Source organism: Ochotona curzoniae, unplaced genomic scaffold (genome assembly GCF_017591425.1).
Source record: "Ochotona curzoniae isolate NIBS_2020 unplaced genomic scaffold, NIBS_Ocur_1.0 contig_3819, whole genome shotgun sequence".
Classification (NCBI taxonomy): domain Eukaryota; kingdom Metazoa; phylum Chordata; class Mammalia; order Lagomorpha; family Ochotonidae; genus Ochotona; species Ochotona curzoniae.
Genome location: NW_024466004.1, coordinates 50,491,252 through 51,644,684, shown reverse-complemented (window position 1 = coordinate 51,644,684; position 1,153,433 = coordinate 50,491,252). Strand labels below are relative to the sequence as shown.

General features: G+C 36.0%; 1 protein-coding gene and 1 non-coding gene across 4 annotated transcripts; both read right to left on the bottom strand.

Annotated features, from left to right (window-relative positions):
- Positions 1 to 341,581: 341,581 nt before the first annotated feature.
- Positions 341,582 to 341,687, bottom strand: LOC121158839. Its single transcript, XR_005884228.1, has one exon. It is a non-coding gene; the product is annotated as a U6 spliceosomal RNA (small nuclear RNA).
- An 89,348-nt stretch (positions 341,688 to 431,035) lies between these two features.
- On the bottom strand, positions 431,036 to 1,008,062 carry GRIK2 (glutamate ionotropic receptor kainate type subunit 2). Of its 3 annotated transcripts, none has more exons than XM_040983826.1 (16): positions 1,007,635 to 1,008,062; positions 814,816 to 814,983; positions 810,790 to 811,047; positions 768,267 to 768,448; positions 764,294 to 764,347; positions 761,918 to 762,091; positions 667,648 to 667,791; positions 664,941 to 665,048; positions 641,575 to 641,688; positions 606,753 to 606,959; positions 572,614 to 572,837; positions 540,825 to 540,943; positions 537,104 to 537,321; positions 459,630 to 459,855; positions 442,240 to 442,490; positions 431,036 to 431,313 (listed from the first exon to the last, which is right to left on the bottom strand). In XM_040983826.1, exons 1-16 carry the CDS (start codon positions 1,007,747 to 1,007,749, stop codon positions 431,149 to 431,151), a joined length of 2,727 nt encoding a protein of 908 aa, XP_040839760.1. In that variant the 5' UTR covers positions 1,007,750 to 1,008,062; the 3' UTR covers positions 431,036 to 431,148. The 3 variants fall into 3 exon arrangements, with proteins under 3 accessions (XP_040839760.1, XP_040839761.1, XP_040839763.1); XM_040983827.1 differs by lacking the exon at positions 431,036 to 431,313 and adding an exon at positions 433,638 to 433,757; XM_040983829.1 differs by lacking the exon at positions 431,036 to 431,313 and adding an exon at positions 435,611 to 435,658.
- Positions 1,008,063 to 1,153,433: the final 145,371 nt, after the last annotated feature.

The following is a 1,153,433-nucleotide window of genomic DNA, read 5'->3' as shown; positions in this document are numbered from 1 at the left end:
TGGAGGACACAGATCAGGATAATATATTTGAATATTAAAAGAAAGCTTTAATTAATTTTGCCTGTTGATTTACAAATCAGAAACCAGCACCCATATGCTTTAATCAATGACATTGCTGCTATTACTTATCTACTGATCTGCATAGTAGATATAACCCTTTTGTTTTCTGATTGCTTGGGTTGTGGAATTGCTATGCAAAATGTCACTTTGAGGCTGATCTGTTCAGAGAAGCAGAAAATTTCTTAAAGGAAACTGATACAAAAGAAAATGAATTTTGTTTCAAGAATAACCACACAAAAACCTGGTTCACTTGTATGACTTAGACAAATTATAAGTAGACTATGGCAGCTATTGCACTGATACTAAAATTGACAAAGTATGTATGTAATTTTACTGACACAAAACAATGTACATATATATATATATGTGGCTCATGTTTGTACTGCTTTGATATGCAGAAAGTTTTTGTAATAAGATTGGAAAAATATGAGCATGTAAAGTTTATTTATGTTATTATTTATGTGTAGAAATAACAGTATTTCCTTCTAGCTATTTAGAAATACATAGCATCTTACTATTATTTATGTTACCCTCCAGTGCAAAAGAATACTAGAATTTATTCATCCTTTCTATCACAGACTGTCTCGGACAGACAGCACCTGAAAAGGAATGAGACAGGCCTGAACTGAGTGGTCTAGGAGCAACAATGCTTAGATGCTGAACATGAGAAGCAACAGTTGGCCAAAGGTTGATATCCTCAGGTGCAGGTGTTGTTTCTAAGGAAACACAAGTGTTATGAACTTGTACCGAGCAAGCAGTCCTGTGACAGATGACCCATAGTCTTGGTTTCATGGGCTAGGTAGCAGTGGGAATGCAGATGTGACCTTAGTCCATTTAGACCACTGTCACCTTAGTAGATACATTTAATCATCTAAAAACAAACAAACCAACCAACAAAAAACTGCCAGGAAAAGCGCAATGAATTTCCTTTCTGAAGGGAGATTTTCTGAAGGGAGATTTTTTTTTTCTCTGATTCTTTGTTTTTCTAGTGCCTGAAATCTGCTCCTTCAACCAGGTCAGTGTAGGTATTTATTTGATATACTTTGTTCATTAATTTGTATCTTGCAGAGGGAAAGTGTATGATATGGAATACAACAGGGATTTAGTTAGAAAGGCAATGCAAGAGACAGGCTAATAGACTGTGGCTCATTTTCTGATTGATTCTTTAAATGCCAGCAATAGCTGGGGTTCTACTGGGGTCTATGCAGAGAGCTAGCCTGAACCCATTTTGTTGAATTATCATTACTGTTTCACAGAATCTGCTTTGGCAAGAAACTGAAGTCTGGAGCTAGAGTGAAGGTTGTTAAGGTGCTCCATTGTCGGGTCTTAGTCATTTGGATAAACTACATTGAATTTGTTCTATTTTGACATTTTTTGAGGACTATTTGAGTGGCTTTTCTTTCTGGATGTATCCTCATATTTCCACAGTGTTTAAGGATTTCTTTTTAAACACATCCTAGCCATTAAAATTTTTTAACCAATTTTTCAAACTGGAGGGAGGTGATTACTCTTTGTGGACTTAATTTGCATTTCCTTGATGACTAGAGATGTCAAGTATTTTGGGTAGGCTTGTTTGTTCTTTTAAGAAGTGTTTATTAGGATAATTTTCTTAAGTTAATCAGTTTAATCTCCCTTTCTTCTCTTTATAAAGAGTTTCTTCCATAACTTATGATCCTCCTATTCATGTAATTGTTATATACTTCAACCTGTGGTCTTGATTCCTATCCTGAAAGTTTAGTGAGATGAGATTGTGGGAAAAAATAACTGTCTTTGGGAAATAAAGACTTTCTTTCTTTTTTTTTTTAAATCGTCCATCTTTAAAGACCTATCGCATTGCCATGCTCTTACTTACAACATTGAGTTAAATATGTGTAGACTGAGTAAATGAGAGACCAGCTCTGGCCATTGCAATCATTTCGGAAGTAATTTAGCAGATAGAAAAATTTTCTCTGTGTCTCTTCCATTGCAATTCTTCTTTTAAAATCAGAGAATTTTTTCTAAGATCATTTGGTTATCTAAGAATGAAAACATATTCAATTTCTCTGTTGTAATTTTAATTTGCTATATTAATTTTAAAAGACTGTTATCTCCTAATAGCCCTTATTGGTCTAGTTCCCACCCCATCTTTAAGCCAGGAAAGCCCCATGCGCATCAATTACCATATTTAGTGGCTATTATTGATGGATGATTTGTTTATTAATATATTATTGGGAAAAGATAGAGAACAACCCCTCGAAATGTTTGTGACTTTTTTAATTTGCCTTCCCCCTCACAATTAACAATCTTGAAAACTTTGTTAAAATTTGAATTCCTAAACTCATTTAAACTTTTATACATGCAATTATGGGAAAAGGAAAATCTAATTTGGCTCAACAGCACAGTATTGACTTGTATGACTGGAATCAGAAAAAAAAAGAATGTTGTGTGAAGACTGGTGCCTATGGAAAAGGAAGAATTGACGATATTCTCAGAGATTCTCTAAATTGCATAAAGCAGTGGTTCCTCTACATTTACAAGACACATTTAGATTAACTTAGAATCATTTAAGTGAAAATTAGATGGTATTTATTGTTATTTTTTATTTTTGGTAGGGGGGAGTTTCAAAGTCAGCTGAGGAAATATTGTCAATTGCAAATATTACTTTTGTGACACAAACTGTTTATAAATTGTAACCATTCTCAGAAAATAAAAGCCTACATCAAAAAGCTTGTGACAATGCAATGAAAAGTTCATTTTAGTGAAAAATAATTTAAAATCTGTGCATATGATAAATCTTCAGAAAACACATGTAAACCAAAAATACGTATGAATTTCATTTTTTCTCCAAAGTTATCTTTAATTTCATTTTAATGAGTGGTTTGAATTCTTATTGTAAACCTGCCTCCTCCTGTATTTAAGTACATCCTTTAAACTTTTTTTTCATGACTGTGTTATCTAACTTGTTCAATGAAAAATTGAGAAATTGAGTTTAATGCAAAAGGTTAACAGTCCATTTTATGCACTAGTTCTTATTCTGCATGAAGGGTCATAGAAGTGTGTGTCAACATAGAAGCACTGTTAGTCCGTACTTTTACAGCATTTGTATTCTTGCGTGATTTGTAGACACTTTATTGCTACAGTCTATGTTATCTCATCTTTTGTGATACAAATACTTCTAAGTTCAATTCATCTCTATAATGCTTTTCAAAACTCTTTAGAATGCTTAGATGATTACAGTGTCAAAGAGCGATGCACTTTCTCTGTGTCCTCGCTGATTGTTAGATATTTAGAAAAGTGTATTGGTTTTTACTCTTGCTTTCCTTTCGCTTCTTAAGCAGCTAAAAATCTCTATTCCAAATTGTTTACTAAATGAAACTTTTTAACCTAAGATGCCTAAAAGACTTGTTGCTGACAAATGTAAGAAACCATTTAAAAATACATTCACGTTTTCTACAATAGTTCATTTTTCTTTGAGCTTTGTAGTTATGATTTTTACGTATCTTCCTTTCCTTTCCCCTCCCTTTTTATGTTCAAATAATTTATTAGTAGATTACAATCTCAGGGTCACAGATACACATGATAATGACTGTAACATAATTCTCATCAACTTTTATGTTAATATGACATTAATAGAAAGAGAACACATTCAATATAGTTTATAGATATAATTCTAAGAACTTGAGGAAGTGGTTTACCCTCAGAAAATAATTCAACTCTTTAGACTCTCAACCTCAATTCTTTGTTCCTTTAACCACCCATCATGCTTTATGTTACTCGCTTTCTTCTTTTCTCCTCTCCTCTCCTTCTCCTCCTCCTTCTTCTGCTCCTTCAAATGCTGCATCCTCTTTTTTTTTTTTTAAATGATTTATTTAGTCAAAAAGGTTTTATTTATTTGTTGGAAATAGAGAAGGACAGAGTCAGAGACCTTCCATATGCTGACTCCTACCCAAAATGCCTGCAGTGCTCATGATGTCAGATCAAAGCTGAAACTGGAGTCTGGTAACTGAATCCAGGCTCTTCCAGCAACTGGAAAAAGAAAACGCAGACAAAAATGGAACAAGAAATCAAGCCCTGAACTCATATATGGGATGGCCTTTTGGTTAAACTACCTCAAACACATTAAATAATTAATTCATATTTGCTAGTATAAATTAAAAAATGAGGGTTTCATCCTCAGAGTCATTCTCTCTCCAAACACGGTTTTTCAGCAACCTGGTCAAGCCTGTGCTTCTTTGGCTTTCTCAGAGTGTTAACTCAACTTGTATGATTTCAATGAACTTCCGAATAGTACGTCTCTCTCCCTAAGGCATCATATACAATCTGAGAAAATGTGTGTCATATTTACCATTTTGACAATATTTTGTACATCACTGAAGTCAAATTTCAGCATTTGATAAATATTTTTGTTAACAATGAACTGAACACTGAACTTAAGTAATCACTGAAACAAATTTGGTCATAATTTATACAGTACATTTTAAAGGCAATCTTTGCATTTCATCTTATTCTGAATGACAGTGTGCATAGTAACTTATCAACCACATGAATTACATCGGATATTAATACGCTAGCACCACCAACTTAAGGGCAGATTTCTCAGATGATACTTTGTTTCAATTGTTAACTTAAATATTTGTACCATATCCAATTTTTAAATTACCGATTTAGAGTTTATAAATATGTCCATAATATTCTCCTGAAATGCATTTTCTTGCAGTTAAGTTGATAAAAAGTTTAATTTTATGTATATTTGAAGGTTTTTTGTTGGATAAATATATAAATTTAGGGCTAAGTATTTTAACTTTTAATTGATAAGATGGTCATAGTTTAGTATCTACTGTTATTTGCACCTCAGTGTGTATGTAATAATTTTCACTTAGATTGTGTCTTTTTAGACGTGAAATCACATGAATAAATTGAATTTTCTCCAAAAATATACTGAATGAATAATTCTGGTGCCTTCTAAGCATCTAAATATACAAAAGCATTTTACTAATGACTAGGAAACAATAACATTATATCAAAAAAGAAAAACAGATGCTACAATTTTTCAAAAGGGATCTATATGCACCAGCTAAAATTTATAGAAGTGTTGTTTGTAATTATGGAAAGGTTCATTTGAGTTTCATAGTGCTATAAATTATGTTGTCCACAGTGATATTTTGTTACTTGGGTAAAAACTTGTTCTATTCAGTTAAATAAAGTTGAATGTCATTAGTGACTTCTGAATCAAGAATATTAAATAAGATTTTTTTCCTCCATATTGCTATCTGCAAGTTAGGGAGTTAAATATTTAGCCTATTGTTATATAAATAATGCACAAAGGTGTGCCAAATGGTTAGATATTTATAATTTTTCTTGAATGAACTATGTTATTTAAACACCTTGATAACATTTTTGTCAGTATTACATACTTCTAGTAACAAACAAACCATACAATCACTATAACATCATAAAAAATGCTTTCTGAAACTCAATTTTTCTAAATTACAGAAATATTTTGTGGGAAGGAGAACCTACAGTGTAGGCTACAGGGAGTACAAATCATTGAATAAAATGCGTCATGTTCTAGCTTTTATGATGCTGCTTAGGTCCTTCCATCTCACATTGGAATGCTTGTGTTTTCTAGCTCAGCGGCTGATTCCAGCTCCCTGCTGCACCCTAGCGATAGGAAGTGATTATTTCAAGGAGCCTACCATAAAACATGGGCACCATTTTTTATTTGGGGCACCAAGATTGAGCTGTTAGAGTGTTAGTGTAATGTTAATATCTTAGAATGCTAGTGTTAGGCAATATCAGGCCCCTTTGTGCCAAGAAACTGCTATTTTGCTAGGTCAGGATGCATCTGGATCATGGGAAAACTCCACTTTAGCGATAATACGTCCTTTGTTCCTCTGTGGCCTTGTGAACAGTGTCACAAGCCTTATCTATAGTATGTACCCATGTGCAGGAGGGCAATGGCACGTTCATCTGGTCCCAGGCACAGGATGAGCCATAAGATAATGTGTGTGGGAACGGAGTGGACCGTTTGCACCTGGAAGCCATAAAGATGACAGGTCTGAAGTTTGTTACTCTTTAAGCTGATTGCTGCATTTGGATTTGTGTGAGCTATGATGCATGTAATGGCTGAAAGGGCCTGTATAATCACTGGCTTTTCTCTGGTTCGGGGTTTGACCTCTCCTTAGCTGGTTAAATCAAGATGATGCTTAGCTCTCAAAGCGTATACCATATCCATTCCGGTATTTTGATTCCTTATGAAGTTCAATGGATGATTGAGGCAATGAGCCCTGTTGGTCTACTGCTATGCTCAGAGAAGGGAGACTGCCCATGGCTACCCACTTCAGTCATCTTTATCTTGTCTCTCTCATTTCTTATTTTCTCATTGCCCATTGCTTCCCTTTTGACCCCTGTGCATGCTTCTGGAGGAAGCCAAGAGAAAACATTTTTCTTTGTTAAAAAATTTTTGTAAACATAGAAATGTGTTTATTTATGTGTATTTATTTATGTGTTTATCTGAACATAAATATAAATATATATAAAAATATATATAAAATTATAGAAAAATAGAGTTTTATGTACTATGTTCACACTAAATGCTAATCAAAACACCAGTAAATTATACAACACATAATCCAGAAAGGCGGTCTTCCTTTTTGAGGAAAAAGAATGTTTATGGCATAAAAAGAATAGTTAAAAAAATAGAAACAATAAATGACTATTATCAGTTATTGTTCTTAATTTGTTTTTTAAGATTCTTAGATGTATATTTTTTGAGTTTCCATCTAAAATGCTAACCTCAGGGATGTTCATGACTAACTTGAGTCTTTGTAATTTGTATATGAAAATCATCAAGACAATTTTTCCATCAAATGCCATTTAGGAAAATAAAATTTCCTCACGAGTATTAGCTATGTTATAATTTTATATTATAATCTAAACTTACAATATGAAATTGTACTGTTACTGATCAAAATGTATTTGAGAGACAAATGCAGGAAGATCTCTCATTCATAGCTCACTAATTCATTCTCAGGGTGAAACTCAAGCAAGTTCTCACACATGGGTGGCTGAATTCTAATCACTGGGTAATCGTTTACTGGGACTCAAGGTCTACAGTAGCTGAAGGCAGTAGCAGGGAACTAAAGCATCCCAATATGGGATATGGGATAGGGGTCACTCAAGTGATATTTAAAATGCTAGGCTAAATGTAATGGCTAGTGACAGCTGGAGTTGGGTTATTCTGAAGCAGTAGCCAGGAGCTTCTTCTGGGTCTTCCATGTGGGTGCAGGGATGCAAACACTTGGGCCATCTTCTGCTGCTTTCCCTGGATCTTTAACTGGGAGCTTGACCATAACTGGAACAGACGGGCCTAAAATCAGTGCCCATAATTACATACAACACAGGCAGCTGTATTACTAGCTGCACTATTGCACTGGCCTCTGTTTTCATACTAGACCACAGCTACCAATACAAATTCAAGCCAATAATTTCAAAAGTATATGTTTTAGGGGCCCGGCGCAGTGGCGCCGTGGTTAAGGTGGTGCCTTGCACGCCCAGGATCCCATATGGGCGCCAGTTCTATCCCGGCAGCCCCGCTTCCCTTCCAGCTCCCTGCCTGTGGCCCGGGAAAGCAGTCAAGGACGGCCCAAAGCTTTGGGACCCTGCACACGCGTGGGAGACCCGGAAGAGGCTCCTGGCTTCGGATCGACATAGCATCGGCCGTTGTGCTCACTTGGGGAGTGAATCATCAGACGGAAGATCTTCCTCTGTGTCTCCTCTCTGTATATCCGCCTTTCCAATGAAAAAATAATAAAAATAAATCTTAAAAAAAGTAAATGTTTTAATAAAAACGGCTGGAATTAATGAAAAGCTAAGAATAAACTTACCTTTTTCAATTGTACTATTTATCCTTGATTCAAACATTTTCTGCTATCAACAAAACCTCAGGGGAGTCAATAACATAATGAATACTAGTCATTAGTATCAGCTACCATTTATATGTGCTGACACATTTTTCATGTCCCTGGTAATCTACTAGTACTTTGCGACGCAATGAAAACCTATGTGGTGAGAAAATTACAGAAGCATAGGAAAGTAGATTACCATCTTCCTGGGCAGCCTTTACTTACAAGGCAATTCCTTTAGCAGCATTTTTCATTTGATTAGTTTAATGTAGAAGTAGAAATGTAAATATTTAAGTACACTGTGGAAGCAAGATGGTATGTAATTACTGTCAAGACCTTTATTTTTATGATTAGCTTATATTAAAAGGGAATTGTAAAGAGTAATTTTGAATTGCTTAGAGAAATTTGTGTTAATAGAACATGATACTGTGCACTGCAGCAGGATAAACCAAATCAAAAGAGGGCTTCTGTATATAAGAAGCATCCGTTGGAAGTCAGTTAGCTGTCCTCCACATCAGCCCTGAAACTATGAAGGAAATGATATCTAAATCTATATAATATAAGCAGTTGGGAAACACTGTGTTAATCACAAATATAGGCCTTTTTTCTAAGGAAAATGAAGTTCACTGTAACAAAAGAGGAAGAAGTTATCTTGTAGAAGCTAGGAATGCAATGGGATGACTAGTGGCCGGGGAGAATAAATAGGAGGGAGGACTAAGCCAAGGGGCACTAAAGTACTGTCAGGTGGGAGAAAGACATCTTGGGATTTCATTGTACAGTAGATTGACTACCAACGATGGGAATGCATTACACTTTTTACAAATAAAGGAGATAATTTTGAATGATTCACCATATAAGAACAGTCCATTCTTTGAGGAGATGCATATATTTAATCTAACTGTAAATCACATAATTAACACTCATGTCAAAACAACATATGGTGCTCCAAAAACATACAATTCTTATAAGTTAAAACATTTAAATTTCATTTGTTTTATTAAAAAAATCTTATAATTTTTTCACTGTGTTTTAAGGACAACATGATAGAAAAATATCACAAGTATGTCTACACTTCCTATAGTTTTTCTGATCATTAATCTAGAGCTGTTTTACCCATGGAGGGATTAAGACATGCTCAACATTACATAGACATGGATAATAATTTTCAATGGGCGTGACAACAGAAAAGAAATGCATTAATGTGAAGACAGGTCAACAGATTAGTGAAGCCAAACAGACTTGATGTTGTAAACTAGTAGCAATAGTCTGCTCTGCAGTTGTCTATTTTCCATAGCTATGGCACAGCTATTGAAATCATGTTCATTGCTTTCAAAATCAAGAAAATTAAATATAAGTGCATTTTCATCTCAGTGGAAAAGTGATATTTAGTCATTTACAATCATTCTCCTTGTAAATGTCTAAGATATAGTTTTATCATAAATTTTTATACAACTAGGAAACATGAGAACTATGGATGAAATGTTTACACATTATCTCAATATTTTAAGCATTGGGGAAAGATAGTAAATTCACTTCTGAATTTCCGTTTAAAAATTTCCTTTGTGTCTAAACCTAGAAAAAAATTTAGGGCCTGAATTTTTATATTCCTTATTTGATTCTATGTATTTCTTATCTTAACATTCCAACTGATAATTGATTATGCACGCTGTGAGGTACAACTGTTACATTTAATTATTCAGGGATTTTTAAAAGATTTATTTATTTAGTATGTATGTATGCTTTTATATTGGAAAAATCACATACACAGAGAGGAAGATCTCTCATCCCTTCACTCACTCCCCAAGTGACCTCAGTGCTGGAGTTGAGCCAATCCGAAGCCAGGAGCCAGGAGCTGCTTCCTGGTCTCCCAGGTGGGTGCAGGGTTCAAAGGCTTTGGGCTGTTCTCTACTGCTTTCCTGGGCCACAAGCAGAGAGCTGGATGGGAAGCAGGGCTGCTGGGACACAGACCCAGAGAAGGAGAGGCAGAGATAGGAAGAGAGATCTTCTACTTCCTTGTACTCTTCCCAGATGTCTGCAGCACTGGGACTGCACAAGATAGCCAGGGATCTTCCCTGTGGGTCTCCCACATATGTTATAGAGACAAAAATACCTGATCCATCTTTATCTGCTTTTCATAGGACAGTAGCTGTGAGCTGAATTGCAAATGCAGCAGCTGGAGTGCCCATATGGGAATAGTGATGCCCAAGAGGATGCTAGCAATACAGGTAGTAGCTTTGCTGACTGTGCCCTGTGACTCTTTTCTTGAACTTCTTATAATGGAATAAATGAAAGAAAGTCTTGAAAATGAAGAAATAAGGAAAATAAAGGATATGTGAGCTGTTGGTGTTTGATAGCACTAACATCACTGAATTCTTCATCAGCTTTATAGTCATGTGAGGGCTATGTGTTCTAGATTTAAACATATGCAGTACGGTAAGAGAAAAAAAGAATATCCAGTTTTTCAAAGTGCAAACCAAATGAGCACACAGCTTTGAAACATTTTCATGATAAAATCCTCCAAAATGACAAAGCATGAGTCAAGAGGGGAAATGAGTGGTTTCATATTTGCTTGAAATTATCTGTAAGTCAAATGCTAATACACTGAACAAAAGAGCAGAAATAATAGGAATGGTAGACCAACCATTTTCTGTAAATCAATTACATCTTACTTTTTTTTTATTGACTATGTGGTCAGTTTCTGTAGTGGGTGGGTCCTTTAAAAATTGATGGTATTTTGTAATATCACAATTATTAACTAATAAGTAGTTCATGATGCTTTTGGGCAAGGATATTTAGGTGGATTTTAGGATAGACCCTGCATGCAGAAACTAATGTTCTTAAAAGGAAAGGTCAGCCCAGAGACAGAATGAAGCAGGCATGTTAAAACCAAAGCAGAAGCTGCTTTGCACTGACTCCAGTCAAGAAAGTCAGTAACTGCCAGGAGCTTGAAGGCGCCAAGTTTCTTTCTCGTCCTCTCTGGGGAAGCTGGCGTCATTAACAATTTCTTGATTTCAGAAGTATAACCTCCAGAAGTGTGGAAGAATAAATGTTTGTCATTTTCATTCTTTCATGCATCTTTTGTGACTGTTTTGTTAGTTGAGTTTTGTGGGTCTCTGGAGTTCATCAAAGTACCATCAAAAGAGTTATCTTCCTATTGAATATATGTCTCCAAATCTCAGTTTTTGATGTTTTACTTCATGCAAACTTTACACAAGTGTGCTATAAAGTTAGATAATTTCACATATTATTTGTTTCTTTCTCAAATATGCCGTACACTGTATGCATCTGCTTTTTATCTTTTATGTTTTTAGTTCTGTACTTACATCTTTAAGCATGAATTTTGCTCTAATAATTTAAGCATATGAATTTCTTGGAAGTTTTGTCAGTTTCTTATTTTTCTTAGATATCCAGGGTTGGGAATATATATAATTGTACCTTAGGAAAATGTTATAGGGAATATATGATAGGGAATGCTAGATTTTACATACTGCATGAAGTTCACAAGCAGAATATACCTATCTCCACGGTCTGAGTTTACTCCTGAAGATGTCAGTCAAAATCCTGGAAACGATTGCTTAATTTATGTACTTTCATATACAAAGAACATTAATTCACGTATTTCCCTATCTCTTACTCTTTCTTTATATATACATTGAGTTATTTTATTTGTAGGACTAGGGAACAATTATTTCACCATACTGTAAGAATTATATTTGCTCCTTTATACGAATGTTTCTGATTAATCATAAAATGTTTTGTATGCCTGTGCTATATGTATGTTTACTTCTAATTAGTTAATATTCATGGATGTAAATGCATTAGTTCAACTAAGCTTCTATTTATGCCGACAGTCATTCCAGACATAGGAAATTCTAATGCTCATTTCAGCAATATGCATACCAAAAGTACTAAATTACACATTATTAGCAAATTGAGTTATGAATGAATTACATTTGTAGAGACTAGTATTCAGTTTAGGCTCCTGTAAATTTTGCAGCTGTACAATAACTGTTCTCTCCTCTGTCTTTATTAAACAAACTAAAATGAATTTCCCATAGTTGGAGTACAACATTCATTAAATTTTACCATACAAATTTCTTCAAAAATTACAAATTTATCAATAGCATATTAAAATCAAATAATATTTATTCAAATTTTATGCAATATTTAGATTCTAATCGTAATGTGTACACTATTTTCTAACCAAAATATTTTGCAAATAATATATTTTTCTTTGGAAATTCACAAATATATTTGTAAATTACATTTTATTGAAAATAACTGATATGTTATGAGTGCAATGTATTTACTTCTGAGTTTATACAGCCCTGGAATTATTTTATTTATCATTATTATGTTTTACTTATTTTAATTTTATTGGTAAGCGAGATAGATTTACAAGGAGAAAGAGAGACTAAGGGAAAGATCTTACTTCCACTAATTCATTCCCCAAAAAGGCTGCAACTGTTGCAGCTGAGCTGATATGGAGCTAGGAGCTTCTTCCAGATGTCCCACAAGAGTTCAGCGACCCAAAGTTTTGGTTTATTCTCTACTGCATTCCTAGGCCAGTGGAGTAGGTACGGCACAACTCAGCGTTTGTATGAACCAGCGCGCCAGGCCCATTCCTAGAATGAATAAACTGCAATTTAATATTATACGTTGAGTTCTATGTATCTAGTCATCTGCTGACCCAAGTTTTTGTTAGTACATATATTGAAGGTAGCAAATGTTGGCTCAGGTATCCAGGTCCCTGCCACCCGTGTTGGAGACCCAGATTGGGTTCCAACATCTTGGGATTCAATCTGATCCACCTGTATTGGTGTTTTTGACTGCAGAGGTTGACAAACAGAAGGGATATTGTCATTCTTTTTCCCTCTCTTCTTCCAGGATGAATAAAAACAAATGATTCAAATTATTACTTATTTATAAATAATAGTATATAGGGATTTAAAAGTTTATAGGCTGGAATGTCATGATTAAATGATTAATATTAGCTCTTACATTTCATAAAACTGAAATTCTGACAAAAGCAGTAGATCTGTTATATTTGCTTACATTTACATATTTTTCATGAAGTGTGATGTGCTGAAAATGAACTGTTTCTAAAATCTGTTTGAGGTTCATAGCGAAATTTTGAAGAAATTTGGGATTCCTCATTCAGTCCCTGCCTCCACACATATGAAGGCTCTTTCACTTTCAAAACTGCCCCTGGAATGGTACAGTTGTTGGTGGTTTTTTTTTTTTTTTTGCTTTATTTATTTTTTTATTATAAAGTTAGATATACAGAGAGGAGGAGAGACAGAGAGGAAGATCTTCTGTCCAGTGATTCACTCCCCAAGTGACCACAATAGCTGGTACTGTGCCAAATCCGAAGCCAGGAGCCAGGAACCTCTTCCAGGTCTCCCACGTGGGTACAGGGTCCCAAAGCTTTGGGCCATCCTCCACTGCTTTCCCAGGCCACAAGCAGGGAGCTGGATGGGAAGTGGAGCTGCTGGGACTAGAACCTGTGCCCACATGGGTTCCCGGCGCGTTCAAGGAGAGGACTTTAGCCACTAGACCACACCGCCGGGCCCTGAAACAGGACATTTGTTAGAACTGATGGACTTAAACCAGCACATCATTATTAGCATTTGATGGGTTTCTATAAATGTAGGTTGACAAAGTGTAGTCCCACCATAGCAACACATATAGTTTCACTTCCTTAAAAATCCTCTTCACTCTATTTCCTTCTCTCTTGAGAACCACTAGCCTTTCTTATTATTTCCACAGTTTCGCCTTTTCCTGAGTGTCATTTACTTGGAAGCATACATAATGCAGCATTAAAGATTGAGCAGATCCTTATGGGGGCTTTTGGAAAATTCATCTATTTCTCTCTCACCCTCTCTCTACCTTACTATAATTTATCTCTACTTCTCTGTCATTCTACCCTCCATATAGATATAACTTTTAAAAAAAGTTTCTGTAAGTTTTTACATGTAGATGGATGTTTTTTACAATACATTTTTTATTTTGTACAGTTTACCATATTGCATATGCTATAATATGTAGTCAGACTAATTACTACAAATCAAAATTCAGTCCTTAGATTTATCATGTGTAAAAATTATTTCTTCATGGTTCACTCTTACTCAAGTGCCACTCATAGTTTCTGGTGATATATTATGGCTTCCATTTTCCTCACAATAAAAAATGCTGCTTTAGTAAAGCATTCATGCAGAATATTGTGCTTACAAATACATTAAAGATAAATTGACTAATATTAAAAACTTAAATGCAGTGATTTCTCTTTTTTAACATTAAATTTTATGCCCAACTAGATAAACATAACATCTTTTCCATATTCTTACCCCACATTGTTGAAAAAACCATCTGCAGAGATTTTATTCATGACACTTCTATCAAATGGGGCATGCTTAAGTCAACTTTCTAAATTCCTTCTGTCCCAGTACCACACACCTCTTTCTAGACTACTGTGTTAGAGCTCAGGAGATTTCTGAGAATCTGGACAAATCCCAGGTTATCCTTGACAACAAAGGCGTAGACTCACTTTCAAATCTCACTTACTGCTTCTACCACCTCCTTGCTTGGCCTGGGACTGAGAGAATAGGAAGAAACATTTTTAGAAGGTCAATCAAGGATGTGATGTAGTCTGACCTCCACTTTAATCGATGGTCCTGGGTGTTATGTGGGCTGTTGCATCAGTTATTTACTGTTGCAATAGAAACTGGGGGTTTATAGTAAAAATGAACTATTTACTTTCTTTGCAATTTGTCTGCCTGTATTTGAAAACTCTTTATGGCCAACGGTTAATGTGGAACTGCACCACTCCTTAGTACTTATTTGATAATAGCATCGTAAAAGTTCTCTCTCCACTGAAGTTCAGTTCCATTCAGCAGAGTGCACTTAGTATATACACTTCAAAAGTGTCAGTGCATATCGACATGCACTTTTGACTTTACAGTTTGTGGTTGCAGCACAGTAAACATACCTTTTTAGAAATAAAATCAGCTATTGTCTTTCAGAAATCTGAAGGAAGAGTGAGGCACATTGATATGACTGCGGTATTTGGTGTGTTATCCAGTGTTATCCGTGACTGCTATTTTGTGCCTAAATATAATATTCAATACCTATTCTCTCAAATACAAAACAGGAAAAATGTACAGAATTTACCATTTTGAAAGTGTATCTCACTTTTTGTTGGTCTTATAGAAATGGGTGACACTAGTGTTGGGTTAAAAAGAAAGTGCTTTTGTTTCCTTGGTAACCAATCTAAATTAATAGCAGCCCTACAGAAATTCATGTTCAAGACATAATGTAAAAGGTTCAAGCTGTAGCTCGGAAATGAAAGCCAAGTTATTATATTTTGGGATTGATTTCAAAACATATTTAAATTTTAAACGCTTAGGCTGTGAATTTTTGTTTGGATAAGGAGGTAATATTTCTTTGTTTAAGAGCAGTTTCTAATTGAAATTCAGATCACAAGCAATGCTAATGGTTTCTTGCAGTAATTTCATTATCTGCCCAGCAGAATAAGAAACAAGCAACCAAAAAAATTCAGCTCTTTTTCCTCATATGTCATGTGATATCCACTTATTGTCATTCATGTACTTATTCATTTCCTTATTTATCCTATCTCATCATCAGCCTCATATGTCCAATTCATTTCATCTTTACCTACAAAATCATAATCCCTTCCTTTTTTCTTCTAATAAGTTACGAGTGAATGGTAGTGAATGGATGGATCTAATGTGTCATCATAACCCCGGAGTGTGCAATCTTAGGTTCTGTGCCATTATGCCTTGAACAAGAGAAATCAGACTGGAACTGCAAGAATTCACAGAGAAATCAATAGGATTATTATTTGTCGCTGCATTGTTACAGAGAAATTACATTACGATTTCTGATTCACGTGATACTAAAACAAAAGAGATGAAAGATCAGATAGGAAATCTAGACTATAAAATTGCAAATTTAGCAGTTGTTCTGTAGCTATGAATAATCCCAATGACAATTATGGGCAAATTTATCTGACACTTATGTCATAACAAATATGTTTTAACACACAATGTTTTATATTATTCTATTCATATAAAATTCATTTAGCATACAATACATTAATGTGTAGACAAATATGGCTATGTTGATGACCATGCTTTTTGGACTGTCTACAATTGAAAAACTTAGGCAGTAAATTTTCTTTCAAATACTGAATAAGATATTCTGATCTAATACTTTTAATATTAAATTTACTAAGGATTAGCCAAAATGAAATGGATTCATATGTGTGAAATACATTTAGCAATTTCAGTGAATTGATCCATTTTGGGGAATATGTTTCTCTATTTGGAACATTTGAAATGAGTGGTTAAGATGTTGATTAGGAATCACTAGCTAAATGGTCTTAAAAAAAATAACACAAATATCTGTTGACTATATTGACTAGCTAAGTTATACCAAGAGAGATATTAAGAGAAGAAAATACAGGGCTGGCTCAATGGAGAATCAAGTTACTTCTTTACCTGCAGTGCTGGCATCCCATTTGGACACCAGTTCATATCTGGATGTTCAACCTCAATGGCTATGGTTTAGGAAAGCAGAAGAAGATGACTCAGTCCTTGGACCACTTTACCTCCATGAGAGACCTGGAAGAATTTCCTGGCTTCTGTCTTCATATCAGCGCAGGTCCAGCATTGCAGCCCTTTGGGGAGAGAACAAACAAGTGGAAGACCTCACTCTTTTGTCCCTCCTTCTCTGTAAATATTTCTTTATTCTTGCAAATAAATAAATCTTTTTTAAAAAGAGACAAGTTCCTTTATCATAAATCCAAAATAAGATAAGCTATTCTTGCTTATGCAGCATAGTCAATACCTCTTCTGAAGTGGCTCATTTTATGTTTCAATTTGACTGGACCAATGAATGTGCAGATGACTAACTACACATGCTTTCTGGCTATGTTTGTGAGCATGTTTTTCAAAGTTACGGTGCTCAACTTGTTGGACTTGGTAAAGCAGATAGCCATCCCCAACATGGGTAAGAATTACTCAAAATACGGACAATAAGAACAGCATTGGAAAAAGAGAGAGAAAGAGAGAGAGAGAGAGCTGTCTTTTGAATTTTGTCTGACCAGTTGAGTTAGATTGTGGCATTTCACCAAGAACCAGTCAGCACCACCATTTCATTCTTTGTAATTCAAGTTTAATATATTTTAAATGTCATCCACACTTTCTTTCTAATTTTAAACTGTTATGTTACTTCTGGTTCTTTAGTTTCTGCGTAACATTCTAGAAAGTGATTCAACACATCATTTCCAGGAATTTTCCTCTTTTCATTTCTGGACAAAATCATATTGAATCATTACACATTCTATTATACATTGAGCAGGATTTGTGTCTGCAGAATACTACTTGCCATCTTATTTTGGGCGTTGATAAATTAATGCTGCGGAGTTAATTATATTTGAAAGGTGGTTCTGTATCTTTCCTCTCTCTGCAAAATTACATCTAAAATAAATAAATAAATAAATAAATAAATCTTTAAACAACAAAAATCGACTAAACTGATACCACAGACACATGCAGTTCTTTAAAATGTAAACATTAAACGTTGATAGAGTAGGTTGATCTACTGATGGAACCTGACAGAGGGATCTGCTGATTTGTCTTAGAACATTTTGGGTTTCCCCTCAGAATGTAGTACTACACAGGAAATTGTTCATTCAACCTGAATTTCTGTAGCTTCTTTCTCTGCTTCCTGGTTCAGTGATTCATCCTCCATGCCTGTTCAGCCATGGCCAGTCTTCTTCTGGTGATAGACTTGTCAGCCAGCTCTATTTATCTATGAATCTCTATACTGTAAGATGAATTTTTTTTTTCTTCCCAGAAAGTGTCCTAGGAGAGTTTAAAGTGATGCATTGGTCCAAATTGAATAGCAGAGATTTAGGGAACTAGGATGGGTTTAAGCGGATTTGTAGTATAAAGCAGTAAGGTGTGTTAAAATATGTTATAAAAACATTTAGAGGAGTACACCTTTGGTACAATGGGTATGACTATGATCGGGACACTTTCATTTCCTATCACAGTACCTGATTCAAGTTCTTAATTCACTGATGACTTAGCTTCTCACTAGAGTGTACTTTGGAAGCACTAGCAATAGCTTAAACACTTGGATGCCTGTCAGTCGTGTGGGAGACTCCAAATGACCTCCATGTTCTAGACTTCGCCTGCCTTATCTAAGCATCTGAGGAATTAACCAGGAGATGGGAGATATTTATCTCTTACTATGCTCCCTCCTCTCCAAACCCCTCACTTCTGATTTTCAAACAAGTAAATGTAAATAGACAGAACTCAAAAACGAAAAAACATCACACCACCATATCACCCACAACACTTACCTTTTATTCAACTCCCCAAACATAACAAATACTTCCCCATTCCACTAAACTCCTCACCCCCCATACTAAAAAAAAACCCCCCCACCACCCCTCAACCTTCTAATCTCCCACCCCAACCCACTCTCTACATCACTTCACCCCTACACCCAAAACTACCTATTATCCCCCCTTCCCCAACACCCAAACCCCAAACCTCCCTAATCCATTCCACCACACCAAAACTTTATCCCCCACACAATACCACCTCTCCCTACTCTTCAACCAACCCCTTAAAATTACACATACCCTTCTACCCCCCCATATACCAAACTCACACTCCTACTTATATACCCCCACCACATCTTAATCCCATACACAACAAACCAAAATACATCCATAAAATAATAACAATAAACCCTTCCCAAATTCTATCAATCTCAATACACAACACAATCACAACCCCCCAAAACTCTCACCCCCATCCCTACTCCAAACCACCTATTAAACACCATCCCATTCATCAACATCCATTTTAAACCATTCATCAACCATTATATCATTAATCTTCAACATTCACATTACCATCTTTCCAATAACCAATACATTCCCATTGCTAAACCCAGTTTCATATCTCACTCATTTACCCTCAGAATTTTAGTTATGTTACTATAAAAATCCTCCATCATATATGAGACTCTGTTCATCAGAGTAGTTTACCAATTAAGCCATGATGCTCTAGCCATGCAGTTTTTTTATTTGTTGTTTTTATTTTTTTTTTAATTTAGGTTCCAAATACAAGGGATTGTAAGGGATTGCATGATTTTGGTCAAAATCATATGGAGAAAAACATTTTGGACAAAAATATCTAGACTGTATTTGAAGAAAGGATGATGTATAAAATAAATTATGTTGGTAAAATTAGATATCAGTACATATATTCATGAATTAAGGCAGATCCATGACTCTACATACAGAAAAGATAAACAAAAATAGCAAATCAAGGTACTGGCATGGTAGCCTAGTAGCTAATGTTTTCATGTTGCATGTGCAGGGATACCATACGGGCCCTGGTTTCAGTTCCAGCTGTTCTATTTCCCATCCAGCTGCCTGCCTGTGACCTGGGAAAGTGGTAGAGGAAGGACCAAAACCTTGGTATCCTGCCTCTGAAATTCTGTCTAGAGTGATTTCACTTTAAATTTACCTAACACTTATATTAGAAACTATTTGCTACTTCACAAATCAAGGGCAAGCATGGTGACACAGCAGATTAATCCTGTGTGTGCAGCTCCAGCAACCCATGTGAGAGCCTGTTCTAGTCCCCCATGCCCCAGTTCTCATCCAGCTCCCTGGTATTGAACTTGAGAAGCAGGGCAGGGTGGCTCAAACCCTGGTTTCCTGCATCCATTCAGTGGGCTTAGAAGAAGCTCCTAGCCTGTAGCTTCGTACCTGCCTAGCTGTGGCCCTGTGGCCATTTCAGAAGTAAACCAGCAGATGGAAGATTTTTTTTCTCTCTGTTCATTTTTGTCTCCCTCTCTGTGTAACTTTTAATTTTAAGTAAAATAAGTCAATGTTTAAAAAGATACACTTTAAGCATAACTAGTGAACAACAATGTAATATGATAGCAAATTGAAACATAAAATTGTTAGTTGTTTTTCACTTTATGATACATTAAAAATATTTATTTTTATTGGAATGGCAGATTTACAGAGAGGGGAGACAGAGAGAAATATCTTTCATCACCTGGTTCACTCTCCAAATGACCACAGTGGCTGGAACTGAGCAAATCCAAAGCAGAAACCTGCAGCCAGGAGCTTTCTTCTTGTCTCCCATGCAAGTGTGCAGGATTCCAAGGACTTGGGACCATCCTCCACTGCCGTCCCTGGCAATAAACAGGAATCTGAGAGGAAAGTGGAACAGCCAGAGCACAAATTCATACCTATATGGGATTCATGCTCTTTTAAGGGGAGAATCAGCCAAGGGAGCCATTGTACCAGACCCTATGATGCATTTTTAGTGAGAGTGAAACTGCAGGATTTTTTTCTTGCAGTATATATGTAGTTTTAATTTTTTAAATTTACTTTTAATTTTAGCTTATGTTAACATACTTGATCAGAGTGGGAAGGATCAAGGGTTAAGGAAAAGTGAGTATGGTCACTGTTTCCAAATTTTCTGTTTTTCTTCCTTGTTTCTGGGGACGGGGTGCAGATAAGAGGAGAAGCCATACCCAATGTGCCAGTTGCTCCAGTTCCCAGAGATGGAGAATGGCTATCCGATATCAACCCAGGATCCCAACGTGCTGTGTACTCCAAGGGTTCTGCCTGATGGTTTCAGTAATTCTGAAATGTTATGAGTCTTACCAGTGCAAGGATAGGGAACCCTTTAAATGTCCATTTGTTGATATAATTGAACTCAGAGTTTTCATTCACCCAGATACTTGCAGTCATTGTTTGACTAGATTGCTTTCCAATTTATTCTGTCCTCCTTCTTCTGGGATGGTACAAACGTTCCCTTGCAGGGATCAATGGGTTGTCATAGCCTTCAAGTGGATCTGGGCCAGATGTCCACTACTCTGTGATTTCCACTGAGGAGGACCAGTTCGCTCAGGTGGGCCAAGGACCATAACCAGGTGACCTGGGCCCTATTGTACCCACTGCCCCTGAGGCTCCTGGACCTTGCACCTATCATGCAGGTAGGACAAGGACCCAGGCTAGTGACTTAGTTCCTGCCGAAACTCCTGTGCTAAGCTCCCACAATATAGGTGGGCCAAGGACCTGGGCCAGGCAACCAGGGCCTTGCTGGATCCCTGCTCCCAGGGATCATGCACCCAACCCCAACCACATACGCATGACCAAGGCCAGGCAAACCTCTTCCCCACTGGATGCCCAAGCCCTGAGGCTCACGGACCAAGCATCCATCATGTAGGTAGGCTGTGAATCTGGGTCAGGTGATCCCGGCCCTGCTGGATCCCCTGCCACCTGGGCTCAAAGACACAGTCAAGGACTCAGGCCAGACAACCTGGGCCCTGCTATAACTCCCAACCCCAAAGGCTCATGGATTCAGCATCCATCTTCACCTGACTGTGATAACTCTTCTCACCTCAGCATCCACCAGCAGGCGCTGAAGCTTGGCATTGTCCAGCCTGTCCCCAACCCCAGCTTGTGCTGGTGAATCCTGAAACCCAGTCAAGACCAGTCAGCCCCCAGTCCCAGCCCTAATATTACCTGTTGTTGCAGCCCAACCTGACCCCTGCTGCATCCGTCCTGGTTCTAAGATCTGCCAATGGATGGTATACATTGGCTCAGCCTTGCCTCCTCCTGGATCTAACCCACTTGTATGCCAAGGGGTATTGTAACCTGGCCTGGTCTGGACTGCTCCTTGACTTCATTCTTGTGCTCATCTACAAGGACTGCATTCTGACAAAAGTTTTTCAAGCTGCTCTATCAGGTCTCCTCCCGGAGGCAGATGTCGCGCACACTGGTAGGTCTTTTTCCCAGACACGCCATGTCGACCTCTTATCGTGGGAGGGATAATGACCTTACCCAACCAACTCACACTCATTCTGGTTCTCACTTTCTAGTGTCACAACCCAGAAATACCTTGTTCACATCTGGACACAGCTCTCACCCGTGAGCAGAGAGCTGGCACAGCCTGTTCTATATCTATGCTGGCTCTCATCCGTACCAGCAGGAACCTAAACCAAGTTAATATGTCCTTTTAGTACCCTGACCAGGCCTGGTCCCAGCCATAGTTCTTTCACATGCCATAATAAGTTATTATTCCATAAGAGTGAGAACCCACATGCTCCCACAAATTCTGCCTCCAGTACTGATTCTCTCACTTGCTGCTCAGTGTCATGGACCAGCCACACATAACCTACTCAGATGCTTCCTGGTAGGCACCTTGACCCAGCCCTACCAAGAGGGCTCTTACTCTGGCTGCAGTGTGTGCCTGTGAGTGGTATTCCATGATGGTAATTGCTAACTGCTCCAGCTCAGGCCTCTCAGGTGAACTAGTACTTCAGTTGGACCTTAAAGATCTGCCCAGTCCTGGTTTTAAATAATTCATTCTCAGCACCATTGCTTATCTGTAAGAACAATGGCAATGTCCATGAAAGTCCCTAAGAAATTATTCACCACCTGTACATGAGCTCTCAGGTCCTTACACACCCCATTTGTGCCAACCACAAGGCATCTTATAGGCCCACACATCCTAGTCCCCCGAGCTTGTTGCTGGATGGTCAGGGTGCCAATGACACTGGGTATAGCTGGTGTGGTAGAAGCTCCTGTTCATGCACCCAGCCTCGAAATTACAGCTTCACTTTGTAATTTTGATCTTTACTAACTTGGATTTATCGCGTCAGTCTAAGAACCAAATTCATTGCTGCACAATACACTTCATTAATTGAGAATGCGAATACAACAAAATGTCAACTTTGGCATAATGTGAATAGCATTATAATAAGATGATTAAATCCAGCAAGTAATACTAAATACATGGAAAATTATTAGTTATCAGACAATTCAGATAACTTCTGAGAGATGTTTTTAAAAGCAATCATCTAGGTAAAGATTTTAGTAAATTCAAAATAAGAAATGCATTACTTTTTATCATCTGCTTAGTCTTGTGAAATGATCCAAAGGGAACCTTGCCTCTATCCATCCACATTTCAGCAAAAATGGATTTACTTTCCCTGATTATATCCAACATGGAGAATAAGTTGGAGATTAACAAGCTATATTTTTTGCTTTAGTTGTTTTGTTTTTGAAAATAACAATCAGAATTATTTGCAGAACTTGAACCATGCATAATACAAGGAAACAAACTTCATATGTGCCATTTCTGTGTGAAAAGTTTTGTTTGATGTAAAATTAAGCTTTCTAGAAGTTTGTTTCTCACAAAAATGCAGAATGTGTCTATTGAATATGTCCCAATTATATCATGAGGATTATTTAATCATACCACACATTTCTATTTTTCTTTTTACAAAGCTTAATAAATTTATTCACAACACTTACCTCCTTCAAAGCTATAAGTTATCTATTTCTTTAAAAATATAAAATTTTAGGGGACAAAACAAAAGCTTTCCAAAAGAAGAAACTGTACACATTTATGTATCACAAGTTTTGTACATAAAGTTGGTAATTGTACAGAATTTGAATAATTTATTTCATCAAAAATATTTATATTTGTATGCAATATGATACATACTATATTTAGGAAGAGCAGATAATCTAACACACTTTTCATGACTTCAATAGCAATAACTAACTTACCAGGTGTTCTCTGACATGTGGAACATTTAGTAAGATTAAATCCAAAAAGGAAAATTTTAATTATATAAATATTATACAAAAGCTGGAACTTCTTAAAAGATTTATTTATAAATTCAATGAAGATACAGTATGAAAACATTCTGTGTGTTTCTATCTGTCCTTGAGTAAGCTGTTTTCAGATAGCTGCTTTACAGTCTCCTGACTATAGCTGTCAACACATAAAAATAAACAACATTTTAATTCCTGATGGTCTTCTGTCTGTTTCATATTCTTAGCCTATTATCCTAATCCTTTCTTTGTAACTTTATTATTATTTTAAAAAGCCAATTGTGATAGAAGACATAGCATTTTGGATTCAGGTGGGGAAAAGATTAACGGAAATACAGAGAAAGCTTTCATGTGGATAATCTGAGGGAGAGGAATATGTACAGAGATAACAAAGACAGAACATTGAAATGTGATTGTGACAGTCTTGTTTAAAGCTATCCTGATTACTACAGTGCACTTCAACAAAAGCAAATATTTGCCTTTGTTCAACATATTTATCCTAAACAGCTTTGGAAAAGTTTGTTTATGAAATAACACTTGTTAAAAGTTGTTTTTCATTTCATTATACTGGAGAATGAGGAAGAATTATATCTTAGAAAATTTTGTATTTTACTTTTGATGTGGAAAGAGATTTTCTAATGTTTTTATCACATTTTGGGATGTCAAGCAATCATGAGGTTGTGTCCTAAAGTGGTGAATGAAAAATTGTAGAGAATCTTCGTAAGCTATGACACAAAAGAGAATTAAAAAGGCTACATGAATATCAGCCTTAATACAGGTAAGTGATTGAACTTCTCCTTATAATATTATGAAAATAGTGGCAACAGAAATGATAAAAAAATACTAATATCAAACATCAGTGTTTAGGAATAACTTGTTACATGCTGGATGCTTTCCTTTATCAAGCATATTTAATTTTTCTAAAGAAAGCATCACAGTAATTCAAGAAGTAATGTTAGCCTGTTTGCAGATATGAAAAGACAAGATTGAAGCACCATGAAAAGATATTAAGAATACCTAGAATGAATTAGAAAAAGATTTTGAGCATAGGCGTTTGGTCCCAGAATCTCATTCTAATCATCATAACATATCTATCCCCATTTCTGGGAAACAAAATTACTTTATGAGGATTAAATGGTTACTTTTTAGACAGGTTTTGCACCCTAATATCTTACTTGATGAGTAAATACTCCTCTTCTCCTTGTCCTTCATTTTTATGAAAGTCATATAGCTACACATAGATCTTTAATGCTTTATCCAGGAATATAAGAACTAATTTTTAAGAAATCATTGATTATAAATGGCTAATTATTATAATGATTACAAGTGACCATATGAATGAAAGTTCTTTTGTAACAATAGACAAATAAAAGACATAAAAATTAAAGTTGTTCCAAATCATCAAATGAGTAAATATTAAATGGTTCCTTGTAATCACCATTAATGATATTTATAAATAAAATATATCTCAAAATTATGTTTAAATATGTGTTCAATGGAGTTTATGAAAATGGACAAATAATATAGTGATAAAATGATATTGAATTAAATCAAATGCACCTTAGAGCAAAGCAATAGTAGGTGGCGTTATCAGTGTAGTTACTATATGTCTGATTAAATGATCTATTAATTATGTGTTGATTTGGTTAACTCTGTGAAAGGTTACATGAAATCAGTACAGCAGTAACTCCATTCTAGAAACAAAATAACAGAAGCACTGAGAAACAAATCATTTGCCAGTTCCATCCATCTGGTAAATGGTGAGGTGCTAGACTTTCCATGAAATCTTTATTTTGCTGGTGTTTGGAACTTAGAGACAGAATAAAATCACACATGCTTGAATGTGTTGAATGATCTATGTTTTGTATGCAGGAACATTAGTATTCTGTTGATACAGAAATGTATGTCATAGCTTATCAATCGGTTGTCCCAGCCTATTTCTTATTTTCCAGTATTTCAACATAAGATAGCTCATACGGTACAGTTGCTTTCATTCCACCCTGCGTTTTCCAATTATCTTGTAGCTAGTCAGTGAAATAAACCTAATTTGAGAATATTCCACCTAATTAGCAGTTTTTGCCCTGGTGCTATACACACTAAACAATGTTGCCATTGATTCTAAACTATAAATATTGAAAACTGTGATTATCTCCCAAGCAATAACATATATTTAATATATATGTAAATGAACTCAAACATGTTTTGTTGAGCTTGTTTCTCTCCCTGATGTGCAATAGCAGGGGTGTTTTATTATTAACTTTCCTATGATGCTTAACTTGGCCCATTCTCACCATTCAGTAATTTTGTTCACTAAAAGTGTCTTAAATGTTTTCAAGAATTTTTACAAGAATTCACAGGCATCAAAGGGTTGAGAAGCTGCCTCAGCGAGACATATAAACATGTGTGCATTTTCTTTTTGGTTGTAGAATCTCTCCGTAAGTATTTGCTAAACCATAATGTAGCAAATTGCTCTCTGTATAAAAGGAGATTAGGGTTTATCTATTTTCTACTTATAAGTTAAATGTACAATAGGAGATAAAATTCTAGAAATTCATGTTACTAATTTACTGGGAAAAGGGACAAGGATAAAGCCATAGATGTTACATTTCTCTGAAATGTTCGTTACTTGTCACGGACAGCTACAATATCATTCGCTATGAGACAAGTAAACTTAAACTCACATTTATTTCACAGCTAGAGAGGTTCAATAAGTGTTTCTGTTTCTGCTAAGTGATGGTAGTAAAATATTTTTTAAAGCAATGAAAATGAGTATTTGTCTTTATTCATATTTCCTTTATCACAGGTGTCAGGAAATTCTTTTGGTTAGGCAAGGCACATTTAATCATTCAAATGTACATTCAGTTGACAAACCTTCTAGAATAAAAGTTGATCATATGTTAAATACACTGATTTTCCATAACACTGCACTACATTCTAAACTATATACAAATGTATTTATCATAGATTGAAATTAATTGCAATGGCCAAAACATAAATTTATGTAGTAGTGAACAGGGAAATATTTTCTTCACAAAAGTGACACTGTTACAACTGAAGTTCTACTATCAAGGGTTTACTAGTTAGTATTGATAGAAAACGAATTTTAGTTGTGATCGAAGTACATTTTGTGCCCCCCCCCTTTTTTTTTTTTTCAGACAAACAGATGAGAGTGTTGGTGGAACAGCAAACAACTTCTTTAAAAAACGTTTTGGAGATCTCGACCATACATTCATGGGGTTGGGGGCCAAGTAGGGTACTCTTGCCTCCACTAACCCACCAGCAGCAGAGCTGACTCCAGATTGGGCCTGCCTGGAGTTGCCTTGAACCCACATGCCTGGCGGCAATGTGCTTAATGGGGACCTCAGGGTTCATGTCCAGGTGAGACATGAATACTGAGTGACATCCAAGGACAACACCACTGTACTTTCAGTAAGCAAGAGTGCTAAGACAGAGTAGTTTGGAGGGCAAAACATGAAGACCTTTAAAGGTCAGACCAAATCAGCAGCACACGCGGGAGACCTGAGCTGGGGTAGTTAGCAGTGACCATCACAAAATACGACTCACTGTCACACATTAACGCTAGAGCTGGAGGTTTACCTGGCTGGGTTATAGCATACTACTCACCAGTGAGAGTTGGAACAGGGCTGGATAATGTTAGATTGGGCAATGACACTAACCAACCAGGTCTGGGGGCAGAATATGTTAGGAGCGGGTGTATAGACTCAGCGCAGTGCAACTGCAATCTGCTGGCATGCACAAGTTCTGTGGTTGGAGACAGGCCTGATCGGGTTCTAACGGGAAGCCCTGGCTGGGTTGGGGTTCCCAACAGTGAACATAACAGCCATAATGGAGGCAGTGGGCTGCAAATGGCTGTATTCTCCCGCAGTATAGATGTGGAATGGTTCTGGGGAGTACCAAACTTGGCTGTATTCCAGTACCCTCTGGCAATCATGAGACCCAGAGTGAGTGTAGAATCTGCTTGGCTGGGTCTTGGCTCTCATTAACCCATCTGAGAGCTGTGTCTTGGCATGGACCAGGAGTGGTTGAGCCGCAACACCCAGTGGTAAGAACCTTAAAGGATGTTGGCCAGTTATGCAAGGATACTGCTCCTGCTATAAGTGGTGGACAAAGTCAACCTGGGCCAAAGACCCACTGGTATGCAAAAGATCTGCCACTGAGAGATCTGATAGAGGAGTTTTGGAAACTCCTTGATCAGGATGTAGTTGTTGCAGCTGAGTGCAAGAACCAGCCAAGAAGCCCAGAACCTGCAAGATGTTAGTAGTCACCAGCATACATGTGGATTATGTCCTGAAGTGGGCCAGGCTAGGCCACAGTTCATAACATCCACTGACAGATCTGAGAACCAGGATGGAGTGCAGGACAGGCCAGGTCAGGCTACAAGACCAACTAGTCCACATCAGTGCCAGAACTGGGGGCTGGCTGGACTGGGTTAGGCTATAGTACCCATCAGCAGGAGCTGCCACTGGTGGTAGACTGAAGAGAGCCAGGTTGAAGATCCTATGGAGAGATGCCAAGATAAGGCAAGTCATACCTATCTGAGCATGGCATGTTCAAGTTCTGTGAGCCCCAGGGGCAAAAAGTCCAACAAGGCCTCGTATGATTGGTCTGGGTCCTGGGCCTACTTGTGCAGTGAGTACTAGGTCTGTGATCCCCAGGGGTGGGAATGCTGGTGTGGCCCAGTTCTCCTAGCCTGGGTCGTTGAGCCCAGTTGCATGGTGGTCGATGGATCCTTTAGTCCTGGAGGGCAGGGGTTCAAGCAAGGCCTGCATGTGCTGTGGATACTGAGTCTGTGAGACCCAAGGGTGAGAGGTCGGGCAGGGCATGGGTCACCTGGCCCAGATCCTTGAGCCTGCTTGTACACTGCATGCTGGGTTCATGAGTACTGTCTGTGAAGGCTTACACAGGGCCTACTTTTGTGGGGGGGTTCCAGGTCTGTAAGCCCTGGGGGTGATTGTCTGGCCCTAGTTCTTGAGCCCAGCTGTGTGGACTGTGCCTGGTTCCTTAGCCCCAGGGGTTGGGTATCCTGCCAGGGCCTGAGTCCCCTAACCTGGATACTTGGTCCAGGAGCCCTGGGTGCAAGGAGTCTGGAGGAAGCTGGGACTTTGGGCCCATTTGTGAAGACTTGAGCTCCTCATTGGAGGAGATGGCAGTCCATTGAAGTCTGAAGAGGACCTCTGATGGCATGGCAGAGGAAGGAGAAGAGAGCAAATTGGATATCTACCCCAGTCAAACGATGACAACAAAAATCTGGGTGAATGGATATCCTAAGGTCAACTGTGTTAGCCAGTGGACACTAGAAGGGTCATTTCCTCCTTTGATTGACAAGATTGACAACCTTTCAGAACTATTGAAGCCAATTGGGTTGATATTGGGTGGCTGTTCCCCAATACCCAATATTGGGGCAATTGGGAGGTTGGGTATGGCTTCTCCCTTTGTCTCCTCCCTTCCCCCAGTTAGAGCAAGAGGAAATTGAAAAAGTGTAAACAATCACACCCATTTCCCCCTAATCCTCAATCCCTCCTGTCCTGATTAACGATGTAAACATAATTATAAGTAAAAATATAAATATAAAATTAAAAACATAAATAAGTAATAACTGGCCAAATCAATGAGTATAATTACTGATGTTATATCTGTTGTGGAAATGTGTATTTGGGTTATATATCTGAACCAACTAAAGTTGACTGAATTATGAATCTGAATGTATTAGCTTTCCTGATTGTAAGAAGCAGAATCACATAAGTGAATGCTCTATCAGAGTATTATATTTAAACAAAATTGGGCTATTTTGAAAAGTCTATGACAATGGCAAATGGTTCACATACTTAGAGTCCTAAATTAGGAAAGTGAGACATGCAAAACGCAATTCAGTTTTCTCAATACCAATACATTCAGATTCTCCTGAGTATTTTCGTTTGCTTTTATTTTCGTTTGCTTGTGTTCCATTTTCAAGAGCAGCACTAACTCTTTAGTTGATGTCACCAAGAGCCATCATTTGCTTCTTTCTCTTTTTCTGTTCAATTTTCAGCTTGAAAGCAAAGTTACCATCAAGTCCTGATGATAGTAAAATTTCTGTATGTTAAATATTATTTAGTGAACCTTAGGCTGGTTTGTAAATTATGCACAAACTATTGTGGCATTTGTATTTTGATACTTACCCCATTTTAGCAAGTAAATAAACCTAACAATGATCATTCAGAACAACAATTGTGACCATTCCACTTCTTCAAAATATTTATTTGTAACTTTGGTTAAATATCTGGCTGATTGTAATGATCTGTTGGTGGAGTATTTTGATTTCCCTATGTATGGGATCATGTCATCTGCACCAGGATTTAACTTCCTACATTGAATCTATATGAATGTATTTCTTTCTCTTAGTTAATAGCTTCAGATAAAACTTCTAGATCTGTGATTAACAGTGTTGAGAATGGACATGAATGCATGAGTTCCAGAACTTGAGGTGATCTGGGGAGAGAACCAGTAGATGGAAGAACTCTCACCATCCATGCCTCCATCTCTTCATTCTCTGTAAATCTGCCTTTCACACAAAATAAATAAATGTATCTTTAAAATTTGCTAAATCTAGATATTTTCATATTTCTTCATGGCTTTCTTGATTTGAAAAAGTATATAATATGCTATATATTTATTTGTAAATATCTTAGAATATAATCAGATATGTATTTGACTACCATGAATTCACACGTCATATGAGCACAGAATCCATGTCAGTCCCAACACATATGCTTTCCATGCAAAGATGCTTTCGTGAAATTGATACTGTACTCATCTGATTTGCTCCAACTTAGTCTGAGTTGACTCTTCCATCCAAGGTACCATCTGTGTGCTCAAGACTTTCTGTCTTATCTAGTTGTAGTTCAGTGTTGTGAACTTTGTTTTCTTCACTAAGTCCCTCTTCCTGATGCATCGCATACCCAGTTTAAGTATATTTGATTGTTGTGTGTCTAGTTCTTGATTTCTTATTTAATATGTGCTTTACACTCTAGTGATTTTGTATAAAAAAAAACCTTCTAGCTGAGCAAAGTTATCTGAGAAGATGATGTTGAAATTCAGGATATTTTTGTCTTTGTTCTGTTTTCAGAAACAATGGAGTGAAGTTCAGGAAGGAAGCCTTGTTTGCTTCCCTTAGCAGTAAAGCAATTAAAAAGTGTATTGTTTCCCAGGAGTGTGAACATGTTACAGTACAAAGCACATCAGCTTCAGGGACAGAAGGAAATAGTGAAGCAGGTTTCACCTTCGATAAATTGAAGTGCTCCATGGGGACACAGTAATGTGAGAAAACGGTGCCACAGAAATGTAACATTACCAGATTGTGCAACACTCTGTTTTCCTTAGCACATAGAAAAGTATATCACAGTTTAAAAAAATGAGATTGGAAAAATATACTTGGAAATGCATTCTGAATTTTATGTATTTCATGCCATTGCATTGTTTAGTAAAACATTTTACAATCTTACCATTCTATTTTCTCAAATACAATACTCGTATAAATAGCATTCAAATTACCTAACACTTTCGTTTTCTGTTTGGGAAACACTAGAGGAAAATGACCTATTCCCTTATCTTAGCGTTCAATTTCCCGTAAAGAATTAAAAGTATATAATTTGATACAATTATGTACCTGCAAAATCATGACCACAATCGGAACAGTAAATAGTCACCGCCACAGTGTTTCCTTGTGTTTCTTTCACACCCTTTCCTGCACTTGATCTTAGCCAAAAGGCTGAGAAGCGATTCACACCCTTTAAAAACACACCACTTTACCTGGCATAGTCACCGGGTAACCACCGTTGTTTTTTATCACCAAAGCTTACTTCGATTTTCTGAAAACTGTATTTAGTTGGAAGTAGATGGAATAGATTTGTCTTTATCTGTTTTCTTCTTGTTATTTGTAAATATTTCAAAATATCAATATTTTTCTTATGTCACATTTTCTATTTCCTAATATTCAATTGTAGAGTCATATCATGATTTGATTTTTTTTAAAGCTTGCTTTCCCAGGCCACAAGCAGGGAGCTGGAAGGGAAATGATGCAAGCAGGGTAAAAACTTGCACCCACATGGGATCCAGTTGATGCAAGGGGAGGAAATTTGCAACTAGGCTACTGCGTCAGGCCTTCCATGACTTGATTTTCTCAGGTTCTTGACTACTTAATGTTGTTGTGAAAATGTATGCATAAAGCACTTGGCATGGGGGTGGTGGGGTGGTAAGTGGTCTTCCAGTCTAATTTTACCTGTTTTCACAGATGTGCTGTTTATTTCATTACTGCTTTAAAATTGTGGCAGTATACACAAAACATCACATTTACCATTGTATCATTTTACATTTGAAATTAGTAGCAATTATTACATTAACGGAATTGCGAAGTTCATCACTGTGTTTCCAGAATACAGTTTTACTATCCCCAAAGGAAGTCTCATATCTAGTATTATTCATCCTTATTTCTTCATCACCCAGCCCCTGAAAGACACTGATTTCTTCCTGACTGTTAAGCTGCCTGCTCTAAATTTCTCATGACACAATGTGAAATAGCAAAATAACACAATATATTGACTGGCTTCTTTCATTCAACATTTTTTTTTGCAGTTGGTTCATGCTGTGACTTTTTTTTCAGTACTTTGTTTCTTTTCTCTGCCTGATCAAATATTGCATTGCCTGCATATAGCATATTTTACCTGTCCTTCATCATTTGGCGCGTATTTGGATTGTTTCTACCTACTGGCTATCATCAAGAATGTCACTAGAAATATGTTTGTAAATGGGCCCAGCACGGCAGCCTAGTGGCTAACGTCCTCGCCTTGCATGTGCTGGCAACGCATATGGAAACCAGGTCTTATCCCAGGTGCTTCTACAGCTCCTGCTCATGGCCTGGGAGAGCAGTAGAGGACAGCACAAAGGTTTGGAACCCTGCACCTGCATGGGCGGTCCAGAAGATGCTTCTAGTTCCTGGCTTCCAATTAGCACAGCTTCTGCCATGGTGGCCACTAAGGGAGTGATACAGTGGGTTGAAGATCTTTCTCTCTGTAGCTCCTTCTCTCTGTTGAGATTCTGAAAACTGTGTTCCATTAATCGACATACCTCTCACCGTATGTGTGTGGTATTACATTTATACTCTACTATCTGAGTATTAAGCTCGAAGTAAACAGTGTGTTATTACCAGCCACATAGCATAATTTATTTATTTATAATTTATTTATAAATTTATAATTTATTTATTTCTTTTTATCATGAACATTTGTATTCTTTGATCAACTTGCTGCAATTATGCCTCTAGTTTGTTCCTAATACCACCACTCTACTCTCTACTTCCATGTTGCAACTACATTAAATCGAAACAATATTGTTTATTTTACTTAGTTTAATATTCTATAGATTCATGTATGCTGATATAAAGTGGTAGGATTTGTGTTTCTTTTTGGCTGAGTGATACCCATTTAATAAATCAATAGTAAGTTTAGCATAGATTGTTTACTCTTTATCCAATGCTTATTGTCTTAGTGTTTTATGGGATAAATAAACACAATTTAAAACTCATTCTAGCTTGTGTGTTGGCTGCTTCACCAATACTTGGGTGACCTCCCATTGCTTTCTTAGATGTGTCACCTGGGGTCTAGTTCAGTGGTGAAGTGACCAGGCTTGAAGCAGCACCCATTTGGGATTCTAATGTTTTGAAGGTTGGTTTAACTTGCTGGGGTACGACACTCTCCCTTATTTTGGTGTGCCATGTTTCTGTGTCTTATGGGCTTACTAAGCATTTCTTTCTGTTTCTTTTGTGGGTACTCAGTTCGAGATGTGTTTTGTTTCATTTTTTCTTTGTAGAGAAGGGAGCTGGTGGCCGCCCTTTTGGCAGTCTGGAAGCTGCTTTTCAAAGGATGTTCACATGCTTTTCAGTTTTCTCCTTGCAAAATGTAATTTTTTCATGTCAGCAAATTGTTTTTAGTTGTGCATTCAGATACATATAATAATAAATTTTAGGAACATTGAAAAGTAAAAATCATGATTTTCAAAATCATAATACTCTAAGTATGAATGTACTTCAAATGGAGCATTTTCAAAGCACCATATTTACTGTTTTCTCACGTGTTCAGATATGATTTAGATTCTATGAGCATAAGCCCCTTTAGGAGATTGTCTCAGTGTAACAGAAAAGTGTGCAATTTGCCTGGCTAGCTGAATTATCTTGCAAAATAAGTGTTTCTAACACACTGAATAGGAAATATTGCTGTATATTAATTACAAAGAAACAAAAATATGATTACAGGGGTTAAAAATACTTTGGAGATAGTAGATAGCAAATTGAGTTCTGTAGAAAATAGATTTATTGATGAGAGTATTAGTCCCAGAAATTTTTTCACAACACAAACATAAGTCACAGAAAGTGAAAGGTTAGACACAGGGGAATGTGTGGATAAAATTCAATAAAATTGTAATGGAGAAATAACAATGAGTGTGCAGCAGCAGAATAAGAAGGAGCAGTACAGAAAATAATAATAACTAAAACTAGTGTCCCATTTAAACCAATACTTGCAAAAAATATTTTTTCATATCTTTTCCTTTAAACATCTCTGTGATGAAGCATATATCCCTGTCTTTATATTTGAGAAACTGACCCAAGAAAAATTATCTTTCTGCCTTAAAAAGCAACTGGAGCCCTAAAGTATGATTATAAGTCAGTAACAATACACGCCCCCCTCCACTGGCCATCTTTGTTCCTCTGCTTTCTGTCCAATATCTTTGTGTACTACGGGCTTCCAGTGAATTCCCTACTGAGTTTCACTTTCTACCCTGGATATTCACTTTGAAATGCAATTACTTGCTACCTAAGAGCATACTTCCAAATCTCCTGTGAAAACTTTTATTTTACTCTCTCTGCCCAGCTGAAGCTTTTGAATCTTAAGCTCTAATTCCAAATAGTTTTTACTTTTCAAGACTTACCATAGGGTAGAAGATATCATGGGACATGAATAAGCTTTGAAGATGAAGAATGGGATTCAAAAATGCATTTATATAAGTAATGAACTATTTTAGCATTCATATCCTCTGGATTATAAAAAATATTTATATATAAGTATAAAAAATTTAGTATGCAACCAGTGAAGTCGTATTTCATAAATAAATGTATATCATTGATATAAAACATGAGAAGATTCAAAGATGAATAATTACCTGCTTTCAAAATCAAAGAATATTAGATTGCATGAAAATATCAACATCAGAAGACTTTTCCTTCTTTTTCGCAATAAACTCTACATGGTAGTCATTAGAGACTAGACATTTACAAGCAGTTATTATACTTAATACATTAAAGAATAAAGAACTTAATTTCTCTAAAATATATTTAAATCTTACAGACTTATGAGACTTTTATCTCTATATGAAAATACAAATCTGCCCTCTTCCAAGATCCCTATATTTACTTCTATAAAGAAGATAAATGGAAATAATCCACTACTCAATATTTTCCATGGTGTTCTGTACTCCTGCACTAGATAACTTGACACATAGCTGTTATGTGCACATAACTTTGTCATTTGACATGTTTTTCACTCAGAACTTGCTCAACGGCAATGTGACAAGACCAAGTCAGTCTGCTGACTCAAAGAGCTGATTCCAGCATGCTGAGAAAATCTCTGTGTAATTGGACAAGGCAGCTGTCAGCTCTCAAGCAGATTACCTTACTAAGCTCACCCACTTCTTTTAAATGTCACAACCTATTTTAGAAGATATAAACACATTTCCAATGTCAATATGGAACAATTTTTTCTCAACCTAACTTGCTGATTTCTGTCACTAGTGCAATACTTTTGAGATTGGAAAAGTTGAGACATTTCTACGAATTATGAATTATGTGAATATTTTTTCAACTTTTTGCTAGAAATGAGTGTTACTATAACTTGTGTTTTATTTACTATTTAAATAAAGTGCAGCATGGGATACCTGCACATCTTATGAAAATATCTTTTTTTTTAAATTTCATTTTATGGCACGAGGTTCCACAGGCTCTGGGATTCCCCCAACCCTTCCCCAAACCCTCCCACAATGTTGATTACCTGCATGTTATCAAGGCAGTACAGCTCATAACATGAGAATATCTTGATTTCAAAATCTGCTCCCAATCCTACTTCACACTGGGATTCATACAGGCAATAGATCATTCCTTAAGAATTTGATTCTTTGATACCTGTGTGTCAAATGAATTGTTTCTAACTTCTGCCAGCCTCAGCCACTAGATGTTGCAGTCTTGGGTGGAATAAACGTTTGTTTATATTTATTTTATTTGTTTGCAGGCAAAGTTGCAGCAGGTAAGGCAGGGCAGACAGAGTACTTGCATCTGCTGGTTCACTTCCAAAATGGCCACAGCAACCAGGACTGAGTCAGGCGAAGGCCAGGAGCCAGGAACTACTTTCAGGTCTCCAATGTAGGTGCAGGGGTCACTTGCACAGTCTTCCAACTTTGTGAAATTCATAATTAGAGAACAATAACAAGTGGAGCAACCGGGACTCGAACTGGTGCCCATATGTGATGGCAACACCACAAGCAATGACTTAATCTCATACAATACAATTCTGGCACCAAAAATAAATGTTTGAATGAGATGACTCCTAATAATTTTTGATAAAATTTTATCCATTTAATAGGAGTATTTGTCTTGTTCTCTTAAGTATTGTGAATCATTTATATTTTAAGAATACACGTATTTACCAGATATATGAATTTCCGATATTTGTTGCTTTTCTACAGCCTTCTGTCACATTCAGGAATTTTAGGCAATAACAACGTGCACAGATTTTTGTCCCAGTGTTTACCATTTGTAGAAAGTTTATCATCCATGTAAGTTGATGTTCTATCAATCCAGTGTAAAATAGTGATACTAAGAATCCAAGCGGATATAATAGAAGAGTTGATACACGGGGAAGCGCAGGTCATTGGACCCTAAGTCGCAGTTAAATAACATAAATTATTTTTATATTGTACAGTAAGGAAACTATAAATAATAATCAACTGAATTGGTTTAACAAACTCTAAGGAATACTTTAAAGCAATCTTACTGTAAAACCTACTAAATATCCAAATTAAAATAATATACGATGTTTATATGGTGATAAACATAATGACACCCATAAGTATTAATAATATTATGTGTCCATTTAAAGTAACTTGGAAATAAAAATAGCATTGATCTGTTATATAAGATGTTTAGAGTGAGGTATTGCCCCGCTAATAGGAGAGCCCTAGGTAAGCAATGAAGATGGCCCAAGTGATTGGGTTCTTGGCTGCCACATGAGAGATCTGTGTGGAAGTCTTGGATTCTGTTTGCAGCCTGATCCAGGGTTGGGCTGTTGTAGTCATCTGGGAAGTGAATCAGTGGATGGCAACAGCTTCTCTCTCTCTCTCTTTCTTTCTCTCTCTCTCACACACATACACACACATGCTTTCTCTCTCTAACTCTTATTTTCAAATAGTAAATGCATTTTTTTAGAAGTTATGTGATTGAATTAATTAATGAAAAGAAGGAGGGTAAGGAGGTGAGGAAAGGAAGTATGGTTATCATCTTAGAATCATACTTGTGAAATATAAAATATTGGTTCTCTTTAATTTTTTTTAATATTTATGCTTGCCCTCCTATTAGTTTCTTTGTATCTCACTTTTCCATGATTAGTTATGGAAAAGATGCTCTTTATTCACTGAATTTCCATCGTTAAAAGGCTATATGCTGTGCATCGGCATGTATAGAACATTTTTCCTCTACAGCTCCACATCTTTAGCTTTTTGAGAATATCACTTCAAAATACTTGAAAATACATAGACAGGACATTTCTAGAAATACCGGGATTTTATATTGATGTATTGTTATTCATTCCTAGTTTCAGTGTCAAGTCATAATAAATGTCATGCAAACATGTTCTGATTATGGGTTATCTTACTGAACATAAGAATTATGCCTTTTTAATATCTACACAAAGATTTACTTTTCATTTAGTCATCTATAAGATTGACATAACCTACATTTTAGCGGTAATTTACATACTCAATTAGTAAGTTGTTGTTGATTCTGTCCACATGATATTCCGGGTCTTCATTAGCTACTATTTCAATGCAATAACCTTCAAATATAGATAAGGCATTGGAAAAGAAAAAAAACATAATATAATATGATAATTACTAATTTAGGCCCAACTGCAGAAACCCAAAGTAATTAATATAAAATTATCATGGGAATGGTAACATTTAACTTCCAGGGTATGAGGCTTTCAAAGGGATATTTTTCACTCATGACCTTGAGCTAGGTACAAAAACAGAAGAGAATAGAGTGTGCAACTCGTTACTTTTTGATTTTAGAGCACAGGGAACCAATCCATCTGTTTATTGTTCCCTTTTTGTGTCCCTTGATAACACTTAGTTAAAAGACACATGCTTCAACCTTCAAGATAAATTATCCTTTCAATTCTTAATGGTTGTAAGTGATAAAATCCAAGAACAAATCAGTGTATGCATTAAAACTCCTGACATCTCTGCCTTGGGCTTATTGAGTGATTATCCTGATATTTAAAGGTTAAATGGTTATTTATACATTTATATATAGATGGAGTTCATGAATACAGTTGTCATTGCTCTCAACATTTAGGAGCTGCATATGAATAATTAGAAAAATGAGGCCTAAGAAAGGTTCAAATAAGAATAAAAGTGAACAAAAGCACAAAACTGACAAACTTTACAATTAATGCAGTAGTCATCTTTACGAAGGGGAACATTTTAGAGAGTTACTGAATTTTATGAAACATGCTTCCTTAAGCTTGCCATTTTAAAGCAGACCACGGGTAAGACCCTGAAGCAATCTCTGAATGTTCTGTGGATTTTTTTTTTCCCTAAGACATATCTGAAAGTGAAATCTAGTAATTTAATTTTCTGCCTTTTAGGATAACATTAAGTACAGTCATTCTTCATATTGCCACTTTTCTCAGAACCTATGGTTTGTGATACTTTATTTGAAACAGCAACACATCAATGTTCTTCAAAGTTATTTGCCAGGATTTGTAAAGGCAACATATAAATTCCTCTCCCATTCTCTCTGTTGTTATCATTTTTTCCCCTCTCGTGCTTATTGGTATTCCCTTCGAGGCTGAGTTGAGGCTTCTATTTTTGTCGTTCTTTAAAAAAATGAAAACAACAATTCATTTCATGAGTATTGCTTTGTGCAGCATTTAAATCCACTGCAGGCACTATTACAACTAAACTTATTTATATGATGCATATAGATTGTTTTCTCTCTCTCTCTCTCTCTCTCTCTCTATATATATATATATATACAAGTTTTTTGTATTATCAAATTAAAAGTTGAATCATAAAGATACTCAAAAAATGATGCTGATGGTCATCATAAAATGATGGATGTCGGTAGCTGTATTCTTGCATACTTTCTCTAAAAAATATGAATTCTTTATGAGAACTCAGTAACTACATAGAAACTTGCACTTAGAACATGTGGGATCCAGAGAAACTACAGACAAAATGACAATATCTAAAAACAATGATTAATAAACACAGAGAGAGTCAGACAGGGAAAACAACAAACTGACTTAAGGTTACTTTTTGGAAAGTAAGCTGCATCTGGGGCATGAAAATACTGAAAACAACATGTTCAGAGGACTTCTCATAGAAAGGAATTTGATAAGATAACTTTTTGTGGCACTAAAGTATGATTATTAGAAAGAAAGGGCATAAGTAGATATTTAATTTAATATTCACTGACATGTGAATTAGAAACATTCTAATATGATCTTGAGTTACTATTTCTAAATACGCTGCTGATATAATAATATAATGTAATATAATGTGTTACAAAATCCATACAATGAAGATGAAGCAATCATCATTGTTTCCAAAACTGATGAAGAGAGGGCCCGGCGGCATGGCCTAGAAGTCCTCGCCTTGAATGCGCCAGGATCCCATATGGGTGCCGGTTCTAATCCCAGCAGCTCTGCTTCCCATCCAGCTCCTTGCTTGAGGCCCAGGAAAGCAGTCGAGGACGGCCCAAAGCCTTGGGACCCTGTACCCGCTGTGGGAGACCGGGAAAGAAGATCTTCCCCTCTGTCTCTCCTCCTCTCTGTATATCTGACTTTGTAATAAAAATAAATAAATCTTTAAAAAAAAACTGATGAAGAGATTTTGGAAAGTTAATTTCTGTTCCTCATAAGAATATATATTGAAAGACGTTCTTAACAAAACAAATGATTTATAAAACCATTATTTTACTTAAAGAACAATGATATGTCTTGCAAACTGGTAAAAAATAACTAAAACTGCTAATATTGTTAAATATTGCATTGAAGATAGCTTAACAATTTATTTAAAAAAAACCAAATTAGTACCTTACCTGGGAGTATAAAATAGCTTTTACAACTGTCTCTGTTTGCAAACAATCAGTGACAATTTTGGGTGTAATATGAAATAATTCAGCTTATGATGCTTTAAAATTTTATAACTGACATAAAATATGTGCTTAATCACAGGGAAAAGCATGGCGATCTAACATATACAATTTGAGTATTTCCTGTTAGATAGCCAAATGTGGATCTTGTTGCATGAGGTGTACACGGCTGCATTAGGAATGTTTCCAAGTATAAATAATATATTATGAATTGTAAGTTATCCTTTGCCCTGCCTTGCCCTTTCATCAAAATGATTTAAAACAACTCAAGAAATAAATATTGAGCTGTCATAATTCAGCTGAGAAAAAAAAAACAAAAATAAAAACAAAAAACTACCCTTAATTACTGGTAAAAAGAACGATGGAATTCGGGCCCGGCAGCGTGGCATACGGCTAAAGTCCTCGCCTTGAATGTGCCAGGATCCCATATGGGAGCCAGTTCTAATCCCGGCAGCTCCACTTCCCATCCAGCTACCTGCCTGTGGCCTGGGAAAGCAGTCGAGGACAGCCCAAAGCTTTGGGACCCTGCACCCGTGTGGGAGACCGGGAAGAAGTTCCTGGCTCCTGGCTTCAGATCAGCACAACACTGGCCGTTGCGCTCACTTGGGGAGTGAATCATTGGATGGAAGATCTTCCTCTCTGTCTCTCCTCTCTGTATATCTGACTTTCCAATAAAATTAATAAATCTTAAAAAAAAATGATGGAATTCAGAACAGAACATTTCATCCTCTGTCTCACACAGGAATCTCTTGTGATGCTCGACGGGGACATAGAGCCACAGCTCTCAGTCAGGCGCACAATCGAGGAGACAGATCACTCCAACCTTACCCTGCTGTTTTGCTAAGTTGCAGCATTCAGAAAATTAGGTGCATTAAATAAATTTTAAATTTATAAATTTTAATGTAATGTTTTTAAGGTGCTATCACACTATACATGCTATTATTCTGGCAAATCCAAAAGTTTTAATTTATGTTACAGTGTAGTGGTAATGTAATACAAAAAACCTTTGCATTTCCATATTTAAACATAAGCAGAATAGCATTTTTGAAGAAGCAAGGCAAAACTTTTAGCATGATTTTATTCTTTACAAAAGAAATATAACTTAGCTAAATAAGTTGATATATAACTACTTGTTAATAACACTTCGTTTAATTAATAAACACATCTCTGTAATTTTGAAATTTCCATGTTATCAATAACTTATGCTTTTTATTTCCCCACGGTATAGAGAAGAATTGTAATATATTCTTGTACAATCTGTTATTACACCACTTGGAATAATCTGGGAAAAAAAAAAAGCCCTGTCTTCACTCCTGGAGCTTGTGAATATGTAACATTACATGACCAAAGGGACTTTCCAGCTGTCATTAATGTTATAGAAATTAGAGCACAAGTTTATACTGGATTATCCAGGGATGGATCAACCTAGTTACAGTGTCCTTTAAGTGCACAGAGATGTGCTGAAAAGGAAAGACAGTGAAATGCTGTAGAAAACGGATGCTACATCTAAACTCAAGAACTCAGCATTCCATGAATGGAACTGGAAAACTGGAATGTCAGAAACCACATGGGGAAGTAGGGGAAGAGAGAGAGAGAGAAAGGAGAGAGAGAGAGAGAGAGAGAGAGAGAGAGAGAGAGAGAGAGAAAGAAATGGAAGAATGAAGGAGACCAGGAGTAGTTCAGTCAGTTGTTCTCTCAACAATAGATTATAACCTGAATCGGCTGGAGACTGGATTCTCTGCCAGTGCTAGGAAAACAGATATCACTATAAACACCTTGATTCTATTCCTGCCAGAAAAGTGCTGGAATTGTGACCTGAAGTCACAACTTCTATGAGATAGTACATAATTGCTTTTTAAGCTGCTAAAATTTTAACAGGGATGTTTTTTAAAGGAAAAGAAAATCACTTCTTGTTATCCTTTTTTGGGAACTAGAAAGAGCAACTAAGAAAGAATGATTGTCAAACTGCTACAGAAATATTTAGTTATAACTTGTTGGATGGAATGATTAAATGTGATTCAGAGTTAGTGTTGGACAAAGATTTATTAAAACATCAGAGAAACAGCCCAAAGCATGATTATTCTTAATACTAGCATCCATTGAAGCAGCACTTAAAACTGTATACTTATTTCCAATTTTGTTTTAAAGGCACAAAGAAAAGCAATAACAGAGGATTAGACAGATCCAGAGACAAACACACAGAGAGACAGAGGGACAATGAGAGATGGGTGGAGAAAGATATCGGTGTCACTGTACACTCCTCAGATGTCTGAGGCAACCAGGACTAATGGTGGCCAAAGTTGGGATCCTGGGACTCAATGTGGCAAGGATCTTTTGAGATCTATGGAATTATATTTTTGCTTTGGTTTTTTTTTGTTGTTGTTTTTGTCTTTGAGTTTTTACACTGGGGAAAGCAGGGGCATTCTATCCTTAAATACAAAATCATCAGTGATGTGCAGTTTCATAAAAAAAAGAGGATCTCATGATGTTTAGACACAATGAAACAAAGACCAATCGAGGGCTTGTGTTTCAAGAACATATTTTGAGCACAAGTATTGCTTACTGAGAAAGCAGTTCAAGTGACAATCCAAAAGTTAGGAAATCTTAAGGGGGGCATATTATTGTTAATTAATCATTAACTAGGGCCTGACCCATTAGATATCTAGTGAAAGTGCAGTGGGAAACACTTGCTTAACTGCTTCAGGCGTGTCAACCGTCCTCTGCCACTGTTGTCATGACACACCCAGCGGGCTGCCCTGAAGCTCAGGCAAACACACTTCAGTGGAATATAGTTTGTTCAGTGTTCCTGAGACCCACGCCTTTATTTGTGCTGTGTGGTCCTCAACAGGTATGCCTGATTTGAATCCTGGATGCGTCTCTTACTGGTTTAAGAACATGATTTACATGTGAAATGACTGCAGTGTATATAGGCTTTGTCATCTGGAATGCAGACATCACAATGACTCCAAAGCCTTGAAATATGGCCCCTCAGGCCAAAAAAAAAAAACAAAAAAAAAACACAAAGGCCTCAAGTTGCCTTTTTACTCAATTTCCAATACATACAACTCATAGTGTAAAACCCTTTAAGTACTAAAGAAAATTGCATATTGAAACGGCACTTTGGGAATCAACAAGGAAATAAAATTGAAAATGGACCTCACTAATACATGGAACAAGGCATTTCAAAAGTGCGCCTTCAAGCTTCCTTCACAGACTGCTTGGTACTATTTAAATGTTTAGCATGTTTATCTGATTTTTTATAATGCAAAATCCATGATCAAATAGGTACTAGTGCTTATAAAGAATAATTAAATATAAAAATATGGTCATGGATAATCAATTATAAGTTGGAAATAAGGAGCAATCCAAATGATAAAATAGGTAACTACTGAAATCATCCTTTATGTGAGAACAGTTATCGAAAGATCAGCAGCAATTTATGCAGAATTCAATTGCTCAATCGACAGGATGAAATTAAGCACTGATCCCTCTAACGCACAATGTCTTCACACTTTATTGGAGTTCTAATAAATGATTTTCTCTTCTATTCCCCTGATACGTTGTTTCATAATGTTATAAATCAGAATGTATTATTTAGTCACCTTTGGATTTAGTACCAAATGTGGATAGAGTCTGTTTTGTAAAAACCAGCCCTGTATCGATGTTACCCAATTTTTATGAAGTTCAGAGTCAATTGAATGTGCCATGGTTTTCTTGATTATAATTAACTGTTATTAACTATCACCATAATGTAGTATAATCTATATACGGCAATTTAGATTTTCAAATGCTATTACCCAATGGATAGTAAATATGAGTAACATACAATAAAACAGAGTAACCTCAGAAAGTACTGATTGTTTTAGCAGAATAATCTGTATATAAAAACAGATTTTCATATGCTTACCAGAATCAAAGGAAAAAAGTGAGTGTTAATGATTTTTTCATAAAATGATTTTCATTCTGTTCCGTTTTAATTAGAATTCTACATACTTACATAGTAGTCTAATGCTTCTCTGTATTTATACATTATTTATTATACAATCAGTGAAAATTATATTTTATCTCTTCAAACATTTGGAGTTTCTTTTATGGTAAACACATCTGAAATCCTATCTTCCAACTTGCTTGCTTTTTTGGAAAAAGAAACTTATTTTACTTATGGACAGTCTACTGTGAAATGAATCTCTAGTAATTATTACTTGTTTTAACTATAAACTTTTCTCTGTTAGTCAACTTCTCTCATTTCTTGTCTTTCCCTTTGCATCCCCAGCCTCAGGTGATTTTATTTACAATAATATGGTGTTTTCCACAATATACATAGTATATTTTTGAATGAAATCCACAATATGCAAAATTTCCATAATGTTTTTCCATATCATCACTTTTTATCACTCTCTATAGGAGTGAGACCTAGTAATACTCACCTTTATCTGTGTTGAGGCAAATCACAAGATTTCAGTCTCTTATCGGTGAGTAGTGTCGTGTTGTGTTTACATGCTCTATTTCTTTCTGTCTTTAGCAGTGAAGGAATACTTAGGTCATTTTCATTTCACAGCTACTGTGAATTGGCCTGTAATAAATGAAACATGGAAGAGAAATTATCTGTTCAAGGGACAACATTTTCTTTGGATACATAACCAATAGTGGAATTATTGGATCTTACATTAGCTGCATTTTTTTTCATAGTGATTAAACTAATTCACATTTGCATCAAAAGTGCGCATGAACTCCTTTTTCTTAGCACTACTGACAATACTTATCTTTTGTCTTTAAAAAAAAAGAAGTACACAAAATCAATAATAATAATGAACTGAGTACAAATTCTAACTTGGATTATAAGTTTCATTGAGGAGAATAAACCTTTCGTGGAATCAAGGAAACACACTACACACAGCACACATCACACACAAGGAAAATTACTACACACTCACACCACACACACAATATTCACTAGAAACCCACAAACCCATCTATAAAAATATAAAGAACTTTCAGGAATAGCGACAACAACAACAAAAACACTAAACAGAGTTTACGAAAGAAAAATTATGTCCTGAAAAATGTCTAAAATTTATTTAGAATTATAATTAGATGAGAAAAGTACTTTCATTTACAAAAGGGGAAACTCAATTATTCTGAACTGGATAGGTAAAGCTAAATTATTTGTAAAAATGGAACATTGGTATTATAAATGTAATTATTAACTCAGACCATGGGAGGCAGCTGTGGCAACTCGAGTAATTCAGTCCATGGTATCCGCATGGGGCATGGGTTGAGTTTTCAATGCTTGGCTTCAATCTTGGCACATTTCCAGTCTTTATGAGAATGGGGATCAGGGATAAAAATTCTCTTTCTTCTCTCTCACATACTCCCTTTTATTAAACCCTCTTTATATTAAAATATAAAAAAAGGATTAAATATTATTATATCACTATTTTAGTTTAAAAGTAAGATTTACAGCGAGCAGGAAAGACAAGAGAGAAAGCTCTTCCTTCCACTGATTGGCCACGACGACAGGAACTGAACTAATTCAAAGCCAGGAGCAAGGAGCTTCCCTGGGTCTCACACACGAATAAAGAGTCACAAGGCTTTGTACCGTCCTGGACTGCCTTCCCAGGTCATAAGGCAGGGAACTGGAAGGGAAGTGGAACAGCTGGAATATGAACCATCACCCACATTGGATCCCTGCTCATGCAAGGTAAGGATCCTCGCCACTAGGCTACACCATTAGAGCCATCTTTTTTCTTTTTAATGATAGACATTCAGACTGGAATGAAGTAACATTTAGCTGCAGTACTGATTTTCATTTTACTCATGAACATTTGTCATGTCTAATATGTTAATATGTACGTTTTTGACCATTCTCATTTGAGAACTGTTTAACTTTATCACCTTTTTAATTGACTTATTAGTTTTTTGGTGACTTAGTTGTTGCTGTTATTTACTTATTATGTATATTAGGAAGTTTTTCTCAAATACGCACCTTGCAGAAATTTGCTCCCATAACTAAGACAACTTTTCATTCTGTCCATGGTTTCATTTGATGAGTTGAAGCTGTTTAGCTTGATGAAAACTTGTTTGTTTAGTCTTCATTTGGTTTGTGTTTACAGGCTCTGACCCAGAAAATCACTGTCCACTTCAACACTGTGTGTTTCTCAGCAGTTTCAATGTTTTAGCTATAAATTTAGATTTTTTTGGTATAGTTTGAAATTTATTTTTGTGCATGTGATTTGTTTTTATCTTACCACAATTATTTAAACATTGGTGAATTATGTTCATTAAAACAGACAATTACAGGTATTACACATATTTATTAACTTATGTTAATGCTTATTAAATGCTATTAGGTATTTAAAAAACCCTGATGGTTCAATTTTTAGACTTACAATTACTCTTTGCAATATTTTAAGTGTAATAGGGGAAAACAAAATAAAGAATAAATGATATCTGGTGAATTAAACATCTTTATTCTCATAGTAAACATTGAATTCTCTATATACAAACATACCAAAATTAGTGTATTTGAAGATTAGCTATATTAGCTTGCTTTTGACCCTGAAATAATACAGGATATCAAAAACAGACATGATCTGAAAGTACAACAAATTCAAAGGAATTAAGCACAAAAGATGATTGTACTTTGCAGATGAAATTATTAGGATCAGAAATTATAGAAATGTATGTAAAGGATAACTGTATCTAACATAGTCCAAAGCAAAGACACTGTTCCCATTTGATGACTTCACCATACGGTATACATAATACTAAGCTGGTTTCTTTGCTTCAATAAGGAGGGGTGTTGAATCATGAATAAAATGAAAATGCACTGAATACATTTTTAGCCCTTGTAACTATTTTTATTTTTAGAGTTTTGGTAATCCACCATTTTATGAAATCTGAGTGAACTTTTATATGTTGAAATGTCAAGAACAATTATAATCTTTTATATACTTCATTTACATTTTTGAGGAGTATCTTGGAAAGAATTTTGTCTTTTTTAATAAGACAAATGAAATTGTAAACATTAGGTTCACTCAGTGTCATGAATTGGAAACAGTAGAAAAAAAACAAGATTTAAATTCTGTGTAATACAGATTTCATTTGCAAAGACATAGGATGGTAAATATAGAAAATTACTGCTACACAAGTATTGAAAATTGAAAAACTTCAAAATTAAAAAAATATGATGAATAATGTAGTTAAAATATCTGCAATTTTCATAACATTTATCAACAGAATTTTTACTTCACTGTAACTTAAAATATCATATTCCCTGATTATCTCCATGATTCTGCAGTAGTGTTTCATGAAAGAATGACTATAGACATTGATGCTCATCATCTCTGACAAGTTTTCCCAAAGAACCTTCATGGATGACGATAAATATCACAGTGCATATTAGTTCCTCTTTGAATGCAAGAGAAGCAAGGAGAGGAAGTTTTATTCCTCAGGTCTAAGTTAATCATTTTATGTTTTTGATTTAACAGAGCACATCCAAAGCAAAACAAAACTAAACAAAACAAAAGACAGGCACACGCACACACACACATACATATGTCTACACATATCACATTGACAGTAGAGGAAATCCTACTTAATGCATATTGTTCATGTCATTCGTATTAATTGCTAACAAGTAAACTAGTAAGGCACTCCTGGAAAGACGATCTCTCAAACATGTCAAATATCCAACTTCCCACGTCAAGGAGAATACTGGAGTGCCACTGCCTCTGAACTCAAAGAAACAGTTCTACCTTCATAAAAAGTTAGTTTATGCATACACTGCTAATTCTACCTTCATTTAACTTCTTAGAATCTTAGTAATTATGTATTACATTTCTATTTGAAAGATAATATCTCCCAATTTCTGTGGAAACATTTACACATTTGAAAAATCTTTTAAATGATGCAAGAATAGTGAAATTAAGAATTTTTTGTTGATTTTCATAAGTTTTATGTCATCCATGTCAAAACACACACTTATGCTAGTCTTATTAACCCAAACTTACTATTATTTTGAAGGGAATTGCACCAAATCTGAAAATTACTTTGAGTAGCCTTTATAATTCAATACTAATTACTATTATAATAAATCCATAAATTGATTAGGACACTTGCATATTTTAACAATATTTATACTTCCAATCCACAAACTGATGAATAAATGAAAACATGGTATATAAAACACAATAGAATATAAATATACTTTTACACAAGTGGAAAAGACAAAAATAAATTCTAGTTTATAGTAAAAGGTAGTGATGATTGAAAGACATGAGCAGAAGAAAGGAATGCTGGAAGACGGGTGCTGCATCACAGACAGAAGGGGCAAGCTCTAACTTTCAAAAGACGCAGAGTGCAACTGCAATATACAGTAAGCTGTAATTTCAGTTAATCCTTTGATCCATATAAAATGAATAAAATTCATGCATATAGTATATACAATCTTAAAACTAGCTTATACTTTCTTCTCTATTCTTCCTCTCTCCCTCAATTACACCTTCAATTTCCCTTCCTTTATCACGTTCCTTTTAATGTCTGCAATCATTTCCAATTTACATTAAAATCACAAGCCAACCACCAATAAACAAATAATTGAACAAACATTGTGTATAAAAACCACCACACCTCAAGGGTCTAGGCAAGAGCTATACACTAATCAAGTCTCGAAGTATCAGCTTTGCTACTGTATATGACCTTCTTACTCTGTATTTTAATTATGTAAATCAAGGATACATGTTTGGCTTTATTAATTGCCTTATTAGGCATGATTGTATCTAATTGTATACTGTGAAACATAGTATTTCATTTCTTATGCTGAATAGTATTCTATTGTATGCGTATATACCATTGCATATTTATATACAAATATACATATGCACATGCATATATTTATATATTTGATCTCTATGTATGTGATCTATATACTCACAATCTGGATATTTGATCTATATATATATGTGATATATATGTATGTGTGTGTATTTATATTTATATTTATCACCATTTCTTCATCCCATCACCAGTTGATGAAGATCTATATTTCATGTTAGCCACTGGGAGCTGAGCTGTTACAAACGTTGTGTCGCAGATAATTGTTTGGTATGATGATTTCATTTCCTTTGCTAACCTCCCAGAAATGGGGCACCTATGTCATTTGTTAGATCTGTTTTCAGATTTCTGAAGAAACTCCAAACCGTCTTCTCTAATGTTTGCACTGATTTACCTTCCAACCAAGCACGCATTATGGAATATTTTCCCCACATCCTCACCAGCATTTGCTATATTTTGATTTTTGCGTGATAATCATTCCGAGTGAGGATTTTTGTGACTTTTATTTTCATTTCCTATTGTTTTTTTCAAACTGGTGTCTTTTTACATATCTGTTGGCCAATTCCATCTTACTCTTAAAACAACAAAAACAGTAACAACTACAACTACAAAAAACTACCTGGCCCAGCAAGATGCTTCAGTGGCTAAATCCTCGCCTTGCAGGTGCTGGAATCCTATATGGGTGCTGGTGCATATCTCAGCTGCTCCACTTTCCATCCAGCTCCCTGTTTATTGCCTGAGAAAGCAGTAGAGAATGCCTCAAAGCCTTGGGACTCTGCCCTCACCTGGAAGACCTGAAAGAATTCCTGGCTCCTTGCTTTGGATTGGCTCAGCTCTTGCTGTTGTTGCCACCTAGGGAGTGGACCAACTGCTGCAAGATCTTTCTCCCTGTAAATCCTTCTTTGTGGAAATATGCATTTTGAACAACTGTACATATATATGCATATGTGTGTATGTGTACATATATATTTATACGTGTTATTAGTTGTTTATGCGTGTATACATATACAACATATATTGCATACATACATACAACTATATATGTACACACATATATACATGTACATACATACATATATATATCTTCAAAAAAGAAAAAATGCCTATGTTCTTTGTTTTTAAAAGATTTATTTATTTATTTATTTATTTATTTATTTATTTATTTATTTATTGGAAAGGCGGATATACAGAGAGGAGAGACAGAGAGGAAGATCTTCCGTCCGATGATTCACTCCCCAAGTGAGCGCAACGGCTGATACTATGCCGATCCGAAGCCAGGAGCCTCTTCTGGGTCTCCCACGCGCGTGCAGGGTCCCAAAGCTTTGGGCCGTCCTCAACTGCTTTCCCGGGCCACAGGCAGGGAGCTGGAAGGGAAGCGGGGCTGCAAGGATAGAACCGGTGCCCATATGGGATACCGGGCGTGCAAGGTGAGGACCTTAACCACTGCGCCACCGTGCCGGGCCCAAAAATTGCCTATTTTCATTTTGTGCTATATGTTACTTCAGGTGTATTTGCAAAATTTTCTGATGACACATTTTTTTCAATTTCTTTCTTTCTCAAGGATGATATCTGTTCATATGTCTCTCTCTCTCTCTCTCTCTCTCTCTACCTACCTGTTTACCTATCATTCTATTTTTTTTTGGGGGGGGGAAGCATATATATAGAGAGAAGTAGAGACAAAGATTTTCAGCCCACTGGTTCACTCCTCAAGTGGCCTCTATGGCCTGAGCTGAACTGATCCAAAGCCAGGAGCCTCCTCCAGGTCTCCACATAGGTGCAAGGTCCCAAGGCTTTGGGCCGTCCTCTGTTTATTTCCCAGTCCCTAAACAGGGAGCTGGATGGTTCCACTGAGATGACAACTGATGCTCAAATGGGATCCAGGTGTGTGGAACAGAAGGCTTTAGCCACTGAGCCATCACGTCGAGCCCTTCTCTCTAGATTTGGGGATTAGAAGTTAGGACAATTCTGAAAGGCAACCGTTTTTCACAAATTCCATCCTGCCAGAACGGTAAACTCTTCATCTTTAATTTTCAGAAGGTCCACTGTCTGATTGATAATGTCCGTGTTATAAAACAGTTTAAAATCTATGAAATAAAAACTGTCATGTAGTGAAAAGAGTTTCTATGTACCACACCTCAAGCTTCCCCTGCTCTAAATTTTTCTTTGTACCAAATTTATAGAAACATTGTAAAACTTCTGGCACTTGAACAAGGAAGTATAAACACCATGAGGGAAGTGTATCAGATCAGAGACAGCTCCCACCAGCACCAGTGGGGATGCAAAAGTTGATGAAGAAAAGTTTGTATTTAAGGATTTTTATGAATTTTAAAATGGAAAACTTTCCCTGATTGGTGACTCTATACATGAATAAGCTGAAAATCTATAAGACACTTAGAAAATAATAGCTAGATTTATCTTTTTTTACATAGATATAGTAACAAGTTTAGACTGAACTGCTTGAGCCACGTCCAGTAGACTAGAGGTTAAATCCATACTTTGTGTGCACTGAGATTCCATTTAGGCGTTGATTTGGGTTCCTGTTACCCCACTTCACATCCAGCTCCCTGCTTGTGGCCAGAACAATCTCTTAGCTCCTACCTCCTGACTTTGCATCAGCTCAGCTCTGGCCTTTGCAGCCACTTGGGGAGAGTGAATCAGCAGATGAAAGATGCTTATCTCTGTTCCTTCTATATATCCTTCTCTAAGTCCACTTTCCAATAAAAATAAATAAATATTTTATTTAAAAAAACAAAACCAACAATAGCAACAATGAAAGCCAAGTGCTTGAGGACTAGTCAGGAGTCGGAGCCCAAGTAAGCCTTTTTACACAGTGGAGGTTATAGGGAACTCAAACAGGTTCTTGGTTATCAGGTCCTTTGGTTGATATGATACAGCTTTTGTAATTTGTTATTCTTCCTCAGATTCCTTGTCCCTCTCTATCTGCTGATACTGAGAATCTGTTGTCTCTTATCTCTAGCAGCTCTCTATTTGTTAATATCTTATATCACCAATATAGATTTTTCATACTCTTAAAAAAAAACGCACCCACAGGAGCACCCCTAACCCAGGTTGTATCCAGAACACGTAATGAGAGGTTTCACTAATTGTTTGTCTATCAAAGTCTTTTTCTAACCCCATGTCTTGGGGTTGCTTGTATTTTTAACTGTAAGAACATAAAAATTCTAGGTTATGTCTATTGTATTTTTTTTCTGCTTAGAAATGTGAAATCCTTTCCTCAGTTTATTGTTTTCGTGTATCGTCTAAACTCCGTGTAATGCAAGATAAGAACTTCTGCCTACTTTCTGTTTTCCAGGCTCATTGCTCAGATCCACAGCCATAGTGGCCTGTTTTCTAAGTTTTAAGAGATGAAACATTACCATATGTTTCAGCTCCAGTTACATGAATATAGAGACTCTAATGGCCTTCTCACCACCTGTTTTCCAATATCAAAAGTGATGCCACTTCCTGTGCAATTGTTTTGGCAGCGCACCATTTCAGGTACCAATGTCTAACATAGTTAGGGTCCATATGCTCAACAGATAATGTCCACGCGGCGGATGTTGCTTGCATGCTTCCAGATTCATGCCAGATGCTCGTTCTCTCAGCTGTCAGGTGTTTTGTTGGCTGAAACTCTTTTGTAGAATTGACCTTTTCCAAGGGGAGCTGCTTTTTCAAGGTTGCATGCCGCTCAGCAGAAAAGCCCACGCTTAATGTCTGGTTAACATGGTGCTGTGGTATTAAAAACCAGACTCCCTTCCTCTGACTCGGCCCTGGAGAACAATCACAGCTTCATTCTTCCTCATTTGAGTCTTATGTTAAGACATAAAAAGTTGTATAAAAGCAGCACATTATATTTTGTTATGTCTGCTTTGAGAACATTGTGAAATAGATTATTTCTTTTTAGAATAAGTAACAACTTAAGCTTGCTTTATTTCAAACATTTAAATGATTTATTTTTCCTTATGTAGGACCTGAAAGGACAGAGATTGAGATGTTACAAGGAGAGTGAGAGTTTGTGCCTGTTGATTTATTCACCAAATGCGTGCAATGGAGAAACTAGGACATGCTGATATTTATTTATTGTTAATAAGTAAATAATATTGCCAATAAATTACATTACAGAAAATTCTAGATCATTTATGTAAGACTATGCTATATTCATTCCTGATTAATAGGCCTAAAGTTGAAAACTATTTCTTTCCTTGGTCTACTAAGACAAATATTTTGTGTAATAACTGATGGTATTGACTCTAACTTTTCTATTGAAAATTTTCTTTACACATTCTGTGGAGCTTTTCTGCATTTCCTTTATTTCATATATATTAAAATGTATACTAGTCATTTTAATGATTCTGATCTTAACATTTTAAATAAAAATGTATTTATTTTTTATTAGAAAGACAGATTTACAGAGAAGGAGACAGAAAGATCTTTCATTTGCTGATTTACTCCCCAAGGGGCCACAATAACTAAGGCTGAGGCGAACCAAAGCCAGGAGCCAGGAGGTTCTTCTTGGCCTCCCACGGGGATTAGGGTCCCAAGTTTTGGGTCATCCTCTACTGCTTTCCCAGGCCACCAGCAGGGAGCTGGATGGAAAGTAGAGCAGCAGGGACACAAACTGGCACACATATGGGATCCAAGTGCTTGCAAGGAGAGGATTTAGCCTATTAAGCATTGTATTGAGTCCTGATCGTAACTTTTAACAAAAGTTTATAAATTATTATTTTCTAGAGCTAGTCTTTTAATTGTTTTATAACATTGGTACGTGATTTAATTTAATTTAATTTTCAAATTTTATGATATGGTTCTACATTTTCCATGATTGATCTATGTCTTTTATGAAATGAAAATAGCTGCTATGCATTTACTGAGGCTTTGGCTTCCTTCTTCGTTGTTCTGACCAACAGACATGTGGAAATATGCTCAGGCTTCCTAATCATCAAGGAGACACAAATGAAAACCACATTGAGGTACCACCTAACTCCAGTGAGGTTGATCTACTTTCAAAACTCTAATAACAACACCTGATGGTGTGGATGTGGGGAGAAAGGTACTTTCCTTCATTGCTAGTATGAGTGTAGGCTAGTATAACTATTATAGAAACCAGTTTGGAGAGCACTTAAAGCACTAAAAAGTAAACCCACCATATGACCCAGCTATCCCACTCCTAGGGACTATCCAGAGGAAATGAAAACTGCATATGAGAACAGGATCTGTCGTTTTATATTTACAGCAACACACTCTACAATAGCAAGGGCATAAAAACAACCCAGAAGCCTGTAGTACATCTACTCCATGGAATATTACTCAGCCATGAAAAAGAATGAAATGGCACCTAGAATGAATTCGCAACTAGATGGTCCCAACTGGAGATCATTATGCTCAGTGAAATAAGTCAATCCCAAAGCACAAATACCATGTGTTCTCTCTGATATAGTGCAGCTTCATGCTGATTATAAGATCAATAGCCCTTTCCATACTATTGTTGCTTTACTTCTTGAGTTTCGATATTTTTGTTTTTTTATTATTTTTTTCCAAAGAGTTTCTTTTCTCTTATCACATCTGTCACTGACTCACAGATCAGATAGTAGTATAATTTTACCCAAGGAGCTTTTGTGTTTTCTCTTTCATTTTTTCATCAATACATTAGTTATTCAGTAACCTGTTATTTAACACCATGGTGCTATAAATTTTTTTTTTTTGTTTGTTTTAACTTCTTTCCTGTTGCTGACTTTGTTTCATGGCTTCTAATTTAAGGAATGTATAATGATGGCATAATAGAGAATATCATTTCCAGATGTGACGATACAATGCAGTATGCATCTCTAATTCCAAATCAAAGATAAACTCCCAATGAAAGTGTTGGATATATCTTGACACTAAGATATTAAACTCTCTGGCATTGTCTCTGGAGGCAATGTGAGGACACACTTAAACAACAGACTGACAGACTTATGACTGCTTATGAAGGACTATACTATTATAATAATATGGAATAAATCAGTCAGGGGGTAGAAATTTGGGGAGGGGGTAGGGAAATCCCATAACATTTTACTATAAAATTCAAACTAACAAATTATAATAAAAGTTAAAAAATAGATAACTATTGAGTCTTTTACTCATACGAAAGTAATAAAGGGTCATATTTAATGCAGGATTTATCCTCTCTGGTGCTCTAGAAAACAAAATCATTTTAACAATTTTCTGGTTGATTTAATTATTTTATGTTTTGAATTTGCATTTCTGTTCCCTAAAATTTTATTTCAATTTTATTTTATTTTTAAATTTTATTTTACAAATTTTATTTCTGTATCATGTTTTTATTTCTGCCTCATGTTTTCCTCTAGCCATGAAAATGGAGTATCAATCAATAGCACTCACATTTTAGCTCCAACCTTCATTCTTTTATATTTCATAAGGAATTTGAGTTTGCAATTTACATTGAAACTTAAATATATACTAATTTTCAGATAATTTTTTTCAAGATTTATTGATTTTATTGGAAAGGCAGATTTACAGATCTTCCATCTGATGATTCACTCCCCAAGTGGCCACAACAGCCGGTGCTGCGCTGATTCGAAGCCAAGAACCAGGAATCTCCCCCAGGTCTCCCATGTGGGTGCAGGGTCCCAAGGCTTTGGGCCATCCTCGACTGCTTTCCCAGGCCACAAGCAGGGAGCTGGATGGGAAGCAGAGCTGCTGGGATTAGAACCGGCTCCCATATAGGATTCTTGAGCGTACAAGGCGAGGACCTTAACCATTATGCTATGGCACTGGACCCAGATGATATGTTTTTGTTTCTAGCTTTTTTTGTCTAAATTAAATTCAGTGTCAGTTATAACATTTTAAAAAATAAATTATTAAATATTTTATGGTTTGTATATGCTCAATATTTTGAATATTTATGGTGAACTGTAAGAATTTATTTTCCATTATAAGTTCCTGGCATTTATTATGCATAAACTGAATTGATCTATCATGTTGTTTACTTGTTGTTTGACTATATGCACACATATATATGTGTATACATATATATAGAGAGAGAGCATGTGTGTGTGTGTGTGTATACAAATACATTTTTTATGGAAAGATTTGTTTGCCTGATTTTTTAACCATTTTTACTTTTCCTAAATGCATCTTAAAATGGAATACATATAAACATTTGAATATATTTTCTGAGACACCATAGGAATTTTAAAACTCAAGATTTAATCATAGGGGCCAGCGTTGTAGCATAGCCAGTGAGCCTGCCCATGTAATACTGGCATCCTAATGGGTGCAAGTTCCTATTCCAGGAGCACCCATTTAAATCCAATTCTATACCCATGGCAGTCGAAAATCACCTGAATACCTGGGCCCCTATCTCCCAGATTATAGATCTGGAAGCATCTCCTGATTACTGATTTCTGATTGATGCAACCCCATTTGTTGCGACTTACACAGAAACGAATCATAAAAGACATTCCTTTGGTTCTCTCTCTCTCTCTCTCTCTCTCCTCTCTGTATCTTGGCTTTGAATTTAAATACATATTTTTAAAATTGTTTGTACTATTTTTACTTTGTAAAGATTTATTTCAAGGGTTGAATAACAGAAGGAGAGAAAGATCTTCTGTTCACTAGTTCACTCCCCAAATGGCCACAAAGAATTGGATTAGGGCCCATCAGAAGCCAGAAACAGGAGCTTCCTCTGGGTCTCCCATGTTGGCAGAGTGGCCCAAGGACTGAGTCACCCTTTGCTGCCATCCCAAGTTATAGGCATGTAGTTAGATAAGAAGTGTTGCAGTTGGAACAGAAACCAGTGTCCTTTATGGGATGCTGGAATCAAGGCTGAAGCTTAGCCCACTACACCATGGCTCTGTTTCCTACTTTTACTTTTTATCTCTGGCACCAGATCCCATATGTACACCAGTCCGTATCCCAGTTGTCTCACTTCTAATCCAGCTCCCTGCTTTTCAAGTAGTGAAGGATAGCCTAAAGCTTGTGGTCCCTGCACACACATGGGAGACCCAAAAGAAGCTCCTGGCTCTTGTCTTTGGATTGGCTCAGCTCTGGTCATTGTGACCACTTGGGGAGTGAATCAAGTGGATGGAAGATCTTTCTTTTTGTCTTTTCTTCTCTTTGTAAATCTGATTTTCTAAAAATATATCAATAAATCTTTAAGTTTTTTCTTTGTGCAACTTCCAATTTTACTTTCATTGTTGCTTTCTAGTTGTCCAGCTGTATGCTTTCTTACTCTGTCTCACACAAACCTCAGCATATTCTACCAGTACTGTTTGTCTTTGTTTTATACACCTTTTCAGCATAAGAGATTATTTGAAGGTTTTGTGATTGATGACAGTGTATTTAGTCAGTTTTCATTTCTGCTGTGGGACATCACAAGTTCTTCAAACATGTTATCTTTTTCTTTTTTTGGTTGCTATTGTATATTCATTTCAAGTTAAAGATGAAGTTATCTTGACAGAATAAAAAATCTTGCATATCACAAGTTATTGTAAAGTTTTTTGAACTTTTATGTTTTCCCAATAATTAAATTCTCTGACTATTCATAATGAAGCTCTCCTCACTCTTAGCTCTGTGTAATCCGGAGTTTCCAGCAAATCTCCTAGTTTTTGATGTTGTCCTTTTAGCTCTACTTCTCTGCCTCTCTAGAATTAATCAGAAGCCTCTTTGAGGAAATACAAGGAGTCTGTGTGGATAACCCAGGCTTCCTATGGATTTTGTTGACATTGCTTTCTGCATTTAGTCTTATGCTTCTCAGGAAGTTTGGCTGGCCCTTCACCACTAAGTGATGCATACATGCAGATAAGGATACAAACCCACAGAGGCAAATAAATAACTGGATGGTATGTGTGCTAAACATTGAGATACAGTTGTTCCTGGTTTCATAAATGACAACTTTGTATATTTCTTTTTCAATTTACTGTATTGCTATTGGGTAGCTTTTAGAGAAATAAAACATCACTTTCTCATTTGAAATTAGAATCAAAGCTGAATTTCTAGTCTCATATTTTGCTTTTCAAAGAAAGGATGTTATAATCAATACGCTTGTAAAAATGTTACATTGCCAAGAAAGGTTCTGTGAAGTAGCATAAAAAGTGGCATGGGTACTTTGAAACAAAGCCTGCAGCTTGATGCTGCTTCTGATAATTAGATTTTGTCATATGGGCCCTGTTTTTGTTGGCCTTCACACATCTTCACTGGAACACCAACTGTTATGAAGCATATGGACTTCCTTTCCAATCCCACGTGTTTCATAATGGCTGACTGTTATTTATTTAGATCCAGACAAAGATGGGATTTCATAGTGGTTGTTAAGTATAACCTTTATCTGGATTAGCATATACTTAGAGACTAAGAATTACAGAATTATTGGACCTGGCATGGTAGCCTAGTGGCTAAAGCCCTCACCTTGAACACATGGGGATTCCACATGGGTGCCAGTTCTAATCCTGGTAGCTCCACTTCCCATCCAGCTCTCTGCTTATGGCCTGGGAAAGCAGTCAAGGATGGCCCAAAATCTCTGTATCCTGCACCCTAATGGGAAACCAGGAAGAGGCTCTGGGCTCCAAACTACAGATCAGGTGCCCGTTGCGGCCACTTGGGGAGGGAATCAACGCGTGGAAGATCATCCTCTCTTTCCTCTTCTCTGTATTTATCTGCCTGTCCAGTAAAAATGAAGAAATCTTAAAAAGAAAGAATTACAGAATTACGTTCCGGCACTGTTATGAATCTCTGAATGCGCACGTGGAATTGGATGAGGAAAATTTTTATAAAATACTTTAACATATTTTACTGTATTGTGAAAAATATTTTCTATTATATATAAATAATTTGAATGTCCAGGCACATTTTCATTTATGAGAACAGCTGTCATTGCTCATACTTATGACATATGTTTTGAAGGAAACATTCAGTAATCCAAGCAAGTTAACAGTAAATTACGGATAAATTCATAAATGTTAAAATTCATAAGTGTAAAGCTGGCTTTATGAACATGTGCATATTGGCCGGGTGATTACTGAAAGAAAATGTTCTATATTAGGAGCTCTGTCTTGAGGGGAAACATGATATTAGCAAAATAGTTTGCACATCTATATTCTAATATCTTTTGTGAGTTAACGTGTTCGAGAAATATTGTCTATGTGAACTTTATCTGAAAAATATTGCTTTATAAATAATACATTCATAAGATTCAAAATTATATCTTGATGATATAATTTCTTACATAATTCCCATCATTTTCAAAGATATGTGAAAATATTTCTTCTTCCTCTGCACATTTTCAGAAGTGACACAGATTCCTTTGTCATGATTTACAAATTAGCCTTTGCAATATTAAAAATAACACAACTCAAATGTGATAAGGTGGTCGCAGCGCCATGGCCTAGCAGCTAAAATCCTTACCAGGAATGTGACCAGGATCCCATTAGGTGCCGGTTCTTATCCCGGCAGCTCCACTTCCCATCCAGCTCCCTGTTTCTAGCCTGGGAAAGCAGTCAAGGAAGACCCAAACCTTGGGACCCTGCACTTGCATGGGAGACCTGGGAAGGTTCCTGAATCCTGGCTTCGTATCAGTGCAGCACCAGCCATTGCAGTCACTTGGGGAGTGATCATCAGACACAAGATCTTCCTCTCTGTCTCTCCTCCTCTCTGTATATCTGACTTTCCAATAAAAATAAAATAAATATTTTAAATGTGATAATGTATATACACATATTTTTACACTTCACCAAAATTAACCCTTGTGATTTTTCTCTGACAATTTTATGTAGGACCTTTCAAACTTTCTTAATGCATAAAATGAGTTATCAGAAAGGTTGTTTCCCAATATCAATAGAAAAAGAGCACACACTAATAACAACTTCTCAAATGACAAGGTTTAAAAATGTATTTCATTTACTTTTGAGAAAATAAGTAAATTTTGAGAAACACTTTAATATGTTATGTTTTTAGCTTTTCAAATTGATAAGAAGAATGTGTAAGAATGAGTCAATGCAATTGATTGTCTCTTTTTACTGTGAAAGCTACACTAGTGGGATGCTTTAGAATCATCTGTATCAACTCGCCAAGTTCGAGTCAATCGGCATTTTCATAAGCTGTGAGAAAACCTGTAACTTTCTTGTCCTGAATGTCTCAGTTTCTTAAAGTTCTAGACTATGACTCATATTTTTCTACCCTTTTACAAAATCTCATTAGCATTACTTTTCCTTGTCACACATTTGACACTCATTTATCGTCATGAAGTAGTACTCATTTGACCTCAGCATAATCCTGTTACATTAGCTTTTAATTCATGAGAATACATTTTGTCTTAATTATACACTGTGTCACTTTTGGAGCTAGAAAAGCTTACAGGAGCCGAAAGTATTTAGTGAGTAATTTTAACAAGAGTAATAGAGGACTTCTTTTTCTTTAACTTACATATTCCTTGTGGTAGACAGAATTATCAAGCATACATGCTTATAAAAATTAATATTTCTTGAATGCTGAAGGCATTGAATAATGAAGGGAGAAATCATATCAGACTCAGATATCATTGTCATTCCTGAATTTAGTTCTTTGTGAAGTGGTGTAAAACCCTCCTTTTCCTGAGAGAATTTCTAAGGCAAAAAGCTTCAAACTACCTGCCTGTTCAGTGTAAAGGACAAGCAGTCATGGATGATAGCAACAGTAGATGTAAAACAGCATAAGGATGGTTAGACCATGCCGACAGGAAGGGTAAGACAACAGCCACGTGGAACAGACGAAAAGGACATGGAAGCTACCTTAGTGCACAGTGCTCGAACGTTTACTAAACACTTACATGTCTTCCACCACCGTGCTGTATCCAAGGAAATGGTGAGGAATAAGATTTTTTTCTTATGCTTGTGACTTCCATTTTCTACTGAAAAGACAGAGTGCTTCTTAAGCTCTTCAATGCACATCTCATTAACAATTGTTCAGCATTTGCTGGCAGCTTTTTTGGTGTAAATTAATGAGAAATCTAAACTACAGCAACGTTGTCGATTTGTGATTTTATTTTAAAGAAATGATTGTCTCCTGATCACTTTATTCATTATTTGATCTTTTGCTTGATTTCTAATGTGGGACTTTCTATTATTGATTTTATGCCTGTTTTCATTTTGAACATATATCTATATAATACTGTTATATAATATATATAATAATATAATATAATATAATATAATATAATAATATAATATAATCTATATAATATATAATACTCCCAAATGATAGTTCAGGGAATTTTAATTTTGGCAATGTTTATTTTAATTTTGATTGGATTATAAACATATGTGTTTGAAAATCTTGTGAGACTTAAGTCTAGCTTAATCATCACATGAATTCAACTTTTGTCTTATGGAAGACAGATGTAGTTGCATTGAAATTTGAAAAGACTTATTGTATTATTTGCATTTTTAAAGCTATTAAAAACATTTTATGGCTATGAATACTGGCAACTTTGTGAAGTCTATTGTACTCCTAATTGAAATACCTAATAAATGCCAATTGCCTCAATATGTCTGGTGATGGGCTGATCATCTAAGCCTCTGATGCCTTCTTGATCTCTGTCAGTTGCTGGCCAGCAAATCTTGAGGTCTCTTGGTCTGGGGTAGATATGGTAAGAGAGACATACAGGGCCTCAAGGAAAGCAACAGTAAGAAATTAGGAAACAAAGGTAGTGCTGGAAATGATGGCAGAGACAGGATACTCCTTAGAAACTAAGATAGGATTGTAAAAACAAGACAAGCCTTCATTCAGCAGTCCAGGTGAAAGGTTTAGATTGTAGGAAATCCAGGTTGTAGCATTTTTTAACATACCATTCAGATGAGCTGAAGATGGGTAAAATCTTTAATTCAATTGACAGGTTTTGGATAGAGTAATAGGAAAAAGGCAGCAGGAATGTATTAGCATAATACATTTTTATTAAATATGTGATTTAAATAAAAGGATAGCACAACCCTTTCTTCCTTTTCTGTTCTTCCTATCAAGTATGTTTATTATTTTATTTTGTAGTGTTTTCTACTAAACAGTTAAATGTAGAGAACGTATAATTTGTTTTCTTTTTAAGACAGAGTAAAGATCAGGTCAAGTGGAACTAGAGTAAATAAGATGGGTCTTCCAAATCAGTTACAGAAGTGTTCTGTTTAGAAACAAAATAGGGTTCCTACTGATTTGCTTTGGCATTTTCTGCTGATCATGCTGGTTGTCTGAAATTGGAAGCAATAGCTGAGACAGTTGGCATAAACAGGGCCAAATGGAATGCACATCAGCAGTGACATAACGGTATCGCAACATGAGCAGCTCCAGGAAGACATTCAAAATGGAGAACACTTTCCAATGCAGTATTAGCTTTTTATGCAAAGTCTAAAAACTGATATTATCTCTATGTCTTTGATGCTTATCTTACTCTTTTGAACGTTTAAGATGACATTTTTCTGTCTTTTTCACTTAGATTTTATATATTGTATCATACTCATGATTAACAACTTGCAGTATCTTAGATTTCCTTTTTGCATTCATATTTTGAAGTCTTTGCTAACAATCCTTAATTCCTGTCCTTAAATATCCTTGCACTGTGACTTATAGTATTATTAGTTTATAAATACTATGGAAATATATTTGAAATTATCAACCATCTTTGTTGTATCATACTAATTTCTGATTTTATTTTTGTCAGTTCTTGTCATTTTGAGATGGGAAATTGACCTTATTCAAACAATGTTTCTTAATGAATATGTATAAATGATTCAGAACTAAAGGAATATGTGCTCCATATGTTATAAATGAAATGACCAAATTATATTGAATTTAGAAACAACTTTGAAGTAAAACTTTTGCAAGAGCATGGCTTTTCTAAATGCAAAAGCATTAATTTATCATAAGTAAAATCTGTCTTCTGTTAGCACAATGTGTTTGAGGTTCAGTTACTTTGTTGCTTATATAGCATTTTATTGCTGGGAATGATTTCCCTTCATGGTCAAGGTCTAGATTTTGTTTCTAACTGTAATATGTTGGAATGATTGTCGATTGCTCTGTGTCATATTCTGAAGACATCCAGAGGAATGGCTATGCAGGCTCATCTCCCAGAGATTCTTTAACAATCCCTTTACTTACTGCTTCCATCTTTACACTCAACCATGCATAAAAGAGAGTAAATTCCTAGATAGTAAGTGCATTGAAAATTATTTCTTTTTTTGGAATAATCTTAATTGCTCAATACTTGAAATCATGACATCTTTCATTTTATTCCTTAAATGTATGAGTTGAATCCGTTTTTGTTTCTATACATCATTTTGTTTATTGCTCATTCCTACATAATGAATATAGTAGCAAAACTTTATTAAGGAAGCTGTACCTACTCTTTCCAGTTTATTGTGCTCAAATCTTCAGTGCTGAACCTGTCTACAACATGATTTTTTGTTGATATCTAATTGACATTTGATACATTCTATGTGTACAAGAGGATGGTTTGATGCATGCGTGTATTGCCTCATGATTTCCATAATTAGATCAATACATCCATCACCCTCCACAACCACAATTTTAAATGTGTTACAACAACTTACTCCTTTATCTTTTGACCAGATTATTCCATCTCTCCACTCTTTCTTCTATTCTATGAACATCTTACACTCCTCTTCTGTGATGGCAGTATAGTTGAATTGCTAAGTATCATGTCATTGTGAATCTTGTTTATTTTACTTAGATCCTTCTGGATTCACTTATGTTGAAACAAATGGCAGAGTTTTTCTTTGTAACTGAATAATATTTAAATATTCATATTTATATAAAACATGCATGCATATATATGTCTATACATGTATAGATTTCAACACATTTCAAAAAGGCAGAGACTGTATACCCTTATAAAATGCTTGTAGCAGTAATATTTTATGTGATTAATAATCAACAATTTAAGACTCATTCCATGATTATGATTAAAAATAAGAACTATTTGTGAGGAATAACAAGAAAATTTTCACTTTATTGGCTGTCTTCCATATTTTGCATTGGCTCTTGGGATGTGTGTTTCTGATAAAGAAGTGGAGGGAATGTTCCAGTTAGTACATAAGAGGAAGCATGAGTGACTAACAATTTCTCCAATGGAAAGGGGCAAGTAGAAACTCAATGCACAAACGTACAAATATCCCGGAAGGTATCAAAGGCAATTTGATTTACTTGGAGGTTTATAAGTAATAGATTATTTTCTTATTTTTAAAAGAGTATTATTATTTATGACTTTTTTGGTAAATATTTGAAAGGTAGTTTTAAATGCATGGAGAGAGAGAGAGGTGAGAAAGAGAATTGCAGAGTTCTTGAATTTGCAGTTTCACAGCCTAAATGATCAAAGCAGATGGGGCTGGATCAGGCAAACCTAGGAGTCAGGAATTTGACTGAAGCATGATAAGGCCATCTTCCACTTCCTTCCAGAGAGCATTATGAGGGGACTGGATGGGAAGCAGAGTAGGCAGAACTTGATCCGTGGCTTACATAGAACACTGGCCTCCATAGGTGGCAGCATAATGCATTGTGCAAAATGCTGGCTCCGCAGTGGATTCTTTTTTTTACATCCTTGTGCGATTTGTATTGTACATACGCTAAATAGATGGTTAAGTCACTTCCTTTTTTTCAGTTACTTGAATATGACTATTTTTTGTCAAAGAACAATTGACGTATTTGAAGGTTGTTTTTTAATCAATAGATGTCATCAATAGCAATAAATATTCTGTCTGACCCTAGATACACTTTTATATTTGACTTTCTCCCCAAACTGAAATGGTTTTCCTAGCAAGAACCTAACATTACATTTTGAAAAATAAAATGATGGTAGTGTTTGGGTGGCTCATAACCCAAACTCAACAGATTAGGGGTCAGAGGCAAAAGAAAAAAAAAATTAATTGTGCTTAGACAAAGCAACCAAGACAAAAATTTAAATACATAAATCAATGGATGAAATTCTCATATATTTTCATATCTTGCCAGTATGCTACAATATCTTATTATTTTATGCCTGGTACACAAACTGTTGCAGTTGGCTTTTAGGCCGAGCCTCGGCCTGCAGTGCTGGCATCCTCCATGGGCACTGTTTCAGCTTCTGGCTGCTGCATTTCGGATCCAGCTCCTGGCTAACATGCCTGGGAAGACCGCCAAAGATGACCCAAGTCCATGGGCTCCTAATCCCCTGGGAGAGACCCTGAGGAAGTTCCTCTTTTCAAACTGGCACAGCTCTGTTGCAGCCATTCAGGGAGTGAACCAGAAAATGGAAGGTCTCTTTCTCCTTCTCTCCTTCTATCTTTTGCTTTCTCTATCTCTCTTTCTCTATAAATCTTTGAGATAAAAGAAAAATACATCTGAAAGTACATCTGCTCATCAATGGTGCTTGTGATATACAGAATACTTGACAAAAGCCAAACAAACTTCTAACTTCAAAATAAGTAAAATTTGCAGATCTTTTTCTGAAATTGTTATTTCAAGAGCACATGAAGAGTATATGAGTATTTAATCGAATAACTAAATTTCACAGGTGATACATGAAATAAACAATTTCTGTCTAGTATTTCACATGAACTTCAGTTACAGATATATAATCACAGCCCAGCCTGCTCTCAGCCATACTTTCAACTTAAAGACAAAAGAAAATCAAAATGACAACAAAATAATTTACTTAGAAGACAACACATTTTCAACTAATATTATACTTATATATGGACAAGTAATAGTCCCGTTTAATTATATTATTATTTCACACCTTTTTAGAATTTTTTGAGTGCCACTGAAGAATTTTAATATGTGGATGAAAATTTTCTAAGATTAAAAAAAATCTTTGATAAATAAAAATGATTTGTTTGCTTAAATCCATTATATAGATATGGGATTAGCCAGAGGAAGAAATATTTACATAGCCAATATTAGTAATTTCTTTTCATGTTAATCCTCATGTCCTCATGGCTAAATAGTAACATACACTAACATACATTTTTTTTCCTGTGGCAAATCAGAGCTTGGAAAGTTAACTTCAATGTCGTTATTTATAAGGTAACTTTGCTACAGTTAATCCAAGGCAGCAACTTCCTTGGCACTTTAACTTTGGAATTCTCTACATAAAACATTTGCATAAGGTAGGTATATGTTCTTTAACTCTGCACTTGAATTTATACTTGAGCAACTTCATTTTAACCATGACACATGATCCTGATAAAACTTTGGTAACAAAATCCTGGCCTTTGTTCAAAGTGTTTGCTGGTCTCCCCGAGGCTATAGCATTTGATTGTCCACTGTCACTGCTTTGGTTTAGTTCTGCTTTAGACTTTCTCATTTGAGGTCTTTGGGTTGTCAAACACAGGAGCGTACATAATGTGATCTTTTGAAGAATGTGTTCACTCCCAAGCAAATGTAACAACTGACAGTAACTCAGCTGGAGCACTCTCATTCCAGTATTCCCAACAGGAAATATTTACCAAATATTTCCCTCTGATGTAACATTAAACTCATCTAGAAAGACGTTTAAGAGTCCATCCATTACTCTACGTTCCTATCAAAGCTAATGTATTATTATCTCTTCCCAGAGTTTTTTAAATCAGTCTTTACCCGTTTGAGTTCTAAGAAAATGCCTTCCTGGCACATTTCTGAAGCCATCTGTCAGCTAAGAATGTGAAGAATCCAGTAGATAATTCATCAGGACAAAGCAATAAGCAAAATAACCTGATAGCTACAGAGAAGCACTTAACTAAGAACAGAGTGCAATCACACTGCAAATATGACATAATGTAGGATAATTTACACAAAGTGTGTTACTGTTTTTACGTGCTTTCTGCCTGTAGCAGACCAGACGATATTTGCTTGTCCATAAGATCAGAGAGCAAGGTTGATAAATGCAGGTGGCTGTTACTGCTCCAGTTTCCTGTTATGAGTCAGAGACATAACCAGTGATCACTTCATCCTTTGCTCTGCTTTATATCCCAAACTGTTTATATCACTGAAATGTGAGTGTAACGGGTATCTTCACACTTTCAGCTACTTGTACACTGTGGCACAACAGAATCACTGCCCTAAAACAAAAACTGAAAATTAGAAATTAGAAAGAACAATCTGCTCTGCTCCAGTATATTAATCAGCAACACTTTATAAATTCTTCCTGGCAATATCAAGCTAACTGTATTTGTCAAAAAAAATTGTAGCTTTATAACACATTCCCTAATACTCACTCTCGCTCTTTTAGTGTATCTATTCTGCTTTTATCTCACTCCTGATTTATTAGGATTACACACTCAATAAAATGTTGGTGTTATTTTTGACCGAGGAATCCATGATACAGAAAAACAGACATTTGAACATTGCATGAATCAAAGCTCGAACTAAACAAGGATTGACGTTGGCAGAGAAAATTGACAGATTTTGGTAAAGATATTAAATGGAGAGAACTTTGCTGGCTGTGTATTTGTGGAAAACCAGATATGAGTGTCATGCTGGACATTTTCACATTTTAAAAGACATGTTCACTCCAAATGCGGTGGTAGTGGAAGCAGGGAAGCGTGGTGGAGACCTCCCATCGGCCAATCACCGAAAGAACCACGGTTTCCTCTGGGTCTCCCACAGGAGTGCCTGGGATCCAAGCACCTGGCCACTATCTGCTGCTTTTCTAGACTGTCCGTAGGTAGGCATATTAGAAACGTAGCAGCCACGACAGAACCCAGCACAGCGTGGGTTGCTGATTTCAGAGACAGCACTTGAACACACTCCGCAACAGCACCTCTTCTTGGGCATTTTCATCAACATAAGGAGTGCTGGTGTTCAATGAAAGCTCAGTTTGAGGAGAATGACAAAGAACTAATGGATAATGCAACAATAATTATATCATGGACTTTCTGAGCCTCAGGATTTGGAGAGACAACAAAGCTTAATTGTTCTCTGGGGAGTGGCAAAACTGCTGATGCAGTAGAGCATAAGGAGAAAATGTGTTAAGATCAACACATTTATTTTAGGAACAAATGGAATAGAAGATCCATGGAGCAAATTTCCTTCACACTAGAAACTCAAAAAATATCAGTAGATTTTTTCCTGATATTTTTATAAATAATATTACCTGTAGCCAGTAATAAATCGATGTTACACAGAGATATCTTTAACAACATGCTTCAGACCAAGTTATATTTTTCTTCATTTTAAAAATTTAGTCTCCAACTTTTCTCCTTGAGGGAAACTTGAATTTACCCTCTTAATGCATATACCTACTTAACTTCAATAGATAAATGAATAAATAATGCCTTGAGGCGTTTTAGAATATCTGTATTACTTATAAAATGACATTGTATGCATATTTAAAATGGTCACATTAGATAAGTATTACAGTCTTATTTTTTTTTAAAGATTGGAGGGGACTTACTTACGGATCCTATATGTACAACTTAGTCTAAAATGCAGCAGCTTTTTCTAAATTACCTTTAGTATAGTCTGGAATCTATTGCCTGTGCCTTTTTTAGATGATGTGGTAGTTGTGTATTTCCTTAATAATATTTTTCATTCACTAATGGCTAAATTTAAATCACATCTCACCTAGATCATTAACATATATATATATATATTTGTAGTTGAAAATTTGAAAATGAGAGAGTGCCCTGAACTCCTTTCCCATAAGGAGGGGAGGGTCCAATGCATGTGGATTGTCATCTACAGATGTCTCATTGGCAGAAAGCTGCAACGGCTAATGAGTAGCTGGAACCTGAGTCAGCAGTCAGACACAGGATGCCAGAGTCTCCGCAGTGGCTTTACTCAAAGCATCACAAACAAGCCCAACTCTGAGTAATGTTAGCAATACACACAAAAGCATATAACTCAGATAGCTGCTTTAGAAAGAAGATCAAAAATTGTTTTATGTTTTCTCTTAACATTTCTGTTTCCTTAGGATTTATAAAATAAACTATGCTATCACATTAAGTAATAATTTCATATCAAATTTGTTAGCACATTTTCCTATGAGGAAAAATAAGTTTAAATGAGTAGATTCAAATTTATTTTTATTTTTTTTTACACGGCACAAAGACAGAGAGGCACAGTGACAGAGAAGCAGACAGGAGTCCTGCCGCTGATACAATGATTTCCCACCACTGACCTGGTGTCAAAATCTTATTTCATGCCCTTGCGAATGTCCGTGAGGCTGAAATCCCCTTTCAGTTTCCACTTTGCTGATCCCCCTAAAAACATATTAGCTTTATGGTTCACTCTGCTTTCTTCAAAACAGCAACCTAGGGCCAAGTGCGGTAGCCTCGTGGTTAAATTCCTAGCCTTGCATGTGCCAGTATAGCATATAGCTGCTGGTTCTAATCCCAGCAGCCCTGCTTCCCATCCAGTTCCCTGACTGAAGCCTTGGGAAAGCATTCTAGCACAACCCAAAGCTTTGGGACCTTGCACCCGCATGGGAGACTAAAAAGGAACCTGGTCCCTGGCTTCGGATCAGCACAGCTCCAGCTGTTGTGACCGCTTGAGGAGTGAATCAGGGGATGGAAGATCTTCCTCTCTGTCTCTCCTCCTCTCTGTATATCTAACTTTACAATAAAATTAAATAAATCCTAAAAAAAAGAAAGCACCCTAAACCTAATAGAAGTAATGCTTAAAATCTGATAATATAAAACAGTAAGATGCAAAAAAAAGTAAAAAAAAAAACATTTTTAACAAAAAAATTATTTAAAAAATTTGGAAAATACATCTAGTCAAACACTTTTTGGGAGAGTAAGAAAGGAATGCAGATGGTCAAAATACATAAAACTTTGTCTAACATATTCATTATCAAAAAGATTCAATGCAAAACCACAAGGAAATAGCAGCTCATTCAAATATGCCTATGTTCAAATCCACAAGTATCTGCAAGAAGGTTGAGAAAATGGAAAACTAAACACCATCACTACCAACAAAAACGTCCAACCAGAATTAGTGTATAATCTATCAGGCTTATTTCCAGATTCCTTCCTTCCTTTCTTTCTTTCTTTCTTTCTTTCTTTCTTTCTTTCTTTCTTTCTTTCTTTCTTTCTTTCTTTCTTTCTTTCTTTCTTTTTTTCTTTCTTTCTTTCTTTCTTTCTTTCTTTCTTTCTTTCTTTCTTTCTTTCTTTCTTTCTTTTTTTTCTTTCTTTCTTTCTTTCTTTCTTTCTTTCTTTCTTTCTTTCTTTCTTTCTTTCTTTCTTAATTGTATTGCATTATGTGACACAGTGTTATGGGCACTGGGATTCTCTCCACCCCTCCCCGGACCCTCTCCCCATGGTGGATTTCTCCACTTTGCTGCATTACCACAGTTCAAATTCAGTTGAGGTTCTTTCATTGGAAGTATTTACTAAGCATAAAGTCCAGCATCTTATTATCCTAGTGGGTTCAACAATTTCTTGGTGAGACCATCTCTGATCTGAAGGTAAAGCTGGCAAAATATCGTCCCAATTAATTAAAAGCCCCAACATAATATCAACAACCATTTACAACCTTATGGCATTCATTGACATGGTATTAATTAATCAATATGTTAATAGGCAAATGCGGGTTCTTAACTACATCCTGTGACTTCTTCATAGACATTTCAGTTTCGGTTTATATTCAACCGAGATTCCATACACCTCAAAATGGCTATAGATTGTTATTCAGCTGTCTTGTGTCTATTTTTGTTTTATTATTTAGCTGTTTATAGTGTTGAAGCATGATTTTGTTGAACTTGGTTGTTTTTCGGATGGTCTGAACTGGCTTATAACACTAGCAAGACATGTGTGACAACAGATGTCTTAACATGTGATAACAGTTTAGGTACAGACCTTTTTTTTTCTTTTTTGGAGGGGTGTGCAGAGAAATCCCCAATACCCCAGTGAGGTGTAACTAATCTTTGTGTCCCACCTAGTGAGGTATGAGTGAATCCATGCTGACCGTTTCCTGGCTGATTTTAAGCTTTTCGTTGTTGTTATCTGTCCATTCTAGGTTTTTTGCTCATTTGTTTTGAGGGGTTTCTGGAGTGATCCAAATGGTCACCATGAGGGAGGGTGGGGGCCCAGAGCAGGAGCGAGGCAAGGACCAGAGAGAGCTCGCCTCCCTAGTCCCGAAGGAGGTTTATTATTCTTCTGTTTCTGCAGACCACGCAGGGCTCCTGGTTGTCGTTCCAATGACGCTGGTTTCTGCATGGCAGAGTTTGGACTTCTTCCATTCGCTGTGGAAGCTCCATAAGGGAGTGGGAGACCTCAGAGTTCCCAGCCTCCGAACGCACTCCTATTCCCCATGGTCTCCTTGGTAGTTAGGATGTGGTCCTTGGTGTCTGTACTGATAGTCCTTGGTGAGGATCTGGGTTGGGATACAAGCCTGCTCCTGTCCACCCGCTCCACTCTGGGATCTCCACCCTGCTCCATACGCATAACCTCCTGTTAAGAGGCTGTCAGGATCTTACAAAGAAAGAGAAATCAGTGTGAGAGAGTCACACTCTGATATTTATTACAGTTCAACTCATTTCCAGGAAATGAAAGCAAATTAAGCTTCCATCAGCTGAAGAATGAAAAAAAAAAAAAAAACAGTGCCCATATGGGATCCCATATGGGAGTTGAATGTGAGGACTTTAGCCACTAGGCCACCATGCCAGGCCCAGAAGAATATATTTTGCCACTATTCTCCCAAAGACCAGTGAACAAAAGGCAGATTTAGTAGATTATCAATTGCTACCTGAGCCTCAACTATTTAAAATTCAGCAAACTCCACTGTCAGGTGTATCTCTAAAGAACACCATATCCTCCCCAGCATGTATAGGATTTGGCATTTTTCTTGCTGCTCCTCAGCCTCCAACCTTCAACTCTTCCTGCACTCCTTTATCAGATGAACAACAGCCTAGCAATACTTACACTCAGTGGGGTACCTACATACCACTGGAGAGTATGATTTGTTCTTCGAGAGAATGAACTTGGGATAGTTGGAGTATATGCCCTTTTTACCTCGACTTAAGTCAGTGATAAGTGTGGAAAGGTACTCAGAGAACCATGCTACATTTCCTGAAGAGGATGGACTTACATGTTGTTTTAGCTATCTGTTACATTGCTAAAGAGAAACAGAGTATCTAGGTTAAGACTCAAAAATGTGCAGATGATCTGGCAGGTGGAAATTCTGGCATTTTTATAGGGGCTACAGCAATCACAGTAAATGCACCTGATTGGAAATATGAAAATGGATATGTAGATTGTCATCTATGAGGCAATATGATCTCATCTACTAGGGAGGATGAAGAAACATGTTATCAAACCTGTATATTGTGCTAACATCAGAAGTTATACAATGAAAGCTATGTTCCAGGGATGTCTTGTAGAAACAAACAAAAAAATGCTAATAGATTCTTAATCTACAGGACAGATTTTTTTTTTTTTTTGGCATTCATTTGATTTCCTAGCCAGTGACATGTATTTGAAGAAAGTCTCATAAACCGGCCATGGAACCCAAGATAAGTGGTAGATAGAGCATTTCAAGTGTTCCACAATAGAAACAGAATTGATGAAGAAAGGATGATCCAAAATGGAAAGTACTTTTGACAGCAGGTTCATAGAATAACGATAGCTGTACAACATGGGGCAAACTTAAGATCAGCCCAGCTAGCATCCTGCCTCAGCAGAACTAGGGTGTAGTGTAGGGACTAAGATGCAGGATATTTGCGCAAGAAAGTGTTCCTGTGTGAGAGACCTTGGTGTGTGTCCCCCATGCAAGCAGGCAGTTTGTTCAAAAAGGCTCTATATCCTTTTGCCAAGCGGGGCTGCCTTATTCTCTCCCCTTGAAAACTGACCACCGGCAGGGCCTACAAACTCAAGAGGCTCCTGAAAGAATAAACACGTCCTGTCAAATGCCTCGGTGACCACTGAGGTTATGACTAGGGGTGTTATTTTTATTTATTTTTTACGGAGAATAATTAATCTGTGCTACCTTCTCATGCTGGAATCTTTGGAAGTTGATGCTAAACCCTATTCTAAGAAATTTCCTTTACTCTTTGCAAAGTAGGTGCTATCATCTCTGAATGTTTCCTTCAAATTAATTACTCCTAAGTCCTAGTCATTTGTTGTGATGTGAGTAAATACCAAAACAGGCCCACATTGAGGTGTCCTCCTTATTGAACTGAAGAATCAGAGAGTATCGGGATGGACTAACAATGCTGTGCCTGTCATGATTTTTTGAAAGACAAAACTGCATTTCCGTACCAGTGTCAATATGCCATAAAACCAGAAGCTTAGATGAGGACTTCAACTTTTGAACAATAACTTTCTCAAACATGGATTTCTTATTCCATGTCAGTCTCACTGTAATACCTTTGTCCTTCCTGCATTGGAGCCAGAGGGGGAGTGTAGAATGATCTGGACCTCAAAGCTCTTAATGGAGCAGTCATTCTAATCCACCCTATTGTACAAAACCCTTATTCTATACTGATCGAGACACCTTAAGGCTTTTGATGACATATAGTCCAAGAACTAAAAGATGCATTTTTCTGTATAAGGATAATTCCATAATCCTAGTTTTTATTTGCCCCTGAATTTACTAGTCAATTTTCAAATATAAATCATCAGTGTATGTAGATAATCAAATTCCCCATCAGGCACAAGCAGGCCTAGTGATTAAAGAACATCAATGATTGACAGAATATCAATTTCTTTGATATTCTGATCTGAATTATCTCTCGAGTTACTCTACATCCTCAATTCAGGTACTCTGTCTGATGAGCATTGAAGAATTAACTCACTCCTTTGTAGAGGTCTTGGATCAGGTCTATTAAAGAAGACATGGTATAATAAAATCCCGATGACAGTGGCTTTAATGAAGGAAGGATTCCATAGGCAGGATGTATCATAACACGCCTTATACAGGTGACAGAAAATAAGGCATTGCCCTCTAATCTTCACCTTGGATGGCTCAACTTAACTGCATTATTTACAGACTTGGAATTAACAAAAGGCTAGTAGGTTCATATTTATACAAACTGCAAATACACTTTCTTTGTGTGCAGCAATTTTAAAAGAGACATAATTAGTGCAAAGAGCTCTCCCATTAAATATGAAAAAGATATTTTAACTTGTTTTCAGACAAGGCTGGAACCATTGGAAGTGGCTATCATTCACTATGGGGATTACGGAAGAAATGTTATCAGAGCAGTTGCATTAGCAGATATAGAACAAAAATAACAGCTTTACAGAAGGTTCAAGAAATGACTTGAATATGTTAACTATAATAACTAAAAAAAAAAATCACTATCCTGGGCCTAAAATAGAATGGGTTCAACAATAAGGTTATACTAAAGATATTAGTGGGTGGTGGATTTTATATTGTAAGGTCATGCTCCCAATTGCTTCTCAATGGAAAATTGTTAAAATAATGCATGAATCTACCCAATTAGGAAGTAGAGCCCTGAGGCAATTTTTTTTTTCAGATATCTGAAAGAAAAAGACTGCATGCCATTAAAGGAATGAAGTAATCCTTATCTTCTCTGTTGCAAAATAACCCTGGGAATTCTTATCAAATCAACTCCTTTACTCATTAATGTGCAAAAGAGAACAAATCTAGACAAAGAGTAGGAGATTGATTTAACTAACACATTTCCAGAAAATGTGGCATATCTATTGACTGTTATTAAATTTTTCACAGGATGAAGAGAATCTATTCCAACTCAAACACATTAGATACAAGAAGTTCCCAAAGCCCCATGAAAGGAAATACTGTCTTGTTTTCCCTTACAATGTTACTCTAAAGTAACAGGCATTCTCATTTGTGTCTTAAATAGCACCCAACTCAACAGGTAAAATTGAAAAGAATAATCACACTCAAGAAAATTCTGGATAAGTTTTGCCAAGACCTCAGAAACATGGCTTAACCTTTGCCTATTATTCTTTTCAGGATGAGAAAGGCACTTAAAACAACCTTAAAACTTATTTCAGTTAATACGTTATATAGAAGGCTGTTCCCTATTTCTGACATACACTTTTATGCAGAGAGTCAAGATTGGATAAGGAATAATATGATATTAGAGTAGGGTAACAAAATTCTACCAGTGCCTGATGTTAAATGTCATAAACCACCTGTTTCCCAGGGAAATCTGATCCTATTGAAGACTCCAGTTACATGTAGGACAATCCAAGCTGGTGCACGTGTCAAGGATCAAAATTCTAGCATTTGAATTTCCATTGGTAATGCAGTATATAAATCTGACTCCTCTTATAACAAGTGAAGATCTCAAATGACTTCAGAAGATGAAAAGATAAATAAAACTTTGCCTTTTTTTTCACACCAATACATGGCAGCCATGTATTACCTACATCTTCCTCTTATGTTTCCAGTAAGCTGCTATTAACAGGAATAGCTCCTTAATGAGTTTTGCTGTCATCATAGTAGAATATTGCTGTATTTCATGAAGATATGGCTATTTCATTGGTTAAACTGCCTACAGTTCTGGTCATGTTTTACAGCAAGTTCTAAAGTATGTGAATGCTCTATTTGCTCTATTTAAGACATTCATGGACAATGGACTAAGCTTAGACTATGTGCTGTTAGAGCAAGAAGGAATATATGCAGTCATTCATCACTCTAACAGCATTATATTTATTGAAAGAAACAGTATTTTTTGTTGTTTGTTGTTAAGCAAGAGTGACATTGATCTTTAATTCAATGGTTCATTTTCAAATGGTCACATTGGCCAAGGTGGTGCCAGACCAAAGCCTGGATCCAAGAGCTCCATTCATGTCCCTCATGGAAGTGTTACGGTCCCAAGCACATGGAATATCTTCTGCTGCTTTCCCAGGTGCATTCACAGGAAGATGGATCTGATATAGAGAAACCAGGACTGAAAGCAACACTTTTATTGGAATTCTGAAGTCTCTTCTGAATCTTTCTGTGCCACAGCACTGGCCCTTACTATCTTGAACTTGAGAACTGGTACCAGGGACAGACCAGGCTAGGTAGGACTATAACATTCACTGGTCAGCATTTGAGCCAGGTTGGGGAGAGTCAGGCTGGACTAACTGACTGTATCCACTGGTACATGTATGAGCCAGGGTAAGTATAAGCTGGTCAGTTTTTGCCACGGGATCAGCTGGCAAGTACAGGGAACGGGGGTAAGTCCTGTCAAGCCAGATTACAGAACCACTTGGAAAGTGCAAGATCTAGGAGTGGACCTATTAAGGAAACTGACCACCTCTCTGATGGGCTGCTAGTGGTGATCATGAGAATGAGGGCTGGGGATGGACCTGTCTGTAGAAGTGGTAGCACCTGCCAGCATAAGTGTGCACTGGATACCATGCTCTGTTGCTTTGAGCTAGGCTGCAGCACCAATTCATGTGTACACAAGCCAAATAGTATGCAAGACAGACCAGACAAGTGTGCAGCACATACTGGCATGCACAGGAACCAGATAGGCCCCATCAGAGTTATTAAGGTTTGCTTTGAATGGGCTGAAGTTCCTGCTGGTGTACATGAGAGCTGAGTGTGTGGTGGGCCGTGTTGGGCTGGGTACAAATGTGTCAGTTTGTGAAAGAAGTAAGGCTGAGACAAAACTGACCTGGTAATTACAACCACCAGTATGCGTATATGCTGATGTAGGTGACTGGCTTAGCCTCACAGGCTAGTACACATGGGACTTAGGGCTGGGGTCACCTCAGATAAGGTTTGGAGACCCATTCCCACAAACTAACCACTGGACCTAAAACGCCAATCATGGGGAGAATTGCAGGATCTGTTGTCTGACCATGGAATGTTTGAGTTGGAATTGTGCCTTCCTGATTGCTGACAACAGTATAGTGGATGATATGCCCAGATGCACATGGAGGATATGGCAGTCAATGGGGCCTGCAGAAGACATCTAATATCATAGCAGAGACTAGAAGGCAAAACAAATTGGACAACTCTCTGAGCCAAGTGTTGACAGCAAGTACCTGGGTGAGTGGAGACTTTAGGGTGCACTGTGTCAATCAATAGACCTTGGAAGGATTGCCTTACTTTGATCAACAAAATCAACTGCATTTCTGACTGTCAGAACCACTTGACCAGTATTCTCAGAACATGCATCAGGAACCCTAGGATGATACTGGGTGGCTCTCCCCCAGCCCCGGGTACTGATGTGGTCAATATGCTGAGTAGAGCCTCTCCCCTTCTCTCCCCATTTCCTCCAGATACAGGAAGAAGAAAAGAAAATTGGAAACACATTGTCTCATCCTAAACAATGATCCACATGGGAATGCATCCTTCTTAACTAAGTAATCATCATAAAGAATACAATTTTAAAAGAAAAATGACACATTTATGCCCAGGCTAAATGGTTTTATAATCTGTGTAGGTATAACCTATCAGGTCTTCTTGAAAAAAAGAAAAACAAAAAACAAAAACCAGAATATACTTAGTAATATGCAGGTATACCTGTACAAATAAAAAGGGCAACTTACACATATATGCTTATAATAAATTTGTTGTGTAGTGTGAATGAAGGATTTTTAATCTTTTAGACAGAAGTCTGATATTTTTTGATATGATATAAAAAACTGGATGAAGCCACTGTTCGTGACACTAGCATCGTACCTGTGATCTGATTCAAGCTCTGCCTAGTGTTTCATTCAGGTCCCTGTTAACATTCCTGGGAAACCAGCAGAGAAGGGGCCAAGTGTCTGGGCTTCTGCTATCAACATATGAAACCTGGATGGAATTCCTGGCTTCTGGCTATTGCATTGCCCAGCTCCAGCCATTGTGACTATTTCCAGGGATTGAACCAGTGGATGTAAAACCTCTCTCTCTCTCTCTCTCTTTCTCTGTCTCTCTGCCCTTTCCTTCTTCCTTCTCAATGCCCCCCCACACAATTGTACTTCTTCTTCTTGCTCCCTGTTTCTACAAATTTGCATGTGAAAGAAGGAAATCATTAAAAACTGTCATCTGTGCACATGGGCATGGACCAAGAGAATCATTACTGGCACCAGTTTTATGTCATTAAATTAGTATTTAACTTTCTTGATATGAAGAATGATAGAACAGAATTTTATAGTTGAGTCTGTCATTTAATCAAATTTAAGAATTGTGATTTATACAAAACTTTCAGATAATAGTAAAAAAAATTGCTAAATTATTCCAAGGTTTGTGTCAAACTTCATAGCATGCACAACAAGATAACTATTATTTTTGTTCACTTATAAGTAGATAGGACTATATTCTGAATTCTACCAAATCAGTTGCAAAAACAGCACAGCAAAAGATAATATTTGTATACCATGAATGTGATTGTATTATTCTACAAAATGTCAGAAAATTTTAACATTTGGTATATCTCTTTCAATACCTCATCATAGTAGTTATAAAAATAAAAAAACTGATGCAGAAATACATCACCTAGAATTTAATATATTTCAAACAGTAGGGCATATACTATGCTACAATATGTCTTATAAACGTAAGAATAAATGGGAATTTGTATTCATTATTGAATGAAAATTCACACTGTACCTTCACATGTTATTGTATGAAAATTCTAACCTTCAATGCTCGCATCTTTTGAAAACCTTTACTGGGAAGTATAAATAATGTGTATTAACACATGTTTTGAAACCCCATAAAGGATTGAATAAGATTTACTAAGCAAGACACTTAGTATAATTAAGAACAAATAGTGTAGATAAGTGCTAGGAATGAATTATTAAATGCCTGTGTATTCTTGATAACTATTTTGTAATCTGTCAAATGAAGAGAAGCAGAACAATTCCTTACAATGTACTAACAGGTTTTGTTTCTTTCCCAACACAGCTAAAGCCAGAAGTAAAGGAAAATTGCTACATAGCCAATTTCTATGATGTACATAACTATTTCTCTGTTATTTTATTTTTTTTTTAATTTTTAAACACAGATTTGGAATTTCCCCACATGTGCTATATAGGATGTATATTGAGGTTATATAGTGTTATTAACAAAATATTAGGCTGTAAAATTGTGCATTTATTACTTTCTTTTAGGAAACTGTTAACTGCTTCTAAAAAATGATTGCTTTTAAATTTTAAGTGGCACTTGTTTGAAGGCTATACATTAGTATATAAAATATAATCAATAATAGAATATTATGATAGCCGATACTTAATTGGGCTATGTTGTATTGCTTTTTGATTGATTTTAAAAAGCACATTTAAAGGACAATAAGCATGTAAATTCAAAAGTGAATGATTCGTAAGCAAAATGTCATTCTTCTGCCCTATATGCAGTACTGATTTTTTTTTTGTTTCTTCTAGAAATATAACCTGCATATTCACGTGGTTATGAGGATAGGAAATCTGGTGTTTTTTTAATGTGGCTTTGAGAAATTATAAGCAGAGATTGCAAGACTATTGGTCCTTGACTGGTTAGCAAAAATACCAAGAAATACAAAAGGAAGTGACTAGATATCACTTTAGGCACATTTCTTTCGTGTATTCCCCATTGTTGCCATTATTATCATTAAAATCTGTATCAATGAAGACCCAAAGAAATTAGGCTCTGACTGCACACGTCTGCTTGTAAGCCAGGCCAATTACATTAAAGTAATACTTGCTGTGTTTCTTCTGTAAAGCTTGATGTCTATGAGCCGTATATCTGACCCGAAAAATGAAGATGAGAATATATTTTACTAGCAATGACTTCTTCACCATGTCCATCCCTTGAGCTCGACAGTTTTATCATTATTTTTATGTCTCTCATAGAGTAAATATTACTTTTCACTCTTTTGTTTCTATATGACTTAAGACATCCTTCCTTCTATTTAAGCCATTTATCCTGCTAAATGGTTGATATGTATGTGTGTATACTATATATATATAACTTATATAATCTATATGCATGTAAATCTATGATATATATGTGAGTATATATATATATATATCATATACATATTGAGAATAAGGAATGGATTTTTCAGTATCATGTTGTACTTAAATTAATGATTTAAGTGCAAAAATATAAGGAGCATAAAAGCTTTGTTCAGATTCAATATCCAGAAAAAAAAGCCACAATATACTTGCATAGCATTTGATACTTGCACAAGTACATTAATTGATAATGCGATTTATGTAGTAGCACATTGAATTAATACCTGTTTTTATTTTTGTTATAATAAATGTAGTGATAAGTCTCTTTCAAAATACAAGCACCTTGCAAATACAATTCTAATGCAGGGCCCTGTCTCCCAAGGATTAACTCCACAGCTTAGCTTGTTTTTCAAGGGGTAACAGAATGCACAGTCTTGGCCTGATACATTTGGTTCCTGGCTCAACCACAAGTTCCTGCTTCCCTGCTTCCCATTTATCAAGATGCCCCTGGGGGTCTTAGGAGCTGTTTGAGCATTGGAAAAATACTGGGAGGAACCAGAGAGTATAAAAGGCAGGCTGGAGTTCAATAAACGGCATTCTCTTTGCGCGAAGAGCCCAGTGTGTGTTGTCTTCTTTGTAACCCTAGTCCCTCTGCTCGACTCAGGGTACAGGGTGACACAGGCATTGCTGACATTCTAACTAAAATTTTAGGAGCAGAAACAATTAGGATAAATGTATAAATCATGTTTTAACAAATATTCTCAAAGTAACTCTAAAAGGCATGCATCAGGTTATAACAACAGACTCATACTCTCATGTTTTACAACCAGTTAACTCTTGCTCCATCTGAAAATCATACAATTTATATAATTCATCATATTTTCATTTTAGTTACTCATGATTGTTAGCATGACTGAATACTATGTCATGTGCTTATTGCTTATATGTTCTTTTCTTCCTATATACCCCTTCCAGGAACCTGTTTTTGAGATGTTGATTTTTTAAATAATATAAATTATTTTACATGTTTTTTTTTTTAAGATACAGTTCCATAGGCTCAGGGATTCCTACTCCCCAATTCTGCTCCCTACACCCATTTTCCCTTTATCATTACAATAGAATAGTCCTTCCAAAACGGTCATAAGTCCATCATTCTTCTATGTAAGTGTGTCCTGGTATTGAAGGTACAGACAATGGCAAAAACACCAGCTTCCTATTTTCAAGACACGTTTAATAATTACACTGGACAATCACCTTTGTACAATATGTTTCTTATGAGTAGTATTCTACAGTTTGACAGTTTTGCTATTCATATTTTGAAAATTTCATGTTTTTAATCTCCCTGTTAAACAATGTTTACAATATTTATATTCATTTGAGAGAAGCTGAGGTGAGAGAGAAGAAATTCCTATCTGTTAATCCAGTCTTCAAATGCCTGTGACAGCCTGGAACTGAGCTGGGTGGGCCTGACGCAGAAGACAGGGACTCAATTGTGATCTACGCAATGGCTGGCAGGAAATCAGTGGCTTGAGTGTTCAATGCAACCTGTCAGAATCTGCATTAGTAGAATGTGGGAGTTAGAAGTCAAGGTGAGGACGTAGGCCCAGGCATTGAGATGTGTGATTTGGACATCTTGTTCTTCCTATTGTTATTGTCTAAATATTTCCAAAATTTTTTATTGTTTTTGCTTATTTCATATGATTCAGCAGAGTTTCTTGTCTCATATTCTATCCCTTATTATTTTAAAATGTGTGTTCTCTAACTTGACTGAAATATCAAAAGTGAAAGAATCTTTTTGAAAACTTAGTGACAGTGATTGATTTCTATATAAAAAGTCTTTGGGATTCAAAGTTCATCAGGACTGACATTTCCCGAGGAAAGTGTAATGTGGAATTTTTTACAATGAAGTAAATTTGTTGTTTGCCTATCTTTATTTTTTCCTCAGAGTTGAAACTATACTTGGCCTTTTTGATCTGTCTTTTCTTCTCTACACACATTTTCTTCATTAGCCATATTTTTCCTTCCAACAAATATTGCCTTACTAGCTGATATTTTAAATTCATTCAAATTGTTCTCATGTGCTTCAATGTACCTTGTTAGCCAGTTTCACTTAACTTGCATTAAAAAAATGCATTCTAATAATTTCATGAAATACTATTAAAAATATTTACCAAAATGATAATATGTAAAATTGTACATATTTGAATATTTTCACATTCTTCTAGGGCTTTTAGATTTATGTACAGTTTATATATATATTCCAAAATATAGTGTACAATTGTGTGTTATTGTAAGAAAATAAATAAAAAAACTCCAAAAGACTAGACATTGTTTGACATTAAGTACCGGTGGAAAAATATAAAATTCCAAGAGTGAACTGCTAGAATTTTAATTGGCATTTGTCACCTGTGAAAGGATCTCCCTGGTCCTCTGCTTTAATATACTTGTGTTAACATACTTACTGATCAGTTAGAAATTTTGAGGTTTCTTTCTTTTTCTTTTTTTTTTTTTTTTAATGACCATCAATTAGATTTGCAATGTAAGCCAAATGAGTTGATAACCTGACATGGTCACTTCATGAGAACTTAACTCAAAGTGTATAATCAGAAACATGCTGAGCGTTCAGATAGATGCCATTTCAGCAGGACTGGCATTAACAGTCACATCCACTTCTCCAAATTCTTTCCTTAATTATAATCCAAGATTGATACTATGGGAAGAATGAAGACTTAGTGTCTGCATTGGCAGGAGTACATGCTCTTCTGGAAAAGGAGACGCAGTCATGTTCTCCCACACACCACTGTGTGAGAGAATGGTGATGTCTCTAAAAGTAGGAAAAGCAGTTACACTGTAGAGTCCTGTTTTTGTTTTTTAACGATGGAGGGAGGAGACACTGTAGTTGAGGAAGAAACATTGGATCAGTGAAAGTCAATTTCCCAGCTTCTACTCAGTCTTTTCAATTTCCAGAATTTAGAGAAAGTTACATGGGCAAATCAGAAAAAATGATGCTGCTTATGCTAACAAAGAGGGTTTTGCAACAACTAAAAATGATTGCCAAGAACACTGGGTGGCACACAGATTGACACTGGAAAGACCACAAAGAGAAAAGCCTTAGTAAGTTGTGTCATGCAGAAAACAACTGAATCTATGAATGAGTCAGTATTAGTCAATATTTTGGTGGCTGTCTTGCAGCTGGACCAGGTGGTGTCTAGAGTCACTCATCATCATGGAAGGAATGAGTGAGAGAGATGAGATACACTTGATTTGCAAAAACCTCTGAGGCACAAAAAAGAAAAAAAAATACTCACCATAACACTTGAAATATCCTCCCAGTCGTTAAGTCAAATATGGTAACACAAACTTGTTTTCATATGTTTCATTTTTTATCTATTAGAATGAAATCATAATAATAACAGAATTTAAGTTACGGACAGAAAATCCAATTTTTTAAAGAAGCAAAAGATAATGATCAAGTCTATAGATGTTTGAAAAATGACCTTGTATTACTTTTTCCCTGAAAGATCAGTTTATAAAGTTACAATTGCAGTGTTGCTCCAGATATAATACCTGTCAAATCATGAAACTATATAACTATGTAACTCATCCAGATTTTTACAAGAATAGTTTCAATTGTATAAATGCACAACTATATTGCTTTGTCCTAGAAAACTTTCCCCAGGTTTCTTTATGTGGTTAACAATGAAAGTAAACACTTAACATTTATTGAGCTGGATTTATGAAGCTGTCAGTGGACTGACACATGGCAATAAAATGCATTGTGACTGCAGCCTAGATAATCTGCAGCTGAATGAATTACACTAATTCTGATGCTTGCATATTCATGCTATGGAAATAGTTCTTGTAACAGATTTCTCCATTGTCTGCAGGTGCCACAGCATGGTAAGAAGTAGAGTTAATTGCACTCTGGGACTTATGGGAATTCATATGTCTCTACAATTGGCTTGTTTTCTGGAAGTGCATTCATGATTTGTGTGAGAAAGTCAAACACCCATAATTAAATTATCGCAACTGCAAACACTTAATTTTTGAGAAGACATTCAAGGTACAGATTGTGAGTTCTTAGTATTTCACTAATCTCAAATTTTGTCTTCATTCACCTTCCTGTAAACACATATATTTACATATCATATTCAATGCCACCTGATAAATTTAAAATATTGATTACATCACTGCTCTTAAGCTAACAGCATGCCTGCTATATCTTCCAGCTAAAGGAAAGCATCTACTTCTTTAAGCATAATTAAAAGAGGTATTTTCCTGCATGGTACATTTGAAAAACAAATTATTTTGTTTACTCAAGTAGAGGCAAAAAGACATCAATCACAAGGCTGTACATACTCTTATTACATAATAAACAGAGTGCCATCATAGAATCCAGTTGAGAAGTATGCCAATCCTTTGAATTTTTTGGATTGGGCAATAATTGGGGTATTGCTATTTTTCTTAAGATTGATTTGTTTTTACCAGAGTGTGTGATATACAAAGAGGTGAGACAGAGAGGAAGATCTGTCTGCTAAGCAGGGGGACAGGAGGAGGCTCGTATCCCAACCCTGAAGACAACCACATCCTCAATAAGGACTATCAGTACAGACACCAAGGACCACATCCTAACTGCCAAGGAGACCATGGGGAATAGGAGTGCCTTCGGAGGCTGGGAACTCTGAGGTCACCCACCCCCATCTGGAGCCTCCACAGGGGATGGAAGAAGTCCAAACTCTGCCATGCAGAAACCAGCGTCATCACCACGACAACCAGGAACCCTGAGCAATCTGCAGAAACAGAATAATAATAAACCTCCTTCTGGACTAGGGAGGCAAGCTTTCTCTGGTCCTTGCCTCGCTCCAGTTCTGGGTCCCCACTCTTTCCTGTTATGACCAACAAGGAAAGCTTAGAATCAGACATGAAAGTGTCAGCATGGATTCACTTATACCTCACTAGGTGGGACACAAAGATTAGTTACACCTCACTGGGGTATTGAGGATTTCTCTGCATACCACTCCAAAAAAAAAGAAAATGTCTGTACCTAAACTGATGACACATGTCTTGCTAGAGTTATAAGCCAGTTCAGACCATCCGAAAAACAACCAAGTTCAGCAAAATCATGCTTCAACACTATAAATAGCTAAATACAAAAATAAAAATAGACGAGACAGCTGAATAATAATCTATAACCATAACCATTTTGAGGTGTATGGAATCCAGTTGAAAATAAACCAAAACTGAAATGTCTATGAAGAAGTCACAGGATGTAGTTAAGAACCTGCATTTTCCTCTTAATATATTGTTAATCAATACCATGTCAATTAATGCCATGAGATTGTAAATGGTTGTTAATGTTATGTAGGGGCTTTTAATTGATTGGGATGATACTTTGCTAGCTTTACCTTCAGATCAGAGATGGTCTCACCAAGAAATCATTGAACCCACTAGGATAATAAGATTCTGGACTTTATGCTTGGTAAATACTGTCAATGAAAGAACCTCAACTGAATTTGAACTGTGGTAATGCAGCAAGGTGGAGAAATCCACCATGGGGAGAAGGTTCAGGGAGGGGTGGGGGGGAATCCCAGTGCCCATAACACTGTGTCACATAATGCAATGCAATTAATAATAATAATAATAATAATAATAAAAGATTGATTTGCTTTTGCCAGAGTGTGAGATATACAAAGAGATGAAACAGAGAGGAAGATCTTACTGCTGATTCACTCCCCAAGTGGCCGGTATGGCCAGAGTTGAGCTGCTCTGAAGCCAGGAGCCAAGTGCTATTTCTGGGTCTCACAGATGATCCCAAGGCTTGGGGCTGTGTGCTACCACTTTTCCAGGCTACAAGCAGAGAGTTGAATGGCAGGTGGGGCAATTGGGATATGGACAGGTGCATGTATTGGATCCTGGCACATGCAAGGTGAAGACATTAGCCCCTTAGCTATTGCACTGGGCCCCACAAAGAAAAATCTTGAAACCTAGTAATGTCTTGCAGGACAGTATTAGAAAACAACAAAAGAAGAGAAAAAACATGTCAAAAGCTAAACATTAGGTGACATAAAGCTGGTTTGTGTTCATTAATGATTTACTAGAGCATTTTTTCATATAGATATCATTTTATATTTGGAGTAGTAAATTATGTTTAAGCATCCCAGCGAGTACAAAGTGAGGGCTTTAGCCACTAGACTATTGTGCTGGACCCAGGATTTTCAAATTTTAAATGACCTTGTATCACAGTGACTTCAAAGATCAATTTTAAATCTAAATATATGACTTATTTTCTTCTGTAGCCATTTTATTTCTCCGTTGTATATTTTTCTTGATTTTTACCACATTGTGTTTGTCTCTGATGGAGCCCAACTTTTTATTTTGTTCAGTGGAAATATTATGAGAACAATTTATATGTAAACATAATAGATATTACAGAAATAGAAACTATGATGGATTATAATATTATTAATAGATTAATGCAATAAGGTGCATAATATATATATAGGATTTATAGAAAAGTGTAAAGCTAATACATAAAGCTATCCTGGGAGGTAAATCAATATTTTTCAGGAAAAAACATTCAACCTGAACTTTGAAGGAAAAACAAATGCAATAGCCTTCATCTACATGAAGCAAATGTTATATTTATTTAAAGGGAGAATATTGATGTAGACCTAAGTTGTAAAATATGGACAGATATCATGTGCTAGGAAGTTTAAATTAGGGAATAATATAAACACAAGATCTGAAAATGGGGTGAGCAAATTTCATACTAAGGACATCTAAAGAGGAACAGGATCTGTGAGTCTGCTACATCTGTAAATCTCCTCCCAAACTATCTGGAAGGTAAATGAAATTAAAAAGAGGAAAAAGCAACAATGCTAGAGCAAGATTTGAGAGTTTATACATTAGGGTTGTTTCAATAAATAAACATTTATAGAACTATCGGCTTAACTTTTTGTAATAACTATAATGATACAATGATTAATGCAGAATAATACTAGAATTAATATCTCCAATCACAGTTATCTTGTTTCTAAAGCACATTCATGTGTAAATTACGCATCTGGAGGCTGGCAGTAAACATTCGCCCTATCAATTACAATGCAGTTTGGGATGGCTATGCTCTTTATTGCAATTCCTGGCTGTTATACCTAGTTGCAATTACTGATTCTAGCTTCCTTATAATATAGACCATTCGGACCAGTAATGACAGTTTATGTAATTTAGCTCCTGTTATCCACTTGGAAATCCACATCAAATGAAAAAGTTTTTTTTTTTTTTAGAAACATTTAAATTTTCTACAAGGTATGTGACTGTGTAATCTTCAATAAAATTGTGAAAATTCAACATTTTTAAAAAATCTTTTTAAAAGTTTTGAAACAACATACTTTGCAATACATTTGTTATAAATTACTCTTCTATTCTAAGCAGGACAACTAACAAACTGCTTAAATGGCACTGTGGTGCCAGGAGCAATGGTTCAAGGGTTCAAGCCTCACCTTGCAAATGCTGGGATCCTATGTGGGTGCTGATTCATGTCCCAGCTGCTCTGCTTTGCTTCTAGCTGCTTGCTTATTGCCTGGGAAAGCAGTGGAGGATGTCCCAAAGACTTGTCACCCTGCACCCTCATGGAGAACCTGGAAGAAACACCTGCCTTCTGGCTTTGGATCAGCAGATTAATTTAGCACCATTCTCTCAGCCATTTGGGAAGGGAACCAGCTGATGGAGAATATTTCAGGCTCTGCTTAAGTCTGATCTACCTTTTCAATAAAATATTTTAAAAAATAAAAGACACTCTGATAAACCATCAGTTTATGTGCTACATGCTTAAAACATTGAGGTATTTACATTTATTTATCAAAGTTCATACTATATTACAGGGACTGTTCTTGGGATTCATCAATGCTAGAACTGATGGATATATGTAAACACTTAATGAATTTGGTCTTAAATTTGAACAAATCTCTTAACACTTGTAATTTTGTACAAGATTTGTGGTTACTTATAACAAATCAAAGTTGCTCATTTGGTTCTGTGAAGTTGCCCAATATCTTGAAAAAGCCATAATTTAATTTCTGTCATCAAATTTTCTTTGCAACTACAAGCACATATGTCTTCTTTGGACATTTTCTAATTAAATAAGGGCATTTTAATTTTATCACATTACTTTTGAAATTAACTTTTGTTGATTTTAATTTCATCATGTTACTTAAGGTTGTTTAATTAAAGTATTTGTTTGATGCATTGAAATAAATTAGAGAAAAATAATTAAAATATTTGTTTTATTAAACCACAAGTTTGCCATATTTGGTGACTTGATTATAGGTGGTGAATCTGATGTTGGGGCACATTTTATCGAAAAATTTATTATGTCATTTTATTATGCTTATATTATTTCATGGTAAATAATTAGGCATGGGCCTGGCGCAATAGCATAGAGGTTAAAGTCCTCACCTTAAACACAAAGGGATCCCATATGGGCCTCTGGTTCTAATCCTGGCAGCTCCACTTCCCATCCAGCTCCCTGCTTGTGACATGGGAAAGCAGTTGAGGATGGCTCAAAGCTTTTGTCCCCTGCACCCTCGTGGGAGACCTGGAAGAGTATCCAGTCTCCTGATTTCGGATAGGATCAGCTCCAGCCATTACAGACTCTTGGGGAGTGAACCATCAGACAGAAGATCTTCCTCTCTGTCTCTCCTCTTCTCTGTATATCTGCCTTTCCATTAGAAAATAAATAAATCTTTTTTAAAAAGTAGGCAATATTTTATTTACTGTTTAAATATTTTTTAAAATGTTTTGACATTATTATTATTATTATTATTTTCATTTTGTGATGCAGTTCCATAGGCTCCTGGCATTTCTCTTTTGAACTCCCCATTTCCCTCCTCCTCTACCTAGTACCTCTATATCAGTACTAACATATAGTTCTTCATGCACAGTCATATGTCCATCATTATGGGCATGGACAATTGCAGAGAGCCCAGCATTGTCAAGATATAGTAAACGGTTTTATTGTAAGTCCATCTTTGTCTGAAAATAGAAATGCATGCTACATTGTATCCTCACATCTGGATGTTAGTCTCCATTTCACAGCTATTGTACATCCCCTTAAATGAAAAGTCATAATGCAAAATCAACAATAGAAAGAAAAATAGAAATTTACAATGCCATGAAGTTAAATGACATGTTACTAGATATGACAGTCTCCATTACACAGCTACTATACACCCCCTTAAATGAAAAGCCACCATAAAAAATCAACATCAGGGAGAAAAAAGAAATTAATAACATGCTATTAAATGACTAACATGTAGCTGAAGAAATGAAAATCAAGAACTTTCTTGAAGAAAATGATGCTACTGTATGATCTATGAGTCATTGAATGATTTAATCAGAAGAAAGTGTTTTGAAGATATGAAACTAACAGAAAACAACAAAACCCATGAGATATAGTTTCTGCTGATTTTTGTTGGTGAAGTGTGTCTCTTCTAGACAGTAAATAGATGGGTTTTGAGGAATAGCACCTACCAAAACCAAAGGCAAATGGGAAGAACATCCCAGAAAAATGACAACAGAAGACTAAATCAATGAACAACCCATTCCTAAAATGACAGGACCAAAGTACCACCCATACATACTAAACTCTGAATGTAAATGGATTAAGCTCAATCAAACATCATAGATTAGTAGAATGAATTAAAAAACAAAACCCATCTATTTACTGTTTAAATCTTAACAATATATTTCTGATCTCTGATATGGATTTACAACTTCATTGCCAATAATCATAACCTTGCTTCAAATTCATTCTTTGTAATTAAGTATTGATTTTATTTTTAACAAAAATGCAAAGCTATTGGCTAAATATTACTTCAATATGTTCACATTTTAGAAAGCTAAGAACAATTATTTAGATTCAATAACATGAACATTTTGCTTTCATCCAAATTGCTTTATCTGTGCAATTTTCTGCCTGATTTCTTTCAGAAATGAATGCGTTCACCAAAGTCTTAAGTTATTGTTATTATCTTTTTTAATGAAGGTCTCAGGAAGGATATTACAGCAGAGTGGATTATGTAACCACCAGGGATACCCATACCCCCAATGGGAGTGCCTGGGTTCAATCCGAACTCTGCTTTTTATCCAGCTTTCTGATATTACACTGGGGAGGCAGTAGATCATGGCCGGAATAACTGTGTCCCAGCTGTGGACTTCAGTCTCAACCACCTCTGACTAGTGTAGGAAATTTGGAAAAGAACAAACAGGTGGAAAGTCTCTGCTGCCCTATCTTTTGTCATTCTGATTCCAAATGCATATATTTTTAATATAAAGAAACTATACAAGTCTTGTGAATTTAGTAGATCTCCAACTTTTCTCTCTGAATTGACAACTCAAACGGAATGACTCTATTTTTCTTGGGAAATACATTTTTTCTTTCTTCCTATTAAATAGTTATTTTAGTTAACTTCTTGCATACCACATACTCTTCAATTTTATTTGTTCATTTTTGTTCAGTAGCTACTCAAGACATGCCATAACAGGTCATCTAATTAGTTATGAAGAGATACAAAAAATCTAAATGTGCAAAACTGCATTTCTGAGTCATTTCTTACATTGAGTTACACTCTGAAAGCCAGTCTAACTCTGTTTCTTATCTAACCCTATAAAATCCAGAGCTCTCATCTCTTCATTCCTGCAACCTGGAAGCTGTCATTTTTATTGAAGTGTGTTTCCTATTTTCTAAATTTATATGTGCTGCCATGAAGAATTGGTAAGACTCTCTAGCCAATGATTCACAACATTATTTCTTATTTCCTTTGCCCACTGTATCAGTATGGCAGGAAACTGAAGTGAAATCAACAGTAAATCAAGTCTGAATCATGCATCAGTGATCTGTTCTGGATTCCCCAGTCTTGTTATCACACAACTATTTTACTATGCTATAATAGACTTTTCTCACATATCTGACACTCAGTTCTGAGTTTGTGGCAGTGATCTACATAATTTATGAATGACATCATCTAACCTGATGATTTTAAATAGCACCCACACATAAACTATTCTCAAAATTCATACCCAATCCAAAACTTGACATTGAAATTATACCTTAGCTATCAAAGTGATTCCTTGACACTTCCACATGATAATATATGGCTCAAAATATATGTAAAGCCCTTTCTTAATTCAGGGTTGCCCTTCCCTCCACGTTATAGTGTGAAGACCATGATCTATCTAGTTCTTTAGAGCAAATCCCGAACGTTTTCCGCACTTTTTTTTATACTTACACATTAACCCTGACATGTTTGATAATTATTTTGCCCAATGAAACAGGCATAGTTCAAATATAATTGCTGTCAACAGTATCTAAACTGCTGCGACACAATCCACTGTCACATGAGTACTGATTTACTGCAATGGTTTTCTAAATAACCCCTGTTGTTTCTAATCTGGAGCTGCTACTCCATAGACCAGCTAAATAGACCCCTTTTAAAACAAAACAAGCAAACAAAAGCTAGTATATTTGGTTATGTCACATTTCACAAAATCTTCTGAACATATCATTACATTTGGACCAAAACAGCATGTGCTTATGTTGACTCATACTCCAATTCTGCTGAATCTTGGTCAATTTCTAATTCACAGATTTTTAGTCACATTGAACTCTTTGATGAGTTTATAAACTACAACATACAGTGTTCCACCCCGGGACTTGTTTTTACTTGATTTTGATAGCTAGATTACAGTTCTTCTACGTAAATGTCCCCCTTTCTGACTACATGTAATCTTACAGTATTCCCGAGATATTTCCTCAATGGAACATTTTCTAATCATTTTATCTGAAATGGCATCCTTCTATTGTGATCTGTTCTTCTTCATAGCTTTGTTTCTGTTCATATTGTAATTCTATAATCAAACACATGAATTCAAATTATGAAAAAGGCTTGCATTTGAAACACTTTACATAAAAATAAACTTAATACCATGTTTCCATGAGTTTTTAAAGTAGTATTGAATATTAACATTTTCACCATCTGTTGTTTTTAACACTAAGAAGTATGCACATAATAGATATGAAAAAGAAAATTTAATACATTAAGAAATTATATGGTATAAAAATGGAATAATCACAGGGTAATTATTTATTAAACCTTGCTGTTTCTCTTATGCATGCAACAGTCATCTGGTTTTACTAAAATCTGTAATGTGTAATTGAAAACAATCTTTATACTATGGTTACAACAGAAATGATAAAGAAATATCAAATAATATTAGAAAATGTACATATTTTCCTTTAGTAAGGACTACGTTTATATCTTATACTTAAATCTTTCAAAAAGATGTACTGACTTACCTATTTGAAGGAAAGACATGAAAATCCGCTATCCACTAATTCACTCCAAAATGGCAGCAACATGTGTGGCCTGTCAAAATCCATAAGTCAGGAACCACAGGCAACTCCCCATGCGTGCAAGGCACAAGCACTTGCACCTTTCTGTTGCTTTCTCAGGCACGTTAGTCAAAAGCGGCAATGAAGTCCATACAGCCAGTAATTAACCTGGCACTTAAAGAGGGAATCTAGGTTCTTGGGCAGCTTCTGAGAAAGACCACATCACTGGCTCCTCCCTACACTAATTCTTGAATACCCCTGTGCTTTTACTCATCTGTTTCCATCTTTTAATAATGAAATGAATACGAGTAAAATCCAATAATGTTGTGTGAAGTAATCTCTCGATTCCTCCTAACATCCAGGAAGCTCAACACCTAGAATTTTCAAGTTTAAATGGAAACAAGTGGATATTTTTCTCCTAATTATTCTCTGTTTGTTCATTCCTTATTCGTTTTTAAATTTTTAATGATTTTTACATAATTGATTGGGGTGCACAGAGTCAAAGGATACAGGAAGGTGGTTGAGGTCATTTTTTTCCACATTCTCTTTTTTCCTTCCTGCACCTGAGGGAATGGGAAAAATAAAGGGAGAAAACACACCAAGGTTCCCAGCCATCACAGGGTCACTGATGTGGGGCATGCTCTGAGGGCACTGCTCAAGTGGTTTTGATAGTTCAACAGTTCCGAATAGCTGCTGGTCTCACCATCCAAGCACAAATGAAATCTCTCCAGAATCCACTGACTGACATAATCCACCTTAGATTCTCTGTTTGGCCAGATATTCACTACCAAGGCTTGGCTGGGATAATTGATCAATTTGTTCTGTCCTCTGTTATGGTACTGGTTGTCCTTTACAGGTTCCAATGTACTGTCATACCCTCCATGTGCAACGGGAAATGCTGTGCATAGCTCTGCTTAAGCCAATGAGGAGGCCCAGCTCTGACATATACACTCCATGATCAGACCATGGATCCTGTAATTCTCTCTACGGTTGGAGTTCTGAGTGCAGAGGTTCAGTTAGGAGGATCCCCCAAAGAAACCTCGTCAGAGCCGATTCTTGTGTGTGCTTGCCAATACAGGGTCTGGCACAGTCTGCTACCCAAATCAGCCAAAGTACACATGGGTGGTTGCAATTGCTGGATTAGTTCTTCCTATAGCCCTGTCTTCTACACAAGTTAATGGGTGTCACAGCCTATCCGAATCCTGTCCACCACATACTCAGTCTTCATGTAAATCAGTGGGAGTTGTAGCCCTAACTAAAGCAGCCACCAAATACCCCCATCAGGCCAACCCTCTGTGCTGGTTCCCAAGCTTGTCAATATGCACAGAAGATTGATTAAGTTTGCTCCACATTGCATTTAGCTCTCCTATATACCAATAAGAATTGAAGCCTAATTCAACTCAATTATCTCCACAATCTAGTCCATATAGGTGCCAGTGAGTGCTACACTCTATCTAGCCATGTCCACCCCCAGGCCTGGTCCTCATGCTCACCAGCAGGAGTGGCAATCCAAGAAGGAGGTGCTCAGTTTCCTTAATGGGCACACTTCCACTCCAGGATCTTGCACTTTCCAGGTAGTTCTGCAGTTTAGCTTGACATGATTTGTTCCCCATGCCAGCAATTGCCGGCTGATGCTGCAGCAAAGCCCAACCAACCCACAACCACTCTCCTTATGCATGCACCAGTAGATACAATCAATCTAGTCTGGCTTTTCCTTGATCATGCTAACTTGCAGGTCAACAGGTATTGTTGTTGTTGCAGTCAATCGCTGCTCCCTGTAGCCCCCTGAACGGCTTGCCCCCATCCTGTAACCTGGCCTGGTCTGGGCTGCTCCCTATCTTGGTTCTTGTTCTCACCTGCTGGGATTGTGTCCTGACAGAGGAGTTCCCCAAGCTCCTCCAACAAATTCTTTCCCAATGACAGATCTCATGTACATGTGTGGGGTCCATGGCCAGCTCTACTTAGTCCATCTCCTTTCCTAGCAGGAAGATTGGCTTTCCCTAACGGGCCTTCACTTATTCTGGTTCTTGTTGTTGGGTGCTAGAGCCCAGACAAACTTGGTCCACACCCAGACACAGTTCACATGTGACTCCACAGGGGCAGAGACCTAGTCCAGGCCATCCTACACCTGCCCATGTTCTCACAAACTCAGTGGGTGCTGAAGTCTAACCAGTCTGGCACATTGCAGAAACAGCCTACGCTCTTCCGAAATAACATTTCCAGACCAGATCGCAACCCCCACTCTGGCCCTCATGCTTACCAGTGGCAGCCACAACTCAGGCAGGGCATCTCCTTAGCTCCCCAAACAGGCCTATTCCCAATCACAGATCTCGCACATTGCAGTGATTACTTTAACCCAGCTTGGCATAGTCCCTCACCTGTCTTGGCCTTTGCCTTTGAATGCTGCAGCCTAGCTTGACCTTTCAGCCACCAGTCTCAATTTTCACTGGTGGGTGTTGCACCCTGGCCCTGCTCAGTCTACTCCCATCCCTGGCTCATGTAAACCAGTAGGTGTGATAGCCTAACCCTGCAGGGATTTCTCACTTTGGCATTCACTAGTGGGTGTTGCTCAGTCCAGGCTGTTCCCCATTCCAGCACATGCTGCGGGGTGATGCAGCCCAGCCCAACCCTTCCAGTCAGAAGTTCTGTTATTAATGTGGACTGGCTGTGGTTGCAGTCTGACCTGGCCTGTCCAGCACCCAATCCTTATTCTCAAATCTGCCAGTGGATGTCATGAACTGGCCCAGCCTGACTCAGCCCCAGACCTGACGCATGTGTATGGTACAGGTACTGTAACTTGGCCTCATCTGGGCTGCTCCTAGCCTTGGCACTTTTGTTCAGGTGCACAGACTGTGTCCTGACAAAGACGTTTCCCAAGCTCCTCTTTCAAGTCTCCTCCCAGCAAAAGATCTGGAGCACTGGTGGGTCCTTGGTGCAGGTTGACTCAGTTCACCTCTTATCCTGACAGGAAGAATGTCCTTGTCCAGCCATCCCACCCCCATTTCAGTTTTTCCTCTTGGGAGTTACAGCCCAGCCATAGATGATTCACTCCCAGGACTAGCTCTCATGTGGCACATTGGGAGCCAAGACCTAGCCCAGCCTGTTCTATATCCACCTTGCCTCTCACAAGTACCAGGAGGTGATGGAATTCTGCCCAGTCTAGCACTAACCATATCCAGGCCGCATCTATGTTGAGTGATGATGCAGCCTTGTCCGGCCCAGACTGTGGCCCCATTCTGGCGCTTGTGCTCACCAACAGAAACTCCAACCAAGCCAGGGCTTTCCCTTAGTTCCCCAACCAGACCTCTCCCAGGCACAGGTCTTGCACATGCTATTCGAGATTGCAGTTCTCCAGGGGTGAGCCCACATATACCCAGGTTCAGACCCTAGACCTGATTTTCTCACCTACTGCTTAGTGTCAAGACCAGTCTAACATTACCCATCCCCTGTTCTGAATCTCATCAGTAGGTACTATTTCTTAACCCCACCATGTACACCCCCAGGCCTGGCTTTATTGTTCAGCAGTGATTGGTATTCAGTGGTATCAATGCGAACTAACCCATCTCAGGCCTCCAAGATGTGCTGGCACTTCAGTTTGACCCTTAAAGTTCTTCCTGTCTCCCTTTTCAAACAGCTTGGTCTCAGGCCCCATGTCTGCCTGCAGATACAGTCACCTTGTCTATGGAAGGCCCTCAGTAATCATTCCTCACCTGGATACAAACCCTCAGTTCCATGCTAATGACAACCTGTGCCATTCCCCAACCCCTTTAAGCCCAACCCAAAATCCCCAGAGCATGCTACCGGCTACAAAGGGCTTTCCCCAGGGTTAAGCAGCCTGACTGTCCACACTTGTGTTGTATAAAAATAACCATGACCAGGAGGATCCTAGGTCTTGCCATGCCTTTTCTCCCCCAGTGACTAGGCTGCCTGACTGCGTACATTTATGTTGGTCAAAAAAAAACACAAGTGGATTTTTTTCCAGAAATACATACAAGCAAGAATGCAAAGGAAATGCAAATGGAAAGGAATCTGTGAAATAGAATCTTCTTTCCCCTTAGTTTAAAAATGAACTTAGAAGCCTAATAACTTTTTATTAGCCAATCTTTAGACCACTTATGACATATAAACCAATTAACACTGCATTTCATCTGAATGAAAAGGTGGGGCGCTTGTTAGAGACCTTTTTCCATCATATTTGATTGAGTTTATAGCAGGGCTTAGTTAAAATGAGAACTGAAAGGAAAGGGTATCAGGCTTCAAGTGTGGACACACTAAGGCAATATTGAGCAATAGACATTTGTACAGAAAAGGCAGCACAAGTTAAATAGCCAGAAATATATACTAGACCCAGAATTACAGTTATGGCAGAAGTAAGAACAAGAAGGAAACATGCCTTTGTCCCCAAAATGTAATACTTGCCTAAAATTGAGGCTTAGCCACGAGGAAGGAAATTCCTCTGCACTCCTAGTCCAAACTGCTCAACAAGAAGAGGGCAGTAACACAAAAACACACCCGAGAGTGTTATCAATGTTGTAAGAAGTAAAGCCCCTTGCCATGAATGAGAGCAAGAACTTAGAATAATCCATGACTAACCAGGCTGAAGCCTATGACAAGTTTCTTTGGAAGACTATGAGAGCTGCAGTGTACTGAACTTCAGCAACAGCCAAAGCAAAGGCAGTGCGGCTGCAGGCCGGGTTGTTTCACGGAGCACGCCTGCCTGCAGAAAGCCTGTGTCCATTTGTCCACACACAAGCTTGCTTCTCCTCGAAGGTACTGAATGGCATTTAAAACAAGAAATGACAAAAAAAGTAACACTCTATTGAGAGACAAAATGATTCAAAAGAGATACAGACAGATCAGGGCATTTAATTGGATGTTTATCACTTTAGTTTTTGCACTAATTAATTTGTTTTGCTCATTGAAAATTTGGATGGCCTAAGTACGTGTTCCATTTAATGCACACTACTACACCAGGTAGTCCCTGAAAAATACTCTAATTATGGATAAAAAGAAACTGAAATGATTATACTGCTTAGAGTTATACAATATCATGACAAAACATATTATATGGAAGAACCATTGCATCACATTCCTTATTTCATTTGTAGGGTCAAATTTCAGTTTAAGTGTTCTTGTTTTATGGTTATAGATTTTAAAATATGCAACTGTTACATAAAGGTACATGTAAACTTTCTTAATCTCTCTATTGATTTCCTTCAATACATCTATTTATTTCATTTCATTTTTAAACCTTTCATTTCTCTAAGACTCATCAATTTCTATCCTTAATAAAAAATAAAATGCATTGTTTTAGCTGGCTACGCACCTGGATTTTACATTTTCTCAAAGTTAAAAATGCCATTGGTATTTTTATGCACTTTTCACATATGCTCCATGTCTACAAAGTGAAAAATCATACAGATTAAACAAAGTTGATGAGCACTTTTCCATTCTGACAGACAGCAAAAGCATCTTAATACACAGAACCTGAACGCACACACAAGCACCCATAGACACTTGCTTGCCCCAAAGTTTCCCTTAATATCTGGTTGTATGGTTTAACACAGACTCTCATTCAAGCAATTATAAGGATCTTTTCTTGCTGCTGTGCTTTCATGTCTTGTAATTCCCTATCAATGTTCATGCTGTTCTTAATCACCAAAATCCTTGATATAATCCTGATGATAAAGCAAATTTTACTCTGAGTACTTCATATATGAGTTTTACTGATTTTTTATTCGATTGCATTAATCCTTCATAGCCCTGAGTTTGAGTGCACTAAATTTATCAGTCCCTTAACATATTTTATTACTCTCTGCTTATACAAAATGAAGGTAATTTTAAATTCAAAAGCAGTATTAACAGACAGATATACTTTCTTTTGGTAATTTAACAAGAATTATTTTGATACAGCAATTTCGTAGACATATATATATATATATATATAGTCACATATATATTATGTAACTACATAAAACTCCTTCATCTTAGTCAGGCTACTATGTTTTTGAAGGGAAAGTGGACTATAGCTCCAGGGCCTCATTGCAATGGGAAATAGTCCTGTTTTACAAAAGTGTGCAACGTTTGATAAAATTTATTAGTTTGTATTATATTGGCTCATAGTATATTTTATGGATTGTTGAACTTTCAACAAAGATGTAAGGCTAAGACACAAATAGAATCCATAGAGCCCAGAGATTTCTAAGCCTCTTAGCATTCAGTGTAGCTTTTCAAGTATATAATGAATATTTTCATAACATTTTTATTTTTCTCTAAATTAAACTCAGCAGTAATTCAAACAAATTCACTAGTGAAAGAAAAATATTGTTTGTAGTATATAATATGTGGCCCTTAAAGTGTATTGTTTGTTGCTTACTCATAACTGAAGACACAATCATGATTATCAGCATTTGGACTTCAGAAAATTTTGAGTTTGGATGTGTAGGGAATCTTTAAGGATTAAGACATTTTCATCTATCTATTGTTTCCTTTTAAATTGAAATGACTAATATTGAACTGCCTTTCTGAGATTTTTCTCCTCTGTTTCTTTAACCTGCTTCAAAATATGTGTATATGGGCTGAAAGCCAGTTTAAACATCCAAGAAAAGCTGCAATCTGTCTGTGTGGCTCTCAGTGGATTTGAAAAACACATAGGACCTACTCTCAAAGACACTTCCTTTTCAGTAATGCATTGTGGGAGTTATAAACAAAGGTATGTCAATCATAGGTATTCTTTTTACAGTTAAACAGGAAAAGTAAAAGTGTTTCGATTTTGAAGTAAAAATTTATGTAACATGCACAGAGCTGTGGACAATGTTGTGGTACGGTGTGTGAGACATCTACTATCACACTGGCATCTAATGTGGATGCTGGTCTCATTCCAGGGATGCTGCACTTCACATCTATTTCCTTGTTAGTTACCTGTGTACATCAGTGGAAAATGGTCCATATGTTTAGGGCCTTGTACCCTACTGGGAAATCTGGTTGGAGTCCCCGGCTCCTCACTTCTGGCCCTTGGCATTAACATGGCCCAGCCCTGGAGCCATCTAATAAGTGCATCAGTAGATAGGAAATGTTTACAATCTCCCACCCACCTTCAAACATCTCAGGACTTTAGCCACTAGGCTAATGTACCAGGCCTATTACCCTACTTAAATATTAAAATACATTAGTGAAGGAAATATTGATGACTTGAGGAGGTAAGATCTAATAATGATTATTTTGCAATAATCACTAATTGTTATGTGCTAGCTGTTATAGATTTATGAGTGTCTATGCTATCCTTTCCTCAATATTATCTTGTAATTCCAAAGAAGTGTAAACCCGTTAGTATCCAAACATAATTTTTGCAATGATGGTATTTAATAATGGAAGAATAGGAACTGTGTGTGTGGATGGGAATTGCCTGCACAGACATGGATAACACATACACACATAGGTATACCTGTAGAGGTGTGCAAGCACTTCCATTAAAAGAACACAATATATAGAAGCACTCATAGCAGATCAAAGGAAAAGGACACAGCATCATGATGGATTCATATAATATCATCAGGATTGGGGGCAATTTATGTGTGAGAGTGCAGGGAATTTTAATAATTTTATATAATTTTATATTCCACCAGAAAAATGATAATGTGGTAGTGGTGAAGGTGGCAGTATTTGTAACATTTCAACAATATTATTTTCAGCTTTTTAAAATTCTATGCGAAACAAAAATACCAAGGTGAGGCAAAACAAATGAGTATACCATCCAGGTAGTACATCATGTTTTTTTGTTTGTTTGTTTAGGCAAGACATTGGAGTCTTTGGATAATCATTTTTGGTGACTAAATTTTTATGTAAAGAATAAGATCTGGGCCCGGCGCGGTGGCGCAAGTGGTTAAAGGTCCTCGCCTTGCACGCCCAGGATCCCATATGGGCGCCGGTTCTAATCCCGGCAGCCCCGCTTCCCTTCCAGCTCCCTGCCTGTGGCCCGGGAAGACAGTCGAGGACGGCCCAAGGCTTTGGGAACCTGCACCCGCGTGGGAGACCCAGAAGAGGCTCCTGGCTTCGGATCGGCATAGCATCGGCCATTGCGCTCACTTGGGGAGTGAATCATCGGACGGAAGATCTTCCTCTCTGTCTCTCCTCTCTGTACATCCGCCTTTCCAATGAAAAAAAAATAATAAAAATAAATCTTTAAAAAAAAAAGAATAAGATCTTTCTATTTAATCTACAGTTTACTGCCATGAAGAGAGACATGTCGTTCCTGAAAACAACATCTCTCTCTCTTCCTTCTCCTTTTTCTTCTTCCTCCTCATCTTCTTCTTCCTCCTCATCTTCTTCTACCTCTCTCCATTCCTACCTCCATTCTCACTTCAAATTTCATTTTCGGTTAGTTTCCTTGATGATAGGGGATAATATTTTAAGAAATTCTTTTCCATGTTCCACACAAATGGGACTCTTCTGTGATTCAAATAAGACACTGATTGGCAGTGTGAAGGATTACGAAACTCTTGAAATAGGCCTGTAATAAAAGTATCAACATTTTATTATATTTAAAACGGTAAGAGCAGTTGCTAACAAATATCTTAAAGGACAAAGAAATTTAAACTGAAAACTGAGTTGAGATGAACATAAAAGAAAACAGGGCCAGTGTGGTGTAAAAGAAGTCTGTTTTAAAAAGAAAGGCCTCCTTTGCATTCTTTATTATCTGAAGGTAAAATGAGACAAACTACTTCAAGTAAAAATTCAGTCACCAGTAATCAACAACAACCAGTTCTATGTAGCAATGTGGGAAGAAGCTAGGTCAGATTAGATGATATGAAGAGAAGAAACTGAAAATGTGCCAAGGATTCAAAAATGACAGGCAAATGCCCCTACTATTTTTTGGTAAGCACCAATTAAGATATATCTAGAAGTTTAAACATCATAATCATTCATTGTATTTTTCTGTTTTCCAAACTTTGGGGAAGGGAAAATCAAGAGCAAGATGATATGCTGAGGAGAAATGAGTGGTGTGTTGGTATAGTACATAAAAATAGAAAACAAAAAATACAGGACATTCATTATTGTAGTTTTCTCATGAATTTTTGGATAATGTCTTAGGATTTGGAGTACAGATGAAAACTGGACAGGAAGAAGAGAACTTTCTTCCTTTAAAAGGGTTAGGTTACAGGGTTTGCTTGCTGATTGTGTATCTCAGTTTGGGGACATACAATTGAGAAAAATGAAAGAATCTGTGTGGTGCCATGTTTGAAGAGTATGAAGATACATAAGTTTGAAGAATAGGTTTGAAAGTTGGAATGAAGGAATGCTGCAAAACTAAGAGGACACACGGGGGGAGATTTACCAAGAAACTTGGATCACTTCACATGAATTGAAAGAGAATTTAAATCATTCTCTGGTCTGGTCACCTCCAGCAGAGACCAGGAGGCATGCAACGCTAATTTTTTATAGAAAAAGAAGACTGAGAGACGAAGAGAAAGAGAGAGAGGAAAGATGAAGAGAAAGGTGAGAGGGAGAAAGAGTAAGGGGAAAAGTGAAGAAGTGAAAGATTTGGAAGGGAAACAGAAGATAAGCAATTGCCTCTTTTAAATTGACACATTTTTTGATTAATTTGTCTATTGAACCCACTCAACATCATTATTAGATAATTTCAACATCCATTTTATTGACAGTGAAATAAAAGTATAAAGTGGTGAAATAAATTATCAAGCTTCTCACTGTTGGAAGGTGAACAAGCCTGATTTGACAATCTGAGCAAGATTTTTTTTTTTCTCTTTGACATACTGGAACTTCTCTATGGAAATTAAACCTTCCGTACTTTTAGTGCTGCCCACTTATTGTGTGCATGTGCTTTCTGTACTTGGTTTAGCCAAAAGGTCAAGAAGCAGCGAGTTCATATACTTTGTGAATGCACAATCCTTCTGAGTGTACCAAACACATCTTACACTCCCACTTCAGGTTCAGGGTTTCAGAGTCCCTACAGAGTTTCTGTCATTCTGCAATGTCATCCCTCAGTGCAAAGGTTTATGCTTGTTTAGCTCAGGCTGATGAATCACAGTCTTAGATATTGAGTCCTTTGATAATTACAACGATTCAAAATAAACTCTCTGGGAGAATATATTTGATTTGCCATGAGAAATCCCAGCAGGACTGAAAAGTCTTGGTTTCACTGAGTCTTAATTTGCTCTTGATTTGATTTGATTTTTGCAACATTTTACCAGTTACTGGATGACCCATTTTTTTAAGTGAAATAATCAGACTTCTGCCATTTGAAATATGAAATTAATGGAAACACCTGTCTGGAATGATGTAGATATTACCAAAGGAGTTAGTCAAAGATTGTTTGATGTTATGTGGGAGAGCTGTAGTTAAAAACGAATACAGGATAAAGGCATGTATTTTTAAAAATACATTCTGAACGGGATTATTAAAGTTCTTTCAGCCTATTCCAAAGAACCCCAGGTTACAAGTACCAATGTTAAAAAGTAAGAGAAGCTCATCTCTAATGAAAAGATGTCAATGCATTAGCATTTTAAGTATGGGATGACAGCATGATTGCAATAAACATCTGTAAAATTATTGCTTTTCATCCACACTAATTTGCTAAATGACTTCCATGCAAATAGCCCCAAACCATAAATTTTTAAAAAGGCATTCAGGAATCATTAGCAAATTAGACCTTGGTTCCTAATTCAGAAATCAAAAAGAAATTAAGTGTGTTGATGCATAACCTACAATTCTAGAATGTAATGGGGAGGTACAGGTTAGTTGAAAACAAGCTACTTTGTGCCAAAAGAGAATTGCTGAGAACAAGTGCATGCTGTTCTTAGTGGTACTGTAGGCTATTTAAGAAGAGATTGATGCATATCACTGTGTTGTAAAAGACTGTTTCACATGCTGTGACACAGTAGTTATCTTGGACTTTCTGCCTATGGATATGAGTTTATGCTTTGACATTGATACAGTGCACTGGGCTTACAAAGGACCATAGTTACTACAATCATCTTGCTGGGAATTTGATGTCAAAAAAGGGAAAAAGGAGTGACAAACATAAGACACCTAATAAATAAATGCTTTGTGGCTCTATTACTATGCACCACGTATGCCTGTTCAATATTTCAAGCAAACCACAAATAAATTTAAAAGTTTGTGAACCTTAATCTAATTATAGCTTCATTTTGAGTTAAAAAAAACTTCAATTTGGGCAAATATTTTATTACTTGGAGATGAATATGACATGCAATTAATTGTCTCTCCTAATTGAATTTTTAAAAAATGAATATAATGTAGATTATATAAGAAAAGTAACCCCAGTAACAACCACCACTCACAGGATGGGCACTAGACTATCTCATTTGCTTAATTTCTCAACAATTACATGAAGACCATATTATGATAACTTCACTGTATTAAAAAAGAAGAATTGAAAGTTAAGTATTTTTCCTGAGATAACAGTATCATAAGAAGTCATGCATATATTTACCTAGAATCTAACTCCAGAAACCACACCTGCATTCTTAGACACCCTGTAATACTATATGAGAAAACATACTCTCTTTAATGAGATGCCAGCTTTCTCTCAATCCTAGATATCATGTACTCAGTTCATGAATTGGAAATTTGAGGTATAGTCAAAGAAAAAAGGGCAATATGAAGAGGTCTTCTTTGGCATCTCTGTTACACAGTGTTCTTAGGTGGCTGCCAAGCGGCACAGGTCGGTTCGAAAGCAGAGCAAGGCCACAGTTGCCTGATGAAGCCGACTCACCTGGCAGCACCGGCACTGGAAGCAGCACTCCCACATTCCTTTTGTCAAGTGCTCTCACAGGGCAAGGACAACCACTGGAGGCATTCTCTTTTATGGTATTTTTCACATAATAAAGCAAATATAATTTATTGTTGTGTTGAAAACAGAGGGCATTTTAACATATTATGTATAAAGTAAGTATATTTATGGTATACTACTTAATATTATGAGTAATTGCTTTATATTAATATATGCTTATAAACACACAATGGAGAGTACTATTAAAAGAATCTTGGGATGTAAAGCATAAATATATGCATATATAATGTATATATTTATATGGAAATTATGAACACATACCATTTATTTTATTTCTGTTGTTAATGCCAAAAACTGTGCTGTAAAATGTTTGCATCCAAACATTTATGAAGACTTCTGAGTTTCCCCAGTAATGATTCATATATTTTGAAGGCATAACTGTATCTTTGAAAATGCTATGCTCCAGATTATATTTCACAGTTTATTCATCCACTAAATATAGATGATTTTAGCTTTTACAATTCCACATATTCCACAATATTAACCCTACAACAAGTTATTTTTAATTTAACATATTTTAATAAAATGTTTGTATTACCGAGAAAAACATAACATTTACATTAGTTAATTTATATTAAAGACAGCATTACTGGGTGGCAAATTATATTTTATAGAGTATAGTCAGAAATAAGCAGTGGTGAGTCAAAATATAAATCTAAATTTATGACAGTTATGCTTCTCATCTTCATACCTGTTGTATAAAAGAAGTTTCCAGAGATACCGTATGCATTGCTACAAACATCAAGCATGTAACACATTTAATCTGGAAACCATAGTTTGTTTCAAATACTGTAATAAAGTGCCCCTTGTCAAGCAACCAATAGTACATCTTTGAACAGAAAAAATAAGCTGATAAATATGGCAGTATTCAATGTTTCCAGAACATATGATGCTTTCAAAATGTTGAAATATTACCAAAACGGAAGTGGAATCACTCTGAATCTGAGTAACTGATCAAATGGGTCGAGCGTGAGGCTTAAAATGCGAACAAGAATTATAAAATATAATGTGTCCAATGTAAAAATTGCCAAAATATGATTTTTTAAAAATGTAAAAAAAATATATATAATGTGTCCTTAAATTTCAGAAGATAGGTCAGGAACAATTATAGAAACAGGTAAGTGAGAGTTTGTGTTATGAAAAAGACATGGATCTTTACAAGTAACTGACTTTTAAATTTTAATAAAGGATATGAACATATATTAGTATTAAGTTAATATTTTTCTTAAATTCATGTTAGATTAGAGCCTGTCAAATTGAAAGGTACTGCAATGGTGTACTTCAAAACAATGACTACCACAAGAGAAATGCTGCAAATGCACTTATCTCATTTAAAAAAAAAAACACAAATATCCATGAGTCAATATAAATGACAACCCAAAAGTCAGAATATATTGAAGTCTCCATTAGTGTTCCCAAAGGGGATCAATATCTATGAGCAGCTATGCAGTGGACTAGTTTCACTGAAGTGAAATTTTAATAAAATGTGAATTTGAAGAATCTGCACATTTTAAGGAAAGAATGAATTAAAAGATTATAGTGTCCCTTTCAATTAAACATGATTAAGCATTTCAGTAACCTTTTACTGAAAAATAATTTATAAGGCACCTGTACATATAGTAATCTAACTTGTCTCCATATCTGTCTATTACATTTATAGATTCCAAAATCTGTGCAAAGTATAATAGACTATTCAGGTCATGAAGGAACATGAAAAGATGAAATTGGGGAGAAGCATGGAATAAAATCTGAGAGCAAGGAGGGTTCGAGAACAGCAAACCTGTTAGTTTAGAAACGGAAGATGTTGGTTATGAAGTTGCAGGGGATGCCAGATGCCCTTCTCAAAGCATCTGGGTCTGGGTCCTAGACAGTCTCCATTGCACACACTGAGAAGCAACAGCGATGGCCCCAGTCATTGATTTCCCACCAAGGACTTGGAAAAGCAGAGTTGCTTTCCAGGCCCCAGATGATGGCGTGGCTTGCTCGAACTGTTGCAGGTCCTTGATGTGTAAACCAGAGGATGTAAGACACTTCTCTCTCTCTCTCTCTCTCTCTCTCTCTCTCTCTCTCTCTCCTGTAAAAATACTCTAAACTAAATGCATTTTAAAAAGGCCATCAACTACAAACGTTTTTCAAAGGGAAAATTACAAATTTGAGGAATAAAAGTCGCTTCTCTTTTTCACAACAGGAAGTCTGACAAGCAAGCTGCTGGAGAGGACTTAATGAATAGAGGCAGAGGCACAGCTTCCAGAGATTGTCTGAATTTTCAAGAAATGTTTCTTTGGTAAAGTCTAATTATAATGAAACAACACTATGGCCCTTTTCTCTACATAGGACCTGTTAAAACTCATGCAACTTTCTGATTTCAGAGTCCTTCTCAAGCTTGCTTATTGTTCCTTTCTAAAGACTTTTATGTTCTGCCTAAATGGATTGCCAAATGTAAGTACTTCTGTTGACTGTATTGTGTGTTTCTCTATTCATTGTTCCTTTTATAATTCCCATCATACTTCTAAACTTCTAAAACACTTTATTTGAACTGTTTATCATTCCACAGTGGATCTTGAAACATTACGCTAAAATATCACTTTCCTTTTTTAGTCTTCCATGAATAAAGAAAATTTCACTGAATCTCCCTAATGTTGTTATTTATATAAGGTCACTGGATTTGTTTCTCAATTATACATTTTCTTAAATCACTAGTACTTGTATTATACCAGCAATGACACAATGATAAAATATGTCATTGAAAACTTGCATGTCAGTTATATTTTCTTAAAGAAAGCACACCTCTCAATGAATGAAGAAACATTTTCTATAGAAGATGCCCCGTCCTAATGCAAGTGAAACTGAAGAGATACATGGAATGAACAGCGTTGGATATCAGATGTACATCCGGTCCTTTAGAAGTAGTGACAAGTGAGGAAGTTAGCCTATGCTGAATGCCGTGTATGTAGAGCTAACAGAGCAGACAGAAAGACAGGGTAGCGCACAGAGCAATTTATGTAAATCTGTGTATAGTTCCCATTATCTCACACAGCAGCTATGACCCACAGTCCTGTATGGATGAATGCCTTTGATGTAGTAGCAGGGTGAGAGGGCTGACTAAAAGCTACCACTGTTTCAGATCTCATCAATGTTTCCTTACACAGCAGAAATTTACGGTCGCTGTCATGTGATTCCTACTGTGGTCTTTAGTGCTGCAGAGCAAGAGAAGAGATTCAAAGATTTGTTAAATTTACAATAGGATTTAACACAGCAGATCGGATAGTTTTAATCTGAATATTCTGAACACTTGAAAATAATAAGCATTGCTATCCCTTTGCATTCACTTATTATGTACTTAATGGTTTCACACATACTTGTTACTATTGTTATTAAAGTAGAAAAACAATATTTTTGAAAATATCTTCTAATACAGACTATAATGGATGTAAACAGAAAAAAAATCACCGATGTCTCAGCATGGCATAGTTATACATCAGATATTCATAGAAAATTAAGTAGCCAACAATACTCTCCACTTATTAGAAGCAATGCCCTATTTATTTTTCCTTTTCTAGAGTTAAGTGTAGATACTAAAATAGTCATTTTGAAATGTGGGGAAATTGTTAGCCATGTCTCAGTTAGCAAATTGCTGCCCCAAATGATTTATTTATATAGCAAATAATTCAAGTGTATTGAATCATCAGTCCATATTCTGCTGTTGTCAAAAAGTAATGACAAATAGAAGCAATCAAACACGGTAAATTTATTTTCTTTAGAAAGCTTTTCAATTGTGATTCCATTTTACTTCCCAGCCTTCTCATATGTAACCTCTAGGAACTGCGGAGTGATGAGCGGCACACAGATGGCTGGTCTGCTTATTGCCTCCCCTGGGATAATTTTTTTCTTCTTCCAGCAAGCTTAAAATAATCTCTGCATAAACAAATCCATTCTTTTGTACTTCTTAGCTTTATCTATCAAGTCCATTTCAAGGAATGAGGATATGGACAAAATACTAATATGGATTGAGAGCTTCACTAAGAATGATACTAGCCATGAATATTAATATAGTAAATGCTTGGCTTTTGTGGAGGCAAATCATGCTGAAGTGTCATTTTAGTGTCTCTTACAATGATTATGGATTCTTGTGCTTATATTTGTTTCAGATAAATAAGCAAATGAGACAAAGCACACCAGATTTGATATTACATATAATTCATTTACTTAGGGTTACTGTCTATCTCATAGTAGTTTTGTATCTAGAATATTTATGTTCTGAGAAATGTTTATTTCATTCTTGCAATTTATACTGGATCAAAGTAAGCAAATCATTGAGACATGCAGCTATCGCATACTCCTAAATTCATTCGTGTATGAGCAGAAATTTCGAGTTAGCCAAAGTCTAGACAATTGAATTGGGTATCAGAATAACCTTGAAGATACAATTAGTGTTTCCTGATATGCACACACAGAGAAGCATACACACACTCTCACACACACAGCCCTTCAAAAAGTTCATGGAAAATGGAATTGAAAGGTAAAGTTTATTTTGGTGAAACAGAATTTGGAACTCACACACAATTTTTGTTTTATTTAAAAGGCAAATTTACATATGGAGAGGGAAAGTCAGAAAGAGATCTACCCACCGACTCATCTTTCCAAATGCCAAAGGCCAAGGGCAGGACAAACCTTAGCCAGAAACCAGAAATTCCCTCCGGGTCCACAACATTTGCAGCAGGAGCATAATCACTTGGGCCATCTTGTGTTGTTTCTCCACATTCTTTCTGGGGAACTACATGGAAGTAAAACAATCAGGACCCAAATTAGTGCTCAAATGGGATGCTGGCATTGCAGGTACCTGTTTAAACAACAGCATCACAATGGTAGCACATTCAGACCTCTCTTCTAACACATTTGTCTTCTTTCAGAATTCCTAGGTGTGAAATATAGGTCACGGGTATTCCTGACTAAACGTTTATTCCTTCACTGTGGTTTTTGTATATTTCTTTGCATCTTATAGGACATATATCTGATATTGGAATTCTTGTGTTGCATATGAGTATTTTTTTTTTAGCTTTAGGAGATACTATAAACAGTTTTGCAAAATGTTTGTATGAACTTTAACATAATAGGTGTTCTTAAATATAAACAGCATTATTGTTTTACATTCCATTACAGAAAATATTTTAATTTGTTACAACATCTTTCCTTGGTTGAGCATTTGATCTGGTAATTAAAGAAGCTGCTTGAAACGTATCCCCTGTCACAGTACTTCAGTTCGTATGGCAGCCCTGTTTACAGGATCAGCTCCTTACTAATGTAGAGCATGGGAGGCAGCAAGTGATGGCTCAATTGTGCCTCCATCGACTTCATGTCTCCTGCATTCTGGGAGTGCATTCCCAGTCACTGCTGACATGTCAGGAGGAAAATAGTTGACCGAAACTCAGTCCGTCTATGTCCCTCTGCTCCACAAAAATAAACTGTTTCGTTTGATTGGTTTTGAAAGAAAACACACTGTGAAATGATATCAGAAGCGTTTAGGTAATCTGAACATACTTGAAGGAATGTTCAATGGCACTAATAATGAAGGAGATTAAATCAAAGGCAAAACAAAGTATCATTTCATTTTAGTTAGATTGATTATTATCAGAGACAAAAGACAGTGAGTGCTGGCAAGCGTTTGGAGAAAAGGAGAGTCCTTTTCTCCCCCTCCCCCTTTTTAAAAATGTATTTGTTTTTATTGCAAAAAGTTCACTCCCCATGTGACTTCAATAGTCAGAGCTGAGCTGATCTGAAATCAGGACTCAGGAGCCAGGAGCTTCCTCTGGGTGTCCCACATGGTTGTAGGGATGCAAAGCCTTCCGCCATCCTCTGCTGCTCCCCCATGGCCACAAGCAGGGAATTAAATTGAAAGTAGAAGAGCTTGAACATGAATTGGTACCCATAAGGCATCCCAGCACCTCTGCAAGGCTAAGATTCAGCGACTTAGCCATGTCATCTGGCCTGAAAACGACACTCTCATACACCACTGTCGATACTCCAAGTTTGTGCAGTCATGGTGCAAAAGAATAAAGACAGTCCTCAAAAGTGAGAAACAACAAACATTTGCTTCAGCTTCCTCACCACTAGATATGATCCGAGGGATGGAACTCTGTCAAACACGTGCAGTTCCTTGCTCATTGTAAGCCTAGTCACAAGACCTAATAAGTGGAGGCAACCTAAGAACTCATAGTATAATGAATGAACTACAGACTGTAGTGACAGGAAAACACATGGATAAGAATTTAAGAATTAGGAAGAATAATGCAATCCTGGACACAAGTCTAGGGTTGCCTCTGGAATATCTAAATGCCAAAGGAAAGGTTATGGGCTGCATTAGGACACCGAGATGTAGGCAAGGTCTCACGACAGAATGCTCTGGAAAGCAACAGCAGTTGCTAGGTAAATCTAGTCCCTAAGGTCAAAACTGGGAATTCTGTTGTCGGTTGTAAAGAAATAAATGCATTATTTTAAGGTTAACACAGGATGTTTTGGCCTGATGTTGTAGTTCTGGGTATAGACGTTCATTCGTCTTTTCTTCGGCAGGACTCTCTGCTGTGTTCTAGCTAAGTACAACAAGCATGAGGATTGATATCATCACATTTAGTCACATAAGACTAAAAATATGATAATAAACCTAGAAGTTAAAAATTGAGACACAAATGACTTTAATGCATAGATAAAATATTGCAATGCAATATGATTTCGACATTAAAGTGAATAAAATTGAATAGTCACTTTTTGATAGAGGAAGATTCAACTTACATTTTATATTCACGCACTTTTACTCATATACAGAGCAAAACAACACATATCATCCTGTTATATTAATTCTTCGGAGGAATTTAAAAATCATGCACTATTTCAGGATAAAGTTAACCTATCTACATTTGTGTTTCACAGAAGCATTTGAAATGTCAAAATATAGTGATTTACTCATGTGACATAGATACTAATAATTATCAATATTTATGTTGACTCACTTATTATTGATACAGTTAGCTTAACTTTAAAATGATAGACATGCCACCTTAAAATGCTTTGAAATGATTTGCAAATCTCACTTTGTGTTAACTTGTTCAATTGTGAATCGTTTTTCTTAAGAGATATCTTATGTTCATTTGGCATTATATGCAAACACCTGGATATATTTTTACTGAGAATATACTTAATAGACTAGCATTGCAGTGTAGCAGATAGAGCTGCTGCCTCTGATTTGAACATCCCATATGAATGCCAACTGCTGGCAACTCCATTTCAGGTTCAGTTCATGTCAATATTCCTGGAGGAGTAACAGGAGATGGCCCACATCCTTGGGCTTCTGTATGCATATGGAAAACACTGGAGCAGCCTCTGGCTCCGGGGTTTGTGTGGTCAAGCCCTAACCTTTATAGCCATCCGGGAGAATGAATCAGCAAGTAGAAGTGTTTTCTCTCCTAATTTCTCTCTTTTTCCCTGTAAGTATGCCTTTCAAATAAATAAATATATCTTTTCTTAAGATGTACTTCAACTCTACAAAAACTCTTAATAGTAACTTAATGTTTTCATGAATATATTCATTTTTATTACTAATACATTTTTAATTTTAATAGTTTTAGGACATCCAATCTTAAAAAAAATGTGAAGGTGGCAAATAATTTCTATACCTTTAAAGAAGCACACTTAAAGAGAAAAAATTAACTTACAATGATAGATATCTTGACTGAGCAAAACAATTTTTTTATGATTTATTTCTTCTGTATTATAAAGGTAGATTTACAGAAAGAAAGACAGAGAAAGATCATCTGTCCACTGGTATACTCCTCAAGTGGCTGCGAGGCCTGGAGCTGATCCAACTGGAGCACGGAATATCTTCCTGGTCTTCCTACTGCTTTTTCAGGCCACAAGCAGGGAGCTGGATGGGAACTTGGCAGCCCTGACAGGAACTGGTGCCCATAAAGGACCTTTGCACTGGAAAGACTTTGCCACTAGACTATCATGCCAGGCCCTGAGCAGAACAATTTATTCTACTGATTTCACTTTTCAAAATGTCTGTGAAGTTTCTCTGTTGCATCTTAATAACTTGTAGCACAAGTTATTATTAAACTAATCATGAAACTGTGCCTTAAAAATTTAAAAAGTCAGATAAGCTAATGCAAATATAAAATAGATCAAATTTAAACATAGGGTTTTTTACTGATAATTATTTTCAATTGTATCCTTTCCTTTCATAGCTTAAATTGACCAATCAGTATTTTTGATGATAACACTCACCCTTTTTCTATTTTCATAAAGTGTTCTTTAAGGAGCCAGTGTAACAGAAGCTGAGATTTAGACAATTTGAGTAAAACATTGGAACTGTCACAAAGTTTGATCATAATAAATATGTGTAGATCTTAAACATGGTTTATGGAGCAAACAGAATCAATAATCTCCTAATGTGAAGCCCAAAAGCAAATGTTGCTGGAAATATACGTTTATGAGAAATAAAATAAAGTAAAAGCATTAATACTAGAGGAGCAGCAAGTGTTGGGCAATGCACTATTTTAGCTTGCTCCTCAAATTTTGATTATTATCTCTAAAGTAGACTATATAAACATGTTGAAATAACAGATGTTACATGAGACACAGGAGTTGGATTGTGTGTGTGTGTGTAGGTGTGTGGTGAAGCCAACAAAGAGAAGCAGTAAATAATTTTTTTTAATATTAGGCAAACGGTGTATTAATCATTTAGAGGCAATGACTTTTATTAAGTAAAACATCCAATTGTTTATTCATCTTTCCATTATTTAAGGTGTGAAATGACACTTAATTTTATGATGTTCCTGGCGCCAAAGCTCACTATGAATTAATCAATCATACTTTTGAACAATTTAATGGATTCCTTTATGATTGACAGGAACAGTACTTTTTATGACTGTGCAATGAATCATTAAGAATATGTTATTTTAAAATGGTTCTACATTACATAACAGCATTCCTTCTACAAAGTCTGAAAACATTGGCAGCAGTAAATTCTTAAGCGATATAATATACTCTTGTTCTTTAACTTCCACCAATCATCGAAGTAGTTTGGAATAAAAAAAAAACAAGTATTAATTTTAGAAAAGTTGGTTGAATGTTTGCCTGCACTTACTTCCCTGAAATTTGCCATCACTCAAGTCTTCTGAACACTGGTAGAGAGATCTATGATTCAGTCATAAATGTTTTGAAAAAGTAAAGCAAATGTTTCAGTGGTATCACATTATTTGAGTAACTAAGAAGGAAAGGACTGTATACTTCTTCCAGGATTATAGTGCAAGCCCCAGACAAGCAACCCTTAGGGTTAAGAACCAGATTCTAGCATCAAAAGCAAATCCAGGACATACCAACCTTGAAGCCTAAAGCAGCCAGTTGCATCAAGATGCTCATTCCTTATGTATCTCATTAATGGGAGTAAAATAAATTGTCAAGTATGGAGTAGCATAAATAGTCAGCAGGTACACCAACAATTGAAATTCTCAAGAAGGTACAAAAGTGGAAATTAATATATGAACATTTTCAATACATTTGAATTAGAAATAATAATTAAATGATTAATCAACTATTAATCATATCAATCTGGATAAAAATAATTTTATTTAATTAGCTGAGCCTGCTCCAATTTCAGTTAGATCAATCAGAGCATTAACTAAGTTATTGAAAAAAATGTATTAAGTTGTGGGTTAGGGGAGTTATGGTTAAAGTAATCAATAATTATAAACAATGAACTTAACATAGTTATAATTAATAACTTCAATAGATTACATGAGAGAAAATGAGATGTTAAAAATTAAGCTATCTAGTAAAATGGTAAAATGTTACTCTCAAAAAGGGTGAATTTTGATTAAATTAATTAGAATTAAATTCTAAACTAAACACTTTAAATTACAAATCGAATAAATTGGCTTCCTGAAAATTAAAAACAAGAAAGAAAGGAATAACTGATACATATATCAATTTAATTATATTTGAAGTGCATGAAAGCTGAAAGAGAGAACACAAAAGTGAAATAATGTTTACAATGTAATTACAGGATTTCTTAAAAAGTATTACAGTAATTAGGGAAAAACAAGAAAAATATATGAGATACAAAACACAATTGGACTGAGAACGTAAAATTGAAAAAGAAAGTGAAGAAGGAATGTCAGATGCACCACCATGTGCTTAAGCTTTTATTATGAAATCAGTTCTCTATGCAAATAGAAAAATGTGATTGGAAGAGACTTGTCTTAGGTATAAATTGTGTTAGATATAGAAACCTAATTGCTCCCAAGCAAGGTAAACTCACGGGAAACTGAAAATAGACTATACCACAGCAGACTTAAATCTATCATCTGCTTTCTCTCAAGATATTCATAACCAAGAAGTTAGCATTAGGAGCACACAGAATTCAGAAACTCCTATATGGAATATGGCATTCTAAGCTGAGCCTCAATTTTTACGCCAAACTCTCTCCAACTGCTCCTCACCACATATTAATCTAAGGAAGTAACCATATGATTAAATTAACAGCAGGAACACATTTAGATTCTTAAGGGAAAATAACCACTAATTTTAATTAATTTACTTTAAAATTCTGAACTAATACGATACTTACACAGTGAACTTTCAGCACATATAGACATACTAAGCAAGTTTTCCTCTTTGCTTGTCTTTTCTTAATGCTTTAAGTATGTAGCAGCTCTTATGCTTCTTTTCTTTACAGAATCATTGCACATGACCATGAGCTAATCATGCCGCCAGGATACACCGCTCTTTATATTCAGCCCACAAAGGTTCGGTACCAATTAATCAATCCATTCAAAGCCAGAACCTTGGAGCTTATTTCAGGCCTCCTGTGTGGTTTACAGACTTCTAAATATTTAGGGTGCCTTCTGCTGTTTTTTCCAGGGTGTTAGTAAGGAGCTTGATCTGAATAGGAACAGCTGTGATAGAAACTAGTATGCTTGCCACAAAAAATAAGCGTATTGAAGAAACACCTGCCCTCGCTTTGTCTTGGCAGAAACCTGGCCATTGGGGCTCACTGCTCAGGAGGGAAACAGTGAGTGAAAGATTCGTTCTCTCCCTTTGTCTCTCAATTCTGGCTTTCAAAATAAATAAATTCCCCAACATACGCTAACTTCTTTTCTCTTAGCTCTATGCCTTAAAGTCATATATTTGATCATATTATTTATCTACACACAGCAAATCTGCGTCAATGCATCCAAGAGAAGTCTTTCCCTAGACAATTGTCTTGGTAGTAGTATTTCCCATGTTTGCAACAGCATCATGATGGTTCAGAGTCTTAAGCCTAAACCCTTAATTCATTTTTAGTTTACATTTGGATAGAATGTGATAAGTCCTGTTTAAAACTTAATCATACAAAATTCTAGTTTTTCTAATGCAATTTATTAAATAAACTGTCCTTTCTTCCAGGAATAATTTTAACATGTTCATGAAATATTGATTGGTTATGGATGAATGTGTCTATTCCATTTTATTTTTTCGTTCCCAAGGTCTACAGGTCTATTTAAATGCCTCAATCAGGGTGTTTTGGTAAGAAAAATCCTGTACTATGTACTGAAATCTGGATTTGGGGTGCATCCAACTTTGCTTTTATCATATCAGGTTGTTTTCATTTTTGCATTATTCAGGATCTTTTATGCTTCCACTTGTAATTTAGAATTTTTTAACAGTTTTATGATAAATGTACTTGGAAATTTTATTAGGATTGTTAATCAAAACTTGATAGGCAAATTGCTTTAGTAGCAGAGACATTTGAATGATACTAATGATTTTGATCCATTAACATAGAAGATATTTCAATTTTTTTGTCTTCTATTTTGTTCATGCAGACATTGGTCCAAATAATTTCTTATCATGTAGCATACCACAAGCATGGTAACCAAATAAAAAAGAGATAAGTGGGATCATATAAAGTGAGAAGTTTCTGTACAACAAAGGGAAACATTTAAACATAGTGAAAAGCCAACTGACAGAATGGTAGAAAAAAAACGGAAAACTATGTATTTGATAAACGATTGCTATCTGGAATATATAAGAAACTCAAGAAATTCAACAATGTAAATAAGTGAGAAATTGGCAAAATATATGAACAAGTATTTTTCAAACGATGAGATTCAAATGACCAACAGACAACTGAAATCAAATATATGTTGATAATCAGTAATTATCAAGGATATATAAATGAAAATCACAATGGGATATCCTTTTACTGCTGTTAAAATCATTACTGTCCAATGATAAGAAGCAAGTAGAGAGAAAAGCTATCTTAATAAACTGATAAGCTATTGGTTGAAGGGCAAATTATTACAATTATTATGGAAAATTATGTGAGGATTCCTCAGAAAACTAAAAGCAGAATTATCATAAGATCCAGGTACCTCATCTCTGGGAATATATTTCATTCCCAAGAAAATGAAGAAATCATATGAATTGCCGGACTATCATGTTCATAGTAGTTCAGCTCACAATATAATATCATCTACTAATGATTAGATAAGGCAAAAGCAGTATATACACATGAACATTACTTTCAGTGAAATAAGCAGGTCCCAAAACAGAAACATCAAGCTTTCTCTGTCTTGTGAATACTAATATATAAACTACAAAGAAAATAATTGCAAATGAGTGAAATTGACATCTTTGAATTTACAAAGTTATATTTTATTAATTTGAAGATGTATTTATTTTTATTGAAAAGGCAGATAAACAGATAAGAGGAGAGACAGAGAGGAAGATCTTCTGTCCGTTAATCCATTCCCCAAGCGGCAACAATGGCCAGTGCTGAGCCCATCTGGAGCCAAGAATGCAGTTTCTTCCAGGTCTCCCATGTAGGTACAGGGTCCCCAGGTTTTGGACCATCCTCGACTGCTTTCTAAAGCCACAAGCAGGGAGCTGGGTGGGAAGCAGGGCAACCGGGATTAGAACCACTGCCATAGGGGATCCTGGCGCATTCAAGGTGTGGACATTAGCTGCTACGATATTGTGCTGGGCCCTATTTTATTCATTTAAAAGATCAGTTACAGGGAGAGAGAGCCAGAGCTTTCTCCCTCCCCGAATGGCTGCAGTGGCTAGGGCAGGGAAAGACTAAAGGCTGATGATACTGGAGCTATTTCTGAGTGTATCACAACCATGACAATAATCCACACTCTTGGGCCTTCTTCCATTGCTTTCCAAGGAGTGTTAGCATGGAGCTGGATGAGAAATAAAGCACCTCAGGACTTTAACCAGCACTCACATGGGATTAGTGCCATTGCAAGTGACAGTTTAACTTGCTATACATGAATGCTTGCCTTGTGATTATATTATTAGCACTTTTTAAATATTTATTTATTTTGATTGGAAGTCAGATACACAAATAGGCGAAGAAGACAGTGAGGAAGATCTTCCATCCGACGATCCACTCCCCAAGTGACTGCAGTGGCTGGAGCTGCACCGATCCGAAGCCAAGAGCCAGGAACTTCCTTAAGGTATCCTACGTGGGTATAGGCTCCCAAGACCTTGGACCATCCTTTTTTTTTTTTTTTATTGTTGCTTACATTGTATTATGTAGTACAGTTTTATAGGCACTGGGGATTCCCCCCACCCCTCCCATACCCCTCCCCCCATGGTGGATTCCTCCCCCTTGTTGCATAACCATAGTTCAAGTTCAGTTGAGATTCATTCCTTGCAAACACATGCCTAGCATAAAGTTCAGCGTCTTATTGTCCAGATAAGTTCAGTGGCCTCTTGGGGAGACCTTCTCTGGTCTGAAGATAGGTCTAACAGAGTAAAGATCCGGTCAGTTAAAAGCCCCAACAAGGCCTCAGTATCAATATACAACATTATGGAATTAATTGACATAGTATTGGGTAAACAATATGTTAAAAATAATGCAAGTTCCATTCTTCGAAACATCTGGGTTGAGACAGTATCAATGACAGGTTCAAAAAATAACAAACAACCAAACAAAAAATTACAGGTTAAATCAAGGCAAACATGTGGTATCTAACCTTTTGGGATTCGCTCATTTCCCTTAGCATTATAGTTTCCAGTTGTGCCCATTTAGCCACAAAGAACTGCATTTTGGTTTTTTTAATAGCTGAGTAGTATTCCATGGAGTAGATGAACCAAAGCTTTCTTATCCAATCATCTGCTGATGGGCATTTCGGTTGCTTCCATGTTTTTGCAATTACTGATTGTGCTGCTATGAACATAGGGATGCATGTTGGTTTGTCGTAAAACAGGTGTTTTGGATATATTCCTAGGAGTGCTATTGCTGGGTCATATGGTATGCAGATTTTGAGTTGTTTGAGTGTTCTCCAGAATGATTTCCATAAAGGCTGTACCAATTTGCAGCTCCACCAGCAGTGGAGTAGGGTTCCCTTTTCCCCGCATCCTCGCCAGCAAGCGTCGTTGGTGTTCTTGTTTATGTGGGCCAATCTTACTGGTGTTAGGTGGTACCTCATCGATGTTTTAATTTGGATTTCCCTTATTGCCAGGGAGCTGGAACATTTTTTCATATGTTTGTTTGCCATTTGGACTTGTTCCTTTGTGAAATGTTTGCCCATTTCCCGTGCCCATTTCTTGAGTGGCTTGTTTGTTTTGGTTTTTTGGTTGTTTTAAAGTTCTTTGTATATCCTGGAAATTAGCCCCCTATCGCCTATATAGTGTGCAAAGATCTTCTCCCACTCTGTGGGTTGCTTTTTTACTTTGCTGATTGTTTCCCTTGCTGTACAGAAGCTTCTTAGTTTGATGAGGTCCCATTTGTTTATTCTGTTCTCAACTGCTATTGCTTTTGGTGTCCTTCTTAGAAAGTTGGGACCTACTCCTAGGTCTTGCAGGGTATTTCCTACATTTTCTTGCAAGAGTTTGAAGGTTTCTGGATGTAGGTTTAGGTCTTTTATCCATGTAGATTGTCTTTCTAGGCCACAAGCAGGGAGCTGATTGAGCTTAGAACCAGCACCCAATTCTAAAAGTCCTCGCCATGAATGTGCCCAGATCCCACATGGGCCCTGATTCTGATCCCGGCAGCCCTGCTTACTAGCCAACTCGCTGCTTGTAGCCTGGGAAAGCAGTCAAGGATGGCCCAAAGCCTTGGGACCCTGCATCAATGTGGGAGACCTGGAAGAAGTTCCTGGATCCTGGCTTCGGATTGGCACAGCACCAGCCACTGCAGTCACTTGGGAAGTGGAGCATGGGTCGAAAGATCTTTCTCTCTGTCTCTCCTCCTCTCCGTATATCTGATTTTTTTATAATAATAAAATAAATCTTTTAAAAAATAAATCGGCACCCATACGGGATCTCAGCAGGTGTAAGGGGAGGACATTACCCTAAAGAGGCTCCCGGCTCCTGGCTTCAGATTGATGCAGCTCTAGCTGTTGCAGCCACTTGGGGAGCGAACCATTGAACAAAAGATCTTCCTCTCTGTCTCTCCTCTTTCTTGTATACATCTGCCTTTCCAACAAAAATAAATAAACCTTTTAAAAAATTCTTGTACCTTAAAGCTAGGAATAAACATAAAGAAAATATAAAAGCTTTCCAATGCAAGAAAAACTGAAGTAATTAGTTACCAAAAGATCAATCTTGAGCACCTATTCCTTATGAAAGTTGCTTAAAATTAAAGATAACAGGGTATTTTACATAAGTGAAACTCATACCAGATGAATTATGACCAGCAGAAGTTCCCTAAAGGGAAAACTAATGTATGTTCTCAACTAAAGAAGAAATTAAATTCATGCATAAGCAAGGAACTGAAATTACTGAAAAGTATAACTGTGTAAATCTAAATGTGTATTATTCTAAAATATGTATAAGTGCATTGTTTTAGATATACATATACTTATGTTTTCTAAAAATTTTAGCCTAATGAGTAACAGGAGAGTGTATTATATTGCTTTTACTTTGCATATTGGTCAGGAATAATTAATGGATTGATTTAAATGTGATTCCAATAACAGCATGCCAGAGAAATATATGATTATTTCTATCCGACATGTAATACAGAAGATTAAAGAAGAATGAAATATTAATAGCATATGAGGAATTGAATAATAATACTAATGCCTTGATAACTGGAGAGAGAAAGAATATATTTTAAAATATATATGACTGTCATAATTTCAGAACAAATAAAGGTAACAAAATTTCCTTTTCTGAAAATGACAAAATTATAAACTGAATATTATAAAATTTATTTCTGCAATATACAAAAATTGCATCCATTACCAAAAAGCAGGCATTAATCCAGAAATTTCCAAAGGGCATATACAAATACACAGCATACATTTGCATCAAGAATCATTTGGAAAATACCAATTAGAACAATAGCAATATACTGATATATTTTCTTACTAAGAGCTAAAAATACTAAGACGTATTTGTCGAATTTGTGGCTAGCAATGTAGAAACGAAGCTCCATAAAACTCAAGGAAGAAAACAAATGCACTTTCAAAAAGATTTGGTAAAACTTCTAAAGCTTAACATATGCCCATACAAAATTTCCCTAGCGATTCTGAGACATCCTCAGTTAATATGAGTACACCTTTTATTGGCACACCTGTATTATTCATAATAGCCACATACTTGAATCACATTAAGGGACTATTCAGACTAGAAAAGGTAAATGTAGGTCAGGTCTCCAGAAAGCCTTGGCTGATCCATTTCTCCCATTTCTCATTAGTAATTCTCAAGAATAATCATAAAATGCACCAAGAATACCATCTCCTGAAACAAGGGAATTTTTGACCACAAACACCTCGAGATTTTTCCAGTTCACCTAAATGTCTGTAGCACTTTAGCCTACAATGCAATATAATTCTTAGCATATAAAATACAAATTGTCTGATTTGCTAAATTGCTTAACAACAATGCAAGGCCAGAATTATACATTGCTGAGTTTTCCTACCTCAAGTAGCATTTTTTTTTTCTCCAAAAATGTATTTGTTTTTATTGGAAAGGTAGATTTACAGAACGAAGGAGGCAAAGATCTTCCATGTGCTGGTTCAGTCCCCAGGTGGCAGCAATGCCTGGAGTTGAGCAGATTCAAAGTTGGCAGCCAAAACCTTCCTCTGACTCCCACATGGGTGCAGGGTCCCAAGACTTTGCGACATCCTCCACTTCTTTCCCAGGCCACAAACAGGGAACTGTATGAACCAGCGGCCATATGGGATCCAGATGCATACAATGTGGGGATTTTAGCCTTTTAGCCACTGCCTTTGCTTTCAGGTAGCAAACAACTGCTTGAAAGATAGATACCTTGATAAGAATCCTAGACATCTATGCCCATTTACTTAGATATAATGATATAACTTCATGTCATGGATAAGAGGGGTGTTTGTCTTATCAAACTTAAGGAAGTTGTAAAAGTAAAGCCCAGTAGGCAATAGCTTAATTAACAAATATAATGAATCTGCTTTTCAATCAATACAATATGAAATATTAGTACAATGAGTTACCATACTTTAGTCACTGAAATAGAAAGAATGAAGAACCCAGCACAGTAGCCTAGCAGCTGAAGTCCTTTCCTTGCACACCCGGATCCTGTAGGTGCTGGTGTCCGTGCAGTGGATGTGGGGGACACAAAGGTGTGAAGAGAACAGCTCCCTTGCTTGGCAGGGCCTGGGGAGCTTCCTGTTCCACGGCAAGGCCCAGCAGATGTTGCTACAACCACCTGAACGCAGTTCCACTTCCCTTTGTAAGGACACCTGACCACCCCACTAAGAAGCTTGTAATCTGTTGAGGCATTGTTGTTTAGCCCTGTGAGATGGTTTTTACAACCACTGTGAGTTTGGGAGTTATTGCCGCTGATAACATTTTGGTGAACGGGACTTTAACAATGCATGCTGTCTCGGTTACGGTTATGGCCCTTTGGCTGGAAGAGCTCAAGTATGTCTATACTAACATCATAACACAAGCTTTCAAATTAATTTAGGGCTTTTGAGTCCATGGGTGTAGAGGGAATCTATGCTTAAGGTTTTCTTTCCTTGACCCTTAGGTTTCTTCTTCTGAGATAGGTTTTCTCCTCTAACTGATAAGTTGTTGAATGAGAATTTTAATAGTAGTCTATTACTGATTAATTAGTGCTATGTACTGAGGAATTCCTGGCTGCAACATCAGAATGGGTAATGCCCTGACTTAAAGGGAAACAATTTGTAAAATTATCTTTGGAAGCATTGACTTGTCCATTGTAGAGTTGAAACCACAATGGAGTAAACATGGCTCATTGCTAAACTGCAGTTCTTTTTGTCGTTATAACTCTGGTTTTACTTGCTTAGCTAACAAACTGTGTGAGCTTGCAGGCCTAATGGCCAATAGTGCCAATGGCCCCAACCCCATAAACCAAGGCCCCAGACTTATTAATCCATTGATAATTCAAGATCAGGGTCTGGTTGTCTCAGGCGGTGCCAAGGTTGGAGCCCAGAACTGAGGAGAGCAGGCAGGGGCTGGCAAGCCGAGGTAAGCAAAGAATACATAATCCTTCTCACCTCTCAAGCTGTTGTAAATTGCGCCACCCTTGAAGCTATGTCAAACTGCCCCTAAAGAAAACTTTGGAATTATACTGCCCAGGGGCCCAAACTCTGATGTCCAGTGTATGAAACACCAAGACATAAAAGGTCTGTGCCAGAGCTTATGACTGCTTCTGTGGAAATAAAGCAGACAGCTTTCTCGCATGGTCCTTTATGATCCTAGAATTGTAGTGGTTCATTTCTTTTTTCTGTGCCTATTTCACAAATGCTTCTCCAGCTCCAAACTCGGTTGGAGCTGGACTCCGGCACATATGGGCACCAGTTCTAATCCAGGCAGCTCTACTTCCCATCCAGCTCCCTGCTTGTGGCCTGGGAAAGCAGCCGAGTAGGGCTCAAAAGACTTGGGACCCTGCACACACATGGAGGACCCAGAAAAGGCTCCTGGCTCCAAGCTTCAGATTAAAAAACGGCTTCTCTATTTGAAAGGCAAAATTAAATATAGGAAGAGACAGAAGGAAAAATTTTCTGCCTGCTGGTCTACCCACCAAATGGCTACAGTGCCCAAAGCAGTGCCAGGTGCCCTCAGGAACCCACAGCTTCTTCCAAGCTTTTATGTGGCACAGCTTAAGAAATCATTCTCTAAGTTTGCAGGTACATTAGTGAGAAGCTCAGTCAGAAGTGGGGCAATGGGGCGTAGAACTGGCACCCGTATGAGGGGCCAGGTCTGCAGGTGGTGGCTTAACCAGTTACGTCACAGTTGGCTCTGGAATCATTTCTTGAAACAAAACAGATTCAATTTGAATCCATTGTGCTTAGTACAATAAATCAATTCCAAAAAGATAAATATTGTGTGTTTATGTGAAATACACTAAGTTTATATAAGCATAAAGAAGGCAAAAAATGTGTAATAATGAAACTGAGATTTTGTCATTTGGTTCTTTTTTGCCCGTGGTTATACTCCTTTGGAATTGTGGCTTTTCCTCTTTTAACTTGCTGAATAAGATTGCATTAGTCAATGATTATGAAGTGGATTGAAATTATGTTTCTATAAAAATTGATGGAAAAGGAACAAAATAGAGAAAGGGGGTAATGTCTTATTAACTTCTTAGAATTGTACCAGTGGGGCAAATGAAATCTATTCTTTGTGTATTAAAAAAAAAAGAGAAAAGGAAACAGCATAGTTTAAGAGGAAAAAAAATTAAGATTTTATCTATTTTTATTGGAAAGGCAGATATACAGAGAGAAGAAGAGACAGAGAGAAAAATCTTCCATCTACTGATTCACTCCCCAAGTATCCATGATGACCAGTGCTGTGCCAATCCGAAGCCAGGAGCCAGGAATGCCTTCCAGGTCTCTCATATGGGTGCAGGGTCCCAAGGCTTTGGGCCATCCTTGACTGCTCTTCCAGGCCATAAGCAAGGAGTTGAATGGGAAGTAGTGCCACTGGGATCAGAACTGGTGCCTATATGGGATCCTGGCACATCTAAGGCGAAGACTTTAGCCACTAGACCACTGCACCAGGCCCCAAAATTTTATGTTTAATAGTTTTTATAAAATATTTCTGTCAAGTTTTAAATGATTTGTCCTGAATCATTTATAAAAAAATGTTTATAAAACATGAACCTTTATCAGCCCATTAAAGATGTTTTCAGTTTGAAATTTTTAAGACATATCAATGGAAGAAAAAAAAAAGAAAGGGTAGTTATTAAATTGATAATGGATAATATAAGCCAGTGAAGGCATGGAACAGCTGTTATGGAAGACAACACGGACGTTTCCAAAGAACTGAAGTTAGAACCACCCTCTGACTTGGCAATTTTCATTTCTTCAAACATGTCAAGGAGATATTTTCCATCCTCATGTTTGTTGCAATATTTTCCACAATATCCAAGATCTATAACTAACATTAGTGTTTAATCATGGATATCTGAAAAAAAGTACAATATAAATACTATTGAGCCTTATAAAGAAGTTAAGATCATTGGGAGGGGAGGTGGCGGCACTGCATGGATGGAACCAAGCTAAGCTAGGCTCGATAATGCAAGTACTAAATTATACCACTCTTTTACCTTTTTTAATTTAATTTTTAAGGTTTATTTATTTTTATTGGAAAAGTAGATCTACAAAGAGAATGAGGGAAAGAGGGAAAAAAAAATTTGTCCATTGACTCACTGTCTGCAATGGCCAGGAGCCAGGAGCCAGGTGCCAGGGGCTATTTCGTTTTCGACATGAATGTGGGATCCCAAGGCTTTGGATCATCCTCCACTGCTTTCCCAAGGGACAGGAAGGGAGCCAATGAAGCAGAGCAAGAAACCAACCGGAACCTATATGGGATCCCAGTGCATGCAATGCGAGGGTTTAGCCACTGAGCCATTTGTGCTGGGCCCAAATCATACTGCTCCTACATGGACGATAACATGGCTGATGTCATGGAATTTGAGAGTCAAATGATGAACAGCAGAGGCTAGATGGGAGAGAAATATGAAAATATCGGGTATGCAAATTAAGTTCCAATGTTCTAACACACATTATGGTTACTATGGCTAAAAATCAAACAATGTGTGTTTAAAAATATATATATCTAAAAAGATGGTTTAAATACTTTTGTCGTAAAAATGTTAATATTTGAGGGACAAAATGTTTTCCTGATTCTAATATTCTGCAGTATAATAAAACATTACTTGTTATGCCATAAATGTCTATATTTTTCTTTGTAACATATTTATTCATTTGAAAAACTATGGTTACACAGAAAAGAAGGAACAGGGCAGAGACACCTTCTGTCTCCTGCTTTCCTATCAAATTGGTTGTACATGGCAAGACTGGACCACAGTGACGCGAGGGGCGAGGGTCTTCTTCCAGGCTTCTGCTGGAGGGCAGGAATCAAATGTGACACCAGAATACAGGTGGTGGCTTAGCTGCTACACCACAACAAAAGCCCGCTATGGGCCACTGCTGTATTTCATTACAAAATTACATTTGATAAATGGCATCTACTCCAGCTTAAAAAGGGATATCAAATTGCATAACAGAGGTCTTCTCAGATCAGAAAGAAGGAAAAGGATTTTATTTCCATTCAACATTGTCTTATACCTGCAGGACTATTGAGATAAGTTAGTCAAACAAATGCAAGACAAACATACTAATGCGAAAAGAAAAATGAGGAAGCAAACATTTGCATCTGACACCAGAGTTTACAAAGAATCTCTGAAACCTACGGATAATTGTTGGAGGCAGTCATTCACCAAATTGTGAGCTGGAGGCTAATTAAGAAAACACAATAGGGCCTGGCAGGATAGCCTAGCTGCTAAAGTCCTCACCGTGGATGCACCAGGATCCCATATGGGAGCTGGTTCTACTCCCAGCTGCCCCACTTCCCATCCAGCTCCCTGCTTGTGGCCCGGGAAAGCAGTCAAGGACAGCCCAAAGCCTTGTGACCCTGTACCCACGTGGGAGACCCGGAGGAAGCTTCTTGTTCCTGGATTTGGATAGGCTTAGCTCAGGCCATTGCGGCGGCTTGGGGAGTGAATCAGTAGATGGAAGATCTTCCTCTCTGTCTCTCCCCCTCTCTGTATATCTGCCTTTCCAATAAAAGTAGATCAATCTTAAAAAAAAAAAAAACACATTAGAAGCAATAAAAATTCAAATAATTTTGTTGCAAAATATCATCACACCACAACCCAGTAGGAAATTTAGCAAATGATATTCACTATATCTATACTGAAACAATTGAAAATTGCTGAGAGAAATCAGACCAAACAATAAGTACATGAAGAGATTTATAATATTAGTAGATAAGAATGCTCAAATTCTAAGTGTGTTTATTCCCCAGCAATTTACTTTCTGTTTCAATGTACTATGAATCAAAATAGAGAGAAGCTTTAATAAAGAAATTGACACCCTGAAAATAAATTATAAATGGAATGAATAAAGAGTCAGAGAACTAGGCGATATTAATAAGGGAACGAGAGCGGGGTAAATTTCAAGGCTTATCATAAAATTGTAGTCAGGAAGACATTGTGATATTGACATAAGAAATGACAAATGGATCGATGGAACATGATTGAGACCAGAAAGAGACACATCCTTATAGTTACTTGGGTTTTATCTGAGACAACCAATCAATTTGCTAATGCTGAGATGCTTCTTAGGATTTGTATGCCTCATATTTTAAGACTATTTTAAAAATTGACAGTGTAAACTGTTGCAAGTATAAGTTAAATAGTTTTCATACTATTATGACAATGGGGAGAATTAGTATTTAATTTGGGAACAGTCTGATATTTTTACAGGAAAAGTAAGGAAACTATCCTGCACAGTATAACCTGAGGACAGGAGAGTGATTTCCTCTGACAATGAAAAGGCATTGTCCGTGAGAGACACAAGACTCCTAGAAAAACTCTTACATTGCCCATTAAACACAGCCATGTGTAGAGGAGAATGCACATATGCTTTATTTTATTTTATTTTTTAGAGATTTATTTTTTGCTGGAAAATCATATTTATATAGAGAAGAGACAGAGAAGAAGATCTTCTGTCCAACGATTCACTCCCCAAGCATCTGCCACAGTCGGAACTGCACTGATCCGAAGCCAGGAGCCCAGAGCCTTTTCTAGGTCTCCCACATGGGTGCAGAGTCCCAAGGCTTTGGACTGTCCTTGACTGCTTTCCCAGGCCACAAGCAGGGAACTACTGAGATTAGAACCGACGACCATATGGGATTCTGGCACATGCAAGGCAAGGACTTTAGCCACTAGGCTACCATGCTGGGCCTTGTACGCATGCTTTAAATGTACAAGCAGGAGGGCTTCTATGACCAATTTGATTAAACTGCAGTTTATGAGATTAGCATTCCATTTGTGAGCGCTGCATTGAATGCTGGATGCTCATCTTCCTATTCCTTTTCCTGCTTATACATTTAGCAAGGCAGCAGAAGATGCCACAGATATTTAGGAGCCAAAAATCTGTACTGAAAACCCAGATGGACATGTTGACTATAAGCTTCAGCATCATACAAACTTGACGATGGTGGTCATTTGGGGAATAAAACAGGGGATGTAGGATCTTCCTCTGCTCCTCTCCATCTTTGTCTCTCTCTCCTCTCTCTGTCTTTTGCTCTGCCTTTCAAATAAAGATATACCTGCAACTTCTAAGTACGTATGCATACATTAAATATAAACTGGCAATATGTACAATGTTGTTTCTATATAAAGGAAATGTATTTTATCAGCTGCTGTCATATATATATGTATATACACTTCTTTATATATACTTCTTTTTTTGTACATGACACAGCTATCAAGTCCCCACAACTATCAGGTGTATATATATAGTATATATTAAAGATATATATGGTATATATACTATATATATCTTTATAGTATATATATTAGATATATACTATATATATATCAAAGGTATATATATACTTTATTTTGAACATGACATAACTGATAAGTCCCCAAGTCACTTCAGTCAGTCCTTGATGACTGTAGGTCCCATCCTGTTCAGGACTTCTTCAGCTTCCACTCTATCTGTCAGGTGCAAAGCCTTTGTCATTTCTTGCTTCTCAGGTCTTTTGCTCTATGTAAACGCTCTAATCCTATTACAAAAATGGATTTGCTTTAATCCTCTTACTGCCAGACCTTCAGCAACCTAGCTCATCCCTCCAGAAGGTGTTTCATTGCAAATCACTTGCTTCCGAGCTACCATGTATCTCAACTCACATTGCTCCTTGGCTTTTATTCTGTCCAGTACCACAAAGTTGGACTCCTTTCTATTTTTTCACGATGGAAAATGATTTATTCTTCTCTGTGTCAGTTCAAGCCTGTGGTAACTGAACTCTGGAATTCCTTACTCAAGCGAGATAGCATTCAGAGGAGAATCTACCTGCCCTGGAAGCTGCAATTCTCACTCATCCACTCTCTGAATTATGAGAGTGAGACATCTGTAACTTGACTACACTGCTTCCCCTGAGTATTTAATATAAACTTCATGACGAGTCCCAGTGTGTGTGCAGGGATATGTTAATCATATTCCACTTTTTTAGAATCAATCCTTGTTACTATACCGAGAGGTTTTTCTTTCCTTTAGAGTTTCTTAACCTACATGATAAAATAAACCAGTATTTAAGGATGACTAAAAGAAACCCAATCTAAACAAATTGCATCACCACTTAGGATTAAACATTTTACAACCATGCTGAGAACAGTGGCCGTGCACCCTCCGTTGTGATGCTGCACTGCATAGGACCTTCTGTGTTTGAAGCTCTGCACGTTACACCCTACACCTTGGAAGAATTGTCAGTTTCAATGCATCAGAGATTTAATAATGACTACAGAGACTTCTCAGCTCCTCTAGCTGCAAATGTTCAGTGTTCACACTTAGACTTTCCTCTCAGGGTATTTTCAAAGTTAAAAAAAAAAAAAACTCTTTTTGCTAACCGACATTGAAACCCCATGCAGTACTGGGATATGGAACATGTTACTTCCTTTGTAATGATTTTTGAAAAAACAGCTTCTCCCATAGTAATCTGAGCATGATATCTCCCACTGTACTTTCTGTGGCAGTGCTCTGATCATTTTCATTTTTCGTTTGGCTCTGCTGTGAACTGTAAAGGTTATTCAAGAACTGGTCTTATTTGTGCTGGAAAAATAAAAACTCCCACATTTAGAAATGTCAGAGCCACCACTGCTGTATGAAATGTCACTGATTGCATGATAATAGTGTTTGTTTTCAGAATATGAGTAATTTGTTATGCTTAAACGGTCTGCAGTTTTACAATTTAATGGGTTTTGTTAAGATTACTGTGTCATGATAAACTAATCCTACCAATGTCCTACTACTTACTGAAATTTCAAGTCTAATTTACAAGTTTAAGTCAAACCCATGGACGCTTGGTTTTACTTTAAAAGAAATACCCATTCTCAATCATAAGCTTAAAATGACAAGATTTTTTTAAGCATCTCTGAAAATATAACAATTTTGAAATAACAAAAATCTGAGATACATTTTATAACATTATGTTTAAATTAAAGTACTTGTAAATAAATTGCACACTTTTTTTTAAAGATATATTTACAGTGAGAAGGAAGGAGTGAGAATAATCTCCGATTTGCTGCTTCACTCCCCAAGGAGTTGTAACAGCCCAAGCTGTGCCAATTTAAAAACAGGAACCAGATGCAATGAGTGTGTGCTAGGTCTCTCACATGGCTGCAGGGCCCCCGAGCTTTTAGACCATCGTCCACCTCTTTCCCAAGCCATAAGCAGGGAGCTGGATGGAAGTGGAACAGCTGAGACATGAACTGGCTCCCATATGGGATCCTAGCAAAGGTTTAGTCATTGAGACCTTGTATTCGGCCCCTGAGATGAATCTCTATCAGTCACAGTGAATAATGGTTTAAATTTGTTCTAGTCATTTTGATAGTGTTTTTTTTTTTAGGGATTGTGCATCTAGGTTGAATAAATCTACTCATAAGTTGGTCTGGTCATGCACGTGTCTTAAGATAACGGTAGGTTAATAGAATAAATTTGTGCTGTTCTTCAAGCTGTTTTTATAATTTGGAAAGTCTTGATGTTCATTCTTCTATAACTGGAAGAATTCTGCAGTGATGCCATCAGTTCTTGAGTTTCTCAATGATAAAGTACTTTAAATGAATGAATTAATTTTAACAACAGAAGCATATTCTATCTTTATTATTTATTCTTGACATGGTGTGCATATCCAGGAATTTGTCCATTTCTTCCAGGCTATAGAATTTGCTAGCATATTACTTCGGAATGATCCCAAAATGCAACAGGCAGTTTGTTAAAAAAAAAAAAAAAGAAAGAAAGAAAAGTAACTGCATGACTTATAGGGAAGAGCAGCACAAACTGAATTCTTGAATTCAGATTCTGGTGCCAGAGAATGAGGTCGAACTATGCAGGCAATTGTACCGGAGTGGGCAAAATTCTGACGCCAAGATCAAGGCCTGCACGTGAGGGTCCACAACTGGGCAATGGCCCAAGTCCACAGAGCTTTTCCTTTAATATAGCCTTAAGACAGTTACCTAGAGTCTTCTGTACTTGGGCGTGTAGTGGCTTCCTGATTATCAAGGATTGGCTGATTTACAATATGGGAATTTGCTATAAGTTTGTGTCACATCAGTTTCCTTATATTTGACACTCAAGCAATTCATTAAAAGACCAAGGCAGCAAGCCCTCTGCATAGACCTCCATCATCAGAAAAGGAGTCTTCCTTCTGACTGCCCACTCTTGCAGTTTTCGTCTTGTATCTGTCTTCTTTCTTAGTTCCTTAACTGCCATCTCCTCATTGTCTGCCTCTGATCATGCCACACTGATCTTGGTACAAGTGATGATTTCTATTCCTGTAGTATAATTTTTTTAATGTCTGCTTCTTCGTTCCTGTGTTTTTTATTTTTAGATTTCTATTTATCTTTTGAGGAATCAGCTTTTCCTTTAATTAATTTTGCATTGTTACGCTGCACTTTATCTTTTATTTTCTGCTCTGTCCTTTATTCTTTGTTCATTTTATGTTTGATTTCTTTCCTTTCCCATTTTTGATTGTTTGACTATGACTATATATTGTTTGAATATGACTATAAATTACGAAGTATGAGATATTTCTGCATTTTGTGTAGGAGATAACAGCTACAAACCAGCATGTCAGTAATGTTTTTGTTGTATTACATAAGATTTTGTATGTCATAGTAACATCTTTATTTGTTTCAAGAAATATTTAATATCTATTTCATTTTTTTCCCAATTCATTGGTTACACAGACGTGTCTATATTCCTACTAGCATGACTTCCAAAGTTTTTCTTGTTCTTGATTTCTAGTTTTACTTTACTATGTTCAGTATAACTGCACCAAATTATCTTTTTAGTGTTGAGGATTTTGTGGTCTGTGATATGATCTAACATGAAGAATGTTACATGTGCTGTTGAGAAGGGTGCAATTGCATTTTAGATCTTAGCCAGTTCCACCTGGTTTATGGTGCATTTCAACTCTGATTCGATTTGCCATTATTTCGTGTTAAGAGTTCATGTTTTTTAAACTCAGAACTGCAGGGAGAGAGAATCTTTGACATGTTGATACATTCAGCAGATTGCTGCAATGGTCGCAGAGGGTAAGACCAAAGCAAAGGGCTACTAGCTTCATTTGGTTCGCCAATCTGCAGCTGCTATTCCATGCCACAGCACACGTGATATTAACCATACAATAGTAAACACTAACTCATTTCATTTTTGCTCTACTGAGCAAATTCTCATGCAGTACAGCGTTCAGATGAGGGTGGACACTTAGGAAATAGTTTTTAAAAAATTAATAAATGCATCATAAAATATACCTTTAGTGTGTCTCTAATGTACTCAAAACATATGTTTATGTAAATACTTAAGGCTCATGGGTAGATTTTATAAGTAAACCGCAAGCATTGCAAGGGGAAAGAAACTCAAAAGCATTTTAAATAATATTTTAGATACGAAAGCATTTGAACTTCTTTTTTGAGAACATCGTCTGCAACATTATACTTATGATATCATATTCTATAAGAGCAGATGAAACAGCAAATGCCTGTAGAAAGGAAGGACTTTTCTTTTTTGAAATAGATTTATTGTTTAGTTGAGGGGCAGAGTTAGAGATACAGACCTTTCAACTATTGGTTCATTGTTCAGATAGCAATAAAGCCTGGAACTCGGTCAATAAAAAAGTCAAGAACGGGAAGCTTCTTCTGGGTCCCCCGTGTCAGGGCAAGGGACCAACCATTTGTTTCGTCTTCTGTTGCTTTGCCGGGCGCGTTAGCAGGGAGTTAGTTAGAAGTGGAGGAGCCAGGACCTACACACCACAATGCTTGCCCCTATTTGATTTGTATATCTCTCAATTAGATTGGGTTTCTTAGCTTCCACTTCTTTAGTGAAGAAGCTGCAGGACCTGAAACTACTTCCAGATGTTTGGGCTGCTGGAATTCAAATATAAATTTGCATGGAAGCAGAAAAGTTGGTTCTTGAATAGCCAGGTGATGATGACACTACAGAAGGGTATAGATTCATTGCAAGTGTTCAGTACTCATAGTAAAACTTCATGGAATACATGAAAGACATTTGTACTCACATAGAAAACATTTAAATTAGAATTCAAACAAAAGACAGGCAAAAGTAAGAACAAGTACAAATATCTCCAAACACGGTCCAGCGTGGTAGCCTAGCAGCTAAAGTCCTTGCCTTACTTCTACCAGGATCATATATCGGAGCTGATTCTAATTCCAGCAGCCCTGCCTCCCATCCAGCTCCCTGCTTGTCTCCTGGGAAAGCAGTCGAGGACGGCCCAAAGCCTTGGGACCCTGCACCTGCATGGGAGACCCGGAAGAAACTCTGCACTCCTGGCTTCAGATTGGCCACTCTGGCCTTTTGGGGAATGGATCAACGGACAGAAGATCTTCCTCTCTGTCTCTTCTCTCATCTGTATATCTAACTTTCCAATGAAAATAAAATAAGTCTTTTAAAAAATATATATCCTGTGCCCGGCGGCATGGCCTAGCCGCTAAAGTCCTTGCCTTGAACCCCCGGGATCCAATATGGGCGCTGATTCTGATCCCAGCAGCTCCACTTCCCATCCAGCTCCCTGCTTGTGGCCTGGGAAAGCAGTCCAGGACGGCCCAAAGCTTTGGGACCCTGCACCTGTGTGGGAGACCTGGAAGAGGTTCCTGGTTCCCGGCTTTGGATCGGGGCAGCACCAGCTGTTGCTGTCACTTGGGGAGTGAATCATTGGATGGAAGATCTTCCTCTCTGTATAACTGACTTTGTAATAAAAAGAAATAAATCTGAAATAAATAAATATATATCTATATAAACATTATATATATATAAAGTTACTTAGAGGCGAGACAGAAAGTTCTCTCTAGGTTCCTGGAGCTTCTTCTGGGTTTCCCACGCCATAGCAGGAAACCAAGTTTTCAGCTGTCCTCCAGTGCTTCCCCAGATCATAAGCAGGCTGCAGCAGCCAGGATGTGAACTGGTGCCCATGTGTAATGTTGGTGCTTGCAGGTGGAAGGTTAGCCAACTGAGCTATTACACTGGCACCGTACCTTTATTTTCTCACCTCTGATTTTGCTTTCATGAAAAAAAAATATTGTTGCATGGATTTTGAAACAGAACAGGTATACACATGAAACTGAGTTATTGTTACAGAAGGCAAATAAAAATCTTTGTATTCTACATTCATTGCAACAGTAAGAAAAACACATACCACTCAGTTTTTCTGACACTATCATGATGTGAATGAATTTCTAAAATACTAAATATTACAAACTGTCAATTGCCATTTATTATAATTTTTTTTTAGTTTTGTGTCTATTATTTGTATAGAATACGTGCCCTACTTCTTCTGTCTTATTATAGGCAGTAAAACACATTTTAAACATCTTACAAGGCATTAGGATGACATATTTTAGCAAAGACATACTGCCTCTCATAAAAGCAAATGCTAAAAGTAAAACTGGAACTAATTACAAAGTACTGTTTCTGTGCATTTTCTGTACTGCAGCACGTTAAAGAAGAAGGGAAATGATGTGGCATGGCAGAGCAGGCAGTGAAACATTCTCCTTCTCTGGGAATAGCCTGCCAGTCAAGTTATTGATTGCAAATGAGAAAAATGCATATTGCAAAGAAAACTGACAGAAGCATCCTCACATATCACCCAGCAATAAAAAACATGAACTTGTCAAAACAAGAAAATGTTTTCTTGAGATTTAGTTCAATAGTTTTAATGACTATCATCAATACAGTGATTTTGTGGTAGTCTGGCTTTTGAAAGTAGAAGATATATTCCTTAAATCTTCTCTATGTTGTGCTAAAATATGCATTAAATCTATGTACTAAGGTGTCTAATGTAGCTTACCAGTAAATGGGAAAAGATATAACCACGATTGTTATATAAATATGCCACTCAAATAAATTATATATTTTTTATTATTTCAGCTTTCATCCCTTTGTTTGAAATAATCCCTTGATGTTTGAAGTCTCTAAGTGTTTTTGTCCTTACTTATAAAAATGGCATTAAAAACTATGCTCACTTTTCTGAACAGAATATGTCTGCTGATGATCGTTTATATGCACAACACGATCAGGCTGGTTTATGTAAAGTAACTCATCTCCAAATACAACATAATCTGTATTGTTAGGCTTTTTCTCCTCCTTAGACCACTGTTTTCCTAAAGAGAAATTCTGGTTTTGCAAGTCAATTAGTTTTGGGGAACAGTAGGGACTATCACAAAGAGGGGTCACATCTCCCCTGTTTAACAGGGTTCAGTGGATCCCAGGACAGTGAATCTGTTACCAACTTTCCCTTTGGTGTCAACTTTTGCTTTTTTACAGGGGTAGCATAGAAAAGTCTGTTAGCTAGCTCTCCTCTAGTCTGTTAACTAGCTGGTTAAGTTTATCACTCATCATATTAAGGGAGTCCCTCTGATTAGAACAGACTACTTGATATTTGTGGGGTTCAGGGATTTGTGAGCTCTTAGACATAAGTGATGCATCATCCAGAGAACCATAATTAGTTAGAAGAGACTATTGTGGAGTGGTTGGCACAGAATTATATCAGTTAAGATGAATTTGTAATGAATAAGGTGTTATAATTGATTGATTGGTGTGCAAAAGCATGCACAGTGAAGACATTTTCCTTTATTGAGTAAAAAAGATTTAAAACTGATTAGGAATGTTGCTTATGACACCATTGTAAAGCAATTAATCTTTTTTTAAAAACTGTAGGGATGTGTTATTCTCAGAAATATGTGAAAAAACTAAGAGAACTTCCACAGAATTATGTATGTTGTCTGCTTCATTTTACTCCCAAATATATTGTAATTACTATCTGCAGTATTGTTTTTGTTTTTTGTTTTGTTTTAATTTTTAATAGAAGTACCAAAACTTAGGGCAGCTTTTTACTTATGCCTCCATTATGTTAAGTTAGTCTGTCATAATATTTCAAATTCTTGCTATATTCTACCATTAGAGCCCTTAGAGCCCTAATACCCCTGTCCTTTAAGTATGCATTGTACTTGACTTCTAATGTATAACAAAGTGATTATTCCTTCAGTGTCAAATACATGATCAAGAACCTTTTATTTTTTATGTGCCAATAATATAGATATTATATAAAAATGGGAAAGGAGAGCGAGGGAGGGAAGGTGCGAGGAGAGAGAGAGAATAAGAAGAGAGGCAAAAAGAAAGATCAAAATTTGAAGGTATTCTAAATGAAAAAAGAACCACCATGCCTGTGTTTCATCCTTGGATGTTTTGATGAGTGGCTTTTGTGTAGGAGTAAGGAAAGCAAGAAGAGAACCAAAGTAATTGTTCTGGGAAAGAAAATGGTGTGCAAAATATCCTCATATGTAAAGAAATATGTATGTCACTAAAAAATTTCTATATGCAATGCACTGAGAGGCCAGAAACTATGAAGAAACAATGCCGGGAAAGCAAAAATTCCCCAGAATGTAGCCTCAGACAATGAAACAACACTAAAATGGATAATCTGAAAAATCAATTCAATAAGAAACATACTCTGCATGAGCAGTGTTACGTTGATGAGCAGAAAGAAGGAGGGGAGGAACAGTGTCCAGCTCACAGGCTGTTTTCAGATTTCTTTAAAAACACTGCATTGTTTCTGGTCACCTGGCACAGAGTTGATAGGTTCCCTCATATTCCACATCTAATTTGAAGGCAGGTTCTACAGGACTTAATGATTGATTGTACGGTAGCGTATTTCCTGTGCCAAGGAAATCCACGCTTCTAAGTAGAAAGTTGTAAAGAGCCTGACTTATCTGGTAATTATGGCTGCAAGCAAGTTGTGACAGTAATTTCCATTAAGAGGGTTTTTTTTATACAAGAGAATAATCAAACTGATCTACTGAAAAGCTTACACTAATTTTCCTCCCATGTTTTAACTGCAAATCAAGATAATAGCTTGAACTATTTCTTACAACTGCTTCTTTTCAACAAGCTGATTTTCTTGTTGAAAAAAACAAGTGACCTTACTTGAAGCATTTTAATCTCCTTTCCAGCTCTTGAAGACACCTTTTGCCCTTGCACTAAAATAAAATCATACAAAAATAGAAACAAGCTCTTAACCAGCCTTGCTTCATCTTAAAATATGATTATTGACAATTGGATGAAAATTAGAATGAAATAGTGTTGAAGTCAAACAGAATACATTAAAACCAGTAAGAGCAAAATACAGCATGAGTTAAGGACATCTATATACTTCTCTATGTCTTGGTGCTTCTTGTAATCATACATGTGAAATTAGCCATTATGTAGCCTGTTTGGTTATCAGTCTTGTTATGGAAATGAAAGAAATTGTCAACAACCCTATTGCAAAAAAAATAATGATGGGATGAGTTTTATTCAGCAATTTAATCCTAAATTTTTATTTTGGAAATCACTCTTCTGCTTTGTTTAACTATCTCACGATCAAACATTCAAACATTTTATATAAAATATTATTTTATTATTTTATTATGTCTTATTATTTGTGAATTAGCAGATACATGTCATGAACATCTCCAATGAATACAACTCACAAATGAAAGCAACACTGATAGTCTGTGTCATGCTAGACACTGTTCCTACACTTCCTAATTTATCTGGGCACGTATTGCTCCCCTTGCGTAAAGTTTAGACACTCAGAAATGTAATCAAATTACAGATGGTAAATGAAAAGTTTTAATGGAAGAGGAGATCATACAAAATGCTAATAATATAATCATTGCAGCATCAAAAATGTTTCTCTTTTTTGTCTTAGTGTGTGTGTGTGTGTGTGTGTGTGTGTGTGTGAGACTTTGTTGAATTACAGTCAGTACTGCTAGAGGTTGAATTTGAAACCATGCAATGTGAAAAAAACTACGATGTATTCCTGTCCTTGTATCTTCCTAACACACTCAGTCTCCTGTAAGAAGCAATTGTTCTTTGGCACTTCTTAGTCACATGATTTCAGTCCTGAAGAATCTCCTTTTGATACATTCAACTTAGGATCACGGATGACAGAAGAGGTCTTAGGAAACCATAGTTAAAGATAAATGAAGTTCCCAGACAGTGCTGATTATTTTCCCAAATTTCACAGCGTAATTTAAATTATGAAATGCTAAAAAGTCTGTATCACTATATCATAAAAATTACAAGTTGATTTATATTTCAGAAATTCTGGATTTGTAATGTAAGTAATTGAGAAGGAGGTTGCAATATATTCTATAATATTTAATCATAATGAAATGAAGAATTATCAAGAAAAGCACAATATTTTTTTAATGTTTGATTTATTTATTTATTTGAGAAGCAGAGAAAGAGAGAACATCAATGTCCTCTCCAATGATTTGCTCCCCAAATGCTTCACATGGTCAAAGCCAAAAGTCTTTAGTCAATCTAGAATATTCAGTGGGTTCTTTCCTCTGCCGAGCATAGAAATAAAAAGTCTTTAAACAACTGCAAACATAACAGAATCTTTACTCAAGCTAAAGTGATACAAAAGCATGCCCCATGAAGAAGTTGGGAAGTGGAGTGTCTGACTGGACACTGGCTTAAGGAACAATGGCTTGGACTTGTTGAAGTTGTTTTGTTTCTTTTTTCTCATAACCATGAACATAAGGAGGGACATAGAATACTCAATCATCTGGGCTGATGAAGAGGCATCTTGAAACAGAGTGTTCAGGTTGCTCTCTTATACCATTCTGGAAGGTTGGGCAGTGAGGAAGAAGGGAAATACCTTTTGCCTTGGTTGTGTTGACGATTCCAAGGTCTTGCCCAGCACAGCCTATGCATCTAGCACATGCAGACAGTGAGCTGTGAGATATGGGTCAAGAATTAAGCACCCCTCTACAACCCCAAAGCCCTGCACTCCGCCTCACAGATCTCCCAAGCAAGCGGCAAGAACTCAATCATGTCATAAATCACTTTTCCCTCCCCGCTTCTGCATTAGGAGAAACCTGGAGCAAGGAGCCAGTACTGAGTAATAAACTCAGGTACACTAATGTGAGATAAAGATATCTTACCAATTCAGCTAAATATTTTACACTAATAATGTATGTTTGATATACATATGTGCATGTATAAAACATGAGATATATTCTTTATATCTTTCAAATGAATAGCTCCTCAAATCATGGATTTGTGAAACAAAAGTTACAAAATTTCATTACATAGAATTATGTGATATAGTCCACAGAGGGAAAATATAACATAAAATATATCCAGGAAAAAATTGAATCTATAAGCCAAAAATCCCTTAACTTATATTTAGAAATGCTGTTGTCATGTATAAAATGTGCCATAATTTATCATTTTCTCTAACTACAAAAGAGGCATAAAGAGAAAAACTTTTGCCCTGGAGGCCTACAGTCTTAGGAAGGCAAGTTTAGCAAATAAAGCAGCTGGAAAAAAATTGTTGAACATAAAACTTCTTTCTTTCCCTTAACTATTCGTTAAAACAGTGATTTGAAATGTAACTCTGCTTTAGTGGAATGATCAATTAGCTAAAGACCTTGCTGCCCTAGATATTAGAAGTCTTTATTCAAACAAAAGGGCACCCTAGGGCTATCAAATTCCTTGGTGAATCATTCTTTTAGCAGGCAAGATTTTATGGTATTCAATTATTTTCTATAACTTTGAATGACTCTGAAATATAGGTTTGATCTCAGTGGCTACATAATTTCAGCTTCAATGGAGACATATGCTCCACAATAAGAAAAAATGGAATACAACTGGAAAGGTTGCACTTGAAGTAAAGAATATTAAAACAATTGCTAGTGAGAGTAGAAGTCAGTCAGAAACAAAAAAAGAAGGAAAAAATTTCTTGGGCTTAATGGTTCTTGGAAAAGAGGGACTAGGACACAAATGACCAATGTATGTTTGTGGAAAAGTGAAACGTCTAATTTAGGCATAACAAAAGAATACTTTGTGAGAGAAGAATCAGAGTAGGAGTATCACATTTTGTAAGGGTTTGAATGGCACCAGTACCATGACAATGAGGTTAAGAACAACTCCTGTAACCCTTCTCATTCTCAGAAGATTGAATAAATCATGAAATTGGTATGGCCATACTTTGAGTTAGCCTCATAATAAAATAATGAATTTTTCTCTGAGTCCAAGGTTTCTTATTTTAATATTCTTTCTGGAAATTTTATTGGATTATTTTGAGTCATGCTTTAATGCAATTTTAATTGATAAGTCAGGAAAATATTCTGTGACTATAACAGGATGCCACAGGTTGAGTGCAGATAGAGAAATTAAATTAAATCGATTCATTAAGAAAGAAATGTGCACATACATATGCACAAATACACAGACATGTGTCTATATTATGGTGTTATTAAATTCGGTACTTATTTCAGTTTTTGTTAATACTTGAAAGGCAGAGAGAGAGAGAAATCTTTCATCCACTGGATTACTTCCTGAATGCTCTCCGTAGCTGGAACTGCACCAGCCTGAAGCAAGGAGTCCAGAACTCAACTGAGGTCTCCCATGTGGGAGTCAGGAGGGCATTTATTTGAAGCACCACCTGCTGCCTCACTAGGTGTGCATTAAAACTGAAACATCAGGCGTGGCATGGCAACCTAGTGGCTAAAGTTCTCTCCTTGCACATGCCCAGATCCTACAAGGACACAGGTTCAATCCCGGCACCCTGCTTTCCATCCCGCTCTCTGCTTGTGGCCTGGGAAAACAGCTGAGGATTGTCTAAAGCTTTGGGACCCTGCATCCACAGGACAGAGCCAAAGAGGCTCCTTTCTCCTGGCTTCAGTTCTGCGCAGCTCCAGCCATTGCAGCCACTTGGGGAGTGAAACAATGGATGGAAGATCTTCCCCTCTGTCTCCTCCTCTCTTTATATCTGACTTTCCAATTAAGAAAAAAAAGGAAGTTGAGGCATCAACTCAAAGGCACTCATACAGCTTATTTCTAGCAGAAGAAACTGGCCAAAAAAAGAAAAGAAAAAGATATGCCTCTGTCTTTTTGCTTTTTTTACTTAAGCCTAATATGAAGATAATGTTAAGAGTGCTAACCTGAGTTAGGTTACAAAAATAAAAATTTAAAATCACCATTAGGTAGTGAAAACTCAATGACGAGCTTGTGTGATGGACTTCTACATTGATGAGATGATTAACCAAAGCATCTCCAAAGTTTAGAAAATACTGAAGGACTGTCATTTATGCCGAGAGATTAACGGCCATGGTTAGGGAGATCTAGAGACAAGGTGGTTGAAATCACATATGCTAAAAAAATCCCATGTGCTTCTATCACGTTGATTTCTACCTTTTCCCCTAAATCATACTCTTTTTATTTTCTTCTTAAAAATGGGTTTCCTCTGTTCTCAACTGTATTTTTTTCATAGTTGTTATTCCACTTGACAGTCAGTTTGGAATGTCCAGCTTCTAAACCTTTAGATTCCATTTTCCTGTTCACAGTGACTCATTCTGGAAAAAGATGAACTGCAACCAATGAGAGACAAACAGCCACACAACATAACAGGCACAAGAGGAAAAAAAAACCCTTTCCCTGTGGATAGCTTTGCTGACTTGAAGGAGATCAGGAAACTGCAGTGGGTCGAGAAGTGTGGTAGGACGATACTTACTTTGAAAAAACATGCTGCTTTAAAAAAAAAAAAAACAAATTATTTCTAAATCAAATGTATCTTGGGGGAATCATTTCCAGACATTAATTGGGGACTTCAAAACATCTGATGGATTTAAACCTGGCCCTGCTCCCAATCCCAGGTTAGAACTAATGCACATCCTGAGAGAATGCAACCTGAGTCACTTCAAGTATTTAGCCATGCACGTATGTCCCTTCCTCTGCTAAGAGATCCCTGGATGAACTTCCTGTCTCTTAATTTCTGGCTGCCTAGCCCAATCCCAGCAACTAAAGGCATTTATGGCCTGAATCAGCAAATGAGAGATTTTTTATAAAATTCAGTCTCTTTCATTCTGCTACTGCCCTTAAAACAAATAAATATGTTTTTGAAAAATTACCTGCTTGGAAATACTTCAAAGTTCTTTCTTTGCATTTCATATATTTAAAGGTCTTTATTTGTATTAACTCTGATCAATTTCAAATGCATTAGTAAAAAACATACTTCATATTCTATCATTTACTTCCCTATCTCTATTAAGTAATGATTCTGATTTTTTTTCTGCAGAATGATACAATTTTTAAACGAGGTAGGATGATTTATTTTTACATGAAATATATTCTTTACTGATCTTAAGTGGATACAGTAAGTATATCATTTCCTGTCTGAACAGTGGTTAATAAAATAATATGCTAATCTGATGACCACTATGTTATATATAATTATAAATCCCAATAAGCATCATTGAAAATAAAGATTTCTTCATATTATCTGTAGGTAAAATGAATTATATTTTTGAAGCTTATTTAGTTGCATGTACAACACACATAATGATGTATTTAGTTAAGATTTTTTTTTTTATCATTTGAAAGGTAGATTTTACGAAAAGGGAAGCAGAGAAGGTAAGAAGCTCTTCCATTCACTCTACAAGTGGCCAGAGTTGAGCCAATCTGAAGCCAGGAGTCAGGAGCTTCTGCCAGGTCTCCTTAGGGTGCTAAGGGTTCCAAGAACTTGAGCCATGCCCCACTGCTTTCCCAGGCCGTAGGCATAGAGCTGAATAGGACATAGACACAAAACAGCACCCGTATGGCAAGCTTGGTGTCAGAAGCAGGAGCATTAGTCTGTTGAGCCACTATACCAGCCCCACAGAATAATCAGTGTTAAAAAAATGTACTTATTCACCGTTAAAAAACAACTGCCATTTACTGATACTATGTTTCATCACCAAACTGTAGACACTGATACAATAAGATAAACAAAGTTGAATACAAAATTATACTAGGACCTGGAGCAATAATTCAATTGGCTAATTCATCTCTAAGCACTGGGATTCTATATGACACTTGTTCATGTTTTGGCTGTTCCACCCTCCATCCAGCTACCAGCTTGTGGTCTGCAAGAGCAAGGGAGGATGGCCCAATGCCTTGGGACCCTGCATCTGCACGTGAGATCTAGAGGAATCTCTCAGCTCCAGTCTTCATATTGGCTCAGCTCTGGCCATTGTAGCCATTTGGAGAGTGAATCAACGGATGGAAGATATTTATGCTTTACATTCTCTCTGTAAAAAAGAGAATTATATGAATACTGAAATCTGTAAAAGAAGAAATCAATAAAAATCAACTGAAGTATGGGATGATCTTACCCATAAAAACTACAGAAATAGTAAATCTCTAGGCTAATACCTAATTATTTTTCTATACTCTGGGAAATTTATTAACATGTCATGTATTCTAACACTTAAAAGTGTAATGTGACTGCTGGCATCCCATTGGGGTTCCAGTTCATACCCTGCCTACTCCACTTCTGATCTGCTTCCTGCTAATGAACCTGGGAGAGCAGTGAAAGTTCATACCCGTCCCTGCATCCAAGTGGGAGAGCCAGAAAAAGCTCGTGAGTCCAGGCTTTGATATTCATTTGGATAAAAACCAGCAAATGGAAGATCTGCCTCTCTCAATAACATTCTTTATTTAACTTTGCTTTTCAAGTAAATAAGAATCTTGAAGGAAAGAAGTAAAGGAAGGAAGGAAGGAAGGAAGGAAGGAAGGAAGGAAGGAAGGAAGGAAGGAAGGAAGGAAGGAAGGAAGGAAGGGAGGGAGGGAAGGAGGGAGGGAGGAAGGAAGGAAGGAAGGAAGGAAGGAAGGAAGGAAAGAAGAGAGGGAGGGAGAGAGGAAGGAAGGGGTGGATGACATAATTCAATTGGCTAATCCTCTACCTACACATGCCAGCATCCCATGTGAGGGTTGGTTCATGCATTAGTTTTGCCACTTCCAAGCCAGCTCCCTGCTCATGCCCTGGAAAAGCACTGGGAGATGACCCAAGTCTTTGGCACCATGTATCCACATGGAAGACTGCAAGAAGCTATAAGATCTTGGATTCAGTTTGATTCAACCACGACCACTGTAGCCATTTGAACTAGCTCATGAAAGACTACTTCTCTGTATCTTTCCTCTTTATTTTTAAAACCTTCTTTTCAAACAAAAATAAATCCTAAAGAAAGAATTTTTTTTTAATTCTTCAAATATCAATGTGAAGGAAATAATTCAAGTGAAGATTTGGCATATCAGTTAAGAGACCTACATACCATGAAGAAACATCTGAATTGAAATACTCTCAATTTTAGCTTCTTCCTCATTTGAACCCTAGGAGGCAATAGAATGTTAATGAAGTGTTTGGCTCCCAAGTACTCATATTAAAGACATAGATGTTTTGCAGGCTTCGCTGCTCATTCTGTCTCATTCTCAGGCATTGTAGACGTTTGAGAAATAAGGGAGTGATGGGACTATTTCATTTCTCTCTCCCCAGTTCACTTTATCTCTGCCTTTGTCTCTCCTTCTCCCCTCACCACAAGTAAAAAAGAAAACAATAATAATGGAACAAAAAAGCAGATCCCAAACTTGTAAATATGCAGCATTATAAATTTGTCATACACACAGAGAAACACACTTTTAGCACCTAAACATGCTCATGCTCAACAAGAAACAAATGCATCTAGATCAGAAGAAACATTCTTCTGAAAACATTTTCAGAAGAAGAAATGTTCTGGGAAAAATTGTTTAAAGTTAAAGATATATTCAAGTGTTCTGTTTCTTGGGTACAAGTGGATCTGGGAAACTGCTGGACCAAATGAGCCATAAGACTGACATGATGTAATGCAGTAGAGTTTGTGGTAACTGATAGGAGTGATAAGGCTTGAGATGAATTAGATTGATGTGATTTCACTAAAACCATGAACTGCTTTGCCTCCAGACAGACTTGGCCAATTTCACAATACAGTCTCTATGCATTGTTGCTCACATAGGATCCATAGCTAGAACAGGTTTTCCCTGTTTTAAAGTCAATTGTCTCAACTTTGGAGAAAAGGAACCTTGATAAATTTTAATTCATTTGGCCTTAAAAAGCATTGCTTCCTAGTTGGTAATGTATTGTTACAATTATTTTGAATCTCATTAATGCAGAATATACTTCTTATGACTGCTCTGCTTGTTTTGTTTTCAAAGACTGCAGTGAATTTAAAAAAAAAAGTGTTGTTATAAAGATGAGATATTCCATGATTTCAGACTTCTTAATTCTTTCTAAAGTTTATATATTAGTGTATGCACTTCCAGAACTATTGCAATCATTTTGAGATGCTAAGGGAATTTAAGCATAACAAAACCCTTGTTTTCGCAATCCTCAACCTTATAAAAACAATGTATTTCAGGGATATCATTACTTCTCTTCAGTTCACGTTACAATCTAAATGCATGTATGTTCTCAATTTTATGTTAAATATTAACGGTTCATGTGGGGGTGTCATGTAGTGTGTGAATCCTGGGAAGTGACTAGTTCATGAAGTCAAATCCTTGGTAAAAAGAATCAATGTCTTTATATAATGGATCCTTATAGGATAAATGGATTAAACACAGTCTTACAAGTTTTCAAATTACCTTAAGTAACATATGAATATAGGAAAAGATATGCCCAAGTGGTAAAAGAAAGAATATTTATTGTGATGTGAAACCAAAAATTATCCACATAATTTAGTTCAGTATGGTGATGAAATATGTTAACATTTTATTGCTTGTTATGTTTTTGTATTCATTGAGGTCAAAATTAATTGAATTTACATGTAAAGTGTAATGATCAAATTTAATGTGTTATGAAGTTCTTAAAAAAATGTTTTAATTTGGGCCCAGTGGCGTGGTCTAGCAGCTAAGGTCCTCGCCTTGAACGCCCCAGGGATCCCATATGGGCACCGGTTCTAATCCCGACAGCCCCACTTCCCATCCAGCTCCCTGCTTGTGCCCTGAAAAAGCAGTCGAGGACGGCCCAATGCTTTGGGACTCTGCACCCTTGTGGGAGATCCGGAGAGGTTCCTGGTTCCCGGCTTCGGATCAGCACAGCACCAGTCCTTGTGGTCACTTGGGGAGTGAATCAATCGATAGAAGATCTTCCTCTCTGTTTCTCCTCCTCTCTGTAAATCTGACTTTGTACTAAAAATAAAATAAATCTTTAAAAAAAATGGTTTAATTTGATTATAGTGAGGATGACTGGTTTTTAGCCTAAGCACTAAGATGTACTTACAGTTTTCTTATAAAGACAAGAATTTTTTATGGGTAGTAGTTTATAAAGTTACAAATCCAGTCTTGTAGCATTCTACAGGAATTTGTCTTTTAGTTACTCAGGTTTCAGTGATTTAAACTATCTCTGAACATTTTCTAACATAGCCCTACTCCCAATCAAATCTTTTACTTTGGCTCTTTTTGTATTTTCAGATAACAATACTTACAATCACTTTCAAATTTATTTTTGTTATGTAAATTCTACATGCAATTATTTGTATACACTCATTCTTTAAGACAAATGATAAAATCGATTCCCCTGTAGAGTCCCAAATGGGTTTACAGAAACTATAGCTTTGCATTTTTTCACTTAACAATATAAGTATAGAAAGCTGACCATTCCAGTGAAGTGCCCACTAAGTAAAATGTCAAAAAGAATAGATATTATTTTAAAAATAATTCATATAATTTGAAGTCATCAATGTATTATAGTTCCTATCTTTCCTAATATTAGTAGAAATTATTTTATCACCATTATAAATGCAATGAATAATTTATTGTTCTAATCTGATATGTAATCAGATAAAAATGTACTGATTTAAGAAAACAAAGATAGAGTGTTCCCACATAATGAAGCATTGTAAAGTGCTGATAATTTTAAAAATTGCAAAAAGCATGAAATTGAAATTATCAGAGATATCAAAGGCAATATAAGATAAAGTTCAAATACTTGTTTCTAAGAGTATCGCCTAATTAGACATAGACTGTGTCATTTCAATTTAGGTTCATTACAAAATATGTAAAATCAATCAGTGTAAGTCAACATACTAGATTAAAAAAGAAAGTTCATGTGGTTTACTAAAGACAAAAAGAGGATTTGAGCCAAAAACACAAATCTATATGTTATTTAAAAAAAAAGTCAGCCCTGTGTGGTAGCCTAGTGGCTAAAGTCGTCTTGCATGTGCCAGGTTCCCATAATGGGCACCTGTTTTTGTCCCCGTGGCCCTGCTTCCCTTCCAGCTCCCTGCTTATGACCTGGGAGGAGCGGAGCAGTTGAGAATGGTCCAAAGCCTTGAGTCCATGAAAGCCAGTGAGAGGTATGGAAGAAACTCCTAATCCTGGTTTCAGATCGGCTCATTTTGGCCATTGCAGCCACTTTGGGAGTGACTCATTGGATAGAATGTCTTCTTCTCTGTCTCTTCTCCTCTCTGTATATCTTTCCTATAAAAATAAATAAATCTTAAAACTAAAAATAATAATACGGTCTTAATGAAAAGTAAAAAATAATCATGCATGACACATCAACAGAATATCTACTCTTAATTATCTGTGATTGAGTGCTAGCATTACTGGTGAAAATGCCAAGAAACAGCATTATTAAATATTTAACTGGACCACCAGAGGATATAATGTGACAATAAAAGTAAACAAATTACATACAAGCTTGGGAATACAAATAAAATAATCATACAAAAAATATCTAGGTATCACAATGTGCATTACAGTGTGCCCAGTTACGTCGCTGCTTGGGACAGAAGCACTGCATGCTGCATAGCTGGTTCGAGTCCCAACTAATCCACTTCCAGTTCTGCTCCCTGCTAATTCACGGGGAAGTAGCAGATGATGATTTGAGCACTAGGCTTTCTAGCACGTCTGTGGGGAGATGAAAATGGAGTCCCTGGCTCCTGGTTTCAGGCTGGGTTAATCCTGCAATTGCTGTTGTCATTTGGAGAGTAAATAGTAGATGGAATCTTGCTTTATCTTTCTCTCTCTCACTCTGCCTCATATCTCCTGCTTTGTCATCTCCTTTTAAAAAATGAATACATAGATGAATATAGTTTAAAAATAAATAGTTCTTCAAATTTATCAAAAATAAATATTAATTTCCCTGCTTTTCTCTTCTGGGAGCTTTTTTATTACTGATGAGTCACCCTTACTCATTATTTATCTTTTCTCAATTTCTTTTTCTCCAAGATTCATTCTCATATTGCATGATTCTAAGATTTTATGCTTTTACACATGACTATTCAAATTATTAACATAATAATATTAATTGTAACATAATAACAATTACAATCATAATGATTAATCATAACAATACCTTCAGTTTCAATGATACTGTAGATACTGTAGATGGTGGGACATCAAGGCTCTTAACAGGAAAAAGTTTGCTGTTTTCTGGCAGGTCAAGAAGAGATTCATGTCTCGAAATTCTGGGTGTTGAGAAAAACATTTTTTTAAAGATAAATATTCTGCCATAAATAACATTAAGTTTTTTATTATTTTTTTTTATTATCTTTTCATTGGAAAGGCAGATATACACAGAAGAGAGACAGAGAGGAAGATCTTCCGTCTGATGATTCACTCCCCAAGTGAGCGCAACGGGCCGATACTATGCCCATCCGAAGCCAAGAGCCTCTTCCGGGTCTCCCACGCGGGTGCAGGTTCCCAAAGCTTTGGGCCATCCTCCACTGCTTTCCCAGGCCACAGGCAGGGAGCTGGAAGGGAAGTGGGGCTGCCGGGATTAGAACCGGCGCCCATATGGGATCCCGGGCGTGCAAGGGGAGGACCTTTAACCACTTGCGCCACCGCGCCGGGCCCTAACATTAAGTTTTGTAATAAATATTCAGTTACATATATTTTGATTGTATACTTTTAAGTTATAGCATAAACCATACAAAATGGATCAACTTTATAGTTATAAGATAATTATTAATGTGATTTAGTGTGTCCAGATCAGCATCAACTTGGAAGACCTTTTAAGATTTGGAATTTTGTGCAGCGGAATTTCTCTGAAGCGCTTGACTTTTTGCAATGTGTTACAGGAACGTCATAAATTTAAGCAATGACAATAATTACCAAAAATTGCTGCATGGAAACATAACATTATTCAATATGTAAATCTGTACATATTTTATATATTACTGGATGCTAGATTAGTAGGGAAATGAGGTTAGCACATGCAAGTGCTATATTATTTGTTCAAAATATTTGTTTTGTGAATTTAAAATTAGTCTGAAGCAAAATATTCCAAAATTTTATGATCTCTAAAAGTGGCTAGAATGCGTCCCTTTAGGAGACAGCATTATAAAATAATGATTTTAAATAATAATAAATAATTTAAAAATAATAATCATTTTATAACTTTTACTAATGTTGATGATAATAATAGCCATTCCTATTACTTATTGATTAATATCTACTTACCAGACATCATTCTATGAATTTTAGATTATATTTCTGAATTGTATTTATATTGAGAGAGAGCCTCCTTTACCCCTTGGTTCAACTCTCAAAATGTTGCCAATACTCTAGTTAACCCCATACCAAGGTCAGGGCTGTGGAATTTAGTTCAAGTCATATGCATGGGTGGCAAAGAACCAAGTGTTTTAGTTATCATCTGCTGCCTCAAACAGTGGACAACAGCAGGAAGCTGGTATTGACAATGGACACCAAATCTTAACCCAAGAATTGTGATACACACACATTTGACTGTGACAATTGTTGGTCTCCAAAACATTTTGATTAATCAAGTTCTTCATATAAATATTTAAGGTTAATAGGTAAGCTATATAATCCTATTGTGGACTAAAATTCGTCTTTATATAAAACTGATGTCGATTAGCAGTTTTATTTCTTGAAATGTAGTAATTATTAATTGTCTCACATAGGTAATATGATTATAGTCACAGTATATATAACACAGAAAGGAAAAATTCCAGGTATTTTCTCACACAATAGAAGGTAAATGCTTTCCTTTGTGGTCTTCTAACGTATTTAAAACAGATGATAGCTATTTATTACCTATACTGTGTCAGACATTGAATTATACAAACAGCAGAAATAGAGATATGAATAAAAGCTTGTGTGTTCTCTACCAGGACTGCACATCTGCTAGTGCAGGCAGTTATCATCCAGTTGATAATTCACAGATATATGAGAAGGCTACCTATTCAGGGAAGTGAGGGCAGGGAGAATTTAAAGTATGATTAGAATCTGGCCAAAAGAAGAAATAGTTGCTATGCATACCAATCAGAGAAAGCTGCCTGCATGAAAGGAGATGCAGGAAAATTATGACATAGCTGGAAAGCAATGATGACAATGAAAAGGATGATGCAACAGCAATGCAAAAGCAACTCTAGGGCAGAGATCTACTGGCAAAGTTTCATACAAAGTTAGTCTCTAGTCATCACCCAATCAAAGGAGTAAGTTACAATGGAAATTCCATCCTAAAAGCATGAAGCCATTGAAATATTTATGATGGAGTCTGTTGTAAAATTTTTAAAATTACAAACAATGCTAATACATAATATTTGAGAAAAATACATAGGAGGGATGAAAGGTTGGATAAAGGAAATTATTGGGGAATTGTAAGCTTTTGAATTATATTTGCACTTTCATATCAGGGAACTATTCCATTTTAGTCTGTCTCCCAGGAAAAAAGTGATAAAATTAAAGAGTCTGGAGTGCTCTGATTGAGGGAAAATCTACATAATACTTGCTTGTGGAATAATTAGTGCAGAAATGCTTACTAACCTTAATTCCTATGCAAATAAATCTAATATCCCATAACTTTTTCTGCATACACAATAAATTTAATTTTACATATAACAATTTTAAAACTTTAAATCATATAATAGTAAACAAAATTATTTTAGTGTAACTTTGATTTCTTGGCACTTTTACTCTGGTAGAAGCTGGATATTTTGTCTGAGCTCATTCATGCCTCTCTGAAGAGAAGCCATGCAGAGGGGGTGTGAGACTCTAACAGCAGTCAGAACTAGTTTATAGTCAGGGGGATCATCCACGTTCAAGACCGATGTCCAAGCCCAAGATAATTCAGGCTATCTTTGGAGGGTCATCTTACATAGACATAATGTTAAGATCTTGAAGAACATAAATAGAGATGGTATAAAATCACTACAGTTTTATTTCATTCAGTTTCGGATAAATTGTGATATATTAAAAACAAAACCAAAAGAAAAGAAAAAAAGAAATATCAGACCTGATTTGTGGTTAATGGAGAAGGGTTATAAATGCAGGAAAACACATGAGCTCAATCGGGGAGTGCATGTCAGGCTGTTGGCTTACAACGTTATGATGTCTGAGTTGTTGCACACTCCTTTAACTAATGCAATAAGTGATAAGGTAATGAAAATTGCTGATATCATCAAAGAGGTCATTTTACACAAGAGTTGATGTGCTGAACTATTACAAAATTGGAAATGAGAACATTCCAGAATATTTAGGACTAGCTAGTAAATGAAGACATGTATTTTGAGTGTTCTAGATTGATATATAAATCAATAAACATGTAAATAAACAAACCATATACTAAAATTGTATGCTGATAATCTGGGAGGCATTAAGTGATATCTTAATTATTTGGATCCCTGCCATCCACTGTGAAAATCCAGACTGAGTTCTAAGATCTGTTTACCATTGTGCCAGGTCCAGATGATGTGGGGATTGGGGAATGACAAATCTGAATGCCTTTGCCATTTTCCACGTTTCAGATAACAAATCAGTATATGGATACAAATTTAGAACAAGAACACGTGGGATAAAATTGACAGGTGATCCAAAATTATAAGCCTCAAGGGCATTATCTATCAGGGTCTACAGCAGTTGTAATTAAGCCATGATGTTTCAAGAGGAAAGAAAAATAAGAACTTCATTCAAATATTCCCTAACACAGATAACTACAAGGGATCAAAACTCCCACATCAATTATCACAAGTAAAAGTATGAATTCACATTCAGATATAAATCACTTTTTAGACATATAGCTCATTGACATAAAGGAGAATGGTTTCCTTGAGAGAGAACTGCCTAAGATTACAGCATGTATTTACTGCAGTGGTCAACATTTTCCTCTAAAGGAATCTACAGACATTTTTTCATGGTCACTAAATTCTTAGAGAATGTGATAATCAGACCTTTCAAGAGCTATTTGATGTGTATGCTAAGCTGACCCTATGCTGATACCAGGAAATTAAAATACACATTTATGAAATATCCAAACCCCCTTACCACCTGGTTACAACAATAATTATATCATAAACCAAATCTTTCTCATGGTGTTTGTGATAGTAGTGTGGGCCCTGTAATCTTCTATGCTCCAATATCCAAATCCTTCTGCAGAAAACCAGAATGTGGGTACTTCTGCTGGTGCAATATTTATGTCTGAGTAGCTACAGTTGGCTTACTTCTCTGAGCACCACAGACAGTGGCACATGAGAGCTTGTCGTACTGTTGCAGAACCCTTCACTTCATACACCCATCAATCTCTCAACAACATCTCTGAGTCCCAACTCCCTCACACTGTGCTGCAGTGACTCTTGGATTTCTGGATCAGGGCAGTGGCTTGGAGAATCTCAGTCCATGTGCTTCCTCGAGCCAGCACTGCTTCCTCAACCCTAGGGCTTCACTGGGACACTGGCTGGGTATCTGTGTGTCAAGAACAAGTATACATCAGCACACTAGCAAGGCCTGCTTGCATCGTCTAAGAAGCTCATCACACAAAATGGAAATAAGGCATAAGAAGCATCTCAGTGATCATCCTGAGCCGTGGGAACAGCCCAGATCCCTAGAATACCTACCATGCATAGCAAATGCAGGCCCTTATAGTTACCAAATATAAACAAAACTAAATATAAATCACCTTAACAAAAAATTCCTGAGAGGCATATGTCTGGTAATAAAGCCTATAGTCAATGAAACCATCATCTAGTAGTGATGCAAACAAGAGATCCACAAAAACAACAAAGAGAAATTTAGTATCACAAGAGATATATTCAAGGAAGGCAGAGTAATTCCACCAAAGGAACAAATCAATGCATTCATGCTGGATTGTGAAGAAAGAGAAACTGATGAAATCCCTGGAAAAGAAGGCTGCCCAAGTGGTTTGGATAATTCTGAAATGCTGTTAATTTCGCCAATCCAAGGATAGGACAGTCCTCCCAATGTTCATTGGTTGACATAGTTGACTACAGGTTTCCATTCTTGCAGGCTTTTGCTGTCATTGTTTGGCTGGAGTGGTTGTCCATTTTGTTCCATTCTCCTTCTGCTGTGATACCTAATGAGCTGCCATGTTCTCGATGTGCATCAGGATTTGCATCCACGGCTCCACCTTTTTCACTCATAGGTGGGCCCAAGGAGCCAGATGAGACAAATCGAGCCCCACCAGATCTCCTTTCCCAAAGATCAGAAACTTGGCACCCACCTCATGGGTGGGTGCAAGAACCCAGGCCGGATAACCAGAAACCCAGTGGGTCGCCTGGCCCTGGGTCTCATGGATACAGCACCCACCATATATACAGGCCGAAGGACCTATGTCAGGTGACCCAGGCCCTATCGGATTTCTAGTCCCTGAGGTTACAATCCCAGCACCCACTGACCTCAGCTTGGCATGGCTTGCCTGACCTCAACATCCACTTTTGCATTGCACAGCCTGGCTCTGTCCAGCCTGTTCCCAGTTCTAGCTCCTGCTGGTGGGTGCTACAGCCTAGCCCAGTCCTGCCCTAATCTAAACTGGCTTGTGTTGTGCCTGGACTTGGACCCATTGCACCTTGCCCTGGTTCTCAGATCCGCCAGTGGATATAATGAACTAGCCCAGCCTGTCTGTCCCCAGACCTGGTTCACATCTATGCTGGTGTGTACTGTAACCTGATGTGGTCTATGCTTCTCTTTGCCTTGGTTCTTGTACTCACCTGCAGGGACTGCATCCTGATGAAAGAGTTTCCCAAGTTCATCTGTTAGGTCTCCTTCTAGTGGCAGATCTGGAGCACACCACTGGGTCCTTGACCCAGGCTGACTTTGTCCACCTCTTGTCCTAGCTTGAAGGGTGGCCTTACTCAACCAGTCCACACATGTTCTGGTTCTTACTATTGAGTGCTGCAGCCTACCCACACCTGATCCATGCCCATATCCAGCTTTTGCTTGGTTCAGCAGGAGTCAAGACAAATCCCAGCTTGTTCCACATCCATCCCAGCTCTCATGAGTACCAGTGGGTGCTGGAATATAGTCCAATCTGTCGCACACCAGACCTATCCCTCACCTGTGCCAAAGGAGGCTGTAGCCATGTCCAGCTCAGACTCAGCTATGCCATTCCCCTAGCTCCCCAGCCAGGCCTGTTCCCATCCATAGATCTTGGGCATGCCAATAGAGATTGCAGTTCCATAGGGATAAACCCACATATGCCCCCGTAGATTCTGCTATCAGACCTGATTATCTCACACGATAGTTATTGTCATGATCCATCCTAACATCACCAACCCCTGTTTCAACTCTCACTGATGGGTACTGTGATTTTGCTTTGACTGGTAGGCCCCAGCCTTAGCTTTAGGGTGTGCAGAGAGTGGTGCTCAATGATGGCCAATGCTAAATACCCCAGCTCAGGTCTCCCACATGTGCTGGTAGCTTGACTCACCCTTAAAATCCTCCTGTTCCCTCTTCTAAACCATTTGGTCTCAACCCCTTGCTTATCTACACTTGCAGTGGCCTTATCCATGGAGTTCCCTCACATGGGTATTAACTCTCAGGTCATTACTCACCCCCACCCGTGTAATCCTCCAGTTGCCCTGCAAATTCACACCCCAATCCCCCTGAACAAGCTGCTTGGTTGCCCAAAGGCCTGGCCTGGGTGGGAAAGATCCCTTGGCTTGGCATGATGTCGGGATGCTGCCCCAGGCAGCCACCTAGAATAGGGTAAAATTTAAGAGAAAAAAACTTGGTAAATTTTAAAGGAATTCACATCAGATTGGCAATAGATTTATCAGCAGAAACACTTTGGTCCAGGAGAGTAAGAAAAATATAGTACAAATTCTAAAAGGAAAATTAAATCTACCAACAGAATACTCTGGCCAATGAGCCATCATTCACAAATGAAGCAAATGAGGTACTACCTAACACCAGTAAGATTGGCCCACATAAAAAAGAACACCAATGACACTTGTTGGCAAGGATGCGGGGAAAGGGAACCCTACTCCACTGCTGGTGGGGCTGCAGTTTAGTACAGCCTTTATGGAAATCAGTCTGGAAAACACTTAAACAATTCAAAATCTGCATACCACATGATCCAGTAATAGCACTCCTAGGAATATATCCAAAGCACCTGTTTCACAAGAAACCAACATGCACCCCTATGTTCATAGCAGCACAATCAGTAATTGCAAAAGCATGGAAGCAACTGAAATGCCCATCAGCAGAAGAAAAATTGAACTTGCATTATTTTTAACATATTGTTTACTCAATACTATGTCAATCAATTCTATAACACTATATATTGTTGCTGAAGTTTTGTTGGGGCTTTTAACTGACCAGGATTTTACTCTGTTAGCTTTGCCAGTCTTTGTCGCTAAATGGGCCCAACTGGAAACTATAATGCTAAGGGAAATGAGCGAATCCCAAAAGATTAGATACCACATATTTGCCTTAATTTAACCTGTATTTTTTTTAATTTTTTTGATCCTGTCATTGATACTGTCTCAACACATGTGTTTCGAAAAAATTGAACTTGCATTATTTTTAACATATTGTTTACTCAATACTATGTCAATCAATTCCATAACACTATATATTGTTGCTGAAGTTTTGTTGGGGCTTTTAACTGACCAGGATTTTACTCTGTTAGCTTTGCCTTCAAACCAGGGAAGACCTCTCCAAGAAGCCGTTAAAGTTATCAGGACAATAAGATGCTGGACTTAATGCTGGGTATGTGCTTGCAATGAAGGAATCCCAACTGAACTTGAACTGTGGTTATGCAGCAAGGTGGAGGAATCCACCTTGGGGGGAAGGTTGTGGGAGGAGTGGGGGAAATCCAAGCACCTACAAAAGTGTATCACATAATACAATGTTATTAACAATTAAAAAAAAAAAAAAGAAAGGAGGCTAACAAAGTAAACCCAAAGTCATTCATTGAGAGAACATGTGAGCTCTAAAAGTCAGAATAGAAGTGAATAAAATAGAACAAAACCACCAAAGTTACTCACATGCTGTTTGTTTATTTATTTGTTGTACACTGATTCATTTGAAAGACAGTTATACAGAAATGCCAAGAAGTCTTGTATTGGCTGGTTTACTCACAAATGTCATTTGGCCAATCAGAAGCTGTGAGTCAGGAACTCACTCTCATTCTGCCAGGTGAGTCATGATGCTGTAGCTACATTACTCTTCAGCTGCTGTCTGTCCGGGTTCACAGCAGCAGGAAACCGGAATAGGGGAACACAGCCTGTAACTGCACACAGTTACTCAAATCTCTGATTCAACTGTACTAAGCAGCAATAGGTTTTTGTTTTTGTTTCTGTTTTAATGATAAACAAACTGACAAGGGTTTACAACATAAAAACATAGCAAACAAACAAAAATAACAGAATATCAGGAGGTATTATTACCACTGATGTGACAGGGACTCTTCACACTGAGGTAGGGAATAAAAAAAAAAAAACAAAAACAAACAAACAAAAAAACTTGCTAAGGCAAAATCAGTGGATGTGGGCAATCACTCCCCAGTCTCTGCCTGCTACCTGGTGGGTGGGCTTAGATCTTAGCCCCATGGTGTGACGCACAGCTTGCAGGCCTACAGGTGGAGTGTGACCTCCAACAGGGCTAGAAGGTCAAGGGGAGTACACATGGAACATGACCTCTGACATGACTGGAAAGTCAAGGGAAATAGACGTGTGGTATAAGGAATTCCAGCATCTTTGGGGAGCGGGAGGTCTGTCAGAAGACTCCTTCCTGCTCTCCCCTATCTCACCCTTTAAAAGCTGTAACATGTGCATAATAAAGTAGGCGTTCCTCACCAGCCTGTCTTCAGTGCTTCTTATGACCAAAGAACACCTTTGCCTCACCTTTGGTGACCTCAGGGCCTGCTGGCAAGCCTAAATCCCGAGAAGTGGAGGCTTCCAAGTAGAAATTTTCTGAGAACGGGGCATGGAGGAGTCTTTCTCAGAAAAATTGCAACGAAGCTAACCTAACTGAAACTACACAATTAGGTCAACTACTAAAATATTTTGAGACTTTAAAAATATATAATAGGTTAATCTTACTGTATCAATATTGGTTTTCTCATTCTCTTTAAAACATGGTAGGGTATACTAAGAAGTACAGCACCAACTAAAGATGAAATCAGATGTCAATTTGAATAGTTTGCTCTAAAATTACATAACACAATGTGACTCTGAACTGATGGCCTCACTTTTTTTTCTGACACCTGGCATCTACTCCATTACATGTCTTCTGTTTATTTTGACTGTCTTATTTTGACTTCTGCTTATTTTGACTGCTGACTTACTTTGACTATCTTCATAGGTAAAAGATATTCAGCAATGGCCAAGATGAACTCAGGGTCACAATGGATACAACTGGTAATATTCTGTTAGTGCTATCATCTCCTCTGTTTTAGTGTTGCAGACAAATACTGCCTTACATGGGAGAAGCATTTAAGTAGTCTAAGGCATAATAACTATGTGAGTTCCTCAATGAAACACAGGAAATAACTATCAGTGGGAGTTGGAGACTGAAGGAGCAAAAGGAGAAGTAATGCATGACTTATTGCTAGCTGATCATATAAAGCTTAACGTATGAGTAGCCCTGAAAGAAGAAGCAATGTGTGAGTGACTTTGTGGAGAAGCCACACATCTAATGGCTAATTTTATGGGTAACTGTAGAAATGGGATGGACAATGGTAAGTTTGCTGCCTCAGTTTCTGCTCCTAGCTCCTTTTCCTTCTCCTATACCTAAAGATTAGATTGATGTCTCCCAGCAATGCATTTAACAGCCGTTTCTCTGTCTCAATCTATTATAAGTAGGCAACGTTACGGTTTCATGTCTTTTATTTTTTTAAAACTATATCCTCAGGTTTGTATTTCTAGCCCATGCCATAGTGAGTCGCAACAAAATAAACTAAACCAAATTGTGTGCTTGGTTCTTAATTAGGATTTCCTAAATTTACTACCTGTCTTCTAAACTTACTATTCTTTCAAGATCATATTCTCACCAAATAATAAGAGAAATTATTATGGATTATGGGAGAATTTTTATAATGAGAAGAAAAAAACTAATTTTATTTGGTTGAACATGTTTTTTTATGTATTTTCTGTTTTGAATTTATTATAAAGCAACAACGAAGTTTTACAGTGTGTAGATATAAAAACAAATTTAAAATTAACACTAAAATTTGGATGTTATCTTTGAACTCTAAACTAAAATAATGTCACTGAAATTTGGGAATGTCAGGAAGATATTAAATTATTCATGTACCCCCTCACATATTGTTCAGTTATGACACTTTCAATATAATTGATTCAAGCTTCACAAAGTAGAACTCAAATTATTATTTAAATCTTTTTCTGCCTATTATACTTATCCATCACATTTTATACATTGGAACCAAATTAAAAATAAGTACTAAGAGGAATATTTCAGCCATTTCTAATGCATTTTTAGATATTTCATTGCTAAGGCATTTTAAAAATAATAGCAACTTATACTTTTCATGAAACATATAGGAAACATAAGTGTCTATAATGTTTTCTTAATGTTCTATTTCAGTTATTCTTACTGAGAAGACAAATGTAATCTGTATTTTAAGCTGCTAAATGATACGTTTTTATTTTAAAATTCTTGCATTGAAAAACATCCCAGTAATTTTTTAACTGTTATAAAAATATCAACATCCAAACTTAGTGACAGCTCATGTTTAGAGAAAGAATGGTGCCTCTCCAAACCAACCACTCTTATCGTATTTAATACAAAGCATCTTTCCCTTTTTAGTACTTGTAATACATTCAACAAAATGAATTTGCCTTTATAGAATGTTTTGTGCTTTCTCATAATTTGTCATAAGTGCTACTCCTGTAGCAGTCGGAATTACTCTAATGAGGCTGACAAGTAATTCTGAAAGTGTGCAATGACTTTTCACTGCAGGTCATGTTCTAGTTGTAAATCTTCCCGTATTTTAGCAGGGATGTACTCCAAAAGGAGATTTCTCAGAAACGGCATCAAAGCCTTCCATGACAGATTGGATATAGTATATTTCTCAGAATCTTTTCGTCTTGATACCTAGCTTTAGAAAAGTCAAAAGTGTCTAAAATGTTAAAAGATGAAACTCTAAGAAGATATCTTAGAGAAACTTCTAATCTTCAAAAGGTTTAAAACAAAATATTTACTAAAAAAGTCACCTCCAGCATGCTATGACATTTTCATTTTAAGTATTCACAGAATGATAGGAAAATATATTGGTTGGCCATCTGTATATAATTATTTAAAATAACTGAAATTGAAACTACACTAAGTTAAAAGAAAAGCAATATCAAAGTAATATCAAACATAAAAACATACCTTTTGAAATGAATATTTCTCAAATAATAAAATGTTCTTATGTTCCAACAAGGAGTTCCAACCTAAAATAATCTTTAATCTCAGTAGTAAACATCTATAATCTATATATTTGTACACAGGTCTGTACAAAGCGTGTATACCATATATACTCAGGGGAAATACAAATTGGGAAAAATCACATAAGCACATAAAGTTCCAACTATCTCCAGTGAGAATGACCTCCATTCAGAAGTATACTATCAACACCTGCTAGTGTGGACATGGGGGAAAAAGTATACTCCTCCCCTGTTGCTGAGAGTGTAGGTCTGGGGAGCCACTGTGAAATTCAGCATAGAGCATACGAAGACAGTTGAATATTGATCCACTGTATGGGCCAGCTATGCCCTTGCTGGGAATGTATTCAAAGGAGGCAAAATGCACATATGAGAAAGTAACCTGTACCCCTATATTTAAAACCTATGTAACAGTCCACAGTAGTGAGGAAATGTAAATAATCGAGATGTTCATTGAAAGAGGAATAGATATAGGAGACTGTGACATATCTTTTCAATAGAGTAAAAAGAATGAAATTCTACCATTTGGAACAAAATAATCCTAAATTGAGACCATATGCTCAGTGAAAACCAGTCCCAAACGGACAAATACCATTTGCTCTCTCTGCTGTAAGACAGCTTTCACACAAAATGTAAAACAAATTCACACACAAACACACACAGGTGATCAAGTATATACATATATCCTATCATACTGGGAAGTAAAAATATGTCCCAGTAGGTGTCTCCCGAATAAAAGCAGAATGCCAAGTCACACAGTTAAACATGCTTTGACTATATGAAACTAGATTTTCTTTGTGTAAATCTATGAATTCATGATGCAATTAAACAGAATGTTAAACTTGTAACTTTTACTAAAGGATTACACTACTGTGATAATATGGGGTCACATGGGGATGAAGAAAGGGAAAGGCAAGGGCATAATCATCATATCCACATATTCATATCGTGGAAAATAATAAAAATAATTGGGAAAACATTACAGAAGCTGTAAGAGACCCAATTGATGTCAAATACAAGTTAGAGAATGTTTTGGTGTTGACTACTTAACTGGTGTTACACTATTGTGTGAAAGGAAAAAATTCATTATATATATATAAAACATGTACATATATTATGTATATATTGCACATATACATGCACTTAGCAACATTCCACTTTGTATCCAGAAAATTATGAATAAAAAAATTTCAGAAATGGTTGAGATTATTCATGAGAAAACTGCAACCAACAATGTAAATAAAGTTACAAAAGTGATATTTTCTGTAACATCAAAAAATAGCTCTCTCTCTGGTGGATCCGAGAACCAGCGTCGGGGGCAGGAGGAGCCAGATTGGGGCACAACAAAGGCCAGTTCACATTAGGACTGGGATAGCAATCAAGCTGGACTATCGGATAGGCTTCAGCACCCGCCAACAGGAGCTGGAACAGGGGCAGACTAGCCTGGGCCAGGCGGTGCAATAAGACTGCATAAACTCAGTTGAGGCGATTCATGCCAACCTGGGACAAGTGGGAGCCAGGTACATGATTCCCAGGGACAGGTGATCTGACAGTAGTTGGGTAGATTTGCTCAAGGCATGGGGCTCACATGTGGGAGATGGGTTCCTGAGCCCCATGAACAGGGGAACTGGTGGGGTGTGGGTCACTTGGCCTGTATCCTGGGGCTGACCTTCGAGGTGGATGTTGGTTCAGTGAATCTCCGGTTGGTGAATCTGGCGTGGCTTGGGTCTCTTTGTCCGGGTCTCAGGGCCTGCAAAATAGGTGGGTATTGGGTTCGTGAACCCCAGGGTTTGGGACACCTGATTCAGCTTCTTGGACTCGCCTGCAATAACATGCCCTGCTTAATGAAAAAGGTGGAGCAGTGGACACAGACCCTGTTGTAAAAGGAGATTAAGGCAGAACATTTGGTGCTGGAGCAGAAGAAGAGAACTAAACAACAACCCCAAACAAACGATGGCAGTAAATAACTTCGGTGAATGGAGCCCATCGTCACTGGGAGAGTGACATCATCCTCAGATCGATGAAATTGGCAGCATTTCAGAATTATCCAAGCCACTTGGCCAGAACCCTCGGAATATGTACACATTGAGACTCTGGGTTGGTATGAGGTGGCGGGTCCTCATCATTGGGTACTGGGATGTGCAGAAAGTCATGAGTGGTATTTCCTTTTGTTTTTCCCATTGCCCCAAGAACAATAAGAAGAAATAGCAAATTTAGAAGCAATGAATTCACCCGATTTTCCCTAAACCTTGATCCTTCCCGCCCTGATCAACCATGTAATCATTATTTTTAAAAATATAAAAAAACATTAAAAATTACTTTGATGTACAGTTTACTGTACTGAAACACAATTCCATTTTTTTCTCATCCTTCTAAATACAAAGACCTATTAGATGTCTTAGCCAGCAATGAAACAAATAGAAAAAAAAAATACCACAATGGTTAAATAAGGCCATCTTCATATTTACATGTACAATTTCCTATATAGAAGATTTGAAACTCCAACGAATATTAGCAGGAATAAGTGGTAAATATAGGAAAATTATACAATACAGCTCAATAAGTAAGACAACTATTTTTGCTGAATGCAATATCAACAAAAATACGATTCTCGAAATATCATATCAGATAAAAAATAAAATGTGCGGAAATATTTTTTAAATGTTATCTACATTTAAGCTTGAAAAAAAATGTGGGCAAAAACAGGAAAGCCTAAGGAAATGGATCAATGATTATGTAGAAAATAATCTGAATTGCTAAGGTACCCCCACTCTAAAAATGTATCCCATATTTTTTAGTTGGTAAAAATTAAGCATCTGAGTTCATATTTTTTATGAACTTTTAATAGAAGTGAAGTAGTCAAGTATTAAATTTTGAGGAAAACTGGCCAGAAATCTATTCCAGTAATGTATGTTCTGAAAACAATGATTGAATAATGTAACAAAGATATACAATAGATTGTGTAGCAATAGCTTTTCACACAGGGAATTTATTTTCCTAAAACTAAAGTCTTCATAGTTAAAGAATATGGGAAAACCATTTTTATACTTGAGAATTTGAATATTGTACAGAAAAATTTGTTATCATTGCCATCTAAGCTCTAGTTTATGCCAGATGGTGCATATTTAAATGAAAGAGATAAAATTTAAAAGGATAATTCTAGAAGTTAATATGTATAGGACTTTGTGGTTAATATTAATTTCTGAGACAGGAAAAGCACAGTAACCATCCAAGAAAGTTATGCTGAAAGCTAATCTTTGTCAAAAGAAATAAAAATTAAAAAATAATAAGACTGCTTGCATTTAAAGCAAATCATTATGAAAAGATGATGTATCAAGTAATGCAGAATGCATATATATCTGAAAATCATATGTTAATTAGAAAGAAAGCAATTTTATAATGTAGAGAAGAGATAGAAAGTAATAAATCTCAAAAAGCAAATATTTCCCAGTAAATGCATCAGAGGTATTCAATGTTGCTATTCATCAATATTTAAATAACAATATCACTTACTGTGCACCAGAGAGGTTATACTATTTTGGCAGAATTTCAAAGGAATGAAAATATTTTAATGTTGAAATCATTCAAACTGATTAAAACATTTTAGAATACGTTTGGTTGTTTCCTATACATTTACCAAATTCTTTGAATGGACTATTCCACTACTAAGCGTATTCAAGATGGCCTATGTATGTTTACAATGAATGCTATGAAGTAGTGATAGTGACTTACTAATAACAACCAAAATGTATGAAGAAAAGGCACAGAGATTTTCTATTTGTCGCCTGGCAAATAGAAAATGTAAACTAAATAAATATAACTAACCAGAAGTGAATGAAATGATTCACAAATTTAAAGAAAGTCATAGTTACTGTGGCAATTGTAGAGCAATTTAACCAGAGGAACTTTTTGGCAACTCTAGGATATACTGTGTGAGAGGTCATTTGAAATTGTATGTAATCGTATATCCTTTGATTTTTCAATGTGAGAAAATAATTGCAAAATAAATGCTGGGTTTATTAAAAAATCAAGCTAAGTGGAATAGATGTAACCAACATTTAAAAGATAAGAGGGGTTTAGGATATGCGTGAGAATGATAGTAACTGTGAAACTATTTCTAGTTACTGTGTAACTAGAATGATAGTTACTGTAATACCCAATTGCATAGTATGGTAATGAAGAAAGCGGATGATGGATTCAATGAAAACTTATATGATCATGATGCACATTGCAGTGTGGTGTGTCTACTAAAGTAGAGAAAAACCAGGCCAACTAAAATGAAACTCTGAAGATGTCAAAACGCAAGTCTTTAGGATGTGGTAGCAGCATTTTCATAAAGCAAACATTTCCTAAGATAAATTACTAATACTTCACATTTTAGAAACTATTTAATTACCTTTCCTTTTTCATTTATATATAAACACATATCCAATTTCTTTCTATTGTTTTTCTTTTTTTACTCCCTTGACTTATTGTTTCTATTGGAAAACCAGATGAGCAGACAGAAGGATATACAGAGAGGATGATCTTCCATCCACTGGTTGACTTCCTAAGTGGCCGTAATGGCTGGAGCCGAGCTAATCCAAATCCAGGAGCCAGGAGGTTCTTCCAGATCTTCCACGCAGATGCAAGGTGCCAAGGTTTTGGGTCATCCTTGGCTACTTTCCCAGGCCACAGGCATAGAGCTGGAAGGGGAATTGAGCAGCTGGGATAGGAACCAGAGCCCATATAGGATCTCAGAGAGCACTTTAGGCACTAGGCTACTGCACCGTTCCCCATTTTGATGTTTTGATGTTGCAGTTGCAAAGTTTCCCTTATTTTTTCAAACACTAAAATCTCCTTTATATCTATAGTTCTTGAAAAGGCAATTTCAGAAAGTTTCCTGGCTTTCATTCATCTACTTCTCAACTCTATCTCAGTTTTTAAAGTTTTATTTCATTATCTCCATTGGAAAGTCAGATATACAGAGAGGAGGAGCAGCCAGATAGGAAGATATTCCATCCTCTGATTTATTCCCCAAGTTGCCACAAAGGCTGAAGCTGAGCTGATCTGAATCCAGGCGCCAAGAGCTTTCTCTCAGTCTCCCAAGCAGGTATGGGATCCCTGGATTTTGAGGTGTCCTCAACTGCATCCCAGGCCACAAGCAGGGAGCTGGGTAGGAAGCAGGCCATCGGGATTGGAACAGGAGGCCCTATGGAATCCCAGCACATGCCAGGTAAGGACTTTAACTGCTAGGCTACTATACCTTCATTTTTTTTTTTCACCCAGTAATGTATCTTTCATATATATTTTCACAGTGAATATATTCCCTTTATTTTTTAGGTTGTCACATCCACTTTATCAACATCTTTCTGAATGATTTCAAAATTATGCACATGCTGCAGATTATATCCATATTTACTGCTTCAGGTACTGCTTCAGGTTTTCTTCCATTATCTTTCCACTTATATTTATCCTTTCTGTACCTTCAATTACCATCTGATCAATTCCAATTCCATGACTCTGTTTACCACTTACGTGTTCTACTTTACCCAGTTCACCGTTGCTATCTTAATCTGTGACATCTTATATGTTCTATTGCCATCTGAGCCTAATGTGACAAGATCAGAGATTTGAGAATTCTTACTTAGCACCCTACTACTCTTTCCAACTCAAATACTCTCAATTTTGCCAAAATGAGACATGAGTATTAACTTTTATGCCTTTTTAATCTCTTCTTCAATTCCTCATTAATTGGCTTCTTCTATGTAATCTCTGTATTTCAATTAATTGTCATTTGTACATGATAAATAATCTTTTTGTTTTGAATTTTTTATTGTTCATTTAAAGTTAAATTTGAAATTACCTAATCGAAAATATCGCTAAAACTAAAACATATTTCCTCCATTATAAACATAATTCCTCCTTAATTTTCAAATTATGTGAATGAGGTCTCTACATATTTTCTATAATTTCTGTACTTCACTTGTTACATTTGCCTCTGCATCTATGTTGTAAATTTTTTTTAACTCAAATCTTTTTAAAAGAAAGACAGAGAGAGAGAGAGAGAACACCTCTTGACTATTTCACTTCCTGAACGCCCACTCTGTCCAAGGCAACAGTTTGAAACTTTATCTAGGCATCCCATGTTGGAGGTGTGACTTAATTACACTTAATTACCTTATTGATGCCTTTGAAATCCTCATTAACATGAAGTTAGCTTTAGCTATCACCACTAATAAGCACTCCAGTATGAGGCGTCTTTAACATTAGGTCAAACTTCCATCCCCAGATAATTTGTGTTGAGTTGTCAAGATCTGAAAATGGATCTATCATGTGACCCAGCATTCCAACTCTTGGGAATATATCCAAAAGAAAATAATATATGAAAGAGTTACTTGTGCCTCCATTTCCATCGCATCTCATTTTATTATAACTGAGATATGGAATCAGTCCAGATGTACATCAACTAATGAATGAAGAGTGAACACACACACGATCACAAATACTTCTTAGCCACAAATAAGGATGAAACATTAATAATGTAAAATAAGTGAAAGATTCAATGAAAATATATTGAATCAATAGATAGAAAAATGTAACCATTTCAAGATGTAAGATTTACATGGAGCTTATATATCTAACAGAGATATAACTTATCAAAAAAAGCATTAATATTTCAATTCTTAGTATGACAGAAGTGCTTTGAATAAACAAAGTTAACAAGATTTAGTTACCATTCATATTATCATTAACAGTTAATGCCCACATGGGATGGGGGAGCATTTGGCACAGCATTTAAGTAATAATTTCTAAAACCCACATTTGTGAGTTTTATCTCATCTATTTCAGACTTTGCATCCTGCTAATAAACAACAAACACATCTTGCAAGGAAACAGATGATGGCTCAAGGACTTAGCTCCCTAGTACCCAAATGGAAAACAAGATTGGTGTCCACACTTCTGGATCTGTCATGGCTCAGCCCTTGTTTTTTCTGGAATTTGTAAGTAAACTGTAAACAGAAAATCTTCCACAGTCTCATTGTTCTCCGATTTTTAAAAAGTGGCAAAAATAGGGCCCGGCGCAATGGCGCAGTGGTTAAGGTCCTCGCCTTGCACGCCCGGGATCCCACATGGGCGCCGGTTCTAATTTCAGCAGCCCTGCTTCCCATCCAGCTCCCTGCCTGTGGCCTGGGAAAGCAGTCGAGGACGGCCCAAAGCTTTGGGACCCTGCACCCATGTGGGAGACCTGGAAGAGGCTCCTGGCTTCGGATTGGCATAGTATCGGCCGTTGCGCTCACTTGGGGAGTGAATCATCGGACGGAAGATCTTCCTCTCTGTCTGTCCTCTCTGTATATCCGCCTTTCCAATAAAAAAATAATAAAAATAAATCTTTAAAAATAAATCTTAAAAAAAAAGTGGCAAAAATAAAATCATGAATAATATGAGACCGATGCTTCAAATGATTAAAAATGATAAAGGATGATTTGCTTCACTGTACACCTCTTGAAAAACTCACAGGAAAAAAAAAGCAAAAATTACAAACACTGGTTACTATCCACTTTAAAAATACCCATTATTTTCCTAAAGCAAAAATACAGAATGAAATCAACCAAAATTCTGGAAGTTAGCCAGGGATTAAGTATTGGTATATTTCATGTCATTTCTAGGTAGCCTAGACTGAGTAGTTTGGGAATTCAAATCCACAGAGATTGTAAAGTAGCGCATGTTTCCTGAAAACTAACATTGGTTAGTCTGTTTTCTGATTTCCATATATCTGAATTATACACATTTCAATACGTTCCAAATATAAAAATGCATGCTAATCCCCTAACTTAAGCAGTTCCTCTCTCTCTCTCTCTTTTAATATTTATTTATTTTTATTGAAAAGTTAGATATACCAAGAGAAGAAGGTGGAGAGGAAGATCTTCCATGTGCTGATTCATGCCCTAAGTGATCAAAATGGGTGGAGCTGAGTGAATCTGAAGCCAAGAGGCAGGAACTTCCTCCTGGTCTTTCATGTGTATGCTTGGTCCCAATGCATTGGTCCGTCCTGGACTGCTTTCCCAGGCCACAAGCAGGGAGCTTAAAACCACTGAGGTCCCAAAGCATGCAAGGCGAGGATTTAGGTTGTTAGGCTAACCACACTGGGCCCTAAAGAGCTTATTTTTAGGCATTTATCCTGTATACATATGGTATATACATACCTAAAATGACACAGATTTTAAATAATTCCTCATAAATACCCTGTGACTAATTTTATATAGAGAGTAATGATCCTTCATCAGTAATTTATCTGTTTTTTCCTACTTCTCATATCCATTCCTCAGTTTATAATCTCAATTTTTGTCCTCAATTCCTGTATTTAAAGGCAAAATTAGCATCAACCAACAGGAAAAATTAAATTTGTGCTAAATTCACTTGGTTCGTTCTTGTCAGATTTTTTTTTAATAAAAACATGGATTTTCAACATTGAAGCATTGTAACATGAGCTATTATTTCTATGAGGGATTTCTGTGTGACACAGTAACTATGCTGAATGATCTCAGCATCTGACAAACTCCAACTGCCAAACTCTTGGGAGAGATGATCTTGCAAGGAGTCTCTGCATCCATTTCAAACAATAACCAAGATTTAGCTTTAAATATTGTAGGCTAAAGGACAGATACCATATGTTCGTTCTAATATGAAGCAACCTTAATGCAAACTATACGATCAGTAGCCCTTTCAATACTGTTTTTGCTGAAACCCATGAATTTTGATATTGTGTTTATATTCATTTCTTTAGAAAAGTTTTTTTTTTAATTAATGTTTTTTACTAAGTCATAGGTCACAAAGTAGCACCATTTTCCCCAAGAAGTTTTTGTTTTGTTTTTCATTTCTTTATTGACACACTGGTTATTCAGTATTTTAACTCCAGGTGTTGTAAATCTTTTGCTTTATCTTTTTTTTTTTTTAAGATTTCTTGTATTTTTATTGAAAAGCCAGATTTACAGAGAGGAGGAGAGACAGAGAGGAAGCTCTTCCATCCATCGATTCACACCCCATGTGGCTGCAAGAGCCGGAGCAGAGTTGGTTCGAAGCCAGGAGCCCAGAATCTCTTCCCCATCTTCCATGTGGGTGCAGGGATACAAGGCTTTGGACCATCCTCCACTGCTTTACCAGATCACAAGCAGGGAGCTGGATGGGAAGCAGGGCTGCGTGGATTAGAACTGGCGACTGTATGGGATCCTGGTGCATGCCGGTTAAGGACTCTAGCAGCTAGATTTTCATGCCAGGCCCCCAAATCTGTTACTGGTGACATTCCTGGGGGTTATTTTTAGTAACTTTTTGTAATGATTCAGAGGCTGAGAGTTGTCACTTCTGTATATTGGATAAAAATCAACACCTGTGGAAGGACAAGAAGGGAGGTAGCATTGGACAGACAGAGGTTCCTAAAAGATGCATACTTAGCAAGTCGTGGTTGCCCTTAGGAGAAACTGTCAACAGTTTCTGACCTTGAGATTGTCTTATGTGTCATTGATTTAGATCACTTAGAAGAAATTTTGGTTTGGGGTGATGTGGCCCTGTCTTCCTGGCTTAATCTAATCTATTTTAATCTATCAGCTATCTTTCAACATTTGTCTCTCATCTGTAATAGGACAAATTTAAAATAGAATATTCTTGACTATTGTGCAAAGGCAATAAACATAAAAGTCCATGTTTTACTTGTGTATGCATCTTAATTTCCCAGTAGTTTTATAATTATGTGTTTGAGAAGCTCTCATATTGTTTTCCAAGGAGACTAGTACACCATGATCCCACTCATATGTGGAATCTCCAAATGATGAATTCAGGAGTGGAGGATAAAGCAACCACCAGAAGGTGAACAGAGTAGGGTGGAGGGAGGCTTGGGAATAAATTATTTAATAGCTGCTAAATTAAAGCACAGGATAATAAGGATTTCTGATGTTTTATTGCACAGTAAGAACACTAGAGATAACAATAATTGATGACACATTTTCTAAAAACAAACTGCTGGACGAAGCATTTTGAATCTTTCCCAAAATGAAATACTAAAGTTTGAACAGCTAGAAGTGTTTATGATGTTTATGTTGATTGGGCTTAATGAAATGTGTACATGATTTTAATTATCTCATGGAACTCAACAATGATGTACATGTTGATATGCCAGTTAATAATCAGAAAAATAACGGAACATGCCCTCTTAGGCCAGTGCTTTTCTGTCTTAATTAGTCCTTGCAGAAAAACAACAATACTTGTATTTGTCAACAATGGAGACCTGATAATAAAAAGTGGCTTTCAGTTTATTCTGTGAAATTCTTTTAAAGTCAATCTTGCTCTCACTGACACTTTCCATTATACGTTGTTATGGTGAATAAAATAACTCATTCAGTACTAATGTGTTCATGTGCAAGTACGCTATGTCTTTTCCAAAATGTTTAAAGTCTTCGGTTTTATCTCTGCATAGACTCTCTTTTACAACATCTATACAAGTGCTGCATTATAACTTATAGAACAAGTCAGGTAGAAAAACTGATTTTCATCAGATTTAGGTTTTTTTGTTTCCTCTGTCATAATAGGAGATATTTGCAATTATGTGGTATTTTATATAATTGAGAATTAGTTTTAAATTTTAGCATAATAACTCTACCACCAAGAGATGTCATTTAGGCTTCCCATAAAGATATCTTTTAGGTTTCTTGTGTATATGCTAGTATACTTTTTAAAATTTATCTCCATCTTTGCTTACATGCTTATATTAAGAACACAAGGAAATTGTCATTGTTATTTTTAGGTTAAGAACTTGAACATTTTATGGAACGTATAATTGTAGATTGCAAGATATTTAGAAGTAAAAGTTTAAGGTTTAAGAAATAAATGGCACTCTAAAATAGAAAACATATTCTTGTTAAAGATAAGATAAGGGCTGATATTCTTTCTTATTTTTAATCATAAAATATGAAAATAAATGAATATATATAAGATGTATACAAACTTAGATCAAAACATATGAGTGAAGTGTTTTTTATGCAGGTACATTTATCATTATAAAAGTTCTCAAATACAATTCATTGAGTAATATTTCAATATCTGTTGTTTTACAGCCTCTGTAATGTCATTTTGATGCATGTAGTAAATTTTTGTTCAAGTTGAATGATATTCCTATGTATGTGTAGCAGATGTTTTTCTATACAAAATGATTGTTACTCTGCAATTAAACAGGAAAAAACATTTTGGAGTTGCATGAACGAAAATGAGAATGATATGCATGCAAATTTGCATTTGAAATGACTAAATTATTTTTCCATTTCCATTATTTCTCAAAGCAATCTATGCATATTTTTCATATTGAAAGCACAATACAGGTTCTGACAGGATGTTAATAGGACTCAAGCCAAAAAAAAAGTTTATATCCAAATAATAGGGTGAGATTTTTGGTGTTCAACTGATCTATTTGGCATTTAAATGGAAACTCAAATGTTTAAAATTGGGATAAATGGTGTAAACGTCCATAGGTTGTATCTTTACCTGGGATTTTGATAACCACTATCATACCTTAATATAGATATTTTTAAAGGCTGTTGTGCTTTTTTTTTAAATCAAAACTCTTCTTAAATTTTATAAAAGAACACACAGGCCTTGAAAGTTACCAAGAAATGCGTCTGTGGTATTCTAAATTACTGGAATGTATGTTTTGTTTTTAAATTATGAAAATGTCTGATAAGGGCCGGCACGATGGCGCAGTGGTTAAGGTCCTCGCCTTGCACGCCGGGGATCCCATATGGGCGCCGGTTCTATCCCAGCAGCCCCGCTTCCCTTCCAGCTCCCTGCCTGTGGCCTGGGAAAGCAGTCGAGGACTGTCCAAGGCCTTGGGACCCTGCACCCGCGTGGGAGACCAGGAAGAGGCTCCTGGCTTCGGATTGGCATAGCATCGGCCGTTGCGCTCACTTGGGGAGTGAATCATCGGACGGAAGATCTTCCTCTCTGTCTGTCCTCTCTGTATATCCGCCTTTCCAATAAAAAAATAAAATAAACCTTTTAAAAAAAGAAAATGCCTGATAAAATAATTCCAATTAAGAGAATAACTCACATGAACTCACCCGTAAACCATAACACCTCTAAGAAGTTTTCCTACTTTATTCCTAGGCAGTTGGAACACTTTTTATATACTGAATGAAATTTGCTTTTCTTCATATCTACAATTTTTCATTACTGATGAGGTGAAGTTGTAACAAAAGAGCTACAGACTAATTAAAATTGAAAGCGATGCAATTTTTACTAATCATCAGCTTTCAGTAGGTTCCAAAGTGTGTATATGTGTGTGTGTACATATCAATATATATATATATATAAATTAGATAAGTTTGCCTTTGTATGTGTTTGAAAAGCTTATTGTAGAGATTATAGAGATGGCACAAATTTATATTATTATTTTTTAGGATTTCTTTATTTTTATTGGAAAATCACATTTACAGAGAGAGGGAGTGACAGAGATGAAGATCTTCCAGCCACTGATTCACTCCCCAAGTGGCCACAAAGGCCAGAGCTGAACTGATCCAAAGCCAGGAGCCAAAACTTTCTAGTCTGCCACATGGATGGGTCCCAATGCTTTGGGCTGTCCTCTATTGCTTTTTCCAGGCCAAAACGAGGGGGTTGGAAGAGAAGTGGAGCAGCTGCCGTAAGTACCGGCACCCATGTGGGATCCCTTGGTCCATGCAAGGCAAGGACTTCTACCACTAGGCTACCGTGTCAGCCACAAATTTAGATGTGCTCTCTGGTCAGGAAAAGCACTATGCCATGTAAGAACCCTGCCAGAAGGCCCTCCCAGATAAGCGGCTTTGTTGATCACATTTTGCTTTACTTCTTACCCTTCCATACGGTGAACTAAATAGACATGCATCCTTTTTAAGTTACTGCAGTCTGCAATCTTTAGTTACAGCAAGTGCAAGGAAACCAAGAAAGATAATTCTATAAGTTTTAAAATCAAATAGTGAGGAAATAATTGGCAACTAAGATGTTTTAGCTATTCTAAAAGCTTCTCATTTCTGTAGTAACTTGCAGCTCCATGTGAAAGCCAATCCTGCTTCAGTATACTCTTGTGACGAATGCAGACCAGATCTGAAGTCTATGAGACACAATGTAAGGGCTGACCATGAAAACTGTGAGACAATAAGTATTAAACTTCCACATACTTTGAAAACTGTTTTTCTCAAGTGTTTTAGTCTGTTTCATAAACATAATGTAGACAAAATTAGTTGATCGTATTGCCTAGAAAATTGTGGTATTTCTTTTTTTGACACTGTTAATTATTGAGATGGTTCTTTAAATTTTCACTGTAATAGTAGGTTTACATGTTTGTTCCTGCAGTTCTGACAACATCCCCTTTTTCTACTGTATCTTTGGTATTAAGAGGATCAATATTTGACAGTCTGATTTACATGTGAGCAATTGCCGTCTTTATCATCATGAAAGGACCCTGTTATTCTGGCTTAGGATGACTTTCTCCAATCATTTAATAGTATTGTTTACAGTGTTGTATTAAAAATGAGCTTTAGGGGCCTTCTGCTGCCTGAGATGCTGGCATCCCTTATGGGTGTCAGTTCCTATGGCAAATGTTGCACTGCTGCTCCATACCTTGTTAAGGCCTGGGGAAACCAGCAGAAGACAAGCCAAGTGTGTGGGGTCTCCACATCGGAGACCTGGAAGAAGCTCTTGACTACTTACTGGCTCTGATCTGGTCCAATGCTCGCTGCTAAGATATCTGTGCAGTGAACCACTGGATCAAAAAAAAAAAAAAAAAAAAGAGAGAGAGAGAGAAATCTTTATCTATCTCTCTGTTTCTCTTTTTTTCTCTAAAAGACTTTCAAAATAAATAATTAAGGATTTAATGAGATTTTTAAATTGCTTTAAAATGAGGGTATTTTTTTACATTTCCCACAATGTTGCTTGCATTTTGCTCATATGAAGGAATATGTAATTTTGGTTTCAGTGTTGTTATGTGTCAAATCTAATACTGACAGTTTCAGGTGAATGATTAATTTATCTCATTCATTTTCATTTTCTGCTTGTCTAACACTGTGCAGTTCAGCAATTCAAATATTCTGAACTTTTATTGTCTACTCAGTGCTATATATTTTTGTATTTCTGTAATTTCATCTTCTTTAACTTATGTACTGCAAATTTTAAAATAGCAACAGGTTATTAAACTTATAGCCGTATGACATTTGTAAACTGGTTCGACAAAGGTATAACACAAACTTTCACAAAAATACAATTATATCAATGCAGTTACACAAATGCATTTCTTTCTTTTTGTTGTTGTTCTCTATGCAGTTAACTTACAGTGCAGCAATTTGAATCTTTAAGGTATTGCTCTTCATCACTTGTCAAGTGACTCCAGAACAGTGTTCATTCTTGAATTCATGATCTTGTTCTTACTGAAGCAAGATCCCTAAGCGCTCTGCCAACATCCCTACCTTCATTAGCTTTTCCACTGTGGGCTGTGGGAAGAAGCAATATACACATTTCAGTCTGTGTCAATTCAAATACAATTTGTTTCTCCTGTGTTTCCTTTTGTCCCAGGATCTGTATAGCTTTCTCATGTGCCACCAGTCAGCAGGCTTCTGATTATGTGTCGGTATCATTCTTTGAACCTCTAGGGTCTCCATCTAATAGCCTTTCCCTCACCAGTGCTCTGTCCTGAGAGCAATTTTCCTTTGGCTATCACACAGCCAGCTTCTTTAAATTCTCTGTACTGCAGACTACTTCTCAGTTAATGGAATCCACCGATATCGCATGAATTTCTCTCTCTGCATTGTGACTTTACACAACCATGTTCTGGCTTATTATGGTGTTAATTTTGGGTGTTTCTCCAATTGACTTAATTACTTTCCTTGACCTATTGCCTAAGGTTTTGATAAAAGCATTATTACAAATATGATTTCTTTTTTTTTGTGAGAAGTTATCATTTGAAATTGAAATAGTAACTTTTACAATAACATCGGTGTTATCTCTTGAAATTTTTGTTGGAAAATGTGAATTGCCTTGAAATAATGTATTTTCTAGAAAATAATTTCTATGCTCACTCTACCCCAAAATATCCTTTTAATACTTTATGCATACTTCTTCAGGTGATGCAGAATGTTTTGGTATAAGTGATTGATTTTATTATCTTTATGCTTCAGTGCCAGCAAATCAATGTTGTTTTCTGAAGTTAAGTATTCAAAGGCAAAAGAAATCAAAACCATTTTAATTGAAATGAAGTAGAAACACAAATGTTCATTTCATCTTGAACTATTTATTAAAAATTCACAGTGCTAAAGCCAGAACACACACACACACAGAACCTTTCCATGTGCTAGCTTACTCCTCTGAAGAGTAGTCCTGAACCGATCTAATGCCAGAATCCAGCAAGTCCATTTGGACAACAGAGACACAAGTAGTTCAACCATGTGCTTCCCCCAGGAACATCAGCAATAACATAATTGAAAATGGAACCTCCGGGGCTTGAACTGCATTCTCTGACATAGGGTAAGAAGTTACAATGCAATTTAATCAACTATGATACAGTATTCCCTAAAATAAAGCTTTCGGGTAAATTTGGTAAGAAAGAAAGAAAGAGAGAGAGAGAAAGAAAGAACAGAAAACGAAAGAAAAAAAAGAAAATCATGGTGAAAAACCCTCAGCTCATGCCCTTTTTTCAAAAGCAAGAATGTTCAAGTTTGAGCACTGCAGATATTTTAAAGCCAAAGACAGAGAAAGACAGGAAATTAGATATTCAGAGACAGAAAGATATCTCAGTGTTGGTAAAAGCAAAAATCTTCCTGAGAAACATAATGCTTGTGGTATAGACTTTACCATTGTTCTTGTTATTGTCATTCAACATTTCCAAATCTGCCTGAAGAAATAAATTACTCTCAGGTTTTAAAAATATAAACACATGCCTAGAGAAATTGTTATAGCAGCTCAACTGAGCCTAGAAGTCACGGTGATACTGAGATGATGAAGCAGGAGGCCTAAGATGGATGGAGTTGGAAAACAAAAATATTTTGGAGCATCGATACAATTCGGGAACATCTTAGCTTAGAGAATTGAGTTCTTGAAATAATGTTAATATCTGCAAAGATAAAAAGAGCTCCAGAAGTTTATTTGTAATGCATAATGACTAATACTTACAGCATAGTTTGTGTAGAGGTTGCAATGACATTATTTTTCAGGAATTTTGAAGAAGAAGCTGAAGTTAAAGAGAATCAAATAAACAAAAATCTACTAATTATATAAGAAGAAAATGAAGGTATATTGTCAAGACGTAAGCCAGATTACTTTATTATTTCTTTTACATATGGTATGAGGTGTCATGGCTGTAGCCCACCCAGCCAAGTAATGTGGTACAGCGATGGCATTCTCAATGGAGAAGTGCTGGAGACAGTTATGGTGAATTTGTCCATTTATTAGCAATCAAGCACAAGCTTACAAAGGTTGGGTCCAGGGAAACAAGCCTCAAGGTAGTAACAAGTATCGATTTCATATTATAAGCCTAATTACCAAAGAGGCTGAGGGGGAGGAAAATACTCAGAGGGCTTTTGGCTTCTTGCCAACCGCATGGACCCACAAGGGTCTCAGGGCATCCTGGAGACAGGAGAAGTGTCTCAAGGCATACACTGATAACAAGGGGGTTGGGGTATTCCTTCTCTACAAGCGCACTGAAACCATGTTGTTGCTGCCCCGTCACACAGGCTAAGTAACCTGTGACCCATCCTGGCACTCACTTGCCACCAATACTGCATGTACTAATTTAAAAAATAGAGGTATAGTCAGTGATATTTAATTATCTGAAAATATATAGTCAAAGTGGACTCTTTTTCCTAAACAAAACTAATTCTTTGAATAACTGTGTCAGTAAATTTAAAACTAGTGACAGTAACATACTAATGCATCTTTATTCTTGTTTTTCGCTTACATTACACATTTTTTAGTGATTTATTTATTTTTTACTGAAAAGGCAAATTTACCGAGAGAAGGAGAAACAGTGAGAAAGATATTCTGCCGACTGGTTCATTTCCTAAGTGGCTGCAAACACCAGGGCCGAGCCAATCTGAAGCCAGGAGTCAGGAGCTTTTTCTATGTCTCAGACATGGGTGAAGGATCCCAGGCTTTGGGCTGTCCTTTACTGCTTTCCCAGGCTGCAAGCAGGGAGCTGGATGGGAAATGGAGTAGCCAGGACATGAGGTAGCACCCACGTGGAATCTTGGCACATGCGAGGCGAGGATTTAGCCACGGAGCCATCACTCTGGATCGAACAGTATGCGTTTCTTAGTGATCTTTTTTTTTATGCAGCATGTAATGTACTTTATTCAAATTCAGTTCTGACAAGTTTTTAGACAAGTATTGCATTTTACATTTTACAAAGCATTATCTTTGGGGTATATAATTCTAATCAAAAGAAATAACGAAGCGAGAAGCTTCTTAGAAAATGAATGCAAAGATAAAATGATATTTACGATTTTGAGTAGGAAATGAATGTGGAAACACTCATTAAACAGCATATCTTTGGAACATCAGAACCTTATGATTGAGATCACAAGTTTATATTTATATTGCATGTAATTCACTATCTCATAATTGTCTTTTGTTGCTTTTAAAATGTTTCAGAATTCAGATTGCATATCACTATGAAATGAACAAAATCACAGAAAATACACCAATTTATATAATAAGTGTGTCCCTCACATTTGAGAATTTCACACAAAACTTAAATGCTAACAGTGTTCACCTATGACTCATCACATTTTTACCTGAATAGATATAACGCTTTTTAGTTCAAAATAATGAATACAAGTCCCTTAAAATTTGTCTTTAAAATTCTCAACTATGTAAAATTACATTTCTGATACAAACATAGCCAATAAATTTAAATATTCTGCCTCCAAACACACAAACTCGTATACTCACAGACAGTATGCTAAAATATAGCAAATGTATCATGAAGTTCTTAACAATTCAGGATTTTTGTTGACTAATGTCCAATGTCTTTTTTTAGCATTGCAATTTAATAATTTTAACCATTGCAATTATTTTCTTGTATAACTATTTTAAATGGCATTCATTATTTTGATAAATATATTACTTTATCCACAGTACAAACACTTCAACTATACATGGGTTTTCACTATTTCTGACTGAGACACTTGTTAAGAATCTGTGAAAAAAAAATAACAGCAAAATTAGAAAATAAAACCCAGTGCGTCATAGGCTTGGTTACTTTCTTCTAATCATAGGATATAAATATACCTGCAAATGCTTGACTAGATGTAGTTTCTGAAATCTACAGGATTGTGTGATTGCATAGCATGTCCTCTCTATTGGTAGAGGGGTGGGTGTGGATAAGAGGATCAAAATCTTGAAAAGTAATCTGGCTGACTTCACCTAGTTTAACACAACCAGAAGTTACTTCCATACTCATTATGATACTCTCAATTCAACACGTATTAGTCATTTCTTCTTTGGACTAAGTACAACACTAGGGATTGTGAGATACCACAAACACGAACATCTGCTACCCAGTAACTTAAAGAATACCAATTTTTAAAATGATCTTTTTAGTACTAAAACTAAAATTACTTTAAGTCTTCATTGATGCCTGTTACTGCAGTTGGGACCCAAGAGATTTTAGACGGTTTCCACATCAGGTGATTCCTCAGAGTTGTACAAATTTATATGTTGCATTATAATCAGCTTTAGCCTCTGCTAAAATATTAAAAAAATAAAAAGAATTGAGGACTGAGAAGCATATATAATTTTATAATTTTTTTCCTTCAGATACAAGCTGCCTGGCTGAGGTGTAAAAAGGCAGTGTTAGTAACACGTGTTCAGAGAACACGTCATCAATTTGTATTGGAACTGTAAGTATCCTTAATGGGTTTTATTATTTAGAGAATATGGAGAAAATGATCAATACAACAGTGTGAGAAAACAAGGTAGCAAGGCAGAACATGCTGGCAATCAGCATTTATTATTTATTTTAGATATAATAAAACAGTTAATGGCAGGGAAGAATAATCAAAACCAGCATGTTTCATATGCTTGAACAAAAATAAGGAGGCAGCGTAGCCCCAATATGTAGAGGGAGTTAAAAAGGAAAAGTAGCTTAGATGGTATCACAGGCGCATTGCTAAAAATAGACCAAGTTGTAGGGGAAATACGAAATATTGTTAAGTAATATTTTAACCAGAGTTTAACAGGACATCTAATGATTGGTAAAGTCAAGAAATTTTGGATGTGTTGAATATATGAATGTGAGACAGAAGATGAGGGAAAGAAAATTAGTTAAAAAATGAGGACCAGAGCCATTGGAAATGTAGGTTTGTGAGGGGCATTGTGGACTGTGCCTGGAGAAGATTTGGAAAAAGCGTTCCATAGTATTTTTGCCATATTTTCAGTGAGAGAGCAATGGAGAAATATTAAGTAGGAGATATGAAGTTAGACAAAAGTCTCTGAATCCCATGGCAACACTCAAGTGGGATATGTAAATTTGGGAGTTGTAAGTAAGGAACTAATAATTAAAGCGACCTACATCCAGAAACCTTCAAACTCTTGGAAGAAAATGTTGAAAATACCCTGCAAGACCTAGGAGTAGGTCCTGACTTTCTAAGAAGGACGCCAAAAGCAATAACAGTTAAGAACAGAATAAACAAATGGGACCTCATCAAACTAAGAAGCTTCTGTACAGCAAGGGAAACAATCAGCAAAGTAAAAAAGCAACCCACAGAATGGGAGAAGATCTTTGCGCACTATGTAGGAGATAGAGGGCTAATCTCCAGGATATACAAAGAACTCCAAAACAACCAAAAAACCAAAACAAACAAGCCACTCAAGAAATGGGCACGGGAAATGGGCAAACATTTCACAAAGGAACAAGCACAAATGGCAAATAAATATACGAAAAAATGCTCCAGTTCCTGGCAATAAAGGAAATCCAAATTAAGACATCGATGAGGTACCACCTAACACCAGTAAGATTGGCCCACATAAACAAGAACACCAACGACACTTGTTGGCGAGGATGTGGGGAAAAGGGAACCCTACTCCACTGCTGGTGGAGCTGCAGGTTAGTACAGCCTTTATGGAAATCAGTCTGGAGAACACTCAAACAACTCAAAATCTGCATACCATATGATCCAGCAATAGCACTCCTAGGAATATATCCAAAGCACCTGTTTCACAAGAAACCAACATGCACCCCTATGTTCATAGCAGCACAATCAGTAATTGCAAAAACATGGAAGCAACTGAAATGCCCGTCAGCAGAAGATTGGATAAGAAAGCTTTGGTTCATCTACTCCATGGAATACTACTCAGCTATTAAAAAAACCAAAATGCAGTTTTTTGTGGCTAAATGGGCCCAACTGGAAACTATAATGCTAAGGGAAATGAGCTAATCCCAAAAGGTTAGATACCACATGTTTGCCTTGATTTAACCTGTAATTTTTGTTTGTTTGTTTGATTGTTAGTTTTTGAACCTGTCATTGATACTGTCTCAACACATATATTTCAAAAAATTGAACTTGCATTATTTTTAACATATTGTTTACTCAATACTATGTCAATTAATTCCATAACATTGTATATTGTTGCTGATGTTTAGTTGGGGCTTTTAACTGACCGGAACTTTACTCTGTTAGCTCTACCTTCACACCAGAGAAGGTCTCCCCAAGAAGCCACTGAACTTATCTGGACAATAAGATGCTGGACTTTATGTTAGGTATATGCTTGCAATGAAGGAATCTCAACTGAACTTGAACTGTGGTTATGCAGCAAGGTGGAGGAATCCACCATGGGGGGAGGGTAGTGGAAGGGGTGGGAGGAATCCCAGTGTCTATAAAACTATATCACATAAAACAATGTTAACAACAATTTAAAAAATAATAAAAAAATTTTGCCTCAAATAAAAAAAAAAGTTGTTTTCATTAAATATACATGGGCATGGAGTTTCATAGATTTTCACAGAGCTTAGAAAATTTTAGGTAAAGAGGAGAAATAAACAAAGGGAGTGAAAAAAAAAGTAGTGAGTTAAGATGAATGGAAAACCAAGCAGATTCATATTCATAGAATATAGGAGATGAAACCTCTGACTAAAGAACTGTTTCCAAATGCAGAAATAAACTATTCTGCATGCTCACCTGAATTAAGGACTAAGATTTGGTCATTTCACTAAGAGTAGGTCAGCAACGATCCTTACAGGGATAATTTAAAAAAAGCCTGATGGAGAGGGCCTGGTGCGGTGGCCTGGTGGCTAAGGTTCTAGCCTTGAACGCACCAGGATCCCATATGGTGTCCGGTTCAGATCCTGACAGCCCCACTTCCCACTCATCTCCCTGCTTGTGACATGGGAAAGCAGTTGAGGATGGCCCAAAGCCTTGGGACCCTGCACCCGCGTGGAAGACCCAGAGGAAGTTCCTGGCACCTGGCTTCAGATGGGCGCAGCACCGGCCTTTGCACTCACTTGGGGAGTGAATCATGAAAAAGAAGATCTTCCTCTCTGTACATTTAACTTTGCAATAAAAATGAATAAATCTTGAAAAAGCATGATGGAGAAAAGCAGAGTGTTCAGCAAGTTTAAAAGAGAATGAGAATGAAAGGATTACAAACAGTAAATGTAAAAATATATTCAGGAACCATTCTTTGACTTGGAACAACATAATGACAGTAGCAAGAGAGAAAGGAACATGGAGTCATACAGCATATCGGACACTGGTGTTATTGCACAGGGAGTCACTGAGGATCTAAGAAAGAAAGAAGACCTGTGTAGCCAGGCCGCAGGGTAAAAGATGGTGGGAAATGAGCGAATCCCAAAAGATTAGATACCACATGTTTGCCTTGATTTAACCTGTAATTTTTTGTTTGGTTGTTTGTTATTTTTTGAACCTGTCATTGATACTGTCTCAACCCAGATGTTTCGAAGAATGGAACTTGCATTATTTTTAACATATTGCTTACCCAATACTACGTCAATTAATTCCATAATGTTGTATATTGATACTGAGGCCTTGTTGGGGCTTTTAACTGACCGGATCTTTACTCTGTTAGACCTATCTTCAGACCAGAGAAGGTCTCCCCAAGAGGCCACTGAACTTATCTGGACAATAAGACGCTGGACTTTATGCTAGGCATGTGTTTGCAAGCAATGAATCTCAACTGAACTTGAACTATAGATATGCAACAAGGTGGAGGAATCCACCATGGGGGGAGGGGTATGGGATGGGTGGGGGGAATCCCCAGCGCCTATAAAACTGTACTACATAATACAATGTAAGCAACAATAAAAAAAAAAAAAAGATGGTGGGAACTAAGGGGCAAAGGAGGGACTATTTGAAGCATAGTCAGACATACGAACGCTTCAGTCTCAATAACAAGAGAGACAGTGGTGATGCTGAAGCTGGTATTACACTGGGGCATTTTGGGGAATGTATTTTCTTTCGCTTCAATTTTCTCAATGTTTCAGACCCAAGTTTTTTAGGCATTTAAGGAGTGAAGCAGAGGATGCAAGATTCATTCTCTCCTTAGCTGTACATTTCAAACAAGTTAAGAGAAATACACACTTAAAATCACAATAAATTTCTCCATTTTACAAGTTGCACAGAAAGATTAAAGATGAAGAAATATGTCAAAGCCATTATGTGTGTATAATAAAGCCCAGACTGTAAGACAAGCTGAAATTACCAAAAAAAAAAAAAGCTACTTCTGTTTCAACAGATTGCTTGTCTATTCTATGACTCTAACAATAAAGCAAGTAGATAGTAAATATCAAAACACACAAAATAATTGCATTAGTTTCTTAATAGGAACTAGAATTCAATAAACTTGAATTTATTTACACCAAATTAATTGCTATTTCATATAACAGAAGCATCGGGATCAAAGAAGAATGTACTTATTTCATTGATTTCCGCTAATCTGAAAGTTTAAGAAGTGTTATTTCTGTATATATTAACAAACAATAATCAATAAGTTGTATTTTATTTTAGTATTTTCCCAATAATGCTATGACAATGAACAGTATTATCATTGTTACACAGGCACAGAATGGTACCGTCCAGGCACAGGACGATCAACAATGTTTTTCCTCATGAGACATAAAACAACTGAAAATATCTTTTTCTTGGAATAATTGGCAGGAAATAAACAGAAGACAGGAAAATTTTAAGCCTATTTTTTTAGCTTCCTAAATAACATTTTTCAGAAGAGTACGTCAGAGCAATTAGAAAACAGCAAAAGCATTGAGAGACAAATTTGAAAATTTCTTTGCATAGTCTTTTTTCACAAAAAAGGGAAAAGTAACATTCTAAAGTGAATGCTGAATTTCAGATATGATTTTAAAATGTATATGTAAAATATTGCACCTTAATTATTTAAAGTAGACAGTGAGTACACCATAGTATTTTGTAGTCAGTTTCTAAATTTTAAAACAATATTTTGAAATAAAAAATAATTATATAATACATTGTCATTAATTGTATAATTCACAGTGATGCTAATATTAATGAAATAAAATTACAGAATATTTTTAAAAAGACACAGAGATAGATAAGAATGCTGAAAATTGGCATATGTTGCCTTAAAGATTTTTTTTTTAAGAAACCCTGTAAATTAATGAAACGTGTACTGAAAGCACAATTTTTCAGGATTGTTTTGTTTTCATGAGAAAAACATTTTATAAAGGTTTATTTTATTTTAGTTGGAGAGGCAGATTTACAGAGAAGGAGATACAGAAAAACAAAGATCATTTGTCTACTGATTGATTCCCCAAAATACAGTCTTGACCAGAGCAGAAGGACTTGGGTCATCCTTCGCTGATTCCCCAGGCCATGAGCAGGGTGCTTGGATCTGAAGTGGAGCAGCTGAAACAGCAACTGACATCCATATGAGGTGTTGGTGCTTACATGCAGAGGATCAGCCAACTGAGCTTTCTCAAGGGTCTCAAGTTTCTGTTTCAAGAATTTTTACCGGGCCCGGCGCGGTGGCGCGATGGCGTGATGGCGCAAGTGGTTAAGTCCTCGCCTTGCACGCCCAGGATCCCATATGGGCTCCGGTTCTAATCCCGGCAGCCCCGCTTCCCTTCCAGCTCCCTGCTGGTGGCCCGGGAAAGCAGTCAAGGACGGCCCAAAGCTTTGGGAACCTGCACCCATGTGGGAGACCCGGAAGAGGCTCCTGGCTTCGGATCGGCATAGTATCGGCCTTTGCGGCTCACTTGGGGAGTGAATCATTGGACGGAAGATCTTCCTCTCTGTCTCTCCTCTCTGTACATCCGCCTTTCCAATAAAAAAAATAATAAAAATAAATCTTTAAAAAAAAAAAAAAGAATTTTTACCTTGTTCAGGAGGAACTTACCCACCTTCTTGCTTGCTTGTTACTGTAGAACCTGAACAGTGCTGAGTAAATGCTATATGTTGCATGCCATATGCTATGTGTGTATGTGTGTATTTTGTTTACAGCACATTTATATTATGTTAATCACAGTCTCTTGGTGAACCCCACTGGTCTCATTCTAAACTGAGTTTTAACCGCAGTATTTCTTGTAGATTTCTATACCCATTCAATTTATCTAGAATTGAAATCTTGGTCTTTTCTCATAACCATCTCTACCTGTAGACATTTTCAGTATGTTGAGAATGCCAGCTTCCAAGGCTTTTGGTGCAGAAACCTGTTTCATTCTTGAATTGTCTCCCAATATCGCAAACTTTATCATGAATATAGCTGAATTTCTGTACTGCAAATACTACCTTTGATGTTTGCTTCTCCTCCTTTTTACTCCTTATTCCATTTCCTCTCAGCTCACACTTATTCATTGTCAAAATCATTTAATGTTTGCATCTTCTTACTGAAATTAAATATCAGAGGACACAATTTTTTGCAGTCTTAGTGATCGTGAGTCCATTTTCTCTTGAGATCAAAACTATAGGCTGATGTATTTATAAAGGAAATGTTAAAAAAATAATAACAATATTTTCCAAAGACCTAGAATGCAGGATCCATGGTCAATGGCAAACACCTGGTGAGAGCCTTCTTGCTGATCAGGACTCTGTTGGGTAGAGGCACAGGTCAGACAACGGCAAGTCAGATGGAGAGACCTTGGTTCTATGAAGAATCTGCATCCTCAAGCATGCATTAATTGAAAAGAGAAGGGAGCCATGAATGAGATTAGAATCCTAATTATCTAATTACCTTTTAAACATTCCATGTAGTCCAACTTTTCAAAGTCTTACAACGGACATTAAATTTGAACGTGAATGTTGGTGGAGTTATTTATACTGTAGCTCTGATGTATCCAAAATGCTTACAACAGACATAGCACCTGCTAAGAGGTTATCATTTAGATTATGTGGTACGAATTACCCAGTGTTCAACCCTGCAGTTGAAATAAAGAAGAAACTTCAAATATTTGTTAGAATGAGTTGAGGAATTGTGTAGACATTTTCTACGTAACTTCAGTACTCGTGAATCTTAAGATTATCTGTAAGAGTTGCTGCTTCACACGACTATCATGACCCTTTTCATTACTCAACTGAAATGATCTGTGTTCACCTTTATTAAGTCACATGATCTGTTTCTCCTCTCTTCCTTCTGTTTGTGTTTAGTTTTCCACTCCATTTCAGTTGTTCAAGCAAATAATGTAAGATATGAAGCCATACATTCACCCAGAACCATCTTACCAAGTCTCACATTCCTACGCATACTGATACTCACAGATTTGTTCAAATTTTGTTTCCTTACCAACTAGTTGGGCTTATCTGCTGGTTCTGACATGACAGGAAAAATCTAATTAATACTGGTGGACCCCATGAAACCAATATTCCAGGGCTCTAAGGAAAACTAAAAGGCTAATATGAGTTAACACTCTTTACTTATAAACAATAAACAATCCAATCACTCTGGGTCCCGGGTTAATTTTTTTCGATATAATTTTTTAAAAATAAGCTTTAGTTAACTAATTATAAATAATTTAATTTCTTTTTAAAGAAGATTTATGTTATTTCTATTGCAAAGTCAGATACACAGAGAGGAGGAGAGATAGAGACAGACTCTCCTTCAGATGATTCACTCCCCAAATGGCTGCAATGGCTGGAGCTGCGCTGATCCAAGGCCAGCAGCCAGGATCCTCCTCCAGGTCTCCCACACAGGTACAGAGTCCCATGGCCTTGGGCCATCTCCAACTGCCCTACCAAGCCACAAACATGGAGCTGGATGGAGAACAGGGCTGCTGGGCATAGAATCAGTGCCCATTTGGGATCCTGGTGTACTCATGGCTAGGACCCCAGCCACTAGGCAATGCCAGGCCCAAGAGTTTAATTTTTAAGATGTATTTTTTTTTTTTATCTGAAAGGCAGATTCACAGGGAAAAAGAGGAAGGGAGAAGGGAAAATCTTCTGTGCATTGGTTCACCCCCAAATTTAAGAATGGTCAGAGCTGAGCTGATCTGAAGCCAGGAATCAGGAGAGTCTTCAGGGTATCCCACATCTGTGCAGAATCACAAAGACCTCGCCCATTCTCTGATGCTATCCAGGCCATACACATGGAGCTGGATTGGAAGTGGAGCAGCTAGGACGTGAACCACTGTCCAACTGGGATGCCAGTGCTTGAAGGTGGAGGATTAGACTTTTGAGCTACAATGCCAATCTCAATATATTAATTTTTGGCTCCTCGAATTTATATGTGACATAGGCCATCACAAAAATTATTTAGAAATTTTTATTGAATAATTATATTTAAAAATAGTAAATATAGAGTGATACAAATATAATGTGCGTACAATACAAAAATAAACGTGCACTGTTGCTTAAAGACACCTGTAATCTCCTGTCCAAGTAGTAATGTTTCTCTTTAGGCTGTCTGGTCCAATAATATTTCAGTTAGAAACATACTGACAAAATTCTAGTGACTTCAGCATTTTAATGAAGCTAAAATAAAGAAATAGGGCAGCGTTTAGAATTCATTAAAGTTTGTATGGTATTCTCAACGGTCATGCTATTGAATTGGAACTTTTAGAATAAATCATATAAAAAAGTCAGTTTGTGTTAATATCAGCATGAAGATATATAAAATGTTTACTGTGTTTCCTTGTATTTTACAATGAGTTACACTGTAATTCAAGGTTCTTTTATTACAAGGGACACTCTTATCAATGAGTGAAGTAAGCAAGCCTAATGATTGGCAACACGCTTGTCAGAAATAGGACATATAACTTTCCTTGCTAAACCAGATACCATGGCAACACCCAGTTAGTAAAAGATAAAAAAATATTTTAGAGTTTTGCATTCGTTAAACCTGCTGGACTGTAACAGATATGTATTAATTGAAAGTAGATGTGACAGCTTGCAGCAGTTACTGAGACAGGAAGCCAACCATCAGCACCTGTCAAGGGTATGGAGTGAAAAAAGATGAATCAAGTGCTATGATGTGTGACTTCAAACACAGTGCCACTTTTGTGTACTGCTCGTTTGTAAGAAGTATGGGGAAATGTGGGATTTAGTTCATATATAAATATTTTCATCAATGTCTTAAAGATATAAAAAAAGAATCATCACCTGTCAAGTTAAAAAGAGTGAATTATAAATTCAAAGAACACATAAAACTTTGACAGTTCTAATCATGTACCATCACCATGATTTCACAGCAGAAAATGCATGGATGCATGAAAGACATTGCAAATAAGGATTGGCAGTTCTGGTTTACAAAACAACATTGCCCTTTTACTGACAGGTTAAATATGATTAGACACTTTTAAATATAAAAGTCCTCGAATATTAAAATCACATTTTCATGCTCCTTAGTGATAAACAGTAAACACTTATATTAATAGGGACAATTTTCAAGTTGCTAGAAACATTGAGATACTATTTTCATTATTTTGCTAATTCACGCTTAAACATGTTTTTAACAATTCAATAATAGTTACACTTAGTAGGTATTATAAGGAAATACTCAAAAAGCATTCTTGTGTATTGGTGACTTGTTCTTTCTCTCTTCCTGTATTTCTGTTATGATGAAGTAACATTTTTTCTTTGACTGAAGCATGGCACTGAAAGTCTTGCTATTGTTGAGAACAGTTGAAAAGGTACTGGAGTTAAATCATGAGATAGAATTCTGGATGCAATACATAGTTTTCAATGATTTTAAGCAAGTTAGTCTTGACATTTTTGATAAGGTATGTATTGAAAAAAATAATTTATTTAAAATCCAGTTTACAGAGAGAAGGGGAAAGAGAATGAGATTTTCCTTCTGTTGGTTTACTCCCTACATGGTCAAACTGAAAGGAGTTGGATCAGGCTGAATCCAGGTGCCAAGAGCCTCACTCTACTCCCCTGTAAAGATAGCAAGGGCTCAACTGTTTGGGTCATCTTCCACTCTTTTTCAGGACTGTTAGCAGTGAGCTGGATTTGAAGTGGACTGTTGAAACACCAAACAGTTACTCAAATCCAAGGGTTGGCATCACAGGTATGGGCTCTGCAGGTGTGCCACAGTGCTGACATCTAAGACAATGGTAAATTTTGAGCCAATACTATTTCCAAAATACAAGTGTGAAAAACAAACTGGAATTTCATAACATTTGGATATTAACAACTACAATTTAAAAGAGAATCATTTGAACAGTCTAGTATCAACATTTTTAGTAATATACCACTTTGGAAAGGACTATGCATCTGAAAAGGGGAAATAGTTCATTAGTACTGAGGGCAAGATTAAGAGCTGGCTTGTATTCTGAACGGTATTATATATTTTTCATCCAACCTAAATTGATGCACACTTGATTTTGTTTCTTGGCTATTGCAAATGATGCTGTAATAATCATAGAAGGGAAGAGGCCTTTTTGAAGAACACATTTATATTCAATAATGTGATGTTATATACATATATATACAGTAATGTGATATATTCAATTTTGATAAGGTGTAAGAGCTAGTTTAACTTTTTGAGGAAGGTTTCACACTGTTCTCAATGGCTGTACAAATTCCAATTATTGCACCCTACATGTACATAACTTTTAAAAAATAGTTGTTTGAGAGACAGAGATTGCCCAGTGCCATAGTCTAGCAGCTAAAGTCCTCGCATGGCACATGCAGTGATCCCAAATGGGCACCAGTTCTAATTGTGGCAGTCCTGCTTCCCATCCAACTCCTTGCTTGTGGCCTGGAAGGACAGTGGAGGACAGACTACGGCCTTGGGAGCCTGCACCCCTGTGTGAAACCTGAAGGGGTCTCCAGGCTTCTGGCTTAAGACTGTCTCAGGTCTAGGCATTATGGTTAATTAGAAAGTGAATCATTGGACAGAAGATCTTCCTTTTTGTCTCACCTCCTCACTTTATATCTGACTTTCCAATAAAAACAAAATAAATAAATCTTAAAAAAAGAAAGAAAGAAAAGATAGCAAAGGAAAACAGAAGAGGGAGAGAGGAAAGAGAGAGAGAATCTATTTGCTATTTGACAACTGAGGTGTGAAAAACTGCTGGGGCTATGGGACTAAGCCAAATGTAGAGAGGAGCCAAGAATTTTACCTGGGTCTCCTACACGTAATGCAGTGGTCCTTACACTTGGGTTATCCTCCACTGCTGCTGTGGGTCATCATCAGGGAGCTGGATGAAAAATGGAGCAGTTGGTATGTGAAACTGTGTCCAATGTGATGTCAATATAGCATGTGATGGACGAATCTGATATGTCACGTTGCCCTAGTAGCAAGTAAATAAAATATGTTCAGCAAACCAGAAGTTCACTGAATTCCAAGTCTCTTACAGAAAACAATCATATACATTTCCTCATGGCCATAGGTTCATGACCTAAAAATTATTATATATCACTCTCTAAAAGTCTAGCCATATTTCAAAAGATTAAATATTGCATTTTTAGTTGTCCAAGCTGAAGTTATAATAAATTTTGACATCAGTAAATGATCAATTTGCTTTCGAGACATAGATATTTACAGCAACAGCAACTATAATAATCTAATTTATCAGATTACTATTTTTTCTCATAAACTAATTTATTCCTTCTAAAATGCTGCATATCTATGTCAAATTAAGTTTACGGTAAAACATAAATAAAACAATTTACTCTAACATTAATTAATTTGTGATGGCAATATACTGTTCTTCTTTACCTCAATTTTGGGATCTTTGGTGTGGTGGCAGTTCTGCCAAATGTTGATTGGAGAATTCCAAAACAAATTAATTCATAATTGAGAACTTTTTAAAACTTTTTGTAAGTGTTACTCAAGCTAACTTCAATGGAATTGTTATTTCTAGAGGTAGTGTCTTCAATAACTTTGTAAGAAATTACTTGGGCAAATAAAAATATTTTATTTTTATCAGAAAAATATAGTTTTAAATAGTTATTATTCTGTCTTACATCAGTTAATAGATATTTTGAAAATATGTATTTATTTGAAATATAATGGAAAGAAATAAAGAGAAATGGAGAGGCGGTGGGAGATATTTTCCCTTCAGTGGTTCCCTCCCCAGAAGGCTGCACCAGTTGGGGCTGGATCAGGCTAAAGCCATGAGGTAGAGAATCCTTCAAAGATTTTTAAGTGGTAGCAAGTGTCCTGATGTTTTGGCTCATAGTCTACTACCTTTCCATGAGCGTTTGCATGGAATTGGACTGCAAACTGAACAGGCGGTACTTGCAACAACACTCCGATGTGGAATGTGAGTGTCAAAGTGATTATAGTAAGAATATTTGGGCTTTGGAAAAACAAAATACATTTAAAAAAAAAGACAGAGAAAGAAAAGATAGCAAAGGAAAACAGAAGAGGTAGACAGGAGAGAGAGAGAGAGAGAGAGAGAGAGAGAGAGAAAGAAAGAATCTTCTACTTGCTATTTGACAACTTAGGTGTGAACAAATGCTGAGATGGGTTACAATCATTTTTTGACATTCACTTTCTCTTTGGACAAAGTGAGGTTATTTTCTTAATTTATTTAAAGTTTATTTCCGTAAAAATATTTTATGCATTCCATGGTTGCAACTCTGAGACAATAATAGATTCCATAGGTGGAAAAATCTGAAGGTATTAGGCTCATGGCTGTGAATTTATCAGTACAAATGGTGCCACATTGGTATGGGATTTGTGTTTAGATTAAAAATCTAAGCAAGAGATAATTAGAGCAATTAAAAAGATAAGTGATTATCTTTTCTTATCACTTCTGACAGAAACTCTTATGTTTTCTCATTTGTTTAATCCAAAGGTCTTGATATATCAAAATTCTTCTGAGAAGTGTCTTTTCCTGGAGGATTGTTACGCATCTTTAATTTGACAGTGCTAATAGGTTCTGTTTTCCTTACAACAGGACATGGTCATGTATATATACACATATATATTTCATTAGAAGCATTAACCAGAGGATAAACTCTTTGGAGATTTCCTGTAGTGAATTTTAGTTGTAAGTCACCTTTGCATTATAAAGAGGCTCCTTATAAAAGGGCGTTACAGCAGTTTTCCTTGGGTATGTTTTTCCAGCATATGAAGACACCCAGTGTATGATCAAGAGGGCTCTTGGGAACTTTGATGACAATGTGTTCTGGTTTGCTATCTGTTCCTTATGACGTGTGACCTTGTTGGCTTGTAATGTAGCTGAGTCTAAGGGGACAAGCCAAAGGACATGTGGAGAGCCATAATTTAGCTTCCAGGTTGCTAAAAGTAGCAAATACATAACCATGAAACCCAAACAAAGAAACTCAGAGGGGCTATTTGTCCATAGAAATTCAGCTAGTTTTTGTTGGTATTTTTCTGCATAAGACTTTGAGTCAGTGATTGATTCTGCATTTGAAGATTACACTAGTTGTATAATCAGTCCTCCATCAGTGAAAATAACTCGTGCTAAATCAGATTATAAAGGAAAGTATAGAACTTTTAGCTATGGTTTGGAAGCGTGACATCTAAGTAGGAAAGTTTCCACAAGTTTACTGTATTTAGTACATAATCTTAATAAGTAGGGTCTGTCCTTAGAATGCTACCTATAATAAATATTTAAATGAATAGATCTTGTAAGTTGATTCTCATTTATAGTTGACTACATATGTTTGGAGAATTATGACAATAAGAAACAAATATGTCAGAAAAATTTCCAGAAATCTATATAAAGCTTTCCTAATAACAAAAATTCAATTTGTCCAATGTCATGATGGCAAGATCAAATCATTCTGTGTAACTAACAGTGTTGATCAGAAAGATTGGAATCAAAAACAGAGAAATTAGGTAAAAATATTCTTGGAGTTTAAAACTAATTTTGTAAATGACAACATTATTGTAAGAGTTGCAACTTTTATGAAAACAAAGGAAACTGAAAGTCTTCAGATGATCATTAAATTATATTGTAATTTGTATATTTTCATGATTGAAAATAACACTGAGTGCACTAATTGTTACATAAATAGTCTTATCAATTATTAAAAGAGTTGTATTTAACATGTTACATAAGTGTCCAGAAAGTGAATGAAACAATCATTTTTAATGAAATAAATTATGGAGATTTGCCAACAAATTATAGCCTTTATCTTACCATTCTTTTCAGAAAGAAGAAGTATCTTAATTCTTTTTAGCAGTGAAACCTTAAGTATGTATAGCTAAAAAACAGAAGACACCTTAAGACTTTGAGGGTATGTGTTGTTTTTGTGTGTTTGTGTGTGTCTGTGTGTGTTTTGCATATCTTATATATATATAATGTTATATATACTTCTATATAATTTTACATACATAAGTTATATATATAATTTCATATACATAAATTATATATATATATATTATTTACCACCATGCAATCTTGTAGACACAGAGGTTTTTCCCTCTTCTCTCCCCGTTTCCCCTACAACTATCATTCTCTGAATTATCACAGAATATTTCCTTAGTAACATTTAGAAAAAATTTTTTTCAGAATTAAATCCACTTTTTTTTATTGAAAAGTCAGTTATACAGAGAAGAGGAGAGACAGAGAGGATGATCTTCCATGAGCTGACTCACTCCCCAAGTGACTGCAACAGCCAGAGTTGAGCTGATCTGAAGCCAGAAGCCAGAAGTTTCTTCTGGGTCTCCCACATGCATGCAGGGTCCAGTGACTTTGGGCCATCTTCCACTGCTTTCCCAGGCTACAGGTGGGGAGTTGAATAGGAATCGGGGCCACTGAGACGAGAATCAGCTCCCATATGAGATCCTGGTGCATGCAAGGCAAGGACCTTATACACTAAGCTACCGTATCAGGCCCCAGTGGCTAAAGTCCTTGGCTTGAACACACCAGGATCCCATACGAGTGCCTGTTCTAATCCCGGCAGCTCCACTTCCCATCCAGCTCCCTTCTTGTGCCCTGGGAAAGCAGTCGAGGACTGCCCAAAGCCTTGGGACCCTGCACCTGTGTGGTATACCCAGAAGAAGTTCCTGGATCTTGGCTTAGGATCGGCATGGCATCGGCCGTTTCGCTCACTTGGGGAGTGAATCATCGGATGGAAGATCTTCCTCTCTGTCTCTCCTCCTCTCTGTATATCTGACTTTCCAATAAATAAATTAATCTTTTAAATATATATATGTATTACAGAATTTTTAAGGTTTATTTATGTATTTGCTTCAATTTTTCTTTTTTGTAATTTTTATTTTTCATGATATAGTTCCTTAGGCTCAGAGATTTCCCTTTCCATCCTCTCCATCCTCGTTCATCCCACTGTTTTTCCCTGTATTATAACAATATTATAGACCTTTAACAATAGGCACAAGTTCCTCATTCTTCTAGTTAAGTATATCATGACTTTGCAGGTATAAACAATGGTAGAGACCCCAGTATCCTATTGTTAAGGTATATATCAGTTTCATTGGGGATCTTTTTATTCAGGAGTAGAGATGCATACTGCAACATATCTTAATTTTTTGGTGTGCTGGTTTCCTTATGGTAAGTGTAATTAAGTACAAATATATGTGTGTATGTATAAATATATACTGGAAAGTGGATTGTCAGAGAGGAGAGGAGAGACAGAGGGCCAAAAAAAAAAAAAATCTTTCATCCAGTTGTTCGCTCCCTGAATGACCACAGTGGCTGCAGCAGGATCTTCTTCTGGGTCTCCCGCATGGGTGCAGGGTCCCCAGGCCTTGACCATCCTCTGCTGCTCCCTGGGATCGTACAAGCGAATTTAATCAGAAGTGGATCAGCTGGAACAAGAATCAGCACACATATGGGATACCTGTGCTCGTAGGTGGAAGATTAACCCATTGTGATATCATACCAGCTCCCAAATATGTTTTTAAAGCAGCATTAAGTAACAATGATTATCAAAGATTTCTTCATTTTATGAAGAAATAAATAATTTTGTTTTTTAAAAGTATGACTATTCCACAATAACAGAGTGATTGCTGCTTTTGGCAGACTCAAAAAAAATGTCCTCCATTGTACTATATTACCAGCTATAAAATATGACTACACCTCATGCTAACTCATATTAATTCACCTTATGAAGACATGACTTGTTGGCGAGGATGTGGGGAAAAGGGAATCCTACTCCACTGCTGGTGGAGCTGCAGGTTAGTACAGCCTTTATGGAAATCAGTATGGAGAACACTTAAACAACTCAAAATCTGCATACCATATGATCCAGCAATAGCACTCCTAGGAATATAGCCAAAGCACCTGTTTCATGACAAACCAACATGCACCCCTATGTTCATAGCAGCACAATCAGTAACTGCAAAAACATGGAAGCAACCGAAATGCCCATCAGCAGAAGATTGGATAAGAAAGCTCTGGTTCATCTACTCCATGGAATACTACTCAGCTATTAAAAAAACCAAAATGCAGTTTTTTGTGGCTAAATGGGCCCAACTGGAAACTATAATGCTAAGGGAAATGAGCAAATCACAAAAGATTAGATACCACATGTTTGCCTTAATTTAACCTGTATTTTTTTTTATCCTGTCACTGATACTGTCTCAACACATGTGTTTTGAAGAATTGAACTTGCATTATTTTTAACATATTGTTTACTCAATACTATGTCAATCAATTCCATAACACTATATATTGCTGCTGATGTTTTGTTGGGGCTTTTACCTGACTAGGATTTTACTCTGTTAGCTTTGCCTTCAGACCAGGAAAGACCTCCCCAAGAAGCCATTAAAAGGTATCAGGACAATAAGATGCTGGACTTTATGTTAGGTATATGCTTGCAATGAAGGAATCTCAACTGAACTTGAACTGTGGTTATGCACCATGGGGGAAGGGTTGTGGGAGGAGTGGGGGAAATCCAAGAACCTATAAAACTCTATCACATAATACAATGTTATTAACAATAAAAAAAAAAAAAGAAATGACTTCTCAAACTTTGTCTTCTAAATCCAAACTGGTGAAACTCTGTGAGAAAAAAAAAATGAACAAAATTTTTAGATTGTGATTTTAGTGGCATATACCATGCCTCAAATGCATACTGTTCTCTGAGACAATGAATATAATCCAGGCATACATGCCATGATTAAGTATTAAAAGAAATAAAGTTGTTTGCCAAATAGAACGTTTTAACATATAAAACTATCTTAAAATATGTTTTCCACATTGCTGCTACAAATTATATCTATAGTTTTGATGATAGGCATTCTGACTGGAATGAGATTATAAATCAATATAATTTTTATTTTCTTTTCCGTTGTGGCTGTGATATGAAACATCTTTTTAATGAAAATTATGCAGTTCCTTAGGCATAAGGATTCTCTCTTCTGCCTCCCTTTCACTACCATTCCCCCATACTGCTTTACCCCATGTTATTATAATAGTGTAGTCCTTCAGCAATAGTCCCAAGTCCAACATTCTGCTATTTAAGTGTATCATGGTATTGAATCTGTTGAGCATATATACATCAACAAAAAGTTAAATATAAAACAACGAAAGTTGGTAAGGATGAAAAAACAAATTTAACACACTATTGTAGGAATAGAGATTGTTAAAGTATAAATAGATACACCGCATGACCTAGCTGTCCCATACATGGGACTATATCCAAAACAAATGAGGTCCACTTCTGAAAGCAATATGTGCACTTCCATAGTTCTTGCAGCTTAATCACAATAGCAAAGGCACACAAACTAGCACCCGTTATGACTGCAAACAGAAATATATACGTGAATCCATGTCGCTGTGCCATGCAAAGAATGAAACCATATGTGCTACAAAATGAATGAAATTGTATGTTTTTATACAAAGTGAAATAAGCAAGAAAGAGAAAGAGAAATTTCATTTGTTTTATATGTGTTAACATACAAACAGAGTAAAATAGTATGGATGCCATTATTTGATGTAGAGGTATCTATACATGTTACCTTTAGTTAATGATACCCTTCATGTAATACTATACTCTTCTATTCTCATTGCATGACCCTTTTCATCAATTCCATGTTAAGTGGTAATAATATATCCTCCATTACTTTAAAAATATTGCTTGATATGTATACGTCTTGTATTTATATATGAAGCTAAATATGCCAAAAATGTTAATAATTTCTGAATTTATATGTGTTCATTGAACTCTTTTTCATACTGTTTTGCAGCATTAGAGCTATTTTAAAACAAAAAGATAAAACAGGAAAAGAAAGAAAAACTGCTTATATTTTACCCAGTACTCCTAATTAAGCTTGAGATAATAATCAAGCCATTTATGATATTTCATATGAAATGGAAAATCATCAAAATTAGATATCTAACCAAACTTTCAGTTATTACATTAAAATTTATATCATATTTTAAGTTTAAACTCAAATGCAGTAGTATTTTATGCAATATTTCTCAATATCAGCTGAAGCAATTATTTAAATAAAATCCCACATTCATAAATTTATAAGAGTATGTTCATCACTGTATACTAGCAAAAAGCATTATTTAGTGGTTAATATCTTAATGGTGAAACATCAGACTTTCAAATACCGAATCTCTGAATCATTTACTTAAGTGTAATAATTTTTAGATTTTGCTCATAATTTGCATGAATATTTTTCATAAATATTCTACATCTGTGTATTCAGCTTCTTTGTCCACAGTTTCTGTTTATTTTTTTTCTTTGAGAAATATCCATGTTGGAGCTGTATTGCTTACTCTGTTTTATTAACACTCCCCACCTTTGCCTTAAGTACAAAGGATTAGAAAAATGGCAAATATTAAAATAGAAATTGTCTTCATAAATATTGTCAATTCCATCTTGGGTTGCAGTTTGAATCATGAATTTGTTAGCTGGGCTAGCCGTCCCTGTAGAAATGGACTTAGAAGCTGAAATATTTCAATAGCTTCTTTAACTTTAAATAAAGTGCTGAGTATGTATCTCTAAAAAAATTTTTTTAACAAATAGACCAAATTTACTTTACTCATGGTATTTCTTATATTGAAAGTATCCTTAGCAATGTCTCTATTTCTTATTGAAATCGTTTTTCATGCCTGTGAGGATGGGAGACTTGCATTATTACATATTACACTGGACGTGAAGCTACATTGTTACCATCGCCATTGTATGCTTTTATTCTGTTTAAAATCCTGTCACTGTTTTTCTGCACTCCTGTTGCTATGGTTGATTAGTAGAGAGTTTTGCTCATGAAGATCCAGCATCTCACACTGCCAGAGGCAGAAAAAAGTAAGGCTAATGGTAATTGGGATCCTGTGGATTTCACAACAAAGTAGAGCTGAACATGCAGCATCATTTGAAATTCTTAAAGGCCAGAACCATTTAATAAAGAAATAATAGTGGATCTCTGTCTTCTCCTTAAGCCATTGTTTTAACTTTGTAAAAGGCAAAGCACTATGTCTTACCAAGCTAGAGCAGAGGAAACAGAGTTGCTTTAAATTTCAAACACTCCATGTTAAATAGTCAGGAATGGAGTTAAGGAGCCCTGCTCTGCTTCCCTGCCTGCCAGCTGCAGCACCGCACAGCTCAAGGGCAGGCCAGAGGTCTAGCTTGCTGTGCAGCAACTTGACCTTCCAACATGATAGCCATAGTCAACCCCACAATGGCACCAGTCAACCTGAAAACAGATCCAGTTACTGTGGGCAGCAGCCACTACCGGTTGACAGTGCCAAGAAGCCCACAGGAAAGGCAGACACAGCCTATGTGACAGCCAAATTTGCACCATCCCTGCCCCAAACCATTTTTTTTTTCCCATTCCCTGTCCAATGTTTGCTATTGAACCTATTGAACAATTTCTATACCTCTATTCCCAAGCACCACCAAACATCTCATCTTTCCTTATAGCAGAAATTGACAACTTCATCAATATTACAAACTTGGAACCTAGGATAGCTGTGTTTCTCAGGTCATAATAATAAAACTTTACTCCCAGCATGCAAGCAATGCCCTGAATTTCTGAGATAGCAAAGCAGAGTTGAGGGCTGGTTGGTGGGAAGAGCATACACGGGCACTCCTTAAATCTCCCTCTGCAGATACCAAACCACATACCTCTGGAATATGTGAAAGAATTATCCTGAATCTTGCTGATTTCAGCTCAATCTCCTTTGAGCTTCCCTTCACTAATTCATTGAATGTGTAATTTTACTTTACATAAACCATGTAACTTTCTGTCTTGCATTCTTTGTTATGTGGAGACAGGAATCTGGTAAAAGCCTAGCCAAAGCATATCCCATAACACAAGTATATAAAGCTTTAATTCTGATTAAAATACTAACTTTGGATCACTTTATAAGTTTGCAAAAACTTGTTGCTCAGTTTTAAAACAAGCTTCTAGGAGAATAGCTAATTTTCCTTACAACACAATTTGTATGTGTACAGTTGAAATAGTTTTAAAATCCCATGAGCTAAAACTGGAATTGGATCACAAAGGGAGACCACTCATTGCTGTTTACGCACATGCATGCTGTAATCAGAAGACCTCCATCAGCATGTGCTTTTCCAGTAAAGGAGCTTTTGGGGAACCCAAAAGCATGCATGACATCATCTCATTTACTCAACATGGAGCGGTATGACACACTGAAACAGGGGCACTGGGCATCAAAAGGAAGTGCAAGTGTGAGACAATAGAACCCATAGTACCTGATACAATCTTGCAGTTTTAAGATAACTATTTAAGAATAAAATTTTAAAAGGATAGGTCTGAAATTGATGGAACTTGGAGGAAATGGAGGTGCTCCATCAGCACTGCACTATGAAACTGTCAGGACAACTTGTTCTATCAACTTTAGTTAGGATATTTCCAAATCAATTCATGAGCAGTATGATTTGAAATGTGCAATAGTTGCCAAACACTTTGGTTTCATCTCAAAACTGTGAGGAACTTGGGGAATTGTAGTTTTTATCCTAACAGTTCAAAGCCAAGCAACTTGAAGATAATGGTTTTCTTTGACCCATCAAAGAGTTGAAAATACAAAGCATACCATCTTCCAGAAAACTGAAGAAACTGAAAAACCAAATTTGCAATAGATAACTGAAACAATGACAATTTTGGTGAATCTGTGAAATTTAAATGGGGATCATGCTGGTGTTAGAAACAGTCCTAAGAATCTCTTACTTCCAGAATCCCACAAGATACTATCTTGATTCTAGAAAAATTTCTTTATATCCCTGAAAGCGGAGAATGTGAATAGAAAAAGCGGGAAAAAAAATAACTCCTAAAATAATGTTTTCTTCACACCTACAGGGAATAAACCATCTAAGTGATACGCAGCCTGAGAATATAGGCCCACTGAAAGGCTGAGAGTTAATTAGACCATTACCAAACAATTTCTCACACTATCACTGCATTGCTCCATATCCACCTGGATTCCATAAATGTGTGCTCTGCACCTAAAAGATCTGCAGGAAATAATGCAGGAAGAGATGAGCAAAGTGACCAGCAAGAAACTTTAAGAAATAATACTAATTTTTAAAAAGGGGAGGGGCAGTAGAGAGAGAGATTTAAACTTTTTTACATGTGCCACTATGGCAGATTAAACAAACCCCAAAAGTCACATTCACGCAAAATCTATTGCTAAAGGTCTATTTACCTCACTTTGAGTAATAGATCAAATATGGCTATCAACAAAATTTTTAAGGTCACTACAGCTGAAGTCCAATACCTAATAAAACATAGTATCTAACACGTACGTACTTTCACCAAATATTTCATTCTTCTGCACACTGGCCTCCAGCTGCCATCTGCCACTTGGAACATGAAGTAAATTTCCAGTAAATATAAAAATACATAACTCCTGTGATGAAATGCTTTACTTATTATTTTTTTGTTATATAATTAATTTGTTTTCCTTCATAGCTAAATAATATTTCATTGCATTTATACCCACCACATTTCCTTTATCCGTTCATCTAAGATACTCACATTTTGAACATTTCTAGTAATGCTTCTATAAATAAGCATATCAATGCATGTATTGATACAATGTGTTGATGTCTTTTTGCTATATACCCAAATATTCAGTTTTTCAATAATATGATTGAACTAACTTCTTTTTTCTTTCTGCGTTTATCTACCTTCTATAAAACAATGATGGCATCGCAAGTAAACTGTTAGGATTAATAGTTCAGTTATATGACATAAAGTTTTCTTGGAGACACTTTAATTACTTATTCAGTCTTATTGCTGATTATTGGTCTGCTGAAGTATTTATTTAATCATGATTCAATTTTGGTAAGTCATACTTGTACAGGAATTTGTATATTTCTTCTAGGTTATCAAAGCTGGTGTCTTATCATTGTTGATAATTTCTAGTGATTCTTTTTATTGATCTAGTTTCAGATTAACTTATCTTTTCATTTACGCTTTACTTTTGGTTCTTCTCTTTCTTAGTACATATCAGAGTCTTACTATTTGATCCACCAGAGCATGCCCCAAGTCAGGAACCCTGGGATGGCTGGTGGGTGGGTGTCACTTCTCCCTTTGTCTCCCCTCCTTTGTCCCAGATGCAAGAAGGAAAAAAGAGAATGTGGAAACAACGGTTTTACATGCTTTCCAGTAGCCTTTGGCCCTTTGAGCCCTAATCAACTATGAAAAGATCATTAAAACAACAACAACAAAATAAAAAAAAAAAAGAAGAAATTGACTAACGGAGTTCTTAAAAATGTGATACTATAGGGCCTGGCATGGTACCTAGTGACTTAAGGTCCTCAACTTGTATATGCAGGGATCCCATATGGGTGCTGATTCTAATCCTAGCAGCCTCACTTCCCATCCAGCTACTTGCCTGTGGCCTGAGGAAGCAACTGTGGATGGCCCAAAGCCTTGGCACCCTGCACCCATGCGGGAGACCCGGAGGAAGCTCCTGGCTTTGGATTGGCGCAGCTCAAGCCATTGCAGTCACTTGGGGATTGAATCATTGGATGGAAGATCTTTCTCTCTGTGTTTCCTCCTCTGTTTATCTTATTTTCCAACAAAATAAGATTTTTTAAAAGTTACACTATATATAAAGAATCAGCATAGCACATGGTTCCTAGAATATTGTTGAAATAGTAATGCAGTTTGCAGACTAAAATCTAACCGATTAGATTTTTTTACATAAACACTCCTGGATATCTTCCTAGAGAACGTTTTTCGTAAGATAACAATAACCTTGATAAGGAAATCCCTGATCAAACTCCATTAAAGTTTCTTCATGACCAATGATAAAGACATGGTTCTATGATACAAAAAACCATAATTCAGAATACTATATTGATTTAATTTATAAACCAGCAAATGATATTAAAACAAGTGAAGTACAACAAATGAAATAATGAAATAACTATTTATCTCACCCTTTTGTTTCACTTAAAAAAATAATATCTCAATTAAATTTTGCATAAAGAACTAGACCTTAAATACAATAAAAGAGTTCACAATTGGAGTATTTAACAGAAATCTTCATTTCACGAAACATGCATAATAATGTTAAAATGTATTTATTTATTCATTATTTATTATTTTATTTGCAGCTGATTTCATGAAGACTTGGTGCAAGCCGATGATCCAGCCTCATTCATTGGAATAGCATGTGTTCAGATAATGCATAAAGAATCATTTTCATAAAATAGGTAAACAATTTAGAATATACAATTTTTCAACTCTCCCCAAGGCATCATTTTAGTGGGTGAATACAGTAAAATGAATATTATCTTATCATTTTCTCATGAACAGCAGAAGCTTTTTTGTTAGCTCCAGATCTGTATTTCTTCTGTATTGATATTTCAGAGAATTTCATCAGTTCTGAATGAAAATTTAGGGGATCCTCAGTGATAGCTGAAAGGGTCCTTTTGTTTTCTTCCACTTGAATCTATATATCAAAAATGCAAATATTCAACAGAATTGTTTAATGAGTTATTAGGACAGCAGGCCTATCTTCAAGTGAAGGGAAGACCTGCTTTAGAATTTGTCTTTCAAATTACAAAAAAAAAAAGCAAATCTTTTAAGAAGTATTATATTTTTAAAATTTTATTAATGCAAAACAGTACAGATTTCATATATTATAAATGCAAAAACACAAGAAAAGTGCCACATTTCCCTCTTTCTCTCTCTCTAATTATCTTCCATATCACAATTTTTGTGAAATCTTTTGCAAAACCATAATTACCATCCACTGTGTGATCATAGGATTAAAGCACCATGAAACATACTATACATCAAATGAATGTGGGAAGACCACAGCTACATGGAAGTAAAAACAAGAATTAGGAAAAAAAAAAAAACTCACAACATTTCACTCGTTTTGGGTGCTATGCCATGGATTTAGGCAATGCAATTGCTAGGACTTATTTTAAATCATACCATTCCTTTTTTTGACCCTATTAATAGCAAAAAAAAAAAAATAGAACATAAAATTTGTAAATCACCATTATTCCACGCATGCTTAGTTAACTAAACTACTAAAGACCACTGAAAGATTCCATTTTTGTTTCATTGCACAGATATAATGACATCTATGTTGTAATGAGATCTATAATAAGATCTATCTGTATACGTTTGTATGTGTGTATGCATATATGTGTACAAGTATACAGGAAAGCATTTCTCATAGATTGTTATATTATGTATTTTATATTTTAACATATGATTCCTCTATAATTCCCTTAATTTCATAAAATCACCAAATTTCATTTCTATTCTACAACTAGTAAAATTTTCTTTGTTTTTGCAACTTTTCAGATTATTTGTTAAACTGATAATAGGCCAAGATGTGGAAAGAAGGGGAAGTGAATTCAGAGATTTTCTGACACAACGTAAGTTCCTAAGTCTCTATTTGTAACCACTATATTTTCTGCATTAACAAAATGAAGGCACTGTTTATATGAGCAAATGAAATAGAATAATAGTTAAAATTTGATGAGAAATTGTTTCATTGAAAACTAATATTTTTTTTTCTTTTGATTACTTAAGCACCACCTGTGACTGATATTAGGTGGTAGATCTCTAATCATTGTAAGAGATGGAGATTTTGTTTATAGCATTTCAATTAATCAAATGTGACATAACAATTTTCATTTATTTCTGTAAACTCACAATGCACATGTATTTTGCTTTCATATTTATAATTTAAAGATATTATTGGAACAAGTTGATCACTATTACATTTTTTCATAATGTTGTTAACATTTTGTTGATGGTTCACAATTGTATAAACCAGAATTCATTTTATGTATAGTCACCACGTATTCCTTCCATCTAACCTGTTGTTTATAAACAAGAATGTTACATATGTTTTCAAACTTTATGTTTAACTCAAGAAATGACACAATAGTCACAAAATATTGTTCTCCAAAATTCATTAAACTTTTAAGGTGGAAAGAAAAATATCCTTTTACGTCTTTCCTGAAACAAATTCCTGTAATGACAAACACATTATCTTTAAAACTCAGAGAGTATGATTTTAATAAATGGAGGCAAAGAGGCTCGAGGGAGAGAGGGAAGAAGGAAGAAAAATAATACAATTATATTCTTTTTTAAAATATTTATTTATTTTCATTACAAAGTCAGATATACAGAGAGGAGGAGAGACAGAGAGGAAGATCTTCCGTCCAATAATTCACTCCCCAAATGACAGCAACAGCTGGTGCTACGCCGATCCGAAGCCGGGAACCAGGAACCTCTACTGGGTCTCCCAAATGGGTGCAGGGTCCCAAAGCTTTGGGCCATCCTGGACTGCTTTCCCAGGCCACAAGCAGGGAGCTGGATGGGAAGTGGAGCTGCCCAGATTAGAACTGGCGCCCGTATGGGATCCTGGCACTTCCAAGGTGAGGACTATAGCCCCTAGGCCATGCCGCTGGGCCTTAATACAATTATATTCTCAGAACTGTATCTATGAACTCTACTGAACCTATTATGAAAATTAACAAAAAGAAAGAAAATATAGATCAAAACCAAGCAAAAGATAATTATATCCTGTAAGTTTTCTCTTTATTTTAATTATGATAATCTCATTCTTTTTTGCATTGTAATCAGGATTAAGTTGAACTGCATGTTACTTAATAGACTTGACAACACCGATTCTTAGTGACAACACAGCTGGATTCATTTCTCAGGATGAAAGATAACCCACCAAAAACGTGCACTGCTGGTCAGACTGAAAAATGCTTAAATGTAATTGTTAATTGGCCACAAGGACAGCTATTTCTTTGCACCCCTGTGTAGTTTATTAAGCAAAACTGAAGCATTTAATTTTAATTTGAATATTGAATTAGATTCTAAGTCAAATCTAGGACAGAGTTTCAATGAAATCTATCTCAGTTTAGTTAAAAATGTGAAAATGGATGCACTGCACCCCAAAGAGAACTATCATAGAATCTCATCTACAAAGCTATGATGAAAAGTGGCTGCTAAGACATGATAAAAGTTTTCCTCATGAATAGAAACAAATAAAAAATCATTATGCTTGAAAAAAGAATATAAATAGGCATTAGGTAACAATTTCTATATAAATAACAGAACAAGCCTTAATGTTGGTATTGTTGCATTATTCTTCAAGCCAATAACTAAATAAACTGCTAAATTTGTAATCGCCACAAACTGTTAATGCTATCTAGAATTTCTGGGTAGCAGTTTTAAAACTCTAGCGATGAGTGTATTATCATATTCCAACTTTTACATTCTTTACATTTATAAATGTTCAAGAGTAGTTTGCACTTTGACAGTAATCACAATTTACGGTTCAATCATCAGGTAGTTTCTATTCTAGACAAAGTCTTTGAAAATCAGAAGATATTCTATGGACAATTTTCTCTGATCTCTGCCTGCTTAGCCTATGTGGGAGGTCATGGGAACATGGCACACCGTGTTCCTGGGGGAACCCCTGAAAATCATTTTGGCTAAATGAGATCACAACCTGCACCCTGGTCTGCTCTGTCCTTGGAAGAGCTGTGCTAGGACTTCCTTGATAAGCATCTCTGAGAAGTCAAATGCTACTCACAGCCTACCTGCCAGCCCTATATGGTGGATGTAACCTGAGGCACACTTTCCAGGCTCTGTGTTGTATGTGACCCATAGCCTATCTACCCATAACCTGGTACATACATGCCGGCCATGCAAATTGCACATGGCCTACTATGTGACTGAAGCATCCAGTGAGACAGACATGACTTATAAACAATCACGGTGTCATTGTTGGGTGGGAAGATTTTTGGGAGACACCCTTCTGCCTGCCCCTTTCTTTGTATAAGTTTGTGTTAGCATTACAATAAATACACATGCTCAATAAGACTGTCTCCAGTGGTTCTTGCAGCCTCAGAACATAGGTGTCTCACCTCCCTAGGTGGTTTTGGGGCCTGCTGGCAGGAAAAGCCTTGAGAATATTCATGAAATCTAAATGTGTATGTAGTTAATTTGGTGGCCTGGGTACGAATATGAATAATGAGGATAGTACAGATGAAGTAGTAGTTCCTCACAGATGATGCATCACATAATTTGTTTTTGGTGAGTTGACTATTTATGGGGTTATAATTGTACTTTGTTGGTAGCCGCCAATATCTCAGTAAGATTTACAATAACAGTTTTAGTGGGTCATGCAACACTGTGTTTGCAGTGTGTATTGGTAAATAAAATGTTGAAGGCAATAGGATCTATATTACTTTATATTTTCGTAGTAGTGTGGTAGGGAGAATGCAGCTTAATACTAACAGAATGCAAATAGAAAATGAATGATATAATGTATCCATTTTATATTTAAAGAAACATCTAGTTAAGATTCAAGCTTATTTTTAACAAATCAGGTTCAAGAGATCTTCATTGCTTTTAAAAAAGATTTATTTATTGTTATTAGAAAGGCAGATATACAGAGAGGAGGAGAGACAGAGAACAATATCTTCCATCCAGTGGTTCACTCCCCAGCAAGAGCTGGAGCTGAGCCAATGCAAAGCCAGGAGCCTGGAGATTCTTCTAGGTCTCACACGTGGGTGCTGGGTCCTAAGAATTTGGTCCATCCTCTACTGCTTTCCCAGGCCACAAGCAGGGAGCAGGACGAGAAGCAGGGCTGCCAGGTTTAGAACTGGTGCCCATACTAGATCCCAGTGTGTTTCAAGTGAGGTCTTTAGCCATTCGGCTATTGTGCCAGGCCTGATCTTCACTTTTATAAAAATGTGTTATTGATTCAGTTGAATGTGGGTACATTATATTGTGAGGTATTTATGATTACCCAGAGATTTTCATTATTTTGTAACTATAACCATGTTTCATAGTTTTCTTTCGGTCTGATAGAAACATATCTTATTCATTTGAGGAAATTCTGAATCAGATAAAAGTGTAAAGATTATGGATATAGTATACCTGTTCACCATGCACTTTAGTATTAAATAAACTTAATGTAAATATAGAAGTTGAAAGGATAGCCTGTATATACAATTGACAATCAATCGTGACCTTGTTTTTAAAGATTTATTTATTTTTATTGGAAAAGCAGATTCACAGAGAGAAGAAGATACAGAAAGAAAAAGTCTTTTATCTGCTGGTTTGCCCCACAAATTGCCTCTACAGCAAGAGCTGAACCTATGTGAAGCCAGGAGCTTCTTCCAAGTCTCCCATGCTGGTGCAGGGTCCTAAGGCTTTGGGCCATTCTCTAGGAATTTTTCAGGCTACAAGCAGGGAGCTAGATGGGAAGTGGAGCAGCCAGGACATTAACTAGCACCCAAATGGGATCCTTGTGCATGCAAGGCAAAGATTTAGCCACTGGGCTATCACATCAAGCCCAATCATGATATTTTGATAATGATTTCTATGAATCTTATGCACAAATAAAATTTCAGATGATGGCAGAAATGCTATGAAATTTTGTGGTTTTTTTTCTTGGTAGTATTTTTGTTTTATACATTTGTAAAGTGGGAACAGAAGCACCCTTATATACACATACACAAATGCTAAGAGGAAGATAAACTTCCATCTACTACATTACTTTTTAAAGAAGATTTATTTATTTTATTGAAAAGACAGATCAGATATACAGGGAGACAGAGAGAAAGATCTTGCTTCCTCTGTTGACTCTCCAAGTGGCTGCCATGGAAGCTGGGATCCAGAGCCTCGTGCCAATCACCCAGATGGAGGAGTTTGGGACATGTTCTGAGTGTCCCACAGTTGTGGCAGGGAGCCAGGTACTTCAGTCACCAATTGCCTCTTTCCAGGGTATGTATTACCAGTGACTGGAATCAGCAGCACAACTGATACTCAAACTAGTTACTCTCTGATAAAGGATTTAAATGTCCCAGAGGAAGTCCCAGATACAATCTTAACAACTAAACAACAATGCGTAATGAACAACAATATGTTGGATGGGTAGAATAAAAACAGGAATTACTTTGATACCTATCTTATCAAATAATGTACTAAAAAACAAAGTAATATACAGTAGCATGAAATCATGAAATGCATAGATAAAACTTGCTTACAAAACGTCAAAAATCTATAAATGAAAGAAAGATAAGGACTTTTTACTTGGAACTATGCTCTAGATCCTAATTGTCTCCAACGGGGATACATTCCTCCAAATTGTGAGCTGGAACATCTCTGTCAATGGGCAAAGGTGACAGACCACTTCAATGAGCACCATCTATATTACTTGGGAAAAAAAGACATAAATGTACACCAGAACAAAACATCATTTAAAACAGAAACTTGAAATAAAATGATCATTTATGAAAGACTAATTTTAAATGTAGAAAACCCATATGGGAAAGAATACTTGGCTATAGAATTTTCAAAAACAGTACTGATGCTGGCAAACTTTAAACATGGATAAATATTTGAATATTTGTAATAATATCCAAATTATTCAGTTTTTCCTCTAACAGTTTATATTTCAGATAACTAAAATCTTTGGCCCTTCTTAACAGTAATAGGAGGTAATCATAACTGCTTATCAATTATGGGAGGAATTTGTATCTTAAATTCAGTGAACAAAACAAACAGAGGATGTGGTATGTATATTTCATATGTGAAGTATTTACAGGAATATATGACCAAAGACATTATGAATGTCATTGAGAGAACTGAGTAAAAGCTCATACATGCTAAAATAATTGCTTTCATTTATGCTGGAATAATGTACAGTGATGAAAATAATCATACTGATATCTATATGACCCACTGACAAGATTATGCGACCTTGAAATTGTTAAGTAAACACAATCAGTAGAAAAGTATAAGAAAGCTTTTAATATTGTAGAAATACGTCTGCATGAATGTATGCATATGTTCATGTGCTCCCATATATTTTCTGATACAAAGATTATTTTGAAAACTACATAACAATATTCATTTCTGTGTTTTTTTATACCTCTTTATGATTTAAGATTTAATTTAAAAGATGGATGTATAGATAGAAGGAGAGACAGCGATATCAAGACATCTTCCATTCACTGGCTCATCCTCTAAGTGGCCCAAAGGCCATAGCTGATCAGATCTGATGCCAGAAGTCAGCAGCCTCTTTCAATTGCAAGAACTGGAGGACTTGAGCCATTTCCCACTGCTTTCCCAAGTCATGAGGAAAGAACTGGATGGGAAATGAATCAGCCAAAACTTGACCCAGTGGCTCTATGCAATGCTGCTATCACAGGCAGAGGATTGGGTCATTACAGCACTTTGCGGGTCCTCTGCATTTTATTTAACTTCGATACATCACTGACTTTTTCCTGTGTATGTGTATGTGTCCCTCCCTGTTTCTCTCTTTCTCTCCTTTTCTCTGTCTACCTCTCTCCCTGTGGGTGAGAGACTCTGTGTGTGTGTGTGTGTGTGTGTGTGTGTGTGTGTGTGGTGGGGGAGTGAGAACAAGTATAGAGGAAATGTCTCATGTGTAAAGATTACAGCAAAAAAAGAAATAAACTCTGTAAAGTAGTGCACAATGTTTTAATTTGCATTAATGACTAAGAAAGAACCTCATTAAAATATGTTTTCATTGTGTAAGAAAGCTTCCTGGAATTCCACAACGGTAGAAGGAAGATCTACAAGCATGGCCAAGATGTTCAGAGGGTTTAGGAACGCTGAAATTCGGTGAAAACCCAGATCTGAGAATCACGCCAACAGCAGGCTTATTGCACAAGAGCAGAGGCCAGACTACTACAGCCTTGGCATGTGAAGCATTTTAAATGCTAACATGACAGAACTGCTCATAAAACCATCTGTTATTTGTGGATCCATCTGTTGGTCAGCATAGGGATATCCGAACCCAAATAATTCTTCTATATTCTGGAACAGCAGTATTTCCATTTTTAAGAAAACCGAGAAGTAACAAAAATGGCTTATGAAGGCAACATTGTATCGCAGCAGACAACAAACTATCACTTTTCATTATTGCCAGCATTATCATCATTATAAAAAATCTGGCAACATATTTAAGCATGTATATGTGAAAATATATGAGCAAAATATATTACAGTAATAGTTTATACATGATATTCAATCATTAAAAGCATTATACTTGAATTCATTATCTCTGAGCAATCTTGAATCATACAAATAGTTAACCTGTCAGTCATTTTTCTTGAGGTTTATAGACCTATAATATATACTTCCAAATACAATCCTCAACGACTTTCAATTTGTCTTGTGCCATTTGCACCAATAAAGGATTTTGCACAAAGGAGTGACATGTACCTCTTTTTCCAAGTTATATGAGTAGAGGCTGTTTGATTTGTAATCTTGTGACTTTCTCGATAAGGAAAATAGTCAACTTTGGTTTTGTGCTGAAATAAACATCTTGAAATAAAGATATCTGTTCATCAGTAACAGTGATTTCTGTGAATCATAGTAAGACAATGCTCATATACATGTATGAGATCTTAATATTTATGACAGATACATACATGCATAGGTGAAAGAGATATGGATAGGTATAGATATGTGTACACATCAGTGTTTTGAATGAAAGTGAGCTGAAATTTTAGGGAATGAAGCAGCCTGCAGTGAGTCAAGTGATGCTATTCATTCTGTTCATTTATATGATTCAGTTTACAAGTTATCCATGGCAGCTGGTGTGGACACTTGTCCAGTGGAAACCTATTGAAGAAAATAAAACCTGAAGCACTTTCAGCAGTCACTCGTTCCCAGCAGGAAATGAAATTGGAAACTTGAGGTTCTCAAATCTATGGTATTTCATCTTGAAATACTTGTTAAATACACTGAACAAGAATATTGAAAAATGGTCTGGGAATCGTCGAATTGTTCTTGTAAACTTTCAGGCTTGTCATTAGCTGAGGCTGAGTAGTTTCTGAAAAAAAAATATTATGTTCAGCACACAATTTCTGATTCTGGAACTCTAACATATGAGACTGACTCTGATGTTTGTCCTTTTGTTTGTATCACAACAGGGCCTATTGCACCACAGCGGCAGGTGTACTTGCAAAAGAGAATCGCATGGCAAGACAGGGAATGACAGATCAGGAATGAAACTGCATTGTGATACTCCTGTAGACGTTTCCCCTTAAATATCTTACTACTCTTCAATATTACTACATTTTGATCAGAATTCTACCACAGGGATTCAAGTTTAAAATGACAGCCATTTTAAATATTTGCTTATTTTGTTTGTCTATCTTGAAAAGTATATTCTAGTGAATATTAAGAGGTGATACTTAGACCTTTGCATTTTCTTCTGACTGATACATGCTACTTATTACAATTCTGCTTTCATTTTTTTTTCCTAATCTTCTGGTCTTTTAACTTGTTGTCTGTGATTTGTCATCTAAAATCCAAGAAATAATTTACATGCGATTTCTAAAACCATTTTTGCAAGGTGAACTACAGTAACATGTCTTGCCATAAACGTCTGATGATCCTGTCTACAATTTTCTGCCCACTGGGAATACATTTATTTCAATTATAGCAATGTCACATCTAAGTGCAGTGACTGTGAAGTAGCCTTTTACTTATTTTTTTGAGTTTTCATATAAATATAGCTAGTTCATCTGTGAATTAAGCTTAATATTTGCTACTCTATTAAGTGCTTGTAATAGATTCTCATTTACTTTATTGTTGAACTAAAGGAAGGCCTTTGTTATAGCATTGATGGATGACCTCAGTGAAGATCTGCTACTGAGCTTACATGTGTTTTCTGGTATTTTAATCCATAATTTTTTTTTCATTTTTAATGTACAGCAGTTACTGAGTCTGACTGATATTTCAGCCTGGTAAATGTGACAAAACTCAGGTCCGAGGGGGAAATCAGATCACATGTCATATGATGCTCTGTTATCAGAAATTCATCTTTGTTAGGACTAGGTAGTAACATTGGGAGTAGTTTTTCATATACAATGTAGTTAACTACAGCTTGTTCTAAGTTGTTCTCTGAAAATCAGATATCTGCGTTGTGACTGCTCTTGGAGATTTTCCATTGGCCTCACCTAATAACTTAACATCATTTATACGACTGATCTGTATAATGACTCAGTTTCAGGGATGCAGCCACTAAAGCCTGAACAAGCTCCAGAACTTACCAGTTCTGGGCCCTACACTATTCCAGTAGGCTTTCATCTTGTGTGGATCAGAACAGTGTCCCCAGGGTTTGTATATATCCCCTCTAACAAGCAAGTAGAGTTGCTTGGCATTTTACTTTCTGCAACATGGTGAGCCTCAAAATGTAACACCTTGTATCATATCCTTGTTATTTTGCCCTGGGACATTTATAGACATTCGGGTCCTCCAAATTTTACAGAAATGACAAATTCCTCAATCATTTGATGCTACTTATTGCACGACTTGTGTATATGCATGTGAATAAATATCACAGTCATAGTGTAGTAACATCTTTTCCTGTTGCAATTAGGATGAAAACATTAACATTGTGACTAAGAGTGATAATCTATGTAGCACCAAGATGATTCATACCTCTTCAGACTAATAAGGAAAGTAAGAGCCTTAATGAAATTACACATGATTATTTCTTCATATATGTAAATTGTACTGGATCTAATTTTTTATCACAAGAGAAAAAAATGGATCAACATAGTGGTGCCAAATGGTATGTGCGAAATTCTATTAATCTTTTGCAGCAAGTGTGATGGCTGTTATTTGGGTTATTTTTGGTTGAATTTGTGGTAACCTAATTTTGATCACCAGAATGCTTTTGATTTTCCCAGCAGTGAAACTAGGTGAGTAAAGTTTATATGTAATAATGCCCACAAATATTGTTAAAACATCCTTTAGAACATTAAACTTGACCAGTCCTTCAGGATACAATATGTCCTTTAATGTTCTTCATTGGATAGCGGAGTGGTTCTAAAGCTCAAACATTGATTTGGGAAATCACAGTGAACTCCATAACGTCTGTATGGTGCACCACTTCTACCCTTCACCAACAGTGACTTTGACACTTACTATCATACTGTGTTCATGGTTCTTCAAAAGAGGAGCCTGTGTGTCTGTGTCTGGCTCTCCATGAAGTAACTGCATTTGGTGCTGCAGGCTTTAATCCCAGTTATTTAAAATCACTAAATCTTCCTCCAAAAGCCTTCCTCAAAATTTAACCATTGGACTCATTTTCTATACTCATGGCGCACTGGCCAATGATTTTTGAGGTTTAAACATTATCATGAATAACAAAGAAAATCCAGATGGATGTAGGCTATGTGTGTCAGAGGAACACTCTGTCACATGAACACCCACATCTTACAGTGTCTGGGATCAAATCCTCTTCTGTTTCTGATTGGTACTTGAAGTGAATCTGAGAGGGAACAGATAATGGCCCAAATGGATCACTGCAACCAACGTGGGGGACCTGGATGGAGTTCCTGGATCTTCACTCTGGGACTGCCTTAGCCTCAGCTTCTGCAGGTATTTGGGAGAGAACCAGGAGATGGAAGGTTACCCTTTTGATCTCTGCATGATTAAAATAAAAATAAATACATGAATATTGCTAAAATAAAAACACATGAGGAAAATATCCACTGATACAACTAAATTTCAAAAAAATGCAAAAACCACTAGCATCAATTATTGTCAAGGATATGAAGACTTTTACAATATATTGTTCATTACTGTAGGAAATGGTATATCATGTTACCTATAAAATTAATCTTACAGTTCTTTAAAAGAACTCTTTATTCACAAAGAACATTAATCATTTTCACATCTAGAAATAAAATCCAATCAAAATGGAATTAATAGTCAACTAGTTTTGTTCATAATATCTTGAATATAATGATGAACAAAATAATACACAATAACAGGTATTTCTATAAATAAATTACAAGGCTTTAATGCCATTGCTTACTATTCACTAAGAAAATGGGCATATTCTCAATAGATGAAAAATATGAAATAGAATTGTGGAAAGATTTGCTATTTGTATGAATATTTATTGTAAGATTTGTGTAAAAATTAAGGAATCATAAAAATATTCTGTGGTTATAGTTATCTCAAGAGATATTTTTGAGGGCCAGAACTGCAGTACAACGTGTTTAGCTGCCAATTATTATTCTAATATCCCAGGTCAGGGAGTTAGTTCAAGTTCCAACTGCTTTGTTTTCACTGCAAAGACCTTCTAAAGCACCTGGGCAAGCTGTGGAGAATCAACCGCATGCTTTGTATGTGGTGATCAGGATGCAGCTCCTTGCTCCAGGCTTTGTGAGCCCAGACTTGGCTGTTACTGGAATTTGTGGAGTGATTTAGGGAGTGCAAGGTCTTTATTTCTCTGTCTTTCTCTCTCATTGTCACTCTAATTTTCAAATAGATACTAAGAAAAAAAAAGGCCCAACACTATGGCTCAGTGCCTTAATGCTCACCTTGCACATACTAGGATCCCATATGGGTGTCGCTTTGTCTCCCAGATACCCATCTTCCCATCCAGCTTCCTGCTTATGGCTTGGGAAAGCAGAGGAGGATGGCCCAAAGCCTTGGTTCACCCACTTGGGAGATCCAGAGAAGGCTCCTTGTTTCTGACTTGTGACTGTCTTAGCTCTGGTCATTGTACCATTTGGAAAGTGAACTAGTAGATGTGACATCTTTGTCTCTCCTTCTCGCTCTTAAGCTAGCTTTCCAATAAAAATAAAACAAATCATTGAAAAAGAGAAATAATGTCATAATATAATAATAATAATCTATACAAAGGCACATATTCCATAGAGAAATATATTAACTAATAAGACATAAAAATAGATCCACAACTCTTCCGATCGTTTTTGTTCTGAATTCTTTCTTGGCTCCTTCCACATTGTAGATTTAAACTTTTTTTTTTTCTTTCAGCTGCATGAATAATAGAGTGACAAATTGGAACATAGGCTAGCTGTGAAAGTGGTCTAAATATTTTCTGCACCTAAAATGTCTTATAATTAATGAAATTGCTTCTATATTGTGCTATGCATGATATGTTGTGATATTGTGGATGTAGATAAAGTTATGAGTGCTTACACAGATAAAGCTGCAGATTGGTAAAATAAGCTAGGCATGCACCTTTCTGCACCTACAGAAAACAGGAGGTCGTGATTCAGTGTTTGACTTATTTATATCAGAGGAAAGATAACTGTTTTTTAAACAATTCTCATGTTAGACAGTTATAAAACACAAGTATAGCCATATACAAATGGAGTGAGTTATTTTCACAAATATCTAATTAGTAGCAAATATTTAGATCAGTTTCATTTGGAAAAGTAAACACACATGTAAACCACCTTCAAGAGAAATTGGCAACCAAATGATATTTAATGTGAGATTAAAACAAGAATGTAGAATTAATCTCAAAATAATAACAAAATGCAAGTTTACAAGACATTAAAAGTCTGTGGGTGGTGAGAATTTAATATGATTATTTATATTTCAAATCAAATTAGGTTGCCAATGCTGTTTTGCTGCCAATCTTTGGATGGGCATCTTTTTCATGTTGGTTCCACTGCAGTCCCACTTAACTTTGTCATCATTCTTTGTAAACATTTTACTAATGAAAGTACTTCCTTTGAAGCACAACATGAGAAAATTTTCAGAGAGGAATACTGTTTTATTCCTTTTAGCTCTGAAAATGCAGGGTCACTCTTAGTTGCAATTCAAATATATTAAGTTGTTCTCCCCAATCTCAAAAACTATTAACAGCATACCAAGGATGATATTTCAGGATAATCTTTCCACATTGTATGATCTCCCATATTTCACTCTGAAATTTTCATTCTATAATTTGTTCATCATATGCAAAAAAGTCATGCAACTATTTCCTGACAAGTTAATAATTAATGTTAACTTCATATCAATCTTAGAGATCCAACTAGGTTAAGAAATCTCATTCATAACAAATGTAAAATGAATAAAAGATTCAAGCGGAAACTTGTAAAGTAAAAATGGTCTGTATTCAACAGGAAATATTATTTTAACCATTTGTATTCAGATTATTCAAATAGTAGAGAAAATAGAGTCTAATGCATTATTCCGCTTTTTGGTATATTAATATGTTATTGTGAATGTGTATGTGTAGCTATATATATTAAAATGCAGATTTATATGTGAGAAAATTTAAACTACTTAAATATACTATATATAAGAACTCACCAAAAATGTTGTGAAAAATTACTGTTATGACAAACTATATGAATATATTTTCAAAACACTGCACCAAAATTTGCTTGTACTAATGAAAACACTTTGTACTATAAACTTGTTATGGAAAGCTTACAGGATATCACTTGAGATGCTTGGAAAGTTAAGATATCAATTTGGAAAGAGTTCCTTTGAGAATAGCATGAATTCTACTAAGCTGGAAACAGGAATATGAAATTCATGGTAATGCTTGGGTGAAAAAAAGGATGAAATTACTGATGCTGTACCAAAATATTTTGAAGACAATACTCCAAAGAAATGAACAGTATGCCATTGGATAAACAGGCACAGGTAATAATGTCAGAGAGCATATTAGCTTCTACTTGTTGATTCACTCACGAAATTCTCACAATAGCTACAGACATCCAGTCCAAATTCAGGTGCCAGGAACAGTTTCCAATTTCCGACATTAGTACATGGATCTTCCTTGGCCATCTGCCCCTGTTTTCCAAGCACATGACAAGAAGATGGATCAGAGATGTAGAGTAGCCAGAATTGTAGGCTCTCGTGTGACAAATTAACCCACTACATGAGGAGTCCCACTCCTATTTTATCTTTCAATTTTATTTTTCAGTAAAGTTTTTGAAGTTCTCTGATAGAGTCTCTTGTAATACTTTGAAAATCCTTAGCTAATAATGTCCCTTTATCTTCAAATGTAGGTATTAATTAAGATGATCATTTTGATAAGAATGGCACTTTATTAAAAGTAGCAATATTACTTAAATACTTTTACTTTATATTAAAGCATAGAAAGAACACAATGGAAGCAAGTTGTTCATCTGCTGATTCTCTACCCAAATAGTCTTAGCAACCTGGGTTAGTCCATGATTAAATCAGGAGAAAAAGCTCAATCTAGCTACCTGTTTAGTCACCCATTGCCATTTAGGGTATGCAATATGAAGAAACTTGATTAGAAGTCAAGTAGCAATTACTTGTCTGGATGCCCATACATGAATTTTGAGCATCCAAAGTGGTAAACTGTTTACTGTATTAAATACCCACCCTTAAAATTGGCCCTAAGGTACTCAAAATGTGAGGTGTCCTTGAAACATGTTGTTACATGTAAAGGTATAGATTTATTGTGATGCATTATAAGGCCTGTGCAAATGATTTATTTTTCTTTTATATTATTGCTATTTTGAGTGTCAGAGAGATAGAGCTAGACAGAATTCCCATAGACTGCTTCCTTCCCCACATCCCAACAGAGACTGAGGGCAAGAACACAGTCTTGGTGCCTCACATGGTTAGCATGAGACCATGTATTTCAGCCATCACTGCTGCCTCTCAGAGCATATGTTCCTAAGAGACTGGAGTCAGGACCAGAAATTAAACCCAAGTCCTCCAAAAATACATATATAGTTTTCAATTAAGCTTTTTAAAAAGATAAATGGTTAAATGATTAAATTCATAAATGTTACCCCATATGAAAGAACAAATTAGGAAGAACTGCTATAATATAATTTCTTAATAAATACTGTTTCATCTGACATAATCTCAGTATGTAACTCTGAAAATGCTTGGACTTGAAGCAAAGTCTCCCTGTTCCTCAAGGACTATTCAAACAGGAACTTTAAAAATATGACTTTTTTTTTTCAACATTTTGTTTTTTGTTGTGTATTTGACTCTATTGTCATTTGAGATTCTTCAATGTAACTGGAACAGTAACTTACTACTGCAAACCTAATTATTTAAAGAGGCTATTTTTTTTTTTAAGAAGCAAGGAGAAGTACACTTGCACAAATGTTAGTTCCCCACATGTCTGCAACAGGAGAGGGTGAATCAGATCTGTGCCAGCTGTTCAGAACTCAGGCCCAGCTGCTAACTTGGTGGCAAACTCAATAACATGAGTTACCACTTATTGCATTTCAGGTTGTGCGTTATCAGGATGTCAAAATCCAGGGCAGAACCAGGAAATGAACTCAAGACCTCTGATAAGGCCTGAGTACTCTGAGGTTTGCTGAACTGATGGATTGAGTATCTGCTCCAGCTTCCCAGGGCAGGAGCATCTTTTCTGCCGAGAGGATGCCAACTATCTGCAGTTGCCTAGACCTATGTCCTCCTGGAATTTTTTTAGTTTAGTTCTGTTCAACATCAGTTCTTAAGTAGGGTAACATCCCCAAGGCATTTTGTTTTTGTTTTAAATATCACTGGATATTTTCACAGGTTTGTGTATTTGATCAAGTAATAAGCCCAAATTTTCATATTTCCCTTTCATTGATCTTTACAATAAAATAAATAAATATATTAATTATTATGATCAATGCAGTACTTTTAAAACTATCATTTACTGTCATATTTTTAGTATACTTTAAACAGGAAGAAAGCATAATTTCGAATTCTATTTTTTTAACTGCTAGAAACGACAGAAATTGATTATTACGTATTGATTTTTTTCATAAAATCCCAAGCTCCAAAACTTAATTTCAACTTTGGCAAAATAAGGAAATCGTTAACAGCACTGTGACTAAGTCACAGGCTCAAGCAAAGCAAGGCCAAACTTTGAGCTCTGTTTCTGTAAAAGACAAAGGAGTTAACCAATGGATGCAAGAAACATTGCTTCAGACTCAGAAACGAGCAGCCAAAGGGAAATTGCACTTGCCAAACCCATTAGATCTAATGCATGAGTAAAAGAACGTATGTGTATATATACCTTAATAGGTGGGACACAAATGATTAATTACTCCTCACTAGGGTATTGAAGATTTCTCTGCACACCCCTCCTAAAACTGTTTTGCGCCTAAACTGTTGACATGTGCCCTGTTAGAGTAATAAGCCAGTCTAGGCTATCCTAAAATCTGCCAAGTTCAGCAAAATTATATTTCAGCACTATAACCTGCTAAATACTAAAATGAAAATAGACACAGGACAGCTAAATAGTACCCTATTGCCATTTAAAGGTGTATAGAAGCTGATTGTATATAAACTAAAATTGAAATGTCAATGAAGTAGTCACAGGATGTGGTTAAGAACTTGCGTTTTTTAACATATTGGTTACTCAATGCCTTGTCAATTAATTGCATAATGTTGCAAATTGTTGTTGATGTTATGTTGGGGCTTTTAATTGATCAGGATGGTATTCTGCCGGCTCTACCTTCAGACCAGTGATGGTGTCCCCAAGAAACCGCTAAATTTATCTGGACAATGAGATGCTGAGCTCTATGCTTGGTATATGCTTGCAATGAAAGAATCTTGACTTAATTTGAACTGTAATACTGCAACAAGGGGGAGGAATCCACTATGGGAAGAAGTCACGGGGAGGGGATGGGGGAATCCCAGAGCCTATGAAACTGTCACATAATGCAATGTAAGTAATAATAATAAAAAAGAATGTATGTGTATTTGTAGGTTGTAATAACAGGTACAGAAAACAAGATTAGGAAAAGGACAGGAGCCTGTAGTGTTTAAGTTTCCATTCTCCAAACTACAAAATCCAGAAAAGTTTCCACAAGCAAACAAAAAAACAAACAAAGAAAGAAAAAATTAAGGGAGGAAGAATGAAAGGAAGAAAGAAAAAGAAAGAATCAAGGATCAGTATAGAAAAAGGAAAAATATAATAAAACTGATTACATGAAGCACATGAATAAACAATATAAAAATTAAAATAAGAACAAGAAACAAAAGACTTAAGTAATTATGTCTGTAACATGCAAAGCCTTTGGAAACTCATCGCAAGAACTCAAATAAAAGGAAAGATGAAATACATGTAGCAAGAACTTTACACACACACAAGCAAGAAGAGAATGTGCAATCGCAGCACTGCAGATAAAACTGGAAGTGCAAGGGATGTCAGCCACTGCTCAGAAGAAATAATAAAAAATAGAAACAAAGCAATGAAAGAGTAGAATGCAGATAAGGATCTAAAACAAAATATTGAAATAGAAAGTTACACGATTTAAAAAAATGTGCAAAATACTTATTCTTGAAACATGCAATATTTTAAATAAGGTCTTCCAGTGCAAACTGAAAAGGTATAAAGTGCAAATGAAAATTGATTCACACATGCTATATTTCAGCGCAGCCTAGTAAAGTCAATGAACTCCAATATAAATTAATAATACATGGGGAGTCAGGCTAAAAATCATTTCATATACAAGAGAAAAGCACAGTAAGGCTTCAAAATTTCCATGACAATTAGCAGTAGATGATGCTGAGCATATCCTTGAAAACAGGCTGCAAAAGCAGCGGGACCTAGGGATTTCAAACATTGAAAAATCCTTTACATGGAAACAAAAAATAGCTTTTTTTTCCTTTACTACATATGTGCTCTTCTGCTCTCTGTGCCGGACTGTGCTTAACTCTCAGTTATGTTGAGGTATCATAGATTTGGGAGCTTTTCTGCGTGTACCCCAGGTCCAGTATCAGGGACCCTGAAATTCTCCTCATCTTCTCTAACAATGTGCTCTAAAAAGGACACTGCCAGAACCTAAGACAGAATGAAGCCTCATTTCACTCCGCCTGCCCTCTGTACGGGCAAGCTCTGCCTATACTCTCTTAACTCATCAGCCTAACTCCTGCAACGAAGTATCTCCACTTAAAAAAAAAAAAGAGTGCATTTAATGCAGTTAAAAAAGTGAAGAAGAGAAAAAAATCACAATAATAGCAGAATATTAGGCCTGATTTATTTTTATTTAAGAGTGGAGTAGAAAGTTATGTAACTGTATTCTACACATTAATCTTTGTTTAGTATTAAGATTAGGAGTTTGGATGATTTTAGTGCAAAAACAAGAGCCTTATTACAATAAACGCAAATTTAAATAGCAATGTATGGATCTACTTCCTTCCCCACTTAAGGTTTTGTTTTTATTCAGTGTACAGTTTCATTGCATATAACTGTAGGAATTTTGCATACATTTTAATTTGAAATAACGTAGTAAGCACAAGTTACTTAAGAAATCAGTTCTTTTCTACCTTTTAAATGACAAAACATGACACAAATGAAATGTAAAACACAATAATGGTACAGTTTTACTAATCAAATTATAAAATTTTAATTCCTTGAATACCAAATATAACAATAATTATGTAATAATATGTTGATAAAATCTCAAGTAAAGAAATGGAAAGTACAGCTTGAATAACACCCAATAGAAACAGAAATAATAAAAAATTAGCCTATACCATTGTTCTGTGAGCATCTTCCTTTGTAATAATTATGTAAAGTATCTCTGCCCTCTTCCCCGCTTTTTCTCCCTTCATAAAATTAGGCCTTAAAATTGCTGCAGTTTATAAAAGATTAGGAGAAAATTTACATTTGACAACCGTGAAATATTAATTACACTATTTATTTTGTTGGATAACTACTCAAAATCCATTTTGGAAATTGGTATTACCAGTATGCAATCTGGAGCAAACCTAACTAATCATATCATGCAGGCATGGCAAACCCAAAAAGCAAAGAGCTACCAGATGGCTATTTATGAGCAATTATCAATAACTCAGCAAGAATAAACCTAGCCACATCCATTAAATCTATCAAAAGAAGGTAGGTTGAAAATAAATAAGTTAATGTGCATGTATATTTTACTACCACAAATATAGAAATTCAAATAAAGTATCCATCAATGGGCTGTAATATTGAAGAACGAAATGACATATAAACACATTGCCAAAAGGATTAAGAAGAGATCCTTAATTAGTATCTCTGTGTTTTGCTATGTTACAACTGTTAGAAGCATATGCAGCACAGAAGATTTAACAGTGGTCCAAAGATGAGGCTCCAGAAACGCTCCACGTTCTTGAATGTGTTGAGAGCTATGATTAAGACTGTTACACTACTTTCCAGAAACCAGAAATTCTCTCACTTGCATGTCCACATACTAGTGTTTTCAATGTGAAACACATTAGAAACAAAGATCAAAGAAGTCTAAAAACCATATAGTGATGAAATTTTCTGAGAGCAAACTAAAAGTCACTTTTAAAGATCCCATTTGGCACAGATACTTCAATTCTGATCTCTGTGTTATTTCAGCTATGTACAATCTGTTCTTTTTGGCGCATTAAATTATTAGCCTCTTCAGAAAACTTGTAGATAAAATCCAACCTGGAAAATGACTATAATCTGAGTCTGTCCTTTAGTTACAGGTGTTTTTTGTGATAGAAATATTTAAACTAATGAATCAAAATAAGTTGAGCTGGAAAGAATGACCTTATGGCAGGCTGGTTTTGCTAAAGCCGGTCATTAAAAAGAGGGTTTATATTGATGACACAATAATTTTTTCTTGCAAAAATATTTTTTTTCACCTGCTATCGAGCCAGAAATGGGTTTTAAAACAAAGAATCTGCAATATATTGCATATTATAAAAATATGCATTTAAATGTAGACTAAAATTAAAATTTTGAAACCTGGATTTTGCTGCATGGCAACCTAGCTTGTTTAAAAGATCCAATTGCTTTCAACTTATTTTATCACTCATTAGTATGTTTCCATTAGAATCCCAAATTACTGGGTTATATCACAATATTAGTGCAGTTTCACCACTGAAAACTAAGCATGGACTGTTGAAATTTAGGCAAAACATTGATTAAATGCTATCACTAAAACATTTGAAAATCATTTTTAATTTTACAGCATGACATGGAAGCTTATCTTTCTAAAAACTTTAATAAATCTCCCAAGAGGAACTTTCCAAATTATTATGTTATGAGTTTGAACAAGGTCACTGTCCTTACTTGGAAAATAAACAAGTTGCTTATACAACACAGAGTGTATCTATAAACATTATCTCTTCTTTACATTACTGTGACATAATTACTCAAACTGAACAAGGCAGGACTAAGCCTTATATTTAACATAATTTACTACTACCCTTTCAAAGAATTTCATGTTCAGTTATTTCATTATCAGTAAATAGAACATAGTTAGTAAATAGAACATAGTAAAGAGAACATATTTCAGTATATACAACATCTCTAAAGTAGTTATTTAAAATGCTATTTATTCAAAATAAAAAAATCTATGTGAATATTAAAATGCTCTATTCATAAACACCAAAATATTGACACAATTTAAATGTCAACTATTGAATTTTTCTATATTATGTGGGTAACTCATACAGAAGACTACTAATCAGAAGCAAAAGTACTGGAAACCTCAGCAATTTAATGATAATATTTGATATTCTTTCTGTCTAAACTTTAGACATACTTTGTAATAATTTCGCCTAAAGAAGCCAAATAGTAGGTTATCTTTAGCAGATTTTATATGGAATTAGGAGTCACTTGAAATGGAGAAAATGGAAAGCTTTCAGAAAGTAGTTAGTTGTGAAGAGGAAAATTCATATAAATTTACAATGTCCCTAAATCAAATAAGCATTCTCAAGATATGGTACTGAAAAATAAATAAGAAAAACAGACCTATAGGTCATAGGGTTGTGAGTGTGTGTGAGAGTGAGAGATAAAGAGAGAGAGAGAGAGAGAAACCAGGAGAGAGAATATAAGGCAGATACTTTGGTGTTTGAAAATACGTGTCTATTATGTAAGCAGGTTACTACACAGTCTTTGATAGCATATGTTGTCCAAGCATTAGCAACTGAAAAATCAACATTAACAAAGAATAAGTTGCAGGATACATCAAATCATTGAAGAAGTTTCTATTCAGGAAAATTGGTTTGTTTAAATAATTAGACATTGGACATTATACAGTACACTTAGATATCAGAATACTACACCATACCCCATAATAAATACAGTGTTGCGTGTCAATGCTTTTGAAGGTGTAAGTGTAAAAGTAAGGAAGTCAGTAAGAAGATTAGCATAGGAAGGAAACATTGAACCCAACCCTAGGAGAGATTTTAATTGAATCCTACTAGGATGAACTACTGTAAAGAACTTGAGTACACTGGTGGGGAAGATGGTCAATATCATTAGTGATCTGAATTTCCTCATTAACACTTAGGGAAGTTAAATTTTTATTCTCCCACAGAACTTGGAAGATTCAATTACTATACTTTTAATGAGTATATTTCAAAAAATATCCCTCCACGCTTGAGGAACACATTCCAGGAGATCTTTTTTTTAAACAAACATTATTTAAATTTCAAAGGGGCAGACTATACAGGTGGAAGTTTCTAAATAGGTGTTCTAGGAAAAGCAAAATTAAGGGGCCATAGTCAGGAATAAACTGTTCCAAAATTTAATAATGATGAAGGCAATTTTAACACAATACCGTTGGTGAATGTAAAATAGGTATCAAGATGGTTTTAATCATAGAAATTTCAGAATCACTCCATATAGACATTTTGTATGTTTGTTCTGTGAGATTATTATATTAAAAAAAAGTGAGACACTTTTAGTATCTTTAAGATGGCAACAAAACACAGCAAAATCCAGCATGTCTGGATACTGACATGATCTGTAGAAGACTGAAAATACGTATATTGAAAATGTTTAAGGAACACTAAGAAACTTAAACAGTGATTTAGAAGCACAGAGAATATATTAAAACAGCTACTTGACAAATATTAGTAAGCTAACTACAAATAGGTTACAATGAAGATATGCTTAACGCTTTCTTTTGTGTTCACTGATTATTATGACTGTCAAAATTTTGGCTTGTACAATTTAACACATTCAGTACGAACATGTTAAACAACACATCACATATATATTCATGCATGGCAAATAACAAGCATAAATAAAAGGGTTTTTTTTTCAGAATCCATAAAAATAATGCTTAAGTAATGCTGTCTGTTGAATTGGTTTCTACTTCATTGAATAAAATGGAAGATAGCACTCCAAGTAGGAGGACTGGAGAAAGATTTTAAATGCAGCAGCTATTTTTTTCATGCAAGAATGAAGGATGTTGTTGCAGACCAATGGGTAAAAGAACCATCCAGTCACATGAACTCTTAAGAGACGACTTTACAGAGGTTCTTTATTATTTTGCTGCTGTTAAAAGAAATGCTACATAAAAGTCTGTAAACAAAATGGCCTTCAATTCAGGTGCAAAAATATCACATGGTTCTTTCCTTTTTGCCTCTTATTAAGGTTGCAAATTCCTTACTCAATGAATGATGCTATGCCACTTTTAAATTAGCATCTTCAAACCATATCTTTCATTCAGTTTGCATATGCCAATCCTCAGTAATATCCTTCTTTTCACCAACAAAATCAAACAAGTCAGTTAATTTTACTGGCATGCAAATAGTCATTCAGTTATATGAGACATAAATTAAAAGGGTTTGCTATGAAAATGCTATGTGATAAGCATACAATCAAAGATCAAAACATTAAAAATAGGGCTCTGGGCGGTACCCTAGCTGCTAATGTCCTCAACTTGCACATGCTGGGATATAATATGGGCGCTGGTGCTAATCCCAGTGACCCTGCTTGCCATCCAGCTCCCTGCTTGTTGGCTGGGTAAGCAGTGGAGAACAGCCCAAAGCCTTGGGACCCTGCACCCACAAGGACGTTTCAGGCTCCTGGCTTTGGATTGGCTCAGCTCCAGCCCTTGCAGCCACCTGGGGAGTGAATCATTGGATGGAAGATCTTCTTCTCTATCTCTCCTCCTCTCTGTATGTCTGACTTGCCAATAAAAAACTGAAAAAAAAAAAACGTGAAAATATGTGGAATCAACAGTATGTATTTAAGACATATCAGGTATGTTGATTCCATTGAAGTGTGTACATGAGTAGATAATGACTAGTAAAGATATATGTAAAAATATAAATTCAGGATTATTTTTCTAATTCTAAGTTGATAATTGTGAATAAAGCCATTTACAAAACAAGAAGCATACCAACACACACACACACACACACACACACACACACACACACACACAAAGCAGGCTGAGGAAGAGAGGATATTCATTTTTTTTGTAAGTTATTTAGTTGTAAGTTCATATGGATACCCAAACGTGAGTGTCCAGGTATGAATTATCAAGGACTGAAAATCCTTAGAAAATGGATGGTTGATGCAAAACAGAGGTAAGGTTTAATACAGATTTTATCTGGAGTCATAACTACAAATGCAGGAAGATTATCAATATTAACTGACTGTAGAGACTCTGACATGACTGTAAGACAGAGATCACTGACTCTCCACATGTTTTTGAAGAAATTTTTAAAGAGTTCCATCTCTTTAAAAAACAGGAAAATCAGAGCTATCACCTGATGAGACAATGGATTACCAGAAATATTATCATATTTGATTTTCATTTCCCTGGTCTTTCTTTAGCCTATTTTCTTATGCAAAACAGAGAATACAATGAGGATGCATATTAATTGCATAATTACATAATCACAAATATTTATTTTAATATATAAAAAAGTACTTTACAAATGACCATGAACAGACCTCAAATAGACCGCTCTTAAGTGCTTAGTAGCCTCTATAAATGCAATAAGAATTAACAAGTTAATGCTTTAAAAGCAGTTTCAAATATTTTAATGAGAAATGCCATTAATTCTTTATGATGTCAACTTGATAATTAATTTCCCTGAAGAACATCATTTTACTACTGTCAAATTTAAGCACGTGTTCCTCCAATGTCACCTACAGTGTTAAATAATAGCCTTGGATTCTTGAAATTGCAGATAGTAAAAGAGTGTTTTCTAAATTATAAGCCTAAAGTAAAAGTAAAAAAGACCTCACTTTATGCAGACCAAAAAAAAATATTCTTCTCATTTTATATATGGATCTTATCTTGCTTTTTAAAAAATCAAAATAAATGTCTGTTCATTGATAATCTGTTTAAAATTTACTAATACAAGTAAAAATTCAATGTGGAACTTAAACAAATGACTGACATAATATTGAGTTAAAACCCTTACTAGGAAAACATTAGGGACCTGTGTGTTGGCTAAACATGCTAATCCTCTACTTGAAAAAAACCAACATCCCATATGAGCATAATTTCTAGTCCCAGTAGTTCCCCTTTGAAACCAACATTTTGCTTATATCCCAAGAAAGCAGTCAGGGATTGCTCAAGCCCTGAGGAGCCTGCACCCAAATGGTAGACCTGGATGAGGCTCCTGGCTCCCAGCTGCGGATCAGCTCAGCTCTGACCATCACAGTCATCTGAGGGAGTAAACCAGCAGATGGAAGATTTTTTTTTTCTATTTCTTCTTATGTCTGTAAATCTGCATTGGAAATAAAATAAATCATTAAAAAAGAGAAAACATTACATTTGTATTACTTAACATCTAGAAGAGATAGATAAGAAATTGTTATCAAATCTCTGTAGAAAAAGTTTTCATTAAAAAACATACATTAGGAACTAAGTGTTTAGTTTCTTTGTGGTGTTTTGGATACAAGCAAAATTGGGTTGAGCTGTATATCCAATGATCATACTAATGTGTTTGTGTGTGTGAGAGAGAGAGACAGAGCGAGAGAGAGAGACAGAGACAGAGAGAGAGAGAGAGAGAGAGAGAGAGACAGAGAGAGAGGAAGGAAGGAAGGAAGGGTAAACTAGGCACAGTTTCATCTCTTGGCTGACTCCCAGAACGGCCATGGCCATAACAGCCAGCTGCACCAAGCCACAGACAGGAGAGAGGAACTCCACATGGATTTTCCACATACCTGATGCCTTCCCAGCAGTGCATCCAGGAAGCTAGGTCAGAAGTGGAGAAATTACAGCAGGGACTTTCATCATTCCGTATCAGAAACAGCTTAACCCGCTGTGCCACTCGGTGAACCCTTAACTTTGAAAACAGACCTTGTAAATTATCATTGAAAACATTTATTTTGAATCCCAAAATTCATATTAATCCATTTTTATATTACTTAGATAAGCAACTGTTAAATACTTGTATCTTGCTATAAGCATGGCTTTATGCGTCAGAAGTCCAGAAAAATGTAAGCATTTCCAATAAGGCTCTGAAGTTGTCTAATTATTCTGTACATGCGTATCAGAAGGATTTTGCCACATTCTTATTTTAAGTGGAAATTTTGAGCAGATTCACCAACTAGGTGTGTATTACCTGTATTTAAATTTCTAAGTTCCTTATTTACTGTGTGAGGATTAGCAAAATTAGAATCGATCAGGCTGCTAGGGGTAAAATAAATCCGTACTCAGAAATATGCTTTCCAGCCCCAGGATTTCCTTTCTCCTGTGATGTGGTCAGAATTTCTTTCCTTTGCTATTCTGGATGTGTTGGGTTGTGGCCTGAGCCTGGGGCAAAGGCATCAGAGAGAATTACTAAGGCAAACATTTTCTGGTAGGTACTGTAAAAGTAAGCCTCAGGGTAAATTCAAATGACAAATATTCGTGTTATAGTAGATCATAGAACAGATCTTTCTGTACCTTGAAAGAAAATGCTCCCAAAGGAGGGTGCCCTCAACTGCATGAGTAAAGGATTACAGAATTCAGCCTGTTGGAAGAAGAGAGAATAGGGTCAGCCAAATTGAGAAGTATTTTAAGATGTGAAAAGCAAGGATTATGGCATTGTAAAAGAGGGAATAAATGAGATGAAATCATATTAGAACTGGAGAAGAAATGTGCTAGCTTTCTATAACACTATTTTACATTTGTACTTCTGGTTTGAATTACATGAGAGCAATATTTTAGATTAAAGTACATAATGTCTTAAGATTTACTTGTTTGAAAGGTAAAGAAAGCATCAGTGTAAGGGAGATAGGGCAAGAGAAGGTCTGAAGAGACAGCGAGACCTTTTCACCAGTAGACTCACTTCTCAATTCACTGCATCAGCCAAGATGTGCTCTGTTGAAGATACAAGCTCAATTATGTATCATACATTGGGTGGAGGCACCAAAGGATGTGAGCTTGCTTGCATTGCCTTATTGAATACGTAAGCAGACAATTGAATGAAAATTGTTTGCACTGAATGGATACTAAACTATGGAACACCAACATCTCAAGCAGTGTGTTAACTACTTGGGTTGCCACATTGATTCCAAGGTCAAAACATGTTTTATCATGTAACTCAATAGCTGAATAAAATAAGACGTATGATTCTATGCATTTCCTATTTCTAACAATTATAACTCCAAATGTAGTGCATTAGAAAGTAATAAATTTATTTATAATTCCTTGAAACATAATTTTATTTTAAAGAGTAATTTCAAATTTACTAAAATGAGTGTTTACAATCTATTATTTCTAGATACTATCTACCCAACTCTATACCTATCTACATATCTTTCCTTGCTATATGTTGGGCACTCTTCTAATGGCCATTACATTTTTTTCTAAAACTGTATCTTACAGATTTTGTGATTCCTCATAATACACTGAAAACTGAAGCACTACAATAAGGTCATGCTTACAATCATAAAAGAACCATGCTATTAAAAATGTGGAGTTTTTCCAATAAAATAAATAAATCATAAAAATTATTTTTCATTATAATAATTTGAGTATGTGGATATGTTTAATATTCTCTTCTAATTCAGGAACACTGAACATTTTTGCATTCCTTTAGTATATTTTATAATGTTTTGCATTTTTCATTTTACATTTCTTTTGATTTCTTCATTAAGTGTTGATGCTGCTGCAAGTAGATTTTTATAAAATGTTGTTTTCAGATAACATGTTAAGGTATAGACAAGTAACTTTTTGTATTATTTAGTATCTGTTCACTTGATTCATTTATTAACTCTAGCAGTGCAAATGTGCTTGGACATATGTAGTCATTACTTTCTACATATAAATTCACATCACTAAAAGCATTGAACATTTTTAAGCATTAAACATTTTACTTCTTTGCTGATTTGAATGCATTTTGTTTTTCTTGTCTAATTGTTCCCAGTTCCAGGCTGAATAGAAGTGCTGAGAATAGATATCGGCATCTAAACATAATGAAATTGCTATGGAAATAAACAGGCTGGTGGAACTGAATAGAGGATCCATAAATAAGCACATATATATGGGCAACTGATCTTCATGACACTGCTGGGAAGCCATTTATCACCATTCCCATCCAGAAAAACCAACTTGAGAAGGGTGAAAGATTTGAACACAAGACCATTAGTGACAGAACTACCATAAAAAAATCACAAGAGAAAAGATATCTTAACATCATTTGCCTAAATGGCACCAAAAGTACACACTAAAAATAAAAAATAGGCAAGTAGGGCTATAGCAAGCTGGAAAGCTTACGTGTAAGAAAAGAAACAATGACCAGAATATAAAGGGAACCTGTAACAAGAAAATATATTTACAGATCAATGTCAGATAAGCGGTTTATATAGAAAACAGCAAAACATATGAGAAATTCTTCAACAACTAAATTAGAAATAACATGATAAGCTGACTGAACAATGAGGTTGAGTAGACATTTCTCCAGGGAAGAAACAAACAATAGTTACAGAAAAGATGGCCATTACGACAATCATCAGGGAAGTGTAAATCAAAACCACAAAGACAGGTCTCCTGAAACCAGTTGTGGCAGCAATGAAAAAGAGGATAAAGACATGTGTTGGTGAAGCCTTTGAAAATGGAAGTCATTTCTACTGTTGTTGAGACTGTAAGGTAGTGAAGCAATTACGGAAAACAATGTGGCATTACCACGCTAGATAATTAATAGAATCACCAAGTAATCTCACTTCTGAACAGTGAAGAGTTAGCTTCATGTCCTTATTTATAGCAGCATTATTCACAATGACCAAGATGTAGAAGCAACATAAATATCCAATGACAACAGAATGCATTAAGAAAACGTGGCATTCGCTCACATGTACAATGAAATATTATTTAATTATTTATAAGTAAATTTTGCCTTTTATGAGACCATTATGAACATGAAGGGCTTTGTGCTCAATAAATAAACAACAACAGTAAGAAGCAATTCTACTAGTTATGCCATCTGCAATTTAGGATAAAAAATAGTAAAATTAAAAGAAATAAAGAATAAGGATGGCTTACAAAAGATTAGAGAAGAAATCAATTAATCACAAATATACAGTTGGCTATGAGTGAATTTTAGAGTGCCAGTGTTTGCAATAATACCTGTAGTAAACAATGCCATCTTAAACAAATAAGAAATTGCTGGAAGAACAGATGTGGCATAGAAGAACAGGCTTTGGCATAAGAGTATCTTATATAAATAGGAAGAATATTTTAGAAGTCATGGATATATTTACAAAACTAATGATCATAGATTTATATTTGCCTTCAAACATATTAACCTGTACAAGTCTCCTACATACAGCATTTTTTTTTACTTAAATTTATCTCATGAAAGTAACTGAGAAATAAACTTAAATATGATATGCAGTCAACAGCCTATATAATCACCAGTTGGACAACATATTTGGGAAAATATGTTATAATATTAAAACGTATACAATCGCTAAGCAGGTAATATATCAAGTTCATTGGTTCTTGCTATGTAGAAACTGAAATGCAAAACTGAAACATTTGTATAAGTTCAGACTGAATTTATTGGTATTTGAATAGACATACCTAAGGCATTGCTTATTGCACTGACAGGAAGGGTTAAACAGAAAACAGTGTAAAACCATATTAGAAAGAGTAAATATGAGTGGTGATGTACTTTGCTTAAATACACACACAACAACAGATGTGAATGAAAAAAGTCCTGTCTAGCAAGCCAAAAATATGATTTTAGCAGAAATAATTCAGGGAAGATAGTGACCAAATCCTTTTAAGAGGATTTAAACAGACTTTAAAAAGATAGAAAAGCATAAAATACCACTTACAATTTTGCATCAAATTTTGCCAGGCAATATGCACAGCATTGATAAGCAAATGAGCGAAAATACTAAACAAACAAGAGCACCTACTCTTAAAAACTTCACTTTATTAAAAAAAACTAAAAGAAAAATACCCAATATGAACTTTCTCAGGTGCTTTTATATAGATATGCATTAGAAAAGTGAGAAGCTGAATTGCTAGTGATAATCTGATTAGCAGATAAATGTATCTATCATTTAGGGAATAGCTACCTACTTTGAGTTTTAATGTTGCTGAATTCACTTTATTCAAAATAAAGTTATGATACATCTTAAAGTGAACCATAATTTCCTTATTTATTGATGTATAGAAGGTTCTATCCTTCTATCCTCTTGAATGAATTGCAGCATTATAAAAAACATTATCAAAATCAGAGGCTGCATTCAGAATTATTTATATATCACTGCTCTTTCAAGAAAGCCTCTTCATAACGTAGATGTGCTCATTTAAGACCTAGTTTATAACTAGGATGTTATATTAACCTCAAAACACATTTTTGAATACAAAGGTCAAGAATTACTTTCATGAGAAAAGATGAACAGGTATGAGGTGCTTCAAAAATAGACCTGTTTCCCTCAGATTAAAAAAAAGTACCAAGTCTCACAGTCTCTGTAACATGTATGAGTATTAAGATACACAAAATTGGTTAAAGCATCTTAGAATAAAAACATTGATTATACACTTCTGAGATATAGGATCATTGGATAACAGGGCAGGGAGTGAGTTAACATACTGTTATTAAAGTTTGAAAAGTTTTGCTTGCTTGGCAATCTTTAAGCTGCTCTGTGTGTTAAGCTTATCAAATAAGTAAATGCATGGGAACGAGATGTAGCACTCATGGTTGGCTTAGAGAGTTACAAAATACTTTGATGGAGAAAGATTAGGACACAAGTTAGAATATTAACTTGCAATTGTGAAGATTCACAAATTTGATTATGTAGAAGATCTGTAAGTAACAATATACATACTTAAAATTGTATTATTATGCATGTAGATGTTATGTGGGTTGAGGAATTACAAGATGATCAATCGATTATATATATAGATTTAATGGGTATGTTTCCTGCTTAGAAGATCTAGCAGCAATGATGTACGTGTGACAATGGATCCACCAGCATCAGTTATGAACAATTTGGGGCTTTCAAACATTTGAATGATCCCAAAGCTGGTACCTGGGAAACATCTCTCATGTTAGTAACATCTTGCTATTGCATGAACTTTGTTGGATGCTGAAGTAAGTGATAGCAACCAGAACGGTCAGGAGTCCAGTGCAAGAAACTCCTACTTGTCAGACAGACAACTTGAACACTAGAATAATGATTGTATTTGCTTGCATTTTCTAATGCTTAATATTCTAGTCACAGGATAGATTTTTTGCTTTGTCAGGAATAAATAAGACTGAACAACACAACTCAGAAAATAAAACTTTTTTTTTCTTTTTTGAGATGGATTCTTAACAGTCATTAACATATCATCTCCATATGTTTAGTTTTCCACTTCACTGCAAGCAGTTCATTAAACACATTGAAAATTTAAACTGACCCTCATTTTTTACATTATGTAATAGTCTAGTGCATATTTTGAAAGGCTTATTTTAATCCCAGCAGCTCCACTTCCCGTCCAGCTCCCTGCTTGTGGCCTGGGAAAGCAGTAGAGGATGGCCCAGAGCATTGGGACCCTGCACCTGTATGGGAGACTAGAAGTTGCTGGTTCCCTGCTTCGGATTAGCGTAGCACCGGCCATTGCGCTCACTTGGGGAGTGAATCATGGGACTGAAGATCTTCCTCTCTGTCTCTCCTCCTCTCTGAATATCTGACTTTGTAACAAAAGGCTTATTCATTTTTATGTGGAAGGTAGGTTTGCAGAGAGAAGAAGAGCCAGAGAGAGAGAGAGACAGAGACAGACAAAGACAGAGACACACAGAGAGATTGATCTTCTATCTGCTGCTTCTCTCCCAAACAGCTTGAGCTGGACCTATCTGAAGCCAGAAATCAGGAGCTTCTTCCTGATTTCCCACATGGATGCAGGGGCTCAAGAACTCGAGGGACTCTCTGCTGTTTTCCTAGGCCACAAGAAGAGGACAGGATCAGAAGCTGGGCAGCTGGGACACACACCAGCACCTATATGGTTTATCAGTGCTGCAGACCCTAGTGCATAGATCTAAAACAAAATCTCATTAACAGAAGAAACATAAGCTGGAAAGCCCTGTACAAAGTTCCCTTTCTGGCAGTCCTGCTAAAATTCCAAGAAATATGGATAAGAATGCTTGGCCTTCAATTTGATTTTGATGTTCTAAAGATCACAGTGGTTTTGAAACATTTTATTAATTCCCAGAATGTATCATGTCAAAAACATATAAGCTGGAAAAATAGCAGTTACAGCCACTGTATCCTTAATAGACTTTTTCTCCTTTAAAAGTGGCTAAGCAACTTTGCACACCTCTCTTCGGAGGTCTTGGACACGTTCTCTGCCATCAATCAGTCTTTCAGAAAAAATATTTTAAAATAAATGTAACAAAATATTCATATTAAATATTTTAAAAAGATACATTGGCATGAGTGTTCATACATATTTCAAATACAATGAAGCATCCTGTGACTTATGCAGGTGCTTCTGAAATATTAAAGCGTAATTTGTCATAATCCTTATTCAAAATTTTTGCAAATCAAGTTTTCATGGTGAAATGTTATTTTAGGATTCTGATTTTGTGAGCCAGTATTACAGAGGAATATTGAGTGTTCTCTGTGTTAATATTGCAGAAGAATATGTACTATATAAATGTCTTGTTCTAGTTCCACATATTTACAGTGCATTCCAGAAGAAACTTGCGGTTGTGAAATTAATACAACCTGAATCTTAAATTAAGTTTGGCCTTTGAATTGTATTAATTTGTAGAAGTACCTGTGAAAATAAAGTAGCAAGAGGAATTTTTATTTAAACTTTTTTTATTCAATTTTATTTTAATGTTGTTTTAATTTAAATTTTCTTATTATAAATTTTAAAAACAGAATTTGAGGGCCCAGGGAGATAACCTAGTGCCTAAATCCTCACTTTGCATGTGGTGCTGGAATCCCACGTGAATGTCAGTCTGGGTTCCAGCTGCTCTAATTCCCATGCGGCTCCCTGTTTGTGGATTAAAAAGCAGTAGAGGAGGGCCATTTAGGAGCCTGCACCCACGAGGGAGATCCAGAAGAGACTCCTGGTTCCCGGCTTCAGAGAGGCTCATCTCTGGCTGTTGTGGCCATTTGGGGGGGGGGGGGTAGGTGAAGCAGCTGATAGATATTTTTCTCTATATATCTGCCTTTGCAATTAAAAAATAAAAATAAACCTTAAAAATTTTTGAAAACCAGAATCTGACAAACCAGTGTTTTAACTATTTCCTTCATTCTGTCCCTAGTAAATATATTACAGATATCAAAAACTCATGACAGTTTGGAAATCCAAAAGCTATGAAAAACTCAGAGCTTTATTTTAAAAGTTTGCATTAAAATTAGTTGGTGGTTAGATGTAACCTTTACTGAGCTAGACAATGTATAGTATTTATAACAGATCTCAACCGCTTTGCATGTTCATTATTTTGTTCAAGAAATATTGAAGTGTTTGCTTATCAAGTACTCCTCTGTAGTTTTTTTTTTTTTTTGTAATCTGATTGTAATCTGGTTTTATTGTATGTCACTTTAAAGAGATCATACATACATGTGCCCAGCATGGTAGCCTAGCAGCTAAATCCTCACCTTGCACAAACCCAGATTCCATATGGGTGTCAGCTTGTGTCCCAGAGGCCCTGCTTCCCATCCAGCTCCCTTCTTGTGGCCTGGGAAAGCAGTGGGGGCAGCCCAAAGCCTTGGTCCTTGCACCCACGTGGGAGACCCAGAGAAGGCTCCTGGCCCCTGGCTTAAGGTCAGCTCAGCCCCTGCTGTTTCAGCCACTTAGGGAGTGTATGAACAGATGGAAGATCTTCCTCTCTGTCTCTCCTCCTCTCTGTATATCTCACTTTTCAGTAAAAATAATAAATCCTTAAAAAGAAAGAGATCATACAAGAAACTGAAAACCCTTCATGGTAGTAGGAATATAAACTATTAAGTGGTAAACAGTCTTGGAGATAAACGCACACAATTCTTTGTAGCAAGTGTAACTGAGGGAACACCTCCAGGAGAGCATGAAAGAAGCTGTTGAAGGGTACCTGTAGGGAAGGAATTGGATAGAAATCCTAAATAACAAGGTGGGGAAGAACTGAGACACTCAAAACTATTAATATAGCCACTTTGTGACCATAAATGAGCTAAAAATAATGTCAACAATTGTTAAAATTATCAATCATATACACACATACACACGTATATATATATATGTAGACATAAATATATGAACACATAAAATAATCCTGCATCTTAAAAACAAAGTACTCAGCAATGGCTTCATTTCAATGTGCTTATTGTATGTCAGGTATAAGTACTCTGGAGACAGGAGGCGGTTTGCAGTGCTTCAACTAACCATCAGTGCTAGGCTGTTGCAAGCTCCTTGTGCAATTTCTTTCACATTTCCCCACAATGTGTTTGAGCCAATATTCACTCAGGGAGATGCAGAAAGTTTTCATAGGATAACAAGAGAATACTTTGATATTAAAACAGGTGAAAGGGCTGGCCCCATTACAGTTTTTCTTTTTTAAGGTTTATGTATTCATTAAAAGACTTACAATGGGACACACACACACACACACACACACACACACACACATACACACATCTTCCAGCTTCTAGTTCATTTCCCAAATAGATGCAACCGTGTTAGGTTGGGCCAGGTCACAGTTAGAAGCTTCTTCTCATTTTCGACGAGGTTGGCAAAGGCCCTAGCACTTGGACATGCTTCATTGTTTTCCCCAGGCTGTTAGCAGGGAGCCGGTTAGAAAGTTGGGCAGCAAAGACTTGAATCAGAATGTAAAAGGGATGCCTGCTTCCAATGTGGCCGCACCTACTATGCCAAAACCTCAGTCTTCATTTTTTTTAAACTTTTGATAAATAATTAAGGGGGCAGGCAACATGGTACAGCAGACTAAGCCATCATTTGCAACATGGGCACTCTATTTTGGCCACTAGTTTAGGCCAATATGCCAGAAGAAGCAGCAGAAATGAGAAAAATGCTTGACTCCTTCTACCAAGATGGAAGACCTGGTTGGAGTATGAAGTTCCCGGCTCTGACTTGGCCCAGTTTCAGTTATTGTGCTCACTTGAGTGGTAAAGCAGCAGAAAGAAGATGTGTGTGTTTCTCTCTAACCCATGGATGATGTCTCTCTCAAATCTGTGCGAAAATCAAGTGAATGTTTAAAAATGTTATTACCATTAATAAGAGCAAATATGCTAAACTTTCCATATTTACTAATATTTACTTTGTTATCCAACTTGGTGTGTTGCATCTTAGTTTGGTTTGGGTTTCCTTTTTAAAATATATATTTTGATTAATTCGCCTATGTGAATTTTTTTTTTTTTAATACAAAGTTCTGGACCCGGCGGGGTGGCCTCGTGGCTAAATTCCTCGCCTTGCACATGCCAGGATCCCATATGGGCGCTGGTTATAATCCTGGCCATTCTAATTCCCATCCAGCTCTCTGATTGTAGCCTGGAAAAGCAGTCGAGGACAGCCCAAAGCCTTGGGATTCTGTACCCACGTGGGAGATTCAGAAGCGCTCCTTCCTCCTGATTCAGATCCACTCAGCTCCAGCCATTGAGGTCACTTGGGGAGAGAATCATCAGGCAAGATATTCCTCTCTGTCTCTCCCCCACACTATATATCTGACTCTGCAACAAAAATAAATGAATCTTCACAAAAAATATGAGGTTCTGTTGGTAGAAACTTCATCATATTAACCATTGAAAAATCCTTGATTTTCTTGCATGTCTAACACATTTCCCCAGAACTTTAGGGTTCTGATAATTTTCCTTCCGTGTTTAAATTTATTTCCATTCATTGCTAGATTCTTTATGTATTTGGGATTTCATTTTCATTTTATCATGACTCATTGGTAGGAGGTCTGCTATCTTCTCTGAATCCTTTACTATTTTCTGTTTCAGATATTTTGAAGTTTACATCCACATAACGATGTGGATTTCTTATATTATTGTCTTTGAAATTATCAAGGATTTATGAATCTGACAAATTATAAAATACTGACATTACTCAGACCTGATTTGCTATTTATTTTCTGTTTAAAATAATGTGATTAGATACGCATTAAAGCATTGAACCCTTTCTTCCATATGTGTTAATTTTCACATATTTCTTCGTTTTTATACTTTATCTTCTTTGTATTAGTTTACATGACACAGTTTTGTAGCTATGGGGGTTCATTCCTTCCCTCCACTTCCTCCCTTCCCTGTGTCCCCGTGCATCATTTTTCCTCATATTATCCTAGTTCTATAGTCTCTTCATAACAGATACAAGATTAACTTTTTGACATTTCAATGTAACATAAAAAGGTAGACTAACCAATATATTCAGTATCACTCTGTAATGGTATATTTAGCTGTTTCTTTGGGTGTCCTACATTTATTTGGGAGTAGAGATGCATACTGAATTCTTTTTTTTTTTTTGGCTTACTGATTTGCTAATTTGTGTTATATAATTAATCTATTAGTATATATATGTATGTATTATGTATATTTACATATGCATATATATTTGTTTATTTTGCACTTAATGTAAAGGCTGTGTTAGAATAAATGTTATTTGTTCTTTGGAGTTTGATATAATTCACTAAGAATAATAGTTTCTAGTTCAATTGGGACCATTTTGTTACAAACAGTAAGATTTCACTTTTTTCTTTTTTTTAATATCTGAGTAGCATTTATAGCATAGGTGTACCATGATTTCCTTATCCATTCATCTATGGACAAACATCTCTATTGTTTCTACATTTTTGCCACTATCGATTATGTGGCTAAAGATTTAAGGTTTCGTGTTGCTCTCACATACGCATGTTTCTTTGCATTTGGATATATTCCCAGCTGGGGATGGCTGGGTCATAGGGTAGATCAATTCTCAATGAGCACATGTTTCTTTTTTTTTAATGTATACTAAACTGTATGTATCTATTATAATAAATCCTTTGGCTCATTAATTATTCTTTTACTATTTCTAATCTATCTGCAATTTGTTTTAATATATTTTATATTTATAAATCAGTTGCACTGCTTACATATGCTTACTCAGTTTCAATGTCGTTTTGCTGCTGAATAAGATTGCGACATGCTTCATATCCATGCTGATCATTATGCAGCCAATAATTCTGGCAATCATAGCGTTGACAGCTGTGATGGACAATTAGTTGTTTCTTTTTCTTTTTTTTAAGATTTATTTATTTTCATTGGAAAGGTGGATATACAGAGAGGAGAGACAGAGAGGAAGATCTTCCATCCAATGATTCACTCCCCAAGTGAGCGCAATGGCTGGTGCTGAGCCAATGCAAAGCCAAGAGCTCTTCTGTGTCTTCCACACGGGTGCAGGGTCCCAAGGCTTTGGACCGTCCTCGACTGCTTTCCCAGGCCACAGCAGGAAGCTGGATGGGATGTGGGGCTACCAGGATTAGAACCGCTGCTCATATGGGATCCCGGGCGTGTTCAAGGTGAGGACTTATTCCGCTAGGTCATGCTGCCTGGCACAATCAGCTGTTTCTTCAAACTATCATATACACACTTTCTTGTAATTTTTTTCTTTCAAATCACAGACTCATACTATTTGTAATTTTAACAGTAAATGTGCTTCAGATGTTGTTTATGACTGTAGAAAGATTTAATTTTGGTTTTGCAAGTTGCCTACAAGCAGTTAAAAATATCCGATGACCACTACAAATTTATCGTTGCCTTTCTTACTTTGTTATCATAACTTATAGTGTAGTCTTGTCTCAAATGCTTGAGAAAATAGACTTTCTCAGACAATGTAAGACCCTTTTTTTTCCTTCACTTTCACATAGAGATTAGAGTGAGACAGCATGTCTCTCTTGACAAACATGAGTTTTTATGTTTGTTTATTTTTGTTTTACCCTAATTTTAACAACTAGTAATAAGTTATAGTTCAGAATATTCGAAGCAAACCGAACCTTTTGTTAGCCCTAAAGCTTGTCACCATGTCACCTGTTCCAATGCAAAGCACATCCCCATGAAACCAGTGCTCAAAGATAGTCATTAGAAGGTAGGGAATGGGGCCCCGCGCGATGCTGTAGTGTTTTAGGTTCGGAGGCTCGGAAGAGGCTCCTGGCTTCGGATTGGCTCAGCTCCAGCCTTTGAGGCCGCTTGAGAGTGAATCATTGGACAGAAGATCTTCCTCTCTGTCTCTCCTCTCTGCATATCCGTCTTTCCAATGAAAATAAAAATGAATCTTAAAAAAAAAAAAGAAGAAGATAGGGAATGCCTGCAGAGCAATTGCGAGGTCATTTACATATTCATTGCTCTAGATTTCTGTTTTCATGATGATTTTGGCATTTCATCGTTCCTGCCTTTGCAATTCAGTAAAACATTAAAAAACAGGATTCTTGTGTTTTCACCTACTGTATTTCAGGAACATTAGGACATAATTCATCTTACGAATATCAATACAGAATGTCTGCATTTGTGTTTAACTGTGCCACTTACCAAGCCCCAAACAAATCGCGTAACTTTCATATACTCAGTTTCTTTGTAGTTGGAAGTAAGATGGTTTCCATGGCTTGCATGAAGAGCAAGAGTTAACATCCCAAAGGTCAAGTCCTTAACATCACTGGCATGCTTGGTATTCAGTAATATGCAAATGGCAAAGTCCATTTTTTTTTAGTGTAATAAAATGATCAGATCTTAGAATCAAAATTAGAATATAAACTACTTGAATAAACATAAGGTTTTTAAGAAGTAGAAACAATTCTCCAGGGATCAATGCTAGAATGATTTCAAAATTGGTTCATCATGTAGAACAATTTAATTCAAAGAAATAAAGCCTATTTTAAGTATGATAAGAAATTCCTGTATAGCAAAAGGTCCTATAAATCCAATCATTATCATCAGAAGGAGAAACAAGATTTTTGCCTGTAAATGACACAGGATGAATCTGTGCGAGAGTAAAGAATTATTAATATGTTGATTGCTTAAGATAACTAAAAAGTTTTTATGCAGCATGAAGGACATTTCTACATTTATAGTATATCATATCTGACAAATTGTTTTTCTAAAGACTAAAATAGTTTTGAAAATTTGAAGCTCAATCTGCTAAAGTGTATTCCTATCTGGAAAGTTGTGTTAACTCAGAGCATCTTTATGAAAATAATAGATTTTTCTAGTTATCAGTTTTGCTATTTAGATCAAAGTCATAGTTAAGATTCTTTTAAGAAAAAGATAAAATGTCTTATGCAAGCTCTTATCATCTCAGTTTGTAGACATAAGCAAAAACAAAATTCTGGCTTGATCTTTTCCATTTGTTGATTTAAAATTTTATTTAATTACTTGAATGGCAGTTACAGAGACAGAGAGAGACTGAGAGAGAATGCTTTCATAAAGTGGTTCTACTCCTAAATGTAGTGTTCAGAACTGTGAGAAACAGAAGTGAAGGGTCTGGTTTGTGAGATGTACAAGCCAAAGTATTTGGACCATCTTCTTTCGCCTCCCCAGGTACATTAGTAAGATCAGACAGAACTTGGGCACACTTTCATATGCCACAGGTGGTAGCATAAACTGTGATGCAGAAAGTCAGGCTTTATTGTGCTTTGCATTTAATAATCATTTTTAACATCTTTAGTTGTTTAATAACCAGCAATCATCTTTCACACTATAAAAATGTGAATTCAAAAACTGTGATAAAATCTGAAAATGTCCTTTTTAATGATTTGTTTATATTTATTGGAAAGGAAGATTTACAGAGAGGCTATACAGAGAAAATTACCTCCATCTGTTGAACCCATCCAAAGCCAACATCCAAGAGTTTCTTCTGGATCTTCCCTGGGCATACAGAGTCCCAAGGCTTTGGGCCATTCTCCACTGCTTTCCCAGGCCACCAGCAGGGAACTGGATTGAAATTAGAGCAGTCAGGACATGAATCAGAGCCCAAATGGTATGATGCTTTTGAAGGGTGAGGAACAACCAGGTGAGTTATCTTGCTGGACCCCTCATTAATTATTTCTGAACAAATTCATGGACAAATTATTTTCACTGAGTTAAGCACATGACTTTTCTGAATATTTCCACAATCAAAAAATTTATGATATTCCAAAATTGTTACCTGATTAATGGTAACGTACATAATTTGATGCTCTGTGTTATTTATATCTTTATTATAACTGTAAGTTCATATTAACTCTTTTGTTTACTTATTTTTAATCTTTAATGATTTATATCAATTTCCAAAATATCAAACTTTTACAACTGTGATGCCTGTAGTTATTCTGGTCTCTATCCTTATCTCTTTTCTGCATGATATTGTCACTCAAATGATCACAGAAATCTTTTCCTTATATTGTGTATTTCTCAAGCACAAAATTAATAATTACATAATCTTCTTATATATTTTTTTCTTTAGCAGTTCTGTTCAACCCTTGACCAATGTTGTAAGCTCTACATAAATACTTAATATTCATGTGTTTCGACAATTTTTCTGAATTGTTCATCTCACCAACTTAATTAGAGTAAGGAATAAAGGCTATCCTCCATAAACCAAGCAATCACCTATGCTTTCATTTTTTCCATAGAAACTTGATAGTGAGTCGTTGTCTTTTATGGCACTAGAACTACAAAAGACAACAGATGCATTCACACTCAATGAAGCAAAAGGCCCCCATTTGCACTACTAGCCAAGAATTTTCTCTTATAGGAGATGTCACTTTTACACTCAACAAGCTATCCTGCTAAATTAATCTTCAGTTGGCATTTATATCTACTTGAAACTAGCTTGCCACTTCCTCAGTATGGCACCATGACAGCCTAACAGATGGAAGTACGGATGTACATGCCAGATGATCTGAATGACAACCAGGTTTAAGTAATACAAGATATGTTCCTGTCCGCAAATACTGAAATAATAGTATACACCAAGTATCTGTAAATTTTTCAGAAAGGAGAAAGTCTGCCATTTAAATTTTATATATATTTTATGGCATGTTTTATATAACATGTCAAAAATTAAATGCAAATCATGACTATAAGTATACCTCTGCATCTTTCAATATAAGATCAGTTAATGAATTTCAGACCAAATCCAATATACAGAGTTATTAAAAATGCAAATGTTGTTAAAGGATCTTCTCTCAGATCCCAGATTGAAATATCCAAAGCCAATCATCGGGTTTTAATGAATGCTGTTTCCAAATTCCTTGTCTTAGCTACAAACAAGTTCTTCTTATTAAACTTCTTGAATACAATGCATCTTCTCACCCCTGATTTACTCTGCTCATTTGCTTCTTTGTGCTCCCTTATTCTTCTCTAGATATCTCATTCATGCTTTGCCCCAGTATATATTTTAATCATTGTGATAAAATCAATTTCTAGAAATCTCTATATTTTTGTGTAGTTCTTATTAGATTTGCCTCAATTTATCACTGTTTATTATTATGGCTACTTTGAACAATGCTAATTTTCCCTTGTCTGTGATGACCACAACCATCAAATCCAGCGCTTATTCCTTTCCTGTCATTAAAAATTTGCTATGTATTTATCACATTTATCTTCTTCTTGCTATTTTTTGGCCCATTGTTATTCACACTAAACAACATCAGTTTTAACTATTTTCTAACTATTTTCTTATTGATAGAATTAAACAGCTCACAAGAGTTGAGTAGATTTTTTGCATCAAAATGTTCTTGTGTTCTCCTGAGGGGTAGGGCATTTAAGCATTCAATGCATTCTCTAGGCTTTCCCACAACAGAGGAAAACAGAAATCAATTATAACATTTAAAGCTAAAAGCATTTCCATTAAATATCATTTTCCACAGACTACTAAAATCCTGTGATTGAATTTTTATCTTATGTTGAATTCGTGAAATAATTTGATCTAGTATTCTATTGTTCAAATATATATACATATATATTAATTTTATTTGTCAGGCAGAGCTACAGAGGGGAGAGCATGAAGGGTCCTCCATCTGCTGGTTCACTCCAAAATGACTGCCATACCAAAGCTGACCAGATATGAAGCTGGAAGTTTTTACAGTTTTTACAACGAATGTGTGTAGGGTCCCAAACATTTCAGCTTTTGTCTGTTGCTTCCGCAAGGCATAACAGAAAGAGGTATTAGAAGTGGAGCAGCTGTGACACAAAGTGATACTCAAATGGGGTACCATATCCAGAGGTAGAGGCTGCAGCTTTTCCAGTGCTTTACTTTCAAGAAGGTAAATTGCACGTCAATTTATAGTTATGTAAATACTGTTCAGACAACTTATCTTTGCATTGGGGTATTTTACACTTGTGCGTTATACCACTTCTTATATTCTCACCTGTTATTAGAGTAAATTAACAGCAATGTCAGGTCACACTTAATTAACAGACTGATGGACTTTTGGCTGCTTCTGAAGGACTATGTTGTTATGATGTTGTGGGGAAAAATCAGTTGTGGTTGGGGGTGGGATTTTGGGGAAGCAGTGTGGAAATCCCAGGCCATATGGAATTGTGCCATAAGATTCAAAATTAATAATAATTATAATACAGTTTAAATAGAGAAAAGGCTACATCGAGGGCTGACATTTTGACAGAGTGGGTTATGTTGCCACCTGTAACACCATCATTTGAAGCGGGCACCAATTTGTTTCCCAACTGCTCCACTTGCAAGCAATTTCCTGCTAATGTCCTTGGAAAGCAGCTGATGGTGGACCAAGTACCTAGGCCCTTGCCACCACTTGGCACACCAGGAAAATAAAAATGTGGTTGCTCACTTTAAACATATATAGCTCTGGTTGGCTATTTCTCATATCTGGGTTTTAATTAGCATATGGGAGGTTTCTCTCTCTCTCCCTCCAGGCACTTCCTTTCTCTCCTCCTACCTGTCATTTTACAATTGTGACTTCCAAAATAAATATATGGACTTTTCTTAACAAAATACCACACTTATTTGGAGAGCACTTGTAACTAAGATGGGGCACACCACTTACAGGGTCAAGGTGCACCCATGATCTATTTCAAGCTTCTGAATTAGGTTGCTACATTCCAGGAGGTGAGTCTCAATTCTTCAATTTCAGCATCTTTGTTACTACTGATTCAAGAGATGATGAAAATTTGAAGCCTAACTCACATTAGCAAAACTCGAACTAATCAAATTTCTAATAATAATAATAATGATATTTATTCATTTAAGGAGAATGATCATGTGGACTAAATATTATGTCCAATTTGCTTATTTTCTGTTAGTAAACAAATGTATTTAATATACCAAATAAAAAAAACTTATTTTGAAAGTTACATAGAAGGAAAGAGCATGATTTCCCACTTGCAGGTTGACTCACCAGATGGCCACAGTTGGGCTGGGCTTAAGACAGGTACCAAAAACTTAATCTGAATCATCAACACGAGTTTCAGGGGCCCAAACATGAACTATCTATGGATAATTTCCCCGTGCATGAAGCAAGGAGCTGCATGGCAAGTGGAGCAGCTGGAACACAAACTGCTACTTATGTGGGAAGATGGTGTGATAGGCAGCAGCTTAACTTTGACTACTATGCCACAATATTCAACAGCTGAATCCTTTCCTGGAATGTGCCAGGATTCCATTTGGGCACCAGTCTATGTCCCAGCCACTTCATTTCCCATCCAGCTTCCCCGGTTGTGGCCTGGAAAAGCAGTAGAATACAGCACAAAACGTGGGACCCTGAACCCATGTGGGAGACCTGAGAAAAGCTCCTGGTTCCTGGCTCCTGCCTTTGGGTTGGCTAAGCTCCGGCCATTGTGGCCACTTAGGGACTAAACCAGGGTGCAGGAAGCCACTCAGTTGGGTCAGATGGCACTGGTGTGTGACGAGCACTGGTCCTCAGTTAACAAGGCTACGAGGACTTTCTGCCTGCATGGCAGCCCCAGCAGAATGTCTCTGATCAACTAATTGCTACCTCACCCCATTGTACGGACACTCAATCACCTCTGATGTTTCACATAATTCTCCTGAGGGTGTTGCTGTTTTTCTGCAAATGTGAAATCATTCCTGTAACTGAGTTAACACCTCAAACTGATCAATCATGTTATGATAAAAGCATGTTAAATGACATAAGGACATGACACAAAGCTAAAATCATACATTGTATAATTGAGTCCACGTTTTCCCCAAATATCCTGTTATGTGCCCACTTTTGTCCTGGAGGTTGCCCTAATATAAGTAACATTTTCCTTAAGAAATGGCTTGATAATATCTTGGAACAGATGGCAATCATGGAGGTATAAAGAGTTTGTTTACCAAACTGTTACAACACATGAAATAACGCATTTTGGTTTCTCACCATGGAAAGCAGAAAGTATACGGGGCATCTTCTAAAGGGAAACAAAATATTGTGAACCTGTTCCCCAACCCCTAAAATGCCTTAAAACTTCTTTCTTATATTGGCACTTATATTTGGGGAAAGGAAACAGTTTATAAAGATAAAAAGAAGCTTCTTGTAAAGGCCCTCTTTTTGTAGAAAGGCTGAGTTGCCCTGATCCCTTTCATTGCCCCTTAACAAAAGAACAAAAAGCAATTGAATCAGCACTAGGTGAAGGTGATGGTAATTAATGTATGATTGATTATAAGATTTAATAAAGAATCTATGACATATAGCTGTATAAATTTCTCTCATTTACTAGCTTTCATTTTAATTCTGTATGCTTGATATTTTAAGTAATACTAGTTTACATTAAGTGAAAATCGATTTTGGATGTAAGTAAACCACTTGTCACTATGTAACTGCATGTGCTGCCAACCTTGGAGTTCCTGGCTTCAGCCAGGTCATTGCATGTTTGAATGAGTAATAGCTTGCTGAAAATATTTTCTCTGAAGTAAAATAATAAAAATGATTTTATAATTGATTCTCTAATCATTCTTTTATAATGAAGTAAAAATGAAACAATTGGATGTTGCGCAAAAGCTTGTGATGATTTATGTATAAATAAAGAAGGCAACTTTTCCGAGTTGTCCATTATGAGCATCATGCCAATGTGGTGCATGCCTCCTCTTCCGCTTGACTTCTCGCCTATCCACGCATTCTTTGCAAGCTCTCTAGTCACCAGGGAATGGAAGATCTTTCTCTCTGTCTCTCCTTCTTTCTGTAATCTGCCCTTCCAATAAAATAAATATATATTTTAAAAGAATGCATGCATTTATTTATTAAGTCTCAAAAGGGAAAACAAAGTCTTCTCCATGTGCTTACGTTGATGTTTTAGTTGATGAAAATGACTGAGTAATAAAGTGAAAAAATAAATTTTCCTAATTGCATAGAACTTGCATACATACACTTCCACAAGAAGTTGAACTTTCATCATCTAAACTTTAGTTCAAAGCTACATCACAGTTTTGAAAATTCAAATATGAATTGTCAAAGCCTTTTAACTTTCTCAAGGTTCATACTTTCTGTCTAAATCACTGCAGGTGGTTAATAGCCTTGCCAAAATCCTGCAGCTGTAAAAATCAAATTTTCATAATCTGGTTCAACCAACTCCTTATTTTATTTTACAAGTTTGAATCTCAAATTAGTCCTTTGAGATTGGTATACTCTCGCTTTTTATCACATTTATCATACGTTCATCTTTTACTACCCACTTACTTGATAGCTAGTCCTATTTACCTTCGTGTAACTTATTATTTATAAGGGCAGGAACATAAGGAATTTTCAATAAATGTTTCTGAGCAATTGCAAAAATAATCACGTACTGTCTTTCACTTATAATATCTATGAACTAAGCATCAGCATGTTTTTAATTAACTCCCCAACTTTGATCTCTGTCTATCAACTTTGATGAAGGCGATCTTTATAGTATTGATAGTGCTGAATAGGACTTTCTTATAGAAGTACAGCCTTTGTGTACATCATTTGATCATGGAACCTACTTTTCTGTGAATACTCTAAGGCTTCAGGAAATATTCAGTGCCAGGAATAATGTCTACTTAATTGCCATCTTTTCTTTACAGGCAAAACAGGCTGTACATAAAACTTTCTTCTGCATTGGAGAAATTTAACTACATGCGTTTTTTCTGACCTTGACATCTTTCTGTATGGACTCTAAGAGAGGGATTTTTTTTACAAATTTATTTTATTTTAATTTAAAAGGCATATCTACCTAGAGAAGAAGAAATAGAGAACGGGAAGTTTTCCAGTTACTGGCTCATTCCTCAAATAGCTATACTGGAGATAAACTGATCCAAAGCTAAGAGCCTCTTCTGGATCTCCCACGTGGGTGCAAGGTCCCAAGAACTTGAGCCATCCTCTGCTGCTTTCCAAGAGCATAAGCAGAAACCCGAATCAAAAGTGGAACAGTCAGGACATGAATTTGTGTCCATATTGGATGCTGGCAATATAGGATGAAAGATTAGCCTCTTGAACCACAGTGCCAGGTTCAAGAGGAAGCTTTTTCTAAAGAATCTGTATGTATTGTTATGTGGGTACTTCCTTATCTTTGAAAAAGACTGGGGAATTGAGGTGAAAGATAAATGCATTGCAATCTTGTACTGTTATCTAAGTAATTCTTTACCCAATAAAACATAAGAGAATAATTTTTAGATGACTACTCCACACTATATTTTCTCCAAAGGGATAAAACCACATGCTTGTCATCATCTCTATTAAGTAGGTATTATTTATATGAAATACAATGATGGTACATTGTCTTCTCTGTGTACACTCTCACTATTTTACCAATATACAATATTGGTTCTCTTACCATTCCTCCCTCCAAAATTAAATGAAAAAATACTAGAAAAACACAAACATTTATGTGAAAGATATAATTGTTCAATGCTATATTATTATTTATAAATTGTATCTCATTATTTGAGCTGACAACTCAAGCATGCAATGCGAGGTTCATAAACAGTTTCTGTTTATATTTGGGTGCATAACATTTTTATTTAAAATTCAGGAAGCAAAAAATATTATAAGTTAGAAAGCTGATATTCATACCAATGACCTCTAGTATATTAAGTGAGGTTGTATCTTCTAGTAACTAGAAGGAACTCCTTGGTCACCTGAAATTCCATAGTAAAACACTTTTTTTTTAAAGATTTATTTTTATTGTGTTTTTATTGGAAAGACAGATATACAGAGAGGAGGAGAGACAGAGAGGAAGATCTTCCATCCGATGTTTCACTCCCCAAGTGAGCTCAAGGGCCAATACTATGCCGATCCGAAGCCAGGAGCCTCTTCCGGGTCTCCCATGCAGGTGCAGGGTCCCAAAGCTTTGGGCCATCCTCGACTGCTTTCCCAGGCCACAGGCAGGGAGCTGGAAGGGAAGCAGGACTGCCGGGATTAGAACCGGAGCCCATATGGGATCCCGGGCGTGCTAGGTGAGGACCTTAACCACTTGCGCCACCATGCCGGGCCCGTAAAACACTTTCCAATGATGATTAATATCACCCACAGTGCTTTGTACTTGGAATGGATTTAATAAACATTAGTTGCATGAAATTGAAGAATGTATAAAAATATTGTCCCTGGCTAAGATTTTATCATACGGAATCCAGTATCTTCAAAGTTTTTTCAGAAATTCAAGTTTACAATATATTATACCAGAATCTTTATGCATACAATTAGAAACTTGGCCTAACAACTGGAATTTGTCTTTAAGTAACTGTGGCATAAGTGGCATAAGCACGTCTTAATCAGCTCAAAGTCTGCTCCATATTTCCCATTCCCTCCTTAAAATATGTTGCTAGTTCGCAGCGAGCCACAGGTTTATACTTTTTTCAAGGAAGCCTCAACAGAGAAAAATTACAATAACATTAAACAAAAACTTTAGAGTTTGCTAGTGATTGTGCTAAAGTCTCTGAGATTATAAAAAATGAAATAAATCCAAGTGGGTTTTTTTGTTTTGTTTTGTTTTGTTTTTTTTGCCAGGATGGTAAACACCAGAAGTATACTTAAATGTACTTTCTGAACATTGAACTTGGGAAATAAAAATATCTTGATAAAGTCTTTCAGGTTGGAGGAGTGGGTTGGCCAAATTATCTTTGAAGATTTCAGATGTTCTGACCCAAACTTACACTGCACCTGTGACTGCAGTGGGTAGAGAATAATGTACATAATCGGCATTGATTGCTTGAAATTAATGCATGAATATATGCAAAGGCTTAGAAAATAGCATGGCTTTCTGCAGGGATTTGGGAGACATTATAAAATCTTGGAAAGCAAATGCTTTATGGGCTGTCACAGTGGCTCAACAGGCTAATACCCTGCTGTGGTATCAGCATCATTTATAAGTGCTGGTTTATGTTCCAGCTGCCCCAATTCCAATCCAGCTCCTTGCCTATAAACTGGAACTGCATCAGAGGGTGAAGTGCTTGGGTCTCTAAAGTTCTGGGGCCTCGGTACCTGGATCCTGGTTTCAGATCAGTTCAGCTCCTGCAATTGTGACCAATTCTTAAATGAACCACCATGTGAAAGATTCTCCCTCTCAATCTCTTTTACAAATCTGCATTTCAAATAAAAGTGAATGTTTCTTTAAAAAGCATAAGCCTTTGCTTTTTTTTTAACTTGAACACATTTTCCAGGTATTTCTTCCTAGAATATTATACCCAGAGGAAAACGTATGGTCTTTTATCATTCCATATCTATATTCTATACATTGCTGAAATGAATTATTCCCAAAGAAAACATGAAAAAATAGAGAACCAAAAAGCTAAAGTGAAATGGCCATGTCTTCAATTTTGCTTTATGCTTGTTTTATTTATGGTTTGGATGTTTGAAGGATTTAAAAATTACAGGAATGAGTAGATGGCAAGATAAAAATGAGATCAGATGTATATATGTATTTATCTAGAGGCATTGTATAATAAAGATTATCATATAATGAAAGAAAAACGCATTGATTGAAGTATGCATCTCTACTCCTGAATAAAATATGTAATCACAATGAAACTGTTAAATATATCTTGACAATAGGATGCTAGACTGTCTATTGTTGTCTATACCTACAAAGTCATGAGACTCTTAATAGTAGAATGAGGGACTTAATAGTAGAATGTTGCTGAAGGACTATAGTATTGTAAAAATACAAGGGGAAACAGTGGCAGAGGGGAGATGAACGTAGATGAGGATGGTAAGAGGAGAAACCCTGGAGCCCATGGGACTGTATCATGAAAACATAAATAAGAAAATACAGAATCTTACGTACTGGAAAAAATCAAATATACAATCCAGGAGAAAGCAATACTTGATCGTCTCTGAAAAAAGGCTGAGTTGCACATGTTTAGTAGAAACATTTCCTCCTTCTTCCCTTCAGGGACCATACAATTCAAATGAAACTCTACAACACTCAAATAATGATATTACTTATTCAGTTATAATGAAGCTAAAAATATTTTGTGACAGCATGATGCAGAAAGAAAGAAGAAAGAAAAAAAGAAAGAAAGAAAGAAAGAAAAGAAGAAAGAAAGAAAGAAAGAAAGAAAGAAAGAAAGAAAGAAAGAAAGAAAGAAAGAAAGAAAGAAAGAGAGAGGAGAAGGGTGGGGAGGGGAGGAGAGGGAGGGAGGGAGGAAGAAAGAATAAAAATAAGAAATAAAAAGAAGGAACATAGCACTGATTCATTTCACAAAGTAGCCCTCCAGTGACTGAATATTGAGAATAAACAGAAAACAGCCTAACTGAAAGGCAAGACCGAACAGATGGAGAACTGAGACTTCCTGAAAATAGTATAGAAATTCCCCCATACATGATGGCAGGTTGAGTTCTGGGTTGCAGGGCTCAGTCACCACGGTAAATGCTGTAGTTTGTAAGTGTAGAATTTGAACTATAGAATATATGAGTCTTAAACTCTGTGGAATTCTCCAGGTCAATGGCTTTGCCTCAGGGCTTCACATCTGCCAGTCATGGATGAAAAACATCAAGTGCAAAAGGGAGAGATGTGTATTAGAGAAAGGCATGTTTCACTGACCTTTTGGGTATAGTTAACCTAAAAAAGGAAAATAATACAAGTGAGTTGAAAAAAATGTTCTAATACAGTACTTGCACTAAGTGCAAGAAAAACATTTTTCCTTTAGGAATCCTCTTATACTGTATGAATTGCCCCCCCCCCTTTTTTTTGCCTTGAGTGTAAAATATGTGACTTTTAGATAATTCCTAACTTTGAAAACAAATCTAAAATTAGGAGAATATAAAATTAAAAATATAATTGCTAATCCTGGCAGTCACTTCAATATAAGTAATTGACACTGCTTAATTGGAACTAAAATATTGTTGAAATTATTAAATTTTAAGCATGTGTTTTGTTCATACGTCACTTAAAATGTGCATACACTTTCAGCTGATTGTATTTATAAGTTATTTTCCTCACTTGAGTCAGACAGAAGTACGAATTCAACTGTAAAAATACATTAAAACTAGAATCAATAGGTTATCTTATTGGAGAAAGTAGATTTTAAATAATTATACTATATTGAGACATGTGCATTAACATATAGAGATGTGTATAAATATATATTATATTTTATTCTCATTGGTGACAGCTTCTTCTTTGCATTTCAGAAATAATCCCTTGACTATCGAGTTGATCTGTGAATATGGTTAGCATTATTTTCTTATCTTAACTTCTGTAGTTGTTTATTAGTTTCATGTATTTCGTATGTGCAGTTCTAAGGAGATAACAATACTTTCCTCCTTCTCTCTCTACCTTCCTTAGTCCTCCTTTCTTCCTTTTTGTTCTAGTTTTCTCAGAAATATGCTTCCAACCCACTATAAACCACATGTTCAACTCAGTAAGCACAAAGAAGAGAGCCCACAGTTCAATTCTTAGCTTTCGTGAATAGCACTGCTATAAGTGGAATGCATTTCTTCTGGACAAATACCCAAGAGAAAGATGGATGGATGATGTGATTGATCCATATTCAACTTTCTGAGGAATTTCTTTGCCATCTTGCATAATGGTTATACTAGTTTTCACTCCCATCAACAGTGTATTTGTGTATTTGAAATGTAATTTTCCCTGACTTTTGTGAATGGATCTTAGTTTTTCCATTTAAAATAAAAATATTGATCTGTAGAATTAAAACTCTACAAGAGATAAATACTGAGGACCATAAAACAAGTAACTTATGTGTCCTAGTAATTAGATAAATGGCTTTTGCCATTCCTGAGAATATTGCTATATTGTAAATAATTGGTCTAATGTAGAAATAACATCAATATATCAATTTATGAAAATTGCTTTTTAGATAATTTTAAGGCAAATTCAAACATCAGGATTGTTTTAAAAATATTCATTTATTAGCAAGCCAATGATACAGAAAGAGAGGGGGAGAGAAAGAGAGAGAGAGAGAAATTATTTTTATTACTTCACGTCCAAATGGCTGCAACAGCCCCTACGGGGTAGCAGAGAACCAAGGAACCAGGGACTACTTCTGGATATTTCACATGGTACAGGGAAGGACCTAAGGACTTTGGCCATCTTTGTCTGCTTTCCCAGGTACATGAACACGGAGCTACATTAAAAATGGAGCAGTTAGGGCATGAACAAGTGTACGTATGAGATGTTCCCATGATAGTGCTGGCTTTACCCATTATGTCGCAATGCTGGACTTGGTATTCAAATATTTTGCATTTGCTCATTCGCTCCCCAAAAAGCCACAATTGCCAGGGCTGGTCTAGGGTTGGGTACTAGGGATTCCATCAGAAAGTCCTATAGAATAGGCAGAACCCCAAGCACCAAGAACCGAGGGAGAAGTAGGATCCCTTACTTCCTTGCTGAATTTCTGTCTCATTGAGGTTAAAGGGTATTATGTTTCCACACTGTTACTATCTATTTTTCCCTCCAATCCATTAACATTTGTTTCATATAGCTAGATGCCCTGAAAATTGTTGTGTATCTAACAATTACGTGGTTTCTTTTTTCATCTTGTAATGCTTCTCACCTTGAAGTCTGTATTATGTTATATTAGAATTGCTACACCAGCTCGATTTTCCTTTCCTTTAGCCTGGAGTATCTTTTTCTGTCCATTCACTTTTAGTTTCCAGGTATCCTTGGATTGATTTTGCTTTAAAGTTGAAATTTTCTGTGTGACATACTTGTTAAATTCCTTAAACTTGTGTATGTTTCACTGTTTCTAAGAATCATTATAATGATGTTTTTAAAGATTCATTTATTTATATTGAAAAGCCACATATACAGAGAGGAGGAGAGACAGAGAGGAAGATCTTCGCTCTGATGTTTCACTCCCAAGCTGCCCCAACGGCTGGAGCTGAGCCAATCCGAATCCAGGAACCAAGAGCTTATTCCGGATCTCCCACATAGGTGCAGGGTCCCAAGGCTTTGGGCCACCCTCGACTGATCTCCCAGGCCACAACCAGGGAGCTGGATGGGAAGCGGGACTGCCGGGATTAGAACCGGCACCCATATGGGATCCTAGCGCGTGCAAGATGAGGACTCTAACCACTAGGCTCTCTTGTCGGCCCCATTATAATGAATTTTGAATTATTTATCAAATAGTCCCTCAGTGTTGTTATCAGTGAATTCTAAGATTGCAAGTCTTTTGCTCCTTTGCAGAGAAGGCATCGGTAACCTCATTCATTATGCCTATGGCTCTTCTTTTGCCCTCATTTTATTTTTATCAGAAATGCAGATTTAGAGACAGGGGAGACAAAGATATTTCATTTGCTGGTTCACACCCCAAGTACCTGCAATGATGAGTACTTAGCCAGTCTGAAATCAGCAGCCAAGAGCTTCTTCCGGGTATCCTATGTGTGTGCAGGATCTCAAGGCTTTGGGTCATCCTCTTCCTGCTTTCCCACGTCACAAGTAGGATCTGAATGGAAAGTACAACAACATGGACCAGGGCCATGTGGGATCCTGGCGCTTGCAGGGTAAGGATTATTCAATCCAACCACCCTGATTTTTAAGCTGTATCTTTTACAGGTCTACACGCTGACTTTATTGATCCTATTCAGTGCCTTGTTCTCCATTTGCATCATTCTTTGAATCCTAAATACTTGTACAACTCAGGACTCGGTAGGTCGATGTTAAGCCAAAATCTTGGTCAGGGATTCTTAGATGTGAGGCAAGTCACCATTGAATGCCTGCTAGGCACATTATTAGGGAGACGTATTGAAATAGGGTTGTCAGGACACAAACCAGCTGTCTGATGCTAAGAGATGTAAGCATGAAAAATGATGACTTAGTAGGCTATGTTATAAATCCTTACCAACAGCAATTTAATGATCTTGAAGTGTCTGATGGAAGACTCATTTCCTTTTCAGTGGATTCAGGAATTTCATCAAATGTAATTTTGACTTATGTTTCTTTAACAATATTTGTCCATGAAAATGAAGAAGTTCAGGATGAAAGTGGCCAGGATTAAAAGGTCATTCTTTCAAAGGATTGATAAAAGAACAAAACTTACATAACCTCTAGTCAGGCTATAATATGATAAAAGATACAAATGACTAATGCAAGGAGTGAAAAATGAGCAACCATATATTCAGAATTTATTGACCTATTTTCAAAGATCTTGAAAGACAAAAAATGCAAAATAAAACAATGGGGTAATTAACAACTGAGCCAACCATTCTGGTGAATGCACTTTATAAAAACTGTCAAAACCATTAAAAACAAAAGTGGAAAACATCACAATCTAATGAAGTCCAAAAAGTATCCTGGAAACAATCATAAAACAGAATAAGGCCAGAGGAAGAAATGAAAATAACGTGGAAACATGTGAACCTCAATAAATAAAGTAGTATCAAAACGGGTGTGATCAACTTATTGTGTCAAAAATGAATGTGTGCAGAAAGGAAAGACGTTGGAGCACAGGCTGACTTCTTATACCATCCTCACAACATTTTTGTAAATCTAAAACTGTTCTTAAATTAAAAGTTTATTTAAAAACCTCTGTGTGAATTATCAGTTTAACAGACATAAAATTTCCACATAATAATGATTATATCATTTGAGCCCCCCACCTTCCAAGTTGACAACACATATTCAAGTTGTAAATTCTCAGCAAACTTGGAACAGAGTAAAATGTCCCAAACAAAGGTATCAAAACAAATACTAAGGTGACCATTATACGTATGGCAAAAGATTGAACGTTTTCCTGTTAAAGTCAACAAAAAGAATATTCCCTCTGACCACTTACAAACAATATTTTATTTGAAATATCAAAAGCATGTTAATGAAAGGGAAAAATGTTAACAGACTTAAAAGGAAAAAAAAAAATGATGCTCTAATTTGTAGACGACAAGATAAATACCCAGAAATATCCCAAACAAGCAAGGAAATCAAGTCTCTGAAATGAATAAATTAATTTAGTAGCTTCTTCATATAAAGACCCATTATTTTTGCATGCTATAATTAAATATGAGAACATTAAAATTTAAAATGTTAATAGTGCCATACACTAAAACTCTGGAATGCTGAAATACACATACCACAAAAATTTGCACAACATTGGAGAGATTAAAGGAAGAAATCAAAGACTCAATAAATATTTGAGCATAGCATATAGAAGACACCATATTCAAGTTTGCTTTCCCCAGATTGTTTCATGGATGAAATGTAACCACAAAAATAGTCACCAAAGTAGCTGCCTTATTTTTATTTGAGATAATTACAAATTTTATTGTAATGCAGATGATAGAAAATTACCAAAGCTTTTTTGAAAATGGAATACCTTGCTGAACTGCTCTTGTTGTCAGATACACAACAAACCCCTATGCTACAATAACCAAGGCAGTTTATGTTAATAAAGGGGAAAAAATGGAAGAAGAGAATATACATGTATATATGCATATATAACAGTTTTTATTTTATTTTTACTTTACATTTCTAAAACTTATTGTCTCAAATGTACTTCAATAAAATAAAAACTAAGCCACAATAGACTCAATCCACATTGTTATTCCATCTTAGCTTAGATTTTCCAATCATTATTTTTTTAAGATTTTTCTTTTTTATTGAAAAGTCAGATATATAGAGAGAGGAGGAGAAACAGAGAGGAAGATCTTCCATTCCATGATTCACTCCCCAAGTGACCGCAACGGCCAGTGCTGCGTCAATCCAAATGCAGGAGCCAAGTGTTCTTCCGGGTATCCCATACAGATGGCAGGGTCCCAAGGCTTTGGGCCATCCTCGACTGCTCTCCCAGGCCACAAGCAGGGAGCTGGATAGGAAGCTGAGCTGCCAGGATTAGGACTGGTGCCCATATAAGATCCCAGCTTATGCAAGGCAAGGATTTTAGCCACTAGGTTACCATGCTGGGCCCCAACCAGTTTTAAATTGTTGACTTAATATATACAAGGTCAAAAAAATGTCATTCAGCACTTGAATGTCAGGCTATCTATTAGTATTTAAATTCCTTAACCTAGTTACTGTCTTTCATGATCTAACTTTATCTGGGTATATAGTTAAAATATTGAAGAAATTATATCTTACCGCATATATTAAAATAGTACCAAAGGGAAGTGTATGTGAAAATAATGAAAACAATGAACACTGTGTTATTACATATGCAGTATTGATGAATAGCACATCCCAAAACATTCATGTCTACGTACAGGTCATTTATCAATTGAGTGCTTTTACCATCTCCTGAAAGCAGAACCCTCCCACCCTCAAATCTCTTTCTGGTACTATTCTGGATAAAACCTATTCATGAGAAATATTAGTGGCATATTTGTGAAGTAAAATGAAAGCTGAAATTATTATTCTTCAAAAATGGTTTTAGAACAAGAGGACATTCAATATAGCTACACAAAAATTTCCATGTAGTCCATCTCCAAAGTTGTAGTCATTGAGACATTTTGAAGAAGCAACTCAACACCTCAGCCTCTTGTTGTGGTGGGGAGGATTTTAATTAACTCTGTAATAGTTTAACAGCAGATGTGGAAAATTATTTTACAACTTGCATAAAAATTAAGTCTCGATTTTAATTTTTCCCTGTGGTAGAATGATTCCTTCAACGGTAGCTTCTGCCTCTCTTTGTCTCATCTTCATTCAATCCTTACAGCAGATGGGCTTCTAATGCCGTTTGTATAACCTTGTATAAAAAAATTTAAAATAGTACCTTTTTATTGTGAAAGTTACCTGAATGCAAAGATATATGTAGATATTTCTTAGTCTTTCATTTTACTTTCTTTCCCTCAATGCATATTTTATAAGTCTGTTTCCAAATGATTACTAGAATTTCCTGGTATTTGCATGTATTTTTTCCCCATTAGACACACACTGAAAAATGTAGGACCTCAATTTTGGATCTGCAGTCCCCAGCCCTACAAGGTCTCTGTCAAGTTCCAACAAACATTTAGCATTTATTAAAATTTACTGAAATGTTTATAGAATTTTAAGTCAACTTATTCTTAGTTGAATAGTTCATTCAAGAAATGAACTATTTTGCCATATTTATGTATATATAGTGTTATGACAGTAAACATGTGGACTGAGAGAAGTCACATTTTATGTAGCATTTTATATTATTTTGCTCTGTGTATTTTGTGTATTTTAAAACATATTTTAGAAACCAATATTGTAGAATTAATGGTGTGTAACCAGTTTTATTATTTTTTACAGGTCTAAAATTTGAGTAACCCATTATAGTTTTTGATAAGTTCAAAAAGCAAGAAACTTATCGAATTCACTTAAAAGAGAAATGTGAAATGAATTCTATGGAGAAAATGTTACCCAGGGGATATTCTAAATTTTGCAGTATAAAGGCTTGCCCATTCTCCGTGTATTAGCTTTGTAGACAGAACTGCAAAATTAACAAACCATGAAATTCAACACCACACCAAACAGTAACAGATGTCTGACTTTGCAGTTGCTAGAGCAAAAAACAGTGAATACATTTCCAGAATTGGAAGGGAGATCATTTTGCTTCCTTTGAAAATTTATACATTTGCATGCTTTATACACACCCATTTAGGAAAGATTCATTATAAATACATATACTAGAACACTGATGCACTATAGGAAGCATTTCAAAATTCACTGGAGCATCGCCATCGTATGTCATGTTTGCAATTCTATGTAGTCGAAAACAGTGATAATCACAGATACTTCAGTGAATAAAAATTAAATAGCACATCGTTATATGTGTTATCACAAATCTACCCACAAAGATTATGTCTCCTCTCAGATCAGACATTAAAATTGCCAGTAAAATTTTATCTGCAATATAATATGCTAGAGCTTAACTTTTTCATACATTTACAATATTACCGGTTTTGATTCTTAAGACAATTGTATTACTGTATTTGTATAAAATTGCCTTAAAATGCTTTAACTTTGAAATAGCTTTGAAGTTATTTAGAGGAAATTTAGATTATCCATAAAACAATTGCCACGTTAAAAAATAAAACCAAATAATTTGTCCCAGGAACTCAGTTCTGAGTTTCTTATCCTAAGGATACAAATAGAGAACTGCAAGTTTGTTTGCCAGTGAAGTCAATGAAAACCTGAACATAACTTTAAAACACAATACGGGGCCCGGCGCGGAGGCGCAAGTGGTTAAGGTCCTCACCTTGCACGCCCGGGATCCCATATGGGCGCCAGTTCTATCCCGGCAGTCCCGCTTCCCTTCCAGCTCCCTGCCTGTGGCTCGGGAAAGCAGTGGAGGACGGCCCAAAGCTTTGGGACCCTGCACCCATGTGGGAGACCCAGAAGAGGCTCCTGGCTTCGGATCGGCATAGCATGCGCTCGCTTGGGGAGTGAATCATTGGACGGAAGATCTTTCTCTCTGTCTCTCCTCTCTGTATATCCGCCTTTCCAATAAGAAATGTAATAAAAAAAAATAAATCTTTAAAAAAAAAAACACAATACGGCTAGGATGATTATATAACATGCAATATACAATTATGCAATATATCATACAGTTATACAATCTAACATACGGTCAATAAATTTATACTTTAGAAAGGACTTCTAAATGGCATCAGGAAAATGCTCACACGATACTGGTGAATGTAAAAACTGTAAAGCTTCAGGGCCTGGGGCGGTGGCTCTCTCGCTAAATCCTTGCACTGAACATGCCGGGGACCCGTTGTGGGTGTCAGTTCCTGTCCCAGTTGCCCATCCTGTTTCTGGCTTGTGGCCTGGAAAAGCAGTGGAAGATGAATCAAAGCTTTGGGAGCCTGTGCCCACATGGGGAGCCTAGGTGAATCTGCTGGCTCCTGGCTTTGGATTGGCTCTGCTTCAGCCATTTTGGCCACTTATGCAGTGAACCAGTGGACAGATCTTTCTGACTCTCCTTTTTTGTGGATCTGCCTTTTCAATGAAAATGAATAAATCTAAAAACAAAAACACGACTAACAATAAAAACAACACAAAAGTATTGCTTTAAAAAGTGACAGAATGTTCCTTCCCATATAAAGCACATAATGCAGATTAACAATATGAACAAAATCTGTTCCCTAAGAATTAAATATTTCTCGGGCCCGGCGCGGTGGCGCAAGTGGTTAAAGGTCCTCGCCTTGCACGCCCGGGATCCCATGTGGGCGCCGGTTCTAATCCCGGCAGCCCCGCTTCCCTTCCAGCTCCCTGCCTGTGGCCCGGGAAAGCAGCAGAGGACGGCCCAAAGCTTTGGGACCCTGCACCCGCGTGGGAGACCCGGAAGAGGCTCCTGGCTTCGGATTGGCATAGTATCGGCCCGTTGCGCTCACTTGGGGAGTGAATCATCGGACGGAAGATCTTCCTCTCTGTCTCTCCTCTCTGTATATCCGCCTTTCCAATGAAAAAATAATAAAAAAATAAATCTTTAAAAAAAAAAGAATTAAATATTTCTCTTGGCTGTTATTATTTCTATGAAGTGTTTCTACAGATGCAATTACCTGGATTGTTTAAGAACCTAAGAACTGGAAGAAGATATTTGATCTGCTATCTAGCCCTGGTTATACTGAGTGATGTTGAGTGATTCACAAAATATAAAACTCTATTATTCCTTCCTATAATCATATTTACATATCATGGCATTAAGAGAGTTAAAATGTGTGAGTGACATAACAGATAAAAAGTGATCGATATAACACGTACAGTAATAATGCTGCTAATCCTGCATTTTCCATGTGGAAAGACAGAACATTAGAGGAAGGTCCACCTTACTTTTGTAAGAGCATAAATCATCTGTTCTTCTCTTGAGAACGTTCCAGGAAACTGGGGCAAACGTCCTGAGGCAGTTGACATGGGAATGTGAGGGCTAGGAGATTCCTAACATCAAGTTGACACAGTGGACCAGGAGATGGATGCTTCTTCCCTATGCTGTTAAGAAATAGTAACCTGCTGGGAGACCACACTGCTTGCTGACTGATGTACTACCTTGCATACCTGCACATAAAACACACCTTGTTTCAGATAATCTGCTGCTTTTCGCTTACATGACCCTCTGTCTGTTTAAAAAAAAAAAGTCTGATACTGTCAATAAGCTTTGGCTGTTGAGTATCAGTTGGTAGTCCATATATGTGATGGTTGGCTTCATACACCAAGTCCTTTGCTATCAGACAGAGAACACTCCATGTGGAAAGAGATAAAAATATCTCTATGCATGTGTTGTAATTGTAAAATAATTAAATTATGAATACAGCAGTTACATATATATATAATATGTTGATTTAATAAAATTAGTCAGATGTTTATACGAAGGTTATAACTACATCTGAAAATCATCAGTTAAAGTTAGGCTAAATCAGCTAAGAGCAGACAGCAGCCTTCCCCTCCTCCTGATACAGGAGAAAAGGAAAGAAAAGTAAAATTGAAAGTATTTGTCTCACCCACTTTCCCCCATGCCTCGAGCCTCCCTACATTGATCAATGGTTCTCATGAAGATACAACCTTGTCAATGAGTTAAACAGCATTAAAAATGAAATTAAAATTTTAAAATAAATAAGTTAGGCCAGAGAGCCTAGTTAGAAATATTGAAGAAAATTAAATGGAGCTAGCATTGTAGTTCAGCAACTTATGCCCCAGCCAGCAATACTGAACTGCCCTATTTTAGTCATAGTTTCTAAATCATCACCTGTAAGTGCAACTGGGAAAATAACAGGAGATAGCCCAAATATTTGGTCTTGTGTACCTATGTGAAAGATTCACTTAGAATTACAGGTTTTTGTCTGGACTGCCCCAAAATTGCTTATTTTGGCTAATTGGATTTTTACATTTTGAATGGAAGATCTCTCCTCTCCTCTCCTCCCTCTCACGCTCTCTCTCTCTCTCATTCTCTCTGTGTGTGTGTATGTGTAATTTGGCCATTTAAATAAATATATATATTTTAAAAAGAAAGAAAATGAGTGATATAAGTCTTCAGTAACAGATATCAAAACAGTCCTAGTCTGACACCAAGCATTTACTTATTTATGATTTTGGCGGAGTTGAGCTGGACCGTTGGAGTTGTTGGCGTATCCACAGACGTCTGGCGTATCCACAGACGTCTGGCAATGTGACGAAGGGTTTATCCTGTTGGATGCTTGCAGCCTCGTGTCTAAAGCTTGTGATGACTTCCTTTCACTTCGTTAAAGTGAGGAGGCTCTTCTGAGTTGATTGAACCCAATCCACTCTTTTCTCTTCCTCTCTCTCTCTCTCTAAAGTAGAATGAATTGGTCATCTTCACAGTGCTTTTAATGTAGCATCTCCAAAAATAAAAATAGAGACGGTAGAGTAGGCTTGGTACTTCCACAATTTCACCTCTCCTGTTTGTGTTGGACAAAAAATGTCACAAACTAATTGAAGCACATGAAAGAAAATGGATTCCAGGTCTTGATGGAAAAAATTAGCAAAATCTCCTTGAACAGGCAGACAGGAATGGAAGTAAAGTAATATCTCACATGACAAACGCAGAAGCAAAAAATGTCTTAAGTATATCATGAATTACATGATGAATGATTTAGACACATGGGGCTGCTTAAGGTAAAATATTCTGAGTTCCTTCCCAATATATGAACCATTAATTGGCAGGGTTTCTGGATCAGTTCTCTCCTGAAGAAATGTATTGTGAGCTATAATGCAAGGATGAAATTTTAAAGTATTTGAAATGTTAAGAAAACACTGAGATTAGATATTCTTGCACAGCAATAGTGATTTCCCTTATTGGGCCTTAGATAATCCACAAGTGAATTGACATTCAAGTTGATCAAGCTTTGAAAAGTTCTATAAAAATTCTGTGTGTGCTTCATTCTGTCAAAAAGAGAGGTATGCGATAAGCAAAAGTGAGTACAAATTATTTATAGGCTTATATACATAAAAGAAATGGAAAAAGAAATTACTCCACAATTACCTATAGAAAAAATACTAAAATGTTAAAGTTGTAAAATGAATTAATAAAAAGATTAGGAGATGGAAGGAAATAAAACAAATGTGGAGTAGGGTAGAAAGTGTACGGATAGGAAAGTATAGTCATGTACCACTCAATGACACTCTGGCCAGTGACAGGTTATATATTGGGTGGGTACACAAAAATTCTAAGAGAGCTAAAAATGTTCTCTTTGCTGGTAGCATCACAGCTTCCTTTAAGCTTCAATAAAATTTATTACTCACAAATTGGTTGTGATACTGATGAGAATTAAGTTATTCCACTGCCAGTCACAAAACGAATGCAGCATATATAACTCTACCCAGCACCCAATACTTGCTATGACAATAAGTTAATTTTACTATGCAAAACTTCAAATCATTGATACAGATATAATCCTATCTGGTAAAGAATAAACTGGAATATACCCCCAGTCAGGTCTCTCAGAATGTATTATTTTAATTCCACTTTCTATAAAATTTTGGAGATGGTTTAGTAATCAACTGGCTTGCTATGCAGCTGTACACTGTATTCAAGAATTTAACAGATAGAAATTTGTGGGTTAAAAGCAACACTTCTCAGCCTTCAGCTAAGTTCAAGTGCAGCCTACTAACAACAGGCTATAGCATCATGATACTTTAAGTGCATCTGTGATGTTTGCAGGATGATTGAATTGCCAGACAATACATTTCTTAGATAATAGTCCCACCTCACAAGGAGGAATGATTACACCTGAAAATATAGAATAAAACTATAAAATAAAATCTAAAATAAAAATATAAAATAAAGCATACAATAGTATGTCCATTCTGTATTCCCAGCCTTTTTAATTTAATTTTTTGTTCATTTCTTACATTTACTGGAAGGTAATGAAAGAGATGGAGCAGAGAATGAAAGAGAGAATCTTCTAGTCACCATTCACTCCCTAAATGAATAAAAATAAGCCTTACCAAAGCCAGTTATATGGGACTACATCCAGATCTCCTACTTTGGTGCAGGAGCCCAGGCATTTGGAATATCTTGTTTTGTCTTTCCATTATCTTTTTAATTTGATACAGGTCCATAGGCTCTGGAATTTCCTTTATCCACTCCCACCTCACTTTCCCCCCTATATTATTACAATAGTTTTAGTATTTCATAAATAATCATCAAATCCATCATTATGCTATTAAAGTGTATCCTGGGCTGACAATTTTATTGCTTTTAGAATCTGGAATATGTCGCTCCATTCTCTTCTTGCCTGCAGAGTTTCCTGTGAGAGGTCTCCTGTGAGTTTAATTGGCAATCATTTATATGTCAGTTGACTTTTCATGTGCACATTTAAGGATCTTTTCCTTATGTTTGATTGAAGAGAATTGTTTATCATGTGCCGTGGTGAAGATCTAACTTGGTCAACCCTGTAGCGAGTTCTGTGTCCCTCCTGGATGTTGTTTCTCAATTCTTTCTCTAGACTAGGGAAATTTTCCCTTATTATTTCATTGAATACACCTTAAGCTCAGTTTTTCTTTCTGCACCTTCTGGGACTCCCATCACTCATATTTGGCCTTTTAATAGTGTCTTTCAATTCTTAAATACTTCTTTTTTTTGGCCTAATCTGGCTCTGCTTCCAGCTTTTTGTTTGTTTTCTCCTGGTGACAAGAAATATCTCTAATTTTGAGATTCTTTCTTCTGCCTCCTTCATTCTATTTTAGAGACTCTCCACTGTACTTTTAATTTGCTCCACTCTATTCTTCATTTTTGATATATCTGCTTTAATTTGATTTATTTCTAGTGTGACGTATTCCTTTGTCTTTGAAAATCGAATAAAATTCTGTCACAGTAAAGAGAAGTTAAAAGAATATGCCTCTTGGGCTTGGTGGCATGGCCTAGCAGCTAAAGTCTTTGCCTTGAACACGCCCGGGATCCCATATGGGTGCTGGTTCTAATCCCTGCAGCTCCACTTCTCATCCAGCTCTTTGCTTGTGGCCTGGGAAAGCAGTCAAGGATGGCCCAAAGCTTTGGGACCCTGCACCCGTGTGGGAGACCAGGAAGAGGTTCCTGGTTCCCGGCTTTGGATTGGCATAGCATGGGCCGTTGGGCTCACTTGGGGAGTGAATCATCGGACAGAAGATCTTTCTCTCTGTCTGTCCTCCTCTCTGTATATCTGACTTTGTAATAAAAATAAATAAATAAATCTTTAAAAAAAAAATAGAATATGCCTCTTCCAAACCTGCCCCACAAATGACATTCAAAGACGTTACTTGATAGAGAAAAGGAATAGTGCCCTCCAAAACCAAAGACAAATGCAAAGAACATCCCGGTTTAAAGTAACAGGAGACTAAATCAATGAACAGCCCATGACTAAAATGACAGTACCAAATTGCCACCCATTCATATTAATCCTGAATGTAAATGGGCTAAACTCATCAATCAAAAGTCATAGGTTAGTAGACTAGATTAAAAAGACAAACATCTCTTTGTTGTCTACAGGAGTCATATCTCACAAAGTTCAGCAGAAACTATATCTCATGGATTTTGTTTTTTTTTTTTTTGAGTTTCATCTCTTCAAAACTTTTTCTTCTGATAAAAGTCTTCAATGACTCATACATCATACAGTAGCATCATTTTCTTCAAGAAAGTTTTTGATTTTTCATTCCTTCAGCGACACATTAGTCATTCAGTTGCATGTTATTTAACTTCATGGTGCTGTTAATTTCTTTTTTTTCTTTCTGTTGATTTTGTATTGTGGCTTATCATTTAAGGGGATGTACAGTAACTGTATAATAGAGACTAACATATCTAGCAGCATGTTATTTAACTTCATGACATTATAAATTTCTTTATTCCTGCTGTTGATTTTATATTGTAGCTTTTCATTTAAGGAGATGTACAGTAACTGTGTAATGGAGACTAACATATCCAGATGTGAGGATACAATGCAGTACGCATCTCTACTTCCAGACAAAAATGGATTCCCAATGACACTTTTTATTATATGTTGACAATAGGATGCTGGACTCTTTGTGATTGTCCATGCCTGCAATGATGGGCATATGACTGTGTATGAAGAACTATACTATAATAACAATATAGGGGATCTTAGTGAGGGGAAGGCAATAAGGGAAATCCCAGGGTCTATAGAACTATATCATAAAATGAAAATAATAAAAAGAAGTATTTTTTTTTTAAAGTGTATCCTGACATTGTGGGTATGAACAATGGCAGAGTCCATCATCCTATTGTCAAGATGTATTTAACAGTTGCATTGGGAGTCCATCTTTGATTTGGAAGTAGAGATGCATACTGCATTGTAACTTTACACCTTGATATGACAGTCACTATTACATAGTTAGCATACATTCCATTAAATGAAAAGTCACAAGTAAAAATCAATTGCAGGTCTTCCTTAAATCAGAAATTTCTGCTTTTCCTGACATATTAGTAGTGAGCTCCAATAGGAAGCACAACGTCCAAACTAATAAATGTGTGTGGGGGAGGAGGTAATGGCACAGTCTTTAGCCATAAAAAGAAGAAAAATCCAAGGGCCCTGCGCAATGGCTCAGTGGTTAAGGTCCTCCCCTTGCACGCCCGGGATCCCATATGGGCGCTGGTTCTATCCCTGCAGCCCCGCTTCCCTTCCAGCTCCCTGCCTGTGGCCTGGGAAAGCAGTTGAGGATGGCCCAAAGCTTTGGGACCCTGCACCCGCGTGGGAGATCCGGAAGAGGCTCCTGGCTTCGGATTGGCATAGTATCGGCCGTTGGGCTCACTTGCGGAGTGAATCATTGGACGGAAGATCTTTCTCTCTGTCTCTTCTCTCTGTATATCTGCCTTTCCAATAAAAATAAAATAAATCTTTTTTAAAAAGGAAGAAAATCTTGTTTTTATTTTTAACAACAAAATGGATGCAACTGGAGGTAATTGTACTCAGTAAAATAAATCAGCTCCACAAAAGACAAGATTTTTTTGGATTTGTGGTAACTAATGTGCAGAGTACAAAAATGTAATAGATAGAAAAAATGAACATTTTATATTTTATTATTACCTACAGCCTCTGTTTCTACTCTTGAAGTACAGTTATTTTTCTACTTGTAACTGTTTGAATTCTTTATTTAGTGGAGGGTGAAGTTTTTTGATTATGAAGTCATATGAACCTACGTAATTGTGAAAATTAAAAATAAATAAGAAAAGAAGATAGAGCGAATGCAGGTAATAGCATTATGCTGTTAAAACTATGTATACATTATATGAAATTTATCCCTTAAAATAAATTTAAAATTATGTAAACTAATAAAAACAAGGTAGGAAGGCGGGCATTTGCCATTACAGTTAAGATGGCAGGTAGAATGGCCGAATTTGTAATTAGATCCAGCTAGATCTAAAGTCCTAGATCCAGGTCCAATGTCAGGCTCCATCAAATGTAGAATGAGCAGTTGATAGCTCAGGTACTGAGCTGCTGCCCACAGAATCTTACCAAGCTGAGCTGAGAATCTTGAACAAACTTGGTCTCTCTCTCTCCCTTGTGTCCACTCAAATAAATGCTTGAAATAGAAAACACTATGTTCTGACAGGCGCGGCGAAAATGACCACAGGTAACATAGCACTTATTTTGTTTATTTATTTATTTATTACATTACTTCTTGAACTGACCTGTTTGATGCTTCTTAGGCAGTGGTTCTATCACTACTTCAGGTGTCCACAGTCTTCCAACTAGGAATCTGGCAAACTCTCATGAAAAACCAACCTGTTTCACAAGTAAACATTTTCTACAAAGTTAGTTGCTGAGTTGTTATTTCAGGACTAGACATTTAAATTAATATCTAATTAATGCTATTTGGATTGATAATCTGCTTATGTATATATTGTTCATGATATGTGGCAGACATATCTCTGGCAAATTATTTCATAAGCCTGCTTTATTACATATCCCCTAAAAATGCAATACTTTTACTTGAAACTGATTATATGCCACTTATTACTATAGCCTTAATTTAAAACTGCGAAAAAGCAAAGCAACAGATGATAATACATAACATTAGTACAAATCATTGAAAACTAGAAAGGTCACAAATTATCAGTGTATAATTTCAAATGAGAGAAGTAATTGAAGATGCTGTTTACTAAAGTACATTCGTACAATTAAACACAATATAAATAGATAAATTTTGGCATTCAGCATTTTGTCATGCTGTATTAACTTACCACCTGAGCTGTCATCATCCCATACGGTGTCTTTTTGAGATTTGCCTACTCCATTTGTGACCCAGTTTCCTGGAAATTATCCTGGGAAAGCAATGAGAGACAGCCCCAAGCACGCCCGTCCCTGCTTCCGTGGGAAAGACCCAGCAGAAGCTACAGGTCTCTGGTTTCAGTTGGGCACAGCCCTGCCTTTAGAACCAATCTGAATGTGAACCATTGGAGCAGATCTCTCTCTCTCTCTCTTCCTCTCTGTCCTTCACTTTTCCTGCTCTCTGATTCTGCCTTTAAAAACATAAAAATAAGCCTTAAACATAAATTTTAAGTTATTCTATTTTCTTTTAAGGGATGAGTTACTAACACTGGAAAATCTATTTTAAAGCCTGGAATTAAAATATCACATGTAGACAATCAAATGTTAATGATTTCTCTGACACAATTTGTTTAAAATTTTTTGATACAGACATATGCATCTTGATGTGGTGAGGAATGGGGCAGGAGAGGGGTACTGGAAAGATATTTACCAAAAGGAAAACTTAGTAAAGCAGGAGGAAAGTAAATCCATGATAACCATGGATAATGTTAATATATTGCGCCTTTGAAAAACACAGAGTGGATATTGTTCTCTCTCCAGAACATTAAAATTCTGTGAGGCAATGCAATTGTTATAATCATTCCATTTTGTAACTTGAATATGTAAATGTGTAGTTCACAGTCCCAGAGCAATTAATCAGTTTAGCCATAGGGAATATTGTAAACTATTTGGACAACATTAAAAAATATTTGAAATCAAGTCTAAAGCTCCCATTGATTGATCAAAATGTGATATTTTAAGGAAGGAAATAAAATGAAGCTTCTTAAAATTTACAGTTGATACTATTTAAAAGATTACCATAGAGTGTAACTTGCAAAGTAGAAACAGCATTGTGTTTTTCATCACAAATACAAGCATCAACAAGTACAACAAGAGATAGTGGATAGAGAGGGTTGTCATGGAAACATTCCTATGCAGCTTCACCATAGAGCTACAGCAGAATCTTGGAGTTTCTGCTAACATCAGCATAAATAATATCATTCATGTGATGTACACTTTTGTGTGTATGAGATTATTTAAATTGGTATAAAACAATTCATTTTCAGTTAAAAGTATAAAAAATACAGTCAATATAAATTAATGGCAGTTTTTATTTCTATGTTAATAATAGCTTATTGGCAAAGAAACTAAAGTAAAACAAAAATTATACAAGGTTTATGAGCAAAATGACACTTAATGAAAATGAGAAATCTGCCTGCAGCAGTAAGGTGGAGGAGCTCCAAGGGACTATTCGGGTCAGTGCTGAGTGGCTATTAGCCTAACTATCCCCGATATATCTAATGTTATAAAATATTATGTAATAATGAAATGAAGATGATGAAACCAGAACATGGATATATCAATAAAACCTACTATGTAGCAATAGTACGTATTGATTTTCAGGCCAGTGTTCTGATCATTATCATTGAGACCAACTTCAAACAGGAAACTTTAATTTAGGCCTTAAGGAAGAAGCAAAATGAATCATGAGCAACAGGGTTAGAAACAAATGGTGTAACAGTTGTCCTATTATCTTTTGTGATATTTGATCAACTACTTAGTGAGCATTTAGATCAAAATAAGAAAAAATAGTGCTGTGTAGTGCCATTTCAACAATTAAATATAATTACATGCACAAGCAATCTAGCCATATAACCTTCTCTAGGAAGCATTTAACATATAAACAAAAAAGCAAAATAAAAGCTTTAAATTTATATATAACTAATAATCTTTCAAATGCCTTTTAAAAAAATATTTACTTACTTCGAGGTAAGAGTGACAGAAGTAAAGGAAGATGCAGAGAGATTTTTCATCCACTGATTCACTTCCCAAATTATTTTAACAGCTGGGATTGACATAGACTGGGTCAAGCCAAAGGCAGAGCAAACAAATCCTTTTGAATCTCTTACACAGATGGAAAGCGACCATATACTTGCCCCATCACCTAATGATTTTCCAGAAGTATTCACATAGAGCCAGATCTGAAGCCGTTAACAGGACTTTCAAGTACACTGACATAGAATGATGTCATTACAGGCAGCATTGTAGCCCAGTGCTCCCCAGTGTTGGCCATTGAACCAAACTGCTGAAATTTCTTAAGGTGAAAGATTAGGTAAAATTAAGTCCTCTTTCAATGGAACGTAAGGTTTTAATGCAATAATCAACAGTCTATATTTTTAAAGTTATAAACAATGTACTTTGCATATGTTATTAACATTGCAGTCTCATTCTTTGGAAATACATAATATGCAATATTCTCTGATATTACAACTTGAATTATATTTCCCATAGAAATATATTGATATCATAAATTAAAGTACCTTCAGTTGGAGCATACACCAACTAATATTTTAATTCTGGTTATACAGCTCCTAGAATTGTGTAACCATATGTCTTTGTTATCTTAAGGTGCTAATGTTTGCTTCTCTATGATAGCAGCATGAAGATGTGTGCACACATTGAAAACTATGATATGTGAAGAAAATACAATGAAGATTGTTTCAGTTTTTTTTTTTAAATAGTTGATGAGGAATGACTGATGCATAGAGTTTTGCTTAGAATTAGTATATCTGAATATCTAGTAAATCTCAAAAGATAGAGAGGGAACTATAAGGCTATGATGTTAAAAGTGAGACAGAAGGTATGGGAACCTGACAAATCATACGTTAACAAGGAATCATAAAATAAAAATAATTGAAGAGGTACATCAGAGAAAAATATATGAGCAGTGTGGCAAGAACTTTAAAATAAAACATACTGTCAAAAGGATAAACAAGAAAAATATAATACAGACAAAATTCAAGAGCACAGCTTAATCACATTAATCACATTAATGAAGACTAAAAATTTTCAGAATCCAATGCAATAGCTCAATTGGCTATAACCTTTCCATTACAAGTGCAAGGATCCCATTTGGACTCCAGTTTGTGTCCAAACTGCTCCATTTCTCATTCATCTCTATGCTCACTGACTGGCAAAGATGTAAAGGATGACCCAATGCCTGAGGAATCCTGCAAATACTTGGGAGAACCCAGAGAAGGACATTGATTCCTGGCTTTGGATCAGCACATCTCTGGCATTTGTGGCCATTTCGGGAGCAAACCAGCAAATGGAAGATCGTTCTGTCTATCCCCTCTATATGTAAAAAAAGCCACCTTTCTTTTTTTTTTAAGATTTATTTTTATTATTATTTTTTATTAGAAAGGTGCATATACAGAGAGGAGAGACAGAGAGGAAGATCTTCCGTCCGATGTTTCACTCCCCAAGTGAGCACAACGGCCAATGCTATGCCGATCCGAAGCCAGGAGCCTCTTCCAGGTCTCCCACGCGGGTGCAGGGTCCCAAAGCTTTGGGCCGTCCTCGACTGCTTTCCCAGGCCACAGGCAGGGAGCTGGAAGGGAAGCAGGGCTGCCGGGATTAGAACCGGTGCCCATATGGGATCCTGGGCGTGCAAGGGGAGGACCTTAACCACTGTGCCACCACGCCGGACCCAAAAAGCCACCTTTCTAATAAAAATAAACATGTGAAAGAAAGAAAAGTGAGAGAGAAAGGAAGGAAGAAAGGAAATAAGGAAAGAAGGAAAGAAGGAAGGAAGGAAGGAAGGAAGGAAGGAAAGAAAGAAGAGTCCAAGACCCAAATGTCTGAAATTGCTTCAGATTCTACAATGTTATATTTGCTCCACCCTCTGGGGTGCTTACAGATCATTCTTTAAATTGGGCTGAGATTGTTTTAATTACCGCTGCACATCAATCACCCTGGTATAAAATATCATTAGAAATAGAAATAACTAAGACGTCCATATTCCTTATAGAGTAAACTACAACCACTAGTAAAACTTTTGCTTAATAAATATGAAATTATTTATAAGACTGATCACAATTTTCTCTCCTACATTTTAATAATTTTCTCTTCCCTCCAATCTTAGTTATCTACTCAAGTGATTTTGCTAATTTTGAAGTGCTGTCAAACTTGCCAAACCAATGATGAGAAACTCCTTCCAAGGTCCATTGGCTGACATCGTAACATTTAGAGTCTCCATTTGCCCCGGTATTTTGTGTCATCACTTGGCTGTAGATCCAGCTCTGACACATGAACTCCACCATCAGACACCAATCTAGGAATTGATACCACAGGCTTCCACATGCCCCCCACCTGTGCCATCACCAGATCCCTGCAAGTCCACATACCAAGTCTCCACAAGCACGCCCCTGGGCAGCCAGTGAGCCTTACCTGGTGCATTGATGCCCTAGGTTGTCCAACCAGAGCCCCAGAACACCCCATCCCATCCCCCCCCACACACACAGACCCAGGGCTCATGGACCTGGCAGCTACCACACAGGTGGGCCCAAGGACCTGAACCAGGTGACCAGGGCCCTGCCAAAACCCCTACCCCTGGAGCTCAAGGAGCCAGCACCCATCAAGCAAGTGAGCCCAAGGAAAATGAGCTGATAGAATCTATATATTTGCAGATTAGAAATAATTTGTGAGGAGTAATTTTATGATATGCTATTGTAAACTCAATTTTGTTTCTCAAAATCATATTCATTGAAATAATTGTTGGCTTCACAAACTTATTTATGTTAATGAATTTGTCAGATAATTTGGTCAGAACTATTTTAACGAAAACAGAATTAAATATTAGTGTCTATCTGTCAACCTTTCCAATGTTAGCATATCTTTCATCTGTCGTGATTTTTTCCTTATCACATCTGTTCCTATTGTTCTAGTGGAAAATCCATAATGAGTCAAAAATCTAAATGAACAGGTAACTATATATATAAGCTATTAATGCTTTATTTAGTGACATACCTGCAGGTGTCTTTGGAGACGTTTAATCTCTCTTATAACTATTATTTTTAATTGAATATGTATTTTGCATATAAAGATAAACAAGGATAAAGAGAGATCTTTCATTCATTGCTGCATTCCCCAAAGGCCACAATGCCAAAAACTGAGCTGATCAGAAGCTGGGAGCCAGGAGCTTCTTCCAGGTCTTGCACATGGTGAAGGGTCACAAGATCTTGGAGACCATCTGTTGCTTCTTTCCCAAGTCAGAAGCAGAGAGCTAAACTGAAAGTACAGGAGCCAAGACACAAAATGCTTCCCATGTGGGATACGAACACTAAGCAAGTAAAGAATTAGTTTGCTATGCCACTGCAACTAGGTTCCAGAAACATAAGATATTTTTATTGTTGTTGTTGTTGTTGTTTATTAAAAAGTCAGACTGACAGAGAGGAGGAGAGATAGGAAGATCTTCCATATGATGATTCACTCCCCCAATTGATGACAACAGCCAGTGCTACGGTGATCTGAAGCCAGAAGCCCAGAACTTCCTCCAGGTCTCCCATGCGGGTGCAGGGTCCCACGCGGGTGCAGGGCCATTCTCAGCTGCTTTCCCAGGCCACAAGCAGGGAGCTGGATGGGAAGTGGGACTGTCGGGATTAGAACTGGAGCTCATATGGGATCTTAGCCCATTCAAGGTGAGGACTTTAGCCGCTAGGTCACTACGCCGGGACTGAGAAGTTTTTATTTGATTTTGCTCCATTATACAAATAATATAGAATATGTAATTTCTTCATTCTTTTTAAGGCTTATTTATTTTTACTGGAAAGTCAGATGTATAGAAAGGAGGGAGACAGGGAGGAAGATCTTCCGTACGCTGCTTACTCCCCCGGTGGCCACAATGGCCAGAGCTGAGCCAATCCGAACTCAGGAGCCATGATCTTCCTGGTCTCCCACATGGGTGAAGGGTCTCAAGACTTTGGGCCATTCTCGACTGTTGTCAAGGCCACATGCAGGGAGCTGGATGGGAAGTGGAACAGGGGTGCAGGGACATGAACTGGTGTCCATATGGAATCCTGGTGCATGCAAGACAAGGACTTTAGTCGCTGGGTTACCATGTGGGGCCCTCATTTATTTCTAACATGGCTTTTGACTTTGGCTTTATATCACTGAATTCAGAAAGGAATAATCGGTCATATTTAATGGAAATAACTTACTAAATGTTGTAGAGATGACATTGATCATGCTTTAATTAATTGAAAGTCGCTATAACAAATGAATTTCTACAGTCACTACCTCATATTTACAAAATGAGCTACTCATCTTATGTCATTTTTATTATAATTTGTAAAAATTGCACATGTGTAACATGCCTAAATCAAGAAGATATTGAGACTTAAAGGACATTAGGAAATAAAGTAGAATAATGTGCAACTTTCATACACAAAAATTTCAAAAGATAAACATCATTTTATTTCAACATGCCCTACAAATACTATTTTAGGCAAATAATTGTTTTCAACCAATATTCCTAATTATGTGATTTTTCTCAATATGTTACAGAGTAATTGCTTAATAAAATTTAGCAATAAATATCAGATATTTTATCTTATGCTTTATATTCTTTTTTTTTTCTGAATGTCAGGTAAATAAACATGAATGGACAAATACGTACAAAATTTCCTCTGGAGATCAACATGCAGTTGGCTGTCAGGTAGTGGAAGGGAAGAGTAGTCACTCTAACAATCACCATCGAATGCTGCAGCAGAGCACAAGACAAAAGCATACAAACTGCCAATCCCGTTAGACAAAGTATATTTGCAAGCTAAACCGCCTTTTAGATAAGTTGATTAGAAATTTGGATTGCAAAATTTTCTGGGGTTTGTTATACAGGACTAGTCACTATATTTGATTATACGGAATACTAGAGAAAACTTTTATAAAGTGAAAATGCTTTCTGTGTAGCTCTGTTTTCATACAGCGAAAGCCTCATTTTTCACTCAAATAATTTATTATTTCTTATCACCAAATATATTTTTCCCATTATAACTATGTTCACATAGTTTTACTATTGTTACTATTAAGACATCATTGGTTAGGGATAAAAATTATTAGTCATTGACACCTTTCTTGGAAGCATCTTCTCTGGGCCACACTACTCTGAAGCATTTGGCCTGCTTACATAACTGGGATCTGTTGAAGCTCATTGTTTTCTGGACCATATTTTCCACAGACTGCCATTTGCTTATGTTTTAAAACATACTATGCTTTTTTTGATTCTTAATTCCAACTAATCTGTTCTTCCTTTGATTTAACCTTGCCTTGTTTCATTGTGGTGGATGCTTAGTTTAGGTAGACATTGCCAAGAAGACGAAAAGCCTACTCTATATAAGTCTGGTCTATGGGAAAAGATCTCGTGGTAGGGGAAGGTGGCTGCTCTATTTCTCATTACCCCAAAACCATCTTGCAGTATTTTTATTATGGAAACTATACATTATATTTATGTGTATGCTTTCTTCACCTTACCACCATGCTGCAAGCTGGAATCACAGTTCCAGGCCTGACTGGGATACAAGCGTTCATTTCTGTCTGAGGGAGACACACTTTGAGAAAAACCAGAAACTATCAGCATCTTTAGTGCTTTACCAACCCCATAGAAGTGTTAGTTTGGTAAATATTGGCCAATGTTAAGATTCTCCCCGTCCTGGTAATCAGAAGTTCAGAGGTTCTGCACAGGAAGAAAGACTGGCTGCAAAGAACATTTTGGAGTTTTTCCCTAAGATAACTGAATGAGAGTAAAGTCAAGCCTAAGGAAGTTTAAGTGTAAAGGCACTGAGGACTCAGGAGGGAAGAAGGAATACAACAGTGCTCTAACCCAGCCAAACTGACACATGAAAAGAAGCTTTGGGAGCCAGTGTTTGCTGTGAAGGGTAAGGTGCCCAGGTCCCTCAGGGGAGCACTTGGCTTTGATTCTCAGCTGTGACAGTGTCCCGCTTAATGCAGACCCTCTGAGAAGCCACCTAATGGTTCAAGAAGTTGGGTCCAGGAAGCTGACATTGGAAACCTAAATTGAGTCAACAGTTGCTGACTTGGGTTAGTGCAGTCCCATACATGTATCTTGGTATTACCCAGCAGGGGGGGCTAGTTTGTCCCTCCTAGGCTCTTTCCTTGTCTCCATGCCTCAGGTTTTCTCTTTCAAATAACAAAGTAAGTGTAATTTTTCTAAGAAGAAGTACTATACTATTGTAATAATGTAGGGGAAATCAGTGCAGGGGGGGATTTGGAGAGAGGGAAGGGGAACTCCAAGAATCTATGGAATTGTATCATAAAATTAAAAAAAGAAAGGAAGAAAGGAAAAGAAAAATTTGAAAAAATTCCAACAAGATGCCACGCACCAAAAAAAAAAAAAATCAGCAATAATGATACTGGTAGAATTCATGAATATAACCGATGTTAGGGTTGGACTGACACCTGTCATACTGTCTGAATTTACCACAATGTGTATAATTCATTAAAGTCACTATGTAAATGTTCCTAGAAGTTGGTGGCTTAAGTATCTTCCTATCTAGATAAGCGCATTTTGGCAATTACTCTCTAAATCTGATGTCTTGTAGATTTCTGGGTGGTGATTTACCCTGAAATATTTGTTATCTGATAGATGCAAAAAATTACAGATTTTTAGTTCATTAATTGTATTTCTGGTAAGGATATGCCTGACAGGTACCCAACACTTTGTATGGCAATATAAAATCGAATGACTTGATTTTTTTTTAATGGATGATAAATTGAATCATAGTTGTATTGACATAATAGTTTAGATATTTAAAAAAAAACCACAGAATTGGATCATTTAATTTAAATATTTAAGATAATTATGTTAATTGTATCATTAAAACTGTTACAAAATTAGTCTAGTAAAAGAGTTTTAATGATGTAAGAAATAGCAAACACATTTATTAAGTGATGCCTAAGATCAAGAACAGCAAATATGAAACATTTTGATCATTTATTAAACTACTTGGAAAAAATATTAACCCAGATTTCTCTTAGTGGATATTGTAGAATATGCCTACATTGTGATCATTTTTTATAATTTCCCAATGATTCTCTAGTTATGACATTTACTGATAACAAGTAGAGATAGATAGAGCTGACCACACACTGAAATAATCCAGATTTGTGTATGCCAATAGCACAGCTTGAACCTTACCCAATCAGCATAACCCAGAATCACACTCATAACCATAAAGACTGGAGTATTGAAATGTTCTAAGTCTACTCACCATAGTCAATGGGATATTTTCTTAGGAAAAAAAAAAAGATAATGAATTAGCTTTGGAAAAATTTCCCCTAAATATTCCAAGGTAGAGATTAAAAAAAAAAAACTTAATGAATACATTTTTAAGGTTTCAAGTTTAGTCTTGCTAACAACATGAGGTGTATGTATGTGTGTTTGTGTCTGTGTGTTTCATGTGTAGGACGGCCTTTTGATAAACATGCTACATAAATTTAATTAAATTTGCTAGCTTCTAGTTTCTTGTCAATTGTCAATTGTATGACATGAAAAAATCATTGAGTTATAGAATTCATGTTTTAAAAGTTGGAACCAAAATCAAAGTCAGTAAGATGGTTTACATTGATAATGTGTTACAGGTTGCAGATAATTTATGCCTGTGTATAATCTGCACAAAACTTAATACATTTTATAAATCAAAGCACACAGGTTTTTTGTATTAATTTCTTCATTGACTTGTACTCCATACAGTAGGATCACTTTCTTCAAGATTTAATTTTTTTTTTTCATTTCTTCAGGACATATTGGTCATTCATTAGCATGCTTTTAGGTTCATGGAGTTGTAAATTTTCTGTTTGTATTCCTTTTATTGACTTTGTTTTATGACTTTTCATTTAAAAGGATGTATATTAACTGTATAGTAGACTATCACATTCAGATACGAAGATATAATGCAGTATGAATCTCTACTTCCAAATAAAATGGACTACTAGTGAAGCTGTAGATGTATATTGACAACAGGATGTTGGACCCTCTACCACTGTCTGTGACATCAGGATACACTTAAATAGCAGGATCTTGGACTTATTACTGTTTTTAAGGGGTTATACCATTTCTAATGGCATAAGGGAAATCAGTGTGCTGGGAGATTTGGGGAGGTAAGGAAAATTTAAGAGCCTATAAAACTGTATCATAAAATTTTTAAAAGCACATATTCAAATGAAAATTTTGCTAATGCTTTGTAGTTGGATAAAATCAACAGGTTGAATTAGTTAAAAGTATAAAATATTTTTAACTAAGAATTCGAATTTTTTCTAATTACATGTCCCAACATTTGTCTAATTTGTGGATCAACAAAAGTGATTGGAGCCTAGATTTGTCAACTATTTTTTGACATATAGACTTGAAGCTTGCATTTAAAAGTTTTTAAGTCAAATGTACACATTCAGCTAATATATGTTATGATATCTCATGAATATTTTACTTGTGATTTTTTATCACTTAATTTATTATACTGTCATTTCAATTGTAATATTCTTATACCAACTTGAAAGTTTGTGATATTTCTATTATTCTTTTTGATCTTTAATTATCATAGCTTTATTAAAACATTTTAATTATTAATTCATTTAATTTCTTGATGTCCAGGATATTTCCGGAAATTGTGATTTTTAATACTTTGATGTATGCAAAAGTATTTTTAATCTGGAGTATTACTGAATACTTAGTATTGTATATTATATTACATATAAAATCACTTTATTAATAAAATTTTAGATTGATATTTTTATTTGTCATTCAAATTGTTTAGATCTTTGATTTTGGCATATGCTTTCCTAGATGGATATCTTATTATTCCATGTTATTTTTCACGAATATATTTGACTATCATTTTGGCATATATAACATCTGAATGTGAATGTTAATGGAATCAAATAAAAATATGTATGGTACATACATATGTATATGTACACATACACTATATATACATGCACATATTACATGTGCATGTTTATGTATAAGTTCTTGAAGCTTTCATTATGATCTAATAAAATATTTCTAACAGCAGATAGAACTTGGAAGACTGAAAGTACCAAAAGTTAATGTATTAGGCATTGACAAACTCAGTACTTATAACAGTGACACAGTTACTCTTATAGAATAAACTCTCCAATTTTATTGTAAAGCTGGGAGCTGTTCCATTATTGCAATACACACAAAACAGAACATTTATTGCTATTATGCCAAATAAATGAACTGAAACAACAAAGAGGCCTTAAATGAACTGTATTTTATGGCTAAAGCACGCAAAAGATTAAATGAAACACCAACTTGGAATTCATTCAACCATTTCACTCGTTCATTCTTGTGTGTGAAAGAGAACAGTTAACTCATAATAGAACCAATTTTACTTTCTCCAGCAATATTATAAGGACAGAGTTATAAGCGCATAAACCAAAAACAAAATCAACAGACTTGGTGTATAACATCTAAATTATATTATTTAGCTGCAAAAAGAAAACTATATAAAAACTATTATTTCTAAGTGTAGTGTAAATGCTATAAAATCAGATGTTTCAATTTCATACAGAAACATTTAATGTGATTAACTATAAAATTTAACACATCCACAAATAATACAGTTATATATCCTAACGACAAGTTACATTCATGGAATTGTATTTTCAAAGTTTTCATTAGTGTGATTTTTGGGAAGTAGCATTTGCATTTATCTTTACTTACACTGGTAAATGTTTTCTGTCTTTTTCTTCAATTCATTTCTCATCTGTTTGCATGACTATTTTTTAGAGCTGCATCTTGCTATAAAACAAGCTTACATATATGAAAATATGTATTGCACAGATACACATTAATGTTCTATTTTTACAGAAATGTAGCAAGCTGTTGAAGAAAAATCAATTCTCAGGAGTATTTAAAATCAGTCCAGTAGTGCAATTTGTTACAGAAATATGTTGTCTGAGCTTTCCTTAAATACTGCAATAAGCAAAAATATCATTTTTCTGAGACCACATTGGCATCTACATGGTGATCAACAGCAGCGTTAATTTCCATTGATTTTATGTAGTTCTCTTGTACATAATAGTAAAATTAGAAGCAGAAATTTTCCAGCTTCAAGGTGGAATAAAATATCTCTCCACTTACTATGGGGTTCTATTCTCTTTCACTGTGTTTTCTCCTCTTCATTCTTTCTTTTTATGATATGATTCCATAGGCACAAGGGTTCCCTCTTATTCCCTTTGCCCACATAAATTCCCAACATCATTGCAATAGCATAATCCTTCAGCAACAGTCACATGTCCAACACTCTACTACTTAAATGTATCACAACCTTGTATGTATAAATAATGGTAGAAAGTACAGAATCCAATTATCAAGATATATTTAACAGTTTTATTTGGAGACCTTCTTTTATTCAGAAGTAGAGCTGAGTACTGCAAGGTATCTTCCTTTTTCATAGTGCTAGTCTCCACTGTGCAGTTTTTATGAGAATATGTGTATATACATGCATACCTATGTATCTGTGTATCTTATATTTTGCATGAAGTTTGCCTTATATTACAGAAATATATGATATTTGTCCTTTTTGGATTGGCTTATTTCACTAAACATAATGCTATCTTCAATCGAACATAAGGAAAAGATCCTTAAATGTGCACATGAAAAAAATCAACTGACATATAAATGATTGCCAATTAAACTCACAGGAGACCTGTCACAGGAAATTCTACAGTCAAGAAGAGAATGGAGTGACATATTCCAGATTCTAAAAGAAAAAAATTGTCAGCCCAGGATAACATATCCAAGAATAAAAAAAAAATTAGAAAGACAAAAGAATAATGTATTAATAAATGTTGATGTATTACTTATACAATTATGACCAGTACTGTAATTAATATATTTTAAATGCAGAAGCATACAATAAGTGTTATCACCCTTTACAATTTTCTTCCAATTCATTCATACTTGTGAAACACAAGTAAGTATAGACTGGAACAGAAATCAAATGTGTGCTGGCTCTTTCATGAAGTTAAAAGCTATTGCATAATTTACGCAGATTTCAACTTAAAATGTGTAATTTTATAACAGCATTATAACATGTCATTTTATAACATCTTAGAAAACATTTTTGTTACACATTTTCTTTGCTATAAGAAAGATACTCTTTCAGTGAATAATTGAAATGCTATCTTCATTTTGATGGCTCAAGTTAATTTACACACCACAAAATGACTAGATTCTCTAAGCTACTGAATGATTCATTACAGTGCCCTTGTAGTGACTGCATGATCATCAGCCACGGCATACATATTATAGATACATAATAGACAGGTTTAGAGGTTAATGCCTGACTACTTGGGAATGAATCCAGCCGTTGGGCAACAACACAATATATTTGTAGTTAGAGATGTATCTTGCTGGTACCTCAGAGTCTATATAAATCATACAACTGCTATTGTGAAAGGCCTATGCATGGTGAACAGCTCCAGGCTTCAAAAAGTTGATTTTTAGTTACATCATTCCTCATATAGCACTCTTTAAGAAAAATGGATACTAGTGGTTTTTAATTACTTTTTAAATGTTTAAATATTTATTTCCACTTACTGAAAACACAAATCAAGAGAGAGGTAGATAACTGGACACAGAGAGATGACAGAGAGAAGCAAAATGTTTTCCCTTCTCTAGCTCACCCTCCAATTGCTCACAGCTGCATTCCGCTGGACCTGTTCAAAATCAGGAATTCAGAACTCCGTATGGGTCTCAAGTTTGGGGGGGGGGGAGGGTGTTACAGATCACAGAATTTTTTTAAGATTTTATTTATTGGGCCCGGCGCGGTGGCGCAGTGGTTAAGGTCCTCGCCTTGCAAGCCCAGGATCCCATATGGGCGCTGGTTCTATCCCAGCAGCCCTGCTTCCCTTCCAGCTCCCTGCTTGTGGCCCGGGAAAGCAGTCAAGGACGGCCCAAAGCTTTGGGACCCTGCACCCGCGTGGGAGACCTGGAAGAGGCTCCTGGCTTCAGATCGGCACAGCTCCGGCCATTGCGCTCACTTGGGGAGTGAATCATTGAATGGAAGATCTTCCTCTCTGTCTCTCCTCTCTGTATATCCGCCTTTCCAATGAAAAAATAATAAAAATAAATCTTAAAAAAAAGATTTTATATATTTATTTATTAATTTATTTGCAAGGTTGACTTACAGAAAGAAGGAGATACAAAGAGAAAGAGCTTCCATTATCCGGTTCACTCACCAACTGGCTACAACAACTGCAGACGAAATGACCCAAATCCAGGAGCCAGGAGCTTCTTTCAGGTCTCCCACATGGGTGTCAGGGTCCCCAGGTTTGGGCCATCTCTACTGTATTTTCAACCCTCAAGCAGGGAACTGGATGGGAAATGAAGCAGTCAAGATACTAATCAATGCCCATTAGGCATCCCAAAACATGTAATTTGAGGATTTAGTCCACTGAATCAAGGCATAGGGCACAAGACTACAGAATCTGAAACATCATTTAGAACTGCTAAAGTGTCATAGCATGATGATGGATCAGAAGTGGAGTTGCTGAAACTTGAAGTTTACTCTGATATTTGATGCATTTTGCAGCTTGACCCACTGAACCAAAAATCCTACTCCAGTATTTATTGCTTTCTAATGGAATGTTAACAATAGTATTACTTATTATCAGATGGGATACATGTTTTCCCTAGATGCAATAAGGGACAGACACATTTCCCTAAAGCATTTGTTCTTCTGTATTGCACAGAGTCCAAATTATCTACTTCATGAATAAAGAATTTAAGCCTTAAAAAAAACCCTACAAAGTGATTTTCTATGTGTTCTATGTAATATGCATTTGGCTAGATACAAAATAAAATATTAGAAATTGTTAGATTTACAAGCTATAAAAATTAAGGTTTATATGTTCTTATTTAGAGCACAGAGAAGAGTGTGGCATATTTTTTAAAAACAAAACAAAAACTGAATTATGAGACTTCTGCAATATCATGCATATTTTTAATATAATTATTGTCTCATAGCACATACATATATGTGGTGATTGGTGAAGCAATCTCTACACACTACCTGAGAATTCATAATGGAAATTAAGTCATTTTAATCCAGAGTACCACTATGTGATTTGGAGGAGTCACTTACAATTTTCAAATGATCACAGTATTTCTGAAATTAGGTTCTCATTTTACTGTTTAGTTTTGCCTACATTAACATTAGTCAGTACTCTTTGGATAATAATAGTTCCAGGATAATTATAGACAAAACATTCTTTATTATGGGTTTTTATGTAATGTAGAATACTCATATTTAATTCTCTTCTGTCCCATCATCAATAATTCTTTTCATTGAGAAGGTCTACTTAATTCCAGGTGAGACTGAAGGAAAACAAACTAGAATTTTAAATTATAATTAAGGGTCATGAAGACAGCATTGTTCAAGAAATGAATTCTCTAAATTGTCATCAGAAAAAATATGTTTCCCAAAAACACCTAAAAATATGAATACAATATTATGTAAAGTACATATTATTGTCTTTATAATAAATTAAAGATCTTGATAAAGTATTACACTTTTATATTTAATTTTTTTGATTAATTACATTTCTGAATGTTTTTGTGCAAACAACAGAAACTGAAAAATAAGGATAAATCTAAATGAACTGGTAAGCACACAAGTAAAAAGATCAAGGTCATGGGCCTGACACTATGGTGTACAAGGCTAAACCTACTCATGCAGGGCTACCACTCTTATGGGTACCGGACTTATAGTCTGGGAACAACTTTTTTTTTTTTTTTTTTTTTTATAAACCTGTTTATAACATGATCAGACCTTTATTTTTTTCCTTACATATTTTTCTTTTTTTTTTTTATTTATTGTTGCTTACATTGTATTATGTAGTACAGTTTTATAGGCGCTGGGGATTCCCCCCACCCCTTCCATACCCCTCCCCCCATGGTGGATTCCTCCACCTTGTTGCATAACCATAGTTCAAGTTCAGTTGAGATTCATTGCTTGCAAACACATGCCTAGCATAAAGTTCAGTGTCTTATTGTCCAGATAAGTTCAGTGGCCTCCTGGGGAGACCTTCTATGGTCTGAAGATAGGTCTAACAGAGTAAAGATCCGGTCGGTTAAAAGCCCCAACAAGGCCTCAGTATCAATATACAACATTATGGAATTAATTGACATAGTATTGGGTAAACAATATGTTAAAAATAATGCAAGTTCCATTCTTCGAAACATCTGGGTTGAGACAGTATCAATGACAGGTTCAAAAAATAACAAACAACCAAACAAAAAATTACAGGTTAAATCAAGGCAAACATGTGGTATCTAACCTTTTGGGATTCGCTCATTTCCCTTAGCATTATAGTTTCCAGTTGAGCCCATTTAGCCACAAAGAACTGCATTTTGTTTTTTTTAATAGCTGAGTAGTATTCCATGGAGTAGATGAACCAAAGCTTTCTTATCCAATCTTCTGCTGATGGGCATTTTGGTTGCTTCCATGTTTTTGTTACCTGTGCTGTTGGGATTGTATTCAAAAAGCCTTTGCCCATCATTAAGTCATGAAACATTTCCTTCAGACATTCTTGTGATAATTCCGTGGTTAAAGTATTACAGTTGAGTCTTTAATATTGCCTTTTATTATTTTGTATGTGGATATCCAATTTTTCAAACATCATTTCTTGAAAGGGTACTATCTTTAATTTGTATTCTTAGCATCTTTGTCACAAAGTTAAATTGAGTGGAGATATTTACATTCACCAGAAAGCACCATATCCTGTTCCACTGACGTATGTGTCTGTTTTGGGTGCAACATTCATTACTACACTTTTGTAGCATATTTTAAAATCATGTAGTAAAATTCCTCTTGTTTTACTATCTTTGCTAAAGGACACAATTACTATTTGAGAGAGTTGTTGGTTAAGTAGCGGTTTCGGAAATTGTTTTTTTTTCCAAATCTGTGTGGTGCATAGATGGGGATTGTGTTGAATCTGTAGCTCAAATATATTAACATTCTCATTGCAATATGTTCTATAAAATACTTTATATTAAAAATAATTTTAAATTTTTTATCTTGGAAATTGTATACAGGCATATTTTGAGAATTTATTATGCACTTTAAAATGAGTCTGCTATTGAAAATGCTGAATTCTCACAGGCCACACCCAAATAACTACAATTATGTGAAACTTGTATAAAATTTTCACATTTAACCTTTTTTTATATTTTATTTTTGTGTTTATTTGTAGGAGCTATTTCTATATTTAAAATGGATAATAAATGAGATTTATTGTTCATGTTTTATCCATTTCAACACATTTTCTTTATGTTCCTACAGTTGTACCTTTTTAAAAAAACATGAAAATTCACTATATTCTATCATACTTATTTTTAATCCCACTAGTATTGTGTTTTTTGCTTTTCCTATATATCTAAAATTTTTAATACTTTAGTGTTGGAAATAAGATTTATTCTATTTCAAACATGTATTTAAGTCTTCTGTAACAATTTACTAGAAAATATATTTTTCTCCAATTTCTATGAAATGTTTTTATGAATGATATGATCATAATCATGAAGGTATGACTAATGTTTAGGATTTTTTGTCTGTTTTTATAGTTCTTCTATACTCTTGTATTTGCCGGTTTTATTTGTAGCATTTTTGTTTCTATGAAAAGTATAATTAAGTATTTTTAGCAATTTGTACAGGAGTAATAGCTGGTAAGTGATAAAACAAGGCTTTACACCAAAATTTGATCAGGCATACATTTTGCTCTGGAAAAACATTGTTACACAAATTTCTATGAGAAATATTACTATGAGAAATATGTTGTGTGAAAAAATTTCTGTAAGAAAATTGTTTTTCTAGTGGAAAGACATTTCATATCTAATCTAATAATAAACATGGGTATTGTGCATTAAAAAGTATTAAAATAAGAAATGAAAACTGTTAAGGAATATACATAGTACTTTCACTGTAAGGGAGACATCCATTGTGCATTCTCAATTTAAATTAAATACTACTGAGTATGGTACTTACTTCTGTTGCTGGTGAATGGTTGGCTTCAAGTTTTGTAAAAACTTGGAATAAAACTACACAAGATATTTTCTAGCACTCTTTATAGATAATTATGACAATAAAATCAAATATTAGAGAGCAGTAATACGTAACTCTTATGACAAAATAAGTATGATTATGCCTAATGCATAGCAGATTAATTGCTTCAATGTACAATTCTACAATGATAAATAAAAATATTAATGTAGGGCTTGACACCATAGTCTAGCAGCTAAAGTCCCCACTTTGAAAGCACCAGAATCTCTAATGGGCTCCTGATATTGCCCCGGAACCCCTCTTTCCCATCTAGCTGCCTGCTTGTGAACCAGGAAAGCCGTCCAGGACAGCCTTGCTACCCTTCACCACGTGGGAGACCCAAAGGAGGCTCTGTGTTCCTGGCTTCAGATCTGTACAGCTCCTGGAGTTGTGGCCACTTGGGGATTGAAGATCTTTCCCTCTGCCTTTCCTCCTTTCTGTATATCTGCCTTTGCAATAAAAATAAATAAAACTTTAAAAAATATAGATTACAGTATAGAAAGCATATTTAATATTTTATATGTTAATTTATTTTAAAATTTTGCTCACAAAATTTCTATTGAAGGCCTTGTTTATTATTTTTAAACTTTATGTATGGTTTCTTGTTATTCATATATATACTAATAAGTGTGAACATTGGATAACAGTATTATATTCACAACACATACATAAGAAACTCTTAATTACCAAGGAAGTATTTATGGTAACATTTACATAAAGTATATATTGAAAAAATGTATGTCCAAATAGTTGCTATGCACTTTATATTGCAAATTATCACATGAGTTGCAATTGCATCTATAACATTTAAAAAAACATTTCACACTATAAGCATTTGTTTCAATGCCCATTCAGAAATAACAAAATGAATTTTTATGACATACAAAGTTGAAAATATACTTTTCTGATGCACTCAAATAGTGTGCTAGTATCTACTCTTCTGGGGTAAAAATGTATGCATATTGATTACTGACTCACTCGAATGTAACTATAGACATTTGGAAAATACTCTGTGAACTTCAAAGAAACATTTTTTTAAGGTGGGAATATTGAACAATAATAAATTCCATATTTTTTTCTGCTTTATTGCATGCTGAAAATGGCCAAGGGTTTGAAAAGATTTAAGGAGGCAACATACTAATTCTTGGTTCATTTGGATAATATTTCTCTGCATAAGGATTAAAGTATTTCTCTGTATAAGGATCTGAGTGAAAAATAACATATAAGAAACTGTTGAGTAGCTATTACACCTGTTTCTTCAGCAATATAATTCCCAGGGTTTCCAGCATGCTAGAATGCTAACGGTTGCTTGGAGCTCTGTCAAAGATTAATCTGTTGAAGTATAAATGGTCTTTAATACATTGCCCTTTCATAATCTCTAATATTTCTGTGATGTTACATTATATGAGAACTCTACTTCAAATAACCCCAGAGAGCTTCGCAGATATTACATATTAATTTTAATCTCTCTCCAAGGTCAAATCTACAAAAAAAATTCTCTTTTTATGATTCAACCATTCTAAAAACACAACACACAAATTGTAATGCTTATCTTTAGTAACTCCCAGCTTGTTGCAGGTACATGTCGGGATATGCCTCAGTAAAAATACTACAAGATAAATGAAATTTTAATGATACTTAATTTAAAATTTAAATCTGATGATTGTAAATATTTCATTGTATAGCCACAACTCTCAGAATTAAACTTTGGATTCACATATCTAAATAACTAAGTTTAAAGAAGTTTTTTATATTGTGGCTTTTCATTTAAGAGTATGTACAATAACTGTATAATAGAGACTACCATATCTAGTAAGCATATTTTCTTCAAAAAGGTTCTTGATTTTCTTTTTCATTTCTTCAGCGACACATTAGTCATTCAGTTGCATGTTATTTGTCTTCATGGTGCTGTTAATTTCTTTTTTTTTCTTCCTGTTGTTGATTATGTTTTGTGGCTTTTCATTTAAGGGGATATGTAGGAACGGTGCAATGGAGACTATCCTATCTAGCAGCATGTTATTTAACTTCATGACATTGTAAATTTCTATTTTTCTTTCTGTTGTTGATTTTGTATTGTGGCTTTTCACTTAGGGGGATATATAATAACTATATAATGGAGACTATCATATCCAGATGTGAGGATACAATGCTGTATGCATCTCTACTTCCAGACAAAGATGGACTCCCATTGAAACTGTTTATTATATCTTGACAATAGGATTCTGGACTCTGCCATTGTCCATGCCTGCAATGATGGACACATGACTGTGTATGAGGCACTATACTATAGTAACAATATAGGGGAACTCAGTTAAGGAGAAGGGAATTGGGGAGGGAATAAGGAGAATCCCACAATCGATAGAACTATATCATAAAAGAAATTTAAGGTCAAAAATATAGCACATAACCAATTAAAAAAAAAAAAGGAAGTGAAACTACATTGAAGTTCCACTTAAATCCAGTAAGACTTGCCTGCCTTAGTGGGGCCAGAAGGAAAAAGTGGGGACCTCTCAGAGTGCCATTCTGCTTGAGAAGCAGAACTGAGGCAGGCATGGCTAGACAGAGTGCATCACCCACCAGCACCAATGTGGGCTGGACACTGAGGCTGTTTGAGTTGAACTAAGCTTTAATGCCAGTTGACATGAGGAGAGCTGAATGTGATATGGAACAGACTGGACCAGTCCACTGTACATAATGACAAACACAGGAACCAGGACAGGGGAAGGGCTGGTGAGGGTTACTTTGGGTCACTTCGACTAGGCCGTAACTCTCACTGGTTTGCGTGAGGGCCAAGTGTGCGGTGGGAGGATCAAGCTGGGCTGCAACACCTTTTGGTTTTTGTAGAAGACAGGGCTGTAAACAGAATTGACCCAGCAATTGCAACTACCAGCATGTGCATAAATTGATTGGAGTGATGGACTGTGCCACACCCTGTATTGGCAAGCATACACACGAACCAGGTCTGGGATCTCCTCAGACAGTTTCTTTGGGGATCTCCCCAACCGAATTGCTGGACTCAGAACCCCAACTGTGGAACGAATTGCGAGTTCTATAGTCTGACAGTGGAGTGCATGTGTCAGAGCTGGGCCACTCAGTGACTTAGATTGAACAGTGGACAACGTATCCAGGGGCACTTGGAGAATATGGCAGTACATTGAAATTTGCAGAGGACGCCTGGTACCAGAAGCAACGACAGAGTACAGAACAAATTGTCCAACTACCACAGCCAAGTATTAGCAATGAATATCTGGGCAAACAGAGTCTAAGGTGGACTATGTTAACCACTGAATTCTGAAGATGTTTCATTGTGCTTGAAGTGGTGAGATTGGCAGCACTTCAGAACTGTTAAACTATTAAAACCTCTTGAGCAGGACCCTCACAGCATGTCCCAATTCAGGGACCCTGTCAGGTTGCTGTCCTTCATCTCAGAGTACAGCGGTGTTTGAGTGGCTGGGTGTGGCTTCTCCCCCCTTTAAGAAAATATAGAAACAATGGTTTCACCCACCTTCCTGTAGCTTTTGATCTTCATCACCCTAATCAACTCTATAAAAATCATCAAAAAGAAAAATAAATATAAAAAAGGCTTGCCTGCTTATGGATAACACCTGCTTAAGGATATGAGGAAAAAGGTGCCCTACTTCACACTGAAGGGAATGGGAGTGCAGGCTAGTGCAGCCACTGATAGTCAACATAAGGAGTACTCAGAAACCTCAAAATTGATCTACCACATAACCTAGATACGTCATCCCAGGGAATATATCCAAAGCGAGTGAAATCTGTGTATGAGACAGATATTAGAAAGCAATGTTCAACGTCATTTACAGGAGCACAATCTACAATAACAAAGACTTGGAAACAACCCAGATTCTTGTTGAAAGGGAAGGGATAAAGAAACATGTATTTCATAGAATACTACACTACCATTAAAAAGAATGAAATTCTACCGTATGCAGCAAAATGTTCTTAACTGGAGAATATTATCTTCAGTGTAATAAGCCAATCCCAAAGGGACAAATATATATTCTTTTATATAAGGTAACATCCATGCAAAATACAAAATAAATAGATATATAGGTGAACACATATATACTATATTCCTATAGATGAAGTCGATAATGGGGACTAACCTACTGGGAAATGAAGATATGCCTGAGTAAAAGAAGGAGTCCCAGTAAAACAGTAATATAATATGATATAATATAATATAATATACCCATATGTTATGAATTTAGATTTTCTGTCATTGCCTATACCAACCATGCCATGATGCAATTAAATAGAATGTTAAACTTGCAGCTGTAGCTAAAGAATTATGCTGCTATAATGATATAGGAGGGGGGGTGGTAGGAGTGTAATGGGGAGGGAGAAAAAAGAGGGAAAGGGGGGCTGTATTTAGAAACTGCATCATAAAAAACAATAAATACAAGTTAAAAGATGAAATAGCAGATAATAATACATCCTATGTGCAGTGTTTATTATCTCGGAATTCTCCCTTGTTTTAAAACTCACACATACCGGGCTTGCGTGACAGCTTCGTGGATAAATCCTTGCCTTGCATGCACTGGGATCTCATAGATGTGCCTGTTCATGTCCCAACTGCTCCACTAACTATCCAGCTTGCTGAGGCCTGGGAAAGCAGTAGAAGTTGATCAAAGGACTTGGGACACTGCCACTCTTGTGGGAGAGCAAGAAAAAATTCCTGCCTTCTGGCGTTGGATTTCAACAGCTCTGGCCGTTGTGGCCCCTTGGGGAGTAAAACAGTAGATGGAAGATTCTCTTTCTTCTCTCTCTCTCTCTGATTCTATATATCTGTCTTTTTTAAACATTAAATCGAGTTATCCTGGCACGGCGCTCAGGTCCTGTCTCTTTCCTATCTTCCTGCTGTTGTGCACCCTGTGATGTCCTGGTTGATGGGTCAAGTTGAGAATCCCCAACATCAGTGAGGGAATAGTGGCTTGTGTTGGGGATTATATTTTCATCATGCTGCAGTCCTAGATTTTGCCAGCATTTAACGAGTTGACTAGTTTATGACAGATCAATTTATCTTTCTCTTACTTCCAAATATATAAGGAAGTTAAAGACAAAACTTAAGTTCATTGAATAAAAGAAAACAAAGCAAAACAAAAAACACTCATCTAAGGGGCCCTGCGTGATAGCACAGTTGTTAAAGTTCTCGCATTGAACCCTCTGGGATCCCATATGGGCACTGGTTCTAATCCTGGCTGCCCCGTTTCCCATTTAGCTCCCAGCTTGTGGCCTGGGAATGCAGTCAAAGACGGCCCAAAGCCTTGGGACCCTATACCCACATGGGAGACCCAGAAGAGGCTCCTGATTCCTGGGTTCAGATTGGCTCAGCTCCAGCCATTGCAGCCACTTGGGAAGTGACTCATTGGATGGACCACTTTCCTCTCTGTCTCTTCTCCTTTCTGTATACCTTCCTTTCCAATAAAAATCTAAATAAATCCTTAAAAAATATTTCTTAAAAAAACTTGTTTAGTGTATAAATCCTTCTTCAACAACTTCCCACACCAAACCCTTGTCAGTTAACCCCTCACATACAATTACAGCATTATCACCCTGACTTTTACTAGTGTGTATATTCTGTTTGCTTCCTGTGGAATTCATTTAAAAAATCAGTTGTAGGAGATTTTTGTTATTTAATACATTGTTTGGCACCTGCTATGTTGCAAATGGCCTGTGATGGTTCATTCCTCAGATGCATTGGTGGAATTCACAATTATCTCCTTTCTGCTTGCCTCCAATTACACAAACGCGATTGCTAAACTATCCCTTTTTCTTCTGCTGCACATGTAACATGATCCTGTGACTCATTTTCGGTTTGGATACATTTTTAAGTTTATATTCTATATCAACATTGTGTTCCAGAATAAATCTCCAGTATGTATACATATAAGTGTTTCTGTATGCATATATATGTGTGTATATATACATATAAGCATATATGTGTGCATATTCTGAAGTATGTATTTATATACACATGGTTATTAAAAATATTTTAATATATAAAGATACTTGGCTTGGAAATTAAAGCAAAATTTAATACTTTGCATACAATTTTTAAACTCCCACATATGTTTCTTGATCTAGGTTTTTAATAAAACTTTTGGGATATTCTTCTATATTTTGAAGATAAATAATGATATTATAAAATTATAACTTATGTGCAATGCATATTAGCTATAATTAGCTACATTATTAGCTATAAATAACTATAAAATAAAAAGCATTAATTGCATAAAATATTTATAGTATAATATTTTAGCTCATCGGGTATTATGAATTATTCAAATAGTGTTAAATTTCAATCTGTGTAATAATTAATAATATACATAAAATTTACATACAATACATAATCCTACTTGCCTTAATATTCACAATGTTTGTCAACATGACCTAATCAATAAATAGCATGTGTCTAGTGAAGGAACTAAATTTTCAAAGCTTTTTAATCATTGGAAATGAATATACAAGAACGCAAATGCTATATACATGTACTACCAGTCAGGTAGTATGATTATCAGCATCATCAATTCAAAAGCAATCAGTTGAGTATATTTTGAAATCAATGTTAGAGATCAAATTAGTAATTTGGAATCAACTGAGCTGGATTTAAGAGTGAACAAATTTAAAAGAGTCCTTCAGAAATTTCATGAAAAAATGGAATGAAAGAGTAAGATTATATTATGCAAAAAATTAAAATGCAGAGGTCTTCTTACCATCATAGAAAACACGTACTAAGAAACAACCATGCATATGTTTCAAAAATTTTGCACCAGACTACATTTAATTGCCCATTCATGTTTTCTGGGGATTCTTTGAAGTACCCTTGCATGTGCTTTAAGTTTTTTCTACTCTACATACATTTCTGAGTATAAGCTTCCATCAAACTGTTATTCTTCTCCTAAAAATCCACTCATCAACAACTTTTTGAATTATCTGATGCTCAGTGATCAAAAGTACATCAAGAAAATTTCTTTCAGATTTTACATGTTATCCTTCCAGAAATTTTCTTCATTGTATTAAAAAATCAAAATTCCCTGTTTTAATTTATAATTCAAAAGTAAATAATAGAAACACATTTATTTATATTTCATATTTTATGTTGGCAGCAGTTTTTATACACACAACTTAAAACAGATTATGGCAAAATTACTTGATTGGAATTTATTTTCTTGGTGATCTTCAAAATTCAATTTGCTTCTATGTGAAATTTTGAATGGTTTTTCAAATACTTTGTTATTTCAGTTTGTTCGTTAATTAAGCAAAACTGATTTGGTGCATTCCATAGAAACCATTCCAAGAAAACAGACACACATCTGTCACTTCTCTGCTCTTCCTCGCATCCCTGTTGCCCACAGCTCTCTTCCTGGTACTTTTAAGGTGTAGTTTTAATCCTTCCTATAAGGAAAGTCCTAAATCTTCACAAATCATAGTTTTGACCAAGTGTAATATAGAAAGATCTCATTCCACAGGAGTACAAACCAGGACTAAAAATGACAATAAAGTCACAAAATGACCATCTCATTCTTATGTATATTTTTTTTTTTGGTTTTTGCTTTTGTTTTTGTATTCTGGCTTATATTTGTGCTTTTTGAGATAGGTTTATTTCTTTAGTCATGATGGATTTCAGTTGTATATTATCTTTTTTTTTTTTTTTGCAAAAGTCAGGACTTCATTTTTCTTATGACTGAATAGTATTCCATTGTGTATGTAAAAAACCTCTACTTTATCCAGTCATCAGTTAATTGACAGTGGGCTGATTTTTTTTTTTTAGATATTGTGAATTCAGTTGCAATAAATGTGAGGGTAAAATAACACTTTCATATGCTGATTTTATTATGTTTGGGCAAATTTTGGTTCTTTGAGGAAATTCTATAGTGTCTTCTGTAATGACTATAGTACTTTACATCTCTACAAGAGTGGATTGTGGTACCTTATTGCTTTAACTTTAGCAAATTCTGACTGGCATAAGGTAAACCTCATTCTTTTGTTTATGTGCATTTTCCTGATGGCTAGTGGTCTGGAGCATGTGTCACATGTCCCTTGTACATTTGTATGTGATCCTTTGAAAATTGCTTCTTCATTTTCTTTGCCCTTTTCATAAGTCTGCTTTGTTGTTGCTGAGTTTCTTCAGTTTCTTATCCTAATATTCATGGCATTGATGTTGTCAGTTACATATTTGGCAAACATTTTCTCTCATCAGAGACCCAGATGAAGGTCCTGGATTCTGGCTTTTGTGCCCTGCTTCTGCTGCCATCTGGTAGTAAATGACGATTCTCTCTTTCTCTGTCTCAATATAACTCTGATTTTCAAGTAAATAAATAAAGAGTTAGAAATAAATATAAGTGATTTATCCACATGTAATTAGCATAAAATGCCTCATGGTGTTGAAACTGGTATTTAATGATAATTTGGGAAATATATCATGTTAAGGAAAATCTTTTCTGCCTTTCAGCAAACCATATAATATAGGGGGAAGTTGTCTTATATTATGAAATAACAACTTATGTTAATCTGCATTCATGATGCATTCTTCAGTCTTCTAAAAATTATTAGACCAGATATGACAAATGTTACTAAAATTGTGTATAGACAAACATTAAATTTAAAATTCTCCGTGCAATATCTAAGTTAATGTATACATGCTAAAAGAATACCTTCACAGAAATGTAATGGTGCAATGTGATATACAGTGAGCATTACAGATTACAGGAAAACTGAAACGACAGAAGTACATTATCTCCACTCACCAGAGGAATCTGCTGCGTATTTAGGCCAGGACGTTTTATTAGCTGTGATTTTATTCAATAAACTTTAAGGAGAACACATGAGGATTTCCTTCTTATAATATGAAGCACAGTATATCTACAATTTTGTTTTTTAAATTAATTGTTTTGTAAGGCAGAATGAGAGAGGGGGGAGAGAAAGATGTAAGAAAGAGAGATAGGGAGAGAAAGAGAGACAGAGAGATAGAAATAGAGAGATTGAGATTCTCTCCACTACACACCGGTTTGCTCTTCAGACAGTCACAAGGCTAGATGTTGGACCATCCAAAGGCAGGAGCAGCCACCAGAGGCAGGAGCCAGAAGCATCTTCCAATTATTTCATGTTTGTGCGAGGGCCCAAGGACTTGGGCTATCCTCTGCAAAAAAGTTCCCTTTTCCAAAGAACTTGTGCAAGGAATTGGATCAAAAGAGAATAGCCAGGGCTCAATCTTGTACCACTGTGGGACGCAGGTGCTGCGGCTCTGTTTCTATACACTGTTCCACAGTGCTGGTCCCACATATCCATAATGTAAAAACATTTACTAGTGTCTGCAGTATATCCAAGCACTTGATCATTTTCCTGCGATTCTAGTTCTTAAATGTTGCTGGCAAATGTGCAGAAGAGTATGTTGTAGCAAAAATGTTTAGAAACATGCATGGAATTCCATTTCTGTATTTCTATGGTCAAATTGGAGGCTCTCCCTTACCATCATGTTGCCAGCTGCAGCTGGTGCTACCAGTCAGGGTCCTCACTGTCTGCAAAATCTTGTTTTGACACAATGTAAGTCCATGAAAAACTCTTTCAAGGGAGGGGCGGCATTTGTAAAGCATAGATCTACTCTCTGAGTCTAACTAGACACATAGGTTTGCATTTTCATACACTATAATCATATAGTACTGATTACTATTACGTATGTTTTTAGTTAATATAGATACAGGGTGGATGATCCATGGCTTCTCTTTTGCAGACAGCTCATTATGCCCAGCATGAAAGTAGAAATATAAAAGTGGATACTCACAATAAAATGTGTTCTGGAAACTCAGAGCTCAGAAGGAATAACTCACATAATGAGAGGTTTTGAGTCAGAAAACACTTTGTGAAAGATGTTACTAAGGACTTAGTAAAAGCAGATAAAGGCATTACTTAGATGTGATACTGAAATATTTTTCAAAAAGGAAACACAATGAGACTTACATTTTTTTTCTTCTTTCTGATATGCATGAAATAATAATAAAAAAAAGTTCCATTATAATAGGCTTACTAACTGCTTGGCCCTAGTGTTTGCTCCTGTATTTTCCCTTTTGCAATCATTCATAATTGTTAATACTGTTAATTATCATAAATTGACTAAACAATTTGTATTTTCAGACTGATTCTTACTTATTAAAGCATTTAAGGTTTCTTGACTCAAAACAAAACACATTTCATCACAAGCAAAATATAATACCAATAGATGCATAGATAAACATGTACATACATATATTTATCTAGAGGATCTGAATAATGGAAGCAAGTATACCACGAAGTAGAGACAAACTGCAGTATGTATCTCAATTTCTGAATTAAAACAATGGACTTCTAATGAAAATGTTAAATATATCTTGACACTGGAATGCTGGACTATATACCATCCTCTATCCCAGCAACGTTAGCATACACTTAAATAGAAGAGTGATGAACTTGTGACTGTTGTTCAAGGACTAAAATATTTTTTAAATAGAGGGAAAATCAGTGGAGTTGGGGTAGAAAGTTGGAAGGAAAAAATCCCTGAGCCTAAGGAACTGTATCATGAAAAATAAAGAATTTTTAAAAATAGAATGTTTAAGATAGAAAAAGAACCTGCTGTGCAGACCGAGGCTTTTAGTGCAATATATCTGCTTCTTGCAATACTACTCTGCCATGAAAAAGACTGAAATTCTACTATTTGCAGCAAAATGGTCCTAATTGGAGAACAGTATGCTCAGTGAACTAAGCCAATCCCAAAAAGGCAAATACCATATGTTCTCTCTGTGTAAGGCAACCTTCACATAAAATACAAAGCAAATAATTGTATAACATTATACAAACATGTATAACATTATAAGCTAATAAATGAGATCTATAATGGAGACTGGCATATCAGGAAGCGAAGATGTGGTTCAACATGTATATCTGCTCCCAAATAAAGGAAGGACTCCCAATGGCCAAAAAATCAATCAATAAAAATAAAATAGTAAAGAGTTCCCAATGAATTACTAGGTGTTGTTTTTTTTTTAAAAAAAAAAAAGATTTTTTTTTTAACTAGAAAATCAGATATAAAGAGAGGAGGAAAGACAGAGACCAAGATCTTCCATCCAATAATTCAGTCTCTAAGTGGCCGCAACATTTAGAGCTGAGCCAATCCAAAGCTAGGAGGCAGGAGTCAGGGGCCTCTTCCAGGTCTCCCACACGGGTTCAGGGCCCCAAGGTTTTGGGCTGTCCTCAACTGCTTTCCCAGGCCACAAGCAGGGAGTTGAATTTGATGCAGGGTCACTGGGATTAAAACTGATGCCTCTATGGGATCCTGGCACATTCAAGGTGAAGACTTTAGCCACTAGGCTACCGCGTCTGGTGCTAGACATTGCTTTTATATAAATAGAACCTGTAAACATCTAACTCATTCTGCCAGCATAAGCTGCCACAGCTTTACCTACTGCATCTCAGTGTCAGCCCCTGTCCAATGCATTTGAAGAACAAACTCCAAGTACTATACAAATAATCTTTGTCATTGCCAGCTTTTTCCTAATCTATTTTAGGGATCGTTGTGTGTGTTGAAAAGAAAAGAAAGTCTGAACATTTTCTTCTAAGCAATAATTAAAGTATTCAACAAAAGCAAATAAGTTTTACCTAAAACTTTTTGGATTTAGAGCCACGGTTCTTTTAAATTTCCTTGTACTAAACCATAAAAATGATGGTATACTAACATCATGAACCTGAATACTTCAACATAAATCTTAAAAATAGAGAAATTGAAGCATTTGTTTTGTGAAACATAGCGTAAAAGCAAAGCAATTGAAATAGAACACGTCATGAACTTACATTATGCTGATATGCTTTTTCTTCTGTGTTACGTGTATATATGTATGTATGTGTACATGAATACTCCTCCATGACGTAAATCCATGTTACACTCTAGTATACAATGATTTAAAATATTGCTTTTAGTAAGACAGTTAAAACATTTATTTATCATTACCTAAACTCCACAATGTGGAGAGAGACAGAAATAGAAAAAAATCTTCCATTCGCCTGTTTCCTCCTAAGAGGCTCATCACAGCCAGAACCCGGCTTGGCCAAACTGGGAGCCTGCAGCTTCATCTGAGTCTCTCTTGCAGGTGCTGCATCCCAAAGTCTTGGACCATTCTCCTCTGCTTTGTCAGTCCATCAGCAAGGAGCTGGATCAGAAGCAAAACAGCCCAGTATTGAATCAGAGACCCTATCGGACGCCAGGACTGCAGGCAAAAGATTTACCAGCTTTGTCATCGCAATGGCCCCAATAAGATATCTTTAAATATAATTTTTAAAAAGATTGTATGATTATGTGTGCCATTTCTTCTCGACTATGTTTTCAACCAATATCAAATAGTTATTAATGCTATCATATATCTAAGATTGCTTCAAATACTGAACATGCTGTGTCAAAAAGCAAATATTAGGGTTGTTGCTATGCTCAACAGACTAATCCTCCAACTTCAAATGTCAGCATCCCAGATAGGCTTTTGGACATGTCTTGGCTGTTCCACTTCTAATCCAGTTCCCTGCTCAGGGCCTGGGAAAGCAATGGAGGATGGCGTAAATCCTTGTGACCCTGCACTGACAGGGAAGACCCTGAAAAGCTCCTGGTTCTTGGTCCCGATCAGCTCAGCTCTGGTCGTCACAGCCTTTGGGGAATGAGCCAGAACTTGGAAGTTCTTTCTCTCTGTCTGTACCTTTCTCTGTAAATCTGCTTTTATAATAAAAGTTAACAAAACAGGCTTCTTCTGTGTTATCACTTGTTATATATGTGTCTTCTTTATTAAAAAAAAAGCAAAATGTCCCATGCTCCCAAAATTAAATTACGTAGAAAAGAGATAGAAACGAACATATAGGCAAAAAGACAAGTATTAGAGAGTAGAACTGCCATATGAATAATTAAAATAAGTACATCTGCCTATAAAAATGTCACACAGAAAAGTTACTCTTAGGAAATAAACGCATTAGATACCTGTTTATATTTAAAACTGCTAACTGCAATGCTATCATCTAATGTGAGCATTAGTTTAAGTCCTTACTGCTCTAGTTTCTGCTGAGTTTCCAGCTCATGTCATGGAAAACACTGCCACACATGTAACAGATGTGTGAGAACACCCTGGCCCTTGTGAATTGGTAATGAAGATCTCTCATTCTTTCCTCTGACTCTGTGTGTGTGTGTGTGTGTGTCTCCCCATCTCTCCTTCTCTCTCTAACTCTGATTTTCAAATCCGTCAATAGATACTTTTATTTAAAAAGTATAGTACAGAAGAACATATCATACAACGAATAATCATTATCTGTTACTGTAAATCATGGTCTCAAAACATTCCTTACCTGTCATATGGGGGAATAGAAGAGATATAATACAATAATCCCTGTATAATAAGGCATTGACATTATTTGAAGAAACACACTCTGTGTGCAATTAGAATTATTATGTTCATGTATCTGGAATGGTGATCAATGGTATCTTAGAAAAATAAAATCAGTTTTTGTAACCCATGTCTATTCATAGAGATGCGATGGCATCCATATTTAGGATAAAGTGGTACTTGAAACAAATCACAAGATCTTTGTGTGACATGCTGTTATAGAAGCATACAATTTTGTTGAGAAATTTTGGGATATGCAAATTTTAAGATATATCTATGAACATCAAATATATACATATACATACACATATAAATGTCCACACACACGCACAGAGAGTACTTGGTAAATGCAACTTAAGCCTTTTAAAAAATAAGCTTTCAGGCCCGTAGCGGTGGCTCAGTGGTTAAGGTCCTCACCTTGCCTTGCACGCCCGGGATCCCATATGGGCGCTGGTTCTATCCCAGCAGCCCCGCTTCCCTTCCAGCTCCCTGCTTGTGGCTCAGGAAAGCAGTCGAGGACAGCCCAAAGCTTTGGGACCCTGCACCCGTGTGGGAGACCCGGAAGAGGCTCCTGGCTTCGGACCGGCATAGCACCTGCTGTTGGGCTCACTTGTGGAGTGAATCATTGGACGGAAGATCTTCCTCTCTGTCTCTCCTCTCTGTATATCCGCCTTTCCAATTAAAAAAATAATAATAAAATAAAATAAAATAAAAATAAATAAATCTTTAAAAAATAAGCTTTCAAGAACATAGTAGAAGATTATGTCATGAAGGGCATCATTAAAAATATGTATAGATAATGTATAAGAACTAATATAAATTATTTTGCAGCATAATATTTTTAAAACAGTAAAGAGTTTTAACAGGGTATAATAGGAAAATGCAATTAATCCTAAGACAATTTTTTAAAAGCTATATAATTGAAATATAATTCAGTTGCAAAATGTACTTGTAATTCTCACACTTATCACAAATTTAATTCTTCTACCACAGAGTAAAAGATTCAATGTGCTTTAAGATTCTTCTTAACATTATAGTTTTGTCCTTTGTCATTTTATTTTGTTGTAGCTGACTTTGTGTTTGCTCATTGCCTACAATGGTCAACTCTGCCCTTAAGAAAAACTCAAAACCTCTTCACATGTTTCTCAGTAAATTGTTTGAAAGACTGCTTTTTTTTTTTATAGTACACTTGTTTTAATCTTCCAATGCAGAGATACTGGTTATATGCTTGTTTTTGGTTTTGTTTTGCTTTGCTTTGTTTTGTTTTTACAGAATGCCTTACAAATAAAAGAGAATCTACAATATGCAGTTGTGTATCCCAGGCAGCTTTTGTAAGCTGCCAGGCCTCCCATCACCTCCAATGCATTAATCTTTTTAGGGCCAGTGAGCTCTACTTTCATCCCATCTACCTTTGAAAAAAATGTATTTTTGTTCATTTGAAGGAGTAACTAAGATTCACACACACACACACACACACACACACACACACACACAGAGTATCCCTCCAGATATATTCCACATCCCTGGCCAAAGTTACCAGACTGGAAATCCATCTAGGTGCCCACATCGGTTTCAGGGGTCCATGGCCTAGGGCCATCATGCAATACCTTTACACAAGGAATAGAGGGGAACTGTAAGATGTAGAGCCATAAAGACTACAATAGGTGCTTTGATTCAGGATTAAGCATAGCAACCTGCTACACAACAATGAGGGTCATTTATCCTCTCTCTCTCTTTTCTTACACATTAACTATTTATAGCAAAATAAACTATACCTGATCCTAAATACATGGGATTTAACCGTATGTTTGAATTATTGAAGCCACATGCATGAATGATTACCATATTTGCATCATCTTTTGAATTAACCCCTTGATCAATACATAATGGCAGTGTGTTTTAACACATATTTCCTATTTTATCTGATGTACATGTAACTACTCCAGCTCACATGTTATTTATATTTATGGTGATGTATTTTGAGTGTCTCTTTAAAATTAATGTGTGTTTATTGTGAGCATCAGACAGTTGGGTTCCATTTTTTAAAATGGTTGTCAGAATAGGAATCTTCACTATTTCTGTGTCTCCATTTTGTCAATGAAATTTCTCTCTAGTAATCTGTCAATTGAGGGATTGGCTTTTCAAACTTCTTAGGTGTGGAGAGCAGGCCTCATTTGGGGCTGTGACGAGTCATGCAAATAGACTCCCAGCCAGTGTCAAACTCTGAAGCAAGAATTTTTAAATGAGTGCTGATTCCAGGAGCTGAATGTTTTTTACACACTCCTAACCACCACTCAGATAAAAGGTTAGAATTGAACTAATTCTGGATGGGGGAGGTTGGTCCCAGATTCTAACAACATAGTTGAATCTGTAAGAGTGACTTTAGCTTTGTGGCAATAGGACACGCTATCTTGGATTTTTCTCCACAGGCTGTTCATTTGCTTGGGCTTGAAAAACCTGTGTTTTTAACAGTAATCATCACACATTTCTGGTGAGTAACTGAATTGGCACAAAATTTTTAAATACCTATGCAAATAACCATAGAAATTTGTTTACTGAGTGCTTTTTAATATGACTTTCAGAAAAATTGGAAATAATGACAGTAAATATCTATAACCTCATATTTTTAATAAAAGTATAAAAGATTAATATTACCTGACTGCTTAGAATACACCAGGAATTAAATGTTTTACGTGTATGATTTAAAGCCAAAATATTTTATCTTAAGTTTCTAGTTTATCATATTAGCTGCATGACTCTGGGTAGTAATTTAATCTCCGAGTAGTCTGGGAAATTCATCTTTAAATTGTGGCAATTGCAATAAAATATAACAAGTGCATAAGTTAAAAGAAACGTTCTCATGGGAAAATCTGAGAAAAGTTCTGTATTATTAATGTAGCTGAGTTAAAGAAATTAACTGAAGCCTGGTTAATATTTAAAACTCATGAGTTTTAATATTTATATTTTACACTTATTGAAACATTAAAATTAAAGTATTCAAAAAGCCAGTTGCTAGTTGTTGTTCAAAGAGAAATTATAGAAGCAATGATATCTGTCCTTCGTTATGTCCTACGTATCAGTCAGCACTGAATGCCTGCATAGAAACGAACTGAAATAGAAAATTAAATAATCAAAAATGTCTCCTATGATTATAGATATACAAGCCTTGCCAAAAAAAAAAGTTCAAGGAATACTGGTGACAATTAAGAGTCATTTGTTCTTTTTTTTCTTGAATCTCAGAAGATTAGAAATTAGAATGATGAAACTTCACAACACAAGAAGATGTAATTGAGACAATAGACTTAGCAAAAATAGAGGCAGACAAGATGATTTAGACCAAATATAAATGTCTCTGTTGAATAAGTGCAGTAATTTACAAACAGAGAATTCTTGTCTGAAATTCGAAAAAGTAAAATTAAAGGAGACATATTCCCATAATTTATTACACATGGTTATTACATTTACACTTGTCACTGCACACATACAAGGCTAATGCAATAAATCAAATATAATGAGTGAAACATTATGTACTTTATACAAACATTTTCAAACTTAATAAAATTCTGCAATAACTGTTTCATTGTGTCAGACAATATTTCTGATACGGTTTATCTTTCAAGTCTTATAGCTACTTTATATCCAAAACCGTATTTTGAAGACTAAGACAACTGAAAGAAAGCTGAGCAGCATGAACCAAGAATGATCTCAATTCTTCTTAAAACTTCAGTTAAGAATGGCTAGCTGCATGTATGACCCATCAAAGACAGAAGGGTAGCTGAATTTTTTTCATTGTGTTTCACATTTCAAAATTGTATCTGCACGTACAACAAAAGATCAAAATTCAGGTAATGGAGAAAAACATATTTCTTATTGGGAAAATAGTAATAAAAGCAAAGCATATTCATAAATTATCATACTGTTGCTCCTCTATGCCATGTGATTCCAGTCATCTGATTTCAACTGTATGTAAAACAGTCTTTGTGGCATAGCAGGTAGTGCTGCCACTCATATGTTCGTGTCCTACATGGGATTCCTGTTGATGTGACTGGGAAGGCACTGGAAGATAACTCAAGGTAGTCAAGGTCTTGGTCCCTGCACACTTGTGGGAGAGCCAAAGGAAGCTCCTGGCTTCTGTCTGTCCAGCCTTGGTCATTGTGGCCATGTGACAGACAAGTGAACCACTGAATAGAATCATCATCTTTCTCTGCTTTTCTCTCTTTCTCCACTCCCTTCCTCTTTGCCTCCTCTTTGTAACTGTGCCTTTCAAGTTAAAAACAAACAAACAAACAAAAAAACTATCATTCTGCCAAACATCATTGTACCATTTTATTTTGGCAGTAGCATTATATAATAACTTCAGTCATTTCTCATAATTACCAACATTTGATTTGCTCAATTTTATTTTAGCTATTCTAGTAGATCAATGAACATAATTGTATTGTGATTTTCTGTCCTTTTCTTGGATGAGTAATGGTATTGATTTTTATTGTTGAGTTTATTTGTCCTTTTTATATTCTATATTTATGTTTTTATATCTTCTTTGGTAAGGTATTTTTGAGTATTCTTACGTTTTTATGTTTTGTCTTATGATGGAGAATTTAAAGTATCATTATACAGGCAGTATACAAGTCTAAGAAATGTTCTTGCTAAATAGTAGCTTTAGTCCATGACTTTCTATCTCACTAATAGTTCAGAGTCATTGAGGTGCTGCACCTTTTCCTCACATTTGAAAATTAAGATGTATAGTTTATGGATGAATGAAAAAGCTCAAAAATATCAATTAAGTTAAGTGACTGACAGTGTTATTCATGCCTTCTTTATCCTTATAGATTTACCACCTACTTGTCATTTCAGTTCTTGAAAATTAAAACATATCATTGAGTCTTAGTCCCTGGATATTGGATTCTAATCTCCATTCTAGGGCTAATAATTGACTGCATGATCTGGACATATTACAATAGAAGGCGAGCATGGGATGTTTATTGTTTGAGAGAAAGAAAACAAAGAGTATGTGGATATACAATATGTCACACAGTCTCATTGGAAGCATTTTATCAATGCAATTTCATTGGGAATTTGAACAGAGAGTAACATATAAGAATTGACAGTTTCTATAAACATTTAAATCTTGCTAGACCTGTATTAAAATGCAAAGAAAAAATTTAGTTAATTGTAACTTGCTCTTACTATTATGCCAGTTTCTTAATCTGCAAAAATATAATTGAAAGAAAGAAATGAAGCTCCAATTCTCATTTCTTGTTGTTGAGGACAGCTTTTCTTTAAAGAATGCTTGGTAATTATTAGACAAGAAATTTGTCAATGATAATTTTTCAGTCTTATTAAAATCATTTTGGAATGATGGTGGAAAGTACTGAATATTCACATGGTGTGAAAAAATTTCATAATGTTTTTGCTCCTAATGCAGTGAAATGCGTAGTTAAAATGGGACAGATATAGTGATGCACAGTGGCATAACATATACAGCCCCTGTCTGTGATAAAGGCATGTAATATGGACACCCATAGCTCCCCCAGGACTTCCGCTTTCTGTTATACTACTTACAATATCCTGGAAAGAGTGAGATGGCCCACATGGTTGGGACTCTGCTTCCCACATTGGAGATGTGGATAAAGCTCCTGGTTTCTGCCTGATCCAGTACTGGTCATCATTCCTCTAAGGAACAGACGAGCAGATGGAAGCCTTTCTCTCTCTCTCTCTTCTCTTTCAAAGTTAATAAACTATTTTTACAAGTTAATTAATTACTTGTTAACAGATAAGTTAGTTACCATCTCAGGCAAATCATGTGTAACATTGATATTAGACAGTCTGCCCAAAAATTGCACTGGAAAGATTTCCAAAATACAAAAATTCAAACACAGAACTGATATAAATTATATCAGGAATATTTAATACTTATCAGGAATATTTAATACTTATATTTGCATAAAATATTATAAATATTTAGGAAATATATCTGGTGGCTGCATGCTTATTTATTGCCTCTTGTATATATATTAAGCATGACAATAGTTAAAAATTAGATATTTGCCTTGCTGACATGGTGGCTCAACAGGATAATTCTCCCCTTGCAAGTGCCAGTATCCAATATGGGCTCCAGTTTGTGTCCCGCTGCCACACTTCTCATCTGGCTCCCTGCTTATGACCTGGGAAAGAAGCAGAAGAGGACCCAAGTACAGCAGACTCTGCAAAAACGTAGGAGACCCAGAAGAAGTGTTAGGCTCCTGGCTTCAGATTGATTCAGTTTTGCCCTTTGTGACCATTTAGAGAGTAGACCAGTAGATGGAAGATTTTTTCCTCTGCCCCTCCTCTCTGTAAATCTACACACACTTCAGTATATATATATATATATATATATATATATATATATGAAAGGATATTCACTATTATTCCTTTAAGCATGCCATTTCTCTCTTCTCCTGTTATTATTACATTTTTCACATCATTGTCAGAATCGTGTCCCTGGGCCCAGCACGGTAGCCTAGTGAGTCCCTGCTTGTGACCTGGGAAAGCAGTTGAGGAAGGCCCAGGGTTAGAAGATCTTTCTTTTTTTCTATAAAAAGAATCATGTACCTGAAACATGTTTGTTTCCAAGAATTTATTTCATTTTATTTGAACAGAAGATTTTCAGAGATAGATCTTCCATCCACTGGTTGGTTCTCAAAATGACCACAACAGCCAGAGTTGAACAGATCTGAATATGGGAGCCAGCAATTTCTTCTGGGTCTCCCACATGTGTACAGGGTCCCAAAGTTTGGGCCATCCTCCTCTGCTCTCCTGGGCCAAAAGCAGGCAGCAGGATTTGAAATGGAGCACCCAGGACATGAAATGGTTACAGTATGGGATATGGCACCTGCCAGGTTGGACCCAATGCTGGAGGCTCAAGCCAAAAACACAGCCAGAAGGCAGTGAATGAGTCCTCGGCCTTGGGCGACCAGTGCACCAAGTGGTGCCAGGCTTTGCCTGCTGGCCACACGGCACCGAACTCTGGGGTTTTTAAGATACGTAGTTGCTGCCTGGAAACACCCATGACTAAGGCCAGTTTTAGTGTAGGCGAGAAATGAATTTTGGGTGATTCCCAGTGACAGGGTCATGAAAGTTTCAGGCATGCATGGGGACTGAGACCTGGTGGTTTAGAGGGAAGTATCCAGAAGATAATTTGGGTTAGATAGATTCACCAGCCCAATTAGGAATCCAGAGATGGGCTGTTAGCCTAGAACATGACTGATCGCCACACACTAGTCCACACCAAAGCTATGAATGGGAGCCTCTTTGGCAGTATTAGGTACTGGGTGGTGGAGTGGTCACATTTGGCAGGGTCAAGACACTCTCCAGCACACGAGAGAACTTGGTCTGGTGGTAGACTCTGTGGGGTAAGTGTGGGCCCAACCCTGTGGAAATCCAAGTCCCCCTGGTTAGCTCGCAAGCTGGGGTTGTGATGGACTAAGCTAGATGTGACCATGCCACCTGCCATCACTCACAGATAAAGGAACCAGAACAGTCAGGACAGGTCAAGGCAGCAGCACCTGTATATGCATCCTAAAACAGGATGTGGGATGGGCCGGGCTGCCACTAGAAGGGGGCAGAATGAGCAGAGCTGAACACACCTTAACTCACAAGAAACAACAGAAATCAGGTTGGAGCAAAGGTCACGCCAAGTAGGTCCTTGCACCTACTGATCTGCGTGAGACAGGGATGCTAAACCACAGCATCTAAGGGGCCAGGACAAGTGAGGGGCTCTGCCAAGCTGAGTCAGAGCAACCACTGGCCTCCACATGACCTATGGCTGGGAATAGGCCCAGTTGGGAGCTAAGGGGACACCCTAGCTGGGTTGAGTTTCCCGTGAAGGAGCTCATGGGCTGGAATTGGGGCTGCATTCTGATCAGGATATGATTGTAATCTCACTTGGCACAAGCATGGACTGGGACTGGAAGCACCAAGCCAGGCCAGACTGCAACACCATTTGGTGCTCTGGAGGATGAAGGGAGATGTGTGACAGACTAGGCTAGGTCTCAGTCCTTACTGAGCCATGTGTGAGCTATATGGGGGTATTTAAGAGCCGTGGCTGTGTTGTAACATCCAACAGTAAGAACCAGATTGGGTTGAAGGCCAGTCAGGAAAAGCCACTGTTCCTGCTAGGACAGGAGGTGAACTGAGTGGAGCTGGCTCATGGACCCCCTGGTATGTGTAAAATCTGGTACTGGGAGAGTTTCTGATGGAGGAGCCTGGACAACTTCTCTGACAGGACACAGTCCCTGCAGGTAAGTGCAGGAAGTAAGATAGAAAACAGGCCAGAACAGGCAATGGAAATTATCCCACTGGCATACACATGGCATGGGTTGGGGCAGACCAGGCTGAACCTGTTCGCATCACCTGCTGGCGAATCCGAGCACCAGTACAGAGTGTGAGCCGAGCCAGGTTCTGTTATGACACATACCAGTACACATTAAGGAATGCCAAGGTGAGATGAGCCGTACCACAGGTGGTTGCAGCGTCCAAACAGCACATGTGATAATCAGGGGGAGGAGGCAAAGCCTACAGGGGGAATGTGGGTTCCTTTGCTGGACAACTACTTCCATTGGAGAGCATGAGTCTGGATAGGGGCAGATCAGACTCAGCAGGGCTATACCCCTGTGAGTCTCATGGAACTAGATAAGGGAAGGGCCAAAGTGGGCTGACTATTCCGACTGGTGCAAGAAAATTTAGAGTGGGTGAGCGTTAGTTGGGCTTAGCCGCAGCATTAGCTGGCAGAGGCTGGCACTGGGAGCTAATTCTGTCAAGTCAAATGCCAGAACCACCTGGAGAGTGCATAATCTGGGAATGTGTGTGGCCTAGAAGAGAAATAGTGGGCACCTCCCTCAGGGTTTCCACTCTCACTGGACAGCACAAAAACAAGGACAGGGGCAGGGGTGGCACCTGCCAGTAGGTGTATGGGCTCGATAGTAGGTTGGTTGGGTTGAACTAGGCTTCAATGACCATTGACATGTACCAGAGCTAAATGGGATGTGGGACAGACTGAACAAGCCTGCGGTACATACTGGCAAGCATGGGAACCAGGTTAGGGGGCAGGTGTAGTGGGGGTTATGGGGAGTCATCACAACTATGTTGCAGCTCCCACTGGTTTGCGTAAGAACTGAGTATGAAGTGGATAGGAACAAGCTGGACCTCAACACCCGCTGGTTCACAAGGAAGACAGGACTGGAAGGAGAACGGACCCAGCAATTGCAATGACCTGCATGTGCATAAGCTGATTGGTGTGATGGACAGTGTTGGACTCTGTAGTAGCAAACTCACACAAGAATCAGGTATGGGATCATCTCAGATGAAGTTTCTTTGGAGATCCCTCCAACTGAACTGCAGATCTTAGAACCCCAACCATGAAGAGACTGTCAGCCAGTGGACTCTGAATATGTTTCATTGTGATTGGAACTGTGAGATTGGAAGCAATCCAGAACTGATGAACCATCAAAACTGTTTGAGCAGGACCCTCAGAGCACACCTCCCATTGGGGATCACGGATGGGTGGGAAGTAGGGTAGGGCTTTTCCCTTTGTTACTCCCCTAATCCCAGATACAGGGAACAATGATTATATTAATGTGGAAACAATGCTATTACCCTCTTTCACCCTGTAGCCCTTGACCCTTTGTACCCTAATCAACTAAGTAAGATTATTAAAAAATAATTTTTAAAAAAGAAAGTAAGGAAAAAAATAAACTTACATCTGTCTAAACTACTCTACTGTGTGTTGTACACATATTATTGATTCCATTGCTATTAGTTTCCTGAACTGCTAGTGTTACTGACATTTTAATACCATACTCTGTTGAGAGAAATTTTTGATAATGAGAAGTTTGTATCTAATTAGGTCTCATGGATTTTATAGTTTGGATGACAAATCAGTTCCCTTAATACAAAAAGAAAAAAATTAAAATAAACACTACCTAATTTAGTTTATTGATTCTGTTAGTTTTCGCTGTCTCATTTTTATTTTTGTATTGTATTGTCATGCTTGGTTTGAAGCTTAAGCTTGCAATCACAGTTGGTACCAAAAACATAGTCCTCAACATAAAATAAAGTTCATTCATCTTGACCTTGCTGGCCTTAGCTTAGAATTAGACAAGTTATTCTCCCTCTTTTACCAACGACAGAGCTCCACCTGGCATAAAAAGCTGTTATATCCATATGTATTAGACAAGACATAAGGCACTGTGTGCTATATAATGCTTCTCTAGCACATAGAGCTTACTCACTTCTTATTTCTTAACTCAGGAGACAAACAAAAGGCTTAAGAAGGCCTCTATTTGTTCTGAGGTCTTAGTGTATTCTGCCAAGTAGAACCACAAAAAGCTTTATATTTCTATATCTTTTTTTTTGATGATGACTCCACAAAGAAAATAATTTATAAGTCTTCTCCCTGATATGTAACTTCTTCCTTGAGACCAATACTCTTCAGTATAATAGACACAATTAAATTTAAAAACATTCAAATGCACTCATGAGCTGTAGTCTTTCCTTTATAGAATGGTGTTCTGAGAGAATTATATGATTGTGAAGCATAAATAAATATTGCTTTTTGAATACAAACTCAAATAAATGAGAAAGCAAGGAGGCATTTACTCTTGTCAAATCACATTATTGCACAACTAGGGAACAGGGCTCACCTGTGCTCAAGTTCCCTCTCATCAAGTCAACCTCAATAATGAAAATAAAATCATACCTTTTGCAATAGTCTTTACATTTTATAACATATGTAATATATTCTGTGGTATAGATACATACTAAATTTTATATTTCATAAAGCTAGGACTGGGAAATCTTTTGGATCAAGTAATTTCTTAATGTACATAAAACCATTATTTGACAAACACCTTGTTTATTTTCCAAAATATGTTTTCTTGTAGCAATACGGCAATATGATGTTTGTTTAACCACTTGAATTGTGAAGTCAGGCTTTTTGGGAGATGATTTATTAACAAAATCTTCTGCATTAGTAGCTTTTGATAAGTCACTTAAATTAAACTGATGTGTATAAGTGTGTGTGTATTATTTGGCTTTGTTTCATTTGGTTCCCTTTGGTCTCCTTTTAGAAGTTATTACTTTTTTTCCCCTTCTTTTACTCTTGTTGGTATTTTACCACTCTGTCTCAGGCAAATGTTGCAATGCACAAACAAATGACAACACCCATAATGCACTCCGTGTTTTTAAAGGAAGTCAGGCATTTGAGCATATACAATTTGACAGATTTTAGCAGAGCTGATGTTAAAGTTGCAATGAATAAGGACATCGTTTTTTAAGCCACATGGTCCAAATTCAATAATAGTGGTAACTTTACATATACTAAATGCACATTATATGGTAAAATTATTTTACTTAAATGTTTCCTTTTACATAAAGTAAATTTGAGATATAGATATATAGATAGATAGCTATAAACAGGTACATTATACTTTAGCCAATCAATCAAGTATTTGTCTAGTAGTCCTTATAAATTTCAAATGATATACACAAATATGAAATACAAAGCAGAATACAGAAGTATTCTAAAATTTGTAAAATTAAGTCCCCCCACCCCAAATACAAGCAGTTAGTAACTGCTGGTGCTCTTCATGATGATCAGTAAAGGAAAATACCTACTCTTCTCGCAAACTCTACTGTTTTATGCAGTCCATGTGTCCTGAGAACATCCTTGGGGCATATCAGATTCCTGTTAACCATTTCTGCAAACTTTTCCCATAACAAACATGTTAACAGAACAATTTGCTGTATCCTTGCTTTGTTGTCAGGCATTGAAGAACTGAGCTAGGGAGATCTTACATGAGTGCCATTTTAAGTGCTTGCAAGCACATATCACCTGTTGATTTCTTTATCTGAAGGCTTCCTAGAACAGAAAAGCCATGCCACACAATCAACAAAACATACACTGTGAATTCACTTCATACTGTTGGCCAAAGGACATAATCATTATCTCCTTTCAGACATTTTATCTGACACATATGCATCGAAGTAGGGAAAAAACAGGTAGGAGCTATACTGCCTTTTAGGAACAACCCTTCAAAGGAACATTGCATCAGTTCTGTCATTAACATGTCACAAATTACCCAAACTGGAGAGAAGAGGCTCTAAATTCCATCTGGTAGTTGGATGAGAAGGACAAATCGTGAAAAATTATGAGGAATTGTAGATGTTATTGTCACCAATATTTTGGAAAATATTTATGAAAACAGACTACTATTTATCTTGAAAAATATATTCTTATTTCAGTTTTCTCAAAGATTGGTTTTAATTTCTTAATTAGTACATTTAAAAATAAAAGAAATGGTTATCCTTAATTTATATGTAAATATTTTAACTCTATGATGAACACATCATTTGCGAGAATCCAATGCTAATCTGAGTTGGATCTGGGTCATACTGTGGCATAGTGTTACTGCAGGATGATAAGGATAATCTTGGGTCTTGTCTCATATCAAAGAAGAACTTCCATGTGAACTGTGAAAGTTAGCAAAACAAGATTTATTGCAAATGAAAAATTTGTCACAGCAGTCAGAAAGTGATCTCCTAGGGAAGAGTTGTCAATTAAACCTTTAACAACCTGTCCTTTTACACAATAAACGGCTCTCTTTTACTTCTGACTCTGACAAGATCTCGGTTTCTCTAGTTTTCCTGCTGCACTGTAGACTCTGGCTGGTCCTATTTCTCTGGTGGTCTCTCTTCATTTCTTACGAATTCTTGTTCCTGGTCCTATTTGTTGGTGTTGCCCTAAAACCTGGTTGGTTTGGGGTCAGAATTTAGGCAACCTTCTTACAGACATGGGAAGCCATTTCAATCTAGTTACCTCTTTAAAGAGGCTCACATCCTGACATGAAATTGTGGCATCATTTCTTGTAGCAGTTCTCTGGTGCTTCACTCCTTTCCTATCTTTTGTCTGGTCCTTTCTATATATCCAATATCTCTGACTGTTCACTAGGAAGAATATTTCTCCACATTGCTTCTTTATCCCTTCAACTATAGAGTTTCCAACTGGATGCATGCCCAGGACTAATACCTTCCCTCCAAACTCTAGCTTGTAAAACCTTTAAGAATTTTGTCATAAGGTTCATTTGCAAGTTAAGACACATAAGTCATGACTTGATGTTAATAAGTATAGAATTACTGTTTTTCCTAATGCAAAGGGGCAGAGCAATGACATACACTTGTCCAAATAGTTGCCCAATTCCAACATTTCACTGATAAAGATAACTAATCACTCACTGTATGAGATGTTCTGATATATGTCAGGTGGAGTCCCTGGTTTAACTATGGAAGATGCTCAGGCAACCAGCATTCATATTTTGGAATAGAAAACTGAGGTCCAATGAGCTTTCATCCAGCCCTTAAAGAGTCCCTCTCTAATTCTCTCCATGGTTAAAATGTTTGATTTGCATGTATCTGAAATAAAATATAGGATTTTGACAGCACGAACTCAACTGAGAGATCAAGGGGATGAAGAACATGAAGGGGATCTTACCAAGGCACTTCACATAGTACCCAAGAGATGGCCACCCTTGCTCTAAGTCTTGACTGCAATCACTTTGGGACTTCAAAAACCACAAATCATTTCTTGGAGCAGGATTTAATAGTGCATATGTTCCCAAATGTAACTGTATTGCTGGCTGCAATGGAAGCCTTTGTTAACAGAAAGCCATCCACTGATACATAGGCATTATTATTAGATGGCCCTCATGACATTTCTCCCAGAGGTGCAGGAAAGTCCCATGCAACATTCTGAGCAGGCAGTGTTGCAGACATATGCCACGACAGAACATCTTAAGAAAACCATCATTAAAAATCAAGACTGAGTCCTTTTCATGAATAAAGTTGCAATGGCACATAATTTAAAGCCGCAGCCACAACAAGGAGTCTTCAAGTCTCCAGGTATTAACATCAATCATCAGGAAAGGTAGAAAGGACAAGTGACATTATTAAATGACACCTTTTAAACTGGTCCCAGGATATTTATTTCCTCTTGGTAAACTCTGTCCATAGCATTAACACATATGAAGTCTGTTCGAGAAGCTACATAAGATGGCTTTCCATAAAAATGACCTAGTGACTGACCAGGAATTATTCTCTTTCCTAAATTTGTATTCTGAGAAGCTCTTCAACAACTACCTGAAAAACTGCCCAAGGTTTTTGGATTTCCAAAACTCCACCCTAGAATTTGTATTAATAAAAATTCTTCTTAGTCACTTTCCATTTCTTTCCAAATTCTGGGAAGGCACTTTCACCGCCTTCCTGTCCATTTCATTTGCAGCAAACATTCCAGGCTGCAATGCCTGGGTCCATCACTTCAGAGTAAGAGTCTGGACCTCTGAAGTCCCAGCAGATTAAAGACTTGACGAAACTCCAGATCTGACACAAGTGAGGGAACCAACGCCTTCGGTCAAGGTAATGGGAAACTCAAGGTGTTGTTAAAGAAGGCTCTATGTCCAGGCCTTGTGTCTACTATAATTAAACAACTAAAAACCATAACATTTCAGACAGTACTCAGATGAAGTTCCTAGGAAAACACACTCTGCAGAGAGCCTTGCTGCCATCTCTACACTCCTTGTCAGCATGGAGCAACCTGGGCTGTCATCGTTCTATTACGCCTGACATCAGTCATGGTCCATTCTACTGATTAGTGGGAGGGGAATACGTGGACAAAAACATAGTAGGTGAATTGGCATGTGAGGAGTCAAACAAGCCAATACCAGGGCAGTAATGTCAGTTAACTGTACCTCATTTTGTCATGAGAGAAATCTAGACAGGATACCAGTCTCTGCCCTCTCATTGAATGTTATTCTTCTCCTCTGGCAAAATATAGGTTGAGTTTTCAGGAAGCAGTCAAATGGCAGAGTCTCCTTGTGTATAAACAGGGTAGTGCTCCACAGGCTTAACTGAAAACTCCCTCGGATATCCCTTTGCCTGCTCTTACAGGAGGTTTCTTACTTTCAACAAATCTCATATTGCATAGTGCCCATGTCTATATGGAAATTCTTTAACATTAAGCAAGAAAATGTGATGATTTCACAACAAATTAAAATGGTAATCATATCGTTATAGTTGAAACTCAAGTAAGAGGAACTAGTTGAAAATATAAGTTTCAAGTTGAAAAAGTTAAAAGGATGACAACATACAGCAGCAGTTTTGAAAAGGGAGTCCTGAGAGGGGATTAATTTAGAAAGACTTTCCCAGCTGGTCAAGAGTGTTTAAAGCTCTAAATCAGCAGCAAATGCTTGCTTTGTTTATTACTTTTACTTCAATTATAGCACAGTATAAGAAAAAAGATGAACAGAAAGATGAATTAATAGTGAGAAAAAACATAAAATCTAGCAATAAAAGAAATGAAGATGAGAACCATGTCATCCAAATTAATAATAAGATTATCAATAAATAATAAAATAGTCATCCAAATTCAAATTAGATTTATGCTTCCTATAGTACATTAGTCTTTTACATCAGTAGTTTAAAATAGAGTTAACTTGAGACACATTATCTAAATGTCTAACAGTATTATTTTTATATATGAGAAATTCCATTAAATATGCTGTTTCCTAATTAAATTTGATGTCTCCTCTTTGCACTTCTTTTCACATTTGATATACCTCTACTGCTCTCTGAAATTAATTTTATGAAAATTGACTATCCAATTGATTGAAACATCTAGAACGAAAGGGAGAAAGTAAGTAACATAACTTTGACAAAACCCTTCCAGGCAATAATAAATTATTTCCTACTCCGTTCTTATATGTATATCTTGGTTATTTACATTAAATTTAAAATAATAAGTTTAGTCATTTTGGTAGCATGAATTGTTTATAAATACAACTACCTCTAGACCAAAGATATGAAAAAATACAATGACAGATTTATAAACTTGTTTCATTAAATTCATATCTTTTTACTGCAATTTTCATATTTACAATTAAAGCAGGACCTGGTGCGGTGGCCTAGCGTAGCTAAATCCTCACCTTGCACACACCAATATGCAGGATCCAATATGGATGCTGGTTCTAATTCCTGCAGCCCTGTTTCCCATCCAGCTCCCTGCTTGTGACCTGGGAAAGCAGCTGAGAATGGCCCAAAGACTTGGGATCCTTCACCCATCTGGAAGACCTGGAAGAGGATCTGGATTCCTGGTTTCAGATCGGCACAGCTCTCGCCATTGTAGCTGCTTGGGGAGTGAAGCAACAGTCAGAAGATCTTGCTCTCTGTCTCTCCTCCTCTCTGCATATCTGACTTTCCAATAAATATAAATAAATCTTTAAAAAATCAAAGCACAGACCAGATGTTTAGTAAATGCTAAATACATTTGTAAATTTATTCTGAGCATGTATAAAATCCTCCCCTTAGTTTCATAAATTTATTGATGGTGCATAAAGTGCCTTAATGAAATTTCCTTAAGCCCATAGATTTCCCAGCTCTTGAGGAACTGTGTTTTCTCCCTTCCTTGAACTGAAGTTCTTTAGAAGTTTGGATGAGGTACAACAATGTATTTCGAGTAATTGCATTTGCCTCCAGCAGTTCTATTAACTTTCTCAAGCTGTGGTACCCCTTATTAATTCAGTTTAGATTCCCTACTCAGTCCAATCTGCTCAAAAACAATCACTCCTGTAATGTAATCATGCATTTCACCTTCTAGTCTCTGCTGCAGACAATTTAGAAAGCAACAAAAATACAAAGAAGAAAAAAAAATATTTTGCCTTTGTAGTATCTCAAAGAATTTACTGAATATACAGAGAAGCTCAATAAATTATTTATTTTACATTTTCTTTTATTTAATAACTCCATGCTCTCTTTAGATCAGAAAAGGGAGTAGAACTCAACATTTTCTTCAACTCTACCTAAGAAATCTCTTATATTCCCAGTCTTAGCTCGAAGTTATCATTTTATGATTCTAACTTCAAGTGGGGATGAGCAAAGAGGGGTTAACATGGGACAGATAATTGAATATCAAAAAAATGACAATGTTGGTAGAAAAAAATAAAAAAGGAGAAAAAATTCACGCCACCCCCCTACTTCCTCACTATGGCAGTTTTGGTAAAGTTGCTTTGGTTTGTTCACTAACAATAACAAATGGAAGGGGAGGGCTCATGCTCAACGTCCAACTCTATCCCAGCTGCTCCCCTCTTCTGGAGCTCTTCACTACATGAAATAGCTTTCTGCAAGACACATACAAAATCTTCCTTCATGTTCCTCACTGTGCTGAAATTTAACTACCATTATTCCCTTCTTCTCTGTCTATCCATATGTGAAGTCAAAGGTCATATGAGGACACTCAAGTATATGTATAAGTGTGTTTAAAGTACAGTGACAGCTCTGAAGGCTTTGTCTGTTCAAGGTGACATGGGTGTTGCCTGATCCACCTTCTTATATCAAACTATAAGCTTCAGGCAAAGTTAAGAAACACCATGATAAATATCCCAGATTCTTTAAACCTTCCATTATTTTCTTCATGAATAAAAAGATTCAGTTGGGCCCAGTGTGACAGCATAGTGGTTGAAGTCCTCACCTTGTGTGTGCCAGCATCCCATATGGTGTCCAGCTCTAATCCCGGCAGCCCTACTTCCCATCCAGCTCCCTGCTTGTTGCCTGGGAAAGCAGTTGAGGATGGCCCAAAGCCTAGGGACCCTGCACCCGCATGGGAGACCTGGAAGAACTCCTGGCTCCTGGCTTCAGATTGACTCAGTTCCAGCCAATGTAGTCACATGGGGAGTGAGCCATCGGAAGGAAGATCTTCCTATCTGTCTCTCCTCCTCTCTGTATATCTGCCTTTCAATAAAAATAAATAAATAAATAAATAAATAAATAAATAAAACATTCAGTTATGTCATAGAATAAAATTTTTAAAATATAATTTTAAATATATACATTAATAATTGCACATGGACTAATATATTGAAAATCATCTGTTTTTATACTTGATGGCCAATTGTTTTCATACAAGAAATATTACCCTATCTGCTTTTAGAAACTCCAGCAATGTTTTCTTTCAAGTCTCTATCATGCACTTATTAAATCAACCACTAAAACTTAGGCTCGTCTTTCTGAAAATTATCATTCATTTAATTACTTACAGAAATAAAGTAAAAACCAATTGATTTAATGTTTTTCTTTTAGTTATCATGATGGAAGTGTTAGATGGGGCAAGAAAACACAGCAATCTGTATGCGCTTAGAAAGGTTAAAAGAAAAAAGAAGCAAAATTTGGACTAAGTCTGAAAGGTGCCTGGAGACAGGTAGGTGCAGTGCACAGAAGGAGAGGGAGTCTAAATGAAGTGCAGTTGAGGAAAGTGCAAAGAATCATAAGGAACTAGCATATTTGAGGAAGTAAAAACAGGCAGGGCAGGTTGAACGTGAGAAGGAACACAGCAGGAGGGTTTTGTTCTTCATGCTATTACATATGGAACCACAGAAGGATTTTTTTTTCTAGAAAGTGTTGTTATCACATTTAAATTTTATAAATATCCTTTTTACAAAAGTGTAAAAAAAATTTAGGAATTGAGCAAGTTGAATTATAACCATGGGTTGCTTTTTTATTAAAGATATCCTATTTACATGATTAAGTTGCCATTTTCCATTAGTTATATACTAGCTTAGAGGAAGATCTTCCTTCCAATGGTTCACTTCCAGAGTGGACGCAACGGTTGGAGCTGAGCCAATCCGAAGCCAGGAGCCAAGAGCTCTTCCAGGTCCCAAGGCTTTGGACCATTCACAGCTGTTTTCCCAGGCCACAAGCAGGGAGCTGGATGGGAAGTAGGGCCGCTGGGATTAAAACTGGTGCCCATATGGGATCCTGGTGCATGCAAGGTGAGGACTTTAACCACAATGCTATTGTGCTGGTCCCAGGCTATTTATATTCTTGAAGAAATATTATTAATAGTTAATTTAAAATAACCTATGACAGGTTTGGTACTTTTGTATTACCAATGATGGCATATTATTTTTTTCTGTATTGTGTTTTATGAGTCATTTACTCTTATTGGAATGGTAGATTTACAGAAAGAGGGAAAGACAGAAAAATCTTCCATTCACTGGTTCACTTCCTGAATGGCTGCAATGGCCGCAGCTAAGCCAATCTGAAGTTGGAAGCCAGGAGATTCTTTTGAGTCTACCACTTGGTTATAAGTTCCCAAGGCTTTGGTTTGTCCTCTACTGCTTTCCTACACTAAGAGCAGGGAGGTGGATGGGTAGTGGAAAGACTGAGACATGAACCAGCAGACATGGGATTCCAGTGCTTATAAGGTGAAGATTTAGCCACTGAGCCATCGTGCCAGGCTCCAGTGATAGCATATTCTCATCAAGTAATATTTGAGGCCTACCAATGACAACCAACTTATATTTCTCCTTCTTTTAAAAATCCAGTGTAATAAAACATAATACTTAGACTATAGAGAAAAAGAGAAGGAAAGAAGTGAGAAAGGAGGGAGAGACAGGGAAAAATCCTTATATCCTTAGATTTGTATTGTTGGAACACATGAAATCTCTTCTATTCATATTAATAAAATGTTAACTATTTAATATTTTATTTCTTGACTGAGTGATTATTAATACCCTGTTTTAGTTCTGAGTCATATTACCATAGAGGGAGACTGAGTATTAGTTAATGAGACATCTCTGAAGACTTTTACTCACAGTGCATATCTATCTACAGCTATGCCAAAAAATTATTCAATATAAAATACATTCCAAAAATAAATAAAATGGTTTATAAGAGACATCATTTGTTGTTGGTTCAAGTGTTGCATGTAGGGCCCTGCATAGTAGCCTAGCAACTAAAGTCCTCGCATCACATGGTGCGATCCCTTATGGGTGCCGGTTCATGTCACAGCTGCTCCAATTTCCATCAAGCTCCTTGCCTGTGACCTGAGAAAGCTGTTGAGGACAGCCAGAACATTGGGGCCCTGCACTCATGTGGGAGACCCAAAGAAACCTCCTGACTCCTGGCTTTGGATCGGCTCAGTTCCAGCCATTGCAGTCACTTGGGGAGTGAATCAGTGGGCACAGAATCTTTCTCCCTTTCTCTTCTCCTCTCTGTATATCTGACTTTCCAATAAAAATAAATAAAATGTTTAAAAATAAATGTTGCTTGTAATGCAACATCCTTACAGAGAACCTTTGTTCAACTCTCATCTCAAACTCAATCTCAAATCCAGTTTCCTGCTTGTGTGCAGCTCTGTAGAAGGGGCCATAGTTATGACTGAAGTAATTGGGGTCACACATTCAAGAAATATGGTTTGAATTTCTATCTTCTTGTTTTAGTCTTGGCCATTGTGGGCACCTGTAGATTCAACAACGAATGAGGAGTTTCTGTCTCTCATTCTCTTCTCCCTTCCTCTCTTCCCAACCTCTATAATAAGGATATAATATATTTATGTTTACAAAGAGCAAAATTGGATTGACTTAGAACTCAAAAATTTAAAATAAAATACTCAGACATTATCTGGAGAAATATGACCAAAACCTTTAATTATACAGCTGCTTTATCAATATTACCTCCTGCACCATGCAGCTAGGACAAAGCTCTGTATTACTCGGTGTTATAACCAGTGATTGCTGCCATATCATCACATTTTGGCATTCAGTGGAGAACTAACACAGAGGGGCAGACACATTCAGTGTAGAATTACATGTGCTGTATTCTCTGACACTCCTTGGTTCATTGCCTCAACACTGTGTGCCCTCGTCTCACAGATAAAATGACCTGCACACTGAGCATCATTTTTATGGGATTCACAGTTTCACCATTCATAGAACTTTTGTAAATATGTCTTTCCCTTTACCGTCATCAAAGCTGGTCTTGCTGTAGCAATTTGAGCAGAAATGCCAAAGGATATAGTACATGCTCTGGATATATGTGTCATTATGTAATATGCTGTTCCATTTGGCACTGCATAACTGAAAGGAAATTGAAAACATTTTAATAAAATCATTATTAGATGAGATAAAAGTAAATGTGTTTAATTCATTTTATTAAATAACTTAAGAAACATATAAGCAAATATCTCTAAAGATAGAGCAACAACAAATATCAACAGAAAATGATTGCCACACGGTTGATATTGGAGGAAAACACACTCAGCAGATTTCTGGAGCTTCATGCTCTTTCAGTTTGGTGTACTGATGAAGCGAAGACTGAATGAAGCAGTTCTTCCAATTAAAGAGCTGTTGAAACTGCTGTATTGTGTAATTTTAAGTTTGGCATTTAAAAGATTAGGTGCCGCAGCTTTCAGCTTGTTCCCACTGCCATGCATTTTCAAATGAGGACCACAGACTCTATTCCTTCCTGTGACAATACATAGCTCATTTCTTTGGAATCAAATGAGTAGACTATCTTTAAAAAGAAATGCTACACTAATTTTATATATTTGTCACACATTTCTCTGTTTTAAATTTTGAAGCAATATATTTTACCCAAAAACTCACATCTAGGCACATTTGGATTTAATTTTAGATGATCAAAATGAAGATCAGTCTAGGAGGTTTATCTAGAAAGAGAACAATACCTGATTTCTCCTTAGTAACCTGTGTGTAATAATAATAATAATAATAAACAAATACTGCACAATGATTGAGGAAAAATATTTTAAGCTCAAGTTATGTGTCATAATAATATAAATATGACTGCATATTTTAGATGCAACTTTTCAGAAATTACTCAATGATATACTCCAGGGTTTTGGCTAGAAAAAAACAAACCAAAAAAAAACCCTAAAACACCTTTTAAAAGAAAATACTCAATCACTGAAAGTAGGCCAGAAAATTAATACAAAATTACCCAAAAGATGCATCCTCAGTAAATGTTAAAATCCATGGTCCTAATATACATATATACATATGCATGTGCCTATATATTTACATATACATACATGCAACGTGCATACACATCAAAGTCTGTGTACAGAAATGTGTGTTTATACAAACAAATCTGTAGTGACAGATGTATAATACAATTACAAAACAATTAGCTCAAATTGGTGCAGTTCCTCATAAACAGTCATAAATCCATCATGGCAGGCATAGACAATGGCAGAGTGCAGCATCCTATTGTCAAGATACAGTAAACGCTTTCATTGGGAGTCCATCTTTGTGTGGAAGTAGAGATGCATACTGCATTACATCCTCACATCTTGATATTATAGTCTCTACTACACAGTTAGTATACATCCCCTTAAAATGAAAAGCCACAAAACAAAATCAAACACAGGAAAAAAAAACAGGATTTACAAAGCCATAAAGCTAAATAACATGCTACCAGATGACTAATGTGTTCCTGAAAAACTCTAAGAGAAAATCAAGAACCTTCTTGAAGATAATGATGCTACTGTATGATCTGTGAGTTAATGAAGAATGTAACAAGAAAAAGAAACTGTTTTGAAGAAATGAAACTAAAAACAAAAACATGAAAATCCATCAGATACAATTTCCAGGATTCCTTATTGGTGAGATGTGCCTCCCATAGCAACAAGTAGATACATTTTTTTTTATTCAGACTACTAATATGTCACATTTTATTGGTGAATTTAAGCCATTTACATTCAGAGATAATATGAATGGGTGGTATTTGGTCTTGTCATTTTAGCAATGCATTGTTCACTAATATTCTGTTGTTATGTTACTAAGATGTTCTTCACATTTTCCTTTGGTTTTGGTGGGTGATGTTCCACTTTGTCAAGAAAACATTTTTAAGTTTCATTTGTAGGACAGGTTTAGAAGAGGCATATTTTTTTTACTTTACTGTGAAGAATTTTATTTCACTGGAAAAGACAAAGGATATCTTTTCTTGGTACATTTTCTGGGCCAACAATTTTTTTTCGTCTTAAGATCTGGAATTCTCTTCTGGCCTGTAGTTTTCTCTCTCAGAGGTCAGTTGTTAATCTAATTGCAATTCCTCTACATATCAATTTTTTTTTCACATACACACTTAAGGAGCTTATGTTTGACTGAAGAGAGCTTGATTATTATGTTGTGGTAAAGGTTACCAACTCCTGTTGGGAGTTCTGTGTCCCTCTTGGATGTTGTTTCCCAATTCTTTCCCCATATTAGGGAAGTTTTCCTTTATTAATGCATTAAATGCATGTTTAAACCCAGCTTCTGTTTCTGCATCTTCTGGAATTCCTAAAATGTTTATATTTGGCCTTTTAATAGTGTCTCTTAGTTCTTGATTGCTTTATTTTTTAATTTGACCAAGCTCTGTTTCTAGCTTTATCTTTTTTCCACATTGTGACAAGAAATACCTTCCAATTTTGAGATTCTTCTGGTTCATTAATGCTATTATTGAGAAATTCCATTGGATTTTTAGTTTAGTCTATTGTGTCTTTCACTTCAAATAATTTTGCTCGATTTTGCTTGAGTGTTACTATTTCCTTGGTGAAATATTCTTTAAATCCATGTATGTGCTTCTCATTGTTGATGAGAAAATTTATAACAAGATTTTTAAGTTCTTTATCCCCCATTTCGTCTATGCATTTCTCAGTTAACTCTGAGGTTTGCAATAGCTTTTGCTGCATTGCAGGAGAGTCTTCAGTAATGTTCATTGTGCCTCTGTCTCTTCTTTTGCTCTTGGTCATTGTAGTTTTGATTATCATGCTAAAATGTGATGTTGATAATAGGGAATGAGGGGTTGTGTTTACAAATTGTGACAAAGTAATAGTACTACCAGGATTTAACAATGAAGAAAGATGTGCCTGGGGTATATAACAACTCTTTGTATTATTCCATTATTTGGTAATACAGAGGCTATTTTTAAATTTAAAAATTTAGAAAATAATCAAATGATATACTTTTAATCAGGAAAAGTAAATTCATCTTGAAACTGTACCTATGGGATGCATACAATCTGTTCCTTTATATTAATATTTTAAAATAACTGAATAGAATCTATGAATGTAACAAGTCATGTTCTAAATTGCCTTGCTTTTTGTTCCTAATTAGAATCTCACTGGTAAAAGGTCTCTTAACTGTCAATGTACTACTATTTATTATAGGCGTTAAAATCACTGTGAAGTGGTGGGAATCAGATTAGGGAAACGGGAATACTATTGTAAATCAAGAGAGAGGTATACTTTTGTCAGTTCCCTTCCATTTAAAATATGAAATAATATTGGAAAAAAGAAGCAACAATGTGTGCAAAATCCATGCATTTGTTCTGGAAAATTAAATATTATCTTTGGGGGGCCCGGTGGCATGGCCTAGTGGCTAAAGTCCTCACCTTGAACACGCAGGCATCCCATATGGGTGCCGGTTCTAATCCCAGCAGCTCTACTTCCCTTCCAGCTCCCTGATTGTGGCATAGGAAAGCAGTCAAGGATGGCCCAAAGCCTAGGGACCCTGCCGGGAAGAGGTTCCTGGATCCTGGCTGGCTCAGCACCAGCCGTTGGGGCCACTTAGGGAGTGAATCATCGGATGGAAGATCTTCCTCTTTGTCTCTCCTCCTCTCTGTATATCTGACTTTCCAAGAAATAAATAAAATTTTAAAAAATATATATTATCTTTGGGAAAGTAGGTGTAAAATAAAAGCAAAAAATACATTCTTGTGTGTTACAACAAAGAGAAAATTTGTAAATTAGTGTCTTTTTAGTCAAATAAATTTGAGGTAATTCATTGAACCTATATTTTTAAACTTTTATATACTTTTGAAAGTGAATATTCTTCTAAACATTTTTGAATTATAAGATTGTACCTTTCCTATTTTCATAGAAGTCCCAGTGTTAAAGCCCTAGTTTATTTCTTTTATGAAAATTTCTCACTATAATTATTTTCAAATATTTACCTTAACATATTTGGAACAGAATACTATGTCACACCTTTAAACCTCAACGTGTGTTAACATTAAGTATATTTCATCATTTAGTCAAGATGTACATCACATTCTTAAATGTTCATCACTACACATTTATCTGAAGAAGAGTATTTGTTAGGAAAAGAAATTCATTCTCCTTAACTCTGCAATGTATTAGTTAATGTTGATTGTAGGAATATAAAACCCATGGAACAGACTCACATGGGGATTTCTACAGTCTGTGTGTGTCTCATCAAGCCATATTGAACAAGGTTTCATTTACTCTCTTTAATTATAGTTTAACTGCAATTTCAAAAGTCATTTTAAATGGTTAGCCTTATGTATGTTATGCCCTTATTATACATAATAAAATTTAAATTCATTCTTGATCGAAGACACCATATAATGTTTAAATGTTATCTTTTGGACACTAATTTTCTTCTTCCATAACTAGTTGTGTGAGTGTACATTTCAATACTTTAGCCTTCCCTTATACTGTAGTATATGTTGAAAGATTTAAATCACACAGTCAAGAAATAATTGCCATTTTAAATTGAACTCAGAGCAGAACAAACCAATTGCTGTAGTTGCATCACTGCAAAGCATTTTACTTTTCTTCTAGCTGTGACAGTGTGGATATGTCCACTATCAATTATTATCACATTCCTGTTACATTCGTATTCACATCCTGAAGCAGACTAAAAATACTGAGAGAATGAATATCCTCCAAAATTCATCATGCATTTAAATGGTCTTATTCAGCACAAATTATAATATGAGAAATCTACAGTTAAGCTCATTTATATTGCTTCTCAAAATCCATGGCTAAATTCTGATATTGAGACAACTAACCAAAAGAAACACACACACATACATCACTGCACATTACATGGGAAAACTTATGCTTGAGGTGTGGTACAAACATTTAACTCAATATATCAAAAAATACATATCATTTAAAGTACTATTGAAGAATTTAATTTAAGGGTTTATTAGCACAAAAGGCAGGGTCTCTCTCATGGGTGTCTGGGCCCAAGGCTTTTGGCTGTCTTCGACTGCTTTCCCAAGCCACAGGCAGGGAGCTGGATGGGAACTGTGTCTGCTGGGATTAGAACCAGTGCCCATATGAGATTCTGGGCATACATGTGAGGACTACAGCTGCTCGGCTACTGTGCCAAGCCCAACAATTATAATTTATTGGGATTAGTGATATGCTTCATTTGTAAATCTTACTTGATGTTTTCTCTTTATTATTTTTCCTTATCCTGTTAATTTTGTTGACTATGATTTTTATTCATTGATTTTCTGCTTTCCCATTTTTAACAAGTATTAATATATTTGTTTATAATTTATCTCAATATATACATATAAGATTATAGACATGCAATGATAGAAATTTAAAATTATAGTACATATTAAGTAAACAACTAAACACGTAAAGTTAATTGTGTATATGTAAAAGCAGATAAGCATGTATAAATATTTGCAAATAAGTATATATATACATATATATGTGCATACATGGCAGATTATTTCTCAGTTATTATTGAAATTTACACAATCATTTGTTTCTGAAAAATAAAAGCCATTTAGGATTATAATCAATTATTTTCTTTTTAAATAATGCTTACATAAACAATGCACAATTAAATCAATCATTGACTACTATCTTTACAAGTTAATTTGAAGTATACAATTTTCATAATGCAAATAATTTCAAACTCTTAATGCAATTAAGAGAGTAATGCTTATCTTAGGGCAAGCTACATAAATTTTTTGCCGCTGGTGATAGCTCTTCATTTATTATTTACTGTTACCGCAAAGCTAGGTCAATTTGAAAGTACAACTTTTGGGTCCAGTGCTGCTGACTAGTGGCTGAAGTCCTTGTCTTGCATGTTCAGGAATCACATATAGGTGCTGGTTCCAATCATGGAGGCCCTTGCTTCCCATCCATTTCCCTCATTGTGGCCTGGGAAAGCAGATGAGGATGGCACAAAGCCTTGGGACCCTGCACCAACGTGGGAGACCTGGAGGAAGCTCATGTCTCCTGACTTCATATGGTGCCAGCTCTGGCAATTTTGGTCATTTGGGGAATGAACAAGCACTTTGGGATTGAATCAAAAGATTAAAAAAATTTCCTCTCTGTCTCTCCTCCACTTTGTAGATTTGCCTTTCCAATAAAAAAGTATTAAAAATCTTAAAAAAAAAAAAAAAGTTCAACTCTCTCAACAACTGACCTCCAGAAGATGGAAAGTTGAGAGGCCAGAGCGCTGGCTTCAAGGTCTAACCCTTTGCCTGCAAGCACAGTTACCCACAAACGTGCTGATTTGTGTCCTGGCTACTCCTCCTGGATCCTCTGCACTGCTTTGAGCCTGGTAAGATAGCAGAGCTTGGCCAAAAACCAAAAGAAGCTGAAACTCTGGAGAAGCTCCTGGCTTCAAATTGACTCAGTTCTGGCCATCGGGACCATTTGGGGAGTGGACTGGCAGATGGAACATACTTCTGTCTCTCCTTCTCTTTGTAAATATGCCTTTCCTATTAAAACAGTCTTTTCTTCTTTATTTTTTATTATTATTTTATACTAGTCTCATAAGGCCTGTGATTTACCTAACACCCTTCACCCCCCTGCCAAGTTTCTTCATATCGTTACAACAGTATAGTTCCACATACACAACCATCGTCCATCACTGCAGGCATGGACATTGACAGAGAGTTCAGCATCCAATCATCATGACACATCCAACAGTTTCACTGGGAGTCCATCCTCTGTCTGGAAGTAGAGATACACACTGCACCATAGCCTCACATCTGGACATATTAGTCTCCACCACACAGTAACGATACATCCCTTCTTGAACCTTCTTGAAGAGAATGATGCCACTGCATGATCTATGAGTCAGTGAAGGATTTAATGAGAAAAAAAAAAGTGTTTTGAAGAAATGAAGCTAAAAAGCAAAAGCATCAAAATCCATGAGATGCAGTTTTTGCTGATCTTTGTTGGTGAGCTGTGTCTCCTGTAGGCAACATGTAGATGGGTTTTGTGCTTTTTTTTTAAATCCAGTCTACTAGTCTATGACATTTGATTGATGAGTTTAATCCATTTACATACAGGGTTAACATAAATTAAATACTGGTAATTCGGTTCATTGATTTAGTCTTCTATTGTTTTACTGGGATGTTTGTCACATTTGTCTTTTGCCTTTGGTGGGTGTTATTCCTTTTCTCTATCGAGAGAACATTTTAAATATCATTTGTAGAACAGATTTAGAAGAGGCATATTCTTTTAACTTTTTTTATTGTTGAAGAATTTTATTTCATTAAAAAGCAAAAAGCCTGATACTGCCAAATTGTATATCCCAGTCACAACCTATCAATCATAATTAAATTTGCAAAGACAGAAAATATAGAATGACTGTGTTTCTGGAAAAAGAAAAGAATTAGATAATGTATGAAATACTAACGGCAACCCCAGTGTATAAAAGTTCACAAAAAAAAGTAAAACTGTACTACTATCCTCATCTTATGCCACACTCACCTAAGCGGATGTCCCGTTTTTGTTATTTATTTATTTATTTATTTATTTATTTATTTATTTAGTGGCAAATACCTTCAGACACAAATAAGGTATGCTTTGGTTTGTAAACTTGTTGCTGTAGGTGTAAACACATCTCAAATCTATGATTTGCGTATGTCTACTTATATTGACTGAGCATCCATCTACATCAGTTTAAATATTTTTAAAATTAGAACTCCTTTTTTCTTTCTCTGAAAGAGATGTTGAGTATCTATGAGTCATGATGTTTTAAGAGGTCACATTATTTTAAGAAATGTGCTCATTTACTGATGACAAAACAGCTTATTAGTGATGTTTTCTATTTTTTACATTATTGCACAGCAACAGTAAGTCTGATTTTTCTGTAACTTCTTAGAAAGTGTCACCTGTCTCAGATTTCAGTATGTTTTCTTCACTGCCCTTCAAGTGCTTACTGTCAGCCTGCTACAGGCCGTTACCTTCTACTAATTCTTTCGTTAAAATCCTTCCAGTTTGTTGCTACTATCAAATCTTAATGTTGTTAGCATGACATCACAGTACCCGGTAATTTTAACACTTTTTCAATTCTGTTATCAGTATGAAAAAATTTTCTCAAAACTTAATGAAATCTGAAGCAGTTATTGTCCATGAATTCTGTGGGTCAGCTATTTGTAGAGAGCAGAGAGGGGAAAACTTATCTCTGGACAAGTATTGTCAAAATTGACGGAGAACATTAGAAGACTAAACTTAAATCTTACACATTTTTTTTTTTACTCAGATGCATGGGCTCTGAAACATAATGACGGCATCCTGAGACATGATCACAAAAAACAAATCTACTTCCAGCCCTTAGGGATGATTTATTCCAATATTACTTTAACAAATGTAACACTTTACCACTATTTCTTAAAAAAATTTACTTATATTAGAAACATTGATTTACATAGAAACAATCAACAGAATTACTTTCTGTGGTTTTTACTCTTTTGTTATTTTGCTTATTCAGTATGAAAGTCAGGTTGTTTTGACTTAAAATACTTTATCTTTTGTAATCAATTTGTGGCTTTTTTTAAAAAAAGAGGGGAGTACAAGCCCATGTGGCCATGAAATGGGAAGGGGTTGGTCAAAGAGGAAAAAATGTTTCAGTTCTCCCATTTTGTTTATAATCTCACACACTGCCCACTTTGTTAAGATTCTTTTTTCCTGATTTATTCTTGTAATAGTATTGTTGATAAACATTATAATCAAATTGTCTGGTTCTCAGAAACTAATGATATTTTGTCAAGATATGACATTGAAAATTTTCTTGAATTAAGTTAAACTTTCAACATTTTGTCTGCCTATCCTGAAATATATAATCTGTTCATATTTGTTCATTTTTTTAGTCTTTCAAGACATTTGAGGCATCACAGATATATTTTATCTGTTCACTAACTTTACTCTTAGCTTTTTCTCATTTTCTTTTAATTTCCTAAATCTTATTTTTCAAAGGATTCCATTACATTTATTGGAAAGGCAGATATACAAGAAGAGGGGCAACAGAGAGAAAGATCTGCCATCCAATGATTAACTTCCAAGCAGCCACAACAGCTGGATCTGAGCCAATCCGAAGCCAAGAGCCAGGAGCTTCTTCAAGGTCTCCCACATGGGTGCAGGGTCCCAAGGCTTTGCATTATCCTTGACTGCCTTCCCAGGCCACAGGCAAGGAGCTGGATGGGAAGTGGGGCTGCTGGGATTAGAACTAGAGTTCAAATGAAATCCCAGCTAGCCCAAGGCCAGGACTTTAGCCACTCAGCCATCAATCCAGGCTCCTAATTCTCATTTTTGTTGCTACTGAGTAAATTGTAAGCAATTCTATAAAACTTACTGTGTTTTTTTAATATGTTGATTTTATGAGCTCAAATATTAACAATTCTGTTTATTTGGGTAGCTTTTGCTTCTGGGTCCCGGCTTTAACCTGTCCCAATTCCTGTCATTGCAATACCTGCTTCCCTTACAGGCACTTACTTGTGCCATGCTGCTCTGCCTTTGAGCAGATACTACCTATGGCCTGGTAGAGCAGTGGAGGATGCTCTTGGGAGCGTGGACCTGTGTGGGAGATCTGGAGGAAGCTCTGCCTCTGGCTACTGCTAGGCTCAGTTCCTGGTGCTGCAGTCATTTGGGGAGTGAACTAACAGGTGCAATATCTTTCTCTCTTGCTCTTTCCTTCTCTCTATAAACCTGTCTCTTTAATAAAAATAAACAAATCATTTAAAAATATTGAAGAACAGAGACAGGCACATCAAAATGATCCCAAGGAATAATCTCTGCCCATAGATTAACACCCTGAAACATTTGACTCAATGTAATCTACAAGAGCAACAACAACAACAACAACAAACAGTCACCAAAGCATAACAGGGGCTAACTCACTCTAAACAAATGTGAACCAAAGAATGGTAAACATGTTTTAGTGTAAGATAAAACACTTTTCTTCTTGAATAAATCTCTTTTAGAAAAGATTATTTCGGGCCCGGCGCGGTGGCGCAAGTGGTTAAAGGTCCTCACCTTGCACGCCCCAGCATCCCATATGGGCGACGGTTCTGATCCCGGCAGCCCCGCTTCCCTTCCAGCTCCCTGCCTGTGGCCTGGGAAAGCAGTCGAGGACGGCCCAAAGCTTTGGGAACCTGCACCCGCGTGGGAGACCCAGGAGAGGCTCCTGGCTTCGGATCGGCATAGTATCGGCCCGTTGCGCTCACTTGGGGAGTGAATCATGGGACGGAAGATCTTCCTCTCTATCTCTCCTCTCTGTATATCCGCCTTTCCAATGAAAAAAAAAAAAAAATCTTTAAAAAAAAAAAAAAAGAAAAGATTATTTCTTTATCATGCCAGTTTATTAAGCTTTATTCATTTCTTTTCATCATGTCCACATTCAAATTGTTTAGATTTTCCCATTGCATGCTATTTATTCTGATTCATCTTTAATATGGATCATTCAGCCCTTCTCTCTCTAAATTTATTGTTAGCGAATATCCCTTTGTTCAGGTTTCCCTTTGTATTAGTGCTTTCTGTAAATTTTCAAAAAATTCTGTTTAAATACAAGGTAAAATGTTGTTAATTAAATAAATGTTTTTTTCCACGTTTAGTGTCATATATTTCAATCACTCCACATGAGAAATGCAGAAAGGACTCAGACTTCACGTAATTTTGATGAAATATGAAACTGCCAGAGGGATAATCCTGTGAGGCAAGCCAAAGGTTTTTGCTTCATATGTATAAATAAATAAACAAATTATTATATAATTACAAAATAAATATTATACTGTATATTAATACCATTTACTAGATTATTCTACAACTATTATTCTATCTTTTTTTTAATTTGTGATCATTAGCAGTGAAGAAAATAAAAGTTAAGCAAAAGTTAGGCAACTGCATCAAAAAAGCAACATATGGACAAAGCGGTGCAAAGTTGTTTTCACTCTTTTCATTTCTATTAGTTGTAATAAAAATTATAATCTCTAAATGCAGCAAGAGAATACTAACATGAACAGTTTTCCTTACCCTGCAGCAAAACTGTTACAAAATTGATCACTTTAAAATACTATATAACATGTATATTTACTCTAATTGCAAATTTTTAGCACACGCATTTTTAATTTTTTTTTAAAGATTTATTTTTATTATTTTTTATTGGAAAGGCGGATATACAGAGAGGAGAGATAGAGAGGAAGATCTTCCGTCCGATGATTCACTCCCCAAGTGAGCACAATGGCCGATGCTATGCCGATCCGAAGCCAGGAGCCTCTTCCGGGTCTCCCACTTGGGTGCAGAGTCCCAAAGCTTTGGGCCGTCCTCAACTGCTTTCCCAGGCCACAGGCAGGGAGCTGGAAGGGAAGCAGGGCTGCTGGGATAGAACCGGCGCCCATATGGGATGCTGGGGCGTGCAAGGCGAGGACCTTAACCACTGCGCCACCGCGCCGGGCCCTAGCACATGCATTTTTAAGTAAATCTTTTTACTCTGCCTTTATCTAATATTTCGGCTATATGTTCACTTCTAGTCATTGGGCCTTTTCCTGAATATTGGGATTTGACATCTTTAAAGTTGCATGACAGTATGTATAATACTTTACCAGCGGTCTCAGTGGAGCCATCTGCAGAAGGGTCATCACCCACTAGCTTCTTAAAATAATGTCTCTGTGTGCCCCAGGGTTTATTTTTTTAATTGTTTCTTTGATTGTTTTAAAGAATCAACCTATTTCTCTAGGTTTCATCTATCACAAAGCAATAGGCAGTGCCTCACAAAACTCTACTGCCTTGCAACGAATGTGCATCTGCTTTGCCTCACGCACAGCGAATGACTCAGGTAGTACCATACCCCCGACACCTTGTTCTGAGGGTTCTTTGGTTTTTGTTGTTGTTGTTTCCATTTTTTATAGACATTTAGAATAGGAACAGAAAAAGGAACTATGTTTAGGTAGCTGTGAAAACTGGTGAAAATTGCTTAGCAAGTGAAGTTTCTTAGCAAGTTAGGTGATTTCAATTTTGAAAACTTTAATTGATAAACTGATCAAGAACGTTTATGGTTTGTCTATCTGTGGCAATAATGTGTATCCTCGATGACTCCTAAGGGAAATTAGCAATAAAATTTCCTTTCCTGCAACGTTTTTGATGCACTTTGATGTGCACTGCTGAGCACACAGCATAAACATGTTTTATAAAGGACTTCAGGGAACATTTCTTTTAGCCGGTACATTTCTGTGTGGAGCCAGAATCGAGTGTTTGTCTAGTACAATGTTGTTTTCAAAGGCACTGTAAATTATTTTGTAATAAGTTGAAGCTAAATTGAAAGTATGGTTTCTAATTTTCCTTTGCGTGATTTTGAGTTGCCACAAATTATTTTGCACTAGATTAGGAAGTTGGAAGTGAAGGATCAATAAGTTTTTCCAGCAATCAGTTCACAGTCACAGGCACCATTACAACTCACGCGTGTTACTCATCTCCTGCCTTGTGGAATATGCACATAAATTACAGGCCTTTCTGCACAAACAAAGACTCCTTTAGTTTGAATCCTAGGAAAGGCACATGCACAATTCCTTGAAAAAGATCATCAGCATTTTGGGTAGTCTTTTAGGTCATCAGGATTTAACATCAGGTAAAACCGAGTTGAGTTTCAGCTCATACGTAAAGTTTTCAATTTGACTATGAACATTTGTTGTAGTTCCCACGATATAGCTTACGTTTACTTACAGTTGGGATTTTTAGCTTTTGCCCTAGCTTGGTTCAGGCTTTACAATGGCCTATTTTAGAACAGGCCATGATCTAGGCAGGTGCTATCACCTTATTGATAGAGACCAGGTTCCTTAATTCTCTCACGGTTAGTTATTAGAACAAGATCATGGTAGAGGCACTCGGGGGTTGCTCTGGGTCCGTGTGCATTATAGTGTCAAGAATCAACAGTGGTCCCTGCTGTTTCTTTATTTTGTGTTATTCATTCTTAAACCTTTCTATTTCTAATTAGTTATTTCAGTACCTGTCCTGAGCCCTGTACCTTTCAGGGCTGTTACATGCTGGCACATGACAACTCACATGACTTTATCTGTTTCCTTATCTGTCAACTTACTTGCTAACCTATGTTTATTTCAGTCAACCCCCAGCCCACAAGCAGAAGCATTGGCCTTCTGCAGTTTTCTTCCTCTGTTGCTGCAGATAGTCCTGGACTGATGTTTCCTACATCCTGGACGTACCTCTCTCAAGAACACTCCTATTCTACCTACTCCCACAACTGTACAAAATTGAATCCAGGTATTATATTCTAAATTCCATCTCACTCACAGTGCTATCATTTTATTTATCTACTCAAACTGGCAAATTCGATACAGTAAAAATTACAAAGAAAGAGGGACAGGGAAAGAAAGAGAAAAAAGAGAGAGAAAGATTGTTGTCTATGTTTGCGCCTAATATTTATTTCTACTTTCTTGCCTTTTTTTTTTTAAAGATTTATTTTTATTTTTTTTTTCATTGGAAAGGCGGATATACAGAGAGGAGAGACAGAGAGGAAGATCTTCCGTCCCATGATTCACTCCCCACGTGAGCACAACGGCCGATGCTATGCCAAGCCGAAGCCAGGAGCCTCTTCTGGGTCTCCCACGCAGGTGCAGGGTCCCAAAGCCTTGGGCCGTCCTCAACTGCTTTCCCAGGCCACAGGCAGGGAGCTGGAAGGGAAGCAGGGCTGCTGGGATTAGAACCGGCGCCCATATGGGATGCTGGGGCGTGCAAGGCGAGGACCTTAACCACTTGCGCCATGGCGAGGAGCCCTCTTGCCTTTTCTTAAAAGTCACTTTAAGTACAGGCATCAACATGACTTGATCGAGTAAAATTTATTCAGAAGGTAAATAACACAGTTATATGTGGGACAAAAAGCAAAATGGAAAGGGAAAGGGAGAGAGATTGCTACCTTCTGTCCTTGGATTAAGTTTGCTGGAAACAAGAGAACAAGTAGGTATGCAAAAGAGCAAGAGCCAAAGCGCATGGCACGAGAGCAAGACAGCCAGCTCCCTTCCAACAAGTGCTTTAGTGGGGCTTGCGAGGGCAGTGGTCACATTTCCAAATGCTAACCATGTTCTTTGTTATTAACTACAGAAAAGGGTTAAAAACATGCACAAAAAAGACATGGAAATTAATTTTTTTAAGCATATCTCTTTCTGTATAAAAGTATTTTGCTCATAAATAAAGTAAATATAATATGTCGGGGTTGGCGCTGTGGCATAGTGGGTAAAGCCGATTGCGGTGCTGACATCCAGTATGGGCACAAATGAGAGTCCTGCCGTTCCACAGCTTGTGCCCATATGCTGTGGGAAGCAGTAGAGGACAACCCGCGTGCATTTGAATCATGTGTAGTTTAAGATAGCCACAGACTATAACGCCTCCACAAGCTTTACCATGTTCTGAATGTAATAAGGCTGTGAATCAATAATGCTGTTTAGATGTTGTACATTATCTCATCTCTTTACTACTGTCATAAAAATAGTTGTATTAATTTTTCTATTTTTTCAGGGGAAATAATTCCTTACAACAAATCCTGAAAATGTTTCCCACAATTCATGAACTCTGATCACAGACACCACCTGACAAAATTCCAAGATTTTTCCAAATAGCAACTGCAGCATACCATGCTGAACTTTAATCTCTTTTTATCAGCATCCCCACAGTATGTTTGTACCCCAAGTGGTCAGAATGTTTTGTGTTAATATCTCCATATTAATTTTATTCAACACATATCTATTAATACCTACTGTTTGATTCTTCAATATATGATTTGAAAATAAGATGTAAAATTATTCCTCTCTTCTGTTTCTTGGTATAAGTGGATTCTTTCCTTCAGGAAACAGAGAAAAAGAACATTTTATTCTTCCTTATTCTTTTTTGCAATGTGACTAGAGATAAAGCACAACATGAATGAATAAACAGTGAATAACACTGAAATCTTCATGGCTTAATGCTTAAAGATGTGTGCTTAAAAGTCAAGCATCACTGATTTTAAATGCCAGCTCCACCACAAGCCCTCTGAGTAAACTTGAAATAATAATGAAAATATTTAAAAGTCAGATTTTGTTATGGTCTGTACTAAACAGTTTTGATGTGTAATAAGTAAGGGTTCCCCGAGGTTTTACATCCTGAAAACCTCCTTGAAATTCATCCACTGCTGAGCTGCTAGGCAGCCAGCAAATGTGGCTGGGCCTGATAGGGAAGGTGAAGGCACTGACTGAGCATGTAACACGCATTTAAGCACAAAGCTTGGAAATCGGCGTCCTGAGAGCCTCGTGGTTCTTCCCTCTGTCAGTATTCCTGCAGCCATGATCTCGAGCTGGGGGATTAGCGCTTGACTGAACGCTGCATCCTGGAGAATATTTTGGAATCCCACCTCCTAATTAGACCAGAGAGGGGATAGTGATTTCTTAATCATGACATCTGAACCTGTTTTGTCCCTGGTGCCTAACCTTAACATTTATTTTAAGGATTTATTTTTATTGGGAAGTCATAGTAATATAGAAAGAGGGAGAGACAGAAGGAGAGATATCATCCATTCACCAGTTTACTTCCAAAATGGCCTCAGCTATGCTGGTTCAAAAGTTGCTCTGGATTTCCCAAGTAGGTGCAGGGCTCAAACGCTGGGTCCGTTCTCTGTTGTTTTCTTAGGCCATTAGTAATAATACAGCACCTGCCACTGATTCGGTCTCACACTATCTCTCAATCATTATTCTTAAAAGGTTGTTCAGTCTCATTTGAAAGAAAAGTGGGGAGAGGGGTCCAACCCCCAAATGTTCTCAAAAACTGGGATAGGGCTGAAGCCAGTGCCCTGGAGCTCTTCAGTATCTCCCATATACATAGCAGGGTCTTATGTCACTGGGCCATCACCTGCTGCTTTAAAGACACATCAATAGAAAGCTGGACAGGAAATGTAAAGTAGCCAGTACCCCAACTGGCATTCCTATGTGTATTGTATGCATGCCAAAAGGCAGTTTACTTTCTAAATGCCCACCCACACCGTTGCCTCTGTTCTCTGACTCTGTATCTAACTCATCTGACTTGATCTAATATTCTCATTTTCTATAGATTTTTTTCCTTCATGGCATTCTACAGACTTTCATTTCTGTGCAAAATACGTTTTCCCTTTCACAGTAATCTTCTATTGTTTAGACTTAAAATCAAATACCAATTTATTTCCTTTGGGTCATTTTTCTGTTAGGTTTAGTTCTAGATAGTACAATACATATCACCAATTTCATAGTCCATTTATTTATGTATCAAATATTTATTGAAATGTATATGATATATTCTAAATATCTATTGCTAATTTTGGCTCCCTCAGCAATATATGTCTAATAAGGACAGTCAACATTTCTCATCTCCCCTTATCTCTTAGAAACATGGTTGAAGGATAATGGACATAAATTTGAAAAAATAAAATCTGCCATAAAACCATCACTCAAAATCTTCTGTGACACAAATAATCAAAATATTTAGGTAATAAAGTTCAAAGCTACCAGTCAAATGAAATTGGTATCACCATCTGGCTCATTTCAAAGAAAAAGAATTTTGAAGATAATCACTCAGAGAACTGATTACAAAGTCAAAATACACTTCGGAGAAATAAATCTTTACCTGTAATATCCTCTTAGAATGTCACTCAAAATTTCAAAATATACTTGGAAAATCTAATTTTATCTGCTATCTGATTGACTCTGATGGCAACTGATGGTGCATCAGAGCGCTGTGAAGGCCTTCCCATGGTTCCGGCATCTGTCACACGTGTACCTACTACTCTTGTCTTTTCTTACCTTTCACCAAGCTAAGAAATTTACTAATATATATATATGTAATTTACTAATATAGAGATTTACTAATCTATATATGATAAAGTATCTTCTTAAAATTGTAAAGAACATTTGCTCTGACATTAGTATCTCTTACAGTACATGCATCATGCATGTCTCATATTTTTTTTTTAATATTTACTTTAGGACCCAGCACAATTGCATAGCAGTTAAAGAAACTGTTGAATTTATCTGGACAATAAAATGCTGGACTCAATGCATGGTACATGCTTGCAATGAAAGAAGCATGACTGGATTTGAACTGTAATACTGCAACAATGTGGAGGAATCCACCATGGGAGGAAGGGTACAGGGAGGGTTTGGGGAACCTCAGAGCCTATGAAATGGTGTCATAAAATGAAATGTAAAAAAAAAAAAAAAAAAAAAAAAGAGTCCTCGCTTTGAATGCATTGGGATCCCATATGGGTGCCGGTTCTAATCCCAGCAGACTCGCTTCCCATCCAGCTCCCTGCTTGTGGCCTGGGAAAGCAGTTGAGGACAGCCCAAAGCCTTGGGGCCCCTGTACCCACGTGGGAGACCCGGAAGAGGCTCCTGACTCCTGGCTTTGTATTGGCTCAACTCCAGCTGTTGCAGCTGCTTGGGGAGTGAATCACTGGACAGAAGACCTTCCTCTCTGTCTCTCTTCCTCTTTGTATATCTGCCTTTCCAATAAAAATAAATAAATCTTTAAAAATATATATTTACTCTAATACAGAGAGACAGAGTCAGAGAAGAAGCAGTTAGGAAGGGATACTTTCACGTTGTAGTTCATTTCCTAAATCGTAGAGATCCGAGATGAGCCTTGGTTTGAATCCTGTTGCTCTACTTCCACTTGAGTTCACTGGCAATCCACATGGGAGAGCAGTGAAAAACGGTCCAAGATCTTGGATCTCTTCGCCTCCATGGCAGACTTAACCTGCATTCCAAGTTCTTGTCTTCAACATAGTCTGTCCCTGGCCACACACGCCATCAAGGAGTAGGGTGAGTGTATGCCAAAGAGAATGTTACTTTTTTCAAAAACAAGTTTAATTTTAGAAAGAGGAAATTTCAATTAGAGATTTAATTTAACTGTCTTGTATTCTAGTTAAAGCTCTAAAACATGAGTCACATCATCTCAGCATACAACAGATCAAATTTGAAATGTTTCACCATTGTGAAACGTTTATTTTATGTCCCTATGGTGCAAAATATGAATTCTCTTTATGAAATATACAGAAGTAAGTAAAGCTGACAAAAAATAACATTTGTCCAAGGTTTGCTATCTGTGACAAATATATTAATATGAGTTGTTAATAGGGAAAGTAAGATGAGTTGTATGAGCAAACTTCACAGTTTAACATTTAGTATTACACACATCAGAGCTAGAAATCTGTATCTTGAATTTTAGACTTTGCAACTGATTAAAATAAACATACTTAGTAAAACCCCACATAATTTTTGTTTTATTTTTGTTTTCGAGGGTGTAGTGATTCAGTGCAGATGAGTATTCAATAGTAAATATTTGATCCTAATTTTCATTTTAGTTTTGCTGTGTTTTGCTTGGGATTGCTTAATAGTTTTATTTAGTTTCTAGATTTAATACAAATGTAAATTTCTATATTAAAAATATATAATATGCTTTAACATTAGCAAATTAAAAGACTTATAAAATATATAAAATCTATGATACACTATATGTATATATTATAACTATACATATATACATATGAAATTCTTCATTTTTCTTTAGCAAAAACAATTAATGCCCACCCACCCCATTGCTTTTAAACAAATCATGAAATTTTCATTAGCCAATAGAAAGTGAATACAACAGACAAAATACTAGTATCAGGTTGAGTCATTAATAATTGTCACATGTACTCCTTACTCTTAACAACCATTTTGCTATCTGCTATGGGATGCTGTGAAGTCACTGGTATTGGAACAGAGAGACATTTGTAGATGTCTGAACCTGCTTTTCAACCCTGTGGTGACAAACTAATGAGTAACTATACATTTTTTTTTCATCATTAGTCATTGAGATTATAGGGTTTTTTTTTTTACCAATATTATTGTATAATTATTAACCTCTGGTCAGTTTCTTCACTAGCTAGTTTAATCGATCATAAAAATATTCTTCTAACATTGAAAAGCACACAGCATGTTACTGCTTGTGTCCATGTAAGAAAAGAATGAATCCTGGACTATGCACTGTTCCATGTTTCCCTTCATTGGGAATACTCACTAATGTTTTTGTAGTTTCACATGCATGAGCCTTAGAAAATTGATTTAATCTCTGTATACTTGTATAGGAAAAAAAGTCTTTGCCATTTCCTATAAGCTTTAACTTGCTTTCAGGATTCTTTCAGAATAGGGTTGTTATATTGATTTTTGTTCCCAATAGTGTATGTCATGCAGATAAGTTAAGAAACTCTTCATATTGGACTAGCATTGTGACATAGCAGACTGAGCCTTGACCTGTGACACTGGGGTTCTGTTTCAGTGCTTGTCGTACCTGGCTGCTCCACTTCTGATCCAGTTCCCAGCTTACAACCTGGAAAAGCAGTAGAGGCTGGCTCAAGAACTTAGATCCCTGCAGCCACATGCAAGACCAGGAAGAAGCTCCTGGCTCCTGACTTCAGGTGAGCACAGCTACCACCGTTCTGGCCACTTAGAGAGTAAAACAGCAGATGGAAGGTCTCTATCTCCCCTCTCTGTGTAAGAGCAGCCTTTCAAATATACATAGAAAGGAAGTTTTTATGTGTCCCAAATTGAAGAAAGTGGTGTCTATGAGATTTTCTTCACCTGGAGATCTCTCCATGTTCTAGCTTTTCTGTTCTCTGCACTTAATTTCTGGTACCAGACCATTAGGCTCAGGATCATGACTTGAGCTTGATGTAAGACCAAAAAACATTTTCCTTATTTTTTTCATTTGTAAAAAACAAAAGATTGAAATAAAGAGGAAATTGTTATAAAAATCAGAGAAGGATAATACAATATTAGTAAATCCTCACCTGGATAAAAAAGGGAAAAAATACCAAAACAATATCCACAAACTACTGGGAGAGCAGAGGAAATACAGTGAAACAGGTTATTCTTGAATACAGTCTTTCCAAAAGCCAAAAAAAAAAAAAAGAAAATATAACAGCATTGAAGCTTTAATTTAATAAAGTAAATATAGATTACTATATTGTAGAAATATACTTTTTTGTTTTCTTTTACTCTCTAGCTATGTACATTTATTTTTTGCATTGATGATGATTATTGAAAATATTTTTATCTGTTAAAAATTTGTAGTTATATATACTATTTCACTTAAGAATGGTAAATTTTGTAGGTTTAGGCAATCACTGAAAAATTCAATTTTTCACCTTAAGTGAATCCCCATTAAGTGTATGTGTGGTTGGTGGGGAGATGCTGTATTCAGAGACTGGCAACATTGTAGAGTTCATAGCAGAAAATTTAAAAAGAACTGAATTACATCAGTAATCTTTTGGTGAAATTCATATTAAAACTGAAATGTGCGCTCTGGGTTGGGACAAGTAGAGAGTTAAAGCTAAAGAAAGAATCAAACTACTATTCTTAACTTCATGCTATATACTTGCTAAAAGCTGACACTTATGCAACACAAAAATTATTATTAGCTCTTTTCAAATCTTACTGAAGTGATATGAAAAATGTTAATATTCAGGGCAAATCAAAATCAAGTAAAATAATCAGGAAACTTTAAATAGCATAAGAAAGAGCATAGTTCTTTGGTTTGGGGTGATGAGCATAAAGGAAGCTACAGGGATTTTTGTCGACACAAAGATTTTTGACAACACAGAATATTGAATTGTATCATGGAAAGACACGCATCAAAGATGTTTTAACTACTATTATTTTATGGTTCATAAAATAGAAATAACATAAAATGGAGATTGCTGATGCCCTGTACCATCTATTCTGTTACACACACATATCTTAAAAGATGGATAGAGGGAAATAACAAACCAAGTTCTAAAAATCAAAACATAGTAGTGGTATTAAGACATAGAAATAAGAATCAAGTTCTCGGGTTTTCGTTCAAAGAAAGAATCCTGAATACACATATCTATTTGTGATTTATTGATAAAGGAATAAAACTTATAGACACAATTAGATGGAGAGAAATACAGAACCAGAAAAAGCAAGGCAAGACAGTACTCTGCTTTTGCTAGTATGGGACGGACAGGGTTAGAGGACTCCAAAGACGAGCACGTTGTAACTGTCTAGTCCATGTGTAATCAGAGGAGCGTGATCCTCCCAGCATCACACTAACATTTTTTGTTTTAGAACATATAAGCCTCAAGGAAAAAAACAGAGTACAGGCTGGATAGAAACTAAAACAATTCAAATTACTCTTCCTGCATAGATCAAAAATCATTCTTTGGCTGCTATTAAATAGGAATGTACCAGGCCTGGGCAATGACAGTCAGAGAGCCCTTGAGGTTTCCCTAACCCACCAGAAGGCACGTTGGGCCCAGCTTTATAGCAAATGTAAGGGCAGCTAGCATGAAAGGCAGGTCAATCAGAAAGCTCCCAGCTCAAGAGCCCCAACTCACATAGAAATGAGGTTGGCCTGCTGGAGATGCTCAGAGCTCTGCTCCCCTTGATAAGAGAGACACCATGTAAAGGTGCTGCACAAGAAATACAAATATATATCAACAAGCTTTTCAGCTAAAGATCTGATAAGAGTATGAAACAGAAGCCAGATAAACACCAGGGAAATTTAACAAGAATGCAACATATGTGCCACGTACAACGAATCAATCGGCTTCTCTTTGTGGGTCTGCCATTCCAAGAAAAATAAATGAATCTATAAAAAAAACCCAAAAACACCATTACTAAGTATGAGTAAATGGAGATTGAATATGTTTAATAATTCAGGTAAATTAGCAGAGATTAAACAAGAAAAGGAAAAAAAAATACAGAAGAAAGATGCATTTTAGTCTATAGAAAAGCCCATAAAGTAAAAGAAAGCAATGTAACTTGTACAATTTTATGTAAAATAGTTGGGAAACACACAGATTTTTTAAAAAGGTTCATTTACATTTTATTGGAGGCAGGTCAACAAAGAGAAGCAGAAACAAAGATCGTCCATCTACTGGTTCACTCCCGACGTGGCTGCTGCAATGGCTGGAGCTAAGCCAATCCAAAGCCAGGAGCCAGAAGATTCTTCCAAGTCTCCCATGAGGTCACAGGGGCTCAAAGGTCTGGGTCATCATCGACTGCTTTTCCGAGACACAATCAGGTAGCTGCGTGGGAAGGGGCGCAATCGGGGCAGTAACTGGAGTCGATATGGGATCCCAGCAGCTGCAGATTGAGGGTTCAGTCATTAGGCTACAGCACCGGCCACAAGGTTTGTTTTGCTTTTGTTTTAAACATTTCATGAGTTTGCGAGTCATCCTTGTGGAGACCCTGCTAATATTCTCTGTATCATTCACAGTTTTAGTGTATATGCTGCCGAAGCAAGCACCAGTAGTTTTCTTTTCTTTTTGTAAAGAGGTAGAGTGACGCAAGGGGTATAGAGAAAGAATGAGAGTTCCAACCCACTGGTTGTTGCACCTGATGCCGTTTAGGCTTCCTACATGTGTGGGAGCACAAAGGCACTGGGACATCACTACTTCTAGGATCTGCATTAGCAGGAATTTAGAAGCAGTAACAGAGATATCAAACCTGGGCAATTAGGTGTCTTCATATTATGAATGTTAGAATAAAAAGGAAACTAAGTGTCTTAAATACTTTGTAAGTGTCAAATACTTTAATTCTCATGAGTTTATTAAAAGAGAGGAAAAATAGTTAATAAAGAAAAAATGTTCATATTCTATAGATGAAAAAGGATATTCTGTTTGGATACTATTTTGAAAAAAAAAACCTTTATTTAGACAAATTTAGCAAAGACTGATATAGGAGTATTAAATATCAACATTATTTATGTCTAAGTAAACATATTTCAAACATTTTCCCTTAAATTCTACATATGCTTCAGTATCTGTTTCTAAAAAGAAAATCAGTTAAAGAGAAAAAGTAAGGAGGAAAATATGAATGATTATTTCTTAACACCAAAGAGTAAAGTAAATAATTTCCCTAGGTATATATACATTTGCATGTGCTTGTGTGTGTGTGTGTTTGGATGCATTCTAAATATATATACATATATATGTATACACATATGTGTATATGTGTGGATATACATATATATGTATATATGTATGATTTATTGTAAAAATTATGATCATTGGACCTGACACAGTGGGCTAGCAGCTAAAATCCTCACCTTGCACGCACCGGGATCCCATGTGGGTGCCGGTTCTATTCCCAGCAGCCCTGCTCCCTGCTTGTGCCCTAGGAAAGCAGTTGAGGATGGCCCAAAGTCTTGGGACCCTGCACCCATGTAGGAGAACTGGAAGAAGCTCCAGGCTCCTGGTTTTGGATTGGCTCAGCTCTGGCTATTATACTCAGCTAGGGAGTGAATCAACGGACGAAAGGTCTTCCTCTCTGTCTCTCCTCCTCTCCGTATATCTGACTTGCAATAAAAATAAATAAATCTTTAAAAATTGTGATAATTCATAACTTCATGAAGTGAAAATCTCTATAGCTTTCACGTGTCAAATATCCAATTATTTCTTAAAATTGTAATAATTCGACATCAACAATAAAAATTTTGTTTGAGAGTAATTTTCTTTCTCTTAATTTGAATGTCATTTAGACAAAAAAGAGACACAGAAAAAGAAAACTTTCATCCTCTAGTCGTTCTCTTCATGGCCACAACAGCCAAGCCTGTGCCCGGCCAAGCTCAAAGCAGGCTTTCACGTGAGTGTCGGGATTCCATCTCTTGAGCCATCACCTGTAGCCTCCCCAAGCGTGCATTAGCAGGAAGCTGGAAATGGAACCTTAGCCAGGATTTGAACCTAGGCACTTTGACGTGATGCACACACGTTGGGGCAAGTGGCATATTAACTCTAAGATGATATGTGTCCCAGAAATTTAGGTTTTTATTTGATTACTACTACATGGTTTACAAATATTATTACACACTTGGTGTTCAGCACTGAAGCTTATAGTGACAAATGTTCTTTTCCAGTACATAACCTAAAAAACAACTTATATTTTAGAAATTTCAAATGCAAGATTTATAATTAAATAAGTACACCTCTTCTTTTTTTAAATGTATCCCTTTTTTCATTGGACAGTCAGACACACAGAGAGGAGGAGAGAAAAGAAGATCTTCCATCTGATGATTCACTCTCCAAGTAGTCACGACAGGCAGAGCCAAGCCTATCCGAAGCAGAACTGGCACCCCTATGGGATCCCAGTGCAAGCAAGACGAGGACAATAGCCACTAGACCACTGCGCAGGACCCCAAATATATTCATTCTTAGAGGCAATGAAACTATGAGTAGCAAAAAAGAATTTTATTTGGGGATACTAAAATTAAGTGCAAGATAACTAATAATATGAGAATACTATTGAAAAATCTCAAAGCAATTTTTGCAGATTTCAACATGATTATTATTAATCTAAATTCTATTAAACTGTACAACTGTGTGAGGTAGATAAGCTTTAAATTTATTTACTGCTTTGCTCACCTTTTCTTTATACCTTGTTTTACTATTACCTAGTTTCATTAATGCAAAACATTTTTTTTAATGAAAAAAAAAAGAATGAATTTATAAAGAAGAGCAGAACAAACTGTGTCTGGCGTCTTGAGTTCATAGACTGTGGGTTCTGAAGACCGAGGACAAACTCTGTGGGCAATGGTCCACAATTAGACAAAAATTCCTGACCAAGACTGAGTCCTGCACCTGTGTGTACACAGTTGGGAAAAGGTCTAGTGCCACAGAGCTGTGCTTTAACAGTGTCCTGGATGGCCCGGCTTGGTGGTGTAGCAGCTGAAGTCCTCACCTTAAACACACCCGGATCCCATATGGGATCTAATCCTGGCTGCTCCACTTCCCTTCCAGCTCCCTGCCTGTGGTTGGGAAAGCAGTCAAGGAAGGCCCAAAGCCTTGGAACCCTGCACCCATGTGGGAGACTCAGAAAAGGCTCTGGGCTCCTGGCTTTGGATTGGCTCAGCTCCAGCCATTGCGGCCACTGCAGGAATGAATCAACAGATGGAACATCTTCCTCTCTGTCTCTCCTTTTCTCTATATATCTGCCTTTCCACAAAAACAAAGAAATCTTTAAATAGCAGCGTCCTGGAGATGTTCATGTGTTGACTTCCCTACTTGTGTCACACTGTTGTTTGCTTTTCATCAAACATCATGTGTGCTATATCAGCTCCTGTAATTTGACTCCCCAAAGCAGTTCAGTAAAAGATTGAGACAAGGAGCCTCCTGGGTCAAAGGGGGGCTTCCCTCAGGTTGTACCACTCCTGTGGTCTTTATCATGTGTCAATCTCACTCCTTATTCTCTCCATTTTGTGTTACTTCCCTTTCCAACCCTGTTCCTGCCACATGGGTCACAGTAATTATGATACCATTACACAAGCTATTAAGCAATCTGGTTGCTGGAAGATGTTATGTTAGTCTAGCTTTGGGAACCTGTACACAATGAGTATATAAATATTCAACATTTAATACATATTAATATCCATTTATTAAACTAATATATTTAATATTCATTTATAAATAAAATACATAAACATGTTTATATACATACATATGTAATATGAAAGCCTGTGCTTTCTGAGAATGCACATTGGCTTTCAGCTTTCCATATCCTTCCCCGATGGGTACTTTCTCCATTTCTCATTGAGCAATAAGTGCTTTAACAAATCTCATTAATGTTCTCTGGGTTGAAATTGCTAAATGAATCTCTCCTCTTTAACAGTCGTAAATTCAAATGCTTACCTCCATCACAAAATACAAATGAATAAAAAGACCAGATGGGAATAATAGTGACTAGGAAAGCATAGGCTTTCTTACCAATGGCAGCTGCTCTTAATCCTGGCTAGTGGCTTGGGCGAATGTGACTTCTTCTTTTATTTAATGTGATATCTTCCTGTTTTTAATGATCAGAAGGAATTCAACTTTACTAAAACACATGTTCAGGTTAAATTTACAACATTTAGCTTGGATATTACTCAATAATGACATATTTGTTCTTAATGATATCAGTAAGAATACAGATATGTTTCATGTACTAACCAAAGGATGCAAATTGAAATATGATCCCAATAGCTACAGAACATGAAATAAATGCTGAAATACACAGAATAGCATAAAGATAGCAACAAATATATTTAAGCAGAATGAAAAAATTCACAGTTTCTAAAAAATAATTCTAAATTGAATAGAAGAGTAATTCAGGAGCCTAGTGTTGACTGAACCCATCTATCAATATTGTGTTGTAAAAACTCATATTCTAGAAAAACATGGATGAGAAGGGAATAGTCAGGTTCTGAGTATGTTATGGTGATGTCCTTATTTTAAGAGTTTCCTTGAAATCATTTGGAAACACAGTAGAAAACTTTCTGTGTTTATGTAACTGAAGAAAGGCTTGAAAAGTTCGGAGAGCAGTGCTCTGTGGGTAACGCGGACACATGTGACAGCATCATCCCATACGGGTGCGGATTCTAGTTCTGGCTCTCCTTTTCTGACCCTGTCCGCTTCCTAAGGGCCTTGGGAGGAGCAGAGGGTCTGCTGGCACCCGCATGGGAGTCCCAAATGAAGCTTCCAAATCCTGCCTTCGGCCAGATCCAGTGCTGGTAGTGGCACTAACTCTGACTTTGAAAAATAAATATTTTTTTGGAAAAACAAGTTTTCCAGGTATTGCCAAAAAAATATTAGAATACTTTAAGAAATGGTGAATAAATTAGCCGATAATTTCTGATGACTTAAATGATTCTTATTTTTAGGATTTATTTTATGTATTTGAAAAGCAGTGGGACAGAGAGAAAGGTGGACACACATACGACAAAGAGAGGAGATCTGCTATTCACTATTCACCATTTCACTGCTAAATGACCATATGGGTTAGGGTGGTGACAGGCCAAATCAGAAGCCAGGAACTTGAGCTGGATCTCCTTTATCGGTGGCAGAGGCGTGTTTTCACAGGTACATTAGCAGGAAGCTGGACTGAAAGCAGGATGTGTAGCCAAAATATGTTTGTCATCTAGTATATGATAATGACATTTCAGTTCTTGAATCAACTTTCTACAACATAACCCTAGATCACTCATTTCAAGTGAAAAAAATCCATTATTAATTTTTTAAAGATTATTTTCATTGCAAAGTCAAATATACAGAGATAAGGGGAAAAAGAAAGGAAGATCTTCTGTCCGATGATTCACTCCCCAATTGACCGCAACAGCTGGAGCTGAGCCAATCTGAAGCTAGGAGCCAGGGTCTTCTTCTGGGTCTCCCACACAAGTACAGAGTCCCTAAGCTTTGGGCCATCCTTGACTGTTTCCCCAGGCCACAAGCAGGGAGCTGGATGGGAAGTGGGGCTGCAAGGATTAGAATCAGTGCCCCATGGGACCCTAGCATGCTTAAGGTGAGGACATTAACTGCTAGGCTACTGTGCCAGGCTCTATTATTATTAATTTTTTTATTTGAACATACTAAAGCTTCAAATTTATGTCCTAAAAACTGAAAAAAATAATAAATAAAAATATAATCCCTGAGCTCTGGCCTATATATGGATCCTCTTAATTATTAACAATGGATATATGAAGATAGAATAGCAAAGAAAGAGATGTTGTATCCTTTTTATCACTCAGCAAATGGTCACCACAGCCAAGCCAGGGCCAGACTGAAACCATGAGCTCTGTCGGGGTCTTCCACACGGGTTTCAGGGGCCCTAGTACTTTGGCATCTTCTTTTTCCTCTTCCGGTATGTTAGCAGGGCTCAATCACAAACAGGGCAGCTGGACTCAAACCAGTGCTTGGACACATGGGATCCCAACATGCAAATGACTTAACTTGTCCCAGGCTAAGTACTTTTGAATTTTGACTTATTCTGTTTTCAGTAACATCTGCCATTTATTAGTTCACTGTATTTTTGAAAAAAAAAAGTGTTATGGCTTACTAGCTCTCATAACACAGAAAATACTCTGAAATACATTTATATCTTGTCTAATTGGTGATCCTTGAAACAAAAGTATAGCTCCTTTACCTCACTCAGTACTTTGCTTTTATGTCATTTTCTTTTTTTTTTGTTTTCCAATCATAGTATTTAAAATTCAGTTCATTAATCACATATTAAATTCCCTATTAGATAGACCATATCGCATGTTTTGCCCTAGAATATTCATTTAACCAGGTAAGCATATGTGTGTGCTTATATGTATATATTTTGATTTTTATTTTGATATATCAACCATGGCTATAATATTTGTCCTGTAAAAATGTGTTTAATATTTGTTTTTGAACATATATTAGAATGAAAAATATTTTTATTGAAAGCTTTTAACTTGAGATCTATTGATATTATCTGACACAGAGATTGATTTCTTTGTCCAAATAAATGTCTTGAATTTGACTACAAAATATTCTCACTTTTGCTTGTTCATATCTTGGAAACTTTGTGACTAGATATCAGCAATATGATGTTTGATATTTTAAAATGCAATCAATATTGATGCTAAACAAATATTAGGTACTCAAAAATATAGTAAATTTTATTACATTAAATAGCACTTTGTATGTTGCGAATTTTTCTTTTACTAGATTCATACTTTCTCAAAACACTTTGAGCTTATGCTAAAATTGTCTTGAACTAATTATCTGATACATGAAATCGTTACTGATCTCATATTATCAAGACTAAATCAAGCTAATGTTGCTTAATAAATATTCAATAAACTGAATCATATTAGTCTATATTCATGTTGGTAAATGAATTAACATTTGATTATTTCCTGCTTTCATAAGAATTATTAGGACAAGATTACAAAACAAAGTGTATTTTGGCAATCATATATAGAATAGAATACGGTTACCATTAAACACATAATTATGCTAAATTATAGGAAGATGGATCATTAAAAGAATAGTACTTATTGGTAAAGAAGACAGCCAGAAAATGATAGCCTAAAAAGCTAAAGTAGATTTTCTCAACAACAAGTTATGGACATACAGAATACACAGCAGAAATATACATAAATATATGGATAAGTGAGAGTTTTGTCCTCGGATTACATTCATAACCAACTCCTCAATTAAGAGCAAGACACCAGTTCACCCCAAGAGTTCTCACTATTTTTTTCCTTTTTAATATGGAAAATAGAACCATATGACTAGTTACAAGAAGTATAGGTCCAAAAGTCTTCAACAAAATGAGTATCAAACAAGTCCAGAAATAAAAATAATCATCCACACAGCCTTGGTGGAATTTTACCCAGGAATGCAGCAATGGTTCAACACATACAAATCAACAAACATGATATATAACATCAACAAGATAAAAGATTGAAACTCTATGATTATCTTAATAGATCCAGAGATAGCATTTGAGAAAAATACAACATAATTTCACAATAAAAATAATTGAAACACAATTAAGGAAATGCATAACAAACCACAGCCAGCATCATGCTTGATGGGTGAAAATCTGAAAGCGTTTCTGCTAAGATCAAAAGATATACAAGGTTGCACACTTCCACCACCGTTATTCATTATAGTTCAGTAAGTTTTAAATTAAATCAAAGGAATACAAATGGGAAAGGAAGAAGTCAAATCATCCCCGTTTGCAAATGGCATGATCCTTTCTGCAGGGTAACCATTAGGTTTGAAGAGTATAAAAAAGGAAGATTAAAAAAAATGCCACAAGGAAACTGCATAGGCAGACCAACAAGCATACTGCAGGAGGGTTGGAAGGAAAAAAAAATATAGAGAAAAAAGCAGAAAGATAAGTTTAAAAATATTAGAAAACTTCAAGGGACTGTGAAAGACATAATATAAATATCTAGGAAGCTCAAGAGATCTACAGTGATAAAGTTTACAACCAAATTGTCAAAAGACAAAGAGAATGCTTTAAGCAGCAGAAGAGAAGCTGCTATTCAAGTGAAAAGGATCCTCAAGAAAACTATCCATACAGTTTTTATCAGAAACCATGGGAGCCAGACAAATTAAAAGTGCTAAAAGGAAACAAACAATGAACAAAAAGCATCAGTCAATAATTCTGTATCTGGCAAAACTTTTCTTCATGAGCGTAAAAGCATCAAGACAATTCTAGAACTATTCAGTAAGAAAACCTAAAGGGAATTGTGAAAAATAAAGCAAAAATACACAGGACAATAGCTCACAATATATGAAAAACTAAAGATCTCCATAAGGGCTAATGCATAGGTAATTGTTAACGCAATGTTTGTAACAGTGAGTAGAAATTTCGCTTTTTTTTTTTTTTTTACTTTCTACATGATTTCAAAAGAAAATACATTATGAGAATATTTATTAGTGCAAAGGCTAGAACTGTCTTAGTTTTGAGTTTTAACAACTTATTATTTTGCTCACAGTTTAAAGCCAAATATATTAAAATTTAGTTTCTGTTTTGAATAAAAGTTTATATATCATATATAAATATTGTGATGTTTCAATGTTGTGACAATTAGAAAAAGATGGGGTTAGAGCTATTAGGGAGCACGGTTATTATATGTTATTTTAGAAGCTCAATTGGGATAAATTCCATATGAATATTTTAACTTAAGGAAGCTATCTACAGGAAACAGCTTTGCGGTGCATCAGATTAAGCTGTCAATGGCAATACATGCAACCAAAATCAGAATTTTACCTTGAATCCTGATTATTTTTCCCCCTAACCAGCTTTCTGTTAAAATGCCTGGAACACAAGGGAACATGTTCCAAATATTAGGACCCCTGATATTCATAGGAAAAGTGGATGGATTTGCAGATTTTCGTTTTTGCCTGTGATTTTTTGTTGTTGTTATTTAAGATTTTTTTTTTCAATGGAAAGGCAGATTTGCAGAGAGGGGAGATAGGGAGAGAGATTATCCATTTCCTGATTTACTCCCCCAAAATCCGCAACATCTAGAGCCAAGCTGATCTGAACTCAGGAGCAAGGAGTTTCTTCCAGTTTCCTAACAGGGTGGAAAGTCTCAACGGCTTTCCCAAAGAGTAAGCATGGGACTCCATTCAAAGTGAGGCAGTGTGGATATGAATTGTTGCCTCTATGATATTCCTGTGCCGCAAGGTCGGAGATTAGTCAGGTGAGCCATCCACTGGCACCTTTTATCAGAGTGTTAAGTCTTCCATTCCAATATTAGATTAGTTAATCCTGGGTTCATTATTACATGGAATGAAAATTTTCAGTTGTGTCCTTAAGGAAAGCCAACTTTTTCTGGGTTTATTATTGAGGATGCTTTCCATTCCTCTGTTATGCCTTAGTTGGTTACAGATTTTTAAAAAGATTTACTTATTTTTATTGCAAAGCCAGATATACAGAGAGGAGGAGAGACGGGAAGATCTTTTGTCCGTTGATTCGCTCCCCAAATGGCTGCAATAGCCCAAGCTGAGTCAATCAGAAATCAGGAGAACAGAGCCTTTTCCAGGTCTCCCACGTGGGTACAGGGTCCCAAGGCTTTGGGCCATCCTTGACTGCTTTCCCAAGCCACAAGCAGAGTGTTGGATGGGAAGTGAGACGGCCAGAATTAGAACCGGCACCCACATGGGATTCTGGCGCATGCAAGGCGAGAATTTTAGCCACGAGACTACCAGTTGGTTACAAATTTACAAATTTATTTTGAGAACCTAAATTCCATTCTAGTGGTCCACACATTTGTTTTTATGCCATGCCATACTGTCTTGGTTACAGTAGCTCTGTAATATTTGTCCATCATATTGATGCCTCTGCCTTAACCTTTTGGTTAAACAGAATCCCTTCAGTTACTATTTATGTATTCATATTATAGTTTTTATTTCCGTGAGGGAAAAATTGCTATTTTGATAGATACAAAAAAAAAAAACCCTGTAGATCATTATCCATGATGAAAACAGATATAAAATGTTTCAGCAAAACATTAGTAAGTCAAATCAGTAAATCTAAATAGCATATCAGAAAGATCATTTACCCTGATCAATTGAGAATAAACCCAGAAAAGTGCTTAAGCATGGCTCAACACATACAAATCACTAAACATTACACATCACATCAAAAGAACCAAGAAGAAATACCGTATGTTCATGTCAACATGTGCAGAAAAAAAATTCCAGAAAAATTAAATAGTTCTTCATGCTGACAGTCTTGAACAAATCTGTAGTAGAAGGAATTTACCCCCAAGTAATAAGCCCATAGTGAACACATAGCAAACACCATACAGAAAGGAGAAAATTTGAAGGCGACCCCAAGTAAGATATAGCCAAGGCAAAGGCATGCATATTTACTATTCTTAGCCAAATTAGTCTGTTCAGAGAAAGAAATTTAAGGACATCAAATAAGAAAAGAGGTTGAATTATCCACATTTGTATATGCATTTTTATCATATCTAAAATTCCACAGACAGGAAAGCCTAAGGACTATAATGATTAATAACCTCAATATTGTAGAATATAGTTTTTAGAAAGCATAAGTAGAGTGAAAATAACAAATACTGAAAACCTAAGGGAAAGTTCTAAGAAAAATGTAAGGCTTTGAACTTTCCAAAATCACTTATTTACACAATAACAAAAGCCCTGGGAATTGAATTATACAAGTGAAGTATTTATCTTTAATAAGAGATGTTAAAGTTAGCATGGTGCCCAAAATCAATGCAATCAATATGGAGGCATAATTATATTATTTCTCATTTTACAAATATGATTTAGCAGAATTAAATTGAAACTAACCAAAGAGATAAATTCTTTAATTGGGCTATACAAGAATTGTGCATTAGAATCAAAGGGAAAAAGCCATGAAGGGCCCCAGGTTTTTGTTGATTTCATCTTTTTATGAGACCAGCTTGATAAATATAGTGTTTCTGATTAAACTCAGTTTCAAAGAGCAGAACTTAATTTATCTTGATATGGGGTAGATTTGGTCATTTTTCCCTCTCACTGTAGAGGGAATGTCTGAGGGTAAATTGAGAAGAAAAGGAAACAGCAATTGTTTGTTCCCAATACTGATTGAAAAGGGCAGAAAACTCTTTGGGGAGGTTGTTGGAGAGCACAAAGAATTTTCATGTCATTTTAATCTAAGATGTACAAAATAATTAAGAACAAATAAATTCAGCTATTGGTGATAATATCACCAACCCTTTAAATTGGAAATGTATATAATATTAAGCATTCATCACCCACCAATTTAATGTAGACTCAAGAATCACTAATTAGTCATTAACATTTAAGTAGTTTTCTTTTATTCCTATCCATATGACATAGAAATATAGATATAGACCTAGACCTAGACGTAGACATAGATATGGTTTGTTACACCCAGCATGGCAGGGTATCAGGTAGACAGAAAGAGAAATAGCAAAGCATGAAAAGAGAAGCAAATTCAAATGAAGAATTTAATGTGGAGAAACAAGAGGACACTATGTCCATCTGAGGCAAGAAGTCCTAAAATCTTGATTTGCCCAAGTGTTATTACAGCAATGATCAATCATCAGTAAAGTATAGCTTCATCAACACAGCATATTTGAAGAGGAAATTTAAACATGGTAAAACTGAGAACATTAGGAAGATTTGGAGTTTACATGACAGTGTTTTTGAATGCAGGTATAATTGAATACTGAGACACTAACAAGTAAGGTGACAATCACAATGTCAGGAAATCTTTTGGAGGATATGTTATTGTCAACTAACCATTCACTAAGGCCTACTATGTATTCACCAGAAAACACAGTGCTTTCTTTACTGCTCCAGCATGCATGGTACCCAGCCTTTGCCATGGTTAACAAGACACATGTGATGGCTACCTTTGCAGCTCAAACATTCCTCAGCAGAATATGTTAGGTGCGGATGTCTCTGAGAGCTAGGCCTTCATTTAGGCCATGTGGTGGTTCCCAACAATAAGTGCTATAGAGAAGTTTGAATATGCTTTATCCTAACTAAAACAAGTATTGAGACTTAATTCCTTGACCATTATCTATTAGGAGATGGGGCCAATTTTTTGGTGATGGGGTAGAGCCATCATGAACAGGTTAATGACATCTAAGAAGAGTGAATTCTCTTTGCCACAGGACTGAATTATTTACCTAACAGCAGCTTGTTGAAAAGTGAGCTCAGCTTTGTTGGCTTCTTCTTCATTCCTTTTCCGCCTGGTGATCTTCTTGGCACACATACTTTTTCTCTTCCACATTCCACTGTGAGTCCCTTAGGAGATGCTGGGCATTTGCTGACAGAATGCTCTTGGTCTTCCAGAAACGTGGGCTAAAATACATGTCTATTTTTTGTGGTTGTTCATGGAAATCTCTGCAGTTGGAATCTATTAATTTATGTTTTACAAGCTGTGTGGATGATTTTCACTCATTCTCAGTTTGAAATCCAGTGCTTTTCAACATTTGAAATATTAGACCATCATTTAGCATGTTTTTCTTTCAAAGATTAAAAAAAAGATATATGTTTGATCTTTTGAAGTTTTCTTAATTAACTAACTAATGGCAAAGCAAAATTCAAAAGAAGGATATCTTGAACATCAGACTTTTTTTTTTATCGTAACACATGGAATTTTGACTGTCTGTAGTATAAACACTTCATTCCAAATAAAAGAAATCAAATATTTGTCTAAATAGACAGAAGTAATGATTGTTCCTGGAAGAACATGTTCAGAGAATCAAATCCCACTCCTTAGGCTACAAATCAACTGTAGTCAGGACAAGGACCAACAAGATGTACAGAGGAAACACACAAAATAGACATTGAAGCAGCATGAACTGATGAGGCATGATTCCAGAACACTGAGACAAAATCATAGTGTGAAACAAAAACTGAAGCAAGAAAGTAAAAACTGTGAGCTAAGCATTGAAAACATTTGTCTTGAGCAAACTCAAGACTTTTGCATAGGATAAAATCATCTGCATGACACACTTTCTCAAACTCAGATGTTGATTCTGAAATATGAGATGCAGTATAAATACATGTGATAGATACAAATTCAGATGTGTACAAATAGATGGCATTTGTGCCAAAATCATGAAATTTCCCTTTTAATTTGGGAAAATTTGGCAGGCAGAAGGGGGGAGTATACACCCTAGTCTTACTAAAGATGGATATGTACCTTAGTGTATAAATTATCCTTGAAATGTTCAAGAGCAAATGAACTCTCTCTGAATCCTCATTACCAGTTCTTACTTGCAAAGAATTTTGCACTCCTGCCAGGTTTACTATAAAGAAAGATATCCCACACTTTCTTCTATTAGCTCTGGATTCCTGCTACCTGTTATGCCATTGGGAGAGAAGACTTTACAAAGAAGCTCTAATAATCCTATGGCAAAGAAATCACAGTTTAGAAAGATTTTTTTTTTTTTATGAAAAATGTTGGGTTTTTCTCTTCCATTAAAAATATCTGGAAAGGCTGTTTTTCTCTTCCTTTCTTGCAAATGTTAACTCTGACTTAACAGTGTCTGTCCTCTTGCAATGGCCAAGATTCTTTTTTGCTACAGTGCACACTACAGCCCAGTGCAATATTTTACCCACAGGTTGCTGAATGAATCTTTTAGCTTTGATTTGAGACAATCATTCACTTAAGATGACAGACATGCCACTAATGGATTTAGAAATGTCTCTTTGTTTGCTTGACAACTAAGTGGATTTTTCTCTTGATTAAAAATAATAATAGTGATAGGTCAGAATGCAAATACATTGCCTTTCTGTATATCTTTGGTTGATCTTTCTGATTTTAATGTAGAAATGGTAAAGAAATGATTGATAACTCAGAGACCCAAATATATTTGCAAATTAAAATCATTTTCCCTATGTTCTAGTAAGGTGCATTAGATATCATGGCACTTCAACTCTTTGAAAATTTAATGTTCATTAATTAATATTGCAAGCAGCGTTATTCGTATCATCATTCTGTTCATCAGGGAATAAGACTGGCATTTGCTTTTATTCTACTTAAACATCTACAAAGAACAGGAGCAAAATGACAACTACACTGACTTCGTGTTTGAATTTCTATTTCATACAATGCCTAGATTTCACTGTTTGAGGAGTATTCCTATGACAATAAAATAATTATTACTTAAAAGAAATAGAGAAAGTGTGAGGATAACACATCCTATTCAGCTTTCTCTCCTCTGGTTTCTAAGCACTTCTAAGAGCTGCTGCTCTTCCTTCTGGGCATGCAAAGAAGATAAGCCACTCTGACTTTCTCCTTCTGCTCATTTGTTCCTTCTGGCTATGACTGTTCCTGAAGGGAATAGCAAGTGTCAGGAAGCTTAGAAAACAGCTTACATGTTATCTGGGCTGCTTTTTCTATTCTTTGCCAGCTCAATGAGGAACTGTAATATAAACCGCACTACTCAGTATGTATAAGACATTTCTGGGCAAAGGGGGGAAAAGGGTAAGAAGGAAGATTTTTCAAAGTTTCCATACTGAGATAATTTCAGATGCAGAGCAGTGCCTAAAACGCTTCAATTAAATGTCCTTTAAACCTAGCTCCCCATTAATATAATCATTTACACAACCATAAAATATTTGTCAAAACTAAGAAGCTAACAATGATGCAATACAACCAATCAATTCAGAACCTATTTGAACCAATGTTGTGTGTTTTGTTTTTGTTTTTCTTTTATATGTTTCAAAATCCATCTCAGGCTCCCATGCTTCATTTGTTATCATGTTTTCTTTTTTTTTTTTTTTTCCCAGGAACAACTTCAGTCTCTCCTTTTCTTTCAGAACTCCATGCTACTGAAAACAGCAGGTTGGAGGTTTTTTAGCACATTTCCCGGTCTACATCTGATTGGTATTTGCTCTTGATCCCCTGGAGGAAAGACATTATCAGGAAAGATCTTACACAGCTAAATACCTTTTTCAATACATGCTTTCAAGAGTAAATGACTAGTCCACTTGTCTTATCACTGGTAGCAATTCTGACAACAAAAGTGGTGGTTGCTATAGGATTCCCCACCGTTATTATGTTTCCCTTTGAAATCATTGATTATTTTGTAGGAATACCTTGAGCCTGTGTACAAATATCCTGGTGCTGCTTCAACACAGCTCATGATTTTCTGCATATCTATGTGAGGGGATGGGTGAATTTCCACATTTTGCTTTCCTTTCACCATTTACACCTGGAATTATTCATTTGGGAATATTAATGTATTGATTGATTTTGATTTTGTTACATCATGTATGCCAATAAAATTTTCTTTTGGTGGATTTCCAATTCAGTATTATTTTTATTCCTCAAAGTTTTCTAATTTTGAACATAGTAAGTATTGTTCAGGAAGACCCATGTGCCATTTCAATACCACCTATCCTTAAAAACAAAAATAAAAACAAAAACCAAAAAAACCAAAAAGCACCACTTTTTCTTGTATATATTTAAACAATTCTTATATCCATTCAACACAGAATTCTCTTGTTCACCTTGAATGTAAACCAAAAAGGAAAAGTAGAACAAAATAGATTATATTAATTTGTGTTATACCACTTTCTGGAATTTTACATTTATAGCTATTTTTCTGTGTTTCAAAAAAAATATTTATTAAGAATTTTGGGGGTGGGGATCATTAATCTGATGACAACTTAAAACATACAGTCACGTGTTGCTTAATTATAATGCTTTGTTAGGTGATTTTCGTTAATGTGGAACATCGCAGATTTACTATAAGTCAGCTTTATTCTGTATGCTTGGCACAATTCGGAGACTTAAATGAGACAACAGGTGTGATAAGAACTTACATGAGGAATCTCAGACACAAAGAGATGGAATTAAAACTCTGAGTTAATTCAACTTAGAATTGGTGGATCAAGTTTCAGCCAGGGGTCTCAAACTTCAGCCTTCAAAATGTGTTTATTAAAGGAGTAATTTCTTCTTTGCAGTAAACAACCTTTATTATCTGGTAGTTTTTAAAGTTTTCAGTTTTATCCTTGGTCTTTTATCCTCTTACTACAATGCGAGTATGGTGTTTATTCCAACTACATCTTCTTAGCACATGTCATGTTTGATAAGTTAAATATTCATATTTGTCTTCGATGATGCAAGATTCTTTGTCATTATATCTTTCATTTGTATTGTTTCTAGGTCTTATTTTTTAATTTTGAAAAAAATGCTTTCTCTCAATTCATCTTTCCAAGAATGTACCTACAACAATTACCTATTAGTAATTTCTAATTCTAATTCAATACTGTTTTCTCAATATAATTTTAACTGAAATACTTTTTTCCGATTCAAGATTCTCTTGCTTTCATACATATTTATTTTTATTTATTTTATATTACTTTATAATTTCTAGCTGATTTTTCTACTCTTTTCTTCAAAGAAGATGTCAGACATTATTTCAGATTATTCTATTGAGCTTATTTCCTTGGTAGGAATATGTTTATATGCTTTTACAAATTAATACTGATACAAACAAGATTGTATTCCTTTTAGTAGAAATCTATAGTTTTAAATAAAGGGAACAGAGTTAGTACAGACCACGGGCACCATTCTAAGAATATAATGATGTGTTTTTCCTTTCTACTTTTATCTCACTCCCCGGCATTCCCCAACCAAACCTTTTCCCTTTCCTCAACAGTATTTGCGTAGTCATCATTTTGATCCATTGCATATTTATAGGTTAACTTGCTAGTGATTATAATATTGAACAAGACCACATTTCCAGATGTCTTTTAAAATGCTGCATTGATATTTCAAGTATCAATGTGTAAGTAAAATTTGTATTGCAGTGTATCAGGTATATTTGCCAAAATAGTGACATAGGAGATCTGCTTCTGATTATTGCGGCAGAAATTGGACTATATTTTAAAATATAGTTTACGAACATGTGGAGTATCATCAAAATCTTGAATAAATTGTGCGTGCAACATTTGTGTGCAGTGGTGTGTGTGTGTGTGTGTGAGTGTGTGTGTGCTAAATTACAAAAAGGAGAAACTAAAGGAGATAAGGAAGAGTGTGAGGGAAGGAAGGATAACAGAAAGAAGAAAAGGAAGTAAGAATCAAGGGAGGAGAATAAAGGAACAAATGAGAGAGAGTAAGAATGGAGGGAAAGGTAGAAGGAGGGAATGAAGGAGAAAAGGAGGGGAAGAAACAAAAAAATTGAAGAGTATTTATTTTGCTATAAAATAGGGCTACATAATAAACTCTTACTTTTTAAGACATTTTTAGCTTTTCTTTCCATACATCTCTGTCTCTTTCCAATGCTGAGTCTTAACCTGGATGAGAAAAAAAGTTGTCAAAGTGATGATATGTGTATTGTTTATCTGTAGAATATCAATAAGGCCCCAAAAAGGCCTTCTGTGTTCTTCTGGTCCACCCAAGACTAGCACAATCGCAGAGCAATAACCTAGGATTTCTAGAAAACCTGCTTAAAGTTGTAGATTTTTTTGTCAATTACATTTGTTAAAAATATTTAACTTACAAGCAACAGTTGCCTGTGTTTTGGCATACAATGTGCCATTCTGATATTTGTAAATATGATGAAAAGAGTGAATTAAGTTAGTTAACATAGTCATCTCGCAGAATCTTTCATAATGAGAATATTTACAATCTATTTGACAGTTTCAAGACATATGTATGCAGTGATTATTAACTTGGCTCACAGTATTACTGTGTTTCACTGGTACAAGAAAATACCTGAGGCAAACTGCTTATGGTGGAAAGAGTTTCATTACATTTTGGAGTCCGGGATCTAATACACCATTGGGTTACCCTTTCATGAATATGATGGATGTTAGCACATCATGACTGGCAAACATATAGCAGAATTTCTTGAGCTAAAGCAGAATTTTTGAATGTTTCAATCCCAACTTGAGTAACATCTCTTATGAGAACTGAAATGTGTTACAGATAACTATGTATTTTGGTTATACCTCCAAAAACCTTAAGATCTTCCTCTAGCACTCACTTCCCAAAACTTTTACCAAGCTCTAAGGGTACTAACTCAGGGATTTTGCTTGTAACACATGGGCCTCTAGGGAAATATTCAGCATCCAAACTCTACCAGTCACTTTTCTGTACCTTACATAAAGCATCCTTCTTACCTAAGTAAGACTTCATATCCGTTGTCCAAAACCCTTGCTTCCTTATTCCCATTTTCTATCTTACAGTCTTTGGTAACCATCATTGTACTCTTTGCTCCTAGAAGTTCAACTTTTTAGACATGTTTTTTTTTTTTTTCATTTCTGATAAGAAAGTAAGACCTGGGATGCAGGCAAAAATTTAAGCCCTAGATCTTAAGGAACATTCAATAAATATCTTGAATTGTTAAATAAATGACTTCACTTCAACCATTTACAATTGAAACATGGAATTCACATTCAATCATTTTTGAAGACATATTGCTTGTGTAACTCACACTTGCTCTTTTATTGAACACATATTGTGTCAGGACCTGACATGTTTATAATACTCTGATAAGGTCTGCTGAAAACCCTGTTTAGTCAGAACACTATTGCCATCATAGCACATTTTAATTAATAGGAGGTGCAATGAAAACAAATGATATATATATATATATATATAATATAATATAATATATATGCAATGTATGGGAAATAGTATGAGACTAAGGGTATGTGTAGCCACATCGTATAGAAACAATGCATAGAACTATAAGAAAAGGTTTAAGAAATTATAATAGGCTTACCCTGCTGAAAGTTTGGAAAACTACTGTAATTCCACCTCACCTTGACAATATGAAGGTCCCAGAGATTTTTGAGCAGAGAAGTAAGAATGAAAGTTGCTTTATAATGTTTCAGCTGGTTGTTGTCTGTGATATAGCTCAAAGAGGGAAAAGAACTGCACATAAATCAAGTTAATGGACGTTGCTAACATCCAGGTTTAAAAAGGTGTTTGTTATTACTTCCAATGTGTTCCATTTACAGAAACTGTAATTTTATATAAAGTAGTACACTGGTTCATATAAATTGGATATTCTACAATGGGTTCTTGACAGTTAAATGTTTAACATTTTAAGTGTGTCAAAAACACTAACAAAATCAATGCAATATTAGTTATCCTATTTTACATTTCAATAATCTTATAACTATTATCAACTAAATTCTTTGAAAGTTCTTTAAGGAACACTATAATAGGGTTTTTAATGGGGAAAAATGGTAAGTTTCACATCAAAAGAAATCTTCCTCAAATGACGGTCAAAAGACGATTAAAATTTACAGTTCACTCTCTTTTCCATAGCGCATAATTTTCTTCTGTTTGTTTCATAAATGCAAAGGTACTAACACTGGCATGTGGAAGTACCAAAGGTGAAAATGCTGTGAAAAGGATAAATCAAATCTTTACAGAGAAAGAATGATAGAAAAGGCATGAGCAATATTCTTCTTTAAGCAGAGAACTGTCAAAATAAAAACTGTTTGCAGCTGTCCTACAGAAAATTAAATTCTGTTCTCATAATTTTGCAATCAGTCCTTGATTATCTACATTAATTGGGGAAATAGTGGATCATTAATCTCCTATTCATTTGTATGGGATGACTGACTCAAGGGCACTTGATAATATCCACATCCTGTTGAGCTTCTCTCACACCAGCATTCTAATACCAATTTTTAGTACTTTGAATGTACCCTTGGGAAAATGGAAAAGAAGAAAATAAGACAAGAAAGTGAATGTGGTATTTTATTAACTGTAGAAAGCAGGACTACATGATCAGCACCAAACAAAGTAAGTTTTCATAGGATTTCTCTGGGATGTACAGCCTAGGCACAGATGAAGATCTCATTCTTTAAAAGAAACAGGTGTTCTTCTAAAAACTTACAGTAAAATTTGCATCAGTTTACTAGGTGACGCTGCACTGCTTAGCTACATTAATTCAGAGAGATGACAGAGATGTCATCACAGGTGATGAGTTCTACCATTTCTCATATTCAGCTGAGTTATCTTTGCATTATGTGACCAAAGAACATTCCCTCTTCTACAATGTGTGGGGGTGGGTTGTGTTGAATTTGAGGAAATTCACCATTGTTTTAAAATCCTTTCCACTCAAGTATTGATTCCTCCCACTGGCCTTCAGTGATGGCCAGTTCTACCTAGCAGTCAGTAGTTGCGCTTGTTCTACAGAAAGCAAATTTTAATTAAGTTTGCCTATTTTCTTGTGACTATGACTGAGATGTTAAAACAGCTGGAGTAATACTCAGAATCAAAGGCAATCCCAACACAAATACATACTGGTTTTAAACTTTGTAAGACAGCCTTTTTGTTTAAAATAAATAATGTAAATAAATTCATTGTTTTTATACAACATAGACAAACAGAAAAATTGTAAATATTTTCTTAGGATTAATTTATTTATTTGAAAGAAAGCACTTAAGAGAAGGAGGGACAAAAAGAAGCTCATGCATCTGCTGATTCTCTCCAGAATGGCAACAATAACCAAGCTGGACCAGGCTGAAGGCTCCAGGTATCTCACTTGGGTAGCTGTGGCCCAATCACTTGAATCACTTTCTGTTGCCTTTCTAGATGCAATAGCAGGGAGTTTTAGGGGAAACAGAGCAGCAAATGTTATAAATACTGACACTCTATTATGGCATGCCATTGATAGAGCTGGTGACTTAACCTACCATGCCACAGTACTAAACCCACACACACTTTAAGTATTCCAAAGGTACAGATTTTGCCTTAATATTTCTGGAAGATACGAAAATTTTAGGATTGAACGTACTTAATTAAAGCAGTACATTTATACTTCATTTCCCCCTAAACTGCCTGGCACCACTCATCTTGTGAATGCATGTATATTATCACTTTTTATAACTTTCAAAATGTATTTTATCTTCTTGAAAGGGTGAAAAAAGGAAGGAGAGAAAAAGTGAGAGAGCTGATGAAATAGAAATTTTTCAAATTCAATGCCCAAATGAATAGAACAAAGTCAAGCTAAAGCCATGTGGGCCTTCCACAAGAGACTGACAAGGTCAAAACGTGTAAACCACCATTTACCTCATCCAGGATGTATTAACAAGAAAATAGAGACGCTAAAGCTCAAAAAAGTACTCTGATATTAGATGTGGGTATCATAGGTGCAGTAAAACCTGCTGTAACAGAATATCAACCTCTTCTTTATCTCTTTGGGACACTGTTTTAATTTATGTTGACTTTGTGATGTGCATGAATGGAGTCAGACATTCTTGAAGCCCGTCTGGGAAACTTAAGTTACAATAAATTTTTAGTTTACCCTCTATGGAAAAAAAGTTAAATGCTTAAAATTGTAACCGACAGGCCAAGTGGTCAGTCATGCAGATGGTTCTGTGGGATCTTTGTCCAGACTAGGCAATATAAAATGCAGTGGAAGCTGGAGGTCATTGAGTTGCTCCTTATGCTTAGACAATTACATACCCCATGTGTGCCATTGCCCTATAGAGAGTATGGTTACTGGGCATTTTTAAATTTCTTTTTATAGTCATTGCCATGTTTGTGACAACCTTATTTCACATCTATTTTCATAAAAATTATAAAGTTATGTGCAAACTGTTCATAACAATCACATATTTTATTTTCAAAACATGTAAATTGGTGGCAAATGAAAACCATCATGAGAATAAAAGTATAACAGAGTTAACGTGCCCAAAAAATTACACCTTGCAAAAGAGATTGCAGTATTCTTCCAGTTCAGTGGTAGCTTTGGTTCATTCCACACCTCTCCCCTTCTGCTATCCACTTACAGTGGTTCTTCCTCCAACACATCTTTAGCATGTTTGTTAAAATTGTATCTTTTATCTTTATTCATTTTCTCATTCCCACATATGTGATGCTAAGAGAAAGCAAAACAAGAGAAAACAAAGAAATATTGACTGTCTGCTGCTTTCCTAATGTTCCTGTGCCACAACATTTCATGAATTTCCATCTAATCCTCAGTGTGATAGTGCATGATGGGTCTGTGGTGGGTGATGAGGTCACAGGGCAGAGATCTTAGGATGATTATGTTAGGGCAGAGTGAACACATTCTAAATATGACACACCTGATTTGCACTTCATGATTACTTCATTCATGAACTCGTACATATTGCCAAGGTTACAGGTTGTGCTGTATTCTCAACCCCCACTTAACTTTTGCTTTGTTTACTAAACAAATATAAATAACTAATTTATATTTTATTTGAAAAGTGAAAGAGTGTGAGATAGAGAAGGAGTCTTGCAACCTCTGGTTCATTCTGCAAATGCCTGCAATAGCCAGGGTCTGAGCCATGGGTGAGGTTGGAATTCATTCTACATTTCCCATATGGTTCAAAGGGACCAAAACACTAGAGCCCACACCCATTGCCTCCCTGAATGTACATTATCAGGGAGCTGGATCATAAGCTGAGCATCCAGGACTGAAAGCAGGAACCCTGATAGATGACAGAATAGTAAGTGGAGACTTATCCACTGTGTCAGATATTCACATAGATTTCTTCACGTTTAATTTTCCTTTTCTACTTTTTCATTTGTATGGAATCAGCGTATGGTTCTTTCATGTTTAGAATTTTCTGTCATTTCAGGTTTGAATGAATATTTTTTAATAGATATTCACAGTTCTCCAATGTTTCATGTAATTTTCCTTTTGAATTTACACTGTATCATTGCTGTCACTCTAAACATGGTTTAGTAATCATGGATAATTTTCTTCATTCCACATGCTAGATGGAAGTCCCATTCTCAAAAAAAAATTATTATGGTTGAATAACTTTTTGATCATACAAGTGAAATTTAGAGTTCGTGTATGTTATTAACTACCTTTGTGGAATTAATGACTATTTTTATCACCTACAGCCATAATTATTTCATTCATAGTTATTAAAATAGTTGTCATGCAGGATCCTTAAAAGGAACCTGCAATAGCAGTTGTTAAATGCTCAACCAATAATAACAATTGAAATATATTACTTCTAGTATGTTTCCTTAGTACCAACAAAGAAATAGTATGCAATTTAAAGCAATCAGAACAAAATTATTTATCTTTAAAATGTTAATATTTCAACTTTTTTTGTTTTTGAGAAACATTGGTATTCTGAAGGAGACCTGAGCTAATCCCAGCTGTGTCACTCTTTTGTTGTAATAATGCTTTGAAATGGAAGTACTGTTTGAAGGTAAAATAAGATTCAGTTCCATGCACACATATATACGCATGTATGGATGTTGCTTCTTGAAGCAAAAGAATCCAATTGTTTGACAATTCAATAAAATCTGATGACATGTCATATACAGCTTGTACTAAATTTTGTAGAAACAATTAAAAAAGATTAGCCCATATAATACTATTCTGTAATGTGTCCTTTCACAGGTAAAACAAAGTGAAAGCTTAGCTGAGTTAATATTTTGCAATTCAATATATTCTTTAGTCTTATTTTATTTTTTATCCACTGTATCCTCTTTCCTTAACAGATTTCAACACACTCATGGACAAGGAACTACAGCTAACCTAGAGAAATTTATTATGGAACAAGCTGTACACCGGCTGGCATGGAGGTGAGAAGAAAGATCTATTCGTTTTTATTGGAAAAGCAGGTTTACGGAAGAAAGAAAGAAGGACTTCCATCCACTGTTTCACTCCCCAAATTGTCGTGGCAGCCATTTCGTTGGTTGCTTCTTACTTTAATTGTTTCCTGTGCTGTACAGAAGCATTTTAGTTTGATGTAATCCCATTTGTTTATTTTGGCTTTATCTGCCTGTGGTTTTAGTGCCTTTTCCGAGAACATTTTTCCCATTCCTTATCTTGGAGAGTGCTTCCTGTTTTCCTTTAATGTGTTTGTGGGTGCAGATTTATGTCCTTGATCCATTTAGAGCTGATTTTGTGTAATGGGACAGGTGCAGGTCTTCTTACCTCTCCAGGATGGCTATCCAATTATTTAAACAGCATTTGTTAAAGAGAGCACAATTTTTCCCTGGATTGTTTCCAGTTTTCTTGTCAAAGATTAGTTGGCTATATATGTGTGGGCTCCCCTCTGATGTTTTTATTCTGTTCCATTGATTTAGTTCTCTGTTTTTATGCCAGTACCAGACCGTTTTGAGGATCACTGCTCTGTAATATGTCTTGAGGTCTGGAATTGTGATTCCTCCAGCTTGATTTTTATTCTTCAGGATAGCTTTTGTTATTCATGGTCTCTTGTGTTTCCAGATGAACTTTTGTATCATCTTTTCTTTTCTGAGAATACTGTTGGGATTTTGATTTTGACTGCATTGAATCTGTATATTACTTTTGGCAGTACGGACATTTTGATGGTGTTGATCCTGCTAATTCAGGAATATGTTAAGTTTCTTCATTTGCAATGTTCTATTACATTTTTTAATGTTTTATAGTTTTTATTATAGAGGTCTTCCACATATTTAGTTAGCTTAATTCATAGGTATTTAAGGTTCCTCTCCACTATTTTAAAGGGGACTATAGCTACAATTTCTTTCTGAGCCATGGAATTATTTGTACACTAGTGCCATAGATTTGTACTCAGTTATCCTGCCTAAATCTCGTATGAGTTCCAATATTCTCTTGACTGAGTATTTTTGGTTCTCTTATGTAGAGAATAGTGTCATCTGCAAATAGGAATAATTTCAATTCCTCATTTCCAATTTGAATCCCTTTAATTTCTTTTTCTCGCCTAATAACTCTGTCAAGGACTCCTGATACTATATTGAAGAGTAGTGGTGGGAGTGGACATCCCTACCTAGAGAATCTCAAATAAACCTGTCATATGGCCCAGCTACCCTGCTCCTAGGAATATACGGAAAGGAAAGGAAACCTGCATATCAGAAGGGCATCCAGCAACACAATGTACAGTACAAAAGACATGGAAACAATGCAGATGTGTCTCCCTAGAGGAGTAGTTAAAGAAATCGTGGTAAGTTTACTCCATGGATTTCTGTTCAACATTAAAAAGAATGAAATTATACAATTTGCAACTACATGGTCCCAATTAGAGACCATTATGCTCAGTGAAATAAGTCAATCCAAAAAGAACAAGCACCTTATATTCTCTCTGATACAAGGCAGCCTTCATGCAACTTATAGGATCCATAACTGCAATGCACAGGTTTTGATATTTTTGTTTTTATTTTCATTTGTTTCAAATAGTTTCTTTTCTCTTATCAAATTCTTCACTGAATTGTAGATCACATAGTAGCATAATTTTACCCAAGAAGCTTTTGTATGTTCTTTTTAATTTATTCATCAATATGTTTCTTCAATAGTAGCCTGTTGTTTAATTCCATGGTGCTGTAAAATGTTTGTTTTAACTTCATTCCTGTTGTTGACTTTGTTACATGGCTTCTCATTTAAATGAAAGTATAAGGATGGTGTAAGAGAAACTATCATATCCTGATGTGAAGATACAATGCAATGTGCATTTCTACTTACAAATCAAAATGGATCCCCAATTAAACTGTTGGACATAAATTTTGACAATAGGATACTGCACTGTCTGCCACTATCTGTACCAGCAATGTCAGGACACACTTAAATAACAAGCTGAAAAACTTATGTCTGTTTATGAATGACTATACTATTGTAATAATACAGGGAAAATCAGTCCATGGGTTGAAACTTAGGGACAGGGTAGAGAAATCCCAGACCCCATGAAATAAATAAATAAACAAATAAACCTAAACAGAATGATGGACTTGTGACTGTTGTTGAGGGACTACAATATGCTTACAACATAAGAGAAAGAGGGGGTTGGAGAGGGGCGGCGGTGGAGACTGAAAGGGGAAATCCCTGAATCTAAGAAAGTGTATCATGAAAAATAAGGACTATTTTAAAAAATAGTAGATAATATTCTCAGTAAACACATGCTGAATTAAAAAAATAAAGAAGAGGGGCCCTAAATTTTATTGCAAGTCTTAAAGTCAATGTCAGCACAAATCTAAATTTTGTAACTCAGAATAATCCTTACTGAGCATGAAGAGTAATAGTACAGAAGTCCAACAATTTTCATCTGAAAATTTATCTCAGCTGTTTATTTTTTAGCACCTTCAGTGCCCCCACTGTATTTACCATCCAGAATTACTTATGCCTGGTCAGTACCAACCAAAATATCGTATAAATCAAGCGTTACTCCCTGACCTCTCTGGGTGCCCCTGAAGGAATAATTAGCACCTGCATCACAAGCTCTGAATCCAACTTTGCTGCCTGTTTATTCATCATTCCAAGTAACATGGGAGCTACTTCTGCTGTGTCTTCTGACCACCTGTCTCCCTGACCCTTTATTATTTCTCTAACATAACCTTTAGTTAGAGGCACTTTGTGGTGTGACAGATTACTTAGCAGCTGTCATTTCTGGAAAACACAGTCCACATGCCTGTTTTTATGTATTCTAAGTACCAACTACATTCCTCTGTATTCGTGTATGCCTGTTAAACTGTTGGCGCCAATTTCTACGTTCATGTTATTGGTAATCTCTGATGCTGCCAACTCTCCATTTACATATCTGAGGTGAGGATACAGTGTAGATACACTTGTAGGAAACACTAAAATGCTCAATTTCTTGCTATGTCCCAGCATTAATTTAAATAATAACTGCCTTATTTAGATAACACCAAGATTTTTTCACATTCACATTCAAATTTCCCTTTTAAATAATTTCAAATTAAATTTAAAATATTTACTTTATGTAAAAATAATAATTGAGTACCTATTTGTAATTGATATAATTTTTTTTAAGATTTTTTTTTTTCATTGGAAAGGCGGATATACAGAGAGGAGAGACAGAGGGGAAGATCTTCCGTCTGATGATTTACTCCCCACGTGAGCGCAATGGCCGATGCTATGCCGATCCGAAGCCAGGAGCCTCTTCCGGGTCTCCCACGCGGGTGCAGGGTCCCAAAGCTTTGGGCCGTCCTCGACTGCTTTCCCGGGCCACAGGCAGGGAGCTGGAAGGGAAGCGGGGCTGCTGGGATAGAACGGGCGCCCATATGGGATCCCGGGGGTGCAAGGTGAGGACCTTAACCACTGCGCCACTGCGCTGGGCCCTGTAATTGATATAATTGCAGAAACCATTTGTCATTTGCATCCAAGCCTAGATAAAAAGATCATGAAATAGGATAATCAAATAACTTTAGAAAAGCAGCAGATATAATATAGGCTTAATTTCGCTCACACAGAAATACCAATGTACTAAAATAGTAAAATTGTATATGGCAAATATTTAATGAAATAACAAAAACTGAAATTATTGTCTTTTTGCTTACACATTTAGGAATTTTTTTACTAGTGTTAGTTTTCACGATGTTTCTTAAATATGGTACCCAATAATAATAAAGTTAATGTTTCAAACTAAAACAAAGTAATGCTAGGAAATAAAAATGTTCAGTTGTAACATTTTTTAAATCAAACTTGTGTAATATTAGTTTTATTATCTATGCTCATTTTAAAGGGTTTTTTGGAGCTGTTGTAATGCATTCATTCTTCATTAGTAATGCCATTTTCTACACTTTTAATTTGACGATAGTATTCACTTGTCTCATCAGAGAATCACAGACAGCTGCAGAAGAGAGATCCAACTGCAAATTGGCAGAAACTCACAGACATATAAGGCTGTTTGGGGTACTGTTGCAGTTTAATTTAGGTTGATGGGAAAACATACCAGAGTTTGCTTGTCAGGAATTTGGCTACATCTTTTGCTGAATATTTATGTGTTTCTAAATTTTCACAATTCTTAAAAAAATATGAAACTTTGTCTGTGTTACAATCTGTACATATTTTAAAGAGTTTGGCATCTCCTCAGTCTTATAAACTTTGTTTTTATAAATGTGAAAACAGATACTAAAAAGCTAAATGATAGTTTCAAAGTTATATAACCAGTTCATTGGGCAACTAAATTTCAGGATTCTAATTTTATTCTAATTAGCACCAGACAAAGCTTTTTTGAAGCATTGTTAAGTAAGTGTCATATTTACAAACTGTATTTTCTTAAAACAAGCCTAGATGAAACAATGAAAATACAAACTTTGAAAATTCTATAGCCCCTTAGCCACATCTGACTCAGAATACCGCAATGATCTTACAATAGACATTCTGATTCAAATCATTAATTGTTTTCTTTCTTGTTAAATAGTGATTAGATCTTCTTTTGTTATCGCAAGATTTTTAGCATTAGTCAGCGTTACAGAGTTCAGTTGTTCCTATTTCCATCTAAATTTATTTAAAATATGCATTACTTCGGAATTAGTCAAATTCTCTTTGATTGTACTTAGAAGCAAGAAGTTTTGTGAGGCAAACAACCTATTTAACAATTTATTAACAACTCTAATAGATCTGTGGATCTTTGAATTCAATTAGCACTGAGTAAGGTTTGTAATGTGCATGACAGTATGTGACAATGTGGTGTTGATGACAAAAAGAAATCGCAACTGGTGGCATCAATAGTTTACAGTCTACAAATTGACACAAGTAATTCTTGTATTTACATAGGCATACTGCAAATTAAACTAGGTTTTGTAAAAGCATAGGAAGTTCTGAGTTTTAACATTTCCTAATACATCTAGGGAGAAGTTAGTCCTGGACCAGGTTAATTGGGCTCCACCCATATGTGAAAGGCTGATGGAATTCTTATGGCTCTGGCCCAGCTGTAACTTTTGTGAGCACCTGCAGAGCAAACCAGCAGTTGAAACGTCTCTCTTTTTCCTTCTTTCTTTCTACCTCTCTTTCTCTCTATTGCTCTGCTTTTCAAATAAACAAGGCTTAAAAATATGTCCATGAACAGAGGGAAAGTGTTCAGGAAAGTAGATGCTACATCTTCTATGCATTGTTCAAGAAATCAATGACTGGATGTCAACACTCTTCTCAATCCGCACAGTGAGTTCAAAGTGGATTTGAAGTGCAAACTCGTTATTCTAACCACACTGCCTTAGTACAATTTTTGTCAGTCATAAAGAAAAATGAAACTAATAGAGCTAGGAGTGAAAATTAAAATTCACTGTGAAACAATAAAATGAATAAAAAGGTAACAAAAAAATTAGACCTTGGGCAACTAAAGTATGCTGGCTTCTAGAAACAGGATTGCAGGATTGAGTAAGAAAAGAGATACAAGCTGAAGATAGTAGCTCGCCCACAATACTACCAAAGAGTTTTATTTTATTTTTAATGCAGAATAGTTATTGATAATTTTGAGTATATAAATAGCAGAAGCAGACTTTAAGGAGATTAAATTCATGAGAGACAAAATGCTAAAGAAAATTTCAAGGTCGGAGATTGTAGAGTATATTTATACAAAAGTATTAGAAAAATTTCTTTCTGAACATGTAATATGTAGCAATACATTTGTATTTGATAAAATAATTCATACAAAACAACATGAAGTATTTATTGCCAGATAAAAGTAATACAGAACAAAATTATTAGAACAGGTACCAAAGGAAAATATGTAAGAACTGAACATACTGGTAGATAATCAAAAAAAAGAACAGAAAAACAGGATGAAGATTAAAATGTTCTCAAACTGTATTCCAAAGCTGTAGTTTTTAAAAAGATCAATTACTTATGTTTACTTACTTGAAAGACAGGAAGACAGACAGGGAGTTTTGTCACTCCTTAATTCACTCCCAAAGTGCATACGATGGCCAGGGAGGAGCCGGGCCAAAGCTGAAACTACAGACCTCATTGTTAATTTCCACATGGGTTAAGGAACCCATACACTTGAGCTAACACCACTGACTCCCAAGATGACACAGTTTATGGATTATTCTGCTTATTCCAAAAAGAATTCAAGTGTATTTCACTTGGACTAAACCATTTTCAATTGAAGTAGTGTCAGTTTCCTTACAGAGATAGTTAGGAAAACATTGTGCAATTCATAGATTGAGCCTTAATGTTTATAGAGCCTTTTTGATATAAGATCATCTACATAGTATAGTGTAGCTATGAACATGAACTATGAAACACTCATTAAATCTCAGCTCTACCCTTCAGCGTTTGATCTTGGAAATATAATTTAAAACGTGATAACCAAATCTTGTGTTTTAAAAAAGGAAATAATAGGGTCCAGCATGTTAGCCTCATGGCTAAAGTCTTTGCCTTACATGCACCAAGATTCCATATGGGCAGTGCTTTGTATCCCTGCTGCTTCACTCCCTTTCAACTCCCTGCCTGTGGCCTGAGACAGCAGTGGAGGATGACCCAAGACCTTGGGACCCTGCATCTACATGGGAGACCAAGAAGAATTTCTGGACTCCTGGCTTCAGATTGGTGCAGCTCCAACCATTGCAGCCACTTGGAGAGTGAACCAGCAGATGGAAGACCTTTCTCTTTACCTCTCCTCTGCAAATCTGATTTTCCAATAAAAATAAATATTTTTAAGGCAAAAATAGTAGCAGTTTCTTGGTTGTTACTGTATATAAATTACCTAGAATTATTCTTACCACATAGCAGTTGTTGTAACAGTGTGACAGCAATTCTATTCCTTTCCATTCCCAACATAAAACAAAGCAAAACAAAAGGACTAGTATAAAAAAGAATGCGGAAGAAAGAGATAAATTCAAGTGTTAACACTGCTTTATTTGGAATTCTTTGACCACTGCTTCAGCATGTAACATAGTAACTATGGATACAGACTGTGGAAAAATTATTTACCCTCAGGATACATGTCCAAAGCTGCATTCATCAAGTCCTTACGTCCTGTATAGTTGCTTTCTTTGATTTCTTTGATAGAGCATCAAATTCCAATGTCCTGTATGGTAGCATGCCTGAGGTGATTATACAGGGCCATTAATGGAGACAGTGATAGCGACACCAAGAACAGCACTCTGGGTCATGGATATAATGATACACAAATGCATGAATGCCATCTGACATTTCTGTTAATTTATTCCCTTAATTACTTTTGGCCAGTGGTCAAATGTTGGAAGGAAGTTAATTCGCTGGTTATTGTCTTTCGTAAAACAGAATTGACTTAACTTTGTTGTGTGCTTATTTACTTGATATTTTACCTGTTTGCTGATTTTTCAACCCAAGTCCCTTAATGGGAATTGGAAAAAAGTAGTAGTAGCTGTTACTACTCAGATGTCATTTTGTTCAATTTGTTTGTGACAGATAGCAAGGGTTTATTCAATTTATTTGTGAGAGACAGTAAGGGTTTGAAAGGAGAGGTTATGTTTCTGCCTCTTGAAAAAAAGAATAACAAAGAAGTGCTAGAGAGTCATAGGGCAAAATATTTAACACCCTTTACAAAGGTAGCAACTCTAATATTTGTTAGCTTTCCTGCCAACAGGCCATTAAAATAATCAGCATGAATACTATCATTAGCAGGATGAGACAGGCATACAGATAGATGGCAGATCAATTTTCAGATGACATTCAGTTGATAGAATGAAGGACTAATTGATGAAGGTGGCTAAACAGGAGTGAGAGTTTTTTATGAATAGTATTTGATATTATATTTAATGAGCTAAAATTATAAAGCAGTGTTTCGGAATAAGTGACAAATCAAATTTTGGAGAAAGCAAATTTGACATACTTACAGGACATTGTATGGAGAGTGACAATAAACTAATGAAAAAAGAAAATTATTGCGGCCATATTAATTCACAATTTATTTAGCAGCTATTTAATGATGTATAAAATATGAAAGATATTAAAAAATTAATGTAATATGACAGTAAGTAAGGTAAAAGCTACCTTTGTTTTCAGTGAGAAGTTTTATTGAACTATATGAACTATGACAAAGAACACAGGCTGTCACTGGTTTAAAACAATTATTTTGCTAATTAAAAATTATTTATACCCGATGTCAGGACAGCTGTATATTAAAAGTAATTGTTGGTGGATGTAAAGGGAGACACAACTGCAATAAAATAATAACAGTGACTTCAACACCCAACTTTTATCAATGGACAGGTAAACTAGACCAAAAAAGTCAATAAAGAAACAACAGGGCTAGACTACATATCAAGTGGACCTGATGTCTACAGAGCATTTCATCTCTTGCAGAATACAGTCTTTTCATACACCCTTGGATAGACCAATTGCTGGGCCATAAAGCAAGTTTCAGCAAATTCAAAAAGATTCTATTGTATATCAATTATATCTCAACAAAGCTTTCATTAAAATATTTTTAAAATAAAAATGATATGAGGGGGCATTATGACATTGTTTGATAACCCGCATTACCTATCAGAATGGCTACCAGGCTTTCAATTCAACTTCTGACTACAGCAGACGCAGGAGGAGAGAGGAAAACCACTGAGATCAGATTCACTCTGAGTGAGGTTCATTTACGCATGTAGAAAACTTGATATTGAATCTCCACCCTGAAGTAAACAATGCCATCTTGACTCAGGGTGTTGGGGTTTTTCCAACAAAGTTGGACAATCAGGTGGAACTTCAGGTTCCTGACTTCAATATGACTCAGTACGAACTACTCGGAGGTGTATCAACAGTTGGAAGATATCCGTCTTCTGTATCTCTGCATTTCAAGTAAAATGAAAATAAACAAAAATCAAAACAAAATGTTTGGTTTTGCTGATTATTTTCATTTATTACTGCATTAGGAAAAAATAAGTTAGTTTGTTAATAAAGAAAAACTTCCATTTATTCTTAATGGAGAAGCCTAAAGTTTTTGATTGAGTAGTAGTAAAAGTGGTAACATGTTATGCATTTGTAGTAGAGACTGTGACATATGAGTCATTTGAAATGGAATGAGTCAATTTTCCAACTTAAATAGTAGCATAAAAGTAAGACATTTATTATAGGTTCTACTTTAAATCCATGTCGTATTACCACTTTTTAACTGTGGACCTATGCATTTTATTTGTATTCTTTTCATTCTGAATTTTATTTTCTACTGTCCTTTATATTTTCTTCCTTTAAGTGAACACTTGGGAACTGTTTAAAGCTGCAATTCACTCTAAGAATTAAAGCAAGTTTCAACTTAGTTTTGTCCCAAATGCAAACTGCATTTTCTATTTTCAAACAGTTCATTTTGCAATTCATAAACGTTGTCTAAATATTCTATTGCTTATTTTCCTTTCTAAAAAGTCAATTGTTGAATGATAAAATAGTTGACCATGATCTTTCTTCACACTGGAATATTGCTACAGTAGTACCATGTGCAAACTGGGAGTAGTTGAAAATAACAATGAAGTGGCAATGCACTGTGGACAGCATTACCAGGCCATGTCCAAGGACTGAAAAATTGCAGAATCATTTGATAGGCAACATTAGACATGAACTAAAACTCAAAGGAGTGTGTTAGCACTCAAGGTCCTTAGATTTATTTATTTATTTTTATATAAAAAAAAGATTAAATGTTTGCAGGGCAGAAGGTCAGCTTTGCCTCTGGTACTACAGCTTTATAATACATGAAAAATCCTCTAATGTTAATAAAATATACTAGCTATTATCATTAGGTTTCTTATTACACACTCACTAATTAAGAGCCATGTTTTTAATCTTTAAATGAAGAACTACCCATAAATACCTCCATCATTTCACATAAGTGATATAATTTCTTTAAGAGCAAAATGTATCTGGCATGATTTATATTTTAAGAAGAGAAATTGAACTATTCATAAAATACTGAAAATGTGTTCCTCTGACATATTCTAACCACAGATTCTTTAAAACATTCCCTAATATGTTGAGATGCATCAGCGCCAAACCCACTAATCACAGAATTAAAACATACATTCTTTTCAGATTTTTTTTTAAATTTTTGATGCTTAATCTCAAAATATAAATTTTCCCCTACAGGAAACATCAAAAGATAAATTCCCTCAGTGGCATTTTACAATTAATTTTAATATCTATGAATTAAGCACATAAATTTTTCTAGTAGCATATGCAAATGCGTTTCTGCATATCTTTGAAGTAGCTGTTATTAAATGCAGACACCATCTCTGCTTGGGGCTGAACATCAAAATTGTTTTTACAAAATAAGAAAAGATGCTGTATGTTATTTTGTAGATGGTATATTTTATTCCATAAACGTACTTAGACAAGATGTGCAAAACCACCGGAACTCAAATTCTATCATTTATACTACTGAATTATAAATCTACATATGGAAAAAGTTTTAAAATAATCAGATTAAAACATCTAAACTAGAAAGGAAAGCTATAATGAATTCTCTACAAAATCTGCTCAGGAAATTTGAAATAGACGTTTAATAAAATATATTATTACAGGTGGTGAACAGCTTGTAGTGTTGTCTTAAGCTAATTCATACTATGAAATACCCAGTTAAGTCACATAAGATAAAAAGTATAGTCTATGTAACTTACAAATTGGATTCATTTTCATATTAAATATGGGGGCCCAGTATGGTAGCTTTGTAGCTAATGTTCTCACTTTGAATGCACCAGGATCCCATGTGGGCTCTGATTCATGTCCCAGCAGCCCGGCTTTCCATTCAGCTCCCTGCTTGTGGCTTGGGGAAGCAGTGGAAGATGGCCCAAAGCCTCAGGACCCTGCACCCATCCATGTTGTAGACCTGAAAGAAGCTCCTGGCTCATGACTCCTGGCTGCTGGCTCTTGGCTTTGGATTGGCTGAGCTCCAGCAATTGCAGTCACTTGGGGCATGAATCATCAAATGAAAAATCTTCCTCTCTCTTTTCTCCATTCTGTGTATCTGACTTTCCAACTAAAATAAATAAATATTTTTTAAAAATTCATTGGAATAAAAGAAAGTTGTCTCAGTGAACACCTTCATGTTTCAAAAAGCAAGTGAAGAAAAAAAATTACCTACACAAGACTGGAAGCCATATTACTGCTTTAATTTGGAAAATTTCATACCATATCCAGTGCACGGTAGTGATTTAGTATTTAGAAAATAGGGTCCAGCATTATGGCTAATCCTCTGCCTGCTAGCTCTGACATACATTCGAGCACATATTCATGTCCCGGGGCTACATTTACAGTCTAGCTCTGTCCTCTGGTCTAGGAAAACAGAAGAAGATAGGCAAAGCCTTAGGACCCTGCACCACATGAGTGATCCAGAAGACACTCCTGTATCCTGGCTTTGGATTTACTCAACGGTGAACTTTGTGGTTATTTGGGGAGTGAGCTAATGAATAGATCTTTCTGTCTTTCCTTCTCTTCTGTAAGTTTGTGTTTCTTTTAAATAAATAAATAAATAAATATTTTTAAAATTCTTCCTTTCAAAGAAATAAAATTAAATCCTAAAATATAATGTAGCAATTCATAAGAAGATATTTTTCATATTAGAAGTGATTGCCACATACTAAAACTGGACAGTGTTCACAGAATTACAAAATTTTAAACTGAATCACTAAGTTAATACCATGGCTATTTAATATTATATTTCATCAATTTTGCACTAGACAAAGACATTTAAGGTAGAAATAGATATGCCTTCAAAAAGCTTTGAGGAAACATATAGAGGTCAATGGAGGAAGATAAAATGCTTGAAATGTGAAAGAGTAATTAGTGTCTAAAATTAAAAAAAAAAACTGCATTTACATAGGATAATATAGAAGTTCTAATCACAGAAATTGCATCCTCTCTTGTTATATGAGTGAGCAAATTGACATCTAAGATGTATTTATTTTTATTGGAAATTCGTATATACAGAGAGAAGAAATAGAGAGGAAGATTTTCCTTGCCCTCCACCCCCAATTCATTCCCCAAGTGGCCACAATAGCCAGAGCTGAGCTGACCCAAAGCCAGGAGCCAGGAGCTTCTTCAGGGTCTCCCACATGCATGCTGGTCCCAAGTCTTTGGACCACCCTCCAGTGCTTTCTCAGGCCACAAGCAGGAGCTTGATAGGAAGTGGAACAGCAGGGACAGGAATCAATGCCCATATGGGATCCCTGCACAATTAAAGTGAGGACTTTACCCACTGGGCTAACATGCCAGGACAAATTAATATTTAATGATAATTATTTTTCTGCATCTGTGTCCCATTTAACGTTTATTCTTGAGGAACAAGATGTAGTTACAGAGGGAACTCTTACTAGGGAAATGATTTTCAAAGGGTTGAGACGGTGAATGCGTGTGTTGCAATTTGTTAAATCTGTTAATTATTATCTGAGAAGCATAGCAAAAATGAGAGAAAGCAAAAGAAAGTGAAACGGATTCTCTACCTGCTGACTCACTCCCCAAATGACCACAACCACCAAAATCTGGCAAGTTGAAGCCAGTGGCCAGGAAGCAGAGTTTCTTCCTGCTAGAGGATACTGAGTTAGTTGAGCCATCATCTGCTTTCTCTCTGTGGTCCAGAAACGAGCCAACCACTCTGATATGGGGAGTGCTCATCTTAAGTAGCCATTCAATACACTCAGACACAACATTGCTCCTGAGTTGTGGTTTAAACAATAATAGACAAGGATTTGGGGATCCAGTAGCACCTTCTCATTATGGAACAAAACTAGGAAGATTTACTGATGTAATTATGTTCTCATAGTTTGATCTTGGAGAGCAGTATTTCATCAGTAGGTCATGAATGCAATACTGTGGAAAAGAATCCATTTCAGGCAGCATAACAATGTCGCTTTCGAAATTCTGCTCATTAAGATGCAAATAAAATAAATGATACTTAGCATTAAAATATCATTTAATTAAAATATGTTAAATGCAGAAGTTAAAGTCCTCAGAAGACAGATCTAGTGGTTTTAAATAGCTATATTGAGATATATTTGATAAGCAATAAATTGCATATATTTACAGTGTGAGTCAATAATAATTGAGAAATGTGTAAACTCATGAAAGACTTCCAATTGATGATAATGAATACATTCATCCTCTCAAAAATTTTCCTTCATAACTTTCATGGTTCTTTTGCAGTCCTTCTCATACATAATTGCCCATATTCCCATTAAACAAACATTGGTTTAACTCTGCTATTACATATTAATATTCCTTTTCAAGAATTTTATATAATTTACAGCATGCATGTAGTATTTTTGGTCTAGAATCTTCACTCATGTTGAAATGAGCATTAGTAGTTCATTCTTTTATTGCTGAATAACATATTATTGTAGGACATCTTCATAGCTTATTGATCCAGTTATCTGGTGATGAACAAAAGAGTTAAGTCTAGTTTGTGACTACTATAAAGAAAGCTGCAATTAACATTTGTGCATAAATGTTCCTATGGATATACACACTTTTATTTCTTTAAAGAAAATGCTTAGGTATTAGATGTCTACATCATGTGGTAAGTTTTTACTTTACTTGCTATGAAAATGGTGAACTGGGCCTGGTGCAATGGTTCGATGGTTAAATCCACATCTTGCAAATGGCCAGGATTTCATACGGGTGCTGGTTTGTGTTCCAGCTACTCTGCTCCCAGACTGCTCCCTGCTTGTGTCCTAGGAAAGCAGTCGAGAGCAGCCCAAACCCTTGGTACCCTGTTCCCTTGTGGGAGATCTGGAAGAAGCTTCTGGCACCTGTGTTCCAACTGGTTCAGCTCTGACCATTGTGAATATTTGGGGAGTGAAGCAGTAGATGGAAAGCCTTTCTCTCTCTGTTTCCTTCTTTCCATAAATCTGATCTGCTTTTCCAATAAAAGTAAATGAATCCTTTTTTTTTTAACAAAGAAACCACTGATTTATCTTGTAAAGTGGTCCAAGTAATTTACATTTCTATTCACAGTAATGCAAGTCCTAGTTGTCCCAAAACCTTCTCAAATCATTTATGAAGAGTAGTTTCATTTTCATCTATTTTTAGTGACATCTCATTGTGGTTTAATTTACATTTTTCTAATGACTAATATTGCTAATCATCTTCTCATTTGCATGTATTCCATCTTTATTTCTTCTCAGAGAAAAGGTCATACTACTGTTCTTAGTGAAGTATCAAGCCAAATTTATGGCTAATTCTTACTGAATTATTTGTTTCCTTATTTTTGAATTTTCAAAGTTTTTAAAAGTTGAATATATGTTACATATACTAGCTATAGGAAAGTATGATCATTACAAGGAGAAACAATTTAAAATGACAGAGTTTTGGATAGTCTTGGTTGAATGATTTTCTCTGCACTCTATGATGTGTTTTATTTAATTTTTATCACTTGTGAACTTAACATTAAATTTCAGATTATTAAATATTATTTTATATGATTAGGCTTCAGATACTTTTGTAAATCTGTAATTATTATCTGTTTCTTCTGACATTTCAATCACTTGAAAATAATTTGATAATTTCAAATATTCCTTTTAAGAAATCCTAAATGGGTATTCAGTTCATAAATATTAATTCCCCATTGTTGAGTTTAAAACTTTTTTCTGTATGGTATGCAATGCTGTATGACTTAACCACAACTTGTTCTAGATTCAGTGGACAGAGAGCATCACGTGCAGTTTTAGTGCAACAAGCATAACGATCCTAAGTTTTTGAAGAAAAATGCTCATATTGTAAGTGTGTATGTGTGTGTATGAGTATGTGTCTGCAAACTTGATATGGAAAAGTTCATATCTCAATCGTTTAAGCCTATGCAGCAGATGGCATGCCCAGACGTGAATGGAAGACCTGACAACCAGTTCACTGAGGCCTGCACAGGGTTTCTAGTATCATGGAGGGAAATACAAATTGGTCAGCACTCCTGGCCCAGTATTGACAGTGAGTATCTACTCAAATGGAGACTCCAAGGTGGACTAGGTCAGCCAATGGACTTTGGAAAGATTTCTTCAATCTTGGAGCAATAAAATCAACAGCATCTCAGAAATACCAAAATCACTTAAGCAGTACCCAAAGAAAATGGTTCACATCAGGGACCCTGGGATGACATTGGGTGGCCATCCACAATGTCCTGGTACTAATGCGGTTGGGATGCTAGGAGTGGCAACCCCTCCTTCTTTCCCCCACTTTCTCCAGGTACAGGAGGTAAAAGGAGATTGGAAGCAGTCCTCTCATCCACTTACCACCATTCCTTTACTCTCCCCGCTCTAATCAGTGGTTCACATGGGAATGCAAACTATTTGTGAAAACATTAGAAAAAATAAAATAAATGTATCACATTAAAATGTCAGTATCTATGGCCAGTAAAAGGGTTAAACATGGTATATTACAGTAAACTGCTAATTAGATAGTTTTCTCTAAAAAAAAAAAGAAAGAAAAATGGCATGCTATCTTATAGACACATTTGATTTAAATGAATTATGAGCCAAAACATGAAATCCAAACAGTTACTCATTAAAAAGAGTCTAGAAAGTACATTCATAAAAATAAAGAAAAGAATGTGCTTGGATTGTTTTTATAAAGAGGATAGGCACAGTATTAAGGGAAAATTGATAATTCACAATCATATTTTCCTGAGACACGATAAGGATAGATGTGTCTATTAACCCACTAAATGGCAATATTCCATCAGATGTAAGAGAAATATCAGTGTAGAGATCATATAAAGTTGTTACATATCAGTAGGATAAAAACAATGGAACAAGAAATTAGGCAAATTAATTGAAAAAGCAACATGCTAAAAAACAGAAGTAGGAAAACCAAGATGGCAGAATAGGGTAAGGGCACATCTAAACAGAGAAACATTAACTAGTGTGAAGCAAAGAGGGCACATTCCAGGAAACAGAAGAGAACAGAACAACAGCAGAAGGGGTACTGGGTGACTGTCAGACAGAAAAGCAGCAGAAACAAAGGTGTGGTGTTGCAATGACTGATACTCCAACGAAATTCAGTGAGTGGAGTTATGAATTGCAGTAGCATCCGGAACTCCACTAGCATCAAGATGGGAAGGGGTGTTCATCAGGAGCTTAGGAAGCATACACAGACAAGAACCACCACCCTGCTGATCTTTTTCATTTGAGCAAGTACAGAGACAGAGCAGAAGGTCCCAGACGGGTGGTGCATGTGCAGGGTGGATTTCACAAACCAGTAGAGCTGTATTTCATGCCCCATAGAGCTAAATCAGGCACCATCTTGTTTAAGGAGGTAAACAGTATAGGACAAGACAGAACACGCACTGAGCTAGGAGTGAACTCATCTCTGGCTCAGTGAACTGCAACAACATGACACCCTACAAGTTCCACCCAAGATAGGTCTGGGTAGCCCTCAGACCTGATGGCCAGCAGATCAAGAACTCTAGTAGTGGCAAATCAGGCTGCATTCTGTACAGTGTGGCAAAAGGTTTTAAGATTGCAGGCACAACAGTGAACTGTACATGCACTGAGCTGGGAACTAACTCACTGAGCTCAGTGCATTACACTAGCTTAACATGAAAAATAATATTGACTTTGGCATTGTATGGAACAAAACAGTACCATATGGCCCTCAAACCCAACTGCCAACAGGTTCTGGCAAGATTACTACCAATAGCAACTTAGCAGTATAGGATTCCTGTCATCTCCCTAATCCTAGGACCTGCTCCAACCGGATGTGGGAGGAAGTATGTACAGACAATGGTACAGCCTCAGCCTGGTATCACAGGAGATGTAGGGTGGTGAGCCAGGAGCTGGAGCTACCAAGACCATGATGGAAATCTAACGTAAGAACCCAGACCAGGAACTTGCTGGAGAGATGGGCACAAGTGACTGCAAACAAAGAGGCATGTACCAAGTGCAATAAGTAACATTGAACAGTATACCTGTGGGTGACAGAGCTTAGAAACCTGCCCCAAGAAGAGGAATCTGAGAACCAGAGGTACAATGATCAAGAGCAAAAGAAGAGACAAAGATGCAATGAATATTACTAAAGACTGCCTTTCAAAGGAACAAAACCCTTTGCAAACCTCAAAATAGTTGTCATAAAGCTTCTTGTCAAGGAGGAGTTTAAGCAATATGTTACAGAGGAAGTAGCAACAATGAATCAAGTGAAAGCTGATATCAGAAATGAAAAATACAGTAGAGTAAATTAAAAGTAAAGTGGAGAGTCTCCAAACTATAATGGAGGCAGAAAAAATAATCTCAAAATTAGAAGATATTTCCTGTCAGTGGGGGAAAATAAACAAAAAGCTGGAGACAGAGCTGGGTCAAGCAAAAAAAGGTGTTTAAGAATTGAAATACACTATTAAAAGACCACATATAAGTGTTATGGGAGTTGCAGAAGGTACAGAAAGAGAAGCTGGTTTACATATGAATTTAATGAAATAATAAGGTAAAATTTCCATAATCTAGAGAAAGAATTGTCAAACAACATCCAGGAGGGGCACAGAACTCCCAACAGTTTTGAAAAAATGCTATCTTCACCATGACACATGAGAATCAAGTTTTTTTCAATTGAACATAAGGAAAGATCCTTATATGTGTATGCGAAAAAAATCAATTAATATATAAAAGAATGGCAATTAAACTCACGGGAGATCTCTCACAGGCACTGTACAGGCCAGAAAAGAATGGAGTGACATAGTCCAGATTCTAAAGCAAAAAATTGTCAGCCCAGGATAATGTACCAAGAAAAGCTTTCTTTTGTCTTTGAAAATGAATGTTAATTCTTCCAAAGTAAAGAACATTAAAAGAATATTTCTCTTCCAAACCTGCCCTACAAATGACATATCTTTGTTATTCCCAAGCAGAAGAAAAAAGATACATACACATAATGCATGTGCACACATGTTCTTATGTAAGAAAAGCGGGAGAAATAAGTAAGAAAAATTACACAAAATGCAAATATTTGGAATGTCCCTATGGATTTCTTAATTATTCTTACAACTTTTCTCAAAGTCAGAACTTATATTAAAACTGAAAAGTTGCACAAAGGCAATTCGTATATCTCTCTCCCCATCTCTCTTGGAAGCATTGATTTATAAAAAGAATTCAAGGAGAAATATAATGACTTTAAAAATTGCTGATTTAATAAGTGATAGTCCATTCCCTTAAAGCACCATGTACCTGCACAGGTAAAATATCTAAGCCTTTTTATTATCCCTCAGGTAGCCGATGGGACAGATTTCCAACATTTCAGAATCCAAATAAAATGCATGTTTTTTGAAAATAATTATTTTGGAAGTGATTTAGTATGTTATGCAGAGTTAAGATGAGATGATTCATTGGGCATTTTCTGCTGTAGAACAGAGAGTTTTGTCTGAAAGCATTTAATTTATTGATAATGGTGTTGTGCAGGCAGGGAAGGATATAAATCCTGGCAGAGACACTTGTTAGTGGTGTGATAGTCTCTGAGCTCCTTCTACAACTGCATTATAAAATACGATAGTCTCTTCAAAAGAGTATTATGAGGGTTATGTGAAGAAAAGTTTGGCATCGTGGACAGAACGCCTGATGGAGCATAGTTTAAACGAAGTTATTAACAAAGCAAGAATCAAACTTCCATTTTTATTTTGCTTATGCGTGCCAGCAGATATTCTGGAGGGCTTCATTTTACACTGACAAACATCATGAAGGATATTCAAACATTATCATGTAAGAATTTTAAGCAATATTTGAAAGTCTAGATTATTTCCTAAAGCTTCAGGCAGCAGTTTTAGAATTGCCTTATTTGGTTTTGCTTGCAAACTTATTGTTCTGAAATGGACAGGCATTTAATCATTTTAGGCATTCATCTTATTTTGCTTTTTTAATTTATAAGTTTCTTTACTTATATAGGGTGGACCCATTTAATGTAGTTCACAAATATTTAGAAGCATTGGAAAATATCTCTTCCTATCCCTCATCTCCCTGTTCTGTATCCATTTCCTCTTTTTTCAAAAAAATATTTACAACAATATACATTCAATGCACTTCACAATCACAAGTTTAACACTCCATGAGATAAAATAATTTAACAACAAAAAAAAAAAGAAAGAAAGAAGAAAAGCAGATGGGGAAAATCCCTCTACTACAAACTTCATTATGGAAAATAATAAATAAATAAATAAATAAGCCTAGGAAACAAAAACTAGTACAAAAAAATGTTCCTGGAGTAACAGACAAAAGCTACATGTAATATCAAATCTCATTTCACTAATGAGCATTTTTGCTACTGTTTGTATTAACTCTCAAAAACAGGAAAAACATGATGTCTCTGTATTTGAGATTGACTGATTTTGCTAAGAACAATGCTTTCCAGTTGCATTAATTTGTTCCAAAAACCAGAATTCCATTTTTTATGGCTAAGTATTATTTCATTGTGTCTACATGTATGTGTGCGTGTGTTCCATGTAGGTATCTGTTGATGGGCATCTGAGCACATCTTATATGTGTGTGTGTGCATGCATGTGTGTGTGTGTCTTTCATGTAGTTATCTGTTGATGAGCATCTGGGCACATCATATTTATGAACTATTATGAATTGAGCCACTATAAATAAGGATGTACAAATAACTTCTTCATATACTGATATCATTTCTTGGTGGCAAATGCTTAGATCACTCACAAGATCTATTCACAGGTCTCTGAGGAATCTCTATAGTGTCCTATATGATTGTACTATTTTACTTTCCCATCAATAGCACCTTTACATGTAAATAACAATTTTGCAAATCCTAAATAAGAAACCACTCCTTATGTATTGGTGATAAATGGAACTTATTCTTAACTTAGAATGCCACAAAAATATATGTCTATTATGAATATTGCTCCCATGATTAATCAGTCGACTAAGATTTAATCAAAAAGGACATTATCATTTTACATCCAACCCAATCAAGTGAACTGTGCTTCCAGTCAGAATTTTTAAAAAAACTTTTGTGGCAAATGGCCTTGAAGCAGGTATATGAACTTAAAAACCTGAAAAGGATTTTTGACTGACAACAAATAAAAACCAGGAACATCTGTCTATTTACATGACTCTTATCATCAGACATGTGAGTTTGAACGTGGGTTAAAATTCTGAACTGGAAATGGCTCAATCTGTAACTTGAGTTTAGTGGGAGATCTTGAATGGAGTTCTCACTTACATATAGCGTCTCTGGAAACCATGAGATGATAACTGCTTTAATCTGCTGATGACTATCTCCTCACTTCTCCTTGCCTTGCCTGGGTTCCATTCTCTTCCCTACCCCTCCATCATCCCTTCTTCCTCACTCCTCTCCCATTCTCCCTTCCTCTCTCCTCTCCAATCTCTACTCCCCTTTCCCTAAAAGTATTGTATTAATATAACCATGTAAATCTAAAAAAGAAAAACTATTGAGGCTAGCAATCTGGAAGAGTCAGGCAGCCGCCTGTTATTTGTATGAAGAGAGAACTCAGTACAGTAATGGCTGCTAGAATTTAGAAGGCAAATAAGTCCAAAAGGTATTATGGAAACCAGCAAAGTCTGTGTTCCATATCCTAGAGATTGCCAGCACTTTTTACCTTGTGTTTGCATTATTCCATTCTCTGCCTCCTTGTGCACATAATTCTCACCTCTGCCTGATCTCTTTGGGACCCTGTACCTGCGTGGGAGACCCAAAAGAAGTTCCTGGCGCCTGTCTTTGGAATACGTGGGGAGTGAACCAGTGGATGGATGATCTTTCCTAGTGTCTCTCCTTCTCTCTATAAATCTGCCTTTCCAATAAAAATAAATGCATCTTATAAAAAGAAGGAATTATTATTCAAACTTAAAATGAGAATATATAAAATTATACAATGAAATGATTTAAACTTTATCTGCTCTAGAATAAAAAACTATTTTCACATAATAATCTCATATTTATTGCACAGGTAACAATAGGTAATAAAATTACCCAGAAATACTTATACCAAGGTAATCAGTATCCTCAGAACATTTTCATAGCTGTAAAATTGACCTATTTCTGCCCATGCATTTTTATTATGTATTATTTTGTTCCACATATGTAAATGTTTACAAAATAAGGATGAGGAGTTTCATTAAGCAAATGAAGGAAATTTATTCTCAGTTCATAATAAATACCGATTTTTCAGCTTGAAGCCTATCTTTGCTACCAGAAGGACTATAAAGCATATTTTTAAAAAGCGAGCTTACAGTCTATAGAATTCATAGATTGTGAGAAAAATGACTTCATCTAGCATTCAGGGATTTTGTACATTCCTGGATTTCCTCTGCCTGTACTTATCACATCATTTGGAATGGAACGAAAATCATCAGCAGGCTACTTATGGAGCTGCCAATATTTTAAGTAAATGCATGTTTATACAAAAATATTCTCAGGCCAGTTGGTTATTTTCCTATCCCACTATTTAAAATACTCTAACTTAAACCTACTCTGCAGTAGCTTTTGCTTAGAACCTGGAAAATAAGTATGATTAATTATACTTCCTAAAACATAATCTCCATTTTAACATTCATGTATATTCTCAATATATACTTATATACAATTTCTAGTTTTTGCACTATTTCCTAATACTACCATTTACTTCACATGACTAAAATTGCAGGTGTAGAATTTAATATACTAAAGTACAGAAAAAAAAAAACTGCTTTCTTACATGTACTCAGGTTGACAGTGGAACAGAATCTTAAAAGCTGATATATTTTTTCCATCCAAAAAAATGGTGAGACTTAAAGACATATTTATTTAAACAATGAAGTTAGAGAAAGAGAGAGAATTTTCCAAGCATTTATTCACTCGGCAAATACCCACAATTGCCAGAGCTGGTCCATGCTGAACTCAAGAGCCAGAAACTCTATCTGGGTTTGCTTGTCCGGATACCTTTGCCATCATCAGCTGCTTTCCTAGTAACACTGCAAGCCGGCACTTAAACTGACACTCTGATATGAAATGCCAGGATCAAAAGCCAGCCTTAACCACCTACCACACCATAGCACCAGCCCCCAAATTAAGAAAACATCAATTAATCATATTCCACCTGCAGGGCAGTTTTAGAACTAGACCTAGAGCAATGAATAGACTCATAAAATGCTCGCCTACACATTATTCCACTCCAGCCATCTATCATGACTGAGGAGAGCTGAATACCGTGCCCTTGTCTCAGCTGCAGTGGCACCACCTCTATGAATTAAAATCACACGGTGAAGGTAAACTCCATACCAGTTTGAACACTTTACATTCATGTAAATGGAATTTGATATTATAAGCATTTTAATTCAGACTCTTCTGTTTTGTTCTGTTTTATTATTTCAGAGATCATGAACCAAAAGGAAGTATAAGGGAGTTGCTGAGAAAATTGGTAAAGCTAAGACCTACTAATCCAGCAAAATGGGAGAAACATATTTTTTGTACAGTAGCTTGGTGGCTAAAGTCCTTTCTTTGCCTGCTTGGAATCCATAAAGGTGCAGGTTCTTATCCTGGCTGCTCAACTTCCCTTCCAGCTCCCGACTTATGGCCTTGGAAAGTAATAGAGGACAGCCCGAAGCCTTGGAACCCAGTACCCATGTGGATGACCTGGAAGAAGCTTCTGGCTTCGGATCATCTCAGGTTTGGCCATTGTGGCCACTTGTGGAGTCATTCTACAGATGGAATATCTTTTTCTCTGTCTCTTTTTCTCTGTGTATATCTGGCTTTCCAATAAAAATAAATAAATTGGGCCCGGTGCGGTAGTGTACTGGTTAAGTTCCTCGCCTTGAATGCGCCCCGGGATCCCATATGGGCACCAGTTCTAGTCCCGGCGGCACCACTTTCCATCCAGTGTCCTGCCTGTGGCCTGGGAATGCAGTCAAGGATAGCCCAAGATTTTGGGACCCTGCACCCGTGTGGGAAACCCAGAGGAGGCTCCTGACTTCGGATTGGCTCAATTCCAGCCATTGCAGTCACTTGAGGAGTGAACCATCGGACGGAAGATCTTCCTCTCTGTTTCTCCTCTCTGTGTATCCGCCTTTCCAATAAAAAATAAATAAATCTTTAAAAAATAAGTAAATTTTACAAAAATTTTATATAATTCACAGAATGATTGTAGTTTAACAGGGATACTAAAAAGGCAATACCGGAGAATAAGGTTATTAATGAGAATAGAAAGAATTTGAAGTAGGTTGAAAGATTTTCAGAAATGAATTACTAGTGACTGTTGTGATAGTCTAGTGATTAAATCCTCACCTGGACATTATATGTGTCCTGGTGTGTGTCCCAGATGCTCCACTTCCCATTAAGCTCCCTGCCTGTGGCCCTGAAAGCAATAGAAGAGGGTCCAAAGACTTGGAACCTTGCACCTGCGTGGGAAACCCAGAAGAAGCTCCTGGCTCCTGGCTTTGGAGCAGCTCAGCTCTGCAGTTGTAGCCACTTGGGAAGTAAATCAGCAGATGGAAGATCTTTTGTTTTTGTCTCTCCTTCTCTTTGTAAATCTCCCTTTCCAATAAAAATGAACACATCCTCTTTTAAAAATTAAAGGCATTAAGAAGAATAAGACTGGTGAAAAGTGACTAGAGAGTGGTATAACTGAAGTTTAGGACATTTTAGGTCATGACTTGGTCTAGGATATGGAGGTATTTTAAATATTTGATAACAAAATCACGCGAAGACAGAAAGTGCAGGTACTGTGAATTAGGGCTTAGTAAAAATGAAATGATTAGGATGGAACAATGGCTCATTGGCTAATTCCCCACCTGCAAGTGCCAATTTCCCTTATAGGCACCAGTTTGTGCTCCAGGTGCTCCAATTCCCACGCTCTTCCTGCTTGTAATCAGGGAGAGCAGTAGAGGATGGTCCAAAGCCTTGGGATCCTGCACCCATGCGGGACACTTGGAAGGAACTCTTGGCTCCCTGCTTCAGATCAGCTCAGCTCTGGCCATTGCAGTCATTGAGGGAATAAACCAGCAAATGGAAGACCTTCCCCTCTGTTTTACCTTCTCTCTGCAAACCTGCCTTTCCAATAAACATATATAAATCTTTTTAAAAAATAGAATTATCATAATCAGAAAAGTAATGAAAAACATAATAGTGACTCAGAATAGGACTCTCCAGAGAAGCACAATCAGTAGTGTGTGTGTGTGTGTGTGTGTGTATGTGTGTATTTACACATACTATATATGATACTGAATATATGTGCATTTATATGCATCTGTATATAAAATATGTGCATTCCTCTGGTTGAACAACTGAATAAATTTACATTTGTAAAAACAGATCAGGGATAGAGAAAAAGTGAAATTTTAAGGAGTTGGCTCACAGATTGTGAGAACTATATACAGTGAGAGCTGAAAAATCCAAAATCAACCAGGCTGACCGGTAATGCAGAGTTCATTGTTAAACTCAACAGGAAGATTTCCTTTCGGTTCTGTGTTTTTATTGATGTGTGATAGTTTGCTACTGATACAATCTCACTATGTGTTATCCATCTCTTTAAGTTTCCTTTTGTTCATTATTCAGTGAGGTTAAGGTGAATGTCAGCATGTAATGTGAGTGTCAGTTGTAACATCTCCAGTTTCAGTTCTAGTTCTATATGGTTGAATCATCTCTCTTTTTTCTGGTTAGTTTACATAATGAAATTTTGTTTCCTTTCAATCAACTCTTGATGTCTTGATTTTGTATTATTTTATTATCATTATGTCATCTATTTGTACTCTCACATGTACATACATTTATTTTTACTGATTTCCACTTTATTTTTTTCTTTCTTTCCTAGTTTCTGAAGTATCACAATGAAATTTTCTATTTTAAATGTGTTTAAATTTTTATGCAATTTTGATGTTATAGACTTCTCATTTGGTAGGTTTCTTGCTGTATTCCACAAGTTTTGATTTGTTATCTTTAATTTTTCATTCATCTGAAGGACAGTTACACTCTTACATGTATTTCATCTTAGACTTGTGCAGTATATGATATGAACACAATTCAAAGAATTAATTACAGATAGATTTGGAAGCGCAGTGATGTTTTCTCCCTTACCTTCCCTTGGGCCGACCCTCTCACTTTCCCTCATTGGTCTTTAACCATTTTTGCTTTTAATTTCTGTAATGACATATTTTCATTTCGTTTTATACTTGCAAACTTAGTCCTCCACTAAGTATAGAATTCAACAACAGTAAATAGAAAGGTGTCAGTATTCCTCAAGACTGCAGACAAAGGTTGTAAACAAATAATCAAATCTCAAAGTGTCAATTTCAGTCATTCATTTTTGCAATTTTATATTTTATTTATCACTTACCAGAAATCAAGAAAAACATGCAATATTTGTTTGAGTGGTGGGGAGTGCTGATCTACTTTATTAAGGTAATGTTTTCCAGTTTCATACATTTTGTTGCAAGGCACAGTTACGGCTGAGCTTCTATGTCCTGAAATTTTCTCTTTCTCGCTATCATGTCTTAATGTTCATGTTACCAATTCCATTTAGCGTGTCATAATTGTCTAATAATGAAACGTTCCTTCTGCCTTTCTTTGTAAGGGAGTATCTTTATCTCACCTTCGCATCTGAGGTGAAATGCACTGGGAGAGCAGTTAACTGCAATATGTCTTTCTGTTCAGTGTTATGGAAGTCTCATTCCATTCTCTCCTGAACAAGTTTTCTGCTGAGAAACCTGTAGTCACACAAATTGAGATCTTTTAATTGTTATTTGTTTATTTTCTCTTGCAGTTTTGAGAATGTCATAGTTTTCTTCAACACCAGATACCTTGGTAATATCTTCTGGTAATTTGTGTGTAATCTGACTGATGATATTTGTCATCCCTGCACCTGTCACCTTGTTCTAGTTTTAGTATGTTTCTTGGTATTGTGTCTTTGAATATGCTTTATGTTCAAGAGATAAGATCATAGTTCTCTGAGTGTTCTTGAAAATTATTGGTGCATTAAAGGATTGATTATGATAATTTGGTTTTGTGTTTTCTAGAAAGTTTCAAATTTCTAGAAATCTGGGGTTCAGAATATTTGTTCTCTCTATGCTGGGTAACACACCAAGTCAAAATTGTCCCCATGCTCAAATTTTTCCAAAATCTGAGGCTAACAAGTTGTTTAGAACCAAGAAAGTGCCGAAAGGGGAAGCGCAGTCCGTACTGGTAAGCCTGTCCTAGTCATCTGATAATCACGGACTGCTTGTCATCAACGTCAACATGTTTAATCCTACTGAACCGACAGGGTCAACAGAAGCTGACGGGGGGATATGAGACTAATCAATTGGGGCTGCAGAACTCCACTTATTACTGAAGTTGGTTTAGGGGCTGTGTCTGCTGTACTCACTTGCACTCTAAAGTGCCTGTTAGGATCTTCTCGACATTGAATATTATCAGCCCGACATGGAGTAGCAAAATAGTTCTATGGTTCCTCACTCTGCCCAACATTGGAGAGGAATGAGCAGAGGCAATCAATATGTTTCCTAGGTGAACAAATGTGGTAACAAGAAGGGTTCGTAGCCACAGTTTCATCTTGGAGATGAACATGATGCCCACTTGCAGCTGATAGTATATAAGCCAAAATTAATAAATTCATTTCACTAGGGTATAGATCATTATAGGGTTGCTAGTGAATATTCCCATATTAGTTTGCAAGCCTTTCACTATAGACAGGGAGCATTAGTAACCACCTAGTGTTAGACTTCACCAGCCCAGCACTGAATTCCAACACCTTTATGTCTATCCATGCCTGCAGTACAATGATAAAACCAGTCCCATAGCTACCAAGATGAGAACTAGGCCAGGTCACACTTGGGACAAACAATTACTCACATACGCCCTGAAAGTTCCAAATGGTACAAACCGTTGTGACCAGTGGTGACACATGACAGAATGTCTGCCTTGCCGTGACACAGGATCTTACTTGAGACTAGGGAAGTCCAGTAATTTCATCCATGAGCACTCACTGATATCTGGAGACCTATGAGCTTTATTGAGTATTCAATCTCAGGGTACCGGGTGCATCTCTGAGACCCACAGCACAGTTCTACACTCTCTCTACTGACCTGATTCATCTCTCTCTGAGCTTTCATCCAGTTTTCAATTTTGAGAGCAGAGTAGGCTCATCATCAGCTCCTGAAGATGACTCCAGTTGGCATCCTCTGACATTATCTGCTACTTTTATTGAAAAAAACATTTTCAGGTGAGAAAGGAGGACTTTGGGTAACTGAAGCTCTCTATCCAGGCTTGGAATGCATAATGGGATCATAGTTTTATTATTTTTTCTCCTTGTTCTTAAAGAAGTAACTGTTTAAAAGTGCTATGTAATGGGCCCAGCACAGAAGCCAAGTGACAAAGGTCTTTGCCTTGCATGCACTGTGATCCCTTGTGGGCACTGCTGCATGACCTGGATGCTCTACTTCCCATCCTGCTCTCTGCTTCTGGCCCGGGACAGCAGTCAATTATGACCCAAAGCCTTGGGAACCTGTACGCACAAGGGAGACCAGGCAGAAACTCCTGGTTCTTGGCTTTCAATCAGCTCAGCTCCGGCCAGTGTGGAGTGAACCAGTGGGTGGAAGATTCTTTTCTGTCTGTCCTCTCTCTGTAAATCTGCCTTTCCAATAAAAAGAAAGAATAAAAAAAAACAGTGTTATTTGCTGGATATTTGACTAAAGAGGGCAACATTATGGGCATTTTCTCTTGCTATTCTAGACAGAATATTTTGGACTTTCTGGGATATGATAATGCCTTTGCGTGTGGAAATTGAAAAAAAATAAAGAAAAGTAAAGCAAGTTTATTACTTCATATTCATGATAAAACAACAACAAAGAAAACCCTACAAAATGAAAATAAACAAGCAGATTCTTATCAGAAATAATCAATAAAAGACACCAACTTTTTCTCGGAGATGAAGTCATTAGAAGTTTATGATTTTATGTAAAACATTCTCAAAATATCCAGCAAGTGGAAGAGGTTCTAAGCCACTCCCCATACTCACACACACACACACACACACATAGTCACATAGTTGTCAATGACAAAAACAACAATTAATGTTTTGCCTGTCCTCCCAAAGGCATTGATGCAGGGTTTTTTTGTTATGATTTATTTTATTGGAAAAACAGATATAGAGAGAGGAGGGGGCAAAACCTGAGTACTATTTCACATGAAAAAAGAAATCTTACAATTTCGATGAGCAAAGAGTTTTAATAAAGATGAATATCTCCTATGGAGCCTCAGGAGGGTCTCCAAAAAGTGAAAACACCTGAGGAAATGGTGGACGTCGTGTCCTTTAAGCACAATTTGGAGAGATAAAAATAAGTGACCCAAATAGAAGATGGAGAGACCTCAACAAGAGGGCTTAGTTTTCTTGTTCCTGCTCAAAACAAAATAGACATCAGAGGGCATGATGAGTAGCCTTCTCCCCATTTCAAGAGAAACTCAAATCTCAGGCACTAGCTTCTTGCTTTCTTGTGATAAAAACTCAAAGACTTCGGGATTGACATATTGAGCCAGTCAAAGACGGCGTTTGGGCAGGTCCTTTACATTCCTTCAAAAGGACTTTCTGTCTTTTTTATTTCTTGGCAAGTCTGGTACTTCAGAAAATGGAAATCGAACTGCTATAAGGGTTTCACCTCGCTACCCATTGCTATTCTTATGATCAAACCAGGAACCAAGAGAATCTTGCATTTCCAAAGGGGCAAATTATGGAAGAAAAAAAAGTTTTTTCAAAGGAAAATTTCACTAGAGTCCATGACCTTATTCACGTATCACCTATCTGATTACTCACATTATTACTAGGTAAACCATATGGCAGCTAGAATAAACTCTTACTATTAGAGAGTTTAATATATTAGAAATGACTTAAAAATCTTTAAACAAGTTTTGTAAGGTGATTCTCATGTGTTTACCTAACCAAAATGGGCACTGCCCTTGTCTTGGGCATTATCTTATCTCTCAATAAAGACATTGTAAGAACAAACCTGTGACTACGGATTTGTAGTTCAAGCAACTGAAGATTAAGGTTGGGCATGAACAGCCCCTTGATGACATCCAAAAGTATATACTTTAACAAAGACCAGAAGGAAAGGAAGTGAGCAAGGCACCTGGAGGCCAAACAACAGTGATTTTATGTAGTGAGCTGAAGTCAAGAAACCCCAAGTTCTGTTGGGGGTTTAAAAACTCCTTTTTCAGACCTCTCAAGCTAAAAAAAAAAAAGTCCTTTACTCTACCCAACTTCCAAATTAATCATCCCTTGGAGGGAATAGCCTCAGCCAATGGCATTTCAGGCGAAATGGTTAAGTTGCCATTTAGAGATATTGCCTCCTATTCAGAGCTCAGTTCTAAGCCAGCCAGTTAATGCAAATCAACAGGCTATCTTTCTGAAAAAGCTTCACGCTTCAGCATAATGTTCCTTCACGAACACCATGTGAAGAGATAAATCTGGGCTCCACATTAACCCAGCATGCTTTAACATCCACACAATTATTAAACCCCTTTTTTGCATTTCTTTTTGCCTCTCAAAGGGAAAACTACTTCGGGGCTTGGGTGGTGATTTACCAGAACCATTGGTGACCTTGTCCCATATTTGGGGCCCAAGGACAAAAGCATGTTTAATCTTTTAGATCTGTTGTCTCTAGACTTGAAATAATGAAATTCTAAATGGGCAAACACATAAAACCTCAGATAGAAACAGTTTCTACAAGCTGGCACTACGGTCCCGTTTTGGAAGACCACCTTCTGCTAGAACCCTGACTTGACAATAGGCTCCTACTTTATCCCTCCTCAGCTTCAGGAGACCATTAGCATTATCCTAACCCCTCAGAGCAAGGGGATCCAGAAGAAGAGAGAGACACTGAGGAAGCCTGACAATAAAAGGAGGCCAGACTACCTCCACCTCACAACGCATTGCCGGCAGGAACACATTAAACAAACAGGATCCATCTTTGTGGAAATCAGGCATACATCACTCTTTCCAGTAAATGAATGATACTTACTTATTACTTTTAGTAATAAGTACTAAAAAAGTCTACTCCTAAAACCCTAACACTTTTGACCATCTTTTTCAGCATAGGCAACATCTCTATTATTTCCTATTATCCTCACAATCATATTGCTTTTATTCCTTTCAAGTGCGACTTAAAACTCTCAAAAGTTCAAACAGGAATGCATGATTGGTATATCAAGAGTCATCACACAGGAATGAAACAAAATTGCTCTTCTTCAGTCAATCTATTCTGGAGATTAGATATCCTAGCCCACATCAACCACTATCAACAGGAAGCATCCAGAAAGAAACCTTTACCCTATTTCCATCTCTGCACTCAGAGTTAGGATCGATGGAGCAAGCCTAGTTCCTAGTTCCACCCTAGTTCTTCAACTACTATAGTTCCCAGTCTGTAAATAAGCAATCAACCAGGAACTTTACCATGTGTTTCAAAATACCAGTCTAACCATTGCAATTTATTCTCCCTTATCCCACACACTTAATTCCTTTTCAATTATGTGGACCCCAAAATTGAAGTCCCTCTAAGTTTGGAAAACCTTGGAAAGCTACCTCAGCTCTGAAGCCTTCAACCTTCTAATGCTTACACTCTTTGAATGCTCTTTACAACATATTCTTGATTTATATTCAGTACAAAATATTGTTTTTTATTGATTTGCATGTATTGAAACTAGAACAGCCAAGAAAAGATACAAAATTATTTTTTGTAATCTTCCGTTTTAGACACAAATCATAAGTGCTCATTGAAGAACTTGCACTCATAAAAAATGACTGCTTCCAGTTCTGTCATTTAATCAAGTCATTTAGCCAAACTGAGTGCTTCATCCATTTCTAAAATAATTTCTACTGTGTCTTCTATGTTACACTGTGTCCGATAGGTTTAAAAGATCAAGATATGGTTAAAATAAATCCATTTATTCAACTCACTTATCAAAGTAAATATTATTTATTCTTTCCATGGCAGACATCGATCAATCAGAAATAAGGTAAGCACAACCACAATTCTCGAGGTGGTATTTGTGGTGGAGAGAGTAACCTTGGAGGACCAGAAGAACGGCCTGCAGAGTGACACTTCAACTTTGAAGCAATGGAATAGAGAAAGTGGGATTTTATATACTTCTTAGATTTGTAAATGTATGAAAGCCTATCTTTTCATTGCTTGCACAGTATATATGTATGCACATTTCTCTTAAGATGATTTTAAATCTTACACCTGAATAACAAAAGGCTATGACTCCTGATACGACAAGTACTCCTTAATGTACAATAGATTTTAGCTGAGTAAGGAGTGGGGGATGAGATGTCCTGGGCACATGCAGATACACGAAAAAAGAAAGATACAGAAAGTCAGACACAGTTTTCAAAATATAATACATGCATCATAAATACAAAACTTTAACTTGTTATCGAAGGGGAGCTATTGCAAGCTTTTTAAGGCAGAAGAAAACCACATCTAGATTTACTCTTTAGAAAAATCAGTTATTTGGAGGACGAATCGGTTAGGTTTACAGCCCTTATCTACATTTTCGAGGAGTAGTGGTTTTTCCACTTACTACATGTTCCATTCTTTATTTAGTGGCAGGTTAAGCTTGTGATTGTAAATCAAGCTGAAAGTATGCCACTGTAAAAAGTAAAAGAGAAAAATAAGAAAGGAAGGGGTGCTAGATAGGGCAACAGTAAAGGAGGGAGGAAGGGGTGCTAGAGGGACAAATTATCAATATTCTCACAAATCTACACATAAAAAATACATGGAATTTGTTCACTTTATGTAAATTTTTGAAAAATAAGAACTAGTTGATGGATTAATACAACAAACAGAAGCCTGGGATTGTTTTTCAGGATGGAAAACATGATGTCATGATGAATCAGCATAAGTAGAAGAGGAGAGGAAGACATACACTTCAGAAAAATTCTGGGTAAAAGATTTGAAAAGTTGATATGCTTAAATAAAATATATTTATTAGAATCTATAAAAGTATACACAGGATTTTGGTGGGAATGTGTTGGGAATATATGCATTCAACACTCAGTTAAATTTTTCTCTTCACTTCCAATTTTGAATTTTAGTTGATACATGTCCTGAGAGGCAATAGGTGAATGTTCAAGCAATCCTGTCCCTAACATACCCATGGGTGAGTTCAAGTGTGATCTGCTCCCAGCTTTTACAAACACATATAAATGAGTGGATGAAATATCTCTCAATCTGCACTAATCTCAAATAACTGGAAAAATAAAATACATATAAAATTGAAACATCTCTCTCCAGCAATATAGACAAATGTTCAGTGTTAGGGTGATTTTTCTCATGACACACACATACCCAACCAAAACTGTGTTGGCAAAGCTTTTAGGGTTTTTTGGTGGGAGTTTGAAGCCTAGGCAAGAAAGACATTAGTAGAAAGGGTTTGGAACCACTGCTGGTTTCTCCACTACACATGAAATGTGCAGAAACAGTTCATCTCAGTATACTGAAGATGTGTGAAGGAACAAAAGGTAATTACCTAGCCTTTCCCATTTTCTGCTTCTCACTTCATAAAGCTTTCTCTATAAAGCCTTTTCTTCTCCTGTGACAGTCTACCAAATGTGTTACATAGATCCTTCAATCAGGTGCTAAAGACTTCAAATTCCATGTACAGAGGAGACATACTTCATGTAGGTCCAGAAATCATGAGATAAACCAGTTTCCATGAATTCTATTAGAAAATACAAGAAATTGAGTTTTGGGAGTTTCATAATAATAAAAGTGATGGTCCTCAGGCTCAAAGGCTGGGAGGGCAGCAACTGAAGAGGCAATAGGCCACTTAGGTTAGGAATAGCTCTTACCAAAAACAGAATAAAGAAGGAAAAGAACGTTTATTCCTTCACTGGGAGGGTCAGCTACAATTTTCTTAAAGAGGCCTAATTATACTTACAAAAAAGTTAACTCCTAGTTCTGAATCATTTTTATGTAAATAACTCTAATTTGAAGTTCAGTAGATTTTCTCCAAGTGCTTTCTGTTGTTTTCCTTCTGCCTGCTGTCATATTCTGTTTCTCTCCTCTATTACCTCCTGTCTCTCTCTTCTCTCCCTTCCTTCCTTCCTTGCTTCCTGTCTTAGTCAATTGGACTCCTATAACAAATCACCATACACTAGATGAGCTCCAATCAACAAGCATTTGTTTCTCACTATTCTGGAGGATTTTATTCAGTACAATTGGGTTCCTGTTGAGGACTGTCATCTTGGTTGCAAATTACCAACTTGTACCCTCTGAAGACAGAGAGAGAGAGACAGATTGAGAGATAGAAAGGCTCTGGAGTTATTTGTACTGTTTTTCCCCTATAAGGTATCTATCCACATGATTTTATTTCCTGAAGTCTTACCTCCTAGAATCACAATATGCAACACATTTGGGGGGTGGGGACAAACAAACTGTCCAAGCATTTTCTTTCTTCCTCTCTCCTGTCCCTGTTTCCTTCCTGCCATCATCTGTCCTTGCCCCTTTCATTCCCTTTTTACCTGTTTAGTGGGAAATGGAGTATATTGTAACTGCAGTGATTGCATGATTCTTGAGCACAATGCTAGTCAACCAATAGAAATTTACATACATAAGTTTTACTTGAACAAAAAAAAACCATAGTTATTTACAAACAACTTCCCTTGACCTAATTTTTTTTATTCTTAGACTTCAACAGGCTATATCTATTTTACATAATATTTCTCCACCTTGATTTGGGTTTTCACTAGGATATTATTCAGAAGAAAATTCAGAATTTTAATCTCCAAAACTAAGGAAAGATAAATACAAGCACACTTGAAAAATTCAAGAAAATAGAGTTAATGGGTAAGATTTGGCTTAAAAAAAATGTTGAAATCCATGCATATGAAGGATCTTCAAGGGATCATGATAAATCAATATCACAATGAAAACTATGCATGGATCTAAAATCTTTTATGTCAATCAAGCTGATACTTCACTATCATTTTCCATGAGCTTTTCTAAGTATTTTATGTAGTTATAAATATGAAAATAAATTGGTAAATCTATGAAGGAAAATTACATGATTCAGTTTTGTGTCCATGTGTACGTGGGTGTGATTTTATTTTCCATTTATAAGAAAGTAATGGTACAATAAAAATGAACCAGAAGATGTTTAGAAATTAATTAATTTGGGTTTTGAAGAAAGAAAAAAAATCATATTAGAAAAAATTGAATTGATAAAAAATGATAAAAGATAAAGCAAACAAGTTGTCAGCACAGAACTTGGATGACCACAGTTAGAAACACTATTAAGAGCCAACTTCTAGTTTCATGGAAACCTAAATATTTTCAAAAAAGAAGTCTTGTGATGAACTTTGATGAACTTGAATTTGATGAACTGGGTTTTGACATATCAGCTGTATCCAAGACATATAAAACTTAGAACTTCATAACATGTTTAATAATATAGCTTTGTTCAATTATCTATTCAAATTATCTGATTCTTTAGATGTTTAAGCAAGTCTGTTTTTATATTTGTGTCAACATCAACATGTGAATTGAATGCCCTATTAGTGTCCCTAGTGCCTAAATCCTTGCATTACATGCACCTGTATCCCAAAAAGGTTCAGTGCTGGATGCTTCATTCCCATGCAGCTTCCTGCCTTGGGACCCTGCACTTGCATGGGAGACCAGCAAGAAGCTCTTGGGTCCTGGCCTTGGATTAGCTCAGCTCTGGCCATTGTGGTCACTTGAGGAGTGACCCAGCAGATGGAAGTTCTTTGTCTCCCCTTCTTTCTATGAATCTGCCTTTCCAATCCAAAATACATAAATCTTTAAGAAAAAAACTCAGATTGATTTCTGAACATACCTTCCATTATGTATCAGTATACCCATGATCAGTGCCACATTATATTTTTTGATGTTTTCTTCATAGATAAATCAATACTGCATAAAATTCACTACGAATGTTGGCATTTGAGGGAAAGTATTTTGCAGTTCATATTACTCATGTTTGTACTGACATGCAGATGAAGCTTGCTAAGTTAATGCACTATTTTGAGTTTCAAAACTTCTGCTTTCCCAAGATTTAATACTCACATGTTTTGGGGTTATTAATATTGAAAGTACTTCTCAAAACTTTGTGTGAATCAACTGTTAATGTGCATAATCAAATAAATGATAAATAAACAAGAATCCATACAGAAGAAATAAAGGAAAGATTATAATAAAGCAAAAAGGACTAATTAGGACACAAGTGTTCTTTTCCTAATTCTTACATACATATGAAAATATGTTCTCCAATATTTCATATTTTTCTACTACCATCATTTTAATGCTTTTCCTCAAATAATCTACACTATTATTTTTTCTTACATATGATATTAATTTCAAAGTAAAAATGTGTGTTTATGGTCAGAAGATAGAATCCAAACAAGGATGGACAATTTATAAATTGAAGAACAATGATAAATTCAAATTTTTCCAAAGAAACATAAAGTCTTATATTTTTTTCAAAGAACTAGAAGTTGTATGTCAACTTCAAGTAATGTCTTGCATTTAAAGAGCAATACTAACATTCTGGCTTTTAATATGTTATCTGCATTTTGTTTCAATTAAGTAATTTAAAATGTGTCACATAAAGACCATATTTTTTTCCTTATAAGCAATCTTGCGATAGTATTGTAGCTCGACAAAAGGACCCAAAATTTCAGTACCGAGTTATAAATTCAAACAGCTGTGTATCCATGCATCCAGTTATTTTCACAAGCAACAAGGAAGCTGGAGAGATAACTGAGTGCCTGATTTTAATATAACAAAACATTTGTCATATGTCCCTTCTATAACTCAGAGTGAAACAGCACAGAGAGATAACCTACTGCTTGAGGGAGGAATAAGGAATAAAAATTATTATTTTGATTTGAAATCTAGTATCTATCATACTACAATTAAGGCCAAAATTAGGTAGGGTCCTAGTGTATCCGACTCCATAAGAATACTTGTAGACTAATCTTTTGGACAAGGGTCCACATTGTCCAGCATTGTCCCAAACACTGGTAAACAGCAAGATTCTAGTTGCTGGAATTGAAGAAATAATAACTTCACAAATTTGCCTTAAAAGCCTGCGTGAGCTTCAGAGACCTATGCCTTGGTAGGATGGATTTATAACAGACTTATGTGTACTCTGAAACTAAAAAGAACTTTGTCACTGTGAAACTAAGGGTTTTTGTTTTTTTAAATAAATTCTTAGGTTTTATTTTTTTAAAAAAAGTCTGCATAGTTGAGAGGGATACACTTTCATTTAGGCCTCAATCTGAGGTCTAAATGGTGGGGAGGATCCAATTATGGAGGAAGGGTAGTCAGATAAACGATTCAGGTCCTTTCTTTTTATTCTCATGGTCTCTTGGGGGAAAAGCGGGCACTGAGGACAATTCCCTGCTGTGAAACTACAAAGGCGCCAAGGGATAGTGGATGGTCATTTGTTGCCTCCTTAGAAACTCCAGTGTGGGCAAGAGTGTTCCTAGAGTGTTGCTTAAGTGGTTTTGATAGTTCTGGGAACTTGTTGGCTCCTTTGTAGCACAAAGTCAAGAAAAACTTTCCAAGGCATGTTGTCTGATCAAGTCCACCTTAGTGCCTCCACAAAGACATTTGCTGCAAAGCTTGGCCAGGAGAGTGGTCCAGCCTTTTCTACACTCGGTCCTCTGATGAAGCACTCAACCTCCTCTACTGGCCTAGATGAGCTAGCATGTTCTCCGTTTTCATCTGGGCATGCTGACCACTGCATAGGCATCAACAACTGAGAAACCTCACCCATGTGAGTACAGATCAGGTTTGGTCTGTCACCAGCAACAGCTCATGCCCATGTTAACGGCTGCAGCTACCTGGTCAGTTCCAGCCCAAGACACATCACCACTCTGCCATGTATCATCCCCACTTGTCTTAAAAATTATATATATATATATATAAATTAGGCAACTGTGTTTGCACACTAGTGTAGTGGGAATTAACCAGGCCTAAAATGTCTGTCAACTATTGACCATTTTGCTCATAGCAGTGTTAATAATTCCCTAGGTACAAGGCAACCTAGGAAGGTGTCTTCAACTGGGGGAAGACTGAGGTTTAACCAACTTAACATCAACCTGGATAGCCAAAGAACTGCCTCAAACACCACGTCTCCCACCTCACCTCTAGGAGACAGAGGAGCAAACTAACTTCTGAAGAGTGTATTAGCACTTTACCTTGAAGGTCAGTGCAGGTCTAATCCAATGAACTGCACCACATAAACCTCAAAGACCTCTATCCCCATCTTAGTGTTCATAAATAGAGCTTCCAATTCTGCCCTAGTATCAGGCAAAGAACTACAGCAGTGAAACAGACAAGGGGCCAAGGTTTTCACCATTCTCCTTCCAAATGTGGGCAGACAATAAAGACAAATCTCCAGCAACTAGAGAGTAAAATACAAAATAGTCCAGAAACCATGTCTTAGACCTATTCATATCATCACTGCAAAGATTCCATCTTCACTGTGCTGTAAATGGAGAATCTGAACCTGCACTAGTCCCAGGAGGAGACCCATGGTCCCAGCCAACTAGAGTTCTACTGTATCCAACATTATATGAAGTTGGTTACTGAAGTGTTAGGTGACAAATTGACTTCAGCAATAGGTAGCTTATAGTAAAGTAGGTCTTGGCTCTGCCACTTGTGCTAGTATTGGGAGCTATAAGCTCTAGGCAAGATTTACCATTATATTAAATGTTTATAGAACAGCTCAGTCCACTGATTTTCCAACTCTAAACATCAAAACAGAGAAACAATTGTCTACTTGGGAAAGAAAAAATCACTAGGATTAGCACCATAGAAAATTAGGGAGTCAGGGACAAGCATGCTGGTTCAATAGGCTAGTCCTATAAGCTAGTCCTCTACATGTAAGCTGGGGCATCCCAACTAGGCACTGAAATGGGTGCCAGTTTGCTTTCTGGCTGTTCCTCCTCTCATCCAGCTCCCTGCTTATGACCTGTGAAAGCAATAGACAATGGCCCCAAACCTTGGGATCCTGCACTCATGTGGGAGACCTGGAAGAAGCCCCTGGCTCTGGGCTTCAGATCAACTCAGCTCCAACCTTTGCAGACCACTTGAGGAGTGAACCAGCAGACAGAGGATCTTTCTCTCTGTATCACCTTCTCTCTCTAAATCTGCCTTTCCAATTAAAAATAAATAAGTAAAACTTTCAAAGAGGAAAATAGCCTCTGAAATAACAATTTGTTACAGGACTAAAGAAATAAATGTTTGAGTTGTGCAAATTTCTGGAGAAGAGAGTTATAAAAACTGAGAAAACTCATTCAAATGACAATCACCAGAAACTTCACCAACATGAAGAAACAAGTGGAGACTCAGGTAGAAAAGGCCCATACTATTACAAATACGTAGGACCAAAAAGGATCCTTAATGTGACTTATAGCCAAACTCTCAAAAAGTAAAACACAAAAATAAGTTTGCTGTTTACAAGAGATGAGTGTCAGATAACTTTTAAGAGACGCTCCATTAGACCAATGCCAAATTTTTTAAACAAAAACCTTACGGCTCATGCAGGAATGAAATAATGTATTTCAAAATTTCTAAAACAAGTTTTGAAATGTACAGTTTAATACTTGTCATAAGTTATTATCTTATGTGTACATATCTGAGAAAGTTAGCCTCTTTTATTAAGAAAAAGGACTAAATATGTTATCTCCATTTAAATTAGTATAAAAACCACAAATATTAAACTTGATTTCTTCTCAAACTAGGATGTTATTTCATCTCATGTATTTCTACAATTATATACTTCTAAAATTACATTGAGGAATGAAAAACACTTTCCCAAAATTATGTCATTAAAGAAACTTATTTATTGAAAAGCAGAATTACTGAGAGAGTGAGGGAAAGAGAGAGCTAGTTTCTAATACCCTCTTTACTCCTCAAATGATTAAGTTGGCAGGGGTGGGTCAGGCAGAAGCCAGAAGCCAGGAGCTTAATCCAGATCTCTCATGTGGATGGCAGGAGCCCAAGCACTTAGGACATTTCTTTTGCCTTGCTGGGTGAATTAGAAGGGAGCTGGGTGGGAATTAGAGAACCTGGGGCTTGAACTGGTGCCATATGTGCTTAAACCACTATAACACAACCCCAGAGCACCAAATTATATCCTTTCAATTTCACTTCTATTTACTTGAAAAGAAATGTGAAATGTATAATTTCCTTCTCAATTACAACTCTCCTAGGTTCTTGCTCCTACCTTCATAATTCCTGCTCTTTTTGGATGAAAGTGGATATGAAAATGTGGTGGTCACTAAAAGAATGCTGCGTGAGATTATATTAATACAGCTACACAGAGTCTCCTTTGTTAGTAGAGGTGAAATGAATAACAGTCATAAATTGTGGAATCTAGAGCTATGCTCAAACATCCAAGACAGGAGAATGTGATCTTTGGGTGACATATACAGTGTGGTTAAAACATAGACATTTTATTTCATTTACATTTTCATTAGTATAAAGATAATATATTTCATGTATTTTGTAAGTGCCATTCTAAGAAGATAATCATGCTTCCCACTGCAGTTGAATGCCTCTCCTTGCTGCCTTCCATTTTTCGTTTTTATAAGTTTTGCAAAAACATAATTTCAATCTATTCTATAATCACAGGCTTAATGCATCAATAAACATAATAGTCAACAAGGAAAAGGCAGAAAGACCACAGTACCACAGAAATATAAGCAAGAGCTATAAATAACAACTAAATCTGAATATGTCTGATTCATTCCTAAGTGTTTTTCTATTTTATACTAAATACAACATATCAGAAAAAGCATTTCTCATTTTGGGAATGACTTTCTTCACTAAGCTTAAAAGTTTCTAGTTACATAAAATATGCTGAATGCTATTCCTCAGTGTATGTGTGTGTATACTGTTGTATATACATTTATGTGTAGATACTGATATATATATATAAATATATATGTATATGTATGTATACTGATACACTGCTTATCCAGTCATCAGCCAAAAAGCACAGAGGTTAATTAGTTATTATAAATTGCTCTGCAACAAAGATGGGGCCACAAATAACTCTGTCATATGCTGGTTTCATAGGCTATGCAGATCATGTGAAAAATCTATTTCCATATTTCTAAGGAATCTCCATACTGTCTTGCATAATGGTTGTACAAGTTTGCATTCCCACCACAGAGCAGAGTAGTGTATCTTTACCACTACATCCTTGCCAGCATTTATTATGTCAATATTGTTATGATTATTATTAGATGATAGCCATTCTGAATGAATAAAGTGAAACCTCAATGTAGGTTTTTTTTTTTTTTGCATTCCTTTGATGGCTAATGAGCCTGAGAAATTTTTCATATATTTATTAGCTATTTGAACTTCATCCTTTAAGGATGTCTGTTGATGACCATTGCCCATTTCTTAATAAATTGTATTTTGTTGTTGAGTTTCCTGTTTTTTTTTTAAATATATAAATCCTGGATATTAATCCTCTATCAGTGAATAGTTGCAAGTATGTTTTCACATTTGGTTTGCGTACTCTTCATTTTGCTGAGGGCTTCTTTTGCAGTGCAGAAGCTTCTTAGTTGATGTCATCCCATTTTTAAATTCTTTTTTTGTTGTTGTTGTTGTTGTTGTTTGCTTTGTTCTTGCTTTTACCTTTGAAAAACATATTGTTTGAATAGTTCAAAAAGGACCCCAGTGCAGTAGGAAGGGTCAGAGTACGGAGGAAAGCATGTGGGACAATGTTTCACTTTTTTTTTCTCTTAAATTCACAGTGGGGATGAGGGAATGGTATACTCCTTGCTGTCAAACCATAGGGGATGATCATTTGATGTTTACTTAGAGACCCCAATGGGGGAAAGTGTTCCTAGAGTGTTGCTTAAGTGGTTTTGATAGTTCTGGGAACTTGTTGGCTCCTTTGTAGCACAGAGTCAAGAAAAACTTTCCAAGGCATGTTGTCTGATCAAGTCCACCTTAGTGCCTCCACAAAGACATTTGCTGCAAAGCTTGGCCAGGAGAGTGGTCCAGCCTATTCTACACTCGATCGTCTGATGAAGCACTCAACCTCCTCTACTGGCCTAGATGAGCTGACTGTCATGTCCTCTGTTTACATCTGGGCTTGTCACTCACTGTACAGTCATCAACATCTGAGGAGGCCAAGGCTGATATGCATGCCAAGGTTGGATAATGTATCTTGTGATTTTAGCTGTGGACACTTACATTCTAGTGATCTAGTTAAAGAGTCCCCCAAGAAAGCTTACCTGCGGTGATCTCAGACTTGACTCTTGTGTGCATCAGCTAGTGTAGGTCAGGTTTGGTCTGTCACCGGCAACAGCTCATGCCACATCGGTGGCTGCCCAAGACCCATCACTCACACAAACTGATGAGTGCTGTGGCTAGCCCCACTTAGCCCACCACAGGCAAGTCTGCATACTCACCAGTGGCTTAGCCAGGATAATCCCAATAACCCCAACCGCACGCACCTCAAACCCAATTTTTGCCTGTGGCAGCATGTTTTGTGGCCTAGCCCTGTTCATTCAGAAGGGACTTGTGCACACCCCTGAACGCTGCAGCTAATTCAGCCAAATCCAACCCTAGACCCTGGCCCACACATCTGAGCATGTGTGCTGTTTCCTTTTCCAGCCTGACCTGGCCCCTGTCTTAGATCTCATGCTCACCTGTGGAAGCAGGCCAGCTCCCAGTTCTGGATCTTGCGCTTGCCATGGGGTATTATAGCCCAGATGACATGACTCCTAATCTGTGCTGGCACTTCCCAGTGGGTACTGTGATCTAGCTCAGCTGGGCTACATCACTTTAGGCTCTAGTGCGTGCCAGGTGGTGTGGCAGCCTAGTCCAACCTGGCTGCCCTTAGACTGACCCTCCCCAGGTCCAGTTCTCACGCTCACCATTGGAAGCCACAACACAGTGAGTGAGTCCCAGAACTATTTTTTGCTTTTTTTGCCCATGCTTCTGGGGTCTTTTCCCAGTCATTGCTTATTGCACGGTCTCACAAACATTTTCCTTCTACTGATTTAAAAATATAAGATTCATAGATTAATAGCATTGATTATCTTTGAGCTTTCATTGATTTGGGTTTTTATTCTTAGTCAGTATTGTATCAATTTTGTTTAGTTTTTTGTTTTTTTTTTCAGAAAATGAGCAGCTCTGGTTTTAATCTTTTTTTTTTTTGGCATGTTACAATTTTGTCTATTCCTTCTCTAATTTAATTGCTTCTGTTTTTCTATAAAATTTGTGTTTGGTCTGTTGCTGTTCTTCTAGGTTTTTGAGATATATTTCTAGCACGTAGGCAACGTATCATAAAAACGTAAAATGCCCTTCCCTTTTCTTCTTATTTATTTATAGTCATAATTCACAATATCTCCTCCTTTTAATCCATATAATAAAATTAGTAACAAAGTTATCTTCCTTAAATATAACTCTGATTATTCATTATACTTAGTAAACATAACAAAATATGCATTTTATTCTAAAGGAAGAAGGGAGAATTGCTAAAGTAACTGTTGTCAAGCATTTAGCATGAATTTCAGGAGATAAGCGTGTAAAGGGGAATTGCTCTAAAGAAGCTGAAGAAAGATATTCTGCGTGTGCTGAGGTGGAAGCAGGCACTTTGAGAGTGAAACTGAACCAAGCCTATGGACCAAAATTCCATAGTTTGGGGCTGAGCCAGGGCAAAGCAGGCACCGGGAGGATTCTTTTTCTCTCTCTTTCCCTTATGGGAGTAGGGCATGCAGGCACTTAGGCCATCTTACATTGCGTTTTCCAGGCCATTAGCAGGGAACTGGCTTTGAAATGTAGCAGCCAGTACACTTAACTGGTGACTATGTTGCATGCCAGCATTGTAAACAGCAACCTAATTTGCTATACTATAACATTGACCCTGAGGGAAACACTTTTGAATCGGAAAATCTGAAATTCAAATATGCATTTTAGAAAAACTTCTCCAGGGCCCAGTGTGAAAGCCTAGTGGCTAAAGTCCTCGCTTTGTGTGCACCAGGATCCCGTATGGGTGCTGGATCATATCCCAGCTGCTCTCCACTTCCTTTCCAGCTCTCTGTCTATGGCCTACGAAAGTAGAAGAGCACAGCCTTGGAACCCTGAACCTCCGTGGGAGACCAGGAAGAAGTTGCTGGTTCCTGACCTTAGATCAACTTGGCTCTGGCTGTTGCAGCCACATGGGGAGTGAATCAGCCAATGGAAGATCTTTCTCTCTATGACAATCTGACTTTCCAATTAAAAAATAATTGCTCTGGTTGAAGAGTTAAGAATGTTTAAATTTAGGGCCCAGCGCCATGGCCTAGTGGCTAAAGTCCTCACCTTGAAAACTCCAGGATCCCATATGGGTGCCAGTTCTAGTCCCGGCGACACCACTTCCAACCAGCTTCCTGCCTTTGGCCTGGGAAAGCAGTGGAGAATGGCCCAAAGCCTTGGGACCCTGTACCCACGTGGGAGACCTGAAAGAGGATCTGGGCTCCTGGTTTCAGATCAGTTTAGCACTAGCCATTACAGTCACGTGGGGAGTGAATCATCAGATGGAAGATATTTCTCTCTGTCCTCCTCTCTGTATATATCTGACTTTGCAATAAAAATAAATAAATCTTTAAAAAATAGTATTTTCAAATTTAGAATCTGCATTGTCATAATCCTCTTGTAAAACAAATTCTTCATTGACTTTTAAGGGCTTTAGTGAAAATCTCAAATTTTTTTAGATAGATATTACTTAATTTTTTTCTAATATTATCTTATTGTGCATATAAGTGAATATGTGAAACAGCATCACACACACACACACACACACACAACATAGTCAATGCATCCAATCAGCTTAAGAAAATATCCTGTAGAAATGGGTTCGGGCCCGGCGCGGTGGCGCAGTGGTTAAGGTCCTCGCCTTGCACGCCCGGGATCCCATATGGGCACCGGTTCTATCCCGGCAGCCCTGCTTCCCTTCCAGCTTCCTGCCTGTGGCCTGGGAAAGCAGTCGAGGACAGCCCAAAGCTTTGGGAACCTGCACCCGCGTGGGAGACCCGGAAGAGGCTCCTGGCTTCGGATGGGCATAGCATCGGCCGTTGTGCTCACTTGTGGAGTGAATCATCGGACGGAAGATCTTCCTCTCTGTCTCTCCTCTCTGTATATCCGCCTTTCCAATGAAAAAAAATAAATAAATCTTAAAAAAAAAAAAAAAAGAAAGAAATGGGTTCCTTGTTCCTAAGCATGGTCAGTAGACATTTAAGAGTTCTCTATCAAGTGTGATGTAACAACAGCGTTTTCACAGATAAGATTTAACCATGTTGAAGAAGTGTCGGCTACGCATTATTTTATGATAGTTTAAAAAAAAATTTTTTTTACATAAATGGATTTTTTAGAAAAAGATACCTATTTCACTGTAATCTACTTGTTTACTACTTCAGTAACCTCAACAATTGAGGTCGGCCAGGCTGAAGCCGGAAAGCAGGAGTTTCGTGCAGCTGTCCCATGTGGGAACAGGAGCCAGGGTTAGCGCAATCCCTGCTCTCCTGGACACTTCCTCGAGGAGCTGGATCGCAGGCGGGGGGGTTCCAGGTGCCAGACAGCGTTACAGTTATCCGCTGTTTGGCCGCTGAATACATTCGTTAATTGACAGATTATATACATTTCTTTCTTGATGTATTCTTGGATGAATGAGTTATGCAGAAATTTATTTTGAACTTCAGAATTTAAAATTTGCCCATTTGTCTTTAAAGTTTTACAAAAACTTGCTTCACGTGCATAGCAATATTTTTACAGGAACCAAGTCTGATGTTTTTGCCAAATCCTTGAATATTTTGCAAACCTATCAGTTATTTATAACTCAATTCCTTAATGGGAAGAGAATATATGTTATTGTTTCTTCCTTAAAACTCACAGTAGGGCCCAGTTTTATGGCTTAGGGGGCTAAGCCTCTGACTGTGGTGGCATCTTTTATGGACCAGGATCACATACCAGCTACTCCAATTCTGATGCATTCCCTGCTGATGGCTTAAGACAGCAATAGAGGATAATTCAAGCCTTGGGCCTTGACAGCCACATGAGAGATCTAGAAGAAGCTCCAGGCTCCGGGCTCCAGGTTAACCTTACCACTTGCTCAACGAAACAGCGGATGGAACATCTCTCTCTCTCTCACCCTGGCCTCTCTTTCTCTCTGCTTCTACCTTTTTTTTAAAGATTTACTTTATTTTTATTGGAAAGTCCAGTATACAGAGAAAAGGAGAGACAGAGAGTAAGATCTTCCCTGTATTGATTTACTCACGAAGCAGCTGCAATGGCCAGAGCTGCACTAATCTGAAGCTAGGAGCCAGGAGACTTAACTGGGTCTCCCACATGGGTGCAGGGTCCCAAGGCTTTGGGACTGCTTTCCTAGGCCACAGGCAGGGAGCTGGATGGGAAGCAGGGCTGCTGGGATTAGAACTGGCGCCCATACGGGATTCCAGGGTGTGAAGCGAGTACTTTAGTATCTAGGCTACTGCACTGGACCCTACAATTACCTTTCAAATGAAAATAAATCATTTTTAAATGTTATTAAACACTTTTTATGCCCCAGGATATGCGTAATATTCATACACGTTTGTGTATTCTTGAGAATAATGCATTCTACAATTGCCGACAGAAATGTTTTACAGGTGTTAATTCACTGACGTTCACTGATGATATTGTTGAAAATGTCAATGGCTTTACTCTCCTGATAATTATAGAGAAAACAGTGAAAATGTTCATTATATTTGTAAATGGGTCTATTTTTCAAGTTTTACACAAACTTGCTAAATGTGCATTGGAATTTCATGTTGAATACTGATATATCATCTTGAGAAGTGAATCCCTGCAAACCCTTCTATTATTTGCTCTGAGAGCTTCTTCTGCTATTGACTTATATACTGTAGAACTCTTTTGGTGAATGTAAGTGTGGTATACTCTACTTTGACAATGAAAATGTCATTGTGTCTAAACATACATCGAGTACGTTATGTTTAGTGAGTTAGCCCTGATTCTTTTCCAACCCTGCAGTGTCTGCGCTGGAGGCCTCACGTCAGCGGAGCTCCACATGAGCAGCAGCACGCTTGGGTTTGTGCCTGCCTGCCTTGTTGCTTCCTTTCTTGTGTCCTTGTATGTTTTCTCTTGGTTGGTAACCAGAGGTTAAAATATTATTATTACCTTGTTTGTCTCTATTTGCTTCTTAATTATAACTTGCTCGTGATGTGTTAGCAACTGTTTTGCATTTATTGTGCACATCTTTCAATTATGGGACTCTATAGAGAGACACTTTACTAAGTCGGCTGCTGCTGACCACACTTAGAGGAGTCCTCTTCCATTACTCTCTCTCAGTGACTTGTCTCACAGCTGTGATTGCACTTCCTCATACACATTTACTTCCTAATCCACCATTGCTTGTTTGATTGAACTGGTCAGTTACCATTTGAATATATTAAATAATACCTTCACTCTCACTCATGTTGCTACCAGTTGCTATTGTCCCTTTGTTCCCTTTTGTCCATCCAACTATCCTATTCTTTTCCTTCTTTAGAGGATATAGTTTATTTTGTCTTGCAGTACATACTTCCTTTTGTCTGAAAACACTTTATTTCTTTTACCTTTGAGAGAAAATTTATAAAGCAGATTTAAATTTACACACATTTTTGATTACATTAAAATTTGTCACATTTCAATGTATTCAAGGACTGTTTTTGAAGGGAAATAATAAAAAATCTTTTTAAAATTTTTGTTATCTATTTTTGTGATCTAATTTTATACATATAAGATAAACAAATTCCTTATATTTCATAATACAGATTTAGGAGGCTATTGACACTCTCCTCCCTGTTCTTCTGAATTCCCCATCCACCCACGTTTATTCAGTAAAAATACTGATTATTAGAACACATTTTGACAACATTAGCCAAAAATGAACTCACTCCGCAGAGCCTCAGCTCTGATATTTATTATATTATTAATTATTTTTACTCTTCATTTTCTACTTTTGAAAATTTTTCAGAGTTTCAAAGAGTTCTTGGGAACAATGTATGAAAATGCTGTATTGAAATCACTAAGTTCCAAGAATTCTTAACTCTTTGGGTTAGGCTTAACAAGTTGGTGTCGATACTTACAAAATTATTTTAAACTTAATCGAGCTTAGAATGAGAAACCAGGAGTCTGCGTTTTGTGCCAACTTTGCGGCACAGGATACTAAGCTACTGCCTGTGACACCTGCATCCCATGTAAGATTAAAGGTTTGAGTTCCAGTTACTCTGCTCTTGATCCAGTGCCCGGCTCATGCTCCTGGGACATTATCAGAAGACGATCTGGGTGCTTGGATTTCTATCTCCCTCATGGGAGACCCAGCCTGAGTTCCTGAAGCCTAGCTTCAGTCTGTCCCAACCCCGGCTGCTACAAACATTTGGAAAGTGAGTCAGCAAACAGCAGAGCTCTCACTCTGTTTGTGCCTCCTCCTCTCTGTCAATAATAGGTAAAAATTATTTTTTCAATTCGTATTTTCCAATTCTACTTGTTAAACGGGATTTTTGGTGTCTTTACATATTTCATATATTTATTTAAAGTCTTCAACTTTTTCTTGAATAAAAAGTATATATTCATAAAATGCTCTTTTATGCACATTAAACTATTCTTGTTATCTGTGAAACTTGTAAGCCACTTTCTATTGGCCAATGTCTTATTTCACTGAGGTTGTATTTTGTTTCTTCTTTATACTTGCGGGACATTCTTATTGCATCCTAGGCCACATGATTCCATTTTTTAGATATTTAACTTTTTAAGATTTTCTCATATTAACCATCTTGAAAATTAAGGGTTTATTTAATTTTATTTGTTCATTTTTGGTTTTGTTTTTTGAGGCACGTTGACTGCCTCAGGAAGAAATAAATCTTCATTGTTTAAAAATGAATTTTTCCCTACTACCGTTCATGAGGTCTTTTACCAGTGTTATGGCCAAAAAGATTAGCAAATTTTTTTTGTATTAAAGCAACTTGCATAAAAGTAAACTTACACAAACAGTACATATTACTTAGAGATCATGCATGTGTCATCTAGTCTTCTTTGGTTGCTTTTTTCAAGATTTTTAAATGTATTTTAATTTAATATCAGAGTTACAGAGACAGAGAGGGGGAGACATTTTTCCATTTCCTGGTTCACTCCCCAATTTGCCACATTGGCCAGACCTGGGCAAGTCCAATAGAGACAGGAACGTCTTCCAGGTCTCCCAGATAGGTGCAGGGGCTCACGGACTTAGCTTAGCCTGTGATGCTTTCTCAGGTGCATTAATATAGCGCTGGATCTGCTGTTGAGCAGCTGGGTCTTGAACCAGCATACATAGGGATGTCAATGTGACAGGTGGAGGATTAGTTCGCAATGCCCACATGCCAGCCCCTGCAGGCTTACTTTTCATTTCTGTCTAATACACATAATATGGTTAGCTTAAGATTTAAAATAGATAAAGTCATAATTAGATTTGATTCAGAAATAAAACTTGTCATTCCGCTTCTACCAGTGAGTAGAATCGGAATGTTTTCTACTACAGTCAATGGAAATAGGCATTGCTTCTGACTCTATCTGAACTTCATGTAGTATGTTCCATCATTCCCTTTTTTGTTGTTGTAACCAGTGTTTAGATTATTCATACATTTGTTGATCAGTACTCCCCTGAATATCTGGGGGAGACCCTTAAGAGATTTTCAGAATTCTTTCAGCAAGCAATTTTCTCCGAGAATCCTTCCACAGACTCTCACTGCCTTGCAATTCCAAGTCCTTCGGTAGTGCCACCTCTTTATTTCAAGGGGAAGTACAAGTTTTTTGTTTGTTTTTAATGTGGCTCCACTTTTTCCAAAAACCGAAGAGTGATATACAGAGCTTCTTATGAATCTAATAGTTTATGCTGGCGTCTGTTCTCATGGCACTGCACCCTCGAAGTATCGAATATTTACATCACTCACATCATTCACTTGGAATATCTTCCAATTAATCGCCTTTGTGAGGAGAAAGTGTTCAAGTATATTATTTAGAATTCTCTTGCATGTGATTCTTTGCTTTACTGTACTTATTCAATCATATCAGTAGAGTCATGAAATTTATTTTATGCTTGAGTGATAGTGCAAAATAGTTTATTTTATTTACTTTGTTTGTTCAGATTTGTCCAGCTTGCCACTGGGAGGTCCTTTGTCCTTGTCACATCATCCATCACTGTTTTCTTTGTTTTTGTTGTAGTTGTTGGTTTTTTCTTTTTGATTTACACTTTCTTCCTTTTTAGCGAGATACCCCAGGTATATCTTGTACATTCCTTTACAGACAACTAACATCAACCATTTCTCAAAGGATTCTTTATTCATTGCTTGATCATGTCATTAAAATCAGAATCTGGTCTCTGTATGTGCTTTTTATCACTAAGGAGTCACCAATTCTAAATTTTCAGCTGGCAAATCAAGAAAATACAAATATACACATGTGCTTACTTATATAAGCAGACATACTCATATGTATATTTCTCCTTATATACTTAGAGTAAAATGATACTGATAGCGCTATTTCTAATTAATTACCACATACATGGTTGTAATCTGTTTTCCTTGCATCTGTACACTAGCAATTTGCCCCCATCATTTAACATCTGCTTAACTGTTCAATAGCAGTGCACATGTAAAGAGGATAAAGAATTAATTAGAACTCCCTGGTTAATACTTTGCTTGCAGTACTGGCGTCTCTGTAGGTGCCAATTGGAGTCCCAGTCGATCCAATTCTGATCTAGGTCCCTGCTAATATGCCTCAGAAAGCAGTTAAAGGTGGCCCAGTTGCTTCGGCCCCTGCAGTCCCAAGGGAGACCTAGAAGAAGCTCAGGTTACTGTCTTCAGATCTGCCCAGCTCTGACTGTTGTAGTCATTTGGGTAATAAACCAGTGGAAACAAGATTTCTCTCTCTTTCTTTCTTCTTTCTCTTTCTTTCTTTCTTTCTTTCTTTCTTTCTTTCTTTCTTTCTTTCTTTCTTTCTTTCTTTCTTTCTTTCTTTCTTTCTTTCTTTCTTTCTTTCTTCCTTCCTTCCTTCCTTCCTCTTTCTTTCTTTCTTTCTTTCTTTCTTTCTTTCTTTCTTTCTTTCTTTCTTTCTTTCTTTCTTTCTTTCTTCTTTCTTCCTCTCTCTCTCTCTCTCTGTCTCTGTTGTGTGTGTATCTGTGTCTCCTTCTTTCACTGTAAATCTGTTTTTCAAATGAAAATATATAAACCACTAAAGGAAAAACCAAATGAACTAGAACACTGATATTATTGATAGATTAAAAGTCTCAGTATTCCCAACTAGTTGCCCCATCACTAGCAACTTTACCTGGAGGAGAATCCTGTAGTCCCCAAATGACTTTAACCCCAGCCTATGGAGGTGATTGGGGTCTGTGCAACTAATTTGCTCTGAAAGGGAAAATGTACTGTCTCCTTTCCTTCACCTCCCTAACCCATACAAAGTTCCAGCCTGAATTGCTTGCTGCAATTGCACAGCTGATCTTATCTGATGTTACCATAGACTAGAGGCAGAGTATAGTCAATTGCCGGGGCAGAGAGCAGAACTGCCATATCCTGCAACTGTGGGAGTTTTGGACCTAAGTCCCAGAGCTGTGCTACTTCCTCCTATGTAATGCAGGGGAGTTGACCTTGGTTTATTGGTTCCTAGAACCCAAAGAAGCCCATAAAAATCTGGACCTGACAAAAAGTTCCTGAATGTGCCGAGTCCCCGAATACTAGCTCCAGCAATACACTTGCATGCAGCTAGAACTGGAACAAGAATCATCTGTGCCTTACAGAGCTGGAAGTATTGATGTTGGTAATAAAATCTTTGGAGTAATTTGCATTCATTGGCGGCATCTGGACCGCTCTATCTGTAACACTCTGCTTCAGGCTCCCACCCTGGGAGATGGGGATAACAGTAACACTGTACTCTGCAATAGAAAGATTGTGACTGTCAGTATTAACCACTCACTGGCCTACGGAAGAATCTGTATTCCACCTCTTTGGACCAGTACATGACAGTCCAGATTGCCCTGTACATATGATAGCCATGCTTGTAGGAACGGAGTAACGTTCAATTTGTATCCTCTGATCTTGAGGCTAGACCTGCTTGTGTTATATTTTTCAGCAGCATTTGAAGATCACAGCAAGAACTGGACAAGGGGCCATATACCTATAACCACAGCTTTGTTTCCAGAGACCCCAGCATCAGTCACACATGCTAGTGGGACAAGGGCACAAATATTTCATGTTCCTCATCAAAAGGAAGCATAGAACTGCTTATCACAATTCTTACAGTAAGTGACATCAAACTCTCCAGTGATAAAAGATATATACCCCAGAAATCCCTCACTTCCTCCAATATTACAGTTCTACTGCTGTGGAGAGCTGTGTTCTAGAACACTCTTTCACTTGAGGATAGAACACACTAAATAAATAACAATGAATAACTCACAGACCACACTTCAGATTCATCTAGAAGAATGGCAAAGCAATAAACAAAATGATATCAACATTGACTCTAAATATAAATTCTTTTCCAATAAAATCTTCTTAGAGAAGTGATTAATACATGAGGTATATAGATATCAATGAAGGAACACAGAAAATATGAAGCAAGGTTAGAAGCCACTTCCAAAAGAATATAACAGCTCTCCAAAATTAACTCAGGATCTGAAGAAAATATGAATTGCCAAAAATTAAATTCAAAATAGTTATTGCAATGAAATTCAACATAGTGTAAAAGAACACTGATAAGACCAAGCATGGTAGCCTAGTGGTTAAAGTCCTTGCCTTGCATGTGCCAGGATCCCATGTGGGTGCTGGTTTGCGTCCTGTATACTGTGCTTCCAATCCAGCTCTCTGCTTGTGGCCTGAGAAGGTAGCGGAGGATGGCCCAAAGCCTTGGGTCCCTACACCCACATGGGAGACCTGGAAGAAGCTACTGGCTTCCAATTGGCTCAACATCAGCCTTTGTGGCCACTTGGGGACTGAAACAGTAGATGGAAGATCTTTCTGTCTTTCCTCTGTGTATATCTGCTTTTCCAATAAAAATAAATAAATCTTTAAATAAAGAACACAGATATACATCCTAAAAAACTGATAATACATGGCAGGAATGAAACATTTACAAGGAAGGCAGAAATGAAGATGAGCCGAATTAAAATCTGAATGTGAAAATAACAACCAAAACATTAAATATCTGAAGGAACTTTAAACCAAACAGACTAAGTGCAAGAAAGAATTTCAAGTATGGAGCACAGCCTTTAATAATAATACAATCAAATAAAAAAACGGAAAAGATTTTAAAAGAATGAAGAAAGTAAGCATGAAAAATAGAACAATGTAAGTGACCAGATATTAAAATATGGAGACTCTAGAGGGAGTTTATGTGTATATGTATGTACACATATATAAAAATTTTCACAGAAAAAGTTGAAAATTGGAAAACCTGATAAAAGAGTTTATACAGTAATAACACACACATAATGAATGTCTTATGAATAATTCAATATTTGAGGGCACATACATTTTCTGTCTCCTTTACACAGTCTCTACTACAAGATTAATATTTATGTATTTACATTTGCAGACTCTGAAACAGATGATTCAATGAACTTTTTTGATGAGTGGATGAATAAATGTTAATGAATATTATAGGACTGTTTAGAGCTCATATCTAATAGAAAGAAGTAAGTAAATCTAGCTGACAATTAGGCCCCAAGATGGATGATATTTGCTATAAATGGTAAAGATAACATGAGAAAAATGGCATAAAATAAGTGAGAAGAGAAATATAGGAATGGTAAACATCATGTAGGCATTGGAAATCAAGAGACGTGATCTTTGGAAACAGAAAAGGTGAGATGGAGCTTATACTGTAATAAACAATCTCAGATTACTGAGGCAAAGTGAATAATGTCAGCTAGATCACAATTGTTTTTTTTTCAAAGTCAGGCAGTCAAGAACATCTGTAACCTCCTACATTACACTCCACATTGTTTTAGAAGTCAAAGGCAATTCACAGGGAACCTTAACAAAAGAAGAGAAAAAAACAAACCAGCATGGTAGCTGAGTAGCTAAATTCCTCGCCTTACATACCCTTATGTGCCCAGGATCCCATATGGGCCCTGGTTCTAATCCCACCAGCTCCACTTCCCATCCAGCTCCCTACAGCTCAAAGCCTTGAGAGCCTTCACCCATGTGAGAGATCCAGAAGAAGCTCCTAGCTCCTGACTTCGGATTGGCTCAGCTCTGACTGCTGGGGGAGTGAACCAGCAGATGGAAGATCTTTGTCTCTTTATCTGCTTCTCTCTGTATATCTGCCTTTCCAATAAAACTAATAAATAATCTTTTTAAAAATCGTTACATAGAAAATCTAAAATAATCTAGAGAAAAACACTCAGAATAAAAGCAAAGTGACACATGCCCTTATACATAATATACAAACACACAAAACATATTTATGATCTAGCTAGCTTTACTCATTTTTGCCTCAGTCATTGAAGATTTCTTACTACATTATCTCACTTCTCACTTCTTTCTCCAGAACGCTTGTCTGAGTTCCCATAGCCTGCATGCTATTCACCACTCAAGTACGTTTGTTTCCACAAGAAAGTCTTTACATGCTCACATCTAAGAAAGACCATTTATACAAAGTCATAAACTATTTATGGATAAAGTGAAACAGAAGTGTGAAACTTTTATGCAAGTAATTACAAATATTACAATGACAAATAAGTTCTTACTGATCACACAATATTAAATGTACACAGTGTCTCATCAAATTAACACAAAGGTTTGATTTTATAGAAACTGGGATTCAAACATTTATGTAAGTAAATATGTGGGCAGTTTTAATGGTTGAATTTGAAATTCAGGTTGGTAAAATAAGGTGCTTTCGTAAAACAAATAAGAAAGGGGGATTTTCTCTAGCAAAATTAAAATAATACAATGTTATAAAAAACATACAATAAACATACAGTTCAGTGTTGGTACAGTGAAAGATGAGTTAACAAAGGAATTAGATATAAGGGTCATAAATATACTCATGTAAAATTGCCATTTTAGTTGGAACACTGCAGATCATTAAGAGAAGATGTTGTTCTTCTTTCAGACCAGGGAAGGTCTCCCAAGGAAACTGCTGAATTTATTTGGACAATAAGATGTTGGACTCTATACGGGGTACATGCTTGCAATAAAAGAACCATGACTGGTTTGAATTGTACCACTGCAACAATGTGGAGGAAGCCACCATGGGGGGGAGGGCATGGCGAGGAGATGGGGGGAATCCCAGAGCCTATGAAACTGTATCATAAAACAAAATTAAATAAATGGAAAAAAAAGAGAGAAGATGCTGTTGAAGAAAACTGATAAATGATTATACAAATGGGAAAATGTTTGAAATTGAAAACATGAAGTAAAATATAAATTGTTTAGAAAAAAATATAAGTGGATATTATTGTTATTTTAAAAGGCAATTATTTTTAAATGTTATAATATTAACAATAAAAGAACAGGATGAGAAATAGGGTAACATAAAAATTAGGGAATCTTTGTTGTTTAAAATATGGTTTAAAGAGACTGAAAAATACATATAGGTAACATAAAGGGAAATAGAATTTGTAGCAAATAAAATTAAGTATTAACCTGACAATGCCAAGAATGAATCGTTCCAAGAAAGTGTTGGTAAGTAAGTCAATGGGAAAAAATACCTTAATAAACATTTCACAGTCTATAAAATACATGTATTTAACAACAATAAAAATGTGAATAACATTATTCAATATAAAAATGCAAATAAAGACCATAAAAACATTTCTATACATTTTTAAATGAATATTTTAACTTCAGAAACATTTAAGATTTAGAGAAAGAATAGATCAGAATCTGTTACATTCTGATGTTTAGAGACCTGAAGGATAAAATGTTTGGCAATGTTGTCAAAAGAGCATGTCATACTGTGAATCTCAGGTTGTATATAACCAAGAAAAAACTGAACCTACATCCACTTTAGCACAATTCATGAAGGGGGAATGGAGGGAAGAGGAGGGGAGAAAAGAGGAGGGGAGGGAAGAGGAGGGAAGAAGGAGGAAAAAGAAGGGAAAAGAAAAGACAGAGACTACTGTTTGGAGAAGAGTCATTTCAGAGCTTGATACCCGGAAGTGAGGACGAAAGGCAAGTCTGTGGATATACAAATGAGATACTAAAATGGTTTGCAGCAAAGGGGACTCAGGCTAGCTTTTAGTGGCTGATGTTGTAGGTCAAGAAAGTTTGTTCTCATTTTCTTCAAAAACACAAAATGTTTGTTTTACTTAAAGGTCTTCCCTGAATACTCCACAGAACTTCCATTGTCAATGCTCATCAACTCCATGGGCCAAGCAATGAAAGCTGCACATTATACTCTATGTCAATCTGAATAATTCAGAAAACTGACAAAAATGCATACAACATGTCTGCACAGCTTCGCATCTGTACACAATCTTAGGAATGCAATGGTTCCTCTGCCCTGAAGCCACTTCTTCCTTTCCCATCACCTATAGATCTCTTTGTAAGCAGAGATAAAATCTCTGTTTGCATAGGAAACACACATGACTCCCAAAAAGCTTCAAAGGCAACGATAGTACACTTGGGCAAGACGTCCGAGGCCAGGATCGCAACTTAGAGCTTCCCAATGAGTTTCTTTTTACTAGAATATGTGTAAATCTCATATCAGTGTGGTGCATATTTTATAGCACAGTTGTTATTTCTTACTCTCTTTGAGCCCTTTTTTATTCTTATTTTTTATTTTACAATTTTGTAGGCATCGGGATTCCTCCCTCTTTCTTCCTTTTCCCTTCTCTACCTACTCAGTCTCTGTCTATCTCAATCACTTAGAGTACTTATGATCTCCTTGAAGTAGAGCAGAATCAAGTTCCTGTGCAATGGTTCAAAGATTATCAAGGAAGAGGCTTCATGTGGAGGTGAGATAGGAGGAAGATTGAAGTAGACTGAATTGCGATTTATACAGAACAAATTAAAGAAATATGTTTTTTAAATCTACAACAAATGTTCATGAATGAGATGTAAACCCTCACATTGATAAGCCATTGAGATGTCACTGTCATTTATTGTTGGGATAAAATATGAGTATAGCAATTGAGAACAGCAGAATCAGGGCCAGCATTGTGGCTAAACGTGTGCTAGCCACTGCTCTGTTGGCATTACATATGGGCACTTCCTGAGTCTGTGCTGCTCTATTCCCAGTGCAACTCCCTGTTAATGTAACTGGTAAAACAGTAGAAGGCATCCCAGATGTTTGGGCCTCTGCATTCACATGGGAGGTCTCGAGGAACCTTCAAGCTCCCTACTGGCCCAGTCCTGGTCATTGCAGCCATTTGGGGAGTGAATCAGCTTCTCATAATTCATATCTCAGTGAACATTTTATTTCTTCAGAGGTATCTCCTCCTTTTATCTGGTCTAAGTAAAATTCCTTTATTACAAATATTCACAGGACACTCTGACCTCACTTACCATTAACTTGCAATGTCCCCTCTTTTATAAATTTTTGCATAATGTCTTAATTTCTTCAGACTTCATTTTTGTTCCATCATATTTGGACAGAATTTTTGCAGTAATGCAAAGTCAAAACAGGACAGTGTTTCATCTAACATTAAAAAACCTAAGAAGTTTTTCAAAAAGAAACAATATTTTTCTGTACTAATGAGAGGATAAGGGACAATTCTACATAAATCAAAACAATGTAGATCACAAAAAAATAGTAGTTTTCAATTATATATCATGGCAAATCATGAGCCTAATATGAGGACTATATGTGCTAAATGCATAACTTCTGTCTCCATACTAGCATCAATCCACCCTGTGTCAAGGACCGAAACCAATAACAGTTAAGTACTCCTGGGAGCAAAAGGCAAAAGCATTCATACATGGAATTACGACAAAATTACTTCCCTGTGTATGGGTTATAAACATGAACTACCTTTTCATATTTTTTTTTACAATTAAACTATGGTCCTTGAGATCTACTGGTGAAAGTCGTATCATTCAGTATAATCTGGCTAAAAGGAATTTTTTTAAAACCACTTTTCAGCTAGAGCTCAGTATGTTTAAGTCAGTCCCTTCTTCAAGACTGTAAACTATGACAGCATGTCTCTTTCCAATCAGCACTTCAAACCCAGTGTCTAACACAAAGCAAGTCTGATTAGTAACGGTGCTTACCGACTTTTTAAAAACGTGAAAGCAGTGCGTGCACAGTTAGTTCCAAGGTAAGGTCGAGTGTATCAGTATATGAGTAAAGATGGGTGAAATATACAAAGTAGATTTTGGTGGATCAAAGTGAGAGGGTAGAAACTATCAGAGATTGCAATTCTCCCCCATGTTTATTAATACATTTTCCTTATTAATAGAGTCCATCACTTTCGGTTAGCATATTGCTGAACTAAAGTTTACATTTCACATCCCACCCTTCAGTCTGCTGTCACCATATAAGTATATTCGGGTAAAAGAAAAGTACAATTTCTCTGAAGTATGCTTACAAAGGTAGGGGAAGACTCTTTTTTTCTTTTCCTTTTGTCTTTCCTTGTAGGACAAATATGGATATATAAATGTGGAGATTTGGCTGGTAAACAAACTATGTGTGGGTATTAAATTATAAGTCAAGATATAAGGTAACTGCCAGATATACTTCAAAGTGAAAGAGAGTAATTGTAGTCTTTTATCTTACTTTCAAACAAAATTTAATCAATGTGACTTGAATTTAGGACAAATATTTAAAGTTAATGATTTTGAATTGCACTTGGAGTTTATGATTAAGCATATCCGTAATTAAATCTGGTATGTTTTTTTGCAAGCATAGTGCAGAAATCTCTATGTGAAATATAGAGTAGCAATTCTTTGTGTAGAGATAGAGATCTGTGCATTTGAAGTCTCTTAAATTAGTAGTATATAAAATGTGACATTAGGGAAGGTTCTTAACATTTTAAAGTTCAGTGTGGTTAACCAAAAATAAAAAGTGTTTATCAACATTGTAACACATGTTTGCAGGACATTAGAAAATAGAAACTGCAGTGCTTTGAATCAGACCAAAGTCTTTAGAATGTAAATTATACCAACTTCAAAATTCAGCACTACTTGACAGAAACTAAGTCAGACATTTTCCTGTTTCAAAAAATAATCTGGGTCTGTGTTGTGAAAGCTTACATTTATTTTTAGTTAATACACTCTCTTTAAGTAAGGGTTTAGGAAAAGTAGCAAGATTAAAATGATGGCAATATTTTATTTTCAATAATAAGATCTGTTCTGTCTGCTTGAATCAAAATAGTTCTACTCTCAACTTGTTCAATACATTATATTTCTGTTAAAATTTTAAAGAATTCTTATACTAGGTAGTAGTGACTAAATGACTATATGCCTCTAAGTTTACTCTATCCAACCGCCACAATTACAGTATAGGTTTTTAAAAATGAGTCAAACTTGAAGAATAGCAAGATTATGAGGGGAAAAAATTCAAACAAAAACTTTGGAAGTAGAAAAGCACATAAACAAATGTCACATAACTAAAAAGACTTGTGAAAGTAAAGAATCCCACAGATCATATGAATAACTGAGAAACTACCAGTCAAATCACATGAAAAGGCAAAGGATCAAACTGTCTACAGCGCAAAAATGAGTAGCAGTACACTACAGGTTATTCAACAGGATGCCTTCCTGGATGTTCTTCGAAAAGAGCGGATCTCGGTAGAAATTAACCCTCACATTTGTCCTGCTACTTTGCATCTCTGGAACAACAAGCATCACTAACTCAGCATACATCTAAAGACTTTTTCTCAAAACGGAAGAAGAGGGACCACACACTGAAGAATGGAAGAAAGACTGTGGAAAGATGAGTTTGAAACTTAACAGAATGAGCAGGTGACCATATTCACTGGAGACAGAGTGTGAAGATCCCAGACTGTCTTAATTGAAGGTAGTAGAAACAAAGTAGTAAGGACCTTAATATCCAGGTAGGAAACTTAAACTAACTTTTCAACAGTGTCTAGCATGCCTAACAATAAGAATACAAAGATAGGGAAATCAAGACAAATTCTTCAACAAACAGTATACCTGGATTAATCTATAGAAATTCTCAGGCAAGCATTTTTTTTCCCTTCATCCTGATGTATGCACATAGTTTCCAATTCAGATTTATTTCCCCCTTTTTCATCACAAACTGGTTTTTAAGTATTAACAAATATTGCAAGAATGCCTCTAATATGAATGTTCTAAAGAAAATAGGAAAATACAATTTTATGGAAGAAGGGACTGACAAAATTGGTATTATTAGTAAAAGAGGTCTCGGTGTATTTAGAAGATTGATCAGGAGTCTACTTTCTTCTGTAGTGCGGACTCATTCTGTTGATGTGCTTCAATTCCTGGTAGCTGGTCTCCATTACGTCCTTCATTTGTGAGGTTACACGTGTGTGTTTATTTACCTTTCTTTTGTTGTTGTTATTGTCCTTTATTTTTGATGGAGGTTGTCTTATATTAGAGTCAAAATATATTTGTCCATTTAGGCTTGGCTCATTTCACTTAGCATAATGGCCTTCACTAGGACCCATTTGATTACAAAAGGTAAAGCTGTATTATTTTTCATAGCTCTGTAGTACTCCATAGAGTAAATGTACCATTTTCTCCTTATCGGTCCTCCTTCACTGGGCTTGTTTCCATGTTTTTGCGATTGTTGGTTATGCTGCAGTGAATAGAGAGGTGCAGACTGATTCCTTATGTGTGTGTATCATATTTTTCAGATACATTCCCAGCAGTAGAATTGTTGAGTTACATGGTAGGTAAATTTTTAGTTGTCTGAGTATTCTCCTTACTGACGTCAATAGTGGCTGCACCTGTCTACAATCCAACTAGCAATGGAGCAGGACTCCTTTTTCCCCACATCCTTGTCAACAGCTGTTATTGGTAGTTTTCTTTCTGTAGGCCATTCTCACTGGAGTTAAGAAGAATGTCAGTGTGGTTTTGCTTAATTTTCCTGATTGCTAGGGACCTTGAGCATTTCCCCATGTGTCTTAGCCATTTGGATTTGTGCCTTTGAGCTCTGCTTATTTCCTTTGCTCATTTCTTAGCTGATTTGTTTGTTTTGTTATTATTGCCTCTCTGGAGTTCTTTGTATATCGTGGATATTAGCCCCTTATCTGTTATGTAGTGTACAAAGATTTTTCTTTCACTCTGTAGGCTGCTTTTTTTTACTTTATTGAATATTTCCTTAGCTGTGCAGAAGCTCCTCAGTTTGATGTAGTCCCATTTGTTTACTTTGGATTTGATTGCCTATGCTTTTGATAATTTTCTAGGTCTTTGCCTGTACCTATAACCTGCAGAGTATTTTCTACATTTTCTTCTAATAGTTTGATGGTTTCTGGGTGTAGGTTTAGAACCTTTACCCATTTAGATTCAATCTTTGTACATGGTGAAAGGTAAGGGCCTTGTTTATTATTTCTGCAGGCTGCTATCCAGTTGTCCCTGGGTTGATCTCTGTTCTCTTGTCAAAGATTAGATGACTGTACGTACATTCGTGGGCTCTCTTCTGGTGTTTCTGCTTTCATTGAGCTTCCTCTCTGTTTATGTACCAATATCAGGCTGTTCCAATTACAAGACCCTATAATATGTCATAAGGTCTGGAATTGTGATCTCTCAGGCTAGAATCTTAGTCTTCAATATAGTGTTAGCTATTCTTGGTTTCTTGCATTTCCACATAAAATTTTGCATCATTTCCTCTAGCTCTGTGAAGAATGTCCCTGGGATTTTGATTGGAATCACACTGAATCTTTGTAACACATTTGGTAATATGGCCAGTGATTATACCAACAGTGTCATGATCCATCTAAAGAGTTGTACTCATTATTTTTACATCTGTAATTTTAATTGGTTTTCCCTGCATGTTTCTCTCTGTTAATATGGCTAGAATTTTCTTTTGCTCATCTTTTTAAAAATGGCTCTTTCTTGTTGCAATTAGTAGTTTTTTATTTTTAATTCCATTTATTTTGGGCTGTGAATTTAATAAGTCCTGGAAATGCATTATTAGATCATTTATATGAGATATTTTGACTGTTTGTAAGTACCTGTTTTTCCTACACCTTTTGGGTTTTGATTTTTTTATTTTTATGTTATTTCTTTAAAATAGTTATTTTGTTTATTTCTTCATTGACACATAGGTCAAATACTAGCATCATTTTCTTCAAGGATTTTTATTTTCTTTTTCATTTTTTAATTACACATAGTCATTATGGTGCAAGTTATTTAAATTCATGTTGCAAATTTTCTAGCTTTCATCATATTGTTGACTTTGTTTTGTGACTTTTGTTTAAAGGGATGTACAGTGACTGTGTAATAGAGACTATCATATCCAGATATGAAGACATAATGTAATATGCAGTCCTACTACGAAGCCCAAGATGGACTCCCAATCAATCTGTTTAATATATATTGACAATAGGATGCTGTACTCTCTTCCATTTTCCATCCCTACAATGTCAGGTTACATTTAAATGGCAGAATTACGGACTTATGACTATTCATGAAGGACTGTGTATTGAAATAATACAGGAGAGCAAACATGGGGAGAGGGAATCCCAGAGCCTATGGAGCTGTAGCATAAAATAAAAATTTTAAGGAAAGTTTTTAAAAGATATCATACCTTTAAGTTGAGGAATCATGGAAATCAAAAGTTTTACAGAAACAAAACTTCATTATAATGTTTACAAAAGAGAAATATAAGAATAAAGATAAATTAATTTCAGAACACTAATGCTGAAATGTTTACAGAGCAAGTAAAGGGTGACAGCCATGAAAAGATTAATTAAAGACTAAAGATGATAAGTACATTGAAATATTCTGTAAAAATAAGACACACATAGTAACAGTAGATGAATACCTACACATGATGCTAAAGACAGAGAAGATGACACAAACTTTAGACATAATTAATACAAACTGACTTGAGTTTTCCACAACAGATGGGAAGTAATGTAGAAGAAAAAAGAAGAAGAAGAAGAAAAAAAAAAAAGCAAAAAAAAATCAAAGCAAACAAAAATAATAAAATTAAAAAAACAGAAAAACAAAAACAAAGCATGCTATAGAACAAACAAACAAAAAAATCTAGGAGAATAAGTTCCATAGCTTGCAAAGATAACAAATTATAAAACTGGATTAAAGGTATTTTTAACATAAGTATTTAAAAAAAAACCAGAAGTTACCAACATTACAGAGTTTGAGGAATCGAAGAACACATGTTGGAGGCACTAGGAAAAGCAGCACAGTACACAAAGGGTGCCCGGAGAAGTCAAGAAAGGGAAGAATCTGCAGTAATATTGTGGCGTACGTGGGGCATTTGACATGGCAGTTAATATGCCGTTAAGGAACTGTCGCATCCTGATTGTGGTGCTGTGCCCAGGGCCTGGCAGCTTCCTGGCTTCAGTTTCTTGGTAATGCACGCGCTGAGTGGGCGTGGAGATAGATCAAATACCTGAATCCCACATCTCTGTCAGCATGTGGCAGATCTGAACCTGAGTGAATGGGCCTTCATTTCAGCAGCTGTTTGGGGGGGTGAACCAGCTGACTTGAGCCATTCTTCCCCTGCTCTTTCTCTCTCACTGTCCCTCTTTCTTTCTCTCATTCAAATAAAATAAGTGAATAAATCCAACTGTAAAAATTGACTAATTTTGCTGCAGATACAGAGAACTACTCATTACTAAATACTGGAGCAGAATGGCACAAATCACACAGGACAATAATAAAAAGAAAAAAAACCCTCACGATGATGGTGTAATTTCTTAGTTATGCAAATTTTCCAGGTAAGCCCAGTTCATATTGTATTCATAGTTTGTGGTAGTCACATAAAAATGAAGATCTTGGCCTTTTATGTCCTGTTAATGCAACAGCTAGGTACAGTTCTCCTCAAAACTTTTCTGCTGAAACTAATGCCAAAGGGTGGGAGATGAGCTCCACCAAGTCTAGACTCAGAATACACTAACCATCCCACTACGAAAAATTTTGGTTCTACTCTGTTAGCAGATGCTATGATTCTGTTATTGGCTTCATTGAATACATACACCAGCATGTATATTTTAAAATTAATAGCAATAAAAATATTGTTCAAAATATGTTTTGAAATCATTAGTGTTAATACACAAGTTCAGTAATAATAATGTGCATATGTGTACATTTTCACAAAATTTGAAATATTTTAAATAACAAAATATCCTACTCTCAGGGTTTTTTGACCTAGTTAGGGTCAATTTATGCCTCTTGAATAGCTAGAGTGATGGATTATGTTGGTGACTAGCATAATTGTTCTTGTCTTATAATAACTTGAGTGTTATTCTAGAGGATCATGATTACTCCAAAATACTGCCTTCCCAGAGAGCTGAATTTATATGATTAGTCGTTATGCACATTTAATGTAACTAATGAAAATTAGCATATCATATAGTTAGATGCACCAGGAATAGTATGGATAAGTTTAAAATGAAAAATAGATATATTATGCTTACAGAATGCTTACAGAATTAAAATGCAGAGAAGTTTATATACCTTTCAGAATCCATCCAAAATAAATAGTACAATTGTACTGAAAATCTAAATAAGTACATTCTAAATACTTAAAAATAATTAAATTTGTAACTTCCTCTCTGCTGTTCAAGAGTATTTAAGGAGAAATTCAAATGTAAAAAGCATTATAAAATAAAATTACATTCTGATGATATAAAATTAAATATTATCCAACATCAGAATCTTTTACAAAGTTTATTATGTAAATTCATGTACCATTAAACAAAACCATGCTGATAATTTTAGTAATTATTTTCCCATATCTTTAAAATTATACTTTTGGGGCCCAGTGGCTTGGCCTGACAGCTAAAGTCCTCACCTTGAATGCACCAGGATCCCATAAGGGTACCAATTCTAATCCCAGCAGCTCCACTTCCCATCCAGCTCCCTGCTTGTGGCCAGGGAAAGCAGTCGAGGACAGCCCAAAACCTTGGGACCCTGAACCCATGTGGGAGATCTGGATCCCGGCTTCGGATCAGTGTTAAACCACCCGTTGTGCTCACTTAGGGAGTGAATCATCAGACAGAAGATCTTTCTCTCTGTCTCTCCTCCTCCCTGTATATCTGACTTTCAAATAAAAAAAAAACAAAATAAATCTTTAAAAAAATAATAAAACTATACTTTTGGACAAAGCTATCTTTAAAATACAAATGCTAACATAACCATGACACTAGAAATTTCAAAAGTACTTGAACATTCGTTTTTAAATTTGCATATTACAAAATCTTTATGCAACTTTAATGAGTTTAAAGAAACCATTCATAGAGCTCTTTATTTTTATTTAATTTCTACTAAGTGTTCTGACTGTATTTTAGTAAAATCTGTAATGTATATAACTTATGATAAAATGTTATTAATATAGTATTTATGCTTCCAATCCCTCTACTGAATTACATATTATATTTGCACAGCAATTGTTATTCTGAACTTCACATAATACTATATGTAACCATTATACAGTCATACACAGGCCAATGGACAAAATATTCACTCAGAGAAGATATGAGGTCATTACTGCCCCTATAGAACCACTATTTTTCTCATTTTACTGGATTTAAACCCAATATGACTTTATATATCCTGCTCTAGCTTCAACTAGACCTCATTAACTACTCCTACTTTGGACATGGCTATCTTAACGACTTAGGAGAAATCAGGAATGTTGTCTTAATGCAAAGAATATATGCTCTTGTCATTTACACATAGAAAAGAAAATGAAAGTCCAAGATGAAAGTAAAATGGACATAATTTTAATGATTTTTTTTTAAATTTTGTGCATTGGATTCAAACAGCAAACTGTGTGCACTCAACTGTTATCACAATGTTCTCAAGAGGTCTGTGTCTTTTCCCATTTTACACACAATTGTTCATTACAGTATGTTTTCCGCCTCGTGGAAACCAGGGGTGTGGCATGGTAAGCAGTGGTGGTAGTGCACCTAACCTTTATATAGTCTAACTTGAAAATATTTCTTTTCTATGATTCCTTTTTTTTCTTGATAAAAATAGTTTTCACCAAACGTTGGTGGTGCACACGCACTACCATTCATGCTTGACATCACACCCCTGACAGGAACACATGTTCTTATTTTGTTGATAAAAAGTATTACAAAAATTTCCATACAAAAACTATTTTCATAGAAATCTTGCATTTCCACAAATAAACCTGAACATTTTTTTGAAAAAAAAACTGCTCAAGAATTTTGTTCATTTAACATTGTGACTGTATTGATAATGCAGTCCACTTCAAAGTTCTCTGCACATACTTTCCCGTTGATGACCAGTCCCCTTTCTCCTATCACCAAGTTCTGCCCAGGTACCACCAAGTTCATTCATAGAGAAACGAAGATTTGAATGAACATATCTGAATGTTAGAATGAAAACTTCAGTCTTCCACATCCCTAGCAAAACTCAGCCCTCTTTTACAACTTTAGACAAAGATTGCAAAACATCAACCTCTTAACTCAGAGCACTGAGCAAGCTGGCGCTTTTTAAATTTCTCATGTGAGATTAGGGGGATGATGTCAGGGCATAGGTTGGGATCTGGTAGAATTATATGTGAAATCCCCTGCCTTGGTGAATTTCATAAAATTATTATTGCCTTGATAATTGACATTTATATCTCAATCCATGACACAGATTGTCAAAAAAGAAAAAGAAGAGGAAGGAAAATAAGTGATGAAGATCTGCTTTATATTCCACTTGCTATGGAATTCAGATGTGTTTTGCATTACATTTTCACATCCTATAAACACATATTGTCTATTCAGATGACAATTATACTGAATAGTTGGGGGCTAGTAACATCACCTCCATATTCTGGGTGTTCAGAAGACTGCACTGTTTCTTGTGATACTACAGTTTTTGCCGATTCCACATACTCTTTTTTTTCATAAAGATTTTTCTTCTTTTTTTTTTTTTGTTACTGGTTACCAAGTTGGGCATCGATATTCCATCTCCTGGCAACAGTTGGACTTCAAAAGGAACCTGGATTTCTCACTGGACTGCATGAATCAGCCACAAAACACGCTTGTAACATTCACTCAGAAGAAGGGAGGAACCCATGATAAACAGTGTAACCCCGTGTAACTTGGTTGATCCATGATGCTTGTAAATCAAGTCTGATCATTGCAACTGCTTAAGTCACAGTCTCTAGTTCATAGACACAGCGGCATGAGGTAACTCATTTTATTTTGCACAGGTTGCATATTTCCACAGGAAACATTCTCGCTAAATTGTTTTGGAAAAAAGACGACAGTTTGTGCTTGGGTGCTTGGCCTCCCAGCTTTATGCCATGGTTTCTTTACCTGGCAACCTTCTGTCGTTAAATGTGTGCATGTTGATAACTTCTTCTGTTTTCACAATCACTGGAGCCTGTGGCTTGTGTTTGAGCCGACGCTGGCACTTCAAGGACATCCTCAGCTCTTCTACCATGGCACTACAGAAGGACCTCTGGAGAAAAATACAGAAAAACTAAATGTTACATGTCAGATAAACTGAGTAATCAGAACCACATTAAAAACATTCTTAAACACAGTCTTTCAGATTTAGAAATTTTCACCATAAAGGAAATAACAGACTGCTATGTTTTATATTCACAACATATAAAAAAATACAGAGAAAACATCCACCTGATGTTGAAATTAATTCCCTACTAGCAAATTGTATATTGCTTAAAGAGATAACAACATTTCAGATGACAAGTAAAATTTATTAATATAGGATAGAAATTTGCTTTAAATTTTAAGTATCTATATACACACATGTAAATCATGAATCCATTTTTGGTTCTAAACACACACACACACCAACACACACTCACAATAGAAGAGACAGGCTACTTTGTAGATCACAACATTAGATACAGAACTTTTTTAAGCATCAAATTGTTTGTGCTCCTCAAAAACAAAAATAACAGACAAAAATATGAAAATAAATTTTGATGTTTACTTATATATTTGTGATTATGTATACAAAAACACTGATGATGATTACAAGTAAGATTTACTTATGAAATGATCAATCTTAGGGGGTTAGGACCTGTAGCGCTAACATTTTTGCTTTTCATCAATTCGATAACTGAGAACTGATAAACTATCTTATGCGGGAAACATGACCCTATGAAGTTTTTTCTAAATTTCTCTGTTCTTGGCAATTTATATGCTAGATAGTCTGATTGAGCTAATTTTTATGCTCTTCCAAATTCATATTACTAAATCATATACATGAAACAAAGTTCTGCTAAGCTTTCTTCCCACTGATTGAGATACATATATGTTAATCATACACTAAGTCAAATTCATAAATCCAGTCATCAAATATATACACGGGCTAGAACGTAGACTTATTCTGTGAAAAATATAGAGAGAGACAACAATGAAAAATGCAGTGTGAAAAATGTACACAACTCTAAAAAGTGGCCTGAAAACATAGTGTACTAAACCTATTCAGATATTCATGTGAGGACTTTTTCCTTTTCTGCTTTAGGTAATGTTGATTACCATATTAGGTTAACTCCAAGAGAATACAGGAATAAAAATATTTAATGCTCTATGGAAAGCTTCAAAATGTTTACAGAAATGTGCATTACTGTTAATTCAATTCTCTTCACAAACTTCTTGAAGCCCTTTCATACATAAGTCTGATGCTTCTGAAATCTATTTTTGCATAAATATTTCTGTGAGATTCAAAGCAATAGTTTTGAATAACGAATCTATGTCAGAAAACTAACTCAGGGAAGGGAGGGATTTTCTGCAGCTCACATCTGAGAATTCCAGAGGCTATTCTGATATCCGCTTTTGTGATTTTGGTACTGCTCTGATACTTCTTGTCCTACCACCAACACATGTGCTCATTTTTCCTCGATTCTCAAACATATTTGTAAAGAGTCCTTGTCAATCTGTGTCTACTCCATCCTTTCTCTGAATGGTTACAGTTTCCAATACATTTTTTTCCAAACCCCAATCCTAATAGTATTTTCTAACATTCAACTCAAATTCACATATATTATTCTCATCATAACTTCTCTGATTCACTTCTCTGTCCCCCAGAGCCATCATTTTCCTACACCTTCCTCACAACTTCTTTATTAAAGCTCTATCTTTTCTCATTTTGAATCTCTTTGTCTGGTATCCTAGTGGATTATTTTATCATTCACATCACTCCAGCCTTTTTCTGCAACCTCCGGATGTGGTAAAATTATAAATTACTTAGAAAAGCTTTGTATTTGATAAGGCATATATATATTGTTTTCACTGATGTAGTGTACCACTCAGTATTTTGCACTCTTGACCATGTTTTCCTTCTGGCCTCTAGATCTTTGAATCACACTTGTTGACTTCATTGACTTGCAAAGCTCAATCAAGTTCTCATGACACTAGTGCTCTCTAGATATTGAAAAAAAATGAGAATAACTACCATGACTTGAGCATTTTAGCTCTCATTTAATAATACTTCTAAAGCTTTCCAGGATCTAGAGCCTTAGAAAAATGTATTGTATACAAGTCATCTAATCAAGCAAACCTTAGGATTTATTCAATGATTACCAAAAATATTAACTGATAATTATCTGCGATGCATGCCAATTAAATGTGTTTTATGAGTGTAAAATCACCAATAACTGTAATGACACTGCCATGAGTTATCCGTTATGTGTTAAATTAAGCAGTTTTTTAAGTAGTAAATTATCTTTTTATTATGATTTCTATGTGGAATCTGACACCAATATATGGGCATAGTGCTTCTTATGGTTTAATACCTACTATGAGATGTACTTATTAAGAACATGATGAAAATGATGATGAAGATGATGGTGATGACAACACTGTAGAAATGGAAAAATCTGACTCCAAAAGGGGAAGGTATACATAATCTTGAGGTAACTTAGCCTTGGTTCTCTGTTGAAACATTTAACAGAAAAATCCATTAGAAAACAGTCAACCTGGAATGATATCATTGACACTTAGAGATGTCATATGAAAACAGTGTTAAATTTTTAAAATTAGGGTTTATTTAAAGTCAATAAATTTGTTGGATGTTAATATGTTTCAGACATGCTGGTTGTATTAGTTTCCAAACAGAATGTAACAGAAACCTTAATATCTATCTGCACTAAATTACTAAATAACGGATTTTTAGGAAAAAAAAAACCTTACAGATATAAAAGTACACTCAACTAATAAATGGCTATTTTATATTTGAAAAGTTGAGCAAATTCTGTATTTAGTATCCTATATTTATTTACTTATTGATTTATTTTAAAGATTTGCTTATTTTACTTGGAAAGTGAGAGTTACAGCAAGAGAGGAATAAACAGCGAGAGAGAGCTTCCATCCGTTGGTTCACTCCCAAATGACTGCATTGGCCAGAGCAGGACCGGTCCAAAGCTGGCAAGCAAGGAGCTTCTTCCAGGTCTCCCACGTGGCTGTAGAGGCCCAATAATTTGGACCATTCTCCGCTGCTTTCCCAGGCCATAAGCAGAAAGCTAGACTGGAAATGGGGCAGCCTGGACATGAAAAAGAGCCTTTATGGGATGCTAGGACCAGTAGGCAGAGATTTAGCCTGTAATATCATTATGCCAGCCCCAGTATTCTATATTTAATTTAAAAGTTAAAACAAAATATGTAAAAGTATTTTAAATAATTTCAGATAGTTAACTTAGAATATTTGTAACACAATATGTAGATTAAAATCTATTCTAAAAAAGCACTAGAATAGATTCATCTTGCATTATTTCAAATCATTTTAAGTGAACTGTACACAAAAAAAAATGTAGTTAATTCAATCTGTAACATGCAACTACTATTTTAAGCTTTATCTATTTTACAAAGCCAATAGAAAGTGAAGACTATGGTTAAGCCATCACCAATCATCTTAAAGATATCATGTCAAAATATGAACTTTATTAACTGTCTCAAAGTGCTGATTGCTTTCAGTCCCTTTTTATTTTATCAATGTAAGTTCTCCTGAAAGTGGTGCTTATGTTAGGTTATCAATAAAATTACTATGAAAAAATAGACTTTCTTCACACTTGGAGAATATTTCTCATTCATGATCTAACTGTGTAAACCTTGACACTTGAGTAAGACACTAGAATTATGATGAAAAATCAATTTATTGATATTATACTGTATGGTTCGCTTGTGATACTAGGACAGATATATTGAAACATTCTGTATCCCCATCTCTGTATCAACAATTAAAACTATACATAGATTCAAGTTGGTTCCATGTGTTATATGTTGTGGAAAAAGTACTCGCATTTTTTAAGTGGCATTCAAATATATTATCCTTTAATAGACACAAACCGTTTATGCTGCTTTGTCTGACAACTGGAGTTAAATAACGTATATCCTGTCCGGAATGTACACAACAGGACTTTTTCAGGTTATAAAAATAATGGCCAAAAGCGGGGGGGTGGGAATACAAGTAAGGGAGGAGTGGTGGAAAAAGACTATAGGAAGAGAAAGAAGGCAAAGAGAACGAGGTAAAAATGAAAATGTAACAAGAGTAGGGAGCATGATAAAACCAAGGAAGAGATAAAGGGAGAAAGGGAGAAACTGTCTTTTAAATCACTTTTTAGAAGTGGAAACTTCACACATGTGTCATTAAATCAAGAAAGTTCTTTGGGGTGAAAACAACAGCAAAAATGCTTCTCCACATTAATATGACAGACTACAAAAAGAAAAAAGGAAGGCATGGTGATACTAACCATCATTAAAAACCTCTTTTAGTAAGTTTCAAAAGTTTACTAAACAGTGTCTGGATGGTATGGTGGCACTAACCAAATAGAAGATTCCTGAAAATGAAAATTTAAATCTTTGAGCTGTTAGCACATATAATTACATTTAAATTAGTAATCTTTATAAAATTCACCATCTTCAATGAGGTAACCTATACTTACATATCTGTAATTCTTAACAAAATAAAGTCTGAGTATGTTAAAACCTTGAATGTGACAACATATATATCTAGCTCCAGTTTCTACTGGAATGTAATTAGAAAATACATAGTTCATAAATAAGTGCTCCTAAAATTATTATTGTTTTTACAGAGCAATATATCTTCACTAGCTTATTTTTCTCACACATGGATGTATGTAAATAATGTGTGAGCACATTTGGAGAAGGAAAAAAATTTAACATTACAAGCTTTCCATATGCAAACTCCATTTTAAAATTAACATGTTTACATTGAGCATATAATGCTTTAAAGGTAATTACATATAAAAAAACTTAAACTCATTATTCTCATTGTATATTTGTATCTACTTATCATCAGAACAAGAAATGCCCATATAATACTTTTTGTCAAAGAGTATATTCATATTTTAAGAAGTAAAGTCTATTTTCTCTATTTGGCTGTTCTATTCTTTGATAATAAAAAGCACTCCATTTTTCATTCAGAACAATTTTTGACTATTTCTGCATACTGTGCCTATTTAAATCACGACTGAAATACTCTTGATCTATTTGTGATATCACAGCTCAATCCTCTAATCTATATTAGCAAATATTAATCAAATTGTTTTCCATTTAAATGATTTATAAACTGCAAATATATATAGTCCTTCCTTATACATTTTCAAAAAAATCTGATTTCATAGGACATTTAATTAAGAATTATGAACCATATGTAATGGAGGCATATCAAAACAATTATAAAACAGCTGCAGAAAAAATGTATAAAACTAGCTAATATCTAAAGCTAAAATAAAGCAAAACATATAAGATGTAATATGTAACATTTAATGTAAGTTCACACCAAATCAGAGAAATGTCATTTAATGTGACCGATTGAGCCATATTTTTTAATTTACTATGTGTTTCATTGGCATCCTTTAAAAACTATAAAATGTCTAATATAATATCTAAGAAGTATGAATAGACCTGTGGCCAAATGAGTATAACAGCAAAGTAGTGAGTTGAAAATGACTGACCTGTTACTTATATATGCCAATCAACAGTCAGAAGGGGTATTCCATGTTTAGGGTATTTAGTAATTCTATCAAGTAATCAGTATGATTTTACAGATATAAAATTAAGCTTAAAATGTCAAGTTATATATCTTGGGTTATGCACATAAGTAATAAACAGCATCATGATGCTATTATTATGTGTTGTATAAGTTTCACGAATGACGACTTCATTCTCATCTATTCACTTGAGCTCTATTTTTACTAAATTTTCATTCTTATACACTAACTTATAGGCAGAAAAATATTTTCTTTATCAGTGAATTAAGTAAAAAATAATGGCATGTTTTAATCAAGCTCATTTCATAGTAGCAAACATGAGAAATAGTTAAAATATTCACAGAAAACTTTACTCTTCAGAAATCATTACCCAAATACATTCAAATTGCATTTTGCAAATACATGAAGACAGAGAACAATAGAACATCATTACATATTTTTACACTTCTGTTTAACATAGAAAAATCAAGAAGTAAATCTGATGTGTCTTCATAACACCTTAGTCAATGCTTCTGTGAAATACGTTTTTAGGAAAAGCAGTGTTGATCATCATGTTCTTACTAGCATTCATAATAAAACAATTTTTTAAAAAAGTACAAAATCCAAATATCTAATTCTTAATTTGCAGAAGCCTCCCTTTCCTAATTCTATCATGCAAAACTTGTTTTATAAATACAGATGATGTTAAAATTAGCTACTTATTATATTTCTAAGTTTCATTTTTAATGTTCTTAATTTTTTTAAGTTTTGTTATAAATTGATGAACCTACTTATTTTGTGTTGTATAGTTTAGAAAGGCCAAGTAATTTTATACAAGGCAAAAGAATGTTGTTGATTCCATGTCACGCTGAGTATTTAGATACATGAAATAATTATATCCAGTTCATCAGCAAATGAATTAGGCTATTTAATTGATTTAAACTCCTAAACTACTTCAGGGATAAAAGCCACACAAAAGGGGTCCACGAAATAGTTCAACTTGATAATCTTCTGCTTGAAAGCACTGGCATCTTGTATGGGCAACTGTTTCACTTCCTGGCTGGTCCCTTTCCCACCCAGCTCCTTGCCTACGGCCTGGGAGAGCCGGTTGCCTAATGCCTGGGGACCATGCAACCATATGAGAGACATGGAGGAAACCCCTTGCTCTGGGATTATGATTGGCCCATCTCTGGTCATTGCAGCCATTTGGGGAATGAATCAATGCATGGAGGATCTGTCTCTCCTTCTCTCGGTAAATATAGCTTTCCAAATAAAATAAACAAATCTTTCTTTAAAGAGCTATACATAAAGTAGGTACATATCCTGCCTTCAATTTGTACATATCAACATAGTTCAGTGTTAAAGTACACAACTTGATCTTTGGAAAAACTTTAACCTATTACCCTTATTATTACAAAATAAAAATAGTATTTACATAGCACTCATAGTCAAACAAATTGTAATTTTAAATGTCTACAGTTATTTATAGAAACAATTTAGTAAACTTATTGTCTAATGCATTTTAACTTTGCAACATCATTTATGGAAAAGATGGAGTATGAATTATAAATTAATGTATCAAATTACTTCAGCTCATTTAAAGATTGACATTTTATTTTGAAGAATTTCTCTTTCCTGCAAAGGACATTTAACATCCCACTCAATTAGTCTATATATAAAGATTTATTTATCTTTACCCATCTACCTATTATCTATCTATCTTATCTATTTATCTCTATATATACATAAAAATGAAAATTGAAAAACAACCCACTGTTCTCTCAGATAAATAAATAAACATACATATATAGGGTTATTTGAACAACATGCTTTATTTAGAATGTAAAATGTATATGTCTTTTTCTGTAAAGTTAAATAAGGTTAAAGTTTACAAGAATTGTAATGAATGAAGAAAGGAAAAAGACATTATTAAAGAAAATAAAGATATTTAAAAATATAAATATTTAAATAAAATCCTTACTAATAATTTATAACACTGTTTGCATTCCTCTAGCTTATCTAATAAAGTCTTAGAAAGATCCTGATAGAACAAGTTCTTAGATAGTGCGAAAGCAGTCTGTATGTATGTATCAATTAATAACCTATTTTCATACTTTTTTGCCCATGATTTATTGATCAGCCAGTTTTGATGTGCATGTTTTCCTTATAGAACGATCTTTCACATAGGATCCATAATCTGGGAGAACTGAACAGTAAAGATTTTCGCATCATTTCCCAAATTCAAATTCAGTTTCATTCAACTGTACTTCTCTCTCTCCTTCTTCTCCTCCTCTCCCACCTCCAAAGAGATGCATTTGCCTCTAAAACAGATGATTTCTTTTTAAAAAAATCAGAATTTCAGTGACACAGAAAATATTATTATTGGGGCTGGCATTATGGTGTAGTAAGTTAAGCCACTACTTAACGCTGACATCCCCTAAGGAGCACCAGTTCAAATCCTGGTTGCCATGTATCCAATCTAGCGCCCAGCTAATGCACCAGGAGAAAGTATTAGAAGATTGGCTAAGAATTGACCTAACCCATAAAAGAAACTCAGATACAGTCATCATTTGTGAAATAAAAGAATAGATGAAAGATCTTTATCTCTTTAATTCTGCCTTTCAAATAAATAAATAAATCTGTTAAACATATATAATTTTTAGATACTATCTTGAATGAGATTTACTAGTGTACTGCAATTTGAAAAAACTACATCGACTAAAAAGGACTGCATCCTAAATAACTACCACATAGTCTTGGAATATTACATACCTCGAAAACTTAGAGGGAATTCATTACAAAAATATATTCAAGAAAACCTATTTATAAATTCAGTATCTGAACAATAATTTATATTTTCATTTCTAGCATATTTTGCAAAATTAGTTCATACTTAAGAATATTTTTGGCACTGTTAATCTTTTTCGTGTGTAAGGGAACTCAATAATTAAAGGTCAAATAATTAAACAAAACAGCATTTGTACAAAAAATAAAATCACCTTTAATCAGACAAGGAAGAAGCTAATTCTACAAATCAGTTAGACAAAAATACTAAACTGTACAAGAAGCATTACTGATATTGCCAAATACCAAAAGAAGAAAAAATTATGTATATTTTTGAAAGAGAAAATGCATATAAAAATTAGCAAATTTAAATATAAATAAGTAAACCACCATTTTCATGAAATAGCATTATAAATTAGTATTGTTATAATTACATATGATTCATGCTTACAAATGGAGTACATTTTTATAAATATTAACAAAGAAAATTATGTGTTAACAAATTTGTTGATTCTCAAAATGACATAATAAAATCTGCACAAATCTATAAATCTAAAATCTTGAGTTATTATCTCAGATATGCAGTAGTCTTCTGGACTATTTATTCAGTGAGCTGTAAGTAGCAATACAGTTAGGCAAAGGAAATTGAAGATAAAAAGAAATGTGATTGCAGACACCACATTTTGATTACGATTTTAGACATATTCATCAAGGAAAAAAAAACAGTTGGACAAATGAGAAACACTATCACCAAAAGTCCCATCCCACCAAAAGCTATTATTATAAAAAATTATAATATACTATTTTGTTATCAGAAATATGTAAAGTTTATATCTTGAACACTTTTAAGGTCTGTGTTTTCCAGTTTTACCTTTTGTTTTCCTTTGGCTTCATTTTACCAAAAATGATAGTATTTTCAACAATCAAAATTCTTGGATAAATCGGTAAGGCTATAATGAAGAGCTATGCTTTCCTAACAACATTTTATGTTACATATTTTATAAAAGACATTATATTTTCATCTTTTAAAAATATCACTTATTTTATAATGTCATCACAATTAGAAGTAAGGGTTGATAGGGAGAGATTTTGAATAGCCATTTTATTAACAACTTATATACAACTAAAGTATATATTATACATACATAGCAGCCTACTTAGACAATGATAGCAAAGTTCATTTCTTTATTAGGCACTGGAATGCTGAAAATTGCAAAAAAAGGAGGTATGGAGAGAGATGAAGCAGGTGATAGCAAGCCAGTTTGGGGCTGGAATTCCAACTAGTACATTCTTACCTTCATTCTGCAAAACACAATCCTTTGAATATATTTATTAAACAAAAAAAAAATTCAGAGCTGTTTTATCTTTCTAAATTTAAGGAATCTGTCTTAAAATACAAACATGATAATGATACTTAAACTTTGAATTACTTAATGATATGTGTATCTTATCCCTTGTTTCATGTCCAGAGCTGGCAAACACATACCAGAAATATCATTCTAGAAAAACACTGAAAGTGATTCTTCGTTATGTTTGTAGAAGTAATGGAATTATAGCACTAGAAATGTAGCATCTAAAAGAGGTAACAAACTATTCAACAACAGAATAAGCATGTCTATAGTTGGTAAGATGTGTTAGATAAAAAACAGCAAACACAATATTTTTAATACTTTCACATATATTCTTATAAAGACTCCAATGCAAGGAGTTAAAGGACTCACTAAAAATAACATTAAATGATGTAAAACAAACTGTCATATCTTCACGCATTTGTTAATACTGAAAGTTAGTTATAATCCCCACACTGAAAACGAAGATTTTTTTTTCAAATAGAAACGTATTAAAATTGATAGATAGTAAAAAAAATTTCACTTTTACTCTCTCAAAGTATTTAAAACTTTAACTATATAGCATTGTGCTTTTTCTTCTTTGCTATGACTGTTCTACTCTCTACTTTTGTTTTCAACATGAACTATATCCCTCAATGTAATGAACTGCAGTAAACTTCAACTAATAAAATTTTCCTCCTTTCAGGCTTAAATAAAATCGGAAATAGCTATTGGCCCTAAATATGGCTGTATAAATAGGTATGTTACAATTAAATTAAAAATCATGGAAGTGGGCCGGGCTGCATGGCCTAGTGCCTCAAGTCCTCACCTTGCACGCCCAGGATCCCATATGGGCAACAGTTCTAATCCCAGCAGCCTAACTTCCCATCCAGCTCCCTGCTTGTGGCCTAGGAAAGCAGTCGAGGACGGCCCAATGCTTTGGGACCCTGCACCCATGTGGAAGACCTGGAGGAAGTTCCTGGGTCCTGGCTCTGGATCGGCACAGTACTGGCCGTTGCAGTCACTTTGGGAGTGAATCATCAGACAGAAGATCTTTCTCTCTGTCTCTCTTTCTCTATATATATCTGACTTTGTAATAAAAATAAATAAATCTTACAAAAAATCATGGAAGCAATGGTGTGTCTTTTTGTAAAATATAAGCTTATATTTCACAAAAGATGATTGAGTGACACAAGACAATTAGCAGCCATAACTCTAAGCATTACCCTGATTAGATAGTGGAAAAAAACCCTTTGATTTGCATTTCATTTTAATGACAATGATTATTTGAAGTTCCAAAGAAGTGGCATTTACCTTTTCCAACTGAGCATTTTTTTTGGATTTGTATAAAAACTCTCCCACTGCCACAAACACTGAGAGCACCAAGCCTGCTGCCAGAACTATGAAGATGCCGCCAATATTTTGAACTCCCAGGGCACTGGCCTCTTTGCTCTCCTCCTCCGGGCAGCCATTGCCCCTCCACCACTTCTCCTTCATCATGTGCAGTTTGCCTTCTTCTTGCAGTTGAAGAATTGCTATGGTGATTTTGTCACGGTATGGAGAACCTGGGTGAGAAGAATTTGATCATGGTTTCAAATATCTCAGAATTTCATAAGTAAGGCCTCATGAGAAAGGCAGGTTTCCCCAAATGCTCTAAAGAGTATTATACCAACATTCAAGTTAGAAAACAAACAAACTGGAAAAAGGGCACAGAAAATGAAAAAAGCTAAGACATGCATAATCTTTCTAGATAGTGAGGTATATGATGATTTTTTTTTTCATAGAAGACAATGGCTCCCTGTAAAATGCAAACTCAGTTCAGATCAGTGGAAAGTGAAGCAATGAAAAAACTTCTGCAAAATGATTGCATAACAAACATAAGGGTATTTACCATAGGTCTAGTTTGAAACTGAAATCAAAACACTTGTGAAACAGAAGGTTCTTTTCTTACAAGTGAGGAAATAAATGACGTTTTCAAGAGTAATCAATAATAATGTAAGCAGTCATATTTAATCAACTATATTCAGCTTCACCTAATGCTTTGTAGATAAAAAGCAGTCATTCGTATTTGTTACTTCAATATGAATAAGCATAGATTTTTTTTCAAAATTCACTAGAGTAATTTAATTGGTAAATTTATGAATGTGTAGTATGTCCCTATAATACTTTTTGGGAGGGGTTACTTACATTTTTTAGCATTTTTGCCTTGAGCAAAAATGTTCTTATCAGACAGGATAACATTAGGAAGGGACTTTAGCATTTTGGCTAACGGGGGATGATATTCATCTACATTAGGTAATACATGATAATGATGATGTTTGTTAATAAGTTTTTCTAGAAGCATAGAAAAACACTGAACTGTGCACATCTTTTAAGTTCTGTCCTAAAGGATTCTTCTTACTTGCTTGCTCTAAGTGTGTAAACTTTTCCCAAAAACAGTAGACTATACATTCTACGTTACTGTAAAAAAAAAAAATCAGTTTTAATTTACTATTGCTGTGATTTTGTATCAACTTAGACATGTTGCATACATCTCTCATAGAAAAAGGCAAGAGTAAGAAAAATGTTTCCTCTTCAATGTCAAAAGTGCAATAAGGTAAAAGAAAAGATAAAATGGGCTCAGTGTAGTAGCCTGGGAGCTGAAGTCCATGCTTTGCATGAACCAGGATCCCATATGGGTGCAAGTTCTAATCCCAATAGCTCTGCTTTCCATCTAGCCCCTTGCCTTTGGCCTGGGAAAGCAGTGGAGGACGGCCCAAAGCCTTGAGACCCTTCAACTGCATGTGAAACCTGGAAGAGGTTCCTGACTCCTGCTTCGGATGGGCTCAGCCATTGCAGGCTTCTTGAGGAGTGAATCATCAGACAGATCTTCCTCTGTTTCTCCTCCTTTCTGGCTTTCCAATAAAAAAAATCTTTAAAAAAATTAAAGAAAAGATAAAATGAACTATAGGAGTTAAGTATCCTTTCAAAAAATGTTGGAGAAGTGATCTTTGAAACCCAACTGCAATGTTATAAATTCATTCAAATGTAAAACAATTGAAATTAATGCATAAAAGGGATCATTTAAAAGTTTATTTAAATTTCATATGTATACACTTCAAAAATTTTGTGCCAAATCAACTTATATCTTTTGTACTATTTTTGCGCAAACTTTTAATATCCTCTTACTACAGGAAATTCTGCTGCATTTGCCATCCGTAAGTTCTCATCTTGTATCATCTCTACTTTGAGCACTCTGCTGTGGTCTCACAGACATAAAAACTCAGAGGATACTTTTTTTTGAAAGAGAATTGATTGTATAAGTTTCTTTCCTTATTGTTTTCATTGAAATAATTTCTCTATGCGTAACCCAACATTTCCGTTCACCACCATCACCAGATACAGCCATCTGATCGTGAACTGTAGACTTCCAAAACATGAGCCAAAATGAACCCATTTACCTCCTAAGTAGCTTGTATTGTTCACTTACAATAGTGGAAACATGATTCATAACAACTTAATGAATCATCAGTCTGGATCATCTGTCTAGATATGAACAATTCTCCCATCTGTATCTCTTTCTGACTATCTTGAAATTCCTCCATCCACATGTCTATGCATATATATTATCTATCCATTCATCCAGCTACCCACATCCTCAATCCTTGCTCAAGGACTAGAGCCTTAACAAAAGCCTACATACTAAAAACCATGTATTTCAATTAAAAATATTATCTGAGGGGAGAGCATAATGGCTCAACAGGCTGATCCTTTGTCTGCAGTACCAATAATGTATATGAGTGCCAGATTTAATCCCAGTTGCTCCATTTCCAATACAGCTCTATTTTTCAAATATATATTTATTTTTTATTAGAAAGGCAGGTATACAGAGATGAGGAGAGACAGAGAGAAAGATCAACCGTGTGAAGGTTTACTCCCCAAGCGGCAACAACGGCTGGAGCTGAGCTGATCCGAAGCCAGGAGCCAGGAGCTTTTTCCAGGTCACCCATGTGGGCACAGAATCCCAAGGTTTTGGGCTGTCCTCCACTGCTTTCCGAGACCATAAGCAGGAAGCTGAATGGGAAGTGGGGCTGGTGCCCATATGGGATCTGGGCGCATTCAAGACTAGGATTTCAACCACTACGCTATTGCACTGGACCCAGCTCCATTGCTATGGATTGGGAAAACAGCAGGAGAATTGACCAAGTTCTTAGGCCTCTCCTCCCACATGGGGGACCCAGAGGAAGCTCCTCACTCCTGGCTTCAGCTTAGCTCAGCTCCAGCCATTGCAGGCATTTGGGAAGTTAATTAGTAGATTCAAGGTCTCTCTCTCTCTCTCTCTCTCTCTCTCTCTCTTTCTCTCTCCCTCCTTCTCTATGTTAATCTACCTTTCAAATAAAGGTGATTTTTTTTAAAGAAACAGTATCTAAAACAAATTTTGTGCTGACAGAACATGAAAAATTGCTGCTCCTATTAACATAGCTATTCAGTTTCTTTTTCAGAATTCTGATTAATAGCCAAGCTTTGTCAGTAGGTGGTTTCTGGAAAAATACATATGCAAATACAGAAATGTTTCAAAAGAGTGAAATATTGTGCAACATTGTTCTTTATCCTGAACACCATTAAAGTAATATAATATTATTTTCATCTCACCACACTAACTGAGCAGAATTGGGGGATGTTCATACCTACATTTGCTTCCCAATAAGCAGCAAACAAAAATAGCCTACAACTCACAAAGTGGGCACCTGCTGACTCGTTGCCAGCTGAGTTTCTTGGTTTCAGAACTGAATAAGAACACAGAATGTTCCAAGGCTAGCAAAGCTCATCACACTTGTTTTCTGAGCATAGTAATGTGTCATTGATAGTTAGCATTTAATCAAACTCTAAAGTGAGCATACTTCATTTTTGGGTTTTTAACAGGATTAAATGATGCAGGAAACATACACTATGACAGTATATCTTTGATCCGTTTTTCTTTTTCTGTCACTGCTTTAGGATAAGTATTTGTAAACAGACTGACGGGATTGTAACATGTTACGAAGGTCTATGCTATTGCAACAATATGGGAAAAATCAGTTGGAGGGTGGGAATTTGGGAGGGGGAATCCCAGACCCTACATAATTATACCACAAAATTCAAAAATTTAAAAAATGAAAAAGAAAAAGTCCATGATGAATTATTCCTTCTTTTATATGTGATTTGCTGATCCTTAATGCATTTGAAGTTAAATGTGAATTGAAACTTCATCTAGTGGAAAAATTTCAAGGACAAACTGAGATCAAGGAATCAAAGCATCTGCAATCCTTTTTGTTATATGAACAGCCACTTCACACTAATGAAGTGAACAATTACTGACTAGTTATATCAAGCCTAATGTTTTGTCCAAATACAAACTTCAGGTTCCATCTATGTGCTGGCAAGAAAATAAATGGCAGTATTGTGAATCAACTTAGAAAAGCTCAGAAATCACACTGAATAACATACATACTATGTTTTCAAAATTCCTGGAAGTCTGATTGGAAACACTGGATGAAATTACAAATGTGTCTTTCACAGCATGTGTTTGTTGCAATTAAAAGTTTATCTTCAAATGCTTATATGCCAGACAAATGAGCATAAAGTACAGCCACTGTAATACCCGAAGAGGCAATGCTCTGTGTTTCCAGTCAAGCTATCTTTGTTCTTTCATCTTTTGCAAAATGATAAGAGATACTTTGTTCACATTTTCCTACACATATGATGAAGGAAAACAAATATTTTTCTTCAAATGGCATTTTATATAAGTTAAAACTCTTTAGTTCTTGATTTTTTTTTTTACTACAAAATCTCTCTGGCTGTCTTATATTGCTGCTTTCCTGGGACTTTTCTGATTTTCAATATATATTCCACAAATCGACACTATGAAAACATTGCAATGTGAAAGGTTACTTTCTGGAACCTGTCAAGGTAATCAAGTGGCTAAAGTCCTGGGAGGGAGGAAGGGAGGGAGGGAGGGAGAGAGGAAGGAAGGAAGGAAGGAAGGAAGGAAGGAAGGAAGGAAGGAAGGAAGGAAGGAAAAGCATAAATACTCCATAATGAATCTCTTGATAAGTCAGAAATATATAAGATTGAAGCTAAAAATGAGGTTTCAAATAAGATATGGAGATAGTTTCAAGTAACATACAGTGTAGGTATCTGGGTGGGAATAGAAAAACTACAACGTAACTAGTTAAAATTTACTGAAATAGAAGCTATTCTGCAAATCCCTAAATGTTATATTTCAGTAAAGTTACAGTTTCTCCCAAGAAATACATACAATTTTTTAAAGAATCAATCACAATTTTTATAAACAATTATTAAAGGGACCACTAAATATTTCACAACTTGCTTACCTGGTTTATTGAATTATGATCCTTCCTTCTTCCCTCCCTCTCTCTTCTTCCCCTTGCGCCGTTTTGCTTTTCCTTCTTTCTTGATTCTGTACCTCTTAATCCCTGTTCTCAGTTTTTACCCTTCTGTATCTTCTCTTCCTCTTCACTCTCCCCTTTCCCCTTCCTCATTGTGGTTTCCCTTCCTTTGTCCCATTCTAAATGCCTTACTTGTATAAGATAATTTTACATAACTAATTGATAGACTCAATCTGCTGCCCAGTCAATGCTTTGTACAAATGCACAAATTTATTTGCAATTTCCTTATTTGGCATCTAGATTGTATAGAAATAGTAAAGCACAATCAGTATTGCTTTTCACTCTGGTAGAGACTTTCAAATTCATAAGTAATTTTTCTTAAAGGATACACATGTTTTAAATGGATACATTACAATTAAATCATTGATACTACGGCAATCCCAATGCATGCTGAGAAAAATTTTCTTAAGATCTTGATAGTGTGTACTGTAATGAGTGAGAAAGATAATAACCAGTAACATTTACTTGCTCTAGCTATTTGCTTCCAAAAGCCATTTCAAACACATTTTCAAAACTGATTGTTCCCACATCTGTTTCTCTTTTTGAGTAAATTTACATAACTCTTTCATTTTTAAAAGAATGTGTTGACCAAATAATCTTGTAATTATTTGAGAGATCTAGAAAATTTGCATTATGTATGAATAAAAATTAAGATGTCCATGTAGAGCATAACTACTAAGGTTACTATATTTACATTTACATTCTACATTTACATTTAATACATTTACTACATTTACATTCCAGAAAGTATTTTATCTCGTATCTATTAAAATCCTGAACTTGCTTTTCTCCTTTAAACTAAGTTTATTCTGCTTTACCAGTAATTACTACATAGTCTCATGTACTGTCCAAGATAATAGTACTCATTACTGATACTTCTGTTCTTTTATAAAAAATATGCCATATTCTATTAATTTATTTCATAGTCCAAGAAATAGACAGGCACTGCAGTAAGACCTGCCATGCACAGATTCACTTCTTGAATGACTGCAGAAGCTTTGACCAGAACCAGGAAATCAACTCAGGTCTCATAAATGGAAAACAGGCATCCAACCTATTTCCTTGCACTCTTCTCAGTGTGAACTTAGAGTCAAGAGCTAGCAACACAATCAAGTCAGTCCTAAGCAAAGATCCCAGGTCTTTTCTTCTTCTTTTTTAAAATGCATTTATTTTTATTGAAAGATCTACAGAGAGAAGCAGATACAGAAAGATTTTCTGTATGCTGGTTCACGCTCCAAGTGGCCAAGACAACTAGAGCAGAGACAAACCAATCCAAAGCCAGGAGCCAGGGCTTCTTCCAGGTCTCCCATGCAGGTGGAGACCCCAACATCTTCAGCTGTTTTCTACTGCATTCCCTGGCCACAAGCAAGGAGATGCCTGGGAAGTGGAGCAGCTGAGACCAGAACGGGTGCCCACGTGGGATATTGGCACAAACAAGGTGAGGACGATAGCACAATAGTCACTGGGCCATCACGCTGGACCTGGATCCCAGGTTCTTGAACCACCACCTGCCAGCTCCCTGTGTACACATTAATAGGAACCTCAAAATGGCAGTGGAGCCAAAAGTGACAGCCAGGGACTCTGATGTGGGATGTGGGCATCCCAAGAGAAATCAGATTAACCATCATGGCAACCCCTATCCTCTAAATCATGTTATAACTTTTGCTTGTCCTGTTGATGAATCTTCCTCCTAGCCTTTGATTCACAAGTTAGGACAGTGCTGTTTAGAAAGTCACATTTCTTATAAGCCTTCTTTCCTCCTATTGCTTGGTGCTGTGTGAAGCATCTCTAGGAATTAACATCATACTACTCTTTCTAAAGCATTCTCTATGTCTGTCTTTCAAGTCAAGCTGCAAGATGCTTTTGAGGGATAGAAGAGTATATATTTAAACATATTTATATGCCTATTTTAAAGACATCTTGTTGAAACTTTTAAGCCTACAGAAAACTAAAGATTTTCATAATGACAAATACTTTCTGGTAATTTCTCAAGGGTCTTTAGTCTGTTCTATTTCTGTATTTTTAATTATGGATCTTTTATTATTAGCTTATATGCTGTACATGACCCAGAATTAAGATACTAGTTTCTCGCTAGCATCATTGAGCCTGAAAATACATATATAGAACATAGGCTACAAATACTACATTGCTTCCAGCTTGTCCTTACTCTAACATATTATACATTCTTTAAAATATGCTAAATTACTTTTTTTCTGGCTATGTTATAAACCTACAATGGTCCAGCACTTTTGTTCTTTAAAAACATTCAGACTTATAAATGCTTCTAATATGCATATTCCAAATATTAAATCCCTTTAAAATACTGAGAAGACCAATGATTGCCAGTGATAAGTAAGCAGCCATTCATTTGCTTTTAAATACCAGGGCTGAAGGAGTGGCAAATCAGGCTAATCCTCTGCCTGGAGTGCAGGTATGACACATGGTCACCAGCTGTGTCCTGGTTGTTCCATTTCTGATCCAGCTTCCTATGAGTGGCTTGGAAAAGCAGTGGAGGATGGCTTCTAAATATAATTTTAAAGAATAATTATGTCTTTTTCAAATGAAGTACTTTATCAAAATAATGAGATTACACTATACATAATTATGAATGATTCAGTCATCAGAACCTTGGCAATGCCAAATGTTAACAAGGATGTGGATCAAATAAATCCTCATTCATTATTGGTAGGAATGCAAACTATTACAGCCACTTTGAAAGGTGGTGTGTGCGTGCCAGTTTCTTCCAAAAGTGGTTATCAGTCATGATCCTTAGTACTTAGGCAAAAGTATAGAAAACCTATATCCACATGAAAGCCTGAATGGAGCCACAGACACATGTGAACATTTTAACCCTAATCGTTAAAACTTGGAAGCAAACAGGATGCCCTTCAGTCAATTAGTGAATAATATGCTGTGGTACATTCAGAAAGTAGAATGGTGTTTTATGTTAAAATGGAATAAGCTTGGAAGCTATGAAAACATACAAAAAAGGAGGTTTAAACACATATCACTATAGTAATACTATACTGCAAATACTGCAAAATGCTGAATTGCAACTACCTAACATTTTGATAAAGACAAAATTATTGAGACAGTAAAATTATCAGAGATCATGAAGATCTTCAAGGGAAGGCACTGGCGTAAAGAGAGTCTTTAGGACTACTCTGTATGGAACTTGTCTAGCAGTTACACATCGTTGCTTATCCTTGCAAACTCGCTGCCCACTGTGAGCAGTCAGGTCTAATGTAAACTATAAGTTCTTGGCAGTAATATCATACTAGAGTAGATCCACCACCTGTTGCCAATGAGCAACCCTGGTAGAGGAGGATAAATAAAAGGGGGCACTGTGTTTTGGGGTGAGATTATATGCAAGCCCCAGTGTTTTCCATTCCTTTTCCATTTTGCTGTGAATTTGGAAATTGCCTTAAAAATAAAAGTTAATGTTAAAAACATAAAATTAATGCTATGCTTAGTTGAGAAGCAAATATGTAAATATGTCAAACGGCTGGGCCAAAAAGGATACTGCGACCACAGTAAATTTGAGGGTCATGGTATCTATTTCAAAATCAATAACTGACTTAATTTGGCAGAAGTTATGCACTTATCTGTGGTAGACTAGAAGATAGAATGTTTTATGATCTCTATATATAAAAGAAGCATAATCATTTAAGGAGAATATTTGATAATTCTTATAAGAGTACTTAGATATCTAAGATCACAAAGACAGTTGCATGAGACACATAAAATATACCTATATATAATTCAAATTATACAGTATGTGACTTAGACAAGTGCCTTTTATTTACCTCTGGATATTTTTAAACTTAGCAGAGAAGAAAATAGAAGACAAATAGTATCAGCTGGTAATAAAAGAACAAACTATTTTCATTGGTAATAATGAATTTCATATGCTGTAGTTAAAAGTGATGGGTGCAGGAAAATTTTTGTCACATTTCTTTTCTAGGTATTAAATCATGAAATTCTGGGTCTAGCATAGTAGTCTAGTGGCTAAAGTCCTTGTTTTTGTACACACCAGGATCCCATAGAGGCGGCACTGCTTCCCATCCATAAAATGCTGACACCAGCTTAAAAACAGAAATAGTTTCTTCCGAAAAAATTCTGCCTTCCTTATGGAGTTGTCATCAGCATAGCAATCAATTTAACAGTGAGGCTAACCCCCACTTCAGGTGCAGTTTTCTTATAATATACCTTGTTAAAATTCTAAAATATCCAAACATCAAAAACAATGATTTATAAATAATATCGGCATACAGCCATCAAGGCCCCAAAAATTCAGACACTAGTTTTTCAAGAGAATAAGTCTTTGCCTTTTATAATTTCCTCTTCAATAGCAACAAGACAAAATTTTGTGCCTTCATTAGTTTGCTAATATTTTGCAGTATTACACTGAAGAATAATTATAAAATATACATGCTGCATACTAGTACTATATAATATTCTCAAACCTTATCATAATGCATTATGTACACAAGATTACTTGCAGTTACTGATGTGAAAACTGAGTCTCGGGGAAACCCAGTAATCTGACTTAATGCAAGCTTTGCTACACACAGGCACTCTACTCTATTAAGACTATACTCCCACACAACAGCCACCAAACTAAAACATTCATCTTCGTCAATTAGTACTTCAATGTTTACCTCATGCCTTGCTGGAGTTTTGTTTGTTTCATTGATCTCAGAGTCCAGATAATCCAAGGATGACTGCCTGGCATAGGCATATTAATCTTCAGTGGAATTTGAATCTATGGTCTTGAACTAATCAGAATAAAACACTTACTAAATGAGTAAGTTTTGCATACAGAACCTGGATTTCTTATTTATGTTTACAACAGTTATCCATTTTTTTAACGTTTGGGTAACATTTGGTCAGCGTTTACAAAATTGATGAAGATGGCTCACACTAATGCTCATGATTCATCAAACTGCCTCTGAAAAGCTTCGTGAATTTCAGCAGAGTTTGTTGATGATGTTTGTAGATCAGGGGTAGCTTAATGACATGCTCATCTGTTTTCAGTGACATGTAATCTAGACTTTTACAAATACGCCAGAAACGTCAACCCATCCAGGTGTAATTTGACTTTTTTTTGTTTAATTTAGCGCCAGAGAATTATAAAATCTCTATTTAGTCTTGCAAAAAATCACTTCAGCAGCAATAAAATTAAACTACTTATGCAAAGAAAAAATAGAATGCATTTTCATGGAAGAGTTGACCTGCAGAAAGATGAATAATTTGCATCAATTTTTGTGCATTATGTTAAACTAATGAAGACAAATGTATTCATTCATTTTAGTAAAGCTGAAATAGTGAAAGCCTGGAATTTTATGCATCCATAATGATGAATATTACAGTACTTATCATATGATGAATTTGGAATTCTAGAAATACATGGTGAATCAAACAGGGAAAAAAACATGCTTATCATACTGCTTACTAATTCTAAAAACACTGGTGTCTACTGCAAATATTATGCTCTTTCCTGTAACAGTTCTTCACCTCTTATTTTATCAAACATTCAGAAATTAAAAAAAAAAAAGTGTCTCCCTGTTGTTTAACAACAGAAAATACAGGTTAAATAAATAAATCTCACATTGCTTCTATTGCAAAGTAATGTACTTACATCTTAATAGTAAAAGACACAACTTATTGTATAATTTTATTTTAGGTTGAGAATCAGGAAGGGTATTACAATCAGATTAAATTTTATAAGAATTATTAGTAGCACTTTTCCTATTATGTAATCACAAATGTAAAATGTCATTCTGTAAAAGTAGAATTAATCTCAATCATTCTGTACGTGTTCACCCCCATATTTATAACTTAGCAACTATGACAGAGATACAATTAAATACAGTGTGTATACTAGCTACCTGTGATAAAAGTACCTTACTTTTAACCTCAAGATGAGAAGGCAAAGCAAATAGATCTGCTTTATCTTAACATTTTTAACATGGGGAATTATATTTCAGTAATTCTGTAGTTATGAGATAACTAACTTATTTTGGATTTTCTTCAGAGATAATAATTCACTGTGAGATCGTTATGCAGTGACTTCAAACTTTACTACTGATTTAATCTCACAAGCTGAATGAAAGCAACTGAATGAAGGAAAATGGTAGTATTGTTAACAATATGTGCAAACATGAATACAATTCCCTACATTCCTTTCTCAGTAGCTACATGTATGTGATTAAAGTTAGGAAGAAACCACAAGTGAGATGTCATTAGCATGTTTCTAGCAAGAACAATAGCATTATTGAGAATTTTCTGGTGGTTTACAATATCTCTAAGAAAATGAACAAAGACAATGTTTGAAACGTCATCAACTGTTCCTCATAGAACTTTTTTCTATTTTTATTTTTATTTTTACTTTTTTTGCAGGGGCGGCTGATTCCCAGCTCATGGCCTGCTAAAGCAGCCTGTTTTTCAGGATACTAGATGGACTTGGCACGTGGAAAAGGGAAACCACAGGGACTTTAAGGATCAGCAGTCAGAAAAGGCACTGCGGTCAATAATTCCATTAAGTAGTGGTGTTCCCTGTTTGGAGAGATTATTATCTACAGTGACTCAAGAGGCAGAACCACATACAACTGCTCACATATACTACACCTGCCTTACTAAAACTGCTGTGATTTGCTTTCTTTATGCCATTCAGAATTTTTTTTTTGAAAAAAAGAATTGAATGAACTAGGAAATCTGTTCATTCATTATGAGTAAAAACATCTACCATTGAAAAAGTCTGCCACACAGTAAATGCCACATTAAAATAACATTGCTGTAGTCTGGAAAATTGGGAAAGGTGTTTAATGTCACCTCAAATTTAATTAAACTAGTTTATGCTTACTTAGCTTTTACCTTCACATTATTGGTGATTGCTCCACCACGGTACTTTGTGTAAACAGAGCTTCCTAATTAAATAGTTCATAACTGAGTCATCCAGGGATCTCACAGCACATTTGGGCATCATGATCAAACTCAAAGTGATGAATGATGATGCAGTTCTTTAAAAGAATTGCATAGGATGAGGCATGGCAGGCCCAGAGGACATACTGATTTTTGAGGAAAATAAAATAGTTAAATCTTGTTTCTGATGTCTCACTCCAAAAGAGTCATGGCATTTTCTACTTTCATGTTTTTCACCAGACAACAAGTGCAATATCTCAAACTCACAACAATATCTCAAAATGTAAGCAATGATAAAAGCAAGGGAAAGAAAACATCCTGTTCTCATCACAATGACGATATCTGTGTGGATGAAGTTTCCATTAGGGATTATAGTTCTAAAGATGTTAATCCAAAATCTTAAGGAATTTTGAGAACTGACTTAAGTTTCCCACGACCTAAGCTCATATTATTCTGCTTTGAATGTATTTATCAACTCCTGCTGAGCAAAAAGCAAAAGCCTCAAATGCTTTTTTTTTTCATAAGAATGCACTTTTCTTTCTTTTTTCTTTGATAGAGGTGTGTTTCATGATTTAACAACATAAAACAAAATGAATATTATATTTGCTAAGCAGTTTCAATAGGCTAACGCATGACTTCAAACCAAATGCGAATACATTGAGTAATGCATATCATGCTGTCAGCTGAGGCCATGGTAAGGCAGAATCCCACCAAACCACTAGTTGTTGTCATAATAAACACAACTAACACCTAAGTAAATAAGTAATTTCTGAAGCTAAATTGCTAGCAGAAATATGAAATAACAAATCATTAACTACTATATGACAAATTTTTCTCTGATGCAAAATATTTGAAAGTATAGAATGTGAAATGTCTGTTACTATGGCCTATTTCTTTACTGACATTATATGACAGTTTTTATTCATGTATCAGTATTTCAGAACCATTGGGATCTTAGAGTGCTCTGAATGTGAAAATGTGACTCATTAAAGTTAAGATTTAATGTAACAACAACAAGAAGAAAAAATGATTTGAACCAAAGAACAAAATAGATTGCAATCAATGTAAGTAAATAATCTGAGGACTCTCTGGCTTTTAAATTGTTGTGTTAGAATTCATTTTATTAAGAACAAGGATGAAACAAAATACTAACTGCACCAAACATTTTTAGCAACAATGAGACATTTAAATTTAAATCCAATTTCACTTGGCAATAAAAATAAAGAATGTCTTAAAATATGCTACTCATCAAGATATTGGCTATATCCAAGCACTATTCTGATATTTCAAAATGTTATTAATGTCTACAATGATATTCTAGGAAGAACCTTAAGAAATTTAAAAATTGATCATGAGCTTTTGTTTAATTTTTAAAAATCTTATTGAAAACACTAATACTATTTATACTAAATGAACACACTAGAGACAAGTAATAACTAGAAATTATTATAAATCCACTTCTATATAGATTTCTTCTCTAACTGAACTTGCCAACTTCTGTGACTATTTCTTTCAATAACTCACCTTTACCAGAAGGGGAGGAGTTGCTCAAATTAGTGCAGTAGAACCACAGATAAAACAGAAAATAATTCTGAATCTTTAAGCTAATCGTTTAAATTCATTTAGCTTAACACGCTCCAGGCTGACTTCCATCGTGGCTACATTAGTCTACACCCCCGCCAACAGCGAAGTAGATCATCTTTCTCCCTTGCCTACACCAGCAATCTCACTTGAGTTAGGTGAGACTCTGAAAGTGGTTTTCATTTGTATTTACTTGATTAGGAAGCCTGAGCATTTTTTCATCAGTCTAGTAACCATTTCAACTTGTCTTTTGAAAAATGCGTGCTCATTTCCTTTGCTTACTTATTCACAAGGCCGTTTGTTTTTGCTGTTGCTGAGTTTCTGAAGCTCTTTGTAAATATTGTCTAATAATCCCCTAGTGGTTCTGGAGTATGCAAATAATTTCTCCCATTATATTGGTTGGTTTTTCACTTTGTTGATCATTTCCTTTGCTGCACACAAGCTTAATTTGATGTATATCATTGTTTATTTTGCTTTCACTGCCCGTACTTTTGGTAACTTTTCTAAGTCTTTCCCAATTCCTGTCTTGTAGAGTGCTTTCTATGTTTTTCTCTAATAGTTTGATGATTTCTGGGTGCAAATCTAGATCCTTGAACCATTTAGAGCTGATTTTTGTATAAGGTAACAGACGGGATCTTTTTATTTTAAATTTCTGCCGTCTGATATCCAGTTTTCCCAGAAATATTTGTTAAGGAAAGCAGACTTTTTTTGCTGCATTATTTTCTGTTTTCTTGTGGAAGATGACTTGTTCGTACTTTTGTGGTCGTACTTTTATCTTTGTTTCTGGACCAGTAGCACACTGTTCCGATGACCACTGCCCTGTAATATGTCTTGAGGTTCAGAATTATAATAACTCGGTTTTATTTTTATTCTTCAGGCAACTCTGGCTATTTGTGATCTTTGTATTTCCAGATGAATTTTTGTAGCATCTTTCCTAGCTCTGAGAAAAATGTTGGAATTTTAGTTACGATTGCATTGATTTCATTGGGATTTCATATTACTTTCAGTAATATAGACATTTTGATACTGTTTATCTTACTGACCCAGCAATATGGTAAATTTCTCCATCTGTTAATATTTTCTTTACTTTTTAAAAATGTTTTATAATTTCCATCATAGAAGTCTCACATGTGTTTGTTAGATTTATTCCAAGGTATTTAAAATTCCTCTCTACTCTTTTTTAAAGGGGACTATATTTATAAGTTACCCAGCCATGGAGTTATTTGTATGTGCTAATGGAGAGTGCCAAGAGAACTGAAAATTGATATACCATATGTTCCAGCCATCCCACTTCTGGGAATACATCCAAATGAAATAGAATCTGCATCTGAGAAAGTGACCTATAAACCTATATTTATAGCAGCATAGTCTACAATAGCAAAAATATGGAAACAACCAAAGTGACTGTTGAAAGAGGAATTCATAAAGAAATTGTGGTATATCTACTCTACAGAATAATACTCAGCAATTAAAAAGAATGAAAATCTACCATTTACAACAAATTGGTGCCATCTAGAGACCATTATGCCATGTAAAATGAGCTAATCCTAAAGGAGTGATAATTATGTGTTCTGTCTAATATCAGGCAACCTTCATACAAAATTCAAGATCAACAGATACATAGATGGGTATATTTATATATCTACATATTCATCCAGGATAATTATAATGGAGACAAACACATTGCCAGAAGTGAAACTGCATTGCAATGTGCATCTCTACTCCTGAACAAAAGGACTACTCCCAATGAAACTGTTAAATATCTGACAATACAATCCTGGACTTTCTGCCATTATCTGTACTCATAATATCATGATACACTTAAATAGCAGAATGATGGACTTGTGACTGTTGCCGAAGAACTATGCTGTTGTCATAGTATGGGGGAAAACAGTGGTGGTGGAGAAGGAATTGAAAGAGTAGAAGGAGAAATGCCTTTGGCTCTGGACTGCATCATGAAAAATAAAAATTTCTAAAAATTTATCTATTTGTATTTTGAAATGCACTGAATTTTTGTTGTTTGGCAAGTTTTTGGCTTTTTTGTTTGTTTGTTTTCCAGTAAAATTTGTGATAATTTTAGCAACATCTGGAATTTAAAAAATGATCAAAAGTTGTTTCTTATATGACTCCAGGAAAATATAATAGAAAACTTCTTTAAAACTAACTCAACTCTTAGCTTTCATTTCTAAATATTATTTCCTACACATTGTAATGCCTTTTTAATTTGTGCAGTATAGTATTTGATTTTATTTTTATCAATCATTCCATCAACACAAGCAAGGGAGACAGAGAGTTCTAATGTCAGGAATAAAAGCAGATACCAATTAGCCTAGGTCTAAGAAGCGTGAAAGTGAGGAAAAAATAGAAAGTTTGTGTAGTTGAACAAGAAAACAAAGAAAACAGTTTTCCTTGGAAGCAGCCCCGTATTTATCATTTACATTTACTTAAAATGTGCTTTCAATGTCCATTAATTTTGTAAATGGATTCCAGACCCGCCCCTGAGGTCATTGTAGGGGAAATCTTCCATGACTAGCTCCAGGGCACCTACTGTGCCTTATACTAACATTGCCATGATAAGACACCAAAAGGTATTTTAACAAATTCTATGATAAGAAAGGCTTCCACAAGCAATACCCCAGTAGAGGCAGGGGGAAGTGTGGGTGTGGCATGCTGGACCTGTCCACTAGAAATTCCACACAGAATGAAGACAATCCTAAGTTCTTTGCTGAGATGCTGGCAAGCCATTTAGCCTCTTCATTCAAGTTTGCTGTTGGTTTATTACTGATCTTGATCTCACAGCTCAGATTTTTTCCTTATAACTGACAGAATCTCTGTCCTAGCCATCTCTAGTGACAGAAATACATTGGTGTATTATACTCACAAAAGATGAAAGAAAATAAAGGGAAGAAAAATCTCAAGGTTAAGGTTTTGACAAGGTGTACACAAAAATTTTATTTGGGATGGTCATCATGGCATAGCAGGTTAGGCCTGGGACGCCCACTTGGTGTATCACATTGTGGGATTAAGTCCTGGTTCTTCCGATTCCAATGCAGTTCACTCAAAATGTGCCTGAGAAGCAGTAGGTGAGGTCAAAAGGAAGTGACAACTGTGTGGAGACTTGAGGATCATCTGCCTCCTGCCTTTACAGAACGTATTTTATTTTGCTATATTTAGCAAGCAATTATTAATTTATACATATTTTTCATCCCATTTTTATGATACAAAATACATTACTATCATATAAGAAAAGAGATTCAAGATAATAAATCCTGGCAATCAAATGGTTTAAATCTGAAATTTGTAGATAGTCTTATAATTCTGTCTTCCTAGAAATGAGGCAAAGTAACCAACATAGCTACAACTGCGGCTAATTTTTAGTTAAATGTGTAAATAAAGTACAATCTTAAGAATGACACATATGAAAAAATAAATTATGAAATAATATATAAGTATAGAATAAAACTATTCATAAACTGTTTTAAATTAAAGATTGAGAAAGGAATGTTCTTTCAGTTAATTGTAGGGTTTTCAATATTGATAGAGTAAATTGTTATGGATTATTTTAACATAAATCAGCTTTTCTTTGTCCTTATGTATTTAAAATCCTTTGTTCCAATTGTTAACCTATAGCAACAGAGGGTCACAAAATAAAATACATTTGGTAAAAACAAAATTCTAAATAGTGCATTCTTATGTGAAGCATTTCTTCCTCATCTTTTCAGCACAACTAAGATGAATGAACAAGGAGCAAGTGGTTGACATATAACCTACCCATGGGAGTGCCAACGCCGTAACCCTTGGAGTCTATAAGGCCGCCAATTTGTGTCAGGTTACAGTTCCGCTGGGTAACAAACTCAATGGTTGTTGACTCCATTAAGAAGGCATAATCAGAGGTGAGGACTCGCTGGATTCCTTCTTCATTGCTTTTCACGAGCACTGACTGCCTCCTGCTGCTCATAAAGGCCCACATTTTGTCATACGTGGAGATTTTTGATTTCTGGGGAAAAATAAAACACATTTTGATGAAAAGATAGATAATACTGAATATTTGATATGCCTATAAATTCAGACAGAATCAATTCCATTCAATTTATTTATGTCTTCTTATAATTATGTTATGAATTGTAGTGATATACACATTTTTAAAAAATACTAAATTCTGTATAACATCATTATCATGGCTCTGTCTCATCATTTTTCCAGGAATAGTACACATATTTAGTAGGTCAACTGAGAATGCCCTCTTATTCAACAATACAAATCAGTGAAGCAATAAATAATAAAGAAAAATATATGAATAAGATTTAGTAGAAAATCTATTGTGCTATATCTTACATGCGCATCATGTTTATTTTATTTTGCATACCATAACATTAAATTAGAAAGAGACAGACACTGAGCACAAGCTGACACTGTAAGATCATTTGTTTTCCCTAAGTCATTTTACCATGACGTAGTGAAGAATATCCAAAAATTCGTTAGAGGTATAGATGAAGAGATAAGGAGAAGTGTTATTAATGAGCATCCAATCTTTCCACTTAGACATAGTTATTAGTAAAGATGACAAGGTTCCAACTGGTCACCATAGACCTACTTGTAGACAATCACAAGACTACCATACAGCTTAATTCAAATTTACCTAACTTGGACCAATAAATTTCCATAGTTTTTGGAGTTTAGCCTAATATTTTAGATGTTAATTTTGCAATACTATTTTAATTTACATTGTAGTTAAAAGTTCAATATTCCACTAAATACAGTCCAACAAATAAATATACAAAGTCACTAGTTTAGCATGTATATAAGCAAGTGTAATCAAATGAAGAGTTGCAAATCCACTCAAATTTTAAAATAGCCACAGATTATTAAAGCTACAATTGCTAAGCCTTGTAAAACATACATCTTATTTGCAGCACCACTAATTCTGTGATTTATTTCATCATTTTTGTTTTTACCTTAAATTTTTTAAAAAAAGTTAGCTATCACATATAAGTGAAAGAATATGATACTTATCTTTGGTCCAATTTAACTCTCAAAACTTTTACACTTTTTACTACAATTTCACTACTGAATAAAGAGATAAATTTATTCAGAAAGCTCCAGTAAAGCATAACAGAGTCATATACCAAGCTGAAGGTATAACTCTTTATTGAAAACTCAAATGAGAAACTTCTCTTCATTTAATTTTTACACAAAAGAACAAAACTGTTGCTGTACATAAAAGGATGATACTCATCTTTTTGATTGTACTGTTATCAAGATTCAAAACTATTTTCAAACAGATAGGCAATCATTTTTGCAACTCAAGTTTATTTTCATTTCTACATGTATTGTTTATAAATAAAATATTACTGCTACTGCCACTAAAAGCTATGTGCACTGCATTGCTAACAAAACTATGGTGCTGGCATAGTTGTTTAGTGGGTGCAGCACCCCATATCAAGGTACTGGTTCAATTCCCAAAAGGTTTGCTTCATACATAGGTCCTTACTGGTGCACCTGGAAAGGCAGCAGAATACAGCCAAAATGCTTGGTGCCTTGCCATCCGGTAGAGGATCCTGATGAAACCCCTGGACATTATGAACACCTGGGGAGTGACTAGTTCCCTTTTTGTATCTCTCCCTCTCTCTGTCACTATTCCATCCAAATAAATAACATATATCTTATCAAAATTATGGCACTATTCTGACAATAAAATTAAATGATATAACATATTCTGTTAGAAAAAACTAAGATTATAAAATTCTTTATAAATACAAATATATCATTAAGCTTACGATATAGTTAAACATTTAGAGTTTGTAGTACGTCTTTTTTAAATCCACTAAACATGATCAAACGTTCAAGGACAAAATTTTGAAGGTTTTTTTTTTCACCTGAAATATAAAGACTAACACAAACAAAATAACATAAATTCTTCAAAGAGGTGAGAGATAATGCACAGAGTACAAAATCACCTATATGCACTCACTTGAAAGATCACATAATCAGAAAATTAAAATATGCCAAGAAAAAATGAAAATCTTCAGAGAAACATTGAAAGACACCTTTAACAAAATATTTTGCATAGGAAGCATGGGAAAAACCCAAGGTACAGAAGGTATAAAGCAATCCCTTGAGGGACCAAAATGCCTAAATAAATAAGGACTGAATCTATGTCAAATACGCAATAAAAGAGCTTGAGATCATTCCATGTTGAGAGAGAGCAAACAACATAGCATATACTTGACAACATGAACTTGATGTGTAGAATAATTTTGAAGAAAGTACTCTTTCTGGGCCACAAAATATCAAGGAATGCAGTGTTAGAAAATGATAGTTAAGTGATGACTAAGGTGGCATTAACAGTCCCATCCATCGCATTAACTTCAGAAAAGTCTCCTAAGCTCCCGTTTTCCTACCTCCTGCCTTCCAATGCCCAGAGGGACTTTCCCTTCTCTTTCTGACATCATTTACTCCAGAAACTTCATAATTACAAGTTCTTCTGTTGTCTTTTTGAGATATCAATCTTTTTTTTAAAGTCTTTTTGCTAGTTCACAAACCAGAATTCACCTTATTACAGACCTGGCAGCCATGTTTTAAAAATAACCTCCCATCACAGAATGATCTCTACTTATTGCTGTGGAAAGACAGGAGTCTAACTTCTGTGGGTACCACATTGCAGGTTACAAAACAAATCTTGTGCCTTGAATATATGAAAAAGTCTGTATGAAGAAGGCAAAAACAAAAACAAAAAACCAGAGATTGGGCCCAATGTGATAGCCTAGTGGCTATAGTCCTCGCTTTGCAAGCACAGGGATCAAATATGGGTGCCAGTTCTTTCACCGGCAGCCCCGCTTCTGTTCGAATTCCTTGCTTGTAGCATCGGAAAGCAGTCGAGGACGGCCCAAGGTCTTGGGACCCTGCACCTGCGTGGGAAACCCAGAAGAAGATCCTGGCTCCTGGCTCCAGATCTGCGCAGCTCGGACCGTTGCGGCCGTTTTGGTGGGGAGTGAATCAGGAGATGGAAAATCTTGCACTCTGTCTCTCCTCTTCTCTGTATATCTGACTTTCCAATAAAATAAGTAAATTTAAAAAAAAAACCCACAGATTTACTTATTTGTTTTGAAAGAACATTAGCCTGGGGACGCTGCCCTGGCACAGGAGATGCAGAAGCGGCTCCTGCACATCAGCAAGGAGTTGGACTTGAAGTGGAGCACCTGGGATACACGGGCAGCTCACGTGATACCAGTATCAAAAGCAGTGGCTTTGCACACTTCATCACAATACGGGCCAATACATAATACCTTTTGAAAATATGGATGAAAGACAACAAACTGAATTAAGAAAAGACGTGGGGAAAGTCGATTTAAGTTAGCAGTGAAAAAAAAAAAAAACTTTAACATATGCCTCTGAAGAAGCCAGACACAAGTCAGTAAAACAGAATACATGTAGCTTAGAAATGAGTTTTCAAAGGTGAGGTGATTTGAGCATCTGCAAATGTCAATGAGGAGTGTTAGAAATGTTTTAAAATGTCACAGAGAGAATAATCAATAATTCAGAGTTCCTCTAATAGATGATTTTCCATTTTTCTGACTCCTTTGTCCCTTAAATCATTCTGCTCTTGTTTTTGAGTTGAATTTTTGATCCCATATGTAAGTAAATTGTGCAGTTTTGTGTCTCTGTGTTCAAGTTATTTCACTTGGCCTGGTGACTACAGTTAGTTAAACTCTACTGTATGTTCTGAGTGTAGGTCATAAGTGCTTATACAAGAAAGAAGACGAAGTGAGGATACATGATTTAATTTGACTGAGATCATTCTGCAACGCATTCATGTCAAAACACCATGCTCAAAACTGTAAATACAAATAATTTTATGCAATAATATCAGAATAATAATAGCATCATTCATCATCTCAAGAAAGCAGGAGAAATAGTATAAATTTTCTATTAGCATGTATCCCGGGGGAATAAGTGATTCTATAAAATTCAGATAGTTTAATATTACTTGATTTAAAAATAATTATATGTAATGCTTGATGCTGAAGCATAGCTAGCTAAGCCACTGTTAGAAGTGCTGCTTTCCCGGGGCCCGGCGCGGTGGCGCAAGTGGTTAAGTCCTCGCCTTGCACGCCCGGGATCCCATATGGGCGCCGGTTCTAATCCCGGCAGCCCCGCTTCCCTTCCAGCTCCCTGCCTGTGGCCTGGGAAAGCAGTTGAGGACGGCCCAAGGCTTTGGGACCCTGCACCCGCGTGGGAGACCCGGAAGAGGCTCCTGGCTTCGGATCGGCATAGTATCGGCCCGTTGCGGCTCACTTGGGGAGTGAATCATCGGATGGAAGATCTTCCTCTCTGTCTCTCCTCTCTGTATATCCGCCTTTCCAATAAAAAATAATAAAAATAAATCTTTAAAAAAAAAAAAAAAAAAAGAAGTGCTGCTTTCCCAAATGGATGCCAGTTCCTGCTCTGGCTGTTCCACTTCTGATCCAGCTCCCTCCTAAAGACAAGCAGTGGAGGTGGCCCAATTGCTTGGGCCACTGCACCCAAAGGGGGAAGAGGAAGAAGCTCCTGGTCTTGGTTTCAGCCTTGCCAAGTCTCTACTACAGTGGAACAGCAGATGGAATGCCTCTCTCTCTTTATATTCCTCTGTCTCTCTCTTCCTCTTTCTTGTTCTCTCTATTTCCCTGTAACTTGGCCTTTCAAATAAATAAAATTAAATCTTTAAAAAAAAATCTAAAATCAAGATTATTTATATTTAACATGCATGGAGTAGTGCACTCTAAGATCTACAGTGTCTGAACAAACATAAGGTTTATTTTTGATAAAACCAGAAGTAGTTGAACACTTTGAAAGTACATTCACTCTCAAAGTAAAATAAATAAGATGCTGAAGAGTAACTCGATAGAAAGACGCTATGCAAGTTGAAGATCAAAAAATGAATGTCTTGGAATAAATTTAATCAAGGATGTGAAGGTTCTGTAGTTGGAAAATTACAAGTCATTAGAGCAAGACATAAAAGACAATAAAAAAGGAAAAAAAATCGATTTGTAGTGTTTTAGTGTTAATATCATCTACTATTAAAAGCAATGTAAAGATTCAAAGTGTTCCCAATCAAATACTTCTCAGGTCTAGAGAAAAAAAAAAGATGCTAAAGTTTATTTGGAAACATTAGATCACAAATAGCTAAAGCAACCTTAAGCACCAAAAACAAAGCTAGAGGTATCAAAATACTAGGTTTTTAGATATGTTAAGTTCAGCTGTAACCATAACAGCCTTATTAACTGAAAAATTCACATTCAAATAAACTGAACAGAAGTCCTAGAAATTAATCCACACATCCACAGTCAAGGAATATTTGACAAGTAAACTGAGATCAGCCCAGAAAAAAATGACAGTTTCTTCAACAAATAGTGTTGGGAAAATTGAATCTACATGTGCACAAGTTTGAAATAAATCCCTTATCCTAGTTCTTATCCAAAGATCACCTCAAAATGTATCAGGGTTCTAAATTTATGACCTGATTCCATCAAGAAAACTAGAGGAAAATATTAGGGGAACTGCAAGACATAGGCAGAGAAAAGACCCTGGAAACCCAAGTAATCAAGATAAAAATAAACAAATGGGATTACATCAAGATAAGAATGCAAATGAAACCATCAACAAAGAAAAGAGGCAAGCAACAGAATGGAAGAAAATATTTGTACATCACACAACTCATAGAGGATAAATATTGAGGATGTACAAAGAGCTCAAAAATCTGCTTATCAACAAAACAAACAATCCAGGTAATTAATGGACAAAGGGCATAAACAGGCAAGGTTTAAAGGAAGAAATACAAGTGGCCAACAAGCACATAAAAAAGTTATCAGGATCTCTAATCATCCGGGGAAATTAAAACAAAAACCACAAGAAGGAAGGCAGGCTACTGGGTGGTAAACCGGAGAGTGTATTATTGTCTTCTTGAACAGGTCCCTAAGAAGCACATGAAATCTCTTCTCTTTATATTAGTAAAAAATAAAAAAGAGCAGTGAGAACACACTAAATTTATGCATGTTAAATGTGAAATTATCAAATGAGCTCAGAAAGTAGGAGATACCAAGTCACAGTACGACATAAAGATCACAAATGGAAGATTATGTGCATGTTGAAGAAGTTACCTGCTAAATGTTTTGTTCAATATTCTGTGACAATGGCTGATTTAATTCAATGATTTGCTACTGATCGCATTAATGGCCCTGCCGGAGTCACACTCAGGGGCTAAAGCACCTGAGCCAAATGTTCACTGAAGTTGTCCGGCCACAACGTGGAGCACCAAGAGCTGCAACAGAACAATGAGGAAAAGACAAACCTGGCCACTGGAGCTGCCTAACTTGTTATTTCAGACTGTATAGAATAATCTATTACTGAAAGCCAATAAGAAAAAAGAAAAACAGCTAGTTAACCAAAAGTGGCACAAAAATAGTCCTCTAAGGAAAAATATGTAGTAACTAACTAGAGAGATCTGTCCAAATCAAGTGTGGCCAAATAAAATAAACATTGAATTACTGGAGATGGAAGAGTCGGGCAACTATATAGCACGTAGATATACTCCTTTCTTTCACAGATGAGAATACAACATATTCTAAGGAAAAAGAAGGGTAAATACAAATTAAGGCAGATAGAATCAAATGTATTATCTCTGTATAGAAGAATTATTATCACACAAAAAGGTAAAAATATCTAAATATGTCATATCTAAATATGTCATACATACTAATTTAGACAGATAAACTCAGATAGGCAAATTAAATTATTTTTCAGAGAAATCACATGAACTGTATATGAAAGACAAAATATTCAAAGGAAAATCATTTCTTTTTAATTTTTGTAAATAGAATCCTCTTTCTCACTCAGTGTATGTTACTGTGGATATTAGAAGAAAATTCCTTTTTATATTATTTCTCCTTTCTTTAAATCTGCCACACTTAAGACACTTCTATGCTAAAATGGAAGAATTTTGTGTGTCAATGTTTAGCAGTATTTATTTTCTGAAAATACTGAAGCTTGTAAGCTGATTTGTTTTTTGCTACTTCAGCACAAAACCAATAAAACCAGTTCATAAGATACTGCCTGCTTATAGTCGCAGTTTCTATGGGATATGAAACATCAACAAAAGGATAAAAGAAAAGATCCTGTCAAGAGTAAACTTTAAAAGAGTAAGAAATAGAAAAGTTTTTAGAATGCACAATGATGAAAAAGTGCTTTAAAAGGAACATACAATGTACATTTAAAAAAACATTTAATTATAGCTAATATATATAGCTAAAAATTACATAATTATATGTATTTCATATTTCCCTAATACTTTGATTTGAAAGATATATTTGTTTAGTCTCTCCTAGAATTTCAGAATATAGTTAATAACCTGAAAGTTCTTGACTCTTTGCAAGTATCAAATGACTAACACATTTTAGAACAATGTTTTTAAATATCCCACAGAATTTAAGAACTGTTTAGATTTTAAAATAAGAATAGTGCTTTATAATTTAGTTCATATCTTTTCCCAAATGTTTCAAAAGGCTACTAAGAGTTATATCTGTATCACTTGCATAGGTCTTTCCTCTTAATGAGAATAGCATATGTTACAAATACAAAACCATCTTGTTTTATATATAAATGTGTGTGTGCGTGCACACACATAATTGGTCAAATTACTCTATATACACAAATGAGTTTTTCACCTCTACTTATGTTTTTGCTGTCAGATACAAATTAAACTTTAGAAAGTGTTGTGCCCATTGGGCCTGCTTTTGTAAGTCTGCCAAATTGTCTAATGATAACAGAAAAATAACATTGTCAATATTTATGTAACCTCTAGATGCAACAATTCAAAATTACTTACAGTATGTTTTAGAGAGAAATAGGTCTCCATGAAACAAATGGAAAAACTTCAACATTAATTTAAATATACTGATTTTAAAATATCAATAATATAAAAATGAATACTCTTTTAAAGCATTCTATGCATATTTGAGTTGACTTCACCCAAGATTCTGTAAGAACTTTCCAGACAAAATAATTCTCGAAATGCCTTGAAGTAATCACACAAAGGATTTTTTAGGGACACAGTCCATCACTTTTTTTTAACAAGGTAAGTATCGTGATCATTTTATTACTTAATAAATAATTCTTCTAAAATTAGTTGAAGCTTGATGTTTAAAGGGATGTAGTTAAATTCTCAAAAGATACTCATCTCTGTGTTAATTTTCATAAAAATCCAAGTATTACAGCAATCTTTAGGAGTTATTCAAATTTTCCTTTTCAATAAAATTCACAAGGACAATTTTTCCTACATTAGCTTTAATATTGATATTAAAATCTATAATAATAACTCTTGCTTTATTGTGAAAAATCAGGAGTAATAGTATCTGATATGTAGTTTGAAAAAAAATCTCATGCCAAATTCTCCCTTGACAAAGGAGAAATTGGCTGAGATTTGCATTTTAATTTTTTATTACAGTAAATAAATTACAAACAATACTGGAACATATGTGCGAGGCAGGAACAGCTGAGTCCTATCTGGACTCATCTGACCTTGGTCACTAGGAAATTAGAGTCAATTCAGGAAAGCAGGACTGAAGCCATATGTGGTTCATATCAAAGGTGAATCTGAGTGTACTGCAGTGATCTGAGAGCATTTGGTTGTTAGCAAACCTGTCAGTCCTTAGAATAATGCTGGCAGTTTTATCTCAATGCATCTGCAATCTCTTAAAACAGGATATTTGAAGGGAAGGACAATGAAACAGAGAGAATTGCTATTCTCTGTGCTACTGTGAGTGAATGGAGGCAAAAATGAGCACCGAATGCCTGAGCATAATATAGGCACCAAGTTTAAGCCATTTAGTGCATTTAAAGGCAGTAATTCTTTTTAGAAACGAAGACTATTTGATAGCTCATTTTGCAACATTCAGAATGCCTGGTGATGAGTCTTCTGATTATGGCATCTTATTCTGTAAAAGAGATGTCTTCAAATTCCATTATCAAATGTTTTCTTTTCTTAAAAATAATAATCTTTTACAATATATTATATTATTATTTGGCCAAACTGAAACAAAATTTAGAATCTTGATTGAATCGGGTCAAGGCATGCCTAAAAAGCTTCCTTATTGCTGTCAGCAAATTGGTAAATTCATGTTAGCCAGTTTTAAGAAGCCATAATGTTTTCTATAGCGAGAAGACTGTTTTTATCTTGCAAGTTTTTAGAATTAATTGGTGCAGAAATGTAATAGCTGTAGGCTGCGACCATACATGTGCTCACTGCATTCTTATAACTATACCGTTACACTTAGAAAACAAAAAACAAATTAGTTATTTTAGGAATACAAAGATAGACTATCTAACTTTTAAGATGAAGTAATCATTTGTTTATTCTGTTCTCAACTGCTATTGCTTTTGGTGTCCTTCTTAGAAAGTCGGAACCTACTCCTAGGTCTTGCAGGGTATTTCCTACATTTTCTTGCAAGAGTTTGAAGGTTTCTGGATGTAGGTTTAGGTCTTTTATCCATGTAGATTGGATCTTGGTGTATGGTGATAGATGTGGGTCTATCTTTTTGTTTCTACAGGCTATCAGCCAGTTGTCCCAACAACATTTACTAAAGAGGCCTTCCCACTTGCTTGAGTTGTCATTGGTCTTTTTGTCAAAGATTAATTGGCTGTATTTGTGTGGGTTCCCTTTTGGTGCTTCTATTCTATTCCATTGATCTTCCTTTCTGTCTTTGTGCCAGTACCAGGCTGTTTTGATAACCACTGCTCTATAGTATGTCAGTCTGGAGAACACTCAAACAACTCAAAATCTGCATACCATATGACCCAGCAATAGCACTCCTAGGAATATATCCAAAACACCTGTTTTACGACAAACCAACATGCATCCCTATGTTCATTGCAGCACAATCAGTAATTGCAAAAACATGGAAGCAACCGAAATGCCCATCAGCAGAAGATTGGATTAGAAAGCTTTGGTTCATCTACTCCATGGAATACTACTCAGCTATTAAAAAAAACAAAATGCAGTTCTTTGTGGCTAAATGGGCACAACTGGAAACTATAATGCTAAGGGAAATGAGTGAATCCCAAAAGATTAGATACCACATGTTTGCCTTGATTTAACCTGTAATTTTTGTATGGTTGTTTGTTATTTTTTAAACCTGTCATTGATACTGTCTCAACCCAGATGTTTCGAAGAATGGAACTTGCATTATTTTTAACATATTGTTTACCCAATACTATGTCAATTAATTCCATAATGTTGTATATTGATACTGAGGCCTTGTTGGGGCTTTTAACTGACCGGATCTTTACTCTGTTAGACCTATCTTCAGACCATAGAAGGTCTCCCCAAGAGGCCACTGAACTTATCTGGACAATAAGACGCTGAACTTTATGCTAGGCATGTGTTTGCAAGCAATGAATCTCAACTGAACTTGAACTATGGTTATGCAACAAGGTGGAGGAATCCACCATGGGGGGAGGGGTATGGGAGGGGTGGGGGGAATCCCCAGCGCCTATAAAACTGTATCACATAATACAATGTAAGCAACAATAAAAAAAAAAAGATGAAGTAATCAACCTCATAGGCAAGATTTGCAAAAGCCGGTAGCCTTTAATGAGGAAGCATCTTCAACTGATGTGATCTGCAACACCAGAGCATTCCAACTGAGACATCTCAGAGACACAAGGGTTTTATTGTACATTTCAGCTCATTCCTTCCAATTATTCACTTGCTTATTCATTCATTTGTGTTTTCATGTTAAGTTATAGTGAAGATCTTATTATTGCAAAAGACCTTGTTGGCATTGTGCCTGCAGAGACTAGTTCAAAACAAATCTTGTCCCCTTCCCTAGCAAAATTTAAAATCTCAAAATTTGTGACCCATAAGCAAAGGTCTAAACTGTGTTAAATGTAATGACTTAACAGCAGATGAGATGCAAGCTAAATTGATGAGGGAAAGTATGACACATGTGAGAAAAGTAAATTCCCATACTTTAAGATTCAATCACTTACAGTTTTGCTAAATGTTCTTATACCTCTGTGTAGTTGACGCTGTTAACCATAAAGAGTGACCAAAAATAAATCCCAAAGCTGTACATCTGTGGCTCCTAAAAGGTTTATCTTCTTAATCCTATACAGTATCCTTTCTGAGGTTTCTAAACTATTTTGGAAGTTTGCCAAATCTCAACAAAATATTTCAAAGTTTACACAGCCATGATTTATATGAATTTATGTATGATTTTGTAAATTTACCCAAACCAAAATGAAGTGACTTAATGCTGGTTTTCATAAAGAAATAATCACAGTTGGGTCCATGCAACTGCCAAAGGAGACATGAGCAATTCTAAATACATCTCCATCTACTTGGTAAACAAATATTCTTGGTCAGTCAGCACAAGCTTAACATGCATAGTGTAATTTCATCAATGATTAAATAAATCATTAATCTGCAGTAAAGTTTAATCAGATGAACCACATCTAACCTGGGTTATTTGAATTCTCTGTTTTCTGTAACTGGGATGCACTTCTATCACAAAATTATGAGCTTATTCCATCACTTATTTCTGACATATACTCTTATATTACATTTACAGGAAGACTTCCAAAATTTATGCTATAATTACAACTACCTTCATATGCATTCATTACCTCTTGACTTCGTTTTACTAATAGCAATCAACGACCATGTAGTATATACACATTTCCTCCTTCTACTTGTTTATCTGTTCACTGTTCGGCTTTAGCCGTCAAAAAGAGAATGGGGAGATTACTCATATGTGCAGCAAAAGGTATACTGAAAATGATAGTGGATATGATTTTTCTGAAATTACAGTTTACTTATTTGTAATCAATCTTAATATTGCATAAGGTTATGATTTAGATAAGTTAAAATATGCCTTATAAACTAAATACTAGAAGATGAAAAGGAATAGATGCAAAAGAAATAAATCCTTTAATTTTGGCTAAAAAGTAAAGGGAAACACATCAAATATTTATGCGCAAGATTGAAATACATTATCTTCTATCTATATTTATGTTTATATATTAGCTATTTCTATATATATGTCTATATAAAACTTAAACGTTGAGATTTGTGGCACACACACAAAAAAAAATCCAGAAGAAATATCAAAAGAAAATAGCAAACCAGAATTACATACATTTCCCTTGTGTAAGAGAATATCTGTGTTCAAGTCCCTGATGTGCTTTTATTCCAGCTTTCTGTTAATGCAAACCAAGGCAGGCAGTAGAGGATGACTCCAATATTTGCGTCCATGCCACCCATGTGTGAGATTCAGACTGAGTCTCTGGCTCCCGGTTTTGGATAGCCCAAACCCAAAGTCAGGCCAAAAGATTAATGATCCTACCTCTGTCTGTGTCTCCCCCCTTTTTTTTCTCTGCACTCCCTCTTTCTGCCCTCATGATAAAAGGAAAAATAAGTAAGATTTCTAATCACCAGAGCACAAAAGAACTGTAACATGTTAATTTTAGGACAAAGAAAATTTTATAATATGCATTTTCATGAAGTTTTTGAAGACCTTTCTTAGTCCAATTAAGTTGAACAGGTGTCAATAACAATCTCTGAAGTCAACTGCAGGCAAGTAGGTTCCTAAATAAATATGAATCTAAAACAGTTACTGTGTGAGGCTGTTTGTGAAATATTTACACCCTGCTCAATATCTCTCATATTCCCAGGTTATTTTTTAAATCATTGGACAATTCAGAAAGAACAGAGAAGAACCCTGTAGAGGCTGAAACCCAGAAATTTCATGTCAATTTTTCCAGAACACCAATGAATGAACATTTACCATCTGCAAGCATGGGGATTGTTCCAATCAGCAATGCCAGCAACAACAGGAAACACACGATGATTTATTGTCTTACAGTCTTCCACCAAAGGTGGTAGGACAAATAATCTGCATGCATTCTACTCTGAACATTTTAATTTTCTAATTATACCATAAGCATGGTGACATTTTCTTTCAAACAGAAAATTCTGCCAATCTTCTACTGTCTGTACCTTGAGAATGGAGATACCTATGTCCAATGTGTGATAAGCAGGACATATCACTCGGCAAATTACAAGTCATTAAAACACAGACTATCAGCCTTTCTTCATTGGACTCCATGAATCTTATTGGTAACTACTTTGGATACTTAGTTTGTCCAAATATTAAAGTTTGTTTCTGTCATTTTAGCTACTGATTTTTTAAAGTAGATTTCCATACTGGGCTGATCACTGATTTTCCATTTATTCCTGCTTGCAGAAGCTTCAATTCTATTTTCATTTTTGTTTGGTAAGCTTCACAACAGAAAATTTCAGACCAGATCTCTTTCTAAACACACATTGCCATTTAAATACAGTGAAGCAAATACAGATTACGCATACCAAGGACTCATGTTGTTTTCTAAATGGGTTCTACTTAGAACTTTGTTTATTCATAAATTATCTGTTATGTAATATACAAATTCATGTGCAAGTTCAATTACTCTTCCAGATGCTGTTATGTCCTTGGTTTTACAGTGGTCTGTTAAATTATAATAAAACCATAGTATTTTTAGTACAATTGATACAGCAATCTTCTAAAGTATATTTTCAGAGTACATATATATCTGCATGTTTGTATCTAATAAGCCAATTTCATGAAATTTAGGATGGAAAAGAACAGCTTCTGGAAAATGTAGCTTCCCTCTCTTTCATTTAGAAAATTCACCTAAAATTTTAATCATGCCTTATGGACTTTATCTTAAATTAAATACTTAGATATTTAGTTAAGAGCGAAGTGTCACATTATAAGGGAAAAAAGTTCTCAAAAAGGAAAAAAAAATACTACTTTTGAGAACTATAAAGAGAACTTTGCCTATGAATTTTGAATGTAGGATAAATTATTTTGGTTTTTAACTAATATCCATACTTCTAGAAATCAAGCAAATTTCCTGACACATGTATAATTTATAGCCATTCTTCAAATCGCTGTAAGCTACCTGACCACATTGTCTTGAAACAAATGGAAAAAGCTCCATGTTACCACCTATGCTGCTACTTGAAACACAACTGATTCCTTGACGCAAAATTAGCTTTTCAATTCAAAATTCTTTCCAGATTGTATTGAAGTTTCAAGGACACTGGAAAGAAATTATAATCACAATTCAACCTTCTTATTGCATTGGCACAGGAGCTCAGCTGTGACTAAAAATGCATGAGAATTAGATATGGATAAAGCTAGTTAAATAAAGGAAACACAAACTGAAAGTGTGATGCAAAATGAAAACTAAACAGGAGTGTGAATAAAAAATTTTTTGAAAATCTTTAAAAAGCAGCAGGATTCTAGAATATCATTATCACCTTTTTAATGCACATTATAATTTCATTAAATATATAAATCAGCAAATCCATAACTGAATTAAACTATAGTCTAGAAAAGGAAATATAGACAGACTCTTATGTTTACATAATTGCCCATCCTGTAGAGAATTATTTCAACCATCTAATTATTATAAGGGAAGGAAAAAATGACATTATTCAGAATTTGTATCCCACCTGAAAAAGCTGTAAAGATGAGTTTCTCTCAGAAACATTATTGCTCTTTTCATTAGACTAGTTTAGTGTATTCTTCTCAAGACATTGTGACCATCCAGGGAATCACAAAAATTTGTATCCAAACAAAAATAAAAAAACATCTTTCATATGCACACTCACAATTAAATGTACAATTTATTGCTGTGCTTTTCAGCATTGTATTTTACCTTTACTTCAATATTTTTAATTCCTTTGAAATTGCCTCCACAAGTCATCCTTTTGAATAGTGTCACTATTAATAGCAATAATTATTTAAAGTGTTCTTGCTTATTGACATTCAAATTAGAATAGATTTTTAAGTTGGCAATAAGTCTAGACATTTTTGGGCCACAGATTCCCTTTACTATTACTGCTCTAAAGTTGTGTCTGCTAATGGAAAACACTTTCCATTTGACAAACTTCAGTCAGGCCTCTCTGTGTTCTCCCGTGCAGTTCAAATACAGCTTGGCATAGTGCCCTGGTACAACAGTTTAGCAAAAGCCCATGTCCATAAAATCTGATAATATTCAATGTTTGATCAATTCCTGATTCTCCACCATCACCCAAATGATGTCTCATCATGCTGCCTCTTCTTCAGTAATAATCCAGTTAGATCAATCAATCCAGATTGCACTAATTAGCCAGTGCATCTACGTGATTTTCCATCCACTGCCACCTTCTTTTTGGTTACAAATTCTCATTTGGTTGGTATATATTCAGAGTTTAACATAATCTCTCTTTTTTTGCTGCAAAATAGTGTTAAAAGCAATGATCCCTCCATCTAATGTAAATGCCTACGTAAAGTATGCAATATTTTTATTAAGTATTTTCCCCCAATATTAGGAAGCAAATGGGCTTGTGTGTATGTGTGTGTATGTGGTATGCAAATGGGTTGTATAGACATTTGCAAAATGAAAGCTTTACATTTTTTACTTAGCAACCATAACATCAAAGCAGATGACTAGGTTGCTGTTTGGCATTTTATTTTTAAGGTATCAATGTTCTGCAAGCATTTTATCGCTCATACAAAATGCAACACTTTAAGCAAAAGTTATTGTTTATTGTAACTTTTATTTACCTAGCAGAAAAATGATGGATATTTTAAAAATAATAATTCCATGGTGGGCATTGTCACAGTGACTTAAACCAATACTTGACACCTGAATTCCACATCTGAGTAAGACTATTTTTCCCATCTCTTCTTGCATCCAGTTTCCTCCTGATGTGTGTACGAGGCAGCAGATGATCACCCATGTTCAGGCTTTCCTGACACCTAACTGGGAGATATAAGTCCTGATCTTGGCATGTGCTGATCCTGTGTCATTTGCTACAAGCATTTGGGGAGTGAAGCAATGAATAGAATAGGTGTGTGTGTGTGTGTGTGTGTGTGTGTGTGCAAGCTTGTATTTCTCTGTGTCTTTCTCTACATCTTTTTCTCTTTCTCTCTTCCTGTCACTTCTCTCTCTATGTTGCTCATATAAATAAATCTGAAATGCCTTTCACATCTGCTTAGTGAGCATGTTAAGTGGGCATTTAAAGCGATTGAGGCATCAAGAAATCATCGACATAAAACACTGAGTAAAAAGGGAAATACAACAGTCGTGAGGTATTTCATACTAGAATTTGTAGAAGCAATTGTATGAGTGATGTATGACTAAGGTATGAATATATATTAGAAGATATTAAAGTGGGTATTTTGAAGGTGATATATTAGAAGGAAGCTGTGCTCTGTTTTTTCTTTCCTCCGTAGTCCTTTACTTTGATGTGTATGAAAGCATGTGTGGGCATGGGGGCGGGAGGTGTATAATGTACTTCATAGTTCCAAATCAGCTGAGTTGCAACAGGTTGAAGTGATTGACACAAATCCCCTACCGTAGTTGACACAGACACCTGATGCTCTTCATACAGTTAGGAAAGCTAAAGAATACATGTCTGCACAGGAGAAGTAAGTGCACTACTTTCACTTGCAGTGGGGAAGTGCTTGAACATCCAGGATCAAATGCGAGCATCTGAGGAAGAATCCTCATCCGAAACCATTGTGAAAGAAAGTTTTCCCAAAAGAGCAGTTGCGACAGCCTCAACAAATGCAATTTCCGCTCAGACTTAGCATGTGCTGAGGTGTCACACTACTTCAGCAGAAGCTTGTGTTGATTCTAAAGACGTTCCAGATGCCCAGGGATGTCACCTTTGCTGATAGGAAGCTTCCTGTAACACCATCCATCACAGAGATATCAAGTCACGAAGGCATCAAAACAGATGGTGAAAACAAGCTCTGAGATGGCATTTTGACTGACTCCAGCCCTAAATTTCAGCTGAGACATCTTTCTGGATTGAGAAAAGTAAGCAGAACTGCTAGCATAACCGATATGCCAAAATAAATACCAGTAACAAAATGTTCATTCAAATGAAGCTAGGCCACATTTTATGAGGTTTTAAAAGTACATATGGCTAGCTGAAAATGCATTGCCCTTCCTGCAGATTCCTCACAAGGAAAAGAAAATCACAAAATTTAAAACTGGTTTCAAACAAAAAATATCATTAGAGTGACTCAAACATATTGTAAGAATTGCCTAATTACTTTTAGAAAACAAGCTGCATTTTTACTAAAATCATTAATTAAACATTAAGATTTCTTCATTTTCCCTACTGACATTTATGTTTTTTCAAAGCGCCGATTTCATTCTGACTGGAAGTAGTTCTTCATTCTATACTACCAAAAAGTGAAGAACTGAACAAATGGGATAAAATAAATCATGCTTCTTAGATTCATCAGAGAAGCGCTGGCATAGTAGAAACCACTGCCCTCAATTTAGAAAAAAAACAGACAGTTAGACAGAGTCACAATTTACTAAAGCAAAAACCCACAAGCAAATTCCTCTTTGGGAATCTGATCAGATAGGAAAAGCTGAACTATAATTGGAGAATTGTAAGGGATGCGATGTCGACAAAACTGGGATAAGACTGAGTGGGGAGATGGTGTCTGTCGTGGCAGGACAGAGTAAAACTATAGTCATCTATAAACTGAATCATCAGGCCTCATCAAACACAGAATATTTCAGAACCTGGAACTTTGGACTTTCCAATCTGCAAAACTATGAGAAATAAAGTCTTTGTAGTTTATTCAACAGCATTACCAAAATTCCAGGAGGACTCCATTATGAGAGAACTAATAATTTTTAAATAGCTGGTAGTATTCTGTTGTTTTTAATGAGATCTACTCTTTGGAGAACCTATTTTTCACAGCCGTGTGCTAGGGTTATATCAGAACCTGTCAAGGGAATTGTGACTCAAGCCCTAGGCAGTCTTCCACATTTGTGTTTGGTGGGCGATCGGGAGGGTGGCGTTAACAATCCTAGTGACCTCCAGAACTTTTCTTTCATATATTGGATAGAAGTGAAATGAAAAGTCTTGCTAAAAAGTAGCGAGTCTCACAAAAAGATTGGTGCCTATTCAAAGCACTTAGAAATGCTCTTACCCCATTATAACTCCCTAGTACTTTCACAAAAACCCATCGAAGTTCTTGCCTGCCTTTAAGTGAAAGAACTATAACACAAAAAAGGAAGAAAATAAAACAGTGTGAAGAGACCGAACAAGCTTTATAAGTAAAACCAAATACAACAATGTTGAAATTTCCAACCAAGAATTTTTAAAAGCTATAATAATCATACCAAGAGTTTTAATCTAAAAAGTAAACGATAGTCAAGGAAAGACTGATGTGTAAACAGAGAGAGGGACATTCTAATAATTTTTTTTAAAAAATCACTGCTGAGATCCAAAGCATTTTGATGAAGAACATCTTTGATGATCTGAGCGTTAGACTGTACATATCAGAGGAAATAATCTCTGTGCTTAAGTCTAGAAAAACACAAACTCTTAAAGCCTACAAGCAAGGAGAAACAAAACGACTTGCAAAAACTGAATAGAATATTCAGGAACTATAGCACAAGCACACATTTTGTAATAAACACATTGTTATGATATCAAAATGAACAAAAGCAATATTGAAGCAATTATGACTGACCATTATTGCCAGGTAATTCCATGCTCTGAACTATATGTTCAGACAATCAGAGAACACAGAGAAAGATAATAAAAAGTACAACAACAGGAAAAAATTAAAAAGAAAACAAATTTATCCAACTGAGGCATAGAAAGTACAATATTCAGCAAATCAAATATAAAGAAAAATATTATGATCCTAAATCAAGGCAAAATATTTATAAGGAGAGAAAAGATCATAATTATAAACAACTTTTCAGAACCCATGCAGATAAAAGTAAAAGAGAGAAGAGGGATTTAGGGGATTGGGAAAGAACAGAGCAGTGAGGGAAGTGTGTTTATCTTCCAAGAAATGTACTTATGGAATGTATAAAATCTGTTCTCTTTGGGCCCAGTACAATGGCTCAGTGGCTAAATCCTCAATTTGCAAACGCCAGGAGCCCATGTGGCAGCTTGATTCTGCTCAATTTCCTACTTATGATCATGGGAAGTAGTAGAACGCGGATAAAAATCTTGAGCCCCTGCATTTTCATGGGAGACCTGGAAGAAGCTTCCAGAACTTGGTTTTAGATCTGCTTAGCTGTGGTCTTTGTGGCTACTTGGGGAGTGAACCATAGACAGATGATCTTTCTCTCTGTCTCTCCTTTTCCCTGTACATCTGCTCTGCCTTTCCAATACAAATAAATAAATCTTTAAAATATGTTCTCTTTATATTCATAAGAAGGATTAAAACAAATAAATATAACATGTTGAAGTTAAAAATAAAACAGAAAAATCAACATAGATTTGACATTCCTCAATATGAAAACGGAATTTTCTACACATTTGACTTTTTTCCCTCAATTGCTATTTGTTGAATACTTTACACAATGTAATTTTAAACCTGTTGTTTGAGGTTAATTGAATGTAAGCCAAAGTAAAAGGGGTAAAAGAAACAAGGAGAATAATGGGTGCGGAACACGTGCAGGAGCAAGTGCAGGGAGGCAAGCTCACTCTACCCCTAAATCTGTATTGTAAATGTTATAACCTAAAAGTGCAATAAATGTTTATTCATTTTCAAAATAATTATTGAGCTAGTGTGTTTCAATTAATGTACTTCAATTTTTTTTAAAAAAAGAATATACTTATTTTTATCAGAAAGGAAGATCATATTTATGGAAAGAAGAAACAGAGAGAGAGCTCTTCCATCCACTAGTTCACTTCCCAGATGGCCACAACGGCCAGAACTGAGCCAATCCAAAACTAGGAGCCAGGAGTTTCTTCCAGATGTATCACATGTGTATACGGGCCCAAGGCCTTAGGCCATCATCGTCTGCTTTCCCAGGCTACAAGCAGGGAGATGGATGGTAATTAGAACAGCTGGAACAAGCACTAGCACCTATGTGGGATGCTGGTGCTTGCAAGGTGAGGATTTATCCATTGAGCCATCATGTTAGGCCCTGTGCTTTAATTTCCATAAGGTTTTCTTTAAGTGATTTAAATAACTTTATTAAATAACTTTTAAGTAATCTTATTTTCTTCCTTCTTTCCTTCCTCTCTTCTTTCCCTTTCCTTTCCATCTTGCCTTTTTCTTTCTTTCCTTTTTCTTTCTTTCTTTCTTCCTTCCTTTCTTTCTTCCTTTCTTTCTCTCTCTGTCTCTGTACATGTTTATCTGTGTCTCCCTTCCAATAAAAAAATAAAACAAATCTTAAAGAAAAGGGTAAGATATACTATGTTATTACGTATAGCAACTTAAAATGTCCTACTCAATATCTGCATAGCTTATCTTTGTGATAACCTGTTTCTGGTTTTTAAAATAATTTTTTAATTTTCAGAATTTTTAAGGATTGACTTATTTTACTTGAAAGTCAAAATTTTTAAAAAAGGGCAGGGAAGGGTGAACCATTTGCTGTCACTGTAAACGTAATAGTTGCAGCAGCACTTTAATAGAGTACATATTTTAACCTATGTTGGTAGGATAGGTTTAGCTACTTTTCTATCTGTGGATAGATTAATATTTGTATTTATTACTAAGAGAATTATAAAATGATCCCAACACAGAACTATAGCACTGACTTTTAAGATAATATTTATAATTTTGTTTCAGATATTTTAAAAAGGTGCATTTTTTTGCTAACTAGTAAATGCTTCATTAAATTGAACGGCCTGTAGAGCAAAGTAAAAATGTTTGAACTGTTTAAAATCTTTGAAAAATGTATCCTATACATGTGTAATAAATGGTCCTATAGGATACATGTGTAACACATTTTATAGGTCCTGAATCTTATAATAAATGGTCAAGTTTAATAATTCACCTTCCAGATGCCTGTGAGGGTCAGGGTATTGAGAATAGGAAGCAGGCTGAGGGGCATTCAAAACCAGAACTGAGTATCAATATCAGCCATGCACGTGTGGGTCACGGGAGTACTAACTGATGCTTTCACTGGTAGCTTCAGCCACTATACCAGACACCGCACAGCTCTCTCCTTTCAGATGTAAAAAGGAAATAGATTGAGAACAAAATTTCTTTGCCTTTCCCCTGCTTCACACTTGTCAAGTTGGGTAGAGCAAGCTCAGAGATTATAATTTACAGAAATATTTTAAAGCCTCATAAATATTCAAAGAATCTATATATAATATGAACAAATCTTATAAATATATTGTTTAAATTATATATGCAGATGAACACACATGTATTTATGATATGAAATCATATCTAAATTATGTGTTAGATAAAAGCTGCTCATATCTTAAGCCATTACTTTAACAAGCTGTTTAAACAGTCAAAGCCAGTAGAATAATAAAAGCAAATTTAGTGATTTATTCAATCTTTAGTATATTTCGTCTCTTCCTGTTGATTAGGAAAAAAAAGAGTTCATTTGTGTAAATAGTTCAAACTTGAGTGCTTCTCTTAGAAGTTCTGCTGGGAAGCCATTAAAGCTTGCCCACAGTGCTTCTGCAAACTCAAGCTGACTTTGTGACCTTCATGTTTCACTTTCAAAATTTCAATCTGTCGGAAATCACTTGCTTATTTCTTTCCATTTTTCCTTTACCAAAAGCCTCTTTATTGACCTCAGCTGCTACGACCCTCACCCACATTCGGTCTGATTAACAGCAAAGTGGAGCTGCATTAAGCATTTGCTTTGACAGGCTCATTATCTTTGCCTTTTTGTTAGTTTTCTTTGAGTCCTTTTTGATATGTATGAATTCATTCCTTGGAAACTGACAAGAGGCTTATGGTGATCTTATGCCCCCCTAAATAGGCTTTTATCTATGCTGTTGCTACAGCAATATTAGAATATATCACCCTTTTTACTGGGAGAACACAGAGCAATCTATTTATTCAGAAAAACCAAATAGTCGGAAGAGATTAATTGGAGGTCATGTAGCTGTGTCATTCTTTAGGAACAACATCTTGAATCTGTGTGGAAATTTTGTTTATAGCTGATTTTCATAACAGACTGATCTGCTCCTGTATATTTCCCTTTAATTAACATAAATATTAACACTATTGGATACAAGGACATCTACACAGGAAAGGGGACATTATCTAGTAACTGCAAATATTGTGAACATACTATACAGCAGTCGAGTACTGAATAATGGTCTGGGGAAAGGTCTACCAGTTCTACAGATTCAACAAAATTTGCAATAGTAAGTGTGAACTTCGGTATGTAGTGCTGTTCTTCATGGTGTACATGGTGAGCTTTACACAGGCAAAACATTTTCCGAAAAGTAGCTTTTAAAATTTACTATGTGCCATTGTGAAACATGAAATAGCTTGTCCATTGTTACTCCCCAAAAGGTATTGATCTGATTATCGAAGAAACAAAGGAAAAAAATAAAAGCCTTTAAAATCAATAAGGGAAGTCTGTTAAAACTGGTAAACTACCACCATCAACAGTCAACCTCTCAGATACACAGCATTTTATTTTTGTTTCCATCTATGTATATTTATAACATAAAAATATTTAAGCATTTTATTCATGGCAAATAATCACAGTATTAAACTGGACTCCATGAATAATTAGGGAAATTGTTATTATAATTTTTTCAGTGTTTGAAATAACTTCACAGTGGCACATTGAAATGCAAAATAAAGCAAGCAATTTTTAAATATAGTAGTCATCTTGTTAATATAGCAATCTGGGGTGATAAATATCCATAGAGCAACCTCCTCCAACTCATCACTATTTCATAATCTTCAACAATATTTGTAAAGCAAAAGAAAATGAGCACCAGTGTATGTGAAAATAGAGTACATAAGATATTCAGCTTTGGAGTCAGCTATACCAAATTCATTGTCATTGGGCAAATTAAACTTTTCCATGCTTCAGTTTCCACTTTCTCTAAACTATAATAAAAAAAAAATCCAGTGCCTGGAATATTTGAAAACTCAACAAAAATGATTTTAATAACCACTGTGTCATTGAGGCTTGTAGTCATCTGTGACTAACGTGATAAACCCAAAGAAAGTTAAGTGCAAATTTTGTAATTGATCAATGCGACAATATATTTGACCATGAGTCAATATAAGCTTTTTCAAAATGATAATTTATACTTTAGGATGTGTATTTTGCTTTTAAAATAAAACTTTATTTGTATTGGAAAGTCAGATATGCAGAGAAGAGGAAAGACAAAAGATCCTCCATCCACTGATTCACTCTCCAAGCAGCCATAAAAGCCATAGCAGTGCCGATCTGAAGCCAGGAGACAGAAGTTTATTCTGGGTCTCTCACATGGGTGCAGGATCCCAAAGCTTTGGACCATCCTCAACTGCTTTCCCTGGCCACAGGCAGGGAGCTGGATAGGAAGTGGGGCCACTAGGACACAAATTAGTGCCCATATGGGATCCCAGCACATGCAAGATGAGGACTTTAGCCACTAGGCTATCGTGCTGGGCCCTGTGCACATTAATTTTATAAATTTTTTCAATGAAATATTTTTACAGAATCTCTTTTATTTATATTATTTATTCCATTGTGTGAAGTATTCTCAAAGATCCTCAAAGAATTTCAAGAAAGTAATGACAGCAAAATAATTATCTCTATAATGATCTTGACAATTTTTACCTATTTATGGACCATATTCTAATAGCCAAGATTCAATTTATTAACTGACTGCTGAAAAGGAAATGAGATTATTTCCACAAAGAGCTTTCAAATACTACTAGAAAACTTGGAGCAGCCTTAAAAATCCTCTCTTCAACTACTCTTTAATCAAATTTGTAAAAGACTTTCAACAAAGTTTCTGTTGTCTTATAAACTTAATTTTCTTGTGGTCTGTTTCTTCATGAGCTTTCTATTTCGTGCATCTGAGACATTTAAGTTTCAAATCATATAATAACAAATGACCAAATGCATTAATTATTTACAGGAAATTCATCACTTTTTTCAGAGAACATGAAATATTTAGTTGAAGTTGCCATTAGAAAAGGAATAGAAACCTAAAACACCATAGTTTGGCCTAGTGGCTCTCAAGCAAGACCCATGGTTCAAATATTCACTTGAGTCTGTAAGCCCTATAAATCTTCATTTTCTAACTTTAATGTGGATATTGTGGCACTCACATTATAGGTGAGTAACAAGGAATTCATGATGAAACGCATGTTAAATGGCTAATATAATTTCTGATGACTCACCACACTACTATGGTAGCACAAATAAATATTTCCTGCAAACAAGATATAATGCAAGCATTTGGGACTAACACAATTTAAAAAAACTGCAATTTCTCCATGTGTCAGTTTCAGGACAACAAAGGTTTGGAATTATATGTGTGGAAGATATCACGGTTTTTGATCCAACAGTATATCTCTACTAATGACACAGTTGGGTTGATTGAGCATAAACTAAAATAATTTAAATTCTTTTTTCCAACTGTAACCACATTCAATAATGACTATGGAAACTCATATTAATATGTCAAAAATGTTTAACTCTGTGGATCATATATAGTAAATAAAGGAACTAGCATTTATTGTATAACAATGGAGCATGTGTTGTAATGACAAGATATAAAAGAGCCTGCAATGTATAATTTTTAGCTATATGGAATATATTGAAGAAACTAAGACTCAAAAGAATAAATTTTTCGAGCCAACATAACGATGAATAGTTTTGCAGGTGTTAAAAATTGCTAAACAGGGCCCAGCACCAGAGCCTAGTGGCTAAAGTCCTCTCCTTGAACATGACCAGGATCCCATACAAGCGTCGGTTCTAATCCTGGCAGCTCCACTTCCCGTCCAGCTCCCTGCTTATGGCCTGGGAAAGCAGTCAAGGATGACCCAAAGCCTTGGGACCCTGCACCTGCATGGGAGACCCGGAAGAGCTCCTAGCTCCAGATCAGAGCAGCTCCGATTGTTGCGGTCACTTGGGAAATAAATCATCAGAGGGAAGATCTTCCTCTCTGTCTCTCCTCCTCTCTGTATATCTGACTTTGCAATAAAAATAAATATTTTTTAAAAGTGCTAAACAATTTCTTGTAAAGCAATTAATTTTACTTACATGGCTGAAACCAGGGATGATCCCAAATAGATTCACTGGTATTTCAGCCTTGGTGATTTGTTGGTTTTCTTCCCCCAAATATACTGGTCAGAAGATGTGATATCAAATAAAAATAGTTAACGTGGCACAAAAAGTTAAAAATCTAATGTTTTCTCCACCAATACATATGTCAATCAATTACACAGATAACATACACAAAGACCCTTCTTAATCCATGTCTTTTCATAGGGTAAATGTCTGAATGTCAAGACAGTCCTGTAACATTCACATGCAATCAGCTTTGAGGGGTGCCTCAGGCATGGGTTGTTAGTAGAGTTGCCCAAAAATATAAACACAGCCCTGATGACTCTTTTTAAAGTATGTGACTTTACTTATCTGACATAGACCTTGAACAATAAAACATTATTGGATTTCTGTAATCATTTGATTTTACTGATATTTAATTTTTAGTTGAAAAATTTTAGACTTGAAAATTAGCCTGTCCTGAAATTATCACTAAATTGCAGTCGTGTTTTTGTTGTTCCTTGTTTTTTCATAATAGTGTTTAAAGTTTTTTCACAAGTGTTTGAAGTTTAAAATCAATTATCTTAAGTGAGTTGGTTCTACCTATGTGCTATGTGATACATTTTCTCTCTTTTTTTTTAGATTTATTTATTTTTATTGGAAAGGCAGAATTACAGAGAGATCTTTCATTTGTTGGTTCATTCCTCAAGAGGCCCCGATGGCTGGAGCTGAGCCAATCCAAAGCCAAGAGTCAGGGACCAGGAGCCCCCTCTCACTTGGGTGTAGGATCCCAAGGCTTTGTATCACTATCTGCTGCTTTCCCAGGCCACAAGCAGAGAGTTGGATTGGATTTGGGACTGGAAACCATGCCCTGATGGGATCCCAGTGCTTGCAAGGTGAGGATTTAGCCACTAGGACATTGTGCCAGTCCATATGATGCATTTTCAACGTGATTTAGAGACTTACCTAAGACAGATAATATACCTTTTGGTGTAGATACTTGAAATCCATGTATTATAGCAATGAGTCATGGAGCATTAAGTAGCTTGCTTAAAACCAAACAACTATTATATGGTGGAAACTTGGTTCAAATTTAGGTAGTACATCTCCAAAACCTGTAATCTTTCTCACTGAATAGTGGCTTTACATAGAGCAAATTAGAGTTTACAATTAACCCAAAACATTGAATGGATATAGTAGAATAATGCTTAAAACTATTTTGAAAGTCAACACCCTACATCAGAGCGCTGTTGCATCTGCTGCTGACCAAGAAAGCAGAAGGTTATGGCTCAGATGCTTGAGTCCCTGACAACCGCTTGACAAGTGCACACAGTCCCTGGTTCTTGTTTTCATCCTTGGCCAGGCCTGGCTTTTGTGGCTTTTTGAGGAGTGAAACAGTGAATGGAAGATCTCTCTTTCTCTCTCTCACACACACACTGATTCTCACATGTTCTGTCCCTTATCACCTACAAATCAATATTTTTAAAATAATTATCCCAGATTGTCTTATATAAACTATTTCCAAATTATATGCTCTACTCCTGCAATACTACCTACTGAAGTTTCAGAAGTTAGTACATCGAAAGTGTGCAACTTGTATTGTGGTGCAGCAGTTGAACACTGCCTGGAGCACCAGTATTCACTTGAGCTGCAGTTACAGTCCAGGGTGCCACACTTATCCGGCTCTTTGCTAATGCAACTTGGAAAGCAATGGAAGATGGCTCAAGTGTTCGGTTCCTTGATGCCAATGTGTGTAAGACACACTGAATGTCTCAGGTTTCCTAATAGGGCCTGGTCAGCCACAGCCATTGTGACCATTTGGGGAGTGAACCAACAGATGAAAAGATATCTCTGCTGGTAATTTTTTCAAATAAATAAATCTAAAAAAAACCAAAAAGACTACTCAGAGAAGCCACTTCAGGATTCAGGTTTTTTTTTTTTAATGAGTGACCTCTCCAAAAACAATAATGATCTGAAACACCCCAAAATTATTGTAAAGATTATAAGTGATTCACAAAACCTAAACCCAATCACCTGTACATATACAAATGCATTCTCAAGCACACACATCTGCACACTGCACGTTGACTCACGTAAATCCTGAGCGTATCACCTCCAGAAGCACAGTTACTTACTACAATTAATAAAGGAGAAAGAAGACAGGTTTATGATCTTACAAAAAAAAAAGAGCAAAAGGAAGATGCCTTTCCAAGAGTTTCCAAGGTAACTAGTTCTAGAGTTGGAATTTATAAATAGGAGTACAGAGGGGTTTCAACTTGTTGAGAAAATTAATGCCGCAGTTTCCAAAACATGAATAAAAACCAAGTGAAATAAAAGCTTAAGCCTTTAGAAAACATAAAAAGGAAGTTACAAAAAATATGGTGATGTTGATGACACAAGAATATTATGTAGTTCATAAATCTTTAATTATTTAAAGTGATGAAAGTAAAGATTCATAATATAAATCTGTAAGTAAAATTGAACAGTATTAATGCATCCATATAATTAAACATGCTTGAATATTTTATTCATTGTTTCAATAATTCATACAGATCTAGTTAACTATAATACCAGATGCTAATTGTGTTAAAATAATTTATTAATAGGCATAGCATATATTAAATTAATCCTATGTTTTTAGATTATTATGCTCTTATTAGAAATTTAATAGGCAGTTAAATTTCATTGCTATTTTACATAAAGCAAACACTGTCACAAAAAGAATGCTCGAAGGTTTACCTAAATTTTTCTTAAGATACAGACTCAACAGGAATTTCCAAAGCAGAATCCTGTAATTACTTACGGATTAATAAAATATTACTGGTTTTTGTTTGCTTCTTTGTGTACATCCGCTGTGATTTGAAAATTCAACCAGAAATTTAGATGTCTGTATTCACACTAATATCTTACAAGAATACACAAGAGTTCCCCAAAAGATTAGTATAAAATGAATATCATTACATATCTCATTTAGTGCTATGTAGACAATGATTTTTTTAATTTAATTCTAGGACATTTACTATTAGAATTGATTTGCAAGATACAGTGTTGTAGGTATTAGGGATTCTCCCTTCACCTGACTTTCTCCTGTCCCATTTCTCCAAACCTAAACTATTCTCGCCACATCATTACAGTACTATAGTCCTGCAACAGTCACAAGTCCAGCATTCTGTCCTTTATGTGTATTAAGGCATTGTAGTATTGGCGACGGTGGATAATCTAGTATCCTAATGTCAGTGTGTATTTTCAGTTTCATTGGGAGTCCTCTTTTTATTCAGGAGTAGAGCTACATACTGCAATATATTTTCACGTTCCAATATGCTTGTCCATTATACAGGGCCATCTATGAAAATATATACCTGAAAATGCATATTTACTTATATGCCTATTTTGTATTTGGCATGAATGATTTTATATCAGAGAGATTATGATTTTTAAGGTAGTCTCAGCCTTTAACTCTTCTTTATCTAGGAAAAGGCTTTTCTGTTTAACTGGTTCATTCATTCAGCCAGGAGTGTGAGGCACTGTCTCAGTCACAAAGCTTAAAGAACCATTCTTTACTAACCACCTAGTGGTAAATCAGAATTATGCTTAGACATAATATTCTTTCTCAGCCTCAGTACATTGTTCAATAAGTACAGTGCTAATGAAAGTACCAACACAATAAAACATTTGAAATTATGGAATTTTCTAGTACAAATGTGGAACAGAAAAAGCAAATAAATACCATATGATTCAATGTGACATCTCTTGAAAAACTGTCACCTCCTTAAGACTCTTGTAACTAGTTCAACAACCTCAGAGTTGTCAAGGCCAAACTATACAAAATAGCTTAAAACTGAGTGATGTGTGGGCCCAGCTCTGGGCCTAGCAGCTGAAGTCCTTGCCTAGAATGTGCCAGGATCCCATAAAGGCGCTGGTTCTAATCCCAGCAGTCTGCTTCCCAACCAGCTCCCTGTTCGCAGCCTAGGAAAGCGGTTAAGGATGGCTCAAAGCCTTGGGATCTTGCACCCATGTGGGAGACCCAGAAGACCTCCGGGCTCCTGGCTCCGGATTGGCACAGCACCAGCCACTTGAGTAGTGAATCATCGGATGGAAGATCTTCCTCTCTGTCTCTCCTCCTCCTCTCTCTCTATATATCTGACTTTGCAATAAAAATAAATCTTTCAAAAACTGAACAATGTGTAATTAACTCAAGTATCCAGTTAAACTATATTCTTACACAGACCAATTGCTAAATCGTGGTTCTCTCCTATACAGTTTACACACAAATTAGATATGAGTATTAAGCTAAAAGAATAATTCAAGGATAAATCTCCATTATTTAAAATTCTTAATTCTGTATTATTGCATCATTTCAAGACAAAAAAAATCAATCTTCATTTGAGGGACTTCAAATTTTAACTCACTAAAATAAATCATCATATTTATGAGTATTATGAAAAAGAGTAAAATGCATTTAAATCATATCAAAAGTACATTTACTTCAATATAATTGTTAATTTTCAAGAGACTGAAATTCAGGCATTGAGATGAAAGTGCATAAATTCACATTAAAATCCAAACGATTTTCCTCTTAATATAATATGCATATGACATAAATCTTATGAAAAACATTGTTATATCAGCACAAGGGTGAAATATTCAGTAGGATTTATATAATATTACTTTTTTCTCTTTTTAGAGAGAATATATAAAAAACTATAATGAAGCTAAAATATCAAGTATACACATATGTAGATATAAACTAAATTACAGACATGCATCCTATGACTGAATCTAAATTATTTTTCTCAACTAATTGCTACTTTATTTTATCTTCCACTCCCTCCCACTGCAATGTACACTTTGTGAATATCTTCCAGGAACCTTCTTTCAAGACCATTTCCTGCCATTAATGGTTATCATTCAACTTCTGTGCTAACAGCATTATACATATACACAGTCCTGATAGAGATGAATTTTGTTTCTTATCTTGACTGCGCAAAGCTAACACAAGATATATTCAGAAGATTCTAAATGTGTTTTTGAAAATATATTGAAAAGTCAAAGCTTTCCAAATCTAGAGGAATCTTCATGTCAAAAGTAAAAATTTCACTGAAGAAGATGGGAGACCTCTGTATACTGCTGGACATTGAGAATTCATATTACTAGAACTGAGCAATAAATAGCATGATGACTTTGGAGTTAAATATTCTAATTTAAGTGGCTAAGAAAATGACTTTTAATAATGAAACAAAGTACAGAATTTCACGAAACACCCTTCAATTACAAAATACAGCTTATGGAAAGTATTTCATTTGCCTATAATTTGTTTTCATTGAAATTAAATAATAAGGAATAACAACATGGAGTTACAAATTTATTTCAATTCCTTCAACGGTGAGTGTGCGTGACTGACAAGATCTACTTTACTTGATAATCAGATCATTATTGAATTTGGTTTTCCCTAATTTATAACAACTAATTATCTATTCTGCTCTATGCTGTTCCATGATTTTAGCAGAAAAATCTCTAGAGTTTCCTCAGAGTAACATATGTGTTAAATTATCTTCTTTGGACACTGAATCCCAACCTCTTTATGTTTTACTCATTGGCAATCTTTGTATTATTTTATTAAAAAGAGCGTATTGCTTCTTTGAAGAGATACTTTAAAATCACTGTTATAAAATGTATTTTACTTAAATATTAAAGTCTCATTTATGGAACATTTTAAAAACAACATTAGGAAAATATTTCCATGTTTATATAACTAGTAATTGGATTGATTCTAAAATTGATTTTATCAACTGTCATTACAGTGAAGAAACTTAAAGTTGAAAATCTGCTTTAGATGTATTTTCATATGTGTGTACCACTTAATTGTGTAAAAACGGTTGCTTGTTTCAATTTACTTCTTTCCAAGTAACTATTGAATCATACTTCATAACTGGAATTTTTTTAGATATCAACTGTAGCCCAAAGAAAATAAACAAATTCTGCAAGTTTCCCTGGTATCCTCTGGCATCCCCCAAATATTTCTCCTTCCCCAAACTTCTATGAAACTTTTAGTCACCGTACTTTGAACAGATACTTCCCAGAGAGGATGCTCCTCAACCTTCTTCCTAGTGGAGTTTTTTCCTCTCACAGCCCTGTTACACTGAACTGAGCAGGCGTTCTTTTCTATTATTCTTCCTTCAAAACATTTTCCTTCATTTCTTTTTTAACTTCTGCCATGCTTTGAAATCTGGCATTATTAGTACAATCTGAACTCATCATTACATAATTCTTCCATAATCACTTTCAGACACAGTACTCTATGACAACTATTTGTAATTTTACCACCAAACCTTTGGCTCTAAAACTTACTCACTGTCTCTCATTCCTTTATTTTCCTAGCGTACAAGCTGAATTTGAGAGAATAACTGGCTTGTTCTCATTCTTATTTGTTTGCACATATCTGGGTACATCAAAACTGTATATAAATAACTGTTCAATAGCATATTTTATTCAAAACTAATCATGAAAAATCAAATGCTGCACCTCATGATACTTGTATTTTAAAGACCTATTTGAAAGTTAATATTGCAGATATAAATAGAAACAGAGAGAGAGAAAAAGAGAGAGAGAGTCTTCCATCCTGCTTATTCATTCCCCAGATGATCCCAGTGGCCTGAGATGGGACAGGCTGAAGACAAGAACCAGGAGCTTCCTCCAGGTCTCCACATAAGTGGCAGGATTCCAAGCACTTGGATCATGATCTGTGATTTTTGGAAGGCTGTGAGAATGTAGCTAGATTGGGAGTATAAGAGCTGGGCCACAAAGAAGTGCCCGTATGGGATGGTGAAAATGCAAATGGTGGTTCTGACCACTACTTCATGACCCCAAGTTAGCAGCTGATGATTAAAATACTACAAAGGGACTGATATTGGCGGTGAGTTAAGTCTGTATTTGTGACAATAACATCCCATTTTCGAGTGCCAGTTCCAGATAGTCCTCTTCTGATCCATCATCTTGCTAATGTATCTGGCAGCAAGAATATACTAAGTACTTGGGCCCTCCGCACCTATGAGGGGGACCAGGATGGAGTTCCTGGATCATTGCTTTGCACTGGTGCAGGCCTATTTGTTGTGGCCATTTGGAGAATAAATCAGGAGATGGAAGATATCTTTTTTCTGCCTTTAATATCAACTAATTAACATTTAAATATAAAATAACATATAGAGGTAGAAAATAATATCACCGCAGAGATGTATATATTTTGACTCTCAAGTAGTACAACCAACTGAAAGAAAATAGAGTCAAAGATAGCAACTAATGCTACAAAATAATTATGATTTATTTACTGAAGGTTAAAAATACAGCATTTCTACTGACTATAAAGCTGATTGATTGAAAATAATTATAAACACTGGATACATAATTTCAATTAAAATGAACTGATTAATCTATTTATGTCCCATTGAGAAAGCTTAGTTGTACTACCCTTCATAATGCTTTTTGTGTTTGGAGGTATTTCATCAATCCAATAAGAAAAAAAAAAATGGGGAATTGACTTTATATACTAACTTCTTTGTGTCAGGATCTGCCACATTGCTTTAAATCTGACGTGCAGTTTGAAGGGATAATGAGTGAAAAGAGAGTATATCTGAGAGAAAAGAGTAAGATCAATGTAAGTGCCCAGCAGCTGTTTATCAAAATCAGATGAAATGAGATACTCGATCGAGAAAACGACAACCCAGTAGTAATACGTATTTTTACATCCAGCCATTTCTCAACAAATGAATTTTTAAAGGTCTAGATCATACACGGTGGAGATAAGGATATATTGTTCCTAATCTCCTGAACAAAGCTGTAAATGCATAATGAAGTACGTACCAGTTTCCTAATGAAAAAAGCCTTTCTCGCCTCATCAATTTTGACATATCTGTTACATTTTAACCTTTCAGAGTTTGTCTCTAACACACTTGTACTCAGGTCTTACCCTGCATGAAGGGAAGGCATCAACTCCTAACTTAGCTTATGGACTTATTCTCTACCAAAACAAATACTGAAAGTCAGTATTTGGGACGTGTCATGATTTTAAGAATAATTTTCAATATCAATACTGGACTTAACACATTTTCAATAAACAATCGAGTGGATTTCCGCATCTAACTCACAAGAATTTTGTTTAGACCCTTTCAAGTATGGTTTTCTAGTAGTCTTCCTCAAGCACGATGCTCAGCTTGAAGATCTTTAACTTAAAAGATGTGATTTTACTCTATTTAGAGTATTTCCAGGAAAGAAAAGCAAATGGTATGGAAAAGTTTAAAGGACTCTGTGGGAGGGACCAGATGCCTAAAAGGAGAAAGTGGGAGGGTTGCGCAGGCTATTTTCTTCTGCAGTTATTCAACAAAATCCTCTGCAGAAGCAGAGTTGGTTGATAGGCTCTAGCTACTACACCTTTATGTCTGCTGCAGTTTTAGCTGCCAATGAAACATCATGAGCTCTGCTTCCAAGCAATGACTGTGTGTGGTTACTGCTGCCTAATGTGGGATTCTTTCAAACAGAAACATTTACCCGGGCACCCCATGTGGCCAGATGAAGCTTTGGCAGATCAGTGATGCCTGACACTCATTTCTCACTATTGCCTTTCACAGTGTTCTTGCCTACATCTGCTGCCTCTTTCCACAGTCCTCACAAATATTTTCAAATAATTTTTGTATCTCTAATTCCACATCTTTAAATGTATCTTAGAGCAGGAAAATTTGACCAAGTGACTTATATACAGATATGAATCACACTTCACTTATACTTTCTGTTATACCTTCCTTTGTAGGAAGCTACTCTGCTACTTAATTCATGCCAAATGATTTTGAAAGTTTTGTCACATCACTACTCTCCCTGCCTACTACCAAGTTACTTCCTCATTCTCTGAAGTCATTGGAACCTTTGCCATTGTGTTTTGCACTCCTAGGCTTACTATAATAGTGGAATAATTATATGAACCTGCAGACAGTTGGAAAGAGATCTAACTTATTTGGGTGCTAAAAAAACTCCACTCTTTAACAGAAACCCCCACTTCCAGTCAATCGTTACACTGTCTAACAACAAAATCTACTCTTCTTGCTTCTGTTCAGTGTATGCCACTGCACGTTTTTGGAAAGCAAAGAAGAGGAAGACGGAATTTCTTTCTGAGGATCTTCCTTTTGTTTGCCAATATCACATATCTCTACTCCAGATTGAGAGTCTACAAACAAGCTTGGAATCTCTGTCTCTTTCAGTTCTGCTTTGAACTTCTGTTTCTTTCATATGTTTATCATTCCTGGATCACAATGATCATAAATTCATAAACAAGTCCACCTTGTTATGTTTAGTCAGTGATCATAAGTTATTTTGCCTTTCCAGCTATTTTTTATTTCAACTTATTAACACATAATTATTTCATTAGCTAATGCACATACTATCCAATTGTTTTCTCCATAAATGCTCTCTCTGTTAGACTGAAAACCGAATTTCTATTTAATTTATTTCCCACAGAAACAGAGAGAAAACTTTGGTCAGCTGGTATAACCCTGAAGTGCTCACAACAATCAGCAGCAACGAGCCAGGCCGACACTAAGGTCCTAGACCTAATTTCTTTATTCCAGTTGGGGAGCAGGAACCCGAACACTGGAATCTGCATTCTCTGCCTCACAGTGGTGCATTAGGAAGAATCAGAATCAGAGTTGGAAATAAAACGATGTACCCCACATAAGGGCAAAGCAGCAATCTAACTACTGAACCAAATGTCCATGCCATGACTGCATTATTTTAATTCCATAATATGGTGGTTAACCACAAATGTATTAAAATTCTTTGCAAAATAAATTGAAACAATGATTTTTAACACCTTTAAAACTATGAAATATGGCAGTATATTAAAACCTGAATCAAATTATAAAACTTAAAGTTATTTAAACTGTGAATTATGTCCTGAAATTTGTCTTTGTCTTTTACTTCTCCAAGGAATACAATTTATTATGTGCATTTTTCCTACTTTGTTACCTGCTCTTTTTAAAAGGAAAACCTGTGAGAATTTGAACAATACCACAAAATAACTCATTTTTATACATAAAAAATTCTAAAATAGGAAGGAATATATGGTGATTGCTGTCACCTTCAAAAACTATATGACAGCATATATTCCCTTCAGTAACACAAACCATAATGTCTAAAAAGATAATTTGAGTTTTTCTCAGTAATGGAATTATTGCTTTTCTTCATCTGTACAATATATTTTTCTTCTTAATACACACTATTAGATACAACATGTTATTATTTATAAATGACAGTTTAATGACTATATGGCTGTTTGTCTCACATAAACTCAAGTAAAGTATAAATTAGCATAATGATAAATAGTAACAGAGTCAAGGCAGAAACTACTTGTTTTGAAAATGGGATAAGAGAGATTTGGAGTTATAATGTTTTAATAGTTACAAATTCTTAGTCCTCCGCTGTTTACAACGTTCAGTTTCTTAACTTGCATGAAAAGTGGCTACTAAATATTTAATCATGTGATGTTTCACCCTGTAACATTCTCAACCAACTCACATGTCTAATTCAGCTTTGTAAGTATTTTTTTTTTCTGGAAAATAATATTGCACAAATTCACATTGGATTTGTTGCCTTCTAATATATCCATACCGCTTTGTGCACCTCCCCCACTTGGGTTTGCCTTAGAATTTTTTCAATACATATATATTTTCAACACAGATTTATTTTTTTAATACAAATTAATTTTCAATACATATTTCTTGAAAGAATTAATAAATAAGTAAGCAATACAACATTGTAATAATAATCAAAATGATACAATAATTTTTTCTTTTTTGTGAGAGGTATTTCAGAGAATTCTAAAACAAATATAGGTTTAAAGAAATAATAAGGCAGAAAAGGCAAACCCAAGCAGCACAAACATGTGGCAATCATTGCCAATTATTTAAACATTTATGTAAAGCATAGTTTGCAGTTCATTGTTGAAGATCAAAAACAATTCCATAATTTTAACTTTACCTATACATGATGACTTCTGTCAGGAAGGTAGCTGATACCCAAAGTATTGTTTATCAGAACATTTACTGCTACTTACTGCAAATTTTCTTTAAGGATTTACTCTGAATTTCAGAAAAGTTATTTTGAATTTTGAGAATTTTTACAATATGGAAAATAATATTAGATCAAATCTTTAAAAGTCAACTAGATATGTTTTCCATCCTCAAACCTGTTTTCCTTGCATTGCATGTATTTTTAATATTTAAACACATTCTGTTGGTATATTATTGTTTACTAATTATTTTTCCCATTACAATGAAAATTGTTTCTTGAAAAAATACGTAAATATTGAAAAGGTAAAATGAGACAGGAAACAAGATCCCTATCACCATTCTATATTTTAGTCACCGGTCTAAAACCTGGAAATATTCACAATGACCACATTTCCCTCTTCTGTAGCATGGAATGGTGTGAAACACAGAATCTTTTATTCCACTGAAAATAAAGTCAAATGGTTCTACGTAAGGTAGTTTTTCATAAATTTGTGCCACTTTCTCCCAAGAACCTACTATATGTAGCAGGGTTTGACTCTTTGCTCTAAGTTTAATCAGGATTGCTGTGAATCAATGTAACTAATAGGAGGCTGGTATATGTCTTGGGCATGTTACGCCATAAAAAAAACTTCAACAACCCCCAAACTGTCTGGAAAGCTTGTTAAAAATGTAATAATATGAGCTCATTTTCTGACAATTCTATCAGAAACTTGATAATTATGTCTAGAAATTCTCATTTTTACCAAGTACTTCAAGTGATGCTAATGCATGCTCACATTTTAAGTTTAGAACTCTTTAAGAGATGATTTCACTTTGATGTCATGCATCTTGTGATAGCAAATATGCTTAATGAACATTCATTATCAATAATCATCAAAAATGTAAGAACATAAGGTTCTTTTATAATAAAGGATAAATATTTCAGGAATATTCTTACTAACATCCTCTCTAGAAAACAAATTTTCGTGTGTTTCCTCAGAAATTCAGAGTTTGTTAACTTGCATGGAGAAGTTTTTCAAAATATCCATCTATGTCAAAATATACATTTTCAGATTTTGTTATAAAATTCTGCCTATAAAATAATAATTTTAAAGATTAAAATGTGATAGCATTGGTGAAATTTAAACTGTCCCAAGTGTCTTCTTAATCATCAAATCAACAATGTGAATTATTTGGAATGCTATTCTCTTAGGATATAGCAGAGTCCAAAAGCTTTGTTGTGATAAAATGTACGTGAGAAATTCTGAAACATATTACATAGTCCAGTGAATCACAGTACGAATTAACATATCAAGTGCTCTGAATAAGGTTTACAATATCCAGACTTTTACAAACCGGTGAGTTAGTAGAATATCATGAGGAAATACACTTTTAGATATAGTAGATTATATGGCTCTTAAATTGGTGTTTAAAATTGAGAATCAACATACAGTATAATAAATTATATTAATTTAAGATTTCAAAATTTATAGAATTGGATTATTTACTATCTGCCAACTGGGTCTAAAGAAACTTGGCAAATTTGATTTTTTGTGTTTATAAAATCAGGAATATCAGAGAGCACTGTAGGATGAAATCAGCAACAAAACATTTTATATTTTATTTGCTTTTTGATAAAAGCTTTTAAGCAAACGCTACATGTGACAGAAATACTCTCTATTATAGGAATACTAACCAATAACAAAGCTATATCCTGTCCTGCTGCGTGTTATAATAGTCTACAGAAGATAAATACTGAAGCTATAATTTGATATATATTGAAAAATAAATAAGGTCAAAAGACACTGTAGAATCAATTACTCAATATTCTCCACAGAAACAGGAACAATATAAGAGTTTATTTTAAGTAATTGCTTCACATGATGACAGAGGGTTATTTTTGCAAGTCTTACGTCAGTTATTGAGACATCAGACTGCAAACTCAAGATGCTTAACCTTGCAAAAACAATCTGGAAATTATGCTTTTTCATTAATGCCCTTCAAGTGATTCAGTAACGTTCATTCACATTATCAGATATAACCTCCTTTATTTAATATCAAAGATAATAGAACAACTGTAATTTTAGTTTTTGGCCTTATTAGCTGTTTACTGCCTATGAGATATCCACACAAAGATATCTTGTAATAAGCTAAGAATATGGATCTATAGATCATAGATTGATTGTTATCAGAATCCAGGAATGGATGGAATCACCTGGGGAAACATAAAAGAGCAAGTGTTTCGATAGACATAAAACAAACTGAGAGAGAAAGAGAGAGAGAGAGAGAGAGAGAGAGAGAGAGAGAGAGAGAGAAAGTGTGTGTGAGTGCAGGGCCCGGTCTCCCAAGGGTTAACTCCACAGCTTAGCTTGTTTTTCAAGGGATAACAGAATGCACAGTCTTGGCCTGATACATTTGGTTCCTGGCTTAACCACAAGTTCCTGCTTCCCATTTATCAAGATGCCCCTGGGGGTCTTAGGAGCTGTTTGAGCATTGGAAAAATACTGGGAGGAACCAGAGAGTATAAAAGGCAGGCTGGAGTTCAATAAACGGCATTCTCTTTGCACGAGTGACCCAGTGTGTGTTGTCTTCTTTGTAACCCTAGTCCCTCCGCTCCACTCAGGGTACATGGTGACGTGGGCGTTGCCGACATGTGAGAAAGTGAGAGAGAGAAGGAGAGAATCAGCCAATCAGCCAGGCAAATAACAAGATAAACTGCAGTGTATGACTTCACAGAAATTATGAAAAACTGAGAAAAATATGGTCAGCAATATTAAAATGCTGCTTTTGGGTCAAGGAAATCATGAGTAAATAGGAATTCACTTCATTTTGTGATATGAAGCCCATTGAAGAATCCTAAATGAAGTGAGAACAAAAATGAATCTGAGGTAAACAGTATATGTGGGGAAATATTTGAGTAAATATTGCAGAGTAGCAAAACCTAAGAATTTAAAAAATGAAGGACACAAGGGCCCGGCAGCGTGGCCTAGTGGCTAAAGTCCTCACCTTGAATGCCCCGGGATCCCATATGGGTGCCAGTTCTAATCCCAGCAGCTTCACTTCCCATCCAGCTCCCTGCTTATGGCCTGGGAAAGACAGCCCAAAGCTTTGGGACCCTGCACCCATGTGGGAGACCCAGAAGAAGTTCCTGGATCCTGGCTCTGGATTGGCACAGCACTGGCCGTTGCGCTCACTTGGGGAGTGAATCATCAGATGGAAGATCTTCCTCTCTGTCTCTCCTCCTCTCTGTATATCTAACTTTGTAATAAAATAAATAAATCTTAAAAAAAAAAAAAGGAAAGACATGGAAGAAAGGAGGATTTCATCATAAATAATTGTTTTGGTCATCTATCTACCTGTCATAGATCTAGGCTATTTGTTATTTTGGTTTAAATTATTTAAGAGTAGAAAATAGATTAAAAACTATGAAAACAGAATTATTGATAGCATGATGTGCGCAAAAACTGAAGTAGGTAAAATACAAAACCAGGGGATATAATTAACCCTGAGCTAGAAAGTGGGAGTCTATGATACTTGAAGGAAAGTGCAGAGAAAACTAGGAAGCTCTGTCAAGGAAGCAGAAATTGTTTAAAGAGCCACTGTGAAGAATTGGAGAAGCAATTATGTAATGAGGCAATTATAGACCAATTTTAATAGTTCAGCCAGGTGACCACTGACGACATCTATCTCCTGTTTTACAACACTTTTATCAGAATTAGGTTAACTGAATATTTTGAAGATTTATTTATTTTATTGGAAAATCAGATATACAGAGAGCAGGAGAGACAGAAAGATCTTCTGTCTGCTGATTCACTCCCCAAGCGGCTGCAATGGCAGGAGCTGAGCTGACCCTAACCCAGGAGTCTGGAACTTCTCCCAGGTCTCCTACTCGGGTGTAGGGTCCACAGGCTTTGGTCATTCTCTACTGTTTTCCCAGGCCTCAAGCCGGAGGCTGGATGGGAAACGGGGCAGCCAGATTAGAACCAGCACCCATATGGGATCCTGGAAGGTGCAAAGCAAGTATTTCAGCCACTAAGATTCCGTGCCAGATCCAGGTTAACTGAATAATTTGAATCAAGCATGTCTCTAGCAACAAAGAATCTTGTCCAAAGAATCCCAAATTTAAGTAGGGCATCAACCTGATTGGTTCTTTCAGGAAAGCCTCACTACTAGGGGTCCGAGGTAGAGCATCACTTTGAGAAACAATTACAATGTGAAAGTTTCAGATAGCGGAAAGCCATAACATGGATAGAGGCTGCACATATACAGAATTCAGAAAGACACACAGAAGGGAGGACTAGCATTCGAGGTGTGGGTCACATTAAGAAGGCAGGCAAATGTCATCACGGGCCATTTCAAGTAAAGTACAGAATCCAGGTTGTTCCTTGGGAGCGATGCTCTAAATTCTCATCTGGACCACTTGTTGATTCATTTGGGAGTTATGTAGAACTGCAAACTGTGTCAACGGTGACTCAACCCCACCTCTAAGGTGAAAAATTTCAAATAGAAGTTAATAAATGGATGTTGAAGTTCATTTATCTTACAGCTGAAAAGTATTGCATTATATGTAAACCACATGTTGTTATCCACTCATTGATAATGTGTTCAATTCTATAGTTTCCAATAAGAATCTCAAGTGTCAATAGAATTTGAACAATTTTGACTCTATGCACTATTTCCTTCTTTTCCCTACACATGCTTTCTGACCTCTTTTCTGACTCATGACTGACCAGTAAGCAGCCCTCTGCTAAAGACAGCAGTGATGGAGCGTATGTTTTCCACTGTGTCCGTTAAGTACTCTCAGTAAGATGAATGATGAAAACCTACCCTCTATGGGGTGTAAAATGAATAGAAATCTGGTTTGCTGGGCTTTTTGTTTATTTGCTTGCTTGGGGCTCAAATCAATTTAGAAAATGTTCCATGCCCACTGAGCAGAAAAAACACTTGTTTGATAACTGGGCCAGAATGTTTTGACTTTTCTATGTTTACTTTTGACCCTGGCTGAGGTGGTGAAGCCACAGGCTATAAAACCATGTCTCTGTGACTATTTAACTTTACATCTACATTCGAGAAATGTTTTGCTTTCTACCTCCATAGAAGATGAATAGTTGAAATGACAACATCTCTTAAACTAAATGCTCACTACCTAGGTTAGTCTATAGAAGTAAATATGCAAGCATAAAAAGTGAATATTTCCAAAAACACCGAAAGCATTTCTAATAAATTATTGTGACAACTTGTAAAAGATGCCTTTCAAGGGTCATCTTCTATAAATAAATTAGTCTTACAATTCTGATTTAATGAACAGAAAACATTACATAACCCATAAATGTCAAGTAACATATGAATACATTTACTTTTTGTATGTATGTACTTTGTACAGCATTTGGAATTCTTTTCTTATAAAAATTGTTTAATGTGAATTTCTGATAATCTTATAGCTGGTTGAAAATAAAGCAACCTAAATATGTCCCTATATAAATATTTAGTTTAACATTAAATATTACTTAAATATTACATGTACTTAAAATAAGTTGGATCATAATTCTCCCAATCATGTCACATCAATAATAATTTTGTCTTTGTATATGTAGCTTAAAAATTTTTCAAGAACTTTAAGTAACATAAACATCTAAGTATTACTGAGTTTATTTACTAAATAACTGCTGAAATCACAAATAATATCTATGATAACATTTTGAAATATTGATAACAACATATTGTGAAGTTTATAGTCTTACAAGTCTGTTGTTTAAATTCTAAGTAATGGCTATATCTTTTTGTCATGTAAATGAATATGTTCATTTTTGTCTTGTAAGGAAGTATAAAAGTGTCCTGTGTGATTCTGTGAATTTGCATTATATTCACACATGAGTTTTTCTGGGTTTCTAAAATGTTTTTGTCTAATGGAAGTTCTCATTTACTCTCCTCATTTTTTTCTCTGTGACATAGTATTAGCTTATTTTTTAAAAAAAATTACAATAAATACCGGTAGTGGAGAATAAAGTGTGACATGCTTTGAAAAGTTATGATTGTGCTAAAATACAATGTCACTTTGTTCCAGAATGTAAGAAATCCTAGTGAACAAAAAAAGCTTGGGTGCCTATGCTAATTTGCAGAGGGCATGAAGAAGCCTTTTGTCTTGTGCTATAATACTTATCTGAAAAGAAACCATAAAATGTGTTAAATTTTGCTTGCTCAGTTTTCAAGAGCTTAGTCATAAAACATTTTTGAACATACGAAATTAGGATTGAACTCTGTTACAACAAATTGCTTTATAGCTCTAAAAAAATTCAAATATATCTGCTGCTGAAATAATAGTGTTGGTATATCTTTCAGAAAAAACTGAACTAATGGTGATTTTTATCATGTCCTTACAATGAAACAAAAGAGCCTAATTACAATATAGCTATGATTATATACTATCTTTTTAAAATATATACTATCTATTAACCCTCATTTAAAATATTTATGGTCCGTTTTATTAAATAGATAGATGGTCAGTAATATTCAGGCAACCATGATTATATTTTTATCAAGTGACCAAACCTCCTCTGACAGACACATTGATCTTGACTTCACAAGATTCTAACTTATAGATAAATGAGTGGTACAGATGACTTTCTGTGAGGTCGCCAAACTCTGGAAATACTCGAGTATTGTTTGAAAATATATGCAGAAATAAGGAGGTTTGCTGGGTATGATTTATATTTCTTAATTAGCCAAACATTCATTGGGAAGGTTTCAAATCAGAGACATTATTCCATAGTGTAAGTATTATAGATCAAATATAAATATTAGTATTAGGTAATTGCTAACTGGAAAACACAATTATTTCAAGGTTATACTGCTGTTTTAGTAGGGTTTATAATGCCTTCATAGTCTATACATTCTTCTTCAGGATAGGTACCTACCAACTTTTGCAAAATAGCTATATATCGTATCCTAACATAGACTGTTATATCTTTCCACCATTTTCTATCAATTATTAATGCAAAAATATACATAGATCTGATGTTTTCATAAATGTTCTACTGTCAGTTATAGGACAAATTTTTTTTAACAATAAATTGTGCAGCTTCATGGAAGTGATTGCACTCTCCATATTTCAAAGAATCTCCATACTTTCAAATAACAGACTCCTGTCACTTCAAGGTGACATAACTTAGAAAATTCCAAGGCAGTAATAAAGAGCAGTCAGGATGTCCAAGTCTCTTCTGTCTAAGTGAGGGCATGCTTCATGAGAGAAGGCTGTTATTTCACAATCAGAGGGACAAGAATCCATTGTGTAAGAACGAGTGAACTGATGGCTAAAATATGGATACAACTCTGCTCAGAATATAGTAAGGTCAGTGCTTCCTTTCATTTCTGAGCTCATGGAAATCTAAGCAAGCTTTATCTTGAACCTCATGAATGGCCATAATACTCCATTTTGTGTATAATGGGGTGATTTTTGGACAGAAGTGTGCATGACTGCCTACCATTTCATCTTTATTCATCCCTCAAATTTCAGAAATTCTTATGAACTCCTCTATTCCTCATGGAAATAAGTGCTTTTCATAAATTCTGTAAGATAAGCCTTGTTTTCAACACATATTATTGAATAAATCAATTTGGCAAACAAAACTATACTTGAAGTATCAGTTTAACAACAATTCTAATTCAAAACAGAATGGCAAAATCATGATTTTAGAAGAAGTAGACTACATACATGTAGCTCTGAAAAACTGCAAAATCTTTTAAAATCAAATGGTAGGCCTGTATTTGACTTAAAGTAGCCTCACCTGTGTTCAAAAACATCCTTCCTAATTGCCCGGGTAACTTCCTCTTAATTTAGAAAATAAAGTTGAAATCAGATTGGGCAGATTACCCACATTTCAGATTTTAAAATTCCAGTAAAATATTATTTAGAAAAAAAATGTAAGCCTTTTTTTACTTAGCTATGACTATCAAATGTTACATGATTTTATATTTTCAGAACAAGTTCAACAAAGTAATAATAATTAATCAAGACTTTTGCTACATTTGAACTTATTACTACCAGAGTTCTTACGGTCAGAAATAGTTTTCAAAAATTATGCATCTTTACAAAGTAGGAGATTCAACATACTATACAAGATTTGGACAAGGGAAGAATCCAAGTCTTGGGTTTTACTTCAACAGAGTGTGGATAATTACTTCATGGATGACATGGCCAAAGCTGGATTCTACACATATGTGCTGATTGACTAAGATGCTAATAAAACTGTGCGGGTGGAAAATTGTGGTAAGCTAATAATGACTAAAAAAAAAAAATCCTTGTCCATTTGTCCATAGAAAAGCAATTAGTTTTTTGTTAGAAGTGAAGTTATTGCACAACCTATTGAAAAGGTAATGCCAATACATTGCATTAGATTATATGAGATCAGGGCCAGCACAGTAGCTTTGCAAGATAATCCTGTCTACAGCGCCAGCATTCCATATGGGTGCCAGTTCTAGTTCTGACTGATTTACTCCTGATTGAGCTGTCTGCTAATACCTGGGAAAGCAGTGATGAAAGGCCTGAGTATCTGAGCCTCTGTACCCCCATAAAAGAACCTTGAAGAAGCCCTTGGTTCCCAGTTTTGGAACAGCCCCGTCTGTTGCGATCATTTGGGGATTGAATGAACAGATGGAAAACATTCTCTCCCTCTCTGTATTTTCTCCCTTTCTGCCTCAGTAACTCTGACTTTCAAGTGAAAGTAAATAAATCTTTAAAATATTAAAAAATTAAAAATAAACTAAGACCATCAACTGATTGTGCATTCAACAGCAAATGAATTTTACATTTCTGATGGTTCAAAATTCTATTTTGAAAAAGCTTTCACATTTTAGCCACTGAGATGAATACAATTTGTCTCATAATAATTTTGTGAGTTATATTTTAACTTTAAAAAACTAGCTCCACAGTTTTTGGAAGGTGCCTGCATATGCAAAATGTGTAACTACTCAATATTGAAGACTGATGATGTAAAAGTTATTCTTGAACAGTGATTCAGTATACCCTAAGCAAACTTAAAACAGAAAATTACATCTCTTTTGGTTTCACTCCTAGAGACTGTGATAAGTGATCTAAACATTCCTACCTTTTATACCTTTTTTTTAAAGCTACCCTTGGAAGCATGATACATAAGTAGATCTAAATTTCTGTGGCTTTTGCCAAAATCTTGGGTAAAATTTAAAACTAAAGAGAGGTGATAGATTTGTCATTTTCCTCCCATCTTTCAGATGAAATTGCAATGTTCCTAATAGTTTTAAATATGGACATCACTTATAGAAAAAAAAACACGGATTTAATACAGTTAAAATCATCCTTCTCCTCCATAGCCATGTATGTATTTGGAGACTGATTATTTTTCTCAAATTCAACACTTAACCCAACCAAACAACTCACTTTGAATATATATATATGTATGTATACATATGTGTATGTATATGTTTATGTATACTCACATATTATTTTAGGAATACCATGTCATCACTTCTAAATTTCCCAATCATGCCATTGTGTCAGTAATTATCTGGCATATGATGTGCTCCTCCTAAACACCACACATATTTCCAGTACAAACATATATTAATGTGCCAATATTTGTTATGGATATACTGATCATAAATTATATCAAGAAAACTTATTTAGTTTAATAATATCCATGCCCTACTTGGAACATCCTCACAATGCACATTTCTTCTATCAAATTATCTACGTTATGGAGAGATCACATAAAAAAGTGCTATCTTCCAATATTTGAGAAAAGAAGCACAATAAAAGAAGTGGATCCTAAGGTAAATGAATTAAAAAAAAGACATACTAATTTCGGCCAGGCGAAGATAACAAAATAAAAGGGAAGTAAGTGCATTGCCAGAGAAGAGTGAAAAGTTTGCACCAGAACTCCTAGAAAAAGAAGAGACACCTGGACCAGTGATACAGGAAGCAACTCACTACCCCTGCAGCTGGAGCCTAGAGAAACAAGGTTCTGAGAATGAAATGAGAACAAACTGACAACCCATGTCACTGGTGATACCATCTGAGACAGAACCTTGAAAACAATGCTAAATTTGAGTCTGGCCTGAAACTCTAATATAGGAGGAGTTTACCCACATAACCCAGTGAAGGAACAGCACATCATTGCCCCTCATTTCCCCACAGGGGCACCTGATGACCAGCAGTAAGAAATACATTCTTGATGCCAATATAGGCTGCAAGAACTCACGAACAAGTGGCTAGGGATTTTTGATAGATAGATAATTTAATATGTCTCACTGGTTTTTGAGTCTGATAGGGAGGGTTGGCAGGGAGCTGGGCACTCAGGATTGCGAGGGACTCTCGTCCTCCCACTGCATCACAAGCTCTGGGGCTTTGCCAATCCAGGGCATTCACAGACAGCTGGCTCTGGAAACACATCTGCCCTCTCCATGGTCAAGATAGGATCACAGGGCTGAGAGTAGATCCCCAGCACCCTGTGACGGTGGAAGCCTTCTAGGTTATGACTGTGGGAATATATTTACATTCATGGGCATGGTGTGTAGCTGCGTCTCTGGAAAATCACTGAATTTGGCTTAAGAGGCTCGAACATCCTAGATTTCCTGGGGTGGATCATTGCAAAGGGTTCAGTGCTCACACTGGATACCTCAAAGTTCCCTATCGTGATTCATGTCTCTGTGTGTTTCTGGGGGGGGGGGTTGAAGGAAAAGTTTTACCCACTGTGGGCTATCCCTAAACACTGATCATCTTGGACTGTGTAAGTGAAGCTGTGAATATGCCAGCCAAAATGACCATACCCTCCCTCTTGTTGATGATTTGGGAGATCCACCATTCCCATATTGAATGTCACTCTGGATTTTCGTCCAATCCTTGAGTACTGAGCAGAGCCCCCAGGCCCCATGCAGAAAATACCCTTGCATATCCACTGAAAACGATGTACTCAACTAAGCCCTGGAGACATAGTGCAAAGTTAAAAGTTATCAGAGAAGGAAACCAACAAGTATCTCCATAAATGTCTAACAAAAGATGCAAAAATGATTTTAAAAAAGAACAAAGATGATATGACTCCCCAAATGGTACAACACAAAACCTTAATGTTAGAGCACAAAAAGAAAAAAAAAAGATTCACTAAATTAACATAAATGCCTGAAAATGGATTACAAAGAATGATCATAAGGTTATTAAAAAACACAAATTTGTGAGATTAAGAAAATCCATATACAATATAAACTAAAGATTTGACTGAAACATAGACATTAAGAAATTAAACTGAGATATGGAAAATAAAAATTCAATTTATCAAACAGCACAATAGAAACATTCAACGACATAGACAAAAACTTGGAATCATCTCAAAAAAATTTTTTTAAATTAGAAAAATTGAAAATAGCGTTTGAGTTTTGTGAAAACTATCATATGGCCAGATTTGTAGGTCCTAAGAGCTCCTGAAGGCAAGGAAAGAGAACGGATCAGAAGGAATATTCAGCAAAACAATATCAGAAAACATCCTAATTTGGGGACACAAAGGTATTTCTATGTTTATAGGAAGTGCATGAACTCTCAATAGGCATGATCAGAAAGGATGTTTACAATGACATACTATAAGCAAAGTTCCAACAGTAAAACATAAAGGAAACATTCTAAAATCTGCACACCTAAAATGGCAGACGATTTGAGAGGACCCCCAATTATACTAGTGCTGATTTCTCTACAGAAATCCATCAGGCTAGAAGAACATGGAAAAACATAGTTCAACTCCTGAAGGAAAGAAAATGACAATCCAGAACATTCTACCTCACAAAGCTCTTATTTACAAGTTACGGTAAAATACTTTCCAAAAAATAGAAAGCCTGAAATAGAAAGACAAATAGAAAAACTGAAAGACTGTTCTGTATTCAACCTTCCAAATAATACCTAATAATGTGCTGAACACAGAAGTAAGAATGACAGTAATCATTAGGAAACAATATGAAGGTAGAAAATCTAGTAAAATTAAAATCCAAAGCAGACAATAAGAATATTTACAGAAAAGTATAGGCTCAAGTGGATAACTTTTCAATAATAACTTTAAATATAAATGGAGCATATTCTCTAATTAAGATACACAGTAGCAGAATGTATTAAAAACAAGACAAAGTGAAAGTGAAAGGAAAAAGTTACTGCACGCTAACAGAAATGAAAAACTAGCATAGTCATCAGAATCTCGGGCAAAGTAGAAATTAACACAAAAACTTACTTTAAGGATATGCACATACACATATATACACACACATTCATTTAGGGATCAATGAACAGGAAGATGTGACTACAGACAATATACATGCACCCAATGCGGGGGAAACTTACTCTTCAAACAAATGTTGTAAAACTCAAACAAAGATATAGATTTCAATACAGCAATAATATGGTATTTTAACTTGCCACTTTCGCCAATAGAGAGATAAACTAGGTAGAAAATAAACAAGAAAACAACAGAGCTAATCTACACTATGTACGAAAAGGACTTAATTAGTATTATAGAAGATTTCATCCCAGAATTGTAGAATATGCATTCTTTTTGTCATGCATGAAACTTTCTGTGGTATAGATAACATGCTACGCAATAAAGAAAATCTCAACATTTTTAAAAGTGGAAATCATATTATGTATCTTTCCAACACACAATGAAATGAAGCTGGAAATTAATAAATTAAGAACTGTTAGAAAACATGCAAACACATGTAGATTAGAAAACAGTGCTGAAAGAATAGTGGGACATAGGAGAACTCAAAACAGAAACTTTTAAATTCCTGGAGATGAATGAATATGATAACACAGCATATGAAAAACGTATGGGATACAGCAAAAGCAGTGTTTAGAGGGAAATGTATAGCAAGTAGTGCCTCCATCATGAAACTGGAAACATGTTATATAGTTGGTCTATCAATGCATGTCAAGGAACTAGAAAAACAATAAACTAAACTTAAGCTTAGTAACAGAAAGGATATAATTAAAACTAGAATAGAAATAAAATTGAGAAAAAAGACAAAAGCTAGTGAAATTAAGAGCTTTTGTATAAAAAAAAATTAATGTGTTATGTCATTGGCTGAACTAACCAATAAAGGAAGGAGATGACCCAAATCAATAAACGATATAAAATTAACACTTGCAAAAAAATGCCTTTGGGAGAAACAAGCTGGTGGAATAGTGTAAGGACACTTTTGAACTGATGGAAAATCATTAACCAGGATGAAGCAGAGAGGCCGTGATCCCGGTAGAGGGCAGGAAGACAGCAGAGAGACACCGAGTGACCCACGAACACAGGGAAACAGCAGAGAGCAGAGTTGTGTTGCAGTGAAATATACACAGTCATTATCCACAGATCTATCCACTCGAAATATGTCCAGGTGGTCTTCAGACCTAATGCACAGCAAGCCCAGACCTCAACCAGTGCCACATCAGGCACCATTTTATGTACTAAGAAAAAGAACGTGGGGCTGAAAGAACAACAGCGAGCTGCATAGGTGCTGAGCCAAGACTGAACTTACTTTCAGCTCAATGCATTGCACTGGTCTCACAAGGATAATAGTACCTATTTGGCATCCTGTGAGTTCTACTCAAAATATGTCTGGGTAACCTTTAGACCTAAAAGCCAGCAGGTTCCAGCAAGACCAGCACACTACTGGCAACCCAGTGATGTAGGATAGCTGATGTCTCCCTAATCCTGTTCAAACCAGGAGTGGGAGAAAGGCCGTGCAGGCAGCAGTGTGGCCACAGCACAGGGTCACAGAGGGCTGAGTGGTGAGCCAGGAGCTGAGGCTATGGAAACCATAGCAGAAAACTAGCACAACATCCCAGGACTTAAATTTGGTATAGGGGGTGTAGGGTGTGGCACAAGTGATCAGGTAACAAACTCAATCAAAAAAATGATCTGTAGAGAAATGGGCAACACAGCTTAGAAATCCGGCCTAAGAGGAGAATCTGCTAACCAGAACAGCAATCACAGAGGATGCAAAAATAAACAGAGACACAATTGATATTACCGATGCCTCCCCAACAAAGGAGCAAAAGCATTTGTCTACTTCAGAGTCAACTGAGGATGACATAGAAGATATGAGGGATAAGGAATTTTAAAAATGTCTTATCAAGCTTCTTAACAACAATGAGAAAGACATGAAGAAGTTTAAGGAATTTAACAATTAGTCACACTGGAAATAGCAGCACTAAAGCAAAGTCAAGCCAAATTGTCAGAAATGAAGGAAAGACACGACGGAGCAAATTAAAATTCAGTGGAAAGCCTCAATAACAGATGAGTCAGGAGGAATATAGAATCTCAGAATTGGAAACATTTTCTTCAACAATGGGGGGGGGGAATATCTTGAAGAGAAATTGAGTCAAGCTAAGAAAAATATTCAAGAATTAAAGGACACTATTAAAAGGCCAAATATAAGAACTATGCGAGTTCCAGAAGGAACACAAAGAAATGCCGGGTTTTAAAATGTGTTAAATGAATAAAGGAAAACTGCCCTAGCTTGGAGAAAGAATTAGGAAACAAAATACTGAAAGGGCACAGAATTCCTAATAATTTGACCAAAAGCAATCTTCACCATGACATAAAATAATCAAGCTTTCTTTAGATGAACAAAGGGGAAAATTTTAATTATGCATATGAAAAAATCATTTAACATCTAGAGAAACCCCAATCGGACTCACCGCTGCAGGGCCAAAGAGAATGGAGTGATATATTCCAGAGTCTAAAAGGAAAAACTGCCACCCCACAGTAACTTACCCAGCAAAACTTTCCTTTGTCTTTGAAAAACAAAAATTCTTCCACGGTAAGTAAAAACTCACTGAATTCATCTCTTCCAAACCTATCCTACAAAGGATAGTTAAAAATGTTCTCTTGACAGAGAAAATAATACTGACCAAAACTAAAGCAGAACATGGGGAATATCCCAATTTATAAAAAAAAAAAGCAAAGACAAAAAAAAAGAACAATCCATTGCTAAAATGATACAAATAAATTAATACCCATTGATATGAACCCTAAATGTAAATGGCTTAAACTCATCAATCAAATGACATAGATTAGTGTATTGGATCAAAATGCAAAACCTATCTGTTACAAGAGACACATCTCACCAACAAAGATATGCACAAACCGAAAGTGAAAGGATAGGGAAAAATATTCCAGGATAACAGGAAAGAAACACTAGCGTGTGCAGCCATTCTTACATCAGATAATACAGATTTTGATGTGAAAATATAGAGACACCAGAAAGTGACGAAAGGATTCATTTTACAAGAAGAAACCTTACTAGTTTCTCAGGATGCCTTCTTTTTCTTTTTGTTTATCTTCAATATTACTTGGTTTTCTTTTCTTGATTTTCTTTGTATTCTTGTGCAATGATTTGCTCATCTTCTTAAAAAATAGCCTCTTTCTTTTAGTTTTTAGTTACAATTCCATTTATTTTGCTGTGATTTTATCATTTCTTGCTTTCTCTTCATCTTTCTGTTTTAATAAGTCCTTAAGAAATATTATTAGATCATTTCTTTGAGATACTTATGTTTTTGTAAATACACGATGTTATAAATGTCCCTCTCAATACTGTTTGCTAGATCTCATGGGTTTTGATATTTTTGTTTTTATTTTAATTTGTTCAAAAAAGTTTACTTTCTTACTAATTTTTTCACTCACAGTTCATACAGTAGCATTATTTGAGAAAATTTTTTATTTGCCTTTTCGTTTTGTCAATGACACATTGGGCAGTCAGCTGCATGTTATTTAGCTTCATGTTTTTATAATTTTTCTGTTTTTCTTCCTATTCTTGATTTTATTCTATGGCTTTATATTTAAAGGGTTGCATAGTAACTGCAATAGAGACTATCATATCCAGATGTGAAGATACAAATACAGTAGGCATCTCCACTTCAAAATGAAACATTCACTTACTTAACAATAGGATGCTAAACTCTGTGTCCATATCTACATTATGATACACTTACACAGCAGAATGATGGACTTACAACCATTCATGGAGGACTATATAATTTTAATAATATAGAGGAATTCAGTGGGAGGGAGAAAGGAATTAGGGAGAATGGAAAGGAAATCCCAGAGCCTATGGAACTATATCATAAAATAATTGATTAATTAAATAAATACAGGAATCAATATAGAATACAAAAGCAATACTGAAACGGTCATTGGGGGACAAGATTGTCATTTTTAGCCCAAGTTTGAATTCTAGTGGAAATGTGGCATTTCCACATTTTTTTTGTTTAATATTATGTTTAATGGTTATTTAGGCTTGTGAATATAGATTTTATTAGAATTGTGTATTTTTCAGAACTGAGGAAGAAAGGGAAAACTGAGAGGGTTATTGGGTTAGGAAGCAGATAAGTAAGGAAAATATGGTTTTTTCATAAGAATTATACCTGTTGAATGCATAAAATCTGTCCTCCTCAAGCTGATAAACTGTTTTTAAAAAACAGACATAAGATCCTATTAGAAAATTTTTAAGTGGTGCAATGAACTGTCTTTTACAGTTATTCAAACCAACCCATGCAGGAAAATATCTATGTAAAGATTAAGTGCAAATTAAGCTCTCCAATAATTTTTTTTATACCTTTGATTTTTTTTCACTGACTCAACTATGAGTTATACATCATTTTCCTAGTCTTCCATCCATTGAATGATTTATACATTGACAATTTTTTAGCACTATAACATGTTTTTACTTATATTGCATGTCAAGTTATGTGATTATACTAAAATGCAAATAAAAATAACCTATAAGGACATCACTCATTTTTAATTGTCTCTACCTTCTCCTTCACCTCTGCATTAAAGTAATCAATAGCTTACCTATGCAAAATACCTACTTCCATTATTTTATTTGTGTCCTCTTTAAAACGGTATTTATTTATTTGAAAATGAAGAAAAGGTGATAGGCAGAGAAACACACACACACAACCCATAAGGTGGGGTTGGAGAAGAATCTTCCTTTCTTTTCTTGGTTTTCTTGTTTTGTAGGTTCACTCCCATGAAATAATCGCCTATGCTAGAATCTAAGAATAACATGCAGCTCTTCCATGTGAGTTAAAGGAACCCAAGTAATTGGACCAACACCAGTTGCCTCCCAAGTGCATTAGTAGGAAATGAAATTCAAAGCTCAAAATAGACACGACTGGAAACAAAAATTCAGATGTTGATGCCAGGTTCATATCGCAACTATTCTACTTTCTATCCAGTTCCCTCATTGTGGCCTCGGAAAACAGTGGAGAATGAACCAAAGTCTTTTGACCCTGAAACCAAGTGGGAGACTCAAAGGAAGTTCCTGGCTTAAAACTGGCTCAGCTTCAGCTGTTGCAGCCACTTGGGGAATGAACTAGTGGACAGAGTTTGTTTCACCTTCTCTCTGTAAATCTGTCTTTCCAATAAATAACAGTAATACCAAAATAAAAAATTAAATGCAGATATTTGAGAAAATCTACTCCAAATAAAATCAGAGAAGCTCTCCAAATCTTTTCTCGAAGGAAATGAAAATTATAGAATCGAAAATTTCCAAAATATTCTAAAAGTTAATGAAAATGCATATCATAACAAAGTTGTGTGCGGATTTCAAATTTTTTATTTTTACCAAAACAATCCTGTTCTAAATTATTACAGCATGTCTGATCAAGATGTAGTTTGAGATGCTAAGAAATATGGGACAAGTGTTTGAAAACAACTTCTATTGGGCCTGTGCAATGGCTCAATTGCACTCTGTCTCTCCTCCTCTCTATCTGACTTTCCAATAAAAACAGGAAGGAAGGTCTTCTTCCTTCAAGCCCTAGGATCTCATATGGGGCCCAGTTGGTGTCCCACATACTCCACTAAGCATCCACCTCTTGGCTTGTGGCCTGGCAAAGCAGTGGAAGATGGCCCAAATTCTTGGAGCCCTGTACCCATGTGGGACACTAGGAGGAAGCTCCTGGCTCCTGTATCCCAGCTGTTTAACTGCTTAGCTGCTTAGCTGCTTAACTGATTGTACTGGACTGGGAGAAGCAGTAGAGGATGGCCTGAGGGCTTGGGTCCTTGCACCCATGTGGGAGACTCAAATGGAGCTCCTGCTTTGGGGAGTGAACTAAAAGATGGAAGACTTCACTTGTTTCTGTAGCTGAAGCAAAAATTGCTCTGGGGTCAGCGCTGTGGCATAGCAATATAATCACAGCCTAGGATTCCAGTATTTCATATTTGCACGAGTTTCAGTCATAGTTGCTCCACTTCTGATCCAGCTCCCTGCCAATATGCTTGGGAGAAAGAGTGGTAGATATGTGTGAGTTGAGCCAAGGTCCCCAAGTGGGAGACCCAGAAAAAACTCAGGGTCCCTAGCTTCAGACTTGTTCTGGTAATTGTGACCATCTAGGGAGTGATCCATCCATTAGGATCTTTTCCTCTCCATTTTTCTTCTTCTTTCTCTCTCCGTTATTACTCTGCCTTTCAAATAAATAAATAAATTTATGAAAAAAATACCATAATTCTACATGGAAATCATTACAGAGAACAATTTTAAGAGTTTTAGTACTAAGTGAACCAATAAAAGATAATATATTGAACAAATATATTAAAAGCAATTAAAGAAGTGATAAATAAATGGAAGGACATCTCATATTAATGGATCAGGGAAAAAACCCTTTAAGATAACAGTATTCTCCAAAATAAATATATGTTAACACATGTACTATCTTTTAAAAAACTTACAAGTAATCCCAAATTTTTCACTAAAGAACAGAAAACCTTGAATAATCAAAATAATCCTGCAAAAAGGAAAAAAAAACACGTATTTCCTAACCGAATTTATTACAAAGCTACAATCACCAGGTATGTATGGGACTTTTACAAGATAAACATGTAAGTCAATGCAATGGAATTGAGAATCTACAATAAATTCTGAGGCTATGTTCAGTTGGTTTTCCCTAAAACTGCCAAAACTGTTTCCTAGAGAAAAGGACAGTATGTTCAACAAATTATGTTACAATACCTGGATCTCTACATACAAAGGAATAATGATTCCATTCCTCATCCCTTATGTGGCAACTACTGAAAAATGAAATATTAATTTATCTATAAAAGCTAAGACCATTAAAAACTAGAAAGAATATATCAGTAATTTCTTAAGACTTTGGTGTAGTAAAAGTTAGTTATAACAAGTAAATAAAGAAAAATCAATAAATTATATATCAAGTCTAAAAAAAGTCTGCATCAGTGTAAACAATCAACAAAATCCAAGAATGAAAACAATGTCTGTAAATCATATTTTTGATAAGCGATTTACATCTAGAAAACATGAAAACATCCTTTCAACTGAAACAAAGCAAAACAAATCAATAAAAATGAATTGTCCCAACACAAAATTGAGTAAAAAAAATGAGTATATATTTCTCTAATAACAAAAAATGACCACAATGAACACATTAAAAAATAGCCATCAGGGAAATGCACATCAAAACATCAACGAGATGCTGTAACTCCATAGGATGTTCTTTTGAAGAGATTAGAAAAGAGAACATTGTATGTATTTATATTATTTCTTACAAGTGCATCTGTATAATTATTTCAAAATTTAAAAATCAAAGGAAGTGAATGATGCACATTCAAATCCCTTGGTGAACTATAAGGAAGACATCGCATTTTTGTCCCACAATTGTTGATTTTGTGTTTCAACTCTTTTAAGTGCTGTCATAAGAAAGAAGTATCTTACATTCAAGAAGACTGGACAAAAGATACAGGATGCTTCCTTTACAATTCATTGGTTATAATGACATCAACTCAGATGGCAGTTTCCTACACAGATGACATATTTCATGTATTTCATCAATACTGTATATATGTATGTCATAAATACTTCATACAAACAGATAGACTGTTTAAAGGTTAAAAATATTATGGATTTGTAGCTTTGAACAGTTCTTGGATAACGACATGCAATGGTTCTTTTGCTAATATTATTGTGAAATATATCATTATGGTAAGATAAATCAAAATATGACCATCCTTATGCTAGAAATTAGTACTGAGAAGTACTTAATTTTGGAGCCGGAAAGATTTGTCTTTATTTATAGTGGTATTAAACTATATTAAAAAATAACCTGTGGCCTACCCTTGCTGGAAATAAAATGTTAATGCTATGTTGAGATGTAGTTGACATACACTATGTTGCTTCCAAATTCTCTTCAGTCCAGTCATCCTTCATTAGTGTTGAGATAGACAGCAAATGCTTCCTGGCTATCAAGTCTCTCAGCTTCTGCTAAAGTAGAGTCTATATTCACTAGAAAACAATCGCTCAAATAGTGCTGAATAAGACTCCTCTTTAGTTCAGAAAATGTAAGGCAGAATTGAAAAAGCCTCGAAAAAACGCCTAGAACATCATTTAGTTGGGCCCTGAATATATGAGCACTTGCAATCAAGAATCTGTTTCATGGATTCAAGTAGGAAAAATGTTTTCTAATCAATCAACGAAATATTTAGGCACTGAAAAGAATGAAGACTGTCAAAGTATACAACATCGATAATCGCAAAAAGATGATTAGTGAAATAAACCAGCCACAGAAGTCTACATAATGTATGATTTGATTTGGTTTACATGAAATTTCTAAAACAGGCAAATTCATGATTCAAAAAGTAAATTTGAGGTTAATAGAAACCAGAAGGAGGCAAGCATAGGGAGTAATTGTCATATAGCATAGAATTTCAGTTTAGGGGCCCGGAACGATAGCATAGGGTTAAAGTCCTCGCCTTGCACGCACTGAGATCCCATATGGGCACCGGTTCTAATCCTGGCAGCCCTGCTTCCCATCCAGCTCGCTGCTTGTGGCCTGGGACAGCAGTTGAGGATGGCCCAATGCCTTGGGACCCTGCACCTGTGTGGGAGACCCGGAATAGCTCCTGGCTCTGGATTGGCTCAGTTCCAGCCGTTGCAGTCACTCAGGGAGTGAACCATTGGATGCAAGATCTTCCTCTCTTTCTCTCCTTCTCTCTGTATATCCACCTTTCCTATAAAAATAAATAAATCTTTAAAAAAAAAGAATTTCAGTTTAGGTTGGTAAAAAATTTGGAAATTAGAGGTACTGGTCCAAAATATTATGAATGTAATTATTGATGTATTTGAATTTAAAGGCTGAAGCAATGGAAAGCTTAATGTAAAGCGAATTTTGCCACAATAAAAATAAACTAAAATTTAATATCTGAAGATAAAATATTTATGATTGGGATACATAATATTATTCAAAAAATAACTGTTATTTCCAGAATTTAAAATAAAATAGGTATGACTCTCAAGAAAGACAAGATACATTTCTGGCATAAATAAATCCAAGAATTGAATATAGCTGCAGGTCTGCTTTCAAGAATTCTCTGAAGGAAAACATAAAAACTGTTGTTGCCTATAAACAAAATTATTTTTCTTTCTTAAAAATGAAGATTCACGATAATACTCAAAAGAGAGTAAAACATAACTGGATAGCTTCAATTTGTCAAGCTTTTATTACTCAATAAATATGTTATTTTGAATTTCATAAATAAAAATGTTGTAAATGTTGAGTTTATACTTTCAGAACACCACTTTAAGAGTGTGTGCTGTAAGTGGAGGAATGTACTTCTGGTGAATACTCAAGCAACTACAGCGCCGTATTTCTATTAATGTGTCAGGTGCAAATTAAATTTACCCTGGGTTTGTTTGAGATCAGCAATCTTATTTATAGCTGATTATAAGAAGTACCACTTGCTTTGAAATAATTTTAAGATTTTAATTTTGAATCTGAAAACTTTGAGTGCATACCTATTGCCATGTATATAACTAAAGAGCAAAGAAATTGACCACATATTAAAACAATACAAACGATGGACTGTGGCCTAGACACACTAACCAATCAGTTTTGGCTTTTATTGTCTAACTCACAAATAAACAGCTTTGTTGAAAAGAAAAATACATGTATATGTATTAACATGATACTGTTACTACAATGTTAACAATTTTGCCATACTTATCATAGTCTGCTTCAAAATGCAGAATATGTTATCAAAATCCCAGGGTGATAAAAAATATAAATGAAAAGAAACGTGAGAGATCTTTTTATTTTAATTCTAACAAATCTAAGTAATGTTATCTGATACAACTAGAGCATCTCTTATAACAATCATTGTGAAATTAAATTTTCTATTTCCATCAAAAGTATTGTGACATGTATCAGAAAAAAAAAAAACCTATCCCATGAATTCCTTTTTGTTGAAAAATTTAGCAATCCTTCCTAAATCAGTCTTTCATGTTACATAACTTATCTAAATATGAAAGAATGTGCTTTCAATTTTTGAAAAGTTTCATCAATTAATAAATTGATAACAATTTCTATAATTCAAATAAAATGCTTTATCATCTTTCCATCTGAAATCAGTTTTACTCATGCAAAAATTTATGTCATTCTCTAAAAATCCAAAGTTCTAAATTTGGATATTTTGGATCGTTTCAGTCAACAACCTTCCTTGCTTCTTTTCCTACTAAGAAGAAATTTGTTATTTAATTTATTATTAATTTTCTTAACCATGACTATCTTAATGTATCTTAAGAATCATGTTATGAAACAGACAAAATGTGTTTTTTATTTTATATGGTATACCAAGTTACAACTGCAACTTACAGTGAATTCAATAGCATATCATCATCCAGACACTGTTGTTTTGGTTGTATTGCTAGCAACCACATATCTACTTCATTTTGTTTTAGTAGTGCTCTTTCATTTCTCAACTTGAAAATGTACCTGCACATACTAGAAAATAATTGTCATATTTTGATTTGATCAGTAGAATGCATTTCAATTGCCAGACATGCTCTACATAATTAGCATTGTGACTTATGTCATCTGCACAAAGTATTCAACTAATAACACTATCACATTAGCATGTGGAAGAAATTACTTGAACAGAATCAGCTCACTGTCAGTAAGTCACTGTGTTTACGTAGAATACTGCAAGTGACTTATACAAAGAGCAATGCTTCATAATATGGACATACCTGATGTAAAGATTACAATGAGATGTAATTTTGAGATTACTGGAAAAATGTGTTATACAGCATCATATTCAAAATTTCAATTCAATTGACTTACATTTGTCACATAAAATCTAAAATGTGTTTCCTCAGTTGTACAATTCAGATGTCCTGTTTTTAACAGCAACACAACCACACACTCAGTAACACACATTATATCAGAAATTATAATTCAAAAATATAATTTTGTTTCTTACCCTGACATCAAATATTTCTCTGAGCATCATTGTGGCAACCTACCATTACTGACACTCTAATACAGCATCAAAGCACAGAGGCAAAATGATCATGTGGCTCTCTACTGGTTCATAAACTACCTCCATCCTTGACTGCAGAACATTACAGGGGCAGCAAGAAAGTCTAACATCAGAAAGCGAAAACACAATGAGAGGATCAACAAAGGTGGATTGCTACTACGTGGTCACCGACGATGCAAAGAAAAAAAAAAATGCAGTGTGAAGGGTAGTCACCATTTTCACCTTCAAAATGTAATCAGTTTCATTTAGTTTTACAACATTTATGTCACCGCTTTTTGATCATATGTATTATGACATTAGTGTGAAGCAAATGGAAGTAATTGCTAGCAATTATTAGTCCACTCCCCCAATGCTGAGAAACAACAGCTCAAAAACGGAAGCCTGAAAGGTTTTGCTTGTGATAGCTGCTTCATTAAGACACAAGCTGCATCGAGTGATCTCAGGATTTTTAGGTCTATGCAAACTTGAGTCTCTCAACATAATTAAAATTGGGTTTATTTCAAAAGAGAGATGAGTTATTCTTCTTCAGAATAACTTATTGACTACCTTAAATGACTGCTATTGTTTCTCTTGTAATGCTAATTAGTATTACTGATTTTCTAAATTCCTTGCAGAACTTCTCTCACAATCATCCAATCTCGTTTGCACCAAAATTGACGTAGCATTTAGAGTATCCCATAGGAAATACAACCTTGAGCTTTAGAATTTGCCAGCTAATCTTTATGTATCAGTGTCAACCCGTCTTGACCATCAATGTCATGCAATTTCATCTTACCACCTCTTCACACTGTGACAATGGGGATTCCTAATTCACCTACTTTAGCTTCATTTGCTGGCCACAGGCTGGATTGTTATTTTCTGACTTTGAAAGAAAACACTGTAGACAAAAATAACAATCTGTCAAGAAATATTAAGAATTTGAACTAAGATACTTGAGATTCCTACTTCCATGTGAGAGATATGCATGGAGATGGGATGACAAATTAGATTCTAACTCAAGTAAAAGAAATGTTAACTTCTTGTGAGAGGAATATAGACATACAGATAGTATTTCTCGTTGATAGAAATAGATTTACATATTCACTGGAGTTACAATGAACAAATACAGAAATAGCTCGAATTTTGAATGATGGGTAAATAAACAGAATAGAAAATATGATGAAATATAAACTATATAGTGAATCAATTCACCTGGTTTCAAAATGCAATGACAGACCTACCATTTGCAGCAAAATGCATAAACCTAGAGGACATTATCCCAAGTAAAATAAGCCAAATGCTGAATGTACTGCCTGATCTCACAAGTGAAATCTAAAAAATTTCACACTTTCAGAAACAGAACAGAAAGTTAATAACCACAGGGCCAAAGTGTGGGCAGGGAACAGTTGGGGGAGATAAGTTTTATCAAAGAACACATATTTTCAATTATAATATGACCAAGTGTTGGGGATCTAATATACAATATGACCCCTAGAGTTGATGATGATTTACTAGTGCTTCAAATTCACTAAAAGAGTAGGTATTCAATACTCCGATTTAAAAAAAAAAAGATAGATATAATAGTTTGATAGTAGCTTGGGTATATAAAATGCAATGACTGAGCAAATTGAAACCATCACCTGGATAAATAGCTATTTCAGGAGCAAGCTTTGCATAAGGGGTTAAGCTGCACTCTGTGACAGTGAAATCCCACATATGCTGCTCCATTTCCAATTCAGTATGCTGGTACCGGGGAAATGACAGATGACCCAGGGGGCTGGATCCCTACAACCACATGGAGACCCATGTAGAGTTCAAGGCCCCTAATTTTAGCATGATTCAGCCACGGCTTTGTTACCAGTTTATCACTGAACCAGTAGACAAAACATCTCTCTGTTTGTCCCACTATTTGTAATTATTCCTTCTGAATAATTAAAAACAAAAAGAAAGGTGTTTCTATGATCGTTCTTCTGAATGCACATTAACAATTTGGTGCACAAAGTGCCTCATGCGGACTAGATCAGGGAAAAGCCGGGCTCGGCGGATTATTCCTACTGGTGCAAACAGAATTAAAGTGGGCGAGGTTTGGTTGGGCAGCATCAACTGGAATCTGGGAGTGGGAGAGGCCTGGGAGGGTAAAAGTGGGCTCATCCCTCTTGGGTTACCACTTCCACGGGAGGACATAAAACTAAACAGTGGCTGGGGTGGAATGGGGTGTGGGACAGACTGGATTACTGCTACACTTACTGGCAAACCAGGGTAGGGGCGGTCCTGGTGGGGGTTATTGTGGGTCGCTCCAACTAGGCTGCAGCTCCCACTGGTTTAGGTGAGGGCCAAATATGTGCGGGGCAGAACCAGGCTGGACTGCAACACCCATTGGTTCCAGTGGAAGTCGGGAGTGAAAACAGAACCAACCCAGCAATTACAACCACCAGCTGATTGGAGCGATGGACGGTGCCTGGCCCTGTACTTGTTAGCACATACAAGAAGTTTCTTTGGAGATCTTCCTAATCTAAATGCTGGACTCAGAACCCTAACGAAGAAAAGAGAGAAGACAGAACGGGTCAACCAACCATCTCAGCTATGATGGACTATGTCAATCAGTGGATTTTTCAAAGACCTCATAGTGCTTGGAGTGGCAAGATTGACAGCGATTCATAACTGTTGCAATATCAAAACCACTCGAGCAAGAACCTCAGAGCATGCCCTACACCCGGGACTTGGGGAGGGTGGGCAATTGGGTGGGCCTTCTCCCTTAATACCCCCCTTTTAAACATGAAGGTAACAATATGGAAAACATACTAGTATTATCCACTTTCCTGTAGCCCTTGAACCTTCTTACTCTAACTAAGTATGTAAAGAATGTCAAAATAAATTTTATTAAAAAAAAAAAGAAAAAAAAAACAATTTGGTGCACAAAGGTTAATGATGTATTCTTATGTATTTCAATAACATGACTTTTCTTTCATGGGAAGATAGGAATGAAGCCTAACAGAAAACTTTAATGGAACCTTCAACTCATTCTTTATCAGGTTTTGATTTAAACATTTCATATTTTAGAAGGTTTAAATATCTATTCTATTAACATAATGCAGTATTCAGCATTAATTCATAAGTGATTTCTCTTTTGTGCATGCATTTTTATTTATAAATGTGTGTGTCTATATATAACGATGTTTTAAGATTTTTAAGACTAGACTGGAATGATTATACAAATAGGTCAAAGTCATTTTTACTTTCCCTCAAGAAAAGATTTTTGAAAGTATCATTGAAGAATTTTTGCAATACTGGTTTAGTGGCAATGAATCTTTGTGGTATACTCCTGAAAAACATATCATCACCTATGGCAAAAGAAAATGGAATAATTTATGTACTAAATAAATTTTAAACAATTTAATGCTGGACTAAAAAAGTAAAGTTAACATATCAAATATATCCAAAAGGAAAAAAATACTGGAGGATAATGTTACATTATATTAAAAACTGTAAGTTGTACTTTGGTTTTATTTTCCCTTGTTTTTTTTTTTTTTTTTTTTTTTTTTTTTTTAAAGATTTATTTTTATTATTTTTTTTTTCATTGGAAAGGCGGATATACAGAGAGGAGAGACAGAGAGGAAGATCTTCCGTCCGATGATTCACTCCCCAAGTGAGCCGCAACGGGCCGATACTATGCCAATCCGAAGCCAGGAGCCTCCTCTGGGTCTCCCACGTGGGTGCAGGGTCCCAAAGCTTTGGGCCGTCCTCAACTGCTTTCCCGGGCCACAGGCAGGGAGCTGGAAGGGAAGCGGGGCTGCCGGGATTAGAACCGGCGCCCATATGGGATCCCGGGCGTGCAAGGCGAGGACTTAACCACTTGCGCCACCGCGCCGGGCCCTATTTTCCCTTGTTATAATGAAATCTTGTAATCCTTCTAAATGATATAGAATGTAACTGATAATTATAAAAGTTATTACAAAGCAAAAAACAGTCAAAATTGGCATTTTTCTTCAATTTTAAGTGCTAATTCTGAATATTCATAGTTTTTAAAGCAAATATTATGCACTAAAAATGAACGTGAATAGGTGTATAATGACATAATCCACTGATAATATCATACACAGTAGTTTTATAGCATATTATCATATTTAATAACTCACAGCATAGCATATACTACTGCTTCATAGAAAGTAATTTGAAACATAGCCTAGCTCACAGAACATGTAACACCAGAAGAAAACTCTATTTAAACTATGGATTGGGTGAAAACATATCTATATAAGTTCATCAGTCTTATAGCATGTACCATATTCTGGTGAAAGATATTGATATTAGGAGAGCTAACACATATTTACACAGAAGGAATATATGAGAAACCATCCTACTTAGTAGTCTGTTTTGCTATGAAATTGAAAATGCTCTAAAATAATAAAGCATATTAAAATTAGATTATACATAGGTTTATGTAATGAAAGAACTATAATATATTTTATCTTTTAGTAGTATCCGGGATACTTATTAACTAATAGTCTATAATTATTCTTAAATAATAACAAAAATAAAAGTGACTGAGCTTGACATTAGCCACAATTAAAATGTTTGTATTTCCAAGGATAAAACATTTATATTTGGATAAACAATTTTAGCAGCTATAGATATTTAACAATTCAATTTTCAGCTGCTTAAAACAAAAACAAGAGCAAGTTCATATTCACAAATTAAAAAGTTTATTTCATGTTTAGTACCAATGTGACCTACCTATAGACATATATTCACCCCCTCAATTTATATATAAAGAAACAGAAGCCTGGAGAAATGAAATAAATTCCTAGCGAGCAACAGTTTTATGACCTCATGTCACAACCTAACCTTTGCATTTAATCACTCTATTAAGCTAGTATATTGACTCAACAATCAGTTCTATCTATTTTTAATGGTTTTCCAAGTCTTTGTTTTTTAATTGCTTTGTAATAAATTAAAATGAGGGTTAATTTCATGGTGCTTTGCAAACAGTCAAGGGACCTACAAAGCAAGCTCATTTATTGTGCAGCTTCTAATTAGTTGTAATTACAATATTTAATAAATGAAACACCTACTTTTAGAGATAATCAAATCTTTTCACTGAACTCCACTAGTGCTATGTTTTATACAATAGGTTAATAGCAATCAGAAGAATTATTCAAATGCTCTCAGGAAGTATAAAAGTATAATATATTGCCAACCCTGAAAAATTCTTCCTCTGAACAGATTTAATATGGAAACTGGCTAGAAGAAAAATGAATTATATACTCATTCATAATTTAACTCTAATTAACATGGCATCCCTTAACATAGCCACTCACTCATCTACACACCCACACATATATTCAGTAGCTGAAAAATTCTTTTTTACAAAATTCTTATAAAATTCCCTGAATACACAGGATTAAGGAAAATACTCAGCAATATGTATTAAGCAATGTGACAACTCTAAGAAGTGCTTCAGTCACTAATATCAGAACATAAAGAGAAACAATTCAACTTGGTTCAGGATCTGACCTCTTTAAGAAAGAAATATCTGTTCTTAAGACAATCTTGTGAAGAATATGTTCCTTCTGTGTGCAATATTCTACATGTGTCTACGAGGTCTAATTTTTTTTTCTTTTTCCCATCTATCTTGGTAGAAAGGATGGCTTTTAAAAATAAAGGTTGATGTTTAAATTGTGCATGCTCCTTGTGCATGAAGAAGTGGTAAGATCATTGGGCATCATAGGGACAGACACACATTATATCTTACTTTCACCAAAAAGAAAAACAATAATGTTTCTTTCTTATATTAAAATATAAGCACTAAAGCCCTGAAGATAGCAACAATAAATATCGCTTTGCTTTATAACATATGAAAAAAAAAGTAGCTAGAATGGTATCTTTATAAAGGTCATATGTTACTGATATTTTGGCTTTTGGAAAGAAATGGGAAACAATGAACCAAAACAAACGCAGGGGACCAATAAGTACAATTTCCTCAAAGCATCAAGAAAATCAGTCTAATTTCTGTTTTAAAATATACCAAGTGCTACTTTAATTCTGCAATGTATATAGAAGCAATGGTATTTTCATTTCACTTGCTTTTGCCTAGGACATAAAACTGAAATTTCCATGTCAAAGTTTCTTTGGATAATATTTATCTCAGCTTCTCTTTTATGTTCAAAACTGTGTCCACTTTGATTTTCCTTTAATATGTTGCCCAAACAGTGGCTATAAACTCTTACAGTGACAACTATTATCAATTATCCAGCAATTGACATGCCAGCTCAACATTTCTATATTAACTGATTTGGAGTTTTCCCACTCTCTGTGGGGCCGTCTCTAGCAAGATCGATAAGGTGCAGCCCGATATTTTTGCTGCCTCCCTGTCTACACAAACAGTGGGATCGTGGTTGTTTTTTTCATAGAGAAGTGGGAAGAAAACCAGTGACTCCTGCCATGGCAGCAGCCTCGCACGCTGGTTTTCCAAGGCAATTAAAACAGTGCTTCTGAGATTTTAGACTTCAGTCCGACACGTAACTTCTTTCTTCTATTAACGTGTCCCAAAGCTACGTTAGTTCATACTGCAAATGTAACAATTAGAAAGGGATGAAATTTCTGTCCCACAGATATTTTAGTGAAGCTACTTTCTACGATAAAATTGGCTGCTCCTTCCGAGTTTAAATACACTAAAACTCTAATCATTTCTTATAAGTCCCAAAATGGTGTTATCACTTTCTTTTTAACTATTGAATCCACTCCAACAGAGCTCAAGCAATAAAAGCCATAATATTCTAATTTTCAGGCAGCTTGATAGAACCAATGTTCTCACTACAGATGAAGTGTAATGAAGCACTTTCTTTCCCATAGGAAAGTCTTTGACTCATATGCTTTGATGCCAACTAGCTTTCACATCTGCTGTTTCACCATTGATGGCTGTAACTTGGCATGCTGAACTAGTGTCTGATGAAGCAGTTTTACTCAAAGGCACTATTTTATTTCCTGCAATGGGAACATAGTAAAATGGTGTTGGTTTCCTGTAGGCCTTATGCAAATCCCTGTAATAAACATAGGATCAGGCCTCACATACAATAATTTGTGTGTTAGATGAGAAAAGGGGGTGAGAGACAAGCTCTTTGGGTTAAAAATAACTCCTTACTATGCAAATAAAAAAAATATAGAAAAGAACGGGTTTAAATGTTTATTTTGAATAAGAATAACTTCTGTCAGAAATGTATTAGATACAAATAAGACTATAACAACACTTCCCAAATATCTACATTATTTTACTAAACAAAAAACATCACTGACACAGTTATAACAAGTATGCATGGCCCACAAAGATTACTTCAGCACCATTAAAAAAGGAAAAACAATCCGTGGGGCCTAGAAAAATTATTTGGCTATGGAAATGTTCACTGAGCTTTTTCATTTCGATTTCTAGAAAAGAAATCTGATGGAAAGCGAAGAACGTGTCAAAATCTACAAATGAAAATTTGAGTTTTTATATGAATTACTAATTCAGACTGACTGCTCAGATAGACCGTGTTCAGCCACATAAAGCTTTTTAAGTTTTGCTTCATTTAAACATGGAGCAGTAAACTAAGATTGCGCAAAAGCTTCGATATGTGAAACTAAAAATTCAGAAATTCAGTCTATAAATATTTTAAATTATTATAGTTATCTTTTAATATTAATAACCTGCAAGCAGGTTGGTAAGAAGAGTTTTTGGCTACAAGTCAGAGCATGTCGGGATTTACAGTTGTCCAATATAGAGCGGAATGTGATGCTTGGGGCACATTTGTTGCTTCAGTCTAGACTTTCAAATGAATATTGGGAAAGAAGAAGTACAAAGGAAGATGTAAATTAGAACTAGCCAATGATTTATCCTTGCCATATAAAACTGATTCTGTGTTTCCCATGCTGTGAAAAGCAGTAGAAACATTTCATTAAAGAACTACATTGCAATGCATACAATAAATTCATCCAAAAAGGTGTAAACCCAAATATCAAGAATCTTTCTCAAAATCCCGTCTGTTCCACACTTACAATGTGGGCCAATTAATGGCACTTTTTAAATGTCAACTATCCTTCTTAATGCAAATTACACGTCAGTTTTTACTATACTCCCCTTTAAGTAAACACAAAAATCACAGCTCTGACCCTTCAAAGACTAAGATGATTCTTATGGATATTTCCTCCAATTTCCCTACGTAGGTTATGAGAAACTGCAATATAGGTTAAGAACCAAAAGGTCACATTCCCATGCCTCTTAGGACATAAATTTTCTTAACCTTTACTCAAGGACACCAATGAAAGTCAGAAATTACCCCTAAAAAACATAGTTTAAATATTTTTCATGCTTGTATATGGCTTTTCTGGGCTGTATCAACTAAAGGCCTTTGAGAATACTGTCAAAAATAATACATTATAATTATTTACTCTTTGAAAATCTTTGTCAAAAAGGGTTCCCAGTAAAAAAGGTGTAAGTGGTAGGAACGTAATTAGAACAATTATGAATGTTTCAGAACATGTATTGATCATTTGTGGGTTTCTGTTTCCAAGACAACATACACACACACTCACACAAACAGTGTGACATGAAAGAAACAAAAGTAGACACAATAATTTAAGTACAGATGCAAATAAACAAGAATATATTTAATTTGCAAGTTAAAATAGTTCTTTCTGCATAATGCTTTCATAAAAACAAGTTTTTGAAAAATGGAAGGCTTAGAAAACCACATTAACACTCTGAACTAATTGGATCATGGGATTCTGAGCACTTTAAAAGCTTCCAAATAAGTCTAAGGCTATAATGTACAATCATATTAACAACTATTGACCTAAACTAATGAATGCTCTATTTGTATGTCCATTTATCTATCCAGGTGTATTGAGGTGTGACTGATAAAAAATACTGTATGCATGTTAGTTGTACAATACGTTTCCTTTAATGTGAACCACATGTAACAATTCCAAAAATCAAACCAAGAAGCATATTCATTAGCTGATACAGCCATTTTTGTTTGTAAGAATGGTTAGCTCATAGTAAGACGTAATTTTTTAGGAAAATATGGTTACAGCATGCAATATTTGGAAATAGAGCTTCTCTAAGCTGTGCACTAAATTACTATTAAATCTCATAAATATTTATTTAAAGGATTTTTAAAAGTTAAGATGATAATATATCCAAAAGAGTTGGAATAATAACCCTGTCTCTTGGAGAAAGAAACTTTGATTTTCATGCATTGAGAAGGATAGAAATTTGGAATATCATTTGTGTATTCACAAACCATTCATGATAAGACATCTATGTTCATGTTAATATCTCATTTTGAAATAATTTTGCTAGGTTCAGAAACAATATCATTCATGTGAGATTCAAAATTCAAATATAACATTTTATCCTCAATTATTGAAGAGCAAATAATATATCAACACTATTAATTTTACTCTACATAAATAAAAATGACCTGAAAACAGCCATATGTCAAGCTAATATTACCTAAATACATAGTGAAATACTTCTAAGTACAAATGTTTAATAAATTTTGAAATACTATGAAGAATTTAGCTACTACTTGTTGAATACTTTATTTAGTAGTGTGTTAACTTGGTAATTACAAAATAAACTGGGAGTATGTAATTGCAAATTTTTTAAAAATCAAGAAGGAAAGGAGGAAAATAGGTGTAAGATGGAGAGGCAAGATGGGAGGGAAATATGTCTTTAAATTCTGTACATTGAATACATGAATATATTTATTTATATAAATCCTTTATATAAATAAATAATTTAAAATAATCTCTAATTGTCATATTTAATGATTTCCTTGTGCTATAAAATGATTAGAATTTGTGAAATAGTGGGGCCTACTCTGTCACTTTGATGGCCTGTATTTCATATGTGTGTCAGTTGGAGCTATAGCTGCTCCACTATTAATGCACCTTGGAAATCTTGTGTCCCTGCATCCATGTGGTAACTCCAGAAGAAGGACCCGGGCTCCTGGCTTCAAACTGGTCCAGCCCCACCTGATGTTACCAATTTGTGGTGACCCAAAGATGAAAATTCTCTCTCTGTGCCATCCTTCTCACTGTGCCTCTGGCATTCAAATGAACAAATAAATAGTTTTCAAAAAAGACAAAAGAAAAAGGAATCCATATAATGATAAATACGTGAATGCAAAATACACAATCCAATTTTTATTATCCATATGTAATTATAAATCTGTTAATGGAAAATATTTAGAAAATAAGACCTGGACAAGAAGTATGTCTAAAATTGAAATGTAACTTTATTTTTTTTTAAACATAGCTTTATTTGGAAGAATTTTCATCTTCAGATCCACTTTTCAAATGCTTAGGAATTCTTTGGATTTCCCACATGAGTTTAGGAGCAAAATGTTTAAGCAATCACTCAGGATGCACATTACCAGGATGCTGGAATTGGGAGCTTATCAAAGCCAGAATAGGAAGTCAGGCATTTCAATCAAGGATGCTATCATCCAATCAGCCTCTTAACCACTGCAACAAAAGCCTGACCCCTACATCTTTCAAAATTATTTAGGTGATTTTTTTTTCTTTTGGTAAGTGACAAAAGTTATTTTCAGAGTGTTTCACCAACAATATGGCAGTATAGACATTTATTTTAGAAAACACTTATTAATATGAATTTACTCTTGTAATGCATTTATGTCTTCAGAATCAATATTCTATCCTTGCATTGCCAGCACTGTATGAAATAAAAACAGCCTTCAAAAACTATTTTTGCAAATAACAAAATATCAGGTGCGATGTCTAATTAATGTTGTATGCTTTTCAGTCTATTTATTCAGTACATATAATATTCAACTTTTACATTCTAGCCCTGAATTGAAAAAGAACTTGTTCTACTAGTGTTTAACTACAAAGTACCATAAGTTCTCAAAATAATGAAGTCATCTGAACAAACCACACTAGCAAGTCATGCCCCAAGACCTTTACTATCACCCCAGCTCAATATAACTTGAGAGGATAATTGTGCTAAGGTCAGAATAAGCGGCAGACTAAATAAAGAATATATTGTAACTATGTCTATTCACTGGCTTGCAGCAAATATTTCAGAAAATTAACATGATCAAACAGTTGAAGTCATTGGGGGAGTCAAAATGACCAATGCACCCAATGCTCTTAATTCCTCTGAATAAGCATGGCTGTGACACTATTTTGACACTATTTGTATTGTGGTATCATGAATCCCTTGGCCATGGATTTCTTAATCAATAAGACACTTAACCTCTCTGTAGCCCAGCTTGCTCATCTTTTAGAAGACTGTAACAATAATTTCTTCCTACTTTCCTTAGAGGTTACTGTAAAGATCAATGAACTGATACTTAGAAAGTACTTTTAGTTCCTCTAAAGCGAGAAGACATAAGTAAGAAAGAAAAGACAGGAAAGCAGAAAATAAGAGAAGGGGGAGACAATGGAAGGAAGAAAGAAAGGGAACAAAGAGAGACAGGGGAAATGGGAGGAAGAGAGATGGAGAGGAAGAAAGGAGGGAAGGAAGGAAGACAGGCCCCTGGGTTGCTAGTTACCAAATGGTTAAATTTTTTGCTCTAGATGGAGAAATTTGCTTGTCATCATTAGAACTTTATCACTGAATTGCCAAATGAATTAACTTTTGGGAATGCTGTACAGGGTTACAGATTTTGAAACATATTTTTACTTTTTTTTTTATGTAATCACATATCTATCACACCCTCTACCAAAAATCAAAAACCTCTGCCATGAGACTTAGCTCAATGAACAAGATTTTGTCAGTGAATAACTGTATGGGATTAAGTCAAATCAGTGGAATGCTGGCATAAAGAAAATCTACATGTGTTGGACTGATTTGGGAAACAAAAAGCAGGCAACTATGAAGCAGTAAAGGCAGCTGAGAAAGTGGGAATCTGTGAATGTAGTTGAAAACAGCGTTTCAATCTTGTCTTACAATGACTAGGAAGATAGTAAATTGCTGTCGAGTTTTTGGATAAAGCCAAAGAGACAGTTAAAACACAGCAAAACATCTAAAGAGACAGATGGGTCCAGGAAGCTAGATCAGAAGCATAGGTAAAATGTGATCCCAAGCACTCCAACATGGAACGTAAGCATCTCAAGCTGCACTTGATCCCCTGGGCCAAAGTGAGATGCTTGTTTACAAACCTTTGAAAAAGTTAAGGCAATGAAAAACAAAAAGTTAAGGCAATTTTTATTGCACACTTTCTCCTCCTTGAAGCAAACACACTCCAACCCCAAAGCAGCAATGCTTCAGTCTTTAAGAAAGGTATATAATAGAGGAAAGAATTGCAGGAGTGGTTTTTAGAATATAAACAAAAATCAATTGGAAACATTTAAAGGTCATAAGAAACTATACTGGTGAAAGGATTGTTGTATAGTATGAAATAAAATGATTGTATTCAAAATGCATTTGCTCCTGGCTCCTAAGTTTTCAGAAAGATAGCTGGCTTCTAAGATAAATAAAATTTTGGTAATTTGTTAAGCAATATTATTCTGGCAACTGAATGACATAGACATATTAAACAATTATCTTTTTGTTGTGCAATGTATTATTAAGACAAAAAAGAAGAGGAAATATATCTTGGCTCCATAGCTTAATGATAGCTAAACTTACTCAGAAGTATTTAAAGAATAATTTAAATAGGAAGGACGTGTTTGGCACAGTGGTTACACCTTCCCCTCAGATGACAGCAACTCCTGGCTCCACTTTTTTTTTTTTAAGATGTATTTATTTTCACTGAGAAGGCAGATATACACAGAGAGAAGGAGATAGAGAGAGAAAGATATTCCGTCTGGTGGTTTACTGCCCAAGTCACCGCAATGGCAGGGGTTGAGCAGATCCAAATTCAGGAGCCAGGAGCCTCCTCTGGGTCTCCAACACCATGCAGGGTCCCAAGGCTTTGGGTCGTCCTCTACTACTTTCCCAGGCAAGAAGCAGGGAGCTGGATGGGAAGTGGAGCAGCCAGGACACAAACTGGCACCCACGTGGGATCTTGTGCGCAAGTTGAGAACGTAGCCACTAGGCTATTGCCCTGAAGCCCTGGCTCCACTTTTAGTTGCAGTTTCCTTCTAATATGCTCCCTGAGAGTAACCAAGTGGACAGTTTACCTAACTAGGTCCCTGAAACAAGAAAAAACACCTAAATTGAGTTCCTGGGTTTTGGTCTGCCCTGCTCCACTTGTTTTTGGGATTTGGAGGTTGAACTAGCAGATGAAAAATTCCTTTCATACTCTCTCTCTGTTGCATAAATAATCATTTTTGAAAATAACTGAGAAGAAAATCTCAATTGTACTGGGTAGATCTGGTTATGAAAAAAATTGAAAAGATTTTCGCTGCAGTAAATGACATAATTAGCAATAAGTAATTATGTGGATACAAAACATTGGGAGTGAAAAAAAGTGCATGCTGAAGGGAGTACAAGAATATAGCAAGGAGAACAGGGCTAAACACAAACAAGTTTAGCTGGAACTTGGATTAAGAGAAAGTGAGCAGAGATGAGATGCCAGACCATGGCAGGCTTTGTAAGAGTTTAAGGAACTTATGTCTCATGTTACAGCAAGCAGCAGTCATTTTGGAAGACTTAAAAGTTATTCTGCTAATTGAGTGGAGAATAACTTGGATCCAATTGCGAAAATAAAAAGAGAATACCTGCAATACCAAAGACACCAGTAACACTAACCCACACCAGCATAGTTGTGAAGGAAACAGGAGAGAGGCGTAGCACACAGGGCAGGCAGGGGGTGAGATTTTGGAGATTCAACATAATTTCTGCCACAAAGAAATGATTCACAAATACTTGTTAAATGAAAACTTAATTTTTTTTTTTTTACAATGGAGCATCCATAGTTTGCGAATGAGAATGTAAGACATAATAATCATTAGGTTAAAAACAACTAAAATAAGTATGGACTTTTTATTCAAATAATTTTAAAAGTTCTTTTTTCTCAAAGATTTGGCATACATTTCCAAAAGAATTGCTATTTATTTTGACACATTTAATTCCAAAACACATGGTCAAGAACATGCTCTCAAAAAATTGATCTGCAGATATTTGCAAAAGCTGTCAAATTATTTTTTCTTTCTGACTGAAATCATAAAAAAATAAAGCAACTTAATTGATAGAACTAAAATGTGATCTATCTTTAAATATATATTTAAAATTGAGTAAGGCAAGAAAACATAATTTATTTGAGATTTATAATTATTCTAACATGATTTTATTATGTTACATTAACTACATACTATAATAATGCCAAAATACAACTTCTACCATCATTTTTACTAATACCTTCCCATTACATGTAAAGCCTCCATTTTGTGTTTATTTAGTATTATGTGTTGTCTACATAGTCATTTCTTACATAAGGAGTCAGAGGTATGGAAGGGAATGAGAATCATTTGAGGAAAGGGCCAGAATTACAGGTAATTGGTCATGAAAACAAAATTATGCTAGTTTCTCTAATTTTACAGATTTTTAAACTTCTAACAACTGTTTCTTAAATGTAAATTCTAGGTATTTCCACTAGAAAGTTTATATTTATTCATACTTCTTTGAAATAAATGCCAACAATTCACTTAATAAATATTTTTAAAGAGGCTCCTATTAAGTTATACTACATCAAAACATAGGGGAAAGTTAGAAATTTTAGAAAAACAAGATCCACAAGAATTTTTGAAACACAAAGATTCAAATCACAATTTGCAAAAACATAGGATCGTACAGGATCATTTTGCGAACCATATGATTCACTTCAAAATTCTAGGGATTTTCAAAGAGGACATGAGAATTCCACGCTATAGCATAGTTTTGTGATGCTATGATTTGTATTCATTCATTCTCCTACTCTAGACACTTCAGGGAGACGAATTTGATATTTTTAAGCGAATGTTCTGCATAGTGTTTAGCGCCTGGGTCAGAAAGCTGCTGTAGGACACCACACTCCTAGGATCTAAGGAGATTGTTTGAACTCTATCATTTTTTTCTCAATAAAATTCCTGATCCTTCATCTACTTTATTACCTAACATGATTCAGAATGCTTCGGTGATTTCAGTTTTCTATAGTCCAGGAATTAACACTTAAGAAACTATCATCTTGATTTCGAGTAATTTTGCAAGTCATGGTTTTACATTTTTTCCTAGAGATAATACATTCCATCTGTACACATTCAGAACGTAATAGAGAAAAAGAAGAGTCCTTTTTGAGGACTTGAGTTTAACGAATAAAGCAAGCATCCTCTTTGGAAATCGACATACTCAGTGAACCCTGGAATGCTGCAAGTGTGATGTTTCACCCATTTTATGGTCATATCCCTGAGCCAACTAGTTTTGCTCTTAGTAAAAGGAATAGACCACACTAATAATTTTTTGGATTTGAACACTCCAAATCAATTACTTAACAGCAAGGTCTTGTTAAATCAGTAAAACAAGGTGAAAATTCTTTTACAACTCAATGCCTACAGATGTTTCCTGGAGTCTTTGTATGTGTGGCTGTTAAAAAAACACAATGATATTTATAATAATGTAATAAATTTTTTTTAAAAAGAATGGCAGCAGACTTAAATAGCTTACTCTCAATCCTCCCTGTATTGTTGTGCAGGATAAAAATAAGCATATTTTGCTTGAATTCTAGATTGTTAAAGATTTTTTTGTTTTAATTCTTACTATGGCTAATATACATAACTTAACAAATCATTTTTTTTTTGCTACAATGAAGTAATTAAAGAAAAATCATCACTTAATACAACATTGCAAGTTCTAATTATTTATCTGAATTTCAACAACAGAAATTCAGCAAGTAATCAAGTTAGCAACACAAAGCGACTGTCAACTTAATAATTATTACGCTGTGGCTTTTATTATGACGTAATGTAATCGCCAGAAGGCTTCATTTTCAAAAATTTGATAATGTTAAAAACAGAAATTTACTTCATTTCCAATTTCTCCCAGGCTATAAGGTACCCTTGTGTGCAAAAGAGAAAACAAGATGCGAAAGAACCAGAAAACTTAGTAGTGACGAAGAGGGAAGATAGGCAAACACGACACAACAGAAAGCAACAAACTTGAAAAAAAAAAAAAAAGAAAGAAAAAGGAAAAGGATTGGAGACATCAAGAACAATGAAGAAAAATACTTAAAAATATAAAATTACATAAAAGCAAATTCATTTTGGAATTGATTTGCCACACATTAAGTTTGCTCTTGGTACATTAGTGCTTTGAACAAACTATTTGAGTTATCTGTAAATTAAAAATGAAATTAAAAACCTGAAACATTCGTGAAGCACTAATGAACAATTCTTGTGGCAGCAAATTGCTATATTAGGTTCTTTATCTCTTCATCTTACTAACTGAACTCATCGATTGCATACTCCAATTTAAGTTATTCATAAATTTAATTTCTGCATGTTCTTGAGAAAGCATATTGACAAATTGCACTTAGTTATTTTAACACTTCATTTCTAAGAGAGAAAAAAAAAGGAAGGAAAGCAAACCCAAGAAATATTTTTATAAGAAATATTATCTCTAATAAATATTATCTCTAATAAATGTAAATATTTTAAGTAAATAAACTCATTTTCATTAGTATAGCCAAATGCAAGCATCTGGAACAAATGTGTTTTTCATATCTGGTTTGTAAATTAATATGATTAAACACCAATAGGCTTCTAATTAAATGTAAAGCACACATTTACGCTCTATTCTAGGCATATATGAAATCAATTTTAAAATAAATTTAAAAGTTTTGATTTAACTTCAATTGGTACTATTCTTTGAGTTTTGACATCCTCTAGAACTCTAGAAAAAATTGACTTGATTTCAAATGAATTTCTTTTAAAAAGTACATAGTTTTGGAAAGTTGCTGCTTTAAGTCAGATTCCATTTCTGGTGATTTTTTCTTCTGATTCCAACTTATATGAAAACTGCATTTCTTCTGCTATAGGATGTCCATTGAGCAGTGCAGTTTCTGCTGTTCAAAAGGCACTTGAACTATGCTTGACACAAGAGTTTATTTTATAACTTGAGGCAATTATACGCTAAAAAGGATCTACCATGTCTATGGCACATTTGAACTGCCAGTTGAAATTGTATAAACACTAACAGGAAATACCAATGCTGAAAAATTTGACCAACCTGCAAAGCATCTAAAAATAGTTGATAAGATATAAAAAAATTATCAAAATATATTGACTCTTTTTAAAGTAGTATTTCCCTTTCTGTTTTTTTTTTTCTTGTTGTTGTTGTTGTCGTTGTTGGCACAAGGAGCTAAGCCAGAGTAGAAGAGAGAAGAAAGGAGTGAAAGGCAATGTACATCAAAAGTTACTATAAGCACACTTCCCATACAGATTTATGAACTGGGAATATTTCCTCGGGAAACCACTGTAAATTCACATGAGCGGCCCATGTCAGACTCCATGCCTCACACAATATTAAATAGATTGTACAGACAGTAAGAACAGTTTCTTCTTGCTTCCTTAAATATTAAACAATGTCTCATCTCAACAGAAAGAATTGTATGTTCAGGAAACAATCTTAAACACAATTACTTTGCTTTTGCGGAGTCTCAATCTATTGCTATTCAGTCTCAATACATTTTTTCCCAATCAAATATAACATTTTACAGGAAAAATTAAAAAGACCTTACCTTTCAGCTGGTTCTCCTATTTGTCTTCATGGGAATAATTTCAACTGTAAACGATGCCACATCTTGAAGTAGATGCTGTTGATTTTGCAGCACAAGTAATGGTATTGCTACGTGCTGACATACAGCAGAAGAGAAATATTTCTTTGTGCTCTATCATTGTAATATTTAAGTTGTAGCCAATCATTAGAGCTTACCTTGAAAAAAGTCATGGTGGCTCCATCTTCTACGGCTCCGTATTCTATCTTGGTTTGTTTAGCTAAATCATCAGCAGAATCAATAGGGGATTCCATTCGTTCCACTGTCAGAAAGGCTGCTAAATTAGCAGTATACGAAGAAATGATGATAAGTGTGAAAAACCACCAAATGCCTCCCACTATCCTGGTGGATAGCGCTTTGGGCATGAGCTCAGAACCTAACAGAGATTGGGGAAAGGTGAAACGGATACAGAGAATTTGATCAGCAATCAGATACTTTTCGTCACAATGGCAGACTGGAATCACGTTGTGATAACAGCTTAATCCATCTATATAAAATATTACCTTAGAAAGCAAGCCACAACCAGTGGGAGAGCAGAGGTTAATATCAGATAACAATCTCTTAGGACAGTGTGTTAAAAATATAGTGACAGGAGACAAAAGATCTATCTGAGATGGTGCAATGTATCAGTTAAAACAAATTCAATTAAAATAGCACCAGAAAAGAGAAAGCATCATTTTCAGTTTATAAACTACATGTGGAGTTTTTTATTCTTGTTAGATATGTGGGTTGCAGAAGAAACAATTTAATATGCATTCAGATTAATTTCTCAGGCATTTTTACATGAACTCTCAGTTTTCAAATCCATGTAGCTCAGATATTTTTGTCTGTCTTGCCAATCAAAAAGTAATGCTTTATAATAAAAAAATAATTTAAATTATCCACATTTCTTGAAATAATATTGTGCTTTTAGTCCAGTATTTATTTTAAAGTAAGGTAGTAAATAATTTCCATGTGTATAGAAAATATCTCCCATCACTATGGAAACTAGAAGCAGAATAAGTGAATTATCAAAAATTGAATTTTATGCACATATCAATATTTCATAAACATTTAACTGTGTATGGCTGGAGTTGCCTGCTCATGATATTAGTAACACAATAAGATATGAATTATAATTTACTGTTGATTATTATTAATTTTAATTCAATTTGTTCATAAAAAAAAGCCCTAGCAACTTTAAAATTTCTTCAGTTACCATTTAAATTTTATTTATAGATTTCTGACATTATTTGTACTCCTAACTGCTGAAGATATATTGAAAAATGTGGGATTTTTTTTAAGAAAATAAACTAATTTTGTGGAGAGATATATGTAACATATTTCCATCCAGTTTTAACCATTTTGACTCTATCAGAAAACCATAAGCTATAAACTACTAAAATCTTAACAGGGATCAGTAAAACGGACTTAAGGAAATAAGGACTTCTTTTGGTTTGTTTTCATTGCCATGATAGCTTTTACATAATCAGTGATGCAATAGATTGACACATCTTCACATGAGGTGAAAAATTATACATCCATGTTAACATTGAAAAATAAGTGATTTCACAACTGCAGTGTTTTAGAACAGCCCATCTTACATTGCAGTTCATCTTACCCTTCTAATGGCAAACAATAAAATTTTAAAAGCTGATCAACTTGGACATGACAGCCAACTCCAGCTCCAGACTCTGCCTACCACTCTGTAAGGGAAAAAACAGAACAGTACCTTTCTCATGGAGTTGCTCCTAGGCCCTGCCAGACACACACTCGGACACTGAAACACTAAAGTATTCCCAAGATGTTCGGCAGCTTTGGCTGCATTTTTAACTGGTATTTTTTTTGTAGTTTTTGTGTTTTGTTTTTAGACAACACCACCAATAAAGTCAAACAAGACTGGGAAAGAAAAGAATATTGGAAACATTTGACCAAAAATGCCCAATTACCACAAGTTCATACCTTACCCAAGACTTAAAGCGAGTACCTCCTGGAATTGTAATTCAGAGCCTGGTTAGGGGATGACTGTCATGTACTCAAGGTAACGTCATGTCCAGCACTACATCCCACTAATTCCTGGGGAGCTGGGCATCAGTCCGAGTACTATGGGTTCCTCTTTCATGTATCCACCAGCAGTGAAACATTAATGTGGCAAAGCAAATGTAGATTTGATTTTTTTATTGCTTAGATTTTCATACTCAGAGTTATCACAGAGAGCCTTATTGTAAATTTCTAGAACGACTTATAACATGCTCATTTTATAGATATGAAAATTCTCAAAGACCTCAAAGTATTTAGGGGATAAAGTTTTTTTTTTAATGGATATGATATTTTTCAGAGTGGTTAAAAAATTCTGTGCTATAGTCAAACCTCTATTATAAGTATATTTTTTTTGAGAATATTAAAGTTAGTTATCAGCAAGTAACTAACTCTTTGCCATGCTGAATTGTAGCACTGGATGCTAACTTTCCCCATGCAATTGCCTTTCACTTTGTTTTGAAATAACTCCATTATTGTCTTCCAAAAGTAGAGTGAGCCTAAGAGAAAACAAAACTGGGACCTAAAATGTAAGAAAGAGAAACAACTAGTGGATTTTTCATTTTAGAAATACTTAGAAAGAGATACCACAAACTTAGGTTAGTCCATATAACATATATGTGCTCAATGGAAAAGGTATTACAACTTAGTAGACCTTGAATATGGCATTTATTAAACATTATTTATGGGTAAACTATTTAAATTTTTACATATTGTTTTTATTCTCATCTTAGGAAATAGCTTGTGAATAGAACAGTAATGAATTGATGGATTTGTGCATAATATTAAACATGCAAAATAGCAAAAACCATTTTAAAACATCTTATGATTTAACATTTTTCACACCTTTAAGTATCTGATGCAATTTTCAAATGAATGATTTTGTAGTGAATAATAAATACACCAATAAACTTTATAGTAATAAACATTTATGGTAGGTGTGGCAATTCTGAAGGAACATATTTTTTTCTTAATCCATTTCTTCTCAAATATGTCACTTTAGAATATCTTGTTATTTGCTAATTGTAAAACTTAAGAGTATTACATGCATAAAATAGTATTACCCTTTGGTTAATAGAATCTTTTAATGAATCTTCTACATTAATTTACTGAACTCTATTAATATATTCAAAGCCTACAAAAATTCTGCTTGGAAGAATTCACATTAAAATGATAAATTCAGTTACAAAAATTATTAAGACATATTTCTACATGTATTATATCATTGTCTAAGGTATAAACTTTATTTTAACATTTATATTATCAATTTGAAATTATGTAAAAGTATTTTTGCATGCACTTCTGAGCAGGCAAAATTTTACATTATTAAATACTATCAGAAGCAGCTAATATTTTACTTGAAATTATCTTTAGATGATTTAATATTTTAATTTTACAAATTTATATGCAGTATACTTGCTAATCATGCAATGCAAATGCATCTATCATCAAAAATTGATATAAGTAAGGAGATATTTTTTACATCAAAATGAGGCAGGAAACAGGAGCATTACACTGTATTCTTGTCTCAAGGAGATGTAATTTTTAGTAGTACTTTAAATGCAGCTTCTAGGTAATGGATCAGGTTAGCTTGGTTATCTATGACATAATGTACCTACTGTGAGTTAAGTAAAAAAAAAAAAGATGAGTACACCGTATGTTTTGCAAAAGCTAATTGTTTTCTCAGAATCTCTCTTGAATGGGATTTGAGAAGGTTCTAAATGCATTAGGTAGATGGAAAAGCTGGATTATGGTTACATGCACAGAGGCACCCATGCAAGCGACTTGTGCCAGCAAGAGCTGTCACCCCCAGCAAAGAGTGGGATATGGTGCCCAAGGGAAATAGCAGGCTGAATCGTATACCTTGCTGCATGAGAGCTCCAACTCCAAACCAGAAACTATTTAGCAAGGTAAAATTGTTTTCCACCACATCTGAGTCAGGATTGCAAGGGTGTGGATTATACCACTCATAGGGACTAAACCTGTGGTAATTGACAGAGAAAAGAATATATTTAAATTGCAGTGAGAAGAAATTCTATCCAGTACTTTTGCTGCAAAAGAAACAAAAAGAAAGGTCAGGTTAAACAGAAACCAGAAATAGACATCTTTATACAAAGGTTTCATTTTGCATGACAACAAATACAATATTTTGAAGTCCAGTCTTCATTTAAGTGAACATCTATGCATTTTTTTACTAAGCATTACTACTGATAGGAAAGTCTGTATATCAACAAATTTTGGATTTTTTAAAAAATATTTTATGTTCTGCTGAATCTTTTAATAAAAGCCAAAAGTCAATTAAGACAAAAGAGAAACTCAGTTATAAAATTAAGATTCTTGAGACTGTGGAAATTTTTTCAGGGGAAAAAAAACAACTCTAAGAATTTAGGTGACATTTTTTTAACAGAATCACCAAAGTAATAGAGGTGAAAATAATGTATAATTATATTTTAAGAAAATAGTAGTTATTTATAAAAGTCTATATTTTTATGTGTAACAAACTCAACTCTAAAGTTACAAAACCTCCAGAATTCACTGAATTTTAGGAAACACTCCAATTATTATTTTTGAATGGAGGACTTATGCCAATATCCTCAAAATAAGCAGTGTTAGAAATAGGTATATATACTGAGACCAATTGTTTTAATTTATCAATTGGTTTTAAATTCATAATTACTTTAAAATACTTTTAAGAAAGAAAACCATACCTAATTTTGAGATGAGTTGATAACATCTCTCAAAGTGAGGACTTTTTAAATTGTCAACTCTACACAAATTAATTCACAAATTAATTTGTGCTAAATATAATCTTGATATACTTATCGCTTAATGAGACTATTCACAAATTCATAATTAAATATTCCTTGCATAATTACTAAACTAACAAAATGTTTCCCAGTATCTCAAATGTTAAAGCCACTCTTCCTTTAAACTAAATTACTATATGTGTCCTGTATGAACGCATGAAAAAAAATTTGCATTCAATCAAAGTCATTTGAATAATGTATCTGTCACTTCAGAAAGCCTAATTTCCCCCACAATAATCTTTCTGGCATATTAAAATTCAGGAGATCAAACAAGGCATTTTCATCTTTCTTATGCAATTTTAGAACACTCTTATTTTAATAGCCTATCCTTGACAAACAAAGAAGCATTTTGTTTGGTCTCTAAGTAAAAACGACACCCTGATCAGGAAGGTTGATTGCAGAGCAATTAAACATTCTGCTCTGATTACTTGCTTCTGAGCAAAGAAGGAGTATCTTTGGTAGTAGATATTTTATTTCTGTTTAAATTTGCCTCATACTTTACCATTAAGGAGATTCGTTTATTTGCATTTTTAAAATACAATTCCAAGTCTCAAAATTTTAGTATTATCTTCATACAAGAGTGTTTTGTTTGAAAATATTATTTTAATTGACTACCTAAAAATAAAAGAATGTTCATGTTCATAGGTTAAAATCTGTATTTAGACTATACATCTCCATTCTTCATCTGTGTGTGATCTTACTTCCCTACTTAAAAAATGGGAACTAAGTAGGAATTAACATAAGAAAGTATAGTCAGAATGTACGAGTTCAAACTATAAGCGGGTAATACAGACAGCATTCGCTAAGATATAGGTGTAGGCCAAGACTTCTTTAGAAAGTCACCAAAACCACAATGCCAAAGCAAAAATAAACACATGGGACTACATCAAACTAAGAAGCTTCTGTACAGCAACAGCAAAGAAAACAATCAACACAGAGAGGTAAACAACAGAATGGGGGAGAACTTCGCACACTAACAGGGGACTAATATCCTGGATTTATAGAAAGCGTCAGAAACTCACCAGCAGCAAAACATTCCTTTGAAGAAATGGGTGAAGGAAATGAGCAGGTATTTTCCAAAAGATAAATAGAAACGTCTAACATACATATGAAAAACGAAATGCTCAGACTCCTTAGCTTCTAGTAACACAAATAAAAACCACAGAATTTACTCCTAAGTCCAGTAAAATTGGCCTGTAGTCAGAAATCTACTAACAACACCTGCTGGCGTAAGTGTGGGAGAAAGGCACCCAACGTCACTTTTGATGGGAGTGTAGTCTAGTACAACCACTCTGGAAGTCAGTAAAACGAGTGCTAAGACAACTGATCACTGATCTGCTGTGAGAGACAGCTACCCCAGTCCTGGGATTATATCCAAAGGAAATAAAATCCGTGCATGAGAAAGTGACCTGCAATCTATATTTATAGCAGCGCAATCCAGAATCATAAACACATGGAGACAACCCAGACTCCCATTGAAGGAGGAATGGATACAAAATCGAAATCTGTGGTACAAATACTCCATGGGATACTACTCAGCCACTAAAAAGAATGAAATTCCATAATTTGCAATGGAATGATCCCAACTGGAAACAATTATGCTCAGTGAAATAAGCCAGTCCCCAAAGGACATATATCATGTTCTGTCTGACAGAAGAAAACATCCATGTAAAATACTAAACAAATAAATATATATATGGGTAAACATGCATATACAAAATAGATGAACTGTATAATGGAGACCAACATTCAAAGAAGTAAAGATATGTGGCAGTATGCATCTCTAACCCAGAATAAAAGCAGCACTCTAAATGAAAATGTTAAACATGCCTCGACACTAGGATGCTGGACTTTATACTGCTGTCTAAATCTACAATGTCATGACACATTTAAACAGAAGAATGATGGACTTGTAACTGTTGTTTAAGGCTTATACTACTGTATTAATTTGGAAGATGAGAAGAGTGGCGGGAGGGGAAAAAGGGGAAAGAAAAGGGAATGTGGGGTGAAAATTCTTATACCTTTAAAATCATTTATCTAAAGTAATATTTTTTTAAAAAACTTAACAACAAAAAACCAGCATTAGAACCTTTAGGAGCTTTTCCAGAAGAAAGAAAGGAATGGTTGTCATAAGGGGTGGCAGCTCTACCTATGTGTTCAGCCTCAAAGACGTTCCAGTGGGACAAGACATAGGCCAGAAGACAGAGATGTTGATAATGCTGATTCTGTGTAGGCATAAACTGACTTTGTGTTTTCCTCTAAGTTTTAACAACAACAACAACAACAAAAAAAAAATAATGACACCAAAAAAAACTTAAAAAGTAGAAAAGTATTCAAAGGAAATCTATATAATGAAAAGGAATGTATAAGTTAATGTGGTGCCAGTAGACAGCAATTTCATAATAATTTGAAGCAATAATACTCCTTTATAATACTAAGTTGTGTCAATACACACAAGTACATTCCTCTAAATCCACTTTTATTTTTTTTCCCTATTCTGGCAACAATATTATCTATAAAAGAGTCCCTTCTGTGACACCTAGATCTGGTTTTCTCACGTTTCAATTCTAGAAACCTAACAGAAGATAGTGGAAAATGTGCAACATAGCAAATGGGACAGGAGTTTTTTTTTTTTCTCAGAGTTCCATTGTTCCTTGAGTTTTAAGCACATTCATTAGTAGATCCCATAATATGTGTGGATGGTGAGTGATGATATGTCAGGGAAGTGAGAGTTTAAATATATACCATACTACATCCATTTTTCTAGAACCAATGAGATTCTAGCTACTGAGTTAGGCTTAATATCCTCTGCCTTGGGATTTTAAAATATGCAATTCTTTGTTTAACATTTCTAAATATATTCAAAATCATGAAGTAGACTAATTATTGTCTCATTTTTTTAAATTAAAATGCTACAAAATTAAAGGTCCTCTGTCATTTCATTTGATTCACACAACTGGTTTTTGCTCCTCTTTTCTAAAACTTATTAGTGTTACTTTTACCAAAAATACGTATTTATTTCCTATTGCTTCATCTCCCCTATCAAGGCCTCGTGTATGATTTCTGTTGGTGTAGTTTCTGTGGAGTTCTTGTGAAATGGGTCTTCACACTGTTCTCTGATTCACCAAATGCTGCAGTCCCTAAGACAGTGATAGCGTAGTAACAACAGATTTTAAGACTAGATCTGCACTGCAGCCTTCGATGCGAGGGCTTAGAAAAGTCTGACAGGTTTGGTGTTTAGTACACTATGGGAAGGATCACACCCCATATCAGAGTGTGTTGTCTGGCCATTCATCCAATTCCAATGCAGGTAGTTATCTGCTAAGTGCATTCTGGGATGCAACAGGTGGGTTATGCTTCCAATACTGGAGTCCTTATCAGCTGTTTGGGAAACACAGCCCTGGATGTTGTGGATATTTTGGAAGTGAGTTGATGGATGGAAGTTATATACACATCGGTGTTTCTCTGCCTTTCAAATGAGAGTGAACATAATTTCTTTTAATTCATGGAAAACATAATCAGAAGAAATGTTTATTCTGGTAAAAACATTTCTTTCAAAATCCAATTTCAAATTGTTTCCTTTAAAATCCATTTTCCATAAAATTGCTGAATTTCCGTTTAAAACTCTGCATATGACAAAGACCACTGATTTGTAAAGAACCATTATAATTTAGGAAAATGAGTCTTTGGCTGTCAAAGGGCTGTCAATATTTTTCTTTGCTATTTCTCATCTGACTGTTTTTTAAAATAAATATTAATTTAATTCTTATTTGAAATGCAGAGTTACAGAGAGAAGGAGAAACACGGAGTTCCTCCATCCAGTAGTTCACTCCCCAAAGGAACACAATGGTAGGAGCTTAACCAATCCAAAACCAGGATCCAGAGGCTTCCTCTGGGTCCCCTCTGTGAGTGCAAGGGACCAGGTTCTTGAGCCATTCTCTGAAAGTTTACCAGACTATCAGCAGGGAGCTGGATGGGAACTGGAACAGTCTGGACATGTAACTGCCCATAGGGGATGCCAAGGCAATAAGCAGAGGTTTGATCAGTCACATCACAGGACTAGCCCAACTACAATGACTTTTTTTTAAAGTGTATTGTTTTTGTTTCCTTTTGGCTTTACAAACATTTTAAAGTTTAATATTTACAAATTAGAGTTTTAAAACAAGGCATGAAATGACTAACAAGCTCAAGATTAGCTATATTTAAATAATACACTACTAAAACTGAGATATTTAGAACCTTCAAAAACTTCAGAGAATATAGGTTTAAAACGTGATTTTTCCATGAAATTTTTAAGTTCCTTTACAAAACCATTAATATGTCTTATATCTTTCAACTATAAACCAAAGTTAATTAGACTGTCGTCTGAATTGCAGAAGTGATTTAAGACCATCAGTATGGTTAGCACAAAAAAATGAGACGAGACTAGATCATACACCTGCCTAAATATATGCAAGACTTGGAGACAAGCCTACCCTGAGCTTTTCTGTGAGCAAGTCCCTACTTTCTAATCACCATGAATCCAGTCAGCACTTAAATTGTCACCATGTGCTATGAAAAAAGAACAGGAAATTCTTGTGATACAACTCACTTCCCTTTGATAGACTCTATTTCTGTTTTTCTACTGTATAATTAAAAAGAAATTGCTCCAGGCCCAGTGCAATAGCGTAGTGGTTAACGTCTTTACCTCAACCATGCCAGAATCCCATATGGGCGCCAGTTCTAATCCCGGCAAACCTGCTTCCCATCCAGCTCCCCGCTTGTCACCTGGGAAACAGTCAAGGACGGCCCAAAGCCTTGGGAACCTGCACCCGCGTGGGAGACCCGGAAGAGTTCCTGGCTCCTGGCTTAGATTGGCGCAGCTCCAGCTGTTGCAGCCACCGGGGGAGTGAACCACTGGACAGATCTTCCTCTCTGTCTCTCTTGCTCTCTGTAAATGTTCCTTTCAAATAAAAATAAACAAATCTTTAAAAAAAGAAGAAATTGCTCCATATCCACTAAGAGGAGAATATACCTGATTTTAATCACTTTTGGCCAGATATATCTTTTATAACCAAATTACATTCAGAAATAAAGATCCGTTCTAGGGCTTTGGCACAGTGGTTAGGAGACCACTTGGGATATTTTTGTTCCTTATAGAAACCATGTTTCGTCCCTCTCCTCCACATACAAACTCAGCATGCTACGAATGTAAACACTTCAGGCCATAAGTGATGGTTGAAGTGCTTGGGTCCCTTGTACCAACGTAGGAGACACATTAAGGTCTTTACCTTGGTTTCCTCATAGGGCAATCTCAACTTTGTAGGCATTTGAGGAGTGAACCAACAGATGAAAGATTTCCATCTGACAGTTTATTTGTCTCTCAGTTATTAAAATAAAAAAGATAAAATTAAGACTTTTTATATGCTTTGTAATTTCATCAATATAAAAGATATTGCTGTGTAACTTTCTGTCATTAAAAGAATAAATAAATAAAATTTAGGCATTTTTCAGAAAGGTTGTGACATCAAAATAAAAGATTCCCAAATGCTAAAGAAAAGCCCATGTTTCAATCAATAAGTGTGTTAACAAGCATCTAATTTTTATTTAAAGTATTCTGGAAAGAATGCTGTTTTTCATTCGTCACCATATCAAACTTAAAAATATTGCAAATATTAAAATAAGTATTCGTTAAAAGGTATGATATTTGTAAGGAATGTCCAAATGCGTCTGAAATCTAAACAGTTTTTAGTATATTATCTTTATATCTTACAATTATCACCTGTATTCTGTTTTACAAAAGAAATAGAATATTGCTTCTTTTATTCTGTCAGGAATAACTCTCTCTTGGATTTCATAAATAAATGCTAAGAACAAGTGATTACATTTCTTTTGTGAACTATCATAATTTCTTGAAAAAAATATTTGAAAAGCAGGGTGATATAGAAAATATTTCCTAAGCAGTAACTCCTCAAACAACCTCAACTGCCTTGTCTGGACAGTTAATGTCAAAAGCTGGGAACTCTGTCCCATTCCCATAAATGGATGTCAGAGGCCAAAACTGAGGGATATTTTCTGCTACTTTCTTAGGAGCATTAGCATGGATCAGAAACAGAGTAATAAGTGGTGCCTTAACCTGCCACACCACAGTGCAGCTACAAATTTAAATGAATTTTATTCAATATTATAAAGAAAAAAAAGGAAGGAAAACTCCAGTGTAAACTATTGTAGACTTTTTTCAACCTCGCTTATTTTCAATTTACTTTGATCTTAAGATTAAAATATCAACAAGAAACCTTAAGGCACCAGTGCGGAGGCATATGCTGGCATCCCATATAAAAGTGGGTTAGAGCCGAGGCTACTCCAGTTCTGATCCAACTCTCTGCTACTGTGCCTGGGTAAGCTGCAGAAGACAGCCTAATTCCTAAGGCCCTGGCACCCACGCGGGAGACCTGGAAGCAGTTCCTGGCTCTTGGCTTCAGACCAGCCCAGCTCCAGCTTTTGCAGCCTTTCGGAGAGTGAGGCTGCAGACGGAAGATCTCTCACTGTCGCCTCATCTCTTTCTGTAACTCTGCCTTTCAAGTAACAATAAATGAATCTTTTTAGAAAGAGCAGAAACTAAAATGTTTCATGTGCTACTATAACCAACAGAGTTAATGTGATAAAACTTTTGAAACTTAACCTTATCAAACCACTTCACTTCTTAGTACCAGTATGAAATATTCAGGTTCCCAAAAGGAAACATCTGCTAAATGAGTTTGCATCCATAAGGGCTAATTTATGCAGCTACCTTTCATAATGATACTAAAGTCTAAGAAATAGACACATCTTCCCTAAGCACAAATTAATTATATAGCAGACAAAACAATGGTGTATCATGCCTCACTGACACATGAAACCAAATTCAAGAAACTGCTTTATGGGCGTAACCTGCTTATAGTTGACAGATACGTCACTTTTACATTTTATTGTGTGATTGCTTGCTTTTTATTTTCTTAATTATCTCTGAACAATCTCCTTCACTAGAAAACTATCACTGTAATCATTCATGATAAGTACTCATATAACTTAAGTAGCAATGTTTTTCAGAAATTAAAATACTATTTACTCTGTACCAATTGTTTTCACCCATATTCATCCTATTTGGTTATTTATCAACAAGCATATATCCAGAACTATCTTCCATTTTCCCATAAATAAAATTTATCTTAATTTGAAATAAAGTATATACAAAAACATGTCCTACATGCTTACATTGGAATTTTTTTATTTTGCAATCCTTAAATAAACTAAAAATTCACTTCTAAGTTAACAGTTTTCCCATATGTAGTTAATTTTAGTTACCTTCCAAATCATTAATGAGCAGGATATTAATTAAGGCTATAGTGTAGTCTTCTTATGTTCAAATGAAAAATACTTCATAATGTAAAATGGTATGGTGAAATTTTGAAGTTCGATGAAGTTAAACTATGATTAAGAAAGTAATAAAGGGACTAATTGGAAAGCATTATCACATAAATTAAAAATAATATACAAATTTATAATTTGGAAATGTAATATTGAATAAAATATAAACAATATTTTAACATAATTGCTTCCATTAAACACAACCAGTCTTAAGAATCTTCTGTCATTCACATACTCATTATCCCATATAAAAGAGTAAGTAAAGGACATTACAATATACTGGTTAGTTAGCACCATGTCAAAACATAGCCAAATAGAAAGAGTGACAATGTGGAAAACAAAATCAAACACATCATCAGCAAACTCCAAATTACCATCTTAGGAATGAGACATCAACAAATTTGTCATGAGGCCGTTTTGATCCATATCACTGTAAGGCTAAGTTTATTGCTCTCTGTTTGCCACAGTTTTTTGTTGATATTAAATTACTTGAGAATCTGTATAGCTAAATCCTCCTTGAGTGTCACCAATACTTCAATTTTATTTTTCTAGCTGCCTACAAACACCTCATCCTAGAAGTGTAGCTTTATTCAAATGCACCAGGGCACTGAGCAACTGGTATTGATCAATCTGTACCATGCTGTCACCTTGCCTATATTCAATCAAATGGCTGGTAATCGAAGGATTTCCATCTCTCCAGATGAGAATTCTTGAAACCACCTTTCTTCACTTTCTATCAGTTAGGCTTATTAAATCAATTTTCTTTAAGATAATTTTGCCCTTTCATTCCCAGTTTACAATCCTCTTAGCGGTATAATATTACCCCAGACTTCAATCACTTTTAATGCAACATATTCCTCTGACTTTTGATTCTCTTATGTACAAATCTTTCCTTCACCACATATTAGGCATGTTCCCTGACTTTAATACTGTAAATCAGCATATATGACAATTATTTGTACACTGATGTTCACTATAGGTGAATACACAATAATTAAGCTATGAATACATCCTAGATGTCCTTTGACAGATGACAGGATAAGGAAAATGTGGCATAAATATACTATTGGAGACTACTCAGCCATAAAATAGAATGAGATCCTGTCTTTTTTACAATATAATGGATGCAACTGGAAACCACAATGCTTAGGAAAATGAGTCAATTCCCCAAGAAGTCAAATATCCTATGTGTTCCATGATCTGTGCTAATACAGTGAGAGAAAAAAATGTATTCCATAATAGCATGATTGAAATTTCCAGAACTGTTTTATACAGCAATTGTTTACATTCCTGGAATCAAAAGGCTTTTTTTTTTCTTTTCTACATCCTAACTATTGAATTATTTACCTAACAGTGTTTACTGTGTTTGAGAAGTGAATTGAAATCCATAGTAAAAGCTTAAGTGCAAAGTAAAGTAAAACTAGAAGATGAAGAAAGGAAGGAGAAGAGGGTATGGCAGTTCCTTTATGTTCCTAAATCTGTATTTTGAACTGTGAAATTTACTCACTTTATATGAATAAAATATTTTTTAAAAAGAGTCTGCAAAACATCAGTATTATTCCTAACCCACACTAATCCTCTTTTGGGGTTAGAAAGCAAAGCAACATCAATATATTCCCTACTATGCTCTTAAAAATCTTACAATAAAAATTTGAGAAAATCAATAAATATACACATGTCTCATATTAATATCTTGCATAGCATTCATTAATATGTCTATACATTCCTTAATGCTTTTCCTCCAGGTGAAATATTATTCCACTTATCTACATTAATTAATATTTTACTTATACTTTCAACCATAGCTTACTGGTCAGGTGATACACTTTCTGACAAGCCATTTTCCATATTTGTTTTAACCTTTTCCACGTGAGCGCTCTACTACTGTCTATTGCTGAATGCAGAGTCATTTAAAGCCTCTTGCAGTTACAGCGGGGAACAAAAGATTCCTTAAAGAAAGTGAGTATTCCCTTTTAATTTTATTAACACTTATGGTATTAAAAGAAGGATTGAAATAAATGTGCTCAATATGTAGTTATTTTATAAGATCTATTTACGTAGAATCTTTTAGCACTTTGGCATTAATTAGCAAGTGTGACATCTCCAGATATACAAGATTCAGAACTGAGCTGCTTTCTTGGTGAATAATTATCAGAATAAGGTTTTTTAATTGGTGACACACAGTTTTGTTTGTTTTGGTGTAATATAGAAGCATTCTACACATCATAAAATTATTAATAAGCCTTATCTTTTCTTGACTCTCCACGTTATCAAGCAAATGCCATGAAGTTACATGGACAGCTTAAATATTTGAAACGTTGGAAAGTCGTATTTGTAGTAATTCCTGGTTTGCCCCAGAAATCTGACCTTTTCGGGATCTCCATCTTGAGCAGGATTATTTCATACACTAGCGAATGATGAAGTAAATCCTGAAACTTTAAATATAACATAATATAATGCACTCAGAACTATCTGATTTCTATATTTTATAGTTATATCTTTCTCTGAATGATAAAATATGACTATCAACTTACAAATGCACAGAAGAAAAAAATAAGCATTCCATTTCTCTCGTCATAAGATTTAGTTCCCTCAAAAAGAGTAATTGCTGGAATCAAATCTATGACTATTCTATAAACATTATTTCATAAGATATATTTTCTTTTAAAAGAAGAGAACAACGTGACTCAAATGAGGCAGTGCAGAAATTCTAATGAAACAATAGGTCTCTTCACGGAGCTAAGAGGAGACACAACAATACCCACCCCTGTTAGCAGGATTTTGGCTGTGAATGAAAGCACAGCTTTTAAATGTGCACAGAGAGCAGTGAGTCTTCGCCATTATTGAGCCCTTTCAAGCACAGCTTTCCCACCACTGGTAATCATTGTTGATAACATAATCCTTGAGCAAGAATTAAAGAGGTACACGTAAATACTGAGTGCTGACAGGGACAGAGGAGCAATTTGGGAATCCTATACTAAGAACAAGGGGCTGTAATAGTTGCTTAAAGCACTTATCATTTTTTTACTGCCATAAATACTTTTTTAAAAAAAAAAATCTCACTTCTTTTACTGACAATCTAATATACTGATGGTAGCTTCGTTACTATTGAGTTTTGTCTGCCTGGTGTTTGTTGGGAGTGTGTGGGGGCGGGGAGGGAAAGGGGATAATGATGATTTCAAGCATTCTTATAAGTAAATTTGATGCCCAGCAAAAAATATAATCTATTGATAATTGTATTGATCCAACAGCTGTGGTGTAACAATTAACGGAGTCCTCTCTCTTCTCTGTCTCTTTTTCTCTCACCCCTTCTTCCTCTCTTCCTTCATGTCCTTTCTCATTCTCTCTCTTTTTCAATTCCATAGTTAAAATGAGTCACACCAAGTTATTTTTCTCAAGTTTACTTTCACCATAAAGGTTGTGATTTCCATTTAGAGAACAAAGAATCTTTTGTAATGCACATGATAGTGCCATTGTTTAAAATGTTTTAATGAGTAGACTGTATGAATAAGTGCTTCGTTTGGGTTAAATGTAATGTAAGGTAGAAGAAAATATTTAACACCTGAAATATATGAATATTTTAGTGTTTAGACAAACAAGTTTAATTATTGCAAATTAGTTTTCTCTAGAATAAATTCTGAACCAGAAACAAACACATTCTAATATATCTACATACTTTGTATTGTAATCATAGACATTTTTCCCACTTTAAAGAAAATGTTATGTTTTCGTAGGGCTATCTTTCATCTACTATAGGTTAGTTTCTCTTTTAGGTCAATAAGTCATTAAAGTGTTATGAAGAACCTGAAACAAAACTTAATGAATAGAATAACTGGCAGAATCTGAAGTCCTTAGTCAACATCTTCCTTAGAAACACTGAAATAATTCTACATATTAATTGATACAAAATTTGGAGAAAACTTAAAAATGTATGTGTCACTTGCATCAATTTTGACCATCTTCAATATTTTAGCCATAAAAAAACCTACAGACATATCAATGAAAGCTCTTAACTACAGTTTCTGAGATAACTATTTTTCTAAATTAAAATATTTTATATAGTATAGGGACTGTTAAAGTAATAGAAAGATGAGAAAGGATTCCTGAGAGATGTCTCCCATTGTCAGGGCTGTCATCTGTAACCATCTGGTGTCCTCTCTTACTGCTGTCTATTTCGTAGGGTAAGAAGGTTCCTCTCAAGGGATTATCATTAAAGATTCCTCCTAATATTGATAACAAATGATTTCATTATTCACTCAAACACATGTCCTTAGTTATAATCTATGTGCTCAAAAGAGTGATCTTAAACAATAGTTACTTAAGCTTGACAGGACTTAAAATTAAGAGCAAACATTCAAAAATAAGGCATTTGAAATGCATTACTTTAAATATTCCTGTTTAAACAATGATTGAAAACCTGTGTAAATATATGAATTTGCCTTTTGGCAGAGCTTTGAAAGTTTATCATTTTTCAGGGTACAAATGAAAGCTTGTTACCTATTCTTTAATTTTATGTAGATTTGAAAGGACTAGAAAACTGAATTAGCATTAAAATCTTTAATGACAAAGTGTTAAAGTTTACTTTTGCTGCTGCAGTATGTTTGCGCATGCAGAGAAACTAGAGATCTTCAGCAGATTCATGGGAAAGTGTATCATGTAAAAATTATGCATCAACTTAAAAAATTGAACCAAAATAAACATGTTTAAAATCCACTTTTCCATTTTGTATAAAATACTATCATATTATAACCAATGACAACTGAACATTTGATGTGTAAATGTTAGGCATTGAATCAAAAGTTTTTAGGATATTGCAGCCCCTCATTTTGGATGAGACAAGAGACTACAGTACAACTGTTTTGCTGGAGCTCTAACCTTCTGATTGACATTCAATCTTTCTCCTGCCTTTTTCTGTTGTTAATTCACCCCCAAATACGCTCTGATGTTACTAGATGCAAGTTTTTGCCCTCATACCTTCCATGTTCACTGAGTCCCTGTCAAAAGACAAAGCAACTTCCATACTTATATAGTAGTTTTTGCAAGTTGTTAACAAGTTTGCAGTAGTTAGCTGCTTAATATTCATATAAAATAAACTCAGTGAAAAGTAAAATAAAAAATTAATTCTTACAGAGTGTAAAGATACTTGAAGAATTATTAGCCAGGCATCTGTGTGCATAGCGGGTACGTGTTGAGGAGAGTCAAAAAAAAAAAAGTATATAATATTTAACTTAATCAGAGTTGATACATCCACATCTGCTTAGCTTCCTTCTCATCAATTTAAGAATGGAGAAATATGTTTTGTTGCTAAATTTACAAATATGGCCAAAACAAAGCAAACATTAAAGTGGATTTTGTCAGGAGCTAAACTATTTTAAGCACTAATGCATGAATCACTAAAAGATTTAGAAATTTATTTTCACACAAAACAAACTGGCTCTGATTAAATTAACATTTCATATTTTTGGGACTGGGCTATGGCACTCAAAAATTATTTATCAAGGGCCCGGCACAGTGGCCTAGCGGCTAAAGTCCTTGCCTTGAACACCCGGAATCCCATATGGGCGCCGGTTCTAATCCCGGCAGCTCCACTTCCCATCCAGCTCCCTGCTTGTGGCCTGGGAAAGCAGTAGAGGACAGCCCAAAGCCTTGGGACCCTGTACCTGTGTGGAATACCCAGAGGAGGTTCCTGGATCCTGGCATCGGCCATTGCACTCACTTGGGGAGTGAATCATCGGACGGAAGATCTTCCTCTCTGTCTTTCCCCCTCTCTGTATATCTGACTTTCGAATAAATAAATAAATCTTTAAAAAAAAATATTTATCAAAATAAAATTAGTAGTTGAAGTATGTAACACAAAGATTTTTCTGTATACTATAAAAACGGGTAAAATACTTGTCCAATTTAAGTGAAAATGATGGTCTAAAAATCTATCAATGTTATTTTATTAACCAGAAGTAAAATGGTATTTGGCAAACTTCCTCCAAACCAGAAAAATAAGTAATACATTAAATTATTTTATAAATATGTGAATAAAATAAAGATAATCTTCCATTGTTTGGATGGAAGATTTAAAACATTTGAGAAATATTTAGAGGGCAGATTGCTTTCCAATTATTTTATGAATCTCATCAAAAATCAATAGGTTTATCAGAACATCGACAGGTATCTGTGAAACCTTGCTCAAAACAACCTACTACATACTCTTCAGATTTTTTTCCATTTTTGTCATTTACAATAAGAAAAATCAATTTGGAAAGTCAGATAAGGGCTACTAGCATTACAATCATCTTTTCTAACTATGAATCTGCAATTATTTTAATGATTCATATTGCTTTGTGAGCCAGAGACAAACTCTGCTTACGACATGTTTGATTTGGTCAAAACCATGGCTCAAGCATTTTACTAAATTTAAAACCTGGGAGTCCATTAGGTTATGAAAAAAACAGCCTATGGCAATTTTTTAACAGAAACATTTATTTAATTCTATCATATTTCCTTACCTCTGCTCCCTATAAAGGTGTTTGTGATTATGAATATTTGTAAATAATATATGTAAAAAGACTTCTATTGTAAAAGATCAACACTGATCCTGGGACCATTTGCATCATATATAATATCTGGTACGCTTGTGGGCAAAGAACAAAGCTGTATTTTCTCAAACTGTGTGAGCTAGATTAGAAAACCTAGCATTAGACAAGCAAAATGGATCATTTTAACTTATTTTAACCATCTAAATGAGCATTTAAAAGAACATTTTATACTTTTAAAGTTACATTAATTATTCGTGAATTTTCATCTCACTCAATCCACTGAAATACACTGACAATTAGAAAATGAATGTTTTAAATTTTTTTAAACAGTAAAATAGTTAAATGTTCTTCAATAACATGATGCTAGATTTTCTGCCTTTGTCTATACCTATAATGTCATTGTGAATGAGGATAGTAGGATGTTGAACTTGTTGGTGGAGAACTACACTACTGTAATAATACGGGGAGGAAGAGTGGGAAGGGCAAGGTAAGGAGAGACATGGGAGAGAGAAAGGGGCAAATCCCTGTTCCTACAACACTATATCAAGGAAAATAATAAAAATAATTTAAAGGAAAGATCACTCAAAATGCATTTAGGGGAGTAAGTAGTTAGTAAATAGTAAACCTAGTAAGTGGTAAATATTAGTAATCATTAACTCCAATTTTAAAAGGGTTGAATTTAGGGTATTAAAGTAAGACGTTGTGGGGTGCCATAGCACAATGCAATAAAAACAGATAATGTTAATTCACTCTGTAATCCTCTACATAAAAAATTTGGAGATACAATGTTTTGAATGTTTTCCCTGTAAAGAAATGCTAAATGCTTAAAGATGAATATATGTACACTTATCAGATTTTACACAATTTAAACATGCAAAAAATCACATAGTATCCCATAATTATGTATACCCTACATGTATCTATTGACTTAAATAAATCACTTACAATTGAAATATAAATTAGGTATCCATCAAGTTAACCTACACCTTATTTTTACTTTATATTTTTCCACATAAAATATAAAGCTTATCAAGTTAATTATAATGAAAATCATGGACTTTACAAGTTACATTTTTTTGTAACAAACTGTCATAATCACTTGAAATCTGTACAGTACTGATCAATACTTATAAGCCATTGATCACATATAATCAATTCATGTATTAGGTTATTATCAAGCATTTGTTTTTTAATGTGGAAAAATGATGCCACTGGTACTATTCACTAAATGTTTTTATTTTTATAAAATATTAACAATAATATGTTATTTTCTCTAATGATCAAATTCTGTAAGTATATGCAAGAGGGGTTTTAGTATATGCTATTAAAATAATTTCTAGTAATTATTAAATAAGAGCCTATATAATGCTTATATATGCATATAATGCATATATAATATGTGATATATGCATATGATATGTGATATAATGCATATAATGCTTATGTCACAATATGCAATCTCAAAATTTTTATTATTTCTAAATATAGCAGTTATTTCAGCCAATGCCTCTTTATATTAGAATTCTTACATACTTAAGAATTATTTTACTTCATTCTTAATATTATTATTAGTGTAATTGTTAAGAACAGTGTTGTTTCTTAATACAGTTAAGAAGCATTTTGATTTTTGTTCAAGGAGAATGCACTTAATTCATGTACATCAAATATCCTTTCAAAAACATATAGATATACACACTGGACACATACACATCATTACTATCTTTGCATAAAAGGCAGTGAGCACCTTTTACACAATTCTAAAACACATTTTTCCCTGCTTTTTTGATTCACTTGAATGGCTTTACTTATCCCCAGCCAATATAAAAAGGAAATGTGTTCATGAAAGAAGGCCAAGAAGTCCATCTGTGTCTGCTCGTTTCTCTGAGCTATCAATTCTTTAATTTCTCAAAATATTTTTTCATCTTAAGCTCGACTATCTGCTTCACTAAACAAATATACTGTTCCAACTTCTAGCAGTACATATTTTTTTGTCTAAATCCCAAATGATCTCATTTTTCTTAAATAGACTATCTTCTTAGTTTAGCGTCCAAAAATTTTCCACACATTTTGAAACCCCCTTTTACTATGTACATGTAGTTAGAACATTTGCATCAATCCTTCCTACACTGTTATTTAGGGATTTTAGCACATTATCATAATAATCATGATTATAAATGTATGTTTTATAAGTTGGGACACTTCAACAGCGATTCTAAAAAATATTTACCATCAAAGTCCCTTCTCACAAATTGATGACAAGAGCAATGATTTCTTACTAATGACGCTTTATACCCTGTGTAACACCTATAGTAATTTACTGAGAGTTATATAACTTTCCTTAATTTTAATATTTATGCATTAATAATTCCAAATGAGTTTAAGAGTGCATTCTAATTTCTATACAAGGTCACTTATGATTAGTGGAAAAATAGTGCTAAACACTAATGTGTCTGGCTATAAACCTTTCGAAGACTTTTTGGTTTTTGAGAGACCAGTTAAACACCTCCTCATACAACTGATTATGTGAATTGCTGTCTATCTTTCAACCACTTGTTTCCTCTGCTTTAATATGCATTAAGCCAGGGAATCACAGCCAATCATTTTGGTTTTTAAAATTTGTTTCAGAAAGCTTCCAATACTTTGTGATTTTTTTTGCTTTATTTGCCTTCTGTTATCTGTATCTGCTTCCTTTATTGAAAAAGTCTCCATTTCAATTTTCCATATCTCATTTCTCTAATACAAAGTTTTATTTGATTGCATATACTTACTGCTTAAACATGGTGTCAGTCATTGACAGAAAATTCAATAATTGTATCTATTTTTATATGTACTTATAATATTTCTCTAATTCTGTTGCTAATTTTTGTCTTTCTCATTTCCTTTTACAGTGACTTTAATTTGTTTTATTGTTCCTAAAATTGTCCCAAAAGATAATGCTGTGACATATTTACAGTAATCATATTCAATTGGGTGAAAGGCAGATGGCAATCAAACAGTAGACACTTGTTTAGCACACTCAAGTTAGTTTGGCTAGGGAACACACATATCCTCAAAACTACATGAGGCTCATAAAGAACAGATGTAATAATTACATATTTTGATACAAACAGAAGCTGTACCTAAAAGAGAATAGGAACATTTCTTTTTTTAATCTAACCTAACTTCATACATTTATATGTGTTTTGAAACAACCAAAGACAATGCAATCCATGAAGTTATCAGATGATTCTAAACCAGATCTGCCCCAAACAGCACTATGGAGATAACAATGAAGGACAGAGGAAAATGGGCCAAACCTTGCACTAGTGACTGAAAGCTAGGAAGAAGAGAAAGGAGAAATTCAGAAACCGGCATCCCATATGAAACAAAAGGTCTTTGAAGAAGGGAAAGAAGAAAAATGTAAAATTCAAATGATAATGGAAACAATGAAAAGTGAACATTAACTTAGAGTACACATAATTGTGTAAAGAACAAATGAGGTATTAAGCATAGAAAGTATAGTATACTTAATATATAGTTGATGGACCTCTAAATTTATACTACATTTATATCTTGAAAATTGAAACGTTTAAAAAACAGACATTTGGTTTACTAGTTAAGTGCCTATTAAAAAGCAAATATCACACACCAGAATGCCTGGGTGCAGACTGCTGATTCCTGCTCCTGATATCTGGCTAAAACAAAAACTGGAAGCTATAGTAATGACTCAGGTTACTGGGTTTTTTCCATCCAAGGGGAATGTTACTTTGTGCTGATTTATCCTAGCTTTGTCACACCCAAGCCTTCAATAAAATTTTTAAAATACATCTTGACAACAAGATACTAGGTTCTCCACCATTATTTACACCTACAATGTCATGACACATGTAAAGGGCAGACAGCTGGAGACGTGACTACAGCTGAAGGACTATGTTATTGTAAGATACAGGAGGACATTGGAGAAGGAAGAAGAGGGGTGGAGTAGAAGGAGGGAAAGCAGGGGAGCCTTATATCTACAGAACTGCATAACTGGAAAATAAGAGATTCTATGTACATAGAAGATATATATGTACTAAAAGACAGAGAGAGAGAGAGAGAGAGAGAGAGAGAGACTTCAAATCCAATTTATTGCCCACATGCCTGCAACAGCCACATCTGGCTGGGTAAAAGTCAGGAGCTTGGAATTCCATTACATGTTATTGGTAGGTGTCAAACTCGTTAACATCATCTGCTGTCATCAGGATGATGATGAGCTGAAATCTGCAGCAGAAGCAGAGTAGCACAGTAACCAGAATTCATACCAGCACCTTAATATGGGATGCAGACATTCCAAGCAAACAAAATCCACTGCTCTACAACGTCTACTCAAGAAGTGTTCAGTTTTTAAAATAGTTTTAAAAAGGGAAAAAAATAAAAAAATAATTTGTTCTTGTTCGCTGTGCTTCAGCATTATAGTGTGAACTGCTGATTAGACAAACAAAGTCAAAGAGGAGATTCTTCAGAGCTACAACTACACAGGAAACCACTCTCGTAGTCTGGCATGTAGTCTACATGCATGATAGACAAGTATCTCAGCAACAGGACACCCTCTATAAATAATGGCCAGCACTGACAGGCTAGCTTTTTAATCTGACTATTTTAATCTATTGTAGAGATGTTGTAAGCTTTCCAAAATGCTGATCAATGCTTATGCTTTTTAAAAGATTTGTTTGCAAGACAGAATGACTGAGATGTACAAAGAGAGAAGAGAGCCACATGCCCACAGCAGCAGGGTTAGACTAGGTCACAGTCAAACCAACTGTCCCACATGGGTGTTAGGAAACCAAGTACGTGGGAAATCATCTACTGACTTCCCAAGACAACTACCAAGAAGTGAGCTGGGGAACAGAGTGACCAACAGGACCGGAGCCTGCACCTAGTAGCTGCTGATGCAAGTGCTTAAGCAGCAGCTTAACCCGCCACACTCCAATGCTCACTCTTGATTTTATGCCTTTTAGGTAAATATTTCCCAATAGACAAATTTATTTGTATATGTTCCTTTCCCACACGCATTTATCTTTTTCCAATGTAAAACTTTTATATTTAAACGCGATACACGTTAAGTTTCCATTTCCCTAGATTTCTTAGTATAGGTTTTCAAAACTTTTGGATTAAAGGGTTTAGGGCTCAAATTTATAATCCGTATTCCAAACAAAAGACACCTATGCATATACAATATTGTGCTACTGTGCTATAGCACCAAAAGTCAAATAAATTAAAGATTTACATGAGCTATTTTTACATGAAAGCTCTTTAAATTATCGAGGCTACAAATGAGAATAAAAATTGCAGCTCTAACAATGAACTGTTTTTTGAAATAGAATTCATTCAGCAATTAAATCTATGAATATTTGTCGAAATTCAAATTAAAGAAATCAAACTATTGTCTTTAGTTTTTACAATCTATAGCAAAAAATAACTTTTAGAATATTCACCTGCGAATGACAATACTTTGGCATGTAATATCTAAATCATTTTACATTTAAAATTTGATAGGGCCCGGCGCAGTGGCCTAGCAGCTAAAGTCCTCATCTTGAATGCGCCCGAATCCCATGTTGGTGCTGGTTCTAATCCCAGCAGCCCTGCTTCCCATCCAGCTCCCTGCTTGTGGCCTGGGAAAGCAGTGAAGAACAGCCCAAAGCTTTGGGACCCTGCACCCGTGTGGGAGACCTGGAATTGCTTCTGGCTCCTGGCTTTGGATCGGCACAGTATTGGCCGTTGTTCTCACTTGGGGAGTGAATCATCAGAAGGAAGATCTTTCTCTATATCTTTCCTTCTCTGCCTGCTGACTTACTCCCTGGATGCCTAAAACAGTTGAACCAAAGAAGCTTAGGATTGTAGATGGCTCTCGCATCTATCTAACCAAGCTACTACTGGCTCCTCTAGGTAATATTAGCCAGAAGCTAGAATTGGGAGGGGCTGGCACTGAAACTAAAGCATTCATTAAAATGGCATAGTAATGGGCTTCAGGCATTTCAAGATGTATTTTAGCTGCAATACCAGATATTCTAAAACACAAAGTCTTACAATTACTACAACCAGATATATTAGAGAATTGAAATCGTCAAGGTCTCTAATTAAATAAAAAATTTTCATAGTCAGCATGTTTGCTTTTGGAGAGGGAAAATTTAAAAGGCTAAGTTATAATTATAAAACATTACATCATTAAAATATACAGGAATCATAAAGTGTCACCTTTAAAAAGCTATGATTGAATGTTATGATTCAATGTATATTACAATGAAACTTATAAACATTCCATGATGTACAAGGGCTAATCAAATCTTGTTACAGATGGGACACATATGATGAAAACAAATGATTTAACTGAACTTATACATCAAAACAATACTTCAAATCTTTGATTAAGTAGAATAAATGGCTTAATAAAATGAAGATAGCGATAACTTCCACTGATTTAGAATGCCCTACTAATAGTAAACCATGATCTTAACCACAAATGACTGCTTGGAAACAATAAAATAATAAGCACATTCTAAGGACTTAGTAATGACATCTGATTAAATGCACATTTGAAGTAGGTAATTAATTCCACTACTAAGCTAATAACATATCCTAGTGACTTGTCCTAGATGCAAGAAATATTTTAAAAATAATGTCATAGTGACATGCTGAAACTTACTTACATCACTAATTTAATAAAGTTGGGAATCTCTGATTTAAATTTAAAGTATGTAATACCATCGTGTACCATTTTAAGATTACTGGAGGAAAATCATAATATTGTTATAAAATTCATATAATTTACTGATGTTAAAGCAAATAAAGAAAATATAACTCTACACTTAAAACTAGATTGTACTTTTAAATTATAGATTAGCTTTTTGTAATTCCATTATAGGATATCTATAGCCTTTTTTCTAAAATATATAATTGCCCAACTTAAGAGTGGCTTTAAATTGAGAATAGTAAGGAACATCAGAGTTCATAAAAAACATGAATTTGGTTAGTGAAGTTATTTTTTGATACCAAAGATTTTTTGTTTGCTAGTGAGCTACCAAACACTTCAAAATGGGCATTGTGAAATGAATATGAATGTAATTTACATTTAAAATAATTCTCATTTAGAATTATGGATTATGTCATGTATTTCTGGCAGTATACTTGCTAAGGATTTTTAAAGCATTCTTTTCGGAACTAAAAGGCTGAAAACAAACTGCTCTCAGATCAGTGAGATGATCATGTGGTTATACGGATAAGTGTAAAAAACAATGCGAGAGTAAAAATCAGACATTCAAGAAACATAAGTTATTAACAGCAAGAATCTGAAGTCAGCATCAGCAAGCAGCAATCTGTATTCTGGAATTTAATTTAAATAATAGGAGATGGTTTTAGCTAATACAGACATATGAGGAACATAATATTTTAACTATTTTTTTCCTAAAAATATATTGATATGAGAACTTTCACAAAGACTATTGCCTTATAAGCTATGTATTTTTTCAACTAAAATATTGGAAATTGGAAATACTCATTAAAATAGAGATACTCTGTTGCAATATAGATATCAATAAAATTTCAAAATATGTCTGTATGCATTAAATATACAGTTTGATACCCAAAGAATAGGAAAACATTTGGAAATCATTCATCAAATTTACTTTCAAACAGAATATTCAAAGTAAAAACTTTCAAAATAAATGGTAGACAAATAGATCTAAAATGTTGTCATTTCTTAATTTAAAAAAAAAATAGGTCCTATTTGGCAACTGACGTATTAAAATGAACATTTTGAAATAAATATATATATTTTCCTCAGTGTAAATCTCATTTCTGTATATCTACCTACAAACAAAATTTTCAGTGTATGTTTTTTTTCTTCTTATAAAATCATTCTGGTGACACTCATTTTCAACACACATCTTCATTATAGTGAATTTACTAAATTATTCTTAAACAGGTCTTCCCTCAACCCTCCCCACCCTCACCAAATTCAGTACCAAAAATAAGAAGGGAAGCAGGGAAAAACTTACCTAATTTTATTATGTTAAAATAATATTCAGGTGCATATTCTGAACCAACTTAGATGACAGTTGTAGCCCTATTCTGTTTGTAATGTTTATCATGCCAGTAACATTAAAAACCTACCATTTCACCTTTGCTTCAAATATTAACTTCATCAATTGTATAGTAAATTATGTCAATTTATTCATCACCTATTATCACTTCAAGTATAGTCAGAAATTGGAGCTTAAGTGAAAATGAAATATTTTGTATTACTTTAAACTTTAAAATGTCTCATAAATATTGTCAATAAGCTATGCTGCATACAGGTAAGAAAAATGAAGATAACCTTTATAAATATTACATGGTTGTTGCAACTAGTAATTTGTTTCAAGCCAATGCACATTAACTAAAAGAGTTGTCATCCTATATTTTAAATTACAAATGTGTTTGGTGGTTTTAATGTTTTGCCACAACTTAGTTTTAGTTTTCCAGATAAAGTTGCAAAAACAGGTAAGAAATAAATTTCTAACAAAGATAAATTTCCATTTTCATAGTGTCCCTTGTACTGTAAGGCTGACTAGAAATATTCAGAAGTAAAAGTATTAAAAAATCTATGTAAAATCCCTTATTATTTGTTTTTCCAATTCCTTTTACACACAAAATGTTATCAAAAACTTCGTATTCAAACATATTCAGATTTCCATTACTAAGAATAATGTCATTTTTTTCAAAAAAAAAAAACAACTACAAATATTTATAGATCTACCCAACAGGATTGATATGGAAATAGTTGAACTTCAATGAAATAATTATGTAATGGGATGTAAAAAAATTATAGTAATTGAGGTGTTGTGACATGTTGTAATGAATGGTTGCACTGACTGATGAAACTGTATCTCCCACTCATTAATTATTTGGATAGAATGAATCATTTTACTTCATAGGAAGAAATGGAGTAATAAATTTCCAGCCAAATTTATGTCTATGTATTTCTATTTAGGATTAGTTTTTCTCTTATTTACAAATTATAAAAAAAATACAAATACCATGTAAGTCCCCAGGAAATCTCAGCTTTGAGGTGCTTTTCTTTCACTACATTCAGCTATTGATTTTCAGGGAAAGTTAGTGTATTTTGCTAACTCCTGTCATGGAGCCCAGCTGATTGGAAATATTTTTTAAGCTTTCTGATGTTTAGACTAAAGGAAAAAAGACATTTCTTAAGCGTTTCTGATTGATGTTCCAAGAATAACTTACTACTTTAAAATAATGCATTGTAAATGTATAGCAAAGACATTTAAAAATAAACATTGTTTTTAAAATAAAAGTAACAATAAAGATATCCAATACCCTTCACTAAAATCTTAGAATAAAGAAAATAAATTTAACACAATATAGATAAAAACAAGGTATATGCCTTCTTTTTCTAAATGCGTTTTCTATTTTCTTCTAAATTCATTTTCTTTTGTTTAGGATACTCTTCCTCCTTACAGTAAACTAGAATTTAAAACTCTTTAAACTTATTAGCTTTAAAGAAAGAAAAAACGCCGCTTATCTCATTTGTGAAGAGAGGCAGACAGGCTGATTTAAATGAACTCATTCATTAAATGAATAAAAAAGCAAAAATTACTGGAACAAAACATATTATGCAATGTGCTTCTCAACAGCTTGGTTACAACTGCATGCCATATAGACTAGGTTCCTTTTTCTCTCAAGCTTAGTTCTTAGCATATGACCACAGTATAGTCCTAGGTAGGAAACATCTGTTTGAAAGAATTCTTTAATCAAACAACCAATGGCAAAAAGAAGGTTTTATTCAAGTAAAATGTGACACAAATGTTGATGTCACATTTGTCATTTCTCAAGGTAACTACCATTTTATGAGCCCAGTACTCATTGAACAGAGATAATACCGAACGGAAAAACAAAAGAAAAACTAGTAAAGATACCTTTAGTCCCTCAATATTTTTTCCTTAGCTGCCTGCACAGACTCCTCCCTTTCAAAGCATATATTCATACAATGAATTTGGCCTCTCTTGACTAGACATTGTATATTTAATAGATTCATAACAGCACCATCCAAAAAAAAAAAACCTGTGACATAACTAGTACAATATGAGACAGAAAAGTTTTCTTAACTGTGACAGAAATTTCCCCCAAAACTACAATTTTTCCAGTAGCTATTACAGACAAAGAAAAATTTGTAGTTTTTCTTTGAGAATTAACACAAATATACCAAGATAAGGGAAGCGGCTTCTTAGAAAGAATTACAGTACACTACAGTTATGCAGCACGTATATTCCTCGTGGCTGCAAAACAACCTTAGACCTCTAATCTGAAATCTTAAGAAACACCTCAAAGAATTTCTTATGATAAAATGTGAGGAAAAGGGAAAAGAAAGAAGTTATTCAGTAAATCCTATTAGCTTCCCAACCTAAACTGTCTAATGAAAAACTGCATAGGTGACAATGGCAAAGAAGCCACCACACCCCTATTATTCTAGTCCTAAAAAATAAACAAAAAGTCTTACAACAATGCTGTTTTCCATCAGTTGTGTGTGTCTCTGTGAGTGTTGTGAAATCCAGCTGCATATTCTACAAGAGATTCAGCGAGGATAGAGGTGGCATTGTTGGTAGTAAGTAGATGTTACAACTTGATGAAGCATTGAACTTAAGCTTTTTGGAATCTCAAATTTCTTAATGTCACCAAATATACTGTAGAGTCTTGTAACAGCTTCTGTGATTTACGGAGCTAGATGTGGAATAGCTAAATGGAAACAATTTATGACCACAGTTCTTAAAATCTGCTTCCTTAGATGTTAATTGAGAGAATATAATTAGAGTAGCTAGAGAAACAGCGTTTCTGCTTCCAGGAGCCTTTGTATTCCATCCTGGTGACTGATGCAAATCAGTGGAGGTAAATAATGTATCTACAGAATTTGAAAGCAAATACTGGGCCATCAGATTTGTGCTTTTGAACTTACATTTAAACCTTGCTTAGCAAACAGGAAAAATAATTTGGATAGGGAAAATTCATTTGGATATAAATACAGAAACTTGTAAACATGCTCAATCATAGTTGTTGAACGACAATATCAGTGAGCATTGGATTACAGAAAATTAGAGAAAGGGAAATTTTAATTTGCCTTGTCTTAACTCAATTTTTTGCAAATGTTTTACTCTTCATGCTTGATCTTAGCCAACAGGCCGAGAAGCAAGGTAAATGTTTTACTCTTATAACTCTGTCTGGATAAGAAATACATATCTATTTTCAAAGCATGAGGATTACAGGAATAACTAAAATTATAGAAGTATATTATTTTTAAGTTACCAAATAAAAATTAAGAGAAAAAAATGTTTAATGTAGAAGTAGACTCATTTCTTACAGCAATATTTCATGTCATAGTTTGCCAGTGCTTTAGTTTAATTAACACTGACAATTAAGTCTACGATAGACAAATATTAACAGTCACTTTCATATAAGCAAAAGGAATATTGGCAGAAGAGCACTAACTTAAAACCAAAATTTCAGCAAATTCCAGAAAAATTGCTAGCTGGAGAGAAGTAACAAACAAGTTTCTGCACCATTTACTTAAATTAAAAAAAAATTAAAAATATACATATTTTTAAATCATGCTCTTAAAATTAAAAGTGAAATGGTTTTGGAGTAAGCAGTTGGCAAGTCAGTGGTAAAGGTATATAACAGAACCGGCATTTCATTCTCATATGGCAACAGTCTTTTTGAAAGCAGTTTAAATGTGACCATCCCACCAAAACAGCAATCTGTTTTTGAGTACATTATAATTCATTGTTGCCCTTCATCATCCATTAAATGTCACCCATCATTGTGATAGGAATATAAAAGCTCATCAGGAGCCTAGATTTAAACCATTAATGCAGGCACTTTAAACGCATTTTTTTAAAGTCAGTTTAGCTTTCACATACATTATGCTGAGACAATCCTTATCTCTGATCCTCAAGAGAAATATGGACTGTTCTTAAAAGCAGAAGGACTTTAATCAGAGCAACAGCCTTGCCATCTTGTGACCACAATCATGTTATAGTCAGCACATCTGCCAGGCCAGACTTGATGGTCAGAGTCCTAACACACCCTTCAACAGATTCTTGTAAGATAATTCCGTGCTGCCCAATGCAGTAATACAATGAACAGTTTGTAAGTATTCTAAACACTCATCAACATAAATCAACGCAAAATCACACAAGAATCTTCCTGTACTTGTACTAAGTTAAAATTGAGAAAATGCTAATGCTATGCATTTAATACATGAGCGCTCTGATTTTCCGTTCTAGCTGGGTTCTAGCCAGCGTTAGTAAACATTGTTTAATTTTTATACTTTTTTTTCTATATTTGACCATATTCATTTGTTAAGCAATCTAGTAAAAGTTTGCATTGTAACTATTCTCGCTGTAAAGAAGATATAATACTATATTTATTCTCAGAGTCTATTTATACTTAATTATCAATGTAGGAGTAAAACATGCGAAATTCTTTAAGGCTTATTGAATCATTATTAACATCACATCAATCCTGTTGGAAGCAAAAATGTATATATCATTTATTCTGTCTTTTAGACTTTGTCCTCAATGATTCATTCTTCTACATCAATAACTTAGATCAACTTAGATAAGCATTTCAGAACAACTCTGGTTTTCAGAAACATCTACGTTCCAAATTTTAAAGTTCTCAAATACATGTGGAAATTTAAATAAACTCTTTTTATAAGCAATGCCTGTGTCATAAGTCTCTGTCATTTAGTAATGAATATTTGAAGCAAGGTGAAAAATTTCTCTTAGTATCTGTAAATAAGGTGGATACCCTAACCAGGCTTTTTATATGACTGACTTTCACCTCTGCAATAAAATTCCTAATTCAAGGAAAAGGAAAGGAAACGAAGGAGAAGGGCAGATTTAGGGCAAATATAACTATGAGTAAGCCCATTGTGGACAAGATATCTTGCTACACTTCTGTGAACCAACAGCTATAGTATAATGACATTTTGTTTCTAGAAAGCAGAATTCCTCGCTCAACTTAATTACCATTAAAGGAATTCTTGGTTATATCAGACAAGCATGCTGATTGTGTCATTATGCTATAAATAATTATGCAATTGCTTGGAAGAAACCACTTTTATATAACCATATCAAGATAAAATATCACACTTATATTTTTCTTATTATTAGTTAAAAATATTAAGAATGTGTGTTAAGTATTCTTAAACATATATTTCATAAAATAAGGGTGAGGGGAAATTTTTTAAGTTACTTGGCAAAACAATGTACTTCCAAGCTATTTTTTAAGAAATGAATTCTAATAATCATTATTAGTTTCTAACTTGAACTGATACTATACAGAGAATCTAAGTAAGCTTTAAATCTGTTATTGTGGGCTAAGCAACAAATCACCTAATCTCTTTTATTTCCTTTATAGTTATTTGTTCTCCATTGTAAAAACAAAAAAGTAGTATTACAAGTCAATTTTTAGGAAAATGTATATAAAATATGTTGTGTCCATAAAAATTACATATATTTATCAAAAATTTATATGTAGTTATTGAAAGACAATGGATATTTACTGTGATTTTTTCTAATTTCACTAATGGAAAAAACATCAATTGTATTTAATCTTGGGTTTAAGCATGAAGTGCAATTCTTACTTCTTTATACACAAATATGATAAAAACGTACTGTACTCACTAACATACAAGAAAAATACTTTTGATATTTTATGAAATTAAATTAATGCTTGGTACAAACCCAAATAAATATTTGTCTTACTGAATGAATGATTAATGAAGCAATTAAATTAACGTGGAAAAAGAAAATAAATTGGAAATGCACTTTGGTAGTCATAAGACACATAGTTAAAATAGTAAAAGGGATATAATGAAATTATAAATATGGCAAAGTAAATATAAATGTAGTTATTTTAATATTTGTGATATTATAAACCTGGAATGTATTGTTTTCTTTCCTATGTAGATATTATGTAATCCAAAATCAGTATTATCTGACATGAACAATTGATACATGTTAATTATGCTACTGAAGTGATATTTTAGAGCTTTGTTGCTGTGATTCTCAATTAAAACAAAAGACATATCTAGGAACTTCTTAATGTAATTTTTCTTTCTCCTGTTGTCATGGCAATAAGTAGTACATTTGAAGAAAAAGAAAATGGCACTTTTTCATATCAGTAATGACAACAACGAATTCATCTGTGATCTCTCCATGACAAAAGACCAAATTTTTAATATGTAAGCAAAATCAAAATGCCACACTCATTTCATATTTCCATAAGCATCTTGTTTCTGTCTAAACTGAGAACAATAAATACCTATTGAAACTGATATTTTATCTGCATTTGCCACTGATGAACTTCTTTCACTCAAGCAAGAGTTCAATATCAGATGAGATTCAATTTTAATTATACAACTTCAGTTGATTTGGAAGTTTTAGTTTAAAATTTAAATTGGTTATTCAGAGTTTCGTTTCACATGAATTCTTGTGTTTCGTGCTAAATTTGTAAATTATTTTAAATAAAATTATTTTAATATTTGGAATTGAACAAAGTATTTTACATTATGTAAAGTATATTAAGCATTACTTTAAAATAATATTTAATGATATTCATTAGTTAACATTGTTAATCTGACGTTATTTAATATGAAATGTGTTACACTACCAATAAAGACATTTTTAACTTTTCTTTAGTATTTTAAGTATTTAATATATATGCATATGATTATTTGCTTTCAGTGTTAAAAAAGGGTTAACTACAATTATTCCAAATCCATTTAAAATTTAATAACAAAATATAACAGTAACACTGAAAAATAGAAAAGAGCTAGAGAATAGGAAGCAGGATGACTTGTCCTCCTCGAATAAAATGGCATGAATGTGTTGTGAATATAACTGCACATGTTGATAAAATTATGCAGATATTAATTATAATGTTTTATCAAAGTTAGAATTGTAGTAATAGTTTGAAACTGCAGATAACTGCATATGGATAACACATTCTGCTGCTTACTAATGTACTTTTAAGCTAGGAAAGAAAACATCTACTTTCTTTTCATTATTTATCTTTTATTCTAATCTTACAAAATTTGAGATTGTAAGTGCAGAAATATTTGGAAAACCTAACATTAAGTTGAGGCAACCAAATATTAAGTTTCTGGGATTCCTAGAAAACTTATTTTTAGAATGACCTTCCTATTAATTCCACACTATTGCCTCAGAATCATCTCACCAACTTTACAGATCATTTATACTCTTCCTGAGAAAGAATTTCAATAATCAATGTCTTCATTTGATTAAGCAGAAAAATAGGTGTACATGAATACATTGAGGAAATCCTTTTCTACTCCTGGGAGAATTTATATTACTATCCGGCTTGTGTAATGACAGAAACATTGGACACATTTATCAGAATAGATAGACATAAAAAATGTGATTACATCAGTTTTAAATGAAATTGTGATTATCTGTAAATGCTCATACAATGGTGCCTCACACTAAAAAATAAAATTAGCTCAGAAATGCTCAAAAAGGAGATATTTTACTTGTACAGAATATGGAAACAATTGAAGATAAAAACTAACTTCACACTCAATTTCAATTTCAGTAGAATCTCAAGCTTCAATTGAAATTTTAATAGGCTTTGTCAGCATCAAAATCTGTACTGCAACAGACTGCAGTTGCAATGGATGGTTTCAAGCTAACACCAACGATAACTGCATCATTAAAGACTCCAATATTCAACTCAGCATAATAGATAAAAATAATACCTTTGCATCACAATTATTTATAAATATGTCAAAATAAATATGTAAGGCATAAAATATGCAAAACAGTATAATATTCCAATCATCAATTTCATTTCCTGAGCTGAATGAGCTGAACTTTTTTGATTTGGTTCTATGGAGAAAAAAATAGGAATCTATTCAAATACATTCTATGAAAGACAAATTCCTTAGTAATAATTTTGTGATGAGTTTGTCAAGTAATTACAAAAAAAGACAAACTGCATATTAATTTTCCTTGTAAATGCAAAATGTGTAGGTATACATTATTTTTGCTTATTTATGAATTAGTACATTGGATTCTAACTTTTTTATTCAAAGCTAATTTTTTATGTATAGTACACAAACACAATGGGTGTGGAGTTTTTAGCATTCACCATCATTATAGCAGCAAAAGAGTATGGATTCCTGAGGGACAATCATATTCTTCATAAATGAAAAAGCAGGCTAAATCATATTGAAATGCTACACCTATTGAAAGTTTGATTAAGATATGTACAAATATGTTTACAAATTTCCTTATCCAAGAACGAATATAAAAGAGCAAAACACATAAATGCCAATGTGATTTTGTAAAACTATGCTTTTTTCAGGTAGACATTAAATTTCTAGAGCCATCAACATGTTAATGGCATTAATACACTATTTGGGAGTTGGGTATTTATTCTGTGAAAATATGAAGATTTTATGTTATAATCATGCTTTCATTTAGAAAACTTTCAGTAAATTATTCCTTACGAAATTCTCCTTTGAAATTTTACTATTTTGATTATTCTTATGACTAAAATATTAATTTAAATTAGCAAAATATGCTATTTTGCTTTGTGTTCAAGAGAAATCTTCAGCTGAGAGTAATTGTTTTCAACGACACTTTCAAATTCTGAGTAAGAATGGTAAGCCCCATTGTATAAATAGCTTAATGACACAACCAGCATTCACTCTGCCCAAAGTGGCAACACATTACATCTTAAAAACTGGACATGATTCCTAAATGTTCATTATTCTAGAGAAAGTCATAGGAAGTAAAGGAAAGAAAAAGTAAAATCAATTGTGACTTTTGACAATTATTAGGTAGAAAAAGGAGTTAACAATTGCCAAAAAAATCACAAAAGTGAGCATGTTACCTGGCTATGACAAAGAGCACACAACTGACACCCAAGTAAGCCAGCAGAATATACATCCAGATATCAGGGGACAGAGGATTCAGGAAGGAGAAGACGCCTGGGTTTGTACCATTGGGCTTGCGGTACAAAATACTTATTCCAAGTGTCATAAAGGGCTTGGAAAAGTCGATGACCTTCTCCCGAACGTAGGTAATAGCCAGTGGAGCAACTGCAAGGTCAGCTTTCTATAGAAACAGAAAAAAGAAGAAAAGAAAAATTGATTCTATTTTACAAGGAAAGACTATTCAGCAATCAAAGCAAATAAGTTAAATAAAACAAAGACTTTATACTTGACACTTGTCTCAGTAAGGATTACGTTAAAATTTGTAGCTTTTTTCACTCTGGTTTGCTTTACCAGTCAGCAACGATCACACTGATACAAAAAGAAAAACACACAACAAATTAGATATCCGAAGCAATGTCTTCATATTTAGTATATTTACATGCCACTGCGTATCCTCAAAATTGCTCTTATTTTAAATTCTACAAGGCCATTTAATAGTCTTATTTCTATATATTATTTTATTCATAAGGCAGGCAGATTGATTGAAGCTGAGACCTACAGAGATATTCTGTCTTCTGATACACACCCCCATTACCACAACAGGCAAGGTTGGGCTAGAGCCTAACAAAAAGCCTCAGTTCACCCTGGTCCCTCATGTAGGTGACAAGGACTCACATTTCTGAACCATCGCCTGCTGCCTCCAGAGGTGCACAGCAGCAGGAAGCTGCATGAGAGGCAGAGTAGGTCGGACATGAATTAGGAATTCCAAAATGGGATGCAGCCGTGCCAAGCACGCACCTTAACAGCCACTTAAATCCATTAAATATTAATAATATTTTTAAGAAAAATGATCAATCATCATAGTGATTACATCAAATTCATAAGCTGGATATCCGATTTTTTTAAATTGCAGAGTGAGGTTAACTAGTTTCAGTTTTTAAATAGCTAAAATGTTAAAAAAAAAAAAGCATATCTTAATGTAATTCTGTTTACTACCCTTGAGTTTTGTTTCTATCTCTTTGATTTGTTTTATATTACTTAATGAAATCCTTGCAGCCTTGCCTAAATAGCATTAGGAAATGAGTTTTTCAATTTTCACATAGATGCTAATTTTCCACGGTAGCTTAAATATGTTAAATTACTAATGCTTTTCACTCGCCGTGATGTTACCATCTGTCAGGGATAAACTTACACTGTAATATGTTGTGGGAAATAATTATAATATTTTAAAATAACAAAAGCATCTATCATGAGAAATTGTGTTACTGCATTTTTTAGTATAGGTAAATACACCCAGCTTCCAGAGAATATACAAGAAATGTTCATTTCAAAGGCAACAGACTTCTGAAAAAAGAAATTAGCTTTGCACTGTCCCCTTATATTAGGTATTGTTGAAAGACTTGGTTAGCAATTTTCCTAAGCTGCTAACTTTGCCGGCAGTATTCTGTGTGTTTGTGTCCTTTAGTGTGGGTCCCTTGAATATGTACAGGTAAGAGGGACTACTTAGATGCTTGGAGAGAGTAGTCTGTACAGGACTTATGATGGAAGAACCTATTTCTTGAACTAGACAGAAAAAAGGTCTGTAGGATTCAGGGACAGTTAACAATATATTTATTATTCATAAGTCAAGACAAATACTGATTTAAGAATAATAATTAATATCCCTGAACCATTTGCAGTGAAATAGGTATAAAGTTCAGAACTTTATATGGATTGTCAATTTAGTCCATGTACCATCCTAATATTTCGTATTTCAGGTTAGGAAACTCATGTCTTGAAAATTTAGAAAACTTGTTGATTTTGTAAAACTAGTTTAGCATTGGAATAAGGGTATGAAATGAACCTCTTGGGAATCCCAAGTAGAATTTAACTGTGACATGTGTTTTAGAAATTGCTGAGGTAATCTTTTACTCATTCATTAGTTCAAGAGTTTGTACATACTGAAAAGTAACTGGAGAAAAGAAGGCAAGCAGGTGAAAACTTGGTCTGGCACTGAGGTCCCTTGGACAGAACACCGACCACAAGACAAAGCACGATTATCTAAGAAATTGAATTTGACCGGTGCCTTCTGTAGCTGGCATCCCATATGGGTGCCAGTTTGAGCTACAGTTGCTCCACTTCTGATTGAAATCCCTGTTAACATCCACATGAAGGAACTGGATGAATTTCATTTGTCTTTATTTCAACATTGCCCATCCTTGGCTGTTGTGGCCATTTGGGGAGTGAACCAGCTGATGGAAGATCTTTTCTCCTCTCTCTCTCACTCTGCCTTTCAAATAAATAAATATTAAGAAAAAAATCCAGAAATTCTCTCTTAAAAAAAAAAAAGGCTACAGGAAAAAGTGACAATGTGATTTTCCCCTGATTTAGGATTTGTAGTGTTGGATAAAGAACATAGCTTATTTATGTGCCTCTTTGTCCTGCTAGGCACAAAATAAAGGAAAGCTTTCTCATAAATGCTGTAGCCCATGTCAATACAAGTGAATATATTTCTAAGGGGTAATTTCTTTTTATTTAAAAGTGGCATAAAATTTTGTTTGCTACTATCACGTACATCCTGGCATTTGATAGTATATTGATGAATGAATAAATATAACAAACAGATATGCTTGTTCTCTATCTTTGCTTCATCACTTCTCTTTGTTGTATTTATTTTTTTATTAACTACATTGCATTATGTGACATAGTTTCATATTCTCTGGGATTCCCCAACCCCTCCCTGTGTCATAGTTTTATTTTTGTGGTGGAATGTATTGTATCTATTCTCATCATATGAGAAACATAAAAATGTTTATTTTCCAATAAGTAAATAATAGAATGACAGTTATAAGAGGCTGCAATTTGGGAAAATGTTGGTCAGACACAAAATTCCACTTTATAGGATGAGTAATTTCCAGATATCTATTATTAGGCATGGTAATTTTAGTTAATAACACTATATTGCATTCTTGAAAAATGCCAACAATTTAAAATTCATGATATGTATCACCACAATAATCCAAATAATGTGTATTAAATAAAAAGCACTAAATTATAAAGTTGCTGTGTAGGCATTTATTTGTATTCACAGGATGATTATACTATATCCAATTTCAAGTTTACTTGCTGCTTCCCCAAACAAAAATTTCCACTGTGTATATAAAATAAAGTAGATAGAATATTACTGTCAATTATGTAGTTAGTTATTTGAAACAAAAGATAAACAGATAGTTTCAATAGGAAAAAATATGATTTAATAGGAAAGTGAATGGGTGAAAAGACAGTTAACTTCTATGGAAAATCATTCAGTGACAGTGATAAAATAAATGAGTTCTGAAGCCATGAACACATTAAATAGCCTTCCATATTGGCAAGTGAGTAAACCTACACACAGTATCACTATAATCATGACATTCTGGAAAAGGTAAAATTTTAGAGTAAGATTAGTCACTGGGAATGGTTTTGGAGAGAGAGAAAACATTCAAGGAGCAAAGCACAGAACATTTTAGGACACTGCAATGGTGGATACATGGTTTTAAACATACATACGTATTTGCATACCACAGTGTGTTCTACAAGTAAGATCCAGCTTCATTACAAGTGTTACAATGATATAATAATATTGGGATTTAACCAAGTATTTTAATGAGGTATTTCTGAAGTCAGTTGTGTTATCTTTCCTTCAATCATCATGATATTAAGTACAGCAAAATTGGAGGAAAAACCTGATGGTAAAATTGAATGATTTAGGAATTTTATCGCTATGCACACAGACGAATAAATAACAAATGAACCTGACAACTGTTTTCTAATTCTAGAGTAACAGAAAATCTTGCATTAGAGATTATGAAAAAATGTCAAAGCATCTACTTCAAAAAATAGGCAGATGAAATGTTTTAACTCATGTAAATTGTATAAAATAAAATTAAGGCTCATTTCTACTTCATTGCATTAGGAAGTCTTCATGAAAAATCATGCTTGTATTTGCAGCTTGAACAACGAGCCTGAAATGGCAAAATCCTGAACTCGCAGAGTGTCGGCAATAAGAAAAAGAAATTCACAGCAATAGTTAGCTTTAAAAGTATCTGTTATGGACTAAGACTATGCCACATCCTTTGCTCTTGTCCCTTTCATTAGTCTGTACAATAGCTCTACTAAACATGCAGTATGATTTCCTTAGCTCCAAAGATGACCTAGCCAAGCGCATTTCCTACAGTTTCTCTGCACAATCATTCAACTATAGCAAGCCAATTTCTACTGTTATTGTGCTGTTGCAATCCCCTATCCAAAATGGCCTTTCCTTTGCTCCACTGTTCAAATTCAGCAAGAAATACCAGCATTCATTTTTCTCCTGTGTAACAACTCTCAATACCTAAGCGAATTAATTTTGGGAGCATTTATAAACTAAGTCAGAATTTAATGTAATGATACTTTATGCGGTGTCATATCTGATTGCTTTGTATATGGGTGAAACAAAATAGCATGAGAATAATATATGCACATTGTAATGTTATTGTACCTGTTTCTACAACAGCAGAGCACATTAAAATTGGAAGGTGTTCCTTCAATAACAGCACATCAGTCTGAATAAAAGGAACGGCGAGTTATTCTCACCTCTAACAATCCCAGTTATTTCACATTATTTTATAGGCAGTAGCTATGTTTCTAAATAACTACACATTAGTTTAATATTCTACAAACCTACGCAAAATCCTTAGAAGTTGCCTCATGTGTCTTTATTATTATAATGAACTTAATATCCATAATGTATCCTTTAAACTGATACCAAAAAACTACTTGGTAATGAATACCAAGCACAAATTCAATTTAATAAAATAAAATTTCCAAGAAAATTAAAACAATTGATTTTCACAATTTAACTTTTACCCACCCTTGTTATAAACATAATATTTATTTGTACCATAAAGTAATTAACTAAAGTTAACAGTCATTTACAGAGAAAAGAATAGTTATTTCTGTAGGATTATATTCCTAATAGCAAATCATTGAGTAAAATCTCCCAGAGTAACAGCAAAGATTATTGACTTAATTGGAAAATTGAAAGTTACATAGTGAGAGATATCCTCATGAATGGCATAGTAACCCCTAATTTTATTATGCAACTTTGATTATGTTGTGAAACACTGATTTTACGAAACTTCAAGAATCACATAACATAACAGTTTTTTATAGAACATGTTCAGGTCAACCAAAAACATCTTATTACTTGTGAAAGTTCTTACAATTTACCCCTGGCAAAAACAGTTCAAGCATTGGTTTCTATTTGATAATCCTGAGTGAAAAATAAAATGGCAAGTGCACTGAATAAACTGGCAGCATCTAACTTGACTTACCTAAGAGATTTTACAAAGCCAATCATGCATATTAATTTAATGTTATATTTTAGTGATACCACCTTTGCTAAACTCAGACAAACATTTAATGTGGCACATTGTCCATATGTGAACTTGCTGAAGAAGACTGCTCATTTTCTATACACGTGTGCCATCTGCACTACTACCAATTTGGCACATTACCTCCAGTCTTACAATGACCTGAAGGTGGTCCTACACCTTCATTCACATCTAAGTAAAATCTGCTCTCTACTCAAAGAGTATAGAGATTCTTCACATACCAGATAAACAGTTCCTACTTAGATTCCCTCAAAAACGTCTGGCAAACAGCTAGTGTTTGCCAATGTCCATTCCCTCGCTCTTAGTCTGCAAAACACTACAAGATATGTCTCCTACTTTCACCAACATTACTTCCGTGATTCTTCCACTCTTACTCTACTGATTTCCAACAATTCTGAACACCATGATAATAAAACATATTCACAAACACCTTCTAACTGTGTTTATTATGCCTCAAGAGGCGCACGTAACACAAAGGAATGTGAGTTGCTCTCTTATGTGTCTGTTTTGTTATAACACAGAGGATTCTTTCCATGACAACTCATTCTTTTGTGATTTTTAGCCTACCATGTTTTCATTTTCCTCATAAATGTAGACCAGATTATGCCACTAGCAACATAGCACTACAGACAAGGTATGTTGTGAAGAAAAGTGGTTTATGTGGGCTCACAGTTCTAGTACAAGTTCAAGAGACAACATCTTGGAGGCTACTTTGCTGGGAAAATCTCAGGGTAGTGTAGACTAGCACAATGAGAAACACAGCAGTGTATTAATTTGTACATATTCTCTTGTCTCTCCTCTATTACTTATAAGGTCCCCTTGATTCAATCATGGATATTTTACCTAGAATGGCCTTATTTAATCATGTCCATAAGCCAAAGACCTTATCTGTGTTCACCACAGTCAGATAAGTTTCTGACCTTTACTACCCCGTAATGGTGACTAAAATTCCACATGAGACTATAAAGAGGCAAATTATATTTAAATCACAGCATTTTGCCATTGACTTCCTGCAACTAATGTTCTTTACCCATGAAAACTACTGTATTCTTTTAATTGTATTTTTATTGCTCTTACTACTTTCCATGATGCAGTTTTGTAGGAATAAAAGTTCCCTCTCCCACATCTCTGTTGTCTCTCCCCAGTCTACCCTTACCTACCCTATTCCCCCATGTTATTACAATAGTATAGCCCTTCAGCAATAGTCACAAGTCCAACATTCAGCTATTTAAGTGTATTGTGACATTGTAAGCATTACAATGATGGAAAATCTAGTATCCTATTGTCAGAGCATATTTGGCAGTTTCCCTTTACTAAGGAATAGAAACGCATAATGCAATGTATCTTCAGGATTTGATATGCTAGTATCCATTATATAGCTCATCCATGAGGAAATGTGCACAACATGTTTAACTATAAAGCTGTTCTGTATTTTACATGGAAGTTGCTTTTATCATAGATAACATATGATACCTGTCCATTAAGCTCATTTCGTTAAGCATCTGGGCCTAAATTTGGACCACTTTGTTGCTAATGGTAATTTCATTTTTTTAGATTTTTTTTAATGTTTTATTTTTGATGATGTTCACACAGCTGCCAGGGTGAGAACATTGTTTCCAAATTTTCCCTCCTTACCCTCCTGTCTCTAGGGGATGGGGACCAACTAATGCAATCCCAGAGTCCCCAATGTGGGGCCTGCTCTGAAGGCCTCCACTCAAGTGGTTTCAATAATTCTGAAAAGCCATTGATCTCACCGACCCAAGGATAAGGAATTACTTCTAATGTTCTTCTTTTGACACAGTCTACCCAGACTCTCCAGTCGCTCAGAAATTTGCTGTCAATGCTCGGCTAGGATAGTTGAGTAGTTCTGCTCTCTTTTCTCTGCTATGGTATCTGATGTGCTCTGCAGTCCCCAATGGATTTCCATATTTTACTTGTACATGTGGGCATGCTGTCCACTGCTCCATCTTAGTCACTTAGGAGGTCCAGATCTGACACATGCACTCCATGGTCAGGCAACATATCTTACGATTCTCTCCATGGTTGGGGTTCTGAGTCTAGTAGTTTAGTTGGGAGGATCCCCACAGAAACCTCATCTGAAGTGACAATAGACCTGACTCTTATGTGTGACTGCCAGTATGTGGTCCAGCTCCTTCCATTACCTCTGTCAGCCTACACACACACACACCCCTAGTTGTAATTGCAGGGTCAATTCTATCTCCATACCCATCTCTTACATAAACCAATGGATGCTGTGACCCAGCCCAATCCTGCCCATTACATACTTGGGTATCATGTGTGCCAGTGGAGCTGCAGCCTAGATGGGGTACCCACAGTTTCCTTAACAGTCCCACCACAAACCCCAGCTCTTACACTTGAAAAGTGGTTCTGCAATTTAGCCTTACAGAACTTGACCTAACACACACTCCATCCCAGCATTTGCCAGCTGATGCTGTGGGAGACCAACTACCCTGGCTCATGCATGTACCAGTAGATACTGTCGGTTAACATAATCTGGCTGTCCCCACCCCAGTGCACATGCAGGCAAACAGGTGTGTAGTGCTGCCTGGCTGGTCTGCCCCTGGTTCCAGCATTCATGCTCACCAGTTGGAGCAAGAGAGGCCCCACAGTCCTACCAGGTACACTCCCCTCCTCCTAGGTCTCATGTATGCCAGTAGGTGCATGGCATGACCCATTTCATCTTGGCATTTTTGGTGGGTGCTGCAGCCTGGCCTGGCTCGGTCTACCCCAAGCTCCAGGTCATGCCTGTGAGTGCTACAGCCTAGTCCACCCAGCCCAGCCAACCCCCACTGCCTGGCCTGATGCAAACTAGCTGTTGCTGTGGCCCATCCAAGCCTGTCCTACACTCTGTCCTAGTTCTCAGATCTGGCTTTGGGTGTTATATTCTGGCCTGTCCCCAGAATGACCCGTCATATGCCAGTGGGTACTGTAACTTGGGATGGTCTGGGCTGCTCCTAGCCTTGGTTCTTGCACTTACTTCTATTTTCAGACATGTAGTTAGCTCATTTACTTGATGCTTTTTAGTTTCTTAACAGAAGCACTAAGTGCAATAAATGTTCCTCTTAGCATTGCCTTTACTATGTCCCACTAATTTTGATATATTGTGTTGATGCTTTCATTTGTTCAAAGCAATTTTTAAAAAGATTTATTTGTTTTTTATTGGAAAGTTAGACCTACAAAAAGAAGAGACAGAGAGAAAAATCTTCCATTTGATGGTTTACTCTCCAAGTGGCCATAACTGCCCAAACTAAGCTGATCCAAAGCCAAGAGCCAGGAGCTTCTTCTGGGTCTCCCGTATGGGTGCAGGGTTCCAAGGCTTTGGGCTGTCAGGCTGGTATTTTCATCATACTGCATCAAAGAGCATACCCAAAAGACCAGTTAAGCCTCAGGTTAGCTTTACTGGTCACAGCCCACATGGCTCTTCTGTGGTTTGCCCACTGTCATTCATTCCATCCAACTATTTGCTGTGCAGCACCCGAACATGGTTTGTGCTTTTCACTCCTTCCTTTCTCAGGCTAAAACCTGTTCAAATTACTCCACTCCGCTTTCCTCTTAATTATGCATTCTGCCTTTGGGTCCCGCTGTTTTTCCTAAATAACACTATACATAGTAACAAGTCACTAGGCAGCAGAGGCTGAATGCTTTGTAATTTGGGAATTTGTTCTGACAGATATTCCAGTTAATCACATTTTAATTCACCCTCTTCTAAGTCTCTAGAGCAGGACACAGTTTAGCCAAATTATTTGCAGGAGTGTGTCAAGGGTGACCTTCACTACAATTTCCAATAGAATATTCCTTGACATACTCCTGCAAATTACTTGGCTAAGGCTCTTTCTTAGTCTTCTCAATCTGATCGCCACAGCGTTGCCAGAGTTCTATGCATTTTCTCCAGCTGCTTCCAGCCTCTGCCTATTGCTAACTTCCAAAGCCACTTCCACATCTTCAGGCAATCATTAGCGACAATTCTACTCTCAATGTCATTTTTTTTTTTTGCCTTAGTTCATTTCCTATTTCCAATGACAACATCATGGAATGAGTAAGTTGTAAAGAAAAATAATTATTTTTGGCTCATGGTTCTGACTCAAAGAATGTAAAAAAGGAAAATAGAGCAAAGAAAGAGGATCAGAGAATGGTTAATATTTTGAAGGAAGTTCCTCCCTTTAGGAGACTGAGCATAGGAAACCCCTTCAATGCCTTTACCTTTGAGTCTGAACTTCAATCAAGGATAAACAAACCACTGTTGGCCTCTAAAGCAGAGAGTACTGGATGCTAAAAAGGCTTTGATGTGGAAACCAGGACAGTATGTTAGAAAAGTAACACGTGCTTGGCTTTCTCCACCTACTCTCACTTCTGCCATCTTATTGAACCCATCTAATAAGCACAGCAGAAGCTTAAAAACATTACATACAAAGCACAAATACTTGGCAAAAGACGTCAGATTTTGGAGGGATTTTGGAGAACATTTGTATAATTTCACATCTCACTTTTCTCTCAGTATATCTTTATCCTAATGCAATTATATGGCATAATTTAAGTTTCTCCTCCTATTTTTTACCCGACAAATATGACCAATATGTATTATTCTGTCTAAATTCAGCTATAAGGAAATTATACGTGCCCTAGTATTTCTTAAAATATCATGCTATCTACTAAATATGTGAGGGAAAAAATTATGTCTATGATGCTGTGATTCAACATGCAATGTTGAAGTATAGGAGGTGGCAGCACTAGCTCTGCTATCCATGATAGTTTTGAGCTTGTGACATTTCTGAACTTCTCTTCTACTGAATTCACCCCTTCACAAATGACCTCACAGAAACCGCATCTTGATTAATAGCAAGATCAAGTACTATCTTTCTGCAACTTATCTGGGAGGACTGGATTGGGTTCTAGGCCCCCTATCTTTGACTCATGGTATGGGGCTAATAAGGATATATGGAAAGTTTTCCAATGGGTGGGACCCTCTCTCTATCATCTCTATCTCTCTACCTCTATCTTCATCTATTTCTACCTATTAAATAGATTTAAAAATGTAATTTTAAAAAATAACATACACATAAAGGATTCTATGCATTCCATAGGTACATTAAAAAAAAAAAACAACTGCCCTCATTCCTCTGTTCTCCCCAAATCCCTTTCATTCCTACAATTTCTTTATCATCTTTTGTCTAAACATAATTTGATTCAATCTATATTCATAGGCTCTGAGCAAGTAAAAATGAGATTTCAATTTCACTGTATTAACAAGGAATAAACATGATAATTATACCCTGTGCTGACAATTTCATTCCCATATATATATACATATGTATTTATATTCTGTCTTAATTACCATATATCATAGAAAGCACGATATTTGTGGTTTTGAGACTGGCTTATTTCACTAACATAATGCTTTCCAGTTGCATTCATTTTGTTGCAAAAGACAGGATTTTGTTCTTGTTTATTGCTGAGTATTATTCCATGGTGTGTATATTCCACACTTTCTATATTCAGTCATCAAGTGATAGAAATCTGAGTTTATTCCATATAATAACTATTGTAAATTGAGCTGCAATATAAATGGTGTTGCAAGTGGTACTTTCATATGTTAATTTAATTTCATTTGAGTAAATTCTTGGGAATGGCCTGGCTGGGTTATATGATAGATCTACTTTCATATCCATGAGAAATCTCTATAATGTCTTGCTTTATAGTTATCCTATTGTATTAAAAAAGGAATATGGGGGTCGAAAGCAGTGGCCTAGCAGCTAAAGCCCTCATCTTGCATGCACTTGGATCCCATATGGGCACCGGTTCTAATCCCGGCAGCCCTGCTTCCCATCCAACTTCCTGCTTGTGGCCTGGGAAAGTAGTTAAGGATGGCCAAAAGCTTTGGGATCCTGGGGGGAGTTTCTGGCTCCTGGCTTCAGATCAGCTCAACACTAGCCATTGCGGTCACTTGGGGGAATGAATCATTGCATGGAAGATCTTTCTGTCTCTCCTCCTCTCTGTATATCTGACTTTGCAATGAAAATAAATAAATCTTTAAAAAAGGGAATAAGGTATGATGTTGCCTTCAAAAACCTAAAAGTAGAATTATTCTGTGATATGATATGATATGATATAATATAATATAGCAATTCCTCTTCAGAGTATATATCTTAGAAGAAATCAAATCATTATCTTAAAAGATATAAACATGTTTATTACAATGCTATTTAAAATAGCCAAGATAAGGGATTAATCAAAGTCTTTATGAACAGGTTAAGATGTAAAGAAAGAGTTGCATATTTAGACAATATTAGGAAAGCTAGGTGCCACTTCATTAATTGTGATAAATATACCATTATGAGATTTCCATGAGAGAGAAATGTGAATAGATACATGGAAACTTGCTATTTTACTCACAATTATTAGTAAATTTAAAGTTAATAATAAAAAATGAAATGGTAAAAAGCATAAAATATAAATAAATTTTAAACTTAATTTTAAAATGAATTAAATCTCATCAATTGCCACAAAATGGATTGAATGGAAGGATGTATTGTTAAGTGAAAAAAGATGTAGGAAAACGAATTCTGCCATTCTCCCTTATTTGTGGAAGCTACAAGTCTCTTTGAACATATATTAACAAATGCTAGTAGGTCACTGGTGGTGTGGGGAGTGACAAATGGAGATTGGCTAATGAGTATCAAACCACAGTCAGCAGAAACACACTACTACTTCTACAAAACATAGTGAAATGACTATAGTTCAAAATAATGAATTATTTATTTTCTGAGCAAACAGAACACAGAAACATAAAGACAGAAATTAGACAGAGTCATTGAGTGACCCTGAGAGAGTCAAAAGGTAGCTTTGCTAAGATTTTAGCTTTTGAAAGACAGTAAGTTTCCCTTTGAAAAGTATAAATCAATCTAAACAATTTAGATAGGTTTTTCATATCAATTATTAAATAACTTCCTGTGGAAAATGTTAACTTATCTGAAAGCAAATAATATTTACATTTATTAAATATTTTTAAAGGACTAAGATTGGACAATAATTAGTAAGATTTTATTTCTGTTTAGATATTAAAATAACAGACTAAAGGCAAAATTACTAAAATACTAAATATCTATAATTTTAAAAGTACTGATTTTAAAAGTTCATGTACACATATCCTACAGAAAAGTGACAACAAGATTCTTACTTTCTCAACTGTGCAATAATATGACAGGATCAGCATTTACTAATAGACAAATTGAGTTTATATGCAAAGATATTTAAACATTATCCCTCAAAGAGCTTACAAGATTTTTTGAAGCAAAAAATTCTTATAGGAATTATCAAAACAACAAATTATACGGAAAGAGATTAAGTGAGTGACTAGAAGATTCATGGAATAGACACACAATAAGCAAAAAGAGCAATGTGGCAGTCAGTAAACATAGATTCTGAACTTGTTAGTGACTCAATTTGTACATTCAGTGGCCTGAACTTCTATGTAGGGTTGCTCCAGACAAAAGCTTATTTAATTTGTCAATCTGTAGCTTTTTAAGGGGACATACAAAATGTCCAGGTTGTTGGCCAGAGTCCAAAGGCGGTAGATACAGTTACGAGACAGGTCTTGGTATTTCGCAAATAATCAGAACATTCATATCCAGTTTTGGTCTCAAGGATGGTAAATAGCCATAGCAGCCTGATGGATAAGAGGGTGCTTCAAGCTGGCTGTGGAAAATGCTCTGCTAACTGGTGGCTGTGGCCTAAGCTTATTTCCTGATGGACTGAGGTACAACTCCCAGGTCTGCAGGTAGTGTGACCTCCAGCATGGATAGAAGGTCAAGATCAAGAGAGACAGACATGCCCTATAGCCAATGACAGTGTCTTTGGTGGGCAGGGGTCTGCCAGAAGATGCTCCCCTGCCCTCCCCTTTCTTACACTTTAAAAGCTGTAACCTGTGCATAATAAGTGGACATTCCTCACCAGCTTGTTCTGGTCGTTCTTGTGGCCTCAGCCTCAGTGACCTTGGGGTCTGCTGGCAGGTCTAAACCCCAAGAATTGGCAGTGAACCAAGTGCAGCCAAGTAAAGAATCATTAGGAATCAAGAGCCCTATTGAGTTATGAGCTTTCTGTTGCAGTGTAGAATACGACATAAACTTTCTTCAAAAGAGATATATTCTACTTTTCCCTTTCATGTAAAGCCGAGACATAACTACCACCTGCCTGCCTGTGATTTTGAATATACTATTTCCATTTGAAGTAGTGAAACCTCAATTTCCATTTGAAAGAGAAAATTGGTAGTCCTTGTAGATTTATTTTAAACTGTTGAAACACAGATTTTTGGAGTTACAAGGCATTCTGCATCATTTTTATGAAAACACATCTTACATTTCCTTAGGTTGTCATTTCAACAACATGCCTTACTCCTCTTGCTGTTTAGCCTCTATACGTTAAGTAGTACATGAGACTGTGAAACATCCTTAAACTGTCCCTTTGCTAACTACATGTGTCCTGAGTTCAAGGCTCCAAATTGAACTCGTAAGTCCCTGATTTACAGAAATCCATGCTTCTCTTCATCTTCTATTTCTGCGGCAAATAGAAGTTCTTAATCAGTGCTTGTTTTTGCATTTAACCTTCTCTTTATGCTCTGTAGACCTGTCTATTAAACTTCTAAGATTTTTTCTTATTTAAAGTTTAATTATTTTATTCATAATTTATTTGGAATGCAGATACAGACAGATTTTTTCCAGTTACTAGGCAAACCCCAGAAAATCTACAATAACTAGGACTGATTCAGATCAAAGCCAGGAGCCTAGAACATCATCTGATCCACCGCTGCCTCCCAGAATGGCCGGGATCAGGAAGCTGCATACAAAGCAGATGCAGGACTCCATAATGCGATGCAGAAATCCCAAGCGGTGATTTAATGACGCATTTACTTATTACTACTTCATATTTACTTTTTAGATATAATTAATTCTTATTTACAGATATTTTATATATTAAAAATTTATGTGAAATCTGTTGGATGGTCCTGTAAAATATATTTTGTAATTATCGAAATCATGCCCAGATTGCTAAGTGTAATAATTATAGTTCATATCAAAAGATAACCTCATGTGTTTCTCTTTTGCTTATCATGTTTGTGTCCCCACAGCTACCTCTGGTGTGTCTGCATCCTTTCCATTCAGTTCCCACTTCTCAATCTTCAAATCGATAGCAATTTTTAATAAGAATCATTTATTGCTTTGATTTGAAAGTTAGAGACAGAGGAAGAGAGAGAGACCTTTCATCCATTATTTCCCTTCCCAGAAGGCTGCATCTTCCTAGTGTTGGTCCAGGCTGAAACCGCAAGCCTGGAGCGTCATTCAGGTCTCCCACGTGGATGGCAGGGGTTAGACACTTGACTCATCTACTTTTTTTTTTTTCTAGGCCATTGGCACAGAGGGGGAACCTGAAATGGAGCAGTTGGGATGCAAACCAGTACTCATTTGGAATGCTGGTATTGCAAGAGGCATCCTTATTACTTCCACAAAATGCTAGTTTCTACAGCAATATTTTATAAGTGATTTTCTTTGTAGAGTATCTCATATCTAGACATCAAAAAATTCAGTGATCTAACAAAGTCCCTGGTTATGAGTTGGCTAATCTATATCTTTCCATTTCCCTAAGTGTACAACTAAGGCAAACACAAAGGCTCCAGTATTTCATGCTACTTTCACAAGTAAGGAAACTATCCAGTGACTTCAAGCTTGAGATTTACACAAAGTTCTTCTAAGCCTTGGATTATTCTAGAGCAACACACACTACTGTTAGATCAGGATCCTGGAAGACCACACCCTTCACCAAGTATATTTACTAATTTTGCAGAGATTTTTTTCTGTTTATTAACCAAAGAAGGTTTATTAAAATCTAATGTTGCTTTCAAAATGTTCATTTATTTATTTGAAAAGCAGTGAAACAGAGAAATAAAGAACACCCATCAACTGGTTCATTCCCCAGTTGGACACACAGCAAAAGCTGGGCAACACCAAAATCAGGATTTGGGAACCCAGTTCAGGTTCTGAACTGGACGTCAGGGGCTGCTCTTCCATGGTGTGCATTATCATGAAGCTGGAATCAGGAGTGTAGCCAGGATTCAACCAGGTGCTTCATTGGAGATGAAGCAGTTGTGTCAAGCTGCATCTTAGCCTCTGCATCAGATGCCCTCCCCATAGGCTGACATCATTATACCATATTGACAAGAAAAATGGAACTATATTTTATGTTTGACAATATGCATTGTGTTAGTACTTAAAAATTCTAAAATGGTAAAATTACCAGATACCATCATGAATTTTCAATATAAGAGTGACAACTGAAAACCAGGATGGAAAATAGGCTTTGAGCAAAGAGTAGGGAAGTGGCGAAAACAGAAAAGTTTCCTACAAATCAAGTGAAAACACCCACAAAATTGGTAACTTAGAGTCAGAGGAAGAGAACTTTTTAATGCTAAGCTAGTAAAAAAAAAAATGATCATGATGAGGTCTCAACTAATGAAAACAGTGTGTAAATCCAACCAGATCACAAAATAAGCTTAATAAAGGGAATGAATATTGAATGAAAGCTGAAAGTAACTGTTAAAAATTAAAGGTCTAATGACACCTCTCCAATGAAAATTGCAAAACTATCATGAAATAAATCATTAAGAAAATACACACTAAAAAGTGAATATTCTTTTCTTATAAAACAAAATGACTAGTATCATTAACCTATTTATCTGTCTGAAGCATGTGACATATTCAACATAATCCCCACAAAAATATCACTGAAATTTAGTACAAAATTTGGAAAAATTTCTAAAATTAATATGGAAGGACATAGGATCTAGAATAACTAAAATATTCCTGAAAAGGAAAAAAAAATCAAGCTAGAAACACTCCAAAAACTGATTTCAAATCATACTTCAAAACTGTAGTACTTAAAACAAAATGGTACACAGAATGGGCTATCCAGGAATTAATAGATGTAATACAGCCAATTAATGTTTGACAGATATTCGGAACATACAGTGGATGTATACCCACAGAAGAATGGAATTAGATCTATACCTCAAAATCATCAACAAAAATCAGCCCTACATTGTTCTAAAACTTAAATGTAAGACTTGAAGCAATAAAATTGCTAGAAAACAACTAAACAAATACTTCAAGACATTGCTGAAGGTGATGATTTCTTGGATAAGACACCAAAAGCACAGGTAACACAGCAAAACTAGACACGTAGGGTGATCTTAAACTTCTGCACAGCAAAGGAAGGAATCAATATCCTACACAGTGGGAAAAAGCGCTTTCAATACTTTCAAAATGTGTTTTCAAATTCTATGTTCTGTCCAAAACTAATATACAAAATATATCAATTCAAATAACCTGAATATAAAAAGCAACCAATGCCGTTACGAAATAAATGAAGAGGACCTTTTGTGATTGCTCAGTGGCTAACTCCTTGCCTTGTGTGCACTAGGATCCCACATGGGTGTCAGTTTGTGTCCCCATTGCTCCCACCCAGCTCCCTTCCAATAGCCTGGAAAAGTTGCAGAGGATGGCCCAAAGACTTGAGATCTTACACCTTCATGGGAAACCTGGAAGAAGCACCTGGATCCTGGCTTCAGATTAACTCAGCTCTGGCAAATGCTGCCATTTGGGAGGTGAATCGGTGCGTGCAAGATCTCTCTCTCTTTATTTCTCTCTCTCTCTCTTTCTTCCCTTTAAACAAAAATGAAAGTAAATCTTAAAAAAAAAGAGGCTGAAGACTTTGAGGAAACAGCTGAAATCTGAATATAAAATAGACAAGATGACTGTAGCTGATTAATTATGACAAATGTACTGATATGTAAATAATATGGGCAGTGTGATGACTTATATTTGGAACTCTATTTATATCTCTCAGTTTGTTTTAAATTTAAATTAAAAATAATAATAAGTTTTACCTGACCATTAGAACAACAAATGAAAATAAATCAGAAAAGAAAGAGAATAAAAAGCACAATGTGAAAAAAAATTCTAAATAGGCTAGCTGAAATGGGATAGAAAATAAAAATATTGACTTTATGTAGGATAATTTCTGTATGAAATCTAGAAATCATATGGAAATAATGGGTTTTAACGGAGCAGTATTTATTTGATAGGGGAATGCTGGGGTAAGACAGCTTCAGATTCCTACTTCACTTGGAAACATACGAATAGACTTTCTGTTGAAAATTAAAGGAGGGATTTCTAAAGTTGAGAAATAAAAAAGAAAGCTGGAAATAATTCTTATACAATATAAGGAAATGCTATGGAGAGAATCAGCAGCATCTTTTGACAGTGTTGAGAGCTCATTTGGAGTTGCTGACTATCAATTTACAGGGGTCATATTATTTCTAGGTTATTCCTTTCTCTGCATCCTGGTTTATTACTCTAAGTCAAGTGCCAGTAAGAGGAGAACATAGTACACAGTATGGTTTTGAGAGGTTAACTACTTTGAAACAACAAAAATATATAACTTTGGTAATTGAAGAGAGTATGTATAACAATACACCGTAGATCCTCTGCTATGTCAGGAGCAAAGATGATCAATCATCTCACGGGCCTGATGGGGTCACAAAGAAGAACAGTGGGGTCAACTGAAGTTACAAACAAGAAGCAAAGGGATTGAATTTCTGAATCACTGAACTGAAAGTTGGTGAACTTTGGGTTATGATCATGACTTTAATGTAATGTGTTGCAAGCTTCTGTGGCTGCCATGTCTCTAAAGATAAGGAATGCTGGAAGCTCAGAGACCACGGTGATGACTGCTCTCCCATATTAATTCATCTAGATTAGTGAAATCGATGTCTTAACATCAACAAGTATGAGTTGGTGGCCAAAGTCAACAACAGATAAACAGTTAAAATCCAAAGGTGAGTGGATGTGAGCATAAGGAAATAACATTGTACACAGAGAAACAAGTATAAAGTGTACATGGCTGTTGGGGGGCATAAAGAAGACAGTAAGTAGAAATTGCAGTGGACAATATGCTATAACCTTTAGAAACATTCAACCACATTCAAGAACATGGAAAACTGCATTGCTTTCTTCCAAGGAAGAAAAGAAAACTTCCCTTAAAGTTAGCACAATAAGATTTACTTTGGCCCTTCCAATAAATGCTAGCAGGATGGTATGCTTTCATTTCTGTAAGAAACTTTTGTGGCCTGGCAGAATAATCTAGTGGCTAAATCCTAGCCTTGCAGAGGCCTGGATCCCTTGTAGGTGCCAGTTCATGTCCCAGCTGCTCTACCTTCCTTCCAGCTCCCTGCCTGTGGCCTGGGAAAGCAGTCCAAGATAGCCCAAACCCTTGGGACCCACACAGGAAACCTGGAAGAAGTACCTGGCCTCTACCTTCAGATTGGCTCAGGTCTGGGCATTGCGGTCACTGGGGAGTGAGCCAGTACATGGAAGATCTTTCTCTTTGCTTTTCTTTCTCTCTGTATATCTGCCTCTCCAATAAAAATACATCTTTAAAAAAAAAAAGGAAAAAGAAGATTTTCAGGCTGAGCATGAGGGCTCAGTTGGCTAAATTCTCTCCTTGTAAGTGCTGGGATCTCATAAAGCCACCTTTCCATGTCCTGGATGCACCACTTCCCATCCAGCTCCATGCTTGTGGCCTGGGAAAGCAGAAGAGGATGGCCTAAAGCCTTGGGACCCTGCACCCGCATGGGAAACACAGAAGATGCTCTTGGTTTTCAATCTGTTCAATTCCAGCCACTGCAGCCTCTCTGGGAGGGAAGCAGCAGATGGAGGCTCATTCCTTTCTGTCTCTCTGTAAATCTGCATTTCCAATAAAAATAAATTAACTAAATTTAAGACTAGAAAGGAAACTTTTACTCCAGCTGTAGGCAACTGCCTAGGTTGCCTTGTATCTGGGCAAGTATTACACTGCTAGGAGAAAGCAGCCAATAGTTGGCAGAATTCCAGGTCTTTTTAATGCCAAATTTGCATTAATTATATCAGTGTGACAGCATAGCTGCTTTTTTTCTTTTTAATAAATGGAATTTAGCACACTGCCACGTAATGCTGCTTTGCACAAGGCAGAGGCGCCAGGCCTGGTCATGCCACCCCAGCCTCAGGCATGCTACATATCAGGAAAGCTGCATATTGCCTGGGAGTTTGGGGGAGAGTCCAGGGAGGTTTGGGAGTAAGGAAAGCCAAGAGTATGCTTGATGAGTGAGGAGTGATTTCTGGGAGATTCCAAAGACTGGGCTACTGCACTCATAGGTAGGTGAGGGAGCTGAGACAGGATGGTTTGGGGGGAAACGGGGAGGGCATTCTGGGTCAGGCCAAGGTACCCCCGTGTGGGAGACCTGCACTGAGCTAAGTAGCATTGTCTAGTGCATACAAAAGCTGGGGCTGGGGCCATATCTGGCTGAGCTAGGCTTGCAGTACCTGTGACAAGTGTTGAGGCAAGGTGTAGGTCATTCCAGTCTGCGATGCAGCACCCACCTTAACGTGAAAGAATCAGATCTAGTGGAAGATTCTTCAAGGTATTGGTAGGATGGCCTTCTGTGGGACTACAGCATCTACTGGTTTACACAAAAACTTGAAGTTCTGAAGGGTCAAGGCAGGGAGGAGGCAAGGCTGGGCCAGGCTAAAGAACCTACTGGCATATGTAAAGATCAGAACGGAGGGCAGACCACACCACATAGGACCATGATACTCATTTTGCAAGCATGAAATTTGGAGCTGGTAGTATACCTGATTGGGGAATTCTCTCCTCCTAGGCCAATGCTACCACGGGTGAGCATGAGAACCAGGGCTAGGGGCAGGCCAGGTCAGTCAGGGCTGTAGCACCCATCAGTATATATATGGACTGGGTCTGGGAGCAGGTTGGACTGAGCCAGGACACAGCACATGCTGTCACAACTAAAAGCCAGCACTGAGTGTTGGCAATGCTAGGCTGGGATATGCTGCAACACTTGCCAGCAAGAGCTGAGACTAACAGCAAGTCATAGCAGGCTGGTTCAAAGCATCCCCAGCATGAGCAAGATCTAGAGCTTGGAACAGGTCTACTAGGGGAACATTACAGACTCCCTTGCTAAGTGACAACTCCTACTGGCGATCAAAAGAGCCAGGATTGATGGTGGAGTGGGCTAGGAAAGGCTGCAGCACCCATCAGCATGTATGTTATCTGGGTCTAGGGCTAGGTCAGAATGGGCTAGACCCCAGTACCCACTCATGAAAGACAGAATAGATGTGGGACAGAGTGGACACCTGCCTGTTCACATGAAACCCAGGTGGTGTGTGCACTGATTGGTGCAAGTTACAGACTAAACCCTAGACTAGCTGACACATACAACAAACAAGTCTGAGGTCACCCTAGGTGAGGTTTCTTGGGCAACTCCCCAACTAGATGGCTGTACTCAAACCCTGGCCACGAGGAAAATCATAATATATGTGGTCTGACACAAGAGTGCATCTATTGGGACTGGGCCTACTCAGTTGCTGATGCCTGTGCAATGGACAGCATGCCCAGATGCAAAGGAGGGACATGACAGCCAGCTCATCTACACCAGCAGAGGATGTTGAATGCCCCATCATGGGATGGAACACAGAACAAGTTAGACCACTTTGCTGGCCAAGCTTTGCAGCAAGTGTCTGGAACTGGGGTTGCACTATGGTGGACTTGATGAGCCAATAGATCTTGGACAGATTTTTGCAAGCCTGCTACAATGAAGCTGACAATGTTCCAGGACTATCAAAATCAGAAATAACACCCTAGAATAATCTCCATATCGGGATCCATAGGCATGTTCAAATGACCATATCCCATCCCTGGGTGCTGATGTAGTTTGACAGCAGGAGTGGTCCTCTCTCCTTCCCCCACATTGGACACAAAAGAAAAAAAAAACCTGAAACATCTGTCCCACCCACCTTCCTCTATACATTGACCTTCTCCACCCTAATCAGAGGTCTACATGAGCATGCATCCCTTAAACTATGTAAAAAACACTAAAAATAAAAAAGCTAAAAAAAAATGGCAAAATAAATATTTTTAAAGCCTAAAAAAAGAAACTTTTAAACGGCACAACAAGATGCAATTTAAATGTCTGCTCATTTGATATCCTATAAATGAAAGCACAGCACATGGTAGTGAATTGAACAAATTTGGTCCATAAGGGAAAAATGGAGATGAGGCTTCAGCTGATATATGTTCAGTTTTGAGAAGATATGAAACAATCTCTCTGGGTATGATGCTGCAAATAGTTCTCAGTCGATTCCAATGGACTAATTTAATATATGCTACCTGAACTAGACTTTATAAAACATCTTTGTTTATTTGAAATAGACAGTGAAAAAGCCAGTGGAAAACTCAACTCAATTCTCCCAGGTCAATGACAGGTACCTAACTTCTGCCATCATTGCTTCCTCTGAAGGTTCATATTAGCAGGAATCTGGAATCAGTAGGAGAGCTGGGATTCAAATTCTAGGACTCTGATGGGGGTTTTGGGTGTTTTAGCCAGCAGCTAACTGATGAGCTCAGACACCTTCCAGATGTAGAGATGAAGAAATCAATGAGACAGAGTGTGCAGAACTGATAGGACTACAGAATAATTAATTACATTAGAAAGACAGGTCAAACAGAACACAATATTACCAAAAAGAGGCCAAAACAAAGACAACAAGTTTCAAAAAAAAAAAAAAATCACATTTCTGCTAAGGAATTGAAGATGCTTTAGAAAAATGACTGACTCCAAAATCATGCTTCAAGTAAAATTTTAGTCTTCTAAAACAGAAATGCAGGGCCTGGTGCGATGGCTCAGGGGTTAAATCCTCACCTTCCACACACTGGGATCCCATACAGGAGTCAGTTCCATGTCCCAGCTGCTCCACTTCCCAGCCAACTCCCTGCATGTGGCCTGGAAAAGCAGTCAAGGACAGCCCAAAGCTTGGGACCCTACACCCATGTGGGAGACCTGGAAGAAGCTCCTGGCTTCAGATCGGCTCAGCTTGGCCATTGCGGCCACTTGGGGAGTGGACCAGCAGATGGAGGATCTTTTTTTGTCTCTCCTCTCTGTAAATTTGCCTTTCCATTAAAAATAAATACATTTTTTAAAGAAAATAAAACTAAATGCAGTTGGGAACTGATTATCTTTTGTTATTTATCATTATTATTATTATACTTTAAACATAAAAACAAATATAAATGAGCTCGCATATACCCCTCATCTATTTTCCTTATTAACCTATCATTATCGTTGTGTTTGTCATACTTAAACACTTTTCCCTTCCTTTTATCAAACTGCTATTTTCCATAATATGAAAACGTTTTAAGATAATGAATGAAAGAATAAATTTCAGTGAGGAAGAAAAATGCAAATTTATCAAATTTTCTCAAAATTATTTACTTCATACTGACATTAAACATTGTTTTGTTTGGCCACATATTGTGCACATGTTCACACAAATACACTATGTGCATATTCATAGACATGTATGTGCATAGACCTACATATGTGAACTCCCAATTTGTGTAATATATAAATCATATAAACGTCTATAGGTAAAATGTACCAGGTGAAAAAAATTTGTGAAAGCCAAGTTTTTTTCTTAACTGCTTATGATACTTACAGGGATAATATGAACTTGCATTATCTGTATACAAATTATATACTCCATTTTAATTTTCACAATCAATTTCAATGATTATGACAAAGTATATGCATTAAAAAATGGAGGTAGGTGAAGGCCACGGGAGTCAGACATTAGAATATAATGGACACGGGGCCCAGGAGTGTGGCCTGGCAGCTAAAATCCTTGCCTTGAATGTGCCTGGATCCCATATGGGCGCCGGTTCTAATCCCGGCAGCTCCACTTCCCATCCAGCTCCCTGCTTGTGGCTTGGGAAAGCAGTCAGGGATGGCCCAAAGCTGTGGGACCCTGCACCCGTGTGGGATACCCAGAAGAGATTCCTGGTTCTCAGCTTCAGATCGGTTTGGCATCTGCTGTTGCGCTCACTTGGGGAGTGCATCATCGGATGGAAGATCTTCCTCTCTGTCTGTCCTCCTCTCTGTATATCTGACTTTCGAATAAATACATAAATTAAAAAAAAAAGAAAGAATATAATGGGCTAAATCATTGCTTACCAAGCCAGCATCCTACTTCAGAGTGCCATCTCAAGTTTTACCTACTGTACTTCTCATCTGATTTAGTTTCTTGCTAAAGCACCCTGAAAGTCATCAGATGACCAATCAAGCTTTCAGGCCCCAGGCATCACATGTTAGACAAAAGCTTCTGGAAAAGCTTTAGCTGTACTATGAATTTGGAAAATAAACCAGAAAATAAAAGATCACTCCTTCTTCCTCTTTTTCTCTGTCCTTCTCTCTCTCTCTCTGCCTCTCTCTGCCTCCCTCTCTCTCTCTGTTGCTGCTGTGACTGCTGCTACTGCGCTTTTCTATTAGACAAAATAAATAAATAATCCCTATAAAGAATAAATGTGGGGAATGATTATCTCTAACAGCATGTATAAAAAAGTAACACATTATTCACTTAAGGTGATGGAATAAACTGAAAACACAGACTGGCAATAATATTCATCATAATTTTAAAACTTCCTTCCACTGTGATAGATTGATTTGAACACAGAAGAACACGAGGTATTTTGTTGCTAAGGCTGTTGCTGGCAGTAATCCAGGGGATTACAACTGCACAGCCTTACAAACAGCACAGAAATTGACTGTTTTAACAAAGGGTCACAGCAGGGTAATGAGTAGTGCACATTAATTCTCACTGTGCATTGATGAGCTCTCTTTGAACTTTGCCAAGGTTTAAACAATGCTGACAGACCTCTGGCACTTTCAGAATATGTGGACTATGCACGGGGCTTCAGGAATGAAGTTTTGTGTATGTGCCTATTTGTTTTGGTTTGTGTAGGAAACTGCATTTTAATTAGTCTAGTTATCACTTCCAATTATTTGTGATGTCTTCAAGCTGCTTGTGAAATATCAGATAGAATTCCTTAGCAAATTATCACCTAAATGAAAGAATTGAGAGTTCCTATTCATCTTTAGGGTTACATACTCAAGTTTTAAGATTAAAACATTCAAATTTTAAATGACATTATGAGGAAGAAATGTAGAAGTTGAATCATGAAATTCTTGCTATTTCATTTCAAATCTTCATATTAGTGATTTTGCATTTTAGCCTAAGATTGTAATTCATATAATTAAAAGATTCATCTAGAATTTATTTTCTTTTCCGAATTTAACTTCTTAACTACCAACTTCAGATTTTACACAAAGCTCAACTTAGACTTTTATTTGTAATATTCATCCCAAATCAGGAGATCCTCCAACTGTCTATATTTATAGCCAACAACTTATGTATGCATATAAATATAAAAATGTAAAAAAAATGTAATCTTACAGAAGCTTTGTGATGTGAGATAAACAATGAGAAGTAAACCAATTGGGTGTATTAAATATATTGTTTTATCAAATAATAATTATATAAAAGAATACTATCAACAGTTTATACTTGTGTTAAATACATAATAATGAAGTTATAAATAAAAAGACAGCTGATGTAAGCAGAAAGTTGATCAATTTAGGCTTCCCAAAGCACCTATACTGTTTTGGAGAAAGATAAAATACTGATGTTATCTTGTTAAGTTTGCTTATTCAAATCTACAGAACAGTGTCACCAATAATGAAAAAGCTTATATCTTCAAAAAGAGAAAATGGACAATGAATCAATGAATCTACTAAAAAAAAAACAAACAAACAAACAAAAAAAAAAACTCTGTATCTCCTTCTCTCTATAGATCTGTCTTTCCAATAAAGTGGCAGAAGTCCTCCCCTTGCATGCGCTGAGATCCTGTATGGGTGCTCCACTTCCCAACAAGCTCTCTGCTTGTGACCTGGCAGAGCAGTGGAGGACAGCCCAACCTTGGACCCTGCACTTGTGAGGGAGACCCAGCAAATGCTCTTGGCTGCTGGCTCTGCATCAGCTCAACTCCAGCCTGTTGCAGCCACTTGAGGAGTGAACCAGGGAAGGAAGATCTTTCCTCTACGTCTCTCCTTTCCCCTTTAAAATCTACATTTCCAATAAAAATAAGTAAATCTCTAAAAAGAAAAAGAAAAGATAAATTGTTGGGGGCCATCTCGGTGGCCTACTGTGCTAACTCTCTTCCTGCAGCTCAAGCATCCCATATGCCATGGGTTCCTGTCCTGACTGTCCAACTTCCAGCCCAGTTCCCGGGTTATGGATTGGGAAAGTGGCACAAGTCTCTCATGCCCTCACACCCATACAGGAAACCTAGAGGAAGCTCCTGGCTCCCCACTTCGGAACAATTGATCTCTGCCTGTTGTGGCTGCTGGGGATTTAAGCAGCAGATGGAAGATCATGAGTTGTCATGCATTACTAATCCTTTAATAATCTGATCAAGGTAAGTGGTTATTTATACAAAGATAACTCATTCAATTGTAAGCTAACCATCTTTGGGATATTTCTGCTGTGCCTGAGCACAATGTGGTAGTTAACCTGATAAAGTGAGAAAAAATACTGTGTAGATTTTTAACCCTGACAAAAGATGCCCTGATTCTTAACGCTCTATATTAGTGCTTAGGAAGACCATCTCCAAAATGCACGACAAGAGATTTGCTAACCTGGTTTTGTCCTTTATCTTCTACCCATTGCTTTATTAACTGACTTTTTTTTAAATTATTGATTACATTGTATTATGAGACACAGTTCCATAGGTACTGGGATTCCCCAGACCCATCCCCCCATGGTGGACTCCTCCACCTTGTTGTGAGACCTCAGTTCAAGATCAGTTGAGACACCTTCATTGTAAGCATATACCAAGCATAGAATCCAGCATCTACTTTTGATTTGTACCTACTAACTAGGATGCGTTGTGGGTTAAGGAGTTAATCAGCACTTGTTAAGCTGAGCAGTAACAGGCAATGGGCTTGCAGCTAAAAACCCCTGGACTAATCTGACTCACGGGCATCCTATTATTTGGCTAAAAGACTTGGGGGGAAGATTACATAGGAGTAATAAAGGGAGGTTTTACCATCACTGGTCTCCTGTCCGTGTTTCATCCCCAGACCCTCTCTGTGTCCCTGTTACTGGCTCTTCTGGTTGGAGCAAGCATGAAGTGGTCATGAAATCCCTTGTTCCAATTATATCACACACACATATTTATATCCCAGTTTAAATATCATCCCCTTGTATTTTATTGGTTCAAAAACTCCTCAGCACATGAGTAACAAACATTGAAGAACTGAGGTACAATCTGGAACCCAGAGACCTCCACTTGGAATTACTGCTTCATTTGACCCGTCCAAGCAATCCATACCTGTTTTAAATCAGGTGAATTTCATCTTTTCCTCACTTTGTATGTTCAGATCAAACTTTTAACAGGAGACTGAATTATGTAAACTGCATAACAATTTCAGAATGAAATAACTAACACGTTCCAGAAATGATCCAATTAGCCAAATATACAAAATATTTTAAAAATGAACTCTTTCTTGACAAGGATGGCCTACTCTCTTAGCAAACTGATGTTAAAATTGTTACTTTGATATTTATATTACTTTGATTTATGAGTGCATTGCATTTTATTTCTGTTCTTGTGAACAAGCCATTTTTAATAGTGTACATATGCAATCACATCTCACTTGAATTATAGCAATATTATGACAATGATGACTTTTATGCATTCTTATTTTAAAAACTAAAGAAACAAACAAATTGTCCAAGTGCCTTATCCTGACTGTTTTCTATTCCATATGGTCTCTTCATAGACCAACCAGTACTATCATACCTTCTTAGCAAACATTTGAAAAAGGGATAGTGTGTTTCAAAATGGCTTTGTTGCTCACTTAATAGTCACGATCCATTTTACCATTTTAAAGTGCTAGATTGTAATAAGCTCACCCATCCTACCTGATTTGATTTTGTATAAGGACTCTGTTAGGTTGTCATAACTATGGTTTTCTGAAAAGAAACATAAAATGTTTAGTTTACTTCTGAAGGGGCTGGATGGACAAGCGGTATCTATCTGTATATTCTAAATAGACTTGTTTATCATTTCCATTGTGTCTGAGGTCATATGGTAAGTATTTGGGTAGATACAAAGAACAAGAATACATTCTTGTTTATTTTAAGATACCAATTCCTATAGAGATAAAACAAAGAGTGCACAGTAGTAGGATTACTGCTCCACACATTTATTTGAAGCGCACACTTATGAATTCATACTTAGCCTCATAGGTGGAACTGGTCAAATGGGCCTGAGTAAAAGAAAGAATTCTTGAAATTAACAAACCTTCACTATCTGTAGACACGGCATTAAGTCCCAGAGAAACAGTCGCTGCCCTCCCAGAGTTTATATAGTGAAGAAAAATGATCCTGAACATAAATATATGGAAAGAAGAATGTGACCTTTAAGTGAATATTTATAATCAATATTATAGTTGGAAAGAATTAATGAAGGAGAGTGTAGCATAACAGGATATTAACTATCAAAAATTAATATCAAATATGATAAAATAGTCTAAACCATTCCCTTGGAGGAAAGCATAAATGGATGTCAAAGATACATTTACATTAACATCCCAAATTAAATACTGTCATAAAGGCAAATGTATGAAATTGCATGAGAATTCAGTCTCCTAGCCAATATCTCTGATCTTAAGTTATTCAAGTCAAATTATGTAGTGAAGAAATTCAATTAGATGACTATCAGCATAATCCAACTGGTAAAAAAAAGAAACTTTAGCTCATTGACTATATCATTTACAAACACAATATCCTGAAAGATTCAGGTACCCTTCAAATGTAATTAAAACTATAATTATAAATTACCAGGAAAGCGCAGGGATGAGGGTATATGTTTTGGGCACAAAGCAACAAAGATTAAATTTAGTATAATAACATACTACCAAGCCAATGTATCTACAGTACATTAACCTTAATTGATGAAAATGGATTAACTTTCAATTAATTTAGGAAAACACATGTGGAGGCCATTTTATTATGTTAAACAATTTCATAAATTTTCTGAATCAGATTGGAGCATTTTTTTTATTGTTTTTCAGTATGTTTAAATAACTCTGACCAAATTGTGATTCATTGCTTGAGTCACATGAGATGTTATGTAAAATAATATCTCCCCCAAGTAAAACTGTGTTTTGATATTAACTGAAATACTAACAATAGTGTAATCAAAAAGACATCTGTTGTTTACTTACAATTCAAGTTTAAATACTTCCTTGATCCTTTCGCTTCCAGAGAAGAAAGGGATATACCTTAGAAGCACTTTCCAGAATTCACTATAAGATATTTCTATTGCTGTATTACTTGATTTACAACAAATACAAGATGCCTGCATCATCCAAGATTAGGATTATCTTACTATCTTCAGTGCTTATGAGTGTCATGACAATACTAAATAAATAATAGCAAATAATGCACCCATTTAGGAATATTGTGAAGAGGAACTTATTCTAGCTATTGTATTATTTCCATTATTCAAATTTCCTTTGAAAGCAGATTTCACAAAATATTGCATGAAATTAAAATACATTCATAGTTAACAAAGAAAATTTTTATTAACAAATTACAGGCTTTCCAGTTTCATTGAAAATAATTTAGCTTTTATTTAGGGATTTGTTTGGTTTTTAGATTTACATTGTGTTCTGAAGAAAATGTCACGTTAAAATTACCATATTTGTTTATATCAGTTTTAATACTTTTTTTGTTTTTCTCAAAATAATAAGTGCAAATCAGTTTTACTTCATAATACACAGATGTTCTTTAGACAACAGATAAACATAAATTGCTCAAACCTGGGCTTCAGTTATGTGAATACAAATTCATTATGAATGAAACATGAACTTTGAATAATTAGTTTCAAGTAAGCCTAGATTTTGCAAATGTTCATCTGAACAATTTCTTTTCAGAATACTCGTATCATTAGTTTACGTTTTCATTTTTGTCTAGTATTAATACTTGGTATAAGTTACCAAATTCTCAACCTTAACTCATTTCCATTCCAATGTTGTTTTGTTTTTTTTCTCCTTCTTCACTTTGGAAGCTTTTGAAAACATTCTTCTTCTAACATTTATTTTTCTTTCTAATTTCATCAACATGAAAGACAGTGATAGAGGAAGAGAGACAGAATCTTCCAACTTCCAGTTAATTTCCTGATTATTTGAAACAGCCAGTGTTGGGTTAGGCCAAAACCAGCAGTCAGAAACTCAGAATTATTTTTTAATTTGATTTAAACTACTAAACTATTTACATCATAGGCAGGGTAATTGTAAAAACGTATGTATATAAACATATTTTAACTTGATATTCTTAGATGTATCTTTAGGTACAAAGGTAAAGGAAGACATCAACTACTAGGATGAATGCCCACCTCCAAAGTTTATGTTTAAATGAATTTCTCGTTAAAGTTTTGAAACATCCTTATAGATTATGCAGTGCGGGTACAATATAGTCACACATTTTATCAACATTGTGATACTAAATCAAAGAATTTCCAGAAAATCACCAATGTAATAGTATTATGAAAATTTGCCTCCCACTCGGGCTTAGTCTTTGTGGTAGATTCATTTAAGCAATAATGAATGTCTGTGAATAAATACTACAAGTAGTAATTATATATATGTCCCAAAAAATAGGCTCTTTAAAAGAATGAAGGTCTTTTGGAGCAGAACATCAACATGCAAACTCTGGGATGCACTGTAACCTGATGACAAGGTGAAAACAGGCCTTCATGAGCCAGTACGTATTAGGAGACAATAAGAGAGAAATTAAATGTCACATGAATAGTATAATCATTAAGTATATCTTGAATATTTTCAGTGGAAAAGCTTTGAGAAAGCACCAGTGACTAAATAAAGTCTGTCTATAAAACTTCTTTGGGTTCTACATATTCTAGTACACGGAGTATATAACAAAGGGTTGATTTCGTGGCAAAGCTTTGAGGTCAATTGATAGGTAAAGGTGGCGACAGATTTAAGGTTTATTTTTAGCTTGCACCTACAGAGAGTCATGCAGTATTTTATTAGTTCATATATGGATATTTAAAAACATAAAACTTCCTGAAGTTTGCCAATGCCAAGCCAACACTACACAGTCAAAAGTAATTTACACTGTCCTTGTCACATTTATATAATTCCATAATGATATGTGCCAACTTACTGAAGCTTAGGGATCTTCCTTCATACTAACAAATAATTCTCATGGCTTTTTGAATAATATACAACAGTTGTCTTGTGAGCCCATAAATGAGTTATGAGCTATAAGGAAAAGACAACCTAAGCTACAAATAAAATTTATGGAGAACTTAATTCAGTGGTTGTATTAGCAAGTTTCTATGGTCTCACCTTTACACTGTCAGACTCAATAGCTAAGCTTGCTAACTCATTTTGCATTAATTTCAAGAGAAATATATGGTACTATTTATTTTTACACTTTGTCCCAGAATAGATGATTCTGTTGGGACCTTTTGAAGGCAACACAGGGATAAAAGCATTTGCAAATATGTAGACTACCCAAAAAGGAGCAGGCCACTTGAATTTAACATGCGTAGTGGAACATTGTGAAGTACTTGTGTTATTTTTAATAAATACCATAGGAGGCTGAATATTTTCTATACTAGCATTGTTTGTGTCTGCTAAATATTTTTAACATATTTGAAGTTTATAGATGATATCACATAAAAATAATACAGAGGACCATCAGTGCAGTGGACTAACATGATAAGTGTCTTAATCTAGATTCTCATCAGTCATATGACTCATAAAATTAAGAGAACTTATAATTGTGCTTGCTTTTGCAGAAAGTACATTAAAACACTTATAATGGACCAATAAACCTAAAACAAAATTATTCAGTCCCATAATCATTGTGAAAGCTCTTAATAGAGGCTATTATAAAGATCCCTTAGAGTTAAAATATTTTTAAGAACAGACCATCTATATAAAAATAATATCCTTATGTATTTGCATAGGTAAAAACAGTACTTATATGGTTCAATAAAACACATCAAGTGAATGTTTTAGTTTCAGACATCTAGTGAACTCATTAGGATATATTGATTCTAAAGTAACATTTTGATTTTTTATGCAATAATAAGTCATTTGGCAATATTTACTTCAAAAGTCATGTTTAGGAAGTGTTGCATCACAATTTTCAACAATTTAAGTAAGGCATATACATATGTATATTTGATATGTAATTTATATTTGACGTGTAGGAATCAGGAAGTCCAAAAATGTTTTTACATTTTCCTATAATGACTTTATAAGTTTTTAAATTGTCCTATAGAATAATTCAGAACTAAGGATGTCATTACTTTGCTTATAATTTTAAAACATTTTTTTTCTTTCTTTATATTGGCTATTGATAATCCAACTGATTTTGATTATTTATATTTCCTATGCTTATTGTATTCTTATATAAAACTATGATTCACAATAAATAGTCAGTTGGGTTAAAAAAAAAATCTCCCGGAGTAATGCTGTGGAGCAACATTAGAGGACACCCAGCTGATTCCTGAAAACATACTTAGCAATGAATCCTATGTACAGGAAGCTGCTGGACCCTAACTTCAACTTGGCCCAATTGCAGCTGCATGGCCATTTGAGGAATGAATTAGCTATGGAAGACCTCTCTCTCTCTGTCTCTGCTTCTCTTACTTTGCCTTTCAAATAAATAAAATGAAAATATTAAAAGTAAGAAGATAGCAAGTTTGGATTTACCAGCTGTAATATATTTATTATCTGCTATATAGCAGGCATTATATTAAAATATTCATACATATTATTCCAATTGTTGAACATTAACAATGCCTCAGGAATACACTTTTTTTCTTGCTATCCTTTCAAAGTTGAATTTTCATATTGCACAATCAAGAACAACCACAGATTAGATCAAAGTGAATTTGACAAGATCAGATCTCTCTACTGTGAGGACAATTTCAGAAAGGATTGGCGAGATCTGCAATTACTTTGAAATTTACTGTGCATGTGTGAAATGGTCATTTTGCCATTCAATTACTGATTACAGCCATTGTCTATTTCCATTAACTAAGACATTTTTACTTTTTATTTGATAAACATCTTTTTGGTGAAATACTACTCCTTTTTTTACTGTAATGTAAATTTAAAATATGCCCTCTCAAGAGGACAGAAAGGGAGAAGTGAAAAAGGTAGTCGCGAAGGAGGAAGAAAATATCAAATGATTAGAATTGTATCCAGGAATCACACTGCATCTATTTGAAACTAATTTTACAGGACTGTCAAAAGCAAGATGGTAAAATAGATATTTCAAATAAAAGACCTGTAATGGTAACAGTAAATACTAGTTAAAAGTAAAAGGGGGCCCGGGAAGGTAGCCTAGCAGTTAAAGTCCTCACCATCACACGCACCTGGATCCCATCTGGCTGCTGGTTCGTGTCTCTGAGGCCCTGCTTCTCATTCAACTCCCTGCTTGTGGCCTGGGAAAGCAGTGGAGGATGGACCAAAGCCTTGTGACTCTGCACCCACATGGGAGACCCTGAGGAGGCTCCTGGCTCCTGGTTTTGGAAAGGCTCAGTTTTGGCCATTGCAACCACGTGAGGAGTGAATCAGCAGATGGAAGATCTCCCTCTCTGTCTTTCCTCCTCTATGTATATCTGACTTTCCAAAAAAAAAAAAAAAGAAAAGAAAAGAAAAATGAATAAAATCTTTAAAAAAAGAAAAGTAAAAGGCATAATTCTCCAAAGGAAAACAGGAGAGAGTTCTTACTTAGAAAACTTGTAAGTGCTTTCCCTCTGCTTTTTAAGACATTTTTAATTAATTTATTTATTCTTTTATTATTTATCCTGTGGTTTATAGAAGGATAATCACAACTGCATATTAAACACTATTATTTATATGAAAAACAGAGTTAGAGAGACAGCAGCAGACAGAGAGTTCTGATCCAAGAATTCACTCTTCAAATGGCTGCCTTTATTTTAAAGGAGCTGAGTCAGGCTGAAACCAGGAACTTGAGATTCCAACAGGATTTTCTCACACGTGACCTGGACCCAAGTATTCAAGCTGTCTTTTAGAGCTTTTCCAGGTAGAGCTGAGTGCTGGATCTGAGGTGGTACATCAGACACTTGAACCGACCGGCGCTCATTTGGGATTCAGAAATCTCAGGCATTGTCTTAATCCAATATACCACAATGCCAGCTTTACTTCTGTTCCTTAGAGTAGCTTATTCCATGCATTTTCCATACACATATAATTGTCTCCTATCTCTTCTACAGGCCAGTATATTGGAAAATATACAGGAAAAATGTATAATGCAATTTAGAGTCTACAATTATTTATTTGTTCCACTGATAGAATTTTAGCATTAAAATAATGGAGCATAAGTTCACTTTTGGAAAACCACATGCCAATTTACACATTAAAGACCAACGATTCCAAGATGCTAAATCTCCAAATACTGAATACTAGTGGTCTGTGACAGACACCACCATCTATTAAGATAAGGTTCTGCTTAGATTCTTCATTTTAACGGCAAAAATAATAGGTACTTCCAATAAAACTACTGAATAAAATATATACTTGAAATATGTCAAACTCTCAGTGGTTATTAAGCCACAAATGTCAAAACACAAGTAAATCATGTAACCATTTACTGGAGGTAATTAATGAATGAAAAGGAACTTACATGATCAATGAGTTCGCGGACCATTCCATTCCATTGTCCATTGGCATCATCCTGGGCTCCATATTTCCCATCCTCCACAAGTCTAATTTCATATGTAAAACCAAGAATTGTTGATAACTCTCTAAGGAGGTCAATGCAATAGCCCTCAAATCGATCATTTCCATAGAGAGGTTTGTCAGACTTCTTAAACAGGACATAAGGTTCTTCCTGGAAACATTGAACATGAAGGAAGGAGGTAAAAATTAACCATGAAACTTAAGAATTACAGTTTTTCTTGTAAACAGAAAATTCCGTATATATGCTAATTGTAAGTAATGTAGTTTAAATTATTACTAAGAGAGATGCTCAGATTGTGTAATATGTTTTACAAGACAATATTAACTAGAAATTCTACCATGAATACATATGAAAATACAGTTATTATGTATCTGATGTCATGCATTTACATTGGGTACATCAATTAATGTGACATGTGACTTGTGGTACATATATATATATGCCTACATAAATTGAACACTTAGAGAAGTATAAAATTTTGATTTCAATTTTAATCTCAAAAAGTCCAATTAAAAGAGCATCAAAGAGGGCTGGCATTGTGGTGTAATGGATTAAGCTTCCTCCTGCAAAACTGCCATCCCATATGGCACAGGTTGAGCTACTAATGGCCTGGGATAGCTGCGGAAGATGGCCCAATTCCTGAAGAACCTGCATCCATTTGGAAGACCAAAATAAAGTTTCTGGTGAATCACTTTGGTTGAGAATATCCCTGGCTGATTCAGCCATACGGAAAGTGAACCAACAGATGGTGCTTACACTTTCTGCCCATCTCTCCTTCTCGCTCTTTGTCTATAACTCTATCAATTTCAGACACACTTTTCCTTCCTTTTGAGTCTCATACTTCCCAAGCCTGGGAGAACTATTTCCAAGATCTTCAGATGAATGTCTATTTTCATTGTTTAGTCTTTCCTTAAATATGATCTCTTCAGGGAAATCAAGCTTTGCATACATTATTTCTTCCTCCTAATTTCCTGTCCAGTGTTATAAAACTGCTTTTCTCATAGCTATTAATCCTTTCTTTACTTTTTCATGTGTGTGTATTTTTCTTCTCTTTTTCATTGTAAAATCATGAGTTTATAGACACTAAGCCTTATGTTCATTAAAATATCTCAGTGACCAGAAGAATGTCTGTCAATCAGTTGGTACTCAACCAGTTGGTACTCAAGAAAGGCCAAGATTCTAGCTGCACCTTTCTAAACTCATTTTATTCTTCAATTCTGAATATCCTATTTCTTTCCATTCTTTACATAACATTACAATATCTGCCTCAGAAATTGCTCACATAATCTTCTCTCCATCTACAGTGCTCTTCAATTGGAAAATTCTATTTCTTAGCTTGTGATAAGAATAATAATGAAAAAAAAAAACATGCTAAGAGAGAGCTCCCACTCTTTGGTTCACTACCCAAATATTCACAATGATTGGATTTGAAAATCAATCCAAGTCTTTCCAATGTGTGGCAAGCAGCTAATTATTGGAGGCATCCCAGTAGTAAGGAAGTTGGGTCAGGATCTGGTTTAAAACTCAGATACTCTTGTCCTTCATTTTCCTCCCTTTAAGTCTCAGGTTAAATGTGAAAACTCTGTTGTGTCTTTGTTTTCTATTTGAACATTACCTATTTACCAGAGTACTAATTAATGCTCACTTACTTAATTTATTTGTTGCTTTACTTTTCCTGTAATCTAATATTCATATTAATTAAATTATAGTATATTAAACACCAAAAGCAATTAATTACTGTGCTCAATAAATGTTAACTTTATTAGTGACTTCTATGACTATATTTGCATCTTTAGATGTATTTGATACATTTAACATGTAAGTTTGAGAAGTAGATAAAAGATATAGTAAATCACCTTATTTTAGTACCTTTGTTTCAACCTCTCAGGAATTTTCATGGGTTTAACAGAAAAAAAAAATTTCTTGAAAGAAACAGTTATGAGCAGGTGTGTTCCTCTATCAGGTGTATAAATATCAGAAAAAAAAATCATCAGATGCCTAAACCATATTCAGGATATCATATTCATTCTGGGTGGGAATCATTTGAAACACAGAGACATAGTAAAATAGGCCCCTGGAATTCATACCTTAATTAAGGTCATCTTCTTAATCATAAGCAATAGTTTCATTCTTTCATTTAAAAGACACAAATGATCGCGTTTGGTTATGATCAAATGTAAAAGACACTAGTGATAATTTGTTAAGCTCCAAACACTAAACAAGATTAATGTTTTCCAAAACTTAGTGGTGTGCCAGGACACATCTTAATTCCTTTCCTTAAGCCTAGTTTATTTACTCCTCATTACAGCCATGTAAAGTTAGTACTACTATTTTTGTTTTATAGATGAATGTTTATAGACTTTGGGTGAGGACACAAAGTGTGCTTTTTTCCAAAAGTTAAGAGACTCCAATTTCGCTAGTCAGAGTGCTGCTTTATGTACCAACATAAAGTACTTACCCTTTAAAAAGACTCTTTGTGATAAGTTAAAAATTCTGTGTGTTAATGTATAATTGTACATAGCATATTCTATAACTGGGTATACATTTTAATAGGTCTAGTACTACTTTTCTAATAAAATAGAATCAGCTGCTTGGATAAACTGCAAAATGGCACTAATGTTTGCAGAAAACAATCAAGTAATATAGAAAAGAGAAAAAAATAAATACTAAATGCAGAAAATTTCTCTACATAATAAATTGGACTTTTTGAGTAGAAACACATCTTTACTATAAAATTAAAATTTTAAATGTAACACATGTAATACATGTCTTAGTAATACATGAATACATAAGAATATATTTTTTTCTATTTATATGACTAGTTTATCACTGCATATATATAGAAATTTTGCTCCTACATATGTATGACACATTTTTCACACAAACTGATTTGAATATTGGGAAAATATGTTGGAAGTTAATTATTACTTAACAGTGTGAGATACAGAAGATATATGTGTGTAAGGAATGACAATCATGCAAAATTTCAAAAATTATTCTATTTACATCATACTAATGCAATGTGTTCTATTAGCCATTCTACCCATTAATTTTTATTTTTTTTACTTATTAGAAAACATTCCTTGTGCAATATGCTTTGTGCTGCAGGCAAATAAACTTGTGGATCCCTATAGGTTTAAAGAGCTTATGAAATACACTTCTTAAGTAGGTTTGCACTGCTCTGGAGAAAAATATATATATAGTCTGAGTTCACCTTTTCAGTATTTATGGATTGCCACAATGCCAAATATCACTCTCCCCATATTTAATTCTGATAAAGTAGGAGTTTTCTAGCTGTGATTCCTATCTCCAGCTACATTGTGTCATAAGATAGTTTTACATTAAGTTATGACTCTCCTTTAAACTCTTTCTCTGTTTCACAAGACACAAGGATAAATAACTACCTCATGTAAGAAAAGAAAAATGGTACCTGAAGCAATTACTGTATCACATACTGAGTTCAATGAATAATATGATAAAATTCTCCTGGGAAACTTTACTGATTTCCCACATAGTCTTAAATCTGCACATCAGCATTTGCTAGAGGTATAAGGCACTCCATTCCACTGGCATCTGTAATAAGCTTTTGTCAGCATTTCCACTATCAACCCAACTTTTAAGGAACTCACCAATAACTCATGTATTTTTATTTCTATTAGACCAGCAGTAGGCACAAAAAGAACCTAAAATGAACTCCTGCAACTGCAAAGAATTTTTCAAGGTTGAGGATAAACAAAATGTTTTATCTAAATATAATAAAACTTTTTAGCAATTTTTCAAAATTATTGTAATTCATATATCCCTCAGTTCTCTAAGACTCAGTTTCCTTTTCCATGTGTTAGAGTTATCACTGTCATATCTATAATGTTTAAAATAAAAGAGCATAAAAATTAGCTTAAATGTGATAAGTATGTGATAGCACCTGTTTTTTAAATATTAAACTAAGTCAATGAGTGTACTTATTCAAAAATGTATTGAAACACTACCTGGTTTTAGCACTCTTCTAGGCACAAGGCATATAAGACTGAATAGTAAAAAAGAAAAGAAAAGTCTCTATCCAATTATAACTCCAAATATTGTGAGGATTTGAAATTATAACTATTGTAGTATATTCTCTATTATTTGCAGGTCTACTCTTCTTTATTAATTGTCAGAAGGAGAATATTTCCATATGGTACATTTGGAGCAATCTGGTGTCTCTCTGAATGTACGACATCATGGCTCTCAAAACACTGATTTGGGAAAAACGGGAATATTTAGGCTTCTGAAATCATTATTATGACCAAAAAGCCTCTTAGACAGTCTGTAAAAGTGTGTGATACCCAGTTGCTTATCAATTTCAAAGCATTCTGAAGGTTTTTAATGGCATCACACTTTTCCTTAATAAAGAATGGACTGATAAAAACAAATTTTTTTAATTGCAATAACCTGAGCCCGATGAAGAAAAAATAATTGTTGAAATAATAATAACAGAAGATGAAAGCAAGGTGTTGGAAACAAGTACTACAAAACTGAATTATGGACCCAGCATTATGGCTCAACCAGGTATTTCCAAATAAGTGCTGGTTCATGTCCTGGCTGCTCCACATCCCACCCAGCTCCCTGCTTGTGGTGTGGGAAAGCAGTAGAGGACAGTCCAAATCCTTGGGAGCCTGCACCTGCATGACAGACTGGAAGTTCCTGGCTCCTAGCTTTGGATCGGCTCAGTTTCAACTGATGTGGTCGTTTGGGGAGTGAACCAGCAGATGGAAGATCTTTCTCTCTGTCTCTCCCTCTTTCTGTAAATTTGTCTTTAGCATAAAAATAAATAAAACTTTTTAAAAAACGAATCATTTCTGTTCTCCTCCAAAATCATTTATTTCCTTGTTTTCTGAGGATGCTATCCACAGTCTCTGCATTCTATCGCTGCCTTCAAACTGAATGCATTTAATCATACATATTTACAGAACAATTTGATGTTCAAAGAATGTAGAAATCAAAATGAGTGCGAAAAAGCCAAAGTAAATAAACTAATGATTGTGCAGCATAAAGTTTAGGGCAATACTACTTCTAAAGATGCTTCTGAAGAATCAGTCTGCCCACAAAAAAACGTAGCTCACTCCACAAACGAGTACAAATATAAAACAAAGTGGACCTCAATGCCTTGCTTGGCAGAGCTACAGAGAATGTCAAGTGGAGAATCATTCTTTGAAAAGTGAAGCTTAAAGGAAAGGACTTCATGATGGATAGCAGTGCTATGGTAATAAAACTAAATGATATACGGATAGTCCCTTGCCCTTTCTATCTATACCATACAGATATTACCAAAGCAATTCCACAAATACCACAACAAGCAGTAGCAAAGTACCCGGCAGAGGAGAAAACTGATTTCTATGGTTGCTGATTCTAGAGTTGACAACATCTTTTTAGAGCAAGATTGAAATAAAATTGTGAGGAGAATCAAGATGGCAGAATAGAGTAAGGACACATTTAAACAGACAGAAAAACCTTTAATCAGGATGAAGCCGAGAGGACACATTCCAGCAAATAGAAGAGGACAGAACAACAGCAGAGGGGTACCTGGAGGCTGACAGACTCGGGAAAACAGCAGACACAAGGGTGTGGTGTTGCAGTGACTGCTACTCGAGTAAATTCAGCTAATGGGCAATCTCAACTCCACCAGTAGCCGGAACTCCACCAGCAACCAATGGGAAGGGACTTTCACTGGGAACTTGGGAGGTGAACCCAGACAAAGAACCATCCATCTTGCTGGTCTGTTTGATTTGACCAGGAGCAGAGACAGAGCAGCAGATCACAAACGGGCAGTGCAAGGACAGTGTGGATTTCACAGCCCAGTCAGCCCCGTAGAGCCAAATTGGGAACCATTTTGCATAAGGAGGCAAAGACAACAGAAAGGACTGAGCATACGCTGAGCTGGGAGTACACTCATTTCTGACTCAGTGAACTGCATCAACTTGGCATTCTACAGGTTCCACCCAAGACAGGTCTGAGTAGCCCTCAGATCTGATAACCAGCAGATCAAGAACTCTAGTAGTGTCATGTCGGGTGCCATTTTGTATACGGTGGCAAACACTTTAGGACTTCAGGGGACAACAGTGTGCTGAGCTCGCGAAAACTCACTGAGTTCAGTGGATTGCACTGGTCCTGCAGGAAAATCATACCAAATTTGGCATCGTACAGGTCAAACTAGGTTAGTGTGGTACCCAGACCTAACATCCAACAGGTTCTGGCAAGGTCAGTGCACCAACAACTATTTATATAGTACACCTGGTGTCCCTCTAATTCTGGGACCTGCTCCAACCAGAAGTGGGAGAAAGGTTGTAGAGACAATGGTGCAGCCTCAGCACAGTATCACAGGAGGTAGAAATTGGGTGAGCCAGGAGTTGGGGCTACAGAGTTCTTTATGGAAATCTGACATAAGAACCCAGACCTGAACTCGATGGAGGTTGTCGCACAAGTGGCTACAAGCAAAGAGTTGTGTACCAATTGCAATAAATAAAATCATACTGTAGACCTGTGGGTGACAGAGCTTAGAAACCTATCCTAAGGAGAAGACTCTGCCAACCACAAGTACAATGACCAAGAGTAAAAGAAGAGACAAAGGCACAATGAATATTACTGAAAACTCCCCTGCAAAGGAGCAAAACCCTTTGTCAATCTCAGAGTTAACTGAGGAAGACATCGAGAAAATGGGAGACACAGAATTCAGAAAACTCATTTTAAAGCTTCTGATCAACAAGCACATACAAGAGTTCAAAGAATTTAAGGAAGCAATAAAGCAAATCAAGGCTGGAATATCAGAAATTAAGAACACAATAGAGCAAATTAAAAGTACAGTGGAGAGTCTCCAAAGTGGAATGAAGCAAGCAGAAGAAAGAATCTCAGAATTGGAAGATATTTCCTGTCATCAGGCCAAAAAAGTATTCAAGAAATGAAAGACACTATTAAGAGGCCAAATATAAGAGTTATGGGAGTCCCAGAAGGTGCAGAAAGAGAAACTGGTTTTACAAATATATTTCATGAAATAATAAAGGAAAATTTCCCTAATCTAGAGAAAGAATTGGGAAACAACATCCAGAAGGAGCACTGTGGGGCACAGGGGCAAAATGGGCACTAAGTCAATAAGATGGTGACTAAAGTCAGTCCAGGTCACTGGTGGGCAAGATGGTGGCCAAGGACAGAGCTCTGGGCATGAAACAGGGCAGGAGTCACGTACCTCCAAGGAAATACTGATTGATCAGGGCCATCTCGCTCCCCTATCCCTGGCCTATAGGGGGAGGCTTCTGCAGTCATTCTCCTAGTAATTGGCTCCTAGTTTCTCCCCTCCTGGAATTTCCGAAATTACCGGCTTGAGGCAGTCCCTTACCCTACATAAGAATCTGAATTTCCCCAATAAATTGGAATTGCTTAGACAGAACCCCTGTCTGTTTGTCTCTCGTGGGCCAGGAGGCTGGTGGCAGGCAGCAGGCTCATCCCCTCCGGCAACGGGGTACTAAAGGAATCTGTCGGGGAGACCCCACAGAGCACAGAACTCCCAACAGGCTTGATCAAAAGAGATCTTCACCAAGACACATGATCATCAAGCTCTTCAATAAAACATAAGGAAAAGATCCTTAAATGTGCACGTGAAAAAAATCAGTTGACATATAAAGGAATGCCAATTAAACTCACAGATCTCTCACAGGAAACTCTACAGGCAAGAAGAGAATGGAGTGACATATTCCAGATTCTAAAAGAAAAAAATTCTTGACCTAGGATAACATATGCTGCAAAGCTTTCTTTTGTCTTTGAAAAAGAAATAAAATTCTTCCACAGTAAAGAAAAGTTAAAAGAATTTGCCTCTTCTAAACCTGCCCTGCACATGATACTTCAAGATGTTCTCTTGACAGAGAAGGGGAATAGCACCAAACAAAACCAAAGGCAAATGGGAAGAACATCCCAGTAAAATGACAACAGAAGACTACATCAACTAACAACCCATTCCTAAAATGATAGGACCAAAATACTACCCATACATATTAACCCTGAATGTAAATGGCTTAAGCTTAATCAAATGGCATAGATTAATAGACTGGATTAAAAAGCATAACTCATCTATTTGTTGTCTAGAAGAGACACACTTCACCAACAAAAATCAGCGGAAACTACATCACATGGGATTTGATGTTTTTGGTTAGTTTCATCTCTTCAAAACACTTTCTTCTGATTAAATCATTCAGTGACTCATAGATCAAGCATTGGCATCATTTTCTTTAAGAAGGTTCTTGATTTTCATTTCTTCAGCTACACGTTAGTCATTTAGTAGCATGTTGTTTAACTTCTTGGTGTTGTTAATTTCTTTTTTCTCCCTGATGTTGATTTTATTTTCTGACTCTTCATTTAAGGAGATGCATAGTAGCTGTGTAATGGAGACTATCATATCTAATAACATGTTACTTAACTTCATGGCATTGTAAATTTCTATTTTTCTTTCTATTGCTGATTTTGTATTATGTCTACGGCCATAACACCCTGAACGTGCCCATCTCATCTGATTTTGTATTTGAGGGGATGTACAGTAGCTGTGAAACAGAGGCTAAAATCCAGATGTGAGGATACAATGCAGTATGCATTTCTACTTCCAGACAAAGATGGACTTACAATGAGACTGTTTACTATATCTTGACAATAGGATTCTGCACTCTCTGCCATTGTGCTTGCCTGCAATAATGGACATATGACTGTGTATGAAGAACTACACTTTACAATGATATGGAGGAACTAGGCGGGGGGTGGTGGGAATTGGGGAGGGGATAAGTGAAATGCCAGGAGCCTATGGAACTGTATCATAAGATAATAATAATGATAATAATAATAAAATGTGAAAAACAAAAAAAGAAATAAAATTGTAACATAAAAATAGGAGGGTACAGCCATTTGTACAAAAATGAATTAAAAAAACAAAAGAAAGGGGAAAAAGGAAAGTATCCCTCAAACCAGTCAGACAAATTGGAAATTAGAAGGGAAGACAGAAAATATTAAAACAAAGGCTAACCATATTAAAACTTATTGTACAAAAAAAGAGAAAAATTCTAGAGAAAATTGAAGAGAAAAATTCTAGTTGTAAATATCAATGTTAATAGTAAATAAACATAAAAACAAGAAAATCCTTACGCCAATAAATTAAATTTATGTTCTCAAAAGCATTGAAAAAGTGAAATTAAACTAAATTCTAAGGTGGAATAAAGGGAAAAAGGTTAGTATAAAGATAAATAAAAATTATTTCCAGAACAGAATTTTTTTAAGATAAATAGAACTAGTGATCCAAAACACTGTACTCAAAAAAAAAATCAACGTAATTTTTCTAGCTGTATGAACATATCAACTAAGAAAAAATAGTGAAGAATTAAGTTTAAGAAGCAGATCTTGCTAATAATCTTGTTGAGATATAATTCATTTATTGAAAATCGTAAGAATAGCTGTTCTGTAGAAATCTGCATTATCTAGCTGAAATGTAGGTACGCAGAAAGACATGATTAAACAAACCTGACTCATTTAATGAACAGAAAAGACAATAAAGACATTGAACTGATAATCCATAAGCTCCAAAGAGAAGCTTGAATCAGATGACCTCACTGGTGAATTCTAACACTACTGGAAGAATCTTCAATGCCAGCCCTCCCCAAACTCTTCAAAGAAGTAGATGAAAACAGAACAGTTATTAATCCATTCTCTAAGAACAGTGTTACCTTGAAACCTCACGAGAAAGGAAACCTATAGACCTAATTCCTTTAGAGTAAAGATGCAAACATCCCCAAGAAAATGAAGGCAGAGAAAGCCAATCATATTATAATGAATTGTGTAATTGATCCATGTCAATTTTGATACAGAACACAAATATTGTTCCACAATTTTTGGAATGAGGGAAGAAAGTTACAGTTTCATATATATTGAAACAGAAAAGTTATTTTATAAAAATTCAAGAATAAATCATGGGAAAACTACATAACAAGCTAAAACTAGAAAAAAGTATACACATGGGAATATCACAGCCAGCCACGCTAAGATCAGGAACAGGAAAAAAATGCCAGTTTTATCATTTCTGTTCAGTATTTTATTGGAAGCTTTAGAGGAACTAGGGGAAAAGGCATTTATTCAGGAATAAGTAAAATCTTATCTATTTGTAAACAACATTACGTTATAGATAGAAAATCCTAAGAAATATAAGGAACAAAGACTGTTACAAACAAGTTATTAAATATGATTCACTAAATTTAGTAAATTTACTAAATGCAGGATACAAAATCAACAAGAGAAAATCAGCTGCAATTAAAACAATAATTACTTAACAATCCAAAAGAGAATTAGGGATAATTCCATTTAAAACAACATCAATAAGTACGTCAAAGAAATTTAAGCAAGTATAATCCTATTATGAACACCAAATTCAAGAAAATATCACTAAAACAAATCATAGAAAACCTAAGTATCTGCATTCATGGTTTATAAAGCTTAGTATAATTAAAATGGCAATAATCACGGAAAGGACTCTGGCATAGCAGGTAACAGCCGAGCCTGTAGTTCCAACATCACATGTGGGCATTGAATCAAGTTCTTGCTGCTCCACTTTCAATCCAGCTCCCTGCTAATGTGCCTTGGAAACTCCTGAGGCCCCTGCACCATGTGATACACCTAGAAGAAGCTCCTGGTTCCTGGCTTTGTCTTGGCTAAGCTCTGGTCTTTGTGTCCATTCAGGGAGTGAATAAGTGGATGGGAGATCTATCTCTCTGGCTCTATCCCTTTTCCTCTGTTTTTAATTCTCTTTCTCTCTCTCTCTCTCTGTAACTGTCTTTCAAATAGGTAAAAATGACTCTTCTTAAAATGATGATAATCCCAAAACAATTAGAGACTCAGTACTAGTATCAAAACTTTGTCTTTTGAGCAGAGAAGTACAAATAATACTGAAAGTTATTTGCAAAGTTGCACCTAACCATACACAATCAAAACAAAAACTGAAACACTCATACTGCCTAATTCAAGAAGTTATTATAAAGCTATAATAATAAAGCAATGTGATGCTATATAGTAAAGATGAATATTTCACTTATGGAATGAAATTGACAATTTATAATCCTGCAGCAAATTGATTCTTGAAAACTGTGCCAACACTTTCTCAGGAAAATAATCCTCTCTTCAAGAAATCATGGTAGGACAACTGGACTATCCAAAGCAAATGAATGAAGTTAATCCTCATTTTTCAACATGTGCAAAAATTAATAAATGACCTAATTGTAAGGGCTGCAAATACACAACTCCTATAAGAAACTATATGGATGGATTTTCATGAGTTTGAATCAGTTATGGAATTGTTGATGTTACATCAAAGTACAAATAAATAAAGAAATGATATTTTAGACTTCACCATAATTAAAATACTGTATTTTGGACTTCATCACTATCAAATGATGTTAAGCCAATTCAGGTGCTGATTTTGACTATAGAAAGATAACAGAAGAAAAGCAGAGAAAGAGAAAGTTTGAAATAAGTTTGCTGTACAAGTTCTACAGGAAAAACAAAAATCAATACACTTTCCCAAAGCCAAGAGATGGAGGAAACATCAGCTTCCAAGAGTGAGGTGGAAATAGATAGTAACAGCTGTGAGCACCATTGGTGATATTGCCTGAGGAAGAATCTTGTGGACCACACTAACTTTGAGTTTAACCATGAACCCCATTTAAAAAGCACATGTCTTTGTCCCAACAACAGCACACAGTGAGCAACAAAGAGAAATTCCATTTTACCTGTAGAAGCTGCAATGGCCCTCCTACCTGTGCCTCTGTGACTACAGAACATATTAAAATTAAGTCTTTCAAAAACTGATGAAGCTGGGCCTGGCACAATGGCCTAGTGGCTCAATCCCTGTTTGCATCCACCAGGATCCCATATGGGTACCCATTCATGCCCCAGCTGCTCCACTTCTCATCTAGCTCCTTGTTGTGGCCTGAGAAAGCAAAAAGGATGTCCCAAAGCCATTTGGGAGATCCAGAAGACATCCTGGCTCCAGGTTTAGGATCAGCTCAGTTCCAGCTGTTGTCCCAACGTATAGAATAAACCAGCAGACAGAATCATTCTCTCCCTCTCTCTCTCTTGCTCGCTCTCCATCCTCCTCCGTGTAAATCTGAATTTTCAATTAAAAATAAATCTATTTTAGGGCCCGGCGCAATGGCGCAGTGGTTAAGGTCCTTGCCTTGCACGCCCGGGATCCCATATGGGTGCCGGTTCTATCCCAGGCAGCCCCACTTCCCATCCAGCTCCCTGCCTGTGGCCTGGGAAAGCAGTCAAAGACGGCCCAAAGCTTTGGGACCCTGCACCCGCATGGGAGACCCGGAAGAGGCTCCTGGCCTCAGATTGGCTCAGCTCCAGCTGTTGCGGCCGCCTGGGGAGTGAATCATTGGACGGAAGATCTTCCTCTCTGTCTCTCCTCTCTGTATATCCGTCTTTCCAATAAATAAAATAAATCTGAAAAAAAATCTATTTTAAAAATGATGGGACAGAATAAGAGATATTGGGAGGGAAGCACTAGAGCGAGGGAAGTGTGGCTGTCTTCTTGAAACTACCTACAGAATGCAAAAAGTCTGCCTTCTTTTTAAATAAACATATAAAGAAAAAGTCAATTTAAAGAATGAAGAAAATACTATGGAGTATCTAACTGCTAAATTCTATTATCCAGAATCTATTAAGAATTCTTTTTCTTACATTTTACATGATGCAGTTACAAAGGCTGAGGGATTTTTATTTCCACCCTCCCCAATTACCCTGTCCCTCACTGTTTTCCCCATATTAATTATAACAACAATACATACTTCATGTGTCATGACACTGTGGAAAGCCTACATTCTATTGTCAAGATGCATTTAACAGTTTTATTGAGAGTCATTATTTCAGAAGTAGATATGTATACTGCAATGCAGCTCCAGTTCACGGTATAGCTGCCTACATTATACAGTTCCTCTAGATAAATATTTGTATTTACATAAAAACCTATATATCTAGTGATCTTTTATTTTGCCTGAAGGCTGCCTTATGTCAGAGATAAAATATGGTATTTGTCCTTTTGGGATTGGCTTATTTCACCAAGAATAATGGGGTCTATTTGGTACCATTTTGTTGCAAGTGGTATAGTTTCTTTCTTTTTAATACCTTAGTAGTATATTAGGATTCTTAAGGCAATAATGCAGCGACAAGCAATGCATTTGTAAATGACATAGTTGATCCCGCCTCTTTCAAATAAAGTAAAAATGAATATTTTCTTTAAGATTGGCATAGGATTTGAATACATATTTCTCTAAAGAAATTCATAAAACAACTACATATAAAAGAGTTTAATATCATTACTCGGAAGAAAAACACAACTTGAAGCTAAAACATCACAACTTCCACTCATTACATTTATTTATTTATTTATTTCCTTATTTTCTTCCTTATTTATTTACTTGAAATGTGGAGCAACAGATAGAGGGAAATAAATTAGAATACAATGTCAATCACCTGATTCAACCCCAAATAGTTATAATGACCAGAGGCAGGCAACCTGCAGGCCAGGAGGCAAAATTTCCAGGTGTGTGGTCTCCTACTTTCGTAGCAGAAAACTAGAAATCTGCTCCCTTCTCAGGCACCTGAGCAAGAAGCTAAAAGTGAGCAACTGAATGGCCAATATTCAGACTTCAACTGGCACTCTGGTATAAGATGCCAGCACTGCAAAAGGTGGTTTTACCAACTGTTGGGGGCACTGACCATTTCCTGCCCTGTGATTGGCCCTTTGCCCTGATTGGTGTGCCTTGGTTCTCTTTAAGTTGATTGGTCAAGTTTGACAGTTAAGCGGGGGGCTTGGTGGGGGAGGGGCTGGAGCGTAACGGTCATAACGGTTATAACGGTCACAACGGAGTTAACGGACAGAACGGAAGATCAGAATAAAGGCGCCTTGGAGACTCTCTCAAGTGTCGGGTGATTTCTTCCGCGGGACGGGAGGACCCCCGATATTTGGTGCCGTGACTCGGATAGAATATATCTGGTGCCGTGAATCAGACAGAAGATATCTGGTGCTGTGACTCGGATAGAAGATAACTGGCGCTGTGAATCGATAGAAGTCAGCTGGTGAACGCCAGGAAGGTAAGCTGAGCAGATCGCTCAGGGAGCCGCTTAGAGCGGGGAATTAGTTTACAACTGAGCTTTTTGCTCAGGAAGCCGAAGCAGCAGGGGGCCCATTTAAGCTGAGGTTTCAGGTTACCTCAGGGAGCCGCTGATAGCAGCGACGTGCATGTCAAGTTCGCGGATTAGCGACGAGCCAAGTTCGCAGGGTAGCCACGAGTCGAGTTAGTCAAGTTCGCAGGTAGCGACGAGTCAAGTTAGTCAAGTTCGCGGGTAGCGACCATTAAAGCTGGGTTTTGCGACTATTCAGATTCATTCAGGATCGCGGTTTACCACCATTCAGGGTCGCGGTTTGCCGCCATTCAGGATCGCGGTTTGCCGCCATTCACGATCGCGGTTTGCCGCCATTCAGGGTTGCAGTTTACCGCCATTCAGGGTCGCAGTTTACTGCCATTCAGGATTGCGATCTAGCGCCCATTCAAGTTCGCGGTTAATGATCAATTTCGCCATTTGACAATCGGTCAAGTTTGCAGGTTAGCGGCGATCAGAGATGTTAAAAATATGGCCAATTTAACTTTTTTAGTGCACATGCAACCTTTATTGCAGAAACTGCTGACAGTGCTATTGTTTTTGCAAACTGTGCAGAGGATTGTGCTGTGGTTTCTGAAGGAGGACCTTTTGACCCTGCCACAATGGGAACACTTAGGCAGAGACTTAGCTAGGGCAGAACGGCAGGAGCCCCTCTCTCCAGGAATGGTCAGGTTCTGGACATTGATTAAGTCTTGCCTGACAGATGGCACTGATAAATTCAGAGGACGTATACAGGAAGGTGAGAAAGTCTTATGGAAACGCAAAAAAAAAAAAAAAAGTCAGAATGGATGGTTTAAAGACCCTTAATGATTTCCAACAGGTACTGGAGTATATTAATTGGATCCGACCATATTTTTGTATATCTCATTGACTTCAGGCTTTTGCAGCCTGGGGAGTCCCCCAGTGTTATAAGACTGATAATGGACCTGCTTATGCAGCCAAAGCATTTGATAAGTTTTGTTTTGAATTTGCAATTAAACACTCTACTCGCATCCCATATAATCCCACAGGCCAGGCTGTGGTAGAGCGTGCCCATGCAACTCTCAAAGCATTATTAATAAAACAAAAAGGGGGAGTAGGAGCCACCCTATATCCCAAAAGTCCTAAACATCAATTGGCTTTAGTTACTTATATTTTTAACTTTTTGATTCTGGATTTGGATGGCCATTCTGCTGCCGAACGCCACACTGTTGGCGCAGGCCCCTGCAAAGATTGGGTGATGTGGAAGGATGTTTTAACAAAACAATGGATGGGCCCGCATCCTGTCTTACGACGGACGCGAGGAGCGGTTTGTGTTTTTCCGCAGGATTCTGATGGACCGGTGTGGGTGCCAGAATGCTTGACGCGAGTGATAAGAAAGCTGGAGCAAGATGAACCTGTGGACGTGGTGGATGCTGACCGGCCTGATGTTCATTCAGATACCGAGAGGAGACAACCAGAATCTCCAGCTAAAACTGCACCATAAAAGGTGTGCAGCAAATATTGACTCGCTGTCTAGGGCCTTGGAAATGGCCCCCAGAATGGACTGCTGTCAAAGTACTGTGACTCCTAGAAGAGTAGCACCTGATCTTGCTGTGACCAATTTATTTCCTACCTGTTCAAATTGTGCCTTTGTGGGGTATAACTATACACATGGTAACCTTGTTCAATCTGTTTCTGCTCAGTCTTGGAATGTCTGGGTACTTTGCACTAGTAGGGGTGGGTGTTCAGATATATCAGCTTTTGCATTTATTGATAAGGTAGTGATAAGAAATTGTAATTATAGTAGTAATAGTTCTAGAATATGGGAAGAAAATGTTAAAGTTAATTGTAGTTGTGATGTTATCTATAATGCTATTTATGTATGTGTACAAGCTCCATTTATGTTTATTGTTTCCATGAGTGCTAATGTTACCCTTTTGAATTGCTCTGTAGTTAAGTGAGCCCTTAACCAGTGTTGGAATGGCTCTGGCACTGCGGTGCTGGTATGCATTCCACAACTTATTTCCATCATATGGGGACCTCCTGTGTGCTTAGTCTACCTGGAATGTGTGTCACTCCCTCTATTGTCACCAGTGGTTCCCGAGCACTGAATTTGTCCAGAGAATTATCCGCTATGCTATCCCCTAGTGGAAGCTGGTCCATACGATTCGATAATTTGACATAGGAACTAAGATCCCAAATTATAGCCATAAATAGCATAAAAGTAGAGATTGCCACAGTAAAGCAATGGACAAATTGCATACTAAAGGATCTTTCCTTTGCACACCAATGGGCTGGTATAGTAGCCCTGGGCCTTATATCATTCTTTGGGGTCTGTGGATGCTTCATCCTTGAGCACAGCGTCAGCAGCAGTAACAGCAGCTGCTAGTGCAAGCTGTGCTTGCCCTTCACAACAGATAATCCCTAAAAGTCTGGCTAGGCATGCTGGACCGGTAGCCAGAGACGGGTAAGTATCCGATATGGCTTCACCAACCTAAGACAGGTGCCACGTTCCTAGCCACGTGGTTAGCCCATGATGGGTAAGGGGAGCCTGAACTCGGAACACCTAAGACAGGCACGGTCCCTTGCTTAATAAAACAAGAAGGGGGAGCTGTTGGGGGCACTGACCATTTCCTGCCCTGTGATTGGCCCTTTGCCCTGATTGGTGTGCCTTGGTTCTCTTTAAGTTGATTGGTCAAGTTTGACAGTTAAGCGGGGGGCTTGGCGGGGGAGGGGCTGGAGCGTAACGGTCATAACGGTTATAACGGTCACAACGGAGTTAACGGACAGAACGGAAGATCAGAATAAAGGCGCCTTGGAGACTCTCTCAAGTGTCGGGTGATTTCTTCCGTGGGATGGGAGGACCCCCGATAACCAACTATGCCGTGACACCAGAACCCAAGGTTATAATATAAAAAGGAAGAGAGAAACAAAGAAAGAAATTAATGGAGGGAGGAAAAGAGGAAAAGAGAGAGAGAAAGAGAAAGAAAGGAAGGAAGGAAGGAAGGAAGGAAGGAAGGAAGGAAGGAAGGAAGGAAGGAAGGAAGGAACTGAGAAGGTAGACAAAATCATCACACATTTTCAGTGAAAATATAAAATTGTGCAGATACTCTGGAAAAATTCTGGCTGTTCATGAAAACATTAAATATAGAAATACTGCATGATTCAGCAATTCTGCTCTTAGATATATCAAGAAAAAATTAAGGTTCAGGCCCATGTGGTAGCCTAGTGGCTAAATCTTTGCCTAGCATGTGCCAGAATCCCATAGGAGAACCAGTCCATGTCCCAGCTGTTCCACATCCTATCTAGCTCCCTGCTATTGGCCTGGGAAAGCAGCAGAGGATGGTCCAAAGTCTTGGCACTCTGCACCCACATGGGACATCCAGAAGAGTTCCTGGCTCCTGGTTTTAGATTAGATCAGCTCTGACCAGGGAGGGTCGCCCCAAGTGGCCACTGGACTTGTCTGGACAATAGGATGCTGGACAATGAAGGAATCTCAACTGAATTTGAACTGTGTTTATGCAGCAAGGTGGAGGAATCCACCATGGATGGAGGGTTGTGGGAGGGGTGGGGGGAATCCCAGTTCTTATAAAACTGTTTCACATAATACAATGTTACTAACAATAAAAAAAAAATTATTAGATCAGCTCTGGCTGTTATGGCCACTTGAGGAGTGAACCAGTGGATGGAAGATCTTCCTCTCTGTCTCTCTTTCTCTCTGTATATCTGCTTTTTCAATTAAAAAAAAGTAAATAAATCATTCTTTAAAAAAATTAAGGGTCAGCACAGCATTACTGCAGGCTTATTCTCCACCTGCAAGTGCCAGTATCCCATATTGGCCTGGTGCATGTCCCATTTACTCCACTTCTGATGCAGCTCTCTGTCTATGGCCTGGGGAAGCAGCAAAGATGGCCCAAGATCTTGGACCCCTAATCCCAAACGGGCATCTTAGAAGAAGATCAGCTCTGGCTGTTAAGGCCCATTAGGGGAGTGAACCAGCAGATGGAAGATCTCTTCCCATCTCTCTTCTCTATGTAAAAGTATGGCTTTCAAATATAGATAAATAAAATTTTTAAAAGGATAAAAACTGACATATAATTAAAACTGATGAACAAATGCACACGGCAAAATTTTTCAGGATCCTCAAATATTGGAAACACATTTTCTTTTCTTCTTCAAATCCATAAAACTTCCCTCTTTTTATTGCTTACATAAGTGAATTAGATACTACTATCTCTCCAATTAATTCTTCCTTTATTAAAAATCACCTTATGTATCCAAAATATTCCAGATTTTTTTAACATGAATATGGGAGGACTAATGTATGAAACATTTTCTGAAGGAATCTGAAAGTCTAGTAAAAGAGAGAACAACTAAAATGGGTAAGTACAATGAAGCCACAGGAAATTTTCATCAAATTTGATTCTCAGTCCTAGCTGAACATCAAAATTAAAACCAATTTAATTTTTATAGGTAAATTATAATTTTGATATCTGTCCCCTCATCCCAAAGTTTTACACAGAGCTGATGCATCCAGGAATGATTCTTGCAGTGCTGTGTAAGTCAGCTTTCAGAGTATATGTCCTGAACAACAGCATGGGTTCAATGTCTCACGGGGCATCTGTGCTTTGTTTCACTTTCTGCTGAAGCACTTTTGATATTCTTGATGTATAGATATATGTATTATCAAAAGATTCTTCATTTTCATTTTGCATTGTGCATTTGGATTGGACTACCAAAGGCAGTCCAAGAACAGAAGTAAGAGTTAAACAGAGAAGTAAAGCATATAGACATATTTTTGAAAAAGAAAATACTTCATGTGGATAACGATAACTGGAGAAGAAAAAAGAGCATGAAAAGAGTGTAGAGCATCAGAAACACACAAGATCCCAATAACCCAAATTAGAAAACAAATGCTGTTCTTACAAATTCTTAATACCTATCTGGAGAGAATTACTACTTATTATAATTCTGAATTTCAATACTATTAAGAATGACATTTCCTTTCCTAAGATTATTTTTAAGCATCTACCTAAAATCAACTTTGTGGTAAGAAATTGAGATAATTTATTTCAATATTCTCACACTAGATATTGTCTATCTAGACCCTGAATGCATTTTTGAAGCATGCACATGTTCACACACACACACACACCAACAGAAGTTTGCCAAATAACTTACATGTAGAGTTTTTAATCATTCAGTTTGCATTTATTTTGATGTTATTCTAGGTTGAAATATTTTATATATTTCTTTCACCTAATGGACTCTCATTCCTAAATTAAACACTGCTCAAAAATTCAGAACAGTTTTTAGCATTGGCATTCTTAGATGTCTACCAAGGTATTCATGATGGTGAGTGTAAATTTTAAAAATCAAAACAACAAAAATAAGATTAAAGATTGTTAACTAGAGGAAATGTAAAAGCATTTATAACATATATATATATATAAAACATCTGAAATATTTTTCCTAATTAATAAACGAAGGATGGTCTTATTTGTTCTTGGAGAATAAGTTCCATAAGCAGAATGATGTAAAAAAAAAAAAAAGCTGGCTATTGGATTCAGGTTCAAAAAAGAATTTCTAGTCACCAATCATCAGAAACCCCAGAAATTAAACCATGCATCAATATTAAATAACTTTTAACAGAGAAGGTAAAATCATACTAGAGAAAGGACAGTCGCTTCAGCAAATGGTGTTAGAAAAATTGAATCTCTGCATGCAGAAACATGAGACACAGGCTTTGCCTTACATATCACACAAAAAACAATACATAAAATACCAAGGATCTAAACCTAAAACTGAAAACCATCAAATTATTACAGAAGACATAGGGAACCACTGTAGGAGGCTGGCACAGAGAATGGCTTCTTGGATAAGATCCTGGAGGCACGTGTAATAAAGCAAAAACAGACCAATGCGATTACACCAAACTAAGAAGATTCTGCACAGAAAAGAAACATTCAACAAAGCAGAGTCAATCAACAGAATGAGATGAAAGCAAGCCACACATCTGATGAGATTAATATCAAGTGCGCATAAGGAGCTCAAGCAACTCAACAATAATGAAACAAAATGTCCAGCTAAAATATGTGCAAAGGACATGAATAAGTGTTTTTCAAAGACTGAAACACAAATTACCAACATACCCATAAAAGTACATTCATTCCACTACCTATACCCATCAGAGAAATGCAAATATAAATTATAACGAGCTTTCACTTTAACTCATTAAGAATGGCTATCATGTAAAGAATTAAAAATAATAACAGATGCTGGTGAGGATGTGGAGTAGGGTACATTAATATACCTTTGAGGGGAATATGAATTCATAAAATCATTATGGGAGACATTATGGACACTGGTCAGAAATCTGATCTATCATTTAACCCAGCCATTGCATTCTGAGGAATTTACTAAGAGAATATGAAACAGGATATGAAAAAGAGTATCAGTGCCTCTATGTTTGTAAGCAGCTTAATTCATAATAGCTAAGATATTTAATCAACCCATGACTGGATGAAGAAAATGTAGTACATATACCTGATAGACTAATACACACTTATGAAAAAAGAATGGAATTTCTCTTGCATAATAAAATGGATACATCATCCTTAGTGGAAAAAAAACTGTCCCCTAAAGACAAATATGTTTCTTTTCTCTGAAATTGAAAGTTACAGATCCAAAATCCAGTCTACTTTGTTCTTGAGATGCATGCAGTATCACTGCTACCACCATCCCACACTACAGTTGTGTTTGCTAGAGTAAGGTGATCAAAATGATTGATTTTTATATTTGAAAACATAACTTTTTAAATTTTGACAACAAAGTTACAACTGAATTAGGGGAATACTTTTTCATCCTAAATTTGTAGCTGAAGATCCCACAAAAAGGACATAAACACATAAAAGTGTTTGGTAATGTTTTATAAGACATGGGAACCTTCAAAAATAATAATACAAAGAAACATAAATTCATGATTTTATTGTTAAGTTTGATGAAAAGTGGGCAGTCATGAAGATACATAATTGGAGAACAAAATGAAAAGATCTAGCAGTAACAAAATGAGTGCAAAAATCAAGGCATGTTAGTTCAGATTCTTTTTCTGTGTCCCTGTGCTGCCAGAGGTAACGCTCAATTAATGGATATAAGGCAAATATAATGAGTAAGAAAATAATGATTGCTCTCTCAAGTGTAAGTGTTCTGATAAAGTAGCTCAAAGTAAGGTATATATTCAAATATATTTTCTAATATTTATGGCACAAAAACCCTCAAAACCATAGTAAGCTTTCCCCATAAACATGTCCTCACTATGCTTTCTAGTGAAAGTGTGATATGTGGTCTGTTCTTAAGATTTTTTTAAATTTTTATTGGAAAGGCAGATATATATAGAGAGAAAGATCTTCCATCTACTGGTTCAACCCGTAAGTGGCTGCAATGGCTGGGAGTTGAGCTGATCTGAAGCCAGGAGCTTCCTCTGGGTCTCCCACGCAGGTACAAGGTCCCGAGGTTTTGAGCCATCTTCTACCGCCCTTCCATACCACAAACAGGGAGTTGGATGGGAAGCAGAGCAGCTGGGACACAAACCAGTGCCCACATGGGATCCTGATGCTTGCAAGGCTAGGATTGAGCAACTGAGCTATCTGGGAGGGCCCTTGGTATATGATTTTATAGACTTTATAATATCACTATTTATTTTGCTGTTTTGGTATTTTTTTCCTGAATATTAATGACAATTTTATTAGGAAGTTAAAAGGAAGCTAATAATTTACATTACAAACTACAATAGCTGCAGTAATGGATATCTGGCCAGCATTTCAATTATTGATTCATAGATAATTCCTATTATTGACACCACAAATTCAGTACCAGAATTTACATGAAAGAGCAACAGTATTGGAAAAGTGAGGTAAAATGAAAAATGGTATACTTGAAGCAATAGAAAAACTATAACAATTCTGCTCTTAATAAAGGGAAAGGGAAATTTTCTGTTTTGTCAGCTTCTATTTACTTATTGATGTTTTATTTCTGTAATTTTCAGATATGATCAGCAACATCATAAAAACCTTTCTTCAGTAACCATCTAACCCTCATCTTCAACTTGACTGCAGGCATAGGGATAACAGGCCATCTGTCAGACAAGAAACATGCCAAGCTAAGCATGCCCACACAGAAACAGGAACAAGAAATTCATGCTATGACTTGTAAATAAAAGCTTGCAGTTGCTTTTTCAGAAAATGGTTGTTTTGTTTATGCTGAACTGCTTTAAAATTTACAATATATAAGAAAATTTTATGAAAACATTATTAATAAAACAGGAGTTATTTTTAGGACTTTGCTCAGTCAATATTTGGCTAATAACAAGGACAAATTTTTATTCTCATCATTGGAAAAGGTTAAAAAGATAATTTCTTATATATCAACACTAAGAAACAAAATATATGTAAGACCTAATTTTCTTAATTGTGCTTTATAAATTACCAATAAACATACAAGTTTTGATTTTACATTACACATAAATAATTTTTATGTTTAATGAACTAATTGATATAGTTTAAAACCTAACAAAGTTTTAACGGAAATATACTATCATTAATACTTGTCAACATCATAGACTACTTGATTTTAAAAGCTTTTTTGTTATTGTTTATAATTCCCTTGTTGCAATTTCTTTTCATAACACCACCAGCATCTAAACTAGATTTCATGCATTCTAATTTTGTCCTTTTGATTTTTTAAGCTAAGTTAAAAGAAATCCAAAAATACATAAGGTGACATTTTTATCTCAAAATGAGTTATGTTCATATGTTTAAGGAAATTACTTGGTAATAAACTTGAGTGTTATATTTTCATTGCCTTTCAATTGTTTCTTAACTTCTTAAATGCTCAGGAAAAACACAGAAACATTGTATTTGACATTCAAAAAAAAACCAAACTCACGGTCACAAAAAATGACAAAAACAATACATGCAATAGATAAACGTAAATAATATCAGCTGATTGTTATCACTGTTATGTTTTCCTCTGTCATTCCAATAATTGATGAGCTTTTACTGCAATAGAACTAGAAGGATCCTATCATGGCCTGAATTACACATTTTCAATTTCCTCTATTCACTGTGGCTCTTACAGTCTGAATCCTGCCATCTCTAATTAGTATTCGCATCAGAAACCCATGATGCACTGCAGGTTATCAAAATTGGAGGTGAGAATAGCACCAGGAACAAGTGACAAAGTCTTGCAGTTACCACCAGCTTAACAAAGTTTTCACTAAAAGGCAATAGCAAAATATTTGTCTCTGAGAATCAAAAACCATAGATAAAGAAACTATAAATTTGTATATTTTTCCTGTAAAATAAACCCCACCTCTATATCTCAAAACACAAATAGAAAGACACTTTCATAGGAATTTTATGGATAGAAAATGAGTAACTGCCACAATAAGGAGATTAAAATTTAAAGCAATAAAATAGGGCATTGTAGGTAGTGTGAATCTTAATGTGGTAGTGTATGACTTTTAACACATGCTTAATAAAACCTAATTTTTTAAAATCTTATTTAAACATTGTCTGTTTATTCAAACCTACTTGAAATATAGAATGGCACAGACACACATACAAGGAGATAAAAAATGGCACAAACACACACAAAGACATAATCAGGAAGCAGAGAGAGGAAAAAAATCTCCATCTACTGGATCATTCCTGAAATTCACAGCAACAATCAAGGCTGAGTCATACCAAAACTAGGAGCACAGAACTGTATTCCATATTGGTTTCCCACAGGCTTGCAGTGGTCTAAGCAGTTGAGCTTTCATCCTCTACATCCAAGGGTGCGTTAGCAGGATGCTGGATGGCAAGTGGAACAAGAGGACATGAGCATGCACCCAGGTGTGGAACACAGGTATTGCAACCAATAGCTTAATTTGCTATGCTACAATGCTCACCCCTATTTGTTTCTTTATAAAATACATAATTTGACAAACAAACTCTTTTATTTTCTTTTTCTTGCCCCCTTCCTTCATTCCTATTTTCCCCTTCCTTCCTTAATCCTTTTCTTTCTTTCCTTCTATCTCCCTTTTCCTTCCTTCCTTTTCTTTTCTTTTCTTTTCTTTTTTCTTTCCTTTTCTTTTCTTTTTTCTTTCTTTCTTTCTTTCTTTCTTTCTTTCTTTCTTTCTTTCTTTCTTTCTTTCTTTCTTTCTTTCTTTCCTTCTTTTTTCTTTTTTTTTCTTTTTTTTTCTTGCAAGCCTATCCAGCAGACTGTTTTTCAGGACATTCTGACACATACACACAAATCCTTCAGCATACTGTGCAGGAATAGTCTTATTCTAAGGTGCTATAAAGGGTGTTTAACCCCTTTTAGAAGAATAGCTTCAAAGAGCTTGCATAATGTGCAAAAAATCTAAGTTCTGTTGTCCATAATTATCATCCTAAGCAAAGATTCCATTTTAACTGTGTAACTACAGAAAATATGCTAGGATTTGGAAGACAGGAAGAACATATTTTTCACCAAGGAGTAATATTTATTTACCAGAAACTGCAAATATTTCTAGAGAAATATCTGTAATACAGTGGAATTCAACTTTTAACAAGAAGAACAAAAATTTACTAGTTGGAATGGACAACAACATTTAAGCAAGTTAATAATGTCCGAAGAATATCACATTAAGATAGGATCATATTGCTAGTTGTGAAAAGAAGACATGGTCAAGTTTTAGTCAAATTGGTACGTTGTTATATTCCACTTGAGCAAATCATCAGATTAAGTGGTAGGTTTTAGATATCAACATGATTCTGTTGTTATGTGCGTTTTGCTCTTTAAGTGGATTCACAAGTATAAAAGCAGAAAAAAACTTGCATTTCAAATCAGTCAAATATGTCATTTCTGCTGTTCCAGTAAAAGGTCTGATGGGAAAAGAGACTGTACTTTATTAGCTAATCTCTAAACTACATTTCACCCTCGAATCTAATTTATTATCCTCTTACATGAATAATCAAGATTTGACTGCACAAAAGTTATTGCCAACATCTCCATTCACACATGACAAAGTAGAACTCATTATCTCTTTTCCCAACATTCCCATCAAACACTGTCACAATGTTAACACCTCTGTCTATGGTCTTCTAACCTTTAAGACATCACTCATCTCTCTCAAGAGTTTCTTGTACCAATCAATATATATGCCAAGAAACCTGAAGGTTGACTTTTCAAATCTGTCATCTCTTTATTCTTTCATATGGATATACTCTGCCTCTCAAAGTAGATTCTATAAATAACCCTCTATGCAAAAGTATTCACACATATCATTCACTCAAAATAGTCACTTCTTTGTTGGATTTTTGAAGTGATACCCATCCTTTCTCTTGTAGGTACCAGAATTGTGAACTGAGTTCTAAAAAGTAAGTTATATAAGAAAAAAACTGTGGTCTGCATGAATTGCAAAGAGATCACAAACAGAAATTAGAAATTTAGACGAAACAGTACAGTGAGGTCTGGGCTGAAGGAAGGTGATGGATATTGAGCCTGATCCTGGACATGTGGATAGATGTTCAACAAGCAGTTGTAACTAACATCTGAATCTCAGTTCAAGACTATAACTAGTGGCCGGCATAGTGGGATAGCAAGCTAATCCTCTGACTATTGCAGCAACACTCCATTTACGGGCCAGTTCTAGTCCCAGCCGTTTTACTTCCCCTCCAAATCCCCACTAATGACCTGAGAGATAAGCAGAGGATGGCTCAAGGCATTGGGTCTCTGCATCCATACGTACGGGAAACACAAAGAAGCTGCCAGCTCCCAATTTCAAATCAGCCCCACCCTGGCCACTGCAACATTTTTGAGAAGAACCATTGAATGGAAGACCTCTTTCTTTTGGTCTCTGATTTTCTCTTTCTAACTTTGACTTTCATGTCTTTTTAAAAAAAGATCATAATTAAAATTACATTATTTATTTGTACCATCATGGTCCTATTTCAGTTCTAGTTTTATAATACTTTTAAAAGAGAAGGAGCCTAAACAGAAATATTGTTTTTTATAAATGTCTTATTAATTTTTACATTTTCATTTTTATTAATTTTTATTATTTATTATTTTTTAGGAATTAAATTGAACCACAAAATAAATCAGATCATTCTTTTTCTTCTTCTTAAGAAAACAATATATTGCATATAATAAAAAGTTTTTGATAACACTGTAGCTTTGACAATCTAAAAAACAAATAACAATAAAAATATATCAATAAAACAAAATGGCATAATCATGGACTCTTCATCTTAGTAGAAACATATTTTAAAGACTTATTTATTTTTATTGCAAAGTCAGATATACAGAGAGGAGGAGAGACAGGAAGATTTTCTGTGCTGTAATTCACTCCCCAAGTGACCACAACAGCCGGTGCTGCGCTGACCCAAACCAAGGAGCCAGGAATTTCCTCCAGGTCTCCTGCTCAGGTGCAGGATCTCAAAGCTTTGGGCCGTCTTTGACTGTTTTACCAGGCCACAAGCAGGGAGCTGGATGGGAGGCAGGGCAGCCGCCATACGAACTGGCCCATGTGTGATCCTGGTGCGTTTAAGGCTAGGATTTTAGCCGCTAGGCCACCGTGCCGGGCCCCATTTTGGTAGAAATTGTAAAGTAGATTTATTAAAGAGTGATGAAAGTAGTAGAAATTTTTGTATCTCTTGTGTGTGTATGTGTGTGTCCATGTGTAGTAAAAACTGAGGTTCTGATAACCTAGAAGACTTAAGACAGAAAACCTAATAATGTTTAACTTACACCTAAATTCACATCAAGATTCCTAACTTATTTTCTATAGTTCCCTTTCTATATGTTTCCCTACCACTATCATTTAAAATTTATCTAATTCATCTTGATGTCTGTAAAACACACATGAAGTAAGACATTACTTTTAACTGAAATATTTTGAATGTTCAGAAAAAAAGAGCAAGAGGAAATACCAGCATAATGCTTGAACTTTAAAAAGAAAGTTGAGAAAAGTTTTGACTCCCTTTAGATAAGCTGGTTGCTACAATGCAGTATGAGGTGACTGAATTGTTATGTATCAGTCTCATCTCACATTTACTTACCTGTAAATATCTATGCATTTACTTTGAATTATTTGAATCTTTTTTACTTCCACAATGCACGTGTATGGCTGTTTAAAAATGGTGAGAAGTTGCTAAGAATAAAAACATTTTTCTCTGTCAAGCTGGCATGTATGAGTCTCCAAGCCCAAATGCTAAGGTAACTCATTTAAGAACTAGATACTTGACAGCCTTTCTACAGAGAGAAAACTTTCAGAGCAGCAGACATGAAGACTTGGAAATCTGCTCTTGTTCTTATTAATGGGAGAAGCTGAAGAACCATTCAGTCATGATTTGGTCACTTCTGTCTTTTGTGCTGCAATCCTTTCCATTGTCCTTGGGAGTTTGTTCTCAGATAAGCCTCAGTATCAGTGAGCTGTGACAAGAACAGCCCTACCAGTCTAAGCAAGTAAACTGGATACTATAAAATACAACCTTGCACAGAGTGTTGGGAAATAAAAAATATTGTAAGATATAAGTGCAAACACATTTGTTAAATTCACTGAACAAAGAAGAATCACCTTGACAGGATTTTTTTGAAAAATTAACCAATGTTGGGCCCGGCGCGGTGGCGCAAGTGGTTAAAGGTCCTTGCCTTGCACGCCCGGGATCCCATATGGCCGCCGGTTCTAATCCCGGCAGCCCCGCTTCCCTTCCAGCTCCCTGCTTGTGGCCTGGGAAAGCAGTCGAGGACGGCCCAAAGCTTTGGGAACCTGCACCCGCGTGGGAGACCCGGAAGAGGCTCCTGGCTTTGGATCGGCATAGTATCGGCCCGTTGCGCTCACTTGGGGAGTGAATCATCGGACGGAAGATCTTCCTCTCTGTCTCTCCTCTCTGTATATCCGCCTTTCCAATGAAAAAATAATAAAAATAAATCTTAAAAAAAAAACAATAACAAAAAAAGAAAAATTAACCAATGCACTTATTTATATGCTAAACTGCTAGTAGTCAGCAAGGGAAAGAGCACGCACAGTGGCATTGAAGTTAGTTAGTTTTGATTGGACAAAAATCGATTATTATAAAGGAGAAGCACAGTGGAAAAGCACTTGACATATTTAGATTAAACTGAAAAAATCTGTTGGAAATCAAGAATCCAGAGGGAAAAGAGGCATTCTCCAATATGCACTTAGGTACTCAGTCACCAGACTCCCTCCCTGGCCAAGGGATCAAAGCGGTAACAGAGGTGTGTGAGCAGGTTGTAACGTGGAGCTCTTCTACGTGTTACTCTGAAAAGCTCTCTTTAGCTTGCACAGAACTGCTACTCGTCATTGCTTTGGGTGACCAAGTACTCATACCTCAGTAATCTACGTAACAAATTAAATCTTCACAGATGGAAATAGGATTCTGATGCAGACATTTTTAGTTTCACTTAGGGTTACAGATATATACATATAAAAATGAGGAATTTTAAAAACCATTGAATTTGAATTTCAAATTGCAAATCTGTGATAGGAGAAAAAAAACCTATAATACTGAAGAGAGGGTATGAGTATATCAGAGTATTAGATATAGAACTTGACATGAAAACCCATACATTTCCAAATCATAAACATTAATTCAAAACTTTAAAAATGAAGCATTTAAAAATGTTTCTGCCTTAAACTCACTTCATAACACTATTAGGTGCTGCACACACATATTGGGTCTAGGTCATGTTATTAAACTGACAGAAAAAAAAAAAAACTTTGTAATTAATCCCAATTCTATAAAGAAAAATTGACATGCTCCAATAGTATTTTAAGTGTCAGGGAGAATCTGAGGCTATGGGTTATAAAGGCTAAAAGAAAACTTTCAACTTAGTAAAGCATAGGAGCTAGAGGCAAAACAACTCTAACGGAGTACACAATCCTTGTCTCTTCAATAGTGAATGCCTTGTTCTTTGGGGGCACATCCAGAACAACATCTCTTTGTACTAGTTCATGTAGGACTTCTGGTTCTAGTTCACATAGGGCATTACTTCTAATTCCCATTCAAGCTTCTATTTTGGTCACAATGCACAATTAGCAGGCTTTTCTCTAGGAGGCCATAGAGTGTTAATTGCTCAAGTTGGCTAAACACATTAGCTGAAACTCTACTACTTCACTTTCTACTTGTGAGAGTAGGTTACCTAGCCCATCAATTCAGACATTAGATTTCTCACTTTTATAATGGTCAGCAAATAGTATAAGCCTCAAACGATTAAGACAGTTCAGTGCAATAGAGCTGCTATGGTGGCATAGCAAGCTAATCCTCTGACTGCTAGCCACCAGCATCCCACATGTGCCGTTTGTGATTTAAATTCCGTCTACTCTACTTCCCATCCAGTTCTCTGCTATGGCCTGGAAAAGCAGCAGAAGATGGACCAAAGCCTTGGAACCAGGTACCCACATGAGAGACCAGAAAGAATCTCCTGAGTCCTATCCTCAGATCAGTACCACTCTTGGCCATTTGAGGAGTAAACCAGTGGAGATATATATATATATATATATATATATAAGTATTGCTAGGTATTATAAGATATTACATAATTTACTCTCTTATATCCTACTTACAAGTTTGTGTTTATGTGTATGAATATGAATTCTTCATGTGAATCACTGCCATTTTATAATTTCCACACAGGCAAAGAACATGGATATATTGTTCCTCAACATGTAGCTTCTAAGTGTATTGCCTGACAGATTGTCCTAATATATATCTGTTAAAAAATGAATAAATAAAATTGAATGAATGAACCAATCAATAAATAAAACTTACTGGAGTGACTGCGCTTACCTCACAGATAATACAAAATCCCAGAAATTTCACTTTAACAACAACAAAATAAAGATGCTGGATAAATAGATGGTGGTACATACACTCTATGAAATACAACTCAGCCATTAAAAATAATGAAATCTTACCATTTGCAACAAAATGGTCTAAACTAGAGAACCTTATGCTCATTGAAATAACCCAATGCCAAAAGGAAAAATATTATATGTCCTCCCAGATATAAGGCAATCTTCGTGCAAAATACAGAATCAACAGATAAATGATAAACATGCATGTACATATCTAGAGGAACTACGTAACAAAGACTATTACATCAAGAAGTGAAGATACAAAGCAGTATACATCTCTACTTCCAATTCAAAGATGGACTCACGAAGAAACTTAAATATCTTGACAGTAAGATGCTGAACTCTCTGTCATTCTCCATACCAACAATGTTAGACTACACTCAAATAAATTAAATAATATTAAAAGAAAAGGAAACACAAAGACCTTCTTTTTGACTCACATAATAGATACTTTGGGAGAAATGTCATTGTTAATATCTCTTCTGAGATTTTTCTGAGAATGAAAAAGAAAAATAACCACTTCATTAATTCCATCCCACAACCAACAGACATCTTGTGATTTTTTAGCCTTGAATATATTCCTATGGAATCGTGCTCTTCTTATATTTTGAGATATTTTTCTCTTTATTGGAAAGGCAGATTTACACAGGAAGGAGAGATAGAGAGGAAGATCATCGAATGATTCACTCCCCAAGTGACCCCAACAGCCGGAACTGAGCCATGGCTACTGCTAGGAGCTTCTCCTGGGTTTTCCACATGGATGCAGGGTACCAAGGCTTTGTGACATCCTTGACTGCTTTCCCAGGCCACAGCAGGAAGCTGGATGGGAAGTGGAGCAGCCGGGTCATAAACCAGTATCCTTATGGGATCCCAGTGCATGGAAAGCAAGGATTTAGCCACTAGGCTATCATGCCAGGTTCAGTCTTCTTACTGTTTACTTGTTGAATATTAAGAGTAGTGGTGAATTAAGCTGTGATTTTAGAGTGAATCAAAAGAACATCTCAACAAAAGTTAAAGAAAAAAAGGAGGGAAGAAAGGATGGAATGAAGGAGACCAAGAGAGGAATCATGGTTATCTTCTAAGAACTGTACCTATAAAATATAATGAAATCTATTTTAAGATTTATTAATCTTTATGTAAATAATATAATTACAGAAAGAATAAGAGAAAGAGTGAAAGGGATCTGCTGGATGTCTCTCTAGAGGTCCACGAAGGCTGGAACTGGGCCAATCTAAAGTTAGGAACCTGAAGCTTCTTCCAGGTCTCCCACCTGGCTGCAGGGACCCTAGGACTTGAGCATCGTTTGCAGCTTCCCCAGGCCATGATCAGGGAGCTTGGATAGGAAGTGGAGTAGCTGAAACGTGGACCAACACCCATATGGGATGCAGGTGCCACAGGCAGAGCCTTCGCCTGCCATGTCACAGTGCTGACAGTTCTCTTCATTATTTTTTTTTAAAAGATAACTGTCAATAAATTTCTTCAAGCACAAAGTTTACATAAATAAATAACCTACTTTGTTCTTTTCTAGATTGTGGATTTTTGATTATGAGAATATTTCTGAAAATATTTTGGTTTCAACTAAGACGTAAGGTGCTTTAGTTATTTATTTATTTATTTGGAAGACAGAGCAAAAGATAGAAAGAGATTAAGTGTGTGGTCTTCCAGCTATTGACTCACTGCCTCGATACTGCAATAGTATTGGCTTGGAAATTCAGTAATCTGCACGCAAACTATTCCTCTAATATAGGATGATAGTATTACAGGTAGTGGCTTAACCAATTACATAGTAATTCTGGCCCTTTATTTTTATTCTTTTAGGAAGTGCCTTAGTCTTTCAGAAATAACCAAGTGTCACATTGTAATATACAAACAACCTCATTATTTACATGAATGCTTAGGGACTTGCGCGGTAGCCTAGTAGCAAAAGTCCTCTCCTCGCACACGCTGGGATCCCAGGAGGGCACTGGTTCATGTCTTGGTAGGCCCACTCCCCATCTAGCTCCTTGCTTGTGGCCTGGGAAAACAGTGAGTACAGCCCAAAGCCTTGGGACCTTGCACCTGGGTGGGAGACCCAGAAGAAGCTCCTTGCTCCTGGCTTTGGTTTGACTCAGTTCCAGTTGTTGTGGTCACTTGAGGAGTAAATCATTGGACAGAGGATCTTCCTCTCTGTCTCTCTTCCTCTCTCTATATCTGACTTTACAATTTAAAAGAAAAATCAAGCTTAGTGCATGTTTCACAGAAGGTCACATATTTTAGCAATATGGAGTGATTATCCGAGAAGTAGTTCCGAATCCTGACTGTAGATCAGACCAGCAGAATTTTAAAAAATGAAGATGTCAAAGACCCAAAACCTGAAAATAGTGTTCAAATGGCATGAAGTATATTTACTGTCTTAAAATCTAAGTGTAGAATTAAATACAATTCATACACAGAGATACAACATTGGTTTGTTGAGAATACATGAACATTTCTTGCTTGAATAATTAAGCAGGATTGAGAAATCATGTATGTAATCTTACTTTATACTAGAAGAACATAATAATCTACACACTTCATTTGAAGTTGCTCTATTTTCTTAAATTTACCATTTGATTAAAAGCCATTCCTTTAACTTAATTTGACAAATGTTTATTTATTGCTTGCCTCCTGAGGCAGTTATGACAAATAGGGTCTTTTTTAAACTAAAGTAAAATTTATATAAAATGTGATGATGCAGTGCACAATCTCCCTGGGTACAGCAAATTACAAGGGCAAAAACTGCAGTTCATAGAATACATGAACATTTGACAAAGGTCTGAAAGCATGTGTTATAATCTGTACAAAGGAACGCAAAGAAAAACTGATCAAATATTTGCATTCTTAATGAGTGATGTTTTGGTGATTTTGAGGAAAGAGCCATACTGCTGTGATTGCAGATGTCCTTTGCTTAGCATTCTTTATAAATAATAGTGATATAAAATAAGACACTACTGTTACTCTTCCAGGCAAAGTTCAAGAACATTTTGGGAAAGAATATACACATAAAAATTTGCATGGCATGAATTCTAAACCATACAGAGTACTGACAAATATTTTAACCTCTTAGAAATGAAGAGAAATATACCTTAGATAATAAGGCTTACACAATCAAAATAGTAGACTTATGGGTTATCTCAGTTCATTTAAAATACAGACCTCCTATTGGGAAGTAAGGACAGAAAGATGGAAAGGACAAGACTACAGAAGGCCTAAATATCACAGTTACAATTTACAGATTTTAATGGTTGCTGTGCATTTTTTTCAAAATTTGTACCATCAAGGAAATAGAGAAATGACAGAATTAGATTGGTGTGGTGGGCTTTGGGATGGTCTGTCACGGTATAAGACTGTGAATAGGAAGGTTGACTACACAGAAACTACAATAATTCCAGCAGAGATAGTGAGTCCCAGTACATATTATCAGATGGGTTGGAATGGGAATGTCATTGTCCTGTGAGAATAAAACACCTGGAAGAATGGGGCTGAGTTGGTAGATGTAAAAGTTATTTTGGAACAGAAAGAAAATTGCAAAATTAAGTTGAACAGAACCTTGTGTTTTGGATATGATATGTAGGTTGCAAGTGTGCACTGACATCCTTGCAAGAAAAGGTTTTTTAAAAGTACTTTAAAAAGAATTTAGAAAATTACTTCCATCACTGACATTTCACGTTTCTTTGCTTTGTTTCATTATCACACGTTTTTATCTCCACACTTGATCTCCACTAAGCCTAAAAGACTGAGAAGTGATAAATTTTTATCTCCACCTGTTTATTTTGACATAGTTGGTGACCTAATATTTTTACTGTTAAAACAGAAAAAGTATGTGAATTTTCCTTGGCTTGACTTGCTACAGTAAATCAAATTTAGAATTTGTGTAAATGCTAAACATTTGTAATGATTTGTTTGTATTTTTACTATGTAGAAAGACACAGGAACAGGCATTGAAAAGCTAAATTTATAGGAACAAATTACTGACCAAATAATAAGAAACCCCTTGTTTACCCTAAAATTTAATTTCCATTTGCAAATATTTTAAGTGAAGATTGCTTATAGAATCAAATAAGAATAAATAAAAGAGGAATAAAAATACTTAGATTATCAGTATTAATTTAATTCTATTCGTGGTTAAAATCTTTCTGGCTTAAGAAACCACTTGCGATTTGATTTCATCAGAAAGATTAGGAAAGTAAAAGTGCTACTCCAAGATGTATACTATGAAATTTAAAGCAAGGCTCAGATACAGTTATAACAGAAAATTCCACAAAAAAAGTACCTTGCCCCTGAAATAAATTTACAGAAATTAAAAGCAGGAGCAAAGTTTACATTTGGTTCCCCTCTTAACTGTACTTATACTGCTATATGTCCAAGTATTTTTCTAATTTTGACACCAACAATTCTTCATTAATAACAATTTGGTAAAAATGTAAATATTTTCAATAATATATGAAACATCATTATTTTAAATAATCCAAACACTTATACAATTTATTCAATGAAGATTAATGAAGTTGTGACTAAATTAGTACTGACATCTATTTCACCATAATTGCCAAATGTAAAATGCATTTCATTATGTTCAATAGTGCTCGAATTATAATGTGCTTTTACATTCACTTGCATACTTATCTACAGTTACAGTGAACTAATAGAAAACCAAATACTTACCAAGATGGTGGTAACAATCAAAGAACGATTGGATAAAGAATCTGTGATATTAGCAGGCTTTCCTTTTTGACTTTCTGTCATATTCAGGCCACTGGCAGGATCCCACGTTCCAATCTATAAAATAACACAGGGACTTCATAAATTGACCATCAGGCACCTGGAAGAAAGTACTGAAAGGGAAAGTTGGGCTGCTAACACATATTATTCGTCTCTGCTGCATTATCTGCTGTCGTTAACGTTAAGGTTGCTTGTTTTACGCATGACTCACTGCTCTGTGAAGTGTGTCCAGTGAAGTGTGACATTAAAGCACAAAATGACCCTCTGCACTTCCACAGGCAGTGTGAGAGCTTAATTTCCCACTCAAACTTTCATTCACCAAGGTAAACCACCTTTGATGATTTCTTGACAGCTGGCTAGAAACTCATGAATATGGTGTATCTTTTACTGGAACGGATCTATCTCATCTTAACATTACAGAGATAACATGCCACATTAAATGCACAAAGCTAATAGAGCAAAACCTGGGATCCAGAATAAATTAACAGAAGGGCGGAGCAGACTACTACTACATATGATCCTAGTGGTACAAATATTCTTTTATGTGCTTCTAAAAGCAAATCTTATGTGCTTCTAAAAGCATACCTTCATAATTTAAAAAATATTCTCAGAAATATTCTCACTCCAATGTTTCCTCCTGTATTTCATAAATATGGATTTTAATTTAACTAATATCTTCTAAGAGATTAGCTGTTGCTGAACAGATATTATACTCACTCAACACAGCCCATGGGGCCAAGACAAGTCCCTGGAAGACATAATATTAGTTCAAGATGCCCTGAAATAAACCAATAGATGATCCCTACAATATTGCACTATCATAAAACAATGTACACCACTAAAGGAAAACAAAACCAAAAGTACATATGAAATCAGTAGTTCTTTAATCTTGGCTTCTTAGATTTGTTTTCTATATTCTGCTAATCAAGTATCCAATTGATTTTCCTCTAAGGAAATGTTAACTATTGATTTAAAATAGAATATGTCTATTTTAATGTGTGTGTGTGTGTGTATGCCTGTTTGTCTCTCTCCCATCAATCTGCCTCTCAAATGCACAAAAAAATGAATAAATAAACATTTTTTTAAAGATTTATTTTTATTATTTTTTCATTGGAAAGGCAGATATACAGAGAGGAGAGACAGAGAGGAAGATCTTCCGTCCGATGATTCACTCCCCAAGTGAGCGCAACAGGCCGATACTATGCCGATCCGAAGCCAGGAGCCTCTTCCAGGTCTCCCACGCGGGTGCAGGGTCCCAAAGCTTTGGGCCGTCCTCGACTGCTTTCCCAGGCCACAGGCAGGGAGCTGGAAGGGAAGCAGGGCTGCCGGGATTAGAACTGGTGCCCATATGGGATCCCAGGCATGCAAGGTGAGGACCTTTAACCACTTGCGCCACCGCGCCGGGCCCAATAAACATTTTTTAAAATAAAGGAGAGACGAGAGTGGAGGATCTTGTGATGCTTGGGACGCCTGACCTGGATCCTTGGATTGGTGAAAGCGGTTCAGAACTACCCAAACCACTTGTACAGGACCCTCAGAATATGAACACATTGAGGCTCTGGGTTGATATGAGGTGGCAGTTCCTCATCCCTGGGTACTGGGATGTGTGGAAAATCATGGTTTCCCCCTTTGTCTCTCTCCTTCCCCCAGAAACAAGAAGAAATAGCAAATTTGGAAGCAATGAATACACCCAATTTTCCCTAAGCCTCTGTCCTCCCCACTCTAATCTACCATGTACTTATTATACAAAAATAAAATTTATAAAAAAAAATAAAATTAAACGAGGGAGAGAGAGATCTCCCACCCAAAGGTTCACATCCAAATATAGTCAGGGATATCAATCAGGAGCAGGGTCAGGCCAAGTGCAAGAGCCATGAACTCCATCCAGGTCTCTCTCACGGGTGACAGGGTCTCATATTTGCCCCACCATCTAATGACTCCCAGGATGCACACAGACAGGAAACTGAAATCAGAGACAGACTCACCCCGATGATAGGCAAGATCTAAAATCACCCCAGCTGCAGGAAACTGCCAAGGTTGCCTAATACCTAGGCCAGTGCTACACTGTTAGCAGAAAAGCAGCCCATAACTTGCAGGAATTCCTGACTGCTTAATGCCAAATGTGTGTTAACTATACTAATATGCCAACATAGTTGCTTATTTTTTTGCTTGTTTGTTTCTTAAGGTAAGTGAGGAAGGAAGGGAACACTGGGCCAGGATTCTCCACTCCAGCTCCCAGATGGAAAGCGGGCTGAAGAATCCCCAAGGAAGGTATGGGAGATCACCCTTGGATCTCTTTCTGCTTGGCCTATGTGGGAGGTTATAGAAACACGGCACACCCGGGGGGAACCCCCTGACAATGGTCTTGGCCAATCAAACCTCAATCTGGCCTGATCACTGGCCATACAGGAGAGAGCAGTGAGCTGCACCCTAGTTTTTTTTTTTTTTTCTCTTCTCTGTCCTTGAACAAGCTATGCCATTGTTGGACTGTTGGGAGATACCCTTCCCTTTCTTAGTTTATATAAGTTTTTAGTTGCTTTACAAAAATGGACATGCTCTATCAGACTGTCTCTGGTGGTTCTTGCTACTAAACACCATCGCCTCACCCCTCAGTGTTTTGGGGGGCCTGCTAATCAGGAAACTCCAGAGAGAAAGGAGTCTGGTGACATATTGGGTGGGAGTGGCTGAGGGCGTATTTGACAGGGAAGGAATGGTTGCTAGGGTCTTCCACAAACCAGGCCAGTGTGCCTGCAGATAGGCAAGGGAGTTGAGATGGAGTGGTCTCAGCGAGGGGTGGGGGTGGGGGGACAGAAAGCATTTCTGGAGGCTGGGGGCAAGCCCTGATGTGCTAGGCCACCGTACATATCTGTGAGTGTCAGACTAGGACTTGACCACATCAGGGTGGGCAGCAGCACCCACCAGAATGTGGGAGATCCAGATCCGTAGGGAATTTTGAGTTTTCCTGAGACTGCAGCACCCACTGTTTACTCAGAGACCTGGGGTGGCAAGAGGCCGATTCAAATCGGTGAGGCCTCTGAACTCATCTGACAGGAACCCACCTGACATTTGTGGGAGCTGGAACTTGGAGAATTCCAGGTGGGGCCAGGTTGCAGCAACTACCAGGGCAGGCAAGGGCCAGGATTGATGGCAGATCATGACAAGCAGGGCCACTTCCCCCACTGGCATGTGTGGGATTCATGACAGGGAACAGATTTGGCAGGAGAATTGGGAGAACTCTCCTATTAGTCTGCAGCTCCCTCTGGGCAGTATGGGGTGCTGGGGTTAGAGGTGAGTCAGGCCAGGCAAGGCTGTAGCATTGATCCATGTCTGTGTGGTCTGGAGACATGCCTGACTGGACTAGGCCTTAGAATCTGCTGGCATGCACAAGAGCCAGGATAGAATTTGGGCTTTATCTGGCTAAGCTATGCTGTGCTGTGCTGTGCTGCAATATCGCCAGTGACAGCTGAGCTTAGGGTGAGCCATGCCTGGCTGGGTTAGAGCTACTGAGCACACATGCAAGATCCAGAGCTAGAAACAAACCTGGCAGAGGAACTCTGGGGACACACCTGCTGGGCTGCAGCACCCACTTGTGAATGCAAGGACTGGGGCTGTGGTTAGACTAAGCTGGGCAAGCCTGCAGCAACCCACTGGCATGTGTGTGGGCTGGGTATGGAAGCAGTACAAACTGGCCGGGTTCCAGCACCTACTAGTGCTCACAAGAGCCATAATGGGGGAGAGATGGTTGGTGGGCACGCCAGGCTGGGCTAAGCTGCTGATCCTGCTGTTGCGCATGACAACAGGATGGGCATGGCCAGCCAAGCTAGTCTGCAGCACCAGCTGACAAGTGCCAGGACTGGTTCTAGGCCATGTCAGGTCGGACTACAGTATCTCCTGGCAGGCACAAGATCTAGGTCTGGGAGAATTCTTGGTAGGAGAACTGTAGCTTGGTAACACTCCTCTGATAGAATGTGCCTATCATTGGTGAGCACAAGAACCTGGGATAGACATGGAGAAGGTGGACAAACCTGTGGCACCTGTCTGCATACATGAGGGCTGAGTCTTAGAGCAGGGCAGGCTGAGCTAAGCTGCAGCACCCACGGGTGTACACTAGAGCCAAATGGAATATAGGCTGAGCTGGGCTGGACTGAAGCACATGCAAACACTGGGGCTGGGAACAGACCTCATGTTAATTATTGGGGGTTACCACAACTGCATCACAACATCCTTAGGATGTGTGAGGAGTAAGTCTGTGATAGGCTGGTTGGGGTAGGCCACAGCACCCATCAGTTCATGTGAGACATTGGCCTGAGGCAGTACTGACCAAACTGCATCCACCGACATGTATGTTGGCTGGTGCAGGTGTAAGACCAAACCTGGCCCCGAACTGGCTGTCATACATAAGAATGAAGCCTGAGGTCACCCCAGGTGAGGTTTCCTGGGGGACTCTGTGACTGTACCACTGGATTCAGACCCTGGCCACAAGGAAAATCACAGGATTTGTGGTCCAAATTGGAGTATATGCATCAGAACAGGGACATGATAGCTGGCTCAGCTAGACCAGCAAGGAATATCAACCGCCTCATCAGAGGCTAGAAAACAGAACAGGTTTGACAATTCTCCTGCCCAAGTTTACAGTATGTTCCTAGGTCTGTGGATGAACTAAAGTGGTTATTTTATTTTATTTTATTTTTTATAGTGATTACATGGTTGATCAGGGTGGGAAGGATAGAGGTTTAGGGAAAATTAAATTCATTCCCTTCAAATTTACTTCTCCTTTTTGTTGTTTCTAGGGAAAGGGAAAAGGCAAAGGGGGAAACTGCTCATGAGTTTGCCAGTACCAAGGGTTGAGGAACCACCACCTCATATCAACCCAGAGTCTCAATGTGTACATATTCCGAGGGTTCTGTCCAAGTGGTTTGGATTGATTTCACCAACTCAAGGATGATATCACAGTCCCAATATCCATCGGCTCCATTCACCAAAATTTTTGCTGCCATCATTTGTTTGAGGTAGTTATCCAGTTTGTTCTTTCTCCTTCTGCTACAGGATCAAACAAGCTGCCATATTCTCCTTTTACAACAGGGCCTGCGTCCACTGCTCCACCTTTTTTCACTAAGTAGGATGTTCTTGCAGGTGAGTCCAAGAAACCAGGCCAGGAGACCCAGCCCCACCAAATCCCCACGCCTGGGGCCCAAGAATCTGACACCCACCTAGTAGGCGGGCTCCGTGACCTGGGCCAGGAGAACCAAGCCCCACCTGATCCATTACCCATGGGGCTCACAAATCAGGCACCCATCTCACAGGCAGGCCCAAGGCCCCAAGCCAGATGACCTGAGCCCCACCTAATCCTCCATCCTTGGGACTCATGGACCTGGCCCCCGCTGAGACCAGGCTGGCATAACTCACCTCACCTCAGCATCTGCAATCTTACTAAGCAGCCTGGCCTATTTTAGTCTGCACCCTGTTCCAGCTCTTGCTGGTGAGTGCTGTAGCTTAGCCCAGCCCAGTCTGATTGCTGTTTCGGTCCTTATGTGAACTGATTGTTGTTACGGCCCAATCTGGCTCCTCCTGCCTGGTTCTCACATCTGCCAGTGGGTGTTATATGTTGGCCCAGATGGTCTGTACCCAGACCTGACCCACAGGTATTCTGGCATGTACTGTAACCTGGCATTGTCTGGGCTACTCCTTGCCTTGCTTTGCTGAAGAGAAAGCATTCCAATGAAGGAGTTTCCCAAGCTTCTCCATCAAGTCTCCACCCAGTGGCAGTTCCTGCACACACTAGAGGGTCATTGGCCCAGGCTGACTTTGTCCCCCTCCTGCCATAGCAAGAACAGTGGCCTTGTTCACACTCATTCTTATTGTTGGGTGTTGCAGCCCAGCAATATCTGATTCGCACTTAGACACAGCTTTCATGTGGTTCAGTGGAAATCAAGACATAGCCTGGGCTGTTCTACACTCAATCTGGCTCTCATGAGTACCAGCGAGGGCTGGAGTCTAACCCAATCTGTCGCTCCACAGTCCCAGTGCTTATCCATGCTGAAGCAGGCTGCAGCCATGTCCAGCCAAGCCTGCTGCCCCCAATCTTGCTCTTGTCTTTATCAGTGGAGACTGCAACCCAGCTGAGGCACCCCTTTAGCTTCCCAGCAAGCTTTGGCCCCATCCGCAGTTTTTGGGTAAGCCAGTAGAGACTGCAGTTCCACAAGGGTGAACCCACATTTCCCCCATGGATTCTTCTATCAGACCCACTTCTCAGACGCTTGTTTTCCCCTTTCCACACCAATTTGGTATCAGTCCCCTGCTTATATGCACATGTTGCAGACTTGTCAATGGGAGTCCCTCAGCTATAATTCCTAAGCACAGGTCATCTCTCTCATTATCACTTCTGTGATCTTGTCTTCCCCATGAAAATCAAAACCCCACAAACCGTAAGGTTGCAGCACTGGGCAGCCTGAGGGGCTTCGCCCAGTGCCTTTGGCTTGGCCCTTCCAGAAGGAACAATGCGGCCTGGATACAGGCACCTGCATGATTCAAAAACAAACAAACAAAAAAACATGGTCCCAGAAGCTCCAAACTAAGGTGGATTTTGTCAACCAGTAGATCTGGGGAAGATTTTCTCAATCCTGGAGCAACTAAACTAACAACTCAGAACTCTCAGAGACATTCAAGTAACACTTTCAGAACACTCTTTCCCTTATCAGGGTCTCTAAAGCATCATTAGAGGACTATCTCCCATCCCTGGGTGCAAATGGAGTTTCATAGCAAAGAACAGCCCTCAATCCTTCCTTCCCTGAAAACATAGGAGAAGAAAAAATAAAACAAAACATGTGTTCCACCCACCTTCCTCCACATCTGACCCTCCCACCTTAATCACGGCAGGCATCCCTCTCGAGTATGTAAACAATATTAAAAATAAATTTAAATGTTTGAATGAGTATATAAATATATGAATGTTTAAAGTAAGAAAAAAGAAACCTAGAGGCAAACTTAAGCATCCCATTATAGAATGTGGGCATCCCAAGTGGCACTGACTTCTGATTGCATGTCCATCTTTATGCCTACTTTAATAAAAAATAATTTAGTTAAATATTAACTTATCATTTGAACAGGATTATGTGGATTCATTGTCTCTTGATTGCTTTTCTAGTACTATTTGGATGGAGGATTTCTGGCTCAATTGCATATTGTATGAATCTATTATCTATAATTATAAATATTAGTTCTCCCCTTTTGTAAATCTCAACTTTCTTAGCATACTATTCTGAAATTTTACAAGTTTTTCAAATTTTAAAACACATTAAATTTCATACAGTCCTAGATTCTGCACTATATAATTTAAACTTTCTATTGGAGAAACTGAAAACTAGGCTTTTGTTTTGTTTTAATGAGAGTAAACAGAGACTAAGTGAAGAAAACATTTTTTCTATTCACAAAATTAATATTTACTATGTAATCTGATCAACCTTTCAGTACTACTCTTCTGACCTAAAATGAGATTTTAAAAGTCAAACCCTGAGGAACTTACAGAAATAGTTTACTTATAAGCCTCTGCATCTTGGTTTGCAGAGACACTACACTCCTGATACAAATATTAACTATATTTACTCATATACATAAAATATGGTTTAAATAGCAAACCACAAGATCACCCTAATTATTAGGATTAAATATGATGAGATTTACATATTTTGGCATAAGCAAATGTTAAATATTTAACTATATGTATGTGTTTATGTATATAGGCAAATGGAAGCATTTTTTTCCAAAAAGACATTTTAGAATTTATATATACACTAATTTTACAGCTCTATACTCTTATTTTACTCACAGGAAAGAAAGGGTGGGAAAAGAAAGAAATAGTTCCAATTTTATTACGTTTGTTGTAAATGCAATGCATTTCTCAAATTTAAGAAGAAATATTTTATGTCTCAAACATATTCACTTATGTATATTTAAATATTTTTTTAAGTTCTTGGATTATTTATGCTGTCATGTCTCCTATAAATGTTACACTCTTTAGATGAAATATCACTATCTTTTATGTTTTTTGATCATTGCTTCAGAATATAGGTAAATGTGGGTGGAGTCCATGTAATTCTGGGAAGAAGCATAGGTGGCTGGGGGAATCCATGCCAGGCCAGGCTTCCTGCTGGGATCCTAGGTCACTGTACATCACTGCCAGGTGGTGGGCAAATTCTGAGCTTGGAGGTAGCTACTAGTCGCTCAGTGATGAGATCTGGGGTCTTAAGGGTGTGGATGGAAGCAAAATTTGGCATTGGGAGAGGTTCTGATGGAAGAGCTTGGGGAACCCCTCTGTCTGAACACAGTTCCTGTGAGTGAATGCAAGAATCACAAAACAGAGCAGCCCAGACCAGGCCAGGCAATGGTACACAGCAGCATACATTTGATGCAGGCTGGGGTGAAACAGGCTTGGCCAGTTCATATCACCCGCTGGTTAATCCAAGTATCAAAATGGAGTGTGAGCCAGGCCGGGTTGGCCTATTGCACAAGCCGGTTCACATGAGGGCTAGGACTGGGAGTCAGCTGGGCTGGATTAGGCTGTAGCTCCGACTAGTGTCAGCTGGAACTGGGGCGGACCAACACTCCCACTGGAGGGTGTGAGTTGGAACTGGACAACTGTTGCGGGGGAAAGCCAGACAGGGCTGTAACACCTGTTGGTCTCATATGGGCTGAATCAGGGGCAGGCCTGATGAGAGTTAATGCGGGTTGCTCCGACTAGGCTCTGACTCCCACTGGTTTGCATGAAGACCGAGTGTGTGGTGGGTAGGATCGGGCTGGGTTGCAACACCCATTGGTTTGTGCTGGGGACAGGGTTGAGGACAGAACTGACCTAGCAATTGTAACCATCAGCATGTGCATAAGCTGAATGGAGCAACTGACCATGTCAGACCTACACTAGCAGGCTCACATAAGATCATGTCTAGGATCACCTCAAATGAAGTTCCTATGGCTGTCTCCCCAACTGAATTGCAGGACTCAAACCCCGTAATTAGGGAGAGAATTGTACGCTTCATGGTCTGACCGTGTAGTGTTATGTGTTAGAGTTGTAAGAATGGACAGCACATCCGGGTGCACAGGGAAGAGATGGCAGAACATTGGAGTCTGCAGAGGACACATGGTACCATAATAGAGGATGGAGGACAGAACATACTGATCAACTATGCCAGCCAACCACTGGCAGTGAATATCTGAGCAAACAGAGACTCTTAAGGTAGACTATGTGAACCAGTGGATTCTGGAGAGATTTCATTGTGCTTGGAGTGGCACAACTGGCAGTAATTCAGAACTGTTGAACCATCAAAACCTCTTGAGCAGGATCCTCAGAGCATGCCCCGTATCAGGGACCCTGGGATGGGGTCGGGTGGCTGTCTTCCATCCCAAGGTGCAGAAGCATTTGGAAGGCTGGGTGTGACTTCTCCCCTTATTTACCTCCTTCCCTCAGATACAGAAAGGAAAAACAAGAATGTGGAAATAACTATCTCACCCACCTTCCTGTAGCCCTTGACCCTTATCACCCTAATAGACTATGTAAAAATCATCAAAAAAAAATTTAAAAGAAAAAGAAAGAAAGAAAGAAAGAAAGAAAGAAAGAAAGAAAGAAAGAAAGAAAGAAAGAAAGAAAGAAGAAAAGAAAGAAAAAGAAAGAAAGAGAAAGAAAGAATAGATAAAGCAACTCCTCTCTGTGTAGATACAGATGGGCTTTGGAAGAACAATGCATGCATTCCTTCACTATAATACACATCACACTACATTTTAATTGAATTCTTATCTCGTTAGTTAAAACAAAAATCCTCTACGTATGGAGACTTTCACACTCACTTTTTTTTATTCCTGGATTTTCCAATATAAGAATTCCTAGCTTTACCTGTGAGAGTGCAGAATATATTATATAAAGAAAGAAATGTATTCTCCTGGTCTCCTCTATGCCATTTATAAAATTATATTTCATTTTTATTTATCTTATCTTCTTGTGTCAGACTCTACATACCTCAAGGGAAGGGAGAACACCGTCAGGCACTGAATTATAAATAATAAATGAGAGCATTTGCTAGATGAATCACTAATGGAAGCTTTCTGCCTTTTCCGTTGATTTGTTTGGTCAATATCGAACTTATTGGCATGCTTTTTTTTATTTTATATTCATATTTTTTGCTTTCATGCAGTATTTTTCAGTTTTGTTTGAGCTCTATCTATACAACATATTTAATGTGTGAGAATATCATGACACAATCATGGTATTTTTCCTGATATTTTGCTTTTACAAATAGGAATTTTTACTTTACATTTTTTTAATTATTAAAGAATTTTTATAAAACATTTTGGTGACTGTTTTCTCTTTGGTTTCTGTGCCTTTCTTTTAGAGTGTAGAACACAGAAGTTTTCAAAGTGGTTTCAAGACATTTTATTTCAGCCAAGCGTGATAGTGTAGCGGCTAAAGTCCTCACCTTGAACACACTGGGATCTCATGTGGGTGCCCATTCTAATCCTGGCAGCCCCACTTCCCATCCAGCTCCCTGCTTGTGGCCTGGGAAAGCAGTCAAGGAGACCTGGAAGAAGCGCCAGGCTCCTGGCTTCAGATTGGCTTAGCTCCACCCATTGCAGCCGCTCGGGGAGTGAACCATCAGACAGAAGATCTTCCTCTCTGTCTCCTCCTCTCTGTCTATCTGCTTTTCCAATAAAAATAAATAAATCTTTAAAATTTTTATTTCAAAAGTTTATGCTTTATCTGTGTTTTGGTGCCAGATTTTTTAACATAAACTTCATTTGCTTTGCAACTCAAATTACTAATGTATGATTAAAGAATGTTTCTGTCTCCTTTCTTGAGAAGCACCACCATTTATCTCACTTGTAATGGTGTTTTAATCAGCTCTTTTGAAAGCAAGTGTTAGCTCTGTTTTATGCAAGTGGACTCAGTGGAACAAGCTTTATTTTTCTCTAGGGCATTTGCAGTAATAATTGATATGTATCCCACAAACTTTCTCAAGTGGTATTTATTGTAAGTTGAGTCAAGCTTTTTCAGAGTTTATAAATACATCATATTGAGTGCTAAAACTATAACGGTTAGCACCACAAAATCTATCATGTTTAAACTCTTTCTTTGACATTTACTAACAAAAAATATCCATGGGAAATTGATGTAACAGGACAAACATGCAATGCAGTTTCTATAATAAAACAATGTAGAGGAAAAAAATAGTTATTATTAATTATTTTGACTTAACGTTAGGCAAATACGTTGGCCTTTTGAAAAGAATATAATGGTTCTTTTCAAGGATGTATGACAATAATAAGGAATCACAATGTACATTATGGTCCAGACAGTTGTAGCACAAGGCAAACTCTCCATCACACAGTAAGTTTAGTTTAAAAAAAAATTCTTCCTGGTAATTAGTTATCCCCAACCACATGACTCCTTACGTGTACACGCTGGGATGCATACTAGTTCCGTTTTAAAATAAGAATATTTTGATTAGTCCTGCTTCAGGGTATTGATAAATGGAAAGCATAAGGAAGGAAGTTATATTAAATGCTGATTTCAGAGGGAAAAAGTTCCTATAATAGAATGTGCACAGGATAGCTGTTTATTTCTATAATAGTTAATATGTTTATTTGATGATAGTTTACAGAGGCAGGTATCCCGAGTCAGTATGGTGCTTGAATAGTGGGCACAGAGAGGTTTTTTTCCAACATAATAATTGTCATGCTAACTGTGGGCAAGAAATTAAGGACTTTTTTCCTTACCTCATACTTTAAAAAGTTTAATATTTAAATAAAAAGTGAAAAAAATAAAATAAGTAAATAAATAACAAGTGAAGGATCTGCTTTCATTATTGTTTCATGGTACTTAACATCAAAGTTTAATAGTTGTGTACTACCACTGGGCCATGTGACAACAGAATACTGCAGCATTAGCACCAGAGCTCTAAAAGGAAAATAAGAACCACTTTATAACAATTCTTGGGCATTGTCTAACAGTTAATGCAGGACACAGCGCATTATCTAACAAATGGGTTCCCTTCTGTATAATATAGTTTGTCTACCAGGAGAATGTGAAGAACATTTCATTGATCAGTACCTGCATCTATCTATTCCTCTGTTTCTGGACTATCAGTAATAGGACAATGGGTAGGTAATCAAAAAGAGCTGATCATCCCCAATACATGTTATATTTTGGCCCATGGCAAATTGAACCCTAAACATAATTAAACACTTAAGAGATGAAATAGTTTTTTTATTTTTTAAAGTAAATGTTGATTCATGATTTAAATATTCTCAAATATCAATGTAATAACCCTCAATTAAGGACTATTTTTTTAACTGATATAAACATAGTTCAAACTTTATTTAATTTGAGACCAGTGCTTTCAATTTATGCTTGATTTGTATGGTTTAATTCAAGTTTAGTAGCTGAAAATATTTTAAAATATGTATTCATTTATTTGAAAGGCAGAGTTATAGAGAGAAAGACAGAAAAATAGACCATCCAGCCTCTGTTTTATTTCCCAAGTGAATTCAAATGCCAGGGCTAAGTGAAGCAAAAGGCAGGAACCTGGAACTACATCTGAGTCTCCCATGTGGATGGCAGGAGCTCAGGCACTGGTTCTTCCTTTTTTGATTTCCCAAAAGCATTAGAGGGCAGCTGGATTAAAAATAAAGTCAATGGGAATCAAACCTATTCTCAATTTGTATGTCTGTTGTCTGTGTTGCAACCCATACTTGACCTTCTGCACTTACAACACAACCCAGTAGATGAACATTTTAAAAAGTCAGCATTTACTATTCTCCAAAGGATCAAAAATAATACATTTTGTGTGGTCAAAGAAAGAAGCTGTCTGCCCTGCAATAAAGCAATCCTATTGATTTCTAAACCTAATGATCCACTATACATTTCTTAAATATATTTTCATCCTGAAGGTTTAAAGTTGATCAAAAAATAATAATACAAACACATAAATGTACAGAAATATCAGTACAGCTGTGAAATATGGCACTTAAATGAATTCTTCACAAGATTTGGCTAATATTTCCAAAGAAATATACCGTAAGTATATCCTACTTGAGATTGTTTTCTAAGTACCAAATAATGTATGTGTGAATGGCTGAAGGATTATTAGTCAACATCACCATTAGCAATGGTTTCCTACAGGGAGGCAAAAGAAATTTCTTTTCCTGGAAAGTTGGAGGGTCATTGTTTCCTTGGGGATCAGTGTGTATGTAGCAAAAGCCATCAAAGAAGAGAACACTGCTATGCATCAGGTGTCTGAAAAACCTATCAAAGAAATAGCTTTTATGTATCTAGGGTGGATTTTCAGATTTAGATAAATTTTGAAGAGTGTAAACTCCACTCAGACACCTTTGTCATGGCCAGTTAATGAGTAGAGGATTCCACAAGCAAGAGAAAGATCAGTAGATTCCCATTGAAATTAACACTTTTACTTAAAAACATGGAATCTACATAAATTCTTCAAAAGGCACTTTGAATTTTTCCTGATTCAATTCTGCGACACATATGTCTAGACTCAGGCACAACAGTGGTTACTCTCTGTATCTAATCCAAATGCTTTCCTTTCAGCAAGGAGTAAATAGATTACTAATTTATTTGATTTGTGCACTGCTGAGTACAATGCAAGTAGTAAACATTCAGAAAATATGGATGTTAAAAGTTAGAAGTAGCACTATTTGAAAATGGAGTATGACAAATTTGGACTTCCTAATGATCTGTAAGTATGAACCAAATAGGTTTATAAATGGCATACACAGTTATAATTTATTTTTTCTTTTTATGAAATCACTTATATGATTTATAATATTAATAAGTACTAGATACATAATATATTCCTATACTTATTACATTTTATACACTATAATAAACTATAGCTATAAATCCTTAACACTTTAGAAATTGACAAGTAGGTATTTCATAAAATATCTTTTTATAGATAGTTTGCTTTTTCAACATTTACCCTAAGGGTACACAAGTTAAGAGCTGATTTTACTAAAAATATACTGAGACCTACACAAGTTAAGAGCTGATTTTACTAAAAATATCCTGAGACCAGCACACTGAGATCTTTCAATATTTCCAAATATCTCCAGGCCTCTGAGCACAATCTCTGGTCCAGGAAATTATTGGTGTTATCCTCATATTTCTTCAAGATAACACAATATTTTGACACAAATAAAATTTAATGAAGAATTATTAGACTTTTCCATTGAGGAAATATGAAATATTATTCTCTAAGGCCTGTCTAATATAATATTCAAGACAATATCAGCAAAATAAGCACAACAGATAGCAAAATTTGATGTTAGAAGATAAATTAAGATAAATATATATATATGAATAATTTTAGTATACATGTCTACTTAGAAGTAAATATTCTCTAATACAGGAAAACTTCACCTGAACAACCACTAAAAGATAGTAGTAACATACTGATTTGTGTCTTTGGAAATTATATGAAGTACATTGTGGTCACATAGGACATCTTATATGAAAATTCAGTCACTTGTTCACATTAAGTGACTTTATTATTGCATTAAAGAAATTCTTATTAAAATGTAAGTGGTTATTTTTCCAAAAGAAGTTTCTAGATAGCACATGCTGCAATGGAATACACCATTCTCATGTAGTATGTTGAGTTTAACAATATTTTGTATAAACACTTTTTTACTTTTTCTGCTGTAAACTCAATCCTTTTAAAGTTATATTCTAAGGGTTTCTGAATATGTATGTAATATGTTATCCTATTATTTGGATGACTTTTTTCATCTAAAGCTAACCTTTGCTATACATACAGTTAAGTTTCAGAGAATTAAGAAATAATAACTCATTTCCAATGATAAATGACACCTCCATAAGATTTGTTTTAAAAAAGATTCATTTCATTACTTAGGAAATGATTTGTACATTCTGTCCTAAGTTAATGTTCTGACCCTTGCTATTTTTGCTATTGCTCTTTCTCCAAAAGTCTGCAGCAGTCCCACTAACAGACTGAACACACAAATGAAACAATGGCCAGAGAATATATGAAAACAGAGTTTTTGACTCAGAACTTTCGAAACAGCTCTTGTGAAATACAATTTGCATCTTCTGCAACAATTTGTTTGTGCAGTCAGGATTAATTTTGTAGCTGCTACGTTCCTTGTTAAGTCAGATATACCCTCTGAGCCCACCAGGCAAGATGCCCCCATTCTCATTAGGCCGTCTTGAATTCCCACATGCTAACAATCTCCAATCGCAGCAGACTGCAGAACTTTTCACTGTAAAGCTATTCCATACCTTGCCCGACTTTGGGCTACTTATGGTGTTTGCTTCTTTTACTACAGTAAGAATGATAATAAGTCTTTTCATTTGGGTATTATTTATTGCATATTACAAATTTATAAGAAGAAAACAATCAAAATTATAATCATTTTAAATGTTATTGTAACACTGAAAGAGAGTCTTAAAATGTATTATGGAGGAGACCAGATTGGCTGTTGGTATGATGTGCTTGTTCAAACCTCATTGCTCCATAATTTTGCACTCAGAAAACTCTCTCTTACAAGAATGATATCTAGCAAACTGTTCAAGATAACAATACAGAAGACTGGGCTAGAGTCCTAAATTTGTTGCCATTTAAACATTTTGCTAATGCACATCTTTGAAAGCAAAGAATGATGACACAAATATTTAGGTCCCTGCCACCCAAATTTGATGTCTGAATGGAGACCCTAGCACCTGTCTTTTGAATTCCATAGCCCTGAACGTTGCAAACACTTGGGAAATGAGCTAGTAGAAGGGGAGTTCTCTCTCTCTCTGTCTGTCTCTCTCTCCCTTTAGCAAATAAATTAACATTTTTTGAAGCCCCTTATCCTCTTAAAGCTTTGATGTACAACCTGGTTTCATTAGCTACTTCTTCTTTCTCTGTTCTCTCGAAGTATGAAAATTATATAATATATATTATAAAATATATAATTATATTATAATATATTTTATATCTATATTATAATTATAATATAACATTATATAATATATTACATATTATATTTATATAAAGTATAAAATATTGCAATAATGGAAAAAATTGTATCAGGGCCTTATACAGAATCCTATGTTAAACACTTAAGTGATTGTTCAATAGTCAATAGATATTTATTGAGGACATACTTTGTACCAGATATTTACTTAGGTCTTAGAGTATGTAACTTAGCTATGTCTTAGGATATACAATAGTGAAAAAGGAGTTGTAGTCCTGCTGCTTAACAGGACTTTTGGAAAAATAGGCCTTTTGGAAAATTTTATACATATATATGACATACAATTACCATATCTTGATAGAACCAGGAAGAAAAATTGTACACAGCACTATGAGAAGCTTAAATCTTATTCAAGACAGGGATAACTGTTTGATAAAGTATGGTTAAGACAAGATCTCCAAAGTAAACAAGAGCACTCCAGGTAAAGGGGATAAGAATGAATGTCTCAAGTTGAGAAAATGCTACGGCCAAAGTAATGAAAATTTTTGTCATGTTGGGAATAAGTAAACGCTAGTATAGCTCCAAAATAAATATATCTGAGAGCGTAAAAAGAGGTAGGCCAATCTGTACAAGTTACATTTGTCTTTTAGAAAAAATACAGCAGGAAGACAGCATAATGGCTCAATTGACTAATGTTCTGCTTATAAGCACTGGCATCTCAGCTGTGTACTAGATTGTATCCTAGACGCTCCACTTCCCATCCAGCTCCTTACTTATTGCCTGGCAAATCAGTAAAGGATGACCTGAAACCTTGGGACCCTGCATCCATGTGGGAGACTCAGAAGGGGTTCCTTGCTCCTGGCTTCACATCCAATGGCTCAATTCTAGCCATTGCAGCCATTGGTGGAGTGAACCAGCAGATAGAAGATCTTAATGTCTCTTCTTTTCTCTGTAAATCTGCTTTTCCAATATAAACAAATAAAGCTTTTTGAAAACACAATGGGAGTTTAAGAAAGTACTTAGCAGAGAGGAGGCACAAACTATTCCTATTTTAATGTATCTGTCTGCAACAGTTTGGGGAATGGATTACAGGAGAGGAACATGGAAGAGTGTGGGAACTACATTGTAATGCAATAGGTGAAACATACCTTGGCTTTTATTACATCAAGGGACATAGTGAGAGATAGATGATCCTAAATATTTATTAAAGACAGAATATTGGGCCCGGTGGCATGGCCTAGCAGCTAAAGTTCTTGCTTTGAACGCACCGGGATCCCATATGGGCATCGGTTCTAATCCCGGCAGCTCCACTTCCCATCCAGCTCCCTGCTTGTGGCCTGGGAAAGCAGTTGAGGATGGCCCAAAGCCTTGGGACCCTGCACCCGTGTGGGATACCCAGAAGAAGTTCCTGGATCCTGGCTTTGGATCGGCATAGCATTGGCCGTTGTGGTCACTTGGGGAGTGAGTCGTGGGATGGAAGATCTTCCTCTCTGTCTCTCCTCCTCCTCTCTATATCTGACTTTCCAATAAATAAGTAAATCTTTAAAAAAAAAAGACAGAATATGGTCTTTCATATGAATAGGAGAATTCAATATAGAAAACCATTGTTCTACTATTACCTTTTTTCTATTTTTCAGCATGAATGGTTAGACTCTTAAGCAAATAAATTGGCCTGTCATTACTTGAAGCAGACAAAATTTGGAATGGCATCTCCATTTCTTTCTCCTTAATCCTCACTATTTCTCTATTGATGGCATAGTCACATTCTAGACAGTTTGATTAAATGTCTAAAACTGACTTTATATGATTCTTTTTGAACCAAAGGTAATCAGCCCAGGCTCCAGCTAGTACTCAGTCAAGAGTAAAAGGCATCCATTTTGATTTCTGCATACTATCTAAATGTAAAGGATCTTTGAAGTAGATCTCAACTCTGGGATCATTTCCCTGAACATGGACCACGCCTCTCTATTCTTCAGAAACAAACTTATTTCTCTCCAGTTTGCCTGTTTTACAGTTATACATCAGAAGCATAGACTTTCTAATTAACTAAATCCTAAAGTTCACAAATCAGAAAATGATTTTAAAAGTCAACCACTTTATTGAGATGCAAACAAGATACCTTTCGTTTAAATAGAAAAAAAAAGTATCTACTTAACAGCAAATTTTCATACAGTGAAAACATGTAGAGAGACTTTCCATTTGCTGGTTCACTCCCCCAAAAGGCCCCAATAGCCAGAGCTGAGCTACTCCAAAGCTGGAAGCCAGGAGACTTCCCAGCCTCCTCTACGGGTGCAAGGGCCAGGGACTTTGACTATCTTACACCGCTTTCCCAGGACATAAGCAAAGAGATGGGTCAGAAGAGAGGCAGCTGGAACATGAGCCGCTTCTCATATGGGAAGTCAGTGCCTGCAGGCAGAGGATTAACCTGCAGTATCACCAGACCAGCCCCAAAGATACCATGTTATTACTGCCAATCCCATCTTAGAATGTGTAATTCATTTATCATTAACTAGTTTCATCTACTATAGTATAACCTTTATGAGGTAATAAAATAAATGTTTATTACAAATTTGTTAGAAGACTAAATGAATAAATGAATTGTGCTAGTCAAAAATAACCAACACGGAACAAGGAACATGTAGTGGACACAAGAAGGAATGGTAGACAAAGCTGTCTGCCCATATAAGGATGATACTTCCAGGTTCTTGTTCAAACCATAACATTCTTACTTCAAATGGTCCCTCTGAACATCACCATTCTTTTTGGATGAGGATTATGGCAGAGAGGGATTGGGTATAAGGATGAAGTTCACACACTTAACTATGATTGAATTGGAATTAGAACTTAAGCCTATGGGGTCTTCAGCTAATGGTTCTAAACTGCAAATCCTTCCAATGGATGAACTCAAAGAGTTGTTGGAAAGTGCACGTACCTCAGAAAAACAAGACTCAACGTCTTTCATAAGGGAAACACTGCTATAGGCCCATGATTATTTAAAGGAACTGTTTCTCAGAAAGATTAGGAAATTTGTGCATAAATAGTAATTGGCAGAGTGATGAGTTGAGCACAATTCTTTCTGATCCAGTCCTTAGTCTTTAAAGCTTTCTATTGATGAACAAATGAGGGCCACTTGCTGTAATAAATCAGATTCAAGTGCGCCACAATTTGCATTTCCAGGATTCCTTAACACCTGACTAAATTTTAATGCTATCATTTTCTTTTAGATGATGTCTTTAAGTACTAATTTCTAAGAACACTGAATATACTTGTAGATTAATTCTTTTAATATCTTCACCCATTCTCAATAGCTAAACTTTCTGTAGGGAAAGATTATTCACAAGTCATTTCTGGTATTAATTTATTAATTATCTAGCTAGTTTCTTTTCAATCTTTGATTTGCTACTTTGTCATCAGTATGTACCTTTTCTATTGGCTCCATTTCTCCTAAAGAGGCTTAGGCTCAAGAAGCAGGCATTTAACACAACAATTAAAGATACTCATATCCTACATCAGAGAAACATGATTCCATTCTTAAATTGAGTTCCTGACCACAGCTTCCCAGCAATGCAGACGTTAGCAATGAAAACTTTAAGTAATTGGGGTTCCCATCACCCATACATGAGACCCAGCCCTTGGTACTAGCCCAGTATTTCTTTGGCTATTGGAAACAACTGGAGAATGAATCATCATACGATAGCACTATGTTACTGTCTCTTTATCTTTCTCCTCCTTGATCTCTCTGAAATAAATAAATATTTCAAATACAGTTCCAATGCTCTGATAGTTCTAAACCAATAACATTGCTGAGAGGCCTTGACTGTAGCACAGAGGATAAAGCTGCCAATTGTGGCATTGACATTTGATATGGAAACGAGCTCATGTCCTGACTACTACATTTCTCAATAATCTTCCTGTTAATATGCCTGGGAAAGCAGTGGAGGTTGACCGAAGCGCTTGGGTCACGGTACTCACATCGGAGATCCAGAAAAAGCTCCTGGATCCCAGCTCAAGCCAGCCAACTACTGGCCACTGCAATCATTTGGGGGGAGTGAACCAGTGAATGAGAAATCTCTCTGTCTTTCCATGTTTCCATCTCTCTGTAATCCTATTTTTCAAATACATTTATTTTAAAAATTACTAAAGTGCCATTGAATGTCTTCTGCCATTGCTTACTGATACACAATTTCCACATAGAATGGTTTTAAGTTATCTTGATTTGATAGCAGGAGAGGGAAGAGACAGAGACAGTCCCCATCTAACATAGGTAGTTACAGGCAGTAGCCAAAAATGCAACCCAGGTCTTCTACTGAGGTGTCCAGTTACTTGACCCTTCTCTGATAACTCCCAGGGTCTGCATTGGCAGAAATTTGGAACATTTTAAATCTATCTCCCATTTCAATATGCATAATTTTTGTAAACACACGATGATTGAATCAATAACCTCTGATTTTTCAACACTGTTACAATATTCTGAAGCAACTCAGTCTCTGCCAATGTATAATTCCACATTGTTCAAGACCTAATTCAAAGTACTCCATGAACAGTGACTCTTAATTTAATTGCATTATTCTAGATGTATTTCACTGTGAAAATAGGCCCCCCCCAACCAGTCCATCGGATGCCTGAGGACCCCAGAACGCACACACTCTCAGTGCTAGCAGGAAGCAGACTTCCTGCATGGGACTGTGGCTGGCTCACTGGCCAAGCATGGCTGGGGACTCGTGGCCCCTTCCTATGCCTCCTTCCTCATTAGTGGCTTGTAGCCAAACATATCCCTTTCCTCAGTTAATCAGTTTGGTCTTCAGAATCCCTTCCTGAAAAACATGTTTACTGCTTCGATGCTGTTAGGTCTGGTGCTTGTTACTTCATTTCCTTGTTTGTTGCCTTTAGAGAGGCTTGGTGTGGTTGCCTAGGTGACCTACCTAGTATATAAATACGCTGTTGAGTTCAATAAAGGGTCCATTGCTTCACTTGCCTTGCATCCCCTGTGTCCCCTGAGTCCAAATTGTTCTTGGTGCAGTCATCACACCTCAGATCCCAGTTCCCCTCAGAGTGATCACCAAATGTTACCATTACCATTGCTTAGAATAGTTTTTCATTGTTATTTATTCACAAATATGTGTTAACAGTATTTGTAAGTATGTGTTACCTTGATATATATATATGTGTTACATGGTAACACATACTTACAAATACATATATATATATATAGTTACTTTATTTATTTGAAAGACAGAATTAGAGGGGATGGGAAGCCAGAGAAAGATCCTATCAGCTGGTTTGGTTCAGTCTCCAAATGACCTCCTACAGCCGGGGCTGGACCAGGCCAAAGGCAGGACTGTGAAGCTTCATCTGAGTCTCCTATATGGACAGAGACTCAAGCATTTGTGCCACATTTCATTATTTTCCCAAGCACAACAAAATGGTACTGGATCAGAATCAGATCAGCCAGGGCTCAAACCAGTAACCATACAGGATGCCAGCATTGCAGGCGTGGCTTAATCCACTGCCTCAACACGCCTGGCCTGATGTTAATAGTCCTTAAGGGTGAGGAACATATGTAATCAATTTGGCAATACAGATTTTCAGACCTGAAAACAAATGTGAAATAAACAGGAATGTTCAAGGCTATATGCCTAACACTGTTTTACTTTGCTTGCTAATATGGTAAATTACCACATTTATCTGGTATCACTCTATGTAACTCTTTGTATTACTATATTATAACATGAACGACGTTTCTGTGTTGTTTCCTATACTATGAACCCAAGACAGTGATTCAAGAGTGATGGGAGGGCCTAGCGCGGTGGTGCAGTGGTTAAGGTCCTCGCCTTGCACGCCCGGGATACCATATGGGCACAGGTTCTATCCCAGGCAGCCCCGCTTCCCTTCCAGCTCCCTGCCTGTGGCCTGTGAAAGCAGTCAAGGACGGCCCAAAGCCTTGGGACCCTGCACCCGCGCGGGAGACCCGGAAGAGGCTCCTGGCTTTGGATCGGCATAGTATCGGCCCGTTGCGCTCACTTAGGGAGTGAATCATCGGACAGAAGATCTTCCTCTCTGTCTCTCCTCTCTGTATATCCGCCTTTCCAATTAAAAAAATAATAATAATAATAATAAAATAAATCTTAAAAAAAAAGTGATGGGAAAATCACCATTATTACTTGAATCCATTGAAGTACAAGCAGTGATCAAGTTTATCATAGTAACTTGGGTGTTTCAGAAAATATGTCACCAATACGCAATGCAAAAAAAAAAAAAACTTTAAAGAATGCACTGAGCACTATCATTATTAGCCTCTTCATCTTAAAAGCAGTGAACCATAAGTGTGTGGGTTTGCACCTGTTACAAAACACTCCTGACTTTGCATGGTCTTGACAAAGGGTACAGGCTGGAACTCTTTGTGGGAACAAGTAACAACTCTTTCATCTGAGTCATCAGTTAGTCATAATGTCTTATCCATGTCTCCGTGACATTATCAAAAATGTGCTTTGCTCTTTCCCCTGGAACATTCAAATCAGTATCCAAATATGGTGTGATCTGTCAGACCAAATTAACCCATATCCAGTTGAATTTTCTTCCTCAGTTTTCATTTGCAAACAATTACATTTCCCTGTTCAACTCTGCATGAAGTACAAGATCACTTAATGTATGGCACTATTATCTCAGTCAAACACAATTTTGTTTTCTTATTTATTTTTAAATGTTTGTTTCAATTCTAGTTATCATTATCCATCAAAAATCTAAATATGTGCATTATAAACATAAGCAAACTTACATAAAAGTATTCTCAAAAGCAAGTCTTGTCTTTTCGTTAACTCATTTTGTACAAACTGAATTAAGTGAGGCAGCCTCACTGTGGTGTGTTGCATGGGATCATACCTAATTTACTTTGTTAGGACTGAGCAGGCAAACGTGCTTGTATGTATGACACTTGTACATGGCCCGTACCAAGTTAAAAAAATCTAAGCAAGCAGAAGCATTATAAGCTGCATACACAAAGACATATAATAAATGAAATATTTGCTAATTACTATATTACATCTTAATATCACTGAGCTTTTATGCGTTTTAAAGTATCCAAAGCCAAGTATTTAGATCATATGCACTTTAGTGAAAGGTGATGAGAAAAAAAAATACTTCAAGGGTCTTAAGACATCATGTGTTTTGGAATTCTTATTGTTGATATGTTCAATATAATACACTGAGAATTTTTTTTAGGTACTGCCATTAAATATCAATGAAAAGTGACTGTAATTAGCAATATTTCTTCATTTGTTAAAATACGCTTCGTTTAAAAATTACAATAAATAATTTAAAGCTTTAAATACCTTTTCTAGGCCTTCTTCCTTCAGACTGATCACATCCAAATCAAAATCTGTTCGTAAGCCATTAGTTTTGTTAAAAGTTATTCTGCCTGTGAGGCCTTCCCAGTGAGCCTATGGGACAAGAGGGGACAAGTTTATTAATAAATAAATGCTCCTCCATAAAAAAAAAAATAGCCCACAACTTTTCATAAATTTGCATTGCCGTAGATTTTAAACACATTTTCCTCTTCTAAAATGTGAAGAATGTTTTAAATAAAATAGCCAAATTTCAATGTAGAGTTTATTGACAAATTTTCCATTTATATAATACATTTTTCCAGATATGATTTTTCCATTAAACATCTAATCATTATGTTTTATGTTATGAACTTTGTTAGGCAAAATAAGAATTTAGTCATTTATGATGGTATGTTAGATAATGAATATCTCACCAGGGATCACAGAAAGGATTATATTGGAAAATACCATGCCTAAATTCATAATAGTATGACATTAAAGTTAGTTTTTATAATGAAGGAAACTGAATACAGGATAACCAAGGTTAATCTTTCTCAATTACATATTTTCCCCTCTGAATAATTAGCTTAATTCTTTACCTTCCCCTAAGTAAGACTTGGAAAATGTATTTTAATTACATGATATCAAGTTCCATTGCCTACAGAAAAACCTGTCCATATTAGAGGAGGCGGGACATAATAATCAAGCCTCATTATACGTTTAGGATTCACAGACAAGCAAATATGTGGACCATTTTGTTTACAATGTTACACATACGTACAATTTGAAATAATACATATTCAAAATTATATGTTTGAAATAACAAAAAAAAATACTGAAGCCCTACAGGAGGAATAAAAATTCACTAATAATTACAACGGAATATTATTGCTACTAATTTTCTTGGATTTAATGTGTTTCTTAGTTGTAGGATTTCCAAAATATTTTTAGACTAATGCATTATCAATGAAATAGAAAAAAAGTATATTTATAAATCAACATGAACATTGCAATATAGCCTCATTAATGGTAAATACGGATTTACTAAGAAAGAGGATAATTATTTTTTACCCGACTTTTGACAATGAAAGTACATTTGGTGAACAATAATATGTGACATCATGAAACTCAACAAAGTGATCAATAAACAGGAGTGGAAGATACAGAATACAAAATATTAAAATTTCTCTATGATAGACATAGTATGAATAAAATGCATGACAGGAAATAATATAACTAATAAAATTATATCACAAATTCGATTTTGAAATTCCTGGCAACCAAGATAAAGAAAAAAATATGGAAACACAGTGAACAAAGTCCATTGCTTAAATCCTGTCAGCTGCTCAGAGAAACAATGTTTCCTGGCACTGAGATCAAACAGACATTTCTCCTGTTGTTCCTCAAAAACGAAACACTGAACTGTGAATTTGCTGAGCTACATGACAATGGGGAATGTCGTTCAGCTACTGCTTTTAAAGCTGCTGTTACAGCAAAGATTAAAGCCCAATAAACTTTTACTCATTAAGGTATCCTGTGTTTACACTTTCCTTCCATTATAAGGATAATAGAAGGAAAACACACATACATTTACACATTTGCAAGGTGTACAAACACATATATATGTATATATGATCTTTAAAGAAGTTCCTCTTTTTTCTCACTATGTGCATGCTTGGTTTATAACAGAAACAGTCAGAAATATAGTATTTTTTTATATATTCACATGGCTCTATTATTTTCAAAATCTATTGATTAACTGATTGATATTTTTATTTGCTATTTGAAAGTCAGAGTTAGGTGGATGCCTGGAAGAGACACATAGAGAAGTGCCAGGGAGAGAGAATGCCCCGGTTGCTGGTTCATTCCCCAGAGGATCATAAATGGCTGGGACTGGGGAACAGCAAAGCCAAGCACCTAGAACTTCCACTGGATTTACCATGTAGGGGTTAGAGACCCAGAGACTCAGGACATCTATTCAGCTTTCTAATCTCATTACAAGGGAATGGGACAGAGGTGGAGCAGCCAGGATTCCTTTCAGTCTTCACATGGAATATGGGCATCCCAGGCGGTGGTTTAACTCACTGTCCCACAAAGCCAGCCCCACATATTTGGTTTTATGGTGACCATTATAATGTTGAAAGGAAGTAGATACTATATTTAGGAGCAACAGATCTAAACAGTATAACCATCACAAATTAACTAATTTTAACAAAGCAAGTGAGATTCACTTTTAAAGATGTATTTCATAGTTTTCTGCCTACAATATGAATACTTTATTTTTTAATGTTTACTTATTGTCATAACTACTAATTTTTAGGTAATGAACACTTTTTATTAGTTCTTTTGGAAAGGTTAAATTCGTTATTTTTAAATGTTTTTTTTTATACAGATCTCTGGGTGGGATGAGAAGGGATTTGAATCAAGAATGTAAGAAGTAAAAATATCATAAATAAAACTTAAAAAAAATTTTTCAATGTCTACAGTTTTCACTTATTTATTTCATTACACATATTTTCATGGATGTTTCATTTATTTAAAATGTAATCTCCCTTGCATTTCACATGATTGAAAAAAAAATTTGTCTTGTTCATATAGAAGATGAAAAGATTAATTTAAAAGGTAAAAATTACAGATATACTGTTAGAAACACTGTAATAAAATCACTTCACTCAGATTAAAGGATAAGGTGGAGTGCATTCTCCTGAAGTACCTCTTTAATGAGACTCATGAAGCGGGTCCCGAAGCGCCAGGGTTTGTGTCGATTACACTGCAAGGAACTGACAGTCATCTGTGGAAACTGTTGAACAGCCACAGAAACCACGTGCACAGCGTCATACATCAGGGCAGCATCGGTCTGCAAGATGAAGGCAAAAGAAACACTAAATCCCTATAACAGCTGAATGTTGCCACAGGCACTTTGGAAGTGGAGGGAAGGAAGGGGTAAGAAAAACACGTGCACATATCCAGTTATCTTTTTACATGGAAGAAAAACATTATCTTCACCGTGTTCTGGGTCTCTGAAATAAGATATTGGTGATCAAATTCTCACTTGAGCTTCACTGAACACTCAATCCAGCCTTCCTTTCCTGAAGTGACACTCCAATTACTGACTAGCCTGGACTCTGTGAAGGTAGGAAATATGTGAAGATGTTTCCCTTTGTCACTTTCTCTGTTCCTGTCTTACTCTGTCTCAAGATGCACCCACATACGTAAAGAACAGAATGCACTTTAAATGGTTACATTAATGGTGTGTGCTGTGTGAATGCAGGTAAACAGCTTCCTTTGATAAGAAACAGGAAAAAAAAAGATTTAAAGAGTATCCACTTAAAAAGCTTAAAGATAAAAACCCTGATCTTCAACTGAATTTTCTAAAGATTCAATTTCAGAAATCATGCTACACTTTTGAATCTCAATATATCTAATAATCCCTTTTCAAGAAGCTAAGCTTAATCCCTTGTGCTGTTTTCTTTCTCCCAAATTTCCATATGAATAACAGTTCCTTTGGCTTCTTCCGTAAAATGAGTATGAATTCTATTGTGTTTGCACCTGCTCAAGTGACCAATCACGTTAGAGCTTGATGATGAAAATAAAATGTTTATAAGTCATAGCAAAACCAAAGGCTCAGTCAGTGTCAAGTTCTATGTTAAATTGTCCCTAACATTGTGTTTGATAGATAGATTCCAGGCTCACTACCTACAGAAGAGGACCACTCTAACATGTGCTGGTAACAATGTACCGGGGCCATCTGCTTGGCACTCATTAGAATAAAAGTATATATTTCCTCTTCCCATTCACACAATTAGTGAGCTGTGAAATGAATTCCAAAATGAATAGGAACCCTGTAGATTATAGCATTTTCCACAATACAATACAAAATAAGTACACACAGTAGCTTTCATGCAAATCAGTCTTAAGGAGTTTTACTGTTATCAAAAAGAAAATGGCTAAAGAGCACACTGCAAAGATAAAACATAACAATAATACCATTTCATGGTTCATAATTCTTTGAGGAATATAACTCAGTTTCATAACCCTCATTTTATAATACCAGTTGACTATATCCACATATTCTAATATTTGCACAGTGAAAATGTGAGCAGTTGCGTTGACACAGGCACACATTACAAACCTGACAATTAGATTCTCTTTGTCTTTGGCCTGATTTTACAATTAGAAGCTATATTTCATATATTACACAGGTTGAACCCCAAAATAGTTATGAAGGTGCTAAAGACATATTTGTCAAAATTATATATTGCTTAAAAATATATCACTGTGAATAGAAGAATACTAAAGGAAATATAAAGAGCAATTTTTCTGTTGTGAAAAATTGAACTTGCATTACTTTTAACATATTGTCTACTCAATACTATGTCAATCAATTTCATAACATTGTAAATTGTTGCTGATGTTTTGTAGGGGCTTTTAACCGACAGGGAGTTTACTCTGTTAGCTCTACCTTCAGACCAGAGAAGGTCTCCCCTAGAAAAGGCTGAACTTATCTGGACAATAAGATGCTGAACTCTATGCTAGGTATATGCATGCAATGAATGAATCCCAATTGAACTTCAACTGTGAATATGCAGCAAGGTGGAGGAATCCACCATGGGGGTAGGTTTGTGGGAGGGGTAGGGGGAATCCCAGTGCCTGCAAAACTGTATCACATAATACAATGTGATTAACAATAAAAAAAAATTAAAAAAAAAAACAAGCCTCAGATTTGTATTTGTGCACAAGGCTCCTTAATAAAAGGCCACATTTCAAAAAAAAAAAAAGGGCAATTTTTCAGCAGCATCTCAGGGGAGATTTCAAAATAAAAATAGCAAAGTTAATAATTGGGAAGTTTAGTGACTCAATTTTGTATTTTTTTCTACCCCTTTATTTTCTACAAATTTTTCAGTTGAACCTAGTGTGCAAGAAAAAGTTAGATATATAATTATGCTCAGGAAGGAGAATTAGCTATGTTTCAATAAAATAATGAAAATAGCACAATCAAATTTCTAGTTGCCATGAAGATATTTCCTCACTTCTTATCGACGTAGACAACCTATTTTTCCAAGCTTAAGTATTTGGAGAATAAATGTACAGAGAGGGACATACACACATGTGCACACACAGACCATTCATTCACTGGTTTACTTTCCTAATGACTGTCATGGTTGATGATGGATCAGACCAGTTCAGGAGCCTGGAATTTCAACTGGATCTCCCACATGGTTGGCAGAAGTACATGTACTTGGGCCATACTCTGCTGCTTTCCCAAGTACATTATAAGGAATGGAATCAAAAGTAGACCAGTTATTTTTGTGTTACTGATTGTGCTTACTTATTTGCAAGATAGCAAGCTGTCTCATGCCTCAAACGTCCCACATCAAGTTTTTGTTAGGTTGAAACCAACAACCAGAAATCGCATCTAGGTGTTGCACAAAAAATGATAGGAACTCAATTATTTAAGCCATACTCTGTAACCCTCCTAGGAGTATCAGAAGGAAGTTGGATCAGCACCTTGAAGCAGCCAGAACTACCCATAATCTGATGTGAAATATGGGCATAGCAAGTAGTGGTTTAACACATCACATCACAATAACTACATTAAACTTCTCAACTTTGGGCCCGGTACGGTGGGCTAGCGGCTAAAGTCCTTGCCTTGATTGTGCCAGAATCCCATATGGGTGCCGGTTCTAACCCTGACAGCTCCACTTCCCATCCAGCTCCCTGCTTGTGGCCTGGGAAAATGGCAGTGGAGGACGGCCCAAAGCCTTGGGACCCCGCATCCATATGGGAGACCTGGAGGAAGTTCCAGGATCCTGGCTTAGTCTCAGCACAGCACCAGCCATTGTGGTCACTAGGGGAGTGAATCAGCAGATGGAAGATCTTCCTCTCTGTCTCTCCTCTCTGAATTTCTGACTTTGCAATAATAAATAAATAAATCTAAAAAACAAAGTAAAACTTCTCAACTTCAAGATCAAAAGACACACTAAATAAAAAAATTATTTAAGATTTGTGGTTTCAATTGTAATTATTAAAAAACAGATAACATTAAGCTATAAGATATATGCTAGAGAAAATGCAAATTCTTAAAATTTGTTTACTATATGATTTCTTGAGAACACAGTTTAAAATACATTGATTTATAATAAGGAGATTGAATTTCTAATACTATCCTCCATGACATTTACCTCAGATAAGAGCTCTTTTTCATCCTGTCTTTACATTAGTTGTTTTATGTATAGCATGTTAAAGACACCACCTGTGGTGCCTGCCACCATATGGTATCTACATGAGTACAGGCAGCTCCACTTATCATTCACATTTCTGTTAATGTGCTTGGGAAAGTAGCAGAGGATATCCAAATGCTTGGGCCCTTCTACCCATATGGAAACCCAGAAGAAATTCTGGCTTATGCCTTCGGCTTGGCTCAGCCGCAGCTATTGGGAATGATCTGGGGAGTGACCCAGAAGTTGGAAGATCTCTTTCTCTCTTCCAGTCTCTCTCTATAATGCTGCCTTCAAATAAATAAATAGATCTTTAAAAATAGGTAACTAAATAAACTTATATTTCAACTGTAATGCCCAATAAAGTTTTAGAAGTACTCTCATAAGCATAGCAGAAGAGTTTAACTGCATTATGATGAGTAGCACTTCCTAAAAACATAAAGCGTTCTTCCTTGTAGGTAACTGCATCCACAGTATATTTCAAAGAGATGTTTCTACCAAGTGAAGATTGTCGGATTGAAATATTGTTTTGTACAAGGGAAGCTGAGCTAAGTATAATTCAGTATAAATCAAGTTATCAAGAAGGGTCAGGATTGGTCAATTAGTGAACCAGCTTTCCCAAACACTGACTGGGAGGAAGCTGCCACTCCCTCCAGAGATTCAGATTACCATTGGCCATGAGTAATTGTTAGTGAAATCCGATCGCTGTGAAGACATAAAAGTTTCCTACACATGATTATAGTAAAGCCTAAATGCAGAATTAGATATTTAAAAAGGACCAGAGTAATATAATTTAAGAAATGAAACATGAACTAAAAGGAAAAAAAATCCAGATTAGATTGCAAGAAGTAATTATGACATTGATGTAATTTGAAGAAATCCTTGACACCAAGTAAGATAAGAAAAATTACTTTACAAGCCAAAACAAATTTAAAAGTGATGATTTTAGCCTCCATTCATGAATGTAAGAGGAAATGTAATACTTTAGTTATCACAACGCACTTCTCAAAAGTCCTTTTTCTATTTCTTCATTTCCTTTCATTCATGTGTTGCACAAAAGCTTTTTTAAAAGGAAAGGACCCTAGAGCATCTTTCACATTTGGGCTTAAGGGTATCTCTTACTCCTGAAACTAGACATTGGTTTAGCCGAATCTTCAACATCTCACAATAACTCTATAAACCCTGTCCTTGGCTTCTCTGGACAGGGAACAGAATGATAGAAAGGTACAACAGAGGAAAAGTGGAAGACGCACACAACTTGAAAATATCTTGTCACTTATATAACATTATGATCAAAATATGGGGAATATTTATGCCAACAACTATGTCAAGTTTTCCAAACACACTGGAATTAAATGCTTTAAATGATGTTAATATGAGCATCTTGCTGAGGAAGAAGCTTTGCCCAATTTAAGTCATTCTCTGAAGGTTTCATTATAAAAATGTTAAAATATACTAGCTTTTGGGCCCGGCGCGGTGGCGCAAGTGGTTAAAGGTCCTCGCCTTGCACCCCCGGGATCCCATATGGGCGCCGGTTCTAATCCCAGGCAGCCCCGCTTCCCTTCCAGCTCCCTGCTTGTGGCCCGGGAAAGCAGTCGAGGACGGCCCAAAGCTTTGGGAACCTGCACCCGTGTGGGAGACCCGGAAGAGGCTCCTGGCTTCGGATCGGCATAGTATCGGCCCGTTGCGCTCACTTGGGGAGTGAATCATCGGACGGAAGATCTTCCTCTCTGTCTCTCCTCTCTGTATATCCGCCTTTCCAATGAAAAAATAATAAAAATAAAATCTTTAAAATATACTAGCTTCTAGCAAACTATAACTTGTCTAATTTTAGTCATATGATCATCAATGACTTTTCTCATAAGCCATATTCACAGCAAAAATATGAAGGGCAAAAAAGGGATAACTGGTTAGGGAAGACTAACTTTGGGAGATATATGATTGATTCTCTTACGTTTGAATGAACATGGTATTTATGCTTCCAGGTGTCCTACAGAGTGTGTCTTATAGCTACTTTTTAAGAAATTTTAAACATTAGCTATAATTGGACCAACCAAATAAAATCTAGCATATGTAAACTTTGATGATTCAGAATCAGCTATTTAGATGTCTGTAAGCAGCAAAGGCAAAAGCAACGATGAAACAAGATAATCTCTCTTATTTTCTCTGTTTATTAAAGTATAACTAAAATTTTAATAGATGATACTTGTTAGAAAATTAGAATGCCTGTTCTCCCCAACGGTGCAGCCAGAAGAAAGAAGAGAAGAGGAGTGAGGCACGGACAGAGCTAAATAGGACAGAGCTAAATGCTGATCTCCATGCTTCACTGCTAGTCCATGCACCTAGCAACTATATTTGGTGCCACCCTTAAGAACTTACCTCAGACTAGAATGTAGTTGGAGCTGGATTTTTTCTTTCCAAACTATGTTAGCTAACCCACAAATACTGTCTTCCAGCCCAAAACTTGTTTTGAAAACCTTTGAAAGTGTGCAATATGATTCTACACATTTCTGTAGACTACAGTGGTCTTTTCCTAAATCGGTTTCTAGAAAAGATCATATGAAATGCCTGTGAAAACATGTATATGTGTGCATGAACAATCTAACTTATTGCTGGGTTTAACATATGCTTAATTGAATTACTTACAGGAAAACCGTCTGTTACGGATATGCAGGTGGAAGAAGCATACATATTAATTTCTACGGCTAAGCTATGACCAATAAATTGGCTTAGTCATCTAGTGCTACTTCATCTACATTAAGTAACCTCAGGAATGATGAGTTGTTGATATTTGTAATGCAACTGAAACATTCCCATGTCTGAATTTCCTTTAAGCTCTGAACAAGTCTCTTCCATATTTAGTAACTGAAGAAACAAAGAAATTAGCTGTTCTCTGGAATGAACACATCAGGATAAGCAGCTATCTGTGAAAAAAACCATCCCAAATGAATGCCAGTTTGGATCCCCACTGTTCCAATTCTATCCCAGCTGCCTGCTAATCTGCTGAGAAAATAGCAGAAGATGGTTCAAGTTCTGTCATCCACTCAGGAGATCTACATGGATTTCCAGGCCCCTGATTTTAGCCTGGACCAGCCCAAGCTATTCTGATCATGTGAGAAGTAAAAGAGCAGAAGAAAGATAAATTTCTCTTTCTTTCTCCCTCTTTCTCATAAGACGGCCTTTCAAATAAACTTTTACAATAATAATAAAAGAAGTCAAATATTCTCATGATTTTCAAATGATGAAAGTTAACATCATTTAACCTTTTTATGTGCATAAGAGAAACCCTTCACAATATATAAAAGAAGCAATAATAGTGTTACAATAATTATATGTAAACAGACTTCATTTACAGAGGCTGTATGGTACTGAGCAGTAATTATCAGGCATGTCGTTGTTGACCACATATATTCTTCTTGTTCCTGATTGGTATTATGCTGACCACCTAATTTGTAAGGTTCACAGGCTAAGATTCTAGGAGCTACCCGAAATGCTAAAATAGCTTTCATCTGTGTGAAATGTAAAGAAAACAAATGCAAATAACCCTGAGTTCCACACCAACATAAAAGAATATTGATACAATTACAATTTTTCAAATCTGCTAAAGATTTCTCGTGCAAATATTCATCCAAATATTTTCCTTGCAACAGAAAGGCATTACCAGGTTACTGTCTTAGACATGCTCTCAGGACTATTCTAATAGATACCAATTCACTGGGAGAACTTAGAATATACTCTTTTCTAACCTATTTCTCTGTTGCACCAAGCATCACTCTATGTGTGATGATACATTTTTTCCTTAAGGTTTTTGCATGTTAGAGTTCCTACTTAGGATACAATGATACCAATACAGTAGGCAACAACTCACAGATAAAAGTAATCACTCATCAAGAGTGACTATATATGTTCATATATTGATTATAGTGATATTTGTATTAGTAAATACATGTTTAAATTAAATGATCTGAATATGGTAAGTCTGTAACATTTAATTTTATTCCAATAGAGATGTTAAAAAATAAGATTGGATATTTTTTTAAGAGAAAGTGGTCCAAAGATTTTACTTTACTCTAGTATTATCTCAAAGTCTTTCAACTTAATGATCCCTGGCTTGTATCTTCTTTTCCCCTTGTACATTCTAGTTTTAATAAAACTGTTTGTTTCCTCAATTTTATATTTTCCTTTCTAGACTACATACATTTTGTTGAATATGCCTACTTTGTAATATCCTTCACTATTTTTCAGTCTTGTCCATAGTACGTATATAAAAGCATTTTCAATAAATAGATTAATTCAACCAAAAAGCTCATTTAAAAAGTTAAAGGACCTGGTATTAGGGAGCTCTGAATAACAATCACACTTTGTCGTCTAGCTAGAATGCTTTCTCTCCCAGAGGTCCAGTGAACCAAATCTGCCAGCAGCTCATACCTGGGAGGAATGTGAGTGCAGCCTCTGTCCCATTTCTAAATGAATTTATAGTAACAGTTCCATGAACACATTTATCTTTCCATTAAATAAGTGCAGGCAGGTCCCCTTTGAGAACTGAATGTTAGCTGGCAGGTGGCAGAACCATTCTGGAACGCCTACGACTCAGATTTTGCTCACTTCTCAATTCCCATCTGAGATACAGACAATAGCAAAAAGAACTGCATGGTCTAATAAATAGAGTACAAGTTCATGAATTCTGGATCTTTCATTGACTTGGTATTTTGACTAAAACAAACAGACAGTTTCTAAAATCCCCTTTTGTTTGTTTCCTTGTTTTATAGTTTGAAATGAACAATGATGATCTGTCATATATCTTTCTATTTGGAAAGATTTGTTTAAGATGAGATAGTTCTAGGAGAAAAGAAACCAGAAATGTTGATCAGGGGGTAGACAAGAGGGGTGGGCTGTGCCCATGAGAGGTCCCCTGGCAGAGCAGTCAGCAATAGCCATGTACGTAAGAGAAGCATCTACCTCTCTAAGCAGGTGGGCTGTCACACATGGCAAGGCAGGCTAGTGTTCATTCATTCAGCTGAGACGTGGTATCCAGCAATCTGCCCGACACAGAGCAGGTGCACCGTGGCTGCTAACTAAAATAAGGGGCTGTTGAAGAAAGGCCCACAGGAACAGTCAGGAGCCAATTGTCAGAGACAATTCTCCCTGTGACATTGCAGCTGCTCTTACACATTCTCTGCTGCCGGCTCTTTATACTACTGTGAAACAGAGTGCTTTGCCGGCAGCTGTGTAGACTGTGCAGGCTGCAAGAGATAACACATTAAAGCAGTCTGCACAGTTCCTGGCACATGGTGCATAGGCAGGTGTTAGACAATGACCACACCAGAAGGCTGGTAATCTCTTCAAGATGGACACATTCCAAAGAAAGGATCTGGTTTAGAAAGTATAATGCTTCAATCCTTCTCACTGCTAACCTAAACGAGGGAACAGCTTTTATGCTGTTCAAGGCAGCAGCTCAGGTTTTCAAACGAAGGAAAGCACAACACAAAGACTTGCTTTCTATAAAGTGTGGAGTGTACAGAATGCCACAAGCGTGTGGAAAGAAGGAAGGGAGAGAGAGAGGGAGGGAGAGAGGGAAGGAAGAAAGTCATGAAGGAAAGAGGGAGGAGGGAAGAAAGGAAGAGAAAGAAAGAAAGAAAAAGGAGAAAGAAAGAGAAAGAAAGAAAGAAAGAAAGAAAGAAAGAAAGAAAGAAAGAAAGAAAGAAAGAAAGAAAGAAAGAAAGAAAGAAAGAGAGAAAGGAGAGAAGAAGATAGTAAGGAAAGAAAGAAAGAGAGAAGAAGGAATGAAGAAAGCGAAAGAAAGAGGAAGGAAGGAAAGAAGGAAGGGTAAAGAAGGAAAGAAAAACAAAACAAAAAGATCCTGAGTACACACAGGTTACTGGCAAATTTGGATGTAGGTATAAAGGCAAATGTTACTCTTTTGTATTGATTACCAAAAGGGTGACTGCTATTGAGCAAATAATCTTATGCCAAAAGACTTACTTTTTCTAATCTTTAGTTCCTTCATTTGTGAAAGATTGCAATCTCATACTTTGTTCTGATTTTTTACAGTCGTAAGTCATATTTCTGTGCCTTCTCCCTGTAACTTTTTTATGCTTCACAGGTACGTAATTCATTTTTGTATCACCACTTAATGCAACCTAATAAATGAGGAAAATCAAAAACCCCTTTATTTTTTTCAGCCATAGTCTATGTTCACACTGTATATTACTCTTGTCTGCACTAATAAAATCTGCTGAAATGTATATCACGTTTTTTAACTTCACCACTGCTAAACTTTTCACTAATGTCTAAACCCTCTCAGGAACACTGAAACTTTCTTTTTTATATATACAATCTTTTTATTGCATTTCATTTTATGACATTGTTTCATAGGCTGTAAGGTTCCCCCAACCCCTCCCCATGCCCTCCCCCCATGGTGGATTACTCCACCTTGTTGCTATACTACAGTTCTAATTCATTCATGCTTCTTTCATTGCAAACATGTACCATGCATAGAGTGCAGCATCTTATTGTCCAGATAAATTCAACAGTTTCTTGGGGAGACCATCTCTGGTCTAAAAGCAGAGCTGGCAGAATATCGTTCTGACCAATTAAAACCCATAACATAACATCAACAACAGTTTACAACATTATGGAGTTATTTGACATGATATTGAGTGACTGATATGTTAGAAAACTTAAGTTCGGGCCCGGCGCGGTGGCGCAAGTGGTTAAGGTCCTCGCCTTGCACGCCCAGGATCCCATATGGGCGCCGGTTCTAATCCCGGCAGCCCCGCTTCCCTTCCAGCTCCCTGTCTGTGGCCTGGGAAAGCAGTCGAGGACAGCCCAAAGCTTTGGGAACCTGCACCCGCGTGGGAGACCCGGAAGAGGCTCCTGGCTTCGGATTGGCATAGCATCGGCCGTTGTGCTCACTTGGGGAGTGAATCATCAGACGGAAGATCTTCCTCTCTGTCTCTCCTCTCTGTATATCCGCCTTTCCAATGAAAAAATAATTAAAAAATAAATCTTTAAAAAAAAAAAAAGAAAATGCAAGTTCTTAATATCCTGTGACTACTTTATTGACATTTCAATTTTAGTTTATATACAACCGACTTCTATCCACCTTAAAATGGCTATAGGATACTACTGAGCTGTCTCGTGTCTATTTTCATTTTTGTATTTAGCAGTTTATTGTATTGAAGCATAATTTACTCTGATTTCTCTTCAAATTGTATAAATCTCGCCTTTTACTAAAGAAAATTTCAAGAGAAAATGTAAAACCCTTTATGTTGTACACATTCATTAACATACTAATATTTTACTTCTTTTGCTTTCTCTTACACAATGAAAACATGACTGCCTGTTCTCATGTTTTGTTTCACTAACCAGAAATAGTTCTGGTTGCAGAGTGTTTAAAAGGAAATTTCAGAAACTGCATGATGAAAGATCTTTACCAGAATATGGACTTTATCTGTTCTTGTATGGCACAGAAAAATTACATAAATTTCTAACAGAAGGAACAGCGATATGACCTTTAATAGAAATTTTCAAATGGAAGCAAGGGGCAAGGCTGGAATATACTCAGTCTCATAACTATTTGTATTTCTCTAAAGCAAGACTATGAAAAAACAGTGACTTAAGATCAGCATGGTATAATAGGCTATAATCTTCTGCCTTCTGTGCCAGCATCCATTATGCTGCACTCCCTTAACCAGCTCCCTACTTGTAGCCTGGAAAAGCAACAGAGGATGGCCCAAACCCTGGTCTCTGCACCCATGTGGGAGACCCAGAAGAAACGCATTTCACTGGGCTTTGGATCAGCTCAACAATGACCCTTGTCGCCATCTGGGGAGTGAGCCAGTGAACAGATTTCTGAGTAAGTCTCTCTCTCTCTTTCTCATTTTTCTTCTTTTTCTTTCTCTAACTCTTTCGAACTAAATAAATAAATCTTTTTAAGAAATAGTGCTAATTGCCTATTCTGATTTGTTTATGCTCATTTTATTAGAAATGCATATTCTTCCATCATCTAGTTAATTCCCCAGATGCCTGTAATAACAGAAGTGTGGGAAGACTGAAGTCTCGCACCAGGAAATCAAATGAGCTCTTTCACAAGGACAGACAAGGAACCAAATACTAAAGCTATCAACTATTATCTCATAAAGTGCCCATAAGCAAGAAGTTGACTCAGAAACACAGATTTGAAACTAGCATTCAGATGCAGGATGTGGGGTGTTAATTAGTACGCCACATGTCCATTTCCAAGTTGCTGACTTTGATCAATAATCAATGTGGCCACTGTTAATACAGATAATAAGAGTTACCATTGCCTCCTTTTAAACTGCCTCTCTTTCTCTTTTGCCTTTCAATTACATACGTTTGGGTGTTTGCTTTTTCTAGAACCTTTTGATAGATATTATTCCCTTAGTATAATCAAGATAACTTTACAAATCATAATTTTAGTACATGAAATATTAAAATTACACTTGCTAAAAACCTTAGCAGATGAAAATTCCATTTTTTCCAAGAAGCATATATATATACACACATATATATACATATGCCATGAATATGTTGCATTTTTATTTCCAACATGTGTTTTTTAAAAACACCATATCCTAAATAGAAAATATTGTTTGCTTTTACTGTCATAACTTCAAACCTATGTTAAAAGCTATACAAAAATTTTAAACCAGGTATTTTTCAAACATTATATGGAGAAATTCTTCACTTCTTTTTTTTTTTTTAAAGATTTATTTTTATTATTTTTCATTGGAAAGGCGGATATACAGAGAGGAGAGACAGAGAGGAAGATCTTCCATCCGATGATTCACTCCCCAAGTGAGCGCAACGGGCCGATACTATGCCCATCCGAAGCCAGGAGCCTCTTCCGGGTCTCCCACGCGGGTGCAGGGTCCCAAAGCCTTGGGCCGTCCTCGACTGCCTTCCCGGGCCACAGGCAGGGAGCTGGAAGGGAAGCAGGGCTGCCGGGATTAGAACCGGCGCCCATATGGGATCCCGGGCGTGCAAGGCGAGGACTTAACCACTTGCGCCACCGCGCCGGGCCCAGAAATTCTTCACTTCTTAAACATAAATGATGAAGGGATAACTGCGGAGTAGGTTAGAAAATGCCAACAGGTTTTCAATTAAAAGTTCCATTTAACTAATGTAATTATTCCTACCTAATTAAATTTTTTTTCCACTAAGATTAGTCCATTAAGATATCGCCTTCTCTTTTAAAATGTTCTGTGAAGCTCTTACTAACATTCATGAACCACATTGTATTGGTGGGATTGTTAATGAACTCTCTGGCAACAATGCAGCAGCTTTAATAATTGAAACCCTGCTAATTTTTTTTTAAACTAGATTTGGAACTGCTATTGATCTAGAGAAGGGTCAATATTGAGGGAAATATTCTTTGCCCAGTCAGTTGATCTGCAATACACCCAATTATCTTGATATTTGTATTTCAAAATAGGATCTTATATTAAAATTTACATTCATAAATATTATTCACATTTATTTTTCAATCAATGGATTGATTGTGCTAACATATTGTGTTAACAGATTGTGATTTGAGACCTGAAATTCTGCAAGATAAAATATACAAGAAATTTGGATCCTTGAGTTCAAATGTTCCTTTAAATGACAATTCTAAATCTCTATAAAATCATTAATCAAATACTTCATATGCAGTTTAGCCAAACATACAAGGAGACCATAACAATGATCTATTTTAATCATGATTTGAAGCAAAAATGTGAACATTTAAGGTAACATTTATCTTAATAATTTTTATGTACTTACTTTGCTCAGTTTTCATAGTAGATTTATTATTTTGAATAAGATTATCACATCAACTTCTCATAAAATGCAAAAAAGCAAAATTCTGCTAGAATGTTACTGGACTTGTGCTTCATCTTTAACTTCTCAGTAGCTTAAAAAAACCATGCTATCTTTCTTATTTTTCTCATCTCTAAGAATGGTAATCTACATTGCAAGGTGATTTGAAATACACTGCTAGCTAAACTGAAGAATGTGAACTCTAAAGCTAATTTGATATGCTGCAATTCTGAAAAATTTAACTCAGAATCTCAAATATGTTAGCATTAAACAAATTTCTTGAATACATAATTATTAAAATTGTTGATCCCTTCTTATTTATACAATAAATGTCTAATACATTGGATAATCTTAGATAATTACTGAGATATCCCCATGATAATGGCTAGAAAAAAGAGGGCCCATATTCTATGGCAGAAGAACACAACACTATACCTGTTGAAAATATGACTATTCTGGTCTTTCGCCTAAATCAACAAAATCCTTCCTGCCATTTATTATGTAGATACAGGGGCAAAAGAATGTGAATTGAAGCAAAAAAACCTGAATGGTGCACTACTGAGAATGGCATTAAGGAGGAATCATACAGGACTCTAAAAGCAAATACAAATTAATACTCTATAATGTCTTTTTAGTCAGGAGGATAATAGACTGACATCAAAACTGAAAATGAACTATCACGCTCCATCAATTAGCTCCTGACACTGCTACTTCTGAGTTTTACACTTGATAAATAAATTATAAATCATAAACCAGGACCTGAAAGATTTTCATTATAACATTTTCCTAATATTGAATATGATGACATTCAGGAAATTATTTCAAAGTAGAAAAAGAACGTAAGGCAAGAATTATGTCATTTTATTCTGGAAAAAACATTACTTGATCAGCTTTATCTGTTAGATTTGTCAGCTAAACAGCTGCATCCTATATAAGATGTGAAAGTGATTTTTAGCAAGGCTTGAGAGAAAAGCAGAAAAAAGCTGGCACCTCCACAGAGAGATGAGTCATATGACAATGCCAAAAGTATTGTAAAATGCATAAGAATAATTGACAAAAGAAATAAAGATATTGAAGAAAAATGATAAAAATAGAATGTTATAAAATATTATTTCCAAGTTTGCTGAAAAAGTTAAAAGTGATAAATTTATTTTAAAAAGAAATTTGAATGAAAAGATGCCCAGAATTTAACTCTATTCTCAAATTTAGTATGTGTGTTGAATTTGAGTCTCTCATGGAAGAGAGTCCTATAATGTATACTAACTCAAATCACAGTGAGGACACATGAGTGTGCCCAGTGATTCCTGGGTAAAGCAGTAATTACCGAGGAGACACCTGCTTCCACAGTCAATGGAATCAGGTACCTTTTTTCCTATCTTTAATTCCTAATCCTTAAACTCTATTTATCTTTCAATATCATTCTCATATATTCCTTTAATACTTTTTCTCTCTTAGTTAAAAATGAAGCCAATTGAAGAATATCCAAACTCCATTTGCAGTTTGAAAGAAAAATCACTGCAAATATAACCATAATTCTAAAATAAATGCTCACTAAAACTCAAACATTTCCAGGAGGGGAGAGTAGTACAATAGAGATTTTGTGTGTGCATTTGGTTTTTTTTTTCATTATTATAAAGCAAACAAAGATCATGTATTTCATATATACACATTTAGGTACACAGTGATACCTGTAATAACTTCTGTTCACAAAGATGCTGGTACAAAGTTATTAGGCATAACCACCATAAAAGGAAAAGTGATAAGGTTTACTTTTACTTCATACTTTTGCAGGATTAGCAGGATTAGAAATACACATGTCCAAATATTAGAAAGAAGTTTACTATGTATTTGTGAAAACATAATAAGAGTATCTGCTATGTTTTATTTTACTTTACATATATTTATTTGAAAAACATTGAGACAGAGAAAGATCTCCCTCCACACACTTGTTCACTCCCTCAAATGACCACAACAGCCAGGATTTGTCCAACAAAAGCTAGGAGACAACGTAATCCTGCTCTCCCTGTGGATGACAGGATCCCAATTACTTGAACTATCACTGTTGCTTCCCAGGGTGTACAACAGCAAGAAGCTGGAATGGGAAGCAGAGCAAAAAATCAAATCAAACCCAGGCATTCTGATTTGATATGTGGATCTCCCAAATGGCATCATATCTGTCATGGCAAACATTTACCCTGATATATTTTTAGCTTCTTAGATGAATCTCTGTCTTTCCTTGAATGATAATTTGTGTTTATTTTTTATCACAAAGAAATTATTTAACAGAGAAATATTTGACTGAAATATGACTTTCTATACCAATCAACATATGACACTGTTGAACAATGTTATTATATAAATAATAGAGTCTGAGGAACTAGACTGAATTCTCCCAATAGGGGCAATAATTTAAAATCACACTAAAAAATTCCAAAGTTCCTGTCTTAATTTTCTACCAAACCATGACAGTTTAAATAGATCTTACCCGTATCAATGAACCTAATCAACATGAATTATGATGTATTTCAACCTTTGTCAGGTCTTGGTGACATAAACAGATATTCTTCATCCAGGGATGAGAACATTCATAACTTTTCTAGGTAAGAGAAACCACAATCTCCTAGCTGAATGCAACAAGGTAGGTTGAGCTGTTACCTAAGCAAATGTTACAGTGCTGTGAGAAAAGTAGCCAATAGCAGGTGGGCATTGTTAACACCAAACTCATGTTAATTATACCAGTGTGCCAGCATAGTTGTCTATTCTATTTTTTGTTTGTTTTTGTAAAGATATGTGGGTAGGGCAGGGAACACCAAGCTGGGACACACCACACTAGACCCCACATCAGGGAACTGTAGATAGCCCGAGGATGGGGGTCTGGGAACATGTTGGAGTAGAAGCAGCTGGGGGTATCTTTTACAGGGAACGAATGACTTCTGAGGGCTTCCATGAACTGTTTCCATGAACCTACTTGCAGGCAGGTGAGGGAGCTGAGACAGGTTGATTCAGAGGGCATGTTTGGGACTAGCCACGGCATGCACCCACACAGGAAACCTGAGTTAGGCTCAACAGCATAGCCCACTGTCCCCTGGCTCATGCAAAAACTACACCTCCAGGCATGCCTGGCTGGACTAGGACACAGTAACCATCCATGAGTGTCAGAGCAGAGTACTGGCCAATTCAAGCCAGAATGCAACTGCATCTGGTGGCAGATTCTTTAGAGGACTTGTGGGCTCACCTCTGTGGGAATGCAGCACCATTTGGTTTGCACAAGAGGTAGGGATTATTGCTTGGCAGAAAATAAATGAACAAATGAACTTTATATTTGAGAATTATAAAAATAGTATGCCTATAAACTGCAAGAATTAATGGACCAAATGCAAATCGTGCAGAAATAAGTGTTACACACCGAGACTGTCTGGTGAGAAATTAAGAGCTGTTCAGATGCCACATTACCCTAAATGCAGCTTTCTGTGGAAGCTGTAAACCAGCACCTTGCAACTAATGGTGTCAGGAGATATGAAGAATTGTTTTGTAAATATGAACATCAAAAAGAGTAAGCATCTTAAAGCTTTTCCATAAGCATGTTCCATAAGCATTTTAATTAACATGGTGTCTATTTCCTGCAAGTATATTCCCAAGCTTTTAAATTAAATCACAGCAGTGCTCACTACAAGTGGACCTCATTTGGAAATGGACAAATAAGCCTTCTTTGAGTCTGAGAAGACCCTTAGCAAGCAGCTCAGCTTAATGGATGAAACTTCCAGGAGACACTTGATCATAAAGATGTGCTGTGGCAACCTAAAACACAATTTTATGTGCCATAACTAGACATTTTTTGAAACAAATGTCGTTGTGCTATATATTTCTTTACATCCAGCTTCACTGTTAAAAAAATTAGAGGCAATATAAGCCAATGTTATTCTCCTGATGCTATAACACTCCAATATCCATTCTTTTATATCAGATATGACTTTAAGATTAAATAAATTCCAGGAATAATTCAAGATATCTCTTTGCTATTTTGAATGGTCTAAATATTAAACCACAAACACTTCAGCGTATATTTCCTAAAATTTTGGACTTTTTTACGCAATTACAAGTTATGAACAGCAGTAAATATATATCCTTGGTAGTCAGTATCTAAAACTCCATCTCAAGTGACATGGAATACTTCGTGTGATGTACACAAAAGATAAAATGAGAACGATAAAATCAATGAGGCAAGATCTAAATAATGACTCAGCAACATTGGGATTCATTATAGTATTTGTACACATTTGAAATGATTTTAAAATGAAATTATTTTTCGAGTGAGGACAATCTTCAATACATTTGATTTAATCAAGGAAATTATTAAAAATAAATACTTGCAAATTGGTTGTTTCACTTTTTAAAATGTACATTTAATTGTAAAGGTGATTTATTCAAGTTGCTCTAACAGCAGATGCCAGATACATGAACAGTTATTTTAACCATTAAGTGTAATATTATATAAAGTATATCAGGTAAAAATATTGTAATGATTCCAGCCTTGGCACACAGTTTTCTTTAAATAAATAATACCTTCATATTAAAATGGTTTCGATTAATGTCTGACTTAATTTTAATTAATGCATCTTGCAAAACACAGATTGCTTAAAATACACTTTTACGATTTTTCTATTTATATAAAAGAAACAGATTTCAAGTATTTGATGTACACAGTTTTAAGAGCGTAATGATACTTGACACCCAACCCTCTCTCCATCCCTCACTCGATCCTCTCTCCTCCCAAGAAAATTACGGTGGGTGTTTTAAATTAAAATACCCAAAATTGAATTATATACTCAGGCTTTTGTTTAAATACTGATAACAAACAGATTTGTTTATGTATCTTCCAAGGCCCTAGAAAAGTAAATCATTTTGAGCCTGGCACAATGGTTCAATGGTTAAATCCTAACCTTGCAAGCGCCAGGATCCCATAAGGGTGTCAGTTCATGTCCTGGCTGCTCCACTTCCAATCCTCCTCCCTGCTTGTTGCCTGGGAAGGTAGTTGAGGACAGCCCAGATACTTGGGACCCTGCACCCACATGGGTATCCTGGAAGAAGCTCCTGGCTCCTAGCTTTGAATTGGCTCAGCTTCAGCCATTGGAGCCATTTGGAGAGTGAGCCAGCAGATAGAAGATCTTTTTTTAAGATCTGCCTTTCCAATAAAAAAAAAAATCTTAAAACAAGTAAAAACATATGGGTCCTTATTCAAATGTTATTAACAATTATGTATAGTTATAGATTACTGCACATATTCCATGCATTAAACTAACCTCACAAAAAACCTGTAGGTTTCAAACAGCTTAGACAAGTTCAGAAAGAATATTTATTTTTACAAAGAGGGAAAAAAAACATATTCTCCTTGACCTGGATGAATTTCTTTTTTTTGTTGTTTTGTAACTTTTTTTTTATTGGAAAAGTAGATTTACAGAGAGAAGGAGAGACAGAAAGAAAGATCTTCCATCTGCTTTGTTCCCCAAGTGGTCACAACGGCCAGAGCTGTGCTTATACAAAGTGAGGAACCAAAAGATTCTTCTGGATCTCTAGGCAGGTTCTGGGTCCCAAGATTTTGGGCCGTCCTCTACGACTTTTCCACTAGCAGGGAGCTGGAAGGGAAATAGAGTAGATGGGATATAATTCAGGGCCCATATGGGATCCTGGCACATGCAAGGCAAGGACTTTAGCCACTAGACCACCTTGCCAGGACCCCAAATTTCTTAAAATGCAGCCGTTTGTGGAATGAACCAATTAATGGAATATCTCTCTGTCTCACCTTATCTCACTATAACTCTACCTTTCAAACAAAATTAAAAGAAATCATAAAAAAAGACTGGTTAAAAATGTGCCTTTTCTCTAATATAAAAATATGCATTACACTTTCAAATAGCATTAGCTTGTGTCACTTAAATAGACAGCGCCAAGTAACAGATAGCGATTAAATAAGAGCAAATTTTCATTTTCAGAAACCTCAGCTTTAGAGTAATTTTTAGGATTCAGTAGATTAGGACAATTATACCAGCATAGAACTTCAGTGGCAGGGGAAACATACAGTTGCTAAAAACAAATCCTGTGACTCCAGTGTTCTTACCACATTGTCACCGAATCAAAGCAGTAGAGACGGCCCTCCAATTCCCTGCCAAGCCCCTCAATCTGTACATAGCCTTTTTGTCATGTCTTGCGCCTCTAGAGGATGGCTATGATTTGAAGCATTATTTCATTTGTACATGAGTGCCTCCAAGGCAGATCTGGCATGATTTGTCCTGGCACTGTAGTCTCTTGTACACCATCCTCCTATCTCTACCTGCTGCTCAGATAGCCATGTGTGACTGGAGATGTGCAAGTAAGGCCAAACTCTGTAAGTCACCTAATTCACTGGCAAAACAGCCTTTCCTCCAGGTGATTATATGAACAAAAAAAGCAAAATGTAATTAAAACATTAAACTTGATCACTTTACCTTTCATCTAGGTTTCTGATACTAACTAATCAAGAAAACTGTAACTAGAATATTTGTATTTGGGCAAACTTTAACTCATAACACAGCGTGTAATAGTGATAACATTTTAGACTAAGTCATTTGTCAAGTAATAATGGAAAAAGGCTGCGTCTTGGATATTTATATTTGAGACAAATAAAAATAAATCATGCCTTTACTCTGAGATGTCAAGAATTATCTACTACTACTAATAATAGAAATAATATTTGGGGGAACTGTTACATACATGGTATAGTTTGGTAAGATGTTTGTATTTAGAATTTACTAAAATGTAAGACTGAAATATCCTGAGCAGAAAAAAAAAATGTAGCATGCGTTTAAAGAATGGCAGGAGCTTTGACATTCCCACTCTAGTGAACAACTGTGTAGGATATAACATTGCTGCCTCTGGATGGAATTCTGCTGATTTTATAGTTGAAATAAGAACACGGGCCGATGATGGACAGCTAAAAGCATAGCAAGAGAACTAAAACATGTGTGTTACCATGAACTCTGGAGAAATGAAGGGACAACAATTACAGTTTTGTTTTTTGAACCCATTTCTTAAATAGTCACTGGTATCTGCCTCTTGTTGCCTGTTTTAACTGTAACAGTTGCTTTGAAAAATAAAACGGAATACCAGAAGAAATCATTAGAGTGATCAGCACCATACATGACCAAGAATGCCTACTAAAAATGTATAGTATTTCTGTTGTAGCTATACAACACAATGACGAAGGCCCTATAGACTTTTCCCATGCAGGTATGCTTGAAAAGACAAGTGTAGTTAGCAGGCCTCTCCTCTGTGAATACAATGATATCCCTAAGTGGTGGTCAAAAAAATCCACAAAATAGGAATCGTTTAGGTATGTCTTGCAGTTTATGCAGATTAATCTTTGAAGTATCACTGAGATTTCACTGTGTATGCAAACAACTATTAAATTTGATTGTACTTAAAATCTATTTATAATAGCACTAATAGTGAGTAAAAATCTCAGGAGATCTTACAGACTCTACTGCTGCTGTGAAAGTTTATTTTCTGCAGAAGTGGTGATTCTTCATAAGTTCAAATATTTACAGAAAGACTCAATATAGAATAGAATATAAGAAATATAGTTTATATTAACATTATAGTATATTTTGAAATTTTAAATCTTATATTTACTTAAATAAATATCCCTGAACTCATATTTAACTAAGTCCAGAAAATTTTCACAGGTATATTAACATTCAATGATGGTAAATATTTTAAGATACCTTTTCTTAAGATTTATTTATTTTTATGGCAAAGTCAGATAAAGAGAGGAGGAGAGACAGAGAGGAAGATCTTCCATCCCATGATTCACTCCCCAAGTGACCGCAATGGCAGTTGCTGTGCCAATCTGAGGCCAGGAGCCAAGAACTTCTTTCCAGGTCTCCCACATGGCTGCAGGGTCCCAAGGCTTTGGGCCGTCCTCGACTGCTTTCCCAGGCTACAAGCAGGGAGCTGGATGGGAAGTGGAGCTGCCGGGATTAGAACTGGCGCCCATATGGGATCCTGGCTCACTCAAGCAAGGACTTTAGCCATTAAGCCACCATGCCGAGCCCACGATACATTTTTTTATTAAAAATAGAAATAAAGTATTATAGTCATCCAGCTAATGATTAAAAGACAAAACTTTTTAATACAATGAATTATTATTGTCATTGTCACTGACTTGATTATTTACATACATAATTATGACTGTAACAAAATTCTCTAAATCCTAAAAAACTACTAATATTGAGCACTGTCCATTTAATAGACATCATAAAGTTTTAATGATGTGTTTATTACTTGAAAATCACCAATGTGAATCTGTTCTGCATTTCTTGGTCTCACGTTCTTAGGTAAATTGTAACCTCCACCAAGTTCACTTTTCTTAGTTCTACGATAAGGGTAATATTATCTTCAATGAAATTAGTTAATTATTGATAAACAGAACATCCCCAAGAATTTCTAGAGACAGATTGATATGCCAAAGGGAAACTATCTAGCACAGCATTTTCTGTCAGGCATCATTTAGTTCAGGAGTATTTCAAGTAGTTATTTTAAACAATTGGTCAGTCTCCTTGAACTTGGAGTTTGAAATATCCATAATCTTGATAACATCATAGTGGAATACACATCTTCTTTTAAAATTAAACAAACAAAAGTTTTTCAACCTCCAATTTATTTATTTTGCTTCCATAAAGCTTTCCTATGTGAGATAATTATTTCCAAAGGATGAATTAAGAATAGCTTGGGGGGAGAAAGGATAATTCCTCTACTTTATCAGGTAATAAAATCTATTACCCCTGAAATCATTTCACTTAATTCTCACTTGCTTCCATATCGCATACTCTATTTTGCTGAGTGAAATTTAATAAATCTCTCAGCCCAGGATTAAATTTTATTGTTTTATGAACTGTTAAATTGCATTGTATGCTTATTAAAGCTTGTATTCCCTTACTCTTAGACACATTCTCATCTCCACCCTGGGGCACTATTAAGAAAACAGCAGAGGCTTTGTTTTCACCATTTGAGAATCTTCCAACAGGGAGCAATAGATGCACCCCGGAAAGTCATTTAAGGACAAAAATGTGCAATTCATAATCCATGTGTTCCTTGAGCTACATAAACTATATTTTAAAGAGGGTAAGACAGGGCCCAGCGTGGTAGTCTAGCAGCTAAAGTCCTTGCCTTGAACATGCCAGGATCCCATATGACCGCTGGTTCTAATCCCAGCAGCCCTGCTTCCCATCCAGATCCCTGCCTGTGGCCTGGGAAAGTAGTCAAGGACGGCCCAAAGCCTTGGGACCCTGCACCCATGTTGGAGATCCAGAAGAGGTTCCAAATTCTTGGCTCTGGATTGGCTCAGCTCCGCCTGTTGCAGCCGCTTGGGGAGTGACTCTGGGAACAGAACATCTTCCTCTCTGTTTCTCCTCTTCTCTGTATATCTGACTTCCCAATAAGAAAAAATAATAAATCCTTTAAAAAAACAGAGGGTAAGACAACAAATAGATAATAATCCCCACATCACAAGTTTTGATTTAGTTAAAACAAGATAGGTATAGAAATATACTGTAAGAAATATGTTAAAAGGATTAATTAAGGATATCATTTTTGCAATATAATTTATTGAAACCTGCTAAGTTTTAATAATTTACTTGATAATATTGAAACAGTTGGCATCTATAAATTCAGATGTAAATCATATTTAGAAAACTTTATAATGTATAAAGTAAGCAAAGTTGAGACTTTTGAGGAGATGCATTTGTAAAAGGAATTATGAAAATGTTAAAATGTTTTTGTCTATTTGCAAACCACTACAGCATACTTTTGAAACTTTACATGGGACAATGCTATTTATATTAGCACAAGATATAAAAATAGCATATTTTGAGCTCAAATTGTGAGAAAGAAAGGATGAAAGATTCACTGGATTTTTACTGTTTGCCCTCAGACAGCCTCGGGCAGGCTCATGCCTTCTCAACCTCTAACTATGAATAAGAATAATAATTATGTTTAACTCCACCAAATAGATGTCAAAATATACATTCGATTTCATCCTAACTTTAATATTTAAGTGAAGCATTTAGAGTTCTGTACTAGCCAAAAAAAATGATAAAACAATTTTTTACATTATATGAATAGGATAATGGTTTATTTGTACTTAATGTGTGCACACAAATGATTTAAAACATGACTTTCATCCTTAATATAGTGCATATTTAATCTAAAAAATCAGGCAAATATTTATTCTTTTGATTAGAAATTGATGACCTAAATTCAGTTATCGTTATCTTGATTTAAAATGTCTTTTGATATATAAAAAGGAGTTTTAGCATCTATCAATCCAAATGCCAAAATTGCACAATAATCTAAGAACTTGGTATTAGAGATAGCCAAATCTTTTCTCTTCCTCACTAATCATTCACAGCAATGCTTTTCTGCAACTCAAGTACAGCTACTTGAATTTTAGCAAGAAACTATGTGCAAGGCTTGAGGACATCATTTTTCACAGCTAGAAGCATATAAACTAAAGATCTCATCATAGACCAAGAATAGCCAAGGACGATAGGAAAGCTGGAGTAATCAATTCCAGACCTAAAACACACTACAGGAAGTGGTAATCTAAATAGGTTGATGGTGGTACAAAAACAGAGATCAATGAAACAGAATAAAAACCCCAGAACTGAGCCCACACATGTACAGCCAACTCCTCTTCAACAACAGAAGAGAAAATAGCCCAGGGAAAAATGTTTAGTCTTTTGAGGTAATGCTGTTGGCACAACTGGATAGCAGCCTATAGAATTAAGAAACAAGACCCCACAGGTCATCATATTAAAAAAAAAAATCATCTCAAAATGGAACAAGGATCTAAATCTGTACCCAGAAATCCTCAAACTATTAGAAGAAAACAGGAAGCATTCTACAAGATACAGGCATTAGCAAAGCCTTAGAAAAGTCACCAAAAGTACAGGTGGTTATAACCAAAATAAACAGATGGGAGTACATCAAACTAAGAAGTGTCTATACAGCAAAGGAAATGATTAACAAAGAAGCAACCAACAGAATGGGAGAAAATTGAAGCTGTTTTCTGCAATCCTCCTGGAAGATTCCAAGGTGAAGGAATTGAGGTTCTGTGGAAGATCACCAGAGAAGAGAGACAACCACGAGTCAACCAACCAAATCGTTTACTGAGTCTATAGTGAAGCTTACATATGGTGATAAACAGGAAGCATTAGTAATAGTAACCTGATTGGTTCTCCAAACCCCCAAAGCCACCAATCAACTTAAAGGTCAGTTTTAGATACAATCCTTCCTAAGGAGAGCAATCTGTAAACCTGACATGACCTGACATGAGCTAGCCTGACCTGACTGCAGCAGGCCTCTGATTAATTCCATCATTTCCCCACTGCAAGAGGAGGACCTTCTGAGCAGGGGAAAACAGGGTACGTACTTCTAGTCTAGGGCTGCCTGTCACCTAGCAGGTCGAAGTTTACCAAGCCCTATGCCAGTTTCCCTGGGGGCACAGTGTGCTGCACCCTCATAACCTCTGGCATAGGCTTAGGAGGGCCCGGATTCATGGATGACCACCCAGAGAAAATCTTTGCAAACTACACAATAGATACTAAACTCACATCCAGGATTTATAAAGAGCTTCAGAAACTCAACAACCAGCATAATAGACAACCCTGTGAAGAAATGGGCACAGAAAATGAGCCAGCATTTTCCAAAAGAACAAATTTAAATGGCTAAAAGACATATGAAAAAACGCTACAGGCTTCCTGGCTACTAGGAAAATACAAATAAACATCACTTTGGGTTCCACCTAATTCCAAGTGAGACTGGACTACATTCCGAAACCTGCTAACAACACCTGCTGGCATGGATGTGAGGGAAAAGATACCCTACTCTATTACTGGTGGGAGTGTAGGCTAGTGTAGTCACTGTGGAAATCAGTACACAGAGTCTAAGACAACTAAAAATCGACCTGTCATATGACTCAGTTATCCCACTCCTGGGTATATACCCAAAAGAAGTGAAATCCTCATAGGAGAAAGTGACCTGTTACAGTTGCGCAATCCAAAATAGAGAAGACATGGAAACGACCCATACGCCCACCGAAAAGGGAATGGATACAGAATCTGGGGTGAATCTACTCGGTGGAATAATATACAGACATCAAAAAAGAATAAAATTCTACCATTTGCAACAAAGGGGTCCTAACTGGAGACCATTATGCTCAATGAAATAAACTAATCCCCAAAATACAAATACCATATGTTCTCTTTTTAAGGCAACCTGCATGCAAAATACAAGCTCAACAGATACATAGATAAACATGTATATACATGTATTCACCTAGATGAACTATATAATGGAGACTAGCATACTAAGAAGTCCAAATACACTGCAAAATGTTTGCTACTGCAGAATAAAAGGAGGACTCTTGAATGATACACTATGATATTGGACTTTTCTACATTTGCCTATACCTACAATACCATGACGCACTTAAATATCAGAATGTTGGACTTATCACTGTTGTTAAAAGACTATATGTACTATTACAATGTAGGGAGAAATGGTGGCGGGGGAAGGAAGAGGAGCCTGGAAGTGATAAGGGAATACCTGTATCTACAAAATTGTACCATGGAAAATAATAATAACAATAAAAATATTTTTAAAAAGATAATGAGAATTAAATTCTTAATAAGTGTATTAGCAAAAGAAATCCTGCCATATAATTTAAATCTATTATCTCAAAAATGCAAGGGAGAAGAGGAAGGTGAGGCTGGGGGACACACAAGGAGACTATCATTACGTTGTCAGAACTGCTGATGAACTGTATTGACCTGTTAAAAAACTAAATGAAATTTTAAAAGTCAGTTCTTAAAGCAAACTTTACAATTTCATGCAAAGAATACTAACTTCAAATCAAGTCCATATTTTCAGCTTTTAAACAGTCCCATGTTTGAATTCATTTGTCTGACAACCTGCAGTAGTCCTTTATTTGCATTTAACTTTAGACTGTAAAAGACTAGGCTTTAAATTCAAACACTGGCCATCTGAAGAAACTGTTTTCATAAATAACTCAATATTTTCACACCAAGACTTCATACACATGTTCTTTGTTGATAGAAACCTTCAAAATGGTGCCTTCACAGAATAGCCTCTCAGATTTATGTTTGACATGAAGCCTTGAAGCAGGAGATAACATCTTTTAAACAGTATTGGAGCACAATGCTTATGTCATGTCATCTATAATTGTAGGCTGCCATGGTAACAGGAAAGTTATTTTCTTAAGAAAAGCTATCTAAATGTCCTTAGAATGGCAGAGGGAAGGCCATGCAGTAAACTTTGTTCTCCCCTGGCTCATATCGCTCTTTTTTGTTCTTGTTTGTGTTTGGTCTCCAACTCTAATTTGTTTTCTAAATATCCCACAGCCTCTCTCAGTTTAATTAATTTTCTAACTATTCCTTCAGGGAAACTTACCTATTGCATTAGTCTTGTTTGAAACTGCCCCGCAAAGGCACTAAGAAGTAATAGCATCATGTTGGTCTCAGTTGTTACCATGGAACAAACAATTTGGAGGGAGAGAATTTTAGCTCTCCTACACTATACGCCCTCTGTTATCAGAAAATATTACTTAAAACTTTTTGTAGAAGTTAAAATCCTGGTGTTTAAAAACTACTTGAAAAAACAATTCTTTCATAAAAATGTTTCATAAATTTCTGCTCTAGTATGATACAAATGATACTAAGTTTTGCCAATAGACTACATGCATCTAAAACAGAATAATATATTTCACAGTATTTAGTTATTTTCTTTCATACTTTTTATTGCTACTGTTACTGATGAAGAAAACACACAAACTTCAGCTTATGCCCTAAGGATACCAAATAGAAAATTTTCCACCAGGGACTCTTACATTATATTTCAAAAGACTACTCTAACCCTTCCCCCGACTTCACTCTCTGCCATTACTTTCAACTACCTTGCCCACAAGAAGCAAGACATATCGAGATAAAAACGCCCTAGAAAAGTTACTCCAATCTCAATGACTCATCCATTTTCTCGGAATTCCTCCACCCCACCATCACACCCCAGGGCCCCAAATTACAAAAAGTCTAGCCTGCTGAAGGACTAGATCCCAGACACATGTTTTCTCCATCGACAGATGGAAGTCAGCTACTCTCTGTGTTTTTAGATTTCTGTATGATAATAAATTTGATTTGGCTCTAAACTCTCTCTCTATGTTCTGCATTTGTTTCCTAACAGTTATAGTGCTGCATAAGATACTGCACTGCTCCAAATAATTAAAACCTACCTTACCTACTTAATTCATGCACTTCTAATTTTTTGTTAGTGTGAAATGTGATATCTCATCTCTCATATCACATTACACAGCAAGTCAGGACAAATCAAACACTAATTTTTCTGAAAGACAAAAACTCCTTTATCTTAATTTAATCTCCATTGTGAAAATTCTTAAAAACTTTCTAGAGTCTAGACTATCTGTAAAAGATATGGGAGAATGTTTTCCATCCGTAAGAGGAGGGAAAACCTGTTTTGGGGATAATTGGATTGCAGCTTGCAGAACTGTTTAGACAGGAAGGATAAGTTCACAAGATTCATCGTATATCATGACTATAAAATTGCTAATAAAATGGTTGTTACATAGTCTCCTTACAAAATGATAATTCCACAAGACAATGCATATGTTAATTAGATTTAGTCATTCCACCACGCTTTATATATAAAATCCGACTTCTGTCTGTAGTTTCTTTGTCCACAAATTCAAACAAATACAGATGGAAAGTAGATTTTTAGAATTGTTTCTGAATTGATTAGGCTTTATCTTTTACCTTGTAAATGACATAATATGAAGACTGTTTATGTAACATTCACATTTCATTAGTCTTTGTAAATAATCTAGAGATGATTTAAAGTACAAGAGAGAACATGTACACCTTACTTGAAAAGCCTGTATCACTTTATATAAAGATCTGAGTTGGGCACCTTGGATTTTCTTATTCTTGGGGTTTCTTGTACCAATCTCCTGTAGATACTGAGATAGCCATGTTTCAATAGCATTACATTGTACACAGTTAATATTTACAACTTTATCAGTTTAAAAATAAAAGCATGAAAATGTTTCTAAAAGATTAAAGTCACATAATGTTAGGAGTGATTATAGAAATGATTTTGCTAGCCTTTGTTTCTGATGACTTGCTGAAATCTATGCTGCTTGATTCTCCCAGAATACATTTGAAATTCTTCAAGAAAGGCTCATTGCATGGCAGTCCATGTTCCTCCATGAGGCTGCCAGGACTTTTGTGACCCATTATCCCAGAACCTTTTGAGTTTCCTTCTCAAGAGATGAAGTATATTTCACTTGCTCACAGGAGCCACAGATTCATATCTTTGAGTCTCGTCTGTTTTGTTTGTGCTGTATGAATCATTAACCCCTACATCCCACAGTCCCATTGCTAGTTAGCTCCAGCCTCACCTCCATGACCATCCAGAATGTGGAGTAGGAGCCTCTACTAGGCACCCCTGCTGTGTGGTGTCCTGTCTTAATTCATGTGGCAATCATCACATTTCATAGACATTGTGTTGTCTCTTTCTATCATGAGAAATTAAATGTTATGAGAAAAATGATTGTGTCTACTTCTATTATGTACATGTCAGACCTGGTGTGTGATAAATACTCATTGTAAACACAGTCACTAAGTAAAAGATTCCAAGCAAGCGATTCCAATGTTAGACAATTTGAATGAGATCATAGATCTTTTGTTCCAAACCACTGTAACATTTCCTACACTAAAGTACTTGTCTTTTCTGAAGAAAATCTGAGGTAGGGAAAAATAATTATATACAAAACGTAATTTAGTTATGCAAAATGATCCAAGTTAACATATGCTTATGGTTAATGTTGCAGCTTTTACTCTCTATGTTACAGTATATATCTGGGGTGAAATTATGTTTAACTCTTGTGTAGGCATCAGCATTACATGAATAACTTTACAAATTAAATATCAAAGTTTTAATCCTAAAAATATGCAGTGAAGGAAGACATGGTAATCACTTTGTCAATATCAATTTAATATAAAAAAACACATTCTTATAGGAAAAATAAGCATCTATACTCAAAAACGGAAAATGTTTTTGATGTTTCTTTTCCAGTTAACTATTTCTTGGAAAATTTTCTTCTTTTTGTATTTAGCAAAAGTAATTAATAATCTTTCACTCCATAGCTAAACTAATCTACATTCTAATAATATTTGCTGGCATGATTTTATGAAACAAAAAATATCAATCAAAAGTATGAAAGTTAATAATAATAGCAGTCCTAAAATTTAATAAAATTTTAAATAACAAAATTACTGCAATTGATTTAATATGAGCCATTATTTCAACATATTCTACATTATCAATATTCCATTTATTTTATGCAGTAGAAATCATAAGAGCAACCTATTAATATGAACAACCTATTAAATTATCAATTATTATGCAGTACAAAATGTAAGCCATAAAATTTCACTGGGATTCCAATTCTACATTTTCTTACATTTTGTTACATTAATATAGATGCAAAGTGATTACTATTATTGTTCAAAGAGATCTTTAAAAGTGAAAAAAAAGAACTAAAATTTATGTAGAAAAATGACTTATGTTTTATAAATTATATGAATAATTATACCAGTAATTTCATATAAAGATATTAGATTGCACTGTGAATTTAAATTCTAGGTAATAGGGCAAAATAATAAAGTTATTTTTTCCCTGAAAATGTAATGTTTTATAGGATAAAATGGATATTTTGTACTTACAAGAATATTGAGGAAAAACATGTTTTGTAAGCAAGAAAATAATGGTAGTATTTTTCTGTCTAAACAATTTGTAGTTTACCTACTCACATATATTTTGTATCAGTTGCATCATGTTTCAACAATATATGCCTTAGTTCAAGATTTGTAAAAGTACTTTCAAATTGTACTCATGCTTATACCTAAAAGAAAAAAAAAGACTTCTTTTTAATTCTTAAATAAAATTTTATCAAAGGGCAATAAAATAATAGATAAACATATCTCTCTTTCAAAAGTATCTGAGTAAATACATGAGAAAAAAATGAGAGAAATGGAGTCTCTCCTCATGAATTATAGATCTGAGCATTGATCATCATCAGTTTGTAACACCACAAAAGACAAGCAAACAGTAATAATCATCTGATGAGAAGATACAAAACCATCTGTGAAGCAGTTTGGTTGGTTGTAAGACACACTAGCAAAAATTCCAACATAAATATAACTGAATCTCTAAAACCAACCACAACTTATGACCATGTGGTAATGCCATTATAAATCCATTCAGCAAAACACAGAGGAGTAAAATAAATATACCTTACTAAGCAGTTCTTATTTTGATCCCGATTCTTAAAACCATACGGAAAACAAAAACAGTTGAAGTATAAACTAATCTGAAGTTAGAACATTTGATAATTAAAAATTTGTTAATTTAGGTAATGAATTTGGTATTTTGATGAGATGTGCTTTTATAAAGTGTTCTTACTTTTAACACAATAATGTAATATTTATGAATGAAATTACATGATATTTGGGATTTACTATGATACAGTAAAATAAGAGAGGACAGAAGTGAAATAAGATGATATATTAAACTGAGAATTTTAAAACTAGACGGTTAGGTTGTTCTATTACTGTTTTTGCATATCTTTATATATTTTTTAAATTTCTCATAGCAAACCAGTAAAAATTAAAAGACAAAGCACAAAGGTTTAAGGTTTTAAAAAATGGAAGTTATACAAGAAATTTACACTAAATACATGATAGGAAAAAAAAATCAGTGTTTAGCTTCCAAATTCAATATTTTCACTGAGCCACAGTGTCCCACAACACTGGCAGAACTTGACATTAAATGGAAATATCCATCCAGAGAAATAATCTCTAACCATTTGCCTTGTTAAGTCAAGAAAAGGCATAAAAAGTAAATGAAGAAAGCACTGAATGAAATAATCAGTGGGACTGTTAAAAAATAAAAAGGTATGAGAAATCTGTCATTCTACCAAGCTGCTACGCAATACAGCTAATCCCTAAAAAGCTTGACCAAATTACATACAGTTACAATAATTTTGTTACTAACTTTCCAAAAATACTAGGCTCTATGAAAAAATATTGCATTATTATTCCTGAATGTTTTTCCTGGCCATAGCATCAAGATACTTTTAAATCTTATTTCTATAGTTTTTGCTATAGATATGTGCAACAGTCATGCAACTTTGTGCACCATTAATCAGCTGCTCCCAGAAGAAATACTGGATGTGTCACTGAGAAATGAAAGGATTTCTTTGAAAGATTTTGTATTTGTATTTTCCATACAGAATTCAATAAATACGACTGTGTGGTTTTCAAACACATTTATCTGAGCTACGTGAGCAAAGTGAAAAAGCATCATGGACACATTACAACGTCTGCATCTTGGGAGAAGGTAGCAGTATTTACTGTGATGATGAAATAGGGGCTTTGAGTTCTGAGAACCTCAGGTTCAAATCCTAGCTCTGCTGCTAACTTTCTATGTGACACTAGTCGGCTTATTCTCTAATCCTCAATAACGATGAAGGGGTTAAAATGCTCAATACATTAACTATATTACAGGAGCCAATGCCTAACATTTCTTAGTAAAAAAAAAAATTCACCAGAGAGGTTTCTATATGCCAATGTGCAATAGAATATAGATTTATTGTGTTTCTATTGCTGTTGCTTTTGAAAGAAGCCTAGAAATTAAAAAGCACTGAATAATTATCTTTTTATCAGTCTTTATTGCTCATCACAAAGCAAGAAACATTTTTCTTCATACAGATCACATCAAAATATTATTCATAAACATGAGAGAAAAGTTGATTTTTTAACCCCTATTGATAGATTGCCAAAAAGCAATGCTAGCATCAATTTCAGTCGCAGGTAATCACTTGAGAGTCTTCATTACCATATACAGACAAGTTTTTGAGGCAGATTCTGGGACCAGGACCTCACAATCACTGGGACAATTTACCTAACATCACAGAGTCTCAATTTTAAAATCCACTTAGCAGAAAAATACCTTTTCTTAATATGTAAAGTTAATAATGTACAAAAAATTTCCTTTCTCATTTAAAGCATTTAATAAAGATTTGCTTCTTTGCTTTAACTTAGTTTATGTACAGCAAGAAAAATGAAAGAGTAAGATTTAATTTAGATCACCTACTTATTTCACACAATTGTTACAAACTCAGCATTTGTTTTCAAGCTACATTTTCTAGCTTTTCTAAACCAATATCCTTTCCTTAAATAAAAAAAATCATTTAAAATTATAAAAAATTTGTATTAAGTTTTACGATATGCATAAACTTGCTTATCAATTGTAAATGAACAAATTTCACGTATTTTGAATCATGGAAAATCAAAATTTTGGAGCTAACAATTGCAGAACATAATCTCAAGAATTTTTGCTGTTATTACTGTTATCTAAGGAATAACCTCAGTTGTACATTGCCGAAACACCTGATTGCTTTAATCCTGAGCATCAAGTACTATGTTAGCTCCTGGACAAATATACATCAATAGCTGTGTCTTAATACATTGCATAATCTGGAAGAAAAGAAATAAATTTATAGTAATTTATTACTTAATCACTGCGTTAAATATTCTTCCAGGTGGATCATATAAAATCATAGATACTAACCATCTTTTACTTAAAAAAATGGCAATTGATGTGGTACAAGTAAGTGAATTTAATATCCTGCTGAAAGTATTTTAATTGTCCCAGAACCCTTAACATTAATTTGTCTCTTAACTGAGCAAAATTGGTTAACTCTCAGGATACAAATTTAATCACAGTAAATTTTTAATTTAATTATCTTTTTGTGCTAAATTGATCAAAGGAATTATAGAAGCAAAATTATGACTGTATTTTATGACCTTCCTTAATAGAGAATTCAACTTAGTGCACTTTATCCAAACAGTTTCTACAATAAAACAGATCTGTAACTGATAAGATTTTATTTACTTTGGTATCAAAAATATTTTTCTAATGCACATTTTTCATCTTCCTACATCATCCTACAACTTAACCAAGAATTTTCATTGATTTTACATGCATGTTTTTTTTTCAGTAAAACAGCATTTTGTTTGTTTTTAAGACATGAATATTTTCAGGAGAAATTCGAGCAACACAATGCCAAGTCCCTTTGGCTGCTGTCGCCTTGTGACTTGGCACTATTTGAAGTCCTCCTGTAGAGACTCTGGCTGCCAGCATCCATAGCACATGGACTGCCAGCTACAAAGCAAAGTAAGATATAATCTTTGTTTAATCATTCCCAAAGATAAATTCTGTATTGAAGTTTCACATCTATCATGAGTTGTGGCCTCAAAACTGGCACAGTATACAGATATTTCCTTCTAAACTTAGTTATATGATTATTCTTAACATATGTTAATATTGATTCAATAGATTAGTACAGTGCATGTATCTTATTTTTACTCATCAAAGATAGGAAACACAAACATTCCAAACGATGTAAGAAACCAGATCTCACTGAATTAGGGGCAAATAATCTATCCTAAAAAATAATCAAGTCACAACTGAATAAACCTGTTCACTCCCAAAGGAGGAAGAGCAAATTTTATGCAGACTTAACATGGCCAAGTAAAAAGCACATTGCTTTTGTGGAATATGTATCCAGCACATAATGGGAAAAGAATCAAGACATATCACACCTGGTAACAAATACACAAGCCTGCTGATTCGTATGGGTATGAATAAAACCATCACAATAAACACGCAAAGCTTTTTTAGAATCACTGATGCCTAAGCCAAAAAGCTAAAGAATTCCTAGAATCCAGGTGCTGGATACTCACATAACATTGGGGGAAAAAAAAGATTTAAAATAACAAATTATTCCTCCAAACTGGTGTGATAAAACAAAGGGAAAAATAGGGCTCGGCGCGAAAGCGTAGAGGTTAAAGTCCTCACCTTGAATGCACCTGGTTCCCATATGGGCACCAGTTCTAAAACCCGCAACCCCTCATCCCATCTAGCTCCCTCCCTGTGGCCTGAAAAAGCAATCAAGGACAACCCAAAGCTCTGGGACCCTGCACCCGGGTGGGAGACCTGGAAGAAGCTCCTGACTCTTGGCTTTGGATTGGCTCAGCTCCAGCCATTGTGGCTGCTTGGGGAATGAACCATCAGATGGAAGATATTCCTCTGTCTCCTCCTCTCTGTATGTCTGTCTTTCCAATAAAAATAAGTAAATCCTTAAAAAAGGCAGTGGGGGGAGGAGATACACTGAGCACTTGGTTATACAGATAGTGACCAAACCATTACAAAGTACCAGAATTGGGGACAGGTATTTGGCTTAGCAATAAAGGATGGTTAAGATACCTACACTCCTTGTTAGAGTGCCTGGACTAGAAACCCGGCTCTTGGCGATGATTACAGCTTCCTGCTAATGTAGACTCTGGGAGATAGATGTGATGGCCCAAATGCTGGACTGGATACCTAAAAAGCATGTGGGACACCTGGATTGAGTTGGTTTTTTTTTTCACCCATATTTTATTTATTTATTTGTAAGTCAGAATTACACAAATAAAGAGACAGAGAGATTGAGACCTTCCATTGCTGGTTCACTCCCCAAATGGCCATAATAACCAGGCCTGGCTAGACTAAAGCCTGAAACCTGGAGCCAGGGGCCAAGAGCTTCTTTCCTGTCTCCCATGCTGGTGCAGGGACCCATTCACTTATGCCATCTTGTGCTGTTTTCCTAGCCCACTGGGTAGGGAGCTGGATTAGAAGAGAATCCGCTGCAACTGGAATAGATTCTCATATGGAATACTGATGCTGCACATGGAGGCTCAAATTGCAGTGCATAATGCTGTCTCCTACTGAATTGAGTTCTTGACTGCTATCTCAGCACTAACTTGAGACAAAGGTGTTGAGGCATTTGGGTAGAGAACAAATGGATAACAGCTCTCTCTCTCTCTCCCTGTCTCTGTATCTCTTTTCTGCAGTTTTGCCTTTCAAATGGTGAGCACTGTTTTAATATGGACTGCATTTTGTGAAACATTTGGAAAAAGATTATTTTTCTGATAGTTATACATATAATAATGGAAAGGAAAAAGAGCAGTCAACTATTCTAGAACCGTTATTCAACTACAGAATCTGATCTATTTGCTTGCTCAGATAATTGAAAATTTAGTCTCAGATGCCAGGGGAACCAGTCAAATTTTTCTGAATCAATTATGATTAACCAGTGATGAAGCTGGAATAAAAGACTGTGAATGCAGCTTATCAGCAATCTTGACATAGGGTAGTGAACAGATAAGGATGATGGGGTACAATTACCAATTTAGTTCATATTTTAATGTAGGATTCCATAACTTTCAGAATACTGGAGTCCTAAGATTCTTGCATAGAAAGAAAGCTTAATCAGAAAGGATTGCAATAGAAGCCCTGAATATCAAAATTGAAATGTTATAATCCCAAATGATCTTGACAAGAGAGGAAGCAAAGAAACACAAAAATATAGGTGCTTGGAGGACAACCTGAAGCTAAATTGTTTGAAGTATATTTGCAAGACATAAAAGAAAGTTTAATACTCTTTATGTAAATATTTAGTAAATTTTTTGATGATCATAAACCTATCTTTTCAGGTGAAGTAATATGGGAATAACATAAACTTAAAATGAGATTCAAAAATAATACTCAGGTTAAGTGGCAAAAATAACCACCATGTGCCGTAAACAGCTCTGAATTCTTGATTATTTGTAGAATAAGCAAAACACAAAAGTCATAAGGCCTACGGTAGAGGCCATTTACCATTATTAACTAAAATTAGAGCTGTTGTTACTGACAGGGCCAGAGAAAAATAGACAACTAAAGAGCCCAATTTCTTTTAAGATTTATTTATTTTATTTTACTGGAAAAGCAGATATACAGAGAGGAGAGACAGAGAGAAATATCTGTCCACTGGTTCACTCTCCAGGTGTCTACAATGGCCAGAGCTGAGCTGATCAGAAGCTAGAAGCCAAGAGCCTCCCCCAGGTCTCTCACACGGGTGCAAAGTCCCAAAGCTATGGGCAATCCTCTACTGCTTCCCCATGCTACAAGCAGGGAGCTGGGTGGGAAGCAGAGTAGCCAGGACATGAACTGGCATCTGTGGAATCCCAGAGGATGCAATGGGAGGACATAGCCACGAGGTTATCATTTCGGGTCCCCAAAGGTCTCAATTTTGTTTCATCTTCCTGCTTCACGGAGAAGGCATTTAGGGTCTGGCATGATGGCTCAGCTGTTAAATCCTTGCCTTGCATGCATCTGGATCCCATATTTGTGCCAATTTGTGCTCTGGCTGTTCTACTTCTCACCCAGCTCCCTGCTTGTGGTCTGGGAGGGCAGTAGAGGATGGGCCAAAGCCTTGGAACTTTGCAACTTCATAGGAGGCCAGGAAGAAGCTCATGGCTCCTGGTTTTGGATCGGCTGAAATCTGTTAGTGCACCTGCAGATGGAAGATCTTTGTGTCTCCTCTCTGTAAATCTGTCTTTCCAATACAGATAAATAAATTTGAGAGAGAGGGAGAGCAAGAGAGAGAGAGAGAAACATTTAGTTATAGGACAGAATGAGAAAGCCTGTGGAAATTCGCTTTTAGTGGCCAAGAAAATACATTTCAGCAAATTCAAGTGCATCCCAGTGTGCTAAGAGATTCATCAGAAAAGATGATCCTGTCCTACTAACATGCTAAAAACTACATGGGCCAGGTATGGTACCCTGGCAGCTAAAGTTCTCACCTTGAATGCACCTGGATCCCATATATGGGCACCTGTTCTAATCCTGGCAGCCCTGCTTCCCATCCAGCTCCCTGCTTGTGGCCTAGGAAAGTAGTCAAGGATGACCCAAAGCCTTGGGACCCTGCAACCACGTGGGAGACCCAGAAGAGGTTCTGGGCTCTGGGCTTCAGATAGGCACAGCTCCGGCCATTGAGGCCACTTGGGGAGTGAATCAACAGATGGAAGATCTTCCTTTCTGTTTCTTCTCTCTGTATATCTGACTTTGCAATACAAATAAATAATCTTTTAAAAAAAGAAAAACTACAGAGAAATAATTTTTTCCAAACACAGAATAAGGCATATTCCTATAATCATCCCAGTCAAAATCTTATGGTAGCTTATTAACCTCAGAAGAATTTGAGAGGAAAAAGTTATCACTAGGGCATATTAAGAATAGTGTGGCATAATAATGTTGACTTCAAAGTCAGGTAAGCCTGGGTATAATCCTGGCTCTGCTTTTTCTAGCTGTTGACCCTGAACAAAGTGGGACACAGTAAGCTCTCAGTTATGCCACAGTAATATTATATGCTTTTTTCTTGCAGTTATGGTCTATTCTACACATTTCTCGTTTTAAGAGTTATCCATCATAAATGAATCACAGTTTGGCATGAAGATTATTTTAAAATGAAATTATTTGAGCTACAGAACATGAAACAGAAATCTTATCTGAACTTTCCTTATCTAACTAAAACAGAATGTCCTGAAAATATAGCTGCCATTAACTCTCCTCCACAGGAGTTTCTCTGAATTCAGCTGCCAGGCGTACAGGCTGCCTACTCTCATTAGAATAGGAAATTCTATCTCTCTGTTTCTCTCTCTACCTAACAAATCAATTAAAAATAAATAAATAAAATTAAGAAAAAATCGCCGCTACAAACACAGTGGTAATCTGCCTTAAAAGCATTAGAGCATTAATTCAATTATCACCTTTTTTTCTTTTTCTTTTTTTTTCCAGCCTGTGCTTAGTAGGTATCAGTAATAATGAGCAGTTGTGTTTACCATCTGCCATGATCTGTGCTAAGAGCTTTCTGTGTGCTTCCTCAAGTTTATCACCCCAACAACATCAAGGGCAGCCAATATAATACTGTTTGATAACCTGTACCACTAAAGTTCTAACACTGGATCCTGCTGGTGAGAAGCCACTCTCCCAAAACCCAAAGCTATAAACAGACCTGGCAGGTAGAGTCTGGAGATGTTAAAACTTGCATCTTCAATCACGTAAGGGATGGGAAGTGGGGACCTTTATCCTCGCCCTGTACTTTACCATATTACCCCAAAAAGGTAGCAAAGTTCACTGGGAGATGCAAATCTTTGTATTTGGGATGACATTGTCTAAAACGGCTGCTAGAGGGTTTGCAAGACAACAAGAAAATAAAGTCACTACTCAGAACAAACTAATTAATAGTCTCACTACACTTCACTGATTCAGCTGCATTTTAACGGAAAGTTTGTTGTTTGCAGGGAAACATGATACATGATACTGGAAAACCAGAGGGACAACTACCAGGATGATGTGGGGACTCCACATTTTTTAATGGGCTACGTGAGAGCAAATATCAGTCAATGGAAGTAGTGACAAATAATCTTCAACTCTGAGAATAAATGTGGAGCACAAATCAGACTTAATATATTTACTTCAGGGTGGTGTTGTGGCATAACAGGTAAACCTGATACCTGCAGTGCTGGGATCTTATACCGGGTATGGTTGAGTTCCAGACTGCTTCATTTCTGCTCTTTCTGCTAATGCACCAGGGAAAGGAGCAGAGCGTTTTCCAACTGCTTAGGCTCTTACTCCCATGTGGAAGACCCCCCAAAAATCTCTTGGTCCCTGGTTGTGAAATGACCAAACTCTAACTTGGAAGGCACATACGAAGTGGACCAGCATATGGAAGATCTCTGTCTCTCTCCTTTCTGTAACTCTTTCAAATAAATAAAATAAATATTTTAAATATACATGTAGTTAATTTTTAAAGTGCAAAGATACTTTCAAAATTTCATTAAGATGAAATTTAAAAGTAAATTTGTTTTTAAGCAAAACATGTTTCAGTCATGCAGTTTTTTTATAATCTGCATTGTTTATGAACTTTTTATAAGCTGCTATCATGTATAAATTGTGAAATATTTTACACCAAAATAATTTTTTAACTTTATTTTCTATGAAGTTTTTGCAGTTCCCTTATGCATTTAATTAGAATTTATAAAAAGTGACCTTGCATTTATTATATTGTTGCTTCACAAAATCATGAAAAGAAATTTAAAAAGTATAACTTAAGATGCCCAAAATTAAAGTGAATCACCCAAGATCCTTGAGTCAGTCAAAACAGCTTGAACTAGAATCCAAATGTGTTACAGGCTTTTGATCTTTTTGTTTATTACATTGTAACAGTGTAGATTATTCAGATTCCTGATATATTTGAAACCCATTAAATGGCAGATTTATTTTAAGACATATTAAATAATGAAATAAACAAAAGGTAATTAAATGATCTTCTATGAATATATACATATGTATGTACATAGATATATATTCTCCAATCACAGACTGAGTCCTATGCAATTTACTGAATTTTGCATTTTCCAGTGGCAGAAACAGGACAGTGAGATCAATGGTATCTGAAAGTCTGTTTGAAGTTAAAAATGCTCTATTCAGTTAAGATACTTGATATATTCATAAAACATATGAGACTGGCATTTTGTAAACAGTCAAGCTCCAGAAATATTTTAATTATGTAAATAACATATCAGGTTCTTGTCTTAATTGGTAATTTCATGGACAGACTCTCAGTGAATGATAAGCAGCTGTGAAAAGAGAAATATGTAGGCCTGCTCACATCTGTGCACTTTGCTGGCTGCTGTCCTTAACAAGGGAGCTTGCTAACTCTGGCCCCATTTATCATGCTAACACAGTCTCAATTTCTAGCACACTTTATGGTCTCTCTGATCACAAATGTCATCTGCATTATGCTTGCTTATTGTCTATTTCTTCCCTCTGGAATTATAGCTCAGTACAGGGGATGATTTTGTTGTTCAAGGGATCTCTCACACTGTCTAGAAACATTTTTTGGAGGTGCTAGCAGCCAAAAAAAAAAAAAAAGAGGGGGAAGGGAGTAATACAGGTCAGAAATTCCACTGAGTTTCCTGGGCTGCACAGGACAACTTCTCATCCCAAGGAGTAATCTGGCCTTTAAAATGGATAAATAGATAGCAGGAAGGTGAGATACCTTTCTCTTTAAAGGAACCCTAGTTAAAAACACACACACACACACACACACACACACACACATATATATATTTAACTTAAATCACACAATTGAAGGATGAATGAATGAACAGCACCTGTGTCTCAAAGATTGTGAGGACAGAGCAGGTGGGAACATGAGAACAATTAACAGGATAAAAATGCAAAATCAAGATTTCTGCACAGATGCAAAGCACAAATCTTTAGGATAATAATAATTAAAATCTAATACATGCCTTTTAATTTCTTGAGAATTCACTTCACATAATTTAAGATTAACTAAGAAAACACTTTAAAAAGGGCAATGATTTTAGTATATAGCTTTCAAATAATCAAATATATTGACTTTGGCTTATAATATTATGACAATTTTTCCAGCTCTTCCTCGTAACATTTTAATTTCAAGTTACCAACCAGAAGAGTTACCTGTTTTCACTGAAAAAGGAAAGATATACATCTCAATCTCTACCTTTTTATATCTGACTATTTGTGAGTAATCAATAATCCATTTGCCTCTGGAGCACACTTAATTATTTTCATCCTGCCAACCAGTTGACAATGGAAAATTTTCCTTATTTTAATCAATTGTGACATGGATTGATTTATGTTCCACCTCTCCTTCCACAGTGCATCAACTACACTCAAATTAGGGTATAGTCTACGAGACAGCATTTTGCTGACAGCTACAAACATCAGCACAAAAACAACAAAAGTTGAAACACTCATTAAAACTTGATCCACATCTAAAAAGCAAATGTAATCATGGTTGCAGTGATTTTTTTAATCATAATATTATTTTTTCAAGACTGATACTCTAAGGTTGATATGTTGATGCTTCTATATTGAATACAAATAGGAGCAAAATACAATTGAGGATGTCTACCTTCTCTTGTTTAAGAGAAGCCTGTTTAGGACGTGGCTTCATTACCTCTACATTTTTGCAGTCTACATCTACGTTATTTTTGCAGTCTCCATCTAGGCAATATTTGCCACTCACAACAAATAAGTACATTCCACACCTCAGATCACACCATTCAAAGATGACATTGCTATAACTAGGTCATTGTTTTCTCCAAAATGTTCTCCTTCATTTTTCTCACTTGTTAATGGTACACTGCAACTTGACTGTTGTTGATCTCTCCCTCTCATGTTTTCATTTTATCCAAGTAAACTTTTATCACTAAATCTAAAAACTCTTTTGGGCTAGCTCCATGTACATTAAGCTTCTGCCATATGGGCAGCAAATAGAATCCCAGCCGCTCCACTCCTGATCCAGCTTTCTGTTCATGGCTTTCAAAGGCAGTAGAGAATGGATCAGATATGTAGGTCCTACTCCCAAAGGTCCATTGGAAACATGGAACAAATCCCTGCCTCTTTTTGAACTGGCCTAGCTCCAACTATTGAGTCCTTAGGGAATGAACCAGTGAATGAAAGATCTCTTTCTCTCTCCCTCTCTCTTTCTGTCTCTTCCCTCTTTGTAAATCTGCCGTTTGAACAAAAATAAATCTAAACAAAACAAAAATCTCTTCTCAATAGAAACAACTTGAAACCAAATCACAATTTCCAACTACCTCTCAGTTTCCACACCCCTATTCCATTATATGATATTTTTCAGTTTTAAGTATAATACTTCACTCACCCCTTTAAAAGTCACAATGAGGACAAAATACATACCCATTAGTATGTTCTTCAAACTTAGTATTTTTTTCTTCATTCTTATCCATGATTTTTACTTTCAGTGATGTATAATTTATGTGTCAACCTAACTGGATCATGGATAACCAGATATTTGTTCAAATATCACTGAGGTGTATCTGTGAGAGTTTTGGGGGATGTTATAAACATCTGAATTGGTAAACTGGGTGAAACAGCCTGCACTCTCCAATATGAGTGACTTTGTAATAAGTTAGATGAGCTGAGAGGTTAGTCATGATCAGGTCCCTGTCAGGAAGCAAACGGGCCGATCAATCAGACTCTTGAGTTTCTACTTTTATCAATCACACTCCTTTGAATTTTCATTTGCTTATTTTATTGTGAGCAGGGTAGACAGGATTACAGTTCTAGCCTCCTGATGAATTTTGTCCCTTCCCTCTAATTGTTCCTTGAATTGTGTTTAAAAGACTCCACTTTGACCAGATTTTGGGGTTTTCATGTCTTGGAGCTCCCACGTCCTAACTGCTTTGGAAGGAAGTTTCTGACTTTAATCTATCTTGCCTTGTTTACTGACTTTTCCATGTGGAAATTCTTTTAGGTGAGACAAGAACCAAAAAACCGACTTTCCTGGTTATCATTGCCATATAAAAAGTTTATGCAATAAATTAGACAGAAATGGAATTAAATGTTCACCCTTCACAAGAGAGAACTTCTTTCATCTGTCTTGAGCCAAGACATTGGTGTTAGCCTGCATTTTGTTCAAACAGCAATTCCAGATCCTGGATTTTGATACTGTTAGTTCTTGAATGGAACTATCCCATTAGCTCTCCTGGATCTCCAGCTTGTTAGATACAGAAATTAGGACTTTTCAAGTTCCATAATCATATGAACCAATTCTTTTAAATGTTTACTATCTGTGAATACACAGCTTCTCTACAGAATCCTGACAAACACAGGTATTGGTACGAAGAGAGTGGTATTGCTTCAATAAACACCTTATTATGGGTAAAAAATTTTGAATTCAGAAATGGGGAGAGGCTAAAAGAGTTGAAGTCTATAGTAGAAATGTGGATATTAAACCCAATTCTGATGAGGTATCAGATGTGAATGAAAACATATGGAAAACTGGAGGAAATATGGTCCTTGTTACAAAATAGTAAAGAACATATGTTCCAGTGTTTTGTTGAAGGTAGAAATAATGAATGATGATGCTACATATTTAACTCAGAAAAGTTCAAGTGTTGAAGAGGCAGCTATCATGGTTCCTTCTGACAGCTTACAGTAAAATACAAAAGGAGAAAACTTGAAGAAGGAATTTTTTTTACACAAAAAAGACACAACCTACTTATTTCAAAACCAGCAAAGGCTTGTCTGGAGCATACATTAAAGGAATGGCTGATCAATCATTTCATAAAGAGATCATGCACCTAATCAGCCAACATAGTTGAAAGCATTAAAAAAAAAGTCTACAAATTTAAATTAAAAAGAGAAAAGAGAAAATAAGGAAGAAAGGCTTTTAGATTTTCTGGATTCCATAGAGCTACTGATATTTACAATTTTATATATTATCAGATTTTTAATATTTTTTGCCTTAAAAGAAATTCAGAGCCTTATTTATATTGAAATTTAAAAAAATAACCATGGAATAAAGATTTATGTGTAGACATTCGTAAATGCAAAAATCAGTACAATGTTCCTAAAGAATTAATGTCTAGCCTAAGATGTTTAGCCTAAAATGTCATGTTAACACAGGAGTGCTTGAGTTGATCCATAACTCTGACTTCAGATTCCAGCTTCCTGCTAATGCAGACTCCAGACAATGACTAAAGTAACTGGATCCCAGACATCCAGGTAGGATACATGGATTACATTTCCAGCTCTTGGTTCTAGACCTGTCCCAGCCATAGCCAGGATAGCATTTCCGCAAGTGTTTTGTGTTCCTGCATTTTCTGCCTCTAGATTAAAAAAAACTACTTAATTAAAATGTTATTGAAAAACAACCAAGCATCTTTATTGAACAGTGAAGAAATAAGATTGCAATCACCTAATGAGATCTCAATAAAATAATAGTTCCTAAAAATAAAGCTAAATTAAATAAATGCACCATTTTCTCCAGTTCAAAACAGATGCTAAAACTCTGTCATTAATCAAACCACTATACATTCTTTTTAAAGCTCCAAACAGGAGGTTAATTTTTCTCATTTACAGGACAAAGAATGATTAGAACAAAAGCAAAGAATCTGTGAGTTGCTAACTATAACTTAAAAAGAATAACAAACATATAAAGCAATTATCAGCCTAGGAAATTAAAAGATGTTTGTTGGGGGGAAAGGAGTATGAATAAGAATTTAAAAAAGTATTATATATAATAATCCATAATCAGAATCCCTATCTTGTAATGTTCAAGATACATCATTTGACATTCACCTGAAGGTGATACAATGAGTATTATTATGGTTCTCCGTTTTCTTGAACTTATCATTTAGAAGAAATACTAACAATTATAATAACAACTTCGTATTATTGACTTTGACAAGGAAGACTATGATTCTATGAGAGATAGCTTAAAATTCAATAAACTGGACATGTGATAGGTTTATGATTTTTTTTTCCCTCTGGCAGAGGTTTCTATATCAATCCATATATTTTGGTGAAATTTTTAAATTCATTTGCATATTTTTGGCATATAAATGTGTATGCTCTTCAGATTTTCTTTTGAACTGGTTATTTGTGGCTCATACTTTATTAGCTGCATAAATATTTAAAATGTTTATTTCTGTATTTCTGTAAAATTATAATATTTACCTTTCATTTAAATACTAATATCTAGTTTGCATATTATTAAAAAGAAAGGTTTAGTATTTTTTTTAAGATTTATTTATTTATTGGCAAATCAAATATACAGAGAGGAGGAGAGACAGAGAGGAAGATCTTCCATCCAATGATTCACTCCCCAAGTGAGCACAACGGCCAATGCTATGCCGATCCTAAGCCAGGATCCAGGAACTTCTTCTGGGTTCCCACACGGGTGCAGGGTCCAAAGCCTTGGGCTGTCCTCAACTGCTTTTCCAGGCCACAAGCAGGGAGCTGGATGGGAAGTGGGGCTGCTGGGATTAAAACCGGCGCCCATATGGGATCCCAGGCGTGTTCAAGGCAAGGACGTTAGCTGCTAGGCCACGCTGCCAGGCCCTACGATTGTTTTTTTAACTTTAAAGATGCCCATTGGGGACTATTGTTGCTCTTTGTCACCATTTTACAATCCAACATTTATACATTGGCTTTCAAATGCTGATGAGCTGTGTGATTCTGTCTTGTTTTCCCGGTTACAAAGAACTTGAGAAGAGACTTTGTGGGCATTTTATTTTCATTTCTATCCAAAATTCTTAAGACAAAAACATCTTGATATTGATCTCTGTTACTCACCTGAAAAGAAACAGAGTAACTGAGAGTATTGATGATAATAAATATAAAACAGAAGCAAAACATTTCCCCTTGGCAGCCAGGTAAGGTAGGAACTGTTCCTTGATCAAAGAGGTACAATTTTGCTTTTGGCTTAACTACGGTTTTCCTCAATATATGCGATGCTTTCTTCACTGCTCAGGTAATTTCTAAGTCTTGCTAGCTGCTGAGCCTCACACTGCATGGAGGTACTTAAAGATCTGCTGGTAGAGAAAGTTGAAGAACTATGAATAATAATCAACCATCTACTTTGCATTTAAAAGTGATGAGAAGGTTTGATAATACTTTGAAGGGGGACATTCAAGCAAATTGTAGTATTGTAGGAAAATAGTACTACCCCTTCAGATTAAAAAAAAATGTCTTCTGTTTCATTTTCCTTACTCTTTTTAATATTGGCTTCCCACTCCTAGCTTTTGGCTGACCCGCACATTTCTGGTTATTTTTATATGACAATTAGCTGTGGAGGATGTCTCTCTTTTTTCTTGCTGTTCCGCTTTCAGCTATTTTTCTACTCTCTTCCCTGTTTTTTTTTCCCCCTACATTCAAGACTTTGATTTGTCCCATTCTTTGCTTCCGATGATCAATAATATGGTGGTCTAGTAGTGTGGTGCAGTGGGTAAGGCCATGCATGAGCTACCTACAATGCTGGCATCCAATATCATCATGGGTTCATGTCTGCGCTGCTTCCCTTCTGATCCAGGTTATCATAAACGACCTGGAAAAAGCAAGAGGATTGCCTAAATCTTTGGGTTCCTGCCATCATTGCGGAAGACCCAGACAAAACTCCTGGCTTTATCCATCAGGGGAATAAATCAGTAAATGGATGATCTCTCTGTTTGTTCTTATTAGCCATGACTTTGAAAATTAATAAATGGGGCCTGCAAGTCTTGGCTTCCAATATGGGTGCCGGCTTTAGTACTGGCTGTTCCACTTACTAGCCTTCTCCTCTTATGGCCTGGGAAAGTAGTGGAGGATGGCCCAAAGTCCTGGGAGCTTGTACCCACATGGAAGACCTAGAAGAGGTTTCTGGCTCCTGGCTCCAGATCAACTCAGCTCTGATATTTGTGATCATTTGGGGAGTGAACCAGCAGATGGAGAATCTTTCTCTGTTATCTCCTTCTGTCTGTAAATTTGCCTTTCCAATAAGAATAAATTAATTTTAAAAAGAAATGAAAGAAAGGAAATATTTTTTTAAATGGAGATAGAAAAGAAATGGGGTGAAAATTAACTGGAAAACAAGAACCATACATATGAAGAGTTTAGCGTATGTTAATAATGATTATCTTACATTAATTTGGGAAAAAAATAAGATGTCTCTTTGCCCTTTTCTTTACCCTTTTAACTTCAGTTGTCCTTGTCAAAGAGAGAGAGAAAGAGAGTGAAACAGAGAGACAAAGAAAGAGACAAAGAGAGAGAAGACAATGCAATTTAAAGATTCAGTTAATAAGTAAATTCCAACTAAGATTCCACATGCTTGAACTCATGAAGTGACCCTTTCTCTGGAAGCCTTACAGACCAACGCTGGTGCAGGTTTTATATTTATATAATCTATTTGTACATTTTGTACATTTATACATATAAGTTTATATATTTATGTAAGTATATAATATGTATTAATATACATCAATGATATTCTCACAGGCACAAAAATACACAAATCTGCCTCAACACATCATTTGCATTTCTTTTTGATCCGTTGTTGATTTGTTTTGCTCTTTACAAACCAGGAGCTCTCAACAGACAATTATTCACATGGCTTTAGACACAATATTAACATTACATAGATTCTGAACTTGTGTTTGTCTCTAATGACATCAAAAATAAGCTAATAAAAGACTGGCTTATCTTAGTCAATATTACAAAAGCCTCTAAATGCCATTTCACTTACTGAAATGTATAGATCTAAAAACCTAAGCCATTTATAAATAACTTATAAACAATAATGTAAACATTGAATAGTCAACGAATTAGTTTAGTTATGAGAGTGTTGGCTATGATCCTTATGATGGATGAGAAAAGTCAACACACTTTTTCAGACCTTATAACTTCATATTCTAGGATATGACAAGTGTGTTGAATGATAATCAACAAGTAATATTTCACAAGAAAATTATTAGGTCCGGTAGCCTAGTGACTAAAGCTCTTGCCTTGCACACACTAGGATCCCATATTGGCGACAGTTCACGGCCCAGCAGCACGGCTTTCTATCCAGCTCCCTGTTTGTGACCTTGGAGAGCAGAAGAGAACAGCCCAAAGCCTTGGGACCCTGGAAGAAGGTTCTGCCACCTGGCTACAGATCAGCTCAGCTCCGGTAACGTGGCCACTTGGAGAGTGAACAGTGGATGGAAGTTGTTTTTCTTTGTCTTTTCTCCTCTCTGTGTATCTGATTTTCCAGTAAAAATAAATGCATCTTTTAAAAATGAAAATTATTAAAGTGAAATACATGCATTTCAAAAGCCTCCAAAGCAAGAATTTACACAATATGTGTAATATTCAACCTATTTACAAATCCATATGATTTTTATTATTAGAACTTTGTATACATACTCCATAGAACACTTAGTCAAAGGATTTCCATTATTTCAAAATTTTGAAACTCATGTCTAATAAACACTTTGTATAAATCTATGTATGTATGCAAAAGCATGGATAGATACATGAATAGACTGAGAAAAATTTTAAAATGTGGAAAAACATACTTCTTTAGTCAGATGCATAATCATGGATGCTGATCCATGTTACTGATGCTAAATGCTTTCTGCTTTAATGAGTCATTTTAAATGAAATGGTTGCCTGCAATTAGACATCTGCAATCCAAGGAAAGCAAGCCAGCTCTGTACTCTGGCTGCCAGAATTACAGTGCATTCCTCAGCAGGACAATGAAGAGAAAGGATAATTGTAATTATAACATATACATTTTTAGTGTTCTGTGGTTACAAGAGTGTGCAAAGTGAGGCTTCATCATATATTTAATAGCTGACTGCAAATAAAAGGTTGTCAAAAGGATTTTTAATGCATCCACATTCCATTAGCAAGATTTTCAAGGTACCTATTTCAACACAGGGACCCGCATAGAGAAAACTAAAGTAACTGCTAGTTTTTATAAGCCTGAACTGTGTGGGGACATAATTAAGGGATCAGATAGGTTATATTTATGATGTTCTTCATTTGAAGAATAATAAAATATCCCTTAAAATATGTGATTGAATAGGTAAGACAAACGCTAATCTTAACACTGAGTTTTCACTCAGCATGTATTATTTTCGCTAGGCCCAAATGAAAAGAGCAGCTTACCCAAACCACGTCACAGGTTCTGAAATTTTATTTTTAAAAACAAGTTTGAAATTCATTAAAACTCAAGATTTCAGTTACCTTAACAGTCATGTTTTGAACAAATCTTTAACTATAATTAATTTAAATTCTTTTAAAAGATTTATTTATTTTTATTGGGAAGAAAGATAGAGAAAGAAGAGACAAAAAAAATGATTCCATCCTGGTTCACTCCCGAAATGGCTGTACTGGCCAGAGCTGAATTGATCTGAAGCCAGGAACCCGGAGCCTCTTCTTGTTCTCCCATGTGAGTACAGGATCCCAAGGACTTGAATCATCTCCCACTTCTTTCCCAGGCCATAAGCAGGGAGCTGGGTGGGAAGCGGAACATCCAGAAGACAGATCAGTTCCCATACCGGATGCTGGACTTGCATGTGGAGGATTACCCAATTCACCAAGCCTTGTTTCTCTTTTAAAAAACAATGTCTTGGGCCCGGCACAGCAGCCTAGTGACTAAAGTCCTTGCCTTGTATGCACCTGGATCACATATGGGCTCCGGTTCTAATGCCAGGAGCCCAACTTCCCATCCAGATCCCTGCTTGTGGCATGGGAAAGCAGTCAAAGACGGCCCAAAGCTTTGGGACTCTGCACCTGTGTGGGAGACCCGAGGAGTCTCCGGGTTCCTGGCTTTAGATTGGCACAGCTCCAGCCATTGTGGACACCTAGGGAATGAATCATCGGACAAAAGATCTTCCTTTCTATCTCCCTTCTTCTCTGTGTATCAGCCTTTCCAATAAAAATAAACAGACTTTTTAAAAAGATTTATTTATTTGTTGGAAAGCATATATACAGAGAGGAGGAGAGACAGAGAGGAAGATCTTCCATCCGATGATTCACTCCCTAAGTGAGCGCAATGGCCAGTGCTGCGCAGATCTGAAGGCGAAAACCAGGAACCTCTTCTGGGTCTCCCACGTGGGTACAGGATTCCAAGGCTTTGGGCTGTCCTTGACTGCTTTCCCAGGCCACAAGCAGGGAGCTGGATGGGAAGTGGAGCTGCCAGGATTAGAACCGGCGCCCATATGGGATCCTGGCACGTTCAAGGCGAGGACTTTAGCCGCTAGGCCATGCTGCTGGACCCCAAAATAAACAAACGTTTAACAAATGTCATAATCCATGTATAAGTTTTGACTAGACTTACTTTTGCGTGATTTGAGAAAGTTGTTTTATCTGCTGAGCTTCAGTTTCCCTTTGTATCAAATGGAGATTCAAATATATTCCATACCAAATTAAGTAAATGACTGAGTGAAATAAGCTGCACACTTTATTTGGTACATCCTACATATCAAATAGGCTCTCTAATCGATTTAATTACTCAGCTTATGTCAGTAATGTGACTCAAATTATTTAATTCTATGTGTGATATATTGGGCGTAAGTCAAAAACTTTTAAAATAGTTTTTCCTGGATTTCAAATTAGATACTTATCATATCTTCAGTGAGATAATTTAATGAAACTATTTTAAGTCGATTTTTCTGCATTTAGGGAGATACCATTTAACAATATATAAACAACCATCAGCTCATGGGTCCTTTTGTGATTGGGATCTGACATAGTTAATAAATAAGGTAATTTCATCATTTTGTGCTAAATATTGACCTGTGCACATTTCTAACCTCTGATACATATAATACATATATATTGAATTCTTATGTACTACACCAGCAGCAAGTGAACAGGGCCCTCATTATATCACAAACACAAGGAAAATCTCTGACATTAAACTTTCAAATTACTCCAATTTTATCCCTGGGGACAGGGAACGCCTTGTGGCCAATCACTAAAACATTAGAAAACATGAAGGAGGCCATGCAGGGACCAGCAAACTAAATATAGGAAGTGAATTAATAATAATGTTTCAATTGTACAACACACAAGTTAGTATTTAATCTGAGAAATATAAGGGTCATATATTAAAAACAGAAGTAAAAATACAATTTCAGGCTAATCTTAAAATTACATGGCAGGCATCATTTCAAGCAATTAGGAAGTTTATGTCTAGTCAAGTTGGTAGTCAGGCCAATAATATAACAGCTTCAAAGCATATTAACTTATTATATGACATGGACCCCTATGTCATGGGGACAGCATGAAGATAAATTCTTAACAGGTACAAATTTCCATTTCAAAACACAAATTCATTGTTTCATCATATATATATATAATTCACCTTTAACATATGTAAGATATGCAGTTTGACCAAACTGAATATTGTTGTACATACAAAATTCTAACAGTGCATAAAATTCGCAGTTTATATTCAGAATTCTATGATATTTTTGATAAGATGCTATTTGAAATATATGTCCTAAGTTCTAGCATTAAAAATCATTTGTAGATATTCTTGTCATTGGTGCAGCTATCATAAGTTTATGTCATATCAAAGAAAGTGATTGTAAAAATGTATTCTCTTTGATGCCACACTTGATCCATGTTGATATGCATAACCGAATTACAAGTTTATTATCAAAACAGAACTATAAGCAATTCGTGAGAACATTATGTATTCAAGTTTTCTTTAAACATTTAAAAAATGCACCAGCTAGGTTTTATTGATTCAATTTACTATCTTTCATTAGCTTCTGGAAAGTCACTGCTACAATCGACTGAATCAACAGACACTATCTTTGCACTAACATGTCTTGATTGTTCTATTAAACACAGAGCCTCACTGAGTATAACAACTTTTAATGAGGATTAGGTCTTTTCTCAGGATAGTTTGCATAAGGAGCTATCCAACAAACAAGGATTATTTTTCAAATTCTCCAAAGAAAAGAAAATTGCAATAATTACCGAAAGCCTATCTTGGTTTTTCTATTGATATAAGTATATTTTTCAATCTTTATGAGGCTTTAAAAATATTCAAAAACTAATGGTTGCATTTAAAATTAAACCGATTGACTTTAAGATTTAATTAACTTTCTTCATAGAATTCACACAAAAGGATTACAAGTCAGAGTAAATGAAGATAGTTCTGTAATCATCACATAATTTACATTATGAAAAACAAAACCGAAAATTCTTTATTTAAGAATGTATAAAATAAATATGCATTTTAGTTGGGTTGAGTAATCAGGAAGGGCAACATGTCACATTAAAAACTTCAAAATCTGAACATCCTTTGAACTCACAGTGAACAACACAAAATTTTTCTACATTGATTATGAATAGAAAACAGGGATCTTATGAATATCAAATATTGAAATCATTTAAATACTGGCATGGGGCACCTGCAACATGGGCATCCCCTTATGCATGTTGGTTTGTGTCTTGGCTGCTCCACTTCTGTTTCAGCTCCCTGTCAATGAGCAGAGAAGTGCAGCGAAAGATGTGCCAAGCTAGGGAGACCTAGAAGAACCTGTGTGTCTTCCCAGCTTTTTGGCCTCACCTAACACTGGCCATTAAGGCCATATGGGGAGTGAGCCAGCAGACAGAAGATTTATCTCTCTTTCTTTCTCTTTCTCACATTTCTCTTTTTCTCTCCCTTTCTCTCTGTGTGTCTGTGTGTAACTCTTGCATAAAAAATCAATACATCTTTAAAAATCAATAAATAAATACCAACATAGCTAAGGATATACTTAAACGAAAGCTACCAAATAAGTTATTCTTATTGTTACACTTCCTTTATACCAATATAAAACTATTACTTTTCAAACTATTTCCTCAAGAACTGAAAATAATAGAATTTCTCTTACACAGCAAAGAAAAACAATACATTTTTTATTGTTTTAAAAATGAACAAGAAACATACAGTAGCTAAATGATCTGTTCCTATGAACTTTTCTCAATAACTCCTAAATAACAGATACTGGTTATAATATAAAAGGCAACACCAGCTCATGTGTAGTGGAGGTACTACAGAAAATATCTCAGAAATTAATCATTGGGCATACATCTGGCATGGGCTGGGGGAAGACCAGGCTGAATCAGTTCACATCATCCACTGGCAAATCCAGGAACCAGAACAGTGTGGGTCGAGCCAGGTTCGGTTGCAACAAAAACTAGTGCACAATACAGAATGTCAAGGTGAGGTTGCCTGAGCCAGATGTGACCACAGCACCCAACCAGCACATGTGAGAACAAGCAAGGGAGGGGGCAGAACTGGCAGGGGAAAAAGGGGTGGTTCCTTTGCTAGACAGTTACTCCCACTAGAGAGCATGAGCTGGGATGGGGACAGACCAGACTAAGCAGGGCTACAACACACGTCCACCTCATGTGGACTAGATCAGGGAAAAGCCAGGCGGGGTTGATTATTCTTACTGTGGCAAACAAAATTAGAGTGGGTGAGGGTTGTTTGGGCTTAGCCACAGCATCAGCTGGCAGAAGCTAGCACTGGGGGCCTAGTTCTGTCAAGTCAAACCACAGAACTACCTGGAAATTGCATAATCCGGGAGTGGAAGAGGCCAGGGAGGGAAATAGTGGGCTCATCCCTCTTGGGTTACCACTTCTATGGGAGGGCACGAAAACCGGGACAGGGGCTGGGGTGGAATGGGGTGTGGGACAGACTAGACTAGTCTGCTATACATACTGGCAAACCAGGGTAGGGGGCAGGCCTGGTGGGGGTTATTGTGGGTCGCTCCAGCTAGGCTGCAGCTCCCACTTACTTATGCGGGGGCCGAGAATGTGCTGGGCAGAACCAGGCTGGACTGCAAACACCCATTGGTTCCAGTCGAAGTAGGGGTTGGAGACAGAACCAACCCAGCGATTGCAACCACCAGCTGATCAGGGCCATGGACTGAGCTGGGCCCTGTATCTGCTAGTACATACAAGAATCTGGTCTGAGAACATCTCAGACAAAGTTTCTTTGGAGATTTCCCCAATCGAAATGCTGGACTCAGAACCCTAACCAAGAAAAGAGAGAAGACAGAACAGGTCAACCAACCATCTCAGCTATATCTTGGCAGCAAAATACAGGGCAAACAGACTCTATGATGGACTATGTCAATCAGTGGATTCTTCAAAGACCTCATAGTGCTTGGAGTGGCAAGATTGGCAACAATTTATAACTGTTGAAATATCAAAACCACTTGAGCAAGAACCTCAGAGCATACCCTATATGCAGGACCTGGGGAGGGTGGGAAATTGGGTGGGCCTTCTCCCTTAATACCCCCCTTTCAACATAAAGGAAACAATATGGAAATAATAGTCTTACCCACTTTCCTATAGCCCTTGAACCTTTTTATCCCAATTAACTATGTAAAGATTGTCAAAAATATAATAAATAAAAAAAGAAATAAATGATTGTGCTGATTCCAGATTTAACATCTATGAGGACTCTACAGAAATTAAAAATGGACAAATTTTAAAATGTCTGCCAATCAGCTACTCAGTTTTTCTTCCTAGTGCTGTTGCTTTGGGGAAATCCAACTTTTGGGGAAAGATCAAAAGTTAAGTAAATAAATCAGTAGCTACAGAAGTTCATTTTGAAGTACCATGTTTGTAGCCTAAGAGAGCAGCCATGTAATGTATTTGTGAAATGTGGGAAGGCATAAGCCTGATCATTGCCTCAAGGTAGCTAGTAGATACACTGAATTCACAAACTAAAGTGTATAATAGCCTCTAGGCTCCTTCAACACTGGAGAGAAGGGAACACAGTAGAGATATACACAAATAGAAAAAAAGAAAAGGAAAAGCGAGATACAAAAAGATTGCCTGGCTTCCCAGATTCTCAACTTGAAGATAGCTGCTGGGTAAGATAAATTTACAGTGGAGCAAAAGTGAATATTTCCATCATATAAATTTCCAAATCTCCCACTCTCCTGAACTCTTATTCCCATTGACAATATTTCATATTCTGTAAATTAAGTGGCTATTATCTTAACTACTAAGCTCTGAAATACTGGAGCTGTATTTTGTTTATCTTTCCTTTAGTACACCCTCACCTAGCCAAATACCTTGATGCTCATTTTATGTACCCATAAATGCATTTAAAGGGTGACAAAAGATCACATCTACCTCAAGGATAACCTTATAATTTGTCATCCAAATAAAGGCATTAACAGTGGAAGTAGATATTACAGGTAAAGTAAAACACATGGCCTTCAATCTCAGATGAATGTTATCATCCTGTCCTAAGATTAAGATAGGTACCACAGAGTATAATAAAATGTATGTACAGTGGCGGACACAGGCAGTTGCAAGATGTTTCATCAATAAATACATTTTTCAGTTTCTAATAGTTGGATTACAAAAAATGTTATTAGGTATTTTATAATCTATTATTTTTTTTAAAGTGCGTAACGTTTCCTGTCTTAGATGCAACAGTGGAAAAATTTGCCATTTCACCAAATGATTCATAGTTGAGATTTGTGGTGTCTGTAACAGATGATGAACAATGCTGATATTAGTCCAAATATGTAAATTTTACTTTGCAGCTTATATAGACTTAGCTTATCTTAAACAAGAGAACTCAAAAGAAAAAGATAAGTGTTTCACATGAGTCACATCTTTATCAACACTGCCCAGCACAAGTTATTTGACATCCTTTTTCTAAGAAGATGACATTATTAACCCACTCAGAGTAGTGCTTATGATTTTTTTTTCCTAACAGTATCCTGGATTCAACCGCTTATTCATACTTAGTATTTTTCATCATGACCAAGCACAACTTTCCATAAGATTTCTGGTGTCTAAATGCCATTTGGGATTATGATGTCTCAAAAAGGGGCAGATATATTCTTGTTAAACTGATTTCTTAAAAGAACTGGCAATAAAAATGATTTAGCTCATCTTATATTACCCAATTTTTGTATCTATTCTGTTTTCCCTGCTCAACTTTTGCCCCAGACTTCTTTGATGTCTGAAGCTAGACCCTCAATCTTACTTATTTGCTTGAGTAGGAACAAGGAATTTCATTCCTCTCCACCATCTCATATCATTTCATCTGTTTGGCCCTCAAGTTAAATAACAATGAGAAATCAACACTCAAAATGGCTTTAAAAGTTGACATCCATCTCTGCTTTCATATAGTCCAGGTGAGTAAACTGGCGAGAGATTTGGTTAAGTCATAAATAGTGGAATTTGAATCATCAGGCTCATACACATTAGCAACACAGAGTCATGACATGCAATCATATCTTTACTGTTTGCAAACATGCCTATTAGTAATAAAAAAATGTGAAACATATAAAGAAACAATCTGATCAAACAAAGCAACATATAGTATTGTTTGAATATGAACCCAAAGGAAAACAGAAAATCAGACACAATGGCTATATTTCAGTACAGAACAATGAGGCAAAATTACAATGATTAATTTTTTAAATATTTATTTGTGTTAATGGTAAACAGAGAAAGGAATAGTCACAGAAAGAGAGGAAGGAACACACACACACACACACACACACACACATCTCCTATCTGCTGGCTCATGCCCTAAATGCTCACAACAACCATCGTGGAACAAGGCTGAACCTTGGTGCCAGAACTCAGTCTAGAGCTCTGAACTGGAATACTGCATTAGCTCCTTCGTCTCAGGAACATGAGCAGGAGGCTGGATTGGAAGTAGGAGCAGTAGTCCACATCAGTATCTACAGCAGGAATGTGGGGGGCCTAAGTGGCACTGTAACCTGATGTGCCAGCAGAAGTTTCTTCTAAAATAGGGCAGACACAAATTCTGATCAAATTCTTCTTTAGGTGAGTAGTATACCATTTAGATAGAACCCAATGACTTCTAGTTGTAAGCCTTTTTCCTTAAAAAGAAAACTAATTATTATACATCTTTTTTTAAAGACTTATTTTATTTTCATTAGAAAGTCATTTGAGAAGCTTTTTCTTTTTTTTTTAAAGATTTATATGTTTCGGGCCCGGCGCGGTGGCGCAAGTAGTTAAAGGTCCTCGCCTTGCACGCCCGGGATCCCATATGGGCGCCGGTTCTAATCCCGGCAGCCCCGCTTCCCTTCCAGCTCCCTGCCTGTGGCCTGGGAAAGCAGCAGAGGACGGCCCAAAGCTTTGGGAACCTGCACCCGCGTGGGAGACCCGGAAGAGGCTCCTGGCTTCGGATCGGCATAGTATCGGCCCGTTGCGCTCACTTGGGGAGTGAATCATCGGACGGAAGATCTTCCTCTCTGTCTTTCCTCTCTGTATATCTGCCTTTCCAATGAAAAAATAATAAAAATAAATCTTTAAAAAAAAAAAAAAAAAAAAAGATTTATATGTTTCTTATTGCAAAGTCAGATATTCAGAGAGGAGGAAAGACAGATAGGAAGAACTTTTGTCCAATGATTCACTCCCCAAGTGACCACACTGGCCGGAGTTGTGCCAAGCCTAAGCCAGGATCCAGGAACTTCCTCCAGGTCTCCCACATGGGTGCAGGGTCCCAAGGCTTTGGGCCGTCCTCAACTGCTTTCCTAGGCCATAAGCTGGGAGCTGGATGGAAAGTGGAGCTGCCGGGATTAGAACAGGCACCAACATGGGATTCGGTCGCATTCAAGATGAGGACTTTAGCCACTAGGCCACGGCACCGGGCCCAATTATTATATATCTTTTGGAAGAATCAAAAATGCAGATATAAATAAAAGTATTAATGTACCATATTTAATTCCTACTACTATAGTGGTGACCAAAAAAAAAAAAAAGCATTGCTTTGTTATTCTTATCTCTAATGTGACTACTGAGGATCAAATGGATTAACATCAACTTAAAAGAGAAATGAATGAAAAGAGTGAAATTCTGAAAGGCTTACAAATACAATACAGGAATTTGAGAGTAACTTCTTTAAGGAAAGTAAAATAGGTAACAGATGTATGTTGTGTATTAGTTAATAAAAGGTTGGCATGTAGGAATATTAAAACCCCAACCAGGATCAGGAAAAACTATAAATATGAGATGAAAATGATTAAAAAATTAAAAAGCATAATCTTAAAAGACACAAGTGAAATGCAGAATGGCTTACTGAATAAAGGAGAATATGCAACAAAATAGATATTGATATTTTATGTGCTGTCCTTTGTTGTAAAAGCTGGCTTTGAGAGAAAAAAAAACAAGACATTCCTGTGCACATTCAACCTGCTAGTTAACGGCCCACGACCCACTTCAGAGTGCATGTACATGACTCGTGGCTTGGCCTTCCCGTTCCAATTGTTTTGTACGCAGACCATGTGAAGCAGCGGACAATACCTCTAATGATTAGGCTGCTCTCACCCACGTGCAAAATCTCCATTGAATCCCTGGCTCTCTGCTTCAGCCTGGCTTCACCCCAGCCACTGAGAACATTTGGGAGATAAATTCATGTAGCTCTGCCTCCCTGCCTGTCTCTCAAATAACGGCAAGAAATAGATACACACAAGTTTTAACAGCAAAAACTAAGCAGCCATCAATATATAAAAATGTTGTGCTCATCTATAGATTATTAGGCATTTAATATTACTAAAAATAAATATCCAACAATTTGAAACTAATCTTCAAATTAATTCATCTCTGATAAGATAAATAACATGTAAACTGTAATTCAGACTTTAAGGGTTTGTAATGTAAATATGTTTTAATATGAAATTATTTTATTTGGTAACAAAGTAAAGATTTCTTGAAAATCTTAAATGACTGAATCATTACTTATCTGCTAAATTTCAGGAATACATAAAAACAATGTCTCAGAAAAAAAAAGATGCATCAAGAGGAAAAAAAAGTCATGTTAGTCATTAAGGATAAAAAGGCTAGAATGTTTTAGTAGGAAATCTACCCTATAGTTACCCAGAATTCTTTCAAGATCTAGGGCAGATACAAGTTTACTCAGCAAGGGAGGAGGGAATTGGGGAGGGAAGAAGGGAAATCCCAGGGCCTATGGAACTGTATCACAAAATGACAGTAATAAAGACAAGGAAAATAAACAAATTTAGGGCAGAAATACTTGGAATTATTAGTAGATTATGCCACAATTATACATTTTTTTAAAAATCTGAACCAAGCACATTTCTCTCAGTAGAACAGAATGAAGAAGAGATGAGTCAAACACTAATTTTAAATAAACACAATAAGATACTTAGGTATATTCTACTTTTATTCTGTAAGAACACGGATCATATAAAAGGAAGAGAAAATTAAGCAATAGGAAAATGTTCCAGGTGGTAAACATATATGAGCTACGGTATATCCATGTTAGTCTGAATTAGCAAACCTAATTCTCTCAGTTCTATTGAACTGGGACCTATTAGAATAATTGCAGATGCAACACTGCCCTTCTCTGCATACATCAACTTCAAAAGATCTGTGCTGGGACCAGCATGATAGCTCAGCTAGCTAATCTTCCTCTGGCAAACTCCAGCATCCTTTATGGGCACTGGTCCTTGTCCTGGCTATTTCACCCAACTTCCTGTTTGTGGCCTGAGAAAACAGTAGAGGATGGCCCAAAGTCTTGGGACCCTGCACCTGTGTGGGGACCCAGAGGAAGCCCCTATTTCCTAACTCTGGATTGGCTCAGGTCTGGACATCGTGGTCATTTTAGGAGTGAGCCAGCAAATGGAAGATCTTTCCTTCTATTCTGTCCTTCTCTTTGCAAATCTGCCTTTCTAACTGAAAAAAAAAAATCTTTAAAAATAAAAGTGTGCAAAAATGGAGTGTTTGTTGAAATCTGGAATTTTGTGTGTGTGTATTCTATGAACTTTTACAAGACTCGTTATAATTTTGCCTACAGATTGAATGAAAAAAAATTGTTGAGGTAATGAAAAAATAAAAACATCTTGAGTTGCAAAGAATGTTCACCATATATGTGAAAGAATAACTGAAAGCCTGGGCATGGTAGCTTAGTGGCTAAAGTCCTTGCCTTGTATGCACTAGGATCCCATATGAGTGCCAGTTCTTATCTCAATTTTTCCACTTCCCTCTAGCTTCCCGTATGTGGGCTGGGAAAGCAGTAGAAGATGGCCCAAAGCCTTGGGACCCTGCACCCACACAAGAGACCTGGAAGAAGTTCTTGGCTACTGGCTTCATATCAGCTCAGCTCTCAGTGTTGCAGCCAAGAGGGGAGTGAAGCAGAGGATTGAAAATATTTCTCTCTGTCTCTTTTTAAATTTGGCTTCCCAATAAAAATAAAGAAATCCTAAAAAAATAATTGAATCTGCTGTAACTTTAACACAGAAATTGCACACTCTCACTCCATTTCTCTTTCTGAAAATATGTGAGCTCAAAAATATCATAACATTGTGTGCTTTTTTGTGAAATGAAAATAAAGAGCAGTTCCATCACCATGGTGGCTCTAGGAGGAGAGTCAATGGACTATTAAATGGGAAATCATCTGTTTTCAGATTTTACTTTACTATCATTACATTCCTCCAGTGAGCCGTTATCTGGTAGAGGGGGCCTTAATCGTTTCCTATGCTGGCAGAAAACCTCCATGCATTTAATAAAGCTATTCATATCGTAATGTGCAATCACCTCCACACAAAAAATTCCAGTGAAAATATATGCTTTCCTGGCACAGCACTGCCATTACTGCATCTAAATGCCTACTGAACTCCAAAGACTTAATGTTATTAGATTCCAGTCTGTTGAAGTCTCATTATTTAATCTGAACCTATTTGAGGGTTCACAGTTACTTAGTTAATTTCCTCCCTTTGTCTTTCTCCTATTGGGTATTAGTGCTTTGGTGTAAGACATACACAAATACAAGTGAATGATATAAAATAAAATATTACCACTAGATTATGTATACTATCTGGTTAACAGTGTCAGTATTTTTTGTTGTTGTTAACTCCTCCGCTTTAGCTGCTATGTAGTTAATGGTAAGAGGATATGAAAGCTAAAGGGCAACCAATGGGCCTGCAGAGAATGCACTTGACACTTTACCAAAACAGCTACTATTTGATTTAGGAAATCTGCCATGCAACAAATTAAAAATGCTTAGGACAATTATGTAGTCATGAAAAGAAAGCCCTAGCAGCATGTTGTATGTTTCACACAATAAATCTATCTAGTTTCTTTAGGATATATTCAATTCAAAAATAGCAACTATATTGTTCTTGGTAAATACAGTGAGAAAATATTGAATGGAAGGATATGAGCTTTAAGAATGGTTAGGTTTATACCTAATTATAGAAACTTTCAACAATTTATATTTTATTTAGAGATATAATTTCCTTATTACATGAGTTAGATTATTAGCTACTATTCAGTACATGATGACAAAATTTCAGGGCTAAATTTCCCTTTGGTTAAAGATTGCATGTCAGACGTTATTTCAAACATTTACTTCTAAAAAAGAAAGTACAACAGAATAAACACAAATTGGCACACAGCTCCTGAGCATATTTTTCTAAAAGCTAAGGGGGTGAGTTAGATATCTCAGTGGCACCCTGTTAGAGAAAAGCAGAATGCTCCACACAGCACTTGCTGCATGAGCTTACAAGGGTTTTTCACAATACCCTGACAGGCACAGGAGAGATAAGCGAGCACTAACACATGGCTAAGAAACTAGTGTCTTTCTTTTTTTTTTTTTTTTGCTTTTAAGTCAAAAATCCCTTGTAGCTTGGAGGGAATTTGCACTATTTTCAATTGTTCTCAGTCTATCAGTATTCACTAATGGTAAAAAGAGCTTTGTGTTAAGAACCAATAACTTTGTTTAAAGATATCGATCACCTATACAAATGTATGCTTGACACTGAGTAAGTTTTAGTAATTTTATGGTATAAATATTCCCTCAATGCATTAAAGTTTTCTAAGAAATAGCAAATACAATTTCTTTTCTATTATTACTAAAAAGCACATAAGGAAAGATAAATGAATTTACCAATAGCAGAGCTGAGTCTTACTAAGGTCCCCGATTACTACCAGTTTGAATTTATTTTACTTTGATAAAGAAGTGCACAGACAGGTATTTTAAATGTAAAAACTATCTGAGGTATTGACTCTATAGTATCTGGTGAATCAACGTGGATAAGAGGGTAAATGACATTTTATTAGTAAGTCAAGAAAAGCTAATTTCATTTAAATGACCTAACATGACTTATTGGAATCAGATATTTTTTATGGACCTGAGGACTAAAATTTAGCAAGAACCGCAGTTCCCTCCAGCACATAAACCACTGACAAACTTCAAGTGGAAATCAGATTCTTCAATGTTCACATACATGTACTGCATTCCTCCTTCATGTTAAGTATTGAAAATAACAACATTTCGGCAATGTCTTCATCCTATCATAAAAAGAAACTAGTGTACACTTTCCTTGATTATGATATCACTGAACACATAGAAACGCAAAGACTTATCCCACTAAGTGATTCATTAAGGTAGATATTAATTTCTGAGGAAAATTCTTGTAGTCTGTTCAAGTAATCAGTATCTTTCCAATTAAAACTATATCTTGCAAATCCTCGACCTTTAACAAAATTAATTTAGGCTGGTGAGATCCATTTCCAATAAATATATTATCAATTGGCTAACGCTCTCAAGAATGAGAAGAAACAAATCTTTTCTGTTCTTTAAGTTTTGTTTTACTTTTTAAAATAATGTTATCTTTAGGGAAAGACAAAAGACAGTTTATTTTCCTATGGAAGTCTGTTAGTATTATGCTTAGTTTTCTCATTTTAGCAAACCCTCTGCCTTTTTTGTGTGTGTTCATTGTTTTCTTCCATTCATTACTCCTTTTCCAGTACCTCATTCACAAGGCGTGCCAGCCTAGAAACACCCCTAGAAGAAATCCAAACACTTTCCATTCTTCTTTCAAAAATCCATTTCCTTCACAAAGCTACTTAATTAGATGGAAGTAAAGTGCTAATTTGCTAAGGGGAAAAGATCATTTGCATATCAATTTACACACTTTTCTCCAAGTATTTATAATTAGAGTGCAATCAACAAGCTTTTGAAGGCTGACAGAAGGGGAAAATGGTTCCTGTGGAGATCAAGGAGGCAGGAGAGTCTGTAGAGGAAAGGGTACTGAAAAGTGTAAGATGTCCTAGGGTGGAGCCACTAAGTTTACCTTTGAGAAGCTCAGTGTTTTAGCTATGAAATGGGACAGCTGTGTCCACCTTGAACCTTTTATAAACTGTGTGGAGTAAATCCGATACGCATCAAAGTTCAGCATAGAAACATTGTCACTCAAAGTTGTCAACAGAATAAGCAAAACTTTATCTGTCAAAAGTGAGACTTTTGGAGCCACCCATGGCTGTTGCTCTACCCATCACTGTACAGCTCTCTTCACATTATATTCTCTGGTGATAGCAAATGTGTATGTAACTGGCCCTAATTACCTTCAATGACACCTTTGTGGTTTTTTTTTTTTCTTTTTTCTTTTTTTGAGAGAGACAGAGAGAACGATCCACTAGTTCATTCTTTAAAAGCCCCGAGAGAAAAGGCTGAAGAAGCTGAAGTCAAGGTTCCCACTTGGTCCCAAGGACCTGATTATTTGAACTTTCAACAACGCCTTCCAGAGCACACTGTCAGGACCAGAGGGGAATGCTGAATCCAGATACTCTAATACGGTTCAGAAACAAAGCACTGTCCTTTTTCCTCAGACTCTACCTATTTTTTAATTAATGAACAAATGAACTATCAGTAAAACATCAGATAGATACGAAAAATACAATGTAAAAGAACAACAGAAGCCTAGTTAAGTTAATTCCAAGGTGTATTTTATAATGCTTTAGCTATGTTTATACACTGATGTTCAAGGGTTCACAAAGGAAGATAGAGAAAAAGAAGAAAAGGAAAGCTGGGCCAGAGAAGAGCAATGGATAAGGTACAGGAAATGGCAGGGTGGAAAGGAAGCCATAAGATGAAAGATTGAATGAGAAAGACTCAATTTCAAGATTTAGCTTTCTGCATTTACAACAAAGATATCTATCTTCATCTCCCAGGGAACAGTTATATATAAAACTGTTATATATATATAAAAGACACACATAAAATTACTTAGGTAGGCCATATATCACTCTTACTTAAGAACTATATGATCAAAGATGATCTCTTAAGAGCATAAAGTCTATAAGATGAACCAGACTTAAAAACTTAGTATTGGATTTACTTGCTGTGATTTTCTACACTGGATATTAAATCTTAATAGTTTCTTTCCACCCTGTTTTCATCTTTCTGCTGGAGTCCGTGTGGGGGATGTGGAAGACAGGAAGGTGTGATGAGTATTGTTCCACTTCAGGCAGAACTACAAGGAATTTCCTGCTACATGCTGGGCCCATCAGATGTCTCTGCATCCACCTGAAGACATTTCCACCTCCCTTTGCATGGACACTGGACAACCCCGCTGAGATTTCTGTAATCTATTTAGCCATTGTTGGCCTCTGTGAAGTTGGTCTTAACTATCAATGTGAGCTGGGAAGTTGATGTTACTGATAAAATTTTAGCAAAAGGGCCTTTTGCAATTCGTGCTCTGTCACCCCATTGGCCATCCTTGATCTTTAGCTTCCTCCCTCTATGATGCATTTCCTGCCTTAACTGATTCAAGACTAAGCTGTAGAATCAGGATGGTAGTAGGAATGCGTTATTGATTGATATGCACTGTCCTTGAGAACTTCCTGACCACAGGGTCAGGATGGATAAAATCCTGCTTTAAGGTGAAACAAACGGCAGAATTATCCTTAGAAATACCCACTTGACTGTGATGTAAAAAGTCTGTGCCAGAGCTTGTGACTGCTTCTGTATGAATAAAGTGGACAGCTTTCTCGCATTGTCCATTATGATCCTGGCATTGTAGTAGTCCGTTTATTTTCCCTACACCTATTCCATGCACCCTTCTGGAGTTAACTCAGCTGGAGCTGGACTCCAGCACTTTCTCTCTTCACTTGGCAGTGATGTTAGGAAATAATTCTCCTTTATACCAAGGGATTGGTAAAGATCACCATAAAAACTTTCATGTATCTTAAATACTTAGGGGCAGGTTTTTGGACTAAATTTTATTTTTTGTATAAAGATGTTGATTTTGAAGATCCCAGGGGTAAGCTCAACTGAACTACCGAGGGCTTTCTTTGTAGTCCCTGCTATTGCATAGCTACATGATGTTGGACTAGCCAGTTTCCCTGCTAAAACATATCCTATCAGTCTACCACTTACACTGTGTCTGGCAATGAAGCCTCATGGATTCTGTTGCAAAGATTGCCTTCCGAGCTGACCACAGTGTCTAGATTACACTCTGCATAAACACTTAGCACCCAGAATAACATTTATTTACAGAACTACTTACTCAGTTTTTTCACAACTGGAAATGCAGCGCATCATTTTGTTTTCATTTAGTTTTTGATATCAGAAGGGTGAAGACCATAAACACTTTAAAGGCATTTTTGAATTGAGTAGAAACTGAGAATGAACTTTATAATTCTTAATGAAAAATTCTAAATTTGTATGAGGAAAAACATACTTTTTGAGATATTTTTATCTAAAGTCATTTTATATTATGTAGTTAACACAGCCTAGGTTTATAATATTTTTTGTTCAAGAATATGAAACAAAATTGGAGACAATATTGACAACATTCAAGTTTGCACTCAATATAAATTTGATAACATTTCATGTACTTTCAAATGAGTGCATTTACTTTATAGCTGTCATTTGAACTTGCAAAACATTTCAGACTACCATCATAAAAATGCACTTATTTTGTGGACTACTAAAAATGAATTCTTATTTTAATTTCAAAACGACAAATATTTTAAACAATTTTAAGTGCAGAGGTGGGTCACATTAAGAATAAAAAGCAGAAAAACACAAAAAATGTGACAAACAAAAAGAAATTAATGCATATAATTCTGAAAGTTTAATTAATGTATTTAAAGAAATGTTAACATTACACAAATGCTATATCAACAACAATCAAAAAGAGTGAGTGCAGCTAATATTGCTGCCTGTGATACCTTCAAATCCTGGCCAATCCCTGCTAATGGGATGGGGGAAAAGAGAAGAAAATGGCATGAGTCTTGCCAGCCATGTGGGAGACCATGATTAAGCTCCTGGTTTCTAGCTTTGGCCTAGCCAATCCCAGCAAGCATGGCCATTTGGGAACTTAATCAGAAAATGAAAGTCTCTGTCTGTCTGCCTCTCTCTCTCTTTTCCTGCTTCTCTTCTTTCTCTTTAATCTGATACTCAAAAAATAGATGGATCTTTAAAAAATTAAATAAGTGAAAAAAAGAGCAACTGTGTGTGATCATCTCTAAAATGAAGCTTCAGGTAGAAAACCTAATGGATAATTCAGCAAAGCAGATATTAAAAGTTGATGTCAAATAGCATTTTAAAGGAATTTTTCTCAAATTAAACATTGAAATAGACTTTCTAAGCTGCAAAGTTTCAAACTGAACATTCTTAGAGAAAGAGATGAAGGTAAGATAATAAATTCACTTAAATAATGTGGGTCAAGGTTTCCAGAACCACAATTGTTTCTGGTTATTCATCTCTACCAAAAAAAAAAAAAAAAAGATGATGACAATCAGGTAGGGGTATTTTCTCTTGTTAATGTGAAATGTGTTAGTTTATCTTAATTTTGGTGTATGACCATTTTAGTCCTCTTCCTATGACAGAAGAACTTTACATAGTTGAGAAATAGCCTTCAATAGACAGTGCTAAAACCCTTAATCAGCTTTGGAGAAGCACTATGGCAACTGCAACCCCTTCTATACAGCTGTCCCAAAATGCCTTATGTAAGTCTTTGGATTTGAATATAAGAAAGAAGAGAGGACTGCTAATTTCAACAGTTATTTTGAAAGTATTAAACTTTAGCTGACAGCTTGAATAGAAAGAGGTTTCTATTTTTAATTTAATTTGATACGAAGGAAATAAAGTAGTCCTAAGGTTAAGGTAAGAAGTAGTTCAGTTTTATCTTACTTCCATGTGTTAGAGAATTGAGGATAAAAAGGCAACTGATAGTTATATTGTTCTCTTTGATCCCAGATAGAAATACTTAAACAGAAATTAGTTATTTCTGATCATAGTCATTAAAAAAAATTCTGATTACCAGAAAGATAGAGTTTGAACACTGATACCAGTGTTGGCAAGAAAAAGTGGCTTGTCATGAAGCCTTAACAGAGAAGAATTTTAATGGAACTGTTAAAGTGCTTTCAATAAAAAGAAATTGATTATCATCATCTCTCACTAAACATCTAATACAGCTTAACAGATCTCATGCTAGAAGATGACAAAACACACTGAGTGTTTCCTTTGATAAACATATTTCTCAAGTAACTTTTTCTTAACTAAATAGGACTTCTGGCATTATATGCATATGAACAAAGCATTCCATTGATTTGGGTCTCCACTAACCCAATCACCCAAAGGAAATTAGCACTCAATGTTATCAAGAAAGCAATAACACCATTTCATAAGGCCTGAACGAAACTGCATTCACATGAGTTATCAAATTTAAAGAAGAAAAGGTCAGGAGGGTTTCTTTTTCATGCATACAAATCAGAAATGATGACAGACATCATGCCTCTAAGTGGATTAATGGTGTAATTTTTCTTCTTAAAATGAACAGTTCTCAAAACCTAGAAGACAGTGGGCCTTGGCCTTTAGAAATAGTCTCGTACTTTCTCTGACAGTAACCTACATTTCATCATACATTTTAAAATAGGGATTATATGCAGCCCTCCCCTTACTCTTTATTCTTTGTGACAAGTTTGCAATGTAAAGTGAGAAACTGGAGGTATTACTTTTTTCTTTCTGTGTGATCTTTACCAAACTTCATAGAGATACATTTTCTCTTATATCCTCAATCCAACATTAGTATAGAGATGGGCCTAATTTTTCAGAGCATGCTATATTTATGTTTCTAATAATGCTTAAAATTCAAATTTAAGCTTGACTGCAAATTTACTCATCTATTTGGAATAATTTGTTCTATCCAGTGGAAAAATTTCTGATTCATATTATACTAGTTGAAGAAAATTTGAGACACAAAATAAATGTATTCTTGGTGTTAATCTTCATAGAAATATTGGTAGAAACAATCACATAACAAGTAAATCTCAAGTATAATGATACAGTCCACTTTTTTCTAAAGAAAAATTAAGATTTATTATGTTTTGTCATGTATCATTTTGGCCAATGTTACCCGTTTGTGTAGCTAGAACACATGAGAATGCAAATATATGTTTTCCTTAAGATAGTTTTCATTTCATATAGGTGAGCATTCTCTACTGATTTTGATCAGTCATAGCATACTTCCTCTTTTGATCTCACATTAAGTCAACAGCACCTTTTACCATTTAAATTCTCATCATAGCATAAAAGAAATTTTATTCTGATGTTGTGCCTCAGAGGGTTAGCATATAGGACACAGATTTCCTAAATAGGTAAGGTATAAGACAAAGCTGTTTAAACTCAAGTGTGTCCTTTAATGCAAACTATTGCATTGTGTATTGTATTACTACTACTACTAATTTTGAGAGCACATGTACAAGCATATGGACATGAATAATACTGTCTAGACTTTACATTAAAATGGATTTTTTATGTCTCAAATTATGGATACTGGCGGACAAAATGTATTTTCATGCAGACATCTGTATCTTTGACAGTGTACCTATTATAAAGTGACTGAATTTCATCAGCATTTATTCTGAAGAATTTGAGTTATGATCATTCATAGCTTATTTTCTCAAATCTTGCAGCCAACTGAACTGTCAATGAAAAAATTAGTAAATTTTAACTCTACTAGACAGTTATAATTATAAAAGTCAATATACACACACAAAGTGTGCTTTTCTTAACCAACTCTCCTACCCTAACTGTTTAGAGAAACTAAAGTGGCACTCATAAAGGGGGTAGCAATCTCTTGGGGTGTCCACAGCAAAGTTCTCTCTACAAAATAGAAATTTCGGTGTTAATAGTGCCCCAAGCAGAAGCCAAGGCAGGCAAAACAGAAATAACCAGAGTGAAACAAATTAGCTCTTCATAATAATTACTGAAAGGCTAAGAAATAAGATGTGAATTTTTTTTCCTTTTAACTTTGCTCACTTATTCCACAGAAAATATAGTAGTATATTCATGCTGGAGTTTAATCATTTTTTTTTTCTGGAAAGCTATTTTAACAATGAATCACTTACCAGGCATTGTGGTGAAAAGTTTGGTAGGCATTTGCATGCATTGTTGCATATGATCATGTCAAGAACTTTGAATGAACTGAAGTTCATTCGTTTGCATTCAGTAAGCAACTCATTTGAGATTCAGGGGTTATAGTGGAAAGCAATGAGATACTTGCTCTTAAAGACCTTGCATTACAGGGAGAGCCATTATACAGTAAAAGCATAATAGAATAAACACTGCGAGGTGGCAATGGCACAGTAAATAAGGAGTATTTATAATGAAGCTGACGGTTGGGAAAGGCTTGAGGAAATATACTCAAAATGAGAGCTGAATAGTGAGAAGGAGGTCTACCAATATAGAGGCAAAGGAAGAAGAACACCTCAATAGTGCACCGCTACAAATTACCTCTTGGGAATAGAAACGCTATTCTGAAATATTTCTAATCTGGTGCCACAGATGCAAAACACTTTGGAACATCAGAGCCTATGAAACGTTGTTATAAAATTAAATGCAATAAAAATAAATAAATAAATAAGAAAAAAAAGAAATGAGAAAAAAATTTGGATTAGAAATGAGAAAAAAAGGCTTACATGTATATATATATAAACTTAAACTGTTTATATATATAAACTAAACTGTTATATATACATATATAAAATTTTAAGTTTATAAGTTTGTATGTATATATAAATAATAAAATATACAAAACTCATGTAAGGAAGCTGTAATACTATTGACACATATAAATTAGTGATCTACCAACATTTCTTTCTATCTTCTAGATTAGGGAAGTAGATATAAAGTTTCTTTCATTCAAAATTAACATTAATGTCAAAACTTCATAGTTTTTAGAGTAATATGTGGGATGTATCCATGAACTTTCTAAATTATCGTTCCACAAATACTTTATCTGTTATATTTATTCACAATCAATCAGAACTTTTATTCCTATAAAGAGTTAAGCCTACACTTTGAAGAGCTCATCTGTGATAATGTTAAATTATTTCTTTTCTACTTGTTTTCCTTTAAGACTAGAAAGTCAAATATCTTGAGAATTGTTTTAAAGTGTCAAATACATTAATGCAAGGTGGATCAAGACAAAATTACTCTTTAAATATTTTTTACAGTTATCAAATATGAAAGACGGAAGCTGGTGTTTTGGGCAGTGGTAAAAAGTCACTTAAGAGCTCCCATCCCACAGTGCCTGGTTTCAAGTCCCATCTCCACTCCCAATTCCAGCTTACAGTTAGTTGATTACACATGATGGTACCAGTGATTAGAACATATATGAGTTCCAGGGTAAGCCAGCTTCTGGCTTGGGCCTGGGCCACTATGACTCTTACAGGCATCTGGAGCGTGAACAAGTGGATAGATGTGTACCTACGATCTGTCTACTTACTTCTCTGTCTCATTGTATCTTTGTGGCACAGTGTGTTATGCCATTACTTTCAACACCATGATATCATATCAAAGTTACAGGTTCAGTCCTGGTTCCTATGGGGATTGGGAAATGAAGCATCTTCTCTCTCTCTCTCTCTCTCTCTCTTTCTCCCTCGCTCTTTATCAACTATAATTTCACCAAAATTATTAGTTATAAATTTGGTTCCTAAAGTGAAAGTAGTCTAACGGGAATTCTGTTGGGCCCAGACTAAAAAGCTGCACTTGTTCTTAGCCAAAAGGCTGAGAAGTGTTCCAGAATAATAGGCTAAGCAAGTTTTGTGACTTAATATTAACAGTGTATCTACGTGGAAAAATAAGGAAAGTATGGTATTGGAAGAATGAACATGCAAGAGGAAGGACTGTTAGCAATTTTCAATGAAAGCACAGCCAGTACCAATCAAACAAAAGTTTAGTTATTTGTGCAGATATTCTGGCACAGTGGATTAAGTCACTGAGACCCATAGCCTACATCAGATTGTGCAGTTTTGAGTCCTGGCTACTTGTGCTTCCAATCTCAATTCCTGATAAAGGGGCTGGGAAGTAGATAGTGATGGCCTCAAGTACATGGACACCTTTCTTCTTCTTCTTTAAAAAAAAATATTAGTTTATTTAAAGGCCAATTTTACAAAGAAAGAAGGAATGATAGAGAGAGAAGGTCTTCCATGTGCTGGTTTACTACCCAAACAGCTACAATGGACCAAGCTGAGCTCATCCAAGGCTGGGAGCCAGGGGCTCCTTTTAGGTCTCCCACATGGGTGCATGGTCCCAAGGATCCAGGCCATCTTTTGTTGCTTCCCCACACCACAAGCACAGAGCTGGATTGGAAGTGGAGCAGCCACAACAGGAACTGAATACTAGTGCCACAAGGGCAGAAGATTAATTGGAGATACTACTATATCAGCTTGTTTTTTCACGATAGTGGGAGACCTGGATGGAGTTTCTGTGTCCTTTGCTCTGTCTGACGCAGTTCTGGTGGAATAAGGGATTTGGGGAGTGAAGCAGTGGATGGAAGATCTCTCTCTTTCTGTTTTACTCTTACTTTCAAATAAATAAAAATAAATAAATGTTTTTAAAGTAGTTACAAAATGTTTTATTTTTCTCTCTGGAATAAATAAAGTATTCATTTAAAATAAAGCAATATTTATAAGTTAAAATTGCTGTACTTGACAGTATTTCATATAAGTTTATCAATAAGTATTGCCAAAATTTTGCATAAATATGGTCACATATTTTATGCACAATCAGGCTTTAAGGTAGTCTTTCTCAAAAAAAATAACTTGTAGGAAGACAATTGATTGGATATCATTTGCATGAGAATAACTGGACTTCGTTTGCATCAGAATAACTGATTGAACAGCATTTGTACAAGAATGATTTACTGGATATCATTTGAACGAAAACGATTGTACATACTAAACAAAGAGAGGTGCTAGCTTCTTAGACAGGATTATGGGAATTATGTAAGCTCCTCAGTACCTCTTCCTTTATCCTATGTGACCCTCAGTCTATAAAAGCCTGATGCCACTAATAAACTTTGACTATTGACCATCAGTTGGTAGTCCAGGTGTGTTATTATCGGCTTTGTGCATCAAGGTCATCTTTGCTGGAAAGTCATAGAGAGAGAAGGAAAAATAGGGAGATACTCTTCAGTCCACTGGTTCACACCCCAAATGACTGCTATGACCGAAGCTGGGCCAGCCAACCACCAGCAGCTTGTGGCTTCTTCCAGTTCTCCCACGTGGGTATATGCCCAAGGATTTGGACATCTTTTGTTGCTTTCCCAGGCATGTTAGCAGGGAGTTTGACCAAGAAGTGGAACCGCTGGGACTCAAATTGACACCCATATGGTATGCTGGCTCCTCAGCAGAGACTTAACATACCTCTTTTTTTTTTTTAAGATTTATTTTATTTTTATTACAAAGTCAGCTATACAGAGAGGAGGAGAGATAGAGAGGAAGTGAAGCTGCCGGAATTAGAACCGGCGATCACAGGGGATCCTGGTGTGCTCAAGGCGAAGACCTTAGCCACTAGGCTATGGCTCCGGGCCTAACATACTACCTCTTGAGGTATACTTTATAAACACATTCAGGGACCTGCCATGATCATTCAATGTCTAAATTCTTTACTTGTGTTAGCTGAGAATCCATATGGATGCTGGTTCATGTCCCTGCTGCTCTATTTCCATCCAGCTTGCTGCTTGCTGCCTGGGAAAGCAGGAGAGGATGGACCAAAGCTTTGGGACTCTGCACCCAAGTGGGAGACCTGGAAGAAGCTCTTGGCTTCAACTGGCTCAGCTCCAGCTGCTGCAGCCACTCATTATCTCCAGTCTGTGAGTGAGTCTGTCTTTCTAGTGGAGATGAATAAATCTCTAAAAGAAAATGAAAAAAATAAACAAACACGTTTGGACAATGAGAACAAGAGGTTCAAACCACTATTCCAAAGATCCACATCTAATAAATAGTAAAGTCAGAACCAGTATAAAAGTCTCTGAATGCAAATCCTTTGTTCTCAGATTTCACCTTTACAACACCACATTCTGCAAATGTCTCATTATCTAGGGAGATGACATTTACACTATATTCTATTTGAAAAGATTCCACAATGAGAAATCATCAGCTGACTCTTCTCAAACTTACCACACAGTCAATGTCATCCTGATCAAATCACCCAGAGACTAACCATCTCTGACAGTAGCAATGATGAATGTTCTGCAGGAGTTTTTGCCTCTCTCATGATATAATCACCAGAGCTAAGAATAAATTCAGAAAAACTCATGAATTGAGACTGTCAGTAAGCTCTTTCCCTTCCAGAATTAACTGTATTCCAGCAGCCCAGGCAAGCTCCTGTGAGAGCAAAGCTTAACATTAATGGCAAGAATTCTCTGCCTTTTATTCCAAATTGAAATTGCAGATGACTCTGTGCCATAATCAGTCTGTGCCCAAACCTGAAGCTAAGAGATAAGAGGCTAGCCAGAAAACAAAAATGTAAGGTTTGAACCTTGCTGTTCAGTCACTACTACATCCATATGTTTAAATATAGGGCATTACAAGGTCTAGGTGGATGACACCTGAGCTTAGATACCTGTTTATTTCATGGAGATGTAACTTCTTTCGTTTTAAATCATTTTTCTATAACTTAATTTTACGCATTTTCAAAATATTTTCTTTTTCTCTGTCTACTGAAATCCTTCAATAAAGCATGATTAAAGATTAATAGGTAAATTGGTGTATACATGAATAGATATATATGAGTTGTATGAAACTTCTCTGCTTCAAATAGTTTAAAATTGATTATCCTTTCTACTTTACAAATTGCCAAAGTAATAAAGCAAGTAGTGAAAATGTTCAATCTGCTGATTGTATGAGTAAAAATGTACTCTCAAATATTGTCAGTGGTTGTACAGCATGCCCCAGGGCTGCTTTATCAAATTACCACAAAGCAGGAGGACTTAAGGAGTAGTGTATACTCAGCATCTTAAAGCCAGAGGTATAAAATAAGGTGCCCACAGGCCATGATCTTGAAGAATCTAGAGAAAAATGTGTCCAACACTCATTTGTATGTCTGGTGTTTCTCAGCACAGCTACATCTCTTCCTCTTCACCTCTGTCTTTACCATAGCATTCTCACACATGTGCATGCATATGTTTAACTGGTTCCCTTCTACTGTTTTTAATGAATTTTTAATTTTTATAGTTCTAAATTGATAAATTGCAACCACATATATTTAAATGGTACGTGGTGATGCTGTGATCTGTGTAATGACACTGACCATATCGGATTAGGAACCACCATAATGAACTGATCGTAACTTCATTATGAATGCAAAGACCCAATTCCAATCAAAGCACATTCATGAGTACAAGGAATTAGGACTTCAGCATATATTTTTTAGGAGATATACTCCAGCTATAACACAGGAGACATTGGAAAACTATTACAGAAGATTTAAAGAAATCATCTGGAAATTAATATCCAAATTTAAAACACTTGGATCAAGTGTAGCCTTGATAAGAATTTATACTAACAAAATAATAAATGCACTTATGAAGTTATGTATAAAATACATTTTTAAAACATTTGGTATGTGTCTAAGGTGGACTATATTGGCAAACAGACCTTGGAGGGATTTCCTTAACCTTGGAGCTATGAAAATCAACAGCATCTCAGAACTATCAAAACCACTTAAGCGTACTCTCAGAATATGCTCCATACAGGGGACCCTGGGATGGTATCGGGTGGCTTTCCCTCATTCCTGGGTACTGATGGGGTTGGGCTGTTGGGAGCAGCCCTCTTCCCTTCTCACCTCACAGTCCCCAGATACAGGAAGGACAAAGGAGATTGGAGGCAGTTGTCTCATCTACTTCCCTCCATTCCTTTACCCTCCCTACTCTAACTGGTGGTCTACATGGGTGTACATTTGGCTTAACTGTATAAACATCATTAAAAAGAAAATGAATTATTCTTAAATAAATAAAACTTAAAAAACCCTTCTGGTTGTTTCACAACTGAAACATGTATGAACTATTGTTTTAGAGAAATTATTATAGTAAATTGTTACGTCCTATACATTGAACTCCAACTAGTAATTTTAAAATACAAGATAAATAGGGGTAAGCTTTTTGCCTACTGGATGAGTTGAGATATGCATATCCCATATCGAGGCATGATGGATCAAAAGCCCAGGTTTATTCCCAATTACAGCTTACTGCTGTTGAATCCTATGGGAGACAATAAGCTCTGGCTCAAGCAGTTGGGTTCATAAACTCAGTGTGTGAGACTTGGTTTGAGTTCTTGCTTCCCAGTATCAGCCTGGCCCAGCTCTAGATATTAAAGATATTAGAGGAATGAACAAGAACACGGAAGCTCTTTGAGTCTGCTATGTGTTTCTTCAATTAAAATAAATAAAAGATAAGTTAAACAAAACTGACAATGAACATAATATTAAATTCATGTAAAAATATACTAAATACAATAAAAGATAAAAATGAAACTAAAAATTTATGAAAATTGATATCAACTTTTAAATATTAATTTACTAAGAGTGAAATAGTATCAGAAAAAACACATGATTGTCATTTTCTGATTGCCATATGTTTTTAAGATAAAAATGTAATTTAACAAGCATTGACTTTTGTTTATAACAGAATTTTTCAAATAATTTGTGAATATATTTAAAATATTCTGTTATTAGTTGGAGTATTACGCCTCAGAGACTACAGTAAGTCCTCTTAATAAATTTATCAGTGTAACCTTTGAAATAAAATGCTCTTTTAGAAAAGGAAGATAACGTATCTGTTAACCAAATGCACTGCAAGAATTTTTTTTCATGAATTTATTGTGCCTGATTTGTTTATTTGTAGAATGCCCAGTGTCCAAAAGATCACTCAGAAAATATATTCTTTGTGTTTCAGAGGTAGAAGAATGAAATATCAAACAATCATCAAAGGAAAGGACAAACCCTGATTCAGCTGCCTTATGAGTCACACATATCCAGCATGATGCTTAGCAAGTGACCAACACTCACTCAGTTTCAACCTATATTACTAATAAACACAAACTAATTCAAAAGTAACCAAAAGAAGTTATGTAAAAATTTTGAACTTTGTAACTTCTTGGTGAAGAAAGGACTAATTTATAGTCTATTAATTTTAGTGAAACTAAGATGAGCACCTTTCAGAACTTACTGAACATTTTACTATATTTTCCTTATTTCCCCTAAGATGAAGAAGAAATCTGTTACATGTCTAGTCTCATATTGACAAAAGAGCTACAATTTTTGCAGATTTCAATTACATAATTTAAAAGTAGCCAATCTTCTTCATAGAATATTTATGTATTTGCAGAAATACAAAGAAATTAGGAAATAACATTTTAAAACACATGCTAATAGACATGCCTGGGGGCAAGCATTATATTTTTAAAGAATTGTGCTACCTATTTGAATTTCATTTTATCATGGTTTTATTAATATTCTCTAACATACTAAAAAAAAAACACCTTAGTTTCTTTACAATATCATATGCATGGTAGTGCATTTGATAGCATAAAAACCAAAAAAGTCAGCTTTCACTGCAAAAGATCTGAAACAAAACATGATAAATTTCTCCCTGGGTGATGTCTTCCTGGTATTCATCTTTGAACTAAAAACAAAAATCAAAGCCAGAAACACATTCATTTGATTTGTAGCTGAGTCATGTACGGGGCCACACAGAGCTACGAAAGATCACAGGAGGATATGTCCAACTGTGCTTTTGTGGGTACATTTTTATGAAGGCAAAGGTACTGATATCTCAGCAAGGTCACAATTTGCATGTCTCTTTATATATTTCCTAACATTCTTGATTTAATTTTCATTATTGTACTTCTGAAAGTGTGTATTTTAAATAGTTCTTTAAAGAAAAAGAAACAATATAAAGAACTGTATATTCAATACCTAACATTTAAAGTATATTTAACTTTATCATATGGTAGCAATTATAAATGAATGCTGACTTACACTGGTGGCATATTAAAACCTCAAATACAGTTGCATTTTCTCTAGTTTTATCTTACATCTTATTTGAAACATTTTATCAAACATCTTGTTTGCTTTAAATTCAGCCATCACTTCCAACATGCATTAAGTGTGGACTTACTCTAAAGTCATGTTGTTATTTAACAAAAAAGGGAACTAACATGAATTAAAAAAAAAAAAAGATTGGCATGGTGGCTCAACTGGCTAATCCTCCACCTTCAAGGCCCAGCATCCAATATGGGCATTGTTTCTTGACCTGTTTGTTCTGCCTCTCCTCTAGAACCCTGCCTAGAACAGCAGAAGAGAATGGCTCAAAGCCTTGGGACCGTGCACCCATGCAGGAAATCCAGAAGTTTTTGAGTCTTGGCTTCAGATCTTTTCAGCTATGGTCATAGTCACCATTTGGAAAATCAACCAGTGAATGGAAGATCTTCCTCTCTGTCTCTCCTCTTCTCTGTATAATTGATTTTCCAATAAATAAAAATAAATATTTTTAAGAATGTCTATAGATCATTCTTCCCCCATCTTTTCCATCATGATTACTTGGAGAAACTAAAGGGATTAAACCCAACTATTTTCTGACTCACTGTCTTCATGTAAGTGGCAAGAATCTGCCAAATCACTCAATATTTATAACTCCAATTCTCAATAGATTGCTAACCCAGACAGGTAATGTTTTATTTTTCTACTTTTTATTTACTCATCTAAATCTTCTTGGTTTCTTCTCCCAACCCAACACCATCCCTGCTGACACATCTTATATCATCAGTAAATTGGAGAAAACCAGGCAAAAGTTACTCAACTGCTCAGTCAAAATCCATGAATTCACTTGTACCTTAATTTCTACTCTTTATTTTCTATTCTTTTACTGCTAAATAACAAAATCTTTGCTTTTATCTAACACGTACTCCTAGCCCAATCTTCCTTCTTCAGTTGTGTAGGTCTCCAGTATTTCTCATACTGCTCAAATTTCACCTCACTACTGTAATGTTCACACCAGTACACAAACAAGCCTAAAAATTCCAAATTTATAGAGACACTTCCCTTAATTTCATGTACATTTTCAGGTACATTTCCAATACATTCTTATCAAACCCACTGAAAATAGTTGATCACACTTGAAGTCTACTGTCACATTTCACTTTTCCCTTCCAGCTCCGGCTTTATCCTTTCTACTTCAACAAGATAATTCTATTGAAGTTGTCAAATCAGAATGACCATCTCTCTAACTCAACCATATCTAAGCAGAGAGAATATTCAGACTTGACATTGTTGACCACTCCATCTTTAAATATTTTTCCTGACAGCAGATTGTTTTTGTTTTCTTCTAATTGCCCATTTCAATCACATCTGTCTTCCTTGCTCTTCTTTATTTTTAGTGTCAGTGTTTGATATTCTTTTCCTTTCTGGATTTCTGGATGGAGTTATTCAGTCCCTTGACTTGAAATATAATCTATATGCTCATCTATACACTACATTCTGATCTATTGTCTAATTTGAAAATTACTAAAATTTAACAATTTCAATCATTCCCCCACTTGGTAAATAATGCTGTAGCAGAAATTGTTATGTACCTGGTACTGTTAAAGGCACAAATGCTTTCAAAAACTGAGATTAGACTAAGCTGAAGCCTAAAGGGAGGAGCTCATTCCATATCCCCAAGTATTTGAGCCATCACCTGCTGCCTTCTAGGGTACACAATAGCTGGACACTGGAATTGGGAGCAAAAAAAGGACACAGACTCAGGCTCTCTGAAATTGAATACAGGCATCCCAAACAACATCCTGTCTTCTGCACGAAATATCCAGCATAAGATCCTAAGTTTATTTTTTTTTTTATTTTTTTTTTAAGATTTATTTTTATTATTTTTTCATTGGAAAGGCGGATATACAGAGAGGAGAGACAGAGAGGAAGATCTTCCGTCCGATGATTCACTCCCCAAGTGAGCGCAACGGGCCGATACTATGCCGATCCGAAGCCAGGAGCCTCTTCCGGGTCTCCCACGCGGGTGCAGGGTCCCAAAGCTTTGGGACGTCCTCGACTGCTTTCCCGGGCCACAGGCAGGGAGCTGGAAGGGAAGCGGGCTGCCGGGATTAGAACCGGCGCCCATATGGGATCCCGGGCGTGCAAGGCGAGGACCTTTAACCACTTGCGCCACCGCGCCGGGCCCAAGATCCTAAGTTTAATGGAATATGTACAAAAGCACGGAACATGTAGCAAAAGTAAATTCATTAAAGCTATCGAGGCTACTATTTGTCCAATTAATTAAGATGGTTTATTAAAGCGTAGATACTTTCAAATTTTATGTTAAAATATCTAACTGTAAATTTAAAAGTACTAAATTTAGAACCAAGACTTCTTTCAAGCATCTGCTGATTCTGTTCTTGTTTCTCTTTAGAGCCAATCACATTCCTTAGATTTCATGATTTCCTGTATCAGTTTATTTAAACTAAAGCAAGAATAGATGCAATCGATGCAGAATCTATCTTATAGTATCATATTGCTTATACTTGCATAAAAATATTTCAGGCAATTTTCTTTCATCAAGTTTCCCCCATTCAGTCCTTGGTTTTGATAGAAGCTGTTTTATTCTTTTATTTCATTATTTTGTGGACTATTCAAATGGATTACACAATCAATAAGTACAAAAATCACACGCCCTTTATAGGAAAACTCTTGGGACTTTTTTTTTTTTTCAAGTGCACAATTATGAGAATACAATGCAGGATAGGTGGTGAGGTTGCAAACTCTTAAAGGTATGGATCAGTATTTTATAACTCACCAATAGAGAGAAAGCTGTGGTTATTTTCATCTTTATAAAAAATGTTTTGCCCTTATTTTAAGATGGCTTATTTCAAAGGCAGAGATGCAGAGTAAAAGGGAAACACAGAAAGATCTTCCATCTGCTTGTTTATACCTCAAATGGCGCCATGGCTAAGGTTCAGCTATTATGAAGCCTGGGGCCTGAAGCTGCTTCTGAGCCTTTCATATGGGTGCAGTGGCCATGCTCTTACGCCATCCTCTGCTGCTTTTGCAGACACATTTGCAGAAAGCTGGACTGGGAGTTGGAGTAGCAGGGACTTGAACTAGCGCCCATTTGGGATGCCAGCACTGTAGGTGGTAGCTTAATTCATTAGGCCACAAGGCAATAGGTAATTAGGGGAAGATTGCTTAAGAAAACATAGTAGGTTAAGCCATTATTTTCAAACCCTGAATCTTATACTGCAGAGCAGATTCCAGGTCCAGCTACTTCACTTTCCATCCTGCTGTCCCCTAATGTAGCTGGGAGGCAGCAGGTGATGGCTTAAGCATTTGAACTCCTCTCTTCCATGTGGGAGACCTGGAGAGGCTCCTGCATCCTGACTTTGGCTTGATCCAGCCCTAGCTGATACGATAATTGATAAACCAATAGAGGAAATAATCTCTCTCTCTCCCTCTTTTTTGTTCTTCTCTATCTCTTTTTCTCTCTCAATCTCTCTACCTTTTATATTAGCGTCTTTTGAGGGGAGGAAAAGAGAGAGAGTCCACCCATCCTTTAAGTGATACTTTCCTTTTTCTGGCTATGTTAATTCACAGACTATTTTGACATTCTTTCACATATTTGTTGTAAATCACAAATTTTATATAGCATGCATAATCTTAACTTTAATATTAAATATTTTAAAATATCATGCTTTCAAAAGTGAGCAAGTAGCATCTATATTTGCATTATTGTGATACTGATTGTTTTAGATTTTACTTACAATGACATTTTCATGTAAAAGACTTTCAAATACAGGAAAATCTGCATGATTTTTGTCAGTTAAATTTATGTGCACCTGCCTTAGAAGCTGAAGTAGTTCATATTTTATAGGTATTCACTGTCTTTAATCTATCACTTATTCATTTCTCTTCTCCCTTTGATAAGTAAAGGATTTGGAAAGAGGAATGAATATTTAAAGGCTGAGAATGGAATCTGATAAGTTGGTTTTAAAGACAACATTTAGCAAGAGTAATATTTTGCTTGAAAGGCAGAACTAGAATTCAAATTAACATCTCTTCTCTCAAAGCACCATTACCAAGATTGGAAGCAGGCGTAGTTCGGAGCCTAGGCTGGCATGAATACTGGAAACAAAAGTACTAAAATGTGTAGAAATTCTGTTTTGTGAAATTTCCCTTTTATGTTTAAAGTACATGCATGCATTTCTTTTCTATATTTATTTGCAAGGTAGAGAAACAGAGTAAGAGCTCCTTCTGTTGATTTGCTTCCTTCAATATAAGTGGCCCTTGCATGTTTGGGGCCCAAGCCAGGCAATAGGAATGCATTCCCAGTCCTCTGAATGGGTTATAGCATTGGATTATTTGAAGTGTCATCACTGATTCCTGGGTTTTGCATTAACCTGAACCTGGAGTCAGGAACAGAGCTGAGTATTGAACTCAGGCAAATATGGGGCAAGAGTACTGGAATCCTACTTGGTATGTCAAATATCTTGCCCTGTAGTAATTCTTCGAATGAAACTCAACGGTAGTTAAATTGTTACTTGCAGGGTTGTTTAGTGTAGGTGACAGAAAGGATTGGCTAGGTTACTTTCTATGAACTACCATAATGACATGCCCACAAAGTATGAGGATTCTTTCCCTCAGTTTTGAAAACAAACCAAAAAATGAAGTATCATGGAACTCAAAAACAATACTTTACATTATAACTTTTTTGGAGCCCTTTTTTTTTGAGATCACCACCATCTCAAATTGTTCAAACAACAATGTCCTTTCCTTCCAAATCACCTGTTCCTCCATAATGCTCCATTTTTCTACAAAGCATCACTATCCTTATACCTTTTTTCCTCTTTCCTACTTCACAAAGGTCTTCCTGTTCAGTCATTCCTTTCAATTTCCTTTGCTTTATGGTAGTCCTTATTGCTACAGGCTTCAATTACAGTTTCCTGCTGCCTGTTGATATGTGTCTAATACATTTGCACAGACAGCCAGACAACCCTTTCTGGGAGCAGGGTAAAGGGAGGGAGAGCATAAATGATGAACTGAGACCGTCTTGGGCAGGACACAGAAATATAGTTAGCATACATGGTCTCAAACCAGGAGAACAGAAGAAAAGGTGGATAAAGATAACCACACTTCAGCACGACGCCAGTTTTTGCAGCATTTGTACAACTTTGGTAATACTTGCTTGAGTATTTTATACCTAGGCAAGTTATGGAAACCCCAGGTTGAAAAGAGTACATCTGATTTGTACACTGGAGATAGTGTTCTCATTTCTGAGTTTCAGGGATATAGAACAGGAAGATGAACTGATCATATGTAACGAAGAAACTGCAAAGGAAGAGAACTGCTCCTCCTTGCTGATTTGTATATAAAATGCTCAAAATTGGTGTTTCTGTGGAGTTTCAATTATCTCCTAAAGATATCTTCTAGGGGCCCTGCACAATAGCATAGTGGTTAAGGTCCTCGCCTTGCTCGTGCCGGAATCACATATGGTCACCAGTTTTAATCCCAGCAGCCCCGCTTCCCATCCAGCTCCCTGCTTGTGGCCTGGGAAAGCAGTTGAGGATGGCCCAAAGCCCTGGACGAAACTCCAGGTTCCTGGCTTCAGATCAGTGCAGTTCCAGCTGCTGTGGCTGTTTGGGGAGTGAACCACAGGACGGAAGGTCTTCCTCTCTTTCTCGTCTCCTCTCTGTTTATCTGACTTTCCAATAAAAATAAATAAATCTTTAAAAAAAAGATACCTACTGAAGAGCAAGCAAAGTTCTATCTATATATAATTTACCACATAATTCCATAATACAAACATGTGAGCACTTTTCATTGAATATTTGACTACCTGTCATTCTCTTTCATTTTTAAACTGATAATTCTTCAGGTGCAGGCATCATCATCATCTCTCTCTCTCCATATATATAATATTCATACCATATACTTATGTCTATATAGATGTATCTCATTTTCCAATGCCCTAAATACTCTAATGCCATTAATGCCACTTACTGCACATAACAGATAGTACTGGAATGAATGAATGAATAACACTGCTTAAGACTTTTTCATGAAGGGTTAATTTGGTACCATTTCAACATCTGTATTTAATAACTTTACTTTTCCCTTCTGTCCAATTTAGTCAAAGGGTATACTGAAGATTAATGAATAAAATATTTATGAGTTCTTTCAGAAAGGCAAATGAAAGATCAACATAATATTTTCTCTCTGTGTAATAAAGCAAGAGAATTCCTAATATCCTTTAGGCAAATTCACCCTAAAACTCCTCATTTCATTTTGTCTGAAATATTCTTTTGATTTATTAATGAGGATTTGAAGCGTATTAGCCAAGAATATTTGGGAAATTAGAGCATCAAATAAGATCTCTGATAATTTTTAGGCCTTTATATCACAAAAGTATATAGGCTACATTTTTCAAAAATTATGTTTCTATTATATATACATAACTATTTAGGAACCAGTGTCATAAATGAACATCAACAATTTGATTTTAAAATTCACTATGATTTATGTTTGTTCACCTACTTAATTTCATCCAGGGCACCAAATTAAGCGATTATTCATTCTTAGACTAAAAAATACAATATAGATATAGTTGCATTATTCAAGTATCACATTTATACAAGTCATTATCAACAAAATCTTTAAGAATTATGAACTTTACTTTGAACAGAAATAGTATACACACTAAACAGCAGATACAACATTTCCATGTAAGTAGATGGATACCATTTCTGTGGAGTATACTCTGAGTCAGATATTACCTTTTAGCTGTATGAAAGTTACAAATTTCATCTTTACAGAGACACTATCATGTAACAAATAAGATATGCCTTGATAGAGGAAGTAATAGCACAAATTTTTAAAATAAGAAACATACAGACTTTGGTTTCAGTAGTCAAGTCATTCAGATCATAAAATCCTTGGTCTAAGATGCCAGCACTGTGGTATAGCAGTTTAAGTAGCTGCCTCCAGCATCCTATTTAGGTATTAGTTATAGTTTCCGATGTTCTACTTCCAATCTATCTTCCTGCTAATGTACCTAGAAAAATAGCTAGGATCAGCCTGGTGCTTGGTCCCCCAACCTCATGGGAGACCCAGAGGACACTCCTGGCTCTGGGCTTCGACCTAGCCCAACTTTAGCCATTTTGGCATTTTGGGGATGGAACCCTTGGATAGAAGAGCTCATGTTCTGCCTCTGCCATTCCTATTCTGTAACTCTGCCTTTCAAATAAATAAATCAATCAATCTTTAAACAAATATTTTTAGTCATAGGCCAGGCTGGACCAGCTTATTTCACCCACTGGCAGATGTGAGAACGAGGACAGGTCAGATTGGGCCACAACACCAGGTAATTCACATTAGACAAGAACTAGGGGTTGGCTGGATTGGATTAGGCTGCAGCACTACCAGCATGAGCAGAGACTGAGGGTTGACTGGGCTGAACTAGGCTGTAACACCCACTGGTGAACGCTGAAGTGAGGCAAACCAAGTCAGTCTGCTGCAGCACCTTCATCTCTGGGATCAGGGGAAAAACCAGTAGCTTTGGGAGCATCCCTGCTGGGCCACTGCTCCCACTGGTGAGCATGAGAGTTGGGACTAGGTACAGACCAGTCTGGTCAGGGCTACAATGCCCATTATCCTTAATGTGAGCTGGGTTAAGGTGAGAGCCAGTCTGGGCTAAGTGACAATATCTACTGGTGCATGCATGAGCCAGAGTAAGTGCAGGCTGGTCGGTTTTTGCCATAGCATCTTCTAGCAAGTGATGGGAATCAGGCAAGTCTTGTCAAGCCAGACTGCATAACCCTCTAGAAAGGGAAAGATCTGGGGCTGGAAGTTGACCTAGTAGGGAAATTGTGGGCACCCCTCTGATGAGTTGCAGCTTTACCAGTTAGCATAAGAATTGAGGCAAGGGGTGGGGATGGCTGGACAGGCACAGGCATCAAGAATGTGGGCTGGATATCAGGGTTGACTGGGCTGAGCTAGGTTCTAACACCCATTGATGTACACAAGTGTTCAATGGGCTGCAGGATGGACAGTACTGGTGTGCTACAATATGCTGGTAAGCACAGGAACTGGGGGTGAAGGTGGGACTGGTAGGGGTTATTGAGGGTTGCTTTAACTAGTCTGCAGTTTCTACTGGTGTGCACGAGGTCTGAGTGTGTGGTGGGCAAGGCTGGGCTGGGCCACAGCATTCATTGGTTTTCATAGGAGATGGGGTTGGTGACAGAACTGACCAACTGACTGTAATCACCAGTGTATGTGTAGGCTAATGTGGGTGATGGACTAAGCAAGACCCTGCGCTGGCTGGCACACAAAAAAGTCAAGTCAGGGTCACCTCTGATGAGGTTTCTTTGGGGATTACACCCCAACTGGATCACTGGACTTAGAATTTCAACCGCGGTGAAAATCACAGGATCTATGTTCTGGCACGAAGTGCATGTGTCAGAACTGGGTCTCTTTGGTTGTTGAGGTCTGTGCAGTAGACAACATGCTCAGATGCTGATCGGTGACATAACAACCATTTATTTGAGGCCTGCAGAGGATTTTTTGTTAAACATGCATTTATTTTATATTGCAACGTCAGACATATGGAGGGGAGGAGAGACAGAGTGGAATATCTTCTGTCTGGTGATTCACTCCCCAAGTAAGCGCAACAGCTGGTGCTGCACTGATCCGAAGCCAGGAGCCAAGAACTTCTTCTGGGTCTCCCACACGGGTGCAGGGTCCCAAGGCTTTGGGCTGCCCTAGACTGCTTTCCCAGGCCACAAGCAGGGAGCTGGATGGGAAGTGGAGCTGCCAGGATTAGAACAGGTGCCCATATGGGATCCTGTTGCGTTTAAGGTGAGGACTTTAGCCACTAGGCCACCCTGCTGGGCCCTGCAGAGGATTTGTAGTACCATGGAGGAAGAACAAACTGGATAGCTCTCCTGGTCAAGACTTGAGAGCAAGTATCTGGGTAGACTATGTCAGCCAACGGACCTTGGAAGAATTTCCTCATTTTTGGAGCAAAGAAATCAACAGCATCTCAGAACCATTGAAACCACTTGAGCAGCGCCCTCAGAGCATGTTCCACACAGGGGACCCTGGGATGACATTGGGAAGCCATCTCCCACTCCCAGGTACTAAGGCAGCTGGGCTGCTATTAGAAGGGTTCTTTCCTTCTCTCCCCACTTTCCCCAGCTACAGGAAGAATAAAGGAGATTGGGGGCAAAACAAACAAACAAATTGTTTAAAACTAAAAACAGAAATAGGATTCATTTCACATTCTATAATAACAGATATAAAAAGGTAAGCAAAAATCCATCATTTAATTGTGTATCAGTAAACATTCTTCTTAACCTCCAAAGTAAATGATCTGACTTTGAAAGGAAATAGATGGTATCTGCACATCCCATAAATTTCTATTTAGACTTAAACACCTCATAAATATGGACCTAACATTCTAAACCTGCATTTCAAATCTCCGTGATCTCATTCATTTTTAACATCAAGAATGTGCACCACACAAACACACACGCACATATCTACTGCAGTGCTATTGGTCATAACAAAATGATATGGAATAATGAAATAATTAAACTATAAGCACTGTGTCAATATCTGTACCATATTTATAAAGTGCAATGAGGGAGTGGATAAGAGCAGTCAACAGTATAATTAGAAAAGTTCCAGGTAGATATCCAATATTTTGACACATTAATTCATTATTTCTTTTGATTCTCAAGAAAACCCACTGAAATTTATTATTTCTATTTGATAAGCGATGCTGAAAGAGGCTTACTAACTTGGCCAAAATTACAGATTGAAAAAACTTTAGAAATGGGGTTTATAAGATGACTTTTTACTTCTATTAGCTAATTTATTTGAGAAAGAAATGGAAGGCTTTAAAAGACCAACAACTGGTTACTGGAGAAATCCATACATTTTCTTACATTTCTTTAGTTTCCCAGTCCACCTCCCTTCCCACAGTTTCAACTGTGAAAGAACTGAATTATTTTTATATGTCATCCAGCCATTAAATAAATCATTAGAATTTTATTAACATTCTTTGAAAAATGAATTGTAGCCAACGATTTTGTTACTTATCTCTGAGTTATCAAATGTCTAAGCAAGTTGCACTCAATGATAAACTTCTTGTTCGTCTTTTTTTTTTCCCAATCTAATTCACAGGGCTTCACTAAGGAGACTAAGATGTACAGGAAAAAGCTTTTTCTTCCCCATAATCTTTGAGAGAAGCAGAGTAAAGGACATGTCTGCATGTTCACTCCTCCAATGTCTCCACTGCCACAACTCACCTCCTGAGGATCGAATGAATCAAAACCAGGAGCTGAGAAAGCCGTCCACACCACCCACAGGGTGTAGGAACATAGTGCCGTTGGGCATCACCACACCTCCCAAAGTCTGTGTTAGCAGGCAGCTGGAATGAAGAGCTGGAACGAGCTACGAAACCCACGCAGTATGAAATGGGAATACAGACATCTTAATCAGTCTCTTAAAAGCTCAGCCAAACACCTTCCCTCTCTCCTCATTTTAAAATATAAATTAACTGGTAAAAGCCAAGAATTGTGAGTAGAAATACATTCATCCCTAAAAGGTTTATTTTGTATTATCTTACATTAGTGCTTTGAAATAAATTGTGTTCCGTAGGACGAAAGGATAAAAGCTTCTTGATGTAGACTTGCTTCTTCCACGTAAAAAGTCTAAAAATAAAACATGTCTATGAAGATAATGCTTCATTGCAACTGCCATTTTTTTCAAGTAAGGAACATTTTCTCCAAATAGAGGTTCATTTTAGATAGATACTGATTATTTAATCTGCCAAATGAGCAAAGACAATTAGATGAAATATTTTATTTAATGAAACAATGGAGGTTTTAAGGTCATCTCAATTATTTATATTCATATTTAACTTGTAGCTTAGTGCATCACAGAAAATTAATATGTATATAAAGAGAAGAAATATAATGCTATGCTGGTGGTATTCACGCTTCATACTTCATGTCTTCTTGCCATTTGCTAAATCAACTGTATATAAATGTAATGAATGCTCTGCTATGACTTCTCTATAGAATCTTTACTATCTGATACAAGTATTTCTGCCATATTTGCTTATGTTATGGCCCAGAAAATATTCCTTCCATAATAACAACAGAATAACACTTGCAGTTGCAAAATTTATGTTAATAAATGTGAAATGTTATATATCTTCTACAAAATACTGAGAAGTTACAGAAACCCCTTGTACATGTACTGTATATGCTAAATAAAAAGTCTGAGAGATCATTGCTTTGGGCTAAATTCCTGCACTGGGTTTTATTAGAGCAGAACAAACCAAACAGAATCTCTCAGGGGGCAAACGCTACATAATGAGACAGATAAAAAAGCAAATTGGCTCTTCCTAAAAATAAGAAATTTAAGGCTATCAAAGTCATCACAATAAAGCGGCCCTTTCTGCTTTAATGCTTATGGAAGAATAATATGACATTAATCAGTATTTTCTCATTTTTTGTTTTCTTCTCCTCACTGGGCAAAACCCACAGTTCTGTCAAAGCCCATTGTGAGCTCTCATTCCATGTTATAGAATGGAACCCATCCTAACTTATGAATCAAAGATAGAAGTCAATCAGATTTACTTTAAAAATTCATTTTAATTTTCTCATGACATATATCTTCTCTTAAAGATTTATTTTATTTTTATTGGAAAGTCAGATATGCACAGAGGAGAGACAGAAAGGAAGATCTTCCATCCACTGATTCACTCCCCAAACAGCCACAACAGCTGGAACTGCACTGATCTGAAGCCAGGAGCCTGGAGTTTAGTCCATGTCTCCCCAGCACGTCAAAGTCCCAAGGCTTTGGGCCATCCTTGACCGCTTTCCCAGGCTACGAGCAGGAAGCTGGATGGTAAGTAGTGCTGCTGAGATTAGAACTGGTGCCCGTATGGAATCTAGGTGCATGAAAGGTGAGGACTTTAGCCACTAGACTACTGTGCCAGACTCAACATGCATCTATTTCTTACTATCAAAAAATATCACAAAAAACAAAGAAGCTAAACAAAATTTAAAAGGAAATGGTAATTAAATCAGAGAATACAGATTTTGGAAACAGTCAAGAACCAAAACTGGAACATAATTCTTGCTTTGGCGAAGATGGGAAATATGAGACTGTGGTGCAGTGAGATATGTCACCTATGACTCTTTGAGATTTTTCATGTGTGCTTTCACCAAGCTTCAAACTATTATGTGTAGAAAAGCATCGAATCGTGACCCAAACACTTGGGTCTCTACGACACCCAAAGCAGACTTGGATGGGGACCTTGCTCCTGACTTTAACCTGCTCCAGTCCTGGCCGCTGGGCATTTGTGAAGTGGATGGTAGATTCTCTCTCTCTCCTTCAAATAAATAAAAATCTCTATTTTTAAAACAGTATACATTTATAGTCCAGCCCTTAAAAGTAAAAATATATGAGGTCTAACTAGAAAGGCATTGCCTAAACACTGGTATTATCTTTATCACCAAATCCTCAGAACTTGTTATCAAATCCTGAATGCTGTGTACAACATATACATGACCAAAACAGAAGAAAGGGTAGCTCATTATTTATCCATCTTTTAAAATAGTTTTCTGTATTAGTCAGTAAAAGATAAAGCTAACTTTTAAAAATTGCCTTTACTGATCAAAGTGGTATTAGTTTGATCCATTATCTGATAATGCCTTATACTTATCCTCATTTCAATTGAATTTAAGAAAATAGCCATAGTGATTTAAAGTAAGAAGGTAGTGGAAAGGCTTCTAGTTCTGAATATAAACAAAAATCTGCCTGGCTATCTTTTATTTCATTCATATTCTGCAAGTTAATTTTTACACAGTAACAATGTGATCATGCTTGACTCCTTTATGCATAAGCTAATTCCCTATGATGAGTTGTATATGGGGGATATGTATCTTTAATCCACAATAAATAATGAAATAGGGCAGTCATTTTTCCAAGTGTTAAAGCAACACCAGCATACTATATCAGTGTGCCTGAATTCAATAACCAGCTCTGTTCCCTATCTAAGATTTCTGCTAATGTGCACTCCAGATAGTTGACATCTCCATGAAATTCTGGCATTTATATCAGGAATTTGCATTGGATGTCCATTGTTGGAGCATTCTCTCTCTCTCTCTCCTTCTTCTGTCGTTCTGTTTCGCTCTCAAATAAAAACAATACTTTCTAAAAGAAAGAAATAAAACTTATTGCACATAATCTATCATAAAATACTTATCTGAAAATCATCAGAAATTGAATACAGAAAACCTCACTATTCTAATAAACTATTCATTTGTAAAGTAGGATGAGAACTCATAAGACTTCACTCTCACTTTTTAATCAAAAGTATCAGAAGACTTTGTATTTGTGATATTTTTCTAACAACTGAAAATAGCCTAATTGCATTTCCAAATGATTGTATAGCTTTGTAATAAAGCAAAGCAGTTAAATAAAAAGTTCTCTAGCATATATTTGGGGAACTGAGAATAATTAGAACACATAGAGATAAATATGAACAGAACAAATTAGCATGCACATTCATTCAATCAGGTTATCATTCCTTCATTATAAGGACATACTTTGTATCAAACACAAGACTTGTCTTGTCTCTAAAGAGCTTGGAGTATTTTAGGCAAGGAGTGTGAAAACGTGCAAAAGCACCAGAGTCAACGTCAACATGTAGTTATAAATAAAGGACCACATATTTAAAATATCTGCAGAATTCATAAAATTCACAGAAAATGTAATAGATAATCTGAAAATAAAAATATTAGTAGAAATGAACTGTATATTCAAACAGAGCTATGTGACTCAGAAAATGGAACATTTTGCTGTGAAATGGAAGATGGCAGATGAGAGATGTCTCACTCAGGGTGACTGGGTGGCTCAATGGAAGGGGAAGCAGGCTAGTATGAGCTGGACAAGCAGTTGCTATGACAAGATCACAGAGACTGGTAAATGAGCTCAAATTTCTTTACTAAATGATGAGTAGACACAAGCAAAGGTCTAGAAAGATCACACCAGAAAGAAAATAATGCAGAAGAGAGATATTGGGAATGGTACTTCAATGACAAGAAAATTAATACAACAAAGAAAAAATCTTGGCATCAACTAAGACACAGCCTGGGAATGAAAGATGTATATTAAAAATTATTGCTACAGTAGAATTTGCAGTTGTTTAGTGATACTTAAAGAAAGAAAATGCAGATGGTATAGTTTGAATTTCTAAATAAGCAATGTTTCCTTAAGAATCAAAAGTGATATAATAATAATTTGTGTAAAAATGTATATAACCATTCAATATTGATGGTACCTAATATCAACAAAGAATGAATACAATTGATACCTCTTAGGCCATTGGAAAAATTACCGCTAAGGAAGATTTTTGGGGACAGCGTTGTGGCAGAGCAGGTACAGCCACAAAGTTCAATGTCAGTATCCCAGACAGGTGCTATTTCAAGTCCCAGCTGCTCCACTTCTGATTATGCTTCCTGCTAATGACTGTGGGAAACAGCAGAAGATGGAAAACTGGACAAAGCTCCTGGCTCTTGTCTTCAGTTGGAAAGTGAATCAATAAATAGAAATTCTCTCTTTCTCTCTCACTTTCAAATAAATACATAATTTTTTAAGAAGAATGAATTCATGCACATAGCTAGACTGTTCAAATTTCTCCCCTAAATTTTTATGTACTCTGTTGGGATTGCTATAAGTTCATTACATCACAATACATATAGCCCTCCTCACACAATAATGGGCTGAAAAAGTGAATTTTTAGTCTTTAGGAACCATACTCACAAAAGGAAGACATTGTCCAGCCAGACATCTGGACTGAATATCATGTAAGTAATGCAGGAAATAACAGTGGTGATGCTCATAGAAAGGGCCTTGAAGAAGCATGATGAGATACTAACACTTAACAAAGAATGGACAGTAGAACAACAGTTTCTACTACGGGCTCACATCTGGGATGATGAGAATAATAATTGGTTGAAATGGAGGTAAGGTGAAAAAAGTGATGTGGGTTAAAAAAGAAAAATGTCTCCTGTGTGAAGGAAGAACTTGGGTTTTTATTCTTGCTTCCTCGATCTCTAGATTAGGACTGGATTGTGTTCATGAGTTGGTTTCATGTCTAAGTTTATATCAAGTGAAGATCATAATTTTACTGGACTCCTGACATTATCACTTTTTATATGATGACTCTGGATCATAGAATAAACTACAACGGCAGGAAAAGTGGTCTTACATTCAACGGCCATTTTGCTGAGAGATAATTATTTCAGGGATCAATTAAGAAGCTAACTCAACCACAAAATTTTGTGAATACAATTCATGGTTTCCTTTTATAACTCAAACATTCAAAAAAGAATATGAAACTCTAAGCACTATGATTTTACGTAGTAGGAAATGACTCTGGTACTGATAATAATAGGTATTATTGCAAGCAATAGGGACTTGCTGATAATTCCATTTCTTTATGGGACTATAGTGAACAAAATGGAATACACAATATGTAAACATTGGGAGCTCATGTATTAACTGAAGGGAATCTTGCCAATGCTTTATTGCTAGGTTGTAATTCTTTTTCTTTCCTAAATTCTAAATTTCTTTTTCTTTTCTAATTTTCTAACCTATAATCCTCTTAATTTCCTGACTCCAATCATGGTAGGAATAGTCAATTTCTTTCCCTAAACTTTTAATGACATGTGAAAATGCTTACGTTCTTACAAGGAAATGAAAAAGTACACTTACATATGTAACTACAATAATATGGACATCATATTGATTTAATTTTATAATAACAATATACTACTTACAATTAATAATTAGCAATGTATAATAAAATATGCTATGAATATATTTATTAGTTAAAAAATGCATCCAATTGTGGAAAAATATCACTCTGTCTCAATGACATGCCTCAGATATACCTCCAAAGTGTTTTTGTGCCATATTTTATTTATCAAAATGATAAGATAATAAGTAAATATTGTAGATAAGAAATATTATATAAGGACAGCTTACAAGTAAACTTATAATTAGCCCAGTTATTTTTAAAAAAAATATTCATTTATGTACTTGCTCCAAATCATCCACAATTAAAAAAGGCTAAACAAGTATTCATGTTCACATAGAACCCAAACCTATGCGCTTCCCAACATCTTGTATCCTTTTTCACCTGCTAGAGATTAATTCCCTCCACAAATCTTTACTCTGTGCAGGATGTTGACACACCTTTCCATGCATTGATCTCTTTCAGTAGTCTAACTCATGTTATTATAACTTAGGGAGTTATTCATTTTAGGAAAGACATAGAGAGCCATACGGATGAATGTAGATATAACAAGAATACCAAATGAAAACTACAAAATTTTGAGGATTCTTTGATGCAAAGTGGCACACCAACCCTTGGATATATCAAATGAATGTCTTAAAGCATAAGGTATGAAAGACTGATATAAGGTCTTCTGATTTACTTTTCCAAACCATTCAGTATTTCAAATAAATTAAAAAATATATATATTTTTAAAATCCAAATGGTCATGACCTGATAAATAAAAAAACAGGCCTAAACAATGAACAACTTTTTAAATCCAGCAGAAATTTCGTCTTCAGAAAATATACTTACTAAAAATATATCTAGTAGTTCTAATTTATTTAAATGAGATAGTAGAACAGGTGACAAGGAGAATTTAACTAAATATGACTAGTCTGAAAAAACACATATGGTGTTAAATACAAACCAACCACAAATCCTTATTGAAAACGTATGCAAAATTTCTGTCACAATTTTTATATTTATTACCATTTTTTTGCTTTAGTTACTTAGGCAAACAACGAACATTAACAATTACCTGTCTCCTCAGAAGAAATGTTCTATCACGGTTAAAGAAGTTCAGAACATGCCTTTCTGTTAGTTCTCGTTGATAAAATTGATATTAAAAATTGAAGTTACACAAGAAAGTACCTTTATCGTATAGTTAATACATGAACAAAGTTACCAGGAAATTAAAAAAGGAATTGGAAATGATAAAAGTGGTTATTGATTGGTCAATAGTCTTAGAAAATGAGTAAGCTCAGCAGAGATTCCTGTGTGATTTAGGTCAGTCATGTGACACTAGGCAACTGAAACCATTACAGTGAAGAGTAATTGTATGTGGTTAGGTAAGATTGTAAGCATTTCTTTCAGATTAATGTCATATGGCATTAATTACAGAAACTCTCTGTAATATGTTATTCTAATGATGGCTGTACTTCCTTCTGATCTACTTAAAATATAAATATGTTATATAAAACAGGTTTAGAAAACTGTTAATTGAATTATTTGCAACAGAGACTCTAATATGCCCTTAAATGACAAACATTAAACTGAGTATTGACTCAGAGGTTTAATAGCTTATGCCACACTATTTAGAAACGCACAAACGTCTTTAAGTGGGTATTCATACCGTCATAAATCCATCCAGCAAACCTGAATCGGGTTTCGGAGGAGCCTGTAACCGTTCCATGGACCATTTTTCAATAATGGAAGAAACTTGGGTATTTTCTGTATTCAGTATTCGGAACCCTGTCATGTTAACACCGCTGTATCTGTAGGGCTCCACATCTAGAGCAAAGAGGTCCTGAAAGGCAAAATTCTTTGTGTTATTTTCAACAAGTATATTCAAGGGCAGGTATGATTGAAAGCTCCTCATTCTTATTTCCTTAAGGATACTTAGCATTCTTACTTCTCAAGTGATGTTAAACATCACTAATCTCCAAGCTTTTGATGTAGTCATGATTTGATTATACAAATATATGTGCTACTAAATTTAAGCCAACGGAACACTGGCTGTTTTCTTGCATAAGCTTACTGCTCCACTTTCAACTAGCCAAGGTGTTCTTCAATGGCCTGTTTTCTTGATTGGTGAGTGCCCTTTGGAGTTTTGGTTTGTTTTAGCTTCTGTTTTTCAGAAGAAGGTCATGAAATAGGGCCTGCAAATAAATTGAAATTAGTGAAAAAGTTAAGATTGGCCTGTTTCCTTGTAAAGGCCTTTTAGTTCCTTTATTTTATGTCCTTTTCAGCAACGTTATCATAAAGAACAATTTATTCCTATTGCTCCTTCCAGTTGGCATGTGGTGAATGCTTTCACTTTGCTTTTGGTTTTACCAAAAGGTAACAGGTTGAAGCTGTCTCATGAGAGAATTGGATGGAAACTTGAGAGCCTGCAGAACACGGGACTGCTGCTCACTCTTTTGCTGGAATTACTGAGCACTCAGATGCTATGGACAACACTGAGAGCAAGGCAAGATAAGTATCATTGGTCCTGTTGACAGCTTACCTTGACTCCCTTTGCTATCCAGGCTAGACACTAAAAACACAATTAAGGGAAAGTAACCAGCGTTGGCTTGAGCTGTGCTATGAAAAACAGTACAAATCTTCAGATTTTTATTTTTCAATATTTACAATATGACAAAGAAGACAGAATATATTCACTATATGCAGTCGGAATATATATGCAGTATATATTAAAAGATCAAAGTAGGAATGATATGTGAAATGGAAGTCAGAAACAAGACAGGTCACTTTCATTTTTTATAGTCAGGAAATCCCTCACAGAGCAGATGGAAGCTGAGCTGTGATGGAACTAGAATATGATATCCTAAATATATGCCTTGTCATACTGAATATTTTAAATGCAAGGAAACTGAAAAAAACTGCAGAAATAAGAAGGTCACTTTCTCATCTTCCACCTTTATTTTCTGAAGAAGGCTATAAAAGAATTTCTTGACCCACATTGCTTAAAATATGTCCTAAAACTGATTCCACAAAGATTCTGTGTTATACCTGGAGACCAGAAAGATACTGAACAAACAGGTTTCATTGATTCTTTTCCCCACTGTTTTATGACCGTCAGATAATGACCCCCCCCTTGTTTAACATACACCCATCCATACAACTGACCACTCCGTATCAAACCAAAGAATGCAGATAATTCCCCTCACTGAGCTTTCATTTCCAAAGGCTCCCAAAGCACACATAATTTATAACAAACCGATTTATATGCTTTTCTTTTGTTAATCTGACTTTTATTACAGAGGTTTTACTATGAATCTTATGATGCTTGAGAAAAAGAAATGTTTTTTCCTTTATTGCAGCTGTTAAAGAAAGATCAGGTTATTGATAGGCAAAAAAGGTGTAAAAATGTGAGAACAAGCACACAAATTATCAGCCATAAAGCCTTTAAACACTTGACCGCCAGCCTTTAGTTGTTTGACTATAAATTGGAACCATAAAAGCTAATCACAGGGAAAAACGGGGGGAACCTCAGGTTATACTCAAAGGCTCTTTACTACAAGTTAATATATTCTTTGTACCCTAAACTAGTTATTTCATTCTTTCCCCTTATTGAGACGCGTGGTTTTGTTGTACTTGAGTTGTAATAGCAGTGAAACACAGTTTAGTCAGGAGGAAAACAAGCGCCCAAATGGGGTGTCAGCAGTGGCAAGGCGAGGATTTAACCACTAGGCTACCATGCTGGATCCAGAATTTGTGCTTTACTAAACCATGCTTTTAAAATAAACTAATTTTAAAACCCAGCATATTCTTACAGTTCTTTGAAGAAATATAAAAATATGACATGTACGTTTCTAACTGATTTCTGAAACATTAATCAACATCATCATTTTCACACCAAGAGTCTTTAGTCCTTTCTGATGCTAATTTCTTTAGCATTTTAAAAATGCAACAAGGTGTAACTGAAAAGGTGTCAGTCATATTACCCATACTAAATCAAAGACACATTCAAAAATCATATCAAACTTTGTTTTAATCAATTACTTACCAGTGTGGTAAAGATGTAATGATAGTATTCTGTCATCATTCCCATAGCTAAAGCCTTAAAAATAAAAAAGAAGATCAATAAGCATGCTACTGTTAAAGGTTCACATTTTATAAAATGCATTATGTCCATATGACATATGAGAACAAAATCGCAGAATGAAATGAGGAATCAACATACACTTCTCATGGTACATCAAATTGGACTAAATGAAATCTTTTCCTAGTAATTAAAGATTAGCGGCTACTGAAGAAATTTTACAACTAATAATCTTACAAGAAAAGCTATTAATTCAATGTTTGCAATAGTAAAGCTTAGAGCTTTACAAAGGATAGGAGGCATTAAATCTGACACAAAACTCCAAATTAGCACATCTTAGTTCACTATAGTTGTAGCGTCTTCATTACAAATTCCATAATGAGGAGCACCATTTTGTTTTTGAGAACAATATTGTTGATGAAAAAAACAAAGCAAAGACCAAAGCCAACAGGAGTTTTATTTATTTATTTATTTTTTAGCAATTCAGAGACAATTCCTTAGCAGTGGTGAAAAATATATAATTGATCCATATTTTCAAAAAGTACAGATTATATATATATATTTTTTTTCTTTTTTGCAAATTGTTGTATTTTGTTTCACTCTTTCAAAGTGCTCATCAATTTTAGACTATCAGTGCTAAAAGGAGTCTTGGATTAGAACTTCAAATGATACAAAGTGTTCATGTCATCTTCTCTCCTGAAGTTAGAGACTGTTTCTAAAATATCTACTCAGTAAACAATAATTAGCAATTTAAAAGAGCATCATAGGCATAGGTCACTATTAACAAATTTTATTGAAAAAGTTTGTACATCTACAACATGAATTGTTCAATTCAGAAGAGACGGATACTATTAAAAATGTTTGAATCTATAAAATATATTTTAAAAAGATAGTGGAGGAGAAACTTTGGTTCATGAAAGGTAACATCAAAGAAGTGACTATAAAAGGGAAATTCATACTCCAAATCACCAAATATTTTATGTTGTGCAAAAATAATTATGTAATCTAAGAACACATTGACTGACTTTTGAAAAGTAGTAGTCTATATAAATACCTTTATCTCTTTAAACATTTAGCATTTCTAGACAATGACATCATCTCAAATGCTTTTTTTAAAAAAAATAAAGAAATATACAGCATGTCAACTTTTTCTATATTCACTATACTATGCAGGAGAACTCTGGGAGCTTCTTACACTAAGCAAAGTATAAGGCAATTCTTGGTATTAAATATTTACAAAATTATCTACCTTTTGAAAAGAATTCACCGCTTCTAATGGATTTGTGCAAAAGCTTCCTACTTTAGGGCCACTCAGTATCAGTTGGATATTATTCTTGCCAATGTTTTTTACTTTATTTAATGAATTCAATAGGTTTAGAAATAGAGTCAAAGGTAATTGGCAGGAATGAAAGGTAATTCAGATGCAAAAACATAAATAACACTTATATAATGGCTAACGTGTGTTAAGCATTATTCAAGCACAGCGCATATTTAAGCTTCATTAAAAACCCTAAGAATGATTTTCTATTGTTATGGTAATTTTACCTGTGAGAAAATTAAGATAAAAATTTTAAAAATAGATAAAATTTCCAAACTTATGAGACAGTGATTATACCTGAATCTCTATATCTTACAATTTGGATTGGAATATACTTTCCTCCGTTTTATAAAATGATAGTATTTTATATCTCCAAAGGTCTGGTTCAATTAAGAAGCTATGCATTTAATTATATGAAGTATGTTGGGGCAGTGCCGGGAGTCTTCTCTTTAACAAATCTGATGGAGATGCGATCATCTGTGATTGAGACAAGTAAACCACTAGCACAATCAATTTATCTCAAATAAAAATAGTCAGCCCCAACTCCGTTCACTTTTAACAGTGTTCAGGTAAGAAAATTTCAAATTTACTGTCAATCAATATTTAGTAAAAGCTCAGTTTAAAGAAGTCAAATGAATCAAAGAAATGAGGCAAGCCTGATCAGACCCAACTCTCTTTCTGCTTACTTTTGATATTGATTTTCGGGGAAGCCAAACAAGCTGAAAGCTCATCTGCTTTTGTTCTTCAACGCCTATATCATGTCTTTGGAGTTCCAAGACTTGCTAAGGTTGAAGAAACTCAAAAAAATTTACTTAAATCATAAAATAACTTCATATTGAATACACAGCTGCAGGTGCTAGAAGGAAATTATCTGCTTTTTTGAGTTGAGTTTTATAATAACTAAAATCCATATTTGAGATAAATGCAATCTGGCACTAGGTAAATTTAGAAAGATCATAAAATACAAGTTCTGTTAGTGTGAAAGAAATCTCAGACAAAGCATTCTGTATAATAATGTCATTCTGACTTTACCTTTCATATTTGCTTTCATTTGCAACCTACTAGATTTCTAAACATATGTATTTTTTCTATCACATATATTTAAATTTTATATTCTTATTCTGTAAACAGAGCCAATTACACAAACAAAAAAAAGTATAAAATAATGGGTAAATCTAGTGGAAAGTGAATCCTGTTATTGGGCATTCTCAACTTTCAGTCAGCACAATGAGTTACAGTTTAATCTTTAGAGTAGAGCTAGATGACCACTTATATACTTGTTCAAAGCAGAGAAAAAGCAGATCAAAGCTTGCTCACTGAAACCGAGTGCTACTCACTCCAGGACCAGAGGATTTCCCATCTCTGGGTAACCAAAATGTAATAAAAAAAATCAACAATTAACAAAAAATGGAAACCTGACTTTATAATGTTTAATTTACTGAATTGTTTTGTTCATTACATGAAATTTCAAATCCTAAGACTAGAACAAATAAATAACCTCACATAGTTTACTACCCAAACATAAAATGAGAGCAATTTTCCATATCCAATTAAATATTTTACTGCGTTTAAACCAGTGTTGACATTGGAACACTGGACAACATCTGCTTAATAAACTAACCATGTTATAACAGGCATTTACTGTTAGTAGCTTCAGTTAATGGCATATAATTTGACATCTGCATCTGTGTGACTCTCCAGAAGAGGCAATTTATTACATACATAGAAATCATTCCAGTTGACTAATCCCAAACCAATCTAATGTCAATCTAGTTACATTCAAAAACTAAAGCAACAAAATAAAAAATATTTGTAAACGTTTTGTTATTATGGGATGCTTCAGGCTCTGCTGCATGGTAAGCGAAGGGTCTTGTTTAAAGCATTTAATCTACAATTCTAGCTTTTTCATCTGTAAGATATGAAATAATAATAATTCCTGTTACCTACCATGCTGTTAGATATAACATTGAAGAGGTTTTACTGCGACAAATTCATTTGATTTATTCAGAAATACTGTTTTAAATAGGCAGTGGTTTATCCAGGAATGATTATTTGTAAACATCATTGGATGAGATATAAACCCCTCAGCTACTGCTATCTGACATCACTTTTATTAATCATTCTGAGACCAAGTATCTTTGTCTACAAAGTAGTTAAAGTTCTTATTTTATTGCTTGGGGTGATGATGTACTAAGATTAGATATGTAATGTATCGCACTGGAGACATTAGTTAAATAGTGAATTTATTTTGTCTTCGATTTACTGACTGAATAGTGCCAGTGAGTTGCTTTGTTCATTTCAAACAAATATCATTCTCACTAAACAACAGTCTTATTAACAAAACAATAGTTCAGTCATTTGAAAATACAAACTGCAACCTGTTTGGAAGATTATCAATACTTATGTTACCTTTCATGTTGGACAATTAATTAGAAGTAATTTTCAAATTTTATTTAACAATATTGTATTAAATATACAATATTTAATTTAACAGTCAAGTATGAGCTTGACTGTTGAAGGAGTTGGCATCTTAATTGACTATAATAGTAACATTTTATTTTTAAAAAATATAAAGTGAATTTACAAAAAACCCCAAGAATTTGATTACTTTAAGATTACCTGTTTTAAAATGCCTGCTGCCATTTCATGGCTACAGTCAAAGATTACATGGAACTCCTTGCCTCTTTTCATTTCTTTAAGCAAGGGTTTTGCATCTTTTGTATCAGCAGGTAATTGACGAATTTTAAGCCGAAGATTGTACCTTGATGGAGCTTTGATGAGCTCTTGCAAACGTATGAGACCTTTAATTTAAAGAGAAAAAGAGAACATCAGAGATAACAGATCTCAAAACTCCCGATCATAGTACCCAAATTAATCACCACATAGAAATGCATTTGTGGTACTAGCATTGAAATTATTATTTCAACAGAACCTCAGGCTTTTTGTAAAATTCTAAAAAAAATTACTTAAGATTATTAAATAGTTTTCAAGTGATGATTACAAAATTAATATATAAAAAGATGTAGCAGAAAATATATACTCTCATGCACCAATTATGAAACTAGTGTATTATTTTTTTATTGACTTAAAATGATTCTTATTTAACACTTTCAATGCAATTATACCTGCATAAACACTTTTCTTATATTACATATTTTACGTTTATTGTTTAGTTTCAAAATCTTAGAATCCTTAAGAGACAGTAATTACACTTCTAGTTTGTATTTAACAACTATGTCATGAACATAATCCATGTAGCTACTTCCTGTTATTAAAACTCTGATTATATGTTTTATTTCATTTCTAACTGGTGAATAACCTGTAAAAGTAATGTGGTGATTATGTGAGAGTGAAATAATTTTCCTAAATAAATAAGTTCTAAACAGCCTGAACAATAATTAATTAAGAAAGAAAATAGGCATTTTTTTTGTGGTGGGTTCTAACATCATCTCCAGAAGTAAATATAATTGAAATAGGCATTTCAAGTAAGCATTTTTCTAAAGAAGTAACTCTAGGGTCCAGCACAATAGCTCAGTGGCTAAATCCTTGCTTTGCATGCACCAGGACTGTCTCATTAAATTTGCTTCGTTGTAAAGTTATTTTGGAATGTCGGCTTTTAAAATCCTACTGTCAGACAGGGTAAAATTATTATCCCATTTCCTCTTAAAAATTAAATATTTATTAACAGCTGTAAAATACTAAATAATTAATTAATACTTCCTGTATCCACTACATGCTAGAAATCACTCTAGGGAATCAATATGTGTTACATAAGAGCAACTATTAACACTGAACCATAGAACGCTTACTTACAACACCTGTTTTATCACAGTAGAGTTTAATATGGTGCTATGACATTATCAAAAAACATATAGAAAGTAATATATTTCTTTGAACATGGTAGCAATCTGCTAATAAATCAGAGTACATTAAAAGGTAATAGTATTGCTTAAATACTTTTTGTAAATAAATCAAAGTATTCTTACAGAAAGGCTGTGTTTCTAAACTTTAGGCATAACAGTAATCTCTGAAGCTAGACACAATCTAAACAACTGATTCCTATTTTTTAGAGAAACATTCTCATTCACAAATATTTTTAAGAACCTTCTTAGGTGAGTTCCTTGGACATGAAGGAATAGTCACTTTCCAAAGATGTTCAGGTTTTAGATGAATGTGAGTCGAAAGCCCTCTTTTTGAATGACTTTGGCATAATATTCCTATAAGATAGCAATTGTTTTACATTAACTAGTAATAAAAAAACCAACAAAACATGAATTCAAAGAAAGATTCCTAATTTTTCCACAGAGAAAAGTGAGTCTAAAAACAATAAAAACAACTGATTATAGAAAAAAGATAAAAAGATAACTCATTGATGAATATATATGTATATTTTTTAAAAGATACTTTACTCAAACATATACTAAATTCTTACTGTAGTTCACATATTATTCTAGAGCCTGGAGATAAGGCGGAAGACAGGCAAATTTCTTGTCCATAAACACTAATCTATATAGAAAAAATGAAGGTCATAAAACAACAAATTACAATGAAAAGTGATAGGAGGGTTCAAGGAAATTATCCGGAAGGCGATGAATCTAAGTTAACATTAGAATAAAAAGAGAAAGAATGTAAACAACGAGTAAGAGATGAAATAGGTTTCATTTACACGCAAGGAGGTGAGACAGCATGGACAAAACACCCTAAGGAGGGAAAAGGAGTGTTGACAAGTTCAGTTGGTGAAGTGGGCATCAGACTGCTGAAGAACTCTCCTAAATTACTATAAAGTGCTGAGACCTTATCTTCAGAGTGGTGGCAAGTGCCCACTTAGTGTGTGTCAAAAGAATCATTCAAATCATGGAGGACAGATCAGAAGAGCTAAAACAAGGGAAACAAAGTATTAGGAGGTGGTTGTAATAATACAGGGGGCTATAATAAGGTAGGGAAGGTAACACAGTTTTCAGGGCAAGAGCAGAACGAAAAGAAGTGCACAGAGCAGAGAAGTATTTGTGAGAACGAATTAAGAGTACTTGATGAAGAAGAGAGCTTAGTAAGGAAAGTTTTTCAGATTTCTTGTTTCAGCACCTGAACAGAAAGGGTGCATTCACTGGCGCTAAATCATGAGAGGATTTATGTCAATTGAGTAAACACCCATTTTTCAAATATCTTAAATGGCTCATTTATTTTGTGAACCATGCCAAGTGCTGCTAATAGGAAAATAGTTATCAGTGAATACTTCTTTAAAGGTGTTATACTGAGTGTAACAACATAGCTGAGTTTGAAATCATGGTTAAATCTGGCAAGTGCAATTTCAACAAATGGGGTGTTAGTGGGCCTTCAGCAGAAGGCAGTAAAAAGACACTTCCTCAAAATCATCTTCATGTGCTTCTGCAACATAGCTTAGCATGCAATCTTATCCTATCTACCTAGCTCATTCCTAATTCATCATCAAATATACAGGATATCTTAGATTGCACTAAATACATGGATTAAATGATAGTTTACATTTAGTGCCTATTAAATGCACAGTGGCACTCTACACGCTGGCGTCCTTTCAGGAGGAATCTGAAGTTCAAGTATTTTCAAAATAATACTAAAAGATCATTTGGCCTTTTACATTCATTGTTTCATACCCATAACACAGAGTTTTCCAGAGGAGACTAGATGTATGATGTCACAATAAAGAAGGAAAAAAAAAACTCATGAAATTGCAGCTGTCACTTATTAAACTAAATATTAAAGAGAGTTATAGAAATGTCAACTAATGTTACTCTACACGGAGTTTGATTTCCTGGCCAAAAAAAAAAAAAGTCTTATATGTTACTTTGTGTAAGGAATTACATTTTTTGTCTTTGATTTCTTCTTCTCTATAGTAGTACAAAATTGTTTATTAACATATCAAAAAGGAACTTATTAATGAGTGGTGGCTTGTCATTGTTGTAGCACTGATTAACATGGATTCGACAGTCATATTTGTCTTCGCATAGTATTAAATCCTTTCTTGTAAGATGTTCTGATATTTATTTAGATAGAAAACATCAAAACTTCAAAGACCATTTTAAAAGATCACCTGAGTACCAAAAGAACAGAAATTACAAATTAGCTCAACAGTTTTAAATTGAAAACAAAAATAAATTGACTCAAAAAAATATAAACCTTTTAGGGGGTAATGTCCACAACCACTATTTTCACAATTTATCCTAATTATAAATACTGCCAAATATTTCAGATCTGTTAAGAGTAGATGTGGATAGTCCACTGAACTATCAAATACAACAAATGTTTACTAACTCTATTCATATATATGCAACCCTTCTAGCATTAATGGAACAGATTTCACTTTGTCAGTTGCTCTAGAAAATGATTTTGAAAACTGAAAAACTAAATAAATAGGTCCCGGCACCGTAGCCTAGCGGCTAAAGTCCTCGCCTTGAACACACCAGGATCCCATATGGGCACCGGTTCTAATCCGGGCAGCTCCCTGCTTGTGGCCTGGGAAAGCAGTTGAGAATGGCCCAAAGCTTTGGGACCCTGCACCCGTGTGGGAGACCCAGAAGAGGTTCCTGGATCCCGGGTTCGGATCGGCACATTACCGGCCATTGCAGTCACTAGGGGAGTGAATCACTGGACAGAAGATCTTCCTCTCTGTCTCTCCTCCTCTCTGTATATCTGACTTTGTAAAATTCAAGCCTTTGTTTCATGGATAAATACAAAAATAGAATACTAGTATTCATTCAGTCTTGAACTGCGTAAGATACAGTTTGAATCTGGCATTTTTCATTCTAAAGTAATCTCCGTAATGTTTTTTCAGATTAAATTTTTTTTAACAAAAATGTTTTAGAATTTCAATCAGAGGAGAGGAAAGAAATCTAGAGCTGTGGGAATACTGAAAGTAAGATCAGAATTTTTATATTTTTGTTTATCACCTCCTGCCTTCAGGGACTCCTTCGCTTCCAAGCTTCCCTTGCTTTGTTATGTGATGCAGTTTCTTATTTTTCTGTATTTCCTTTTTGATTCTTTCACTTCCACATTCCCTGACACTTCAACCAAAAAATTCCTATTCCTGTCTGGATTTTTGAAAGTTTTTAAAAAGTTGACAGCAAATAAATTTAGAAGATTAATTATGACGCATATGATTTTTGAAATACATATATAGCTTTCTTGATAATACACATTTTTGCACAAAAATTTTATGACACCTTATATTACTTAGGACCTTCAGATTATGAGACTGACGCGCTGCCTACTGCGCTAAGGAGGCAGATTCCTTATATTACTTAGAACACCTTAAAATAATACTGGAGATTTGGCAAAAATAGACTTTCAAGGTATTTAAACAATGGTTACCTAACCAACTATTTTATGTGTGATGTATAATGACACTCAGTAATTTACTTTACTCATCTGGCATTTTTACGAAAAGGAAAATAGACACATAAATAGCAACACTGTATTTAATTACCCTCTACATGTCACACTGTGGATGTCTAGCCATCTTTCCACCATCCCCAACACTAATCTTTTAGAACTTACCATGTTTCAAAAACACTAATTTGAGAAAAGATTAGCTAAGTAAAAGCTATCATACATGAAATTATTGTGCATGCTTTTTAAAATAATACAGGGTTTTTCATTTTCAAGGTAAAAATAAACCTCTCAAGCTAATTGAGATGGTTTACATGTAGTCATGTCCTCTAGTCATTTGGTCAAAATAGAGAAATAAAAGGACTCATCTCTGAGGTAACACAAAAGTCCAAATTCTATTTTGTTGGAAATGTGATTAATACAAATAATTTGCAAACAGCAGCTTTCAGAAATACTGTTTACTTGAGCAATGTTGGCAGCCAGTTAAGTTATTTAATGACATAGTAAAATTATAACTCTTTAAAACAGCCTTTTAATTAAAATGTCCCCTTTTCCCTAATGTAATTAGTTTATGTAATGATAATAAAAAAGAAACAATTTGCACAGATGGATTCCTAAAAATCTTGTAACAAAGAAGAGCACTACATTGCAATTATCCCCCTATTTTGGTAGATGAGTAACATTCTATTACCTCTAATTCCTTCACTGAGGGTACATTATCGTTTTCTCCAGAAAAAAAAATCTTTTTTTTTTGACTTCCATATATTTAAGCTGAAATCCAGGTTTGTCTTTATCTTACAGGTACAGAGGTCTAAGCTGCTCTTTTCAGAAGGTGCCATCAATTTGGCTCTTAAGGAGAATCCAGAAGGAATCATTTATGCACACTCCAGCTGGCATTCTCCACTACAAGGATCAATCACATTACCTCTCCAGCAGGCCTAGTTTGCCCTAGCCCCAGGAGGGGAGTCCCAGGTTCCCTGCCATACCCAGATATCAATTTCAGTAGTCATACAAACTAGAGCTTTGCCACCTGGCTTAATCATCAGACCTATTTATCATTTTAGTTAATGTGATCTTTGTGCAAGCTCAGACTCCCACTGAAAAGCACTGTATTATAAGCCATGCAAAACTGACTAGTCTGCGTTCCAATGTTTCATCATCACTGCCCCCATGTTTTAGTTGAGAAATGAGAATTCACTGAAGAGTTGAAACTATGGTATTTCAAGGAATTGTATTTATCAGAATGTCTTACTTAGGTCATAGACATGCTTAAAGTAAATCATGTTTAAAGTATTGTGCATGTGAATTATAGATTTTTCAAAGCATGGTAATGCAATAAAAATAAGGAAAGAAATTTAAAAATGGTTTTTGAGGGAAATGCTACATAGACACTGAAAAATATGAGGGCTCCAAATTTTTATCAGTCACTCATTTCTTGTAACTTAGGTGAGTTTGTTCAATAAAAAGAAAATAGAAAATAAATTGTATGTTTTAAAAATAAGGGAGATGAAGAAAAATAAAAGGGAACTTTCAAAGTGGTTTTTATCCTTCTCAGAAGAATGGAAGAAAGCAACACAAATTAAAATCAAAGGGCTAGACTCCTTGAAAAATTCTCAAATCCTAACTCTAATCTTATAGAAAAAATTTCCTCTCGCTTTTAAGTTTTATTAATTTTTAAAATGTGCTACAACTAAATTCAGCACTTGACATTTGTAAAAGCATTTTATCTTGCTATATTGGAAATTATACCACTTTGATGCTTTAGCAAATCCTTTCAGGCTTATTTCCAAAATATACTTAGTAGGTAACCAACTTTTACCTGCTAACACAATGGAAAAAACTGTCATGGTCTCTCAAAATTTGTGGATACAGAAACCTCCTAAGTAGCCCCTTATATATTTGTACAACCAGCAGCTGTTCATTTCTGTGCAATTCATTTCATACTTCTGGTGAGTGTCATGCTCTAGAAATTCTTAAAACAGGCCAAGTTAGATGAAGAAATCAGGAAGACACAAAAGAGGGTCTGACTCATGACTGGATACCAGGGGAAAAGTTACAAAGAGCAGTGCACAAGTAGCTGCTTTTTTTTTCTTTTCATTTGAAAGGGATTTATTTCTGGTGCACACACATTTCTTCATTGTAAAAACACATACGATACATCATTTATAAGAAATGAGGTTATATTCAAAATAATAGACAAAAGAAACAAGTTTCTTTGAAGTTATTCTAAAACATGAATTACTGTTGAGAAGACCATTATTTTGTTCACTTGGCAGAAACATGAGTCTTAATATCTGACTCAATGGAAAATGAATCGCAAAAACACATTTGGGACATTGACTCCTGAATCTCTAGGCCTCTAGGGAGTCATTGTGCCTTCTGACAACCAATGCAACCACAGAAAGTTTTATGGAAAACAATTTATTATGGAAAAAATGTTTTATGGAAAACAGAAAACAAAAGTGTCCCACTGGGTCGAGTTTCGATGTTCAGGATAAAGGAAGTAACAGGCACAATGGGAGTAAAGCAAACAGAAAGTGCCTGAATTTCTGTGTTCTTGAGAGTGACTCTAATATAGAAGGTGAGTTCATACCACCCTTTTGGGCAGGAGTTGGGGAAGGAAGGTATCCACCTGGTCACAGAAATAATGTTATACGTATCTGTGAATCCAATGGAGAAATGCTTAAGAAAGTATAACCAGCCTGACTACTACCTATAAAAGTCAATGCCAAAATATGCTTTCCTGTTTCTTCTTTCACTGATATGCAAAAAAATGCAAATACAGTATCATAAAAAAAACAAATACTGCTTTTGACAATTGCACCATTTTGGAAAATGAAACAATACTTTTGATATGTTGCGACGAAAACTCTGACCATTAAAACTTTTGGGTTGGTCCAGTGTTGTGGCTCAACAGACTAATATGATACCTACAAGCTCTAGCATCCCATATGGGTCCTGGTTTCTATCATGGGTGTTCCACTTCTAATTCACCTCCCTATTTATGGTCTAGGAAAACAGAAGGAGATACCTCAGCTCCTTGAGCTCCTATATTCATGTGGGAGACGTGGAAGAAACTCCTGGCTCCTGGCTTTGGATCAGCCCAACTTGTGTGATGTGTGGCGTCTAGAGTGAATTAAAGATCCCTCTGAATTAAAGATCCCGGTGAATTAAAGATCCCTCTGTCTTTACTGCTCTCTGTAAATCTTTCAAATAAAAATAAATAAATCTTTAAAACACACATACACATACACATAAACCTCTGGGTCTAAGTTCAATGTGTGCTATCATCAATTTTCTCTTAAAAATGTTTCAGTTTCTGAAAAGCTTGTAAAATTAAAGTTGCATTTTAAGTTCTGATTTCTATTCACATTTTCTTGCATCCCAATCATGACAGAGACACAGTATTACTTACTGATTTCAGAGCTGTGCTTACTGTGGGCACAGTCATATTAAATGGCTTTGTTGAAGGCTGATCCAGCAATATACCCATCCTATGATTTAATTTTTCTTTATCGTGTCCATATAGGTCATGCACACAGGAGACAGAATATCAAGAGACAGAGTAAGTAAAAAGTTTGACAGCTTGTTGAAACGGCAGTTGCATTTGTCAAGGCTCCCTTAGTAATACACGCATGCTCAGTCCATATTACACTTCACCAAAAAGCAACTCCCTCTCTCCCCAAATGAAAATAAACTCCAGCAAGTATTGAAGCCAGGAATTCTTTCTTTGTTGCTTGGTTCTCATTTAATCTGTTGCCTAAATTATTTATTCACCCTTTTCCACTTCATGGCACATATGATTAGAAAAAGATCATACTTGTTAAAAGTTCTGTCAACATTCTAGGAAGTACTTGAAGTACTTCGTCTGGTCCAGATGGAAGTAATTTCGTGGCAGTAGAGTCGTTGAGGATGGATGCCTACCCCTATGGAGGCAGTTGGCAGTGGGAGGAGAAAGTGAGCCTCACTTGAACCATGTAGGATAAGAAGATTCTGGCTAGAAACACATAAACAAACACATAAACAAACACAACTCACGCATTACAGCAATGTTTCACAGATAACTGCACTTTGGCTTGTGATGACAATTCCAAAATATTTTGACGAAGAGTTGCTTATAGTGAAAGTCACTATGATTTTTTTCATATCAGAGTGAAAGGAACCTATTTAAGTGCTTAATTTTAGACCAGTATAACAAGTATAAACTATCAACTCTTACGCAGACCAGTTCTGTTCCCTCCTCTCCTTAATTCTGAACACAATGCATCTGGTATCAATGTCCCTAATTCATTCTCTGTGGGACCAACATACCTCATCGTTCAATTCTGATGGCTACACTGCAAGCTCCTTTGTCAACCTGCTCACATGTGCACCTGTTCTGACATTCACCCTGCCCTCTCAGCTTGTGATAACCCAACTTCAGCTCTCCAGACAGAGGCTGATTAGGTACCCTGCCGTCTGTTAATCCCCACTTGTGTCCAGATCAGCGCGATTATGAAGCAGCAAGCAATCCCTCACAGCTCTCATTTTGGCTGTGTCCCAGCATGACACTACCATTGGTTTTTACCTGCCACAAAATATTTCAAATATGGTTTAAAGTTGGCACTGATGATACGGCATAAAAAGCTGTATGTGACTGGACCTTGAGAAATAATAATGATCAGAACCTCCAAGTGCTGATGAGAATGCAATGTAGAATGTGATTCTTCAGGAAGTGAAATACTATTTTATCTTTTAATCCAGAATAAAAAACATTAACACCAAAGATTTCAGTAATTTTATTCACTGAAAATGCAACACATCTTATGACTGGTTAATAGGTGTTAATCTGTCAAGAATATGATAACATATGCTGTGTAATTTGAATAGGGAAATGTAGAAGTGAAACACAAAATGTAAAGAGAAGATTTATTCCACTGTGAGAATACAGGAGAGTATGCAGTTAGACAGATTTTCTCCAGTGAATTAGATAAAATAATGCAGGCATCATCAAGCAATAATGAAAGTAGAAGGAAGATAGAACGCCTAAGATTTGGCATCGGAGTGAAGATGGGTGAATTTCATAAGGAAGAGGAAACAGCTTGTATAAAAATCCTTGACATGAGGGTATGATACATTACAAAATCTTGTGAGTTATTCAGTTGACATTGACAGAGAATCAAGCATAAGCAGTTAACACAGTAGAAGGTGAAGATGGAAGAATAGCAGTACGTAAAAACACTCATCTATTAGATTACGCTTTCTGTATCAAAGAACTTTATACTGGCAGGTAGTTTTGCAAGAGTTCAAATTGACTTAAGCAGAAGGAGAATTTTTTTAGAAAAATTCAGGTACTTTCAGGAGACCCTGCTGTGTGAGTTTAATAAGTCCTAAGAAGAAGCCAGTGTGGTGATACAGCATGTTAAGCCACCTCCTGTAATGTCAGCATTCCATCCAAGTACTAGTTCTCCCATTCAATTCTCTGCTAAAGGCTTAGGAAAACAGTGCAAATGGTACAGTGCTTGGGTCACTGCTACCCAAATGGGAGACCTACAAGAAGCTCTACCTGGGGAGTGAACCAGCAGATTGAAAATCTATCTCTCTCAGATAAAAAAGTAAGTCTTAAAAAATGATACAGATTGGATTTATAGAATTAAATGAAAAGAATATATTTATTTTTAAAAGGGAACCAGAGACAAAGAAGAAGAAAGCGAAATCAAAACTGTTGAATTTACCTGGACAATAAAGATGCTGGACTCTACGCTTGGTATACTCTTGCAATGAAAGAATCTTGACTGAATTTGAAATGTAATACAGCAACAAGGTGGAGGAATCCACCATGGGAGGAGGGTATGGGGAGGAATTAGGGGATCCCCAGAGCCTATGAAACTGTGTCACATAATGCAATGTAATTAATAAAAAATACATATACATAAAAAACAATAAAGCTAAATTAAAAATAATCATCTTGCATTCCTTTTGTGTGTCTCTGCTTTACTCTTTCATTTCTGACTAGACTAGATTTGTCTGGTTTGTCATTTACACATAAAACCATCATCTTCCTTCAACTTCTGAGTTTACTTCTTGCAGTTCAGCAGCTGGCAGAAACCAAATAATCTCTCTTCACCCAGTCATATTCCTGGAAAATAATTTAATTTGTCCAGCTGCATTAATCTTTGCTCTAATTATGTACAGCCAAGGACACAGATCTGCCTTATCAACAGTATGTGGAGGCATCATCTCTGTGAGGAAATTAGAATAGTCTATAACTTAGTGGTTCAAGAATAGTTGTTCATAGTATATATTCCCCATGAAGTTTTTCAAGATCCCTCATCTGCATGAATTTAAATTTTTGCATCAAAATAAACTTATCTTTCAATTTAAAATATCTACCAAAATATTGAAGAATCAATGAATGAATGAAGTACAATGACACAAACACACTTTGCTGTTGAAAAATTGTTTTAATGGCTTTTTAATCGGAAAGGCAGATACAGACAGAAGGAGATACAAAGTGAAAGATCTTCCATCTACCAGTTCACTCCCCAAATGGACACAACAGCCTGTGCTAAACTGACCCAAAGCCAGGAACCAGAAGATTCTTCTGGGTCTCCACACGGGAGCAGGGTCCCAAGGCTTTGGGCCATCTTCTACTGCTTTCTCAGGCCACAAACAGGAAGCTGGATGGAAAGTAGAGCAGCTAGGATATGAACTGGTGCCCATATGAGATCCCAGAGGATGCAAAGAGAGGATTTAGCCACTAGGCTATCATGCCAGGACCTTGGCAGTATTTCTAAAAATGGATTCTGCGGGAATCCCTGCTAGTCAGCAGCAAATTAAAACAGCAACCATGCCTGTGTGGATTTGTGGGTGTTTCAACACACAATCAAATATGTTCAGGCTGTGATCTGGAAGGTGTGTAATATTGCCCATTATGAGCACCACGCTCATGATGGAGCTACTCAAGTTCTCTAAGGACAAATACTTCGTCAATTTTATCAACAGACAGTTGAGGACACACCCCTGCCAAGAAGCAGAAGAAGCTGAGTAGCATTCAGGTAATCATGAATAAAGCCTTATTTTGTGCCTTATTTTAGTGAATCACAGGGGGCTGCAGGATATATATATATTGCATATATATGCATTCTGTATTATTTATTTTAAGATAAACATAATTTCATTAAAATAAATTTCTTTTAAGATTTATTTTTATTATTTTTTTATTGGAAAGGCGGATATACAGAGAGGAGAGACAGAGAGGAAGATCTTCCGTCCGATGATTCACTCCCCAAGTGAGCGCAACGGCCAATACTATGCCAATCCGAAGCCAGGAGCCTCTTCTGGGTCTCCCAAGCGGGTGCAGGGACCCAAAGCCTTGGGCCGTCCTCGACTGCTTTCCCGGGCCACAGGCAGGGAGCTGGAAGGGAAGTGGGGCTGCCTGGGATTAGAACTGGCGCCCATATGGGATCCCGGGCGTGCAAGGCGAGGACCTTAACCACTGCGCCACCGCGCCAGGCCCAAAATAAATGTTTAGCTATATTTCTAAGGCAATGTGTGTTGAATTTTTTGAGTCCTGACTTTAACTAGGAAGATCTTTCTTTGGGTTGCTCTGAAACATATGCTACATTGCTACTTTAATGTATTCACATTAATCAAGTGCACAAGACTGACATAATATTGAAACTACAATCTATTAATTTATAATGAGATATTAACTGTCATATAGGCATTGCAACACTTGCATGACGGTTGCATTTTAAAACCTGCACAAGAAATGAAACTGTAATCTGAAGGATTTTTAATGTTAGTTCAGAGAACAAAAAGGATTGTCTATATAAAAATGAAAATCATAGAAAACATTAATCAATGACTGATTATCCACTAGAGCTCTGAAAAGGTAACATTGTTACATTGTTACAATTTTCACATGAAGTGAAGACATTGGTACCTGGAGTACAAATTTGTTTCATGGCTGTAAAGTAACAGAGCCAGGTTTCAGCTTTTACAATCTTTCTCTATAATCAGATTATACAATTTGCATTAGTAATGTAATATGGCTGATCCTATGGTTGATGCAAAGGTGAAAATTTAGGGCCGGGGGGAAGTCTAATGGCTAAAGTCCTCACCTTACACATGCCACAATCTCATATGGGTGTCAGCTCATATCCCGGCTGCTCCATTTCCTTCCAGCTTCCTGCCTGTGGCATGAGAAAGCAGTAGAAGATGGCCCAAAGCCTTGGGACCGTGCACCCATGTGGGAGACACAGAAGAAACTCCTGGAGCCTAGCTTCAGATTGGCTCAGCTCCACCTGTTGTGTTGTTAGAAAGTGAATTGGTAGATGGAAGATCTTTGCCTTTCCTTCTCTCTGTAGATCTGACTTTCAAATAAAGGTAAAATAAATCTTAAAAAAAAGGATGCAAATTTATTTCTGAGTAACAATTCTTGAACAAATGTCATCATTGCTTCACTTTCAAATCTGCTTTTTCATTTCAGCTTTTTTCCCTTAAAAATATTTCGAATAAGGCAGAAAATTTCAAGCAATTCAATGCATATGCACAGATTTAATATTTATAATTATACCCTATTCATATAATCTATAAATATTAGACATGTTCATATATATACTAAATTATTGAAAACAGAAGTAAACATACAAATGTGACATAGCAAGAAATTAGTGAGGCAACATAACATGAAGAAAGAAAAGTAAGTTCGATGTGAGCGCTAAAATTTAGAGGAAAGAACATTTATACATATCTGTATACCAAATAACTTGGTATCCAAAATTTTTTTCATCATCTGTATGATCTATCCATCATCTGTGTAATGCATATATTTTCGTGTGTGAATATACTAAATGTTACAATGAGAAAATATATACGGTATTTGGCTTTGTGTATCTGGCCCATTTCATTTAGCAAATATAGCCATTCCTCAATTTAAAAAAAAAGAAAGAAAAAAAAGAAGAGAAAAGAAACAAATCTACCACATGATTCAGTTATCCTACTTCTGAGAATATAACCAAAGGAAATGAAGTTACTATAGGAAAGAGATATCTGCACTCCAAGATTTATCACAGCACTATTTGTGATCGTAAAGATACAAATCAATATAGAATTCTATGAATGGGCAAATGGATACATAGTGATTTACATTTTATTTATACACATGTGATATGTATGCACAGAATGAATACTTTTTCGGTCATAAAAAATGAAATTCTGACATTTACAACAAAATGGGTAGGATAGGCCTGTTTTATGAAATTTGAATTTCTGAATTGCTATCTTTTTGAGGAACACATTCTTTTTCAGTTCTTTGCTTACACTGATGCAACACACAGCTTTCTACACCATGAGGAGTCCATGTCCTTTAAGATAACTTTGCAAAATAAGAAAAGACAACTCTGCAAATTTCATTATCATTCATTATTCATTGATTTCATTGTTTTCACTTTTGGAGAACTATTTCATTTCCAAATCTCTCCAAAGTACTCTTGTCCTCTCAATGACAATGGCAACTCCATTGAATTTCTCACCCACAAGTTTGGGAAGTATGACTGTTCTCCTGCCTTAAGCAAACTTTCATTTTATTCAAAATACCTATTCTAAGATATTTTTAGAACTTTAATTCCTTTAAATTTTCTTTCATTTTCATAGTCTTTAATTTTTTTTTCTTTTCACTTTCCAACAGTGAATCATCAAATGTATTTCTCTTTACACTCTTGTCTCTGGTCTATAAATCGACTTATTTAATTTCTAAATTTTGTTAAGAGGGAGTGGTCCATCCATCCTAAACCAGTCTGAAACAACATGACGCTGCAGAGTCTCTCTCATAATTGATGGCAAGTAGTGTCTTTTCATTCCATGAAGAATGATTATACATTCGAATCAGTAAGCATCCCATTCCATTGTCCATTTTGGTATTTATACATAACTCATTATACTCATCCCTTATCAACATGATAGGAGCTCTACTCTAAAGTGTTATTTTAGAAAATTATTCAATTTTTTAACTGACCGGAACTTTACTCTGTTAGCTCTACCTTCAGACCAGAGAAGGTCTCCCCAAGAGGCCACTGAACTTATCTGGACAATAAGATGCTGGACTTTATGCTAGGTATATGCTTGCAATGAAGGAATCTCAACTGAACTTGAACTGAGGTTATGCAACAAGGTGGAGGAATCCACTATATGGGGGAGGGAGGTGGGAGGGCTGGGGGGAATCCCCAGTGCCTATAAAACTGTATCACATAATACAATGTTAATAACAATAAAAAAAGAAATTATTCAATTTGAATATATTGCAGTTGTTACTTTATTGTAGGTAGGTGGAACTGATTATAAATTAAAACTCTGGCTTGGTACTCCTGAGTCAGGCAGCATGTTTTCATCAAATCAAACTGTTCATTAAATCGATCATAGAACCATCCAAAATACAAAGAACAAAATATGAGAAACATACAATAAGCCAAGGGACTTCACTTTTACGAAAAATAAAGCATAACTTGAGCAAGAGAACAGTCATAGTTCCCATCTAATGAGTCTTTCTTTCTCTCTCTCCTTCTTTCTTTCTTTCAAAAAATTTTTTAAGAAAAATTTTTATTGGAAAGGCAGACCTCCAGAGAGAAGGGTAGTGGTTCACTCCACAACTGGCCACATCGGCCAGAACTGAGCAGATCTGAAGCCAAGAGCCATGAGCTTCCTCTGGGTCTCCCACGTGGGTGCAGGGAACAAACGTTTCGGGCTTTTCTCAACTGCTTTCCCAGGCTACAAGCTGGGAGTTGGATGGGAAGTGGGGCATTTAGGACTTGAACCAGTGCCCATATGAGATCCTGTCCCAAGGAAGGCAACGACTTTAGTCAGTAGAATATTGCACCAGGCCCAAGTCTACTGTTTCTAATTGCTTCAATCATAACAGGCACATTTATAGAGCTGGTTGGCCTGAGTCTTTTGAGCCAGTAGCTTTGCATCTATGATATAGCTGGTGATGGTCTTTTCTTAGCTGTGCAGTATGTGCTGCACCACATGCTTCTCCAGCAGCTTTGTCATGATGCCTTTTCCTTTCACTGCATTATATTCTTCAAAGGGATATGACATCCCAGGATATTTTTACCTCCTTGTATTCTCTATGAATCCATCCCTGGTAAGTCACTTCCAAGACCTTAGCAATGCTTCCCTCTAAACATTAAAAAAGGTAGTGTTGCTTCTGAACCAAGGCCTTCTGTGACTTTTCCAATCAGTTGCATTTAGGATTTGTGTGAGGGAAGGCTGTTTTTTTTTTTTTCTCTCATTGAAGTTAGCAGGAAATTCTTAGGAAAAAAAAAGACACAAGAGTTTTTAAATTACATAGATAAGTATCCTATGTTGATATAGTAGAGAAGGTCTCTGGAGCAATCATCAATAAGATAAGCCCAGTTTCAAGTATACAGTCTTGTTACACCAATTTTAATAAAATGGAACTATAAGAATTCCTAAGGAATCAACCCACGATGAATTTTTCCTTCATATTCAAGAAAAGATGGTACAGGGGCCAGACTTGGCTTCACAATGTCAAAGAATCTTGTTCCCCGCAATACTCCTGAAATAAGGAGACATTCTCTTCAGACAGGCAGTTGCTGTGACAGCAGCTTTAAGTTCACACAGGACAAAATGGCCAGCAACATTTGAGGCATCTGTGGGACCCCCAACTGGAGAATCTATCAGAGGTAGGAGCAAGATTGCATCTTACCACTTGTTTTGATACTTTATAACATTTATGATCATTTGCAATGTGCAGATTATTTTCTTCAGGAAAATGAGGCAGAGAAATTTTTTTTAAGATTTTTTTTTTTTTACTGGAAAATCAGATTTGCAGAAAGAAGGAGAGACCCAGAGAATGATCTTCCATCACTCAGTTCACTCCCCAAATGACCACAATGGCTGGAGCTGAGCCAACCCAAAGGGATGAGCCAAAAGCCTTGGGCCATTCTTGACTGCTTTCCCAGGTCACAAGCAGGGAGCTGGAAGAGAAGTGGAGCATCCAGAATATGAACTAGTGTCCATATGGGATCCTGGTACATGCAAGTGGAAGACTTAGCCACTAGGGTACTACACCAGGCCCAAAAAAGAAAAATTTAGGAAAATTTAAAATTACTTAAATTTAGTCACTGGCAGATGTTTAAATTGTATTCTTTGGTTCAATTGTATTATATTTTAAGCAACTGTTCTTAAATATAGGTAGTAAATAGGGGCCAGTATGATGGCCAAATTGTTAGTCTTCTGCCTACAAGTGCTGACACCCCACGTGGATACTAATTCATGTTCCAGCTGCTCTACTTCCCACCCAGCTTCTTACTTATGGCCTGGGAAAACAGTAGAGGATGGCCCAAAGCCTTGGTACCCCTGTCCCACATAGGAGCAAGTTCCAAACTCCTGATTTCAATCTGTACTATTTTGGCTGTTTGTGGAGTAAACTGCAGGATGGGGGAGCCTTCTCTCTATCCCTGCTCTCTATAAATCTGCCTCTTAATAAAAATAAACAAATAAATAAAAATTTAAATGAAAAATGGGTAGTAAATAAATTAAGTTCAGCTGGAAAGCCCTAATTTCTTTGTCAAGCCTGTCAAAATATCTAAGCAATGATTGCCTTAAGACAAATATTTGTTAAATATTTATATATATATTTATAAATATATAAATATTTATATATTTGAGACAGAGAGAAAAGGGAGAAAGAGAGAGAGAGAGAGGGGAGAGAGAGAGAGAGAAAGAGAGAGAGACTATCTTCCATCTTCTGGTTCTCATTTTAGATTATTGTAGATGAGCCCAATGACCATGACTGAACCAGGCTGAAGCCAGCAGTCAGAAACTTCATCCAAGTCTTCCACATAGGTAGCAAGGTCCCAAACACTTAGACAATCCTACACTGCTTTTCCCAGGTCGTTAACAAGGAGCTGGAGCAGAAGTAGAGCATCCCGGAAACAACAGAACCAATATGTGATGCTTAATTCAAGCAGTATTTTTATCCAGTTTTCCAAAATGCTGGCTTCTGCCTGAAAAAATATTTAACCATTTTCATGATGAATAGAATAAGTTCCTCAAAGTAACCCCTACCCCAGGCCGAGCATGATCACTCAATTAGTTAATTCTCCCCCTTTCAGGACGAGGATCCATATGGGCATAGGTTTGTGTCCCGATTACTTTCACTCCCCATCCAGCTTCTTGTATGTGCTATGGGACAGCAACAGAGGGTGCTCCAAAGACTTGGGACCCTATACCCACATGGGAAACCTGGAAGAAGCTCCTGGCTTCAGATCTGGTCATCGCCAGTCATTGCAACCATTTTGGGCACAAGCAGTGGGTGAAAGATCTTTGTCTTTTTCTCTCTGTAAATCTGATTTTCCAACAAAAATAAAACAAATCTTAAGAAATCTGTACCACCAGTATTTTATCAATTGGAGTTACTGTACAGAACACAAAGTGTGCATTTCATGGGATCAGATCTAAAGTAAAAATAGAGTTTTATTTTATGAAGCCATGTTTGAATCTTCTTGAACAGTTAAAAGAACTATGGACATGAAACTTGGAGAAAAGAATAACTGTTAAATTAGTACCCTAATATCAGAGGCAATATGAAGTTTTTTTTTTAACTTTCAGTTAACCAGGAGTCAAAAATTAGGAATAAGAATCACTAATGTGTCATACAAATTTCCTTAGCTATAGCTTTCAGAGTACTCAGTGCTAAGAATTATTAATGCTAGGATACTCAATTTACATACCTGTGTCATTCACATTTCCAAGTTCTCGACAAAATTAAAACTGCATTAAAAATGTAAATGTTTCAAGAAGAAAAGCTCAGAGTAGTGCATGCAAGGTAAAGCGTAGGAAGTGTGAATGATTGCAGAGCAGAGGTGGATGGGAGAGTAGGTTAGGCATGCAGAAAGGAATCAGAAGGCAGAAGGAAGGGCAAACTGCTGGAGCAGATCCATCCCCAGGTCTCTCCCATGAAATGTATTGACATTTTTGGTGGGCAAAGAACAGCAAGCTAGAAGTGGCATAGCTGAGGTAGAAAACTAATGCATCAGTAGGAAAGGCCTTCTTGCTATACAAAAATCTAAATACAGAAAATAAAATTTATCTTAATATGTATTGATGTTAGTCCTGAATATGTCACAGGGTAGATAGAGAAACAGGATGAGAAGAGTCAGTCAGCAACAGATGCCACGCAGTCTCTATCTAAGTGTCCAACTTGGGGAAGACTTTGCCAGCTGGCAGTAGTGATCGGGGCATAGCAGAATATATACAGCTGGAATTTAGGACAGCAATGACATTAGTTATGATTCAGAAGCAATCTCTAATTTCAATAAAACATTGAAGGGGAAAAAGTAAAACAGGTCAAACAAATGACAGGAACCCATTTATATCTCTGTATAGTTGTGATTATCAGCTGCTGATGTAAGGTACAATTATATTGATTTTACAGTTGTAAATGAACTCTAAAAGCCACTTATATGACATCAGGGCTTATGTTCAGATATGGTTTGATATGCACAAATTGTGACATCAGATGTTTATTCAGTTTTGACAAACGTATTAAAGCAGCTACTTTGAAACAGACACTGTCCGGGTTGCACAGAAAAACCACGGAGACCAGGATAATAGCCATGATTCTGGGGATGAGGAAGACGAGAAAGAAAAAAATCAACTGAAGCACATTTCAGTAAGTACTACCCTGAGTGAACAGCAGAGGCAAGTAAAAATTTATAGTTGAAAGATATTTAAGATGAAATTTTAAAGGATTCTGAGTTTTAAAGGCAAGGAAGGGTATTGAATGTTAGAGGAGAATAAAACATTTCAGGCAGAGGGAGCTTAATGCTTGAAGGCACTGGTGATAAAACAACACTATGAGTTTGGGAACTTTAACAGCATCGGACAAAGAGGAATACAGTGGTGGGAGATGGGCATGGGAGATGGTAAACAGCACAACAGGCTTTGCCCTCAGATAGGTAAGGGTGACAGTTTATGATCAACTAAATAAGCCAGAGTTGGGAACATATGTTGCCAGCGAAGACTTTGAAGAATGAGAATGGTGAAATATTTTGAGTAATTGGGTATGAAATAAATGAGAGCTGCCTGGGGCAAGTCCTGATACAGAGGTCTGGCAGACAAAATCAAACGTGGAACCCCACATGGTATCCTCCCCTGAGCAGGCTCTATTTGAACTCTTTAAAAATGTTTACAGCCCTAAAGCAACTCTCAGCCTGTCTTGACACTTTTCAAAGACCAAGTGCAGATTTTTTAGAAAGTTAGTGGGAGAGACAGGAGTATAGGTTTATAGCACAAATGACAACACACTCTAAAAACTCCTAAGTCTATCTTGGTGATGCAATACATTGCTTCCTTATCCTCCATGCAGTATCCAATTTTCTCTGCTTTTCCAGAGTAGATATAAACTCCATCTTAACTCCTCAGCCATCTGACAAGCCCTGGCAATCTAACTGCCAAGCAGGTTTATCAAAGCCAGCAAAAATTGGATCTCTCCTTTGGGCAAACAACTATGCTAATCACTATGAAAAAAGCACACTATCTTCATATTGTTATATAGTTGGTCACAATTCTTTCAATTCTGTGCCAAGGTTTCTTTCATTACAGTTTTTATTCCCAGGATAACACAAGCACACTGCCCTTTTTTTAATAATCTTTTTTTTTTTCTGGACACTGATTACCCCTGCTATTTATCGCTTCATTTCTCTGCCCTTGCTGTTACAGAATTCTAGACTCCTTGCTGTTTTCCTAAGTGAGGATGTCAACAAAGTGTCATATACTACATGGCTTACAAAAATACATATATGGGGTGGGTTATGACATAGCTGCCTACTCCAACACTCACATTCCATGCGAGTGCTGATTCATGTCCGGCTGCTTCACTTCCAATGCAGCTCCCTGCCAATGTGCTTTGGAGAGCAGCAGAGGACATCCCAAGTGCTGAGCTCTTGTGGGAGACCATCCATGGCTATCTGGGGAGTGAACCAACAGCTGGAAGCCTTCTTTCTCTGTCTCTCTCTCTCTACCTAACTTACAAATAAATAAATATTAAATAAAACAGACCTTTATTTATCATAAAGGCTATGAGTCTACAATTAGGGCACTAGCATGACTGAATTTTGATGAAGGCCTTCTGAGTAGTGATAAAGGCTTCTCCTTATACCCTTACAAGGTTGTAGGAGAGTGAGCTAGCTTCATTTCACTTGACAAATTAGCAAATCCCTTCCTGCTTTTTTTTAGGAAGAGTTTCAGAGCAAGTGAGAGATGGGGACAGAGAGTGTGACTTCCTATCCGCTGATTCACTCTCCAAATACCTATAAAGATTGAGGCTGCAAAAGAGCGGGGAGCTTAAGCCAGGTGTGCCATGTGCGACTCACTTGAGCCACCCCTGAGGCCCCTTAGGGGCTGCTGAGGAAATTGGAGTCATCAGTGTGATTAGTCATTGAACACTGGCACTCCAATTTGAGATATGGACATCTTACACAGCATCTCAGCTGCTACGCCAAATTATCACATCTCACTGCAGTATTACATGATCTCTTCAGTTGGCTTTGAGGATGTCCCAAGTTCCTCATTTTTTCCTGTTTCGGTGACCATTTCTTTTCACCTATCTGGCTTCTCTGTATAGATTCACACCTGTTGCCTTATCATATTGTTTCATGACCTAAATAATACTTTTATGGACCTTCATAATCCTACATCCAACTGTCTTGTCTTTCACATGTTCAATTGAAAGTTAGTAGGCACCTAGATTTAACATACCCAAATGTGGAACCCTGCTCCATTCAGTCTTCTCAGTCAGGTGAGGATGGTTTCATTGTTAAAGTCAACACCTTAGAGTATGCCCCTTGCCTACAATGTTTTTCTGCTTTGTGTCCACATGACTTACTTTTCGCTACTTTGACTACCCTACCTTAAGTTGTAACTCCCCTTTTACACTATCATTTTCTCTTACATTGCTCTACATTGTTTCTGTTGCACTCATCACCTCCTAACCTATCCTAATATGTGCATCTTTAGGACACTGGTTTCTCATTCTCTGTCTTCCTTCACTGGAATATAAATCCTGCAGAGATGGGGCTTTATGCTTAATTAATTTGCAGATGCATCAAAGGTGATAAGATAATGTCTAGCAAATGGCAGATGTTCCAATCAGTTTGTCAAATGAGTGAATGAATGAATGATCAGGAACTTTCATCTTGAGAAACTTGCAATCTATTTGGAGAAATAAATTATATGTTGAAAATAAGAATGTCTGCCAATAACAGGCAGAATGTGCCAAATGATAAGTGAGTAGAATAGATCCAAAATGCTAAGGCATTGTTTTTTCTAAGGATTCAGAAGATTGGGCGTAATTTGAATAATTCATTCTGGATGAAAACTGGTCATAATCTAGGAAAGTGAAGATGAGAGTAAAACATTTTAGATGGCAGCAATTTAGGCCCTCAATGCCATTTCATTTCTAAATTTAAAAGGAAGCTATTTGTTGCCAAAAAATGATAATACAAAAAGAGTTCATCACAATTGGAGGTCTCTTTCTTCTCTGTCTGCAGAAGTGGGAAACAATGCTCGACTAATGGGGCTTTTGGTTAATGCATATGTGATGGCTGTTACTGGGAACTGGGGGTAGAGGGTGTACCGAAGCATAGAAGAAATCTGTCTGCAAGCCCATTTCAAATCAGACGTTTTTAGGAGTGCTTATTGCAAAATAAAGGGTGAGAGAATTGAAATGGTTACTTAAATACAGAAGAAAAATAGAAGCAGGCCAAGGGAGAAACTTTTAGCAAATGTGAAAAAAAACCAGCCTGGCACTAATGATGGGCCACTTAGGAGTGATTGTCTCTAACAGAGTGAAGAGGAATTGCAGGCTTTGTGGAGTGCAGAGTAGGCCTCCTCAAAGAGACCCAGGACTGCAGAATTCCACTTTCTCGCTGGCTGGGATGGTGTTCCAATAATGCACTCCAGCCCCTGTATTACCTGTTTCTGTGCAGAGCACATTGTAAGATGCCATCACCTGCTATTTTCCAGAGTGTGCATTAGTAGGAAGAAGGACTGCAAGCAGAGGTGGGACTCAAACCCAGGCAGTCTATATAGGATGAGAGTGTCCCAACTGACAGCTTAACTCCTGTGCCAGAAATGTTCACCTGTTGTCTTCTGCTGCTAACCAAACAGCAAAAAGGTATGTTTATGTCCTTTTAGGCTGGCATACATTCCAATACGTCTCATCTCAAATTTTTGCTCTGTTATTTTTGTCTGAAAAATGTCTGCTCTGGGAGGTAAAATTAAGTTATTGAATCCATTCTATGGATGGGCCCAACCTAATTTCAGGATTTTTTTTGTTGTTGTGGTTGGTTTGTTTCATCAAAGGAAACAATAAGTTGTCAGGATTTCACAGGAAATTTTGTATTGGAGAACTGGTTCAGGAAGAGTGAATCAGCTAATTGCCTGAGCCATCTTGAAAGGTTTAGGGATAGCAAAGTGACTCTTTGATATTCTCATCTGCAGCCCTAATGTGTGATATCTGATCAGATACGGTACAAAAGAATATCCTGTCTGCACATTTACAATCTCGTGCACAGGAAACACCTAAAATCTTTGTTGATAAATAACCTTTAGAGTTTCACATTCTAGCTTTAATCATTTACATATATCTTCTGCATCAAGAACAATGATGCATTTTACCTTGTTTCATAACTTCAATACTTTCAATTTTGTCAGGAACAATTTTCATACCCATCTGCAGAGAAAACATCATTCAGTGAATATATTTCTACACGGAGATGAGGTGATATGGGTCACAATGGGTGATGATGTAACGAAATATCTATAAGAGTAGATCTTAAAGATTCAGGATGAATAAACTGCTTATGTAATCTTAAAATATCAAATGTTCCTTTTATTTTCACATGCCCAGAAGTTGCAACAAAAGCAATATTCGGGCCCAGCGCAGTGGCACAGTGGTTAAGGTCCTCGCCTTGCATGCCCGGGATCCCATATGGGCGCCGGTTCTATCCCGGCAGCCCCGCTTCCCTTCCAGCTCCCTGCTTGTGGCCCGGGAAAGCAGTTGAGGACAGCCCAAAGCTTTGGAACCCTGCACCCGCGTGGGAGACCCGGAAGAGGCTCCAGGCTTTGGATCCGCATAGCATTGGCCGTTGCACTCACTTGGGGAGTGAATCATCGGATGGAAGACCTTCCTCTCTGTCTCTCCTCTCTGTATATCCGCCTTTCTAATAAAAAAAAATAATAAAAATAAATCTTAAAAAAAAAGCAATATTCACAGACATCTTTGTGACCAATGAACAGAGTCATTGTTCATTTAATTCCTACTGGGTTCAGCCTGTTTGTATTAACTTGGAAATTCCATCTATGTTTGTAGCTATCTCATTGTGTGTCTGTAATGTATTTATTTAACCAACAGTGATTAGGAACATACTCCAAGAAGCCGACTGTACTCCACCAGGTTAATGTTCTGCCTAATGGATATTTTTGATTGTCACAACTTGGGTTGGGAGCTGCTACATAAATCTTACAAATAAAGACCAGAAACACTGCTCAACATCCTACAATTTACAGGATAGTTTCTTACAACAAAAAAGTACATGGTCACAATGCAGACATATTGGAACTTAAGAAGTTTGGTTAAAAATATGTATGCTTGAAAGTAGCATTTAACAGATCAAAAATGGGGCTTCTAAAAGGAGTGATATGTAATGCTATGACTTCTTCATGTGCTGAGTGCCTTATTTACTAGTTATACGGTGTGCATTAGAGCCAGTTTGGTATGTTTTACATGATGAAATTTAATTTCTCTACTCTTTTAAAATATGATCATGGGAACATCAATAATGACCAAAAATGGTTGAATTGCATGAGGGTATTATGTGTATGTTTACAGTGACATAAAATTTGTTTATCCTCTATGAAACTGGAAGACTATTTGCAATTTATCCATCAATACTGTTTTCTCCCAGTTTTGCCAGTCTGGCTGTAGTTTCTCATATCTTTTAAAACCAAAAGTCTGAAAATATATGGTTAGATAAAATTTGGGGTCCTTAAAAATGCATTTAGTGCAAAAGTTCTGATGATCATATAAAATTACTAACTCCTATTCAAGACTGCCTACATGGTTTCTTCTCTCAGTGTTTCTCTCTCTCTCTTTCTCACTCATTCTCATAAACTGTCTACAGCAGAGCAATGTCTTGCAGAGATATGTCTAAATTCCTTGGACTTTTACGCTGCTAGGTCCAACTTCATTTACCAATACATACAGAATCTTGTTCCTTTTTTGTCACCAATACTGAATTTATACAGTTTTTTGTATGTATCTTCTGAGGAACAAGAGAGTTACAGTGAAGATTATGAACACTGCATTGAATACATTGGCTTAAAATCTCAATTCTGACACTAATACTTATTGTTGGACATATTATTCTTTTTTATAAATTTTATTTTTAATAATGATTACATGGTTGATTAGGATGGGAAGGATTGTGGTTTAGGGAAAATTAGGGGAACTCATTGCTTCCAAATTGAGTATATATTTTCAATGACCTCAAGGCTCAGATACCACACTTATGTAAAAGGCAACAATAAAACAAATATGCATACTAAATGCATATGCAATAATTGGTATGCTGCAAGTTTTGTTAATTTGTTTAGTGATGCTATTATTGATGATTATCTCTCAAGAACAACATGTCCTTCCATTGTCTCCTCTTTATGTTAAGCGATAATGGTTTAATCCTCCCTAGAGGATTCTGTTCTTTTCTACTTTGTATTTTTTCCTGGATAAAGACAAGACATCTTAAGATGACCCTAGCAACAGATATACAGCAGTTTCAATTTATCTCAGAAAATATAACGTATTCCATTAATAAACAATGTCGAAAGTCAATGCAATTTTGGGGGGGATATCTTGCAAATTTTGAGATGTAGAAACAAAATAGGTACAGGATTGTTTCAGTTGTAAAATATAACAATTTGAGATGCTATCCTGGTTGATGTTCTTTTTCATTTTCATTTTAAAATTTATTCTCACACAGTTGAGGTACACTAAAATACATATGTTTAAGGTGTAGCAGTTCAATTAGTTTTAACACCACAATATCATTATCACAGTCAAGAAAGGACATATTTCAATCACTGACTAAGTTTTCTCTTTTTTAATCGTATATGCTTCTCACTTAACAATTAACTAAATTTTGATCAATACAAGTAAATTTCATACTGTCTTACTGAGACTTGTAGTATTGTATTTAAATCACTAAGTAGATAACAAAAAGCTTTGGCTATAAAATCCATATGCAGGATGTAGCTGTATTGGAATGTAAGTTCTTGGACACAGATTCCCATATTATTTACTCATCACTTCCCTCAACAAATGCAAAGTAACTCTTTATTACACATCCTGTACCAGGATTCCTTCCTCTCATTGAAGAGCTTATTCGAGAAGAAAACAGTAAACTGAAAGACCTATGCAAATAGTAGGTAGTATCAGCGATTTCATTTTAAGTATTAGAAATCTTTAGATTGTAATAAACAAACTTCTCAAAAGACAAAATATCCCCTCTTGCATTCATTATTTAACTAAGTATGTGTCAGTTATCTCATCTAATCTGCCTCAAGTGAGACTCAGACCAAGCCTTTTATGCATCATGCTTTTTCATTTCAAGGAGAAATTGTTGATGGCCAGTTTATGTATTTGGGAAGCTAAACCTACAGTCGTAAAATTGCAACTCAGGTTGCAATGCAACAGCTACTAACACACAGGCTATTCTCCTAAGAGACAACAGAATAACAGAATTTGTTACAACTATGTTAATAATTGCCATGGTGAATTAAATCTTCAAATCACAACAAATACAGTTGCAACACCAGCTTAGTTAAAGTTCGATGTTGTTGTTACAAATATGACATTTTAGGTTTTCACTATTTTTTATAGACTATCTACAAACCGTATTTATATCAGTCAGGAAAGGTTCAGTATGTTTACATAAAAACAGTCTCCAAATCTCAAGTGTCAAGTAACATCATAGTTGTTTTCTCCTTGCCCACTATTTCTCTAACTTGGAATGGCAGTGTGAGTGGAAGGCATGCCATAGTGATTCAGGACTTGTATTGCAGATATAACCTCTTCATGTTAAAGACATCCAGCAAGAGGTGACACACTGTTTTTGCTAATATTTCTCTGGTAAAAGGAAATCACAGCCAATTCTAGGTAACCCTAGCCAAGGCTTGTATTTTAAACACAATACAAATTTTATTTTGCTAAAATTTATCATATTATTTAATAGCCCTGTGAAGTTGCATTTCCTGTACTAAACAATCCTGAAGACTATGTTTAAATGTTATTTCTAACCAAATGGATTTCACTCCTCTTACCATTTGTATGCACTGAAACTTTTAAATGGCCTCTCCTCTAATACTTAATATCATATTTATATTTTACTTGGAAGGTGAGGTACATACCAAAAATTCTATCTATGTTTAGTTCTTTAGCCAATTGGAAAGGAGATGATAATGCAACATTATATATATTTTTAGTCTAGAGTAAATTTATGAATAGGAAGATCACTTTCAAATAATGATTACCTTAAATATGTATTCACATTAAATATGAATGTATACAAGTTAATGTGATATCATTCCTTTGCGCTTACCATTAAGAAATGATGAAGTTAAAGGTAAAAGAATGGTGGAACTTAACTGAAGCAGTACTTGGCAGGTCTACACAAATTGAATGACAGCAAAACAGGCTAATAAAAAAAAACTGCATTATTTACAAAAGGTTCTTTCATATAACTCAAATTTTTCAGAATATTTTAAAAAGTGTGTAGCCCTTTGCGCAACCTAGAGATTTAACATTCACACTATCTCTATCAAACACACAGTGATTTTTTTTTTTCTGCAGAAATAACAAACTAGATCCTAAACGTCATAAGGTATCTCTTAAGATCCTGAATCACCAAAACAATGCAGGAAAAAAGAAGAACAGAATTATTTAACAGTCACTGATTTCAAAACTTCTTAGAAAGCTAAAGTAACCAAAGTAATATGACACAGGTACAAAAGAGACAGAGCGATGACAGAATAAAAACCATGAAATAAACCTTCTCACATACAGTCAAGTGATTTTCAAATAGTGTGTCAAGATCAAATTAAATGTGAAATATCTTTTCAACAAATGATATTGGGAAAACTGAATCCCTTAAATTTGACCATATAGAAAACTCTATTAAAAGATCTGAGATTTAAAATGGAAAATGTTAAACTTTAAAATGGAAAATAAAAACCTTAGGAGACAAATTTATGACATTGGAATTGGCAATGACTTCTTGAATACGACCCCAAAAATACAGTTTAAGAAGAATTTGTAGCAACATGACTAAAATAACCAAGAAGTGGATGTAATCAACTTTTTATCACAGAATGAATGAATAAACAAAATGTGATTCAAAATAATTGTTTATGCTGTAAAACATTTGGAACCTAGAATCAACAGCATAAAAGCTAAGACCGGTCATGTCTGCGAGAGTTCTCTAAGTTGCCTTTGTTAAACACACAAATATAGGTATTTTGATTATATTTGTATTATATTCACATTAATATAATAGATGTTGTCTCTTCAAGAGTAAGTTTTTAAAAAGATTTTATTTATTTTTACCAGAAAGTCTGAAATACAGAGAGGAGGAGAGACATGGAAGATCTTCTGTCTGCTGATTCATTCCCCAAGCTGCTGCAACAGCTGGAGCTGAGTCAAGCAAAAGCCAGAAGCCTGGAGCTCTGTCTGGGCCACCTATGCCAGAACAGAGTTCCAAGGCCCTGGGCCATCCTTGACTGCCTTCCCAGGCCATAAGCAGGGAGCTGGATGGGAAGCAGGGCAGGCGGGATTAGAATTGGCATCCATATGGGATCCAGGTGCTTGCAAGGCCACTAGGCTATACTGCCAGGCCCAAGATAATGCTAAAGACATAAATTTAGCCCCTCCTATGAGTTTATAGTGGTTTGCGAAGGCATTAAAAATAATGACATCATTAGTAACTTTTTCTCTCTTAATATGTCCATAAAATGGTTCTTTGACCTTCAGCCACATTTTAGGAAATAAAATTACAGCTTGTCATTTCTCGTTGTATAATGAATAGGATAATTAACAAGTTAATCTTAAGATTTCAAGGGCTGACTTAATTTTCCTTCTTTAATGTCAACTCAATTATTTCAATTGAATAAAAAGTTCATTGTAAAAAAGGAATCAGATTTTTAAAAAATGTTTCATTGAAATCAGAACCAATATACATATAATTAGCACTTTTCTAAAAATTATTTATAAGCTAAACTCTAAATTTATTATTATTTATAAACTCTATGGGGGAAGTGTGGGCCCAACCCTGTGGAAATACAAGTCCCGCAGGCTAGGGTGGCGATGGGCTAAGCTAGGAGTGACCATGGCACCTGCCATCGCTTATGGGTAAAGGAACCAATGGCAATCTGGGCAGGTCAAGGCAGCACCACCCGAAGGTGCATCCTAAAGTAGGAACTGGAGCTGGAAGTGGGCAGACCGGGCAAAGACAAGCAAACTTCAACTCAAAAAAAAAAAAAAAAGAAATCAAGATGGAGCACATGTCATTCCGACATAGGCTATTACATCAACTGGTCTGCATGAGGCAGGGATACTATGGCATAGCATCAAAGGCAAAGGTTGAGACAGATGAGGGGCTGAGCCAACTGAATCAGAGCACTCACTGGCACACGCTCAATCTAGGGCTGGGAACAGATTAGGTTGGGAAACTATGAGAGTACACCCTTGCTGGGTTGGGATTCCCACAGAAGGGTGTGAGGGCTGGAATAGGGACTGCATTCTGGTCTGGATATGGCTGCAATTTTCCTAGGCACAAGTGTGGACTGGGGCTGGACACACCAAGCTGGGCTAGACGCCAGCAACATCTGGTGCAGATGTAGGATGGACTAGGCTGGGTCTCTGCCCCTACTGAGCCATATGTGAGCAATGTCTGGGTATGGACAAGCCTTGGCTGGGGTGAAACATCCAACACCAAGAACTGGAATGGATTGAAGGCCAGCAGTGAGGGCTGGCCCATGGAACCACCAGTATGTGCAAGACCTGGCATAGGGAGAGGTTCTGAAGGAGGAGATTGAGAAACTCCTCTGTTGGAACACAATCCCTACAGGTGAGCACAATAACCACAATAATGAGGAACCCAGACCAGGCCAGAGGAAGCAATCATACATACGGTATAGGTGGGAGGTAGACCATGCTGAACCCATTCACATCAACCGCTGGCAAATCTGAGCACCAGCACAGAGTGTGTGTCAGGCCAGCTTCAGTCACAACACATACCAGTGCACATTAAGGAATGCAAAGGTGAGGTGAGCCAGATGTGGTTGCAGTGCCCAAACAGCACACATGAGAACTGCAGGGGAGAGGGGAGAGAGCTGGCAGGGGAATATGGGCTCCCCTGCTGGACAACCATTCCCACTGGAGAGTATGAGTTGGGATGGGGATAGAGCAGATCAGGCAGGGCTACAATACCTGTGGGCTTCATGTGAGCTAGATTAGCGAGGGGCCAGATTGGGCTGACTGTTCTAACTGGTGTAAGCAAATTAGAGTGGGTGAGGGTTGGTTGGGCTTTGCCAAATATCAGATGCAGAGGATTGCACTGGGGGCTAATTCTGTCAAGTTAAATACCAGAACCACCTGTACAGTACATAATCAGGAAGTTGGAGGGGTCTAGTAGGGAGATAGTGGGCACCTCCCACGTGGGTTATCACTCTCACTGGAGAGTACAAAAACCAGGACAGAGGTAGCTAGACAAAAAGGCACCTTTCAGGAGGTGTGTGGGCTGGATAGTAGATAGGTTGGGTTGAACTAGGCTCCAATGCCCATTGACAAGAACTAGAGCTAAATGGGATGTGGGACAGACTGAACAAGCCTGTGGTACATACTGGCAAGCATGGAACCAGGATAAGGAGCAGGCCTGGTGGTGGTTATGGGGAGTCGCCCCAACAAAACTGCAGTTCCCACTGGTTTGTGTGAGTATGAAGTGGGTCGGATCAAGCTGGACTATAACACCCATTGGTTCAAACAGATGACAGGGCTGGAAACAGAACTGACCCAGTAATTGCAATGACCAGCATGTGCATAACCTGATTGGGGTAACAGATGTTGCTGGACCTTGTAATGGCAAACGCATACGAGAATCAGGTTTGGGATCATCTCAGATGAAGTTTCTTTGAAGATCCCTCCAACTGAACTGCTGATCTCAGAACTCCAACCATGAAGAGACTATGACAGCCAGTGGATTCTGAATAGGTTTCATCACGATTGAAATGGCGAGACTGGCAGCAATTCAGACCTGTTGAACTATCAAAATTGCTTGAGAAGGACCCTCGGAGTGTGCCTCACATCAGGGACCTGGGATGGGTTGGAGGCTTGATGGGACACTCCCTTTTGTTTCTCCCCTGACCCCAGATACAGGGGGAAAAAAACTGATGACATGGAAACAATGGTACTACCCACTTTCCTGTAGCTCTTGACCCTTTGTACCCTAATCAACTAAGTAAGATTATTAAAAAATAAATAAAAAATATATATGCTAAGTTAAAAAGTAACGTTATACATTTTATGAGATAGATATTATAAAGCAGTACACCAATATAGTTTTTCTTAATCTAATTAATTTACATTCCACAGTTTTACTGCTTTTACTTGTATACTTAAGCTAGTTCAAAATACTATTAAATAGTGTAAGGATAATATATATTTTTTTACAATTACTACTACTTAGTGTGGAATTTCAGATAATCAATATATCTTTTAGAGGTAATAATGAGATTTTGCTAATGTTGCTAATGCTAAGCAACTAGAAAGCCACTGCTAAAATTTTAAAAATTCCTTTTATATGAAAAACTACAATTTTGTTTTTTATGTTAACAAGTTTGCTTTAGTGTTGATTATTTTTCAAGATATGAAAATGTATGTGTTAGCCAATATTGAATAGCATAATAGGTTGTAAAGGGTGATAGAGAAACTCGCAACCTCATGATTACCAAAGAACTTATTAGAAATAAAAGATCAGTGGATATCTTACGTGTCAGATTTAAATCAGAAACTGGGAGTAAGGCCAACAATGTTTTCACAGGTCTGGCTAAAGGCTTAATGCACACTGAGTCTGAGAACCACCAGGAGAGGTTGTGTTATAGCTACATGCATGATCTGCAGAAGACACAGGTTAACTCTCCAGGAGAGTGATTGTTAATAGTACACATCAGCATTTGTAGAGGCTTTGGATTTGTAGCACAATTGTTACTACTGAAGATGAGTGAGCTGGAGAAATATGAGCCAGTCAATTAAATGTTTCCACCTGGAAGCGAGTAATACTACTTATCCCATCTAATCAACAGAATAATCCACTTGGCCACATCTAAATCCAAGGATTGGGGAACTATAATTCCCTGAGGTCTAGAAGTAGTGAGAACTACATCTTGGTAAACACTTGAATTGGCTCTGATTTAAATCCAAATGCAAGAATCTAGATAAATCTATAACGTAAATGTACATGACAATCAACCTAGGAATATTGTTCACCACTCTTTGGATTTCTGAGTCAACGGTACATCGTTTGAACAAGGGATGGATGAGATGACAGCTTTAGGAAGAGTGAAGGATACAAATGAGAAAAAAAGAAGGCAAATTAAGACCTCAATCAACATCATTATTTAAAGAATAAGAAGCAGAAAAATAGAGCTTAACAATGGAATTAAGTGACTGAAAATAAGAGGAAACAGGGAGCAACTGAGGTACAGAAAAAAAATTTTTTTCTTGAATAAAGAAGTTAAAAATATTCATTTGCTTCAGAAAGATGATATAGGACCAACCTTCCCCCTATGCAGCATGAAGAGCAGGAGAGAAAAGACCAAGAATAGGAAAATAAATAAAGGGAGCCATTTAATGGGTGGTTACTTATCAATGTCTTCATGCTAATATACTTAATATACTTAAAATACTTTCAAGTTATGAAACCTAGCAGGGTCTGACCATCACTAAGCAATTATCTCATTCATCTCTTTTTTTTCTTTTCCAAAAAATATTATTGATTGATGATCTATAACACAAGTTACACTACTTCTATTTCTATAGCCCTGGATATATAAACATATTTTTCTTCACTTTCTGCATAAATGTGGATTTCTATGATTGCTCTAGATTTCAAATTTTATTTTTGTCTTTTAATATTGGTGTGTATTTTAAAGAATTTAAAACTTAAATAGCCTTATGAATCTTTTTAAAATATTCACAATCAAGATATGTGTTTGCAAGGAACGAATCTCAACTGAACTTGAACTGTGGTTATGCAACAAGGTGGAGGAATCCACCATGGGGGGAGGGGTGGGGGGGAATCCCCAGTGCCTATAAAACTGTATCACATAATACAATGTTAACAACAATAAAAAAAAATATTCACAATCATATAATAGAACTCTCCCACCAAATATTTCAAACACCTTATGACTGCTTCAATAGGAGCAAAGAAACCAAGTTTCAATATAATCATATTTAGTTGAAACAAGAATACACTGATATTTAATCAACTAAGTCCAAACTGTTAGGTTTAACTCATAGTTGCTACTTGTATTTGCACTTGGAATTAGAAAACACAACATTTGATGCTTTGTGTAGTAAATATTTATAACATAATTATGTCAGATTGAAATTATCCCACTCTGGAAAAAACTGCAATGTTTTCTGTTTTACAGTACAAAACTACTGTATTATTCAAAAATGAATATCTTCCAAGAATACATACTCTATTAAATTATTATGTTTACTCTATTTAATTATGAAATTTAAACTATTCTATTTTATCCTATTAAAATATAGGTCTAAGATAACATAAAAACAATTGAGTTTCTATATTATTAAATAACTTTAGAAGCACAACTACATGTAACTAGAACATAATGTATGGATATATATCATTCAAATTAGGAAAGTCAGTAAGCAAGTGTTTTTCTATTATTTAATAGAAAGATCTGGGTTTTTCTTTTTTATGAGCATTTCAAAAAATTCATCAAGGTTCAAATTGATAAATATTAGAATTCTAAAAAATTAATAATTTTCTATCACTAAGGGAATAAATTACACTCCCTCCTACAAGTTATTCTCATATCTTCATCGTCTCCATGACTACTATTTCATCAATCTACTTCTGAATTTGCTTCTATTATGACCATGCTCTTTGCTTTATTGCCTTATTTTTTGCAATTTTCTCCATTCCTTCATGCTTCAAAGAAGTACAAATGGGATGCCAAAAATCCTCAGTGAGGGAATAATACATTGACACTGACTTTCTATTTTTCTAAACTATATTTCTGATATTTCTAATACTGTTGGATAATCTCCAGAAAACAAGTTAATATTGAATGTTAATATGTATAGACTAGAAAACAGACTCACCATCCCTGTTATCAACTCTCTTTTCCTTGATTTCACCCTTAAAACAAATGTTATCTTGAACAACAACAACAAAAAATTGGACCAGTCTCATTTTTTATCTCCATTTGTACCTACTAAATTCTATAACTTTGTATCTGCTGAACAAGAGTAGAATGCCTTATCTTTAAATGATTCCACCAAAACCTTTCTGGCTAAAACAGCCAACTTTTTTCAAACTTATTTTATGGATTTCCTATTTCTGGCCTTTGCCTGTTAGCTACTCAATTACATCAACACATTTTCTACTGTGCAGTCAGAAAGCCTTTAACAAAAATAGGTTTGAATGTATCATTCTCTCATATCATCAAAATGAGCCAAAAAGCAAAACAACAATGAACATCATGATCGCAGTAATTAAAAAGAGTAATTTTTCAAGTTGACTGTCAATCTATCATTCGTGTGCTATCCAACCTTGGGGAAAACATTTGAACTCATTATGTCTTAATTTTCCTGTATTAAAGTGGATCAATGATTGTTTTGCAATACATTTTAGTGAAAATAAATGACACCCAATACATAGCTTTTATATTGTTATGAAATCTAAGCTCCAAGTTTCAGCACTCTGTGAAGCACTTGCAAAGTTTTACCAGGCTGGATAGAGGATCAAATCAGTGACAACATCCCAACAAAGCCTAATCCAAAGCAAAGTTCTGATTTTCTTTAATTCTGTGAAAGATGACAGAAATGAGACATTTGTAGAAGAAGAGTAGGAAGTTAGAAGAGGCTGGTTTATGAAGTTTAAGAAGTCATCTCTATTAACATAAAAGTACAAGACTGAAACAGCCTATGCTAGTGTAAATGCTGTAGTAAGTTACCCCCAAATGCAGTGAAGATAACCCATGAAAGCAGTTGCACTAAATCTTAGATTCCCAATGTAGATAAACAACTTTCTGTTATAAAAAGATGCTACCTAGGACTTCCAGGGCCAGAGAGGAGAAATCAATGTTTTATTCAAAGCAGGAAAGAACAAAATGCTGCTCTTGTTAGGGGCTACTACAGCTGGTGACATTCTGTTGAAACCAATGCTCATTTACATTCCAATAATCCTGGGACATTTCAGAATTGACTAAATGTGCTCTGTGTGTGCTCTATAAAAGAAACAAAGCCTGGACAATGACACATCTGTTCACATGATGGTTTTCGGGACAAGCCCACTGTGAACAGTTATTACTTAGAAAAGATTATTTTTAACATCACTGCTACCACTCATTGACAATTCACCTATTTACCCAAGAGTTCTGATGGAGATGACCCACCACATTAATGCTGTTTTCACACCTGCTAACACTACATTGCTTCTGTAATCTGTGGGTCCAGAAGTGATTTTGGCTTACAAATCTTGCTAAAATTTGGATGGATACAACTGCTACACAAAGTGATCCTTCTGAAGAAATTTGGCAGAATAGATTAGAAAACTTCTCAACAGCATTAGTACTCTAATACTATAAAGAACATTTCATGCAGCCTGGCATATGGCTCAACTGGCTGATTCTCCACTTAAGAGCTCCAAGATCTTATGTGGGTGCCAGTTCATGTTCCAGCTGCTCCACTTTCAATCCAGCTTCCTACTTGTGGCTTAAGAAAGCAGTTGATGGTGGTCCCAAGTCCTGGGACCCTTAACCTACTGAGGGATATAGAGGAGGATCCTAGCTTTGGATCAGCTCAGGCTCTTACCAATGAGGCCATTTGGGGATGGAAGACCTTACTCTCTGTAAATCTATATTTGTAATAAAACACTTTTTAAGTAAAAGAACATTTCATGATTCATGAAAGGAGGTCAAAATATCAACTTTAACATGTGTTTGGAAGAAGTTGATTCCAATTTTCGTGGGTGCCTTTGATGTGTTCCAGACTTGAGTAGAGGAAGTAGGAGCAGTTGTTACGGAAATTGTAAGAGATCTGAAATTTTTTTTTAATATTTATTTTATTTTTTATTGGAAAGATGGATATATAGAGAGGAGAGACGGAGAGGAAGATCTTCCATCCGATGATTCACTCCCCAAATGAGCGCAATGGCCGATGCTATGCCGATCCAAAGCCAGGAGCCTCTTTTGGGTCTCCCACACGGGTGCAGGGTCCCAAAGCTTTGGGCCGTCTTTGACTGCTTTCCTGGGCCACAGGCAGGGAGCTGGATGAGAAGCAGGGCTGCCGGGATTAGAACCAGCGCCCATATGGGATCCCGGGTGTGCAAGGCGAGGACCTTAACCACTGCGCCATCGCGCCGGGCCCAGAGATCTGGAATTTTGAATGACGTTATAGTGTGGGTAGATCTCGTCCAAGAAAGGCAAAATCAATTTGACAAGTTGTTGTCTTAAATATTTCTTCACAGCCACACAACATTCAGTAATTAACACTTTGGTTGGTTATCAGTCATCAGCGTATAAGCCTCTTCACTGCCAGAAAGACTAAGATTCACTGAAGGCTAAATTAAGGTATGCACCTTGTGCTTTCACACACATAACACTACTGATCGCTTACACCATAATATAGTGTAAATGTAGCTCTTACCTGCACTGAGAAACAAACAAACAAATTTGTATGATTCACTTTAGGTATTCATGTCATTGATGTGATCTGCAGCCTAACTTACAATTTCTCCAAAATGTGCTTGTATGTACAAACGTACACATGTCCACGTGTACACCTGGTGACTAGTTAGAATGGGGCCCACACCGAGACTTTCCGGAAGAACAGAACAGCACTTTAAACAACTCCAAGAAGCTTAATGATTGAATTCAAAAGAAGTTAAGTGTGAAAGTTAACCACAGAGAACACTGGAGGAATATGAAGACTAGATCACACAGGGCTTCATGCATTTCATACACCCTGGTAAGTTGTCCCTTTCTTATGAAACATCAAGAAACTATTAACTAGGAGATATAACAGAACTGCCTTTTTTTTTTACATTAACTATACTCTGAAGATTGAATTAGAAGGTTCAATTGCAGCTGAGAGATAATATCTATTATGACTTGAGTAGTGAAGAAACAGAGTAACTAAACAGATTGAGATATCATAAAAGTTATCATTGATACCCCAAGAGCTTGGTTGTGGAGCTGAAGGGAAGAGGAATCCAAGAAGGTTTGTATGCTCTGAGTCAGGCTGCTGATGGGGAAGAATTGGAGGAAGGAAATACGGAAAGGTGAAAAGCTTTCATTTAGCACTTGGAATTACTTTAAAGATTAAATGAAATAATTTCTGTGATTAAAACTAGACAAGATTTAGTTTTTTGGTATCTCATTATTTATATTTTTTTAAATTACTTTGTACTTGTCCAAAGTTGTACCTGTAATTTAGAATGAAAAATAAGAATAGACTCCCAAGCTTTCGTTTACCAGTGCAAAGTTATTTGTTAATAAACTGCTGCTCTATAAACAAAGATGAAACAGGGCTATTAAAGCAAATATTCAGAAATTATACTGCAAATGTTTATAAGCTGACAGCTACTGGACTTATTTTTAGTTTATATTTTAAATGAATATGTTCTAAAATGACTGACAGAAACACAGCTTTGTTTCCTAAGTCAATTCTTTTCCATCACTTTTGGACATTATTCAAAGCTATAACAGATTTTCATGGTGTTTGAAAAGCATTCATCCACAGCAACAACAAATGCTAATCACCATAGAAAATAAATATCTCCTGTTAGCCCAATTTTAAGAATTTTGGGGATAGGAAAAAATGCTAGCTGAAAATTTAATTATTATGTATCATATTGTACAATGCAATGAATTAGAGATGAATATTAATGGGAGAAATAGCATTCATGATAGATAAATATGGAAAGGTAAAAAGGAACTGTATAAAGAAAATGGCATATGTGTATGCTGCAATAAACAACAAATATTTAAATGCATAACAAGTTCTTGGGCCCGGCACAATAGCCTTGTGGCTAAATCCTTGCCTTACATATATTAGGATCCCATTTGGGTGCCAGTTCACACCCTGGCTGCTCCACTTCCCATTCAGCTTTTCACCTGGGAAAACAGTAGATTATAGGCCAAAGCCTTGGGATCCTGCACCCAAGTGAGAGACCTGGAAGAAACTCCTGGCTTCTGGCTTTGGGTTAGCTCAGCAATGGCTGTTAATGGCCACTTGGGGAGTGAACCAACAGATACAAGATCTCTGTGTATCTACTTCTCTCTATAGATCTGCCTTTCCAATAAAACTAAACAAAATAACATTTAAAATGCATACCAAGTTCCTAATGTTTATCTTGCTTGGGGTGGGAGTAGGATTCCCATCTCAGGCCACAGCAGTGACTGTAACTAGTGTTCATCTTACTCTTTCAAGTACTTGCTTAGGAAGTGTTCAAATTCTCCTGTTTCAATCCTACCAGTGAAGTTTGATATTGACAATTTTAAACACAGTCAAAATACCTACTTTTAGACATTTACAAATACTTTCCAAAGAGATTCTTCTCCCTATCGTACAATCAAAAAGAACACTCAAATATTCAATAGGATTTCTCAAAAGCACTCTAAAGAAAAGTGATGAGTTATAAACGCAATGCACTTATTACAAATAATATGAAAAACAGGAATAGAGCCAGCCTGTGGCACGGTTGGTTAATCATTTACTTGCAAAATTGGCATCCTAAATGAGTGCCAATTCAAGTTCTGGCTGCTCCGCTTACAATCCAGCTCTTCGCTCATGTCTTGAAAAAGCCACCTGGGATGGCCAAGGTCCTGTGGCAATGTAGCCACATGGGAGATGTGGAAGAAGCTCCAGACTCCCAGCTTTGGACTGGCTCTTTTCTACCCAATGCAGTCATTTGTGTAGTGACCAACATAAGGAAAATTCTCCCTCTCTCTCTTGCTGTCTCATTCTCTGAATCACTCCTTTCTGTAATGCTTCCTTTCCAATAAAAATAAACATTTTAAAAAACACAAATAATCACAAGTCCTTAAATAAGGAAAAGAAGCTTAACAAGGACTATGACTTAGTTTCTATTATAACAGTAATAATACATATAACTATTCCAAACACCCATAGACAGGTAACAGGTGCTTAACTTGAATTAAGTGTTGCATAGAATGGAACATAAACACGCATTTTCTAATCAAAAGATTTTTTTGTGCTAGATTAAAGTTATTATGCTTCCAGGTTTCATTTTTATTTTTAAACTTTTTTTTTAATTCTTGTGTTATCATACAGTTCTATAGGCTCTGGGATTTCCCATCCCCTTCCCCAAGTTCCCTCCTGCCCCCTGCCCCATTCATTTCCCCTCTAGTGTTACAATGGGTGGTACTTCATGAAAAGTCTTAGGTTGACCATACTGCTATTGAAGTGTTTAAGACACATTCACTCTATGAATAATTCTCTGACAACTCAGTTTATGTTCATATTTAAATAATCAGAAGCTTTTGAACCTTCAAGTATCTATGTCACATCCAAAGCAATGAAAGCAGCAAAGTCTATGCAAACATGCTCAGGATTACTAGTGATCAGAGAAATGCAAAGAAAAACAACAATGAAGTTTTACCTCACCATAACTAGACTGACCATCATTTGAAAATTTTAAAGCAACAGATACTGAAAATATTAAAACAGAAAAATTTAAAAAAGAAAAAAGAAACAAAAGAAAATAACAGATACTGGTAAGGATGAAGAGAAAAAGGTACCCTAACATAATTGACTATTGTGGAAAACAGCATTAGATTCCTTAGAAATTTTCAGATAGATTTATAGTAAGATCCAGACATTCCACTCCTGACAATATACCTAAAGGAAAGAAACCAGCATATAAAAATGTTTTCTGTACCCCCCATTTTTACAGCAGCTCAATTCACAATAGCTAAGATGTGGATTCAATCTAGATATCTATCAATTAATGACTGCATAAAGAAAATGTATTTATATACACTCTGGAATACTACACAGTCATATGAAGAATGAAATTCTGTCTTTTGCAACAAAATTAATATACCAAGTAAAACAAACAACAACAAAACAATGCAATGTATACTGAACTAAACTGACATATTGTGATTTGTTTGTTGTCTGTATGCATTTAGTGTATCCCTCGGTAATGGTGTTTCATGTATCTTATAGAGCTCTTTTTACAGAGAAGCACTGAGAATTGAGAATTTTAATATAAAGAAAATAGAAATTATTTTAGTTAAAACATTGAAAGAAAAGAGAGTGAGAATTCAAGAAGGCAAGTATTGTGGCAGTCTTGTAATCACATCTATGATATTGATGAAATCTGTTTTCCCATATATTAACAAATTAAAACTGCAAAAAACACATAAAATATTGTCTAAAATAATAATCTAGTTTCATAAATTTAATGACTTTAGACCTCCATTAGAAATATATAAATATAATTAACTGACATTTTCATTTAAATTTCCAATAATACTCATGATTAGAATATAAAGAAGAAAAATAGATAAACTACATAGGAAGGTTTACTCTATAATTGTGATACAAATCGATCATATTCCTATAATCTCTTTCTTTGATTTATCATTCAAGAATCACTGGTATAAAAAATGCTACATACACACATACACATACCAAGAGAATACTAAGAAAGGTAAAACATCCATAAAGTTTGAATATTTTTCCAGTATTCTTTCAATTATGAAATGTTTTAAGAAGTAAATACTAAATATCACATGTACAATTTATATGGCTATGTGTATATATATCTTATGTGTACTTGCACATGTGAGGATATATGGGAAGCATCCACTTGAATTATATCAGGAGAGATAAGAAGAATAAACGTCCTACATATACACAATGAATGAGCATCCGTGTTATCTTTTCTTGTATGGAAATATCCATAAATTCAATCGTATCAATTTGTAATGAGAATGCTATGGGCAATTATACTAGATAAGTCCATAGAAACCATTCACATTAAACCTGCTTTCAAAATTCACCCATAGAACTTTATTAATAAAATACACTGCAATGAATTTAATAGATCTGACATAAATCAAATAAAACATCAAAGGTATTCATATTATTTTTCAGGATTTTCACGGATACATTTCTAAGCTAATATTATTTATAAATATTTCACATTTAAATATGAACAAATTATTAATTGGCTCATAGACTTTATTCCAGTGGAAATCTAACTTTCTGACCCTGCTCTGAAAAAAGTGCTTGTCAATTTTCATCAATTTTGCTAACAAAAAAACCCCTTGCACAAAGTTTAATCTGTTTGACACTGTTGGACACAACTGAGGATGTTATAATCGCTTAAAATACCTATTATTATGCAAACACTAGGTAAATATTTGTTACAGTTTTGTTTAGAAATAATGACAAGAAAGATTGTACATGCTTATCATCAAAGTTCTTCTTATCTGAGTGTTTCCATCTCTGGTTGAATCAGAGTGTCTAGAACTCTTGGGTAAGGAGAGCCTATTGTACCACATTCGCAAACTGCATTTGTTCCTCATATACTCACCAGAATTAAATTCAAATTAATTCCTGTGTCAATATAAATCTATCTCTGCTGAAAACACTTGATGTGAAATGCTTCTGCATTCTAATTTTAAGGGCACTAATTAGATTGTTGATAATCGTCTTAAGGAGAACTCGATTATCACTCCAGAGCAAGTAAAATAGGATGTAGTTTGTCATCAATATAACCACCAACAGAAACTAGAACTTTTTCAGTACTGTTTATGTTCTGATATTTCTGAGACTTTTAAAATTGGCAACTCAAGATAATCACATATAAACACAGTAATAAATTCAGCAATTAAAGCACAGCAAAATTCACTGAAGCATCTAAGAGTTGTATATAGCAAACTCACTCTCAAGTGCTTGTTATCATACTCTTCTACATTTGTGAAAAAAAACTTTAATGCACCTTGCATGTACTAAGTGTATTACTTTCCACATGCATTCTTTGCACATACACAGCCGGAATAAATGTTGAAAAAAACTCTAAGATTCTTTGAAATTGTCACTGGAGATTAAGTGCCAAATTTTCCTTTGGAAACTATCCTGAACATTTAAAAAATTATTTGAATAAATATCTGAGTATTGCATTCCATACTATCACTATAGTTCACAGTTCAAAATAGCAGATAATTCTTAAATACTGAGAAGAGAATAAATTCTTGTTTTACCTGAATGTGCAAAATTAAATTTCTGTTTGCTTCCAAACAGCTTTCCTTGCACTGACTTGATTTTACAAACCAAATCACAACAAACACAAATACAGTAAGAATCTGGAATGTTCTTCAGATAATTATATATATTTTAGGTGTATCCCAGAAAGCTATTGATTTTTCTTACCAGTGCTGTCATCATACACAACTGTGACGGTTTTCCACTTGAAAAACTGTACCAGGTCTAAAATAGCACGGCTGAGTGAAGAGAAGTCTGGGTAGAGACTGACATAGAAGGAATCCTTATTGTCTGACACCTGGTGCTTCCAGCGGGTCTGTATGTGGGGGACTCCCAGGGCATTGCAGATGGACTGCACTGCATTTGCTGAAGAGCTGTGTGAAGGCCCGAAGATGGCAGCCACCCCAAGAGACAGCTGATCACAGGCTGAAGAGGAGAAAAAAGTCTGTCAATAATGAGAGGATACACGCCAGTACGCCAAAAGATACCACATTGTTATTACTGCAAACCAAAGCCATCATCCTGAAAAAAAAATTGTTTTTATTTAATAGAACATTTGCTGTTTTCTAATTTTCCATTTTCCCTGGAACTGAATATTTTTTGATTTATTACAAGGGATTTGAATCACCCAGATGCCTGTAGCTTAATTTTTAAAAAATACTGTACATAATGTCAAGCGGTGAAGATAGAGGAATGATCTTTTTAATTTAAAGGACCGAGAATTTATTTTGCAAATAGATTTTATTAGGAGCACAGAAAAATAATGTTATTTCTAAAATTTAGTGATCATCTGTTCTTTTAAATTCTTAGCGAGAAGCAATTTGCTTTCCATTCACCACTCAATTTGCTATGGTCATTCACAACAAAATATTCACACATATTCAATGATTAGCTTAATTTATGCATACAACCACCATGTAAAACTTGTTGTAACACTTATGAGGAAATTTCCATATGAAATAATCTAATTGAGTAGAAAGAACACCAACAGGATTGAGTAACTAGTTGGTTTCCTTTACATGTCTGATTTTAGATACTGTCCTATACTGTTTTTAAAAAATTCTACTTACGCATAGGGAATTTGATTCACATCAATATTACTTGAAGTACTTAAGAGAGCAGAAACACAGCAGGTATTACACAGATTAAATAGACTGATCAAGCTTAAAATTCCATGAAGCACACTGAAGCAGATAATTAAGTTTGGACTCACCTAGGAAGTGGGTAATGACTGGAAACATAAAAAATAAATATCTGAGGACCTGGGCTGTGGAATAAGCTTAAGTTTCTCTCATTTGTCTGGCAAAGGGGATTTTAAGAGAAGGGATTAAAAGTGTCTCATGAATTTTGATAGAATTTAAACTTTTAAAAAATGCTAGAGAAACAGGAAATGCCTAAAATTCTTTCTCAAGAACCCATGACTTTTTTTTTTTATCAGAGCAAATATTTTTAAAAGGCTGAGAAGAATTTTCATTGAGCTTTAGGCATAGCTGGTACTCTGGTTCCATTGCTCACAAAATTATATTTATGATTCTACTGTATAAATACTGCTTTCCTTTAGTGAATGAACTCTTAAAAAATAGAAGCATTTAATTACTGTGATTACTTCAGTTGAAATATTTTATTTCACCGGTTGTTTAAGTGGTATTTCATGGTTCGATTTGATGTAAATGAATTGATTTTGAATATACAGAATCTTATTTTAAACAATGATTGTAATTTAATCAGTAGAGAGAAGTGTGAGATTTTAATTCAAATGCATTGAGAACAAAGCGTCTTCCTTCACTAAAGTTTTGATAAATCACAAACCAGAAGAAGTTTAAAATATTACTTTGTATTATTTATAATATCCCTAAGTATATGTCACATAAAAATTAAACTGTTAGCTATCAATGAGTCACTTAAAAATAGTATATGATTTGGGCCCAGTGCAGTAGCCTAGTGTCTAATGTCCTTGCTTTGCACAAGTCTGGATCCCATATGGGCACTAGTTTATATTCCATCTGCTCCATTTCCCTTTCAACTCCCTGCTTGTGGCCAAGGAAAGCAGTCAAGAACAGCCCAAAGTCTTATGACCCTGAACCAGCACAGGAGACCTGGAAGAGGCTCCGGGCTGCTGGCTTCAGATTGGCTCAGCTCTGGCTGTTGTGGCCACTTGGGAAGTGAATGATCAGACAGAAGATCTTTCTCCCTGCCTCTCCTCCTCTCTGACTTTCCAATAAAATAAATCCTTTTTAAAAAAAAAAAACAATAATATAGGATTCAATTAATAATTCAAGTGCTAACAATTCAAATCTTCAAATCTTTGAACAAAACAGTAATAGCTAGTAAGTATATAAGCGAACAATAAGTATAAATAGTATAGAAAAGTTCAAACTTAACATTTAATTTCCTATTGTTTTAATACATCAGAATTTTTTAAATTGTAAGAATGCCCTACTTATTTTATAACTAATCAGTCACAGTTATATTTGCCTTTTTCATATGCCCTAAAAATAATGTCTCAATAAAAAAGTGCTTCCCCCTTACAGAATCCTGCAAAGACAGGCGGCATATAATCCAATGAGCTTCTTCTAGATCCAGACCAAGTCAACTGATGACCTTGATTCTCAGCGGGTTTCTAATGAGTGACAAGGTTTTAAGTTCTTCATATCATTCCGGAAAACGATGATTTACCATCTCATAATTTTGCAAAGGCCTTCCCAGAATAGCATCCTGTTTGTTATCAGGATATTCTAGACTTTTTTATGTTATTCTTTTGAAGTCATCAGTAAGAACAGAAATCTATTAATATTTTATCTATACTGTACTCATCTCCAATATTCTTTGGTCTAAATGTGTTCATTAAGGTAGAGCTTCTTCCTAACAAAGCACTCATGAACTATGCCACAATCAGAATCATCTGTGTTGCAGTTAATGACTTATTTGGCAATTATGAGGGCAAATGTTCTATTTTGTAGTAACCTTTAACCTTTTCTTTTCATGCTTTGAAAACCTTTCATCACTCTGACATAGCTCTGAAATGTGGAAACTTATTTATATTCATAAAGATTTGAATTCAAAGGGCAGGCAGAATATGGCTTTGATAAACACTAGTTAGCTTCTGGGGGAAAAAAAGATACTTTCATCTTAAGCAATATTGTATCTTATCATCTGCTATTAATGTTAATAACCTGAGACTAAATCTGTATCAACTAAGAATTACAAATAATTATATACAGTTCCATTAAGGTAGCCAATAAAACAATGTTAGCATTACAGAAAGGCAAAGATTGCTTAAAAATAAGTTGAAACAAAGCCTTTGTAATCTCATTTATTTGAGAAAATCTTTATTAAAAATTTCAACTCCTATTTCCTAAATACTGTTACAAAAGCAAAAAAAAAAAAAAAAAAGAAAAAGAAAAAACAACCACCTACTCTAAGTTCGCCAACATATGTAAGAAAAGATTGCTTAATTAAAACTGTAGGAACATTTCTCAAGCTACACCAGGGCTATGATATCCCCTCATGTATCAAAATTAATTCATATTTCACAAAATTATTTAATTATTCTCTTTAATTATTCTCAAATATGTTCCAACATGACTAAACAAAATTTATGAAGTAATACAATTATTGAATCAATTTTTGTAGCACTAATCATTTATTTCTCATGACAAAAGGAAACACCAACTAATTAAGAGAACTTAAGAATGGACTACACATAAACTACTATTGCTTAGTTTCCAATTAAGCTTTTAGTTGAGGCTGACATTTTAAAGTTTCTTTGAACCACAGGATTTTCAAGGCATCTGTTAGATTGACATTACAGTAGTCATATAGTGGGATTAACATATAAGTCAAATAAAATTGTTAATAATGGATTGCAATTTTATTACAAAAACCATTTATATTTTTATTTTATTCTAATCAGTTTTTGAAAACAGGAATAGCTTAATAACAACCCAGAATAACCAGTGGTGGAAAGTATTCACTGTCAAGCATCTAATTGTATTTTATATTATAAGCATATTTTTCATGGATAATTATGTCACCTGATTTTTTTTTGTCAAAATTTAAATATATTTTGAAATGAAAACTTTGCAGGCAGCGTTTTTAACAATTAGTTAACTACATGTTGAAATGAACAAATCTCCTAAGAATACTTAAAAATCTTAATCCCAGAAAATGCAATGTTAAATATGTATCAATTACCTTTCTTGGATGCTTCAAAACTGTCATAGAGGTTTATCTTCTGGGTGTCATATGTTAGGGTGGTATTGGGCAACAAGGTTCTGTTTCTATTGATTGTGTTCACAGCAAATCTGAATGCAAGTTCCTCAGCTCCCATTGGGCCAGATTCCACATATTCAAAAATACCACCTGTCAAATGAAAGAGAATTACCATATAGTTCTTACAAGATAGAGAACACATCATAAAATGCTGGCACTTGTATACATGCTTTGCACTCGTGTGTCCAACATTTAAGGTGTATGAAGTTTGGACTTATTTTAAAACCAAATAATGGGATATTCCCTTCTAAATAAATCCATACTAGCAAAATTGTCTTGGTATCATTGACAAAATACAGCATGACTTACTATTATTTTAAAATTTCTCTTTAAAAATTATATGTTTCAGAACTGAGATATTTTTGTAGACCTTTTCTTAAGCACTGGAATCTATTCCTTCAGATTTTACACATATTTCCAGAGTAAACCATCCTCTATATTGTTTTAAACTTAAATATTGAAAAGCTGTATTAAATTTGTCTGCATTAATCGGGAAATCAGAGTTATTTATCACAATTTTTAAGCCATCTTTACATTAAAAGAAAAAAATCTGCAAATTCCAGTCTCTCTGAGGAAGGTGAACAAAAAACAGCATTTATCTTGGTTCTGATGTAAGGACCTTTCAGAAAACACTTGACATTTATAAAGAATACTTTTCCAAAACAATGCAAATCCCTTAATCAGTGATAATTGTGTAGCATAAATTATGACCATAAAGTATAAAATTTCAAAACAAGTCTCATATTTGTTCCTTTCCACCGACTACATTCCAACCCAGTTCTCTTTCTTGTCCCACCATTCCTTTTCTCTGACATTATGGTTCTCTCTTCAGCTAAAATAAATCTGATTGGACCCTTTATCCAATACAATCTTTTCCTCATTCTAGGCTTGGTGAATAGGATGAAAGGCAAGTACTTGATACCTGGCACTCATCAACCTCTGTCCTTGGGAAATTTATAAAACTGTATCACATAATACAATGTTATTAACAATAAAAAAATAAATTAAAAAAATAAAAATAAAAAATAAATAAATAAACACCATAAATCCAAGACTGGAGACTCAGGCCAAAGCCACTGCCTTGTGGCGGTGGCTGAGTCCTTGGCTTTTCCAGGCCCAAGAGCAACCTTCCTTCAGGGTGAGTAGCCATGTGGGAAACTCGGGAACTGGATTAATATCCTAGCTCCTCACTGCCACCAAAAGCTTGCAGCAGGAAGAGTTTGGGAGGATTTCAAATCTTGGGACTGGGGGCGGCTTGAAATCCCCTGCAGGGTGACAGCTGTGGGAGGTGCCCCTGCCGGGCGGAATCCAAGACTGGGGACTCAGGCCAAAGCCACTGCTACAAGGCAGTGGCTAAGTCCTTGGCTTTCGGTGGCCAGTGTATCAAATAATGCCAGGCTCTGCCTATTGGCTGCCCAGCAACGAGCTCTGGGGTTTTTATGATGTGAAATGGTTGCTTAGGGACACCCATGAATAAGGCCAGCTTTAGTGTAGGTAAGAAATGAATTCCTGGTGATTCCCAGTAACAGGGACATGAAACTTTAGGACAGGAGTAGGACTGAGACCTGAAGGTTTGAAGGGGAGCGCCCATAAGATCTATTTGAGCCAGACTGAAACACCAGCCAAATTAGGAATCCTGAGAATGGCTATTAGCATAGAGTTCACTGACTGCCACACACCTGTCCACACCAAAGCTATGGATGGGGACCTGTCTAGCTGGGCACCATAACTTGACTGGGTGGTGGAACAGTGAACTGGTCACATTCGGCAGTCAAGACACTTACCAGTGCACGACAGAATTTGGTCCAGGGGTAAACTCTATGGGGGAAGTGTGGGCCCAACCCTGTGGAAATACAAGTCCCGCAGCTTAGCTCGCGGGCTGGGGTGCCGAGGGGCTAAGCTAGGAGTGACCATGGCACCTGCCATCACTTATGGGTAAAGGAACCAATGGCATTCTGGGCAGGTCAAGGCAGCATTACCCAAAGCAGCATCCTAAAACAGGATGTGGAGTGGGCCGAGCTGCAACTGGAAGGGGGCAGACTGGGCAGGGCCAAGCAAATATCAACTCAAAATGAAAAGAAATCAGGATGGAGCACATGTCATTCCAACCCAGGCCCTTACAACAACTGATATACAGGATGCAGGGATACTATGCCACAGCACTGAAGGCAAAGGCTGAGAAAGGTGAGGGGAACACCTATGGGCCTCATGTGAGCTAGATCGGGGAAGGGCCTGATTTGGCTGACTGTTCTGAATGGTGCAAGCAAAATTAGAGTGGGCAAGTGTTGGTAGGGCTTTACCACATCATCAGATGGCAGAGACTGGCACTGGGGGCAAATTCTGTCAAGTTAAACACCAGAACCACCTGGAGAGTGCGCAATCCAGAAGTTGGAGTGGCTTAATAGGGAGACAGTGGGCACCTCCCTCGTGGGTAACTACTCCCACTGGAGAGCACGAAAACCAGGACAGGAGCAGAGTTGCTAAACAGAAAGGCACCTGCCAGTATGTGTGTGTGCTGAATTGTAGGCTGGTTGGGTCAAAGTAGACTTCAATGCCCATCAATAAGTACCAGAGCTTAATGGGAGGTGGGGCAGACTGAACAAGCCTGCGGTACATACTCGCATGCATGGGAACTAGGGAAGGGAGCAGGCCTGGTGGGGGTTATGGGGAGTTGCCCCAACTAAACTGCAGCACTCACTGGTTTGCGTGAGGACCAAGTATGAAGTGGGTCGGATTGAGCTGGACCACAATACCCATTTGTCCAAGTGGATGACAAGGCAAGAAAACAGAACTGACCCAGCGAAGACTGGTCACATTAAGTAGGGCCACGAGATTAACAAACACGCTAGAGAACCATATTCGGATGAAGATTCTGTGTGGCATGTGTGGGCCAAACCCTATGGAAATTCTAGCCCCACAGGTTACTTCAAGAGATGGAGTGGTGGTGGACTAAGCCTGGTGTGACCAGGGAGCCTGCCATTGATCACAGATTGGAGAACCGACGGCAGTCTGTACTAGTCAAGGCAGTGGTGCTCGAGCGTGCATCCCGAGTGGGGTGTGGGGTAGGCCGGACTGGTTCACCAGCTCATGCAAGGCCAAGGGGAGAGCTGGACTGCGCTGGGCACTGACCTAAAGCCCACTGGCATGTATGAGAACTGGGTCTGGGAGGGATCAGGGGGAGAAACTTTGAAAGCTCCCCTGCAAGTCCCTGAATAGGTAGTCCAGACCTGGGGGTCAGATAGTCCGGGCAAAGTAGCACCAAAGGCTTGTCAATGTATGAAAAGGCAATAGAACAGGTGCACCAGGCAGTACTGAGCAAACCTCAGCCCACAAGTAAGATTGGAAACCAGGGTGGAGCACAGGACATGCCCTGCTAGGTTTTTGCACCAACTGGTCTGCGTGAGCCATGGATGCTGAACCACAGTGTCTAAGGCACGGGTTGCGACAGGTGAGGGGCTATTCCAAGCTGAGTCAGAGAAACTACTGGCATGTGTGCAATCTATGGTTGGGAACAGGCCCGGTTGGGGGGCTAAGGGGACACCCTAGCTGGGTGGAGGTTCGCACCAAGGGTGCACAAGCTGGAATGGGGCTGCGTTCTGGTCAGGATACAGTCGTAATCTCCCTTGGCATAAGCGTGGACTGGAACAAGACACATAGGGCGGGCCAGACTGCAACACCTTCTGGTGTTCTGGAGGACCAGGGTAGAAGTGGGACAGACTAGGCAAGGTCTCAACCCCTACTGAGCCATATATGAGCTATATATGGGTATGGACGAGCAGTGGCTGGGCTGAAACATCCAACAACAAGAACCAGAATGGGTTGAAAGCCAGTCAGGAAAAGCCACTGTTCCTGCTAGGACAGGAGGTGAACTGAATAGTGCTGGCTCATGGACCCACTGGTATGCACGAAATCTGGCACTTGGAGGGGTTCTGATGGAGGAGCCCGGGCAACTCCTCTGGCAAGACACAGACCCTGCAGGTAAGCGCAAGAAGCATGGAAGGAAACAGCCAAGAGGTCATGGAAAGTGCCCCACTGGCATACATTTGGCATGGGTTGGGGGCAGAGCAGGCTGAATCAGTTCACATCATCCACTGGCAAATCTGAACACCAGAACAGAGTGTGGGTCAAGCTAGGTTCGGTACACAACACGGAATGCCAAGGTGAGCTTGCCTGAGCCAGATGTGACCACAGCACCCAACCAGCACATGTGAGAACCAGGAAGAGAGGAGGCAGAACTGGCAGGGGAATAAGGGAGGGTTCCCTTGCTGAACAGCTACTCCCTCTGGAGAGTGTGAGCTGGGTAGGGGGTAGACCAGAGTAGGCAGGGCTTCAGCACCTGTACGCCTCAAGTGGACCAGATTAGGGAAAAAACAGGCTGGGCTGATTATTCCTACTGGTGCAAACAAAATTAGAGTGGGTGAGGGTTGTTTGGGCTTAGCCACAGCATCAGCTGGCAGAAGCTGGCACTGGGGGCTAGTTCTGTCAAGTTAAACCTCGGAACCACCTGGAGAGTGCATAATCTGGGAGTGGGAGTGGCCAGGAAGGGAAATAGTGGGCTCCTCCCTCTCGGGTTACCATTTCTATGGGAGGGCATGAAAACTAGGACAGGGGCTGGGGTGGCTAGACAGAGACACCCCACAACATCCCTGAAAGCTGGATAGTTGAGCTGATTAGATGGAACAAGGTTTTAATACTCATGTATGAGAGCAGAAGGGAATGTGGGACAGACTGGACTAGTCTGCCACACGTACTGGCAAACCAGGGTAGGGGCAGGGCCTGGTGGGGGTTATTGTGGGTCGCTCTGGCTGGGCTGCAGCTCCCACTGGTTTATGTGAGGGCTGAGTATGTGCTGGGCAGAACCAGGCTGGACTGCAAACACCCATTGGTTCCAGTGGAAGACAGGGATGGAAACAGAACCAACCCAGCAATTGCAACCACCAGCTGATCAGGGCGATGGACTGTGCAGGGCTCTGTTCTTGCTAGTACATACAAGAATCTGGTCTGGGAACACCTCAGACAAAGTTTCTTTGGGGATCCCCACAATCGAGCTTTCAGACACAGAACGCTACCCATCAAATGACAGAGGACAGAACAAGTCAATCAACCACCTCAGCTATATGTTGGCAATGAAAATACTGGGCAAATGGAGACTATATGATAGACTATGTCGATCTCTGGAATCTCCAAAGACCGCATCGTGCTTGGAGTGGTGAGAGTGGCAGCAATTCAGAACTGTTGAACTATCAGAACCACTTGAGCAAAACCCTGGGAGCATGCCCCACTCCTGGGACCTGGGGTGGGTGGGAGACTGGGTGGGGCTTCTCCCTTAAAATCTCCTTTTACATCAGATATACTAAGGAAACAATACGGAACTGGTTGTCTTGCCCATCTTCCTGCAGTGCTTGAACCTTTTTACCCTTATTATGTCAAGATTGTAAAAAATAATAATAAATAAATACATAAATAAAAATAAACAACATGTATATTTCTCCCTTTCAAATACCACATTATGTACTCTCAGCACAATCATTTACAAATTATATTGCCTTAAACAAGCCGTTTTCAAAACTAATAATTCTGTGTTCTGAAACATAATTTTTAACACATGAATTCAGATGATTATGTTATATTATAAATAAGTCAAGTACTTATTTAATCAGTACATAGCCATGACATCATAACAGTTCCTTGATCTATGAGGAATTAGAACTCATAAATGATCTTATACACAAAAGAAAATCTGTTACTTGAGGCCACCTTAGTTGGAATTGTTTTCTTAAATTTGGATTTGGATCACTTTGATTGTGCAGTTATGCAACAATATAATTCAGATCTTTGATAATTTATGCTAAGCAGAAAGATAAGAAGGGTATAGGTGCCTAACAGGTATTATGAGCCAAAGTGAATTTTAAAAAATATTATTTATTTCAAACATTGAGTTGTCAAGAGAGACCAACAGAGTAAAGAGAGAGAGAGCGGTCTTTATTTTGCTGGCTCAGTCCCCAGATGGCTACATAGAGGAGCCTCCAGGCTCCTGGCTTCAGCCCAGAATTGGAATCAAATGTCTCTATTATATTTTTCCTCAAAAGATGTTCCCCTGTGAGGAAAACCAGTCCCTATCTACCCCATCCTCTGCTACACACACACACACACACACTCACACACCATGCAACACACTGCAAACTTTTGAGGCAGTCACCTTCTTAGTAAAAACATTCTTCACTAGCTGTAACACTCTGAAATCATGTCTCTGCTGTCCATTCCTATAGCACAAGCATATTTTGAAACATCATATATGAATAACGCTGCAATTTGAAGCTTCACAAGGTTAAATCAGTATGAAACATGTAAACTGGTATTCACTGTGACTGAAAGATGAAAACTTCAAATATTCAACATTTATTGGGTATATACTCTCTACTAGGCATCCTTGTGTTTTTATAAAAAATTTTGTAAATATTAATAGAAAGTAATGAAGTAATCTATTTGACTTCATTTATATCAACATATCTTCTATTGTTACAATATTGTGCATCTTTACAACAGTTAAAATATTTAAATTGCCCCAAATTTTCAATATAAGAAAAGTTTCCTCCTCTATTCCTCAAGAAGTAAATTCATCGGTCAAACAACCTGCTTTACTGGATCTGTTGCAGTCTTTACAAGACCTTGGTGCAGGTGCAGTGTCCTGAGCATCTTGTCACTGACTTCTCAGTAAATCACAGATACTAATAAGAACACAAGGAGACATCAACCCAGATATTTCTAATCATTGCACTGTACTGCTTTCTCCTGGGTAACACTGTCATTCTTTATCCTCAATCTCTGATAGGTTTTGTAATAGCTTTCCTCTTTCTGAATGATAAATATTTTCAATTTTCTAACACAGATTCTTAAGAGTTTCTGATCCATAGATCATAAAACTATATTATTTTAAAATTGATTTTCTGTGACGTTGGAGGATGTCATCTTAGTTAAGTGTATGCAGGGGAAAACAGATGCACATTTAGCCCTCTAAAACTGAGGCAACATGGAAAATTAAGGAAATTCCAGGTCCTCCAATCATGACTCTGGAAGTAAACAGTGTAATGTATGACTTTTTTCAGAGGAAAGGAAATAACTTCACACCAAGAGATCTGTCTCAAACACTGTTTTGATTGTCTTAATCTGTGAAGCAACTGGTATTTCTAATTTAATCAAAATATTGTTCCTAGTAGTTTGAGATGCATTTCTAGAGAAAATAACTTTTTCCCTTATGTTACTGAGCCTCAGTGAGGCATTTAATTAATACCTTTATATTCCAGTTAAAATAAAATTAAACAAACAGGGATCATTTAGTTTGTGCCAAGTGCTGAAATTTGGAGAGTTATAGTAGCCCTTACAATTTTGAAGGTACTTTTTGCATAACTATTCCTACGACTGTCATTTTCAGTTCAACTCCATCTTGTACTGGCATGTTTGCAATAAAAAAATGATAATAGACTCTAAAATAATTATTTGATTAAGTCATACAAAGTAATATAAATTTTAGGAAGGTAGTGTAATACGCAAGACGAGCTGGTGGAAACTAAAACATAAAAGGAATTATTTGAAGAGCAAATAAGTCTTTTGACTTTACGAACTTCCTTCTGAGTCCAGCATATTATTCAGTAGTAGATAGAAAATAGGTGTCAATTTTTTCCCTACATTTGGTCCGATATTAGAGAAAACGTAAGAGCTACACATTCAAATAATATTAATTTTTTAAAAATATTTATTTATTTTTATTGCAAAGTCAGATATATAGAGAGGAAGAGAGACAGACAGACAGGAAGATCTTCCATCCGATGATTCACTCCCTAAGTGACCCCAATGACCGGTGCTGCACCAATTCAAAGCCAGGAGCCAGGAACTTCCTCTAGATGTTCCACACAGGTGCAGGTTCCCAAGGCTTTGGTCCTTCCTTGACTGCTTTCCCAGGCCACAAGCAGAGAGCTGGATAAGAAGTGGGACTGCTGGGTTTAGAACCGCACCCACATGGGATCCCAACACATTCAAGATGACACGTTCAAGACCAGGACTATAGCTGCTAGGCCATGGCGCTGGGCCTGACAAATAATACTAATTTCAAAGTGGATGCACTACAGACTATAAGGAAAATTAAAAAATGGCTACCCAAATGTAAGCAATTGAAGATTTGTAGGAATGCATACTAAATAACGAAACAGATAACACGAAAGACTGCCATATACCCACCCTAAATACAATACAAAAAACATCAACTATTTGAAAGACCAGAGCCTTCACTTACACTTGTAATTTTTACAAACTGCACTTTCTAATTTTTTTCAAAGACAAGTCAGCTAAATATGAAGAAAGTGAAATAAGAGACTGGACAAACAGTGCCTTCACTATCAAGATCTCCAATTTTTAATTTCTGGAAGATGAAGAGATCTTAATGAAAAGAGATTTAGGAAGCTTTCATAATTTTAATATGTCCTAAAAGTTACACAGTTAATTAGAAAGGAGAAATTAGAAATTAGAAATCATGGCAATTAAGTTCACAGATTTCTCATAGGAAACTCTACAGGCAAGAAGAGAATTGAGCAATATATTCCAGATTCTAAAAACAAAAACTAATGGCTCAGAATAATGTACCCAGCATATATCCTTTGTCTTTGAAAATGAAATAAAAGTCTTCCACAGTAAGGAAAAAAGAATAATGCCTCTTGCAAACCTGCCCTACAAATGATACTTAAAGATGTTCTCTGGACAGAGAAAAGAAATAGCACCCACCAAAACCAAAAGCAAATGTGAACATCTCACTAAAACAGCAGAACCAAATCAATGAACAACCCATTGCTACACTGGCAGAAACAGATCACCACTTATTCATATTAACCCTGAAAGTAAATGCCTTAAATTCTTTAATCAAATATCATAGCTTAGTAGGCCGGATTTAAAAAAAATAATAAAACCCATCTATTTGTTGCCTACAGGAGACACAATTCACCAACAAAATCAGCAGAAACTATATCTTATGGATTTAAACACTGTTGTTTTTAATTTTTAATTTTCAAAACACTTTTTTTCTCATGAAGTTCTTCAGTGACTCACAGATCATACAGGAGCATCCAATTACTTCAAGAAAGTTCTTTATTTCCTTTTTCATTTCTTCAGCAACATATTAGTTATTCAGTAGCATGTTATTTATTTCCCTGGCGTTTTTAATTTCTTTTTTTCTTCCTACTGTTGTTTTTGTTTCGGGTCTTTCCATTTAAGGGGTTGTATAGTAATTATGTAAAGGAGACTATAATATTCAGATGTGAGGATACAATGCAATTTGCTTCTCTACTTTCGGATCATAGGTGGACTCCCAAGGGCATATGGAACTGCATGATAAAATAATAATTTAAAAAACAGAAAAATTTTAAGTATAAATGTTTAAAGAGAAAATAAAAACAAACAAAAAAATGAGATGGAGCTCAATGCCAAACTTTTTCAAAACTGCACACTCATTAATGCTAAATAGCCTTTGACCAAATACATTTCAGAGAACATATGTCAAAATATTACTACATTCAATCAATAAAATATAGATGCCAAATTTTATGATTGTGAATTGTATTTGTATGTTTTAAGACTAACTTAGAAATAGTAAAATAAACATTATTGAGTTTCAATACAGAAATACTAATAAAAAAAGTTAGGCAACTTGTATTTTACAAATAGAAAAGAAGAGGAATAGACTCATTTATAAGAATGTAAGTATAGAAAGTGCAATTATAATTGAAGTAATTTTCATTACTTATGAATACTATAACTTTGATACATGTCTTTCAAGTATCCTTACATCGTTACTTTGAATGATTTCTTACATATGTTTATGTTATCACCCAGATTGTTTGCTATTATATATACACTACATATTTTTATGCATTAATCATTTTGTCTTATTCTAAATGAAAGGATATAAATTCATCACTGTTTATTTTTACCTTTTTTGGAAAAATATTTAAAAGTTATTGTTGTTTTCCCTCTTTAAAACTAATATTTTAAACTCAAAAGCAGTTTGAGATGTCTAAACCCCTATTGTTTAGGTTAACATTAACAGCGACTCATCATCTTCATGAAGCCCATATCTACACAAACTTTCTTTTATAGATTGCATCTTATTCCCACAATTTCTTTTTTAATTCCTCTTTTCAAGTGCTTCTCACAAACATCATGGATACAATCTTCTATCACTATCATATACGGCTCCTCTGACAACTCTTAGCAGGTAGGATGGGCAACTTATTCATCTTTGAATCATTGAAATTAATTAGGGTCTAGCACATACTGTGTCAGATGCTTCTTCATTAAAAATTCCTGTCTACCACTAAAAAACAGACAAACAAAAAATCCAATCCAACTTTTCACAGAAAAACTGGAAACCATCCAAAAGTAAATGTCTAGAGAGTTGGTTCTACAGAGTTGTAAACCAAGAAAGAATAATGCAGAATCATTAAAATTCCTAGTTAAATGGACTCACACATACCTTACTAGGTAGGACACAGAGTAAGTACTCCTCACCAAGGTATTGAAGATTTCTCTGCACACCCCTCCTATAACTGCACCTCAATTGTTGAAATGTCAATGGAGTAGTCACAGGATGTGGTTAAGAACTTGCATTATTTTTAACATATTGTTTACTCAATACTATGTCAATTAATACCATAACATTGTATATTGTTGCTGATGTTATGTTTGGGCTTTTGATTGATCGGGATTTTACTCTGTGGGCTCTATCTTCAGACCAGAGAAGGTCTCCCCAAGAAGCCGTGGAACTTATCTGGACAATCAGATGATGGACTCTATGCTTGGTATATGCTTACAATGAAGGAATCTCAACTGAACTTGAACTGTGGTTATGCAACAAGGTGGAGGAATCCACCATGGGGGGAGGGTCATGGGAGGGGTGGGAGGAATCCCAGGACCTATAAAACTGTGTCACATAATACAAAGTTATTAATAATAATAATAACTTAAAAATGTACATTTGTTGACCTTGAAAATATTTAAAATATACTGTCAATAAAACAAATACAATATTGCCAAGTGATTAAAAATAAGTGTCCTCAGAGCTGCCTCCTGGAATTTACAGCCTATTTTAAGTTTTATGTTGAGTGGTCTTAGGAAAATCACCTACATTTTATTGCATTCATTTCCTCTTGCAAAAAAAAAAAAATGTTGCTACTGGTATCACTAAGCAGCAACTTTATATGACTGTTGTGAAGATGGAATGAAGGAATAAATTAAAATTCCTAGAACAATGGAATGGGGCTATCTCATTAAGCCTTAGATATTATGCTGTGGTTGTGTCAGTGGATTTAACTAGAGAGTCATAAACATAATATATATGCATATATACACACAGATAGAAGTTTGTTTCAACAATTCACATAATAAGAGTTATCTCTGATTTGCAGTGTTCTTATCCCAGCAATTCCTGGGCTTCTGAAAATGAATTCCTAATTCCTGGGCTTCTAAAAATAAAAAGAATCTTCATATATCTGAAGGAATCTTTACAGACAAAATATATTTGGATGATGATGGAGTTACTTAGGAATGAAAATTATAAAGTTGTAGATTCTTGGGGTTACTCAAAACCTATATTTGAAAAAGTTCTCAATCATACAAAAATACAGTTTGCGTAAATGTGACAACCCAGACAACAGAAATGACAACAATAAGGCTAGGTCTTCTGAAACATTTCTGGGACATGATCATGACATGACCTTTGCCATAACCTTGGGTTCTCCGAAAGAAGTGAGTACTTATCCTATTCCAGGATGAGATCCTTTAACAGTTCAGGCAGTAAGTAGTAGAGCTGATTGACCCAAATTGTTTTTTGTAAACAGAATTGGAAGGAACTGTTTGCCTGGTCCACAGTGACTACTAGGTGGGATGCAGCTCTTACTGATAGAGAGTTAAGTGTGCACAATGTTTAAAGTGATTAGGCATCCGTGTTCTGCAGCACTGCAGTCAACTGAATAATTCCTACCATAGGCCAATATTCTCTTAGTTGATTGGATGTTTGTTATTTAAAACCCCTGAATACAGCTGTTCGGGGCTTCTCCCCTTCTCCATGTATAGTGGAATGGGACAGTCCACTGGTTGGCATCACTGAGTAATACAGACTCCTGAGTTTCTAAGGGTCTGCCTCCGACTCATTTTTTGGGATAGACTTGGTCAACTCACAACATAAACTTAACCCATCTCTATGGAAATGGGGCACTTTACCTTTACAAAGCAGTGACCTGGAAGACTAAATTAAAAATAGCGGTTTTAAAGACTAAATTCAGATCAAGCAGAGACAATACCACCTCTATATCTCTCTTTCCCACTACACTGCACTCCAGCGTATTAGCTTGTTAGTGACTTGTTGGCTTAAACCTTCTCCTAACTTTACATTGCCAATTAATTCAAAATCAAACTTGTTTAAATGAGCAATTGTGAAATGACAAGTGCATGAAAAGAAATTGTACAACAGTCTTTAAAAATGTCTTTCTTTTTCAGCCAAACAGACAATGAGAAAGTAAATGAGAAAGGCTACCTTCATGTCCTTAAAGAATCAGAATTGTGGCTGGAGTTTCTTCTCCAGATAAGCTTATCACTTTTACCTGTCTCTAAGGTCTTAGAATAAACCTTCATTTGGAGAAAACAATTAGAATAATATTCATTTCATTAATTTACAGCCTATAGATTTGGCTTCTTCACTCAGAATTTACCTATGACACATAAAAATGATGTTGGTTACACCCTAAAGTACTGATGCCAGAATGAAGCTATCCTCAAGTTATTTGTTGCGTTAAGCTGACACCCACCTTCCTGTACTGTCCAGAAAGTCTGTAATGTTAAACAAATTGCTATTAAGGTTAACTTAATTGATTCCAAGGCAGACTAACAACTTCCCAGCTAAGCAGTAACCATGTGAGAATTACAAAAAGGAAGCTCTCTTTCTACTCTGTTATGTCGAACAACGACAGTTTTCAACAGCATTTTCAAACACTTATTTGCATAAAGGCATAGATCAGAAGAGTGACTTCTTGTTCTTTATGTTTCAAAAATCAACTCTCATTCAGTGTTTTGCTTATCATAACAGATGTTTTGATCATCATTCCCAGGTCACCATGTACAGTGTACATGTTTGTATGATTACAAAAGAAAGGAGGTTAAAATGTTGTGCCTCATTCAATACTGTCAAATTGAACCAATATAATGTTTCACACTGGGGAGAAGCAAGAGAGAAAATGCAAGCACTATAAATATACATAAGTCACAACTGAAACTGTTTCCTAGTCCAGCCTTCAGACTTGCATTCCTCCCAACAGACAAATAAGAACTAACATACATCCTCATCAGCCTGAAACACCCTAGGCAAAGGCAGCTTACAGGCAGAGATGGAATTCCTGTTACACTTGTAGGATGCATTGAATATGTATTTAGATTTTGTCAGAGGACAGAACACACTCCATATTCCTAATGTGAGCAGAAAAAACATTTGTTTTTCTTCTCATGTGCCTGTTTGTGACACAGAATGTGTGCCACAAAGCATACTTCAGAGAAAAAAACTGAGAGAAACTTATTTACGGACAAATTCCCAGAACGAAAATACTGAGAAAAATGGTACAAATATAAACAAAGTGTATTTCTTGTAAAATAGGAAAAGGTTTTCTTGGGCTGTTATATACACTGCCATACATCTAAATCTACCTGAGATTTCTATAGTATTTGCTGTTTAAATGTTGCGAAACAAAGATACAGTACCTTCAGCATAATGTACCATGTTTATGTGGATTTGTGGGGAAAAAAATCAAAAAGCATCATAGTTATCTTAAGTGTCAAAGAAAAGGGGGATTTGGAACCGAGGCTTCTAGTCTTGGCTCTGCTTTTGACTGATGGAATATTAAGTAAAGCAATTAGGAGATGTCGGCCTCAGTTTCTCTGGCTGTAACCTGAGGAGCTTGCAGGGCTCACACGGAGGAAACATCATGTAGTTATTTTTCATCTGCCTGAATGCAGATGCCTAACACATAGGACAAACTCAATGAATAGTCATGAAAATGAATGTGCATTATTTGACACATCAATGAATAAAGGAACTCATGAAATACTTACCAATCTAAACTGTCCATGACAAAATGTAGCTAATTTTCATGACAAATAAAACCTTTAAAGTTCAAGCCTATTTCAGAGAAGAATGTGTTTTCTGAAATAGTTAATGCATGTAGGACCAGGAGCACAGGTAAAGCTCCAGGCTGTCCAGCCTGAATCACGCACCTGTTTAGAAGAAGCAGACTTAACATAATGACTTAGCTGAATCATCCAGAGAGATCTCAGAAACACAGACAAAATTGGAGACCTCATCTGTGATCAAGTTGACTGAATTAATCACTGACCTTGGACTGAGCAGCAGATATCCTAACTGTATTTCTTGTCAGCCTCCTGCTTTTGCTGTTAATGCCACATCTACTAGAAAATTATTATGTTCTCCAAAACGGGATTGAACTTTGCTTTCCAGAAGTTTGCATATTGGAAATAATACAGTCAGTATATTTTTACCTTATTAAGTTGGTATGCTAAAGAATTACTCTCTCCAAAGTTATTTTGTAAGGCTTGTAACTTCCAGCTTGGGGAAATCACCAATTTGGAACTATCCCAAGATAATCATATAATGTGTCCAGTTGTACTTACATGGTAACTAAACATGTCCATGAAGAGTGAAAAATGTATTTGGAGATTTGAAAAATCATATCCAACTCTGAGTAGTTTAAAATATGGTTGCTAAACCTTCTGCCTTTAGATATCTGCTTTTCAATATTGAAAGGAAGGAGAGAAGAAGAGAAAGAGGGGAAATGGAAGATGGGAACCCATAGCTCCCAAGCAGGTGTAGCTTCATTACTGAGTGAGGAATAGTAGTGCTCCTTTTTCCAATAAGAAGACAGAGTCACTTAGAGAAAATTAGTGACTTGTTAAATCCTCACCTTACATGGGCAGGATCCCATATGGCCACCACTTTGTATTCCAGCTGCTCCATTTCCCATCCAGTTCCCTGCCTGTGCTCTGGGAAAGCAGTAGAGGATGGCCGAAAGCCTTGGCACCCTGCATCTGCATGGGAGACCAGAAAGAGCTCTTGGCTCCTACTTTCAAATAGGCTCAGCTCTGGCCGTTGCAGCCACTGGGGAAGTCAATTAGCAGATGGAATATCTGTCTCTGCTTCTTTCCATAAATCTTCCTTTGCAATAAAATAAATATCTTAAAAACACACACACAGCAGGGAGGGGATATGGTATAGAGTCAAGTTTAAGTCATCTACATAAGACCTACTTTTCTGTTTGAATTTAGTTATAATATTTGCTTTCTGCTGAGAAGCAATGAAAAACATGAATTGATTCAAAGTTAAAAATGGCTACAATTTGTCTGGCATAGAATTGTACCCATCTAAGTTAAAATGATAAATTTTTACTTTTGAGTTCCTCTCATCTCACTATGTCATTCTTGCTAGGTCTCCATATTTCTAGACCTACCATTAATTTCAAGATTAAAGCTACCCACTGATTCAGAAACTAAAACACTTAATAGTATCTAAAAGAGAAGTTATTCAATGTTATTTTCAAATATTATATGCCATGCATAACCACAAAGAAACTAGAATGCCATATCTTAATTAGCAAATAGTATAATTTAAATTTATATAATTTAAAATTACATTTAATGTAAATTTATGCACATTGATCATCATCAATTAGGTTGTTGCGAGTTTTTTAAAAGTTCTTAACTTTTCAAGCCATCATTATTTGAATAATTAATTAAAATCTGACTTCTAAATGCCCTTCAAATAGCATAGTTCATCATTCTCGGTTTTGAGGCTCCATCTGGCAATGAATTAAATGGATAAAATAAGTGTTACAAGATTTGGAAAATGTCTTTTCTAACAGGCAATATTTACTTCTGATAAACTTCAACAGCATGTAACTAATTGTGTAATTACACATGATCTCGCCTTGCTCTTTATATATTTTGTTATTTCATATGTATTAGATTCCAAAAATAGAAGAAGTCTGATTACAAAAGGGTAAATTAAAGATATCTAAATTTTATGTTGATTTCTCATTAGCTATCAATATTGTCAACTTTATGTACTTCTTGTCATTAAATTATATTAAGTTTAACTTAAAAATACCTTAAATTTATGAACAGCAAATATACTTTATTATTAAAAGAGTTTTTTCCTTTTATTTATTTTAAAACAAGACAGAATGGCAGGTATATTTCCCAAATGCCAGTAACAGCCAGAGTTTGGCAAGATCTAAATTGTGAGCTAAGATCTCAATCCAGGTCTCCCAGGTGTGTTCTGGGATCCCAAGCACTTGAACCAACAGCTGCTGCCTCCAGAATATAAACGAATAGGAAGCTTGCTTAGGAGTGGAAGTGGAGCTTGAACATAGGCATCCTGATATGAGATGTGGGAATTGCAAGTGGCAATTTAAGCTTTGCTCTAAGTGCCTATCTTGAAAGGTGTAATTTTAAGCAGATTTTCTTTAAGCAGTTAATCTTTAATGGGAAATAAAGGACTCAAACTGCTTAATTTTGTTGAAATGATTTATACTCAGCATTTTCTTTTCCTAACAAAAATAAATGTCGGAAAGAATTTTAATTCCAGTTTAGTATGTTGCTATTGCTTTACTGAGAATTTCCAAAAGATACTTTAAGTTTACAAAAGCATTATGGAAGCAATTACTATAATTTAAATTTACATTTTATGTAGTATAACAGTAACCTCTCACAACTAAAATACATTCTGAACAGAAACCACAATTGTAAAACTTTAAAAAACTATATTCTCACAATTCTTTTTTCTTATTCTTGCCAATTATAAAAGTAATTATGAACAAGATTGCTGGTCAAATGTGTGAAATTCCTAGTCGTTAAAGCTCCAGCTCATAGCCTGTGCTTTAATGAAATATGTCATACAATGCATAGTTCTCTAATATCATTTAACCTGTAAATTGTGCTTCTGACCCTTTCATCATTCAAATAGAGAATACAAAGAATAGAATTCATTATAAATTCATGGAGCTTCTAAAACATGCAGAGATACTAGTAATAATTCATTCATGAGTTATTTTGAGTTTATAAACGAAAGATTTGCAGAAAGAGAGTAAAAAGCATAAGCACATTAAATCATAAAATTACATCCAAACTTTGCTGAGCATGGTCTTTCAGTTTCTCTTTAAGTAGTTTCAGTTCCAGTCTCAATCTGCCTCTGAAATTAAAAAACCTTCCTTCCCATTGTGTGAACTTTCATATCTCAACCAAAAGTCCTGCTTGCCAAAATTGTGTTTATACTGTCCTCTTTCCTGCTGAAATCTACATTCCTTGTTTTAAACCACCAGCTCACATTTCTAACCTTTTCCTTCACACTCGCAACAAAATATTCACCTCCTTGGGAATATATGATTAAAACAAATCCCATCTACTCGGGCTTGTTGTAAAGACACTGGAACTTATATATATTGCTAATGTGTTGAGGTGACATTATTAAAGCATATGATGATTATGGATTCTTCAAAAAGATATATTTCAACTCTTCTATTGTCAGTTATGTGATAAGTTGTAAAATCATGTCTCATTGATTTTACTTATGGCAACTCAAAGAAAATAAATACAATGAACTTGTTACATAATATAAAAATGTGGACAACTATTATGCATACTAAGACCACAGTGGAATACATTTAATCGTAAATGAGTTAAACAATTCTACAAGAAGTAGTATAAGATAGCAAAATATAAATATAGAAAACACCAAGTTGGCAATCTTATCTTGAATGAACCCACATGATATTTAGCATTCACCTACGGAAGGACTGTGACAGTACAACTGTTTATTTCTATACTGATTTCAAGTAAACAATATTGGCTTTCAATTTTAGAGTCATACTGCATAATAACAGAAATTACAGATGAAGTGGTATGCCCAGGTGTTTGGATCCCACGCCTACAAGTGGGATAAATGCCCACTGATATGTCATCTCACATTAGATTCACTGGTAAGATGTGAGAAGATATGTTACATAATGTAAATTATCCTTTAATCTTAAAAGAAAAAAACCCTATCTTTCATTAGTTCTTTTCTCTCAGAATCAAGATAATTTAAATTTTTAACATGAAAAAAACATGAACTTGTTAATCTATTTGTTGTTACTAAAAATCCTAGATGCTGTACTCACATAGTACAGACTCAAAAATTAAATATAATATCTAAAAATTAGTGAATGCATAGGCTAAGAACAGTAGCATAATACAATAAGCTTCTGCCTACAGCACTGGCATTCCATATGAGCACTAGTTCAAGCTCCAGCTGCTCTACTTTCGATCCAGCTCTCTGCTTATCACTTAGAAAAGAAGCAAAGGAGGCTCAAGTCCCAGGGCCTTTGACCCACACAAAATCTGAATGAAGCTTCAGGTATCTGACTTCAGACCAGCTCACCTATGGTTCTGTGTGTGAATCTGCCTTTCAAATAAAAATTTAACACCCCCCAAAATTAAGAGTGAACTCATTCCTACAGAATAATAGTGCAATAATCATTTTCAAAAGACAAGATATATACAACTTCCCCAAAGAAACTATAATGGTTTCTAGGTTTTGTTTGTTTGTTTGTTTATTACTTTTATTGGGAAGGCAGGTTAACAGGGAAAAAGAGTTACAGAAAAGATCTTCCATCGCCCGATCCGAAACCAGGAGCCATGAGCCGCTTCTGGGTCTCCCATGAGGGTGCAGGGCCCCAAGACTTTGGGCCGGCTTTTATTTCTTTCCCAGACCACAAGCAGGAAGTTGGATGGGAGGTAGAACAGCCAGGACACAAATTGGTGACCATATGGGATCCCAGTGCATGCAAAGTGAGGAATAAGCCACTGAGCCGTCACACTGGGCCCAATGGCTTCTAGATTTAAAGAATTACCATTTCTTTTATTTAGCAGGGAAGAAAACACACAATTTTAACTGTTGCTAATTGAATTCCTTCTAGTGGGCCATTTTCATATATATGTAAGTGAAATTGATAAGATCATTTTGTCTTGCTTTTGCTTTTCTCTTTTCTTACAGAGATCTTTTTAGGAAAACTAATAAATAATATGAGCATTTTCTACCACACCTTACTTTTCTATGTTCCTTGCACTCTTCAATTAGTTACAGTATTGCAAAAATTATATGCAAATGAAATATGGGCATAAAAGAGTTAAATTTCACAGGGTCACGAAGGCAATAAAAGTTGAAGATGACCAGTGAAGTATCAGCTGCAAGCCCTAACAATGAACTATGTGGTACCCAGTATGAAGTAAGACAACAGAAAGACAAACTGGTCTGACCAGCAAGTAGCAAGGTGGCTGGCAATGAGAATAAGCAAACTAGGATACCTTATTGGAAATGTATCTATGAAACACATAAAGCCTATTCTTTATATTAACAATTTCATTTTAAGAAGAGATGTGTGAAGAAGAGATATTAGGAAGGTCAGCAGTCCAGGGTGCCACCACAGGACAAAGAGAACACAAGTGAAAAGACGGGGAGAAAAAGACGCTGCTCAAATGACTTTCAAGTATAAAATTTAACATTAAATTCAATTTCATAAGTTAGTAGATACATTCTAATCATACAATCATGCAGTGATTTGTCACACCTCATGTATTTGTGTCCGTGGTATTGGGGTAACTGGGGAATTGTGATTTTGTTTCATATTTCTTGTATGTAATAAAAACTGTCAAGGAGTGGAGAATTCACAAGAAACAGCCACAGCCAGTAGTGACTTGTAAGCTGTCAGTCCTGCCCCTGTCAAAGAATCCTCAAAGATGTTTGGAAGGACAAAGTATTCTCTGTGGTATTTTGTATATAATTCAACACTGTCCTAATAGTAGTGCTCTAATAAATCTGTTACCGCAGAGAGAGACATTCCCTGCAATGAAATGCTACTGAAGGTGAGGCCAGTGATGCAGGGTATACGAGTTAATTGTACTATAATATATTAATTCTATTTCTTAATTCTGCATTAAAATTGAGGATGTTATAAATTAAAAGATTCAATAAAAATATTCTGAATCTGCTTTGCACAAGAGAAAAGAACATTAAACAGACAAAAATTCTGTTTATTAGTTTTATCTGAGGGTCCTTCAAAAATTCTTATTCCATGGAGAACCTGCAAAAGGTTCACAGAAAATGTTTTTTATGAAAATACTGTCCCTCGGGCTGGCACCATGACATAGTAGACTAAGCTCCCAACTATAGTGCGAGCAACCCATACAGGTGCTGCTTCAATACCCCGCTGTACCAGTTCTGAACAAGCTCCCTGCTTATGGCTTGCAAAAGCATCAGAGGACGGTTCAAGTTCTTCAGACCCTGGGTCCATGGAGGAGACCTTGGAAGAAGCTCCTGACTTTGGACTGGTTCAGCTCAAGCCACTGTGGTCACGTGGGAGTGAATCAGCAGATGGAAGATTCTCTGTCTCTCTATTTTTCTATCTCTCCTTCTCTCTGTGACTCTATATTTCAAGTAAAGTAAAATAAAACCTCACAGGACAACATCATTTAGTTGACATAATGCTTCTAGATGGGATACAATTCTCTCCTGGCTTTGCCCTGACTACTTCAGACATCTGGGGAGTCAGTGGACAGAAGACCTCTCTCTTCCTCTCTGTTCTTCTTTCTCTTTGAAATAAAACATTTAAAAATACATAATTAAGCCATATTAAATTCATATAATTTACACAATAATTTCAAAGATTACTCTTTCACAGCTTAGAAAGAATTAAGGATTTATTCATTTTCGCTTGCATATACTTTTTTGAAGATTTTCTGCACGGTGGAAAGTATATTCAAATATACATACAATTTTCACTGGGGCACATTCATTTTTATAGAATGACTCGTAGCACAATCTACCTAAAATTTCTTTAAACTTTTCCAATAGCATGAGGCAAAAAGGTCCCATAGATGTGATATTACACCTAAAGTAACATATGAAGCTGTCATCTGTTCAAAAACGAAACCTTACTCATTCAGAAGTAAAAAATGAAAAAGTCAACTTCAATATTACTTAGAGTCATCTTTTGGCAGCATAATCTATGACATCTAATTTCATAAGATTGCAGTGCTTCAAATATGAACTCCAACTCATCCTGGTGAAATGTGTTCACTGCCTCTCTACAGTAGGCTCTACAAGCATAGAAATAATATCTATAGCTTGGAAAACCTTATAGTATTGTGAAAGGAAAGTAATAATATAAGGAAATGTGTTTTTAGTTTTTACATCTAAAAATAGAGATAAAATCCAAGCATTGCTTTGTTCATGGGGTATTAAAAACAGCCAGATGAGTAACAAAATTAAAATCTATAAAGTAAAAATATTCATATACATTCTAATTATTAAAATAATTATTTCACAAAAGTCAATTAAAGCAAGAGAAACACAATGGAAAACTGACTTAGAGCAGAGAATTTCAGAAGTCTTTATGAAGGATGGTGCTTCTGTTCTCACTGTGCTCTTTCCACCTCATACAACTAACTCAAATATTACTTTTTTTTAGATTTATTTATATTTTTATTGGAAAGACGAGAGAGGAAGAGAGACAGAGAGGAAGATCTTCCATTCATTGACTCACTCCCCAAATGACTGCAACAGCTGGAGCTGAGCTGATCCAAAGCCAGGAACCAGGAACTTCTTCCAGGTCTCCCATGCGGGTGCAGGGTCCCAATGAAGCCCCCATATGGGATCCTGGTGCATTCGAGACAAGCGAGACTACTGTGCTGGGCCTGTCACTTTTTAACCAAATCAATCACAGCACTGTCAGATCAAGTTCTTTCTACAGTTTCCCAATCCTCACAGCAGACACCTTCTAACAAGCCCAAGGTCCTGGAAACACAAGTCTAAATCTAAATCTAAAAATTTAAAACTAAATTATGATAAAAATAAAAATAGAATAGAATAAAGTAACTTTACATATACAAAAAATTTAATTTATGAACAAAAACATAAAATACAAATGCTGGCATGGTTATAAACTTTGGGTGGGGATATACATTAATAAAACCATTGTGAAGAACATCATGGAGGAGCCAGCTAATCATCTGCCCTGTGGCATTAGCATCCCATATGGGCACCCAGTGTTCCCATTTCTATCCAGCTCTCGGCTTACAGCCTTGGAAGGCAGTGATTGATGGTCTAAGTCCTCAGAATTCTGCAACCACATTGTAGACCCTGAAGAAGTTCCTAGCTCTCGGCTTCAGATCAGCTCAACTCTGGCCACTTGGTGAATGAAAATCAACCAATGGAAGAACTTCAACCTCTATCTCACCTTCTTTCTTGCTGTAAAAATTACTTATATTAATCTTGTTTTTTTAAGTCTCTTGTTTTTCATCACTACATCCAGGAAAGCAAAAATAAGTATCAACAATGAAGAAGTATTAAATACTTTATTAAGAAAAATTAATGTGAAAACACTGTATTCTCTATGTAAGAAAAGTTTGGAAAATGGTCTATACATTCAATGCAAGATCCATTTGTCATTGTATTTACCATATAGTAACAAAAATTGTAGTCATCATGCCAATATTCAGTGACAGATGGTATATGATATAAAGAAATCTAGTTATATACATCTACATCATATAACATATGCCATATTAAAAAGCCTTTTGTTCTTATTAAAGCAATTGCTAAGTTTCTCTGCCAGAGTAAGCAATTTATTAGGCAGCATGTTTGATGAGAGCAATTAAATTCCCATTTTGCCAGGATGGTAGCATCTTTCACAGGGAAGACATACAGCAAATCATCACACAAAAGCACCAAATGAAATAAAAGAGAGGAAAAAAATGTTGCATAAGTTTTTTCTTTTTCCTAATTGGATGTTTTTGATCCTAAGCTGTCAAAATTCAATGGGCTCTCTTGTGTTAATACGACTCTATGTGAAAAACATGCAGGTATTTATTTAATGGGAGAAACTGTAGATATTTTTAGTTGTGTAGACATTGAAAGCATCTAATGAGTCCATGTCATCAGATGAAGCATAATTCATTAGAAGAAGCTAATGGCTGAAGGACAAATTCTTTGTGCAAAGATCTTTGCGTAGCAACCATCAGAAATTTATTCAGTCAACATTTCTAAGTAGGGACGTATGATATAGCTGAACATGGTAATAAGGCCAAATATAGTCTTAGAACAATTAAAGAGATTTCATATTATTCAGGATATATATAGCTCTGTTCATGCAATTCCATTAGCAGTAAACGTTAGTGTGTATTATTGACATTGATAACATCTTCATTAACTAGATTTAGGTATTCACCAAGACCTCATTATCAGTAAGTTCTTGGAGTAATTCACCTATTAACAGACAACATTTTAATCTCTAGTATATTTCCTCACTTCAATCCATTTTCCCAATCATTCAGCAAACATTCGCTTAATCAAACTTCTTCATAACCATCATTTCTGCTTATAAATGTTTCTTCACATCTCTCTGCCTCCTGCCTGTCTGTTCAACATTTCATTACTCTTGCCTGATGCACTTTCTATTGCATTTTCCCAGGAGAAAAAGAAAACGAAACTTGATCCACATGAGTGATTTCTACTTTTTGAGTGAACACTGGCTTCAAACAAAGAAAAGGTTAGAGAAGTGGTTGAGGGGCAGAGAGCAATGCTTTGGTTCAGTCACTGCTTTGGATACCAGCACCCCATGGTGGAGTGAATGGACTCAAGTCCTGCCTTTGCTTCTAGTATGGCTTCCTGCTAACATGCACGCTAGAAGTTAGCAGATGTTGGTCTTAGATCAAGGCCTTAGATCCCCCACTTCTGCCATGGAAGACCTAGTTGACTTCCAAGATACTGGCTTCAGTCTGTAATCATTGATTACCTGGCTGTTGCAATCATTTGGGGATCATAGCAGCAGATGAAAGATAAGTCTTTCTCTCTGCTTTTCTAGCAAATAAATATAAGTTAATTAATTAATTAACAAATAAATAAAAGGAAAAATTGGTTTTCCCAATTTTTCCAGCAGTAGTTACATGTGAACTTCCATTTGAATACTATATGGGGGAGCTTAAAAAAGTTAATGGGAAATCTGCAACAACATTACTATTTTTATTATCTTTCTAATATTGTTTATAGAGTTGAGAGAATACATATTCATGTATTTTTACTTGGGTAGAGAGGGTCAAATATAGAGAAAGGTGAGACAAATGTTTCATTTTATTTCTTCCTCTGTTCACAGAGAAGGAGGGGAGGGTGGACACTGCTTGCTATCAAACTGCATCAACACCTGGAGATGTGGGACAGTCATTTGATGATGAATTAGAGGATCAGATATGGGGAAGAATGTTCTGAGGGTATTACTTGAATGGCTTGGGATAGTTCTAAGAATTCGTTGGCTTCATTGCTCCAGGGTTGAGAAAATGGAGCCAAGGGCTATTGATTGACAAAGTTCACCATAGTACATGCACAGACCCAGGAACATGCTGCAAAGTTGGCCAGGAGTCCAACTGGTTCTGTTTTCCAGCCTCAAACCAGATAGTCAATGTTTCTTGCTGGCCTAGATGAGCAGGCTGTCACGTCCCCTGTGTGCATCTGGGCATGCTGTCTACTACACAGGCATCAGTAACTGAGAAGGCCCTGTCCAAGCTAGGACCACACTTTCTGTGATTTGCCCTGTGGCCAGGGTCTGAGTCCAGTGGTCTGATTGGGGAATACCTCAAGATAGCTTGTCTGGGGTAACCTCTTTTAATTCAATTTTTCATGAATATTGAAGAATTCATTGTGTTAAATGTCCATTATACATAGTTGGCATTTCCTACTATATAGATTGCACAATCTTCACAAACTGAAATACAGACCACTCTCTGTACATAATACACATTTTTCATATCTATCTAGAGTTACTCTTTTTGTCTTACTAATCTCCCTGATTGGGGTCAAATTACCTGGTTGAAACCCTAAGGAAAATTCAGAGTCCATTTCTAGATAGCAGTTTCTCAAAGAAGACCACCTTCTTTTCTAGTATTTCACATCCCTCATCATGTTCTGTCACATGCTATAGGTACTGGTGTTTTAATTCTCAAACTAAATTTTAATGTTCTTGGGAGAATATTTTTTATTCCCACTCTGTCATGAGGAGTTCTGTCAATGCTATGTATTGAATGCTCAAGCAATTCTTATTGAGTACATAATTCAATAACTATTCATATCATTTTAAACATATATTTATTTTTATGTGAAAGGTACATTTTAAAGAGAAAGGAGAGATAGATCTTCTGTCTTCTGGCTTATACCCCAAATGGCAATAACTGCCAGAGCTGAGCTAATCTGAAGCTCCATGCTTATGGCCTGGGAAGGCAGCAAAGGATAGCCCAGGTTATTAGAATCCTGAACCCCACATGGGAGATGTAGAAGAAGCTCCTGGTTCCTAGCTTTGGATCAGCTTAGCTCTGGCTGTTGTGGCCATCTGGAGAGTGAACCAGAGGATAGAAATTCTCTCTCTCTCTCTCTCTCTGTAACCCTCACTTTCAAGTAAAAATAAATACATCTTTAAAAACTAGTGATGATGATTGATGGACCTAACAAGGTAGTGACAGAAGTGGTGTGACCTGGTCTGGATGTAATATAGAGGTCGATTTGATAGCATTGACAGGTCACAAGTAGGATATAAGAGCGACAGAAAATTTTTAAATGACTTCAAAATCTATTGACCTGTAAAACTGGGAGAAAATCGTTTGCTAAATTAGGGTTGGCAGGGAATACAATCAGATAAGCTTCAAATACCATAGAGAAAATTTGGTGTCATTCTTTACAATATAGGGCAGACCAGAAAAAGGTACAAATGCCAGAACTATTAAATTATAGACTATTTTAAGCAAAATGGATTAAATAGTCATCTGACAATGAAAGTAATAAAACATGTGAAGAAGTCCAAGATCTGTGAAACCTCTTACTTTACGGAATGTAGAGATGAGATCAATGAAGAAAGAAAATTTACCAAAGAAAAGAAGAAACAGAAGTAACTCAACAGCAAAAAAATGTGAGGCCCAGAAGACGACAGAATGACATAAGACAGGAGTGTCAAATACAGGGGTTTTTTTTTTAAGCCCTGAAGAAAAATAAACAAAAATAAAGATGACAGCATGGTGAAACTATCAGCAGGATACTGTAGAAGAAATTTTCTGGAGTAGAAACGAAAATATATAAAGGTTACTGTGGTGTTATGAAAGAAAAGCAATCATGAGGTAATTTTCCTTATCTTTTCCTTGTGTCTGGAGCCTATCTGACTGACCCTGTCGTCCAGATCTTTATGCAGTGTGTAATATATTACTACGAACTGAGCTCATCTTACTGTGCTTTGGAACCCAAGAACTTATTACTTTTATCATTCTGTGTTTTAGTACCTGTTACCCAACTACTATCTATTATTCTTCTCTACACTTTTCCCACACCCCTACAGTCACAGTTATAACCTCAAACTAATCTGAAGCTTTTACTTCAGTAAACATACACATGTTATATATCAATAAATAATTTTTGAATTCTATGATTTTTAAATTTTTAATCAGTTTTCACCTGTTTCAAATAATTCATAGATACAAATATAAGAAAATAATGATATTCTCTGTTCCCTGCCCCCCAAAATACAAAAATTACATTTGTTTTACTTTTTAAGTATTTTTTATTTCTTTTTAAGGAATTACAGGGAAAACAAGAGGGGCGGGGGAGGGGGAGGGAAAGAGAGAGAGAGAAAGAGAGACAAACAGATAGAAAGCTCCATATGCTCGTTCATTTCCCAGACAGTTACAATGTCCAGTGTTGGGCCAGGCCAAAGCCAGGAAGGAGCAAAGCATTTTAACTGAATCTCCCACTGGATAGTAGAGGCCATCCTTCTGGGCCACTTTCTTCTGCTTTGCCACACCATTAGCAGGGACCTGAATTGGAAGTGGAGCAACTAGTATACAAATCAGCAACCAAATTTGATGCCAGCACTGCAGCGAGCAGTTTTACCTGAAAACGCTGACCCTTATTTTAATTCACAATGCTTATTCTAACTCGTTTATATCTCTAAGCCATTCGCTTCTTAGTGGCAAAGGAGAAAAATATCCATATTAATGAGACTATTATAGTGACCAGGGAGATGATGGGTATGTGTGCGTGCAGCATCATACTTTTTTAGGTGATTTTAATGTTCCTAGTGCTAATTCAACTTAGAAACATACACCTACATTTACTTAATTGATTTCTAGAATGACAACTTCTACTAAGATCTTTCTTTTAGCTACCAGGCAACAGAAGTACATAAGTGTTCTATGTCTGAATTTATACATGAGGAAAATGACAGGAGCTTCCCAGAGACTTGCTTTAGAACTGCACTTAACTATTGCTTCATTTTTCATCTTACTTTATGCAATTTATGTATTCCCTGATGCATAGCAGATATTCCATAATCATTCAATCAATTTGAACATTGAACACCAGCAATTATTTTATTCTTAATTCTGGAAATAAGCCTTCAGCCACTACGTTACAGACATTTTAAGAAAGCATCTATGAAGCCAGATGGGATTATTCAGATGAGGAAGGTAAGGTCAAGTGGTATATATAATTCAGATCACTTACTCAAAATTGGAGACAGCTGTTCTAACCTTCTGCCTTCACCTCTGAGGTTGCCAAGGAAAACACAGATGATTTTGAAGCAATATAAAGGCACAAGCATCTTTTTCCTGTTCAAACGCCCCAATCGCTAGGCTCTGATTGGCTCTTTTGCTATTAGTACACATAACAATCTATGCTGGTTGCTTTCTGGCTTGTGGTGTTCTGCAATAAATTATAGCTAAAACTAAGTAGAATGAAATTCCAGTTTGGTGCCAAACCAGTTCTGATATTCCAACTTTTGTCCACAATAAAGAAAAGAGAGGAAGAGTTTAGATTTACCCTAGTGTGGCAGAATGGTTCCTGAGTTACCCTAAATACACAGAGGGCACATTTCAATTCTCCATATTTTTTTTTCTCGTTTATGCTCAATTATGTGTACTTCTTTTTTTGAAAAAGATTCATTTATTTTTATTGACAAGTCAGATATACAGAAAGGAGGAGAGACAGAAAGATCTTCCGTCTGATGATTCACTCCCCAAGTAACTGCGACGGCTGGTACTGTGCCGATCCGAAGCCAGGAGCCAGGAGCTCTTTCTCCGGGTCTCCCATGCAAGTGCAGGGTCCCAAGGCTTTGGACAATCCCCTACTGCTTTCCCAGGCCACAAGCAGGGAGCTGGATGGGAAGCGGGGCTGCCAGAATTAAAACTGGCACCTATATGGGATCCTGGCGCGTTTCAGGTGATGACTGTAGCCGCTAGGCCACTGGGCCAGGCACAATTATGTGTACTTATATAAACCAGAGAAAGAGCAAAAGGAGACTATTTAGTGATGTGAATGAATGAGCATGTGCGTAACTAGTCTAAGGAACATGCTCTGTTAGAAAAATCAGAGTATGTTAAAAAGTTTGTGGAAAAACAGATTTGAAGGCAGAGTTTATTTTAAGGAATTTTTTTCTTGAAATGTATATGTAGTTTTCTCATAACGCTCACTTTATATTAACTTTTTGAAGATGCCAAATAACTGTGACTGCGACAGTCAACAGTGACTGAGGTGTTGATTTCTCCCCTTGGACTCAGTTCTCAGTTCTTGTACAGGAAGAATCTGATATTGATAGCAGGGTGTTGAGATGTCATCAATCCACATAGCATAAAGGGGCTCCTTAGAACACTGGAGTTTGTTGGGTCCATTCATGAGGTTAATGAGATCTCTCCTCTTCTCTCTCTCTTTCTCTCTCTCTTTCTCACACACACTCATTTTCCCTGATTCTGTCTCTGTTATATTTGTCTCCAAACCCCACCTTAGCAACTTGCTTAATAGGAAAGGACTATATATTACTGATTGATCTTTTTCTTTGACCTATACAATGCAATGAGAAATCTACCAAATATTTTGTTAACCACTTTATTATATAAAGGAAAATAAATTTGAAGCCAGGGGCTGGGAGCCTCTTCCAGGCCTCGCACATGGGTGCAGTGATTAAGGTCTTGACCTACCCTATTTTGCTTTCATAGGACACAAACAGGGTGTTCTATTGGGAATGGAGTCTAGGACACTAACCAGAGCTGAAATGGGAAGACTGTTCTGCAGGCGAAGGATAGCCTTCTATGCCACAGCATCAGCCTAAATACTTACATTTTACTGAATAGTTTTAGAAAGCATTGGCTTTATTTTCCACATTAAAGTATTAGGGTTTGAGTTTGGTTAAAGGTTCATTGACTAATTGAATAACAATTGAATAAAATACGTGTTCTAAATTAGAGTTCACATATGGACTCTCAGAAAACAAAAATTTCTAAGAAAACTCTGCCCTATTTGATTATTTTTTATTAATACAGTTTTCATAAAATTGTTTTTCTTTGAGGCACCACTTACAAACATACAGAGAATGCCATCACTATATTTCTACCATGCATGTATTTTTATGATATATGGTTGAACCACAAAATCAACTATATCACTTTAATGAAGGTGCAAAATGGGACCTGGCATGGTAGCCCAGCGGCCAAAGTCCTGGCCTTGAATGTGCCAGGATCCCATACGGGTGCTGGTTCCAAACCTGGCGGCCCTGCTTGCCATCCAGTTCCCTGCTTGTGGCCTGGGAAAGCAATTGAGGATGGTCAAAAAGCTTGGGACCCTGCACCCAGGCGGGAGACCCAGAGGAGGTTCCATTGCTCCTGGCTTTAGATTGGTTCAGCTCCAGCCATTGAGGCCGCTTGGGGACTGGATCACATCAGACAGAAGATCTTCTCCATCTTCTCCTTTCTGTATATCTGACTTTGCAATAAAAATAAATAAATCTTTTTTTTAAAGAACAAAATGGTCAATTGCTTGTTTTTATATATATCTATATATATAGATATACATAGATATATATTCTCTTGTCCTATGTCAGATACAAAATCACATGTACACGGATGCTGATTCTCATTATCCTCAGACAACTATCTGGATCCCAGCTGTCAAATGAAGTGAACTGGTTGTTATCAATGCATTTCTTAATACCTAATGTTACCCTTAAAACTTTAAAATTCTAAAATATCTAGTGCCCAAAGACCATAAGGGAGACCTTCCTCATTTATTTCAAACAAGCAGATAAAATGAATGCATTTATCATATGGAATAAGATGTTTGACGCTAATGCACATTATGAAATGGATAAATCTACCTTGGTAGCACATGTATCACCTCACCCTTTCCTAAGCAAGGTTGAAATCATCATCATCTGCTTCTAAAAAGAAGCTCACTCATTAGCTTCTGATATACAGAGACACAATGTGTTCATTACTTATTAATATGATGGGACTCAACTGTATGTCCCAAGGACTTTTTTTCCCCTGAAATGGTGCCAGCACTCACCACAACAAAAAGATAAAAGCTTAATTTTAAAAGACAGACAAGTCAATAGCTAACTTTAATATGTTCATGTTTCTTATTTTTTTCTCAAGAATTCTCATTTGCACAGGAGAATAATACATAAATGTCATTTTCCTTAAACAGTCAGATAACTAAATACATCCTGGTAGGAAAATAATGAAAGAGCTTAACTTGGCATGAGAAGCTAATACAGAAGTTATTTTCTATGCATAACGTGACAGATATTTACTCAATGTGTATCACTTCGACTTTTTAAGTAAAAACCTTGGTAAACATGTCAATTTTCTGCACACAAGCACCTGAGTGGAATATACTCATCCAAGATTAATAATAATTTCCTTTGAGAAAAGAAAGGTGAAGAATAGTAATTTCAGTAATTTTAAAACTTACACTGGTCTTAAAGAAATGCCAGGTTTTGATGTCTTAACAATTGCCCCTGCATAAATATCATCAACATTATCATGAAAGTAATGATATCTAAAGCTTTTGTGTAGGTTGACAAACTTCCTTCTAACAGAAGAAATTCAGAGCAAAGATTTTGTTTTGAAGTGCCTTCTAGAATTAGTGACAATATTGCTGACTTTGCAAGTGTTTAGGAACTTAAAAAAAAAAAAATCCTTTATCAGCGGTAGCCGAGCACATTGTGGATGATTTAAGGGAATCTGATACACAAAAATAATTATCTCTGTTTGTTATATCACAATATATCCTATTAGAGGAACACATTTTAGACTCCAACACACTGGATATTTAGTTGAAATGACAACTATTTAGCAGTTAACCTTTCTAAAGCAAGCTTCTAAACACATTTTATATAGCAAAGAAAATTTACTGCCACGTATGTACATGAAATGGAGACAAACAACAACAAAACACCAAAGAAAGGACTTACAAACCAAGACAGAGATGCTATTTTAAGACAATATATTGAAAAATGTGATCAGCTACGATAACCCATAAAGTAACCAAATGGGTTACTCTGTGAAGACTACCAACCAGAGCATATTGGTTATAATAAAATTTAAAACAAAAGTACTGTTTTTGACAATGTCTCAGAAATATATTTGATTCATACTATCATACAATAGAACACCTCTTCTATCTTTTATGGAAAATTTATTTAAACTAAAAACAACTACAACACTCTATGTGCCAGAAAACCATATTCATTATGTTTAGCTTCAGATTACCAATAAAATAAAACAACTATGAGTCTGAAACGGTGGCCTAGTGGCTAAAGTTCTCGCATTGCATCTGCCAGGACCAGTTCATGTCCTGTGATGCTCCACTTCCCATCCAGTTCCCTGTCTGTGGCCTGGGAAAGCTGTCAAGGATGGCCCTTTTTATGGCCCTGCAACTTAGGACTCCACACCCGCATGGGAGACCTGGAAGAGGCTCCTGGCTTCTGGCTTCAGATCAGCTCTGGCTGTTTTACCACTTGGGGAGTGAATCAGCAGACAGAAGATCGTTCTCTCTGTCTCTCCTTCTCTCTGTAAATCTGACTTTCCAATAAAAATAAAATAATTCTCAAAAAAAAGAAAAAGAAAATGAGGCATCTCCCTTAAATATAAATATATATATATATATATATGTGTGTGTGTGTGTATATCCCAAATGTTTGCATTAAACAAAATCTACTTTTTCTTCAGAAAGAAATTAAAAATGTTTCCAAAAATGACATTGAAAATAAGTATATCCAGGAGGACAACTGAAGTTTAATTATCTGGAAATTTACATATCTTCCTAGAATCAATCCTCTTGCAAGGATAGAGGTATTTAAAATTTACTCTTACATCTGTATTTTACAGAAACTGGTTTTTTTAGTGCACGTATATCTGGTTATTAATTTGGTAGAAATACCAATTTACACATGAATATGAAGAATTCACTGGACTAGGCCATATATTACTTGTGTAATTTATACAGGTTGAAGTGAAAATACATAGAAATATTAGATCCTGATGAATCTATATGTGTGTTATCTATAAAAACACTAATTGTATGTGGAAGAAATAAGCAAAAATGGTAAGCCACCCAACTCTACGCTAATTATATTCTATTAACTAAGATAATTGACTTGGTCTATATATTCCAAAGTAATTGACATAAAATAAAATTTATCTGAAGGTAATTCCAATTGGATCATAAAGCTTAACATGTATTTTTAACTGTTGTACTTAAAATAACAGAACTTTAAGATACCACTTTAGAAGACTGTGGTCTTGTTTTTATTTTCTGTAACTTATGATATATACATTTTCTTTTATAATTTATCAAAATGTAGACTTTTGTGAGGTAAGATCAAAACCATTTGGACGAATAAAGTTCCTGTCAGCTAAAATTGTTATAAAGCATGCAGATAAAACAAAACTATGGATCATATACAGAATGTGTGACTCTCTTAAGTTTAAAAAGCCTCTTCCTCATTCTGTGCACTGACAGGATATATGTTATTACTGCAGTTTCCAAAGCAAGACACTCAAATGACATTTTACATGTATCAGTGCAGTTAATAATCAGAACATCTCTAAGAAACACATAGGAACATTATTTACGAGATGAGAAAGTGGATTCAGAGATGCAACTTGCCAAAATCCAAACAGCAGCTACACATCTGAATTTCGCAATGCTACCTTTGCATTGTGGCAGAGCTATCATTTTGGAAAAGAAACCACCGGGAAATAAATTAAACTGAAGAAAAACTCATGAATATTTTGGTGGAAGACAGAAAATCTAAATTTGTCTAGGTTGTGAATATTTCTGAGAGCTGTTTTGCCAGGACAATAAAAAAATAATTTCCCCTCCCTATAAGCACAATAAACTGACAGTAAAATAAAGACAGATCCAGGTATATCATTGCTTCTTGCATTTCTGCCAGGGTAGTAGAGATGAGGAATTTCAAGGTAAGTCCACCTTTTATATATACCTAATTTAAACTACTTGGTTGACTGTACTCTTACAGTAATAACTCTCATTGTTTTTCTCCAGCTCAGAGTGTTGCAATGTACTGTGACTTTTAACAACCACTTGCTATGTGGACATCCTCACTTGGTGCATGTTGGAGACTACACGAACCCCAAATTTAGCTCTCACCTTTGTCCAGATACATTGTCCTCTGAATTCCCAGCATTATAAAATATTGCCATGGGCTCAGAATAAATCTTAAGTATCCAAGTCTAATCCTTCCTTACTATCTAGCCCCACTGATCACAATGACAGCCCCCCGAATTCAGTTAGTTTCCCTCTTTTATATTCTTATATACATTCTTTATTCTGTATCTCTATATAACAGTATTAGCCTCCTAATTGGTCTATGTGAACTCTTATTGCTCCTGTGTAATCTTTCTTACTTTTACCCATGTGATCTTCCTAAACCAACCATTTGCCTATGGCATTTTTCCTGTTATATGTATTCAATATTTCCCTGTAGCTTTCAACAAAAGAAAACAGCTTAACTACATAGAAGAAAGTACAGGTGTCTACTTGTCAGTGTGCTCTTGGTCTACATATCTGTCTTCACTTCCTATCATTCCGCTTGTATCTTAAATTCCAGCCATACTATCACTTAGAGAATTGTGTAACTAGTACTTTTTGAATAAGTGGATTTTTATTTCATGTTTCTTCTATTGGAATTTTCTTAATACCATCATAAATTATAATCATACTTTGAGATCAGTCAGCATGATGCCTCAGCCAAATAAGAGTTCCTATTCTCCCTCAGCCAAGTTATTTCAAACATCTAATCCATAAGCACTCAAAGGCCAGTTAAAATCCTCTATAAAGGAATGTACAATGTTTTTATTAAAATTTTCAAAGAAGAATTACTAGAGTCTATGTTTGCTATCATTTCTCTCAACATTGCCAAAGTGTCTATCCAATACTTAAGGTCTTCACTGACAAGTAACGGCAAGTAGAATAAAGCCTGCATTTATTTTCCATTTCCTTGAGTATATATTGAGTAGATACTGGTCCTTAACCTCTATTTTCCAAAGTTTACATGGTTTAGAACAGTAATTATGGTGCATGTTTTATAAATATCTATATCATTTTTATAAAATAATGTAATAATGTATTCTTAATATGGTGCCTTCTTTTTGAAAAACATAATTTATCAACATCTAAATATCTAATAAATCTGTTTTGTTATCACAAAATTTCTATCTTCAGGATATTGGCATACCAAGGATAAAAAAAGAAGCAAATTAAATGATGTCTTAAGTTGTTAGCAATAAAATGATTTAAAATTAACTCCCACAAAAAAAATGCAGATTTCATGAGGTTTTTGTTGTTGTTGTTTTGCTGACATCAATGACTTACTATTTTCCTTTGTTATGAGAAAAGAAACAGTTTTACCACTGCAAGCAGCATTAAGTTATCTTACTGAATTCAGAACTTACTCATGATTTATATTAGAGTTACTAGTACTTTTTTTTTAAAGTTTCATTTTATTTTTAGTGCAAAGTCAGATATACAGAGAGGAGGAGAGACAGAGAGGAAGATCTTTCGTCTGATGATTCACTCCCCAAGTGAGCACAACAGCTGGAGCTGTGCCGATCTGAAGCCAGGAGCCAGGAACTTCTTCCAGGTCTCCTCCTGCACAGGTGCAGTGTCCCAAGCCTTTGGGATATCCTCGACTGCTTCCGCAGGCCACAAGCAAGGAACTGGATGGGAAGCTGGGCTGCCGGGATTAGAACCGGAGCCAATATGGGATCCTGGTGCATGTTCAAGAGGAGGACTTTAGCCACTAGACCACCACTACCCAGCCCTTTACAGTTAAATAATTTCTTTTCCAAGAATAAGTTTTCTTTCTTAAAAATTCAGGTAGTTAATTTTTTCTATGATTTTATTTTAAATGCCAACATTCTAATTATCTAATGTGTATCCAAATGATAATCAAACCAAGTTGTAAGAAAACTGGAATAAACACTCTCTGAATCATGGAAATGCTACATTTGCATCGAAATACCAACATGTGATCTTTAAAGCCTAAAAACAGTTGATGCAATTGTCAAATGAAAGGTTTTTCTGAGTCTAGAGACTGAAAGATATATTTATAAAAAGAAATAGATACAAATTTTTCCATGAATTGTTAAGTTTATAGAACCAATTCACCAAGCGCAGAATACAAAATTGTAAAAAAAAAAAAAAATTGAAGATAAAAGCAATGTAAAACCAATGAAAATAAATTGAACATTAAAGAAATGCATCATAGCCCCTTAATGCTCCTTTGTGATTGGGATATTAATCATATCCCACAAAATATTATGGGAATATTAGAAAGAATATTGAGCACTAAGACCTGAAATTCTATTCTAAAGAAACACGTAATGACATTGCTTAATATCTTAGCAAATAAATTGAAAAAAAAAATTTTGTTGCTTTGCCCATTATCAAATGTTAGCCTGCTTTATTAGTCTCCAATAGAGAATCTCAAAAACTATGGATTTAGCTCTATCCTCATATTGACTAAGTAACTATATATTTATTTTCTGCTTCATGATTTCCACAGTCATTAAAGTCAGCCATTGTAGTCTGTGTATTTGACTATATGTGCATTAGACTGGCTATTTAGTAGCAAGGGGGAAAGAGACTCAAAGAAATTGTGAATATGATAAATAAACACAAATTATAAAGTAGTCACCTTTCATATTATTAAAATTTAAAGAATTAAAAGTGTTGAAAGATTGCATTTGATCTCAAAAACTGGTGGGTTATGGGATACAGGTGGTCATTTATAAGTTTCAATACATTAAAACAAGGCTTAACAATACTATAAAGAGTGTCTGGAATATAGCACATCAAAGTTGAATTTATTTTGTAGATAATCAAGTAATATTGCATATTTTGTAAATATTATATTTTGTTTGTAAATAAATTGTATTACATTCATTCAACTGAATTTTAATTCAGGTATAAGAGCTTCCTTATAGAAAAGGCTGCGGTTGTTGAAATAACCATGACATTGCTTAGATAATGTTTTACATAATATACAATAGTATGAACTAGCTGAGTATAAAACTAACGGCTTAGAAGACACAGCATGGGTTTAGTACAGTAACTATTATTTGATGGCCACGGCTAATGCCATAATGGAATAATTAATATTAGATGGCTATAACTAATGTTGGATGTTGTTGATTATATAAAAGCAGCAAATGAAATTTAAGACAATTCTTCCACTTGATAACTAAAAACGAGGTGACATTATTGAATGAGATAAAGAATACAGAAGGAACAAACAGTCCTTAAACCAAATCCAAATCTAGAATTTGATTGTTACATCTGTTCTAAAGTGAACTGACAACAGGCAAAGATAAAAATTCACATTCACATTCACACACGGGTACAGCAAGTTATAGATTTTAGTGTGTCCTATGTGCCTAAAGTGATTGCTGAAGGCATGCAGATACCATCACTTGAAACAGAACATAAAATTATTTTATTTGATACGGTGTTCTTTTTGAGCAAAGTTGGAAACAAAAAATTGGAAACAAAGGAAAACAAGAAGGAAGAAGTAGCAACAGAGGCAAAGGGGAGAAATTGAAATTTGTATAATCTGGCCCCAAATTGTTTCCAATTCCCTACCGTTACACCCACTCAAAATCCACGCCCATTATATGGGTTTCACTGTCTCTCAGAACTAAGGTGTACCTCTAATTTTCAGGGTACTTGTTTTGAATACACAAATTAAGACACATCAGGTCCACAAGAATCTAGAAAAGAGTAATCAACAGTGACCTTATAAACTTGCTAAATGTTTTTAATACATTAAACTATTACACATTGTTAACTTGAAAGTGAACGTTTTAAGCATTTAAAAACACTTTCTCTAGAAAGCAGTGTTTTGCTTGCTAAGTATTATTGTTAAGGGTGAATTATGCCTGTAATTACAGAATGGACTGAAATCATGTCTTTTCAAAAATTAAAGTAAAGAAGAAACTGCAGGATTAAAGAAGGGAGACAGAAAAAGAGGAAAGTAGAGCTATCATCTTAGAATTGTACTTTGGAAGTACATAAAATATGTATATGAACTAATATACTGAATTTTATTTATATTAATAAAATACAGAAAGTGATACATAGATGCTTATGTGAAGTAAAGCTTCATAAAAAACATTTCACAAAATATAAAATCATGAACATTGTTCTTATTCTAAATCCAGCTTAAAGTCATACAAATTTATCATCATTTACCTTTTCCAAAATTGACCATTAAGCAGATTCCCAAACTTGATATAATAGACTGTGTAAAACCCAAGGTTTGGCATTAAACAGATTTTACTGTATGCTCGATCTGCAATTTCCTGGCTTTGTGGTCTTGGTAAGATGCTGAGTGTGTCCAAACTGGACACCTTTTTTTCTTTTGTAATGAATTAATAGCCATACTTTCCCAGATTTGTTGTGAAAATGATACAACCGATTACCCGTAAAGCTTGTAAAGATGCAAACATGGAGTAAACTCTCAATGAAAGGCAGCTCTTGTCACAATGACTTTATATTGTTCAATCATTTGCCTTTTCATGTTTCCTTTCTAACTGGAACATTTTAATTTTTTAATTTTATTTTTTAATAATGATTACATGGTTGATCAGGGTGGAAAGGATCGAGGTTTAGGGAATATTGGGTGAACTCATTGCTAACTAAAACATGTTAAAGGATAAATATGAAAAATCAGTTAAGTGTGTGAAACAATAATATGTCTTGACATATCAATTTTTGAAAAAAATATATTAATTAGCCTAATGTACTGACAAAGGTAAGAAAACGGAATATTTTCTTTTTATTAGTAAAATATTTTTTATTGTGCAAATATCTTAGGATAGCTACAAAAACATCACATGCTGATGACCAGCATTTATGGAGATGTTTAAACAGCAATTTGGAACTTTATAGGTTTATTTTTATCTCTTTTCTTATGTTGATACATAGTGCTCTAGTGGGTACTCATATTTATAAGACCTTATGAAATATGGTCTTGTGAAAATTCTCCATTCATTAGCACTGTTTTGCTTGTATTTATTTCAACTGATATCTGAATAACCAGATCTACAGTAATATTTAATTTTAACCACAAAGATTTTTAACATATGAAATATAATTGAAAAAGTAACAGTGAAACATTATAATTCTGGGCTAACTCAAAATATTTTAAGAATATTATTTGAATGGCAATGATATAGCCAATAAAAATAGTCTTACAGAAAAATCTATATGAGGATTTTCATTTCTGGGTGTACTTTCCTGACTAACCTTGAAATACTAGTCCCTCTGGAAATAGAAGTTATTCTAAAATATCTACATATGTCATATGCAAATATGTCAAACTTGACATTGAAAAGATGAGCCAAGAACTCCTGAGCCAGATGTTTTCTGAAAATCGAGAGCCATTACATGTGTGATGCTTGTCAAGAGGGGATACGTGTCACTATCATTGCCAAGGACGCAGCTTTTAGAACCAAGGGGTGATAGTCTGGGAATGCTCTACTTCTATCATTACATTCTTAGCAGTATCGAATAAAAATTAATTTATACTTGAAAGGATAGCAGAACTTTCTTTTAAAAGTAAAAATGAACACCACATCAGAAACAGTAAACAGAAAGCTAGAAATTGATAATGTGGACGGAAACCTAAAAACCAACCAGAAAATGATCAAAGCAAAAGAGCACCAAATTTTTCTGGTTAATATTCTTGAACCATAAATACATAAAGATTGCCAGAAATGAGGTTAAAATTTATTTAATTACAACTGTTTTATGCTTCTTTTCTTGTCTTTTTTATCCAATTACAGGATCACTGAATTACATGAAAATCTCATAACTCATTCACTTTTTAGTGGTTACATATAAATATATGGAGAATGCCAACACATAGCTCAATTAAAAATTCAAAAATTATATTGATTGCCATGACAGATCATTGGCCAGCTGTAGGAGGAAGTTAACCTATGCAGACACACATCTGGGGGGAGGGACAGGTAGGAAGGAGGAAATCAGAAGTTTTCTTCCATACATTATAGTGGAAATTCCTCGGCTCATGTATTCTCTTAATTCGATAAAACAGCCCAACAGCAACAAATTAGAACTTGTGAATACTTTAATGTTCAGGTGACTTACAAAAATTAAGGTGTAATTATCTCAAAGAACAGAATATTATGCATATGAGTATATGGGGAAGGGAGAAAGTAGTGTGTGTAACTTTAATGACTCAGAAGCTAGGACAGCCTCTGGAATATTTGGTAACTTTGGGCCATGTGTATCTGACAAACTACTTGGTTTCTCTTTCATAAGGGTTTTCCACTTTTCCTACATAACACATTGATCTTAACCTCATTAGTTCTACTCCCTCAAAAACTTCAGTCATGTGTTTCAACCCCTATGGCTTTTAGCTTTAATCTGTGTGTTTACATAAATGTATGTAGCTCAAATAGTAATGTCAGGGCCAAGAATAAAGAATGAGTTAGCTGTCCTTGGGCCAAGCATCTATGCAGATCTAGCAATTACAGAACATGGAAGTGACATTGAGTTTTCTTGGCCTTCGTTTTTTGATTTTATTTTCACAAATTTTTGGCTCTAAAATTTGGTAAATGATCTGCAAAAAAGGATTGTTTTAACCAAACCTACAGGTACCCTTGCCTTATTGCCTTTGTAACACATGTTTAACTTTCTTGGTCAAGAAAGAAGGCATTCACTTTGATTTATTAGTTTTGCGCACAAACTACCCAAGTATAGTCCCTTGTCCAGTCACCAATTTGTAATTGGATTAAAAGTCTCTATAGTCATTTCCACTATAAGCTTACAAATAAATTTTGATGGCAGTGTTTCAATATCACTAATATTTATTCAGCAAGTGTTATCTTCTAGGAAATACTGTAAAATGATGGGGTATAGCCAAATATAAATAAAATAATTTTGCACTACTCAGAAATCACTAGAAAACAATTATTTGGTCTATGACATTTCCAGAAACTAGAATATGACTTTAGTTATCATATTATTAATTCTTCTTATGTCACAAGTGATATATCCCTACATTTTCAATTAATAATCTTGAAATTATTTAACCATTTGTCATGAAAAAGGACAATTGCGATGCAGATTTATTGTGCATGATCAAATTAAATTTATAATTCTCAATATGAAATTTTATCATAGTATGGATGACATTGCACTTCAATTGTTCTGTCTACTTTGCAAAATTGTGATCTCCTTGAAGCAATTTTATATTCAGCCTCAGTGCCTGACAAGAGAACAGGCCCTGACTGTTGAGTAAATGAGAATGACATATTCACTGAGATAGCTTTGAGGCATAAATAGTGTGATCATCTGCATTTTCAATATGATTACAAATGGAAATTAAAGAGCATGCCATTGTAGAACTGCCCAAATTTATCAGATTCCAGGAGTCTGAAAGACACAAAATGAGCATTTTCAGGCTGTTTCCTATTGACCACTTTGAACACCATGCGACAGTAAAAGGAAGCCTCGGGTGGCAAAAAAATAAGCCTGTTTCATTAGTGGATTTGAAAGTGCCTAGAGAAATAAGATTATAATAGGATACTGAGCACATCACTTTTCCAATTATCAGGTGTATAGACAGCCGGTAAGAAACATCTGTGCTGAGCAGGGCATCATGGTAAATGCCACACTGCATGCCGAGTAGCACAGGGAAAGCCAAAATAATTAAAATGTATACACTGAGGTTTCTCAGCCATACATAACACCATTAAGACATAGGGACATAACGCCATGAAGACTTAGATGTGGGACAATTGTCATTCAAGAACTTCTAATACCATTTTCTAATTCTTTTATTTTAGACCATCCAGGAAATAATGCAGCACATGAAGTGATCCAAAAGGTTGAACCATTAATAAATCACCCAAGCATAAGAATGGAGGCTGACATTGTGGCTAAGTGGGTTTCACCACCCTTTACCACAGTGGCATTCTGGATCAGAGCACTCGCTTGAGTGCCAGCTGCCAAGCCTTGAGCCCAGTACCCCGCTAATGTGCCTGGGAAAGCAGCAGAAGACAACACAAGACTTGGGTCCCTACTGCACATGTGGGACACCAGGATTGAGTTCCTTGTTCCTGCTTTGGCCTGGGCCAGCTCTGGCTATTATAGTTGTTTGGGGAGTGAACTATGAAATAGACCTCACTCCTCTTTCTCTCTTTCTCTGTCTGTCTGTCTTTGCCACCCTTACTTTCAAATAAATAAATCTTTTTTAAAAACTATAAACAGCAGGGCCCAACGTGGTAGCCTAGTGGCTGAAGTTCTGGCCTTGCATCTGCCAGGCTTCCATATGAGCACCAGATCATTTCCCAGCAGCCCCACTTCCCATCCAGCCTACTTGTTGCCTGGGAAAACAGCAGAGGACACCCAAAGCCTTGGGAACCTGTGCTCGCATGAAAGATCCAGAGGAGGTTTCTAGTTTCTAGCTTCAGATCGGCTCAGCTCTGATCATTGTGACCACGTGGAGAGTGAATCGTTGGACAGAAGATAATTTTTTCTGTATCTCCTTCTCTCTGTACCTCATAAATGTAAAATAAAATAAAATAAGCAGAAACATAGTTCACATATCCCCAAAATTGTTTCCAGAATTAAATAGAAAAAATTATAAAGGAACAATAATTCTTTGGGTTAAAATTTGGAATTTCCTTGCTAAAAAAAAAAGAAACAAAAAAACCCAGGCTTCTAAAATTATTACTTTTAATTTATTTGAAAGGCAGAATGAGAGAGTCAGAGAGACAGCAAGCAATCTTCCAGCTACCTGGGCCATCTTTTGCTCCTTTCCCAGGTTAACAGCAGAGAGCTAGATCAGAAATAGAATAGCTGGGACACATGTCAGCACCTAAATGTAATGCCAGCACTGCAGGTGGTGGCTTAAATCACTATGCCACAATGCTGGATCCATTAACCATGATTCTTATTCTTTTGATCAAGGTGCTTATAAAATACTATGTCTATATAAAACATGAATCTTTGATATTCACGTTGAATCTCAAAAATATAGGCTATTTTAAACTTGGATTACTATTATTAACGATATATTTGTGATGTTGTAAAATATACACACACACATATATTTGGGTATATATCTGTGTGCACAAATATATTTATATTTGTGTATATATATATTTGTGTATATATTTATATTTATGTATCTATATGGCATCTATATCCTTAACTATTTTTGTTAAGTGTAGAAATATTAACAGATGCCAAGATTGGTATACTTACTAAATAAGGAATGGTAAAGATGCTAAAATATTTGAAAGATGTGACATTTTTGATAAATTGGCATACATCTAAAATACTCATGAGCATATTACAAGCTTTGTAAAATGCATAAGGAAGTAGAACCAAGTCAATGTTTCAAATGAGTCCACTGTAACTGCCATCGTATTTATCTTCTTTTTTGGACACATTAAAAAAGAATACAGAATGGCAATAAGATACTTTTAAAGAATGAAGAATAGTGAAGCCATGACTTTAAATTATGACATCAGTTCTCTTGGCTATTAAATGTAAGCATTATTTTGCCTGTATGCCAATACAATGCCATCCTCTTTGCCTGAAGCATTGTTTGTAATATTTCTTTATTTTTCTTTGAAAGGCTGAATTTTTCCAAGGAAAAGAAATAGAATGATCTTTCATCCACTGGTTTACTCCCCAAGTGGCTCCAAAAGCCAGAGTTGAGCCAATTGAAAGCCAAGAGCTTCTTTTGGGTCTCCCATCGATGCAGGACCGCCAAGGCTTTCGGCAGTCTTCTAAAGAGCTGAATGGGAAATAGAACAGCTAGAATATGAATTGGCACCTATATTGGATCCTGGGTTCTTGCAAGGTAAGGACTTTAGCCACTAGGTTACTACATCGGTCTTTGCCTGAAACTTAAAACAGAAAAAAAAAAAAAGGAAATTTGACAAATTCTAGGAAACAGTATGAGAAAGTTCTTTGTGTTAAATAACTATAAAATCTTCACTAAGACTTCTCTGATCTAGCTAATTGTTGCCCAGGATTCTACTATAACTTCCAGCTGAAACATAGTAAACTGAGTCTACTTAGTCTCACCACTTCAGGAGAAAAACATCAAAACTGCTCAGTGAATTCATATAAAACTGTCTAGTCATTTGAAATTTTTGACCAAACTGCCTCAACTGCCAAATGACAAGGAGACAGGAGTTCATTTATAAAATGTATTCAAGAATTTACACGCACTTCTAAGGTTTTCTCTTTTCTAAAATACAAGCAGATATCCCTTCTCTCTTATCCTGGAAGAACAACATAAATGCTTCCCTTCTCATCCTAACCAAGTCTGATGACTAACCAAATTAAAGTTCATCAAAATTTTCTCATTTATTTACTTACATCTTGTATAAGCACTGTGCTTGATGCTACAGCTTTACAACTATCTTTCCAAATCATAATCCTTTCAATATTATCAGAAAGTCAGTGATCACTACATAATCATATTTTTCCTATTATACATACAAATGAGTATTTTAAAAGCTATGATTTCTGGACATTTAGTTGTATGATCAAGATGAATTTTAAGATGCTCTCATACCTGGCTGTGGCTCCTGACCCCCCAGTTCCCATACTACAGACCCAAGGAGGTAGGAGTGATGGCTCATGTAGTTGGGTTTCTAAAATACACACTGCAGATTTGGACTGAGTTCCTGACTTATGGCTTCTGATTGCTTCACCCTGGTCAATGTGAGCATTTGGGAAACAAATTATCAGATGGAACCATGCTCTATGTCTACCTGAAATCCATGAGTAGGCTTGTTAGAATTCTCATTTTCTATGAACTCTTTGAAGACTTTCTACATTTTTTATGACTTTATACATACGTTTTTTGTGACCAAAAAAAACATTCCAGGAACTGAGGAAGTGAGAGGGAGAATACACCAGCAGGTATAAAGAAAATGCTTGGATTAAGGTCAGCTCACTTTCCAATGCTCACTGCAGAAATCTTTTTGATAAAAGTATTTCAGTCAGTAGTTTTAGAATGAATTTTCTGAATTCTGTGTCCCCCATTTTCTCCATGGCTTCCTCAGTTAACTCTGAGATTGGCAAAGGCTATTGCTCCATTGCAGGGGGAATCTTCAGTAATATTCATTGTGCCTTTGTGTCTTCTTTTGCTCTTGGTCATTATACTTCTGGTTAGCAGAGTCTTCTCCTTGGAACAGGTTTCTAAGCTCTGTCACTCACAGGTCTACAGTTTAATCTTACTTATTGCAGCTGGTATACAACTCTTTGCTTGCAGCGAATTGTGCCGCTCCCTTCAGCGAGTTCCAGGTCTGGGTTCTTATATTAGATTTCCACAAAGAACTCCATAGCCCCAACTGCTAGCTCACCAATCTCCACCTCCAAGAAAATGGGGGACACAGAATTCAGAAAACTCATTTTAAAGATTCTGATCAAAAATCAGAAGCATATACAAGAGTTCAAAGAATTTAAGGAATATTTTACACAAGCAATATCAGCAATAAAGCAAATCAAGGCTGATATACCAGAAATTAGGAACACAGTAGAGCAAATTAAAAGTACAGTGGAGAGTCTCCAAAACAGAATGAAGCAAGCAGAAGAAAGAATCTCAGAAGATATTTCCTGTCATCAGGGGTAAGGAAACAAAAAGCTGGAGGCAGAGCTGGATCAGGCCAAAAAAAGTATTCAAGAATTGAGACACTATTAAGAGGTCAAATATAAGAGTTATGGAAGTCCCAGAAGATGCAGAAACAGAAACACATTTAAAAAATATATTTAATGAAATAATAAAGGAAAAATCACTAATATAGAGAAAGAATAGGGAAACAACATCCAGAAGGGGCACAGAACTCCCAACAGGGTTGACCAAAATCAAACTTCACCAAGACACATGATAATCAAGCTCTCTTCAATCGAACACATTTAAATTCTTAAATGTGCACGTGAAAAAAAATCAATTGACATATAAAGGAAAGCCAATTAAACTCACAGGAGATCTCTCACAGGAAACTCTACAGTAAAGAAGAGAATGAAGTTTTCCAGATTCTAAAAGAAAAAAATCTGTCGGCCTAGGATAACATATCCAACAAAGCTTTCTTTTACTTTGGTAAATGAAATAAAATTCTTCCACAGTAAAGAAAAGTTAAAAGAATTTGCCTCTTCCAAACCTGCCCTACAAAGGATACTTCAAGATGTTTTCTTGACAGAGAAGAGGAATAGCACCAAACAAAACCAAAGGCAAACAGGAAGAACATCCCAGTAAAATGACAACAGAAGACTAAACCAATGAACAACCCATTCCTAAAATGAAAGTGCCAACATACCACCCATATATATTTAACTGTGAATGTAAATGGCTTAGGCTCAATCAAATGTCATAGAGATTAGTAGACTGGATTAAAAAACAAAACTCATCTATTTGTTGTGTTGAAGAGACACATTTCACCAACAAAAATCAGCGGAAACTATATCACATGGGATTTGATGTTTGCTGTTAGCTTCATCTCTTCAAAACAGTTTCTTCTCATTAAGTTATTCAATGACTCATAGATCATACAACAGCATCATTTTCTTCAAGAAGGTTCTTGATTTTCATTTCTTCAGCTACACGTTAGTCATTTAGTAGCATGTTATTTAACTTCTTGGTGTTGTTAATTCTTTTTTCTCCCAAATGTTGATTTTATTTTGTGACTCTTCATTTAAGGGGATGTATAGTAGCTGTGTAATGGAGACTGTCGTATCTAGCAACATGTTGTTTAACTTCATAGCATTGTAAATTTCTATTTTTCTTCCTATTGTTCATTTTGTATTATGACTTTTTATTTGAGGGGATGTACAGTACCTGTGAAACAGAGACTAACATACCCAGATGTGAGGATACAATGTAAAATGAATCTCTATTTCCAGACAAAGATGGATTTACAATGAAACTCTTTACTATATCTTGACAATAGGATGCTGGACTCCGCCATTGTTCATGCCCGCAATGATGAACATATGACTGTGTATGAAGAACTAAAGAACTATACTTTAGTAATGATATAGAGAAACTAGGTGTGGGGGGGAGGGAATTGGGGCTGGGATTAGGGAAATACCAGGAGCCTATGGAACTGTATCATTTAAAAAAAATAAAAATAAATCCTGATTCATACAAAAATAAAGTATTTCAGTCTAAAGACTTCACCTATTTTCTTCACTTACGAGTCCCAGGGGTCTAAAACAATGCATAACACATGCTAAGTGCACATCAAATTCTTATTTAGTAGATTAATCAATGAAGACAACTGAGATTCAGCTAAGTCTAGATGTGATAATGTCTAAAGATTAACTGAAGAAAGATTTTTCTTCTAAATCACAATTGTTCCATGCTGTCTCCTTTTTCTTCGCCTTGCCCTCCCTCTGACCCTACACTACAACCAAACCCTGGCTCTTCTTTGCCATGGATATGAAAAAGTCAATAGCATGATCATTTAGAGACTTAAAACGGCATTCAAATGTGAATTTAAATTCATAGGCTCACAACTGACCACCTTACCAATCCTGCAGAGCTATTTGAGCTACCTATATATGAAGTTACATGAAACGCTTCCAAATGAGAGCCATATAAAATACAATCAGATGGCAGCTTTCCGTGCACCAATCTGAGAGGAAAATTTCATATTATTACAAATTCCTTTCTCAATAGTTTCAGTAAATATTCTCAGGAAATAAAGAATCTCTGAATAATAATGAGGTAGGGGAAAGTCTTGGATCAGCATTATTTGTCTACAGCTGTTCATTCTAAGGAAATTCCTAGGATGTGAGGTATGTTGTAGGTGGCTATTGATCTGAAGCTTCCTCCAATTACCAGAGGAAAAAGGGGTATATAAAAAAAATCAAAATATCCGAGATCATAAAACTTAAGTGATTCTAGCCCACACGGTTTACAAAAAAAAAAAAATTGCAATAGACCATTCAAATTGTAGGTAAAAAAAGGAATAAATTAAATAGGTAAAAAATATATATACATACATATATATATATATATATACACCCAAGGTGGCTCAGCTCATTATTGTAGATGAGTACTCTCTCCAAACAGTAAATGCTTTGAAAGGAAAACCATTTCCACAGCATGTTTGTGTCTGCCACTACTATCTATTTTCACTGTATAGATGGCACATTTTATTCACTGTTGACTTGAAAGGTAAGATTGGGCCAAATAATATTTAATTTCCACTGTAATAGCACTCTTACATTCCATATTCAGACAGCTGGCATAATTGAAGACAGCTCAGAACCCCTGAGGATATCCAAACTGTCGCAACTGAAGGAAAGATTTAAATATCCAGCAGCATAAGACCTACTCAATGACATTACAAAGCTGATTCAAAATATCATCTTTGCTGGATCCTCAATATCCAATCTATGAACAATAGACATAATTCAACATAAAAATGTAAATTAAGCAAACTAAATGTTGGAGCAAATCATTTTATTTTTGCACCTGTGAAGTACAGTATGCCATTGTTATTTCATCAAAGAAGAGAGAACAGACTCTTGCATGGACAATTATCTAAAGAGTTCAGAGCCATAGCAGCTATAATGAACAATAGATTTCTTTCCAATCTCTAAAACGATATCAATGAATGTAGTTTTCAAGTCAAAGTGAGAATACACAGCTGCTGCTATAGATTCTATTTAACATATTTCAATGTTCCTAATTAAAATAAAAAGTTAGGTTTCCTATTCTCAAGCTAGTAAAAAAGCAAAGACAGAAAAAAAACTTCAAATTATGATTTTGTATGCAAAGGCAAAGAGCTTTTGATTAGTTTCATCCATATAAACTAAAAACACAGTTTATGAAATGAAACACCTGGCCTGAAGATGACTAGTAACAAGCAGGTGGCGTTATGCTTAGTGTTATGGGTGATACAAAAAGACGTCTGGTTGCAAATCCTACTCAACTAGTTTAGTTAGCCTGAGATAAGTTATTTAACCACTTTATATTCTGCTTTCTTCATAAAACAATAAGGAGAGTTAAAAGGAGCAATCTGTCTAAAGTTCCTAATATGCTGATGCTTCGTGATCATTCAGCAAGTGTCAATGACTATTATTTTGCTTTAAAACATTTCTTATATTTTAAACTAAATAAGAACACCTGTCTAAATACCTGTTGCTACCTTGGCACTTTGATGACTGCTTCAAAGAATAATTCAAGCCATAAAAAAATTCTCTAAGAATTCACACCAAAAGAAAAAGATATGAATTTAAATCAGAAAAAAAAAATAAAAAGATATCCTGAGGTGTGCTGGAAAAAATCTGGCAGTCGGCAAGGTCACTGTATGTTTATAACCAGCAGAGATGCCACAGTGTCACACAGAGCCTGTATTGAAGTGGAAGAGCCAAGGGAAAGAGCTGCCAATGAGCCCACCATGAACTAGTATAAAACCACCTGCAAAATCCATTCAAGCATCTGTCTCTGTGAAATGCCAAACCTACTCTGCTTAGCCCACCAGCCTGAATCCATCTACCACAGAGCAATACTACATGCCATCTCTTTTTAAATTCATCACTGCTGTGCCTTCCCCATTTAATCATCTCAAAAGGGAAGCATTATGTGAAAATCCACGCAGATGCTCACCTCATTATATGCCATAATGTATACGCTGTGTGCTTCTTCCCTTTGACACCTGCCACAGCCAATCAGACTAAACCATGTGTTCAAATATTAATGATATTAATGTTCCCCAAATTGATCCTCTAAATTTTCATAAGGCAAATTATGCCAACACCGTTATATACTCAAGGGCCATTTGTTGTCTTCGTGGGATCAAGTCCAAGAGACCAAGGATTCCCTATAAGGTGATGTTCCAAAATGTCTCAAAGTCATGAAAAGGTAGATAAGCAGGTAGGCTGACTACACTCCTACTTTGTCATTTACATGCTAAGGAAAATATCACCATCTTCACATTATTTTGTGAAGATTAATGAATTTAACAAATTTAAAATTTGGGATAGTTTTTGGCAAGTCATCAGTATTCTATAAATTCTGGATACTGTAAAATCATAGCCATGATCATGGCTAAGATATGATGATAATGGTGAGGATTATTGAAACACTAAAAAATAAAGGTACTGAACACTTTAGCACATGCTTGCTAGTTGGAGAAGTCATGAGAATATTTTGCTCATCTTCTGTTTTCACTGATTTCACATGTTGAAAAAGGGGAAATGCAACAATATAAACAGCAGTGGATCATTTTAACATGATGCATGAAGTAAATTAAAATTTGATGTAAGGAAAATAGAAAAGCAAGGGTAACAATCAATATACTATAGAAATATTAAGCAGTTTAATTCAGGAATGCTAGTGAAGTTGTGCAGAAAAGGATGGCCTAATGACACTGCTGGAGAGAATGCAAGCTAGTACAGCCCTTACGGAAAACAGTATGGATGTTCCTAAGCAAGCAAGCAAGTGAATAAATAAATAAATAAATAAACCTAAAAATGGATACACCATAAGATCCACTTCTGGGAAAATATCCAAAGAGGTGAAGTTAACACGTGAAAAACAATGCTACGACAGCATGTTTACCGCAGCCCAATTCACATAAACAAAGACAGAACCAAACCAAAGCCAGGAGCCAAGAGCTTCTTCCAGGTTTCCAACACAGGTGCAGGGTCCCAAGGCATTGGACTATCTTCTACTACTTTCCCAGACTACAAATAGGGAGCTGGGTGGGAGGTAAAGCAGCCTGGACACAAACTGGTACCCATATGGGATCCTGGTACCTGCAAGGTGAGGATTTAGCCATTGATCCATCACTCCGGGTCCTTCTCTGTTCTTAACTGACTTACTCTGATGCCCTTCAGTGGATGAAGCAGAAAACTTTTTCAGAATTTTAATGTGAAGTAGAGAAGAAAATCTGAGAGTTGAAATACAGAAATTCTCAAACAAGAGACCAACATAAAGGCTTTAGGCTACTCATTAGGGGTTGTTACTAAGCGCCATAGTTTGTAAAATTCTGATCAAAGATAGAACTACTTTTCATTTTTTTCTGTGGTTATTTGTGAAAAAACTGAAATGTTATATATTCTCATATTGATAATAATGATGCTTAGTCTAGAAGTGTTTTATTTTGTTCATTTATTGCCATTACATCATTTTTGTCTATGTAAGCTTAAGTGAGTAGAGATATTCCATACCCTTTAAGAGTATACAATTCAAAAGAGAATAACTGGGAAGAGTACACCCAAAATGCTTAAGTATGTGGGATAGGGATTTAGCTAAATTGGAGACATGGGTGAGACATGGTATACATAGGATTGAGAAAGCTAGAGGGATCTGCCCAAAAATACAATACACTGGGAACTAAACAGCAACACAGAAGTTCAAGTCTGTGGTCTTGTGAAGAAAGAATAGTTAAGGTAAAATAGTTTTAAAAGAGTAGATATATAACAAAGTAAATTAGAAAGAAGAAAGCCAGTTATTAATCCTCATACATTTTGAAGGATATCATTGTGAGAAAGACTTAGACTCAAAAAATTATGATTATTATTAGATCAATGATATGTTTATGATTCTGGTATCTCAGACTGGATCCAAATTGGGTCCTAATAAGTAAAATGATAATTCTCATGATAGTTTCATGAGTCAAACAATAGAGTTCACTTCTCTTTGTGTTAAATGAAGACAAGAAAAAAGAATGCTTTAAAATTTTGTTACAAATATAAAATTGTTCCATGATGAGTTATCAATCCAAACTATTCATTTTCTCTAGAACATTTTTTAATAATAGAAAACATATTTCCACTCACTCTTTTCCCATGGGAAATCTCCTTTTACTTGAATTTTATTTTATTATTTTTTAAAATAAAAGGATAAATGAAGAATAGAATGAGATGAAAAGGGAGAAAATGCAATTGGTTACAATATAACATAAGATATGAAAATGCTAAACCCAAGTTTTGAGCTATTTTGACACACTTCCATCATGGCAACCTAGGGCCTGTTTATTCTAAATAATTACAACCCTGTGTTCCTGACATATGCTCAACCACCCCCTCACTCAGCTCACTGCACTCATTCTGCTGAATTATACTCTGCTTACTCTCAATCATTCTCCATCAGTAGGCATTGTTTGAAATTCATCACACACACACACACACACACACACACACACACACACACAACAATATATTGGCCATCTCCTTGTAAACATTATTTTACGACTGCCAAATCACTGTTTGGAATAATTTTTTAAATTATTTAACACTGTGTATGTAGCAATACCCACAGGCAAGAGCCTGTTTAAACACTTATCAAATAGCAATTCATTTAACCTTAATAATAACTCTGAGACTATTTCTCCATGACAGCTAAGGATATTCAGGCAGGTATTGAATAACTTGTCCATGAAACACAAGTGGCAGAGGTGCAATTTGAATGCAAACTCGGGTAAACAGCTCCTAGTGATTCTCCTCAGAATTGACACTTTAGCAATTATAAATATTTGGCACATCATAAGGTCTAAATAACTGCTATTTATTCTGTTTTTGTATGTTGATGTTCAGATTACATAACAAGCATACTGAGTGATCATTCTGGTGTGGTTTACCTGCAACACCCCATCAGCTAGAACTGCTGTCATGTTTACGTATACTGGCAGAAAGGTTTGTTTCCCAGAATGTTACTAGGATATGGATCAGAATAGGAAAAAAGCTTCGCAAAGTCAAATTGTATTAAGACTTTGACAGATTCTGATGGTTTTCTTAAGTCTGTCACTGTGCACAGAAAAAAAGTTAGATTAAACAACAAGTGTTCCTCTTGGAGTCACATTGATTTCTGCCTGCATTAGATCTGCTTCTAGGTGCCTTAAAAACTGATCGATTCCAGATAAGTAGAAAATCTATCACTTTCCAGGTTTGTCTTTTTCCAGGTTGCTTGTCTTTTAAAATGGTATTGAGCTTACCTCTTCTAACCACATACACCAAAATAGTAGAAAGGAAAGACTTAATGCTCCCAACACACACAAACTTTATTTGGGGGAGTGGCTTAATAAGTATCTTCCACTAATAAAACGTATCTCTACAATGGTTACTTATACTGTCTTACCCTCCCTAACAATAATGAGTTTGGAATAAATCACTAATGATCTAAAACATGACAGTCCTTAAATCAAATTGTTACTGATGATATTTTGAAAGTAAAATAGGGGGCACATTTATTAACATCACATCTTTGGTATCACTGAATTTTCATTTTATGTGGAAACATGAATATTCCACAGCTTAGCTAATTCTCTGCTTGGGCTGTGATGTCATTTACACTCTCATAGTTTATATATAATAATATAACTATAAAAAGATTTCCAAATGACTCGTGTTATTCCAAAACAGCCATTTGGAAGCATGCTCTAAAAGTTGTTGATTTGTATAGACTTCAAATGTATGCATAATACTTGAAAAAATATAAGCTATTATGTTCTATTACACATTTACCAATAGAAAGAAATGTGTTTTAAAGAACATAATACTTTTTTTTAGAAACTATGCAGTAAACATTTTCTTGCTATACTGACAATTACTTAGAAAGTTTTGTTATTGATTCAGAAGCATTTATGTACTGGTAAAGTGCAAAGAATTCTTAGTTGCCAGTGATATTAATTCAAACATGGATACAATGAACACAATAAACATGCAGTTTGCTTTTATGATCGTTATTTTCTGACTTTAACAACAATTTCAGCCTCATTAACAGTAAATGAAATTATTTTATGATTCTGTCATTTGTCCTTTGGATTCACAAGAAAAATATCTCAAAGCTCATTATAAAATGTGATTAGGTGTACTTCTCAACTGTATTTCATCAAAGCTTAATAAAAAACTGTTTAGAGACTTGATCATTATAGTTTTCTTAGAAACACAGGAAATAGCAAAAACACCTTAAAGTCCAAGTATTTCTGGCAAAGTGTCTTATGGTCCATCTGCTGTGTTCAACTATTATGAGAATACAAACAGAACAACAACATTCAATATAATTTGAATAGTTATATTTGTCAATAAAAATTAGATTGTATTTATGCCATGTAAGTAAATTTTATGTACACACATATATATGTGTGTGTAAGAACAAGAAAGAACAAAGGGCAGGGGTAAAGATAATGGGAAGAGGGTGAGAAGGAAGGAAACAAAGAAGAGAAAGAGGAAGCTTACACCTCCTTCATTGTCCAGCAGTTGGCATATATTTCAATAGCACCTGAAGATCATCGGATCCATAGCTTTCTAAATCGTATGCTTCACATCTGTTGAAGATAATCTAGTAATCTTTTAAACTGTGTTACTTGCACTCATCTCACATTTTATCCATTTGTATTTTCAATAAATACTAACTGCATAAAATTCTATGTGTAGAAGACTTCAGGATTGGCTGAAGATTTTACTATGGATAAGAGATAATCCTGAACTTCAGGATCGTAGAGGCCATTAAAGCAGCTAAGGTGACTAAAGAAACAGATGTTATGAAAGCATGATTCATTTTATCTTCTCAGAATCCTTTTTACTTTCATCTCATCCTTTGGTGAAATCTTCATCCTCTTTGTGCAATTCCTAACTCCTCCATTCCTCAAGATACCATACTCTGCGAACATTCTCATTTGGTTTTTATCCTGAAGGAATAGCAGTCAGAAAATTCATACACTCCTGTTTTACCCATCTTTGTTTCCACTCTTAACTTTGAACATAATGGTATTTTGGCTTATTTAGATCAATCAACTTTGGAATTTTTAATAATGAATCCCATCAGAAATAGAAGGGCTAAAATCAACTCATCAATTAGTAATTCACAAATTCTGTCAAAATTCAACATTCCATGATTCCCATAAATACCAAAAGCTTAATTTTCATTTCTCATTCAATTCTATAAATTATAGGTATCCTCCCAAGATATTCATTTTATTGGTTATTTACTGAAATCAATGCTGAATTTCTAGCTATTAATGGCTCTAACATATCACTGTGAAATTATCAGACTATTTTCTCATTTATTCGTTCAGAAATATATACATTCTGAAGCATAAATCTTCATAGAAACTTTATTCAAGCAAAATTTCAAATTCAATAGATTTATGCATTTTTAAAAGTCTTGGAAACTTGAAATAGAAAATAACAAGGTTATCTAAATCCCCATCTATTTTTCAAATTTTATTTATTTGAAAGACAAAGTTGCAGAGACAGCACAAGAGTGAAACAGAGATAACGACAGAGAGAGTAGTTTTTTATTTCCTGGTTCACTCCTTAAATAGCTGTGACCACCACAGAAAAGCCACACCAAAGCAAGGGAATGGGACTTTAACAGGACTTCCCAACCATTTGAGATGTTTTCTGCACTTCTTCCAAGCACATCAGCAGCAATCTGGAAAAGGAGTGTGGCAGAGAGAACTCCAACTGTTGTTGTTAAGGAATGCCATGTTGTTGTTAGCAAATTAACTTGTTGTGCCACATTACGATCCCCTTCTACCACTATTTTTGACAAATTCTTTAGGATAATTGTACAACTGCTCCTTGAACACAGTGACTGATAGGTAATTGACATCAAATAAAACATAATATTTGTAGCTTATACTTGTCAGAAATACCTGGCATTGAAAATTTGCTTTGTCCTAAACTTATCTTGCAATTTTAAAATGAACATTGTGTCGTTTGCCATTTCCTACAAAGATCTTGACTTAATTTGACACGTGCACAATCATCCACTGTTCTTACGAGTGCCAATATAAAATTTTGCCATAGACTTAAACGCCAATAAATGGAGTTGCAAAAAAATATACATCTCAAAGGACCACAATTTTTAACGCAGAGAAAGTAACTGTGCTTGAACAAATATTAAATGAGCAGGTGAAAAATATCAAGAAGTGCTAACCTTTTACGATAACTTGCCAAGGAAATGAATATTTGTTGGCAGGTAGGCCAGATTCAAAGGCCAAATATCAATAGAGGTCCACTTATTCCCCAATTCTTAATGGGATTCCGTGACTTACAGAATTAAGAACCTGAGAGGTAATGTTGGTAAAGTCCTATCATTAAACAGAAACCAAAGCATGGGAATTAATTTTCATTCTCTAAACAAACTTGCAGCAACTTTTTGAAAATTCAGACCTTTGAATTTAAATTTCTTGTGCTTTAAGATATGAATAGAGCTGGGGCCTTGAGGATTATGTTTATGACTCAGTTATCCAGAATGAAACAAAAATGGAGATTATTTTCCACTTATGAGTAGCCCTCTTAAACATACAATAATCACATAATTTACCTCAATATTTAATGTGATGAACCTGCAATGATAAATACTAGTTCTTTCGAATTTCCAACTTTGATTCCATCTTGCAATATGTTGAAAAACAGACCCTTTAGAATTCAGAATATTTCTTTCTTCCACACCTATAACAGATATATTAGTGTTCTGAAAATTGGGATTCAGACTACAGTACTTTATATATTATTATATATAGTCACTGGCTTTCTTTTCATCATATTGGTGTTTCTGCTATGTAAATTTATTACTATAATCTGATAGGAAGTTTGCAAAAGATAAGTAAAGCTAACGGGTTAGATTTACAGAAGTCAATTGCTCTTTAGAGGCTCTTGTATTTTTGAGTCTGTTAATAATATGCAACCAATGTTATGAAGCGACAGCTCAATTCCTTTGTCTCTAAGTAATGATTATTTGCTGATTGACTCAATACACTTTAATTGACTTTCTAGTGAACCCTGAAACTGTCTCTTTCTGTATGGTAGATTTTTCTTTTATACAATGCTATATGTAACACTTGCAAACTATACTAATAAGTGCATAGTCAACATTTTAGGCTATCCAGCATTCTTCATCATATGAAATTTGTTTGGAATTAAAAGGTAATAAAGGAGTCCTCTGGAAAATTTAGTATAACATTTATCAAGGCACCTGAATTTTAATAACAAGAGAATTATCATATATTCACTCAGAACCTGCTGGGTTTTTTTTTCTTGTTCTAATGCAAGCCTAGTCACAGAGATATGAAACAATAATTAGATGAAGTAAAGCTACAACTAACAGGAAGAATTCACTGTAAAAGATGGGGTCATTTATAGCAAATAAAGTCACTGGTCACATTTGTGGGTCACAGCAACATACTATCACTGACAGTCTTAATTAAGAATTCAAAATGTGAGGAAAAAAATTCAATGTATAATGTATAAGAAAATCAAGTCAGAATATTTTGTCTATCAGAAAATTTCTATTATCAATGGTTGAAATGTTTTGAAATATCACTAGTGATTAAACGGTTATTTCAATAATATAAAATACTGAGAAGAAAGCATAGTCACCATCATTGCAAAATAATGCACTCAAAAACTCATATCAGTATAAACTTTAAAAACTAAATCTCCAAACGTATTTGTATAAGTTCAGCTACCTTTAAAAAGCTTAACTAATTCTGTATTCTGATTAACCTGATTGAGGACCAAACATTTTGGGATTATCATACAACAACAAACAATGTACACTGTACTAACAGCACAATCCCAAAATCATGTTGTCAGCAAAAGACTCTAAATCATGATGTGTTATTATCAAGTCTTGGTTTCAAATGTCATCACTGCTATGCATACCTCCTTGTTTCTATGGTATTAAGTGTACCTTTATTGCAGCTTCTACTGCAGTCAATATAAAACTGAATATTTCATCTCCACTGTATTTCGAATGCTTTTTGCAAACAGTATTATGCAAATGGTTAGGAAATTATAGTGTGGTAGACATGTGCTAAGAATTTGCCTCACAGAAGGCATTCCTTCTAGCTTGATTGAATTGTTTTGTTTAACGGCAATGTGACATGTAAAACAGTACACTTGATGACAGGAGCCTTAGATTCCCTTCTAGCTGCATTACTGATTCGTGGAGGTCATCTAACAAAGGAGGTCACCTTCAACGAAACTTCTTTAATTAAATATCAAACCAGAGAAACTCTTGGTGGTGCTTTTAACATTACTGGACAATGTGAAACGCTCTCAGGCCATTCATCATACCTTGTTAAGACAATTACCCTCTCATATGACACAAATATTGAGAATAAAGGAATCATAAAAAAAGATAATTGCTTTTAAAATTTTTTACTATCTGATTGTTGTATTCCTGATTTTCTGAAATATATATACAAACTCAGGCAAATATATAACTAGAAAAATAAATAGAGTCAACAACCTCTACTATTCTGCAACTTATATAATTTATGAATGCCCCTAATAGATTACATCTTCTGGCTCCTCAGAAAATAGCAACATGCTCACTTTATATGGGACAAATAATTAAAGTTTTCTCAGTGGACTCTGTCAACAATATGGAAATAAACTATATAACCAAACCTATTTAATCCTCATTGAAAATAATGGCTCACACTTAATGCAAATTACAGCTAATAAGGAGTTGACATGGAGAGCCATACATGCTGCATGGAACTTAGTGGACCAGTTCCCTTGGCGCTTTAATTCCATTGGCCTGGACGATATTGTTGCTAGTTCTAGCAAAATAAAGTAACAAATACTCATGGAACTCCAGAAAACTAAAAAACTAGCATTTCTTCCACATATTTTGAAGCATTTTTATGACAGGACAACAGCATCCAACTAAAAGTCATTTTATTCCATACCATGATGATAAATATTATAAGTACAATATTCATGCAGAATGTTAAGCTAATTTAATTACAGCATGTATCATGTATTACAATAGAATAACTGCGGACTTTTAACCAGGAGTTCATTAGAAGATTCTATTTGGAAAATTTCACTAAGGAAGTTTTGAAAAACATATTTATAACAACCTGGTTAAAATTGAAACAACCTGGTTAAAATCTAAGAATAATAAAGACAACTATATACCTGGGAATAAAATCAAGTTGTATCTTCAAACATAAAACAAATCAGAAAAGACTTATGCAAACTATAGGAATCAAAACAATGTTATTCCTGAAAGTGTCTATGTCCTTCTCTTATTTGTTTACTTACTACTTCCTTTCACCCAAATCCTGAATTTTGTATCTGAAGAAAATTGAATGTACAGATATCTTTAGATAAAATCTAACATATAAGGTGAATTAGAAGATAGGCATGCTAGAATGAAAGGAAACATGCCTGATATAGTGAATTTCATTCTTGAAAACTGAGTACTTTTTTTCTGGTTTAGTCATATTTTATCTAAAGCATTATAGAAACCAGGTCATCTCTGATGTACAACATGATTAGAATATGTTGAAGCAGTGTGCATCACATGTTGAAGCAGTGTGTACCATTCCTGAACACTTCTCATTACCAAAAGAAAAAAAAAAACTAGTTGGTAGTTTTGAAAGGAAATTCATGAAAACAACCTCTATTACCCTTTCAAAATGTCAATGAAACAAATAGGAAATGGAATTAATAATAGGTAATTAGTATAATAATTATTTCTGATGACCATGAAATTATAGTTTTTCCCTTGAGATTTTCTAAATGTTGCTATATAGCTAGGAAGAATTAAATCCATGAATGCAGTGAGAAAAAAATGCATTAGAATCAGCTAGCAGGCTACATATTTTATCTCTGAAACATGGCTTGCTAATTGGTTTGATGTTTTGCTTCAACACTAAAGACTGTGTGACCAAACATTTTCAGAATACCTCATTTAGATGCTTACTGCTGGTAAAAGCAGCATTTTATAAAGCACTGAGATATCCTCACTTCATAAATATAACAACATAATGAAAGAAAGGAGGGAAAAAGTCAGAGCAAATAAATTGCTTAATATAAACCATCCATATCATATACAATTATAGTGCTGCAATTGCTTTTTCAATAGAAGTGAACACAAAAAATGTAAATAGGGCCTTATTCATTTTACTTACGAGGCTTAATTCATTGAAAGTAATGCAGAACATGGAGAAACAAAATAAAAAGTGAAATAAGAGCGTTGTTAATTATTTAATCACCACATTAATTAAAAAATGACCAGTAGTTTATTACTCCCCTAGCCCTTATTTTTTTACATTAAAACCAAAGGTTATTCAGCATGGACAGGAAAAAAAAAATTATGTGTTAGATCAAAAAGTGAATTTTCATTTTCATGTGGTACAACCAGGCAGTTATATTCTGTTAGTTGACAAGTACGATATTGCTACCATACTGATGTAATCTCAGTTTAAGCCCAATATTTCATAAATGTTTCTCATTTCTAGCCAAGATTTAGAGATATCAACAGTAAACACATCATGCCTTTATGGAGCTTTTCGTTCCCCTCTGACATATCATTTTAGTGATACATTTTGTAACATTAATAGAGTTCTGTGGGTTTTTTTTAATAACACTAAAGCAATACCTAACTATTTTTCAGAGAAATCATACTTTTTACTACTTGCAGAAAATGTTGGGTATTATGCTACAAAATAAAACTACTTTGCTTTTAGTCATAAGCAATATGTTAATGATGTAGCTCAGAGCCGAGCAAAATAATGTCAAACTAATCTGCAATCTGCCCAGAAAAAATGAAATGTCAGCCAATTCTACCAAATGGCAAATGGTTTTGCTGTTCAAGTACATGGCTTATAAATCTGCTGGTTTAGAGGAAGAAAAAAAGGAACAAAAAAATTAAAAGCTTTAAAAAAAATCACTAGGATGCTTGAATTTTATTCTTCCTCAGAGAAAAACATGAAGAACTTGTTTTTACACTTGAACTGGTGAGTAGATCTGGTTTTTTTAGGGTGGTTACGTTGATTGATGAAGTAGGTAAAAGACATGCCACCATTTTGCAGAGACAAGGAATTACACGCAAAGAAAGACTTATCTTCCTCAAATCCTACTACAAATACTCCTTATAGGGAAAACCAGAAACTGAAATTTTCCTCAAGATCATCTATTTATGTCAGAAGTCACAAGGATGTCCACCAGTTGCACTGCAAGTATATCTTACTGAAAAGTAAGTGAAGCAAAAAAGTTAAAAATAGAAAGATTCTTTGTACAAAGGTTATTGATCATTTGAACTGGGGGTAGGCTATGGAAGTAGCATTTTCAGAAACTGTGTATCTTAAAATGTAATTTCCTTTCTCTAATATCTATACATCAAAACCTGGATGTAATCTTTCTAGAACAGAATTTGAAGTAATTCAGAAGAGTTCTTGAAAATCAGTCAAGACAAACAATGCCAATCAGACATCATGTCCAGTCATTAACAGCAGGAGGTTCAGTTACAAGTACCTGTCTACTCAGATGGTTTTCCTAAGACTAAAAATATTACTAAGATGTGTCAATTTTCTTCAAAAATAAAACTTCACTAACATGACACAGCCTACTTCTGATTAGTCTAACATCATGATTTTCTGAGTTAATTTAAGAAAAAAATTGTACTGTTTTAGCCTACATGCAATATTTTTCTAAGGACTAATTCTTGAATCTGTAAAATATTTATTCTTAATGTCAATGAGGCACAAAAGTATAAAAGGAAAGATGGATAATGATGTTAAAATTGGATTTGCATAACCAGGAAAGAATAAATGTAAAATAAATACAGAAATGCTGCAAAACTGTGATAAATTCCTATGACAGCAATAACTGGCTAGTCATGGATTGTGATTAACTATCAGGGCAGATGTTTAATTTCCTTCATAATGAAAATAAGTGGTTCAACAGCTGTCATGTAGTAAAACCACTGAACTCGTACAGCTAGGTACTCATACTCAAAACCAGACACAATTTACATTGTCTTTGCCATGCCCTACCAGCATAAATGTCCTAAAAGCATTGTCAGCATGCAAAATGTGATAGCCTCGCCTGACTTCTCAGCTACTTCAGAAGAACATTTAAATATCTCCAAACAGCTTTGCCTTCTATGAACAGCTTTACAGAGAAGCAACCCTTTCTTACAAATTACAACTGTCATAATTTCAGAGTACAATAAAAGGCTTCAGAAAAAGGGTACAACTAGGAATAGAAACTATCACTTTGTCCTCCTAAACTTAACCCATACCTCTTCTCCAGCCCCCAACTTAACTAACTTCTGGATTCCTGTCTATGTTTCTCTGATATACTCTAAATCACACTTTTTAAGATTTTTTTTCCTTAAGGCATTAATACATGCTCTTACTTATGCTATAATACTATCTTCTTAAATGACCCTCTTGAAGACTTTTTCATTTCTGTTAGGTACACTAAATCCAATTAAGGGATACTCTTTCATTGAGTAGTAACAACTTCCACTTACAAAAAAGATCTAAATCAAAATTATTATCATGGCATGTCACATCCTCTATAACCTGGTCTCAAAATAGTTCCCAATGTGATTACAGACAATAATGATGCTAAAAGATAAGGATCAGGAAAGGCTTAAGTTGACAGTTTCATGGAAAGGTTTGCAACAAGTTAGACCGATTACTAACTTAATCACCTTTAATGACTAGTCTGCATATTTCCACTTTTTTTTTCATTTTCTCATTTCATCCTCTTTCCTACAATGTGATACAAAATGCTTTCTGAAAAGCAGTAAAGATGTAGTCATGCATAAGACATTTTTTTCTCTCTTTCTCTTTCATCTTTCATTTTTACCTAACTACCTCCTATAGAGCAATGTTCTTTCTCTTTTGTTTTATTTATTTGAAAGGCAGAGTTACAGGGAGGAAGGGCGGGGGGGGGGTATTGAAAGAGAGAGAGAGACTTTCATTCCCTGGGTTATTCCTGCAATGGCTGTGGTTGGGCCAAGATAAGATAGCCCAGAAACTCCATTTGAAACTCACACCAGGATACAGGGTCACTTGGGCCATCTATTAATGCTTTCCCAGACAACTAGCAGGAAACTGGATCAGAAGTGGTATCCTCTGGACATGAAATAGCACCCTTATGGGATGCCAGCATTATAAGTGGCTGCTTGACCTGCTATGCTACAATCCAAGTTCTTAAATAGAATTACATCTGTATGCATTTGGACATTTCCTAATTTGCATACTGTTCTTCCAAGTTTTCCATCAAATATCTGTTGAGATTATGATACTGTTTTGAAATGCACACACATTTATATACACACATTTATACACACTCTCTCACAGAATTCCAAAGTACTAAAAGGCATTTCAGAAAAAGGAATTAAATGACATGCAAAGTTTGAGAAACAGTGATTATTTCATTGTTGTTGGAGCAATGAATAAAAGGCAACAAAGAAGTGCAGGGGGGAGACAAATGAAAGCATTCATGCATTCACCTCAACAACAAGTACAGTGTGATTTATAACACAAGAAATTAACAACCATTGTAGCATTCCAGAGAATTAAAAAAAAATTACTCATGTTTTTTAAAAGAAAATTTGGTTCTTTAGTTCTCCAATGGGCTTGGGACATATGTGAAACTGAAGCCAACAAACAGAAGCTGATAGGTTATTTCAATGTTCCAGTTGAGCAATTAAGAAAACTGCATTTAGTAAATTGTAACAGGACAATGAGGGGCAGAAGGTGGCATATATTTATGAGATGCTCAGAAAGACAGTGAGAGAGAACAAGGGTCATATTTTGTAGGCAAAAAAATGTCAGCTCCCAGATTTTGGGTGCAATGAAAAGTGGTGCTACTAACATAGGATTTAAGGAAGAGAAACAGAATTGGAAGGCAAACCATGTATTCAGTGTTATAAACTGTGACTTTTAAAAAATTTTTATTTTATCATAAAAGAATTACTGAGAAAAGAAGAGAGAGAGAGAGAAGAGAGACTTCGCATAGAGAGGAAGAAAGATATCTTCTATCTGCTGGTTCACACTCCAAATGACCAAAAGGGTCATTTGCAGAACACACATCATGGAGGCAGCCAAGTCAAGCTGATTGGCATAGGCAGAGCACATCTCCTTTCCTATCACGTCTCTCAGTGAGTTCTCCCTGACAGAACACAGTCTCACGCAGCAGGGTCACCAACTTAGAAGAAAAGAAGTCACTTCACCTGGGCCAGGCTCAAGGTGTGAGCTAGAGCCTCTTAGGAATTCCTGCATGGGTGCTGGTGCCCAAGATCCTGGGTCATCCTCCCCTATTTTTTCAGGCCACTGGCAGGGAGCTGAATCAAAAGTGGGCAAGCTAATACATGAACTGGTGTCCATATCAGATGCCTAAACCACAGTTGGAAGATTACCCTGACATGTCACCATGCTGCCCTGGATAGAATAGTTTTTAAATTACTTTGTTTCTTTGGTAAAATTGTTTCAGAGCCACAATAAAAATTCAAATAAAACATAAGCAGTACAAGAAATATAAAAAATTCATTTGCAATTTTATGCACGTTTTAAAATTTCCTAAATAATTCTGTATGAATATATGTGTACAATGTAATACAAACATATCATCCATATTTTATTTAACTTACTTATTTAATCAAACAGCATGTGGCAGTCATCCTTTCATGTAAAGAAATGTAATATGGGGCCTGGCACTTTAGCCTAGCGGCTAAAGTTCTCACCTTAAACATGCCAGGATCCCAGTTCTAATTCTAATAAATATTGGTGCCAGTTCTATCTAATTCCAGCAGCCCTGCTTCCCATCCAGCTGCCTGCTTTGGCCTGGGAAAGCAGTTGAGGACAGCTCAAAGTCTTGGGACCCTGCACCCCCATGAGAGACATAGAGGAAGCTCTGGGCTTCTGGCTTTGGATCAGCTCCTGCCGTTGCAGCTGCTTGGGGAGTGAATCATCAGATGGAAGATCTTCCTGTTTGTCCCTGCTCTTCTCTGTATTTCTGACATTCCAATAAAAATGAATAAATCTTTCTTAAAAAGAAATAAATATTTAAAATTAAAAATAAATTAAAACATTAAAAGATTTCAAAAAAGAAATACATCTTTTTAAAAAAGAAATGTAATATGAATTCTTATTTTGATTATTACATAGTCCAGTGCAGAGGCAATCAATAATTAATCATTCTCCACCAGTAAAATATATTGGCCACCACCTGTCAACTCTGAAAAGCCAACATTTTTCTGAGTTGTCAGTACGCTGGACTTCAAGCTTTTAACACCACTCTAATTTTACAAGTAGATAATACTAATTTTTATAGTGAATCAAATCAATTTTACATCGAAGACAAATTTTAAAAGTAATATTCTAATCAGATTTTAATAAAATGAACTCTTAATTCAAAGTTACCATTGAAGTAGTTATAAAAATTCTGGCCAGAAGTGATCTCTCTGTTCTGCTGAATTTCCACGGAACTCTGTCCAGGACTTTGCATTGATCACTTTTGACCTTGAATTCCAATTATTTTAATCTCCTTTCTTCAATAGAATATATGCTCCTTTAGACAACTACTCTTTCTAAGTTTCACACTAGTTAGATCAATGCCTAGCATATTATAAACATGTGAAATGTGCTTGCTGAATAAATGGTTCAATTAATGAATGTCAAGAACACATCAGCAGAGAGCAGTGTATTACAAGGGCAAAGCAGAATTCAGCATGTTGAAATTATTTATACAAATGTTCAAATGAATTATGTAACTTATACTAAATTATCTAGTAAGTGAATTTACAACTGTCAATGACACTAGAAAGATAAAAATAGAAAACCATATCAAACAGCAATTTCTCATAAAACAATTAGATAAGCAATTAATGAGTGTTAAGCTTTGGAGACTATGGTGGAATTATTGGGTGGAACACATTTGTTTAGACATCATTTCTCTAAATGTCAAGTAAAATGGTACAAAATTGATTTGCTGATGATGCCATACTGAACCAAACCTTAAAAAAAGGAGACACATAAATTGAAATATGTGAACTGTATAATTTGGGTTTTCATCAGACTCCAAAATTATTTTCAAATTAAAGACACACAAGATGAATAAACAATAATTAATTTATGCACACAGGGAGCTCCTAAACACTGATGATCTTTGTTGATGAGAAAGATATCTAGCTTGACATTCCATCTGGATCACTAAGCAGACAAAATAAAAGACATGAATTTTTGTCTTTTTTTTTTTTTTTTTTTTTTAAAGATTTATTTTTATTATTTTTTCATTGGAAAGGCGGATATACACAGAGGAGAGACAGAGAGGAAGATCTTCCGTCCGATGATTCACTCCCCAAGTGAGCGCAACGGGCCGATGCTATGCCGATCCGAAGCCAGGAGCCTCTTCCGGGTCTCCCACGCGGGTGCAGGTTCCCAAAGCTTTGGGCCGTCCTCTGCTGCTTTCCCAGGCCACAGGCAGGGAGCTGGAAGGGAAGCGGGGCTGCCGGGATTAGAACCGGCGCCCATATGGGATCCCGGGCGTGCAAGGCGAGGACCTTTAACCACTTGCGCCACCGCGCCGGGCCCGAATTTTTGTCTTTTAAAGGAAGGTATTCATAGGTTCAACCATAACAACACCCAGCTCATACATAGTAAATCAACTTTTCTCATTGCCAGTTATGTAGTAGAGAACCCCCCTCCCATCTTGCTTTAAATTTCATAACCAAAAGAATGTTAGGAATTTGTAGCACTACCAGGTTCTTAGTAGAAGGAATAGATGAAAAAAGGTACAATTAATTCTGGTTTCTAGATATACCATAATTAGATAGATGGCTTGATATTCTTGGCTTCACATGTAGAACCTCAAATCAAGCTTTCAACTAAACCTTATGGTCCACACAGGCATGACTTCCGCCTATCACCACCCACAAAGCAATGACATAGTATCTGGCTGTAGTCACTAGCACTGTGGGCCCCTCCACAGCTTTGAAGTTCTTTGAAAGAAATAAGGCAAGGCAAACAAAGTTCCTCTGGAGATATAGGATTCAGTCTAATATGGAGAAAAAAAAATTCTGATATAGCAAGACCAGATTGTGAGAAAATATTTTCTAAGCATCAGGGCGGTTTTGATAAGAAATAATTTCATTCCATGTGTGATGTCTTTTCAATATTAGTTGAATACTAGGCCCTCTTACAAATCAGCTTGCCCTGAAAAGAAGCCACTGTTCAGTAGGATCTTCACCACCTAATATGAGAGTGAAGTTTGACTTAGGAACATTAGAAAAACCAAGATCTACAATTCCCTATCTGAAAGTTTAGAGTATGAAACCTTCTAATGAAATTATTTTGTTTGTGCTTATTTATGGTAATTCATTTAGTGGCAAAACCTAATCTGAACCAATTTGAGACTTTTTATAGATTTTATTCAGCCTACTCATATAGCCTATTCTGTAAATGTGGCTGCAGAAGTATCAAATGATTTTGGTAAAATATTCTGTCATTTACCCAACAATGGGCACCACATAATATAAAGTGTAAGTAACTTCTAAAATAAATAACATTCTTAATTTCAAAGCCCATCTGATTTCACTTGTATCATATCAGTAACCTACAATGATAACAACTGATATTCCCTAGTCAGAGGCACTAGACTTGCCTCACTCTAAGAACTCTTCATGAATTAGCTCATTATATCCTAAAATCAAGAACTCTAATAGTATATATACTTTATAGGTGAAATATTTAAGTGAAAGTAGGTTCAGCAATTTTCTAGGTAACATAACACTAAGTGGGAGAGCTGGAATACCAAACTTGATTGTCTATTGCCATAACCTGTGCACACAACAAACCATGCTACCATTCCATGATTTGTTGAAAGACGTTTCAAATTTATTTGCTCTTTGAAAAGACTAACTATTTAGAGAATTCTGTAATAAAGCCTTGCTCTATAAGAAAGTATTTAATCATCTATGAGCTCTGACATGTCGAAATTTCCTTATAGAATGAAAGTGAATAGATAAGACCAAAACACTTATTTTGCACAGAATATTAATGGATTGTGCATACTGTACATGCCTCTAGGATATCATGACCTTCAATGAGCTGTTAAGGTGGACTCTGTTGGCATCTCCTCCTAATGAGGTCTGAAAAACACTGGCCATATCTCTGTGCACAGCTTGACACTGGTCTCAAAGACATGGAAACAACATGCAGGGTGGAATGCATCCAAACTATAAAGTTAAGATGTACTTGACGTGTTCTGAGAAAATACTTTCTCTGGTAAATGAAATCTGACTAACAACTGTTACTTCCAAATATATCCTTACCATAATATATTTTTGATAAAAGGTTCCTGACACTACCTGTTTTTCTGAATTTTGGAGGGAGTCCTCCAACAAATTTCATTTTGTCATGCTATTCTAAAATTGGCTGATGGCGTTTGAGCATAAAACAGGAATTTCAATTTAGATGGCAGTAATTTTTAAGTGTGAGACTGAGTTAATTTTTTTAAAGGATGGATAGATGGTTATTTCTGGAGTGAAGTGGGAGGGAGGGAGTTCAATAGTTAAAATCACCCTGCAATCCTTAATGTGTTTGGTTGCTGGGTGCCCCTGATCTATCCACTCTCTAAAAGAGTATGGGTAATGACTTGTTGGGCCCAGTACAAAACACATGACAGCATTTACTCCTTGCGAGACTAAGGCTCTGGCACCCAACCCTCATCTGTGACACTGAGAGTGCCAGGGTCAACCTGCCAAAAGAATTGTCTTCTCTGAACCTTGGGAAGAAACAGCTTTCTACAGGATTCATGGGTTGAGGGATTCACGCTACTTCCCAATTATGCCATCAACCTTTGCTAAATCCTGTGAACAGAGATAATACAATTATTATCTTTCTCTCCTCTCTTCCTGTCACAAAAAAAATGGAAGGAAGCATTCATCTCTGAGTCTATATATCTGCTATAAAATACCACCAGAGGAAAATGAACCTTCTCTCAGCTATACATTTGGAGTTAGAAAATTTGTACTAATGAAAATCTATCATAATAAAGATTAGAGAATATAATACAAACTGCTATTTCCATGCTTTAAAAATTATTTTCCATCAAGCATTTTAGTGAGTTATAACAAAATAGTAACTTATACTTATTTTATTATTAATTTATCATGTAAGGATAAGCAATATTGTGTACATATTTTATTCTAGTTATTACAAATTGTACCCACCAAACTACCAAGTTTTAAAATTTCTATCAATGAGCATCATTTCTTAAATATCAAACAGTTACTAAATCAAGAATAGACATTTAAGAGCAAATACAGAAGTAAAACATTATTGTACGAAAAATATTAGTAATGATCATTGTAATGAAAGATTGCTTTTAACTGTGGACAGATACAGTAGTTTGTGTACCCACTCAGGACTCACTTCTACTCAGCTTATCATTACAGATGTATTTCCAGTTGCTTCCCCTGGCTTAGGCATTCTAAATTCCACAATCCCAATGTTTCTGGCTTCATTGAACCAGCATTTTCTTCTCTACCAAATCTTACTTGGTAACTGCATAGGTGGTGCTGCTTTTCTTCCTTTTAAATCACCACATTATATGGTCCTTAAGACAGCACTGGTACTCAGAGGAAGGAAGTGTGAAATTGTGAGTCTGACTAACATGTAAACTTGAAAATCTTCCCTCCTATAATAGAATGATGTATCATGCACATTCTTTTTTCATAAAATTGCTCACTTAGGTTGTGCTTGAAATTACAGTTTTCTTTGAGTTGATATAATTTGATGTTAGAAAGCAGGAAATTTTGACCAACTATAGTGGAAAAAAAAGTATAGTGCTTAGTAAAATTCAGGAATAAGCTATTTAAAGATATCAAATGCATGACAATAAGCAAATTAATTGCTCACTAAGATCCAATATGCTTGTTGTTTTTAAGATTTATTTTCAATAGAAAGTTAGATATAAAGAAAGAAAAGAGAGATGGTCGGAGCTGAGCCAATCCGAAGCCAGGATCCAGAAGCTTCTTCTGGATTGCCCTTGTGAGTGCAGGGTCACAAAGCTTTGGGCCATCCTGCACTGCCTTCCCAGACCACAAGCAAGAAGACGGGTGGGAAGTGGGGTAGACTGGATTAGAACCTATGCCTATATGGGATCCTGGCACATGCAAGGTAAGGACTTTAGCCAGTAGGTTACTGCACCGGGCCCTCCAATATGTTTTTTTAAGAAGAAGTTTTATGTTTCCACGCCAGAAGTTTTCACTGCTTCCTACATATCCAAAATGAGGCACTGGCATCTCATATGGGCACTGGTTCTAATCTCGGTGGCCCAACTTCCCATCCAGTTCTCCACCTGTGGTCTGGGAAAGCAGGTGAAGATGGCCCCAAATCTTGGGTCCCTGCACCCATGTGAGAGACTCAGATGAAGCTCCAGGCTTTTAGCTTCAGATTGGCTAAGCTCCGGTCATTGAAGCCGCTTGGGGAGTGAACTGGCAGATGGAAGATCCTCCTCTCTATCTCTCCTTCTCTTTGTATATCTGACTTTCCAATAAAAACAATCTTTAAAAAACATTAAATGTTAATCTTTCAAATGATTAAAATGTTCTTCCTTATCACCATTAGCAAAGGCTTACATATCAATAAATTTTCTGAATATTGAAACCCTGAAAGCCAGTCACTTGTGTAGCTGTTTAATCTTTGAAACCAAATATAAACCTCCACTTGCAACACAAATATTCATCATGTCTATAATAGGGAACCACTATAACAACAACAAAAAACTGGAAAATTGTCATTTTTGTACTGTGGAATGCATGAAAAAGATGGATTACATTGTGTTCTTTGATAAAAATTAACATGTCTGACTAATTTTCTTTAACTCTGTAAGATGGGGTAGCCATCGTAGCCACTTGAGATGCCTGTGTCCATATCAGAGTACTTGGAATCTAGTCTTGTCTTCATTTTCAGTCAAGGTTCCTCCTAATACACATCCTGAGAGGTAGTAAGAAATTGCTCAAGTATTTTGATCACTGCCACTCACTTGGGTAATATAGATGGAATTTCTAGCTCCTGACTTTGACCTGGTCTAGCTCCTATGTTGTGGCATTTGGGTAATGAACCCTAAGATAAAAGAATATCTCTTTCTCTCTCTCTTCCTCTCTTTCTTCCTCTCTGTCTCTCTCTCATTCTACTTCTTTCTCCTAGTCGTACTGCTGCTCCTTCCTCCATTTACTCTGTCTTTGCTCCAGCCCTCTCTTTCTTTCACTCTGCCTTTCAAATAAAATAGAATTACATTAAATTAAATTGACATTCCCTAACTTCTCACCTACCATGTCATTTCAATTTATTTTACTTTGCATGAACAAAAACAAAATCTAACGAGAAATATGATAGTTCAAACCAGACTGATGGGACAAATGTTTTATTCCACTCCAAAGAAGTTTCGATTCTTAATCTGGAGGAGAATACATTTGTAAAACATTGTAATTCAAAGTCATTAACTGTTATCTGAACAATCAGTAATCTACTTAATATCTAGTATTATGTAGGGACTACACAATGTGAGGCATGTTATTTTTCTAAATGTCTCATTTAGTGAACACAACATGACAGACATACCTCAAGTGTATACATTGAGGACTATTTCAATTTTCTTTTTAAATTTATTATTTTTAAACTATTTCCCACAATACTGTTCTGTAGGTATAGGGATTCGTCCCTCCCCATCTTAACTTCCCACCATTTCCTCCCATATTATGACAGCAGTATAGTCCTTTAGTAACAGTTAAAAGTTAACTTTCTATTATTTTTTTCATGGGATTGTAGGCATGGACAAAGTAGAACATCTACTAACATACTACCAAGGTATATTTAACTGTTTCGTTAGGAGTCTTCCTGTTATTCAGGAGTAAAGATGTATATGACACTCAGCCTAAAATGTCAAACATATATAAGACATAGGAAGAAAATATGATGGACAGATTTTGCCATTTTTTTAATTTGTCCACAAAATAACAAGCATCATTTCCAATCACAGCATATTAACCTATATTAGCCTCATGGCACCACCATATTTTTCTATGTTTTTTAATATATTTTTATGAGTTAGTTCCAAAGGCTCAGAGATTTCTCCTTCCACCCTCCTCATTTTCCCCTCCCCTCTTATTTTCCCTCATATTATTACAATAGTATAGTTTATCAGCAACAGTCACAAGATCATCATTCTGGTATTTAAATAATAATGACATTGCAGCTACAGACAGAGTAAAACAGTACATTGTCAAGATATATTTAACATTTTCATCAGGAATCGATCTTTCATTTGGAAGTAGAGATGCATACAGCATTGAATCTTTACATCTTGATGTAATAGTTTTATTATACATTTCTTGATGACTATATCTACATGCATGTTTACTTATATACTAATTTTTTATTTTGCATGAATGTTGCCTTACATCAGAGAAAACATGTATGTTCTATTCATATTATTTTTAGATTTTTTTTAATTGGGAAGTCAGATATACAGATATAAGGAGAGACAGAGAGGAAGCTCTTCCTTCCATTGAATCACTCCCCAAGAGACCTCAATGGCTGAAACTGTCCCAATCTGAAACCAGGAGCCCAGAGCTTCTTCTAGGTCTCCCATATGGGTGCAGGAACACAAGACTTTGGGCCATTCTCGTCCGCTTTCCCAGGCCACAAGGACCTGGATTGGAAGCAAGGTTGCCAGGATTAGAACCAGTGTCCAGATGGGATCCTGGCACGTTCAAGGTGAGGACTTTAGCAGCTAGGCTAGACTGTCACGCAGGGTCTAGGATTGGCTTATCTTACCAAGCATAATATTCTCAAATCGGGAATATCTGGTTGCAATTGGTAAGATTTCATTCTTTTTAATGGCTGAGTAGTATTTCATAGAGTAGATGTATCATTATTTCTTTATCCACTCCTCTTTTGATGGGCATCTGGGTTGTTTCCATGCCTTTGCTACTGTAGATTGTGTTGTTGTGAATGCAGGGTTAGAAATCACTTTCTCATATATAGATTCCAATTCTTTTAGATATATTCCCAGAAGTGGTATAGCTGGGTCATATAGTAGATCAGTTTTCAATCTTAGCACTCTCAACACTGACTTTCATAGTGGTTGTACTAGCCTACACTCCCACCAACAGTGAAGGAGAGTACCTTTCATCCCACATCCATGCCAACAGGTATTGTTAGTAATGTTCTGAATGTCGGATAACCTCACTGGAGTTAGGTGGTACATCAATATGGTTTTCATTTGTTTCTCCCTGATAGTTAGAGGACCTGAGCATTTTTTTTCATATGTCTAATAGCCATTTGAATTTGTTTTTTTTCATTTATTTTGCCCATTTCTTCACAGAGTTGTTTGTTTTGCTGTCATTGAATTTCCAAAGCTATGTAAAATCAGGATACACAAGAGATTGCATAGCCAATGCTATCCTGAATGAAGTTGCAGGAGTCACAACTCCATACCTCAAAATATGCTACAGGGTAGTGATCATCAAAATAGTCTGGAACTGGTACCAAAGCAGAGAAGAAGATAAGCCGCGCTTGTACAGCCAACTAATCTTCGACAAGAGGACTGAGAATAATCCATGGAAAAGATCTGGTCTCCAACAAATACTGTTGGGACAATTGGATAGGTGACTGCAGAGGTAAGAAGCAACACACTCACCTGTCCCCTTATAAAAAAAAAAAATTAGCTCTAAATGAATCAAGAATCTAAATCTGTACCCAGAAACCAACCAACCAACAGAAGAAAACATAGGTACCTCCATTCAAGATATAGGCAGTAATAAGGACTTCTTAGGAAAGTTGCCAAAAGCACAGATGGTCAAAGCCAAACTAAACAAAGGGGACTACATCAAACTAAGAAGCTTCTGTACAACAAAGGGAACAAGTAACAAGAAGCAACCAACAGAATGGGAAAAATTTTCACATACTATAAAACAACTATTGGACTAATATTCAGGATTTACAAAGTGCTTCAGAAACTACACATAATATTAAGGCTTAGAAGACACTTCCATTTTTGTCATGAGAATAAAAGAACTTAGAATATAAATGAGCACTTCCCCTGTCTACCATAACAACTTAACCAATTGAGCAAACAATAGAGAATCTCATTTTATTTTGAACTCAGAATGCCCTTTTGCTCTTATCAATATGCCTGAGAATGAAAAGCCCAGATTAATTGCTACTTCATCCTTAAATGTTTACTTGATATCACTATCATGAAATTGTTTTTGATAGTTGATTAGATTTATCTCTCGTGCTCTATTGCCTTCCTCAACAGTCATTACTTAAACATCTTATCCTTAACGCATGTCAACACTTTTAAAAAATTATTTATATATTCATTTGAAAAGTGAATCAACAGAAAGAAAGGGAAAGAGAATTCTTTGAGAACAGATCTCGTACTTCATGTACTTTTTATTTCACTTTCTTTTTAAAAAGTGTATTTATTATTTACCATGATACAGTTTTGTAGGTGTAGGGGTTCTTCCCTCTCCTTCCCTTTTCTCCTTTCCTGACTTCCCCTCCCACTATATTTCCCTGCATTATCACAGTAGTATAGTCCCTAAGTACAATTTTAAAACATCACCTTTATGCTATTTAAACGTATCATGATATAGTTGGTATAAGCAAAGGCATCAAATTTCCCTGTTTCAAAATGGGAGTCCCACTTTTACTCAAAAACAGTTATCTCTTCCTCTATTTTCTCATTAAATTTCTGGCATAGGGCCCAGCGCCATGGCCTAGTGGCCTAAGTCCTCGCCTTCAAAGTGCCAGGATCCCATATGGGAGCTGGCTCTAATCCCAGCAGCTCCACTCCATCCAGCTCCCTGCTTGTGGCCTGGGAAAAGCAGTTGAGGACAGCCCAAAGCCCTTGAGACTCTGCACCCATGTGGGACACCTGGAAGAGGTTCCTGGTTCCCGACTTCAAATTGGCGTAGCACCAGCAGCTGTGGTCACTTGGAGAGTGAATCATTGGACGGAAGATCTTCCTCTCTCTCCTCCTCTATGTATATCTGACTTTGTAATAAAAATAAGTAAATCTTTGAAAAAAAATTTCTGGCATAATCTTTATCTTATTAGGTATACAATAAGGACATTGGTATTTGGGGGTGGGGATTAGGCTGACAGAAATGTATAACGAAAAATTAATTCTGGCTGTAAGGAGTTAAAATCCCAACCTCTGAAAACTGAAAGGTACATGGACTTCCTGAAAACAGTATTAAGTAGGTAATATGTTCTAAATAAACAACTGATTCTCTATAAAGAAAGAATTTGCTTCTTGCAGCATATATTAGTTTAATACATGAAAATATGTGAAATTCAAAAGACATCAGCATAGATCCAGCTTAAGCACACAGTACTCTAATTGGAAAACTGCAAACCACAGAAACCCATTAGCTCACAATTCAACAAATATATGTTTAGCAGCTTATTAAATGCAGTTAATGAAGGCTAAATTAAAAAGCAAAAGTACATATATCTCTGGAATTTCTGGACAATATAATCTTGGTTACAGGGGAATCTACACATGTTAACAATTTATTATGTTAATAACAAAGAAAAAGAGAATAAGTAACTAACATAGCTGCGGGAGACCATAAGCAGGGAGACTAAAAGGCAGGAAAAGACACAGAGGTTTTACTTAAGGGCAGGTTTGTAGATATTACTAATGTCCATTCACAATTTCTTACCTTGATATATGTGCAGATTTTAACTCTAGAAAGAACTTGTTAATAAATGTTGCCGATTTTTCACAACCTTTTCCACTGTGCAGCTATTACACAACTACATGCGATAAGATTAAAGGAATCAGAAAACAAAAACTGCTTTCAGAGCAGCAGCCCCACACAGCCATATTCACAGCACCTCCATAGTAGGTTTGTCTTCTGTTGTGCTAAATCATTGAGTTTTTTGGTGTGTGTGTGTTTGTTTTTTTGTTTGTTTCTGTATTCAAATCCATCCTAAGGTAGCCTATATGGACTACACACACAGGAAGCAGGGGAATGACCACGATTACATCAAAGGGTCAGAAAAGCAGAGAGTATGTCTGATGGAGATATCAGCCGGGGTAAAGGCCTGGAGGTCAATATAAACAAGCCCTCTCCAGAAATGGAGTAAATTTAACTTCAGTGCTTTAAACTACTGCAAACTTATCTCAGGAATTAACATCTCGGAGTTTTTCTCAGAGTAGAATGTGAGCCCTAAACTCTGACACTGACATACGGAGATGTGAGGTACAAATCTAATTTACAGTAATAGTATCTCCAGATGTTTTCAGAATACACACAAATGTCCCAAATATTTACTGACTTTTCACAAAATAAAAACAAACACCCCACACTTTCTTAGTCAAATGGACGAAATCCAAACAATATCTTTCAGATAAAATTGAAAATCATCAGTCTTTTTATGTGGGTTAAAACTAAGCTGAATGTTTTGCTTGGATTTGACCTAGCCTCACCCTAAAAAGCATAATCCAAGAAAAGCAAAAGGACATTTGCATATATTTTACATGGCTGAATAATTCTAACTTACTTCAAAATAAATGTAATTTAATATTGAGAAAACTATGCAACGATCATCTCTGGATAATAATTGGTGTAAAGTAAAAATTGCCTTCTTTACCCTATCTTAAATGAAATAACTTTATGCCACTCAATTTCTAATAAACTACTACAATCTTTCCCAATTCTTCTATCTTGAACAAAAGAAGCTTAAAACTTTTAATCATTATAGAAAAATTTTATGTTACCAACTTATGTTGTAAAAGATCCGAAAATAGAAATTACTAGAGTAAAAGAACAGTCTGAGAGACACATGTCTTTGTGAAGACATTTTAAAGTCTAGATCTTCAGGCCAACACTGCTACAAAATGATACTTATTGACACACGCAGAAAAAAATCTTACAGTGTTAGTTTGCTAGCAAAATAAATGAATTCCCTCAATTTAATTTTTAATAAATTCTGGTAAACTGGCTCTCAAAAAACCGAAGTTCTTTAAAATGGACAGAGTTGAGCCCAGCAGCGTGGTCTAGTGGTTAAAGTCCTCGCCTTGAACGCGCCAGGATCCCTTATGGGCGCCAGTTCTAACCCTGGCAGCTCCACTTCCCATCCAGCTCCCTGCTTGTGGCCTGGGAAAGCAGTCAAGGACAACCCAAAGCTTTGGGACCCTGCACCTGGGTGGAAGACCGGAAGAGGTTCCTGGTTCCCTGCTTCAGATCAGCGCAGTACCGGCCGTTGTGCTCACTTGGGGAGTGAATCATTGGATGAAAGATCTTCCTCTCTGTCTCTCCTCCTCTCTGTATATCTGACTTTGTAATAAAAATAAATAAATCTTTAAAAAAAATGGATAGAGTTTCATCTAGTAGTAGTTTTATTTTTCGCATTAAAAATTCAATAAAAAATTAACATTGGCATTTATCTTTGAAATGGTCATTTTTGTGCTTTTGTTATTTTGGAGAAACTAATCACAGAAATGTGGGGCTGGCATTGTGGAACAGTTAGTTGAGCTGTCTGGAAGGCGTGAATCTCATAGGACTGCAGGTCAAAGTCTCAGATCCTTTGATTGCAACCTAATTCCATCCTAATGCTCTGGGAAAGTAATCCACAGGAGAAAGATGAAGTTCCAGGGTTCCTCCTGGGCCAGTTCTGGCCATTGCTTCTCTTTGGGGAGTCAACTAGCAAATGGCAGATTTTTTCCCCTCTTCTTGCTCACATTCTGTCTCTGTAACTGTCTTTCAAGAAAAAAAAAAAAGCTTTCAAAAATTAAAAAAAGTCAAAACCATTTTTAACTTGAAAAACCTATTTTTTTCTTAAATATACATGCAATTACATGAATCAGGGAAACATTTCCTTCTCTTGTTTGATATATTAATTTGCTCTTCCTGTTGGTAAATTTAACTCTGGAAGCTAAACTTCCAGTGCATGAATATCATATGCAAAATCACACACTAATAAGTAACTTTGAAAAGTAGAATGATAATACACAAAATTCGGTTTTCCTTTGAGACCTCAGAACAGCGCTCTGTTTTATGACAGTGGTGCAATAATGTCATTTCTCATTGCATAATAATATAAGTGTAACACAATATAACATATAATATAATGTAAAATGCTATGTACTTTAGAGCACATTATGAATCGCCTTGATACCCAGTAAGTGTATGTGATTATTTTGGTCTTATTTATATTTTAAAAATTATTTTTCAGATTGGCTATTATCAAATATAATTTTCTTAGAAAAGAGTTGCAAACAAAATGCCAAATAAAACTGTGTACTAGAGAAACAAAAGTGTTTGGCTATTTACTGTCTTATCTGAGATACGGGAGCTTTATAAGCACAACAAACCAGTGTTCCAGTTTTGTTCTACCAGTATATCATTTGCTTGTTTTCTCATTTGGCTATCCAATTACTGTATTTTAAATGTATAATATGCATATATTAATATTTACTCCAACCTTTGTACATATTATTTTTTATCTTCTGAATTTTACCAAATACTTACATATTACTTTGACTCATGATGAAAGAAATGAAGAACAAAGAAAGCACTTAATGCTTACAAAAAAATCCAAAAGTAGCAGTTAACAAATTTCAGAAGAAAATTAAAAATAAAAATGATACTTCTTTTAGAATGTCAGATGAAGAACATGGTTTTCTGTTTATAATAAGGTATAAAACAATGTTTTAGAGAATCATACTGCTGATGATTTATTAGTAAGCACAGACTGAAAATGGAACAAAACAACACTTTTGCAATCCCTGCAAGACCCCTACGATGTTGGAGGCAATACGTGTTTTCCACTCAAAGTCTTCAGAGGAATATCCTTTTGTTCTCTGTTGAAGACTGTGCAGATTGATCTGTTTTCTAAGTCAAATTTTAATCTGAATTCTGATTGATTATACTATGAGAAAAAATTCATCAAAACCATTACTACCCATGTTGGAAATTTCAAAACTTCTTCAGATAGAGTCCGATATAGTGGTCCAGGTGAGCAATCTCACTAGCTCTAATTCAAATCAAAAGGTCTGAATCACTACAGTCAGACCATTCCTACGCATGTACAAGTGCAAATTAAGTACCAGCAAAGGTACAACATTTGTATATTTTCAAACCCCCAAAATAACAATCGAAGAATACAGGTTTCCATGCAAATGATAGAAATTCCAATTTCTCTTTAGATAATTTTGAAGATATATAGTATTTATCAGAAACAAAAGACATTAAAATGTCTTAAAAAATATACAACCCATCCTAGAATTTCGTTTTTTAATTAGACTAATTTTAGTGACAGCTTTATATCTAAAAGAGTGTGGCTACATCTGAGATTCAATAATAGAATGGCCAATCCCCAACATTCACTATTAGCAATACAACCCAAGGAAAGTTGTGTGAAATTTCAATCTCTTTCTGTACATAAAAAAAGAAAAATAGTATTACTCATCTCTTGGGATTGTTTGTGGACAAAGATAATAAAAACAAAGAGATAGGAATCCTACTTTATATACAGTAGTGCCAACAAAGAGTGAATTGAGTCTGATAACGACCAGTTGCAAATTTTGCACTTGGAATTTAGAGAATCAAGTATATGTCTTCTATCAAAATGTTGTTTGTACACTAGGGCTAAATTAAGTGTTATCTGCTGCATGAACGTTTCCTCAAGTTTTTCATCCTGGATAAATATATCTGCATTTTTCACTTTAGCATCACATATTGTGTATGTCAATAAATTTCAAGATGTAGTATGGAAATGCTGCAGAGAATTTTACACACCATGCTGATGAAATTATTTTGAGAGGCAAACACAGCCTTTAAAAGCTTAGAACAAGGATAAATTTCTAGAAGTATGATTCCTAAGCCACAGAGCATTTATATTTTATATTTTTACATGTTTTGCCAAATATTCCTCTTAAAAGCTGAAATAAACAAAACCTGTCTCAATAATGCATTTGCAAATTTAACACTGTGTGAAAACCAGGATTAATCTTTAGAAATAAGCTTGCCTGTTCTTTAAGGCAAATGTTCTGATTCAAGAAACACTTCCAGATGTGGGTTCAGTTAGGCCACATGATCATAATAAACTGGCAAAAATTGTTTGATCAAATACTCTTTATAAACTTCTTTTTTACAGGAATTCCATTGCCTTTAATAAAATAGAGAATGTTATTAATACCTGAATTAGATGATATTTTCCAAACATATTTTGCCATAGAATTTTTTAAGGTTTATTATGCATTTTTTTTTTGAAAGTCAGATATACAGAGAGGAGGAGAGACACAGAGGAAGATCTTTCATCCACTGACTCACTCCCCCAAATGGCTGCAAAGGCCAGAGCTGAGCCAATCCGAAGCCAGGAGCCAGGAGCTTCTTTCCGGGACTCCTAAGCAGGTACAGAATCCCAAGGTGTTGGGCCATCCTCTACTGGTTTCCCAGGCCACAAGCAGGGAGCTAGATGGGAACTGGAGTAGCTAGGACATGAACAGCACCCATATGGGATCCTGGCACGTGTTAGGTGAGAATTTTAGCCCCCAGGCTACTGTGCCAGACCCTAGGCATAGAATTTTAATCCAAACATTCTAAGGAAATAATATTTTACACAATTTTTGTGAAATACTATTCACTCCTGCCAATTTTTTCACCATACTCACACATCAGCTATTATCACTATTTGTTTCACACAGGAAAGATATAGTCTCTTAAATGTGATTGAAGCCACTCACCCATTTATAATCATTGTGGTCTCCATACCAACTAACACAATATAAGCTTCAGAAAAGGTGTGCAATGAATCTTTGCTGATTAGCTGATGAGTTACATGCTTAACAAAAGAAAATTACATAGACTACAAGTTCAAATAGAGTGTTTGAGAAAGTAAGGCTCTTAAAAAGACCCAAAACCATTTCCATCTTTTTAACTAATGAAAGTATATTTTTGCTTTTATCACACATAGAAGTGCCATTAAAGGCTGCAGTGCATTAATGGGGACTGTTTTCTCTATGACTACAATTAAACAGACTTGCTATAGCACTGCGTTTTTCATTTTATTGCCAACATATTTGTCTTAACAAGATACATTCCCACAATTGCTTCCACTTACAATTTTAATAACTCAAAAAAACTTAGTATTTAAAGGGTTTGTGATGGCTATTTCTGTGAGGAATAAAAATATTTTTCATGTTTGAAGATTAACTTTAAATTGGGTAAGCTGCAGTTCAGCATATTCTATGCTGAGTAAAAGATACCAGGAAGTCAGTTCCTAACTATGAAAACTGTACCAGAAAAAAAGTGATTAACATTTACACTCACCTTATTCATATTGTTTGTTCATATAGGTTCATTTTAGCATATCAATAAATGCAACATTAGAAAAGATTCTCAAATACTGCTCAGAGAAAAGCAATGAATAAAATAAAAACTGATGGTATGTGCAATTTCAGAGGAAGGCAATAAAAATTTTTAAAGGCAACCCAAAATTTTTAAAGACAACGCATTTCTAGGTCCTATGTTGTAGTATAGTAGGTAAAACTGCAGTGTGTGAAACTAGTATCTCAAATAGGTGCTAGTTAGTCTCCTGGCTGCTCTGTTTCTGACCCAACTCCCTGCTAATGGCAAATGGCAAAAGCAGTGGGACATCAACTGTTTGGGTCCCTGCCTCTCATATGGGAGACTTGTATGAAGCTCCTGGCTCCTACTTTGGCCAGGTCCAGTTCTGGTCATTGTAGCCATCTGTCGAGTGAGCCAGGAAATAGAAAATCTAACTCTCTCTCTCTGTCACTGTGACTTTCAAACAAATAAATCTTAAAAAAAAGAGAGAGAAAAAGATGATATTGCAATTGTTGTAATTAAAGCTGAAGCTTAAAAATAAAAACTATTTGCCTAATGCCTAATGGAATTACATTAAGCTGCCCAAAGTTTACTAAGTGCAGTTTGTGGATTCAGTATTTTGTGGATCTTCTGTACAATATTAATACTGCATGCAATATTTTAATAAAAGTTAAAAAATAGTTTTAATATTTTCTATAACTGTAACATATACATATAATTTCTTGAGTTACTTCCATGCACAGAATGTAATTCTCTCTTTTGTTAATTTTTAAAAAGCTTTACTTTTTTTTTTTTTTTTGGAAAGGCAGATTTACAGAGAGAAGAGGAGACAGAGTGAATCATCCACTGTCTCACTCTTAAAATGGCTATAACAGCCAGAGCTAGGCTGATCTGAAGCCAGGAGCTTGTGGATGGCCCACCTGGGTGCAGAGTCCCAAGACTTTGAGCTGTCCTTGACTGCTTTCCCAAGCCACAAGCAGGGAGTTGGATGGGAATTGGAGCAGCCAGGACATGAACCAGCACTAATATAGGATCCAGGTGTGTGCAAGGCAAGGATTTAGACACTGGGCCATCACACTAGGCATATAATTCTCTTAATAATCTCTTTCCTCAGATTTGAAAACTGAGGCCTATACAAATCAAGCTACTTTCCTTAATTTCCACACTGAGAAGGGACAAGTTTGGTTTCAGCCTTAGGAGTCTTCATTTTTTCAGGTCTACTCTTTATAGCATGTAAGTTGTCTTCCATCATTCCATATCCTCCCACAAAGCCTCCCATGTAGTTGCACTAGATGAAAATGTACCTAACTCCATGTATGCAGTAAGAAAGAATGGGACATAGAAAAACACTCCAGAAAAAAAAGGCAATAAAGTATTGCTTTGACAGCAACCTGGGAATTTCCCTCAGCTTGCACCATGGAAGAATTATAGCATCAGGTAAAAGACAACATACTGTTAATTACCAGTCAAAACGTACATTGATTTTTCTGCATGTGAATTAATTGAACACAGGAAAAGGGCATGTATGGAGGGGGAGGTGTGAGTGTTTGTCTGTATGGTTGAAGAAGCCAACTTGTTTAATGGATGAGGAAATTTAGTTTTTATATACTTGCCTTTTGCTGGGAAGGCAGCCAAATTTCTAACTGAATCTAAGAAAGCCTAAACTTTATTACAGCTATATTGATGCAAATGAACAGTATATAAAATGTAGGAGGCTTTCATTCAGGCTATTTGAACTGTAAAGGATCACCATGCCATCAGGAAACATTCTCTGTTCCACATTTATCAGGAACAAAAGACATTAAAATGTCTTCAAAAATATACAACTCATCCTAGAATTTCATTTTTTATGAAAGAGCTCAAAAGACCTGCTACCATATTATCTTCTCAAAAAGAAAAAAAATCTGAAAAATTTATGTGAGCATCACTTTACATAGTTCCACAGTTCATCACCGTTAGAGGCATAATTTAACATTATGATACTGTTTGACTGAAAAAACCCTCTACTCCATTAATTGCCATGTGCATTCTTTCAAAAACAGTAGAATTGCCACACAGCTGGCTCAAAACATTCATTTTTCTGGCATGACTCAGTTGAGGTATTAGATTGTTTCAATGAGAAAATACAGGATGTTGTGTTTCTTCATCTTAATGATTAAATGAAATTGTTATTAAATAATCTCAGGGCGCCGGTGTGAGGTGTCCGTGGCCTTGCCCATCCCAGGATCCCATGTAGGCACCGATTCATGTCCTGGCTGCTCCACTTCGCATCCAGCTCCATGCTTGTGGCCTGGGAAAGCAAAGAGGATAGCTTGGCACCCTACACCCATATGGGCCACGCAGAAGCTCCTAGCCCCTGGCTTTGGATGCACTCAGAGCTGGCTGTTGTTGCCACATACTCTCTAAGGATAGTGAACCAGCTGATGAAAGATCTTTCTCTCTTGTCTCTGTAAATCTACCTTTCTAATAAAAACAGATAAATCTTTTTTAAAAAAAAAAAAGCTATATTAGTTTAAATATGCTCCTCCAGTCCCACTAAGGGGTCTTTTGCCCCCTCCCAGATGGCAGCAGCAGGGCTGGCTCTGGGGTGGGCCAGTCTGAGGCTACCTAGACCCCCACATGCTCCACAGGAGCCACGGGCCGCCTCACCAGCTCTGTTAAGGGGTCCTTTTGCTCCTGCCTATATGGCAGCGGCAGGGCTGACTCTGGTCCGGGCAGCCCAGTTGCCAACGACACTGGGTACAATCCCTGTGCTTCAGAATTTGCAGGGAGGTTGGGGGAATTACACAGGTGTGGGAGAGCAATGACCTGTGGATTCATGCCTAGGTGAAGAATTACTGCTGAGTGACATCCCTGGAAAAAATTGCCATAAATGTAGGTAAGCAATGATTCCAGAAGGATCCCAAAAGTCAGGTCCACTGTACCTGCAGGTAAACGAGAGGACTGAGACCTGGTGGTTTGAAGGAGAGGGACCAGAAGACCTTTATGAGTCAGACTGATGCTCCAGCCCACATTGGAATTCTGAGCAGGACCTTTTAGTATGTAACATTGCTGAAAACCATAAACCAACCCACACAAATGCTAGGGCTGGGGGTATGTCTGTCAGGGTTATATCCCACTACAATGCAGTGAGTGTCAGAACAGTGGACAAGTCACATTATGCTGGACCATGACACCAACCAGCACACAAAAGAACCAAGTCCAGGAGTAGATTCTGTAGGGGATATGTGGGCCTAACCTGTGGAAATACAAGTTCCGCTGATTAGCTTAAGAAATGGGGTGATAGGGGCCGAACAGCATGGCCTAGCGGCTATAGTCCTCGCCTTGAACGTGCCAGGATCCCATATGGGTGCTGGGTCTAATCCCGGCAGCTCCACTTCCCATCCAGCTCCCTGCTTGTAACCTGGGAAAGCAGTCCAGGATGGCCCAAAGCTTTGGGACCCTGCGCCCACATGGGAGACCCGGAAGAAGTTCCTGGATCCTGGCTTCGGATCAGCATAGCATCGGCCATTGTGCTCACTTGGGGAGTGAATCATCGGATGGAAGATCTTCCTCTCTGTCTCTCCTCCTCTCTGTATATCTGACTTTCCAATAAATAAATAAATCTTTTAAAATAAAAAAAGAATTGGGGTGATAGGGGCTGAGCTAGTCATGACCACAGAATCTGCCAACATTCATGGGTACTGGGGCTGGGAAAAGGCTGGGCAGGTACAGGTTGCAGCACCCACACATGCACCCTTACCAGGGTGTGGGGCAGGCCAGGTCGCATCATCCATCAGTTCATGCAAAGGCTGAGACAGAGGTGGGGGCCAGGTGGGGGCCTGGCACCAGCTGGCAAATGTGAGATCTAGGTCTGGGAGTGAGCCAAGTGAGGAAATCTGGCAAGTCCCCCATTGGGTCATAGCTCCACTGGCAAGCACATGATCCAGGCCTGGGTGTGGGCAGGCTGAGCAAGGCAGCTCTATCCGTCAGCAAACGTTTTGAAAGGGGGTGGACTGGGCAGTTCCAAGCCGACTTTAGCCTACTGGCAAGTGAGGAAACAAGATTGGAGTGCAGATCATGCTAGGCTAGGCTATCATACCTGCTGGTTTGCAAGAGCTAAGGATGGGAGCAGACTGAGCAGGTCCAGGTTGCAGCACCCACCAACAAAAGCAACAAAAGTTGGGAACAGGGGAAGGCTGGGTCAGGCCAAAAGAAAAGGGCAAGACAGGTGGGGGGCAATGCCAAGATGGGTCAGAACAACCACTGGCATGCGTAAGATCTGTGGCTGGGAATAGGCCTGGTTGGGGAGCTAAGGGGACACCTGGCTGGGTTGTGATTCACACTGGTGAATGCGAGGGCCACAGTGGGGGTTGTAGTCTGTCTGGACATAGCTGCAGCCTCCCTTGGCATGGGTGTGGACTGGGTGTGGGGTGTGCCAGATTCCAACACCCACTGGAGCTCATGAGAAGCAGGATGGGTATAGGACGAACTAAGCTAGGTCTCTGTCCCCATTGAGCCTTATGTGAGCTGTGACTTGGTGTGAACCAGGCTTGGCTGGGCTGTAGCATCCAGCAGTAAGAACCAGAAAGGGTAGGGGCAAGTCAGGAAAGCTACTGTTCCTGCAAAGATGGAAGATAGACTAAGTGGGCTAGCGCATGGACTCACCAACAGGTACTAGATCTGTCCTGGGGAGAGGTTCTGAAGGAGGAGTTTGGCAACTCCTCTGTTGGGATATAGTCCCTGAAGGTGAGTGCAAGGACCAAGACAGGGAGCAGCCCAGACAAGGCCAGGTAACGGTACCCACTTGCATACATTTGGCTCAGACCTGGGGCGAGCCAGGCTAGGCCAGTTCATAACACCCACTGGCAAATCAGAGCCAGAATGGTGTGTGGGTCATGCTAGCAGCACTGCAATAGCAGCCAGTTTACATTAGAGCTGGGGATAGGGGTTGCCTTGGCTGGGCCAGGCTAGGCTGTAACCTTCCCCAATGTCAGCTGGAACTGGGGGTGGCACCAGGGCCAGCAAGGCTAAAGCACACACTGGCAAATGCTAAGGTGAGACAGGCCATGCCAGAATGGGCTGCAGTGCTCTACCACACACAAGACCTAGGGGTAGGGAATGAACACAGTAGGGAGGCTGCATGGGGCTCCCCTGCTGGATCACCATTCCCGCTTGCATGCATTTGGTCAACATGAAAGCCGGGACTGGAGACAGATCAGGCTATAAAGGGGTACCACACCTATGGCATGCCTCACGTGAGCTGGATCAGGGGAAAGCTAAACGGAGTTTACTATTCCTATTGGTGCATGCATAAGCAGAGTGGTTGTGGATTGGTTGGGCTTTGCCACAGAATCAGCTGGCAGATGCTGGTATGGGGAGAGCAAATTCTGTAAAGTTAAATTGCGGAACCTCCTGGAGAGTGCATGATCTGGGAGAGGGAATGGGCCAGTAGGGAAACAGTGGGCAACTCCCTTTTGGGTTGCCACTTTGATTGGTGAGCATGAGGCCCTGGGGTCCTGTTCCCATCGGACTGATTGCTCCTGGCCGAGCCGGTCCGTCACATACTATGACAAGTACTTCCTTCAAACATAGTATTTTTTTAAGATTTTTTTAGATTTATTTATTTTTATTCGAAAGTTTTTGTGCTGTTTGAGCACTTCTGCTATCTATATCATATTGAAAAAACAAACCATTGTCAAAAACTAAGGCATGCCATATCTAAATATAATTAAATGTAACATTTATATATTTTAAAGTATATCTGACATCTAAATACATTCAAAATAGCTTAGACTTTTATTCATACTCTAGCAAGAAAAAATAAATCAAACTCCTTATGGAGATGTTTGATTGATAGAATTAAAATATTCCAGTTTTTCTTGACAAAGAATCAATACACTTTTACACTTCTAATTACTAGGTCATGGATATTGATTTTACTTCAGAAATTATAAACCAAAAAGCACATTAATGGTATTGACATGTTTAACAATTCCTCTTCAAAAACTTACAAAACTATTTATGGGAAATTAAATGTACATTTCTAAACTTTAATAGAATGGCTCAAATTGAACTAATACATGTTAACTAAATATGTATTTTGTAGAGCTGTGCATTCTTAAACAAGTAGCAGAACATTACACTGTACAAAGTTAAAAATACTCCATGAGATGCTTATTTATTTATTTTTAGAAGAGCTGAAAGCATATTGGGCAAAGAGACTGAAATTTAAAACACTCTCAGCACTGTGTTCTGTACACAGTGGTGACATTTCTAGAGTCAACTTCAATGATTCACTCTAAGAGACCAGAACAATAGAGTAGAAAACATCAAACTGCAAATAATCCAAGTATAATTTGAAAGCATGTCTTTGCTTCTATTTGATTAAAAATGCCCCTGCTGTTTTGAAAGTTACAGGCAGAATTTCATGGTAAGTAACAAGGCCAGCACTGGAACAGCACAGAGGAATACAGAAACTCCCAGACTTTCCTCCTTGGCCTGCCTCATTTTTTTTTTTTGTGCCCAGTCAATCCCAGGCCAGAAGAATAAAAGGCTTCTAAGAATATTCATTATTTCTTGTGCTTTCAATCATGGGATGAAAGAAAGCTGAATATTTTTTAAGAGGCTATTTTGTGGTAGCTGAATTCGAAAGTTAATAGCTCAGTGAATCTGAAAACAATCCAAGTTGCATACACCAAAGGTGTTATCCTGAGGTAGCCGTGAATCCTTTCTGGTAATTAAATCTTATAGCTCTGGACAGCATTAGCAACCTCATTTTATAGATGGAGAAATTTAGACTCTGAAAGGTGAAGTAATTTATGTAAATTCATAAAACTAAAAGGAAAATATCAGAGATGGAATTCAAAGAAGGTATGTCTAAAATGTGAAATGTTTTTCAACACACCAAACTGACCCTAGAAGAGAAAGAGGGCCTTATAAAATAAAAATAAATTAATATTATATAATCCAGCCAATAGTTCTCTGACATGAGCTGAAATAAGCTTCATTACCTTTGTTCCATGAAATTGATAAACTTGTGTTAACACCATGTTAAAAAGAATGTGTCTGTGGGTCAGGTAAAATATTGGCTTATGAAATAAACAAAGCAAAGAGAGAAATAGCTAAATTAGTACAAGGATCCCAATCTTTCTAATAAGCTATTACATAAACCTTTCGTTTCTTCAATTTATCCTAAGAGTTACTCTCAAGCTTTTCTTTCATTAAAACGTAACTAATATTTTATGCCCTCAGAATTTGTGCTAATTTGAATTAATAGATGTAATTTATCCACTTGTCCCTACTGAAGCACTTGAGGGCTCAAGAAGAAAAATGTATTTCACTCTGTCATCACAGTAGCACCCAACACAACTGCTGAGAGAGTTTGTGAACTCAGTCAGTATTTGTTAAATTTTCTTTTATATACTTTTTTTCTGAAGTGAAATTAAAAAATGAAACTCAAAATATAAAGTTTTAATATGAAATGATTTAGTCCTTCCAAATACATACACTTCACTAGATTTTTTGTTTCGATTTGTTTTTTAAGTAACACAGAATGACAAATAGGCAAAAACAGAGACAGGCACAGACACAGAGCGATCTTCTCTGAAGGACTACAGCACAAGTCAAAGCCCCGCACTCAATCCCAGTCTCCCGCACTGCTGGCTGGCAGAAAATTAGAACTGGAAAGAGTCAGCCCTAAAATCTTGGCCCTCTGTCATTGATGTCCTAAGCAACATCTTGACCACTGTGCCAAACATAGGCCCCAGGGGCTACGATATTTCAAAAGAAATGTAGTCTTAATCCTGACAGGAAAATTTTTATGAAACGTCTAAGGTAAGAAATATTTTAATACACTAAATAGAGTACATCATTCATCAGTTTCAGCAAATATACAACAAATAAACATATCTCTAAGCAATACACAAATTATATCTCCAAAATCAACTGTTTTCTTCTTATTGGATTAACACAATTAGAATAAGGAGCTATGAATTGTTTTTACTAAGGAAACACATTGTTTTGTTATTATGAAACATCTCAGAGACTACATTTTCTAAACTTAGAATAATATATGTAACATGAATTTAAGAATATGTTTCCACTCAGCAGTATTAAATTTCAAAATTTCTAAAGCAAGTAAGATTGTATGAAAATTTAATCCTATCAGTTATGTTTAATAATAACACAAGTGTTCCTGTGAACAGAGTGGCCTTTTCCACCTTTAGCCTTTGAACAGTCACACAGTGGATGTTTTTTTTAACTGCCTCAATGAGTGATCTTTTTAACTTAGGCAGACATTATTTTAACCATATTGAAAACAGATTTTTTCATTGGTCAATCACTGTCCCTTGGCTTAGATAAATTTATATTTTGTACAGTAGTTTATTTGAGATGAAAACATAAAATGCATTTTGTATTACAATAGCTTATGTAAATTACCCTTCCAATACGTACTTAGTTCATGGTTCCTACAAAACACGCAAGCAGTATTTTGACTTGACAGCATTCACTATCCAAAACTATCAGTAATTTAAAATACATCATAACATGCAATGATGATTTTAATTGTAATTTCATAGCACTTTTAACATTTTCAAACATGTTCCTCCAATGTACATAAAGTCTGATCAGTGAATAAAAAATCAAATGTTTCAGCTATAAAAGACATACTTTAAAATTCTACATTTTAATAGTGCTAAAATATGCTTAAATTAAATTTGGGATTATTCTAGCAGTAAACAAACATTCTCTCTAGCTCTTGATTGTACTGAAGGGTTGAAGCACTGGAAAGGGAATGAGTTTTGAATTTTGAGGACAAGATTTTCAAGAGTAATATTTAATTCAACTTCTTTTCATTAAGTGGAAAAGAACATCCTCAGTACCTGAGCTTCAACCTGAGAGCAGCTCATGCGGAGGAGATGACCTTTGCTCAGAATCAACACTGGCATGTCATAGTTATATGACAATGACAAGGTTATGAATCATGCCATGCATGCTTTTCTTGATCTTCAAAATGAGAAAAATATAAGATATTTCCCTAGTGCTAACGGAACTAAAAGTTGTAACATTTATGCAAAGCACTTACAACAACACATTCCAAGAGTTTGCATTTTGAGAATTAATTTTCAGTTTGTTCATCTGTACCAAATAGTAGATTCAATCCCACTTTAAAGCCGTCCATGCCTTTTAAAATACCACTTTTATACATTTTAATTTTGTATGAAACTTTATCAGAGGAATCAATAGAGATTACTGCCCTTTTTACTCTACTTTTCAATTAAAAAATAAAGTTGAAAAATAAAATATCTCCTGACTTCTAAGTTTTTCAAGAAGTTGTTATCTACATAAGAAACTGCACTTCTCCATGTTAGGGTCCTATCTTAGACACCTGTGACTTAATGACTCTTCCCCTCCACTTTCTACTTCTTTTTACTTTACCTTGGTACGTTAGACATGACTTAATGAAACTTGACCAGTAACCAAAGGATTAGAATACCTTCTGTAAGTAAATGTCTATGCAATACAAATGGTATTATTCCAGTACCATCATTTCAGTTTCCACGCAGTACAACAGGAGAAATCATTTTTAGTTTAGTATTACTTTTTTAGAAGTCACAGATAATTAAAGCATTGGAGGAGAGATGGATAATAAACAAAGCTGAGTCACTATGTGAAAGTACTCTTCACTTTTCTCTAAGAAAATATCATACTGTAGTCAGGTACCTAATGTGGGGAAACCTCCTCAATTCATTTGCAGAGAACACAAATTTGGGCAACATTTTCAAAAGTAGCAACCAATGAATTTTTTGGCTAGTATAAAATGCGCTGGTTACTAGAAGACATGAAAGTAAAACATAGGAAACTCATAAAGGAAATGAAATATGTAAATGTATGTTAATGAAAATATATGACTTTAAAATAATGCAATACCCAACAAATTAATATATCCAATTCACCAAAAAATAAACATAGCATTATTACATATAAAGCAAAGTTGCACAGATACACTTTATAAAAGAGTTCTGATCCCTAAAGATATAAAAATGCTGTATTTAGTACACCAATGTTAAATAATACTGATTCAAAAACAAGTATGATATTTGAATTGCATGAACTGCTCATTTCTAATTCCTTCCTCTAAATAACCAGGATTCTGTCTAGGAACACAATAGGTTCATTCATATTTCTGCTATTATGTGTGAAACATGCCATTTCACATACGAGGTATTCTGAGTTTATACAGCTTCTGGGAAATTTCAAGACTGCATAAAATTTTACCTTTTTAATTTCTGTATAGCCTAAAATTCACAAAAGCATCACTATCATTATAAAAATTAATATTTAGGGACAAGTCTAGCCAAATATGTGAAACACTGCTATCATGAAAATTATAAAACAGAGATAAAAATCATCAAGGCTTCAAAAAAATGGAAAAATGTTCTTATTCATGGAGTAGAGAAACTAATATTATTAAAATGTCCATGCCATGTAAAGTAATCCAGATGAAAATTTTCAAGTTAGGGCTCTGGGTGATTTAGAATATGATCATTTTAATATATATACACAAATACATATACACACATATAAAGCAGACACACACACACATATATAGAAAGATAAATTATATACTATTAGCTATTCATTTATAATACAATGGGAAGAGTAATTAGAAATATCATATCATTAAATCAATTAAATATCATATCAAGCTCTCAATTTCACAAAATTATCATTAAAAGTCTAGCCTAACCCCCAACACTATTAGTCGCTTTCTGCATGGTTTCAACCCTCCAAAAACAACGTTTCGCTCCTTCCCACATTCTTTTCAACCATCGTGACTTCTATACCTAGCCCAGCATTCTGGAAGGGAAGGCTGCACAGAATTCGACTGAAAGAAAATCCAGAAAAAAGGCCAGAATTTTCCAAATTAATAAATACAGAAAGTTGCCAAAGAACATGAGCAATTTTGTTAAAGATATAGAAACATTGAAAAGAAACAGTCCAAAATTTACATCATAAATAACTAATGCAAGAAATTGAGACTAGGAAGCCTGTTACATTGCTAAGCAATGTTCTTTTACTATCAAAAAAAAATGCCTAGAAAAATGTGAAAGTTAGACTATAAATTCTTTAGGAACCTTCCAAAAAACTCTAATTACAAAATGCATGTGGAAGGGATGAAACTGATTTGCTTTTATGGTTAATCACTTAAATCTGGGATATCTACCAAAAGTGATGACTTTGAATAGGTGACATATTATTTAAAATAATCAAGATGGAAGAATAGGGTAAGGAAATGTTTGCATAGGAAGAGAAACATCAGCCAGTGTGAAGCAGAGAGGCCACATTCTAGGGAATAAGAAAGGACTGAACAACAGCAGAGGGCACCTGGAGACTCACACATATGGAAAAGTAGCAGACACAGCAGTGTTATGTTGCAGTGACCAATTCCCCAGAGGCATTCAGCAAGCAGCAATCTGAGCTGCACCAGCAGCCAGAACTCCACCAGCAACAAGATGGGAAGGGGAATTCACTGGGAGCTCAGAAGGTGAGCCCATACAAAGAACTGCCCATCCTACTGGTCTCTTTGATTTGGCCAAGAGCAGAGACAGAGCAGCAGGTCCCAGATGGGTGCTGTGGGAAGAACCAGGTGAATTACACAGCCTAGTTCACCCCCTACAGTAAAATTTGGCACCATTTAGTATATGAAGGCAAAGGCTATGGGACAGGACTGAACATGCTCTGAGCTGGGAGTGAACTCGTTTTGGGCTCAATGAATTGCAGCAACGTGGCATTCAACAGGCATTCCTCAGACCTGATGGCCAGCAGATCAAGATCTCTAGTAGTGACACATCAGGTGCCATTTTGTAGAGTGTGGCAAAGGCTTTGAGAATAAAAGGACAAGAGGGAGCTGCAAATGGCACTGAGCTGGGAGCGAACTCACTGAGCTCAGTGCATTGCACCATTCCCACAGGAAAATGATACCGACATTAGCATCATATGGGTCAAAATAGGTCCAAGCAACCTTCAGACCTAACGGTCAACAGGTTCCAGCAAGATCAGCAATATAGGACAACCTAGCTATATAGGACAACCTAGCTATATAGGACACCTGGTGACTTCCTAACCCTTGGAACTGCTCGAACAGGAAGTGGGAGGCAGTTTTTACTACAAAGGTGTAGCTTCAGCACAGTGTCACAGGAGGTAGAAAGTGGTGAGCCAGGAGCTGGGGCTACGGAGACCATGGCGGATGTCCAATGTAAGAACCCAGACCTGGAACTTGCTGGAGGGAATGGCACAAGTGACTGCAAACAAAGAGCCATGTACCAAACACAGTACGTAAAACCTAATTGTAGACCTGTGGGTGATGCAGCTTAGAAACCTCCCCCAAGGAGAAGAATCTGATCACCAGAAGTAGAATGACCAAGAACAAAGGAAGAGACAAAGGCACAATGAATATTACTGAATACTCTCTTGCAAAGGAACAAAATCTTTGTCAACCTCAGAGTTAACAGAGGAACACATCCAGAAAAGGGGGAATTCAGAATTCAAACCACTGGTTCTAAATGCTCTTATCAACAACAAGCAGCATGTAACACAGGAGTTCAAGAAATTCAGCAAACATGTCATACAGGAAACGAATCAAATGAAAGCTGATATCAGAAATTAAGAAGCATTCAAGAATTTAAATATACTATTAAAAGGACAAATATAAGAGTTATGTGAATTACAACGGGTACACAGAGAGTGAGGCTGGATTTAAAAATGAATTTAACGAAAAAATAAGGGAAAATTTCCCTAATATAAACAATTGGAAAACAACATCCAGGAGGGGCACAGAACTCCCAAAGGATTGACCAAAAGCGATCTTCACCACAACACATGATAATCATGTTCTCTTCAATCGAACATAAGAAAAAGATCCTTAAATGTACATGTGAAAAAAAAAAAAAAAAACAAATGACATAGAGGAATGGCAATTAAACTCACAGGAGAACTCCCACAGGAAACTCTACAGGCCAGAAGAGAATGTTGCAACTTATTTCAGATTCTAAAAGCAAAAATTTGTCTGCCCAGGATAATGTACCCAGCAAAACTTTCCTTTGTCTTTGAAAATGAAATAAAATTCTTCCACAGAAATGAAAACCTCAAAGAATATGCCTCTTCCAAGCCTCCCATACAAATGGTACTTAAAAGATGTTCTCCTGACAGAGAAGAGGAACAGCACCCAGCAAAATCAAAGGCAAATGTGAAGAACATCCCAGTAAAATAACAACAGAAAACTAAATCAATGAATAACCCATTGCTAAAATGACAGGACCAAATTACCATCCACTCTTATTAACCCTGAATATAAATGCCTTAAACTCTTTAATCAAATGTCACAGAAGAGTAGGCTGGATTAATAAAAAATCCATCTATTTGTTGCCTACAGCAGACATATCTCACCAACAAAGATCAGCAGAAACCATTTCTCAAGGATTTTGATTTTTTATTTCATCTCTTCAAAACACTTTCTTTCTCATTAATTCTTCACTGACTCACAGATCATATAGTAGCATCATTTTCTTCAAAAAGGTGATTTTCTTTTTCATTTCTTCAGCAACACATTGGGTATCTAGTAGCATATTATTTAACTTCATGGCATTTTTAATTTCTTCTTTTCTTCCTGTTGTTTTTGTTTTGTGGCTTTTCATTTAAGCGGATGTATAGTAACCGTGTAATGGAGACTATCATGGTCAGATGTGAAGACAAAATGCAGTATGCATCTCTACTTCCAGACTAAAGATGGACTCCCAATAAAACTATTAAGTATATCTTGAGAATATGATGCTGGACTCTTCGCCATTGTCCCTGTCCGCAATCATGGACATATGACTGTTTATGCAGAACTATACTATAGTAATAATATAGGGGAACTCAGTAGGGGGAGAGGTGTTTGGGAGAGGGTAAAAGAAATCCCAGAGCCTATGGAACTGTATCATAAAATGCTAATAATAAAAAAAAAGAAATAACATAAAATAAAAAATAAATCATTTTAAAAAACACAAAAGAAAATTAAGCAAAAAAAAGAAAAAAAATCAATATGTACTATGTGAAGGTGATTATAACTAGTATATGACTGTCTAAGAGATTTAACAAGAATCCATGATATATGCCTTTATAAATTCCTTTCATTTACAAGGTTTCTTTTTAATTTTGTATTCTTGATTCTTTTAAGTAACATTAATGTAAGTTTAGTGAAAATTAATTTTGAATATATGTAAATCAACTGTCACTATGTAACCGCATGTACTGCCAACCGTGGAGTTCCTGGCTTCAGCTGGGTGATTGCAGGTTTGAATGGCTTGCTGAGAACATTTTCCTTAAAGTAAAATGACAATAACTTTTTTTTACAATTGTTTCTGTAATCATTCTTTTAACCATGGGTTGGGAACAAAATAATTAGATGTTGTGCAAAAAAAAAAAAAAAATTGCCTTTAAAAAAGTGTAAAATGGGATGGGGGGAGGGTTAGGGGAGGGGTGGGGGGAATCTCAGTACCTATAAAACTGTGTCACATAATGCAATGTAATTAATAAAAAAAAAAGTGTAAAATCTAAGTAAACCTAGAACGGGATCTCTTCCCTCACACTGCACTCCTATTCTTGACCAGTTGTCTTGTAAAAGGGAGCCCTACAACATCAGTGCTCTCATCACCTGTTGAACAATTTAAATTGATATATCTTTTTTCCACCTCCATTTTAACAGCTCTCACAAAACTTGGTGTTTTTCTATGCTTTAAAAACTAATCTAAATGCTGGTGAGGGTGTGAAGAAAATGCATTTTAATTTCCTGTTGGTAGGAAAGTGAATTAGAACAATCATTAGGCAGGACAGTTTTAAGATGCTGACTCTATGCTAGGTATATGCTTACAATGAAGGAATCTCAACTGAACTTGAACTGTGGTTATGCAGCAAGGGGGAGGAATCCACCATGAGGTGACGGTTGTGAAAGGGGTGAGGGGAATCCCCAGTGCCTATAAAACTGTATCACATAATACAATGTTAATAACAATAAAACATTCTAAAAAAAAAGGCTTATCAGATATTTGGAAACAGACCTACTCTATGGCCCAGCCATCCTACTTTTCTGAATTTACCCAAACAAAATGAGAGTTATTTGTACACCCATGGTTATTAGAACTCAACTCACGATAACAGGTAAGAGATGGAATCAACCCAAATATCCATCAATAGAATATTAGATAAAGAAAAGGGAGTCTATGGTGAACTATCAAAACCACTTGAGCAAGAACCTCGGAGCATGCCCTACATGCGGGACCTGGGGAGGGTGGGAAATTGGTCGGACCTTCTCCCTTAATACTGCCCCCCCTTTAAACATGAAGGAAACAATATGGAAATAATAGTCTTACTCACTTTCCCAAAGCCCTTGAACCTTTTTACCCCAATTAACTATGTAAAGATTGCCAAAAATATAATAATAACAAAAAAAGAAAGTGTATCATTAACAAAAAAGGGAGTCTTAAATATGCTCTATTGAATAGTACTCAAAAATTTTTAAATGAGATCTTATCTTTTACCACAAAGTGAATGCAACTGGCAAACATCATGTAGTGAAATGAGTCAATCCAAAATGACAAATACATATCTTTCCTGATCCATGGTATCTCATACAGAATCTAAAAACTTAATCTACATAAGCAAGATTGACCTTTTAAGATTTGATTGTTGTCTACAGTCATTGTTTATATTCTTGAGGCACATTAAGGTTTTTTTTTTTCAACTTACTATGCATGGGAACCTTTACCTAAATGAGTTTAAAGCCTGTGACTGTGATGTGAAAGATAAGTATGTTATTGTAAACACAAAACAAAAGACAGAAGTGAGGAGGATAGTGGATGGGGAACATAGGCTGGAGGAAGGGCAGGACAGGAAATATCACAGTGCTTCCAAATCTGTATTGTGAAATGCATGAAATGTTTTCATTTGCATTAATAAGTTTAAAAAATAATTTCAAAATCGAACATATAAGACTTTACAGGTTTTTAAAAATGTTAACATTTTAAAACTTTATTTATCTTTTGCAATTTTTTAATCTTTAACATTTAACAGATGACATTCTTCTCATCCTTCCCTCTTTCTTTCCGTCCATTTCTTTCCCCATTTCTCTGTCTTTTTTTTTTTTAACTTTTAAGATGAAATACTCTAGACTCATGCCACAGTGAAAGGCTTAATACTTTACTGAATCAGTTCAATAACTAAAAATCAAAGTAGAAATACAGACAATGGCTATAAACAATAATTAATTAGAAAATGACCACTTAACTCAAATGCAGTAAGTTATAAAGTAATCACATGTCATTTAAACTCAGGTAGTGTAACATCTCAATGACCGAATTGACAAGGAGAATGTAGTATGCATACATAGCAGAATATTTTTCGGATGTAAAAAATAATGAAATTCCACCATCTGTAGAAAAATGGACCCAACTGGAAAACATCATATTGAGTGAAAAAAGCCAGATTCAAAAAGCAAAATACTGCATGTTCTCCCATTTGACATTATTGATAACTGCTCTGCTTCTTAAAGCATTTCTTTCACAGGCCAACAATGCTACAGCCTGCTGAATGCTCCCTCTCTCTTGATTGTCACATTCTTATTTAAGGAATTTTTTTCTTCTTTCTCCTATCACATGTTAGTTTTGAAGGCTTCCTCTCCTTTTGTTTTTCTTTTCGGGCTGAATCACTAGAAGCACACAATCCCTCAGTTCGGGTGCAGATGGTGAACAGGGAAAGAGGGTAAGAAATGGCAAATACAGTTTGAAAAGTATCTGAAGTCCTCCATACCATTTACTTACATCATGTAATATGCTTTCCTTTCTTGTTTTGGCTGAAAATTGCTGGTGAGAAAATGAAAACTCAAAGCTAGATTGATCATCCCCAGATAACCTCTCCCTCATGCAACAGAAGGAGCTACAATTATTATGTATTATTATACATCATTTTAGTGATCTAAAATGTGTAGTATGACCAATATCTTATACATTGCATTAATTAACTAGCATAATACATGTAATTGTATGATACTTGTTTATATTTTCACATTTTACTTTCCTGTGTAAGTCATTTTTCACTTCTATTCACTTCTCTTTCATTTTGTTTCATTTTTCCCTCTAGTACATGAAAGTCCATAAGACATTATGATTCATGTATTTTTTCCTGTAGATATTTATTTGCAAAGTTACATATTATAAATACTACACCAATGAACATTAATATATATATATATACACACATATAAACACTCCACTTTTTTTTTTTTTTTAAAGATTTATTTTTATTATTTTTTTTTCATTGGAAAGGCGGATATACAGAGAGGAGAGACAGAGAGGAAGATCTTCCGTCCGATGATTCACTCCCCAAGTGAGCGCAACGGGCCGATACTATGCCGATCCGAAGCCAGGAGCCTCTTCTGGGTCTCCCACGTGGGTGCAGGGTCCCAAAGCTTTGGGCCGTCCTCGACTGCTTTCCCAGGCCACAAGCAGGGAGCTGGAAGGGAAGCGGGGCTGCCGGGATTAGAACCGGCGCCCATATGGGATCCCGGGCGTGCAAGGCGAGGACTTAACCACTTGCGCCACCGCGCCGGGCCCAACACTCCACTTTTGTAAAATAAATTCCAAGAGATGATATCACTGAGTCAATGGGACTATACATTCTAATATGTGATAGGTAAAACCAGATTAATTACATTAATTAACAAGGAAAAATCTCATGAGCAGTTTATGGGAATGTTTCACCATTAATTTCATAATTGTTGCCAATATTAGAAGTAATTCATATTATATTATTACACTGTGCATTTTCATAACATTACAGATGAGGAAACCAAAATTCACATATACTAAAGAACTTCTTCAGGTGCACACAGTTTGTAAGTATTGAAGCCAGGTTTTGCATGTGCAAAGTATAGATATCCCTTCTGTTAAAGAAAACAGACCAATTAATACATGTGGAGCCTAAAGGAAATACTGTCTCATACTTAATTGTCTCATTAGTCTATCTGAATGTAAAGCTCATTAGATACATCTAGACACAATGAGGTATGACTACTGAGTTGATGAACATGACATATGTTGCTATAGAAAGATCTGTAGAGCAATTATGCAATCTGTGATAGCTAACAAATAATTTTTCTGAGTAATTCGACAAAACTTTACTTACTATAATAACTTCGAATTTCCTATTACCTGCATATTAATACCTCACAGTTCTTAATATAATACTATAATTTGGAAAAGTTACGGTGGCTTCTGTTCTTAGACCCCATTGTTATTTAGAAAATTATTTATAAACAGATGTTTAGAAAACAGTTCTCCCAGTGCCGGTGTTGTGACAGGTAAGGCTGCCACTCTTCATGGGCACTAGTTTGAGTACCAGCTGCTTCACTTCCAATCCAGTTCCCTGCTAATGCCCTGGGAAATATATCAAAAGACAGAGTGAGTGTTTACACCCCTGCTACATAAGTGGAAAAGCTGGAAAAGCTCCTGAGCCCTAGGCTTCAGCCAGACTCAGCTCCAGATGTTGCACTCATCTGGGGGATGAACAAGTGGATGAAAGATTTCTACTTCTGTCCTTCCCTCTCTCTTTGTAACTTGGCCTTTGAAATAAATAGATTGTTCTTATTATTTAAAAAAATAGATCTCACTACTTAATGGAATTTTAAAAATCCAGCACCAACTATGTTCAGGTAGAATCACATTAATGCTAAGTTGCAAATTCAAAGCATTTGAGAGTTTTCTGAGAGTTCTTTTATTCAAGATGGTGTACTGCTAAATCTGTATACATATGTTTACCAAGGGAATGGATTAAGGATCTGGGAAAATATCTCAGTCATTAATATTCAGAAGTTAACAGCATCATCATTATATCAAGACATGTGGCAGCTAATTTTTGAGAGAAGAATAATGTATCAGAAAGTTATTAAAGCTTAAAAGTACTTTTCATAATGACTGTAATTTACCAAACACTTCAGCAGGATGTGATCTAAATATTGGAAGTATTTTATATTTATTATGTTAAAATCTTGCTAGGTAGATATTTTTGACTGAATTTATGCAGATATTGTCTTACCAAGTCATAGAGTTGAATTAAAATCTGGATGTTGATTCTGGAATTCTCACAATTTGTTAATCTGCTGCCTTATTAAAAGACATGGAATAACCTATCACCAATAACATGAACTGTAAAAAAGCAAGAATAAAAATCTGAGGGATAACAAGTTTCAAATAATAATTTGTCTTTCAGATTTGCTTTATAAATTTTGCTTTTAACATTTTTTTTGTTTACACAATCAAGTAGGACAAAGATACTATCAATAAAAACAAATTTAAACATTACTAACATCTTGTTTAACTGTACAAATTTACTCAAAGAATTTTTTAAAATATTTGTTTATTTTTATTTCAAAGATTTTTAGAGAGAGAGAGACAGAGAGAAAGTTTCTCTGTCTGCTTGCCCATTCCCCAAATGATCACAATGGCCAGAGTTGTGAGAAACCGAAGCCAGGAGACAAGAGCTTCTTCTGGGTCTCCCACACGGATGCAGTGCCCCAGGGCATTGGGTTATCCTCTGCTGCTTTCCAATACCACAAGCAGGGAGCTGGGTAGGAAGTGCAGCATCCAGGACTGGCACCCATGTGGGATCCTGATGCTTGCATGGGGAGAATTGTCTGGCCCAGGGGAAATTTTAAGTGTATTGAAATTCATCAGGATTAAGTTGAAAATCATTCACTAAGAACAATTTCCCTTAAAGAATTGAAACTTTCTATTCTAATAAATTTAGTTCTCCAATAAGAACATAATTGTGTAACAAACATACAAGTCACCCTGAGTCTCAGTAATACAAATAAATTTAAATGAGAAAAGTCTGTTAACCTTCCACAAACCCACACATATGTGAGTGATACATTCTAACTTATTATTATGGTGACAAATCTACAGTTACTTGTGCTTTGAATCTTGAGACTTACTCATTTGATGTCTAAATTTTTCAAAATACAAAGATAATTGGTTTTCTTTGAAAATCAATGTGACAGTCTTTATACACATGCATAGATAAGCAACAGTGACATTCTGGTAGAGGATACAACTTGTTTTCAAGGTGGCTAGCACTGTAGCATAGTGGGTTATGTCGTTGCAGGTTAATCTGCTGCCTACAAGGATGTCTATCAGAGCTGTGCTTCCTAATAATGTGCCTGGAAAAGCAGTGGAAGATGACCTGCCACCTACTTGGAAGACATGGAAGAAATTTCTGCCTCCTGGATTCAGCCTATTCCGTATCTGGTTATTGATCCTGAGTGAGTGAACCAACAGAGGAAAGACTCTCTCTCTTACACGAACTCTCATTCCCACTCACTGATGCTCTGCTCCTTAACTAAATAATACTTAAACACTTACTTTTAGACTTTTTTTCCAAATGTTTAGGTTTCAAGACACAATTTACAACTAAGTAGATTCACTCCTGAGACAAAGCATTTTTCTCTTCAGTGTTTCAGATTCCAAATTTTATGGCTAAGAATGAGACAACATGCAATCAAAGGCCCAACATTTATGTACTACAAAAATTTTTATTAGATATAGTACAGATGATGTATACAGTATCATAAAATCAAGGGATACTGACTGTGTTTCCCTCCCTGCTACTTAAAGAACGTATCAGTTCATTTTGTCCCTTCATCTAATAATTAATTAAACACAAACTCACAGGAAGATCAGTGCCAAGCACTGTATCTACGTGCTTTGTGTAACAGTTCACACCCTAGTGGATCTTACAACAATCTTTAATTTATGAAAAGTGTATATCATAAATACAAAGCACATGACTTTGAATTGGCACAAGAATGAACTTTCAATCTGATTCTCACCAAAGTTTAAATTTCATTTATGTATTTATCTATCTGAGAGACAGAAAAAGAAAGAGAAAGGTCCAACTATTGGCTCATGTACCAAATTAATACCATGGCTTAGTACTGGCAGTGGAGCAAACCAAAGCCTGGTACTAAGAACCCAATCTATGTCTCCTACATGAGTAGCAGAACCCAATTACATGGGACATAACCACGACCTTCCAATTCTGCATCAGCAGAAAGCTAAAAAACTACAGAAGGAAATCAAATGAACATATTCTGATGTGGGAGGAACACACTGCTGGTTTATTTATTCATTTAATTCATTCATTCATTCACTTATTTATTTGAAAACATGGAAACATAAAAAAACAGAGGCAGGATTTTAAGAACGGCTGCTAGTTCGGTCTCCAAAGGCCCACAAGGCTGGTCAGGCCAAAATCTCCACCCTGGATCTCGATTCAGACTGATCACAAGGTTGCCAGGGATCTTGGCTCAACCACCATCTTCTGTTGTTGCTTCTCAGAGTCCTCATTAGCAGAAAACTGAATTAAAAGCAACGCCAGTATGTGAAGATGGCACTCTAATATGAACGTGAGCATCCCCAGTGGCATTTTAATTGCTGCATCAAATGCCTAACATGCACCTTATCTACAAAACTAAATCCCTGCCTTTCAGCAAACTTTATGAAGTACCCTCAGATATGTTCCATTCCTAACCCACTGGTAGGACAAAAGTATTCCAACTTGGGAAAATAAAGTGATAAAACCTTAAATAGCAAAAATAAGAAGAAAACAGTATATTTTACCATATATTAACCAAGACATTTGCATTTGATAAAGTGAAAGAAAATAGCATTGCTATTTTAAATCTTATGCACTTTCCCTAAATTAAGTTTTATCACTGTACACTAAAGTGTTTTGTAAACTCATCCATCATTTTAGTTGTTATAACAGTAATGATGAATAATATTCAATGCTTAAAGCTTAAATTAAAATATTCAACGAGTATGTTTTTGAATACTTTAGTCATTATTTTCTATTTCCTATTTTTAAATAAAATGTCACAACAGTTTTAAAATGAAGAACATAACAGTTCACCTTAAATTAGCTACATGTGAACAAATGGCATTTATGGATAATACAATGTTAGTAATAAATCTTATTATGTATAGAAACAAAAAAGAACAAGCAATAATAAAACATATAGTACATACAGCTTTTTTTAGCTTCATACTCCCATCTGGTGGAATGGAAATGTTATTACCTTATTTAAAATGTGAAAATTAAAGTCAACAAATGGCTTATTTTCAACAAAGCTCAATAAAATGAGTAGAACCCACCTCCAAAAGGTACATGTCTCTGTTTCATTTGATCATTCATTTGCACATCCAATTACAAAATATTTACTGGGCACCTGCTATGTGCCCAGAAGTATGACATATATTACAAACAGATAGTTAAATAAAGTTAGGCATGATTTCTAATATTATGAAGCCTAACAATCCGTGCAGGCAGTGTGAACTGCATAACAAATGGAAAAGTGAATGCAAAATGTTGTGGTAAAGTCTAGAAAAGAATCATAAAAAAAAAAAAAATTGGTAAGAGGAAAAAACAAGAGTAACTTTCTATAAAATGTCTTTTTTAAGGTATCAGATTACTGGAGAATCAGAGTGCACACAGGAAGATACACATTGAGAAGACCAGAGAGGAGCATGGGAAAAAGAACAGTAGAGGAGCTAACGGCAAAGTAGATGCAGTTAGCCTTTTGAAAATCATGTCTTTTGCAATTTAATTAGTTTCCATCCATGTTAGGTCCTTTTAGCAAATATAAAAATCATGAGTCATTAAGAACAATTTCATTTTCAAACCTTGGTGGAAACCATTTCAAAAGCTTATTTGATCAGTCTCTAAATCCTTAGGTTATCAGTTAAATTAAATAAGTGCTACAAGGCCCTAAAATGTGAAGCTACTTTCAAGCTCATGATAACTACGGGATTTTTTTTTTTAATTGAAAACATACTAGCCCTGGCGGCCCAGTGGCCTAGTGCCTTAAGTCCTCACCTTGAACGTGCCAGGATCCCATATGAGTGCCGGTTCTAATCCCGGCAGCTCCACTTCCCATCCAGCTCCCTAATTGTGGCCTGGGAAAGCAGTCGAGGACGGCCCAAAACCTTGGGACCCTGCACCCATGTGGGAGACCCAGAAGAGGTTCCTGACTCCTGGCTTCGGATTGGCTTACCTCAGGCCATTGTGGCCACTTGGGGAGTGAAGCATTGGAAGGAAGATCTTCCTCTCTGTCTCTCCTCCTCTCTGTATATCTGACTTTGTAATAAAAATAAGTAAATCTTTAAAAAAAGAAAAAGAAAAGAAAGAAACTGACACCAGGTTTCAGGTGCTGGTGTTTCCTTAGGGAAAAAAAAAAAACATACTCTAACCCATTATGGAGGACTAATGCTAGTATCTGATCACTTAAATTTTACACAACCAAAAATACATTCTTCTCTGTTACACTTGAAAGCTATAAATTATATTTCCTGAGTACTTAGCTACTTCAAATCTTGTTACTTTAAAAAACAGATTTTGTTTTTTCTTAAGTGCTTGAAAATGAAGCATTTTTCTAGATGCCAAGTTAATCCTTGTTGGCAAAATATATACTGCACATAGTGTTTCTGCAATTTGCAATTACCAACGAACACCCACTGACAATACAGAATAGCTTCTACCCCAGTTAAATGGTTACAAATACTGAAGACCATTGTCTGATTTCATAAGACATGCCATTAACATTCATTATTCCTAATGGGAGTTATGGGCATAATTCCAAATTAAAATCACATGCATCATGTCACATCTCTGCACTTAAAAAGCTTTTATTTTCAGGTTGGATATTTTTGATCATGCCAGCACATTCTATTTTATTTTCCCTCTTAGAAAAAGTACAGATAAACAATTATATATACCAGTGCAATCATTTCTCATCCAATTTGGTAGTCTGATCAGTGTGTGATTTAGCAAGTAAAATAAAATCAGTTGACAGATTTACTTAGAAAACTATGATGCAAAAATAAATTGTACAACAGAAGCCAGTATCAGTAAATAAAACAGACATACCCAATACATGATAGTTGATTGTGATCATCGGATAACATGGATCACCTGGCATAAAACATTCTGAACACTTATCCAATGATTTCACATTGAATATTTTTTGTAAGATAATCAGATCTGTTCAGGTGCCATAGCATCCCAAAGATCACGGAAAGGCAAAAAAATTTTCAAATGCATGGAAAACATCTTAAAAGCTGAATGACACAGCTGATAAATCTAACTGAGAATCTAACATAACAGGTAGAGAGGCAAATAGGAAGGTGATAGACATATAGACAATAGATAATATAATATGCAGTGTGTGTGTATAGCAATAGAGTTATTTATACTATAGATACTAAATTAGATGTGTGATCACAGTGCTTCCGAATATTGACAATATCTCAATAAATCAGATAATTTTCTTATATTAAGACACAAAGAATACTGCTTTTAAACTCATTAAGAAATATAAGTAATTGTGAACTACATATTCCTGCATTCCAGATTCTCTTTAATGAATAAGTATCAGTCACATAGCAGTATTATCAAAAAGAAAAATAGTTTTTGAAACCTTACAAGGTTTCCAATATATACACTTGAGACATGTTTTTAAATGGGCAAAGAATGTAATAAGCTCAGGCTCCCTGACTGGTTCAGCTTGACTTTGCAGAATCTTTCTATCCATTTTTGCCTCTCTCTGTGTGGAAGTTATATATTTATTTCTACTGCTTTTATGGTAACCATAGAAACAACAGCATACAATTTTCAAAAACATTTTTGTTTTTGTTGAAAAAACTGATTCATAGAGACAAGGATACAGAGAAAAAGATCTTCCATCCACTAGTTCATTTCAAGTGGCCACAATGGCCAGAAAAGGGCCAGTTCAAAGCCAGGATCCAAGAGTCTCCTCCAGGTCTCCCTTGTGGGTGCAGGGTGCCAAAGCTTTGGATCATCCTCTACTGCTTTCCTAGGCCACAAGCAGAGCTGGATGGGAAGTGGAGCATCCAGGATACAAAGTGTCACCCATATGGAATCCAGGCTCATTCAAGGCAAGGATTTAGCCACTGAGCTGTCATGCTAGTCCTGAAAGCATGTACTTTTAACTTATCATAATCTAAATCTAATCAAAAGAACACAGAAGTTACAGAATTCTCTAATCACTATTTCACAGCTAGGTATGCATGCTACTTTAGTATTATAACCTCTAATTATAACCTCACTAATTAGATATTAAGCTTTCCACATCCAATGACTGTCTAGATTTACACAAACATAAACTACTTTATTTGATAATTTCCTGTCTGATAATTTAATTCCGTATTTCATCTTTGTAAATCACACAAAATGAAAGTGCATTAATGATGATTGATTGGCTACTAGATCACTTGTTATATTGTGGTTTATACTGTTCTTATTTTGTCTGTGTTTGACTTAACTACTTCAAAGGCAGAGGAAGTAGTATTGTGGCATAACAGGTTAAATGACACAGTGGGAAACAATACCCTGGGTGCTCCACTTCCCATCTGGATCTTTACTAATGACCTGGAAAGCAGCAGAGGATGGGCCACCGCACCCATGTCAGACCTGGGAGCAGCTCCTGGTTCCATTGTGGACAGCAGGCCCTTGCAGCCATTTGACGAGTGAATTAACAGATGAAATATCTGTCCCTCTCACTTTTCTCTGTAATTCTGTCATAGAAAGAAAGGAAATAAAGGAAAGAATGGAGGGATGGAAGAAGAAAGGGAGACAAAGAACAAGAGAGTGACAGAAAGACAATGAAGAACTGAGAGGCCAAGAGAGACAACTTCTATACACTCCTAAATCCCCACCACAGCCAGTGCTGGGGTTCACAAATGGGTAGCACCCAAAATCTTCAGCCATCATCCACTGCCTCCCAGAATGTGTTATCATGAAGCTGGATTGAAAATGGAGCAATTACAGCTTGAACTGGAAACTTGATATGGAATGCAAAAGTAGCATACAGTGCCTTAACTCACAGTACCACAACATGAGAACTGGAGTTTTTTTTTTTAAATAATGTTGTTTTGGGGTATGTACTTCTGTTCTCTCTCTTTTTATTATTTGTTTATTCTTATTTGAAAGGCATTTTTTTTTCACAGAGGGAAAGACAGAAAAATCTTCTGTCTGCTGGTTTACCCCCCTAGTGGTTGTAACAGCCAGAGCTGAGCTGAGCTGAAGCCAGAAGCCAGGAGCCAGGAGCTTCCTCTGGGTCTCCTACACAGGGTCCCAAAGCTTTGCACCATCCTCTATAGCACCCATACAGCACATGCAAGGCAAGGATTTAGCTGCTAGGCTATCATGTCAGGCCCTTATTTTGGTGTATATATTTCTTTGACTCTACTTCCATGTTGACAGCAACTGTCACAGGAATCTGAAGACAGCATTTCATAATTTCCAGGTTCTCCAATTCTATACATAAATAAGACAATAGTCAGTTTTGGTCCAGTATATATAATCTGTGTTTTCTGTCTGGGTGCTTTGGTATTAAGTAGGCTCTATTTTGGGGTCAGTGTAATTTACAGTCTCTATTCAAGATAGCTAGGTAAAATTTCTTCTTTAATTTCCTATATTGTTTGAATCTAAGGGTTTATATCTTTATTTAATTGCTTCATTTTCCTTTTCACTATATCCTCTGACTATTGTCTTTATACTTTTTTGTAGCATAATGTAATATGCCTTTTTATCATCTATGTTTAATACTCCTCTACATCCTTCTCATCTGTACTATATTCTGGATAATTCTATGGATATTTTAGTTAATAAATTCTTCTGGGTATGGCTACTCTACTGAAACCATTTGCTGTCCTTTTAGATTTAAAAATCAGGCATATTTCACAAATTTTTCAGGTTTTTCATATAGGCTTTTCTTTCTTGTTCCTTTAGTAATCTACTGATATCTCTAAAGATGCACTTGATTTTTCAACATGCTAATTGCCCTATATAGTATTCGATGACTTGATTCCAGAGTTTGTTTTCTCTACTCTCTGAGGTAATACTTGTAACACCAGATAACTGTGATGTTTTGAGTGTGAGGGAGGTTTGCTCCTGGTAACATCCAGAAATTTTCTTTCCTGAAAGTTTATTAAGTTCCCTGAAGAGCTATCTGCCTTCCAGGTCTGAACAGGGAAAGAATAATTTTTCCCAGAATGTCTCATGCTGTGAGGAAGAAAACTCTCAAAAATCAAAGGAAGGAAAATAAGAAGTATAAGAGTTCTTGTGGATCATCTGGCATTCCAAAGAATGTGGTGGAAATTGATTATAACTCACAGAAAAGCACATAGAATAAAATTAAGACAAATCTGTGGAAATGTTCAAGAGAAGAAAGAGCTGAAGTCAAGAGGCTCATATATTTGCTCTTACAGAAGAAGACTGATACGCCACTAGCTTTCTTTGGAAACTGTCTATTGAAGTGTAAAAAGTTCAAGTGGAGGACTTTAGCCACTAGGTTATGTGTCAGGTCCGTAAATTTTATTTTTTATAATTTTTGAAAAATTTTTCATTATACAGGATCCCATATGAGCACCAGTTCTAATCCGGGCAGCCCTACTTCCCATCCAGCTCCCTGCTTGTGGCATGGGAGGGCAGTGGAGTACTGCCCAAAGCCTTGGGACGCTGTACCAGGGTGGGAGACCTGGAGGAAGTTCCCGGCTCCTGGCTTTGGATTGGTTCAGCTCTGGTTGTTGGGGTCACTTGGGGAGTGAATCAATGGATGGAAGACCTTCCTCTCTGTCTCTCCTCCTCTTTGTATGTCTGACTTTGCAAATAAATAAATAAATAAATAAATAGAATTTAAAGGCTAAGTTAAGATAATCATTAAGCTCCTCAGGACCCCTGTGGCAATCCTTATCCAGACTAAACCCCTTCGTGGGCTTAGTTTCACAGTGCAATTGAAAGCACAAGCTATAGTCAGATTGATCAAGGTTTGACTCTAAAATGTGAATGGGCCTGCATCTTTAGAGATATTTCTAAAGTTATTTAGATATATGTTGTCTCATATGCATATGGTAATCATCAGTAATCCCACTTCTTAGAAGTATGTTAAAGATTGAGTTAGATGACTCAAGTATTTGTCATAGCATATAGCATTTAGAAAATTCTAAATACTCTGTTGTTCAGCGCTTGTTACTGTTATTTATATTTATATATATGTTTATATATCTCTCTATATATATTATATATATAGATATACATAAACATGTCTTTTTACGAAATTAAAACACTGCTCAAAACATGCTTCATTCAATTCAAGTCTTATTTAAAATACTTAGATAATGGCTACACAGATATTTTAACACATCACCACAATTTTAACATTTCCCTTCCCTCAATAATTACACTCATATTATAATGCTAGACATGAATCTTTTTACTTTTCAAACATAAGAAGTATTATATTTTTGGAATTAATAATATTTATGCATAGCTAGTTTAGCAGCGTGCTCATTTTAAAGAAACAAAGAAAGTTGCTAAGAAAGTACTTATTCAACTTAGGAGAACAGCTTAAGAGGAGGATTTCAGTTTATCATGCCAGGAGGAGAAATATTGCTGAATACTTGGCTCATCTAGAATCCTTAGAAACATATCACATACTTAGAAAATAAGAATTTTACAGGGACATCACTTGCTTAAATAAAATTGGCTAGTAATTTGAACAACTTCTAAGGAGATTTCTTTGACTTCTACCGCTTGATTATGACACAGGGAATTGATAGCTTCCAAGAAAAAAAAAATTGCTATCATTACTGGCAAGCTAGTGTTTTCACAATCCAGCTTCAGAAGTACATCAAAGTACCACCATATTCTCAAGGAAAATGTACACCAGCGTAGGGAAAATGAAAACGGCCATAGGATACTTTGTCTTTAAAATGAGTTTCCAAAACAGCAAAAAAAAAAAAAAAAAAAAAAAAACTGGCCATCAAGTGCTTTCTTGTTTCTTCAAAAAGACTTCTGGAACAGAAAGCAGTGCCTATCTGTGGTAACTATCACAATTTTGTTACATAAATAAGGCCCACCATATTTCACTCCTTCGAAGAGGAAGCATTCTTGCTTGAGGTTATGACATTTCAGTATCATATGTTTGAACACCTGAAGGGACTATTCTATAAATGCACTAATGTCAAATATTTTACATAGTGGCCATGATGTGCAAAAGGAACAATGTAATTAAGATTATCTTTGAAATACAGATGGTGAACTGTACTATAATTTAAAGCAATCTTTTAACCAAAATTCAACATATTCTTCTAAAATAAATAGTTCTGGAAACAGTGTTCAGCTTTTCATTCCCTGCTACAACTTCTTCAAACTCTCAGCATAGTAAAAAACAAACAACAAAAAACAAACTTCACCAACTTTAACTGCATCCTCTACACAAGAGAAAAAACAAACTCACTTATTATCAGGATTATAATAACAAGGAAATTACTTGAAAAATTAAATAGAGACATCACCTCATGATGTAAGTGTGAATGCATATTTTAATAGAAACAATATAATTTAGGCATAACTTGGTCGAAATAATTTGTTTCTTCCAAATTTTATTTATTTATCACTTTGTTTTAAAGGCAACAAGACACAGCAAGAGACACAGAGATTTGTCTGCTGATTCATTCCTCAAATGCCCAAAATAGCCAGACTTGGGCCTAGCTGAAACTAGCATTCAGCAGCTCAACTTGGGTTTCTCACTACGGTGGCAGGGACAAGTGCTTGAGTCATCATGAGCTGCTTTCCAGAGAACACATTATCAAGAAACTGGATTTAAAGCAGAATCAGGGTTCAAGCCAGACATTTCCAGATGTGACATAGGTATTAGGACAGACCAAATGTCTGATTCAGATCACCCTGTGTTTAATGAGATCAGAGAAGATGTGTACCCACTAAGTCACATAAGGTCAAAAAAAATTAAAACTCATATTCCCTTAAAACAAAAACAAACATTTCTTTATCTATGAAGAATCAAAGGCCAAAAGTGAAAATGCTCATTCTCTCAATAATCGCTTAGATTACACAAAGCACGCATCCCCAATAACTTCATGAGAAGCTTTAATGAGTTCACACTATAACAACACTGCTTTTTTCTTAAGTTAAAATAATTTTCCTACACTAAACCACACACAAGTCTTCAAAAATCACAGTCTAAGATCTCACTATATCCCTACCTACAGGGTCTGTCATGAAAGCATACTAACTTTGATGATCATAGACTACGGAAGATAAAACTTCAACTACTAGAGACTTTCAAAGGTTTTAATTAGCACCCTTTATTTCCTGCAATAGCAATTAAACAAGTCAGAATCATTTGGTTAAATTCAGGGCAGGATGAATGATAGTGCAGTGGATACGATAAAAATATTATTGGAAGTAATAATGATGCCTAAAATATTTTAAGATTCGCTCGTGTCTATTTAGAGCATCCTTTTAACCGCTTTACACATACAGACTAAACAGAAAAAGGAAAAGATTAGGCGCCTCACATATAGTACTGACATCCATCTCAACACAGTTTAAAGACAAAAATTAAAAGAGGAGCTTTCATTTTTATAACTTTGGAGAGACTGGGTAATTACACATCTCCTAGTAAGTAAGAAGGTAAAAATAGAGATCACCCTGTTAATGGATTATGTTTTTCCTATCAGCTAGTGAAACAAATTGCTAACATTAACTCAACATTAATGTGCCATTTTCCATGTTATTCTGAAAAAATAATCTATTCATTTCTGTTAATCCCCCAGCAAAGACAAGTTCTATGGAGACACTTTTTTTTTTTGCCTTTTATTATTTAACACTGTTTCTCCAATGCCTGGAACAGCGCAGCGCAAAATGTCATTAGCATGTAATATTAAAAAATATTTGTTGAATGAATAAATGAATAATAAAAAAATGATACAAGGACTTACCATGCATAAGTCACACGACATTACTCTATGTAATCACATTGTGGTATTCCAAAGTGTAAGTCACATTATATTTTTTCAATAGCTGTAGCTTACCTATTGGTGATTTTCGCATCATACAAAATAGCTGCCAGAGTGCTTGGCTATGGTATATCTGGTAGACGGTGCTAGACTGATTCATTGCTTTCAATATGTAAAAGAATAGACAGCCTTTTGCTTAAAAATGCATGGAAATCAGTATGGGGAATACTTAAAGATTTGCAAACAAACATGCCATCTGACCCAGCAATCTTGCTCCTAGGAATATACCCAAAGGAAATGAAAATTGCATATGAGAAGGGGATCTGTAATCCTATATTTGCAGCAGCACAATCTGCAATGGCATAGACATGGAAACAATCCAGATGCCCATCCAAAGAGGAGTGGAAAAAGAAACTTTGGTATATATACTCCATGGAATATTTACTCAGCCATTAAAAAGAATGAAATTATACCATCTGCAATTAGATGGTCCCAATTAGAGACCATTATGCTCAGTGAAATAAGTCAATCCCCAAATAACAAGCACCATATGCTCTCTCTAATATAAGGAAACCATCATGCAAACTAGAATGTATAGTGATGGAGTAATAGAGACTACCATATCCAGATGTGAAGACACAATGCAACATGCATCCCAACTTCCAAATCAAATTTTTTTAAATTTTAAAACATTTTAAAAACGCCCAGATAGAATCCTGCATCCCACATCATTACCAGCATTTGATACTCAGCTTTCTTCTTGACTCCAGCTTCCCAGCAACAAAGACAACGGGGAGTTGCGGAATTGGGTTCTTGCCTACCTTGAGGGAGATCTAGATTATGTTCTTGGCTCCAGGCTTCAACTTTGATCCAGTCCCAGACATCATAAGTATTTCAGAAATGAACAAGTAGATGGGAGGTTTGTGTTGGTGTCTGTTTCACTCTCTGCCTCTTAAATCATGACTTTTTTTAAAGTGTAGAAATAGATTTGAATCAAGTTTTAAAATCTACTTTTCGATTCAATTAACAAAAGTACAATCAAAGACTTAATAGACTGTTGGGATTCATTCTCAGTCTTTCATTTTTCCTTCAGAATGGATCAAAGAGGCTCCAAAGATTAAACTGAACACAGAGCTGTCTTCCAGCCACTCTGCTTTAAGTCAGTTCCTTGCCTAAATATCTTAGTCACATCCTCTCATCTACAACTCAGAAAGAAAAAGCCTTAATTGGTCAGAATTTCTACAACCTGATTATTCTCATTTCAACCTAACTTCCCTTTTTTCAAAGTTCATTTGTTAACATGCTAATCTATCAACAGTCCTCATAGACACCCTTAAAACAGTCATTTTTAGCATTTAGCATTTAGTCATTTAGCTATTATAGAGCCACAGATGTCTTCTAAACTGCAAATTTCTTTTAGTGACATCATTTCTCCTTCAACTTCAGGGAGTAATTTTAATTTTATCTTAATTTTACCTGGAAAAAAATTCTAAAGAAAAGGTACTAAAAACACAAGTATGGAGCCCAGCACAGTCGCCTAGCAGGTAAAGTCCTCACCTTGCATGCGCCAGGATCCCATACAGACACAAGTTCTAATCCTGGCAGCTCTCCTTCCCATCCAGCTCCCTGCTTTGTGGCCTGGGAAGGCAGCTAAGGACAGCCCAAAGCCTTGGGACCCTGAAGCCAGGGTGGGAGACCTGGAGGAAGTCCCCAGCTTCTGGCTTGGTTTGGCGCATCACCAGCCATTGTGATCCCTTGGGGGGTGAATCATTAGACAGAAGATCTTCCTCTCTATCTCTCCTGCTATTTGTATATCTGCCTTTCCAATAAAAATAAATAAGGCTTGAAAAAGAAAACAAGAGTATGTATTTTTCCCATAGCAATACCTGTCCTAAGGGAAGTCTTTATACAATAATAAAATCCATCATACTGAACAGTTTCATTACATTATCACAAAAAGGTTTTATTACTAAAAGCATGATAGAATGAAATCCATATAATTAACACACAGCATAACTAGAAATCCCAAAATTCCATATCATAGTGCTTTCCTCATATTCCAGCCTCCCATTTTAGTACCTTAACATATTTTTATAAGAACAATATAATTGTTCTTATCTCAACAAAACCTCCCAGACTATTACAATTGACTATCAATATTTATATTGCAAATCCTTCTCTACATTCCATAAGAAATACTACCTGGAATTAATGATGGAAACAAATAGCTAATATACAAGATTATCATCATGTTTTATATAAATTTCACAGAGCAAGTAAAAAAGTCGCAAATGTATCCTACATGTATTAATTTAGGAGGTTTTTTTTTTTAATTTTAAGTAACAGAAAAGACAGAGTAACCAAATTAACCTGAAGGGCAATACCTGTGTTCAAATAACAAAGTATTGCTATTCCAGTGATTTTATTATACACAGAATAATTAAGCATAATGTAACACAAAAAGAAAATGTGCTGGATTGGAATGAAGAGTCTTTCATCTTAGCCCCACTCAATCACTAACAATGCCTTAATCTCAGGTCAATGCATAACCTCCATGGAACTGAATCATATCTGCTGAATTCTCCTTGCAATGCATGATTCTAATTCTACAGCTAACATTTAATGTTAGCAAAACACAGAATTTAGTCTACTGATACTTACGTGTATTCCTTTTGATAAAGCGAATGATCTGTGTTAGTCAAGGTTGTCATCACACTAGGAAAGTCAAGGGTATTTGATGCTATTCAGTTTTCCTGATAGATGAAATGTGTTTCAATTTAATTATGCCATGCTTGTGTAGCCTGATTCCTTCAAGACAGCAGCAGTGTGGTATCTGTCAGCTATGCCAATAAAAGTGATAAATGCTTCAGGTGATTAAGTTATTTGTCAATAATAGGAGGAGCATTTTGAACTGATAAATTTTACACCTATAATTTCATACTTGTCTAAAACCACATAATCTGTATAAGCATTGAAATAAACAGGCATAGTTAAAACAGTGGTGTGTTTTCTAGGCTAAAGATATATATTGTAACCTCAAACTTCTGATGCCAAAGAAAACTCTTAGTAACTTACAATAATAATATTATTAATATGTGAAGCTTTCTCTGCCTTTTAAGACAGTTGCTAAAATATCTTAATATAATCTAAACATAAGTTACCTCATATCAGATATAAATGCCAATTTAGCATATATATGCATATGTATTTATATGCACACATGCATATATATGCATATAATTACATTCTAAATGTTATGAAGATACAGCGTATGACTTAATTAGAAATATTTCAAAATAGAAAGTATTTTACATTGTATTTTTTAAAAAAATGGTTATCATTCCCAAGTAAGTCATTTCAAAAAATATGATGGAGGCTAATATGCTAAAGTTAGTAATATACAAGCCGTAGTAACGCTCGGGGGAAATATTCAGTGCTCTCTTCAGCTTTCACTGAAAAACTAACTGCAAGCAGCAGGATAGTTTTCCCTCTGGAAGTAGCTTGTTATAGATGTATTAAGGAGTATAACATATGCTATTAAATATGGATGATGAATAATTCATATGTGCTATCAAAAGAGCTAAGCAACTGGGACTATTATCTACCCTACTAAACTTCTCATTTGGTTCTTTGTTGTTTTTTGCAATCAGTAGATTCACAGAATATCTGGTGTAAATGAAAATAAGGTTGACTGCAAAGGTGCAAAAGACAGAAAATCAAACTCACTATACAAGCCAATGCTGACACATTTCCTAATGCTTAAGAAAAAAAGGCTATGTAACATTTTAACTGCCTGCCCAATATCTTTCAGTGTAATCTGAGTTTGAAAAAAGTATTAGTGTGCCATTTTTATATAACTCTTTGGTTGTGGATATAAAAACTGACATGAGGGGCCAGCATTGTAGTGTGGAGGTGAAGCTGCCTGCAGCACTGACATCCTATGTGGGCACCAGAACAAGACCTTGCTGCTTCACTTCCCATCCAGTTTCCTGGCAATGTGGCTGGGAATTCTGTAGAGATGGCCCAACTCCATGGGCCCCTGCAAACATCCAGAGGAGGCTCCTGACTCCTGGTTTTGGAGCAGTCAAGCCCTAGCCCTTGCAGTCATTTCTCTCTCTCTTTCTCTCTCTCTCTCTCTCTCCCTCTCTGTCTGTCTCTCTCTCCATAACTCTGCCTTTTGAATAAATACAATACATCTTTAAAAAAAATTGACATAGCAACATAGCAGAACAGTTAACTAATGTTCACAATTCTATAAACTTCTTCAATGGAATTGTATCAATAGCATATATTTTATTGAAAAAATATGGACAGGTTTTATATATATCTATACATATATATATACATACACACGTATATATATACACATATGTAGTTTGGTGTAGACTCATGAGTAACAGCAACAGAATTTCTTCACTATCAGCATTTCTACAATGTCCCAAAAGGAATCATAGTTACTCATTTAAAAAAAAAAGGTGTGTTCTAATGCTTTTTGATAAAAACTTCAAATATAAAATTTAAAAATCACCAAACAGGATGACTTACAGCTTAGCAGTATCTGCCACAATGAAAATTCTGGGCACTGATTTTAGCGAGTGAAATTCGTATTACTGCCCCTGTACCATGTTAAATCAATGAGGACACAAAACAAAATGCTAAAATTATGACCCTTGCTGTTAAAAGATACATCTTAAGTGCTACAACAGACCTGTAAAATTATCTTATCTAAATATCTTTTTTAAGAAGATTTATCTATTTTTATTGCAAAGTCAGATATACAGAGAGGAGGAGAGACAGAGAGGCAGATCATCTATCTATTGATTCACTCCCCAAGGGACCGCAACTGTTGGTGCTGCGCCAAACCAAACCAAACCAGGAACCAGGAACTTCCTCCAGGTCTCCCACCCTGGTACAGCGTCCCAAGGCTTTGGGCAGTACTCCACTGCCCTCCCATGCCACAAGCAGGGAGCTGAATGGGAAGTGGAGCTGCCAGGATTAGAACTGGTGCCCATATGGGATCCTGGAGCGTTCAAGGAGAGGACTTTAGCTGCTAGGCTACTGTGCCAGGCCCCTCTAAATATTTTTGTGTCACACATTTAAAGTATAAAAAATAATCATTATTAAAACTACAAAATACGAAACAACTCATAATTTAGCATGGCACAATGTGTTGATTGAGCAAGAAAGTTGTTGATAATGAACCAAGCTATTTCAGATTCCTGACTTCCCATGACAGCTCACTTCCACCAGATCTAGGTCATATTTTGTCAATTATCCCAGTTATCACTTCTTTTCCATTCTCATTACTAAGATTTTCACCCATACCTCCTAATTTTGGCCAAGATTTATTGCCTTACTGTGTTTTTCGTAGTCTCTATGCCTTAAATCTCCCATTTTGATTGCTTCCACAATGACTTTCCTAAAAGGCAGATTCAATGCTATTCCCTTGTTCGAAATCCTCCAATACCAAAAATGTTATGCTGTCATCACCACGTTTAGCTTAAGTCATTGCAAAGCTGTTCCCTATTTATTCCTGCCTCTTTCTGTAACCTCACCTTGAATTCTGCTTCACGTATCTCTTTTCTCTAGATCAACTACGTTACTTTATCTGTCCTGATAACATATCAATGTATCCCACCACCAATCCTTTGCTTTTCACTCATTGCTCCACTCACACAACAACATATTCATTAATATTGAGCTAATGTCACCTGCTCTGGAAAGGCTATATTGCTTAGTCTGCAGTGAATCTCCATTTATACATTCCATTTAATTCTGGGTAGTGCAATCCCATCAGAAATGCACCACTGACAACTCCTAGCTGACCTGCGGATAAAGTGGGTAAATTTATTTTAAAAAGGAAATTTGACCCATTCCACTTATTCAGTGCTGAGTATAGGCTTGACAATTGTAGGTGCTCTGTAACTCCTGGCTCCATCAGTAAATCTCAGTGAGACAGTTCAACTTCAGTGAGGAATAAAAACATTAGATTATGACCTCATCAGTATATATAATAGTCAATAAGATATATCAAATATATTATTTATATAATAGATATTACATGTTATATTGTTAGATATATTAGATATATATCTCTAATACATGCTCAAAAATTAATTTTAAAAAGTCAAGTATTTCTACATAGCAAAACATTCAAAACATTTCTTATGGGAGCATTGGGTCAAGCAGTGAAAAGTTTGCCATCCATTTAGTAATGCATGAGTTCAGTTAAAGTCTTGAGCTCCTTTCTCCTGTTTCTGGAAATTACAGATCTTGGAAGGCAGCAGACTATGGCACAGTATGTGAGACCTCACCATTGGATGAGACTTGTATTACATCTTCAGCTTCTCACTCTAGCCCCAATTAATCCTCAGCCATTGCAGCCACTTGGGGAGTGACCCAGCAAACGGCATGGCTCTCTTGCTTTCATTCTGCCTCAACTCTCCTAAAAAAATTTTTTTAAACTACTTCTTCAGTTGTCTATGTGCAATTTTGAAAACATGAAGTAACACAGTCTTCATCATTTTTGGCAAAACAAATTCAAAAACAAAACAAAACAAAAAGTATGTACTACTACCACTTAAAACAAAAAGATCAATATTTAAAAATTATGCTATTAGCCTCTAACCCCAGCTAATGAAAGTACCTGAAACTACCAGAATGATATATTTGCTCACTTACATTACGAAAATCAATGTCAAGTGTCATTGAGGATGCTTTCTAATTACACAAACTTTAGAATAAAATCAATCAGAAGCAGGCTTATTCTGAAATAAAAATTATCATCAGGTTTAGGTATGAACTTTTTCTAGATTTCTTAGATTTCTAAGTATTCTCATTTCATGTTTGTCTATCCTGATTGTCTACACCCTATTTACGACCTGTTTTTCTTCATGATAACTCAGACTCGGATTCTTTATTGCTTTTCATGTTCTCGACAATTGCTCTAATAATGTCTTTCACTAAAGAACATATCCTTTTTTAACAAAATAATATTTCCAAGACTAATGAAATAGACTGAAGGAAAACCAAAAGTAGGGACCACTGGTTAGGGCACATTCCATTTAGGCCAATTTTTAAAACCTAATTTAATTTTTTTTAGATTTTATGTATTATTATTATTATCATTTTATGACACAGGTCCATAGGCCCTGGGAATTCCCTTAACCCCTCCCGAACTCCCCCTCTCATCAAGTTCCCCTATATTATTACTAAAGTATAGTTGTTCATACACAGTCATATGCCCATTATTGTAGGCATGGAAAATGGCAGAGAGTCCAGCATCCTATTCTCAAGATATACTTAACAGTTTCATTGGGAGTCCATCTTTAGTCTGGATGTAAAGATACATACTGCATTGTATCCTCACATCTGGATATGTTAGTCTCCATTTCACAATTACTGCACATCCCCTTAAATAAAAGTTCCCTTAAATACAAAATCAACAATAAGAACAAAAATAGAAATTTACAATGCCATAAAGTTAAATAACATGCTACTGAATGACCAATGTGTTGCTAAAGAAATGAAAAAGAAAATCAAGAATCTTCTTGGAGAAAATGATACTGAATGATCTATGAGTCATTGAAGAATAATCAGAAGAAAGTGTTTTGAAGAGATGAAACTAACAACAACAAAAAAAATCAAAATTCATGAGATAGAGCTTCCGCTGATTTTTGTTGGTTAAATGTATCTCCTGTAGGCAACAAATAGACAGATTTTGTTTTTTAATACAGTCTACTAATCTATGATGTATGATTGAGCTTAAACCATTTACATTCAAGGTTAATACGCATCGGTGATAATTTGGTCCTTTCATTTAAACAATACGTTGTTCATTGATTTAGTCTTCTGTTGTCATTTTACTGGGATGTTCTTCATATTTGTCTTTAATTTTAAACATCTATCTTGAATTCATAATCTACAAAGGAAAATACACCTGTTTTCTTATCTCAGAATCAGCACTGTAGGCTAGTGAGTTATGCTGCCACATAAGCCAACAGCATCTCATACGGTGCTTATCAGAGCCCCAGCTGCTCCACTTCTGATCCATTTCTCTGTTAATAGTTAAGGAAAGCAATAGAAAATGGCCTGGGTGTTTGCCAGAACTTGTTGGCCGTTAGGTGTGGGTGCCACACAGACCTATTTTGACACATACGATGCCACAGTCGGTATTATTTTCCTGCGGGACCAGTGTAATCCACTGAACTCAGTGAGTTCTCATGAGCCCAGCACATACAAGGTTCACTGTTGTCCCCTGCAGTCCTAAAACTTTTGCCACGGTATACAAAATGGCCCCTGACATACCACTTCTAGAGTTCTTGATCTGCAGGCCATCAGGTCTGAGGGCTACCCAGACCTGCCTTGGGTGGAACCTGTAGAATGCCACTTTGATGCTGTTCACTGAGTCAGAAATGAGTTCACTCCAGCTAGGCATATACTCAAGTCTTTTCCCTTGTCTTTGCCTCCTTAAGCAAAATGGTGCCAAATTCAGCTCTAGCGGCTGACTGGGCTATGAAATCCACCCTGTTCTCACACTGCCTGTCTAGGACCTGCTGCTCTGTCTCTGCTCAAATCAAATGGACCAGCAGGATTGACAGTTCTTTGTCTGGGTTCACCTCCCAAGCTCCCAGTGAAAGTCCCTTCCCACGTAGTTGCTGGTAAAGTTCTGGCTGTTGGTGGAGTTCATGCTAACAGCATTCGCTGTTAGCTGAATACTTCTGAAGTATCAGTCACTGCAACACCACACCGTTGTGTCTGCTGCTTTCCTGTGCCTGTCAGTCTCCAGGTACCCCTCTGCTGTTGTTCTGTCCTCTCCTATTTCCTGGTATATGTCCTCTCTGCTGCATCCTTATTAAATATTTCTCCATTCGTTTAAACGTGTCCTTACCCTATTCCACCATCTTGATTCTCAATACTAACTACCTTTGTTCCTTGGAGACAACATTGTAAAAACATAGAGAGTATCCCTAGATTGTGAGTATTCATGGTTTCGTCTCTTTCTACAAGTCACTTTGAACATATTGGAGTTTCCTTTATTCTTACTTCAATGAAATTTCACTTATACTCTCACCATTTTTGCTGATATTGTAAATCATTATCTAATCTCGAAAGGACACAAACACTGGACTCATGTCAAAAGTTTTCTGCTAAAGTTGCACAGTTTTATGGCAACTACTAAGTTTCTCCCCCTACTCTCTTATTTACAGTGCATTCTTGCCTGTCAAACCTGAAACATTATCAAATGAAAAACTTTAGAATACATAATTAAATGTATTATTCAAATAAAGTTACCTGAAAGACCAAGACACTTTGAAAATGGCAGTGTTTGTGTTTCATTCACCAAACTGAGGTATTTTTCAGAAATGATAAACAAGGCCTCTAAGTTTCACCATTAATGTGTGCATGAATCCTCAAAACTAAACCAACTTTGAGAATAGAAACACATATACTCAAATGAATATGCTAACATATGTTAACTCTAATTTGAAGAAAAATGTCAAAATTAAAAGAACATTTTCATCAATAAAAGATTTTAGAAAACTAAAAAAAACATAAACACTAACTTTTGAAATTCAGTTTTAACAACAAACTATAGTTTGGTAGACTTAAAGTCAATTTTGATCTTACAATCAACACGCAGGCCTCTCCATACACATAAACAGAAAACAGCCATGATGGCAAATGACGGTACTAGGTTTAATTAGGCCAAGGCCCTACACACCTCAAAATACAAGGGAAAAAAATCTCCTTTACTGAAATCTCCTTTTTAATCACCCAGCAAATATTGCTTATAGCACCTTTGAAGCGGGTATTCTTGTGAGCACAGCTAATAAAGTTAGAATAAATGGTTCACATTGCTATGAAGTAAAGGTTACAGAGAAAAACGAGACCAAAGAAATGAGATTAGTGACTGCAGCCACAGAAATAACAGCTTGGACATGTCTAGACATTTCCTCTCTCATCTGTATAATTGTGTCTGAACAAGTTTATAAAACCAAAATAAAATAAAGACAAACTATCAATTTTCTGGTTCCTGATTACACATTTTTTGTTTGTAATCCATTTGTCCATTGTGTCTGTCTTCTCGTCAACTAAAAATGTCTGTCAATCTTCTAGCTGTAATAAGTATGATCAAAATGATAATTCATATCCATAAAAAGTCAATATATTTGAAAATATTTTAAAATTAATGTTCTGCTGTTAAAAATAGCATATAAAAGCAAAAACATGTTCAAATAAATATAATGAACTTAAAAACAGTCTTCAATTTTTGAAACTTTTTAAAAGAGGTAATAGGAATATACAAATTAAATAATAACCTAACTCCTTGGCATATAAAGCAACTTTTAAAAATATCTACAACTGGCTTTATCTATAATAATTCAAAATCATTTGTTGATGTTGATCCAGGGATCATTAGTTTCAATTTATTTCCAGATCACTGCAAATATTCACTAGGATACTCAGGAGTCAAAGATGTAACACTAAATGTTATTTACATATATTATTTGTCACCACACAAGTAAATTTCTCTTGACAGATCAGTTTTTTTTTTTTTTTTAAATGTAATTGTTAGCAAGGCCTGAAAAAGTCACTCACATTAAATTTGAATATTGCCTTCATTAACTTCTCCTGTTAAAGAGTTTGTTAATCTCAAGATTATACGAAAAGTATATAAACTCCATTTAAAGATGTACTTTTAGTAAAGACAGTTAATACTCCATAAGTGATCTAACCCTTTTAATGAAAGTTCAAACATGGTCACTTTGAAATCTCAGATTAAATTTCAAGCAATATCTACTGTAGAAAATTTTATTTTAAATATAAACATACTTTTAAATGCTGCCTGTAGTATTATTTTCAGAAATGACAAGTAGGATACACTGATAAGTTACACAGATGTTATAATGCAATTGACAATCTAAAATGTAAATTCTGATCTAAGTCGGTGAAGAAGGGAATCAATTAGTTCTTAATCCATTTGAAGTTCTTTCTAGAAGTCCCTAAGACTGAAACACACTCTTTTTTGCTGCTCATTTGGTAGTGGCATTTTTGTGTGGCAGATGGTGACCTTATCCTTGCGCTTCAGCTAAAGACATTTTTATTAAGGCTAAATAAGTGTGAATAGCGCTCATTTCTTGCTGCAGGCAGATACGAACAAACTGCTAGAATGAGTATAAGTGCTCTGCCTCACCATATGGTTAAGGTCCTCATCTTGCCAACAGAACGGACTGAAAAGTAGCCAATATGCTTGAATCCTGCTCTAAGCCCCATGCTTCATCATTAGCCACCCAATCAAAAGACAACTACAAAGGAAAAGAGATAATAATGGGTGACAAACATGATTTGAATTGTTTGGTGATGGATGGTGTCATGATGTCAATTCTAGAACATGAAATGTTTTCCTCTCAGTGTGTATCACTGTTCTTGGGATGCCTTATCTATTTTCTCTATAATATCGACCTATTTTTCCCTAGAACTTTTTGATGAGTGACTGACATATGTAATTACTGCTCTAGACATACTACTCTAAATTGTTCCCTAAATTGGGCATGTCAGAGTTTCCACATATTTCATGAACATAAGGACTACATTCACCACCTTTAAAGATCATAGTGTTTAATAACAACCAATTTTTAACTTATTTTATGCAGCTTCTTAAATGTATACTAATATAAGCCAAGTAAAATATTTGTTTTTCTTAACCAGAGGAAATCTTGGTGGACTGTCAAGAGCGGCCATTAAGACTTGCTTGAGATTGCACATGATGTAAATTTATGGAGTCAGATAAACTGTTGGTGTTGTAGATGCTGAGCCAAGTATTCAATGACTGCCTTTTTGAGCCATTATAAAAAATTTTCATTCATATAGGTTCGTTTGACATCACTTGGTTTGAACAACATATGAAATCAATAATATGTACAGTAATATCATCTCATTATCTCATGATTAACCATGTGAAATAGAACATAATTTTTACCAGATCACCAGAAAAAAATCTTAAAAATTTAAACATTGACATGGGAGAAGTTTAAGAACTATCATTCTAAAAATTCACACTTTTATAGTTGACATGTAGATAACATTCAGTGAACATTTTCCACATGATATGTTATTTATTTATATGAAAGGATCCTATCAAGTAACTCTCTTAAAAGGATTGGCTTTTTTCCTGAGAATGCCTGTATTTCTATACTTCTTATGCTCTCCAAATGAATATAAGTAAAAATTGGAAAAGATTGGTACAAAAGGAACAAATAATGCTTTGTTAGTGAGATCCACATATGGAAGATAGATGAAGGCAATATAACCCCACATAAAGCCAGGTTTTCCCTTACAGTTTAATCACATTTTAAGAGTGTATAATAGATTAATCCCGTAACAGTTATGATCTACTGCTAATCACACAGTATCTCTGTGCTTAGTAGAACATTTGCTGAGTAAAAGAAAAGAAGGCATAACACATCACAACAAAAAAATGAAAATGGTTCCAATTATTACATGGCTGCATCTATTTTTACCTTTCTTCAACATCTTTTTGAATTAGCAGACTAAACGGTGTATTCCTGACTGTTTTTATATATTCACTTTGAATCTAAAATTACACTTTATATCCTTGGCCATTTGGTTTCATTTTCACTCAAATTTTAGGAATCATAATGGTCAAAGCACACCATCTGAGTAGGAATTGATGATTTTTATTTCCATCTAACTTCTTCTTACATTTTACAAATCCACACAGATATTGCCTTTTTCAGCTTTAAATTCCAGGGCTGCGTGATACACCTACAAACGTAATATCGCTTAATTCTCTATGCAGTTATTTCTTCCTTCTTGTTTATGAAAAGAAAAAAAGAGTTTGCAGTGTAGATTGAACTATTCAAAAAGAACAACTCAGAATCTAACAGAAACAAAATAAGACACACTAACCACAGGAATGGAAGTTTGCATAGATATTAAAATGATAAAATATCTCATTATACCTCATGTATTTCTTACATTTGCTCCAACTTTTGAACTGATGAAATTTACCATCTATTATACAATCATATTCCTAACCTGACTGGTCCCTTTTAATTATCTTTTCTACAATACATCTCATGCAATTTCATGAATCTTTTTCAGTCATTTAAATGGATTCTGAGAATACAATATTCGTTATGCTACAGAAACACATTCTAGGATGTATTTTCTCACCACGTTGACTTTTCTAAGCTCCCCAGCCACAGAGAATGATAGAATTCTAGTCAGGGAGGGAAAACCTCAGATCTCTAGGGCACAATACACCTTTTTAAATGTGTGTCAGCTTCTTACACATATTAGCCTTTAGGTGTGTTATCAGTCATCATAGAGGCAGAGTCAGGCAAAGCAGATAAATGTTTCCTTTAAGAATTTTTCTTCTAATACCTCACGGGAAGTCTCCTCTAACTGATCAACACAAGAGTTACACCTACTGGTTGTCAAGGAAGCACAAATGATTCATGTAATGAAACACTCAAAAGTCTATATCTGTCACCTGTAAATCACTGATATAAAGATTTTGATTTTAGATATTTGATAAATGTAGAATTTTAGGTATGACAAACATCATTATGCAACCATTTAAAAAATCTACTGTATATTACTAAGTCACTACATTACACACAGAAGTTATTTAATATTTTCTTTGCACATTGTGATTCAAGCAGTTTAGTGAAAACAGAGTCATGGAAAAGGATTATCATGTAAATAATTCCAGTAGCAAAATGTTATTGTAGATTCTATGAAAACTATATGCAAATGACTCAGATATATTAACTGGCCAGACAAGTGTTTAAGAAATTATATTAAAAATAAATGATTTATCTAAAGTGAGAAATATATATTACAATGTTACCTAACAGTTTGGTGTCATAGTCCTCGTCAAACAAGAATACCATCTGTTCAGTTTAAAAAATAAACTTGCCATTTTGAATCTTTGGTTGAAAGTGATTAGGTCATTTGCTTCCAATGATAAGTAAATTTAAATGTCACTATCAGAAGTTATTATTATTATTATTTGCACAGTACATTATTTTAAGTGTAAATAACTTATTTTTTTATTTAGTACCAAATAACAAAAGCTATTTTTTGTAGGCAGAATTAGCATTGACCCAGCAGACGACAATTTTCTTGGTTTTTCTCTGTCTGCTTACCCCAAACATTCTACAAGAATATTCTCTGAAAACACAGAAGTAATTCATTGCTATACCAATTTGAAAGGAAAAGAGGAATAAAAAGACCACATGATTAATCATGTGGTTGATAAGTTTAAAGGAACCAGATAACAGGGGCTTCCTTTAACCGTACCAGAATAACTATGAGAGTATGCCTTCTATCTGCACCCCAAAATGCTAGATGAGTCTAATTTACAATACGTAAAACAAAACAACATGAGAAAAAAGAAACATCTGCTGCTTATTTTCACAGCCTCCCATTTAGTGATCAATCACTACATCTATTTCTTAAAGCTATGAATTAAGTGTCTTCCTTTGCAACAGAGCAAATAAATAAAATCTGTTGCCAACCTAAGGGCCTCCAATATTTCGAAAAGATGTGCAAAATAAGACCAAAAGCTAGTAATGGAATCAGTCGGTTCAATTATCTAGTTCTAGAACAAATATACAAATTACCTCAAAGGTGGTGTGTACAATCTAGAATTAGTATAGTCTATTAGAATTAGCCACGTTTTAGAAGTTTATAAATCAATTATACTTTCTTTTGTTGTTTGCTGGAATAAAATATTTGCCTCATAATAAACTCAGATCAAATGAAGCAAAGCCACATGTATTGTTAGTTGTAATGTTTTTCACGTGACTGCAATTTATGTAATTCAATAACAATGAAAAACACACTGATTGTTTAGAAAATCCATGTGGTACAGAGAAAAGCATACACAAAGAAACACTTGTTCTAAAATCTTCTTAAACCCAAACATTTTTATAAATCTTTTTTTAAAGGTTTATTTATTTATTTATTTATTTATTTATTTATTTATTTATTTATTCATCTATATTTATTTAAATATCATAGTGACGCAGAGTGGGAGGGAAAGACAGAGAGGAAGCAAGGGAGAGGGATTTAATCCACTGGTTCACTTCTCAAATGTCTTCAACTGCCAGGAGCCAGGAACTGCTCTCTGAAGGGGCGGCAGGGACCTGTGTACTCAGGCTATTAGCACATTTCCCGGCATACCAGCAGGCAATTAGATGGGAAGCAGAGCAACACTCCAATCGGGATGCCAAAGTTACAAGTGCCAGCCTAGCTGTTGTGACACAATACAGAATTTACCCAATTCAACATTCTTAAAAGAAGCAATGAATTAATTAAATTTAAAGCTGACACAAATTAATCAATCTGCTTTTTTGAAGTAAATACAAGAAGCTTAAAAAAAAGACATGCAAGCATTCATTGGTTTTTCTGTCTGAAACTCTATAAGTATGTATATTTGTGTGCATTGTAGAAAAACATACAAAAATAAGAGAATTTCCCTGAAATGCACTAAGCAGAAAAAACATATATTCAACTAGTGAGACTCAATTTTAGTTATCAAAATTATTTTCTTCCTTCCTTCTGAAGGTTCTATTAGACTAAGAAATTAAAAATGAATATGATTTGTTGTTTCCAAATCCTGAATATATAACATTTCTTATTCTGAAATGAATATCAGTCTTTAAAATTAGCAATCAAAAAACTTTGAAAGCGGACAGTGCAACACACTGCATAATGATTTCAAATCACTGGAAGGAATAGCTGCCAATCAGCTAATTGTAATTATGTATTGTGCCTGATCAAAAAGAACCTGAAATGCAAATTGTTTCCTATTCACACACTTAAAAATAAATTCAGTCTGCACAAACTTCATGAATCTTGAGTAGTCTTTAGGCTGCATATTAAACATCTCAAGCCATGGGAGGCTATCCTCATTATATATACACACACACACACATATATATATATATATAGATAGATAGATAGATAGATAGATAGATAGATAGATAGATAGATATACTTTTTGTAAACACATTTTAGGTCTATTTATTTTAAATGCATACATTCAGTATGGGGAATCTAGATGTGTCTCTTAGGACTCCACAGTAAATACTGATGTCAAAATAAATAACCCTGTATATTTTCAAAAATACCAGAACAAAAGGTAATCTCCAGTATCACTTTTTCTAAACAGTATTATATCTCTACAGGGAAAACAAATGCAAACAAAAAAAAAGGCACAAAAGAATGTCTTTGAAAAGATTATCTTTTGGTACTGAAATTTCCAAGAGGAAAGCTATCCCAGAAGAGAAACCTTACAAGAAATCTAAACACTGTCAATCACAAACATGTCACCTAAAAACGTTTTTAAAAGACAATCTAGAAGAAACATTCTTGAGAAAAGTTTTTGTTTGGTGATACAAAAATGCTGTGTGTAACTAAATAATCAAGGCTATCCAACAACAAAAATGCTTAGGAGCAATAGATCCAATACTAAATTCTCATGAGCGAATCAATACTTCAAATGTAAAAATAAGTTTATTGAAGAGAGCTTCTGTACGGGTACCATGGTTTACATGGGACACACAGTTCATCTTGAATATTTAAATTCTAACGTCTCTACTATTCATGTACAGATATAATAAACCAGCCTTATTATTCATGAAAGAAACATACTGAAGGTAAAGAACTCTCTCAATTACCATCTTGCATACAAGTTTATTCTTTACTTATTTAAAGGTTTAATAATTTTTAACTCATCAGTTAATAGACCAGTAAACTAAGCATTTCAATAAAAAATATCACCTTTCATACATTTGATAGACTATAAGACTGCAATAGTGACAATTTTTATTTTTTATATATTAACATAGAATTGATTTCATGTGTTTCATGGATATTATTCTAAAATATACTAAACTCTCTTCCTTTTTTCTTTTAATTTTTTGTGGTAATCTACATTCATGTACTTTAAATTCACTGTTTAATGATCTTCTATAGAGTACTATAAATAAAAAGTAAAAAGGTCTTTATTTCATAGAAATATAGACAAGGTTAAAAATAATAATCAAATCGTAGGATGTCATTTTCTCTCATATATATTAAGGAGGTTTTTTATACTCTAAATACTAGCTAACAGAAATAAGAGAAAATATATGATATGTGGTTTGGATCTGGCGATAATCTTAATTATTTTAAAAGATTTATTTTATTTCCATTGCAAAGTCAGATATACAGAGAGGAGGAGAGACAGAGAGGAAGATCTTTCGTTCAATGGTTCACTCCCCACGTGGCCACAATAGCCAGAGCTGAGCTGATCAAAGGCAGGAACCCAAATCCTCCTCCAAATCTCCCACACACAAGTGTAGGGTCCCAAGACCCTGGACCATCCTCGACTGCTTTTCCCAGGCCACAAGCACGGAACTGGATGGGATGCGGGCCGCTGGGACCAAAACCCGCACCCACAGGGGATCCTGGCACTTGCAAGGCGAGGACTTCTAGCCACTAGGCCACTGTACCAGGCCCGATAATTTGAAAAATAGAGATTTGGGGGCAGGCACCTGGCACGACAGCTAAGTTGTCATTTGGGATACCCATTGCATACTGGAGTGTCTGAGTTCAAGTTAGGCTCTGCTCCTGATTCTAGTTTTCTGCAAATATTGCTATGGTAATATAGCAGTGGTGGCTCAATTAATTGATTTCCTGAAGCTCACAAGGGAAATGCTTATTCCAATGAAATTCCTGATGCCTATTTGGGCTTGCCGATATTGGTTGCTGCAGACATGTGAGTGACTGAACCAGCATATGGCAGATCTCTGTCTGCCTGTCAGTCTCTGACTCCTCACCTTTCAAATAACTGAACAAATTCTAATCCTCACAACAGATTTCTTGCTCATACTTTAAGGCACCTTACTTTCTTGTCAGCCACAATTTATGTTTCAACACATTTCTATGACTATGGTGTTCAGCTGTAGATTATGTTTATAATTTTACCTCTAAATTCTTACATATTAATAATCAAAATAATTAACTCATAAACTTGTAAATGTCTACTTTAATAGCGTTCGAAACATGTTGAATATCAAGTTACTGTGGGACATGGTAAAATCAGGTAACACTTCACAAACATTATGCAGACACATTATAATATCATTCAATAGCACATTCTTAAAATTACTAGTCTTAGTTATAGTATGAATGATCAACTAATACCTGAAAGTGTTACAGATAAGGCTATCAAGTCAAAAAAAATAAAGAAGTTGTCCAAGGTCACTAGCAGAGTAGTGACAGATGAAAGCTTAAATTTGAACTTGAAATTTCCTGAGGTCAGGCCCAATACTCGTTCCAATCCATATGCAAATAGCAAGTACTGGTTATACATCAGAACGGAGATAGTGAGAAAGACAGAACTAAAAAATTGCGACAAATGGGATATCAAAAATTAATTTTCATAATTAGTCCCCTATGGCATATCAGTATTTATTATATCATGGTTGCTCTATAGATCATACAGTTGACTAAATGTGTGCAAGTGTGTAAATATACCAAAACCAAAAGACACAAAGCAGCTGCTATTTTCTGTTGCAAATATAAAAGCTCACTAAATCTGAAGCTATGCGTAACGATCTTGCTGCAGGGCGTGAATCTACCCTTCCAAGAAGGAACATAACCCCACTTTTCCCTCACTCCCCAGGACAGAGTAGGAGACTAACAGAGGAGGAGAGAGTTTTTAGAGTCAGTATAGTTAAGAATGCCTCTGAGGAAAAAGAGAATTACCCTCCCAATTCCACATGCTTGCATGTGTGTGGAATAGTTTGAAAAGGAATGGCACTAACTATAGGAGAAATTTGGAGGAAAAAATGGACAGCTCGTTCTTCCTTTGGAGATCTGTCTGGGTTCCTGTATAACTGAACAAGAAAAAGAAACTATTTAAGAAAATGAGGCTGCAGTTGAACAACTTACATTCCCATCAGTTGGCATGGTGAAGATGCAGGTGTCTAAGCACAACAGGAGACATTTCAAATCTTTTGCTAGTGCTCCACCCCACAGAGCTGTCCACCATCAGCGAGACCCCAGAAATAAGCAGCTGCTTAACAGCTCGAGTCAGAGCTACAGTGAGACAAAGGAACGGAACTTACACCAGATCTCCAGTCAAGAGACTTTCTGGTGGGAAGGCCCAAAGAACCTCTAATAAATCTGCCTGTGGCCTCACTAACTATGGAGACAGCAAAAACACTCAAGATGTGTTTAAAAAAAAATCACTGTCAAAGCCATTAAATACTAGATAAGCGCAGTGCTCGTAACTGTGTCACTTTTCTTCAAGCTGGAGAAGCTAGGTTCTAAAGTGAAAGAGACCACACACCAACATCTGTGCTATTCCAAGACATGACCACCCTGCTTCCCAGGTGCGACTGCAGAATAGTACAGGAAGAAGCAAAAATCAAATACAAAACTGGAATGGCCTTTAGGAATGAAAGCAACTATCAACTTCTTTGATCTTGGGGCAGGCAGGCAGTTGCAAGCTAATCCTCTACCTAGGGGGACAACATCCCATTTAGGAGCCAGTTTGTGTCCCAGCAGCTCCCTTTCTGATCCAGCTCTCGATTTATGGCCTGGAAAAGCAGAATACGATAGCTCTGGGTCCTCTGCATCCATGTGACAAATCTAGAAGCTTTAGCTCCTGCCGTTGGACCAGCGCGGCTCTGGCATCTGAGAGTAGGGGAAGGTAAACCAGTACATATAAGTTCCCTCTCTCTTTGTCCCTTTTTTCTCTGTAAATCTGCTTCTCAAATAAAAATAATATTTTAAAAAAACATTTGTAATCCCTTAAAAATTATTAAATGATAGGAAGAGAACATGACAGAGTATGGCTAAAGCACTGACTGGAAAAGAATAACACATTTAGAATTTTATATCCTATCATCCACTGATTTCATAGTAAAGTCTATCTTCCTTAAAAACATGTAGACAATTACTGTATTGCTGAATATTTGTAAATAACTAAACTTTAAATACCAATAATAACATTTCTTCACTGCTAACAGCAGAATTCTATTTGGATAGATTTTTAAACTTACACAGACCCAGTGGGTTAATATGCTGTAAAAGAAAGAGAAAGAATGATAGTGTCCACTCTAAATACTTTTTTAAAAAAAAGATTTATTAATTTTTATTACAAAGTCAGATATATTGAGAGGAGGAGAAACAGAGAGGAAGAGCTTCCAACCAATGATTCACTCCCCAAGTGACAAAAATGGCCGGAGCTGAGCCGATCCAAAGCCAGGAGCCAGGAACTTCTTCCGGGCATCCCACATGGGTACAGGGTCCCAAGCCTTTGGGCTGTCCTCCACTGCTTTCCCAGGTCACAAGCAGGGTGCTGGATGGGAAGTGGGGCTGGCGGGATTAGAAACCGGCACCTGTATGGGATCCTGGCATTCAAGGTGAGGACATTAGCTGTTAGGCTACTGCACTGGGCCCTAAGTACTTTTGTCATTAGCTTGGCCTTGCATTAAGGACTATGAAAATGATAGCTGTTTTATCTTGCATACTAGTAACAGATTATCCTTTTACCATTTGCATGATGTTTTACTCATAAAAAATAGCATCCTATTTGGCAAAATAGATTTTTTATTCAGTTCAATTTATCTGAAATTTATGTAAATTCCAATAGCTTGAATAAACAACCCTGTTTTCTGAACTGTAGAACTGCAACTATAAAATTTTCTAGTTGGTAGATGATCAATTTCTCATTTAGGCTGAGAATGTGTCCTTCAACATTTCCAAAGGGTGACCATCCAGATTCTATTTAATGATTTCTACTGACTACTATGCTGATGTCGTCAACAAGAACTGAGACAGTCCTCTAAGGACTGCTTTAAGGCAAAAGAAACACAAGTGGTGCATATTTGCAGCAGGAGGGATACAAAGAAAAAACACAGCATATAAAAAGATAGTGAGACTTTATAACTAGGAGTCTTATAAAATACGGTAACATTTTCCTCTCACTTAAACATGTTTGGAAGAAGACATTACCTAACTCTGTTTATTGGGTTACTTTACTTCCAGGAAAGACTCTTAACAGACTAAGAGTCTATCTGAATTAATTCTGTCTGCTCCATAATGTGTTAAGTTATACCAGTGAGGTCAGTAGTACAGGGAAACATACTACAAAGCACACATTTCTAAAGATAAATGGTTCTTAAAACCAATTCAAAAGCAAACTAAAAGCCCTTTGTATTTTACAAGCCGTTTTTCTAGAAGGACATTTTTCTTTTATTGATCTAAAATCTACCTAGAATTATACACTGGAATTCCCATGTATAGCAACAGAAGCTTGGTCCATTCCAAAGTAAAAACATGCTACAACAAAGAATTCCAATATGCATCTCTACTCCCAAATAAAAGAAGGGCCCCTAATGAGACTTAAATATACTCTGACAACAAGATACTGGATTGTCTACCAACTTCTGTACTTACAATGTCATGAGACAAGTAAATAACAGAATGTTGGTATATTGACTGCAGCTGAAAGATTATATTATTGTAAAATACAGGGGACAATGGGAAGGGAAGAAGAAGGGAAAGAGGGGAAGCTCCTATACCTACAACACTGTACAATGGAAAGTAATTTAAATGTAATTTTAAAATAATAATAATAATGACATGCAACCTGTGGTAAGCCCTGCACTGTAGAGGGCTAATCCTCTGCCTACACTGCTGTCATCCCATTGGGCACTGACTCTTGCCTTTGAATCAGCTCAGCTCTGGCCTGGCTATGGGGACCCTCTGGAGGATAAACCGGTGAATGGAAGACCTTTAACTCTCTTTCCCTCTGTAAATCTAACTTTAAGTAAAAACCTTTAAAACAAAACAAAAAAAAAAAAAACACATGCAAGCTAACTGAAACTGAAATTGGAATTTGGGTTTCTATTTGATCTAGACCCCCAGAATAGACAGACTCAAAATTTCAGCTTAATAGCAACAAGAAGTCAAACTGAACTGACAGAAAAGTACTATATATATATATATATATATATACTGATACATGGATATACTAATACACACACACACGAGAAGACTATAAGAAAAGCACATACTAGATGCTTACAGAGTACAACTTAAGTTGCTTTTCATTATACGAGGTTCCCTATAAAGTTCTCACATGGATGTTTTAATATATTGTCAACTTAGAAAATAACGACAGTGTTTTTTCATAAGAGCATCGAGTAGGCAGAAATTTCTCAATACTATTACTCATAGTACCCAAAAATATTTCCCCACATTTGTCTTGCCAGGAATTATTTCCAGGTAAGTGTAATACTAAATAATGGTGATCCAGGTTGCTTAACTGGTAAAAATAAGGCTGAAGGACTCCAGCTTGCTCTGCCCTATAACTGAACCACTGCACATTTTACCTGGCTGCAGACAGGCAATGAAAACCTTTCCTCAAAGCCACACCTTGAAACTTTATCTTCAATACCTCTGAATTCGCTGATGAAGTATAATCAACAACTGATCAATCTACATTGCTTTAACATCAGTCAATTTCATGGACTTGACTAACATATATAAGTTCAAATCCCCATATTGTCTACTTAATGAAAATTTGTCTTTATTAAAATGTAAATGAAGTTCCAAATTTTTAATGTTGCAAATATATTTTTGGATATAAATGTTATATAATATATGTACATAAAACCCCAATTTTAGTGTTCTCTGTAATTCAGCAACTATTCAACAGATTTTCATTTAAACATTATTTACATAGGAAAGTATTATAAGTATCTTTCCTTTCCTGGGAAAGGGTATGAAGCATGCCCATGATATACAACTTAACAAAACAAAAATGAATGAATTATCATTTCATTTTCTTGTGTTACCTGACATGGAAAATATAATGACATGACTGCATTAATATATATTTGCAATTGCTTAGATCAAATCTCAAAAGAATCATATTACAAGTTATTTGAAAGCAAAAAAAATGAACACCTGTAGAATTCATCCAACCTTTGAAATCTTATCATTCAAGAAAAACATGTTGGGCATCCCAGGCTGGCATCAGTTTGAATCCTCTCTTTTCTACTTTTGAGCCAGCTCCCTACTAATTCTAGGAAAGCAGTAGAAGACGGCCCAAGTCTTTGGGCCCCTGCATTCACAAAGGAAACCGGAACAAGCTCCTAGTTCCTGATTTGGACCAGCACAGCCTCATCCACTGTGACAATTTGGGGAATGAACCAGCAGATTCTCTCTTGCTCTGCTTGTCAAACAAATTAAATGTATGTACAGAAAAGAGAAGTAGATGTTACTAATTCATGTTTATCTAGAAAGCAATCAACATTTCTTGATTTCTATCTTCATCACTTGCCCCGAAGGCTTCCTGCTAAAACTTTCAAAAACACATTAACTCCTTCAAAGCAGCAGAGCTTGTTTAGTTGCATGAAGGTAACTCTGCCTGCTTTCTTGTGGGCAAGAAAGCTTCCTGTTGCCTGGAGGGCGTGGCTTAAGCCTAACCTTCCCCATGGCCTGAGGCACAGCTTTCAGGCCTACACGTGGAGTGGGACTTCCAACATGGCTACAAGATCAAGGGAGGTACACCTGAACATGACCTCTGACATGACCGGAAGATACAGCCAACTGCAATGTCTTTGGTGGGCGTGGATTCTGCCAGAAGGCTCCCTCCTGTCCTTGCCTTCCTCACCCTTTAAAAGCTCTAACCTGTGCATAATGAAGGGGACATTCCTCACCAGCTTATCTCTGGTGGTTCTTGCAGCCGAAGGCCACCATTCTGCCTCACCCTAGGTGACTTTTGGGCCTGCTGGCGGGTCTAAACCCCGAGACTTTCTTCTTCTTAAAAGCTGATTTCTCAAGAAAGCTATCAATGCTCTAGAATAAAGAATGGGTAAAAAACTATATATGCTACAAGACAAGTACAGAAAGAGATGTGTAAGCCTGTCAGCATTGTAGCTTATACATCAAAGTAACCAAACACATGTTTTCACTAACTCAGCATGTAACATAACAACTGAGTAAGACTTGTGAAGCAGATAATATACCACAAAATGTATATCAGCACATATTTTATATGTATAACATAAAAATTTGCTTGAAACTGGTCTTTCTTAGGAACAGGTAAGTCATTGCAATTCTACTACATTAATATTATACCACTATTAGTTAACAAAAATGTCACATATTCAGTTTTAATTGTTTTTCCTTGCATACAAAGTAAAAATTTATAAAGTGGGGTCATATTAGAATTTTATTAAAGCTTACACATCCATAATCTAAAATTGTGTTTTTCAGAGAAAAGTGAAAAGAACTTGAACACTTCAGTTTGTTTACAACAAAAAAGATAAAGTTAGAAATGTTTCAAGGTGATGAACCTGATCCCAAAAAAACCACTTTAACAAATTAAGAGTACATGACATGAAATATTTTGGAATCAACTGAAAAAGTGTAAACCATAACAACCTAGAGTGTCAATGACAATAATATTGACTGGAGGCCAAGACTTTAATAAACCTTTTTGGATTTATTGTTATTCTTGTTTTTGAGCACATTTGCAAAGACAATCTTACCTCTTTCTTTTTAACATTGCTTCCTTCTCATCAAAATAACAATCATCATCTCCAAGTTAAGGCTACTTCTCCTCAGAAATGCTGCTAAATACTTGAACTGACTGAAATCTTAATACATCTGAATTCGCTTGATTACAATTACACAAAGTAAAATTTATAAAATGGAATCATACTTCATATTCCTCAGCCCCAGGACAGCTATTTCTGCAACCACAGGGTTTCAGGAGAGTCTCTCAGAGTGGTCTCCTCCCAGAGAACTGTTCAGGCCGGTCATCAGAAAGGAAGTCGCTGTATCCCGCTGCAAAACTAGTCGCCCACATGCATTAAATCTAGAATCTGAAAATATTCTTTTGTAATAAGTTCTCCAAAGTAGTCAAAATCGTCTTCCTTTGAAAGTTATCTCCTTGTCCACACTACATTTCAGATTATCTGTAAGAGTGGTTGAGGAACTAGTAGAAGAAGCCTAGGGAAGTCCTGCTCTCTAGGCTGCTTACAAAGAATTACTGATTAGTTCTTTGACACACTCAATCTCTTTCTGGAAGATAGTTTCAAAATCATTTGCTTTTCTATCTTGATTAATCCACCACAAATTTTTGTTTTACGAATGTAAAAATTGTAATGAAACACAATGCAAAGACCTATAAGTGCAAAAAACAAACAACAAACAAAAAACTCATGACTTATCCAAAGATTGCTCCTCCACAAGAGGAAGGATAAAGAATGCTAAAACTGAACTCAGAAAAGGCTACATTGTTCATATCTTCTTCGATCTTACTTCAACACTTTTGTTTATCTTGCTTACTTAATTCTGTCATTTTCAAAAATGTTAATGTTCTCTTCAATATAATTTCAGGTTGGACAGCCCAACTTCAACATATTGTGCTAATCCTTTATCTTCTAAATTGATAATGTTGCTGCACATGTGTCACTTGATTATTCCTCTGCACATACAGATATTACATGCTACGTTCCCAAAAATAAGGAAAGTATACCAAAAACAGACATACACGCAGAGAGAGAAAGTGAGAGAGAGAGAGAGAGGCAAAGAGAGGGAAATACAATCAAGTAATTTAGGGAAATACTATACATCTTATGTTTGAACTTTTCAGAGATTTGCTGGGAATTTACCGAAAAAAATTGAGAATCCTTCCAGTAAATATAAGTCTACAAAGTATTTTAATCCATTTTCCAAGTGCATTATTTTTTCTGGATTATCCAAACTATATTCTCCAATGCTGCTCAGGAATTACATGTGTTCTATGTTTGTCAGAGCTACTTCACATTGTTACCACACACACTGGGCAAAAACATATTGGTACCGAAGGAACTACTGCCAAAAGCAATAGAAAATAAAAAATAAATAAAAAATAAAGCAATACACGTCACCATTAATTCTCATCATAAAATGACTACCCACATCAGCTTCATTACAAAGGAGTCAATTTACTGTTTGAACAAAATGCAAACAACTGAGGACTTTTCATCAAAGAAAAAGATTGACTTGTCAAGAATGTCCTACTTTTCTCCAGGCTGCTGTGAAAACAAATTCAATGTTAAAATTCTCCCAGGTGTCCTTTCAGGGAAAATTAAGGAATTGAACAATGAAATTGAAGATTCTTTATATGGAGATAACCCCCTGCTGTTCAAAAATTAAATGAAAATATCTCCCGGATAAAGTTACAAATACCTTTCTATATATGTGAAATGAGGCAACATGTTAATGTGTTATTTCATTCTCACAACTTTTGAAAAGTAATCCAAACTGCAAAAAGACTATTCTAGCTTATTTGTAGTAATTCCTGTTGGTGTTGACAATGCATGTTGTTACATATTTGAATTTAAACTCATATTTTAAGATCTATTCTTTGAGAAGATACAAACTCCCAATTGAGAAATCATTAACTACTCCCCACATAATTTCTTCAGAATGGGAAACACTGGCTATTAGTACTATGAAAGAATTTCTGTAAAAGAATGCCTTTTCTCTTCTGAAATTTGTCCAAGTACAGAAAGATCTATATGATCACCAGAAAAGCACAGGTGAATACTGACTGAGAGTTTGAGAGATGAAAATTTGGAGAGAAGCCAGAAAATGCTTCACAGATGTGATATTCAACTATTGCTTCCCAATTGCCTTGGCGTATCTAGAAATCTGGAGACATAAAAGGGAGTGGCAAAGAGAATGAGAGGCTGCTTACCTGGCTTCACTGTTTCATGCTGTATGTATTTACTGCAATAGTGCACTGTGCATTCTAAAACTGTACAAACATTAAAGGCTAAGCAAAAAAAAAAAAAAAAGAAAACTTCAACAAAAGTGATTGTTTCCTATGTTAAAAAAAGAAAGAAAAGAAAGGAAGCAAAGTAAAAAGGGAGTCCGAGGAAACATTTGTGGCAGAATCTGAAGGATAGTGTTGTGTATGAACACAGGTGTTGTGCAACTTTCATTGTCCAGAAAATACACTCTAGAGTACAATAAATATCAGAGGTGGACGCCAAGAACCTTTTCATTTGGGACTTGTTAAGTGGCCATTGTAAATGGCTCAATATTGTTGAAAGGTCTTTACCTAGAACTGCCAATAAATTTTATTTTCATTGTTAATGTGTGCTTGTAGTAAAATTCACCACTACTATGTCCAAGAAACTATGTCTTCTTTTAAAAAAAAAAATTGCTTAAATTGTCTCCCTGCTATGACTAGAAGCACACTGTAAATATCTGAACAAAGACTGGGAAAGTGATTAGACTAGAAATCTATCATGAATAATTTCCTCAAGATGCCTGCTAAATATATTTATGGCTTCTGAATGAAAGACTAAATGGTTTTTTCCACATCAACAGAAATTGTAATATGTGGCAATTACTCTTTTTTCTCTTTGGACTGAGCTACACATGTTTTAAAATGACAGCATTCAAAGGTTCAGTTCAATTTAGGTAATCATCAAAAATGTCAGCTGCCTTTCAAAGGACTCTTGGAGTCTGCCAAATTGGGCTAGAAATCATGCATGGATAGTTTTCATTACATGGGAGCTGACAGTTTCTGCTTCTGGTCAAGAAAATCGCATGCCTGCACAGAAGGTGTGCTAGGTACCCTAGCTCCTTGGCCTTAGGCCCAGAATAGCACAGAAACAAACAGAAAGCAGCAAAGAAGGCTTAATTTTTTATTATGATTTCCACCTTGAAAACTAATGAAATTTTTGAGTCTTCTGTTTCCCGTGAAAATATTAAAGTGCAAAAGTTGGGGAATACAATAAAAAAGTACCCAATAATAGTTTTGAATTTAAATTACCAGTCACATCTTAATTGATTAAAAATGAATTTAAAAGCAAGAAATCTTTGACCTTCTGGAGTGAAAAGTTCTAAATGTTGAAATAAATTTAGGATGGTAATAATTACTCTATGTGGATAAATGTGCCACTTTGGCAAGAGCCTTTATTGGAATTAAATCATGTAGAACTGAGAGCAACTGGAAACAAGACCAGGCTGCGATTCAACAACGAACACTTCTGTACCAGACACAAGCCATAGACAAGATCCTGACCCTAACTAATGGACCTTTGTATTTGCGGTGGTTAAACAGAGGCAAAGTCGATGAATGTAAGTTATATCAGGACCTAAACCCACGGGGGCATGTGCTGTTGGAGACAGGAAGCCTCAGCTCTCCATGAGCAGCTTTTAGCTGCCAGCTTCCTTCTGCTTTGAGGGAGGAGGTATGCACAGGAATCAGATCATTCTATATATCTTCCAAAGCATGACAAAGCACTGAACTAAAGGAATAATATAGCTGTCAAGAAAGTAACTGATTAGAAACAGTCTGGTTCATAGATTTACAAACATACTGTGATGTGATGTCAATCATGTAAAACTCTTAAAGTGACAATATGGACAGCAATTTCTTCTGGATGTTATCATTTTTGCATAAATCTGGTGTTTAAAAAATTAGACCCCATTCAATACAATGGGGAAAACATTGTAGATACACAATAGAAATAAAATTATTTAGTATGGCACATGACAGTGAATTATTCTATTTGAATAACAGAAATCTATATCTTTAATGTTTTCTAAATACATACAAGGTATTTCTGTGACAATACTTATTTTGCACAAATATTCCTAAAAATGATGCTGAGTCTTTTTTATTTTCAAAATAATTCACTTTCAAGGTCTAATTATGATATTTCATCATTTTAAATAAGGTATTGTAGAACTTAGCAGTTTAAGTTCACTGCAAAACATCTTTCAATTGTACTGGAGACTCTTTTCACCTTCACTTTCACAGTAGGAACCACAAGATTCTGTGGCACCCAGAGAATTGTTGTTGAGTCAAGCATAGCCATTTATAATTTCCACTTAGAGGTCAAATGTGTTTCATACAAAAAAATTCAAAGAAACATCCTTGTATGAAGAACCAAAATACTAAAAGTGAATGTAGTTGAAATTTCTAATTCTATAAAATTGCATGAAAGACTCAATAGAGCTTTTAGCAAGTCAGGACAACTTCAATGGATTACGCACTAAATTTAGATAACAGAAGCAAACATTTATGTGTAAAAGTAGAAGAGATGAAATGTTAATTAAAGTATGTTCAGCTATGAAAAATTAAATCCTTAATAACAGTAAAATGTGAGTAGAGTTTTTTTTTATTCATAAAGATTATACATCAATTCAGGCAAATTATTGAAATCTCAGGTGTGCTAAGAACCATAGTGCCACATTATGGATCTTGAACTTGGTACCATGTTGGCATATAACCAAAAGCAATCACTCCATTAAATGCACATCAAAGACAGCAAGCCTTTCTTGCAATCAATCAGTGACTACAACAAGAATAAACTTATTAATATGAAAGACAAAGTTTACCACATCCTCTTATTACCTAAATTCAATACTGATATTGATATTAAAACTATACAAAAAGAGACACACTTGAAATTGTGCGTAAATTCTTAGACAACATTTTATCACTGGCTGTTATATAGTCTCTCATGTCCTGAAATTCACCTAAGTATAATAAGCACATACTCACAGACTACAGTTTTCCTAATTATCTAGTAGTTGCTGCAAAAATTCAAGCAAATGAAATGCTACAGTTTTGTTATGGTTGCTTTATGAAACAATTAACTTCACTCTGCTTAGGAGTGCTTCACAAATATTCAAAAATTATTTAACCTTTGGATTTGTCCCCATAAATTATTTTTTCTTGTCATGTTCATCCAGGAAACTCATTTTTTTTTCCTGATTAGAAAACCTAACATGTTCAAATACTTTCAAGATTTACAAAAATTTGGGCCCGGCGGCATGGCCTAGCAGCTTAAGTCCTCGCCTTGAATGCGCCAGGATCCCATATGGGCGCCGGTTCTAATCCCGGCAGCTCCACTTCCCATCCAGCTCCCTGCCTGTGGCCTGGGAAAGCAGTCAAGGACGGCCCAATGCTTTGGGATCCTGCACCCGTGTGGGAGACCCAGAAGAGGTTCCTGGTTTTCGCCTTCAGATCTGCGCAGCACTGGCCATTGCGCTCACTTGGGGAGTGAATCATCGGATGGAGGATCTTTCTCTCTGTCTCTCCTCCTCTCTATATATATCTGACTTTGCAATAAAAATAAATAAATCTTTAAAAAACAGATTTACAGAAATTTATACACAGCTACAAATGGTAATATGAGGGTCCAAGAGTTATAAAATAAGTACTACAAAAATAACATACGCTCTTCTTTAGCCTATCTTTTTCAAATTATGGCTGTATTTGCACACAAATTTTCATATGTATATGTACTAAATACACATTTTTAGTTTAGTTAAAACAATGTTCTTTCCACTCTTAAAAATAAAATTGAGCATTACTGCCACAGGCGGAAACTCTTTTGAGAATAAAACTCTGCTACGATGTTCTGAATGTAAGGCATCATGTGGCCAAAAATAGTTGAAGCCATCTGATGTAAGTGTTGCTATTTTTTTAAAAAAAAAAAAAGATTTATTTATTTTTATTGAAAACAGAGATATACAGAGAGGAGAGACAGAGAGGAAGATTCTCCATCAGATGATTCACTCCCCAAGTGACCGCAACGGCCAGAACTGAGCCCATCCGAAGCCAAGAGCTTCTTCCGGGTCTCCCACGTGGGTGCAGGGTCCCAAGACCCTGGACTGTCTTTGACTGCTCTCCCAGGCCACAGGCAGGGAACTGGATAAGAAGCAGGGCTGTGGGAATTAGAATCCGGTGCCTATATGAGATCCCGGCACGTTCAAGATGAGGACTTTAGCAGCTAGGCTATTGCACCAGGCCCCAAGTGTTGCTCTTAAAACAATGAGTTCAGATTCTGGAGGTCCCTAAAAAGCGACATCAGCAGCCAGACAAAGAGACAAACTAGTGCCAGGTATCTAACAATGGAACCTGGAAGAGAGTAATTTATGCATGGACAAGGACCATGCTTGGCAATGACAGAGTCTTGGTGACACAAATTCCCAAGGATGACTTGGTGACTACAAATTCTGCTCTCCTTCTCTGCCTGGACATCCCCTGGTCCACATGGAGACCTCTTGGCTAGAACAGTGGTTAGTCAGTAAACAAAAGACATACAGGTAAGTTATGTTTATATAACTTATAAGTTATGTTTATATAACTGAATATGAAATATGGCCCCCAAATAAAGAGAATGCCACCAGAACAGGCATTGAATTGATAATCTCTAAAAAGAATCTTATGGCTCAGAGCTTTCAAAAACATCCTGCGTATTTCTTTTCTTATTCTGCATTGCCCTCCCATCAAATCTTGCTTGGGTCATATATCACTCTATAGGTGCTGTGTACATAAAAACATTTTTTTTGAAATTATTACTGGTTATTTGACTAATTATTCCTATTAGAATTTGATTTTCATGACAATTTTCAATAGTACAACCTTTAATTTTCTTCTCCATATCTTACTCTTCCAAGTAGTTTCCTGGACAAACAGGGTTCAACCTAATGAGTATACTTATCCCAAGGAAAATATTCTACACCTATTTAAAAATATCCTAATGTCTAATTATATATTCTGATAAAAGTTGTCTGGATCCTAGAACTTCATAATATCATTCCCTATCAGTTCCAGGCCAATGCAGTCAAAAGGATTAAGTTAGCGAATTTTTTCTATGGTGTGCTCTCACATGCACACATCCTTTTCAGCATCTCTCTGTTTCTCAAAAATGTGTCTCCACTTTGGCTAATGCTGCACAAGTTAAAATTACCCAGAATCCTCTTTTGTACCATATCAGAAACATTTTGTATTCCAAATCAACTTCATGAATCAAAGATGCCAGATTTTTTCTCCTTGGGGTAACCTGCTGATTCGCTGAAAGAATCCTCTGGGCGAGGCCCAGAACTATTTTCAGTGTAAGATGATTTCTCTGATCGAATGCAGCCAGCTTATCTGATAAATGAAGTTAGTTACTTAGTGAGACCCACAGGGTTAATGGACTACATTCCACCATAATATATTACATGTGAATGGGAACTTCTTTTAAATAGTGCCTCACAATAAAATTACTGTAACCCTTAAACTTCCTGAAACCATAATGAATCTAACTCTAAATATTACTTTAGACCTTGGAATGGATACTTAAGACCACCTAGTCTTGAATTATGATTCCTTATGAAGCACTGCACTATTGTAGTAACATGGGGAAAATGTGTCAAGGGGTGAGAGTTTGGGGGGAAATCCCAGCCTATATAAAACTGTACCACATAATTCAGAATTCAAAATAAAAATATATTAAAAAACTAGACCTCCTAGTCAAACACACCTTCATTTACCATATGTGGAAGTTGACACCAAAAGAAACTTTCTTCCTAAAAACTTACTTCTGCATGGTCGAAATATCACCAGTTAAGTATCAATTTTCTTATAGACCAGCCTTTTAAGTTTTCACCAGTCAATTCAAGATAAATAACCATTCTGGTTAATTCAAATTATGTTTTGCACAGACCCTGTGCCTTTGGAGCTGTAATTCTCATTCTGATGACTTCTACAACATGGGTGCTATAGGGCTATCAGATTACACACAGACATAAAATAAATTATCCTATCATACCACAAATAGCATTCTTTCCTTTCCTACTGAACCTATCACTATTCCAAGAGTACTGAGATTCTATATCACATTTCTGTAATAATTTCAAAGTAAGATCATTATGTAGCCATCTTGTGCAAGTAAAGGCCCATTATATAAGAATTCAGAAAAATCGCTGAACCTGCATTTTTAAAGGACTCCCCAAAACATTCACAATTTATGAAAATTAACTTGGGTGATGTAAATTTAGTTTAAGTCTAATTATTTTACAGCACACTGTGGTAATAGTGTAACCTGGCCCCATACAATTCTAGATGCAGAAATAAGAACAATTCAGGCAGGAATTGAGACAATTAGAAACATGAGTCAAAAATCAATGTCTGCTCACTCACAACTCCGTCTCTGAGAGTTTTTTTCATCCTCCCACACTTACCGTTTCAAGTATAAACTTCTCCCTGAGAGAGCTTAGCATATAACACATTGCTAAAATCACTGTAACCAAATGGAAACAATATTTCTAATCATATTGCCCACCTACTTTTAATTTTTATAAAGATTGATTTCTTAATTTGAAAGGTAGGTTTAGAGAGAGAATTTTCTATATGTTGGTTCATTCCCAAGAAGGCTGCAACAAGCCAGAGGAGAACTGACCAAAGCCAGAGCCAGGAGCTTCATCCAGATTTCCCCTGGAATGGGTTCAGGGGCCCAAGATCTTTTGCACGTGCTTTAGAAGGCAGGTGAGTCAGAAGTGGAACAGCCAAATTCAAGCAGCACCCATAAGGGATGCTCACGCCCCAGGCTGCAACTTTACCTGCTATGCCATACCAGCTCCAGTTTTTCTTTTTTACACACACAAAACAGAGACAGCAAAAAACTTTCTCTGGTTTCAGAGAAAGTCTCTGCATCCAATTCCTGTAACTCTTTCCCTGTGCCACATACACACAAAACTCCAAAACTCATATTGGAGCAGTCATCATCAAACACAGTATATAAAGCATTTATAAATGATAGTCTCAAAATTATTTTGAACATAGGATAAATTCAAAACTATGCAAAACATCATTGAGGAATAAAACTGTCAAAGGTAAGTAACATAGTTCCTACATAGAGCATTTTGTAAATGTTCCAATATGTGAATTCAAGGACAGTGCCTTAAAAAAATCACACAGACTCACCGATCTACACTGATCAGCTTTAAGTTCCTGCTCTTAGCAGAGTATTAAAACTAAAAATCATCACAGCTTCTGCCCTAGTAAGGTTTTTGCCTCACTGAAGAAAAAAACGAAACAAACAAACAAACAAAAAAAACAGCCTTATAGGTTTCCCCATAGAGGCATTTACTCAATCCTTTCTCTATACTATGACAAATAAAGAAGAATTCAGTAAAAGCCAATGGTTACATTGGACCTTTAGGAATTCTAAAACGATGTAATATCCAATAAGGAGTGTTGTGGCCAGGCCTACTGAGACACAAGTTAGACTCACAGTTGAAATCTGAGCATTTTATTACAGGTCACAAAGCAGCACAAAGTGGCTTATCTGGGACAGTTTCACTGGCTTTCCAGGCTCTGTCCTGTTAGGAATATCTGACATGTCTGGCCATACTGTTGTGAGGACCAGAGGTGGGACAGTGCCAATTCTCATGGCAATCCTTGAATTTATATTGAATTTTTCAGAATACATTAAAAAAAAGGTTCTGTTTCAAAAATCATAGATCATTCCAATATTAGTACTTTATGGTTATAAAAATCTGAAATTTTAAATTTTACATCATATATTTGCATTGAAAGGCAGCAAAAGAAATAATTCCATTTCATGCAGAGTCAGACGGCTTAAATATTCTATCAATCAGAGACTGCTAATGAGAGGAGAAGGAACAAGGGGAATGGGAAAGAGGCAACTTGAAGCAGACTATCTGGATTCTGTTCTTAATCGGAACTACAGAGCATGTGAATTCAGCTTTCATTTCACCTCCTTCGTTTCATGTAATGCATATCTGAGGTTTAACATTTATTGATTATTTTTTAACATGGCATGCTTTATTCATACAAATGGACTATCTCAAAGGTTACCAACATAAATTAAATAAGCGTTTTAAGTAAATTTTTAAAATTATACAGTTTTGAAGGAGGATGTCAATGAGGCAAGAGGGAAAATAAAGTTGAATATACTTGTAATGAAGGAGTGCTCATAAAATCAAAGAACAGATAAAAAGTACATGAAATCAGACAGTCCACAGCATTTAATAATGTAGCATACCAGCTGATCATCTGCCGTAGATATTTCAGAAGAAAAAGGCTAAATTCGTATTGGTCTATTAAATGTAAAATCCCACACAAATTAGACAGTTTGAACATATCACAACTAATAAGACAAGTGAAACCTATCCTTATTAACCCAAGTTCACATTATCAATTTAAAATATTTTTCTGACAGTTCAAGTACAATTTTTGCCCATGTAACACATTTGCAAATCTTAAATGGTTTCACATTTCTCCAAACCATAATAAGAACATAACATGAATATTTAAGCAGCTTAGCTTTGATTTAAATATATTTGCTCAGGATATGCTGGCAGCAACCCAAAATGTAGTGTAATACCCTCAAAGCTGGCAATTCCTAACTCATTTAAGAAAGCAGATAATGTGAGCAGGCAGAATTAAAGCAAATAGAGTCAATTAATTTTTTTCTTAATTTGTTTCTTCTAGCTTGAAATTGCCAGAGATGGAAAAATCTGAAGTTAATTTTTTTGAAGAAATTACTCAGAGGGGAACAGAAACAACAAAATTAAAATCTATGGCTACTATTTCTTATTCTGATCTTTAGCACAGGTTACAGTTGAACACTAACATTATCTATTGGAAGTTTCTGAAATGCAGGGAGGGAGATTCATTTTGAAAATTAACATAAAGTAGATATTGCATTTTCACAACCAATACCCTAAACACCCAATTTTTCAGCACTGTCAATTTAGAGAAAACCACACTTTCACAAACACTGAAATACATAACCATAAAAATGCCATTTTCTTTTATTACCATTAAGAACATGGCTTGAATTTGGATAATTCAGAAACTTTCAGATAGCATTCTCAATGTTTCACCACCCTTCCTCTCTTCCCATCACTATCTTCCTCCCAGCCCCCTCCCTCTTTCGTCCTTCTCTCTATCGCCTTCTCATGTTCAAGCCAGGAATGCAATAAGGAAGTACATTGAAACAGAATCCTAACTTGCTGTCCTATAAAAAACTTTGCATTATTTAGTTTTTGCTTGAAGGAACTTTAATTTTTCATACCTAGAACTGACAAGTGGTTAGTAAATATTTTTCACACTATTATTGCCACCTGTTAGGAAAAAAGAAAACTGCATAGTGCAAAGTGGGTTTGAAAACACCTGAATATACTGTTTTACTGATACCCTGAGAACAACAGTTCACCATCCTGATCAAACACTGCTGAACTTTTAAAACAACAAATATATAAATCAGAAATTCATGCTTATGTTAACAGCCAAGATTAGTAAAAAAGAAAAAATGACTTAATTGTAGCTCCCACAAATAATGGAGAACATGCACTATTTGTGTCTCTTTGTTTGGCTTATTTTATTCAACATGAAGTCCCTTCAGCTTCATCCATTTTGCTGCAAATAACAGGATTTCATTCTTTTTACAGCTAAATAGTATGCCATTGTGAATATACACCATATTTTCTTCTTCTGTTTATCTGATTACAGATACTTTGGTTAACTGCACAGTTGGATTAAATAAACAAAGAAAAAAAAACACTCAACACAAAACACCGAATACTAGAAGTTGATAAGTGTGGGAGAGATACATGGTATTAAGCCATAGTTGAAGCTAAACATTCTCCAATAATCATGACAAAAGCACTAACATGAGATACTACAGAGAGAAGGCAATACAAAAATTCATATCACTGTTTTACAATTTTTGCTTCAAAATGTAAAATCAATAATACAGAAGGAAGATCAAAAAGACAATGTCTTTGGGTGAGATCTTAAGCAAATTTCTTAATTCTCTCTTTTAAATTGCAGCCATGTTTAACAATCATTGCTTTAAGTATAAATCATTCTTGCAATGTTAGTAGAGTTTTACTATTGTTAATTAAAGGAGACTAGTCTTTAATTATATCAGGGCACCATCCTATGGTAATGATCAATCCTATAGCCATACTTCTTATATAAAGTGTATAGCATATGGTAATCCATATGCCTCTCCTGAATATCCAGATGCTGTTTCTATGTATGTGGTCCAAAAATGAGTTTAGCCTGTGTCATTCTCATAAGAAACATGTCTTCTGAATTTTATGAATTAATATAAGGAAAATGAATACATACACTATAGCTTTAAATTAAGCATTAATGTATATAAAACTGCTAATTGAGATAAAAATTTTCAAGGTTCTTTTTTTTTTTTTGAAAGGAAGAATAACAGAGAGAGAGAGAGAGAGAAAGAGATCTATCTCACATCTGTTGGTTCATCTACCAAATGTTTGCAACGGAGAGGGCCGGAAAATTCTGAAGCCAGGAGGCAGGAACTTCATCTGGGTCGCCTATGTGGATGATAGAAACCCAAGCACTTTTTTTTCCCTAAAGATATATTTATTCTTATTGGAAATGCAGATTTACAGAGAGAAGGAGCAATAGAGACAAAAATCTTCCATCTCATGTTTCACTCCCCAAGCAGCCAGGAGCCAGGAACTGTTGGGATTCCAGTGAGGTTGGAGAGTTCCAAGGCTTTGGGCCATTCTCAGCTGCTTTCCCAGACCACAAAGCAGGGAGTGGGAAGGAAAAACTGGGACACGAACCGGTGCCCATACGGGCTCTCAGCACATTCAAGGCTAGGACTTTAGCCACTAGGCTACTGTACTAGGCCCTACTCTATTTTTTTTTTTACTGCTTTTTCTTTGCCATTAACATGGAGATGGCTCAGATGCCAACAGCAGGGACTTGACTGGTGTTCATATGGATGCCAGCATCACAGGTGGCAGCTTAACCCCCATGTGCCACAAGGCTAGTCCATAGATAAAGTCTTGATTATTGGTTTGCATATTACGTAAGAATGTTTTTTACTTTAATAGAAAAATATACCTCAACGTGGAATATCTAGAGTATTTCCTAGGAAGGGAAAAAAAGAATACTCAGGAAATGCAAACACCTTAAAAGAAATTCCATAATTAGCCTGTTCTTTTTTAATTATTATTTTTTAAAGATTTATTTATTTAATTGCAAAGTCAGATATATAAAGAGAAGTGATACAGAGAGGAAGACCTTCCATCAATGATACACTGCCCAAGTGATCACAAAAGCTGGAGCAGTGTCAATCCAAAGCCAGGAGCCAGGAGCTCTTCCAGGTCTCCCGCGAGGGTGCAGGGTCCCAAGGCTTTGGGCATTCCTCCATTGCTTTCCCAGGCCAAAAGCAGGGAGCTGGAAGGGAAGCAGGGCTGCCGGGATTAGAACTGGTGATCCCGGCACGTTCAAGGCAAGAACTTTTAACTACAAGGCCAAAGCACTGGGCACAATTATTTTTATTATATTTTAAATTTTTAATGATGATAATATGGTTGACCAGGTGGGAAGGATTGAGGGTAACCTATCCTATTCAACCAATTTATATATTGCTTAATGTAACCACTCACCACTAATAGGTATGAAAGACTTAAAAATGACAATCATATGACCCTTTCTTCAAAAGTTATTACATAAATAACTTTTGATGATGAAACATATGCAAACACAGGCAAAAATCAAGATTTATTGTTAAGAACCCAGAGGTGGAAGATATTAATTTCAGTATCAAAAATCAAAGAGGCTATAGTGTCAACAATTGAACTCAAACCTGAAGATTAAATAGAATTTCCAAAGGATAGGGGTTCTAAGAAGACTGTGGGAGAATTAATCAAAAAAGAAAAAAAGGTAAAAATTGGTCTAGCATTTGGTAGATTTGGTTAAGTGATTTGGCTAGGTACAGCACACGTTATAACATGAAGTGGAAAAGAGACTCAAATATTGTCTCAACATTAAAATCAAAAGACCTGAAAATCAGCTTTAAGATAATCAAGTAGGATCCTCTAATTTTACACTGAGGAAATGGAGACTCACTGATGTGCAGTACTTCACCAAACATCAAACTGGAAGATCTAACACCAAAAATAAATTTTTCACTCTCTCCCTTTTGATTGTTTCCCTGCCATTTCTACCTCTGTTGTATTTTATTTCCTTCCTCACTGCTTTTTATTTCTATCACTTCACCTTCCTTCCTTCTTTCAGGTGTTGGGATGGAGTTTCTGCAACATCATATACAAAGCGCATCAAGTAAAATGAAAACTGAAAGATATCTAAATTTGATAAGCCATGAAAAACAGAGCATACTATATGCTCATAGAGGTCACTTATTTACTAGCACGTGTTTTGTCTTGTATACACCAGACCCTAAGCCAGCTGGGCTTCTGACCAAAAATTCTGAAGCTGACAGTGTGGAAGAGAATTACATTTTTGATGAAGCCCAAAATTTCTGGCATTTTAAATGCTTTTCTACAAATAAATTTCCAAAGACTTTGTTCAAACCTCAAAGAATCAATAGTTGAGTGGCAAAACAGTCAATGTTACAGTAACACATTGTCATATACTAATAACTTCTATCCTCAAATTACTACAAATTTATTTAAAGCAAAACTGTAAGATATCTCATCTTTTTATATTCCTTCTCCAAACACATTATGAGAATGACAAAATTTCAAGCCCCTAGGTATAGTTTGCTAGTTTTTTCTTGCTAGATATTAGAAAGTAACCAATTAACAAGCTTCAAGGAAGTTACTGTTTCTATCAATTATAGGATGATTTTGTTTAATATACTAAGTAATATCTTGAAATCTGTTAATAAATTCAGCCAAATAATTTATAAATAATAAAAAGTGAAATTTTATAGGTGAGGAAAAGGTCATGAATGTTTTCAGTTTTTACTAAATTGGAAGATGTTCAGTTTCCCCATTTTTTCCAAAGTTTTATTTTTACATTATTAGTATGAATATGTCAACAAAATCAGGATAAAATATCTTATTTGGACACATGTCCTCTTATATGTTACAATGTCAACGAAAGGTATCTGAGGTATCTTATCTCAAAATGATTTTTTTGATTAGCAAATAGATTGAGGGTATTCTACCACTGACACTAAACACTATAAATCTTCCAACTAAAGTACTTTAAAAATCTCTGGGTATAGGTATCTTAGCTAAACAGTTGTGATTTCCATAAATTAACTATGATGTACATAAAATATATAGATGCTTTGATTAATTCAAATAATATTCATTAAAATAATTTCTTTTATGTTCAAATGTCTTTATCAATGTTCATCAACTTAAGCATTGCTACTTCGGCATTGTTGGTGCACCAATCACCCAGGTGTTAAACAAAAATTCAGCCATTGAAGAAGTTGCAAGTACTTGAATATAATACAACTGTCAACAAAATATGTTAATACTTATTGTATGTAATATAATTTGAATGCTATATAAATTATTGATGCACTGTATTTTCTTGGTTATAATGACAAGGAGAAAACATCTATATATGTTCAATACAGGTAAAATTTCTTTTCAAATATTTTCAGTGTGCATGCTGAGTTGAATGCAGATACAGACCTGGTGAATATGGAGTGCCATCTGTACATGTAACACAAGCATACTTAAAAAGTTAGTACAAAAGTTCAAAATTACCATCAAGTAAATTTCTACCATATTATTACAAAACACATTTGTGCATGATTCTAAAACGTCTTCATTCTGCTCCAACTAATTACACCTCTTCTATTGTACAAAAAAAATTTAACTTTATTTTAGGCATTCAATGCAAGATTTTCTTTGCAGCTAATATGACAAAAAAAGTGTAGGAATAAAATGATGACTATGGAATAGGAGTGTAATTTTTAGTCCATGTTTATACTCCAGTGGAAATGTGTTCTTATGGGTTTTTAAATTTTATTTGTTGGTAAATAAATAAAATGTTGGCAAATTCAGTATGTGAACATAGAGTACATTAAAACTATAACCCCATAAATAATTCTGAAGACATGAAAGAAAGTAAGGGTTATGGGGATGGGAAAGCAGGGTTGCAAGGGAAATGTGGTTGCCTTTTTGAACTGTACATATAGAATAGATTAAATCAGCTCCCTTTACATCAGAAAAATTTTAAAATTGTAAATAAATGAATGTGATTAAAAATTAAAAAGTAGATTGACCCTGAAAAATAGCTGCAACTGAGAATATAGGCATGTAAAAAGACCAGTTATATTTCAACTGATAATTAAAATTCTATTGTCAGAAACAGCATTTTTCTCATAAAAACTCAACTGTACTATAATAGGATGCATTATCTTACATACACTAAACCAATATATACTAAGAAAATTTTTGCTTTTAATTAGCTACAAATTCAATGGAGCAACACTTGATAAGGCTCCTAAAACATAAAGGATCAATATAAATAAATAATTAGTATGAACCTTAAGCATAGTACATAAATTGATGCTTATATCACAGACCTGTAATGTGTGTGCCAGATCATGGGGGTGCATTTCTCGTAAGCATGTTTTTAATTTGGACTCTAGCAAAATATTAAAGGAATGTATAATGACAAAATAATCAGGAAACTGTAGTTTTGAATAGTATAAATTAACACTAAGTATTGTTGTTTACTTGCACTTCATATTAATCCTCTCTAGACAAATGTCAGCTCATCGATTTAGGAAAAGATTTTCTAACCATCTAAACTGAACTAAAATAAGCCCCAATACTTCATAGTACTAATCAACACACTCAAATAGTCTAAATGAAAATCCATCTGGGGAAAATATTGTGAAGATGTCAGAATTGAAATCCATTGCAACTAATCTCCTTTCTCACTTTCTCTAACAAGAACAAACATCCTCATATGTTTTCAGAAAGTCAAAAATCCTATATTTCTGCACATATTGAAAATATTCCAATATGTTCATTCTAATATGTTCAACAACCTGCCTGGTCAAGGGTGCATTAAGCTTGTAACTATACAGTCAACTGAAATTATGCTCTTGTAAAAATTACAGTGGAAAAAGAAGGAAGGAGGGAGGGGGATTGAAGAAAGGAAAAAGGGAGGAAAGAAAGTATGGTTATCTTTGTAGATGCGAACCTATGAAACACATGAAATTTGTTTACTTTGCATTAATAAATTTTTTTAAAGCTTCTCCTATGGTTGCTTTTCCAGACATTGAATTAGGGCTACCCAATGCAGTGGAGTTGAACTGCAATTCTTTCCCAGGTAAACACTATTGTGTTAAGGAAAATATGATTTCAGTTTCCCACTTATCTGGTTAAACTTATCTGCAGTGACAATTTTTAAGAAACATAATTTTTAAGTACATAAAAAATGCCAAGTTTTCTAATAAATATTTAATTTTAAGTACATGTTATCTAAGGAGTTAACTTTCGGAATTTACAATCATTAAGTTCATTAGCTCAAGTTTCACTGGAAAAAATCAAATTTATAAATATGATCTTCCAACTAGAAATGTGCAGAAAACCACGAGTGATGTCAGACTAAATATGTAAGCTAGTTTTCCCCATGTTCAATGTGTCACAGTAGAGAGAAAGCAGAGAGAAAGAATGGTTGTAACAACTCTAGTAAGACATAGAAGGCACTTCCAGAAGTTCTCCCACAAAAGTGCTAATAAAATTATATACATAAGTGGTTTTAACATTATTTTGACAATCTCATTGCCCTCCAAGGTTCAGATTTTTAATAACAACTTTGAAAATAAGTAGTTATGTTGAATGAAATTATTCTTCCAAATAGGCTAAGATAAAAACTATCTGTTTCCCACGTTAAGGGCTTGTTAACAACATGTGACTTACTGTCAAGAGCTTAGCTATATAATGTAATCAAGCTCTTTTTTTCTTGATTAGCTTATGCCTCTGTGTGTGTGCGTTTGTATAAGCACTGGATTGTAGAAGCATCAATACCACTTTAAATATTGTTACTGTAAAGGAACACTAGACAATTTTCTTTCACAGAACAGGTTAGTTTGCTTCAATGAAGCATAGATATTAGCTATAAAGAGATAAAGAACGAAAAATTTAGAAAACACCTACATATAACCCAAAAAACTCCCTCAAGCTTTTGCTACCATTCATGTTTTTCATTTTGTAAAGCTTATTTTCATTTGGTTCAGCATAATTTTATTCTTCCTAATTAGATATAATGGATTCAATAAAATCCTACTATGCCTGCTAGTATCACAAAATCATATAGATAAGATTATCAAAGATAAAAAAAAATAGTTGAGTCATCAGAGCAACAGGAATTAGGCAAAAACACTAAATGGTAGAGGTTTCAAAAGAGAAAATGGCATGTAAGCTAAGTTCTAAAGGCTAGAGAAGAATAAAAAGATGCAGATCACACAGAGAACAGAAGCAGTAAAGAAAGGAATCCACAGACTGATACCAAAGAGCCTGACCAACATCACACATTGTCCACTGTATATTGACAGGATCTATCAAGACAATTATTGTGGACATGCTCATAGATGAAGAGTCACAACCAAATATTTTCTCCCTATTTCATTAAAAGGAAAAAGACATAAAGTTTAGCCAGGTTAGTTATCACCACAACAGTGAATCTTTTGAGCAGCAATTAGAAATATGGCTATGACCCAACTATTGAAAATGACAAAAATTTCTCTCCAGTTAGTCAGGCAACAATCCTATGGGTTCACAGCCTATGGCAATTAAATTTGTTGGCTCATTACAAAAGAGAAAAACACAGAATAACAAGGATTATAGAGGGATGAAAGGAAATTGGTAGATCAAAGGGACAATAAATTCTAAAGTGGTAGCTACTGCACTTTTGAAATGGCTTCCCTGGAGTACAAAGTGAACATATAAGCAGATGAGCCAGAATAAGTAAGATGCAGAGGGCATATGAGAAGGACAGAAGAACTCGGGGGAGGAGATCAATGAGAAATTCATTATGGGAGCAGGAGTAAGACATACTGTTTATGAAAATTGTGCTGAGATTCCTGGAAATGAAATCCACTGAAGTACTATGGGTATAATCACAAGAATAGGAAATTCAAAATGAGGCTGAATAGGTTTTAAGAGGTGAAATCAATGAGGCACCAGGGACAACATAGGTCATCAAAATGAGTACTGTCTCTAACACATTTGAAAGACAAAGTCACTGAGCACTGCTCCAAGTCCTGACGTTGCCAAGAAGAGAGTAAAATAGTAGAGAAAAGATTATGATGAGTTACTTCTTGGATACAAGCATTTTGGATAATGCATGGAGAAGTAAAGTGCAGAACAAAAATTCAAATGATATTTCCACATTTAGGATAATACTGGGAGAGGAAAAGAGGAGGAAATAGCTGAGAAAAAGTTCACATCTAGCATTAGTTGCAACTAATTTCCTTCTCACTTTCTCTAACAAGAACAACATCGTCATATATTTTCAGAGTCGAAAATCCTATATTTCTGCACATATTAAAAATATTCTAATATGTTCATTGACCAACAACCTGCCTGGTCAAGGGTGCGTTAAGCTTGTGATTATACAGTCAACTGAAATTTTGCTTTTGTAAAAATTACAGTGGAAAAAGAAGGAAGGAGAGAAGGGGATTGAAGAAGGGAAAAAGGAAGGGAAGAAAGCATGGTTATCTTTGTAGAGCTGACCCATTTACATCCTGAAGGCCCATGCACACTACAGGGTACAGGTGAGGGTGAAATGAGGAAGTAACACATTATAAACCTATTACTTTGAGTTACTCCAAACCCTCAAAAGAAAGTAAGAGTAAATGTGTCAATATGTTCAAAGCAAGAGTGGATTCCCAACCAGAATCTACTGATAAATTTCATTTTTTTAAGCCAAAAAGAACTAATAAGTGTAGTTATTGGTCTACATGAATCTGCATGGGTAAAGGTTTTATCACATAGGCAAAAAAATGCACAACTTTTGGTTCATCCATCCAACTGTTTCCAACTGAGCAAAAATAATCCTCAAATGCTTTTCCTCCAGTGTTGCTGGGTCTTACAATCGGTTGATTAACCAGTTCAATCATGCAAGCTTTTTTCCTATGGTGTCTTACGACTTTAAAACCTTGACTAATGGAGATTCAAGGGCCTAAGCAGGATTATCTTAACTACTGATTAACTTAGAGCATTGAGCTAATGACCATTGAGCTTTGACCATTTCCTCATAAAATCTAGTATTTCCTTCCAGCTTCTGACACCACACTGTCTTATGTGCAATTCTTTTGAATTTTCTTTATTTAATATCACCTTCATTACTTATTAGCATTTTTTGTGTTATTCATTATTTAGCAGGCTCTTTTCCACAAAAATGCCTTTTTTTAAAATATTTCATCCTTTTTCTACTACTTCATATATAAAATCTTCATGTTTCATGGAAATCATTTCTTCCACTGGAACTTACAAATGTTCATCAATAAGCACCGTTATAGCCACAATTGGCCAACAGAAATATTATTGTCACAGTTGCAGTTTTTAAACCAAGATTGTCACTAATATTCATGAATCAATTGAACATTTCCTCAAGACTCGTTCCAGAGTCATCTTTTCCCAAGATTCTAATTAAAGCAAAGCATGCTTTTGTTACAACATGCTATTTATGTTCAGGGTAACTAGATGCCCATCTAACAAAATTTTAAACTACAAGTTCCTCAATATAATTCCTAAAAGGCAAGAAAACACTTATTTTGACTTTTCTCTTCTAATACAGTCTTACTCTCAGTGTCTAAAAAACACTGTTGGAGTTCAGAAGACAATACACTTAAGCCTAGCACTTTGTCATGTCAAGTACTTCAAATTGCGAAACACTGGAAGGTCTCACCAGCAGACTGAGAAGCAACACCTCCCTGGGTCTTTACCTGCTCCTCTCTCTCTTGCTTTTCTTCCTCATCCGCCAACGAGTTGTAGAAACCAGAATTCCTCTTGCTCAAGGCAAGTCATAAAAATGAATGTTCAAATCTAGAGACCCTTCTTTCCCACTTCTGTTGAAGACTCTCCATATCCTGTTAAGAAAGGATGCCACACACAGAGACCAAGAACACTGTGGACACACAAGCCTTGCTGGATTTTTCCTCAGCCAATTGCCATTAAGTTATACTCTTATATTCTATGATGTATTTTCACCCAGCTGCCAATTCTTAATCAAACTTAAGCATAAAAACAGTCATCTTTTCCCAGGTGCTTGATATTTCATCTTTAAAGTTTCTGTGTCTCACAAAAATTAGATTAAACAAATTTATCATGATTTTCTTATTAACCTGATTTTAGTTACAGGAATGTTGGAAGTGACCATAATGATGGTTTAGAAAAGAAACCAAGCCTTTTCAAGATCATGTAACTCAACAGTCTGAGATCTGACAATTGCTTGGAATGATAACCAGCATGTAATATCTCACTAAAGATATTTACTAATGTGAAATATAGTGCATCTGTAAAAGTTTGCAAAACATGAAATTTAATTATCTCTGTGCACTATTCAATCTACTTGGTATATTAAATAATAACATATTCTAAAACTTTAAATAATTGGTACTTTCCATATATACCATGGAATAATTGGCCAGGAAACTGCAATTTTTTTAAAAAAGTATGTCTAATAAATTTGATAATTTAATGTCTAATAAAGAATGTATCTGGGGCCCGGCACAGTGGCGCAAGTGGTTAAGGTCCTCGCCTTGCAAGCCCAGGATCCCATATGGGCGCCAGTTCTAATCCCGGCAGCCCCGCTTCCCTTCCAGCTCCCTGCCTGTGGCCCAGGAAAGCAGTTGAGGATGGCCCAAAGCTTTGGGACCCTGCACCCCCGTGGGAGACCCAAAAGAGGCTCCTGGCTTTGGATCGGCATAGCATCGGCCGTTGCGCTCACTTGGGGAGTGCATCATCGGACGGAAGATCTTCCTCTCTGTCTCTCCTCTCTGTATATCCGCCTTTCCAATAAAAACATAATAAAAAATAAATGTTTAAAGAAAAAAAGAATGTATCTGCTTTGTGTCTGTGGGAATGTATATAAATAACCACTTATAGTATCTATATTTCCTATAAAAATTATTTCCACTCCCATGTATTACATTCACACTTTAAAATTAATATTCAATATACGTAGTCACATGTACACTGACAATTTTAATTCAAAACATTGAAAAGAAGAATATATTTTAGAGTCCATTTGTCATAATGGAAAGACCTCATGACTTTGGAGTCAGAAAATCCTGGGATCAAATACCCATTTGTGTGAATTTGTGTAGTTAAGCTGCTTCAACTAAAACATGTTACTGGGAATTGACTTACAGAGTTGTTGCAAGGAGTAAATGAGACAATATATGTGCAGTGTAGTCTATGAAACAAAACATGCCTACCTTCTGAGGCTAAAGGTTTCCCAAATGTTCTTTCTACATAAATGTGTTTATTTCCTTCCATGGACTCTATTAAAACCATTACTGGTTCCTAAATAAAATTAACTGGGCAATAGATGTAGAATCCAAATAAATATAAGGAAGCCTTATTTCTGAGATGAACTGCTGGGAACAATGAACAGCAGGAATAACTCTTATGATATAAACATACAGACCTGAAGAAACACATAAGGAATTAAAATACATAAGGAATTAAAATACAATTTAGGGGTGGGTGGCATGGTGGTTAAGAATGCTTGGTGCATACAGGGTATGAGAGCAAGACATGAAATACCAGCTATATACTAATAGCTACTGAGCAAATATTTATGATGGATATGAATCCTAAATTATATGTCAGGCTTAGAAATTGAGAAATAAAATTGGAACTCAAGAAAACTTCAAAGAAAATAACCAAAAATACATCGTTAGTTCTACAGATTGATCACCACCACAGTAATCATTATTGTTGCAAAAGTCAGTATAGCTTATAGAACTGCAACTTGCCTTACAGATTTACCCTTCCGACTTAATCTTATTTGTTCTTAGGAATCCATTGTTATTTACAGAGTGATGAATCTCAAAGTCCCCCTACTTCTGACTTTGTTTTAAAGCATGTTGTAGCATTTCATTTCACTGAGAAAAATGCCAGGCACATTTGACATAACAGCTTTAAAAATGATGTCACACATTTATTAGTTACAAATATAGATTCATTCAAAGAGCTTTCCAGAGATCAAAATAATAAAGTACTGAATTCATATTTATTTATGAAGGTACATGTTTGTTTATGATGATCTCACAACATGGCTGTATAATTTTGGTCTTTCCCAGGGACCCATTTAGTGGGAAGGTCTGTGTTCTATTCACTTATCTATAAATACATCACAGAGCTATTGACAGGATAAAATACCTTTTGTAATTTTAGATCTCTCAAATAAAAACCATCTAAAGAATTAAAGCAATTAAATTAATGGCCAATGTTACTTCAGAACAAATGATTCTTGGTTAATTACGTCACTCTGTGAAAAAGTAGAACATTTCAATTGGCTAAGACTAAAAACAAAAGCAATAAAACACATTCTTCCTTAGAGTTAATTAAATGTTAATCTCCAAAATCCATTTTATCTAATTTCTTCATGATACCTCCCATTACCATTTACTTCAATATATAAGGATCAACAACTTATTAGAATTACAGTGAATCTCACTGACTTTATAACACAATTGGCACTTAATCAAAGAATATTCAGTCAAACCTCCATCTGATGAATGAATTGGAGACTCAGAAAAAGACTACAATCAAACCAGAGCTCACAGCTATTTAGTTGGCAAAATTAAGGCTGCCGTATTTCAGACCAAGGTTTTTCAGGTTTAATCTACATACTCTCTGCTCACTGCCTTACAGTTCCTGTTTATTAGTTGAAATACAGAAAAACAAAGAGAAATACAAAGAATTTCCATCTGCTTATTCAATTCCTAAATCCCCACAACAGTCAAGGCTGGTGCAAATTAAAACCAACAGCCAGGAATTCCAACCATATTTTCCTTTTGGATGGCAAGGACACAGCACTTGAGCCATTACCTCCCAGGAGCATCAGCAGGAAGCTGGACAAAAATTGATGCAGGACTAGATTACAGGCATTCTGATGTGGAATGTAGCTGTCCCAAGATACAACTTCAGCCTCTGCACCATGCCACCCACTGCTAATCTGTATTTTCATTCCTTATGTAGGTATTTTTATCATTCAAAATCAAATTATAATATCTTTGTAGTAGAAGGATGGCATACGGAGCTGAGCAGGGAATAGCATCAAGAGGGCTCATCAGTCCTCATGCTAGATGTTTAACATTCACGATTCAACCTGTTACAATAACCTTCTATGTGTTTCTAGTTTGCAACTGAGTTGCAGAGAGATTATGTTAGTTGCTCAGGGCCACTAACAGGAGAAGTTGAATAGTTTGGTCACTTTGAGAAAAATAGCTAATATTATACTGAATACATAAAAGCAAATGAAAATATTAGTATGCACCCCTCTATTTAAGATGTTAAAAATGTATCCTAATTTATTTAATATACCTTATTATACCTAAGAAATGTTTTGTGAAATTACATGTTCTTAAAAACATAATTATGAAGAAATAGAGAAGAAAAATTTAAATCACAATATTTACTGCATATTTCCACAAATAAAATAAAAAGTACCTTTAAAATAACAGAAATGGAGCAATCCTTTTTATCCTAATTGGCACACCAAAGTTGGCAGTTGTGAGGTACATTAAATGCCCAACACATTATGTTTCTATTATGTAGCTAGGCTATTTTCAATAAGATTTCCATTAAGCAAATGGCTCTCATGAAGGAATGTAAAGGGGCTTTTTTTGCTAATGTCTTTCTGTTTGTGAGAAGAGAAAACTGAAGATTTTTCGGAGTACTGAAGTAATTCAACAGTGTGTTCTGTTGATCGTTTTTTATCAAGTGAGAAATGTTTTTCTTAAATTTAGTGATTATTTCCTTTCCAACTTTAGCTACAATAGTTTTATATTTTAATTGGTTTTTAAAATGAAATACGCACACATGTTCATAAATTTATATAAGCCTAAAATTACTTTTAACAATTTGTGAATTATATAATTATAATTGTGATCAAATCTGTATTTAATACATTTGGGGCATATCTACTTTCAATTTAGGATGCTCTAGGACTCTTTAAAATTTGAAATATCAAATTTTGTAAAAAAAAAAAAAGGTTAAAAACTCCATAAAAGAATGGAAAATTATAAAATATTCAACAATTTAGTTCCAGGAAAAATGATACATAAAGAATCTGAAATTTGCAGAAGATACAAATTCCTCAAATTACATATTCTTTATCCAGATTAGTACTTCCTCCCACATAAAAATCGTTCTCCGATAAGAGCAAGGGTAACACAAATCATAGGGTCTAAATATGGAAGAAATGTAATTATCTACCTCACCCCCACTCTATTCAGGCTTTGCCACAGAACATTTTTCTCACACGGCAAATGCTCAAAGTCTCAGAGCATAGCCTTGCAGTTGAAAAATAAATCTAACAATGTCATTAAAAGTTCAGTACAGAAAAAAAAAAATCATCTCAATCAAACTTGTTTGTGAAATACTGCAAGATAGAACACATACTGTAGAAATACAATATATACAAACTTTCAAAAATGCAGCTGAAAAAATAACATTAAACTACTACTCAATTACCTGAGGAAAACTAAAAAAATACAGCTATATGACTATTTAAGCATAAATATAAATATGCATACTTGTTGAAGATTTTTCTTATTGAACAGACTTGCACTAAATAGGGAGTTTATTAGTCAATTTTACCTAAATTCAGTAGGCATAATTATACTTATAAAGACCCTTGCATGAATTTTGAAACAGGTAAAAATTATTTTTAAAGCACAACTTTTAATATTTCCATATGAAATAAGAGGAAGAACAGAGATAGATAAGTGAGGTGGCTACTGAAACCACCCATGTAAAAAAGAGCACTCAGTTGTGCATATATGAAAAAAAACTAAATCTAAGAAACATTAAAATAAGAACTGTCAGGGCCAGCATTATGGCATCGTGCATTAAGCTGCCACTTGCTATGCCAGCCGCTCATTTATGTCCTGGCTGCTCTACCTCCAATCCAGCTCCCTGCTCTTGCACCTGGGAAAGCAGTGAAAGCTATCCCAACGCCTTGGGCCCTGGAACACACATGGGACTCCTGGTTTTGGCCTGACCCAGCCTTTAGCCTTGTGCCCCACTAGGGATGAACCTGGAGAAGAAAGATCTTTCTGTGTCCCTCCCTCTTTGTAAGTCTGTCTTTCAAATAAATTCATAAAAGAAGTAAGTCTCCAAAGCTTGGAAAAATATATAGATGTAACGGTAAAAAATCAGACATTCCAGATTCTGATTCCAAGTGCATGGGAAAATGGCAGTAACATTAACATGAATAAAAAGCTAGATTCTGGGCAGAAAAAAAAAAAGTGTTGTTTAGATACATGGATTTTGAGGTTCCAAAATAAACACTGATGGCATGGAAAGAAAAAGATTTAGAAGTCATGTATAAAAACAAAATTGCTTCAGGCATTGGGACAAAGGAAATGGAAATAGAAACCCAGTGGTGTCACCAGCAAACTAGTAGGGAAGTATTTACTGAGCACAATGAACAATTTTTAGAGTGAGTTAGTTGGGGTAGAGGGCAAAGAGGTAAAGGATTTACTATGCCCTGCTTTTGTTTCAAGCTCTCTTCTGTCAAAAAATCACTGTCTTCATAATGTAGTTAAGTGGGAGAAACTGTCTAATTCTTGCGTGGTTCAAGCAGAAGAGGCAGAAACTGAGTCCTGACAAGAATGATCTCAGCTCTGAATAGCAGAAAGTACCAGCATTAACAAGAGTATGTGCTTTCCCATGGTTCAAAAACAGCTCCGGGGGAATTAAGCACAAGACATTGCTACTGCTGCTGAGTCACATCATCTTGAAAAAGAATAGAAAAGTTCACTCCTTGGTTCAGAATGAGAACACTTGAAAATATGATCCAGAAGCTTTTATATACTAGAAAAAAATGACATCAACAAAAAAGAAAAAATCATTTTCACTCTCAGAGGTAGAGCTATGTGATTTATTTTCTTTGAAAATGTAGGCTGTTTGAACAATCTCAATTTCTTTGTGCAGAATTTTACTTTCTCCTCAAATTCTTTATCAAGAGCAAAAATCAGATGTGCCAAGTACCAAGGGTCCTCCAGGGTGACTGCAGTGAAATAAGAAAAGTACCCTTTATTTCCTGTAGTTTTTGTTTTTTCTTCATATATCACAATGACCAAATGCAGAGACAAGTTCCTAACAGCTGTGTCTGCTCAGATATGTCTTACTTCAAGAAAAAGTAGTTGGCCATGATTGACCTGGTATGTGACACAGTTGATCACCACAGAAGAATGAGGAAAATCCTCTTACTGATAAAAGACTTTGTCTTATTCTAAAAAGTGAAGGGTAAGAGAATAACTGAATTTTCATATACAAAGGAGACACCTATAAGATGTTTTAAAATTGGAGCAAAATGTCCTCAAACTCCCTTCTAACTTTCAGATTCTGCTGTTTGAACTCACCTGAGTAGAGGGAAGACTTTGATGAGAACATGCTTCTGGGGGGATGAGCTGGTCATGTTATCTCGTATCTGGATTATGGCTCCCTCCTTAGAGTCCCAAGGACTGTCGTTCACTGCACCATCTCTTTCCTACCCTTAACCAGAGCTTCTGCGAAGGGGCTCCAGGATTCTCTTTGGAGAGGCCTCACTTCACCCCACAGGAATAAGGGGGAAATCACAGAAGCTCACTCTTGCACTGTTTCCTTGTTAGTGTCTAAAAAGTCCCAGGCCCATGTGCTTTTCTACCTTTAAAGCAAATATTTAAGTCACAAAAATACACCAGTATTAGTCAGCTAAGAGTAAAATTTGGAGCGCACATGATGTTGTGATTGGTTACGCACTATTTATTCCAACATAATAAAAAGCGACTTTAAACCTCAAGTCACTATTTTAAGATCTATTCAGAGGCTGTAAGACTCATGGAGCATTCCTTAAGCCACTCTTGGGAGTAATTTTCATAGTCAAATGGTGATCATTAATTGGGTGACTGAAAATGTAGGCAAATAGTGGATAAATAAACACAGAGGGTTTTTGCTTAATTAAACTGCTCATCTCTAGATTCAGAGTTGAAAAGGAAGTTCTCATCTTCAAGGACCATTTGTTCTGCTATGAAATCTTATTTAGGATGCACTTATTTATTTGAAATTCAGAGTTAAGGAGAGAAAAGGACAGACAGAGAAAAAGGTTTTCTATTTACTGGTTCACCCCCAGATGGCTGCAATGATCAATAAACCATTAGAAGCCAGAAGCCAGGCGCTCCATCTTGTTCACCATCTGGGGGCCAGGGTCCCAAACACTTGGGCCATCCACTGCTTTTTTCTCCCTGTTGTTAGTAGGGAGCTGGTCTGAAACTCGAGCTGCTGGGACATGAACCAGTGTTCATATGGGATGCTATTTTTGCAGGCAATAATTTTGCCTACTAAACCGTAATACCAGAGCCCATTTGAGAAATTTTAAATGCAAAACAGTGTTTCTTGCTCTTCAGCATACAGATAAGAGGAGAAAATAATTACCTGAGGCAAGTCTCATTTAATGAAGTAAAACAACTGGAGCTAGTTTTCAGACATGTCAGTTAACAAAATGAAGGAACAAAACACAAATGTCTATTCTCAGACATAATAATAAACATTTGTTATTCTCCTACCACAGACAGGAACAAGGTTAAACATTCTCCATATGTTCTTTAAGTATGCACAACAATTCTATAAAGTAGTTACTCATACTCCTGATTTTGTTGATGAAGAAATTGAGGTTTAAAAGGTTAAGCAATTTACTCAAGGTCACACAGACATAAAAACAACAAACCAGGATAGTCTTTGTTCTTTGAGTCTTTTAAAACTTAGAGAAGTTACTTGCCAGAAGACAAAGTGAAAAATAATGGAAATAACTTGTTCTTTGCGAGCACTTTCTAATGCCAAGCACTTTAGTGTACACTTTATATACCTCTTTCCTGTGTTATTAATCATACCTACCCTGACAGTATTATCTACATGGAAGTTTACATAAGAGTCTTCCAGTTCTAAGTTCTACACAGTCTCAACCTTGAATCATGTCTTCCTGTCAAAATAAAGTCTCAGCTTGCAACTCATCACATGTGTCTTAAACACCCAATCTTGAAGTCTTTGATTGGATCACACTGCATCACCAGTTTTCTCTCCTCCACCTTTTGCTATTACTCCTTCCTTCCCTCCTCCCCGCTTCTTTATCTCTTCTTCCTCTTACTCCTCCAGGGTAATATCACAGAGTCTGAAACAGAGGAGAGAGAGCATTTATCTGCCTTTGTTTCTTTTGTTTCCTTTTTCTATGGCTCTATCAAATCTTAACCGTAAAGAATTTTCTTCTTAGCATACTGAGTTGTTTTTACTTGACTTACTAAAGAAAAGAAAAAGACATTTAGAAGATTCCTTCTCAAGAAAATAGCCCAGCCTGTAGAATTGCCATTATGTTCTTTAATCCTATTATTGAGTAAAAGAAACTGAACATTGTCATGATCTTTTTCAGCTCCAGTTCTAATCACAAACCCTTCATATTATATTAAGAAATGGATACGAAGATAGAAAGATAGATAGAATTGCTTTTTTCCCATAAAAGCATAAAAGAAGTGCACATTCATATTTAAATGTTATTCTCAATGTATAGGTAGTACTTTGCTCCTGTAGGTTACTAGAGTATAAGATAGACCCTTATGCGTCTTTCTATAACCACACCATTATTGGTGGTCAACAAATACTTAGTGGATTATTGCAGAGATTTTCCTTGCAAAGTTGTATCAATCAATCCAATGTTTGCAACCAATAGAATACTAATTAGTTTAACACAATAACTGCCTCAGGAATGATCAAGAGTGAGAATTGTGGCACAGCAACTAAATCACTGATTCAGATACACACATCTCATTTTGGACTGCCAGTTAGAGTGTCAGAATCTCTGCTTCTGATTCACCCTCCTGTTAATACATCCTAGGAGACAGCAGATGATGCTGCAAGTGTTTGGGCTCCTGTCTTCTACCCAGAAGACCTTAACAGAACTTCAAGTCTCCAGGCTTTAGCCTAGCCCAGCCATGGCAGATGTGAGCATTTAGGGAATAAGTCAGCATATGGAATAAAAGCACTCCTTCTAGAGGAAGCAGAAGAGCAGAATCTAAAGTAAGATTTAAACCATGGAAGATAGGTATAATTAGACTATGAGTAGGCATCTCCCAAAGATAAGTCCCTGTGAAGTAGGAAAAAGCACAACAGTATGCGGCATTTTAGCACGAGCAGGAAAGCATCAAATAAGAATGGCAACAAATAATAGCCACAGCATTCGTATGTTTGTGTCAAAATATTAATTTTCAATTCTTAAAAAATAGTGGAAGAAAAATGGAGATTTTTCACTTCTAAAAAGGGATTCTATTTGGTTCAGAATGTGACTCACAGAGTCCTCATTTGATGAAAAGAATACATGGCACCAGAGTAAATAAACACTGCTATCAAGGGAACTGATTTCTTTCCTATTCAACTAACTAAAGTTGTAAAATCTCTTCGCTGTATAAGTAATATGAAATCAACCATTACAGGTACTCATACAGACCAATCAAGGATCCGAGAAGCCAGTGGTGCCATTTCACGAATGAACAAACTGATATTTAATACAAGTTCTGCCCCAGCAAATAACAGTGTAAGTTAATTTTGCTTATATCATGTTGTGTTTTCATACATACACAAATACAGGAGATAAAAATCTCTTTTCTTTGAAGAAATCTGTCATCTGTTTCTTGCCTGAGATATCTCGATGGCTGCAACCCAAGAACTTCTCCAGGTTGCCACTGAGAGGAAAGATGTTAATTATCTGCTTAGCACTTTCTTTTCAGTCTCACAGTACTGAAGGCTCTTCATTTCTTTGCCAAGATAATTCTTGGGCTATTATCAGAGATCTGAAGCCCTTATGCTATCATTCTCACTCACAGCTGTGCTTACCCTGCTAAGCAAAGGAGGAAGGACAGTACATAAGAAGTACAATGTGTGCTAGACCTCTCTCCAGTTAAGTAGTAAAGAAACATTGAGGAAAGACAAAGCTCTCATTTCTCCTTCTAATGAAGTTTCTCACTAATCCTCAGTGTGATTCTGCACTTAACAAGCAGCTTGATAAAATGGAGCATCTTGTGGAATCTCAACTATGAATGCTAAGCAATTAGCAATTTTTTAAGTATGTTGACTAAAGATCTGGTCCTTTTCAGCTACCATTCCAACTAGATGTCGTGGGGAGCCCCAAAATTACTATTACTTCTGTTGTTCCCAAGAGCATTAAAAATGAAATGGAAAGACAAAGCATCTGGTTTCAGATGCTTCAGGCTGAGATATAAACACAAGTATTTTGAAGTGGTAACTAACAAAAAAGCAAGGATTGTATTGTTCATTAAGTCTTTGTCTTAGAGCTCAAGAATAGCAAGTTCCAATCAGAAATATAAGAATTTGAGAGGAAAAACAAAAGTTGTAACATAAATTTAAAAGAATGAGCTGTGATACTGCGGGATGAGCACAGCCCTAGGGTTGCCAGACGTGGGTGGGAGTCTGATCCTGCCACGAAATTGCAGACCAGTGCTAAGAGACTTCTCAGATACCTATGGCTGTTAGAATGATTCTTAAGGTACATTTTGCTTATAAACCCTGATTATATTTGGTTGTTTAAGTAACTCATAGAATTTTATTCAGCTGAGGTTGTTTGTAAAAGTAGAAGTTTTCAAAATGTTTAGAAATATCAATTATTTCCTTATACAACTAATTATTTGGATTTCAATATAATTTTCTTTATTGTACCAAATTTTCCTGAGTCTTTTAAAAATCAAATAAAAAACTATATAAAATGCTATTCTAGAGCCCTACTGAGATTTTTAAAATTTTATTACAAATGTTACAATGTTTTAAATAACTAAAGGTTTGTTTTCTGTATATACTGATATCTGAATGACAAAATGCATCTTCATTTGTTCTTATTTAATGTTACAAAAATAACTGCAATCAGCAAAAAATGCATTTCTTTCACTTAGGTATGGAGGGAAGCATAAAAAGCTGTTAATAAATCAAAATTGTACTACAAATTCTCAAAGCATAACTAACAACAGAGTTGATAACTAAGAAATTGCAGCTCCAGAGAAGTGTGTATTTTTTTGTTTTATTTTTGGTGTCCATTATTCATGTTCATAAATATTCATTGTGTGTTGGTCTGAATCACATAGAAGAAAAGCAGTTAAATTTGTTTCTCAATGATAAAATGTGAATAATTACTTCTAACAGAGACATTACCTCCTGATGTATAAAAGACAATTCAATAACAGAGTGTTAGACAAAACAGGACTCACATTTTAAGTCTGAAGATTAGAAATTAGAAAAGTATAAAACATCCTCCAAGAAGATGTTATAGGTCTTAGTGTTGTGACACAGTGGGTTAAATCCAGTTGTGAGGCTACCATCTCATACCAGACTGCCGGTTTGGGTGGATCCTGGTTATTCTGCTTCCAACAAAGCTTCTATGGTGACCATGGAAGTAGCAGATGATGACCCAGATATGAAGGCCCCTGCCATCCATGAGATATGCCTGGAAACCTGGAAACCCTATCCTGGTTCCTGACTACAGCCTGGCCAGCCCTGGCTGGTGTCACATTTTGGAGAGCGAAGAAGCAGATGGAAGCATTCTCTCTCTCTCTCTCTCTCTCTCTCTCTCTCTCTCTCTCTCTCCTCCCTCCTCATTTTTTTTTCTATTACTCTGCCTTTCAGATAAACATTTTAAATGTCTATGATTCACCAAATCTCAGAAGCTTTCCAACAGCATACAAAGCACCAACATCCTTGAGATTTAAATTGGTGGCATTCATTTTATAATACATTATGTTAAGTGTTTCAAATGCAAAACTATATGTGTGGGATAAAATTACACATCTGTACAGTTCTGATAATAATGGATAAAAATGTAAATGCAGGAAAAGGGAATAGGATGGAATGGAATATGTTGAAAACTTAACTGTTAAGTGTTGCAACAGTTGTTAAGAGTACAATGACAACATCAATTTTCCATGATGTATACAAAATAATCCTGTGACATACAATCAAATACATTTATTAAAACATAACAGAACTGGCACAACCATATAATATTACTGTTTTACACTACTGATTGGCCCATATTTTTTATTTGTTTGTTTGAAAGGCCAATAAACAGAGAGACAGAGAGATCCTCCATCGGCTAGATTACTCCCTAGATGATTATAATAACAGGAGCTGAGCCAAGCAAGTGAGATTTGAACCAGCATTCCGATGGGATGCCAGTGTCACAGGCAAGTTTTAACCATCTGCACTGCAATGCCAGCCACCTTGCCCAGTAATTTTTATCCTTTCCCTATAAAATTTGGATAAGATTCATAGTATTTCCCATATATTCCAAATACTGTATTTTAGATCATCTTTTTGTCACTGCCTAACAGAAAAAGGAAGATTGTATTAAATATGTACTTTGTTCCTTGCTTTTATCATTAAACAATATATTTTTACAAAGCCCCCAAACCTTCTTTTTCTTTTAAAAAAAGATTTATTTAATTTATTTTAAAATGTAACTTATGAAGAGGGAAGGAGGAAGAGGCAAAGAAAAAGATTACTCCCAAGACGGCCACAATGAGATTTAGTCCAGATCCCACACTTGGGTAGCAAGGATCTAAATACTTGGGCTATCTTCCACTGCTTTTCCCAGATCCTTAGCAGGTAAGTTAGGCAGCTAGGAATCAACCTGGTGCCCATATGAATTGCCATCGTCACAGCTGGTGACTTAATCCACTAAACCACAGCAGCCCATAATTTTCTTTTATTAGTCTCAATTTATTTTTTATTAGTGATATATAAATAAGTCATCTTTTATGAAGTCTCCTCCTAAAGGAAATCTACTTTTGTCCCATTTCTGCATAAGAAATAACACTAAAAAATAACAACAAATAACAGAAAAAAAATCACCAAAATAAACACACATTTTCTTGCATCTTTACAAACAGTACTTTTTAATAATATAAAATAGCAAGGCAGATGTCATGGAACAGCAAATTAAACCACTGCTTGAAACACCCATCCCAATATCAAAATATCAGTTCAAGTTCCAGCTACTCCATCTCCAATCCAGTTTCTTTACCTACAATCCAGTTTCTTGCCAATACTTTCTGGGAAACAAAATATGATAACTCAAGCACTTGGGACCCTGCCAATCACATAAAGTTGGAGTGGAGTTCCAGGATCCTGGCTTTGACCTGGCCCAATCCTGGCTGTTGTACTGCTGCAGGCTTCTGAAAAGTGAATCAACAGATGAAAGTTTGTTCTTTCTCTCTCTCTCTTTCCCTCTCCCTCTCTCCCTCTATCTACTATTATACTGCCTTTCAAGTAGAAGAAAATAAATAAGAGTTAAAATATATGGTAGGATCTTATGAGTATATTGTTTATGTATATACATAATTTTAATACATACTGTCAGATTGCTTTCTAAAAAGGATTTAATGCTCACATTTGCACTAGCAATGTATGAAAGTACTACTTCTCTTCACTTTCCAGCAATATTAGATACTATAGCTCTATTCTATTTCTGCCAGGCTGATGAGTGAGAAGTAATATATCACTTATTTTCAATTTGTCTTTCACTGCTTGTTGGTTTTTATGTATGTTAGCCACGCACTGTGAAAAATTGAAGTTCTTTTTCTTTTTCCTTTTTAGAACAGCTTCTTAGAGTTACAACAAACACAGAAGTTTACAAATCTTCTGCAGATTATGGTTTCAGTAAGGTTGGATAACACTCAAAAGTAGTATTAATTGAACATGTAACAGTTTTATACAGGGTTAATATCCATAATTTACAGTAAGCCCCTATTACTCAATAGCTTAAAAAGCAAATAACCTGATTATAAAATAGACAAAGGATGTGAATAGATGTTGCTTAAAGAAAACATAAATGGCCCATAGATATGACAGTCAATATTACTAACAAGTAAATTCAAATCAAAACTACAATGAAATATGTTCTCACATATCAACAAAAAATGGAAAAGTGTTGGCAAAAATGTGGAGAATTGGAAACTTTATATATTAGTAATGGTACTACAAAATGATGCATCTATAGAAACAGTATGAGGTTCCTCTAAAATTCATAAATAAAACAAGCATATAAGGCCTCACTCATATGAGTAATACGGGAACCCTCTGGGATACTTAAAATCAAGTCAGTCTGAAAAATATACTCAGCTATGCAACAATTAGAATCATGTATGAATCTCCTTGTCTTTGTGGAATCCATGGGTCTTGGTGGCTTGTGGACTAGAGTTCATCAGTAGAATTAGCTGAATAGTCAGTACGGCCTTAGGACTTCTATTTCAGCACGTACTAAATAGCACAAGCTAACTTACTCTGTTATAACACACAAATTATGAGACAACGAATTATAACCAAGAAAACACAGAAGTATCATGGGAACTTGAAGGTTCATACAAACTCCCATATGAGTCTTCAGAAAAGTAAATCAAGAAGCAATAAAAATACACAGACAACACCAAACCAAATCCCAAATGATGTCCACAAATATTCACAGAGTTGGTATACTGGTTGACTTCTAATATGGAAAAATGCAGGGAAGATATTAAATGGATTGTTCACTAAAACCAATTTTTAAAATGATTTATTTCTTTTCATTGGAAAGGCAGATTTACAGAAAGGAAGAGAGACAGACAGAAAGATCTTCCATTGCTGGTCCACTCCCCACAGAGCTGAGCCAATCTGAAGCCAGGAACCAGGAATGTCTTTCAATCCTCCCACATGGGTGAAACAACCCAGGTCATTGGGCCATCCTCTACTACTTATACCCAGGCAGGGAGCTGGATGTCAAGTGGAGCAGCCAGGACACAAACTGGCATCTATATAGGATCCCAACCCTTAAAGGGGGAGAATTAACCATTGTGCCAGGCTCTAAAATTAAATTATACTATTTTTAATGGTAAGAAAATATTTGTGTATGATTGATTAGTTTTATTCACAAAAGTATCTATTTGCTATTTTTTCTCTTCCTTTTTCCTCAAAGGTAAAATCGAGTAAAAATGAAAGCTCAGGAGTATTTCTTTCCAAGAAAGTACTCAATGAAATTTTGAAGTTGAAGTGTTGCTCTAAAAGGTCTGAACCAGAAAGCAGGGCTTCATCAGATAGGTCATAAAAGTGCTAAACATTGTGAAATCAGAGCCATAACGATGCTCCAAATTAGTTTCCCCGAGGAGGGGATTCTGGCCACAGCCTTTGTTAAATACTGTAATGTGTGGGCAAAATGAATTATTCATGTAACATTTTAGCATACTCTGGGAGTTTCTGAAGGACTCCTAGAGAAAAATGCGATTTGTCTTTCAGATGAAGAGAAAATTCTGGATCCCAAATTCTAGGAAATAATAGTTTGCATTGTTTCATAACCTTTAGAATCCCCCTTCTCAATTAAAGCACAAGAAGCAAAATTTAATCAACCAAGTAAAAAATCTGTGCTGGTTATGTGAACACTCCTCTGAATTCTCCAAGATGGGACTTGCACTCCTGATGAATTATATTCATTTGACTTGCCTTTACAAATTACACAACTGCTACTATTTGTGAATGTGAATTACTTCTTGTATAACAAGGCCAAAATTACATTTGGGAATTTAAATCAAAATAAGCATTAATAATAGGAGCAACATTTATATCGTCATTAAGAAAGTATCATTGGTGTTTAAAAGCTGAATTACCCTCCTACTTTTCAGCAAACTTTCAGATCTTAATCCCATAATTAAATTTCCTATCAAATCATTTTCTAAATGCTACTAATGCAAGTGAGGGAACTTATTTGAGACTGTTTATAATTAAAGACCACACAATATTTATTACAGTTTGAGGGGAAAATCGTGGTACAAATGGCCTTGTGATGTTTCAGGGATGTGAATAACAGAATAACTTGTATTTAAGTATCATTTTGAAAAATACTGGTCACTAAAAAATTAATAAAAAGAACAAACTTACGGTGACTCTGACTTCAAAACGTTATTCAACAGTGTTCTTTAAACCTTCAGAACTGCTGAGCACTTGTGAATGAAAGAGTATTGAGAACATCTCCCTTTTCCCCTTTATGATGAAAAAGTACCGATGGACAAATATTAATAAGTACAACCCTTCTGTTGTGAGAGATCCAGAAAATGGGAAGTTTCCACATTGTCCTTCACACCAACTGATCTCTTCCCCAAGTGTACACTCCTAAGCCACCTCTAGGCTACTGAAGACAGAGCTACCTGCTACACCACATGTATGGCTTACTGAAGACTGCTTTAAACATAGCATGTTCATGGAGGACGTGCCATTTGCCCCAAAATTAGAGCCCCGCAGGATAGGAGGTAGCTGCAGACCAACAGCTGGCTAACCTAGTTGCTGGAGACTCATCCATTCTACTTGAACACTTGTAGGAGTCCAATGCTGAGACACAGACCCACTGCAATCTCCCCCTCCACAGTATGTCCTTATGGTGAACACAGCTTTTCCTGGAGGAAAGTTAGAGGAAGGGGAGGAGAATAAGCCCAAGATTGTCAGATTTCATAGTGTTGAGCCCTGACCACCAGATTTATCTGTTTCTACACATCTCTTCCTGGATGTGTTCATTTCTCCTGGTTTATGCATACTCATGTGATAAAAATGTGACCCTTTTCCAATCTGAATTTTCCTTTAAAGATTCTACTCTTCTGGCAGAAAGATCTAGAAACTCAAGTAAAATACACAGATGGTGCTCAGCTTACAATAGGTTGGCTTTGATTTTTTTTTTTTTTACTTTACAATAGCCCAAAAGTGCTATGCATTTGGTAGAAATCAGACTGTGAAATTTTGAGTTTTTAATTTTTTTCCAGGTTAGCAATATGCTGCATGATACTCTGTTTCTCAATAGTGGATAGTGGCAGGAAGCCACAAATCTGTCAGTCACATGATCACATGATGTTCAACTTAGTATATTTTCAGTTTATACTGAAATCACCAATACTTAATCCTATCATAAATCAACGAGTATCACTAAATATCACTAGAAATAATAACTATATATATATTTATTTTTCCAGTAAAATATAAAGCCTCCAAGAGTAAGGATTATGCCCTTTTCTTTTCATATTGTAAACCCAGTTACTAACTAAGCACACAACAGAAAGTAACCATTTAATAAACATATTAGGTTAACCAATATTTCTCAAACTTAAATGAGAAATTAGAATTGCCTGGAGGTTTTAACCCATGCTGATGAGCCCCACTACCACCACCATTTTTTGTTTACTTGTTTGTTTTGCAGTAGTTCTGGGGTGAGATTTAAGATTTTTTTATGCCAATTAGTACCTTGGTGTTGCTATGCTGCTGGTCCAGAAACTATATTTCAAGAAACATCATGCTAGTCCACATGAAATTACCACTTTTCTTGGTCCATACAATCAAATATTAGCAATTCTTTATGATTCAAACTAACATGGACATTAATTGCTCTTTATAAATGAATGGCTGAATACAACAAAGGTACTTGTATTCCTCCATGAGTTTACTTTTATGCAAAAGCCAGAAGTGCACCAGGCAGACTACAGAGCATGGATGAGGGAGCCAGGCAGATCTTTATTTAAATTCTCACTCTGACATGTGCAAGATGTGAAATCTCTGATAAATCACTTATCTTCCTCAAGTTTTCTCACTCTGTAAAGCAGGGATGATGAACTCACTGGGAAGACAGAATGAAGTGATATATAAAAACACTTGTATCTTACCTAGAGTATGGCAGATATTCAATGAAAAGAGCTTAGAATACTGTCTGCTCTTCTATGTGCTTTCGCTGTGTGAGAACTACGTCAGAATTAGGAAAGGCTCCTTGAGAACTGTTTCAGAAGAACACAAGCCCTTGGGGTCAGGGGAGACAGCAGTCTTCTCATTATGGAAGACAGAACTTGCTCTAGTTCCAACAGGATGCTTTGAGTAATCTGGTAGCCCAATCAAAGAGTAGAAAAAATTTGATTAAAAAAAGTTTGTGAAATGAAAGGAACACTAAACAGTATCAAAAGTCTAAACCAACTTAGAATCCTATATATTTGGAATTGTCAGAATAAGCTACAGAATCTTTTTCTGCCCCTATGTCCTGATGTGTAAAGGTGGATTAAGTATCAACTTCTTATGCTTATTGCAGAAAACAAGTAAATAATGTGTGTGAATACATATAAAATTAAAAGTTCTAAAGAATTGTTACTGACTGATGCTATGAGGCAGTCCCAATTTCAAACACATTTTCTACTGTCCCTCTAAATCCACCCATACAAATTAAACTGGTGTATGGATTTAGGGTCTATAATATATGTGCACTGTATCTACAGAGAATTTCCAACAGTTTCAGAACCTCATTCATCACTGACTGTTAAAAGAGGGACTAAAAACTTTCACCACCTTAGCCTCTTTGTACAAGCCTGCATTAGACTTTGGCAATCCAATAAGCTACTAGCTACACAAGCATGGCAAGAAATACTCTGAGAAGGGTCAGTGCAATCCTCCACCTGCAGGTGCCGATATTTTGGGGTCTAGCTACTCCACTTCCTATCCAGCTCCCTGCTTAAGATCTGGAAAAGTCGTATAGACTCAAGTCCCTGAGACCCTACACCCACATGGGAGATCTGGAAGAAGCTCCTGGCTTTAGATAGACTCAGCTCCAGCCACTGCAGCCATTTGCAGAGTGAACCAGTGGTTGGAAGACATTTCTCTCTGTGTCTCTCTCCTTATCTCTTTAAAATCTTTCTTTCCAATAAAATATTTAAAAAAAAAACTACTCTGAGAGAAGAATGACAATAGAGAGAAAAGCTGGAAACGGAATTTATGATGGCAGAGGAATGGAACTCACAAAACAAAGAGAGTAAAATCAACTTGGAGTTCAATTGGCAAGGCACAAAACAGATAAAGTATTTTAGCTACTTGGAAAGTATGCATCAGAAAAGTAAAGTAAAAGGAAGAACAGGGTAAGATTGTAGAACACTTTCTTCATTGCTATCCTAGATGCAGCTACTTAAGATTCACCTCTACTCTTCAGGGCTAAGAAGTCATGAAGGCTTGATAATATTAAAAATAGCATCCTCAATGAGTTGCAGTAAAGATCTTAAATCCCCACAGCATGTCAGGGTGACCCTATAACTGAGGCTCTCAAAAAATTGAAATAAAATGGAAAATAACATGAGTTTAGATGGGCTTGTTTTCTTCTAGATTGCATAAATACCATTTTAAGATGCTTTTTTTCAACTAATCATTTCTCATTCAATGGATGCTGAAAAAGAGTATCGCCTCTTCTGAGAATTTAAGGGAAGAGAAAAAAAATTACTGATGAAAGGGATTTAGCAGAAGGAAAAAAGGTAGCCTCCTCGCCTGCTTTTCCTCACCTGCGCATTATCAGCCTCGCAAAAAAGTGCCAACCATATCCCCCTTACACTCTTGAAAGTGCTGCCTGGACAGATGCCTGCATGAACAACCAAGCTCAAGAATGCAAATAAAGACACGAGTCCATCATTTGCATAGGTGAAAGTCTTAAAAATATTTAAAGTAATATCTTTCTTTACCAAAACCCAAATATAAGATTTTAAAAGCATCAGTAGAAGACTTTTCTTGATTTTACCCCTCCATGTGTAATCTGGCACCAATCCATTTAGGCGCTGTTAAACTCTGCACAGTCTGCCTTATTAAAAGAAGTTCTTTTCTCATAGCCAGAAAGCAACAAAGACTCCTGCATGTGTGTGGGGATTCCAGGATTCTGTTAGGATGCATAATACAATCACTAAAATACTGTATGTTATTCCCAGAGTCACTATAGCAATACCCAAGCTGAGCAGTCCAGAAAACTCTCAATGTGCTATGCAATTCAGGCACAGCTCATCACTGCGGCTATAATTACAGGTGCCTGCTTGCCTGCCTTCTCTCAGATCTGTGGATAAAAGCCTGGGGCTGAATTTGTATCTCAATTGCACAGAGCTGAAAGTAGTAGTCAGTAAACATGTACAACCGGATTTGACAGAAAAGCTCTGATAGAATATACAACTAACCTATTGCTGACCACTTCCACACCCAGACTTTTAAGATAACAAAAAAAGGAAGAGATGCTTTTGGGCACTTTATTAGTGTTAGGAATTTATTTCACATAATCCCAGCAATAATCAAATAAGTGATGTGTCACTATCTTCATTTCTCAAGAAAAGTCATACTCAAAAGTTGAGTACTTTGCTTAAGTTGCATATCTTGTAAATGGCAGAAATGGTTGAGAAATCCCAATCTCTGGATGACCTTTTCCACACATCTCTAGGCCAGTCTCATGGCTCCTGACCATAGTAGCTTCCTGGACATGGAAAAGGTTATTGATGAGTGGCAGCTGCCAGGATTCAAAGAATTCTGCAACCACATAATTTTAAGAAGAGATGGGATAGTTAAAATTCAGGATTCCACTGCAGCTATTTAATAATTAGTGAAAGTAAAGACAACCTAAAAACATTTTTTAAATAAAATGTAAGGCTATATTGAGGAGGAATATTTAGGAGGACATAGTGTGGTGACACAACCTCTAGAATCTCTACTTTGTGAAAATAGGACTGAAAACATTTGTGCTGAGGTTACACAGACTCCATTAGAAGATGTGGATGGTGTCCTAAAGCTACATGGAAATTCACCTTCTACACATATAATTCCCCCTCAGCATTCTTCTTGTGCTGACATTGAAACTGTTTCATTCTCCTTGAGTAGACAAGAAGTCTAATACCTTCTAGTGACATAGGCTCAGAACAATTTGAACCTACCTATATCCTACTGCATAGATGAAATTATTAATTTATCAAAGGCTCTAGCCACACATTTTCGTATCCTTTGGTTAGTAATGTGAGCTAATGAAATATGAGCAATTTAAAAAAAAATCTCAAGGATTAGATTCACTGTGCAGTAAGCCACGCTGCTGCTTGAGGTGCCTACATCCCCTATCAGAGAGCCTGATACAGAGTTCTATCTTTTCCTCTAACCCAGCTTTCTGCTAAAGCTCTTGAGATGCAGCAAATGAGCAGCCCAGTACTTGAGTTCCTGCCACCAATGATGGAGACCTGGATAGAGTTCCTGGTTCAACTCTGGCCTGACCCAGCCTTGCCTGTTTCAACCATGTGGAGAGTAAACCAAGGAATCTCTTACTCTCTCTACTGTTCTCTGTCTTTCAAATAAATAAACAAATCTTTTTTAAAATGTAACTTCAACTAACAGGACAAATAAATGCACTATTTAAAAGAATGCCCTGCAAAATGGATGTGGGGTGGGATTTGGTAAACTCATGGAAACTCTAAGGAATTACCATTTCAAAATGTTAATTGTTACGTAGAAGTGGCTTCTAAAGTTCAATTTAATTTCCTGGAAGCCCAAAAACAACTCCATTTCCCTACTGAAAATAATTAAGCATCAGGGATAATAATGTGATTAGCAAGTATAACACCCGGAATTTGCTTAGTGAATCAGAAAGCAGAGTGGAATGTTGCTGAAAGGGTCCCTACTCCTTGTTGCAATCTCATCATTATCAACTGTGACAAAGTATCCCGGGAAGCAAGTAGTGAAGTAGAGCCCACCACCCAAAGTGTTAGCCTAGTACAGATTTAGGAATTTAAAATAATAACTAAATAAAGCTCTTTCTTCTGTTAAACTTAATTACCCCCAACCTACAATTATAGAGTTACAGATATTAAATCTCACGCGGCCTGTCCCCATATAAAGGTGTGTTCCTGAGTGCATAGTTCAAGGAACCTGGCTGATTGGCCCCTCTTGTTCCTAAACAACACCTCACTGGCCCTTTTAGGATTGTGTAGGACTTCTGTGGGATTCAACCAACTGTAAAAGAACAACATAAACTCTGGAAGTATCTGGTCTAAATGAGCCTCAGCCAACTACAGAAATCAAATAGTTTGTGAGACAAATCTAATCTATATGATCAGCTAACTGATTATGCTAATGTTTACTGGGTACTTGCATACATGATATGCCAGGCAATCCATTAGTGCGTCATTTTATAATCCTAATAATTGCAACATAAGGTGACTAATAGAATTATTCTCATTGTATAAGTAAAGAAAATAAAACTTAGATTCAGGAGCATATTCTAGTCATAGTCAAACAGTTCAAAATCAGCAAAGCAAGGTGCAAACTTTGGTTTGGTATTTTTAACTATAAAACCTGGCCTCAAGATCTTTCACTAGTAGGTTGATGGTAAATGACAAACACAATTAAGTGAACTTTTTTTCTCTTACAGAAAAAATGCTGATAAAATTTTTCATAATATATATTATTTTTTTAATTAATCAATTATAGACAGTAAATGAGAAAGAAAAAATGTTATATATGGTGAGATAATGTATATTTATTTTCATTATAACTTTGTAACTTTATAACTCCCTATAAGTTTTTACATGCTATATAATAAATATATATACTTTTGTAAATCAACCAAAATATTCTTGTTTTAATTTTTAAAAGATAATATAAAAGGATAACCATTATTAGAGAAAAATTATATAACTGTGACTTTTCTTTTACTTTCACATTTTCTTGGATTTATTTCATCTTTATTTGAAAGGCAGAGTACAGAGCGAGCAGGAGAAAGACATCTTCCATCTGCTGTTTCACTCACCAGATGGTCACAATGGCTGGACTGGGCAGGTCCTAAGCCAGGAGCCAGGAGCTTCTCTGTCTCCTATTCCCGTGCAGGGGCCCAAGGACATGAGCTATCCTCTACTGCTTTCCCAGACACAATCAGGAAACAGATCTCCAATGAAATCTCCAATGAAACTACTCTGGCCCCTTTTACATTTGTCTGAGTTTCCCAACAATATCTACTCTATAGTCACACACATATGGAAGCGCGCACACACACAAATGTAAAACTCTTAAAAAAAATCTTCTTTACAAATTGGTTCACTGGATGCTGTGACAGAGACTAACAGTGGTTCTTCATGTGTAATCCTCATGTTTTATAAGAAATAATTGGAATTCTCAGTCATATTATAATAACAAATCTACTCACGGCCTCTTGTGCCAAAGAGAAATGAGGTGAGATGACATGTGCAACACTTGGGAAGTGTTTGTCCTTCTGTCAGGAGTGTGGGTTCGATTTCTAGATGTCCATTTTAGAATATGAGAGAAAATGTATTCTACAGTGCCACAACAGATGTAAATATACTTACAGATGGAAGCAGTATGGGGTCCAGAAGTATGGGGATCCACCATATCAACTTCAAACTGCTCAAGTATAAAGAGAAAGGCAAGAGGGGAATGTCTTTCTTGTTTCAGATTTTTCACTGAATCTACATCATAAATATTCTACATCCTAATGTGATGTGTGTGTGTGTGTGTGTGCGTGTGTGAGAGAGAGAGAGAGAAACAAGCCAATACATACATACATATAAAGCAGAATAAATGGCTTATGGCACCACTGCGATTTGAGCCTAGGAAGCCCACTGAGCACTCTAGTGTTGTGGCCAGTAGGAAGGAGTACAGACAACACAGCCCTTCATTTCAGACTTCAGGAATGGGATTTCTGGGTGAAATCCCCATTAGATTACAAATCTAAGAGACAAACACAAATAACAGGCTTTAGATATCCTTCGGAAGATCGTAAGTGCTTCTCCTTACATGAGAACAATTATTTGCGCATTACTGCATGCACTAGTGACACTTATTCAATTTGCTATAATTTGGCCACCAAGATCCATAAATTATGATCATTTCAATGAAAATTCTTAGTGTCCCAAGCTCAGTGCAGAATCTAGACCATTTCTAAAATGAAAGATTGAAAGAATGAATGAAAGGAAAAAATAACATTTTTTGAATATTTATCACTGGTACAAATATTAATATGGACATACTACAGATGTGCATCTAAAGATATCAATATTTATAATATAGAGATATAATTTATACTTAAATATTAATGTATATAACTATATTTTTAAATCTATGAAATATAAATTTCTATTTATGTTTACATATTTGTGTATTATTTCTATATGAATAAATTAATATTTATATTTATATTTATGTAAATATAATAAATGTAGATATAAGTATGTTTATAAAATATAAGCTAAGTATTAAATAATAATCATGACCAAATAAAATACATTGACATTATAAGAAATTAAACGTGAACTTATTAAGGTAAAAGTAAATTTATTCAATTTAACGAAGTAATTGAAACTGAACTTATAGAACAGAAATAAAAATTACACATCTTGATGCCTTCCTGAACAAAGCAACCAGTGTGTCACTATCAGTCCTTAAATAATACATTTCTAGGGAAAAAAAAACCTATCTTGGGGAAAATTCTACATTTACTGGAAACATTAATTATGTCTTAGTTCATAATTGTCATATTATACCAATAATTGAAGATTTAGATAACACACCAATGCTGATAATATTCAGTGAATGAAAATGGCAACTTAAATTAAGAATGGAATTAGAATTGAAATTTGATAAGAAGACTCAGCATCCTCTTAACAACCGTAACATAAAGCATTTCTTTATTTCTAGTAAATAAATCTAGTTTTATCTTTCTTGAAGCATAACACTGGAGAAATTGAAATTATAAGAGACAAGTAAGGATTATTAATACAACATAATTTTTAATTTAGTTATTGTTTTTACATTCAGGTTTATAATATACATAAAACAGAAGAAAAATAAAAACATATTTGAGGACTAAAAATCTTTCTCCAGTTTACTTAATATGGCACTCTGAAAGCTTATATATGATTGTGTTCTTATTTGCCTTTAAAATGTTGATAGAATCTTCCTGCTGGGAAATAAAAGATGGATGATTCTAAAACATACAGGGAAATTCACTTCTATTAACGTTTACCTTTGGCTGTCAAGTATAGTAAAGTCAGAGGATTTTACCTAAAGATAATAATTACTATCATTGAAAACATAAATTTGATATTTATTCTCTATTACATTTTTCACATTATCATATACATCACATTTAGGTATGTATAAGTATGTATACATACAGATCACATATATACCACATATGATATATATATGTGTGTTTGTATAAAATCATGCACAAATAGTCAAAATACAGTAATCCTTAACTACAACTGGATAAATAGTGTGAAATTTATGCCATGCAAGAGGATTTTTCATGGCTTATCTTCTAAATAATTGCACAACACCAGATATATTTCATTGAAATTATATATCTGTATACTCTTAATTACTAAATCCTCTATAACTATTTACTATTAAAGGAATTAAACATATTTAGACATTTTTTAACATAGTAAATTCTAAGTAAGAAAACTTCTGAAGAATAATAAAGTTAAGGGTGTTTCTTCAAAAATAATCTTAAAATTAGAATCATATGTAATTATGATGACTTTATTATAGTGAAATCCCTAAGGAATCTATAATCATGCTACTTTCAACTTACAGTAAGTAAAATAGCTCCTCTACACAATTCTCTGTAAAATTTCAGATGGCTAGTTCAACTGTATGACTACACATCATAACTCATATTTTTCACCTAGTAAGTAATCCATATGAAAACCATTTATCAATAATTTGCACAAATACTGAACACTCCTACTAACATAAGTAGTATGCATAATTATTTGTAATACATGCATGATCCAAATAGTGTTTGTACCCTGCAAGCATGACATTGAAATGGCCCAGAGAGTAAAAACAGAGAAATGAGGACAAAGATTAGGGTAGATCCTTCATCATCCGCTAAGTTTTATAAATACTAGCTAGTCTCAACACTACTTCTAGTCCAGATTCTGGTCCATTAACATGTATACTATACATGGCAACTGCAAAGTAGAGATGCTCCCAATTAGAGCAAAATGACTGGGAATTTTTCTGACCAAGTTTGAGAAAACAAACAGAAGACAATATTCAATAATCATATATCATCTTAGGCATTACTTGTAAATTACACCTGTTTAAGATCCCTTGGGTCAGAGGGTATGAATATTCTAAATTCTCAGTTCTTCAGTGGTGTGCTAAAATATCCAAACCTCAACCATTGTCAACATAGTTTACTCATTGTTTATATAGTCTAATAATCATGATTATCAACTCCCCACTCAGAATTGTGATGATCATCTTATTACAAATAAAGGAGTCATAAATTTAAAAATAAAAGGAAATGTTAGGAATATCTACCTCAGTGATTCATTCTCCATCTGTGGCAAAGTTTTGTTTTGCTTCTTGTAAGTATAGTTACTTACAAGTGTTGCAAAAAAAAATCAATTCTGAATCCAAGGAATAAGGACAACCGATAGAACCATATAATTTTAAGTAACATAGAGAGGAATAAATTTAATAAATGAAGTGAATAGCTCTAAATTGAGAAACACAAAACAATGAAACACTACTGTAACAAATTTTACAATACATGAATGAATGTAGACCACACAAATGTTTATGAAAAAGCAAAAGCATCTGAAACCAAATATTCAGATTTGGAGACCAGCAATTTAAATTATTTAAAGCCCTTTTTGCTTCTGATGTATAATAAAGTCTGAAGTCTGAGAACACAGGTCATCAAATACTATTGTCAATGCTTGAATCTATTCTACACCATGTTTTTATAAAAAACTTTTTTTATAAAAAGAAAAAAAAAAGACCTTTGGAGAGAGCTGAAATTTAATTTATATTTTGAAAGATCTTTAAAACTATTTTTAAATTTAACGTAATGCCAATTTAGAAGGATTTTATATATAATTCTATATCCAAATGCACATAATTTGTTAACTATGTATACTCACATGTGTATGTTTCAGGTAACAGAGAGAACTCTGAATTAAGTAATTTACTGTATCACAAAAAGAAGCAAATCCCCTTCTAGTACTTTTCCTTGAGATTAATTAACAACATTTTCTTGCTTAATCATTTAATGTCACACTGTATTAAGACATTCATTCCTTTTTTTTTTTTTGGTTTCAGAAGTATGTTTATGGTGGTTCACTTTATGTATCAACTTGGTTGAACCACACAGCGCCCAGATATTTGACCAAACTTCCTGGTAGTTGTCTATAAATGTGCTTATACAGAGATTAACTTTGAACTTGTATACCTAGTAAATCCATAATGTGTGTCTTAGCCACAGTTGAAGGTCTGAATAAACAATGGGCAGTTGCTGCAGAGGAGTAAGAGAATTCTGAATGTCTTGCAGTGAGGACATATTACCTTCCTTTGTTCAGACTACAACATGATTCATCCTGAGCTTCCAGGCTGTGGACTTTTGGATTGGAACCATACCATTGCGTCTCTTGTTTGCTGATGGCAGATTCCAAGACATCTCAGCCTCCATATTAAATTGACCCAAATAATTATTAAGTATTTCCCTAAATATAGTGTGTGTGTGTGTGTGTGTGTGTGTGTGATTATTCTTAGTATTGTTTCTCTGAAGGCTTTAACCAAAACGTGATGCTTGGCCAAAAACTTTTTGAAAGTTTCAGTGATCAAGAAGCAGAAAAGGTCTTTCACTAAGATAAGGGAATCTACAAATTAGTAAACACATACACACACACACACACACACACACACACACACACACACACACACACCAAGCCACAAAATTCAAAATTCTTGACTGTTTGTTAAGGATCACATTCAATAGCTTTCCAGGAACTACACACAGAAGTCCAAATCTTACATAACTTAAATATAAAAGGCCTGAAAAACCAAGGGTGATTCATCATTTGACTGACCTAAAGGTAACTTTTACATTGATGCCTGAATTCTTTGTCTTGTGCTAGTTCTCCCATTAAAGATACATCCCACCTCTCTCTGCCACCCTTTTTTCAAGACCCAACCAGAATTCCACATCTCTGACATAAAACAAAGGGAGTTAGGGTTTACACCGAAAAAAGTATCATTATTCAGGGGGAAACATCATTAGACTTAGCTGCTTGAGTACCTACGTTTTGATTTAAAATTTGACACTAATGGTGACCCAAGACAAACTTTTTAACTGTCCTTGGCAATTCATCTCTTAACTTAGAATATGTTTCGTTCAGATGATCTGGGATTAAATAGTTTGCATTCATATTAAAAGAATTCTCATTTCACTTTCTGGTAGAGGAGCGATCTGACTGTACTAAAACTATGATGGACTGAATGAAGATGCTTTGGAAAACAAAAATAAAGGCAGGATTTAAAAGGCAGAAAAGACAAGCCAAATATTAAAAAACACTGATGATTTCTTCATATATTTGTTTTGCTTGCTGGATCATTTTAGCTAGGCAACATTCCCAATATAATAGGTCAAGCAAATACAAAAGCTGGCGACAACAGTTTCCAAAACTTAAATTAGTTTAATGATGCAAAACTAGCTGATTGATTTAAAAGTAGAAAGAAATTGAAGATCCCTTTGGTTGAGAGAAAAGATGACAACGTAAGTATATCTTGGCATCTTAAAATAATCACATATGCTCAATGACTTGGACTGATATGATCAACAAGATGTATTTACAAAACATCAGGATGTCAGGCAGTAAATCTAGAAACGACTGTTCATCAAATGTCATTACCCAGTTTTCTCAGCCTTCTCCTCACCTCCCTAACCACTCAGTACTCCGTTAGGCTTCAGTATTCTCACTTAACCTCCACAAAGCATTTCGGATCTTCATACATGGTCCCATTATCTAGAGACTCAGTTATCTAACCTAAACCCTGAAGAGCATATTCAATTTTTAAATTACAGAAATAAAGTGTTTAAGTCAATTTATAGGCAAAAACTCGAGCAGCAAATCTTATATACAAATGCTCTTCGTACAGAAACCTCAACTCAAACACAGAAGTAAAACAAAAAATTAAAAATCCTGAAGAAAGTTATTTGGAGTCTTCTCCAATATCCTACTTACACACAGATTAGTTTTTATCAGATCAATTACTTTACACTTCAAAAAAATGGTTGGTCTTAGGGTGTGTGGAAGAGATAATCCTTACTTGTTTGGGAGTCAAAGAATGGTGAAGAAGGCATGTGTGTCTAGGAGAGTTTGTGGCATGTGAGGTTGGCTTAAGGGCAAAAGTGGATGGCCCTTAGACTACATCACCTGCTAAATGTTCCTAGTTTGACCAACAAAATGTCATTTCATCAATTTTCAGAATTATGTACAACTCAATTTGGGGAAACTGTTCCATCATACTTTGAGTTTCAGGTTTTTTCTGGCAATATCAAAGGAATGGAGAACCCTGAGTAAGCAATTATTCCAGACACAAATTGGGTGGAGTGGATAACAATGAGACTTGTATTCCACCTTGGAATTAATCATACTTTATTCTTTCTAGTATACAGCAAGAAATTCATGTTTTTTCTGGGGCAGCGATAACTTAAAGTATACTAAAATATGGTAACCTGAATGCAGAATTTTCCTATTGCAGAATTAAGAGACTAGGATTACCAAAAAATACACATAAAATGGATCAAATGCTTATTAATATTTTCTTCAAAAAGAAAACACTTCTTTATATAATCTCTACAGTTTGTCCATTTTTACAAGTCTTATTTTAAAAAAAAAAAAGGTATAAAAATAAAAACTTAAAAAGGAAATTCAATTTCTTTACATTTTCAGTTATGAACAAAGGATTCCTGGTCAATATTTCCTCTCAACACATTGTCTTCTCTCAAAGAATTTAAAATGTCTTTTGTTTTTGAAATCAGGGAGCTTTACAGTTTCATTTTTAAGTCATCTCTTAAAAAATTCTTAGTGAAACTTGATCCTAAACCTAGGTTCATAGTATATGATGAGGGTCTAAAGAAAGCTTATTTAACCCACATTAAATCTTGATCATGCATTAATGAGTCTTTTAAAAGGATAATTTTAATTCCCCAATCTTCAACCATAAAGACTATATAGTGATAATCTGCCATGGCCTTTCAATTAAACTTGTTAAGGGCTTTCTATTTAGTCAGCACCCTGAATGGGCCATTAAAATTCTTGTTCGGTAAGAGTTGTGTTCAGTGCTCTGTTGTTTTAAATTCCATTAAATCCAAATGGTCTTTATCGCCCCATGACCACTGTGACTTCAATCAGCCAATTTAATTACCTTACAAAATTGTCAGCAGAAGCAGCAAAGAAAAACAGGAAGCCCTATGACGTTATCAGATCAAAATCTTCCTCATGGGTGTTTAATCTAGATCAGTCAGTAATGATGATGTGGACCTACTTAACTTCTCTTGCAGGGGCTTTCAATTTTACTTTTTGTGCTACCTAGCATTTTGAGTTTAAGATTCAGAGCGCCTCTGATACTTTGATAACTGAGCATCAGATCAAAAGTCCCTAATAGATAAATGTCACAATCCAAAGGAAAAACAATCAACACAGATCAATATAATGTACCATATTAGGAGAATTATAAGATCTCCTGCCCAAGTAAATACCCCAAGTATTTAATGCATGCAGTAGATTAATGATTTAAGTTATTACACTGAAAAGACATGAATGATGTTCTACCTGAGTGAGGTGCACAAATCAACATCAACAATTTATAAAGCATAAGTATAACTGAGATTACACTAATGCAAAATCACAAGAGTTTAGTTCTTCCACCTGAACATTAAATATTTATTACAAAAGAACAAAGCATTTTATCAGAAATTATGTGATCTGAATATCATAAAGGATTGTATCATCACTATCAGAGACAACACTACATTGAATGATGAACAACTTGAAAAGACTGATAACCAATGATACGTCCTAAGTTAATCTATGGCATTTTCTTCCTTTGTGTGAAAGTAATTCACACTGACTTCCCAGTGCTGAGTAAATGTTGAAACAGTGTCATCTGAGAATTCCGCAGATGAACCCACTGTAATGATCACTTGTGTTAGAACAAAAAGTAAAACTTGTGTGAAGGATTGTCTACTGAAACATAAACCCTTGTTCCTTCTGTACGACAACTTCACAAAGCCAGTTTTATGTGCCTGGATGGAAACGCACTACCAGTTCTAGAGAAGGAAAAGATCATTTTTCAAAGTCATTTTCTGAAATGATTGCACCTCCCTTGATGGATCACATCAGATTATTCTTTGAAGCTTTAAGAGAGAGAACCTATGAGAAAAAATGATTAGAAAAGAAAAAAAGAGAGAAAAGCAGGCCTCTTTTGTTAGCGACTCTTGAAAAGGTTTCCCTCTCTTACTTTCCAGAGCTTAGTTAAGCAGGTGTTAGGGTTTAATCTCTCATCACTAGCAGTGGCTGTTACACCCTCATCTCTGCCTCCTCAGTCAGTTTTCCTCCTTCCAAATATAAGGCCACGCCTCCCTCCTGCCCATCAGACCTCCCAAAGAAAGAAAAATCTCAAAGAACTTGCAGAGTGCAGCTTCCAAAACTGTTACTTCATTCACACTCCTGATACTGCTGTATATCTGCCACTAATTATATATGTATTCATTCTGTTTTGGTCCAGGTCATCCCTGAGCACTACTAGCTGGCTGCCATCACCTTTGGCGAGTGAGCATCATAAATGGGCTATGGGTGCGGTGCCAAGGAGACCTAAACGCATCTGGAAGAGAAAGCAAATGAGAAGATTTTTAAGAAAATTACTCTATGTGCTTGTTTAAAAGTTAGGGCAAGACAACAGAAGGGATGGAGTGGTCTATCACACCCTCAGTTCCTCTGGAAAAGACTCATCTAGGAGAAATCGCCCAGGAGTGTGCGATACTTGGAAGTGATATCTTTGCTCCTAGTGTCCTACAGTCCTATTCAGATAAAGACTTTGAATAACAACCTGATTTAAAATATCGCAAACGGTGATTTGAGGAGTGATTTGTTAAAGAAGATCGTAAACACGCCAAAGCTCAGAAACGGAGGGAGACTTGCCCTGCGCCGAGCGGGAGCCGCTTTTGAGCCTTTAAGTTTCCTAGTTCTTCCCAAGGGATGGAAGTGGGAGCAACCCCGGAAGGGAAGTTAACAAAAGAAGAAACGTTCTAGCGCTGCAGGTGAGGCGCTAGGGAGGGATGGACGCCACACCCCCACAGACGGAAGGATCTGGTCTTCCCACTCTCAGGCCGGGTGCACCGCCTGGACGCAGCTGCGGAGAAACAAAGACGCCTCACTGACAAAGCGGTGGGTACGCGCTGGGATGCACAGGCACGCCAGCTCCAGCACGCCACAGAGGCCTATTTGGGGATGCTGTGGCTCTGAACCTAGGAAAGCCAGGACAGTAACTTCTGACTTGACCTAACGCAGGGGAACTGACTCTTGGGTGCACCTTGCATCCCCAAAACATGCCCGCTGGATAGGCACCCATGAGAATCCAGGTTAGCAGATCCAGGATCCAGGATCCAGGCTCGGGAGACGACGCCCACTATCCTGTTCATGAGACGTGACCCGCGGCTGACCTGCGGGTTGCTTTCCCCTCTGCCCAGGCTGCTACACAGCTTCTGGATGGCACGATGGGATCCGCGTATGCTAGAAACTTGCTCCCGGCTGTACGAAGGCAGGACCCACTGTGCAACCCAGCAGTCAGGCCTGAGGGGAGAGCTGTGGTGAAGAAACCGGGCAGGAGGTCCGGGATGCAACTGCAAAGTTTTCTTCGGCTAGGGTGGAATCGCGGCGACTTGCATAGTGGGCGCATTAATCTGCAATGGCTGGGGGGCTGGGGGAGGTAGGTCAAGGGCTTGGTAAGCACACAGAAGATGGGAGGGGTATGGTAGGGACACAGGGTCAATACCAAGAGCGGAGGATACTCCTCCCTCACAAACAGTGATAGAAGGAGGCGGAGTCGAGTCCCAGTCCTAACAGCCCAGAGCTGGCAAGGGTGGATTTCCAGTACTAGCAGGGAGGGGGATGGGTCGCCAACGGGCCGGCTCCGCGGTTGCCATAGCGCCGTAGCTGAAGCGCCTGGCGCCTGGCAACTAACTCCTAGCCTGGCCCTGGGTGGGGGATGGGGGGCACTGGCGGCAGCCTCCCCATCCAAGGCAGCGGATCTCCTCAGCACCCAGGCCGCCGCCGTCCAGAAGCAGCTGCTCTCCCAACTTCCAACGCCTTCCCTTCCAGGGCACAGGGCCAGGGATGAAGCACGGATTCCACTTGCAGCCAAAGTTGAAAAATAGCCATTCTCAAGCGTGGTTTCTACGCGCTTAACCAACCATGCAACCCACTCAGAGTATGTTTACAGCAGAAGAAAATAAAACTCGCACCATTGCATCAAAATAGTCCCAACAGGGAAATGTTCCAATGATTACAATGTACACAGTCCTTTCCCCAGAAGTCAGTGCAGAAATCAGAGAAAATGGACCTCCACGTGGAAGGTGTTTGGAGTTAATGCAGAAAATGACAGGTTATCTACAAATTGGTCTGTTGGTTTAGGATAGTAAAAGACAGGTGTTGGAAGTCTATGTCTCTTACCCTATTGCTTAAGGACATTCTTAGTAAGTCTTGGTCTAGGAAACTGTATTTTGTGTGTGTGTCAGCTCTTTTGGAAAGCTGCTACACACTCTGCTACAGTCGCCAAGATTTTAATATGAAGATATGAAATGATCAGCAAATGTAACAATCTAATGATTCAGCAAATATCATGCTGCAAGACCCAAGCAGCAATAATTAAATCTTTTGAGTACTGGGTGGCAGCTTTCCGCTCCAAGTCTTTTTTTTCCACCTAGTCTGAAAACGTACTCACACATTCTCACTCACAAACACATGATAAGATACTTTAATATTCTACATAGGCAGACTGTAATACTCAAATCACTGTGCAAAACTACCATACTGTATCACTTACCATGCCTGAACTGTTGAATTCTCTCTCTCTCTCTCTCTCTCTCTCTCTCTCTCTCTCACACACACACACACACACACACACACACACCACACTCTTCCAGTGATACAGGGACCTGTTTAATCCTGTCCACAGAAACAAGCATTCCTGTGGATGCTTGTTGCTAAGAGCAACGTACTTAAGCACCATCTAAGGACATGAAGAACGCTGCAAAACTGCTACAGTAGGAATTGAGCTATAATCCATTGTCTCTTTTGTCATTATCAACCTTCTTGACTCCAGCAGTCTATACAGGGAGGTGGGGGAGGTATTCCCTTTTCCAATCTAAGGAATTCCTACATTGATTCCACAAACCCTGGGAGACATGGTCAATTGTATAATTGGGGGCAAAGGCATATGGGAAAAGGAAAAGACATGACACTGTTTGGCATTAGGGAAGCTGCAGGCAGTCACTGTTTGACCAGAATTTGAGTGAATGATGTATTTGCCTTTATCTCAAAGACACACGCTCAGGATTATACCGGTTTCCTGCACTCTCTGGTCTAAATCCAGTTGCACTGTCAAGAGGTGCCACTGTGAGAGCCTTTCCCCTGTCGGCTTTTGCCTCCTCTCTACTTCAGGCAACTTTCCCTACTATTTCTGCTTCTACTAAAACTGTGTTGCCCATCAGGAGAGGCTGACCACTGAAAGAACTGCATGTCCTCCAAGCAAACCTGATCACAGTTTCCCCTGGAATCCCATATTTCAATCTGTCTTCAAGCTTCAAGGAAAATCTGATTCTTAGGAAAACAATAGGCCCCCCTAAAATTTAACTGTCACGTGTCTCATCAGTCCAATGTAACGCAGAGATGGGGACTTAGATCCCCAATACTTCTCTCTGCCTCCGGATCACCGCCGTTTATCATTTAGAGGAGTCCAGACTCCGCAGAGAACTGAGCAGGGCTCGCAAGTTAACAAAACAAACGCTTTTTTTTTTATGATGACGCTATTTCGGCCGGTTAAGCAGCCACCTTTCCTTATTAAATAGAGCCTTGAATCTTGCAGCGGTATGTTTTTTTAACTCTGTCCTTTCACATAAGGAAATCTGCGCTTTCCCCAGAAACTGAAAAGGCACTGGAATGAGCTGAAAAGACTCACTGAGAAAAGAATTTCAAAAGGTTATCGCCTTGGTTTCCATGTGAGCACTGACCAACATCCGGGCGGAAGCGGACAGAAGCAACTCGCCTAAGTTACCAGACACGCACTCCTCAGCCCCGCAAGCCCACAGGCGTGCAGCCCCCGCACGCACTTTGGCACCGACAGCTCCTTCCTTGCAGCCCACGAGGCTCCGGGCCATGGGCGGGTGCGGCGGCAGTAGGTTCCCCCAGCACCTTGGCCAGCTTGGTGGCCGGATACAGGGTGCAGCGACCACTACCACAGGCTCGTACTCCCCTCTCCCTTCCACGGCGCCAAATAAACATAAAGAAACGAAGAAGAACGAAATTAAATGAAAGCACAGCGGGCTCTTTAAAACTAAAGGAGGCGAGGGAGCCGCCAGCAAGTCCAAAAGCACCCAGTCCACCGCCAGGCAGAGAGAACCCGCCTGTTTACATCCGGCTGCCTCCGATTCCCGGAGACCAAGAGGGAGGGAGGGGGATTCTTACCAAATCTTAGTACGTGCGTGGTTCCTTGAGAATATCCGATCCACAGTAAACACAGCAGGAGTCTAATGGAGCGCCTGACGACTGGATTACTTAGAATCGAGGAAATAATCTTCATGGTGTTTCTGTGCCCACACGCGCGGCACCCCACTTCCCCGATCTGGCGTTAGGCTCCCGGTGAGGGCAGGAATGAAGATGCGTCTAGTGGTGGCCGCAGACTCGATCACGGCATGGTCACGGAGAGAGGGAGGAATCTCGGCTTCTCGAACCCATTAGCAATCGCTGCATGTTCTTCACTCACTGCGCCAAGGAGCAACCTTCCACTGCAAGGGATGGTGGGACATCCATGTTAGTCGGGGAGCATCCGGGAGAAACCCAGCACGCACACCCACAATGTCCGGCCGCGAGAGCCTGGGGAGGCAGAGGAGGAAAATCAATAGGAAATCCAGCCGTGGAAACGGACAAGGTGTCCACAGGGAGCCACAGTCCCAGCACAAAAGGCTCTTTGCTCCCCAAGGTTTTCCTAGGCCCTATTCTACTGCACTGCTGTACAGCTTCTGACGGGAAGCCAAGATTAAGTGAGAAAAATTGAGTTAGCTGCTGCCTTCCCCAGGCTCCCTGCCAGTGAGCTTCCCAATATCTATTATGCAACCGATCTCATGGCCCACCTTGAGTTGTCAAAAATAAGTCGTATTTATTTACGTGGAGGAAATTGATTCGATTTTCAGTGTGAGTCTTTGCAAAGTGAGTGGTGTGTGCAAGTGTACTTCTTACAATAACTGTTCGGTTTTAGTAAATGGCTACTCAAAACAATTTCACTTTGCCTATGAATTATAAAAAAGAAAGGAATATAAAACAGAGGGATTTACTGTAAAAAAAAAACCTTGTGGTTACTTGAATGTCTTACTTGCACTTAAAAAAATTGACTGAGAATGAACATAGATTGGAAAGCAATTGAAGAACTAATCCTACTCTTCAAAAACTTGAGTGGGCATTCATTGATTGCTAACTGGCATAAACAGACACCTACGCAAGTGGACTTAAAAAAAAATTACTAATTTTAAATGGAGAAATATGTTCCTACTCATATTTTGATAATCTAAAATAACTTTGCATATATAAAAGATGTTGATGTTTGAACTGGTACACACTCAAATGTCTTCAATAATTTATGTCTATATTTCTTTTCATTTTTAGATCATTTTTCTTTGAGGTTGTATATCAGATATGATTGGAGCAATAATGGATGTCTTAGCTTTGTCTTAAAAGGAAATAGCCTCCCTCCTGCTGGCTTTATGATTGAAGCAAGTAAAAAACTTGAGAAACACAGAAACAGACAACATGGTATGTATATTAGTTTTTAAATACACAATGCTAACATTTTACATTGGCTAAGTAAAACTAATATGCACAATAACAATTATATCATTGCCAACATTTTTTAATGATTAGGTAGCACAAAGGGCAAACCATTTGATCTGTCATGCAATTGAACTCTTTCTTAAAACCAACTTAAACAACATAGATCAAATTTATGAAAAAAAATGCAAGATTATCCCTATTTCACTTTTAACAGTTAAATGCAAATCATTTAAATGTTGCTGAGTTTCCTTTAAATATCTAGAACATAGTGTAATCTCTTCATTCACTCATAGTGATGTTTTTCAATCTATTTTCTTAAAAATATTACAAAATGCTGATTTAAATATATATATATTCTGTAAATGTATTAAATAGCACTGATTTTTTTTAAAGATGGAAGCATCAAAAATGGAATATCAAAAATAAGTATCAAGAATGGCTAGTTCTGCAGTCTGGCAGGCAACTCAATCAAATAATTTCACTATCTGAGCACTTTAAAAGGAAAACCTAGTGTTTAAACTAAGGGTATATAGCGACTCCTTCAGTCCATGTTTAAAACATCCCTTATAAAACATGCAGCTCAATATGTTCTGTCTTGTATCTGCTGTCTCATTAATTCTATCCTATTTGCTCATTTCCCTTTTTATCCAAGAGGAGATAATAATGACTGCCAGTGTAACAATAAATATTCTCAGTTTTTTTCATTTGCCAGTATAATTGATATCTACCACCAGAAAATAGCATGTTTTCCTATGACTAATCAAAATACTGCAGTTTTTCATTGTAGCTGGCATTTAGTGGAACCTGAGAAAACTAAATGTACCATAATTCGTTGTTTATTTATCCTGTTAACATAATGACATTTGATATTACAGCTGCAATGTAGCTCCATAAACTAGTTTTCTATGTTATGTAGTTTGTGTGAGGTTATTTATTGGATGTATAGTTGGAAAAGTGAAAGATAAAGTTTCCAGACTCGATTCCTACACAATGATTTAACTATTAAATATCTAGCACATGATTTTATATTAATTTTCATCAAAGAATCAACTTGGATATATGGTGAATTTAAAATCATTTACATCTTTCAACTAAGTTAAAAAAATCTTTAAGACAACATGAAACAATTCACCTGTCTAACTGAACTTCTGCAGTACTGGAGAGGACCTTTTTCAGGACCATGGACAGCGCCTCGGGCATGGATTTACTCTAAGAGTTACATTGAAAGTAACACAATGAGTGGGTAAAATGCCATTTGAAGTGACAATGAACATATTCCTACTGCACAGAGTCAAGGGATTTGAATTACTGAATTATTTACATTGTCAAGATTTTGTCAACTGTGCTGTGTTTTGCAATGTGACTAACTGAAACTGCTTGACATACTCAAGACATGGTAATAGTCACACTTTTCCTAAGCATACTATTACAATGTGACTTAAATTCACTATGATTTTCCACATGAGCACTAGGCTACTTTGTTCCTTGTATAAACACTGTCTGAAAGACCACAAAATATTCAGAATGCTGAATAGCATGTTATCAATATTCAGAGGCTAAAGACATTACTAACATATGCAATTAGTTATCACTTTCTATTCTCCACCTTCAGATTTCCATCTGTTACAAAGGTAACAGGATTAATTATCGTTTTTTCTCACTAAGCTTCACTCACTTCTTGGGACAAGAGAAATAAACGACTAAATTTACCTCTCCAATACAAAATTATTCTATGTTGTTGAGATGCCTTATTGATGATGATTTTGAAGTTCTTAAAAATTCCCCCAATGCTGAAATCAGATGTTGTAGTTCTTAATCTATACAGAAGGTGCAATAAAGTCATTCTACAGTATTTCACTGACCATATTTAATTCTGAAAAATTTTATCATTGCCAAATTTGCTCCTTTCTAAAAGAAAAAGAAACACTGTTTTTCAGTATCAGATGATCCAACATATTTAGAAATAGTGATGCTTATGTACTTTATTATATGATCTTATTTGCTTTACTTTCATTTTAACCATATGCTAACCCCTATTTCTAAAAGCCGTAGCTCTGTAGGTTCCAAGGTCACAGCAGGGGAGAGGGAATGACAAACTACAAACACACTTATATATGCATACACAGAGAAATGTGTTTAAATATCATAGAAAGCTGGAATAAAAATATCAAGTCTATGATAAATTAGAAATGAGAAACTGCATATCATGTTCATGCAAAGCTTGCTCCAACAACAAAAAGCCCTCATCTTCATCTTTCACAGTTTTCATACAATTACCAACACTAATGACCTCTTATTCTTGGGCACTATTTACTTGTGAAGCAATTTGTTTCCTATTTTCCCAGTGAAAATGAATCTTATTCTAGTTAGCTGCCACCTGCTGGGGTATGAACAAATGTGTAATAACCCTCATAGCACAACATTAAAAAAAAAAACAATGCCTATACATTTTGGAAGAAATGATAAATATACTTGTATCTTCCAGAACAATCTGAATTTCAAAGGTATTCCAAGGGGTTTTCCACGTCATATCTAATTTTAATATTTCTCAAATGGAATTCTCCCTAAGGATTTCACTTGACTTGTCACTGAAGTCTTGCTGCTCTGTGACATTTGCGAAATCTGGTTGTATAGTAACACCTAACCTACTCTTCCATGCAAGTGCCCTGTTGTACTGTTGCTTAGCTGAAACAGCTTGTTCCCTGTTCGCCCAGCACATTCAAGATGCCAGAGAATAAAGTCAGGGCTGAGATCACTTGAACCACACTGTGGCATATATGCAGTGCACTCTTCCTAGTTAGGAAAGCTGTGCTCCCTTTGTGATTCTCAACACTCTCAGCTTTACACCAGCATTCTGCTTCACTGATGGTTAATGACAAATGAAGTTTCAATTTTTATATGCCAAAGTGATTCTAATCAAGAAACCAAAGTGAAATAGAATAACATGATCCGGAATTTAAAAAAAAAATCAGGTTCCCTAACATTCATGTGATTTAAGTGGGAGAAAATAAACAGGAAAACTTCAACGCATCACTTTATCACCTTCCTCCAGTGCGTTTCATAGTCTCGTTTAACTCATAATAAACTCTGGGTTACATGAATGTGCTCCAGAGCAAAAGTTACAAAGTAATGGACTGACACGCATTGAGCATTAAAATACAATTGCATATCTCTCGGAAACTGAACTACAGCCTAATTAAGATTCAAATGAATCCATCATCACTTGTGAGATGAAAGGAATCATTAATCCGTAAGGTAAATTTCTGGTGGCAGAATATTTACAGTATGAGAGTAAAGAAGTGATAGAAGATAAACCATGCATTCCCAAAAGCACAGTAAGTTTGCTAACACATTGCTCCCCTGGCCCCTAAATGAAGAGTCCTGGTCTGAGAAGCCTGAGGTGGGCCATGTGGTTCCGGGAAGAAATTCTCCTCAGAGTTAAATCTAACAGGGAAGGAGTTACAAGTTCTAGAGCTTTACAATCCGACCCAGTGGCACCACTCCCTCCTTAACCTGCTGGGACATCTTCCGAGTTTTTTTCAGAAGGTCTTTAACGCTGGCGCTGGTAAATAATAATTAATAATAACAATAATAATGCCTGAGTGTCCTGGGCACAGAACTAAGGAGCAGAGTTCAGGGATGGATGGATGGACGTAAAGCAGGTGGGGGAGTTCGTCAGACCCGCAGACAGGCTCACAGCTCACAGATGGCAATCTGTCTCCCTCTGCGCCTCGCAGAGAACGGAGAACTGAGGCCACTTCCTGACACGTCCACTTATTAAAGTGTGTGTGTGTGTGTGTGTGTGTGTGCGCGTAGAATACGAGCGCCCGCAGCCAGCATAGCCTCTGGCATCCTTGACCGAAATTGGCTGAGGCGACCGGGACAAAAAGCCACTCTCAGCGAACCGGTCCAGCGCGCTGCCGTTCGCCTCACTCCTTCTCTCAGGGAGGGAAATGCCCCCTCGCCCACCCGCAGCCCGGCCGGGAGCCCCGAGCCCGCCGCCCCAGCGCTTACCTTGGCGGCGCCGAGGGAGGACGAGGTGGGCGGGGAGGGGGTGGGGAGGTCCTCGGGGAGGAGCGGCAGCCGGAGGTCGGGCGGGAAGTCCTCGGCTCCCGGACCGAGCCGCGCGAGCCGCCGGCGCCGAGCGCGAGTGACGGCGGCGGCGAAGACGGTGACCGCGGAGCGGCGGAGACGGACACGCCTCCTGGCGGGGGATCCTCTGCTCTCGCTTTAAAGGCGCCGCGTTCCTTTCCCCCGCGGCCGACGCACGCCGCTCGCCCGCGCCGCGGCCACCCGGGCGCAGCGCCTGCTCCCGGACCGCACAGGCGGGAGAATTCTAGGCGCCTCTAGACCCGGTTCGCGAAGGATCCACGCCGCCGCTCGCCCCCAGCTGCGGACCAGGACTTCATCCCCTGCGGGTCCTGCCGCCACCTAGGATGAAGAGACTAAGCACCGAGATTCTGTGCCAGGTAGTGAAGGATGCCAGGCGCCGAGGAATTCGCCAGGCTCCGGGTTATGTCAACGTATAGAAGCAGCCTTTGCACGTTTGATTCTGGGTGGTGGCTTTTATGCCTCTTGGAAACCATAGCAACGAAACTTCTCTGCTGCCAGGATTTGGGGAGCAGCTGGTAGTCTCCAAAGTGGCCCTCTAAGTCCGGCTACTGCATTTCTTCTGGAGATTTGCCCGAAAGAGCTTGGTCTGTACCCCCTTTCCCACCTCCACCTGCTGCGCATACAGCAAACGCGCCGGCTTCCCCATGCCTTGCCTCTACCCTCTTGGACAATGGGAGTTTGGGGACCCGGTTCCCCTGCCTCCGGCAGCAGAAACAGAGAAAGGGATATGCCCCTACATCTCAGGGGGTCGGCGAGCAGACTCCGGGCATGTCTGTCGCCTAGATAGTAGATGCCTCGCCCTTATATTATCAACTTTAGCAAACTGCAGAAAGAAGTTGCATTTGAGATCTTGAAGTGGTAGACTCAAGGATAGAGCAAGAAACCCTGGTCTGGGAACCACGGGTCTGCGATTTCTGGAGGGACTTTTTCAAAGGCCACAGATGGAGAGGTGGCTCTGAGTCCCTGAATCTTCGCAAAGATTGGCTTGCAGGGTGGAACAGCTGCGGAGTGCACCAAGCTCTCCCAGCTTCGCGGAAGCGATTAGCTTCTGCAAACAATCCCCAATTTCTGCTCCCCTGGGTCGGAAAAGTCAACTCCACTCAATACCGACCCTGTTTTATCCTCAGCCCTGCAGCATTAACTACAGCAGAGACTTAGCGGCTTTCCCCAGAGCAAGTTGGTGAGCTGCGATTCGCCCAGAGGTTTCAGGCAGGCCAAGTGGGAACAGGCCTTGTGCGCAGGGCCCTGCGGGGAACAGTGAAACCAGCTGCCTAGGAACGTGGTCAGGCGGTACCCCGGAGCTCCCCCATTCGCTGGCGGCCCTCCAATCTCCAACTTCACAGGCCTGGAAGTAAAAGGGCCGTGAGGACCTAGATGCTGGTTGTCTGGGCTGGAGAAGAACATTTGTCTTGTTTTGACTCCTCCTGCTCCAAGTTCTCTCAGAGTTAAATTGTCCTCAGTCCGTGGAGCATCAGTGCCACCACCCTCTGCACCCGGACGGGTATTTGACTAGCCTTAGTCTAACTCTGAAACTGACAGGCACTAGATCCTTTCCAAACTACCACTTACCACAGACTGGGTCACAGTCAGTACTCTCTGCATGCCCTACCCACACGCCTACAGCGCCCTCCAGGTGGGAAATTGAGGAGAGAGAAGTTAGTAGTACTGGAGAGTCCCTGCGCAGTTTAAAGATCTAGGAGGTGAGGGGGCGGAGGGGTGGCTAGGAGACTCCCGTAATTAAGTCAACAGCAGCCTTGTTGTATGGAGTAAATAAATAGTCAATGACTCCATTGTGCAGCCTGGAGCGGGCAGCACAGACGCGTGACCGGCTCTGGGCGCCTGGGCTCCAGCTGCTGTGACCTGCAGCCTAATGGACTCTCGACGTGCAGCTCGAGTTCGACCAGGCGTGGAAAAAATGCCACATTCAGTCCTATTCCCCCACAGGAGTAATGAAGACAACTTGACTACTGGCCAAAGGCACTCCCTGCCATCATAGCTCGCTCCCCACTTCCAGGCTAGGAGGATCCAGTGGAAACCCTGGGAGAAAGCATCCGAGGCTGTGCTCTGGTGACACTAAGCTTGAAGCAGAGTGTCTGATTAGATGCTTAGTATTTAGCCCTGAGTCCAGCAGGAAATAGGCAGTAGATTCACAGTGAGAGCGGACAGACCAACTGAGATCCGCCTTTTCAGAGTCCATACCGCTGTCCCCAGCCCTAAATTGTGCTATGAAAAGAGAGGCTTCCAAACAACTTTTTGTTTGTTGTTGTGGGGTGTGTGTGTGTGTGTGTGTGTGTGTGTGTGGTTAAGAGCTTAGAACCTATCCGTAGATTTCTTTCCCAAAACAAACACAACATAATCGTAAAGAAACTACAGGCCGCAGCAAGTGCAAGGGACCACAGAGGAACACAGCCAGGAGGACAGCGGAACAAATCAAAATTATGCATGTTGTGTTCAATTCATTTCCTCAAGAGCAAAATGTTATCTAGATTCTAATGAGTAAAATAGACTAATAAAGGAGCATTAAATTACCCACATCCCATTTAACCCTTGAAAAACTCTCCAGTGAAGAATTTCTCATTTATTTAGGATTTCTGAGGTTAAACATTTGAGGAATAAGTTTCAAGTTCCCTTATGGGGCAAACATGAGGTCTTCCCTCTCCATCCTCAGTCATGCTGAAAATTTAACCTTCCATGTTTGAGAAAGGCACTGTGGCCCCAGCTACTCTTAGTCCCTTTCCTCCCTTTTTGCATAGACCATTCGCAGGTCTGGACTATTGACTCCCAATGCTCTGTCAGACCAGCCAACAAACTTTTGACTTTTACCAGGGTTTGTTTGCCTGTTTCTTTGGTTTGTTTGAACTAAAAGGAGAAACGGGAAGCCATCTCATTCAATGGCTTCATTTTATGGTTCATAAAAAATAAAGAGGAAAAAGCAGTGACTTTCTCAAAACGTGACAGAACCGCGCCTGCCTTCTAGCAATGAAGAGCTGTCTCCTGGCATCCCCTTTCCAAACTTAGACTCGTGTGAAGGAACAGCTACAGAGACTTCAAGGGCACCCATCCCATTTCAGCTTCAAAGACTTTTTGTGTTCATGTGTGAAATAGCACACACATGTGGTCTGGAAATGTTGTGCTCATGTGGCCTAGAGATTTTACTCACAATAGTAGAAGACACACAAAGCCCCTACGGATCATTAAGGGCTCATGAGAAGGCTCTTGACTTCAGGTGTGGAATGACTGATCTAGTCAAACAATGTTATTTTTAAAAAGAAGAAATATAGAGCAGAAAACTTCCTTAGATGAGGTTTAGGGCAGTTTGAAGACTACAGATATGGTATCCTGATTTCCACCTGTTCCATTTCCTCAGATCCTTTTAGCTGTAATCGGATGTAGATCACACTAACGTATGAATACCTCATGATAATACTACACAGCTGGAAACTGTGATTCATTTCTGAAACCTCTCAATATCACCATTGAATATGTATTATCTGTCAGATACTGTACTAGTAATAGCAAGAAAGCACCTAACAAACTAAACAAAGCCCCTGCCTTTAAAAGATATGGAAAAGTATTTTAAAGAAAAACAAAGCACAATAAGTGTAATATAGGGTATCATTGGTATGGAAAAGTCATTGGTATGGAAAAGAAAGGTGATTAAGGAAGACCTTCCTGACTGAGTAACATCTGAATAGATATGTGAAGTTATTAGGTGAGAGAAAGACTCCAACTCCGATAAGCACAAAGAAGTTTCTAGAAGTGTAAAGGACCTGAGGTTGAAACAAGTATCAATCCCCTGCAGAAAAGCAAAGAAATCAGTTTCCAGGGAAATTACCTGCAGAAAATACAGTCAGATAAGGGTCAAGCCTTGGTGAGGTCTGGATTTTTCTCTGAAGAAAACACAGAGACAATTGGAGGATTTTGGTCACAGGAGATGCAAAAACTGACACAGGAAAAAAGGCTATCTTTGTTGTGATAGGACTGAATGGGAATAAGGAATCCTACTGGGCATGTCCTATTCAGATAAGATCAGACTAAGGATGGGACCTGGAGAGAGGAATAAAAAGAAATCAGATTTCAGCTTTTCAGTAATTATAAAGATGAGAGAATTTGCTAATAAATCAGTAGAAGAATGACTCCAAATTTTTTGGTCCGGGCAACTAGGAAATAATGTTTTTCTTTTATTGAAATAAGGAAGATTACAGAAGAGATATGGCAGATACAAGTGGGTTATGAATGAGCTTTTACAATAACAAGTGTGACATGCCTTGGCCATGCAGCTAGAAATGCTGAACAGGCAATTATACACAACAAGTTTAGAATTCAGAAGAGAGGCATACACTTGTGAATCAACATCCCTGTAGAGTTAGCTAAGGAACAAATAAGAGAACCTAGGAAAAAAGGCAGACAGGGAAATGAAGAATTCTCAAAACTGAGAACTGAGACATTCCAAAGTATGTACACACAGGATAAGAAGGAAAACACTCAAAGGAAATAGAGAAGTAGCAGTTATGAAGGTAGAAGAACAGCAAGAGTTTCTTAGAAACCGAGTGTTTCCCCATTTGAGTAATGGTAAAGGTGAGCCCAATGCTGCAGATAATGATCATTAGGGGTTGATAATTTAATGTAGTGATGTGGACACAATTAATGATCATGATGAGAACAATTTTAGAGTAGATTGGCAGGGTTTAATGTATGTGAAGAGGGAGTAGGAGGGAATAAAGTATAAAATCATTTGTCTTGTTCTTGTTATAATTTCTTCAGCGCCATATGGGTCATGCAGTAGCATCTATTTCTACAAGAAGGTTTTTGACTTTCTTTTCCATCACTTGAGCAACACATTGGTATTTTTGCAGCATGTTTGTTAACTTCATGTTGATGAACATTTACTCTGTTTATCCATGTTGTGGACTGTGTTTACTGGCTCTGTATTTAAGGGAATGTATGATAGAAGTGTGGCGGACACTGACAAGTTCAGATGTGGAGACAAAGTACAGTATGTCTCTATGCATTCAGACCAAAGATGGACTCCCAATGAAACAGTTGAAAATATCCTGACAGTAGGATGCTGGACTCTCTGACATTGTCCATGCCTACAATGTCAGGAAACACTTCAATAGTGACATGATGGACTTATGATTGTTCATGAATGACCACCCATTGGAATACTACAGGGAAAATCAATGGGGGAGGGGCATGGCAACTTAGGGATGGGGAGTTGAAATCCCAGAGCCTATGGAATTGTATCCTAAAATGATAATGAAAAATAATTATGAAAAAGAAATATCAGATCATTGTTTTCAATGATCTTATTTTTAGGTGAGGAGAGAAAATGAGGTAATATCTGGGAAACAAGGTGAAATCAAATTTTGTGTTTTATTATTTTTTTAAAATATTTATTTATTGTTTGAAAGGTAGAGTTACAGAGAAAGAAGAGAAATTGAGAAGCAGATTTTCCACATGCAAATTCACTCCCCACCAAGGGGTCGCAACTTGCAGAGCTAGGCCAGAGCAAAGCCAAAAGCCAGGATTTTCATCTGAATCTCTCACATGGGTGTAGAGGACCAAGCATTTGGGCCATCCTCTGCTGCTTTCCCAGGCATAGTAGCAGGCAGAGGGATCAAAAGCAGAGTAACTGGGATTGCAAGTACCCAAATGAGATACCCATGTCACAAGCAACAGCTTAAATCTATACCCTACAATGCCAACTCCCAGGATGTATTTTTAGAATCTGTAATAAATATGCTATGCTAGCATTCTAATAAGAATGGCATTGGAAAAAAATGGCATTGAAAAGATGGATGGATGTCCTTGACTACTCAAGTATATGAGCTCTAGTATAAGCAGAGGGATTATCCTTGGATAGAGGAACCAATCAATCCAAGTAAAAGGAAGAAACAGATTGTTAGGGGACTTCCAAAGGCCCATATAAAATGGAAGGTTTGTTTATAAAATACAGGTTTATTTTAGTGCAAAAAAAATGAAATTCAAGGTTAATTTTACAATATATTTTCCAGAAAGTTTTTGAAGATCATATAATACAAATATAAGCTGTCTTTCTGATATCATATTGAAAGTTTACTTTTCCTCCACGTGCTTCAAAGCCTCATACTATGCTGTCTTGCTCCGAGCTAATCTTCTACACCCACCTTCTGATTCCTACCAGCCTAACTTCCACATAGCTGCTGGCTTTGCTTGATCCCACTAATGTATTAGTGCATTTGAACTTTGCAGGAAAGGAACAGAGGGGAGCAAAAGAAAGGAAGAAGCTGTAATATCTGTTGCTCTTTGTGCTTTCTTTGGAAAAATAATAAAAGTCAAGCTGAGTCCTTAGTTGGGAAATGGTAGTCCACGTTAAGGAAGAATGCAGAAAAAGTAACTAATCAGCTCACAGAGTAATGGGCCGATTGAGAGAGCCAAGACAGGAAAAATGAACAATTCTTAAAACTGAGAACTGAGAAATTACCTAGTGACTACATTGGGAAGATACAAAGCTGAAGGGTAAGTACAGAGGAGGTCAGATTGAATAGATGTGCTCACTCTACAAACACCCCATGGCAAATTTTGCCTTGTGCTCCCACACCCCATTAATTAATTAAAAAGTAAAAAGCCAGGAAAAATTGAAGGGGAAGTCAACTTACAATCAATTGAAGAATCTTTCTTTCAGCTTTTATCAGAGCACTAGGAAAAAGAAAAAACTCAGAATTTGACCTGTCCAACAATGTTCTCAACAAAGCCTAAAAGGATGCCCTCAGCCAAGAATGAATGAAATCTGAAATAAAAACCCACTTGCAATAATTATACTTCATCCATAATGATAATGCCTTCTTAGGTATTCCTTTTGTGAAAGAAAATATACTAACCAAATTTCAATACTTTTTGACAAATCATAGGAGCTGGAAATTATCTATGTGAATGTTGTGTTCATGGATTATTCCAATGTTATATAAAATCTAAATAAATTTTGTAAGCTGTTTCAGAATGTTGAATTGGGCTTTATATTTTTCATTTGTTTTTATTTAAGATGTATAACCTAATATCTTCTTTTTTTTTTAGATTTATTTTTATCATTTTTTTTTATTGGAAAGGCAGATATACAGAGAAGAGAGACAGAGAGGAAGATCTTCCATCCGATGATTCACTCCCCAAGTGAACACAACGGCCAGAACTGAGCCGATCCAAAGCCAGGAGCCTCTTCCGGGTCTCCCACGTGGGTGCAGGGTCCCAAGGTTTTGGGCCATCCTCTACTGCTTTCCTGGGCCACAGGCAGGGAGCTGGAAGGGAAGCGGAGCTGCCGGAATAGAACCGGCGCCCATATGGGATCCCGGGCGTGCAAGGCAAGGACCTTAACCACTGCGCTGGGCCCTAACCTAATATCTTCATATACTTATTCATAGTGAAATAATTAATTCAGTTAAGCTAATGAAAATATCGTCTCTTTGTATAGCTTTTTTTGTTTGTTTTTTTGAAAGTGAAGACTTCGGAATTTACAGCCTTAGCAAATGCTGATTGATTCAGTGTATTACTGAAGAAATGCAGAATGTAGACTACTTTCCTTGTGAGCCTTGCCTGAAGGGGTCATGCATGCTATACAAAGCTACTGTGAAGAGCCTTTAGGTACAGACCAGGGATCAATAGATTTTTTTTTCTTCCTCTAATTCAACACAGTGATTCTACTTAGAAAAACTAAAATCTCAACCTGCAAGTGAGTTCGATGTCAAGGGCTAACATTCATTGAGGATATGGATACCTTGATGAGCATCAGTATTAATCAGCCTTTTCAGTGAGGGGCTCACACAGGCTGCTGCATCAGGCTGCCGGGACCTGCTCTGATGTACACTGCTACAGACCACACAACAGAAGGAATACAGTTTAATTGTGATTTTTAATTCTGTAAATTAATAGATAATGAATAATTCTAAAAGAAAATGAGCAGAAGTGAAGCTAGAGCAAAAGTGTAAGCACATACTCTCTATGATAATGAAAAGCGTGAGAATCAGAAAGTAAACTTCTATTTTATAATGTCATCCCCTAAAACCTTTAATGCACAACTGTGTCAATCTGCTAGCAGATCTATATCCTTCTGCAAACACGTGTTAGAGTACAAAGAGAGGGATGAAGCAATGCATCACCTAACTGCATCAGCATTTTGTGTAGCTGATCAGGTAAAAATCATAAGCAGATTTAGCTTTCCCTGTGGACTTTAGGAACTAGGGTTTGTTGACCATGTTTCCACTTTATAAATAGAGCTATCCAGCCGAAACTTGTTTACAAACTGGAAATTTGGTTAAACTCACTGTTCCTGACGTTTTGTTTGCTCTTTATGGCTGGCAAAGTGATAACCTTAGAGTTATCTCTACAAAGCTGGGAACATTTACAATTAGGAAAATAGGATAAAAGTATCTGATATATGAAGATCAATAATGCTTTATAGTAAATGGAGACCTCAGAAGACTTACATGACTTCTTGTTTTGTTTCAAGAGTTACTCATTTAAAAACAGGCACAGATTTCATGTTTATGTGTTCACCGTATTAATGACATTAAAATAAAGGAATTAAGAATCAAGACCCAATTGTCGGAAGCTAGAATTATGGAAGTTTGTTCACCTATTGGTGAGTGGTATACAGAATCTACAAATATTTTTCGCTTATTTCTCTTCATTTTGTACAAAGAGATTTCACAAATTTCATGACAATGGAATTTAAAATAAGTATTTTGGTACAAATATTTTTAAAATTTCATGGAGATCTTTTTCATAATATGCAATTTCTGTGAACATTTTTAAGACTCTCCTATTTTACAAAAACCCTTAGATAAAGTCAACAGATATCTTTATTTTTAATCCAGGAGAAAAGGTTAAGAACAACTTTATGGCATACAAAAGCTAAAAATATCTTCAACTGAAACTTTACTAAATGTATTTCTTGAATATGTCAATTAACAAACAATTTTTTTTTTTAACAGAGCCAGGAACACGTGGCAACCACTGGTGGAATGGTAGGAGGCGGAGCAGCTACTACTCAGGAACCTTTAGGACTGTTGTTTTGAGGGTGAAATACTTCTAAAATTAGCAGATCAGCAGCAGCAAATGTTTTATTCTCTGAAAGGAAGCTTCAACCAAAATCATAGGAAATAAGCAAAACTTAGAAAGTAGCTTTAAACTAAACTTTCATGCACAAAAAGCAACGTCTCTTTACTTGGCAAAACCCTCCTCTCAAAATAATAATTTAGAAGCTGGTGAGTGGCATAATGGGTTAACCCACTACCTGTGATGCTGGCATTCCACTTGGAGTATAGTTACTTTCAGCTGCTCCTCTTTCCATATCAATCCCTGCTAATGTTTTTGGGAAAGCAGCAGAAGATAGATTGGACTTTGGGCCCCTGCCATGCACCTGGCAGGCCTGGATGGTATTCCAGTATTATGGCTTTAACATGGCCTAGTACTTGTTGTTTCAGCCATGTGGAATGTAAACCAACATACAGAAGACTTCTCTCTCTCTTTCTACCACTTGGCCATTAAATTAATACAGCAAATCTGGGCCCGACGCGGTGGCGCAAGTGGTTAAAGGGCCTTGCACGCCCAGGATCCCATATGGGCGCCGGTTCTAATCCCGGCAGCCCCGCTTCCCTTCCAGCTCCCTGCCTGTGGCCTGGGAAAGCAGTAGAGGATGGCCCAAAGCTTTGGGACCCTGCACCCGCGTGGGAGACCCGGAAGAGGCTCCTGGCTTTGGATCGGCATAGTATCGGCCCGTTGCGCTCACTTGGGGAGTGAATCATTGGACGGAAGATCTTCCTCTCTGTCTCTCCTCTCTGTATATCCGCCTTTTCAATGAAAAAATAATAAAAATCAATCTTTAAAAAAAATTAATACAGCAAATCTTAAAATATAACAACTTAGTCATCCAGGCCTGAACTCAGGGCATGATAAGCATTCCCAAGATTAAACTCAATCTTTCGCTTAATGTGTATACACAACAAGGTAAATAATTAAAAATGATTAATAAGAATAATTATTTAATTAAATAATTAAAATCCAGATTGTACTCAGTTGAGTAGCATTTCCCTCAGATTTATGTCTACATGGAACCTATGAAGGTGAAGGAGATCTTGTTGAGAAAGGGGATCTTGTTGATAGAATCAAGTTGAGTTCATGTTAGATTGGAGTGAGCTCTAAAACTAACCGGACACAGAGACACAAGCAAGTAGACTTGCCATATAAAGTAGTACACAGCTAGGAGTGATGGCATCTACTAACCAAAGAATTTCAAAGTTTGCCAGCAACCACCAGAAGCTAAAGGAGAAGAATGGAATTTACGCTTTAGAATCTCTCACACCTTCCCCCACAACATCAAATCTGACAACACTTTGATTCTGAACTTCTGGTCTAAAAGGGAATAAACATTTGTTCTTTTTAGCTACCTGCATTGTAGTACTTTGTTGCAGGGATCCTGGGAATTTAATTCATAGATACTGGACAATCACAGCAACTTTGTATTTCAGTTGAACTCCTAACACTTCCCTGCAAATTCATTCTCCACTCTTGCAGGCCACCATTTCACATCACTTTTCTTCTTCTCTAAAGCCCTGCCTACGTTTATAATGTGAGTCATTCCCACTTGAGACGAATGGAGCCATTAGATAGAAATTCTTTCATCTGCCTTTCAGGAGTTACAGTATTCTGTTGTCTTTCGCTTCATGTAGCATGACACAAGCTTTTTTAAAAGCTTCATTTCTTTCTGTATTTGATACAGACAAAGGGAGAGACAGAATGAGGGATAAAACAGATCTTCCATTTCCTGCTCTCTCCCCACCCCCGGAATAGTTGCAATAGCCATGGCTGGGTCATGTGGAAGCCAGGGGCCAAGAACTCTATTCAGGTCTTCCACCTGGGTGACAGGAACACAAGTACTTGGATCATTTTGTGCTGTCTCCTTGACTTAATAGCTAGAAGCAGGATCAGAAGTAGAGTAGTCAGGACTCAGATTAGCACTCTGACACAAGAAACTGCATCCAAGGAAGAGGTTAACTCGCTGGCCACCGTCATGTCACTTACTTGCTATTCCAAAAGATGGAATACCCCTGTTTTATCTTTTCTCAGTTTTCCATTATTTGTGCCCTGGATTCTGTACTTGCTCACATCCTCAAGCATTCTAATCCATTTGCGTACTTCCTTTTTTAAAGAAAGACTTTTCCCCCCCATTCCATCCCCTTTGTTGATAGTATTCAGAGCGAACATTCTTGAGTCATCTGCTCTTGTTTCTGTTTTCCTGACACCTGCCCTCTGGGCTTCTCTCTGTGCTCACCGACTGCTCCTTCCACCAGCCTCTTCCATACAGCTCAGCCAGCCCTGCACTCTCATTTCTGTCCTCACCTCTGAGACTTCTCCAGGACACGCCACAAGTTTAGAAAAGCTTCATGTAATTGAAATCCTATTATTATTATTTTAAATTTTAATTTAATTTTAAATTTTATATATTTTTATTTTGAATTTCTGAATTATGTGGTACAATTTCGTATAGACTGAGATTCTCCCCCAAACTTCCACCCCTGACAGATTTTCCCTGTTTTGCTACAGTAGTTATAGTTCCTTCATAAGGAATCACAATTTCATCAGTCTCTTATTTAAGTGTACCCCGACACTGCTGGTACAATGTCAGACTGTCCAGCATCCCATTATTATTATTTCAATATGTCTTTGTACCACATCTTTGCAGTTTTCATTTTCTAAACTCTTTGTAGGCTCTTTCTTGCCTTGCTGATGTCTAAATGTTGCAGTAATTTGGTTTTAGATCTTCTTCCGAGTGAATTAATCCAGCAACATGGCTTTTAAATACCATGTATATGTTAAAGACCTAAAATATTTTTATCTCCAAATTTTAGCTTTCTTATACTCAATTACATTTGAATGTCTAAGGAGACTCTATCAAGCAGAACTCTAGAATGTATTCCATGAGTGACTCTGAGTCACTCCTGAGTCATGAGCCCTCTTTCTCTCACCACCATCACCACAGTCACAACGTTCTCCCAGGACATTTGAAAAAGTTTGTAGGAACATGAAACTAACATTTTACTTGGATGTACAATTTTAAAAATTCATACATACTTTTATAATAAAATTTCTATGAACCCTTTTTTTAAATGTTAAATGTCTCTTAGTTTTTTAAAATACTGATTAATTTTAATTGGAAACCCAAAGCTACAGAGACAGAAGAACAGAAAGACAGAGATCTTCCATCTGCTGAATTACTTCCACAAAGCCCACCAAGTCCAGAGCTCGGGTGATCTGAAGTAAGGAGCCAGTAGCTTCTTTCCAAACCCAGGTCATCCTCCACTGCTTTCCCAGCCCTTAAAAAGGCTTCTGGATTGCAAGTGAAGCAGACATAAGTTGAATCATCAGCGCATGGAATGCTGATGCTCCGGGCAAAGTATTAGCCCAGGTCACATCGCTGGACCCCATGAATTCTTTGAAGATGCCTTTATGGACCAGTAACATTGGCTGTTATTCTTGTTTCATGAGCAACTATACTTTTTTTTCAGCTATAGAATTCATGTGTACCCCATATCACGGTTTTTATTCTCCCTTCCTGTAATTCTTTTGCCCTAGGTCTTTATTCTATAAAGTTAATCTCATCCTTTGGGTCCTACTTTAGTTGCTACCTTTAGCAAGATGTTTTTCTTGGACATTTAGCCTTATTCTTTATACTTTATCATGTTAACTTGTTTGATTTCTTCTTAGTATTCATCACCACCTGTTTCACTGGCATGCAAACACTTTAAGAACTGGATTATGATTTTGTTATTCATTACTCTATCTCAAGAGCATGGAATAAAACATGTTTACTGAAGACAAATAGTCCCATATATGCTAAAGAAAATGCTGCCAACCAAATAATGGTATTTTAATTTCTAACACATTTATGTGTTTCACACATTTTGCTTCATTTATATTTCCCAATTAAATTTCTATAAAATTTATTTCTCCAGCTGGTAAACTACAACCTCTCTTATTTTGTATAATTTCAGAGGTAGAGTTTCATAATTAGATAAAAAGAAAAAGTCATTGCTGTAGATGACCAATTTTAGCCCTGTTTGGTGAGTCCCTGGACAATGATTCAAGGAAACAAAATTCTATCTGACTATGCTCACAGGAAGCAGGGCTCATAGTATGCATTAAATTCTCTACTGATACCAAAGCAAAATTATTGAGACACCACTTATATTCTGATGCTTTCTCATTTTCCTGAGAAAACTCATTTGTGGTTACTTAAAGTTTGAGAAGTAATCAAAACTCAAATTTCTGCCATAAACCTGATGGGAAAGGAGAAGGGAAGATCCTTACTGAACAAGTGGACTATGAAGATAGTCCGTTGGTGCCAGCTTGTGGTGCAAAGGGTTGTCACTTTACCTATCACTGTCATCCTGGATCAGAGCACTGTTTTGATTCCCAGTTGCTTTATTTCTGGACTAGCTCCCTACTAGTGCATCTCTGACAGCAGTGGAAGATGGCCCAAGTGCTCTGGTCCCTGACACTTGCATGGGAGACCAGATGGGATTCTTGGCTTCTGGCTTCAGCCTGACTCATCTCCAGCTGTTGCAAATATTTGGGAAGTTGACTAATGGATAGACATCTTTTCCTCTCTGTCTCCCCCTTTTGTCTGACTTTCAAAGTGTATAAAAAGAATTTTTTTTAAAAAAAGAGTTTGTTAGATATTTTAAACTTCACTTTTCACCAACCTTTGTAAAATACTTCTTATATGAAAACATGAAGATTGATTTTGATTCTTAGTCTGGGGACAGATGAGCAGTTTTGCTTACATTCAAAGTTCACAGCATTTACTCTGCTTCCTGGAAATGACTCTGGTAACAAAGGAATTTCTTTTTATAAAATGACACATATGGGCATGGCATGGCAGCCTACTCCCCACCTTGTGTGTGCCAAGATACCAGAGGGATGCCAGTTCGTGTCCCATATGCTCCACTTCCCACCCAGCTCCCTGCTTGTGGCCTGGACAAAGCAACAGAAGATGGCGTGAGTCCTTGGGATCCTGAATCCACAGAGGACACCCAGAAGAGGCTTCTGGCTCCTGGCTTTGGATTGGCTTAGCTCCAGCCATTACTGCTACTTGCGAAGTGAACCAGTGGGTGGAAAATCTTTCTCTCTGTATTTTCTTTCTCTCTGTAGATCTGCCTTTCTAATAAAAATAAATGAATCTTTAAAATGGCACTTATTACATTGCAAAAGAGGCCTTCTCTTCACTTAATACATTCTTGAGCAGTATACATATCTCACATAAATACCATCATGGAATCTTCAAAATAGTCTCCTTATTTCCTATAAAAGTAGTTTTTCTTTTCTTCCAGAATGAAAACTAGAATCAGCTTGAAATTAAAGTAATTTTCAGGTTTTTATCTCAGACTGCTCCTGAAATGCCTCATTTATGTGTTAGCTTCTTACATCCTTTTGGCAGACAGCAACAGTAAAAAAGTTATTATTTTTGCTATTTGAAATATTTTTTAAACAGAAAAGAATCTTAGCTTTCAACTCTACTAACCCTATATAAACTCCTCAAGTCCAAAACACATTTTAAGTTTCTTACTTTCTATATAAAGGTAAAGGAAAAATAAGAGTTTTGACTGTGGGAAAGGGAAATATAATTGATAGAAATTAGGAGAAGACAAGCATTCCAGCTCACATTTAGTGCAGAGTATTAGCTGCCTTTCATAAAGATATTTTGAAGACTGAATAATATTTGTGAAAAAATGTATAACTTGGTTAAAGTACTCTTGAACATTAATTTGCTTATAAATACATACCATATACACTGATTAATTGATGTACATATTATGTACACACTAAAGCAGAAACAGAACACATGATCTAAATACACAATATAGTTGAAATTAGAAAATTTCCAGGAGATAAAAATATGTTTACAAAAAAATGCATTTTTCTAAGCAACAAGAATATTTCTTTATATATATATATATATATATGTTTGTAAGTATTAAGTTTCAATATATTCTTGTTAATCTCCTCCATCCATTTTAACAGTATACAAAGGTACAATAATATTTTTTTTGTCAAAAAAGTACTATCATTTCTTAAGTTCTCCCTTGAGGGTTTCTGAGCCATAGCTAAGAACTATTTCAATATTAAGACAAATTTATTTTCTCCCTGAGGACAATGGAAACAAAGCTTCTTCAACCTTGCATTTCTTTGGTTCTTCATATCTTGTACCTTTCCATAAACAAAAAGTCACTTCTACTATTAAAATGCTGAGTACAATCAAGGTGAAATAAAATCCATTTTTAAATTCATTTCAAATTAAATTAAACCATCTCTAATTCTGTGGCCTTTTGTAACAATGAATATAGCCATTCACTTACCAAAAAAACAAAAAAGATTTCAACCATTCCAGTGGAAAAGACACAACCACCAAATTGTTTTCCAAGATGGGTCAAGAACAGGTCATGTGAGTTTAGCTGAATACAATTGTGGCATGAATTCATAATTCCTGGCACTGCCTCCATTCTCATCCAAGAGCATTCAAAGATTGTACTTTAGGTACTAAAGGTCACAACCAAGTTATCTTTCTCACCCTTCACTGTCTTTTTCAAGCCCCGTCCCCTCCACTTCATTTGCATGTGCTGAAAAAGAAATAACAGTTCATTTTGTTATTGCTGCGGTTCTTTCAATTTTATACTCCTTTTCATACTTCCATAGAGGCTGGACAAAGTTGCAGATGAATTCTCATAACATCCCTTTGGACTTCCCATATAGATTCAAACACAACATGCAGTTATGTCATTAATATCAGTAGAATCAAACCAAGAAAAGTTAATCTTCTAATGCATGTAACCAAGCTTTTTTCTGAACAATGCCATTTTATTTCTCTGTTAGAAAAAATTGAAGCAATAGATGATGATAAAAGAGCTATACCAAGTGTGGACTGGGGCTGGGAGCATCGAACTGGGCTAAACTCCAGCACCAACTGGAGCTCTGGAGGACCAGGGTAGGTGTAGGACAGCCTAGGCTAGGTCTCTGCCCCTACTGAGCCAGGTTTGAGCTGTGTCTGGGTGTGGACTAGCCTTGGCTAGGCTGAAACATCCTATAGTAAGAACTGCAATGTGTTTAAGGCTAGTCAGGAAAGGCTATTTTTCCTGCCATGACAGGAGGTGGATAAGTAGGTCTGGCCCATGGACCCCTCAGTGTGTGAGATCTGACATTGGGAGAGATTCTGATGGAGGAGCTTGGGAAACTCCTCTGTCAGGACACAGCTCCTACAGGTGAGCACAAGAACCACAATAAGGAACAGACCAGACCAGGCCAGGGAAAGGTACCCACTGGCATACCTATGCATAGCTCAGAGGAGACCAGGTTGAACCAGTTCACATCACCCGCTGGCGAATCCAAGCACGAGAACAGAGTATGGATAAGGTCTGGTTCGGTCGCAAAACACGCCAGTACACATTTCAACTGGGACTGGGTGTCAGCTGAATTGGGCTAGGCTGTAACCCCCACCAGCAGGAGCTGGAATCAGGGGTGGGCCGGATCAAGCTACAGCACACATTGGCAAATGTTCAGGCAAGGGCAGCCATGCCAGACTGGGTTGCAGCACCCAACCATCACACTGAGAAGCAGCTGAGGAGGGGCAAAGCTGGAAGGAGCAATGTGAAGGGTTCCTCTGCTGAACCACCATTCCCACTGGAGAGCATGAATTGGGATGGGGCAGACCAGACCAGGCAGGGCTACAAATCCTGTGGGTCTCATGTGAGTCTGATCACGGAAAAGCCAGACTGGGCTGACTGTTCCTACTGCTCCAAGCAAAAATTAGAGTGGGTGAGGGTTGGTTGGGCTTTATCACAGCTTTATCACAACATCAGCTGGCAGATGTTGGCACTTGGGGCTAATTCTGTCAAGTTAACTCAAGAACCACCTGGAGAGTGCATGATCTGGGAGTGAGGGTAGGCCCAGCAAGGAAAGAGTGGGCAACCTCCCTCTTGGGTTACCACTCCCACTGGAGAACATGAAAACCAGGCTGGGGCAGGGGTGGCTAGACAGAAATGTGCCTGCCAGTATGTGTGTGGGCTGCATAGTAGGGTTGGTTGGGTTGAACTAGGCTTAAATGCCCATTGACATGTAGGAGAGCTAAATGGGATGTGGGACAGACTGAACAAGTCTGATGTACATACTGGCAAGTGTGGGAAGCAGGGCTTGCCTGTTTGGGGTTGATGTGGATTGCTCCAACTAGGCTGCAGCTCCCACTGGTTTGTCTGAAGGTCAAGTGTGTGGTGGGCAGGATTGAGCTGAACTGCAACACCCAATGGTTCGCGTGGAAGACAAGGCAGGAAACAGATCTGACCCAGCAATTGCAATGACCAGCATGTTCTTGACCTGATTGGGGTAACAGACTGTGCTGGACCCTGTACTGGCATGCACACACAAGAATCATATCTGGGATCACCTCAGACGAAGTTTCTTTGGGGACCCTTCCAACTGAACTGTTGATCTCAGACCCCTAACCATGAAGAGAAATGTAGGTTCCATGGTCTGACCTTGGAGTGCATGTGTCAAAGCTGAACCTCCTCAGAGGCTCATGTAGAGCAGTGGACAGCATATCCACATTTACATGGAGGATATCGCAGTCCATTGGAACTTGCAGAGGACACCTGATACCACAACAGAGGATGCAGGACAGAACAAATCAATCATCTACCCAAGCAATGTGCTGGCAGTGAAAATCTGGGCAAATGGAGGCTTTGAGGTGGACTATGTCAGCCAATAGATTCTGGAGAGATTTCTTCGTGTTTGGAATTGAGAGATTGGCAGCAATTCAGGAAAGTTGAACTATCAAAACCACTTGAGCAGTGTCCTCTGAGCATGTCCCAGGTTTAGGATCCAGGGACAGGTAATAGGCTGGGTAGGGTTTTTTCCCTTTATCTCTCCCTTTACCCCAGATACAGAAAAAAACAAAACAAAACACAAGTAAAACAAAAACAAAAAATAAAACAAGCCCCCCCAAAATCAAAGAAAATGTGGAAACAATGGTCTTATCCACTTTTTTTTTGCAGTCCTAGACCCTTTGTGCCCTAATCAACTATATAAAGATTATCAAAATAAAATAACAATTTTTTTAAATCTCTATACCAAATATGTCTGGATAATATTATTGTTATTGAGTCAATCCTTTATTCTTAAAGTCTTCCTAACTTGTTATAATATGAGCACACATGAAATTACTAGGTATTTTCTGCTTTCAGATATTCTTTTAAAATTATTTTCATTATTTTCCATGATGGATTTTTTCCTCATCCCCTATCTCTCTGCTGGATTTTCTGCCAAATTAATTTTGAAGTTAGGAGGATGCAGAAAGGCATGGAAGAAAGTGTTCTATTCTAAGTGTGCATCCTTTATGAAGAACAACTGTGTATGTCAGTAAGTTTCAAACATCCTTAATGTCAATCTAATTTTGAAGAGAAAAAAAGAAAAATGTTATAATAATAATTTCACTGCAACTACCATTTTAGTGTTTTTGTTATTGTTGCTGCTGTTAACATTAGTTTGGAGATGTGTGTGATTTTTAGATTTCATTCTATCACTGTAGAATTTACTTCTCAGGCCCAAATTCTGGGTTGCTGTTTGGAACAGGGTTAAGTTTACTGAAGAGCAAGTCCATAAACTGTACTACAGCATTGTTGCTGCCTCCTGTCTGTCAAATGTGTGCCCATTCAAGTTAGGATAAGAAATAAAGGAAGACCAAGGAACTGTGTGGAGCTCAGCAGAAGTAAAGGAACCGAGAAAGGGACAGTTTCTGATAAAATATCAAGGTAGGCAATATGGGAAAAACATGGAACTAAGGATGAGAGACAAATTAATCTAAGAGGAAGGTAGGGTGGAACTCAGGTTGAAGAAAAGGAAGACCAAGATTCATGATGTAGAATGCGGATGGTGACTCACGCTCTTAATGAAAAAAGTACATGAAAGCCAAGATAGGAATCTAGATAGTTAAAGAGCAGTATATCCAGAGCAAAAACAAATCAGCTATCAACCTATGGGAAGACATAGGTGAACCTTAAAGTCAAAAAATAAAGGGAGAGGATTTAATCTGAAAGGCTACCTACTCTATGATTCAAATTACATGAGGTTTCTGCAAAAGCAAAACTGTGTAAATAGTAAAAGAATCAATAGTTGGCAAAGATTAGGAAAAAGGGATGAATAAATGAATGTACAGAAGCCAGAGGATTTTTACAGAACAGGGGCTACTGTAATGGTGTGTATGTGTAATTGTGTGGATTCATTAAAACCCATAACATGTATAATACCAGGAGTGAAATTTAATGTAACTACATATTTTAGTGATGGTGATGATGCTGTCTCAATGTAGATCCATCATTGATAATACATAAACTGGTCTACTCTGGGTAGCTGATAGTGGAGGCAGCTACAGTAAAGGTGCCAGCGGGATGCACATGGGTACTCTACTTGGTTCTGTTTTGCTATGAACCTATAATTTGCTCTGAAATAGTCTTTTAAAATGATAGCATGATCAGCAACTGCTTTAGTATTGACCTAGAACATTAGGCAAGAAAGCTAGCTAGCATCCCTTACCATGAAGAGCCAGCTCCAACTTCAAAAATAAAAAAAGTGGGGCCTGGCACGATGGCGCAGTGGTTAAGGTCCTCGCCTTGCACTCCTGGGATCCCATATGGGCACCGGTTCTAATCCCAGCAGCCCCCTTCCCTTCCAGCTCCCTGCCTGTGGCCTGGGAAAGCAGTCGAGGACGGCCCAAAGCTTTGGGACTCTGCACCCACGTGGGAGACCCGGAACAGGCTCCTGGCTTTGGATCGGCATAGCATTGGCCGTTGTGCTCACTTGGGGAGTGAATCATCGGATGGAAGATCTTCCTCTCTGTCTCTCCTCTCTGTACATCTGCCTTTCCAATAAAAATAAATAAATCTTTTAAAAATATGATAAAAATGATACTTCATTATTTGTTTTAAAATACTGCCATTAAAATCACTTAAAACAAGAATTGCCCTCTTTTATATTGTATTTTCCTGACTTGACTAATATCACCAAAAGAGTAAAGATGAGAGATTGAACTGTGATGATGTTATATCTATATCTATAAAGAAAAGCATATAATTTCAAGTTCATAATGACTTTAACACAGGAACTCCAAAAAACTGTGTATTAGGCCACTATGGGATACGCCCCATTTTGCCTTTCAGTTTAATTCTCCAGGGTTGCTACATACTATTGTGCTGAAAAATGGGACTCTGCCTCCTACTTTTCTACCCTCTTCAGTCCTATGAATTAAGACTATTGCCTGTAATACTATTATACAATGGGTTCCCCTTCTAGTCTCTTAGGCATTCAAATGACCTGAATGAAACCAGGCATCATCAAGAGATTCACCGTCTTATATAAGTTGCTTCCGACCAGGTGGAGGCCATCACATCTACCAAGATTATCTTATCCAAGGTGAAAAAGTTTAGCTATTGCAGTTCTGAAAACCAAGTGTTTTGGCTAAGGTTTCTAATAGCCCAAAGTTAAGTAGCAGCCTATTTCATATACTGGAGATAAAATCTACAAAAGGAAGACCGACTCTTGGAACATGTATCTCCATAGATACAATCTCTTTTAGCATTTATTTTATCTTTGACCCCATCAAAATGTCCAGTAGTTTAACAGATCCTAATGCAATTCAAAGGTAGTGTAAATGAAATTTCGACCCAAACTTCTTTGTAAAATTTTAAGCATAGTGGTCCTGGAGCAATGGTTCAGTGGCTAAATCCTCGCCCTGCATGTACTGGGATCCTATATGTGTGCTGGCTTGTGTCCCAAATACTCCACTTCCCATCCATTTCCCTGCTTATGGACTAGTGAAGCAGTGGAGGATGGCTCAAATCATTGGGCCTCTTAACTCACTAGGGAGACCTAAAAGAAGCTCCTGCCTTCAGATCAGCTCAGCTCTGGTCATCATGGCCACTTGGGGAATAAACTAACAGACGAATGATCTTTCTTTTTGTGTTTTCTTTTCTCTATAAATTTGCTTTCTCAATAAAAATAAATAAATCTTTTAGATAAATAATCTGAAAGAAAAGGAACAATAAGAAATTTAGAACATAGTAACTCAAGAAGTTACCCATCAGCTATTGCATGGAAATTCCAGATCAAGTACTGCTATCTCATTTCAAACTGGTAGAGCCAGAAGAAAATCCATGGAATCCTGTAGCCAAATGCCACCTAGTTATTGTCCTTTTACCTTTTAGAGCAGCTTCATTCCTCTCCTATCAGTGAAAACAGTCTTTCAGTGGCAAAGAACATATTTTAAAATCAATAGTGAAGAGTATCCAAATATAGAGGCTTCTTATCCTGTCCTTTTTAATTTTTGCTTTGCAGCAAATTTGATAATGAAAAATGGGAAAGAAATAACTCTTCATTGTCCTCATCCTTTTCCAGTATGAATTTTCAAATGTTCTCCTGGGCTCTTCCATCAAAAAATTACCAGATTTAGAAGCTTGAAAGATATAACCCCGATTCCTTCCATTCTGCCTCAAAATATAAAAGCATGATACCTCTTCATTTGTAAGCAGAATTTGATTTTGGCATAGAAGTTCTTTATTTTGATACAAATCTCATTCTGTAAGAAAACATGAATAGTCAATATTTCCTCATGTATCATGCTGTTCATCTACAATAACCAATTTATTCAAAGAGATTTATTACTTTACCACAACTCACTGCTTAGCCCTGACAAAGCTGATAAGAAAGCCACTATATTTATGAAACCTCATTCCTCAGTTAGGTAAAACATAGGTATATATATAAAGATGTGCACACGAGTACATTTTTACATAACTGCAGACGGAACCACAGGGCAGTAACAGTGACATAGCCACTTGGCACAATTGAGTGCTAAATAACATGGCTGACATTCTCCTGGGCTCTTGTTTAGGAACAATTCTCTTAAGCAGAAGCTGTATGTATGAAAATGCCAGTATCTTCCTATCTTTGACAGGTGTCAGTGTTAAGTTTCTATTAAATGCAAATTTGGCCTATTATAAAATCATTGTTAAGGCTAATATCACAGTGCATCAATTAGACTGTGTGCTTTTAAGGGGTTGAATAATTGAACTCACTTAAAAGCTACCTTGTGATATGTATAAAACAGAAGCCTCATCAAGTTCAATTAATTACAACACAAGTTAGACTTCATTCTAAAAATGTAAATAAAACCATGTTAGTATTTGTTTATTTGCTTCTTTCCCCTTTCCTCAGAAGACATTAATAATAACTGATTCATTCTGCAGTAGTTAGTTCTAAAGCATGAGAAATTAGAAAAGTAGAGAATAATAAGTCTCTTCAACTATATGTCCAAACCTTAAAAATTATAATTACAACAATACGGTCTTCCATATATTTTGTATGTATACATTATTTCTATTTATATTATACTTTATCTTAATCTGATATATTATTCCTGTTCTTCCACACTAAAAGGAATGATGAACCATTAGAAGCAAATTAGGAGCAAAACATTATATTTAAACCCCAATAAATTGAAGTGTCAGAAGTGAGAGTTCAGATCTTGTACAGCCAATGGTTATGGACGACTTTGATCACACAGTAGGCAATGAGGATGTCAAGGCTGGAGCCACATGAGCAGGTTCTCTTATACTTGAAGTATGACATGAGGCCTCACAACAAAACTACAAGATGATGACACCAAAGCTCTAGATAAAGGCAGCATGGTTTTCAAACAGTAGCACATTATTGCTGCAGCATTTTGTCCCTCTTAACAATATAAGCCACAATATTATTAAATAGTATTAATAGTGAAAATGAATAGCTAATGAAATATTTCTGATATGTAAAACTTACCCAAATGATGAAAATAACTTCAAGACTGGAACTGTTTAGCACAATTGATATTACAGAAAATGTTACATTAGTGAAGAAATTGCTAAGTAATAGCACTATAGTAATATCAATAAATATGTATGTGATATAATTTTAATACTAAAGAATACAATTTTCAGGAAACTTGTGTCTACATGCCCAGCAAAGTAGGCTGAAAAGTAAGATTGTCTTTCTGAAATTATTTTCAGTATCTGCTGAATATATTTTGATTCATTGGAAGCTGAAGTTGAACCTGGTAGAGCCCTTCATAACTACGTATTTGCAGCTAAAGTAGACAATATCATTGTTGGTGCTGATAGTAAATTACAAACTAAAAACCATCCTTATCACATGGCTAGGAAAGTTAACATGAATTTTATCAAAGAATTTAAAAACTATTCAAATGATAAAGCACAGAATATAACTGCAGTCAATCTACAACTCGGATACATAGATTATCTCATTCATTTCACATTGTGATTTTCTTACTGACAGTGACAAAACTGGATTCCTCAGACAGGAAACGGTCAGCGTGGATGCACTTACACCTCACTGGGTGGGACACAAAGATTAATTACTCCTCACTAGGGTATTGAAGATTTCACCTAAACTGTTGACATATGTCTTGTTAGACTACCCAAAAAACAGCCAGGTTCAGCTAAATCATGCTTCAACGCTATAAACTGTTAAATACTAAAATGAAAATAGACACGAGACAGCTGAATAGTATCCGATAGCCATTTTAAGGTGTATAGAACCCAGCTGTATATAAACTAATAATTGAAATATCAATGTAGAAGTCATAGGATGTGGTTCAGAACTTGCACTCTTTTTCTCTCTCTTTTAACACATTGGTTACTCAATACCATGTCAGCTAATTCCATAACGTTACAAATTGCTTTTAATTGATCTGGATGATACTCTGCCAGCTCTACCTTCAGACCAGAGATGGTCTCCCCAAGAAACCGTTGAACTTCCCTGGACAACAAGATGCTGGACTTTATGCTTGGTAGATGCTTGCAATGAAAGAATATCAACTGAATTTGAACTGTGGTAATGCAACAAGGTGGAAGAATCCACCATGGAGGGGAGTGTTTGGGGAGGGGTGGGGAGAATCCCAGTGCCTATAAAACTGTGTCACATAATGCAATGTAATCAATTAAAAAAAAAAAACTGGATTCTTCAAACTCTTAGGCGGATTAAAAGAACTCATCCTACCCTTCACTTGATCCTAAACCACCTCTTTTGTTGTTTGTCAATGCCTACTATCTTTAAATATATTGATATATATTAGTAAACACATTCAATATATTAGATGTATGAACTTACAGGCAACCATCAACAAGCAACCCTTAGCCACCTGTCTGAAAAAACAATAAGGAAAGGAAAGAAAAAATTTCAAGATTGTTCAACTTTCTAAAAACATGACTTAAGGATTTGAGCTTTAATTAGAATGCAAAATAAGACTCAATTAAGTCATTTTATTTCCAATGAATAGAATTAATTTTATTTTTCAGCTATCAGGCTGTTACTATGTCAACTTGCAACAGTATAATTATTAAATGTAATTTTAGGAAAAAATTATCTCGTGTAAATCCAATAGAAACTTGGGTAAATCTACACAAAGTAATGTTGAGAATAATTAAGCAAAGTGATCACACATGACATCTCAGAAAATAAATAAATAAATATGTCCTAAACTCCTGTATATCCCAAGTCCTAAGCTTAATATATTAAAGCCATAGTGAAATTTGGGGAGGAAATATGAATTAAACAATATTTTTAAGATGATTTTGTCAATATTTTCAAATGTATGTCTAAAATGAAAATGTTAACCAGCCTTATAGTTTATATAAATTTTGTTTTTAATTATTCAATTAATTTCCTTCATATTACATTTCAGTTTATAAAATATTTGTTAATATGTATTTCTAAAATAAGTAAAAACAACTTTTCAGAGTAGTTCAAATATTAGTCAGCTCAAAGTTTATTTACATATCTTCACTATGATAATATTTTATGCAAAACTAACAGTTCACCCTGTCCCAGCTGTCTAACTTTGTAGACTTGTGTAGAGTAATTTTGTAGACTAATGTAGATAGACTTATAACTAATCTAGACTGCAGGATTTGGTATCTACTTGGTTTTGTTTTCAACATTGCAAACTCCAAGATAGTAGTTTTATCTCTTTTGTTCATTACTATATCTTCAATACCTGTCACAACAATGACAAATGAGCCATGATGGGTATTGAAGCTTTTTATTTGTCAATGGGGTAGGTTGTGTTGCAAGTTTAACCTCCAGTACAGCAACACTGGTCAGGGAAAGGACTTTCAGTTTGAGTTCCCCATAGACCCACGCTTGTTTTGTTCTCAGTGTCACTATTGTGTGCTGATGTTTTTCAGAAATATTTCATCATGTGACTTTGCTTTCAATCTTGTTGAATTGTGGGGGTATTTTAGAGTGAATTAGTATACATGTCAGCATACTTAAAGGAAAAATGCTCATTCCTAATCTTCCTCAAGGAAGTTAACTGGTTATGTGTAAGTGTTCCAATTTATTCACTGTAACCAGCAGACTGATGTGAGCTGGAAATATTTAAATGTTCTGAAGATTAGCATTTCAAAAAAGATATATTACTAAATCCTTTTGAAAAACTCTTTACACTCAATTTGCTATGAGAACATTTCTTCAACATAAGTAGAAATAGAATGTCCAAAAGACAAAATAAGGAAAATCACAAAGATTATAAAAAGTCACTTTTTTTTTTACAGCTTGTACATTGACAAGTTAATAAGCAAAATGCTGCATAGAGTTCATTTCCTTTGGGGTAATATCTTTCCAAACCCATGGAAGTTAGATCAAACAGTGTATTTGACTATGTCTTATCCAAGAACGATCTATCATTTTTCAGTCTCACAGAAACTACATATAAAAACACAGCATACATTCTTCAGGTTGCCTGTGACTCCTGAATCTCTGTTACATGAAACAAAGGCCTGAAATATTTTTCAGAAATGTATTCTTTTTAAAAACACTTATTTATTTTTATTGAACAGGCAGATATATAAAGAGAAAAGGAGAGACAGGATGAAAGATCTTCCACTCATTGGTTCACCAGACAAATAGCTACAAAGATTAGAGGTGGGTCAGTCTGAAGCTAGGAGCCAGGAACTTGCTCCAGGTTGCCCAATGAATGTAGGAGCCCACGGCTTTAGACCATGTTCAGCTGCCTCCCCAGGCTATTAGCAAGGAGCAGAGCATCCAGGACCTGAACCATAGGAGGAAGATTATCCCACTATGCCACAGCACCAGCCATAGAAATTTTAAAACCCACATTCTAAAGAGTGGTGACTTAGCAGACCATGAATACACTCCATCTTTTCCTGCATATTCTTATGTGTGTGTTGTATATTTAATGAGATAGATATTTTAGTATATTTTTACAGTCATACTGGATATAGTGTTTTGCTTTTTCCATTACATGTAATTATACATCTAAACATTACATGTTAGTACAAATGGGTAAATCCCATTTTACAATAGCAACACAATATTTTATGACAATAATGTATTTATCTAACTGCTCTGTATGTTTTTTTTGGTAATTCCATACTCATAGAGAGGTAAGTTTTTCCTTTTCTACCTGTACTTCTATCTTGCAGGCACCAGTTTGTATCCCAGCTGCTCTGTTTTCCATCTAGCTCCCTGCTGGTGGCCTGGGAAGGCAATTGAGAACAGCCCAAACACTTTGGACTCTGCACCCATGTGGGAAACCCAGAGGAGGTTCCTGGCTCCTGGCTTTGGATTGCTTAGCTCTGGACATTGTGGCTACTTGGGGAATGGACCAACCAATAGAAAATCTTTCTGTATCTCCTTCTCTCTGAATATCTATCTTTTCAATATTTTTTTAATTCAGTAACTAAATTTCTCCAGAAAACTATATTAATTACTCTTTTTAACAATATAAATGAAAACACATGATATCAATTTTCGTTTTTTAATCCTTAAACATATTTATGTGAGAAATATCTTATTGTTGTAATGTACAGCTTTAAAATATTTATTTTTATTGTGAAGACAAATTTACAGAGAGAAGGAGAGATAGAGAAGAAGATCTTCCATCTGCTGGATCATTCATCAGGTGGCCACGATGGCTGTAGCTGAGCCAATACAAAGCCAGGAAATTCTTCTGAGTCTCCCACATGGGTGCAGGTCCCTAGAATTTAGGGTCATCCTCTATTGCTTTCCAAAAGCTCAATCAGGGAGCTGGATGGGAAGTGAGGCGGTTTCATAATGCATCATTCAAAAACTCTTTATTGGAGACATTTGCCTTTGATACATCTTGTTGCTATTAGTATTTTTTCCACATTGCTTAATTTTTAGTTTGTCATAATATTTATATTATTTCTGTCATTCTAGTAAGATTATCCAAATGAATAACCTATTTAAAGATGGGAGACTATGCTGAAAATGTTTAGTACAACTTCAACTTCAGTTTACATACATTCCTAACATGAAAAGCAGAAAGGCTGGGATTAGGGGATAGATAGATGACACAATGGAGAGAGGAAAAGATGCCACTGGTACAACTATACAGGTTGGTACACACTGGTTATTACCCCTTCACCTACGTTTCATCATATTTATTTTATAGCTTAAATTTTATACTTATTTAATCATCATGAAATTTATTCAAAGAGTGAGACAGACAATATTAACCAAGTTCCTCAAAAAGACAAATAATTATCCCATGATTGTCTATTAGTCCATTTTACTCCAGTGATATGGAATGCAATCTTTATTTTGTGTGGAATTTACAGATACAAAGGATAACGCTGCAACAGCGGAGACTTGCATGGGAATGTGGCAGAAACATTCAAGGAAGCACAAAGCACTAGAGTGGCAGGAAGTCCAGGGAGAGGAGCAGGTGGTGAGGCTGGGAGAACACAGAGAGGATCGGCATCAGTCAGCCCTCCTAAACTTAATCTGTAGACATTGGCGTTTTCTTTTCTTTTTTTTTTTGAAAATTTATTTTATTTTTATGTGAAAGGCAGAATTAATATAGAGGAGAGAAAAAGAATGTCTTCCGTCCCCTGATTTACTTCCCTGATGGCCACAATGGTCAGAGCTGAGCTGATCAAAAGCCAAGAGTCAGGAAGTTCTGGGCAGTTCTCTTACAGGGATGTAGGGACCCAAGGACTTGATCCAGCCTCAGCTGCTGTCCAAGGCTATCTGCAAGGAGCTGAATCAGAAATGGAGCAACTGGACACAAACCATATAGGAAGCCAGCACTGTAGCCAGATGCTTAGCCGACTAAACCAGGGTGCTGGTCCCACCCTTTCTTTTTGTTACTGCTGCTTCTTTCTCCCCCTTTCATTTCATTAAGCTATGCAGTTGCTTTCATTTTTAGATGATTTTTAAACATAAAATCAACTCTGCATTTATTTATATTACTGTTTTTCTCTTCTGTAATTCATCTTTTTCTATTTAAAAAATATTTTTCTCCGTATTCTTGGCTTATTTTTCCTTCCATGATTTATAGATTTAATATTTAATTGATTTGGCTTTTACATTGTAATGTGTTATCTTTCTTTTCTTAAATTTCTACAATTTGTTTTGATCATTCCTTATACATGAGAATTATGTGTAAGAGAATGGTTTATTTTTTAAGACATAGTTTTTTTTTAATTTTCTGACTTTCTTTAACTGCATTTTGTCAAAATTGCCAGTTATATTTTATTTATCTTTTGAAATCAACAGATTTTATATTTGTGGCTATGTAAGATTTTCTTCAACCTTTTATCACTGTCATTTACACATAAATTTACAATTTAGTATTTAAAACTCTATTAAAAATTTGTTTCACTCTTTTTCTTAATTGAAAACAATGTCAGTCTCTCACAGAATTGATTAAATTTATAATCAATCTTGATGCCTTGAGCCTATCACTGCCATCAAGCAATCTAAACAGAGTCCCTAATATGGCTAGCACCATGCTTCACATTTAGGTTAAAATCATAAATCAGTCATACCTTTTTTTCTCCTACCAGAACAAATTCAGTGGGCAAGAGAGTTGTGGATGATTATTAGAAATACAGATGATCACAGAAAGTCTGGATAAACTAATCATGAAAGAAGGACTAGTGAAAGAAAGGAATCATTACCTTTTGAGCAGAGTTCCCAGGACATATTCTTGCATATGTAAGCATCCTACTGAGCTTGGGAAAGACAGATTGCCGAAATGTGTAAATAAGGTCTCAAGATACAATGAAGTTTCTGTCATAGACATCATGGTTTTATTAAAAAAAAACTAACATTAGGAAATATTTCATTACATATCTCCCAATGCAAATTTTCTGGCAAGACTTAATAAGCCATTTCGCAGATGATAGCACCCCTCCAACCCTGCTTCAGCCCACATAATTGAGAAAGATGTGCCTTAAGGGAATTTATACTGAAAGCCTGAATCTCTGAGACCACGTAAGAGCATGAGAAAACAAGGTTTTTTGAAACAAAATGGGACATTTCTCTTATTCAAACATGCCATGGGATTCTAGGGATTGTGGTACTCAGGTGCAGAATAACGAGTCTTAATTTGGCAATGGAAAATTCTGCAAACGGTCCAATAATATGTTATGCCTCATTATTAAAAAAAAAACTTCCACATTTCTACTCTAATTTTCATCCTTCATTAGGCAAAAATGCTTTATTAAATGAGGCCACTGTGAAGAAAATCTCACCACTACCTTGGGAAAATTTTCTAGTGATGTGTCTGTAAGTAAAAATATAAACAACAATTTTATTTACAAAAGAGCAAAATGATGCCTGCATAAAAGCTTCAGAATATCTAAGGCCAGTAAAGCTCAGAGCTGTTGAAATTTAAGTTTATGTTTATTTCAAGTTGCTTACTTGCATTGCTGCAAAGGGCTGGTCTGGGATCATAGTTCAATTTTCAATCCAGCTGTCTACACAAGCCAGCTGCAAAAGTGAAAAGTGAAACGTGATACCAGGTTTATGTAACTCTTTTTACCTACATTGCTTTTGAAATTTTAATCTTCACATCCCTTTTAGAGAGAAAGTGGGAGACAGAGAGAGAGAGAGAGAGAGAGAGAGAGGGAGAATATTCAGTGTAAAGATTTACTGCTCAATTTCCCATGAAAGTCAATGCTAGGTCAGGCCAAAGCCAGTTACTGGGAATTTCATTTGGGTCTTCCACATATGTATCAGGGACTCAAATAGTTAAACTATCATTTGCCACCTGCCACATTTACATTAGCAAGAAATTGTGTCAGAAGCACAAGAATCAAGACTTCAGTTCAGGGATTAAGGCCTCCCAACTGTGGTAAATGCTTAACCCTCATGGTGGCTTCTGTCTCACCATTGGCTGGCTCCTGAGAAGTGTAATTTAATTATCAGAAACCCTTTTCCTTTCCACCTGAGATTTCTCTCAAACTTAAGAGATTTAAGGAGATATCAGGGTACTATCAGTATCCTTCTCTTTCTCTTTCATGCTAGTAAAGGACAGATTCTCAACCTCCTATAGAAACACATACTTCATGTATTAGACAAGGTTTGGAATAGCCAGAGACAGGAGGTCAAGCCAGAGTTTATAGTTTTGGGGTTTACCGAAGGTTGTCCATAATATTGTCAAGGGTGCGTCTCCCAGCATAGAAGCAGCAATTTCAGCCTTCACAGTCTGTTACCAGTCAGTAGTGGTAAGGGCAGAAGATCAGAAGCACAATATTGTACATTTGTTTTGACACATGCAGTGTAACCAAAAACATGTTACCTTTTTTAAAAAAAAAATATTACATTTCTAGAGATTTCTGCTTTGAAGCAAAATAACAATATATGAAGCACTTTTTGAACAAAGAACAAATACATTTTTTATTCACAGAAATGCAAGAGACCCGAATTGATCCTCAAAAGCCTTTTGCTGCCATAAGACTACTTCTAGCCCTTGCATAAGCTCTACCGAATGCCAGGAACTTAGTACAAATCTCCTCAGAACATGCAGTTACTTCCTGAGTTTACATTTTTAAAAATGTGTATTTGATGTTTTACTCAAGAAATAAGAGAGTGAACTTCCATCTGCTGGTTAACTTATTGAGAGAGAGACATCTGATGGCATCTGAATATCTATGACTGAAACTCGGCTGTGATGTGGCTGTGAATTGAGAGCTTAATGTAGGTCTTTGACATGAGTGACAGGGTACATAAAGCAAGCAGTGAAACTTGGACTGGATTCATATACACTGATATGGAATGCACACATCCCAGTTGACTTCTTAACTGCTGTACAAACACTAAATCAGCTTTTTTTAAAACAATAGAGCAAATTGATGCAATTGATATCTACAGAACCTTTCATCCTGCAGGTGCAGAATGGACTTTTTTCCCCATCAATACATGGGACCATCATTAACATATTATTGGCTATAAAACAAGCCTTGGCAAATAAAAAAAAATCTAAATCATACAATGCATCATGAAACTGGATACCAAAAATTAAAATACTACAGAAGATAGGGAATACTTGGAGACTAAACAATATGCTACTAAATGTACAATGAATTTTATAAGAAACCAAGGAGTTTAAAAAAATTCTTGCAACAAAAAAATTTAAAAACTAAAAAAATAAATTCTTGAAACAAATGAAGGCATCAACACAACATATCAAAACTTATGGGACACAATCAAGACAATGTCAGAACAGTTCTTTTCAATCAATATTTATGTCAAGAAATTAGGAAAGCACCAAGTAAACAGGCTAAGCATATGTCTGAAGGAGCTAGAAAACCCACAGCAAAACAATCTCAAGATTAACAGGAAAAAATAAATAATCAAAATAAGGGAGGAAATAACAAAACAGAGAGTAAAAGAACAACACATAACGTCAATAAATCAAAGAGCTGATTCCTTAAGAAAATCAACAAAATAGCATCCCCACTAGCCTAATTAAAAAAAAGAGGGAGAAGGTACAAATCAACAGTATCAGAGAATAATGAATAACTATTATAAGCAACAATACAGGAACAAATCAGAACACCTAGAAGAAATGGATAGATTTTTGGACACATACAATTGAACCATGTGGCAAAAATCTAAATAAATCTATAACCAGAATGGAGATTGAGTCAGCAATTAAATCTCTCCAATAAAGAAAAGTCCTGTAATGATGGTCTGACTGCTGGTTTCTACCAAACGTTTCGAGAATTTACACCTCCATCCTGCACAAGCTAGTCAAAACAATGTAACTGGAAGCAATCCTTTGAAACTCTATGAAGCCAGCATCTCCTTAACAGAGACCACTGAGAAAAAGAACTACAGTCCAATATCCCTGATGTATCTTGATGCAAAAATCTTCAGCAAAATACTAGCTAAGAGAAAGCAGTAACACATCAGACAGATCATTCACCCAGATCAGGTAGGATTTATACCCGGCAAACAAGGAATGTTCAACATATGCAAATCAATAAATGTGATGTACCAAATCAAAAATTTGAAAAATAAACACCAATAATAAATCTTAGAAACAATGCTATGCTCTCAGATAGTAAGCTCTTCTTCTTCTTCTTTTCACTTTAAGGTCTTACAACACATCTTTTATCTTTTATCTCTCCCATCATACCTCCTTTCATGAGGGGACTGTATAAAAGTATTATTATTATTATTATTATTATTATTATTATGTTATGATACAATTCAATGGGCTCTTGGATGTCCCTTATCCTCTTCCCAAATACCCTCCTCCTCTGCACTGATTTTTCCCTATATTACTAGAATAGTGTAGTTTTTCATAAGTCATAAGTCCATCAATATGCACATGGACAATGGCAGAGTAAGCATCCTATTGTCAAGATACTGATTTGAAACTATAAAATTTTATTTTTTGCTTGGGGTAAATATCCTACCAGACTTGACCCAAACTACATCATAGCCAAACTCAGAAGAGTAGATTAACACAGAAATTTAAACTCAAAGAGATACTAGAAAATGACAATTGGAGTACCATCTCTAAATAAGGTGGCCTTGTGAAAATAAAATCACTGCCTCTTGCCTCCTATTCTCAAAAATAATAGCCAAACTGAAATGATCTATCAATAATTGTAATAATAGCAGATTGTACCTCAAGTCAAAACAGGATTTATAATTTCCATTTGAAACTGAAGTCAGGGACAGAGAAGGCAGGATATAAATAGGTACATATTTTTAATAAATAAACACGCCCCTGCATACTGGGGTCATGTCTCAGAGATTTGAGCATTTAGAGCAGCTACTCTTCTTCACATCTGTGTAGGTAAGATAGACAAAGGAAATAAGCAGGTACATGAAGTGATCATTGCTTCCTACATGAGTATTACCAACTAGAAACAATGAAGGAGCATGGAGTGTATTTTATGTACTGAACCACTGGAATGTGTGCAAAAGAACCATAATATGATGTATGTCGAGTCGGATAGAATATGTAGGCAACACAGAAGATTCCGAACGAGCAATTACTGATTCTAATGACACTGTGTAATTCCCTTCCTTGATGGAGCTACTTTGGGATTCCTGTCATTTTATTCAGAGATTAATACATTGACTTTGTTGTAGCTTATGAAAACACTGAAACAGTCTGGCCCCTTTTAAAAAATGCTTTCTGTTTTTCTGGCCTAAACTGTGGAATTCTATTTGCACAGAAAGCTCAAGAAAACTCAAATTATTCACATACTTGATATACTAAAATGAGGAATAAAACAACAACCAAACGCAACTGTGGTAATCATATAATTCTTCCAGAGTCCTACAAAAAAGGGACAGCTTCTCTGAAGGGCCAATGCTAACCCATCAAACAATTTATATAACAAAGAGGAACTCACTTAGCAATAGTTTATTCCATGAACCTAACCAATACCAACATAAATTAGTACCCAGCAGCAACCTTGGACCTGAATACATGAAAACTATGAGCACTTCGCAACTGCCTTCCTCCACCCAACAGAAAAGGCTTAGGATTATTTCAAACATCTGGCTGCCTTATGAAAGATATGGGAAGATGTTTCAAATAATCCTAAATTAAGTCTTCTTACAGAGAGAAAGAGAGACAGAGAAAAAGATCTTCCATCCACTGGTTCACTCCCCGAGTAGCCACAACAGCCAGAGCTGAACCGATCTGAAGCTAGGAGCCAGGAGCTCCTTCTGGGTCTCCCATGTGGGCCATTTTCTACCACTTTGACAGTCTGTAAGCAGGGAGCTGGATGGGAATTGGAGCATCTGGGACACTAACCAGCACCAATATGGAATTCCACTGCATGCAAATTGAGGATTATTCACTAGGCTACTGTGCTGGACCTGAGATAATGAAATTTTTTAAATTATGGAATTATTTTAGAATATAAGGGGAAAGTAGAGGGCAAGAGTAAGATTGAAAGAGAAAAGAAAGAGAGAGAGAAGCTATGTTTCACTGGTTCACTCTAGCAAATGCTGGCAATATTTGGTATTGGCCCAGGGCAAAGTTAGAAGCTGAAAACTCAACCCAACCTGCCATTTGTCCCAGCCAGCAGGACAAAACTGCTGGTGGAAATGCAATCCAGTCTCCCAACTGTCTTAGCCATCACCTGCTGTCTCACAGGAAGCTAATGGATACTGGAGCTGGAACTTGAAGCCAGGTACTTTAGTCTGGGACATGGGCATCTTCAGTGGCGTCTTAACCACTAGGCCAAACATCCACTCTATTGTACAGCAATTTTTTGCACTAACATACAGTATTATATATATTAAGAAGATGAAATTAATTCAACAGAGTTTTGTTTAAGTGGGGGGGGCACTTTTCTTCCCACAGCCTAAGACACATTTCAAAATTACAATTGATTTGTTTTTGAAATGGTAAGGATGCATAAAAATTTCACATTTTTCTAGGAAACGATTATTATGTTGTATAGAAAGCTCTGTAGGCTGCATGCATTGGCTTTCTCAGACACAGCTTGATACATATAAGCACTTTAGAGACACAGTTTCCTTTGGGGATAGACCTCATTACTTACCCTAGGCATAGTAGACTATTACAGGATACCATTAGCTGACTCATCTGTGCTGCTATCCTGTCTATGGTGCCTTAGTTCTCTGCCTTCAAAGGGACATCTGAGCCTCAAAGGACTTCAGTGCCTATCTTAACACATCAGAGGTTCTTCTTCAAACTATAAAATCCAAGAGATAGCAATAACGGCATTCCTAGTGCAGCTTAGGGAAAATCTGGTGAATTAGCTGGATGCTCAAAAAATTAATATGCATTTATCAAAGATTCACAATGTTTTCCACACAATTTCTCATTTCTGTCCCTATTTAAAGCTACATGCTCATTTTTCTTTAAAGGCAAATATTTTAGTGAACTTTCACATTCTTTTTAGTAAGATAGGACAGCATATATTGGGAATGTCTAACTCTTTTGTAAGAATCTTAGAAAATACTAGCTTATCAATTAGCCTCACTGTTAATCATTTCAAAAAACTATGTTGCTTCTGCAACTTCCTCCGTGTTTGTTTTCTGTGTGCTTAAAGTGATAATGACATTCATTGCTTTTGAAATTTATCAGATTAACACCACTGTAACAGTTTATGGTGCTACATTTTGCAAGATTCACATAATATAATTTTCATTATCACTGAAAAATGGCTTCTAGTCATAAAAGTTCTTTAAAAATTACAAGCAAAGCCTACCCTAAATTAAAAACCAGGCTCGTGCTGTTTATAATAACTTCATGGAATGAAAACATCACATGGTACAGTAGCTCAAAATTGAATTGTTCATATTTTAAACAACAAGCATAGATCTGTAAATATAAAACTGCCAAATAAAATGGATGTTTTCTGGTACGTTACAGCATTGTAGATTACTGATGTGGCAATTTTGGGTTATTAACAATGTATGTTATTCTGGAAATGAGGTTTATTTTGGAATCTTGGCATTTTACCATTGTATGAAGGCTTCAAAATAGCATAATATGATGGTTAAAAAATATTGTACTTACACAAGCAATATAACTAATTCTTAACTGTATACAAATAGAAATTCTACAAAATCTTTGAATCATGACTCTGCAGAACCAAAATTGTCAATTTGTTAAATGTCTTGTAAAATTTCATAAATTGAAAAACTTCAAGTATACTGTAAACAAAAAATCAGCTTGCTATCCCAAAGCCAGAATTTAAAATATTTATTATTTTCCATATCTATTTTTTTCCTAAACATGCTAAAGGATTTCTACCGCTATAATTTTGCCTGACTGCTTCTCATACTTCTTAATAGTGTGTGCTTTTAGTTTCTCAGTAATCCCCTATTAGCCACTTCAATTTATATTGCATTATTTTATCTCCATGACCTTGCTTAATTCAAAATTATGAAAAATTTCCTGAACTACATATAATTTAGCTTTAGTGTTACAACACAGAAAAATTAGAGAAGAATGGAAAAAATTAGAACCTTTGTCATTTATGACAGGAGACCATCAATTCAAAGTCACATTTGAAATTTAGAGATGAGTTCATCAAGAGTTAGAAGTAGGACTGAAATCTAAGTAGCTGAAAGCAATACAGTTTATCAAAAATTCATGAACTCCAGTCAAATGCAAGATATTAGCTATAACAAAACAGGGAGACACCCAGTCACCTCTTGGAGCTGTGGTGACAGATATACTGGTAGGCAGGGTAGAAGCTGATTGAGCGGCAGACAATTCAGTCTCGGGAAGGTCCAGGAGTAGGAGTAGAGGTGCAGTACGGACTCATTCACTTAAGTCTCTGGAATTCAGTCACTGGGAATTTGAGGCATAGGACAAGAATACACAAAACAGAAACTCAGATAATGAGCAGAGTGTTTAGATTAGAGGTCAGCTTGCTAAGTACTACATCGGTCAAAAGCGTAAGTAGAGGGTATTTTATGCTGGGGGTCAGGAGTCTCAGCCAGAAACAGTACTGAAAGGCTGACTATCCCAGGGAGAAAGAAATACAAGTTTCCTATGTACTTTACTGTGGTTCTTGATGTTTCTGAAATTCTGCAGATTCTTTGGAGGTACATGAACATGAATCAATTTCATGAAAACCTGTGTCTCCAGATATAACTTGTCTTCTTATATCTGCAGAACCAGTTTCCTCAGCTTCAGCTTCTGAATTTTAATAATTATTATTTTCCTCAGCTATTTAGTGTTTCAAACATCTATCAGTATATAGTCTTAGGAATACGTTTATGATTTTGGTGTCAGGTTCCCTGAAAGTCCAAGACAATATCTTATGTCTCTTTTCCATTAATCCCTAGAGAACCTACTACAAGATTGATAATACATATTTGTAGCTGATGGTGATTTTACAAAGCTGTCTGATGAGACCTGGCCAAGTTATTAACTTTGAAGCTCCAAAATGTCCCACAATTTTGAAGGAACAGGCTATATTTGTTTACCTTGAAATCTGGATATTGCTTCAGTGGCATTCCATATATCATCTAACCTGATATTTGTATTAGCCATGTAAATGTTCAGTCTCATACTCATCAATATTACAAAAGAAATGGAAATGGAAGGATGTGAGAATAGGGCATTAGCAGTATGATGAACATAAAATTATGTAATGAATTGTGTTTAAAAATATCTTTCAAGTACTTACACAAAAATGATTAGACATTGAAAAAAAAAGATGCTAACAGACTTTAAAAAGGAAATGAAGCTCAAAATCAAGAAATATTTTTGTCTCAGAACCTTTATCCTGAATGACAGAGAAGTGGATAAAAGAAGTAAAGATATTGTGATGAAGTAAGACTTCTTATTGTCTGGGGAATAAACTTGATTTTGGAGTTGTTATTTATATAATGATGATTCTTTGTTAACCATGATTGCTGTTGTGATGTTAAAAAGCCTTGCTCTCATTATTCCCGAAAAAATTTGTAAAAATATTTATTTTACTTTTTATTTGAAAGGCAGAGTTATAAAGAGATAGTGAGAGAGAGAGAGAGAGATCTTTGAATCCTTGATGTATTGATTCATTCTCCAAACGTCTGCAAGGGCATCTTTGGCCAGAGCCAAAGTCAGGAGCCAGGCGGTCTGGATTCCCCATTTGGGTGCAGCGTCCCAAGGAATTGAAACATTCTGCACCGCTTTCCCAGGCCATAAGCAGGTAGGTGGGTCGAAAGTGGAGCAGCTGAGACTAGAAACAGTGATCATATGGGATGCAGAGACTTATCTAACATGGTATTGGCTCCAGAATGTTTATGTTATATTTTGACTCAGGACTGCATTTCTTTCCCTTTATTTGTGTGCATTCTCATTCAGCAAGTACACACACAGAAAGAGAGGGAATATAAAAAACGAAGGTCTGTTTCACATGTTGCTTTGAGATAAAAGCTTAGAAACGTATTATTTCCAGCTACCCGAGAACTCCTATAAGGTAACATACGATTCTTATTAACATTAAATGGAAAGAGAAACCAGTTTCATAGTTCTGTTGTCTCACAAGCTGGTCTCAGCACAGTAAGAGTTCCAGAGCATTACCCCCTGACTTGGAAGCTCTACCCAACTAAGCTAACAACTAGAAGAGGAGCTGAGACTTGGTAATGACGAGTTACTTTGAAGTGAAATGTAAAAATTAAGAGAAAAAAGAGTAGGTGACATATTACTTAAATGACGGTGTTACCTAGCAACATAGATAGGCTGCAAGCAGCATTCAATGCAAATCTTAGAACGCAGACTTACAGGCTATTTTGCTAGAAGAGACTATGATGAAGTTTTCCTAAAGCAATTTGGTATAAGGTCCTTAGAGGGAGAATTGAGATCCAGTAAGTTATTTGATTAAGATCATAGCCTTTGTTAGCAATGGCAGATAGACGAACATTTCAGAGTTTTATAAGGAAGGTTTCTGAGTGGTAAAGTTATAGTTTCATGACCCATGCTTTCAAAAAGACTTCCAGCTGAAAACCAGGATAAATTGTTATACATCAATAAAAGAAAAAAAAAGTATCAGCTGCCAACTGCTTTGTAAAATTGCTTCTCGAAAGAAGGGAGAGAAAGAGAATGAGTCCTCTAGTAATACACAAACTTAAATAGTACTGTCACCCTCTCAACTCGTACTTAGCAACAACAGTCCAACAATTGGATCCAGTAGTGTCACTGTATTCAGAATTTCCTGAAAACAGTGTGCTTCCTGACAGAAGGAGCTATTTGTCCTTATTTCACTCCATTAGTCTCTCAGTAAACATGTATTGGTTCCATCACCCAATCAGTCGATACATGTTTTTATTTTTCTACGTTCTAATTACCATTCTACACCAGAAACAGAAGAATAAGAAAAGTGACAAGTAAAATATAAAAGTCCTTTTAATCACTGGATGTAAATTTTGGTGGAAGCAAAAGAGTGCAGAAAATATCACATTACTTCCATGAAGACCCAAATTCATAGTAGAAACTAACTTGGGAGAAGGGAGCAGGAGATTCATCTAAATAATTTTCAATATTTTTTTTTAGTCTTACTTTTAATGCCTTTCAGAGTAGCAGTTGGATATTGGAAGTGTAATAATGAATGTAAATATATGCATCCCCTTTGTTCCAAACTCCATTCAAAGAGCAAAACCTTAACATCCAAACACATCACCTTCTTCCTTTTTCCACTGAGAAGCCTCATTTATGTTTTCTGTAAAGGATCATCATTCCTGTCCTTAACTTCAGCGTACAGGGTTATTCTTGGGAAAGATTTCAAAACTTCATCCAGTTATCTGGATTTGGTCAGTTCTTTTTCTCCTCTCATTTCCTCTCAATTCCTCCTCCTTGTATCTGCAGAATAAACAGGGGCTCCAAAAATGGAACACTCTATAGGATGGTGCTCAGAAGTCACTTCTGTATTGATTGATCCTCTCCCAGAAGCCCACAACAGAAAAAGTATTAACTCTGTTTTCTGAAGCTAATCAATATAGGCCCATACCCTGTATGTAATTCAGATCAGGTAAATGTAAAAGCAAATGCTAAAATAAAATATTATGACCCTACACTCCTTTCATTTTCATTTTACTCTAAGTACTCTAGTTTACAAAATATTAACATAGAAGAAACTAAAATAAAATGTTGTGATATAATCAGCAAATTATTTGCTTTGTGTTAGCTTTGCTTCCATAAAGCAATTGACTTTCATTTTCTGAGTCCTCAAAGTCCACTCTCCTAAACTTGATTTCCAGAAGAATATTAATATTAAAGTCACTGTGAGGAAACATTCCAGTCATAGGAAACATACTTGCCAACTAACAATATATCAAGTCAATATATTTTAAAACATTTTATATTTGTATTTATTGTTTCTAAGAAATTTCTGTGTGCCTCAGAAATCCTGATAAAGTGTAGGGTGTGTGCCTTTCTTAATAAATATTCACGTGATAAATAGACTGTCTTTGGCTATGAACTCATATGTTGTCTTGCATCCTGATGAAAATTTAAACGGCTGATTAAACTACTCAAACACAGGATTTATAATGAATGTCACTATCATTTTGCAAAGTAATTTAATGCATATTAAGTGCAATTATTATGTGCTCCCTCTCATAAGAAGACCCAGCTGTGATTTTGCAAGTACAAGAAAGAAAACGATTAGGTTAAAGGCGGCAGTCTGCTAGGATCTCTGTGAACATCTTCTGAGTCTCACTTCACTAGAGATACATAATTGTAACTTGGGAAAAGCTTTATGATGCTTATTATATATGTTGTGTGTGTTGAGGAAAGTAGATGAATGAATATAATATCTAGCACTCAAATGAGTGGAAAAAAATCTATTACGAAGCACCTGTCACAGACTAAACATACACAAATGAGTACACCTTGTTTCGCACAACCCTTATTAGCTGGTGGAGAATTATGATCTAAAAGACATGGGGAAAATGAAGAGTAATGCTTTACAACACACATTTGCACAAGTATACCACAAATGCTTTCAGAAAAAATGGACATTGACTAAAGTCAGTCTTTTTCTATAATATAAATGAGTCTATCATAAGTAATTCAAGTAAAATGACTTCTCTCAATTTCTAAAGTTTTTTCTTTCCTCAAAAATCATCCCTGGACCATTCCCAGTTTAAAACTATTTTTTAAAGTGTATTATTATAAATTCTTGATTTCTGTGGAGATAGTGGAATATTCTTTGGAGAGAGCCTATCAAATCAATTTTTTGCAAAGGAACTATAGAAATTTGGTGCTTCACAGATAGGGAAAAAGGAAGATAGTGAAAAACCAAGAAAATGATTGGAGATATATTTCCTGTCAGGAGTTAAAATGCAGCTAGGAAATGTAGTGCCATAATTTATTTCTAAGTTAAGCTTGTAGTATACACCACTAGCATATTTTCATTTTACATCCTTTTATGAGGAAATAAAGGCTTTTTCAGGGTATCATATTCACATATTTTCTTTCTGTTGCTTTTAATAAATACATTATCAAATCTTTCTAGTACATATTGGCACCATTTGCTCAAAGAACTCAGCCTGAATATGCTTGCCTGCAGCACCCTTCTTCCTATAAGCTCATGAAATCTTAACAGTGTCATTTCCCCTCCCAAGAAACAAAATGAATACCTTGGTTCTCTGAACCCTGTTAAAAAGGACATGCTTAGACCATTACCTAAAATCATATCAGTTCTTGCCTCTTTTTAAATGAAATTCAGAATTAGTTATAGAAAATAACAATTCAGATTAACTAGTACAGAAAACAATACCATGTAACAGATGCAAAATATGATTTTTCCCATGAACATATTATAATAAAGTTGTTTTGTGTTGTCTTTAGCATTTAGGAGCATGCACCATGTTCCTGGTTCCTTCACCTGTTCTTTCTGGAGGAAAGACATAGTCTACAAGGAGTAAAATCTTCCATTTTTTCAAGCAAGAAAATAGCATAGAAGTGAGACTTACATTGCTATAGAAATGCAGGAGGGTCTTTGAAACCACCATAATAGTTAATCAGTTTTGTTACTTGTATCCTTGTAGATAAATCATGTCAACCTAGAGCTTAAATCCAAAAAGTAACCAGCTATACCCAAAAGAAAATACTAATCCAGAACTTCATTTGTCATAATTTCTCCTAATCAAATCATCTATGATGTTCCAATCTAAGTTTAATAAGTAACTCTGAAATTTCCTGTCTTCATGCATTTCAGTAAGAGCTGGGAGGAAAGGAAAACGTTCTTTCAGTTGTCCTCCAAAGTTGATTAGCTCTAATGAAAACCCAACAGAAGGACAGACTGAAATGGCTGTTATCATAGAGAAGCCAGGAAATTAAGGCAGAATCTGGGTAGTTTTGTTCAACTGCATCCATTTTAAAGATTTGCTTGTAACACTGAGGGGAAAGGAGAATGCAATTTCTTAAGAGCACTGGGATAAGAAACCATTCGCGTTTTTTTTTTTTTTAATTCCTCTGACTTGGGCCTTTCCAAGTAATTTAGAGTGTACTCCTATGTATATATTGCATAGGTATCATATATATCCATATTCGAAACTAAAAAAAACATTCAATTATTAGCATATCATTGCTAAAGTATAGTTCTTCACACACAGTCATATGTCCATCATTGCGGGCATGGACAATGGTAGAGAGACTAGAATCCTATTGTCAAGATATAGTAAACAGTTTCATTGTAAGCCCATCTTTGTCTGGAAGTAGAAATGCAGACTACATTGTATCCACATCTGCATGTTAATCTCCATTTCACAGCTACTGTACCTCCCCTCAAATGAAAAGTCATAATAGGATATCAACAATAGAAAGAAAAATAGAAATTTACAATGTCATGAAGTTAAATAGCATGTTACTAGATACGACAGTCTCCATTACACAGCTGCTATATATCCCCTTAAATGAAAAGCCACAAAGCAGAATCAACATCAGGAAGAAAAAAGAAATTAACAACACCAAGAAGTTAAATAACATGCTACTAAATGACTAACGTGTAGCTGAAGAAATGAAAATCAAGAACCTTCTTGAAGAAAATGATGCTGCTCTATGATCTATGAGTCATTGAATAATTTAATCAGAAAACATCAAAACCCATGCGATACAGTTTCTGCTGATTTTTCTTGGTGAAATGTGTCTCTTCAACACAACAAACAGATGGGTTTTGTTTTTTAATCCAGTGTACTAATCTATGATGTTTGATTGAGCTTAAGCCATTTACATTCAGGGTTAGTACGTATGGGTGGTATGTTGGCACTTTCATTTTAGGAATGGGTTGTTCATTGGTTTAGTCTTCTGTTGTCATTTTACAGGGATATTCTTCACATTTGCCTTTGGTTTTGTTTGGTACTATTTCTTTTCTCTGTCAAGAAAACAACTTGAAATATCATTTGTAGGGCAGATTTGAAAGAGGCAAATTCTTTTAACTTTTCTTTACTGTCGAAGGATTTTATTTCATTTTCAAAGACAAAAGAAAGCTTTGCTGGATATGTTATCCTAGGCTGACAAACATTTAATCAGGATGAAGCAGGGAAGACACATTCCTGGAAATAGGAGAGGACAGAACAACAGCAGAGGGGTACCTGGAGACTGACAGACACAGGAAAGCAGCAGACACAACGGTGTGGTGTTGCAGTGACTGATACTCCAGAAGCATTCAGCTAACAGTGATCTGAATTCCACCAGCAGCTGGAAGTCCACCAGCAACCAGGTGGGAAGGGACTTTCACTAGGAGATTGGGAGGTGAAGCCAGACAAAGAACTGTGCGTCCTGCTGGTCTGCTTGATTTGCTCAGGAGCAGAGACAGAGCAGCAGGTCCTAGACAGGCAGTGTGAGAACAGGGTGGATTTCAAAGCCCAGTCAGCCACTAGAGCTGAATTTGGCACCATTTTGCTTAACGAAACAAAAGCAAGGGAAAGGACTGAGCATATACTGAGTTGGGAATGAACTCATTTCTGACTCAGTGAACAGCATCAACGTGGCATTCTACAGGTTCCACCCAAGACAGGTCTGGGTAGCTCTCAGAGACCTGATGGCTAGCAGATCAAGAACTCTAGAAATGTCAGGCACCATTTTGTACACTGTGGCAAAAGCTTTAGGACTGCAGCAGGCAACAGTGAACTGTGCATGTGCTGTGCTCCTGAGAACTCACTGAGTTCAGTGGATTATACTGGTCCCACAGGAGAATAATACCAACTGTGGCATCGTATGTGTCAAAATAGGTCTGGGTGCCACACAGACCTAACGTCCAACAGGTTCTGGCAAGATCAGCACGAACAACCTAGCCTAATCTCTCTAATCTTGGGACCTGCTCCAACCGGAACTGGGAGAAAATTTGTACAGACAATGGTGCAGGTATCACAGAAGGTGGGGATTGGTGAACCAGGACTTGGGGCTACGGAGTTCTTTGTGGAAATCTAACGTAAGAACCCAGACCTGGAACTCGCTGGAGGGAGTGGCACAAGTGACTCCAAACAAAGAGCTGTGTACCAACTGCAATAAGTAAAATCAAACTGTAGACCTGTGGGTGACACAGCTTAGAAACCTGCTGCAAGAAGATTCTGCTAACCAGAAGTACAATGACCAAGAGCAAAAGAACAGACAACGGCACAATGAATATTACTGAAGACTCCCCTGCAAAGGAGCAAAACCCTATGCCAACTTCAGAGTTAACTGAGGAAGACATCAAGAATATGGGGGACACAAAATTCAGAAAACTCATTTTAAAGCTTCTGATCAACAATAAAAAGTACATACAAGAGTTCAAAGAATTTAAGGAATATTTTACACAAGCAATAGCAGCAATAAAACAAATCAAGGCTGATATATCAGAAATTAAGAACACAGTGGAGCAAATTCAAAGTACAGTGGAGAGTCTCCAAAATAGAATGAAGCAAGCAGAAGAAAGAATCTCAGAATTAGAAGATATTTCCTGTCGCCAGGGGGAAGCAAGCAAAAAGCTGGAAGCAGAGCTGGATCAGGCCAAAACAAGTATTCAAGAATTGAGACACTATTAAGAGGCCAAATATAAGAGTTATGGGAGTCCCAGAAGGTGCAGAAACAGAAACACGTTTTACAAATATATTTAATGAAATAATAAGGGAAAATTTCCCTAATCTAGAGAAAGAATTGGGAAACAAGATCCAGGAGGGGCACAGTACTGCTAATAGGTTGGCCAAAGTAGAACTTCATCAAGACACATGATCATCAAGCTCTCTTCAATCGAACATAAGGAAAAGATCCTGAAATGTGCATGTGAAAAAAATCAATTGACATATAAAGGAATGCCAATTAAACTCACAGGAGATCTCTTACAGGAAACTCTACAGGCCAGAAGAGAATGGAGTGACATATTCCAAATCCTTTTAGTATATGTATATCTCTTAATAACATACTTACCTAGAATACTATAGAACATATTAACAGAAAAAAAACATTAATGATCTCTAATTTTATTTTATAATTAATGAGACCTTTTTTTTAAAAAAAAGATTTATTTGTTTTTATTACAAAGTCAGATATACACAGAGGAGGAAAGACAGAGAGGATCTTCAGTGCGATGATTCACTCCCCAAGTGAGCACAACAGCCAGTGCTGTGCGAATCCAAAGCCAGGAGCCAGGAACTTTATCCAGGTCTCCCACACGGGTGCAGGGTCCCAAGGCTTTGGGCTGTCCTTAGCTGCCTTCCCAGGCCACAAGCAGGGAGCTGGATAGTAAGTGGAGCTGCCCAATTAGAACTGGCGCAATATGGGATTCCTTGTGCGTTCAAGGCGGGCACTTTAGCTGCTAGGCCACACTGCCGGGCCCTAATAAGATCTTTTTATATTCCTTTTCCAATGTTGTATGTGAAAAATGCAGCAGATTTTGTCTTATTTTTAAAAAAATTTGGTTTAACCTGTGTGATTCAGTTATTTAGAAGTCTGATTTAAAGTCCAGATTACTTCAAAGATTTATTTTTTTTATTTTTTTTTATTGGAAAGACGGATATACAGAGAGGAGGATCTTCCATCCGATGATTCACTCCCCAAGTGAGCGCAATGGCAGATACTATGCCGATCCGAAGCCAGGAGCCTCTTCCGGGTCTCCCACTTGGGTGCAGGGTCTCAAAGCTTTGGGCCGTCCTTGACTGCTTTCCCAGGCCACAGGCAGGGAGCTGGAAGGGAAGCGGGGCTGCCGGGATTAGAACCGGCGCCCATATGGGATCCCAGGAGTGCAAGGCGAGGACCTTAACCACTTGCGCCACCATGCCGGGCCCAAGTCCAGATTACTTCAATGCTATTTTTTGTCATTATTGAAAAAGCTATCTCAAAGTACAAAGATACACATAGATGCATATCACAGGCCTTGCTTATTAAATTATGAAAATCATCTTCAGCCCCTTTTACCAATTACATAAATATTTTTGCTGAAATTAAGACCAAATTTCCATCTTTCCTGAAATAAATTATTTGTTCTTACAAATAAATGGTAAGATGGAGATTTCTGATATTGTTTAGACAAATGCCTTGAAAACCCAGTAGGTAACTCATTTGAAAGATTCTTAAGTGAGTGAGGAAATTACATGTCCTAATTTTACAAGAACACAGAACTTTGTGAATGTCATGCTTTTCACTGTACAAAAGGTTTTTCTTTTTTTTTTTTAAAGATTTATTTATTTTGAAAGTTAAATTTTACAAAGAGAGTAACGATAGAAAAACCTTCATTCACTGGTTAGTTCCTCAAATGGCTTCAATGCCCAGAGCTGAGATGCTGTTAAACTGGAAGCCAGTTTTTGGGTCTCTCACAGAATTACAAGGACTTGGTCATGACACACTGCTTTCTTAGGTCATTAGCAGAGAGCCTGATCAGAAATGGAGCAGCTGGGATATGAATATGTGTCTATATGGGATGCCTGCCTCACAGGGCAGAGGATTGGCTTGATGTGACACCATGCCAACAACCAGTAGATATTGGAGGTGACATATTTTCAGTAATACAATTATATAGCAATAGAAGTATTTCTAAATTTTTCATTGCAATACTCTTAGAATGATTTTGTGACTTTTAAAAATGCCCTTGACTACTGTTCAATGTCACCTTTTTCTTTGAGAGATATATTTGGTCTCTCTCCATAGCACTGCTGAAAGTTATTCCCATCAGAAAATGTTGGACAAATTTAATTTTTCTGAAATTAAAATAAAAATATAACTTATAAATTTCAAAAACTATTACAAATATTGCTCCATATGAAAAGGTCAAGTATCTCTGTGGTACAGATTTCCAAAGTCATTACACATTACAGGTACCAAGTATCTAACATTACAGTGTTTCTAAATCTGTGCTTATGAGAACCATTAGCTTAACAACAGCAAATGGTGTGTATACTATAATTCTGTCAATAGACATTAATACCAAATGATAGAATCACTGTGAAATACATCTGCGTTGAGAAACTTCTATGTTTCCTTCAGGATGGAGAGGAAATGAGTTTGAAGACCAATGTAAGTCCATGCACTGATTAATAAGAAAAAGCTTAACTTTCTTTATAAAAATAATATTTAAAAAACTCTATTTGTTGTCTGATCCAGTGAATGTCTTTACAATACTTCAGGGATCACAGTACCATATAGCTCACTCCAGGGTAGATCAACTGATTTTTCTGAATAACCATTTAGAAAATGTATGCAAAAGAGTCAAATGATATAAACTTCAGAGTCCACATCTTTCACACATGCATCCTTGCTCTGGAGGGTGGGAATGACTAAGTTTTCCAAATCCCCCAGATAATGTATGACAGGAGTCAGAAGAGAATGACATCAAGACAACTCAGGAGTCAAAAAGGAAAATGGCAGGTTGTTTCTGAACATGGACCACAGTTTACCTTGCATATAAGGATAAGGACTGCCCCAGATTATTACTAGAATATCATGTTCTTTCTCTTGGGTGAAGGGCTAAAAGAGATATCTGAAGGACCTAAATAATTTTTCACCGACACTCTCAAAGTCAAAGAATAAATGGGAAAAAATCTGTCCCATAGACTTATTTTCCTCACCAGTTCTGCAGTTAAGCGAACTCATTCAACATTTTTGAGCTGTTGTGTCCCTCCTCCACCCCACCTGGTAAAGCAGAGACCGGAATGCCTGCTGCTGAGGTTAAATGAAAGTGTTTCATAAATGATAAAATGCTATAAATGTGAGGATGTATCAGGTATAAATGAATGGCAGTTTCTTCACAGGGTCTGGTATTCGAAAAACTGAACAATATCTAGTGCTGCTGGCTAACTTGTGTGCTAAAGGATGAAGAGAATACATTTAAACCACTACAATTTCAAAGAAACTGGCTTTCAAATCACAGTCGAGTGGATATAACTGTTCTGCTCATAACCAGCTGTGCCCTGAGAAAACCTAGTTCCTACACTGGGTGACACCTGGTCTGCCTAGAAAGTTTGAAGAAGAGTTCTATTTCTGGCCATCTCAGAACTCCCCAAGCACTCCTCCAAAATGTGCAATTTAATGACTACTTTCCCAGGACTGGCTGCCTCTTTTTCATTCCTGTGATGTGTTATAAAGTCTTTGTAGAGGCAAAGAATTCTCATTAACACCCCTTTTTGTCTTCCCAACAAAAACTCTGTTTCCTCAAGTGAAAATCCCATTCAGAAAAACATTTTCTCGTATAAAAATGCTGCGTTGCTTTGTTCTGCAGAGTGTAGAATTTCACCTTTACAAAATTTCTTATGAAAAATTTCTTTTAGTTCAATATTGGGTGTACATGATAAACCAAGTGAGCAGCATAATTTATAGCAAGATATTTCATAGATCTTTTGCCATTGCTAAATGCCAGAACTTTGTCATACTTCCTTTTGTTAAAAGTTCTGTATGCTATAGATCTGAAATTCATATATTATGTAATAGATCTAAAAATAAACTTCAGGTACAATTATGAATCAATTTTCTTTCTTCTAAAGCTACCATTCCAATTTGCCCCTCCCTTTACCTCCCCACTTTAGTAAGGAACAGTCAGTGTCATTTTATCATCATCTAGAAGCTTGGCTTTCTGTCTTAGCACTTGACTAGAGTTACTCCCTTGAAGATCATCAGCTGAAACCTCATCCATCTTAAGTTGTGAAACTTTTGACATTAACATCTTTTACTGGAAATCTTCTCCATTGCTTTCAAGCATGACGTACTCTGAATACGCTTTGCAGTTCTGTAGTTGATTTCTCAAGCCTAGAAAACCCTACCTGAAGGATAGATGGAATTTCAAAAGAGGCAAGTACAAATGGAAACTGCCTTCTTTCAGACAGTTCTCTGAAAAGCCTCCAAGAATGCCTAATGAGATTGAATCTCTCCTTGCTTGGATATCCTTCTGTCCCATTTCTTCCCCCTATCCTCCAACCTTGAGTCTATCCCGTCTGATACAGCATTTAGATGATTGCATACCACACAACATGTATATGTGCATATTTAACAAAAGGGATTTTAAGCTTCCTTGACCCCAGTGTATACACAATGCTCAAATGAAGGATTTATGGTGCTTGGAAATCTAAGGCAGAATCTCTGTATGAATTCTGAAATAAAAGACCAAGATGATTATAACAAATACTAAAGTACCATACAAAAATAAATAAGTAATAAATGTTGACATTTTGTTTGCCACAGTTTTTAAAACTCTAACAAAACATGTTTAATACTATTGAAGTCCCGTTAGTATTCAATCTACAGTTGCATTTTATTCCCTTTTACTGTGGGCAGCACAATTGATAGCACATAAAACTTCACATTCCAATAGATACGAATCTTCATGAAAATCTCAGGTAGGCAAAAACAGAAGTATTTATTTTTCTGTTTTCTTTTATTCATTTGAAAGATGCACGGAGAGAGAAAGAAAAATAGAGGGAGAGGGTGGTCTTCCTTTTACTAATTCACTTTCCAAATTGCTGCAAAATGCAGGTGTGGGAAAAATCAAGGACCTGGAACTTCATCCTGATTTCCCATAGTGGGTGATTGGGGCCCAGATACTTGGACCATCCTCTGTTCTCTTCTTAGTTCATTGGTAGGAAGCTGGATCAGAAGTGGAGAAGCCAGTACTGCTGCCAGCACTCTAATGCAGAATGGCAGCATCACAAACAGCAGCTTACTGTGCTGCCCCGTAACATTGGCTCTATAAAGTGCTTCTATTTCACCTTGAAATCAACAAAAATTTGACTAATATATGTCTTTATTTTTTCCACTTCTTCCATCTTCCTCCATATCCCAGGGATATACAGTTTCCCGAGACTTATGCAAGGACATAACTTCACAGAGCTCTCTTTGGAGATGTTGTCCCAGAAGGCATGTGCATTCATATCTGGCATTTTTGATGCTCATTCTTCATGTATAGAGCATAGACATGCACGTTGACACAGTAAATCCCTGTATCTAGGCTCCAGCAGATTCAGAATCACTGTGCAAGCTTCTGAGATCTTGTTACCTCTGTAGCCTTCTCTCAGGCAGTGACGATTCACTAAAACAGACTCCCCTTTTAAAAAATTCTTTCACATTCCCTTTGAATCCTCTACCTCTTTCATTTCTCTCTCTCTCTATCTCTCTCTCTCACACACATTAAACCACCACCACCACCACTTCCATTCTGTAATCTTTAAAGATGCTCAAGTCTCTTCCTCACCACTCCAAAACACTTGAGAAAATTACAATGGTCTATGAGAGGAAAGAAGCTCTGTCCCATTTTTTCTGGGCATCTATTAATTTGAAAGCAAATGCTAAGGTATTTCAGGAGCAATCTGCCAATTTTCATTTATCAACAAAAATGTTAATTAGAAATACTAATTAGTCAGAAGTGTAAGCTTAATTAGATAGAATAATTATTTTCTATAAAAACTGGAGAAAACTTTGAGTAATCACTTCTTCAACTACTAAACAGTACAGGAAGAATGATTTAGAATTATCAGTTCCTATTTCTTCCCATTTTCCCCCATTATATTGGGCACAGAGTGTTCAGGCAGAGAGTAATTTTCAGTACTGTAAAGTTACCAGATAACACAAATTGTGAATGCCTTGTAACCTGCAAAGAAATAGGAACATCAAGGGTTGAGAGGCTACCACAGCATTATGAAATATTATTCCCAGATTACTAAAATCCTCAATGAACAAACTGTATTTTGCAAAGGTATAGATGGAGAAAGTAAAAATAATAATAATAATTAGAAGAGATACACTTGACAAATAGGTTCCCACCACAATTTATTCCCAATCTTTCATATATTTCAAGAGAAACATATACCAAGAGAAGAACAAAGGAAAAGGCACCATTATTTTGTTAAGAGCATCTGACAGGTTGTAAAAGGTTGCACTTATAAATGAGGACTTTGTGTTAAAAGCAGGCATCACTCATAAGGAGCATGCATGGGCCTTACTATGATCATCTCATTATACATTATAGCCAAACTACATATGACAAATGCTAATAGAGGGTGGCCATACAAAGTGATTATTTCCTTTTTTTGTTATCACAAGTTAAGTTTCAGCAACAAAGTTGTGGCTTGTTTATATGTAAGTGATTAGAATATTCCTCTACAAGTATTCAGTAGAATCTGTGGTAAAATCTATCCCTAAATAAATGAATAAGCCATGGGTCTGTGCAATACTCAACTGTCTAATCCTTTGTTCACAAGTGCTGGCACCCCGTATGGGCACCTGTTCATGTCCCAACTGCTCCACTTCTAACTCAAGTTGAGGTTGGCCCAAAGCCTTAAGGTTTTGCATCCATGGGGAGATCTGAAAGAGGTTCCTGGATCCCATTATTTTGGGAAGTGATCATTTGGGGAATGGATCAGGGGTTGGAAAATCTTTCTCTGTCTCCCCTACCCTCTGTAAAGTATACTTTGAAATAAAATTTAAAAAAAATTTAAACAGAAATTATTATTTCAAATTGGCATCAGTTACCTTGCCAAGAGAAACTTTGGGAAACATATAGATGATACTGAAAAAATAATATTTCCTTTGTGGGTGAGAAGATCTAGAATAAAACTCAATTTGCTTGGTACTTCACTAAAGAAATAGCCAAAGCCCTTATATTACTTTTCAGTGCAGAGTCTCTAGTAAAGGGTGGCTACATGCTTATAGCAGATATCAACTAACTGTAATGAAAGAATAAAAAATGTGCCCCTTTTGATCTGTCAGATGATCATTCAAATATATGTAATTGGGTTGTATGAAATACGCTGGAAAACACCTGTGAACAAAGAACACAAAGAATCTAGTACCACACTCCAATAGCATTTCAGGAAAAAAAGCCTCAACTAGCCTTTTATAAAATCATAAAGATAAAGGAGTTGAGGCAATAAAGATCAGTAAGCAGTATCCTGATCATATTCAACTAATACAAAAGAAAATTCAGCACTGCTTCTCATTCCAAAGCTAAGAGGTCAGAGTTAAGGTTAGAAAAACAGCAAGAGAAACTAATAGAACTGAAATTTCCCTTATAGGTTTGTATTATCTGACCACTGAAACCCTAACACACATCCATTCTTTGGAATCTCTGCACTGTTTGTATAGGGAAAAGCAGAATGAGACTGAGATTTAATGTAGCAAATAAATAATACAAAGTTATAGCCTATACCTGAGGGAGAATACTCTAACACCAAATAAGAGCATGAGCACCAAAGGAGAATTCAAAAGCTAGTAATAACTGTATTAAAAGAGGGAGCAGTGGAAAATCAAGTAATGAGGTATGATGGGAGATAAGATGTTTTTATATGAACACTGATCTTGACACATGTGCCAAACTAGTTAAACTGGACAAATATCAACACTGACGTAAAGACAGGTGGAGGCGCAAAAGTTAGGGTACCTGATTATGTACTGAGGACAGTTTTATAACTTTGAGGAATGAGGGACCACTATGTAACAAATGAGAAAAATAATGTAAATTTAAATCAATAACATTTTAAAATGATTCATGAGCAAAAAAGGAAAATTGGAATTGTACTATAATGTAAATTATACAAAAATTAATCATTGTGGAATTACAAGATTTTATAAGCTCAAGCGTTATTTAGCAAGTTACTTATAGTCTTAACTGACTTAGAATTTTTATTTAAGAAGATTAAAAGGTAACAGTAGGATAAATTCATAGAAAATAAAAATAATGATGTAAGTTTGGTACTAAACATTAATAAAGTAAAAAACAAAGTTAAAATAGAATAAACCTATCCCATATGAAATTGTTTAACTGTAAAAGGAAGCTGATGAATTATGATAAGATTTATCAAGAAAAAAAACCAGCAATGTTTAAAGTGTTATCACTACAGATAAAACAAATTTCAAGGATGAAAAAGAACACACCTAATTCTTTAGTGTCAATAAATTTAAAGGTATGAAGAAAATAAATAATTTTCTATGGATAATACTAAAACCAAAAAAAAAAAAAACAGAATAAAAATGAAAGATAAAATGTGAATTAAACTATTAAAATTTTAAAAATTTATGGATTTGAGCTTTGAGGGAAACAGATCAGATCATCACATCTCCCAAACCAAATGAATAAAACTGGACAGAATATATTAAACAATGACACTCAAGACATTGAAATCAACTCAATGATTGACGCAGCATACTGCTTAGTTTTCATTCCACACTGAAGGGAGAGGAAGCTCAGCCACCTCCCCGAGTCAGAAAGCTACAGTTAGGAGCAGATAAAAACCCTAGAGAACTTCAGAGACACTTTCTTGAATACTCAATTTAATTCTGATCAGTGTGTGTAAGCCTGTGAGCAAACAACTCAAATCAAGAGGGAAAAACCATCTAAGCCATTTATGTAGAATAATGCCTCAGAGCCCTGCACAGCAGAGATCTTTATACTGTCTGTTTCTAATTGAACAGTGGAAAGCTTTACATTGCATGGACTATCAACTGCAGAATAAACAAAGGTCCTGCTTCAGTAACAGGACAAAATTAATTAAAAAAATAAATGCCACTGCTGTGGCCCTGCCTAACAAATCCTAAAAAGAAATACCTAATGGATCTAAACTATTCCTGAGTAATTGTACAGCTTCCTGGGAAAAAATCTCAAAAGTCTGCCATCAAGAAAAATTTATCAGACTTGCAAGAAACCAAACAACATATATATAATTAATAATGAGGTGGAAAAAACCCTAAAAGAAAACTGACACAAATTACAAAATATGTGGATAAGAATGTGAAAAGTTATCGTGTGTAGGTAAGCTCAACAACCAAGAGCAAATGTTGAAGATGCATCAGATATTGAAAAGAAATACTCAAATCAAATCCCTAAAGATAACTTCTACAATGCTCAAATTTTAAAATGCTCTGAATCATACTAAAGAAGGTTAGATGGGAGAAGAGAGAATATTATTTCATTTACACATAAAAATAATTATGTAGGATAAAAGCAAACCATATAGATGCCAGCTCAAGTCCTGGATGCTCATTTCTGTTTTAGCTCCGTGCTAAAGTTCCGGGGAAAGCGGCACATGGCTCAAGACCATGGGCCCCTGCTTTCCTGTGAGAGATCCATGGCAAGCACCCGGCACCTGGTTTCAGAGAGGCCCAGCTCTGGCCACTGTGGCCATTTTGAGAAAAAGACAAGTGGGATGGAAGATCTCTCTCCCAGTGACTCCTTCTCCTTCTTTGTAAATCTGCTTTTCAAATAAAACTGAAGAAATATTTTTAAGACCCAAACTAGATGAGAACATAAAAACTATTGAACAACTGAATACTCTTATATTGTGAGAGAAAAAAAAATGTTTTTTTTTTAGATCTTAGGAGGTTTATTCCAGTGGGGAAGGAACAGGGTGGAGGTGGTGGAGAGAAGAAGAGGAGGAAGGGAAGGGAGGCTGGAAGAAGAGAGAGCCGCACCTGGGGGCCCTTTTTGTCTGCAAGGTGTGAGGGGCAGGATTGGGAGGGATTGAGGGCAGGTCCCAGGGGATTGGTGCCTGCAGGTGAATGCCTAGGGATGATTGGTGAGTGGGCAGGATTGGGGAAGGGGCTGGAAGATTAGGGGTGGGATTCTCAGGTGGAATGCCAGGTTACATCTGATTGGTGGATGACTAGACTGGCGCAAATTTCGTGAGCTGTAAGGAGGAGGAAATGGCACTGGGTCCAGGGTGGGATATTGGAATAACTCCTTACATTCCTCCCTTTTGTTTTATATATAGGAAGAGGGGCATTGTTCTCTATGGCTTCTGGGGGTTGTTTGAGAGAAAATATTTTTTTTAAATGGCTGAAATTTATCCAAGTTCGATCAAACCATAATTTGAAGGACCTAATAAACTCAATAACCTGAAACACTAGAAACATCAAGAAAAAATATATATACCACATCACAACTAAATGCTTGAAACCAATGACAAAAATAAAATCATAAAATCAAGGAGGAAGACAAATTATGTATAAAGGAACAAAGATAAAGAAATCAAACTTTCTATCAAAAATATAAAATCTAGAATTACAGATAAACAATATTTTAAAGTAGCTAAAGTAAAAATTTTCTGCTCCTTCGGGATTAGAGAGAGTAGCTTTCTCTGGTTCTTACTTAGTTCCAACTTTGGGTCCCTACCCTCTCTTGCAATGACCATTAGGGTCACTCCAGAGCACCTCCTCAAAAAAAAAAAATTAGAATACAGAGAACAACAAGAAAAGCTTAGAACCAGACAAGAAATGGTCAGCGTGGACTCACACATACCTTACAAAGTAGGACACAAAGATTAGTTACATTTCACTAAGGTATTGAAGATTTCTCTGCACACCCCTCCTAAAACTGTTCTGCACCTCAGCTGTTGACATACTCCTTGTTAGAGTTATAAACCAGTTTAGACTATCTTGAAATCTGCCAAATTCAGCAAAATTATGCTTCAACACTACAAACTGCTAAATACTAAAACGAAACTAGACATGAGACAGCTGAATAGTATCCTATAGCCATTTTAAGGTGTATAGCAGCCGGTTCTGTGTATAAACTAAAATTGAAATGTCAATGAATTAGTCACAGGATGGGGTTCAGAACTTACATTTTTTAACATATTGATTACTCAGTACTATGTCAATTAATTCCATAATGTTGTAAATTGTTGTTGATGTTATGTTGGGGCTTTAAGTTGATCTGGATGATATTCTGTAAGCTCTACCTTCAGACCACAAATGGTCTTCCCAAGAAACTGTTTAATTTATCTGGACAATATGACGCTAGACTCTACGCTTGGTATATGTTTGCAAAGAAAGAATTTTGACTGAATTTGAACTGTAATACTGCAACAAGGTGGAGGAATCCACCATGGGTACAGGGAGGGGTTGGCGGAATTCCAGAGCCTATAAAACTGTGTCACATAATGCAATGTAATTAATTAAAAAACAACAACAAAAATTTTTCTGCTATCTTGTAATATTTCATTAAACAATGCTAATTTCAGAAATTGAGTTTTTCATTCATACAAAAGCTGAAATATTTGACAATAGACAATCTATATTTTTAAAATGAAGCTCCAAGCATATACATAAATGAAAATAGGAAGTAAATGCATAATTTGTGGTAATTAAATGGGAAAATACAAGTATTTTACTTATTATTTAAAATGTTTTAAAGATAACTTACAGGTGGCAATAAGATGACAGCTGCGTAAACTGTAGTTCTCATCTTCCACAGACAGACATTTGAAAGCTGTTCACGCTCACCGAAAGTAGAGGGTACCTTTTTCTCCACATTCATTTCAACCCAGAGGGCCATCAAAAGAAGAGATAAAGAATCTTTAGTATATCTGCTCTAAAAAACACTACTGAGCCACTAAAAAGAATGAAATTCTACCATTTGTAACAAAGTGGTCCCAACTGGAGACCACTATGCTCAATGAAATAAGCCAATTCCCAAAGGACAAATAGCACACGATCTCTCTGATATAAGGTAGCCTTTATGGTAAATTTTTTTAAAAAATGGCTATATCAGTAAACAAGTATATATGCATATTCTCATAGATGACCTGTAAAATGGAGACTAGATTATTGGGAAGTGAAGATATGTTATAGTATGTATCTCTGCTACCAAGTAAAAGCTGGACTTCAAGTTAAACTTTTAAATACACCTTGACAATATGATACTAATTTTCTACCATTGCCCACACCTACAATGTCATGATACACTTACATAGCAGAGTGATGGACTTGTGACTGTTGGTGAAAGAGTATAATATTTTAACAATGTGAAAGGAAATAATGGCAGGTGGAAAAATAAGGAGAGGGAAAAGGGAGGCTGAGGAGGGAATCCTTATACCTACATATCTGTAGCATGGAAAATTAAAAATAAAAACAAAAGATATTTAAGAAGTTGGATATTAAGTGCTTAAAGAAAAAAAGAAAGAAAGAAAGAAAGAAAGCTATACATACATTAAGCCACCTTCACAAAAGCTAAGGAAACAGTAAAACAGTGATGAAATACTATAGAAACATAAACCAGAAGAGATAGATAGGTTTGGTAGTGTTTGACACCAGGAGCAATGGTCCGTATCTTGTATACTCACTCTCTTGCTGTGGGGGTGGAGGTGGGAATGAGAAAGAATAAGAAAATAACTTGCATGTGGGCAAATTCCCACTAGCATAAGAAACAGTTATCTGTACCCCATTATTATAACAGCTAAATTAACAGTAGCTAAGACAGGGAATCCTCCCAGATGCCCAATAAGTTAAGACTGGATAAATAAAATGTGTATATGTACATGATGAAATACTATTCAGAATAAAAAAGAATGGATTTCTGTCTTCTTTGCAACAAAATCGGTTCAGCTGGACATCAATAAGCCAGACCCTGGAAGACAAATATATGTTTTCTCTGATTTGTGGTAGCTAGTATATCAAGTACAAAAATAATCACACGAACTAAATTGACAGCTTATGATTTGGTTATTGTTTAACCCTTGCCTGTATTCCCATGAAACAGTGGTCTTTCTACTGCTTATTTGTAGAGTTCTTTGTTTATGGGCATACTAAGCCTGTGATTATAAACTGAAAGTGTGTTATTGCAAAAAATTAAAACTGAATGAGAAAAGAAGACAAGAAAGGGAGAAAGCAACAAAAACATAGTGTTTTTAGAATCACATCAATGAAATTCATGAAGTCATTTCTTTACATATTAATACTTCAAAGGACTTAACAATGAGAATGAAATTCTTATAAAGTTGTTTACTTTGCTCCTATTGTTTTAAAGGTTTTACTTAATTACTTAAAAATAGGACTAATAGGGAGAAGGATATATGGATAGAGGTTGGAAAATCCTCTGGTTCATATCCCAATGCCAGCAAGAGCTGGACTGGGTCAGTGTGAAGCCAGGAACCCAGAGCTTCTTCTAGCGCTACCATATGCGGGGCAGGAGTCCAGATATTGGGGCCAGCTTCTGCTATTATTCCATATCAGAAGTTGAACAGTCAGAACTGTAATAGGCACCCATATGGGATGCCAGTATTGTAGGCAGTAACTTCATTGGCTATGCCAAAGCACCAGCCCCAGTGCTAACAATTTTTTCAACTGCATATAGTTTTTTATAACATGTATTTTCCATATTCTTTCTAACAATATATGGATATGAATAATATTTACTTTTAATAAATTGTGATAACATTGATAAACTGGATAATATTCACTTTATAAGTTAATAATATACTGTTGGTGAAGTTAATGAAGCAACTAAAATACAGGAAAAATAAATTACAGTCTAGCCCATCATATTTCCTACATTGTAAAAGCACAATCCTTTAATTTTCTTCAGTATCTATTTCAGTTTTACTAAGCTGAACTGAATTTTAGAAACAGAAATAAAGGGAATAATTGTGATTCTTATTGTCATGTCACCACATGTTTAGATTCCAAAAATACATTTCACTTTTCTGAAATGTCAAAGCAATTACTATAGATATTTGATAGCAATTTATAGCTATCTCTTAGGCTGATATATTTAAAAAGACTCAATTTTTTTTTTCACTCCCAACAACAATCAAAGTTTCCAGTAAGAAAGACAATTTTATTATTTCCTTATTGGAATTTGGTTTTGAAATGTATGTTGAGACTATGAAATGGGATTTATTTTATGTTTCTTGGAAGAATTTTGAGTGATTGGTACCCGTAAGTGTAGGAGCCATTTTGTCAAATTTTGTCACATAGTAAATAACTTTTACATTCTCTGACGCAACAAGTTAATAACGCAAATACTCCTGTACCCACGTTTAGGATGTATGACACAATCCAATACTCACTAATTAGATTTATGTGACTCTCTAAAAGAGTTTGATCTAGGAACAAAAGTCATAGAACTAAATATGAAACTCAGTCAAATGGATGATTTATGCTAAAATAATTCTCTCACACATGAGAACATGGCTCTACCTGATGCCAGAACAAATCTAGCAGCTTAATCAATGGACACTCAGCAGGTGGTAGAGGAGTTTGTAATTGATCAGATACTAAGTTTTTGCCCAGTGGCCTGGTTCTGAGCTTTGGGGTGCATTCTTAAGCTCTCTCCTTTGCCCTCTCCACAACAACTGTGGTTTTACTCCACTTTCTCATTTTGTATACAGAAGTGAACTCAGAATGAATTAAAGATTTAAACCTAAGATGTGAAACTGATTAACTAATGGCAAAAATTTAATAGAATACCTTTTTGATATTGATCAGGGCAAAGATTTTTAATATACTCCAAATAGCATAGGCAACAACAGCAAATAGATAAATCTGAATAATTCATAACTAAAAGAATTTTGCACAGTAAAGGAAATAGCACATTGAAGAGATGACTTATGACAAAAGAAAATAATTGCATATCATATATATGATAAGGGCTGATGTCCAAAATATATAAGTATAAACAAGTCAATAGCAAGCACATAAAGAATCTGAGTAAAATATGAACATATGATTGGAATAGACATTCCTCAAAATAAAACATACAAATGATCGAAATGCATATGAAAAATACTCCAGCATCAGGGAAATGCAAATCAAAACTAGAATGACATATCACTTTATACCTATTGGAAGGCTAATCTTAAAAAAGAAAAAAGTGTATTGGCTAGGATGTGGAGACTAGGAAACTTTTTTCACATTATTTGCAGTGTAAATAGATGCAATAATTATGAGAAACAATATATGTTTTTCTCAAAATATTAAAAACTGAGCTGCCAAATGGCAGCAATATCACTACTTTTTGACAGGTAATATATTCCAAAGAATGAAAGGAAACATCTTCAACAGATACTTTTTAAACTATCTTTCACAGTACTATTCTACCTAAGCCCAAGTTGGAAACATCACAAATATCCCTAGACAGGTAAATGAATACAGGAAAAGTGGCATAACATACGTAGTGAAATGTTATTCAGTTATAAAAAGGAATACTGTTTTCACATACCATACAATGTGTATGGATTTGTACGCATGATGCTCAGTGAAATAAGCCCAACACAAAAGCACACAGAGTGCATGCAAACAAAACAAAACAAAAAGACCAGAAGTACACATATAAGATCTGGAATAAGGAAATTTGTAGGAATACAAGAGCAGAAGTCTTTAGGCAATGTGGAAGAGTGCTAAAATAATGCGATTGGTAGTGGATGCAGAGTTGTTGGGCATGATGGGAAAATTTCAAGTTTTGATAATGTTGATTCAGATTCAGCTCTGCCTCCAGCTGAAACAAAGCTTTCAACAAGGCAGTTACTTTCACTGGCCACTCCATGAGTTGATTTGACTTTTCTACTCCCCGCCAGATTTCAAATACAAATAGCAATAAGAATAGGAACAGTCCTTGAAAAATACTCATGTATTCACCAAACCCTCCCCTGTAACATCATTACTTTGGACTCTAAAATATCTTAGAATTCATATTAATACTATGTATTTGTCACTCAGGAGAGCACTTTGAAAAGATCATTTTAGAAAATAAAAAGAAAACCGGGCTTATAAGAAAACAAAGGTGACACAAAGATCTCTTAAGGGATCAATGTGATATACATAAATCCTTATAACTAGACAATCATGAATATTTTTTGTGCCAAATTGATAACTCTCTAAAGACTTAAAGACTTGCCTAACCACTGACAATCAAGTTTAAGTAGAAACTTTCTCCATTTTATTTCTCTGTCCTGGCATCTCATTCAACTACTTGTTTAATTTAACTCTTACTGAGATAGGTTTATACCAGAAATTTGACAAATTAGTGGAGATAATGATGAAAATTCATTTTGGACATTAGCTACTCCCTAAAGACTGCCTTCTGAATGTTGCATCATATTGAAACTAAAACTAAGGTTGTGTAAAAAATTCCCTTAAGAGTAAATTGTAGGAATCTGTTTTTCTGAGCAAATCTGGTTAAGGTAACACTTATAATGATGGGAAAACAGAATAAAGTCATTTTTACCTAATTACTATCATTACAAGCTTGAAATGAGAAAATGAGTGATTAGAAGCAAGGTTGTAGTACTAACTACAAGAAACTCCTCTAAGAGGGTGGGGAGGAGACAGAACTCATTACACTAATGGAAGTGTGCTTAAATAAGATTGTATGTTGCATGCCTGCTAAATTTAGTACATATGGCTTTTTCATGTGACTTGATTTGGAGGAAAATTCAAAGCAGAGATTCATGAAGAGAAAGGCTAAATGAAGTAAACTGAGTAGGGCAAAGAAAAAGGTAAGAGGAAAAGAACAGAGTTTGTAATATTCTCAATTATCCTCATATCTCTGATTTATAATTTTGAAGATATAACTATAATTTGCATTTGATTTCTATTAGCAAGGGTGAGAAGAATGTGTCAAAATGAGAAAACAAATTTCCAAATGTTCAATCACATGAACAACATTAGAAATATATACAAGACCACATAGGTCAAGCTTAGATAATGAAAACACTTTAAATATGCCTCAATTTTATTATTTTTACTTATTTATTTATATAGAGGAAACAAATTTAATGCATTTCATACATACAGTTTTGAGAATATGATGATATTTCTTCATGCCTATCATCCCTTCTCCTTATTTTTCTTTGAAGTTTCACAGTGGTACACTTTGAACCTATTTTGTAAAAGGAGAATACAGCAGCACATTTGGTGCTGTAGCAGAAGAACAGAAGTAACTGGACAATTACAACAAACAAATGATGGCAGCAAAAAATCTTGATAAATGGAGCCAATGGACATTGGGAGGTCTTGGGAACCTTTACCAAATGAAAAATTCAATAAATAGTAGGTTTAAAAAGTGTCCATGTAAGATATGAGTTATAAACAGTAATCAAATCTCAAGATGACAGTTTTGCTCATACACATAATTTTTTTGTAGTTTGTATATTACTTATCACAAATCAGGAAAAACACAGGCTAGTTGTCTGTGATGCACTTATTTCACTAAACATAATGGTTTCCAACTGCACTCATTTTTCAAAAAGGAAATTTCATTATTTTTATGGCTGAGTAGTATTCCAAATATACATATTTCTTTATCCAGTGAATACATAATAGACATCTAGGGTAACTGCATTTCTTAACTGTCATGAGTTGAGCAACTGTAAACATGCGAGTACAGATGTCTTTCATAAGCTGATTTCATTTTGATAAATTCCCAAGAGTAAAATGGTTTGTGTGTGTATACATCTATAATTTTTATTACTTTTGTGACTAGTGATCCTCAACATTTTTTTCATGTATACATTGACTATTTTTACTTAATGCTTTAAATTGTTCAAATTATTTGTTCATTTATTTTACTTAAGATTGACTTTATTTATTTGAAAAGAGAGTTACAGAGAGAGGAAAAGCAGAGAAATAGCAATTTCTTCTGCCTACTGGTTCACCCTCCAAATAGATGCAACAATCGAGACTAAGCCAGGTCAAAATCAGAAGCCTAAAGCTTCATTGTCTCCCGTGTAAGTCCAGGAACCCTAGTACTTGAGCTGTATTCTGCCAGATACAATAATAGGATCAAAAATGGAGCATTTGAAGCTCAAATGTAGCACTGTAATCAGTGGCTTAACCTACTATGTCATATCACCCCAGTTTGTCCATTGTGCTTATGTTGTTTGAGCCATTTATATATTCTTGAGATTAGTCCTTTTTTTCGTAGTAAATTTTAAAATAATGATTACATGGTTTATCAGGGTGGGAAGGATCAAGGTTTAGGAAAAACTGGGTGAATTCATTGCTTCCAAATTTGCTCTTTCTTCTTATTGTTTCTGATCGAGGGGGAGAAACAAAAGGGGAAACTACTCATGACTTTCCACACATCCCAGTGCCCAGGGATGAGGAACTACCAGCTCATATTAACCCAGAGTCTCAACGTGTACATATTCCAAGGGTTCTGTCCAAGTTGTCTGGATAGTCCTGAACTGCTGCTGATTTCACTGATCTGAAGATGATGTCACCCTCCCAATGTCCATTGGCTCCATTTATCAAGATTTTTTGCTGCCATCATTTGTTTGGTGTAATTGCCCAGTTACTTCTGTTCTTCTGCTACAGCGCCAAAAGTGCTGCCATATTCTCCTTTTACAACAGGAGCTGTACCTACTGCTCTACCTTTTTTATTAAGTAGGGCATGTTCTTGCAGGCGAGTCCATGTACCTTGGCCAGGTGTCCCTAGCATCACCAGATCCCCCACCCCTGGGATTCACGAACCCATCATACACCTTCTGTAGCAAAATAGTCACTCAGACCCCCTTCAGTACCTCAGATTGGACTTGAAACCAGTGAAGACTGTAGAATTCTCCCTGAGAGAAACCCACTAAAGGCAGGATGTTGCAGCACTTTCATGCCATGGCAATATGGCTTATCCTATTTAGGAGACAATCATGTACACACAGGGGAGGTTTTTTATACAGATTATAGTACTATGTCTATCTTCTCTCTTCAATAACTCCTGGAACCCTATTCTGTTTTGTTCTGTTCTGTTCTGTTCCCAGCAGAAAATTTCTCTTGATTGGCCACTAGGAACATGATTCTTACTCTCCTTGTCTGGTACCATTGTATGGCTGAGGTCAGCGTAATTTGACACTGTTCAGCTATGTTGGATTTATGTCAGAATATCAAACTATACATTTTGTAGACCAAGAAGGGTTGAATGCTAGTTACCAAGTTCCCTGGACAGTCACACACATTTTAAAAAGACACAGAACATTAGGAGTTTCAATGTGGCCGTAACACCACAAAGCTGCAGAGATAAAAAATACAAAATTTTTCTTCATTCTGTTTTAGTGGAGTTTGGAAATCAGTTTAATGTTTAGAATAATGACAAAATAATGTGAGATTTCTACACTTTACACTTAAGCGCAGGGCTGACTCTAGATGTGTAGCCTGTATGGTTGAATAAGTACCCATGATTGGAAAAGACTTGAGCTTGGTTTAAGTTATGCTTGTGAGTATGTAGAATTAAACTTACACATACTACTTATAATGTTTTAGACAATTTTGATATCTGCATGATGTGTCACTTAAAGACTGCCTATTGTAAACTTTCAATAACTCTCAATACTAAATCAAAATCTCACACCAAATAATTTAGGAGGATTTTTCTTTTGTCTCAACATTTGATAATCTCATTATCAGGTTAAATTTTAGAACACAAAACCTTTCAGGCAACGTGGGTTAAAACTCTTCATGAGATTGTATATTTTAAAAGCCAAGTAATAATTGAATTCCTACGGACTAAACAATATCACTTAGCAGCCAGCACAACGTGAGAGACTAAAAGCTTTTAATTAGACTTTTATTCAATAGGGAAAGAAAAATAATTTAAAAGATTGAGGGCTAACGCTGAATTGTTAGTTTTAAGTTTGAACACAATGAAGAAGCCATTTGACTAAATTAGTTTAGCTGTGTATTCATTAGCCCTTAATGGAAATGTGAATGCAAACTGACTCCAGGTTATTGTACTTAGAGCCAGTTTTTTAATTAGTGATTGGCAAAATGTTTATCTAGTTTGTTGTTAGTATGTTGAACCATTTACACAACAGGATTGTTGTAAAACTTTATGTAATCTTAATTAGATCTTCCAGGAGAACAATATTTCATGTATATAAAATCACCAACTATAGTAATAAAATTATCTAATTTATTTGAAACTTGTCTCTTAGAAAGTTTCACTGTGTGGCTCAATGAAGTGGAGTAATGGTAACATCTATTTAAAGTTAGTTAACAGTGATGCTCACTTGAACTTTGGCAAAGCTTCATTTACCATTGGCTTTGAAATTAGGTAGTCTAGATTAATGTGTGGCAAATGGGTCACTAATTGTGTGATAATGGACACATTGATAAGTCTTTTTTGAGCCAGTTTCCTCACCTTTAAGAGGTAGATTAAATAAAAGGCTTTCAACAGTTACACGGGCAACAGGCACTAAGAATATGGCCTTTATCATTATCATTATGAATGTTCTCAAAATAGGAATCATCATCAGGAGTTATTTATTTTTAATATAGTTAAATACTTTCTTGAATAAAGTAAGCCAGGCCCTCTAAATACTGAAATGTCTGTAAATTCACAATTTGCTAATGAGCATACAGAAAAAGGGAGTCTCCCACCCAGCATAAATAATAAGGAATATCATATTCATTGTCAAATGAATTATGTCATAGTATGATATGAATATAGAAGCAGGAGTTGTGATGCAGTGGATTGAACTTTTCTTTTGAGTTTGTTTTTTGAATTTTACTTCTTCTTCTTATCATTTTATGATATAGTTCCATAGGTCTTGGAATGTCCCTTGTCCCCTCCCCAATTTCCTCCCTCCTCACTAGGTTCCCTTATATCATTACTATAGTATAGTTCTTCATACACAGTAATATGTTCGTTATTGTGGGCAAGGAAAATGGCAGAGAGTCCAGCATTCTATTGACAAGATACAGTATTCAGTTTCTTTGGGAGTTTAACTTTAGTCTGGAAGTAGAGATGCATAGCATACTGCATTGTATCCTCACATCTGGATATGACAGTCTCCATTACACAGTTAGTATACATCCCCTTAAATGAAAAGACACCATAAAGCAACAACAGGAAGAAAAACAGAAATTTACAACATCATGAAGTTAAATAACATGTTACTAGATATGACAGTCTCCATTACACACTTACTATAAACCCCTTAAACAAAAAGGCACAAAACAAAATCAACAACAGGAAGAAAAAAGAAATTAACGATACCATGAAGTTAAATGACATGCTACTGAATACTAAAGTGTCACTAAAGAAATGAAAAAGAAAATCAAGAACCTTCTTGAAGAAAATGATGCTGCTCTATGATCTATGAGTCACTGAAAAGAAATTCGTGATATAGTTTCTGCTGATTTTTGTTGGTGAAATCTATCTCCTGTAGGCAACAAATATACGGGTTTTGTTTCTTAATCTATTCTAATAATCTATGGCGTTTGATTGAGCTTAAGCCATTTACATTCAAGGTTAATATGAATGGGTGGTAATTTGGTCCTGTCATTTTAGGAATGGGTTGTTCATTGATTTAGTCTTATGTTGTCATTTTACAGGGATTTTCTTCACAATTGTCTTTGATTTTGCTGGGTTCTATTCCTCTTTGTCAATAGAACGTCTTTAAGTGCCATTTGTTCGGCAGGTTTGAAAGAGGCAAATTCTTTTAACTTCTTTAATGTGGAAGAATTTTGTTTCATTTTCAGACAAAGCAAAGCTTTGCTGGGTATGTTATCCTGGGCCAACAATTTTTGCTTTTAGGATCTAGAATTTGTCGTTCCATTCTCTTCTGGCCTGTAGTTTCCTGTGAGAGGTCTCCTGTGAGTTTAATTGGCATTCCTTTATATGTCAATTGATTTTTTTCATGTGCACATTTAAGGATTTTCTCCTTATGCTCGACTGAAGAGAGCTTGATTATCATGTATCATGGTGAAGATGACTTTTCGTCAAGCCTGTTGGGAGTTCTGTGCCCCTCCTGGATCTTGTTTCCCAATCCTTTCTTTAGATTAGGGACATTTTCCCTTATTATTTTATTGAATAAACCTTTAATCCCAGTTTCTCTTTCCGTGCCTTCTGAGATGCCCATAACTCTTATATTTGGCTTTTTTTTTTAAAGATTTATTTTTATTTTTTTTTTATTGGAAAGGCAGATATACAGAGAGGAGAGACAGAGAGGGAGATCTTCTGTCCGATGATTCACTCCCCAAGTGAGCACAACGGCCGATACTATGCCGATCTGAAGCCAGGAGCCTCTTCCGGGTCTCCCACACGGGTGCAGAGTTCCAAAGCTTTGGGCCGTCCTTGACTGCTTTCCCAGGCCACAGGCAGGGAGCTGGAAGGGAAGTGGGGCTGCCTGGGATAGAACCGGTGCCCATATGGGATCCTGGGCTTGCAAGGCAAGGACCTTAACCACTGCGCCACCGTGCCGGGCCCTATATTTGGCTTTTTAATAGTATCTTTCGATTGTTGAATACTTTTTTTTAGCTTGCTCCAGCTCTGCTTCCAGCTTTTTCTTGTTTCCCCCTGGTGACAGGAAATATCTTCCCATTTTAAAATTCTTTCTTCTGCCTCTTCATTCTATTTTGGAGACTCTCTACTGTGCTTTTAATTTTCTCCACTGTATTCTTAATTTCTGATATATCAGCTGTCATTTGATTCATTTCCAATGTGATATATTCCTTAAATTCCTTAAACACCTGCTTCACATGTTTTTCATTGTTGAAAAGAAACTTTATAACAAGTGTTTTGAATTCTGAATCCCCATTTTCTCACTCTCTTCCTCAGTTAATTCTGAGGTTGACAAAGGCTTTTTCTCCTTTGCAGGGGAGTCTTCGGTAATATTCATTGTGCCGTTGTCTCTTCTTTTGCTCTTGGTCATTGTACTTCTCGTTAGCAGAGTCTTCTTCTTGCGGCAAGTTTCTAAGCTCTGTCACCCACAGGTCTATGTTCGATTTTGTTTATTGCAGTTGGTACACAGCTCCTTGTTTGGAGTCACTTGTGCCACTCCCTCCAGCGAGTTCCAGGTCTGGGTTCTTATATTAGATTTCTACTAGGGTCTCCAAAGCCTCAGCTCCTGGCTCACTAGTCTCTACCTCTGTGATATAGTATTGAGGATGTACCGTTGTCTTTAAAGGCTTTCTCCTACTTTCGGTTGGAGTAGGTCCCAGAATTAGGGTGAAAGCTATATAGCTAGGTTGTTGTTGGTGTTAGGTCTGAGGGCCATACGGAAATATTTTGACCCATGTAATGTGCTGAGCTCAGTGAGTTCTCATGAACTCAGCACATACACAGTTCATTGTTGTTCCTGCAGTCTTTTTTTTAAATATATTTTTAGTTTGCATTTTGAATTATGTGGTACAATTTCGTATAGGCTTGGATTCCCCCTCTCAAAATCCCACCCCCTGATAGATTTTCCTCATTTTACTACAATGGTGTCAACCTTCATAAGGAATCATAATTCTATCAGTCTCTTATTTAAGTGTATCCCAACATTGTTGGTACAGACAATGCCAGACAGTCCAGCATCCAAATGTCTACACATGCCCAACAGTTTCATTGGGAATCCATCTATTGTCTGAAAGCAAGGATGCATGCTCCATTATTCCCCCACATCTATATTTGATAGACCTCAGTACTCTATCACTATATATTTCTATAATTGATAAGCCATGAAACAAGGTCAACAACTGGTATGAGTTGGAATAACAACAACATCAACAACAATTTACGGCACCATGAAAAACACTCCACCGAGTAACCAACACATGAGTGACAGAAAGGAAATACAAAAGTCTCTTGGGAAAAATGATACTATCATCTAATCCATGAGCCAGTGATTAATTCAACAAGAGAAAAGAATTATTTGGAGTAAACAAAACTGAAAGAAAAAAACATCAAAACACATGGATACAGCCAAAGAAATAAAACCACTATGGATCGGATTATTGAAGTTACACTTTCCATATTGGTTTTCTTCTCTGAGAGAACATATGATATTTGTTCTTTTGCGATTGTCTCATTTCACTGAGCATAATGGTCTCTAGTTGGGACCACTGTAAAAAACGGTGCCTGATGTGCCACTACTAGTTTTTGATCTGCTAGTCATCACGTCTGAGGGTTATCCAACCAAACCTATCTTCGTGGAACTTGCAGGATTCCACATTGTTGCAGATAGCCAAGCCAGAAATGAGTTGGTCAGGGCATGTTCAGTCCTTTCCCTAGCCTTTGCATCCTTAAACAAAATGGTGTCTTATTCAGCTCTAGGAGGCAGACTGGGGTGTGAATTCCACCCTGTTCCTGCACTGCCTGTCTGGGATCTGTCTGTTCCTTGTCAAATCAAACAGACCAGCAGGATGGGCAGTTCTTTGTTTGGGTTCACTTCTTGAGCTCCCAGTGAGCTTCCCACCTGATTGCTGGTAGAGTTCTGGCTGCCAGAGCAATTCAGATGGCCACTTGTTGAATGCTGCTGGAGCATCAGTCACTGTACCACCACAGTGTTGTGTCTGCTGCCCTCCCATTTCTGTCTGTCTCCAAGTATCCCTCTGCTGTTGTTCTGTCCTCTCCTATTTCCTGAACTGTGCCTTCTCTGCTTCACATTGGCTAATGTTTCTCCGTCCTTTTAACCATGTCCTTACCCTATTCCACCATCTTGAATCTTGCACTAAACTTTCATTTAAGACACCTAAATTTCATATTGGAGTTCTGCTTTGAATCATTAATTCTGCTTCAGATAAAAGCATCCTGCCAATGCATCCTGGAAGGAGATGAGGCTTAACTGGGATTATGCTACCAATACTGGAGACTGTGATGGAGTTTTAGTCTCCAGGATTTGAACTAATTGGTATTGGTTTTGCAGATACTTGGGTAATGAACCAGTGAATGGAAATCTCTCTCTCATTTTGCCTTTCAAATGGGAAAAATGTTAAAATACATATGATTAAAAATATAATATCAATTTATCCTAGAGAGCCTTCTAAATATATATACATATGTATATATAAACACACTTTATTCTTTTTAACAGCTACAAGTAGCACATTACTGATGACCAATTATTTCCAAACGTTTACATTTTCAAATACATTGAAGTAAATATAATTTTCTATGTATTAGTTTTTGTTACAGATATAGGATGATATTCTCTGATAGTGTTATGTCTTCTACTATAGTAATTATTTTTGAAAAAGATTTATTCATTTATTTATTTTCTTGAAAGAGATACAAAGAGAGAAGCATCTACTGGATCAATCATCAAATGGCAGCAGTAGCCAGATCAGGGTAGGTCCAAATCCAGGAGCCAGGAACTAATTCTAGGTCTCCTACAGGATTGCAGGGGCACAAGGACTCTGGACAACCATGTTGCTTTTCGAGGCCATTATCAGGAAGCTGAATCAGAACTAGAGCAGCTGGGACGAGAACTGGTGTCCATATACTGGCACCCCAGGCAGAAGATTGGCCTGAAACATTACTATGTCAGTCCCTATAGTAACTGGCTTGGTAAGAATTTCTGTATTCTAAAGTCACTTATAGTAAGTTAGACTTACCAACAGGTAGTAAGTTATAGATAAGGAAAATAAGTTCTACGGCACAGAGAAGTGGCCACTATATGTACTAATGACACCATACCAGGCATTTCAAAAGCTAGAAGTAGGATTTCCAATGTTTTTACTAAAAAGAAATGAAAAATATTAGAGAGGATAAACGACTTATCCTAATTCAAACACTACACAATGTGTAAAGGTATGGTAATATCACATGGCATTTAATAATTGTGCATACTTTCTATGTGTGGGCTAAAAATTAAATATTTTTGTCTAGGAAAACACAATTAGATGCATTTTCCTTAAAACTGGGAACAAACAAGGGGGTACTTAGTTCACTTTTACCCTAGTGGATTTTGAAGCAAATGCTGTGAGGCAAAAATAAAAAAAAAAAACAAGCATAGAGAAGATGCAGGAAGAGATAATAAGCTGTTTTTGTTCCCAGACAGTATGGCAATATACATTGAAAATTCTGATAAATCTTCAAAAAGGTATTGTTAATGTATAAGTAAGTTAGCAGGGTAATTAGTATATCACAGAGTCTAAGGAAAGTATTAAAAAATGAGTTTCTATCCAATAAATTGCCAAGTATAGTCAATGTGATATATAAAGTACAAGAGTTTTGTTAATAATACAAGTGTCTCCAGACTAGTAAGTGGAGTTTGGTGGTTAAACTATCAATAGCATAATTAGAAGTTAAAGATTTAATAATTATTTATTTCATATAACAAAATAATTATGGATTAGATTTAATAGAATCTGTGAAATCTATAGCCAAGAATTTAGAAAATTTTAATAGGTTAAATGTCTAAATTGATGGTGGTGTGTCAAACTAATCCTCTGCCTGCAGCTTCAGCATCTCATACAGGTGCCAGTTCATGTCTTTGAAGCTCCACTTCTGATCCAGCTTCCTACTGATGAGTGGGAAGGCAGTGGAGGACGGTTCAAGTCCTTGGGCTCACACATCCAAATGGGAGAGCCAGAAGAAGCTCCTGGCTTTGTACTGGTTCAGTTCCTGCCATTGTGGCCATTTGGGCAGAGAACAAGTGGATGGAAGAGCTCTCTTTGTCAATTATTCTCTTTGTAAATCTGACTTTCAAAACAAAATAAATAAGTAAATAAATACATATTTTAAAATAATATCTAAATGAATGTAATTATGGCATCTTTATGCATCAGGCTAGTTAACACCAGTAGGAGGTAATTTGACACAAATTGCTCTATATATTTAACATAATCCTAATTAGTATCATAGAAAGTTTCTTGGTAGAAATTGAAAAGGTCATCCTAATATTTACTGTGAAATGACAGAACTCATAAAACCAAACAGCACAGTGTCATGTTTAAAGTTAACACTGGAAACCAGGAAGGGACAGATGGAACATGACAAGTCTGTATATAAAAGATATTTATTGGATATAGTAAGAGATAGAAATAAAAAAACCAGAGCAATGTGACAGTGTTGGCATAATAAAAGTTATTATAGTTCAATAAGGGATTGGAACCTTTTATCAAATATTACTAGAAAACTAGGTCATAATATAGAAAAAACACTTACTTTACAGCACACTCAAATAATTAAAATAGACCTTAATATAAAATAAAATGCTTTTGATTCTGGAAGAAATACAGAAATATATGTTAAGACAAAAAAAAAGTTTAAAACTTATTTTTGAAAGACACTGCCAAAACCAAACAAATAAACAAACACAAAAAACCGACATAAACAGACAGAAACTGGCTGATGTTTGTGTGTTTACATGTGTGATAAAATAAAGATGCTGCTTAACCTATCATAAGCTAATATCCCAACAACTTCACCATACCAAGAACTTTACCATAGGTTGAAAGCACTATGAATGAAATTTGTATCTGATACACCAAATCTAAAAAAACTTTGCATTTTACCAACCTAGCACACTGTAAACACTACTTGATTACCCTCATGATTACAGGGTTGACTGGGAGTCGTAGCTTAATACCACCAGCATGATCTGCAAGATAGTATTGAATCATACATTGCTATCTGAGGAAAAGATCAAAATTCAAGAATCAATAGTTTCTACTCAATGTATAGGAATTTTTTAACATCGTAACATAAAAATATATGTTAAGTTATAGTAAGTCTGGAGTACATATAAAGGTGGATAGTTTAAAAATTCATAAAAAATTAAGAGATCAATTTGTTTTGATGTAAATATTTATAATTTGATGTATCTGAGGCGTCTTCAAGAAGTTCATAGGAAGCATTTATTATGAAAAACTGCAGGAGCATCAAAAATTTTTACACTAAACTAGACTTATGCCTTTTACAAATACTTTCTGAATTTATTTCATTTATATCAAAGTAAGAAACACTGAGAGCAAGAGCAAAAGAGATAGAAATTCCATCATTTCCTAGTTTCTTCCCAAATGCTCATAGACATGACATGGCAGGCCAAAAGCAGGACCCAGAAAATCAGTCTGAATTTCCCATATGGGTAACGGGGACTCGCACTATCTGAGTTATCAGCTGCTTATCGTACGGTGCACATTACCAAGAAAGTGGAATCAGGAGCAGAGCTGAGACTCAAACACAGTCCCTCCTAAATGAGATGCTGGTGCCACAAGTGTTGGCTTAACTACCAGATCTAGGTTCAAGTTCTGACTTAGCTACTTATGCCGGATCTGGAGTGCAAATTCTCTGATGCTCATCTTCTTCCCTAAAAGCAAACAGAATGCAGAATGGTATTGATATTATCTTTTATGCGTGAGAGGGAACCCACTAATGTTGAACACAGCACTAAGGAGGTTTTAGGGAGAGCGTAATACTAAACATCTGTTTGGATTACAGCTAGGTTACCAAAGGACAGGAGGAAAAATGCAGTATTGAACAGGTACACTGCCTTCATAGGAACATTACTGAATGACAGGAGTTGCTTTATAGCTACACTGTTCTCTTAAAACGTGGGAAATTACACCAGTGTAGACTTGCAGAGACTTTTGATTGCCAAGATGCAGAATTTGGAATTTATATGCCAAATGCAAAAAAAAAAAAAAAATTAACAAGCCAGTTATCCAAGTTCAAGAGAGTGATTGTCATGAATTTACATAGAATGAGACCTCAAAGCTAAGGCACCATCAGCAGCAAAATGCATCTTCTATACTATAATGAGAGAACTTAAAGCAATACTAATTAAAATACAGCACAATCCTGACACACAATTTGTTCTAAAATATATGCAAATTTCAAAGATGTTAACATTTGAATAAATATTCTTGTTGAAATTTATGAAATATGGCATATTGATTGTAGTGAAAAAGAAGAAGAGATTGAACTTTGACCGAATTTAAACTTAATTACCAGAGGTAGAGTGATAACGGGAGGAAACAAACACAGACCTAACACATTTAGTTTCCGTTTACTCCAGACTTTAAAAAATTAGGTCAAGAGAAGAAAATTATTTCATTGCAATGCCATCGAAGCTTACGAAAGTTGTTGGTGAAACAGTCAGTAATATGAAGCAGAACTTGAAACTATGTTTGTTATTTGAGTTTGATATTTGAAAATTTTCTAATTAGGGGTAATAGTTGAAGCCATGGTAGCTTATGAGCTAAATAACACAGGGTGTAAGCAATAAGGGAATCAGAGTAAGGCTCGATAACTATATTTTGGAAGAGGAAAATAGGACAAGCAAAGAAACAAAAAGAAGAAAGTAAAGACAAAAAACATTCATTCTAGGAAAATAAATCCAAGCTACACAGGAAAAAAAATTGCAGAAAAATGAAATGGTCCTTAAAGTGAGGATATCAACTACTAGAGAGAGAGAGAAAAAAAAAAAAAGCTGATTCTGTTTCAACCAAAGCTAATTAGCCAGAGTTAAAACATTACATGCCAAAAAAAAAAAAAAAATATTCCCAAAGAAACATGCTGAACAGATTTTATGTTCTTCCTTTTTGATAATTTTCCAACATTCAAGAAAGACACATTTTGTTTTAAAAGATAGCATATAGGTGTCTAGAATGTGCCTTGTGTTTAAAAGCTAATGCATGCAATTTACAAGGTGTCTTAACTCAGAAACGTAGCTGTCACAATAACTTTCCTAGTTCCCAGTACCGCAGATGGTCATTAGAATTTTCTAAGTGGAAAAAATAAATGTGGCATCCAGAAATACAAAAACAAAAAGCAAAACATTTCTCGAATGAATAAATAAATATTAATATGCATCATATTATGGGTATATCCAACAGAAAATAAGGATATCTGGTGTATAGATGCAGTCCTGAAACAGTCCATGGAAAATGTGTATTATGAAAGTACTATGCATGGATTTCAAATTTTTTGCATCAAGATTAACTTCACTTTAATTCCACTTTTACACACAAACTGACAAATCCTTAAATTTTCCCAGAGCTTAACCACACCTTTTCAGAGGGAATATATTTTCATGGACAGGAAGTACTGTATTTATTCCTCACTTACTCCAAAGCAACATGCTATGAAATATGAAGCAAAGATTAGGCCTCTCTGAGTCTTCAGGTGTGGGTGGCCCTCTCTATTCCCATTATTACTTCTTTCCAGCTTTGATTTTTTTTCTCCAGTTGGTAGAACAATCTAGCATTCAGATTCATTGTTGAACACTGTGGCTTCTGAGAAAATTGGAAAGTTAAGCTCATCTTCAGAACCCTGCCTGGGAAAAGAAAAGAAGGCCTGGGGGAGAATAAAATCACTTGTTTTTATACTGATAAAATCTTAGCAAAATAAGCATCTGAGAAAGAGAAGGAGAGACAAAATAGAGGTTGGGAGGGAGGCGTGGGAAGAGAGAGAAAGAGAGAGAGAGAGCTCTAGTGTTCTGCAATGGAGTGCTGATAGTTCCCAATAACCTACTTTGTATGCTTTACTTTGTATGCTATATATAGAAAAGCAACAACTAAAGCCTCAAAAAAAAATGACAAAGGAAAATGGAATATTGATTGTCCTGATTTGACCAGCATATCTTTTACATTTTTAAAAATACCACATTGTATCCAAAAGTATATGTAATCATTAAATATTAATCAAAATTGTTTGGAGGAGCTCTCTATTGTGTCACAGCAGGCCAGACCAATGCTTGCAACCCCAGCATCCAGATCAGAGTTTTTTGCTGAGAAAACAGCAGATGATGATTTGTGGTTCTGCCACAAAGGTGGCATATCCAGACTGAGTTACTTGATCCTGGCTTCAGCTTAACCCATTGCCGGCTATTATGGCCACTATGAAGTCAGTCTATTGATAGATCTTTCTGCTTTTTCCCTCATTTTATCTATTACTCTGGATTTCAAATAAGGCATAGCCACTCTGATTTCAGTTGTTCTGGAATACAAAAGCAACAAAGCACAGTTTTCAGAGCTGTGACTGATAGGATTTTCAATGAAGAAGTGACAAATCAACAAAGACCACATTTGGCAAGAGTACTGAGATGCTGCTGCAAATGACCAGGGGTTCAGAACAAATAGGTGCTGGGAGTTGTCCTCTTGCCAAATCAAGGCAGGAAGAAATTGCCTTATGACCTTCCACCTGCTGTTTTAGCTGAAAAAGTGTTCCATTTACCCACTGAGATTTTTACTCCAGACTGAACTACTGACTAGAATTTGTGAAACTACCAGCCTCAGAGAAGGAAAGCTACCCTGCCCCACATCCACAGAGTGCAGACTTGACTATGAAACATTAGGCACCCAGCCTCTGTTTTGCTGACAGTCAGTCAGGAACAGTAGTGGAGCCAAGAGCAGATAACTTGCATCCTGTAATTTTGAGGATTTGAAGGCGTTATTCCCACAAGCTGTGCTCATTGCTGCTGTATGAGACAAGGGATAAGATCCCCCCTTAGCTCCAGGTAGCTGGCACCAACACCAACCCATAAAATTTTGTTCCATTCTGGGCTATCTGGGAATTAACATCATGGTGCCCTAAAATTCTAGGACTGTGACAATTAGTTCTAATGTCCTCATTTACCCTAGAAATCTCCTGGTAGACCTTCGGAAGAACTTGCCTGCAATCCACCTCTCCAGACTCACACCTGGCAGAGAATATTTTCTGTATACCTGTAGTCATCCTATAAGACTGAAGCAGAGTCTAGTTTACATTTCCTGATGCAATGACCAGAACTACTGGTGTTACAAGCTACAAAATCAGTTGGTGTGACTGTCCTAAGAGGACCGGAGGAAGCACCTGTCCACATTGTATAGTACTTGAACCATAGCAATTGGTGCCACAAAGCCCAGTGTCACTTGGGTTTGGCAGGGAGGCAAGGGGACTGCCACCTTTAGCTCCCTAAACACCAAAAACAAGGCCTTGGATTCTGTAGTCTTCAGGGAGATCCACAGTGAACACTCTGTTGCCTGAAGACACAGACCCTGGGCAACCACAATCATCAAAGCTACATTTGCATTGCTACAATCTGCAGCACACTAGATCACTGTGTCACTTACAATATGTTGATTAAAACAGCTAAATGTTCTGAACTGGAGAAGATCATAGTGAGTGAAATAAGCCAAAGAAAATGGATAATGTGTGTAACTTTTATTTATATATTTGATAATCAGTGCATTTTAAAAAAAAGTTTTTTCCTGTTTTAAAAGTGTTGTTTGCTTCTTTTTCTCTGTTTTTTGTTATTATTACTGCTTTCCACATGCATTTGTGGATGCTGTCACCTAATGTGTTAAACCTGTAAAAAACTGAAAAACATGGGACAAATAAGGACAAATACCACATGTTTTTTCCAACATGATAGAGGTAAAAAAAAAAAATAAAGTCAAAAAATAAGAAAACAAAAATGCCTGTGTTTATAAGAATCACTAGAAATTCAAGTTTGTAAATCTGTGCCAAAAAAAGAAATTCTGAAAGGAGTCTTGAGCTAGGAATAAACATGAGAATACGGATATCACCAAATTCACTGAGTAGGTACAATCATTAACCAGTCAACAAACTGGCAGGTGTTACTGTTTATCTATCAATATGAACCTGGAATGTGAATGGACTAAATTCAACATCCAAAACATTTAGATTGTCTGAATCAATAAAAATCCAGGTCCCTGCTATATGTGGCTTACAATAAATTTACTGCACTGACACACACAGCTGAAAATAAAGGGCTAGAGAAAGATTTATGTATCAGGCTACTGAAAACTAAAGGTGAGATGCAAGAGCTCTCCTCACATCAGATAAAACAGACTGCATATCAAAAATGCTAGGACAAGATACTACATTTTGATAAGAGGTGGGATTCAACAAGAGGATATAACAATCAAAAGTATATGCACACACATACATAAGAATTAAAACATATCCTAGAGAAAATGAACCTAAGATGCATCTAGAGTCCATTCATCCAATAGCTACACTACACACATTCTCATCAGTATATGGAACATTTTCTCAGATAGCCCATATCTTAGGCCATAATTTGAATATTGTTTAATTGAAAATGATTGAAATCATATCAGGTATATTCTCAGACCACAAAAGAATAAAACTAAAAGTCAACACAAATAAAAATAATGGAACACTCATTAAAAACATAGGAACTAAATAACATGTTACTGAATGAGATATTGTCATTGAAGAATATAAAAAAGATCTTAGAAACACTTTTAAAACTTAAGGTGAAAACACAATAAATCAAAACATTCTTAAATGTTTTGCTGTATTAAGATATAAATAAGGTAATAAAAAGCTTTCACTATATGAACAGAGAAGTTTATAACTAGCTGATTACTTTAAAAACTAGAAACGTCTCAAATGCTGAAAATGATGCATCTGGAAGACTTGTAAGAACAAAACCAATTAAATCTCAAAGAAGAAGTATCAAAGTGAAAATAAATGAAATGAATACAAAAGAGTAATAATAAAACAAAAATAATAAAACAAAAGACTGGTTTTTAAGAAGATAAATAAAACACAAAACATAAGCCAGACAAAGGAAAATGGGGCAAAAAAAAAAAAAACTTCAAAAAAATTAGAAATGAAAAGGAAACATTAAAACTAATACTAACATATATAAAATCATAAGAAACAACTTTAAAAATATACTATCAAATTGGAAAACCTTAAAGAAAGAAAAAAATTACTGTATACATATGTTTTGCCAAATTTAAACCAGGAAATAAACATTCTAAACTGACCCAGAATATATTCTTAACAGACTATAATCCACTATTGGTGGGAATGCAAACTAGCACAACCACTATGAAAGACAGTGTGGAGATTGCTCAAGAGAGATGAAAATACATTTACCATATGAATCAGCAACCCCACCCATGGGAATTTAATCAAATGAAATGAAGTCAGCCATTGGTTCAAGTCCCAGCTGTTCCATTTCTGATCCAGCTTCCTGCAAACATGTCTGTGAAAGGAGCTGAAGATATATTTGACGTATTACATGTACTTTACATATTATATGTACTTATTTATATGTATTTTTATACTATTGTTAATATTACCATATTAATAATATAGTTTATATTATTTTATATTTGTATATTTTATATTATATATTAATGTATTCATGTATATTATATTAATATATCATATAGCACATATTATATATGAATGTACATGCATATATTGTATATACTGACTTCATATTTCATTTTTATATAAAATAATCTATATTATACAGGGCATATATAATTATGTATTCTATTTTATGACAGCTGAAAATTGTTGACTGTATTTTTATCCTCATTGATTTCTAAATACCCTACAACTGCAATTCTGATTTCCATGTTGAATGGATTAGTTAATAGGGGGATGGTTTTATATTTTTATTACATATTTCATTTTTGTATTTTTGAATGTTTGTCTTGTTATAACCAAAGATGAAACTTTGTACTACACTGAGGTTTTACCAATTACTGAGATATTAATTGTATTTAAAAAAAAGAAATGAAGTCAGATTATGAAAGAGTAATTTGTACCCTCATAGTTATTGAAGCTCAATTCAATTCACAATAGCTGAGATAACAAATCAACCCAACCACTCCAGCATCTGATAAGTAGATAAATAAAATATGGTATATATACACACTATGAAATTCTACCAGCCCTAAAAAAGAATGAAATCTTTCTTTCTTTCTTTCTTTTTTTTAACAAAATGAATGCAATTGCAAACCATCATGTCCAGTGAAATAATCCAGTATCCAAATGACAAATATACTATTTTCTCTGATATCTAGCAACTAAAATAGAATAGAGAAAAACGTGTAAGAATGTAATGGTCACCTTAGGACACGATTGCCATTTTAGTCTTTTTTTACACATCAGTGGAAATGTGGTTTTCCTGCTTTTTATTTGTTGAATACTATAATCAGCAGCAAACTCAGCTTGTGTCTATTGAGTATATGAAAATTATGTCTAAATTAATGAAGAGCGGGGATTAAGGGAAGAGAGTGAGTGAGTGAGAGAAATGTGGTTGATATTTTTGGAGCTGTATTAATAGAATGCATATATTTTTTCTGTTTTATCAATAAAAAATGTAAACACACAACATCAAATAAGTAGAAATAACAAAGAATGAAACTGAAACATTAAGTAAAAACTTTTATCAACCAAAAGTCCAGAACCCAATGGATTTGCTACTAAGTTCTGTGAAATATTCAGAGACAAACTACTTCCAATACTTTAAAAAATACTCTAAAGTGCTGAACAGAATATAATTCTGCCAAGCTCTATCTATCAGGACAGCATTACAATGGAACCAAAAGAAAGCTAATGCATAAATTAAAACTACAGACATATCTCTGTTGAACATAGATCACATCATTGAAGTGAATAAAAACCATACGGTCATTTCAGTAGATTTAGGGAAAGCACTTGATTACATTCAACAGCCCTTTCCACAATTAAAAAAAAAAAAACCCTCTACAAATTAGGTATAAAATCATACCTGAAAATCATAAACAGTAAATAAATGATGGTTAAGAAGATGGAAAATCTAACTAATCAGATAAGAACGTCACATTGTGTGTGTAAACACAATTAAAATAGTATCAAAGGATTTAAACCATAAAAGAAGTTCTGAAGAAAACAAAAACTAAGAAAGCATAAAGAACTGCTTTTGGTAAGTGTATTCCTACTGTTAGGCAGGCATAGCAATTTCTACTTTCCAATGTTTTAAAATTAGGCATTATTCATTTGCCTGAAATACCTATTGAGTATCTATTATTCAATAACTGTTCTAATTACCTTGATCATCCTGCTCTGTGTATCGCATGGCCTCACACTCAATGAATGAGGTGGTGGATCTGTTTTCACAGAACAACATGCAATTAGAGAACTACTAAAGATCATGACTGATGAGAGACGGTCTAGTCATTTTGTCCTCTGCATGGCTCAGTGACATTGAGATAGCATTAGTGACTATTTTGCTGTGTTTCATTTTCAGGCACTTGCATCCCTGGAAAACTTTTATGTTAATGGCCAAGATAGATTACTACATGTTGGCAATAAGGCTACTTACTTCTTCAAGGAATACGAAGACTGTAACACCGGTCTGCCAAGTTCAAATTCTCAACATTCAATTGCTTTCAATGTGGCCCAAATAATCATATTTTTAGCTACTTAGAGCCTACCAGCTTTGTTTATTCTGTGAAACATAACTAAACCTCTTTTAATCATAGATAAGGCAAACTAACAATGCAAAAACAACAAAAACTCTTGCCAGAAATCAGTCATTAATAAAAAATACCTGTGTTCCCATAAGCTTCCTGACATCCCTCCAAGAACTACAATCAAAATAATACCTAAAAAATAAGTAAAACATATGGAGAAATTTTGATAGATTGTTGAAGTTTATATGCAAAACTCATTGTTTATCAATATGCTAACTGTGAGCACTGGTATGCAGTAATGTATTTCTATAGTTGTTTTTTTTTGTCAAAGAGTTGATACATAGTGTATTAGAATGTAAATGGTATGGGCCTGCACAGTGGCTTACCAAGTTAATCCCATGCCTGTAGCATCAGCATCCCGCATGAACACCAGCTCATGTCCAGGCTACACCACTTGCAATCCAGCTCCCTGTTCATGACTTGGGAAGGCAGTAGAGGATGACTCAAGTCCTTGGGACTCCACTCCCATGTAAGAGATCCAAAAGAAGCATCTGGATTTGTATTGTCTTAGCTCTGTCCATTGCAGCCATTTGAGGAGTGAACCAATAGAGGGAAATCTCTCTCTCTCTCTCTCTGTGTAATATTCCTTTTCAAAATAAAAGCAAACAGGGTCCAGTGCAGCAGTCTAGTGGCTACAGTCCTCCCATTGCATGCATCAGGATCCCATGTGGGTGCCACTTAGTGTCTCAGATGCTCCACGCCCCATTTAACTCCCCACTTATGTCCTAGCAAAGCAGTAGAAGTTAGGCCATAGCCTTGCCACACTGCATCCATGTGGGAAACCTGTAAGAAGTTCCTGCTTCAGATTGGCTCAGCTCTGGCCATTGTGATCACTTACGGAATGAACCAGAGCATGGAAGATCTTTCTCTCTGAATATCTGCCTTTCCAATAAAAATGAAGAAACCTTTTAAAAAATAAAGATAAGAAAATCACCTTAAAAAGAATATAAATAGTAGAGGCTTTCTACAAGAAAAATCATGTGAAGGGACTGTATTTAACCCATTAAGATATAATTTGCAGAGGCTTATTAGGATATTATTTATATGTAAATATGACTAATGACAAACTACTTTTAGTGTATGGGGCTGCTGTTTTACACAGTTTTTAAAAGAGGAAATTGGGTTTGAATTCCAAGTTGTCCATGAATAGCTGTTGATCTGGGCAAGTTAATTTTCTTCCCCAGGCTGCTCTTTGAACTAGAGAAAGATCTTTAGGGTGATGTTCAACAGTCTTAGACCTACAAAGAAGGCTATTTCATGTGTTTTAATGTAATAGCTAACTCTTAATGCTGAGTTGGTGAAGATAACCACAACATAGAAAACCAAATGCTGCAAGAGATAATCACAGAAGGGCAGAATGCAATACAGCCGTGAATTATTCCACTCAAATACATGCAGCCCCGAATGACGGAGAACGCATTCGCGATCCTAGTTTGAGGTTAAAGTCTTTTACTTCACAACTTTTCTGGGGGAGCTAACCCTTCTAGATGGCACAGTGTAGTTCTAAATGCACACTTGAAATGCCAAAATATCCAAGTGGGCCTTTGTGTTGTCATTTTAAAGTTCAAAATATAATTTAACTTCAATGCAGTTTAGAATGATATGACTATGAAAAAGATTCCAAACTTCAACTCTTTCATAAGATTTTACTCACTGAGAACACTTACTAAAATGAATTACCAGAATCTATTCTAGATTACTAGAATAGAGTTAAAATGCTAAATTACAAGCACTGATTTTAATTCTTTTTTTTTTTTTAGTTCCTCTGAAATTCTTCATACCTCTTTAAGATCCTCTATGGTAACTTATCCTGTGCAGACTTCAATGTCACAAAAAAAGTCATAAAATCTTTAAAGGAAACAGGCCAGTCATGTTGCTGTTCATAGATTTCATCACATATGATATCCAAAATCATTCTAGCAGCAGGAAATGACAGAATTTCATGGTCACCTAAGAAGTATAGCCATTTGTGAGATTAACTAAAATTTTCAACGTTGATCTTAAAAATTATCGAATGAACTTTATCCATTACTATAGTCAAAATTGGCAAAAAAAAAGTGAACATATTAATATGTGATAACTTACAAAGCAACCTGACAGAACAAAAAATCTGGGTATCATATAATGGTGTTATATCATACTGCCTTTTGAACTCAAACTGAAAATCAGCTTTTTAGTTAAAGTTACACAGCACCAAGTAGATCAGCAACCCAGATATCTAAAACTACAACTGCTCTCCAGTTTCAATAAAAACAAATGACTAGCTAGGTTTTTATTCATAGCAGTAGTGCTGCTTTCCATTGATCAAGAATAAAGTGGAACAAGAGAAAAGAAAGCTTTAAAAAGCTTGCCTCCGAGATAACCAAAGTTAAAAAGCCTGCAAAAGACTCAAAATCACAGCACTACGTTGTCATAATTTTTCTTCAAGGTAAAATCAAAGGTTGCTCCTCACTATTAACACCTGCGCAAGTCTGGCAGTACTCCCTCCAGAAACTAAACCATATTCACTCTACCACAGCTGATTATTAGTCCTTTTTTTCTGATTAAATATATAGTAGTAAGACAAAAGCAATTGTAGTATAAATTTTGCCTCTGATACCCCAGTCAAATAAATGTAAAAGTGGCATATGGGATAAGAGCAAGCTGCAGATGGCTCAACAACAGCCGTGCACATCTGGCACATAGCTGTTTCATTTTATATTTGCCAACTCACCAGATGACTCTTTCTGGAGAGAAGCCCAATAAGGGGAATTCACTTATCTTTCTTCTTCCATGGGCTCAATATTTTAACCACTTTACTCAGTCTCATCTGTAAATCCAGAAACAATCACGGATTCTCAGCCATGCTAAAAAAATAAAAAGACTTTGGTTCAGTATGAAGGCAAGGACCTATGTTCTCTGGTGTTACAAACTCTGTAACAAAGTCAGAGCTTTATCTTTGGAAGTCAGTTAACCTATAAAATGGAACATTTGGTGCAATGATTACGTGTTTGTAAAAATATACTGATAGAAATCCAGGAATATCACTTTCCTTCCAAAAGCTTTGCAGCTAGGACATTGGGAATTAAGCTGTCGTGATATTTCAAAATACAACCAGTTTGATATGAGGGGCCTGTTTCGAACAGAGCACAAGGAAATTTCTCTTTTCTTATAGATAACTATATATGCATATATATACATATGCACATATACATATTTGATATGGTTTTTATAGATAAATATAAACTTATATGTGATATATATGTGTGTATACACTAACGAAAGAGCATAGATTTCTTCAAATATAAACTATTTAGGTAAAATGTCTGTGGTAGTCAGTTTTGCTAAACCCAGAAGGATTCTCTGATTCTCCCCTCTTCCAGCCAAGCAGATAGACGGATCCTTGTGATCATGTGAATTTCTTTGGATAACAGAATTTGAGTGCAAGCAGCAGCTGCCAGTTCCATATGAGTTAGCAACCAGTGAGTGATTTACTGCATTCCTTCTAACTGATGATGTAACCCTGAAAACATGCATCTAGAAGCCACCATCAACCCTAGTTCTGAATGAATAACTACCATGAGTAGAGATTTGCTGTCAGCTGACTTTCAAAAAATAAATGGACAGACTTATGTTTAACAGTAGAATTAGGTGATCATTTACTTATTTATTTACTTATTTATTTTTACTGTATCATGAATCCAGCCTTATGAATTCCAACATACATTTCATTAATAAAATCATCTTAAATTTCAGGTTAAATGAAAAGAATTAGAGTGATTTTGAAATTAATTCACCGGAAAAACATCTTTTAGAATGACTTAAGAAATTAACAGGATTTGTTGAGAAATTGAGATACTTTAATCTCACTTAATTACGGCCCCCCACCCCCTATTTGAACATCAAAGTGAAACTAAAGGAAATGAAAGAACAAATGGAACTGTTAGAGTATGGTGTTGAAGTTAAGTATTTAATCTCTTTACATGCTATTGTAGGAGCTGAAATGTAAAAAAAAAAAAAAAAGACCAGACCAGTAGACTCTAGAAAATAAACTTCCTTCATGCTGCTAGTCAAATTTTATAGATAATTTTTAACAACATGAACAAATTTGGGGAACGGTATTTTCAGTTTTGTTTCGATTTACAGTTTGTTTTAAACATTCTCACCTTCATTTCTCTCGGACTGGTAAAACCTAGAGACTAATAACCTGACTTGCCATTATGGATGATTGTGGAACACAGGCTGAGAGACACTCAGGGGATTCTATATTAGTTATTTAAGACAGTTTAACTTTTAGTTCTTACGTTATTACACGCAGCTAATTCCTGCAGCCTGTTCTTTTACCATGAGCCAAAAGCACCAGACACAACAAGGTATCTTAGGAGGTTTATTCAGGGGGCAGGAACGGGACCGGGTGGTGGAAGAGCAGTGAGGAAAAAGGGAAGATGGAGGCACCTGGGGCTCCTTATGTTCAGGTAAGCCCACAAGGTGTGGGGGGGAGAGGCGGGACTGGGAGGGATTGAGGGCAGACCCAGGGGATTGGTGCCTGAGGTGAATGCCTAAGGATGATTGGTAAGTGGGCAGGGTTGGAGAAGGAATTCGGGGGGGGGGGTGGTATTCTCAGGTGAAATGCCTGATTGGTGGATGGCTGGAGGAGCACGAATTTTGAGCTATGAGGAAGAGGAAATGGTAGCAGGTCGAGTGTGGGATATTTGAATAACTCCTTCCACTCTAAGTAAATATCCGTGCTTTAGTCCATTTGTGTGACTGTGAAACAGATTGACACTCATAGGGCTCAATGTGAACATCTCTGCTTGAATCTTCAGTGCCTCATGTTCAACATGTTCAAAAGAAAAGTATTCTAGATATTTTTCCTGCTAAATTTTCCAGCCACGATGATGCAACCCCTTCTCTCATCACCTTTGAATTACTGGAAGGTAACATTAAACATAACAAAGAACTACATTATCTTCACCAATGTTATCTATATCAAAACATGACTCCTAAAATAGAGCAACAGATTTATTTAATGATCAGTAAACATCTTATCATACAACAGATTCCTCCCAAAGTAAGAACTTTGCTTAAATTATGTTTGCCTTATAGATATCAGTATAGACAGTAGTTTCAACATGGAAAAGGCTGCTCTCTGCTCTCACAGACTCTCACATTTTGTAATCTTTGAAAAATCCCACTTACCCCATAATGTAAATGACCAGATCTTTGGCTACCCTAAGTTACCAAATTATTTAAAATGGGATGTTATATAGAGTACTCACCAAAAACAATACAAGGGTACTTCAAAATAACATGAAAAATGCAGAAAACGAAAAAAAATCAGTTTGGATTCTAAATTTTTAAAAATATTTTTATTTATTTTTATTGGAAAATTAGGTAGATTTATGGAGAGAAAGAAAAATGGACAGAAATATCTTCCATCCACTTGTTTACTCCCAAAGAGGTCACAACAGCCTCTGATCTAAAGTCTGGAGCCAGGAGCTTCTTCTGGACATCCTCTACTCTTTCGCCAGGCCACAAACAAGGTGTTGGACGGGAACTAGAGCAGCCAGGACACAAACCAGTGCCCATATGGGATCCCAGAGCTTGCAAGTGAAAAATTTAGCCACAGAGCATCATGCAGACCCAAATTCAAACATTTTTGCAGAAAAAATGAGCTTATCTTTTATTTCCCGTTTCCAAAAATGTTTTGATAGACACTTATTTTTAACCCCCCCTTATTATTATTTTCATATAATTATCATTTTATGATACAGTTTCAAAGATCCTGGGATTTCCCCTATCTTCTGTCTTAATCCCCTCCCACACTGAGTTTTTTCATATCATTACAACAGCATAGATCCTCATAAACAGTCCTAAGTCCATCTTTGGAGGCATGGACAATGGCAGAGGGTCTAGCATACCATTGTCAAGACATATCCAACATTTTCATTGGGAGTCCATCCTCGATCCAGAAGTAGAGATGCACACTACATCATATCATCACATCTGGACATGTCACTATCCACTAACCATTCACTCTATATCTCCAAGTGAAATGCTGACATATTCCAGATTCTAAAAGCAAAAAATTGTCCATCCAGAATAACATACCCAGTGAAGCTTTCTTTTGTCTTTGAAAATGAAATATAATTCTCCAATAAAGAAAAGCTCAAAGAATACGCCTCTTCCAAACCTGTTCTACAAACATTACTTAGAGATGCTCTCTTGACAGAGAAGAGGAATAACACCCACCAAAAACAAAGGCAAATATGAAGAACATCCCAGCAAAATAACAACATAAGATTAAATGAACAACCCATTGCTAAATGACAGGAACAAATTACCACCTATTTATATTAACCCTGAATGTAAATGCCTTGAACTCATCAACCAAATGTCATAGATTAGTAGACTGCATTAAAAACACAAAACCCATCTATTTTTTGCCTGTAGGAAATACATCTCATCAACAAAGATCAGCGGAAACTATATCTCATGGATTTTGTTAGTTTTTTAGTTTTAAAACACCTTTTTTTCCTCATTAAATTCTTCAGTAACACATAGATCATACTGTAGCAACATTTTCTTCATAAAGGTGCTTGATTTCCTTTTTCATTTCTTCAGCAACACATTAGCCAATCAGTAGCATGTTATTTAACTTCATGGCATTGTATGTTTCTATTTTTTCTTCCTGTTGTTGATTTTGTATTGTGTTTTTCCATCTAAGGGGATGTATAGTAACTGTGTAATGGAGACTATCATATGCAGTGGCATGTTGTTTCACTTAATGGCATTGCAAATTTATGGTTTTCTTCCTGTTGTTGGTTTTGTTTTGTGGTTTTTCACTTATATAAACTTCTGTGTGTTAGATAAAAAAATAATGTCCTTGTTTCAATGATATGCTTTGTTGTGTATATGTATATCTGTCTATTCACACACATATATACACACACACATATGTACTATAAATATATGCAACTATATATATATTTAGGATATATACATGCATATATTTACAGTATAAATAGATGTAGTATAAAATTCTGTTTTTTTATTTGTTAAATTTTAACTTTTAATTCATTTAACAATTAAGCATGATTTTACAGGCACAATTTTAAAAACAATAATATTTCCCTCCATTCTGTCCTTTCTCTCCTTTCCATCCTTCCTTCTCCTTTTATCTCTGTAATTTGGTTTTTTTTTTAAGGTTTATTTGTTTTTATTACAAAATCAGATATACAGAGAGGAGGAGAGCCAGAGAGGAAGATCTTCCATCCGATGATTCACTCCCCAAGTGAGCCCAATGGCTGGTGCTGCACTGACCAGGACCAGGAACTTCCTCCAGGTCTCCCACATGGGTACAGGGTCGCAAGGCTTTGGGCCTTGCTCGACTGCTTTCCTGGGCCACAAGCAGGGAGCTGGATGGAAAGTGGAGCTGCTGGGATTAGAACCAGCACCAATATGGGAATCCTGCGCTTTCAAGGCTAGGACTTTAGCTACTAAGCCATGCCGCCGGGCCCTGTCATTTGTTTCTGAGATAGCATATTTTAAATTTACATTATAGTGAAAAGACTTAATACTCCATTGAAGAATGAAACAAAAAGCAAAAATTATCTGCTTGAGTAGCAATAATCAATGACTACAAACAACAATTGAATGGAAAGATGATAATCATCGTTTTTAAAGAAAAAAAATTATTTATTTGTTTTTATTGGAAAATAAGATTTACAGAGATAAGGAGAGTCAGAGAGAAAGATCTTTCATCTGCTGGCTCACTGCCCGAACAGCCGCAATGGCAAGAGCTGAGCCGATCCAAAGCCTGCAGCCAGAGGTTTCTTTCAAGTCCCTCTTGCAGGCGCAGGGTCCCAAGGCTTTGGGCCAGCCTCCACTATTTTCCCAGGCCACAGGCAGGGTGCTGGATGGGAATTGGAGCATCTGGGACATGAACCACTGCACATATGGGATCCTGATGCATGCAAGACAAGGACTTTAGCCACTAGGCTACCACACTGGGCCCTATCATTTCCTTCTTACAAAGAAACTTGTAAAATAATTCCAGATAATTAAACAATACAGTAGTATAACACTCAACCATTTCTCAGACAAAGGTATAAAATAAAGTTTTATAAGGTTGTAGTAATACTGGTACACAGAGACACTTTTTTTGATAGTTCTAAAATTTTATCTCTCACATTTAAAGAAGAACTACAAAATTTATCTCTTTGCATCTGGCTCAGACCTTTCAAAATGGTATCACCCAGTACTGTCCATATTGCTACAAATGGCATAACTTCACTCTTTTTGCATAACAGGATAATATTCCCTTGTGTATAATATCAAAGGTTCTTTAATAGTTCATCTATTGTTTGATTCTGAATTTTGCCTCTGTGAACAGTGCTGCTATAACACAATAGTGCAGGTATCTCTTTGATGTATTATGTTCAAGTCCTTTGGTTATGGACACGGGTGGGATTGCTGGATTATATAACCTATTTCTAGTTTTTGTTTTGTTTTGTTTTGTTTTAAGAAATAGAGAGAGATTTCTCAAAGTGCTTCTTTTTTATTTTAATTTTTTTAATGGAAAGTCAGATATACAGAGAGAAGAGACAGGAAAATCTTCCATGTGTTGATTAACTCCCCAAGCATCCGCAATGGCCAGAACCGTGCTAATTCAAAGTCAGGAGCCAGGAGCCCCCTTGATGTCTCCCACGCGGGTGCAGGGTCCCAGGGCCCTGGGTCATTCTCGACTACTCTCCCAGGCCACAAGCAGGGAGCTGGATGGAAAGCGGGTCCTCCAGGATTAGAACCAGTACCATATGGGATGTTGGCACGTGCAAGGCGAGGACCTCTGTCGTCAGGCCCTCAAACTGCTTCTTAAAAAGGAGCAATGTGAGTTAACTTGAAATTGGATTCGAACCTGAGCCCTCTTCTGTTGTTTTTCCCATACCATTATCAGAGAGCTGTATCAGAAGTGGAGCACACAAAACATGAATCAGTGCCCATAATAGATGCCCGTGCTTCCAGTATTCCCCACTATGCCACAATGTTGGCCCCATGGTAATATGTTTACATTTACATTATATTCACATGCATAATGCTCCACTAAATAAAGCGTTCAGTAAACAAAAAGCAAAATGACAAGAACCCAGGCAAAAGCCATAAATAACAACAGTAAACCTTAAGATAGAGATCATAAAAATTTTAGAATAGCAAATAACTACTAACAATTTCCCAAAAATTCAAAGCAAAGTAAGCCAAAATACTATATCTGCAATAAAACATATTTGCATTTAGACATATATTTCTTTCATTTTTTTTATTCTTAATTTTAGCTCTCAGATAAAAGGGAAAATGTGGAAATGCTTTCCTATGGCTGATTCATTTCATTTAACATGCTATCATTTAGATGTTACCATTTTGAAGCAAGTGATAGCAAGCATTTTTAAAAATTTTGTTTATTTTTATTAGAAAATCAGATATGCAGAGAGGATGATCTTCCGTCTGCTGATTCACTCCCCAAGTGGCTTCAATGGCCAGAGCTGAGCCAATCTGAAGCCAGAAGCCAGGAGCCAGGAGCACTTCTGGGTTTCCCACGCAGGGATGCAGGGTCCCAAGGCTTTGGTGCGTCCTTGACTACTTTCCCAGGCCACAGCAGGGATGGGAAGCAGGGCTGCTGGGATTAGAACCGGTGCCCATAAGGGATCCTGTCATTGCTGCCTGTCAGTGTGCACTCAGTAGGAAACTGGGATAGGAGTCAGAATGAGAAACCAGGCATTTCACTACTGGATGAGGGGAATCTCAAGTGGCATCTTAAGCCTTAGGCAAAAACGCCTGTCCCCACCATTGCATTTCTTTACTAAATTAGTGCTACATTATATTTCTTTAGGATGATTTATTGGATTTTGTCCCTTGGGATCAGCCATATAGATTAAACTAATTTTGAAGATGTCAGGCAAACTTTGAAACTGAATGCAATTATTTTTTTAGTAGCAAAATCATTCTGGCACTGGGCAATTTACACTTGTGAACTGAGTGGAGAACCCAGATAATCTGTGTCTGGTGAATCAACCTAGGCGAAGAATAAAGATTTATGACTCAGGAGAAAAAGCTATGATAGACCAAGCATCACGACTAGGCTAGGTTGCTAATACCCAGGAAAGACACTGAAGCAGTACACTCCATAAAGAAAATGAACAGGGAATCTGGAAAACCAGTACTGTTTACTACCATCTAATACAGTAGAGATCACTGCAGTCACAAAAAAGACAGAGGCAACCTTCTTACAATTGTTGAAAGCTTATTTAAAGAGTATGTTGGTTTATGTTTTGGTTCCACTTCCAACTCAAGCTCCCTGCTTATATACACCCTGACAGGCAGCATGTGATGGCCAAAGTACTTGGCTCCTGCCTCTCCTGTGCCTGTTCCAGGCTTCTGGTTTTGGCTTTGTCTGGCACCAACTATTAAAGGCACATCAGGAATAAACATGTGAAACAGAGTCATCTCCTTGTCTCTTTCTGTCTCTTAGCCTTCCAAAATAGTAAGTACATAACAGTTCAAATAACCATGGAATGTTTGTATTAATAAGTGAACAAGAAAATTCAAGAGGAATCAGCAATATGTTTGATAATAAACTGGAGGCTACCAACAGTTGGTCTCACTAACAGAAAACTGGCATTCCAAGTTTAATGTAAAGCCAGCCAGAATAATAAGATGAGAAGAATAATCAATACCAAATATTAACCCACTTATCTAAAACATTTGCATGAGCCATAGAATAATGCACTTAATGCATATTAATTTATTTTATCTTCAAATAAACCTATGACATACAGTGCTAATTTTATCTCCACTTCACTGGTACAGAAAAATGATTTTTCTGATGACTGAGCTACTTGTTGAAAGACTTCCGATAACTAATGTAACAGAGAAGCCCTGTACCGTTCCTTCCTTTTTTGTTTGCTTTTGTTTTTGTTCCTGTTGCTTTTCTAGCAATTCTGCCACTGAATTTGGCATATTATTGTATCATTAATTATTTTTAACTACTTTAGCTTGCTTTCTAACCTTCATTTATCTCATGTCGCAGATGACTTGAATTTAGAATAAGTCTTATTTCAACTCTCCCTTCTTCTGGGTCATTATGACCTTGATAGTCCACAAGAGTACCTCCCTCCATGTCCTCAAGCCTTGAAACACACATATTTACTTTACTGTCTGTGTATTTTGATTGCTTCTTGGTATCATCACGCTTTCCTTATTCTTTATTCATACTCCTCTTTCCACCATAGGTTGCTGCTTTCTTGGGTCCCAAAGCACAGTTTAAACAAATTTATAATCTCCTCAGTGTATAAAATTAGGTTATTCATACATATAACTTGGAAATTCCAATTTATTACCCAATGTAAGCTGACTTTCTATTTAAATGATTTTAATATTCCCATAAGAGTTTGTCACAACAAATGGCATATGGCTTTTCCTTATCTAATTTATTCTGCTTTCTCATACCTCTTTTATTAAGAATGCTTTTAAATAGGAAGTAGCATCTCCCAGGTAAACACTCTTCTCCTTTAGTTTCCATACTCAGACATTCAGATTCCTACAGTCTACATGAGGTCAGATGTTGTGAGTATTAATCTAGGACTCACTTTCTTCTTTTACGCATGTCTGCAATCTTAAAATAATGGACAAATAAATGACTGCACATGAATTATTTAAGCAATAGTCAATAGCAATTATACTTAGGATCAAAGGTACATAGGTAAGAGAAACACTAAGAAACTGAGCTAGAAGTTGTCAAAGCTTGACTGTGTCACACACACAAAAAAAGATTTTTGGGCTTGGAAGGAGGCATTATGAAGCATATTTTTGTTTCAAAATTTCAAAATCTATTGTACTGTTACTGATATTGTTAGAATTTCTCAATTTGTTCAATAAAAATTCATTGCTGGGAAATGCAGTTAAGATTTAGCTCAATATCTATGGGATAGCTTATGCTCAATTGTGATGGAAGTTAAAACAAAATTAGCTCCAGTCTATGCATTCTTTCTTCTAATTCACAAACCTAAATGTGAGCTTGTTCACCTTTTGTTGACATATATTCATATGGTTTTCTTTTCCATTTATGTTTTATTCAAGGCTGGTTAAATATAAAGTTGCAGAAAATTAAAATAACAATCAAAGGAGAAAACAGAAACAGCCACTTCACAGGAAGAGAGAGTAGTAGAAATTTAGATGTGTATTTCAAAATTGTTGCTGCAACCAGCACCTCTGGTGGAGATAACATCTGGGTTCCAATCAAATTTGACCTTAATAGGAAGTGCCATACACAGAATGCCCACGTGTAAAAAGGTGTATAAAGTCATTGCTCTGGAATTAATCCTATACTAAATCCACATATCAGACTCCATGAACTTTAACTTTATTTGAGTAAGACAATTTCAGAACCTGGCCATGGGTGGATAATTTATGATGAAATGAGAAATAAAGGACTCTACCTGAGCAACACCAAAGGACCGAATTTATTGTTATCAGTTATTTTTATGCAACAGCAGGATCTCTGCTCCCAATTACTTCTGTGCAGAAACAGAACTGGTAGCAAAAAAAAAATCCACAGACCCTTAGGGTGGTAAAAGAAATTTGCAAGTGGACGAATGCATAACACTGATCTCGCTGGCCTCTGCCCTGGACACTAGGAAAGTTATAAGTTCAAGATATCCACTGCAGAGATTTGAAACTATCGATTCCAAAATACTTCCCAGAGCTTGACTGTCCTTGTGATCTGTACAAATGTGGGCTTGCAGAGGAACTGAAGTATTGTGGTATCTGACACTTTTCCTTTTTCCTTAATCAAAGACATGGCAGAAGAGCTGTCTACAGACAAGAGTAGCACTTGAATCAAAAGATTCTGTCCAGAGGCAAAAGATTTCATTCCCCAACTCAGCATAACTTAATTTCCTTCACATATCACTCTTGCCAATAATACCAAAGTGAGCACAACAAAAGACACAGAAGCCTGACAAACCATACGCCCAATCCTTTCATTGCCATCATCTATTTTTCCTACATGTGAAGAATATGTACCCAGACCAGGGATACTAGTGACATCCCCTACCTCTGTATTAGTCATTTTCTATGTATAAGGCATTGTCTACTCACTAAGCTAATGAGAAAGTCTCTGAATTTAATATACCTGTGGAGTTAGGACCCAAGATTTTATTAGAATAAATCTGTTATAGAAAGATTTTGTAAGTTATCGCTAAAGCATGGGTTAAGGATTTTACTGCTCACATGTCTGAATTCCTCTTGAAGACATGAACAAAATGCAGTGTGCCCCAAGAAGTAAATGAGGCCATCTCATATGAAAGTCAATCTTTGAGCAAGTGGAATTATACAGCAAAGTTAAATGTAACCATTCTTTTCTTGGTGGATGGTAGGAAAGATCTTGTTTCCATTTTTATCTGCAGCCCTTTCTTCTCAACTCCCACGTGAGACAGAGTTGAAGTGGTTGAGGTAAGAATGCCTTCTGCAGAGGAAGCTTTATGGGACGAGGATGGCATTGAAGATAGGAGACATGAGGGTACTTTGAGCTATCGAAAATGAAGTCTCAGCTTCACCTTTCCTGACATTTTCTTTCTGCTATTCAACTACAAACCAAGGATCAAAATTATAGTGCAGTGAGAAAAAGGGCTGTTTTTCAACCTTTACACAATGGAAGTAAGAGTGCTCCAAGGCTCTTTTTATTTTAATACAGTTTCATTGATATAAAAGGTAAGACAAGGCTTAGCACTTGCTATAGTTTGGACATGGTTAGATTGTGTCTCCTCAAGTTTCATGTGCTAGAATCTTGGTCTCCAGGATGGCAATGTTGAGGTAATAGAACAGGTAAGAGTTAGAACCTAAAGGATAGTTGTTAGGCCAAAGGGGCACTGCTTTGGAAAGTATTAATACAGCTTTCACAGAGAGATTTGTTTTTCATGAGAGGTTGTGCAAAGCAAGGTTAACCATGTACTCAGCCTCTTATGTGTCCCTTTAGGTCGTTTTCATCTTTTCTGACATGCTGTGATATAGCCAATTCCAGGGGTCATTCAGAAAAGCTGCATAATTTGAACTTTTGGCTTCCAAAACTGTAAGCCAAATAAATCCACTTTTATTGTAAAAATACCTCTCCTGAAGTAGTTTGTTATAGTAACAAGGACAGAGCTCAGTGTTCTAAGTAGTAATGATGCAAATATATTTGCCACAGTTGGTTCTGGAGATGTATTTCATGACTGGCAGGAGCTATGAGATGTAAATTCAGGTTTCAGTGTCATGATCCCAGACATCTTTCTTAAGAGATATGATTATCAAGGTACCCTAAGGGGCAGAAATCAGTTTACAAATGTCTGCTATACAATTCAGAAATATCCTAGAGTAGGTAAAGATTTCCCCAAAAGATTAATTCAAGGTAATAGTTCTCAGGATATATGAATTTTCCATACAATTCTTTAAATGCAAGAGCCATCTATAAACATTGGAAAGTATGATAGTTAGGATATAGTTATGAACAAAAGCACAGCTTGAACAAGTTGGCTTTTCTCTCGTGGATAAAATTTGGGCTAAACTAACATAGAGAAACCAGACTTCCCACCCCTCCCCCACAAAAAACCCCATTGTTCTCTAATTTCCTGTAGGTTGGCTTTGTTTATTGTTCAATCCTATTTATTTGTTTTGTTCTTCCTACTTATTATTTACTCTAATCATAAAATCAACTCTATTAAATGAACACTCCTGCTATTTTTTTCTTAGTTTTATTAAGTTCACAAGTTCCAGGACTGGGTATTGCTATAAAATTGCACTGCATTCCACATTTTCAAAACAATCTAAATAAATGTTTAAATGTATCAATGTCTATTCAATGTTTATAAGCTATCCCTATTTTTAATTACTTTTTTGTAGATTGTCTTTTGCATTTGCACCAAAAATTTCACCTAAACAACAATGCCGAATTTCTGAAAACAAAAAGAGAATATTTATTTTCTAAATCCTTTACACAATCACTGTATATGAAAAGCTTAGAATTTTTTTTTAAATCGGTAGAAAAGTACATCTAACATCACTACATAGAAACAAACTTGGAGTCCAGCTTTCAGCGCATTTATTCTTTATTGAGTACTATACGTTGATTGTATGCTGAAAGTTAAGAGCTAAGTAGTTACAATGTCTTTGATATCACAGAGCTCATATTCTGTAAAGGACAGTAGTAATAGGTTGTCAGAGAGAAAATACTGTAGTGATGTACTATAGCCAGGCTTTATAATTTTGTTTCCTTAAGGGAAGTTGTTTAAACAGAGTCCTAAATGATAAAACATCAGCAATCATGTGATGGAGCAGAGGGTAAGAACATTCAAAACTAAAGAACAAGAAGCTTAAAGACTAAAAGACTGGAGGAAAGTAAAAGACCACCATAAAGGAAAATGTCATCAACTGTGATTTGGTTTGAAAATGTCCATCAAAAGTTCATGTGCTGGGCTCCCACTATGGCATCAGTGGCTTTGTAAGAAGGAGAGATACCAGAGCTAGCTAGGATACTTAGTCTGCTTGCCACATGTTGTCCTAGAGCATGTTAGGACATAGGAAGGAAACCCTCACCAGACATACAGCAGATGCTAGCACCATGCTTTGGCACTCTCCAGTCTCCAAAACAGAGCACTATATAAGCTTCTAGTTTCTGCAGATTTCTAATTCTTATGTAATAAGTTGCAGCAATAGAAAACAAATGAGGACAAGCTCAAGTCCCAATTAGAAATTTACTTGGCCTACCAGAAGCAATTCTAACATTTGTAGCTTTGCTTTCATGATACAGGAAAGGCCTTAATTATCACAAATAAATTATGTAATACATTAATAATTTAAGGAAGTAGAATAGACATTTCAGGGATAAAAAATAAAATAAGCAATTGGCAGAACATGTGAAAGAAGAAAAATGTGACCTTATTTGCCCTTCAAAATTAGGAATAAATTGCAGACAAGATAGATTCAAAATTAACAAGTGCCTGTCCTGAGGGTGACGGATGTGGCACATTAGTGATATCATTACTCAGAAATGAGTAGTTGAGCTTAAACAACATTGGAAAACTCCATTTGGATCGTAACAGTGGCTGTCATTCTCAGAACCACAGAGGAATATTTTACTGTTACCTTTCAAAGGTGACCTGGAGAAGTATGGAAGTATTTCAATGCTTTTCATAATTTTTTTGAACAACTAGTGTCTGTGCAATGTATCAACCACGGTTTTAATGACTGTCCTTTTTTCTTCTTGACTTCACAAATCTTGAATTACCAAATATTTCTGAACGTTGCTATAGCCACAATCTGGATACTCCCAGATTAGTACATTGAAGATTCTGATGTAGCTAAGTAGAATTTCATGTAACCTAATTCTATTTGAAAGTTAATACTCTAGTGCTGCTATGATACAGCCCATTCTTCTTGGTGTCTTAAATACCACAGCATAAGAAACATAAACAACAGAATTTTTTCCCCAACAGTTGTAGAAGCTAAAACTCTAAGATCAGGATAACACACAGTCAGATTATGGTGACGGTTTTTCTTCCTAACTTGCAAGCAGTGATCTTGCTGTGCCCTCACATAGTTGAGAAAAAGAGGATACCCGCTGGCATTCTTGATTATTAATGCTATTTATGCTGGAGAGTTAAAGTACCTACTTTTATTCCTGAACAAAAAGATATTCTCATTGAAACAGTCGATATGCTTAGCAATATGCTAGATTTTCTACATTTTCCTATACTTACAATGCCATGAAACACTTAAAGAACAGAAAGTTAAATTTGTAACTATTACTAAAGGACTATACCACTGTGATATTATGGGGGAAATGGAGGGAGGGAAAACTGAGAATGGATGAAGAGGAAGGGGATGAAAGAATCTCTATACCCATAAAAGTCTTCACAGAAAATTATATATATATGTATATACAGACAGATAGATACACACACACATATATATGATGCTAATCACATCATTAGATTTCCACCCTCATTATCTGATCTAACTTAACACTCTCCCAAATATTCTATCAATATTAACTTAAACAAAAGAATTTGAATGGGGAAAATATAACTCAATTCATAGTACAGGGTTCATAAATATTAACAATATTATTATTGTATTATTGTATTATTATTATTGTTAATATTATTATTATTCAAATTCACCATTCTGAAACACTAAGAATATGATCTCAAACACATGATTAAACCTTCAACAGATGCACGATCATTTGATGAAATAAAATGTGTCTTGAACACCAGGTTCCAGAACTTACTATCTCAATGACCATGGAACCCTTCACAAGAATAACACTAATTCCTTCCTTACAGAAACACCATGAGAATTACAGAAATAATGTTCAAAACACCCAGTTGTATGAACTGTACTTAGTATTACCACTATCAATTTACCTTTTCCCTTATGTAATCTAGGAATTTTTAAATGCAAGTAATATAGTAGCCTTATCACTAAGCACATCAAAACTAAGATGTCTAAAAGTAAAAAAAGTTCTAATATGATGCAGCCACTCACTAATAACTATAAGGACTTTTTTTATCTTTTCTTTTTCTTTTTCTATTATATTTTTGACAACCTTTACATAGTTAATTAGGGTAAAAAGGTTCAAGGGCTATGGGAAATTGGGTAAGACTATTATTTCCATATTGTTTCCTTCATTTTTAAAGGGGGGTATTAAGGGAGAAGGCCCATCCAATTTCCCACCCTCCCCAGGTCCCGTATATAGGGTATGCTCCGAGGTTCTTGCTCAAGTGGTTTTGATAGTTCAACAGTTATGAATCGCTGCCAATCTTGCCACTCCAAGCACTATGAGGTCTTTGAAGAATCCACTAATTGACATAGTCCATTATAGAGTCTCCGTTTGCTCCGTATTTCACTGCCCATCATAGCTGAGATGGTTGATTGACCTGTTCTGTCTTCTCTCTTTTCTTGGTTAGGGTTCTGAGTCCAGCATTTCAATTGGGGAGATCTCCAAAGAAACTCTGTCTGAGGTGTTCTCAGATCAGATTCTTGAATGTACTAGCAAGTACAGGGCCTGGCACAGTCTATCGCCTTGAGCAGCTGGTGGCGCGTTCGCTGGGTTGGTTCTGTTTTCAGCCCTGTCTTCCACTGGAACCAATGGGTGTTGTAGTCCAGCCTGGTTCTGCCCAGCACATACTAGGCCCTCGCATAAACCAGTGGGAGCTGCAGCCTAGTTGGAGCATCCCGCAATAACCCCCACCAGGCCCGCCCCCTACCCTGGTTTGCCAGTATGTGTAGTTATGTTTAGCAGACCAGTCCAGTCTGTCCCACACCCCATTCTACCCCAGCCCCTGTCCTGGTTTTCGTGCCCTCCTGTGGAAGTGGTAACCCAAGAGGGAGGAGCCCACTATTTCCCTCCCAGGCCTCTCCCACTCCCGGACTGTGATCTCTCCAGGTAGTTCTGTGGTTTGACTTGACAGAACTAGGTCCCAGTGTGAGCTTCTGCCAGCTGATGCTGTGGCTAAGCACAAACAACTCTCACCCACTCTAATTTTATCTTTTCACCAAGTAAGAATTATATTATCAAGCAAGAACATCATTGATGCCCCATAGGAAATATTGCACACTAGTACTGAGGAAATAGGTTGTCTTACATGTTTTTCACTCTCTGGTCATCATGGTCAATACAGATCAAATAATCATACCACTTTCACTCATAAAAAAAGGAGGATGACATACTCCAAGAGTATCTACTTTATCAGGAAAGCAAAAGTTTCTCAGTGGATGTCTAGAGAATTTTGTCTTAATGCATCTTGGTTCAAACTGTGTCAACTAGTCACTATACCTAAAGAAGAGATGGAAAACAGGACACATGACTTTCCACCTTCTCTCCTGTATTTGAAATTTGTGAAGTAATTAGATTTGGCTGATAGATTTATCATCTGTTCCAGGTAAAATTCTAAGACAGATACACTTGTAGACATAGCTTTCCCAAGTTACACTATCAAGCTGTGAAGAGTATCTTTTCAGATTCATTAGGGACTGTCAGTTGACCTTAACATCCAAGTATTTTCCAGGTAAATCCAATGTACTCATATGGCCATTTATTTTTAAATTCACTATCATTTATTTATTTATTTATTTTTACAATTTTGTTTTCTGTGAAAGGTATAGAGAAAAGCAGAGCAGAGAAACACACACACTGATTTACTAATGCCAATACCTATACCAGCTGGAGCTGGGCTAGGCTGAAATTAGGATTGATAGAATTCAAAGTAGATCTAGCACAAAATGGCAGTGACCCAAGAACTTGAGCCATCACTGTTGCTTCCCAAGGTGTGCATTATCAGGAAGCTGGACTCAAAAGCACAGTTAGAATTCAGCTATCCCAAGCATCATTTTAATTGCAACACTAAACATTTGTTCCTATACAGACCTTTAAGCAAAAGATATCAGTGACAGGAAAATCGAGGAGAATTCAGACTTGATGACTTGAAAAAGCAGGAGGCCACATGGCAACAAGTGTGGCAAACCACTGATAGTTTTGGGCAGTTCCCAAACAATAAGCAAGGAATTCGTGACTTCAGTCTCTTAACCTCAAGCGATCATACCAACAGAAGTATTCTCAGAAGGATTTTTTTTCTCTCAGATTTCGTATACAAATGCATTTTACCTGATACACTGATTTCAGTCTTGTGAGACATCATAATGTGAAAATCTAACAATGCTATGCTGAATTTCTAACAGAACCGTGGGCTAACAAATGGGTGCTGTTCCTGACATTATGATTCTTATGATTTGTTACAAAGCACTACAGATTGAATCTGCTATCCAATACCGCCCACCACATACAGGAAATTAATAATTAAAATATTCTTATGGAAAGTACAAAAATCATATTTATGTAATAAAATGTTTTAGGAAATTGCTTTTTTCATGAGATGAGAAGAAAAGATACTTATTAACATTAGTATAATTAAAAGAAAAAGAAAGGAGCACTGGTGAGTTTTGACCCAAACCTCTAGGCTACAAGAAACTGGCCTTAAACTTGAAGGCTGCTACATTATTTGCATCCAACTTAGTAAGCCAAATATTTTCTAATAAGAAAGAAATTTGAAAACAATCAGAAGGTGAGAAACTAGTGTTTTATGAAGCAATGATACCATCATTTATCTCAAGAAAGATATTATAGAAAACTAAGGTATGCATTGGCTATGTCATTCCCTTAATGCACAGGGTCTACATAAGGCCTGCTGTTCATAAATTTTTAAGAACTAAATTTTCTTCAATTCAGAATAAAAAGGAACTTTGTTTTTTAAAAAGCTATTTGTTACCAATTTGAATGAAATAATTACAGAGAGAAAAGGAGGGACAAACAGAGAACTTCTAATTGCTGGTTCATTGATCGAATGTCTGCAAATCAATGTCATCAACCAGGAATGCCATTGGGACACCCTATGTGGTGGCAGTGGGCAGGAGATAAGTATTTGGGCCATCCTCTGAAGCCTTCCCAGTGATTATCAGGGAGTGGGGTTGGAAGTAAATCAGCCAGGATTTAAATAGGCATTAGCATTATAACTAGCAGTACCACAGTGCAGGCCTTACCCAAAGGATTCAACTCCTCAAAAGTCTTAAGTGGATCAGTGCTGTGGCAGAGCCAATTAAGTCACTATGATGCCAGCCTCTCATATTAGTGCCCATTCAAGTCCTACCCTTTCTACTTCCAATCCTGTTCCTGGTTAATATACCAGAAGAAGAGGAAATGGTCCAATTACTTGAGCCCCTATCACCCATATGAGAAATCCTAACACAATCCTCAAACGTTGGCTTCAACCAGGTCTAGAGCTGGTCTTAGCAACTATTGATAGAGTGAACCAGCAAATGGAAAATTTCTCTCTTCAATTCTCTCCCCTTGTGTAATTTGGTCTTTTAAATAAATTTTTACAAAGTTCTAAGCAAATATTTGTCAGACAAACACGTACAACAACACCTGCCACAGACAGTTTGCAGAAAATAACAGCATGACTTGATATGGATCAAGCCATGGATCACATAGTAACTTTCAAAATGTACTGAGAAATAATGAATCGCTATTTGATTCCATAGGGTCAGCAAGAAGTGTTAATAACTTGATAGCAACTGGACTAAGTGAAAACTTACCAAGGCTTTCCCTATAAAAGGAAAAAAATAGAAAAGAAATAGAAGCAAAGAAAAAGGGAGGGGGAGAGAGGGGGAGGGAGGGAAGAAGGAAGGAAGGCAGAAAGGCAGAAAGAAAGAAAGAAAGAAAGAAAGAAAGAAAGAAAGAAAGAAAGAAAGAAAGAAAGAAAGAAAGAAAGAAAGAAAGAAAGAAAGAAAGAAAGAAAGAAAAAAGAAAGAAAGAAAGAAAGAAGGAAGGAAGGAAGGAAGGAAGGAAGGAAGGAAGGAAGGAAGGAAGCAGATGTGCTCATAACCCAAATGCTAGCATACTTCAAATGACATGGCCATTTATCAGGATGACACCAGGGTACTTTGAGGTGAGTATGAAGCCTAATATTATCCAGCACATTAGAATTCTAGAAAAGTAGGAATCACCTTGTCATTTGATAGAACTGAAGGGTAGAGAAATTAGACTTCTTCATGATTAATGTTAGTATCTTCAGTTTCCACTTTGTCTCCTACTTCACTGGAATTTGGGTTTGCATCAAGGCCCGGAAAAAAACAGTTAAAGTATGCAGTAAAGCAAAACCAGAACCAGCCTTTAAATGAAAGATTTCTTTAACTCTTCAAAGAACCTCCCCTTTCACATATATCATGTGTCTTTCTTGTGGCTGGCTCAGATCACTGAGTATAATTAGACTGAATCTCTGGTGGCTGGGCAGGTGGCAGCTGAATGGCTAGAAAATTACACACTTTGCTTCCACACTGCCAGAAGTTCCTATTTATTTTTCTGTTCCAGATTTCTTTCTTTTGAAACTAAAAAACCTTTTCTAAAGAGTATATTTAAGTAGAGCCACATTTGAAATCTTTATAAAAAACAGCTAATATTATAGGAAAGTAGTTCTAAAACTATTAGTTTTTTTGGACTATAACCAGGAAGCTAATAAAATATTGCATGCTTGTTTCCAACTTGGAGATTTATATAGATTAGCTATAATTATGAGTTCTATCCACAAAAAAATAACATGCACATACACAATGTAAACTTTTATAGTGGAGCACTACAACTACAGATTTCTAAAAACATTGGTTTCAAACTTATTTAAGCTGGAATTTTACTCATCAAATATTAAAAGATTTGTAAACAATGGAAATATAAGACTCATACATTAGGATAAGAATAATCTACCTTTTCAGAAATCATACAATTAATCTGGCCAAATTTTAAATGTAATAATTTTTTTTGCAGATAAGTGTCTGAGGTTAATGAAGGTATGCTGGGATAAGTAAAGGAGGAAGGGGAAACTATATTTAAACCAAAAAGTTATTGACAATGATCAGTAAATTATTTTAAGAAAAGGAGAAAGTGCAAGAAGAGTGGGGCAGGATTTTACTACATAATCCAAAAAGATAAAGAGGGTGGCTGATTGCACAGACTCAAGCAAAAGGCTGAAGGATATATAAAGATTCACAGAAGAACAGGGGATGTATGCTCTGAAGCCGGAAAGGAATCTGTTACAAAGATCAACAGATGGACATACAAAACTTATAAAAGATGAGGATCCATTTCAAAGCAGTTATTTAAAAGTGAAGTTGATGAGAAGAAAGTTTATTATTTGGTCAAAGAAATTAGAAAAAAAACATAGAAAAGAAACTTTAAAAAACAAAACATCTCTCTTTCCAACAAATAAATATTTTACAATGGGTGAGCTTTGGCTTTGCGGCTAAGACATCGTGTCCTACATTGAAGTATCTGACCTCTAAGCCTTGCTCTGACATCTGATTACAGTTTCTTGCTAATGCAGAACCTCGGATGTATTAGTGATAGCTTAAATAGTTGGTTGGGTCCTTGCCACCTACACGGAAAATCTAAGTATGAGTTCCTGGCTCCTGGCTTTAACCCAGTCCAGGTTGGATGGTAGCATTCTGTTTACTACCCCCCTCCATTTCTGTTTCTCTGACTTGAAAATACCTAGAAATGTTTTAAATGATAAAATTTAGAAATTATAAAAACACATGTGTCTAAAATACTGAAGGAAAATGGTATAAGAGCTACTATGATACTATTTATTTTCATAAATGTATGAATTAAGCGCCTTCATTTAATGATGTAATGCCAAGGTCAATATATGCCTGGAGGGTTATTTCTTTTATCTGTACAAGAGAAAGGGAATATACAGAGATTTTTTTCAGAATTTTTTCTTTCATAACCATGTATTAATATCCATGGTATGTCTTTGATTTCTCAAATTATTCTCAAAAAGCAATTCTTGCCTCAAAGTAAGATGAATATTCTTGTTGTCTTCAATCTTCTCTTTTTCAATCTACAGTCTGTTTTTAGTTAGAGTCAGCTTCACGGGTCTAGGATCTTCCCTAAATATTTGCCTCTAGTTTTTCTTTCTTACTTAAGTTCTACGCCAATATTTGCAATTGGCTCGTAAAGGCACAATGTGGACACAATGGAAGGCACAGGGTACCACAGAGGATGAGTTAACTTTTTCTTAATTCTTTATATAGTGCCTTGCTTAAGGACACCTCTACTTACTAGTTCCAAAGCTACAAAATTCACCATTGTTCTGTCAACTGGTCACCAAGTCTCATAATTTCTCCACCACTGCTGTAACTGAAACACTTATGATTGACAAAAACCATCCAATAATCTCAGAATTGGCTTCTTCGCTATCAATTTATTATACTGGAAGCCACTATTCTCATTTTATAGGTATATATTCACAATTGCAAACACTTGCATGTAATAAGAGTACTCCTTTGCTTGAAAGACTTCATAACATCTGTTGCTCTATAGAAAGAATCCAGGATTTACAAATGTGGTACAGAAGATCCTTTAGAATTGCCTGCAGATTGCACTCCCCTCACTTATAGCCAAAATCAGCTTCACCACAATGAACAGTGTGTTCCTCTCCTCTAATTTAACCAAGACAGTCCTACTCGCTCTTAACAAAAAAAATAACAGGTGACTGTTATGATCTGGAAGCCTTACCTTCCCCGGATATAGATGTGAACTCTACCTGTTCACCTACAATACCTTTCTCTGTAATATTAAAGTTTGTGTATTTCACATTTGTTTGTCTGCTTCTCTCAAAATACCTTCAATGTACTGAGACAACTATGACAAAATGGTCTTCTCCTATTAAAATATCTTCTGCATGCACCAGGAAACCATATTGGTGTTAATTAATGTCACAGCTGCTCCACATCTCATCTAGCTCCCTGATTGCGGCCTGGGAAAGCAGTAGAGGATGGCCCAAAACCTTGGGACCTTGCACCCATTTGAGAGACCTGGAAGAATCTGCTGGCTCCTGGCTTTAAATTGGCTCAGCTTTGGCCCTTGCGGCCACTTGGCGAATGTACCAGCAGATCGAAGATCTTTCTCTCTGTATCTCCTTCTCTCTTTAAGTCTGATTTTCCAATAAAAAATAAATAATTTTTTAAAAACATATTAGCTTAACTGCAAAAACTACATTATTATAAAGTAACAGAAACACATGAAGAAATTCTGGACAGTTGTATTTTATTCTGATAAATTAGGAGATTAAATATATGTAAACATAAATATATTTTAAAAATACTCTATCAGGATGAATTTATGATAACAATATTTATAACATTACTGATGTAAGTAAGGAAGAAATGTATCTCAAAGGCATAAGAGAAAAAAAAAGTGGTATTTACAGGTACAAAACATAACAATATAAAGAATAGGTAGAAGAAAAGAGACCAGAGAATGGTGCAATAGGGTAAACACATGTTTAAACAGATGGAGAATCATTAGCTAGGGTGAAGCAGAGAGGGCCCATTCCAAGAATTAGGAGAGGACAGGCTGACAGCAGTGGGGCATCTGGAGACAAACAAGACACAGGAAAGCAAGACAATAGTGGAGTATTACAGTGACCAGATACCCCAGTGGCAGTCAGTGAGCAGCTATGTGAGCTCCAAGAGCATCCAGTGGTAAGGGAGTTCACTGGGAGTTCAGGAGGTTAATCCAGGCAAAGAACTGCCCAATCTGTTGATTTGTTTGATTAAATCAGGAGCAGAGACAGAGCAGCAGACTCCAAACAGGTAGAGCAGGAACAGGGTGGATTTCACAGCTCAGAAACCCTTCCAGAACTGTATTGGGTGCCATTTTGTGTAAGGAGGCAAAGGTTGTGGAAAGAGACTGCATGCATTAAGCTGGGAGAGAACTCATTTCTGACTCAGTACATTGCACTGATGTACTGCCCTACAGGTTCCACCCAAAATCCGTTTGGGTAGCCCCCAGATCTATTGGCCAGCAGATCCAGATATCCACCAATAGCACAACCGGTGCCATTTTGCATTATGTGACAAAGGCTGTGAGACTGGAGCAACAACAGTGAGCTGTGCAAGTGCTGAGCTGGGAGTGAATTCACTTCCAGCTCAGAGAATTGCACTGGTCACACAGGGAATATAACAATGCTTTTGGCATACTATGGGTCACTCAGAATTAATGGCCAAAATGTTCTGGCAGGATTAGCACCACCAACAACCTAGTTATTTAAGGTACCCGGTGTTTCCCTAATCCTGGGAACTGCTTGAAACTTAAGAGGGAGAAAGGTTGTGAAGCAATGGTGCAGCACACAACATGGTATCACATGATAGAGACAGTGCTGAGTCAGGAAATGAGGCTGCAGAAACTGGTGGAGGCTTAACACAACAGTCCAGACCTGAAATTCACGGGAGGCAGTGGCACAAATGACTGAAAACAAAGAACTGGGTACCAAATCAAACTGTATACTTGTGGGTAACTCAGCTTAGAAACCTGCCCTAAGGAGAAGAATCTGCTAGCCAGAAGTACAATGGCCAAGAGAAAAGAAGAGACAGAGGCACAATGAATATTACTGAAGACCCCTGGAAAGCAGCAAAAGCCTTTGTCAACCTCAGAGTTAATTGAGGACACATTGAGAAAATGGGGGTACAGTATTTTAAAAACTGTTTATAAAGCTTCTTATCAACAATGAGAAGCATATATAGGAGTTCAAGGAATATGTCACACAGGAAAGAGCAACATTGAAATAACATCAAGCAGAATTAGAAACAAAGGACACAATGGAGTAAATGAGATTCAGTGGCAGGTCTTGATAATAGAATGAATGAAGCAAAAGAAAGAAACTCAGAATTGGAAGATATTTGTTGCCACAATGGAAAAACAAAAAGCTGTAAACAGAGCTGACTCAAGCCAAAAAAAAATATTCAGGGATTAAAGAACCCCATTAAAAGGCCAAATATAAGAGTCATAGGAGTTCCTGGAGGTAGAGAAAAAGAAGCTGGGTTTAAAAATGCATTTAATGAAATAATAAAGGAAAATTTCCCTAATCTAGAGAAAGAATTGAGAATCAACATCCATCAGGGGCACAAGACTCCCAACAGGGTTGACCAAATGTGATCTTCACCACGACACATGATAACTAAGCTCTCTTCAGTCAAACATACGAGAAAGATCATTGTCAAGACACATTGAACAGTTTCCCTGGGAGTCTGTGCTCGATACAGAAGTTGAGACACACACTGGACCTATCCTTACATCTGGACATGTCAGTCTCTACTACCTAATCACTATTAATCCCCCTAAGTGAAATGCTGACACATTCCAGATTCTAAAAGCAAAGAATTGTCCGGCCAGAATAACACAACAAGCAAAGCTTTCCTTTGTCTTGAAAATGAAATAAAATTCTTCCACAATAAAGAAAAACTCAAAGAATATGCCTCTTCCAAACCTTCCCTACAAATGATACTTAAAGATGTTTTCTTAACAGACAAGAGAAGTAACACCTATTAAACCAAAGGTGAATGTTAAGATCATCCCAGTAAAATAACAACAGAAGACTAAATCAAACAATGAACAATACGTTGCTAAAATAGCAGGACTAATTTACCACCTATTCATATTAACCCTAAATGTAAATTGTTTAAACTCATTAATCAAGCATAGTAAAGTGAATTAAAAACTAAACCCATCTATCTGCTTCCAACAGGCGACACATCTCACCAACAAAGATCAGCGGAAACTATATCTCATGGTCTGATTTTGATGCTTTTGTTTTTATTTTCATTTCTTCCAAACAGTTTTTTTCTCATATTAAATTCTTCACTGACTCATAGGTCATACAGTAGCATCATTTTCTTCAAGAAGATTCTTTGGAAACAAGGGTCTCATGCACTTTTTCTAACCCTTGACCCTTTCCACCCTAATAAGCCATGTAGACATCATCAAAAATAAAATAATAAAATAAAATAAGACCTTTCCGGCAGGAAAAGATATAGAACTGATCTAAGTGGAGCATTTGTTATGAAGCAAGACACAGTATCCTAGAAGATGGATTTTATTGCACATTAGTCTCATTTAACTAGTATTGCTTCTTGTAATTATATCATTATCAATCCCAATCACTTTAACTATAAAGACAGATGGGCAGGTCAGGCCAAGAGAAATATCTGGTCTCATATGAAATTAAAAACTTCATTTTTATTTTAAATATTGCTTTTTTAGAAGATCTATTGGCATGACTCAACATGCTAGCATCTTATTACTTGGAATACAGATGAGAGTGAGTTTCTGACTTTACAAGGCTGAGTGCCAGATCCCCAGTTATTGCTCTGACATATCCTTTATAATTAAAGGCTTTCTTTTAGTAAAAATTCCACTAATAAAAAGAGGAAAATGTAGAGCAATTGGTTCTAGTCAAAAGTAAATAATCATGGTCATTAAAATTCATAAAATCAAAAGAAAAAGGTTATCCAAAACCAAATGATCTGGGAAATAAAGAACAAGATTGGAAGGTTGGGAACCTATATTCATCCAGATGTATGATTTATAGGAAGAAATAGTAACGAAAACAATGATGATCTCCAAAAGAATAAGAATCACATGGTATACCCTGAAATGATAATAAAGAAACACTTTTAATGAGGCAGAACATAGTCTTCTCAGAATCAAGGACAAAATAAGAGAAATAAAGGTAATTAAACCTTAGCACACCGGCATGTGCAGGAACCAGTATGAGGAGCACGCTATGCAGAACTAGGCTAGACTATCACACTTGCCAGTTTGCATGCAAGCCAATGATGGGGCAGACTGAGCAGGATTAGTCTAGGGTAAGAGTTGGGACTGGGTGTGGGCCAGGCCAGCCACATTGTAGCCTCTGACGGCAGAGACCAGGTTGGGTTATGGGTTATGCTGGGCTGGTCAAAAATAAATAAATAAATAAAACAAAAAACCTTTGGCACATGAAAGACCTGTGGCTTAGAGCAAACCTGGTTGGGGAGCTCAGTTGGGTTTTCATTCCCACTGGAGAGTGAAAGAGCTCGAATGGAGGTGGCAAACCAGGCTAGACATGACTGCAGTAACCCTTGGCATGGGTGTGGATCTAGGTGTGCCAGACGGGGTTAGCTCTAGCACCCTCTGATGCTTGCAAGAGCCAGGGTAGGTATAGGACAGGCTGGGCTAGGCCTAAGCACCCACTGAACCATACATGAGCTGGATCTGGAGGTGGACCAGGCATGGCTGGGCTGTGGCACCCAAAAGTAAAAGGTAGAATGAGAATGGGCTGGTCAGGCAAGGCCGCAGTACCTGCCTGGATAGAAGCTGAACTAAGACTGGGTCAAAAACCACCAGTGTGCACAAGATCTACCACTGGGAGGTGACCTGATTGAGGAGTTTCAGGAATTCTGTCAGGATGTGGTCCCTGCAGGTGAGCACAAAAACCAAGACTGGGAGCAGCCTAGACCAGGCCAGGTTACAGTAACTGCATGTGGGTCAGGTCTAGGGATAAGCCAGGGTGGGCTAGTTCATAACAACTAATGGCAGATGTAAGAACCAGGGTGGGGGGTACAATACAGGCCTGGCTGGGCCACAACATCAGCCAGTCCACTTTGGGGTCGGGCCTGGAATCTGGCTGGGTTGGGTGGGTGCTGCACCCATCAGCATGTGCTGGAAATGGGGACAGACCAGGCCAAGTCAAACTGCAGTAAATATTGGTAAATGGCGAGGTAAGACAGGCCATGCCAATCTGGGCCACAGCTTCCACCAGCACATGTAGGACCCAAGATGGAGGGCAGAGTGAGGCAAGTAGGGGAGCGCCAGTGTTCCTCATTGGGCCACTGCTCCCATTGGTGAATGTGAGAACTGCAACCAGAGACGAACTAGGCCAGGCAGGGCTATAACACCTGATGGTTTGCATGTGAGCTGGGTTGGGGGAAAGCCAAACTAGGCTAACCAATCATATTAACTGGTGTATGCATGAGCCAGAGTAAGTGTGGCCTGGTTGGGCTTTCCTGCATCATTGACTAGCAATTGCTGGGCCTGGGAATAAGTACTGTTAGGCTAGACTGCAGAACTACTAGAAAGTACAAAAACTGGGGCTGGGAGTGGGTCTAGTTGGGTAATTGTGGGGACCCTCTGAGAAGCTGCAGCTCCCACTGGTGAGCATGAAGACCAGAGCTGGGGCAGGCCTGTCTATATAGGCAGTGGCACCTGCCAGCATGAATGTTGGCTGAATAGTGGGATTGGTCATGCTGAGCTAGGGTTCCAACACCCACTGATATGTATGAGAACTGAATGGGATGTAGGATGGACTGGACCAATGTGCTGCATACACTTGCATGTCCAAGAATTAGGGCTGGGGGCAGGCTTGATGGGGGCTATTGGCTATATAACTCTGACTAGGCTGCAGTTTCCACTGGTGTGTGAGGGCTGAGTGTGTGGTGGGCAGGTTTAGGCTGGGCCTCAGCATCCATTGGTTTGTTTATAACATGAAGCTGTGGGCTGAACTGACAAGTTGACTGCAATCACTAAATGTGAAGGTCGACATGGGTGATGGACAGAGTCAGACCTCACACTGGCTGTCACACGCAGGAGTCAGGTTGGGGTTCCTCTTGCAAGGTTTCTCTGGAAATCCCCCAGCTGGATCTCTGTACTGAAAACTCTAACCACAATGAAGAGCACAATATCTATATACTTACTGTAGAGTGCATGTGTCAGAATTGAGTTCTTCCTGATTGCTGAAGCCTACACAATGGATGATATGCCCAGATGTTCATGGAGGACATGACAACCAACTCATTGACACCTGCAGAGGATGTCAAGTATCATGGATGGCAGGACAAATTGGAGAGCTCTCCTGGTCAAGATTTGACAATGTGTAACAGGGAAATTGAGACTGTAAGGTAGATTTTGTTAGCCAATGGATTTTGAGGGGAATGTCTTCAACCTTGGAGCAATTAAGTCAATAGCATCTTAAACTATTGAAACCACTTAAGCAGTACTCTAAGAACATGCTCCACATCTGGGACCTTAGGATGACACTGGGTGGCTATACCCCATTCTCAGGTACTGATGCAGTTCGGCTGCTGGGAGTAGCCCTCTACCGTACTCTCCCCACTCTTCCCAGATACAGGAAGAAAAAGGAATAATACAACAAATAAAAATAAGAACTAAAACAGCTCTGTCATCCTTGCTTCACCACACCACACCAGCCTTATAAGAAACGGGATAATGTTTAGGAGTTGATACAGAAAATGCTACAATCTATACAAAAACCAAGATTAGAACCCTTCTGCTTTCTTTATTACAATGAAATGAACACACTGCATATTTTAGATCTTGCATTTCACTGTGTATAAATCATTCCTTGGTTTAATATTTAAAATATAATTCAGGACAAACATTCAGTTTACTAATGAAGCAACAAAATAAAAACAAAAATCAAAAAGAAATAGAAATGGGGGCCCAGCGCAGTGGCGCAAGTGGTTAAGGTCCTCGCCTTGCACGCCCGGGATCCCATATGGGTGCCAGTTCTATCTCGGCAGCCCTGCTTCCCTTCCAGCTCCCTGCCTGTGGCCTGGGAAAGCAGTCAAGGACGGCCCAAAGCTTTGGGACCCTGCACCCGCGCGGGAGACCCGGAAGAGGCTCCTGGCTTCAGATCGGCATAGTATCAGCCGTTGCACTCACTTGGGGAGTGCATCATCTGATGGAAGATCTTCCTCTCTGTCTCTCCTCTCTGTATATCCGCCTTTCCAATAAAAAATAATAAAAATAAATCTTAAAAAAAAAATAAATAGAAATGTCCCAGTTAAAATAGAAATCTTTTTGAAAAGAGTAATTGTGGACCCTATTACACTGTTGTTTGTTATACAAAGGGAATACATTAAAAATGCTGAATGGTATAATTCCTCTATTTGTGCAGCTTATTATCTGTCTAAGGAACAAAGATAAATTAAAGATAAGTGTAAATTATAGTTGTTAATCATAATAATTTAGAGATAAATTATGTGAAAGAGACAGGAAATACAATAGGAGGAAGAAAGAATGAAAAAAGGAATCAAGATGAACACAAATGCCATGGGGCACACTTCATGGATGAGCAGAATAACATGTGAGTAGCAGTTGGACTTGAAAAGATGAGAAAAGAATGATCACTATGTGGGTGAGGAAGAATTATGAAAAGCAAAAAAATATATATATATATTGGAAAGGCAGATATACAGAAACGAGGAGAGACAGAAAGGAAAATATTTCATCTGATGATTCACTCCCCAAGTGACTGCAACAGCCAGAGCTGAGCCAATCCAAAGGCAGGAGCCAGGAGCTTCTTCCAGGTTCCCATGTGGATGAAAGATTCCAAGGCTTTGGGCTGTCCTTGACTGCTTTCCCAAGCCACGGGCAGGGAGTAGATGGAAAGTGGAATTGCCACGATTAGAACTGGCACCTATTTGGAATGCCTGCCCATGCAAGGTGAGGACTTTAGCCACTAGGCTACCACGTGGGGCTCGAAAAGCAAAATTTTTGAAATAAGTGTAGTGAAACAAACAGTGAGAAATAAAGGTGAATGATGTAAGTGGAAACCAAATGTGGAAAACCATTAAAGAATAACTCTTGATACTAGATATAACTGTATGTATTCTGCTAAAGAGATTCATGAAGTGAAAGAGGTAGTCCATGTGGGATACACAGAAATGACCAAAAGGCTCTTCAACAAAGAAGAAATCAAGACAGTAACAATATCAAAGATAATCAAAATCCAGCTAAGATTCTACATAGTCTTGTAGTGGAACTGTAGCATAAAGAGCCATAGCCTCACGGCTTTCCACAATTAGTTTCTATTTCTTTCACTTTCATTTTTTGGTCACATCTTTCACTACTCTTAGTCCAAATTTACTAGCACATATGTACCAAAGATTTCCTCTCTGGGTTCTTTTAGATTATCTTAGCATTAATATACTCCAATTGTCAAGAAATAGGAGTTTTCTTTTCTCTCTCTAATCCTAAATCATATGCTTCTCTTAGATTTTGCATCCTTGGCATCTAACACATACATTAAGTACTCAGCAAATATTTATTAAATAAATGTGAATTAGCCCCTTTTTATTGACCCACTTAAACTTATTATATTTTAATTTTGATCAAGCCTACTACAACATTTCAACAAGATTCCAAATTATTTGGCCTGTTTCTATAGGACTGAGAGTAAAAATTACAAGAACATGTAAGTTAAACCACTATACAAACTTATACAGAACTAAAATTAAATAGAGACACACATTTGTAAAGAAATTTTAGTCAGAAAAACTATATTTATTGACTCTTATTTAAGAGTAGAAATATATACTATTGAATTCACAAACTTGGGGCAGTTATTTAGCACAACAATTAAAACACAACTTGGGATGCCTGCCTACAACTTATGTTGCAGTGCCTGAGTTTAAGTACTGGCTCCAGTCTAAATTTCAGCTTCCTGCAAATGAATCCCCTGGAAGGCAACAGGATGTGATCAAAACACTAGGGCCTCTCTGCCCATATGTAGGACCCAGTTTTATTTCTCGGCTCCTGGCTTTGGCCTGGTCCAGCCCTCAACTGTGACAGAAAGTTGGGAAGTGGACTAGCAGATAAAAGCATCTTCCTTATGTCTTCAATATCTTTCTCTCTTATTCCCCCTTTCTCTGGCTTTTAATATGAATACATATTATTTCAATATTAATAAATAATTTTTATAAAAGTGATCAATGAAGTGTTTCAAATTCTTCATTTTAAATTTTAATTATAGAAAATACACAAAAATGTATTTATCATTTAAACATTGTTAGTATGCAGTTCATAAATTAATGGCATTTTTATCATTATAAAGCAATCTCCAGAATTTTTCAGCTTACATGATTGAAACTCTTAACATATCAAAGCAAAAACTCTCCATTTTCTCACTCTAATCCTTGGAAAACACCATACTATTTTCCTTTTCTGTGAGTCTGACTGCTCTGGCTCCTTAATTTAAGTTGGATCCTATAGTGTTCACCTTTTCTGGGAATGACATATTTCATGGTCAGCATAATCTCCTCAAGGTTCATCTTTGTTGTAACAAACGTCAGACTTTTCTTTTTGTTAAGTTGAATGCTATTCCACTGCCTATGTAAACTACATTGTTTTATGCATTTACCCATTGATAGACACTTTTTAACTATGGTCCTTAACACTGTTACAAACTTGGGGTATATTCAAACATAATTTAAAAATGTCTTCGTTACTATTTATAAATGAACTATATTGGAAATTTACAAGCTAGAAATTGATAAATCAAACATCAATCTGCAATAGACTTACGAAAGCTTCCATATAAAGGGAAAACAGTGAATTTAACAGTTTCTACCAAGTTCAATGTGAAATATCTTCAACTTGCCAAATACATAATTAGTAGGAATTTTTAGAAAATGAAATAATATGCTTCAGTTTTACATACATTATATATGCAGTCTTCTAAATTTTACTACATTTGAATAATTAAAAACTAAAAGCAGATATAAAGATATTATCTACAATTGTTCAATATAAACTAAATAGATGTGTCTTTATTGATCACTATAATCAAATTCCCGCATAGTAAGTAAAAATTTTGGCTTCAGTTAATAAAAGATCATGAGGGTTCTTTTCTTTAACATGATATTTTCACAACAGCTTTGGAAGAATTTTTAAAGTATATACATTGGATAAGAATAATGATTTCAACATATGGCTAATTCTGCAGTTATAACTTAGCAGATGGTTAATACTAAGTTTGAAAATCTGAAATCAAATTCTTCCCATCTCAATATATCATGGGATATTATTCACCTATTCAATGACTATTGTGCTATTCTGTAATGTAAATTCTACAGCTGTAAAAGTCAAGATCACAGGAAATTCTTGCTAACATTTGAGGAAGGAAAGAAAAAGACACTTAAACAATTTGCCACAAGAATGATACCGATTTACTCAGAAGGCATTTAAATAAAAGCATAGGTAAACACCAATCTAATTACCTCATTAGAGTTTTTACTGAATAACATCGACCACACCCTGCATGTATAAACTTGATTCTAATGAAAGAAGTCTATAACACTGTGTTAACTGCCCTTCAAACTTACAATTTTTAAATACAGTTACATGCCTTTGAAAATAATGAAATATCCAAGAAAAACAACTTCCCAAAGCCAGGTTCTTATGCTTACTATAAAATTATCTGACTAAATTATGAAATGTCTACAAACAAACATTTTAAATACTAGCTACTCATAGTCTACATGTTTTGGTTTTTCCATGAACAATTATAAAATGCCAATTTTTACTTTTTTATACATGGAACAGATAAGAATTGCACCAAAACCTTATTGCATTTCTTTCAGAGAAATAGGCATCCAACAGTTTTAAAGAAGACAATTTATTGATACAAAGAAAAAAATTAAATATAATCAAGAAAATGTGATTACATAAATATGATTGATTCTCATTATATCTGATAGTTTTATCTTCTAAGGCCATTGTAAACTCTCAACTATCGTTCTTAGGATAAATATAGAGTTATATTCTTGCAAGATGTGTTCACACAATTTTCTTTATCCAAAATATCATTTGTATTATATATTTTTTTTACCACTCTCCATACTAATGAATTATTCTCAATAGAATATAAAATCCATGTGTCCCACAAAAACCAATGAACAGATATTCTTTAAAAATTTTTTTCTACATTATTCTGGTATGCGTCACTTGTCCCACTTGATAGCTTCACATTTTTCCTACCATGTAGACTTTCAAAATCTGTCAGTTAACCAGAGCTAGCTAAGAAGTGTTTAACATTTTCTTGATGCTGTATAATATAGTCGCAAGTCTTTGGCTTTAGGTCTCACAACCATGTTATCTACTATATTTAAAAACTCAATTGTCATCCCTAAACCTAGGATACTTTTACATGGCATTACCATACACCAATGGAACTAATTTAGTACTCTCTGAAGTGAGTATAACCTATACTTCAGAGAATCTCTTCCTTATTATTTTTTCCTGGCCATATAGAATTATTGATTTATCAATACTGGACATATAGCCAACATCACAGTAGCTTTTGGAAAATGAAACTTATCTAACACCTACACTTTTCTCAAAAATACATATCATAGCTGTTTTTTTATTGAATCATAAAAATATCAGAGTATTCAGTTTAAGGCTATAATTAAATTTTAGAGAATACACAAATTCACAAATACTGAATCCACTAATAATAATCCACCAATGAGGGGCTGGGTTACCCCTTCTCACGAAAAATTTCTGGCTTGCCTTTTGGAACCAGAGTTGGCTGAATTGCACTAATGTAAGCAAATCACTCTCCTAAAAGATCAGAGTAGGCAGACTTGGTTCTAACTCACAGCTCATTCACCACAGGACATTCCTTTTAACACTCTAAAGTTTATTATAACCTTTAAGATAACTGAATGCAATTGGAAAACCAAAATCAACAAATAGAAGACCAGTGTTTATCATGCTTTCTGTTCTATTGCAGCAAACACCTAATAATAAGGAAGTTTGGAAAAATGCTCCCTACTACAGTAGAGAACAGTAAGTAGAAAAAGAAAAAAAAAAACATACAGCTTTCAAGTGTCAGAGTTGAAAGAGGAGGTATTATTTACTGAATTCCTTATTATACTTCAGAGATTTCAAAACTCCCATTTTACAAACAAGGAAAATTGAGATCAGAGAATGACATGGTAGAAGAACACAGTCCGAAGTAAAGGTTCATGATTCCCAGATTGTTGAATAAAGAAAGTCATGCTGATTTGGGTCAAAGGAAGCTAGTGAAGGACAGGTAGAGTAAGAGCCTTTCCAAGGGAACACTAGGGATAATGCAGAGACACCAAAGAGAAGCATGGACAGTACGGTTATCCAGTACCAAACAGAAACACCACCGGCAGCTTTTAAGGCCGAGGGCTAGAGGAGACTCCAGCGTGCTAAGAGTAAAACGGGGGCATTCCAAAAAATCCAGCATTGTTGGAGATACTATCTGGTGTAAAATCCATAAGACAATATTGTTCTTAGATTAAAAATGTGCTAGAGCAAGATCCAGGGTATTCCTGAATCATTTTACGGGAATATTGCTTCTCTTTCTCCTATGTTCCTATGTGGGTATCTAGACTAGCAGGGTATTAGTACTATCTGGAAATTAGTGGAGATCACAGTGACTTCCATGCATGTAGACTAAAGAGTCCCATGTTACTGATAACATAGCCTGACATTATACCAAATGGACCAGTGACTTCAGGCTCAGATGGGACCCAGGTTAGATGGGAGAAGGTGTCCATGAATCATCATCTTGGAAAATCTGCTTCTTTTTCCCCACCACTTTTATATAGAGAGGCCCAGATCATCTAGGACATAAGGTCACCTTAAGATCAGTGAAAATGGCAACAGCTGTACTAAATGCCTGCCTGTGCATGACTAAGGCATTTTAGAGAAGGCTAAATATGCATTCCTCATTGACTTTGAGTTCATGCAAGTAGCCTAAACAGCAGGAGGCTATGACTCATTGGTACTCAAATGTTCACACCCGCTCAACATGCTTCGGATTCTGGGACATAAGCTGCAAAGGTGGCTGACAGTAAAAATGCCTATGCTCTCTCTGAGTGGGGAAGGCTCACAGGGCTGAGTGGATTTTCAGCACTTAGTAACTGTAGGAATTCTGTGACAGCATGATAGAGTGTGATGTGTAGCTCAGCCTGCACAGTCAACATGTCTGACATCAGAGCCTAACCGATCTCAGAATGCCTGAGATGAGTTATTGCAGAAATCTGTGCTTATGCAGAAGACCACAGAGTTCCTCAGGTCCTAAAATAAAGAATACCAACAAAGAATACTGTACTCAGTAGGGCTGTGTATAATTTATAAGTGAAGGTGAAAGAAGTTCCAAAACACAAAGAAATTGAAAGAATTTTACACCACCCATTCAACCTTACAAAAGATGCTTAAGAATGTGATAGAAACAGAAACAGAGAAATGATAATCACTAAAATGAAAGCATGTAAGTGAAAAAGAAAAAAACATCTTAACTAAATTATAAAGGCAATCCAAATCAAATGATAAGATTTATGACAAAATAAAATATTATGAACAAATTGTTACTCTTTAATAACTGAATGTAAATTATGCCTGAACTCTACAATCAACAATACAGACTGGCTGAATGTATTAAAAAAGAAAAGACTCCTGTATTTGCTGACTACAAGAAACACGTATCATCAAAAGATGCACATAGTCTGAAAGTAAAAAAAGATAGAAAAGGGTATTACACATCAGCTGAAAGGAAAAATGAGCAGTTGTCGTCACCCTAATATCAGAAAAAAAAGACTTCATCACAAGAGAAAAGCTAAAAAAAAATGACTTTGCATGAACAGTAGGATTATTTCAAAAAGAAGATACAACTATAGAAATGCATATTCTTCCATTTCAAGGAATCTGCCTACTAGGCAATCTGCATGAAAAATGCAAGATCAATAAATACATAGGTAAGTGAATATATAAAAATGTTTGTATAGAGGATTTGCATAATAGAAGCATTAAATGTTAAGATCCTATAGAAAATAATGGGTCACAAATTTGCCAAAATCAGTACTTAAAAGCATTATAACTATTTCATTTTCTATTAAAATAGTAGAACAAATAAAATATGAGAACTTTGTAACAGGAAATGCCAGGTAACTTTCAACACAGCAATAAGTCAAGGATTTGCAATTAAACTCAAATGTTCAGCTTTGTACCTTTGAATACACAGATTTATTTGTGGCTTAGAAAAACTTATGATTCCATTGATGCCATGCAAATTTGAAGCCCCAGACTCCACTGGATAGACCCCAGGTTAAATGGTCGTTGTAACCTTTAATCTCCCTGTTAGAAGAAAAAAGTACACTTTTCTTTTTCTCTTTCCAAGTATCTCAAAAACACTGATGCAAAGAAACATTTTCTTAAGTCTAATGGGCCTTATTAAAAAATTTTAAAAACAAGTTTATCTATAGCAATATTTATGTGACATAGATCATACATATTTAAGGATATACTCTAATAGATTTTTACATGCATTTAAGCTCAAAAATCACCACAAAAATCAGGAGGATGAATACATATTCATTATGTATATGAATATATATAATATCTATTTATATGTATACATACATATATATACATACACAAAGTTCCGTTGAACCCTTATTCTTGCCTCCCACCCATGTGAAGCATTCTCCTTGTCCAGGGTTCCCATGCAACCACCGATCTTCTTTCAGGCACTACAGATTACCTTGAATTTTCTTTAATTTTATATATGTGAAATAATCGAGTATGACTTTCCATCTTGCATTTTTCATTCAGCATGATGCTGAGAGTTATTCATGTAGTTGCATGCTTCAATAATTATCCGTTTTGATAGTAGAGTGTTATCCAGTCTTGTGTATACGTTACAATTGCTTGTTTCTTGACTTGTTGATAGACATTTGTATTGCGTTCAGACTATTGAAAATAAAGTTGCCGTGGACATTCATTTCAAAGTTCTGTATGAAAATTATTGGAAAACAAATATCCAGAAATATCTTTTCTGTTGGATTTTTGTCTGAGTCTGTAGTACTGATCTGTGATTACTTTAAAATTTAATGCATATCAATGAAACAGTCATTTTTCTATTCAATTATCACTTATAGCTGCTGCACTCCCACTAGATTGAGGTCTTTTTTTTTTTCCTTTTTGGTTGTAAAACTTCTTATCCAAGTGATGTGTTAGGCATACTAATTTAAAGTAAATCTAAAATATGCTATATCAAAAGTTAAAGAGAGAAAGGAGGATAGGAGATAGGAAGCTAAAAAAAACGTTAAACTTAAAGGAAAACTAATTTCAAAACAGTTCAAAAGTTGAATAGGGTCGAACTCTGGCAAAATAATTTTTCAAAGGCCAAATTACAATGATATCTAAAAAACAGTAAGACAATAATATGCAAAGAAGACTGCAAATTTCATTGATAAAGAACAAAGATTTTTTTTAAAGATTTATTATTTTTATTATTTTTTGATTGGAAAGGCGGATATACAGAGAGGAGAGACAGAGAGGAAGATCTTCCGTCAGATGATGCACTCCCCAAGTGAGTGCAACGGCCGATGCTATGCTTATCCGAAACCAGGAGCCTCTTCCGGGTCTCCCACGCGGGTGCAGGGTCCCAAAGCTTTGGGCCGTCCTTGACTGCTTTCCCGGGCCACAGGCAGGGAGCTGGAAGGGAAGCAGGGCTGCCGAGATAGAACTGGCGCCCATATGGGATCCCGGGCGTGCAAGGCGAGGACCTTAACCACTTGCGCCACCGCGCCGGGCCCAAGAACAAAGATTTAAAAAAAAAAATACTAGCAATTTTACTCAAAAATTTCATCAAGAACATCACATCCTATATAGCAGCTCAAAAATCTAAACATGGCAACAACAACCAACCCAGGTAAGAAATGAGCCAAGATCATTAATACACAGCTCTCAAAGAAGAAATACAAATAGCTTACAAATATATGACAAAATGCTCAACATGCTAGCCACTAAGGAAACGCAAATCAGTACCAGAAGATATCACCCCATCACTGTCAAAACGGCTAAAATCTGAAAGATAGAAAGTAAAATATGTTGACCAGGATGTTAACAAAGGGAATAGCTAGACATTGCTGATGGTGATGTAAATTAGTGCAGTTACTAATTAGTGGGGAACAGTATGGAGATTTCCTGAAAACTAGAAATAGATTTGCCATATGCTCCTGCAATTGCAGTACTGGTTATACACCAAAAAGACACGAGTATGTTGCATCATGGAGACACCTGCAGCACCATGTTCATAGCGGCACCATTTACAATAGCTGAATTATGGAATTGACTAAGATGTTCATCATTGGATGAGTAGAAAATGTGGTTAATATTTGCATTGGTTTATTATTCAATTATAAAAGCAATGTATTCTACCATTTGTACCTAAATATATGCAATTGGAGGACATTGTGTTGAGTGAAATAAGCTTTACATGGAAAGACAAATATCCCCTAATATGTAGAAGCAAAAATTAATATATATAATATTAAAAAATAAGCAAAAATTAAATACCCACAAATGTTACTATTACTGCAAATATATTTTTCCAAGTTGTATTACATATTTGCCAAGCCAATGATTAGGAATGTGATATTGTTATGTTTTAATTATCCAATTATTCTAAAATAGGCCCTTGCCTATAAAATGTTGAACTATGGTCTTTTTGCTTTTTAGTTGCTGATCTCTTTACATAGTGGAGCATTAATCCTTGACTGTAATATTAATTAAATATAAGTTATCTCAAGAGCCAAAAAGAATGAACAATTTAAGAAGGGGGAGGAAAGAAAGCAGAAAGGGAAGGGGGGAGGAGATTAAGGAAAGGGATATCATTATATTCTAAGCATTTTAACGATAAGCTACACTTAATCTTTATTATGTGTATAATATTACATAAACATGAAAAAATATAGTAGCATAAATAAAAAAGTAAAAAAGTTTGATATTCATACCAAAGATTTTCATAAGATATATTTTACATTGTTATGACCTTTCACATATTGCAGACACATGTCTAAATTGTAAGAATTTCCCAACCGTTCCATGGAAACATATTTTTTCTTTTTATATTTTTATTAACATTAAAGAAATAGATTTAATGCACTCTGTAGGTACAGTTCCAAGAAGACAACACCACACTTCACTCAGTACCTTGCTTCCCAGTACAACCCACCTCCTCCGTCTTTATCAATTTTTGCAAAGGCATAATTTTAATCCCCTCTCTATTTACAGGCTTGTTTTGCCACTAATCATAATATTCAACAAATAAAAAGTATAGAAATCACAGTTCCACTGGACTGTACATGGGCTAAAAATGACAGTCAAATCCCAAAGTGTCCATTTCATTCTTACACATTTTTGTGGTCTCTATTAGCTGCCACCTTTCAGAGACAGCATATGATATTCATCTTTTTCATATTGGTTTTTTTCATTATGCAGGTTGGTTTCCAGTTACATCCATTTTGTTGCAAAAAAGACAAGACCCCATTCTTTTTATGGCTTAGTAATATTCCATAGTGTAACATACCACATTTTCTTAATCTAGTGATCAGTTGATGGACATCTGGGCTGATTCCCAAAGTTAGCTATGGTGGATTGACTATAACATACATGGGGTGCACATGACTTACTCATATTCTGATTTCATTTCACTTGGGTAAATTCCCAGGAGCAGAATGGCTAGGTCATATGGTAGGTCTATTTTCAGATCTCTTGAGGAATCTTCATACTCACTTCCATAAGAATTATACTAGTTTTTTTACATTCTTGCCAACTGCAGATTAGTCTAATTTTTTTTTTTTACCCTTACGTCCACCATCATTTTTTGTTCTTTTGATTTTTGGATGATAGCCATTCTAACTGAAATGTGAATGTACTAAGGATACTATTATCTATGTGGGAGACCCAGATGTAATCCCTCACTCATTGTTTTCATCTGAAACTGCCCTGGCAGTTGAAGGCATTTGAGGAGTGAATAATCAAATGGAAGTTTTATCTGTATGTCTCTCCCTCTTTCTTTGCTACTTTGCATTTAAAATAAACAACTAAGACATTAAGAACAGAAAAAAAATGTGTTTTGGGGAGTCATTTGGAAAAACTCATCTGCTTGGGATGCCTGCATCCTGTTAGGGAGTTCCTGGTTTCAAGGCCCTGCTCTATTTTTAATTCCAACTTCCACCTAATGTGTCCCTGAGGCCTCAACAAATGACTCGACTTCTTGAAACCCTGCCACATCCGTGAAAGAAATATGAGTTCCAGGATACTGGATTTAGCCCCACTGAGCCCTGGCTATTGCTGTTTTTACCTCTGGATGTTCAATTTGAATCTTTTTTTTTTTTTTTTTTTTTATCTTTCCTACAGCTCTTGAATGCTTGAAGACAATGTGTTCAGTTAAGAGCTGTTAAATTTCCCTGTCTGCTAATTGTACGAATTGTGTCATTTCTGAACCAGTGTCCATTGTTTGACTTTTCTTTTTCATTATGGGATATATTTTCCTGGCTTGCACTCTTAATGATTTTTTATTGAATCTGAAAATTGAATGTGCCAATCAGAGTCCCGAGTGCTCAGCATTACACAGTGGAACTCATTTGAGTTGGCACATCAAAGATCTTTCTGTTTCAGCATTTCTCCACCTCTCCCCATCAGCCTCTCTCTCTTTCAAATAAGGTGAAAAATAATTTTTAAAAATGTTTACTGTAGCTCCCACTGGTTTATGCGAGGGCCGAGTATGTGCTGGGCAGAACCAGGCTGGACTGCAACACCCATTGGTTCCAGTGGAAGTCGGAAGTGAAAATAGAACCAACCCAGCAATTACAACCACCAGCTGATCAGGGCGATGGACTGTGCTGGACCCTGTACTTGCTAGCACATACAAGAATCTGTTTTGAGAACACCTCAGACAAAGTTTCTTTGGTGATCTCCCCAATCAAAATGCTGGACTTAGAACCCTAACCAAGAAAAGAGAGAAGACAAAACAGGTCAACCAACCATCTTAGCTATGATGGACTATGTCAATCAGTGGATTCTTCAAGGACCTCATAGTGCTTGGAGTGGCAAGATTGGCAGCAATTCATAACTCTTGAAATATCAAATCCACTTGAGCAAGAACCTCAGAGCATACCCTACATGCAGGACCTGGGGAGGGTGGGAAATTGGGTGGGCCTTCTCCCTTAATACCCCCCGTTAAACATGAAGGAAACAATATGGAAAAAATACTAGTCTTACCCACTTTCCTGTAATTAACTATGTAAAGATTGTCCAAATTAAAAAAAAAAATGTTTACTGTGCTGACAATATATGCATACATCTATTTCTTTTTAAAGATTGATTAATTAATAAATTAAATTTTGGAAAGGCAGATATACAGAGAGGAGAAGGGACAGAGAGGATGATCTTTTGTCCACTGATTCCCTTTCCAAGTGGCCACTAGGGCCAGAACTGAGCTGATCCAAAGCCAGGAACCAGGAGCTTGTTCTGAGTCTCCCACATGGGTCCATCTTTGGGTCATCTTTGACTGCTTTCCCAGGTCACAAGCAGGGAGCTGGATGAGAAATGGAGCAGACAAGATACAAACCGGCACCCATATAGGATCCTGGCGCATGCCAAGCAAAATGAGGACTTCAGCTGCCAGGCTATTGTGCCAGGCTCCAATAAGACATTTTAAACATTGAATATCAACCCTGGTGTTGAAACAGCACATAAAGCTGTTGAGTGTGATGCCTGCAACCCATCTGGGCACTAGTTCAAGTTCTGATGCAACTCCCTATTAATCTGCATGGGAAAGCAGTGAATAAATCTATTTCTAAACTCTGTTTTCTTCTACTAATCTAGTAGTTTTCTTCAAATGCCAAATTTTCCTAACAACTATGGCACTGTAAAAAGCCTTGAAATCAGGTAGCATTAATTATTGAACTTTGCATTTCTTTGTGCGTTGCTTTGCTTGTTCTGAATCCTCTGTATTTGTACAGGAACTTTAGAATTAGCATGTTAGTTAAGAGAGATATTACCAATTTTATGATTGGGATTTGCTTGAATTTGTATAGCAATATGGACAACAAATGTTGCACTCATATTGAATCTGCAGATTCATCTATATAGTATATTTCTACATTTGTTTATAAATTCTTTCATTTTTCTCAGTAGTGCTTTATATTTTTTGGTACAGAGGCTGAAGAACTTACATTAGGCTTCTTAATAAGTTCTTGGGGTTTTTTAAAGAACTATTATATTGCTTGCAAATTTCAATTTTGGTTTTTAATTTTAGAACATGCTGATACTGTATATCATTTACTTAATCTGATAAGCTCATGATTTTTACAAGTTTTTTTTTTAAACTTTTAGTTAGATTTTGTATATGCCACAGGTCACTGACACCTTTAATTTTTTAATAAAGCTTTTTATTCCAAAATAGTTATAATTTACAAAAGAGGAATTGTGAAGTAGTTATGTAGGAGGTTAAGCTAACACCATAAAGGCAGCATCCCATACAGACACAGGTTTGAATGTTCCCTGCTCCACATCTGACAAACCTCCTGCAATTGGGAAATCAGGAGAGTATTCTTGAAGTACTTGGGTCTCTGCCACCCCGACAGAAGCCTCCTGCTGTCAGTGTCCTGTAGCCCTGCCCGACTGCTGCCACCGTTTAGAGAGTGAACAGACGAGGCAAGAGAGCTTTCACTCTCCTACAGTTCCTCCATTCACTTTGTAATTCTGCTTGTCGAATAAATCTTTTTCAAGCATGAAAAACTGTGAGGTAGTGCAAACTGTTCCTATATCCACCTCCGCACAGCTTCCCCATTTTAACATATTAGTGTAACATACCTGTCACAATTGCTTTTGTCAGTTTTTTTTTCTCTTTCATGTTGGATGGTTTCTATTGCAGGGTATTAAGATTCATTCATATTATCTCTGCTGTCTAATCTTGGTATTTTTATGCTAATGTATTAATCATACTGTATTTTTCAGCACAGATATTGCTGTTTTTACCTCTAGATGTTCAATTTGAATCTTTTTTTAATCTTTATTATATCTCTTGAGTGCTTGAAGATAATGTAGTCTGTTAATAGCTGTTAAATTTCCCTGTTTGCTAATTGTTGCAATTGTGTCTTTTATGAGCCAGTGTCCATTGTTTCACTTTTATTTTCATTATAGGTTGTATTTTCATGGTTTGCACTATTGATAATTTTTTTATTGAATACTATATGAAAATCTTACTTATTATGCATTGGGTACATTTACATTTATTTAAATATCTTGCTCACTTTCTCTGAGAAACAGTTAAGTTACTTCGCAATAGTTTGACCTTTTCAAAACTTTAAAACATTTTTTAAAATGTTAAAGAGGTATCATACTATTTTGATATAACCCCATTTGTCCAGTTTTGCTTATATTGTTTGTGCTATTGTGGTCTTAGTCAAGAAGTCCTCACCTGTACCAGTGGATTGCATGTCTTGCAGTGTTGCTCCTACATTGTCCTCTAGTAATTTGATGGTTTCAAGTTTTAGGTTTAAATCACTGATCCATTGTGAATTGAATTGTTTTTAAAAAGATAGATTTATTTTTCTGAAAGCCAGAGTTGCAGAGAGAAGGACAGACAAACAGTGGGCAAGGAGGGAAGGAGAGAGAGAGAGAGAGAGAGATTCCTTCCATTTGTTCTAATGACGGCTGCATAAGTCAGGAGTCAAGAGCTTCATCAATTCTCCCACATGAGTTATACCCATATCAGGCCAGCAGCTGAGATCAGAACTGGAACAGTTTGGGCATGAACCAGAAACCACATGGGATGTTGGCTTCATGATTAGTGACTTTGCCTGCCATGTCACAATGCCTGCTCTGTGAGTTGACAGTTGTAAAGGGAGTATGGTAAGGCTCTTGCTTCATACTTCTGCATGCAGAGATCTAATTTTCCCCAACAGCGTTTGACGAAGAAACTGTCCTTTCTCCAAGGAGTTATTTTAGCTTGTTTGTCAAACATTACTTTGTCAATGACTAATGCCTATGGCATCGAATCCGCTCCATTGGTTCACATACCTATTCCTGTGCTAGTACCAGGCTGTTTTGATTAGGATTATCATATAATATGTTCTAAAATGTTTCCAGTTTTATTTAATTGTTTATGAATACTTTAGGTATTCAGGGTCCCCTGACTCCATATTAGTTTTAGAGTCATTTCTCCAAGATCTGAGAAGAACATCTGGGGCACTTTCATTGTGTTTCTGGTGAATTTATAAATTATTTTGAATAGTATGGACATTTTGATGATATTAATTTTACAGTCCAGAGCATGGAAGACTTTCCCATTTTATTGTTTCATCTTTTATTTATTTATTTATGTTTTGTAATTTTATTGAAGCTATTTTTCATAACTTGTTTCAATATATCTCAAGGTATGCAAATTTTTATAGTTATTTTGAATGGTTCTGTTATTACAATTTTCTTTCTTATTCTGAATTTTATTTCTATATACAAAAGCTTTTGGTTTTTGAATGTTGATTTTATATTCTGTAACCTTATGAAACTCCCTTATTAGCTGCAATAATCTCTTAGTAAAGACTTTTGTTTCCCTATGTATAGACTCATATTATCTGCAAACAAGGATAATTTGACTACTTCCTTTCCTATAAAATTCTCTTGTTTTTCTAGTATAATGTTTCTTATTAAGCCTCTAGAAATATATGGAATAATAATGATAATAGTGGTATTATTTTGTTCCCAGATTTTAGTGGAAAGGTTTCTAGCTTTTCCTTCTTCAATACAATGCTGGACATAGATTTATTATATATTTCCTTGATTGTGTTGAGATGTATTCCTTCTATATTCAATTTCTTATGGTTTTTTAAAATCATGTTTCCTGTGACTTGTGTTAACTTACAGACTACAAAAATGTAATGTTCTTGAATAACATTTTGATGTTTCACAACTAGATATAACCCTTCTTATTTTCCTTCTTACTTCTTATTTTCTTTAATTACTTGAGGCTTAAGTTTGTGATTCAAAGTATGTTATTTCAAAATTTAAAAGAAAAAAGTTAAGAGGAAGGGAGTGGGAGAAAGGGTGTTTTTAAAATCACACATATAAACTTGATACTGCTGCTTTTTTAAATAAAAAAATGAGAAAATCTGCTCACATTTTTTTAACTCAATGTGTAGGAAGGAACAAACAACAAAAACAAGGTTAAGAGGAAAGTTTATAGAATTAAGTGCCTGCATTAATAAATTAGAAAGGTATCAAATATATTATCTAACAATGATCTCAAGTACTAAAAACAAGAATAAAACAGACCCATAATTAGTAGGAGGGAAAATCAAAACAAAACAAAACAAGTGTCCCTTGCAGTGGTCTAGTGGCTAAATTCCTTGCCTTGCATGCACCGAGATCCTATGTAGGTGCCAGTTTGTGTCCTGATGGCTCCACTTCACATCCAGCTCCATTTGTGGACTGGGAAAGCATTGAGGGTGGCCCAAAGCCTTGGGACCCTGCACCTGCAAGGGGGATTTGAAAAAAGCCCCTGGCTGCAGGCTTTGGCTTGGCTCAGCTCTGGGGGTTACAACCACTTGGGAAGTGAATCAATGGATGGAAGATCTTTCTGTCTCTCCTTCTGTCTGTAAATCTGCCTTTCCAATAAAATAACTAAATCTTAAAAAAACTTAAATAAAAGTTTAAAAAACTGTAAAAGATAATAGTAAAATTAAGAGTTTTAGTGTACATATACATATGGTTATATATTAATATAGAGAGGATTATAAATTATATATATATATAACATATATAATTGATACACTGTTAACCAAATTAACCAAAATAAGGGGTGGGGAAAGAGAGGGGAGAACACCCAAATTAGTAAAATTAAAAGATGTTATGATGAATACCACTGATAAAAAAATATTCACTAGGGATCACTACAACGGCTGTTTGGCAACAAATTGAAAAATTAAGAAGAAATATATCTATTGGCACACACAGTTTTCCAAACTTGAGGCATAAAGGTGTAGAAAACCTCAATACATCAATAATCAAGACAGTGATTGAATAAGTAATAGAAACCCTTAAAACAAAACAAAAAAGCCATAACTGGGTGTCTTCACTCTTGAATTAATCCAATTTTTAAATAAATCTAATTCTGATTCTTGAGTTATAAAAGCCATTGAAATGAAGGAACCGTTTCAACCTCTTTTCCTGAGGTGCCCATCAGCTTAAATACAAACCAGAAAATTATATTTAAAAAAGAGAAAACTATCCATCAATATTCCTAGGAACATGGATGCACAAATCCTCAACAAAATGCTTGCTAATTGAAGCCAACAACACATCAAAAAGATCATCCACCCAGATCCTGCTAAATTCACCACAGCAGTGTGTCAGCAAATGCAAACCCATATATGTTACATATCATATTAACAAACAAAACACTAAAAACTGTGATTACCTCAAAAGATACAGAGAAAACAATTGACAAAATACAACGTACTTTCAGGATAAAAAAATCTTAACTTGGATATACAAGGAATATATATCGACATAATCAAGATTTAATAAACTGGGGTCATTGTCATGTTGCAATAAGCTAGACTTCTGCATCTGGTGCCAGTAATCCATATGGGTAACAGTTTGAGTACAGGCTGCTCGACTTCCAATGCAGCTCCCACTTATGGCCTAGGAATGTAGAAGAACATGGCTAATGTTCTTGGGCCCTTGCACTCATTTTCAAGACTCAGAAGAAGCTACTGGCTTCTAGTTTCACATTACCTCAGTACAAGGCACTGCAGCCATTTGAGGAGTGAGTGAGCAAATGGAATATCTCTCTCTTCCTCTCTTTGTCTCCTTTTTTCCATAAATCTTTAATGTGTGTGCGTGTAGTAAACTGATATACAGCATCACACTGAATGTTTAAACAGTAGAAACATTTCCACTAAGATCTAGAAACAGACCAAGATAAACACTGTCACCAATACTTTCATATATCTATTTTTAGACATTTTGGTGAGAGACATTAGTAAAGAACAGGAAATGAATGAGATACAAATTGTAAAGGAGGAAGTAATGATCCTAGTTACACCAGCTATAAAAAAAAATTTAAATACTTCGGGATAAATTCTAGGAAGGATATAAAGATTTCTACAATGGAAATGATAGAATATTAAGAAAACACACACACACACACACACACACACACACACAAGGAATAATCTTCCAGGATCATGGACTGGAAAAAATAACTATCAAAATGTGCTTATTTTACCTAAAACAGTTTGCAGATTCCACGTAATCCCAATCAAAATACCAAAAAAAAATATTCTTTCATCTACAAAAACTATAATGTAAAATTCAACTGAAAACACAAGAAATCCCAAATAGCTAAACATTCCTAAAAATAATAACAAAGCTTTAGTCATCATAATATCATATTTAAACTCAGAACCCTAACCAAGAAAAGAGAGAAGACAGAACAGGTCAACCAGCCATATCAGCTATATCTTGGCAGCGAAATACGGGGCAAACAGAGACTCTATGATGGACTATGCCAATCAGTGGATTCTTCAAGACCTCTTAGTGCTTGGAGTGGCAAGATTGGCAGCAATTCATAACTGATGAAATATCAAATCCATTTGAGCAAGAACCTCAGAGCATACCCTACATGCAGGACCTGGGGAGGGTGGAAAATTGGGTGGGCCTTCTCCCTTAAACATGAAGGAAGGGCCTTCTCCCTTTAAACATGAAGGAAACAATATGGAAAAAATAATAGTCTTATCCTCTTTCCTGTAGCCCTTGAACCTTTTTACCCTAATTAACTATGTAAAGATTGTCAAAATATTTTTAAAATTAATTAAAAATATATCATATTTAAAATCATAATATAAGCTCTTGCAATAAAAAATTACTGTCAGAAATACAGAAATTTGAATTAACAGAAAGTACTTAAAAGGAATAAGAAACCCAGGAAATTAATCCCTGTATCTACAACCAAGTAATCATTGACAAATGAGCTAAAGTCATTACTTCCACAAAGCACAATCTCTTCAACAGTGTTGGGAAATTTGGTCTCCACATACACAAGTATGAAATTAGACTCCTACAACAAAAATCAACTTGCACATGAATGAATCAAAAATCTCCTCTGAGGCCTGATTTCATCATTTTTAAGAGAAAAACAGGGGAAATACCAAAAGATATTTGTATCCATGGTGATGACAGGTGGATGCATCTCTCTGTAAGCAATGAAGGAGGCTCAAATTGAGTTCCTGACTCCTGGCTTTAGTGTGGTCCAGCCATAGCTTTTTCAGGCATTTAGAGAATGAACAGAAAATCTTTTTATGTCTTTCATTTCATCTCATTTTGCCTTTCAGTTTTTAAATGGATACAAAGCAAATATAATCTCTTACTACAAATCGCTAAAGAAAATATCAAAAACATACTTGTAACATAGGGTTGGGTTAAGGTTTCTTTCTTAAAAATTTTATTCATGCAAAGTGAACAAAAAACATGTATTTTGCAATATAGTTTTAAGAGTATAGTGATACTTCCCACCACAATCTCTTTTCTGCCCAAGTTCTCCATGCACCCATCTCCTTCCTTCTTTTTTTGTAATTTCTAAAATGGCATGCTTTTAGTTCACTTCTGAACAAAGACTTGAGGATTTCTTAGAAATAACATCAAAAGCATATGCAATAAAAAAAATGATGAACTGGATTCCTTCAAGTTAAAGTTGAGGCTGTTTGAGGCTCTCTGCAATGAGAATGCAAAATTCAACCACATCCCCCCCCCAAAATTTTCAAACTATGTAGCTGATATAAAATTTGTATCTACAGTGCATAAAGACCCATTAAAATTCAGTAACAACCTAATTTCTCAAATGCTAGTTAAGATTTTGAACTGAACTTTTTACCAAGAAGGATACACCAATAGAAAATAGACAAAGACAATATAATCAACATCATTATACTGATATGCCACTATATCCTTGCTAAAGTGACTATAATTTAAAAAATTTATTATATCAAGTATTGATGAATAGGTAAAAATCTAGAATTCAGAGTATTGTGAAAATGAGAAATAGTATAATAGCTTCAGAAAATCTTTTGTCAGTTCATTGACTTAAACATGTATCTATGACATGACCTATTATGCTAATTAATGAAACAAATTAAGACATGAAAGCATATGTCCATACAAAGATTTGTACATGAATGCTTTATAGTAACAATTTAAAGAGCCTTTTTCCATCCTATCTTTTAAGGTAAATTCTAAATTTATCTAAATTTATTCTAAACGTTACCAATCACATTAAACACTAAACTTGACATAATTAAAACACCACTTAGTACCGCAGAATTTGTCTTCATTGCCTCTTTTAGAGTAATCACATGTTCTCTGCCTCCTAGGACACAGCAGTACCTGCTGGTCATGAATCATCAGCACTCTTGGCCTAAACAGGGCTGAATATGTTTGACAAGTGCAGTAAATAAGAATAATAAACATTGCATACACTATGCTTACCATATGTTGTGAATCTGAAATTCAAATGTACTGAGGAACTTGGTAATTTTTCAGGCATCCCTATGTGAGGAAAGCTAGATTTTTAAATTTTTTGATAATATAGATCTTTGGAAATATTTCTGTTACAAAAAAATCATTTTAGGTATTTCAAGGAGAATAGAATTAAATGAATAGAATTCTCTGTTTCTGTTTTTTTTTTTTTTAAGTATGTTCAAGTGGGGAAAGAAGAAAGTCCAGAGAAGATTCTTTCTGTTTCTCAAGTACACTGCTAGATTTCAGAAAAATCTCTGCAGGTCAGTTACTGCAGCAATCAGTTCCAGAAATATCTCATGAGGATGCTCTCAGAGAGGTCTAGTTGAGGGTTGGTAGAGGTTTTCATCTTCCCATATTTTTATTTAGAAACACATGTGAATGCTGTTACCAATTTTACTTAAAGGAGTAAAAAAAATCTAGCAGCAATATAGATATCCGTAAAATTAAAACGGCCAATAAAATTCAGCAGAGTCACGCAATGGATTACTGAACAGCTACTAAAAAGAACACAATACTGCCACATACATCAACATCAATAACTTAATTATTTTTTTAATTTTTATTTTTTATTAGAAAGGCAAATCAGATTTACAAGGGAGAAGGAGAGAGAGGGAGATAAATATCTCCTGTCTGCCAGTTCACTTTTAAAATAGTCAGAGCTGAGCCAATCTGAAGTCAGGAGCCAAGAGCCTCTTCCTGGTCTCTCACGTGAGTGCAGGGTCCCAAGGCTTTGGGCCATTCTCTTCTGCTTTCTTGGGCCATAAGCAGGGAACTGGATGGGAAATGGAGCAGCCAAGAAGAAATGAGCACCCATACGGGGATCCTGGCACTTGCCAGATGACAATTTAGCCATTGAGTCCTTGCTCCAGGTCCCATGACTCTAACAGTTAATTCGCTGAATAAAATAAGACAGAGTGCACAAGTGTGAGAGTCAGTTCTATGAAAATCAAGGCATTCTAACCTAAGATGTTCAAAGTCAGCATAATGGTTATCTTGGCAGTAGGAGGGCAAACATAAATAAGAAAAAGGAAGGAAAGTTACTAGGGCATTGGTTACACAGGTATGTTGAGATATAATTATAGATATGTGTGTATGTGCATATTCTACAAACTGTAAACTCAGTGTACTTTACAGAACGCATGTTGTATATCAACAAAAAGATTTTGTTTTTCCTTTAAGTTTTGAAGTCATATTTTGTAGAGTATACATAACCATCTACTGCTATTGGAGGAATAATTATGTTCCTGATTTTCCTCACACATTCTAAATTTAATCAAGCACTCTCATTGGTACAAGTTAGAACCACATAAACAAGGTGTTTCCTGGAATTCAATGATCTGACCCTAGCAAAATATAGGAGAAATTAACGTTGAATATCATCACAGTGATTTTTATCTTGTGGAAATGAAATGAAAATGAAAGAAAGTGTTCTAAAAATTAATTATATAGATTACATTTTTAAAGCTTTTTTGGAAAAGTCTAGGACAATTAATCAAATCAAGAGATATTGTGCATTTATGAGGACACAGGGAAACACTGTAACACAGGTTATCTAAGAACTAACTATTAAAATATGAGTCTCTATACAATTGTGTGACTAAAATGTAAATATTCTTGGAAAGTAGAAAAACAATCTTAATTAATTGTACATCAACATGTCAATAGACAAGCTTTTATTTTCCTGACAAAAGCATTTTTATTGAAATGTCAGAAGATGAATTAAAAAAAGTTTTCAGGGCCTGGCGCGGTGGCGCAAGTGGTTAAGGTCCTCGCCTTGCACGCCTGGGATCCCATATGGGCGCCGGTTCTAATCCCGGCAGCCCTGCTTCCCTTCCAGCTCCCTGCCTGTGGACCGGGAAAGCAGTCAAGGACGGCCCAAAGCTTTGGGACCCTGCACCCGCGTGGGAGACCCGGAAGAGACTCCTGGCTTCGGATCCACATAGCATAGGCCGTTGTGCTCACTTGGGGAGTGAATCATTGGACGGAAGATCTTCCTCTCTGTCTCTCCTCTCTGTATATCCGCCTTTCCAATAAAAAATAATAAAAATAAATCTTTAAAAAAAGTTTTCAGGGCCCGGCGCAATAGTGTAGTGGTTCAAGTCCTCGCCTTGAACACACCAGGATATCACGTGGGCACTGGTTCTAATCCCAGTGTCCCCACTTCCCATCCAGCTCCCTGCCTGTGTTCTGGGAAAGCAGACTAGGATGGCCAAAAGCTTTGGGACCCTGCACCCACGTGGGAGACCTGGAACAGGCTCCTGGCTCCTGGCTCCTGGCTTTGGATTGGCTCAGGTCCAGTTGTTGCGGCCACTTAAGGAGTTATTCATCGGATGGAAGATCTTCCCTCTCTCTCCTCTTAATTGTATATCTGCCTTTCCAACAAAAATAAATAAATCTAAAAAAAAAAGTTTCAATAGCTTTCTTATCCTAATCCTAAATAGAAGATATATAATGTGTTTATGCTTTTATTTTCCTTGTCTTAATTATTTTGGATAGAAATAAAATCAGACCAAACAAAATTGTAGTCTGTTTTGCTTCAAGTTTTTATGACCTATATTTGGCATATCAAATAGAAATATTTTTGTTAACTACATTGCTGTTAGTAGTAGACTTTGCAGATTTTTTCCAAATTAAAGCTCTGAAATCACAAACATTACATTACAACCACAAGGTATATCCCATTACAGAGATTCCCAAATGGTTTATATCTTACAAAGTACATATAGGAAAAATACCTTTCTAAAGATTTGTTGACTATCCCTTAGCTAATTTTTTCTTTTAATGCTTTGATTATTGCTATAATTTTTTCATGTGTTCTTTCCTAGCCTCCTGTCAAGGCCCAGACAAAGTGTAATCAAGTAAAACTTTTGTGTGTGTGTAACTTGAAAGTCTTCATTATACTCTTAACTTTTTTTAAAGATTTATTTTTATTATTTTTTCATTGGAAAGGCGGATATACAGAGAGGAGAGACAGAGAGGAAGATCTTCCGTCCGATGATTCACTCCCCAAGTGAGCACAACGGGCCGATACTATGCCTATCCGAAGCCAGGAGCCTCCTCCAGGTCTCCCACGCGGGTGCAGGTTCCCAAAGCTTTGGGCCGTCCTCGACTGCCTTCCCAGGCCACAGGCAGGGAGCTGGAAGGGAAGCGGGGCTGCTGGGATTAGAACCGGCGCCCATATGGGATCCCGGGTGTGCAAGGCGAGGACCTTAACCACTTGCGCCACCGCGCCAGGCCCTATACTCTTAACTTGATATGAATTTGGTACGTTCTCTTTTGAACAGGACCATCAAATACACATAGTAACGCTAAGTTACCTCATGGCATCTGTCATTTCTGTCCCATCTGCACTCAATGTAGTTACCCTAGGTTCGTATGGATGTATATTGCTCACATATCCCTATACGCATCTGAAGAGAAAAATGCCATCTCTAGAGTTTTCTTCCTAACTATCCTCAGAGTATACTTTGTAATTTCACCTTTGGAGTTATGCTATACCACTGTGCTGTGGGTGTCAGCCAACAACTATTCATGAGAACAGTTGTAATAAGATTGCTAAGTTTTAAAAGAGCAACTAAAAACTTGCATTTGTTATTGTTAAGGGACTCTGTTTTCCCATCTTCTTCATAAAAACTTGATTAACATGTAATTTACATGCTGTGTAAATATGTACATGACATTATTCCACACATCATTGAAAATTTTTGTCAGATTCATGAATAAAATTACAAATGTCCTCCAGAATACAACACTAAATGTAGCTTTAAATAAATCACAATTTTTGCAGCATTTCTTTGCAGGTTTTTGCATCTTCCTTCTTGAACATCCACATCCTATTTGCATTATGTCACTATTTTTGTTTCCTCAGTGATGCTAAATTAATTTCATAAAATTTTCTTTAATAGTCTATTATGAGCCATCATCTGCTGCCTCTCATGCATTAGATGGAAGCTGAAACAGGAATGGAGTGAGACAGGAACCCAGGATTTCTGAAACGACATGGAGACATCCCAAGCAGAATTTTAATCATTATGCAAAGCACCTATCTCAATATATTTTATTGAATATGCCTTAGCATATGCAAAGTGCATTTACTTTCTTTTGTGTTTTGTTCCTCCTTCTTAACTACGATCTCTTGTTTCTTTTAAAAAATTATTTATCTTTTAGTTTCTAACCTCAGTCCTTTCTAGCTACACTTTGAAAAGATCTTAGTATACAACGGGAAAAAATGAGCTGTCATAAACGTGTGGTTAGTTGTGTGCTTTAATTCTGTCTGTAACCGTGAGGAGATCACTTTCCCTCCCCAGGCATCGCTTGCTCTCATACAAATAAGAAGGCTGATGGAGCTGCTTTGCAACATTGCTTCTAGTGCTACGAATTCTATATTTCTGAAAACAGATAATTGTATCTCTCTCTCTTCCTCCCTCCACTCGTCCCTCCCTCCCTCATCTTTCCTTCTGATTCTAATCTTTCTTTCATTCAGTGTGTTTCCTGAACTGAAGGAGAAGCAAACATTTTTCCTCCTAGGTGTTAGTTACTATTTATTTTTTTCAAGTTGCTTATTCTTCCATAAACCTGTATACTGATTTTACCAAATACTTCTTGGTTTAGGCCTTGATCTTAGGGAAATCATATTGTAAAACATGTAAAGAGTGCACTTTTAAACAATGTGACTCCTGGCAAAGTCTGTTAGGCACTCAGTTCATGAACACATGCGCACACAGATTTGCACATACACGTGTATGTGAATGCACACACATTTACATACACACTCTCCTGCCTCTGTAATTACACTGATCTCAGCTCAAATCCTACTTATATACTTGTGGGTGAATCATCTCCTTTTCTAGTTTTAGTTTTTCAAAATGTTGTGAGAAGACAAGATACCTCGCTCATATTCCTGATTTGAATATTGAACATGAGCGCTAAGGTATAGTACTCAGTGCAGTGCAGGTACGTAGTGACCCTTAGTAACTGCTAAGCTGTTCTCCTCTTCATTACCATTATCAATGCTATTTGAAATATATCAGAGTTCCTTGCAGCAAGCTGGTTCCCTTGGTCCTCTGACAGAAGGACTATAATTGAGACCTGTTAGAAAATGGGGTCCTTCAAATCCCTGGATCTATTTTTTAATAACCCCTAGAGGAGTTCTTTATTTGAAGATTTTCTGGCAATGATAAAGGGATTTGTTAGAATGACTGAATCTTTTCTCTATAAAGAAAACTATATGAAGTGTAATATACAGTGTGAATGTCAGGTTCAGTTCCTCACTTCTACAATGAGAAACTGACAGATCTCTTCACTACAGTCATCAAAGCCTCGGACACTTATTCCAGCCCTTGAAGAACACCACATTTAAGCAGCTTCCTCTTTCTTTGCCCAAATAGGAACAGCTTTGTCTTCCTATCATCAAACTGATGAACCTCTATACATCTCACCCTTGTTCTCAGTCTTCCCTTCTGCTTTGATAGAAGACATGCTCTGACATCAGGGGCCCTGATCCTGTTGTCATTCATCTACAAGGCTTTGCTTTTGTAGTCATACATATCTCCCCTGATCCCATTTTTTCTAATATCCTATTCCCAACTACCACTAGCATGTTCTAGAGTCTACTATTTTAAAATATAAACCTTTAACATCAATAGTATTTTTAAATATGTATTTATTTTAATTAGCAAGGCAGAGCTAAAGAAACAGGAGAAAGAGAGAGAGAGAGAGACAGAGAGAGAGAGAGAGAGAGAGAGAGAGAGAGAGAATCTTCCATCTGCTGGTTCATTCTCCAAATGGCTACAGTAGCCAGAGCTGGGCTGGAACTAGGAGCTTCCTCCAACTTTCCCACTTGGGTACAGGAGCCCAAGTACTTGAGCTATTCTATGACTCTTTCCCAGGTCATTAACAGAGCGTTATATCAGAAATGGAGCAGCTGACACTCAAACAGGCATTCACATGGGGTGTTGGCACCACAGATGGATGGTTAGTAGGTAACACTATGGCACTAATCAATCCTTAGGTTTCAATTGATTTTGTACTTCATATTGAATACACCATCACCTTCACAGAAAAACTTTTCAAAACTCTCTCATGATGATTACTTTTGACCTTCTATTCATTCTTCATTCAGCCTTCCTTCAGCTTTGAGTCAAAATAGATTTTTCAATGGCATTCAATAACCATCTTCCTTGCAAATCAATGTCTACTTCACTAGTCTCCTGTCAGGAGTGTTCACAGAAATCACTTTTGTTCAAGCTAATTTTTTTTTCACTTTCACTTCCATGATATCTTGCAATCTCGGTTGCCCTTTTTTTTTTTTGTCTATCCTCCACTCTCATTGCTGGACTTCTATGTCCTCTTAATTGTCAGTTTGAGTTGCTATAACAAAATACTGTAAGTCCCTTATATACAACTGAAATTTATTTCTGATGACTCTGGAGGCTGGATCTCTGAGATCAGAATGTCAATATGACCATCTTATGAAGGTTCTGGTCTGGAACTTCAACCTTCATGCTCACATGTGAGAAAGACGGCAACAGAAATCCATGCTCCCTTTTAGAAAGAAGTTGATCTCATACATTAGAGCTCCACCTTTGTATTGTAATTTCTTCTCAATGGTACCACTTTGTGACAACATCCCTTTGAAAGTTTGGACTTCAATACAAGAATTTGGGAAGACACAAGCATGATTTAGAGAATACAGAACATTTGACCATTCAATATTGATGCTGTAAAAAGTCTTTTAAATCATTATCTGTGTAATCTAGCTGTATATAATCTCATCTAGTTCATGGATAGAGTTGGGCTTTTAATTTGACTGCCAAATCTAATCCATGGCACCAAGCTCTACTCCTCTATATCCCACTTTTATCTGGCATTTACCTTGATTGCCAACAAGCATCTCCTACTATACATGCGCTAAATTGATCTCTTAATATGAATTTATCAGTTCTGTTCCCAATCTCCCCCATTTATTTCAACAATTCTCTCATATTTCCTAGCATATCAACTAAAAACCATACCCTCACTCTCAATTGCCCATTTTGCTTCATTGTCTCCAAATCTAGATAAGCCATGCCTATTACTTTTGCAAATAAAATGTAAGAGGACCATCAAAAATTTCATGGAAAATGAAATGTGTGAGGTATTCATATATGAATTTCAAAATAATTGTGCCCAAACTTATCTCATATTCTTTGTGAACACTTTGAAGACAATTCATATATGTCAAAATTCCACTTCTGTATATTCAGTCTATTTCAGACACCACCATGTCCTTCCTCTCTCTTTCTCTCTCTCTTTATTTATTTATTTATTTATTTTATTGGCAAGTCAGAATTACAGAGATAAGGATCTTCCATTGCTGGTTCACTCCCTAAGTTGCCACAATTGCTAGAGGTTAGCCAACCCAAAACTAGGAGTCAGGAGCTTCCTCTGGGTCCTCCATACAGGTGCTGAGTCCCAAGGTTTTGGGCTGTAATGAGCTGCTTTCAAAAGCCACAGCAGAAGAGCTGGATGGGAAGTAGAGCAGCAGGGACAAAAACCAGCGCCCATATTGGATCACTGTGCGTGCAAGGTGAGGACTTTAACCACTTGGCTACCACACTGGGCCCTTTTAACCCATTTTCATCTTTGCATGTTACTTTGGCAGATAAACTGGAGTGAAGGGAGATTATACATGCATTATAAGTTTACTTGGCAAGAAAGTACATGTTCATTAGCTCTTGTCATTCAAGGAGGAATTTTAATGAGAAAGAGAATCAGCAAGATATTACAATTATATCATTAGAAGGA

Excerpts from the sequence above, each read along its gene's own strand:
- GRIK2 (XM_040983826.1), bottom strand. The coding sequence starts at position 1,007,749 with ATGAAGATTATTTCCTCGATTCTAAGTAATCCAGTCGTCAGGCGCTCC. Across the intron at positions 768,449-810,789 it reads TGTGTATGATGACAGCACTG|GTCTCATACGTTTGCAAGAG; the intron begins GTAAGAAAAATC and ends TTTAAATTAAAG. Across the intron at positions 764,348-768,266 it reads CAGCAGGCATTTTAAAACAG|GCTTTAGCTATGGGAATGAT; the intron begins GTAATCTTAAAG and ends TTTATTTTTAAG.